Source organism: Rhynchophorus ferrugineus, unplaced genomic scaffold, assembly GCF_030347505.1.
Source record: "Rhynchophorus ferrugineus isolate W39M unplaced genomic scaffold, kcgeb_rfMv2 rfM2, whole genome shotgun sequence".
NCBI lineage: Eukaryota > Metazoa > Arthropoda > Insecta > Coleoptera > Curculionidae > Rhynchophorus > Rhynchophorus ferrugineus.
Window position 1 is genome coordinate 47,311,622 of NW_027472581.1, and position 1,001,165 is coordinate 48,312,786.

The window sequence follows — 1,001,165 nt, forward strand, 5'->3', positions numbered from 1 at the left end:
TTCGTTCGGGAGTATGTGATGTGCGTCTGTAAAATTGTTTAAAGGGTTTAATATCGCTTTTTCGGCAAGTTTGGAGAGTGAACTAATCAGGCTGATGGGCCTGTAGTCAGATGGACAGGACTTGGCTTTTTTTAGGAATGACAGCGACAAGCGCATGTTTCCAGTTCCTTGGGAAATGCTTTAAACTCAGATGGAGTTGATAATATTAACAAGTTCGGATAGTTGCTTGTTAGTGAGGTTTTTTAGATGGTTTTTAGATACCATCTGGGTCTGGAGCTTTATAGCATAACTATTTGGGTGGAGACAATTCAATTCAGAAGTCCGGTAAACTAGCGGACGAAGGTACAGGCATTACTCACAAATAATTTTAGTTAATATAAGTTGTCCAGACCGGAGAGTGACCATGTATATATCTTTGGTCATTTATTTAGGAGGGAGATGTTATATCGCGTGACGGCCCAGGCTGCGCAGACGGTGATTATGTTTCACTTATTGCTGTGATAAGTAAGAAGTCAGTTTGTGTATATTAGAATAGACATAACCATGAATTTCGTTTTGTACTCACTGTTGTTCAACAGTCGTCATTTTTTTCGGTAAAATTAAATAGTTTTTGAAGTAAAATAAAAGTTTTTGTTATTTTAAATATTTTATATATCATAACTTAACAGGTCAATTGAAAAGTCCCAGGCCTGACACATAAATGGCGCTACTAGAATTAAATCCATATGTTTTTTAGTTAGCCCTAACCCTCAAAAGATGCGTGTATAAATTTGACAGCTGTCGGATCATTAGTTTGTGAATTATATCATTTTTAGTGAAGCAACTTTTGTTATTGTGAAAAAAATGGATAAAAAGAATTTCGCGTGTTGATAAAATAGTGCTTTTTGAAGGGAAAAAATACAGTTGAAGTAAAAACTTGGCTTGATGCCGAAATTCCGGACACTGCCCAAGCAAAGTCAACCATCAAGAATTGGTATGCTAAGATTAGACATGATGAAATGAGCACCGAAGACGCAGTGGACGCCCAAAAGAGTTTGTTACCAACGAAAACATTTTAAAAAACCATAAAATGATTTTGAATGACCGTAAATTGAAATTGAATGAAATAGCAGACACTAAAGATATCAGCTGAACGTGTACATCATATCATTCACGAATATTTGGGTATGAGAAAGCTCTGTGCGAAGTTGGTGCAGCGTGAGCTCACTTTTGACCAAAAAACAACGACGAGTTGATGATTAGGAGCAGTGTTTGAAGATGAGTTTTTGCGTCGATATGTGACAATGAATGAAACATGGCTCTATCATTTCACTCCGAACTCCAATCGACAGTTATCCGAGTAGACTGCACACGATAAACCTGCTCCAAAGCGCGAGAAAACGCAACAGTCGGCTGGCAAGGTTATGGCGTCTGTATTTTGGGATGCGCATGGAATGATTTTCATTGACTACCTTGAAAACGGAAGGACCATCAACAGCGACTATTACATAGCATTATTGAACCGTTCGAAGGACGAAATTGCCGAAAACGCATTTGAAGAAAAATAAAGTGCTGCTTCACCAAGACAATGCACCGTGTCACAAGTCAGTGAAAACGATGGCAAAAATCCATGAATTGGGTTTCAAATTGCTTCCTCATCCACCGTATTCTCGAGTTCTAGCCACCAGCGACTATTTCCTGCTCTCAGATCTCAAAAGAATACTCGATGGAAATAAATTTTCGTCGAATGAAGGGGTGATCGTCAAAACTGAGGCCTATTTTGCAGCAAAGGACAAATCATATTACAAAAATGGTATCAAAAAATTGGAGGGTTGCTATAATCAGTGTATCACTCTTGAAGGGAATAATAACTAAAAAAAACTAATTTTGCCAATAGTATGTGTTTTACTATGGTAGGCTGGGGACTTTTCAATTGACCTGTTATGTATATGTAATGTTATTTAGGGTAAATGGTGTGGCTCGGTGAATGGAGGTAAAACGAAAGGAAACAGTAGTGTTTACATTATGTGACCGTTATTTATTGAAGTAATTTTTTTTATTACTCTTCGTGAGTCCACAATCTGCCCAATTGGCATGTAGAAAATCACTTCATTAAGCAATCTTCTGTATAAAATATTATCTTAATTAATTAGTCTTATTCTAAACTCCACATATGTCCAGTAATCAGATAAGGTGGTGTTAAACGTTTTAGTCTACGCACTTCACTATCACGTCGTATATTTAGCTGATTAGATGCACTGACACTCTTTCGAAGTACTTCACACAAACACGTTGAATTACACTCGTTATAGGTTCTAGAGGAATATCGCGTTGTATCACTTTATTTGAAATATAGTACGGAGCATCAATAATGGCACGCAACACCTTATTTTGGAACCGTTGAATGATGGATATATTAGATTTGCCAGCGGTACCCCATAGTTCGATTCCATAGCCCAAATGGGCTTGAATATAGACTCATACAGCAATACCTTGTTATCTAATGATAACTTGGATTTGCACCCGATGAGCCCATACATTTGATATAATTTTAGTCCCAGTTGTTTCCGTTTAGAGAGTATGTGTTTCTTCTAGGTTAGGCGTCGATCTAAGTGCATACCAAGATATTTAACATGCTCTGCTTAGGGGAGTTGATGATGATTGATATTCACTGGTGGACATGTTCTTCTACGCAGGGTAAACGTTATATGCGTGGATTTTGTTTCATTGGCGTTAATGCGCCATGTGTTCAACCATAATTGTATTTGCTCCAGGTGGGTTTGTAGGTTTATTGATGTTGTGACTGGATCTTCATGGGATACTAAGATTGCTGTATCGACTGCATATGTTGCCACAGTATTTATTTTTGTGGTGGGCAGATCAGCCGTATACAGAAGATACAGTACTGGACCCAGTACACTACCTTGCGGAACTCCTGAATATATGGGATTTAATTCGGTATGTTCATCGCCTTGATTTACAATAAAATGTCTATCAGTGAGATACGATTTTAGTAACTGATAGTCCGGATGAGGGAGAAGTTTCTTTAGTTTAACCTGCAAGCCCGTATCAAGCAAGTCCCTTTGTCAAAAGCCTGAGATATGTCTAGAAAAGCAGCCGAACAATATCTTTTGGCATTTAGGTCAGCGTTTATTTTGTTTACAAGTCTATGCACTTGTTCTATAGTCCCATGCTTATTGCGAAAGCCAAACAAAAGATGTTCTGGAATAATTTTTCTTTTTTCTATTATATAGTTTAGCTTTTTTATGTATAATTTCACGAAAAACTTTCGAGATTATCGGTAATAAACCTATAGGTCGGTAGGAGGTCACATTTTCTGGTATTTTTCCTGGTTTAAGAATCATTAATATTTTAGCTACTTTCCAGATACTAGGGAAGTAATTAATTCGTAGCATAGCATTAAATATAAATGTTAATAGTTTTATACCCTTTTCTGATAGTTTTTTTAAAATTTTGTCAGTAATTAAGTCATAAACAGGAGCTGTTTTAATATTAATCTCTCTCATTATTGTTTGTTTAACTTTTTTGACCGTTAATTTCTCGTGCGGTAAATCCATTTGAAATGGTGAATCTAGAAAGCTAGTAATTTTATTTTCCTCATCTTTATCTAGCTGAGGCTGGAAAGGTTTAAAAACATTTTTTAAGTGTTTTGAGAAAATGTCGGCCTTCTCTTTATTGCTTCGCGCCCAATTATTTTCGTTTGTTTTAATAGGTGGGTTATGCTGCTGGGATCTCCTAAGCTTTTTTGTTGGTTTCCACAACGAATAGTCTGTAGCCTCAGTTGATGTCAAGTTTTCTAGGTATTCTTGAATGCCTTGGTTTTGTTCAATTTGGATTAGTTCTTTCAGCTCTCTTATTGCTCTATTAATTAGAGGAACGTATTAAATGTGAAAAGTGTACGATTGCCATTTTTATTGCTCTTGACTTGGTCCCTTCTTCAATTTAGGGATATCTACAAGTTTCTTTAAAAGATCCTATTAGAAATACACTCATTCATTTAAGATAGTTCTGTTCAAATCACCGCAAGAGCGCCGAGTACCCTTCAGGATGATCTATAGCAACAAACATCTGAGATATTATTGATGTCATAAAAAGTGAACGTGATTTAAAACGAGCATTTTAGACGTGAAATTTTATATTTATTTTTTACAAATAAGGCTCTACCTCCTAGAAATTTTCTTTCTTAATTTCGTAACGGTAAATCGAGCGACTAAAATATGAGGCGCGTAAATTTAAATTTTAATTAACTATTAGGGGATTGCGTACGGTTAATTTCAATACATAATGGCTAATCTACAACAACTTTCTGTCGATTCGTCAATTGAATCACCTCCTCTTTGAAGTAACGATCAATTGCCAACAACTGAAAGAGCCAAATGCCAGGATGGAACATCGTTATAAACAAAAAATGCTTGGGAAGTCCGGAAGAACAAGTCATCCGAAAACAAACAAAAAGCAGTAATTATGGGTTTCAAAAACAAACAACCTTCCCGCTTCTCTTAAACGTGAAATTCGCATCAAAAACGGTTTATGCAGATTAGCTCGATTCACTCTTGATGCTGCAGGCAAAAGGGAGGCGAACAGAGCATGCAAGGGGGTAAGGGCGGCCGTCTCGACTTGGCGAGCAATGAAATGAAACTCATTTCTCGCAGACCAAGGACTGGATGGCCCCCTTCCTTCTGGCGTGTCTCCAAATGCCTCGTGGGGAAGACGCACAATGTCATCCCCCCCTTGAAGCCAGCGGTTACAGGAAATTTCGCAGTCACTGACCAAGAAAAAGTCGAGCTCCTTGCAGAGACCTACGAAGCTCAAACGAAATGCCTCCTACCCGCAGAGAACACTAAAGCTAAAGACAATGACACTGTCATCAACGAATCCAACTCCATCAAAAGACCAGTAACCCCAGCCTTTCTTCTCAACCATTTCGTGTCTCCAAAGTCTCTACAGACTATGATCGGCAAACTTCAAACCAAAAAATCTCCAGGTTTCGATGGAATATCGATTACCCAGTTAAAAAAGCTCCCGCATAAGCAGCTCGCAGAACTGGCAAACATCATTAACTCCATCATGAGGCTGCAATATTTCCCGGTGTTTTGGAAACACGCACACATAGCGGTTATACCCAAGAAAGGAGCAAAATCATCTCCATCTGATTACAGGCCTATCAGCCTTCTCAGCGCCATTTCGAAGCTTGCCGAGAGGGTAATACTCTACGCTCTCAACTCTTTCACAAAGGAAAACAACATCATTCCAGATGAACAATTCGGCTTTCGCGCTCACCACTCATCCGTCCATCAGGCTACCCGTCTGGCCGCACACATCCATCACGCTCTTGACCAACGTAAAAAGCTTGGAGCAGTTCTTCTGGACCTAACCAAAGCCTTCGACAAGGTCTGGCACGACGGTTTGATCGCAAAGTGCGTGCGGTTAGGCCTCCCAGAAGACCTAACCGCTCTCATCAAGTCCTATCTCTCGGACAGATCTTTCCAGGTCAAGATCAGGGAATCACTTTCCAATCGTAAACAAATCGATGCTGGCGTACCTCAAGATTCCCCGCTGGCCCCAGCCTTATTTAATCTCTTTATTTCAGATCTGCCGAGAAAAGAGCACATTGACGTTGCGTTTTACGCTGACGACACTGCTTTCTTCACGGCCGCCAGGTTCGAAGTTACAATTCATGAACGTTTACAGAAGCAGCTCGATCATGCAGTCAAGTGGTTCAAATTCTGGAGGTTGCAAATCAACCCCCTGAAAACCCAGGCCATCATTTTCCATAAGAAGCGTTACGCACTGCGCGTCTCGCAACTTAAGATCGACACCGCAATAATTCCATGGCTGGATAACGTCACGTACCTAGGTCTTCACTTCGACCGGCGGTTCGGTTGGCACTCCCAAATCCAGAAAGCAATCCAAAAAGGTTCGGGGATAGCAAACCTGCTATCTTCTCTGATCTGCCCTTATAGCAGACTTCCTATCTCCATCAAATGCTTATTTTACAAGATGTTAATTCGGTCCGTACTCCTCTACGGATCTAATGTCTACATCAAGTTTGTTACACTCAACCAGGTCAAATGGCTTCAAGTTTTCCAAAATAAGCTCCTCAGGAGAATATTAAACGCTCCATAGTTTGTCAGAAATAATGAAATTCATAGGGAAACTGACACTCCAGAAATCAAGCACTTCATATCTCAATCATTCCACAAACAACAACTCAGCTCAAGTTCTTCTGAAAACGCGCTTGTTCGCGAGCTGGTCGACATGTTGGGAGCTTAGCACCGCGTGACCGCCAAGCTCCCCCCTTTTTCCAGGCTGAAACGACCTCATCCGTCGCTACAGTCATAACTTTTGGCCCCATACAACAATATCCAGTTGTGTGTTAACTCAGGTTCGCGAATCAATAGAATCGCCGGGCCCTCGTGCCAATAACGGCTGCCCGATCAGCGGGTGCTATATTCCCATATTTAATGCAGTAGCAGTAGCGATCCACAGGGGTCAACTGTGAGGCGGTTTCGATTTAGTGTATTGGTAAGCCCAGAGGCAGTCCCATATAACCCGGCCCAACTTGTCACTCCAGGGCAAGTCTCTGCGAACAGGTATGCGTCATGCTTTCCACCGCCTGGTTTTTAGGCCAGAACAAAAAAAAGGGTTTCAAAAACCCATCCAAACATACAACAGTTTCAGTACCCTGACAGAAGAAACCCAGAACAACAAAGGAAACCTGCCTAAGACAATTCCCAGAACATCTCCAGTAACAACATATAAGGTAGGTGTTATTAAACATCTGCATGACTTGCTCAAGATAATATTAATTAATTATACAACAAAATCAATCGGCATTGAAACAATGAAGATTTCAATGTTTGATCCTGAATACTTCAAAGTGTTAATAAAGGAATTGGACAACAGGAATACGCAATACCACACTTTTAGACCAAAGTCCAAAAAAAAACATTTAAATTCGTCATAAAAGCACTACATCATGCCACAGGCTCAATCAAAACAACCCTAGCTGAACATGGCCGCGAAATTGTAAATATACACAATATTAAACATCATGCATCGAAAGAGCCATTGCCAATGTTTTATATTAACTTGAAGTCCAAAGAAAATAATAAAAGTATTTTTGATTAAATAAATAAAAAAATTAATAAAATTGGAGATTAAATATTTTGACCACAGTGTCATTAAATGTGAACCACCATACACAAAAAGAATCATCCCACAATGCGCCAGATGCCAAGCCTATGGCCATACCAAAACATACTGTCGCAAGTTGTATCGTTTTGTAAAATGCACGGGCGAGCATGCGACGAATACTAGCACATCAAAACACGTAACGGTAAAGTATATTGCGTCAACTGTAACGGTGACCATCCTGCAATTTATAGGGGATGTCTAGTCCATAAAGAGTGGCAAAAAAACTGTATCCAATACTGAGATAAAAAAGAAACTTACAGCCACCAAGACAGCCTATACTCCAGCAACATCTCAAGGAACCTAAAATATTTTTTTAGCAAAATGTTGATATTATGATGGTATCTGAAACACATTTAACGGATAGAAATTATTTACAGATTCCGAAATACAAGCTATATCACACAAAACACCCTGTTGATAAAGCACATGGAGGAATATCCATAATTATCCGTGAAAACATAAAACACCCTGAAAGAGAGAAATTCAGAGAGGATTACAAGCCAACAGCGTAATCATTGAAGTACACACGGACCATTAACAAAAGGTAGATAATTGGCCAAAGTAATGAAGGCAGATAATCTACAGCATTTCTCTACTGGTCAGTCAACATATTGGCTGTCAGATAGAAATAAAATTCTCGATACCATAGACTTTTATGTTACAAAATATACTGACATTAAAATATGCAAAGCTGAATCATGCTTCGATCTATCAACTGACCACTCACCAGTTATTGTGATAGTCAACTCAAAAATTGTCAGCAAAACAAAATCACCTTCTTTGCATAGCTAAAACTATCTGGCCATTATTTAGAGATAAACTAGACCTAAGAACAAGAGGTCGCTTGGTACGTAACTCCTAATAGCACGACATATCAAAAGTTTAATTATATATCATCTACAATTAAACAAAAATTGCTGAAAAGAGAAAACTGCGAAAAACCTGGCAACAAATTAGAACAGAAGAAAAGAGGAGAAAATTCAACGAGACAACAAAAGAGCTGAAAGAACAAATCAATACCGAACAAAATCAAGGAATTCAAAAATATTTAGAAAACTTAACGCCAACGGAATATTTTCTGTGGAAAGTAACAAAAAATATCAAAAAATCTCAACATCATAATACATCTCTTAAAATTGATCACAATACCTGGGCTTGTAATGATAAAAATAAAGCGGACGTTTTCTCTAAACACCATAAAAAATATTTAATTCATACCTGTCTGAAGTATCCGCAACAGAAGAAAATGACACAGTTGACATTCTTAACACTCCGTTTCATATGGATCTGCCACATGAGGAATTTACTGTTAAGGAATTAAAACAAACAATAATTAAAGAAATTAATGCTAAAAATCTGCTGGTTTGATCACAGAAGAGAGAAATGTTATTCCAGACCATCACCTTGGCTTCCATAATAAATACAGAACAACAGAAATATTACCCAGATTAGTGAACCAAATTAACAAAAACTTAAATGATAAAAAAAATATTGCTCCGCTGCATTTCTCGATATATCTCAAGCTTTTGACAATGTGTGACACACTGGACTGCAGGTTAAATTGAAAAATCTTTTGCCCCACACGCACTTTCAACTACTGAAATCATATCTCACAAACAGGCATTTTTTTGTGAAACTGAATGATGAATACAGTGATCTACACCAATATATTCAAGTGTATATCTTTTGTATATAGCTGACATACCGACCTCAAGAAACATTACTGTTGTAAAATATGCTGGCGATGACAAAAAACTTCTAACTTAGTCTAAACAAAGTCGAATTGTAGTTGAAAACATGGCGTATCCAAGCAAATGAGATAAAATCTACCCATGGGACATTAACCGTTTGTAGAATAACTTGCCCGCCAGCAAAAATAAACAATTAGGAACTTCTGCAAGCAGACAACGTTAAATATCTGGGAATGCATTTTGATCGACGCTTAACATGGAAAAATCATATAGTGACAAAACGCAAAGAACTTGGGCTTTAAACTAAACCAAATGTGCTGATAGGGCGTACATCGAAATTATCCTTAGATAAGAATATTTTGCTGTGTAAGTCAATACTTATTTGGACTCTCATTTGGACGTATGGTATAGAACCGTTGGTTACTACTAGTAAATCTAACATAGCTGTCCTTCAGAGGTTCCAGAACAAAGTGTTGCGACTCATCGTCGATATTACGTCTCCAACAAACTAATTCAGCGCGATATCCATTTAGAATCCATAACGAGTATGATTCAAAGTGTTAGTGTAAAGTACTCTGAAAGACTGTTAGTGGATCCTAAGGAAATCGTCAAACAGTTAAATGTGCGCAATGACAGTAAAGTGCGTAGGCTCAAATGCATACTACCATACGAAGTGATTAACAGACACATAGAGTGAGATATAGTAATCTCATGTCAGTCGAATGAAGAGTGAACAAATTCTTCAGACTCCTGTCCCGAAATCGATCTCTTGGGTGAAAGGCACAACGGGAATAAGACATGGATTAAGACTATAGAAAGCCATTTGAAAAATAAGAGACTATTTGAGAAATAGGGCGAGATTGGTTGAGACACTCTCCCCGATCATTGGTTAAAGATTGATGATGATGAAGATGAGTTAATATATCGCTGTTAGAGAACGAAAATGAACGCTTCAGTCTCATTTCACTTTTTAAAATTAACGCTTTGTGGATTCGTTCACTCAAACGCTCTTCAATATGGCTAAAGGAATAGAAATTGACACTAAACCCATAATCAATAATCATTCTCAAAAGTCACAACAGTTGTCTACACTACAACTTGTTAGATTTTGATTTAGTTTAAAATAGTGCTATAAAAAGCTCATTATATATTTCTTGTCAAGTATCTATCACTTTCTTATTTTTATGATTAGAGTCTTAGTTCTCATTCGATTATTTTCCTCTTGTTTGTATAATAACCTTGATATCCTCTCAAGCAGTGTACAAGAGTTGTGTGAAACTTAACCTCTTTATCTATTAACATTCGTCACGGCACATTCGCGTTCGAAATAGACATTTAGTTACTTGTACATCATTCAATTAGTTACAAACAATTCTCTTCATAACGTTTTCTCTAAACAGTGAGGATTTTACTTTTCTAACTAACTTTTGTAGCTTCTTTGTTAATGACTCCATGACCACCTTGTTCTATCTTTAGTTCAATATGATTCACTGTGTTTGATATGATTAAAAGCTATGTCAGAAACTATATCCAATTTTACTAATCATCACATTCTGCTATCAATAAGATCATTTTTAAATAAAATATTTCTTCATTTGCCTCTAGTAGCTAGCTGCCCTTTTGAGCTAACACCTTGAATGGTATAGATTATATCGTACGCATTTAGAATATTCTGCCAGTCATGTTCCACTACATCACCATCTTCTAAATGGCTTCCTTTAAATCCACATATCTGTTTATAGAAGTAGTCTTACTGGTAACCATACGGACGTACTACCGGGCTTCTTTAGAAAAACTCATTATTTGCGTAACATCTCGTCACTGATAAACTATATCTCGCCTGGTTACATGCAGTTATTTCTAACTGTATTGATTAGTCTTTACTTTGTAACACTTTTTGTTTTCTTTCAAAAATACAAATATAAAATAAAAAAAGTGCCATAAACCAAAATAATGGTTATTTCAAGAAATAAAGTTTTGTTGATAAGAACGATATATTTTCTATAATTTATTTAATGTTCATTTTTGCGTTTATTTTTTGCTATATTGCTATATTTTTGCATTATAAAGTGTAAGTTAACCAGGTCCACTTCAAAATCATAACAATGGCGTGACTAAGATCCGTGCACCTACTTTTAGAGGTATAAAAAAACGGTATAAACTTTTTGTATAAATATTTTTGGTCTATGACTGTAACCTCATAATCATTTATTAAATTATAACATTTAGTTGTCTAAAGTATGACATAACATGTGTAATACCTTACAATGTGATATTGTGCCAATAAATAAACAATGTTTTAATAATATAAATATAATAGAAAATCTTAGTAATAGGAAATTAAACGAAAAACTCTGGATAAATGATTATTAAATCTTATCTATATTTTCTAAATCTACAGAATGTAATTTTAATAAATGCTTTGGAATCTGAAGTGGATTTAATTGTGATTTGTCCTAAAAAAATTAAAAATTATAAAATCACTTAAAAACTATATTTAAATAACTTACCACATTCTTAATCAGTTCATTTAAGTCAGGCAAATTTCTCAAATAATTTTTACTTTCTTCTATGTCTTGTTTCTGTAAATTTTCAGCTAAGTGAGCTAAACAGCGGTTTAAAAAATATTCTGTTCTTTCTGGAAGTTCTTTTGTTGGATTACCATATGATATTTCAGATAAAAAATAGTAAAGTTCCCTAAAATAAAGATTATCATATAGTTTGGAAAAAATTTAGATATTTATGATAAATAAATTTCCAATATGGGAAATACTTATCAATACCATATCCTTGTAATAATTTAATAACTAGCTATTTAATTAGTTTAACCACTACCAAACAATCTAATTAATATAAAAATAATTCTAGTTAGACTACCTAATCTTTATATCACTTTCTTCAGAATTTTTTTCAAATAAGGCTATATATTTTAGAACTCTTGGAATTATATCATGTATATGACCTTGCTGCTGTGAATCAATTTTCAAGAATATATCAATCCAATTTTTAATTTCATCATTTTTTCTGTCTTTATCATTGAGCCACTTGGTTTGTGCTCTTCTTTTATAATAATCTATCATCATCCTTATATCTGTAATACTTTTATGAGATAGTACACGTTGTATGGCTGTTAAGTCTGTATCTCCATTTGTTTTAAGAGCCATTAATAACGCGCTCTTATCCTTATGAGTCCAATTTTCAGGCTCACTCACTAGAAAAATTAAAAAATAAATAAGTAAAAAAAGAACAAATTTATAAATGTATAAATTGTTTTATTATCAATATTAATTCACAGTACAAAAAAAATACATATATATCACATATTTTTATAATTATTTAAAATGTTTTCTAAAATTTGAAATGAATTTAAAAACCAGTCTTCATCTATATTATAATTTTTATAATGATGCAAGTAAGCTCGATGAGTAAATGCAATCCATGCATCTTCTACTATATTATTTAAAGGCATAAATATATTGCTACTATTGTATATCATGCTTAAATATTTTTGATAATTTAAATATTTTTGATTAGTATGGTAACTTTTAAACTGCTCCTCCTTTGGTAACCAAGAAACAAAATCTCGTAAATGTTTTAATGGTTTCAATGAATCTGCTAGTAAAGAATCCTGACTACGTGTTATTAAAACATTTCCAATAATTTTAGGCTTAAAAATAGATTTATTACATTTGAAATACTGCAATTCATAACGGCTTTGTTTTGTTAAAGCATTGATTAGGGCAGACCACTGCTGCTGTCCTTCAAATTTATCATTTTCTTTTATAAAGTTTGGTTCAGTTTTTATTTGAAGAAACTTATATGAAGGATGAGCAGTAAGTGAAGAAAATACAGGTATATTTGGAAAATTAGTAACAGGCTGAAATATTGAACCCAATTGTTGTGAAATGAGCAAATTTAAGTCTGCGAATGAAACATCTGTTAAACCTAAATTATACTTGCACATATATAAGAGCTTATCATTTTCAAACAAGAATATACTATTTGACAAGGAGTATAAATGGGCAAGATTTAAAAGGGTGTTATATGCTTGTGTTGAAACCTCTCCTTTCATATAAGGTAGAATTGCACAATTAATAATACATTTCTTTGGATATTCATCCCGGAGCTTTTCTATAACAGAACTGCCAACACCTGAACCGGTACCACCAGATAAACTATACAAGTTTAGTAATGAAGATACAAAATCAGATTTTTCAAATTCACCACATACACTATCCAACACTTCACTCATCACTAATCTGCTGTTTTCGGAATATCCAAAAGCCCAATTATTTGCAGAGCCACCACATGATTTGGCTATAATGTTATTAAATTTTATATTAGTTGAATTAAAATTTTCTATAACTTTGGTTTCTGTATCTACTAGAATTGATCTAGGTTCCCAAACACCTTTTTGAGTCACATTGAACCATTTATTTATAGCTTCTACATTGTAGTTACTTTGTTGATCATTTTTCTTTTGAATATCATTTTCTATAGCTGTATACAATGACTGTCCAATTTGATTGCCACATTGACCAAATTGTAATGTTATTAAACTCATTTGATTTACAAAACATTAGTTATGAAATAATGCAATACGTACTTTTTAAAAATTTTGTGACAAATCAAATAGTAAGCAACTAAAACACAACACAGTTTGAAACTTAGAAAAAGCGCGTTATGAAGTTAGGTAGATATATACATATATAGTTATTTTTTCGGCATCTCTACTCTGTGATAGAAATTAGACAAAAATGACACATTCCTAATATTATTAAAGTTACCCCTTATATGCTAGCAGCACTATATACATGGTTTTTTATAATTAAAGTCAAGATTTGATAGGTTAAGTCATAGAGAATTACTGTATGGGTTAAGTGTTTAATAATAATATTGCCCGTAAAGTAAATCAAAAATGTCTCTACAAAAAGAATCCGCGAAGTTAACAGATGAAGATCTCGCGCAGTTTGATTGGTTAAATCTTCAGAAGGATATGGATGAAGCTCTCCCACAAGAAACCAAGTGGCAAAAATTAATTAGAAAAAGTTCTGAAAATCCATTTGTTCCAATCGGTATTACAAGGAGAGTTATAAAAGCTAATATACTGATATATTTTATTTAGGTTCTGCTGCGACAACTGCAGCATTATGTTATGGTGTATACAATTGGAGAATGGGTCGAAGGAAAATGTCACAATATATGATGAGGACACGAGTTGCTGCTCAGGGATTTACAGTTTGTGCTCTTGTTGTGGGGTATTTAATGGGTAGAGAAAAAATACAGAAAAAGAAAATGTAATTCTTATACCATATATTGTCACTATTTGTAATGTAGTATATTGTAAATAGAATGATTTATAATGATTTTTTATTAAACAAGAAGTAGCTTTAAACTTAAATATGTACAGATGAATGAATACTAAGAACAAAGATGCATCATTTAAAGATGCATGCTGTAAGATATATATATATATATATATATATAGATGTATATATTTATATATATATATATATGTATATATATAGATGTATATATATATATATATATATATATATATATATATATATATATATATATATATATATATTTATATATATATATATAAACAAAGTTGACACTCGCTTTCAGACTTTAGAAAATAATTGTTTTGTAATTTTAGCTATAAGTAGTATAGTCTAGATATATATGTACTATTTATTGATATAAATTTAGGCATATGGGAAAGTATAAAGTGTTGCCTGACAATGTTTTTTTATGAATAATTTAAATACAGAGCCCGATTTGTATATTTGTTTAGAGCTAGCCTCCGTTAGGTGGCGCTTGGAAGAATTATTCCATTGCCTACATACTGAGGAGGACCGTCGTTTAAATTTTTCTTACACTATATAGTCTTGTCAGTCGGCAGTTGCATTAAGGCAGGGGCATAGCAAGCTGGCGCTTCGGGTTGTACGGCTTGATTGTGTTTCATGTTTTTTGTAATATTTCAATTCATGTGCGTTTTTTATAGTTCGTGAATATGTATTTCATTAAATATGTAAATTGTGTTATTTCGAGCGGAATGCTTTAATCAGTTTAACAGCGATAAGAGGTCGAAATTCAAAAAGACGTTAACATAACCTTCACAAGAGGCAGCTGTTTGAATCACGTTGGACGAACCAGGTAGAGACATAGTTGCCATAGAAAAATTGCGCAAAGGACAGTTAACAAATTTGATAGTTATTCTTTGTGACTTGTGTTTAATCAGTGAAATTATTAAATATAAGTGACAATGTTGGATTACAATACGTCGCGAGATGGTCTTCTCCAAATACAAGAGGAGGTCTTGAAATCGGTCATCCAGAAGGAAAGTATCTTGGAAGTGTACGATGTGGACAAAACTCCGCTTGGCAGGTATGTTTCGTTGCTATCAACGAATATTGTGTAGAATTATTTAAAGAATATTAAAAATATTTGGATACTGATAAAGACTGATGATTATTATAAAGAAGTAGATAAGATATTTAAAAGAACAAAAAGATAAGTATCTTTGTTATCATATAACATATATAGTTCTCAAATATGAATTTCGTAAAACATTATTGTTTTTCATATGCTCATAAAGTTTGTTAGTTATATTTTTTGTTTAAATTCTTATATCTGTATTTTAAATTTCTATATTTTAATTTTCTTTATTTTAATTTATCTTAATTTCTATTTAATTTTTTTTTATAAAAGATGTCATTAAGTAATATAAGAATTGTAGGTATGAATTCCCGAAATACGTTTAAATACTGTTTGTAGTTAGCAGATTTAAAAAAATATAGGTATCAATAACCTGTATTAACTTATATTTATTTTAAATAAGTAATTTTATAAGAATATACTTCCACTTCGCTATAAATGACTTCTATTTTGTCGAATTAATGTCATTAATGATTGATCCATCTCAGATTGACCGAAGTCTCATTGTTAGGTTAGTTTGTGAGTATTTATATAAACCAGGATGTGTTAGAAATATTTAAGGTATTTTCTTCAATTGGATAATGTATTTGAAAGTGTTCTTTATCTCGAATGAACCGTGTTCGTAGTTCGAATATGACTTCGGGCTCCAAGGGATTTTCACAACCGTTGGCTAATCACGAAATGGTTTAGAGCCCGATTAAGAGCATTATACTTTCTATTTGGTACGGCCGTGTGGTGATTTTTCTATGGAGAACCCGTAAATCGTGCACGGCGAGCGGCTGGTTGGTTCAACGTCCAATTTCGCAAAATCCGAGGCCTTGTTGACATTTCGGATTCGTGAAAGACAGTCGAACCGTAGACAATCAGATAGTTTTACGCGCGTTAACGGTTAACCTTTCCAAGCTACATTATAACCAATGAATGCTTTGAAAAATTAAACAGAGATTGTGAACGTATACATACTTTTTAGTTTATTAATGCAATTATTTAGAAATTTTATTTATCCCTTTTTTTTTTAATAATTCTGACATTAGTCTTTTTTTCATGTGTTGTCCTTTTTAGATATATTCTATTAATTTTTGTTTGCTAATTATGTGTATTCCTATTATAAAGATATCAACTTATATTTGTTGGTAAAATTTTAGGAATTTGATGGAGGGTAGGATTCAATTGGTATGGACCTTTGTGCAAATTAATTGCTTTTTACGGTTTTTGATATATAACGATGCATAGAACTAAATATTAATTAAAACATCGAAAAAGTGTCTAATTTAATTTGTCTACTTATACAAGGTAGTGTAACAAAATACGGCGATTCACGTAAACGTATATAATATAAGAAAAATGTTAAGTTTTATTTGTAGATACTTTAAGAATTATATTTAAAAATATGTTTAAAGCTGCCTACTGATTATCACTTTTTGCTATTATTGATTATCACGAAAACTTAGAGCTTATATATAAGTAGTTCTTCACTATGACAACAATATTAGTATTTCTGATGTACTAAAACTTTCTAAATCTGCCAATGATTGATTACTTTAGTTTATATAAATATAAGTACAATTGCAATTTTCTTATTTAAAATATATTTGGCTTAAACTAAATATTACTTATAATTTTGTAATATTTTTTTAATTATTAAAATAATATAAAGTTGATACCAGTTTTACTTTACAATACAGGTGTTTAATCTTATTTTAATGCCTTTAGATAATGAGTCTGTAATTTCAATCTATCAATAATTCCTAATAACAGTAGTTCATTAATACGTTTTTTTTTCCGCTTTTGAAAAATCAAGCAATAGAGCAACTGACTGAAGTTTAATAGTTGTTAGTCAGCATTTGGTTTATTAATTTGTATGTATTTGAGAGATTAACTGTAGTGCATTAATTTTTTACTTTATTTATTTTGAGCATCCACCTGGGGGTTTGTTAATGTACACACCGCATAGGGCATCTAGAATGGTTGAGTCCGTCTTGATTTATATTATATTTTATCAAATAAGTTTGATTAATGCCGGTCTTGCTGCGGAATCTCGATGTTTCCAAGGAAAAAAAGAACAGATTCCCCATGGCAATGCCATCGATGTCGACCGTTTTTGCAGCACGACGAATATTTAGCCTACTTTCTCTGGCCGAGGATTCTGATGTTTTTTTTGGCGTTTTAGATATTTGCGACAGCAGTGCAAACTTCACCTTTTTTATCTTCTTCTGTTCATTTATCGGCCGACGTTAACTTTTAGAACTTAAAGTGAAATCTGTTGTTACACTAAATCGAAATTTTATTTACGTATAAATAAATAACATTAAGCGCACGACTGGTTTTTTATATTCTCGTTGTTACTTAACAGTAGTTACCAAATAGAGTGGAACAATGACTTAAATTAAACAAGCGCGTTTCCATTTATAACCGCAAGTCAGTCAAATGAATATTACTGTTACGGGTCCATAATTTACAATGGGGTGCAACTAGACCCTTTAGTATAACTCAAGGGATCTATAGATGGTAAAAAGGCCCATCAAATGCACATCTGCGTTTCTTGCTGTACCTATATTTATTAGAGAAAAAAAAATTGTTTTTCGAACCGAAAAGGTTTTTATGAGAAAATGTAATTTTTGATGGTTCAGCAGAATGTATTGTCTTACCATTATTTTATAACTATTTTTATAACACTTTAATTATGAACTAAACACATTTGTTTTTGTTTTATTGTTTATGTCAGTTTTTAAATTTTTTAATTACATATCAGTATTGTTCTTATACTTCTCAGTATATGTTCTCTACATATCAGTATCAGTGTATACATATCATTCAGTATTATGTTTGTATTTGCTTTTAATTCTAAAATATAATTTTTTAGTTTTATGTTTCAATCATAACTACTCAATAAGTTGGGTAGACTAATAAACAAAACTTATTAAATGAATAGTTAAGGGCTTAAAGCACGCCAGCTTGTCAGTTTCTTGTTCAGAAATATTATCTAAATGTTTTTTTTACACGCACGTATTCCACATCTGGGATAATATTTTCCTGGTATTTTGTAGGCAGAGATGTAAAATTCGACATGCTTCAAGGTCGCTACAAAGGTTTAGTAACATGTTCGTAGATGTCAAGGAATTAGCATCTTGCTTGGAAATAGATGCGAAATTCAAATATTCATAAATAGAATTATAATTTAAACTGAATTGTTTCTTTGCAGTGCTATTCAAATATTCATAAATAGAATTATAATTTAAACTGAATTGTTTCTTTGCAGTGCTAGATATGACTCTATCATGTGTTGATCTACTATCCTCTCATTCTGATTTTGGCAAGTATTCCAAAAAATACAGATTTAATTTTTGTTGAAAGTTTGTGATGAAGCTTAACTGACAAAGATTGAAACGAAAAAGATATAGACCGAACTGAATCTTTACATTTTTTAAAATTAATTACGTCTTACATTAGATATGCTTAGTACAATCTTAATATACAAATTAATTTATTACTACTGTTATGTTGTACTTGTATTACACAAGCAAGGCGAGTATGGGAGTATGTATTTTCCAAATGGTACTTTTACATGAATTACAATTTTATCATAATAGTGATAAAAATGTGACACCGTGTGTCGTAGAAATTTTCAATGATAGATAGTAGAAATACTTATGATAACTCAGTGACATTATGATAATATTGGACTCACTTATTCTAAACATTGCTACTGCATTTAAAAATAACTGACTAGATGTTTGTCTGACTGAGCTAGATATTGGAAATCTTATTAACAATTCTTTTTCTGTATTTCTCCATTTTTCCATATGTTAGGTTTACTTAAAAAGTGGGCAATCTAAATATATTTTATTTGACGTATTGCTTTTTGGAATACATGTTTTGTAGATTTAACACTGTGCTTTTGTTACTGTGCAATAAAAAAATACTTAGGAGCAACAAGTCCGCAGAGTTGATTCTATAATGATTACCTACGTTACAGGGATAAATATTTAACAGACGTTAAATTTAAACGTGATTATACTTCATCACTTGATCGATTCTCACTAAGAAGGTGTTCTAAGAAGATATTAGTTTAACATGGATGTGACTTTAATTTAATGCTATTATTTAATTAAAGTAATCTAAGTATCAGTGTATTATGAAATATGATAATGAAGTAATAATTGTGGATATTAAAATTGAGTCCAAATATAGAGATTTTATAAATCATGTCGTTATCGAATTGGTTATAAATCATTCACTATATCTGAATTGGTTTAGTAGCGCGTTACTTTTATCGAGTAACATTAATATTCAATGATACGTCTTGTAATTAGGAAATGTTTGTACATCCGATTGATTATAATTTAAAAAGTTACTAACGTAAATGTTACGCAGAAAAAAAGATGAAACAAATCATAACAGGAAACCACACCGTTAGGGTAACCGTTACGGTGGACAGAACTGAGTGAAAAACTCACCGATCTCCAAAACGGTCAATTTATCGAAGCCAGCATCAGAAACTCGTGCAGTAGTCCGTCGAAGATTTGTAGGACATTTTCTTTTCGCAAGATTGCCGCATCGTGCCTCACGATTTGTCCGTTGCGTTTTTGTTTTCTCGATACACACGCGCGCGTCGATAGGTCTCCCTAAATAGAAACTTTTTCTTTTTCTCTCTCTCTTTGAATCTCCCATAAAGTTACGCCTCTTGGTGAAAACAAACGTCACCGGCGTTTCGGCACAGAGGTCAGAGAGAATGTCAAACCGCGAAACCCAAGATAGGAAAACCGATATGGCCGGTATCGTTGCTAAGATCTTTGTAATGTAGGTACTTATAGGAAAGTCGTGGTGTGTTTTAGATCAATCATTGTCGAAACCCGTCCGTCAAAGAGGATTTAATATCGTGAATGCGACCAATATCAATTTTGAGTTATTCGAGCCCACGAACATGACTCGGATTATATCAGTCATTTTTTCTTTTCTATTATGGTGATGATCGTGGTTGGTCTTCGAAGTAAGATGCGAATTGTGTAAAATACTTTCGTTTTGAATGTATTTGTTCATATATTGTTATCAGCTAATTCTAAACTTCTCATCTTTGAGAATGAGAATTTTTAAGTAAATATTTTAGCCTATTTTGCTACCCGTTTTTAGTTACTTTGATAATATGAATACATCACGCAGCTACAAATAGGTTAATCTTGCTTACTTCCTTTAAGAAAGCACTGAGCTGTGACTTAATAATGATCATCGATCTACATAGAACCTCAGACATTATGAAAAATCCTGTGAAGAGGAAAAAGTTTGCTCAGCTATATTTTGGACATAGCGCAAGCCTTCGAAAAAGTCTGGCATAAGAGGCTCATGTATAAGCTCAATAAAATCCGAACCGAAGCAATACATTGAATCCCTAAATTCGTAATTCCTACCTACGTTCCAGCTATTATGTTTAGAGTTAAACAACAAGAAGCTTACTCAAAGCGGAATTAAAGCAGATGTACTGCAAGATTGTGTTTTGGATCCTGTTTTTTTTATCTACTTTAAACATATCACAAGTAGACAATGTTACTATGGCTATTTGCTATACTGTGATACTATTGGCGACAATATCGAAGAGACAACCAGAAAATTGCAACATGCAAGTAATAATATGATTAAGTGGGCATGGTGAATAAAAGAATGGCAGTAAATCAGTCTATATTGAATTCACCTACAACTAAACGTTCATATACCAATAAATATGAATAATACTATCACCCTGCACAATAACAACGCTTGGTACCTTCGTATGAATTTTGATGCAAAACCTCATTGGAACGAGCATATGAAAAAGAAAAAAAAGTTCGAATTAAAAAATACAAAAAAGTTATTGTGGATGCGCCCATATACTATAGGAACAAATACTTACATCAAGACTTTCGTATGTCAACTGATTCGAGAGATTCTCAACAAGGCATGAGGAAAAATTCCACTTCCATGTACACACCAGAGTTGCTGCACCTCTTAGATAACACTATTCGCAGGCTTAAGGGAACCAAACTCTGTGATCTTGAGTAGTTGTGTAATGAAGTGTACTATATGGTAAAAACACTGAAAACTACTACTAACTGTATGTTATTTTATTAGAAACTAGGTAAGATCCAATGGTTTTTCCTAAATAAGTACTTAGTTTTGGCAGCGTTACAAATTCTGGTGACTGCAGATTAACCCGAGTAAAACTCAGGCTATTCTATTGTATTGGGAGCTCCGCGTGTACCACCTTTAAATTGAAAAAGTCCTTATCCCCTGGCTCCAGAAAGTCACATATCATCGCTTTCAATTTTCACCGTAGGTTCCAGTAGTCATTCCAAATCCAGCACGTCATCTGAAAACGCAATGGTATGTATAGCATCCTATTTCCACTAGGATGAAGTAAACTCCCTATCCCACAAAAAGCAACGCTGTATAAAATTTTGGTTCGGTTAGTCTGCCTCTATGAAGCACAGGTTTGGTAGAAGTACGTCTTGTAGTAGACAATTTGCTCTACTCGAAGTGTTTAAATCCAAAAAAGTCGTTACTCAATACCCTATGGTTTATGACGAACGTGAACACCCATCTCGACTGCCTGAGGTGACAAGGAGTGTGAGGTTCTCTCTTGGCATTTTACAACATGCAAATCCGCTTCTTAAAGCCCTACCAGTACAGTCGTACCTCAGTTCACCTGTCACCCACAAAATCAAAATTTTCTTAAACTAAAGCAATATCAGCCAAATACCATTTGATACTAGCTGGACAACCTGGTTTAATAAAAAAAAGGCAGCGTTGGATACTAGTCGATCTTAGTACAACCCCATAAATTCAAATACGCTTTATGATTAACTGATATTAGACTGATTGAGGGACTTTTTGATCTTAGGTCAAGTTAGGTATATTTTCAATCTGACTAGTAGTTCAAGTTGTTCAATTTTGAGCATATTTGAACTTTTAAAATGTCGATTGATTGGATAATCTGTCATATAATTTTGACCTATGTAAAGTTAAAGGAAAAAGCTCTTTAAATAATTGTTTTTTTCATGAGAATAATTAAAAAAAAACAAATTACTTTAATTAATGGAGCTTTTAAAATATAATGAACAAAATTTCGAAGAATTGATTGATTTTAAGTAAATTATATTTATGCCTTAATTCACAATGTGAAAGGGATCCTTCTTGTATCAATTTAGTATATTATAATATATCAATAAACATATTTTCGGTTGAAAAACGTTTAAAATCATTATTTTAGATTTTTTCTGATTTATCATGACAGTTTTTTTTCTTTTCAACAAAGGGAAAAACATCAACTTCATATCAATATTTTAAAGTGTCAAAACCGAGCTTAGACCCACATCTCATCAATATTCCTGGGCGATTCCTCAACAACAAGAATCGTTGGATAGAAAATGATTGAGACGTTTCTTCGTCGTTTCTTTTGTTTTTATAGTGTGAGTGGATTTGTTTATTTTGTATTACAGATTTTATATTTGTTGTTTTCCATGATGAGGTTTTATTATTACAATTTAGCTAAAAGGATCTGAAGCTCTGAGGGTTTTTTGCAGCTTTTTGGCTTCCTGCTGTTCGTTCGAGAGAATTCGAGCTGTGGTCAACAAAACCGCATTTTGCGTGGTTTTGTATATATGTAGTTTGAGTTCACCAGTATTCGTCAGTATGTTCTTAGGAAAATCTATTGTTGATGATATTATCGGGACAGGGCGGATATGCTTTATATGACTCGCAGACTTTTAAGCGCTCTAGAGATCATGATATTTTAACATTTTTTGTTCTATTTTGAAGTTTACTTTTTACCAACTAGGGTTTATCTGGACTAGACCTTCTGCTGAATCCGTGTTCCGTTATTTTTATGAGTTGGTTGGTGCTCTTTAGGATGGCAACATGAATAAGTATTGTTTCCTATCAACAACTATAATGTCTTGTCTATTATGGTTTACCGACTGGTCTGTGAACGCTCAAGGCCCCAACACATTTTATATTTTTAGTTTTCTAACAGATATTTTGATGAATATTGTTACTTAAGAACTTCCTTTGTTCGGTGGAGTTTCAGCCAATTTGCAAGTTCCCGGCGGATTTTTTTAGCCATCGCATCATGACTTTCCTTGTTTTCGGTTGATGTAAACATCTAATAGTCCTCTGTAATATGTATAGTTTCCCTAATCTTACATGCTTACCCACATTTGTTATCGTTTTTAGTCAGGACAACTAGATCTTGTATGGCTAGAATATGACTATCTGCTTACGGATGTATCCTTGTCCATACGAACCAATACTTCGACACTATGCTGTCGACATTGTCTTGGTGAGCCTTCGCTAGATGTCTTTCATGATGACATAAACTAGGGCGGAGCTATGAAGCTTATGTGAGTCTTTCAAGAAATAATTTCTTAAATTAACTGTCTGTTTATTAATGTGCTTACCGATATATATCTCCTTCTTCCTATACTTCTTAAAGTTATTCTTTTCGTTACACTTTTAGAGTGGCGTTTTTGTAAGCTGGTTAGTTTTCATTTTACGTGGTAAGGTTATGGTCTACGGTACAATACCAAACGAATAGCTCAGAGAGCAGAACCCGCATATGCATTAATGGCTTTATAGCGGTTTTTACTATTGAGCTGTCTTTCGTTGAGCAGCCATCCCGTATTTCTTTTCTCGAATTATACTGACGGAACGACATTATCCAATGCAAATTGTATCCCGATGCCTTTGGAGACCTCTTCGACAATTTTGAGTATTTGATGTAATTCGTTTTGAATAGCAGATACGAATTTTAGATCATCCCTATATGAAAGGTGATTTAATTTAATCAATTCTTAGTTATTATTTTTACTGCTGAAGTTATTGTTGTTAGTAATTTTTTAGCACCTTTATTTTATGTTATTATTATTGTTTATCTGACTTATTATCATTATGTATGTACAAGTTAAATATATAAATAACGTATTATATCTATAAAAGAACAATGATTTATTAAGTCATGCATCAATCGAATGTATTATATGACTCAATAAACTATTCTGTCACATTATTTTATATGTTATTGCTTAGCTCTGATGAATCATCGGTGTTTTTTCTGAATAGTATTTTCTTTCACAATATGTGTCGAAGAGCAAGACATACAATCAGTTTTAATAGAATATGACAGTCGTAAACCTACTTTGACAACATCCAACGCGATAGACCATTCTTTTAGAGTGTATAACCGTTTTTTGTTTTGTTGGTATATCTAATTTCGAAAATATTTTCGAGAAATTATCAGTCCGACATAACAAGACAAAGGCCCGATCTATTAGAGCCGACCGTATAATTAAGCATAAACCCAGTAACGCGGAGTAATATTATGCCAATACGTACAAAGCCATTATTGTTGGGCAAACAGAAGCTCATAATGTACGACTGAAATGTGTTTTCCCACATATTCTCGACGTTAAAATACGGAACAACGGTAAATAACTGTTGAGCATTTTCATAATAGATCTCTCCTTTGTGTCGTGCACATCCATGTGCGTAATCCATTTAAGGAGAATGTTTTACGGGCGTATGAAGTGAATATCGGGTGACGGCGGGTAATGCTAATGTAAATATTATACAATAATACTTCTAAACGTCTAAATAAATTTATATTTGAAGTTAGTTCACATTTCTTAAAAAAGTTAAATATATTATATATCATGATCTTTTTTTCAGTAATGGTATAATATATTTCTGTAATATTTTGTATTAAACACAGTTCTGATGTATTAAATAACACAATAGTGTTGGAGTTATTTAAGTAACAAATAACAATAAAATATGTTTGACATTTAGTAATTTGCAGAACATTAAATATCTGATTAATCTAGTAACCATCCAGGTTAATACCTGAAAAAGTTGTGGACAACTTAACTTGATTCATTGTATAAATCTGTAACACAATTTTCCTTTTTTGGAATTAAGAATTTATTAACTGCAATATCCCAAATAAGGAGAATTTTTTTCTAGTTTGAGATTCCATTAACACATACTGCAAAAATTTTAATTTTTAAGTTTTAAAATTTTGATGAATTGGAATGAGAAAAATCTTACATTCTTAGTCAGAATTGTTTTTAAAACTAATAGTACAACTAATGTACTATTGTTGTTTTTCAAAAACTTGAAGGCGATATTAACAATTTTATATTTTGGTATTCCTGGAATTCATGTAGAGAGAACTAATATATTATTACAACCTGTAAGAGTGATAACTTGTAGATTTTAAAATTGCATCATTATTAATCCTACTTATCAAAAAGTAATCAATAGATGACAAATTATTTCTACATTTCTATATATTCTTATATTATACCTCCGTATCCATCTCAATGGCAGTTTAAATTGGAAATATCACGTTACGCAAAAATCAGAGCAGATCAGACACAAAATGGGAGAACTGTACTGTTTAGTGCGAAGATACTCCAAAGTTGACCTAAAATCAAGGAGATTGATTTATCAGTATATTATAAAGTCTATTTGGTCCAAAGATGCCAAAGCAAAATTCTTCGATTGATTACCAATGCTTATCGCCTCGTAACCAACGAGAACTACACGATGGATTTACGAAGTTTTCCAATATTTTGTCTTAAACGTAGAAGCAATACAATTACTGGACAAGCAGGAAATCAAAATATTGAAGAGAACCAAACCACATGAATTTGCATAGGGTACAAGTATATATATTTTAGGGTATGAGTATAGTATATATTTTTAATAATCTTAACTCTAGCTTAGGTAATATAATTTAAATTTGAATATTAATTATTGTTAATTTTTATTGTTTAAGATGTAATTAATTAAAAAATATTAATAAGTATTAGACATTCTGTTAAAGTTTTAATTTTTCAAAACTGACTTTTATAGTGCACGTGTTGATTTATTACTGTATGTTATTTTTAATAAAAGATCGATGTGATCTCTTAGAATTTATTGTCCATTTTTATATTTTGTTATATTGATATATTTTTGCGTTATATATTTAAAATACACATCACATAGGTTATTAAACGAAGGAATTTTATAATAACGGCTATCATGAATGATCATTAGATATAATTAAGTTTTAAGGATATCCTTATGTTCTATGAGAAAATTTTCTAGAAGGTATTCTCATTGGGTGGTCCTATATGTGTTAATGTTGTTTTTAATTTTAATTTATGGCCTTTTTATTATGGCATATTAAGTGTATTTGTCGTTACTAACATCTGTTAGAAATGACTAAATTTATTGTTAGCCTAGATATTTAGTCAAAAAGAATGTCTCGTAAAATCGAGTCGTTGAAAAAGTGTTGTTATTTGATTTTTTTTAAAGATATGTAGCTTGGGATTAGGATTGGTAATAATGAATACTTACTTTTTTATCTCTAAAAATAAACTGAAAAATGTCAAAAAGTCGGTAGAATGCGTTGTTTACTGTTATTAAAATAACATTTTATGTTCCAGGTCTAAATAAAGTTTTGGATTAATAGGTAGATAGAAAGTAAAGACCTTTCTATACCGATAGTTTTATTTACTTAGTAAAAAATAATTCATACCTATATGATTCCAAATATTTGCGGATAATATGCTGATATAATTTCTTTATTTATTTATTATTAAACATGGGAACCTTGGTATTAAGTTAAGTATAAATACACTATTTTTATGATCCTTTTAGGCTTATTTTGTAACTTGCGATTTAATTAACCAACTGTTAACGACTAAAAGTTAGTAATAATCTTATTTTTTCTAATTGTATTTGATTTTCTAAATATTTTATGATAAATTATTTTTATGTTCTAACGTTTCTGGTAATTTTTTGAACTGGTTTATAGCTTATCATTAATTGATATTTTTGTTTGCACAATTTAAGTGTTTCTAGGTGCTTCTCACGTTTAGTACATTTAAAGGCATAATATAAATAATACCATAAAAATGGTATATCAATTTTATAACCAGTAGTAGTTCATAATTGTCTTAATATGACAGGCTCTTCAAAGGTTTTTTGAAAACTTGGAAACGAAAAATTGGAATCTTTGTCATATTTAGAGATTTGATGTTATTCAGAATCAAGTAAAGTACGGGATTTACGACCCTTTAAGGATGTTGACATTACTCTTTTTATATGTTTTCATGCCGGAACATGTAAACGAATCAGTTTAGAATTTAATTTAATTTGATTTGTGTTGGTACTGGTTGACCCTGTTGTATAATATCTAAAAAAATCTTCAACACATTAGTGGTAATTATTAGATGTTACAAATCGTCAAACGTTGTAAACCAAAATTTTTAGTTAATGCGGCAATATTACGACATGCTTACGTCATACATTTTGATAACGTAAATTGACTGTTTTATTGGATAGACTATAAATTGCTTATCCCATTGATATATTTACTTTACTCTTGAATTACTTCGATATCATGGTACTCTAAACATATTAATTCGAACGTGTCCTCATGTTTGTTATGAATTGATAATTTGTTCATGTATGTGAACCAATGAGTGAAAAGAAACAATCGAAAAAATATAACAACGTTAATGGTGAAATGGCTTATGCCCAAAGTATCAGTCAAAGTAACCAAAGAGACACCAAGGCAGATGAAGCAACCACCAACGAATTGCGACTCAAACTATTAAGAAAGCTGGACAGACAAGAAAAAATGATCGAATATTTTTCCGAAAGGATTGAAAAACTTGAAATGAAAAACATTAGGCCTGTGGCCCCTAAAACTCGAAATGGCAAATAAAGATATCAATAGCATATATCAATAGCGAATAGCAATTTGGAATGCTAATGGAATCCAGCAACATCACGCCTAATATTGCCTAATATCCGAAACCTATCTAACAAAATAATCCTTTATAAAATTTAGAGGATATACATTCTATCATATCATACATCCAGCTAACACCGCAAGAGAAGGAAGTGCAATAATAATAAACAAGAACATTTCCCACCATCAAGAACCCGGGCTCGGTACAGTAGAAAATCAGGTAACAGCAGTAACTATTAAATCAAGCAGATACAAGGTTACAATAGACGCAATTTATTGTCCTCCAAGATACAATCAAAAAAAGGAAAATTTTTTGAAAGTCCTAAGCAACCTGGGAGAAAAATTTATAATTGGAGGTGATTTTAATGCAAAAAATACAAAATGGGGATCCAGAATGACAACAACTAAAGGCAATGAACTGCATAAAGCAGCTACTGAACTAAGATGTAGTTACATGTCAACTGGAAAACCGACTTATTGGCCGGCTGATCAAGAGAAAACCCCAGACCTGTTAGATTTCTTCATAGTAAGAAACATAACATCCAACTATAAAAAAGTCGAGGAAAATTTTGAGGTTGAGCGAAAATATAATAAGAAAAGAAAGAAATCCAACGTTAACAAACAAGAGAACAGACTGGGAAGGATTTGCTGAAGAATTGAACAAACAAATTCAATTAAATGTACCCCTCAAGACAACTGAACAATTAAATCTTGAAGCAGAAAAATTCGTAGTAGATATTCAACAAGCTGCTTGGAATAATACTCCACAAATTAAGAGTACAACTAAAGGAATTAATTATCCAAAAGAAGTGAAGGAAATGGTAGCTGAAAAACGTAAATTACGAAAGAAATGGCAACAAAACAGAACACCTGAAAATAAAAATAGTTTAAACAATATAACCCAAAGACTGAAAAGAGAAATACTGGAATTAAAAAACAAAACCATAAATGGCTATCTCAGAAATTTAACAGATGATAAAGAAACTGATTACTCACTCTGGAAAGCCACAAAATATCTAAAGCGCTCATGTCTACACAGTCCACCTATAAGAGACCTATGTGGGAATTGGGCACGTGACAATCGCCAAAAAGCAGAAGCATTTGCTGAATATCTAGAAAAAACTTTCAAACCAAACGAAACTAATATTGAACATAATTTGCCGGACATAAAGCTGAAAATTCGATGATTGAATTAGTCACGCCCAAAGAGTTAACCAAAGTTATTAAAACTGACATTAACCCCAGGAAATTACCAGGCTACGATTTAATAAACAAGCAAAAACTACCAAAAAAAAAGAATTATAAAACTCACCAACTTGATCAATACAGCATTTAGATTAAAACATGTTCCAGACATTTTGAAGAAGGCGGCAATTATAATGATTCCAAAACCTGGGAAGTCACCAATCGAAATAAAATCCTATAGACCTATATCACTGCTGCCAGTAATATCTAAGGTTTTTGAAAAACTCCTTTTGAAAAGAATAAAACCGATCATAGAGAGAACAAACCTAATACCAACACACCAGTTTGGGTTTATTAACAAACCCTCAACAATTGACCAGGTCAAGAAATATTCGGCATTCTAATTACATTGTCGTTTGCTAAATTGCATTATCTATTAAAGTTTCCGAGATATGGACTATCGAAATTTTACACTTTAGGCTCTGTTTTTAACTTAGACCTAAATTAATAACAAATTAATAAAAAAACAAGGAAGTGTACTGGGACCAATTCTTTAACTACTTTACACTTGTGATATACCACAAATGGAAAATATCACGATGGCTACATTTGCTGATGGATATTGCGATTATAGCTGTCGGCGACAATAGTGAAGAAGCCTCACGAAAATTACAACTGGCAAGTGACGATATAAATAATTGGACACAAGCTTGGAAAATAAGAATTAATGAAAGGAAATCTGTACATGTGCAGTTCACCTATAAACAGACCGTACAAGCACCAATAACATTAAATAACACTAGCATTCCATATAGCAACAACGCTAAATATCTCGGAATGAATCTCGATGCAAAACTTCGCTGGAAGGAACATATAAAGAAGAAAAGAAAAGAACTGGAATTGAAATATAGGAAAATGTACTGGCTAATTGGAAGAAAATCACAATTATCAGTACACAATAAATTGCTATTATATAAGCAAATATTGAAACCTATATGGACATACGGAGTTCAATTTTGGGGATGTTCTGCAAAGAGTAACATTAATAAAATACAAATTTTTCAGAACAAAGCCCTGAGAGGTATTGTGGGTATAATATAATAACAAATACTATAGGACTGATTATCTACATCGAGACCTTCAGATACCCACAGTCAGTCAAGAAATCAACAGAATTGCAAGGGGGCATGAGGAAAGACTCCATTCTCATACTAATATTGAAATATTGCAACTTTTGGATACCACCAGGACAGGACACAGGCTCAAAAGAAACAAACCATCTGATCTTGTGTAGTGTTGTGTAGTGAGGTGGATATATAAAAAAATTCGGCAGTGACATTGTATAAACATTATTTCACCAGAGACTGAGTTAGGGCCGATGGGTCCTCCTAGTTATATACCTAGATTTAAGTTAGCATAAAGACAAATTGTAGGTTAGACGGAAACGACTAGTAACAATGTATTAATTAACTAATAAAAAAAATGTATGTGAACAGTCATATATTTTTAATTTAATTATTTACTTTAATTGTTTAATTTAATTTATGTTTCATTTTCAGTTTCTTTATGGAAGGCTGTTATATAAAAAGAACAACTATTTTCTGTTTAGTTTCTAATTACTAAATGTTTTCTATCTTCATCGAAAATTTCTCTCGTCGCTTTTTTCGGTTACGACATTACTAGCGGTTAGCGAGGTTATTGGTAATTAGCAAAATTTAAATTTAAATGTTTTCCTGTTGAAAGTCGGTATGAACCATCAGCGCCACTTTGCTGATTGCTCCGTTCTGAGCAATGGAAGGCGGGCACCTCTCTACAATGGACCGGTGCGTCAATATGAAACCAACAACAGTTTGTGCATTAAGCGAAATGAAAACATCTAAATTGTCTATCGGTATGCGGTGCACGCATAAGAACGCGAGCCGTATTTTTAGAAACACTTTGAATGAAAATAAAAAAGGTCAACGGACGACAGTCGAGAAGTTCAACACCGCCATTAGGGAGACATCGTTATGGGGGAACTTGTCAATAAAACTATTCAGTTATTTAAACGGTCTTTTCGTGCTCATGTATGACTGTAACATCCGAAATTGTCGTGTACCGTTCGCGAGGTACATATTATTTCAGCTGCTCTCGGAGTTAGAAGTACCGTTAATTAGTTTTTGTTATTCTTTCTATCGATGGCTCAGTCCTATACAGAAAAAAAATAATTAATTTTTTCTCTTGTAACTCTATGGCGTATCTTTTAGTGCTATACTGTGTCGTTTTTGTTGACCTAATTGTTTTTATAAATATGACCTAAAAATTAACTGTATATAAGCCGGAAATAATGTTTACACAATGAGATAAAATTATATATTTCAAAATATTTTTCATATCAGCCTTTACGGCAACTGATCTTCATATCCAGTTCATCGTTATTCAATTGTTGTTTTCGACAAGATCTATGATCTCCTAACCAAGAATTTGAACATTTTGGGTTCCTAGGCGGACACATTGAGGAATGTTATTATGTTATATGTTGCCAATCTTTATCAAATCAGAAGCTCTTCATACGATTTCTAGTACCAAAAGTTCATCAATAGGTTTCTTCCTTAAGTAAATACTTCAAATATTAAATATACATCATTCATCATTTCCTATAGAATTAGCATTAATCGTTATTGATTTACTGCTGAAAAGATAAATTCGCTGCCTTTAGCCCTTCTTATAGCCTTTGAGTGATATATAATGAAGTAGGACTAGAGAGGATTATTTGGTATATTCCGTTGCATGAATTAGGAAATTATTTTCCAATAGAAATATTTTTTTAATTGTTGAACAGGCTAGTTGTTTTTTCGCTTTGATGAGGTAAAATATACATAACAGGTAATTAAACTAATAATGTAAAACCTCAGCAACGTCTTTACTCTATATTAAATATATAAATTATATACTTAATGTAAATTAATATCAAACTGAATATAATACATGTAATTAATACAACATAAATAATAATGGATTTGTGCCTTAGAAACAGAAAGTGACCTATCAAACTTGCTTGCTTGAGTTGAACTTGCTTTCGTTAGATTAACGTTCTAACAACGTCTTGGACTTCTTAAGGTCGATGTTTATATAGTTAATTATATATTTTATATAAATAGATTAGCAAGAACAAATATAAAATCGAAAGGAGCAAAACTAAAATAAATACCTATAAAATAATAAGACTTTAATGACACTATCAATGATATAATAAAGTACAAAGGTAATACTTATGAAATAATGAAGAGCAATGAATATAAAGAGAATCTCCACCGGCTTTGTTAGCCCAGTGGTGAAGGCGACAGGACGGTCCTCCTATTGTTGCGATAGTTGTGGGTGCGAATCCTGGTGTAAATTTATGTTTGTGGTTGTCCTTAGGCAAGAGTACAAAATCTGACAAGGAAAATGGTCCCAATCACGACAATCACAAGGCGGGTTAAGACCTGATGTCTTCTGGTATTACCTCAAAAAGGGGGTTGTCCATTCAAAAGTTATTTGTGAGTTATCTTGCAGTGTCTTTATTTATTTATAATGTCCTATACGCTCATGTAGATGATAGGTTCTTCCTTGTAATGTATATTCCTTGTGGCGCTGGTAGAAAGCCTTATTTTTCAAGGCTGGTTTTCCTTTTGGCATCCCATTTTAATCGATTGAGCTGCTTACTGAACTGTTACGCCAAAATACGGCATTATCTTTTTTGCAACAATACGTTGTTCGATTTGTTCAATTAACGTCGGTAGATATTTGCAGTAACAGTTTTATTCGGTTTTAACATCTGATGTGACACATTACTGTTTCTACAATATGCATAAGAATACTTTAAGGTCATAAATATTCCGCTTCGATGTCGATTTTGATAGCTGTCTTGGACGAACCTGACATGGTCTTGACTGACTCTGCTTTTGGGATTGGCGTCAGTTTATTCACGGTCGGTTATCAGCAGTCACAAGACGCCGCATAAAACTTTTCGTTTTTGCTGCCAAGCAATGAAATCCCTATATTAGTTCAAAAGGCAGTTCGTGTAGTAGCCACTTTTCCTCTTTTGGATATTTCCTGTCGCATGAAACGTGAAAATTCCATACGTCTGGAAACAGTTGATTCATCTAAGCTATCCGAAAGTTTTAAAAATAAAGTTCGTCTAATATATCTGGCAATTTCAGTCTTTAAACATTCTTTGTTTTTTAGGTCGTTGACATTAAAATCGCCACTTTTATCGAGCGGTATTGCCATAAGTCTTTAGAAGTGTTTGATGGGCTGCAGCAGCAGATTTGAATTAAACTGAAATTTTATCTGAAAAACTCGAAACAACAAAAGAATGTCGAAATGCACTAGTGTGCCATGATTAATGACAGTGAATAATTAACAATACTGCTTGGAACGCCATTATTTTATGTGGAGAAATATCAATATCATCGAATTTAACAATTAGGTTGCTTTCTTTAATACTTCTCATTTTCAGTGATGAAAATACGTGCAAGCACGTAGTAATATAATATTAATTAAGTAAATTTTGACGTAATAAAGGTTCACTTTTATGAATCACATTTTATTTATATTTCTATGTCCTAATTTATCATAATTGTTTATATGAACCTGTCGGTTAATTAGTATTTCGCAATATTCCTTTCTAATGTTAAAATAATTTACACTGCTATTATCTCTCTCGCATTTTCTACAATTACCCAGAACTGCGCACTGTAAAGTATCGTGGACATTTATTTTATGTACCTGGTTAATATGGGTTTAATAGGAGTTCAAGTAGTAAAAGTGCAATTATCATTTATGCGTTTCGTAGTATGGATGCTTTTATCTATCGTTGACAGTAAACTTATTCTTGAATTCTAGGGAATTTCAATTAGAAACGGTCTCCCAACATTTCATGAAATATTGGGGGTTATATTCTAGAAACTGTAATAGTGTTGAGAAATCATTTGTTGTAGAAAACACAACAGGTATCGCTAAATTCATGGAATCCTGTTTAGAAATAAAACGTACTCATTTGAGTTTTTTAATCTGTACTGTATTATTGCAAACAATTCTAGATTTACAGTATTGACGTAACCGATTTGTCCTCATACATTTTATTTATAGTTAATTAATTTTATATTAATACATCAGGAAGCTCCATTTTTTTCATAATATACTAAATTTAGTATCTGTAAACATAACCAAAAGGTTGATGATACATGTAATTAAATATGAACAAATATAATGTGAACGAATGAGTGGATGTACTGTTTTCGAACCTTAAGGTTTAGTTATCATTTAGTTATTAATCCATATTTATAATCTTACATATGAGATAGCTGTATAAATAGCAAGATGTCATTTACATTTGGTTATGATTTATGTAAAAGAGGCGAAGCAAGTAATACAGAAATATTGCTTTAGAAATTTATCCCTAACTTAACTTTTTTAGAATTTTTGTAAGAATTGAAATATTGTTTTCTGATAAACTGTAGAGATAATTCCCTAATTTTCTCTGTATCTTCCATTGGGTTTTATGAACTTTAAACTTCTTTGCTTTAATGATACACAAATATTATAATGTCCTATTTGATGTGTATACCTGTAATACCGAATTTGTTCAGTTTTATGAAAAATTACTTTCCAATTCTTTAAAAATTTTATAGTGGATATTTTATTCTCAAAGACTATTTTCAATATGAAATATAGCCGGCTTTATAAAATAAAATCGTAAATTATATTAAGTGAATTGTAACAAACCAATAGTGACTTTATATACAGATATTTTTGTATAATTAGTAAACCTCGTACCTCTTTAAAATAATTAAAATATCCAAAATTTCTTATAGTTTTAATTTGATATGGGATAGAAGAATGTTTAGAGAAGATTCACACCAAATTTCAAGTAAAATCAGTTCAGTAGTACTTGAAATATCATGAGAAAAAAGTAGTTTCGAAGAGAAACCTAATAATTTTGGGTAAAAATAAACTGCACCGACTTGCTCGGCGCAGTGGTAAAGGCGACAGGACGGTCCACCTACTGTTGCGATAGTCGCGGGTCCGAATCCTGCTGGGGCATGGTCGTACATTTATGTTTGTGATTGTCCTAGGCAAGAATGCAAAATCCGACAAGGAAAATGATCCCAGTCACGCCAGTAACCAGGCTGGGTAAGACCGAATGTTCTCTGTCTGAGATGATTTCTAAGTTGGTTACTCGCCAGTCGGTAGGCTTAATGCCGAAGACCGTGATTCGGAGGCCACGTTAAACAGTAGATTCAGTCCAAATAAACCCTCAAGGAGACTTGACTGAAAATAAATCTATTTTTTCAAATGTCCCAGTTATTTTTAAGCGTTATTTAAATTGTTTCTATGTCATGGGACTACTGCGTCGCTGATAATTTATCGAAATCTGTATAACTAAGCTCCTTGTTCCAGGGGTGATGAGAAATTTTTATATTATCAATAATAATACACTTTTATTTATATTACAATATGAGTAGATTAAAATTATCCTTTATATTACGGTCGATTTGACAGAACTTTATTAATATTTTAGTTTTTGGTTTTACTTTAGTTGAAACTTTTATTTTCGTCTACCGCTGGGACAAACCTTGAATAATTTAAAGCGAAACGACCACAGAACGCTTGCATTAAAAGTACCGGTTCGAACGTAATTCATTACGTGAGTTTGAATAATTGTTTAATTTAGAGTTCATTTACAGGACATAATGAACATTTTTAACTGTTCTGTTGTGGTGTGAATCGATAATTTCGACTTCAAAAGTACCGTTGGGGCTAGTTCGGTTCGGTTTCGAAGGTATCTTCTTTGGTTTGTCGAAACCGCGTTCCAACACAGATATTTTTCGAAATACCCGATGTGTTTTTTTTATTGGTCTTACTGCGATGGGGTAATGCGTGAAATTGATTTAAGTCAAATTTGGGAAAATAATGATTTGGTTGTTCCATTTTTTGGCGTTATGTAATCGACAATAAGATATTGTTTAACTTGGTAAATCGCAGTTGATTCGTGGGTGGGTTTATTATTGGGATGATGGCGCAAAGAATATTAAAGCCTTTTTTGGAATTTTGCATATATTATGGCAGTGGCTCACGGGATAAATAATTTATTATTTTAGGCAATAAAGTTTTTTTTTATACAGCTATTTTATTGTAATCTAATTTTATTTATGTATTTTTTACTGTTTGCGCCATCTCGTTCTGTTTTTTCGTAGTATTTTCAAACTATTTTGTAATGGAGTTTTTCATGTCGTTATTTTATTTATTATTATTTATCACAGTAAGGGTATGCGTTATCCAATAGGTCCATTAATCAGATCAGATGGTATTAAACCTTTTAGTCTACAAAGTTCTTTATTATCACTCACATTCAGCTGGAAAGTACATTGGGATGCACTGACGCCCTTTCGAAGTTCTTAACACTAATACTTTGAATTGTATTCGTTATGAGTTCTAGATGGATATCAAACTCAGTACCATTTCATTAAGAACGCATTACGGAACATAGACTATAATACGCAATACTTTGAAACCCTTGAATAATAAATTAGATCATATAACATAGGCAATATATTGTTATTTAAAGATAACTTCGATTTGCGTCCGACAAGTCAATACATTTAGTTTTAAACTAAACTAAAATTTGTCCAAATTGTTTTCGTTTAGCATGTATGTGCTTCTAAGTTATTAACATTCACTGGTAAGCTTTTTCACAGTTGTCACAGTTGTAATTTATCAATTTTTGTTAATTTATTATTGGATCTTCGTGATATGCTAAGCAATCTTATCGGTCTGCAAAACAATGCCACGGTATTTTTGTTTTCGATAGATCAGCAGTATACAGGAGAGACGACACTGGATACTATCTTGTGGCATTCCTTCATTGTTCAACATCACATATTTAATGTTTTATGTAAACTGTCTATCTGTAAGATAAGACTTTGGTGGCTGAAGGTACAGATGAGGGAGAAGCTTTTTTAATATAACCTGCAGTCCTGTGAGTTACACTTTCTCAAAAGCCTAATACATATACAAAAGTGCAGCCGAACAGTATCTTTTACCCTATAGGTCTGCATTTACTCAGTTTACTTATGATTAATTCCTTTTATGTATTTGTTGTATAGCTTAATACAAAACCCAAATTGATGTTGAACGATTTGATAAACGATTTTCGATACAATGCATTAAATATAAATGGTATTAGTTTTATGCATTTTTGGGAAGTTTTTATATTTTCCCAATTATTACATCCGATCCAATAGATTTTTTACGCTTAATTTCCCTCGCTATAATCTGCAACTCAACTGCCTTCGCACTGGTTTTTTAATAAAATAGATCCATTTTAAATGGGAAATTTAGAGAGCTGATAATTTTATTTTCTTCCCTGCATTTTAGTATTAAAAAATTATATTTTATAGCGGAACAATTTTGTGTATTTTTAAGATATAGTTATGGCTAGTTAGCCTCTATATTATTTTTCACTGGATTTTATTTATTGTTCAAAATGTTTTCCTTTTGTTGTATCTTATTACCATTTTTAATCTCAGCTATATTTGACCTTTAGTTATGACATTAAAAGATGTTTCACTATAGTGGATATATATCAATTATTGAGTCTAAATCTATGCATTTAAAATTTCAACATGCAAATTATTATTGATATTATTAGACTCTTTTACAGGCCATTTTTAAAGGTTAAATTTTATGTGAATATAATGCGTGTGCCTATCGTGTGAGTCACATCAGCGATTTCTATTTTAATTGTGAAATACAGCGATTAATAAAGAATATCGTTGTATGAGGACTTGACATTTACTATCGACAGAAAGTGTAGGACGTGAAATTAGGCGTCTTGAAACTGTCGGTGATATCCGCTTCTTTTTTATATATAATAAAACCTCTATTCTTTTTAACTTTAAATATACAAAGATAGGTGAAATATTATACTTTAGTTGAGAAGAGTCCTACGTGATACTATATTAGCGTTTGTTCATGGTTTTGGCTATGTGGTGGGCGTTTATATTTGATCAAACATTAATTGTATTAAAAGCTTCACATTAGGGTCTGGAGATCTGATTGTGTAAAATCTCATTTATTTAAAAATACTATTTGGTGGTGTTATAGTACTAAGACATGCAAATAATGGTGATGTAATAATAATAAAAATGATGGTGAATGTAATAAGTACACGATGTGTATTAACTTAACTAAACATAAACAGTACGAACTCTGGTAATTCTCTCACTCATATGTTATATGTATGTTATTTCGCGAAAATAATTCAGACGTTATAATTTTATATTCAGTTTAATTAATAATGTTTACTTGGGAATGTATTTTCTTATATTTTGATATTTCTAGTTTTAATTTAACTAAAATTACTGAATTATAACCCATGAGTTTGAATTAATTCTTATTAAGATAATTATCTACAGTTAGAAAGTTTAGATGGTTTCAAAAAACAATAATATAGCGTATATACTTATTGACTGAAAATCCATTGGAGTTGGGATTCACTGTCGAGATTATCTTTACCCGATAAATGAGTTTTCAATTAGATATTATAGCTATGAAATATTTACATACTATATATTTCATAGCGAAAAAACTCGACGGGATAGTCCCTGAAGATACTCGATATCAAAAATAAAACGAAATATGTACAGTTACAAGTTTATGATTTTCATTTTGTGGAATTATTAAATATTGACGTCTACGAGCTACTAAAGCAGAATGAAATCATCATGCTGAGGTCTGTAAATGTAAATTAAATAATTTTGATGAGTATTGTTACTTACTCAAAAATTTGATTTAAAAGTTTTTCTGCTTTTTCTTACCAGCATGGTTGGATCTTTAAAGGGCGTAACCGTGAAAATGGGTAGATGAATTGATGGATTGTCTCAAAACCATTATATCACTGGATATGTTAGAAAATATTCTAAATAAAACCAAGTTAGCAATGCTATTTTATTAATTTTATTTAATATTTATTTTTATTAATATTACATCCAAATTACATTAACAGGTCAATTGAAAAGTCCCCGGCCTGACACATAGATGGCGGTACTAGAATTAATTCCTTATGTTTTTTAGTCGGATCATTAGTTTGTGAATTATAGCATTTTGAGTGAAGGAACTTTTGTTATTGTTAAAAAAACGGATAAAAGGGAATTTCGAGTGTTGATAAAATATTGCCTTTTGAAGGAGAAAATACAGTTGAAGCAGAAACTTGCCTTAAAAAAAGGATTGATGCCGAGTTTCCGGACACAGCCACAGGAAAATCAACCATCAAGGATTGGTATGCTAAGTTTAAACGTGATGAAATGAGCACCGAAGACGGTGAACGCAGTGGACAGCCAAAATAGGTTGTTACCGACGAAAACATTTAAAAAATTGACAAAATGATTTTTAATTACCGTAAATTGAAACTGAATAAAATAACAAACACTCTAAAGATATCAACTGAGCGTGTACATCATATCATTCACGAATATTTGGGTATGAGAAAGTTCTGTGCAGAGTCGGAGCTCACTTTTGTCCAAAAACAATGCGTCGATATGTAACAATGGATGAATCATGGCTCCATCATTTCGCTCCGAAGTCCAATCGACAGTCATCCGAGTGGACTTCACACGATGAACCTGCTCCAAAGCGTGGGAAAACGCAACAGTCGGCTGGCAATGTTATGACGTCTGTATTTTGGGATGCGATGGAATAATTTTCATTAACTACTTTGAAAAAGGAAGGACCATCAACAGCTACTATTACATAGCGTTATTGGGCCGTTTGAAGGACGAAATCGCCGAATAACGGCCGCATTTGAAGAAAAAGAAAGTGCTGCTTCACCAACACACTGCACCGTGTCAAAAATCCATGAATTGGGCTTCGAATTGCTTCCTCATCTACTGGCCCTCAGCGACTATTTCCTGTTCTCAGATCTCAAAAGAATCTTTCAGCTCGCTGAGAAGAAATTTTCGTCGAATGAAGAGGTGATCGACGAAACTGAGACCTATTTTGAAGCAAAGGACAAATAGTACTACAGAAATTGTATCGAAAATTTGGAGGGTAGCTATAATCAGTGTATCACCCTTGAAGGGAATTATGTTGAATAAAAAAACTAATTTTGCCAAAAAAATATGTTTTACTAATGTTGGCCGGGGACTTTTCAATTCACCTGATACACAATGAACGATTAAGCAGTATAACAATGTTTGTATATATTAAAAATAAAAGTAACCATACCCAAATAATTACTGTTCTCCATTCACAAAGCCATACATTATTAATGATGTTTGGATGTCGGGGGTATGGTAACGAAAGATAATTCAATAGGCAGTATTGCCTGCCATCAGTGAATTCATTGTAGTATTTGTTGGTCGATTGATAATAAATGGAAATTAACTCGAATGGGAAGGCGACACAGCCATATACCGGTCATTTAAATAAGGAAACAGGAAGCCGATAGTTTCACACCATTGGTCAAACGGGTCCGTTCTTGTCACCTACATGATCACCTCGTCGTTTTATGAAACCCGTTCCTTTGACGCGTGTGTAGCAATAATGATAATAACAGTAATAATATTGGCGGCGCACTACGATGGCGATATCGTATAGTCATTCGTATAATTATAGAAAAAACTCTATTTATGTTTTCCATTTTTTTTATTTCATCGGACAAAGTTCGTTGGTAATTAATGCCGATCGTTTAATGGAGTAACGCCGGTGGACTAAATATAAAACCGATCAGAATTTTTATTATTCTGTTTTTCTTTAATTAATATTGATTTAGATTGAGATTAAGCTGTTAACCAGATATTTCTTGGTTTTATTTTCTTGAAAGATAATGAGGGCAAATGCGCAATGGAAATATGATGGACGTAATCAAAAACTGATGAACCTTACTTTGATTTAAGTGATGTATGTTGTTTCTTAACAATCTACGGATTAACGTAGGCTCTAAATCACGGTGCTTAGGCATGAAGTACACTGATTGGCAAGTGACGAGCTTATCTCAAATTATCTTAGAAGATATCCGGTCTTACCCAGTCTTGTTACTGGTGTGACTGAGATAATTGTTCATTTTTCATTATCGCATATGAACAATCACAAACAATTGCAACTCGCGATTATAATAATAGTATTAAGCCACTACATAATGTGTTATTATATTACATAATGTATTTACTATTTATACGTATTACAACATAATCGTCCAACGTCCAACCAACCCAAAAGTCGACCCAAATGGGTTAGCTTAGGAGAGTCAACCATATCGACATAAAACTAAAATATCCATGGGTATAGTGGCCTTGCTATGCATATGGTGGAATCAGCAAGGTCTTGTGTATCCGATGTCTGTATCCAACATCCTAAATCCGAATGAAGTTGTTACTGCAGATGTCTACCGACGTTAATTGAATAAACTGAACGACGTATTGTTTCAAAAAGTTCTACAATAGAGTAACACTAGGCAATGTCATCCTCTTACATGACCACATGTTGCGAGATTTGCGGGTCGATTGGGAAGTTCTGCAGCACCCAGCGTAAATTAATTCATGGTTGGACTTCACCAAACTAACATATATACCATAAAAATTAAAAAAGGTTTGAAAATATTTCAATTAATTGATATTGTACAGACTTTTTCCAACAAATGCCTTTTTTAATGAAAAATAATCAGAATACTTGCACTAACAGTCTTCTTGAAATAATTTGAGCACCCCCAAGCATAATTAGTCATTTTAAACGCGATTTTAAACCTTCAACATTATGTTTAGTTGTTCAGTAGTGTTATTAACATGTGGTATGTTTGTTTAATATTGGAATATATTTTCAATAAAAAATGAACACGTCATAATTTATTTTTCTCTCTGATTTAGATTTCTTTCCACACTTGTGAGATAATGTTCAAGTTAACTGCTTTAATAGCATTATAATTTCTTACACCTAATATTGACGAATTTATCTACAACCTACGTATAAATGATAGATTATACACGCACATGACAATAGATGGCTATTATAAAATTCTACATGCATTAGTCGTAACGTGGTCGCACGTTGATTCAGCAATATAGTTTCATTGTGATGGGTCTTGCGTGCCACCGTTTTGAGTCACAATTGGGAAGAGGCTGAACAAGTTTATTGCCCGTGCGACTGGCGTTACGCCCCGTGTTGGACGAAGGTACGATGAATCATAGCTGGTCATGGGCAGTTGCGATTTTAAAGGTAAAGGTTGCCGAATAAAAGGTAACGCCAATGATAAACGTTCGATAATACGACAACCGTAATAAATGAACTTCTTATTTGTAGCCAATTTAAAATTAGTATTGTTTTCCTTTTTTAAACGAGCACGTCTGATTTAAATATTTTGTTATTTATATCTCGTCTGCTTAGTATTGTCAACTGTAAGTCGTTAGTCGTTTAACTTGCTTCGTTTCAGCTCTTTATGGTTATTTTTTATTCCTATTTTTGTCAGTTGATTTATTTTATTCGTGTTTTTTAATCGTTGAAGTTGTTGATTGGTAAATATTATCGCTGTAATAACATTTCAAGGCATTCTTTTTAAATAAAAGAAATCCGTATATACACTTTGTATAACAGGTATTGTGTCCAAACCAATTAAAATTGCCGGTCCCCGCATATAATTCAACGTAGACGAAATAAAAATCGAATAATGGAATGAATGTTGACGGCATGGCATGTTGAAAGGCGATTATTTAACGGTTTGCTTAGTAGTATTATGCTCGTAACAAATAGGTCCCTAAACGAGTCATTATTGTTATTGTTTAGTTTGTATACAGGCAGGTTTGTGTATTGAAAGGGTTTCAAGTAGAAAGTACCAACATCATTAATCTTTAAAAGTTGAACAATAGTTCTAATTTTTTTTTTGTTAACTGAAGTGGTTTGATTTAAAAAGTGATATTAATGGCAAAATTTAAGAGCTTATTTAAACATCGAATGGTTAAATTATATAATTTTTCAATAGATAATATTAACAGTTTTGTCCATAATAACAGACATGTCCATATATATGTTATAATAATTGCATACCATTACATTTCATTTTGTGTATTAATATTTTAGATAAAAGGTATATCATAAAGTATAACATTATGTAGCAATATATTATGGAACCAACATATATTTATTTACATTAATTTGCTTTTAAATTGATTTTTTGGTGTAATACATAGTGTTTAATCAACTTTTAGATATCGTTGTTTGTTAAATGATAATAATTTAATATATTAGTGTGTTATTATATGATAATTAATTTATTGATGGAATGGAATTAATTATGGAAATGTCTCATTGACAGATGTTTCTATGATTCTATGAAAAATTATTTTTCTGACAATATATATTAAGTCATTAACTATATAAACTAAGAGTAAAAATATAATAATTTCATCCAAAATAATTTACTGTTTAACTAATTGTATTTTTATTATTTCAGGTATGTGTTTTGTTGAAAGTATTCATACTCGTGTCAGACAGCGTTACTGGTAAGATCAAACATTCTTGTCTCAATTCAATATCCCAATATATTCATTAATTAAAGAAAGGGGTTGAAACATATTTTTTTTATTGAATGAGTCATTCTTATTAGTCTTTAAAGTATTCAATCTGCTTTGCACTATCACTTTTCTGCTTGAAATATAAACACTGTGACTAAGGTCATTCTGTGTTTATCTTATGCCATTAAAATAACATTTATTTCATTTTGAATGAATAATAGGATAATATGGATTGCTTTTTTTAATATGTATTTTTTTCTAATTAAAGATAGTTGTGTGTTTTTTAAATATTTGAGATATAAGTAAATGGGGTATTCGGAATAGTATGTAAGAATAACAAAAAACCTGTTTCAGTAATTTTGCTTCGGTTCTGTTCGTCCATTTATTAACATTCTCAGCTGACCTATTCACGATACTTTTTCAATTTCTCGGAGAGACGCTTAACTATTTATTGAATAATGAAAGGGTTCCGATCGAATATCGGCCACATCGACGTAGAACCAATTAAAATTGCCGGTCCCCGCATATAATTCAACGTAGACGAAATAAAAATCGAATAATGGAATGAATGTTGACGGCATGGCATGTTGAAAGGCGATTATTTAACGGTTTGCTTAGTAGTATTATGCTCGTAACAAATAGGTCCCTAAACGAGTCATTATTGTTATTGTTTAGTTTGTATACAGGCAGGTTTGTGTATTGAAAGGGTTTCAAGTAGAAAGTACCAACATCATTAATCTTTAAAAGTTGAACAATAGTTCTAATTTTTTTTTGTTAACTGAAGTGGTTTGATTTAAAAAGTGATATTGAAATTTGAGATACTTTAATATAGGTTTTGATTTTTCATGATTTTTTATAAATAATGTTTAGAATAAGAATCGGTGAAATAATTTTTTAGTCATTGCTGTTTTGCGCAAATAATGAAATATGTTTCAATAAATTCTTTCAATAAATTTCAAATAAATACATGGTTGTGTTGACGAAAACAAGAAGTAATCAGATTAAATATGGTGTATAGAAAAAATGTTTCAGCTATGTGCTGTTTTAGTTACATATAGTGTAAAAATTATGTTTTAAATATGAAAATAATATTTTTTTAGTATAATGCGATTGATTGATGTTTATAAAGAAGCTATTTTTTGTTTCGTCGATCTTACAGAGTATTGTAGTCTAGAATTTTAGCTATTCTTCAAGTGAAATAAAATAACATTTTCAAATATTTTCACTATCCGTTTTTCATTACATTACATTTAATTAATGTTTAAACAATATATAAAGGAAAAAGAAAGTGAAAATATTAATAATCCAAAGAGTTACAAGTTGATGAAATGGGAGGGTCTCCCCCATGTAAGACCAACTTCAAGTTTAAAAAACACGAAAATGTTTTTATCATATTTTTACATTTCCGAATATTTTGAATACAGTTTTTATATAGTTTTCCTTTGGCACGATGAGGTTATATAGAGAAGACACACTAAATTTCAAGTAAATTGGCTTAGTACAATTTAAGATATCGTCAAACAGTCTCGACAAAGATGCGTTTAAAGTTTTATTTTGGGATGCCGTGTCACTAAAACAGCTATATCTCCGAAAATATTTTAAATTTTGGAAAGTCCTCTTAAGGGTGTATTTTTAACGGGTTAATCTTTGAAAATTGGAAAATGGAAATCGATTTTTTGAAATTTCTATACTAGAATATTCCGTTACTTTTGTTGCTGATGTAAGTTTTGGCTGTTAGAGTATTTTAATTCCTTTTATATCACTCTATTCCCATGATGCCTAAATGTTTACTTAGAGCTTCTCACCGAACACTTATTGCTAATTTAAATTTATAAAATTAACACTTTTTTACACTTTGCTCTTGATCTCCACATTGAAATCCTCACTTCTAAATCTATATATAGTATTGGTCATTCATTTTAAATTCCAGCAAAAAAAAATCCATTTATGTGGGGAAGAATTCTACCATTATATGCTTTATTGTTTCATTTTATTAAGATAAATAGTTTTGCTGTAGTTAGTCAGGAGTTCTGTTATTTTTTATCAACGTTAGTGGTTTTGTTTGTATTAGCAATATTTTTTCAAATCTTTTTGTTAGTTTCCTATTACTTATTAATACCAAATCCCAGTTTGTATTTATAAATGTTTTGTTTAAATTAACTTGCTTTGATGCTATTGTGTTTATTAATTATGATATTGACATCATCGTAAGCTCATTTACCACCATAAATGTTAAACAATCAATCAGATTACGAAACAGTAAACTAATTTTGTGATATGGTGTTCCGTTTAAGACCGTTCTACCAGATTGGTAGCGTAATTCCTGCGATCTGTTCGAACTATTAGAGAACGATCGTTATGATGACGTCTGTAGCCAATACGTGCAACATCGACACGGTCCCATTTTTTATGTCGTTCCGGCGATGGTACAGCCATCGCTCCTTAATATGTCTTGTGCGTTAACATAACCGTCTCGAGACGTGGAAGTTTACGACCGCTTCAGACCTGAAATACGGCGCCAAAGCAAACAGCCTGAGCACGCGGCAACAAACACTCGCAGCCCTGGACTAACGACCTCGAATTTATGCAAGCGAACCACAGGCCCGACTAAAACTGATAACGCTGCAGTTTTACGACTTCCCTTCAACACCGACCGCATCCGCGCTTGTCCAGAATCCACATCCGAACTCCACAAGGAGCCAATTCATTAGCGCCTATCTATTGAACAAGAAGCATAAACTATTTTTAAATGTAATAAATCATGTTAACTAATAGACTTCGGGGGGAGTTAGAAAAGAAGTCGGTTTTGCTGTTTATAAAAATGTCTAATTAAAAGTTACAGGATACTTCCATTTAGGTTAAATTTTAATTTCACCGGTTAGTTTCGATTTAAATTTGAAAATGATGATTCGTACCTAAACAAGTAACATTGCATGTAAGGAGACTTGTATATCCAAAGAATTTGAAGTAGAAAATACCAACACCATTAATCTTTATACCTGAATAAAATTCTTGAATGATGATAAATTAAACTTTTTAAAGCAGTATTCTAATCTATAAATTTGAAAAAATTGTTTTTTTGTCATGTTTTCAAAGATACCCCTTTGTAACCCCTACCCCTATTTTTAACCGACTTCGAGAAAGAAGGAGGTTCTATGTTCGGCTGTATATATATTTCTTTTATCTGTAATGGTTAAAGCGTTTAGCTCGCAAATGAATGTCGCGGGTTCGATTACCGGCGTACGATAACTTTTTTTGTGTTGTTAGAACATATGTCAAATCATCTAGGGTAGGTAGCGGACCTTGGTACCTGAAGCGCTTCTTATTTTCAATCATTATTCCCATTTTTCCTGCATCTTTACTTGGCCTGCCCATTGTAATATAATTGCAATATAATATCTAAATATTAATCAAACCTAGATTTTTAAGACAAAAAACCATTTTAAAATAAAATATGTGCATAATAATCGTTGTAATATGTAACTAAAAATATACAAAACTCTTTATTTAACCTATCTAAACATATTTTATATTTTACTATATACACAAAATTTATCTTAATACCTACCTAAACTTAGTTATCTATTTACAATATTATTTTAACTACTACCAACTAATCACTTTGAAGTCGGTGCTGAGCCCAAGAAATACAAAAAATAATCATATAATATTGTTCCGGCTTGATAGCGCAGTGGTAAAGGCGATAGGACGGTCCTCCAACTGTGCTGATAGCCGCGGGTTCGAATCCTGCTGGGACTTGGTCGTAAATTTATGTTTGTGACTGTTTAAAAATTTGTGATTGTCCCAGACAAGAGTGTAAAATCCGACAAGGGAAATGATTCCAGTCGCGTCAGTAACCAGGCTGGGTAAGACCGGATGTCTTCTGGGATGATTTCTAAAGTTGGTTACTCGCCAGTCGGTGGGCTTAATGCTGAGGACAGTGGTTCGAAACCCACGTTAAACTGTAGGTCCAGTCCAGATAAACCCATAGTTTGTAACAAATAACAAAAAACAAATGTAATTTAATATTACTGTTTTGGGTTCGTCATATGGGAAGTCGGTCCCATTTTTTTCGTAAAAATATTTTTAATTATTTTTAAGAGATAGCGTTTTTCTCGAAGCTGCCTTTTTCGAAACGGTTTTAGAGAAGATTTACTTGAAAATTAGTGTGATCTTTCTCTATATATTCTTCTATCATATCAAACTTTTTTTTCGTCAAATTACGACTGTTCGGAAAAACGATACTTTTTTACCTTTTTTTTCAGAGTAAGAACTATAACAAATTTTGTTATAGTTTTTGATACGATAGAATAATGTCAAGTAAATTCGTTTAGTAAAACCTGAGATCTATGTCAACCATCTGAAGAAAAGTAGTTTTGAGAAAAACGCATTTTGTTTTTTGATACTACGTCATTAAAACTTTGAAAAAAAATTATTTTAAAGGATAAGTTTGGGTAAGGTTAAGCTTCGAAAATATGACAAAAATTAAATTTTTCAAATATCTAGATAGAATTCTTGATATTCCTTTATTCCAATTGTTTACAATTAGTCTCTTGCATCTTAATATTTATAAGGCTGAATTTTTTTGACAACTACATGTTTTATAGTTATTATTTTATATCTAGAATAGTCTTTAACTGATTTAGCAACGTATATAAATTATTTTACCTATTGCAACATTACTATTATTTATTTGTATATAAGAAAATCTTATAAATTCAAGGGAATGGTATATAATATTTTTGTTGTTGTATTACACTATGACTAACATATATAACTAACATAAAGTTTATAAAAAAATTATTTACTATAATTAAGTAAAAGCTCTTTAATAATAATTATTTTGTAATAAGAAATTACTTTAATTTGATCTAGCAATGTATAGAAATTAAGTTATTTATTGTAATATTTCATCTTATTTATTTCTAAGCAGCAATGCAAATTATTTAAATAAAATACAGGATTGGCGATTGAGATTCGGATAAGGGATTGTTGATTGGATATTAAATATGAACGTCTAACAAAAAATGGATAAAGAAATTATTAATGTAAAAATACTATAATCAACATTTCTAATAAATAATTAAATAATTAAATATCTTTTTACATATTTTGCACAAATTTTCTTTTGAAAGTTTTGTTTTAGTTGATACAATCTATCTACATTAATAGGTAGAAATCTTTTTAAATATAATATTATTCCTTGTTTATTATCTTTTCCAAATGTTTATTGAACGTCGAGAAATCCCATAGTTTCTTATTTTTGTCGTAGGCTAACTTCTTACTTAAAAACTCATTAGCTTTATAACTGGAACAATTCAGTAATTACCCAATTAAAGACCAATTTATTATAAAAGTAATGTTGTTTTTCGCTCAAATTATTATTTAATTTGCGTGGAAATATGCAATTATATAGAATAATGTTTGGTACACATAAATTGTGTTTTGTGTTGTCTAGACGCTGTAAAATCACTGCAAAACAGTCCTGTCAGCAATGTTATAATGGATATCAAGTCGCATTAATTATTCACCAGAAAGTAGTAATTTAACCGTAATTACGCCCGTTTTTTTCGTGTTTCTTGGGACCTGTTGAAAGGGATGATACCATCGTCTAGTGTACTTTGCGATATGAAAATTGACGACATTGAGATTTTACTAGATATTCAGTTTTGTGTTTTAGAAAAATAGTAAAATTACTATAATTAATTAAGTGATGACTATTAGATATAGTAGATATTATCTAAAAATGTTTTAAAAATACATAATGATACCCTCACACTAGGAACAAAAAATTTGTGTATGTTAAACACAGGCGTTATATTAATATCAGTATAATCTTATACACAAAATAATACTTAAAAACTATTTATAATTGAAGGCCAGACATTATTGAGAAAAGCTGTTCCTATTTTGAGGTGTTTACATTGTATTTATGAAATAATTATTATAAATAATATGAACATTAAGATTAATATAAATGCTATTTTATACTATTACTTTAAGATTGAGAACGAAAAAACATTATAATCTTATTCTTGTCATATATTTTGAATCATGGAATCAATCATCAGGGAAATTTAGGGAACCGAAATTCGAATATGGGATGGACGAAATGCAACCTGACATACACAACATTTATTTAATAAGGCGTTGAACCTCTATTTGCTTCTACAACTGCTGTAATTTTTCGCGGAATAGATTCATATGTTTGTTTTGTTTTGGTGTTTTGAGTGTTTGAATGGTTTCCATTCAAAGTATTGTCCCATATTTCTATTAAAATATCTATCAATTGCTTCAATGATGTTGGAGATGGAAATGTAGCTCTCTGCTCTAAAACTCTCCATAACAGTTCAATCATATATAGAGGTCTGGCGATTGTGCTGGTCCGGGAAGATGTTTGATGATATTATGAGATACGGGAATGCGAGGACCAGAATATATCGATATTGCTACCCAAATTATAACGGGATCTTGCTTGACTGTAGGAAATAGACAGTCCGGATTGTTGACCATAAATTATGATTAATCGGCCCATACCATATTCCAGTCATCAAGCGTCCAGGTTTTATGATCGTTGTACCACTTCTTTCGCAGATTCTCGTTGGGTTCCGTTGTAAAGGGTTTCGTAATCCGAAGGTATTCAGTGCTGAGTTCTGCTGTCACTTTTGCTGTGGTAATTTTATGTTGTCTGCCAATGATAATCCTGCAATGTTTAACTTTCGGTTTCGCCCACTATTCCTCCTCTATTATTTTATCATGTTTTATGTATGCTGTTATTATGCCGTGGATAGTTTAGCTTGTGAAATATATGTAAAAAAGTCAGAAATGTCGCATATTTTACTGATCATTTGTTTTAATAGTCACAGGAAAAAAATCGCATATATACACTGAAATATAAACTACAAGACTTTGCATGTAAACTGAGTGATACATTTGCGTCGCATTATTTACATGAAACAGTGTCAATATGGCATGGCGTTCATATTTTTTTTGTCCATCCCCATTTTATCACCATTAAATTTAACTGAAGTTCTAATGAAATAAGCAAAAGAAGTGTACAAATTAAAGATTTTTAATATATCTATGTTAATTTTGCCTAAATAACTACAATACCTTATTCCTTATCCAGTACTATAGTATACGTTTTTTGAACATAATAAATAACAAAGATGGCACATAAAAATAAAATTGTGTTTTATAGTTTTTGTAATCTACTCAGAAATCGGAGTTAATAAACATTATTTATTAACTGTTATCATCGATTAATGAATTATTCAGAGCAAGTATAACCCAAGCTATAAAAAGAAGTATCAATGTGTAGTAGCGTACAGAAATCATAATTATCTCTGGCGTCTGCACATTTTTGATAGGAAATGAAAATGTTTCAGTGCATATACATACTTTAGACAATGGATTTCTTATGGTAACGCAATGGCATTGAATATTTGACGCACTTCCGTTAATGTGAACTGCATATTAACCGATGGTGAGTGTGATGACTACTCGACCGCAATATGCGGTGGTGTGATATTATTCCTCTATATTGTTTAGTAAAGGCCGACCGATAAATTTTGATTTTACAAATTTCATGATCATTTATAACATAAATATTATCTTTTGGTTTAATTTACTTCATTTTTTTTAACTAACCGAAACAATATTTACACAGTAACTGGTTGGTTTATTTAAACTTATCATCAGGTTTGACTCATCTTTAATTTCTTATCTATGTGAAAAGGAGATAATGGCAAATGTAATTAATCATAAAAAACTACGCTTTACCTTTAATAACTGCTTCTAGTGTCTTTTTGTGTATTCGCGCAATGTTTAATGTGATTAGTTGTTATAACGATTAATGTTTTAAGTAATTAGGTATTTTAATCTCATGAATTTGATTATCATATATCTATCATGTATCATAATACTTAGAATTATTGTTATGGTCAAGTAGATTTTTATACTTTTTTCCTGAGATGATAAGTGAAATGAAGCATTAGCGGATCCATAGGAGGGAGGGCTCCTAAAGCCCTGTCATCTTACATCAAACCTGATGCTAATGTAAATAAAGTTTTTGTAAGTAGTACATTAGTTATGGTACAATTTTCCCAAACGAAAATCCTATATCCGCTATCAGTAATCCGAGTCACTTGATTAAGATAATGTATGTAAAATATGTATTATATACTTAATATATCAGTATATTATGTCTATAAATTAATTTTAAAGGATTAATTATTTAAAAAAATACTCATTACTCGTTGAAATCATGAATGGGGATCGCTATCGACTACGATTGATGCGTTTCGGCCGAGTAATGCACGAAAAACGGTCAGAATACTAGCAAAGATATAACATTGTTATGAAGATACTTCGATACTTAAAAGATACATCGTTGTTTCTGAAGGTTGATGGAATCCGTAATCGTCTGAAAGATGGGAAAAAGTAGCGGTGAAAGATCCAAAGAAAGAGAGGGGCTAAGCGCCTTAAGGCTCTCACAAAAACCTCTGACTTGACCCAAAATCTTACATCAAACTTGTAACACATTACTTGTGGTACATTAGTTATGTCCGAAACCTGTTTATCTGCTATTGAATTGAAGTCACTTGATCAAAACGTAATAATACTTATTAGAACGATTTATTAATATACGTAGTCTGTTATATGTATTTAATATAATATTTGTTATGCAAGAAGCAACCTAATCTTTTATATTTTATATATATCACCGACACTATTCGATTCTAAAGATTTGAGATGTGTGAATAATAAATTGATAAGAAAGTGACAAATAATATTAAATTGTATTCAATGTAATTGGAATCTAGTTGTACATCTTATGCGATATTTTCGAGCTTTGCATATTTAACTGGATCAGAATACGAATCGGAATTCTGTCGTTGTGTGTACAAGCATTTAAGGAATTTAACATTTTGATTTTCTAGTATTAATCACTACGGTTATTTTCCCACAATTAGTCGTGCCGATTGTAAATGACTAATCCAACCTACGGATTGCAATCAACTTATTAAAATGCTTGGCGTCCGATTAGGTCAGAAAGAAATTTGTGCGATTAATGTTTTTTGTAATTAAACTGTTGATTTATCATTAGAAACGAATTACGACAATGGGAAGGAATTTGCGCAGCTAATATTTCTGCTAATTTTGTTGGAATGGGGGATCAGAAGTATACCCTGCAGGGTTTAAAGGTGTAATCGGTGTAATATTAGCCGATGTCTGTGGTTTAGAGCCCACGTTAAAGAGTAGATGCTTGCTCCTAAGAAATTACCAAATTTAAATACTACTACTACTACTAATACACCTCCTTTCATCGCCTAACTATTTGCCGTGCACCTTATCTTCGAGCATATCTCTTCTTTCAACTTTTAACACAATGGCTATGGACCAATTGCACAGACCCTTTCAATTCTCAGCAAATTCTAGCAACATTCTTTCACACATTCACAGGCTAAAGGTACCTTTAAACTTTACCAAAATCTTACCTTTACTCACACCATTATATCCATGATTTGACTTTCAAGCCACAAAGCCATTCGAAGCAACGAAAGCCATTCCAGGCCTTTTTTTATAGTTAATATTCTATTATATTTCACTACAGTTTTTTTCATGTACATTAATCTAAATGAGCTGGAATTTCCTAGGATTCATTTGCTGACGACACGGTCATTATGGCATATATTTCTGCCTAGGGAAGTAGAAAAAGTAAAGTGGCAGTCGACAAGAACCACAAATGGAGTAGAGACTGGAAAATACGGCTTAGTACTCCAAACATAACCATGTTCATTTTTCATCGTGGCGAATTGACAAAAACCTAATTATATTAGTTGACGGATAATAATTTAATTATAATAAATAAATAAATACATTTTATCTTTATAAATGTTACATTTTTTAATATAAGATGTAATTAAAGGTGGAACATATTGGAAAAATATGTAAAAAAAGAAATATCTCCCAGATCTAGATTAGATGTTTTGAAACAAAATCATTCTAGAGTTTTAACAAGTTTTACTATAAAAATTGCTTAGAATAAAATAATAAATTAATTGGGCATCAATGTATAATTGATGTAACCTGAGTAACAAGACTGCAATAGTTGCAATATATGCCAGAATATAAGAATAGTTTTTGAACATAATAAAATATAGGTTGAAGTTGGGAAGTTGAAGAGTCTGATCCAAAATGATATATTTAATCTTGTTATAGTTTTATTTGAAAAGCTCATGTATGTTGCGTCTTTTTGTGTAATTTATTTCTTCATCGCGAATAAATATTTTACTTATGTTATCTTGTGAAACATCCGTGTACTTATCTGGTCAATGTTAAGTTTAATTTGTATCCTATGAGAATTATAATTAATGTCCATGTGATAATTATGCAACGAATAATTCTATTATCGCATTTCAGCTAGGTAACCAGCGGAACGTCTAATAACATTATAACGTGTATGTAAACTTGAATTATGTATTTGTTACAGAAGTTTTATTAAACCTGCGCTTGTTCGGGCGGCATAAGAACGGGCATCATTTCTCGCGATTTCCTGGATATAACGATGGATTTGAACGTTAAATGAGAACCAGGACAAGGTTCTGAGACATTGAGCACCACATAGTTTGTGCAGTTTATTGACGCGATCGTTATATTTATAAGGAAGCTTGCAAGTTTAAGAGCTCATTATTTCTTAAGTAACTTATTATTTATGGGCAGGTGTATAAAATATAGGTTGTAACATTTTGCTGAGATTTATTTTTGCTGTTAAATATACAGTTGGTAGTTATTTTTTGGTCGGAGTTGACTAAACCATTTAACGTTTTGGGCTCTTCTACATATTAAAGTTAAAATAGTGGCAATCAAAATAAAGTTGTTGAAGTGTTCGTTTTGAAGATATTAATAATGAAGACCCAACAACGAGATCAACGATTAATCAAAACTGTTTCTTGATTCCTTGATATATTCAAAGAATAAATCACATAATAAGTAGTACTTACCTAATTTTGAAAATAATAATCTTTTACAATCAAAACTCACCTACTTCACAATGGACAAAAACAAAAGTACAAAAGGTGAAGCAATTTTATTAGTTCAAGGCCACAGAGAAATTAATTAGTGACTGGCGTAGCATGTTCAAAATGTTATCATCTGTACAATGTGATATTGTGATCATTAGGCCAATGTCATATTTTGTTCATTATTTTGAAAGTAGCTATTTGAGGTAGTTATAAAAAAACACAACTGTAAACTGTAATACTGGTTATACTGTGAACTGCCAAAATACCAAAAAAAACGCATTAAATGTATTTTGTATAATAATTTAGGTACTTACTGCGTTTGCTTTTATAATAAAAATAACAATTTATTTATTGATCATTCAGAATGATCTATTGCGTGTTACATAATAGTTCATGTGAGTTATTACATAAATGAATGAATAAATTACCATGTTTTTCTTATTATTTTATAAATATATTAAAATATTTTTTGAGGAGAGATGGTCACTTTCTTTCACACCACGCCTTATGTGTGTTCCAGTATGTTTTAGTACATACTTTCTCCAAATGATTTCTGCAAATATAACACTGTTTTCTTTCAGCATTTTTTTGGTTATCTTTTGCCACCAGTTATTATTTACTACTCCAAAAAAAAGAAGCTATTTTTATCATCTAAAAAACCCTGATGCCATGAACATTTACTTTTTCATATTGGAGAAAGGTTGTCTTTGAAAAAAGAAATCTTTATTCTAAGTAAATATGTCAAGAAATAGATTGTATATAGGTATAATTTGCTTTGACGGTTTCATTGTACAGTTATGTTTGTGATTGTTTATAATTCTGATTGTCCATAAGGGCGTAATGCAAAATCCGATAAGGAAAATCATCGCAGTCAGGCCAGTAACTAGGCTGGGTAAGGCCTGATGTCTTCTCACTCACTAGGTTGTAGGCTTAATACCGAGAATTGTGATTACGTTAAGCAGATAAGATAAGCGGAAAAAATTTAAAATAAATCTTTATGTTACAATGCTAAAATTGCTTTTAGCATTTCCAAGAAATTTTTCAATACATAATATAAACAAAAAGAGTATGATCAAATTAAATAATTAAAATTCAATACATCACTTTATTATTCATCAATACTAGACCTCGTCATCCATAGTTAATGTATTTTTTAGAAAAGTGTATTTGTATACGTTACCTATATTTTTTGTAAGATAGTTTTTCGTCAGTTTACTTTATAGTAATTATTCTAAGTATAAATTATTAGTTTGATGAATTTAAAATTGACGTTTTAGAATTTTGATTATTTATAACATGGCATGTGCTTTTGAAACGCCATTTTTATTTGAAATATTCGAACTAATTTACTGCTTTTTCTCTTCGATTAAATGATAAGCATTTGTGAATAATATCGTATACTTATCGAGTATTATGTTGAAGATGTTTTATACAGGATTTTTATGCGTGCAGGTCAGTATCATTTAGAAGCTTCTTTCTAGAAACGTGCGAAACAGTCAATATCAATTTTGGGTCATGAATAAATTGGTGGAAAACGTGCTAGGATAAGCTACAATGTAATAATAAGTGATTTTGTATCACTACATTGGACCATCACACAGCGCAAACGTGATAAGAGATACCATTTCCGCACATCCCTGGTATTCAACCGATATCCTCGCTTTGGCTTTTTCTTACTCATTTGATTTTATAGAAATTTTACGCAATTTACAGATGTCGAAATACTGTTTGTGGGCATTATCACTTTCGCATCATTTTTGACAAAATCCTGTAGCTCTCCATGCTATAATTAGGACTAGGTACTTTTCATATTTCTTACGACTTAAAACAAAAAACAATTACTAACCACATTGCTTAATATAATCTTGTCTGAATATCGTAAAATTAAATAATGTTTTCTTGATTATTATTTAAAACTTCATTAGTGATATTTTTGACAATCGCGAGTTTCTGTACCAAACAATACTAGATGTAGATTTTAATAGTTATCAACATGTATGTGTCAGGTCACTTACACAATACTTCAGGTCAATTTTTTATTCGAGTTTCCGGGCTTCAACAATTTTAATTAGACTTTGAGACCATACCTAGACTACGATAATTGTTTCACTTAACTTTCATATTTCCAGTACAAGTGAATGTTCTCATTAAACATTGAAATTTGCACTTCTAGTCTTCTACTTAAGTTTTGGACAACACTATATGTGGTGCACGATTTTAATCTCGTTTAGATTGGTTGATGTGTATTTTCTCCACTTTATTAGTTCTATGAATGTTCGGAAATAGTTTATAATTATTTGAACCGTACAGTATTGACAACCATTCGGCTTGATGGAAGTTTTAGATACTGTTAACTGTTTACATAATTATGTAGATCTCATAACTGCTAATCTAACAGTTTCTAGCTCATAAACAAATAAAATTAATTCCAATATGTGAAATAATATTCATAAAATAGGCAGATGAAATGGAAATATTATTATAAAAAGTATTAAAAGGAACGTAGTTTATGTGTTTAATTTTTATATTTCTCTAACCTAACTACTTAATATGGTTAATTAATGTTAAAATAAATTATATCGAAACCAACTTAAGACTACGTCTGATCGAAGCATTTTCAATTAACGGTAAAGCCAATCTTGCTCTCATTCTGAAATACTATGTTTCATTCAAAAAAAGTATTCTAAGAATGAGTAGCAAGGTGGACCTACAAGAGATAGACACTCGCAGTGTAATATACGTCCCACCTATATTCAGGATGACCCCGTTCGTTGATATAACGCAAGTTATACCGTTTTAGACTTAGTTGTTAATTTCTAACTTTCAATAGACAAAACCAGTTTAAGAATCTTGGACGTCATAAAGTACGAGGGAACACCAATAAAGATGAAGAACTTTTTATACAGCAATCTATATAAAGAAACATATTATTTTTTAATAAAAATAATGAATTTTAAATTGTATTTATTACATTAATTATGTTCGAATAATAACATTTCAAAGAATCGATATTATATTGGGTTTTAAGTAACTTTGTTTATTTCATATTAACCGTGTTTGCTTTTTGTCGTTTTTGTTATCAAGATTTTATACAATTTTATACAGAATATTTGCTATAAAATATGAAAGTTGTACTAATTAGCGTGGGTAAACACGGAATTTTTGTAAAAAACACTGCTATAATCATCAGTAGATTTTTAAATTAATTGCTGATATTTTACAAGAGATGGCATAGAGAACGCAATATTTCAATATTCCTCCCAATAATTGCAAGAATATCATCCGAAAACACTTGTTATTAAGTGTCTACTTAATTATTAAATAAATAGAAAATTATAAACAATAAAGGGTATTGAACGACTGAGATTCTTTGATTTGTAACCTGCTACTTCAACTACAAAAAACGATTAGAATATTACGAAAGACAGCATTATTTTTCAACATGATTATGGTCGTTCACATGCCTCAAGAGTTGCTCCAAGAATGTATGTTAGCATTCAAATGAATAGTACTGAACATGGGAAATTAACAATATTTTTAATAATATTTTTATTATGAACTATTTAAACAATCGTTCATTTAATACTCTGTTTGATTAATAAATTAACATTAAGATGTAGCCAAAATAAACCAAAGTGGATAATGAATGAATCAAATTCCAAGGATTTGGCGAAATCGTAAAATCTAATTTAATAGAATATTGACATGACTGATAATGTTTGACATATTTATATTTCCTGTCTCCTTTATCATCGGAAGAAATAAAATCATCTGGAGATTAAATTAAGGATTTTTTAGAACGAATTATTGATACGTTTTAATACAAGGGATACCACACAACTAAGAATGAACTTTTGGTATACAATAATTTAAAACATAATTTATTGATATCCAACTGCGCAATTTCTGCTATAAATATTTAGTATTACAAACGAAAACTGTTTTGCATTTTTAAACAGTTGATAACCTTTAGAAATGTCCGCCTAATAACCATCTGGCATTAATTTGTTAAGTTACAATATTGATAATGCTAATGAGCAAAAATACTTATAATTAATTGTTCGTGTAGCTAACAGAATTTGTCTGCAATTTTATACATCAAACAAGGCGGCTATGTTTAATTGTTTTGCGTTATTTTAGGCGTTTTTGTGAATATATAAATTTTACTTTTATGGATACTAAATTATTCACATATAAAGTAGCTTTCAAGTGGATTATGTCTTAATTAATCAAATTGTTGTTTGGAATTATCTTGAGACTATTAATTACCTAATTTTTTTTGTATAAATATTGTCGGTTGATGTGTTAATTAATATTTTAATAGATTTTATTAATTTTATTGATTTATATTAGATGTTTTAACACCTATATTTTTTATACCCACATAATTTCTTATAACTTACACTGAACTACGGTTGCATAAGAGTTGAAATATAATTTTTAGTTTAGCTTTGCTTTATTGATCTCTACTGGAATGAATGGAAATAATTTACTGATTGACAAACACTGCTAACCTCATTGTTGCTATTATTGAAGCTCACATGGGAATAGAAACACATATTCATTTCATTTATTGATATTACACATGGTTGTAATTGGCACAGGGTCGACGGAAGTATGGACTAGGAAAATAGGTTAAGGTCAAAGTTACAATATATTGGAGAGAGGGGAAGTTATAAAATGCCTAAGATTGAAAAACAAAATCTTTTATTTTACTAAAAACTATTTTAGAGCTTATTATTAGAACTATTTTATTTTATGGAGAGAAAACGCGACTTGAACTTGTTAGGATTGGACTTGGACTTGCAATGTTTCACAAACGATACAATTCTATTTTAATGTAAACGCTTATGTCTAGACATCTCACTCATCGCATCTTCTACACTGACATAAATACACCGTTTTTTATTTTTAATACGCTATATAGGTATCTTGGTCATTTTTTAGACCATTTGATAACACCAATCCACTCGTACTGCTAATTGTTGATTTGTTGTCCATCATTAAGTTAAATTACAGGTGTCAGTGTTGAAGCGATTTTCAGTGCTTCATAAATCTATGAAAGCGCAAAAATGAGATGACGTGTAGTGAGCTAATGCTATGCTGGATTTTGATCAACAAGGTCTTGAATTTCATGAAGATGACATTGAGGATGAATGCTACTGGAGCAAAGTGTTTCACCTTAATAACGCTGTTTTCGAACGCCTAACTTTGCGTTGTATTTTTAATAGCTTTTTATTATTTTATGGCGTATATTGTATCACCAACTTGTCTGCCAAATATCGCTGAAATAAAAATAAAATAATTATCATCGATTGCTGAATTGTCTTGAATTTTATTAAGTTCCTATCGTAGGTTATATTATAGATGCATTTTTGAATGTTTTTTTGTTAATTCTACGTTTAATTCCAGTATATAAAAGTTTGACTTTATGAATTATATGAACCATTTTTTCTGTTAGTTATTTATCTTCTTCCAGTTTTTATTTAGAATAGATATTTTTTGAACAGTCTTAAGACAATAGTATATTATACTATTTAATTATTTTATGGATTTAATATATTGTTGAATATATTTCTTGATGATTATAATCAAATTAAGTTAGTCTTATATTAGCTTCAGACTGCGATTCAATGACGTTTTTAGCCCCTGAAGTTCGATGACTATTCGAGATGCACTTTTGTCCCATCATTGAATTTAACATTATTTTTGCCGAACAAGTAGTTATAACGTATAACAGTTATATATCGGAAATTCTATTATATAAAGAAATTCTCATTAAGTTTTTTCTTTTACTTCGATGTACATTTTTAAACTAGGATTTTTAGTAACTGTACATTAAGTGTAATGTATCACTCGATGATTGAATTTTTATATGGCCCAAGAGAATTCACGAAGAAATGTCCGTGGGTGTGTTTATACACGTTAAAAAATGTTAAAATATTCGATAAATGTTCGCTCATCATTGTATCTTCGTGGTTCGTAACAACAGACCGATTCCGCATAACTAACTCTACAGGACTGCCGAAGCCGAACGAGATGAGAGTAAAAAACAGACGCATACACAAAGAGTCGCACCTGTTGTCTCGCTGACTAAGGCCTCAGGCATCTATGACCGTTAATCAAAAACGATATTCAGGTGTCATCGTTTAGATGGCAGATTTTTTTTCGTTTTCGTCGGTCGTCGGTTTCACAATTGAGGTTAGGTTGAGCGATTTCTAGCGGTTTTCTACTCTAACGTCTTCTTCTAACCGCCTATCAAAAGTTGACATTGTGTCAATATATATGTGACACTCATGCCATTTTAAATTGATATAGTCTTCTTTTATAATATTATAACTTTTACAATATCTAAATAATGTATATAGTATTTGAATAAGTGTATGTCAATAACATCTTAATTTTATTGTGATTGGTTGATTTATTCATGATCTGCTTATACTACCGCTTTCTTGACATCTTTTTATTTTTCTTTAATAGTAATAGTTACAATTTAGATATTTTCTCAACAACACTTAACTTAAATATAAAATAATAAAAGTCTTCTAAGAATTAAGAAAAACTGAATTTTTAATTTTGCGAAAAAAGATTTATCATTTCTCCTTTATTCAAAATATTAACCATCGTTAGTCACTACTTTTTTTTCACTTTATCTTCACTACATCTGAGGAATTATTTATATTTTGAAACAATTCAAAATCCACTTATATGTTTTCATAATATGTGAATTATAAAACTTGTGCAGTGTTAAAAAATCACTAATTATGGATATATCTAATTTGTACTTAATATGTATACTAATATCTAGTACTAAATAGCTAATGTAATTATTTTATAAATCAAATATAAGCGTTATTTGATTTTTTATGGCTGTTCTTAATGTTACGCAATTAATAAATACTTTACAATGGATCGCTATCATAAAATCCAATTTTATTTCAGTATAACGATGTCATATGGTATTTAATTGCTTTCTTTCACATAAAACTAATTTAAAAATGGATTAGGTTTCATTTAATTGATGCATACTCTCAGTAGATCAACATAAATGTTCAGTCGAATTTAATGTTTGATTAAATACTGAATCATTTAATATCTGTCAAGATAAAAAAATAGTATTCATAAGAATAGTTTAATATTTATAGGATATTTTTGAGGGATATTTTATGCACTGTTTTTTCTAATTTCTTATTATCTCATTGGTGATTTATTTATCATGGTTTTATACCTTTATAACAGAAATTATTCAAAGAATAATGTTTGAAGGATATTACTTCATTGTGGTTAAACTATTAGATTTCTGTAGGTTTCTATACACCACAGATTTCTTGTTATGTAAGGATTACTCTATAATTTTACAAATAACCTGTTAAGGCTGAATTAGTTGTCTTTTTTTTCAGCGGAAAGAATGCGTTTAATGCAACAACTATATCAACGTTACAAAACAGTGTTAATAGAATTCAACATAAATTTCTTAGAAAATAACACTTAACTACTAATTTTTGATATTTCTCAATATATTTCCGAACAACATACAAACAACAAACGACAGATTTATTGTATGTCGCGCGTTGTTAACTAGTCCAACTAACCTACTTTACGATTACGAGAAAAAATCATTTAAATCGATTTTCTATCCGTTATGTAACAAATGCAAACCAAACAGTTTTGTCCGGTCGATGCACATTAAGTAATGATCAACATACACGTTAGGCCTTGCCGGAAAATACGTGTCGATTTTCTCTTCCGTTATAGCGTTTCCTCTCAGTTGATGTTGTCTTAGTAATTTTGTTTACTCGTGTAGTTTTTAGCAAATCTAGTATTTTTTCTTAAAATCTGTTACGTTATTTTTACGATTTATTTAACTTTTTTTGTAACAAAATCTGTGTATATTTTTTAGAAATGTGAAATCCTTTTTTACACGGAGCTTTCAAAAAAGTTAAACAAGCATTGGCTAAAGTCGATGAAAATTATCACCAGAAGCTTCATATATTCTTTCTTCCATCAGCATTTGAATACTGAATATTTGGTTATTCTCTGAATATATATCATAGATTAATCATATTTTACTTAGATTAACCATCTATTAACGAAGCCCATCTTGACTGAAGAAGTGGATTTTAGGGCGCCCTGGAGATAACAAAAAGTTTTAAACTTGTCTTTCAAATTACCTACACCAAAACATACTGTCTCAAGTTGTATAGATGTGTGAAATACGTAGGAGAGCATGCGACGAATGATTGCACGTGCAAAACACGTCACGATAAAGTAAAATGCGTCAACTGTAACGGTGACCATCCTGTAAATTATAGAGGATACGTAGTCCATAAAGCGTTGCAACAAAAATTTTATCTAGCACTGAGAGAAAAAAGAAAGTTACAGCTACCAAGACAGCCCATACCATTTAACTCGCCTAAAGCACCAATACAACATGCTTATGTATCATACGCACACGCAGTAACCAACAGTCAGACCCAACCTAATACGCAGACAACGCCAATCACCACCGAACTTGTAAGTGCTATTAGTAAATTAGAGCGAATGATGGGTAAACTTTGGAGCAAATCAATACAAAGATGAATTTAGAGCAAATACAAAATAGCCGTCTGGAATGTTAATGGAGTCCAGCAACATGCCAGGGAGCTTAAAATGTTTTTATATGAACAAAATATTGATATCATGATATCCGAAACACATTTCAAGGATATAAATTATTTACGGATTCCGAAATACAAAATGTAACAATTAACCAAACAAATTAACAAAAACTTAAACGATAAAAAATATTGTTGTGTTGCATTTCTCGAAATTTCTCAGGCCTTCGACAAGGTGTGGTACCCTGGCGACTGCAGGTTAAATTGAAAAAGTTTTTACCCCATACGCACTTTCAACTGCTGAAATCATACCTCACAGACAGACATTCTATTGTCAAACAGGGTGACATATACACTAACCCATACCCAATATATTCGGGCGTTCCGCAGGGCAGTGTTCTTGGTCCATTGTTATATCTATTGTATACAGCTAACCTATCGATTTCAAGAAACACTATTGTTGCAACATATACTGACGATACGGCGGTTTTATCATCACACGAGGATCCAATATGAGGCACAAGAGACCTCCAACTTCATCTTAACACAGTCGAATTGTGGTTGAAAACGTGGCCTATCAAAGCAAATAAAGACAAAACCTACCCATGTGACATTTACCCTTTGTAGAAGAACGTGTCCCTCAATAAAATTGAATAATCATGAACTTCCGCAAGCAGACAACGTTAAATATCTGGGAATGCATTTTTTGATCGAAGTTTAAGATGGAAAAAACATATAGTGAGAAAACGCAAACAGCTTGGGCTTAAACTAAACCAAATGTATTGGCTTATAGGGCGTAACTCTAAATTATCATTAGATACCAATCAAGGTTTTGCTGTATAAGTCAATACTTAGGCCTATTTGGACCTATGGTATTGAACTGTATGGTACTACTAGCAAATCTAACATAGATATCCTCCATAGGTTCCAGAATAAAGTGTTGCGAGTCATCGTCGATGTCCCATATTACGTGTCCAACAAACTGATTCAACGCGATATCCCCATAACGAGTGTGATTCCAAGTGCTAGTGCGAATTACTCTGAAAGACTATTAGTGCATCGCAGTGTACTCGCCAAACAGTGAAATCTGCGCGATTACAGTGACGTGTGTAGGCCCAAACGCAAATTACCATACCATACGTACTGATTAATAGACACGTAGTGAGATTTAATAATCTCTAGAATAAGCTGGAATTGTATACTTATTTTAGAATAAGTTAGGATAGACTTTAAAATAAGTTAGTATAGTTTCTAGAATAAGATTTAGATTATAAGTTATACAGCTTCTACATGTCAGGATGGTTATATTATATAACGGAAATCATATAATAATATTTATTGCCCACGGGAAGATTGTTGACGTTATAAGAGATTAATAAAAAAACTATCTACAATATCTTAGTATTCTTAGTATCGAAATTATAAATCACCAACATTCTCTAGTTAGTTTGTCTTGCAATACATTTGCCCTCCCGTTGCTGTAGGTGCTGTGGTTTGTGGTTTTTATAACAAAGTTGTCGTGGTTGTAGTTTTAACCTCAAAAAGATCGATAATTTGATTTTTTTCTACCCTGTTGATGTTTGATTTACCAAGTTATTTGTCTACTTCATGTGTTCTTTTAATAAGAAAGACATTACTATAATTTTATATCTTATTTATTTTTTCCAAAAATATAATAATTTCTTGCTTTATCTTAAAACTGCGGTTTAAGAGGCTTGTTAGCTCTAAGGGGGGAAGCGGATATTTCTCGGAAGGATAAAGAATGCAGACGCAATGACTCGATCGCATTTTTCATTACTTTCTCTTCAGTAATTAAGTCATAATCGAACCCGGAGGGTGTTTTAAGCGGAATCAAACTAGGTATTTTTGCATGATCATGATTGTAATTAAAGTTGTGTGTCGAACGAGAGGAAAAAACCCGTCTTATTATCGTCTATCGTCTGGCAAGAGCATGTCGAATGTTGCACACGTGATCCTAATTGTTCTGCATAATTACTACTAAGTTGTGTTACTTAGACCACTTAAATATTTTACATATATATTACTGAAATGCTAGTTGCTACCCAGTAGTTCTAATTTTAGTTCGTATATTCGAAGAAAACTCATCATTTCACTGATCAGATTTTTGCTTCTACAAATTTTATTTTTCCTGTGAATCGGATTACGTTGGCATATATCTAGAGATATCTTATCTAATATGATAATATTATTTAAGTTCACCTTGTATGTTTATTATTGTATTCAGGTACTTAACATATTTAGGTATTGACTGTCTTTTTCAATCGAAATATATGACTCAGTTTGTTTTTAAATAGAAGTGTATCTTTGACAACTGTTACAAATACAGAAAAAGAAATGTGCATAACTTTTATTAAATGAGCTGCAACATATTTGCTAAGTTAGTTACTTATAATTCTTTAACTAATTTTTGCGTGTTCTTTTGAGTTACAATGTATTTGTCTGTTTTATATTTATGTTATTTTAAATACTTCATTCTAATAATACACACCGATTTAACAATTGTGCTATGGATGAAATACTCAAAAATATATATTTATTAATTAAAGGCCAGTAAAAATATATTACAGTTCATCAGTAATAAAACATAAATAGTCCCTATAATAATCGCAATATTTTTCATATGTAAATATCAATAATACAATTACTTTGGTTTTAAATTACAAGATACAGATTATTTTGAATGTTTGTAAATAATTTTGATGTAGAAGCTAGGTCTACTAGTTTTCCATTTTTTACGTTATTTTCGACTATGTTTGCAAAAACATCCAGCTCAGGAGATTTCGTGAATGCTGTATCAATTAATATCCTCTTTTGCTATTGTAATATTGCCATTATATAAATATCACCTATCTAGTGATTAAAGTGACTACTATATTACAGCTTCGCTGTAATCGATTTGTTTACTGGAAATACATAATATAGCATTCCTTAACGGTGTAAATAGTTTCGTATCTCACTAAAAAGGACTGGATTTCATCGAAAATCTTCATTGGAATCATTCATTTAGAATTTAAAGCGAACATTATTAATTTGCCACAATGTCCAATGCATTATGAAATAAATCTTGTATATGTGGAAAATGTAATAATTATCATAGAGAGTATCACCTTTGGTAAGTATTGTGATATCTGGTTTCAAAATATGGAGATAATTTTTGTATTATAGGCCAGGGCCGGCAGAATTAATTCACACGAGAGACTATTTGAACAATAATATTTATGTATATTTTGTAGGCATTCATGCCGAATTTCCGAGTTTTAGGTTTTATTGGTGTATTTTTATGTTAGAGAAGTATTGGATCACTGTAACAGGGTATAAAATATATGAAGTAATTAACTGTTATAAATATTTTTCCAATGATGTCTTTTACCATAATATGAACACGTTTGTCTACCATAAGTATATTTGAAACGATAAAAAACACACAACCAGTCAGACACCTGGAGCTTGAAGGACACCACATCCAATTATCGACTATACAAGAAACAAAAAGAAATACATAAAGATAAATAATGGTGATATACGTTACTCATGATGTATTGTGATGGCTTTGCGAGATCTGTTATAAGATTGTTAACATATACAGCGAACATCAATAAAGCTATTGTCCAATGTAAATTCTCTCGTCTCTTTCGACTTTGATTGTTGTTTGCAATTTTTTTGTAATCGCTACATTGATCATATTTGGTGGGACTGTCCGACTAACTAGACGCCGTAAATAAAAATGCATCTCGTTTGCGTTTTTTATTCAAATAGCTCGATTTGCATGCATCGCAGTGCCAGGAAAGGCGAGGCCAGATGGGTCAAACTGATAATTAAAATTTTATTTAGTCTCGAGTGTGTTGTGCCGGGAAGAGAGAACCTACATGAACACAATTATGGAGCACTACGCCTATTTTGGTAATGAGACTTGTATGTTTGATGGATATTATTAGATTATTTTGTTTTCTATTGATATTAATTAGTTTTTAAATAAGGCATACCGTGTTTGGATTTTTGAGTGTATCTGGAAGATACTGGTTTCGATGTTCCTTATGTTAGTTTTTGTTCAGCCGTAGATAATTAATAGTGTTAAGACCTTCTAGGTATTTAACATTTGACGGTTATTATGATAACTATTATCCATTGCTGGCCACTACATTTACTATCTTTTAACGCTATCTAAGTGTCAGTTCGTTTTCACATATCTTTTGTCTGTTCGAACTTATGTCCTCAACTAAATGGTAAATGTCTTATGGTTTATATTTCCAGGTAGGTGTTAAGAGGTCATCTAGGCATTGTTATTTATAGTGTAATATTATTTTGTTGTGCTTCTGTATATTAGTCGTTATGCATTTCAGTTTAATATATTACTTATAATCAACAACAAACTCTTATGGTGCTTTAGTTCGGTTTGAATAGATCATAATTTAGAATTGATTCCTTTCCATTAATCAATCGTTATCGTTAACATAAAATTTTTTTTGAAGCATTTTAATTAATGTATACCTGTTATTGTTGGCAGCCCATAATGCTGGTAGGGTTCAGCAAGACAATTAGACAGAGATTCCAGCCAACATTAGATGCTTGCATGTATTATGATCATATTTTCACTTTATTGAGAAAAATTGGCATAATATATATTGGGGTACAGTACACTGGATGATGGGAAACTTTCAGCTGAGTTTTCGTTTGGTAATTAGTCTTGCAATTTGTCATTACCTTCAATTTTTGAAATCAATACCGATACTTAGGATATGACTAAGTAGCATCACTATAAATGTCTAAAAGTGTGGTTTTAGGCTCAGCAGCGGTTCTTCAAATCAGACAATAAAAGTAATGAATGTTAAAATTGAACTGAATAACTTAGTAACTCTAAACGGAGAGCTATTATTTTATGTAGAGAAATGTCAAAATCATCAAATTTAACAGTTTGGTTAGTTTGCTTAACAATGTTTACATTAATATTTATTATTTTCACTATTAGATATCGCTGATTAAAATACATACAAGCCAATATATTTCTTATGTATTGTTTTTTGATTAATATTAACATAAACAATTAATAATCGAGAGAGGATTACAAATAGATTGACCTGAATGTTTTAAACTGTTTAGGTTCACTAGATAGTATGCAAATCAATCAGAAGCAAAAGGTGAAATCAACGGGCGTAAAAATTTTAAACGTCCTTTCTCAATTAAAAAAAAAAACAAAAGGAAAAGGATCCGATAATGGATCGAGTTACTTTGCGATTTTTAAACTGAACGTTCTCGTAAGTGGAACAATTTAAGTGGATTTTTGGTTCATTAATTGTGTTGAGGAACGTTTACGGGTTTTATTTAAAAAACCCAGGCTTATATTAATTTTTCGATAGGTTTTTGAAAGTGGTCTTTAATGTTGTATGTGAGGTGAGGCTTTAGAATTATCAATTAATATATAATTATAGTCTTAAAAAATAGCTTGCATGGTCTATCGTAATTATGGCGATTTACAACTATAATCGCTAATCTTATCGTTATTTTTTTAGTGATAATCTATAATAAAAACACGGAAATCAACATTTCATTATCCGGACCTAAGCTTAAGTGGATTGAAATCGATTATCTAGATTGCTAACAAGTCTCGTGAAACTGGGACATATGGTTTGTGTGTTTAGCAAGATGTTTATTACCTTCTAAATAACATGTATTGTGCCAGTTTCTCGATAATGTAACTTTTAAGTGTTACATAATTTATTACTTTAGCGGTTAGAGTAGGAGTAATATTTGGTATATCAAAAGTGGTGCGTTAGCTCGATGTGAAGATAAAGAATATACTTAGTTTATAAATAGTTATTGGGCGTTTTTGTTATGTCTTAATTAAAAAGAGGTTGTTGCAATAAGCCTAAAATACTTATAACTAGTGACTTCAACGTGAAAGGCAAATAACGGCTATGGGATCATTGTTCAATGCAGACATGAAGGAAGGTCTGTATTAAAAACAAGAACAGTCTCTAACAGACAGATAGATTGACGTTTAAAAATGTATGCCAATAATTCAGAAACAATGAAAATTAATAATCCTAAAAAATGGATGTCAAGTTTGGTTTAGTGAAACATATATATTCCTTAAGTTATTTTTACATTAATAGATTACTACTATTGTATGGGGGAAGAAGCAAACAACTGCCATGGACGTCAGTGTTGAACCAATTATTTTTGAGGGACTTGTATATTTTATATAATATTTGCCCAATCATCGTTGGATATTATAAGTGTAGAATACACAAACTTATAAATAAACATTTGTTTTCAAGTTTCAATCCAATAAAAGTTTTAATTAATTTACAATTAAAAATTTAAGTTGTAACTAGTACTATAGTTGTATAAGCATCTTAGTATACTTACTAATCTTATTAAAATAATATTGGTTAAATTATATTAATAAGTATTATTAAAATATTAATATTATTAATATATTTGTTTTACCTCATTTGTAAGATTATCATTATTTTATAATAAATAATAAAAAATAAATAATAATAAATAGTAATGTTTTTATAATTTTCAAAGATTAAGGAAGGCTCGAACAATATAAATCTTTATCTTTTAAGCCTTTATCTTTTAAATGTCTTTTGTCGATGGAATAAATGCTTTGTAATTTGCGTAAACAGATCCAAATAGTGCAAACAGAGTTATGGTTTTTGAGTCGATATGAATAGACCCATATTTTCGGTTGTAATTACTTATAATATAACATAGGTTATAAACACATAGGTGCTTGCATGCATTTCGATCCAAGATGTTAGATTGTTTGTTGTTAGATATGCGAAGTATGTTATGATTCAAATACATACAAGCATTAATTGCTGTTGCTCAATTAACCTTACGGTGGTTTTTGTTGTTTCCTGGAATTACTGTCATTCTTGGTCAACCAGAGCTTTTAGTATTATCAGTATTTCCGTAACGTTATTTTTGTTCTCTTGTTGAGTCTCCATAATATTTATCAATAATTTTTTTTCAGCATAACAACATTGTTGCCAACACAAATCAAATGCATTGAGGATAGCTCATGATACAGAGTTTTATGGACCAGTGGTCATTGTTGTGGCGCCTTTCTTTAGCGTATAGCCTACCGCTTTTTGGAACATTTTTATTGCCGCCGCTTTATCCCGAATCTTATCTATTTCATGGAAAATACTTCTCAAGGTTTATGTATATTTACTTGGAACATTTGTAAATCCGTTGATGGGCTAAGGTTCTTTAAAAATTATAATATTCTCTCAGGATGGGGTTGTATGTCTACCACGTTACGATGCAACTGGCGAACATCGGATGAACTATTCACGTTCAAGAGTTTGAGTTAGAAAAACCTAAAGAAACCATCGTCTACCTCTACTGTACCACAAACAGAGAAAACATCAATACAACCTCTCTGTAGTCGAAGCAATATAAAAACTTTTAAATCAGCACAAAGTTCCCAGATTGTTTCATACGTTTATTTTAAAATCACTGAATATACAATAGGTATGGAAAGTTATGGGCTGCCTTTGTGGAGCAAAAAAGGGTTTAAGGGTAACTAGTACTCACACTATTACTAAGGAACGTGACGTGTTAGACGACCATATCAATAGACTATGTTTTTAACACTGGAATAGGGAATTCAAAACGTAATCTTATTTATATTAGAAAAATTGTGTCACCCAGTGTAATCAAAGGGATTCTTCAATATCACTTTTTGATCCATTGAGCCGGATCAAGAATTATTATGCAAGGAAACTATTATGTAGTCCATATTAATACAATTTTAGATGAATTGATAATTTGCATATAATCTATAAAGAGTTTACATAAGACATAAATTGAAATTAACACCAGTCTGTGCATCGTTGGTGCTATAATCAAATAATCAAAGGGATTGAGCCGGATCAAGAATTAGCACAGAAAATTATTACAAATTAGTAAATTTATAGATGAATTGATAATTTGCGTATAGTCGAAGTTAAATCTGTGCTGAGCAGATTGTTGTTTTGCAATGAAATAAAAAAACTGACATCAAAAGAAAAAGGATCTTGGTCTGTATCAAGTTGCCTTGCAATTTAAGAGGGGCGACATTCTCTCAGCGACCAGTGCATTCTTTCGAAGAGTAACAAAATGGGTTTGTAACACACACACACACACCTTTATGTAATCGCTGAGCAGTGCGATCGACACGGCAAAGTGATAGTGCCGTAGAACGTCCTTGCTGGGCACAGAGTGACGGATTCCACCTCGTTTCTGGTCGGCGAGCGCGAGAACGGGCCCCAGAAAAGAACAAACGACGTCGACGACGGGGAACGTACGAAAGAAAACAAGAAAAAAAAAGCCGATCGAGTCGTTGCGCTAACGGTAGTCCGTATCTATGTGGACGGTTGCAGTTTCACAATGGGACCTAACCCAGTTTTCAAACATCGTTCCGTAAAAGTATGAGCGTTTTTTCTCATCGTCGTCGTTGTGTCCGTTGGCGATCCCAGGAACGCTCTTGATAATTACAAACATTTCGCGACAACAGTTTTCTTGTTTAAGTATACGGGCTATCCGTTAATCATCATCTTTTTTAAACGGAAATTTCGAATAAAAGTGTATCAAAATATTGTGTAAAACTATATAATATACATACTCTATTAAGTAGTAGTAGTGTAAATCTATCTATCCAATCTCTTATCTCGCTTTTTAAATAGTTCTTAATTAAATAGTTCTTAAAAAGGCAATTGGGATAGTAATCAATTATAACAAGTGTATTTATATTTAATATTATAAAGAACCATTTATTTTCATATTTAGGTCGACATTGATAATTTATTTCATAATATATGATCAGAAAAAGCGGGAATCCGCCATGATAAGTTAGACAACAAACGCAATGAATTCCGTTATGTTCATTAGCGTATGCTATAGAGATATCGAAAGTGGAAAACCATGGATATATCCGTATTTAAATAAAATGTTATACTTTTATTACGCCTATAACCAAAGAAAAGGTCCTTGGTCTGGAAAATATATCCTTGTATTGAAAAAATATCATTTTCATACTGTTTTTATGTTCAGAAAAAATATAGATGTTTGTCAACAATTTTTAACAAGCCTAGGATGCAAAGTCATTTTGTTTGAACTTGTTATGACATCATACAATTTGTGTTTTTTTTATCGTTTAATTGTTTTATCTGCTTTTGTACATGATCACACACCACTTATACACTTTAGAATTGGTGGTTAATGCGTCTTCCCTAGAAATTTGTGAAAGTCATAAATTTTTTTCGCAAAGAAATAATATGTGAGCATCTTCGGGCTCCGTCGAGTAGATTAACATAAATAATCTCGTTAGTTTCTATCACTTCACCACATATAGTGATATATAAATTTATAGGAGTTTTATCATTTTTTACATCATATATTAAAAATGAAGTACATTTAGCATCGATATAAAGGAATATTAAATAAAGGTAATAGAAAAAGTTAATCTTAGTTAATGTTTTCTATATATTATGGTATTTGTGTGTATTAATATGTTCAAGTTCGTGTCTCTACTATTTTTCAATGACAGAAATTTAATTCACAGTTCGTCTCAAATTAGCACGAATTTGTCGAATAATAAAAAAAACTTACAATAAATCTTATTTATATTAATTCATTATTTTATTGGGGGCGCAATGTTAAATCTATATTTCTATTGTTTTGTTTTGATTCGTTTCCTTTTTTCCATAATCCATTTTTTATTTTTTTTATTTTCTTGGAATTGAAATAATATTTAGTATGATCGGTTTTAGTTTCGTTATTAGTTCACCACCCAGATAATACAATGTCTCTAAATATTGTTAAATTAAATATTATATATTTTCTGTGGTGTATTTTGACGTATTATTGTATTCTAAATATTGCTAGTGTGCTATCATTCAACTTTTCATAATACACACTTGATATTTGTTTTCTTGTTTTAATATATTTATACTTTTTTAAATATATTTTAAAGTCTCCTTTTTACCAATGAGGGTTTATCTGAACTGGACCTACTGTTTAACGTGGGCTTACAATCACGGTCCTCGACATCTTCGGCAAGTTATCCGGTAAAATGCTCCCCTGTTGCAACTATTGCTTTTTCATGTGATGAAAATTGTTTTCCATGAAGTTTTTTTTTAATGTTGAATAGCCAGATGTCTTTTTCACATCGGCTTTCTTTTGTAAAATATAGGTTTTGTACAATGCATGTATAAAAATGTGTATATTATAATGTATGTTAAATACGTAATATTTTTTATTCGTAATTTATCTAAAACAATATAATTTTGTGAGGAATAACAAATGTAAGTAATACGAAGTAAAAACCAGTAAGAAAAGGCCTGTTTATAATGTACTTGGAAGATTGTAAAGATTGTTAAAATGGAATGATAAAATCAAGTAGGAAGTGATGTAGGCACTTTGCAAAAATTAATTTATCTACACATTATTAGTTTGGTATAACATATCAGTGATTCGTTAATCTTGAATCATTACTGTATCTACTTGTGATTAACACTCGATAATATTGTTATGGAGAATAAATGAAAATGAATCAGAACTGCGTAAGTGCATATTATGTTATTAAAGTGCGACGTGAATGACTTAAATAAGACAATAAATTGACCGAATCCGTTAGGTATTTCCATCGTCGGACCGATAGCGACCGATCACCGGATGTGTGGTCGGGTGGTCAGGAGGAAACGGTTAAGAACTCGCAGACGTGACTGAAATAAACACCCGAAACAAAAGAACCACGGACCAGAGCCGCTTTAAAGTCAAACGCCATTTCTAATGGTCGACCTAAACAGTTACTAAATACTTATTTGATTTGTTACCAAATAATGGATGTGTTAAACCGACACAAGTGAACCAAGTGAATTGGTTCCGGGTGGTGATATTTTGCTAGTTTCAACTATTTAGATTGTTTTCTTATTTCTATTTGAAATAACCTATTCACTCGCTGGTTTGACCTAACTAAAAAATAAGTTCTTCAGAAGAATCTGTTTTTTAAATTATTAAGAGATTGTTACGTTGCCGACTAACCTACAATTTATATAGTAACTTGAGTAAAAAGGTGGTGTTAATATTAGGATGGAGCTTCTCCTCATGTCTTTTTGCGATTTTCTTGATTTCCTGAGTGATAGTTGGTACTAGAAGGTTTTGATGTATGTAATAATTCCTGGTTGTACTTACGATAACTCTTAGAACTTTGTTTTAAAGAACATAATAATAATTATCTAATATTTAAGTTCTTCAAATGTTTGTGACTATTTTTTGAATAAGAGGAATACGCTACAGAATCTTCTACCCACTACAGTCGCTGAATCATTGTTTTGTAAACTTTCATACGCATAACCCGCAGTCTGCTTCAGAGAAACACTCCAATTCTGAAGAGTTTGACTACAAATTAACATCACCTTTCTCTCCTTCACGTCCATTATTGTATCGAGATTGTATGTTAAGCAAATTAAAATGAAAAGTAAAAATGCAGAAGAAAGAGTTAATCTCATCTACCAAAAAAAAAGGAAAATAACGTATTGGTCATGGTGATGGCTGTGTTTAAAACCTCAATAAACAAATATTTTGTATTGCTATGTGGCAGTAAATTAATTATGGATTCATCACCACATATTGAAATTAAATCGAGAGTCAGCTGAGTGGAAGCCAAAACCACAGATACCAAAAATCAACAGTCAAAAGCGATTTTAGGGTGTAAACTTCTGGTTAATTAATTAATGCTAATCATTGCTGTATTTATTGTATTAAGATAATTTTATTTTTATTGATGATATTTATATAGATTAATAACTTTATTTTTGTCTTATGTTGATAACAGTTGAATCCTCTAACATTGTGTAAAACCCCGCCCCTTCTAATTATGGAGTTTATACGAGAATGATGTGGGTATGTCAAGCATCAATATGTGCAATTCTAATCGTTATTACGTCAATTGATATTTCGCGTTATCTTGATATTTTTCAAATAATATAGATAATATTAAAATAATATTTATACGGGCGATTTTAAATACTTTTTCAAAATACTCAAATACTCAAGAGACCATAGATATTTCAAGGTCTTTTATAATTTCCTTATTTAAATTAATTTTGATCGTAACTTATCTACATTTTGGTAGCAAATGGTTCTGTTCTTAAAATAGCTGAATTTTAATAAATTATTTTCTTATATTCCAAAAAAGCGATTTATATATATTTTTGCGATAATACCAATTTGAAGGATATAATACTATTTATAAAAATATTTTTCCTGATATATTAGTTAATAAACCTGTATTGACTTATCATATTCATTTTATTTACTCACTGAAAAAAATTATCAGTAAAGTTATAAGTATATATGAAGACTAGAGTAGATTAAGCCGATGCAATTCCCGTAACTGAATGGTTTTATTGTTATGAATTGAGTTAATGTATGAATGCAGAACGACTTGAAAAAAACGCATACTCGGTCATAAACAGGAATGATTTTAGAAAGATCGTTTTTATAGACATTGTAACAAGTGGTTACTTGAAAACATCTGTCTGGAGCAGATGTTTGGTGTTTTCATTAACATGTAATAAAGTTGATATTATGCCTTAATAAAGTTGCCTTAAAACTTTTAACGTTAATCCAGAATTATGTCTAGTTTTATTTGAAGGAAAATTAAATTGTATGACATTAAAGCTTAAGCGTTATCAGCATTTTGTAGGGTAGTCTTGTATAGTAATTTTATGTTAAAAACAAGCAATATAATGTGTTTCCGTTTATTAACATTTTCTTTCTTCAAAATATAATTGAAATTAAGGTTCTAAAACTGCCTGTTTAGGTACTTTCCTATTAGTTGTTTTCAAAGTTCAGATTTTTGGGTTTTCTGGACACTTTGCATAGTTTCTATTAATTTTTTTTTCAATGCTCCTACATATCTGTTTTCGTAGATTTTCCACGATGCTTTCAATTATTTGTTTCAGTTTCAACAAGAAATTATAGTACATATGTACTTTATTTTATTAAATTTCTACATTGCAGATAATTTTTTTATTTTTACAAGTGACATGACTCGTTGCGTTTAACAATTCTTATGTAAATATTATACTGTCCCACTGGACGCGCCAAAAGAAATAACAATTGTATATATAACACTATATAAAGATATATTAAGTGACATTTATCTATTTCCAATTAAAAGTGCATAACGGCATAAAATATTTTGTAATTTGAAACAAAACAAACATTTAAAATGAATACTTTGAAGTGTGTGTTATATGATTGAAGTTGAAGTGATATGTGTGTATGTGTTGCGATATATCTAATACATTGTATTCATTATTCAAGTGATAATGATCATTTCAAGGAATACTCTTTGTTATAAAAATAATATTTATTATGAAATTAACGGATTAATTGGAATTTTATTTATTTAGTTCTGCCTTAATTCCATTGTAAAGTCTAATATTTGCAATATGTTTATTGTGAGAAATAAAATGTTTTTGTCAATTTATCTGAATTTATATATCATTACAGAGTGTTATTCGGTGATATGATAGGAATTATACGTTACATTTGTTAAAAACCATTATGATTTTGTTTTTATGAAGCAGCTGTTATTGTTTGGCAAAAATTACCAGGTTTGATTACCATCCTAAATTTAATAATGATATATTGAAATACTGATACTGTATATTGAAAGCATTTTTAACCCAAATGTAAAACTATTTATCAAATTAGATTACACGATTTGCGAGAAATACATGACGTTTTGAATGATACTCTGATTTTAGTTTCTTAGCTTGTTCTACTTTATATTCCTTCAGAGTTCGTAACAGTAACTTTATTCAACTTAATAAATTGTAAATTTTGACACCTTTTTTCATATTGTTTCGTACCTTTTTCACGTGCCTTATCGGTATGATTTTGTAAACTAACGTTTTAACTTATTAATATAGCTTTCAGTCGATTAACTGTAAAAAGGGCTATTTTTTTACAAATGTACTTATAAAATGATGTATAATGAAAATAATCTTGAGCAAATTAAAATACCTTTTCCTGATTAATAGTTCACTCTACTTCTTTGGAATCTAAATGGATTTATAACGAACGATATTTAATTATGACTTAGTCAAACACAAAGGAACCTTTTACTAGTAGGGTCGGTAGGGTTCCTCGGGCGTAGAGGAAGTAGGTGATGTTGTACATCAGGATGTAACACTCGAGCGAGCGCATCTCCCAGGCATTCCGCAGAAGGACATACACCTCTTTGGCGGATTGTTATCCAGTAGCGCCGTTAACTTCAAATAAAGTTGAATTGGTCGATATTCCATTTTCTTCTAAAAAAAAACAATTCTGCAATTATACTATAATCCACAATTGTATTTGAAATTCTTAAAATGTTAGATATGGACGTATATTTAATGTATATTTAATTCGGTATGATTTAAATTATACTCGATATTTATTGTATACGGACGCATATAAATTTACAGTAATGTTTCATTTAATCAAATTATATTTTTTTCCTGAAACTATTGGCAAATATCAAAAGCTCATACAATTTTATCAGAAATGTTAACTAAATAATAAAGGTAATAGGGTTTTAATAATTTTGTTTTATAGTTATGTCAACAATATTTTTAATAATTGTGTTAAGTTACTACTGAACTAAATAATTGACGTAAATAAATTTAGAAATATTACAAGACAACAGAAAAAGTTTTTTGAATATGACTTATTTGAGTAAGGTTACCATTAAAAATAAATATTAGGAACACGTTATCGTTTCGATTCTGAACTAGTCAGACCAACAAGTGACCAACATGAAAATCAGTCTTCATGGTATCTGGTTCTTTTCTTATATTTTAATGTCACCTTTTTACCAACGAAGGTTAATATGGAGTAAACCTACAGTTTAACGTGGGTTCTGAACTACGGTCCTCGGCATTAAGCCTACCGACTGGCGAGTGACCAACTTAAAAATCATCCCAGAAGACATCCGGTCTTACCCAACCTGGTTGCTGGCATAACTAGGATCATTTTCCTTGTCGGATTTTGCAGTCTTGCGTAAGAAAGTCACAAATACGAAACAATAACAAACATAAATTTAGGACCGTGCCCAAGTAGGATACGAACCCGCGGCAGGAGGTTCCACAGCAGAAGGACCGTCCTGTCGCTTTTACCACTGCGCTAACCAAGCCTGCAAGGTATCCGGTCTTATGCATGATCTATTTATTTATATTCTCCAGTAGAATTTCTAAACCTGTTCTATTACACACACACATTGTTTTTTTTATAAGTAGAAGAATCAGCCCCGATCAATGAACATAATATATCTGCTATTGACCTCGCTAGTGTTGTATAAATGGAAATAAAAATATCAAAATTGAATTTTGTTATAAGTTGTGACCTCTGACATTTGCCATTTGATGCAAACAATTGTTTTGAACATCTGTTTATGTATAACAATTTTTAATATAATAACCACATTATAAAAATACTTTTTAGCGTGTTTACCACTCTAATTATCTTGGCATTCTTGTTTTTATGCTAATTAGAGATAAACTCGGCTATACTATTTATTGATAACCATTTCCAGTTTATGTAACGTATTAAAATATATTTTAATAATTAATTTGAGATTATATCGAGAGTGAAAGTTCTAGAATCTTTTCTATTTGTTTTTTTGGTTATTTGATATTGTGAAATATCATATGTAACTTTTTAATATTATCGCATTATATTAATATAATTTTGTAATTTGCCTACTTGGTGGTATAGTGCGAAAGTTGTAGGTTTATCTGTTTTGTTATGAATTATGACTAGGATTCCAATTTTGTTGAAACTTTGGTTTATGTAAGCTAGGATATACATTCTGTCAAGATCCATGGTTATTTTCAACTGAATGTATGGAGGTGTGATGAACAAAATGATGAAAATTTGAGTGTGAATTGAAAAACACATGTTAACTTCATTTTAATCAAAAATTTATTTAATTTAAAATTAATTAAAACCCTTTGAATTAAAGTAATTATTATTAATATTGGTAATACATTAATTATATATTTTGAGTAGATATTTTAAATGAAAATGTTATCTTAATTTCACCTGTGCATCGAGAAAGATGCTCCGTTTGAAATGCGTAGGTTACTGACAAATCAGTAGCCCTAGGATTAAATTTGTACTTTCTGTGAGTTAATTTTAAAGTTGAGACCTGTTCGAACGCCACTATCGTCTGTCGATTACGTGAGCCAACGGCCTAAAGCACGCAACTCGCTCCGCTGCACCAGGTCGGACGGCCTTCCAAGGACGCGGGCTCGAGATTACGTGAAGATTACATGGCCGAGCCGATGTTGCTGCCCGAGAATAAAATTCTTCTGGTCTATAACATCGACGCGAAAAACTATACACAGTGCGTTCATTAAATTTGGTTCCGATCATATATTGACCTCTAATGTCTTGTAGAATGATATGGACATTGTCCGTGTATTTTAATTGATTTTTTTTTGAATGTAAAAATATTTTATTAATTTTATTCTATGACATTATATAACATAATATATGAAGAGCTATTTAACATACTTCAGATGTAGTGTAATGAGCTTGTGCATATTTTGTCTTTTTAAATATTTTTTGTACATATTACATTATTACGTTTATTATAATTTACAAATATTCAGTAAAGTTACATTCGATTATTTAAGCTAAAGTTAAAAGTAAGAGTTATCTTCTGATTTCCTGTGCGGTGGCCATTAGTTGCATTGCAAAGATTTACAACATATGATATTACTATGTAGTTATTAATCGTATCGGGTAGATTTGTAACCAACTTCATGTTGCAACCTCACTGACAGCCCTCTTTTTTCAATATATATTTCGTCGAAATATGAAGAAAAATTTTTTCAATGCGTTGAAAATGTACGAATTTCTACAGAGTAAATCGCATTTGCGAAAAGTTTTTTAGCTCCAATGCGAAGAAAATGGCGACTGAAGGTCATTGAATGCTGTGTGAAGCTTGTGGAAACCACGCTCCATCGATTTCAACATATGAATACTGGCCTCGATGTTTCTTAAAAGTGGTGATTTTGCGCGAAAAATGGCCGGAATACGAGCGAAAATATAACAGTGTTGCAACACATTTGTTTCAAATTTAAAATAATGCTTTAATATTAATTTATAAGCAATGTAGTAACTTTCTTTCACGTTTTCATGATCCCGACGTCTTTCTTTGTATTCTTTAAGGAATTGGGCATCTTTCAATTTTCAATACTGAATGGATTTTTCTGATTTTCTATCTCCACGAGATTTAGCATATTTTTTAATATTGCCGTTTCTTTAGTCAGTATCAATGAATATTTTCCTGGTGTCCATTATGCAACATTCTTCAACATTCTAATAATATTTTTTCTAGAGAATTATTAATTTTTGTTATATTTTGTTATTCAGGCAGGTTGAATCTTCAAATCATTATTTGATTCCTCTCATTATATCTACTTCCAAATTTCTGGACAGGCCATGACTTCTATGTTATTAGGGGGTATTAAAAAAGCTTCATATTAGTCATTGGAAAATTGAATTGCTGATTTATTTACCATATATAACCCATAATATACCAATAGTAAATAATGTCAGCTATCCAGACAGATCCAGACAACCATGTCAGATCTATTCCAGAAGAGAAAAAGTGATATTTGATATAAATGCTACGTAACTATTTGACGAAAGATTAATTAAACGTTTAATGTTTAAAACAGTTTTAAATGTCATGTTTCCGATAAACTATCTCAAAAATTAAATACTACACTGTTACAGAATTTTATAGCCGCAGTTGTTAAATAACGTGACACTTCATTTAGATAAGCATGCAATAAAAACCTCGTCAACAATTAAACAGTTTAATGTTCTTTGAATCCTGTTTCCTCCCCGTAATGGATTCATTTTCTAAGGCCTTTAATTAAATTGAAAATCAACGGATTTGAATAAAACTGATCATTGTGTAGTGATTTTTATATATATCCAATGAGGTTTTTACGTTACCAAGTGATGAAAATATATATAAATCATATAAGAAATGAATGAGAAAGAAAATGAATTGAGTTTGGGATAGACCTAAGACTACTCTACTGCCGTAACTACCCAAGTTTGTTTGTCGCCTTTCGGCATTATCGTGATAATGATGAAGAATATTTGCAAAATAGCAAACTAGCTTGCTAAATAAATGTTCTTGTTCTAAAGATGGCCATCATACCCATCTCAACAAGTCTCATACCTAAATGATCAGCTTTGAGTCATACAACAGAATGAATGAACAGAATGTGTTCGTATAGACTTTATAATTTATAGACAGAGTAGAATTTAATGACTGTATTTATATAACAAATATTCAATATCACCTCGTTCAAGCAGCTTCATATAATAACATTTTTGAATTCATTTTGTTAACTGAGGTTTGCGTGTCTTCTTAGCTTCTTAATGTTTTTGTATAGAAGTTGATTAAGGAAATGAGAATAAATGAAAAATACGAATACGTATTGAGTTGTTATTATATTAATATTAATATATATTTATATTACTATTTTACATAACAGTTTTTATGGTCTTCATATGTTTTTTTTGCTTACGTACGTGCTGTTAAATATGGGTGAAAGAAGCGGATGGATATACACAGATGTGCGTAACATTTTAATATATTATAATAATCGGATTAAGAATGATGTAACACTAATTTAACGATACATATTTATTGTTCCGCCTAGACTCGGAAAGAATTATGTCCTGCGTCTCAAAATTTGCAGAAATACAACTTTCTAAAAAGTTTATCAAATTATAATGAAGTGTCCGAGGTACGTTCCTTCTCGTCGATTAATCTAAATTTTTGTCAGAGGCCATTTTCGTGGCATTCATTAGCTTTCGTTTTGTGTGCTTTTTTCATAATCAAAATATATCATACGGCTCGTCATTAATTTCTTATGAAAGTATGTTTGTGGTTAAGTAATATCCGGTTTATTCCTGCTAAGACGGATGATAATGAGACACACAATGGAAAGTTGTATAAATATATGTGTGGAAGAGATCGAAAAGAGGTTACCATCTTTTTTGTTTTTGTTAAGAATGTGTTAGATGGTGTTAACGGTTTGATACCTTGATTACATCTATTTCAATTCGGGTTTTAACACTGGTAGTTCTTTATGCAAACATTTCATTGTCACATTGGTCGAAAAATAACAAATGTTTTCTTGTATTATATCTTAATATTTTTTACATTATTTAATTTATTCATCGTTATAATCTGACAAGTAGTGTCAAGTCTTCAAATTATACCGCAGGTTGTTCAATAAAGTCAGTTCGTAAAAATTGTTCATTAACAATGGAACTAAAGATTATATGCCAGTTTAATTTTTATCTTTCATAAAAACTATCAAAATATCATTAATAATTGTGCGTTGCCTCATCACTGTGAATATGACTACCATGACCTGGATCAGAACAAAAGTTTAAAGTGGTTTGATCCCGGTTTTTTGGTTATAAACCGATTTTATGTTTAGATATTAGATAAGAATGATAGTATAATTTTTTTGGATTAGAAAAGAAATTTTATTCGTGAGTCAACTACTTCGATTATTATTTGAACTGGTTGTATGCAACAAGCTAACTGAAACGCCATATTTAGCTCCTCTGACTTTCTTCTGGTACCTCAAAAAAAAAAAATAGTGAAAAACTATTTTAGCAAAAACAAGTGTTTAGCAAAAGAGACCTAACGACCAAATTTTGGTAAAAAATAAAGTAATTTTATTGTAAATCAGTTTTTTTCATTTCTGTTTCCTTACTTTCAACTTTTAGTATATTTGGTTTCACATTTCCTATGTGTAACACTATTCGGTATTAGTTCCGTGAGATTAAGTTTCATTCTAATAATTATAATATATGTAATTTGTATAATATAACTAATGAAATATAACTAAAAATGTATAGTGCAAGCAATTATATTCTAAGTAGGAATCTGTTTAGATTTAGTGATAGTAATATATAAGGAGACTTTCTTGAGAAAGATGACCAATGAATATTGATGCTCTAGTATTTTTAACACCTTTATATTAAATTAATTTATTTTTATATGTAATGTAAATATAATCAAATAAGCATATGCTAACAATTTTTTTTTGTTTCAGGTACGTTTACAATCATCTGAATTAGAAAATCCCTTACTCTAATCGGTAAATATTATATAACTATTTTATAATCTAATTGTTTATTTTGTGAATTTACCTTTTACTAGTTTTGAATATATATTTTGCTAATGAATGCTAATAAATTACGCTTAAGTAATTAAAATGTGTTAAAATGGTATTTTCGTTATTAAGTTCTACAACTCTGATGTAAACATAGTCATATACGTATGAGAGCCGGATTACAAGCAATACATCTGACGTGATTAAATTCTCAGTAATAGAAGGTCCTTTTAAAAGGAATTGCCATAATTTATATTCAAATGAATCGATTATAGAACGCGATAAACAAAATATGAATTAGCGCTTGAACTGAAACAGGAAGCCGCAACGTTAGAAAATTTCACACCTTCGTCAAGCAACGACATCCACGATGTTAAATAAACCATCATCGTGACCGCAAATCAATCCGCATATTAAACCAAGAGCACTTATCAGATAAGCTTCCTGCACAACAGCTGTCAAAGTCCTCCGTATTAGATGACGAACAGGATCTCTCTTTGAGCGAATGAGGTAATGGGAAAATAGAATACATTACTTAACGGATATGGACAACTTTAATACCGGGCCATGATAAAACTTTCAGTGCAAGAAGTTATTAAATATTGCTCTGTAATCTGATATTTTATATATAATCTGGGTTTTCGAACAAAATTATTCATTTCAACTAATCAGCATTTTTGATTTAATGGAGTTTTTTGAATTTTATTTAACTTTTTTACGGATTGGAAACACACAATAAAGTTATATATCATAGGTCATGTCTAGTGTCTTTGTCTAGTAATATGGTTTTTTGTTAATTCGATTTTAAAATATCTGTTGGCAGTTTTATTATTCCTTTTGCAAAGTGTTTGACGAATAATATGCCGTCATGTTCAAAATACAGAGGATATGCATTAATTCCAGATATTGTATTTTTGGTCGCGTTCTTTTTTTCCATTTCCCTATAAGCTAACTCTGACATTCATATTCACTTATTAATAAAAAACTATATCTGTCCAAATAAACCCTAGTTTGTAATAAGAACTCTAAAATAAAATTTTCAAAAATTGCATGTATTTTGTTAAATTGAGAGCACTAGGTATTTTACTTTGTCAACTATCAGACTTAGGCAACTATCAGACTTAGGCAACTATCAGAAAACATTGCTCCACTGGATGTTTTATTAAATTATTTATTGCTTTGTTCCTATTCGTTGCCAGCTAACTTACAATTTGTCTTTATCTAATGTCTGATTTTTGCTATTAAATGCACCTCCCTACTGGTTTGATTCGTTCTGTGTCCTCTTCTGGTATTATAATGTGGCAATACTTGATGTTATGATACCTTAGATGTTATGTTTATGAAAATTGAGAGTCGAGAGCAGACCTCGTACTATAAACTTTTACTTCTACATAAACAAAATTGGTTGTACAAAATCCACTTAATCTAATTAAATAAGCACAGGAAGTGGTTTGAATAGAACATATAGCAAGGATACTATGTGATAAATTACTTACTGAAAAATCATTTTGTATGCTGAATAATAATGAATAATAAAATAATATTACTGTAAATATAAGTATAAGAAGTAGTTGGACGCAAAAAACTTTGTACTGTTAATTCAATACTCTTCATACATAATCTTCATAAAACACTCAACGCATTGCTTTATTCACTTTAACTCAATTTTTTAAATTATTTTGGGTCATTTAAGGAGAGTAAAACTGAAATAAAGAAGGCGTTCAAGGTTATTTAACAATTTAACAAATTCAATATTTATGAATTAATTTTTTGAGCATCCCCCGTACCTGAGCTGCGAAACATCTTTTACTTTACCAACGACGAGCTCGCTTATCAGTGAAAGTAGCGGTATTATGCCGATAAAACCGTAACCGGAATTCGATATTACATCTCGATCGAGGTGTCAGCTGAATAAATGCATAACGGAAGATTAACGTGAATTGTTTTTCGTGTTGTGCAAGGCGGTATTCTACTGATGGCGTATTCTGAATGTCGATGTTGAAACAGTAATCGGCTTAAGCGCGAAATGTCAATCGGGGCCGGGATTGATATCGTTTAATGGTCGAATAAAAGAAATACCACTGTGACTTTTTTGTTGTAGTAGAATTCAGTTTCTTTTTCTTGACGAGTACATTAATTAATGAAATAATTTGTCTAAAAAGTGGGAATGATACATTTATTATTGTATTTATTTATGCATCAATTTGTAATGTAATATTTTTAAACAGTTAGTTGCGTTTTTTTTATTTCTTTTTGATATTTATTGATATTAAATGAAATTTCAATGAAGAAATAAGCGCCGCATGATATACTTATGTTCCTTTAACCAGACGTTGGCTTTTCCAACAAGCTCTTTGAGTTGTTTTCTTTGATCTGCTTTCAACTCCTTTTGGCCTTTCAAGAGATGTCGAGCAGAGCATAAAAAGCCCTTCCGTAAAAATATCGAGAACCCTTTCTTTGAGCCAAGGTTAACCGGTAGTTCCAGTCAAGGTAAAGTCCAATTGATAAAAGAGATACTCTAAAATTATATCTTAATTATATATGCACTATTTTCACTTACGCCTTAGTTTTTTTTAATTAATTATTAGGTGTTTGTATTTATTATGATTAATATTTCACTTTTAGAAATATTTATTGGAAAAATCGTTACAGTATATATTAACTAAAATATTTTTCTTCATGCACTATATCTAGTGAGTACGCTACATGCGGCAAATTTTCCCATTTGAGCTGCAACAGTGTATTCTTCACAACCTTCGCAATATGTGGCTGAGCGTTGTCAATGGAGAGAATGACTTAGTTATTGGCTAATGCTGGTATTTTGCACAACAACAGGTTGTTCAATTTGAATTTGTTTTCGTAGTAGATGTCTTTTTTTCTAGGATATCAATAAAACCGCGATATTGAAACGGTTTGAAATTGAATTTTTAGTTAGTTTGGGCGCGCTATTAATTTTCTTTCCTTTCTCATCGCATAGTACGTCTTTTACTAACTTATTACTTCGATTTATAAACTGCCTAAAAGTTCTTTGAGAGTTTCAGCTAGGTTTTTGTTCAAAAATCTTACAATTCATTGTCTCAAACGTTCAAAACCGACCATTGCGATATGACGGAGCAGCATCACCACAAGTTTCTAAAAGTGTTTGATGGACTTGATGGAAAACAACAAAACAACAACAGTAATGAATGTGGAAAATGCAATTTTGAACGTTTAATGATTAATGTCTAAACAATGATAACTCAATAGTTACAAATAGAAAAAAATTCTAAATAAATATTTATTGTCTGTAGGGGAATGTCAAAACCATCAAATTTAACAGTTTGTTTAGGCTGTTTAATAGTTGCTGTAACAGCCACCAATATCGTTAATATTTACTAATAGTGTTACTTATTTCAATCAAATTTAAAGGTACACGAAAAAATATATATAAATACTATATATTAAGGTCTACTACCAAATGTTAAAAATGATGTGTATATTTTTGGACCCGACGAAAATTCAGCAGCTTCGAATATACTGAAAAGATAAAGAAACGATTTGTGTACAAGTTGCATGTAATGTAAACAGAGACATCCATACTGTTTTCTTGGGGCCATGAAATGTAAACTATTTAGAATAAACAGCAGATATTACGTTTATCTCTTTGTGTTAACGCAACAGCTGTAAATAGACCGAAGTAATAATTTGGTTATTTTTAAATATGAATGCAAAAAACGAAATATAAGTTTTTTTCTTTGCCAATTTGTGATACTATCTAATTTTTGAATACTATATCTTTCGAGGCTATCCTTCAATCAACCTAATTTCATTAATCCTGAGAAATGTGAATCAGAATAAACAATGTCGGAGCTTTTTCAGATACATAAAAACAACATTATCTTATGCAAAATAATTTTATTTTCTTGTTTAATTTACTTATCTTTCATCTTTCTTTTAGTCAGGGGTTTCTGTTGGTTTGAACTTCCAGTTCCTTATTTTATATATTGTTCTTTGGTGATCAAAAATGTTCTATGTTTTTCACGTTAAATTCATCCTTCTTTTTTACATTTGGAAATACTGACGACTTTTATGCTGAGGTCAGTGCTGTCTGTCTGAGCAACTCAGTTGTAAAATTCTTTAAATTAAAAGCATATGATTAAAAAGAGTACTCGAACTCTTTTTGGGTAAAAGCTCAACGTTTACGCAAGAAAAAATGTGATATGATACAAACTCGCTAATATTTGTGTTGAAGTATATGGCAATTTCCAACATAATTTCTTAGTAGCATAATCTTATTGTTAATAATTTAATGGTGTTATAATATCAATCCAACAATGGTCTATTGACCGTCAGATTAAATATTTGAGAAACCATTAATCGTCACGTGTGGTGTAAATTGAGATATTGATACTGCCTTCTTTGGATTTATATAATGTTTATTGAACTAAACAGTTAATATAATCCTTCAGCGTTAAACAAATTATGGTGTTATAATAAAAATATAATTATAAGAATAAATGTGTTTAGTGCTTTTATCATGATTATACTGGTTAATAAATATTTATTTATATTAATACATGTTGATACTTTAATAATGTAAGAGAAATACCAAAAAACTAAAATTAGTAATGGTTCAAAATTTATAAGAATAATCAAAATTATTTTTGTGAAACGATCTGGTCATTTTTTCGGTCGTTTTATCATTTAGTTTGTTTAATAATACCCGAGTTGTCAGTTTATATAACAAATAATTTTACTTGAAATTTTATATTACTAATCGATTTTCATGTGTCGAGTCGTCGACAATGTTGAGTAATGTATTAACCTTATCAAAAACGGGTGCATATTAGTTGTAGACCTAATTTAGAAGCGGCCGAGATACGGTAGAAAATTAACACCGATCAACATCGTTAAAGTGAAGGAAGTGGTGATTATGTTTATTTGAGAGAGGTTTTCAAATTTGGCGAAAAAGTTCAAATTTGTGGAAAGAAAACTTTTGATTGAGAAGTTAAACGTAATTTTGTTTTACGCGCATAACTGTGAACGAATTTCTTGTTAAAAATAATTCGTGGTCAAAATTTCTAACTGAACAAATACTATCGGAAAACCATCGTATTCGTTTGATGTGAAAGCGGTTGATTTTTCAAAACTCAATTTACTACTTTTAGTCGCTGGTTTTCAGTTGACACAATATATAAATAAAAGAGGCGAACCAAAGTCGTTCTAGGAAAATGCTTCAATAAAATGTGTTGGCAAATTGATTATTAATCGGCACCACTGTTTTATTTTGGAAGGGGCTTTTCTTTGAAGATTTCTTTTTCTTTCAGAGATTTTGAAGGTGATATTTGGCTAAATAATAATCTTTTTTTTATTGACTAATTCTTGGTATTTTTTAAAGATTTTATATTTTAGTATTTAAATTGAATTGAGTCGGTTAATGCAGAAATTGAACCAAACCAAATTTTAAGTAGATTACTACCCAAAAAACTGTTTTTAACCTATAATTTGTTGATTTACTTTTCATTCGACAAACATATCCAAACCATTGCGATCTGCATCATAGGATTGTTGATTGACGAATAGGCCCAATTGTACACTGATTGTCGCATCTTGGTCGAGTAACTCTATATTTAATACAATCTCGGAGAAAATATGTAGTATAAATAATACTACAACAATGATAATGTCCTCTGATGTATACACATGCAAATTATGATAACACGAACATATGAAAAAATTAACAATATTCTATTATTATATTTATTTATTATACTAAATTACTGTCTGACGAATAAACCAACATTTTTACCAACATTTACAGAAAGTGTTATAGTTACAACAAAAATTAGCAAACACAAATAACATTGAAACATCAAGTGTCTAGGGGTGTTGGCCACCGAAAAAAATATCGATATTTTGACATATCGATATTTTAAAAAATATAGATTTATCGTTTTCGATGTTTTAAAAAATATAGATTTATCGTTTTCGATATTTTTAAAAAATATCGATATATCGGGCAAAAAATATCGATATTTTTCAAAAAAATAAAAATACCGAAATACTAGCCTAACAATATATATACAATTTCTAAATTTCTTAATTCCTTCATTAATTAATTCAAAATTGACTAAACTTACGTACCAATTCTAAAGGTTAAAAATTATTATTAATTTATTCTGAAAAAATATCAAAAAATATCGGCTAAAAAAATATCGATATATCGGGAAAAAAATATCGGCGGATATTTGTTTTAGAAAATATCGATATATCTAAATTTTTTTCTGCGTCCCTACAAGTGTCAGTCAAGAATTTAGACTTTCGTAAATATTTAAGATCTGTTAAAGTTAGAAACTTGCTAATACTATTTCTGATCTCACACTTTGTATGCGACAATGTATTCCACGTGACAACATGATTCAAAAATGGATATTCGACTTTCTGCTTCCTGAGCATAATCCGAACGTAGGTCTCATTTTATCCTTCCTTTAACATTTACATACGTGCCGTTGGTTTTTTATTTCGTTGCGCAAAATGGCGGCCTGTGTGAAAGAGGCTTTAGAGTCGCTATATCAACTTCAAACCACCCGTAAACAATCGTGCCTTAAGCAACGGCCGTCATGGATCGTATCTGGCTACTCGAATCTGCGTCGACACGATGTCGCCCGCGAACGACACACGACGAATCGCCTTTTTTTCGACCGTGCATGCGCAAAAAGCCGAGCGCTCATGTTTTATGCACCAACCCGCACTGGGAAAAGACAAAAGGTTGATGTAATAGTCGTATTAACTGCGCTATGCCAACAAGAACGTGTCAAGATACATATGAATTTCTTTATATTGACTTGGTCAACCTATATGACTAATTGGAGATTCCTGGCTGGTGATTGGGATCTGAACGATCAGATCGGAAATTATTCATAAATATGATATCATTTTTAAAAAGGTTTACTGACATGACACATGTTAGGTAATTTACTTGATTTTCGTTCAATTTACAATTGTTTTTTATATTAAATTTCTGTCTCTTAACGTGTTAGATCCAAACCAAATGTAATTTTGTTATCGCATATTAATACTTTCATTTATTGGTCGTAAAATTTGGGATCGTTAATTTGGTTGATTTTTTAGTTTTTTTTTGGTCATTAATTTCAATATTAATTTATTAGAACTGAAATATTTCAGTTCAAAATGGAGTTAGTTACTCATTTTCAAATATAGATCTTGATGCTCTTAAATTAATTTTGAAAAATTTTGAACTTTTATCTTTTCTGCTATGTTTCACTTAATATATTTCATTTGTAAAATGATTGAGTAACTCTTGATTGATTTCATACGGTGTACTTTTTTGGTCTTTAAAAACATGGAAAAACCATTTAAAAATGACAATTAAAATATTACTTTAAAGAAGATAAAACTTATCAAATGCGAATTTAATCTTAATAAAACTCTAAAATTATTATTCCTATTGATGTATGATCATTTGGAATTAAAAGATAACTAAGGAGAATTATAATAAGCATACATTTTATCGATAGATTCACACCTTTTTTTTAATACAACACTGTAATACTTTAAATAGTAAATAAGTGACTGTTTGCAGGACAGACATCAGGATTAAATATCATAAAAATACCAGAGAATCACGAGTTTCTCTATGCATTCTGTAATATTCCAAAAATTTAAAAGATAGAAAAATATATAGGTTACTCGAATGTAAATCCGAATTATTAATACATAAAATACTATATAATATTCATTGTCAACAAATCTGAAGGTATGCAAATACGTATAGTATTTAACTCTGGGGATTTTTGTGGGCTTAAAAGGCAAGAACAGGTTAAGAACTCATCTGAACATTGAAGTAATACTGGCACTTGACGACAATAAACTTGTTTAAAATTTGAAAACGCCAAAGCTTTCAGACTAACACAGTATATAGTATATAGAGCGTTAATTAATACACATAATTTAAAAATAGTTTTGTGTTATTTTAGTAGAGAAGGAACTGAGCACGCCATTTTGCTGCATTTCAGTGGCCAACAAAAATTATAACGTATGATACATATCAAAATTATTGCTGTGCTTTTATAATGGTAAAATGTAGGAGTTAAAAGAGACAAGTTAATGTTTTCTATCAACAATATAATAAAACAATCATGAGATAATATATTGTCTATAAAATCAACCTTGTCAAACTTGTTGGTCTACGATTTGTACAAGAGGAAATCTAATATAAACGGTAATTTTGTAAAACAAATTTATTGATCACTGGTATACACAAACTAAATATTTAACATTTTTTAATGTATTCACCTCCGCTTTACATACTTTTACCACCGATTTGAAAGCTTGAATATTCTTTCTTCATAAAAAGTTTGAGAGCGAGTTGTCAACCAATTGCGCATACTCTTCTAATTTTTCATTCCTTTAAAATATTTTGTCTCGAAGGGACTCCTTCAAGGGCACAAACAAAAATTAATCGCAAGGTGTAAAGTCAGGGCGATAAGGAGGGTGCTCATGGGATTTCTTTCAATTTATTACTTGCCAAAATTGCAGTATGTAACCTGGGGTTGTTATAAAGGATGATAAGCGCTTTACAAACATTAACAAAATAACAAGCAAAATTTGGCTCTATGTATATATATATATATATATATATATATATATATATATATATATATATATATATATATATATATATATATATATATATTTATTCAATAACTTTGCACTAAAACTTAGTGTAATCATATTTACCTTCAATGTGTAATTTTGTTATCGCTCAATTTGGACACATTTTGGACTGTTGGTAATATTTTCATGTTTTTTTCTGTATTTCTGTAGAAAACAGTAATAATGAACAATGAAAACGAATGTTCTATATAAATAATTATATACGTGGCACGTAAAAGCAACAAGGCTCACACATCCTTAATCTAGCTAACTTGGGTTGTTTCTTCCAAGGAAAATGACGTCTCGTTTTATTATTTCCCCACATACACCGGATATACAACACTTTTGAGACTGAAGATACATTAATAACAAATAATAGCGATTATTTTATATCAGGCCCACCAAAATAACATCATATACAAACTGAACCAAACTAATCGCGTTATTGATGATGATATGATTCTGTTTCTATGCTCAACAATGCTTATATGTAGCATTGAAAATAGGAAAAAGTAGTTGGATATATTATGTAGAAAGCTAATGCTATCAAGATATTCCTATAAAAAAATAAGTTAAATTTTACGTAAGGAACCAGACAATTCGGTGCCAAATCTGTCCGCTTAATATTGAGGAAATGAGAAAGAGAAAGCACCAACAATAACATTCGAATCTATTCATTAATTCACACAGATCATCTAGAGAGGTCCATTTTTCGTCATTCCTTTTAAAATTGTTTTTTTTTCGCGTTCAGAGAAAGTATAGATAGACTCCGAATGTATTCCGAATTTATACTTAACAAGTCGAGATTTTAGTTCGTTCGTGACGTTTCCGATTCCGGCATTCGGCCGATTACGAAACGGTGACCGTCTCATTATTCATTGTTTCGTCAAAAAACAAGTACATGAGCTTCGTGGTTTTTCTTAGAATCATTGTTGTTAACATTCCGAGGCAGTCCGAAATTAAACCTTTTCTCACATTGTCCGGATCGTTCCGATAACGATCGTGACACAACTCTTACCGAAAGACTTTCACATTGTTGTTGATAGTTTTGTAATGAATGAACGGATCCAGCATGTAAAGCAGGATCGGGATACGTGATGGGTTTTCCACGATTTAATTAGTTCAATGCGAACAATGACTAATGATGATCGGACAGTTTTAATTAAATTATATGGGGTCAATTTTATCGTTTTGCATAGTTATATTTTAGCTTACGATTAGATGTACGTAGTATCAAAGATTATCTGTAATTGTTATTAATGAAACACAGTTTCATTTCACACAGCTATTTATCAATCAAAATGTTCTTTTTACCCTATTGCATTAACAAATAATGTGAAAAAATAGAGTTCCAAAATTCTACTATTTTAATGTGTATTTTTACAATGATATCAAAAACCAAACCATATATATTACATATAAATCTATGTAAGCGTAAATTCAGCATGCTATTTTCGAGGTCGCGTGTAGGGCGAAAAGCCATAACGTTAATAACCTACGGAATACAACTAATGGAACCAAAAAGAGCGACTAAAACACTCGATAGTAAAAAGTAACCAAATCAGCCGGGCCGAAAATAAGATCAATTGAAATGTCCCTGGCCCGGCACATAGATGGCGCCACTAGAATTAAATCCATATGTTTTTTTAGTTAGTCCTAACCCTCAAAAGATGCTGGTGTATAAATTTGACAGCTGTCGAATCATTACTTTGTAAATTATAGCATTTTGAGTGAAGCAACAACATGCCGAGTTTCTGGACACTATCTCAGGAAAATCAACCATCAAGGATTGGTATGCTAAGTTTAGACGTGGTGAAATAAGCACCGAAGACAGTGAATGCAGTGGACGCCGAAAAAAGGTTGTTACCGACGAAAACATTTTTAAAAATCCACAAAATGATTTTGAATGACCCTAAATTGAAATTGTATGAACACTCTAAAGATATCAACTGAACAACAACTCTGTGCAAAGTAGTTGCCGCGTGAGCTCACTTTTAACCGAAAACAACGACGAGTTGATGATTCGGAGTAGTGTTTGAAGATGACCATGCGTAATAAACCCGAATTTTTGCGTCGATATGTGACAATGGATGGAACAGGGCTCCATCATTTCCCTCTGAAATCTAATCGACAGTCATCCGAGTGGACTGCACATGATGAACCCGCTCCAAAGCGTGGGAAAACGCAACAGTCGGCTGGCAACATTTTGGCCTCTGTATTTTTGGATGCGCATGGAATAATTTTCATTGACTACCTTGAAAAAGGAAGGACCATCAACAGCAACTATTACATAGCGTTACATACCAAGACAATGCACCATGTCACAAGTCAGTGAAAACTATGGTAGGCCTGGGACTTTTCAATTCACCTGTTAACGACTGAAACATCCGATAGTAAAGAGTAGTTAGTTACTAAATAGTAGATTATTTAGTAAATAGTAATTTAGTAGTTTTAGTAATATTAACGCTAATTAACATTAGTTATGAATGTTATAAAATTGTACAAGATGATTTGTTGTCAGGTTCACCTTACGATGGGTTTAGTCGTAAGGCTAGTTTAGAGTCTACCTCTCTGAACTTGATATAGGTGACTGAACTGATGAGTTTCTACAGTTATGATTTGCGGATTCTACATGACTTCACCTGTGGAGACTTTAGCTGGCCTGAGGAGACAAAGCTACACCAAATTGGAACCCATACACTTACAGATTGACTAGATATATGATCAGCAGATAGATGTGCAACATACTCGTTGGATTGGGCGGATCTTTCGATTAGGTCAAGAAATCGTATCTTATCCCTGATGCTGCTCCTCCCTTGGGTTCTTCATAGTTATACAGTAAGCTGGATCAATCACCACTTTTTGTAGCTTGATTTGCTAGCATTTGTGGAGATCTATCTAATCGTGAATTTCTTGCCTTGTTAGAGAACACACACCTGTAAATTCCCAGTGAGCTAATCAGTTAGACCCTAAACTATCTATATGAACAAAAAACATACTATTTCAGAACGATCTATACGTCACAAGTACATTTCTACTTTTTTTGCAGTATACCTAGTATTTTATTATTTTGATGTACATAAATCGACCTTGGTAACTTTATGACATGATTTATTATTTAGCTAAAGCAGATGATATAAATTATCTTATTTTTGTTTAAAATAAGTAGTAAAAAGAAGGAGCATTGTCTGGCGGGTAGGGTTGGTCGACCGCAATTTGATTGGGTTTCTAATTATAAAAATGGTTGTTCCTTCCATGCTCAATCACTATCATTTACATCAATGATAAAATGTTGCGGTTGATCATATAGATCTATAGCGATTTTCTACCACAATTTTGTTCGATTTGAACATCCAATTTTCAACATTACATTCGCTCTTCTTTTTCTGTTCTTCACTTTTAAAGTGACTCAGGATAATTGTCAATTAAATCAGACCATAGAAACTCATTTAAACATGTAATGTTTAACCTTTTTTTTATAAACGTTTTCATATATTAACAATTTCCTATTACTATGTGCTTTACTATGTACAAAATTTACAGTACCATATAATATCAGTAATTTTAAAAGCCACAAACATATTTCGTGAATGATGAATGATTCCATTTGTTGAATTATATTATAGTTATAGAAACAATATAATCTTTATTTACCATTTGTCCTGAAAAAAAAACACTAGTTAGATAAAATGATATAATGAACATTATTTTTACTTATGCCTGTGTAGATGCTGAATATCCATGTCTTGTTGCCATCTATAATATGAACCATGAATCTTGGATTATAATTAATACTTTATCGATGATAATGGTATGTAACGATGGCTAAGGTATGATTAACACAGATGATTTTATAAGCTCATAGTCATGTTTTTAAGATAAAGCAATTTTTATTTGTAAATTTTCAATGCTTAAATGAAAACACAAATCAGATATATTTTTGTTTTGACATTAAAGTTATAATCTTGTAGATGAATTTTTGAGAATAGCTAACTTCTACAAAACATAAGAATTATTCATTTCCATAAATATTGCTTGAAGTGTTTTCTAATAAAACTAGGATATTAAGACTGAGAATTTTATCTATATATATATATTAGTTTAAAAAATAAGTAAATATATCTTCCTAAAAATCTAGTGTAAAGCCATTTTAAGATTAAAAACTAACATAATGAAGAGTCTTCTAGATGTTAATCTAATGACATATATAAATTTAAAAGCTGTTAGTCACAAAGATCAAGATTACCGTCATAGTATGAATCACCGAATTTGAGATGGCATCGAGACGAATACAAGTTGAACCTACTCTTGGATCATTTATTTTGTTCTTCTTGAATATTAATCGATTTATCAATGAATGATGTCACCAATGTTATGTACAAAGAACTTATATTGGTTAATACTACCGAGGCCTCTACTTTAATATGTATTCCTAACTATGGAACTCACTATGGATTCATGTTCACTCATAATAATTCGCGAAGGATACCGACTGATGGGTGACCAACATGCAGATCATATCAAGAGACTATGATTGTAGTGAGCCTGTTTGAAACTATTATTAAAGGATTATAATAATATAAAAGAAAGCAACAATTACAACTATCTCCTTTATGATGCCTAATAAATTATTTTTAAAATTGATTTAATTTCACGTTTATAACAAAATGTTAAAAATGTTTATTGTTATTAGAGATGAGTAATTTTTTTATACAAACATTAAGGGAGAATAATCACGCTTTGTGCCTTGAGTACTCAAATTCATTATTTTTTCTTTAATTGCAGACTCTTGTGTTAACTATGTTTGTCCAAGAACTTTTGTAGTTTATTATGGTTGTTTCATATTACAAATCAAACGTAACAAAAAATGTTGGCATTTGATTTGAAAGTGATAATATATTTGAAATCATGATTTATGATCTCAAATCAAGCAACTGTACTGACCTAAACTCAACTTGACTTAAAATTAAAAAGATTATTTTATCGGTCAATCATAAAGCTAATTTGAACCTTTGGATTTTTGCAAGTATGGAATTGCACTAAAACATCAAACCAACTAGTAGTCCAATGTTGTCAAAACAAAGCTTTACGATTAATTACAAATGCTTATCTCTACATAACTAACGAAAAACATGCGCACGATGACCTTGAAATCAAGTAGATTTACGAAGTGATCCAATATTTAGCCTTTAAATATGGAATAAAGTTAATAAATCACAGCAACGTAGAGACAAGAAGCAATAAATCAGAATATTGAAGGGAATAAAACCATACGAACTTGTATAATGTTTAAGTATATTCTTAACTTTAGCTTAAGTAGTTTAGTTATATTTTTATTTTGCAAATACCCACTGATGTAATAATCCCGTGTTGCTTTGATTGTCTATTAATTCAAGTACAACATAACAGTGATAATAAAATAATTTTTAAATTGACAATTTACTAAGAATATCTAATAATAAGATGTAATTAATAAAAGAAATAATAGTATTTCATTATGCATTTGTTTTTTGTTCAAATTCCATATATGTCAACATGAATTTAGACATTTATCAGATAAAATTGTGGGGATCAAAATAAATATCTTGCGTACGAAATAACTAAAAGATTTAAATATTATGGTTCATTGAACTTTATTAAATTGTATCGTTAGTAAAAGAATGTTATGACATGTTGTTGCCTTTTTCGAACTTTATGTTTGTTTTTATTTCAATTACAATTGGTGCGGTGAATTCTTTTAATGTTCCTAAGTGAAAATTCTTACGCAATATATTTTGTTACTTTTATTAATCCAACCCGAGAACGTTCCTCTCTGTTTATGTATTTAAACAAACAACTTTCTTTTCGGTTGGTATTTATTAGGTATTCTATTGTGAGGCACTTTGCATACCATCGCATTGCCACAATGATACACATTCGTTTTCAAAGAAAGCGTTGACGGTCATAGCAATAGGAAAGGTCATGGCATTAGTGTTCGGACTTGAACAGCCTTCGCTATGGTCACGACCATAATTGGACTCGTACTTTGTAGGTTGATTTATTGTTAGTCGATAGACGAAAAAAATATGTTTTTTCTTCATCATAACGATGTGTCAACTTGTTGATCGTTCCCTATTCGATTTCTATCTATTAACGATCGATTTTGATTTATTTTGTTGGCCTTATGAAATATTGTCTTGTCCGTATTACTATTCAATTTATTAACTGTAACTGTCTGGCAAATCGAACATAATTTGTCTTGTACATATATAGGGTTATAACATTTTTGTACTATTTATTTAACTTCCTTAATTGATAAAATATAAGAACGTTTTATTGTAATAATATTTTTAATTCAATTATATTATCCCAGACCTGCTGGATTTCTACATTACAAAAGGCATCTCATTAAATCAAATTAGTACAGAAAGCTTGTGCGATCTAACATCTGATCACACTCCAGTATTGTTAACACTGGGCGCGGCAATGCTAAGAAAAGCAAAAAAGCTTAATCTTACCAACAAATATACTGACTGGGACAAGTTCAGATTAATACTGCAGGAACAAATCAGTTTAAAAGTAAGACTTAAAACTGTAGATGATCTTGAGCAACAAACCAAACATATAACTGAAAAAATTCGGTCAGCTGCAAAAGATGCTACCCCAATAGAAAGAGAGAAATTAGAATATGAAGTACTGTACCCCCTTGAAATTAGAGAAATGATAAAAGAAAGGCGAAAAGCTAGAAGAGTATGGCACAGAACCAGAAATGCTGCTGACAAAACTACGTTTAATAGAATTAGTAATCTGACGAATCAAATGATCAAAGAATATAAACAGATTTGCTTTCAAAAGTATTTAAGTGAATTAAGCCCACAAGCAGACAAAGATTATTTGCTATGGAAAGCAACTCGAAGATTTAAAAGACCAATTATTCGAGTACCGCCAATTAAAAATGATCGAAATGAATGGGTTCGATGCGACAATGAAAAAGCTGAATTGTTCGCTCAATACTTAGCTAGCACTTTTCGACCTAATGTTATAGAATCTACCATGGATACATCACCTGTTTATCAACCCGATGTAAATCTAAATCTAATTTCTCCACTGGAAGTTGCCACTGAAATTGATAACCTCAATCCTAAAAAGGCACCTGGTATAGATGACATTTCACCTGGATTATTGAAAGAACTACCACGAAAAGCAATCATCATGTTGACATATATATTTAATGCCTGTTTAAGGCTGAAGCATGTCCCGGAATGCTTTAAAGTTGCACAAATAATTATGCTCAAAAAACCTGACAAACCTGCAGAACAAGTCGGATCTTACAGGCCTATTTCGCTACTACCTGCAATATCAAAGCTATTTGAGAAACTGATATTTAAAGGTGTTAAACATTTGGTAACAATACCAGATTTCCAGTTTGGTTTTCGAAATCACCATTCAACAATCAATCAAGTGCACAGAGTAACTGCGGCTATTGAAAGAGCGTTTGAAGAAAAGAAATACTGCCCTGCAATATTCCTGGATGTCTCACAAGCTTTTGATCGGGTTTGGCATTTGGGATTAATCTGTAAGATGAGCAAATTGTTACCGCGTAACTATTGTCAATTGCTGCAGTCATATTTATTCGGAAGAAAATTAAGAGTATCGCACGAAATGGCGTTCTCGACATTTAAAAATATCTCGGCTGGATCTCCACAAGGTAGCGTCTTAGGACCTCTCTTGTATCTGCTGACATTCCAACAACAAAAGAAACACTTCTTGGAACCTTTGCTGACGACACAGTTATTATGGCAAAAGATATATCTCAGCCTAGGGCAATAGAAAAAGTGCAAGTGGCAGTCAACAAAATCTGCAAATGGAAAAAAAATTGGAAAATTCAACTTAATAGCTCCAAATCTGTCCACGTTAATTTTGCATTAAGGCGAAATAATAAAAACTTAATTATATCACTCAATGGATGCCCGATTCCTCAAGCAGAATCATCAAAATACTTTGGAATCCATCTTGACGGTAGATTAAATTGGAAGCATCACGTTAGACAAAAAGCAAAACACATTAGAACCAAAATAAAACAACTATATTGGTTAGTCGGAAGATACTCTCAACTTGATCTAAAATCAAAGAGGTTGATCTATAATACAATTATAAAGCCAATTTGGACCTATGGGGTGCAAATATGGGGTTGCACTAAAAATTCAAATCAGTCATACAGCGCTGTCAAAACAAGGTTCTTCGATTGATTACCAATGCCTATCGCTATGTAAACAATGAAGAACTGCACGATGACCTGGAAATCAAATGGATTTGCGACGTTGTGCAGAATTTTCACCTAAAACACGAAAGAATATTACTAAATCATACTAACGTGGAAGCAATACAACTGCTGGACAACGCGCAGGATGTCAGGAGATTGAAACGAACAAAACCATACGAACTTGTGTGAACATTTAGTGTGTATTATTAGTGTAAATTATAGCTATAAGTTAATAATTAATAAATAATTATAATTTTATAATTGAGGAATACATACTGATGTATTTTCTCGCACTCGTCTTGCTTGTTAATTAATCCAAGCACATAGGAAATGTAGTAATAAATTAATTGTAAATTAAGATTGTATTAAGCGTATCTAATAAAGATGTTTTAAAAAAATTATAATATTAATTCAGTTTAATACGTAACTAGATTGATTAAGAACACAAGCTTTTTGTTTCTGGTCATATTATTGGTCACAAAATTGTTTAATCGGTTAGTAAAAGCAATCATAAGTGTAAATAATGCTAATGCATAGATATTACTCTTAATTAAAAATGTAAAGAGAAGAGAATTTACTGAATAAATTCATAGTATCAGTAAAATTGTATATTTACAGCCTGTATGTGTGTATAAGTTTATCTTTTATATGTAGCAATCGATTAACCTCAACAACTATATCGACTACTGTTGATAATACCTTGTTGTTCTTCATGTTTCAGGCATTATTTTGATTTTCTCCAAGGGTTAATTGTTTGATACCACATTTCACATGATTTGTTTTTAACATGTTCACTAAATTACTCTACGGCTCGTAAATTTAACATATTTCGCCATTCTTACCAATGTGGATATAGAATTTCTGACAGATGCTTTTTACTAATTTAACGCGTGTACTGACCTCGTAATCCATAAACTGATTTTCCAACATCCAAATAGCAGAGCAATCGGTCTCAGTGTCTAAATGGATGAAAAACATGGACGTCCTGTCTTAATTCGAATAATTCTTATTCCTTGTATTTGCAATATAATAAAACATGATCAATAAAAACTTAAGCAGGTAAATAGCAGAAGTCTAAAAAAGCTCAGATCACCATTGCGACGAATTTAATTTGTGAAAAAAGAAAGAAATTTATGAAAAAATCTAATATCGAAAAGTACCTATACTGTTAGAGAAAATATATTATCGCACATTAAAAAAACAAGTTCTTCCAGCCTGTTAAAATTAGTAGCTTCAAAATGATGAATATTTTATTAATATCAGTCCTTCTTGACAGTTGATAGTGACATTTTGATAGCCAGAAGTCATAATTTAAGCTTTTTATATAAAAAAAGTCTACATCTATTACCAATTTTAAATGTAATATGACTGATTAATATTGCTATTGGTATATTTTTATCATTATTATTATAGTTATTTTAAAGATGTTTAGCAATGATGAAATTTAACATAATTATAGTATCATAAATATACCTACAAATATTTTTTGAAAAGAAAAATGTTGAATTTGAATGAATTTGTCAAGCCGTCTATAAAGGTATAAGGTATAATGAAAAAGTTGATGACCATAAATCATGTATAAATAATCAGCGGATATTCAAGAAAAGCATGTAGAACATTATATTGAAATGAACACACATTTAAGATATTGTTTATATGCCAACATCGGTTAATATATTTCTGGAACAGTTCTTATTGTACAACATGTTCATTAGTTAAGATCAACTCATTTCAATTATTTGGTAGTAGACTATCATTATTTTTGATGTATTAGAATCACCTGATTAACCAGTGAGTCTTTAATTTGTACGTATGTATAAAGAAAGAGCGAAATTACATAATATATAATTACACATTTGAATGAAGTTTCGTATAGAAAATTATACTTTTTACGTAATAATCATCGAGACTAATGAAAATGCTAATGAGTTAAAAGTTCCTAATGAGTTACATCTTTCTCGTCGCAATAAATTTCAGCAACATCTTGGTCGTGATTTTGCCATCCTTTCACTGCGACATATGGACTGAGTAAAGATATGAACAAACATAAGCTTCCACGTGATCCTAACTGGACATTCTGCATTTAAGAGCGATCGTTTTACACACTCGCATATTAGCGACATCGCGAGTAACTCACCACTGCCGTTACTTTCAATTAAAAAACGTATCTTTTAATATAGTCACCGAAAGGATTCGGTTTATGGCTTTATTAAACGGATAAATCGTCGTTTTATTGTGTGCTTTATGGTAAAATAATGTTTATTTTATGATGCGGATTCGCTTAAGTTGCTAGTTTATGCGTTTCTTATTGGAATAATGCCAGACACGGCTGATAACGACTTAAAAGCCGTCAAGGGATCATCGTCGAATAAATACATTAATAATACGGTTTGTTTAATACCCATCGAGAGCGTTAATAGGTAATGTCCGACAGTAGAGATCAAGAACGAGATCGACCATCATCATGATTTATAAGCCGTGCGAGAAGGCTTTGTGCACTGCGAAAGAATGGTTGGTTAGACATGCATGTCAATTTTAATTCATGCTGAAGTGCGATGGAGGATTATCTTCGTGTTATTTTTTATTGAATAATGACTTTTTGAATAGAGTAGGTTTGTTTCAATACAAACGTTCATTTTTAAATTCGGTTAGATCAAAATTTGTTACATTTAACTATATCCTTATATTATTTTTTTTGTTTAATCTATAATTTAAGTAACTTCAGTAGTATTTTGTTATTTAGTGTCTGATAACAATGTGTTAGCAATTAAATATGTCACATTAAATACATTATTATATGTGATCATACCCGAACCAAATTTCATAGTAATTCATATCGAAAAGAAGCTAGAACCAAATGGTCTTTGGCCAAAATGAATAGGGCTGGGGCTAAAGCACTTGAATGCATTTAACATTCAATAGCAATAGCATTTCGATGTAGGGGTTTAATATTCCTGGAAAACACAAGAATCACTATAGCGGCCTAAAATGCGGTGTAGAAGTTCCATCGACGATAGAACCCTGAAACCTCTGATATTGGTTTAATTTTTGTTCGATTATGATTTGAGGTGTTGATTCATATCATTATTTACGATATGGATCGTTTGTTATGTAATCTTTCGTATTCACACATATCCGTAAATTATAATACGTGAAGGGTTTAAAATAACAAAAAAAATTATATTACATTAAAAACCATTTTATTTTACGTTGTTCTTGTTTTACGAACTTGTTGAACACAGCACTGAGGTTATAAATATGTTTTAAGTTAATTAAGCACCTATCTCTAGACCTCACAATAGTTTGTAGGTTAGAGTTGTTTTATTATATGAACATTGAACTACTTTTCATACCACCAGATATGAGGTAAAGTTCAGGAGGCCTAATCCACCTAATTAACAATTTTATATCCAAGTAATATATTTTATTTTTATTGGAGAGGGCATTTACATTTTTATGTTTAGTTCTTGTTTCTCTCGTTGCTATGTTTCCAGTTCTCCTTTCTTTTAATGTAATTTGTGTAATTTTGATATAAGTATATTTCTCCTTAATTTATTTTACATTTTTTTTGCAAAATTCTAGTGATTTCTTCTATAACTTTTGATTTAATAACTGCACCATTCCTCATAGGTTCCAACCAAATGCTCAGGTATATTCTGAATAATTATACACATATCAACGCGCACAAATCTTACGACAACTGTCACCTTTACGATTCCATCATTCGAAGGTGCTATTGTAGATACTGGTTCTTTTGAAAAATATCGATTATCTATTGATCGATAATTTTTTGCAGCAGCTAGGAAAAATCAAATCAATCAGAAGACAAAACAATTGATATATCAAAACAAAACTTAAAGGTTTGTTATAGATTATATTTTCATATATTAAATTATATTAATTATATTTTGAAAAAATATCAATAATTGGTTAAATAAAATACCTGCATCCCTACTATAGGCAATAAATTTGGCGATTGTTTTGAACGAATTATATACATATTATAAAAATATTAGGTATAGAAAATATATTTTATATATATATACATACAATCGTTTGCCTTTCATCGTAACCAAATCTCTGATTTATTTAAGTCATTAATTTTACATATACATTATTTAACTAGTGTATCAGCTTCAAAATAGTGAAAGGAAGACACAGTGAATAATGGTTGCATATAAATTTCTAATTATTAATATGTTCGCAGCATTGTCAAAATAATAATTGGGTTTTTCTTTTGTTTCAGGTTAGTTACACTGATTCGAGACGAGCATTATGCGAGGTTCATAGGAGAAGATTTTATGGTAATTTTTCGGCGGGCCATTGTTAACAAAAGAACAATACAGCAACGGTTTGCTAGGATTAATTTCAGTAGTTACATCATAGTTTTCGCGGAAAGATCATGTTAAAACATTTGTTTCAAGATTTACAATTTAATTGGTCTGTATTACAGTTAAATTTCCCATCGAAGTCACTAGTCACTTTTTTTAAGGCAGAAAAAATTGGAAGAAAATGTAAATAAAAAACGTTGAATTTCATTCATCTAAGAGAGCTCATGTTTTGCGATGTTTTACTAACTAAAGCATTTTATAAATATTTTTACAAATGAGAACTAAACTAAATTACATAAAAACATAATATTATAATATAAGACATAATTAAATTACATAATTATGATAAAAAGCTAAGTTTCAGCTAAGTTTTGTGATTGTAATATCATCGAGAATAAGTTTAATGCTTTGGACATATTGATTTTCTGTCCATGTCGATATTTTCCCACCTTTTTCGAACTGATGCATTTTAATTGGATCGTGAGAATGTTATCAGACGCATATGTCATTAATGAACCGTCAACAGCGCCATCAATTAATTGCTTTTTATCGAAAAAAATGTGATATGTTTATTAATGGCAACTTTTTACGGATAATACCGCTATATTGAAGTATTAAAGTATATATACGAGGGTAATTATATTGCGTACAAAAGTTTGCATTGAATATATTTTTAGTTAACAATAACTCATCTGAAATCAAATATTTTATGTGCGTTTTCTCCTGTAGAAAATTCCGATTGAACTCATTTTGTGATAATGAGAAAACATAGTTATAAGTCAATTAATTTTTTCAACGACACGTGGATAACTTCAAAGCATCAAGTATTGAATCATTGGCTAAAACAAAAACAATAATATGAAATTATTTTTTACAAATATTTTGAAATTTAACAACTGATACTGATGAACATGATCAATGAACAAAACGACAGTTTCAAAAATGTTATGGAATTTTCGACTAGAAATTGTTTAATTAATATTAGTTGATGAGCCAGTAATGCACATTTATTGGTACTAATGTTTATGACTGCTAAAATGAAAGTTAGTTTAGAATGTAATATAGTAATGGATATAGTAATTTAAATAAACTGGAGAAAAGCTTCCATTGTTTGTTTGTGTCCAAGGACTATTTTACTCAATTTATAAGACGTCATAACATCAAGTGACTAGTTATTTATTTTGTTTCAAATATATTATATTTTGGATATTGGTATTATATTAACTATAAAACACTTACATCAAATGAATATTTAGTTATTTTGTCTCAAATACTTCTTTTTTTTTTGGTTTTATATCAATATTATTTTATTATTTTATTAAATATTTTTGGTATTATATCAATTATAAAACACTAACACCAAATGATGATTTATTCATCTTGTTTAAAATATTTTGTTTCTGGATTTTAATGGACTGTAAGTAATATACAAATATTTACAAAACTTTGTAGTTAAAACATGCATTAGCTTAAATGTATTTTAGATTTTTATAATTTACGTTTTTTTTTATTCGAGCAAAACTCGTACAAATTGCCTCATGTCTGTATAGTGTGAACCGATTTTGTCTCCATTGAAATTTTCATTAATGAACCGTTGCATGTACCGTCAATTAATCGTCTGATGTCGGCAAAAAATTACATGTTTTATTATTGGAACGGCTTATACGAAATCCGTTATATGAGATCTTGCTCAATACAACGCGGTGAAAAATATCTAAAAATCAATATTCAAAGCTGTTAAGGAATAGGAAATAGCTATTTAATATTTCTTTGACTACAGTTTCTATTAATATTTACACCATCTGATTAAACCTGTTCATACAGCACCTAATAAGTATTAATGGGTATATAATAGCCAGACTAACCGAATAAATACATTTATATAGTATTTTCAGTATCAATACTTTTGAAAAAAATTTGTAACGTTTTTTATTGAATTTTTGATCTTTTTAACCCAATAAATGGAGGTAGTACGAAATAAAATAGTGATGGTTGCATGATATTTACTGTCAGTAAAAAAAATGAAACGAAATACTGTGATAGGGAGAGAATGAGGCTGTATTACCTGAGAATTTGCAACTTGGGTAATCGATGTTGACTAGGTCTTGTTTCCATTGGCTTACCGTCCCTGTTGACACCCCGAACTACTGGAATAATATTGTTTGGGTATTTTGTAAGCCGCTATTTTAAGACGTAAAATTCGATATGCCTCAAGGTCGTTGCAATGTTGACTTTATGAATAGGTAAAAATACCTTTCCAGTGATAGATTGCAAACATTTTGAGAACTACAAAATACTTAGGAAGGGATATTTGAAAGAGGGAAGAAGCCATAGCCATAGTTGCTTCCTTTAAACTACTTTTTTTTTGTTCTTTGTTATTCCTTATAATGGATAAAATAGGAATTAAAATAGCACATTGGTTCAAAGGCGTTTTTTAATTTCGTATGAAGACTTTTATTAACTACAAATCGGTATACTGTTGCACAGTGTGTAATATACTTACAGCAACTGAGTCGGAATTGAACGAATTAACGTATTATTGATACTCGAAGTTTCTTTTATGAACCTTTCGGTAATTGTGAAATCAGCAACTAATGGCACCCCAGTTTTCGATGTATTTAATATTATTCCACTTATATTTATCGGTATCTTCTTGTAATAATTTCCAGAGGGGGCTATGTTTAGAGACTGAAAATTACAATTAAACTTTAGAATAGCATTATAAAGCATTTATACTGGCTTTAATTTATGTTTGAATGGTGTTAGCCATTTTATCTTTGTTTTGATGTTAGTTTGAAGACTAGCTTTTCATGACAAAAATTGAAGATGAAGTTTTCTTGGATTTGACTAGGGCCTTCGACGCAGTATAGTACATAGTCTAATATTCAAGGCATTAAAGCTTGCCATTCCTGGTGAGCCTGCAAACCTGGTCATTTTTGAATCATATTTGGAAAACTCTTCACTCCAAGTCAAAATTGATGAATATTTTTCGACTAGAAGATCTATACAGTCTGGTGTTCCACAAGGTTCCCCACCCGCTTAGGTGTTATTCTATATCGACATAGCTGATGATATCACTAGAAATGAAACAGTAAAGTCTGCGTTTTAGGCATATGACGCTGCCTTCGTTTTAAGCTCTCAATCGTCTAAACACATACACTTCAAACTCCACGAGTAGCTAATCATTGGAACCTGCAAATTAATCCATAAGAACCCAAGTGATAATTTTCTAAAAAAAAAGTTCCCCTCACATGTCCACAATGACGCCAAATATTCATGGAGCGAAGCTCTTATGTATATGGTGGGACCAACTTCACGCGGTGTACTACATCATCTATTCCGGCCAATGGCACATTGTCTTTTAAAATAGCAGTTTCGTTCTTTTAAAACTATTTAAAAAAAATCGATTCCTGGGTCACCTCCACATAAAACGAACCACTGAAGAGTAATGAAAACTAAGAACAGTATAACCCGAATGAATAAGTAATACTTTTTGTCTATTTAAGCTTAAAATTTTGGAACATAACGGGTTTCAATTTTCTCCAATTTTTTATGTTTACTGTTGTTAATTTGAAAACTTCAAAAACAATAACCAAAATGTACCACAGAACATATTTGACTTGATAAATCACTGTTACTTTACCGAATAAGTAAAATAGCATTAAGCTAAAAAGCAATATTAGTACTATACATATATCGGAATTATACAGTTAAAATAAAAACGATATATCAGACATATTTCATTTATTTTAAAATCGAGTATATATTGTATGTTATCAACAATATTAAAAATCAAGTTCACAGTCGGCTATTCATAAATTGTGAGTTCACTGTTTCATTGATTAGCACATCCTTTATTTATTACACTGCTGTTTCAAGGAATCCTGCTGATAACCATTTTTTTGTTCTTAAGTTGCGATTAATATCATATTTAAACAATAAGTATATTTGAATCGTTTATTTTCCAGATAATAAATTAATTAACATGGTAGATTTGCCGATATTATTGTTTTATTGCGATTTGAGATAATAGAAACTGTAATAAATTGGAATGAAAGTGGGTTATTTAAAAATGATGCAATATACAATAGTTAATCGAATAATTAGTGTTATTTGGTATATTTGCGTTTATTGTTTTGTATAAGCAAATATATATTAAAATAATATAGACATGATGAAATGACAATAATTTCTTTTTATATTTTTTTTATAATGCAATGACGGTAGAGGTCACGTCACATTAACACATTCAAAAATTTAAATGGTAAACTTAGTGTGTTCACTGAAGGATAAAGGGAAAACAGAGAAAAATATGGATGTCATATATTTTTATACCTCTTGACTTTATTTCTACCAATTGTCTCTTACACATTAACGTATGCATATCGATTTTAGTCACGTAAACATCTATCATAGGGTTTGGTAAGATGAAATACATACTGGTTTATGCTGCCTATAGACCGGGCCAACGAATGGGTTTATTGGGATATTTCTAGTTCTGTTTGGACGATTTGACGACGGCCAACGAAGGTTTTTTGGCATTCCCTTGAAATCCGTAGAGTGTCGGTAACATCAAAAAAATGAATGGAATCGACGAATGCCGTGTGGACGGTAGGTACGCTTTAATCGCCGCCGGTGGGGAAAAATACGGATGCAATATGTACGTTTCTTCGAAGGCCACCGAATGTTCGGTATCCAACGCCGAATCTATTCGTTGGCTTGATTCGCCCGGTCTGTGTGCAGCTTTATATACAACTTAAAAGAGTAGTAAAGATTAAATAATAATTTTTAGTATTCTAAATTTTAGTAATCATTTTTCCGAACTTTTTTCCATTTTCCTGGCAACATGGCGATATTGTGTCGAAAGTGCGATTTTGAATTGGTAGCGAGGTATTCAGAAGGCGCTATATCTGGTGAGTTTGACAGAAGTCCATAAGAGATTCACTAGTGTATTCTTCACAATCCTTGCGACATGTGGCCGAGCCTTATCATGCAAGAGAATGATGTTTTGATACTCCCTGGTGCATGTAAACATCTGAAAATAGTCATTAATTTTTAATCAGATTGCTTAATTTCTTAAAAATTTTGAGCTGTTTAGGGTAAATGATATGGTTCTCTGAATGGAGGTAAAACGAAATAAAACAGTGGTGTTTACATTATGTGACCGTTATTTGTTGAAGTAATATAAAAATATGAGGCTTGGGCAGTCGATGGTGGCACGTCTAAACTGAACGATGGTCGGTTACTAATTCATTCAAAATACCCTTCAATAATCTCCCAAATAAACGTCTCGGGGTTGCCAGCTATCTATTCGTTATCGTGTTCTAATTTGCGCTGCTGGCACCCCGCCTGTGTTCAACATCTAAGATTATATTTCTGGATATTTTGTAGACAGGTATTCCACGATGTAAAATTCGACATGCCTTAAGGTCGCTACAGCTGGGATTTCATCTACTTACCTTTAAATCATTGATACTAAAACCGACAATTGTAGTATGATGGAGCAGTATCCACCATACATTCCCAAAAATGTTTGATAGCAACACTGGGCTTTAGTAGCAAATTTCTGAATAACTCAATAATACTAAACGGAAAACTTTTATTTTATGTAAAGAAATGTCAAAGCCATTGAATTTAATTAGTAGGTTGAGTTGTTTAATGGTTGTTAACTTTGATACTTCATATTTTTACCTACCTACCTAGATTATCGATGATAAAGATATATGCAAACTCCTGATGAGTCAGCAGGAACCCGAACTCATAAAATGGGAATTCATTTATTATTTAAATTTATTAGTACATACAATTATTAAGTTATATACACTACAGTACACTACATGCTTTGTGCTGCAATCTAGGATCTGAAATCTTTATATGATTATATAATGTTTCCTTTTCTGTATTTACAATACATTTTAAAATAATTGGTAATTAATTTATAATCAGGAATTAAATAATGTGAAATTTGACTGAAATTTAAGAATTTAGGAAGATGTATCTCGACATAATACGTAAAGGTATTTACAAACATATTATCAAAATATACCGAATATGTATCCTCAACCTACATTATGGTTTCGCTGTTGCGGTATAAGCCGGTTCAATGGCAAAAAACTACCGGCAGTCAAAGGAACCCGAAGACGTGAACGAAAAAATTACCAATCCTAAAACTATCGAGCTGCAAACTTGAAACGCCTATTTGCTCGGCCGACCAACAAAGACTGGTTTCCATTTGCATACAATGGAACAGATTTCGATTTTAGTCGACTACTTGCGGGCAAAGAATGAAAAGGAAGAGGAAAAAACGGTTGACGGTCTTGACGGTCCGGAGATCGCGCATGATTGGGTGATGACGATGCCACACGCCAATGTTCCACGTGTTCACGGTAGAACACTATAAATAAACGTGCTGTAATGGTTAAATTCGGCTTTTGTTCTCACGAGTAAGGAAAGAGCCGACTTTTAAAATTGTACCGTACATCTGCGACGATAGTTTTTAGGAACATGGTGCCAGATTAATAGTAGTTTAGAATAAAATATATTACATATCTTATGATAACTCGACCTTGTCACGATAATTTCTAAATTAGTTGACTTTTTCTCAAATTTATTTAATTTATAGAAATGTACACTGTTTGTGATGGAATTTCAAAGGTCCTTAGAATATAAATAAGCCTATATACAGCCCGTTTAATAAAAGAGTGAACTCATGTCATCTAAATTAATGACGTCAAAACGTCGCAATGTTTCTTTCTAATCTAAATAAAATAACGTTACAAAAATAATATTATCAAATATAATTTATTTTAACATTATAGTACATCTAATGTATAGTTTATGGAAGGACTGAAACTACAATTAATTATAGCCATAATAGTTTGTAGGTTAGGGTTGTGTTTTATCATATTTACATTGCACTATTTTTCACACCACCTACGAGGTAGAGTTCTAGGCGCGTTTTGATGTAATGATATCCCTTACTGACCTGACTGGCATTATCCACCCAATTAAGAGTTGTATATCCAAGTAATGTATTTTACTTTCATCAGCATATTTACATTTTTACGCTTAGTTGTTCCGTTGCAGTGTTTCCTCATCAAGTCATATTGGAATCACTGTGTTTCTCCTTAGTTTCTGCTGTTACTATGTACGTTTGTACATCTTTCTTTATAAAATTAGATTTAATCACTTCCAATGTTTTTCTTCTAATTCTTCCCAATGTATTTGTCATATCTTCAAAGCCGTTAGTGTTCTTTCATGTATCTAAATTACCTTGTGTTTTTTTGCTGACCTATTTCTAAAAAAGTTAGTTACATAAAAAGAAATTAAACATTTCATTAGTATTTACTGAGTAATAATTTGAAATAGTCCGCTGTTAATCGTGGTTTCTTTAAAACTTGATTTATATATTGCAAATCAGTACTTAATTATAATCTTTATCGATGCACTTATTGCGATCTTTTCCACCAGCGTACTGATGGTTAACTATAACAATAACTGATGGTTCCTTCAAATTTTTTATAAGCTGATTTTTAAATCAGACCAAAAATATGTTATAGTGAGTTTCTTCATGGTAGTCGCCCTTGGGAGAAAACACTAACTCTGGCAGGAATAAAACCATTCCTGATTCTAGACTGAAGAACTATATATCTGCAATTAATTATTAATAAATATTATGAGTAACAAAATCTAACCAAACGTTTACCTTGTTCCATCAACTTTTGTTCTCTGTATTTTACTTTTATTTTGTGTTCCATTTTGAAATATTGATGTCTAATCAAAATACATCATACATCTTGATGACATATGACTGTTCAAAATAACAGGTTCACTGTTATTTTGAATAGACTATATTTATATATGTAGGAAAATATATTTATACTAAATTATTTAAAACAATATTTAAAATATCTTCATAGTTTAAGAGAATCCAAGAATGATAAGTAAGTGAACCGTTATTCTATCCCATTTAATCGCCAACAGGTTTTTTTTCTCATAATTTATATAATACAATGATATATTGATCATCGCAACTAATTTTTTTTCGTATTATTTCTCGGTAACCTCGCGCTTTGATACAAATTTCTTTTCTACCCCGTTTGATCATCATTCATCAATTTTTTCTTCATATATATCACGTAACAATCTACATCTCAGATCTCTTGTATCCGCGTACTCTATAAGTTTGCATGTGCTCGCATCGTTTGCATACAAAGGAAATATTTTTCTGTCCGTTTTTTTATTCCGTTACGCCTTCAGCTTCTACAGCGCGAGATATTGAACGGCATTTTTGAGTAGTGATAAAATACGAATAGTATTACTTTAGAATTTATTAGATTTTATCTTTTTACCAGTGGTGGGGTATTGTATGTATGCTTTGAATATGTCGATCACAGATAATGTTATATAACTTCATTTTGCCTGATACATTGATGTTTTTGAAATGCACTCTAAGAACCGCTTATAAATTTATTTAGTGAGATAAATAATTTATGATTCTACCTTTGTAGACATTTACAAAAATATCAGAAAGTGACTGATTAAGGTCGTTGAAGTCCATCGAATGTACGACGAACTACATCATGTGCTAACAGCAGTGATGACCATCGAAAGACAGAAAATGATATTAGTTTGTGTGTCACAATTACCTATGAGAGTGACTGGAAATAAAGTGGATAGGCTTAGAATGCAACAGCAAAACATATTGTACACGATACTTTCATCACCAATTTTTAAGGTTTTAAATATTTGCAGATATTAGAATGTATTAGAACAAATGTATCACTTTCTAGGAGCACCGTTACAACTACCAGGTGCAGATCATCAATGCTTACAAATTAATTTATGACCAATCCTGACGCGGAAATTGATAGACGTTGTGCTTACAATCCAACAAGTGAAACCAATTTTTGTTTAAAAACTACAAACCTTTCTTTATCAGAACAACGGTTTAGTAAAAATTATCAAAATAGCATTGGATTTAATGTCATCTAACAGCTATAATATCGTCATCAAACCTGACAATTGACGAAGTGGTAATTATTATTGCTATAGGAAATTTGCAAAATAGATTTAGATATGATACGGTCACGTTTTAATTTAGCAGTTCAAGATATTATTGTAATAAAGAATGTGCAAACACCCCAATCCCATCGTTTGCTTCTTTTTTTGAAGCCCACTAGTCAATATTAAATTTTTTCCATTATTATAACATGATAAATTAAATTATTGTTATAAATCATTCATTTTCCATGGAAAATCACTTTAAATATTAGAAATACTATTTCTAATCTAGGTCAGATGATACTTAACACACAGCCCCCATACAGTTCAACATCATTAATATGTGTTATTACTCATAAATTATGTTTTCCTTTTAAAATTAAAATGAAGTCATTAATTACTATTATATTTTCATAAAACAGGTAAATCAAGTAAACAGAAGACTCGTTGAATGATGAATAGTAATAAGTTTGTATAATGAATTGAATTTATAATTCATTACTATGTTAAGAATAATTTATAGTTCTTCTGTCGATATTTAATAGTCTTGTTGAAATAAGAAATTTACTGTAGCAAACGTATATTTTGTTTTACGGATATTTAACACCAAGACTGACACGTATTTTTAGTTTTTAAAGTTAAGATCCAGGGTTAAGAACACGTCAACGTTCTGATACATAAAAATTTCTCACTGCTGCAGTACGAGGTGTACGACTTTTTCTGTTGATATAACCTCGTATTAATGATTCGTTATTGTGTTCATTTGGTATGCGAAAAAATTTTCTACGCTCCGTTTTATTACATTTATCTTAATTTATAATCGAAATATGCGTGAAGTTTGCTAATGTAATTGTTTGGAGGAAAATGCAAATGTCAAGGTGCAATTGCAGAGGCGTAGATGTTGAAATATATCGTCGAATTTAGTGGTATCTGACACAAAAGTCGGTTTGCAAGCAAATTTGTGATCTGCTGTGTCAAGTAGTCTAAAATTAGTTTAGGAATCAGGTTTAAATACAGAATTCAAATAACGAACTGAGTACATAACACTATTTTATATTTTTAATGCAATATATATATATATATATATATATATATATTGTTAGAAATGAAGAATAAAATAAAATACTCGAGGGGGCTTATAATAAAACTCTTTTTTAAATGATCACAACGAAACAGGTGTGAACAATTTTTTTTCTGCAACTATTGGATAGACTCTTTTAGATCATAGTTTTTGATCAAAAATTTACGAACTGCTGTACTCATTGATGGTATAACGTAGACAGTAGATTATCTTATTGAAGACTGAGAATTCTTTAATGATTAAATCTTGAAATATATCTGGTATCTAGGCTCTTTTCGAGTTATTAAACATTAATTAGAATTAATTTATTTACAGGTACGTTGGTAAAGTGAAAAGTTTTCGGCTTAACAATGAAATATCAGTTACGGCCCTTTCAATTCCTTCATTGGATGCGAAGTGCTTCCCAGGGACAAATTTCTTTTGTTCTTAAATTTTAGGATCAACAAAAATATTTAAACAATTTGTCTAAGTACCGGTAATAATAGTCGTCCTACGTAATTTTTTTTTGATACACAACTTACTAGTGTTATCAACATAATAAAGGGACTTCGCAATATTAGCATTATATGTATTGTTAAATAAAGAATAGGTGTAAATGATGGCACGACCCATCCTTTGACCTTAGAGCATTTTAGTTGACTGTTATATGTGACGACAAAGCCTCACAAACTGGCAAACAATGGCGCTCTTATTACATTACGATAATCATTGACGCAGTTAAAGGACAATGAAATATTTTTCAGTTTGAAAAAAATGCGATGTTTAATCGTTTATTGGGGATTCGCGGTGGTATGTTGTATTGTTGTTTTTTATGGTGCGAAGGTCGAACGATGAGTAGTACCTGAACACGTAATCTAAACATATTTATTTATTGAGAAAAAACAGAATAGTAATTATTCGATTTATTCGAAGTACTTGCTTGGTATAGCAGGAAATACAATGATCATATTCGAGTTTGTTGTTTTATGCTCGTTCAGGCGTTGGAAATTATATTTTACTTGTCAGATGAAGAACAAATAACTAATAGCCGATGAACGAATTCAACATGCATTCAATGTATATTTTTAAATCCTGATTCCATTATAATATTTCATATACAGTTTGAATATAAAACTTCAGTGTGTTTTTGAAATTTTGAAAAAAATATTTAATTGTTTCTATTTGTTCTACCTAAGTATTTGTTGTCTTGAACTTGTCTTGTCAATTGGGTATTGGCAATAGGAGCTAATAGAATTAAAAATAAATAAATGACAAGTAGTTTGAAATTAAATATTAAAATTATTAAGTATTTCTCATTAATTCCATTGATTTCATATGTTTATGAAACAGTTTACAGATAATTATATGTAATTATTATGTAATTAGATAGGCTAAAAGCATGTCATATTTTATTGCATTAAAATTTTGCAAAACAAATTAATTCGAAAATTGCCAACATTTTATTTATGCAGTCTACAGCAGAAATGTCAAATAAATATTATAGACAATGATACCACTTCATATGTGATTATAATATAAAATGTTTATAAAGGAAATCATAAAGTAGAAAACGGATTTGGCAGAAGCGGGGTATAATGCGACATGTATTAGGTAATATATGGTTTTAAAATTATTATAATAAGCATATTTAATAAACATATCTATTTCATTATGAATTCCAACTATATAAGACAATCTTTTTCTCTACGTCTTGGAGATATTTGGTGAATGTCTAATTAAAGACTAGGAGATTGGACGATTTGTTTTGAAATCACGGTGAATAATAATCTACCGCATCAAACAGCATTAATTAAATATTACTTAATCGAAAATGTATAGAATCTACAATCATAACTGAATTAGCATTGCAATGGAAGTAAATTATCTCAAGGTTGTTAAGTAGTGTATTAGTTATATAGTATATTCAATAATTTATTTCATAGTGTGAATTGTAGTTTATATATAATTTTTATTAGTTTATTTTCTGTTTTATTTGACTAAAGCCACCAAAATCATTGAATGCCATATACTACTGCCATATTAGTACTGCAAATCTAAATCTTTTGTAAATTTTTATATATTATTTATAAACTAAATTTTGAAGCCTTCTATTTTGAAACCCTTTAAATAATAATTTTGGTCTCTCACCTTAGAATGTTTAGTTGGTAACTAAGAGGTATACTTTTGTCGCCAATTTTTTTACATTTTGAACTTTATTGTTGCAAGCTAATGACTATTTATGATTTGAAATATTCTACATCTCATTTTTTGAGTAACAAATCCTGTCCTGAAATAATATTTGCCAAATTCCACGTACCAATTAAATATTTGACTTTTTTTCAAGATCTGTAATGTTGCTGTAAATCTAGGGTTTTCGATTTGAATGTTCATGTAGGTTTTCACAGATCGCAATTGATCGCGCTACCGTTTATAGATCAAGTGTTTCAATCACTCGCTTCATCAAATGCATTTGTTAACTGCAGCCTGGCGATCTTTCTATTATTATTTAGTTACAGTTGTTTTTTTCATTAAAAACGACCTCATAATAAGGATTTAACGTCCAATAAGTCGGCTGATTTCTTGATATTGAAATTGAAACTTGTCGAAAATATCGAGAATTTAGTAAAACCAATAATAAATAAATTTGGTATTCAATCATTAATAAATAATTATTCGAACTCTAATCGCCTAATGTTTATATGAGACGTTTATAAGAAAATGTCGAAATCAAAATTGTACCTATTAATATTTATTTCTATTTGTGTTTCCATAAAATTAGGACTCTATGATTTTCGGGTTTTATTATTAGGTGCGACATAATGTCGGTCCAATTGTACGACATTTCAAGATATTTGTTACATATTTCGGTTGAATTATACCTTGGAAGTCGCCAAAAGGTGCCTAAGAATTATTGCCGTACCATAGCTATTGTATTCAACCAAGCATAATATTCAAAAAAAAAATTATTACAAGTCGGCTATCAGACAAGTACAAGGTGGTAGTGTAAAATATGTGTCTGACCTGAATTTTGTACAGTTATTGTTGTGATACTTGAGTTTTTGCCGCCACTTTTCGTCGTTTTGTGTCCCGGAATTTGATGTTGGATTGCGTCATCCGCGGCCAACCGCGAATTAGAGCGCATTGGGCGGCCGTTTGTTCATTTTTTTACGTGTAACTGTGAGCTATTAGTGTGGTGTTTGACAGGTCGTAGGCATAACCGAATTGATTTATATCGTTTTGTTCGAGTTTGTAATCGTATCCCAGAGCCGATACGTTCCACTTCCGTCTTAAACATTTACTTTATGGCTTTTACCTATTAATTCTACTTTTTAATGTATGATGGCGACACAGCGGAAATAAGCAACTTGCAAGACCAACGAGTAATTTGATACACCTGCTTAAGACCATTTTACAAGATGTCTAGTTTACTTCAATATAATATTGAAGGTCATTTTGTCTGATTGGGTATATTGCTCTTAGAACAGTTGGCGTCTTTATAATTTAAACAAAATATGTTAAGAAATACAGAGCGTATATTCCTATATGATGTATACGTTACTTGCCTAACGGATTGTGTTACTAATTAGTCAAAATCGATAACTACTTGGAAGTAATAGAATTCCAAAGTTCTGAAAATGGTGCTCTGGAACTGTAACTTAATACGAGGGTGATTCAAATATGATGGAGACAAACGCTGTAGATGGCGCATGTATGTTTTGACGGTCATGATTTGAGCATGTGATGGCTGGGTCCCTTACGAACAGTGTGGCATAGTTTTCGTCGAGAGCGCATGTTTCACGCACGTGCTACGACTACGAGTGAACGTCAAGTGCCTACCGCCGTAATATGTTGTCATTATTCGTTTTTAGTCTGGGAAGGCATTAAAAACGGAATTTTTTCTGTGTTTGTGAAGCCAGTTCGGTAGTGTGTGCCTGAGTAGGGCTGCCGTGTTTAAATTGGCCAAAGCATTCAAGGTTGGCCGCGAAACCGTCGTAAATGGGACGCAAGGTCATCGACCGCGAACCAGCATCACACCAGACAACATTCGCATCCGCATCCGCGTAGAATAACTCATTTTGGAGGACCGTAGGATGAATGTTCGAGACATTTCGGCTGAACTCGGCATCTGAATTGGTAGTGTAGAGTCTATCATCCACGAACACCTTCAATATCGCATAACGGCGCGATGGGTTCGCCGCTTGATGATGCGATGCTGTACGTCGATTTCCTCAATTTCAGGCCTCGGAAGTCAAAGATTCAACACCGACTACGAGGTAGAGGAGTTCGTGCGCACATGGCTGTCCGAGTTGCCCAAGAAATTATTCAATGCCGGCATCAAAAAACTTCCGGAAAGATGGACAAAATGCGTAACTAGTGAGGAGAAATGTAAATTTTTGCAAATTTTTTAAATAGTAAATAAACGTGTTAGAGTATTTGTCTCGATCATATTTGCACCACCCTAGTAATTAAAAAAAAAATAGGAATTATCTCCCGATTACCAGCTTGGCGTTTACTGTACTCAAAATATAGAACGTTCTTTACAGTGCAATAGCCACGAGTTCGAGGCATCTCGCCGAGGCATGCTTAAAAATTTATAACTTTGATTAGCTATAGGCAAGAGTGTAAATTCGCTATTCGGTAGGTCTAATTCTGAACAGAAAATTTATTATATGGTCTACCTAGGTGACCTCAATTCAATTCGACTATTTTACTCTATTAGTAGTCAGTGGTGAGGCATAAGTAATCAGCTGAGGCTTCTGTTAAATGACCCCGAGCTGGCTCAGAGAGCGGAGAGTCAGACCACCAAAACATAATCCATCATCTTCATCGCAAGCGATTTCGTAGTTTGTTATCGAAATATGCCCCTCTTCGTCTTATTACAGAAGATCTAGTAATGGTTTATAAAATTCTTATATATATTTCTAAACATACCGTTTTTATAACATCTACCTTTTTATAGTTTTATGACGGTATGCTGGGCCTCTCTGGCAGGACATTTTATTGCCACTGTCTGTCCTTTAGTTTACTTATGAAAGGGAAAACCCTTATAAGTGGACGATTGGTTCCAAGAAAATGTGATTGTTAGATACCGTATAGTTTCAGACTGGGTGTGACATATACACTATCTTAAATAGGGCGCAACAAGAGGTTCGCAAGCATCCAAACTTGCGGAAAAATCGATATTACACGCTTTAAACAATTTCACAGACGCACACTACATAATCCCGAACGAACATTCGGTTTCCATGTCAAAAATTCAAGCCTTGAATCAAGCTGCGCCTCAAAAATCCACCAGGCATTAAGAAAAGGTCTAAAAACTGGAGCCATTTTTTTAGATGTTTCCAAAGCTTTCGATCAAGTATGGCACAACGGTCTAATTTTCAAAACGAATCCCCCAGAAAGCGACTCTGTATAAAATGCTAGTCCGTCCAGTCTGCCTCCTCGGAGCACAGGTGTGGTACAGGCACGTCTCTGAGACACAACTTAAACTCCAAGTGTTCCAATCCAAAAAAGTCGACGAGTTACTCAATGTCCCATGGTTTATGCGAAACGTCAACACTTACCTTGAATGAGGCATACACAGTTGTAAGCTTCTGCCTAGGCACCTTACAACGCGATAACATCGTGATAAAATTCTTACCCAACCACAAACCCGGATTGATAACTGACTACGACAATTTCAGTCGTAACCCAGGGTCTCTGTCGCCCGCAAAAAAATCACTATCCCGAATCCGAAGCTAGATCAGCAAAAGACCATTTGGTTCTGGCTGGTCATTCTGAATAAGAAAAAAATTCGCAAGCATTCTCGACAAGTAGTTACGACCAATTCACAACAAAGTATTCATGATATATTCACGACTAGTTATTAGTCAAGTTTATAATATAAGATCGGTCGGGTATTTTATAGTGTTGCATTATATTTTATATGTATACATAAGTAATACAAGTAATTAAGAAACAGTTTACTTTCATTTAAAGAAAGATACCCAGGAACTAATTGATGTCAGTTCCGACAATCACTCAAGAACAACTTCTTTTTCACCCTATTGAACCAGCATTCCGGAAATTATTTATGAATGAAATAAGTAATTCAACATGGTCCTTCGAGCCGGATAGATATAGTAGATATCGGATCAACACACAGTCCATACTATTTTTAGCTTGCATCGTTTCGTATACCAGAACTCATAATAATACGCTAGTAATTATAATAGTAAGTATGTATCTTCATAATATAATAAGATATATTTAGGTTGTATGGTTTTAATGCAAAAAGAGCAAATTGCTAAAAATAAAGGTAATTATAAACCTATCGTTGGCAAACATCAAGGGCGATAATATTAAAAGCTCCATTAGAGCCATCTTAATATTATACCAATACATTGTTAGTATCATTAGACTAATGCTACTTAAAAGAATTCTTTCGATGTTACGTACAGTGTCTGGACGGCACGGTTCCCCGATGCAAAAACGATGAAAAACCACTCGGAGCAGCAACGCGCAACGCAATGTTAGTCACTAAACTATCCGCCGAGCTATTAGCATTCTATTAGTCACACATAATCTGCACTTAAGTGAAGTATGCGTCCCATTAAAGCGCATCGCTCGCTCGCCAGTGCACGCCCGATTTAACAAAACTCCGATGAAAACTCGAAATCCGACAGTAAATTTCCAACAAACGACCTCCGAGGACAGAAACCAGACGCTGAACGACGTCGTCGAAAAAAATCATAACGCAAATGCCTGCCGAGTTCGACGAATAGATTGGGCCCATCAATCTGTTACCGTTCCGAGAAAATCAACGACCTATTTTTATTTTCATTGTGTCTGGCTGGAATATTTTCATACTTACTGTACTTTGTTTCCATTGTTCATTTTTTGGTATTTAAATTTTGATTGTTTATAATCAGAATATGAATTTTATTTGATATTTGATTGTTCGTAATCTTCCATCGCTTTTCGGACAACAGCGGCTCCAATATTTTCCACATTCTCTACCTATTTCTATAGGTCTTCGGTCTGTACAAAATTGTAACAATTAACTACTACTCACCGTTGATGCCCACAGATCACTGAAGCTTCATTCAAGTAAATGAAAATAAAAATAGACTTGGAAATTGCATCAGGATATATTACTGAAATCTAGCTCGGAAAGGAATAAACTCCTTAGTTGAGCTCATACCTTCCGTAATATAGAAGACAAAAGCGCAGCTAATGGGAACCATGCCCCTGAATCTTGACATATCGCACCCTGGCAGCATCTGGAGGCTGACAAGGGTCTTATCGAGGAAACAGATATTTCTCATCTAAAAAACAGACGACAATAATCAAATTGCATTTCAAGGGAACATTGAGCTCTTGGCTGTGTCTTTTCAGTCTCAAATGAACAAGTATGTGGATCAAAATTCCAATATCGACAAAAATCTAAACGTCACGAATGCCATAACTAATCTAGGTACCGTTTTACCCACTACTCGAGGTAAATTTTGCGAGGACACCTTAGAATAAAAGAATAATTACAAGAATTATTAAAAAGCTCACATTCTGAAAAGCACGTGATCACGTGATCCTGACGGTATAACCATCTGACAACTTCAAAATTCTCCTCGTAAGAAAGGTCTTCGTATCTTTACCGAATTATCTTGTGCCGAAACTAAAAAGCCCTTGATCCCTTAAAATATCTTAAAGATAAAAAAGATCTTTGGATTCCCTACCAAAGAAATAATCTTATTTGAAACAAGAGATATTTAAGGTTTTATTGTGAAAAATGTACATTAATTTTAACTATTAGCATATCCATAACTATCCACCGCATATCCATAACTATAGTATCTTTTTGGCATTGTTCGTAATTCCGCTTTAGTAAAAGATGTTATTTGCATTATAATCATTACATATATACTATGGCGTCAGGCTTAATAGACTTATATAATTATAGTTAAATATGCTGTTAAAATTTTCAAATTCTTGTGTTTACATAACAGTAAGCATAAGGGAGATAATTTTGTGAAGACAATCCGTGAAGTATATTTCACGATATTTTCTTTGTAATGTGTTTTTATTTATAAATATTTCACCTATTTATAATTCTTAATTTATATATTCTGTAATTAATAATAGATAAGGTTTGTCAATATTTGAATTAAATGCAACTTACTTTTTAGTTTAGTGAATAATGAACATATTTTATAATCAGTCAGTAGAGTTAATATTAACGTAGATTATCGTAATAGAGTTCATTAAGTTATGTTTTAGTTAATTTGAATCAAAGACACATGAAATAAGACAGTTATTTTACCAGAAAAAATCCTCCATCAACCATTCCATTTTTAGCTTCTACGAATATTTATGTACAAACATATTTATTTTCTGGTCTTTAAATAAAGAAAATCCGTTATATCAATCATATTGATATAACGTATATTATCGATATATTATAGGTGATTCATATTATATATTGACGGATAATTTCATTAAACTACCTTTGAAGATTACTTTTAATGTTGATTAATTTGAAATATTTTTTCTTTCTGTGATAACAAGGTTTATATTATTGTTCGTGAACTAAAAAAATACTTTAAAAGGAAATAAATGTTACATTTCAGGGTTAATAAAATGAAGAATGTTAGTGAATTAGTTATTATTAAGAGTCATTTGAAAAATTACATTTTAGAATACATCAGAGATAATAGTGAAGAAATAATTTCAGTAAATTACTACAACAGTTTAATGTGGACTAATTTGAATCCAATTCATAGTGTTTTCAATAATTTTTTTCTTGCCCAAAATTTTTAATTTTTTATTTTGAAAAGAAACTAGACATTAAATTTCAAGGTCAATCAGTTGATTAGGTTGAATTGAAAATCAGACAATTTTATGGGAGTCATATGCCACATCAGCCAAAGTAATAAAACAAGTCGAAATTCCAATATTAGAAACCAGCATTTTCCGCAGATGAAGAAAAAAATCACCGTATGCATCTTATAAGTGGTTATTTATTTCGCTTTCTCTCTTCTATCTGTCGTTAACACTTCTCGCTCAATTAGAAATGTAAATACTTGCGTTTCGGTATGGTGGTATAGGCGCCTGCATTCTAATTCTGTTGCCTACGTGTATAGTGCCCACGGGGACATAGTTCATTCATTAAAAACATTTAAATACGCATTTCCTCGTTGGACATTATGGCACAAACCGAGATAACGTCTGTCACTTCGGCAATTGGAAGGACAACAAACGATTTAATAATTGTTTGCGCAGGAACTTAATTCGTTTGATTAAGATTTATAACAAAAAATTAAGTGACATCCTAACTTATTTAAATTTAAAAAGAATGTATCGACATATCATTAGTTTTTAATTTATATTTTAGGAAGAAAATTATTTATTACGGCTAAATACAGTTACAGTAATATTATTACATAATTTGAAATAAAATGTCTGCGTGTATCAATGAAAATAATGGTGTTCCAATTAGTATCATTGAGTGATTCAGTTTAAACAGGCGTTGTATTATGAGGACTTAAAACTGCATTTTCGGCATTCGTTACTTTTCTTGTTTTGTTTATAAGATTCTGCTGCTAAAGCCCATCAAACAATTTTAAAAATTTATAGTGATGCTATTAGGTCATGTAATTTTGAAGAGTGAAGAAAATGCATTGCAAAACTTATTAAACGAAAACCCAACTCAATCTCTCAAATAACTTTTAATATTATATATTGAATCAATATAGTGAATTCTTTCAATTAGCAATATAGTGAGTCAAATCGAGTGTTTCCAGGAGTTTACATGTGATGGGTTCGAAGTGAACAGTTTTAAAATCATAATTTCACTACTTTCCACACAATAGGAAGAGTTTTCTGTGGTGTATTGTGATTGGCGATTAAAAGCGAATCTACTACGGCACTCCCAAACGTAGAATGTCATGAGTTTGTACCATCAAGTCTTGTTGTACATATGGTGGGATCAGCAATTACGAGCTGCATTAGTATAGTATACCATAGTAGCAGGCGCATTATCTTTTCGCTTGATAGCATTAGGCTGAGTTGTGAATGATACCAATGTTGCTGCTCTAATAGGAAGTTCTGGTTACCATATACAGACCACTAGCTGGCCCATGATTACGAAATTTCAAAAAATAGCAAAAGTAGATCGATTAAATGTTACTAGAAAAATGGGAGAAAATTGTAAAAAATTATATAAGATGATAAAGTGAATGGTAAATTATTTTAATTAATATATGTTGTACCGATTTTTCTAATGAATACGTGTTTAAAGGAAAAAGTGATCGGAATACAGGCAAGTTGTTAACATACGAACAGATAATTTGGGATGCTCTTTTATAACTCTTTTCACAGTATGATAAAGAAATGCCGATTCATTGTAGTTAAAAACCCAAATACTAATTGGGTTTTAATAATCTTACAATTATTGACGTGGTGGTGTCTCGTACCTCTTCGGTTAGTGTAATAGCCAAGTGGCAATTCTATATGTTACGTGTTTTAGGGGAAATTTCCAATTCCAATTAATACAGTCGAAAATCCGATACAGCCCGTAAATTCCTTCTTTTTTAAATTTCACATACAGACTCTGCTCTCTCCGATAATAAATACATAAAATAACTGTCAGTGTTGCTTCCATGTAAATTAAACCTCTGTATTAGTATTGATGCAGCCATTTTTCTTATTTTCTTTAGCTTTCGTCAAGCTAGGATTTCTCCTAGCTTGACGTCTACAGACAGTTGATTATATTTTTAATTTTATTATGTTATTTATTGTGTATAAATATAGTTGTGCCCATAAAATTATTGTGGGAAATACATGCGCTAACCTAATCTGAACATCATCGGGTGTATTAATATAGCAAAGAAAACAAACAGAAGGTCCCTCATGAAAATGATGGCTTATATGGAGACCCAATTTTCGTCTATTCAACCGTCCTTTAACAATAAATCATCCAATTCTGGTTTCCACACGAAATAAATAAGGCAATCACAAAACCATAAATAAGAACTGATTAATTTCGAGGCAATTGTTGCCACCACTGTCGAGCATTAATTTTAATTAAGTTACAATACAACCCGTTCGGATAGTACGCCAGTCCTATCATGCATGCTCACTATTTTCATCACGAAAATCTAGGTCAAGTCTTTTCTTTTTCATTTAGGAAATGTTCGTACAACGAGTATTATACAACGTTATTTTATTGTGAGGAACCAATCAGGATTCTCTTTTAAATAACAAGTAATAAAAATTGTTATATTGATGTACCTGTATGAGTTAACACACGTAACGTAATGTTCCTAATGGGAAAAAACATATGTATCTATTACTTTGATGATCAGTTCTGTTTGCATCAATCTTAATTTTGTTTGTTGATTATACATTTATCAGTTTTGTTTTTGTTTGTTTTTTCATTATTGTTAATTTTTTTGTTTTCTAATTTTCTAATTAAGATTCTAATTAAATGTTATATCGCCCCCAGCCATCCGAGTCCATATTTGTATTGTAAGCTTATGTAAGTTAGACATGTAAGACACAGGAGATTGGATATATTAAATGTATGGGCGTTAAGACCTCCCTAACTGGTTAATTTTATTATTTGTTATTTTACTTTTTTATTAATTTTAATGTTTTAAGGAGGCATTATATATGTACGAGAGAGTATTTGGATATCAGTGTATGTCTCCATATATGTTCCATGTATTACTATCCGTACATTTTTCTTGCGAACTTTTACCAATTTTCATTATCTTATTTATTGATTTAATCACTGTACTGTCCCCTAAAGCTCCAGCTATATCACAATAGAGTTAATATCAATTTTCTCCTTATACATTTTAACAATATGTAAATGCTTATAAAATCTATTTCTTTAATCTATTATTTTAAAATCTATGCAGTAGTTTACAGCAATATTTGACTAAAACCTTCATTGTAATATTTTATTTATGACTTTATTTTGAATCTGCTTGCTTGCTTTTCACGTTTCGTCTATGACAAATATAGACAACTTCTATTATGATTACAAATACTTTGATAATAAAGATAAATGGTCCAAAATTAAAAAAAACCCTGCAGTTATTATATGATCATAATTATACTTCAATATCTGAAAAATCTGTCATTTATCTTGGCAAAATATGAATATGTAGGTGTAATCCTAGCCGATTATAGCTATCAAGCATTTCTCGTGTTCAAGAAAGACGAAATGCAAAGAAAGAGTTAGGTTTAAAAGTATTTTTTTGTAAAACTAGTTTAATTGGAACAAATATCCTAGATCAAAGATCTTTGAGCCAGTGGCTAAGAGGGTAATCCTTAAAAAGGCGCAGAAAATATTAGTTATTTTTTATAATAGTTTCATGACTAAAATAAATTTAATATATTTTTGTTATGGAGAATGATGAAACTATGAGAAGTAATAAGTAATTAGGTTTATATAATCTGTTAAAAAATAACAATGTACCATTTACATTATTTCTATTTTCAAAAATACCCTTTATACTTTTTTTAAATTACATTTTTGTTTATTGAAGGTTATTGTTAAATATAAAGAGATTTTTTTAGATTTAATTTTAAACCAGGATATTACGTTTCACATACTTAAAATTATAATGAATTAACCACTGAAAAAGTTCGTAATCATAATGTCAAAAAATATAACCTTCGAAATAATTTTTTTATTTTACAGGATTAATATGGTTTTTGTCTAGTATTATTTATTACTAAAAATGTGTGTTCAATTTGTATATATATATATATATATATATATATATATATATATATATATATATATATACGTTTATGTTTGTTTTTTCTTTCTTTTCACGAACAATAATTAACGGGTATTAAAAAAACAATAACATCGCGTATTCCTTCTAGAGATTCGATTCTCTTCGTCCCGAAGGTAGATTAAATTACCACGATCTTTCACGGAGTTTCACTAATCAAAGCGCGTATTGTATAATGACGAATTGGCGTGATATCGTTGACCTGCACTGGGTATCCGGTACTTTTTAGGGCATTGGTATTGAACCGCGTTCTTAAATTAACTTGCCTTGAGCGGACGAGATTGGGAATCTTGATCTTGCAATTATTTTTAGTTGTGCGATGTTATTGTGCCACATGTCGCATTAATGACAGTACGAATTTCTTTATCGGTTCATATGGTTGATATATATTCTTATGATATATATAAATTATATTGAATTGAATTCAACGCCTGAGAAACTTGACAAAGTTACTGCTTTTTTTGGTGAAATTTCATTTTATTCCATTAAGTTATTACGTGTAGCAATACGGCAATTACAAGCTATTTTTCTAAAGTTATTAGCTCCATTTTGCCCAAATTTTTTTGCAAATTAATATAATAGTTTTTTGATTAGACTTAAATCTATGATGACAATTTCGTAATTATCGTAATTGTCATGTTTAAATTTCCAATCTAAAGGCACGCTATGTTTAGTATATAATAGCAAATCATAATTTGCTTTAGTTGTAGCGATATACTTATGACACGATTTTTTTTCCAAAAGTAATTATTTACATACTATTAAAATTGCAACAGTTTAATACAATAATTCTACTATTTATGGCAAGAACGCAAATTGGTTTCTCCACTTATGTCAGAGACTACTTTACTGTCATTTAAGTTATACTCTAGAAAAACGACATGTCTTTTAAGGAATAATTTTAATGAAGAATAGGAGAATAAGAATCGATATACGTTTAGGTAATTTTGTTAGAATGTGGAGGCGCGGCTTATCTATGGCATATAGAATCGATCAAAACAACTAATGATTGAACTGGAATGGGTAATGTGTGACGAATACGACGGATAGTATTAACCATTTAAAAGTAGTTTTCCACCAATTCTGCAACATGTGGCCGAACGCTGTAATATGTCAAGGTCATTGTCGAGTCCCTTGGTTGTTATACAGTTATGTTTTTTGTTGGGATACATCGCTGTCTATGTCATTACAATTCGAAGTTGCAATATGATAATATATTTCTTTGTTTTTGAATCAAAATTACGCAAATTTTTGTGTGATCATAGATATTTATTTAAGCCTTTGTGAATCGCTAATTTGGTTTTTAGATTACATTATGTAGAGTTTCCCGATGTTTCTCCTGTTGTTCTCTCAGAAATAGTGCTTATCATCATCAACATTGTTCCATAAATAATGTATTTTCTATTAAGATGATGCTTCTTTAAATGTTGCTTCTATTTATATATTATTACTGTATTATTAAATTATAAAATATTTAATAGTATACAGGTGGAGGCAATTAACTATAAATAATTAATTATTTAATTAATTGTATTATGATTTGACTATTCTTATTAATAATTGAAAATTATAATTATTGTTATTTCAACACGTCCCTTAACTTTCTAATTATGAGATGTATAAACATAAAAGTCAAGGTATCCCTCTGGTCATCCAAAATCAATTTATCAGGTTCAAGTAAGATATATAAGATGTATATTAGTTTCATGAAAAAAATCTAATATTCCGGTAACCGAACATCTTCAATTTTTTTTTTTGATAAGCTGCTTTTATGACTAGGATTATTGAAAGAAAGTACTTGCTTTATGGGAAATAAAAGTCAGTACCTTATCATCTCATTGTTGATCTCCCTGCGTTTTTCTCTGCATGTAATAATACTCTGACGATGAATACGAAATAAGTCATAGACCAGTTTTCGTCAAAAGTCAAATCGATTTTGTTTCATCAGAAGAACTGAATGAATCAACTGTAATATTTTCACACCGTTTGCTCTCATTCAATAAAATTAATTTAATCGTATATTGTTTTTTTTTGTCATATTTTTCAATTTTAAGCAAACGTATATAAATTCAATGTTTACTTAGAATACTATCTACATATATAATGCTAAATTTGTCAATCTCAAAGATAACCAAATGTTACTACTTCAATGACATTCTTACGATATTGTTTTTGATATATCATGAAATTTAGTAATCTAGAGCAAAGTTGCATTGGACGAACAACATTTTTATTATTATTATTAAATTAATACATTGTTACTAGTCGTTTCCGTCTAACCTACAATTTGTCTTTATGATAACTTAAATCTAGTTATATAACTAGAAGGACCCATCGGCCCTATCTCAGTCTCTGGTGAAATAATGTATATAGATGTCACTGCTGTATTTTTTAATATATGCACCTCACTACACAAGATCAGATGGTTTGAATCTTTTGAGTCTGCGCCCTATTCTGGTGGTATCCAAAAGCTGCAATATTTCAATATTCTCATGAGAATGGAGTCTTTCCTCATGCCCCCTTGCATTTATCTTGATTTCTTGATTAACTGTGGGTATCTGAAGGTCTCGATGTAAATAATCAGTCCTGTAGTATTTGGGTGTGCCTACAATACCTCAGGACTGTGTTCTGAAAAACTTGTATTTTATTTATGTTACTCTTTGCAGAACATCCCCATAATTGAACTCCGTATGTCCATATAGTTTTTAGTATTTGCTTATATAATAGCAATTTATTATGTACTGGTAATTGTGGTTTCCTTCCAATCAGGCAGTACATTTTCCTATATTTCAATCCCAGTTCTTTGTTTTTCTTCTTTATATGTTCCTTCCAGCGAAGTTTTGCACCGAGATTCATTCCGAGATATTTTGCGTTGTTGCTATATGGAATGATTATTATGTAATGTTATTGGTGCTTGTACGGTCTGTTTATGGGTGAACTGCACATGTACAGATTTACTTTTATTAATTCTTATTTTCCAAGCTTGTGTCCAATTATTTATAGTGCACTCGCTTCGGCGAAGCATGGCTCCTGCGCAAGGATGACACGCAAAATCGTGAAGCGTTCCACATTTTTAATTAACAACCATCTGGAAAGTTCTACAGATTGTATTGGAGGTTGAGTCTGGCGTTTGGTTGATTTGTACTGATTCCCTGAGCTCTATCCTGGCAATTGAAAATGCAACTTTTAGACACCCTTATCGTTGGTATCTATAACGTCTATCACAATCTGGTTGAACGGAAAAGAAGAATATCAATTATTTGGGTCCCCAGTCATGCGGGCATAGATGGTAATGAGAGAGCAGACAAAGCAGCTAAAGGAGCCACTCTGTGGTACATATATTCCTAAGTTTCCATATTATAAGGATCTATACCCCATTATTACGAATAAAATCGATAGTGTTGTTCAATTGGAGTGGGACTTGCTGGAGGTCGATAATAAATTGTGGTTTATTAAGCAAGCTTTTTTACTTCTATAACATTATCTACTAATAGGTATAAGCAGGTCCTGTTAAATAGGTTAATGATCGGGCATTGTCAGTTCTCACATTCGTATCTTATGACTGGCGATGTTCCTCCGTTGTGTGATTATTGTGGACTATTAAAAACAGTCCGACATGTTTTACAATCATGTGAGGCCTACGGTCTATTAGAATTAGATATAACATACCTAGAAATCTGGAAACTCTTTTCACTCCAAATCACATCGATAAAATATTTCATTATTTACATGAAATTCATTTACAGTATTCTATCTAATTTCTTATCTCATATTTAATTTTATTTTAGAGAAACCAAACTATTTTATATTTATAACCTTTACGTTATATTTTATCTGCTGCTTTGGTTTCAATATATTAATATATTATGTATTATGAATTATAATTTTTTATACTGATGTTATTTTATATGTGTTTTTAAGTTAATTTCATTTATGTATTTATTTTTATATTCTCTCTATCTACTGATATATTTTAAATGTATAATATTTATTTATGTTTTATTTCGTTTTATATATTGATTGATTATTATTTTATATGTACAATTTGTGTTTGTATCGTATACGTATTTGATACATGTTTATTCTGTTTTGATTTTCAACTAGACATACTTACACCTGCTTTATCTTTTTTTATTGTAGAGTAAGCTTCTTCTTGTTTAACTCTGGTTGTAATGTACGATTTTAATCGTTCGGTGTGTTGTTTTGGTAGCATTTTCTGCAGTTTGTGAACAAGGCCTTCATGCCAAACCTTATCGACGGCTTGTGCAACATCTAAGAATATTGCAATATAGCTGAGCATACTTTTTTACTTTCGTAGGCTTTTTCAATAGCATCTGTTATTCTGTGGACCTGGTCAATTATTGAATGCTTGTTAATAAACCCAAACTGGTGTGTTGGTATTAGTTTTTTTCTCTCTATGATAACAACATATTATAAACACAATACAAAGTACTACATTATAGTATTTTTAAAACAATATCAACGAAATGCATGCCCATGAACACTTAAAACAATCATGATCCACACAAGTTGAAATTTCGTGTTGTCTCAGGGTATAATTAGATCAGGTCCTCAGACATCATGCATCACATATATCATACATATAGGTTTGGTAATAGTTAATAAATATTTGCATCTTAATTTTTGTTATAATAATTACATTATAAGCTATCTTTGTTGTGGTATATTTTTATCTTAAATAAATATTTTAAATGAATATGTGTCAGAACATTTTAAACATTTTTTTAACCACGAAAGATAAAGGAGCAAAGCGATGGAACGTATTTATATTCCGCACCAACACAACGACTACTAATCATATTAATCCGATTTAAATCATCAGCGACATGCGATGCATCTAAACTGAACTCGCAATGGCAAAAACGCATCGGGAGATATATATGATTACGGCAAACAGCAAGAACAACGACACAACTATAATCCGGTACCATTATCCGCGCAAATTATTTTAAAATAACATCCCTTTCTATCGACCCGGCGCAATTTAATCTTCCCGTACTCATTTAATAATTCGTTTACTTTCATGTAACGAAACGTATTAGGAGTAGCCTTTATTTAATTGAGGCCGATGGCTCTTAGCGAAACGCGAAGTGATGTATTATATTATTGTTGCCGAGACCCCACGAGACAGATAACACCAGAGGATACAGATAATCGACGTTTATTATATGGCAAAAGACTAACTGTATAAATACGCGATGTTCTACTGGGAAGGCGGAATTTATAATCTTGGTAATAGCGTTTCTTCGTTCGCTAACGAAGATTCGTGTCAGGAGAACATTTAAAGAAAGATTTGCGCGGTTATTATTATAGTAACAACTATACAAAATGTTCTATTACTCGTAAAAAGACATCTTTCATCTTCTCTCCTGCTTACCATAATACTTGTGACGAAAGCCTCTAATATTGTCTATGCGTTCTCATATTTCAATACTCTATTATGCTCTATTTTTCATTATTATTTTATTATACAACTATATTTTTTTCATTAATTATATCTTACAGTAGGTAGCTTACTACAATTTTAATTTACAAATTAATTTATCACTACTATTCTGTTAATGGCATTAATACATAAGCTATGCGAGTACGAGATTAATACATCACTATACTGTTTAAAATAAAGTTAAGGTATAGAGAACACTTATGCACTATCCAAGTTTGTGCGGTTTGGTTCGCTCAAATCTTCCTGCGTTTTGTCCAGTAGCTGTATTGCCCCCATGTTAATGTGATTTAGTAACATTAATTCATGTTTTGAGGCGAAATCTTGGATAAAATCGTATATCTATTTAATTTCGAGGTCATATATTTATTGGTTACGTAGCGATAAGCATTGGTAATTAATCGTAGAACTTTTTTTTTCAGCGCGTACTGCTTGATTTGATATTTTAGTACAACCCCATATTTGCACCTCCATAGGTCCATATGGGCTTTACGATTAACTGATCAATTTATTGACCTGTTTTTAGTCTCTCTTAGCATGATTTCAGTTTAACCTACCATCGATGCCGAGGTCTTTTGCTGATTCTGCTTGATGAATTGAGCATTTGTCTGATTGGATTGAGTATTGAGATGGTAATTGAGTTCGCTCAAGTAATATAATTAAGTTTTTGTCATTACGCCACAACGCAAAACTATCACGGAGAGATTTGGAACTATAATCAGTTATATGAAGATATGTTCTAAAGAATATGTGCGTTTTGGTCTCCATTTATTTCAATATGCACTTTCATATCTGAAACCATACTATATGCATTACACAATAGAACAGCAAATGTGGATTTTTTTCCATATTTCATTATAGATTCGGGGAGCACCTTGTCAAGGTTGGTTGAAATGTATCTATAAGTATTGAATGTATCATTCATCATTACCAACTATTGATTAAATCAAGGCAAACTTAAGGAATAAGTATCCGACCACTAGTTATTATCAGTCTTGCAGTTTTATTACTCCTGATACTTTGGGGATTATGACTCGGTGAATTGAGAGTGGACAAAATAAATCAATGATTATTACATATCCGTTATTTATTGTAGGTATAAAAAATTGAAGAAAGTGCAAGAAATAATTGGGTGGTCAGTGACTAGTTAAAGTACGTACCCTCAAATGATATACAAAATGAACGTCTCGAAGATCTTGTAGATCATCAAGTAGGAGATCAGGGAAGCAAATTAACTCATAAGAGAATATCGCTATTGATTGCAGTTGACGCGTTTGAGTCGATCAGTGACAGAAAAATGGTAATTGTACAATCAGGTCATGTACTTGATACAGAGCAGTTCAACTTTCATGAACGAAAATCAGTGATATATTGGATAGTTTCAACAAATGCGTCGTTTGTACAAAGTGAAATTATTAATCTGAAATTATTATTACAACCCTACAATTTGTTTTTACAATAAGCTAAAAACTAAGTATATATCTAGGAAACCGCCTGTCCTTATCCAAGAGTTTAATATTTCAGTATTAACATAAGAATTCTCTCCTCGTGTCTCTTTGTAATTCTCTTAATTTAATGAAATTGAGTATCTGAAGATTTGGGTGCGTCTACGATACCCTTATAGATTTCTTCCGAAAGTTGTTTATTTTATTTAATTTGCATAGGTCCATATCAGTTTTAAAATTTGTTTATTATGTACGGATACTTGGGATTTTCTTCCAACTACATTTTTTGTAATTGAATTTTTTTCTTTTTTCTTAATGTGATCCTTCCAGTGCAGTTTTGCATCGAGATTCGCTGTTGCTATGTAGGATGTTAGTATTATTCATTGTTATTGTTATATGGGTAGTTTGATTATACATGATAATTTTTACAGTTCTTATATTAAATATTAGGTTGTTATTATGATTTTATATTATATTTGTGGTATTTTATAATATAATTAATTTTCTTTTTTTTTGTTACAGGTAAGCACAGTAAATTTTTGGAAACAAAATACTTCTAATATTTAAAAATAAATGTGGGTATGTATATTAGTAGAAGCAAAATACCTCACCGAAGTAAGGCTTAAACGAACTTAACGTGCACGTGTAACGAGGCTCTACTATTGAATATATCAACAAAGGAGGCGACCTAACACGGGCAATATTTCCACACCTTGCAGACCGTCCAGACTAGACGTCGTCAAATTGCCACCTTTTAAACTTTTGACTGGCGTCCTAATTATAGCTTGTAGTATATTCCAATGAATCAACCGTTTCTGATTTAAACTGACTGCGCTATTTAATAACAGCAAATTAATTTGACTTTATTGTTTGAAGCAGTCGGGCAGCTGTTACGAATTTAGACACACACACACACAACATCGTTTTATTTTCTTTTATTCACTTGCAACCGCATCGGTCCTTGTACAGTTGCATTATCGTATCCACTTCCCGCACAAACAATAGAGTGAAATTTCTGGGAGTTATCGCCGCGTTAGGCGCTGTTTAATCATCTTGGCGACGGATTATGATTGCCTGATTTATTTGAAAGACCACCATTTGTTTAAGTAATGGGCCTACCGAAATACGACAGTGCAATTGTTGGACTGGCATGAAATGAGAACGCTCGAAATGTGCACCCATAAAACCAAACAGGAAACGTGAATTGAGCATGTGAACGCTCGTAATTTCACTAAACGAATAGGTCACAATAATTTTGGCATTAATAAAAGAAACACATTAGTTTAATTTAATCTTTAAATTGTTCAATGGATAATTCCAGTCCGGTTCACTTCTCAGTTTTGTTTTCACTTAAAAGTAAATACTAGACCTATGCACTATAATATTTATAGTCCTCATTAAGTGATCTGTGTAAAATATTGTCTTAATTAGTTAGTCATGTTCTAAATGTTATTCTAAACTATATATATTATATAACCAGATCGGATGGTTTTTAACGTTTTGGTCTACACACATTTAGCTGATTATGGAGCACATTGGGGTACGCTAATATTCCTTTGAGGTACTTAACACAAGCATTTTGAATTACACTCGTCGTGGGTGCTAAAGCAATATCCCCTTGTACCACTTTATTAAAGACATAGTTCTATGGACAATGGCACGCAGCACTTTGTTTTGGAACAGTTGTGATTACTATTTTAGACTTGTTAGCAGTACCCCATACTATTCCATACGGCTTAAGTATTGATTCATATATAATTATCCATTTATTCTTCTAAATTATTTTCGCTTGGCAAGTGTGTGTTTCTTCTAGGTTAGCCGACGGGTCAGATGCATACCAAGTTACTTAACATTCTCGGATTGATCAATGTCCTTGCGGAAATTTATTTAGTAATAGTCTTATATATTGTAGCAAGTAGTGTTTCTAGATCAATGCCAGTAAATAGCGGACTTTTTCATACATACATTTTCCTAAAAATCTATAAAAAGTTTCATGCATTCTAATTTCGATCACAATTTTAAACAAAATTTAATTTCATACTTGTCTCTGCTTGCTTATCTGGAAGCCATTCATGCCCATTCTATATTTCTTCAATATTTGTATGTTTGTATAATTTGGAACTAGAGTTCCTAAGTGTCTTCCTTTCAAATAACAGATATTTAAACTAACTTGAACTAGTAGTTTTGAACAAAGACATATTTTCTGTGCAAGAATTATCGATTTTTTATGCTATAGTACTATTAAATAATTCTTGTAGTTACGTTAAGTCTAAATATACAATTCTTGCTTGAGCAAAATGCATTCATAGGTTATTAATATATTATGTAAGTTAATTTTTTTTTCTTTATTCTGACATCAATAATAATTGTAAATATAAATGTTATTACAGCTTGCACATTAGGATTTTTCTGAAGTTAATATATATTTGGTTCGATATTTTTAATTTTCTTTGATTGAAACATTAATTTTCAATAGTTCGGTATTTGTTTATTCACTAATTATGATTGCTTTCTTTGGTTAATCTTACAGTTTAAGGAACAACTAAAAGTTTCATCAAGTTAGTGATTTTAATGAGTATAATCAAATCGTATAATTATTTCAAACATGAATTATAATTATAATGCGATATGTTTAAAGTAACATTGCACTGCTGTGGTCATATTAAATATGTTATGAATTATGGTAATGGTATTAGTCGTCACGTAACATTGGCCACAAAATTTACTACATTTCTGCCTACATTTTCCCAACTATATATTTAAACTGAAACATTTATATCCGCATTTTAGTACCAACTGAACCGTATACGTTGGCTGGAATTAAATCATACCGGATAGACGACACCAAGTGACCAAGAACCCGAATAACTCGGCTATATAAATGCGACAAGGTTTAAAAGAGGTCAAATACCGGGGACATAGCTTCCAAATTACAAAAGACTACAATTAAAATACTCGTTATAACGTAATGGGGCATTCGGATTACTACAGTTTTGGCATTGTCTCAGCGGAAATAGCGTAATAACGTATAACTTATGTAGTTATTAGGTCAATACTAAAGCTATAGTTCATAGTAAATTCCTCATAATATAATAACATATCCACATTATTAGTTATCATAATTTAAATACCCGTTTATATTGTTCAGGTCCTGTAGGTTATTTTGAAATAGTTAGCTCATTACAGTTTAACACAAGACCAATTATCCAAGACATTAAGTGGTTAAATATCATATTATATTGTTTAGACCAAACACCTGTCTGATTTTCCAGATTTTCATTATCTCTCATTTTACGTATGTCATTGCTTTCAATTGTTTTTCATAAATAAACTAAAAAGGTCCAATTATATTATGTATACTGTTGTTAACCTGAACCTGAAGTAAATTAGTAACTTAAACTCAACAAAAAATATGTGCATAGTTCAGTGAAAGAAACAATTTAACCTCTTTAAAGTTGTTTAATAGATCTGCTCTTTGTACTTTCCAGTTTTATTTTAACAGCAATAAATTAGTATCAATAACAGTTTCTTTATCAAATACATTTCTAATTTTAATAATATAATATTTAAAGATAATTTATGTACACTACTGTAATCCTGAAAAATAAAAACTATTTTTTATACAAAATATTCTAAATATATAAGTAGAAAGAGGAACATCGTTGTAAGTTAGGTTTTGAATTTCAGAATTTTTTATAACTTATATTATAATTTTTGGTGACATTTATTTTTTCAGTCATGGAAATTGATCCAATACCTCGGCGTTCCTTTTAGTCACCTATGAGAAAATCCATCTTATACAACGTTTGAAATAACTTAAATGTGATAAAGTTAGAAAATGTGTCCTTGAAAGTGCGGTAAGGTTTAAACGCGATTTTAACAATTCCGAGTCATTGTCAGAGCCCACTTGACGTCTTTCTGTTTACGCAGTTGGAGAAGTTGGTAGCCCTGACTCCTTTTAATTAACATTGAACTCGACATAGTTATTACGTAGGGGTATAAGGCTGTTTAATAACAACACCTACGTTGCCATATTTGCCGCGGTCAAAAGTTGTTAATCCTGAAAATGTCTGTATTTATAGAATCATTACAAAAAGTTCAATAATTGTATTTTTGTAATATTGTAAATATATTTGTTGGATGTGTTCATATAATTACAGTACTCTCTTCAGTATGTGGACATGAATGTTCAGAGAAATGCATGAAAATGCTCAGCATTCGCATGCTTGTTATAACGAATTCTTTTAATTTAATACCTTTGAAACCATTTCTCTTATTTTGATTATGAGTTATATTAATTTGTTGTATGGTTGAAGTATAGTTAAATTGTATTGTATTGCTACTGAACTCATATATATGTTTTGTAAGAAAAATTACTATATGTTTTGTAGTACTATCTGTTCACATTTATATCATAACATCAATATAGAAGCTGTGAGACATATATGGTTTAAAAACAAAATTTTTAATTTTATTTCAAATCTATTTTATTTTAAGAATAGGAGATGCGACTTTTTGAATTGAAAGTACAACCGATACTGCAGGTTTAATTCTATTTTTGTGTAAAGAAGACTATTATGATGTAAATACGTTGTCAAACGGATTTTTTGGAGTATCCATTATCGTGTTACCGTCCTAATGCTGGCTATATAAGATGCATAGCTAAAAAATGTTTACAAAAATGTTACCTCTTAAAAAATATCAGATAAATTCCTAATAATCAATAACGTTTTTTAGATATTTTAATATTAGAATCATACATTATCATATCATACTACTTATTACTAATAAGTAGAGAGAAAGAGAGACAATATAGTGAGGAAGTAGTTTTATTTGTAATACGTGTTTTTTCTCTCGCGAACAACATTTCATGCTAATTAGCAAGCACTTAATTAAATTAATTAACGGGACATATAAGAGAATATTTAATTCGAACACTTTTAAAGTGAATATGTACGCTTCACTGAAATATTAAATCTATAAGGTTGTTTAATAGCCATTTAATTGCCTTTATTTGTGATTTTATATGTTATTTACATGTATTAATCAGTGACCTTTTCTGATTTTATTCAGTTGAAGCAGTCTATAAATTACTTGTACCAACTATGTTTATTTTAATATGTCAGTGCTAATTATAATCTTGAATATGGTAAAATTAAATACAATCCAACAAAATGTGTTGAAAGCTAAAATCATTCGGTTTTAGAAAAAAACACATGGCGGTCTTAACTGTGAATCAGGTTATGTATTAATTAAAATTAAAAAATTTCATGTAAAATTAAATATAATCCTTATTTATTCAGGACAAATGTGTGTTTCATTAGTGACTAATTTTGCCATAATTTCTAATTCAGGCAACAACCTAATTAATTGAAAGCTGTACGTCTTTTTGAGCAGGTTGCGTTTGTCATTATTTGTTAAGATATCCTGATGGATGTGGCAACGCGTGCATAATAGATGAAGCAGCCGCCTAAAACGGAACATAATGCGCCTTTTTTGTAATTAGCTTTTGCACAACAGGGAATAGATGGAATGTTCTAAGTGTATTTGTTGGCGCCAGCTTTACAATTCATCGTCTATGCGTTTTCTACGTAAGAGAAATACGTTAGCGCGAGATTTTCAGGAATTTGCTTTGTTTAGCAAGTTCTGCACTTGCTTTTAAAGATGCATTTCTTGGAATCGATGTTCTGCATTTGAAAAACGTATCTACGAGACGTAACTATGTCGGAATAATAAATTCTCCCTTGTTTGCTATTTGTCTATGAGCATTTTTATATAGCTTATACATTACTTCTAAAAGCTTTCATAGCATAAGTTATGATTTATTTTTATGATAGTTTCTAATTGGTTTGCAATCAATAAATCATGTTAATTTTTACCTATATGTTTATTAATACATATTACACCATATCACTTTAATTATTTTTTTTTGTTTAGTGTTTTGGTCAATGGTCATGGTCATGGTCAATTTAAAAAAAAAATATTTCACAGGTTTTTCTACTTATAGTTCATCGAAATATTTCACCTTCTTATTATATTTTTAGCTAGTGTTAGTATAATTCTTCTTTACGTAAGATGTAAGATCTTTATTTTTACATCCAATACCCATTTTTATTTATAAATTATTTTTAGTATTCAAGAGAAAATTGTGTACTGCTTTTATTTTTTATCCTACCTACTTTACTTTAATTTCTCAAACGACTTATTTCGCAGCAGTAATTAATTCTTTTGGGGCTTGAAGTTCTATAAACATAGTAGAGCTTTAGTGACTAATTATACGTTTTATTTGTTAGATGAACTATACGATATAATTGTATGTATTACTTTAATAACCTTTGAAGCTTGAAGTTTTACAAACATAATAGTGAATGTTATATTTGTTACATCATGTTTTCTTTGTTGGATGTAAAGGATTGCAAGTAACCGGTACTGGACAAACAATAGATGAATCGAACTAGAGTTCGGAGACACTTTTACATTCGAGCTCTAGAAGCTGAAGCATTAGCTTTCACATCCGTACTCTCAAAATTGGATTGTTATTTGTTAGTTTCAGTGCCAATATATATCATTTAAATAAGTATAAGATGTGAAGGGTTTAAATCAACGAAAATTTTTCTTTTACTTTTAGTTTAGTTTACTGAAGCAAGTGGTGACTTGTTGAACGATGACACAAAACCATATTGCCGAGGTCAATTCTATTCTATAAACCAAATCCCTATGTGTCTATCATTCATCACACCATTCAGTTTTACAAAAACACACCACTTTCAAAACCAGTTTTGTAATGGTCGCGCGATATAACAATTGTCTATACCTGGTTTTCTTCTATTTCTATTCTATTTTATATATCTGTACCTTTTTATCCGGTTTTTTGCATATTAGTTACATTAGTCTTTTAATACCCAACAATCCTGAATGCCTTATCTTTTATTTCTCTTTTAGGTTGTACTTCGAAATATCCTACTTTTCCATTATGTTTTCCTCTTAGTACTGATATAGCATAATTACTTTTTTTTAAATGACCCTGCTTTTATTGTTCTGCTTCATCTTTTGTCCGAATTATGTAACATATAATTATATGTAATATTTCAATTTTAATTGAATGAACACCTTGTTTCCCAGCGGTAATGTATTCGCTGCGAGTTATTGCTAGAAAGTTAATTGTTATAGTAATAAAGTTAATATTTTGTTCATTACAAGGAAAAACTAACAATAGTTATTTCTTGTAATTATCGTTAAGATTAAATAATTTATTATAATCATATTTCTCTACACATTTTACCTGATGTACGAAGAAATTGGTGTACCATAAAAATCGTTTAGTTTGTTATCACAACATTTATTAAGTGTATTACGTCAATCTCTGACACATAAGGATCATATAGATATTTTAGTGGCTCATTGTTTTGTAATAACGGTTAGCTTTCTACTATTTAATTCCTCATTGGACTTTTTTAAGTGAAAGTTTTCTTGTTCCAAAAAAAATATTTCTCGTTTTCAATTCGCTCATTAATCATTAATTAATGTTAAACACCAGCGGAATTAACAATTCAAAACAACGTCGAACACGTTCTTGCAATTATATATCTCTAAAAAAATCACCAATTTTTTATATTGTTCGACCATCGGTAATTAAATAATTATATAGCGCTTATACCACAAGTTTATCGAAACAAAGTGGTTTTATTGTTTTTTTTTCTTAGCTAAATGTCTTGTGTCTGTTATTACGTTAATAGTATTTAGATTGCCGCTTGAAAATGTCATGGAATATTTACAGTTATGGAAACTATTACATTAGTAGTTTTTTTTGTTCTCGTTCGACAAATGAAACATAATGTGAGCGCACGGCTACTAGTCTGCGAATAAATGCGATTTTTCTGATAACGGTTTCTCGGTTTATGGATATAATTCGACTGCTGCTGAAGAATTCGACGTTGGTTTTTATCTTCCAGTTTAGTTTTATTTTGTTTAAATGTCGGTAGTTCTGTAATGTGATGTAATCTACTAATGATGGTAGAGTGTGTGGAATTTTAATCTAGTTGATAGCGCCCAGAACATTTTTCTACGTTTATCGGGTGCTTTAAGGCAATCATTTCAGTCATTACGCGAGAGAAAATTTCAAGATTGATGTTTTGATACCGGCCGGGTGCTTGATAATTATTCTGTCTCTTTTAGGATGAATTATTTGCAATGGGTTATTCTGTGGTTGAAAATGCGTTTCTAAGCTATTTTGAGACAACGATTCGAAACCGAAGAGGTTATTATTAAATGCTCAATTTTGTCTATCAACTTATTCAAAAATAAGTATAACTTGAAAAGTTTGGTGGGTATAATCTATCTGGAATAGAAATAAATCTCATCACCCTCCATCAAGCTGCCCGCGTCGCAGCAACTATCCACCAGGCACTGATAAAAGGTCGAAAAAAAGCATGGCACCATGGTCTAATATTTAAAGCGAAACAGCTAGATCTACCGATTGACCTAATATCCCTGATATATTCATACTTGGACGGTAGGTCCTTTCAAGTGAGGATCGGTGACGCTGTCTCCTCTCGTAAACAAATTTCCGCAGGAGTCCCGCAAGGTGCTCCACTAGCCCCAGTACTATTCAACCTTTATATGGCTGATTTCCCGCTCTACAAATTTTCCCATACATCATTTTACGCAGACGATACCGCTTTCTTCACAACCGGTTACTTTCTCGACGCTATTCGCAACAGACTCCAAGTACAACTGAACCAAGCCATAGCGTGGTACAAATTCTGGCGTCTACAGATAAACCTGAGCAAAACTCAGGCTATTCTGTTCCACCGCAAGAAGGGGTTCCGCGCCTATCGCCTCGAAATCGATAAAGTCTTATCCCATGACTCCAGAAAGTTTCATACCTCGGTCTCCTGTTCGACCGCAAATTTCAATGGTCAGCCCAAATTCAGCACGCCATTTGCAAAGGAAATGGCATGTACAGCCCACTATTTCCATTACTCTGCAGAAAAAGCAAACTTCCAATCCCACAGAAAACAACACGTTGTATAAAGTGCTAGTCCGTCCAATCTGCCTCAACGGAGCACAGGTGTGGTACAGGTATGTCTTGGAAAGACAACTTGAACTACTACAAGTGTTCCAATCCGAAAAAGTCCGCGCGTTACTCAGAGCCCCATGGTTTATGAGGAACGTCAATACACACCTCGAATCGGGCATCCCGTTTGTGAAAAATTTCATAAACATGCTCAGTGTGAGGTTCTCCATAGGAACCTTAACGTCCACAAACGTCCACAAACCCCGGTAGTAAACAAACTACGACAGTCTCAGTCGTAACCTAGGGTCTCTGACGCCCGCAAAAAAATCCATTTGCCGAACCTGAAGCGGCATCAGCCAAAGATCATGTAGTTCTAGCTGGTCAACCTAGGAAATGGAAAAATAGGAAATAAATCTATATTTATTAATTTTGAAAAACTAATGATGTTAAACGAAGAAATATTGTAAAGTAAGATATTATGTAAAAATTACTAAACCAAATGTGAATTTAAGATGTCAAACTTAGAAGAAAAAATAATATGGGAAATGTTTCTGCGCCCCATATTATAATTTGTTAATTTATTATACTTTTATAAAATAGAGGTTAAAACTTATTGATACTTGTTGATCCTTCATTTTTATTTATTCATTACATAATAATAATAATAATGAGTATGTAATATCTGCTGTTATCAATAACCTTGGCCCATCTTTTGAGTAACATGCGGATTTTATATATGTGTATTATTCACCAGAATAGGTGATAAACCGAAGAGGAAATATATATTTATGCCTCATTTTAGTGTTTCAAGGTGATTTTTGAACCACATCTGTAATTTCTTTCGGTCTTTGCCAATATATATTATAGCGTGCTTCTGTAACCGTTTTGTACATTTCTAGCAACTCGTAGTACATCACTCCGAATTGGTCCCGTCATATACACAAGACGAATTATAATTTTCTCACTTAAGTTTGTCATTGGTAACAATCTTTCTCCAGCACTTTTCTAATTCTGCGTCTTCAAACCTCTCCCGCTCCGGGAGTTCTTTGTCGTCCACGCGGAAATCGCCACCCAAACACGTCCAGCACGTTCTTTCATCAAAACAGTAAAACAATCACTATATGACACTATTATCAATCTACGCACTTTATAGTTTTTTTGTAATTAAAAGCAAAAAACACGACTTCTATGTCATGTTGTGTCTAATTCGTATTCTTAATATAATTATGTTAAATTTCTTACTATACAGTTAATAATTCTATATACTATACACTTATATGTTTTCAACAGTTTCGTTGTATTTTCTTTTGTCTTTCCCCTTTGTAAAAATCGGCATTTCGTATCGGCTGTCGCGGCGAGATATAATTAAACCAGTAATTAAAGGAGAGTAATTAATTGCGGCAATGAAGGCCAGATAATTGGACAACATTCGATTCCCATACGGCTTATCGGGTTAGTTTTCAGTTCTCGGTCCTTTTTTCTGCGAGTTTATTGAATCTCTTCACGTAATTACCGTTGGGGGAGGTTACTTTTAAGTTGGTGGTTACCGATTCATTTACCATCATGATTTATCGCTGCATTATCAAGATTGTACAAAAAAGAAGGTACCATTTGTCTTACCTTTACTGAAATTAGTTTCTTTCAGAAAGAAAGGGAAAAGTAAACATGAACATTTATTTACTTAGGGAAAATGTACTATTTTTTACGTACAAAATCATAATTATCATTAACCACATGGCTAAGATATAAGTAAATACTTGAAGTATTCCAAAAAAAAAACGAATTATGTTTTAAAATTGAACTATGTTGTCAATATATTTAAACTATTTCAAAATAATGCATTTATTAAGAAAAACATGCCTGACCTCATTTTTTCCCAGAACTAAAAGCAATATTTAATTTATTTAAAATGTCTTCATTTGTTCAGCTGTGATTAGGTATATGCTTTTGTTGACCATTGAGACGATGACATGGTGTTCCGTGCATTGCGAAATTGAGATCAACGATTCCGCCAGGTGGCGAATGTCTGGGTGGTCTTTGCACGGATAACATTGATCCCCGTTTACCAATAATAGTTGTTTATTTAAGCCATATGTCAAGCGCAGAAATATTCCACCTTTTGGTTGATCTTCATTGAAATATCCACCGTATTATCGGAAATGTTATTAATACTAACTGAATATAATCGATAAATGATATCGATAATCGATGAATGAATAAATTTTTGAATTTAGTTTTAATTTTCTCAAGAAGATGATGTCTCAGAAGGGCTTTTTCTCAGTTTAGAGAAACATAATGAAGCTTTAAACATTGGAAAAAGGCGCATTATTATGATGAAAAAACATGAATTACCGGTCCATAATTTTCACATTTTGACTTGAAATGAATAGTTTTACGAAAACTATATAAAACTATTTATAGATAACGGTCAAATATTATTCACTGTTGACTATTCAGTTTGATCCAGCAGAAAGAACTCTTAATGAATTACACCGCCATTTTGACTATTTTTTTCACAGTAATGACTTGTAATTATTACTGTATTGAAAATAAATATAACAATATAAACACATTACAATAGTCTTTTTTTGATAATAATTTTTCTTAATTAAATATGTTAATTAATAATTAAATAACTTTTTATGTATAGAAATGTTTGTATTATAATCGAACGTTTTGATTTATAATTCTTATAACTCTTCTTTATAACTCATTAGTTTCCTTTTTTATGCTGCATATTAGATTTAACTATTATTAGTTTTTTTTCTAGTTTGTTGATATATGATCTCCATTGTCAAAAAACTGGCTGAGGAACAGTTGGTTATCACTTGGTGTTCAGTACGGACTATAAGATACGGCTTTGGTTTGGTCCGGTTTTGATTGGCATTGTCTTGATGAAACAGTATTTTTGCCATAGTGGCCAAAGTTGGTCCAATTGATCGCATTACAAATTCGAATTAAGAATTCTGTCATAAGGACGCAACTCATACTATATAATTTCTTACCAATCCCATAAAATGCACAGTAAAATCTTCCTGACCGCCAATTCTGGCCAATCTACCTTTGGATGTTTGCGACAATTTGCTCACTGCCCTTCTACTACGACCTTTTTTGCTTGGAGTTTTCGTAAGTGATCTACTTTTCATTGCAAATATCATCATCACATTTTCAGCTGAAGAAAAACTAAAATATAGTGCTTTTTTTTGCTTGTGTCCATCTTTAATGTGAGTTTGAACAAAACTAGTGTAGACCTATCAGACTTTTACAAGGATTTAACTTTCCTTTTAAACGAATTTCATTTTTCTATATCATATATACCTTCTATACCTTTTTTTACTAGTTACAAAAGGCTGACAAAAGAGACTTATACTACTATAACTGACAAAATAGAAAAGGCAACAGTTAGTAATAAAATAGATTTAGTTAAATGCTTTATCATTAAACCTTGATATGATATTATTATAATTGACCGTTAGTAAAAATAATAATTTAAACCGTTTCTTTTTGTGATGGATTATGCCTTAAAAAATGGTTTTATAGTTTAATGGGCGAACAATTTGGCTCTAATGACATCTAGGACCGTTGAACCAAACCGCGACCCACACGTGATTTAGATTTTCCGCAAATGTTACGTGGGCATTCTACGCATAATCGTCTCTGAATAAGGCCCGAGTCGTTATATGTCGGAACTCCCAATCTGAAATCGCCCGAGGATTCGCGTTAGCGTAAGAGACGTGAGAAGACATACAAATGTGGCTTATTAAGTTTGTTCCATATAGCACGTTCAGCCATTGTGAATCAGCGTGTCATAATCGAGGATATCTTCTACGAAGAGCAGAATGGCTTGTGTTGTAGTTCATGTCGTGCATTGTTGATGCCATTAGATTTATTCAGTTAGACGACTATGGTTATGGAACAAAGACCGCAAAGCAACATAGGAAGTTATTAATCTTAATTTTTTTTCAACTTTAAAGAGTTATTTTTAAGAATTATACTCCTGTCATAGATATATCTCAACAATTTATTAACATAGAGTCTTTATAGAACAGTTTCATATTGCAAGACTACGTACAACAATATATTTTTAAAATATTGGTAACTGATTTTTCCGTAATTTTATTATAATTCCATATCGGAAAAATGGAATATTCAAGATAACCCGTATTTTTCATGGCAAGAACCTCATTGTGGAAATCTTCTTGGACATAACCAGGGAATTTAGCAAAGTGTGGCACCATGGTCTTAATTTCAATACATTAAAGTTTGGTATATCAATTTAGTGATCTTGTAAACTTTATAATATATTCATAGTTGATAAACCTATCATTTCAAATCAAAATCGGTGATTATTATTCCGCTATGAGATTCATCCAATCTATAGGATTCATAGGATTCCCCTTGCTGTAGTAGCGAAAGTACTGCTTCTGTTTTGTACAGCTCAAGAAAACTAGTAGTATCAGTTAAAACTAGTTTTGGGAACTATCGACTGAATTCGACTATCTACTGTTTAGTAATTGACTACTTTTTACTATAGACTGTTTCAGTCGCTATTTTCGGTCCGACTGATTTTGTTACTATTTACTATCGACTGTTTCAGTCGAGTACTTTATTTACTACTTTTGGCTCTGTCGTCTTAGAAAAAAATAGTAATTACTATTTGCAGTCGCTAGTTTTTTACTATCGACTGTTTCCCTACGCTAGTTAAAATCCTAGTATGCGATTCAAGTATGGTCTCGTGTCGTCAAATTAACCATGGTCAAAAAGCTGCAAGTGGTGCAAATGTTCAATATGATTCTGACGATGTGATGGTCATGCCTTGGTATATCAGAAACAACCAAATACATTGGGGAAGAAAGGTGCTTTTAGTCTCTGAATAAGAGAAAGCAAGGATCGCAAAAAAAATGGGGCTAACGTATACAGTCTGAAGTGAACTGACATAAATCAATGAATAATCAGAATGTTTAATTTTGATTAGCATAAAGCATGGATTCTGCATAACGTTTTTGTTACATAATTTTCCCATTTCTTTATAATCACTATTTTCTGTCGATTTTATGTACTGACATACTAATAGTAAATGATAACGATGATAATTTTATTCGATTCGCACAAGTAATGGTATTTTTTAAAGATTTGATAAGTTTTTTAATCTGTCACCTAAAATAAATGGAGTCATACTGGTGTCATGCTTCCTACCACCTAGTTACAAGATTCGTTAGTTTTCAGAAACTATCAGAACGGATTAGAAGCAAAGAATTCAAAATCTTACAATTTACACTTCACATAGTGGAAAACAAAAAAAAACACGAAATAATACTTAACATGAATAGCAGTACTAGTAAAGAAGACAATAATTTTATTGTTTTTTCATACAGAGGCAGTGAATGGAGTTAGTCAGACAGCTTAACGATAACAATATAAGGCTGACTATCTTTGAACGCTATCAACATTAAAAAAATGTCTCCACACAATATAGAAATTTGTGGTCATCTGGATCTGTAGAATGATTATTTTCTTTAGTAGAATTTATTCATTCCCCATCAAGAATCTGTTTGTCTAATAGTACATTTAAAAATATATTGTTCATGAAAGGAAATTCTTCTTTTATTGATTAATAGGCTGGGCCGAATTAGGTATTTTCTATTTACATCACCTAACACCTCACTGTATTTGATAACTTGGGTTTTGTATTGACAGTACATCATGTTAAACAGAGATTCTTGTTAAATCGCCCTTGTACAACATAAATTATCTCTAAGTAACTGAAGTATGCGCTTTTTATAAATGACTAACAGTTGCAGTGTATTTATTCTTCCCGTGTTTATTTTTCGAAGTTGAAAGCAATTAAAACAGGAAATATTTTTAGCGATATATTCAGTGAAGCAAGTCGACGCCAGATGAATTGAAGACGGCGTGAAAAACACTGACCAACCTTAATCGGTCCTGTCGAGAGGCCGGTTACCGATAGTAAACTGTCCGTAAATCATGTTTACGCATTTTGGACGCGTTTCAAAAATTTGAAAAGTAACAAAGCGCCCGACAATGAACATCGTCAGCAAATGAACCGTTTTGTAGCTTCCGATTAGTGGGCGCTTATTGCATTTGGCACGCTCCGATCAGTCTCAAGCATGTAACATTTCAAAAATGTTTTCTAAATTACCTCGATTTCCATTATATATAATATTTTTTACTATGGCAATATTTAATTTAGTTATGTGATACTACAGTAGGGAAATAAGAAATACACTTAATTTATGTTATAGCATAATTAGTTTTTCTTTAATAATTATCCACGCTTATTGTTTGTGTCCATATTTGATTTTTGGTTTACTTCTCCAATATTTTGATAATATAATACTATTAAAAATAAATCAATATCGTAAGTATTTTTTAATATTATTGGTTGGTAGATTGGTTCTTTTGTACTTAAAGTACTTTTGTACTTGTAGGAAATACCATCTTGTTCACGTGTTAATAGCTGTTTTCTGCGTTTATCTATCTAATATATCATTACATCATATCAGTTAGGGTCATTGGATCAGCTGATAGGGTGGGGTTTAGTGGGTAGCCCAGAGGCAGCCTCTACATAACCAGTCCAACTCGCTTATTCTTGCGGGTCTTCCCGACCAGGTATCCGTAACAGGATTCCCCTACCCGGTTCCAGGCCAAAAAAAAAAAAATCAACCATTTTATTTTTTAATTCTGCGTCATAAATATTGTTGCAACAGTTGCAGCCTTTAGATTTTCTCATTAACAATTTTGGAAGTATTTGTCTAGGTACATTCGCAATAGTTCTTAGACATTTATTTTAAAATAATTTTGTTATATTCATAAAATTTGTGGTACCTATTTGTGATTGTTAGTAACAGTGACATATGATATTGGGATTACCACATATATATCATTTTTTGATACTTAAATTCTTCTTGGTGTAATTATTCCAGTTCTGCATCAACATTCATCCCAATATATCCTGCGTTGTTACACTGCAAATCAATGTCTAGATTCACATTATTTTATTTATACAGTGTTATCTTAAATAATATTTTAATTTAAAACTATGAAAAAGACCTGAACACTTTTGATCTCATTATTTGTTGTTTAATATTTATTACGCCTACATATTAATATGTTTTTTGTAAAATTAGTTAACTGCTTCTTTTTTTAGTAGAAGCATCATTGGAGAAAACTGTATTAGAAGGAACAAGGGCATATGTTTATGTTAAGACTGAAAGGTATGACCAATGAAACGTCTAGAGATATGGATTTGGTTTATGTCAGAATAGATTTAAATCTACAGTGTCGTTTTACACCGCTGTTTTGTTCAACAGGTCGCCGCTTCTTTCCATGAAATGCTTTGTTTCTAAAAGAAGTACAGGATATATTTTTGCAATTGTTCGCTTCGTTATTTGTCAAGTTTCTTAAAAATTATTTTTATGCTTCTTAAAAAATTCGTCCTAGGAATAGTCAGTCTTTCTTTTAGTTTATTATTTTTTATTTTAATGTAATAGTCTAAGTTGTTATAATAAATAGTAATGAGAAGAACATAGAAATATTAGTTCATCCTCTCAAGAGAAAAACCAGTGACTGTATATTAACCATGTCACGCAAACGTATTCCGGTTACGATTATTTTGAAACGTTTAAAGCAGGCTAGCGGCCTCAGCTGAAAAAGCATGAAATCCTTATATTTTTGCGCTTTATTTTCGCCCCCCGGGATCAAGTAATAACGCGTTGGGCGCGATGGTAAGCTCTTTGTCGTTCACGTGAGTTTCGTATTTTAGTGGTCGTTTTTCTTGAACTTGTGTGTCAAACTGTTTAAAACTCGGTAATATGATGCTAATAAATGGTCCCGTAGGGTGTCATTATTATTATTAATGTGGACACGGAAACGTTTAATATATAGTGCTTAAGTAGACCGTTTTAAGTAAATGTAAATGCGTTGGTTATTTTTATTACCTGTAATTGAGTAAAATACCTACATTGTCATATTTTAGTACTTACTGTATTCAATGGTAATTTCTGTGAAGGTAAAATCTGCATATTTTGCTATTGCCTATTGTTTGCTCTGTCGGTTTTGGACTTTTTTCGAACTAAAACATTGCACCAGAACAACCTAATTTTTTATTATTTTTAATGGCACATCGGTGTTATATATTTTTTAATCAATTTTAAATTCATCTTTATATCGAATTATTGTGACTGTACTTGTAGTAATATATTTTTTTAATTAATTTTATATTGGTGACTATATCAATAATAAAATATGTATATGTAGCTTCCTTTTTAATTTTATTTTTATATATTCTGAATACTGAACGGATTGATAATACAGGAATTATAAATCAGGATTGCAACGATAAACTGTTGAAATAATGTCTGGCATTGAAGGAAATGTAAGCAAACTGTTATGATATTTGAAAGTTTCATTTCATTTATGATAGTTCAAAGTTTTGGTATATTTGGTTATATATATATATATATATTGATATGAAATTTTACATCTGGCGCCATTTCAACATTTATTGCATTAGCTTATTTTGTTTGTAACTCATTGCAATATGGTAATTTGGTGTAATTTTGTAAGCCTTATTTAAAATTCATTGGCGTATCTCGGTTTTTTGTTTAATATTTTATTTCGAAATTAAATGAATCTGTGATTAGTGACTTTTATAAAACAGAGTTTCTAATTATTGATTTTTTTTTCCTGTAGTATACTATTTTTATAAATTAAATTAGAGTATGTATAGATACAAGATATTTTAGATGACAAAAAAACTCTTTCGGTAATCGTGCTCGAAGATTTGTTCAGACCAAGATAAAGACTCTTTTTTTTGTTATTTTACGTCTGTTATGTAGCAGAACTTATAGTTATGGTAAAATATGAACTTCCATAATTAATTCTATATCTCAAGAAAATTATAGTTATATAAATATTTGTAACTTGGTTGTTATTAAGAAGTTGTTAACAAAAGTTGGTTTTATTTATATACTGTGCTGATTATTATAAATTCATAATACTCGTATATAATATGTACATAACATTCTGTTATAATTGAAATCAGTATGTACTGAATAACTTTTATATTATGAAAAATATATATAAAACAATGTATAAAATTAAAAGTATAAAATGAACATAAAATTATATTTACATTAATAAACCAAGTACAAAAAAATAAATTGGGTATATTTTGAAACTGATTAATTGGCTTGAAATAGTTTTTCAATAATTGTTATTGTTTTGTATTAACTAAAGAGTAACCCTTGTTTTTAACATACTTTTACTGTGCTTAAATTTTATTATTAATTGAAATTCATTTATAATAATTTTATATGTTTCCGTGCTAGTTAATATAATAGTTTTTTTAATATTATTTATAGTTTTCAACACATTTCTTGTTCAATTTCAATTCTTATTTCAATTAAATATTTTTATGTCTGATTAAAATTATGTTTTATATGATCTGTAACTTTATTCGAAATTACTATATCGCTATGATGTTAAATAATGATAGTATAACAACATAACAGGTCAATTGAAAAGTCCCGGGTCTGATACATAGATGGCGCTACTAGAATTAAATCCATATTTTTTTTAGTTAGCCCTAACCCTCAAAAGATGCATGTAAAAATTTGACAACTGTTGGATCATTAATTTGTGTTATTAGGTTTTTATTATATATTATATCATTTTGGGTGAAGCAACTTTTGTTATTATGAAAAAAATGGATAAAAAGGATTGGTATGCTAAGTTTAGACGTGGTGAAGTGAGCACCGAAGACGGTGAACGCACTGGACTCCCAAAAGAGGTTGTTACCGACGAAAACATTTAAAAAATCTACAAAATGATTTTGAGTGACCGTAAATTGAAATTGAATGTGATAGCAGACACTCCAAAGATATCAACTGAGCGTGTACATCATATCATTCACGAATATTTGGGTATGAGAAAACCCTGTGCAAAGTGGGTGCCGCGCGAGCGACGAGTTGATGATTCGGAGAAGTGCTTGATGATTATCAAGCATAATAAACCCGAGTTTTTGCGTCGATATGTGACAATGGATGAAACAGTCATCCGAGTGCTCGCTCCAAATCGCCGAAAAACGGCCGCATTTGAATTGCTGCTTCACCAAGACAATGGACCGTGTCACAAGTCAGTGAAAACGATGGCAAAAATCCATGAATTGGGCTTCGAATTGCTTCCTCATCCACCGTATTCACCAGATCTGGCCCCCAGGGGCTATTTCCTGTTCTCAGATCTCAACAGAATGCTCGCTGGAAAGAAATTTTCGTCGAATGAAGAGGTGATCGCCGGAACTGGGGCCTATTTTGAAGCAAAGAACAAATCGTACTACAAAAATGGTATCGAATAGTTGGAGGGTCGCTATAATCAGTGTGTCATCGTTGAAGGGAATTATGTTAAATAAAAAAACTAATTTTGCCAAAAAAATGTGTTTTAGTATGGTAGGCCGGGGACTTTTCAATTGACATTTTATGTGCCTTTTTTAATTTCTTATTTATGTGGTTATGTTTTTGCCTGAATCTTAATTCTCGCCAATCGTAATCTTTTCAGGAAAATAGCAGAAATATCAATAAACCAGTTCATACCAGGTAGTGTTAAATTTCCAATTATATCTGGTATTTCTTCATGATTAATTCATTTCGCGAATTTTTACATGAAAACCTTCAATAATGTATTTGAGTCTATCGCCATTTACAATCTTATTAATGCAATCAGTGTCACGTTCCGGATTACTTTATCAACAGTATTATCGCAAAAGGACGGTGCGATCCAAGCTGCGATTCATAATAATCCCAATAATGGAAATGTCAATTGTGCGGATGGATTTAGAATTGGCTCAAGGTGAATGTTGTGGGGTCGCGGTCGTCAGTTGGAATACGAACGCCAAAGGCCCAAAGGCGTCCGCAATTAGAGCCACAGACGGTGTGTTGCAATCCAAATGTCATATCTATTTCGGCTCGATCCGGTGCCAATCACCGTACGGATATGATCGGATTTAGTTCGTGCCGATAAAACGAATTTTAATCATTATCCCGGTATCCTTTCGTTGACGTTCCTAGATTGTGCTCATTATTTTCGTATATGGCAGGGCCGGTTCATTCAGCGTCACCATCATCGGTCGATTCACTATAGGAACAGGTGAAAGTTGTTTACGTTCCTCCATTTTAATGAACGATTTATCGCATTTCGTCCGATTGTGTATCGTCTTAATATTTGGTGATTAATTGATTAAAATATTACCCAAACACTGTGCAAAAAAATTATTATTGATATATTTTTTAGTTAAGTGAATTTCTTTAGTGTCTGCTACAGGTCTTTGGTAATACGCGCTTAGCTTATATTTATCGATTAATTTTCAGTGAAGGAACCATTCCCTAAATATTATTAGTCCTATAATTAGTTTATAATTAAAGATTTTTTTGAATTTGAAGCTTTATTGTGAAAAATCGGTACATTCATTATTCAAAATTTTGTCCATTGATATCCGCTACTTTTTTCATTATCATTTCATATCATTCAGGCAATTTACGAATTCCCATGGTTGCCATAGGGTTCTCACAGCACCTTCTGCCGCATTTTTCTTCCTTCCAGCCTGTCAGTGAGGCTTCAACACGAGATTGGTTACAAATGTACCCGATAGGATTTAATACACAGTTACACCATCTATTGAAAATCACTTAAAATTAAATTTAATGCCTAATATTAATATCAAAAAATCAAGCTATTAAATAATCTAAATATATTACATTTTTTATTTTATTATTTATGTTTTATGTTTCCTTTATTGTATATCTAATCAATGATTGAATGTTAATTTAGTTTAAGTATTGGATAATTAAATATAGAGATAATTGTGGAATATTATTTATTATTCATTATTCTTTATTAAAATTTTTTATTTATAAACTATGAAACTATCCCATTATTAAATAAATAGTTATGGAAAATAATAGAATTTTTGATATATTTAAAATATTAGGAATTAATGAAAAGCAAGAATATTGGTTACAAATGTAGGAGCCCTCTGAAGTTTTCTTTCATATTGTATCTTCATTTTCAGCAAATATGAATATTGTATTATACGATATTACCCTAATCCTGAGTACAGGGTCCTTCAACAAAAACTAATAACACATCATTCAATAAGTCCCGAGCTTTACATATGGTTAATGCAACCTATTAAATTGCTGTAGCCGCCACTACGACCATTTAGGGCCACCACATGTACATCTATTTTAAGTTCAAAAATTGACAACGCTGATATATTGGTACCAAGCGGTTCCCGGAAAATGAAAAATCATCACGACGACGTGTCGCTCTCTTTTCTCTACACCTTGTAACTGTACCACTTACCATAGCACTTTCGTACATCCCTAACCTATCCTAATATCTTGTCTATCCTCCCGTCGACCACATGTAGTATATGAAATCGAAATAAACAAGTTTTTATTCAACCAGTGTTTTCTATTCCCGTTCGAATTCCTTCCACAAAAATAGTAGTGAGTGTTAGGACAAACAATCGAGTCGACAGCCACACATTCCGACCGATAAGACGAACATTCGCTCACTGCCTAAACCTAACTTGATAATCATTGTCTTCAATGTCGAAATTTCATAAAAATCATTTAGTTCTAGGGGTTTTCATGAAACAACTGTTATTATTTTCCAAACAATTCTTTGTATTGATTAAACATTGTTTTTTGATTAGGAAAGTTTGTAAAATATTAGAGGATAGCTGAACCGAATGCATTACTTTCAAAGAAAAGTATCTTGATTAATAAAGTTGAACCTTTGCCTAAAACTTGATGCTTTATTAGTTAGACCCTGGATTTGTTATTCATGTATGTGTTATTTATTATGAAGGTTTTGGTTGATTTTCATTAGGATGAACTAAAATCGAATGAATTTTTATGGACAAGAAGCAGTAGTTCCCACTATATCCCTGTACCAAATAAGTGTCCATTCAGTGAAACTTTGAACATTAAAGTGAAACTAACCCACATAATAATATTGAACACCAATAAAAATACATTTTACAAAATTCTACCATTTGGACCTAAGCTGTAATTAGTAAAAATTATTATTATCAATTTGAGAGTCATAAAAAATATCGTTCCCAATATCCTATTTTCACTCTTTACGATTATTATATGTACTGATCGTTGCCTCATAGTCTGGTTAAACATAACTCTGGTCCTCAATCAACAGATTAATTGTCTAATGGTTATGTAAACTATAAGAAAAACTAATTAAAAATACTAAACTATCAAAAATTGATTAGTGGTTATTTAATTAAAATTATGATATTTGTTTCAAGAGGATATAGAAATTTAAAATAATAAAATTAACCTTCATATTATAGAAATTTATTTTAATTTTGATTAAGTTATTTTATTTCTAAATGTTACGGTTTTATTTATGGTATTTTAATTTACACAGTTCAATTGGTAAACCTTTGGTAATTAAGAGTTTTTAACGCCTTCGCCAGTTTATTTAATATTATGTGTCGCACTTTTTGCTCCTATTATTATTTAAAAACAATGAATGTCCGGTAAATAACCGTCCAAGTGTAAATTAGTTTGCCATGCTAAAAATTGAAAAATCTAAAAAAATAATCTGTGCTGTAACAGTCGACTGTTTTTGTATGATAATTAAAAACCACCGTGTAAGATAAAATTATATAACGACTAGTTTACATTTCATTAATTAATTTGCATTTTAACTTATTTCCTTGATGCATCACGGATGGAAACGGATTTAGATATATCGGAAGGAAAAAAAATTGGCCGAAACTTTCATTCGAAAATATCGGCAAGTGATGTCTCGTTTGTCCGAATCGTTTATCTCGTCTTGACGTCGCTATATGTGAAGCAGGAAAGTGACGAGAAGCCGCGTAGTCTCAGGGTCGTCGCCATCATCGCCGGAGAAAGTATCCATCCTCCTGCTGAAAGGTCAAGTTTGTTGATGCGGTATTCCCGGCGTTTATTGCGACAATTTTTTGGTCGGAACAAAGGTTGACATTTCGTTGGGATCGTGAACGGCGTTGTTTTTCACAACGGCATTCTCGATTTTCTTCCGGGTTGTTTTCATCTCGCAAGTCAAAAAACTTAATTATAAACTATTTTTGCTAATATGTATCAATTATTTGAAGTTGTCTGTTGTTTAATATAGTGTCTTTTACTGTTTGAAGTACTATGAGCGTTATATTAATTAGAAAAAAAAATAGTTTTTGAAAAACTTACCAGTGACCCAGCTTGGTTATTGGCGTGACTGAGATGAATATTTAGTGCCCACCTTTACGTTATTATGTTTATATCTGTAGCATCCTAAACCATCAATATACCTTCTTGATACTTGTATCTTCTGTGGATACACAACCGTGATTTTATTCCAGTTAGCTGTTGCTATAAAGAATGTATGCTCACTTCCATTTGTATCTGTTAAATTTTATTTGTATGCCAATGTCTACCTTAACAGAAATTAAATAGGTTATTTTAAGAAACTTCACTAATACAGCAAAGAATGCTAGCATTAACAACTGAAGAAGCGGTTGCAATCTCTATATACCCGGCACTAAGATCAAATTTGGCTTATATCACCGTGATTTTATTCCAGTTAGCTGTTGCTATAAGGAATGTATACTCACTTCCATTTGTATCTGTTAAATTTTATTTGTATGCCAATGTCTACCTTAACAGAAATTAAATAGGTTATTTTAAGAAACTTCACTAATATAGCAAAGAGTGCTAGCATTAACAACTGAAGAAGCGGTTGCAGTCCCTATATACCCGGCGCTAAGATCAAATTTGGCGTATATCACCGTGATTTTATTCCAGTTAGCTGTTGCTGTAAGGAATGTATGCTCACTTCCATTTGTATCTGTTAAATTTTATTTGTATGCCAATGTCTACCTTAACAGAAATTAAATAGATTATTTTAAGAAACTTCACTAATATAGCAAAGAATGGTAGCATTAACAACTGAAGAAGCGGTTGCAATCTTTATATACCGGGCGCTAAGATCAAATTTGGCGTATATCAAATGTTCTCTAGATGTTTTTTGATATAAGACAACAGATGATGTTACTGTTAAATCGCATCAGGTACATTTGTAACCAACTTCATATTGAATGTCTAAATTTATACCGAGTAATTCAAATTTGCATGAAGTTTTACTTTTTTAGTTCAATTTAAAAAAAGGCCTCTGAAGGTCATCGAATGTTGTGTGAAGCTTATGGCAACTACTCTCCATCGATTTGAACATGATTATTCAATATAAGGTTTCCACACAAATTTAAAATCCAGAACTTGAAAAAGCTTTACTTGATGAAACAAATCTTGTTCCTTCTGATTACTACTTGTTATGAAATTATTAAATTCTTATGAAGATACCGAAAAAATGGATCATTTCGTGAATAGCCTTAAAATATACATCATTCTTGCGAGATGGAGTCCATACATTGCTTGAATGATGGGAAAAAATAGCGGATATCAATGAACAGGCATCGATATACTTACATTACGAATAATAATAGTTCAAGTATAAAACACATGAATATCGAATTCTGAGGAATTTGCCTACCCCAAGGACACTCACGGTACCGATTATAAAAAGCAATCACAAAAGAAAACCAAGTGATAATCATATCCATATGGTAAAGGAATATCAATTTTTTTTTAATTGAGCGATTTATTTTATCTCTAATATTTTATCATTTCATGTGATAAACTTAGTAGCTATATGAAACAACATAAATTGGTTACTTTAATTGCTTATCATTAATCAAATATTAATTTAATCATGAATAATGCTAATAAAATGTTTTCTAGTTTATTAAAATATTTGTTTTACCTAACAGTTCTGTCAGTTTCTCTTGAGTTATTATACTTAGCTCGTTTTGGCTAGTAAATAAATAACGTATAATAAAATAATAAAGTATCATTTCTTTATTTAAAAAATTGAATTGAAATAATGTTTAGAATATATATCCAAAATATTGTGTTAATTTTGTAATTAGATTCAGTCATTACTAATTTATTTCCTTGATGTACTAACATATGCAACATCTATAACCCACTGTTTAGCTTCTAAAATATTCTCACTATCAGAAAACAAATGAAATTGTTTTAATCCATTGTTTTAAATATATCAAAAGTTGCTTCACTGTGATGTGCTATATAACACAAATATTTAATATATTTTTATACTGTGTTGGTAAATTTATCACATTTCATTGTTTTTGGGTTCCAAATATTTTTATTAATATCCTAATATTTATATTATATTTATTTTTTATTTATTTAATTTCATTTAGAGATAATTAAAATAATCAGCAATAAATATTGAACAAGAGTTAAAATATACAGATACATTTATATCTACCTACCGCACAAACTATTTATTGGATCGATAGTCATTGACATTTACCTACGCAGGACTTAACAATAATTGAACGCAGAACACGACAGGAGGTACACGTCAGTAATTAAAACAGGAAAACAAATAAATTACACGTATTGCAATTCACATTTGAGTGATTTACTTTTACATAGTCTATGATTCCCGTTTTGCTTGTACTAATCTGTCAGAAGTGAAGTGTTTCCGTAGAATCAATAAATTTAACGAAGCCGCAATAAAGAGTCGTAAAAAATACGACATTAAAACGCCACACGAAACAATTTGCAGTAAATACACTCTTTTCCTCCTACGTAGTTGAGCCAGAGGTTTTACCCGACGATTTACCGCCTCAATTTAAATAGCTAATGCCTTAAAAGTCGATTTTTGCCACTTTTTCCGACTAATAATGGCGTTAATTTGACTTTTATTCGACGATGACGAATATGGTATAAGCCTCTTAAAGTAAATTAAAGAATAGACAACAAATTGTTTATATTTCGCAGTTTCTTCTGGTTATTTCAAATTAATATCGTGTTATTGATTCGGAATGGTAACGAGTCCGGTTTGTAAGACGGTCACACGGAAGTCGCCACAGATCGTAATGTTCGGAGCAGAGGTACGAAGGTTACGGCAAAATTAAATTAATAAAGCGCTGATTTTATTGTCTCGCGGAAGAAACCGACACAGTTCGTGTGTTTATATTTAAGTTGCACGATGACTAACGATAATATTTTTGAGTTCAATGACAAATACAAACATAAAATTCAAAATAACCTACCAAAAACTGAGTGATTTATCAAATATTTTGACCAAACCATACGAACATATATAAAGTGGGTACCTTTAGTGTAAACTATAGCTTAATTTATTATAATTTTATAATTGAGGAATACATATTGATGCATTTATCTCGCACTCGTCTTGTTTGTGAATTAATCCAAATACAAATGAAATGTAATAATAAATTAATTTATAATTAAGATTGTACTAAGCATATCTAATAAAGATGTTATCAAAAAAAATCAATATTGATACTATTAAATAATAAATTGAAAACGAAATAACATCATTAAGTTATGCTAAAGAAAATATTGAAAATCATCTGCTAATACCTTTATTGTCAAAAGGCTGTTTTTTGAATTTTATTTTTTTTATTCAAAGGATCGATTTGAGAAAGCTGTTCTTATATTACTTGATATAAATATTATTATAAGATTATATTCTGACAAAAGATGTATGCTCACATACGTTCTATGCCTAGAACAAAATTCCAAATGACTTGTATCGCTCATAATTTATAGTACGCACAGGCTAAGGGTTGCATTAAAAAAAAATCTAAAACTAATAGTAACTTCATTGTTTCTCATGCGGTCGATGAACTTCACTCATCTTTGATACGTTTTTGATTCCAGTGAATTGAGTACATTCTAAAAAGAAGTTATTACGGTAAGTCCGAACTAACTTTATAGCATGCATCAGTTTTTATATTCAATAGATTATCTCTAGAATACAGATCTACTTACAGATTATTTAAGTATAATATTAATGACCAAAATTATTTGTGGGGACAAGTTCAATGAAAAAAAAACTACCGTAAGATATTTTATTCAATAAAAAGATATATTCAGTGTATCTAACAGATTTAGCAGTAGATATAACTATACTTTTTTTAACTAAATATTTCCTTTTAGTGTTTATTATCACATCAGTTATTTTTAACCATTCTTAAAACAAAATCAATTTTGTAACTGACCACAATTCGATGTAAAAAAAATTGTGTAGTGTAGCCAAATTAACCAGTTAAAACCAATTGGTCTTTTGCTGATATCGCTTCGTGTTCGGGATATTTAAATTTGCAGGCGACAGAGACTCCGGTTTACGACCTGGATTGCCGTATTTTGTTTATCTACCACGAGTGATGGGTGCGTAGGCTTTTTACCAGTTCGTTATCATGTTGCAAGGTTCCAAGGGAGAACCTCGCAGTGAACCAAGCTTTTCACGAACCGGAAGCCTGATTTGGGATGGGCACTCATGTTCCTCACAAACAATGAGGCATTGATTAACGCGATAATTGGACTTTTTTGAATTGAAACATTTGGAGTAGTGCAAGTTATCTCTAGGGGACATACTTATACCACACATCTGCTCCATAACAGAGTCGCTTTCTGGGCGATTGTCTATAATTCGTTCACAGGCTGTATTGATTTTTCATACTAAAATCATCACTTTTAACGATTTAAGAATCAACCGAAACATCATAGTTAAATAAGAGTATATAATAAAGATAATAGAAATAAGATTTATATTCATTCGAATGGTTATTTAAAACGATAATTTGCATAAATCGGTTAAAAATAGAGAAAAACATATTTTTCCGAATATAAGAAATCGATTTACAGTTTTACGAAATTAATAATAGACTTTTCAGTTTATCGATCCATCGATTGTCATCCTTAATATACATCATTGTTTCTTAAATACAGTTTAACGATGTTTTAATCCTAAATTACTTTTATACATGTTAAAATAAATTAAGTTAGTTAATCTAGACTTTATTCACAGTTTCACAACCGATATTTTTGTTGCTTTGAAAATGACTAATACTCATTAGTTTCGTATAATTTTGAAAAGTAAAAGTCATCATCAGCGTGAATCATTTTATATTATTGGTACAGCCGTGAATTCATCTAATTTCGAGGTATTACCATCAAGCAAAAAAGAGCAATCCATAAATTATAGAAAACTTTAACATGTGAACTGTAAATAATTCGAAGGTCACATCCAATTAGATATCTCATTTCTTCAGACCGATGGAAAAAATTCCAAAAAAGAGAGCCGTTCACTCACAACTTTATGACTAACTCATTTTTATGCTAACGCGTCCCAAACGGATTTCGGCGACTGGTGTGGGAGACCGTAATATTTATGTCTCAGAAATCCATAAGGAAAATCTCTTATGATAGAAAGGATATCGTTCAAGGATAATATTTGTGTTCAGTCCGAAAAAAAATCATTTTGCATATAATGTACAATTTTTTAAAATTAATTTTATGTCAAATACGACATTACATTATTTTTACATTACTTTAAACACTGTATTTGAACAATATAAATGTTTTAAAATAGCTTTCATTGTTGTCATTTTGATATTTAACATCAGTCATATTGAATTGTTAGGCTATACTACAAGTAAGTTGAACAGGGTAATAAACTATTTTTAAAAGACAATTTAACAGATAATGTATTATGTAACTAACATTTTTGCCATATTAGATGCATTGGAAAGTAAACAAACATGACTACTTTTGAAGCTAAATATTTTTCTTTTTTATTTAACTTTAGCTGATTTATATAACATTTTCTTCAAACTACTGTACTAATATATTTCAATTGACTGGTTATAAACAACGCCAAAAAATGGACTACATTCCATTTTTTTTGTGTCGTTTATGACCATTCTTTAAACTCGTATAGTATCATTGAATCATTGAAGTAAATTTCTATATATATTACGTAAAAACAGTATTATTACGTATGTACGTAAAAACAGTATTATTTAATTCGAACTCCTCTTTCTTCCTCCATTTTGCCTTTGATAATCTTCTATACTGTACAGTATATATCCAAAAATTGTTTCCTAGGTTTCAAAATTCATAAGTTCCAATAGTTGAATGAGCAATTGAGTTACTTTAATCAGACTTTTTGATAGTCGTACATCCTGATTTGCAAACTTCTATTCAAATTCAATATTCTTAAACTAGATACTAACAGTAGCAACTTTAGTCTGCCTTTGTTTGCTTGACTGACACGCTGCACTGCTATGGTTCTGCCGGGAAATCTATGGACTGGTAGTGTTTTTCAAAGTGCAGATATTTCCTAATTCGAACAGTTTGTGACTAGGAGTACTCTCAGAATCTTCAATCAACCTTCGGTAAATTAGTAGTTGGTTAATTTTTCTAAAAAAAAACATTGTAATTTATATACAATAGGTAAATCATTATTGCTCTGCTTCTTTTTATGAAGCATATTGAAGCACCGTAGGTTAAGGTTTTTTTATGATTGAATTAAATGATGTGAACCAATTTCATGTGTGAGCAAATGAGGCATTGTTGTATGTCATCGCACTGAGAAATAACATGAAATCGATCATTTATACAACAAATGTTTAGATGATATTGTAATCCATGCAAGATAATGCAAGTAAAATCATAGTTTGAATCTTCCTGTTACTTGATCTTCTCTTTTTGTTTTGTTCATTTGTGTACTATTTATAAAAGTAAAGGAAGGCGATCATCAAATGGGTTGTTTCTTTACTCACAGAACTTTCTTCTGGGTGTTTTTTTACATAATGAACTAATAATAAAGTAGGAATACTAACAAATTTAAAGTGGCTACTATGGCATTCTAAAATAATCATCATAGTTTAGTGTATTTATTTAATTCAATGAAAAATCTATAATTGATTAGAGTTTGCTGATTGACTACATCCTATTATATGTAAAAATTAGTTTTATTTGACACTATTAACTCAAAATTACTCAACCTCATAAAATTGTTTTATAGTTTAACTGTCTGAGTTTAATGAAACATCATGAACTAAAGCACTTAAAGATTAGAGACAGTCAGATTCAAACTGTCAAAACAAAATCAAAAGAAAATATTTAATGGTAACCAGATTATATCATTCTAGCGACTATGTGAAAACAATATCTTCTTCGCACGATATTCATTGATAATTATGTGTACCTGTTGGCATTGTGATGTTTTCGTTAGTCTTTTTTGGTAAGATCTAAAACTACGCTACAATGTTGAAATCGAGTTATTCTCGTGCTTCTGCATCACAAATGAAGATCATTTTCGCATTATTGAATAATGTTATCATAATATTGCTTGCTTGCCTCCTTCACGACATAATTATGTCCACTATAAAGGTATTCGTTTCGTTAGCGATAGCCAATCTTGGTTTATTGCCAACTAGATGATTTCTGCATAATACTTTTCTAAAGCGGATAGTTTTTTTAATATTCTTTAACATAGCATAACTTCTACTGTCGGTGTTTTGCTTATGATAAATATTAGAAATCTTTATATTCAAGTAAATAATTGCATTGTCTGTATTATGTATTTATTTATTTTTGGTGTGTCTGAGATAGGCGAGGACATAGCTATGATTTTTATTATACTGTTTTATTCTATTGGTGCAATTGAACAAAATTGTTTTCGATATAGTATGTAATTGTTATTTTTAGTGTGAATTCATACTATGAATACTGATAAAAGGGATTTAACATTTTCATGTAGGAATTTAACTAATTATATGTATATTGTTGATTTATGCCCGTATAATATTAGATAATTGATGCATTAACTAATTAGCTGTTACAATTAATAAAATTAATATATGACTACATAAAATAGGAAAACATCGTGTGTTTTATACAATATATACTATGTGTTTTCGCATGGCAAAATCTTACCTGCAACACGTAAAGACCTGCGCCAGAGGTTACATAATATTGTTTTTACAGTGTTATATCGAGTATAGTATGCTATATATTATTAAAACTATATGAAAATATATATTCATAAAAACAAAAGACGGGAATATAACATTCCAGAGATATGAATGTGCCATTATAACATCGGTGCATTAAAAACGTCAAAATAATCTATAAATACACGTCTATACACTTCCAGTGGCCAAAAATATATACATTTTGTTATTAGGCCTTATTGAATTATGCTCGTATGTTAATTTTAATATATGTCTTTCTTAATTTTTTGCGCAATTAAAATTAGCTTGGTTTACATTTAGATCTTTTCCACGCAGAAAATATAGTACACCTTAAATGGAAATAGTAATTTTCTTTAATCATTGTAATTTGTATTACGAATAAACTTTTAGTTTGTGTAAGTATTTTCAATCGATTTTCGGTGGTTGCAAGGCGTCGAACCCATGTTTAATTCGAACGTTGCATGTCTGATGACCGCTACACCTAAGGTCATCGATTGATACATTAATTGATACAAGTCGTTTCTGTTCATTTACAAAAAGACTACTTTCTATGAGACTTTCTATCCCCGATGGATCGTATTACGTTAATTTTACCAAGCTGTACAATACTAATGTGCAGGACCTCCGTTCTTGCGTACTATTCTTGCCCGATTCGCAGAAATCGAAAGTTGTCACTGGTGATAAATGCTTCGTGTGCTTCGAAAACTGGTACTCAAGAAATTTCAATTAACTCTTCGCAATCAACACTTGAAACGCGTTAAATGAGCTCCATACTTTTTTGATTGCAAGAAAACTGTAATTGAAATTTTTTTATTCCGGCTGAGTTCAGGATATAAAACACGGTATATTTAACAGTTTTTTCGCTTAATATAAAAACATATTGAACATCTTACATAAATGTTAAATTATTTTATGTAATTGTAAATAATATTTCTGCCCGATGCCAAAACTTATTCTGCTTTCCCTATGTAAATTACAGTGAACATATGTCATTTGTAAAGATATAAAAGGATTGATTTCTATATTTTAGTAGTATTGGTAAGCATCATAGCTTTGTCCATTGCTGTTTTGCAATGATATCAATTGAAATCCTTATCTAATGACATGTTGAGAAAGAAAATGGAATCAGAAGATGTTGGGTGGCATCAAAATAACTCGCATGCAACATTGTAGTGTCTTTTCTGATTTTATCAAGATAAGAAACGACAATGTCAACAGATACCGGTAATTAGCGAATTTTCTCGGATATTGTTACAAAACGATACTAGTTTTAAGCTTGCTGCTACACTGATACAATCTTTATATTATCAGTGCAGTTTATGTATCGGCGCGATGACCTGTAATCTGATATTTGTTTTTAAACGTCGTGCATTTTAAATTCATTATAATAGCTAATGAAAGTGGTGATTAATATTTTTAAATAATATAAATTTTATGATATAAAGCAAGATATAATAATACAATATTAAATAGAAATATTATTTGATTTCTTTTATTAACATAGTTTGATTTACTATAGATGTCAGAGTACTACACTGTTATAACAAGTCAATTGAAAAGTCCCCGGTCCATACCATAGTAAAACACTTTTTTGGCAAAATTAGTTTTTTTTTAATTCAACATAATTCCCTCCAATACACTGATTATAGCGAACTTCTCTGACCGAAAATTTCTTCTCAGCGAGCATTCTTTTGAGATCTGAGAACAGGAAATAGTCGCTGGGGGCCAGATCTCCAGAGGAAACAATTCGAAGCCCAATTCATGGATTTTTTCCATCGTTTTCACTGACTTGTGACACGGTGCATTGTCTTGGTGAAGCAGCACTTACTTTTTCTTCAATTGCGGCCGTTTTTCGGCGGCTTCGTCCATCAAACGGTCTAATAACGCTATGTAATGGTCGCTGTTGATGGTCCTTCCTTTTTCAAGATAGTCAATGAAAATTATTCCAAAATACAAATGCCGTAACCTTGCCGGCCGACTGTTGCGTTTTGCCACGCTTTAGAGCGGGTTCATCGTGTGCAGTCCACTCGGATGGCTGTCGATTGGACTTCGTAGTGAAACGATGGAGCCATGTTTCATCCATTGTCACATATCCACGCAAAAACGCGGGTTTATCATCTTCAAACACTGCTCCGAATCAGCAACTCGTCGTTGTTTTTAATCAAAAGTGAGCTCGCGCGGCACCCACTTTACACAGAGCTTTCTCATACCGAAATGTTCGTGAATGATATGATGTACACGTTCAGTTTATCTTTAGAGTGCCTGCTATTTCATTCAATTTCAATTTACGGTCATTCAAATTCATTTTGTGGATTTTTTTAATGTTTTTGTCGGTAACAATCTCTTTTGGGCGTCCACTGCGTTCGCCGTCTTCGGTGCTCATTTCATCACGTCTAAACTTAGCATACCAATTCCTGATGGTTGATTTTCCTGGGGCATTGTCCGGAAACAAGCAAGCCAAGTTTTTGCTTCATCCATTTTTTTCACAATAACAAAAGTTGGTTCACTCAAAATGCTATAATTCCCTTTTTTGGATTTAGTTCTAGTAGCGCCATCTATGTGTCAGGTCGGGGACTTTTCAATTGACCTGTTACAAGTTGGCACGTGGTGACAATACTAATTATTTGTAATTTAAAGATAGTATGCAGTTGTTGTCCAACCATATAATCTTAATTTAATTATATAAAGATTACCTTTTATATTTCGATATTTTTCCAGTACAAATTTTATATTTTGGCAGTATAGGTTTTTGTTGCTAACGGAATTGTACACACAAAAATATATCAGTTAATATAGGTAGAAATAAATAGCAAGAAACGATATGATTTCAATTCGACTTTTGGCAACAAAACTATTGTAGTTTTAGGCAATTACTTAATAACTATTTTAGTATAACTTAATTGGAATCATTGTATAAATTCTGTATTAAAGATTGCTATATTTATTATTTTCGGTGAATACTTTGTTGATTATTTATGATTTTTTCCCTATTATTGATGATCTGGTTTTGATCTTATGTTATTAAAAAACATTCCAATTAGTTTATTGTACATTCAAATAGGATAGATTAGAAAATTGTCCTATTTGCATATGTAGTATTGGTACGTTGTTTATTGCTTCAACTTCAAGGCATGTTGCTTTTCTTCGTTTAAATGTAACAGACTTGTTTCATTTCATTTACTTTTCCTTTTACATATTTAGCTAGTGTTAGGTGTTATATAAATAATGTTGAATAAGATTAGAGCTATGTGGGTTTCTATGCATTAAGATAAAATGTATATAACAAATAACAATGTACTTAACAAAGCGGAATATTTTAATATATGGTGTTAAAAGTATTTTAAAGAGATTTCTATTAGCTCAGCTTTGTTTTAAATTTGTTTAGAATAATGGAAGCTTTTACATCTTTAATCGTGTGTAATATTCCCTGACTTACACTACAATCAAATTTTAGAAGTTTCGTTAAAGTTCTTAGGTTTATCGATTTAACTCGGGATGTAGTATGATAGTTTAAATATCGTAGGGGCAATCAAAATCTCTTTTACATGACATATAATATGCAATGACAGATTTGATCAGTAAGGTTATGTTTATATAATGGTTCCAAGGAGAAAAAAATTCATAAAAATTAAATTAAACTATTTTCAAGTATTTGTTTTTCTTTTATTTTTTAAAAGTTTGTATCTCATTGCATTGTTTGTATTCAAATTTGTGTACTTTTAATATTGCAGTTTTTGCTAATTCTTGTTTTTGTTAGTATTTGTAATTTCGTTAATTTTTATAATTTTAATATCCAGGTAACAACCCTTTTCAAATGGCAATCACTAAAATAATTTCAAATAGAAACAAATGTCCATGTACAATTTCAACTAATATTAACTCCAGGACTGTCGACTTCCTCAGATATTGTTACCATAAAACTATAATATGTTGAAGTAGTACAAAATATAAAGCGTATTTAGTGCGTAGAATAAATTAATGAAATAATCTGAACTAAAAAATATAACTCATATGTTGTTTTATTAAACAATCACTTAAATTAATAGTACCGCATGTATGGTTGGAATATTGTTTTACACACGCAAAATGTCCCACTCGTCGCAAATACTATCAGCATGTTATTGTTCCACATGTCATTGTATCGTTTTAATTAATTGTCATCCTTAATCTTGAACGTTAAATGTGTTGATTTATTAAGACATTAATACATATTTAAATAGTTAAATATTTTAAATAGTTCTTATATATTACGTTACTATCGAAGTTGGTTTACATATAGATATACTATACTTTCTTGCTTTTGAACAATTTTAAATTAAATGGGTTCCATACAGTTTCATTAATTTCGTAGTGGAGTAATTGAACTATTTTCGGTTAAAAAATTGTGAATGCAATTAGTTTAAATTATGTCATAAACATATTAAACTGCTTTCTTTTTTGTAATTTGGATTATTATAGCACAATATTTAAAGGCAGGTTATGAAATTGTATATTGTATGTATATTGTATGTTATCTTAATACACCGCATCCTGACCATTTATTTATATTGTATATTGCCTAAAGATGTCCGTTGTTTTTTAAATGAAACCAGTGTTATGATTATGTTGGTGATCTATAATAATCACATCCAGACCAATTTATTTACAATGGAATATTTCATGCTTCGTGTAGATTACATTGAATAATCAATGTTTATGTATGCATGTCTTGATTTAATATGAATGTGATAATTAGTCATGTATTTACAAGTTAATTGTCATAAAAAACGTATTAAGAGTTTTTTCAAGAATGAATTAAATTGCTTGATGTTTTGCTTAAATAAATATAATCTATATTTTAAGTCAAAAAAGGCACACAGCTTAGGTGTTCTAAAAATTGTCATGGGTCATCATCAGATGGAAGTCTAACATTGAGAGCTTAACAAGATTTGTGTTTTCGCAACATGAAATTGTCCTTGCACAAATTTCTTTAAAAAGTAGTAGTTCTATTTTTACTCAAAGTAGCTCAATGTGACATCGTTTATTCAACTTTTTATATTATTATATAATTTCACTATAAGAAATGAAAAATAAAAATTCATTCAAATACACTATTTAACACACAAATAGGTATAATACTTCTGCACCAGGCATGAAATACAATCATAATCAAATCAAAATTGAAAACAGTTGTTTACTTCTAAACAAATACTCTGCTATCATTGTTGCAAGTATTCGATAATTTTTACCAAATCAGGGCATTGCTAATATCGGCAGTAACCTTATATAATGTTAGTTCCCTTTTTTCAGATAGTTCCCCATGATCTTGAACCATGTTTTTATTGGAGATGTTCGTTGTGTAGTCCGTCCAAAAAATTGATTTCGCCGTGGAAGTATGTAAGGAAATCGTTTACTTTTCATTCGATTTCATTGCCATCTGAAACGCTAGATATACTCCTCAACTTTGTTATGTTAATGTCGCCTGTTATCGTTAATCACATGTCGGATTGTCACAAGTTAATAATAATTACTTTTATTTCTAATACTATCTCGGAGAAAAGTATGTAGAACTTGTTTTAAGCTTCGCGTTCAATACGCAACACTTCAAGCTTAGCAATGCCAAATTGTGTTCAAGTGTTGGAGTCATACATGAGGATTAGCAAAATAATCAGTAACAAATCATTATCTGTAGGATGAGAAACGCCAGTTAGTACAGATCGATATACAGAATCAATATATCGATTAATAAACAGATTTATATATATATATATATATATATATATATATAAGTTACGGCTATTTACTAGTAAGAATTCATATTTTAATAAATCAAACTATTAAGATTAACGATGACAATGAATTAAACCGATACAATGTAGAAATGATCACGCGGATAGTACCCACAAACGGCTGGATATTTCGCGTGTGTGGAACAAAGTTTTCAGATTGACATGCATGCGTACTATTAATATAACTGGTTTTTCTCTATCAATATAAGGCGCGCATTTTTAACTGTCACGACAATTAAAGAACCAAAAAAATCTTCAAAATATTTTTCCGTATTCATATTAAATAGCATTAAGTCCTTTTTTATTGGTTAATTTGTTTTGAGACTACTACATTATTGTTGTAGATTTCAGCATTTTAATGCACTCATTGAATGAATTAATTTGTATTTTTTTTTAGAAATTGAGTCCTTAAAATAGGATGAAACTAAAATAATCCAATTTTATATTTTTAGTAAATAAAGTAATACCAAAAGATAACTTTCCTGTTTATTGTATATTTTGTTTTGCGTAATTTTTAATGTATCTAAATGACATATATTTTAGTTTAACTTAATCTCAGCGTCATAACTGTATGTTTATTCTCTATTCATAAATTATTTCATCATAGTCTATCCTGTTACATAAACTTTAGTTATACTATGACGTATTGGTTACACCTAATATTTATACAATCGGAGAAAATTGTGGTAACAAATATATTTTCTATAAATAGAATGAAATTATTCCATTCACTATTCTAATGCCAAACCCTCAATAATTCCATGAAAAAAATTACTTTGGCATAAGTGGGTAAAATTATTAAATAAAATAGTTTTCAAATAGTGATGTGTAATTTTGACATGACACTCACAAAACCTCATTCAACTATTACTAAATGTGTAATGTTGTCATGGTCCTTTTTCGCATTAAGTTGATCTCATAAACTTCAGGCTTCACTATTTCATTGTTGTCACTCATCGAATTAAGAAAAAATTAAGTAAATTTATACCATGCCATTCGGTTTACTTTATCCAGTTTTCTCAGAAGAATAGAAACGGTACTTTAAAAGTAGGTAGGCGTTATTGTTAAGCTTTTCAATAATGATATTATAATTTCGGTTTAATGATGATACATAATGAACCATCATAAAAAGGCACGACCGTTTTACAAATGCTTGGAACATTGTTGACTAATGTATTCATTTATCATTTTGCGTAGCGCAAACCTTTTGTGTTCATACTAGTCGACCAATATTAATTTTTCAGCATAAAGCTAATAAGATACGTACAGATTACTATGCAAATATAGTTAGTTAATTAAACAAACAATCCATTTTAATGAGGATCCATTTGCGATATGGAGATATTGCCGGTTTTAGAGACGAGCAAACAACATTCGAGTTTCCTTTATTTGTTGCGGCGTATTAAAAAACCGAAACACCTGGACAATCTCATATTGGAACTGATGAATACTTATTACAGAATACGTGCGGATTAGCGCTATTTGAATTGATTTATAGCGCAAAACTGGTTCGCAGAATTATGGAGGTTTTAGTTTTTCATCTGCGGACATTGTAATGGCGAGCTTTATTTTCTGGTTTGAAATTACTCGAAAAAAAAAAGATGTTGATGTTTTAAATCATAACATTAGTTTCGGAATTAAATTGTTCTGCATTTGGTTTGTGGTATTTTATATAATGAATCGTTACAGTACAGAAATAGTTTGTGTTACTCATTAGTAACATTTTATAACAACTATGTTATAATAAGTAATATTAATCAGAATATATATACCTAATTAAATAGTCTGTTTCGAGTGTTTTATATTGCTTATTTATTGTTTTCAAAAGCGAAAATTTCCATTGAAATATACATTATCGACAGTAGTTTAGTTTAAATAAATCCCAAGTTTAGGTGTGGTCCAATTCAGTTTCAGCTTTTTACAAATATTAATTTTTCATGCCAATGATTCAATCATTCGCGTCAACATTTACTTAGTTATTGGTAATTGGATATATTGCGAGTTACTTCACATCCTTTTCGATTTATTTACATCCTCATTCAATTTACATTCTAATTTTGGCCAGACATATTTCAACATCTATTGTAAAATAATCCTGACATAATAATTAATGGATGACGATTTGGACAACGTTCCTTCAGCTTTCAGCCTAGAATATTTAGCCCTTCTAGTTATATTTCTGAATTATTTTGTTTTATGTTTTATTTGGTTTTATTCGCCAGTAGTATTTAAATATTATTCATTGTCTATTAACAAATTTAAGCTCCCATCTGTGTTCTATTATGATTACAAATTAGTTTTGATTATCCAACAAAAGAAGACACCACTAGTAACTTATATTGACATCACATTACCAAATCAGACAGAGTTCTCTAGCTTTGTATGCATGATTATCAATGTATCAATTAATAAGGCTGGAATACCCTTGAACAATATGTATATATGTATATATAGCGAACCATAATATATATATATATATATATATATATATATATATATATATATATATATATATATATATATATATATATATATATATAGCGAAAATCTACATGAAAACATTTAAGTGGGTGTCATATATTAATCAAAATATTCCATTTTCCAGCATCATGCGTATTTTCAAAAATTTTTGCACTCGATATACTTGAATAAAGTATAGTTATTTTTGTTCTTTTTACTTCTATTCTTTATTTATTTATTTTTTTCCATTATCAGCTTTTAATCTAAAAAACAGAAGATTATATAAGTTAAGTGTAACTATCAAGAGATACTCAATATATAAATATACAGGGGATCGAATCTGAGCATTTGACATATACACAATGTTTATTTTTATTAAGGTTTTGAGTGTTTTAAACAGCTGCGTTTCTTCGCTAGTGCCTTCTTCTTAGTTCAAACAAACCATTGCATTCACCTTTAGAATGTACATGATTTACAAAACAAATATAAAGAAACAATTATCTAACCCAACCCATACAATGACTTAAAAAAGTTATTCGTTACGAATATCGTTGAAACAACATCTCGGCAAGATCGTATCAGATTCAGCATGATCGGTCAATGACGACTTTATTTTAATTCATCCGTCAAATAAAGGTAAGCGCACTTCCTAGATCGTGGTGATACGGGGCGATCATTTCTTATTATTAATTTTATAGCCGCATAATTCACTGCGAAAGGTCTTCTCTTCCATAAACGCGACTCGTACGCACTAAAGAACACCCACGTCAGTTCTTGTTTTTCCGCAACGTTTATCCAAAAAGTTATACTTTCAACGTCGAGGACGAGAAATGTACAAAACCTTGAAAATGTCACCATCAAAATAACGTACAGTAACTACGAACTGGATGGGTTTTGCGTTAATCTAACTTAAACTCGCAGTAATGATTCATATTTTTAATGTTCGGTAATAAAAAATAAGCCGTATAATTTATCGATGTATTAGAAAAGTTAACAGTTATATCCAATAAATTTGTCATTTAATTTGCTTCGTTTTTCTTCCTTAAATGTTTAATATAAATATTTGCAATATTATGATGTGTACTCTGTTTTAATGTATTTCTTTTTTTTCTGTTTCAGGTTCGTACATCTTTAATGATTTTTGTTTTCCAAACTCCGTTTTGATGGTATTAAGTAAGTAAATGTAACATAATTTTAAACAATAAAAGAATAAATAAATTGTTAATATTTAATAACATATATGTTCATATATTTATTTAATCTTTTACGCGCTGTGTCGTTTTTAAAATAATATTAACACTTAGATCGCATAAATATATATGCATATTATATAGAGTAAATTATACTTTTTAATTTAATTTTCAAAATCTATTAGGTCAAAATAAAAATAAATATTTTAATAAATTATAGCTGGAGCTGTCAAATACCGATCTGTTTACACTACATAGCATTAGAAAGATGACATTTCGTACTAAAAAAAATTAACAATTTTGCGAATAATCGTAGTTTGACAATCGACCTTTTTACTTTGATACGATAGAAGAATGTTTAGAAAAGGTTCACACGCGAATTTCAACCGTCTACCGTTTCGAAAAAGAACACGTTTAAAGTTTCATGTTTTTGTACTAAAACAGTTATATATCCGAAGATATTTTAAATATCGAAAAATTACTTTGGGTATGAGACATATTCTTAAAGGATTATTCGATATTTTCTAATGTCTGGACTACAATACTGCTTTAATTCCTTGGTGTCCTATAAAAATTGAACCCTCTAAAGGAAGCAATCGTCCTAAATGCGGCTAACTTTATACTCTAAGATAGAGATTGTGTTTCATAAAACAACGCTAAGGCATACACGTCGATAGCAATTCACCAGAAGCTGCTTCACCTTTATAGTCCAAACCGGGCACCAAGTTTTTGCCACCTTTTCCTGGCCAATTATTTTATTGATTGAAGATTCGCTTCAAGAGATGTTATTGAAAACTGATTATTCTCAATTGTTTAAGAACACGGAAAACGCTAAGTGAGACATAATGGAATTAGTTAATTGCATAATTATAATAAGGTTTCGAATAAAACGGCGCATATTTGACTTCAATCGGATAATTTTAAGTATGTTAAATAAAACCTTCAATTTCATTAAAAATAATAGATTCGTTTTTACTACACCTATTGTTTGTGCATTACTTACGTAATTTATTAATGAAAATTACATTTATGAGCTAAATTAAATATATTCTACTTATCCATTTTGGGGCAGAATAGTAAAAGTAGTTTGTTTGAAAAGTCTCAAATAGTGAAATTTAATACAAACTGTCAACTGTCGACCTTTCTACAAAAGAACGTTTATATTTTTAATTATGAATTTTACTGCATTACTTTATTCAAGACAAACTGCAGAGAGAGAAAGCGCATACATACTTTTTGTTGAATATTAAAAAAATACTTTGGTTCTCCATAAAAAAATTGAACGATTAGAAGCACTAAGTAACGAGAGCTCATATTAGGCATAGTTGTTATTAGAGATTTATAGTTAATGATTAAAAGTAATACTATAAAGGTCACTTGAAATCAAACGATGCTAAATTTGTCAAGATCATCTACATATAGTTTTCCAAAATATTTTCAAACCAAATAAGATTACCACAAGACTCGCTAATAGTTTCAATTCATGTATTTAAACTGACATTAAAGACATGAAAATTAATTTACAACACGACGATGGCAAATGGAAATATACCTGACAAAAATCGTATTCTTATTTGTTTTGATCTTTTGCACTTCGATTTTATTTTGTTTTGATAAGGCTATCAGAGAATGGGCTGTTTGGGTAGTGTGTGTGACGTGTCTATTTCTGAGATGGAATTAAGCTTATAGTAAAACGGTGTAAGTACTTATTTCATGTGCAATTCAATTATATATAAAATTAAAAGTTAATTATAAAATATCTTCCAATATCTCATAATAATAAAGTACTTGATAAATAAAGTCAATGATGGTTTTTTTTTATAAAAAAATAAATTTGCATTACAAAACAAACTGTCATTCATTGTCTAGAAAGCTTTTTTTTGAAATAATACTGTCAGTATCAGTCGCTCTAATAAAAATCGTATATTAAAATTAAAAGTGTGTTACCACCCCTCACAAATCTAAACAAAAAATTCAGCTGTGTTATACATTATATTGCAACCCACCGTAATCGCATAATACAGTGTGATGAGCGTTTTATGTCAACGTCGATTAAATATGGTGAAGTTAAACTCGGGGACTGGTGTTTTATTTAACAGTTTGCCACCAACGAAGCTATTTATTTGGTGGAATGTTTTAAACAAATTATGTAGGCCATCATCATATATATTCGGTACGTTTCTGTTAAATGTTACGTCAAAATACCAGCCAGCTAGAAATAAAAACAGTAGAACGCCTGTTCTACTTTTCAACGTCGTCGTTGTCATCGTAAATTTCTTCTTAATCGGGTTATCAGAGACTTGTCGCGCCCGATAAATTCGTCGCGACATTTCAGAAAACTTGAAATACTTTATGCCTTTCAATCAATAAGCATTGGTTATACCAGTTAAATATTTCTTGTCGATTGGGGCAGTTTATATCCCATTCGTCATGTTTATCCGACGGAAAAAGCCACTTCTTAGATGTTTTATTAAAACATTTCTTATAGTGACGCATGTTTGCTTCTCTCTTGAGATGTTGAAAAATGGAGATTTAATTTTTTTGTTATGGTGTATTACATTGTCACTGCTTTATGTCGAAACTATTAGTTGTATGTATTTTGATCAGCGGCATACATATATTGGTGAAAATGCGAAATGTCAATGTAGTAACAACCATGTCAATGTGATAACTATTATTTGTACTGTAATTGTTTGATTTGAAGAAATACGCTATCGAAAGAATGACCTAGAGCAACAAAAAGTTCGAAGAGAATGAATTACCAAACTTATTTTATGAAAACCAGGACAACCATCGACGTTGGCACCGAAGTGCCATAATTAACATATGGGCTGAAAAGTCCCGAGCCTAACACATATATGGCTCTAGTATTATTGCATTCACTGCTTTTTCAGTTACTACTAACTTTCTATAGAAAGCTATTATATATAAATTTTGTAATATTCTACTCACAAGTTTGTGAGCAGTGTGCTGAGAATAACCCTACTTTTTCATTTTCAAAACAATGGAACAAAAACAATTTCGTGTTTTAATTTTACACTGCTTCTTAATGGAAAAAATACCATTCAGGCGAAGCAATAGCTTGAAAAATATTATAAAGAATCTACTCCGTCCGAAACAACAATAAAACATTAGTTTGCTGACTTTAAACGTGGACGGACACCGATGATGCAGATCGCAGTTGACGTCCAAATTAGTTCGTAACACCAGAAAACCTCAAAAAAATCCACAAAATCGTTTTGGATAATGGAAAAGTGAAGTTGCGTGAGTTAGCTAACACCGTAAAGATATCAAAATAACGTGTTGTTTTAAATTGCATGACCATTCGACTATGAGAAAGCTCTGTTCAAAGTGGGTGCCTGCATTTGCTCATTGTTGACCAAAAACAAGAACGTGTTAATGATTCTGAGCAGTGTTCATATTTAAACGTAACAAACCGGGATTTTTGCGTCGTCGCAAACAATCGTCATCTGAATTAACAGCAACTGATGACAGACCTTTTTTGAAGCAAAATATACATCGTTCTGCAAAAGTGGCATTAAAATATTAGAGCGGCGCTGGAATGATTGTTTGGCGGCTCCTGATGAAGATTACGTTGAGGAATTACGCTCGGGAATTTTCAGCCCATACATTCTTATTGTGCAGTCAGTAAAATCCAGAAGCTACACATGATTAAAATTCATACATATTTACATTTTCCAGCAATTATTATTTTACTAATGATTACACAAACTCGATTGTTAAGGCTTTTATAAGATTTTAGTTCTTAAAATGTTCGACGTTCGACTATGCAAGTAACAATTTCTATTTATGAAACAAGAGTTTTGTTTTTTTTTTCGTAATATCTATGTTATATGGTAAATTTTTTAAATCTCCTTTAACATATTTAACCGGTCATTAGTTCTTACAAATAACAACCATTGTCATAAATTCGACAGAATAATTGCGTGATTGGTATGGTGGGCAACATTAAAGCGCCAAAGTACTAAAAAAAGACATAGCATACCTTAATATCAGAAAATATGAATATGTTAGTAGTTTATAGTTCAGTGTTACATTATATCATGATTAATTTCATTGAGATTTTTGCAACATGATAAAACCAAGTCGTTTTGGAAAATGTAATAAAATTCACCTACCTAACTTAACCTAAAATCGAATATTTTTAATGACCCTTTTCTTTTTTGGTTATTATAATGAGCTCTTCTGCTCTTAATTGTTTACAGTTAAGTTGTAGGCGAGTAACAGGAAATATGTAAACCTTGCAAATATCAGCTACTGCAAAAACTGAGTATTTTGATGCGTAAAGAATGAAATATGTTACATCGACGGTTTTATTTCAAAAAAAAAATTAATTATTAATCAAATTCATTAATACTATTTCATCCATACTATTTCTACAGATGGAACAGTATGTAGTGGTCGAAACAAATAGAACCTAATCCCATATAAACATTAGTAGATGTGGGTCTACATCATGGTTTCATATTAAAAATTTGGCATTTCTCATTACTAAACTGTCATTATATATGGAGGTTTTAATCTTCTAAGTCAATCGAATGTTTTCAAATCCTTTTATTCATAACTTCATAATCATAATTTTAATTGAGTAACTAACTATAGGTACAAGATAGCGTTTTAAGAATGGAGATGTGTACGCCAAAGGCTGAAGCTCTGCTTGATGTTGGTTATGCTTGAAACCATAACAGATACAGCTATACATTGCAATTGATGCCTTTAAATCGAGCGTTGACAAAAAATATGTTTTATAGTTATCAAGTTATTTTGAAACATGAGAGCGAACGATCACATGTTATAGATATCCGAGAATGTTTTTAAAAAACGATATCAGCTACTTTAGACCATAATGTAATAATTTTTTTAGTATAAAGCTTTTACTATTTCGAGAAAAGCGATGGAAATAAATAGGTACAAATGTTAGATTATCAGTACTACAATTTCATCATCAATCTAATCATCATAATCAACCATCCATCAGACACTTATAAAAGATCGCAAAGCTGGAGCCATCTTTCTAGATGTACCCAAAGCTTTCGATTAAGTATCGCACAACGGTCTAATCTTTAAAGCGAACCAACTAGGTCTACCGAATGACCTAATTTTCCTTATCCACTCATACTTGGAAAATAGATCCTTTCAAGTAAAGTCGGCTATGCAATCTCCTCTCGTCAAAATATCTCCGCAGGAGTCCCCCAGGTGCAGGTGCTCCACTAGCCCCAGTCCTGTTCATCATTTTCATGGCTGATTTCCAACTTCCCAAGCAATCACACACAGCATTTTATGCTGATGACACAGCTTTCTTCACCACCGGTTACAGTCCCGACGCCATCCGCGATAAACTCCAGGTCCAACTCAACCAGGCGACTGCGTGGTACAAATTCTGGCGGCTGCAGATTAACCCGAGCAAAACTAAGGCTATTCTGTTCCACCCCAAGAAGGAGTTCCGTGCATACCGCCTCCAAGTCAAAAAATTGGAGCGTAGGTTCCAATGATCAGCCCAAATCTATTATACGATTATTACTATTTCCACTCATCTGCAAAAAAGCTCCCAATCACCAGGAAGCGATCCTGTCGACAAAATCAGGCATCCGGTTCGTGAAGAACTTCACGAACATGCTCAGTGTGAGGTTCTCCCTTGGCGCCTTAGAACACGAAAACAACTTGCTCTAATCATTACCCATCCACAAACCCAGGTAGTTAAACCAAATACGACAATTCCAGTCGTAACCCAGCGTCTCTGTCGCCCGCAAAAATTTTCTATCTGAACCCGAAGCGATATCAGCAAGACCATTTGGTTCTAGCTAGGTCATCCGACATGACAACATTGAAACGGACTTTCTATTCGTATTTTTTCTTATTTGTATTGTTATTAGTTAGGTTGGTATATTGAATTTATAATCATGATAATGTTATCTTATATATCTTAGATATTTTATCATATTTATATTTTATATTTATTTTCCATGTTTTACTAAATATTTTGGATGTAACAAAGATTTACAGGTTGAGAAAAAGTAAAAAAAAACTCAATATTGAATAAGTTGAAGAGTCCATAGAATATAACAGATACTCATCAATACAATTCAGCTGGTGGGTGCACTTGCAGTGTATGGAAGACACAAGACTGGCAAAGAGAATATGGGAAGCAAGGATGGAGAGGAGAAAAACCCGTTAGAACCCTAAGCGAACCTAGAATGAATGTATCAGTAAAATACTTCATAAAAGAGGAAAGTGTCCGGCCGAAGCAAAAAGACTGAGCAGAGACAAATTAACATAGAGGAATGAGTACATGGAGCAAGAGAGAATTGTTACTAAGTACACCTAGACCACTATGTGGTGTATTGAATGGTGAATTTATTTGAATAAATCAATTGTATTTTATTTTAAGGGAGTTTTTATTTACGTAGATATTGAATAACATTATTATAACCGTAATTAAATTTCCTTTAAGTTACCAGAACTAATAAATTGCTTATGATATCAACGATACTTAGTTTCATTAATAGGTTTTTATTAAGGTTTTTTATTTTTTAAAGTATTCATTATAAGTTACGTCAGTTATTCCTGAAATTGTTTTTCGAAATGTCATCATTTCGGCGATTTTTTTAATTAAGAAATATTTCTTCAACCACAGTCCCATTTAATTATGTATTCTAGTATTACTTAGCAATCGTTTAACAATTATTTGCAATGAATTATAAAATATAACTATTTGAGGCTATAATTTCACGGTAAAATCTCTAATATTACTAAAATAACATAATATATTTTAATTTATGTGAGAAATGAAAAACGACTGTCAACGCACTATTCGAAATTCCATATAATTAGCTTCAAGAGAATAGTTCAAAAAAGTTTGCGACGAAGTGTTCAAAGAGAACACATCCCTGAATGGGAATTATGACTGATTAACTTGTCACGGACCAGACGCAACGTTCGTCGGTATGACTCCACTATCCGGCGTTCGACAAATTCGTTTCGGTCTATTTTTTACTTGTATTTTCTGATTTAAGAGGATTTTCTATTTAGACAGTCTTTAATCTAAGTATCCTGCATTCCTGGTAATACGCAAATCAAAGGAATTGTTGAATTTGTCATGGATTTTCTGATGGTAACCAGCTGTGAATGTGAACTATATCATTAAACATCTAAATATGGATACGCAACTATTTAAATCATTGGCTAATTATATTTGGATGATTTATCTACTCGAGTCATTTAAACGTAATGAGTAGAACAAAAGTGCCCAACCAATCTTTTATATACCAAAATATTAAAAAAGAGACTAAATGCTATGGATTGCTGATTGCAATTTATGTGAATGAAATGTGTGATTTAATATGTCAATATTCTAAAAGTTCTATACCAGATAAGTTAGTCGATTATAAAAAATTTAAAAGTTAATTTAAAAGCTTTCAGAGATACTGATAATGGAGAACACTTTAAATTACGATTATTATAACAGTATTTATTGTACATAGTATTTAGTTTTGTGTTAATTTTAAACTCGCGCTGTATATTATGGTGCAAATTGAAAACCACCGTCATATTTTAAATTTTTAGGCTTTACTACACAAATTATATTACTATTTTATTTGGTTTTTAATTTATTTATTGATTTTTTGATATATTCAAAAGAAAGAAAAAAATAAAGCTCAAAGAACTGTTTAGCTAACATACTGACTGGAATGGAATGACATGATCATTCCAAGGGTTAATATTTGGAGAATACAGCGAGTAGGTAGGATGTCCCATTTTGGTGTTTCAAGATAAGTTTTCTAAGTTTGAAATTACTTTGTCATATCTTTCTTGATATATAACACGTTTTTATATATCACGGTCGTTCCAAGTCAAATGCATAATTGCAGCGTACTCCTGGAATCGTTTCACCGTGTTTTAACAACCCATATTACCGTACTCGTAATCAAGTTGGTCTCGATAATCAATAATCAATCTTGTCTCGCTATAGACACTAGACCATCTCGTCAGGAATGTAATGTCATGCTTTTTTGTTTTGTCATGAATGTTGAAACATGGTTTGGGTATCCCACAATGGTTTCCGCTTAAGGTTGTCATAGTGAATAAGTTTTTCATCTCCTGTACGATGCAAAAACGCCGTTCATTGTTTGAGGCTTTAATTCATACAATTTTGAAAGAATTTGTGAAAAATAACTAATACGTGACTAGGAACGTGGGAAATGTCTTGTTGAATAACTTTTTAAGGGATGAGCATTTGTCTAACAGCTTCTTCAACTCCGCGTCACCAAACTTCCGTACTGCTCTGGGACACTTCTTGTCATCTATATGAAAATCACCAGATTTCAACCTGTGGAACCATTCCTGGCACGTTGTTTCACCAATACACCCGTAACCATATTTATATATTATTATTCTGTGTTTAATTCGTCAATGTAATAATGTAATAATGAGGAATTGTAGACAAATGTTTTAATATATCAAATCCCGCTATAAAATCACTATTTTGGGCCTCTATAAAAATATTATATAATCTTTTATTAAAAGGGCCTTTGACATTTACTATTATTATTATATTTTTCTAAAACTATTTTATCTGTCACGACTTTTCATAATATAATTTGTTCTTTCACGTAGTGTACTTTAAAAAAATGTATGCGCCAAATCTTAAGCTCAATGCCTTAAATGTATTGAGCATATGTATGTCTTAAATCAGCGCTGAACGACAGAATTATGTTCAATTTTTACTTGGCAGTTAGAAAAAGTAATGTCTGTCGACGGACGATAATAATATATACATATATTAAAAACTAATAATTTACACAATATTTCACAGTAATGCGTACAATTTAGAGAAAATTACATCAAAATTAATTCACAATCTTTGTAAATATGTATGTTCCTTATCAACGTTCATACGAAATGTATGCTCCTTCCTAAAGGTGTGATTTCCTTGTTACTCAAGGCTCGTAAAGTGCTTCATATCGATTTCAGCTTTCGTACGCTGTCTACGAGCTTCGAAAAAATACATAAATCGCAGAAGTCTTTAATTCCTTTTCGGGTTAACATGCATTTTTATGTCTTTATCTGTTCAACACGTCGCCAAATATAGACGGCATCTCACACTTTTAATGCAGGTATTGTGTTGTTGCACTTTTTTATATAAAACGATAAAGCCTTGCATCTACGGCGAATTCAACAGCTAAGAATTAAAAAAAAGAACCGAACCGCCATACCCGAGAGCTGAATTATCGAGGAGCTGCCGTACCTGGAAAGATGGTGTGAACGTGGGCGGTCTTTTCGATCAGAACGTCGAAAGAATCGACCGGTATCGACCCACTTGAACGTCTATTATTGCGAACGTACTGAAAAAAAAAATTAAAATCTGTAATTTTTCCATTTTACTACGTCTCCTAAGACGTTTAATGACAGCGACATTAAAATCGTCAAGCAGAGGAAGTTGAGGAATGTTGTTTGTGTTTTGAAGTTGGTTGGTCGGTCGCACCTGACTGTGAATAAATAACCGTCCGGCGCTCCTTAAGGCATCTCGCACTGAAGGTTTTATTGGTTATTACGGACCTCAGGAATATTAAAATGATCTTTAAGTCACCGCGTGTTGAGTTGCTTATAGTAAGATGTAAAGGTCAAATGTTTTTAGCGAAACGATGAAGCGAATATATAATTGAAGTAGATTTTAATTTTACTGGCTGTAGGAGCATTAAATGTATGTTTAGTTTCGGTTTAAATTTGTGTCATTCCTATAAATGGTGATTATAAGAAAATTCATAATATTTTATTTATTATTCTAACTACACTTGTTTGGGGTAAACACGGATATTCTAACCAATTAGTTTGGATTTTTTAATTTTTAATTTTTTATTGTAAATGGCTTAATAAGCCATTTACAACTCTATTAACTAGGTCTCCAACTCTATTAAGGTATTGAGAAGTAGTGCCATAGGATGTTAAATACTCCATATACTCTATTTTTATTTTATTTTTTTCTTAAATATTATACTCCAATCCTTATTGACCTCTCTATTTGTCTTCTTTCTACTTTATTCATTCTTATAATTCGCTTTCTTTCTTTATACATCTTACTTTTACTCGCCAGCATCAACACACTCTGTATTACGTTCTTCGTTTTATTTCAGACTTATGGGAAAATAATCAGTAGCCTTTGTTGCGTCTTTATATGTAAAGACGCATTTAATTATATATAATTTACACGTCGATGGGCAATAGTTCTTTCTTCGATGGGTAAAATAATTCCGATGTCCTCGATGTAAGCAGTTGTAACGTTTGACATGTATAAAAAGTTAGGTTAAGTTAGTATATAAGCGAAAAAACAGTAAGCATAAAAAGATAGAACAAGAATATTAGCATCTAAGATAATATGTGCAGTGTATAGAAATTAAAATAAGTGAATATAATATGAATACGTCCATAGACAGTTCAAAATACAGTATATTATTTGGTGAACCGAAATCGCGGGTAAATCGCCCCAACAGCCTTTATAGTGAATACAATGACAATACAATATGTGCAGTGGTGTTTAATGCATTTTTTAATTGCATTTATGCATCTTTTACAATATTTGGTTTGAGTGACAGTCCTATTATGCATTAAATCTTCTTCCCTCTGTTCCTGCTCTAAATAATATATAGGCACAAGCATATCCAACATGACTTTTGTGTTTTTGTGTATACAATTCTTAACCTGACCTAAAATTTGTAAAATTAATTAATAAATTCGGTCAGTATCTAGTATCTTTAAATATGATCAACAATAATAGGGCAACACAGAACATTTATATTATACATAAATGAGGTAGCCATATTAGCACCCTACCAATTTCAAGCAAAACGACAATATAATATTGTCCTGACAATGTTCCAGTAGAATAACATTCTAAAGTATTAAAACATATTTTCAATAGCAAAAAAATATGGAAATATCAACAATCAGTCTTTGTTTTTTTTTTCTGAGACGTTCTCCATCCAAATAAATATAGTCACAAGCATGACCTTTATATATGTGTATTATGCGTTATGTTATGAAGCTCAGACCACTCTAAACCTATTTCTTATTTTTAGTTTTACACAATTTTCATTGGAAAATAAAATTTTCATTGAGATTTTTTAATAATATTTCACTACGCTAGATCAAATTGATAATTTTTTTATAATTAATTTCAAATTTTAATTTATGGTGAAAATGATCCGTTATACTACACTGAAATAAACTAAGTTATTACTGGATTATCAAAGGTCAGCTAAGATTACAGTCCAGTATGTCGTACAAAATACTTTAGATTATGCGTATTAAATATTTCAAACATACAATAACCTCTATTTGCATGTTATATTATTTATTATTTCTTTTTACAGTTAATAATTTTCTGTTATCTATTGTATGTTTGAACTAGATATAAAGGTAAACTAGATATAAATATGGGGCTAACGCAACTATGGTATTATATTTCGTGATTATATTGCATTTGATTTATATTTTAGATTTTGTGATTATATAGTTTCAATTTACAATAAGTCCTGAATACAAAATAATATTTTTTATCTCCGTTTTGGTTCATATATTTACACTGTTTTTTTGTGTTTTTTTTTTACAATAAAAATAAACAAAGCCGCAATGAGAGTTAAATTACGATGATGGTCTTTCATATCTAGAATGGTGCAAACGTGGGCGGTCTTTTTGATCAGAAGAAAATAACAACCAGTACTGAAGTGTTTTTTTTTTTTAAATATTGGACATGTTTGCTTTTACACACAAAGCGATGAATCAAAATATATGATAATTATTTGGGGGTTTATGGCTCAATGAATGGAATTACGACGAACGGTGATGGTTACATTATGTGACCGTTACTTATTCACGTTATAAAAAATAAGGAAAATACAGTAAATAAAAGGGGACTGAATGATGGTCAGGGACTAAATGATACAAAGTACTATACAATGTTATCCGAGATCAACGTCTCGGAGTTGTCAGATCTTCGTTATCGGGTTGTTATTATTTTCTTGGTATTTTATAAGCCACTATTCTAAGATGGAAAATTCGACATCCCTCAAGGTCGCAACAAATACAATTTTCAGCGTAATATCTACAACGATTATCAGCCTAATCGTTTGCTATAATATTCTATAATATTATTCGCTAATAATTCGCTATAAAATTTAATCAAATTCGCAAAATTAAAATAAATCATACAATAGGTACTTACATGGATGAAATTTCATTAAATGTTTGTTTAAATTATGATTGGTAAAACAGGTGCTTCAACTGAGATTTAACAATGACATCTGAACTGTGCAAGAATAATTAAAACAGAATATCTGAAACAATAAACTTTTATACAAGAATAATACTACTTACCGGATAATACTATTTTAAGTCTTACTTGTAAAACAATACAATTCTTAACCCAACTTATAAATTGTGGAAATAATTAATAAACTCGAGCGATATCAAATATATTATCTTTAATATAATTGAAATAAAAAACAGCACATTTCGGGGCCAAAACAATAATATACTGTTGTCGTGACAATGTTTCAGTAGAATCACATAAAGGAGTAGTAAGATACATTGTTAATCGTACAAAAACATGTAAATATCAACAATTTTAGGTTTTATGGTTCTCTTTTAGGGACATTGACAACTATGCGTCTCATATAATTAATAAATAAATTAATCGTCTAACTGGACTTCTTATAAATTATAAAGTGCTTAGGGCATTATAATTACACACTAATATTGTTAAATATATGGACCCCCCTCATACCTGTTCAGTTAATCACCGATAATTAGGATCAAAATATGTTTAGGGTTTTTTAATATTTGTTTTAATAAAGGAACAAGTGTGGAAGAAAAGAAGTATTTACAATTCAGACCAAAATCCTGTTTCGAATGCTTATCTTGCCAATTCTTCTGTATGGGTCCGAGACTTGGACTGTGTTGCATATTCAGAGACTCGGATTTTAACAGCCATATCTATCGAACGAAAGGTGAACGAATTCTGACTTTTGTGGCAAAATCGATAATTTGGGTAAACGGAGCGATCAACTCCTAAAAAGACATGAATATATAGGACACAAGATAATCGTAATAGGGATCTGGCATAGCCCTCGGCCAGTACAACTGCAGCGGAACTTACTGAATGTTCGAGGTCCTACGGCACCAACAGCAGCGTATTGACTGAGAGGTAGACACTCTCCCCGAACGTCGGCTATGGATTGATGATGATGATGATAATAAAAAGTACCAGACCTTCCTTCTAAACTGATGAATTTTTCTAACTTCACACATTGAAATCATACCACAAAGACAGACATTTTATTGTCAAACACGGTGACGAATACACAGACCTACACCCAGTATATTCGGGTGTCCCACAGGGCAGTGTTCTTGGGTCCGTTGTTATATCTATTGTATACAACTGACCTACCGACCTCAAAACACTATTGTTGCAACATATGCTGACGATACAGCGGTTTTATCACACGAGGATCCAATACCAGCCACAAGATACCTCCAACTTCATCTTAACAAAATCGAATTGTGGTTGATTTAGATTATAAGTTATACAGTAATCACTACTGTCAGGATGGTTATATTATGTAACGGAAATCATATAATAATTGCTTATTGCCCAAGGGCAGATTGTTGACGTTCTAAGAGATTAATAAAGAAAAACTTCATACATAAAATATTAATTAGTCTTTTATATCTAAAGACTCAACAGAGTTCGTAGAACGTTTTTATTTTGTACGCAAGCTTAAAATTTGTACACTAATAGAATATATTACAGGAAGTATCTAAACAAATATGGGTTAGTATATTACTGGATAACCATTACAAGCGAATTTAAGTGTGGGTACGCCCATGGTCGCAACTATTTCTTGAAAGTCATTAAAGAGCCCTAAAAGTCGTCAATGATGGCGCTTTTGTCGCTGTTTCGCGTACTGAAATTATCGCCGCCCGTTCGGCGCATTAGCCGTGCTCATCTATTCGGCCTGCCAATTTATTCCATCCGTTTAAATCATCGCGGGAATGTTCCTAATCGACCATGCGGCGCAATAAATGTAAATCAGCGAACGCACGGCTTAGTCGGCGCATAAACATCGCGCAATACGGCCACGATCCTCGCTCGATACGGACTAATTGCCATCAGCTCATCCCGTCACCTCTCTGCCTCATCCCTCGTGGTTGCCTTAGGGATTCCAAACTCCTTTGGTTCTCATTAAACGTTTTTTTTTTTAATCTAAACATCCATACTTATTTCAGCTTTAAAAATTACTATAGTTTTATAAATCGTTCAGTAATATTTTATTTTTCCTCCTGTTTCATTGTTGAATCAATGTTAAAGTTCATAAAATCTCTTGATAAATATTGGATGCTTACATTTGATGAGCGAACATTTTTTGGCAACTGTTAAATTCGATGGTTTTGGCTTATCAACCTTTTGAAGATACAAATGTTGATGTCAATGACAAACAAGTGCCAAGAGCCAAAAAGATAACTTGTTGGACGCCCCAATTATCTATCAAAATTTCAGACAGCTTTTCCGTACGAAATCAACTATTTCCAAACGTTTACACGCGTTGAGAATGATCCAAAAGGAAAGAAACGCTCTCACACGAATTGACTGTCACAGTAGTTTTCTGTAGCCTATTACGATTGGCAATAGAAAGTGGATCTACTATGACAATCCCAAGCGCAAAAAATCATGAGTTGGTCCAGTAGACCCACCCATATCAACACCGTTAGTCTTGCTAGCAAGTGTATAGTATATTATGCGCTATTACAGTTGAGAATAAAACTGTTATTGGAAATGTCTATCGGCATCAGTTGAATAAATTATCCAAAAGGAAGAAGAATGGCTACCACAGGAATTAACTGATAATTCCATTTCGAACCGTGCTACGACTACTACAACAATGCCAAGAGCAAAAAGTCAAAGGTTAGTCTAGAAAAACATAACTAAAAATTTAGCTGGGTGGTGAGATCATCAAGGTGTAGTGCATTATAAGTTTCTAAAACCGAATAAAAGTATCTCTGTAGTTGTTTGATAACTTATTGTTGTAAAAAAGACCAGTAATGACGAATAACAGTCATTAGTAAAGTCATCCTCTTGCAACAACGCTGAGTCACACGTTACAAAACTTGTGAAAAATATGCTGTTAATAACCGAATGGGAAGTTCGGCGGTATCCAGCATACTCACCAGAAATAATGCCTTTTGATTCCTCATTAGAATCCATGCAGCATTGCTAGGCTAGTGGCACAGGATTTCGAAATGTTGAAGAAGTGCTAGAATTGAACGATGATTCGCTCACAGCTAAACCACTCTAAACCATCATCAATTTTTCCACATGTTGTCACAAAGATGGGGTGATCTCATATTGTACAAAGTTTTCTCAGTAAATGCCTTTTTAAATTGAAAAATTAAAATGCAAGCACCTAATACCCATTTGTTAATTTATTATGCTATAACGCATTACTTAAAATTCGCTTAAAGTCCGTCCATATAGATGACTCCACATCCTAAACTCCCTGAGCCTAAGTAGTACCAATCTTCAAAGGCACATATCAACATTTCAAGATAATCTAAAATTTTGTGAAAAAACTTTTGTTATTCTCACAACAATTATCAATATCTAGTAAGTCAATGAAATAATTGCCAACTAGAACGAATCACCCATACGGTGTGTGGTAATCCAAAGTCCAGATCTGGTACCTATTTGTACCTGGCTATTTGTTTTTACAATAACTTAAATCTAGGTATATCGTTCCTAACTTCTCTAGCATATTAATGTTTCTATATTAACACTGCTGTGTTTTCTATTAAATGCACCTTTCTACCTACACTACATAGGATCAAATAGTTTGTTTTTTGCCTGTGTCCTATTCGAGTTTTTATCTAAGAGCTGCAATACCGTGATATGATAATGGATTCTCTCGTTTTGCCTCCTTGTGATTCTCTTCATTTCCTGAGTGACTGTCGTTATCTGAAGGTTTCGGTGTAAGTAATACTATAATATATGGATGCTTTTACTATACTTCTCAGGACTTTGTTCTGAAAAATCCATCTGACCAAGACCCATCAACCGATTAGTTCACTTTCCAAACTTTCCGAAAAAGCGATACTACATGCTTTAAGCAGTTTCACAGCCGCACACAACTTAATGCCGAACGAACAATTGGGTTTCCGTGTCAAACACTCAAGGCTTCATCAAGCTTCTCACATCGCAGCAACAATCCACCAGGCATTAAGAAAAGGCCGAAAAACTAGAACAATATTTTTAGATGTTTCCAAAGCTTTCAATCAAGTATAGCACCACGGTCTAATATTCAAAGCAAAATTGCTTGGTCTACCGAATTACCTAATCTCCCTGATAGATATATCATACTTGGACGGTAAGTTCTTTCAAGTGAGGATCCGTGACGCAGTCTCATCTCGAAAACAAATCTCCGTAGGAGTCCCGCTAGGTAATTCACTAGTCCCAGCCCTGTTCAACTTCTACATGGCTGATTTCCCACTCCACAAACATTTCCACTCAACATTTTATGTAGATGATACAGCTTTCTTTACAATCGGTTACAGTACCGACGCTATTCGTGACAGACTTCAAGTCCAACTGAAACAGCCGATTGCGTGGTACAAATTCTGGCAGCTGCAGATAAATCCGAGCAAAACTCAGGTTATTCTGTTCAACCGCAAGAATGAGTTCCGGGCTTATCGCCTCCAAATCGATAGAGTTCCTATCCCCTTGCTCCAGAAGGTATACCTCGGTCTAGAGTTCGACCGCAGGTTCCAATGATCAGCCAGTCAGTTCCAAAATCCAGCACGCTATCTGCAAAGGCAATGATGTGTTTAGTCTACTCTTCCCACTCCTCTGCAGAAAAAGTAAACTCCCAATCCTCCAGAAAGCGACTCTGTATAAAATGTTAGTCCGTCCAGTCTGCCTCTACGGAGGCCAGGTATGGTACAGGTATGTCTCTGAGTAACAACTTAAACTACTCCAAATGTTCCAATCCAAAAAAGTCCGCTCGTTACTCAATGCCCCATGGTTTATGAGGAACGTCAACACTCACCTTAAATCAGGCATCCCGTTCGTGAAGAGTTTCACGAACATGCTCTCTGAGAATCTTAGTATTGTTGCTATTATCTCTGACAAAAAGAATCGTAGTAATGTAATTGTATATTGTGGTATATCACATTTAAAGCAACCAACCAACTTCTTTTATTGTTGGAGCAGCAGTAGACTCCTCCAACAGTCCTCTTGTTTAGTACTAAATATTCAGGCTGAGATGTAAGATTTTAATCGGTCCCAATATTTTCGGTAATATTTTCAGTAGCTTATGAACGAGGCTGTCATGCCAAACCTTATCGAAGGCTGGTGCTACATCTAAGAATATCTCCAAACATACTTTTTTTTATCTTATAGGCGCTTTTTTGTGACATCTGTTATTATATGCACCTGATCAATTGTTGAATGTTTGTTAATAAACCCAATTTGGTATGTTGGTATTAGGTTTTTTTTCGCTATATCCAACGAAATAATTCGATGATGAATCATGATGGACCGGTATTTTCAGTTTAGGTACCCGAAAATAAAACCACGCTGGGGATATTTCGAAGAGAACAATGTCGAATTTATAATGTGGCGGGACCTTGATGCATAGCAGGCTGGAAATATTGTTTTTTTTTATCGAAATAAATATAGTGCAGGTTGACTTTAATGGTCGGTTAGAAGCCAAAAACAAATGTTAATGTAAAAAAACTGACGTCAAAGTTTCAGAACGTATACTCTATTCCAAAACTCCCCAGACAGGTTCAAGCCAAATAAGAATATTTATATTGTAAACCCTTTATTCAAAGCAATCTTCATGAGGTTTCATGTAACTGGTGGATACGCGTACATTAACTTTTAACAAGTTCTCAATGTTGTGAAAACAATGATATTGTTTAACAACATAAAATTGAGAATATTTATATCTAGTTTGTAATTATTAATGCAACTCCAGCCATAAAATGTTATAATATAAGATTCCAATAAAGATATACGCCAAACCTGTCAAAACAAGACTAGTGAACTTGATAATCTCGACACGTCGTTTACATGAGTCACTTCCGTTTTGTTCAGATTTGTGCCTCGACTTAGAAAGACGTTTATATTAATGTATGGTGTGGGACTCTTATTTACTTTGCGTTTAAATGTTTGTTGTGAAGGTACAGGTTTTTTCAAATGCTGCAAAAATGTAACAATCATTAAAATATTTTGAAATAATTTAGAATGAATTTTCGGTATTTTTCATTTGGACATAATAAGGTGCCAAAGAAGGAATTTTACTAATATAATAATAATATAATTTTAATAATAAAATAGTTGAACTTTATTTCATATATCAAATCAGTGATTAAGATACTGATTCTGAGCTTTTTTTGGTTGTGTTACAGTTTTAATAATTTCAAAATTTAGCGACATTTTTATTGATATATTATATATTTGACATTGATTTTATTGACATACATATATATGCTTAGTACAATATCAATTGATAAAATTAATTTATTACTATTGTTCTGTTATACTTGCATCAATATACAACCACGATGAGTATGTGATGAATACATCAGTATGTATTTCCTAAATTAACATTAAATTGGACTACTTAGGCTTAATTCAAGATTAAATGCTTATACACTATACAAGTTATGTGGTTGGGTTCGCTTCAATATTCTGATTTCATAGGTATATCCAATAGTTGTATTGCTTCTAAGCAGATGTGTATTATATAACAAGTCAATTGAAAAGTCTGACCGTAGTAAAACGATTTTTTTGGCAAAATTTGTTTGTTTTATTCAACAATTCTCTTCAAGGGTGATACATTGATTATAGCGACCCTCCAACTTTTCGATGCCATTTTTGTAGTAAGATTTGTCATTTGCTTCAAAATAGGCCTCAGTTTCGGCGATCACCTCCTCATTCGACGAAAATTTCTTCCCAGCGAACATTCTTTTGAGATCTGAGAACAGGAACGCTGAGGGGCAGATCTGGACAATACGGTGGATGAGGAAGCAATTCGAAGCCTAATTCATGGATTTTTGCCATCGTCTTCACTGACTTGTGATACGGTGCATTGTCTTGGTGAAGCAGCACTTTTTTTTCCTAAAATGCGGCCGTTTTTCGGCGATTTCGCCCTTCAAACGGTCCTCCCTGTATAGTTGCTGTTAATGGCCCTTCCTTTTTCAAGGTAATCAATGAAAATTATTCCATGCGCATCCCAAAATACAGACGCCATAACCTTATCAGCCGACTGTTGCGTGCAGTCCACTCGGGTGACTGTCGATTGGACTTTGGAGTGAAATAATGCAGCCATCTTTCATCCATTGTTGCATATCGACGCAAACAATCGGGTTTATTACGCTTGATCGTCTTCAAACACTGCTCCGAATCATCAACTCGTTGTTGTTTTTGGTCTAAAGTGAGCTCGCGCGGCACCCACTTTGTACAGAGCTTTCTAATACATAATGTACACATTCAGTTGATATCTTTAGAGTATCTGCTATTTCATTCAATTTCAAATTATACGGTCATTCAAAATCATTGTGTGGGTTTTTTAATGTTTTCGTCGGTAACAACTTCTTTTGGTCATTTCACCAATCTTCATAGCATACCAATCCTTGATGGTTGATTTTCCTGTGACAGTGTCCGGAAACTCGGACCAAGCCAAGTTTTTGCTTCAGCTGTATTTTTTCTCTTCAAAAGCAATATTTTAACAACACGCGAAATTCTTTTTATTCATTTTTTTACAATAACAATAGTTGCTTCACTCAGAATGCTATAATTCACAAACTAATGATCCGACAGCTGTCAAATTTATACATGTATCTTGTGAGGGTTATGGCTAACTAAAAAACTTATTGATTTAATTCTAGTACGGCCATCTATGTGTCAGACCGGGGACTTTTCAATTGACCTGTTAGTTTATAATATATATTGATAATATAATTTGATGGCACACTGCTTGAATGCAGAATCACTGAACTAAGATCGTTTTTGAGCCTGTCATATTTTAGACCACAAATAATTTTAAATATCTGTAAATGTAAATTTTCTTTCAGTTATGATATTATATGGGTTTCCGTACAGAAAGCTTTGACATAAAATTTACAAATTACTTTTCATTCATATAACCAACCCTCATTTGTGTCTAAACTTATCAGTTCTTGATCTATTAAGGAGTAGATCATGTATTTGAGTTAAATATTTCTTCTATATTAGTATTGTATTTTTAAATATTTATAATTTAGGGAGAGTTTTTGTGTTACAGTTTTTTTCTACCCAGAATTGCTCAACGGCTATATTTTTCTATAAAAACGCGGCCCTCCCTGTATAGGATTATATTGCTAATAAGTAATGTGAGAAAGTTAGTTTAACGCAACAGAAATCGAAACCTATATGTTTGACTGCACTAATTTGGAATCTGGCTTCACGACAGATTATTATTGTCAACCAGATAGTCCGATGATGAATCATGATGAACCGGTATTTTCGGTTTAAGTACCCGAAAATAAAACGGCACTGGTGATATTTCGGGAAGAAGAATGTTGGATTTATAGTGCAGCGAGACCTTGATCTATCGTCGATACGTAAAATTGCGTTCTTTTAAAATTTCAGCCATTAAAACTGAAAATTGATAAAACTTGATTTCTTTTAATAATAAAATTCATAATATTAGTATACGGTGAAATATATAGATTTATGTATTTTTTATTCTGTTGTTTTTATAGCCAATGCATTTATTACTCATAAAGCCGTTTATGTCCTGTTTTATTTATATTTTTAAAAGTTTTTCCTGTGGTTGGTGTAAGCATTTTATTATATCGCATTATTGATATTGGTAAACTATCAGTTAAGATTTCAGTATTCGGGCGAAAGGACATACCTCCTCGAATCCCGTTAAGGCATTTTTAACTTTATTTTTGTGATTGTATATAAAAAAAAATGTAAATAATCCAGCAAAGTGCTACCGCTCTTCTAGGATGATGTTGGTTACTCGCCACTATATAAGCTTAATACCGAGAACCATACAAAACTTTGTTAATGATTGATTTATAATATCATGATTATAAGGTGATCATGTAGACATAACAGGTCAATTAAAATCTTGACACATAGATGACGCTACTAGAATTAAATCCATATGTTTTTTAGTTAACCCTAACCCTCAAAAGATGCCTATATAAATATGACAGCTGTCGGATCATTAGTTTGTGAATTATAGCATTTTGAGTGAAGCAACTTTTGTTATTGTGAAAAAAGTGGATACAGTTGAAGCAAAAATTTCGCTTGATGCTGAGTTTCCGGACACTGCCCCAGGAAAATCAACCATCAAGTATTCGTATGCTAAGTTTAGACGTGGTGAAATGAGCACCGAAGGCGGTGAACGCAGTGGACGCCCAAAGGAGGTTGTTACCGACGAAAACATTTAAAAAATCCACAAAATGATTTTGAATTACCGTAAATTGAAACTGAATGAAATAGCAGACACTCTAAAGATGTGTACATCTGAACGTGTACATCATATAATTCACGCATATTTGGGTATGAGAAAGCTCTGTTCAAAGTGGGTGCTGCGGGACCTCACTTTTGACCAAAACAACAACGAGTTGATGATTCGGAGCAGTGTTTGAAGATGATCAAGAGTAATAACCCGAGTTTTTGTGTCGAATGGATGAGACATGGCTCCATCATTTCACTCCGAAGTCCAATCGACAGTCATCCGATTATAATTTAATTTGACTAATTTTCATTGACTACCTTGAAAAAAAAGGGCCATCAACAGCAACCATTACATAGCGTTATTTGAACGTTTGAAGGGCGAAATCGCCGGAAAACGGCCGCATTTGACGAAAAAGAAAGTGCTGCTTCACCAAGACAATACACCGTGTCAAAAATCCATGAATTGGGCTTCGAATTGCTTCCTCACCCACCGTATTCTCCAGATTTGGCCCCCAGCGACCTGTTCCTGTTCTCAGATCTCAAAAGAATGCTCGCTGGGAAGAAATTTTTGTCGAATTAAGAGGTGATCGACGAAACTAAAGCCTATTTTGAAGTAAAGGACAAATCGTACTACAAAAATGGTATCGAGGAGTTGGAGGCTGGCTATAATCGATGTATCACCCTTGAAGGGAATTATGTTGAATAAAAAAACTATGGTATTCTTATATGTTACTATGGTAGGCCGGGGACTTTTCAATTGATCTGTTAGTCGTCATTTGCTATTATGTAAAAAGTCTGAAAGGCGAGAACATGAATAATTATAATGTAATATAAAAAATGTACACTTTATTATTAAAAATTACTGTTAATTATTGCTTTGATCTATATATATATATATATATATATATATATATATATATATATATATATATATATATATATATATATATATATATATATATATATATATCTATTACTGCTATTGCATTGATCGATCTATCAAAACCAACAATTAAAACGACAATTACTTTTACTTACGTACCGAATTCTATAATAATATATTATTAATATTTTTATTAGATGTTTACAGATAATGTGCATTTAATTCTAAATTTTTAATGAACGATTTTAAGTGTGATATTGATTTTTAAAGAAAGCAGTGAATAATATTTTCCTCTATAAATATATTAAATTCTATGTTTATATTCAATATTTAAAGAATAGGTTCTATTTTTGATGTTAAAAAAAACATTGTTTCTCTCAATATTAATATCTTTACAATATATTTGACATTTATTAGTTATTGTCCTTTTTAAATATAACGATTATATTTTTGTTTCAGGTATGTTTTCCAAGCGTTATCAAATCATATGTACGATGGTTTCTGGTAAGATTCAGTATAAGTATTAAAAAATAATAAGACTAAAGCCAGCTGGCTTGACACCGTGGTAAAGGCGACAGGACGGTCCACCTACTGTTGCGATAGTCGCGGGTTCGAATCCTGCTGGGACATAGTCATAAATTTATGTTTATGATTATTTAATATTTGTGATTGTCCTAGACAAGAGTGCAAAATCCGACAAAGAAAATGATCCCAGTCACGCCAGTAACCAGGCTGGGCAGGACCGGATGTCTTCTGGGATTTCTACGTTGGTCACTCGCCTGTCGGTAGAATTAATGCCGAGGACCGTGGTTCGGAGCCCACGTTAAACTGTAGGTCCAGTCCAGATAAACTCTCGTTAGTAAAAGGCGACTTTAAAATATATATATAAAAAATAAGACTTAAAAGGGAATAAATAAAATAAAAAATATAAATAAGTAAAACTAATAGTAAATCCTAAATGGTCTTTAAGACCTTCCTTAATTGGATTTAGTTCGACTCAAAACTATGTTTTTGAAGGAGTTTATGGTATAGGCCGAAATTTGACAATGTTATACCAGGTAATAATGTTATACTCTTTTTTAATTATAGTAGTAATCAAATGAAATGTGCGAAAACACTTCTATGTTTATTTTTCACATGCGCAAATTGGTTAAAAGATCGCCCAAGAAAGAGAAATTCGCAATCCATTAAACTTTTAAACGAATTAATTTGTGTAATTGTCCATGAGAATATATGCCTCTTATGAGAAACGGAAGAACTATTTTGATACATTCTCCTGTCACGGCAATTAGATGTCTGTGCCTTAAAAATAACAAAACCGCCATACGAGACATTTTTAAATGTTTCATTTACTGTCTGGCGGGAAAAATCTATTTGTTTTCTTGTTAAAAATAACTGGACATATGTCGGTGATTTTCGGTCGATGAAAATTGGTGGAATCTTGCGGATGTTTGTTCAACGATTAATTATCGACAAGATCGATTTGGTGTTTTAATGTTCAATGTTAATTAAAAAATCAACACTTCAAAAATGATATTAATTTGCTAAATAAATTATTAAGACCACATAATAAGGTCTTGTAAATAGACATTTTATTTTCTTTATCATTATATATATTATTATCACGGTATTTTGTATATCACTTTATTTTTAGTATAAAATTTTTCTAATAAAAATATAAAATACTTTTATTTCTTAACAAATAAAATATAAATAATAAAATATTGATTTTCTACTATTTAATATTGGGAAAGGCCTTTATGTTCGAAAAACTGTTCGGCTATGAGTTCCATCTGCCTTTCTTGATACCTAGTTTGTCTAGGTTCCTTTGAATTAGCCGCTGAGTCATCACGAGTCCTGTACATAATTTGTCGGCAGCTCTGTTCTAAATATTTTCTTACAATTTTATTGTATTTTTCATTTTCTACCTAGTTTCTAGCCTACTTTAAAGGTTTTCAAATGAACAAACACATTTTTGAGAGACTAAAATTACTTCTAGATCTACAAATTTATATGAAATAAACTGATGGACTAACCTTTATTATTATAATGAAAATAGAGTATTAGTATTATTAGTTTAGGATTTTTCATGTATTATTTTATATTAGGTTATTTTTAAATATCTGGTCCAGAACATTCAGCAACATCAGTGTGTCTACAACGTCTTTTAAATTTCATGCCAGTCAGTTACATTATTATTCTATTACATTATTACAGTGGCTTGATCACTATTTGTTTGTTTTTTTTTAATGTATTGTTTGAAATATCTGCAACTTTTTATTCCGATTCTATGACAGCAAAAGAGACAAAAATGAACAGCATTTCCTTTTTAATTCTCATATTTCGGATAGGTTTACTCTTTATTAGAAAGTTATCTATAATAGTTTAAACTGATGTACATCATCTGATGGAATGTCATGATAGAACTTCGTCGAAGACAGATGTGAATGAAAATAAGTATCCATTATCTATTCTAAAATGAATTAGCAACCATCTGGAGAATAAATTGAATGTTTAAGAAATGTGTGCTCTGATCCACTGAATGTCTTTTGAGCTATGTGAGCAATGAAATATTATTTTTTCTTCGCTAAATCGGATCTTTGGTAATTTTACTCAATTGGTCAAAGAGTAATCTGATTCTATTATTTTGCCAGTGTCTACACTGGCAAAAAAACAAAATATTTTTGGGGCTCATTTTTGAATGTTAACTCGCTTTGGAGTCGAAGAGTCGGGCTCATACCACTTGGGTTGTCTGGTTCATGGTGTTAGATATAAATCATCAAGTTTTGGTGTGTATTTATTCCTATGTGGATGATGGTGGCGCCCATCATTCAAGTAGTTTAATAAATATTTTATTATTATCAACCAACCAAAAGTTGTTTATAGCTTTTTATTTATAAAAAATCAAGATGTTAATGCAGAAATATATTTTTAGATACTTCAAGATGTTTATACTGCGCTATTTTTTGCATTTATACCAACGACATTCATCCAGCAAAAGTAGCAATCATCTAAATGATTTTTCTATTCTATCTATAACGTTGACACAGAAAATGAAAAATATACAGTTTCTCCAAGTTATCACTTGTACATCTTTGTTCTGCACACGTTACAAAACAATTTTGGTCCCATAGCTTATCAATCTTTACTACAGCAAAAATAAAGTATCGCATAATACACACTTTGAGTGCATTCATCATGATTTTTCCACGTGTATCGAGCATATAACATCTACGAGCCTAACTAAAACAGTTGGAATTGGCTTTGCAACATTGTCTCTGCATTTTCACGCGTTGCGATGCAAAATCACACTACAAAAACAGGTTCCAAATTATGTCTAATGCAACATCATCAGCTAGCAATCATCATAAGAGTACAGTACTGCCACCATGTGCGAACTCAACAATTAGAACCAATCTAGACACACGTATTGAAGATCTGAGTTCAGAGCATCAAATAAGGTTAAAAATCGTTCTCATCTGCTCGGGCATCCGTGAATTTGTAAATTTGGGTTATTTCACTTTATTACAACAAAACTAATATGTATTATTTCGGGACGAACCCAGAAAGAAGTGATAAATTTCAAGTTGGACATTATTAAATCGAACATCTGAGTGTGTATAGTGAACGAGGGTGTATACAAATAGTTTCATGTTTCCATTTTAAAAAGAGGTTCCTAATTTATCGCATGTTTCTCCTTTTAACACCTCTGGTATGGCGTTCCGCATGCATTCCTTACATCAACCCCAATACGTGGAATTCAGGCGAATGCCTAAACGTATTTTAAGACGTCGAGACAAACACACGCTCACAAACCATAATTATTGATATACGGAAATTAAGAGGGTCTACGCATTGACAAAATTTATACGTTCGCCGCAAAACTCCTCCAAACGTAAATATACACATTCTAAATGCCGACGCAGGTATTTCTTTGAAGTATCCATTCATCAATCCCCATTAGATAATTTCGCATCGCTAGATGCATATTTTCGTTGGCCGCCGGCCAAAATATGTAGTTCGTAGCTATTTCGCAAACGGTCATCATCGTCGTCATCATCTTCGGACGGTGCAACGCCAAATACTGCCGCTTAAATTTAATTCGGTAATTCCCTTCGGTTTCAACGGGCCCCTAATTCGATGTTTTCCACATCGTAATAGATGAATGCGCTGTAGGTGTTAAAATTATGGATTGTGACTCCTTTGTCGGCTTGTTTGAAAAACATTAGATAAAAGATACATTACACAGTCGCATTATAATTGGAGTTACTACTAAATAAATATAGTGTAATCAATATATCAAAGTATAATATTGATTGAATACATTTTAATTATAACTAGTTTCATAAAAATATTTTTACAAAAAAAATTGAACGGACTTAATAAGGACGGAATAAATAAGGAACTGGCTAAAAAGTAAAAATAATCAAACTCAAAGTTTTAACACAAAAAAAAGTTTTAATATAAAATATGTACGTAATAATCCTTGCAATAACTAAATAAAAATAAGTTTGAAGTCGGTACCGTGTCCAAACAGTTAACATATTAAATTAGATTTATTTTGTTCCTAATTTAATTTTGTGTTTATGACATAATTATTGACATTTAATTATGACACTTTGATTTATTTTAAAACGTTTTTGTTTGTGTTAAAAGTCTAAGTTTGATTATTTTTTATTTTGTAGCCAGTTTCTTATTTATTTTCTGAAATCGATTCTATTTTTTTTTCTGTAAAATGTTTTATTTTTCTCTTTTTAATGTTACTCAATAAGTTACGCAGTTATTTTATTAAGTATTACAATGGATAGCCCAAGTAAAAGTACAGCCCGTATGAGGAAGAATAGGAATAAAGAAACAATGATTGAAAATAAGGAATGTTTCAGGCACTGGGGGCTGCTACCTAGTGTAATTGATTTGACAAATATTCCAACCAAACTAGAAAAAAGAAAGTTGCTACTCAGTTGGGAATTGAACCCGCGACCTCCGCGTGTGATCGTTACGTTCTAACTATTACACAATAGAGAAAGTTGTCTATTATGTTTCTACGACTAAAAAGCAAACTGAATGACTTTTACACTGATCTACTTCCGATTTTCCATCGTATCACTAACTAACATTATAACATTATATACAAATATATGATTATTATAGATAAAAAATATGCGAAAACATTGTACGTGCCTTTGAAATTTGAGCGTTTCTCTCGATTTCCCCCCTTCCCTCCAACAGATCCTGGCTTGGTTCCAATGGGCCACCTCGGAAGTGCACTCTTTCGAATAAAAAAATAATTTTGAAAATCGGCGCACAATTACGGACAAATCGGCGAACATACATTTAAAAAATATATGTTATATATACAGCCGAACATAGAACCTCCTCCTTTTTCAAAGTCGGTTAAAAATCGTTTTATGTTCATGTATATTTCATATACAATTTTAATTTAAATCTAGGTATATATCTAACAGGATTCATCGGTCTAAGTTACTTTCAAGTCTAATAATCTGCCCTTTTCTATTAAATGCACTTCACTGCAATATTCAAGTTCAAATGGTTTGTTTCTTTTGAATGTGTGCCCTGTTCTGGTATTATTTTTGGTGTACTGATAATTGTGATTTTCTTTCAATTAACCAATACATTTCCCTTTATTATAACTCCAGTTCTTTCGTTTTCTTTTTAACATGTTCCTTTGAAATATACTTATTATTGCATTATTGCTATATAGAATGATACTATTATTTATTATTATTAATGTTTATGCGGCCTGATTATAGCTGAACCGCAAATGCACATATTTACTTTGCTTACAAATATAAGGTCTTAGAATGAGCCTTTAATCCCTAATTGTCCCCATAATGAATAAATTCATATTATATGAATACATTGCTTAACCAGTTATAAGATTTTTGTAGGTAATTACGGGTTTAATTCTGTATTTTTAATTTATACTTATGATTAGTTGTAATGACCATCCCAGTCAGGCCTACTACCAGGGTGTGTAAAACCAGCTAACTTCTGAAATAATTATTCTGAATGTTCCATTACAAGTCAGTTACCAGTTGATAGACTTAAAATGTACGTTAAACAGTGTTTCATACATTTTTCTTTCTTAAAATGTCTAAAATGCTTGATTCATAACCAGAAATCCGTTGAATAATATCACCTACACTGCCTAGTATTAGTTTTCTTTGCTCTTATTACTGAAGAAGAATAATTTTAATTCTCATAACTACCTCAAAGATAGAGTGTGTTAAGGGAATATAATGTAAAACAGGTATAGAGTAATTTCAGAGTATAGATACTTGCAATAATTTTAAATTATATATTCTTTTCAGAGCACTACATTTTAGTGCACTTGTTTTTGCTGTATATTTAATATGTGTTTCTGATATATATTGTTACCTTTTATGAATGTGGATAGGTAAAGGGGATAAGACAAAATAAAAAGTGATTACGCAACTGAATTTTCTGAAGAAACACTTTGATAATCCATCGTGTTATACATATTCATACTACATTGATTCAGGAACCCTTAAATAATCTTTGTCATCAATGTGACAGAGTTGCCAGTTTTTCGTTTCCATTCGGTCAACCGCAGTTGCTGACACGTCATACGTATTTAGCATCACTGACTATTATTATCAGATGCGAAATTCGACATTTTCCGGGGTTGCTACAATCTGTATCACATCCACCACATATTACATACTGAAAAACATTTATAGTAGTACAAGTCTCAAAAATGTATACCCTGATTTCGTTTAGCCAGAATCTGATAAAAGTGAAGACTTTTAAATTAGATTCAGAAATGTTGATATTTTTGAATCCAAACGAGTTTTCAATTCCAACATTTTTAACACTATGTACGTCGACAAACTTATTTTATCCTTACCCTTTCGACGAAAATGTTATCAAACATTTTTCAAATCTGTTACAGATTATCTCATGCTGAGAAAAATCTGTACTTAAACCTTAGTCACTAGGGATTACAATCTGAATCCTCAACTAAACCCAGATAACAATGTTTTCGTGTTATCTAACTATTTAGATCTCTTGAATGCCTACTTCAAGAGGACTATTCTAAAAGTAGTTTTCAAATAACAACTGCGGGTTAGAGATTTTATTACAGGATTTGTTACATTTATTTTTTTTTGTCCAGTACATATTAATTGATCATTTCTGTTAGAGATGCTAAAGAAGTTCATTTAATTCTCACTTTGAACCAGTTAGACGGCTTTAGTTTTGGATGTGATTGGAAAAGTCAATTAATATATACAAAATTGTGAATGCATACATTGGGAATCATTAGAACGCGGTATCATGTTAAATTAATTAATAATTAAAAGGCGTAATACAGGGCATCGATAATGGCACAACATATAACATTTATTTTGGAAAGCACGTCCAAATAGGCCTAAAAATAATACCTTCTTATCTAACGATAATTTCAATTCGCACCCTTATAAGTCAACCCACCTGGTTCATTATAATCCCAAGTTGTTTATGCTTTGTTAGGGTATGTTTGTGAAGCATTGATCCAAATGCATTCTCAAATACTTAGTATCTGCTTGCTATTCTTCTAAGTAGAATGAACGTCACGTGAGTAGATTTTGCCTCATTCGCCTTAATACGCCATGATTTTTGTTTCTTGTGACTCATAAAAGCTTAATATATATCGAGAAATGTAGCCTACCAATATTTTCATTTCAGTTTTTATTTATTTGGTGTATACTTTCATGTATATTTTCATAAAAAAATTAGATTTTACAGGTAATAGGCTTATAATAGTCGTATTGAGTCGTCGCATTTGAATAACCAATGTTAATTATTGTCACTAATACGTATTAAACGATGAAATAATAATAATAATGATAATGATGAATAACTACACCTAAAGATGTTATGACTTTAAATAAGCTGAAGAAATTCACTGGCTAATATCGTGTAAATTAAATGAAAACTGTTTATTCAATAGTTTACGAATTTACTTTTTGGGGCACACTTTACATTTTGCGAAACTACTTAATGTTTACCTCATATTTGCACGACCTGTTTCTTTGTTAATAGCAATAAATATCGACGTGATTTTTAAAACATTAGTAACAGTTGCCGAAAACGTGATATAACAAATGGATTTCGTTATCCCCTTGCCAAATTGCAAAATGAAACCTCGAAAGTTTTCTTGTGCGCTATGGCGTCTCTTGAATTACTCGATGGTTCGCCATCGCCCACCACCGTCAACCTGTTTTGGTAATATCAAATTACGTAAGGTGACTTGAGTTCATTTTGGTCAACTATTTACATTATTAAGGCGATTGTAGCGCTTGACCTTTTGTTGTCTGCGATAAGTATTTTGAGTGTCTCTGTGTGAGTTGGATGGAATGTGTAAATTTATTGTTAGGGTGTTAATAGGAGATATTTTAAGAAAAGGTCATTGGATGTGCTAATTGTTATTTATAGAATACCGGTGTCATATAATATGTTTCCAAACAAATACAATTTGATGAATACGGAATCCATATTAAAGTAGAATAGATTATTTATTCCATAGGAGAGGATGTTTCGATATAGATTTTCGCAGATTTTACAGCATATGATAGCGTGGTCGCACCATCATTTTGCGGTGTTTCTGTTTATACAACGACAATTTATCTGTTAGTTGAAAGTTATCTTGTTGAAAAATTTCGGTATATTGATATTTTAACCGCTTCCGATACCAATTTTATGTACACTCAGCTCATATCATACGAACGTATCAGTTGTTAGGATTTTTCTCACTTTAATTCAGTTTAAGCCTTAAATTTCTTTTTGTCAAGAATGTATCTTCAAACATTCTTCGTTAAATGTATTGAGACATCTAGAACAATTCTTACTCATGTTCTTTTTTTCGATTTAGTAGTAGAAGTTTCCAACAGTATAAAATGAATTTTAACAGCTTTGTCAATTTTAGTAATTCGACATATTCGGAGAAATATGAGGCCTACATAAAAATCAAACGCTTTATAAAAAGTAAAGCATAACAAAGTTTTGACAATGCCATTGAATATATTTGCAGAAGTGACGGATCCAACGTACCATAATTTTTCCATAGTGGGATAGTTCACACTCATAGTTGTAAAGATTAATTCGTCTAATATAGATTAATATTGTTTTTAACATTTTAATCTGATTAATTTTTAGATTAGATTTAACCACTTTTGCGTTTCGCGTCATATATTTGCAATCTAATTATGTAAACATTACGTTATTTAATTTTAAACATTATTCCACTTTCAGCATTTTAACTTACTTTAGAAATTGATTTAAAACTTTTTAAATTTCTGCATTTTGGTTCTTTTTGTATTGTCTTGCTTTTTGCAAGTAAAAAATTTGGGGCACAATATTTTGATTATCTAGTTTTTAGTATATTTTTAAGTAGAATATTTTAAGATTTGTAAGCAGATCTCCTAATTCATCTTTAAGACTTTACTAATCATTAGTTATACTTTAAAAACCATATATAAGGTGCAGGCTCTTGTCACATATTATAACATAGTACTCTAACAGACCTTTTGTTAATTTAATAAGAACTTATCTTGCCATTTCTTTATGTATAGCTCCCTGTTATAGACACTGTTACAATCTGACATATGTAACATTGATAAACATCAAATAAAATTATGCAAGTTTCTCTCTAAGATCGTATTAATTAATTAAATCGTTTAACATGCGATAGTTGAGGGACATATTCATAGATATTGGAATAGTTGTTTGTTGAACATGTCGATGAAGTGAAAAAGGAATGGATACTTCAGACTTCTGTGTCGATATCGAGCTTTTGGGCGGAAAACGGAGCAAATATATTTGAAAAAGACATGAATCAATAGCATAGAAAGCTCTCTGAAAATATGAGACCCACATTGTTCGAGGCCAAAACAGTTGTAGCCCATTTACCATAACTGTGCCAAGATATCGTAATAAATATTCGAAGAGCTACGTACCAATAGCAACCTATTGAGAAGTAGAGACACCGAGTACTGGCTATGGGTTGTTGATCACCACATTTACGAAAAATTTCAAAATAGTTGTTTAATTATTTCGTTATGTAATTCATAACAGAACGTTATGGAAAGCAATGTGCAGAAAATAATTAATATACTTAAATTGAAATAAAATAAGGTATATTTAACATGAAAATCCGTTAGAATTAAGTACCGAAACATATATTCAGAAATATTGAAGCATGTACTAAAAATCACTTCATACATATTGACATTTAAGTACAAGAGAACGCTGATATTTTTCATTTTTATACTTGGATATTCTCAGAATTTTGCTATTTTTTTATTGGTCTGATTGGACTCGAAAGTAAGAGGAAGAAACTCCTCCAATTGTTTATAAAACCTTGATTTCGAAATGCTGAGCATTCAAATCACTTAATCCTATAGACGGTGATTTTGACCGATATTAACATAAAGCTAAAATAATAACGTAAATATTTGGTCTGCGCCGAACAAAAGTGCGTTATTCTTTCTGACCGACTGGCTGGAATGATCTTCGTGGGTTGCCCAATGTCATATGCAAATTGTGTCCATTATGTAAAAAGCCTTAATTGGATGTTTTGACTAATTCACGGGCAGTTACTAGCGACAGCGTGTTATTTAACATTTTCGTTTTGTCGGTGGGAAGTGGAGATATTTTGCTCCAATATGAATAAACAACAGCAATAACAACACAGGTCGCTTACTTTAGAAAACATACAAATTATTTTTCAGTAAAAACTACGTTTAATTATTGTTTTATATTGGAAGTACCTTCGTTGTTACATAACCCAGATAATAAATTAGGAATATTGGTGATTTTGAGACTAAAGAAGCATCGGTGTTTTATTCTGCGTATGCGCAGTTCAATTTAATTTGATTGGTCAGACTCTTTGTTATCCGGATATAATCGTACCAATATACCCCATCCTCTCATATATTATTTTTAAGCATTAAGTTTTACATAAAGAAGTAACAAAGTCCAGATATACCTTCGTTGGTAAAAAGGAGACTTTAAAATATATTAAAATTTTTTTTTATTAATTTATATTAATATCTGTTTTATGTATATCACCGTTCTGAATTCATGCACTCTTTTGAATTCAAGGTTGCTATAACCGATTAAATTCTGTCAATCTCTCCATATCATCTAGCTCCTAGCATCTATTCTTTCTAGTTTTCATGTGCGTGTCAAAATGTGCACGTCATTTCAATGAAACCATATTCTGTTTTTATTCAATGACTATTCTGGCATATCACATCTGTCCTAATATAATGTTCCGGGCTAACTTAATATATGATATACATTACATGCATTATGTATAATTTATTCTGACGTTTATTAGAACTTTGACACTTGTTTTAAAAGTAAACTATAATTATAGCACAAAATGAGCTTTGCTATATAAGGTATTTATTTTCATATAAGAATTGTGTCTTATTTTCTGTTAATTAATGGTCACAGAAATAAACATCCGAATAACGGCATAAAACTATTACTGAATATCAATCTGGTTTACTGATCTATTTCCGACTCGTATAATACATAGTATTAAAGAGAACAAATATTCGTTATAAATGTTCATAAATAATAACCGTAAAAACACCATTTCAAAACAACACACCGTTTCCGCCTCATAAATCGAGTCGAACGCTGAAGAAACAATGATTTATAAATGTTATCACATTCGATCTGCTTTTAACAACGATGGAACTAATTAACCAAATAATTAATAAAGTAGTTCCTACTATTATTTATCATCAAACTAGTAATTCTCGTAAACGAAACAGTTTGATATTACGAACTTCCGTTTGGTAGAAGAAAATGAGGTTTCAATGATATAATCATTAAATATAAGTTTTATTTTATTTTAAGTTTTTAAAGTTTTTCATTGACTATCCTAAAATATTGATAATTGTAATAATGTAAACAATATACTCAATAGTTACTCCTCAACAAAATATGGACCTTTAAACAATAAAATCATCATACATAACCAAACTAAACTGAAATGTTACTGTAGGAATGTTCGTTTGGTCGGTCGGTCGGAATGTGTAGCTGTCGATGCGATTGTTTGTCAAACACTCACTACTATTTGTGGAAGGAATTTGCTCGAAAACTAAAAACACCGGTTGAAGAAATAGTTGTTTATTTCGATTTACATTGATATATGAGATCGATGGGAGAATGACAGGATATTAGGTTAGGTAAAGAAAGTACGGTAGCACTGTGAAAGTGGTACTGTTACAAGGGGGTAGAGAAAAGAAAAGGGAGCGAGACGTCGTCGTGGTAGTCTTTTATAGCCGGGAACCGCAGGGTACCAATCCATCGGCGTTGCCAACCTTTGAACTTGCTGTAGGTGAATGCGTGGTGGCCTAAAGGGTCGTAGCGGTCGCTACATTACTAATTTTATTTAAGTTCGCATGTGCAGAATTAGATTTAACCACTGCAGTGTCCCTAATATATTTACTATATCTGCAAGACGGTTAGTATTCCTTCTCTCCTCATACCAAATCATGTATTTTTTTAAACAATTACACACATATCTATGCACACAGTTATCATACAGTTATCCTATATTAATTATATAGTTTCTTTACTTGTTATCTTTAGTTGTTTCCCCTCTTTTCACCCTGTCTCGGTAATTGTCATCATTAGATCATAATCTCACATTCAGAAAGTTTCATTCAGTTACTGTCACTTTTTGTGTCGCTATTCAAGTCAATAACAAAGCTGTTAATTTCCAATCTATCTAACACTTGTTGTCCGATCTATATAACATGATTCAACCATTTATCAATGTCTTCTTCAGTATGTCTCTCAGCGCCAAGAGTAAAACAATTCCTGCTTTCAGTATGAAGAATTTGCAATGAATTATCAATAAATATTATAACTAACAAAACCTATTCAAATGTTATTCTAAGGTTTATATTTTTCCGTCAAATTGTTGTCTTTATGCTAATCTTATTATCATCTTGTCTTGGGTGACCCAATGTTCTGAAATTGAATTAGCAAGTCTTTCTTGATATTATTAAATGCTTTTAAAAATTGAATCTTCGAAAAGCAACACCTGGAAGTTCCTATTCTGCTTTTATACTTTTCATAATTTCTCTAATAGAGCTAACATCAAGGTGATCTTGATTCGTCACGCGCTTCGTATGACGTTTGTTTTATTTCGGTGAGTCCAAGATTATATTGTTTTTCAGTCTTTGAGATATTTTAGTCACAATGCCCATACTAATATTCAATGTAGCTGTAATACGCTAAGAAATATTTCCAATAAATACCGCAGCAAGTTAGTATTTATCAGTATCGACACTATCTCTTTCCTGTTCGAAGTAACTGATTAGAGACGCAATATGTTTCTGACTCTGACTATCTAATGGCTTCAACATTTTCAATCAGTATAATAATAAGCAGCGATTTGAAATATATTGAAATAAGCAAAGCACCAAAACAATATTTGCCGGTTATTAACCTGTAATTATTATCACTAATGTTTTGAAGAATTTTACAGAAATTTGACAACCGGACGACTTTTGTAATTTGATTCGGTTACATGCTCGAACCTACTAAAAACAGCCTATTTTTAATTAGAATAAAATGAGAAAGAAAATATTATCTGATTTTAAAACGAATTTACAAATTGCGATAGGCAATAAATTCATCTAGATAATGCGACTCCACTGTTATTTCAAATAGACTATATATTCCGTATTGAACGAATCAATGCAGGAATACATTTAAGGGAGATTCAGAACATATCCATTCTTGGAAGCATCGAAGGCAAACGCAAAAAAGAGTGAAACGACCTTCCGAACAGTGCACTATTTGAAATATCTCCATCCCGCTTAAAAGCTTTTGTTGATATTTTAATCGTTCGATTCAGTATTTCACGGCGAGGCGCTCGTTGATTACATTTTCAACATAACAACCTCTTTGGTGTCCGTTTGCCGACTCTATAATTGAACGAAATACTGTTTATATTGCCTTCGATAGAAACGAAAAACACGTCGACAAGACCGTAACGTAATGAAATGGTTCAGGTGCCGGCCATTAAGCCCGTTTTTTTCAGACTATGCGATATTAGCGTACGCGGTCAAAGAAACGAAAATAAACGACTACAGGTGAAGAAAATCTGACCGGGACCGCGTTCCAACATTTTTCCCCCTTTTTAATCGACTTCAAAAATGGAGGAGGTTCTATGATCGACTGTATTATCTTTTATGTATGTGTTTACCGATTTTTCCGTTAATTGTGGATCGATTTTCAAGATAATTTTTTTATTCGAAAGAGTGTACTTTCGAGGTGAAGTTATTTGGGTAAGCTGATTATGGAAGGAGGGACCGGGCCGCTATACCCTTCAGGAGTTTTTGAGGAGTTTTTAGTAGCGGTTTGCGTACCAAAGACGTTCAGTGCAGTTTGCTTTTTAAGCACTTACCACATTATATTGGAAGTCGTAGAAATATTGCAGGCCTCTATATGTATAGATTTTAACTAATTGAGATTGAAAATTGTGGCATCATTAGCTAAGAAATAAGCTGAATGGTCTAAATTCAGAAGCTCTTGTTTCTCTAAGATTATACATGTGGAAGAAGAAAAATATTGCAATCAAGGCTAAATTAGAAGTCAAGTCAGACTGTCAGACATCAGAGTTATGACATTTGTAAGCTCGAAATAATGCGATACTTAAATAAATTTTGCTACTGTTGCGTATTCGTTAACATTCTGAGTACTTCCAGTTCTAACATTACCAGTTGAGGATTGGCAATGACAATGATAAATTAAGTTACGGAGCAGAATTCATTGTAGCTATAGAATTAAGACACTTGTAACAAAGTTGTGCTTTTCGTAACGAAACGCGAATATTTATAACGGATGTGAAAAAAATGGTCATTAGCATAATAATCAAATTTTAAATGGAATATAGTGAAATTTGTATTATTTAAAACGCTAAATATAATATATATAAAACATATCCTCTTCATTCAGCATTAAAACATATCTACATCATTTAATATGAAAATAAATGTAAAATTACCCTTTAATATTCTAGTGACTTTTCTCATCTACAAAAAAACTTGTAAATAAAAATAAAACGAAATATAGCATCATTTACTGATGAATTAAAATAAACTCCTTGTACCGTTAAATAGTATTTATATGACACAGCGTAATGACAATAATGAATAATAAAGACGTTTGGAAAATATATTATTTGAAATTTCGGACCTAATAGGTTAAGGTAAAGACTCTGTTATAAACACTTGTTTTGTATTTTAATTCAATTATGTACATATTTGCTAAAAACTTACTATTTAGATTACAATTAGGAATTGCAATATTTATTAAACGTCAATACTTGTTATTTTGGAATTTCTTAATGATACTAGATATAAGAATATGGTTGCTTAAAAAACGTCTAGTTAATTTCATCATTTATTTTACAGTTAAGCTTTATATAGGACGTTACTATATGTCAACCGCACCGTCCCATAAATATCATTATTAGCACGTTAATTGCGATGGAGTAACTAGCAGTACGAGTGTATTAAGCCATCGGCGTAATAAATTCTGATTTTCTAGGTCCTCTCGAAGCCGCCAAGAGCAGGAACGTTTACGGTCGCTCTTTATTTACGTCAAAACCATGGAAAAATATATAAATATTTACGGTTGAGTTAATAAATAAGCGGATTTGCGAATGCTAAACGGTGAAGATAATGGGAGCCTATGGTATGCTCGTTCGCTCTTGACGTGGAGATTCTTTAAAAATTCAAAAAGCTATTTGTTTCTAAATATAGTGCATATCTGAAGATATTCTGCTTATAACTTCAGAATGTTGTTAATCAAGTTTTACATAATTCAATGTACATTGATTTTGATGTTTGATGAATTGAAAGATGCTTGTTATTATTATTCTTGATGGGTCTTAGATCAATGTTAGTGATACAGTCGAATTTAATTCTCAAAAACAAAAATACTACGGTTAATTTGACATTCAATTTTCCAAACTTAACAATTCCAATACAAAAACTCTCTTTATGTGATAACATCATAATATAAATGGTAACCAATATTTACTTCTAAAGAACATGATAAGGTTCAAGATCGAGAAGACAAATCGTCGAATAGACTGGGGATGGTTTGAAAGATGGAAACATTGGGGGGATCACTTGAAAGGAAATATATAAGTTTAGAATTACAATTTACTCAGTATCTAACAAAGAGAATTTTCAATTTTACTAATAATTCTCCATCGATGTTGAAATCGTTACACCATAGATCCCGTGTTCATAAACTTGATACACTATTCGATAACTATACAATAGTTTAGGCAAACTAGGGCGAATAATTATAGCAAAATTTTTCGTTTTCCTTTTTTGTTTGTTTTACTTTTTCTAACGTCACACTTCATATAAACTTTAATGATATACATAACACTAGTGTAATAATAAAATTATTTTAAATAATTTTTGTTATCTGTATCCATACTATTATACTTAGTAACTTGAAAACATTGGTTAAGTAATAAAATTGAGAAAAATACTGAAACTGAACGGAAATTTTTGGGAATAATGCTCTAATTATATATTCAGTATGCATTATTTCCGCCACGTTTAATTATGTATAAACCATATAATATATCATAATAGGTTTAATTAAATACAATATTAAGGATGATAACTTGATAAAAAAAAATATTTTAAATTTTAATATTTTATATTATGGGGGATTTTTAGGAATAACAGTGATATCATCTTTATTCTTAGTTAATAAAAGATTAACGATAATCTGGTTCATTGTTAAATATAATATTTACCAAAGTCGGATATGAATAATTAAATTCAGTTATATGCAGATAAAAATGCTATTTGCACTAAAATAGTTGTTGTCATTTGAATTTTATGTCAATATAAAATTATAATTAATAAGATTTATAATCAATAATATAATTGAATTACAAAATGTAATTTAGATTGTTCAGTTCAACAAAGTGACACGCCAGTTTTTGTATTAAATTATAGTTTATTATTTAGGAATATTCCATTCCAAGGCAGATTTGTGTCAAACTTTTATGAAGAAAATTTAAAATAAGTGGAATTTGGAGAAAAGAAGAAGACATGTTTAAAAAGAAGAAACCGTAATTACATTGGAGACAAGGTTGCGATACAGTAAATCAATAGAATTAGTAAATCTAAAAGTTACCTTAAGTTATCTAAATTTACTAATAAAATATGGAAATATCAACCATATTATTTTAATTCATTTTAAACTGTTTTTTATTTTAAATTAAGAAGTATTTCTAAAATTATTCTATCATGTAATAATAAGGCTGTACTATCAATTAATGCTTTGTTGTCGGCAAGTGTTATCAGACATCGATTATTTATTAGTTTTCCATTATTTTATGCATAATATGTCTAAAGGAAAGTGTGTACTTTAATGTATTAGAACCGATCGTATTTGGTTCAGTTCATAAAGTTCATAATATTGATTTACTAAAGTTATGAATAATCGATTTTCCATGGACATTTGCAACTCTATGTTTAATTACGTACTTACGAGGGTCACTATTTATATTTCGGGAATAGGAAAAAACAAATAGTTAAGCTGCGAATATGTTTTATTGTTTTTCAAAGTACTCGCCACGATGATCGATACAATTTTGCATACGCTTAAACCAACTTTCAAAGCATTTATTCCATTCCGAATGAGGTATCTTCAAAACATGAATTTTAAACGCTTCAATAGCTTCTTCGGGCAATGAAAATCGTTGACCACGCAGTTTATTCTTCACGGATGGGGACAAAAAGATGTCTTTGGGTGCTAAATCAGGGCTGTACGCCGAATGACCCATCAATTCGATATTTTGAGTGCTCAAATAGTCTCTTGTTTGAGCCGATGTGTGAGAGCTTGCATTGTCATGATGAAAAACAATCCGGCGTCTCTTCTGGCAAACGAATGGTTGTGTACCAATCAGAATTTACTGTTCTACGATCCTTTGTAGGCACTGTTGCAATATGACCAGTTTTTCCGAAGAAATAGGCCACCATTTTCTTTGAAGTGCTTCGTGCGCGAACAACTTTTGTTGAATTTGGTTCATCTTGGAACACCCATATGGTCGACTGCTGCTTACTTTCGGGCTCATACGAATATACCCATGATTCGTCACCTGTCACGATTTTATAAACGTCTTTCGAAGTACCGCGATTAAATTTCTTACCCATTTCTGTGCACCAATCGACACGAGCTTTTTTTTTGGGGTGATTGTCAAATTGTGTGGGATCCAACGCGAACATAACTTTTGCGCAGCTAAGTGTTCATGTAAAACCGCATATATGTTGGTGGAACTAATGCTTAGGGATGCCTCAACCTCAGCACACAGCATCGATGTTTTCTGGTACAACAGCCGATTTTAGATGACCTTCACGAAACTCGTCGGACAGCGAACTACGACCACGAATGAATTCACTAAACCAGCGATACACTGTGGTCTTTGATGGAGCTTCATCGCCAAAAGTCAAATTAAGTTGATTTATGCACTCTTGTTGTGATAATCCACGTCGAAATCGTAAAAAATCATCGCACGAAAATGTTCACGATTCAGTTTAGATTTTCAGATTAGTTTTTTGGCGAGACGAAACTTTCAGCTAAATATAAAATAAACAAATAGCATGCGTGCGACAAAATGTTCTGGTACATATATCGTCAAAAATGTGAAACTTTACGATGCAACTGTCAGGTGGACTCACATGACAACAGTGTTGCCAATTCCAGAAATATAAATATTGACCCTCGTACAATAATATTAAAATATATATAAAATTCTATTCTATTTATATAAAGAAATATATTCTATTTATATAAAGTTTAGTTATCAGGATGTACTTTGGAATAATAATTACTCATATTAGCATAACAAAAAATTTGTAATTCTTCTTTTTACAGTTAATCTGAGATTGCTGATTCCACTATTTTAATCGGATTTGGAGACGTGTTTTCACAATTCGCGATATTTTACGGCCTCAGGCACGACTGCCGACGTTTTCTCGGAATCTTTTTATAATTTCCTCGTAATCTGATCAAAATATGATTCTTTACTGTAGAGTCTAAAAATACACAATGAATGAACCGTGCAAAGTATATTTGCACATATATACTCGCGACCGACTGCAATCCATAATCCTGTACGCTTCTTAATTATTTCAGACATGAGTTTCATCCAATTAAGTAGCCCGTTTTCCTTTCCATATACGGCCGGGTTGTCCGTTCCACCAGATTTGGATGCAGGCGATTTTATTGGATTATTAATTTGAAACGATTTCAACAGGAATCGCCTTAGAAATCGTATTAGAAAAAACTTACTTTTTGGAGATATCAATTTACCTATCCACCCACGTGACCACATCAAAATTATTTGTGAATTATAAGAAGTTAGGTTAGGTACATAGGTACATATCACTCAACCCTCATATTTACTGAATAGTGTGTTTTATAGCCATATTATTTGCAACAAAACATTAATAATGTATAATTTAAATCAGCAAAATCAGTGTATGAGTTATGCAAATTATATTCGATTAGGGGCCACAACAAAATACTTTCACTTAATTCACTGAACAATTTTGTATTTCTTTGGCAATTGTCTATGATGGAAGGATATTAATATAATATGAAAATATTAATAGTATATGATTTGATAATAATACAACCGTTTGGATTAAGTAAGTAGAGAGCAACAAAACTAGGTCAATAGCTAATACATTTTTGTTTGTTTCAGGTATGTCTTTATCCAATTTTGTCGTAAGTATTAACATCTTCATGATATTATAAGTAGGTGGATTGCATATGTTCAATCAACTTTAGTTTTTTACCAAAATACTGCTACGCCTCTGTATAAATCACGATAAAATCTCGTTCGTTCACCTCAACGTTGTAAAAACCTTGAAAAAATGCAATATGCCAACGATTTAAAACATTGTATCAACAAAAGAGTTGCAACGTAAGTAACACTAACAGTTTCATTGAAAACATAAACATAGAAATGTAAAATCAATCTCAGAAGGACATTTAAAACGTATTATTTTGTTGGTCTTCAACCGAATGTTTAAAGGTTAGTGATAGGAGTGCATTCCATATAAAGGATATCTTTGAGTTTAAATAATAATAATATATATATATATATATATATATATATATATATATATATATATATATATATATATATATATATATAATGCACTTTAACAATATATTCTAAGCTAACAAATTCAAATAATGTGTGTCTTAATTATCATGAAGCACAGAGTAATTAGTACTGTAATGTCAGCACTCTGATATAACTACCTGCTGTTAAAAGGAATGATAACAAAATAACTGTGTACTTTTAGCAGATTTGCCACTGGATTTTATACTGTCTTTATACTTATTTTCATTCTTTTGTGATCTATTACACACGACATTTTCTTACTTTTTCGAAATTATTGACGCATAATTTAGCAAGCACACAGTAGTTTATGCGTTATTAGAATTTATGATTCGAAACACTATTACTCAAGTAATTGTTGAAATTCTGCTATTACCTTTGCTGCGATAGTTTTATGTTGTCTGGTCACAGTACATACGTGGAGACTGTAACTCATGAAACATTAAACGTCTTTGTCGCAGAACAAAGTGTATAATTCACTGTAAGACCTATAAGACTTCGCATGTAAACTGAGCAATATATACGCGTCGTATTATTTACACGCAAGCAATATTCTCAACATATAACAAGATGAACTATATTGTAAGGTGTTCATATTATTTTGTCTATATTACTTTAGAAGGTACTCTTATACTCTTATACTATTATTAGAGGGTACTCTTATAATTGTTTTCATAAAATAGTTTACTCAGCAAGACATAAAACAGAATTTGGGAAATATTGTAAATTTTGATAGAGTTACTTATGGTGTTATTTATTTTATCTCGGCATTTTAATGTTATATCATATACTGAATATATATTATATTTATTACAAAATATAATAATAACTTAAGAGATATTTCATATTTGCATTGCATTATTAATCTACCTATTGTTAATGGGTACGTAAATTAAATATTGATAATTATTGTTTAATATTTAAATTAAAATATCACGCATTTTAATATCTTATGTTTCTTTTGATTTCATTGAATAATCAGTTACGTCTAATTTTCGTCAAACGTCAAATTACGAAATAAAATTATTAATTCAAAAATTAAAGAAGCGTCGCGAAAATTTTTGAACGTCTGAACAGTAGCACCTACCATAACGTATTAAAAATGTGAAAAAATTAATTTTTTTCATATTTTCAAATCTTCACCCTTTTCTCTTAAGGATTTTTTCTCTAAACTACTTTTTCGTTCTCAAGTTCTATTAGACCGAATTATTTGAAATTTAATGCGAGCTTTCTTCTATGCATTCTTCTACGAAAGTAAGGCTATAACAAAATTTTGGAATTTAAAACAGTTCAAAATTGTACAAAACATTGATTTTTTCAAATCTCCGGATTAGAAATAAACACTAAATATACTTGTTTAAATACAAAAGCTGGCAATAAACTACGTGCGATAGATTGTACAGTTCACTGCACCCATTTATGTCAATACATCAACCTCATGTAAATTTTCTAGCAAAATATATTTTTCCCAAACAAATTGTTTGACTTACGCAAACTTCACGCTTTCATTTATTACATAACTCAGTTGGCGCAAATTGCGTGAGTCTCTAAACTCACCTTAAAATCAAGATTTATCTCTTACTGTATTTGCCTTAACTAGACAAAACAGAAAGATTAAATAAAAGCCATGAATGAAATCTACAATGTTACTTACATCGTATCGTAACACTGGATGTTTTTATAAATTATATATGTACTCAAGGCGACGGAATCGCAGCACTTTTGTAATTTCTAAATAAACAGTCCATAAATTCGTGCAGTTAAGCAAGTGAAAGAGGCGCGTGGGCTACCAGAATGATTTTAAAACGCATCATTACAAGTCGTACAACAACAATTACCAATTTCAAACGTTCTGATTTAATGTTAGATACATTTTTATTGTGACGTTATATAATCGCATAGCCTGCTACCATTGTTACAAGTATAGGTTTTCTAATTAAAAAGTTACAAAAAGAAATAACATTAAATACAGCACTGTAATGTATAATTAAGTTTTCGCGTGATTTCTCATTTGTATATACAATATTTTGTTATGGAATTGTTAATTTAATTTGCATTGTTAAGTGATATGTATTAACTGCGTCTTTAATAAAGGACTAATGAAGTTTCAATTGATTTTATGGTATGTCATTATTCTTCTGCTTCCTCGACGGGACTCGGTTGTCCTTCGCTCTTTGTATGACAAGGCCATATCAAATATGCAATAAATTATTGATTTATAAATAAAATATATATAATGATGTCCATGAACAGTTCATTTTGCTGTATCATCTTGTTTACTAAACTTCAGAAATACTTAATATAAAATAACACATTAAATATCTGATACGTCTAAAGAAGTTACATCGAACCAACATTTATAACATATGTTATTCATTGAATTTTAACTTTAACATTTTTGTAGCTTCTACATTTTTAAGCTGTTTAAAGTTACTGACGCAGTTTACATTCAAGTCGTTATTATGAACAATTGTGTACATCCTGTTATTTTTATGCATTATCCATCCCTATTATGAAGTATTACTGTTTTTTTTTCATATTTATGAATATCTGAATTCGATATAAAATTAAATTCACTTGATGTCTCACGTGATGTCCATCTAAACTTGCTCATATTATCTTTTATTTTCCTTTTTATAGTTTTTTAGAATAAATTGCCAATTTTTGAGACAATTATTTCCAATATTTCAATCAATTTGCTAATTATTTATAAACAAATTTTCACCCACTATAAAGAATTGCATCAGTCGGAACTTTTTCTACTTCTTGTATAAGTGTGTTATTCTTATTTTCATTTAATAATACTTTCAACTACACACCGTCACTTGTCTGATTTTCCATTATTTTTGTATAGTCTTTGTTTCCTTGTTTAATCATACAATAATTCTTACAACTGAAGTTTTGTTGAAATTAATTTCAGCATCTAGATACACTTATAAAGAAAAAATGTTGGACTGAAAAATGACCAACACCAATATTATTCCATATAAAAAATACTGGCCGAAGGTCGGAATCAAATGTGCGTATTTTTAATCTTGTTGAACTATAAATAACATATAATGATTATATAATATATTAACAGATGGGTTAATATTCTAAATATTGGTAATTAGAATCAAATGAGCAATTTATCTTCAAACACTTCAATTTTGGTCTCGCAAAAAGAATGAGCACGACCGCAAATTACGATGCTAATTACCCACCCAATTACCTCTATATCTCACTCGAACCGAGCTGGTTCTTGGTTAAGATCATTTTTCTACACCGCCGACATAACAATTTATGCCAATCGAATCGCCAGTGTGTTTGTATTTGGCCATTGGCCTTGGATTCACGGTTCCTTATCCGCGTATTGATCATTAGCGCACAATTATGCTATTCCGTTTTGCATAATGGTTTGTTGTGGTCGTGGGGCGTCCAGCCGAGAGCAAATCATTGACCAGTTTAAGTTATTTCACATCAGATTGCGTATAATAATATTTTTACTAAGCGTAAACTGAGATTATGAACTACTATGCCTATATGATGTGACGGTTGTTTTACTTGTTTGATACAAACATTTATGAATCAGTAATATCGAACATTCTAGAAGTAAAACCGGAAGTAAAAGTTACTCCTGTTAATCCACATTCTTCTTTGGATTACTGGCTCTAAGTACTTGAACTCCTCCACTTACTCTAATTGGTTACCATTTAGACTTCGGCCTTTTTTTTATTAATTCCTGAGCACTGTGGTAAAAAATACTAGAAGTCTCAGCGATAACGAATAAAGCGCTATCATCAGCAAAAGTTCGTAACTCCATATTGAACAGCACATCCGTTTTTAAACTTTATCTTTCTTATACTTTTTTTTTGTACTTTCTGTCCATTAAAAACACATGACTGGAAGTGCTAATTTGAGTTTTGAAAAAAGAAGTCGCCCGTAGGTGAATCAGGTGCATACATGGTTGTTCGAAGTAATTTATTTGGTTTTTGACCAGAAATTTGTCGTTAATGCGTTGCCGTAATGCAGAATCCAAGAGTTTTCTCTACAAAAATCTGGCCTTTTCCATAAATTTGCTATTACTTTGCATTTGCTTCCTTTTAGTGATCAAGCACTACAACTTAACTGTTTTTGAATGTACACCGCATACGCTGCAACATTTGCAGCAACTCGGCACAGGAAAAATATAAATGTTAAGATATTCCTTGTTTTATCCATTAACTAATAACATCCAGCACTGCATTAAACTAAATGACAAATGTCTTTTAACTTCGTGTTAATAAAGATGACAAAATAATTTCAATATCAATATAAAGGCTATACATTATGAGATTGCATTTAAGATACAATTATACATTTTTCTACAAAGAATTCGTATTTTTAAAACTATTATTTTATATTAAAATTATTATATAGATTATTTTACTATATTAGGGATGTTATTTATTCTTATTCTTGATTTTTATTTTTGAGATTTTATTTGTTCTATTGATCAGATATATTGGGCATCCATTTAAAATACTCAAATGGAATTTCTAATTAGCAGAAGTTATCGTGACAAGTGATAAGCTTTCTATGCTGTTGACTTTCTACATCAAACCATCATATAAAACACATAATTAATTTGCTGAAGTCATTAAGTGAATTTAATTAAAGCAACGTTCTGTAAGTGGTTATTTCCTTTAACAAGATTTTTTAAAAATACTCAGGCATGTTGACCAATCGTAAAGTACAACGCCAAAACGACTACAACATCTATCACTTTCACTCGAACATTCGATTTACTCCCGCGAACTGTTTCAAATTACTTTTCAGGGCACCTTTGTCACACTTTTTTTATTCCCTGTTATCCGAGCATAGTTTTCTTTGACAACTTCATCATAATAATTTAAAAATATTATTAATGATCAATAAGAAACGTCAACTCCACCTCTTAGCATCTACTTTCAAAAAATGCACTGATCTAATGACATCTATATTCAACACTACATTTGGTTGGTAACTGAATGGATGAGCTATATGAATTATTGATAACATTTCTAAGACTAAACTATCTTGTGATGCAATTATAAATAATCTGGTACTATATTGAGAATAGGATTTATCTAGGACAAATGGAAAAGGTCAGGCACGAGTCGGGCATTATTACCGTTAAAGAATGAAAATGTCTTCATAATCTACAAGGACTTAGAAAGATGCAAGATAAGTCTAATAAGAAATTCATTTTGTATTCAATTCTGTAAAATATTAATACTCGAATATATTATACTTCGCAGGAAGAGCAAATATTTAAAACTAATTGTAAATATACGTTTTAAGTTTTATTAGAATTTGGAATAAGCAATTGCTGTTTTTATATTGTAAGTTGGTTTCTTTATTTTTAAAAAATTGTAAATAGAACATTGTTGAAAACACTAGTTACCCATCTTTATGGGATATTGAACTATATTTCGTTAAAAAAATATCACTTTTTTCGATACAATCCTTAAAAAAGCTTTACCTTAAAAAGAGTTTTAAATTTTGTAACAATCGGATGGAATGGGATTTAAGCATTCTAAGTCAGTTTACACGGAGCATTTTCTTCTTACAATTTCACTTTGTCGTTATTGACTGATAAACATGAATTGTAAGGAATAATGTAGCCGATAATTTGTATTTACAGCTAACGTTAGACATCAGCCCTCATGGTTTCAGTTCTTTGTTTTCAGGCTTTTTGGTGTGCAAATCTCTGTTTTCTTGTCTCAATATGTAAAAGAGAACACCATAACTGAATATTTGTTAAACTTCATGCTTCATTATTTATCCCACCACCTTCTATTTATAGATATAATTTCAAATCCATATAAAAAGTTTGTCATATATCTTGATAATGCGGGTCACTGACTAACAGGATTATCTAAATTGTTGAGTCATTGTCTGCTTCTAAATTCAGAACTTTTCTTTCTCTTTCAATTGTAACCAATTTTGCTTACCAGACCACAGAGAAAAAACAAAATATAAAAATAGAAACAGTCAAGGTTAATTATCAACCATCATTTGCTCAAGAAACAATCATTCCGTGCAAAATTCGATTCCGACTAGTCGTATAAAAAAAGACCAAACCTATAAATATACTGAACGCTACAAATATGCAACCTTTATTATTGTTTTTTTGAGTTCAATTATGTCAATGGACTAATAATCGAGGTATTTGATTTCTAAGAGATTAGCTATATATGTAATATAATACATTATATAAAATTTATCTGGCCCCATACTGGTATTAAGATTAATTCGTAGCATTTTTCTTTATAAAAATGTATTTAATTAAAAACTAGATTGAAAAATGTGTTATAAAATAAAGTTCCACTCCTTTAATGTATTTCCTCTAGGACAAAAACAAGAATTTAGGTGTAATTTATATCCTGTAAATACTATATTACATTTGTTGGGGTATACAACTGTGTACTATGCTACTTACAAGTGTGTTAATAATAATAAATCTTTCTAAACATTTTTTCTTGGGTTTTGAGTTGTATAGTCGATCGTATTTTTCAGAGTATTCTGATCGTTTTTCCTTCAATATATGTATGTAGCATATATATTTTAGTATTCATACAGTTATATTGATTGAGCATATTGATTTTGTGGTTTGTAATACTATATTACAGAAACATTATTTTTTTCATTATTAATTTTCGAAGTTAATACCAACTATTAAGAGGTTTTTCTGTCTAGTAATTTAACAAAAACTATTTTTTCCATATTTCCAAAGCTGCTTTTGCCTGTTTTGTTTTATGACGTTTTTAAATGTCACTGTTTAGATGCCGTGCCCGGTTATGAAAAATCCTCTTAAGGGTTCTTAAAGAGTTAGGCTATTTCTAGACTAGAATAAATAATTCATGGTTTAGGATTTTTTGTTCATTACTGAAGTTGAGAATGTCAGAGTCATTCGTAGTCTTGCAAATTAGAAACTGAACTAATAAATTTAAAACGCACAAACTACTTTCTTTTTAAAATATGATGATTATCGGCACCTTATTTTTTTATATTAAAGTAATGATATAAAATTCACGGCAATATTGCTTTATAAGAATATATTATGAAAAAAATATGAGGCGTATTAGTTACAAAATGTATACGACAAACATAGTCAAAAATAAGTTTGATTACAAAACTGTCCTAAAAAGGATTTATTTTCTTATTTAAAATGAACTGCGTAGTTTAATATTAAATTCCAAACGTGGCGCATGAAACGCCGGATTATTCGAAAAAATTATCTGTACTTAACATGCATCAGTTGGTACCGTTACTAAGGCCATTTAAAAAAAATTCCGAATAAAATTACGAAGCATGTCTGGATGATCATAAATTTCAAAATGAAAAAATGCCCAATTCCGAGCTGATTTCTTAATTTTCTTATTGCTTTACAATTCTTGGTTAATATTTTGTTTTTTGTTTATAACTATATAAGGGCATATTAACTAAAAACTAATACTAGGAGAAAGAACTATATTACCCAGCTATGATCTCTGGCGGAATTTTATGGGTATTCTTCTTATCAACTCACATAGAAAATATTTCACAGGAGATCGTAAAGATAGAATTAAGACTTTAGAAATGAGAATAGTTTCGTTGTGTCATCGATCAAAGAATAAAGAATGACTAACTTGTGAACATCTAATTTGAACAGGTGCATATTTTTTAATTCCTGAATAATGTCCACAAGGCGAATGCCGCCATTGCTTACAACAGATAAACACAGTAAATTCGTCTTAGCACTCAAGTAATCTAAGATGTTTTTCGAAGTTAAATCACATCAAAGAAGTGAAGACGAATTTATTACGAATCATAATTATAATAATAAGTTTGATTAAAATTGCTGTTATTAAGTATAGAAATGTATTATATTGAAAAACGACCATTTACTTCATACATTCTTTGTATATTAATGATATTTTTTTATTAATCTTGGTAACAATTAATATGAGTAACCAGTAATTGAATCGGCATAAAATCTTCTAGTAGTGATATAGGTATATTTTGAACATGGAAGTTAAGTTTTCATAATATATAGGTATAATATATTTTGTAACAATACATATCACTACTAAATTTATAGAATATTGTATTCTAATAACTTTTTTCATTACAGGTAATTACCTAGGATTAATTCTGATAAATTGAACTTCAAATAACTGAGTTGTAAGTAGAAATAATTAATTTTTAACTACTGGGTGGCAGTCGAATACTTTTGTGACGTGCAAAATTTAAAATAACAAAAAATATTAGTTTTCTTTAAGACTTTTGAACGGTGATATAAGACGATACTACTAGTTCAAATCTATTCTGAGATAAACCAAAGCTGTTGTATGGATGTGTCAAGGGGCCGTAATAGTCGCCCGATACAACTTATATTAATAAAATCTACTACAAAATAAAATACCATATTTTTTTCTTAATAAGGATATTTCTGCAGTTTCTATAATAAATATAATAAATAGCTTTTGATTAGATTGGCAAATGTTACAGAATGTAGTAAATGGGTTTCTATAAAAAGCATCTAATTTTATTGTAAATTAATTTGTACTTATTGCTATTAGTGCAACAAATTTGCAAGCAATTGAATGTGCTATTAGTCAATATACTAAATATATACGTTTCTTAGTTTTAGTTAGTTATTATAAATAATTAGGAAAAGTGTAAGTAGAAAGTAGGAAATATTGTTTTAAAATATATACTTACTGTTTCTATGTTATAACAGGTCTATTGAAAAGTTCCCAGCTTGACACATAGATGGCTCCACTACAATTAAATCCATTTGTTTTTTAGTTAGCACTAACTAAAAAAGATGCGTGTATAAATTTTACAGCTCTCGGATCATTAGTTTGTGAATTAAAGTCTTTTGAGTGAAGCAACTTTTGTCATTGTGAAAAAATTGATAAAAAGGAATTTCGCGCGTTGATAAAATATTGCTTTTTGAAGGGAAAAATTACAGTTGAAGCATAAACTTGGCTTGATGCCGAATTTCCGGACACTGTCCTAGGACCATCAACTATCAAGAATTGGTATGCTAAGTTTAGACGTGGTGAAATGAGCACCGAAGACGGTGAACGCAATGGACGCCTAAAAGAGGTTGTTACCGACTCAAACATTAACAAAATCCACAAAATGATTTTGAATGACCGTAAATTGATATTGAATGAAATAGCAGACACTCTAAAGATATCAACTGAGCGTGTACATCATATCATTCACGAATATTTAGGCATGAGAAAGCTCTGTGCAAACTGGGTGCAGTGCTAGGTCACTTTTGACTAAAAGCAACGACGAGTTGATGATTCGGAGCCGCGTTTCAAGATGATCAAGAGTAATAAACCCGAGTTTTTGCGTCGATATGTGACAATGGCTCCATCAATTTACTCCGGAGTCCAATCAACAGTCCAAAGCGGGGAAAAACGCAACAGTTGGCTGGCAAAGTTATGGCGTCTGTATTTTGGACCTGTTTTTTGACTTTTGTATTTTGCATTATTGGACCGTTTGGTGGACGAAATCGCTAGAAAACGGCCGCATTTGAAAAAAAAACGAAAGTGCTGCTTCACCAACACAATGCACGGTGTCACAAGTTAGTGAAAACGATGGCAAATCTATGAATTGGACTTCGAATTGCTTCCTCATCCACCATATTCTTCAGATCTGGCCCGCAGGGACTATTTTCTGTTCTCAGATCGCAAAAGAATGCTCTGGAAGACATTTTCGTCGAATGACTAGATGTTCGCCGAAACTGAGGCCTATTTTGAAGCCAAGGACAAATCGTACTACAAAAATGGTATCGAAAAGTTGAAAAGTCACCATAATCAGTGTATCACACTTGAAGGGAATTATGTTGAATAAAAAAAAACTAATTTTGCCAAAAAAATGTGTTTTTCTATAGTATGCCGGGTGCTTTTCAATTGGCCTGTTAATTATATAGATACGATATGAAAACTAGTATATTATAATTTTCAATGGCGTGAATAATTATTGTAAGGATGAACGTGAAGAATACTTAGTCCTCTTTATTATGTTATGTAATTAATTTTTGATCGGGTATCATTCTTCCAATACATAATGATATTATGATGATTACTGTAGGAATAGTTTCCAATATCGCCTATCCATTCTAGCAATGTTTTGTTTATCATTCTCCTTTCCGTAACGTTTACGTATGAATTATAGGTTCATTTCAGGGTTACTTTACATTTTTAGTTTAATTATGTAGTATCTAACTAACTAATCACATGTTTATTATGCTAAATATATTAAAATTAACATTAAGGAATATAATAAAAACATATTATCAAGGCTGCAGTAAATCGATACAGTTCCCCTGCTATGACCGCAGCTAAATAACATCCCAAAACTCATTAATTAAAATTCCGGAAATACTGGAACAAAACAAAAAATAAACGGATTATTTACGAACGGGTATCTTCACTTCCCTTCATCGTTTTTCCAGGCCGGCACGAAACAAAGATCGTTAGCGCCTGTGTCTGTGTCATTGCTGTTTACTCAGTCGTCTGCCAAACATATGGTTCAACAATATATCGGCACAAAGGAAAACTCCACAAAAATTCCTCATTTGGCAAGGCCGTAGACCAAGTACTCTCGAGTATATAATTAGATTTACATTATATATACTCTATTTATTTCAGCAATAATAATACATTCTAGAATTACTAATATACTGTAATTATATGAGACAATAAGTGTAATTAATGTTTATTTCATGTCTAGGAAATTGAAAAATACTTTTTCGAATGATTTTACCAAGCGATTAACGATAAAGCGGCGATAATATGTTGGGTTATGTGATAGCATTGTTTCGATATTAATACAATGCTAGAAAAAATTGATTAATTGTTTTGTTGTTTCAAATAAATATATTTATTTTGTATCGAGAAGTATGCAAAAATATGTTTATTTGAAAAAAAGTTCAAGAACTAGTATTTCTATTGAATGTTATTTTCAATTTCTAATTTAAATGAATTTTATTTTTGGAAGTTTAATATTTTGTCTAGATGTATTCTTCTAGGTCAATTCTGCTGAAGCTACTAAGGACGCGTTTTATTATAGTATCAATAATAACTTTTAGTGTTCTCTTAAGTCTCTATTTTTCTAGGAATCAACAATCATTGGTTATATACCAGTCGTATTTATCGTTATATGTCGTGATATGCTCCAAATTTTTCTTATATTATGTCAGAGAAGTTGAGAAGTTCCTCTTCTCTTAAGTCAATTAAAGACTAAAGTCTTATAATTATTATCTAGTCTTTGTCAATTATTTTCTCAGGCTGACGTTCCTATCAATTTTCGGGGTTTACTCCAATAATGAATGTACTAAGATGAGTAGACATTAAAATAAGGTCTTAATTTACTTGATTACTTGATTTTAATGGATCAAAGTGACTTTTGAAAAGACAGTAGATACTGTACTGCGTATACAATACCATTCAAATATAATGAAACTTTAAAAACATTTCAATCGTCACATCTCAAACAAGAACTATATACATCGATTTTTCATAACAATCAGGGCCGTATTAACTACCACCATTTAAAGAAAGACGATCGTTTTACAACCGGAAAAACATTTTCAATTAATTGCTCGGCAAAAATCTCAGCGACTCGAAAAAATGCACAATTATTCACGTAGGATACGAGTTCTTTTGAAATATTTTTATGGCCTTAACGATTTCTTGTACTTTACCTTATCCGGTACTTAATTATATCCTTTTTTTCAGCAGAGGCTTTCTTTGATCTAACCAATTCGAAGGTTATGTGACTCTCATTACAAATTAATATTAATCATGAAATATCCGTCAAGAAATTATATCCAATAAAAACGTTTGCAGTTCAATTCTTTTTGTTCGAAATTATTTCTCTGAATTTACTATTCTAGAATTGTGACATATTTATCGAGTTATAAATAAATAAATTTTATTAGAGGTCGATTATTTAACCATTTCTCAATAACAGTTTCTGGGAAAGGAAAATTTAATCATGAATTATGATTATTAAAAATTTATCAAAAAAAGTCTCTTCAAGAATAATTGAAAAATTATATTTGTTGTAAGTTTACACTTGAGTGGTCTAATTTAAATAATCTTGGGGAAAATCGATCGTTTGAACGTTTTCCTAAAATTAACCAAATGATGATAAAATTTTAGATGGGGAATTCTTAATACAATAAAGTGTACTGATATAATTTTGAATTTGATAAGTACATAAGTAGTAGATAAGTAGATAACAACCCACTGCTGTAAGGTACTAGTAACTATACAATCCAAAAATACCTTTTTTTCCTTCCATTGTAACATTTGCGAAATATGGAAAAACGCCAATGTCTTTATGGCACATTTTCCAAGATTTTTAAGTAATGGGAAATGGCTTATTCAGTAACCTTAACGAATAGGCAGGTTCTTGCTGATTTTGACAACAACCTTAGTCCAGCAGCTCCTCCAATTTTATCTTTTCAAACTTATTTACTTATGAAGGACGTAATTTGTCTTCGATGAGAAAATCACTTGATTTAAACCCTTAGAACCATTCCCGCTGGGTTTTTCCACTCTTAGAAAGCAACACTTCCCTGAAATGCAATGTTGAGGAATTGAGGACAAATATTTTTTAGCCCTACTTTCAGCTGACGCTATTTTTTAAACTATTTTGTATTGATCATATTTGTTAACATAAAAATTAGTACGAAGTATCACGGAGATGAAAAATTTATTGTGCGATATAATGTAATATAATAAATCAATTTTATTTATTAGTTTTAATTTAGTAATAACGGAATTATCTATAAAATTGCTACATAACGTAAGATTTCTTCTTTAATTATTAACTAATAGTCGAGGCGTTACACGCCGAAGAATATTATGACATTTGTACGAGATTTATTGGACATAAATATTATGGGGAAAACGTAATAATAATGTTGTGAGTTTGGATTAAGAAAAAACTAGATACTCACAAATCATTCGCTTCATATGGTATGCTCGAGAAGACATTACATTTATTTTCCATTTACTTTCGATCAACTTGACCTTTACATTGAAATTGTAACAGGAAAGAAAACGACATTCCAGATTCTGATCTTATTTTATATTAACCATATAGGAGAGAAAAAATATGATTGATTCTTTAACTAGACTAGTTTCTCAATAGAATTGACATTTGTTATTTTATTATAGCACAGTATATACATGTCATAATTTGGCATTGTGTTGTGAAAGGTATAGAACTTTCAATTCAAGACGTATTTTTTATTTAAACTTGAATATACTTGTAATAGGTACAATTTCATCGTCTTCTCCCTCATTGAAGCCCGCTCATTTTCAAAGACCCATTTTTAATTACTCACTTATTTATGACTGTAGTAGGATATTCATATTTCATCCTCAGTCCAGAAAATGCCAATATATCCTCAAAGTCACAATTATGTGTATTCTCTATTGAGAATGAGCACAGCAACCATGTTTTAGAGATTTAGTCTACACCAAGTTTTCACTGTATACCTCAACTTTCTAATTTGCACCAAACCGTATCATGGATTTTCCCAATTATTTCAAGTCGTACTGAACTTTATGTCTTGAAGGTAACATATACTATCACGTTTCAACTCATTTGCTTGCTATAAACGAACAGATCCATCGTGAGCTTCTCCATTATTTATACTATATTTAATATTTATTTCTGAATTAAGTTTCCAGTGTTTATCATATAATTTATAACTGAGCTTTTTGTTAAAGGAAAGCTCGGGAGTTTATACGGATTTATATATTTAAAAAAATAAATCCAAACTAATCAATAAATAATATCTATTTAGGTAGAGAAGCATTTAAACTGATCAAATGTGGTTTCAGTAGGCCTCGTATTATAATTCGTTGAGCTAAATACGGTCGAACAAGTAAATTGAAACTAAACAACAATGAACCATGAATTTTAAATTAATCAACGAAGCGTGGTAGCGTTGGTTTTGCCTTTGTGAACAGATTTGATCAGGTTGCTACTGAACTAACGAATTAATTACAATGTACGCAAATATCCTACACAATTTTAGATAAAAAATCAAAATAAATATCAATAAAAAAAAGTATCAGTAAGGCTACTTCAGAATTTAAGTCATCCTTCAAATATGAATATGAAAATATGTAATAAATAAATAAACCAACAAAATGCAGGTAAATAGCCTATGTTCCTATATACATAAGGCATAAAAAAGAAAAATGATAAAATAATTTTCAAACGTTCTTCATAATCTAGGGATTTCTATATTTCTTCAATAATAAATTTGTTCTTGAGCTCAAATTTTGATGTATTTGGTGAGACATATAAGTCTATATTCTGAGCAGCGTTTGTTGAAAATGTTTTGAAAAAATTTGGCGATGGAATATTTTAACAAGATAATTTTTAACATTTTAACGTTTGAAACTAATTTGAATGATTACATAGGTAATTTTTTGTGTCATTTTTAGAGATTATACTTAATTGACCGGTTTTCTTTGGTTGGCATAATGGTTAAATTATTAACGCTATCTTTATATTCAGAATTATTTCAGAGTTGTTACCTTTCAAACTGCGTTACTAAAGATGTGTGATCCGTCCAAAATTCTACAAGGAAAAATGGAATATGTTTTTTTTTCAAGCTAATATTATTTATTTGCTTTTATTATAGATAAATCCAGATGTTTTGTTGCAACCATGGTGTTTTATTTTTTAGTGTACTAAACTTGTCAACTGTTTATTTTGTACTATTATATGTTATTATATTTTTTATTTCTTAGCTATTGATATTTAACAGTTCCGCAAAATTATACATATGTAAAAATACAACAATACTCAACATAAATTTTAAAACATTTTATTCCTGTAAGTGAGAGAACTCGAGTAGTCAAGAATTCGCAACAAAAACGATGAACCGCTATTTAAAACAGCTAAAAGAAAAAGATAATGTTTAACATTCCAACGTCTGCGATTCAACAAACAACAACGGCTCGAGAATTTCTATGAAAATACACAATAGCATCGCCGAACGAGGTTCATGTGGTACAAATACGATAATTAAAGGTTTGCAGTGTGTTCTCTCACGGGGGGCATTTCATATTTAATTTTCCATTGCGCTCCAACAATAGAGATCGCCCGCCCGTTCACTGCGGTATGTAACGCCTCGGTGTTCGTGCACAGTGAGAATCAGGGTAGAAGGTTTTTGGTACACAATGCTTTATTATTTGGACAAATTATGGGAAAAATACTGTTAAAAAAACTGTCACAGTTCTATAATTTTAGTTGCTGCTTCTTTGTTTATAAATATGGTTTTATTATTAAATAATATCTGAGCAATATTACCAAAAATTATAAACTCAATATAGTTAAAGTCGTTTAATAAGTAATATTATGGAGTCTTAATTCACTAAAATATAAACTGAATTTCTACTTTACTTACTTTTCACAATAAAATCGCTTAGGTTTCATTACTTTGCAGTAATATTCTCTATTCAGACTAATTATCATTACCAAATATCTATGGATATCACTATTTCTGAAGTACGAGGGGTCTTAACACTATTCGATGCTTTGGATTCTGGATATCTGGATTCCCTATAGGCTTAAAGATTAAGTTTAGGATTGATTTACTTTTTTTTATATAACAATCTCCCTTTTAACAACTAAGGCTTTATCTGGATATGACTTTGCTTAACGTATGCTCCGGAGCACGGTCTTCTGTATTTAGACCGCCGACTGGCAAGTGATTAACTTCCTAGAAGATGGACTGTTCCGTGGGCTTGAGTAAGAGCAAGAGCTAAAATCAGCACGAGTGATACAAGCTAGGAGGATCCAATTGGATTTGTTTTACCGCAAAGAAAGCTGGAAGTTTAAATAGTGGCCACATAATAATACTATTATAACCCCCATCATACCAGCCACTAACAATACAACTCATTTTAAATTAAATGACTTTAATAATGTTTTATATTAAATTATCTAGTGTTTTGGATAGTTATAAATCGCTCAATAATATATAGAAGATAATTTGCTATGGTTATATATTAACTCATAAAATTACTAATATTATTTATAGGATAATTTGGTATGAGATATGATTTAAAAGGTAATACCTCTTTATATGTTAAAACCTACCCACCTATTTTCCCAATGGCCAAAACAAATATCAATACAACATTTTGTGCCGAACTTCGTAAAACAAATTATCGTACTTCTTTGGGTAATACAAATATAATTAGTAAATATAATAAAGAGACAACGGCCATGAATCTGAAATCTAAAATATCTACCAGTTTCGCACTAATTATTATATATTATTTTTAATGGTTTTAAAGTTCTTTTATCTTTTTGTCTTATATAATATATCGGGTCAAAGTATCTTATTTTACTTTATTTTTATTCGCCATTGTTAGGTCGAATATATTATTTGTCGATAGATGTTTAGATGTTTTTTTGGTTTATTTTTCTTGATATTTTTTGTGTTTCAGTTGTATGTCACTGATATAGGGCAGATAAAAAATAGATCCCAGGACGCCATCCTGCATGCGGAATATTGAACCACTTGCTTGATTCTAAACAGTATGTTGGAGACGTATAATGTTAATATCGGTACATATTGCTTTGCAAAAATTTTTCGGTTTATAAGTCAAACCTTAATGCCAAATTTCGTCGAGAGTTGTGCTACATCTAAAAAACACTAGAGCACATTTGTTTTTCTTCGAAAGAACGTTCAGTGATGCCCCTCATTATTTGAACCTGGTTGATAGTCAAGTGTTTTTGTCTGAACCCAAGCTATTAGCTTATTCTATTTTATTAAGGCCCTCGTTTTGTTGAGTAATATTCTTAAAAAGTTTCATACCAATATAAATAGAAAAATTGGTCTGTAAATTTTGGTATCATAATCATTTCCGCTATTTTCGAGTACGCAGATATATACTTCATTTTAAAGGCTTAATTAAATATGTTGCTAGGCAATTGTTTTGACATTTATCCAGTTAAGATCAAATCCCTGTGCTTTTCTTGGATTCAGATTTATTCTCATGTCTTTGCCTAGTTCTCTTGGGTAACTAATGTAACTGGTCCTTGGTCCACTGCTATTTTTTACAGAAGGAATGGATATTATATAACGCTAATAGTGTTGTATTTTGTGTGCTTCAATTGTATATCACTGGTACAAGGAAAATAGAGAATAGATCTCAGGACGCTATCATGGGGCAGTACTGCATGTATTTCTTTTAGTTCGGAATATTCAACCTATTATTGCTTCTTACAGGTGGGAAGATGTTAAGGCTTCTTAGTACTATTGGTTTCTCTTCAGAGTGAGTGATCAGACTCTATATGCTTGTAGATCTTGCAGATATAAATTCATCAATTCTTCTTGTGAGCTTTTGAGTTTTATTATATCTAGCTTGTTGCCACCTTCACCTGGCTTTTCTTTTTTCTGTGAAATTTTTGTATCTCTGTTGGTTAGTTTACGCCTTTAATCAAGTGTGTAATTTTCTTTTCTAAGTCTCTAAGTCTCGTGAAAATTTTCAACTTTTTTTAATTACTGTGTCGTTTTCAAACTAAATATTGACTCTATAGTTTTGTTAGCAAATGTGGTTCCAGTTACACTTTTTATTATATTTTCACTAAAAATTAAACTAATAGCTGAATCATCAGAATTGAAGTCAAAATAATCTCTGAAATAGTATTGTCATGCCTTCTGTTGTTAGTACTCAAATTAATTGCTTAATCTTTATTAACTTTTATAACCTAACGATATATATTATGTTTTGTTAGAATTTTTGTTTAATTAGAATATGTTTAATGTTGACTTAATAATCATCAATATTAATGATTCGCCCTACTTATTATTAATTAGGAAAAATGTATTGAACAATACATACAATAACGTAATTATGTCGGTATATTCAACTCTTTTTTTGCAATTCAACCTCGACTTGCTTTGTCGAAAAAATTCATTCACCTTTCCAAATTCTTCAATAATTAATTAGTTGCATTTAAAATTCGACATAAACTGTGTTGTGTAATCCACTTAGCTAATCCCGTGTCCACGCCTTCAGTATGTTTCAACTGCGATCGACTTCTAATCGGCTAATTATCCGGTTTCGCTGCCGAGTCGTATAGTTAAGGTTGCAAATTTAGGCGAATTGATTTTCGTGTATACGCAACGCACGTTCTTACCTGTGACGCCTACGAAACCGGTAGAGGTAGGCGTCTAAAAATTTCTACTGTGTCGATTTTCGATCTTGGCTCGTGACAAGGTGCCGATAACATCTATTAATCAAACATCTAAAAACTCCTTATTTGTTTCCTTCCTAATGTGTTAACACAAAAACAATGTAGACCTACAATTCAGAACACGATTTATTAAATTTATCACATTTCTCACATAAAGTAGTAAAGAGAATGATTTAAAAATGATATATTATGTTACTAAATATTGTGCTGACAATATTTAAGATCAATATTTGATATTGTGGTATTAATTAAAGTGATACTACATGAAGTAATAATAATGTTGATAAGTGGTTAGTTTACTCGCCCCGCTACCATGATTGTTTTAGTCTCAAGTTCAATTTTGGGCATTCCGTACAGCTTAAAATTATCATCAAAGATTGATTATCAACCATTTCACGAATTGCCAAACTATATTATTATCCTGTAAGTTTTTAATCAGTGCTGGTGTAATGTAGTTCGGTACCTAACAGTAGGTTCACTAAGACAAATTCTTATCTTTACTAAACTAACTGATAAGAAATATGATACATATAACATGTTGATTTTTTAAATTTATTTTTATTTTATATTAAAAAATAGATAATATTAAGTAATTATCAGAATTTTATTAATAATCATAGCCTAGTGCCCACTAAGGAAATGCCGATGTGTTTTATTGCTGATATAGATTTACGAATTAGTTAACTGCAAGAATAACTTAAAGTGAGTGTAAGTGTGCATCTAGCCCAAAATTGATTCCAAAATTGTGCCAGAAAACTTCGGTGGTATACGTAATCTTATAAAGCAATATCGCCATGTTATAGATATGTTGTGAGATTAGGTCATCCTTGGCCATTAGAGAGACAGATATCAATAAGATATTGCTGATTATTTGCCGTATTAAATATTCGTGTTGGATCCCAATAATTTGATATGTTCAAAAATCGACTCGTGTCGATTGGTGCAAGGAAATGTTAAAAAAGCATGTTCAAGGTGCATCAGAAGTTGTATATATCATCCTCATAGGTTGAAAATTATCGACATACGCCTAAGAGCCCGAAATGAAGCAATAATCGACTGTATGGGTTTTCCAAGACAAGCCAAACCCAACAAAAATTCGGAGAAATTCCCCAAACCCAGGATTTGTTTCTTCATTATTAAACCTGAAATATAAATAGTAAACCTTGTAGTAAACTAAATTGACAGGAATTTTTGCTTCCCTAATATGGTGAGTATGTATGCAGGGTTACATTTTTGTTGGATTTGTAAGTTAGAAACGTTCCAAATAGGATGTTAAATATAAATATTAAAATTTTTCTACAATGATTGAATAAAACGTTGAATTAAGAATCAGACACTATACCACTAGGCAGCGGATTGATGATGAAGATAATCAGTTTCTGCTGGACATATTAGAATAAAGCAAGATGCACTTAGAGCTAAAAGGAATGCTAAAATACCATTAAGTAACAATGAAATTAATATTCAGAAGTGATACTTAACTTACAGACTGATAGATACATTCTTTAAAGCAAAGGAAGGCTTAACAAAAATATATAATGTCAATTATATTAGAATAAATAATAAATAAAAGTGACAAGACGATCTGGCAGTTAAGTACTAAAGACTTGACTATTGATAATAAATACATTCACTGGACGTATCATACAGCACAACTAAAAATAAACAATAGGGTAAGTACATACGAATGTAATATATACACCTTTCGCATACAATCATTCACCAATAAATCACGCATATATCGTTCAACAAAGTCGATGCGAATACCGATGTTCAATATTCCACCACAATGAGTTCATTAATCATTGCGCGTTGCATCAGAACGTTGAACAAGTGGATAGAATTTGTAATCCTCCGCTAATTGTCATTGAAACGAGGCCCATTCAAGACAAAACCCCTGACGTTACAATGGAACCGTAAGTTATAAGTTAATGGAAATAATAAATCATTTTATAAACGATTTACATTTAATCGCAATGGTTAAGTCAATGTATGGCATATAGCGTTCTATCATATAATGATATCGCTTTAGTGAAGAGGAGCTATTTGAGAATTCAATTAGTGCTCTTGAAATTGACACATATTTAAAAAAAACCTATAAAACAAAAATATTTTATAATGAAATTGAATTGATTTCATTAGATAATACTGATTGCTCAAATGGCAAAAGTTACATTATTTTATTTCCAGTTTCTACCGTGCTTATTTTAATTGCTTTCTTTAAATAATCAGCAATATTTTATTGATATCTGTCTCTCTAATGGCCAAGGATGACCTAATCTCACGACATATGTATAACATGGCGATATTGCTTTATAAGATACGTATACCATCGAAGTTTTCTGGCACAAGAATCAATTTTGGGCTAGATGCACACTTACATTTACTTTAAGTTATTCTTGCAGTTAACTAATTCGTACATCTATATCAGCAATAAAATACATCGGCAATGGACGTTTCCTTAGTGGGCACTTAAGCTATGATTATTAATAAAATTCTGATAATTACTTAATATTATATATTTTCTAATACAAAATAAAAATAATACAACTATATATATATATATATATATATATATATATATATATATATATATATATATATTTCAGGTGTTATTTAAGTTGAATTAAAATAGATTTACCGTCTGATCTATTGCAACAAAAATCATTTAAAATTAATTGAAACCACTTCCAAATATTAATAAATGTAAAAAGGTGATGATTGTATTCTTTGAAAAGGTTCTACCATGGACATATTCGAAAGAACAGTTTTATAATGATCCAATAAATTACTTCTCTTATGTATATCGTAACCTCTAATGTGATTTTTATGTGGCGAACCAAGGACCCATTTAACATTAATAATCAATTTAAGAAAAAACGTCCTATCGTATCGATTTCGATATTGAATCGATTTCCGTAATGAGCTGGCGTAAGCGGCAACAATGAAACCTACTTACGTTTTCCATTTCTAGACTATGGGGTCGTGGAATATTTCGATCTCGCGTGGCGAATAATCGGCTATGTTAATAATAAACGCAGCAAATAATCGAGATCCTCTGAACCGTTGCGAAATATCGTAATGATCGTCATGCATGGCGGCGGCGCATTTCTAATTAATTACCAGGGCCTTTTTGAGGCATCCGAGATTCTACGGTTACATGTGAATCTTGTTGATTTTTCTACACGATAAGCTTTTCTAGGTAACCCACTTCCTGTTCTTGTATCGCTTTATTTTATCATGTTCAGGTTAGTAAGTGCCATCGGTGCTAGCTAAAGTATGTGAGAGTTCTCATCGAAGCTTCACATTTGCATGTTGAAAACAATTTGTAACTTAATAAATGTTGGTATAAGAAATATTAAATAACGTTTGATGAATATTTTTGAACCTTTTGTTATAGACTAGTGATTGGAATTGGAATCAGGAAAAAAAATAGTAATCAATAGCAAGACAAGTTGTGGTGTTTTTGTTTAGTACTTAGATATTTAAAATATTTTTTTATTATTACCTTTAAGGGTTCAACAATATTCCCGGTGGTCAGTAAGTATTTCTTATGATATCAGATGGCTTTTTACCATTAATATCTTAGTTTACGCACTTTACTATAAAATCGATCATTTAGTTAATTAACAAACACATTGGGGGTCCCCTGTGTTCTAATGAAATACGAATCCTTTACACTCCTTATGGGTTTCAAAGGGCGGATATTGATTCTTCATTAGGGACATATTATGAAACATCAACAATGGGACGCAGCACTTTACTTTAGAATTGTTGATTAATGGTACATTCGACTTTCTTTTTTTTTTGATTCGCTAGCAGTTCTCCATAGTCTAAATGGTGATGATTCCATATGACTAAATAGGTCTAAGTATTGATTTGTACAGCAATACCCAGTTATCCTTAATAATACTTAATCATCCACTGTCTGGGAGAATTAACAATTATTGATACTCACTGGCGGGCATGTTCTATGCAAAATAAAGGTTACGTGTGTAGATTCTGTTTCATTTGCTTTGATTCGCTATGTTTGAAAGTCACGGTTTTGTTTTATTAAGTTGTGTGTTTTAGGTTCTTCTTCTTTAGAATTCATTTTTGTCGATGTGTCAAACGAAAAGAATAGGTTGCGGAAATATTTTATTTTTGATGAAAAAAATTGTCTTTATGTAAACATTATCGATCTAATTCTTGCCTTTTGAGATGCTTTTGAAATATTCGGTATTTTTAAATTCCAATAAGCATAATATGCAAATTACAGCTTAACGGCATTTTTTAAAAATATTCGCTTCAAATTATTTCACCACTTTATTTTTCAAGCGATATGACACCTGGTTTATAATATTTTCTATAAATTCGATGTTCTCTACTTTTAATAGTCTACCACTAGAGTTATTTTCGGTTCAATCTAACTACAAGCTGAAGAAAACTTCAAGTTTGTCTGTAAGTTGAGTATAAAAAGTCTCAGTCAAAAAAAGTCTTATGACCAAATTAGAATAATCTAACTAGATAAAAAAATGTTCAATTCGAAAACATTAGACAGGAGGAACAATTCGTCAATGTCAGCATAGAATATTTTAATTTCATAATGTTCAAGCTGTAACTAATTTTACTTGAACCGGAATGTATTTACTGAAGCGCATTAAATTATGCAATAAACTGGTAGTGATAATTATGCGCCATGATTCATCATCGGTATTAACGATCTATTACGACCATGAAAAAATTTACAATGAATGCCAAGGTCGACTAAAAATTGTTGTAATCAAATTGTTATTTTTGCAAATTTGCATCTTACGCTACGTGAACATTATTTCGAAGTAAATGTTTAAATCTGTCAGTCCACTAATATGGTTCTAAATATATATGTGAAGACTAATACAAAAGCAAGTTTAGTCAAAGTATTTATTTTTTGTTTATTAATTTTTAAACAAGATATCTTAGTTGATTCAAAATATTTTATGAACAGACGCAAAGAAACGGAACTGCAAACATATTTACCTCACAGATTGTTTTATTTTGACTTCATTGCTTTATTGACATTGTGACATTGACAAGTATTTGTTATGTATTTATTACAACGATACTACATATAAGACTACTCTACAATAGAAGATTGTAGAGAAGAAACTGATAATAAACTTTTGCTAGGAAAGATTTATTATAGATGTACAATAAATAAATAGCAATTTTCTTAAGAACATACAAGAATAAGAACAAACATTTAATTTTTGTGTTCTTACAATATAATTTTAGAATAATACTAATATTGAACTAATAATTAATTATTTGCTTCTACATTCCTCTATTTTGATAGCTTATACTAAATTATGTTTTATATATGGAGAACATGAACACGCAATTAACATATTGATTTAGATATTAAGGAAGTATACTAGTAAAGTTTAGTCGCTTCCCATTCAAATTGCTGTACAATCCTTCATAATTTTTGAAATATGTAGCTAAGAGGTGTGATATAAATGATTACGTCTGTTGCTCTCTATTGCTGGTCTTTCTTGCAACAACACATCGTTCAGTTTCAGCAGGTCGTAATGCACTAAACCTTGCGTTATGAACATTCCACCTCAGTGTCATCGATCGGACATCGATGGTTTTCCTAAACTAACACAGAACTATTTGCTTCTGAGATTATCGTAGTAGATCCACTGTTTATTGCCAGTCACGGTACGCTATAGGAAACTCTTTCTTCTTTTTCCATTTTATCGCATGTAAACGCCAAGAAACTATTGATTCATCAACTGCTAAGCCATCTTGAAAATTATTTTGAGAATTTAGGTTAGATTTTCATTTTATAAGTATTAAATTCATCATCTTTAAATAATTGAAACCAATACCGATAATTAGAATAAGACACAGCAGCATCAACATTGGTTGCTAAACAAGTAAAGCAGATCAAGCAACAAATGTTATAAATGTCGAAAATAATTAGTCGTTGCATCTTTAAGATCTGTATACACTGAATAATACGATAACACTAAGTGATAAACCGTAATTTTATATAAGGACACTACAGTTTAACAGTTTACATCGATACTTCGCATTTTCACTAATACACATCGTTCATCAAAATATATGCTTGAGAACTACTTGATAATTAGCATTTAGTTTGTATTTATTAGTAGGATTTATTACTATTCACGATTACCGGTATTTTCCTAAAAAGGATAATGTGAGAAATCGAAACCAGATCATTTCCTAGATCAACTTGTAAGTTACAAGTCATAGGCACGTAGTTGGTGTATCCCAATAGGAGCAAACCGCATAGCCTTGCGACTACTCGATATAAAATATTAAAACAATAAGCGATAAATTATTATTTAATCGCAAATCGTATAAATAAATGCGAAACGTCTGAACGGTCTTTTGATATTAATTACAACATGATATATATAGCCGTCGTAAATAATATGATTCTTTTGATATTCAATACATCTCGATGTGAGAATTGTAAGCGGATTAAAAATAGAACAAACTTTTTCAAGTTCGCATTTCCTGGATCTATTTACCGTTAATAGAACGCGAGGAACCCATTCGACAAGACATGGGAAAGAACAGCATGTTAAATTTATTGATTAGGAACTTGTAGATTTTGTTCCTGCTTACATTGTAGCCAATTAATGTAATACTGTATCGGGTCGAATGGCTAAAAATAGTAATTTAGATTATCACTTATGTTCTGTTATAGCTGAGTTCATAACTTAACCTTAAAGAAACTATTGTTTCTTTGTGTTAATTATATATAAAAAAGTGATGAGTTTTGTCACCAAAAACGTTTTTAATGAATTAACTCTTCATCGTCAAACCCAACGATTGTTTTCTTGATGTAATGCATTCCCTCTATTAATATTTATAATTTTTCAATCATCAATGTCAGTTATCAACACTCGAGGGGAGCATCTACTTCTAAATCTTACGGTGTTATTGGTCGCTCAGGGCTTTGCTTACTTTGGGCTTGCTTTAAAATACTATTTATCAATTATAAATAGTATTTTAAAACTACGTAATTCCTGTATAGTCTTAAAACACATTACAAATAATGATTTCAAAAAATTTTGATAATGTAATATTAATAGTAATTTAATGTGCCAATAAGAAATTTAAATAATCTAGTTAAAATTATATATATATATATATATATATATATTATAGTTATTACCAATTAATTTTGTAAAACCATCACCACCAGCAGTTATACTTTGTAAAACCTCTTCCTGTTAGATTCTATTTTGGGAGACATATAAACAAGCACAATCAATTAAATCGGTAGATGCAGATGAAATTATAAGAAAACAGTACATAAATACTTTCTTTCTATTTGTATTTTATTAGAAATTTCTTTCTTTATTATGTATCTATGTACGATGTATTAAAGGAAGGAACCTCATATTCAGTTAAGTCAATTTTGAAAAACTTAAATTATAATTATTTATTATAACTAAAATATTATTTCTGCAGGATATAAGGGTTTTCGAAGAAACTTTTTTGTCTTTTTAAAAGTTTAAATCCGTACAAAAAAGCTCACCATTATAATATGACGCTAGTATACAGTTAGTAAACAATGAATATTGGACTCCAAAAAAACATTATTTTAATAATTAAAAATTTCGATTCTCTAAAAACGCAGATCAAACGATAAAAACACTCAGAGATTAAGTTCACACAGTACTAAATGACGTTTGCATCCTAAACCTGTTGGGATGTATCGATGTAAAGATAAAATGGATAAAAAATATTTCTATATATATTCCCAATATATAAAAAGTTACCAAAAAAATATATTGTCCAACATACCGATATATTTTCCACACTAACAACCTTTTTGGGTAAATGTACATTTTTAACATAATTATATCCGATAATTATTCCCCTCCCGACATCCCTAGTGCATCGGTTATATTTCTCACATCTGATAAATTATTGTACAAGTACAATATTTTTGTTATTGTTGATTTTATTTGCTTCATTCTTTTGTCATCCCTATTGTTGGTATTTTAATGTCATCACTCTTGATATTATTTTGAAAATCTTATATTTCGTCTGTGTTTGGTAACCTTTCAGTTTAATGTGGACACTATAAGTTTTTGTCATCAAAGATGGTCAATCTCTAATTTCTATTGCACTTTTTGATCAATCCATTGCTTTTTTGCAGCTATTTTCTTCAATTTAACAATTAATTCAAAGGAACATTTGATTTCATATAAAAATTGTGAGGAAATCGTTGAGATTGTATCACACACATATTTCAAGCATTGCATCTGTTAGTTAAATGTTTTCCTGCAAAAGGTTTTATTAGAATTTTTTGCGACATTTATATAAATACAAAGGTAACGTTACTTTGATTTATGCAGTGATAAATAAATCAGTACAGTATTTCTACACATCAATTAAATCGAGTTTCAACAGATGCGCTATGTTTCAATTTGGAATTACATTTCAAACTGTTTCTTTATACGGATTTGTATTTTTCCCCAGAGAAATCTTCCGTACTTTTTTTTCTGCATGAAATTCATTGTATCTGAATGAAGCCATAATGTTGCAATTCCTTATAGATGCTCAGAGACTTCAAGTAAATAAAAAAAAATAAATAAATTCAACATCCGCGTGTGTAGATAAAGGTTATTTTATGTAAAGCAAAATAACTTTTTTCAGAACAAAACGGTTTTATGTTTCCGAATCGGTAAACGCTTTTCTAATTCGTCCCGTAGAGACGCGCCTCGAAACAAAGTATCTATAAATAAAATTGCTGCTGCAATGGTACAATTGACGCAAAAACCACCGTTCCGCAATGGGAGTAATGGTACTACTCGGGTGGCCTTGACGCAACCTGGTTACGCGAGGCACCCACTGCGATGATGTTGACGGAAGAAACAACCTTTCGGTTGTAGATGTGGATTGTTTTTATTTTAGTTTACTCGTTTTTGATTTACGTTACGTTCTTCTTAATACTAATTTGTGTGAGCTTTATATTCCATCCGCGTTCTAATTTTATATCCAGAAATAATTTTACCATTGGTTGGTATAAATGTATCTTATTAAAGGCATGTTAGTCGGAAACAAAAGCATACAAAGAAACTTCTCGAAACATTTTCGACATTTTCTTTATTCTACACCCATACAGCTAATTCATAGCATTGATTCGATAGCTAGTAACATACCACATATTAAAAATTACTTAATCCGTTAACTTATTTTTTTAAAGCACTACTAGTCGTTATCTAGTCATTTGTCTTTAATATTTTCCTTAAAATCCAGATCTGAGATTTCAGACCCAGATTTAATTAGAGTTTGATGGGTGTCACTCCCACTGGTGGCATTCTACATAAGTTTAAAACACGGCATAGGTTTCACATATAGCTTAACTATAATTATTTTCACTTCCAGAAAGATTCACTGTTGTCGAGTTGTTTCAGTACTTCGACCTCATTATGTTCACGCAATCTTATTTGGTATTTTTTTCGTAAACTGTCTAATTTTTATTTATGGATGTGGATATTTGTGTATTTATGGATATGGTCAATTCAAATATACCATGCGCTAATATAATAACAATGCTGCACAGAACTGCATGTTTTGATATGGATCGCATAGTTGTGTATTATAAGTACTTGTATCAAATTGTATTTATATAATAACAATTTGTCGTGGATTGATAATTCGGATTATCGTCCAAAAGAACACCACAATTTTTTGAGCCTCATATAAAGTTCTGCTCATTTCTTTTTAACATGCTGTTTCCGCCTGAGCTTGACATTCAGTGTCATGTCCAAATAATTTTGTTGTATTCTCATATAGACCAATTATCACTGGCTGGTAATATACATTGTTGATTGTTATTACTTATAATGAGTAGTGTAGTATTATCAGAAAATGTGACCATTATAACTGCTTCACATCCGTAATACGATGTACCTGATTAATTATCAAGTGTTTATTTCTTAATAAAAATTGGAATACGTTGATTTTCTTCAATAATTAATTTCAGATATTTAAGACCAATTTCTCGACCAGTTTGGATATGATTAATAGCAGTGATATTTAGATATCATAATAATTTCCACAATCTTCTCCTGGATAGAAAAATATTACAATCGGAGTGTCGCACTACGCAGTGTGCAAATAGTACATATACAAGTTTTGTTATGCTCTTTCTTGAAACTTATTTTTTATATTCAATTTTATATTTAAAAAAGTCATTGACAGAATTTGCGCAGAGTTTTTTGTTGCAACGCTTATATGCTTCGTATATGGTAATTGAAATTACCAAAATGATAATAAATTGTATACAACTAACCATCTGTGTCAGACCAGGAACTTATTGAGTGTCATTTTCACAATTTATATGAAATATTATGAAAACAGGAGTTTATACGCGCAACAATCTTATTCAGCACATTTTTAGTCAACAATAATTTATAAATTGTTACAGTAAGAACAGTAAGTTCCTATTTGCAATAGTACTTCATGCTGTAATTATCTAGATGGTTATTCTATTAATCTCATGGCCAAACAGTTAAAACCACTTAAATCATAACAGAAATATCTAACTACCGAGAAAAATGATCTACTGTCCGATTCAGCTTGCATAACAATTATATATTATGGTATAAAATGATATAAATAGGGAAAAAATGACATAAAAGAATAAGGAAATGTGCACATTCCCCTATAACGTGGCGCCAAAGATCATTTTATAGTTCAGGTTTGGTCAGACGAGAGATGTGCATTCGTATGTCGTTAATAAAAAAGATTGATATTCAATTGCAAACCGGTCGTGGAATGTTGACGATACTACGTTAGTTTAACGCTACTAAAATAGGTTGATCTACTTCTTACTGTGGTTTTATCGGAATATATCAATTATAGGATATCTCCTGATAAGGATAATAAGGAGTAATAAAGTCACTTTTTCCTGTATGGACAACGGATTAATAAAATTCTATTGGAAAAATATGAAATCAGATAGCTTATCTTTGTTAGTTTCTTTTGTTTTCTTTTGTTGCATGAACACAATAAAGCAAACAACTTATTGTTAGGTTATGATAGTATATATATATATATATATATATATATATATATATTGCCGAATTGAGTAGTGAGTACTTATAACCTCATTTGTTACTGTTAATGTCAATATAACAATCCTATTTAGATTCATAATATTTCATTCCAAATAGTTATCTACTATTGAAGAACAATGAAGTTAAAAGCAAACATAGACATTTGTAATGTTCCAAACACTTTTTGAGGTTTAAAGTTAAGAGCTATATTAAAAAGAAAACATCACTCGCAGTTGGCGTAAATGTTCAAATAGTAAAAAATAGACTTTATGACACTACTGATTTTGTACACTAATATAACTTTTATTATAACTAATATAACTGAGTTGATTATGTTATGTTGTTTTATAGAGCAATATTAATGGCCTTTTTATATAATCGTAAATACCATTGGTTATTAAAAATTAAATCCATATGTTTTTTAGTTAGCCCAAAAGATGCCTGTATAAATTTGGCAGCTCTCGGATTATTAGTTTGTAAATTATAGCATTTTAAGTGAAGTAACTTTTGTTATTGTGAAAAAAATGGATAAAAAGGAATAGCGTGTTGATAAGATATTGCTTTTTGAAGGGAAAAAATACAGTAGAAGCAAAATCTTGAGGCCGAGTTTCCGGACACTGCCCCAGGAAAATCAATCATCAAGGATTGGTATACTAAATTTAGACATGGTAAAATGAGCACCAAAGACGGTGAGCGCAGTAGACGCCCAATAGGGGTTGTTACCAACGACAACATTAAAAAAATCCACAAAATGATTTTGAGTGACCGTAAATTCAAATCGAGTGAAATAGCAGACACTCTAAAGATATCAACTCAACGTGTACATCATATCATTCACGAATATTTGGGTTTGAGAAAACTCTGTGCAAAGTGGGTACTTCGCGAGCTCACTTTTGACCAAAAACAACGACGAGTTGATGATTCGGAGCAGTGTTTTAAGATGATCAAGCGTAATAAACCCGAGTTTTTGGGTCGATATGTTACAATGGATGACACATGGCTCCATCACTCCGAATTCCAAGTGGACCGAGTGGTCTGCACACGATGAACCGCTCCAAACCGTGGGAAAACGCAACAGTCGGCTGGCAAGGTTATGGCGTCTGTATTTTGTGATGCGCATGGAATAATTTTAATTGACTACCTTGAAAAAAGAAGGACCATCAACAGCGACTACTACATAGCGTTATTGGACCGTTTGAAGAACAAAATCGCTGAAAAACGGCCGCATTTCAAGAAAGAGTGTCACAAGTCAGTGAAAATGATGGCAAAAAATCCATGAATTGGGCTTCAAATTGCTTCCTCATCCACCGTATTCTCCAGATCTGACCGCCAGAACTATTTCCTGTTCTCTGATCTCAAAATAATGCACGCTGGGAAGAAATTTTCGTCGAATGAAGAGGTGATAGCCGAAACTGAATCCTATTTTGAAAGGACAAATCGTATTACAAAAATGGTATTGAAAAGTTGGCGGGTCGCTATAATCAGTGTATCACCATTGAAGGGAATTATGTTGAATTAAAAAAAAGCTACTTTTTCCAAAAAAAAAAAATGTTTTACTATGGCCGTAGACATTGAGTATATGTAAATTATACCTCAACTTAATTTTTTTAATACGAGCTGTCTGAAAGTTCTTTGAGCATTTGAGCTGAATTTTAATTTTCTTCCGTTTTCTTCAAGTCAAACAAACAACAAAAGTAATATTGAAAATGCCATTTTGAAAGTTCCATGTCATGATTAATAATAAAATTTAATATTAAATATGTATAAAAATGTCTTATCCTGTGTTATATATATATATGTATATTAGTACAAAACTATGTATATACATTATATATATATATATATATATATATATATATATATGTATATATATATATATATATATATATATATATATATATATATAATGTATATACATAGTTTTGTACTAATTCATATTAATGATTATACATGATCATTGGGTTGCTTGTTTTCGATATATAATGAAAAATGTACACAGTTAAAAAAATGTACAACAAACTAAACTATCATAAATCTTCTAGCACTTTATTAAAACACATTAATTCTCCATTATCAATTGCCATTTATGTATTGAAAATCATTACTGAAAATTAATGATCCATATTTTATCGTTGCTTATCTTATGTTTTTTTTGTTTCAGGTAAGGCCTCATTTACATGAAACGTGCAACACGCCTGGCAGATCATGTGCAACAAGTCAATTTCAATATTGTTTCCGACTAGGAAATTGATCATTTTACGAGGCGGATTGGTAATAAACGATTCTTTACGATGGGACCCTCGAGAATATTACGATTAAATAATATTTGTAGATCGTTTTCATGACTGCGCCAAGTCTCTTTCTTTGATAAACCATTCAGAGTTAATTAAAATTTAATGAAAACGATTATGTTATCACGCAGATGTCATAACCGTGATATTACTGTATACATAGTAGAAAGTAAGGTAATTACTAGTTGTACGGTGTTCTGTTAGTTGTTTTTCAAATATAAGGAAATTTAATTAGGTTTCCTTATAGATAATACAATAACATCTATGAATATTTCCGCGCCAATATTATTAATATAGCATTTAAAAACTAAATAATAATTAAATATTAATATTAGCAACAATAGTTAACTAATATTTATGCAAAATTTTTGGTTTTATTTGTTGTTAAGTTGAACCACTTTTGTTCTAATAAAATTACAATAACGTTATATGGAAAATATGAAAAATTACTAATGTAGTTACTTATTCCTAAAAAGCCGACTTGGTGACGCAGTGGTAAAGGCGGTGGGACGGTCCTCCTACTCTTGCGATGGCCGCGGGTTCGAATCCTCCTGGGGCATGGTCGTAAGTTTATGTTTGTGATTGTTTAAAATTTGTAAATATTCTAGGCAAGACTGTAAAATCCGACAAGGAAAATGATCCCAGTCACACCAGTAACCAGGCTGGGTAAGACCAGGGAAGGGATGATTTCTAAAGTTGGTCACTCGCCAGTCGGTAGGCTTAATGCTGAGGACCGTCCAGTCCAGATAAACTCCTAGTTGATAAAAGGAGACTTCAAAATATTTTTTTTTAATCCTAAAAAATCGCATAAAATAACAATGGATTTTTGATGTATTATCAAATAAACTTTCACTTATTTATCAATCACTGTTTCATCTGAAATCTATGATACATCTCATAGATACTAGGAAGTTATTTTCCCTTCGGTGTTTCTACTGCGTATTACGATATACTAAACACGTACACAACGAGCTAACTCACATTAGAAAATTTTGAGAAAAAACAATTTTTTTGTATATCCTGTTAGTTGTGCGGCTGGTTGTGTGATGCTTCGACACTAATTTTGGTTTAGTATGATTTTTTTTTCGCTTTGATTATGCCCAAGATGTTTTCGCTTTTTCAATTTAATTTCATAAAGTATTATTTGTGGTTTATGTTTAACACATAACGGACTAAGTTTACCGCTCAGTTACAATAGCAATCTTTAGAAATTCAGTTTTATTGACAATATGTTCTTATTAATTCCACTGCTTTTCTAACTTTTTTGACTTTATCAAGAGGAAAAAGCAAAAGGCCTTATATCCAGATATGAATACCCGATGGGGAGAGGTAGAACTTTCACGCACTAAAAACCTGTTCTGACACTGCTTTGTGTTGAAGAATAACATTTACTACTGCAAAACCGAATTTAACAATCTAACTTCTAAGAATTAGTTAGCGAAACATGAATTACCGAAGCGAATAATGTATAAATAGAGATGGAATCATTGAAAGTTAATTTTCCAGACTACTGAAATGCCAAGCTCTCATTCGACTTGAGAATTTCTGACATACCATCAAGCACTCACCTGAGAATGAGATGAGCTAAAAGAACCACGAATCGGATTATTATCTTATATAACAAGCATCTGATAGAGTTGAATGAATATAGTTGATATACTGAAAACCGTTTAAAATTTATTCAGAAATCATATAGATCTGTCAATAAAAGTACCATTTTTGTATTAAACCGGATACTTATTGAGTGATATTATAGATAAATAATCTAGGGATTTGACTTTTTGCAGTAGAGCAATTAACAAATATGGAATCATCTAAAACTATTACCGTTATTGTATAATATCAATAGGTATTACCTACATATAGGTATGCTTATCATCACAACATATTTCTGTGTTTGAATGGAAACTACCTTTTTGTCATAATATTTTTTGTAATGTGCTAGAGTGTGCGCTTCAATTAAAGATATTGGGGTTTGGCCACGAATTTTTATATCCAGCTGGTCCTAAAGTTTACAATAATAATCTGGGTTATTATTTTGCCAATTTGAGAGTAATGGGCCAAATCCCAATCCAAAACTTATGCTTATATAAAAATATTTAATTTCTTTTTTCACCCATTGTGCTCCCGACATTCTGCTCTCCAAAACTTCACTTGGCGTTATTGTCAAATACAAAAAAATCATGATACCATATTAGCTTATTGCCACTCCAAAATCACTATTGAATTATTAGAAAGATCCCACGGCTAGGAATTAAGGAACATGCTCAATATTCCCCAAAGCATAAGCAATATGTATGGGTACATGTATCTAGATCTCAATATGAGAACAGTGGAATCCAATCTCAGCAACAGATTTTCGTAGAGGTTTTGCCAAACTCGGTACTAGGCCCATAAATACAGGCTCTCATAAAAATGCAATAAACAGTTTATAAGTTGGACAACACAGTAGTTTATTGTTTTGAGACAGATTGCCATGCCAAGAAAATCTATCTATCAATATAAACTTCCATCAGTAGATTCCGAGAATGGAGAATGTTGAATATATTACTAACGTTTAAAAGTATAGGATGAGTGCTTTTTTATACTATAAAATCAATATAATTTGCAGGAAATATGATATAATATGAAATATGTTATAATTAATAAATAATAAGGATTATTACATGTAAAAACGTATTAAAAAATATGTTTTATAAATCTACATTTCACTTCCTGTGCATTTTTACATCTTTTTAATTGAATAATTATATGATTATTTCTAACACAATAATCACCCAACAGCTTCAGAATATAGAAGCAAAAAATGACACTTGAGATAAGCCTGGTAATTGTTTCAAAATCCACCATGACCGAGAAGTCGAATTTAATTATAGCCCTAATGAGCACGGTTTCCTTCTTGATTTTTCACCGGTCGCTTCTTCCTCATTTTCCATCGACGATTCCCCCCATTTAAGAGCGAGCGCGCGAAAGCCGTAATGAAAACGTCCCGGCGGGCGTGTCCGATAATGACCGAGGCGGCGAAGAAAAAAGGCCGAAGGGAACGAAAAAAGACTGACCCGTGATGCCGGCGGTCACGACCCGCCGAGCGCCAACAACCTCGTGTGAGTATACCCCAGATCCGAGAGAAGAAAGAGACGCCGGACACGGTCATCGTCGGGGCGCGCCTTTTACAGTCATTGTTCGAGAACGTCGATTAGGACAACGACACAAACGCGGTCTTTGTTACCATTAATGATTCCGTTTAATTTCGGTTCTATTAAATTTGAGCGGTAAATTTTGATTGGGAATTAATCAACCCTCGTCGTCACGGTGAGGTTTCCTTAATAAAATGGTTGATTCGGTTCATTTGAACATCTCTTTCTTTTTTGGTGGTGGCATTCAATAAAAAGCGTTCTTTTACATACTCCATACGATACCATCATTTTGCACCAGGCAATGTTAAGTGATTATTCTAGTTTAGAAATGTGAAAAAATGGATTTATCGTTAAGAATATGTCCTTAAGAGGGTTTTTCAAAATTTAGTTTTAAGAGTATATTTCGAATCAAAAACATGGTGTAATAAATGCAGGAAATACTTTTTTATGTTGTTTTGTAAGTAATAAGATATATCTCACTAAAAGTATTGTAACTTATAATGTAAACTAAAAGTTGGTCTTCAATTTTCAGACATATCGCTTAATATTTATTCAAAAATCATATGGATCTTTCAACAGTAGTGTTGTCTTTGTGATGAAATTTGAGAAATTATTTTTTTTCTTAAGAGGATTTTTAATTTTATTTTATTAATTTCTAAAATTTTTAGAGATATAACTGTTTTAGTTACATGACATCTAAAAACGAAACTAAACGTGTTTTTCTCAAAACCGGTTTTCTATCTTAAGGGCATATTCTTGAAGGGTTAAGTTTTGAAAATATGAACATGTTTTCAAAATTCGGAATTATAGTACCCCAAGGGAAACGTTCATGGGTTATGAGAGTGTCTTATCTATTATAATAATTCCCCACAACTTTTTTCTAATTTTACATTCAGTGAGGCACGAGGATTTAATGGACTGCAAATATAGGGTTGCACTAAAACATCAAACCGACTAGTCATCAAAAGCTGCCAAAAAAAATATCTTCGATTAATAACCAAACCAAACCAACCCAATGAAGAAATGCACGATGACCTCGATGACAAATGAAATTACGAAGTTACCTTGCCTATTTTATCTTCTTGTTATTTTGCCTTAAAACACAACATATAATAATCTGCATAAACATGCTGAGTAGCCCTATTTCTCTTATTTATGATATATTCTATATTTTTATATTGTGGGAAATTTTGATATTTGAAATTTGAATTTTGATGAATGTTTTGATACATTGGAATACAGGTTCTCTTTGCTATATTAATTTTTCTAACATTTAACGTTAATTAGTGTAAATTGCTGCCTTATATCTTTACTTGGCAATTACATTTTATTCTATAAATGCCTTAATAAAAGTAGAAAAAGTACTTAGCGTACGTAGAAACAATAATTAGATTAATTTTTATGGGGAATATTTTGAAATACAATATAACCACTTTTATAATTAGTTAATATTATTAAAAAATATTTTTAACCAAAATCGCAAAGTATAAAACTCATGAATGAATTTGATAAATAAAATGTTTTTGATATTCAGAAGCATTTTGTTTTATAAACTGACTGACTGAAATATGACAATGTCTTAAATTCATTCATAATGAAAAATAATTTAAAATTATTATACTTAACAATGCAGTTTTATTGTTTGTTACTTTAATAATATTTTTTCGTAAAATATTGGTTCTTTAACAAACCTATCAAGGTATTTATTGTACGTATGTACCCGAGTTTCGGTCGTCCCTAGGCAGAATCACGAAATCGATCATTGCTTTTATACGGTTGATGTTTTGTCAATTCCAATTTACTATTACATTCGTCAGTACGACCTATTGTTCTTTGTATTCTAAAGTTACCGTTACATTGCGATACTAATGTCGTATTTTTTAGGAAAAATGATCGTACATGTTTGTCTCTCATGATTGCACTGAAATGTCCGTTATATACACGGAAATGTAATCTTATTTTTTTTATAGCAGTTATGCTGTGACTGCCGCACGCATCATTCCACGGTTGACCGTCCTTCAATAACTATTTAAGTCTCTAAGAAGCATTTGCTTAATGCGTTTCGTTATCTGCATTCTCCCAAGACGTAAAGCGGCTTTCGGAAGATTTATTGTTGCTGTAATTCTAAACAGTACCGAACGGCGAGAGTGAAATTATACGAAACATCAATCAAAACAGACAGAAAAATGACTGTTATAGACCTTACATTCATATAACGGCATGATGGTAGGTCAGTTGCTGTTAGTTTTACAGTTGGATAAAGAAGAATGCATGAATATAGTGACGGTAAGTCTTCGTTTACTACAGATCCACATTGACAGTATGGATATTTATATTCTATTTATATTTTCGTACATATACTATTGTATCGCTTTTGGCTCTAATTTTTAATACATTGTTATATAGCGTTTAAATTATTGTCTTCTTTTGGAATATACTTATAATCAATACTTATTCCAATATACTTATAACAAATTCCCATAGAAAAAATCGAATGTATAATTTTACTGACAATTTAATATCCACAAACAAATCCTGGAAAATTTCTGGTTGAGGTAGAGGATCATGACAATATTAGCATCATTCTATTCTCTTCCACCTACGTCCATCGTCAATGTCAAAATCTTTTAAAATCTTCTTAGAAGCGGGTTGTTTTTTCCTTGTAAGGGAGAACCTTTGAAAATACCTCATTTGTTTTTATAAAATATCTCTTCAACTGGTATAGTAAAATATGATATTATAATTTGGTTAGTATGATCAGATTCACACTGACTTCCTGAAAGCGTTTTATGGGCTTTGACGACAGATTTCTTCAAATCAACCAAGAAAATTAATGAATGCCAAAAATGCAATTTTGAGTGTTCTATAATTATAGTGTCTTTATAGACTGAGTATCTTAATAATACTAAATAGAAAACTAGTATTTTATGTGAAAAACCATCAATCGTCAAGTCATCGAATATAATAGTTAGGTTAGGTTGTTTAAGAATTATAACAAATGTGTTAGTATCAATATTTTGTGAATAATAATTTAATAAAATGGTAATAATTTAGTAGTAAATGCCTTAGGTTAATATATTAGGCGTATGGGTATGAAATTCGTTAAGATTTTATGAAAAATATACCCTAAACATAATATTCAATTTAGTACTAGTTAGAGACTTAATTAAAGGGAACAACATTTTCTAGAAAATATTTCACGTATGCAACAGGTTTATTGTCCGTTTCAATATTTAATTGTTCTCTTTGTAAGTGAAATTTTGTCTTTACATTTCGTCCATCAAGGTTTTTACCTTGTAGAATAAAACTTGTTTTTTACTGACTTATAAAAAAATGTGTGCAGCTTATGATTGTTTTATTACTTAGTCAATTTCTTTGATATTTCAGTGATTATCCTGTCTAAGATGCATTCTTAATTGGAGAGTAAATCAGTGCATGATAAATTGATAATTAATGATAAATATTTAAATTTTTTTTGTTTTTTTTTGTTGTGCTGGACACACAAAACAATAATAGTAAGAATGAAATTATTTCACTTGTATTGCTTCTTCCACGTTTCTGTGACTTATTAGATCTTTTCTTCATGTTTGACGGAGAAATCTTAGATGGTAGTTTACAGTTCTTTATAGATTATATACACTAGGCATTAGTAGTTAATCTTGAACTGAAATATAAACTAAATATTGGTTAATGAGGCGAAAATATAATGATCTAGATTCTGTATCTCAACTCAAGAAAGATAAACAGCTTGAAATTACATAATTAGTAAAATAAAACAAAAGCAATCGCTAGTATGCAAATGAATAACAATACTTAAATAAACATCAAATATGGTATATTTTTATTTACAGTAATGCATGGTACTTTATATTTCATAAATCAGTCATCATTATGCAATATAAACGTTTTAAGTCAATGATACATTAAATTTCTTGTATAATTTTTAGTTATGCAAAACAACATTTTATTATTTAACAATTGGCGAAGAAGCATTTTTATATCTTTGTTTTTACGCTGCGTCCATTAAATCAGTCTTCCCATTCCAGTCGATTCAAGTATCGTAGACATTTAAAACAAGCATAAAAAAGAGTCGGAATAAATCCATTATTCACGCGAGAATGCCATTGAAGAAGTGGCACTCGGCCCATCAGGAAGTAAATTCTTATGTTTTGCGGAAAGACTTAACATACTCAATGTTTTCGCTCGCCGATAGTGTGCGTGTGTTGGTGTGTGTATGCATAAGCGGAAAGACAGAATGGCATTATAAATTATGAGTGGTGGTACTGGCTGGTCGAACTGACGACGAATCACTGGCGCGCAAAAGAAAAATACGAGTATATATTTAACGCTGCGCTTGAATATGTAGATAATTGTCTGCAATACTACAATTTTAAACCTTGCTTATTCTTCATCAGTCACTATTTTTCGTCTTTTTTAATATCGCAAGGATTCACCTTTTCCGAAATTTCATATTCTGTCACGATAATTATCACGAGACATTAGCACGATGCATTGTAATATTGTATTATTCTAATTTTACAGTTATAACTAAAGTAAATTAACCTAATTTCCGTCAATATTTATTCGGTTTTACCATTCCAGTAACACCTAAAAGATTCAGAGTAAAATTTAAACTGTATTCTATCCAAATAATTGTTCTTGATGTGTATTTAATTCCATTTTTGTTGTAAAACTAGCATCAGAATGTCAAAAAATATCTTCATTGGCCAACACAATAATTCTAATACAATCTAACAATCTAATCAATTCTAACACAATAATAATTCTATCTCCAACATTACTGAAGTAATTTGGCTGATGTTTTTAGAGAAATTTTTAATTAAGTATTGTGTATATATCACATGTTCATGTTATTTTATTCATCTCCTGTAGTTGTTATTATTTACTTGAAAGATTGGCTGCCATTTACAAAATAGTCCTTAATGTACTCATCATACAGCACTCGTACTCTACACAGTGCACCATTAATTCAATAACTTTCCGTATGATAAATTGAAATAATATTGTATGAAATATATGCAATATTATATAATCAATTAAAAAATCGTTCACCTTTCATTGAAGAAAACAAATTGTGCTTTGATTAAGATGCGCCGCTGTATGGCGAAGTTCTATTTATATCCCGAATGAATATATAGCCTCATTTAAAAGTCTAAAACGGTCTGGAATGTACGTGAAGAAGGGCAGTTCACGGCAATTGAAAAATATGCACCCGTTATAGGAATTTGCTGGGTTTCCACGACGTATATTAGATGGTAAATATACTTGGCATCTCTGCAGCGGGCAGTCCCCATCGACATCATCGCGGTCAGGTACTGTTTGTACTGGAATATTTACTGTCATCATTAACATGTCACATAGTATTGCTCAACCGTAGCGCTGCACTGGTATGGTTTCGCTTTGGTCAAGGTCATTGTACAATTCAGTTACTAAGAATATTATATATTATATGTATTTATATATTATATTATATCTGTTTATATAATAACTGGCAGCGTGACTTTGCCACATGGAGAAGTGTAATCGACTTTTTTCAAATAGTTTCTCTTCATTTTATTTTTCTTTGACGGCTTATATAACTTTAAAGGGATATTCTAGTCTAAAAGTTGATTTTTTTTTCATATTTTCAAAGCTTAGCTCTTTAGGAACATTATTTTAATGTATTAAGAGAATTTTTCAAAATTGAAATTGTTTCCGGAGACCGGCTTATGGTTATATAACTTTAAACCCGTTTTCTCAAAGTTTTATCTAGACTGGACCTACAGTTTAACGTGGGCTCTGAACCACGCTCCTTGACATCACGCCTACCGACTGACCAAAGACTAACTTAGAGACTATTTTAGAAGTCTTTCAGTATTACCCACCCTGGTTACTGGCATGACTGGGGCTTAATAGCCCCACGGAATAACTTCCGTGTCGGATTTTCCACTGTTAACTATAAAGACAATTGCAATCACAAATATGAAGTACATCCATGCCCTAGCAGGATTCGAACTGCAAATTCTAATGAATCAATTTAATTGAAATTTAGTGAGCCTTCTCTATACATTCTTTTATCGTATCAAAGTAAGAAAATCAAACTATTTTTTTAGCCAAATTAAGGCTGTTCATAAAAAAACGAAACATTTTTTTACATTGTCGATTTTTAAAAAAACAGTAAAAATCCTACTTTTGTTAGTTTTACTTTGATACAATTTAGAAATATTTAAAAATAAAACCATTTTTTGAAGTTTTTGAACTAGAATACCGCTTTAATTCAATTTTCATACTCACTAATATATTGTCATTGTGTCGCATAATATAATCAATTATCAGTTCTTGGACGTTTAAAAATTCGAGTGTTCACTATTACTGATTTACTAAACAACATTGATATTTTGGTTCAATGTGTATGTAGATCGCTCTCTGCTTTCTACATAAACATGCCATAGACACATGGCATGTCTTCTTGCTGTTGGGATTGTCATGGTAGATTTACATTTCATCGCCAGTCACAGTTTTACTTTTTGTCCAGCATGCAATGAAACTACAATATTGGAACATTACTTTTACATTCGTCTTTTTTCCATTCATTAATTTATTTTGTATTTTTTCCACGTTTCTTTATCAGTTTTTGCGGAGCTTTTAACTAATAAATCTTACAATTACTACTATTTTGCTCCTCCACTCTATTACATCAAAATGGGCGCTTTTAAATAGTTGAAATGAAAACCATCAATTGTGATATAATGAAGTAGCATCACTAGAAGCCTCTAAACTTTGGGAACTCTAAACTTTCTACTTACTTATCCTTATATGTAAACTTATCCTATACATAGAACAGTAGTAATAAATTTATTTATAAATTAAAAATGCACCAAGCATCGTAATGTAATTAATTTTAAAAATCTCCAAAAGTGTTTGATATGCTTTGACGGTAAATGTCTTCAAATCAAACAATAAAAGTAATGTATCTCGAAAATGCAATTATGAATATTCCATGTGTGGTAATCTATTACCACAGTTTGACATCGTTTACATTATTACTTTACATTTCCATCAATTGATAACATTTTTAGTTTTTTCATATACATTTATTATGACGCAAGCATATAAAGCCTATTTACCTTATCAATATTGATTCATTAATCCTTTAATCTTTTCGTGGAAAAACTACGTAATTTAATAACAAATCGAAGCCAAGGAATCTGTTAAACATTGCATGAGATGTCGTCATATCTAAATCAGACATTCCAAAGCTTTTATATTGTCTATTACGACTGCCCGAACAAACACTATAATAGGATCGGTTGTTTTTTATTTTGACGGGGGTACATTCGACGTGGGTGTACCCGCGGTTTGAGTGCGATAAATCAAAGCTCTAATTAAAAACAAACAATGCTCTAACACGTACCGGTCATAAAAGCGGCGAATAAACGAATCAAATGGTCCTGCTATTACTGCTGCTGCTTGTTCCAGGAAGCCGTTTACTGTTTCCAGCCGTATGGAGGATTGTTTTTTCCGTTCGGGAGCATATTACAATAAACACCGTTCGGTTTAGAGTTTTATGTGAATTTGGAATGGTGTACGCGACTGGAATAGGACATTCCTGCTACTACGAGTAAATTCAGAATGAACGAAAGTGAAACCGAATGAAAATACGTTTTTACGGCTCTTTTACGGAAAATAAAGTGGTACTCGTAATTACGTTTATATACTTTTAGTGTATACGAGGAGTATAATTTATTATATAATCCTAATGACTTAAAATCTTGGAAATTACTTTTAGATGCATTCAAACCAGTATGTGCTCGTTTTTTCCTTCCGATGAATAAAACAAAAACGGCTATGTGACAAACTGTAAAAAATGTAAAATACAATAATAATATAAGCGATAAAACGTGTAGTTTAATTATTTTCTATGTATTCTCGCCTGCCAGATTGTCTTTAATGATCTTCTGAATAACAGTGTTTTTACCCAAAATGCCCTAGTATGGAGTAGTTTCCCAAGCAGTAGTAGTTCCAAATTCCAATAGTCTGTGGCTGAGTTACTACAATTAGGATTACATCACGGGACGGACTTTAACACCATCAAGGTAGCACTAGCTGAAAAAGGCCACGAGGTCGTAAATATTCACAATATACGACATCACACGACAAAAAAACCTCTGCCTATGTTTTATATAGACATAAAACCTAATGGAAATAATAAGGCGGTGTATGAAATCACCAAATTGGAAAATAATATTATTAAATGCGAACCACCACATATAAAAAGAATTGTACCACAATGCGCAAGGTGTCAAGCGCACGGGCACACAAAGACTTACTGTCGCAAATCATATAGATGCGTAAAATGTGCAGGAGAACATAAGATAGGAGATTGTACTCGTAAAGTTCGCGATGAAAAAGTGAAATGTGTTAACTGTAACGGAAATCATCCAGCGAACTACAAGGGTTGCGCAGTTCACAAGCAACTACAGCAGAAACTCTATCCTGCCTTGAGGGAAAAAAGGCATCAACAAAAACAATCCACTACTACCAATCTACCACTACCCACCAGAACAAGTCAACCAGACATAACTTATGCCCAAATTGTTGAAAATGGTTCAGCACAAAAACGAGAGACAATATCTCAACCTACTGAAACTAGCAACATCTCAAGATTAGAAAATATGATGGCCAAACTAATGGATCAAATGAGTACGATGCTTGGTCTACTCACAACCGTCGTAAGCAAACTTGCCTAATGCCTGAAACCAATAGCTACAAAATCGCCGTCTGGAATGCCAATGGGCTCCAACAAGACGCCAGGGAACTAAAAATGTTCGTAAATGAACAAAATATTGACGTTATGATGGTTTCCGAAACACACTTTACGGACAAGAATTATCTGAAAGTTCCTAAATATAAGCTTTATCATACAAATCACCCTGATGATAAAGCACATGGAGGTACAGCCATAATAATTCGAGATGATATAAAAGCATTTCGAAAAAGAAAAATTCCGCAAAGACTACCTGCAAGCCACCAGTATAACCATAGAGGAAGCCCATGGACCATTAACAATTTCTGCGATTTATTCCCCACCCAAACATAACAACAAGGCAGAACAATTTCAAGAATTCTTCAGTACGCTAGGTAATAGATTATAGCAGGAGGAGATTATAATGCAAAACATTTAATGTGGGGTTCAAGAATAATAACCTCAAAAGGTAGAGAACTGCTCAAAGCCATAAGGAAAGATAACTTACAACATATCTCTACTGGTGAACCAACATATTGGCCTTCAGACAGAAATAAAAAACCAGATACAATAGATTTCTGTATTATAAAAAATATTGATCCAAAAAAGTGCCAGGCAGAATCATGCCTTCTGATCGACCTGTCTTCTGATCATTCACCAATAATAGTAACAATTTCTTCAAAAATTACCATCAAAGATAAACCCCCTTCTCTGTGCAATAATAGAACTAACTGGCCCTCATTTAGAAAAAAGACCAAAATATCTCTCTAAACTTACCGTTACAAACTGAAATGGATATAGAAATAGCAGCAATAAATCTTACAAAAAATATACAGGAGGCAGCATATTCCGCGTCTCCCAACAGTGAAACATTTCCAAGAAAAAATACACATATATCATGTACAATACAGAAAAAGATAGCAGAAAAAAGAAAGTTACGACGAAATTGGCAACAGCAAAGGACTGAAGAGAATAAAAGAAAATTTAATAGGGCCATAAAAGAGCTGAGAGATCTAATCCAAATTGAACAAAACCAAGGCATTCAAGAATACCTAGAAAACTTGACATCAACTGAGGCTACAGACTATTCGTTGTGGAAAGCAACAAAAAAGCTTAGGAGATCCCAGCAGCATAACCCACCTATTAAAACAAGCGAAAATAATTGGGCGAGAAGCAATAAAGAGAAGGCCGACATTTTCTCAAAACACTTAAAAAATGTTTTTAAACCTTTCCAGTCTCAGCTATATAAAGATGACGAAAATAAAATTACTAGCTTTCTAGATTCGCCATTTCAAATGGATTTACCGCACGAGAAATTAACGGTCAAAAAAGTTAAACATACAATAATGAGAGAGATTAATATTAAAAAAGCTCCTGGTTATGACTTAATTACTGGCAAAATTTTAAAAGAACTATCAGAAGAGGCTATAAAACTATTAACATATATATTTAATGCTATGCTACGAATTAATTACTTCCCTAGTATCTGGAAAGTAGCTAAAATATTAATGATACTTAAACCAGGAAAAATACCAGAAGATGTGACCTCCTACCGACCTATAAGTTTATTACCAATAATCTCGAAAGTTTTCGAGAAATTATACATAAAAAAACTAAACTATATAATAGAAAAAAGAAAAATTATTCCAGAACATCAGTTTGGCTTTCGCAATAAGCATGGGACTATAGAACAAGTGCATAGACTTGTAAACCAAATAAACGCTAACCTAAATGCCAAAAGATATTGTTCGGCTGCTTTCCTAGACATATCTCAGGCTTTTGACAAAGTATGGCATACGGGCTTGCAGGTTAAACTAAAGAAACTTCTCCCTCATCCGGACTATCAGCTACTAAAATCGTATCTCACTGACAGACATTTTATTGTAAATCAAGGCGATGAACATACCGAATTAAATCCCATATATTCAGGAGTTCCGCAAGGTAGTGTACTGGGTCCAGTACTGTATCTTCTGTATACGGCTGATCTGCCCACCACAAAAATAACTACTGTGGCAACATATGCAGACGATACAGCAATCTTAGCATCCCATGAAGATCCAGTCACAGCATCAATAAACCTACAAACCCACCTGGAGCAAATACAATTATGGTTGAAGACATGGCGCATTAAAGCCAATGAATCAAAATCCACGCATATAACGTTTACCCTGCGTAGAAGAATATGTCCACCAGTAAATATCAATCATCGTCAACTCCCCCAAGCAGAGCATGTTAAATATCTTGGTATGCATTTAGATCGACGCCTAACCTGGAAGAAGCACATACTCTCTAAACGGAAACAACTAGGACTAAAATTATATCAAATGTATTGGCTCATTGGGCGCAAATCCAAGTTATCATTAGATAACAAGGTATTGCTGTATGAGTCTATACTCAAGCCCATTTGGACATATGGAATTCAACTATGGGGTACCGCTAGCAAATCTAATATATCCATCATTCAACGGTTCCAAAATAAGGTGTTGCGTGCCATTGTTGATGCTCCGTACTATATTTCAAATAAAGTGATACAACGCGATATTCCTCTAGAACCTATAACGAGTGTAATCCAACGTGTCTGTGTGAAGTACTTCGAAAGAGTGTCAGTGCATCCCAATGTACTCGCTAATCAGCTAAATATGCGACGTGATAGTGAAGTGCGTAGACTAAAACGTTTAACACCACCTGATCTGATTACTGGACATATGTAGAGTTTAGAATAAGCATTAGAATAAGACTAATTAATTAAGATAATATTTTATACAGAAGATTGCTTAATGAAGTGATTTTCTACATGCCATGTATATATAATATAGACATAAGAAATACTTATTGCCAATAGGGCAGATTGTGGACTCACGAAGAGTAATAAAAAAAAAAAAAAACTTTTGATATTCGTTCTGCGATTGTGTTAGTGTCTTATGTATTAGTGACTGGATACTTTTCTATTATCTGCTCATATATTCATAGCTGTACCCAATAGAGTAAATTCTTTGATAATCTGAACATTCAGACATTTAGTTAATTGTAAATGATAGTGATAATTATATTTGATTTTCAGATTTTATTTTAGAAACTTGGTGCGAAAAAGTTATTTATCTTTTATTATCTGATATTTGGCTATACCATTATTGTTTTTATTTTTTTACTTTTTAATAAATTCGAAGATATTACATAAGCACTATTTGATTTTTTCCTAAATTCGAGGCTTTATTAAGAAAAGCTGGGTAATATTGTTGTGTTGTGTTTTGTTTTTTAGTATTGTTCATCGCTATGCAGTATTTTTTACCATGTTTTGATAGCATTTGTATTTCACATTATAAAAATAATATTTTGAAGTTTTGATATAGTTGAGACCTTTCAACTATATTTATAAAAATAGTACTGCATAGCCAGAAAAGTGAATATCAGAAATAAAAGATGGTTTCCAAGCAACGAACTGAAGTTTCTGGACTATCTTACTTATTTTATATGAATTTTATTATATCTTAGCTTGTCATTTAAAACAATATCTGAATGAAATTTCACGAAAGCTAAATAATACCACATAGATTAATTAACATCATTAGATTAAATAATATGCAGTTCATCGTATGTAGTTAAAATCTCTCTGAGACCACTCATTCATGTTTATATATTGGTAGTTTGTTTGATTACGAAGTTGTTAAAGAACCAGAACCATAGGTAAACCGGCATATTATGCCTATACGATCGTCATTTGGGTTGCTTAGATCCCAGAAGGCAGATACCATCGATAACAACCGTAACAGAAACAGATCAGACTCATTAATTAATAACGGATTTGACTCGATGCGTCGTCGCTGGGAACTGAATCAGCCGATTCCGATGGACGTACGTTCGGTCGCCGCCTCACGCGAAAAATATTAGATAAATTGGAACGATCCGTTTAACTTTCTAATCGTCTTTTAACGAATATCTGACAGAAGTGGGTTACAATAATAACAGTTACGGAATGGCGTTTGATTTGTTTATCTATTCGAATAACTAGTAGCAGTGTTTTAATGAATGATATCCCAGACGGGTGGCGAATTGTTTTTTGATTTGGGGTTTTCGTCGCCGTGGAGTAATATGGTATTAGTTTTTATCGATTTACGATGATAGCTTTCGGTTTTAAATTAGGTGTTACTTTAATTATATATCTTCAATTTTGTGTCTCTTATCAATGTTTATATGTATAGAAGGGCCTTGATATTCAAAAGTTAGGTAAAAAAAATTTTCATTGTATATGCTTACATGTATTTGATCACCAATATTTACTCATGACGGTTTTGAGAGTTCTCGATATAAAATAACAGTTTTCCCTATAATATATTTGAGTTATCAGCCAAGCTGTAAACAAATGCTAATCACGGAGTGCTCATTGCATTTTATAGCTTGTCAGGCAGAAAATTACAGTTTTCTGTGACATAACGATGAAAACTGGATCTGCTACGATAATCTCAAACGCAAAAAAGCCTTGGGCTAGTCCAGAAAAACCAGTCACATCGCCACCGAAGCGGGATATTCATAGCCAGAATTAAATTGTTACTACAGATGTCCGCCGATGTCAGTTGAATAAATTAACGAAATACTATTGCAAACATGGCCAACAATAGCGAGTAATATATAATGTACCATCGTTTCTTAACAACTTTTTAAAGTGATAAATAGTATAGCTTAAATTTATTTCAATTCTTATTTAAATATATTATGCAGAGGCTAAAGATATCACGTATATCACTGTCTCGTAGTTATCGTTGTTCAGCCATATTTAGTCTTATGGATAATATGGTGTCATACGTAATAATATATGGACAACTTACAAGAACAATTTGAAGGGATTTCTGTGACAACATATAGCGGGTATTAGCATCATCAAAATTATTATTTCTTCATGGGGATGACATACAAGAAATTTGTGACTTATTTTTTAAAATATTTTAAAGTCTCCTTTTTACCAACGAGGGTTTATCTAGACTGGACCTACAGTTGGCGGGCTAACTAACGTGGGCTCCGAACCACGGTCCTCAGCATTAAGCCTACCTTAACCAACTTAGACATCATCACAGAAGATTTCCGGTCTTACCCAGCCTAGATACTAGCGTGTCTGGGATAATTCTTTTAATTTTCTTTGTCAGATTTTACACTCTTGTCTAGGACAATCTTTTCAATCAATTCAATGTCTCATGTATGAACATTTGAAATTAAACTATGTATTCTAATAATTATTAAAACTAATACTAAATCTAATAATTAAAATAAGTTTTGGCCAAAATGCTAAAGCTAGCCTAAATCAGATATTCTTATCTGATTTAAGAAGTAACTTAAACTTTTATATTTTCTTTTTTTTTCACTTCACTTACATCTTGATTGTGTTGTGGTATATTTCGCGTAATAACTCTTATATGTTTAATATTTATGAAGTTTGTTACACTAACATTAAACTGACTAGTAATCCAACGCTTCCGAAACAACATTCTTCGATTAATTATCAATCAAGCCAGTAAAGAGTGCAGTTCTTCCTTGAAACTCGAAATCAAACAAGAAATATCATTTCATAGATCACTAGATCACAACAATGTGGAAACAATACTAAAAAACCTATAATATAACCAATCAAACAATTAAACACGAACCAAACCAGATGAACTTTTACAAAGTGTTTAATGTTAACATTCACTTACGTACTGATTTATTTATCTCGCACTCTTTTTACTTCTATATTAATGCAAGTGCAACCGAACAATATATACTATATTACTATATATTATAATCTTTATTATCATTTTCATACTATTAAATAAGTATGGCTATATAATTAGCTACACGAATTACTACAACATGAATCTGCTTATTTGTTTCAAGTCACTAAGTAAAAGTATTATTTAAGTTTTATCATCTAAATTTTGTCGTTTATGATACTAGCTAAGATCTAACGAGATTACGAAAATATAACTTCGCTTGTCTATCGTGAAATCTAAATAGTTGTGAAAAGCGGAGTAGTCGTAAAGTGACGTCGAAATTACACACTTGATAAATTTACTATTAAACGGTTCTTGGTGTTAAACGTTTCACAGCTAATTAAAACTTTAAACCAAATGTGATATTGTCCGTTGGCTCTTCGTAAACTTAATTGGTGTAAATGTGTCCTAATGCGCGAATAATTGAAAATAACGATAATAATTGACGGTTCGTTCTCCGTTTTTTTACTCCGAGATATTATTCATTGAGTCGTGTATGAAAGGAGGCATTTTGAATGTTATAATTTATTGATAATATTGTCTTAAATATGTAAATAATAGTAAAAGCCGACAGTATTTTTATTTATTGATTTAATTTAGTTTAATTTTCTTGTTTATTACGACGATACGTTTTGCATTTAATTTTTACAAGAATAAATTAATGGGAGAGCCTGTTTTATTTTCAGTTCTGTGACGGCTTATATAAAGACTTATTATATGTTTCACTCTTCAGTGCATGTGATTATTTGTTTCAAAAGTCGCTTCAAAAATGAATGTATATTATTCTATTTTTTAAATAATTAATTTAAAAGAGCATTTTTTGCATAATTATTATTTGATTAATAATGTTAAATTTGATTATTAATATTTGATATCAGATTAAATTAGAGTCCTGAACCTTAATATCATTTTTAATATTATAATATTATACACTATTGGCTTGCACAAGGTCTGTTAAATTTTATTTTCAGTTCTAGAAAATATTTGATTGTTTCTATAAAAATTTGCGATCATTTGTGCTCTACTTTGTATGGGGCTGTTATTGATATCCGTTCTTATTTAAAGGGTTCTAAAGCGTTTTGTTAAAACTGAATGAACTAGCGTCAACTTAAGTTCATCTCTAGGAACACCACAATTTTCGATAAGTATCTGCTACATTTTCCTCTTTTCGGAAGAAAAAAGTAAAATATGATAACATAACCTTCCGGATGCTCCACCAGCGCAATAACTTTTGACTGACTCATTTCAAGTTAAATTTTGCAACAACAGCCTACAAAATATCCAAAAAATAGTATTCGAGATACCCTTCTATACCTAGCTATTTGCTCAAACCACTCATATATCTAAATATTCTATGAACTTTTTCAAGAACACTATAGTACGGCTTCATGGAATAAGTATTACCAAAGTTATTTATTGAAGAAAGTCGAAATAACTTTTTCCCCAACCTTAGATATCACTGATCAAAACGTAAAACTTGATGCTATTATATTGACGACACCATTTACATTATTGCCCTCCCATGGATGGTTAATATTCATAATAATATTGTTCATCCCCTCGCAATTATATAATGAATGGCCCCGGTACATACGAGAAGCAATAAAATTTAACTGTTATTCCCTCTTATTCCGCTTGATTTACGAGTGTGTTTTATGTTAGTTTATTTCTTTCATTTCGCGCATTATTAAATTCCATAATTAAACCAACTGTACATTGATAACAATACGGTTCTTGTCGTAAAGCTCCATACAAATACGATGGCGGGTACTTCGCGCTGGAGTGTTGTCGGTTTAATGTTTCTTTCACTGTATATAGCGCAATTGTCCGTAGTGGAAATCGTACAGTTCAGGGAACTGTTTATTATACTTATTTTCAAGCGCTCTTGGTAACGATCAGTCATTAACCAATTCAAATAAGAGCAGTGATTTTACTTACTTAATCATTCAAATCATCAAAAGTGGTTCTGTTATATTGTGTTTGTTTGTTAACACTTTAGCCTGATAAAAATCTGATAACACAAACACCTTCAAGCTTTGTATTTTGTGTATTTAATTTTTTGAACTAATTTATTTGTATGCATAATTTTGAGATCAAAATGTGTTTATAATAAACAATTGTTGAGTAAGTTTATTTCATTCCAGGGGAAATAATGCATTTTTAACTGGCTTCAAAAAATGGAGGAGGTTCTATGTTCGGCTGTATATTTTTTTGTAATGTATGTTCCCCGATTTCTCCGTCAATTATGAACCGATTTTCAAAATTCTTTTTTTGTTCGAAAGAGCACACTTCCGAGGTGGTCCCATTGCAACCAAGTTAGGATATGTTATGGGGAAGGGGGAAAATCAAAGGAAACCATGAAATTTCAAAGGCACGTACTAAGTTTTCACATATTTTTTTTTCTAAAATAATCAGATATTTGTATATAATGTTATTGCTGAACTGATGTGACGGAAAATCGGAAGTCGTTCAATGCCAAAGCCATTGTTTGCTTGTTAAGCACTAACCATATCATATAAGAAGCCGTAGGAATATCGTAGGTAACTGCTTCTACGGTGTCACGGCCAGAACGTTCAGCTCACACGCGGAGATCGCGGGTTCGATTTCCGGCGGGGACAACAACTTTTTGTTGCTGTTCCAGTTTGGTTAGAACATTTCTCAAATTCCTTAGGCTATGTAGCGGACCCCGGGGCCTCAAGCGTTCTTTATTTTCAATTATTGTTTCTTTATTCCTATTTCTCCTCATACGGGCTGCACCTTTACTTGGCCTACCCATTGTAATACTTAATAAAATAAAGTAATTTATTGAGTAAATATATGTAACACTAAAGGGAAAAATGAAATATTTTTAACAAAAAATTGAAACGGTTTCAAAAAATAAATAAGGAACTCACTAAATATTCAAAAATAATCAAATTTAGATTTTTAACACAAAAAAAGAGGTTTTAAATTAAAATATGTAAACACTAATCGTTGTAATAGGTAAATAAAAGTAAATAAAAACTTATTTAACCTATCTACTACACGTATTGTATATTCTACCATGTAGACACAATATAGCTTAATACCTACCTAAATCTATTTATATATTTAAAATATTATTTTAACTACTACCAACTGACTATTTTGAAGTCGGTGCCGAGCCCAAAGAATACAAAAATAATAATAACATTTTGTGACATACACAAAATTTAGTTAGTAATTTAATTTAATAGCATTTATTAAATTATTACATCTTACATTAAGTATGCTTAATACAATATTAATATATTAAATTAGTTTACTGTTTAGTTATATCAGTATGTTTTCCAATTATTAAATTAAATTAGACTACTTAAGGTAATGTTAACACTAAATCACAGCTGAAATTATATTGGGTGTTGATATCACTTTACAATTTTTTTTATAGCCGGTTTTCCATTCGATCCAGTTTTAAAATTAAGGATAATACATTCGGTCAACTGAATTATTCAGTTGTATTATTGTAGGCTTCGGAATCATTCATATGTGCATAATTATCCGCTAATTTCATTAAGCATCACTAGAAAGCACGAAAGCCAATATGACAAAGTAACGGGCTCATATTGGAAGCCGAACCCAGATTAGCGGGACTATCGTTGATTAATTAGATCAGCGAGAATTCCATATGAACTAGTTCTAAATAAAAAAGAAGCTGATAACCGGTTTCTGATATGGTATCGTAAAGAGTATCAATGAACTGAAAGAAGAAAATCACTTAATGGCGTATAAAAAATGTTTAATGACTTTGGTTCATGGTTATTAATATCCTTCAACACTCCCGTCGGACCCCCTTTCTTTGTATATAATTTATGATCAGGTCGCGTTATCAGCACTTAAGTCTTTGCAAAAAATCTGAAGGATATTTATAACAGAATAAAGCAGACTCATTTTGCGAACATCATTATAAAAGCGTAACCTAGCTAGAGATAAGTAATTGTCAGAAGGGCCAATGTCTGGTGGATATGGTGTGTAAGGTAGAATTTCCTACTTATATGTTTTTGTTGATCAAAGTGATTTGTTCGTGAACTCCTTTAATTTGATTTCCCAATTGTTATTTTATTCAGTTTACAAGACAGGACACTGATTTTCAACTGTAATTAAATGTCGAACCTATACTTATAAGTTTAAAACAATACTCTCAATAGCCTTCGGCAGTTTTGATATTTCTAATTTTTATTTCAAACAAACAAAAACATCCTACATATGGTGTTTTCTTAGTAAGTAGAAGGTAAGGTAAGTCTAATACTGGACTCTAATATACTGGACACATATAACTACAGAAATAATTAGTAATTCCAGCCTGATACAATGTAGCATGTTACGCTATTTATGGTAAATATTTCCAAATTAATTAATGATCTTGGTATTGTGTTTACATTATTTAACTTGTAAACTAATTTTAAACGCAAGCATTTTCATATAGGTTTCTCAGATTTTGTGAAGTGGTACTATGTTTGTGTGAAGTAATTTTTATTATAATTCTACATATTAAAAGGAAACGAACAGAACTTATAAGCCTTATCTATAAGTCTCAAAATTGTAGTGGTTGCTTGGACAAAAATCCGAATTAACACTAATAATAATTTTTTATTATACAAGCAGATATTAAAGCCAGTGGACCTAGGGTGTGCAATTATGGGGCACGACTAAATCTAACGTTATGATGATCCAAACTTACCAAAACAAAGTTGTCCGCAGCTTTGTTAACGCCCCATGGGGCATTAGGAACGAGGACATCCACAAAAATCTGAGGGTAACAACGGTCAGCGAAGAAATAAAGAATTTCGTGATTACAAAATCGTCGAAATACTGCAATTACTCGACAACAGTGAGCATACCCGGAGGAAACAAACCTTACATATAAGTCTTTTAAACATTCAGATGAAACTATTCAATAATAATAAAGAATAATTAATCTAATTCTAATACTATTTGACGAAACAAGTTATAAATTTTCGAAGCGTATTCAAAATCTTGTATTACAAGTTCGCAAATTCGAAAATCTCCTGTTTTTTAACACCAGGTCGTACGCAAAAGAAATACAATCATTAAAAATCGCAAAGCTTCTTTAAGTCATTTAAGATTTATAGATTATATTTAAGATATATTTAAGATGTTCATTTACATTTACATTTTCTGACCGATATATCGTTTTTATATATTTTTTGTATATTTTAAAGTCTGCTTTTAACAACGAAGGTTTATCTGGACTGTACACGTGGACACGTACAGTTTAACGTGGGCTCGGAACCACGGTCCCTGGCATTTAAGCCTACCGACTGGCGAGTGACCAAGTTCAGAAGTCATCCCAGAAGATACGGTCTTACTTGTACTCTTCCCTAAGGATAACCACAAATTTTAAACAATCACAAACATAAGCCGGCTTGGTGACGCAGTGGTAAACGCGATGGAACAGTCCTCCTACTGTTGCAATAGCCGCGGGTTCGATCCTGCTGGGGCATGATTGTAAACGTATGTTTGTGATTGTTTAAAATTTGTGAATATTCTAGGCAAGAGTGTAAAATCCTAAAAGGAAAATGATCCCAATAACGCCAGTAACCAGGCTGAGTAAGACCTAAGATGTCTTCTGGGGTGATTTCTAAAGTTGGTCACTCGCCAGTCGGTAGGCTTAATGCTGAGGACTGTGGTTCGGAGCCCACGTTAAACTTTAGGCCCAGTCAAGATAAACCCATAGTTGGTAAAAGAAGAGTTTAAAATAAAAATCAGAGACATAAATTTGCGACCATGCTCCAGCAGGATTCGAACCCGCGACTAGCGCAACAATAGGTGAACCGTCCTGTCCCGCCAACCAACCAAACAAGCCGGCTATGTTGTTTTTATTGGCCGATAAGATATTTTAAACATTTAAAAATGTTTGGTACTTAATTTTAAAAGCTGTGATTTTTAGTACTTAATTTAAAAGGTTTTGGTTTTATCAATATTTTTTTAATATTCCATATATCAATCGAATACAATATCGGTATTTTTCTTCACAGCCGACATCCCTAATTTGCAGGATAGCTCTATGATTAACAGATGGCATTTCCGATATTTTCTACACTCGAAATATTGTACTGCAAGCTCGATGGTGTCCTTCTCCACCCCGAAACGCCACACCTCGAGTCGCGGTACCGTCAATTGTGCCGCCGTGGCTGTAAACTCGCCGATATTAATGATATGATAAGCTTATTTTACGGTAATGACATGTCATTTCGTAACGCTCGTTTGCCCAGACTAGCTGCGTTTGAGGGCAGCTGAGAGAACGGACGGCGTTCTCTCGCTGCCAGGCGAATTTCAAAGTAACGAGGAAGAGATTGAAGCGTTTTGTGCAATAAACGATGTCGTGCGCGATAACAGTCCGTTGCATGTTATGAAATTGTTTCTTCTCGATTCCATTCTATTTTCTGATGTTTCTTTGTTTGTGTTTTAGCTATTTCTTAGCTTTACACGGGATAATTAAGGTGTGGGTTATAACCCGTGGTCAAATAAATAACTGTTCTATTAAAATTTAATATACACCATGGAGAATCTACCGAAAGGTAGTATTTTACGCTCTTCTTCATTTTGTAAAATTGGCCGTAAAGACGATCAAATGCAATATTCATTAAAATTGTTTAGAGATTATTAGAATATTTAATATTTTTACATAAATTATACTAGTCATAGTTTTTCTGTTTGACAGTGTATCTTTCTTAGGTCACTATTTTAATAAAACAAATTTTATAGATAAAACTTGGTATCAATTTGATTACCAATCAATTTGTTATCGAACAAATTTCTTATTAATAGATGTAATACCCTAGTTTTTGTCAGTTCATGAATACACGTCTGTTCTTAATATCATCTATATGTTACATCTACGAGATGTGTTCAAAAAATAACAAATATTTTTATTTTTTAGAATTAATTTTATTTATTCATGTACATCATGTTATCGCCTTCAAGTAGACCTCATTGGATATTACATTTATTCTAAGGCTTCTTTCAAGTAAATGATGCATTAATGAGTCATTAAAGGTGCCATCACCATCAGCGACTTCTCTTCTTTCCCGTTTTCATATATTGTTGATGTGGTAGGGCAATCCATGGGGTCGTCATCTTCAACGCCTTTTTAAAGCCATTTTTAGAATTTTTATAACACCCGTAAACTCTTATTTTACTCAGCAAATTCATCTAAAGAAATGTAAAATATGTTACCCATTATAACAAAATGTAATACAAATTTTCTAATGCATTATAAAAAAACTAACTGATCCCAGAAACGTTGCCCTGTCTGAGATATGAATATTCATTTCGAAATGGAATTAATAATTTTAAATAAAAATATATTTCAAAAACGTGGTATTTATTGTAGTGTCTTTAATGCACAATAATATTAGTTTTGTTTTCTGGCGCGGAAATAAATTATTTTGATGGTATTCTATCTTTTAAACGACGAAATTCACAATGAAGCATTAATTTGAAATGCGAACATGTAAACGATGCGATGCTTACTAAGAAGGGATTAATACAATAGTACTAATTATGGATCGCAACTGGCAATGCCCAACGCATTTAATCAAGATTTGAGATGCGAAACTCAACACGATTCCGAGGCATTGAGAGAATCCGTTCAGAGAAATGTTCCTTTTTAAAATTATCAACAAAAATATGCCTACGATACGCCTGTGAAGGTAGTAGGTACGATTGAACTGACGTTTCTGTTTCTTATATGCTCTTGATATAACTGGAAGAACGTGTTTAATGATTACGGCAACGATTTGATCGCAAAATGTAATTACGCTTGCTTTATCGGATATTGCGGCTGCGTTGTTAGAAGACGGTCACACTACTCATTCAGCACTCACGCTACCGTGGAACATGCAAAACAGTGAAACTCCAAGTTGTTACTTTTCGAGGAAGTCTGCGATACCCAAAGTGTTACTGCAATTGATGATGGGCAAATTGATGAATACATCATGACACACAATATCTCCTTGGAGATAGAGATATAGAGATATAGAGAAATATAGAATAGTATAGAGAAAAGTAGACTTTTAATATTGCAATTCTTATAATAATAGGTGTTAATGAGACCAGTTTTAACATAGAATTAATAGAACAAAGCTATTTCCGATAACAAATAAATGTAGTGGCTCTGGAGGCTGATCCAACGGTGCTAATCTCATTTGGCCACTGACGCAACACACAGGCACAATCTAAGAGCTTCATTTTTAAACTTACTATGTAATAACGTGCAATGTAGACATATAACGTTTGTTGGTCCTATAGCAACTTATTGATTAATTGATCGCCGCATTATAATTAAATGCTGCTTGATGGAGATTAAACGCATCATTTTCTACGTTATTCATTTGGATTCCATCGATTATTTTCAACTTCATTTCACGCTTCGTGTTGCTCGTCAGTTTGACGTGCTCTTCTAATTGGTGGCATTTTGAATAAATAAATTCAAATGAACACAAAAATTGACTCTATGTTTTGTATAGGTTGAGGCAAAAGTCCCACTACCATTGACGCAATTTCTACTGAGTGGCAATAATGGAACGATTATTTTCAATAAATATTTCCACTATTTCTGGTCGTTCTTGTGGCGGATATAATAAACTGAGCTAAACGTCACATAACCAAGATGCCGGTAAAATGGTAGCGGGACTTTTATCCCACCCTATATAACCAAGTATACCACGTGAACGGTGAACTAACTGCGATGGACAAGAAACTCACTCAAAACAGGATAAACGTTCAGTTTGAATGGACTGTGCACTAGGAAATTAATAAATACATTTTTAATGTGCATTTGTTTGTGTTTAATGTACATTTTCAGCGACATTTAAACGACATTTATGAACCTATGAAACGCGCGAGGTTTAAACACTCGTTAAGTTTTCTTAAATTTTCCAGAACATTCTGCGGAATTTTCTTATTTTTTAAGAACCTTCTACATAATATTAGTAGGAAGCTTAAATAAGAAGGTGACTGAAATCGGTAAGGTTCTCAAGTTACGTGACCAAGGGAAACTCGTTTTTGTATGTACAGGTAAAAAGTCACTATAAACAAAACAGTCCGCGTTAATTTTTGAACGGACCTCGTATCTAAACCCAAATAATGTTTAATGATAAAAATATAATAAGTATCAATGATTTTGTAGCGACCGCTACACCCCTCTAGGCCACCACAAATACACCTACACTGAATTCAAAGTTTAGCAACGCTAAAGAATTGGTACCATGTGATTCGGGTATAAAAACCCGTCACGCCGATGTCTCTTTTTTTCCTCTTATTTAATTTCCTTCACACTTGACCAAAACGTTGACCTAACCTAATATCCTGATCGTCCGTCGACCATATGTAGTATATAGCATCGAAATAAACAAGTTTTTATTAATTTAATTCCCGTGCAAATTCTAATATTCCATAAAATAGTGGTGAGTGTTCGAACAAACAAGCGACAATTCAAAAAATTCGAGAAGTTAATACATACAACCAAGAACAAATGATTGATTAATACTGGTTACTATTATAGAATTTTGTCACTTATTTCTAATTTTAATTGCTGGCTAGTGAAACATGTGGCTATGCGGTATTTTATTAAAAACAAATCGTCTGCAATTTACATAGCCATAATGAATTCAGAACTCTTAAAATATGAAACATAGTGGACATATTTCAGTGGCATCCGATTTATCATCTCGAAAACTATTCGGCGAGAGTCACGCACTGAATCTTGTTCATTAACTGAAGCCGCATTATTTCCCGAATTTCCCACTGGTTCGCATCAAATAGATGTGCTAATTCCACAGCTGTCGGGTTGATGCTTCGCGAAAATGCTACGAATCGGACGCGAGTCCGCTGATGGATGACGAACGTCGTGCGTGGTGTCTGGTTTTGTGTAACGGTCCAATCTGTTTTAATCATCGGTACGATCGTATTTTCTGGTCGATTTCTGTCGTAGTTATTAATCTCCATATGTAAAGCTTCTGTCGCGTTCCTAGCGAACGTAATATTTTTTCCTAGTCAAATTTTAAAGATGTATCAACTCAAAAATATTTGCATTCTTTGGCAAAATTGTCTAATACGATGGATACAATGTATTTAACAGGTCAATTGAAAAATCCCCGGCCTACCATAGTAAAACACATTTTTTTTTGCAAAATTAGTTTTTTTATTCAACATAATTCCCTTCAAGGGTGATACACTGATTATAGCGATCCTCCAACTTTTCGATACCATTTTTGTAGTAAGATTTGTCCTTTGCTTCAAAATAGGCTCAGTTTCGGTGATCACCTCTTCATTTGACGAAAATTTCTTCCCAGCGAGCACCTTTTGCGATCTAAGAATAGGAAATAGTCGCTGGGGGCCAGATCTAGAGAATACGGTGGATGAGGAAGCAATTCGAAGTCGCATTTTCTTTTTCTTCAAATGCGGCTGTTTTTCGGCGATTTCATCCTTAAATCGGTCCAGTAACGCTATATAATAGTCGCTGTTGATGGTCCTTCCTTTTTCAAGGTAGTCCATGAAAATTATTCCATGCGCATTCCAAAATACAGACGCCATAACCTTGCCAACCGACTGTTGCGTTTTCCCACGCTTTGGAGCAGGTTCATTGTGTGCAGTCCACTCGGATGTCTGTCAATTGACTTCGGAGTGAAATGATGGAGCCATATTTCATCCATTGTCACATATCGACGCAAAAACTCGGGTTTACTACGCTTGATCATTTTCGAACACTGCTCCGAATCATCAACTCGTCGTTGTTTTTGGTTAAAAGTGAGCTCGCGCGGCACCCGCACACAGAGCTTTCTCATATCGAAATATTCGTGAATGATATGATGTACACGTTCAGTTGATATCTTTTTAGAGTGTCTGCTATTTCATTCAATTTCAATTTACGGTCATTCAAAATCATTTTGTGGATTTTTTAAATGTTTTCGTCGGTAACAACCTCTTTTGGGCGTCCATTGCGTTCACCGTCTTCGGTGCTCATTTCTCCACGTCTAAACATAGCATACCAATCCTTGACAGTTGATTTTCCTGGGGCAGTGTCCGGAAACTCGGCATCAAGTCAAGTTTTTGCTTCAACTGTATTTTTCCCTTCAAAAAAGCAATATTTTATCAACACGCTTCTTTCTTATTAATTTTTTTCACAATAACAAAAGTTGCTTCACTCAAAATGCAATAATTCACAAACTAATAATCCGACAGCTGTCAAATTTATACACGCATCTTTTGAGGGTTAGGGCTAACTAAAAAACGTATGGATTTAATTCTAGTAGCGCCATCTAGTGTCAGGCCGAGGACTTTTCAATTGACCAGTTATTAAATCGCATCGGGTACATTTGTAATCAACTTTATGTCGATGCGTGAATGTGTCATTTCATCGAAGTGTAAACAAAACAAACGTTGGTAATATGTAATTATTGGCTTTGACATTTTAATTGTGGTGATTTTGACACCGAAGACAAAGAGTGTTGTGGACAGCAAAAAGGCATTACGCGATGAAACCATTAATGGGATCGCTATCGATTACAATTAATGGGTTTGAGCCGTAGGGGCAAGACTAGCAAAGACACCACAATGTTATTCTTCACCATGATCATGCTCAACTACATAAAAAACTGGTCAAAACATACTTAAAACATTTAAAAGAGAATTGCTACCCCCACCCGTCGTATTTTACTACTTGTTCCAACTATGAGTCGTAACCTGTATGAGCACTGCTTCACTTCTTACAAAAAATGGAGGATTCGTCGATAGCCTCAAAAATGCATCGCTCTTTCGAATCTATAATTTACTTGAAAGGTGGGAAAAAGTAGCGGCTATCGGTGGACAATGCTTTGAATAAAATACATTTTACCGATTTTTTACAATAAAACTTCAAATTAACAATAAAATCTTTAAAACTAATTTATAGGCCTGATAAATATTTGCTTTAACAGTGTTATTTCAGTAAATAATATTTGATCAAGATATACATTTTCAGAATTATTTTATCCAAGATTTATAATAATTATGTTATTATAATAATATTTAGCTACATGCAATAATATATTTGATGACATATTTATAGCTTTAATAAATGCTGTAATTATTTATTATTAATTTTTTACGGCAGTATCTGTTTTTCTATCTAAAATATCAGTAAGTTACAATTAAGGGATCTAATCTTAGATTAGGATTGGATTGGCAGTATCGTTTGTACAGTCAGTTTCTTGAATCTTCTTGTTTGATACCTTACGCATAACTTACATTGCCGTATTCAAACTGGTGGATTATCATTCTGCAGTTTTGACAATTATTAGTAATAGAAATTATATAATTGAAAAAATAGACTAAAACCTTACAATGTTTTCTTGAATTAAAAGTATAAAATATCAATTATAAAAATAAGTGATTAATCTATATTTTTTATTTCAGGTATGTACCAAACCTAGTCGTAACAGAGGTTTTTGGTAAGAATAGTTATGGTATTAAGACTTGATACGCTTTGTTTTTTCTTTTATTTACGCTTTTCTTTCTTTGGTTTTAAAATAAGTAATTTTTAAATCTATTCTTAATATTTATTGGGAGAAAGTACTGTCACTACAATTATTTTGTAGTTTCATTCACATCTCATTTGTATTAAGTATTAAGTTTCATTTTGAGGAAATTCTTACCTTATTATAGCATTTCTTAACCTTGATCTTACCTTCTAATTTAAAGCGCCAAATTACTTTATTGTTGAATAATTAACTATGATGATCGATTGTCAACTATCAAATTCGACATTCAACTGTCCCAATATATTTTCTGGATTTGATGTTCAATTGCTTATATTTCTTTTTCGAGTTTGTTTTTCAACTTAACTTTCTTCAAGTCAGTCAACTTTAGTTGATTTATTTCATATATATATGCAATTCTTTCAGTGCAATGTAGTCAAATATAGTTCAGAATAAAAGTCCTAAAATGTCTAATTTTAATCTACCACGATTTGAGTTTTCTCAACATAATTAAGTACTTCTACAAATGTGATGTTAAAAACGATGCCCTAGGTAATTTAATCTTAAATTTACGTATACGTAAATGCAATTTAAGGTGTAGATTAAAGGTCGGTCCATCGTGCCAATGATCGTCTGAAATTGATTTCCCACAGTTGCCCAGTCATATAGCATGGTGTAGTTTGTCGCCTTCCATTGGAAAGAATGAGACGGAATGATGAAATCGAGATGGCGGCAGCCGCAAACTCGGACATCTGCTACGGCCTGTCCCAGTGACCTCCGGAGTAGTTCGTTTCTATGCTGACCTTTAGCTGTTACCAGCTTATGTCCCGTGACTGATGGCAACGTTAGAACAGAACGGTAACAGTTTGATATCTTCGCCGATGGCCTAATAAATGATCCACCGGCGACGGTTCAGATAAATTCGCCATAGAGAGGACGACGTAAAGAGAATGGTTTTTACGGGCATTGACTAGAATGTCATAGGGACCGTTTATTGTGCTGAGATAACTATTGGGTCAGAACAAATGTAACAGATTAATATTGAGATAATTGTTTGATTCGTCTTAATGAGATAAAACTATGGAGTTCTTAGAGGTTAAGAAACGAATTACAAAAATTAATATAACAGTTGTGAATGTGGAAGAATCATTATACACAACGTAGACGTGATATTCTTTGAACCAAATCAGATTAAATTAACTGGTTGAATATCCTTCCTTGAGTCTTTCTTGATTCTGATGTCATAAATATAAAAAAAATAAAATTCCTATAGCTTAAATATATATACATTTTCCATATTTTAATTATCTAAATATACGATTCATTCCCATATTTATATCGGACAAACGTTCCATTTAATTTATGAGGACTTTTTTCCATGTTTACCTGTAATCAATGAAAGCAGAATATTTTTATCTCAAAATCTTCTTGTATAAAATGTTCATTATAGCACTGTTCAGTCTGGTTTTATAAGTTTTCATAAGTCAACTTTAGATATATCCATAAGACAAGCTCTATATAAATAATTATATAATATATTATAGATAAATTAGATTATATACATAATATTTTTAAATTTATTTTTAATAACTCTTAAGTTTCCATGATTTTGGTCTTATTCGATCTGCGAACAAATCTGAACTAGATTCATGTTCTCTAGTGAACGATTTGATTTTTTCTTTATATATAGGGATTCCAAAGTTTCGAAAATACTAAACCACTTGCCCTGAAATATTTTAAAATTCCACAGTTGTATACAATACAGCCATATTTTTGCACTTCTCTTCAATTTGGCATATAATATCATACTTAAATATTTGGCACCATATGATTTAAATTCATCTAGTGCAGTTCAAGACAGTTTGAGCTCAGTTTAGGCTTATCACTAGTATACAGAAGACAGATGATACGTCATAGGATGTCATTTTAACACATTCGTAAATAATACATATAATAAATAAATAAGTAAAAAATCAGATGTGTAAAAGAGCACTGCTTTTATTATATAATTTTTATTAATATTTCTTCTGTTTTATTGGCCGACGTCATTTTCATTCAAAGCATAAATTCATTATTTAACTAAAATATCAATTTAAGTCAAATTGTTTTTAATACATATTTTTAAAAAAATGTTTTTACTACAGTCAAACTAAAATGAAACCTTTAGTTAATCACAAATTCAATTTTGCTTAATGAGTTTTGTAAAAAAGGGATCCCAATATTTTCATTTAGTTTTTATCAACTGTTTTATTCTCTTATAGCATTTTCAGTCATAACATGAATAAACCGTAATATTAAACTTAATGTTCTACTTGTACATTTCCTGAACCGTCGCGTTATCTTGGTTATTCTAAATTCTCAGAAACTTTCTTTAATTTAAAAATCCTTCACAATAACAAATTGCACGCAGGTGTTGAAATGGAATTTGGTTTGTACAGGCAACGAATTTTTATAACGATTTCTTAGCTATGATCTCTAAGATGCATTTATGAGATATTCCATCTTGGATTTTCAACTGTTAACATTGTTCTTGTTACTTTTATTGGTATATCACATAAATTACTTTGTTAATCCTTATCTTTAAAATCTCTAATATGTCTGTTTTTCTCGCGTAGCCAATACATCCATTGATGTTTCAATGATCTTTACTGACCTATATTATGCATAATTTTGACTATGTAACTTACAAATTGTAATAGTGCAAGAGTTTCGTTTATACCATTTTTCTTGATTTATTGCTTCAAGTCTTATTATAATACAAGGCTAAAATTGGCATTAATTTAGAACGTGTTGATTTTCTCCTATCAAGCTAATCAAGCAGCATGTAAATTTATAAATGGCAATAAATAACTTCAAACTTCATTATCAGTAATACCTGTGGTTACATTTTTCTGTAAATTGTAGTTTCTTACTATATAACCTTAGTGAATATTAACGAAAAGGTAATTTTAAAACATTATACCTTCATCGTAGTTGAATATTTCTATAATTATCACTAAATAGTTTTTTTATAACAAAAATGCAAAATATCTTATAAAATATATATCTATTATATTTATAAACTCTTTTCGAATAACAATAACCTACCGAAGTATATTTCATCGAACAACTTGATGGAACAGGAAACTAGATATTTGATAATAACAGCTGTTTGTACATTTATGAGTTACGTTAAACGTTATAAAGGTAGTAAAAATAGTAAATACTTACATCAAAGTGATCTCCACAGAAATGTTGAATAGGATGCCAGCGATTTTGAGTTCAAAGTGTTTTGAGTTTCAGTGTTCTTGCCTTGCGAGATTTAAACATATTTCTTTTAACTTTTAACCTTAGAAAGAAAATAAGTGACATGGGATGTATTATTACATTGAAGAATTACGCGTATATTAGAATTCATAATTATGACACAAATTTGTTAAAGTAATGTATGAATACAAGCTGTCAAATGTGACGAAACAACTACATCACACACATACATGCAATATTTTGGCGCGCCTTTAAAACTGCATAGATTCAAACATCAGCTTTTCTTTCAAATCCTAGTTTTTTCATAAATTATTTCATAAAACATTTATTCCGAGTAAACTAAATACGTGTAATTGTTGTGAATTAATGAAGTTCATTATTTCAGTTCGTCAGCAGAAGTGATTATAAGCCCATTAAGAATAAGAAAAACATTCTTAAGAACATCTTTAAATTGTCTACTATCCAGTTGTAATGTTTAATAATTCTATTCATATAGTTTACAAATTTGGTTTGATTTTGACATCATAACAGTTGTCTAACATCCGTCGTACAAAAGTGAATTAATGATTAATTTTATTATTTAATAGACATAATATTGTTTTAGCAATGTTTATTATCAGCTATGTATGGAAATGTACTATATAAAAACATAATAGACAAGCAATATCTTAATTAGACGCATTAATTATATATTTCAAATACTAATATCTTAATTAATAGCATTCATTTACGAATCGCTGATCGTTATCGGTAGTTAAAGCGAAGCAAGAGAAAATATTATCGGTGACGAAACACATTGTTTTGATCTAAAGTTGTTTTACGCTCATCGTTCCTGAAGCGAACAACTTAATTATTCTAATACCGGCGCTTGATGACAACTTTAATAAATAAATCAGAAACGTCGTGACCGCATAGAGCCAATTACAAAAACACGAGTGACCATCTGTCGTAGAGGACCGATTTTCAGTGAGCGTACCTAATTTGCGTGATTTAAAGCGGTCCAACTTCAGAAACTTGCGCCAAAATACGTCCTGAAATATCTTAATCGAATTTAAACGGAAGATAATATTTTGGCATACCGATGGCTTAATTGGTGGCAACAGCCAGGTTGGTATGCGGGCATTCCAGACAATAACTCGCCCGAAAAGAATCAATTTAGATATCGGGCTTCGCAATTTGACTCTTGAACTCTTTACATAACACGAGCTTATGGGGATTTTATGCAAGAGATGGTCATTGTTCGCCCAACGACTTGTTGATTTAATCGATGTAATCTTTTAATCGAGCGAGTACTTTGATGGTTCGTACAATGCAGGGGAACGTTTGATGTTTAATAGCATCTTGTTCCTAAGCAGATTATCTTTGAGATATTGTTATACCAATCACTAATCTAACGCACAACCATGCAGATTATCCGTTAATTAAAATTGACTGATATAGTAAAATATGATTTTCGAAAAAATCGAGTGCGTTTGATTCGTGGTTCTTGTATGTAAATATATATGAAAGTGAATGTCACAACCTAGAAAACATCTCAACTCAGCGATAAATTGGACGTTGGTCAAAATCAAAAATTTTACAGGTCATGTATTAGAAGATATAAATATTTTATGGTCCATAAATTTAGTGGTGAAAATGAGCTTTTAATATAATAGATACACAAATACTACTTTCTTTTAAAATTGTCGTATATAGTGAAAATAATCGTAAAAACTGATTATTTTCTTTTCAAGTTTTTATAAAACTTTTAAAAAAGTTTGTTATATTATAAAAGTTAAGTGTTATCAGTCGCTAGCATGGACAGTCGCATGCAGGGAGTGCACTTACACCTCGTTGTCCCCCAGGAAAGAAAATAGATAGAAAAAAAACTTTTTAAATTAAGTTGATGGTAGTGTAGGAATGTTCATCTGGTCGGTCGGAATGTTTGGCTACCGATGAGATTGTTTGTCCGAACACTCACTACTATTTTGTGGAAGGAATTGAATTTGAACTGAAAACACTGGTTGAAGAAATTCTTTATTTCGATTTAAATTGATACATGTGGTCGACGGGAGAATTGACAGGATATTAGGTTAGGTAAAGGAAGTACGGTAGCGCTGTGGAAACGGTACTGTTACAAGGGGGTAGAGAAAAGAAAAGAGAGCGAGACGTCGTCCTGCTGGTCTTTTATAGCCGGGAACCGCATGATACCAATCCACCAGCGTTGTCAATCTTTGAACTTGCTATAGCTGAATGCGTGGTGGCCTAAAGGGTCGTAGCGGTCGCTACATCATTCCCCTCCTCTATTGTTGATGCCACCAAGATGTCGTCGGTGTAGGCATAGCAAAAATCAAGTCCCAAAAGTATCTCACCGATGAACCGTTGAAAAGTCTGTGCTGCATTTCGTAGACCGAAACGCATGGCGGTAAATTCATACAACCCGAAAGGAATTGTAATGGCGGTTTTCGGGACATCTTCGGGTGCTACGGGTATTTGATGGTACGCTCTGACCAGGTCGATGGTTGAAAATACCTTCTTCCCGTGGAGTATCTGTGTAAAGTCTTCAGTGTACTTTACAGGGTATCGGTCTGGGATGGTGCGTGCGTTGAACGCTCTGTAATCGCCGCAAGGACGCCATTCGTCGCCTTTTTTGGGACCATGTATAACGGAGAAGACCAGCTACTCTGTGAAGGGCGGCATAATCCTAGTTTCTACATGGTCTCGAATTCCGTCTTAGCGTCTGTTAGTCGGTCTGGAGCCAGGCGTTGTGGTGGTCTTTTAAAGCCGGGAACCACATGGTACCAATTCACCAGCTTCGCCAATCTTTGAACTTGCTGTAGGTGAATGCGTGGTGGCCTAAAAGGCTCTAGCGGTCGCTACAGTAGTGTTAACAAAAGGCTCTCTTGTTGTCTGTTGCATACTTGTTCATTATCTTGTGAATAAAATCAATATCTTCCATCGTTGAATCTCCTATTTTGATACATACCACTAACATAACCACTGGGTAAAATAGAGAGAGTTAACATTATCTATTGTATCCTAATCGTAGCGTATTCAACAACATTCAAAAATTATTCGCTTTTTTTTCGTGTTCATTATCAAGTAGCATGTGATATTATCAGCAATTAAATTAGGTGCTGCCATCGCTAAAAATGCTGATTTGTCTTATTTTCTGGGTGAAGCTTTATGGAAATGTTTTGCTGAGTGTCGAAGAAAAACTATTCAAAAAATCAAAGTATGAGATAAAAATAGATATTTTGAATAATTGTCTTTCCTTAAAGTTTATTTTGCTACTACTTGAAAACATTTTAATTCAATATGCAGTTTTTTTGAACATTTTAAAACGTTCTCGAAAATGACTACGAACTCTTGAAATTGATTGCACATTGATTCAAGTTTGGCAAAGTAGGCAGCAATTACTAAAAGTGTCACAATATATGTTCATGTAGTAGCAGTCGTATAGAGCTGACACGCTTTGATTTTTGTAAAAAAAATTAGTCGTTTTTGTTTTTGGTTTGAAAAGTTGCAAAACAATTCGAAATTTTACATACAATTTTCTGGTATTTTTTTTTTACTTTGTTTAACGCCTTTCACTAAATAGGTATTTTTAAAATGTATCCCTCTCTCTAAGAAAATATAATGTCATTTGTCGCCCCAGCAGTATTTTTAACTTCATTGACAGTATTCAAGTCATTAATAATAATATTCAATACCTAGCTTAGACAGTGGAAAAACAAAATGAAAGGATATTTATCATTAATAATTTTGTGAACACCACTTATGTCATGGCAGGTATGACATTGCAGCACAACGGTCGTATCCTTGGTCAATAAGTTAATTTAAATCAATGCCAATTTAAATTTTTATTCAAATTACAATTTTACAGGAAGAAAATACTACTGCTACAATACTAAGCTACAGATTATTTTGTTATCGATAATTAAAAATTATACGTAATATACATGTAATTAATACTATAATATAATATGTAGATGCAGGTACAGTTCCCTCCAGACAGTATCTCATAATCGCTACCATGTGCTCTTTTCTAGTATCTATTTAAAATATTTAGTCGTCTATCATTATTTGTTAGAAATTTACAAGTTCATCGAAAATACACACTGACATACTTTAGAATATGGAAGAAACTTTAATTTTTACAAATATACAAATAATTAAAAGCAATTTCACTTTTTAAACTGAAGTTCTGTTTTATTTGAATCATAACATATGTTCAATTCTTTTTAATTATAGAAATAGAAGGCCGGCATTACATTGTATTATATAAACCAAATATTTCCTGATAGTTTAACTATTTAATCTATATTAAAATATAAAACCTACAGGGTTACAATTGTTACTCACTCAACATTCCGCTACTTTTGACTACCTTAAGCAATATTTAATATTTTGGGTGTTTGTTAACTCTAATTTAAATTTACTCAACATTGTTGTTCGTTCAAGACTGCGGGCACTGTTTCGTCAGAGTTGCATATGTGTTGGCAATTAAAAATTAAAATTAATATTCTTTATAACGTCAGTTGTCCCAGTTCTAGTGTTGGAATAAAAAGTTTTGCTAAGGGGTTATGATATTAACAGATCTTTTATTTAACAACAATAACGGTTGATTAACTCAGAAGACTATGCGCATTACCATTAAAATTGTTGTTAATAAATGAATTAAAAAATACAATCCTAATAACTGATATTCACCATCAATTTGAACAAAGATAACTTAAACAAGAATTTTACACAGTATTCTCAAAAAGAAAGTCTTTTGGAATTTGCTTCAAATAACAATTCACTTTACTCGACGTTATTACTTGTTTAATTCCCCTTTTGTCAGGATTCCAGACGTTGTTTCGTCAGTGTCGTACTCTTTTTGGGGCTTCCGGTGATTTGGCAACGGCGCAGCTCATTACCTCTCTCAATTAGATGTGCATTGCGGAGTGCAGGTATGCGAAAAAGCGGCCATGTGAACAGAGAGATGACAGAGCAAGCAGACGGCAGCTATAGCGAACGTCGAACGCTGGACGTTGGCGTAATTAGATAACCGACGAAATTCCACTGCCGAGATTTTCGCTCTGTCTGGAAAAATCAGCATGCAAGTTGTCGCAAAGAAATCTTCGTGGAACTGAGAATGTGTCATATGTCGTCTTTCATTAACTATTTGTATATCTATCAACGCTGTATTTGCTAATTAATATACTGTCAAAAGACACTTATTGTTTTAGCTTTAATTTCGTTTAGAATAAAGAGGAAATTGATTTGCTGATTAGTTTCAGCAGTCAAATTATATTTAAAAGCTTCATTGAAGCTCAAGTATTTCTTTAATGTTTAAGCATTGTAACTGTTAACGAACTAACATATAGTGGGTAAATTTTATAACTTTTTTAATATAGAACGAAAAATCACTCAAATGTTAGTCAAACGACATTTTATTACAGAAATAGGTGGATATTGGTTCATTCATTGGTATAAGATTCTCACCTAAATAGATATTTTTATCTCTTATTGCCATTAAAACATAACATAACAACTTAAAATATTATCTTAATTACGAGCTGAGAGATTTTCACTGAGATAACCTAAACATAATGAAAATTAAAGAGGCGAAATAAAATTGTTGTCATACAATATGTATGGTCTATTCAAAGTAGCAGTGAACTCACCTCATCTCAATCTATGACGTCAAAACGTCGCAATGTTGGCGCGTTTAACTTAACTTAACATTTAGTTTATTTTAGCTTTGATACATAACAGTTTAATATTCTAATACAAATATAAAACAAGAATTTTATAATATATAATTGATCTTAACACGAAGATCACTATTTATATTTCGGGAATAGAAAAAAAACAAATAGTTAAGCTGCGAATATATTTTTATTGTTTTTCAAAGTATTCGCGATACTCGCATGATGGTCAATACACTTTTGCATACGCTTAAACCAATTTTCAAAGCATTTATTCCACTCCGAATGAGGTATCTTCATAGCTCTTTCGGGCGATGAAAATCCTTGACCACGCAGTTTATTCTTCACAGATGGGAACAAAAAAGAAGTCATTGGGTGCCAAATCAGGACTATATGGCGGATGACCCATCAATTCGATGTTTTGAGTGCTCAAATAGTCTCTTGTTTGAGAGCTCGCATTGTCATGATGAAGAACAATCAATCCGGCGTCTCTTGCTTGTTTTCCTTATTTCACCGAAGAGTTCTGGCAAACAAATGGTTGTGTACCAATCAGAATTTACTGTTCTACGATCCTCTAGAGGCACTGTTGCAATATGACCAGTTTTCCCGAAGAAACAGGCCACCATTTTCTTTGATGTACTTCGTGCGCGATCAACTTTTGTTGGATTTGGTTGATCTTGAAACACCCATATAGTCGACTACTGCTTACTTTCGGGCTCATACGCAATGAATATATCCATGATTCGTCACCTATCACGATTTTATAAATGTCTTTCGAAGCACCGCGATTGAATTTCTTAAGTATTTCTTTGCACTAATCGACATGAGCCTTTTTTTGAGCGACAGTGTTCATGTAAAATCGCATATATGCTGGTGGAACTAAGGCTTAGGGATGCCTCAATCTCACAATAGGTGACACGACGATCTTGCTTAATCATTTCGCACACAGCATCGATGTTTTCTGGCACAACAGCCGATTTTAGACGACCTTCACGAAACTCGTCGGACAGCGAACTGCAACAATGATTGAATTTACTAAACCAGCGATATACGGTGGTTTTTGATGGAGCTTCATCGCCAAAAGTCAAATTAAGTTAATTGATGCACTCTTGTCGTGATAATTCACGTCGAAAATCGTAAAAAATGTTCTGAGTACGTATATCGTCAAAAATATCAAACTTTATGACGGAACCGTCAGATGGACTCATATGACAACAGTGTTGCCAATTCCCGAAATATAAATAGTGACCCTCGTAGTACATCTAGTACATATATTATCAAAGGACTTAAACTACAGTTAATTATAGGTTATAACAGGACTTAATAGTCACAATAGTTTGTATATTAAAGTTATTTTATTATATTTACATTGAAATCTCTTCTAAATCACCTATGGTATCCCCTGGACGCTTAATACACCTAATTAATAATTATATGTCTCAGTAATGTATTTTATTTTCATTAGAAAACATATTTACCTTTTTATATTTAGGTCTTGATTTCTTTGCTACTAGGTTTCCTTGTCAAATAATTCCGATATCACTGTATTTCTCCTTAGTTTCTTCTGTTACTTCCTGTGTACATTTTTCTTAACATTTTTAGTAATCAAATACACTTATATAGTCTGAACAGTTTCAGACATATCTATGCAAATAAGTCTTTCACGGTCTAAAATACGATATTCTACAGTTATATTAATTATATACTCACCTAATTGTTTCCGCTTTCATCACTCTGTCTTGATATTGTTAGCATTGAATCATAATCTCACATCTAAGTTTCATTCACTCACTGTCACATTCTGAGTCAAGTCTATTCAAGTCAATAACTGAGCTGTTAATTTCCAATCTAACACTAGTTCAGAATTCCATCATTTGTCAATCTGTTCTTCAGTATGTCTGATGGAGTACATCCAAACAGAAGGATCTTATTATAGACGCTGTTCTTTCCACATATTCAAATAGTTCTTACTTGTATATTTTTCTCGACTTGCATGGCTGTTGTACCTGTGTGTCTGTGAATATGCAGTGGTAGAGAGGAATACATTACCCTTTGTGACCATATTGTTCAGACATCTGAATTACTTAAATCTTTAGGCATATTACTAGAAAAGTAAATTATATAAATCACAATTAAACATTTAATTTATATTCATCACGTAACAATTTGAAATACTTCACTCTTTAACATGGTGTCTTTAAAACTTAATTTATTTTTTGCAAGCTAATACTTAATTACAGCCTTTGCTGACCTTTACTTACTAAGCCCTACTGACCACTTGATGGGATCTTTTTGTTGAATTCCTGTTTCTAGCATGAAGAACAATATATATGCAATGCATTGCATCTCTTTTTAATTAGAATAAAATGAGAAGAAAAATATTGGCTGGTATTAAAACGAATTTACAAACTGCAATAGGCAATATATTATATATTTTGATGACGCAAATTCACTGCTATTTTGGATAAACTAGTTTAATATCGAAGTAACAGCATGATATGTTTATTTGTGTATATGTAACTTATTATTTTTATCTAGTAGCATCTAGAAATTTGTGTTATTTAAATACACATGTGCAAAATGTATCAATCTTGTGCTACATTTTGTTTGTTTCCCTGTAGCCTTCACAGCTTTAAGATATCTTATTGGGAACGACATTGTAAGCAAGGTATTGTACATATTATACATTGTACATATTATTTTAAATATTGTAAGTTTAATTCTATCTTGTAATCGTATAAGTCAGCCAGAGTGTCAAATCTTGACTTATCTTGATCACATAATTGAGCTACCCATATTTTAATATGTACTTGTATATCATTAGTTATTTTTAACTGACAGTTCTAATTCCTATCAATTAGTTAAAAGTCAAAATTAGTAATTATTCAGGAACAGAAGGAACACTTTCCCTCGATATTATTTTTTATAATTAGTTTTTAAATAGATAGACTAGAACTTCAAAGAAATATTTTCATTGATTTCTTGAAACAGCGACCTATTTTAAGATTTTGAGACCTTTTTAATTACATTCGTTTCTATTTAGATTGCATTCCTTTTGTAGGACGTGTCTATAATGCAGATATAGTAAATACTTTGAAAAGTAGAACGTAACTTGTAAACCTAAGTGGATATCAATACCTTGTTTAGATGTATTCAATTTCATTTATACTTATTTAAGTTTCTCATGTTCATCTGTTACTTTCTCGGTATCTTCAATGCGCTTTCAAAACTACTTTTATATCTTATTAATTTATTTACATTAAGTGAAGAGTCACGCTTCAGTTACAATGAAATGACATAAATGATAAGAAATATGATGCGTTTTTATTTAATTGACATAATAATATTTCAGTTAACATCATCTGATTTGGTCACAATCTTGAACAAATCTTATGTGATGGTAATGGCAAGAGCTTTGTACATTCATTCTCATCTTGTCTTTTAAATTATGTCTTTTGAATGTTCCTATGCTATCTAAAAATCAAGGTAACTTTTCTTTCTCTAAACCCTGTAATGACGTAATATCAAGTTTTTATATTAGGTGTAAAATTATACTGGACAAATAACGCCCCCAGTTAGATAATGTAAAATTGTATTATTTAAAACAGTATGTCGTAAGATTGAAAATCTAACAATTATCATATTAGTTATTTGGTCTCATTTTTTCTTCTTTCAGGTAACATTTTGTTTTTCTTTTCAAGTTTCAAGTGTCATTTGTTTTATTGTTGGAATTTAATTTAAAAACATTTTTTGACACATTTTGAGAGACACATCATTTGTTTTTAGAAGCACTGAATAATGCAAATTATGCACTGATAAGCGGTAAATTATAAGTTCACACCAAGCTAAATCATCATAGGAGATCATTTGTGAATTGATATGTTTGAGTCAACATTGTATATCAATTATCATTATAGATGCAAAAATGCAAGCAAGTAATTTTGCGAATGTTCAGTAACATCTAGGGGAATTCATGGAAATGATCTTATCTCACGCTCTGTAATCATAAGTCAAAAGTTGTTGAATCGCACCAAAATATATTTTTTTCAGAACAGATCAGTATGCTACCCGAAAAGCAAAAAAAAGTATCTTAAATAGAAATCTGAAAACTTATTTAAATTTTTAATTTTACATGTTTCTTTGTTGTTATTGATTTCTTATATTATTGATAATATAAACAAAAATGTTGTATATCAGTCCATCTATGCACAAACAAGAAAATAATAAGATTTAAAAAAATTATTAGCTAGGTACGTTCTGTTATGTTTATTAAATACTTTATATATAACTGAAACTGTTAGTCGTTGCCGGCTATAACTGAAGAGAAGTTAGTATTAAACCTAACATAAACTAGAACCAATTTGTTATCAGTAGTATTTATCATAACAAATAATGTTTCACCGATGCTAAATTTCTCTAGACATCTTCAGACAATCCAAATATTGATCATTCCAGTTGCGGCGATAATATTTTATAAACAGTTTCCTCTCAACACAAACCTACTGTGAAAATATTGTAGGTGCGACGTAAACGTTCACCATATTATCAATAAATTCCCGTCTATAAATTGATCGAAATGAGCAGCTCGTCTGGAATGCAAAGAGACAGATACGTCGAAAAATTTCTCTCTCGATGCAAAAGCCGAATGCAACCAATCATCATCATCATCTTCTGTGCCGGTGAAAGCAGCCGAATCGGTTTGACCTACGCATCTCGCTTGAGGTAATAGCCAATGACCTCTTTAAATCGTCGGCCCACGGCCACCGGCGCACGCGCCAACCAGCAATTAATCGACGAAACGACATACAAATTGCTCGCGCGTATGATTTATACGCGAAATTTAATACAGGATACGTCGACCTACGCCGATATACAACGAAAACGCAACAGGAACGTTGTATTTATTTGTTCTCACTGGAAGTTCATAATTGAAATCAAACTTTTCAGTCACTAACGAAGAATCACAAGAATATTAATTTATAATAATAATATACTATAGAGGGAATATTATAAATATATTTATTTTAAAATTAAAAGTGAAGTTACTAAAATTTTACAAGAAATAAAAACACAACATTTCAAAATTCGCTTTGTTATGTCAAATAGCAATCAGAGGCACTACGAAAGATCTACGTCACTTACCATTTCCTAACCATCATTTCCGCATTCCAACTGTTGAATTTTGTTATTTGAATGATTTATCTTAACAGGTCAATTGAAAGGTCCCCGGCCTGACACATAGATGGCGCTACTAGAATTAAATCCGCATGTTTTTTAGTTAGTCCTAGCCCTCAAAAGATGCGTATATAAATTTGACAGCAGTCGGATAATTAGTTTGTGAATTATAGCATTTTGAGTGAAGCAACTTTTGTTATTGTGAAAAAAATGGATAAAAAGGAATTTCACGTGTTGATAAAATATTGCTTATTGAAGGGAAAAAATACAGTTGAAGCAAAAACTTGGCTTGATGCCGAGTTTCCGGACACTGTCCCAGGGAAATCAACCATCAAGGATGCTAAGTTTAGACGTGGTGAAATGAGCACCGAAGACGGTGAACGCAGTGGACGCCAAAAGAGATTGTTACCGACAAAAACATTTAAAATAGCCACTCTAAAGTTATCAATTGAACGTGTACATCATATCATTCACTAATATTTGGGTATGAGAAAGCTCTGTGGAAAGTGGGTGCCGCGCGAGCTCACTTTTGACCAAAAACAACGACGAGTTGATGATTCGGAGCTGTGTTTGAAGATGATCAAACGCAACAAACCCGAGTTTTTGCGTCGATATGTGACAATAGATGAAACATGGCTCCATCATTTCACTTCGAAGTCCAATCGACAGTCATCCAAGTGGACTGCACACGATGAACCCGCTCCAAAGCGTGGGAAAACGCAACAGTCGGCTGGCAAGGTTATGGCGTCAGTATTTTGGGATGCGCATTGAATAATTTTCATTGACTACCTTGAAAAAGGTCCTTCCTTCCATCAACGGCGACTATTACATGGCGTTACTGGACCGTTTGAAAAGCGAAATCGTTAAGGCGAACGGCCGCATTTGAAGGAAAAGAAAGTGCTGCTTCACCAAGACAATACACAGTGTCACAAGTCAGTGAAAATTATGGCAAAAATCCAATTAATTGGGCTTCGAATTGCTTCCTCATCCACCGTATTCTCCAGATCTGAACCCCCAGCGACTATTTCCTATCCTCAGATGTCAAAAAATGCTCGCTGGGAAGAAATTTTCGTAGAATGAAGAGGTTATTGACGAAACTGAGGCCTATTTTGAAGCAAAGGACAAATCATAGTACAGGAATGGTATCGAAAAGTTGGAGGGTCGCTATAATCAGTGTATCACCCTTGAAGGGAATTATGTTGAATAAAAAAAACTAATTTTGCCAAAAAATGTGTTTTACTATGGTAGGCCGGGGACTTTTCAATTGACCTGTTATGTGTGTGATTGACCAAAGTGATTAACCACTGTTAATTATGCGAATGATTTTATTCTCTCATCTGACGACAGTCAACATTCGAAATAATACTATGTTAATAAAAATTGATTAGCTTTGTTTTGTTTATATACTGGTAAAGAACACTAACAAGTAAACTAATAACAAACAGTTATTTAACTTTTGGAAGGTTCTTACCTAGAATATTTAAAAGTCACAACACATTTTAAACACATCTTAAGGAATTTTGTTTGAATCCTACTTATTTATAGTTGAAGTTCTATATAAAAATGAGATCCCATTTATTAATATATTTTACTAAAAGTACATATAGCACCTAATGTTATATTTTTAAGATAAACATTGTTAAGAAACTGTGATACATGGTTGCTTACGAGAATATATTACTGATCTGGTCTGTATTCAATATTTGTCAATGCCCCTGTAGCTTATGTGTCATTAAATTATTAACAATATTCCTCAGTATTTTAATCTAAATTCTTCAAACAATTAAAACATTAAATCCCTGAAGTATGACAATAGATATTGAACAGAAAGACTTCAAACGAATTCTAAGAATAGCCGTTTGGTAACGTTCACCATTTACATCTTAGTTATTACCAGGGCAACAGTTGTTCCGTTGAAACAAACACTAGCAACTATCGAGACAACATGTAGCGTTTATTTTTCTATGAACTGTCAACTACCGCTTTAAAATTAATCTTGGAACAGAAGCAACAGTTGACACTGATAAAATCAAAGTCACCGACAAAAACAGTAAACTCTAACGCAGCGCCAGCGTACATTCTCGTCTTTGTCCAGTCCGTATATCTGCCGATCGGTAGTCTCGCACGCGTCACAATTCAAGATGATTATCATTGACCATTATCTACCGTTCAGTTCCTTATTTCTTCTGAGCCTCCAGAGGATGGTTCATGTAAGTTGCCCACTACTGTAATTGGTCTTCGGTTGGCGACGGAATACTTCCGCAGTTATAAGCCCAAGATGCGGAATTTGATAACGATATACCAATATGGCATCGATATAATTTAAAAGTATGCTTAACGGAATTGTGATGTCCCTAAAAAGCTATATGTGTTAGGTATGGTATTTAAGGGGGTATTTTAATCTATAGTCATGCATTTTAGATATTTTTTGAAGTGATATAAAAAACAAACAATATTTTCACTAGGTATTTATTAATATTTAAAAAATACATTAAAGAAAAAAGTGAAAAAAATAAAAATCGAAAAAGATTACAGGCTGATTAAAAAGGGGGACGTTAATCTAGACTTATCAGTTGCTACCATACAAAGTTTAAATTTTTGAATTTTGTTCGAAAATTATGGCGATTCTAAAAACAAAAACATATTTTTAATTGAATTTTACTGCGGTTTTATTTGATACGGTAAATAAATATAAGATAAAAAATAAAAGTTTTAAAAAATTATCGTTAGGGTGCATTTTTAAAATTTTTTTCAAACGATTTTTTTCATATTTTTAGACTAGAAATATTTACACGCATTCACTTTATAGCACTTGGCAGGTTTTATGCGATATTCTGAATCAAATAAAAATAAGTACATTCAATGTTAAATACAGTAAGGGCTCTCAGTGAAGCGTTTTCTATACAGTCGAAAAGACTTATTGTATGTCCGTTGAACTAGTGTAACTTACTTTGAGTGGTTTTGAAATATTATAGACAGTTTTACTTCAGTACAATACCATTAAAATTAATTATTTCAATATAGTGATCTTGATACTAAATATATTTCGATTTTATATTTTTTCTTCTTAACAGGTCAAATGAAAAGTCTCCGGCCTGACACATAGATGGCGCTACTAGAATTAAATCCATATGTTTTTTAGTTAGTCCTAACCCTCAAAAGATGCGTGTATAAATTTGACAGCTGTTGGATCATTAGTTTGTGAATTATAGCATTTTGAGTGAAGCAACTTTTGTTATTGTGAAAAAAAAATGGATAAAAAGGAATTTCACTCGTTAAAGTAAAAACTTGGCTTGATGCCGAGTTTCTGGACACTGTCCCAGGAAAATCAACCATCAAGGATTGGTATGCAAGCTCACTTTTGACCAAAAACTACGACAAGTTGATGATTCGAAGCAGTGCTTGAAGATGATCAAGCGTAATAAACTCGAGTTTTTGCGTCGATATGTGACAGCGGATGAAACATGGCTCCATCATCTCACTCCGAAGTCAAATCCACAGTCATCCGAGTGGACTGCACACGATGAACCCGCTCCAAAGCGTGGAAAAACGCAACAGTCGGCTGGCAAGATTATGGTGTCTGCATTTTGGGATGCGCATGGAATAATTTTTATTAACTACCTTGAAAAAGGAACCTAAGACTGTTACATAACGTTATATTGGGCCGTTTAAAGGACGAAATCGCCGAAAAGCGGCCGCATTTTAAGAAAAAGAAAGTGCTGCTTCACCGAGACAATGCACCGTGTCACAAGTCAGTGAAAACGATCGCAAAAATCCATGAATTGGGCTTCGAATTGCTTCCTCATCCACCATATTCTCCAGATCTGAACCTGACTTTTCAATTGACCTGTTAATTATATAGATACGATATGAAAACTAGTATATTATAATTTTCAATAGCGTGAAGAATGATAATAAGGATGAACGTGAAGAATACTTAGTACTAAAAATGTGTTTTACTATGGTAGGCCGGGGACTTTTCAATTGACCTGTTATTATTCACTGTATACAGACACTAATCATGGAACGATTAGTGAAAGACATTCGACAATATTTCGATATTCATTATTATTATTTGATGTGAAAAAAATTGCTTAGAGAAACTAATCGATCCTGCTCCGTCATATCGATTTTGGTTACAATGATTACATAGGATTAGAAAAATCCAAAAGGAAGAAGAATGACTACCACAGAAATTAACAGAAAATGCCATTTCGAATTGTTCCAACATAGCGGTGTGGTTGTTTACTAGACAAAATAGATAGTTTGAGACAGTTTTATGTGACCTATTGCGATTGGTGATATCTACTACAACACCAAGAGCAAAATGTAGACATTTCGACTTCTGATTATCACTTGTTCATATCGGTACATAGCTAGGTTGTCACACAGTTTCGAGATATGCTGAAAAAGTACGAAAAATCAATCTATAATAGGATCGCTACCAAACCAACATCGTTCTTTCGACGCAATATCACCATGTTGCTACAAAGATGTAACAAAATTGTAGAAAATTATGGAAAATATTTTGGTTAATATATATCGCAAATTTTCCAAAATGTCTTTTTATAGTGAAAGGACAGAATACATAATTGTAGGAAATGAACATTACAATCAGATTTCTATTGAGCTGGCTTGGTTGGCGCAGTTGTAAAGGCGACAGGACGGTGGCGATAGTCGCGGGTTCGAATCCTGCTGGGGCATGATCGTAAATGTATGTTTATGATTGTTTAATATTTGTGACTGTCCTAGGTAAGAGTGCAAAATCCGACAAGGAAAATGATCCCAGTCACGCCAGTAACCAGGCTGGGTAAGACCAGATGTCTTCTGGGATGATTTCTAAATTGGCCACTCGCCAGTCGGTAGGCCGAGGCCCGTGGTTCGGAGCCCACGTTAAACTGTAGGTCCAGTCCAGATAAACCCTCGTTGGTAAAAGGAAACTTCAAAATAAAAAAAAAACATTTCTATTGATTTTACACAACTTACGATAGCTCATCGCTAATTAATACTTAATGATGCGCTGAGGAAAGAAGTGGATTACGATGGGATAAGTTATTTATGTAAATACATATATATTTCTAAAAGATACCATTAATGTAAAATATGAACCGTGTACTTTTGATTAATTCTAACGTCACTTTGGTCAGAGTACTGCACCCGTCAGTACTAGGCGCCGAGCGGGAAGTGGTCAACAGGCGAAATAAATTCCTTGCTCCCATAAATACTGGTAATCTAAAGCCTTCTGCTTAACAATAAAATCCATATTTCTATTCCTATCTCTGAATCGGTGCCCGTTTTGATTTATGAATTTCTCCTGGCTAGAAATAACCATCGCCAGATAGGAGAAACGGTCACGTACGAGAGGCCATTCATTTAGTTATTTTTATTGTCAGACCGCTGGCTTCTTCGGCGCTGCCCTCTGCGCAACTGGCTTCCTTCTTTGCGGCGTTGCGACCTTTAATAGCCTTGGCTTCATAATGGACGATTACGGTCAGCGGCGTAGAATGCGGGCGCTGCTACCAGCTTCCGATTCAGATCGATTTGGACAATGTCGTTTATCGAACTTCGAAATGTGTCAAGGTCCCGTTTCTGACCCAGATATTCTCTTAGAGGATCGCTGTTCAATATTAACACTAAAATGATCTGGTTAATGTTCATAATATATATGTATATATATATACATGTATATTATATATATATATATATATATATATATATGCATGTATGTATGTATGTATGAATTTCAAATAACAGATGCTACTTTCAAGACACTTTTATGTATGTATTATATTAGACAGGCATACATTCGTGTGAGTTAATTTTTTACTGAAGAATAAATAAATAATACCGATAATCAGTGTTTTGAGGAAGCAACAAATTATCACAAAACTTCATATGACACTGCAGAAAGAAACTGCCACTGTACCATATATTTTATTGTCATATATAACAATAAATTTGTAACAATTTTGTGCGCTTTAAAAGCTTTCAAGATAATCTCTGTCATCAAAACGCCTAAATATTGAAAAATAAGACATGGCTTAAAACTCCCGGGCGTAACAAAGAAACCGCGTTTTTTTTTTCTTCAAAATTGGCTTTATTCATCGACTTAATCTCCATCAAGAGCCACACAATCATTTCAGCGCAGCTCTAACATTTCAATACCACTTTTGTAGAATGATTTATCTTTTGCCTCAAAATAGGCGTCAGTTTCAGCGATAACCTCTTTATTCGAACAGCCAATAGTCGCTAGGAGACAAATCTGGCGATTACGGTAGTTGTGGTTCAATTCATGTAGTTTTGCCATTGTTTTAATTGACTTGTGACACGGTGCGTTGTCTTGATGAAACAAAAAGTTTGCCGTATGCGGTCGTTTCTTTGAAATTTCGGCCTTCAAGTGCACCAATAACGCTATATAATATTCATTGTGATGGTATTCTCGAGATATTCGATGAATATTACACCAGGCACATCCCAAATTACAGACGCCATAACCTTTCCAACCGATTGTTGAGCTTTCTGGCGTATTGGGCAAGATTCATCAGTTGCTGTGCACTCAGATGACGATCGTTTCGATTCCGGAATTAATCACATATGACATTTTGACATATCAAAGCAAAAATTCCGGTTTGTTACGTTTAAACACGGCCAAACACTGCTCAGAATCATCAACACGTTTTTGTTTTTGATTAACAGTGGGCCGCGTTTGCGCACCCGCTTTGAACAGAGTTTATCATAGTCAAATGCTCATGCAATATAAAACCAACCCGTTCTTTTACGATGTTAGCCAACTTACACAACTTCACTTTTCGATCATTCAAAAAGGTTTTTGTAGATTTTTTTGATGTTTTCTAGTGCACCCGCTTTGAACAGAGCTTTATCATAGTCAAATGCTCATGCAATATAAAACCAACCCGTTCTTTTACGATGTTAGCTAACTAACACAACTTCACTTTTCGATCATTCAAAAAGGTTTTCGTAGATTTTTTTGATGTTTTCTAGTGCTACCACCTCGTTTGGACGTCCACTGCGTTCTGCATCTCTACGACCACGTTTGAGGTCAACAAACCAACGTTTTATTGTTGTTTCTGATGGAGCTGAGTCCTTATAACACTTTTCAAGCCATTTCTTTGCATTAAATATTATTCTGAGTGAACATAATGTTAAGATATGATGAATCTTGGTTTCTTTTGTCATTAAACATTTCAAATAATCGACTGTTGATAAAATGAATGAGCAGCTCAAAATCAATTATTTCAAAATTTGTCTAATGTCCGTGGCACAGCACCGCTTAACTTAATTTAAAAAATACACTGGAATTGTAAAAAGAAAGTCATAGCTTTTTGGTCAACCCGATTTCATTATCATTCAAGACGCTTCTGGCCACTTATACCCTAGTGTGTTAATCTTCACTTGAACTGGTGATTTTTCTCTGTTTTTGTTCATATTAGGAAATATCTGCAGTGTAGATATATTATATTTTGTATTATGTTGTATTATAATTGTGTATCACAAAACTAGTAAACTCAGTACAGCTACACTGTACGTCATATACAAAAAGCAAAGCAACTTGACTTAGAATCATAGATATTGATTTATGTATCTATTATAAATCTTAATTGGTTCAAATATGGCTTAAATATGGCACTAAAATATCAAACTAATTAGTAATCCAAAAATGCCAAAAACAAAGGTTTTAGATTAATTACCAATGCTTAGCACTACGTAACCAACGAATAACAATGACCTCGAAATCAAATAGATTTTTAAAGTTGTTCAAGATAAAGTCTTAAAACATAAAATAAGGTTACTAAATCATAGCAAGATAGAATCAATACAAATAGTGGACGACACGCTGGAAATCAGATGAATAAAGCGAACCAAACCACATGAACTTGTAAATTATGTAATTATATAATTTTATTATTATTTTATTACTTAACGTTAGCTTAAGTAGTTTAATTTTATTTTATTTTGGGAAATACATACTGATGTATTAATCCCGTACTTACCTTGCAAGTATAACGGAACAGTAGTAATACATTAATTTGTAATTTAAAAATGTGCCAAGCATATCTGATGTAAGGTGTAATTAATTAAAACAAATTAAAAAAAGTTACACAATGAACAAAATTAGCCACATTCAAGAAATGCTAAATATTAATTTTTTTGTGTTTTCACATTTCTAGGATCTTAATAATTTTTAATCTAAGATAATATCTCTTGTTTTGCGTTAATAAGTATTTCTAATCGTGTATACCTTGGTACGTCTTATGCTTGGTTTTGTGGATTTAATGATTAGAAATTATTTTTATCAAGTTTTCTTCCATTTACATGAAATATAAAAATAATTACAATCAATTACAGATATTGCATGATGAACTTTATTATTGCATGTCATTACAACTTTTTATTCTATTTCGAATATCTCTTGTTACATACTACCGGTACATTCTCATGAAAAATAAATTACTTTATTCCTAACATAAGTAAGGACGTATAATAAACTAACAATGGACAATAAACTACTCACAGCTCTGTCGTTTATTAAGAAAAAGTAATTAGTATGAAAATTAACCATGTGTTCTTAGAATAGTAAATTAAAATTCATACTTGGTAGACTGGTAGCTTTTTTGGGTCACGGTTTATGATCAACGTCAAAAATTTCACTAAAATATGGTTGATAGCTCAGAAATATATAGAAATGATAGGCTTTTGTAAAGATTTATTGCTTAAGTTTTGTAAACATAACGAGTTAAAAATTCAAACACTCCTAAATGGTTCTAATAAATTGTTGAAATTTCTCATGATAAATTAAAATTTCTATTGATAAAGTGAGGTTAGAGGTTGATGTAAGTAGGTCTTAGAGATGTCATATACCTTGACCAGATTGAACCTTGACATGACTTTTGCAACTTAACTTCATCATTTTTTAAAATTCTACATAGTATTGTATAATGAGTCCGTATTACCTCATTTCTAATAACAAAAACAATTACAAAGGTTGTTGAAGAAATAAATGAAGTAATGTAAGAAATAAAGGCTTTTTCAGAGCAAAACGCTTTTTTCTCTTTTAAAATTTAAATTCTCACCAGAATGCTTGCCGGTGTAACACTATGCAGTATGCAGTTAATATTTAGTTGGACGTTAAAGCACCAAAATTATTAATTTTTATAACTATGAAGTGTATAAATGGTGTGTGGTACTATACAAATGCCACATACAGTACATTTCAAAAGAATAAAATGACTCATTCAAAATTTAAATAACTGTATAAAAAGATTTGAAAGTCGAATATGCAAGATGTTATATCCAAAAAACGAAAGTGAATAGCATATATATAAACGATCACTCAGATTTATTAAGTCAAATAATGTACAAGAAACTAACTAAAAATACTGAGCATTTGATGTGATTGAAAAGGAATTATCGTAATAATGTTTGCAAGTCATAATACTGTCATTTGATTCAGGTGAATAAATAATATTTTCAAATTCATTGAGTCTAAAATGAATGGTTAAGTTATGGCTGGTTTATCTGCTGTTCAGATTTTTCAGATTTATTATAATTAATCAATTTTTATTCCGCATAATGGTTCCATCAAGAAATCGATCAATTTGAAACTGACTTATTGACAGTTTGATTCAGTTCAACACAATGAACGAAAATTATCAGGAAAATTATTTTCAGTCTTCAATAAATTCATAATTTTATTTGGAGTTTCAATTTCCTTGAATTATAATTTTTAAACCTTAATGCACACGGTATAGAGTAATGGAACGCATGTCTGTCACTTTCAGTCTAAAGCAATATAAAAATTCCACCAATTTTTTAACAAGTTCATTATACGAGGGTCACTGTTTATATTTCGGGAATTGGCAACACTGTTGTCATGTGAATCCATCTGACGGTCCCATCGTAAAGTTTGACATTTTTGACGACATAGGTACTCAAAACATTTTGTCGCACGGACGCTATTTGTTTATTTTATATTTAGTTGAAAGTTTCGTCTCGGCAAAAAAATGGAACTGAATCGTGAACATTTTCATGTGCTGATTTTTTACGGTTTTCGACGTGGATTATCACAAGTGTGCATCAATTAACTTAATTTGACTTTTGGCGATGAAGCTCCATCAAAAACCACTGTGTACCGCTGGTTTAGTGAATTCAATCGTGGTCGTAGTTCGCTGTGCCACGAGTTTCGTGAAGGTAGTCCAAAATCGACTATTGTGCCAGAAAACATCGATGCTGTATGTGAAATGATTAAGCAAAATCGTCATCTCACCTATTGTTCAAAACAGTCGCTGAAAAAAAGACCGGATTGTTCTTCATCATGACAATGTGAGCTCTCACACATCGGCTCAAATAAGAGACTATTTGAGCACTCAAAATATCGAATTGAAGCACCCAATGACTTCTTTTTGTTCCCATCCGTGAAGAATAAACTGCGTGGTCAACGATTTTCATCGCTCGAAGAAGCTATTAAGTGTTTAAAAATCCTGTTTTGAAGATACCTCATTCGGAATGGAATAAATGCTTTGAAAATTGGTTTAAGCGCATGCAGAAGTGTATCGAAATGTACGAAATATCGAAGTGTGTGAAAAACAGACCTTTCAATGATAAGCCTTTGCTATGTATACCTTAGATATGACAAGTTACGAAACGTGTAAGATTTAAAATAAAATCTTGTAATTTACTAGAAAGCTAGAATTATTGAAGCAACTGTACAGATAACACGCTGTATTTTAATATAAACGAAATTCTTAATTCTAAACACTTTACTCATAACATCTTGCAGTTAAACTTTTTTTTCAATGGACCAGGGCAGTATCAATTCACTATATAGCACACATATATATAACATATATATAACACACATAGTTGACCAACATGCTTTCTGAATGGTACTAACTTTCAAAATATACGTCCAAAAATGTTTGGTTATTTCAAATATTGATTTATTATGTCAAACATGTGTGGTTATTTTAGTGAAACATTTCTTATTTTCAAATTAACGGAAATATGTTTAACTCCAAGCACTGATTTAATAGTCAACTCGGATGTTTTGGTGAAAGTGAACATGTACCGTGCTTTCTAATACTGGGCCAAAAAGAATAATACGTTGATGATTCAGTGGTGTTATATATTCAAAGGAAATTAAATATATTTAGATGGGAAGGGATGAAACATTGTTCAACTACTATAATTCTGAATCAAAAAGGTCGTCAACTGAGTAGGCAACAGTCAATGAGTAGTCAAGAGTCATGTTACAAAGAGGCATCAAGTTACAGAAGCTTTATAGTTTATAATAGACGTTGACGAAGTGTCATTTCTAAAAGTTGTAAACATCAACATGGAGTGAATTAGTGCAGTGGTTAAGCAACAGAACTGTCCTGCTGAATTTATGTTTATAATTGTAAATGTATTTAAGTAACATTGTAAAATTCGACAAGGAATCACCATCTCAGTCACGCAAGTGACCAGGCTGGGAAAGGCCGGCTGTTTTCTGCTATGGTCTATAAGTTGATTACTGTCCAGTGTAGGTCTAGTTTAAATAAACGCTATTTGTTAAAAAATACTCTGAAGCGAATATGCCTTTGAAAAAACTAATTTAAGAAACCTTAATTATTTTTTTATACACCTAATATTCAATTCATATTGTAATAACGATTACAATATTTACTAATCAAAAAGTAATTATTTGCATTCGATCGATTCTTATAATACCATCATGTAACATTGCATAAAATAGCATTATTATATGGAAATAAAAAGCCACTTCTAATTAACCGGAAACCCAGTGGGAACTTTTAGACGACACGCTAAAATATTAATTCTACCGTTGGAATATAATACCATTAGTACAAAGATACAGTTACGTCCATCCCATGGCGATGGTATTAATAACTTCATTAATTTTATTTTGAGGTCGACCTAAGAACATAGAATGTACCCTACCTAGATTCGTAAACTATTAACTTTTGATTTATACGGTTACTTAGTTTTATCAAGGTATATGTTTCCTGTCGGAGTTCTCACGGTCGAAATAGTTTTTTTTTAAACATAAGTTAATCATATCGTATTTCGATGTATTAAAAATTCAATTAATAATTGAGTTAAGTATTATAGTCCTCTTTCTAAAAAATAAGTTGTATTAATATCGACCCAGTGATGCAGTAAGTAGACTAGCTCGCTTCATTACAAATATGTCACGACATCGAATCCTGATAGGATATTTAACTATAAAATCTAACAAGAAGTAATCCCACCGATCACGCCGTTAACCAGACTGGGTAAGGTTATTTATCTTCTAAAATGAGATACATGTGGTATATTCTTACACAGGTCTACAAACAAAATTGTTTAGGTTTTGAACGTAATCTCTATGTTTTGGGTGTGCTAAATCTGAAAATTACTTCCTTTTTATAATAGGATTTTACGTTTCTTGACCATATAACTATAATTTAAGCAACTAAGTTAAGTAAGTTATTACCTTGAAAAATATTATTTTATTTACAAACCATTAAGGATAAAAATGTTTTAATCTAATATACGTTCACTGACACACACTAGAACTGTTTCTTTTTCCTAGTGGGGCTCCTCTTTATACCTTTTCGATTGTGGAAAGAATCTGGAAAGTCTCTAAAGCTTCCATTGTTGTTGAGACTTCCATTTTCATCGGTGTCTTTTCTCCATCTCTTTAATAACCTGAATTATTTCCTAAAGTTTCGGGAAAGTAGTCGTATTGGGAATGAATAAAATATACTTTCAAACTCATTAAGTAACCTAATGCTTGAAATAATTTTAACATTATTTTGACTATTTGTTTAAAGTTAGGGTCTTTATGATTACCTAAAAATTTCTCTATGGCCTCCTTAAAAGCAATTCACCCTTTTTTTGAGGATCCTTCATAATCGTGATGAATTGTCATAAGCTTATCTTGTCCGACGAAAACACCTTCCTTCATTTTTACTTCTGATAGGCCTGGAAAGTTTGAAACTATCTATAAGCAATCTCTAGCTTTGGAAGTAATTTTACAAATTGATTCATTAATCCCAACGTTATGTGCAGCGTTGGTAAAAGAACTTTATGTTGAGGTACCAATGTTTCTTGGAGGACGTTCTTTTCACCAACTTGAAGTTCCCTCGACGAAATTCTTTTTGGTTCAGTGATTTACTCGATTTCTGCTATCCCATAGATACTACGAGCAAGATAATTTGGTAAATTTCTTATCCAAGCAACATGCATAAACTTTCAAAATCGTCACTCACCTACCAACCATTATCTTCATATTTTAATTTGCGAAGAATTAAGTTTTTATAGGTTTCTTTGAAGAGTATGGACTTACAGGAGCCGAAGCATAAAAATGGTTATTCTGAAACGACACTGCTTTAAGGCTTCTTTCTAATGAATCTAAGAACATACGCCATTGTGCTATATCGTGTTGCATTAAATGCATCCTGACGTCCTGAGTTATTTCCATAGTATTTTCGTTTTCAGCATACCAAAATACATACCAATTAATTCAATTGCATAGTATTCATCCAATAGCACAAAAAATATTCAAATAGCTTTTTTGTTGTAGACTTCTGTTATTAATAACTGAAGATAGTCTTTATGTATTTCAGTGTATGCATAACCACTAATATTAGTTAAATACAGATTGACACCGCTAGAGATTATTTTGAGAATACCTAAACTTATAAAATGTTATTCAAATCCCACCAGAGATATATGATCTAAGTATTTCTGATATCTCTGGTATATATAGAATATAAAGAGAAAATATTAACATTATGGCTATGGAATGAGAAGAAATGGGAATCATTTCTTCAAAATCTAGGCAACCCCACTGCCACAAACGACCTCTGGCGCGCCGCCAAACGCGTAATGGAGAAAAATTCCAACGCAATCCCCCTTCTCAAGGCTGATTCCTCTACGGATATCGCCTTTATAAATCTGGAAAAAGCCGAGCTCCTCGCTAATTCTTTCGAGAATCAAATGATATGCAATCCATCTCTTGGTTCACCTCAACTGACATTATCCATCATAATCATATCCCCTCTCTAAAGAGGAAAGACTTCCAGTCAGTTCATCTTCTGAAGAGCATAGTCTCTCCCAGAGACCTCCACAAGAGCTCTCCATAAAACGCCTGTCTTCTAAAAAAGCCCCAGCAGGTATAAGGGAAACCATTTAAAAAACCTCACTAGCAAGCAACTATCAGAACTTGCTAACATTATTAACTCCATCATGAGGTTGCCTAAAAAGCGATATTAAACTCTTTAAACGATTTCACAGATGCACATCACATAATCCCGAACGTTAAATTCGGTTTCCGCGCCAAACACTCATGTCTCTATCAAACTGCCCGCGTCGCAGCAACAATCCACCAGGCACTGATAAAAGGTCGAAAATCTGGTCTAGTATTCAAAGCGAAACAGCTTGGTTTACCGAATGACCTAATATCCCTGATAGATTCGTACTTGGACAATAGGTCCTTTCAAGTGAGAATCGGTGATACAGTCTTATCTCGTAAAAAGATTTCCGCAGAAGTCTCGCAAGGTGTTCCACTAGCCCCAGCCCTATTCAGCCTCTAAATGGCTGATTTCCCATTCACATACAGCATTTTATGCAGATGATACCGCTTTTTTCACAACCGTTTATTGTCACGACGCTATTCGTAACAGACTCCAAGGACAGCTAAACCAAGCGATAGCGCATTATGGCGTCTACAGATAAACCCGAGCAAAATTCGGGCTATTCTGTTCCACCGCAAGAAGGAGTTCCGCGCCTATTGCCTCCAAATCGATAAAGTCCCTATCCCCTGGCTCCAGAAAGTTTCATACCTCCGTCACCAGTTCGACCGTCGATTTCAATGGTCAGCCCAAATACAGTACGCCATTTGCATGCATTTGCGCCACGCCATGCACTATTTCCACTCCTCTGCAGAAAAACTAAACTTCCAATTCCACAGAAAGCGACACTATATAAAATGCTAGTCCGTCAAGTCTGCCTCAACGGAGCACAGGTGTGGTACAGGTATGTCCCTGAGAAACAACTTGAACTACTACAAGTGTTCCAATCCAAAAAAGTTCGCGCGTTACTCAATGCCCTATGGTTTATGAGGAACGTCAATACACACCTCGAATCAGGCATATCCATCCACAAACCTCGGTAGTAAATAAACTACGACAATCCCAGTCGTAACCCAGAGTCTCTGTCGCTCGCAAAAGAATCATACCCCGAACCCGAAGCGAAATCAGCAGAAGACCATTTGGTTCTAGCTGGTCAACTTGGTAAAAGAAAAAAACATCATGGCTAAAAACCGGCTTTCAAATATTGATTTATTATGATAAAAATGTAGGGTTATGTTGGTGAAACATTTGTAATTTTTAAATTAATGGAAAATATTTTTGACTCCAAGCGGTGATTTTAAGTGAACTTGCCGTGTTTTCTGATACTAGACCAAAACTAATAATACGTTGATAATTCAACGTTGTTAGACATTTAAGGAAAATAAAGTATATGTAGATGGCAACAGATGAAGCATTGATCCACTACTATAACTCTGAATCAAGAAGGTCGTCAATCGAGTGGGCAACAGTCAATGAGGGCCGTCCAAAGCGATAAAATATGTCATATTATAACAGACATCGACAAATTAGAGAAGCTTATGAAAGTTAATGCATTATCTTGAAGTGTGTTGACGAAGTCGAATTTCTATAAAACGGAAAAAATTTAAAAAAATATAAAAAATAAATAAAATAAATAAAAAAATTAAAATGGAAACATAAACATGGAGTGATATATTAATACATAATTTCCAAAATAATTTACTTTAATAAAACATAATTTACCTCAGTAACCGCAGTGGTTAAGCAACAGGACGGTCCTCCTGCCTCTTTTATAATTGTAAAGGTCTCTAGGCAATAGTCCAAAATCAGTAACTTCTGTAGCAAAATCAATCATTTGAGTGAAAGATTCAGTGGACAGAAAAATAAAATACTAACCTCTTATCCAAGGATAGATTTATTTATAGCTTGTTTTATAATATGCGCATATTTTTTAAATGTAACATCACTTAAAGTACTCAACAATGGCAAGTTATAATAATACTAATTACAAACAATAACATTGATAAAAATTATTATATATTTGAGTAGAAGTAACAGTAGTGCTGGTTATTCCGAGAACGAGATACAAAAATATGTTCAAACACCATATTCACTGACATCGTTTTTATGTGCTACTTTTATAACTCTCCCTGCTTTTATGGGTTAGTTGACTGAGTATACATTTACCGTGGCAGCGACCCGACCGCACCTTCCAAGAACAAAACGGGAGGTAAAATATTAGTTTTAAAAATAATATTTTTTCGTTCTTACGTTTTATCGATGTTTACAATGTTTCTTTCTGTTTATTTCAGGGGAAAATATGCTACGGTATGTCGTGCTGTTCATAAAAGAACCGGTACACATTATGCCGCCAAATTCGTGAAAAAGAGACGCCGAAATCAAGATCAAATGAACGAGATCATACATGAAATCGCCGTACTGATGCAATGTTCTTCAACAAATAGAGTTATCAGATTACACGAAGTATACGAATCACTCACAGAAATGGTAAGTTCCCGTAGAATTAATATAGTATTATTTTATCCCTCTCCCTCAACTTAAAGCAAAACTTATTTTAATACTTTATTATACGAGGGTCATTATTTATATTTCGAGAATTAGCAACACTGTTGCCATGTGAGTCCATTGACGGCTCCATCGTAAAGTTTGACATTTTTGACGATATACGTACAGCGGTGTGTAACTCCAATGGTAAGTAGTGGGGCAAAGTTTTGCTTAGTTCAATCATTGGGGGCGCTGACAACGTGAATTTGATTGGTTAGTTTGAAATAGTTATGTAGAAACCTATAAGGAAAATAGTCTGCTTTGATTGGTGTGCCATTTCGCCTGATTATTTTGTGACGTCACATTTATTGGTCAATAGTATTTAAATGAAAACCAAATTTAATCCTTAAAATTAATTTATTAAAATAAAATCCTATACAAATATACATAAGTGTAAATAATATAAATATATATAAACAAAAAGCAAAAAAAAACAATTATGAACTCTATTCTAGGCAAAATTAAAATATCTATATCTAACTTATATATTATAATATATTGAAGGTAAACTTTAAATCCTTCCCTGTTAATATTGCATTAACTTCATTAAACCAAAAATACATAATAATAACTTAAAATTTGGTTTTGTAAATCATTATGGATTGGACAGTTGAAACACTAAAAATTTGTGTTTTTTAAAGATATTTAGATTTTAGAGTATTTAATCTGTGGAACTACTTAATATAGAATGTGGACAAATATTGCATGTTGTCTCTTTTTCAGAAGTTTTGTTAAATAGCCCGAAATAAGACTAAAATACAATATTAGACTCTTGGTTTCCTCAGAGCAAAGTTCTCTGGAACTGAAAATATGGACTCAACTAGTGATTTAACAACCTCAAGTGGTGCTAGATCTCCCGTTAAAAAAGAATATAAGTTATCTAACATGTTCATCTTCTTCACAATTTTCTCCGGGATAATGATGTGAAAAAATTGAAGTGATGATGAGGCCTTTTAAAGATTTCTCGAACATACTAGGTGAAGGAGGCTGTTTCTACCTCCATGACCTCTAATAGATCCAACAAAATTCTTTAAGCAATCTTGGTTAAGATTTGTTAAACAAATGTAGTTATTTGTAAATTTAGACAAAATAGATTTCTTTATGGTAATAAATCCCCTAAAAGTAGCAATTAAATTGTGAATTGATGGCGCCGTAACAAATATTTTCTTAACAAGGCAATCAAATCTAAATATACAACACCTCTACTATAAAATTATTGAACACTGATTGTTCTAAATAGTTAAAGTATTACAAATATTTAGGGATATTTTACAATTAAAAGTACTATTTATTGCTACTAATTATTCAGTTATCTTAATAATTACCTTTTTGTAGGACATTTATGTAGAGACATCACACTGACAGCATACGAACAACTTGGTAGATTAATTGAATTTTATTACTATTAACATCTTCATAAGTAGGTTTTAATTTTCTGTAAACAAACAATATATAAACAGACATGTAGTAGATAGATAATTTTATATATACCTGATAAAAACAATGTTGGATATGCATTTACCCTAATACCTATTCGTGAAGGAAGGGTATTTCTAAATTTTTCACTAAAATGTCCGTGACGTTGATATATTTGCATTGTGGTTTATCCAGTAAAGAGTACTATTTACTTGATCAACCCATTTTTGGAAAGCAGCGAAATCATTCTTTGGCAAACAATGTCTAATTTCGGTAGTAGATTTTTACCCCGGTACACTACATATTTTACTGCACTGACGCATTGTCATCAATTTTTATATTATTAATCCATAATAATTAATGTAAAACAGACTTCACACAATTTGGTCGACCAATTACGTTCCATGTTAGTGGCGACACCAGGAATTTAAACTAGCCAATCACAATTTGCGATCGCAGCGCTACCGTTGATTGAATACCGTGAAATTTCTTTTTTTTCTATGTATACGTACTCAGAACATATTGTCGCACGGACGCTATTTGCTTATTCTATATTTAGTGGAAAGTTTCGTCTCGGAAAAAAAGTGGAACTGAATCGTGAACATTTTCTTAGGATGATTTTTTACGATTTTCGACGTGGATTATCACAAGAGTGCATCAATTAACTTAATTTGACTTTTGGCGATGAAGCTCCATCAATAACCACCGTGTATCGCTGGTTTAGTGAATTCAATCGTGGTCATAGTTCGCTGTCTAACGAGTGAAGGTCGTCCAAAATCGGCTGTTGTGCCAGAAAACATCGATGCTGTGTGCGAGATGATTAAGCAAGATCGTCATGTCCCTATTGTGAGATCCCTAAGCATTAGTTCCATATATGCATATATGCGATTTTACATGAACACTTACAAGTTATGCTCGCGTTGGATCCCACACAATTTGACAATCGCTTAAAAAAGGCTCGTGTCAATTGGTGCAAAAAAATGCTTAATAAACTCAATCGCGGTGCTTCGAAAGACGTTTATAAAATCGTGACAGATGACGAATCATGGATATATTCGTTTGAGCTCGAAAGTAAGCAGCAGTCGAATGTATGGATGTTCCAAGATGAACCAAATCCAACAAAATCTGTTCGCACACGAAGTTCTTTAAAGAAAATGGTGGCCTGTTTCTTCGGGAAAACTGGTCGTATTGCAACAGTGCCTCTAGAGGTCGTAGAACAGTAAATTCTGACTGGTACACAACCATTTGTTTGCCAGAAGTATTCGGTGAAGTAAGGAAAACAAACAAGAGACGCCGGATTGTTCTTCATCATGACAATGCGAGCTCTCAAACAAGAGACTATTTGACCACTCAAAACATCGAATTGATGGGTCATCCTCTGTACAGCCCTGATTTGGCACCCAATGACTTCTTTTTGTTCCCATCCGTGACGAATAAACTGCGTGGTCCATGATTTTCATCGCCCGAAGAAGCTATTGAAGCGTTTAACAATCATTAAAACAGTAAAAATATATTCGCAGCTTAAATCTTTTTTTCCTATTTCCGAAATATAATAGTGACCCTCGTATTACGTGCTTGCATGTATCGTTATCATTTTTTTTCATTTTAAACAAGCATTTATTGAGAAAAATTCGTACAATATATACTGATCAAAATATTTTCGCATTTTTTTGTATCGAAAGAGAGGTGTTTGGCTTCCATGTTCGCACTTCACCGATTTGGATCCTTCTTCCAGCATTGATCTGAATAAATGGTAGTGGAATTTTTTGTGAGTGCACTGGGTGTGGCAGGATGGCTCTCCTGGAGTAACCCATGCCTTTTTGTGCTTGAAATTTGCGTAGGAGATCCGCTTTTCATCGCTAGTCACGAAAAATTCTTCTTTGCCAAACAATTTTAAAATGGTTCGAAATGGCATTTTCCATCAATTAATCAAAGAAATAGTTGATGCATCAAGTCCATCAAATATTTTAGTACCCTAGACAGTTTTTTTTGTTAATGTCAATTTGAGGTCTAAATGACCACTATGAAATCGTTTGAAACCAAAAATGGTAATTAGACTATTTCGGAGCAGCATCACCATAAGTTCCTAAAAGTATTTGTTGGGCGTCAGTAGCAGATTCAAATTAAACCATTAAAATAGATGGAGAGGTGACAAGACTATCAAACTTAACAGTTAGGTTACTTCATTTTCACTTGTGGATATCGCCGGTCATGGTAAATTACGTATTATATAATTTTATATATTTTTTTTTAATTATCATAGCGTTAACGCAGCGGATAAGCGATAACTTCTCACTATTGATTGATCTAGAAGGCTCAAGCCAAAAAAACATCACCCAGTAGTCATCAATATTTACCAATAGTAACCAGCCTCAATAACCTTTTAATTTAATTCATTCTTCGCTGTTCGAATACAAATAGTCCATTGTTGGGTTTGAAATATGGCTCTACATATAGCAAATGATCAAACAAGCAATCTCTTAATCTTGATGTTTTTTTTAAATAAATAATTAAACACATATAATGTTTATCAGATGGCGCTGATACCATTCCAAACCGTAACCAAGATAGAAAAGTAGCTTTTCATTATTCTCGTTTTATTAACAAACATTCTGGATTGTAATTAAGTTGGCAGTTGAGATCAATCCGCTTCCCTTGAATTGATTAGCAATCTTATAGACAGTTCGTTTATTGAAACATTTGAACATTTGAAACAAACAATATCAGTTTTTTCATTCGCATCAGGAATATTTCTATAGTATTAAAATTAAACTAAATTCGTTTTAAAGGATTTTTTTTTATTTGAAGCTTTATTGTGAAAAATTGGTCCAATGTATTTTATACAAAGTATTGTCCCATCAATAGTCGCTGCCTTTTTCCATCTTTTAAGCAATTTAGGAATCCTATCTCGAAAGAGCGACTTATATTTTGAGGCTATCCACAAAGCTACGCTTTTTTGTATAACAGGTCAATTGAAAAGTCCCCGGCTTGACACATAGATGGCGCTACTAGAATTAAATCCATATGTTCTTTAGTTGGCCCTAATCCTCAAAAGATGCGTGTATAAATTTGACAGTCGTCGGATCATTAGTTTGTGAATTATAGCATTTTGAGTGAAGCAACTTTTGTTATTATGAAAAAATTGATAAAAAGGAATTTCGCGTGTTGATAAAATATTGCTTTGCAATGTCGGTCTCAATGTCTTGTCTTATTGTCAGTGAAAACGATGGCAAAAATCCATGAATTTGGCTTCGAATTGCTTCTTCATCCACTGTATTCTCCAGATCTGGCCACCATCGACTATTTCCTGTTCTCATATCTCAAAAGTATGCTCGCTGTGAAGAAATTGTCGTCGAATGAAGAGGTGATCGCCGAAAAGAAGAAAAAGAAGAAATCGTAACTCAAAAATGGTATCCAAAAGTTGGAGGTCGCTATAATCAGTGTATCACCCTTGAAGGGAGTTATGTTGAATATAGAAAGCTAATTTTGCCAAAAAAATGTGTTTTGCTATGGTAGGCCGTGGACTTTTCAATTGACCTGTTATTAATAAGAATTGAAGCGTTGCTCAGACAGGTCACGACTCATATATCGGAACATGTAGTAATGAATAGGAGCAAAGTCTGGAGAATACGTTCGGTGGGGTACCACTTCCCATTTATATTTCCAACTATGTTTTCACCAGTTTTGCATCATGTGGTCAAGCGTTGTCATGCTGAAGAATAACGTTGTTGTGTCTTTGATTATATTCCAGGCGCTTCTCACACAGTGCTCGGCTCAAACGCATCAATTGTAGTCAATAGCGATCCCCCTTGATTGCTTCATCGATTAATGCTTTCAAATTCTCGTCGTCCCATTTTTTTACCTGTTCAGGAAAAATATTCTGTTCACACTTCAACGAAATGATATATACTGAAAAGTGAAATCTGTCAATACTGCTTCAACATGAAGTTGGTTTCAAATGTCCCGATGCGATAAGTACTCATTAACACCATTTGTTGTAAATCCTTTAAAATTATGATATTGGTCTGAATATAATAAAAACAATTATAATTTACAGAATATCGCTTTAATTTTCACCAATAGGAATAAATTGGAAACTATTCGAGATTTAAGTCCATCCTAAATAATACATTTAAGTAGCAATTTAATAATTATTTAACTTATTATTATGGTGTTATATGTATTAACCAATATATTTAATAGAAATGTATAGTAACTCAATGAGACTTATACCAATATTAATATCATTGTCAACACAGATCATACATATCATCAGTACATCTTCTTGGCAATGTCTCAATTTTTAAATTTACAATGTAATTCTTATAACCCATCAGATAGGCTGATTAATTATATATTAAAATGCATAACATATACTAATTAGAATAATTTTCGACAGGTTTTAGTGCTAGAACTAGCCGCTGGCGGTGAACTTCAACATATTTTGGACAGCGGTCAATGTTTAGGCGAGATGGAGGCTCGCAAAGCCATGAAACAGATTCTGGAGGGTGTGTCATATTTACATGACCGTAACATTGCCCATTTAGACCTCAAACCACAAAATCTACTCCTATCGGTGGAGGATAGTTGTGACGATATCAAGCTGTGCGATTTTGGAATCTCCAAGGTCCTGCAGCCTGGTGTTACAGTACGGGAAATATTAGGTAACTATATTAGTTCTTATACAATCTGTAGACTTGTATATTATATCAGGTTCCTTATGTTATTGTTTTTAGGTACTGTAGACTATGTAGCACCCGAAGTGCTTAGTTATGAGCCCATCAGCCTATCGACTGACATTTGGTCAATTGGTGTGCTAGCTTACGTGGTACTATCGGGCTTCAGTCCGTTTGGCGCCGACAATAAGCAGCAGACCTTCCTTAATATATCAAAATGCGCACTTAGCTTCGAACCCGAACATTTCGGCGATGTATCAAGCGCCGCTATTGATTTCATTAAAAGCGCACTTGTAGTAGATCCTAGGTAAGCACAATAACTTAACAAATAAATAACATTTTGTATAATAGTGTGCTTTTAGTATTACAAATTTACTTCTAAATAACATAACTATCTTTGAATTACTTCCTGTTGTCGTACAAAATGTTAAATATAACATAAGAGCAAAATGCTATTTTATTTAAAATAATCTGTAGGCAAAGAAATTATTAATTAAATTTGCTTTTAATTAATAAGTTCTTTGCTCTTTAATACGTTCTTTTGATTATTAAAAACAGAAGCTCAGAAAATGGCTAGACTATTTCTTCTAACACTTGTTCATGGGTATTATTTGTTTCGATGGAAATGTTCATTAAATAGCATTTTGATTTCAAAGCTACCCGAAAATATCTGTTTTTAAGCCTGAAATTGAAAGGGTACCAAAGAACAGCAGTTTACTAACAATAAACTATTTTATTTTACTAAATAAACTTATGTTTATTATATACCATTATAACAATCATAGTAATATACATTTTAATAATATATTTTAAATAATTTCTCTTTAGGAAACTACCTAACATTATTTTAATAAAAATAATCTGTAGGTGAAGTACTTATTAAATAGAATAATATAAAAGAAAATAATTATTAAAAACAGAACATAAAGTTATTTTGTGTAAACCCTTTAAAAATTTCTAGACTATTTCTGCTAACTTGTTCAATACAAGTTGTTTACTAAAAACTTTTTGATTCCTCATTTTCAAGTGTCTGAAAATGTCCGTTTTCAAGCCTGAAATTGGTACTGGTATTAAATAAATACGAAGCTGTAATAACTAACAATATACTACTTGCCTAAACATATCAAAAATGTATTCAAGATCATATATGTATATAACATGCTAATATACATATTAAAAATATATTTCAAATATTTTTAGGGAAAGACCTTCAATACATGACCTATTGGATCACCCCTGGATTTCACTGAAAACAAATCTGCCGCCGGCTCTCACTCTGCCTTCAGAACCCACTCCAATCACTCCGAAATCGACGCCGATTAGTCAACGAAAAAGCTTCAGTTGCATCACCTCATCGCCCACTGAAGGCTCTCCAATATCCAAAGATTTCCCGGCCCATCTACGCACAACTCTGACTGGCTCGTTCTCAGAGCCAGGCGTCCGTACGTACACAGTCACCGCTAACTGTCGTCTCTGTCCGCAGTGTGGGACGGCGTGCAGACATCTGTCTCACACAACCGTCACCAAGACCACCATCACCATTGATCGGGGCATTTTGTGTTAGTGGTCATCGATCCATGCATTTTGTTGATGCTTTTGGACAGATTTGATGAACAAAATACGACGGACAATACCTAAAGCAATTATGTTGCTCTGTTATAAGTTATTTAGAGCTTAGTCCAAACTTGACAACTCAGTATAATTTTTGTAGACTTTTTATCAAAACCATCCAAGTATTGTCAAAATGAAATGAACTTCACTACTGTGATTTGAATGTGGGACTTTTAGTTGGGGGATTTTGGATGATTGATTTATGTCTCTTTGGACTAAGCTTTATACAAAACCATTTTTCAAACAAAATTGGTGCCTTAAAAGATTTATCTGCGTTAATCGTATTTTACCATCAAGCTGTTTCCAAATATTACTGTGTTAGCTAATATTACTTTCTTTTTGCTGTATGTATGCACTTCCCTAAGTTTCGTTATTGCCTCAGAGCATAAGACTTATTTTAGTCGTTTATATTCCAATAAACAAAGCAGAGACATGTCCAAGAACAGACAAGTAAAACTCCTTTTAAGTACTGAGACTCAGTGTGTATGAGAATATGACAATATTCCCATTTAAAATTATTATGATTATTTTTATTGATGGTCTTTTATTTATGATTTAAAAAACAGATATATTATTGATATTCTTAAAAGGAAAGTACTGCCAATTACTACTGCCACGTGGACCCATGTCATATTGTTAATTTTATTGGATTATGACAACTGAAGAATAATATTGTGCTTAAGTGAGGTCCATGTACAGAACTAGTTTTTATTTAAGCAGTAATTTATGTTTCTGTTGCTTTTTTACTTTTGATCAATGTATATCTAAATAAAGGTTGATTGTTTTGTCATTAAGTGTTTTATTTCAGATATCACCAAATTAATAGTTTTGTATTTCGATTTTTTATGTTTGCTTCTATCACTGCACTTTTTATTATGTTAGAACAATGGTAACGGTTATAAGCACATTTGAAACATTTTGAAAAAATTACAAATCATATTTACTTGACATAAATGATCAGTTTTAGTGATTAACTAACAATTATTTGATTAAGAAATACTAGAAGTCCAATACTTACACAGAAAATATGTTTTATCTTAAATTTAAGGCATTTCTGCAATCTTTATTGTTAAATATGTTTTGAAGGGTCTTGTGTTTTCGACAGGGTTTAAGTTTAATAAAATCAAAACTGAGTATGCGTTTTATTTAACTATTTAACATTTAAACAAATTTCACATAACACGAATATAAATCATGTCTATGAGACTAAAATTTTGTGCAATAGTGAGCATATCACCCCAAAATTTTTTTATAGAATCATTTACTGGAATTCGAAAATTAGATTTATATTCCTAAGTCGTTTGAGAAACAATTGAGTTTTATTAACGGTATTTAGGGCTATATATTTTTTAACATATTTCTGCGCCCACAATTTTACTTGTTCCATAGAGGAAAATAAGTTTATTTGTTCATGTTCACCCCAATCAACATTGTTTTAAGCAATTTGTGTTCCAAGCAGATTTTGTAATGTTACATTTTCAAGTATTCTTCTCCATACTTTTGCACTAACAATAGCTTACATTGCATTTAGAATTTAATTTTTTAATTGCATATATATTGGCAAAAGTTCTAAATAGTAATCGTGATTGTAAATCTCTCTCCAAAAGGCTATCTATGGTTTTAAAAATCAAATATCAGCATAATAGTACATTATTGATAATTCTTTTATGAAATATGATGTAAACATTTTCACATGTATGTTAACCAATTATATTACAAAAATTAATCATATAAAATTATATGTGGAGATTTTTTATTTGAAGTGGTAAACTGATTATAACAACTTTGTTAAAGAGAAAATGTGTTTCAAGAAATTATTGAAAGTGAAGGAGCATATTGTATATGTCTTCTTTGTGAAATGTGTTGAATATTTTTACATCATAATTTTAGTTTAAGTTAGATAAATTTTTATATTAAGTAACTTGATTAGTTCAATAAATAAGCTACATTTTAGAAATTTACTAAATACTCCATTGAATATAAATCATTTCTAATTTCCAATTCTAACGCATGTAAAAATAACATGCTCAAATTAGAGTATCATTTGACATAACAAATAACGTTTAATTAAATTGATGAATCTTATCATAAATTATAATAAGTTGTATTGAATTAAGGATGTAATGTATTTATAAAGAAGAATTTAACTATTCTAGCAATTCATTATATATCGACTTTAAGAGTAAGCTGCTTTAATTGAAACATTCTTAAGCAATAAATAACTTTTCTTTTTACAATTTCAGATGACTGTGGCGATGAAGAACCTTCTCAGGAACCACATAGCTGACAATTGACAATTTATTATGACTATTTATGTTAATAAATAATAATTGTAATTAAATGTTTAGTTAGTAAATACATTAATTTGCCTTTTGAGTTTCACTGGACAATATTGCACAAGAACTTATATAGGGTTTTTCAATAAGGAGGGTCAATATTGGTAGCCTGTATGCCTATGTTATTTTGGCGGCGTCTAACTTGTGTATTATGCAATTGTTGAAGTCAAATCACTATCAAAAGTTACACGGTTGAGCGACATGTCTAAATAATAAAACTTTATTATCAAAATGAGGGCTTTAGGATCGCAAACTTGAAAATTTATTTTTAGTACATACGATTGTCGGAAATGATACCATCGTACGTTTTTGAGGCAGATCTTTAGATACAAATTAAACGATATGTGATTCCATCAGATCACACACTACAACCCACCATGAACATTTTGCATGAATGATTTTAGGGCACACAATACAGATATTTCTGTATTCTATGATTTTAGGGTACGGTTATATATCGAAAAGGTGAGATGAATACCAAGATCGCGTGATTTAATCCCACGACTTTTCCCTCGTGCAGTTTTCTAAATTTACAGATCTATAGGGCAAAAATGTAATCATAGAAAATCATGTACCACAGAATGTGGTGTGCTAATACATCAAGCGCAGCGTATGTATAATTTCAAAATCGATCCGCCTTTTCTGAAAAACTAATATATAACTACCATAGAGCAATAGAGATTTAACTTCATAGGAAATGTTTGCGAAATGTTTCGCGACGTTTAACATGTAGATGTTGCTACCTTTAAAATATTACTTGTTTTATTCGCTATGCTAAGATCCGCGACGGGATCTAATTGGTTCATATCGTTTTACGGTTTGTTTATTTTGTACGCTATTTTCAATGTACCCTGTATAGAGAACAATGTTATTAGATTTTTATAACGTATATATTATTAAATAATTATTATTTTATTTTTTTAGTATATACAAGTCGGTAATTGAAATGCATTCTGGTTCTAGGAAGTGTTGTATGCCCGGATGCACAGATAGTGCGGAAATGCATCATGGTTTTCTGTTAAAAAGGTACCCGGCGATCTTTAAGATATGAGTAGAAAACATAAAGAATCCTAAACTGGTTGGGTGAAACATGAAACAGTGTTATGATCGTTATCATGTCAGACATTTTTGTGATACATTTAAACTTTCCTTTAAGTACTTTTGAAAAATTTAGTGATGTCGAAAATAATACCACAAGCTCAGAATATGTACAAATTGAAGTGGATCAAAATCACAATGATATAGAAGATAAACTGAAGGAGTCAGTCACATTTCTGTTCATAATTGTTACCATTAATTTCTAAACTGTCTTATTTTATTTGTAGTGCTCCTATTTCCATCGTTCCAAGCTCACAACCAGGGTGTTCGAAGCAAGTATCATCGACATTTGAACAAACTCCAGAAGGTAATGGTAAAGTTTATATTCATTCAGCCAGTATCCCCCTTTCTGCTCATTCTTACCGTTAATTACTTGACTCTATAACTTCAGTCCAGATGTTCATATAAGAGCAAACAAAGTTTTATGTTGTACCTTAGCGTACATCTCAGGTTATTTAGTAAAACTTTTGAAAAAAGAAATTAAGTGTGACCTACTATTATGAATAAACCAGTAGACGCACAAATTGAGTCTGATTCTATAGAGGCAAGACAATATCTCGTGTCCCAGAATCCAACAAAGTTGTTTTATTATACTGTCAGTAGGTCTTTGAGCTATGTCTTATTTTATTCAGCGATTTTACCAAGTCGATAATATAACAAAATTTTTGTCAAATGTTTAAAAAAAAAAGTAAATTTAAAACCCTTTAATTGTACATTCCATAATGATCTTTGGGATAAAATATTAAAAGTACTAGCAAGGTGTGCTATATACTTTTGAGTAAAACAGATGAACAGAATATTAAAAGGGAAAGACTCAAAGTTTACTTTCAGTATAAAAAACCAAAAAGATAGAACATTGATAGATCCTATTAAATTGATGGCACTAAACAAATATGAAAAAGAAAAAAGAAGGAAGAGATAATTTTATATATATGTATATAATATTTATATTTTATAGATATATTTATTTTTATATTATATTTATATTTATTTATTTTTACAGATTATATTTATTTATTCGTAAATATTGTATTTATATTTGCATTTAAGTGAATTTTATTTAATAAATTTATTTCAGAAAAAAATTGTTTTTTATTTAAATTTCATTGGTCAATTAAACATGACGTCAAGACTGACATGCTCTGCATTACTAATAAACCAATCAAATGTCTTTAAAGTAAAATATTTTCCTTACAGGTGCCTATAATGGAGATTTAAATTGACCAATCAAATTACTTGAGTGGCCCATTATGACGCCCTCTGGATGTTGGGCAAATCAAAACTTTGAACCAGGGTCCCCTATTGAGTTGCATCTGTATTACTCTTTGATAACTACTTTAATAAAATTGGAGGTACTTCAACCAATAATACTGCTTCCGTTTTATTTGTTGCATACACTTAACTCATAAAAGGTAATGTGTTCTGTCGGTATTCAAGGAAAAAATATACTTTTTATTTGAAGTTGACAATTTTGACATTTGACAATCATCTTTAGGCAGGCGTATGTGTGTTTGTGCTGCTAAAGGATGTTATTTTTAGTTATTAATTAACAAATTACTACAGTAAAACAGTTAACTTTTTAGGTTTTTAATATATTAAGGAATTACAATATATTAATGACATAATATCATCTTGTATGTATCTTAATTAGCCAAAATAACCAATAAATCAATATAATTAATTATTATATTTAGAATAAGTTATGATGCATCAAGTGATTCTTACTTTTTCATTCCTTCAGAAAAATGTATAATGGTATTGGTTTGCAAACTCCTCGAGGATCGGGAACCAATGGATATGTTCAAAGAAATTGGGCTGCAGTTAGACCTGCTGAAAAATCAAAAGCATACAAGACTGAACAAGAACTTGCAGCATTAGATACTGCAAATACCAGGCAACCTAATAAGGAAATTTTAGATCATGAAAGAAAACGAAAAATTGAGTTAAGATGTGCTGAATTTGCTGATATATTAGAAGAGCAAGGGTAAATTGTTAAATACCTATATCGATGTATATAATAATATTTTTTATTATTATTGTGTATATTTTGTAGTTTTAGCGAAGAAGCCATTACAAATAAGGTGAACAACTACAGAAATATGTTGAATACACAAGGGGGCAAGTTAGAAAAATCTCAACACTGGGGTAGACCAAGGTAGGCAAAGATATTTTGTATATGTTTTATATAATGCATGTCAATAAATATAAATAATTAATCATTTATTCTACTAATTATCTAAAATCCAAAATAGTATTGGTTTTATAAAGTTATAGGTTATAGTGCCATCCATAATTTTATTTTTAGGTTATATTATCATGTTTTGTATTTCTAGTAGTTAAATTTTAATTTGTTCCGTATCGAATTACTGGCCGATGTAAATATTAATTTTGCAAAATTATTCTTACTAAATTACTCTATTCAATTATAAAATCGTAATTATTCATTATTACAAAATATTAAGCAAACCTTTAGGATTCATATTTATTGTTTTATAAGTAATTTTCAAATCTCTTAGCAAATATTGTAGAACTATTATCTTTATTAAATATCTTGTGGTATGCTACTAATTTGGTTAAGGCTATTGGATGGTCCTCCAACTGCAGAGATAATTGCAGATTAGAATCCCACAGAGCATAGATGTACTTTGTGTTTGTAATTGTAACTGTATATGTCTCTAGGGAACAGTGTAAAATCCAACAAGGAATAACCATTTCACTCACACCATTAACCAGGTTGGGTAAGACTGGATGTTTTCTGGGATGGTCTCTAAGTTGGTCACTGGCCAGTCAGTTGGTAGCCTTAATGCCACGTCTGTGTTTTGGAGCCTTCATTAAACAGTAGCTTCAGTCCAAATAAATCCTAATATAATATTAACAAACAAAATTATTTTATCAATCACATTTTTTTTAAGATTTAAAGATTTTTTGCGATAATTAAATTAAATTAATAATCACTAATAAAAATTAATGCAGAAAAAAATTATTTAAAGAAAAAAATATTAATACTGTGTAGTGATATTTCTATTCTCGAAATATTTCTATTATCAAAAAAAAACAGTATAAGAAAATTTTTCAGACATTTATAGGTTCGAAAATGACTATATATAGAAATGCATATAAATATTTGACTCTTAAAATAAAAACTGAAAAACAAAATATAAAGTCGTCGATTTTAAACCAATTTATCCCCGTTTAAGCTGACTGAAAGTTGTTCTTAGCAATTGCGATCGATTCCAGCGTAAATCCGGCGGATGCTGCGCGTCACTATGCCATCCCCCCTATTTTCGGCACACCGCTCCATCCCTTGATACGTTTATTCACAAACCAAAATGCCGGACGCGATTCTTAAACCGCGTTCTCCGAAATTATATACCTAAAATGTAGGCCAAACGCCATATATCCAAAATCACAAATGTCTTCCAAAAATCTCTGACGTGTTTACGTTTCCGTGATACATCGTCTTCCGTTAGTTCGTAAGTTCTTAGTCTAAGTCGAAATATATTAAAAATCGCAGTCACAGCGAGCGTGATAATAATCCGTAACTTCCATAAGCCGTTAAGTAAAGTTTGTCAGATATATTGAAAAATGTTCTATAACCAGTCAAAGAACAGATTAGTGTTGGAAGGTCGATTGCCTCTGGAATACGGAGCTAATAAAAATGTTCATCGTTTACCTGTGGATGAACGGATGATTTTTGAACGTTTATGGAGAGGTGCATTTTGCCAAGCGTTGGGACCCAAGGCGCCCTTAATTAACAGAAGAACAAGATCATGTTGTTGTCATTGTCAGTGTCCTAGTGGAGGGGATGAAATTGGTAATCATATGTTAGCCCAAAGAAAAGGTCTGAGATCAGTTGTCAGGTATTTAAAATCTTCAATTAATTATAGTTGATGAATATTTTTTAAATATTAACATTCATGTTTTAATAAATACAATATATAGCGATAAGTTATTATAAACATTAATTTAATTATACGGTAATCATATTTGGCGATTTGGAAGATTTTTTTTAATATTTAAAATTTGTCGTATATCAAAACAGTTCTGTGTGTTATAGATATCCGTAAAAATATAGTGTGCGTGTATTTAACACATTATTATTTATTTTATTCATTTACATAGTTTTTTCTATGGGCTTTTCTGTTTTGTCCAAATACGTTTTTGTCTGGATTCCAACTCTTTTAGAACTTCCCCGGTGAATGAAATTCAATTGGTATCGTAATTGCATTATGTTTAAAATTTATTTCCAAATAAATATCCATTTACTAAATGAATATTGTATTATATCAAATTGTGTGATGCAATTACATTATTTATTTTATTTTATAAGTTTAATGAGTTCTATTACTAGTAATTTTATTCGCAATATAAGCATTCTTTGATTACCCCCTATACATATCCATATACCATTAATTCAATTATTGAATTAAGCTATTAGTTGTAACACTGTTAATCGTTTAGTTATTTTCGAAATTACTAAATAATTTATGAAATTTATTATAGACATATATTCTTAACTTTTAAAACGTGTAAAAAGTACCACGTTGCGTTAATTTTCGGGGATTTTATGTATTGTAATAAGAATATTTTAACCGCCTGTTAAAATATTGACCTAAATAGGAAATCCTGTTCCAGGGGACCAGAAAAAGCTTCGATAACATTTCCATTTTTTACCCTCCCCCCGAAAGTCTGCTTTCGTAACAATGCGAGAGTTTTGATCCATCACGCATATATGTCGACGTTTTACCCCACTTAGTGCGTTTGCCGACCAAGGGTGAGGGTTATTGATCGTTTCTATCGTCGCGTGCCACCCCTGTCATAAGGCTTCGTACAGGGCCAAACTCCTAGTTATAAACGTACTACGGATGTGGGGTAGTGGTCGCAAATAAGCTGTCGTTTTTTATTTTCTCTTTGGTCAGTATCCGTATCTACTTAGTGATTCGATGAGTAATCAATAGAAACCAAATTTTATATTTTGCCAATTTTGCGTTGTTATGATGGTGTGTTATAACCATGAGCATGAATTAGCCGAGAAGTGAGTAATCTTAGTTCCATCGCTAGGAAATAGGTGTCATTAATAACGCTGTAGGGTTTTAGCGCTGTATAAGATTGTATGAGTTTATATTCTATTTCAAAAACTATATGTTAAAATATATTTATTTGGCGTATGTGGTTATTATGTGTAAATTCAATCAGAGGTTTTCTAGAATCATTTCTTCTGTCAATTTAAATTTAATAACCCTGATTTAATTTGATTAAGTTTTTCTTACTTTTAACTGTCTAGGGTTAGTGCGTACTAATGTTTGTATTGATGAACATATTAGTGTACATTATTTACTATATAAACATTAAAATAAAAGTTTTCTCTTTTAATATCTTTTGTCTATTTAGATTTAACAGCTCGAATTTAATTATTGTTGACTTAATATATTTATAATTATATTAATACTTATCAATTCATTTTTTAGCGTTACTGAAACTCATCAAGTAGCAGAAGCCCAACAGGAGAAAAATGCCAGATTACGTGAAGCTTTCGGTATATCCGAATACTTCGTAGAGGGTAGTAGTTTTGATCCAGACCGTCAAGCCAAGGAAAAATTGGCAGCCGCTGAAAGAGAAAAACAGCGAGCACTGGAAAGAGAAAAGGAGAAACAGGATGCCGCTAGGTATCAGCTGGTGAGGACACCTACTCCAGAGCGGAGTGGGGCAGAAGATGAAGAACGCGGTGATAAGGACGAAAGTCCAAAAAGAAAGAAGAAGAAGAAACAGAAAGATAACAGGTGACAATTATTTTGCTTTATTGTTTTTAAAAACTGAGAAAACTAAAAGTCTGTAGTTAATATGGATACTAACAAGGGGAAGATATTAAAATTTGCTTTACATAAATATAAAAAAGCAACATATAATTTTGAAGGACACTTCGACTATTGCTTTCAACTAACTTCTTAAAATATATTTAAATTAATAACTATTTAAATAAAGTTCACTAATGTATTAAACTTTATTTATTAGAAAAGTTAGATTAGATTTAGATTAGTTTACATTTGGGCTTTAAATACTTTAGTTGCCTTATCCATATGATAATGAAACATTATTTACGCCCAAAAAAAGCTAAATATTTTTTTACATTTACCTATCTAATTCTATCACTATTTGTATTAATGAACATTGTTTGGATTTACTAGAAACTTACTGAGTGCAGTGCCAAATTCAATTTCGTTTATCCATTCTTTCCCTTGTAACATCCAATGTAGAATAATCAATATTATTGTTGATTTTTTTTTAATGCGGCTTTAGCCCATCCAGCGAAGAATCAAAAAAGAAAAAGAAGAAAAAGAATAGGAAAAAGGACAAGTAAGTAGGAAATGTAGAGGCAGGAAATTAGGAGTCACGTTTAGTTTTTTTAAATTGTTTTAATCATAAATAATATAATAATTGTCATCAGATGCAAAGAGCTATTTTTAGTTATTTAATCTTTTAACAAACTTAATACTCGTAGATTTTTTGTTTATTTCTTTTTTTTGTTCGAATTGTGTAAAATTTCATTTTATACCAAGTGATATTTCATGTACTAATTCATTGGTGGTGTATTTTTTTTGCCGTACGTTTTTAAGAAGGCTGTAATCAGGTAATTATTGTATGGTCCGATTTTATACACTTTCGTCCGATTTTTTTATACTTTCGTTTGTCCTTTTTTATAATGTTTAGCCTGTCCGACTCTACGGAGACTTGAAGGTGCGTTCAGGAAACGTTACAGAACAATCGTTAAAAGACTGAGTCAGGTTGTTTCTTTTAAAGATATACATTAATATCACAACGTTATTACTCAACGATCTCCAAATAACTGTGACGTTTTATCTTAGACAAGTGTATATCTTTAAATAATTAAAGTGTTTTAATTATTTTTAGTAGTATGAAAAAATATCTTAAAACAAAATCGACATTGGTAATACTGATATTTCGAATGAATTAACACCATTAAACATGATTTATATTATAGGTCATATATATTAAATAACATAATTTTCATTTATATTATTTACCTTTTAGTATTGCCCATTAGCCATCATTTTATTACCATGAAATATTTATTTTAACAACAAGAATGAATCTGTTAAATTTGTACTTTATGTATACCTTACCATATTTATTTATATTTAACTTTTATATTTTATTTATATTTTTTATATTTAACTGCATCCATTTGTATAGAGTGCAACAATGTATCATGTTTTTATATCTGTATTCAAATTAACTCTTTAATTATTTAATTAATAATTAATAGGAACTATTAATCCAAATTCATTTATTTATCAATTTGTAATTATATTGAAATAAATATATCGATTTATTGAAAATTAGTATATTTTAATAAATAATTTAATCATCAAATATAAAAATATATTATTTATTTATTAGGTTTCTTTTATGTTTTTAGGCATACAGATTATATGCTTTTAAAGAAATGTATCATGAAATCTCAGAAGTGTAATATGAATTAACAAATTAATTTCTTTTAAAATTATTTGTGTATTATTTTTATTTCTCCTGAATTGTATAATGTATAACATTACAAATAATAAAATACAGTAATATATTTTCTTTTAAGTAAGTTGACGAAAGTTGATTATTTTAGAACTTATATATGACATAATTTGAAAATATCTTATCAATAAGCGCTTTTAAACTTTTATTATTAATAAAGCTTTTCGTTTATATTACATTTACGTCAGTACATTTTCAAAAATTATTACAATTTCCGAGTGCTTTTGAATGTTCATTAAAGTTTCTAAAGTATTTCTGTCGATTAATGATGTTTATGGTAATTTTGACATTTTATTCCTTATCATGCCATCCACTTTTTAAATGTGTAAACAATCGCTAAATGGGCATTTCGTGCAGTATTTATGATACTTTCAGGACATGTCAGTGATACTGGTGTCGCCAATTTAAACATTAACAACTTGTCAACAGTTATTAGTTGAATTGCTTCAAATTATTATAATAATTAAAACACGTTTAACGTTTGTGTCGTGATAAAGTTCACTATCATGACATCTGTTTATTAAATACGTCTTCTTTTACGTCCTATTAGATCCTCCAAGGTAAAAGACAAGAAAAAGAAAAGGAAGCGTCGCGAGGAAACATCTGATGAGTCTGAATCAAGCTCCGACAGCGAATCTGAAGAGGAGGAAAAGAAAAAAAAGAAGAAAAAGAAGGAGGTATGTAAAAACAATAAGGTTTTTTTTTGTTTATTATTTATATAAATTATATACTAATTTCTTCAATTCGATTACTAATTATGTATTATGTGGATGCTCTTGCATTTTGGTAGACTTTTATTTATTTTGAAGATCTTTGAAGATTTATTTTAAGATCTTAAGAAAGTTTTTATATAATACATTATTTATAATTAATGTGATAACTCATTTTAATTGCAATGTTTAAATAATATACTTAATTATTAGAAACATTTATTATTAACATCTTTATGTACATATTTTTTTCTGATCGTGTGAATCTTACTGAACTCCTTTCATATGATTGGACTGATTTGTTTGAGGACGTCTGATGGGTCCGCTAGTTTTCTATAAGCTTTTCATAGTATGCTGTTAATATTATCACAAAATTAATAAAATATATATAATATAACCCCACATTACACTAATATTAGCATAAACAGGCTAACAAAACACAGAATATGTTTTCTATGTTTTAATTTGTTTGTAACATTACTGTATTTTTTCTTATAATACTCCTAGAACAAGTGAACAAGTTGAAGTGTCCTGTGTGCAGTAATATTGCTTTCTCTATATAAGGCAGTATTTACAGTTGATGAAATAAATTAAAGCATATTTTTTGATACTATATTTAATCGGAAGAATTAACGTATGTATCGGTAGCGTATGCGGTTGAAACTATATATTTGTTAATGACTAAAGTTAGTACTGAAGTTATAAATAGTAATATTTTTGCGCCATAGACTGTACCTGTTCAGGTCGCTGTTATGAGATAGTCTTTTATCGTTTCATTATACATTGATCTTCCTTCAGCATCTGTTCAATATATTCTTGTCTACAATCTGATTATCTAGAGTAGTAATTTTAAAAGGCAATTCATTTAGATGTTTCATTATAAACAGAAAACACCGACAGATAATAAAACTCTAGCAATGTCACTTTTATAAAGTAAATCAATTAACACTTTTAAAATACTACATACTGACATTTATTTGATATCAAGACAGCTGCTATATACACTTCATACATGTGTGGGACACTTCAAAATCATTCACATTTACGTTTCTGTACTGGAGATTAGATCGTTAAGCCATTATGTAGGAATGTAGCACGATTTATTAAGGGATAATTGCATGTTATCTTCTTTTGTTAAAATAAGTAAACAATGTTTTTTTGAACCTTGCGCATTCATATAGGATAGCCCAACTGGCTTACTATGATTGTAAGTACTGGTTTGTATGCAATAAATTGAATGCATGAAAGCTGAAATTATGTATTTTTTCACAATATTTGAAAATTTATGAGGGGAAAATTTATAAAAATTACACTTGTTCACTGTTTTTTTACATTTTGATGTTACTCTTATTTTTTATTAGACTAGAACATTTTTAGACTCTTAAATAAATCCGTTATTTCTAACTGTATTTTAACAAATAAAAATTGAAATAAGCCTGTTATTTTAATATATCTTATGGAACTGGCTATTTTAATTAATATTATATTAATGATTCGCTTGATTCAGATGTAATATAATGACAATGTAAATATATAACAGTCAATACATTACCTACAGATTTATTTAGTCATTAGCTTTATAAAAATATCTTTTAAAATGTTTTATTAATTTAAACGATTAACTACAGTAATGTGGTATTTTAAAAATTCAAATGTTTTTTATTCGCAGAAAAAAAGGTCGAAGAAAAAGAAGCGTAGTTCATCAGAAAGTTCAGATAGAAGGTAATATTTACTAATAACTACATCTGAGATAAGAAAAAAGTATATAGTAATACTTTTTCTTTTTCGCTACGATTGCACAAAATTCAAAATTTTCACTAATTCTTGTAATTGTAGTTCCCCTGAAGTGAAAAGAAGTAAAAAACACGACAAGAGAGAGAAAGACGCTCGTGACAAGAAAGAAAAAGAAACTAAACGAGAAAAGGATTCATCGAGGAAATCACGAAGAGAGTCTAGGTCTGCTTCTAAAAACCGGAAAAGTGAGTCAAAAGAGAAGTCGCTGAAAAGAAAAGATAAAAGTAGATCCCCAAGGAAACATTCAGGAGACAGAAATGACAAGAGCGACAATGATAATGATAAGCACCATAAGGGTAAATATAAAACTGAAGAAAGAAAATATAGAAAGTCATCATCAATAGAAAAACGCAAGAAATCGCCTGAAAATAAAAGAAAGTCTAGAAGTCGTTCAATTGTTAAACGATCACATAAATCCAGGTCACAGTCACCGCGTTATAAAAAAGGCAAGTCAATATCTGTGGAAAGGGCAAAAAATAGAAGTAAATATAGCTCCCGTGTACGCGAAAGAAATGATGAGAACATTAAAAATTCACCTGTCAGAGATCAATCTCGTTCTCGCGGTAGAAACAGATCCCCTTCTCTCAAAAGAAGAGAAAGATCTAGATCGTTGTCGCGGTCCAGAGACAGATCAAAAAGGTCGCCAACAGGTAGAAATATTAAAAATGATAGGAGATATAACAGAGATCGAAATAGAAGCGAAGAAAGGGCCTTGCTGGGTAGAAGAAGATCGCCAAAATATCAAAAAGATCGTATATATTCAAAGAGCTCAAGATATGATAACGGAAAAGATCGGGAACAAAAGAGAGTAACCCATAGTCGATCTAGATCACCTATAAGTAAGTCGTCCAAATATTCTTCTAGACAAAGTCTTGAAAGACAGAGAAGTATAGAGAGGCGTAGGGGTTCAACAGAAAAATGTATAAGTAACGGAAGGAATAAGGTTAATGACCTAAAGAACGATAAACATAGAAGTAAAGAAAGAAGTTTGAGTTATGATAAGAAACAAAATGATAAATCTTCTGCGGTAGATACATATTCATCAAAGAGATCTCTGACGCCAGTTGAGAGGCATGTTTCCAAGAGTTCACCCAAAAAAAAATCCAGATCGAGAAGTCCAATCACGCCTAAACAAAAAAGGAGAAAGTCATATTCTCCTCAAAATGACCTATCCAAAAGTCCACCAAGGAAAAGAACAAAATCTCGAAGTCCCCTTGATGTCCCGAAACTAAAGCCAAAGGCAGAAAAAGTTCGCGACAAATCTCCAAAAATGAAAAAGCCATTGCCAGTTGTACGTTTACGGCCGTCAGAGCAGTCATCTAGCGAGTCAGAACAGTCAGATAAAAGCGACAAGGAGGAAGAACAAATAAACGAAAAGGAAATGCGGACATTGATTTTATTGAAAAGCGGATTAGCAGCGAAAGCAAAGGAAGCACTAGAAAAGAAAAGAGAGAAAAGTGAAAGTATTTCAAGTCCAGTAAAAGCCGTTGTTGCTAAAGAGATAATCCAACCAGATATGTTTGATATTAAAGTAAGTAGTGGAACATTAAAATTATTTTGAGGTGTAGTAATGAATACTTATAGATATTACCATTAAAGAAAGATGTACCTAATTCACCAAAAAGGGAAGTAGTAGAGATGAGAAAAAATGCAAGCAAGAGTAAATCTCGATCAAGATCTAAGAGTATTACTAAAGATAGGAAAAGCAGATCTAGGAGTAGAAGTTCATCACGTTCCACTCATAGGTATTTTTTTAAATATATATTTAATAATATTCTGTTTATATTGTGTATCTTTTTAAGCTCAAAACATAGTAAATCGAGAAGCAGGTCACGTTCTTCAAGTCAAAGCAATTCAGACAGTTCCAGATCAAGATCGCATAGTCGTAGCAGATCAAGTTCATCAGACAGTTCGTATAGTTCTAGTTGTTCATCGAGAAGGTCCCGTTCATTGTCTATTCCTCGACGAAGAGGTTCTCCAAGTTTCCTGTCACGTCGACGAATCACCAGGTAGGCTTTGTAATGGACAAAAGTTGATAAGAGTATGGTTTACCAGGAATTCACTGTAAATTTTAATAAGTATAGATATATATTGGGTTTTTCAACTGGGGCGGGTTGGTGTTGATAGTCCTTAGGGGCTATGCTGTTTTGGTGGCTCCTCTTTAATCTATTTTGTATCATTCCACTATTCAAACCTCCAAACGATCAAACGTGAAAGTTTTGTATGAAATCCTAATATTTGGTGGCCAAGTTCTAAACAACCGGTTTGGTAAACCATCGACGAAAGAAACCCCAGATCAGCTGACAACACGCCATTTGGAATGTTTGAGAGTGAAACACAAGCATTTTTCCTCTGGATGAGGCAACACGCAACACAAACTTGGATATTCTGCATGAACGATTTGAGAGTATGAATATATCTCACAGAGGAGACAAGCAAAATGCAATTGGAACCGGCAGTGCACCGGTGCTCTTTAAATCAACATAATCTAGGCCACCGCTCAATATCAAATGCAAGCAAATCCAAATAAAATATTTTCAAGATAAATCGGTTTTGTTGATAATTCATAAACATTTCATTTCAACATCGACCTGTCCTTATTCAAAAACAATTTAGATGAGATATCATTAAAAAAAATCTGGTATATCTTACTTTCAGATTAAAATACTTCCACGAATTAGTTTTTATTTTGCTTTTTTTTTTAATTTCAGACACAAGTAGAAGATTGTGTTTCCTAGGGATTATTTTAAATACCAAAATTTCATTTTTTGTACGCTCTAATTACAATGTATTTTTAGATTATTTCAACAAATAAACAACATATTTTGTTATTTTGTTTTTGTTTTTATTTATTATTTTAGTTTTATTTGTGTATTAGTTATTATTTGTTAGATTATGTGCTTTCTATTATCTACAAGGTAGGTTGCATGAAATAATTTTTTGGTCACATATGCTTTTATTGAACTACTAACATTATCAACTAACTTTATAATATTTTACTAACATAGTGCCAGGAAAAGACCAATTCCTTACACAAGAATATCACCTAGTTCATCTGAAAGTAGTTGCAGTAGCCCAAGTCCATATTATTCGAGGCGCAGGTCGGCAACTAGATCGAGAACAAAATCTTTAAGTAGGTCTGTCAGTCGATCTGTGAGCACTTCTCCTTTAAGATCATCAAAGTCTCCTTGAGATTATAATTGTGTCATTTTAGTTTCCACACGGTCGGATATTATTTCTAGTTAATGGAATTCAAGCATCTTTGTGCAAGTCAGACATCAGTACAAGCATTATGTATGTGCAATAATATGTATACATTCACAAAGATATTTGATCATATTTAATAGTACTAATTTAATTAATATATTAACTTTACTAACGGTGTTATATATGAGTAGAGTTATTTTGCTGATGAGATTTGATGCAAAACGTTACTTTATCTCATTAATTTCTTGATGTTCAAAGATATATTGTACCTATTTTCAACTGTTGTACAAAAATATACAACATCTTTACAAAATAGATAAATACTAGTTTGTGATCATATTGTGAGTGATCTTAAAGAGCATTATCTTGTAAATATCTTTTTTGTATTAGATTTTTAAGTTTGGAGTAACAACTTTCAACGCTTTCTAATTGCATTGGTGGATTAGCCCCTCTTAGTTATAATCAGCGTCTTAATCAGGTTGTTGATAGTAAACAAATACTTGTTACATAAATGATGTTGATATTAGAAATATTTTTTTTATAAAATGTGCAATTAATATTATCGATTTCTCACTGTTCTAGTCTGAAAATACTCTCTGTGTGATATTTTCTGTTACACTAATTTATTTTTATTTAATTTTATATTTATTTATTTAATTTATTTTAGATAGTATAAAAATATATCAGTAACTATGTAATGTGTTTTTCTGCTCCGATAGTTTCGTCTTTATTAATAAATTAAGACTTGGTTAATGAGTTTTAAAAAACTTTGTTGTAGATTTGGATGTCTTTCTAATTAGCAATTCATCATTCAGGTAATACCATAAGGATTTTAGTTCTATCAAATTTTAATGAGCAGAATTATTCATAGCATGCTCTTTAAGTTTGGGTTAGCAAATAAGTCACTGAGTGTGATCTAATAAAGATTTTAATTTCTTGAATTGAATTTTTTACAACTTTTTTACTAGTACTTTATTTTTTAACAAACATGAAAGTTCATGCTTTTCTGTTTACTAACAATGTTAGGATTTTGATATCAAAGAAACAATTATATACACTTACTGAAATCATTTTATATTTAAATAAGTACATATTAACTGAAACATCATAATTTACGAATATAAAAATCAAATATACACTATTTACAATATAAGTTCCCATAAAACTGGCAACTTTTGTCTTATTTTATCTAACATAAATAACTACCATATTAAGAAATGTTGACTAGATGCAATCAATAAGTCTATGAAGAATATGTAATATATAAATTACTGACAAATCATCAAGCGAATCTTTTATTTTACTTTTTTTACAAAAAGGTATCGGTATGATCCATTTCCAGTTCAACTCTAGCCTTTTGAACCTTGTGGATTGGGAATACTATTTTAAACTTCTATGACAATAATCGCGGGGCAGTAAGGATGTTCAGAATCCAGGTTCAATATTATATACAAGGATATTAATAAGTAATACTTTATAGATATAGGGGCCTATCTAGGCAAAACAACGAACACATTCAAATATAACAAAATACGATCACAAGCTGTTTCAACGTAGGGCTGCCCGACGCTGTAAACAAATCCCAAAATTTGTTTTGGAGGCATTATTTGTAGCCCTTGCATTTTCACATGTCAGGGCCGTATAAGCACGCATTTAGGATGTTAACTCCTGAAGCATTCAAGATTTCACACTAACAGCTGGCATGGTTTTCGTGAATGAATCACTTGGTCCACTCTGGGTTTTAATATCCTCTATAATCTGTAACAAATGAAAAATGAATAATTAATTGGATTGGTTTTACTCTTGTGTAGTCTTTTACTCTAGCCTAGTGTAAAATTATGTTTACTTTTACGTTAACGGTATATTAAAAAAAATACATTAAATACATATTGAATTAGTATTATGCAACATTTTCAATAACTAAATATTTACAGTATAAAACTCAATTACAGATGCTAATTTAATTCTATTTATATCTTGATTAATGTATTGCTTGGAGTGAATAAATACAATTGTTTGACATCTTACATTAAAAAATATACTACTCAAACCAAAAAAATTCTGGACAGGTGTAAATATATATATAAAAAACCTCAATAGATTAATTGAAATCATGTACTACTGGAGTTAATGCATTAAATACTAACCGATATTAAACGATCGAATCCAAACAAAAGCCCTTCTTCATAATTCCCTTGAATCCATTGCGTGCGATGGTTAATAGTTTTCCCTTCGGGCAGCTTATTAGTTTTAGCAAAGTCGATCAACCACACACCAACTTTTGAATCGTCGTATATAATAAATAAACTACTTCCAATCACCTCCCTGGTCTTGAAATAGTCCGACTGTTCAATCTTACTTCTAATTTCGCAGAGTCGCGTTAACAGTCTTTGTCTCACATCCTCTCTGCCCCCCAAAAACATGTCGAGGGTGTTAAGTACCTCGTCTCGGGATTTAACTTTCTTTAGGTCGGTAACTGGTGGTGACCCTCGGCATTTCATAGCTTCTAGCCTGAAACCTTGGCTGCACGTTGACGACTGCAATTCCCTAAACTGCATGTAACGTAACTTCGTGACAGCCTTTTTTTGGTGTTCGTCTTCAGTAGGAGCTTGAGGATCAATAGCTACCATTTTTTGATACAGGTCAGGTCGCGCAACAGTCTTACGTACTTCTGATTCTAAAAACGTCCTGGTTCCCATTTTAATATCGACAACATAGGGATCCTAAGTAAGGAAAATAAATTAGTTCTCTTATTAATACACTTTGCTTCTAATACAAACTTACTTGGAAACCATGTAAAAGGTCTTGTAATTCAATGAAATTTTCTCCATGGTATTCTACTTCTCGATAATACTTTGGAACAATGTCTTTGACTATGGGATCTTGAGAAATTTCTTCATATACTAGTCGTTCAGTGTCATCAGAATTTGGAGAACGTTTCTTCCAAACTGTTCCAGGTCCAGCTGGTGCTAAACTATCTGGATGTCCACTAAGTTGGAACCAATTAGTATTACGGCTTTTCAATAACAAAGGACTAGCAGGTAAACTTAGATCCAAAGCATTCTGTAACAAATAAAATATTATTAATATTATTCTTAAAAAGTGTACCATGCATCATACATATCGACACCAATATGGAAACATGGAATTAGTATTTCCGTTGTATCAATGACTTACGCAAAACACTAAAGGAAATTGAACATATCTTCTTTCGGACATATAAATAAAAACCAGTTTAGACACCGAGAATGTTTTTAATTAATTCCGTTGCAGTGTTGTGGCAATATCGTGAAAAGTTCATTACCTTCAAACTGATATTACTTTGAAGGTTAATAGGTACTATTAGAAATACACCGGATACAACCTTAGAATCTTCCACATATAATATAATTTAATGACAAAAATGTGGCTCAAATAACGTAACCCTGACCAACGATTTATTTATTTTTTGACTTATATAAGATTGTCATAAATGTCAAAAAAATAATCAAAAAGTTCATTGTGAAAAATAGGTAATGGTTTTATAGGTTTTCCAAAATATAAAAGTATAATAATAATTATTAAATATCTAAATGATTTTTCACTTTATTTATTGTATGTTTAGTTGCATACTATGTATACACTACTAGCCATTATAAATTAGATAAGGAGATTTTAAATAATGTGTATAACTAATTTTGTCTTGTATTTATGAAACTTGAGGCTTTTTGTGATGTTTATGAATGGATAATGTATTTACTGATGTAACATGCTCAAATCATAAATTTAAAATAAACAAATCATGAAGCGACTGAGTGTAATAACATTTAAATTATTTAAAGTGATACAAGCAAGGTCTTTCTTACAAATTCTTCGTTGCCTTCTCAAAAAGTCTGCTATTAATAAAGAGTTAATAATATAGATAAAAAATGCAAATAGACCATATCTAATAATACATTTCTTAGATTTAGATATGTACGGTAAACTTAACCAAAAAATATCTAATAGGAAATTTTGATCATAAGTGTATATTAAATTAGAACGATTGACGCAAGCACTTCGAGTTTTTGCACGCTATAGACAAAACAACGATGATAAGACGGGTGCATTGTTTAAGTTACTGCTAGATCGAACGACAAATAGTTTTCATTGTATATGGAACGCAATTTTCTCCTACTTGTCTAGTCCATTAAACGAGAGAAACACTCGGATGGGAAGGAAATCGACTTCCTGAGCTTACCTAACATGTGCGATTGACGTCAGTTTTTTAACAAAAAAAAACACGATTTATTATTCGATATGCGATCGACCTCAAGCCGTTGAAATATCTTTACTTTTTGTCAAGGAGAAGAGAAATCTAAAAGGCAACAGTATTTAGAAACCGTTTTTAATAAAATATATGTATGCTTGCAGCTGAGCATTTAAAAATGCACCCTTTATTTTTTTATAAGAAAATTATTGATTTATATAATCTATTTAGTGTTATTCTCACGAGAGTACTTAAGAGATAAACATTTATAAAATATGTAATGTTTTCTAAAAGATTAAAAGTGTGGAATATTTTATTAAATAGTATAATTATCTGTTACATGAATTTGATTAACTCAATGATATTCATTACGTGAAAGTTGCAGATTTATCATCAGCGATTGATTTAATGGTAATTCAGGGTTGAACAATTTAAAAAATGCACCGACCAGTTTATTAATTCCAATCATAACGACGCTATTTTTTGTTTTAACTCGCATTAAAGGACAATTTAATAAACTATGTCAAGAGTATGATGTCAATGTCGTTGATCGTCATTGAAGTTTTTTTTTCGGAATATCATTTTTTCGTATTGTTATTATTGATTCCGGCAAAGTACGTGATCTGACATATCGACAACAAAACTGCGACAATTCTTAAAATCAATGTTGCGCGTCAAGGAAGTTAATTATAGCGAAAATTATAAAATCCATGTCTGAATTGTGCGCCGGCGAATCAGGGAAGCCATTATTGATACTTCGAGCATATGGTTTTATAAATATTTAATTGATTCGCGAGGAAATGTGATCCGGTGTTGCTGGAAGACAGCATATTTGTTTTATGTCTCGGGTAAATATACATAATTATTTAAAGCCGTACATACAATATATGCTTCCTTTAAAGTAAGTTCAACTTCTATGATAAAAATGACACTTTCTAATTTAATTATAAATAAGGATAAAACAATAATAACATTGATATTAGAAGCCCTTTTGTTGTTGATAGACGGTTGATTATTATTACAGTTGTACTAAAGCAGCCAAAGTTTACAGGTGATTAATATATTAATAATTATTTTACTACTTTAGGTTAAAATTCCTTAAAATTAAAGATCCTTGGAATATAAATTAGATATTAGTTGTAACGTATATCCAATTTAATTACGAAAAATGCATTTCACTTGCATAAGTAACCTATAGGATTCCAATCTCGCTTATTTAGTAATAGAAACAATTTTGTTTTATTATCATTACGAAACGCAGCACTTATATAATCGTTTAATTTTTTTCTTTCTCGATCAGACATAAAAAGAAAAGTTGAACTTTAATTGGAGTAAAAAAGCGATTTACGATAATCAATCTTATTATAAAATATCAATCTCGACACTTGAGTGTTTATATTTAGCTACAACACGAGCCCAATCAATTCCAAACGGGACAATAGTTTATCGTTTAGCATATGCCGATATTAATTGTATTAACCATAAACTATTCATCTCACAACAATTCAAATTGAGTTCTCAACGGACGTAATTGATAGGCCACAATTAATTTACCATGCGTTCTATTTATATGATCTGTTTTATGTGCCAGTCAAAGTTAAAAAGTTATTGCGGCTAAAGTTAACACTCGTACCATTCGTGCACATTTAATTCGGATGTTTTGTAACGAACTTGTTTCAATTTTATATTTATTTATCTATTGGTTAGAGGAACCAGTCATGTTTGGTTCGAGAGCAATATTTAAAAATATCCCATCTGTTCATTGAGCGTAGTCCTATGAATTAAAACTGGAATATATTCCGCTCGAATATTTTAACTGGTTCTTGATGTCGGGTAAGGTTTTAATGGTCAAGGCTTTGTTGTGATTTATTAGATACGTTACTATTTTTTAAATTACGATATTATATACTATTAGTTATTATTTTCGGATATATTATTACAGTAACAACTGAAAAAATCTAAAATATTTGAGTAACATTTGAAGGTTAAATGTCATTTACGCATTATTTCTAACTACTTGTTATATTTATAGATGGCAGTGTCAACACGCAAATCTGTTCCAATGTTATTACAATGTGTATTATTCAGTCCTTATGGTTTATTTAATATATTGTATTGTGTTTTATTTAATATTTAAGTAGTGTATGTTCATTGGTATTCAAAATTCACAGCGGCAAAGTTCATTAAAGCATTGAGCAATGATTTGTTAGTAAAAGGCGACCAAAGACAAGTATGATGGTAAAAATATGTTAATAAAGCTGATGTAATTATTTGTTTATAGTTAGGGTAACAGAACTGGTTAAGTGTCTAGAACTGTGGTGGTGGTCTAAGTTGATAAAATACAATGTAGAAAATAGGAAAATTATTTATGAATCAAGGAAATGCGATAATTAAGGGGTCACACGATATGTTCTGGGGTTGGAAGCGTCTGAATGAAATTTGATGGTTTTTGTTTTCGGAAACTTGTCTGTTTGTGATTTTCGGTTTGTTTGTGACACGTGATTTTTATAGTATATGTGCTGAGTAATGTACAATTTCTGTTCGTGGATTATCAAAACTTACAATGGCCAAAAATTTCAACAAAGACATGTCTTCTTCAATGTTAATTGAGTCGGTTCCACGTTTCCTCCCGTTTAGAGCGTTTTTGCTCTGATTTGCCTTCCTCCATCTCTTGAAAGCATTGTGAGGTGATGGAGAACGGATAGTTTTGCCATGCCGTCCCGGTTTCCAAATTTGGGAGGCTTCGATTTCTTGATCGCTGGTCTGTAACAATAAGATTACTGATCGGTTGTCGGGAATAAACATCGAGCCTGTTATGTGCGGCTTTAATTTACAAATATTCGTTCTTTAATTGGGTTGATCTGATTATGTTTGATGCGAAACCGTTTTGTCTCGGTCGTGATTTAAACGCAAGCTGTTTATATGATATTTTTCACCGTAATGTTACCATTTTGATTTTAAATTTCGTTTTATTATAAGAGTTTTTGATTATAAGAGACATTTTCTGACAATTTTAAGATTCAAAATTAAACGAAAATAAAAAATAATAATGAACCTCGTGTAAAAAAAAACATAAAACTGATTTCAGCAAATAGACGTAACAATACCAAGACGAGGGACAAGTTCTTGCTGCAAATTACTAAGGCAAATATCCAGTTATTTGCAATTGTTTCTACCCACCTTTGACTGAGGCACTATGAAATGTATTTTTAACAAATAACATACAGAGACGAACTCAACGGTTTGTAACATCTTTACACAAAGCGGACACTGTCTAGACTGAATTCGACGATCGATTTGTTAAAAATATCTTGTGTGGTGTTAATTATAGTTTATCAAACAAGCGAAAATAAGAAAACCAAATGCGTTAAAAACGTCAAACCCTTGTACTTTTCCATCATGATCCGGAGGTGTGAAGATTGAAAATTAAATGGTATTTAATTGGTTGAATAACCTACAATTAGGCGGAAAACTTTACCACGTGCGTTACATCACCTTTGGATATGAACGCGAAGAATTAAAACAAAACAACCACTTTAAAATATATGATATATCGTTACGATGTATTTGTAGTTGGCGTTGCATGTTAATAAGATGAAACCATATACATTAATAGTCGAATAGCAAACAAACGCAATAATAAAATTCAGGTGACAAATACAATTTAACGAATCCTGGCTTAACTGAGTGTTGGTGAATTAGCGACACAAAAAAGAGAAAAAATCGACTGAATGGATGTTAAATTTATGTTAATCGATGACGAGTTACCGCTCGTTTCAACTTATCGATTGTCGTCAATGAAATTTAATTAAAACCGCAACAACTAAAATTTGCCGGGCGAAAAAAAGCCATGTTATGCCAGCAATTAGGCACATTCTCGCGAAAATGAAATGTCCATGGTCATGGTCCATCTAACCCGAATTCAAACAAGCCGGTCTCGATCCACACCGGAACTAGCGACGGACGGTAACGATTTCAAATGCAGGTCGTGCGTCCGAAGAATGAAGCTCTTTTTTAAGGTCGCGTCGATCATCGGGCAGAAGAAACAGTGTTTCGACATCCGCCTCGGCGAAAAAGTGTAACAGCCGGACGGAGAACACCAGGTCATGGGTAACGAGCCGCGAAAACACTTTCTGATTATATCGGCAAAGATATTTCACGAAAGCTTCCGAACAGGACATACCTCGAAGAAAACTCAAATCATCGCAGTTCAGATCTCACAAAATGAAAACGAAAATACGTAAATGAATATTGAACCCGTTCAGAACTGGTTCGGATCGCACTGAACGCCTCCAGGCTTAAACCTCCTCGGGTTCATAAACGATAACGATATAGTGAAACTCCCTTGTTTACAAATCACTTATCGTCGATATCACTATTGGAATTGGACAGATTCTGTCACTCGTTCGAACTGAAGGTGTTCTCACTTTCGCTTACGAAATCGATAAAACAAAACGGACAAAATGGGAACAACGCCATTATCCGACGAGTCTCTTGACCCATATACGAAACCTATTGACGTAAATTGAAAATTAATATTTAATGCAGTGTCACAATGATTGCGCTTACGAAACTAAGCTTACATCGATGTAACCGAAACGTTCTTTAAAAAAAGCATTTTACAGGGTTATATCAACGAAGACGAAATTGAGTTTTATATTTATTTAATGAAAACCCTTGTCTCGTTCTGATAAAGGAAACTAATTGAATTCAATACTTAACATAATGTGCTTTTTATGGCCTATAATTAAAGAGAATAAGAACATTTCTGAATGCCATATGTTTTGAAAATACCGTAATTAAATGGACAAACAAGATGGTAACATTGGTCGGTTAGTATGCTAAATTGTTTAAATTAATAATGGTTCATATAGTGTAAGAATATTTTTATCTCCGACTGTATGTATAAAGACACAAAACCACAGAATAATGAATAATTTAAATACAAAAGTAAAGATCCACATGAAAGTGATGTAAATTTTAACAAAGTGTTTTTTCAACAAACAATCAAGCTTTCTAAATGATTTCCATTAATTAGTCTAGTTGATATTTGTTGTGTGGAAAGAATGTGAAAATCACTTTCGATTTAAAAGAGTCGACGGACAAAAATATTCGTAAAATATCACGAACCGGGAAAGTTACGAGCTGCAAATAATATTTTACGAGGTGTTTATCAACCGTTGTTTCGCAAAAAATGTTTAAATTCCACGGAAATAGCTTGAATCGAAAACATTTTCTTGCCTTGGTGAGAAATCCGAGGCAGGTTCGATCCAGTTTCTGGATAGATTAACTCGATCGCGATCGAGATCTATTATTCATCAGAATCGTGAGCGTCAACAGCCAAAGGGCACTGTCCTTACCGAGAGGTTCTTGCACTTGAAGCAGGCGAACTCCTGGATGAAACCCGAGTACGTGTCTCTTCCTTTGTTGGCTACCAGACTAACTACTGCCGGAACCATTTCGAAATGGCTAACGCACATTTTACGTTGATAGAAAGCTATATTGAAACGATGCGAAACACTACTATCAAATTCGATTCACTAAAAGTAATACTAGATAAAATCGGATCGCGAAATTGTCCTGGAGAGGGCGGCACGGAACAATATCCGCTATCGAGCGTTCGAATGGGACTGAGTTAAACGAGCGCCGAACCACTCAGATATCTGAACCGTTCGAGCTGTTGGCTGTGCGTCATTGGCGCTTGGTGGGACCTTCTTCTACGTGTTCGCGACCGTTTTTTTTCTTTCTGTTTTAGTTTTCGGCATTTTTTCACCGGTTATATTTAGATCTACTGTCGCGTTTGTAGTTCTACGTCGATTGGGGTGTGTATGTGTGTAGATACGCAATTTTAGGAATACAATATAAATAATAGGCGGGTCGATCAACTTTGATACAGCTGTTTAATTATTCCTGCAATTTTTGGCACCGTATCAATGATTAATATGGCAATTAGAGTTTATCTCTTTCTAGATATCCACGAGATCGACAACCTTTATATTAGCATTGATACTCGGGTAATTCAATATTTCGTGTTTAATTTGTCTTAATCAGGTGATTTATTATTTTTCACTATGTACTATTTTTCAATGCTTTAATTTTCTTGTACTATAATCAACATAACGTGGTTATTTTTTTAAGATCAGTTCTATTTATTAAGGTAAAGCGGGGTCACTTGATCAGGATTTTGTTCAAATCAACGTAGGGTCGATTCAAAGAAAAAATTAGAAAAAAGCTATTCTTAAATCAATTGTTTATTTATTTGACTGCGCATCATGATAAAAAAACTTTAGCAAACCGTTGTTTACTATACTAAATTTACTTTATAACGAAAAAAAGCATATTGCGCTAGCTAATGCCTGACTGAACCACTCAGAGGAGTTACTGAGTTATACAATCATTTACATATTAAAACATATGAAATAATGAAAAAAAAAAAACAAAACAAAACTAAAGAGTTCAAGCAAACACAAACACCATTAATACCAAAAATGCATATATAATGCGAGTCCATTCTTTCTAACTAGCGCATTGTACCCATTCTTCTCTTAGGGGACTGCCTGAACAGAAGTCGGCGCATACTAGACAAACATAACCATCCCCTTCAGTGTCTCAAGGAAGCTGAGTTTTTTTTACGTTCTTCTTGTTGACTTTTTTATTAATTGTCATAACTGAGTACTGCTCTTTTTTAAACTCTAAGGAACTACAACGTGGAGCAAAAGTCCCGCTACCATTTTGATTGCCTATAACTTTCACAAAAAGTTTATCTGGTCTATACATTTTTTCGTTATAATTGAAAAATTATATCGGAGAAATGGTGACCGCCGTTCGCTATGCAACTTTCAGCTTTTTTAAAGCATTTTTCATGACATCCTGCAACATCTGAGGCTGAATTTCTTCAATTTCGTGACGAATAATGTCTTTAAGATGAATCGTTTGGCGCTTATTCACATAAACTTTTGATTTTAAAAAATCCCATAAGAAAAAGTCTGGTGTTAAATCCGGAGATCTGGTTGGCCTTGTGAATTGCCACTTCGTAAAATTAGTCTTCGTGGAAAAATGTCATTCAATAATTGAATTGATGAACGAGTTGTGTGTGCTGCGGCCCCATCTTGCTGAAACCACATGTCCTCTAGTCCTTGTTCTTCCATTTCAGGCACAAGAAAATTTAGAATCATGTCTTGGTACCTTTCAACAGGAGCAGTAACTGCCACACTTTGGTCATTTTCAAAAAATAGGAACAAATGATGTTTCCAGCATTAATACCACACCATACAGCCTTAGGATTGCATTACTGTATTCAATTCGTTGATCAGGATGTCTCGGTAGCAATTTTTGGACTAATTGAATTTTTTACGGGAACATTTTCAAATCAGTTTTAAAAATTCGTCTTAAACTGCGTGCAGAAATGTGTAACTGTGTGAACTAAGTCTTCCAAGTGATGTTTCTGGAGACTCTGCAACACATCCCACACAAGAGCCACATTTTCAGCGTTACGACCTGTCTGCTATCGTAACCTACTGTCGAGAATTCGCAAGTAATTGATAAATTGTGGTTTTGTGAGGCACTGGGCGACTAGGATATAATTGACACAATTTCCGCAGAGTGGCAATAATGGAACGATTATTTTCAAAAAATATTGTCACTATTTCTGCTCGTTCTCGTGGTGTATATTTATCCATAATAAAATTTGGACGTCACATAACAAAGGTGGTGCGCTTTTGCCAAGCCTTTTGCCCCATTTGTTATTAATAATTGCTTTCTACTCTGACATTTTCATGAACTTTTCTATCTTCCCGCTAGTTTTAGTTATTTAGTGCTTAATGCTTTAATTTTCTTGTACTATAATCAACATAACGTGGTTATTTTTTTAAAGATCTGTCCTATTTATTAAGGTAAATCAGGGTCACTTGATCAGGATTTTGTTCAAATCAGCATAGGGTCGATTCAAAGAAAAAATTAGAAAAAAGCTATGCTTAAATCAATTGTTTATTTATTTGACTGCGTATCATGATCAAAAAACTTTAGCAATCCGTTGTTTACTATACTAAATTTACTTTATAATGAAAAAAAGCATATTGCGCATTAGATATTGAACAACCCAGAGGAGTTACTTAGTTATACAATCATTTACACATTAAAATATATAAAATAATGGAAAAATCAACAAAATGTGTTGGACTCCTTATAGAAATAGAAACAAAATTTCAGAGTTCAAGAAAACACAAACACCATTCACACCACCATTTAGTATATATTGCGAGTCCATTCTTTATAACTAATGCATTGTACGCATTCTTCTTTTGGGCACCTAAATAGAATTGACTAGACAACTATAATAACTATATAACAGAATTAACTAGACAAAAATAATTATCCTCTTTAGTCTCTCTAGGAAGCTGAGTTTTTTTTACATTCTTGTTGACTTTTTTATTAATTGTCTTAAGTTCATCTTTCTCGAGAGTCTTTCACAATTTCTCTTTTTCCCTTGTGTTTGATGCTTTAAGAGCTCTGTTCTGTAGAAATATATTAATTAATGTAGAAATAAATAATTATTCAAGTTCATAATGCATAAAAGACAGTGCAACCAAACACCATAATAAAAAATCAATCATTTTAAAATGGCTGATATGACCAAATGATGATATGTTCAAATGACCCCTTCGTCGGCTTGGTTGACGCTGTGGTAAAGGCGACAGGACGGTCCTCCTATTGTTGCGATAGTCGCGGGTTCGAATCCTGCCCCAAGCATGGTCGTAAATTTATGTTTGTGGTTGTTTAACATTTGTGATTGTCCTTAGGCAAGAGTGCAAAATCCGATAAGGAAAATGATCCCAGTCACGCTAGTAACCAGATTGGGTAAGACCGGTAGGCCAGTTGGTAGGCTTAATGCCGAGGACCGTGGTTCGGAGCTCATATTAAAGTAGTCCCAGTCCAGAAAACCCTCGTTGGTAAAAAGGAGACTATATATATATATATATAACTCCTTCCTAGAATTACTTTGAATATCAATATCAATTGAAAATACTTTATTTTTGAATCTTAAGCCAACAGTGATCATGTTGAAATCATAATACACTTAATTGACAGTATCATGACATTTGTAATTTTTAAACCAAAATTCAGTGAAGCAATGTTTGTTTTTGGTATCTGGCTTGGCAATATTACGCATTAAAGCAACGGTGGCCTGGATACCTTAATATTTTTGGTAATTCAATTCGGGATGAGACTCTTTATAAAAACAATACATTCTCCAGGGAAAGAATGCTAAGATATATTATGGCTCACAGCTCATCTACCAATAAGTTTGTTAATACACGAAAAAGCAGTAGAGTCTCATAACAATCTGTCGTTAATTTAAAAGTAACAATAGTTTTAGAGAAAACACTTCTGTTTTTAAAATAATGTGTATAAAAAATTTCGTAAGTGAAAAAAAATCTGCCTACCAGTGACTACAAACAGGTAGACCTCAACAGAATGTTTTTTTCAGGTAAATAGGTTTGACTCAAATGAAGAAGTGATCATGAAAAAGGTATAAACATCTACAGAAGATGGAATATTATGCTAGATTGAAAGTACTATTCTTGATGAGTGTGTTGATGAATGGGTTTGATATTTGTATAAAAGTTGTTATTTTATTAATTATATATTATAGACTTATAATGTGTGGAGTATGTTTAAATATAAAACGAATATGTTAACAATAATTTAGATAAAAATAACCTTTTGTGTAAAAAATATTTGTTCATTAAATGATATTTTAATTATAGTCATTATTTTATTTTTTAAAACAATGAACAAGAACTTGAATGATAATTTTAATAAAAACATTAAATAATTTAATAACTTTTGAATTTAGAATAATAAAAAAATTTAATTATTTATTAATAATGTTTTTAAGAAACTCAGTTGTGTACGAATAGAGTATAAAAATATGTATTAATATATATTTATGTTAAATTTAATAAAAATAATATTAAAGTCTTAAAACTTTTTTATATACATACTATCATATCAGGTAATTAAAATCTTTAACTTAATATTTAATTTCTTTGTTATTTCAGCTATTTTTATTATTTTTTTTATTAAATGAATTCTTTGGATGAATTGAGCCTGTAATGGACTGAACTCGCATCACCAGTGCTGTTGCAGCATATTTTATCTTTACTTCATAAAATGGTACCATGTATATGTATTTATATGGAATACATATATGGAATTCAGAGGTTTTTTAATGAGTGCTTTAGTTTCCAATTGTTTTATCGACTTAACATCAGCTTATCAATATCAGTACAACCGTTGAATATTAAAGTACTGATTAAAGTCTGAAGACAGGATACGAGCTAGGCGAAAAGCTTCCAGGATTGTTTAGATCAAAGCTTCAGCAATCGAATCAAAATCAAGAGAATCAAATCAAGAGTTTAGTTTAGAATGTTAGTTGTATATGGTAATTATAAAAACAAAACAAAATATATTAAGTATATATACTCTTACAGATAAATAAAAATCGGTATGATATATTAATTGTAAAAATACAACCAAACAAATAAATGTAACGTGTACATTAACATGCATAAGAACGTAAAAAGTTTTAAAGGCTCACTGTCTTCAGGAACCCAATTTATTTGTAAGTCAGCATTTTAAAACTTGTAAAATAAATCCTAATTTAAAAAATATATAAATTCTTTTTAATATAATATTTCGTGTTAAATAAATTTTTGATTAAAATATAATGTTTCTGTATTTAATAATATATTTATTTATAGAATATAAAAATATTTCTATTTAGATTAATTATTGTTGTTATTAATTACTTAACATTTCTAATATTTTAGTATTACTCTTAATTGTAATATATAAACGACTCATATGCGTTATGTAGTACGGCCCATGTTATCCAGACATCTGTTTTTATCCCTAATTTTGATTTGTATCGCCGTTCAACCAGTCAGTTCTTTTTTTCTTGAATAAATCAAATATTATTTTAATATTTTCTTTCATTTAAAACCCTTTCATAAAATATCCAGAGAGATAATAGGACATAAGGTCTATTTTTACTCGCAGTGTCACTTTGTATCGCCATTCAAGGAGTCGCATCTTTTTTCCGTTAAATAAAATAGTATTTTCAAGTAAACTAATAGTTTTTGTTTTCTAAATAATACTTTCATATATTATAACTGGCGCAGTCAGTAGAATTCCTGGGAGATCATAAGGCAGTTCCCTTTTTTTATTTCATTCAACTAATCGAAGTCAAATTAATTATCAAGAAAAGAAGACAGGTTGATGTTATATTGGCAATCATCGTGTTGTTAAGTAGACTTCGAGCTGAAGCTGTAAGGTCACAAAAGGTGGATTCAAGGTACCCAATGACCCCTAGCCTTAAACTGTTTCAATTATTCGAAGCGTTTCTTGGTGTAGTTAAGTGGAGTTCTTGTAGAAGTATCGCAGCTGTAGCTGTAAGATCACAAATTGTGGGTTGAAGGTGCTCAATGACCCCTAACCATAAACTATTCCAAGTAAGAAACATTCAGGCTTTGAAAAACACCTCCCCGCACATGCAACAGTTCAGGGTGAACGGCCACCAAAGGCGGATTGCATTAGCTCAGATATGGCTAAGAATCTGAAGGCACCAAAATTTGGAGGACCATTCCGTAGAGGGATACCATGAAAATTTGGGTAGAAACAGCGCCATTTCGAAGATCTCCAAAGGCAAACTGGCGAACGAAGGTACAATTGATGCTCAAAAATAATTTTTATTTTATTTAACTATAAACTGTCCAGGCGGAATAATGACTTCGTAGATTCTTGTGACCATTTCTTTAGAAGGGAGGTGTATTGTAATACCACCAGACTATCCGGCCGTCTGGTTTTCCAACTATCTGACTGGTGAACGAGTAGGGCAAGTTGGTCTGTTTTTACCCTCAGTGCCGATTTGTGTCGTCGTTCAACTAGTTGCATCTTCTTTTGTTGAATAAATTAGTTCTTAACTAAAATATTTTTTTCTTGAACAATCTTTCATAAAATACAACTTAAATAAATAATAAAATACAAGTAATTAAGATTTTGTCTTAGTATCTCTAAATCATATATTTTCCAAAATAGTGAATTATGAAATTAAAATATAAATAGTAGGGTTATATTTTTTGGGCCATATGTAATTAAAATTTGATATGAAATAATGATTATTAAATAATTATTCTAGAAAATAGTGTAACGATATAATTATTGAATAGTCAATTGGAGTTTATGTAGTGTAATTAATTTATATAATGTCGTGTCCATTTTGATAAGTGTTTCCAATAAATTAGGAAACAATTCTGGGTAATCAGCAGCTTTGAAATGCCGACATTGATTGAAACCGTTTCATGGAATCATTTTAACAACTGGTCTTGTCATTGTTCTTATTCCAGATAAAAATATATCATCAAAATTTCAATCAAAAACTTCCTTTTTTTAAAGACCTCGGAAGCAGCAATAAAAGATATGAAGGTAAATTGTTAATATGAAAACACGCGGGAATTTTATGTCACTTAATGATTGTAAACACTATTATTTATTTCAGAAGACATTCGGTCTTACCCAGCCAGGTTACTGGTACTGTTATAAAGGTACTCCGATTTTACGCAAACATATATCAAATATAACATAACTCTGAGTGAAATTCGAACTTGCGATTATCGCAGCTATGAAATTATAGGAGATATAGGATCTTTTTATATTTAAACGATTTTGGAACATTTCTATTACAATAATATTTATTTGTAACTTTAATACTTACAATAAATTAATTTTAAGCGTTATGGACAGCCAAAAAATGTGAACGAAAATTTAAAGGCATTGCTCGATGATCATCGATTAAAATGAAAGAATATGCAGTAATGGTTGGGAGTAACGCAAGAAACAATTTTCAATCGCTTGAAGAACGTGAGAATGATTGAAAATCTTGGATACTTTGTGCTGTATGAATTGAAGCCAAGAGACATTTAAGGGCGTCTGGTCATGTGTGATTATGTGTTATTATGAGCTAGAACAGAGTATTGCGCGAAGTGTTATTGTTTCAGTTCGATAACGCTCGATCATGTTGCAAAACTGTTGAAGACATACTGGGGGAAACATCAAAATGGAAAATGCTACCCCACCCGCCGTATTGTCCAGATCTTGCTCCTTCTGATTACTACCTATTTCGACATATGAGTCGTCACCTGTCCGAGCAGTACTTAACTTCTTATGAAAATAGTAAAGAATGGGTCGATTTGCGGATAGTCTCAAAAGATATAATATTCTTTCGTGATAGAATCCATAAATTGCCTGAAAGATGGAAAAAGCTAGCGTTTATCGATGAATAATACTTTGAATAAAATATCATAAATTGCGCCAATATTTCACAATAAAGCTGCAAATTCAATAAAAGTCCTTTAAAACTTTTTTATGGGCTCTATAGCATTTTATTATCTTTGATTTGTTATAATTATGCATTATTCTTTAATATGAATAATCTATTCAAGAATTATACACTGTACGATCATTACACATGATTTAAATACAGCAGCTAATTTTATTATTGATACTGTGTCGAATAGGTATGAATAATGAATAAATATTTAGACGTCTAGTATTTGTCTTATGTTAAATAAGGTTCAATGGTGGTTACCGAAGTTTATCAACCTGGCATCATAGAGATAAAAGTTTTATATGAACTGAACAATCTTGAAAACATAATTTAATTATTTATTTAGTATCTCTCAATTATTTATTTAGATGTAATACTATCAGTTAGCGTTTTCTATATAGGGTTTAGTACTGCACTCCTCGAACTGGAAATCTAATCTTTAGCAAATCATGAAACCCTGACTGGAAAAACTGATACCTTGGTTTCTAGTTTGACTTAAAAAGAAATACTGATTACAATAAAAAATGTTTCTTGAAATAAATAAAGAAAAATAATTATGTAAATTCAGCTCTTCCCTATAGCTATTGTGTAGGAAAAGGTAGCAAAAATGTAGGAAAAGTATTAGTAAAAAAAATCTTTTTTTAATCTGTACACAAATAATTTCATTGCTTTATTGAAATTTTTAATAAATTTAGAACACATTAAAATAAACATAGTCTTGGTTTGTGATAATATTAGTAAGAGTTAAGTATCGTTCTAATGGAGACTATTTATGACCTAAGCTTGTCTTATTTAATGTATGCATTATATTCTACCTAAACATGACAAGGAAAGAACATTTATATAAATTGGACGAAACGAAGACTATTAGTTTAAAATATTCACTATTAATGGAAAATATGAGTAAACAAGTTTCCTTTGAATTTTCAAATATACTGTGAATTTAATGACGGTGTTAGGCAGGAGATTTGGCGAATAACTAGTAAAAGCCCAGGAATATTTTCCTCCGGATTTGAAAAACGATTCAGTTAATAAAGTCTGGGTAGATTAAAATCACATCTACGAATTACTGTGAAAGTATTTTCTCTAACCAGTACACTTTTATTGGACTTGTGAATACGCAGAGATAAATGTAATAGCTGAAAACCATCTAGGGATATATAAAATAATATGAACATCCTGCAATATAGTAAATGTTGTTACATGTTGGTAACACTACTTCAGTGTAAATGAAACGAAGTGAAGCGTATGTATTGTTTAGTTTACATGCCTTATGTTTAGTTGCCAAGTCTTGTGGTTATATTTTAGTGTATTATACGCTTTGTTCTGCGATGGTTGAAATAAGTGATCTGTGCCACGCGTGATTTCTCAGATGTTGTTTAATGTTTCAGGAGAGACTGTATCTACGGAAATGACAGCATACACAAAACATGGGAAAACTTAATGGGCGAAGAGGAATAGTGGGAAAAACTCAAATTTTAAATTACCACGGCAAAATTGACAGCAGTAACACAGTCTGGACAAAAAAGTACGGAGGGCTAACAATCAAACATTAATGTAAGAGCCGCGATTGCCAAACTCTTTATAAAGGAAGCCAACGCTAAGTTGGGAAAGAAGTGGTACATCGATCGTAAAACCTTGACACTTGATGATTGAAAGAATGTAGTTCCATGAATCATTATAGTTTATGCATGGAGAATCCCAAAAGAAGCCTGATTAGGATTGTCTGCTTCCTATAATCAAGCATGGGAGAGGTTCCGTTACGATTTCGATGGCAATATCGTGATAGTCAGCTGTTCCCCCCATTCACATCACTAGTTGGATTACTGCGAATTAATATCTTGGCATCCTCAATGATGAAGTTATTATTCGAAGATGATAATGTACCCATGTATTCAGCCAAAAAGGTCCTATCTTAGCTTAAGAAGCATTAGCATATCATTAAACATCTTCGCTGGCGAGCACAGGTGACAATATTTTCACAATATTTTTTTTGTCAACACAAAAACATATACCATTCCAGGCAATCATAAATCGTTAATGGTGCTTCGAATGTTTTAGATCTTTTAATTTTGGGTTGTTTATAAGTATTTAAAAAAAGTTTGAAGAATAATGTGAAGGAACTAGGCGGGATTGCCGTTTGTTTTTAATTGTATGATTTGTGGCGGTTGCGAATACTTGTTAACAGAAATAATTATCATGAATGGCAACATTGTTGATTTTTTATCGGGGATTGTATTTGCCAGATGTGAATACGTCCTAGATATGTTAGAACTATAAAAGTCCAATTCTAAAGACGCGACGATCAGATTCACTACGTTGTTCCTATATTTTATATTTATTAGCATTCATTTCTCATATTCTATTTATTATTTTCCATTTGTTATTCTTCATTTATTGTTCCCTTCGTACCGTGTACTTCATACATGTACAGTTTATCAACGGTGTCAATTATTGCTATTATTTCTAATGTCCATTGTATGTTATTTGTTGGCTTATACATTCATTATTTGTGGTTTATTGACTATCTGAAGCATACATAAACGCAATCCAATGTGATTCCTGCCGACTCTTGGTGACAGTGTATCTAGCGTGTTTGCCGCTAGTTTTTTCCCTTGTACGCACTGCACGTTCATCCTAGTCGGTGTTAGGAGAAGTGAGTGCACAATAGCAACAGAGTTGCTTATTTATTAATTTACTTACTCATATTAGAGATAATTTTAGCTTTACCCTAGCGAGCACTACTAATCCTAATGGCAGGATCTCGTACGCCGGCTTCCCTTGATCTCATTGCACGTCCATTATTGTTAGTGTGTGCACATGTCATAGTTCATCTTAGCATAGTTTATAATTGCTATCAGTTACCGTTATTGTCTGTTTTATAATGATTGTCCGTCAATTGTTGACTACTATGGACTAAGATTATTGCTAAGCATTCTGGCTACTCAATTATTTTATTTCCTACCATTGTACTCGTCTTTTATTGAGATTATCAATACCATCCATTGTATGTACCAGTAGAAGTATAAGTGCTGGCACATCAACGTAATATTTTAATTATATTTTATTTTCACCGCTGTCATTGAAAATTAGTTGTTCATGTACGTTTTTATTATTTTTTAGAATGTTGGCAGAATGATCACCCGACCACCTCGATATCAAGATCTCGCACGCTTATTTGCATTGTTTATTTTGCCATTTATTGAGTGAGTAAGTAGTTGTTATATCATTTATTTTGTCTTTGCGTTTATTTAAGATGTTTAATTTATTATTATTGTTTTATTAAACATAATCTAAATAATTAAAAATAATCCTACAATATTAATAATTAAACATTGTATATATGTCAGGTGTTTTTAGGCAGACGACATATTATAGTGAAAAAGCAATATACAGCACTATAATGATAAACAAGTCAAAATGCTAAAAATGTAGGGTCCATATCTGTTAAATAAAGAATATTTAAAGGTAATTTATTTTGCAGTAAAATTCTGTATATAATTCGTTTTAGTTCAAACAAACAAATTTAACTGATGATCATCCAATGAAATCATTCCATTCCTAGAATAAAAACCAGATAACCAGACATAACATCTGATTCATGATCAACAAAGAATTGAATGGCGTTGCCGATCAAAGATCAAATCGTTGTCACTAAAATGAATGAATTCCTTTTGAATTATATAAAATATAGATTATCAACAAAGAGTAAATTGTTGCATAATTGATATTGTTACAATTAAATTTTCCGACGTTAGTATTCAACCGCAACAAAAGCGACATTAAGCCATTTTATAATTTATTCGCGATTTCAAGGTTCCGTAAACGGTTCATCATAGATGTAAGATGTAAAGATGGATTCCCTATTACGTTACGTTTGAGGTCATTGCTTTAATCCAATGGTAGTGAATGACTAAATCGGAACAATCTTAAAATGCTTAGCGTTAAGATAAAAGATCGTGATAACCTATTTAATCATCACTATCGTCAATAGATACGTCATAATTCGTCGAAGAAAGTCATATTTTATTTAAATATTGATGCTTTTTGGTTGAAATAATCGATTTGCGTCCTATGTTATTAGTTTCGTCTTCAGATGCCTTATAATAAAAGATTATATTTTCTGAACATAGTTATTAGTTAGTATCAACGGTCACTTGTTTTCAGATTAAGTAACATATATGATTTTATCGTCAAAATTGTCAGCATGTTGACAGTACGACAATATTCGTGAGATAATTCCACTACTTCGTTGAGGCATACCTTACAAGTTATTATTAACAACACAAATATCGCTTAAACATAATAATATTTGGAACAAAGTTGCGGTCCAGACATTTTTTGACCGCAAACTTACCCTCGCAAATGTCAAATCACTATGGCAACACTTACTGCTCTCAAAATGTGATTAAATACTAAGTGGTCAGTGAATAACACCATATAATATACAGACACAAAATGTTCTTGCAAATATGTAGTAACCATCTCTAGATTATTTTTGAGTATAATTTTAAAGAAATTTGTTATTATGACGTGATTTTTATAGCATTTAATGTAAAAATGATATTTAAATGTAAAACGTATTGTGTTTTAGGAAGTCAAGGTTCAAATAGAACGCATTCTTTGTTGCAAAAATGCCTACTCTAGACCAGAAATGGCTTATAAAAGTAAACGATGACAAATTTAAGACAATCTCTTGTATACGAGTCCCTACATATGTACAGGAAGGTAACTGAATAGCTATAGACCCAAATGTAGAAGAACATCCCTTAACCAAGATACAGTTCCTAATATTAAATTAAATAGTAGGTATTCATTAAATTCCGGTTTTCTAATTCGTATATATATATAAACTGAAATACATAATATGTGATAATTCACAAAACTTTAACCTATCGAAAGGAAAAATAAGGGCAAATGTTCGATATTGGAATCAGCAGAAGCTGTTCAGTTCATATTAGAGTCTCCAGACATAACTAGAAATAAGTAAAAATATAAATATAATATTTTTTTAGAGGAAATAAATTGAGAGGTTATGAAAACTGATAATTATAACATGTATTTCTGCACAGATTTTCTTGAAACAGGCGAGTTTGGGCCGTCAGATTTACGTAAATAGGAACCAAGTATTAAGTGAACTATATGATAATATTGCAAGCAAGAATTGTTACATATATTTTTAATATTCTGCTACTGTTGTTACCTTATATACTCTAATTATTATTTAACAGTACCAAAAATATATTTTAATTCATTAGTGAAATACGATATAACTGGACTGTTTTATTAATTATTAAAATTATGTACAGCACCTTTTAACTAACAGTTTCAATTATATTTTTTGCAGCAAATGCCTTATTTTAATCGTCAACAGGACAATGCAATATGAAAAATAATAATTAAGCTTTATTTGTTTTGGTGGGCGAGAAAAAGTCAAAAGGCGATTTTACATATATATTCATACTAATGTAAAAATTTAAACGAAGTGGATATGATTTACATACACGATATATATAAATAAGATATAATATAATTAAGCTTGAATTAAGATATTATTGTATAAATCTATACTGAAGCCTATATGGTCAGATGAAATCCAACTATGGGGAACCGCTAACAAGTCTAATATATCCATCATACAACAATTCCAAAGTGTTGTGTACCATTGTCGATGCTCCGTGCTATGTTTCAAGTGAAGTGATACAACGCAATATTCCTCTAGAACCAATAATGAGAGTAATTCAATGTGTTTGTGTGAAGTACTTCGAAAGAGTGTCAGTGCATGCGAATGTACCCGTTAATTAGCTAAATATGCGAAGTAACAGTGAAGTGCGTACACTAAAACATCTAACACCATCCGATCTGATTATTGGATATATAGACTTAATAAGAATAAGAATAAGCTTAAAAAATAGTATTTTGTACAGGAGATCTCTTAATGAAGTGATATTCTACATGCCATGTATATATAATATAAACATAACAAATAGTTATTGCCCTCTAGGCAGATTGTGGAACTATTAACAGTAATAATAATAATAAAAATATATAACAGAGTAACCGTGAGATTAAATGATGCGCAAAACCTTGTTGCAACTTTATGTATGGTGTATTTTATGAATAATATACATATACGTTAGTTACGCCATCTATTGTAAATCTATTCAAATTAAAATATGAGTTTAATATATTTAACATATTTTTATTATTTTTTATTTTTCTTTCTTATGGGTATTTTGATACATACGTGTGAGCATACACTTTTTACCAGAACCAAATCTAATAATAATAACTTATATTGGACCTCTTAAACATCAAAATTTTAAAATACCACGTGGTCAATACCATCAATTCTCATATGCATATAAAATATGTAAATGTAATGTTAATATATTATTATCTACATTTAACCACTTGTAAGTAAAATGTAAATAATTCTTCCGTAGTAAAAAAACACAATTAAAACGCATGCGATTAAATGTGGTTTTTAATATTTCTCAAAAAACGGGAAATTCTAATTCCCAAAATATGTCGTAAACATCTGACTTATGACGAGGCTGCGATAGTTAGTCTATGAACGTAATTATATTAATTCGACGAATGATAATAGTGACGTGATCGTAATGATCACCATTTAATTTCATATATACATCCTTTTAAAAGCAATGGCGATATTATATATTTACATGTTTTCATAATTAAACAAAAAAAAGTGTGTTGTAAATAAAAAAAGTTAATCTGGAACGTTGAGAGACAATCTTGATACTTCGGTTATACATTTTATATATGAACAATTGAGTACAAGTAAATTACTTCCCATAATATCATGATACTGTTACTGTGGAAGGACATATATCCTACCTAAATAAATGAGGATTACGACAAAATATATCAACTATTAACGAAACAAAATCTTTTAGTTAGATTTAACAATTACCGGACATCAAAGTAATTAATAATATATAATGCATACTATGCATTAAAATATGACACTTGATATATAAAAATTATATAGATAAAATAATATAAAAGCGATAGATAGCAACATTGATATAAATAGTTTTAAAACATTTTACATACGGTGTTCTAAAATCTTTTGTACATTATGTTCAATAACCATATAAACCTTATGGCGTGTTTTTTTTTATGGAGACAAGATGTAATAATTATTGTTACTGTAATACCAAAATACAATACGCAAATTTTAACTTATAACATTTTTTCTATTCTTGGAGATTTTAATCCTGTTCATATCAGAATGAATATTAAAGATGAGCGATTTCGTTCTTAAATACACCATCTGCATTAGTTCCTTTTTGGATGAACTTTGTTTGGTTTATTTCAAAGATAATACAAAAAAAGTCTATGGAAAATCGTCTGACCAATAACAAAAGGAATTTTCTTCAATAATCCCACCAGCTGGATACGGAATGAGTGTGTAAGATCACATGAATAAGATCTTTACTTTCTATTTGAATTGCATTTATATCAAAAATAATAGCAGTAAAAATCACTTCATAATTTACTTTATACGTATATATATATTGGCAGATATATGTTTAATTATTTAAATGAAAAAATAATTTCTCCAATAAATATCACTTGTTCATCATGTGGACTTTGACGGAATATTCCTTTGAATCAATCTAATTACCAAACAGAAAGAAACACATTTCATTATTGTATTCTATTTTATTCACATTAACTTATCTTTATTGAAAGGTAATTAGAAATAAATATAAACATTTTATTTCATATTAAATTATCACTATTGACGAAATAAATTATAATATTTATGGATATATTAAGGCAAAACAAACAAAGATATTCATTGTTAGTTTTGGAGTTCATATTTATTTTCGCTAATTGTACTAATATATTTGATTCGTAATTCACGTCATATCATAAAAAGAAATTCATTGTTAACTTTCGGATTCATACTTATTTTTAATAATCTTATTAACGTATTCTATTCGTAAGTAACGTCATATCGCGTAATTGATTTTGTCTAATACGATTAATAAATGAGGCGTCATAAATTAATATAGCTCATTATTTATCTATTTACTGACTATTCTTAAAATTCTTCTCTGTGGTGAGCTTTACTCATTTGTACATCCTTGTATGCATAAATGTTTAGTATCATAGTTTTACATTATAGTGTAATCTGTATTGCATTGATGAACTTTAACTATCTTGGCTATTGATGATATTGATTTAGTGTAGATCATTGGAATCATCAAGAAAAACGAGTGTTATATAACTGATCGCAGAATATGAGAACTGTCGATAAGATGTTCAAATCTTTAAAAATTAAATTAAATAATTAAATTAAGAACTGGAGTTCAAATATTGGAAAATGTATTGGTTAATCGGAAGAAAATCATAGTTATCAACACATAATAAATTACTATTAGACAAGCAAGTATTGAAACTTATATGGACAAAGATAATTCAATTATGGGAATATTCCGAGAAAAGTAATATAAGTAAAATATAAGTTATCAAAAATGAAGTTTGGGAACGATTATAGGTGTACCCAGATACTACGACTGATTACTTACACCGAGGGGACATGAGGAGAGAATCCATTTTCATGCTGATATCGAGGTATTACTCTTGGATAAACCAGAACAGAATACAGACTCAAAAGAATCAAATCATTTGATATAGCGTAGTGTAGTGAGGCGCATTTAATTGAACAGCAGTAAACATTATTAAAACAGAGAACAAGATAGGGCCAATAGGTCCCACAGATATATACCTAGATTTAAGTTATTGTATAGATCGTCGGCAACGGCTGTCAAGAAGTTCGTGAAAAAGTTTTACGTGCATTTTTTTTAAATCTTGGCACCTCGGCATTCTGAAACCCATGCGATCCAAGCTAAGCCGCCTCGATCTGAAGAAGTGATAATCAGCTGCCATGCAAGAGAATTGCTTGGCAATGGAATTACAGTCCGAAGTAGTGTTTCGTTGTTGTAGTCCATAATTATATATTGATGCAGATACTCGACAAGATTGCCTCAGAAGCAACCAATAGATTGAAGTTATGCAGTTAGCCAGCGCAACACTCATCTTGATATATTTTTATACTCCACTGATTCGTTCCCTTTAATATGTAGAGCATTTGGGCAATAGTGATTTCCATAATACGTTCCAACTTTTCCATTATTTACAAATTACTTTTGTTATATGTTCTTAGTATTGACATCTTCGATTTTCTAGACTTGTTGAACAATCCATGTAATAGATCGATGATAATTTTTATTTAATACTCAATAACACGTCAACTGAAAAGTCCCTGGTCCCCGGTAGATGGCGCTACTAGAATTAAATCCATATATTTTTTAGTTAGCCCTAACCCTCAAAAGATGCGTGTATAAATTTGACAGCTGTCGCATTATTAGTTTGTGATTTATAGAATTTTGAATGAAGCAACGTTTGTTATTGTGAAAAAAAGGGATAAAAAGGAATTTTGCGTGTTGATGAAATATTGTTTTTGAAGGGAAAAAATACAGTTGAGTAAAAATTTGGCTTAATGTTGAGTTTCCGGACACTGCCCCAGGAAAATCAACCATCAAGGATTGGTATGCTAAGTTTAGATGTGGTGAAATGAGCCCCAAAGACGGCGAACGCAGTGGATGTCTAAAAGAGGTTGTTACCGACGAAAACATTAAAAAAATCCACAAAATGATTGAATGACCGTAAATTGAAATTGAATGAAATAGCAGACACTCTAAAGATATCAACTGAACGTGTACATTATGTTACTCATGAATATTTGGGTATGAGAAAGCTCTGTGCAAAGTGGGTGCCGCGCGAGCTCATTTTTGACCAAAAACAACAACGAGTTGATGATTCGGAGCAATGTTTGAAGATGATCAAGCGTATTAAACCCGAGTTTTTGCATCTATATGTGACAATGGATGAAACATGGCTCATTTCACTCCGAAGTCCAATCGACAGTCATCCGAGTGGACTGCACACGATGAACCCGCTCCAAAGCATGATAAAACGCAACACTCGGCTGGCAAGGTTATGCCGTCTGTATTTTGGGATGCGCATGGAATAATTTTCATTGACTATCTTGAAAAACGAAGGACCATCAACAGCGACTATTACATTGCGTTATTGGACCGTTTGAAGAACGAAATCGCCGAAAAACGTCGATTCATGGATACCCTAAAAGATACATCGTTCTTTTGAGATGGAATCCGTAAATTTCCTGGAAGATGGGAAAAATTCGATCTGATGGCTATCGATGGAAAACACTTTGAATAAAATACCCTGTACGAATTTTTTCAATAATCCTAGAAATTAAGAGGAAAACCTTCCAAAATAATTTAAAAGCATAATATATAAAGAAAACTGATGGAAACTACTGTTAAAAAAATACTGAATAATCAACTAACTTCGAGTAGGTTTTTATGTTGCTTGATGAAAATGACCATTCATTAAAACCTCGATTGAACTATTTATTAGACATGTTTTGATATTACTACAGTTTAACAACGCTCCTCGTATGCTTTATGATACATAATAATTGCTTTTAATTCACATTAATTAATTGTTGATTAATTTTTTTATTAGATGCGGCATCTGCTATGACGCAGAATAGTCTCGGTTTGTATTTCCTAATTAGGTGAGAAAAATCATTTCCCCCGCCGGAGATTGATTTGTTATTAGATCATTTATATTTATATAGGTTGAAAAAGGTCCTATATTATATTATTAAATAACATCATAAATGTAGCAATAATTTGGGAAGAAATAATAAGATGAGATAAATAAATCGATATAATGTCATCGTTGTTTGATGTATTTTTGTTCTTATTTTCTAGATGAATTTTATGAATATCTTCTATCAAATATGTCATTGGAAATACCATTATCTTGTTATATCTTATAATCTGCTTTTTACCAACTAGATTTTATCTGGGCTGGATCTGCTTAACATGAGTTCTGAACCAGGGTTAATATCTTATCTTACCCAGCTTGGTTACCCGCGTGACCGGGATCATTTTTCTTGTCCGATTATATACTTTATCTTTTGGATAATCACAATTATAAACAATCAGAAACATAAACGATTTTACGACCATGCTCAGCAGGATTCCAACTCGCGATTATCGCAACAGTACAGGACTGTCCTGTCGCCTTGACCACTGTGCTACATTGACATAAAAATACTAAGTAGTCATTGCATAGTATAGCAGCCAAAAACTATTTTTTATTCAAAAACTATTCTATTTATTGTAATTTTTAAAGCTCTTGCAATTATATATGATTTTGAGATTAAAGAACATGATACAGAAGTTTAAGAAACCAGAAAGTTATTAGAAAGGTACTAAATGGATTTACAAACAAATTATTTGATTTTTTTTTGTTGTAGATAAAAATTGGTAGATCGCTTGGATCTGGTGAAGGATACGTTGATAGGATTCAGTGTGGGAGATACTGATGATGTAAAGACAATTTTAGTGCTGGAAACGACTACAATTATGTACGTTAGTTTGGTGATATCCGAAATTAGGTAGTAACTGCCTAAATGGCAGGGTATGAAGGATTCACGTTTTAGCTCTTACAGTAATATTTTCTGGCAAATTTTCTGATATTGCAGTGAACATAATTAATAAAGTACTGGCTAATATTAGCCTAGTTAATTAGTTAATTGTTATTTTTGATAGATGAAAATACGCTATTTCAATAATAAACTTGTTTTATTAATACAAATGCATTAATATATAGCAGAAAAATAAAATATTACGAAAATTATCTTCTGAAATCTCAATTTGGAGAAAAAGAAAAATAGTTCACTACGAGTGGAGCTACCTTTGTATCTGGGATGATATATAGCATAGCCGTTCCAACGAGTTATATTATATCACTGGACCAGTACTATTGGAGATTTGAATGACTTTAAAGCCATCAAACAGAAAAAATCGAAGTTACTTTTGCCTCAAACTGATAACATATTATATAAAACATACATGTTGATTTAATTTAGAAGTGGAATTATACTAATCTTTTAAAAATATCGATCGTCTTTAAAAAAATTATTCCATACAACCTAACCTAATACATATTTAGAAAATTAAATACTAATGGTTTAAATAAAGAAAACAATGCGTAATATTTGATAAAAAGTAAATTCTGAGGAAAAATAAGTTGTGAATAAATAATAAAAAGAAGTGAATAGTCACGGATAAGAACACTGTGTAGCATTGTCCACTTTAATGGAAACTTTACAGTTTTTGGTATAAAGTGGTCGTTATTTTAATATAGATTTTTCTAATTTCCTTTTCAACAATTATCTATTTTTTCTCTAGTTATCTCACAGTTCTAGTTGTTGTAGCAACTAACATTTCTTCATGGATTAGGCATACAACAATGTGGTTAATAAATTGAGGAAGAAAAGGAAGACCTTTTGAAGCATCCAAAAACAGTATTGCTATATAATGCTGTTATTTTGAATATCTGAACTTCAAATTTTCATATAGAAGGTTATTTAGAAGCATGCAGGTCCAAACCGACTTTGAATTTCGACCAAACTTTGCAGAATATTACCATAGCTTCTGATAATAGAAGCTAAAAATAGCAAAGCCGCAGCAGTTGTATGAATTTCAGTGTCGATTTTACGCTGACCGCCGCATGAAATTATTGATATAAAAGTAGTAATTTCGATTTTAAAGCTCATCCGAGTTTTGGAGTCCCTTGAAAGTATAAAGATGTAAATTACCCGGCAACACACAAAAAACAGTTGAAAATTGTGACGGGGGATGAAAAATATATTTTTCACGAGAACCCTAAACTTAAAAAGTTGTGGTCAGCAATTCGAGTAACCCAGTATGTCGACGTTAAAACAGGATGTCTGTTTAAAAAAGATTCTTCGTGCATCTGATGGAACATAAATAAAACAGTTGTTTTATCACAAACTTCTAGAAACTGGTCATATCATAATTATAGAGTGCTACAGCTAAAAATTGAACAAGCTAACGCGTAGACTTGATCATAAAAGGCCACAGATACGTACGTAAATCAAATTATTGCATATCAACGTTTAGCCATATGTTGATCAGGTGACTAAAATTACTAAGTGCTTACATGCAATTTGATCAGCACATTTTTAAAAAACTTAACCGTCAAATTCGATGGCTTTAACATCTCTCTGCATAAAAAACAGTTTTTTATTTAGTACTATTATTATTTAGTACTAGAGTTATTTAGTGTATACAGACGCTAATCATAGAACGTTGATAATTGCATCTTCGATATCAATTACGTTTGTTTGAATTGGAAAAATCTTAGTCTGCCCATTAATATTAATATTATAAAAGCTTATAGTGGGACTCAACTTTACCCATTTGTCAGTTTTGGTTCAAACGGTCAGTAGATCAATAGGGTTCGAAGACGATAAAAGGAAAGATTTATTGACGGGTTTTCGTCTTTAGCTGATGCTCTCAAAGGATTTCCAGATAATTTAACAGCTGGTGAATTAACTTTAATTTATCAACAAAAATTTACGATTGTCATTATTTAATATTTATGATTGTTCTTAGGTAACAAAATGCGACAAGGAAAATGATGCCAATCACGACAATAACCAGATTGGGTAATACCGGATGTGTTCTGGGATGATCGCCAGTCGGTAGGCTTAATGCTGAGGACCGTGGTTCGCAGCCTACGTAAACAGTAGGTCCAGTCCAGATAAACCCTATTTGGTAAAAAGAAAACTATAAAATATATGAAAAAATTATATAAGATAAAATTTTAATTAATGTATATCGTGCCAATTTTTCTCAGTTAATGCGAAGGTGGAAAAGATCAAAATACATTCAAACACTCACTAAAATAAATTTGCTGGAAATTAGGTACTGATTAAGAAGTGTATCAATACTGTTATCCTAAAGCTAATTGTCAGTCGCTGCAAATAATAATTCTATATTTATTTACGATCTTTTACGATAGAGAATTGAATCTACAAATACTTCCAAGCTAAATTTACGTAACTAGAACGAAACACGTCCTTTAAAACATCTGCACCGAAATGCGTCACTCCTCAATACGTTATTGGTATATACAACAGTCAGGGGATACTACAGCCTACGTGTAATTTCTCCAAAAAATATTACGGGGAAATGATTTCTAATCCTTCTCTTGGTCCGTGCGCTAAAATCTACGTCACAAATTCGAAAATAACAACGTAACTTCCCACAGTACCGTTCCACGATGAGGGTAAATACTTTTTTTCAGGGAAGATGTTTTTCTCTCGATGTAATTTAGTGACGCTGTTGTTTGCCCATGGTTAAAAAAAACCAAAGACGCACATATTTCGAGAAACAAATTTTCATAAAATAATGACAGATACACAATAAACAGTTTTTTCCGGTTTACTTACGATAAAAGACGTCGAAATACATAAAAAAGTTGAATGAGTTTTTTTAATTTTCTTGTGAACGCTGACGTAATAGACGAGAAGCATATTCTTTCGGATGGTTTTAGTGATGGTTGTTTTTTGTTTGTTTACTGATTTCGTCAATAGACTAATTGCAAGCCATCTTACCAGACTTGGCATTGATGATTTTTTGTAAATCTGTTCGGCTTGTCCCAATTTAATAGGCTCTCATTGTGTTGTATTGTAAAGCAGATGATCGGAGACAACAAGCAATATCGATTTTTTAATATTTTATAAGATCTTTTCAAATTTAAATTTACTTTATTGTTATTATTAACTTCTGAGTATTTTACATCGGATTTTTTGTTTAAAGGATTAAAATTTATTGTTTAAGTGCTTTTAAATGTAAAATTTATGTTGTATTCAAAAGAATAAATATCATTACTTCATACAAGTATTTTTCATGCACATTGCATACCGCTGGATTATAATCTTATCAGGTTTTGTGGTTATTACTCGATTTAGAATTCTGATACATTGTAATATTGTGATTTATACACTATAACTTTGCTTTATTTATCGTCTGTTTTATTTATATGCTATTAAAATCAACAAAGTAATTTGGATTTCTCCTTTAATTTATTATATTAGTTGTTACCTTAGTTACCTTTGTTGTTAATCAAGATATTATGTGTTTTGCGACCGCAAAATCTATTCAAGTGTTGCTGAAAAGCATATCTATTATAATTCATTTGTATCAGGGCTGATATTTAATACGTCCCCACTTCCTTTGAAAAAGGTGTAAGGTTTAAAATAAAAGTTGTTAGGAGGAAATCAGTAGTAGACAATGCAAAAATGCATTTATGAACTTAAAAAAGTGAAATATACAAATTATTAATACAATATTATACTTGTATAATACGAATTAGTAGATTGTATTCGATGGGATATCCTAAATATTGTTGATACATTAAATAGCGATCAAAACGAAAATAAGACTGTAAACTTTAACATGAAGAATGAGATAAGAACATAAAGAAGTAGTAAACTCTAAAATCATATGCTATCTAACGATTTATTATTCATACTATTAAACTCATAATACTCAAAGAGACAGGGGAAAAGAACATAATAATTTTTAGCTATACGGACAGTAATATATAACAACTAAAATAATCATATAAAAATTTAAGTTATAAAAGCTTTTTAAAATTACATGATTTTCAGATGGAAGAAATGATGAAAGCTGAATATGTGCACATCAATCGAATTCAAATGATCTGTCTAATCGTTGTGATCAGGTTTTAGTTGCGATCAGTCAAATCCTTAAAAAACTGACTTGAAATTTTGAAAAACAGTATAATTAAATAAGAATAATGCTAACTTAGAATTCACCTAAAAGATTTAAGTTAGTCACTGGAGACGATTGTAAAATCCGGAATGTGCGGTGCATGCGCAAAAAGTATAATGACAGTAATGTACTGAGTTTATACATTAAAACACGACTGTTTCGATACTGCCATCCCAATCCTATTTTAATATAGGTGAAGCTCTTATACCCTCCACCTGAAGAAAATAGCAAAAATCTGGACAGCAGTAAAATATTTTGTGAGCATTGTCTGCATGTTGTATGAAACAATTTCCAAAAATATCTATATTTGCCGCGCTATATATTCATATCACTGCATATTAAAACAAGTGTACGTTGTAAGATTATTTCGGGGAGATTTTCTTGATTTTGAATTGAAATAAAAGGAACAGAATAATTTGTAAAATAGGTAGCTTGACGTTGGATCTTCAATTGTTTCCCTAACTTAGTCGACTGGAATATGAAGAATATGAGAGGAATTATTTAAGTTCCAGATTGCCAAAAGTACCCCAGATCATGGATTATAACAGGTCAATTGAAAAGTCCCCGGCTTACCGTAGTAAAACACATTTTTTGGCAAAATTAGTTTTTTTACTCAACATAATTTTTTTCAAGGGTGATACACTGATTACAGCGAGCCTGTAACTTTTCGATACCATTTTTGTAGTACGATTTGTCCTTTGCTTCAAAATAGGCCTCAGTTTTGACGAAAATTTCTTCCCAGCGAGCATTCCTATCAGATCTGAAAACAGGAAATAGTCGCTGGGGGCCAGATATGGTGAATACGGTGGATGAAAAAGCAATTCGAAGCCCAATTCATGGATTTTTGCCATCATTTTTACTGACTTGTGACACGGTGCGGCCGTTTTTCGGCGATTTCGTCCTTGTAATAGTCGCTGTTGATGGTCCTTCCTTTTGCAAGTTAGTCAATGAAAATTATTCCATGCGCATCCCAAAATACAGATGCCATATCCGTGCCAGCTGACTGTTGCTGACTGTCGATTTGACTTCGGAGTGAAATAATGGAGCCATGTTTCGTCCATTGTCACATATCGACGCAGAAACGCTTGATCATCTTCAAACACTGCTCCGACTCATCAACTCGTTGTTTTTGGCCAAAAGTGAGCTTGCGCGGCATCCACTTTGCACAGAGCTTTCTCATACCACAATATTCGTGAATGACATAATGTACACATTCAGTTGATATCTTTAGAGTGTCTGCTATTTCATTTGATTTCAATTTACGGTCATTTAAAATCATTTTGTGGATTTTTTAAATATTTTCGTCGGTAACAACCTCTTTTGGACGTCCACTGCGTTCACCGTCTTTGGTGCTCATTTCACCCCGTCTAAACTTAGCATACCAATCCATGATCGTTGATTTTTCTGGGGCAGTGTCCGAAAACTTAGCATCAAGCCAAGTTTTTGCTTCAACTGTATTTTTTCCCTTAAAAAAGCAATACTTTATCAGCACGCGAAATTCCTTTTTATCCATTTTTTTCACAATAACAAAAGTTGCTTCACTCAAAATGCTACAATTCACAAATTAATGATCCTACAGTTGTCAAATTTATACACGCATATTTTGAGGGTTAGGGCTAACTTAAAAACATATGGATTTAATTCTAGTAGCACCATCTATGTGCCAGGCCGGGGACTTTTCAATTGACCTGTTACTAATTTGAAAATTCTGAAGTTGTAGTAGTATATTTCAGCTTAGCATATTGAAATTCAGACAGAAGCATTACACTTCAAGGTGTTTGGCCACAACAGGTTCGTTTTCAAGGTAGTGTTATGTAGTTCGACAATGAGGTGATGACAGCTCGATTCTTGAAATAAAACTTGGAATTAAAACAGTGTATATGCATTCTTACATAAATCAAAAAAGATATCCAACCCGATTGAACAAAGAGACATTTTGGCAGTTCAGATAGAACAAATAGACATTAAATAGAAACGTGACAAATTGACCATCAAATTCAGAAAAATATACTTGGACCTCATTCTAAGCTATCAATATACAACAAAATATATTTATAATGAACTGTTGTTAGTTTTGAACTGAAGTGCGATGTCCCCTGTTATTAAAATCATAAAGTAAACATCTCAAAATATATTACATAAGATCATTTTAATGGGTGGTGATAAAAGATGATGCTTGCATATTAATATTGTTTTAATTATGAACATCACGTATAGTATCATCACTATTGGTATATTTATACAAAGAATATAGAAAAATAATAAGCTAAATTATTTTCATTTGTATTGTTTATCAAAATTAATCGAATACATATCCTATATATTTATTTTTAATTTAAATTACAAGAAATTCAGGTAAATTTTACCTTAGCCAAATTATATCTATCGCTATGGAGTACTATATCCAACATATAATCAATAACTTGAGACAATTAACACAGCATAAAAATTTAACGTAAATTCACCTTAAAATTATATTCAACAGGTTGTAAACAAAATAGTTTTAAGTTGTGACGCGTTCGTTATGTATTTAACACATGTCGGTGAAATTCAAAGCTTTTCCTATAATTAGAGGGATTTTTAATCATTCCATTTATTGTACCATCAAATCACATTAAGTACAGTATTATGGTGATTAATTTACTGTTATTGCGATCAGTTATTCATTAATACTGTATAAATGCAATTAATTTATGGCAAAATGTAAATAAACCACACTAGTCTTTCCATGATGATTTACTCTCTGTAAAAAACAGATGTTATATGACGTTTTTTATCACAAGGTCTTTTAAATATTTGTAATCCTTACAATAACTTGAGTTCACCGATGAACTTAATTTCTTTCTTGGCTTCTATAATTTTAATGGTGGATGTATAATATATATATATATATATATATATATATATATATATATATATATATATATATATATATGTATTATATATATATATATATGTATATATATATATATATATATATATATATATATATATATATATAATATATATATATTAATATATATATAATTGTAATAAATATTAATAAATATTATAATAGAATATGAAAACGTGGCCATGATAGATTATACTTCACTATAGCTATAAAAAATGTCTCAGATTAACAATTTAAGCTGTCAAAAAGTTGATCTGGTCATTATATTATTGATTTTTGAATGCTTATATATGACGATCATTTCTGGATGCCAACCATTTTAAATACAATGCATGCAACAAATACGAGACAACATATATTGAACTAAATGGAATCAACGCAAAAATATATGTAAACTAAAAGTAACGCATTTGTACTGTTTGAGAAGCAATATTGCTTAGTATTATTGGAATTATGAATTAATATTTCGAAACAAATAATAGATGGCACAAGTTATTCTGTATTGCAAGGAAGTAAATATATGCACATCACATAGACAGTAGTATAATAACATATCCTTTAATTTAAGAAAATGTTGGTTTGGAATTATGATACGTTAAAATAAAATAAGCACATTTCACTTAATTAAAAATACTGTTGTGGCAAATCTTGGAGTGTTATTTGAAAGTTCACACTTCATCGAAAGAAACATGATAATTTTAATTTCGGCGTTTTAAAGGGTCTACAAAAAGCCTGGAAATGAGCAATTTTAAGTGAAACTACCATGGAAGATGTATCTAATTAGTTTTGAGACTTGATGACTCAAGACATGATAACATAATTAACTCACTTTAATCATAGATTTCAATATTAATCAAAATGCATTTGGGAGCGTTTTTATTAATCGTTGATTAATTATCTGCTATGTAACATCACGTTAGACAAAAGCAGAGCAGATCAGACTCAAAATTAAGCAACTGTACTGGTAAGTCGGAAGATACTCTCAACTTGACCTAAATTTAAAGAGATTGGTTTATCAGTCAAACATAAAGCCAATTTGTATCTATGGAGTGCAAATATGAGGTTGCACTTAAACCTCAAACGAACTAGTAATCTGCACCATGACCTCCAACTCGGATAGATTTGCGAAGTGATCCAAGACTTAAGCTTAAAAGATAAAATAACGGTATTAAACAACGTGAAAGCAATACAGCTACAGGACAACACGCAGGAAAACAGAATATTGAAGCGAACTAAACCACATGAACTTTTGAGAAACATATACTGATGTATTAATTAAGTATAACAGAACAGTAGTAATATATTAATTTGGTAACTAAGATTGTACTAAGCATATCTAATATACTGTAAGATATAATTAATAAAAATAAATCTGTCTATTCACCAGACATCGTTATGTCTGTTTTGATCGATGTTGTGATGATTAAAGTAAATTTCTAAGTGTTTTAGAAAAGTAATCGGTTAATTGTATTTAAGGCCAGAATGGTTTCGTGTGTTAGCAGTGGCAAGACTTAGTAAAGCATGTTTTAATATCTGAATCATTAATAGCAGAGTATGATTTGAGCAGATACCTTCCTTAGACGCACCAATGTATTGATTATGATGCCACATAGTCTAGTTGAGCAAGAACTATTAAAAAGACAAAAAGTTGTGAAAATACCCATATAAATAGCAATGAAGTTAAAAGGATCTTATATAACGACTTAATATGAATTTATATATAATAAGTATGTATGTAAGAATAAAAGTTATACTTGCTCTACATAGTAATAATTAAAATACTTGAATTAATTAGCGTTAATTATGAGCGTGACTTCAACCTTCAATTTTATAAAGACAAGCGGAGAAGCGTTCAAATCTAAAATTACATAATTATTAACCAAACTAAAAAAATATCTTAATTATTATTGCATAAATACCACGTGCCTGAATTGCAACAAACACACGTTTAATGGGAAAAAAATGGAAGAATGACACAAATTTCCTAACTATTTTTCACAAGTACAACGCAAAACAAAACAATCGAATTTGTTTATCTCAGAAAAAAGTGAATATAGACGGTGCCAGCCTAATACGTATTGAGGTAATTTCGAAAAGAATTTTTTGACATACCATTTTTCTTTAAACTATTTTTTACTATTACGAAAACTATTTATAATATACGATTGTGTAAATATTTCATAATTGGACATAAAATGTCGTGTGTTATTTGTTATTTTTAAACAATTCGACAAATAGCAGCGGGCAGATAAGGCTCTAGGCATTTTTTTGGGGTTCGACTATGCGTTTCATTGATAACATAGTTTTGATAATGGTTATGGTCCATGTTACCCGTTTATCTGGAGCAGATATCAAATAGTAAACACAAAATGTAAACTGCTTTCCTACCATTGACGTAAATCGTAAATTAGGAAAATAAACTCATTAGAAAGTTGTTGTTCGACAAAAAAATATTTAATGTGTAAATCAGTCAATTTGGAATGGGGGAAATTAGGCCTAATAACTTAAATTAAAATACAACAGTGTTACTGCAATTTGATATTTTTCCATAGTATATTTTACGGCATTAGACATCAAGTTACAAAAGTAACAATAATTTCAATATGCATTATAAAAATTTCAGGGGATATTTAAAAATGAAGCAAGCCGTAATAAGCACGTTAATAAAGAAATAACGTTAACAGTTTTATATTAGCGTAACTATAAAATCATCATTCATCTATATATCGCATATGTTGAAATGAAATGGTTAAAATATCTACTATATTAATTAAAACCCAAACAAAATATGACTAAAAAAATAATATTTCAATGAATTAAATATTGATTATATATAAATAAAAACTTGATCATAAACATCTGAATATCCGCAATAAGAAGTGTAAATTAAAATGAATATTAATTTGTTTTACATTCTGTTTATAAACATTACAAAGTATAGCGAATGAAATGTCATTGAACTTTGATTGAGTAAGTCATTTAAGAACTGAAAATGAAGACATCAGTTAGACAATATATATTTATTCATAAAAAGCTACTACATTTAATTAGTCTTTCTAATTCTCATAATTTTTGGATGTTATCTTCTAATTTCTTAAATAAGTAAGTTGTCTTAATAATTCCTGCATTGACTCGTGTTATAGTAATAGGAACTTTTTTTTAGAGTTTATTTTTTATTAAAGATTTTGATTTTTTTAAATAATAATTTTAAATTATCAAATATAATGTGTTCTAAGCTATTCAAACTTTGATACATGTTTCGATATGATATGGTGATTCATAGTATAGATTAGATGATAAAATAGATATAGTTTAAGTATCGTATTCCATTGACGCACATGCATCTTTACAACAGATTTCGTAATGTGTGACGTACATCCCATTCAACAAATACGAGAATTAGCTGTAGTTACTGAGAATAGAAAACTCTAGTAAACATACAAAAGAAAAGGTGAAATATATTTGGAAATCTTTACAGGGGGTATAATGAATTTGATGTGGTCACAACTAGATTGTAGGAAAAGTTATAGCAAAACTCAGCAATTACTTTATGAAGGCGGTCATTGCAAAGTCCTTCATAAAAGAAACCAACGCTAAGCTGTGAAAGAAGTGCAGTAACGATCATTCTGGACACTTGATGATTGAAAGAATATGGTATGGTTCAATGAATCATCGTTTATATTGTCTCCTACAAACGGCCTGGTATAAGTTTATGTCTTCCTCCTGCACTCAAATATGGGGCAAGTTCCGTTATTATTTGGGCGGTAATATAGTGATATTCAGCTAGTACTTAATTGTTTGGGCAATTATTTGTTTTATACAATCGAGCATAACACAGATTCAAAAGGATCAAATAATCAATCAAGCAAATTAATTCAAAAATACAGCAGTGCTAATGAACATTATTACTAGTGTAAAGACTGATGGATTCTCATAAATGTATATCTATTTTATTAAGTTATTGTAAAACCGAATTGTAGGTTTGTTGGCAACGACTAGTAACAACGTATCAATGATAAACAATATTTAGCATTGTGTGACTATTCAAGATCATTCAATGTTTTGAGACTTTTCAATAATAACTATTTTTGGTGGCATTTTTAAAGGAGAGAATAGTGAACTGTATTACTTGACTAACTTATTTAAACATATCTATTTATAGTTAAATTTATATATAGTTCTATAAAACCGTGTTAGCATTTCTATTTTCGATAATTGTAACCTAACTAACATTCGCACCATAACCTTTATATTCTATAACAATACTGCAACTTTTTAATAATACGTCAGAATTCTACAAGCCATAAAATTGTCTTTCGATACCCCTTTCATGTCATATGGTACAACAAAACAAAAACATGATTAACGCGATAATGAATGAAATGTAATTAAATTAATTAAATGTGTCAACACAACTCTGCCATAACAACATATTAGGTTAATTAGTTAATTTTGACAATAGACATTTGTATAAATATGAGTAGCTTTAAAAACATTGTTTTTTTAATGAACATCTATGACGCATATTTATGTTCATATATTTCATACATAACGAGTGTTAGTGATAATATAAAAGCTTATAGATCCTCCTCTATAAACTACACAAAATAAAAATAATTCAAATGCGTTGTTGCCACTTCTAAAATTTCTCCTAAGTCCACGTATACATTTCACATATATAAAAACATATTTTTTACTAATTAACTTAAAAATAATACTTTAACCAACAGTAATAAACACATGCATGGATTTTGAGAAAATGTGTATTTTATATTGTTGGACATATACTTTATTTAATGGTTTGTTTTATTAACAGCAGATAAGAAAACCGTAAACAAAAATAAGGCGAGAAAAACTACCTACTCCAGGTGTTAAAAATAAATAGTAGCCAATTTATCTACATATGGACTTACTTTCATATTGTTGTTTTCAATTGATGACGGAAGCTGAGGTTTTCCAGGCATTTTAGACGTTCTTTTAGACGACCGATAGTTGAACATTCTGTCGAAACACGCGAGAATTACTAAAGCCCATGTGTCGAAGTCGGACCTTTGTATTAGTGGGGTCTACGGTACTACGTCAAGGTCAACAAAAGGGCACCAATAGAATCAGATCTTTGAACGTCATAGAGATTTAGGCTTGGACGGATATATATCAGGTAGAAAAATGTTCGTTGAATGAAGACACACAAAAGAATTTTATTTACTACGCAAAAAATAATATTGATTTATTTCAGTTGAATGTGAGACTACTGCACAACGTTTTTAAATATGTGTGTGGTGTACGGTTTATATAAAGAATATATCATTGATGTCTGAGATATTTATGTCAAAAATATGAAACGTTATTTTTTATTTCATTTGTTAATTTTAATTGAAACAATAAGTGTAGATTTGCCAACACGTATTATTTTGTATACTTAGTAAAGTAGTAAACTTAGTAAACTTACTTAGTTATATACTATGAAAGGTTATTTTTATTTGATGTATTAATTTTAATTTATTATATATAAATAAATAATAATGTTAAATAGGTGATTACATAATATTAATAATTGGTAATAATAATAATATAATATTATATTTTATAATACACAACCATTTACCATTCCATACAAATATTTTAGATTCAGTGATAAATACTACTTAAAACATTATTAACCGCTTTACGTAAAAGTCGACTGTTAAAATGGTGCTAAAATACCGAGTGCTTAGGATATTATTATGGAGATAAACATAAAAACAATTGGTTAAAGAATAGATAGAACGTATTCATAGCATGAAATTAATTTTTTAGTATATTTAGTTACTTATTCAGTTAATTAATAAATTAGGTTTTTTCGATATTTGGTTTTCGCTAATAATATCATTTTATAGATTTTCAAGTTTTAGTGAAATTCTCAAAAAAGTTTGGTTTGTAAATTTAGTATTATTTGTATTAATTGGTTCATTTTAGTATTTTTGATCCAGCTTTTGTATCTTTAAACACGCACCATGTAGAAGAAAGCATATATTATAATCAAGATTAAAATATGATTCTGTTGAAGGCCTGTTTTGTAAATCTTTCTGTATGGACCTTCTGGATTCCTAGACTTGGAAACAGTTTACAATCTGGCATCTGAAGGATGACGTCTTCCAAACATGAAGCTGAAGACAAATTCTATATGTTTATCGCCAAGATAGTGTTAGAAAAGAGGCTATTCAGAGGAACAGAGGAACAGCCAGTGCACAGTTGATGGACAAATACAGAGGTGCAGATTGGTTTGGACAAATATATGTTTTGTTTTTGACAAATCTGTAAAATCTATCTTTTAGATGAAAAACGCAGCGAGAATCTTCGAAAACGACTTATCGATATCTCATTCAGATGTCTGTTTTATCCAGATTATAGAAATTAACCTAAAAAATAGAAACATTCTTCGAGGGTACAACGGTTACGGCTATCGCCAAATGATATAGCAGCGTATTGCCTTTTACAAACAAGGGTTTATCTGGACTAGTGCTGCTTAATCAGAGCTTCGAACCACCATCAACATCCTAGAAGTTATTCGGTTTATTTATAATATATTATTTTATAATAACTGTTCGTAAATGGCCTTGATTAATATGTAATTTTTTAGAATAGAATCTGAAATATTTTTTGATTTATTAAAAAAACAATTATAACAAAAAGTTGACCCATCGCTTACGGAAGAATTTCATTAGATACACTTTTGTGACTTCAAACAAGGTATATAGATTCCATTCTTCTTGATTAATTTAACAGAGCTCTCATATTGAATACAACTCATTATCCTGCTTTACATAAATTACAGTATAAGTCTCTTGGAAATATTAAATAGTTTTTACACCTTTATTGAAATTACATGGTGCTTATTATTGGGTATATAATTATAAGCCGTTATTAATGTAAAGTAAGTTTACTTTGGTATTAGACAATTTTATAAATGATTAAAGTTGTATTTTAAGATCTAGAGTAGAGTTTATGATTTAAACATAAACATTTTTTTAACTGTACATAATTTTCTATGAATGTTATCCGTTGTTGTATAGTTTTTACATTGTTCAAGAAGAGACGACTTATGATACCATATAGTAATTATTATTTATAGCTACTTAGGGTTTCCATTGATTATTAATATGATAATTATTATGTAAATTACATTACGTCTGATAGATATAGATTAGATATCCTATTAATATAGCTCTTAATTATGCATTAATTCATTATTACTTTTATTTTGTACTTGGATTAATTCACAACATAAGTGCGGGATAAATACACAGAAATAATAAACAGTATGGGGTTTACAAATAAAATTAAAGTATGTTCGCATAAGCTGAAGCAAATATTTTCACTTACACACTTATAAATGTTACATATAAGTTCATATGGTTTGGTGCGTTTCAATTTCTTGATTTCCTGCGCATTGTCCTAACATAGTTCAAATAGGCTTTATTATTAATACTGATCAATCTATTGGGAGTATATGACAACTAACCAATACAATTATTTAATTTAGAGACTAATCTGCTCAGCTTTTTGAGTGATATTTCCAATTTAAGCTACTATCGACACTGAATGCGAGATAGTTCGTTGATACTGCTGGAGGAATGGTGTATTTTTATATCTTGATGACATTTAATTGCTCTATAGATCCACATAGAGTTATGTTTTTTATTATACTGGCTGTCTCTTATTGTCGATGGAATTTCGGCACAGTAGAGCATATATGGGAGTGGTTCCAAAATACTCCAATGTTGAGATTGTGCCTTTATGTTGAACTCTAAATTTACTTTCGAAAAGATACGATTTCAGCAATTGACAATAAATCCCCGCCAACAATTAGTAATATTGCAAGGGATTGTTCCTTTTCTACTGATATATAAATTATGCAGAACATATATTAATTAAGTAATTGTTATTATTTATCATCTATCTTTATAAAATAATAAAAATAGTAAAGCTTATATAAATGTAAGTTTTTTATGTATACAATTTAGGTAAATTTAAGTATATAACTTTGTGTATTTAATGATGTTCGATAATCACACTTTTTGCACCATTGTGTTTTATATTTACTATGCGGTTTTCCCAGCAAATAAGAACATCTAATTTAATTGCTAAAATTAACTAAAATACCAACACTCTTGGCTTTCATGTAGGAAAGCTACAATTACTAAATTAACAACGTTCCCGTGGATTCTTATTTCGAGCTAAGGAATTTGGGGACTCCTCAAATTAAACGATTTAAATAGCGGCTGTTCACCGTTTCGAAAACATCTAAAAACAAATATCCAATAAAAAATTATCCAATTTCAATTTTTTCTTTAAAACTACTTTGTCAGTTGCGGATATTAATAATGGTGATCAAAAAAAAAAAAAAAATCGAGAAGCAAAAATAACTCGTTGAAATTAATTTCTATAAGTATCAGAAATGCACTTAAGTCACTCAGTATCATATGATCTGTCAGATTATTTTAGCATCTAATTTCGAAGTGCAAATTTGTAGTTGAAATAAGTTTTCAAAGTTCCAATATTTTTTGAAATTAATTTCGAAGATTTTCACACTGGAACACTTCCTTTTATTCTTGTTTACGGATAGTTTGAAGAAATTAAGTGAAGTAATACGTCAACAACAATAAAACACGACAAGTAATATATAAATACCTATCCACACTCTATTTTTTTTATTTACATTTTACATTTAATATTATTAGTAAAATCTTACTATATAAAATTAATTTCTTTTCCAAATTTAAAATTGTTCTGTTGTACTTGCAATATATGAGGGCGGTCCCATAAGTATTGAGCCTCACCGCCCGATGACGCCACTATCCCAAGAAAAATTTACCATCGTGTAATATATCCTCGTAGATGGGTACTGTTGAAATTGCAGCCAAACTGATCTCGTATTATTGTTTTGACTGCGTGTAGAAGGGGGCTAGTCGGGGATTTTAGAAAAAATGAAAAAGAACAATATCGGTAGATGATTTGATTCTTGTTTTGGAAGGGAAATTGGGCAGCGAAATCAAAGAGCCCTTGGATGCTGTGGACGGTGATCCTTCTCCTTCGATGGCGACCGTCAAAAATTGGTTTAACGGGTTCCAACGGTCGTTCGTCGATTTTTGATGAGCCACGCCGAGGTGCTCCGAAAACGGCTACAACGGAGTATAACATCACTCCAATCTTCATGAAAAATCCACGATCTCGCTTTGGCAGACCACGGAATGATGGTGCGCGAGATGGCTGAGCCAGTAGGCATCTCAAAAGACCGCGTGGGTCATATCCTGCATGAAATTTTGGCATGAGAAAGCTGTCGACACCCACGTTTGCTCACTCCGGATAGCAAGCGCAACCGTGAGACCACTTCAGCGCAGTGATGTTGTTTAAGTGCAATCTGAAAAAGTCTTTGTGCCGTTTCATGACTGTCGACGATAATGTATGCATTGGTACACACCACAGATCAAGGAACAGTCGAAACGGTGGACTTCACCCGACGAACGTGCTCCGAAGAAGGTGAAGATTCTGGGATTCACAACGTGTGAGAAGGGCAAAGTGATCATACGGCTGTACTATTCCGAATTATTGGGCCTATTATCCAGATTTGGTTCCCGCATAACTTCTTATTGTTTCCGAACAAATGAGGAGGTCATCGCCGTGGCGATGGCGAAATCTTGGATAACTTCGCAAATACATTTACGATTGAAGTCATCGTGTAGTTCTTCGGCAGTTACGTAGCACTAAGCAGTTTTGGCATCGTTGGATTTCTAGTTGGAGTGGTGTCCAAATATGCTTTCCAATAGACTGAGAAGCTAATCTCTTTGAGCTTAGGTCAAGTTGGGAGTACCTTCCGACTAACTAGTACAGTTCTTATTTAATCTAATATGCCCTGGTTTTGCCTAACGTGATGTTGCTTTAGTATGAAGATGAAGAAACAAAAATTGGCAATTGAAATTGAATTTCCAGTTTCTCAAAATATTCTCCGTAAAAATCAATATACTTTTCCATGTATTGGAATCAATTTTTTCACTCCGATTTAGTTAATTGCTGTGATTTGGTATTTTGGGCGTATAAAAGTTGACTACCAAAAGCTGTTCAACTATATAATAATATATCGTATAAGCTTTGTAGATGTTAAATCGGTACATCTATTTATATTATTTTATGATTTATAAAAAAATATTTATAATCTTAGAACATATAAAATAAGTGATATAGTAGATGAAATACTACAGATCCATAACCCTGAAGAACTGGGTACGGAAGCAAGAACAAGAGCAAGAACTTTATGAAGTTGGAAGGATGATCAAACGATTGATTTTTTTTTGGAAGGCGGTTAAAATATTCAATTAACCAAAACATCAAAATTCGCTGATTCGTAAAGAAATTGGAGAGTGGCCAAAAAGACGGCGAGAAGGCAGAATTATTTGCTGAGTATTTAACAAATACTTTTCAATATGTCTAAATTACCTAAACAGTAGTCAAACCACTGCTAAGAGAGGGTATAAGAGAGGATATAAAACTTGCACGTCTATTCAAAGTTATACTGCTATTGTAATATGTGCCTAAGCAGAGGAAGATTATTATATTCATATCAATAAAAGCAAATTATGATACCTGAACCGGGTAAAATGCCTATTGATAAAATATTATTTAGTTAATGTCACTGCTAGCAATTGTGTCCAAGTCGTTCAAGAAGTTGTTGCTAAAGTTTCTTGAAAACCCAATTATTGAAGAAAAGCTATTCATCTTGGCTCATTAATTTGGATTCGCCAATTGATCAAGTATATATATATATAGACCTAACTGAAAAGACGTTTTTAAAAAAGGAAATTTGTTTAGTTATATTATTAGACGTAGTCCAAGAGAACCAGTTAGCAATCAGTCATAATAGAGTAAGATACGACGACGAATACTTATATTTTAAACCTATCCATACAAGTAGCCTCCTTGGACCAAGATTGCACTTATTTTATACCAGTGATATAGCTAACGAAGGAGTAACAATGACTACATTTGCGGATGAGGCATGACTCGGAACTAAGACTTAAGTAGATTACAAATAGCCGTCAGCAACATTAGTGTGTAGATCAAGAAATGGCGAATAAAATGCAAAACTACGTAAAGTATATAGGTGCATTTCACATACGAATAATAATTGGTTCTAGAGTAATTCCATATGCGACTATAGCAAAATACCTGAGCATGACAATGGGTGCCGACCTCAAGTAGATAAAATATTTTAAGAAGAAACGAGCAACATTTTGTATAGGACTCGGAAAAATACGATGGTTGCTTCGACGACAATCCGAATCTTTACAAGAAATAGTTATTACATAAACAAATTTTAAAGTAGGTGTGGATTTATGGTATGCAACTTTTAGGTACTACAAATACTTCAAACGACAAAAACCATTGAATTAGTGGTTCAGCTCGTATGTATGCTATATTTGAAAAAGTGTAGTGTTTGTATGGAAATCATATGTGGAGCGCATCTACCAAACGCTAATTAAATTTGGATCACTAGTTGTAACATAGTGTATTTTAAAATAAGGAAAATCATTATCGATGATAATCTGAACCAATAATATGTTTCTTTATCGTCGTTGAAGCAGTAGGTTAAAAAGCTGTAAAACAAAAATCAAAAAATACAGTTGGCAGGTTTAATTTTGCAAGAAGTTCATATCCTTCCTTGTATGTCATTATCTAGATATTAAGAAGTTTGTAAGACAACTATCAATAATTTAGATAACTCTGAAATGCTTCTGAACTAAAATTCTCCGCAAAATACAAATGATGATGAGACAATGGACACCATATTTTGTAAATGATTGCCAATGAATTCCAGGGTCATGTAAATATCGAAATTGTATAAAAAATAAAGTGTTTAAATATCAAAACAATTCTAGAAATTACCAGATCATTTTAAAACATTAGTAATAAAAAATTTCGAACGCATTTAATAATTTATTGTTTTGCACAACTTTATTTATGATTTATGTACATATTAATTTACCTTGGTAAAATTTAAACAAATGATTATAAGTTTCGTTTTAAACAGAATGAGCAAGAAAGAAAATAGAAAAACAATTGACGCCAAATTGTTTCTGTCGATTATAAACAGAAAACCAGTGATTCACATTCATGTTTAATTTGAATGAATACTATCTACAAAATATATTTTCTCAAAGACGCACAACGTATTTTTCACTGGTTCAATATACAATGTAAAATCCAAGGAAATAATCGTGTTTTCAGTATATTTCAGTGTGTTGGCTTGTTCCTTGAATTATTTGTTTTTAATTATAGAATTTCCGGTCACAATATATTAGGTTATTTTACATGTTTTCGTTTGTTAGGTATGTAATAATTCTTCGAAGAAAAAAATAAAGTAATAAATACAGAGATAAGATTAGGTATCTTATTGTAGTGGGTTTTGGTTTACGAATGAATGGCTGAGTACCTTTGCACTGAATTGTTTATTAACTAGTAAGAATTTATTGTATTTATTGTAGAATTTGTTTTTAAATCTTGTTTTGTCATTAAACACTGACACAGAAAAGTAAATATACATTATGTCATTATGTTTGTTGCCTATGAATATTGCGCGTTAGAAAATCTAAGACTATTTAATGTTCACATTTGTATTCACTCTAGAAAAATGTGCCTGGTGCCTTTCCCGGTAGGTGGCTTCAACAGATATTGGCCCAGATATTGAAAAATCTGATGAAATTCTTGAAATGTTTAGCAAAATAAATTATCAACCGTGCCAATATTGGTATGTCTCGGCATTGACGACAAAACTGTTTTAAACCCTTTACGAGAGCTAACTATACAAATAAAATTCTTATATGGGAATATTGATATATGGGATAAGTGTAGGGATTATCATTCATTTTTATTTTGAAATACTTAAACAATTTTATTTCAAGAACAAGAGGTGGTGAGAAGTTGGATCCACCATGTTCGGTTTTGACACATGACGATGTTTACAAGTAAGTAAAGTTGAATGTTTTAGGTAAATTTATGTTATATTATTCTCCAATGACTTTGATTGTATAAAAAATTATTCTTTATTTAATAAAACAAATATGTAGAGAAGTAACAGTAGACTGAATTGTTTAGAAATTTACCTTATATTTATTTATTCAACTTTATTCATATTGTTTGTATATACATACGATAGTTAAAATAAGTATAATATATCTCTATAATTACCTTATATTATTATGTTTGAAACTCTATTATTAGTTATATTTTGTTAGCTGTATTATGTATTGTGTATTATTATCGTTAGCAGATAAATAATGAAAGTATATTGAAATAATATGTACAAAAAAATTATACTATACTTTTTTTGCAACGAGTGAAGTAATATAAACAAGATAGCCCTCAAATAAATACGAAGCAATACAATAAAAGCAGTACAATGTATTTACTGAAGTCAACTTCATATGTTACTGGTATTCAAGAAGTAAGACTTTATCTGACCTATTTACTCTGTGTCTTTTTAAACATTTTGCGTTCAACTGATTGCAACTTAGAATCATCACAATCAGACAGATCATATGTATACAACTGATGTGTACATGTTGAATTTTCACAATTTCTACCACGTCTAAATTATGTAGTGCTAAATGTTTATGTTTTTATATGATGATAATTTATACTACTGTCAATATTGACAAATACCATATGATGTTATAATTTTGAGATTTTTAATTTCTTGTCTCATACTTCATGTTTAAGTTGATTATCCTCTAGTTAGTCAACAAAATTGGCAATATTATGCCAATAGCATATTCTATTAAAAGTTTATACCTTTCTTTTCTCTAAGTTCATAAACGCTTCTATTCATATTGTTTGCTGCTTGCAGCACTTTGATGATTTCTGATAGGCTTGATCAAAATAAGCTTACAAACCATAAAGTATCATGGATATACCTGAAAAATAACGAAATATGCATTAGCGATCACATTTTATATTAATTAACTACTATATTTGATTTAAATAATTTAATTTGTATACTATAAGAATGTTAACTGCTTTTGTGTAAAAAATGCGACGCGTACATATTGCTCAATTTACACGCCACATCTTGAAGGTTATATTTTTTGGAATATATTATATGTTTTAGAATATACTACAAGTCTTGTTCTGCAACAGTGTAAACAAACGATCGGTGAAATATGTGAACTCTCAGATATTGTTTGCCAGCACACAGAGAACATGGTAAAACATCATCGTTGAAGGAGAATAGTGGGCGAAACCCAAAGTTAATTGACAGAGACCAACGAACATTAAAAAAGATTGTGACCAGACAATATAAAACTATCGCGGCAAAAGTGAAAGACGAAATCTTAGGTAATATTCTTTCGACAAGAACAGTACGGCGGAAGCTCCATAAACCAACATTGATGGAAGGGCATTGTGAAACACATTAGACACACATTAAATCGGAAACCAATATCAAGCTACAAAAGAAGTGGTGTGCCGATCATAAAACCCGGACATTTGATGATTAGAATAATGTGGTACAATCCGATGAATCATCGTTTACATTGTTTCCATTTGTTGTCATTGTATGGAGAACCTCAAAATAAGCCAGCTTACAGTTAAGTATGGGGGAGGTTTTATTATAATATGGGCGGCAATATCGTGGTATGTATTCAGCGGGTCCTCCCATTCACATCACTGGCCGAATTATTGCGAATGAATATCTCGACATCTTCAATGATGAAATTCTTACTATGACTAGCATGATAATGCGCCCATACAGACAAATAAAAACGTTCATTCTTGGTTTGATGGGCATCAGAATATCATCCAACATCTTCCCTGACTAACATAATAGCTAGGTTTTAACATAATTGAACCAATATGAAGAGTTTTTAAAACAGATAGTGAGGAGTAGAGTTTGAAGCAATTAGCGGATGTTTTGGACAACATTTAATTGGAAATTATTCAGACAATACGAATCTATTCTGTGAAGATGTGTAGCTGTTTTAAAAATAAATGGTGGTCAACACCTTATTAATAAATAAATATTGCAGGTACATGTTAGGCGTTCATGTTATTTTGTCCATCTCCGGTTGTCTTATTATCTAGGAAGTTTTGGAAATATTAAGTTTCTTTTATTTTATTATTTGACTATCCTAACCAGGTTAACTAGATAAACAATAACGATATTATTTTATCGTAGGTTTATGTGAATAAGTTATGAATCATAAAAATCATATTTTATATCATTAGCAATAGAGAGATGCCATGTTTTTGTAGATAAAAGTATTTTCAAGAGATTCAAGAACTAAACTTGACTTTTGAATTAGTCACATTTGCATGGCGATATTTGTGAATCACTGGAATCAGAATTTTAGAAAGTCTAAATCTATATCGATATGTTTATTGTAATTATTTGGTCAATACTTCATATTATTTTTCAACAATATTTAAATAAATTTTGAATTAAGCATATTTAGTTTTTACTACTCAAAAGTAGTTTTACTTTGGGATTTGGTATTTCGACTTAAAAAATCATTATAAAATGGAAATAGCAGAGATATGAATTATTAATAGCAAAAAAAAAACAAAAATGTTAAAAGACTTAACAATTTTATGTTAAGATTATCTTCAGATTTATGTGATAATCACTTTATAGGAATTAGATTTTTTCTAATAGGAATCGATCGATAAATAAGACGACAGTATACCTGAAAATATTTTAAAAATAGTAGTTCAATTAAAACATTGATGATAGTTGTTAGTTGAAGTTAAGTTAAATAGTTGAAATACAGATACAGTATGCCAATCTTTATGTTAGTGCAGTTTTGCGAGCTTTTGATATAATCCAATTTATTTTGTTGTGAATAAAAAATGTCCAGTGCATCAGAATAAATAAATTTATAGTGTTGAGCTTCTAGTAAAGTTTACGACTTATGTACGTGTTCTAAGAATGGACATAAAGACGTAAATAAGACCCAATATGTTGGTTAATCAAAATTGGTAATAAATCAACAGATACTTATGTAACATATCATCGGAATTTATTGGAATTAAAGGTAGATAATATGAAAGCATCATAATGTACTTAATTATGTTTGTGTCTTCGAAAGGTTCACACTCATGTCACACTCTCAAATAACTTCAAAAATATTGATATTGTAAATTTGAATTTAAAGCATCATCCTATTAAGATTATTAGTTGTTATCATTCGTTTTTGCTTAATGACATTTAGTTTGTTATTCATAAGATATATAAATAAATCCTGTAGAAATAAAGACATAAAGAGTACATCTTAAAAATTATTCTTACTTTTCTTCATGATAAAAACATTAATGCGTTTATTTAAAACATTTGGCATTATACCGTCTGAGAGACATGATATATTAAATAAGATTACCATATATTTTTATACATATAAGAATTACTGGCAAATATTACTCCAATATTTTTGGTCTGTTGGATTCTCAAAAATTCGCAAGAAGAGACTTGACATGAAGAATAAAAAAATAATCTTCTACTACAAATTTGTTTGTGGAAAACGTCTCACATTCAATGATGGAATTGAAAGAAGTTATAGATGAATATTTTTATAGTCTTGCCGACTCTCACTTCCGGGAAAGAATACTAATATGTTGTAGAAAGGTTGCACCAAGTAATGTCAAAAGAATTTACGTGAAAATAGTAGTATTTCTTTGACATGTCGAGATCTTTCACTTCAGTACATAATTAACATTCACCGAGATTTTAATAAAATAAGCCTGGTCAAAATACTTCCGAAATAACAATTTGTTCGATTAATGTTCTTTGATATTCAAGAATATTCTTGTTTAAAACAAAGAATTATTTAAGATCAAGATTTTCTAAGATCAAACAAAGAACATTCGTACTTTAGAGAAAATAAATAACAATAATCAACAAATAATAAACACAATCATTAGTTTCTAATAAAATCAACATGACATAAATAAATGATATTTATACTTAGTTTTATATTTATACAAGAAAGCAAACTCAAAGACAAATTAAGCACAATTACGTAGTAAACTTGTATCTATAAATAGTTCAAATTAGTGGAGGTAATGATAAGAGTTTGACCTCGGTCAGTTTTATGATGTTAGTTATTATCATAGGAACATTTTTTAATAAATCGATATTAATTGAATACTATGTATGCATAGATTTTAAAACAGTTTTAATAGGTTGAGCTTATGAATTATTGAAAAAACAGTAAACAATCGATATTGTCTCGTCTACAAAATATACAATAAAGCGTAGTTCCTCCAATTAGTGGTTCTTCCAGTTAGTGTTTATTCGCGTGAATGACGTTGTGATTTTTGTTTATTTTACACTATTGTCTATAGATCTATAAATCACAAACAATAATAAACGCAAGCTGAAAGACAAAAATTCTTTAGAAAATGACCAACTGAAAGTTTAAAGCTACCAAAGCCGGATACGTTCATGAAAGATCCTTTGGTCATCATCCTCAGTAGGGACATGTTACGTCATTGTTGTACAACAGCCACACCACTGACTGGTCAGCAAAGCATTATAGTAATATTGAACTAGTGCTGATGTTGCAGGAATTTTTTTTTTCCATTTGATGGAAACACAAACAAATGCTTTTATATCTTTCATAAGGCTGTTCTCTTTTGAATGTATTCATTTAATTGGAAGTAACCGCTTATCAAGAGAAGAAGACAAGAAGGCTGACGTTGGATAGGCAACTGCTTCATAGTTACTCGAAGTATTCTTTCAAGCAAGTGAAAACATCGCTGTTCATAGATTCCTTGACACAAGTATCGTAGTTCAGGGTGTAAGGCCACCAAAGGTGCATTGCTGTAGCTCAGTTGCTCAGGCCTACATTATTTGAATTCAAAGAGAATTAATTCAATAGATCTATAGAATTATCAAAACTTGGGAAACCATTCGATCAGAATATGCCATGGACGTTTTGCTAAAATTAGTGCAATTCAGAAGAACATCATTAGAAAAACTGGGGGATCAAGGTACAGCCGATATTGTATACAAACAATAGTACAAATAATTTAACTACTACAATAAACTAACTACCTGTAAGCTGTCCAGAATATCTCCTTGGTTGTTTCTTTGAAGGGAGATCTTATATAGCGCCATTAATACAGTGGATAATTTAAGAAATCGGTCTGGTATTTAATGACATGTGTATTCTGATGAAATAGGACTAAACTACTAGTACTGGCTGTCCAGTCGCTTTCAATGGGCCGTCACTTTTTTTCGCTTATGTAAAATAATTTTAAAGTCAAACCCTCACATTTGCATATATTAAATAAGATTATCATACATTTTTTATACAGTAAATAGCAAGTCAAAACGTTGAGCATATTTTGCGGGCAGTTATTAAATGCTTTACTTTATTTTAATTTGCTTATTGCTCGTCACCAAATTTTCTTTCATACTATAATCTATTAAATAAAAATCCATATGACGCAGGTGGGAATTTTACCATGGCTCACAATAATAACTTATTAATGGCATTTTAAATAATTTATAATTTAGTAATATAATAATTTGTAGTTTGGACTCATTCATTCGGAATGAATGATTCATGAAATAATGTTAAATGTTGTTATCAACTTGATATGGTTGGATATGATTCCTACGCTTTTAGGTTGCTATGGCATGAGCTTGGAAGGAAATAACATTAATAATAGCCAGATTATGTCGCTTTCTTAGTAGTAGTTATCGTAAGAATCGTACATAAAGGGTAACTACGAGAAATGTTGGCTTGGATGTTATTATAAGAATAACTTTCAATACTATACTTGCAATACTAATATAAATTATAAAGGTAAAACTTATGTAAATCATGAAAGTCAAGTTCATGAATTGGACGATTATTGATCATAGTGATATATTTGTCAAAATGACTATTGAAACTTTGATTGTCGATATCTTCAGCAATAGTTTCAAAATTAAAGATCGACCAAAGATAGTGGTATTAATAATAATTATCATCAATCCACACTCGGTAGTCGGGGAAGGTGTTTAGTTCTCAAACGATACACTGTTATTGGTGACGCAGCACTTCTCTTTCTAGTCTCAGACAATGTTAGACTCCCATTTTTCAGATCGCCTTCTATGAAGCTTCAAGCTTATAGATGTCAGACTATAACAGTGTCCAAGTTTTAGTCTTGATTGTAAAAATGAAAAAAAAAACTATAATATCGATCCTAAGTAACTGAGCACTTGTCCTTGCTCTAAATTAACATAATCCTGTTGATATTAACAATAACGTCAGTTCGACGATCAGTTAGATGGTTCGTCAGATGTCAGATTTGTTATATTTTGATCTTTTCTTTGTTAATTAATAAATTTAATAACTAATATAATATAATATAATAATTAACCGAAGTCATCTGGCTCTGCCATGTGAACTATATTTTGGAGAATACCAAACTCTGTTTACTAACTACTAACTAACGTTAAACAAGTCAAGAAGTTTGTAGTAATTTGTTTTTTTGTAAAGTAGTAATAATTTCTAGGCGAACATGTTCAGTTTTTGAGGCTGCACAAAGTGAGAGCCAGTGTGCACATTTGAAAGCAGAGTGAATGTCAATAAAACAACCATGGCATGCGAAAATCTTAACAACATAACAAAGATTCAAAGTAATTTCTGCTCTTCTCAGCCTGCTTTTTTGCGTTCTTGTGCTTGTTCATAATCAGTCCGTTATTGGTTCGTCATCAGGAAATGAAACTTCTGCCATATCGATTACTGGCAAAATTGCTAAGCCCTATTGGTGGGTAATGATTGTAGAGCAGCATGAAGAACTCCATCGTTTCAGACGCTCATCGTGCGACTTTACGAACGTTTGATTAATGTAACAGATTCATATTTCGATGAACAAACTTCTGAATCGACGGCCATATTATTCCAGTTTATCAATTTTGCTGGTCTGTTTATTTAATTTATGGTAATTCCATAATAATTGTAATAATTGTAAAACATTGACAGCGAAAGTTACACAGTAGCCTTATACAGGTGTGGGTACAATTCGGTGGCCTTAAATAGAATCCAACATACGAGATAAAGCAATTATATTGACCACATAAATTGGATTATTTAAAGAGTGGTTACAGGTTTCACTAAGTGATTTGAAGTTCGATGCTCCATTCGGATTCTACAATCATAATCGAAATAATTGTAATCTTCCATTATCTATTTCAATAAGGCTAGGATACATACATCTTTAGTAACTTTGCAAAAATTCAGAGAGATTGATTGCGAAGTGTTGAAGCATTCGCCGTATAGCGCTGCCTTAATTCTATAAATTCCAATTGTTGCACACCTATCTTAATGGTATAAAGTTAGTTTCAAAACGGGTTGTAGGAACGTTCGTCGGGTCGGTCAGTCAGGGATTATTTGTCAGAACACTCACTACTATTTTTGGAAGGAATTTGCACGAGAACTGAAAACACTGGTTGAAGAAATACTGTTTAATTTTAATATTAAATTATACATGTGGTCGACGGGAGAATTGACAGGATATTAGGTTAGGTAGAGGAAGTGCGGTAGCGCTGTGGAAGTGGTACTGTTACAAGGGGATGGAGAAAAGAAAAGAGAGCGAGACGTCGTCGTGATGGTCTTTTATCGCATGGTACCAATCCACCGACGTTGCCAACCTTTGTGCTTGGTGGTGGTGAATTCGTGGTGGCCTAAAGGGTCGTGGCGGTCGCCACAGGGTTCTTAAAAACAACTTTTTCATCAATTTAATCTTTTTCATTCATGAAAAATCAGGCTTTCGTAATTTCAAAAATTCTTCAACAACGGAACTATGGTTTTCTGGATAAGTAGTAAAATATCATCGATTAGAACAGCGAATATTATTGAAATGTATACGAATCAATTCTGTTTGAAAACCTGAAATAGCTTTTCTCCAATTCTTAATTTTTTCGAAGTAATAGTATAATTTGATGGTGTAAAAATATTATAATAATGTCAATCAATCTGACCCTACTGATTAACCCCACATAAATTCATAGTTATATTTCAGAGGATAAGATAAGTATAAACATGAACGCCATTTTCGAGATATCACAATGGAAAAATGGTGTTAACATTGGGATTATGATGTAATTAGGAGAAGTGCATAAGTAAACGATGATAAAGTGAGAGTATCTTTAATACATTAATTGAATTATGGAATATTCTATTATTTTTTGAGAAGTTATACAAGTTTTCGTATTCCCTCGTAATTCCCTCATATTCCTATTAATAATTCTTGGCTGTTTATATAATAGTTTGACTATTTGTTAGAAGGCATATTCAGTAAGTTCTTGGACTGACCTATAGATGGGGTCACCTCCTAACTACCTGAATATGCCAATACGACGGTCAAATTAAACCAATTAGGGAATTGTTTTATCGCCCATTATATATTCCAGATCCAGAGACGTTTGGTTCAAATGAAAAACTGATCATTTGTTCACATTAAGAAGACATTTGTGGAGAAAAATTGGAAAAATATATATATGAATCAAATCCATTGTGTTTATCCGTCCATATGTACATAACTTTATAGCCATTAATATTCCATTTTTTTTTCGATGTGAATGACTCTCCTGGATTAACCCATGCGTTCTTGTACTTGGGATTGTCGTGGTAGATCCACATTTAATAGTCAGTCACAATACGCTACAAAAATTCTTATTATTTTGTCTAGCAAGCAATAAAACCACGATGTTGAAACGGTTAGAAATGGAATTTTTAGTCAGTTCGTGTGGCCTATAAAAAGTTGATTAATCAACTACTAAATTTTCTTAAATTTTTTAAATTATTTTAATTGACTTTTAAAAGCTAGAGCTAGATTTTCGCCGAATACAGTTTGCAATTCATTATATTCAAACGTTATGGTCCCCCTGCTAGTTCTTTGTCAGTCATCATTTATAAATAGTTGAAACCAAAACTTACAATTGGAACATGATGGAGCAATATCAACATAAGCCTCTAAAATTGCTTCATGGACTTTGGCAGTAGATTTATTTAAATCATACAATAAAAGTAATGAATGCCGAAGAAGCAATTTTGACCGTTGATTGACAACCAAGGGTAGCGGTTGCATGTACTGAATAATTCAATAATACTAATGGTGAGCTGTTATTTTGTGTAGAAAAATATGAAAACTACCGAATTTAGTAGTTGCGTACATTAATACTTCACATTTTTATCAATATATATTAAGTACGTACAGTACGTTTTATTTTATTTCTCTAAAATATTTTTCTATTAAAATAAGTCGAATCGATATTAAAATAATAAAAATAACTACAATGTATATAAAGATATATGAACGCATAATAAAAAGTAATATAAACAGTATAATGAGAACATAGTTAAAATTTGATTACATAACAGCTGAAGGAGAATTTCAAGAGCAGAAATATTTTTCATTTATAGCACTTATTTTTTAATTTCCTGGAACTATGACAAATAATTTAGATCGACACATCTGCATGAATAACTGAACAAACAATTGAATCGTAACAAGAATCATTACGCAATAATTTATTGTTTAAAACGGACAGACACTTTTTTCCTGGACAGTTAACACATGAAGAATAGTGCTATAAACAATCGAAAAAATTATAATAAAACACCTAAATGAAAATGGATTAACTTTTTTTAATTTAATTATGTCTGAATTTTAAAACATTTAGGTTACTGATACTTTTTTTGTTATATTTTAAAGTCTCCTTTTTACCAATTAGGGCTTATCTGGAGTGGACCTACTGTTTAACGTAGGCACCGAACCATGGTTCTCTGTATTAAACCTACCGACTGGCGAGTGAACAACTTATAATAAAATAATGTTAAGATGGAATGTATCAGCGTAAAACCTCCTTGATTGCATTGAATACAATTCAACAATTATTGTACCATTCAATTATAATCACTGTGAAATTTGGTCAGTACAGACAATACCTTTGGAATGTACAAATAAAACAGAAAAAGTTAATAATAAATCAAAGGAATATAAATTCCTTTATTAAAAATATTATCTTCAAATCATTTTGCAAATTAAACATTTCAATCTACAAGAAGATGAAAATCCAGTCATATCTGAAATTACTGTGTAGAGGGCTGCAGAAATTGACTATGGAACAGTCATCAAAAGAACTTACAAGTTTTCCAAAATATCAAACAGGATTACAAAAATCATCTGTGGCTATTCCCAGATAAAATCAGCGATGTCAATATTATTAATCATAGGATTCAAAATAGAATGCCTGACCAAACGAAAACCACAATACCATCGATGCTGTAACGAATCAAGACGATGTTGTAAAATATTCAAATTAATTCTCGAATCCGCTTGATTTTAAGCTTTCTGGGGTATTCTAGGGCAGAAATTTGAAAAAAAAACGATTTTTTTTCATATTTACAAGTTTAACAACCAAATCTGAATATTCTCTTAAGAGGATTTTTCAAAATTTAAATTATTATCGGAGATACAATTATTTTAGTCAAGCAGCATCTAAACCGGCATAAATTCGAATAGTGATATTAGGTGAATTCGATCTTCGTTTCGTGACCTCATTTGTGTGATGGAGAATTGCAAATTATAAATGTCGATTAACGAGAGTTAATGGACGACTTTTGCACCTAGATGTACAATAACTCATAAGATTGAAATTGTAACATTTATAGGCTTCATTTCCATTTTTAAAATGATGGCCCTTATGGGAATAAGAATTGGTCTACAAGCCTATGCGTTGGCAGTTAAACGTGACAATGCCTGCTCGTTTGAAAGAAATAAGTTCAGAAAATACATTTTTTGAAGTAGTGGAGGTTCCAATGCATAGAGTTGGTATCGTAGATTGAAAAAACGTAAGTATAAAGTACCATTATACCATTTTGCTTTAAACTTTTGTTCGACTCGATTTCTGATCTGATTTACTAGAAACTTGGTGGGTAACTTGCCTTCTGTGTACATTCTTTTGTCTTATTAAAAAACTATAATAAAATTTGACTTTACTTCTTTTTTAAAATTGGGAAATGTTAAAAATATTTAATTACATCTTACATTTGATATGCTTAGTATAAGGTGGGGCAAAAGTCCCGCTACCCTTGATGCCATTTCCTCTAAGTGGCAATAATGAAACGGTTATTTTCAATAAATATTGTCACTATTTCTGCTCGTTCTTGTGGTGTATATTTATCCATAATACTATTGGACGTCTACACAATACAATGGCTAAAGCGAAACTGAAAAAAAATGGTAGCGGGTCTTTTGCCCCATTAATGTTAAATCAAAATGGTAGCAGGACTATTGCCCTACCTCATATAATCTTAATGATTTGGATATAATACACAAGCAAGACGAGTATGGGATTAATACATCCGTTTGTTTTCTTAAATTAAAATAAAATTAATTAATAATTAATATACAACTACTTAAGATAAATTTGAGAATAACATTTATACACTATACATGTTCATGTGCTTTGGTTCAGTTCAATTTTCTGATTTCATGCGTGTTGTCCAGTAACTGTACCGCTACCAAGTTGCTGTGATTATTAACCTTATTTCATGTTTTATGATGATATCTTGGAACACTTCGTAAATCCAAGTGATTTCGAGGTTATTGTGCAGCGCTTCGTTGGTAACGCAGCTATAAGCAATGATAATTAATCGTAGAACTTTTTCTAGTAGCGTTGGAATACTATTTCGTTTGATGTTTTAGTGAAATCTCATACTTGCACCCTATAGGTGCAAATTGGTTTCATGATTGATTTATAAACCAATCTCTTTAATTTTAGGCCAAGTTGAGAGTATCTTCCGACTAATCAATACAGTTGTTTGATTTTGAATATGAGCTATTCTGTTTTTTTTTATTTAACATGATGTTTTCAATTTAACCTACCCTCGAAATGGATACGTCTTTAGTTGATTCTTCTTGAAGATGAGGTTTTTGTCATTATGCCGCAACGCAAATATGGAGATATTTGCAGCTATTAAGTTATATTTTCCCGTCTCTAGTCCATTTGTAGATCTTGTTGACTGCCTCCTGTATTTTTTCTACAATCTTAGACAGAAATATATCTTTTGCCATGATAACTATGTCGTCGGCAATATTACAAGTACTGTTTTTTTTGTGTTGTTGGGATATCAGCAGCTCTAAATTTTCTTACAAAAAGATATGATTCCCGCAGTTTTTTGGCAGTAGTAATTTACTCATTAGATTAGTCCCAAGATCAGATTGCAAATCATCCCTAAGCAGTAAGATATAATTAAAGGCCAAAAATACTTGAAAATGACTTGTTCAAAGAAATTGATTTTGTGTGAAATATTATTTCATAGACAAAACAGTCTTTTTTAAAAACTGAGAAATGTATATATTTTTGATTTATATACTAATATTAAATTTAAAAGAGTAAATAAAAGAACATATTGTTTTGGTTTATTAATTAATGATATATTAAAAATATATATATTTATCGTGTATTATTGAACGGAAATTAAATTAGTGTATATAAGAATTAACCGCAGTTTACTATAAAATTCATTGATAACAAATTTAGGTCTATCGGTCTTCTGCAATGGATTTTTAAAGTTCCCGATGTATAACGAATTTATTATCGTCTTTACTAGGAATTAAAAACCAAATCATGAGGAAGTGACTTTGTGAAAACCATCGTACAATGAAACATATATATTGCGTAAATGAGAACGTGCTACGAAATATTGGTTGTCGATTTTTCCACAACTGTCACGGTTTTTATCGGTGTTAGAGCGACAAGGCGAGACAAAAAGCACGCCGTGGAAAATTACTATTCTCAATTGTTTAAACTTTTGTTTTAGATAAGAAACATTTTTTATTTAATCTGTGCCGGGCAAATAGTAATTAGGTCCAACGGTTTTATTGAACAAAAAAAGGTGATTGTAAATTTCGAAAATATTTGATTTATTAATATATCTGATGTTCGGTATATTAAGTTAAAAGAAATACCTGGTTTTATAGAAAAGTAATATTACGTTTAATATTTGGAAAGTATTATCTATTATATAAAAAAGAACCCTTGATTGTTTGTCCTGGATGCATGGCTAAATCATTAATTCGTTTGTAATGAAATTTTGACGGGTTGTACGTGAGTTCCTATTAATAAGGATTTATAGCTAAAACTCTAAGTAACTTGATCAGTGAACTTTTCGTACGATATTGATGATCTACGTTGAAAGTCCAAAAACATGATCGTCCGAAAAAGTTTATTAGTTAACCCAGACAATTTTTCACTGATACACATTTTTTCAAGTCACTGTAAAGAACACAAGAAAACGTTCTGAAGAATATTATGGTCATAAAAGTCAATTGGAAACGGCCAGATCGTGTGAACACTTAGTATTGCCAAGGCTCTAAATATAAAAAGCAACTTACGTACTTGCAGGCACGCTTAAAGGTTACTAACCCAAAAAATCTATATAAATGAAAAATAATTAGTTCGTAATTTGAACATTGAAAACAGAAACAGTTAAAAAATTATGTGACCTTTGTCAGATTTAACCGGACGTCATCTGATATATAAAAATGAATTCTAAACCGTTGATTGTGATGAAATTTTGCTGGATAGTCTCACGTACCATTGCGGTTTCTGTATCAAAAAAGCTATATACATATTTTTTTTATTTTTCGCTGTGAAAATAGAAACAATTTTAAGTTATTTGACATGTCGGTCAAATAATATTAAATATCTACGCCTGGCATGTATTGTATTATCTATGTGGTGAAATGGGTTGATATACATATTATTGTGTTTCTGCCTGATGTATATAGACATTAATCAGATAGTTTTCCAACGTGTAGGGAAGCCACATACAAATCTATAAGAATGATTCGGGTTTTTGGATAAGATTGAGTGGAATAACAGAAATTGTATTATTGTTCCGTATATTTTTTAACAATAACTAAACAATGTGTATCTGTAGGTGTCTAAATGTATCACAGTTTATAATCTAAGTAAAATGTAATTGTTGTAGAAATAGAGATACGGAAAGAAAAAGCTACGATAAGGACTCTATAAAAAATATTTCTGTAAACATTGTAATGATAAAATAATATTACGATGTAACTCAATACGTAATGTCAACAGTTATTGTATTAAATTGATTCAAAACTACTGTATTTCCCAGTTTTAACCAGTGTGTATTTTTTGAAAATTAGAGACAAGATATTATTTAGAACGTAAAAATTAAATTTAGAATAATTTTAGGAAATTAAACCTTAATGTTGAATACTATACTTGATAAATACAATTTGACCGTAAGAGTCATGGCTTGAAGTATTTTCAAAAAAAGTTTCAGAATTATATATATTTTTAACCAATATTCTAAAACACGAAATACAGAGGATGGAGGAGGAGAATTATAAAACCAACAAATTCAAATAATTTTTTTAACAAAATTCAGTATCAACTCACACACACACATTTCAGTATCAAGAGGGTCTCAGGTTATTATCAAATATCCATGTACATAAACAGCTACTAAGAAAGGGCTTAATAAACCTTGCATGTCTATTCAAGGCATTACTGCGATTATTGCTACCAATCATGTCCAAATTCTTCCTTACAGTTTACAAAGCTTACAAAATGGATAGAAACAAAGTTAAAGAAAGATAGTGATAACTTAACGAATGAATAATAAATTGGTAAGTAGGTCTAATATGAATGAAGAGACATTGTATTTGTAAAGCAATATTTTATTATAGGTTTTAACAAATTATACAACCATACACATATTTACGTGGCATTGCAATGCAATCCTGGTATATCTATTGTTAAATGAAACTTGTAATAGATAGTCAGATTTTGTTCTGGTATTTTAGTCCCTTTTCTGGCAACTAGTTTTTATCTGGATAATGGTTGGCGTTGGAGTCTAAGTCTCGGACCCATACTTATAATGTAATACTTCTTTTCTTCCACACGCATTATCTTATAGAACCAAACACTAATGCAGTTTGGCCGATTCGACTAATTATTTCGGTCGTAGATGGCACTTTTTTTCTCCTATATTATAGACCCCAAGTACTTGAACTGCTGCACATAGACTAACGGGATCCAGTTAAGATTTAGAATAGCAAGCGATCCGTCAGTTGTCAGGGCTTTGGCCTTTTCTTTATTAATTCTCAAGCCATATGGTTCTGCAGTGCGAACTGATGAATACTAAAAGCAGAATTATCAGCGAACATGAAATCGGCCAAGTAGTTTGTAGCATCATAATGAATGTTTGGTTTTAAAAACTTTTCGGATAATTACATCCACTACTATATTGAAAAACAGCGGAGAGACGTCATCTCCTTGGTAAATATCGGTTCGGACATCAAATGTATTTTATAAATCAACTCCGCCAACCCTTTAATAGTTTAATAGTTCCATCTATATTTGCAGAGTTTACCCACTAAAACCCATTCTCTTCTCTTCGAACCCTGCCACCATGAGCATTACTTCAGGATGACGAGATGTCTTTTCGCTTGTTTATTGTCTCCGACTCTCTCGCGACTACCTAACTATCAAATCAGTTCTCCGTCTCCGTTTGTCTTCACATTTAGTATGCCTCTGAATATTCTCATCACACTCTCTCTGCTCCTCACCTCCCTGTAGTAGTTCTGCCGTGTTTGACTCTTCAAACAGACAGTTGCATTCTGAATTAGCTCTTACCCTTAGCGAAGTCCATCTTGGATATACAAAAAAACTGCGTATGCCTGTGGGTATTCTCATATTCGCAATACCAGCAGTTGCTATTCTCTGCCTTACCTATCATGTGCAGGTAATGGCTAAACACTCAGTATTCAGTAAGAGCTTGAGTAGTGAATTAATCAACTCTGCTCTTATTTCTCATCAATTTTCTGATGTCTTTAATGAGTGTAAAGATGGACCCCCTTGATATGTGTTCCATTGCTCCTACTACCTATCCAACAGTTCCTCTCTGGCTCTGCTCTTAACCTCCCTAAGTAGTATTACTAGAATATATATTAAAAATATTAATTGAATTGTCTAAACATGTTTTTAGGCTGTGGAAACCATACTCTCAGAAACAACATGCAAAAACCAGTTTATGTATCGCAAATTCAATTATTCTAATGTAAGCTACCTCCTGATAATTACTTATTCTGATGGATGTTGTTTGGATTGTGTTAAAAAATGTGTCGCTTTTATGGTGGTTCAAATCAGAAAGCTTGAAAACATCAGGAAATATCGCCAGAGAAAACCAATAAGAACAAGAATCGTTAAAACCTAAAATCAAATGGTATTATATAAATGGATGGCGACACGAAATGAAGGCTGGTTTGATCGATTGTTAACTAATGGCACCACGTGCTAAATAAATGTTGATTGAATGTATTCGTCTGCGTTATTAAATTATATTCGATAATTTAAAAACTAATAAGTGAAATTAGGTTATTGATTTTTTTAAATTTCTAGCTGTTAGTGTTGTATGATATCAGTAATATGATTCAACGATATTTTATATAAACCAAATTTTAATACTGATATATATTCTAGTACGGTTTAGTAGCTATATAGAATTTGAATATCTGAAAATGAAGCTTTTTATGAAAGATTACATACATTTTAAAATTATTATTAAATTATTATAAGACAAAAGTAATTTTAAAATTATTCTACAGTTATTCTTCAGGGTTTGCTAGCCCTGGAGCTAGTTTTGTCAGCTGTTGACCCATCTGTGCAAATGCACGTTGGTTGCTTGTTTTTGATAGAGCTAATGATCTGAAATTAGAAATGAGTGGGTTTCAGAGATTCCGCGATATAGTTAGACAATGTGTGGCTCGATTGCCACTTATTTTATGCAAATATGTTGTTGGGCGAACAGACAAGGAGTTCTTTAAAAAAAATCATTATAGTTTTAAAAAGCTATAATAGTGTTAGATTAAATATCATTGTCAGACCAAAGAAGTGGTATAATTGTTATCAATTAACGCGAAACCATTTTTATGAGTTTGCTTTGATGACTAATTTTTTGTTATATCTACAAAAAAATAAGTTTTGAAGAAAAAACTGATATTTGAAATAAAATAAATTTAGAGTGCAGCAAACAATACAACCGTAATGGCATCTGTGTGTGACTTTATACTTGACTGATTCTTTATAACCTTGTGGTGATATTGATTGACTATAATTATGAACTTGGGCAATAATTAAGCGCTCTAATATATGTATTGATTATGTACGGTTCCTTAATGTAATAATATGTTGGATTGATAAGAACTTCAAACACGTAGTTTATAAACATTCCAATGAAGAAGAAAGTAATAGATAGAATATATAGAATCTGATAGTTGCTATCCGGGTATTGCCAACAGTAAACACTGATGGTATTTGGTCATCCGTTTTCTAATATATTACCATGCTTCCTGGCTAGTGTGTCTCGAATAATTCCGCCAATTATCAATATGTTTGTGATTATTCATTACTCTTACTAGAGCTATCAACTGTTTTAAGAATAGACCTTTTTATGAATCTTATAAATCCTATGCATTTCAAGTGCAGACAACTTACTGCAGTAAAGGAGATAAAACCATAGTCTTGACGAGAAGCGATAATATTATAAACAATATGATGGTAAAGGGCCTTTTTTTTAAATCAAATTTTCAAATGAATTGATCAAGCTTTCAGTAAATTTTTGACGTGTTTTTGTAGAAATGGGTTATTATTTAGAAACGGAATATGTAAGCTCCCATTCTAATCGTTAAAATTAATTCGAAATGTAATTAAAATTAAACTATGAATAAAAATTATAGTTTATTCTAAATGCTACAACATCAACAAAATTACCAGGAGAGGGTATTTTTAAAGCTTATAATGGCAGATAACGTAAAATATAATTAGTTATCTAACACTGTTTAGTAAGGTATGTTATATTTGTATATAAGAACATAAATATCACGATTCGGGTGGTTAATAAAAAATATGATGTATGTATAAACATGCATATTTGATAAGAATGTATAAGGAATGGTTACTAACACTGTTGCAGGCAATATTGGAATTATTATCTTTGGAATATGAAAAGTACATAAATGCTACTAGATGAAAAACATAAGTTAATTGGTGAAGAAACAAATGCCAAATATGAGAATAGAGAGAATGCCAATAGAGAGAATATGGTGTTCATATTTTAAGCTTTCATTTAGTGAAATCATTTAAGAAAATGAAGGCATAAATTAAATACAAAAATTAGTTAATTTAGAAAACGATCAGATGGCCAGTACTCAATGTACCACGATTGATCCAAAATGTTACTAGTTCTTAAATTTCTAGAAATAATTTTTTTTCGTAAAATAAAAGTGTGATTTTATATCCACACAAATCAAAACTTATGTCCACAGAAATGACAGGGACCACCATCGAAAAAGAAACTTTCATGATACTTAGCCAATGATTTTACATATTATTATTTTAAAAAGATTAATAAGGAATGTGCCATTTTTTTGAGACGATACAAACACGACACAGGTAAACTGATCATACGATCACGAGCACGAACTACACGAGTCACGTCAAATATTCTGGATAAATATTATGTGAAAATTAAAATTCCCGTTCATTGACAGAGGTTCATTCACATCGTCAGCGATTCGATAATTGGGTAAACAAAAACGAAGGATGTCAGTCCTCTAATGACGTACCCGGGATTATAAAGTGTAAGCAGCAAGTACAACATTCGTCACAGACACCAGAGCTCAAGTCAAGGTCGCCGATGCATTATTTATCACAATCTGACATGTGACGCGAGTATTTAGACGCCGTAAATTCTAATGATTGCACGCGCCCAATGGATGCCGAACGAATGTTAAGATTGCTTTTTAAAATTAATCGAATAAGTAGGTTCAAAACCATCGCTTGTTGTTACATTTATTAAATATCATCACTTGAAAACTTTGAAGGCGCCATGCAAATTATTTTGGTATCGTAATAAACTGATTAGCTAAAAGTTTATATAAATATTAGTAATCAATTAAAGGGTTAATAATTCAAATTATTTTATTATATTAAGGGGGTATTCTAATCTAAAAATTTGAAAAAAATCATTTTCCTTCTTTCTTTCATTCATTTCCAAGAACATACCGCTAAGAGGATTTTCTAAAATATAAATTATTTCCGTAGATGTAACTGTTTTAGTGACTGGCTCCTAAAACCGAAACTTCAAACGCATTTTTCTCGAAACTACTTTTTTGATGCGGTTGTTATATATCAATCACTGAATCGATTTACTTAAAATTTAATGTAACCTTCTCTTAAAACAATTAACTTAACAATTAAAATAATTAACAATTTGTCACCAAATTAAGGTTTAACGAAAATAATTTTGTATAGTATGATATATTTCCAAATTTCTTTATGGTTTTACTTTAATAGGATAGAAGAAAGTATAGAGAAGGCTAAAACCAAATTTCAAAATCCACTCGAAAAAAGTGGCTTCGAAAAAAAAGTGTTTTTTTCATTTTCATTTCATTTCATTTTTTCATTTCATTTGAAGACATCCAGTCTTACTCTTACTCTACTTGAATTGACGGTACAGATACTGGCAGTCCAATGCTATTTTAATATAAACAAAAATATTTAATTCTAAACACATGTTTTTTTTATAAACAAATAATATTGTATCCAGTGCGGATTTACCGGTAGACTGAGTAACTGAGTAGGCAGGTGGAGGCATACATGGAGAAAATGAGTCGAAGGTCTAACAGAAATTACAAAATTTTAGTACAATGCAAAACAATATTTCATTTTACATTACAATATTTTAGTACTAAAATTTCATAACTAAAGAACTTGCTTATCAAGACAGGAGCAACTGCTGGAATTTGGAGATTTTAAAACTTGTACAAACAAAACATATACACAAAGTTGATACTACAACTATAACTATAAACTCTGTAAACGGAACAACGATCACGTATATCCCTTTGGTCGCTTTTTAAGGAGATGTTATATCTTGTATGTGTGATAAAGCCGTGGTTGTTCAAAAAATAAGATAGACTGGAAAATGTGTTGAATAAAATGTTTAGACAAAAGAGTTTTATTCAGAATAGAATAGGGTTGAACGGGCAGTATCAGACAATAAAGATATGGAAATCGCTGTGGTGTCACTAAATTTAAAATTCCTGTAGTTGTGAACGCTCGTTTTAGTATTGTTTGTCATCGGAATGGGGGCTTAGGCTTAAACAGAATGAGACAAATAGTATTTTAAATTATCAATAAGTTGCTATTCTCAATTAACTATTTTTTGGTAAAATCAAATGAATGTTGGTGTTAAGCGAATCCCCGGATTCTCTAATATATATTCATATTTCTAGCTGTATTCTCTGCTAATTATAGGAGATACGGTTTAATACGATTTAATATAATTCAGTGTATATTTTAATAAATTCTCTAGTAAAATGCCATAAATAATAATCCTGAATATTTTTTCTTCCTTTTAATTTTGAACAAATGTGTAGCCTTTAAAAACATAATAATAAAAAATATGATTGATATTGTTCTATATACGAATTAGTTGTGGTAGATCAACTGTGAATCGACCATATAGAATTTAATTACGATGCAACGGAATATAGTTTCAAATAAGATTGTTTGTCGTTTATATGTATAAGAATTGTGGTGAATCGAATAATCTTGACTGTTATTATTTGTCGATATTCTTGGCGATATGGGTAAGTGGCTAGACCACGAGTTTCACTGATCAGATATTTGCTTATGTATTTATTTATAGACAAGAGCTTGATTTGTATATAAAATATGGCAAAGTAGCAACCAAGCTTCTAAGATTTTTACCAAGTTTGCCTCTGGCCAGTCTTGTTATATCTATATCACTGTGGCTAAAGATACGATATACTGAAATATGAGGTACGTGATATGGAACCCACGTTAAACTCTAACTTCAGACATAGAAAGAGGTTGGCGTAACTAAAAGCTTTTTTTTTTATTACTCTTCGTGAGTCCACAATCTGCCCTATTGGCAATAAGTATTTCGTATGTCTATATTATATATACATGGCACGTAGAAAATCACTTCATTAAGCAATCTTCTGTATAAAATATTATCTTAATTAATTAGTCTTATTCTAATGCTTATTCTAAACTCTACATATGTCCAGTAATCAGATCAGGTGGTGTTAAACGTTTTAGTCTACGCACTTCACTATCATTGGGATGCACTGACACTCTTTCGAAGTACTTCACACAAACACGTTGGATTACACTCGTTATAGGTTCTAGAGGAATATCGCGTTGTATCACTTTATTTGAAATATAGTACGGAGCATCAACAATGGCACGCAACACCTTATTTTGGAACCGTTGAATGATGGATATATTAGATTTGCTAGCGGTACCCCATAGTTGAATTCCATATGTCCAAATGGGCTTGAGTATAGACTCATACAGCAATACCTTGTTATCTAATGATAACTTGGATTTGCGCCCAATGAGCCAATACATTTGATATAATTTTAGTCCTAGTTGTTTCCGTTTAGAGAGTATGTGCTTCTTCCAGGTTAGGCGTCGATCTAAATGCATACCAATATATTTAACATGCTCTGCTTGGGGGAGTTGACGATGATTGATATTTACTTGTGGACATGTTCTTCTACGCAGGGTAAACGTTATATGCGTGGATTTTGATTCATTGGCTTTAATGCGCCATGTCTTCAACCATAATTGTATTTGCTCCAGGTGGGTTTGTAGGTTTATTGATGCTGTGACTGGATCTTCATGGGATGCTAAGATTGCTGTATCGTCTGCATATGTTGCCACAGTAGTTATTTTTGTGGTGGGCAGATCAGCCGTATACAGAAGATACAGTACTGGACCCAGTACACTACCTTGCGGAACTCCTGAAAAGTTTCTTTAGTTTAACCTGCAAGCCCGTATGCCATACTTTGTCAAAAGCCTGAGATATGTCTAGGAAAGCAGCCGAACAATATCTTTTGGCATTTAGGTCAGCGTTTATTTGGTTTACAAGTCTATGCACTTGTTCTATAGTCCCATGCTTATTGCGAAAGCCAAACTGATGTTCTGGAATAATTTTTCTTTTTTCTATTATATAGTTTAGTTTTTTATGTATAATTTCTCGAAAACTTTCGAGATTATTGGTAATAAACTTATAGGTCGGTAGGAGGTCACATCTTCTGGTATTTTTCCTGGTTTAAGTATCATTAATATTTTAGCTACTTTCCAGATACTAGGGAAGTAATTAATTCGTAGCATAGCATTGAATATATATGTTAATAGTTTTATAGCCTTTTCTGATAGTTCTTTTAAAATTTTGCCAGTAATTAAGTCATAACCAGGAGCTTTTTTAATATTAATCTCTCTCATTATTGTATGTTTAACTTTTTTGACCGTTAATTTCTCATGCGGTAAATCCATTTGAAATGGCGAATCTAGAAAGCTAGTAATTTTATTTTCGTCATCCTTAAGTAGCTGAGACTGGAAAGGTTTAAAAACATTTTTTAGGTGTTTTGAGAAAATGTCGGCCTTCTCTTTATTGCTTCTCGCCCAATTATTTTCGCTTGTTTTAATAGGTGGATTATGCTGCTGGGATCTCCTGAGCTTTTTTGTTACTTTCCACAACGAATAGTCTGTAGCCTCAGTTGATGTCAAGTTTTCTAGGTATTCTTGAATGCCTTGGTTCTGTTCGATTTGGATTAGATCTCTCAGCTCTTTTATGGCCCTATTAAATTTTCTTTTATTCTCTTCAGTCCTTTGCTGTTGCCAATTTCGTCGTAACTTTCTTTTTTCTGCTATCTTTTTCTGTATTGTACATGATATATGTGTATTTTTTCTTGGAAATGTTTCACTGTTGGGAGTCGCGGAATATGCTGCCTCCTGTATATTTTTTGTAAGATTTATTGCTGCTATTTCTATATCCATTTCAGTTTGTAACGGTAAATTTAGAGAGATATTTTGGTCTAAGTTTTCTCTAAATGAGGGCCAGTTAGTTCTATTATTGCACAGAGAAGGGGGTTTATCTTTGATGGTAATTTTTGAAGAAATTGTTACTATTATTTATAGACAAGAGCTTGATTTGTATATAAACATATGGCAAAGTAGCAACCAAGCTTCTAAGATTATTACCAAGTTTGCGTCTGGCCAGTCTTGTCATATCTATATTACTGTGGCTAAAGATACGATATACTGAAATATGAGGTACGTGATATGGAACCCACGTTAAACTCTAACTTCAGACATAGAAAGAGGTTGGCGTAACTAAAAGCTTTTTTTTTTATTACTCTTCGTGAGTCCACAATCTGCCCTATTGGCAATAAGTATTTCGTATGTCTATATTATATATACATGGCACGTAGAAAATCACTTCATTAAGCAATCTTCTGTATAAAATATTATCTTAATTAATTAGTCTTATTCTAATGCTTATTCTAAACTCTACATATGTCCAGTAATCAGATCAGGTGGTGTTAAACGTTTTAGTCTACGCACTTCACTATCACGTCGCATATTTAGCTCATTAGCGAGTACATTGGGATGCACTGACACTCTTTCGAAGTACTTCACACAAACACGTTGGATTACACTCGTTATAGGTTCTAGAGGAATATCGCGTTGTATCACTTTATTTGAAATATAGTACGGAGCATCAACAATGGCACGCAACACCTTATTTTGGAACCGTTGAATGATGGATATATTAGATTTGCTAGCGGTACCCCATAGTTGAATTCCATATGTCCAAATGGGCTTGAGTATAGACTCATACAGCAATACCTTGTTATCTAATGATAACTTGGATTTGCGCCCAATGAGCCAATACATTTGATATAATTTTAGTCCTAGTTGTTTCCGTTTAGAGAGTATGTGCTTCTTCCAGGTTAGGCGTCGATCTAAATGCATACCAATATATTTAACATGCTCTGCTTGGGGGAGTTGACGATGATTGATATTTACTTGTGGACATGTTCTTCTACGCAGGGTAAACGTTATATGCGTGGATTTTGATTCATTGGCTTTAATGCGCCATGTCTTCAACCATAATTGTATTTGCTCCAGGTGGGTTTGTAGGTTTATTGATGCTGTGACTGGATCTTCATGGGATGCTAAGATTGCTGTATCGTCTGCATATGTTGCCACAGTAGTTATTTTTGTGGTGGGCAGATCAGCCGTATACAGAAGATACAGTACTGGACCCAGTACACTACCTTGCGGAACTCCTGAATATATGGGATTTAATTCGGTATGTTCATCGCCTTGATTTACAATAAAATGTCTGTCAGTGAGATACGATTTTAGTAGCTGATAGTCCGGATGAGGGAGAAGTTTCTTTAGTTTAACCTGCAAGCCCGTATGCCATACTTTGTCAAAAGCCTGAGATATGTCTAGGAAAGCAGCCGAACAATATCTTTTGGCATTTAGGTCAGCGTTTATTTGGTTTACAAGTCTATGCACTTGTTCTATAGTCCCATGCTTATTGCGAAAGCCAAACTGATGTTCTGGAATAATTTTTCTTTTTTCTATTATATTGTTTAGTTTTTTTATGTATAATTTCTCGAAAACTTTCGAGATTATTGGTAATAAACTTATAGGTCGGTAGGAGGTCACATCTTCTGGTATTTTTCCTGGTTTAAGTATCATTAATATTTTAGCTACTTTCCAGATACTAGGGAAGTAATTAATTCGTAGCATAGCATTGAATATATATGTTAATAGTTTTATAGCCTTTTCTGATAGTTCTTTTAAAATTTTGCCAGTAATTAAGTCATAACCAGGAGCTTTTTTAATATTAATCTCTCTCATTATTGTATGTTTAACTTTTTTGACCGTTAATTTCTCATGCGGTAAATCCATTTGAAATGGCGAATCTAGAAAGCTAGTAATTTTATTTTCGTCATCCTTAAGTAGCTGAGACTGGAAAGGTTTAAAAACATTTTTTAGGTGTTTTGAGAAAATGTCGGCCTTCTCTTTATTGCTTCTCGCCCAATTATTTTCGCTTGTTTTAATAGGTGGATTATGCTGCTGGGATCTCCTGAGCTTTTTTGTTACTTTCCACAACGAATAGTCTGTAGCCTCAGTTGATGTCAAGTTTTCTAGGTATTCTTGAATGCCTTGGTTCTGTTCGATTTGGATTAGATCTCTCAGCTCTTTTATGGCCCTATTAAATTTTCTTTTATTCTCTTCAGTCCTTTGCTGTTGCCAATTTCGTCGTAACTTTCTTTTTTCTGCTATCTTTTTCTGTATTGTACATGATATATGTGTATTTTTTCTTGGAAATGTTTCACTGTTGGGAGTCGCGGAATATGCTGCCTCCTGTATATTTTTTGTAAGATTTATTGCTGCTATTTCTATATCCATTTCAGTTTGTAACGGTAAATTTAGAGAGATATTTTGGTCTAAGTTTTCTCTAAATGAGGGCCAGTTAGTTCTATTATTGCACAGAGAAGGGGGTTTATCTTTGATGGTAATTTTTGAAGAAATTGTTACTATTATTTATAGACAAGAGCTTGATTTGTATATAAACATATGGCAAAGTAGCAACCAAGCTTCTAAGATTATTACCAAGTTTGCGTCTGGCCAGTCTTGTCATATCTATATTACTGTGGCTAAAGATACGATATACTGAAATATGAGGTACGTGATATGGAACCCACGTTAAACTCTAACTTCAGACATAGAAAGAGGTTGGCGTAACTAAAAGCTTTTTTTTTTATTACTCTTCGTGAGTCCACAATCTGCCCTATTGGCAATAAGTATTTCGTATGTCTATATTATATATACATGGCACGTAGAAAATCACTTCATTAAGCAATCTTCTGTATAAAATATTATCTTAATTAATTAGTCTTATTCTAATGCTTATTCTAAACTCTACATATGTCCAGTAATCAGATCAGGTGGTGTTAAACGTTTTAGTCTACGCACTTCACTATCACGTCGCATATTTAGCTCATTAGCGAGTACATTGGGATGCACTGACACTCTTTCGAAGTACTTCACACAAACACGTTGGATTACACTCGTTATAGGTTCTAGAGGAATATCGCGTTGTATCACTTTATTTGAAATATAGTACGGAGCATCAACAATGGCACGCAACACCTTATTTTGGAACCGTTGAATGATGGATATATTAGATTTGCTAGCGGTACCCCATAGTTGAATTCCATATGTCCAAATGGGCTTGAGTATAGACTCATACAGCAATACCTTGTTATCTAATGATAACTTGGATTTGCGCCCAATGAGCCAATACATTTGATATAATTTTAGTCCTAGTTGTTTCCGTTTAGAGAGTATGTGCTTCTTCCAGGTTAGGCGTCGATCTAAATGCATACCAATATATTTAACATGCTCTGCTTGGGGGAGTTGACGATGATTGATATTTACTTGTGGACATGTTCTTCTACGCAGGGTAAACGTTATATGCGTGGATTTTGATTCATTGGCTTTAATGCGCCATGTCTTCAACCATAATTGTATTTGCTCCAGGTGGGTTTGTAGGTTTATTGATGCTGTGACTGGATCTTCATGGGATGCTAAGATTGCTGTATCGTCTGCATATGTTGCCACAGTAGTTATTTTTGTGGTGGGCAGATCAGCCGTATACAGAAGATACAGTACTGGACCCAGTACACTACCTTGCGGAACTCCTGAATATATGGGATTTAATTCGGTATGTTCATCGCCTTGATTTACAATAAAATGTCTGTCAGTGAGATACGATTTTAGTAGCTGATAGTCCGGATGAGGGAGAAGTTTCTTTAGTTTAACCTGCAAGCCCGTATGCCATACTTTGTCAAAAGCCTGAGATATGTCTAGGAAAGCAGCCGAACAATATCTTTTGGCATTTAGGTCAGCGTTTATTTGGTTTACAAGTCTATGCACTTGTTCTATAGTCCCATGCTTATTGCGAAAGCCAAACTGATGTTCTGGAATAATTTTTCTTTTTTCTATTATATTGTTTAGTTTTTTTATGTATAATTTCTCGAAAACTTTCGAGATTATTGGTAATAAACTTATAGGTCGGTAGGAGGTCACATCTTCTGGTATTTTTCCTGGTTTAAGTATCATTAATATTTTAGCTACTTTCCAGATACTAGGGAAGTAATTAATTCGTAGCATAGCATTGAATATATATGTTAATAGTTTTATAGCCTTTTCTGATAGTTCTTTTAAAATTTTGCCAGTAATTAAGTCATAACCAGGAGCTTTTTTAATATTAATCTCTCTCATTATTGTATGTTTAACTTTTTTGACCGTTAATTTCTCATGCGGTAAATCCATTTGAAATGGCGAATCTAGAAAGCTAGTAATTTTATTTTCGTCATCCTTAAGTAGCTGAGACTGGAAAGGTTTAAAAACATTTTTTAGGTGTTTTGAGAAAATGTCGGCCTTCTCTTTATTGCTTCTCGCCCAATTATTTTCGCTTGTTTTAATAGGTGGATTATGCTGCTGGGATCTCCTGAGCTTTTTTGTTACTTTCCACAACGAATAGTCTGTAGCCTCAGTTGATGTCAAGTTTTCTAGGTATTCTTGAATGCCTTGGTTCTGTTCGATTTGGATTAGATCTCTCAGCTCTTTTATGGCCCTATTAAATTTTCTTTTATTCTCTTCAGTCCTTTGCTGTTGCCAATTTCGTCGTAACTTTCTTTTTTCTGCTATCTTTTTCTGTATTGTACATGATATATGTGTATTTTTTCTTGGAAATGTTTCACTGTTGGGAGTCGCGGAATATGCTGCCTCCTGTATATTTTTTGTAAGATTTATTGCTGCTATTTCTATATCCATTTCAGTTTGTAACGGTAAATTTAGAGAGATATTTTGGTCTAAGTTTTCTCTAAATGAGGGCCAGTTAGTTCTATTATTGCACAGAGAAGGGGGTTTATCTTTGATGGTAATTTTTGAAGAAATTGTTACTATTATTGGTGAATGATCAGAAGACAGGTCGAAGCATGATTCTGCCTGACACTTTTTTGGATCAATATTTTTTGTAATACAGAAATCTATTGTATCTGGTTTTTTATTTCTGTCTGAAGGCCAATATGTTGGTTCACCAGTAGAGATATGTTGTAAGTTATCTTTCCTTATGGCTTTGAGCAGTTCTCTAACTTTTGAGGTTATTATTCTTGAACCCCACATTAAATGTTTTGCATTATAATCTCCTCCTGCTATAAATCTATTACCTAGCGTACTGAAGAATTCTTGAAATTGTTCTGCCTTGTTGTTATGTTTGGGTGGGCAATAAATCGCAGAAATTGTTAATGGTCCATGGGCTTCCTCTATGGTTATACTGGTGGCTTGCAGGTAGTCTTTGCGGAATTTTTCTTTTTCGAAATGCTTTATATCATCTCGAATTATTATGGCTGTACCTCCATGTGCTTTATCATCAGGGTGATTTGTATGATAAAGCTTATATTTAGGAACTTTCAGATAATTCTTGTCCGTAAAGTGTGTTTCGGAAACCATCATAACGTCAATATTTTGTTCATTTACGAACATTTTTAGTTCCCTGGCGTGTTGGTGGAGCCCATTGGCATTCCAGACGGCGATTTTGTAGCTATTGGTTTCAGGCATTAGGCAAGTTTGCTTACGACGGTTGTGAGTAGACCAAGCATCGTACTCATTTGATCCATTAGTTTGGCCATCATATTTTCTAATCTTGAGATGTTGCTAGTTTCAGTAGGTTGAGATATTGTCTCTCGTTTTTGTGCTGAACCATTTTCAACTATTTGGGCATAAGTTATGTCTGGTTGACTTGTTCTGGTGGGTAGTGGTAGATTGGTAGTAGTGGATTGTTTTTGTTGATACCTTTTTTCTCTTAAGGCAGGATAGAGTTTCTGTTGTAGTTGCTTGTGAACTGCGCAGCCCTTGTAGTTCGCTGGATGATTTCCGTTACAGTTAACACATTTCACTTTTTCATCGCGAACTTTACGAGTACAATCTCCTGTCTTATGTTCTCCTGCACATTTTACGCATCTATATGATTTGCGACAGTAAGACACCTTGTGCATTGTGGTATAATTCTCTTAATATGTGGTGGTTCGCATTTAATAATATTATTTTCCAATTTGGTGATTTCATACACCGCCTTATTATTTCCATTAGGTTTTATGTCTATATAAAACATAGGCAGAGGTTTTTTTGTCGTGTGATGTCGTATATTGTGAATATTTACGACCTCGTGGCCTTTTTCAGCTAGTGCTACCTTGATGGTGTTAAAGTCCGTCCCGTGATGTAATCCTTTTAATACGAATTTAAATGTTCTCTCGGATTTTGGCCTGAATGTATGGTATTGGGTGTTTCTTTCATCTAATTCTTTTATAAGAACTTTAAAGTGATCCGCTTCGAACACTTGGATTTTAATTGTTTCATAGCTCACTGTTTTAATTGTGTAGTTCGTAGTAATGGTTTTCAATAAGTCATGGATGTTTTTTATTATTCCTACCTTATAGACTGTTATTGGTGGTGGTTTGGGAACAACTTTTTCAGGGCTTGGTTGTATGTTCTCTTCAATTTCTTCCGACAGGTTGCTAAAACTGTTTTTTGTCTCTATCGGTTTCTGCAACCAATAGTCACTGATTCTTGTTTGTTTCCTCGCGATTTCTTCTTCTGGATTTCTCAATCGTTTTTTGTTAATGACTGTAGTCCATTCTGATGGTGGAGTTTGCGTTATTGCTGTTTGTTCTAATCTTATATCAAAGTGTGCAGGTGATTTGGTTGAATCGCTATGGTTTGCCATTTTTTAATTTTTAATATTTTATTTAATTTACTTCCGGAGGATAAAAAAAATAAAATAAATACATTGTTTATTTCACGCACTTCATTTTTCACTTACGTTATTTTAGCACTAGTTTTTTACTATAAATACTATAAATGAATTTCAAAAGGACTGTTGTAAAATAAGATGAAATAATTTTAAACACTAATAAAAATGAGATGCAGTCCTTTTGTCTGGTCACGTAAACACGTATTCACTACACTTTAGGTCCACTGAGAGACGGATAGCCGCGTCTATTATGCGTTTTTAACACTCAATTAAATAACCGTAATAAAATACTGGGTTTTTTTTAAAGAAAGGTATCTTTTTATAGCTTGGACCGTATTGAAAATACGTCTTCACCCTACGAAGGTTGGAACTGAACTAACTAAAAGCTAAAAACATATTTACATCGACATTATATATTAATTATTATAAATATTATTATTATAAACACATGTATTAACTTATACCAAATCTATTTGCAAAATAAAAAAGGTTTTCTTTAAAGTTAATATAATAATTATTATATATTTTCTCAAAATTTGACCTTTATGAAAAGTAATCTGAAGAATGAGGTAGAATTTATATTCGGATATATTTTTTGTGCTATAGAAATATTGAAGAAATAAATTGAATCGGTATATACGGAACTCAATATATTATCATAGATACATAAATAATATAACGTCTAGTTAATAAGCAGTAACAGTATAACCCGGATTCACAATACAACAGCTGTGTTATACGCCATGAGAAGTGTGAGCTAAGAAATAACAACTATGCTGAATGAATGAATACGGAAAGTATAATTATTCGAAACAAAACAAATATATATTTTTAAAATGTATGTTAGAGTCTTCTTTTTACAACTATAGTTCATATCGACTAGACCAAGGTGGCTTAACTTATTAATCTGTAGGGAAACGAATGATTTAGAAATGTTTGCCGGGCCACTAACCGTTACTATTTGAGCTACATTTAAGACCTTTACTACAAAAAAAAACAAATATTATATTACGAACTGTAAATGTTGTTTATTAAAATAATGAAAAAAAAAAACACATTCTATGCCAAAATAAAAAAAAATGTATGTATGTATCTTAAGTCAAAATCTAAATAAAAACTAAGATACGTAATTAGTATACTCAAGAAATCACATTTGTAAAATTGCGTCTGTTGTAATATTTTTTATGTTAGGCGCCAATTTAGATGTTGATAGTAATAATAACAAGTAATCAACATGCTCGGTTAGAAGTGTGCTGTGTAAACATATTTTGATCCGAAACTACTTAAGAATTTCAAAACCAGGTTATGACGGGAAAATATTTCGCTGATACTAATTTCGAGAAATTTGTAAAATCTTCTGACAAGTTTTGTGCTTTTGAAGGCACTGACACACAGAATTATTTCAGTCAAACTGATTATGGGACTCAAAAAAAATATTCTCCTAAACGGCTACAATAACCATCTAATTATCGATTGTGGCCATATTATAAACATAGTAGAGAACACTATTTGCCTAAATTGAGACTGAAAATATAGAGGTTATTCGTAACGTCAACAAAAAATGCAAGATAACTTGATCAGGATGTATCCTTCAGCAGTTGGCGTATGTAGCTCTCCGTATTCTCTCATTTCTTCTTCAAATAAATCTCTGCAGTGATGTCTATTAAGAGCTTTTGCGCGTATGTAATTTATGTCACGTACATCTGGATTCATAATATTATTCAACTTCATATCCTTTACACATAAATCTTTCTGGTGAATGAGAGTAGTATTCGACTAAAGAACTTCTGTAACAACGCTACGCAACTGTTATTTTTTCCAATCATTGAAGGTGTAGCATCAGTGCAAATACTTATCATTTAGTCCTATGATAAACCGTGTTTCTCAATAGAATCACTAATTTTTAAAAATATGTTTTTTCCTTGAGGTGACAACTGAGATCTTCTTGTCAAATTACAAGTATCGTCTAAAGCCAATGAAAAGTATTTGCATTTTGTTATAAGTACTTCCATCTGACTAGAAATTTTAACTGTCATCTCCTCCACCAGTCTCGTAACAATATGCCGTGAGAGTAAAACGCTGTCTGCTTTAGCTTTGATGTCTTTATCATCACAGTTTTGTGCAAAAATCGCCAAAGTCTTTTTAAAAAGTTTTATATCAGAAAAAGATTTCCCCTTTTTCGTCAAATGTACAGAAATCTCCTAAGATATCTTGACCACGGGGTCAAGCTGTAGTGTATTTTAATGAAAGCATCCTTCTGGTTAAACAGATCCCTTTTTTTCCAAAATCTCCTCTGATACAAATAACCAATAGGTTAACATTTTTCAAAATGTTCATGATTTTGCTTATAATACCTTTCTAAATTATATTTGACCGCGTACTTAACTTTCTGACTTGCTTATGCGGCCCATTTGAAAATTCGACCTACTTACACTGATTGAGTGTAGTATCCACGGATATAGAAACAGAAAAACATCAAAATAGTATGAAATTTATAAAAAAAATTATAATATATGTAACAACATTACGATAAGTGAGTAACAATAGGGATTTCGAAAAAACCGGTCAAAGGTCGACATTATGTTTGTGGTCAGCCAAGTTATTGAGAAGACAACAGAACACAATAAACCAGCGTATATATGTTTCCTAGGCTTAGCAAAAGCGTTTGAAAGAGTTCGTCTAACAGACCTTGTATAAGAACTAACGCGGAAAAAAATACACCGAAACATAACAGATGTCAAAAACCAATTAAACACTGGCACGATGAGGATTTTGAATCGAACACATCTGCAGAATGGAAGACAACGAAGTGGCGAAAATAACGAGAGATGACAAACCATTAGCCAGACGACCACCAGGATGATCCCCAAAGAGGTACAAGGGCTGTTGGTCGTCAGTACATCAGCGTCACAAGAAAAACAAACTACTTAGGCAAAATATGGGTTAAACAAGCCTCTAGACTTCTGAAAAGAAGAAGAAGAAGAAAGTTTACAATCGAATAGTTAGCAGTTTATTTAAAGTCTTGACTCAAACGAATCAATTGTATTCAATAGTGTCTTGACCTGTTTGAGTTTATAATTCTTCATCATTGACTGAGCAAGGCGTTCTTTGTTAATTGTGTTAAAATCACGTCTAAACTGACTTACTATTTCTACTTAATTAGTTTTCAAGAATACTCGACGACTTTCAGTTGTATTTTTTCTTTGAATTAAGTAATAAAACTTCCGGTTAGAAGTGCTCCTAGATATGATTATTTATATATTTCAGTTCTAGTAAATAGGAATTTAGTAATTTTAATACATATTTTATATCAATAATAAGTTCCCTTGATTATTTAATTCAACATTATTTTTAAAAATAACTTAATATATATTAAAAGAGATTTGACCTGCTTATAGTTTATTTAATTTGAAATCGTTATTATACTAAAATTTATGTGAAACTTTTATCTAGAATGTATTATGTTGTTTATTTTAATTATCCATTGTACATTTTCTTTTTCAATGGATATATTTATTTATTTAATATTTGTTCATACTATTCAAATCAAGTGTTTAAGTATGTGTTAAAAGTGTGTTATAATATACAGTTATTTACTATTATATACTATTTATATTATTTATTTCAAGTTAACATACTATAGTTATATTGCTAATTTGAATGAATTATATAGGGGTAAATATAGCAAAATTGGAGAGATAAATGTTCATTGACACTATTAACAAATATATTGTAAATAAAAAATAGCATACATTTTCATTCATCAATGGCTAAGAAGGTTGTTTTTTTAAAGTCAGATTACAATAAATGAGAATAGAAATGCAATGAGTCCAGAAAACAGATTGAGGAGAGGTTGTGTAATAAATAATTAGAAATGGTGGGTCAAACAAAAGAATTTCCAACCAAAGTACCACAACTTGGTCAGGAGGAAAATGTTAAAGCAATTTTTCTTTGATAAAATTAGTTTCAGTCCAGTAAGAAAACTGATGATATCTTCGGAGTTAGTTAATTAACGACGGCCAATTATAGTATTAAAATAATTATGAAATGTTAGTAAATTAAGAATTAATAAAATTCAGTAGTAATGAAAATTAAAATATTGAAAAACGTATTTCTGTTTTGAGGTAAAATAATGATAATAATTTTTTATATTATTTAGACATTCACTCAAAATATATTAACTAATTCAATATACCCAACATAACTTAAGATCTGTATATAAAAACTACTTAAGCAGTTCGAACTGAATTACATATCGACGACGCACATAGTAAGTTCATTGCACAACCACTGGTAAAAAATTCCTTAGCCCACCATGTGGCCTTGTTTGGTAAATACTCCATATCTATCCTTCAAATCTCTAATTCAACAGCGTCAAGTTATTTAGTCCTATTTGATTGTGTGTTGGATGTATTTGCCGTCGATAAAGCTTAATCTCAAAATACACATTTGCAAACCAGAGAAAAATACACGCTTTGTGTTTGAACTTTGATCTAGGAGAACAAAAAATGCGCCAGTCGTATTATCGAATTGCACTTGTAGGCGTAAGTGTACAGCCGTTTATAATAATAAACAATAAATAATTGGAACTAAAATATATTATTTCGCGATATATACAGGGGATGGATAAAATAATATGAACACTTGATATATACACAATATTTATTTATTAATAGGGTGTTGAACCATCATTTGCTTTTAAAATTATTCGCAGACTATCTGGATAATTTTCAAGGTAATGTTCTTGTACTGAAACATCCGCCATTTGCTTCAGTGATATTGGAGACTGAAATCTAGTCATCGTTCTTTGCTCTAAAACTCTCCATAATGGTTTAATTATGACCACTACGGCCATGGATGTAACACGTCAATTGAAAAGTCCCCGGCCAGACACATAGATGGCGCCACTAGAATTAAATCCATATGTATTTTAGCTAGCCCTAACCCTCAAAAGATGCGTGTATAAATTTGACAGCTTTCGGATCATTAGTTTGTGAATTATAGCATTTTGAGTGAAGCAACTTTTGTTATTGTGAAAAAATGGAGAAAAAGGAACTTCGTGTGTTGATAAAATATTGCTTTCTGAAGGGAAAAAATATAGTTGGTGCAAAAACTTGGCTTGATGCCGAGTTTCCGAACACTGTCCCAGGAAAATAAACCATCAAGGATTGGTATGCTATAGACGTGGTGAAATAAGCATCGAAGACGGTGAACGCAGTGGATGCCCAAAAGAGGTTGTTACCGACGACAACAAAAAAATCCACAAAATGATTTTGAATAAACGTAAATTGAAACTGAATGAAATAGCAGACACTCTAAAGATATCAGCTGAACGTGTACATTATATCACTCACAAATATTTGGGTATGAGAAAGCTCTGTGCAAAATGGGTGCCGCGCGAGTTCACTTTTGACCAAAAACAACGACTAGATAATTAAGCGTAAAAAACCCGAGTTTTTGCGTCGATATGTGACAATGGATGAAACATGGCTCCATTATCTTACTCCGAAATCCAATCGATAGACATCCGAGTGAACTGCACACGATGAACCCGTTCCAAAGCCTACGAAAACGCTGGCAAGGTTATGGCGTCTGTATTTTGGGATGCGCATGGAATAATTTTCATTAACTACCGTGAAAAAGGAAGGACCAAGGACAGCGACTATTACATAGCGTTATTGGACCGTTTGAAGGACGAAATCGCCGAAAAACGGCCGCATTTGAGGAAAAAGAAAGTGCTGCTTCACCAAGACAATGCAACGTGTCAAAAATCCATGAATTGGTCTTTGAATTGCTTCCTCGTCCACCGTAATCTCCAGATCTGACCCCAAGCGACTATTTCCTGTTCTGAGGTCTCAAAAGAATGCTCGCTGGGAAGAAATTTTCGTCGAATGAAGAGGTGATCGACGAAATAGGCCTCAGCTATCTTGAAGAAAAGCACAAATCCTACTACAAAAATGGTATCGAAAAGTTGAAGGGTCGCTATAATCAGTATATCACCCTTGAAGGGAATTATGTTGAATAAAAAAAAGTAATTTTGCCAAAAAAAAAGTTTTACTGGCCGGGGACTTTTCAAATGACCTGTTAGTATACATCTTCAAACCCCAAGGATGTACCCTCTACGAATTTGGTAGTTAAGCCACAGAGCTTATTCGCGAACTAACATGAAATGTGGCCTTCAAAATTAATTTAAAAAAAAATAAAATAAAACAACGTTACAAGTGCATCAGTACTTAAAAAAGGAGCTTTGTTAGGATTTAAGAAGAACAACCGTATAATAAAACTTTATGTTAACCGGAATCCACAACCACGTCCCATATCATAGTTTTATGTAAAACAATAATTTAAATAAAATTCATAGCATTCATTTTATGCCGTAATTACGAATTATGAACGTACCAAGTATAAGACGGGTAATATCAGGAGATTAAGGTAGACATTTCGATGATGGATTCTTGACCTTTAGTATATGAGGGTTTGGTTGATAATAAAATTTAATTATCTCTTCAAAGTCTTTTAATTATCTCTCATAACTAAAAGATTTGGTGATTGTGCTCGCCAGGGAAGAAGTTTGATGATATTTTGATGCTCCTCAAACTGAGCGTGTTTGGCTGTTTGATCTTGGGATATAGAAGTGCTCGGCAACAATATGTCAGTCTTAGTAGGCGCTTCATCATTGAGGATGTCGAAACATTCATTCGAAGTAATTCGGCCAGCGATGTAAACGAGAAGACCATCTGTATACCACGATGTTGCCGTCCAAATCATGACGGAACTCCCCATGTTTCATTGTAGGAAGAGGCAGTTCGTATCGTAGCATTCTTTTGGGATTCTCCATACATAAACCCGGCATTTTGTAGGAAATAAGGTAAGCAACGATTGATCGGGCTATACCACATTCCTGCATCGCTTTCCATGAATGTTAACGTTGTCAAGGCCCCGCTGTATGGTTTTGTTGAAATAATAATACGAAGAAAGTTATCTACTGTACAACTTATAATCTAAATCTTACTCTAGATACTATTCTAACTTATTTTAAAGTCTATCCTAACTTATTCTAAAAACTATTCTAGCTTATTCTAGAGATTATTAAATCTCACTCTATGTGTCTATTAATCAGTTCGTATGGTAGTTTGCGTTTGAGCCTACGAACTTCACTGTCATCGCGCACATTTAACTGTTTGGCCAGTGCATTGGGATGCACTAATATTCTTTCAGAGTACTTCGCACTAACACTCCGAATCAAACTCGTTTGTTGGACACGTAATATGAGGCACCGACTACGACTCGCAACATTTTATTCTGGAACCTCTGGAGGATATCTACGTTTGATTTGCTAGTAGCACCCCACAGTTCAATACCATGGCAAATGGGCCTAAGTATTGTCACTATATGTATTTTCCATGTCGATCGTCAGATATTTAACGTTGTATTGTCTAATCTAAATATTTAATATATAAAAATTATGAAAATCTATAACTATATATAAAACAGCAATTGTCATAGCTATTCTTCTTTGATCTATTATAAGTATTGCAAGACGACATATTATTATTATACAGGGTCTGGCAGGGAGCTATGATGTTTAGGTTTTGATTTTTGTAGTAGCGATGAAAACACACAATAACTTTACTTCAACAATTTTATTTTAAGAATAAGAAGTGTTTACATGCTGCATTCGCACAAGAACCAATTTCATCAATCAAAAAACCATTTATCTTTAAAACTATTTATAAAATCAATCAAGGAAAAAAATTAGAAAACACTCAAAGATTGTATATGTAGGCGGAAGCCATGGAACAAATAAAAGGAATATGAATTTAACTATAATAATAATGACAGAAATATTAGGTTTCCAGTTGCATTTTTTTTGACAAATGACAAAAGTTCACCAAGCTCAGGAACTATCTATCTAGGCTATTATCTAGACTATTCTAGAATATTACCTCTTTTAGACGAATTTGAGAAAAAATCAAGCTTAGTACTTTATAAGCGAAGATGACATAAAATGCAAAAATAATGAAGATCATGAAAAAGAGACTTTTATGTCCTTGTGGAATTGGAACACACAAGATGAGACGAAAATCTAACGCCTAGTAGCCATAAGAACCCAAATGAAAAATGAACTGAGGAGACAGAAAACTTTATTATCAAAATAAATGTTTTGTTAGGATCCCAATTTTGGCTGAAAAATGTTTAAGAATGAGGGCACATTCTTCGATGAATGGCCATATTAAATAAGCATGATAAGCATAATTGTATATAGAATGACTTGGACTAACTCAGACGAGGTTCACCAGGTGCCAATGCATTCATAAAAAGTTAGTGTTTGGCAATATTGGTACTTTTTCAAATTCAAGTTAGAACGATTAAAGCCGATATCTTTTAACAAAAATGTAATAATATAGGAACACATTTTTATTAACAATATTAAAATAATAAATAAATTATATTTCATAATATCTTAAGACAACGCATTTGTAGACTGCGTGGTCAATATTAATCCACTAATACAGACTAAGTTGAAATAAGACCTAAATAGTATTACAAAAAGCGCATTCTCACAATAGAATAAAAGGGACTAGTTTAGGAATGATATGTTACTAAAACTTGTTTTCACAGTGTGTTCAATATAATATCAGAAGTTAATTTAATATGCAATATTAATTAAAATAATAAATATCTGTATATTAAAAAATATGCAAATTCTAGAGATCTCAAGAATTAACACTCACTAACATTTTTTAAATTGCATTTAATTAAATCTAATTATCTTTAAATAATCAACAAAGTATTTGTTTGCTTATTTATTTCACTCTTCGATCTCGCCCTTGCTGATAGCTCATCTTTAGTTTGTCTTCTATGGCTTTCATTAATCTATTTTGTGTTAGGTTCCAAGTGTCCCAATTAAACTTCTATGAAATTATTTTATAACTGTTAATATTCTGTGCATTATTAATTTTAGCTCATGATGAAAAAATTAATGTATTTATTACCCGCAATATTTGGTTAGTGTTTTGTTAATTGTATTTAGTAATTAAACTACTAGTAATGAAAAACTAATGAAATTAGTCAGACTTCTGAATATCGATAAAATTTACAGAACAATCTTAACAACCTTTAGAATTGCCTTAAATATAATGATATACTATGTTTCCAGAACTATATCAATTAATAACAGTCCTTAAGCAAGAACAATTTCTCTTTATTTCTTTTTTTTTTCACCAGATATCAAATTAAATCAATATTGTTATTTCGAAAATCTAAATATCTTTTAAGAAAAAAAAAACAGACGATTCTTGTTTTTCTCCAATTTTGTTAATCATGTTGGAATAAAATTTTCACGTATGTCGGGTTTTTAATTTACAGCTGTATATACCTTCCCATAGCGTTTCTTAATTGTTTTTATCCAAACTTGCCATAAGTCCTTAATATTTCCAACAATACAAGTATAACCGAAAGTAATACAAACCACTGCTTAAAATTAAATAACTCCGTTTAATTACTCACTTTCCTTTTAATATCGTCTTGAATGTAAAAAAAAACCCTCGCTTCGCTTAATTTTAAGGAACACTAACTTTTATTTTATTTTATAAACCTTTCTAAAAACCTTTATCCCCAGTGAGATTCAATCCTAGTACGTTATTGTTGAGGAGATAAACTATTAGCCCGTACGACTACCCACTGGGTTATTTATACATTTTGTGTCACAGATCTGACGGCTAGTCCAGATTTCTTGATTTGTGCGTTTTTCGCTAATTTGTAGCGCATATTACATAAACATATTAGGCCAGAATTCTTCCTCGATATAAGCCCTAACCGTGCCAAATTTCACGCTTCCAAGTGCCCCCGTTTTCTTAAAAAAAAAAGCAAAATTTTCACTAAACCGATTAATATATCTCAGTTCTCTTCGCGCTATAAATATTAAAATATTTTGTTACTGAGTTAAAAGTTATTGAAACCTCATTTAATAAAGCATAAATAGTAGATGGTAAATAATTATTTACTAAACCATTATTTTTTATAATGAATTAAATAATAATAAAATAATTTACATACTGCATCATCATTCTTCTGCCTTTAGAAACTTGTATTTGATTTTTCACTCTCTATTAATATACCTTGCCTTCTAAGAACTTATTATTGTATATTTAATGAGAATGGCTGTAGGTTTAACATGTTAAAGGGTTTAGAAAACTAAAACTAGTAATATATTTCAAAAAACTATTTTACGTAACGGAAAGAAGAAGCAACTTGTTCATCGCCGATACAAAGCGACACTAAGGGTTCTTATCTATTAGAAAACTACCCCGTTTCACTCGTTCACCATTCAGATAGTTTTAAAAGTTTCTTCAGTTGGCTAGATCTTGTATTTACTATAGCGAAATCATTCGTTGGAACAAAAAAAGATCGAACGAAAACCTAAGTTCTTGTAAAAGAACGTGTTATTGAGATTATTAATCTTTTACCACAGCATAATCACATTCCGCATCGAAATTGGATTTTATGATAGTGTGAACATATCCTTGACAAGAGTACATCGATTTCGACGTGAGTATTAACACATAATTCCTATACGATTTGATGGATTTACTTAACTGGAACCATCGATACGATTATACATTGATAATACGTCATGACGTTATTGGAAATCGCGTCACAAAATATTATTATTTCAGCATAAGCATTATAAACGACAGCGACCTAAAAGGAAGCGCAAACACCGACGTAAATGAATTAAAAATGCAACAAGTGCAGCGGTTCTTTTTTGCTATTTACGTTGTTGGCAATAACAAAATGCGTTTTACGTCTTGTAAAATCCATTTTTTTTTCTATCAAGTCTTTTACGGCTTGTAGTTATTCAAATTAAATTATTAAGAGCCAGACTGTGGAAACGCAAGAATGTTTATTCTTTAAAAAATTGCATATTTCGCAAATTTACATTTTTGTACAAAACATGTTTTTTGCTCCCAAAATATGTCCCAGAATATGCTGTCACTTCTTTTTTTGAGCCAAATTTCTTTTTACATTGGGGAAGAATGAAATCAGAGATTACTGCTTTTGTGTCTCTATTTACTGTCTCGCTGGGAATTAAATCTAGAAAGTAATTAAATTTAAGACCCTACATTCAATTTAACCATAATTTTCATTAATTTCAAACACAGTAAACTGTTTTAGCGAAAGAGCAGTTTTTTCTTTCTTATGTTCAGTGGTATTTTCTAGACATCTAAACTCAGATGATCCACTATTGACAATTAATTCACCTAAAATATAGATACCATAGCCTTACCAGTCTATTTTTGATTTCTAATCGTTCTTGGGAGTTTACTCATCTATTATGTACCTAACTCACAACGATTTTAATACCGGTGTAGTAGATTTATATTTTATTATTTGAATTATTTAATTTGTTGATGAAATAACACAATGATAAGAAATGAACTTTAATAGACCCACACAGACCCCCCCGTCGATAGAGTTTTTGATTTGATATGGACAGACCTGATACCCAAAAGATAATATAATCGATATTTTACATACACACGACCGTCATGTTTTATACAATGTTTTGAAATTTTGTATTTTTTTAACAAACTATATTGCCTTCCTTTTCTAATGGCGGTATATTATTTTCGAGTTGATCGGTACACTCGATCAAGTCAAAACAACAAATAAATCTAGAATATTTAGATTTTGTTTTACAATAATAATTCTATAGTAATAATAATTAAATTTTTGTATTATTCTTGGTGGTTTAACATATGTTGGTTTTAAAACATAAAAGAACAGCGGTAAGTGCAGAATGTAAGGTTATTTTTATAAAAAAAAGTTATAAAATTTAAAAAGCATCAATTTTATTTATAGTGGGAATGTTAGCTAAACACATCATTTTCAACGACATCGAATAGGTATCAACATATACCAATATTTAGTGATAACAAGAACAGAGAAGAAAATGATTATTGTTGTGTTGGAAGTAGTTAAGTCATTAATGAGGCTTGTCCATCAAGAATAGTAATGATTTAAACTTTATTTTATATGTAAGATGTAGCTAGAATTTTTTGAGAGTGAAAATCGAAGAATGTGAAATTCAGAGAATCAGAGAAGAAATGAGACAGCATTTTGCTAAGATGTAAGAATAGTGTACAGTGACACTATGAAATAATTAAATTTGCTAACAAAAGTAAACCTGGATCAAATAAACAAAATATAAAACTATCAACGACATGATTTAATGAAAAGGAAAATACAATGCATTATTATATAAGAGTAGTGGTAAATAAATTATTGTTTCGTAAACATAATGATGTATTTATTGACTGAGATTTCTTTCAGCCTAAAAGTACGATCATCCATTGTTTTACATTAGTAAATGTACAATATGTTAATCGAAAGCTCGAGGTAGTTAATTCATTAATGAGGTTTGTGGATCAAGAATAGTAACGATCATAGTTGATAATATTTGAAGATGTTTAGGAGAATTTCACAGTTTTTATATATAGTGGTGGCTTTTTCATTTGTTTTTAACTATATTGGCTCGATTTGATTTAAACGATTTTGGTCTCTTTTATAGTAATGTTTATTTATATGGTTCTTGGAGTTCTTGTTACTTGTTCAAATATGTAAATTAATTTAGATATGGTGTTTTTATAAAAAGAGAAAGGTATATAGACATTATTTTTATTATTTAATTTTATTCAATAATTTTTCAAATAAAATGTGTTATTTCAAAAAATCAAACGCAAGCGCTAAATTCGGACATATTTGTTGAGTAATGTATACTTGCCCAAACTCTTTTGTTTCCTTTATATCCTTGAACTAAGAAATAATATAGAACTCCAATATTTACATTACTTGTGATCGATTTCATTTACATTCATTACATGTATATAAATGCAACATTAGATACCTAATTATTTTATCTTTACACATATATGTTCTGTTTTATTCACTTTTTATTATATACACACTGTTTCTTGTAAATGGTAATTAATTATTTTTTATATACACATTGATGTTCCGTTATACACTTTTTATTATATTATTATACAATAGTACCTTTGTATTATCATATATTCTTGTAAATTGTAATTGTTAATCCATAAAATTCTAGACGCGACTTTAAACAAATAAATAAATAAAATATTTTCTATAGAAATTTACCAGTTTAAAACCAAACAAACTTACGTGTTACTTTTGAAATAGCAAAATATGTTCTACTAATTATAACAAAACAGTTTACTATACTACTTTTAATCTGTTTTGTTTTGTACAGTAGTAATTTATTGCATTCATTATTGAAAATAATTTTTTGTTCGTAGGTCCACAGTAGATCGATGTAGTTACTTGATTATAATGCGTTTTTTTTCTGCATAATTTAGTAAACTAACCTACAACAATATATCGTTATGTTAGACTTTAGAACTAGTTGTAAATTGGATACATTAGTTCACTTGTACTCAAGTATTTGCTATGTTATTAATTAACCTATCCATACATTAAAATAATTAAACGCACTCTGATAAATAAGTAATTTGTCTTATTTTTTAGTATATTAGAGGAAAAAGGAAAAATAGAAGATAGCACGCAAAACATTGTTGATTGAAAAAAATACGACAAATAATGTTGTTGCTTTGGCCTCTTCGTCTTAACCATTTTTTTCTGTTTTGATTATAGTCTCCAGCTAATTTTTATAGATTTTAACAATATCTTTGGAAGTGTTTTGATATAGTTTTGAACGGGAATATTTGAGCGTTTGGTGCCTGCGAATCCGTCTTCTCCATCGCTTAGCACTCTTTCAACCAATATTCTGGGGAATATTTTGATTTTAGTGTTTGTAAAACGATTTTCAATACATATCTAAGTTGCACAAAGGCAAGAACCAATATTGCTGGACATTGGAATTAGAATGGTTCGGTTGTGACCTGTTTCCATTTGTTCTGGGTTATAGGCGTATGTTTTGGGTTTACAGATGGCTTTGACGTTCTTCTTTGACCAAAACGTTCTCTCTATATATATTACACGATGTTATATATTACGATGATATATTTACACGATGTTATCTAACTTACGCAACTTCACATTTCGATCATTCAAAACGATTTTGTGCATTTTATTTATGTTTTCTGTTTTTTCTATCACCTCATTTGGACGTTCATCGAGTTCTGCATCATCGGTACCTTTACGACCCCGTTTGAAGTCAGCAAACAAACGTGTCAACCAAATTGTTTTTAAACTATTGTTTTGAAAATAACAAAGGTAGTATCATTCTAGCATAATGACCCACAAACTTAATAAAATAGATGAAACTTGTTTGTGTGTGATGTTGTATAATGCTGGGACACAAACTTTATCATGTTACGCCGTTTCTAGGGTCTTTGAATTATTTTCAATGAAGCTTAAAACGTTGACAACTTAATGTTGTGCATTAGTACTCACGCTTTATAAATGCACCTGGTGCATTAAAAATGTTATATCATTCCCACTCTCGAAATCAAAGAGATTGTCTATCTGTCTATTAAAAAGCATATTTGAGGTTCAAATAAAACCATCAAATAAATTAGTAATCCAACGATATCCAAATAAAGTTTTTTGATTAATTACCAATGTTTATCGCAAGGTAACCAACGAAGAAGTACACGATGATCAAAAATTTTTCCAAAACTTCGCATTAAAACATAAAATAAAGTTATTAAATCATCGCAATGTAGAAGCTACTGGATTACACGCAGGAAATCAATAGATTGAATGAATTTATGGTGTATACGGTTTATTCTTAATTTTAGCGTAAATAGTCAATAATTTAATTTTATTTTGGAAATTACGTAGTTATTACATATTTATCCTGCACTCGTTTAGCTTGTATATTGATGCAAGTACAACAATAGTAATAAATTCATTTTATAAATTAAGATTATCATTATTATTACTAAGATTATTATTTAATTAAGCATATCTAATGAAAGATGAAAAAATTATGTATTATATAAATCAAATTATAATCGGGTTAAATAAATTATGACAATAATTTTTAACAGAAGAACCTTTAGTTTAATTCATAAGCAGTGTTCCTATTGTTAAAAACTGATGCAGTCGAATTTCACGGATAGAAATAGGTGGTAATAATATGGCCTGGTGTAGTGCATGCATAAGAACCTCTCAACCAAACTCCCGAAGTTTCCGACGAGTTGTTATCGACGTGTATGTTCTGTTAATGTCTTGATGAAACATAATTCCGGCCTCTTTAGATGGCCAAATTGTTCACAGTACATGCTTCAATTAAGAGTTGCGCTTTAGGAAAAGAACTCACAAAATATGATTCTTTACTAATCTTCCACAGATGGGTCGATATTGTTGCGATTTAGGTGGGATTTACAAGTGGAAATTCAGTCCATGAGGTTTAAATCGTGTGACACAGAAGCAAAACACACAATGTTTTTATTTAATAACAATTGTAGTATGTAGCGTGTTCTGATGTGAGTTTATACAAAACTGGTGAAATTTCAGATTTCTAGTTATCGGACCATTACAGTGTTACGACCATTACGATATACAATTGAAACAATACTATGTTAAAAAATAAAAATAATTAAAAAAATATTGAAATATATTATATATTGCATTATTTTTTATTGCACTAAAATAGTACTTGTACCTTTTATAACTATAATATCTTTAATATAACAAGCATTATGTAAGAGCTGGTTAACTTCGTTGCATAACAGATACTATTCAAAGTTAAAACGCGTAACGTTATATATACACAACCGAATTAAACAATTTGTATAACAATTTGGTGTTAAGTTAATTCCTATTTTGTCACTATAATGCTATAGCATTGATGTCATTGGCCTCCTACCAGTAATTTGAGCTGGTAAACCTGTCGCAATTACGGCGCCACTAAACGTTTGAACAACAGAATTTTGCGCAATTCAATTTACACCAAATTAAATTGTTGTCGCTCTCAGTTTCGCTTGCAGGAACTTAAAATTGCCGCTTCCGACATTAATAAAATTATGACTTGTTTATTATGCGGAGGTTCATCCATAAAGCCGTCACCTTGATACTAATATCGAAGAAATAACAGCATATAAAACCTAAAAATATATGATGGCTTTGCGGCTTCTTTTATGGTAATATTGCAGATATATTTATACAGTTAAATTGAATTTAAATCCCCTGTTTATATTATTAATGGTAGAGTTTTTGGTGTAAATAATATTTTTAAATTAGCTGTGGTAATTAACTTTTACTTCAGAAATAATACAGGAAGTAATTAGGAAGGAAACGAAAATATAATGAAAACGCTTTAAGTGAGACAGCTTTGTTCAGCCTTCCTCAATCATAATTTTCCAGGTGCAACTAACTTCGAACTACTGCCTTTTATATATATTAAACTCTCCTTTTTACCAACGAGGGTTTATCTGGATTGGGCTTATAGTTTAACATGGGCTCCGAATCACGGACACGTAAGCCTATCGACAAGCCAGTGACTAACTTGGAGATCATCCCATCTTACACGACCTGGTTACCGCCGTGAGTGGGATGATTATTCCTTGTCGGATTTTCCATTGTTGCCTATAAAAACATTAACAATTATAATCAAAAATATAAAGTACATCTATGCCCGAGCAATATTCGAACCCGCGATTATCGTAACAGTAGGAGAACCGTCGTGTTGCCTTGACCACTGCGCCAACGAAGTCAAGGCAAACTAACTGCTTTGAAATGAATTATCTATACTACAATGAATATAAAGTTTCATTTATAGGGTTATCTTAGGATCTTTAATAAGTTCCCTGTGTTTCCAAAGAGATAATGTTATCAGAATCGCGTACGTTTATAAATTTTTCAAATGTAGAAAACAATTTATAATATGTTGCTAAATATTTTAAATTTCGTATATAAGTTAATATTTGCGGCCGATTTTACTGCATTTTCCAATTTAAAAAAATCAGAAATTTGAATTTGAATAGCTTTAGGATTTAAATAACAAATTATTGTATCACCTTTTATGATCTAAGTTTACTTTTTTATAAAGGACATTGTATCAATAACATTAATACATAACTCGCGTTCGTGGAGTTCAACAAAAACCTCATCTTTGTTAACAATTGGTTACAACTGTTCTGTCTTCGAAGAATGGAGATAGTTCTGTGTGGTCTTGATCCATGTCTTTTGGAAGCTGCGTTCACCTTTCGTTTGATAAACATGTCCGAACCATTCTAATCTGGGTCTCTAGATTTTTTCTCAACTGTGCAATGATTATAGCATGTTAATGGGCTGATTTTATTTCTAATATGATCTCGGAGGGAAACGTGTAGAATTTTGAAATTACTATAATATTGCAATACTGTCCAGTCAGCAATACTGTCTGTCAGGTTTCGGAGTCATACAGAAGGATTCGTAAGATAAGCGCTCCAAAGATATGGATTTTCGTCTTGATTGTAATATTTCCTCTCTTCCACCAAGCATCATCATTGAGGAAGAAATATTAACAGCTTGACCGATTCGTTTTATAAGATCAAGTAAATGCCTCTTTCTTCTCCTGTATTACTGATGTTAAATATATTAATTCCTTGTTCTTGTTCCAATTAAATGCTATTGAGATTTACAACAGCAGGCATTTTGCCAGTTTTCATACTTTGACCTTTTATTTATTAATTCTCAACGCATGTGTCGCTGCAATGTGAGCTCCACTGTGAAGAATACTCGAGGCACAATACACTTGTCGTATCAGCGAATATAGCGTTATCAAATAGATTTAATAAATCATTTCATAATAGCACACTGAAGAAATTTAATAATTTTTAGCGAAAAGTTGAATACGCTTTCATAAACTGGCAGAGTGCGAAAGTCTTATCTACATAACTTATAACATAATATACATAACATAACTGTGATTCTCTTTGATCCTAAAATTTGCATCATCAGAACGTTAAGCAATTTAAATATTTTCCCACTATCTTCATCATTTCTGCTCTCACTAGGTCGACTTCAGCGGTGCTACCCTACTTTAATGATTTTATTACCATAAGTAATTCGTGCATTGTTGATTCGCCATCAGGAATATATCTGAAACGTCAATTTAGGGGCGGAGTTGTGAAACCTTGTGGTAGGTCATGATTATAGAGCACCATAAAGACACTCATCCTGTGATTTGATAAAGGTTCCACCCATTTTTTAATGTTGTTATTGGTAAATTTACTATTGCCATTCAATCTATTAATAAGTGTTCAATACAACTTCCCATATTCACGTTTGGATGCAATATTCTGACTTAATTTGCAACATTTTTCGAGATGATAAATTTTTGCTCGTTTTCGTTCTTCTACGATCTTTAAACATTCATTGGATATCAATGGTTGTGTTTTATATTTTTCCAATAAATGTTTTTCAATGAATTCCTGCTTTCTAAAAAAGGTTTTTGAAATCAGTGTTTCATACAACTTATTTGTATTCTTTGATAATAACGGAACTGTTCAACTGCTATTGTTTAATTTAATTATGCATGATGCAAAATGAGTCTTGTGAATAGCAAAACTTAAATTTCTTTAGAATTTATAACAATATAACACTTTCAATTATATGAATATTTGCATCTCAAAGACAAAAAAAGCAACTGTTTTGTAAGACGAATCATCATTAGTGGTAAAACTTGTTAATCTAAATTAACATACCTCTGAAATGAAGAGGGTCATTGTATGCTGAATAAGCAAAAACTATAATGAAAGTTAAACTACGTCAAAAACTAGGTATGTTTATATTATGTATATACCAATGATAAAAATGACTCAGTGTTTTACAATGTATATATAATGTTTCATATGAACGAATTTACATGAAGCTTGGTACTCTATAAACCATATACAAAGAAAAATACTAATTTTATGAATATGTTGATGGATTCAAGTGAAACTTACGGATAATCGGTAAAGTTTAAAAATAGTTAAAAATAATATCTAAATATAACTTGTTTATTTCAATTATGGACTATTAGTAGATGGCATTTCCAAAATTATAATATTTATTGCCAAAAAACAACAAAACAAAAAGATGTCTAGGTATTTGACACTATAATATTGCAAAATATATAATATATGTAGGATACCTTATTTTTAACGTTTTAATTTGTTAGTATTTTTGGTGCTTACAATAGTGAAGTTGTTATAAAATGAATGATGAATTAATATTATAAAATGATGAACTGCGAAAATGTCTGTCTTGTAGTAATCTGACAGTTTTTTACTTTAAAAAGGTATTTATTGAGATAAATAAATATTTTTCTAGAATTTTCCCAACTAGGAAGAACTTTGCTCTTTGACCGTTTGAGCTGAGTCTTAGTATAATAAATCTTCTAGCGTTTTACGGTTTTTTTGGTATTGGCACCAAACTAATTAATGTAAAATATATATTTTTGAGCATACAATTATTAGGACCTGTATACACTGAATTACTCAACAATACAAAATGAAAAACTGTAGTTATTTTAAGTAGAAAAATGTTAAAATCATGGATATTAATAGTTTGGTTATCTAATTATCTTATCTTCTACCTTCGCATTTTCAATAGATATTTCTGACAAAATACATGCAAGCATCTAATACATTTATTTACTATATATATTTACTAAGTAGACAACATTTATTTCAGATTATGTAATTATTAAATTAAACTCATAAAACCAACTGGAGAGTGACTAACGTGTTTTATGACTATCGTATATTTATCACATGAAGCATACGTCTCTATCTCGCCTGGTTAATGGTATGTATGAAATTATTATTCTGTATCAGATTTTACACGCTTACTAATAAATAACCATGAAACATTAGTGGTCCCGAGCGCGATTTGGACCAGGAAATAAATTAGGATTTTGAATCGCATTCATATTGTCTTTATTTGTGATATTCATGATGTTCTGTTATATTTATATTCAAAAATGTTTAGTTACTTTATATATAATAATATATACTTGTGTTATATTTTTAATTAGTACTGATTAATGTTCAAATGAAACTTCCCAACATTTCGTTATTATAATTATTAATTTATAGTTTACACAGCTATTATTCAACTATTCAGATAGAAAAACAACTATTAATGACAGGAATACTGAGTTTAAATGCAGTATCGGTGACGTTGAACGCTCACCAGAGTGCCCCAAAATCGGCAGTTATTAAGGAAAACAAAAGAAATGTATAAAAAAATAGTTTTGGAAGAACGTGTTTTGTGTGATCTGTGCTATAAGCCATAGATTTTATAATAACATTAGACAAGTTGTAGATGGAATTTCACAAAATTATAATAATTATTGTCAAAAAATAACAAACCAGAAAGATTAGCACTTATTATTTTTGAAATAACACAAAACACAAAAAAACGGAAATTATTAATTTAATCGGAATGGAACAAATTATCTAGAAAAGAAGACAGGCTGACATGAATAACAATTGTTCTACTCTTACTCAACGTGTATCTTAACATGACTTACTCGAGATGGACTGCAACTTGCGGCTTAATGTGGCTTAAAGAAGATCGGTTGTACAGCCGTGGGTCATTGGAATTTGAGCATACAAAACCTTAGTATTGCAGTTTGCAAATTGCAGTTGCTGGTAATTTTATCAAACCCATTTTCGAGCAAACTTGCTACCATATATATATACAACATAAATTTATAAATGTATATATTTATAAATATATTGTATGTATATATTGTATGTACGGGCGCTTTATCATCTTGGAATATAGTAATGTTTGGCGGCAACAACCTACTAAGCACTTCAATGAAGTATTGAAACGAATCGGGCATCAATTGTTACTATGGAAAACTTCTACCTACTTTGATGTGTGTACGAATTTATTGTGAATTAGAGCGGTTGCAGGATTAAAATTTAAGGCATTTTAATGAGATTGCATCATAGCTAAAAGAGATCTTAGAAATGAGATTTAAGAATTTTAAATTTTCGCTTGAAATAAATGAAGCTACAATGGCTACAAAAAGCGTTGGTTGCCGAAAAGCATCACAACAGATAAGAGACAACAGGAGATAAATGAATTTATAAAAACATGAAATAATATCTGGGAGTAAAAAGAGTTGCAGTACTAGTAAGCAATATGATATTATTGTTTTAGTGGCACTGTGCAGTGACTAACCACATAAAAATACGGTCAGCTTCCTAAATGATAAAAGCAAAAAGATTACCATCCTTGAAAGCTAACTAAATATAAAAAAATATTATTCATACAAAACAACAAGAGTTTGTCCTCACTTGTAGATAGATTATTTTCCTTAGTAGATTTTTGGTCATTCTTCAATATAAGCCTCTTTGTTTGATACTACATTTAAAAATCTAGTTTGGAAATTCTTATTTTAGTGTGAGTAAATATATGTAAGATAATATTTTATAATATGTAATTTAATTAAAAGCATGTATTTTGCATAGTTCTGTTAGTATGTGCTTCTTCTATAATGCTACACCTGGGGGCGTTAGCAAGCATTAATATTCACTAATGGGCATGTCATTCTACGCAAGATAAAATTTAGGTGGGTAGATTTTGTTTACTTGGCTTTATTACACTAAGAAAAGCATAACATATTTATTAAAACAGCTTTGGAAAATCCTAAAATGGAATGTGAAATATCGGACCCTGAAGATATAAAAAATAATATGTTTATAACATCACAGGAACATTTGAGCACGTCTAAATAATATGACGAATACATTTCTTTTCTACTTAGACCGGATACTTATTGAGTGATATGTTTGATTGAGGTGATATGAGAAATATATGAAAGAACATCATTTTTACCGTACATCATGAGTGAGGTATACGAAATATGGAAATAAGTAGAAAGTTAAATTAATTAATTTTCCTCGTAAAGCACATGTAACCGAACTTACACAAAAGCGGCTGTAAATATTTACTTTACGTTCAGCTAGAATGGATTCTGGATATATGTTTATCGCTGGATTTTTCGCTAATAACATGGATCGTTTCTTAGTCATATAAATATTTAGGCTGAATTTAATATAATGTTTATGAATATTTTCAGTCTGGCCTGAGAATGGTTCTCAACCGGCTCCAACTAGTCTGAAAGTTAAAGGCATTGTAATGCGAAATACGTTACGTGAAACTACATCTGGAGAATGAATAAACATTACCATTCAATAAACATAAATCGTTTCGGTTTTAAAGTTGACATAAGTAATGTTGTAAGTTGCAACAATAACCACAAATCCGTGTTTCTTTAACTTGGCTATTCAAGCGCTAATAGTGTGAAATAATTTTAAAAAATATTTAGTATATGATGGAACTTATAAAACATTACAACAGATGCTTCTGTATTTACCTGAATGTACAACACATTTCTTCTACAGATGCCAAATGAATATTTGGAATGGTTCTTGACGATGAAGACCTGTATTTTCCTAACGTTGAATTCAAATCTATCTGATAAAAGTTGGGGAGGATCCGAGAAATGGAACTCATTTCTAGCGGACCAAAGGCTGGATGGCTCCGCAACTTTCTGGCGACTCTCTGAAAGCCTCGTGGGGAAGACGTAAAACGTCATAACCCCCCCCCCAACCCCTAAAGTCAGCAGAGACAGGAACTGTTGCAGTCACCGACCACGAAAAAGCCGAGCTCCTCACTAAAACCTATGAGGCCCAAATGGAACGCCTCCCTCCTGCTACAAATATAAATGCTGCTGAGAATGACGAAATCATTAGGAATTCCAACTCCGTTCGTTCTCAAGTACCTCCGAGTTATCTTTTAAACCATCTAGTCATCCCTAAAACACTCACGCAAATAATCAGCAAGATTCGGAATAAGAAGGCCCCGGGTTTCGATAATATTTCGATGGCCCAACTCAAAAATCTTCCCTACAAGCAGCTCGCCGAACTAAGTAATATCATCAACGCCATTCTGAGGCTGCAACACTTTCCATCCACATGGAAACATGCATTCATCGCAGTTCCCCAAAAAAGGAGCTAAGTCATCACCTTCTGACTACAGACCTATCAGCCTACTAAGTTCCATTTCCAAACTTGCTGAAAGAGCAATTTTTTATGCTCTTAATGATTTTACAAAGACAAACAATATCATTCCAGATGAGCAATTCGGGTTCCGCGCCAAACACTCAGCCGTTCATCAGGTCCATCGGCTGGCCGCAAAAATCAACTGTGCTTTTAACCGACGTGAAAGACTTGGAGCGGTCTTCTTGGACCTAACCAAAGCCTTTGACAAGGTTTGGCACGAAGGCTTAGTGGCGAAATGCATCCGATTAGGTCTACCCGATGACCTAACAGCTCTTATCAAATCATTTCTGTCAGGACCATCGTTCCAGGTGAAGATTAAAGATGTTCTCTCTAGCCGAAAAACCATCGACGCAGGAGTTCCACAAGGCTCCCCCCTGGCACCCGCTCTATTTAATATTTTTCTTTCAGATATCCCTAGGAGACCACAAGTTGAGGCTGCTTTTTACGCAGACGACACTGCTTACTTTGCTTCTTCAAGAGTAGCACCGCACATCCGAAGCAGACTCCAAAAACAACTCGATGAGACGGTCACGTGGTTACATTTCTGGAGGTTGCAGGTCAACCTACAGAAAACCCAGGCCATCTTCTTCGATAAGAAGCGTTTTGCACCGAGCATTTCGCGTTGAAGGTATTGTTAATTTGCTGTTCCCGCTTATCAACTGCGCCAGCAGGCTTCCTCTATCTATAAAATCTCTCCTGTACAAGATGCTGGTTCGATCAGTCGTTCTATACGGCTCCAGTGTCTATCTAAAATACGTCTCACCTAGACAGGTGGAACGTCTTCAAGTCTTTCAAAACAAAATTCTCAGGAGAATAATCAATGCGCCTTGGTTCGTCAAGAATAATCAAATTCATAGAGAAACAGATGTCCGCCAAGTTCACGATTTCATATCCGAGGTTTACTCGAGATATTTCTCCACTCTTCGTCTCTCGGACAATAGATGTATTACCGAGCTGGCCGATATTTTAGGCCAATAACTCATTCAGCTCTTCGTAGCCTTATTCTATCACATCCGACACTACCCCGTCGTGCTCTAACTCCAAATTGCCTCGACCTTCTCCGGCGAGCGATTAACTCATGTACCGCAAGCTGCGTGGTGTGATAACGACGCCACGTCCTTGCCTGGCCCTTGTGCCTTGTGCTTAGTGGGTAGCCCAGAGGCAGTCTAGACATAACCAGTCCAACTCGCTTATTCCTGCGGGTCTTCTCGATCAGGTATCTGTAACAGGATTCCTCTACCCGGTTCCAGGCCAAAAAAAAAGCGGGAAGGTCGCTTAATGGTTCAACAATCTATCCAATGAGGATAATAATTTACACAAGTATACATGGCTTTAGACCTGAGCAACCAAAAGCCACCCCATTCATGAAATAAATTGGGGAGTTGAATACAAATTAATAGCTCGCTTTTTTTAAATTAGTTCTAGTTTTCGAAATATTCATTAAATTTATTATTTTATTGTTTAGGCTATTAACGGACATTTATTGAATTAAAAATTATAAATAAGAAATAAATAGAGGTTGAACTGAGTATTTATACTACTTGGGATATGTGTAACGCATTAGGGTTAACGATAATTGCTCATTCCAAAATCTTGGGTATCGACTTTCGATTTTCGCTATACCTTGGTGGCGACGGTCTCCTTGCTCGTCGCTCGTGTCGCCTAAATTTTGTCGGAAAAAATCAAGATGTGAATGCAGATAATACATTTTTTCAGTCGCATTCCAGCTCCCATCCTGTGATAATTTTGCAACAAATTGTCGAATACGTGCTTGTAATTCGGCGATTTTTGGTTGCCGAAAAAATTGTGAACAACACTTTGAAATGATGCCCATGTTGCTATTCCATCAAGCGTTAAATATCTTGTAAACTTTGCGTCAGCTATTTGTTTTCGAATTTAAGGTCTGACAAATATTCCTTAGTAAATGAAATGTTCTTCTTCCATAACGAAATCACTTTTACTACTTACCGATGATACAAACGATGCTCTTAAGCCATTTTTTGCACTTATACCTTGACAAATTGGCAATGGATTACTGTATATTGTATGTGAAATTGGTTTTGACACTGACGATATACTGATAATAATGATATTTATACTGTCTTTTTTTCATTTATACCGAAGACATTGATCGAGCAAAAGTAAGTAATCTACATGATCTTTCTATTCTTTCCATAACGTTGATACATAAAATGAAAAGTATACCTATATTTTCGCCAAGTGACCACTTGTGCAACTTTGTTCTCCACGCGTTACAAAACAATTTTGGTATCAGCGCTTTACTACAAAAAAACGGATGTACTATAAATGCACATCTTTGAGGGCACACTTTTGATTTTGTCATGTCTACCGATCATATAACATCCACACAAAAACCTTTTGAATCAACTTTGCGACGTTGTCTCTGCAAGCGTCGCAGTTCAGGATGCTAAAATTGATGTGAACCAACATAGTCTAAAGTGTACACTCACCAAAAGTGAATTGCAGTAGCTTAGTTAACTAAAACTTAGGAAACTATTCAAAACTTTAATGAAACAGCGCTGGTATCTTATAAAAAATAATTCCAATTAATTCCTATTGGATGTACATCATCATCATCATCACTTAATTTAAAGTCAAACTTTGCTTAATTTATTTTTGTTTTTTAATTTTAAATTTACTTTTCATTTTTCCGCAGCTCCAAAAATATTTTTAAATCTTATCTATCTGTAGGGAGTTGATCAGAACAAGGTGTATTTAATATTAAAATTTCAAGAACAAAATTGAGCCAATCGTCTTTAGACTATAGATGATTAATGAGTATCAGGAATATAAAGAGACGTTTTACACATTCGAATAAAATAGATGATTACGTAGTGCATAGGGTAATAGCTGCTAATTATCATGACTCGAAATAACTAAATACTCAGGCCTAATTTTAATTCACCCTGGTATTTACCAAATAGATCTTTATCCACTGATGCATTCAATATAATAATATTTCATTCAACATATTGTAATTATTCACCTTATTTTTCGTATTATAATTATGTCAAAATATTGTCAAGAATGTAATATATTTCTTTTCGTGTTATTCAAAACCAATTATTTAAGTAAAATCGTAATTTCCTGTGAATTTTACATGCCACTTTTGAAGCTTTACACAACTAAGAGTGTTTTGCAGAAACCAGAACAAATAACGGATGGGACAAGGCCCGAATTAAACGGTGGATACATCAACCTTTCCCAGGTAATCTTCCTCAATTTTTATCGAGCTTTTCAATATAGTATGGATGTACTGAATAAGTATTACTAGAGATAGACCACTTTGAAGCTATTTATTACGAAAACACGAAATTGGTATGGTTTTGGTTTATTCATTTCGGTTTACCAAATATTTCTACAATGATATTAACACGTGAAACACATCAAACTTGAAAGACTAATTTGCTTTAAATCCGCTTTTCAGCTTGTTGGAAGTATTTCTCCGATCCAATCCAATCTTATATATGGTGTATAGTTGGAGAAATGAAAAGCCATAGAAATGGATGATAATAAGCCAGAGTAGCTGCGGATTATTGAAAAAGAATTGAAGAATATGCCCAATATTTTGCAGCATGATCAACTGTCAGTGAACATTAAATTTAGTTTATACAAGAAAGATGAAATATATAATTTTATATAACACTTTTTAGACATTAAACAACATATATTTTATAATAAATAAAAAGATTAACTTTTGTTTTACAGGATATTATATTTTTTTTCTTTTAGTAGTTAAAATGAAGGGTAAGTAACGACTATTATGTACATTCTTGGTTCCACTAATTAATAGATAGTTTGTTGCAATGTATTTGCTTTTTGGTTTAGTTTTTGACTTCCATCTAATTTTTTGTACAATTACATAAATATAGATGTAATTATAAAATATTAACTTTTACTACTTTACCATGACATACTTCGATTTTAAAATGTATCAATAAATTCGTTTTTTTTAAACTTAATCTTAAAATAAAATAGCGGTCGCTTAATATCACATTTCAAGTAAGAATTGTTTTTTAAATGCAAAAAGTGAATTTAAGGTCAATAACATTTTATTTCAACGCAGCGCTACTTATCTGACATCTTTCGTGATCATAAAAATTGGTTTAAGTATTCATTTTAATTGTTATGCGCCTATCAAATGCGGATATTTAAATTCACTGATACGTCGAATGTTGATATAAATTGAATGGAAAGTACCGTATGAAAGATAAATGCAAAGAATAAAGCCTTATTAATTGATTAACAAGAAGTTTCTTGACGCATGAACATGTCAGTTTGTCCAGTCACCTGATAAGCTACTGATTAGAACAAGAATAATTTTTACTGTAGTATGTAGAACAATAAAATATGGAATATTTTTTTTTTTAATTTCTTGTATAGGATTATAATTAATTTAATCATATCAAATCAAAAATATTTATACATATTAAATCTCACCCGACACCTTTAATAAATGTATGTTACAACATACATATTTGTTAATTCATTTGTAAATAATTAGGTAATCAGTTACATTCTGTCTCGATTCCATAAATTTGAAAATGTTAATGTTAATTGTGATCTCAAAAATAATGAAGCAACAAATTAAAGTATAGCATTTGTTTTTCATATATTTTTTAAATATATAGTTATACGAAGATTTGGTTTTTGATTATGGCATTTGATTTAATGTAATAAGAAGATTCACAAGCGACAGCCAACCTTAATTAATACGTTTACGACTTTATTAACTAATTTATATAAAATAAATATTATGTTCTATGTTAGGATACTAACTTCTTGCATCTTAACTTAACCTTACTTTTTTACCTAAGATTAACTAATCAAATGTTAGTTCTAAAAATCCAGAATATCGAACCTTCTTTCCAAAACAAGGATGACAAAAATCTTAACGAATAATAAACTAGTCTTTTATATCTAAATACTCAACACGTATAAGAAGGGAAAGAAAGTCAATACATTGAGACACTAATAATTTAGTTTTGACAGTCTAATAGTTCTAATTAATACTAATAATTCAAATGAGGAAGAAAATATGCAATTATATGAGTTTATGATGTAAAAAGTATACTTTGGTCTGATATAATCATCTTGTACTTAAATTTTTCACTCGATCAAAATTGTTTAACATGTATTTATGGTGTGAAATGTGGGCTAAGTAAATCAGCAGAAGTTATAGGAAGGAAATTAAATTAAATAAAAACGAAGCAAATCGATATGTTTGCTCGATTTTAATAGGTACTAAGTATTAAATGTTTAGTGTACTTAATTTTAAATTGAAAGGATTTATTTTTGATGGAGCTCGCCCTTAATCGGTGATGTTCTTTAGTTGTAACATAGTTTTATTTGGCTTCAGTAAAGAATATCTAATCATTAGAGAATCTGTATGAATGAGACTAAATCTATCTATATCTATTTTACGTATAAGGGAAACCATAGCATATCAGAATAATCAATAACAGAATAAATAATATCCAAATATGATTTGCTAATATATTAAAATATTTAAGAATGACATTGAAGCTTCGCTTTTGGGAATTAAGACATTACTCCTCGTTTCTTCTTCTGACTTATGATAATGTTGATAGATTTAAATTTTAACCACGGCGCTAAAACGATGCATCTATTAATCTATTAATCTTTTCTAAAATACTCTAAATGTTTAAATTTTTAAACTTAGGCAAAAATATTGCTCACATTACTTAAAAGAATCTCTGAAATTTGTGCTAAATATAACTATTAATTTAGAATACTTCAAAATTATTCAGAAATTCAATTTTGAGAAAAAAGAACACTACTTCTATAGCTAATAAATTAAAATAATAATGAAAATATTTTCTAATAAATCTGCACCGCTTACGAAAAAATATTTCATTCTAATACAATTTAAATATTAAAAAATCTTCAGATCCCACTGCATCTATTTTAAAACATCGCTCATCGGAAATATTGATAATATCTCGTGAATAATAAACTAATTCTCGGTATAATTAAAATGCTGATGAAATTCTATATTATTATAGCTAGGAACCCAAGAAGGATCTTAACTGCAATTACTAAATCATAATTTAAAAACTCTAAAAATATTTATGAGTTAAAAACGTTCTAGATCAATATCTTCAGTACAAAGATTGACTATTAAATTAAATGGCACTATTAAAATTATATATTGTAGGAGACGCTATTATAGAATTAAAAGACATAATTGAATACACAGTTAGATAATGAATTATTTGTTAAGGGTTATAATTAGTAACTAGAAAAATAATAATTAGATTAGAAGGTAAATGATATCAGTATCTTATGTAAAGTTACTATTAAGTACAATAAAAAGTTATGTATCTAGTTAAATTTGTTCGAAAAATTTTAGTCTGAAAATTAATATAATAAGAACCAGTATTCAAAATGTATTCTGTTTTTGCAATTTGCAATCGCTTTGCACAACAATTGTAATTATAACACATGTAACTTAATCAACCTATAATCATCGTCTGGTTGCCAAATATATGCAAATATTCCAGCAAACGATGTTTTGACGAATTTTAAATTGGTGCTTAATATTTGCGATTACTCTGATTGAAAAAGTCAAAACCAATCAATAGTCAGAATCAGAAACAGATTGCGCCCATAATCAGCTACTTATAAATTACTACTACCTTACTAATAGGGACAAGCTTTCTTCACCACCGGTTACAGTCCCGAGGCCATCGGCGACATACTCTAGGTCCAACTTAATTAGGTGATTGCGTGGTATAAATTCTGGCGACTGCAAATTAACACGAGCAATTCTGGTTCACCGCAAGAAGGAGTTCCGCGCATATCACCTCCAAATTGAAAAAGTATATCCCCTATCCCCTGGCTCCATAAGGTATCATACCTCGGTCTCCAATTCGATCGCAAGTTCCAATAGTCAGCCCAAATTCAGCACGCTATTTGCAAAGGCAATGACATGTACAGCTTACTATTCGACTCTTCTGTAGAAAAAGCAAACTCTCAATCCCCAGAGAGCGACTCTGTACAAAATGCTGGTCCGTCCAGTCTGCCTCTATGGAGCATAGGTGTGGTGGCAAGTCTGTAGTTACTCAATGCCCCTTGGTTTATGAGGAACGCGAATGCCCATCTAGAATCAGGCATCTCGATCGTGAAAAGTTTCACGAAGATGCTCAGTGTTAGGTTCTCCATAGGCGCATTACAACACGATAACAATCTTATCAAATCCCTGCCCATTCATAAACCACCGTAGTTGTACCAAATACGACAATCCCAGTGGTAACCAGGGAATAATATTGCAAAAAGAAAAAAATATATAGGAACAAGCTAATGGGAGCACCTTTTGCCAGTAAAATACGTTGATATTATTAATTAAATATAAAGTTCCTGGGGTTATTATTGGAAATATTATTTATAATATTGGAGCTGCACTGAATATTATTAATAATGTGCCTAAAATCTCTCAAAAAGTGAAGAACAACATAATGTTAGATTCACCAAAGACAAACCATGTGAAGCTAGTGACGAATGAATGTCACCATGATGTTAACTCTATTCGAAATTAAATATATGAAGAAGTTAGTAGCTTCTCTATATAATAATAATTTAATACAATTATTTCAGAGGAATCCGTCAATTTCCCAGAAGTATTCTCCGAAAAATTAGGAATATGCAGCTTTTTGAGGAAGAAATATTTCAATTTTGCACTTGATAAATCTAAGTTAAATGTTAAATGTCTGATTGATAAGATTATAAAAAGGAGTTATTATTAATAGTTAAGACACATAGTTGCACAAATAGAAAACATTCTTGATATCCACGATTTGCCGGTTTTCCGTTTGAGGACATTTATCGCTGATGCTAAAGATTATTTGCTCACAAATCTCAGGAACATTGAAACTAAATTGCTAAATATTTAATTAATATAAAATGACTGATCAGCATGACATCACTAAATTTATCAAGTAGCTCTAAAAATATCGAATAAGGTACAAAGTGCAGCATCCTGCCTCATATTAAGATATATTTTAAATTACATAAGCATTATCCATTTATTGTTTATGTATTTCAAATCAATAAAAATTACGGCATAATCAAAATTTTGATTAAATATTGAAAATACAGTTTTTTACAGAAATGCGAATTTGATAAATTATAAGAAATTAAATTTAAATTATTATTGAAAGTCAAAGATCAACAAGTTTCAATTAGTATAATGTAATATGTAAGGAATTGATTAGCGTTACAACTAATATTCATTAATTGGTATTAAATTTATTATCTAATTGTTTTGTTTCAATAACATAGCAATGGTAAACATACTGGAAAAATAGTTATGAGATTCAGATGATAGTCCACCTTTGCTGGTCGTACACCCTAAATTGTAAGCTTCTGCCTAAATTCCGGTAAACTAGATTACTTCTCACAGCAACTGCAGTCCGCAGTTAGTGGTATTACAGCCTGAACTGCGATGACTGTGCCTAGAATCTATGGACTAGGGGTGTCAAGTTTCAAATCATGTTCAAGTTTTCTAACTTCAATAGGTGTCAATTCCTTCACTTTAAAAAGGTACTTTTCCATTAAAGCTGCAATAGTGTAATTTTCACAACCTTTGCAACGCGTGGCCAAACGTGGTGATACAAAAGGATAACATTGCGTCTGTTACCCGTTATTGCTGATGTTCTTTGTAAAACTACGTCGTTCAATTTGCTCCTTGTTTATTCCACTATATATACACAGCAAGACTTTACGGCCAAATATAATAAGTCGATATTCCTTCTAGACTAATCTATTACTTTTCATGCTTTGAATTGTTGTAGTTTCACTTTTTATTGCCAGTCCCAATACGAAACAAAAAACTTTTATTTCTTGACTTTTCGATATTGAAACAGTTCAAAATGGCATTTTCAATCATTTCATGTGCTTTAATAGCAATTTTCCTTTCTTATGTCGTTCCCATCGTATGTAAACTTCTGGAAATAGTTGATTCATTAACTATTTATTAGCTATATAGGTACTGCTATCAAAATCACTACTTTTAAATCTGTTGAAATCAAAATAGATAATTGGGATGTGACGGAGCAGCATCACCACAAGAATCCAAAAGTTGATGGGCTTGAGCAGCGGATTTCTTTAAATCATACAATAAAAGAATGAATATCGAAAATGCAATTTTGAGCGTTTAATGATTAGAGTACATTCAAGAACTAAATAACAATATACTAAATGAAAAACTCTTATTCTATATAGAGACATTTCAAAAGTATTCGATTTACTAGTTAGATTATGCCATTTAATATAGTTTTTACATACTTCGCATGGTCACCAACAGATGTCGCTGATCAAATTATTACCTAATAATTTATAACAGATTCAACTAACTACAGTTTCACTAAATAAAACTAACTAACTAAACTTAGTTTGCAGGGTTTACAACACATTTTTCTAATTTTAATTTTAAGAAAAACGTATGTTATCTACAAAAAATGTAGTTGTTCCACCATTATTTATGATATAAAATGTGACAAAAAAAGGTAATAAAATAAAACAAGTCTAAAAAATCTTGAACTATCCCATATTCTAAAAGGTTAAAATATGTCAGGTAGTATTCCCTTGAGATCGTTTTCTAGAACAATTTTATAACAAGTTCTTGGACACATTCTATTGCTGCAAGATCACATGCCTGTTTATAGTTTTAACAAGTTGGTAAGATAATATGTAACAATTCGTGTAATGCAATTTTGTACAACCAATAAGACAAAACTAGTTTAATTAAAGTCCCAAGCGGAATCCGTATTTATCTGTCATGCATGTTGATCAAAATTCTTCAGCTAAATTGGGCACAAAGAACTTCAACCCATATCATAGGAATAAAGCCGCTAAATAAAAACAATTTCTCCTTTGTTCTCGAATAATTATAGACCTGTGAATTGTAAGTATATGTCTAAAAACGGTTTTAAAAGTTATTAGCAGGCGAAACGCTTTAACATGTGTCAATCATACGCCAGAAGTGTTATCTAATATTAATTATTTAAATCCACCTGTTTTGTATATTAACACTGAATAAATAATCAAGATAAAATGCTAATAGCAGCTTTTACGTCAGAGCGAACCAATTGTGTTTGTTCTTTCAACCGTTGTTTCTTTGTTGATTTTTTCTAATTAGGGTATTCAATTATTTGTTATACAGTTATCTCTGGTAATGTGATTTTAATATATTAATGAATAGTTTTAGTAAAACTAACATTTTAGCTTGACGATTTTTTAAAATTAATTACACCTTAAATTAGGTATGCTTAATACAATATTAATTTACAAATTAATTTATTACTACTGCTCTGTTGTACTTAAGCTAATGTTAAGAATACACTTATACACTAAACACGTTTGTGTGGTTGGATACGCATCAATCTTCTGATTTCGTGCGTGTTGTCCAGCACCAATATTGCTTCTACGTTGCTGTGATTTGACAACCTTATTTCATGTTTTAAGGCGAAATCTTGGATAACACCCTGTCGGCCGTGATCACGCCGCCATCGTGCAGCTCTTTTAAGTAATCGTAGAACGTTGTTTTGGGTTTGATGAAATGAAGTTATTTTTCTTAATTAATTCAATAGTTAGTTTATTTATTTTGTTAGGTATTTTTGTTAACATTAAGTTCCGTAACATCTGTTGGTTTACGTTTTTACACTCAAAGTTCGGAGATTTATACGCATCGTTACACATATTATCTAGGAGAAAATTGTTTAAAAATAGGACATGATGCCCAACATGACGCTAGAAACATCTTAATCGATCTGATGTTCGTCGATACTGCATGTAAAGTCCTCAAGTATCCTCCATGCAAAAAATATTATTACTTAACAACTTAACTTAAAGTAACTTAGTAACTCAACTTAGTTAAGACTAAACAATAATAAGAACAATTATTTTGCTAATATTTCTGTAGGCTGGATCAGGACACTATTATAACAGGTCAATTGAAATGCTTTGGACTAACACATAGATGGCGCTACTAGAATTAAATCCATATTTTTTTAGTTAGCCCTAACCCTCAAAAGATACTGTCGGATCATTAGTTTGTAAATTATAGGATTTTGAGTGAAGTAACTTTTGTTATTGTGAAAAAAAAAATGGATAAAAAGGAATTTGGCGTGTTGATAAAATATTTCGTTTTGAAGGGAAAAAATACAGTTGAGGCAAAAAATTGGCTCGATGCCGAGTTTTCGGACACTGCCACAGGAAAATCAACCATCAAGGATTGGCATGCTAAGTTTAGACGTGGTGAAATGAGCACCGAAGACCGTGGATGCCCAAAAGAGTTTGTTACCGACGAAAACATTTAAAAAATTCACCAAATGAGTTTGGATGACCGTAAATTGAAATTTAATGAAATAGCAGATACTTTAAAAATATCAACTGAATGTGTACATTATATCATTCACGAACATTTGGGTATGAGAAAGCTCTTTACAAAGTGGGTGCCGCGCGAGCTCAATTTTGACCAAAACAACGAGGAGTTGATGATTCGGAGCAGTGTTTGAAGATGGCCAAGCGTAATAAACCCGAGTTTCTGTATTTTGGGATGCACACGGAATAATTTCCATTGACTATCTTGAAAAAGGAAGGACCATCAACAGCGACTATTACATAGCGTTATTGGACCGGTGAAGGACGAAATCGCCGAAAAGAGTTTCCGATGTCCAGTCCGATGTTCAAAGTCCGGATGGCGGCTCCATAACTTTTAAATTATATTATTTTTTGTTCACAAATCTCGTAATCAGTTTGTAATTAAAATTATATATTTCATAGATAAACTTCTTTCTGCAGATAGCAAAGAACTGTTGAGATTTCGTTAAGCCAATTATATCAAATAATTTACTACTTTCCTGCAACGCATCGCATAGATTGTTGATTACGCAGCTATAGACTGTTGGAATTTGAAAATATATAATTTGAAATATATATATATATATATATATATATATATATATATATATATATATATATATATGTATGTATATATATGGTTAGAAAACTGCGGTTCATGTAAATTTGATCATACCCGGTGTTCCGGTTGGGATTGTCGTAGTTGGTTTACAACCGAGGTTTGTGGATGGGTAGGGATTTAATCAAGGTGTTGTCGTGTTCTAAGGTGCCTTACACTGAGCACATTTATGAAATTCTTCACAAAGGGGATGCGCGATTCGAGGTGTGTGTTGACGTTCCTCATAAACAATGGGGCATTGATAAAAGCGCGGACTTTTTTGGATTTGAACACTTGTAGTAGTTCAAGTTGTCTCTCAGAGACATACCTGTACTACACCTGTGCTTCGTTGAGGCAGACTGAAAGCGAGACGTCGTCGTGGTGGTTTTTTATAGCCAGGAACCGCATGGTACCAATCCACCAGCGTTGCAAACCTTTGAACTTGGTGTAGGTGAATGCGTCGTAGCGATCAGAAACAATGCGATTAAACGAAATAAAATATATGCTAAAATATATAAAAAATATACTTATAATACATTATTTTAATAATATTTTGTTACAATTAGACATTATAATGTGTAACGATGTAAAAACTCAACCCTTTAAAATTTACAATAACACAGAACAAGGCAGAAACAAGTTTAAAACAAGAAATGTGGTTAAATCTTGTAAGGTATGAATCGGCCAGTATAACTTGAATATCGGTAATTTACTGCTGTAAAGACCATTCTGATGTAAATATTTACTATATTAACTACCTTTAAATATAACTAAAGCGTCTTATAAACATAATATCGAGGTAAAAAACACTGTAAAATTTAAGGTACATAGCCTCATTTGTTTAATTTATTGTGTATAAGAGTCCTTAATAATTTTACTCATTATTCAGTTACAAAATAATATGGAAAGCTATATTTACTATAAAGTGATATATTTAGTTTTATAAATGTCTATGAAGCAGACATGTATTCTTGTAAGATTCAAAAGCCGACTAGACAGAATAAAATGAACTTTTAATACTACTTAATAACCTTTTTTCAATTAATACATTTTCAATTAAATACAAGTTCATATCGGAAACACATTTTTCTAAAAAAAAACTACATTAAAATACGGGGTTATGATGCTTACTGGACACTACACCCCAGTGAACAGGCTCGAGGCGGAACAGCTTTAATAATTAAACAAAATATACAACATTTTGAACAAGAAGAGATTAAAAATGAAGAAATACAAGCCACGATAATTAGTATCGAAAAAAACGGGACTGAAATAAATATTGGCGCTATATATTGTCCACCAAGACATAAAATGACACAACAACAATATAAAGATATCTTTTCAAAATTAGGCCCACGGTTTATTATTGGTGGAGACGTTAATGTTAAACATACAGCTTGGGGTTCACGAATAACACCTGGAAAAGGAAACGAATTACTCAAAGCCATTAACCTTACAAATTGTAATTATCATTCAGGGCGCGAACCCACTTACTGGCCTACAGACAGTAACAAAGTCCCAGACCTGCTGGATTTCTACATTACAAAAGGCATTTCATTAAATCAAATTAGTACAGAAAGCTTGTGCGATCTAACATCTGATCACACTCCAGTATTAGAAAAGCAAAAAAGCCTAATCTTACCAACAAATATACTGACTGGGACAAATTCAGATTAATACTGCAGGAACAAATCAGTTTAAAAGTAAGACTTAAAACTATAGATGATCTTGAGCAACAAACCAAACATATAACTGAACAAATTCGGTCAGCTGCAAAAGATGCTACCCCAATAGCAAGAGAGAAATCAGAATATGAAGTACTTTACCCCCTCGAAATTAGAGAAATGATAAAAGAAAGGCGAAAAGCTAGAAGAGTATGGCACAGGACCAGAAATGCTGCTGACAAAACTACGTTTAATAGAATTAGTAATCAAACGAATCAAAAGATCAAAGAGTATAAACAGAATTGCTTTCAAAAGTATTTAAGTGAATTAAGCCCACAAGCGGACAAAGATTATTCGCTATGGAAAGCAACTCGAAGATTTAAAAGACCAATTATTCGAGTACCGCCAATTAAAAATGATCGAAATGAATGGGTTCGACGCGACAATGAAAAAGCTGAATTGTTCGCAGAATATTTAGCTAACATTTTTCGGCCTAATGATATAGAATCTACCATGGATACAACTCCTATTTATCAACCCGATGTAGATCTAAATTTAATTTCTCCACTGGAAGTTGCCACTGAAATTGATAACCTCAATCTTAAAAAGGCACCTGGTATAGATGACATTTCACCTGGATTATTGAAAGAACTGCCACGAAAAGCAATCATCATGTTGACATATATATTTAATGCCTGTTTAAGGCTGAAGCATGTCCCGGAATGCTTTAAAGTTGCACAAATAATTATGCTCAAAAAACCTGACAAACCTGCAGAACAAGTCGAATCTTACAGGCCTATTTCGCTACTACCTGCAATATCAAAGCTATTTGAGAAGCTGATATATAAACGTGTTAAACATTTGGTAACAATACCAGATTTCCAGTTTGGTTTTCGAAATCACCATTCAACTATCGATCAAGTGCACAGAATAACTGCGGCTATTGAAAGAGCGTTTGAAGAAAAGAAATACTGCCCTGCAATATTCCTGGATGACTCACAAGCTTTTGATCGGGTTTGGCATTTGGGATTAATCTGTAAGATGAGCAAATTGTTACCGCGTAACTATTGTCAATTGCTGCAGTCATATTTATTCGGAAGAAAATTTAGAGTATCGCACGAAAAGGCGTTCTCGACATTTAAAAATATCTCGGCTGGAGTTCCACAAGGTAGCGTCTTAGGACCTCTCCTGTATCTGCTCTACACTGCTGACATTCCAACAACAAAAGAAACACTTCTTGGAACCTTTGCTGATGACACAGTTATTATGGCAAAAGATATATCTCTGCCTAGGGCAATAGAAAAAGTGCAAGTGGCAGTCAACAAAATCTACAAATGGACAAAAGATTGGAAAATTCAACTTAATAGCTCCAAATCTGTCCACGTTAATTTTGCATTAAGGCGAAATAATAAAAACTTAATTATATCACTCAATCGATGCCCGATTCCTCAAGCAGAATCAGCAAAATACCTTGGAATCCATCTTGACGGTAGATTAAATTGGAAGCATCAGGTTAGACAAAAAGCAAAACACATTAGAACCAAAATAAAACAACTATACTGGTTAGTCGGAAGATACTCTCAACTTGATCTAAAATCAAAGAGGTTGATCTATAATACAATTATAAAGCCAATTTGGACCTATGGGGTGCAAATATGGGGTTGCACTAAATATTTAAATCAGTTAGTCATACAGCGCTGTCAAAACAAGATTCTTCGATTGATTACCAATGCCTATCGCTATGTAACCAATGAAGAACTGCACAATGACCTGGAAATCAAATGGATTTGCGAAGTTGTGCAGGATTTCGCCTTGAAACACGAAAGAAGATTACTAAATCATTCTAACGTGGAAGCAATACAACTGCTGGACAGCGCACAGGATGTCAGGAGACTGAAACGAACAAAACCATACGAACTTGTGTGAACATTTAGTGTGTATTATTAGTATAAACTATAGCTATAAGTTAATAATTAATAAATAATTATAATTTTATAATTGAGGAATACATACTGATGTATTTTCTCGTACTCGTCTTGCTTGTTAATTAATCCAAGCACATAGGAAAAGTAGTAATAAATTAATTGTAATAATAATAATTAAGATTGTACTAAGCGTATCTAATAAAGATGTTATAAAAAAAAATAAATACAAGTCTTCAACAAATGGCAATCAGATCTCGTCGCAGTTATATTATAAAAAGCCAATATTAAGTATGCGGTTTAGTAAATCTTTCATAAACACTGTTTTCTATACATCAAATAGTTTGATGAGCTATATTTTATAAGGCGAAGAGTAACTCATATATATTTGATTGAGCAACCTGCCAAATTGACCTTATGGTAGCTAGCAGTATTAAACCCTTCGAATAATACTTACATATAGAAATTAAACTAGATATTTAAATATTCGATGAAGTGTTGCAATTGCATGTGGTCTTATAAAGCTAAAGGTAAACTTATAAAGCTATTATTAAATAAACTTCAGAATTACAATTTTTGCATTTTATTTCCTCAGATATTATAAAGTAATTTGGTACAATACCGGTTAAAATGTATCCATAGAGCTCCTAAAAGTTTTAATAATCAAATACCCATTTACTGTTGCACTTATATCACCCATGTAAAATTAACGTTTTGGTATCTTAAAATTATCATCAGAAAATTGTTTTATTCTTTAACCGACTTGAAAAAAAGAGGAGGTTCTATATTCGGCTGTATATATTTTTTAATGTAAGGTCCGATTATCGAAATTCAAAACATGTACAAAGTTTTCATATATTTTTTATCTAAAATAATTAGATATTTGGGTATAATATTATGATTTAAACATTGCAAATTATATATATAACATTTTGATATATTTCAGCAAAAATAAGATACTTTCAATATTGCTATTCCCACAGTTTCCAATTGGTGATTGTGCTATCATTGCGTACTCTTAAATGGGTAGACCAATTACCTGCGGATATTAATTTTCTTGTCACGTGTTATACTAATAGTAGTTTATACTTTCTTCAATATTATACCACATTGTATGGTTAGATGGTCTAGAATATTCACTCACTTAAATTTTATAAGAGTTCTAGTATTCAGGTTTAGGTTATTTGCTTTGATAAATACCAATTAAATTAATTCGGTTATCTCTTATTAGCATTGGTAGCACAAAACCGTTTTAACTGTGAAATATAAGATAAATCATTCAAATAAAACCGAAGCGCGTTAAAAAGTTCAGACGTTGGAATGCGGAAATGGTGGTTACGAAACGCTACGTGACGTCAATGTTTTGTACTGCTTCTAATTGGTATTTGACTTAATATGATGATATTTTTCTGCTTTTATTTATACTAAAAAAATAGTAATCAGACTTAATTTAAGAATAAATGTTTCTTTTAAGCATCTGTTCCTCCTATTTTATTATAATAAGTCAATATATTTCTAATCTTTATTACAATTACCATGATTGTGTGTGGTGTTACTGTAAATAATAATTTAAAACATTTAGACATTTTTGTCAAATATGTATTACACATGTAAAAGCGAGTTATACTTGTTTATATTTTCTAGATGTTTTTTTTTCGAAAACAGAGACATGTACCATTCAAAGAAATTATAAATCGTTCCGAATATCTATGGTACTTAGAATGCCATCTCCTAGTTCGATTTTAGACCTTTTAATTTTTGACTTGTTTAGGTGTTTTTAAAAAAAAGGATGAGCGATATTGTAAAGTTTATGAGCAGATTGCCGCTTTTTTTAATTGTACGATTTGTCACCATTGCGAATACTTATCAACAGAAATAATTACTATGAATGGAAATAATTACTATGGTTGTATTTATCAGATGTGATTACGTCCTAGGGATGTTAGAAATTCATAAAAGTCCATTTCTAAATACGCGACGGCCAGAGACATTACGTTATTCTTATTCAGTTTATTTAATTGTGTTTTGCACCGTCCAAGCTGAGTTCTTTTGTTAATTGTGTTGATTTTTGAAAAAAATATCGATTATTTGGCTGATATTTTTTTCACCGGTCTATCGATACTTCTTAAAAATTCTTAAACATTGTAAAAAACCATTTAATTATTTTTAATAAACCTATTTAATTGTTATTTAATTTTAAAGATTTAATATATTTTGAACTTAATGGTAAGGGTTTATTACATATCAATATATATCTAATATCGATATATTTTTCCCCCGATATATCGATATATCAATTTTTTTTCTCCGACATATCGATATATCAATATTTTTTTAAAATATCGAAAACGAAGATTAAGATATATTGATAAAATCTCTCTCTTCCGATCAACTGTGAATGGGAATTTAACATCCAAATGATTACGCTTCTTTGTTAATTTGCATATGTCAAAAAAATTTTAAACTTAATCGGCCAGTGAACGGTGTCTGATTAATGGTTGCGCGTTCAGAATAGAAAAAATGATATCACGGTCGATTTTTGTGCGTTGTTTGCGTCACTACGTCTAATACGAATGTTGTATGATCAGCATAATTTTTTTTTGTATGTGGTATAAGGTTATCCGAACGATTGAATATTGTTATTTTGTAATACAGATTCGAGATTAAGTAAAAACAATTGTGTATGGTTCGATTGTGATTGGCCAATGAAAACGTCCAGAAATGACTTTTGTTACGTAATATTTAATATATAAAATAAGTACTATTTCATCAGCAATAGAATTCTTTCTGTTAAAAAACAACTTGCTTCTAACGCACCAACATCTACCGCGCATTATAGTAATTTTGTATACATTTATTTATTAGCATAATCAAATTATTTAAAATAATTTATCTTTGAAATAATTATCTTTAGTTCTAGTAGCACAAGAGTTTTAGACATTTTTCGAATTAAAATTAGACAATAACATTTTATAAGTGAGAATTGAAGTTGAGCATGTGGTATATTAAACGATACATTTTGTTTATGATTTCTATGAGCGATATATATTTTGATACGATGGATGGACAATTTAAACTAAGATTACTAATTTTTCCGATGCCAATTGGCAATTCGCCCAATGCCACCTTTTTAATCTGAAAGCTTCTTCCCACTTTATTTTCACATTGACCCGGAAAGCAGACCAGGATAGTTGTTAGAATCAGCATGTTTCTTTTCTTTATATTACCTCTATATATTTTTGACAAACACATGTGTAACAGGGATTTAATTTATCATGCTATTTTAAAAATCGTTCCCTACAAATCGAACATAAAACCCATGAAATTTGGACATCAAGCATTGGTTATTAGGAAACTTGCGGTATCTGCAAATAATCGAAAACGTTTCAAGGGTGAATTGATATTTTTTTAATGTAGCTTTCTATTTGAAACATTTATGTAATCTAGAAGATTAAAATAACAATGTGAAAATAAAGTGCGAAGTCGACGCATCTACTTTTTTGTGGCCAGTCTGCCACCCAGCCACACAAACAATTGCCCCCCTCACGGGGCCCAGATTCTTTATCTGAGTTCGGGGAGTGACGCCTCCGGGGCACGAGTCATCCCTTAAGCCAAGTTGTAATGCGACCCGTGACAATGGCTGAATGGCAAGTGGGGGTTATCACCTGTCAATAACCGAGCCTACAGAGTACCTCTTGTCCCTCTGTGGTATTTAGGGTTACTGTAGCATGGAGCACTGCTGCGGCGGACTTGTATTTCTTCCATACTCGTGGGAACAACATGGCCACAATAAAAGTTTCCGATTTCCCCCCCTTATCAGAGTCGAAAAGACACCGAATAGCGTCTACAAATTTAATAAAACAAATAGTGGATACAGAATTTGATAAATTCTATATAATTAAACGGAAAAGAAAATTTCACGAAAGTATCTCCCTTTTTAATAAACAAAGTCCTAACATTCCAAGTTGGCGAAAAAATTGAAATAAAAAAACTTAAAGATGGTACTTTGCTTGTTCAGCTAGAAACAAGAAGACAATCCGAAAAGATTATCCAACTAACATCTATTCATGACTTTGGAGTTGTTGTCTCGCCACATTCCACGCTTAACTTTTGCAAAGGAATAATAGCCAGCTCAGATCTCATGAACTGTGATATTGAAGAAATACTCGAAAATATGAAACCTATAGGAGTAACAGCAATTAAAAGAATAACAACAAAAAAGAATGGCGAAATTATTAACACACCGAGCATAATATTAACATTTCGTAAAACCTCTCCTCCATCGAGTATTAAGGTTGGCTATCTTTCTCTGAGGGTTAGGCCTTTTGTTCCGAACCCACTGAGATGCTTCTCTTGCCAAAAGTTCGGACATGTCTCTGCCTCATGTAACAATAATCCTATCTGTTCTTCATGTGGATATAATCTACATGAAGGTACTTGCTCTCTCTCACTGATATGCTCTAATTGTAATGGTAATCATTCTCCAAGATATAAAGGATGCTCAAGCTATCAACTCGAGCTGAAAATAAATCAAATCAAGGTCTTGGAGAAAATATCTTATTTTGCAGCCAAAAAGAAAATTAGTACTCCAATATTTAATGAATCTAAGTCATTTGTTAGTGTCACAAAAAAGAGTACAGTATCTTGCGCCACTCAATTCAATTTAGACAATGAACTTAAAACTCATAAGAACATTTCCTCCGTTAATGGAGGCAAAACTATCAATCCTCCCCCTCCATTTTCCAATACCACTCCAGTATCCAATTCAACCCGTCCTCGCTCTGTTTCCAAATCCAGTAACTCCTCTTCCCAAATATCTACAGCTTTCCTCTTACAAATTCTAAACTCTAATAATACTCCACAACCATCCATATCTCATCCTCTTACTCACCCTCCCCAATCATCTATCTTAAAAATCCCTAAAACAAATAAAGTGAAACCGCCAGAAATAAAAAAGAAAACAAACAAACTATTTACTACATCATCGATAAGTTCCTTAGAAGATGACAATATGGAAATTTGTGAGACTACGCCACACAAATAATCGGTCCAAATCAAATAATCATAAAATGGAATCTTAACGGTGTCAAATCTAGACTAATCTAATCTACTAACTTAGTAGACTACTAAGCTACTAATCTTAGACCGATTGACCAGTTTAAATTAAATCATTACAAAATATATAGAAAGGACAGTGTAGCCATTGCTGTACATGAAACTACTGATTCAGAAATGTTTCAATTGAACACAAACTTGGAAATCGTAGCAGTCATATACTACTCTCCTATTCTTTTGATCCAAATGAACTTGATGGTCTAATAACTCAGCTACCTGCTCCGTGCCTCATTGGTGGTGATTTCAACGCTCATCACCCGACTTGGGGCTCTGTTCATACCAATTCTAAAGGTATTATAGTCAATAATTTTTTACACAATTCACAGATGAGCATCTTAAATTCGGGCTCCGCTACACATATAACTCTTTAATCAGGCTCTCAATCCTCTATTGATTTGACCCTATCTTCGCCCTCTTTATTTCCTAGAGTATTGTGATTTATATGGAAGTGATAATTTTCCGATAATAATCCAATCACATTCAAGACATCGCTATTCTTCTGATTCACCAAGAACTCAAGATACACCAAAATTTCTTTATTCCGAAGCTGACTGGCATCGATATGAATCTTCATTCATCGTTCCTTCAGTTATTGAAGGTGATGCTAACGGAAGCTTAGATCGTTTTATCATAGCTATTACATCTGCAGCAGAAGAATCAAACCCAATCAGTTCTTCAAATCGTCATCCACCTCCCGTACCATGGTGGACCAGAGAATGCAAAGAAGCAATTAAGAAGTGTAAACGGGCTCTAAAAAGTTTTCGAGTAAATCCTACGCAGATAAATTTAATAGCCTATAAGTACGCAAGAGATATTGCCAGAAGAACGGTTAAAGAAGCCAAACGAACTTCATGGAATACCTTAATAAATAAACTCTCATATAACTCCACTACCGACACTTTCTGGAAGGGTATCAAGCAACTGAAAGGTATTCCCAGTTAACACATTTCGGGAATTGCTTCAGATAATAGATGGGTGACGAATATAGATGATATTTCCTCATTACTGGCCCTACATTTCTCCAATGCAACAGATGACCGTCATCTTAACGAGGATTTTATTACAGCTCCACTGCCCAATATATCTTTTAACGAGATTGAAGACTTACCTATTAACAAACCATTCAGTTTACTTGAATTAAAGAGGTCGCTCTCCAAACGCCGCTCAACTGTTCCGGTCCGGATGGTATATCCATTCCACTTTTAAAAAATCTTCCTGCTCCTGCCATTCAACACTTGCTCAAGATTTATAACGACATGTGGGTTAAGCATTCTATTCCCTCTAGATGGATACAAAGCATTATTATTCCGATTTATAAAAACCAGAAACCTCACAAAAGCCTCTCTAGCTACATACCAATTTCTCTTACGGACTACCTGTCTAAAATTCTTGAACGGATGATTAGCGAGAGACTGAAATGGCTTTTACACTCTAAAGGGTTAAGAACCTTTAATAAAATTGGAAACTGTAATTACCGATGGCTTCAGCAAAGGTAAACATACAATCGTAGCCTTTTTGGACATTAACAGAGCCTTTGACCTTGTGTGGAGACAATTAATCGTTACACAGTTACATTCTTGGGGCATCTGGGGGAATATATTGTTCTATATCTCCAATTTTTTACATGATCGTAAATTTCGTTTACGAATACACCGCCATTATTCAGCTGTTTATCCTCTTAAAAATGGAGTTCCTCAGGGTTCTGTTCTTAGCCCCACACTATTTAATATAGCTATACACATTTGAGGCTCTTTGCAGACGACATCATAGCATTCTGTTCTTCTTCGGGCCCCAGGGAAGCTTCTGAGATGATGCAAAATTATTTGAATGGTCTGGCTCAGTGGACTCGAGCAACTGGATTCACAATATCTCCTACAAAGGCATCATTCCTTGACTCTAGTTAACCAACGAATTCGTGTTAAACAGAATGCAAAATTTCTTGGTGTTTACTTTGATCAAATACTTACTTGGAAGGAGCATATATACAATTCCGGTCAATATATACATTCAAGGTCCATTACACCGTCATGTAGGGCACGATCTTTCAAAGACCAGTTATTTAAGGACAATTAGGTCCTAGAATCTTCAAGGGCCTGTTTGGTCATCTTCTGTCGATGTATCCAAGCTATAAAGTTTTGTACACGGATGGTTCCAAATCGTTCGAGGGAGTAGGCGCAGCTGTTTTTGGATCCTCAAACTTCATAAACATTCATCCATACTATCGGCAGAATGAACAGCCATCTGGAAAGCTCTACAGATTGTATTGTAGGTTGAGTCTGGTGATTGGTTGATTTGTACTGATTCCCTGAGCTGTATCTTGGCAATTGAAAATGCAACTTTTATACACCCTATTATCGTTGGTATCTACACCATCTATCACAATCTTGTTGAGCGGAAAAGAAGAATATCAATTATTTGGGTCCCCAGTCATGTGGGTATAGATGGTAATGAGAGAGCAGATAAAGCAGCTAAAGAAGCCACTCTAAGTGGTACATATATTCCTAACTTTCCATATTATAAGGATCTATATTCCATTATTACCAAAAAAATCGATAGTCTTGTTCAATTAGAGTGGGACTTCCTGGAGGGCGATAATAACTTGTGGTTTATTAAGCAAGCTTTTTTTTACTTATATGACATTATATACTAATAGGTATAAGCAGGTCCTGTTAAATAGGCTAATGATCGAGCATTGTCAGTTCTCACATTCATATCTTATGACTGGCGATGTTCCAACGATGTGTGATTATTGTGGACTATAAAAAACAGCCCGACATGTTTTACAATCATGTGAGGCTCTACGGTCTATTCGAATTCGACATAACATACCTAGAAATCTGAAAACCCTTCACTCCAAATCACATCGATAAAATATTTCCTTATTTACATGAAATTCATTTACAGTATTCTATCTAATTTCTTACCTCATATTTAATTTTATTTTAAAGAAACCAAACTATTTTATATTTATAACCTTCACGTTATGTTTTATCTACTGCTTTGGTTTCAATATATTAATATATTATGTATTATGAATTACAATTTTTTATACTGATTTTATTTAATAAGTGTTTTTAAGTTAATTTCATTTATGTATTTATTTTTATATTCTATCTATTTATTAATATATTTTAAATGTATAATATCTATTTATGTTTTATCTCGTTTTATGTATTGATTGATTATTATTTTATTTATACAATTTGTGTTTGTATCGTTATCATTTTCTATTTAATATTCTTCATTTATTATTTTCTATTTATTGATCTCTATTTTCGTTATATTTATATATTTTATTAATTATTCGTATTATTCCCATACTTTTTAAATGAGTGTAAATTAAAGATAATAACTACAACTATGAAGTATAAATAATAACCCTTTTATAAGCCCGAAGCTGATGACAAAGTGGCCAACGTACCTAACCTGTAATTATGATTTATTGATAATCTGAGGCATACATAAATGCCACTCAAAGTGGTTCCTACTGGTTTTTGATGGTAGCATATGTAACGTGTGGTGTTTGGCTTCCCTCTTGTGCGCATTGCACGTTCATCATGATTATGGAATGTTTAGAACTGGAGAAGTGAGTGCACAATAGCAACAGTTTATTTATTTATTTTAGATTTTGGCTTTACCTAGCGAGGCGTACTAACCTTGTTGGTAGGAGTTTGTGCGCTTGCTTCCCTTGATCTCATTGCAGATAGTTGCAATGCTAGCGAATGCTCTGGTAAATCAATATTTTAAACCCTCGTGAAGTAGACCTTAGTGAAAACAATTATAAACGCCGGCCGACAGCCTTTTGGTCATTTTATCCAGGAGGGAAGTGTTATGCCGTGCGACTGGTACGGCCCTGGTAATTCTAATCTAGTGTTATATTTTAGCTATTCATATAGATTAAAATACGAATAGATCTCCGTATAGTATTGTTAACGCCTCGATGGGCCCAACATGTTACCACGTCTTATCAGGAAATATATTTGTCATCGCCGACAAATGGTCAAATATTTTTGGCATTAGACTCCATCGTCAATTTTATATTTTTAGTTAATTTTCTATGATGCAATATGAATGATGATGATTAATTTAAGAAGTTAGCTTTGCAATGGAAGTATGTGGGAAGCAAGTGTTTCATTCGAGAAGCAAGTGTTGCATACAAGACACAAGTTTCTTGAAACTTATACTGGTTATTGCTTATTTTAAACCAACAATGTTTTTATCCATGAGAAACATATAATTTGTGTATCAACTATTGTATCTGAAACATTTGAAGCTTTCCAATGTTAAATTTCTCCAATATCTTAGTTTGTAATTTGCGTTATTTGAGAAGCCAGTACTTTTATAGTTAATACTCTTGATAAGTAAAGTTATGAAAAATAACAGTGAACTCACGTCATCAAGATGTTTAATGTACTGCCTACCGCAATTTGTGCAATCGTTTTCAAATGAGACTATATTTTTCTTCTCGTTTTATTATTTTTAAAAAGAGATACAAAGTTTTCTGATACGCTTAGATATATAACCGAATCAGCCTACAAAAGTCGCCCGCTTGTGAAATGCCTGCAAAATTTTTCAAAATATTAGTGAGTAAACAACTAAGGAAACTAAAGAGAAATACAGTGATATCAAAATTACTTGACAAGAAAATACTGCAACGAAAGAAACAAAAATTAAACGTAAAATGTTACTTGGCTATACAGTTGTTAATTAGGTGAATTAGGCTTTCACGATGGGGATGCCACTACATTAAAAAACTCTCCTAGAACCCTACCTGTAGGTGGTGTGGTAAAGAGTCTAATCCTAATCTAGAAATTATTGTGACTGTATGATTAACTGTAGTATAAATCTCGCGATAATTATTAATGTACTACAATGTTAAAATAAATTGTATTTGATAGCATTATTTTTGTTTCATTATTTTGTTTAGATTAGGATTAGGATTTTGTTATATTTCAAAGTCAAAATGAATTAGAACTCAAAGTTGATGCGGCAACATTGTGAGGTTTTGACGTCATAAATTTAGATAACGTGAGTTTACTGTTTTATCGAATGGGCTATAAGTATTTCTATGCAAATAAATTAAATATTCTTAATTAATCCGATTACTTTAACATTGTCAGTTAGTGGTGACTCGTTTGATAGACAAATGTATGTTATATACATAACGAAAATATTCCATTAATTTGCATAGATATAGTTTATTGATTGTCATAATGAATCAATTTAGATGTCTTGCATTGATAGTGACTGTTCAATGGGTATTGTAATCGAAAAAGAATTCGTTACATATAAAAAATTATTATAAAGATATTAAAATTGTTTAATTGGTTTTAGTTTTTTTAATGACCAGACAATTTGAATGATTCATAAAACCTCCCATTTAACGTGTAATAAATATATTTCTCACAGGTGCAATATTTACGCATTCATTAAATATTAATTCGATTACTAATTGACGAACTTCATGTAGTCTGAAAAGTCCTCGGTCTGACCTATAGAAACTACTTATAGCAAAAAATGTACATGATATGTCGTGGAGTACGAATCTTCTGAGATAATCTGTCAACATTTTGTATCATTTCTGATTCAAATTAGTACCAGTATTATATATAATTCTTTGAACAATTATTTATTAACTGTGAGAAAGAGTCAATAATTAATAATCAGCAATATCTAGTATTCGATTGCATTTATAGGCGATTATTTTAAGTGATATAATCAATCAATGGAGTAAGTTTGGTTAGGGAAGATAAATATGTGGGCGCAGTTTTCTTTGCAGAAGACACACACTCATTTAAACCAAAACCAAATTGAATTCTACTTCATTAGGCGCTTGAATGCAATGTTTGATTTACATTCTTATAACTCTAGACATATTTCTTAAACAGTCTTATTCTGTGTGTGTATGTTAATATACTACTTTAATGTAAATGGTGGAGAGGTATAGATTAGTTTGATAAACTTATCCTGCTCAAGGAAGATCACTAAGGACAGTGGCTTTAACGAACAAATATGTATCGAAGAAATAGTTATGGAGCTTTAGCAATAAAGGCACATTATTTATATGATTGGTAATAATTAATTTCTATCGCTGTTGGTACCAAAGTTGCACACCATGACAGCAATGTAATAATATAGTGCAAATATTTATATAAATTGAATAATATGATTTAATGCGAAAACGCATTTGGCTACCATAGCTCTCATGTTGGATGTTGGTCGATCAGGATCCCTTCTTACTGAATGAGCCATTGCTAAGCAATCCAAATTTAAGATTTAGATAAAAAAAATGAACATTCTATATTATAATAATATTCAAACCACCGACAGTAAATTATATTTTTATGGAAACATATGAACAATATTAAGGTAATGCTGTTTCAAATTATATTTTTTGGTGACTGTTAAGAATACAACACATACTTTTCTCAGAGAAACCCTGTGTCATAATAATATTCAGACCACCTTGAAATTGATAGTAAATTATATTTTTATGGAAATATATGAGTAACATAAAGGCAATGCTGCCTTAAATTAAAACCTATTCGTGCACACTGTTAAGCATACAATGCACACATGCACTCGTTAAAAGCGGATATAAAAAACGTTATTGAAGAATACGTTTGCCAATTTAATTGATGACAAAAGATGAATGGATGGATAAGAACAATGCACGTAATAACAATAGGGTTCAATAAACTGATACCTATGATCCTATTAAGAGAAAATGTTGATTTAGCATCAAGTTATGGGGAAATTGTATTTTATTGTATACTTTTTATCTATAAACTTAGTGCTAATATTACAACAGTTAGTTTTCGAATAAAAATCTTACGAAAAGTCCGATAAACTTACTATTTAAAGAAATAAATTATAATTTTATTAAGAATATTTTTTTTTAATTAAAAATATTTTTTTAAATAATTATTGATTATTATACACAAGTATTAATAATTATTAATTTTAATAATGTTGAAGCTGTTGTGACAAATCCTAAATTGTTTAATATTTGATTGAAATCTGTGTTGTGTTACAACATTTTATTTCTTATTTTATTATCATCAAGTGACTGTGTCATCTCAGTTAGTTGCCTTGATACAACATTTGAACCATTTGAAATATTGAAAAATTGGATTTTGAATTGGAAATTATTGAAAGATTGGATAGAATGTAATTTAGCATGTTGAAGAATGCCGAATAATTTTAGAATTAATTATTTACTGCAGTATTTGAGTGGCAAAATTAAGAATTAAATGAGTATGACGATGCTTGCGTTGGATCTCGCAGAATCTAAAAAATGGCCCGTACGAATTGGTGCAAGGAAATGTTAAAAGAATTCTTTCAAGGAGCATCAAAGGCTTTGTATAAAATCTATGCAGGCGAACCATGAATATAAGTTATAAAATGGAAAAGTTTTTTAAACACAAAGACTATTAATTTAGTTGAAAATATATTTTATTTAAGGAAAGAAATGGCATTTGTTGAACGGCGATACAAAACAATACTGACGATTTCAATGTATTCAAATATAAACCAAACTGCCTATGTCTAGACGTCTCGTTTACCACCAATCCTCAGTAACATACCTCGCCTTCGAATAATCGTATTGAGGCCCATGTTACATGATATAATATATACACCTATGAGTTCGAAGATGGGTCTTACAAATCAAGCCAAACCTAAAAAACTTGTTCGTTGACGAAACTAACGGTTTCCTGCTTTTTCGACGTTTACGTAGTAACATTGCGTTAGAATCTAGAATGCTCAATTTTGGATGGAATTCGTAAATTTGTTTGCCGGAAGTCTTGGGAAAAAGCGACAACTTCCTTTTACAAAATTACTTTATTAAGATCAGTGCCAACAATAAAAACTATACCATCTTTAAGAGTTCAATGAGTGTTATCGCTATTGTAATTGAAGTTGAAAGCATAATAAGCTAAAAGAGAGGGACCAAGCTTTCTCAAACAAAATTTGGGTCCTCCCGTAACAAATCTTAAATTGTACTCAATAAACCTACCCTCCACGGGGTCAAGTTATAAAGACTAGATTAATAAATAGAGATATATATTCACCAGTGGAATTTTTTGTTCATAATAAAATCACTCTGTCTTAAATATTGTTAATAGCTGAAAAATTAAATTTAATATAAAATTGAATAGATTTATATATACTGATACACTTATTTCTGATTTTATTTACTTATTCATTAATAAAAGTTTTTCAGATGATATCCTAATGCTTAACTTCTATCTATCTCGAAGTTATGGATCTGTAAAGTGTTAATATTTCGAAATTTGTAAACCCTATTAATAGGCTAAATCACAACAATATCTTTTATATAAATGAAAGGTTTGAACTGGGATTTGCCAAAACAAATAGCCTAAATTTGTTCACAATTAATTCGTCGATAATGACTGTACTGTGTGACCGTAAATGATATAATAATTTTAAAAATAATACTAGAACACTTACATAATTGACTATCTTGTATTTAATCACTTATATTTTATTAGAATGCCATACTGTCTTGTAAAACTGGGAACAGACTCTAAATAGTCCAAGAGGCTGATATTGAAGACCATTATGTAAAAATACTATCAGTATAACTTGTAACATGTAATATGTAAACTTGGGAACTGTGAGAATAGTATTATTGAAACCAATTCATACATTTGTTAAGATAAATAAAAATTGTATGGATGGCAAATCTACTGAAAAATGTTATGATGTACGTAAGTACTTTCAGATTTGATTGATACTTGTAGAAGGCTTGAATTTAATTAAGATTTATCTTTGTAATTTGAGAATATCGTTCAGTAGGAAACAGCAGTGAATGTTCAATGAGCCAGTTAGAAGCCCATTTTATTCTGTCTACTTGGCATTCGAATCTTGTACATACTAACTTCATGCACACTTGTGTACGACTAAACCAGTTACATTATATTAAATATAATTTTCTATATTTTTTTGTAATTGAATAAAAGTCATTCTTATCAAAGAACAACATTATTATGAACCCATATATACAATAAACAAAACAAATGAGGACTAACTTCAAATGTTATCAACAGTGTTATTTACCTCGATATTACGTTAGTTACACTTTAGACATTAAAGGTACTTAAAATAGTAAATACTTACATTAGAATGATCTTATTACTGTGAATAAATTATCGATTACTATAGTGGCTGGTCCTCGCCTTGTAAGATTTAATCACATTTTTCTACCTTGGAACGAAACTACAGAACTTGTTTAGGAGTTTTTACTGATATTAAGAGCCCCCCCACCATCGATGCATATTAGAATATCTAATTATAACACAAAATTATTAAAGTAATGCATAAATAAAACCTATACCCATGCAAAATATCCAGTGTGACCAAAACAACTACTTTACACGTAGATTTAGAGCATTTTGGTGAGCATTTAAATTTTCGCTATTCCAAATCAATTTTTCTTTCAAATCAATTTTATAATAAAATAAAATTCTTGGTAGCTAGGTTAGAAAGACAACAAGGAAGATTATTTAAAGAAATAATTTGCTGAAAATTAGTTCTCTAAATTCATTTTAGTAAAATATTTAGTGTGTGTCCTTAAAAATATTACCTTACCTAACCATCTATTTTTATAATGAATCAATTGTTTTATGCGCTTTGTAGTAATGAATGTACCAGTCTAGCCAGTTTGCATAAATGTGGGTGTTAAATCCTCAGAAGAAAATTGGTGTAGGTTGATTATAAATATGCGGTTATGAACGTGTACGTTTTTTTTAATAATCGTTCAGGTATATTTTTAAAATAACATCTTTGATATTTATAATTCATTATGCGCCAACATAATGATCTCAGTAGATTTCTAGAATATGATTCAATAGATAGGGAAGCTTGACAGATCTAATATAAGCTCGTATTAATGACGGAATATCTTTTTTTGTTTTTCTCGAAATTTGAGTAATACTGAAGAATTATTTCAACAGAAATTAAACCACTTACTAGGAGACAGTCCGAAAAAAATTATTATTATTTCTTTACTTTAAAAGAACATTTATTGAGAAAATTAGTATATTTAACAAAATATTCATCAGTTTCTACAATTTTTTGGTAACATGGCGATATCGTCTCGAAATAACGATGTTAGTATGATTATCAATTTTCGCACGAAACCATATGTCAGCCAAACCATGGTTTATGGGTTAGAACAAGTAGTAATCAGAAGGTTCATTCCCTCGTTGTTATGCAAGGAAATTTTTTTGCCTCTATTTTAATGCCGGTGTAGATGACTCTCTTGGATTAACCCATGACATTTTCCGTTTGTTATTGTCAAATAACACTTACTTCTAATTGTCAATCATAATGTACTAGAAAAAATCTTTTTTGCTACATGTTTTTCCGCAGATGCTTTTGAAACAGATCTGCCGGTGCCTTCAACTTTATGATGATAAGAATCAGATAGTAAAACACCAAAAATACTAAGAGCTAAGTGTATATGTGGTAATATTGCAAGATTTGCAAGCAATAATTGTTACATATATTATTATGAGTCTGCTATTATGTTATATTTTCTAAATCTTATTTAACGGTACCAGGAATCTATTTTAATTCGTTTGTGTTTACCTCTAAACTTTTTTATTTATAAAAATATTACATGGTTACATATGAATAGTGTCTAATTAATTTGTAATAATATTATAACAGAGGATTCGTAACTAAAATTGCAATATGTAATTATTATATTCGGTAAATTTAACTATTGAATTTTTAAATATATTTTGGACAAAGGATTTTTTAATTTATAGTTTTCTACTTTATAATATTTAAGGCAAAAACAATATATAATTAGGAGTAAGTTATCAGTTGTTAGATGTTAACTGTGAACGAAATATTTTATTAAAATTGAATTTTTCAAATTCCCCCTGTAATATAAACACTTGTTAATCCTATTTTTTAATATCCCATTGTAGTAAATAAACCCGCTTGGCTGTTTAGACGAACAAAACTTCAAAATTGCAAATTTATACAAGTTAAATTGCATCCCAAATCTGTCGATTCTGTGACTTCATTTTACTGGATGGATAAATACCAATTATGTGATAGTACAGAGAATATTCATTTTAAGATTGACTGAACTTATGATTTTATATTAATTAGTGTCATAAACTAAATTGATTGCAAATAATAAAGCGTAAAAGTCGTTATGAATTTCTTCCGCCATTCCAAACTGTTATAAAGGGATATTATTTTAGTGGTGTGTCGTATGCAGGAAGTTATTCTCATTAAGATATTCTGTGGACCGATATATTGCTGTTCTACTTGCCTAACTTAGCTCTACTGGTTTATTTAAAATTCCGTAAATTACAAAAGCTTCGAAAAATTCCCTGCGAGAACGAAAAAGAAAACCTGCCTAAATTGTGTTGTGTAAATCATATAATTTGGAAAATTATATCGTTTTGAGTTTTATTTCCGTAAGTCTACCTGTTTGTTGAATGATGAACTATACAGATGTCATAAAAATCCAATAGAAATCCTACTGCATGTTCGAAACTTTAAGAATATTACTTGTTAATGATGGTTACTGACGTAGCTGTCATATTACTAATGAAGCCCAATTATATAAATGAGAAATATTTCTATGAGAAATTTTTAATCATTAATGAAGATATTCCAGCTTATTAAAAAAAATTATCATGCGGAACTAGTTAAGAATGTCGCTAGGAAATAGACGAAACTATGCTCAAAATATGATTCATTTGACATCAATTAACAAAGCTCGTTAAAGAGAAAACTTTTACTACGTCAGTAGTACGAGTTCTATTCGTTTTATTTCGAATGTGGGTCATCCGATGCTTGTTGTCGTCTCGTAACTGATAATTTTTGTTTAACTGGGATTTACGGCAACTGAACAGCACTCGGCCTATGACATATTTACAGTGATTATAAATGTAATTTGATTTATTAAGTATTAAATAGTTATACTATTACAATTTGTAACATTGTCAAAAATTTTTTATTCTCTGACATTTCAAATAACTATCTTTAATTGATAGTGTAAACGAGATTATGTGGACGTGAAGATCGTAACTTACGTACGAACAATCAGTATAAAAACAAAGTTCTAAATATAGTATCTATTAAACTAAAAGATATATGAAACTTAATTTAACAAATCTGTAAAGTATAATAAAGTATGTATCCAAAAATAACAAATAGATTGTGTTGCAATGTAATCAACTTTATTACTGTTGGTTGTTACATTTAAACGTTTTCTTTATTTTTTAAAAATTATTAATATATTATTACCAGTCTTTACTGAATACCTTATAATTTGTGTCTACAGTGTTTTAAAACTAGGTACTTAACTAAGAAGACCCTTTATTTGATCTCTAATAAAATAAAAGTTGGTAGCACTTTTCAGTGTTTTTACCAGAAGATCACATGGTTTGGTTCTCTTGAGTCTGCGTTCTAGTTCAGTGTTGTCCAAGAGTTCGCAGCACTTCGGATCTTAACATGAGAGTGGAGTCTTTCCTCATGTCTTAATGTGAATGCGTGAAGTGAAGTGAATGTCTTCATTTACAAGTGAATTCCTTAAGTCCATATAGGTATTAGTATCTGCGTGTACAGCAGCAACTTATTATGTAGAGATAATTTAGATTTTCTGAAAAATAACCAACACATTTTTTGTATTTTAAACCGATTTCAAAAAAGGAGGAGGTTCTATGTTCGGCTAATCAGATATTTGTGTATAATGTTATTGCTGAACTAATGTGACGAAAAATCGGAAGTAGTTCAGTGTAAAAGCTATTCAGTTTGCTTTTTAAGCACTAAACATATCATATGAGAAGTCGTAGAAGCATGATAGGCAACTGCTTCTATGGTGAAATAGTTAGAACGTTAAGCTCACGCGCGGAGGTCTCGGGTTCGATTCCCAACAGAGCAGCAACTAGGAAGCAGGCCTGAGTGTTTGAAACATTCCTTATTTTCAAACATTGCTTCTATATTCCTATTTTTCCTCATACTGGCTGTACTTTTACTTAGGCTATCCATTGTAATACTTAATAAAATAGCTGCGTAATTTATTGAGTATATATCCAACACTAAAAAAAGAAAAATTAAATATTTTTATACAAAAAAAATTGAACCGACTTCAAAAAATAAATAAGGAACAAACTAAAATGTAAAAAATAATGAAACTAAGGCTTTTAACACAAAAAAACGTTTTAAAATAAAATATATACGTAATAATCGTTATAATAACTAAATAAAAATCAGATCGAAGTCGGTGTCGGTATATGCCTATATACATGTTGTGTGTTTTTTTCATGATATCCAGAGAAAACTCTTTTTTATCTACGACTGATTTACACAAGTGTATCAAATATGTATACTTACGTATAATACTGTGATATTACTTGATAATGTGTGATGTTACCTTAATAGTACGATTACAAAAACTGCAATATTAAAATAATTGATCTTGAAAATCAGGATCAAACCATCTAAAATATACACAAATTTTCAAAATTCAATTTTCCTTACGATCACTAGATATAACCATATTTTAACCGCCGGCAAGTTTGTCAATTCGTCTTAGTGACAAATGCGCGAGCGCATACCTAACCAATTCCAGCTCGCACGACTGTTGAATCTCACTGGATTGTAATTGTTTTAAGATGAGTATGAGCATTTGATTGACATTCCTTTAAAAATTTCATTAAGTAGTAGTTTTTAGGAACAAAATATAGATATTATGTTTTTGGTTTATGTTTGTTGTTAAGGTGTTATATTTTAAAAAATATTTATATTATTTAAGTGATTCCCTGTTTACTCAAACAATTTATTCATTATAAGCATTAGTTGACTCATACCTTACATAAGCTTTTTAAACTAAATTCAGTCATTCTTCGATGATTCTATATCAGATAAATAATCCGAAATTTTAATTGCATCTGATAATTCTCCTAAACAAAATCATAGCGGGACTGATACATACAAACGGATGACTTAATTTCTTTCATAAACTGAATGACTACCAAACCAAACGTCATACCTTTACAGAATGAATCATAAACTTATGTTATTATATTTCCTGGGAATATCCGATTATTATTAATATATAGGAAATCCTTCAATATTTAAAATACAACATGATTAACCATCTGTACGGACGAATATTTTTCATATATTCATACATAAGTTTGTACAAGCTGCTAATAGTTCCTTGTTAACAGTAATTATATTTTTTATACCAAAACATGCAAATTAGTACAAATTTTCCAATGACCGTCTGAATTGAATATGAGCTTGTTAGGTATTTACGATTTAATTATAAAAAATGATCGAAGCCTTTGTACGGGATGCGTTATAATATCAATTTAATATGGTAATCGTGAAGGAATGAGGAACTATTTAATGGGAAGATGTCATACCATTATTCATTTATTAATAGCCGTTTTTATTGCAATAATATTTTATATTGGTTTCATGTTAAATAACAAATTATGGATATCGCAAAAGTCAAAATGGGTATATATTTTAATCAAATATTATATATTAGTAAATATAGTGCAGGTATGTTGTATAGGACTTCGAACATTTTTCTCCAACTTCTGCTGCTATTAACGATTGATGATAACCGTTTTGCTTCTGTACGTTGTGACGTTCTATGATAAATCATTCAGTATGATTTTTGAATCCAAATCTTATTTGGGATTGTTGGTTGAGTTTTTCAGATAAAAGGCGAATAATCTGTTCGTTCTTCATTCCATATCATCGTATATTGCATTTGCAACACTTCAAGCTTAAGCAGCAGAAGAGTTTGATTTCAGTCTTAAAATTAAAATCTACGAAATATATTTTTTACGAGCTTCTATTGGTAAACATTAGATTATAAGCTTAAAACCATAGTTAAAATGAAAATATTTCTGTGGTCTGTCTTCTTTGATTATAACAAGTTTGTATACAAGATTTAAAACATCGACAAGCTTATTAAGATGACAGTAATCAAAAAATCACAAAAATATGGTAAAAATAATATAATGATATAGAATTAATAGATTTATAAATATGTATATACTATAGGGATATCAAAAGCGGCTAATAATATAGATATATCCATATATGCTTTTTTACGTGCTTGTAAATACATTAAACATTTATTTATCCGAACACCATCATTCATGTCCGGATTACTACGAATGAATATCTCAATATCCTCAACACTGAAGTTCTTATTACAATTAGTATATTGCTGCCAAACTGCTAAATTCCAAGATGATAATGCGCCTACACAAACAGGTCTACTCTTGGTTTGAATAATATCAAAATACTATCAACCATCTTCCCTGGCCGATACAAACGTGGGTTATGGTTATGCGGAGTTTTAGAGCAGATAATGAGGAGGAAATTTCTCCAACCTTACTGATGGAAGCCATTGGCAGATATTTTGGTACAAGAATGGGTCAATATTCGACTGGATATTATTCAAATACTCTACAAATCTATTCCTCGAAGAATTGCAGCTGTTTTAAAAGCAAATGGTGTTTATATTATGTATGTATTAGTTAGGTGTTTATATTGTCTTGTATATTTCCTCTGTATCGATTCGAATTCTTCTAGGCTAGTGTTTTAAAGTAGTTGTTCTAGCAAATCGATTAACGTGAACATAGAGTAGTATATAGAAGTCTTCTTGGGACAAACATTTTCTCAGTCGGTTTCTTGTTATTTTTTTTTTAATTCAGTATTTTGCATTTAATTTTTTACTTATTTCTTACTTGTAATTCGCTGAGATACGATACACACTACTTTTTGGTATCTTGTTTTTGTTTAAAATAATGGCGATGGAACGTTAAATAAAATATTTTTTCCAGACAATATTTGCACACAAAATTAGGAAACCGTAAATAACCTAACATTGATACAAGCACTAAGCCGAAAATTGGAACCGTGGCCGCCAGACAGATACTGCATCGATCTGAGTGTGTAGTCACCAGAAGGTGCTATGTTTGGTGAGTACGTTGGGTATGGCAGAGCTTCCATTTCGAGCTGCACCACTGTATTCTCTTGTCGTCGGTAAATGTCAGTAACTGTTATATTTTATTTCGTTTTTTTATCGTAATACATTATACCTTGTTGATCCCACCATATGCGCAATACGGTTTTAGGAGCAAACCCATTATTTTGAGATTTGAGATTGTGGAAGCAAATCTACTTTCCCATATCTCCAGTCACAGTGGACCTCAGAAAACTCTTGATTTTGCTTCACAAACAATGAAATCACGATGCTGAAATAGTTTGAATTCATATTTCCACGGTAATTTTCAATCAATTCGCATGGTAGCCACTCCTTCTGGATCCTTGGAAACCGTTGATTCATCGTTAACCTGTCTGAAAGTTTGAGCTGAGTGTTGGTCTTATAGCTCTGAAAATTTAATATTTTCGAAATTTTTGGTTCTCTGGAGCGTACTTTTTCTTTCAGACCATTCTTGAGATCAAAATTACAACTCTATCATTTGCATTTATACCATCCTCACCAATAGATATCGCAGATTAAAATACAAGCATAGTTGATAATAAATAAATTCTTGATATAAAAAACTGGTATTCACAATGATATATAATTAGAATAGTATTTAAATAAGGATGAAAAAGTAATTAGTAAAACGATAGTCGGTAAAACAACACTTATAATGAATATGTTGAAAAGCAATTCCAAATCATCAGATGGAAAATAATTTAAATTCTAGTTAGTGTGTTAAATTTTTGGAATTTTTAAAAATAATTTACCGGTACCGTAATAAAATGACATTATGCAGTACCTGGAATAGAACATCGCAATTAACATACTACTTATTACACCTGCCATATATGTAAATATGATATCGTAAAATATGTTTTCAAACTTTATTAATCTAGTATATAGTGCTTAATAGCACTGTTCGGTTTTAAATAATAATTTACCTGTTGATGAGCGTTGTTTCATGAATCATTATTCTACGTACATTCAGAACAACTAGTATATTATTTCTAGACCACGTGGAAAACCCTGATTCATTGAATTGCTGCCCCATGATGATCGCAGTGATGATTCAATTATATTTTGTCATTTTACTATTTTGAAGTAACGATTTGTTTTGTTAAATATATTTGTTATTATTCTCGTAAAGTAAAAGCTTTATTGCAAAATTCATCATCCGGGTGATATAATATTATATCTACTAATAGTTTAACTTATTGTTTACTTAGCTATATTAGCTAGATATTTATATTACGGCCAGTCAGGCGCCTAAAATATTATTAGGTGAACAACTAATAATTAATAACAAATTATGTTAATATTGTTAATATAACCTTGAAATAATAATGATTTTATGTCAGAACTCAGAAACAAAGAGAAACAAACTATTTTGTAATCTAATGTCCCTAGAACATTGATGAGACGGAAATCTCATAATCATAAGCATGAAACTGGCCTATCAGATCAAAAATAAGTAGACCAAAAACATCCCCAGGAGACCAAGTCTAGTGTTAATGAGAAGATGGTCTTAGATGAACTTTTGTCGGTCGAACTTTTGTTACTGTGAAAAAAATGGATAAAAAGGAATTTCGCGTGTTGATAAAATATTGCTTTTTGAAAGGAAAAAAATACAATTGAAGCAAAAACTTGGCTTGATGCCGAGTTTCCGGGCGCTACTCTAAGAAAATCAATCATCAAGGATTGGAATGCTAAGTATAGACGTGGTGAAATAAGCACCGAAGACGGTGAACGCAGTGGACGTCCAAAAGAGGTTGTTACCGATGAAAACATTTAAGAAATGCACAAAATGATTTTGAAAGACCGTAAATTGAAATTGAATGAAATAGCAGACACTCTAAAGGTCTCAACTGAACGTGTACATCATATCATTAACGAATATTTGGGTATGAGAAAGCTCTGTGCAAAGTGGATTCCGCGCGAGCTCACTTTTGACCAAAAACAACGACGAGGATGATTTGGAGCAGTGATTGAAGATGATCAAGCGTAATAAACCCGAGTTTTTGCGTCGATTATGTGACAATGGATGAAACATGGCTCCATCATTTCACTCCGAAATCCAATCGACAGTGGACATCCGAATGAACACGATGAACCCTCTCCAAAGCTCGGGAAAACGCAACAGTCGGCTGGCAAGGTTATGGCGTCTGTATTCTCGGGTGCGCATGGAATAATTTTCGTTGACTACCTTGGACCTATTACATAGCGTTATTGGATCGTTTGAAGGACCAAATCGCCTAAAAATGGCCGCGTTTGAAGAAAAAGAAACTGCTTCACCAAGACAATGCACCGTATCATAGGTCAGTGAAAATGATCACAAAAATCCATGAATTGGGCTTCGGATTGCTTCGTCATCCACCGTATTCTCCAGATCTGGCCCCTAGTGACTATTTTCTGTTCTCAGATCTCAAAAGAATGCTCGCTGGGAAGGTATTTTCGTTGAATGACGAGGTGATCGCCGAAACTGAGGCCTATTTTGAATCCTTTCCTTTAAATCGTACTACAAAAATTGTATCGAAAAGTTGGAGGGTCGCTATAATCAATGTATCACCCTTGAATTATGTTGCATAAAAAAAGCAAATTTTGCCAAAAAATTGATTTTACTATGGTAGGCCGGAGACTTTTCAATTGACCTGTTATACATCTGTCACACTCGATCACTTATATCAGCTTATTTCGTAATAGTTTCTGATATTTCTCGAACTTTCGTTAGCTAACAACAACGTAATAACTAACAAATTTAGGTTAACAGCAGAATTTACTTGATATTATTACTAATATACTTAATATATATACATATATATATATATATATATATATATATATAATTATTGAACAAACACATAATATAAATCTAATTGTATTTATAAAACAAAACCATACTATACCAAATTTTTTAATTTATTACATACTCTTATTTTTTTACATAATTTTTAGCCTATTTGGGTTGATGCCGAATAGATGAATACCTAGTAGAACTTTGAACTTATACCGTTAATCTTTGATCGATCGAAGAATATCCTTATTCAAGTAAATTAGTCTTAAACAACAAAGATTGTTCAAAATATTTACTATTTTTCGATGTGTTGATTAATAATCGATTAATTAAATGTTTGCTTAACATATTTATGTTTTATCCTACTTACAACCAGAAACCATGTCAAATTGTAATATAGCGAAAATATTTTTTTATTTTTAGACACTAAAACACCGAAAAAAATATCGATATATTGGAGACAAAAAATATTGATATTTTTTAAATATATTTTGATATTTTTAATAAATTCTTATAAGTAAACTAAACAAAATACACTAAACCTTCCAAATTAAGTATCAATTTAAAAGGTTTGTTAAAAATAATTAAATAGCTTGTTAAATAATGTTTAAGAAACACATTTAATTTTTTTGAAAAAATATCGATAAATCGATATGTCAAAATTAACGAACAGACTCAAAACTCTCCCAAACTCATAAAGACGAACCTTAATTTTTTAACAATTGATAAAATAAAAACACAACACCCATTAATCGAGAACAGTTTTCTGAATAATTCGACAACTGAATAATAAACTCGCCATAGAGATAATTAAGATCCAGTCGACATTTTTGTATTTTCCTTTTATAGTTATAGACATCTTGTAAACTCGTTTCGCTTGACAGTGTTGACGAGGGCCGCTTAAAAATGGACCTTAATGTTTTAATGTTTGTAGTGGTCATGGTACTAGCGTCACGTATTCGATTTGAAAAAGTGATCTCACGAAAAATGCCATTTTAGTAATACGCAACGACTGATTACAAATTAAGGCATTAAGCTTGATAAATAAATAAAAGCCTCATTAAAATTTTAAGATACATCCGTTTGTTTATACATAATTTAATTGCATTGGGTATAGCCGGCATTCCAGAGTGACAAGTTTGAGGACTTGCAAGCAAATTATTTTATGTAAATTTTGTTTATTGAGGTTTATGCTTTATAGCTTATTTTAGCTTACATGTTATCACGGAATATGTCACTATAATTCTTAGAAATATGTCTCCGTGCGTCTTTAATTATTATAAAGGAAAATATTTAGTCAATCTGTAATATTACAAGGGTTCACTAATAATGTCCAAGACGGTCCTTTATTGCTACGATAGTTACGGTTTCGAATGCTGCGAGGGCATGTTTGTAAATTACCTTTCAAAATAATCGAAACATCGAAATTACTTTTGCACCAACTTATAATAATTAATTTAAAATAATAATAACAATCATATAATAAAGAATGATTGATTTAATAGTACTGATGGGAATTAGTACGATATATATATATATATATATATATATATATATATATATATATATATATATATATATATATATATATATATATATATATATATATATATATATATATATATATATATATATATATATATATATATTTGTAGTACATGTTTACAAAACTCGTTACCAAACAGTGATTTTTAATGAATCAATCATAAACAGGATAGTCGTATCCGTCTAGTCTCTTTTTATATAATGTTCACGCACGCAATGTACTTGTTGGGATAGTTACACAATTTGTAACTAGAGAACTATGGACTGATTTTAATGATATTTTGTTCGATCGATCTGCTAAAGATTTCCCCAAGCAATTGCTGACTATTGCTAATGGCCGTGTTCCTGTTTTGGATTAGATATATTTCCTCTGAATTGTTCTAATTATATCTTATTGAAACATTACTAATCACAAATATAATAAATGTTTGAAAGGAGTTAAGATCGAAGATGTGGTCGATTCAAAGGTCGTAATTCAAAATCTTTGGTACTTTGCATTCATTCAAATCTATTGTCTGTGTAATAAACGTAGATGAAGCCACCCACCATCCAACTAAATTTTTAAATCCTTTGGACATTCAATAGACAAACAAGAGCAGCACTATTACATATCTGGCTTACCACAGTACAATTTACAACTAAAGGTTTCGAAATCTAGAGCAACCAAACGTCCAATCAACCAGTCGTTTTTGTGTTTGGCGATGAAAAAAAAAACTGATGATCAATGTCACGATATAGGAAAGGAGAGAAAGTCTTTATTCCGAGGATATCGATGATCCCAATCAAAATACTCTCGAATTTAACGTTTTTGAACTTTATTGATATTTATTTTTTATATGCATTATTCTAATAAATTATTCAACTTAAATGTTTAGCAAGAAGTTAACAAAGTTTTCCAGGTCTAGTGCTAGTATTTATACATTTTGTTAATTAATTATTAAAATTAATAATTAAAGTTGTTATTTTAAATTTCAAGGATGTCGATGAATTTCAATGTCGTTAGGGCTCTTCAAAAATATTAACATTAAAAGTTAAAATTAAAGTTTATGATTGGACCCATCTTCCATCCAAAATTAGTTATTGAATTCTAGCGTAGACCTTTGTATTATCGCGCTCTATGAATATTACGAGTCACTTGGATTAATAAAAATAATTGTAAGACTATTGGAATTCTGAAAACACGAATCAAAATTATGTTTCTTAGTTTTCTGCTGAAATTTTATTTTAAGTCTAACAATGTGTAACATTTTTAACCATTAAGGTTTTGAAGCTTTTGTAAGTGTATAGCATCATTTATGTGAAATACAGGAGAGTAGATACCGATTAACATATTCGGTTTTATTTTCTACGCTTGTAAACCACATATTTTTGAATATTTGCCAGGACACTGTTGTAACGTTTCGGAGTTCTATATTTTGTTTAGAACGGGAACCAAACAAAGATTAATTTATTTTTTAAATATGTGTAATATATAAAATATAGTGTCTCCTGAAAGGCAAATAGTTTCTTAAAAACAAAATCGCTGATGAAATAACGAATTTGATTTCAAACAGGACCTAAATAAGGATCTAACGGTGACGCACATTTCTAAAAAGTTGACAATAAAAACATCATCTGTTGATCGACTATCGTTTAGATCCATATCTACAATTAGAGTTTTTTAAGAACATATAATTAAATAAATTATTTACGGTATGCTAATAAACTGTTAGTAGTTTTAGAGGTAAATGTCAGCAATATATTACATCATAGATAAAACAACGCACGTTTGGACGTTTGAACATGATGATTCATTTTGAAAAACTATTTCACGAAAATTTTTTATATTTACTTTACACTGAATAAATATTATTTATAAAAAGGATCTAAAAGAAAAATTGACATTTGATTAGTTCATTTTATTTCTACGGCTCTATTTTTTTTGTTTTGATAGCCATTTTCTGTGTTCAGTGAATAAAAAAGAGTGAGGTTAACATTTTTCTACATTTTCGAAGGTTAAATTATAATCAAAATTAATTTGCTATAATCCATATTCGTTCTAACAAGTGTTGTGTAATCGGGTGTACAGAAACCAATGAGGCATCGTTTTCTTTTTAAAAAGTGCTCAAGTTAACCTATATTTTATCTCGTTATAAACAAGTGGAGGATGGTTTTAAAAATATTTGGCAATGGAATACACTCAAAATTTGTTTAAATGTAACAATGTCCAAATGATGAAGATAAATGTGACTACACTATAAGAAGATTTTTTTGCAAAATAAGTCCGTCAGTTCAATTTTATTGCGCTCTAAACGATGCTTATTAAAGCAAAATATTTTTTTAAGGAGTTAATTTATTTGAATAAATATATTTTGACTAAATATCCAAATCAATATGTTAAGGGATTTTTTTTCTGTCTATTAGAATGCATGGTGTGAAAAACATATATCCCTCAATAATTACGAAAAAAATTAAAAGTAGTATCCCTAGAAAAGAAAACAGTTGTTATACAATTATAATGGCGATATTCTTTATCCAGTGTGATTCTTCATCCCATCCATTGCATTGAGACATTATTTCTTCTAATTACTACTTGCTCCAATTTATTAATAGCTTAAGTAAGCAGCATTTTAGATTATACGAAGATATCAAAAATTTGGTTGATTCATGGCTAACCCCAAAAGATGATTTATTATTTTAAGTATTTTATCAAATAGATTTTAAATAAAGTATTGCAGCAAAAAAAATTGAATGGACTTGAAGTATATAGGTTAAATAAGTATTTTGTTTATTTTTATGTAGTTATTACAACGATTATTATGTACATATTTTATTTTAAAACATTTTTTTTGTGTTAAAAATCTAACTTTGATTATTTTTTAATTTTTAGTGTGTTCCTTATTTTTTTTTGAAGTCGGTTCATTTTTATTGTTAAAAGTATGTCATTTTTCTCTATTTAGTGTTAGATTTTTAGGCAATAAATTACGCAGTTATTTTATTAAGTAGTACAATGGATAGTCCAACTAAAATTACAGCCCGAATGAGGAAAAATAGAAATAAAGAAACAATGATTGAAAATACGGAATGTTTCAGGCCCTGGGGTCCGCTACCTAGTCTAGGTTATTTGACAAATGTTCTGATCAAACTAGATCAACAAAAAGTTGTTGACCTGTTGGGAATCAATCCACGACCTCCGTGTGTGAACTCCACGTTCTAAGCATTACACCATAGAAACAGATGCTTACAGCGATTCTACGTCTCATATGATATACTTAGTACTTAAAAAGCAATTATTAAAAAACAGCAAAAGTCAGTCTTTACACTGAACTACCTCCAATTTTTCGTCACATCATTTTACAATAACACTATACTCAAATATCTGATTATTTTAGATAGAAATGTGAAAACATTGTACGTGCCTTTGAAATTTGAGGTTCTCCCTCGATTCCCCCCTTCCCCTTTCAGATCCTAACTTGGTTCCAATGGGACCACTTCGGAAGCGCACCCTTTCGAATAAAGAGAAAATTTTGAAAATTGGTCTATAATTGACGGAGAAATCGGCGAACATTAAAATCTATTTATACAGCCGAACATAGAGCCTCCTCCTTATCGAAGTCAGTTAAAAATAGAGACTAATGATGAACAGCACTTTGAAAAACAAAAAAATAAAGTCCCATTCTTTCTCAACATAATCGTAACTATTGACAAAAAAATATTAGAGGCTTATTTGAACTCGTACAATCATCATTGTACTTGAGAGCTTGAAGTATGTGCACGTTTTATTTGTAGCTTATTAAATTCAATAGCACAAATGCGGTTCATATCTAGCAATTTTAGAACTAAAAACACATTAACAAACTAATATATCCAGTAGCAATTAGCAATGATAGTAAGGATATTGAATAAAAAATGATAGCTAAATTTTTTTGTAGTAACAGTGATTTTTAAGCATTATATTTTAAAGTTTCCTTTATACCATCTAGCTTTTATCTGGATTGCACCTATTGCTTAACGTGGGAATATAATTATCTTAAATTATCAGACTAGCATATTTTGATGAATGCATTTTATTCTGATGTAAAATAATTTATTTAAGTAAGTTCTTAAAAGCTATCAAAATAATTCCTTGCAATAATTAATGAAGGTAGTGAATCTCCTTTCTGAACTGAGAGGTCAAAAACAAAACATAAATTATTATCTAAATAGATGGCATTTAATCATCTAAATCTACGTAACTTTTATTCACACAGAGAATTAAGATTAAAATAATAAATACATAAAAACGACATATATTTTATAGTTCAAACATGAAACTATAGCATGGTACCGCCATGACCAAAGCAAGCATTAAATCGTTGAGGTATATTTTGTAAAAAATGTGGAAATAACATTAATCTAAAACTAGTTTAATCTAACATCAGAGATTTTTTCAAGGACTGTATTGGCCGTTCCTCTAGTTTGAATCAATTTAATGATAACATATACATTATTAATAAAGAAGAAAAAATGTAATAAAAGTTTTAGGTCGTATATCTTAATGTGAAAAATTAATTTTAATTACTTTTGACAATTTTATGGCGTAATACTGCCGGAGGTAACCGAACACGGAGCTAATTTAGTATAGTCATTACTATCATTTTTGTGGCAATATCTTGACTCTTAATATTAAAATGGAATCTGAAATATATTCTATATATTTTACATATGTGCGTGTATTTTGTAAAAAACAACTGTTAAACGAGCTAACCTAACTGTTATTATTGATGTTATTTGACATTTCTCTACATGTCCTACAGTGTAGAGTCATGTTGGGTAACGGTACCTAGAGGGCAAGTGAACATCGTGCAAATGACGCAGTTGACACCTGGTCGAAACCTGTTGTATTTAGTTCGTATTTGACCAGTGGCGGCTCCTTTCAAAGTGTTGTCATTTTTGTCTACTTCGAAAATAAACAGTTTTTCAATAGACAGCGTGGAAAGATTTTCGACAATTACATTTCTGAGAAACGTTTTAGTGCACTTTACTATTAAGAAACACATTTCGGCATCTGATGTTGTCATGGGCGTTGTTACCTGGATCCCTAATAACTGTTTAGTCTTCTTCAATGTGTGTCCTAGATTGTTTGAAATTAAAAATATTAGAAGAGATAGTGCACTATTTAATGTTCTGCAAACATTTCTTGAATAAATGACAGTTCCTGATCGTTCCTTATCAAGTGGAATAAAAGGAACATACGGAGTTTATCCTCAGGGAATTTATAAATACTCTACAAAGTATTCCAAAAAGAAAAGTGATACAACTACTAGATGCTCTTTAAAATTAAATGGATTTTTTGCACAATTTATTATAACATCACTCACCTCTAATGCAGAAATCCTGTGATGAAATTTATTGTTGCCTGGATGGTGCGTTTATTTTCTGGTTGCTCATGACTTATTATATCTGATGTTATCAATATTATTTCGAATATGAACAATATTGCATTCAAAAATTATTGATAGCGTTTCTTATTCCAGTAGGTTCGATTTTTCTTCGCTTCACTTGGTTAAAGGATATCTACGTACGGCATAACATGATAATACTGTATAGCAATCCAATTTTGTGCGTGCGCATGACAGTGTACAAAGTGAACAAAGGGATACTTTTCATCAACGCTGCTCCATCATGGCTTTATGTGATCAGTTTGTTGGGTGAACTTTGAATTAAAGGATCTGTAATGCTTGATCTATAGTGATTCTGCATCACATTTTTCAGGAATTAAGTAGCTCCAAAAACGCTCAATCGGCTGACCATTGCGAACTTATCTAAAAATAATTACCAGTTGAGACTTTGCAGTAACATCAGTTGTTTTGTCCGTCATGATCGCCAAAAATGAAGAATTATTATTTTCCCCAATTATTTGTTCATGACATACTTTAAGCATACACTGTAACAGATCGTTCTGTATTTCTTTGGTGGTGCCCCTAAATACTGATGTATTCTTTAGGTATTCACCTTCCGTGTTGAAAAATTTCGCGAAAAGTCCACGAAATATACCCGGATTCTGGGAAGTATCTCGCTCATCATGCCCTCGAAGAGCAAATTCAAATGTTCCACAAAATTTAATGCGATTTATAATCTTCGATAAAACATATCTATTCTTTGACCTATTTTTATGATATCTCTGTATATTCAATAGGCAGAATCTAATGGAGTCATAATATTAGTTGACCCTAGTAATGCAAACTCCATACAATTATGAAGATGTCCGTAGATTTCTCAATAATAATATCTGCTAATGGTCCTTTAAATTCCAACTGTTATTCGTAAGAATGTTTAAAACATTACTTCATATTAATTAAATCAATAATTTCAATAATAATTAATAATTCAATAATTCAATAATTTCAATATAATCAATAATAATTAAATTTAATTAAAAAGTCCTAACGTTTTGTTATTAAATTAACTTATTCAATTTTAAACAGTGTGGTATAATTTATATTAATTGTAGAGACAATAAATTAACGTGTCCTTATTATTGGAAGGTATATTTAGCTGTGAAAAAAAAGATGATATGACAAAATTTCATCCCAATATACATTAACAAAATTCTAGGATAACAGGAGCACTGTTTAAAAGCCATTTAGATTTCGGCAAGCAGCTTTTTCAGATTCATAATATACACAATACTCAATCCATTATTAATTTTAAGAATTTCAATTAATTTGATATCTGGTGAACTTGCTTAAGAACTGGTAGTAATTGATAAGGTACTGGAGACACAGCATATCATTGCGTTAGGGCTAATTGTAGAGTTTATTAAGATTTCTGAAAAATGTATTGGTATTAACTTCTAATTCATTTCACGTTTCATTAATAAATGCCTTTCGCCGTAAAGGCAGTAACCAAATATTGAAGGTAATAAATACATTAGTTTGTGCGCCAAGAGTTAAAATTAGTGTTGTAAAGAATATTAGAAGTAATAAAATAATTCCTAGAATTTTAATATCTCTAAATCAAACCATCGATATATTTTATTTTTCTATAACTATTTAATCATTTGACTATAACCTAAAATAGTAAATTAGTGATTTAATGCCAATTATATTTAATTTTTGTTATGACATACACACTTTTTATGATAATTTCTGTATAATATCTAATTCTAAATCTTGCTCTATATCTGTCCATTAATGGATGGTTGCAAACATTTTAGTCCACGCACTTTACTGTCATTATTCACATTTAGTTGATTGTCGGGTCATTGAGTGACATTACACCCTTTCGAAATGCTAATAATGAACTGTTGAATTAACCATCATTCATGTTAGATTTGCTAGAAGTACTCTACAGTTAGATTCCGAAGAGTTGATTTGTACAGAAATATATTGTTATCTGAGGATATGTGTTACTCGATATGTGGTTCAGTGTTTGTTTTCTTCTGAGCCGTGTTTTGCTGTATGTTAAACAAATCGAGTTAAATACTTCGGTATTAACATGATAATGAAAGTTTTCCTCGTGTTTCTGTTATAACTCAATGTCTCATAAGCAATGATTTCTATAGAGTTTGAATGTATTTATTACACCTTTTCGGATTTTGTCCTGAAAAAAGTACCTTATTTATATTACTTTTCGCGGAATATTCCAACAACTGGAGTCCATAAGTCCATATCAGTTTTAAAATTTGCTTGCACACTTAATAAGTGCTTATATGGATGCATTTTTATAATTTTTTAAATAAAACTATATTTTATAACTTTCTCTTTTATAAACTTCTCCCATCTCTACAGATTTTGCCACGCATACTGACTGTGCGTCAATTGCTTGCTATTGCTGATTTATTTTGAAATAATAAGTCGATTAATGCATTCAATTTACATGGGTAGACATCCGCAGCCAGTTTTATTCAGTTTTAGTAGCTCGTAACACAGTACCCCTTCCTGATCTGACCGTATGTACCGTAAGATTTTATGGCATATGTAAAAACTTTATGTCCATGAATTTTCTGCCTAGGTGCAGTGGTGAATGGCACTCTAATAAACTATTTTTGCGCTTGAAATTGCCCTAATAGACCCACATTTCATTGTACTTTTTGCAAAATTATAAAATAAAACTCTAATAATTTGAACAGTTTGTTTGTTGTTAAAAAACATTTTCGTTTTGACATTAAATTATTTGCACTTAAATAATTATGTTTAAAGACAGGACTGTGCAATCTGCTGCAGTTGTTACAGTTTTGTGAATATTATTGCTATTTTGTTTTCTGTTTAGAATGCTTGAGAGTGCAAGTTCTTGGGCTCAGTTTTGTTCAGTCGCCTACTTCGCTCATTATATTTCCAATTTTTAGTATATATGATATAGGCATTGAGTGTAGCCATATTAGTAAGTTCTATAAAAATCCTAAATAGACATCTGCTAGTTAAAAGAACACATGAATATTTTCTATCTCTCACGATGAGATATGTATTATGCACAGTTTTCCGTCGCAAATTTCAACTAAATTCAATAATTAGCTTAAAAATAGGCCTAGTAATATATTTAATAGGCACATAAAATACCCCGTTCGGTCACAAAAAGGTTAAAATGGTTCGAAATGATATTTAAGTTAATTATTGTAGTCATCATTTTCCCCCCTTCTAGATCTTTCCCATCGTATGTAAATGTCTATCAACTGTTGATTTATCAACTAATAAGCTGTCTGAAACTTCTTTGAGAGCTTGAGCAGGGGTTTCCCCCAATAAGTTTTAAACTTTATTGTTTTTTAACTTGTTTACTCCTTCAGATCTCTGCCAATGATAACAAAATCACCACTTTCGGTTGTTGTAACCAAAATAGAGAATGGTAATATGATGAAACAGCTTACGTTTCTAAAAGTTTTGCTGGGATTTGGCAGCAGACTTCATCACCAACAAATATCGCTATTATAAATATTATAAATTTTATATAAATATATGATTAAAATACCCGAAAGAACCTAATATTGTATGTGGGTAACTGGGATTTTCCTTCTAGTTACTTACACATTATAGGCCTTTATAATATATTTATTATTATAATTTATGTATTTACCATTATATTACCATTATATTATTATTATATATAATATTATTATTATGTAATAAAAGCTTGATAATACATCATCAATTGCGCAGACCTATAGACTAGGATTGATACTTAGGTGACCTGTGACCTAGAAAAGGAACTTCTTGCTAACATTTTAAAATTAATGATATTCTACAATAATAAAAATGTTGAGCAGTCACGGCCCTCCTTTAGTGTGATAATAAAAATACACTCCAGCGCATTTATATTCATCGTTAAATGTAATTTTGATATTTAGAAATAAAAAACAAGATTTTCGATAACTTCTTCAGAGACAATTTATTAAGAAATAAAATTAGAAAAAGAAAAACACCGGACCGGATTCTAAATATGGTTTTGACTTATAAATGGACCAGTTCTAATTAAACACCTTCAATTCTCACAGTTTACCAAAGTTACGAATCCTTTAGCAAATTTTTGGCGAACTGTATCTATTTTAACATATTTTCTATTTTTATTAATTAATAGTAATTATTATAAAGAAACGACATATTGTTTCGTTAACCCAAAATTAATTGTTTTTAACAGTTTAAATGCTTTCTAATAGTTGATGCATCATAGTTTCATACAAGGCCAATCTCTGTGCTTAAATGTGGAATTATTGAGAATACCTTTTAATGGGTCGTTAGTTTATAGTCAACTAAAACGTGGGTCTTAGTTAAAACTCGAGATATTAAACAATGGATGAATTTAACGTAACAAAACACCACCAGGTCCAATCCTCTCCTCACACTCTAATTTCCTCATACATATTTTATTAATACTAACAGGAATAATTAAAATTAATACTTGTTTTTTTACAAATAATCAAGTCTCTAAATATTCATTATAATTTTAGCATATCTGATTTTTTTTCGTACATTTATTATAACATTAACTGTTTCACAAAAAAAAAACATGTTTCTTTTAATGTGTTATTAGTTTTAACGAGACGGTATATTTTTTTGATCGAAAAACAAACGTAATGTTTGAAGTACATGGTTGACGTATTGTTTTTTTCCTATTGAATTAAATTAAGTTTCCATTTTGTTATACGCGTTATTTGTTTGTCCTATATGTCCTATAAGGCATACTATTAAGAACTGAAATTTCATTAAGATCAAGTTATGAGATCATCCTATTTAATTCTGTTTTAATTAGCAGGATGAATTCTAATATTTATTAATTTAATATTTCATGTAGCTCAAACCTATAACTTAGGTCACGTCCTTATACTTCGATAAATAACAGGTAATTGAAAACTCTCCAACCTACCATAGTAAAACACATTTTTTGGCAGAATTATTTTTTTATTCAACATAATTATCTTCAAGAGTGATACACTGATTATAGCGTCCCTCCAACTTTTCGATACCATTTTTGGAATATGATTTCTCCTTTGCTTCAAAATAGGCCTCAGTTTCGTCGATCACCTCTACATTCGACGAAAATTTCTTCCCAGCAAGCATTATTTTGAGATCTGAGAACAGGAAATAGTCTGGGGGCAGACCTAGAGAATACGGTGGATGAGGAGCAATTCGAAGCCCACTTCATGAATTTTTGAGGCGATGCATTGTCTTGGTTAAGCAGCACTTTTTTTGCTTCAAATGCGGCCGTTTTTCGGCGATTTCGTCCTCCAAACGGAAAATTCGATTTCTTTCTATCGATTTGTTTTTCGGCAAGACAGTAACCCTAAACGTTCGTCAAAATTACGTAAGTGGAATAAAATAGAAACGAAGAAATTTTGCCATTAATAAAATGGCTAGCGCAAACACTATCTAAAAATAAATTTCTTAGAAAATTGAAGAAATGATGCCCATAATCTTAACGAAAAATATATAGAATTATTTTTATTTATACTAAATATCTTTAATAAACATTGGAAAAATATTAGTCCAAGCTAAACTATCTGTTTTATTTTGTTTTTAAATCACTTTATTGTTTCCAGTTCCGCAGTTACTCGAAGCATTTCTTGGTGTAGTTAAGTGGAGTTCGGGCAAAAGTATCGCAGCTTAACCATTCCTATCCATAAACCATTCCAAGTAAGAAACATTCAAGTTCTGAAAAACAGCCTTAGACCTTTTTTTCTGGTACAGTTCAAGGTGTAAGGCCACCAAAGGTGGACTGAAGTTATTGTAAATTAATTAAAGCTTACAATTCAGGGTGATCAGCCACCAAAGGTGGACCTCAGTTTCTTACCCACAGACTATTGAAATCTGGAGTCACCAAAATTTGGAAGACCATTCCGTAGAGACGGAAAGAATGTACAGGCGAATTCAAACATAATTTTACAACTATAAGTTGTCTAGATGGAATAGCGATCACGTACATCCCTGCGGTCGCTTCTTTAGGAGGGTGGTGTTAGGAAATACGGCACAGACCATCCGGCCATCTGTTTCTTTTAACAACCTCAATGGTGAATGAGTGAAACGAGTTGGTCTGTTTTTACCATCAGTGTCTCTTTACATCAGCGTTCGACAAGTCGCCTATTCTTTCTGTTAAATAAAATAATATTTTCAAGCAAATTATAATTGTGCTTCTATATAATCTGAGTTTTTTACAATGCGTTTCCTTTCTTTTGAATACTATTATTTATTTAAACGCATATGTTATTAAATATTTCAATTAGTTTACACTAGTGTTGATCACACAGACTATCATCAAAATTAGCCTTCTGAATCATGATTATTATTCATAAAATATAGTCTTTAAATATCCTGAAAGTGAGCAAATTGTCCTTTGTTGGTTTTGTACTTAGCTTGCTTGGATATATTTAAAGTACATTAATATTTTTATTATCTTAATATAATTTTTTATGATAACTGAAGCTAAATATACAAGCTTAAAACAAATAAGTATGCTGCATTATATTCTTAGTTTCTGAATTCAAAATGGTTTGAATAATTTGTAACTATTTTAATTAATTCGAATGTAATGCCTTAATAGATATTAACTAGTCTTAGCTAATAAAAGATGGCAACAGCAGAAATTAATAGTAAAAACGTATTCACACAATAAATATATTTAGTGGATACAATATTCTCAAAAATAGAAAAATCAATTTTATGGTAATGTTTCCTGTAAAAGTATATGTCATGATTTTTGAACAGCCTACAACTCTTTGTTAAACACGACCTCGAGATAAAAGATTATTATATTGAAATTTTATTTTTCCAATAATTCGACATGATTGACTGTTATTAATATCGGATTCCTTTTCAGATACACCATAAATTTATATAAAATAAGGTTCTTATCACGGAATACGTATAAATTACATTTTCCAATTTGGTGATGGTAATTTGTAGTTAAGAGTATAATATAATAAATGACCCGACAAAAATATTGCCTATATATGTCCCGCTTACGTTCGGTGTCGACACCATTGACATTTAGTGATAAATGAGGAAAAATCGCGGTTTTGGAAACACTTAACATATATCACTAATTTTTAGGATCATTATGGATGATTTATTCGTCAATGTCGATGTATTCGTATGATAGGAGATTTTCATATAGGAAAAATATTGCCAATTTATGACAAAAAGATGAAAACGAGACATAAAATAAAGTTAAAATATTATTAATATAGAACAATCACTGAGATTAGATTTAATTACTTCCTTGTGGTATGCCTCTTTTAGCTTGTTTGTTCTAAACAACTTCGTTGAAATGTATGACTTTAAGAGTTCAGTATGCTGCTTTGAAAACATTTTTTGAAGTTTGAGAATGAGTTTTGCATGCTAAAGCTTGCCAAAGACTTGAGCTAGGTCTAAAAATATAGCTGAACAGACTTTTTTTCTTCCTAGGGTATTTCAATGACGCCTGTGAATCTACGCGCCTGGTCAACTGTTGAATGTTTATTTATAAAACCAAACTAATGTGTAAGTATTAGATGTTTTCTTGCTGTGATTGGTTTTAGTAGAAGTATAATAATATACCCTAGCTATTAGCAGTAGCAGTGAAATATGTATATACGATTTTATTTCATTTTGTGTTGGTCCTAGTTTGGGATCAATAATAATAATTTCAGCTATCTTCCAGACATGTGGGACATACTTTAATCAAAAAGCTGCTTTAATTAAGCTGGTAAATTTTTTTTCTTCAGTTATTAAATCATTAATTACAATGGTACTGTGCTTTTTTCACCTTATACCTTCTTTTGAGGTTAATAGTGGAATTGTCAAATTTCAGGTAAATCATATCGAAAGATATTTTTGTTTGGTTTGAAGGTTTGTTCTAAATAGTCAGCGAGTGCTTTAAATTTTTGCTGATTATTGAGCGTCTAATTTCCAATACATTTTTGGTGGTTTTCCAAAGCGAATAATTTCTGTCATCTTCCCTGTCGTCTTTTAGCTCTCGTAGACATGTTTGTATGGATAGTTTTTAACTTACAATATTTCTCGTTTCAAACGGTCATCGGAGTGTTGAGTGGATATAATAAAGTTGTTTGCATTTTTGCAAAAAAAAACTGGATATCATGAATCTATAACTTTCACTCCTAAGTGTTATGACAATTAGTTACATTTTGGAATATTTTTTTAATTTAAATTGTACTGAAAATATCAAAAACAGATAATGATAATTTATCTGGAAACATATATTATGGCAATTTCAGCTTATATTTTCTATTATCTTATATTTTTGCCTTTACTGCAGACGTATGTTTACCACGTGACAAATAACAGAACTTAACACAACGATTATATGTAAACATTATGTATGTTGTATTGAACACTTATTCTCTAATAATGCTTGATAATTTGGGCATATTGTATGACAATATGAAATAGTTTATCTTAACCTACAATTTGTATGATGCAAGATTTAATTATCAACATGATCGGTATTTCAAAATTGGAACCTCTCTATTGGAAAACGTTTTATATCTAGATATATATTACATTATTTAACAAGCAATAAGTTATTAATATACATTTAAAACCATAAGCAGCCATCAGACAATCATTACATTTAACTACCATATTATAAGTTATGAAGAATATGTAAAAATATAATTAAATATGTAAATAACAATTATAAAAAGAAATATTTTATAAAATACCAACTTAAACCGGTATTCATGCCATCTGATAAAATTTACACCCAGTGACCTTATACTAGCAACTAAATAAGATTTTAAAATTTAATTATTTAAAGATTGTTTGCTGTATAATTAATATTTCCTATGTTATAATTCTTACATTTCCGATTTTCTTTTTAGTTTTTGTTTATCTTCGTATAAGTAAATACCATACACTTATATTATAATAGCAAGTTTAATGTGTGTTAAATAAATTGATTTAATTATTTAGTCGCTGGCTTGTTTGGCGCAGTGGTCAAGGCTACAGGACGATTCGCCTATTGTTGCGATAGTCGCGGGTTCGAATTCTGCCATGCCATGGGCCATGCCCCATACATCCATACATCCATATGTACTTTATGAAATAACCATGAAAGAAAGAAATAACCATCCCAGTCACGCCACTAACTAGACTGGATAAAACTGGATGTATTCTGGGATAGTCTCTAAGTTGGTCACTAGCCAGTCTGTAAGCTTAATGCCGAGAACCGTAGTTTGGATCCCACGTTAAACAGTAGGTCCAGGCCAGATAAACCCTCATTGGTAAAAAGGAGATTTAAAATATATCAAAAAAATTATCAGTTACATTTTGACCATCTCCTTTTAAATAACTTTACAATCATCAGGAATAAAAGTGTGAATAAAACTAATATATTAATAGTCAATAACCACAATATTAACATCATTTGATAATGGAAATGATTTCATAGATTTTATTTAAATTGTGATTTTAATGTACAAAGTAAGAAACCGCCACTAATTGTGAAATATTAGATGAAGATCTTGAAATAATATTGTCAATAGAAAACAGTATAATAGTTAGCTGATTTATATTAGTTTCATTCTTATTTAAAAAAAATGTTGTTCGTCATGGTAGATAATGTCATTATGACAATGTAAGAAATAAGAATAAATGCAGAGAGAACAATGCTCGAACAACAAATATAGTAATGATGAAGAAAGATATTTAGTAACTTCTTAAATTCTTTTTATGTTATAAAAATTATGCTATAAAAATTATGGTAGATCTAGATTAGATTCTATCTCTATATTTATGCTACTCACACAGGATAAGCAATTATAGTGGTCAGAATGGCTGATTTCATTCCCGGTTAGGTTTGAATTTGGCTTTTGAATATATTCAACTTTGCGCTATGATTCTTATTGTTAAATTTGCTACTCATAACATTACTTACATGAAATCATTCACGACAATTAAGAAAATTTTTAAGTCTTCAAAAATATTTGCTTTTGAACTGAATAAATTTTCCACCAATGACATTTATTGAGTTCAAAGTTCGAAAAAAATTAATAAAATATGATTGCTGATACAAAATCACTAATATTTCAAGGTTATGTTGCTGTCAGATATCCAATCCTTGGATATGGTCTTTTATGTCTGCCAATTTCAGCATAATTTAGTGGCGGCGTCTTTGCTTGTTCAATCGTAGAAATTTGTTTGTACACCTAATACAATTTTTCTAGAAACATATACGACCGAAATTAGCAAAATGTTTTCGAGAATAAATGTTGCGCAAATTCGTATAGAAACACTGAAATTCGAATGTATTTTCTAGACCAAATCTAGTTAAAACCCGCTTTTTGGTGAACAATACAAGAATTACAAGATTTAAATATTGAAATTATAGATGAGGGAACATAACTCTGAATGTTACGAATTATATATGAAATATAATGAATTATATTTTAGAGGCAATTCGTGTTTTATTTACATAACTGGCAAAATAATATTGTTGCCAAGAAGTTTAAAACAGTGATATAAAAATTATCATTAAATGATAATAAATGGTAAACCAAAACTGTTTACTATTTTTTAAATAAATTGATTAGATGCAAAATAGACTATGGTATATTATTTTAATACTTGGTCAATATGGTTAATATAATCAATTGTTTTTACTGTTATTCTTTATATTAATTCAATATTTTCTTGTCCAGTAACGTTCGAATCATCAATAATTTCTTCGCTAACGTTCAACTTTTGAGCCAGGTATTTACTGTTAAACTTTGTGATTTTATTACTTTTGTATTTTATATTAATTTCTTAAAACTTATTAAGTTAAAACTTAAATTAGCTTTATTGTGATGAGAAGACAAGGCATTTTTCAGTTGACCAATTCTTGATCGATTTGAGGAAAATATCAATTAACAATGAAAAACAAAATGTTAAACGTTATATGTAACTATATAAAATACCAAATAGAGGGTCCATAAAAAAAACATAAAAAACATATATAATGTAATGTAAGTAAAAAGTAATGTATATCAAGTAATAATATAATGAAATTCATTCATTAAATTGTGTGGCTTTAATATTTAATATTTCTTAGTATTTTAATATTTAATTTTAATTTTAATTTTTTTTAAATATTTTTTTATATTCTTTAATTTTAATATTTCTCTAAATAAATAACAATTTTCCCTTTATTTTTATTGTGTTTTTGAGTATATAGAGAATGGCATTTTCGACATTAATTACTGTTGTTGTTTGATTTGAAGAAATCTGCTATCGAAGTCTATCAAATACTTTCAGAAACTTATAGCGATGCTGCTCTATTGTATCCCTACTGTAAGTTGTGGTTTCAGCCATATAAAAGTGGCATTATTTATGTCACTGAAAAATATCAGTCTGGAGGACAAAAAAATTGAAAAGAATGAATTATAAGAATTATTGCATTAAAACCCAGCTTAAACACTCAAAGAACTTTTAGAGTGAATATGAAGAATAAGGGAAAATGGCTACTATATGGATTAACTGAAGATATTATTTCGAACCATTTGAAATTCACGATTTCATTGCTTGCCAGGAAAAAAAGAAGGGTCTTCTGTGGTATATTGATATTGTGAGACTGGGGATAAAAATAGGACCAACTATGGCAATTGTCAGTACAAAAAGGCATAAGGAAAGTTAGTTCAGAGAGCCATCCATATCGACACCGAATCGGAATTTTCATGGCCGTAAAAACTTGCCATGTATTAAATACTATGTATATATATATATATATATATATATATATATATATATATAATATTGTTGTTAAAAGATCTCAGCAATAGCTAGTAACAAATGCAAAGTTATCATCTTGTTGAAGAATATCTTGCTGAAGTTTTAAGGATATACTCTTATAGCTCGAATGAGAAATTCTGCAGTCAGCATAGTCACTAGGACTAGCGCCATCTAATTACTATTTGTTCAGATCTCAGATCTACACGATCTTTTAAAACCGCATGCCTTGCCCGATACACGGTTTTGACATACTAATAATTGGGTCAGTGCCAAATCAGCATCGTTTTTTTTGACACGGTATCGTCATTTTAGCCGAAATGGAAACAAGTTGTAGATAATCATGGAAAAATATTTTTATTAATATATATTGTAGCAATTTTTCTCAATAAAAATCTGTTTACAGTGAAAAATGACCACAATGCAGATAAGTATGTCATACAAAATAATACAAGCTATCGCTAAGGCCTCGTAGTTAGTGCCAAATTGTGTAATGCCACGTGACTTTCAAACAGAATTAAATTAAATTAATTAAATAGAAAACAAAAGTGTCTAGTATAAAAAATAAAACATTTTAATCGATATTTCTGGATAATTGTTACCAAGTTAAGATGTAATAACAAATACGCTCTATTTCGTTTCCTTAACTATAATTATCTTATTATTATCGTATTATATAATGAAAATGTTACTGCACTATTTGTATTGCAATATTTTTGTTTAGCAGTATATAATGGTAATTATTCTACATAAATTATGAGACTATTGATTTCTCAATATAGAACAAAAAAATAGTGTTATAATTATATGGTGCTTAAAGGACAATTATATTCAATATCAATTAATATAATATGTGATTAATTTATAGGTCTACACTTTAGACTAATAAATGCTGAAGTACCCATAAGGAAGCATTTTAGGTCCTATTAATTTGTCTATCTATTTCCTATCTATTTATGTATCTATTACATTTCTATTACAAAGCGTAATATTCCACAGTATCATATAAAAAGTAAAATATATTTGAATATTTTTTTTTACATATTTTAAAGTCTCCTTATACCAACTATGGGTTTATCTGGAATGGATCTACAATTTAGCGTGGGCTACGAACCACGGTCCTCGGCATTAAGCCTACCGACTTGCGAGTGACCAACTTGGAAATCATCCCAGAAGACATCCGGTCTTACCCAGCCTGGTTACTGGCACGACTGGGATCATTTTCCTTGTCGGATTTTACACTCTTGCCTAGGACAATCACAAATATTAAACAATCACAATATAAATTTGCGACCATGCCCCAGCAGGATTGGAACCCGCGGCTATCCCAACTAAAGGTGGACTGTTCTGTTGCCTTTACCACTGCGCCACCAAGCCGGCTCATTTGAATATTCATCTTAATATCAGAATAACAGAAAATGTAAATAAACATTTAATAGAAGTTCATATCTTTATAATTCTCAAGGTGATTAAAATTTAAACTAATGTTGCAATAGTTCTGGTCAAATAGATACGGTCCTAAAACAATTGAGATTTCCAAGATCGAAAATCTTAAAATGCCTTTAAAAATATTGTTCATTTTTAGCAATTTACTAAAGAATATGATTATATAAAATTATTAATTAAAATTCATTCAATTATATGTTCATGTTCGTGATTTGTCTAGAAATTAAAACATTACGGAGCTTCTTAAAAATCAAGAAAACTAGGGATTGTAGTTGTAACAAAACAGTGCGTTAATATGGCATATCATTCATAATATTGACTGCAACATCTACATGTCTCTTTTTGTAAACGTTATTGTATATAATTTAATTATCCATTAAATATACAAAAATATGTATTTCCCAAATTAAAATTAAATTAGATTACTTAACACTTATATAGGTAACTTCATGTAGTTTGGTTCAATCTTCTAATATCCTGCGTGTTGTCAAGTAGCTGTATTGCTTCTGTATTCCTTTTTTTATGTTTAAGGTGAAAGATAAGTTTCGATAAGTTCGTAAATCCATTTGATTTCGAACTTATCCATTAGACTTCGAGGTATCAGTTTTGGTTTTGTTGGAAAGTGTTTTGGTTTGGGGGAAGAATATAATCAAGTAGATAGTCCAAGATTTTCATTAGGTGGTGTTGGGGGGGGGGGGGGTTTGTAAATATCTCGCTGTCAGTAGATTTTATTAAAATAAATTAAAATAATTAACTAAAATTATTAAACTATTAATACAATATATACAATCCAGATAGTTGCAGAAATTATGTGATTTTATTAAATTTCAAAATATATTAAAATAATTGCCTTATAATTTCTTATATATCATACAGCTTACTATTTAGTATAAATTCAGTCAATAAAAAGGCACTTTAATTAATTTAATTAATTTTTTTAAAGGTTAGACAGAAAAAAGTGGATATATTAAAATTATTTATAAAAGTTATTGAAATCGGGAACATACATTAGATAATGAAAATTTGATTCTATATAACTTATACAGCGCATTTGATACGGCCGTCGTTCTTCAAAAAACATTATTTGATTTTCTTCATCTATGAGATGTGATGAATGAGGTCTTTAGAACTAAGAAATTTGTTTATAACATTGAAAAGCATCGAGTGGGCAGTATTGTTTGTATAGTAGATTGAATAAGTCGCCATATATTTTCATTGTATATTTCAATGTATTAAGAACAAAAAGCAGATTATAATTGATAATCGTTCTGCAGTTACTTCAAGCATTCTTTCACCAAAAGTTCATAAAATGTGGATTGACGGTGCTCGAGGTTCCCTCCATGTTTTATAAAATATCAGTAGTCTGTGTATTATCGGCACAATAATCGCAATTCAAGATGCAAGAATACCAAAAGTGAACTAAAGTTGCTGTGCATTAAATTGGTCTATTGAAATTGTTGCAGAGCCTTGCAGCCACAGCTATCAAAAGCAAATTGCAAAACTTATTTGCTCGGCCATGGACTATAGGAATATATATGCTGTACTATGAAAATTTGGGTAAAAACAATGCAATTAAGAATCATCAAATGCAATTGGCGGACGAAGGCACTAATAATACTCACCAACAATTTTACTTCAACTGTAAATTTTCTAGGTGGAATAAACATGTGACAAACTAGTAAACATCCCTGGTTGTTTCTTCAGGAAATGCTATGGCGAATGATATAGCCCTGACTGTTCTGAAAAAATGGTGTGCCGTGTCTGTTTGCGAAATGTTTCTAAACGAAGTATTTAAAATTAAAGATTTCGTTAACATTAGAATAGGACAGGCAGTATTGTTTCAAAATAGTACATCTTTAAAGTAAATTACACGTTTTAAATCTTATACGCTTATCCTGCACTTTATATTAGTACGGAGACGGTCACTAAAATATCTTAAAAAATAAAAAACAATATAAACTTAAATTCGCCAAAAATAAACCGTGTTCAATCTTGGTGTTTCAGAGATCAAATATACGAAATGTATAAAACAGTAAGTAGTTTTTTTAATCGAAACATAATTTAATACAATTATTTCAGAGAAAATTGTTAGTCTTGAAAGTATCCACAAAGATCCAAAATATATAAAGCTATTTGAGAGATGTAGAACATCCCTTCATACATTATTGGATAATCTAGGATTTAAGTGGTGTAAGGATAACCCAAGAAGGGGTTTAATGGAACTTCCAGAGATTGCTTTTAAAAGAATACAGTTTTTTAAAACAAAATCAAGGAAGAATTATATCAATTTATATATTTAAAAGAGCCATGAATATTTCAGAATGGTACATTGGGTTGCTCATGGCAAGCTGATAATAAATATAGTATAAAGACAACAAAGGTTCATGGAAAAAGGTAAACGTTGGAATAACTATCGATTAGGTTTTTTTAGTCATAACATTTATTCATAGCAGACATATAGTTCTTCATGCTGGAAACAGGAATGGTTTTATTCCTGGTGCCGAATTAGTGTTTCTCTAAGTCCAAGGGTGACTACCATGAAGAAATGAACCATAACTTGTCTTTGCAGTAGTTTGAAAATCAGCTTTTAAAGAACTTGGAGGAATCATCAGTTATTGTTATGTACAATGCACCATATCTGCCATATATATATATATATATATATATATATATATATATATATATATATATGCATATATATATACATATATGTATATATATATATATATATATATACATATATATATATATATATATATATATATATATATATATATACATATATATATATATATATATATATATATATATATATATATATATATATATATATATATATATATATCCTAAGAAGTTCATCAACAAAGGCTGCAATTAAGGAATGGCTAGATAAAATAAGTCTCGAGAAAATCATGTTAAAGAATGAACTATTTCAAATTGTTACTTGGTAAATATAAATGAAATATTTAATTGCATTTTATGTAAATTACTTTTTTAGTTTACATTAGATGTGTGTTTATATCATTCTAAGATTTGTGCCTATTTTCTGACTTTAGTTGGCGGTAGACTTATATAATCCATAATGTTTATCGATAATCCATAACATTTACATTAATTAATATCTAGAGGTTTCCAAAATTCTGAAAGTGTACTCAATATTAGTTGATATAAAAATTAGGAGTTCTTTTCGAAATCAATTCTGATAGTACCTGTTACCTGTTAGTGTTAAGTACAATTATTTTTTTATGAAAATACTAATCAAATAGTATCAGAAAATCCTTATTCTGAAAAACTGATGGTTAACTTAATTATTATTATAATATGAGAAGCTGAAATAGATCGGATGTGTTGGTTCTACGTCAAGATATGACGTAGATAACCACAATTGTATTTTAGCGACAACATTGCACAAGTGCTTTGAGTTAGCAAAACCAAAGCAATGACAACAAGCAATGACTGAAAAAGCAAAAATTTAAAAGTTGCTGCATGAAGATTCAGACTATTCACTCAAACAGGTTTTTGGGAGATGACTTATCTAGATGAAAAGTAAAATACATTTTTCATTTTTGACAGGACATTTGATAAAGTGTGGCATGACGATCCATTTTTAAGGCATTAAAGTTTGGTAGACCCAGTGATCTTGTAAACCTGATACATTCATACTTGGAAAACCGATCATTCCGATTCAAGTTAAAGTCATTGATTACTTTTCGACCAGGATATTCATTCAGTCTATTTACTGTTTAATACCCAGATGGCTGATATCCAAAAAGTTGAAACAGCAAAATCCGCGATTTTCGCGACTTCTTTCCACGCCCTGCGATCGTCCAAACACATACACCTTAAACTCCAAGAGTAGCAATGTGTGCTATTTTTCTATATGGTTCACAAGTATGGTACCGTTTCCTCAAACCGACTAAAATTAATAAAACAAATTAATGGTATATGAGAAACAACCATATACATAAAGAAACACAACCATTATTTTAAAACACAATTAATATATTCAAAGAACAAAATTTATAAGATAAAATTATATAATTCAATAACACAGGTTTGCAACAAAATATATGTCAGTAGAGAATTTTCAATTGATTTCTATATATTTTAGCATCGCGAAAACGAAAATAATATGGAAAAAAATTTAGAGCGTCAGGAATTTTTGTAAAATACAAAATTATTATAAAAATAAATGATTTTATATTAAGTAACTTTTTTAAAAACAACTATAATAAATGGTAATTATATAAATATTTATGGTGACAAATAGATTACAACATTATAAAAATAATAACTAAACATATATCTTATTCTCATTTATATTATTCTACAATATTCACACTGAGCAAGTAACATAAATAAAACGTCTCATTAAAAAGGAAAATTAATTACAAAACAAACCAATTAAATTCAAAAATATCTTTAGATCCAATCTGTAGTTTTTTTTAATTTAGGCTAATTTAATGACAAAATATTTTAATATATTTTCATTTTTTTATTCGAGATTTTCCGTCCATGGACAATTAATTACGTTGGAAATAATTAGAATTCAAACACTAATGTACAGCTTAATTTTGGCGGCCTTGTCTCGAATTGGTGTTGAAAGTCCGGACGTCACTCATTAAATATTTATTAATAATAGTCAATAACCTGCTTGATGTAACTGTGATATTTTCGTCTATTCGAATTTTCATAAACAAACAATAAAATTCACTTTTGCACGGAAAAAATAATTTATTACCACATAATTATGCAACATTTCTCATAACATACGTTTTGTTATTGAAGATTTTATCGCACGTGGCACTTTCCGAACTTGTCCGCCACTCAATTTTGGCGTCGAAAAGCTGCATTTTGATTGCATACATACATATGATAGAGATGTACATAAATAAATAACAATGTAAAATTAATCAATGTCTAACAGTCTGACAGACAAATAGTGACCTATATTGTGTCTAGGTTGGTACGTAAATATATTTTTAAAATTATAGGATATATGGTCCGTCATAATTGACACACATTGTGAAAATTCATAACCTTCAACAATCAATTTTATTATTGTGTAATTACATTAAGTTATTTAATTACATTAAATTTATTTTAGTGGAATTTGTGAGCAGTTTTCTTATATAATTATAAATATGCTGGTGCGTAGGACAATGGATTAGAATAAAGCGAACGTACATAAAATTTGCTATAGTCTACCCAAAATAACAGTGAATTGACGCCATTATGATGTCGAATGTATTGCTTATTGTAATATGTAAATTTATTTTAACATCAAACAGTACTTTTCTTCTCATTTTGTTCTAGTCAAAAAGATACAATGTCGCCAAATGTCTGCAAACATTTTCAAAACATAAGTGAAAATAATAAGTGGCTATAATCAATAAAAATTTATGTATAAGAGCAGTGAGAAGATTTTTCAATATAAAAATAATTTACAATTATTTGAGAGATAACTTCAAGTCTGGAAAATATCCATAGAAAACTTAGGTATATGCAACTCTTTGAGAGATATAAATCACCCCTTTATATATTGCTGGAAAACATAGTGTTTAATTAATGTAAAGATAAACTTTAAAGAGGTCTAACAGAATTTCCAGACACTTAAATTTCAAAAGAATACAACTTTTAAAAGTATATAACAAAATTAAGTAAGGAGAATTTATTATTTTAATTTGTATATAGACACAGATATTTAGACATTAGGCCACTTTTGGCATAAAAGTTGCCGGAAAAGGTAGAAGTTCATTGTAAATATGTTGTTATTTGTATATGAGAAACAAGAATAATTTTATTTCATGATCGGAATTAGTGTTTTCGAAGAAAATTCGAACACATTCAAGACTTATTGCCCGAAAAACAGCTCAAACTTACAAAAAAGTTTTAGACAGTTGAGCAGTTGATGAATCAATGCTTTCCAGATGTTTACATGATATAGGAAAGATCCAAAAGGATGGGAAATGGTTAGCACACGCATTTACTTAAAATGCCATCACAAACCGTTTCAACATGGCAGTTTCGCTGTTCCAGCCAAAAATGTATCTGCCAGCTTAATCACAACCGTAAAAAGTCATGGGTTCCCAGAAGCCATCCACATCGACATCGAAGAGGAATATTCATGACCACATAGTTTTTATGTGTAAATAGTGGAACATAGAAAAAATAGAAATTTCACGGTATAGGCGACCTTGGCGAAATGGCAGACCAATCAAAGTATTTTCCTTACAGATTTCTACATAACTATTTTAAACTAACCAATCAAATTTACGTTGTCAGCGCCGCCAATGATTGAACTAAGCAAAACTTTGCCCCACTACTTACCATTGGAGTTGCACACCCCTGTAGTGGAATCAGCAATGAAACTGTCACTACAAATATCAACTGATGTCAAATGAACAAATTGACACCACTTGAACTATGCACTAAAGCAGCGTACACACTAGACAAAGAACCTTCTGAATACCACTTGTTCAGATCCATGCAGTAATGTTTTGACATACAGTTTCGAGATGATGAAAAGTGTAAGGACAGATCGATGTTTGGATCGCTGTCATACTAACATCTTCCTTTCGCTACTCTATTGCCATGTTGCCACAAAGATGAGAAAACGTTTTAGAAAATGATGGAAAATATTTTTCTCAACAAATACCTCTTTTAAAATGAAAATTATATCATAATCATAATACACGGAACCACCTTCTATTATCTGAGCTACAATGTCTTAATATCATTTTGATTAATGTTCCTTTGATTGAATAAAATTCCTTTAATCAAACCTCATACTATGAATACATATAAGTTTTGAATTTTAAAATTTTAATTATAACGATAAAATTTAGTTCAAAATATGTTTATATCATACTAGGGTAATCGATGTAAAAGGTTTATTTCGTTTCTCAGTCTCATTAGTAAGTTTTATATTTGGATACAATGAAAACGTGTTAGATAATATAACTTGGTATATATCGAAAGTTGGGTTTCGCAGATATGTTATAAGAAACAGCTTTTTCCTACCTAAACGATTAATGTGTAATGTTTGTTTATTAAAAGTGCACGTCTACTGTTGACATTAACTACAATATCTGTTTATGAAATTCTCGATTCTCAGAACGCGACTTCAAGGTTCAGACAGTTTTTATCAAATTGGGGAAATAATTAAGTCCAAAAATTTGTGTCATTATAATTAATAGACATACAAAATTTGGGATTGATAATAATAAAATTAAAAAATAACTTTAGAAAAAGTGATTTAATTTTTTATTAGAGATTGTTAGTGCCGGAGGTTACATGTATATAATGTTACCAACACTAGATCAATGTTATTAAACTATAACGATTCGATGTATATAGATTACCGTTCAAAAATGTAACATCAATTTAAGGTAATTAAAAAAAGGCAACAAAACAGATATATTAAGATTTATTATATATATATATATATATATATATATATATATATATATATATATATATATATATATATATATATATTTCGTTATATGAAATGATGTTAAATTAAACAAAACTGTTTCGTTTCGAATTAATTTTTTAAATAAAATGTTTAATTCCCTCGTCAAAATAGTCATCTTTATTTTTAGTTACTAATTCACAAATTTTACCATTACTTTTATCAACTTATATGAATATTTGAAGTCAAGTGTTTTCCATTGACATAGTAAATTCCTCATATTTCTTCACTTTTATCACAAGTTTACTCCATATTAATTCTATAGGAGAGAAGTCTGGTGATAGTGGTGGCCATTTCTATATTTGCAGATTTTTTCTGTTTCAGTATTGCTCTAAGAACTCATGATGTAATTTTGACGAATGTTTAGGGTCAAGGCTTTATGAAAAAACAAAATTGTACTATTTAAATTCATATCGGAAGTAGTTGCAATTTTCTGAAATATGTTTATATAAGCTATTCAGATCATATGGCCAGACTTATTATTACCAAACCCTCCCCAAACTTGCTCCACAGTCTGCACAGTGCACGCTTTGACTATCGTCCGTATATAAATACTCGTCTGTGTTTATGTGCTTTAGGCCACTTAAACTTATTTTTCTGCTTTGTTGTTGATTAGGTAAGTCAAGGTCTCTTTCGGTCTTAATTTTTTCTTAAAACGCCACTCATGGGCCACATTGCAATTGCAAGAGAAGATTATGTGATACGTGAGAGATCCAACAATAATAAGAAGTCTGTTATAAATAATTACAATTATTATACAAACTAATATTTAAAATCGTTCGAAATGATCATAAAAAATGATTCCAAATTTCGATTGAGTGTCATTTATTTTACATAATAGTTAATGTTCCCAAACATCATTAATTGTTTATGAATATAGTTTATCAGTACGTTGGAACTGTGTAAATAAACTTTGTACCGCTATGACCAAATTTCATCATTTTGTACGCCGTTTTCCGAGAAATCGCTTATAAACAAATGAAGTATAAGATCAGACGAACTTGTTTTATCTTAAACATAATATTATAGTATGACAATGCGTTCAAGGAAGATTTCAATAAACAATAAAATTCCTAAAAAAGTAATTCAGATAACTTGACGTTTTTCTTAATTACATCATTAATTATTTTTAAGTGGCATAAATGGCATTATATTTTTCGATTAATAATGACAGCATCAAATCGTGAATACATAACACTATGTCAAACACATAGCAGATTGAATAGCAAGAAAACATCTAGTACTGGTAATATTAAGAATGACATCAAGATGGACATATTTTGTGATTCAACTTTATCATATAGATACAGCACCATCGTTGCCGATTGTTTAAATCCTTATAATATTATTTTCTGATGAGAGACTGACACAGATACTGATATAATTACAAGTCATACATAGATTATCGATACATAAATCAAACCTCATTAGACGATGTATTCCTATGTATATACTCTATTCAAAATTTTTTTGTACAAACGTTATTAAGATGTTTAATGTTTGCCGCAATTTGTAAAATCGTTTCAGAATCAGGTGATATTTTCTTTCTCATTTTATTATAGTTAAAAGCAGACACAATGATGCCTGATTAGTTCGAACACGTAAAGAACCTGTTAAAATCGCCCAGTTGTCAGACGTATGCAAAATCCTTGAAAGCAATAGTGATAAGAGGTTATAACTCTAACCTAAAAACTATTGTGGCCGTATAATTAACTGTAGTTATTAGATGTAGTATAATGTTAAAATAAATTATATCTGATAACATTTTTGTTCAATTATTTTATTTAGATTAGAAAGCCCAACTGAACTAAAACTCAGAGTTGATGAGACAACATTGCGAAAATTTAGATGACGTATGTACAAAATAACTTTCAATAGACTATACATTTTCTAATGCAATGTATGTTGACTGGACGAAAACTATCGAGCTATCGAGGTAAGCAACTCACAATTCAATGGGAACCTCAAGCAAATCTTATAGGTTATTACCAAGAGTCGTATTATAGTCGTATAAGAATATATATGCCAAATTAAACTGATTCTAGATATGTGGAAGTTTCTTGTCACAAACAAAAACTGTTATTCAGCAGAATTTAGAGATATCAAAACTTCAATGTAAGTATAGTAGTGATACTTAAAAAAGATAATTCTTTTAAAAATTCAAAACCGGTGAAATCAAATTCACTTCTTCATGAATTAATTTAATTTACAAACTCTTCTTCATATATTAGTACTACAGATTGTATCACATAACTATTACTCTCATTAACACATACCTAATCTTTTATTTCAAAATTCATAAATAGCTTGAGGTTAAAAGACATAAAATATTTTCTATGTAATACAGAAATAATTTGTTAATAATTCGTTTAGGAAATAATAATGTTAGAGAACCATTTTTCATTATATTGAACAATTATTCATTATACCCTATTCTCAAGTTATCTTATCGATGTCGTCGACCACTCATTTATATTATTTATAAATTAACCCAACTGCCTTTGATATCTAATAATTACGTCAATATATAGAGATATTTATGAAATAATTCTCAGTTAATTATTAGAGTCGTGTTTACATAAAGCCATATAAAATCGTTTTAAAAACGAAATACTGTACAAAAGTCGAAAAAATGTATGCTTAACAAGTACTTGGTCATTCGTTTGCATATTTGAATATCCATAAAATATTAAATTAACAGATATAATCATATAAAATAAGCCAAATTACTTAATTACATAATAGTAAAAATGATAATAAAATATTTCTACTAATATATGATAATGTCTCTTCAGGTATTAAATTAATAATACATATATCAAAACTTTTCAATATTTCTAATAATAAATTGGTAAAAAATATGTTAAAACTGAATATAATATAAGAAGTTACGAAGTTATAATTACAGGTCATACATTGATTGGATTTGATCGAACATTCATTCACCAGTACATAAAAATTTGATGGAGTTCGGGCATAATAATCGCCGCTGAAGCTGTAAGGTTAGAAAAGGTGGAATGAAGATTCTCAATATTTACGGCCCGTAGCCATAAACTTTTTTTTTCATTTTCTAGATTGACCAGCTAGAACCAAATGGTCTTCGGCTGATGTCGCTTCGGGTTCGGGATATGATTGTTTTGCGGGCGACAGAGACCCTGGGTTACGACTGGGACTGTCGCAGTTTATTTACTACCGGGGTTTGTGGACGGGTAGGGATTTTATTAAAGTGTTATCGTGTTCTAAGGTTCCTATGGAGAATCCCATACTGAGCATGTTTATGAAATTCTTCACAAACGGGATGCCTGATTCAGGGTGTGTATTGTGTATTGTAAGTTCCTCATAAACCATGGGGCTCTGAGTAACGCACGGACTTTTTTGGATTGGAACACTTGGAGCAGTTCAAGTTGTCTCTCCGAGACATACTTGTACCACACCAGTGCTCTATTGAGGCAGATTGGACGGACTAGCATTTTATACAGAGTCCCTTTCTGTGGTATTGGGAGTTTGCTTTTTCTGCAGAGTAGAGGAAATAATAGGCTGTACACGCCATTTGCTTTGCAAATGGCGTTGCCACTGAAATATGCGGTCGAACTGGAGACCGAGGTATGAGACTTCCTGGGGCCAAGGGATAGGGACTTTGTCGATTTGGAGGCGATATGCGCGAAACTCCTTCTTGCTATGGAACAGAATAGCCTGAGTTTTGCTCGGGTTAATCTGAAGCCGCCAGAATTTGTACCATGCTATCGCTTGGTTCAGTGTACTTGGAGTCTATTGTGTATTGCGTTGGGACAGTATCCGGTTGTGAAGAAAGCGGTATCATCTGCATAAAATGCTGTGTGGGAAAGTTTGTAGAGCGGGAAATTAGCCATATAAAGGTTGAATAGGGCTGGCGCTAAAACTATTATAGATATATATAAAACTACTATAGCCATAAATTATTTTATGTAAGAAATATATAAGCTTTGAAAAACACCTCTAGTCCGTGGATTCCCAACCGGAAGGCAAACTGACGTACGAAGATACAGATGATACTTAAATATAATTTTACAATAATTATAAGCTGCCCAGACGGAATAACAACAACGTTCATCCCTGTGATCGTTTCTTTAAGAGGGAGCTATTATGTAATAGGGTCCTGCCATGTTTTTCTATCTACCTGTCTAACAAGCGAGACGTGTTGGTCTGTATTTACTCTCAGTGTCGCCTTGTATCACCGTTCAATCAGTCGTCTTTTCTTTTCTTGAATAAATCGGTTTTTAAGTAAAATAATAGCTTTTTACAAAACTATCTTTGTAATCCAGTAGTAAATATTTATTATTATTAATTTTTATTACCATTAATTCTTATGATTTTTTGTGTAAGTGTTTTCGTGAGAAAACTTATATATTGAGAAAATTTGATAGTATGATAATGTATCGATAAAATAATAACATCAACATCTACCACATCCCTTTCGGGCTGGGAACAATGCCGTGTGAGAAGGCATATTATAGTGAAGGAAAAATTAAATGTTTCACTTGATTAATCCGTTAACTAGAATTTCCAACTCTTAAGAAAACAGTTTCACGCAATAGACACAAACTGCACAAATAATCGTACAATACCTGTTAACAATCTTAGCGTATATATATATATATATATATATATATATATATATATATATAGTATATATATATATATATATATATATATATATATATATATATACGCTAAAATTGAGTGAATTGCTAAGCATAGAAAAGTTATCCAAATGTATAGTTTGAATAGGAACACTAGCTGATTTGTGGTTGAATAGAGAAAGTTTGAATAAGCAAATATATTTATGTGAATAAACGAAGATACCGGGGATAAACAAAATAATATGAAAAACTGTACACTGCTTCCCTATAAATGATGCGACGCATGTCTATTACCCAATTTACATGGTAAGTCTTCTAGATTATATTTCAGCGTGTATACGTATTGTTCTGCGATGATTAAAATAGGCGATTGGCGAAATGTGGTAGCGGGAGCATCATTGACGAAAATTGCTCAATTGCTCACAAGCGAAAGTATCCACGGTAATGAGAGCATACAGAAAACATGGTAAAACAACATCGGTGAAAAGGAATAGTGGGGTAAACTCAAAGTTAAAATGACGGAGACCGGTGAATATTAAAAATTATTGTTGCAAGGCTACATAAAAACTACCGCAGAAAAAGGGATAACAGAGCTCAATATCCGAGCAATGCTGTTTCCACAAAACACTATGGCAGGAGATCCACGAAGCCAACATTCATGGAAAGACTGCGATTGCGAAACCCTTTATAACGGAAGCCAATGGTAAGCTACGAAAGAAATGACACAACAATCATAAAACCTATACATTTGATGATTAGAAGAATAGGGTATCCGATGGATCATCATTTATATTTTTTCCTACGAAGAGCCAGGTTTATGTATGGAGAACTACAAAAGAAGCTTATTATTCGGACTGTTTGCTTCTTACAGTTAAATTTTGGGGAGGTTTCGTTATGATTTGGGCGGCATATCATGGTACTCAGCTGGTTCTCTCATTCGCATCACTGGCCGAATTCACCACTGAATGACGAAGTTTTTACTATGACTAGCACGTTGGCATGCTAAATACTGTGGTATCTCAAAATGCGTCCATCTACACACCCATAACGGTCCAGACTTGATTTGAGAGGCACCAGAGTATCATGAAACTTCTTTCTCGAACACAATAGTCTGAGGAGTCCTAGAGCAGAGAGTGAGGAGTATATATCCATATTAATTAATAAGCGGATGTTTTGGTGCAAGAATGGCACAATATTCCGTTGGAAACTATTCAGACACTACAAATACATTTCAAGAAGAATGGTAGCTGTGCAAATAGTGGCTCAATACTTTAATAATAATAATAAATAAATATTGTGTGTATATCATTCTGTCTATCCACTGTATACTAAAAGTGACTAGATATATAAAGCTAATTATCAGTAAATTTAAATTATTGCATAATAAATAATTAAAATGATACGTATGTAAATATAAATTTGATGAAAAATAGAAATTATAGAAAAACAATAAATTTGACCTGAAATTTTCATAGTAGCCACAACAAAATATGTTAGAGTCGTTAATATCTCAGCATAAACAAATAAATACGTATCAGTGCGGCGTTTGTAATTGTTCTTGCAGATATACAAATGATAAAATCGTATGTGTGTGTGTTTATAATATTCCACAGTTGTACGTACGAACCTCCAAATTACAATGTACGTCAATGAAAACCTAATTGTCATTGAAATTGTTTGTTTTAATGAAGAAGCGCGCAATAACTAATTTGATATTCTTGTTTAGTCCAAGAGATTGATATTTACCCTATGTAGAATATCTACCTTGACACATGTATTTACGTAAGCTATCTTCATTATTATTTCACATGTTTAAAAAAATAGATATCATATCTCTAATGAAAAGAAAATGCCTAAATAGATTTTGAATGAATGAATATTATGAATATGAATCAAAATAAATGTTTCTATAAACGCAATTTTTACGTATATTGATGTAGCAGTATTTTTTTATTGGAAAATAATTCTACTTAAACAAAATATTGGTTTTGCATGTATGTGTTTTGTTTGCATTTTTAATAGTAGTTAGAGGAACCCTTTGTTCATATCTAAAATAAAAATTTTGAGCATCAGAAGGCCTTGTTGAAATTGGTTGAAAGTAACATTCTGTTCAGAGTGATACTTGATCTTTGATTTAAGCTCAATAAACACTAACATGCGTATCAATTTGTGACAAAACTGCCCAAATTATGTTGTGTATGGAATATTATTTATGCAACTCGAATAAAATTACAATTAAGTAATTGTCGTTATTCCTGTATCAAAATGCTCAAAATTATCTTTATCAATTAAGACAATGTAAAGTCGTATAAATTGTCAGTTTATTGGGCACAAATACAAGAATCACGAATATTATTTGTTCGTAAGCATTAAAAGACAGTATCACATAATATTTTCAATAATAAAATTGAACCGACTTAAAAAAATAAATAAGGAACTCACTAAAAAGTAAAAAATAATCAAATTTAGATTTTCAACACAAAAAAAGGTTTTAAAATAAAATTTGTACGTAGTAATCGTTGTAATAACTAAATAAAAATAAATTAAAACTTATTTAACCTAACTACTATACGTATTTTATATTCTATTATATACACAACATAGCTTAATACCTACCTAAATCTATTTCTCTATTTACAATACTATTTTAACTACTACCAACTAATCATTTTGAAGTCAGTGTCACAGAAGTCAATTCAACAATAACATTATTTTAAATACAAAATATGTGAAAACATTGTACATGCCTTTGAAATGTGATGTTTTCCTTCAATTTCCCCCCTTCCCCCAACAGATTCTAAGACGGCTCCAATAGGAACACCTCGAAAGTGTACTTTCGAATTAAAAAATCGATCCACGATTGACGGAGAAATCGGCGAACATATAGAGCCGAACATAGAACCTCCTCCTTTTTTGGAGAAAATAGAGTATCACAAAAAGAAGGGACTTTAAAGAACTAGTTATGGATGAAATAAGGAGATAACGATGCATCGTTTTAAAAAAGTTAAACGGATATTGAAAAGATGTTGAACTGATTAGAAATACTTTCTTACAGACGTAACAGTCTTGAATTAATAGTTGCTTTAAAATGTTGCCAAAGAGGAAAAGGTTACGAACATTTAAATCAGCAACAGGCCTATCATATAAAAATATTTTAAAAACTTTATTCTAAAAAAAAAGACTAATAGTGCTGCTATACAGCTGTTTACTGAAATGAAAGAATACTATTCATTACTAGAAATACCATTTGATTATATCAATGTAAGCATTAAAACTTTATGTACGAGAATGCCTTGAAACGAGTAGTAAAATTAGTAAAACACTTAAATCTGGAATTTGCGGTTTTAAATAGCTCGAAGTTTAAACAAAATAGTTTTTGTTTATTTACAAAACATTTGAACCCAATAATAATTATTTAGGATCTTGTTAAAGACAACATTATTGTGACGAAATGAAATATGTAAATTTATAAATTCAATCGCTAAAAATTTAATTATATGATGAAACGTTCGACATTATTTACTTTGGTTGTTCGTTTGGAAGAAATTTGCTGTTGAAGCCTATCATAAACTTTTAGAAATTTATGACTATTGTGATGCTGCCTCGTCATATCCCAATTATCGGCTTTGATTTTAATGATTTAAAAGTGAATAAGAGAAAACCAAAGGTTGGAGGACCAAAAATAATTCGAAGAAAATGAATTGCAAGTGTTGTTGGAAGAAAAATCTACAGTAGCAGTTGATGATTTAACTGTTTTTGGCCATATGTATACTATGGGAAAGATTCAAGGAAGGACTGTCAACATGTCTATCATATGAATTGACTGCCATTTACAGCCGTTGACTGAATCGTTTCAACATAGCGGTTTCATTGCTTGTTAAAAAAAAGTATTCTGTGACCTATTGTGACTGCCGATGAAAAGTAGAACTGCTACGGCGATCTCAGTTGTATAAGGTCATGGGTTAGCCCAGGAGAGCCATACTAATGAAACGGAATATTCAGGACCCGTATATGTGGCAATAATTGTGAAGGATATACTGCCGCAGCTCGAATGGAAAGTTCTGCTGCACCCAGCAGGCTCACAAAACTTTTTATTCAGATTTTCTATTTTTTGTTCAGATTTTTTATTCAAGAAATTCTGAGGGAAAGCAAAAATGGATCAATAATTCGGTCGCTGCCAAATCAAGACCTCGCATTCTTTCTATGGTAACGCAATATTGCCAGAAAGATGTTAACCACTTTTAGAATAAGTTAAGGCGAATTAAGGTCATCAAAAGCTGCTTGAAGCTTATAGCAACCATGCTTCATCGATTTCAATATATGAATACTGGTTCTGACGTTTTAAAAATGGTGATTTTGACACCGAATACACCGAAGGACGGAATATGAGCAAAGACTCAACAATGTTATTCGTCAGCATGACCAAGCTCGACTACATGTTGCAAAAGCAGAGAAGGCATACTTGGAAACATTAAAATAGGAAGTGACAGCCCACCTGCCATATTCTCCAGACCTTACTCCTTCCGATTATTATTCCGACATATGAGTCGGGACCTGTCTGAGCAGCGCCTCACTTCTTATGAAGATATCAAAAAATGGATAGATTCGTCTACGATCATTCTACGTAAATTGCCTGGAAGATGTGAAAAATTAACAGCTATCGATGGATAATGTGTTAAATAAAATATGTTATACGGATTTTTAACTTTAAAATTAGGAATTAAAGAAAAAAAGGTTTTAAACCAATCATGATTATGATGAAATATCACGATAAGAATAGTATAATCTGACGAAGTTGATTAGTACAAACATCCTCTTTACATTGCTGGGGTACTTCTTGTAATGTAACTGGATTGAATTGTAACCCTTTTCTTCGGTCATTAGAAAATAGTATAGAAATATATAGAAAATTATGAAACTCAAACTTAATAAATTATTTAAATTTATTCATTTAGACTTCAGCAAAAAAACATCCAAAAAGTCCAAAAAATAGATTCGTAGTTAGTCAAATTACGTACAAGATGATCACTCAAATATCTCCATAAGCAATATTGAATAATTTCAATAAGAAATTCATGATTTGATAATGCTTTCTAGAACGAAACTTATTATCAACTTCAAACAAAGGTTCGACAGAAAATAGACACTGAAGATATACACTAAAGAGATTAAAAGAAAAACAAATATTTCCCTAATGAGTTAGTAATTTTCAGGTTATCATGTTGAAAAACAACAGTTGTAATATGACGCATTTTAGCAACAATATTTACTGAAGTCAATTTAATGTCAATATCAATTTTCTATCTATCACTGCCGTAATTTGTTTTACACTTTTATGGGTTATTTTCCTTTGCGTGATATGAACCACTTCTATTTACTCGCACAGATGCTAATGAGACATATTAAAACTATTGCTATCATACCACAACAAATATTTTTACTGTTGGTAAATATTTATAGAGAGTAGCATCTTACCGTCGAGTACAAGCGACGACTGAACTCTTGACTCACCTGAAACAAGAATGAATAAACATAAAACCATGTAAATAACTAATATTTTATATATATTATATTCATTTATATTCAGTCAATATATTTATCAAAATAATTTTATGTCTCCTTTTGCCAACAATGGGTTTGTATTTGGACTGGACCTACGGTTTAACGTGGGCTCTGAACTACGGTCCTTGGCATTAAGTCTACCGACTGGCGAGTAACCAACTAATGTACAAATAATGGTAACCGCATATTACATGCATTGGACGGACTGCATTTTTTAGTCATAATTGTATAATACACTATATTCGAATTGCTACATAAATTTTAATTTTTTTGTATAATTCCGGATGGAATTCTATTCCAATCATGCTTCCTGCACCTGTTACTTGAAGCAATCCTTAAGATAACTATTTCATTAATTATTTCAATTAGGAAGCATGCATGCTTTCAGAAACATTCCCAATTCGTGGATTCCTGTTACAGGCATTATAGTTCAGGGTGTATGGCCACCATAGGCGGATGATATGACTAAGCTCAATTGCTCAGTCATAGACTATTGGAATTTTGAGTTATCGAAATTTGGGAAACCATTTCATATAGGATATACCATAAAAATTTGACAAACAATCTACAACAATAAGTTATAAAAGAAAGATGTTATACAGTAGCAAATATTCTAAAAAGTTTGTCTGGTGTTTGGTGTCCTAATATGTCAGTTGTTTAATAACTTGCATACATGCGCACAAATAATATATTTTATTCCTACTACAAGAAATTCGTAATGAACAATATTACGAATTCTATATCGTATTATTTTTTGCATCACAGTAGTAAATATTCAAACTACTGTTAACTGTATTTCAAATCTGCAACTTAAGTATTGATTATCACAATTTGACTCAATTTGCAAATTAATTTAGATTTCTGGTCTTAATTATACTGAGTGGTCATGGAAATGTTATAAGATCTATCTTGAAAATATTTACTATATGCAATTCTTTCAATTTAAACCTGTTTACTAATTAAATTTATTATGATGTTTGTAGTGTTAAATATTTTCCTGGATTTAGTACAGGTGTTTCTTGAAAAATCTTCTACGTTCATTCTAATACTTATTAGGTAATATTTAATCTTATTATTGTATTTCTAGATCTAATTTATGAAAATTCGACCATGCATACATAATGAAATCTGTAAGTAAAGGTTAAGTAGAAAGAGTCAGTTAGAGAATGTTAGACCATTCCAGTCCAGGCAACAAGATAGAAGAGATTAAATAATGATTTTAATTATATTTTAATCAATATATTAGATCAGTAGCGTTACAAGGAGAAAATTAATATATTCAGTTCTTGCATGTATTTTGATCAGCGATAACAATTGGTGAATATACAATATACAATACAATATTTCTCAATAAAGTTATTTTTAAAATCAAAACATTATCAGGGTATATTCAAGCGTAGTTAATAAGAATACTATTCTATCAATAACTCATATATAGACTAAATATTTTGTTAACTTGTTTAGAAAAAGAAAGCTTGAACATATATATTTTAATCAAACTCTGTATATTTATCGAATACAAAGAAGTTTTTTAAGGAAATATTAAAGATGCATACCGCGTTTTTAACCTTGCATGTATGTATTATTTTCAGTACATGCTTAATTTTGTTTCTTTATGTAAAAATATATATTTTTGACAAGCGATAAAAAGCTAAATAGGACAAGATTAAAATATGCGGGTATATGACCATGTTTGTTTCGTAAAAAACCCTGTGTAGTTTTACTGCTATTGCGACCAATATAATAGACAGTATAGTCCTTTAACATTTAAAAAAAATAAACAGAAGTATGTTGCTCAGATTATCTTAGAATTGTTATAATATTTAGCGTTAGGATGGAATAATATAATAATATTCGTTTATATTAATAAGTATGTAGTAAGTACGTGTTGCGTATATATAGCCTATTCAAAGTTTTTTTAGTGATGCGTCGTGGATATTTGTGACGTTGAAACATTACAATGTTGCCGCGTCAACTCTGTTTTAATTCAGTTTGGCTTTAACATACAAAAAAATTCTAATCTAAATAAAATAATTGAACAATTTTTGAAATTTTTTTGAATAATTTTTGTTACCAAATATAATTTATTTTATCATTATACTATATCTAAAAACTACAGTTAATTATATAGCCACAATAATTTATAGATAAGAGTTAAAACCTCGTATCACTATTGCTTTTAATAATTTTGCATACGTCTGACAGCTGGTTGTCAGATCGGCAGCATTAATCTGAATATTCTGGTCTGTATCTATATCTCGAGAGATCGAACCAAGATCATACTTGCGTTTCATTTAGAAAAATCGGAACGTACCGTCGCCTGATATGCAGAAGTTTTAATTGAGAATGGTAGATTATTTGAGCTATCTTCACAGTGACTTGTTGAATTTGACCATCTGATCAACTCAGACGATGGTGGAAATGAAGTCCGAAGTAACTTCTTGTAGCAACGAAAAGGGAGCTTTTAAAAAACTAATTTGGTTTCAGCAAGAATTTATGGTGGAAATGGGTGGATTAATTTGGAGCTTTCAAAATCTAAGCTATTTGATTGTTATGTTTAGTGCCTCTAATGCCTGTTTGACAGAAGCATGTCACGGAATGCTTTATACCATTTATATACTTAGCAGATTTTCAGTTTGGATTTTGAAATCACCACTTAACAATCGAGACAGAGTAACAGCTAATGTTGAAAGGGGATTCGAAAAAAATAGTGCCCGAAAATATTTTCTGACAGTTTCACAAGCTTTTGATTTGGATATGACATGTGAGATTAATCTACGAAACGAACAAATTGTTACATTGAAATTACTGTCGACTGCTGGAATCATATCTTTTTGAAAGAAAATTTAGAGACTTGTATGATGGGGCATTCTTAACACTGAAACCTATTTCGGCTGGGTTTCCACAGGGTAGTATCTTGGAACCACTCCTATATCTACTCTATAATGCTGATATCCTAACAATAAAAGAAACATTACTTGAAACATTTGTCGACGACACCGTTGTAATGGTAAAAGATGTATGTATCTCTATCTAAGATTGTAGAAAGAATACAAATAGCGGTCAACAAGATTTACAAATTGACTAAAGACTGGAAAACACAACATAATAGCTCCAAATCTGGCGATGTTAATTTTGCGTTGCGGAGAAATGACATAAACCTAATTATATCATTTGACAGATTCCTGATTCCTCAAGCAGAATCACTTCTAGAAAATCTAGAATCATACTAGAAAATACCGTGGAATGTAAGAAAAACGAGTGTATTAGGTTTACATGATCTCTAGAAATACCAAGCTTTAATTCCTTGAATACTAGCCTATGATGTCACATTTTGTGCAAGCTCTAATCCAATCCAGCAACACTGAATTTGACTAGTGCTAAAACCTCCCGTGAAATGTTTGTTATGGAAGGTGTTTTCACTTCGTCCGCTAACATTACAGCTTGATGGATTGATAAGTGTTTGTCTTGAAATTCAAACCACATGTCTTGGATTATGTTTTTCATTTTCGCAGCTTCAATGATATTGGTTGGATAATGCTGATTGTCCCCTTTTTTTTAATAACAGCTATATAAGCGTGTTTCCAGATCGATGGAACTTTTTTCTGTGATGATTGTAAGCTCACTGAGTTCTTTCTGAGAGGATCACTAGGATCTTTCTGAGGGCAAATTTTAAAGTTGTCGGATAATTATAGGTTAGGATGCGGTGCTTTTCGGGGACTGAGCTTTTTGATTACTGTTGCGACAATTTTTGAATTGACAAGGTGCTCTCTCAGAAAGTCAAGTAGAAAAACAGTACCTATATCGGATATTGTATTGGTGAAACCTTAGTTTTCGTCGGTGTCGGCAAAATTTGATTGATATTGTTAATCGTCTGAGATTGAAAATATTTCGCAAATGGCTCAACTTTCTCCTGATTTGTGATTGTAAATTAGTGACTGTTGTATATTTTTAGCAGAGGGATCTCGGTTTTTGATATCCCTGATAATATTTTCATGAACTTCCAGATGTTGCCAGACTGCCATGGGTCCAGGTTGAGTATGGTTTACCATTTTTTCACTCTCTAGGTCTTTACTGCATTCCTGACTTTCTCTCTTGCCTGCTGGATCAAGAGAGTCGTGGGACCACCTCCTCCACCCAAGAGAGGATTATATATCAAACACATTAACACACAAGACACAGTTAAACTGAATTCTAAAACTTTAAAATTAACATAACGAGCCTATAAAAGAAATTAATATCTTGTACTCACTATCATAATATTTGAATATACAAATACAGTGTCACTTCATCTGCTTTGTTTGCGGTATAATATTTTGTCAATTAGTTCCTGTTACCTTAACAACGAATGACCTTCAAACGATTATCAAAATAAGACGCAAATGTACCTAGATATGTAAATATATCCCCTTTTTCCTTTTTTTTTAGTTCATAAAGAAAGCTAAAAACCGCGTTCGTTATATATCGTTCCCATTCTCATAAATTATTAAAATTATGAGTATCTTCCTTTTCGAAGGACTTCCATTGTTAGTTAACTGAAAAAGTTCAGTGCTATAGGATGACATAAACGAATTAACAATTCAGAATATATCGTTTCCGAATAGAAGAAGTAATATGAAACGAATATGTTTTATTTATTACCCTTTTAATGATTAATTACTATATTCATTTGTAATGATTCGACGATTTGTATGCAGATTAAGTATTTTATTGCCAAGACACTATGGAATGGTTTAATATTAGTGTATATAGTTATTAATTATATTCTTATCTAAATACCTTAAAAAAATATAAGTGGTAGTACAAATAGAAAATATACCAAAATCTGAATAATGAATATCCCGTGATTATTATTTTTTTAAACATTGTTAGGTTCTTGCATGTATTCTGGTCATTTCTTTTAGCCATTTCATGCAACGGGATGTATATCGTATTTAACTTTTATCAACTAAAATTTATGTGAAGTAACTTGGCTATTGCTTAACATGGCCTCCAAATCATATTTCTCGGCATTAAATCTACCGACTAACAAGTGACCAACTTAAAGGTTCTCTCAAAAATAGACAGGTGTTTATAGACATAAACATAGACAAAACAGAAAGTTTTTGTTATTTCGAGATTTTATAACATACGCTTTAACGACACTAAGGCTATGACTTCAGGACATGTCAGAGGAACAAGGTTATGGAAGAAAGTAACTGTATATATTTTGATAAAGTTTCTTAGATACATCAGTTCGTAGCCGAATTTAGAGAACGTGAAATGTTGACAATTGTCAAATTATTAAAAATAATTATTAATACAAATTATAGTCATTAAAATTATTAAATTTTAATCTTAATGACCATGACCGAAACTATTTACACAATTTACACAATTTATTATTTATAAAAACAATTATGCGTTAGGTTCATTTAATTGGTCTGCTCATTATTGAGTAAGTAAGATAAGGAAAATTTCATAAATTATTTCAGCACCCTCTCTTACCTAGCCTTTTTGTAGGATTTTCCTCCATTTTACAAATACGTACTAAGGACAATTTAATTTAGAATATAGTGTGTATAAAGAACGTAGTTAGTAAGTCTGCGAATCTATCCACCATATTAAATCACCAGCAAATCAACATTTACTGTATAAACATCTACATAAGCGTTTTATTAAATAAATTTGTCGTAAAATAAAGTGTTAATTAATATAAGCGAAAAATACTAGGCATAAAAAATCGCTCGAAACGTGAAAATAACAACTTAAAATATTGATTACCATTTTATTACCATTAGTTAAGATCAAAAATAACCAAGAATGTTGTTACCAATGTTAAAGGAAATATTTTCTATTTTATATTAAAAATAATAAAAAATTCAACAATTAATTTATGAATATAGGTATTAGAACTATTTCTCTGGAAAAACTGTACATGAAATAAAGCTAATAAATAAACCTTCATGGTTTTTTCGACATTCTTTCAAAACATGGAAATAATATTTTAATAAATTGAATTATTTATCAGATAAAATAAAAATCCGCTAAGAATGTTGTTATTAACATAATATAATATTATACATTAAACATTAGTAAATATGTAAAAAAATTAATGTAAATTGACTTTCTGACAGCTTTGTCAAAAATATCAATTATCCTACGGATTGCTCATAAATTAAATTTTTTAAATGTTTTGATGAAAAAAAAAACAATTCTATAAAACAATATTTATTAATATTATTTTATTAATATTTATTTCTTGTTAATAATATTTATTTTTTATATTTCAGTCTCGTTTTTTAGAATTTATTTGGAACTATGGCTAAGAATGGACAGGTACCAACTTAGAGACCATCCCAGAAGACATCATCCCTAGCTTGGTTACCGAATAGGATGATTTTTAGTCGGATCTTACATTGCTGCGTATGAATTATCCCATTCACAAAATATTATTAATATCTACGCCTCGGTAAGATTCTAGTCTGTAAGATGTCGCCTGCCAAACCGATTTTACAAATTGTTCGAGAGGTTTTGTCGAGTCTTCAAATATAAAAAGACTCATTAGCCGGCATGGTTGGCGCAGTGGTAAAGGCGACAGGACGGTCCACCTACTGTTGCGATAGTCGCGGGTTCAAACCCTGCTGGGACATGGTCGTAAATATATGTTTGTGATTGTTTAATATTTGTGATTGTCCTAGGCAAGAGTGTAAAATTCGACAAGAAAAATGATCCTAGTTACACCAGTAACCAGGCTGGGTAAGACCAGATGTCTTCTGGAGTGATTTCTAAATTGGTCACTCGCCATTTGGTAGGCTTAACGCCCAGGATCGTGGTTCGGAGCACACGTTAAACTGTAGGTCCAGTCCAGATAAACCCTCGTTGGTAAAAAGGAGACTTTAAAATATATATAAAAAAGACTCATTATTACTATTCCTGATGTTGGGGGCTATTATTCTTGGTTTTGAAGAAATTATATATCCTTGGAATTTTTAGATTTAAAATATAACATGTTGGTAGAAGAAATAACGTTAATTTAAGAAAATAGCGGCAACAAAGAAGTAACATGTAGTTAGCAAAAGTCGTCTAGCATAATATTTATATTCCTTAAATTGGTTAATAAAGTTCATAATTAGTCCAGAAAACGGTTTTAAATATTTGGAAACAAAATCATGACCCAACAGGTATTATCCAGTATTTGGATGTAAAGAGTATTTTTAGATGAGTTCTACATAAAGAAATTATCTTAACCAGTAATAATCTTAAGTGACCTTATGAACCAATTAGTTGAAGGAAATTGTACTGAAAACAAAAACAATTATACAATTATAATTACGTTTTCCATTTCAAGTTTAGATCTAACGTCAAATGAAAAGTAGTCATGGACATAACAGGTCAATTGAAAAGTCCCGCGCCTACCATAGCAAAACACATTTTTTTTGGAAAAATCTTTTTTTTTATTCAACATAATTCCCTTCAAGGGTGATACACTGATTATAGCGACCCTGCAAGTTTTCGATACCATTTTTGTAGTACGATATGTCCTTTGCTTCAAAATAGGCCTCAGTTTCGGCGATCACCTCTTCATTCGACGAAAATTTCTTCCCAGCGAGCATTCTTTTGAGAACTGAGAACAACAGTAAATAGTCACTGAGGGCAGATCTGGAGAATACGGCAGATAAGGAAGCAATTCAAAGCCCAATTCATGGATGTTTGCCATCGTTTTTACTGACTTGTGACACGGTGCATTGTCTTGGTAAAGCACTTTCTTTAACTTCAAATGTGGTCGTTTTTCGGCTATTTCTTCCTTCAAACGGTCCAATAACGCTATGTAATAGTCGCTGTTGATGGCCCTTTCTTTTTTGAGGTAGTCAATGAAAATTATTCCATGCGCATCCCAAAATACAGACGCCATAAACTTGCCAGCCGACTGTTGCGGTCTCCCACGATTTGAAGCGGATTCATCGTATGCAGTCCACTCGGATGAATGTCGATTGGACTTCGGAGTAAAATGACGGAGCCATGTTTCAACCATTGTCACATATTGACGCAAAAACTCAGGTTTATTAGGCTTGGTCATCTTCAAACACTGCTCCTGCGTCGTTTTTATTCGAAAGTGACCTCGCGCGGCACCCACCTTGCAGAGAGCTTTCTCATACCCAAATATTCGTGAATGATATGATGTACACGTTCAATTGATATCTTTAGAGTGTCTGCTACTTCATTCAATTTCAATTTACGGTCATTCAAAATTATTTTGTGGACTTTAAAAATATTTTCGACCTCTTTTTGGCGTCCACTGCGTTCACCGTCTTCGGTGCTCATTTAACCACGTCTAAACTGAGCGTACCAATACTTGATGGTTGATTTTCCTGGGTCAGTCCGGAAACTCGGCATCAAACCTAATTTTTGCTTCAACTATATTTTTCCTTTTCATCCATTCATCAATTCCTTTTTATCCATTTTTTTTATAATAATAAAAATTGCTTTTCTCAAAATGCTATAATTCAGAAATTAATGATCCGACACCAGTCAAATTTATACAGGCATCTTTTGAGGGTTAGGGCTAACTAAAAAACATATGGATTTAATTCTAGTAGCGCCATCTATGTGTCAGGAAAAGGACTTTTCAATTGACCTGTTATATAATGCGTAATGCTGACATTTATCATTCAGCCCAAACCGTCATAGAAGGCTGTCTTGGACATCAGTTAATATATCCCTGTTCCAGAAGATGTAACTCTCTATATGATTCTATAGTGCCTCTTAGAAAAGTAAATCAAAATTAAATTACTTATTTGATAAGGATAAGGCTAGGGCTTTTCTGGTCATAGAACAAGTATACTTTGAGCTTTATATTACATTCAGAACAACAATTGCTACAAAGACGAACTTCTGCCTACCTTAAAGTTTATATGAATCAAATTGGATCGGCCACGGGATTACAGTTTGAACCATTTTACAGTTATTGCTTCACAATTACAAGAGAGCTGAGAAAGTAGATTTACTAAGTTTTTTGGGGCCATTTTTAAGGAGATGATGCCTTCATTGTGTTTTTGAACAGGGACAGTAACTAAACACAGACATTAAAAATAGAGTTAGCCAGCTTCTTAAATAGTATGAAAGCAAAAAGCTTACCGTTTTTACCAGCTTTGCGAATAATGACACATATTTAAAGAGTAATAAATGTAATTTTCTGAAAAAATAAATTTTCGTATATATAGATGTGAACCAATTTTGAGTAAATTGACTGTTACTATTTAAATGTGAAAAAGTGCTACCGAAAATGCGCAAGACAAGGAACTATCTGTATAGTCAACAAAGTTATCAATTAAGAATTAGACGAATTATTCGATGAAAGTTTGTCCACTTTAACACTTTAAGAATTATCTACATTATCATTTATCAACAATAGAAATACCTAAAACATCTGATCGTTATTTTATTTATAGCCTGCTTAGACAACAAAAAAAAAACATTTATATATTTTAACAACAAATAATATTCTATTACTTTATAACATTATTATTTCATTTAATTCTACTTTTATTCATTGTGACCGGGTCTTGTCATCTTTCAAAATCATTTTGTATATTTTAATAATCGTTATTTGTTTGGTTACTTTCAATATTCATCAAGAAATTTAGGCATTCAAGCAAGAAAATAAAAAACATTAATAATAAAATCACACTGTCTCATACATATACTTCGATCGTCATCACCGATTATCATTTAATTAGAAATTATAAACAAAAAGAAGTTATTAAGGACATTGAATGGTCATATTATACAAAACATTGCCAAATTCGATAACGGTTTTTTCTTTCATACGTCTGTTTCTGGGAATTGCGTACAAGAAATCTGACCATCGATGTTTTTAATTGCAAAACTATGTTAGTAAAACAATATTAGTCACATTGTTCCAATATTGAAACGTTACAATATTGACTTATTATATGCCACGCCTCATAAACTCGCGTCACATTGATTGCAGAAATCATCTCTGTCGATAGTTGTCAACCAAACACACAGCTCATTATCTGAAATTGTTATTATTTATCGTTTATTTTTATTCAAACCGGTTTAATTCAGATAATGTTTATACATATACAAGAATTCTAATTATTATCGGTTAGGCAAAAAATCCACACGCTTTATTTATGGCGCCTTTACATTTTTCTTGTTTCTAAAATAGTCATCTGATTGTTGTTGATTTTTTCTTAGGGGTTTGATATAAATACTACTAATTATATACATACATTTCTTAAGGAGAGGTAAGTACTTCAATCGTTAATAATTTCCATAAATACCCATGTGTTTTTCAATTGCTACGTGGAAAATACGTCTTCCGCAGTCTGCGGAGGAAGGCCAAACTGTGGGGCATGGTTAGTCTATGATATAAATTTTAATATAGGCTTTAAAAAATCTATTTGAAAACAGTTGTGTTATCAGATGGAAAGACGATATGCCTTTTGAGATAATATATTATTATATCTTCGTATAAACCTAAATATTGCGTAGACATATGGAATTAATTGGACAAGTAATAACATGAAAATTTATTGACTGGTGAAAACGGAGGATCGTGTAGCACCATTTATGCGTTTCCATGAATGTTTTGTTATATGTATGCCTATAAAATAATTGTTCCTAACCATAAAAAGCAGTTCTTTATTGGACATGGCCGTAGATGATTTTTCTTACTTACCAACTTTGATAAAGGAGCTAATGAAAAAACATTTGCGATTACTGACAATATGCAATTGTGCAAGTCTGTCATTTTTATATCACTTTGTATTATTTCCTTTTCGAAGGCATCTTATTTATTTCATTTTGTTCTGAATCTTATTTATTAATTGGAATAAGTTAATATATATATATATATATATATATATATATATATATATATATATATATATATATATATATATATATATATATATATATATATATGCATTGTAATTGTAAACATCTGTTAAGTAACCTTAGGTAACTAATTCATTTTATGGGTCTGACATTATTCTACATAAAGTAGTAGTTTTTCACATAATATTATTGTGACATTAAGTGTCTTCAGATGAATGCTCGAAATTGCATTTTTTACAAATTGAATTGCTTTTATTTCTTGATTTGAAAAAATATATTTTGGGAGCCCATTAAACATTTTTATGAATTTATGGTGATAGTGCTTCGTCATATTCCAATTGTTGGTCTTGGTTTCTATCTAAAATTCGATCTATTCAATCTAAAATTGGTGCTTTTGGTGTGAATGACAAAAAATAGAAGCCATAAAAATTTCAAAGACTATGATCTACAATATTTATTGAACGAAAATCCAGCCCAAATTCTTAAAGACCTTTCCAACTGATTAGTAGTATATTGATCAACTTTTTCCATGAGCTTACATACGATGGAAAAGATCTAACAGCAAGTGGACTGGCTACTACACAAATTGGCTAAACATGCATGAATTGAAAAGTGGATGTATTACGGTAATACCAGCAGCAAAAAGCAATGTTAATCCAGATCACATGGACAGTTCTGGAGTGGTGTATACATGACCATATGAAACTGTAACTACAGATCTCTACCGACGTCAATTGAACAAACTGAACGACGTTTATTTGGAAAAAATGAGCAATAGTATGTTACAGATGCAAAGTCATGCCGTAAGATTTTTAATGGGAAGCTTTGTCGTACCCAGTGTATTAACCAAACAGAGAGCGTTCTGATTACTACTTGTTCTGATCGGTGTAGCCTGGCATCTCTGGTACACGATTTTGAAATATTGAGAAATGTTGTTTTCATGAATGATATAATGAGATACAGTTCAATTTAACAAAAACGAGCGAACTAATTCCGACACTAGCATGGCTTGCGCTCCATTTTTCGAAAGTAAAAAACCAAAATACGAGGTAAATTACATTCATGAATTTTTGAAGCGCAATAACTTGATTAAGTAAACAAATGACAGCTCCTGTATATCTAGAATTGTTTTTGTACTCTTGACCTTTCAAACGCGCTTTGGTCCAGATATCAAGCACTTCATATCTCAATCATTCCACAAACAATAACTGGGCTCAAGCCATGCTGGGAGCTTAGCACCGCGTCACCGCTCACCTCTCCCTTCTCCAGGCTGAAATGATCTCATCCGTCTCTGCGGTCATAACTTTTGCCATCATACGACAGTATCCAGTCAGCGGTTGCCATATCCCCAATTTAATGCAGTAGCAGAAGCGATCCACAGGGGTTAACTATGACACGGTTTCGGTTTAGTGAATTGGTAAGCCCAGATACAGTCCCACATAACCCGGTCCAACTTGTCACTCTAGAGCAAGTCTCCGAGACCAGGTGTGTGTTGAATCAGATCCTTTTAAGTGTAGATAGATATCGCAGAATTTTCAAAATATTTCTCGAGTCCAACTCGAGTGCACATTGACATAATTGATTAAATGTATTTTATTCTCATTGTATCAGTACTTTTTAAACCTATTTGTAATTTTTTTTACATTTGACCTACGCAGAAGATCCTAGAATATCGAAAAAATAAGAATAGGTAGATTTATTGAATTTATATGAATATACACTTGATATTTGTGAATCTACACTAGAAGAATTGAATCTGCAAATAAATTAGGTATTAAATCTAATAAAATAGTCTACGATTTTAAGGAAATTCATTACTAGCTGTAGAACACCATATAGAATTTTTCTATTTTTGCCAGGCAACCAATGAAACAGCGATGTTAAAAAGTTCAATATGATATTTTCATTCAATTAGTGTGGTTGCAATATTCCCTTCTATTGGATCTCTCTCATCGCATATAAATGCCTCGAAACATCAACTGCTAAGCTTTCTGAAAGTTCCCTGACAGTTAAAATTAACTTTTAGATAATAAAATGTCATAAATATTTTTGGTTGAAAATGTTTCAATATAGTTTCGTATTTAACATTTAAGAAGGAAAATATGATTCTAACAGGTAAAGTGAAAAGTCCCCGATCTACCATAGTAAAACAATTTTTTTTTTGGGAAAATTAGTTTTTTTTATCCAACATAATTCCATTCAGGGTGATACACTGATTATAGCGACCCTCCACGTTTCGATACCATTTTTGTAGTACGATTTTTCCTTTACTTCAAAATAGGCCTCAGTTTCGGCGATTACCTCTTCATTCGACGAAAATGTCTACCCGGTGAACATTCGTTTGAGATCTGAGAACAGGAAATAGTCACTAGGGGCCAAATCTGGATAATACGGTGGATTAGGAAACAATTAGAAGCCCAATTCATGGATTTTTGCCATCGTTTTCACTGACTTGTGACACGGTGCATTATCTTGGTCAAGCAGCACTTTCTTTTCGAAAATTTCGTCCTTCAAACGGCTAAATAATGCTATGTAATAGTCACTGTTGATGGTCCTTCCTTTTTCAAGGCAGTCAATGAAAATTATTCCATGCGCATCCCAATATAGAGACGCCAGCCGACTGTTGCGTTTTCCCACGCTTTGGAGCCGGTTCATCTTGTGTAGTCCACTCGGATGACTGTCGATTGGACTTCGGAGTGAAATGATGGAGCCATGTTTCATCCATTGTCACATATCGACGCAAAAACTCGGGTTTATTACGCTTGATCATCCTCAAACACTGCTTCGAATTATCAACTCGTCGTTGTTTTTGGTTAAAAGTGAGCTCGCGCGGCACACACTTTGCACAGAGCTTTCTCATGCCCAAATATTTGTGTATGATGTACACGTTGATATCTTGAGACTGTTTGCTATTTCGCTCAATTTCAATTTACGGTCATTCAAAATCATTTTTGGCGTCCACCGAAGACGGTGAACGGTCTTCGGTGCTCATTTCACCACATCTAAACTTAGCATACCAAGCCTTAATGGTTGATTTTCCTGGGGAAGTGTCCGGAAACTCCGCGTCAAACCAAGTTTTTGCTTCAACTGTATTTTTTCCCTTCAAAAAGCAATATTTTATCAACATGCGAAATTCCTTTTTATCAATTTTTTTTCACAATAACAAAAGTTGTTTCACTCAAACTAATCATCTGACAGCTGTCAAATTTATACACGCATCTTTTGAGGGTTAGGACTAAAAAACATATGGATTTAATTCTAGTAGCACCATCTAAGGGTCAGGCCGGATACTTTTCAATTCGTCTGTTATAGTATAAAAACGTGTGGAAAGAACTCTCCAGTATTCATTAACCTATGATTTTCAGCATAGCATATAGACAGTTAATTATTCCATTTCTAAACTGTCTGAAGTTTTCGAAAGTTTGACCTGAGTTTGCGTTCCATACATTTTGAAATTCATTCTTCAAACACTTTGTTTCTAAAAGTCCCTTTATCATTGATATTAAAATCATCACAGGTCATCATCAATGGTTGAAACCAAAAGTGACAACTGGAATAGGACGGAATACACCAGGTTCCTAAAAGCATTCGGCAGTAGATTTCTTCAAATTAAACAACAAAAGTAATATATTTCCCATGTAGAGTCCCATGATTAGCACTATACGCTGAATAACTAAATAATACTAATTGAAAAACTGTATAGTTTGGTTAGATGATTTAACAAATGTTGATTAATATTGGTACACGTAGTTACACTAATAGATATCATTCATTAAAATACAAGCAAACACTTCATATGTGACAGTATACATTTCTACATTCGGATAAGGATTTATTATTTTTCTTTATTGCCATTTTATTTGCTGATATAGTTATAAACAATCCTTAAAAACCGTAAATGTATTAATTAATAAATATAAATTGATATCTGACTAAGGAAAATGATTGTTAACATTCCATTCCTAGTTTTATATTGCAACGAATTCAATGCGTATTCTAATAATAACTAATGAAACAATTAAGCAACAACGGCTACAAGCACTTGTTGATATTGATTTCAAAAATTGGTGTGTACAAGGTCGGCAATCGAGAAATACTCTTAATATACATGACAGTATTTGATAAATATCTATGGCAAGCAACTTAAGGGACCTCTCGTTAACCTATTTCTCTTTCTAATTGTGAAAAATTTCTAATTATATAGTATTATTGTAAGCTTTAATAAAAACATTCAGGATATATCAAAGAATCACGTTCGCGAGTTCAAATACAAAAGGTGAAAAGATGACCTTGGCGCTATTAATAAGTGACCGATATTAAAAAGAATTGACAGACAATTGGTGACGTCAATAGCCAATTTCCATTAAAATATTCGATTTTTTTGTACTTTTTTTAAAGCCCGATTGTCTAATATATTTAAATATTCGAAATTAGTATATATCAATATGATAATTTAATAAAAAATATTATTTTAATACGTCTTCAGGTTAGACACAACATATTAAATATATTGAAGGATTTGGCAATTCCAGTTATATTTAGACGAGGACAATCTGATGAACAAAAAGGCCTGCCAATAATAACAGTGTCGCATATGTCTCATTTGAAAGTTTATATTTTTCAATAGAAACTTAATATCAGTACTAATATTTTAAGAAATATAAACATAAACATAAAAATATTAAATATTTGCATTAAAAAAATATCTCACGTAACAGGTAAATTTTCAGGTCTAGGCTAAACCTGCTCGGGATATCGTTTCTCGATTGTGAATTTCTGAAGAAGACGGATTTAAGTTATATTTTGTGAAACGGTCCAAAAAAATATTATTTTACTTAAAAACTGTTTTATTTGACGGAAATAAGAGGCGATTGGTTGAAAGGCAATACAAAGCCACACTGATGGTTTTTATTTACTAGAAAACAGACCCACCCGTTTCACTTGTTCACCATTCAAGTAGTTTTAAAACAGAGGGTCCGTATCAACATTTAAACATACTAACACTAACATGAATATAGTAAATTTAATTAAATTATTAAGCCAAATAATTAACAATTCTTTAATTGATAATTTATATTACAGCATAAATAATATTTGCAGTCAGAAAAAATATTTTTTCCTTTTAATTTTTTCGTGTAATATTCTCTCTAGGTATATTGTCCATTATTTCTTTTTTAGTTGTGTCCATTATATCTACTCAACTATAATGCAACTTTTTTAAGCACACTTTCGATAACATAAACAAACAATAATGAAAACATTGTGTTAATATAAACACAAAATTCGTACGTTTGCCAATCAAGACAAATTAAAATTGCAGATTTTTTTTTGTATCTATGTAGCGTAGTATATATATACTCTGCAATCGTTTTAATAATCTTAATGTAGTCAAATATGGAGATCCAATTTCCTTTAATTTTTTAACATTTGGGAATATATACCAGCAACATTATAATCACAAGAAATAGCCAAGTGATGCTATTTTCTATAATATTCTGGCCAGCATCGTTTTTGAAAATGTATACATGATTCTACTGAAAATGGTTTTTACTCCAAGTGCAGCAGTTTTGATTAGTAACATAGCTAAACAAAATATTTTTTGCTTTAATTAAACAAAGTGGATAGAAATAGATACTATTCTGCACACAACGCACACAGTTGAAGAATGATTTTGTCGACCATAGCATTAGTGATTTACAAATCAATCTGTATATATAGTAAGATTTGTTTAGGCGTCCATCTATTTGTTTGGCCTATTGGAAACGGCAAACAAAGCAATAAAAAACCTAAATTACCTAACATTTGTTAAAATAAGGCCATCGAAAATACGAAAGCCAACTTCAAGTTCTATATATCTAAAAGACAAACAGTCAGTAACAAGTAAAAGCGAACAATAATGTCTCTATGATTTTCATTTACATCAACAACAACACAGCAAACACTAATGACATAAAATAAAATACATATTTCCGTTAAACGAAATAAGTAGGTAAGTAAATAAATAGCGGTATATGTCAGATTTTGTGTTTTAAGCAGAAAATATATTATAATATTATTTATCGTTAATCTTATTTAATAGAAAATTTAATTAACTGGATGTATCAAGAGCAAAATATTTTATAAAACTGATTAATCGATATCCCTGACCACTTCCTTAAATTATGTTGTTCAATTTAATTAAAATTTATATTAATCGTGGGCGTTTATTTAATCACTTTAGTGTTACTTAGCGACATTGAACCTTTTCGTTGTTTTATGTATTTTAAAGTCTCCTTTTTACTAACGAGGACGTTATCTGGACCTACTGTTTAAAGTGAGCTCAGAACCACGGTCCCCGATATTAAGCCTACCGACCGATTAGTGACCAACTTAGAGACCATCCCAGAAGACATCGGAGATTCGGATTTTTCGCTGTTGTCTATAAAGATATTTACAATTATAATCACAACCATAAAGTACATTCATGTGTCAGCAGGATTCCAACCCGCGAATCTGGCTGGACCGCCCTATCGCCTTAACATCCGCGCCACCTGAGCCGGCTGAATCTCGTCTATTCTAAAAAATTAAATATCTTATTTTCTTTTTAATAAATTCTCATAAATCAAAAAATGGACGCAGAACGAAAAGAATCGTTACGAGGTTGAATGCGTCTCTAAATTACGTCTATTGTTACTTAAGCAGAAGTATCTCATTTCAGTGTGTAATTCTACGTTAGGTACATTGAAACTTAAAATAATAACTTTAATTTCTGAATTTATAAAAGTACACATTAGTCTAGTCTACTAGGCCATGGAATAAATAATCACTCAATCACGTCAATTATCCATGGTAATATACGTAATACTACGAAAATTATTAAAAAATATACTATTTCATATTTGATAGCTAAAAACACAAAACAAAACACGTATTAGAAACGAGCAAATCTGCACCAGCATAGGTCATTAAATATATGATTTGTTTTGGTCTTTTGAAGTTCTTATCAATTAATTATAACTTTGTCTGTAACATTGACAAATTGCTTACTTCAATAAATCATCCAAAAATTTAAGACTAGTGAAAAATAGGATATTCATTAAATGACGCCAACCAATTCATTTAAATAATAATATTAAATAATATTTAAATGGGACGTACATAATTGGTAATAAAAAGCTTTTTTTATCAAATCTATTATACCACTCTAGAGCACTAATAAATACTATTTTACCATATAACTTATGTGTAGTAGGAGGAAATATTGACAGTATATAATATTTCAAAGATCGCTTAGTTAGGTCTTTTATAAAATTTTTAAATGTGAAGAATATGGGTGTTGGTCACCGAAAAAAATATCGATATTTCGATATATCGATATTTAAAAAAATATATATAGTCTAAAAAACTATATATTTTTCTTCAAAATTAAGTAACGATTTTAAAAATTATATTTAATCTAATCTGAAGAAATATCGATATGTTGATATTTTTTCTGCCTCCCTAGTGGAGAATAGTAAATCAAAATAACAGTGCCAAAGAATTGAATTAACCAATTGTGTAGGTGATTACTTTACGCTTTTTGTTACAGATCTCACTAGTTATAAATATAATACATATGATATTACACGTGATGATTTAATACATATGTTATATTAATACACTGGCATCAAAACTACACAAGCTAATATATGTTCCGCAAAACAAACAACAAATTAACTTTGTAGATTTATAATTTTGGGTCTCAAAACGTGTTTTGCTTAGTATTTTTGTAAAGCAGTTTTCATCGAAGAAGTCGCTGATAGGAATTGCAGGAGTTATTGGATAAAGACCCAAAACAAACTCAAAAGCAATTGAAAATAGTTAATTTGGGCCAAATCGCAATTTGTGAACGATTGCAAGCGATGGGAAAATGTCACGTGAATTGAATGAGAGGCAGTTAGAAAATCGAAAAATGGCCTGTGAAATTCTGCTTCAAGGTATGAATGGAAGTCATTTTTTGAATCGAACGAGTGATGACTAATGGATGTATTTCGAAAATCCCAAATGAAAAAATCATGGTTATCACCTGACGGAGTCAGTCCATTAAGGCTAAATCAGAAGACCACGCCAGTGTTTGGTAGGACTAGATCGGTTCGTATATTATGAACTGTTAAAATCTGGATCGCCACCAACAACAAATGATCAATTTAAACTGTGCATTGATCGAAAAACATTCACAATACGCTAAAAAACAACGTCTCATACAACAAACCAGTCAAAGAAGTGTTGAAATCACTTGGATTGAAAATCTAGCATCTGGCTACACCCAACTACCACCATTTGGCATTGATGCATTTTTTGGTTCATATCTGCATTTTAAACAACATAATATAACTTTGGATTCGAAATTGCAACATTGTATACTTTATTTGTATGGCTCAAACACATTAATACGTTAAATTAATAGAGAAATTTATAAGGAGAAAATCATCTGGTTATTCGAAAACGTGGTGTGTTTATATCGTCCTGTGATATATGATGAAGTGTTTAGAATTAATGGTTACGTTTACAATAAATAGGACTAGGCGAATATTGTTTATATAGTCATTCCAATAAATATTCACTTTCCTTTTAATTAAAATAGTTTTTATTTTAAACCCTACATGTTTCATAATTTAGGCGCTCTATATAGCCATCACAAAGGATATTTTTAAAATCAATTTAAAATCTACCGAATCTGTAGCATCTCCATTTATAATTCCATGTGAAAAATTATTATTAGATAGTGTTTGTTAAATTTATTAAGTAAATCTAACATAGCAATTCCTTTTGGGTTTCCAATTTTATAATGGGTACTGTATATCTGACTAAATTATTATTTTAAAAATGTACATTACTGAGATATTGCTGACCACATACAATATAAAAATTTTATGGCATTCACTTAGCAATAATAAAACTCGTACATACATAAATTATATGTACATATGTACATTTAATTAAGATAACATATCAGTCCACCAAAACTCAATATAATTAGAAACATATTACGACTTATGGTCGCTATATTATCATAATCCTGCTAATAAATGATTTAGCGCAGTTGCAAAGTAATTTAGTAAATGTTTATAGAAAATATTGGTGTTTTGTGTAAATAAAGTTGTGTGTATACGGTAACGAAAAAATGAATTCGCAGAATTCAAAGAAAAAAATAGAGAAGTAATAATGTGAAATAAAAAATCCTCGTGTTAGAGGTTAGGTTGATAATATCACAAATAACGTTAATTGAAAACTGTTTTCCGATTCAAAATAAAATTTTCTTATATTTTTTGCAACAAAGCAATACAGTGAGTAACTATTGATATAGTGAGCAGTTGATTTTGTATACAGTATTCAAGGAATCAGGGCCACGTGTTTTAAAATTGAGTGAAATTTCAAGAGGGCTTTTAATGGATGAAAACTCCTCTCGTTATCAATAATCGTACAACTATGAGCTGTACAGATGGCACAACATCCATGTACATCCCTGAGCCCATTTTTTACTGTATTCGAGAAATCGAGGCCATATGTTTAAAGATTGACTGGTGTAACGAATGTACACGTCCAGAGTGGATTTAATAGATGCAGTGTCGTTTTGTATCGTTGTTCAATAAGTGTCTCTTATTTTCATAAAATAAGCGGCTTTTTCCTTTAAACCCTTTCACCTTTCATAACTGACGTACTGACGTATTTATTCTGTATTTGTTCTTATTAAGGTATAATACGTAATTATTAACTGTTGTCAAAATATTGTACATATCTTGACAAATTCGAAATGTGTAACATTTGTGTAACTTACTAACAGGAAGTTGTTAATTTGTAACTTATATTACAGTATTTATTTTATTGTCGAAATAAAATTAATTTAAGAGAATTTGTAAAGTGGTGTGAGGGTGTGTGGAAGATAGTTCAATAAGTTATCTAAGATAGTGGAAGACTGTCAAAATATGTATTCATTCATAGCTGTTTTACCACTTCCTTCAAAGAAGATTCATATATTAATTTTTTAGATGCGAGAAGTTAACAGGCATCAGTTAGACGGAGCTAAATTTGACAAAAGATGTTTTTTAGCCTTGTGAAGGGGTCAATGTTTTGCATTTTATATGGATTTTTACATTCAGCTAGCTCAATAAGTTATGAAAAAAGCTGAATTCATTGTTTGGTCAGTTTAAAAGTAATTTACGAATAATAGATAAAATTTAATAAAATATAAATTATATGTTTCCAAAATTGATTAAAAATTGATATTATTTTAGCTGACTTTGACGTGGCATTCGAATGCATGTATTCTATTAAAATTTTGTTCATAGTGTATATTGAGATAGTTTTACGAAATCTTTCTTAGTTCATCGACGGTTCGATAATAGCAAAATAAAATAACGAATCTAAAGCGCCATCTCTAATCCAACACAAAACGTTGACTTATAACACTATGGACTTTGATCACTATCGAAATAAATGTATATTTCCCGTTGTTATTGGCTTTAAAGTTTATATTGCCTAACAACAGCATAAAATTATTACTATTTATAATTATTACATACAAGTCAAAGGTGAATAGGGAAAAAATGACAAAGAAACTATTTGAAGAGTGGAAATCTATAACTAAAAATGATTCTAATATGGGTTACAATATTCTATAATCATATATAGAGTAGATAATCGGTTCATTTCTAAAGTATGTGTTATTTTATTCACATTGCAGTCACCTTAACATTGACATATATCTTAGATTTAAACCAAAAAATAATATTTACTTACACAACATTGGAAAATAATGAAATATAATTACGTAATTTTTTATAAAATTTACATGTGGTATTGAAAAGCCACAACGTCCTGAAACATGCTGACTTTTGTAACCACTAGATGATTCAAAGAAAATGGCATAAGGTATTACATGAGTTACGAAACAATCACTCTATTATGCAGAGTTATTTATTTTAGTTTTTATGCGGAGACTATTTTATACAGAGTTATCAGTTGTTTTAGAGGCATTCATTTCAATTTAAACACGATAAATTATCTTACACATATTACAAATAATATAACTTAAGGAAGATATTCATGTAACTATTTTTTAAATACAGCCAGTAACTATTGTGCCTTAACATAAGTGCCATAATCAACAGGACGCACATATGCATTTTTTAAAATTATTTTCAAGCTTGGCTAATAGAACAATAAAATCGTTTGTCCATTCATTACTATTTTTAATATATCAATAAACATTTTTGCTGATGTTATTAATGCATTGTGCAATCGTAATGTACGTAGGTAGATTCTACGCCCTCTTCAAACGATTATTTGACTACATAATTGCCTACCTTGATACCAGATACCTAAGCATTGCCATTACCAAGGGCACTCAAATTACCATGCAAAAATATGTTGTACATTCATTATACTGAAATATCAGATGGGAGGTCTCTCCTTGATGCTCAATATTTTAATGATATGCCATTAAAATTTATGTTGTGTATAAGACTAAGGGATTCTTAACCGTTTTCAAAAAAGGAGGAGGCTCTATGTTCGGCAGTATATTTTTTCTTAATATATGATTTCCCATTTCTCCGTCAATTATGAACCGGTAATCAAAATTAATTTTTTATTCGAAAGAGTACTGACGAGGTAGTCCCATTGGAACGAAGTCAGGATCAGATGGGGGAAGAGAGGAAATCTAGGAAAAACCTTAAATTTCAAAGGCATGTACAGAGTTATCACATATTTTATCTAAAATAATCAGATATTTGTGTATAACATTATTGTATGTTATTATAACATACAATATATATGTTGTATTATAACTGATGTAACGAGAAATCTGCAGTAGTTCGGTGTAAAAACCATTTAGTTTGCTTTTTAAGCACTAACCATATGATATGAGAAGTCAAAGAAACATCGCAAACAACTGCTTCTATCATGTGATGGTTAGAACATTCAGCGTGGAGGTCACGGGTTCGATTCCCGACGAGGAACAACTTCTTATTGTTCTAGTTTGGTTAGAAAATTTGTCAAATCACCTAGACTAAGTAGCGGACCTGAAGCCTTCCTTATTTTCAAAAATTGTTTCTTTATTCCTATTAAAATAACTGCGTAATTAATTGAGTGAGTATCTAATACTAAAAAGAGAAAAATAAAAAGAATTGCAAAAAAAATTAACAAAAAATAAATAAGAAACTTACTAAAAAGTAAAGAATAATCAAACTTAAATTTTTAACACAAAAAAAAACGTTTTAAAAAAATATGTAAATAATAATCGTCGTAATAACTAAATGAAAATAAACAAAAACGTTATTTAACATATCTACTACACGTATTTTATGTTCTACTATATACATAATAAGTGATGTGATCAAAGTGATCAGTTAGTAGTGGTTAAAATAATATTGTAAATAGATAAATTGATTTAGGTAGATAATAAGTTAAATTGTGTGTATATAGTAGGATATAAAATACGTGTAGTAGATAGGTTAAATAAGGTTCTTGTTTAATTTATTTAATTATTACAGTGATTATTATGTACATATTTTATTTTAAAACATTTTTTTATGTGTTAAAAATCTTAGTTTAATTATTTTTTTAATTTTTGGCGAGTTCAATTTTTCAAGTTAAATTTTTTTTGTTAAATATGTTACGCAGTTATTGTATTAAGTATTACAATAGGTAGGTCAAATAAAGGTGCAGTCCGTATGAGGAAAAAAAGGAATAAAAAAACAGTGATTGAAAATAAGGAACGCTTAGGGCCCCGGGGTCTGCTATCTAACCCAGGTGATTTGACAAATGTTAACTAACCAAACTAGAACAACAACAAAAAGTTATTGTCCCCACCGAGAATCGAACACGCAGCTGCGTGTAATGCTCTAACCACTACACCATAGAAGCAGCTGCCTGCAATATTCCTACGGCTTCTCGTATGATATAGTCAGTGTTTAAAAATCAAACTACATGGCTTTTGCAGTGAACGACTTTCGGTCTTCCGTTACATCAGTTTAGCAAAAAAATTATACACAAACATCTGATTATTTTAGATAAAAATAGGTCAAAACTTTGGACGTGCCTTTGAAATTTGTGGGTTTTCATCGATTTCTCCCTTTCCCCCACGAGATCCTGACTTGGTTGCAATGGGACCACCTCGGAACTGCACCCTTTCGAATAAAAAAAATGTTTAAACTGGTAAAAGGCCACAACAGTCAATTAGAATACGCTACAGAAAACCTTTTTTTTTTGCCTGACATGCACTGGAACTGCGATGTTGAAATGGTTCAAAATTGACTAATTCGAGTTATAACCATAATACTTCCTATTCGATCTTTCTCATCGAATGTGAATGTCTGGAAACAGTTCATTTATGAACTGCTAAGCTGCCTGGAAATTATTTAAGGACTGAACTAAGTTTTCGTCCAATAAGTCTTGCAATTTATCGTCTTCCAACATTTTGGTCCTCCAAACAGTTCTTTCTTAAAGCCCACAAATGAGATATGACGAACCAGTATCCTCAAATGTTTTAAATGTGTTTAACGGATTCTTTCAATTCAAACAATAATAGAGCGTTCCATGATCAGCGTTTGTGAATAAGATTATCTCAACGATACTAAATGAAAAACTGTTTATTAGATAAAAAGTTTAATTAAATTAGGTTAGGTTGTTTAATATGTGTTTACATTAGAACTGCGCTTTTTCGCCAATAGATATCCATGATCAAAATACATGCAAACACATAATATTGAATAATATATATGATGATGATAATAGGATGCTTATTTTAAAGACGATGCAATAAATTTAGATAAATAATAAACATTTGGGTCGACTAATTTACTCAATGTTTTACACAATATACATAAATATAGGTGTTCTATTCATAAGCACAAGAAAATATTCACACTGACCCCCTAAACAGATAATATCTTACATAGTTACAATTTTAATCGTAGAAATAAATCCATCTTCCGGACAAAACAAATACATAAAGTATCATACCTAGGAACGTGATCTGTGAGAATGCAAACATAGTAACGGTTCAATGTCAAATTAAGGCAATAAAATTCTGCAACATCATGTATAGCATTGAAAAATGCTTTAAAGTATTTCAATAAATAAGTGTAATTGAATTAAAAATAATTAAAGCTATATATAGTTCTCGTAGATATATAGCCAATAACAATATGTGAATACATTACTATTGTCTATTTTTAAAATATTTATTAGAATGTAATGTAACAAAATACACATCGTATCTGTTATAGTAGAAAGAAAAACATAACGAATCGTATTGTTGGTAAAACAAATATACTGTTGATCCTGTTCCTGTTCCTTTCAGTCTCGAATAAATAGGATCCGGATTTTATTCTAATTATAATATATTCCCTCTACCACAAATGTCATCATAGAGAATTAAAAGCTCCCGTAGATTGGCGTTCCCAAATAATTGCATAATAGCAGGTGACTCGTGAGTTGTCAATGCTTTTCAATATATATATATATATATATATATATATATATATATATATATATATATACAATATATATATATATATATATATATATATATATATATATATATATATATATATATATATACATACATATATATATATATATATATATATATATATATATATATATATATATATATATATATATATATATTGAAACTATATCTGAACTATCTCGTAATAAACCTTTCAAGCCTCAGCAACTGTATTAGCGGATATAGCACTATCCTCAGCGAACATCAGATCTAATACAAACCTCTTGAATTGCATCACATTGGATGCTGTATTTCATACATAATTTTAATATAATTGCATCCACTATTACGTTAAGAAATCAGTAGAAATACATCTCCTCAACAAAGATCGACTTGGATTAATAAAAACCACAGTCACATATCCAAATAGAAAGTTTGGGGTTGGATATATAAAAGTTAAAAAAAGGTAATCCTAACATAACATATATGGATTTTTCCATAAGTAACATAGACATGCTAATTATTTTAGTTACATGGACATGCTATATTAGACGCTTGAAGCTGCTTTTAAACTATTTAAATTTAGATCAACTTTTATTCGCATATGATGCCACAATATGAGTATGCGTGAACCAATCGATGTCTTATAGACGTCAGTATACAGTAGAGATGTAATGCCGTTGAACTATATTTATACAGATATAATTGACTGATAATAATAGGAATAATCGATGAGAGTTAATTCACGAAGAAAATCTCAATTAATAAATGAAAATAATCGACAATATTCTGGAAAATTAGTTTAAGACTTTCTCCATCAAGAATTAGATGTTGTACTCTCAGAAATAAAGCAACACATATCGTACGCTTTAGAAAGAAATAAATATACTAATCGGTAGTAAAAAAATCGCTATAGCTACAATTCTAATGTACCATAAATCAATGTTTATATTATTTATAGTTATCACCCGTTAAAGAAAGGAATGATAAATGTACTCGTGATGAAATATTAACAGACATTACTAATCAAATAAATTGATAAATTAGAATATTACACTATATCATTATAATTAGCGTTGGGAACTATCGACTGAAAATATTCAAAACAGTTGATAGTCGCAAAACAGCCGATAATCAAAAAACTACCGACTGAAAATATATTAAAGTAATTATAGTAATTACTATTTTCAGTCAAATTCACGGTTCGGTTGTTTTTCCATTCATGATATCAGATGAAGATGTACGAATTCCTTCCCGTATAAGTTGTAAGACAGGGAAGGACGGAGATAATTGCTTGGAGCAGTTTATTTTAATTGTAATTCTCATACTAATTTAAAAAAAGGAAAGAAAAGGAAAGATATAATTACTGAATACTAGGGGTGTTGGCCACTGAGCAGAATATCGATATCACGATATTTTAAAAAAATATCGATATCTCGATATTTTAAAAAATATCGATATATCGGACACAAAAATATATCGATAATGTTTTACAATATATATTGATATTTTTAAGTATCAATTGATAAAGTCTTATCAAAAACCATTATGTTTAATTAAATGTTTTTTTATAACGTTAGAAACATATTGAATTTTTTTGAAAAAATATCGATATATCGATATTTTGTCGGTATCCCTACTGAATACCTTTATCATGCAATGAATAATTAAATATTAAAGGACTGGTAGAATAACCTCCAAATATTTTATTGTACACAATAACTACCAGAGCCCTTTTAAATAAAGTAAATGTTTCATTTATTATTGAACAGAAATATTTTTTATCACTATTTAAAAATAAAATCATGTTCAACTTTTATCCCGTGATGCGAGCTCTTCGATCGTTCATAATTTAGCGAGATTTTGAAAAAACTAGTACCGAGGGGATATATGCTATGAGTATAGCAGCATATTTTAAATGTAACTGATATAATTCAACCAGTATCATTTTATGAGATTGCCAAAAATCTAATGTGTTTTCTAAACAACGAACAAGTGGAATTTCCAAATACTGCTTAATTTCTAAAGGTGTTCAGTATTTGTGCCTTGAATTTCGAGTTGTAGAACTATATTTGAATTTTTTTAAGTTATTGAAGGTATTTCTTTTATAATAATGTCCTGTAATACTTTAGCATTATTTGTTATAACAAATACAGGTTCTTTTAAATCGAGGATCTAAAAATATGGATTGTCTTTTATTGATGGTATGTAATTTCAGATAGCAGAACTTCTCTAGAAGAATTCTCTTTCAAAATATTCCCAAATCATAGAATGTTTCGCTGAATGCACCATTCTGCTGAAAAGTAATAAAAATAGATCATAAAAAATAATTCAAATCTAAATTTAGTTTTCAAAATTTTAGGAAATAAGTGTTGACAATCAAAAAGCTTGAACAAAAATCGAGAGCAGTTAAAACGAAACGAAAAAGTCAATAAAAAAACCTATTATTGCTATAAAAACAGTCAAAAGAATTTTAATATTTATCATTCATAATTGTAATCCTTGTGTCTACAATATAAATAATCTTGAATTAGCGTTCAAAAATGCTGCTCTATTAATATGCAATATATTGTTATTTACAAGCTATCTACCAAAAAACTATATATATTACATATAAATCTAAGCATAAATTCGGCATATTGTTTCTCAAGGTGGCGGTTAGGATGACAAAATCAGAATGTTAAAAATCAGTTGAATGAAACTAGTAGAACCGAAAATAGTAACTAAAAGTACACGACTGAAACAGTCGATAATAAATAGTAACAAAATTAGAACTAGAAAAATTAGACTGAAAAAGTCACCAGTAAAAACTAGTAAAATCAGTTGAACCAAAAATAGCGACTAGAACAATCGATAGTAAAAAGTAGTCAATTACTAAACACTTGATAGTCAAATGCAGTCGATAATCCCAATGTTAATTCTAATACAGCTTGTTGATGTACAAAAATATTGTCCAGAAGAGTTCAAAGAAGTTTTTTAAAAAAATATTGCTTGCTAAAACATTTTAAAATGTTACTTTGGAGTTAATAAGGCAACGCTTATGTTTATTACAATAACATGAAGATAGATTATTATAATATTATTTAATCTGCATTATTTAACAATTTTCAGACGTTTGGAAGCTATTTAATTTTGAAGTTCGTCTTTCCAAGAAGTCCATCATGACCAGTTAAAAACTATTTGGAATACAGCGCATTGGAAATCCTATTTTTTAAGTATCTCAGTTTAAGCTGAGATAGCAGAGCATACGCTTTACTTTTGTCTTTACTTTACTTGATCATCTTACATAAAATAAAGTAGTTTGTTTCTTCTTACTAAAATTCAGCCAAATATTTTTTTTAATATGCGTAAATTATAAAAAGTATAGGAATTAAAACAAAAATATTCAATTTAGTTGAAAATGATTTTATTTGAAAGGAAACAACCTTTTAAAGGGATTTATGTAACGGTTATATGGATAATATTTCCAATACCATCCTATTTTAATATAAACGAAACCCTTAATTCTAAAACACTGCACTCATCACATCTTAAACTAAACATAAATTCATCGATTTTTCATAAAAACCAGAACCATACGAGGTGCTTAATGCAAGACCTCCCTCCAGAAGAAACGACTAAAGGGCTGTAGGTAATCGTTGTTCCGTCTGGTGAATTTTGGTGATCTAATAGACAGGGCTGTCTTGAGTAACTGAGGCACGATTACCAATCCTACGTTAACCTGGTTCCTTTTTTGGTAAATTGTTTTTTTTTCTTGATAACTAAGTTGATTACGACTGATTGAACGAAAGCGGCCTTATGGTGTGCCCGATATCTTACCAGCTACACCAGTTATTAAATTTGTCAGCAACAGAACAGAAAGTTTTAGTTTATTTACAAACTATTTCTTTTAAAAGGAAAGAAGAGGTCCTACAATATGTAGTGCCGATTGCCTCCAATTATAATATAAATAAAAATTATATATATATATATATATATATATATATATATATATACATATATATATACATATATATATATATATATATATATATATATATATATATATATATATATATAATTTTTATTTATATTATATTTGGAGGCAATCGGCACTACATATTGTAGGACCTCTTCTTTCCTTTTAAAAGAAATAGTTTGTAAATAAACTAAAAGTTTCTGTTTTGTTGCTGACAAATTTAATAACTGGTGTAGCTGGTAAAATGTCGGGCACACCATAAGGCCGCTTTCTTTCAATCAGTCGTAATCAACTTAGTTATCAAGAAAAAAAAAACAATTTACCAAAAAAGGAACCGGTTAACGTAGGATTGGTAATCGTGCCTCAGTTACTCAAGACAGCCCTGTCTATTAGATCACCAAAATTCACCAGACGGAACAACGATTACCTACAGCCCTTTAGTCGTTTCTTCTGGAGGGAGGTCTTGCATTAAGCACCTCGTATGGTTCTGGTTTTTATGAAAAATCGATGAATTTATGTTTAGTTTAAGATGTGATGAGTGCAGTGTTTTAGAATTAAGGGTTTCGTTTATATTAAAATAGGATGGTATTGGAAATATTATCCATATAACCGTTACATAAATCCCTTTAAAAGGTTGTTTCCTTTCAAATAAAATCATTTTCAACTAAATTGAATATTTTTGTTTTAATTCCTATACTTTTTATAATTTACGCATATTAAAAAAAATATTTGGCTGAATTTTAGTAAGAAGAAACAAACTACTTTATTTTATAGAAGATGATCAAGTAAAGTAAAGACAAAAGTAAAGCGTATGCTCTGCTATCTCAGCTTAAACTGAGATACTTAAAAAATAGGATTTCCAATGCGCTGTATTCCAAATAGTTTTTAACTGGTCATGATGGACTTCTTGGAAAGACGAACTTCAAAATTAAATAGCTTCCAAACGTCTGAAAATTGTTAAATAATGCAGATTAAATAATATTATAATAATCTATCTTCATGTTATTGTAATAAACATAAGCGTTGCCTTATTAACTCCAAAGTAACATTTTAAAATGTTTTAGCAAGCAATATTTTTTTAAAAAACTTCTTTGAACTCTTCTGGACAATATTTTTGTACATCAACAAGCTGTATTAAAATTAACATTGGGATTATCGACTGAATTTGACTATCAAGTGTTTAGTAATTGACTACTTTTTACTATCGATTGTTCTAGTCGCTATTTTTGGTTCAACTGATTTTACTAGTTTTTACTGGTGACTTTTTCAGTCTAATTTTTCTAGTTCTAATTTTGTTACTATTTATTATCGACTGTTTCAGTCGTGTACTTTTAGTTACTATTTTCGGTTCTACTAGTTTCATTCAACTGAGTTTTAACATTCTGATTTTGTCATCCTAACCGCCACCTTGAGAAACAATATGCCGAATGTATGCTTACATAGATTTATATGTAATATATATAGTTTTTTGGTAGATAGCTTGTAAATAACAATATATTGCATATTAATAGAGCAGCATTTTTGAACGCTAATTCAAGATTATTTATATTGTAGACACAAGGATTACAATTATGATAAATATTAAAATTCTTTTGACTGTTTTTATAGCAATAATAGGTTTTTTTATTGACTTTTTCGTTTCGTTTTAACTGCTCTCGATTTTTGTTCAAGCTTTTTGATTGTCAACACTTATTTCCTAAAATTTTGAAAACTAAATTTAGATTTGAATTATTTTTTATGATCTATTTTTATTACTTTTCAGCAGAATGGTGCATTCAGCGAAACATTCTATGATTTGGGAATATTTTGAAAGAGAATTCTTCTAGAGATGTTCTGCTATCTGAAATTACATACCATCAATAAAAGACAATCCATATTTTTAAATCCTCGATTTAAAAGAACCTGTATTTGTTATAACAAATAATGCTAAAGTATTACAGGACATTATTACAAAAGAAATACCTTCAATAACTTCAAAAAATTCAAATATAGTTCTACAACTCGAAATTCAAGGCACAAATACTGAACACCTTTAGAAATTAAGCAGTATTTGGAAATTCCACTTGTTCGTTGTTTAGAAAACACATTAGATTTTTGGCAATCTCATAAAATGATACTGGTTGAATTATATCAGTTACATTTAAAATATGCTGCTATACTCATAGCATATATCCCCTCGGTACTAGTTTTTTCAAAATCTCGCTAAATTATGAACGATCGAAGAGCTCGCATCACGGGATAAAAGTTGAACATGATTTTATTTTTAAATAGTGATAAAAAATATTTCTGTTCGATAATAAATGAAACATTTACTTTATTTAAAAGGGCTCTGGTAGTTATTGTGTACAATAAAATATTTGGAGGTTATTCTACCAGTCCTTTAATATTTAATTATTCATTGCATGATAAAGGTATTCAGTAGGGATACCGACAATCGATATATCAATATTTTTTCAAAAAAATTCAATATGTTTCTAACGTTATAAAAAAACATTTAATTAAACATAATGGTTTTTGATAAGACTTTATCAATTGATACTTAAAAATATCAATATATATTGTAAAACATTATCGATATATTTTTGTGTCCGATATATCGATATTTTTTAAAATATCGAGATATCGATATTTTTTTAAAATATCGTGATATCGATATTCTGCTCAGTGGCCAACATCCCTAGTATTCAGTAATTATATCTTTCCTTTTCTTTCCTTTTTTTAAATTAGTATGAGAATTACAATTAAAATAAACTGCTCCAAGCAATTATCTCCGTCCTTCCCTGTCTTACAACTTATACGGGAAGGAATTCGTACATCTTCATCTGATATCATGAATGGAAAAACAACCGAACCGTGAATTTGACTGAAAATAGTAATTACTATAATTACTTTAATATATTTTCAGTCGGTAGTTTTTTGATTATCGGCTGTTTTGCGACTATCAACTGTTTTGAATATTTTCAGTCGATAGTTCCCAACGCTAATTATAATGATATAGTGTAATATTCTAATTTATCAATTTATTTGATTAGTAATGTCTGTTAATATTTCATCACGAGTACATTTATCATTCCTTTCTTTAACGGGTGATAACTATAAATAATATAAACATTGATTTATGGTACATTAGAATTGTAGCTATAGCGATTTTTTTTACTGCCGATTAGTATATTTATTTCTTTCTAAAGCGTACGATATGTGTTGCTTTATTTCTGAGAGCACAACATCTAATTCTTGATGGAGACAGTCCTAAACTAATTTTCCAGAATATTGTCGATTATTTTCATTTATTAATTGAGATTTTCTTCGTGAATTAACTCTCATCGATTATTCCTATTATCAGTCAATTATATCTGTATAAATATAGTTCAACGGCATTACATCTCTACTGTATACTGACGTCTATAAGACATCGATTGGTTCACGCATACTCATATTGTGGCATCATATGCGAATAAAAGTTGATCTAAATTTAAATAGTTTAAAAGCAGCTTCAAGCGTCTAATATAGCATGTCCATGTAACTAAAATAATTAGCATGTCTATGTTACTTATGGAAAGATCCATATATGTTATGTTAGGATTACCTTTTTTAACTTTTATATATCCAACCCCAAACTTGTTTTGTTTTTTTTGTTTTTTTTGTATCAAGAAAAAAAAAACAAATTGTTTTTTTTTTCTTGATAACTAAGTTGATTACGACTGATTGAAAGAAAGCGGCCTTATGGTGTGCCCGATATCTTACCAGCTACACCAGTTATTAAATTTGTCAGCAACAGAACAGAAAGTTTTAGTTTATTTACAAACTATTTCTTTTAAAAGGAAAGAAGAGGTCCTACAATATGTAGTGCCGATTGCCTCCAATTATAATATAAATAAAAATTATATATATATATATATATATATATATATATATATATATATATATACATATATATATACATATATATATATATATATATATATATATATATATATATATATATATACATATATATATACATATATATGTATATATATATATATATATATATATATATATATATATATGTACATATATATACATATATATATATATATATATATATATATATATATATATATAAATGTATCAGTCACGTGATATTACTTACGATTATTCGATGACATAATCTACTATTATCGGTCAGTATTATTAACGTAAATTAATAAGAAATCAATTGTTAGAATGTAACAAAGATAACAAGCCGTCTAGAAAATTAGAAACAATGGCACCTTAACGTATAAGCCAACACAATTAAGTATTAAATCAGACGTGTTATGTTTTGTGTGTGCGGAACGAAGAAACAATACAAATTGTATGAGCATTTCTCGGAAGTAATAAAAAAATCGGTGAACATCAATACACATCTAGGATTAAAACAGTTTCAATGCCACCGACAAGCTACTAAAACACATAGCGTACGCTTGTTTATACATATATCCGCACATCTGTGAACTTTTACGCCGCCCACACGTCTCTAAGAAAAACGATTTGAAAACCAAAAGACCTCATACATAATTCAGTTCCGCTGAATTTGATAGGATAAGAGACCTAATGGTAAGCCAAGGCATGACATCGCCTAGAGCCATCGGGTACGCGTTTCAGTGAAATGCAATCGCCGCAGCAGACTTCATGTCTACCTTGCGATACTATCTTTGGATAATATATATGTGTGTATACCATATTCGATTTATGAATATTAACCAGAAATTAGATAATTGATATAGTATTACAAATTAGTTCAAATAATTCAATATATTTTTATACTGATTGATTTGTAAAACCTTTGTCTATAACTATTTACGTCTTCTTTTATACACTTTAAATGCTAGAAAATAAATGATTTATTTATATTACTGAATTGTTCATCAAAGCGCCATATTTGCACTATCTTTTCGATGTGATTTGGAACTTCGATGATTGTATATATTCTGATTATTTTCTCGGTTTAAAAGGTATGTATTGACAAAAATTGGTATAGAATATACTACTACAAATATTTTCTATCATTTTATATAAATCTTATCATTTCTTTGAGGATATGGCGAGCTAGTTGAAAAAAGAAATATTGGTTTGGTAGCGATCCAATTATCGATCCATTTTCTCATTATTCCAGCATTTCTAAACCCTGTGTCAGCCTAGCTAGGCTGCATCGATCTGAACAACTGGACAATCAGAAGGCTATGTCTGGTAGTAGTAGTAGAATAAGTTAAAGAATGTAGCCTTCACCTTCGGTGTCAGTGTGGATGGCGATCCTAGATTAACCCTTGACGTACACTTATTGGACGGATTATTGTAGTAGATTGATTTTGATCGCCAGTTATAATACGCGCAGGAAAATTCTTTCTTGCATTGCTTGCAAGGCCATAAATGACCATAAATTGAAATTGAATGAAATAGCAGACACTCTAAAGATATCAACTGAACGTGCACATCATATCATTCACGAATATTTGGGTGTGAGAAAGCTCTGTGCAAAGTGGGTGCCGCGCGAGCTCACTTCTGACCAAAAACAATGACGAGTTGATGTTTGGGAGCAGTGTTTGAAGATGATCAAGCGTAATAAACCCGAGTTTTTGCGTCGATATGTGACAATGGATGAAACATGATCATCCGAGTGGACTGGACAGGATGAACCTGCTCCAAAGCGTAGGAAAACGCAACAGTCGGCTAGCAAGGTTATGGCGTCTGTAGTTTGGGATGCGCATGGAATAATTTTCATTGACTACCTTGAAAAAGGAACGACCATCAACAGCGACTATTACAAAGCATTACTGGACCGTATGAAGGATGAAATCGGCGAAAAACGGCCGCATTTGAAGAAAAATAAAGTGCTGCTTCACCAAGACAATGCAGCGTGCCACAAGTCAGTGAAAACGCTGGCAAAAATCCATGAATTGGGCTTAGAATTGTTTCTTCGTTCACCGTATTCTCCAGATTTGGCCGCCAGCAACTATTTCCTGTTCCCAGATCTGAAAAGAATGCTCACTGGGAAGAAATTTTCGTCGAATGAAGAGGTGATCGCCGAAACTGAGGCCTATTTTGTAGTAAAGGGTAAATAATACTACAAAAATTCTATCAAAAATTGGGAACGTCGCTATAATCAGTGTATCACCCTTGGGGGGAATTATGTTGAATAAAAAAAAATCATTTTGTCAAAAAAATGTGTTTTATTGTAGTACGCCGGGGATTTTTCAATTGACCTGTTAAAATATAAGCTGTGCTGCTCTGCTCTCAGAATGAGGGAAAAAAAGATTTAGAAAGAAAATTTAATACATATTATTTAAATTGATAGCACTAAAGAAATATGAAAACGGGAAAAATCGCTATAGACAATTTTGATTATATTTGCCCGGAGATATCTTATGTATTCATTTAGATTGCAGCCTTTCTTATACATTTAAATATTTTTTATTTATATATTTATATATTTTATAATTTTTATTTATATCCCTTATATTTATTCATTATATACTTATATTTTAGCTTTATGATATATTATAATATTTCTGTTTATACAGAATATTATTTGAATAAATTATTTTGAAAAATTATATTTGGTTTTTATTTCAAATTTAACTGGTCAATAAAATGTGACGTCAGAGGTTGGTCACGTGATGCGTATGAAGTCCTCGACCTGATCTTCTTTACAGGTGCCTGTAATGGTATTTTAAACTAACAAATGAAATTCAGCGAAATCACGTTCGCAGCGCCTTCCTGCTAAGACCACGCAAAACAATTGTGAAATTATTTGTATTAAGTTAACACTCTATATATTACTCTATGGTATATATATCTATAACAGTCGATTCATCAACCGCTAAGCTGTTTCAAAATTCATTGAGAGTATGAGCTGGGTTCCGACCCAATTAACCTTGAATTTACAGCCTTTAGTTGAAACTAAAACCGATAATTGAGATATGGCAAAATAATATAATATAATTTGCATGTCAATGCATTTATATGCTCTACAGAGACAAGTGTATTACGAGAGTATGTACGTGAGATTGTTGTAAAAAGACAAGGTATGGTTTTGGAAGATAATGGATTAATCGAGAAAGAAATAGAATAAAAGCTCTAGATTTTGATAGACAGAGGAAGCAATATTTTCAATGAATTTTTGAATTTAGGAGATTAATACACGCTAACACCATCTGTTCTCAATTCCTTAAAATTAATTTATAGACTTGATATAAAACTCGATTTGTGTTAACACTGAAGATCTATGTTGCCGAAAGTCTGCAAAATGATTTAAAACGTTAGTGATAATAATTAGGGATTATAAACTGGCACATGTTATAAACCAAAGGGCCAAAGTAAACCAAAGTTGATTCGACAACAGGGCGACAAGCTGATGTGATAATATATGATGACGTGAGTCGGCTGAACTATGAAACTTCTGATATTTCCGAGCGAACAATTAATTAAGCGATTTTATGGGACTCTAAAGATGTGACCTGGTGTTGTCGTGATGGATGACAATATATTTCCTATTGAATAAATCGGACCGTATTTCTAAATCACCTGCTGCGGCTGCAGTAGAGAGTCGGATTAATGGTCTGATCCGATTCGAAGAACTCATAATGAACAATTCTATTCCAATATCACCAAACACTTAGCATCATATAATGGCAGTATTTATGAAGCGTTTTCGAACTTCAAAAAATTGATGGATTTCTTTTCCGCTCAACAGCGACTTATAAGGGGAAATTTATTCCCATTTTTCATAGTTAATTCATGCTTAATACATGTATCGAGCTTGTTTTCATATCGAGTTATCAAATCTCTTCGACGTTTAGTTAGTCATTATAAGATACTTCATGGATTCTTGTAACGATTGGCTGTCCACGGAGAGATTTATCATTAATATCGACATTTCAACACCATAAACACCATACAATTTAAGCTTTAATTTGATAGTATTGCTAAAAAAATGTTGGCTGAAGTTCTGAAAATGTAGAAGAAAACAATCATTAAGTATATTATTAAGAACAGTAATTACTTTAAAATAAAAAACATATTTAATATAAAATTATACTAGTTATAATTCATTCATTGATTATGATAGGTCGACAATTTTCCAATATCTAAAATGTTTCGAATTAATCCAACGAATACAAATAAGACGGGTATCGATTTTTAAAATCTGCTTTTTAGGAGCCGTCGAACATGAACGACGTAAATTTTACAATGTAAATACGCCCAATACGCATCGGAATGTTCTAATTAGCATTCGATCGGAATTTCGTTTTGATAGGCAAATCAATTTATTTTTAAATCGGCATTTTTGTGTATAGTCTCGTCCGAAATATTAAACAATTGGCTCAGAGAGACCCCACGCGTCGATCATGTAAACTAAACACGACTTATTTACGAAATTTCTTACTTTTATAGTTTGAAAGCTATGAACTGATAATGTTTGAGATGCATAGTAACATGGGATCTTTCATATGTTTATACGTGTAAAGTATATGTTGTTGAAATATATTTTGTTTTCGTAGGATATTAATAGATATGATTAATTTTTTTAATTATTTAGTTCTTTTTGCTATCTTTTTTCTATTAACTAGAGTTTAGAATTTATCTGAACTGAATGGTTTGCTCTACAATAACCTTATCGTTTAAAGGAAAAATCCACGATAGCTATAAACCTTGGCTATGCTAAATTATAACTTATCTTTTTTTATTTATATGTGTACGGTTTATCAAATACTATGTTCTTATAAACTAATGTTACCAAACTTTATATAAAGTAAAATAGTAAGACAAGCAAGATTTTCATTATAATATCGGGCATATTGTTCAACAATAAAATATTTCTCAGCTGAACAAGCCTGCTTATGACTATTTCCGAAAGGGAATTCATGTTGTTTCTTTATGTAATGAATGTTTTATAAATAATGGACTACTGTGCATTTAAAAAAATATAATTTTGTTAAGGTGTTTTGTTATCCATTAATATATCCAATGTTATAAAATTTCGAATGCGTAAACTACTCTAAGTACTAATATAATTAAACTATTACGCCATTCATAATGATGAAACGATATATCGGACAATCGATAATTATCGATATGTCGATGCTCAGAAATATATATATTTATCAAAAGGTGTGGCTTATGTTATTCGATCACTAGAAGTCGTGACAAGAGAGGCATATTATGTCACTATTTCAAAAGTTGTGACTTCGGCGAATGACCAAAACAACGAATCAAGGATCACTTCTAGTATTGTAAGTAATTTGAAGATAAATGTTCACTTGAAATAGAAAAGTGTTTTGGTCAGATTGAATATAATATGCCTTTTTATACAAGTTGCACTTTAAGAAACTTGACATGCAAAATCGATGTTATGAAATAGAAAATCTATTTCAAAATATAAATCAGCAGCCGCATTAATTTCCTCTACATCTGCAGAGGATGAATATAAAGGCAAATTCAACTATTGGAAACATCGCAAATATCTTGCCTACACACAAATAAAAAGAAAAAAAGCAAACGACTTAATGATGAGTTTACTTTCTATCTTGGTGCATCGGTAAGCACTGGCCGGCAGGAGGTCCAAGGTCTATTCCAATCGTTAAAGTTCGATGGCCCATACTAAATACTAGGCTTAAAGGTTTTAAAAAAAAATTATGGTAATCTTTAACATATAAGAAATTATATAATTGATTAACGCTTGATATACCTTTCTGGATTTATTTATGCTTAAAAAAAAGAAATATCGATACGAACATAATTCAATATATATCGTTATTCAAATATCAACATCATGACAGACAAAAAGCGAAACACATTAGAACCAAAATAAAACAACTATACTGACAATTATAAAGCCAATTTGGACCTATGGGGTTGCACTAAAAATTCAAATCAACTAGTCATACAACGATGTCAAAACAAGGTTCTTCGATTGATTACCAATGCCCTAGAACAGCACGATGACCTGAAAATCAAATGGATTTGCGAAGTTATCCAAGATTTCACCTTGAAACACGAATGATGATTACTAAATCATACTACCGTGGAAGCAATACAACTGCTGGGCAGCGCGCAGGATGTCAGGAGATTGAAGCGAACCAAACCATACAAACTTATATAAAGTGTATACCTTTAGTGTAAACTATAGCTATAAGTTATTAAAATTTTATAATTGAGGAATACATATTGGTGTATTTTCTCGCGCTCGTCCTGTTTTTGAATTAATCCAAGTACAAATGAAAAGTAGTAATAAATCAATTGTAAATTAAGGTTGTACTAAGCGTATCAAATAAAGATGTTATAAAAAAAATTCAAATATCTATATAAGCTACAAAATGCACAATCAAACATATATATCAAGGTTTGGAATGTGAGGTCATCTAAGACCGGTTACAATGTCCTGGTTGTTAAAAAAAAACGATGTATTTATGAAAACAGTGATATGTGATGCGTGAGGTGTTTAGAATGAAAGGTTTTACTCATACTAAAATATGATTGAAACAGCAGCAATATTTGTGTACTTTTTTATTATGAACCCAACACATATAAATATTAGATATTAATATATTTATTATTTCTACTTTTCTTTTACTCCCACTAATGTAATCTTTGATATTGTGAATCTAACACACAAAAAATATTAGCAATTATTCAGTAGAAAACAACTAAACTATAGGGATAAGCTAAACTACTGTGTTATATATAATCCGGTATATCTAATTCAATAAAAAAAGTGGCGATTTACTCAAATAAATTATTCGAGATACACCTAGTCACAAAAATAGATTTTTTCATTTGTATTTGTGTGTTGTGATTTAAATGTAAACATTCAGTAAAAATTCATCATCAGTTCAACATCAGTAAAAAATTTAAAATTATAGGAAGTATAAAAAATAAAAGAATTATTGTTACTAATTATTACAGATTAAAAGCAACACTATAGTAAACTCAAATGTATAGCTCCTTATATAGACTAACTTTTATTTGTAAGAATATGCGATTCTGATTAATAAATAATAATCGTCTAGAATCATTTTATTAAATTACTTCCTTAACATTCCTACCAATATTTTTTAATAACTCCCTTCCCTCCTTCCTTCAATAAAAATTAATATAAATATAATAACACTTGTTTTTATATACACTTGTATATATTTTAATATTTTATTTTTTAGAATGAGATTCTAGATTATCATATCTGAATATTATTTTTGTGAGAGTTTTATAGAATAAAATTCAAATGTTCATTAAGAATATGTCCCATTTGAAGTTAACATTTTAGCACGCTGGTTCAGCAACACATGACATACATTGGATAGGCAAAATAATATGAAAACCATGTATTATAGTCTATTTTGTTGTATGTTTCCAACACTGATTTCGTGTAAGTGATGCGTTGGGTATGTATTTCTAAGTTTATATGCCAAGTATTGCATCTCATCCCCTTTATCTTACCTTCGTATTCCCGTCAAATATAATATATATAGCCTATCCAAAGAAGCTTTGTACATACATCATAAAGATGTTTAATGTATTTCCTGCCGCAATTTGTGTATTCGTTTTAGAATCAGACAATATTTTCTTTCTCACATTATTCACACAATGCTGTCTAATAATGTCGAACGTGTAACCGAACTAGCCAGCCAAAAGCGTCTGTTTGCCAAACGTATGAAAAATTCTTCAAAACAATAGTGATAAGAGGTTATACACCGGCAAACGTTATTCTAATGCTTTGCTTGTTTTGATAAATTTTAAAACGCGGCTTATTACTACTCTGATTGAAAATTTAAAAGCCAGACAGAACTGATTGCGTCTCTAATCAGTTAGTTTGAACAGGAACGAGATAATGGTTGCTCCCCCTTGCCAGTAAAATTCGTTAGAGAAGCATTTTTACTGTTAAATATATGCATTGATTGACTATAATGTTAAAATAAATTATGTTTGATATCAGTATTTTTGTTTAGTTATTTTATTTAGATTAGAATTTTGTTATATATCAAAGCCAAATGGAACTAAAACTCAGAATTGATATGGTAATATTGCGACGTTTTGACGTCACAAATTTAGATGACACGTATACAAATCTTCTTTAAATAGACTATAAATATATTCTTTACTAGGTGTGAAGAATCTAAAATAATTTTTTGCCAAAATAAACTTTGCCTCATATTAGTCGACAATCAAATTTGTCTCTATGTTGAAATCATGATGACGATTGAAATATATTTTTACACATATTAGATTGGAAACTAAGGGCAATATTCATTCGAGTGCTTATGGTGGTACTTTTTCTTGATTATAATGTTAATATAAATACTACGAAACTTTTGTGTTAGTTCGGTTTTATCAATGTAACAAATACTGGTTTATATTAAGAGTTTAATTAAATTAAAAGATGCAATCCATTTAAATTACCTAATTATATTGAACAGGTCACAAAACAGTTATCCCTATCTAAGACTTTCATATAATAAAGCAATAGAATTATGTCTTTATACAAATAGTATTACATATTTTATTGGATAAATATTAGACAAACGCATAAACACGCATAAATTTTTTAATGATGTAATATTTGTCATAAATTGTGTGTATAATATATATTGTTCTATAGACTTTACTCCAACCTGCTCTCATTTTTAGTTGCATATCAAAAACATATAAATACAATATAATATTAACTAACTATATGCATACAAGTTTTCTGTTGAAAGTCTATACTAACAGAAAAATTAAAACAATTTCTACATAAAAAATTATTAACTGAATATAAATCAATAGCCTTAATGCTACAACTTACAGGGAAATAGTTTGAAAAATATGGCTCCTTCCTTATTATATTTACATAAAATTATTATCGAATTGAAACTGAAATGTATTGTTTTACTAATATGATTTTCGATTAATATATTTATCGTAATGTACCATGTACCAAACTGGATACGCTCTATTATATTTTAAGTAATATCAAGAGTGATAAAGCCTGACTCTTTTGTAACATAATTAAAACATTATCATTCACTCTGAGGCGTTCGTATTTACGGTTAGCTACCACGCGTGTCGACCGCTACTCATTTAGCATCGTTATAGCTTTTAATTTCGCCATAAAGATTGACAAATAAATGCAAAAACACATTTTGTCCATATAAAACGCAATAACCCCTCATTCAGGTTTATTAATAGAATTATGGACGCTATTTTTACATCCATCAGTATTTTGATATACAATTGTCACGATAAGAATGTATACAAGCACCAATCGGTTATTTATTACGCCAATTATTTTTTATACCAAAAGATATCCGGCTATTGTATTAAACGGCCCAAAGATAATAGCTAAAATTAAAACACAACAACAATATTTAATTGAAATTTTATAGAATGAAACAATATAGTAGGATTAGTTCAGTAACTTCTGAGTATTTAATTTTATTCATGCCATAGAAATATTTCCGATAGAAGTATATAATGAATATTCATTCATATATATTACATTAAAATATATATTCAATTATATAATTGAATATATATGTTATCTGCATTTGGATAAGAAAAAAAATTATCCAAACCTTGTTTTGAAATATATATGGATGGAAATATAATTTAACGTGATTAAAAGGAAAAGAAGTGGAAACTTGTTAAATCAGCAGTGGAACCAACGATATCGTTTATCTAATCTTATTCTAATATACAAGTTAATATACACAAATTATATAAAATAAATATACACCTTTAGTGATCATCCAAATAAATAATTTCCCATAATACACACAATAATTATAAACATACAGAATTATTGAGTATCTCCTAAATTTCTGTGTTGTTAAATTCTAGAGATCCGCAACTAGATACTTTAGAACAACTTTGGTTCGTCGCTGGTAGGCATAAACTTGGAATTTCTACGCTTCTGTTCAAATTTCAAATATTTCATTATGCCAATAAGAATCCCCAAGTAAGAGGTGCTTTGACATATATATGAATGAAAGTGCTTCCCTTTTGTTAAAAGTTCTTGTTACATATGAACTGGCGATTTTTAAACACTTTACGATGAAATAATATGTATGGTTTTGTATCTCATAAAATAGTTAAATAAAATAAGAAGTTATTTTGAAATCTATTACCTTTTGACATAAAGTAAACATCGAAATAATATGTTTATGTACCATTTAAATTGTACCATTACAATTTACAAAATAACTTTACATTTACTATTGTATTTACTACAAATTCTTACTTACTTATTCCAATATCAATAATTTGAAATACTTTTGTCGTTTTGACAACAAATTTTGAATATAGCATGTCGCTCTATCAGCTAATAAGAAAATTAACTGTTAATTTAATTAAATATTAATCAATAAACCTCTATAATAACCGTATTGGTTTTCACATAGAAGAACTACAACATTCTCTGATTCTAATTTAATGAAAATATAAGAAAAGAGCCAGCATACAACAAGTATACGTTACTCCACAATGTCTAATTATTACCAGTTACTACAATTTTTGTTACTATTCTTGATGGACAAACCTCAATAATGATTTGACTATTTCCAACACAACAATAATCATTTTCTTCTTTGTTCTTGTTATCATTAAATTTTGGCATATGTTGATACCTATTCGATTTCGTCGAAAAAGATAAATTTGGCAGCAAACATTACCACTATAAGTAAAATTGATGCTGTTTGGATTTTATAACTTTTAAAAACATAAGCTTACCATCTGCACTTACCTTCGTTCTTCCATATTTTAAAACCAATGTATATTAAACCACCAAGAATAACACAACAATTTAATTATTATTACTGCAGAATTATTAATGTAACACAAAATCTAAATATCCTAAATATTTTTGTTGTTTTGACTTGATCGACTGTACGGATCGACTCGAAGAAAAATGTACCGCCAAATTCAAGAAACAAAAAATAACATAACACTAACACAAATATAATCGTATATACCAGTTAATTAAAAATTGTAAAAATTACATCTCAATTAACTGCAAATAAGTAAATGAGGGCTAATAATGAGGACTATTAAACCTAATAAAATTATAACAAGGTCTGATAACAATTATAATCTTATAATTAAGTGAATAAATAGATTCAGTTTGTATTAATTAGATTAATGAAATAAAGCAATAAAAATGATAAAAATCAATTAAAATATATAGCTAAATAGCATAAACTTACAACATATTCTAAAATCCATACAAGACACCTTGCCTTCAAGTGACACAATAGATAAATATGTCAGTTCATTTAATAATAAAAATTGTAAATACAGCAAATACAAAATATTTTAAAATATCTTTTGTCTATTCGAACAAGAGTTAGTCCTTTAGAAAATCACAATTGGTTCAATAATTTTGATCGATTTTATGAATAACCTTTAAAGTTTACTTCGATTAGATTTGCCCTCCTTAATCTATTCAAAATAATGCCCTTGAAGCATTCGATAAAATAAGGCAAATATATGAATTATTTTTTAATAGAAATGGGGCGAGTTTTAATGCTGTGTGAAAAGATACATTATAGAGATTAAAATCTAGAAATCACAATTCCCTAGAATGTCCGTCGATAATTCGAGTTTAAATAGTAACCTGGACAGCTAAAGAAAAATTAGAGAGAATTAGAACATAAAAACCGAATTGAATAAGAGTTCTTCAAATAAGTCTGTCAATTCAACAATCGAAGTATCAATCACTTACAAGAATATGAAAATGTGGCAATATCTCAAATCATTTGACTATATCAACACATAACAAAAAATTAACTTTCCAAGCGACATATGTATATAAATATAAAATGTCTCGAATAATTGTAAAATTACTATGGATACAAAATAAGAAATGGGAATTATTATCATGGTTTTTCAAAATATTACAGAAAACTAATAACCTCAAATGACTCTGTGAACGTGCTATATGAGCATAATATTCAAAATATAATAATAAGTCCATCAATGTTGAATTGAATAAAGGCGGGTTGCAAATTATGCGAATTAATTATTTAATTCACTTGAATTTTACATCCCAAAAATATTAATTTTGATATACTTGGCTTAGAGTATCCCCAATGCTTTAGGCAATGCAAGAACTATTAACGAAAAGTGAGGCCAAATACCCACAGTTACGCGTTCCAATAAATTCCAAAACAATAAGCCAGTCAACAGTTGCAATGCTTAAAAAAAGTTTAAATAGATCAACAACCAAACCTACACTACCAACATCGAGACAAAACAAATATCTGGCCAGCTTTTGAGGCAAGAATACATGCTTCAATGAATCAGATAAATTCTGAATCCTTCTGACTGTTAATACATTTCTGCATTTCATTAAAACATGAGAGAATGACGTTGGTTCCTCACAAATGAGACCCAATTCGTATGGGTAAATTGGCAGTGAGCAATCAGTAGCCTGTTCAATTTTACTTGCAAATAGCTATTCCCTAAAGGTTGCAGAGGAAATGAAGTTGCTTTTCCTCTTCCAGAAGGTCCCGTTCAAATTGCACCAGGCTATTACCCTGCCATCTATAATTGAATAAAAATCTTTAAAATATAAAGTATTTACAATTTGTTGACCATTCGCAATAGCGTTTTTGGCAAGGACATCGGCCAATCCGTTCCCAGGTATGCCTTTGTGGCTGGGGATCCATATAAGCCCGGTTTTAGTATGGCTATTAAGAGATATTATAAGGTTTAGGGTTTCGTTTATTGTGAACATTTCAGCTGTAAGTATAGTGGAAATAGAAAGCAGACTAAAAAAATTATTTTGACACCTATGATGTATTCAGCACCTTAGAGCTACGGATGGCTCACAATAACTGACCTCACAATCTCTGACAAAATTAATAAGTAATTCAAATATTTTTTATTGTAAGCCGCTAAAGTCCAATTTATTTTGATGATAAATAAATTTCACGGCAACTCTGATGTGAAACATACTGGCTCCTGTATGATAAGAGGTATATCAATTATTTTTGATCTGTTTGTGATGAAATATTTCCATCTCTAGGAGGCAGGGACCATGGTTTGTAATTTCATAGCTGTCACCAGTCTAATTCCTCGATATTTAAGATGTCCCTAGAAGAGAGGTAATGCATGCTAGTTATCGGAATAGACTTAATGGATCCCAGTGCCATTCTCAAAGCAGCCTTTTTTATTGTTTCTACTCTTCGTAAATAAGTCGTAGATGCTGATTATATAAGGAACAGTCATAATCTAGTTTGGATCTAATTATAGATTTATAAGTCCTTAGTATCAAAGACTGATCGATGCTCAGTTGTTTGCAGTTAAATAATTATATTAAGATCTTTAGCTGTTGTGGATATAAGGTCTTCGATGTGCTCCCTTCAGGTGTAGTTCATCCTGAGGCCCAATATATCCAGCAGATTATTTTTTTGGTATGACATTATTACCCAAAGTCAAGGAGTGATACTTTGGACAGTTTCTAATTCTATAGAAGTAGAGGATAGATGATTTTGAAGCTGAAATTTTAAAACCTGGCGAGGCAGACCATTCAGTGATGGTATCCTGACAATTCTTCATTCTACCATTGATGTTCCAGAAATAATAATTCTCTAGCTCATCAGGTTACATCGAATCCTTTTTTTATGTCAATATCAATTTATTTCAAGTATCAACTATCAATTTACTGCAACTCTACAATGGCCTTACAGTTTCCGTAAAAGAAATGGTAAACAATACCATCGAAGTTGCAATTAAAATTAAACTTAAAGTAAAGGTTCTACTGTTGCCACATATCCCAATAATTACGACTAGTGTTTGCGATGACTATCGACAAGACACAGAGCTAATTAATACAAATATATGGATTACATTTGGAAAACCCGTGGTTCTAATATAGACAACTTGGATTTCTAGCGCCTCTGCAAACTTTGACTTATATCTGTAGACACCAGAAAAGAAAATTATAGATGTTGTGTATTTAAAAAATACATCAATAAATATACTATACAACTTTAATTTTACCTGGCATTACAACGAATTACCGGTACATTTAGTTTTACATATAAATTAGTTTGACAAGATAAAATAATAGCTATAAGTTCTAATGAGCACTATAAATAGTTATTGCATTAATTTGAGTTAATTGGTTATAAATATTCAAGATGTACTCTAATTAATAAAAAAAAGTAATATATATGCAAATAAGTAGTGTAATGATGTTGATCCAATAAAATTGTTTATAATAGCCTATTACATTTAATTGGGATATCCTATTTATAAACTTCTTAATAGCTATTTTTAAACATAATTCATATTAGCGTAACTAAAAATAATGAGTGTGCGTCAAAGACTACGTCATCTTATTTTCATCTTTATCGCCCTTATCAGGGTCAGGTAATCTTGTGTAATTTGGTGGTAAGTGCGGTCTGCTTTTATTTAACTGTAAGCTGTTTAAAACGTAAAATGTTTTCGTTCTTGTTGATACGTTCTCTGACGTAGCGTTGTCCTCTATTCCAGAGGAGTTTATCTTACCGTTTATTTTTCAATGACGCGTATAAGTCGCGCCCTCCTTTTTATTTACATTAAATTAATCTAACGCAAGTGATATTCAAATCTTGTTTTAGATTTAGTGGAAAAATAACAATAGAAACATTCTAGTCAATTTGCATTCGTATATAATTCTTAACAAACATTGACTTACTGCTTTTAAGGAGAGTGTCTACTCCATAAACAATAAGTAAAGTAATGCTACTCCACATTTTTACGCAATACTCTTAGAATCAAAGATAGAAATTAAACGCAAAATTAAAAAAAAAACTGAATTATAGTTGTAGAAACGATTTTATTTTTCATTATAATAAATAATTTAATTTCATTAACTTTTTGTTTAATGAAAATCGTTTTTCTCTAAGTAATTTTTAGTTTTTTTTGGTAAATTTACGGAAATATCTGGATCTTGTAATAGGTCGTATTTAAGTTCACTGATTTGTTGATGGTTTCCTGAACTGTGCGAGCAAATTATTTTTATGAAAACTACTATTTTTATTATGTAAAATAGTTTTATTTTTATGAATTTTTCTATTGGTCCAGAAATAATCTAAATCAATTGTTCATTAGTTTGGATGTAACATATGCACAGAATTTCTTTTGCTTTCCGAAAAACTAACGCTAACTAGCTGATTCAGTATCATAATGGTAATCGCATCCGCATCATCCTCATCCTCATCAAGCATCGTTCCATTGTTAGCAAATCTAGCACCCATTGCTCAAAACATTACATACTACTGTGTATCCAAAATTATAAGATGATAAATTAAAATGGCATCAATTTTTTGTTCATTGGCTATTGGCGAATAGATGGTACTTCAAGTACTTGAGCATTTTTGTATATTGACGCATTAATTAGTGAGGAATACATTTTATTATATAAAAGTTAAAAATTTTGGTTAAATTTGGTTTACGTTTAGATTCTGGTGATGTTAAAAATATTAAGAATTTTATATTAAGATATTTTTGTAAAAAAACTATACAAAAGCATTTTTTGTTATATTTTAGGCTCTCCTCTTCACCAACTAGAGTAGTTCTGGACTGGACCTACTGGTTAACGTGCGCGCCGAACCGGCGAGTGATCAACTTAGAGATAATCCCAAAAGACACCCGGTCTTACCCAGCCCAGCCGTTACTAGGGTCATTTTCCTTTGTCGAATTTTGCACTCTTGTCTTTTGAACAATCACAATTATAAACAATCAGAAACATTAGAAGACCGGCCAGTCGGCTTGATCACTGCCCCAACGAGGCCGGTATTGAAAGTATTGAAAGTATTGTGTGTGTGAAGTACTGATTAAAAAATGTATCACACTTCATAACGCTTGGAAAAGTTTTATAGATCGTATAATTTGAGTTTTCTTAGCTTAAAATAGATTAATAGATGCTTGAATATATTCTCGTTTGCTCACTTTTATAACCTTCCAAACTCATATTCACAAGACTTTTATTGAGAAAATGAGTACAATGTATTTTAAGCAAAATATTTTATATCATTTTTATAATTTTTCCCATCTTTCTGACAACATGAGAATCCACTGCTGAAGGGAAGATTTTGATTTGACTGACAAGGATCCGATCATGAATCCATTTTCGCACTTCTTCAGCATTTCGAATTTGAACAAATACTATGCAACAGGTGCTGGGTACGGCAGAACTTCTCATTCGAGCTGCAACAGCGCATTCTTTATAACTGTGGACACGCTTCTCGCCACTTCTGAACTATTTGCAACAATACGTCATTCAATTTAACAGTAACAACTTTATTAGATTTTAGCAGCTACTAATATACTACATCTTGCTAATCTCACCTTATACACAGCAATAGTTTATAGTCATCAATATTACGCTTCGACAACGATGTTTGTCCATTTTCGAGTTATTATCATAGCTCTTTGCAATTGAGAAAAGCCTTTCAAAAATACGGCACAGAAAAGTTTTTTCTTTTACTGACAAGTACGAAATAAAATTGCATCATTAGTCAATTCGTGTAGCAGGTTGTTTTCCTCCCTTTGAATTTTTCCCAAAATATATGAACATCTGGAAATAGTTAGTTTATCAACAGCTAAACTGTCTGAAATTTCAGTCATATTCTGAGCTGGGTTTTCATTCAGTAAGACCTGCAATTAATTGTCTTCAAATTTTTTTGGCCCTTCAGATCGTACTTTATCATAGACATTAAAGTCGAATCGTTTAAACCAACATTGAAAAATATTCCGCATGGGTGTGTAGCGACCTTGAGGCATGTCGAATTTTACGTAGTGGAATAACGGTCTACAAAATACCCAGAAATATAATCCCAAATGTTGAACACGGGCGGGGTGCCAGCAGCGCCAAATACAACCTGATAACGAATAGCTGGCAACCCCGAGACGTTTATCTGGGATGTTATTGAAGGGTATTTCCGATCATTCAGTTACGAACCATCGTTTGGTTTAGACGTGCCACCATCGACTACCCAAGCCTCGTCACCAGGTAACACCGCTGCCATCCGTTTTATCTATTTTGTATTTTCCACATTTTTATATTATTTCAATAAATGACGGTCACATAATGTAAACACCATTGTTTCATTTCGTTTACCTCCATTCATCGAGCCATATCATTTACCCTAAAGGTGTTTGGTAGCAGATTTCGTTTAGTCAATCAAAAGGTAATGAATGTCAAAAATACAATTTCGAGCGTTCTGAATATAACTGAAGATCACTGAATAACTCGATAATATTAAATGGAAAACTGTTATTTTATATAGAGAAATTTAAAACCATTGTATTTAATAGTACGGTTAGGTTGTTTAACAATTGATTAAATTGATACTTCAAGAGATATCGTTGATTAAAATAAATACAAGTACCCAATACAAATATGAATTATTTATAAAAATATAAAATTTCTACTGGAAACTCGACCTAATCGAGTATAAATTTAAGTTTTCTTTTCTTTAATCTATTAACACTTTCTTATTTAAGTATGTATTTATAGAATATCGTGTGCTATTTTTAAACATATTTAATATTTATACAACCAGAAACTGTGGTTCTACGTCAAAAATTACGTCACCTTATTATTTTTGGTTATTATCACCCTTATCGGTCAAGCTCTCTTGTTTAAACTTCTGTTAACGTAAATGCGGACTGTTTGTATTTGTCTGTAAATACTTTAGACGTGAAACTTTGTGGATAAGTAGTTTAGAAACGCATTTTATTTATTTTAAAAATAAAAGATATTAAACAGGACATGTATGTATATATTTACATGATTATTAACGACAGTAACAACAATTATTTATTATATTTGTTCCAATTATGATAATTTAAATAAATATAATAACACATAAACAGAAAATAAAAAACAGTTTAGTGCATTTTAACGGATACACCATAGATTAAAGTTCATAATTCATTAATTATGTCACGGAATATGAAAAACCTAATAAATTGAGGCATATTGTCTCAGAAATATTCAGTATTTGGATATGCCTTTCTAATTCTAAATAACATAATGTAAGTTTCATTTTTAAGATCTTAATTGAGATCTACACTCAAAGAAACTTTAATAAACAACAAATATCAGACAAATTATTAAATTATATTATCCACAATGCAGAGTACTAGTTTTTTAAATTATAACAATGAACTTGTTTTGCTGCTCTGTTAGTGATTTTTTTAAATATTTATTTTGAATTACAAGTAATGTAGAATAAGATTAACGAGTAATATTTTCCGATTAAAATCGTAAAGATAAGGTGTTTTGCCGAGTTTGACCCACTGGCGTTTCCTCAGCTCTGTTCACTCTTGATTACCCACACAACACGCACTGTGCTCTGTTTTTAACCCACTGTACTACACTAGCACAAAAGTCCTTTTGGTCCTTTTATGTTTTCTCACTCTTCATTGACAATATCACTTGGTACCTTGTTCTGGAATCTTTGTATGGTGTTCTGTATTGCTTGTACAGGTACACCTCCAAATTGTCGTATTCATATGGAATAATATGATTTTTAATAATTATTTGTATTTGAACAGTGCGTTTATTTGTAAAATTTACATTGATTACTTTCATTAAGTCTAATGTGCCAAATTTTCGTCTATGCAATTGACTTGACTTATTACCTCTTGGAGCTTTTAATTTTTCTTTCTTGTTCCGATTTGCCAACTACCAGTACACATGTGTCATCCACAAACTTGGCTATTGTTGTTTGTTCTGTTACTGGTATATCACAGGTGTATAGAAGATACTGCAAAGGACTCAGAACACTGCCTTGTGGTACACCAGCCTTTATTGATCTTAATTCTGAATATTGATTTTCGTATCTAATGCGAAACATTCAAAATAAACATTAAAATTTGGACTTGAAAATATAAAAATTCGTATAGATATTGGCAATTTTGTGGAGCAGTAGTATGAATGCATCGAACTTTCTTCGATTTATTCAGTTCATTAGCATGTTTTATTGTATTAGTAATTTTAATAATGATCTAATATTTTATGGTGTCGTTATATAATAGAATATTTCTTTGATATTAATTATATAATTAATATAATATTTTAACAGCAAGTTGTATTGCTCGGGCATAAGCTTATGTTTAAATACCCTATGCCGGACCATATCGAAGGCCTGAACTACGTCCAGGAATACTGCTAAACATATCTTCTTTTCTTCTAGTGCTTTATCCAATTGATCAGTAAGTTGTCAGCTATGTTGGTGATTAGCGTGACAAAACTATGAGCGATTTTGGAATATTGGTTCTGTTTTTTAACCTTATATATGTATTGTATAATATGAGAAAAAAAATTATATCCATAAATGTACATTTTTATTGAAAAATATTACTGATCATTTTGATTTAGTATTTAATGTTTTTAAAGTGCATAAAAATATATAAAACTTATGTTGTACTTTAGTTTATAAACTTTTCTTTTATATATTGTTAGATGAATATCTTTTTAAAGATCAGAAGTAATGTGCCATCATTTCGGTGATCCATCTACCCTGATACCCTTAGTCTATCATTTTTATATACTGATGAAAAGGCTCTTTTCTTCACTATGATTTTACAAAATAACCGTAAAAATTGGTAACTGCATTTTATTCTATAAGTTTTTTGATATTTGGCAACACTGTTTGTACAATTTCTTCATAATTTGGTGCTATATCTAAAAAAAATGTTGTTGCCAACACAAAACCTCTCCAAGATTCACCTTTAGAATCAGTCATATTTTTTATAAATTTCTATCTTTATCAATGTTCTAATTGGAGGGTCATGATTGAATTTGAGCTGTGCTATGAATGCATCAAACTTTCTTCGATTTATTCTGTTTATTAGCACATATTAGTGTATTAGTAATTTTAATGATGATCTAATATATTATGGAGGCGTTATACAACAAAATATTTATCTTATATTATCCATGTTCTTTAATAATTTTGTAAAATATATAATAATTTCATTACGTATATTTAGGATATTCAACAACAGAGTTGATGATAATATATATAAATACCAAAATAAACAGCTAACCATTTAACATTTCTATAGTTGTAATACAACACTATGTGTTAATACAAATTATTGAGAATTAATATATGTTGAGTGGAATACATTTTATTCAGAGGAATATATCCAATAACAATCCTTGTTTCACTTCATATTATTAGTGTGACGTGTTTGACAATTGTCCGAAATGGATGGTCATCTAAACGAAAACGTTATTAATTCAAAACCTCTATTATTCCATTCTAACCAAGTTAAAATAATTATTTAAGAATTGAACCAAACAACTAATAAGTTAATCAAACAATACATTAATCGTCGGTCGAATAATTTTAAATCTTTGAAACGGCTGTTCCTAAATCTCTTATATTAATGACATGGAATGCAAACGGCTTACGCGGAAAGCAAGCAGAATTGGAAGACGTCATAACATTCTTGCAGAGACCTACGAATCTCAAATGAAATGCCTCCCACCCGCAGAGAACACTAAAACTAAAGACAATGACACTGCCATCAACGAATCCAACTCCATCAAAAGACCAGTACCCCAGCCTTTCTTCTCAACCTTTTCGTGTCTCCAAAGTCTCTACCGACTATGATCAGCAAATTTCAAACCAAAAAATCTCCAGGTTTCGATGGAATATCAACTGAAACGGAACTGGCAAACATCATTAACTCCATCATGAGGCTGCAATATTTCCCGGCGTCTTGGAAACACACACATATAGCGGTTATACCCAAGAAAGGATCAAAATCATCTCCATCTGTTTACAGGCCTTTATCCAGCCTTCTCAGTGCCATTTCGAAGCTTGCCGAAGGGCAATACTCTACGCTCTCAACTCTTTCACAAAGGAAAACAACATCATTCCTGATGAACAATTCGGCTTTCGCGCTCACTACTCATCCGTCCATTAGGCTACCCGTCTGGCCGCACACATTCATCACGCTCTTGACCAACGTAAAAAGCTTGGAGCAGTTCTTCTGGACCTCACCAAAGCCTTCGACAAGGTCTGGCACGACGGATTGGTCGCAAAGTGTGTGCAGTTAGCCCTTCCAGAAGACCTAACCGCTTTCATCAAGTCCTATCTCTCAGACAAATCTTTCCAGGTCAAGATCAGGGAATCACTTTCCGGTCGTAAACAAATCGATGCTGGCGTACCTCAAGGTTCACCGCTGGCTCAGGTCTGATTTAACCTTTTTATTTTAGATCAGCCCAGAAAAGAGCACATTGACGTCGCGTTTTACGCTGACGACACTGCTTTCTTCACGGCCGCCAGGTTCGAAATTACAATTCATGAACGTTTACAGAAGCAGCTCGATCATGCGGTCAAGTGGTTGAAATTCTGGAGGTTGCAAATCAACCCTCTGAAAACCCAGGCGATCATTTCCCATAAGAAGCGTTACGCACTGCGCGTCTCGCAACTTAAGATCGACACCGCAATAATTCCATGGCTGGATAACGTCACGTAGCTAGGTCTCCACATCGACCGGCGGTTAGGTTGGCATTCGCAAATCCAGAAAGCAATCCAAAAAGGTTCGGGGATAGCAAACTTGCTATCTTGTCTGATCTGCCCTTCTAGGAGACTTCCCATCTCCATCAAATGCTTATTTTACAAGATGTTAATTTGGTCCGTACTCCTCTATGGATCTAATGTCTACTTCAAGTTTGTTACACCCAACCAGGTCAAACGGCTTCAAGTTTTCAAAAATAAGCTCCCCAGGAGAATATTTTACTATATTATAATATAAACATTATATAAACATTAATATATTTTAATATAAACAACGGTTTTCAAACGTTTACATGCGATGATAAAGATCAAAAGGGCGATAAAATTGTTATTAAAGTATTACGAAATAAGGCACTTGCTTAGATCGCTGCAACATAATTTGGTTGGCACCCAGATTAGAAATGATAACCAATATCGTTCTTTCGACAGGTTATCGAAAAGTTACTAGAACAAGCAATGGGAGAAAATACGAAAACGAAAATATTTTTATTAATATATCTTATATCGATTATTTTCGATAAATCTCGAAGTGGAAAAACATCACAAACACCTAACAATGGTATAAGAATAGGTAAAATGGTAAAAGGGACAAACAAAATGGCTGTATAGATAAAATTATATATTAGTTATTACAAATAGTAAAAGATATAATCTAAAGAGATTATCGATGTGATCAAGTGTGAATACTCCTTGTAATGAGTTGGATATATAGTTGACTCTAAATTGGTAAAAAATAGACTTGAAAACGCCAGTTACTTGTCATATAATCAAGTTGAGAATAATATGCTTAGATCGACTATAGGGGGATAATATAATGGGGTAAAGACGAGTCATTTGATATTTATTGTCATTTGATAAGTGTAGTTTATTATCATTCTCGATTAAATCCCAGTCAGATTGCCAGAATCCTAGAGCGCTATATTTTTGAGGCCCCCCTCTTTTGTGAGCCGATAATTTTTAGGATTTTTAATATTATATTAAATGTAAATTAAATTCTTTAAACATTTTTAGGGTAAATGATGTGGCTCGGTGAATGGAGGTAAAACGAAATGAAACAGTGGTGTTTACATTATGTGACCGTTATTTATTGGCTATATAAAAAAATGTCAAAAATACAAATAATGAAACGGATGGCAGCGGTGTTACCTGGTGACGAGGCTTGGGCAGTCGATGGTGGCACGTCTAAACCAAACGAGCGTTGAGCACTGATTGACCGAAATACCCTTCAATAACATCCCAGATAAACGTCTCGGGGTTGCCGCCAGCTATTCGTTGTCGGGTTCTAGTTGGCGCTGCTGGCACCCCGCCCGTGTTCAACATCTGGGATTATATTTCTGGGTATTTTGTAGACCGTTATTCCACGATGTAAAATTCGACATGCCTCAAGGTCGCTACACATTAATAAAATATCTTTTATCTGGAAAAAAATGGAGAGTAAAAATAGTGTTTTTTTTTTTAATTTACCTTGAAATATCTAAAATGGATGCCTCTAGACTAGCATACTTCCTTAAATTTAATGGACAATCGCTAACTACAGATGGCCCATTCACTTCTTATTTCTCGTATATTTTTCGTCTTTAAACTAACAATATGTAACGGCCATATAATGCTGTATAACTATTTTATTCCATACTATATTCATTCATCGAGTCCTAACTAGAACTGGTGACATCCCGAGGTGAGTTTGCAAAATGGGATTTGGATGGGAACTTTTTTCTGCGACTCAATATTATCTTTCATTTTCATACATTGTATATTAATTCTACCTTTCTTTCAACGTTGACATTCCTCAAGATTTCGTTCCTTCAGTTTTAGTGCTGGGAATTATATACATTTAATATATATTCCAAACGTTAATTTTTCGACAATTTTTGAAATCCAGGAGGCATAGAAACTGGGTAGTGATTGCAGACATCGTAGACTTTCCAGGAGGAGAATGAGCTACCACATTGATGAAACATGGAATGCTTGTACATTATATTATTCGTCGATTATGGAGCCATATTCGAAAAAAAGATTTTGGAAATGATATAATTCTGTTATATTATGTGGCCGTTATTTATTGACGTTCAATAAAAACACAAAGAGAAAAGAGCAGCGCTGAATTACATGAAGAAAACAATTGGGCAATCGATGGAAGACCGTCCGTACTGAAAGGTGGTCAGTCACTGAATGATACATAGAATCTCTCAATGATACCCGAGATCAACGTTTCAAGGTTGCCAGATCTTCATTATCGCCTACTGTACCTCGCTGCTGGAACTCCGCACTTGTTCAACATCTGAGATAATATTTCTGGATAGGTTTCCTTTGTAGGTCGTTCTTGAATAATATTGTAGGTCGCTACAAGTTCATATTCGACGTGGCCTATAGACCCTATTTAAGTGCCTGAGCATCTTCTTTTCTTTTTCCATAGTGACCAGCTAGAACCAAATGGTTTTTTGTTGATATCGCATCGGGTTCAGGAAAATTGGGTTTTGCGGACGACGCAGACCCTTAGATACGACTGAGATAAAATTAAGTTATATTTGGTTTAACTACCGAATTTATGGATGGGTAGATATTTGATCAGTTTATTTTCATTTTGTAAGGCGCCAAGGGAGAACCTCACACTGACCATGATGCCTGATTCCAGATGGGTATTTGCGTTCTTGGAGTAGTGCAAGCTGTCTCTCGGAGACTCACTTGTACCGTAAAGCTGTGTGCTCCGTAAAGGTAGATTGGACGGGCCAGAATTTTATTCTGATGGTTTAGAAGTTTGATTTTTCCGCAGAGGAGTGGGAATAGTAGGCTGTACACACCATTGCCTTTGCAAATAGCGTGCTGAATTTGAGCTGACTATTGGAACCTGCGGTCGAATTGGAGAGCGAGGTATGATACCTTCTGGAGTCAGGGGATAGGAACTTTTTCAATCTGGAGGCGGTATGCGCGGAACTCTTTCCGGCGATTGAACAGAATACTTTATGTTCCTTAGTTCTGCTCGGGTTAACGTGTAGTCATCAGAATGTACCACGCAATCATTTGGTTGTTGGGCCTGAAGTTTGTCACGGATGGTATCGGGACTATAATCGGTACTAAAGAAAGCTGTGTCGTCTGCATAGAATGATAGAAATCAGCTATGTATAAACTGAACAAGGCTGGGGGAAATGAAACACTCTGCGCAACTCCTGCGGAGATCTGTTACCGAGAGGAGACTGTATCGTTGATCTTTATTTGAAAGGATCTGTGTCGTTGATCTATCTTCCAAGTAAGAGTGGGTTAGGGAAATTAGCTCATTCGGTAGACCTAGTTGTTAGCTTTGAAAATTCAACCATTGTGCCATACTTGGTCGAAAGCTTTGTCTGAACGTCGATAAAACAACGGTATTTGTACGACCGACAGATATCCATACTCACAACATAGAGCCTACTGATTACCACTTGTTGAGATTAATGCAGCGCGATTTAGCTGGCACATGATTTTGAAATGCCCAACAAGTAAGAAAATGGATCACCCCCAAAATCATTCTTTCAGCACGGTGTTGCTATCTTTCCAGAAAGACGGGAACAATTTATTTTTATTAAAACATATTGTATCAATTTATCTCAATAAATACGTTTTTCAATAGACAAAATAATTAGCATACATGTGAACGCCTACTAAAACAAACCTACTTATGTCAGGCCTTCATTTGAATATACTTCGGATCAGTTCCTTGAAACGAATACTACAAGAGGTGCATAGTGGTGAAAACTAGTACGTTGCCTTACGTAACGTCATTATTTTAGAGATGCGGGACACATGCGACCAATATGTAAATGTAAACAATCGCAATGGAATTACTTTAACATCCTGTATCATTATCGTATTTGCGTCACAAGCAACTATTTACCAAACGGTCAGGTACCAATCAACAAACGATTAATAAATAAGAAGCAATGCCGAACATAAACCGTTAAAAATTGTAATGCTCACCTGCTAGCCAGGCATACCAACTGCAGACGTAAAACACGATCCGACTCGAATGTGAAAGTAAAGGCTCTATGTAAATGCTACATTTAAAATTCGAAAATGTGTCATCTAAGAATAACGATAGCTAATTTTTAAATAATTAATACTGCCGTTTGCGAGGTTTTGCATTAATAGCGGTGCAACTCCTGCATATTAACGAAATAAACAATGTTGTTGTTCCTATTGTGTTTTTGAAAAGTATCGTGAATCATCTAATTTTTATTCCAGCTCTTTGTCACCCAACGAACGCATAACTGATACCTTTCGTCACCAAACTCATTACCATACGAAACCTATTAACAAAAATAAATAAATGATTTATTCATTATCATAAATCTGACTATTATATGTAAAATAACATGATACGGTTTTATTACATAACGAGATAAGTTGTCGTTACATGGAGCGAAATTTTAGGTCATCGACAGTTGCCCTAACCAGCATAAAAATATTTCATATATAATAAACAATCGTTCGTGTTGATATTAACAATTTGTTTATCAATAAATTTGTGACAGGGCAAGGTGTGCATTCATTAGTCACGTGTTATCGTTAGTATATTGCTTAGTAACAAGAGCATATCAATTTTTTATATCAATTTTGATATTATAAGGTTTTCTAACAAAATAAACTAAGATCATTTCGGTATTTTTCAATAAAGGCTTTCAACCATGCAGAATAGCTATTGCTGTACGTGGTCTGTGCTAGAGATTTACCAATTTTGATTACAAAAAGTTGATTATCATTATTTCCGAATGCATTTATAACAGAATTTTATTTAGATTATTGCTTTCTAAAATAACACAATTTTGTTAATGCAAAACCAACAGAGACCGAAACAAATTGTAGTATACATGATTTTTTAAGAAATTATTTGACCGCTTCCAAACTAATCAATGCAGTTATTTTGATATCGTTCAAAATTTTCCAAACTATTGGTCCTGCAGGACTTCATTCTTCACCAAGTCTCATCAGAGTTTTGTGGTTTTGATCCATATCTTTTTCGAAACTTTTCGCAGAGATATTTGAGAAATTCACTGTTCATTCATTTGAGACTTCACCTTTCATTCGATAGACATATTCAGAAGATCCTAATCTGCGTCTCTCGGGATCTGTTCCTCAGGTGTGCATTAGTTCTCACATCTAAAATAAATTACTTCATTCTTAACATGCTCCTGGTGCACAGTTAAAAAAAAGTTAAAATATAGAAAAATGTATTGGCTAATTGGAAGAAAATCTCAATTAACTATACATAATAAATTACTTCTATATAAACAAATATTAAAACCTATATGGACATACGGAATACAATTATGGGGATGTTCCGCAAAAAGCAACATAAATCTAATACAAGTTTTCCAGAACAAAGTCCTAAGAAGCATCGTAGGTGCACCCAGATATTACCGGACCATTTATTTACATCGAGATCTTCAGATACCGACTGTCAATCAAGAAATTAAAAGAATTGCAAAGAGACATGAGGAGAGACTTCACTCTCATGTTAATTTCGAAGTATTACAACTCTTGGACAACACCAAAACCGGACGCAGACTCAAAAGGACCAAACCATTTGAACTTGTGTAGTGTGTTGTAGTGTAGTGCAGTGAGGTGCATTAGAAAAAACTCAAAGTGTTAAAACAATTATTATTATGTTAGAGACTATGTAGGACTGATGAGTCCTATTAGATATATACCTAGATTTAAGCTATTATAAGGACAAATTGTAGGTTAGTCGGCAACGACTAGTAACAATGTATATAATTATAAAAAAAAAAAAAAAAAAAAAAAAAAAAAAAAAAAATCTGTATTTTGGGATGCGCATGGAATAATTTTCATTGACTACCTTGAAAAAGGAAGGACCATCAACAGCGACTACTACAGAGCGTTATTGGACCGTTCGAAGAACGAAATCGCGGAAAAAAAGCCGCATTTGTAGAAGAAGAAAGTGGTGCTTCACCAAGACAATGCTGAATTGGTGTCAAAAATCCATGAATTGGGCTTCGAATTGCTTCGCTATCCACCGTATTCTCCAGGTCTGGCCCCCAGCAACTAGACAACTGTCCTGAGATCTCAAAAAAATGCTGGGAAGAAATGTTCGTCAAATGAAGAGGTGACTCGGAAGCAGAGGACAAATCGTTCTACAATAATGGTATCGAAAAGTTGGAGGGTCGGTATAATCAGTGTATCACCCTTGAAGAGAATTATGTTGTTATTAATTATATTAATAATTATTATATTAATAACTATTAATATTAGTAATATTGATAAAAAACTAATTTTGCCAAAAAAAAATTGTTTTACTATGGTAGGCCGGGTACTTTTCAATTGACCTGTTATATAACCATCGTCAAAAACAATCAAATCGATCTGGCCGTCGTGGTTCTTTCTTCTTTCGTGTCGTAGATCTTTGGATAATTGCACTATTAAGTTGAAAAGTAGTGGAGCGACATCTCCTTGACGAACACCGGTTTGGATCTCAAATGAACTGGACAAATCATTACGGATTCGCACGCAGGTAAGGAAACCATGCTGAAATGCCTAAAGACGTTTAATAATTTTTAGGGGAAAATGTTTAGCTCCCAAATGTACACAATCAAAGCACAGCGAAAATCAATAGAAATGATAATCGCAGGTTTTCCGCATCTAATTAGTTCTTCCATAAACTGTCTACAATATATTTTGCAGATTTAAGACACATATTAAGGTTGGTCTATTTTTATTCTCAGTGTCGCTGTGTATCGGCGCTTAAGCAGTCGTCTCTTCTTTCCGCATAATAAAACAGTTGTTTAAGTAAAATAATAGTTTCTTTTATTTAACACCCTTGCGTATATTAAAAGTGATGCAGTCGGTAAAATTTCAGGATCTTTATAAGGCTGCTCTCTTTTGAAATCATTCAATTAACCAGAATCAAATTAATTAATAAAGAAAAAAATGGTTGACGTTGGATTGGTAATTGTTCCTTAGTTACTCGAAGAATTTCTTGGTGTACTTAAGTAGAGTTGGGGCAAAAGTATCGGAGCTGAAACTGTAAGGTCACAAAAGGTGGATTGAAGGTGCTTAATGACCTCTAGTCCGTGAATTCCCAGCACATGCACCACAACTCAAGGTGTAAATCCACCAAGGCGGCTTGAAGTTTTTGTGAAGTAACATAGTCTACTGGAATTTCAGTTCAGGATAAAAGGCCACTAAAGGGAGATTTGAATTGAAACAGTGCCATTTCGAATATCAATATATAAAGGCAAATTGGCGGACGAAGGTACAATAGACACTCAAAAATAATTTTTATAAGAATTATAAGCTGTCCAGGCGGAATAACTACCACGTACATCCCTATGACTATTGGTTTAGGAGGGATGTTATGTAATACAGCCTTCACTATGCCATCTGTTTTTAAAAGGATCTGAATGGTGAACAAGTGAGACGAAACGTTCAACCAGTCGCCTCTTTCCGTAAAATAAAGCAAAATTTTTAAAGTAAAATTATAGTTTTTTATTTAATACCTTTTCACATATAAAAACTCATACACGTCACTGTGATATCAATAAAGATATAAAAACAGGCAATTGCCAACTCATCTACCACCCTAGACACCATTTTAAATATTAATCAAATTAGGAAATACTTATGCAGTCTCTAGTATTCATGATATAAATCCTGACATGAAACTTGAATTTCCGACTAATCAGTCAACAAGTTGAAATGCTTATAAAATAAATTGTGTTAAGCCCCTTCATAATCTGAAAGAAGTAACCGATAGTAACAAAGAACTATAAAGGATAATAGCAACTCATTAAAACATTCAGGTAGTATTATTATGAGACAATAACAAATTAGTTTTGTATAATAATACAATGTAAAAAGCCACCAGATATTTAGATTAACATGAAAAATTGAAGCAATAAAATGTCGATAAAAGATTAATCCATTAATTAAATAATTTTAATCTAGTTTTCTCTCACTCCGAAGCACCTAAACTTCTGCAACCCTCTGTAAATAGATCTTGTTGAGATTTACAAAAAAGCTGTCGCTGTCAATACTTTGGTGTTTTTTGTAATAACTTTCAAAACAATTTATTTGCAACACGAATTATATCGTGAAGATTGCTGCCAGGTCTCAATACTTCTATAGCGTGTCAAGAAGTTTGTAGTATCCTATCAAAGACTATATTTTATTATGCAATTTTCGCATAATTGCATCTACTAAGATGTCACAAAGAGTAGTAAGATCATCTTAACAATTTTTAGAGTAATATGTTCAGCTTTTAAAGCTGTCCAAAGTGAGAGTCAGTATATATAGTCCAGAGCAGAACGAAAATCAATAAAAATGACAATCGCACGCTTTCCACGTCTAATACGTTTCTCCATAAACTGGCGAAGTGTGAAAATCTTAGCTTTAGAACTGCGTTATGATCTAAATCATGGTTACGAACTAAATCTGCTTTTCCCAACTTGTTTCTTCGTGGGGTCTTTAGTCGATAGTTTTTATAATTTCTACTTTCTTCCTCTTTTCAGTACTGAAAATTATTGCCTTTTCCATGCCAAATTTGCACAAGCGAAACATGAAGTTGTTGAAATAATGTTTTTTTCACCAGAACTGATCACTTTAGTCGTCAATAGCTCAACTCCAGTGGTCAGGTGTTAGTTCATTGTCAGGAAATGAAGTCGCCATAAAGTGGATCATGATTTTAATGAAGTATGAATAACTTACTTCATCGAGAAATTCATTATGCGACCTTAGGAACGTTTCATCCTCTTTTTAATGCTGTCGTTGTGTGAATATCCAAAATATTTGGTACAACGTTTGGTTTACGTTTCAACAACAACTTCCAAACGGTTTAGCCTCTTTCCCGTTAAATCAATATAGCTACGTAAAACCTGTTTAACATATTTATCAGATACTAGGCACTTGCAGGATTAATTTAAATTAATTCTGTGAAATATTATCCTGTCATAGAAACATTCAAATGTTTTCCGCTTACATTTACCAGATTATAATTATTCTTGACATTGGTATTGTTAGCATAATTGTTCTTTTAAAACGACCTTTACTTGATTAACATTATACATAACAAGTAGGTTCTTACAGCAATTATAAACGCAATATTAATAAATGTATTTGCTTTGCTAAATGATGTCTAATATTTAGATTGGAGTTGTGTTACACCATAAATTATTTATTTAAATATTAGTATGTAATATAATATTGTATAAAGATATTGTATATACATATTCAGCGAATTATTCTGAAATCAATCAGATTTTTTTGGGGATAATCCCATTTTTAAAACAACTAAAGTGACACAATATAGAATCATGATAAACCATATAAATAATGATATTCATACAATATTAACATTATTGTTCAATTACGACTAATATAATCAAAATATTGATTTTATTAAAGATTGATTATAATTTGATGGTAAATTTTAATAGTAAATTATGACATGAGTGAGAACAAATATTAAGAGGTATATGTTTTATCAAATTATAATTATGTTCGATCAAATTGTTATTGATAATGGAATATGTCGATTGTCCTCTGATTATTCAATGCATTTGTTTCGATTATGGCCAACACAACTGTATTTTATTTTATGACTATTATTGTTTTACCATTTTAAAAATAAGTGGGAAGCAACGCAATGGTGATATTGCCAGTTTTTGATAAGTGATAAATAGGCAAGGAAAATAACTTACTTACGCTTATCAAACTGTGATATGGCAATTTAACGAAAATCTGTAAACGCCATGAATTATCTTAAAAATTTGGGTAGTTGCTTCGGTTATAAATGTTTCGCAATTGCGAGTTCTTTCATTAGTAACCATCAATTCATCTGATTCAATTACTATCCGTGGTTTATATCTAATGAGGACTAGTTTAATTATATTAGGCTAAAAAGGTATTAAGTATGTATTGAGGAAAATGGGTACAATATATTGATTAAAATATTTTCCAACATTTTCTACAACTTTTTCCCATCCTTCTGACACTATATTGGCAGCCATTCAATCATCGATTCAGTTCCACACTCCTTGGGCATTTCTTGTACCAGCTCAAGTCATGCTTTGAACTTGTGATGAGTACATTGGGTACGGTATAACTTTGCATTCGAGCTGCAACATTGTATCCTTTATAACTCTTGTAAAGTGTACCCTCGTAATTTACTCAATTGACATCAGTAGGCAATTGCAATCACATTTTAATCCGGTGTTAACAGCTCTCAATACAGAGCACGTTGCTGATCCTGTCATAAGCACAGCAAGAATTTATGGCCGTTTATATTTCACTTTCGCTGTCGATGTGAATAGACTCTTGGGCTAACCCACTTTTCATTATAATACACTATAGAGTATTAATGAAATCGCAATGTTTGACACGGTTCAGTATGTAATGAGATTTTTAGTATATTCACGTGGCCACAAGAAAGCTCCAACTTCATCTAAGCAAATTCGAATAGTCGAAAACATGGCGTATCAAAGCAAATGAGACAAAATCTACCCCTTCCCCCACTAAAAATGAATAATTATGAACTCCCGCAAGCACACAATGTAAAACATCTGTAAACACACTCTGATTGACGCTTAATATGGAAAAAATATATAATGACAAGACGCAAACCTCTTGGGCTTGAACTCAACCAAATGTATTGGCTGATAAAGCCTAAATCGAAATTATTGTTAGATAACAGGTCTCTTCTGTATAAGTCAACACTTAGGCCCATCTGAGCCGGAGTTTTCAGAATAAAGTGTTGCGAGCCATCGTGGATGCCCCTTCTCCAACAAACTAATTCAGAGCGATATCCCCTTGGAACCTATAACGAATGTGATCCAAAGTGTTAGTGTAAAGTATTGTGAAAAACTGTTAGTGCATCCTAATGCATTGGCCAAATAGTTAAATGTGCGCGATGACATTACAGTGCGTAGGCCCAAACGCATACTACCATTCGAAATGATTAATAAAGACATAGCTTGAGATATAATAATCTCTGGAATAAGTTAGAATAGTCTCTAGAATAAGATTTAGATTATAACTTTGTACAACAGATCACTTACTGAAGCGATCTTACTACATGTCAGTATTTGAGCTGAGTTTCGGTTCAACGGGTCTTACAATTCTAGTGTGTTCCATGAGCTTCGACCGGATAGTTATTCAAATGAAACTACGAAGGAATGGATGTCGACAATGCAACTGTTAGCGTCCCATGCAGAGTCTAGATACACTAAATAATTCGATGATACTAAGTGGTAATAAAAAAACTTTTATTTTATATAAAGAAATGTCAAAGCCAATCAATGTAACAGTTGTTTACATCGATGCATTATATTTTCAGCAATAGACATCCCTGAAAATTGAAAATATACACTGCGAAATATACTAGGTGTATTAAATACGAGTAGCACTTTTAGTATCTTCTTAAGAGGCTTTTATTACCTACAAAATGATATTTTATATATAAAAACGTGAATTACTTTTTCAAGCGCCTAACATATGTAAAACATAATCTTATAATATTTGATAGTAACATAAATTACTCTAAATCAATGAATTTAATACAGATTTAACCTGTTCATGTTAAAAGCGATCTCCGTTAAACCAAAAAATAAAGAATGACATATAAAAAATGTTGGGATAAAAAACTGTGTCAAATAAAATAATTTAAATTAACCGGTTCATTATTCATCGAGGTATAATGGTTACTCATTATTTCTCAAAGCGCCAAGTTAAGAAAAAATAATTTAAACTTTGCAATACAACCTATAAAGGTATGATTTCATTTCGCTGATTGTTTGTTTGTTATAGTGCAACTGAAATTGTTATTTGATTCGGAAGAAACAAACCATCTGATCTTATATGGGAATGTAGTGAGGTACATTTAATGAAAAAAAAACTGTACTAGAATGTGAATAGATAAAAACCCTCAGCCTCCCCTCTTCTTTCCGTAAAACAAAAGTAAAATAATAGTTTTTTTTTGTTTAATACCCTTTCACAAAATAAAACTAGCGCAATCGGTAGGATTCCAGGGAGATCATAGGGCTGTTCTTTTTTGAATTCATTCAATTAACCGGAATCAAATTAATTGTCAAGAGAAGAAAACAGGTTCACGTTGTATTGGCAATAATTCAGCAGTTAATCAAAGACTTTCTTGGTGTATTTAAGTGGAGTTCGGGCAAAAGTATTCACATTTTTTTTTACAAAAAATAATCAGATATTTGTGTATAATGTTATTGCTGAACTGACGTAACGGAAAATTGAAAGTGGTTCAATGTAAAAACCATTTCGTTTGCTTTTGAAGCACTAACCATATCAGATAAGAAGTCGTAATAATATAACAGGATTCTATGGCGTAATGGTTATAGGGTTCTACTCATACGTGAAGCTCGCGGATTCGATTCCCGACGGTGGCAAGTTTTTATTTGTTCGCTGTGGAAGTGGTACTGTTACAAGGGGGTTGAGAAAAGAAATAGAGCGAGACGTCGTCGTGGTGGTCTCTTATAGCTGTTAACCGCATGGTACCAATCTACCAACGTTGCCAATCTTTGAACTTGTTGTAGGTGAATGCGTGGTGAAAAATTTTTTTACAAAAAAATTGAACCGACTTCAAAATTAAATAAGGGACCCACTAAAAATTAAAAAATAATTAAACTTAGATACTTAACACAAAATGAAACGTTTTAAAAGAAAATGTGTAAATAATAATAAATATGTAAATAAAAATTACTTAGTTTTTGTACTTATTAATATTCATATTGTAAATTCATCTTGTTAACTGAACAAAAAAAAAACAAGATTGAAAATTTCTCCACATTGGAGGAATATTAACAAAATTAAGTTCAATAATATCTTATCATTTTAATAATTAGTTATTCTTTAGTATTTAATCACTAAATGGTGTATTCCATAAAATCACAAAAGTATGCCATTTAACTTGAAACGTCACATGAAAAGTATTGCAATATTGAAATTTTACTTATTCGGTGCCACAAGTTCGAGCTAACGATATCTGTATAAATGAATAATTTTTGCTAATTAGCTACACATTCCGGGATGATCTATAAAAATGGCGCGAATAACAAAAGCGGGCTCAGAAAAATAATAAAAGAATATCGTGGGTGGCAGTAAAGTCAACAACGATTTCTTTTATATTCCATAAACAAAACAATTAATCAATTGAATTTGATTAATTTATATGGAAATAATGTTAATTGCATCATTATTATGATTAACACGAAAGACAATATATGTTAAGTAGCAGTGAATATATGTTAAAAAAAGAACTCATAAATATTTTTTATTTTTATTTTAGTTGATACAACGTCTTCTATTTTTCACAACTTTAATCAGCTTCCTCATACCAGCATTTCATAACGGTTTTTAATATAGTCTTGATTTTTCTTTTTCCATTCATCTAGGTATCATTCTTTTGTTATTCAACATTGTTAAATTTTATTTAACATTTACCATTTGAATACACGCGTGCTTACTTACGTCTGAAAATCATGTGATTTCTTCTTAAATCATGATAGTAATACTTACAACTATTATGCTAAAACTTTATTTTATTAAGAGTTGAAATGAAAAATCTGTAGTGTGCAGTAATATCAAAATTTTGTCGTGGAATGTAACAGATTACCTCAAACCACATCTGAACATCTGGTGATATCCAGTCTAATTACTAATTACTACGAGTATTACAAACATAAATTAAAAGCACCCATACTCTGAGTAGAATTCTAATCTACTATTAGCGTAGTAATTGCATTTGTTTCTCAAAGTGTTTCGTTCAAAATACACTTACTATAACACTGCATCAATATTTGGATACTAAGGTTTCTATTAATTTGTTTGAAAACAAACTATAATAGTAGAAGCATTTTCCATATACCTAATTAATCAAATTAATTTGATTGATCTATAGACAAACATTGTCAAATGCGTCATTTTCGTTTAAAAATTATTCTTTAAATTAATTCAATTAGCGTTGTTATTTGTAGTGTATTTTTTGTACACATTTTTTTGTATAATGGAACACGTAAATTGAACAATTTTTGTTTAAATCTTTATTAATTTATTATTTAAAGTAGGCAGTATCAACTAATGATAAGAATATACTTGAATTTAGATATTTTCAATAGCTCTATACCATATAATTGCATAAATATTTCATTTCATAAATCTTTTTAGTGATAATTATTAGTAGGTGTAAGATAATCAACACCATGTGGAATATTAATTAATGAGAAGTTAGATTATATACCGCTCGGCATTGAGTTAGAAATTTTGTTCACAAATAACTACAGATTTCCTCTAAGGTCAATAGAACTTTCATCGATTCAAGAAAGTTATTTTATTCATCATTTAAATAATTGCTATAGGTGTAATTTTTTAAAAACTTTTATAATAGTTTCTGTTTATTTAACATAAGTAATAAAATTCAGCATATAGCATAATAAAGTTGCAATTAAATTTTGTTGCATAAATACTTTTTTTTCAGCTTCCCATACATTCAAAATGCAAAACAAAAGATTTTAATTGGTAAAATTTGTTTAAAGAAGGCAGGAAGTATGTGAAAATGTGAGGATAAACGTCCTAAACGTACAACCTCCAGAATTTACTAATAATAACTATAAAGTATAGAAAGTAAATCAAGGACTCAGTGTTCAAGAAATTAACACATTTTAACATAATAACGATTGAAACGTCATCAAGAATATACAGGAGTTGATACGCGATATTAAATATCAGGTTAGAGATGAGCTCTGGCTGAAGAGACCACACTAAAATAAGTAAAACAATCAAGAAGACAGTTATATTCAATTGATTCGATATATAGTAGTGTTGATCATTAAAAATTCATTGTACCAATTATAATTCATCGTTTGCCAGTGGTCAAAAGGTGATGGTACGAAGCCGGCTTGATAGTTACAGTGATAAAGGAGACAAGACAATTCCCCTACTGCTCTGATAATCGTGGGTTCACATCCCAGAGGCTTGGTTGTATTTTTCCATCTATGATTCATTGTAGTTATAATTTGTCTTGAAGCAGGAGCGTAAAATCAGAGAAGGAAAACTATACCAGCCTCGTCAGGAGCCAAGCAAGGTAAGACTGGATATTTACTGAAATAGTCTCTAAGTTGGTCATCCGCCAATTGGTAGGCTTACCAATAGGCTTAATACTGAAGGTCGTGGTTTGGGACCCGCGTTAACTAGTAGGTCCAGTTCAGATAAACCCCTGTTAGTAAAAAGAACACTCTAAAATATAGCGAAAAATATTTATAGTATATCTGAAGCAACTTGTTTAAAAAGGTCGGAATTATGAACTGATAGTTAACCAAAGCAATTCTCCTAATTAAATTTTATCGGGTTTCATACCATTCAACTCCGAAGCAAAAGCCAGCTTGAGGACGTAGTTTCCGATGGGATTAAAGCTTAATTGAAGAAAGTTTTAAAAGTTATTTCAGAATCTCAGCAACTATTATAAATAACGATAAAACATTGGGATAAATGCATTGTACCCAAAAGGGATTGTTTTGAAGGAAAGTTATATTCAAGATAAAAATGTGAACATCATATTTTAAAAATGGCCATTTTGAGAGTGTCCTAAAGAACAGAAAGAAAACTGTTGTTTTATTGAAAAAATGTAAATACATAATAACGCTTGGTCCCATGTTGAAGACACTGTTTCAAATACATACCCAACAAAGAGCTAAATAGAGGCAAAAAAGGTTTTAGGTTATATTGATTTTTATATATCAATTTCAAAATTAAATTAAACCATAAAATTATTGTTTTATCGTCCTTCATAAAAAACAATGACAAACAATTTCAATTAACAATGTAATCTGAAATAAATCGGTAATACCTCAAAATCAAAATTAACTAATATGTACATAATAAACAACTAAAAAACTATTTACTATACATAATTTAATATAAGTTTATTCACATAAAATCACCCATGTATTATTCAACAACTGAAGTGATATATCAGAAGGAAACTGGAATGATTCATTAGAAGATATCTTTGTAATAAATTGTAAAAAGCGATACATTCGTTACTTAAAGGCTATTTACTCGTTCATATTTTATCTGTGTTCAGAATTGCATCATGAAAATGATGCAATGCTAAACAAACCACATAAAGATATATTGTAGTACTGTGAACAGAAAATAAATTTACTAGCATGGACTCATATGAGCACACATCAATAACTCACATATTGTGAAACTGTACATTACTATAACATATATCTTGAAAAATAAATTCAATTCAATGTCAAAAAATTGCATCTATATTGGTACAACTCTTTAGCAGGGGTTCAGGGATATCCACAAGAACCATGACAGAAATTGTATATATAAAAATAAACCTTTTTAGTTATTGAATTATGGAATTATTTCCTACGGTTATGCTTAATTTCTGCACAGTAGCTGTTGGTTTACTATGACTGATGACGTTATTGGAGCCATAATTCTTATCAAGTTAATCCTGTAATTAGAAGGTTTAAAATCATTCATTTTTCAACATTTCTAACACATCAAATTCTCTCTTCTAATAGATATTAGATACACATTAGATATGAAATGTACATTGTTTAAAATAAAAAATTTAATTAACTGAAAATCCTATTATATTTTAAGGAAAAAAAGTTACGAGTTGTTGGAACGATTATACAGACAATACCGCCCACTAAATCATATTTTACTAAAAGAACCCTAAACCCTAAAACCCTAAACCTTAAATCTAATCACTTCACTCATCATATCTCAGAGGTGAACCTAAAAACGTCATTTTTCTGAACACCCAGAGATGCATTAGTTAAAAATACACATTAATTAATCATTTAAAAATAATATAAATATATTTTGAAAGTAAAATATAATCAAACAAAACAATATTAATTTTCTAAATAAAAAGACCATATTATTAGGTAAGAACCTTTTTAGTTGAATTTTTAGATTACTAAAAAGAATATTAAGAAGAGTTTAAATAAATCAAATAGATAATTGTTGAACGTCTATTTAATTTCAAATATTGATATTTTTAATATTTCTTTGAGTGATTAAAATAAAAATAGGACTATAAAAATATTTGAAATTAATCTTTGGAAGTGTTCCGTTTCAAAACATTAATGCGCGTTTTATTTCAACTGCGCCTCCATTGGTCTACCAACGTGATATTGATGAAATGTGTGTGAAATGCATGATATATTGCAAAACTAGTTTTCGACAGGTGTAGCGGTAATCATGTTGCATGAGAGCTTTACAAAACATTTCCGATACAGCTGCTGCACTTAATCACAATTCAGTATACAGCAACACCTTTAACACACCCACCAAGACGCAATTCGATTATTTCGCTTGCTCATTCCATTATTATATAACACAGTGGTGTGCTACTTTTTTGTGCTGTACGCTTTACCTTTTATAAATAGTTGAAACTGATATTATATTGAAAAATATGAAATTTCATCAGAATAATTCTAGTTTAAGTATGATTATTGTATAAAAAAACTACTGTATATTTGGAATAACCTTGAAATATACCGGAAAATGTAGACTGGCTCGACGAGAAGAAAAACATAAATAAAGGTGTGTGATGTTGCAAGGCGAGTAAAACAACTAAAATGGAAATAGGAGTGCTCAGAAGTCAGTAAAACTAACGTTAAGTGGAATAAGGTAATAATAATTTAATAGCTTAGAACACTAAGAAATTGAAGACACACGTGTAAAATTCAATCAATTTTTTGACTTCTCTTTTTGTGCCATGGCAATCTGTTTCAGAACAATAAGCCACTGTGCTGTCTATGATCTAAACTGTTTCGTACTATTTTTTAGTGGGAGAGCTTGAATATGTGAATATAGCTCCCATCTCTCAACATGAATCTGTGGATGTGTGGTGAAACTGGGGATGCCGCATCTGTTGAGCCTCACACGCTTTTGTCCTTTTATTCAACTCAGCGCCAATGCCAGCTCGTCTGTATATTCCACAAGTCTTCTCTGATATTTTATGCTACGCACACATAAATTCTGTTGCTGATGCTTTAAGGAATATTGAACATGTTTCTTAAAACCTTGTTCTGGAATCTTTCCAATATTTCTATGTTGCTGTTGCTTGCTGTGCTCCATAATTGAATGTCGTATATCGAAATTGGCTTGATGATAGATTTGTATACTATCATTTTCTCGCTGAAATGGAAGTGGTTGCTTGCTGTCGAATTATTTACGCTTGGTGCATATGTGCTTCTGGTGCAAGTTAACGTAATAAAAGTAAAGGCCCCAACATTTTGCATTTTCCTCTTGGGGTTTGTTTTCGTTCTGGATTTACATTTAATATGATGATTTTAAAAATTACTTAAACAATTATATTTATATATTGGGTGGTGCAAAAGTCCCGCTACCACGGACGCAATTTCTGCTGAGTGGTAATAATGAAACGATTATTTTCAACAAATATTATCACTATTTTTGCTTGTTCTTGTGGTGCATATTTATCCATAATAAAATTTGGACGTCTACACAACACAATAGTTAAAGCGAAACTGAGCTAAAGGTTACATAACCAAGACGGCGTGCAAACAAAATAGCGGGACTTTTGCCCCACCCTATATAATGAAAAATATCATATGCCAATGATTTCCAAACAGTTTTTGACATGAAAAACTTTTTATATTTGTTTTATACGAGAAACAAATTTTATGAATTCATCCTGTTGGATCATTGGATGTGGGACAAATATCATTTTTATAATACATTTTCTAAAATTCAAAATAAAGTTATCGTTTTTTCAAATATTTCTTTTCACAAAATATTAATTTTAATGTGTCTTTAGTAAACACTTTGAAAGTGTTGCTTTTTATATAATTTAGATACTTCTTGTAACCAGTTTAGGTTGGCAAGTTATAAAAAATATTCTAAAAAAAATTCAGTTTCTCTAGCGTGGTTGTGATATGTCATAATGTTTCTAGAATTAAGGGTTTCATTTATATAAAAATGTAGTTATATATCCAATGTTGTTTGTGCCATCGATTGAACAAATTGTCACTTCTTTTCTTTAAAATAAAATATTCCCAAGTAAATCAAAAGATGTTTTAAACCAAACATACTTAATTACTTTTATACAGTTAACTAATTTATTAAAATTCTACTATTTCAAATTTCAACTGGAAACAAGTTTGAAAATCAGCTTGTAATAATAAAAAAGTTGATATTATTTTTAAATATGTAGTAATACTAGTATAGTATATAAAAAAAAACACGGCGTAAAAGATTGAAATAATTCTGATATAATACTAAAGTTAAGACAAAGGCAAAACAGAATAATAAAAAGCTACTTATTACATTTTTTAACTATGTACAAATTCTACTCCTATTCGTTTAACACATATTTTGTGTAATACTTATTACCTTGAAATTCTGGTATATTAAAAACGCACAACAATACAATCTATAATCATCCGTTCGTCATTGAATCAGTGAACCAAAAATAAAAGGTAATAAAAATACATTAGTTATTTAGTGAAACATTTACTAAGCCAGATGTGCGTAGAAAATAAAAAGTACGCCAATGGTGTGTACACATAGTTGTTTCATTACAGTGACCACTATCAAGATAAGGGATTAATGACGTCAATGCAGAGGCGGAGCACAACAGTGGGTGTTGGAGAAAGGAAAGATTCGGATTGTGCGGTTTTAAGCGGTAATTTGTATTAGTGGTGATCTGGGAATTGTGAATCGTTCATTTGTAGAAATGAAATACGGAATTGTTATATTTATTATATTCACCATTATTTTTACGACAGACAGTATTTTCTGTTTAGATTTATGACGCAAAATATATATAACGCACTGTATTAAGCATTTACACCAGAAATAATGAGACTAACTAGGAAGAAATTGGTTACTATAATAAATTCCCAATTCATTTAGTTTTTATCAATTAGCAACTCATTCAAACATTAGGTTGATATGAATCTAATTTATATCTTATAATACTAGTAAATAGTTTTGAAATATTTACATGGCGTCATTTACACTTTATCGCGTATGACATTTCTGAAATAATATTCCTGCTATACTCTGGCATTAAGTACATCATCATGTTATCTACAACTGTAAATTTTGTGTATAAACGAAAATGCAGCAAACTGACATTGCAACAAGAGGGTGACAACATTTGACTAAATGCAATATATACAGGGAAATATTAAATGAAAAATTCTATTAAACCCTATTCTATTAGCCGATAATATTTCCGATTATTACTTGCTTCAGTCAATGTCATATAGTAGGGCATCAATGGGCCTAATCACAGTAACAAAGAGATAGGATAGTGAGTTTCTAAAAAACAGTGATTTTTAAATTGTAAGTATGATCGCTAAGACTTCAAATAAAAACAAAACATTTAAAAATTCGATATATTAAGTCGAACATCAACCAGGCGTTTTACGAAACATTGACATCGCTTAAATAAAAAATGGGACATGGATTTATTTTGAAATAACCCAAAATTTTGTCTAGAATCGACGAACACTCATGACTATTTGCATAAAACTGTGACTACCGCTCGGTTGAATATTGAAATGTTAAAACTTCCACGTTTATATTGCTCATATTTAATAATCAAGACAATGTATGCTTAAATTATAATTATAATATATTTTAGTATACAATGAAAGACAATTTGAGATCATCGGAATCACCATATAATGTAAGTTAATGTTATGATTACGTAAATAACAGATTTAAAAAGTATAATGGAACTCGTCTAGCCTTGATAATAGAAGGGAGTATTTCAAACACACTAACAATGAAATGTGGTAGAATATGAAATAAAATGAAGTACAAAAACTATTAATAGAATAGTTGGGAAGCAAATTAATAAACGCAGGTTCACTCTAGTTAGGAGCTGTGAGAATAGTATTATCGAGATTAAAGGTTCCACAGTTGCTAAGATATATCAAAATTGTATCAATAAATTACCGGAAAATTTTATAATGATATATTTTAGATGTAGATGGAAACGATTGAATAATTAACGATTAATAAATAATAAGTATCTAATTGTCTTCTCAACATGAATTCTTAGATCTAGAAACTAGATCTCTGCTTAGTGCTCTACACGTATCCTATACGTGATTTTCCCTCTGTAAGTAAATATTGTTCGAAATGTTATGTCTGCTATCATACCACGTATCAATACGAAAACTTACTAAATCACATGCTCCAACCAAACACGTATTAGTTAGCCTTGAAAAGCATAATTCATAGGACTATTTGAAGCATAAGAAATCATAATATGATGAAATAGATATCCAATGTTAGCTTTTTGTAATACGATTTAATTGAAACTTCTTGAAGGCTTGTATTTAATTAATATTTTATTTTGTTTTTTTTTATTTAATTAAAATATAACAACAATAAAAATACATGTGTTTTCGGAAACTTTAAATTAAATATGATATAATCAGATAATAATGTTAATTGCTATTTACATTATATTCATTCATATCAACAATCCTATGTTTACGATAATGGAAGTATAGCCACACGATTTACAACCGATATTTGATATACCAGCCTCATATTGGCAACATTCCAATTTAATACAGATAATTTTTAAAATTGATTAAGGAATGTTGTGGTTGTTTTCATCTTGCCGAAAAGAAAATTCCTAAGAAAATTAATACCAACGAATTAACACCATAAGTATATGGTGTATAAGGTCTAATCGTTTTACTAATTCCAAGTTTATAATAGGTCGGCGAAATATAATTTAATTTTTTCTAATAAATTCGCATGTCTTTAGTAATACTTGTTCGAAAATAGTAATATTTGAAAGATAACAATTCACATTATTTTTAAAAATATAAAAGAAGCATTATTCATTTATTTAACTAAAATTTATTGAGTTTTGAATATGGAGATTTCAGGTCATTTGTGTGGAATGTTCGGAATTTGGTGGAAATTTCAATGTTAAGATGTAGTAGCTCGCCCTGACCGGTCTGTCACTGAAATTTTTAAAAACATCGAGGTAGGTTGACATATTTCTAACATTGAACTAACATTGAATTAACTACACATTGAATTGTGGAATATTTATTTATTTAATCACAATTTATTCAAAGATTGGATATCAAAACAAGTTCGATACTTAAGTCCTACATGAATTGTTAATAAAAATTGAAGTGGCAATTAAACGACTGAATTTCCATTTGTAAATCGCTGCCTAAACGAGACGAACTTGGGCCATTTTTGAAATGAATGATTTAGGGCGACAAAGGATAAAAAAAATATTCGCAAAATATTATGGGTAAATCCCAGAAAAGCGTTGTTTAAGTGGTTGGTGAAATTGACAAGGGATTGCCAGTATGAGCTACTCGAATCTAGCCAAATCATTCATCTCATCCTCCACTAACTAACTAAACCACTAACTAAAGGGATTCACTTTTTTCCATCTCATTATTAACTATTAAACAACTACTTATAAAATTGAATTTGACTAACCTGGAATAAGAAATGTTGCTGAGGGATTTTCGAAACTTTACATTTTTAAGAGAAAACATGAATTTCATACTACAATTACAATGTATAAAATGTGGTATGTGCCTGAAAACTGCTTATTTGCTATTCTTATTTTGTTTTCTTTTTTGTTGTTTATATAGGTATGAAAATTACACTATCGAGTTAAATAAATGTTAGTCGTCAATATAACAGATGTACTGTGTTATATATATGACGTATATATAATTTATATGACTACTTTGTAAATATTGTATCCTCTTCTTGAATACCGCATGATCGATGTTATGCAGCTATATCTAAGCTTCACTATTTAATACTTATTCACCTTCTTATAGTTTTACTCTATTATTTATTATGGTTTGAACTTAATACATATCATTTCTCCCATTTTATAATTTGAAGAATCAAAATTTTTTCAATCTCCTAAAGCATTATTCTGATATTTCCTTGTATCTTTCAACATCTATTTCTTATATTTATGATTTTTATGTGCCGACTATTTCTTAATATTAATAACATTAATTTAGTCACAGTTTAAATTGATCATTAATTTTCTCATTAATTCATGAAAATCTCCACATTTAAATTAATTCAAAACATTAATGTGAACATTTTAACTTTTAAAATGAAGAAATCAATAATCCAATGTATATTTTCAAAAATGCAAGTGTTCAAAAATTCCTTCGTAGAATAATAAGTCTAAAACTTGTAAAATTGTAATGCCATGCAATAGTTTCCCAAATTAGAAAACATCTCATGATAGTAATATCGTATTGTATCAAGATAGCAAACTGCCAAAAAAATAGTTAAAGTAAAAATTGTAACTATAATATTCTCAAATATTGTAGATAGTCAAGCGCACATATAAAATATACAATATATACATAAAATAATACATACATAAAATTAAAATTAGCTTTTCTATTATATGCTATAATGAATGTATGTAGAGTTATCTTTTAGTGATTTATTTCATAAATGAGAAATAAATTGAATTTGAATTTAGGTATATTGTAGATAACTTATAAACTGGTAAAGGGTTTTAAATACAGAAAAACTGATTTATTAAAAGAAAGGAGAGGCGACTAGCTAAACGGCGCTTCAAAACGACAAAGAGGGTTTTCAACTATTAGAAAACAGACCAAATATCGATCTCTTAAATAAATATTACAAGTAACCTGTCCAAATATTAATATATTTTTTGCATTTTAAAATTTAAAACAATGTTTAAAATATCTTCAAGTATAATATTTCTTTAGACTATACAAACAGTAACTAACCATAACACCCCAATCAGTAGAACTTCCATGAGGTTGCTGATGAGTTTCGCTAATCATTGGCTTTATTTGGTGTGAGTCACAGAATATAAGCTAGAATCGTTATTCGTTGTGTAGCGACCTTGAAGCATGTCGAATTTTACATCGTGGAATAACGGTCTACAAAATACCCAGAAATATAATCCCAGATGCCGAACACGGGCGGGGTGCTAGCAGCGCCAACTAGATCCCGATAACGAATAGCTGGCGGCAACCCCGAGACGTTTATCTGGGATGTTATTGAAGGGTATTTCGATTCATTCAGTGCTGAACCACCGTTTGGTTTAGACGTGCCACCATCGACTGCCCAAGCCTCGTCTCCAGGTAACACCGCTACCGTCCGTTTTATCTGATTGTATTTTTGACATATTTTTATATAGCCAATAAATAACGGTCACATAATGTAAACGCCACTGTTTCATTTCGTTTTACCTCCATTCACCGAGCCACATCATTTACCCTAAAGTTGTTTTTTAGAATGACTATCGCAGAAGATGTTCTGGAAACATTAAGACCACTTTCATCGGCGTTGTAAATTTGTTCTATTCCTAAGACTACCTCCTTAATTATTTTCATCAATTTTGCTTGGAATAGTTACATTAATTGTGGTTGTGCAAAATAATAATAATGCTATAATCAATAATAATGATAATTTCTCACTATATATAGATAGCAGTCGAATTCTACATCTTGATTTAAACCGTTGTAATAAGCCATCACTAGCTATGAAATTATCAGTCCCTTTCAGTTTCTTTTAATTTAACCGTTTCTATAAGTTTCCGTTTATAAGTCGCTAATTAGGGCATTCTTTTCCCGTTGATTTAAATGTTATTTATAAAGGAAATCCTCGATTTTAAGCCTTTTTGCATTTTTGAAGTTTTTCTATTTCCCGGATATCCCAATATTAAGTAGGTTCTTTGTAAAATTTATATTTTCAAATATCTAATTTTACCGATTTGCCAGTTCGGTATTCTATATTTTTTGTCAAATCATCGATTTATCAATATCATTGGGTGTATGCGTTATGTAGTGTCTGCTGTATTGTAAAAAATAACAAAGTATATTCACATTTTAAAAAGTAGTAAACAAGGTGCAGCAGATGCTACGCCACTGAAAAACTAAAGCCAAATAATCATAAATAAATGCATAAATCGCATTTATCCATGTTTCAACTTAGAATTTCCGCTGATATTGTCACTAATTATCAGGTTACAGCGGAAATTGGGGGTGTCGGTATTGTGTCCTTGTTCGTGTTTCTAAAAAGGTTCCACCATCCATGACATAAAAAGTAGCTTAATGATATATTACAAAAAGAAAATTCAAGTGACTATAATTTATAAATATGTAATTATATTAATCCCATAATGCAAATAAAATGTAATCTTACAAATTAACTCAATTTGAAACAATAGCTTATTCGAGGTTAATTTTTAGATTTCACCATCAAAATAATATAGTCAATATTCAATTAATAATAAATAACAATTAAGAATTAGAATTAATTAAAATATTCTCTATGAAAATAGTCACGTATTTTGGATGCAAGAATTATTTCTTAAGAAACTGGCACTTAAGCAATTTATTCTTGAAATGCGACAATAAGAATTCTTTGGGATCTGGGATTTGAGTACTATGGGAAACTATTGAGTATTAAAAATTTCGAAGTCATGGTTGTAGAAGAACCTCAACAGCTACACGACAAAACAGAGAGTGGCCATGCAGCATGGTGTGTTCGTAAACTGTTTAATTTTCTCGGTACCTGTTGGTTCTCTGAGGTCTTTGTGGATGACCTCATTTCTAATATACCATAACAGGTCAATTGGAAAGTCCCCGGCCCGGCACATAGATGGTGCTACCAAAATTAAATTCATATCGTTTTTCAAAAAGTGCGTGTATAAATTTCACAGCTGTCGAATCATTAGTTTGTGAATTATAACATTTTGAGTGAAGCAACTTTTGTTATTGTAAAAAAAATGGATAAGTAGGAATTTCGTGTGTTGATAAAATATTGCTTTTTGAAGGGAAAAATTATAGTTGAAGCAAAAACTCGGCTTGATGCCGAGTTTCCGGACACTGCCCCAGGATAAACCATCAACGATTGGTATGCTAGGTTTAGATGTGGTGAAATGAACACTGAAGGTGGTGAACGCAGTGGACGCCTAAAAGACTACCGACAAACGACGAGTTGACGATTTGGAGCAAGATGATCAAGCGCAATAAACCCGAGTTTTTGTATCGATATGTGACAATGGATGAAACATGGCTCCATCATTTCACTCCGCTCCCAAGATCATTCAAGTCCAATCGACGGTCATTCGAGTGGACAGCATACGATGAAGCCGCTCAAAAGCGTGGGAAATCGCAACAGTCGGCTGGCAAAGTTATGGCGTCTGTATTTTGGGATGCGCACTGAATAATTTTCATTGACCACCTTGAAAAAGGAAGAACCATCAACAGCGACTATTGTATAGCGTTATTAGAAGATTTGAAGGACGAAATCGCCGAAAAACGGCCGCATTTGAAGAAAAAGAAAGTGCTGCTTCACCAAGATAATGCACCGTGTCATAAGTCACTGAAAACGATGGCAAAAATCTATGAATTAGGCTTCGAATTGCTTCCTCATCCACCGTATTCTCTAGATCTGGCCCCCAGCAACTATTTCCTGTTCTCAGATCTCAAAAAAATGCTCGCTGAAAAGAAATCTTCGTGGAATGAAGAGATGATCCCCGAAGCTGAGACCTATTTTGACGCAAAGGACAAATCGTACTACAAAAATGGTATCGAAAAGTTTGAGGGTATAATCAGTATATCACCCTTGAAGAGAATAACGTTGAATAAAAAAAAAGTAATTATGCCAAAAAAATGTGTTTTAGTATGATAGGCCGGGGACTTTTCAATGGACCTGTTAGGTGGTTAACAAAACTGCTTACACGTTAACCCCATAGTTGCACAACGTTGGTTCAAATTATTATGGAAATTTCTTTAGATAATAATAATTTGCTGGGCAGTGATAATTTCGAATGTCGTCCGAGCAAACATCTTTTTGAGCTTCATTTATTTTCTTTTTAACATGCTATTTTCACTTGAGATAGTGAGTACTGCAGTATTATCAGTAGATCTGCCTGCCATACTTTATCAAAATCTTGGAACACGTCTAGAAACCCAGATAAAAATATTTTCCTAATTGCATTTGTAATATGATGCACCTATTCGATTGTCGAATGTTTAGCTTTAAATCCCAAGTACTGAGGTGAGTTGTTTCTCCTCTATAGTTAGTTTGGACAATTTGGATATAACTGGCACCACAGATATTGACCGATATGTTTTATCGTTAAGCGATTTATCTGCTTAGGGATCATAACAATGTCTGCAACCACCAACTGCATAGGCACATAATGCAATCCATTGCATTATTACATTGAATATATATATTGGTCATATTATACCCTTTCTTGGCAGCTGTTTAATTATTTGGCCACTTATTAAATCAAAACCTGGAGACTTTTTGATATTAAAATTTCTCTGAATTTCAACATTTTCCGTAGGTTATGTAACGTATCACATCCATCAGAACAGTAAGGTTGGAAAGTACCATAAAGTAAAAACTGAACAAACAATTTTTTTCCAGATAGAAAGAAGTTACATCTTACACAGCGAAAACTAGTAGATCAAATTTTGTAATTTATTTCTGTGAAGACCATTTTGATGTAAGTATTTACTATTCTTTATACATTTATTTATATCGGGCATGTCTCATAAACTTATTATCGAAGTAAATATAACACGGTCGGGACAATTCGAGGTCAGGTTTCATGTGTTTTCTGTTGCATACATAAGCCCGTAATAATTTGATTCTTGTTCAGTTACTAAATAATATGTAATAATATATATAATATGTGATGGATTTATTTTTACAAGTGTTCATAAAATCAGCATATATACCTAATAAAAAACGAATCATTAAGTAAAAAGCCAATAGAATTCAAATAATTCAGTACTTAATCGAAGTAAGCACACAGCAGTAATTAGATTATTTGATGACAATACATCATCAGATAATTTCTATATAAAACCAAATTATGTTGAAGATGCAAAATAATTCTATAAACGGTTAAATATGAATTTATCTCGTTAATTTCTTTTTTCATGCATTATTGTTTTGAGATAGTTGATATTGATGAAAATTATAATTTTCTGTCAATATATTGCGATTCAAAGAGACCGATATTTGATAAGTTTGAAAAAAATATATTTTCAATGGACATTTGTATTTGTTAAATTAAAAGCAATCAGTGCGATTCGAATATGACGCACGCAAAAGGTCAGGAGTGCTTTAAATAATTTCTTTTCGTTGTTGTGCAATTTTATTTATCAATATTTATTAATCGATATTTTGTACTTAGAAATTCTCGATTATTTCATTTCGAAATTTCCTTACAAAAGCCGTATTGACACTAGAATGGAATCAACGTCACTAATCCACATATAGTTCGTAAACAATATGCATATTTCGTAGTATTAAATTCTTGATCCTAACATAAAATACGCACTTATGTATTTAATTTGGGCAATGTGTAATTTTATTGTCGGTAATTTTTCTAAAATGTATTTTTAATGTAAATTTTTATAAACATCATTTTTGTAAAAGATAGAGACATCAGTAGCCAGGTTGGGTAAGATCAGGTATCCTCTGGGATGGCGTTTAGAGTCGATTACTTCTCAGTCAGTCATCCCTAATCCCAGAGAAATACTGAGTTCCCAACATCATAAATCCATAGCTGGCACTCGAAGAGAGAATATGCTTCGAATATTCTTCATCAAATCTCGACACAGTTGGCAATTTTCTGGCCATGGGTAATGTTAGTTTTCTTTTTTTCCTGTCGTTTCCTATGGTTTCAATCCATTTCATTTTAGGATCTTCCCGACTCCTCCATTCAGACGTTCTTTGATTTCGCCACAGAAGTCTGTGGCTAATTCGTTCACCTTTTATGCGCATATTAAAGAGATTATTTTGAAAGGCCACAAGCTTATAGGTATGGTTGAATGGCAAAGTGTTCGAAAAAGCTGGTTTTCTCTCCTATATGCACTATTTTAACATAGAGAAGCAAGAGTTCATACAGCTTCATCGGTTCGACTTATTACTTCGGCAGTAGATGTCATTTTCATCTGAAATATTACTGATAATTCCAAGTATTCCAATACTTGATACTTAAAATAACAAGCGGTCAATTGTAAATGGCAACCTTAAAAATTAGGTATAATAAAAATTAGTATTTAGAAGTACAATAAAAAATTTAAATATTAATTGAATGAAGCAATTTTTTTCTTTTTTTAGGGTCTAGATTTTTCTGAATTCAAAGTGTAGTATTCAATTGAACATGTCAATTAATAATAAACTAAAAAATATATGCTTGTTAACTTATGACCTTGTTAGTCATTGATACAACTATTGTTGATATAGATTATTGTTTCGACAGTTTAGACAATAACATTCCGTAGAAGATCAACATTGTCTCCTATTGTATACCTTAATGATCCCAGATCAATGAATTTGATCTTGATTATAATTACATCATCGCTCATTAAGAAATTCTGTGTTTAAACAAAAAATATTGGTTTAAATAGGCTATACTAAAGAAATATACTTGAAGATATAAAATAACAAAATTATTTGCTCTATTTAGACAATTACTATTTAGTGTATAGATTCATTATACTAATACAAGAATACAGTGTATATTTTGTTATAATTAAAAATATAAGGTTGAGTCTAATAATCTTAGTGCGAGCAACTTCTCGAATCAACTAACAGTGAACGTTGCTGCCTTTAATAACAGTCACCACAAGATTAATGATACATGGAATGAAGTATAATATAAATTTCCGTGGAAGACTAGATAAGTCGAAAAATTTCAGACAGTATCTAACTTTCAAGAACAACATGGGAAGGCAAGTTACGTAACATTTATAATTTAAATTGTGGAAAATATATAAAAAATATAGAAAAACTTATAAATATATAGAAGTATAGTCTGAGTCTCTAATAAATTGTAAGTTGTTGTTTAAAGCTTATATTAAATTGTAGTTTAAACGCTGACGAGTAGAGGCAAGCCATAGTATGTAGCTTTAATTAGATCCAGTACAAAACGATCACGTGAAAATTATAAAACAATTTTGGAAAAGCAATTTCTGCTTCACACAAACAACACATTTTTTGTACATCTTTTCTCCTTTAATTACGTAACAGAAAAGTCAGGCGATATCCAAAGAGAAATTAACAATTGGAAAATCTACAATTATAGCTTTGAAATTCTACATATTAAATTTTAACGCCAAATTTACTAATAAACTGATAACATCAAGACATTATCGCAAGTTTTTCTTATGGATTATGTATCAAGGACAGTTCAGTTCCAACCTTCGTAGGGTGAAGACGTATTTTCAATACGGTCCAAGCTATAAAAAGATACCTTTCTTTAAAAAAACCCAGTATTTTATTACGGTTATTTAAGTGAGTGTTAAAAACACATAACAGATGTGGCTATCCGTCTCTCAGTGGACGTAAAGTGTAGTGAATACGTGTTTACGTGACCAGACAAAAGGACTGCATCTCATTTTTTATTAGTGTTTTAAAATTATTTCATCTTATTTTATAACAGTCCTTTTGAAATTCATTTATAGTATTTTTGGTCAAAAACTAGTGCTAAAATAACGTAAGTGAAAAATGAAGTGCGTGAAATAAACAATGTATTTATTTTATTTTTTTATCTTCTGGAAGAAAATTAAATAAAATATTAAAAATTAAAAAATGGCAAACCATAGCGATTCAACCAAATCACCTGCACACTTTGATATAAGATTAGAACAAACAGCAATAACGCAAATTCCACCATCAGAATGGACTATAGTCATTAACAAAAAACGATTGAGAAGTCCAGAAGAAGAAATCGCGAAGAAAAAAACCAGAATCAGTGACTATTGGTTACAGAAACCGATAGAGACAAAAAAACAGTTTTAGCAACCTGTCGGAAGAAATTGAAGAGAACATACAACCAAGCCCTGAAAAAGTTGTTCCCAAACCACCACCAATAACAGTCTATAAGGTAGGATTAATAAAAAACATCCATGACATATTGAAAACCATTACTACGAACTACACAATTAAAACAGTTAGCTATGAAACAATTAAAATCCAATTATTCGAAGCGGATCACTTTAAAGTTCTTATAAAAGAATTAGATGAAAGAAACACCCAATACCATACATTCAGGCCAAAATCCGAGAGAACATTTAAATTCGTGTTAAAAGGATTACATCACGGGACGGACTTTAACACCATTAAGGTAGCATTAGCTGAAAAAGGTCACCAGGTCGTAAATATTCACAATATACGACATCACACGACAAAAAAACCTCTGCCTATGTTTTATATAGATATAAAACCTAATGGAAATAATAAGGCGGTGTATGAAATCACCAAATTGGAAAATAATATTATTAAATGCGAACCACCACATATAAAAAGAATTATACCACAATGCACAAGGTGTCAAGCGCACGGGCACACAAAGACTTACTGTCGCAAATCATATAGATGCGTAAAATGTGCAGGAGAACATAAGACAGGAGATTGTACTCGTAAAGTTCGCGATGAAAAAGTGAAATGTGCTAACTGTAACGGAAATCATCCAGCGAACTACAAGGGTTGCGCAGTTCACAAGCAACTATAGCAGAAACTCTATCCTACCTTAAGGGAAAAAAGGCATCAACAAAAACAATCCACTACTACCAATCTACCACTACCAACCAGAACAAGTCAACCAGACATAACTTATGCCCAAATAGTTGAAAATGGTTCAGCACAAAAACGAGAGACAATATCTCAACCTACTGAAACTAGCAACATCTCAAGATTAGAAAATATGATGGCCAAACTAATGGATCAAATGAGTACGATGCTTGGTCTACTCACAACCGTCGTAAGCAAACATGCCTAATGCCTGAAACCAATAGCTACAAAATCGCCGTCTGGAATGCCAATGGGCTTCAAGAACACGCCAGGGAACTAAAAATGTTCGTAATTGAACAAAATATTGACGTTATGATGGTTTCCGAAACACACTTTACGGACAAAAATTATTTGAAAGTTCCTAAATATAAGCTTTATCATACAAATCACCCTGATGATAAAGCACATGGAGGTACAGCCATAATAATTCGAGATGATATAAAGCATTTCGAAAAAGAAAAATTCCGCAAAGACTACCTGCAAGCCACCAGTATAACCATAGAGGAAGCCCATGGACCATTAACAATTTCTGCGATTTATTGGCCACCCAAACATAACAACAAGGCAGAACAATTTCAAGAATTCTTCAGTACGCTAGGTAATAGATTTATAGCAGGAGGAGATTATAATGCAAAACATTTAATGTGGGGTTCAAGAATAATAACCTCAAGAGGTAGAGAACTGCTCAAAGCCATAAGGATAGATAACTTACAACATATCTCTACTGGTGAACCAACATATTGGCCTTCAGACAGAAATAAAAAACCAGATACAATAGATTTCAGTATTACAAAAAATATTGATCCAAAAAAGTGTCAGGCAGAATCATGTTTCGACCTGTCTTCTGATCATTCACCAATAATAGTAACAATTTCTTGAAAAATTACCATCAAAGATAAACCCCCTTCTCTGTGCAATAATAGAACTAACTGGCCCTCATTTAGAGAAAACTTAGACCAAAATATCTCTCTAAACTTACCGTTACAAACTGAAATGGATATAGGAATAGCAGCAATAAATCTTACAAAAAATATACAGGAGGCAGCATATTCCGCGACTCCCAACAGTGAAACATTTCCAAGAAAAAATACACATATATCATGTACAATACAGAAAAAGATAGCAGAAAAAAGAAAGTTACGACGAAATTGGCAACAGCAAAGGACTGAAGAGAATAAAAGAAAATTTAATAGGGCCATAAAAGAGCTGAGAGATCTAATCCAAATTGAACAAAACCAAGGCATTCAAGAATACCTAGAAAACTTGACATCAACTGAGGCTACAGACTATTCGTTGTGGAAAACAACAAAAAAGCTTAGGAGATCCCAGCAGCATAACCCACCTATTAAAACAAGCGAAAATAACTGGGCGAGAAGCAATAAAGAGAAGGCCGACATTTTCTCAAAACACATAAAAAATGTTTTTAAACCTTTCCAGTCTCAGCTACATAAAGATGACGAAAATAAAATTACTAGCTTTCTAAATTCGCCATTTCAAATGGATTTACCACACGAGAAAAAATTTACCACCGTTAAGGTCAAAAAAGTTAAACATACAATAATGAGAGAGATTAATATTAAAAAAGCTCCTGGTTATGACTTAATTACTGGCAAAATTTTAAAAGAACTATCAGAAAAGGCTATAAAACTATTAACATATATATTTAATGCTATGCTACGAATTATATAATAGAAAAAAGAAAAATTATTCCAGAACATCAGTTTGGCTTTCGCAATAAGCATGGGACTATAGAACAAGTGCATAGACTTGTAAACCAAATAAACGCTGACCTAAATGCCAAAAGATATTGTTCGGCTGCTTTCCTAGACATATCTCAGGCTTTTGACAAAGTATGGCATACGGGCTTGCAGGTTAGACTAAAGAAACTTCTCCCTCATCCGGACTATCAGTTACTAAAATCGTATCTCACTGACAGACATTTTATTGTAAATCAAGGCGATGAACAGACCGAATTAAATCCCATATATTCAGGAGTTCCGCAAGTAGTGTACTGGGTCCAGTACTGTATCTTCTGTATACGGCTGATCTGCCCACCACAAAAATAACTACTGTGGCAACATATGCAGACGATACAGCAATCTTAGCATCCCATGAAGATCCAGTCACAGTATCAATAAACCTACAAACCCACCTGGAGCAAATACAATTATGGTTGAAGACATGGCGCATTAAAGCCAATGAATTAAAATCCACGCATATAACGTTTACCCTGCATAGAAGAACATGTCCACCAGTAAATATCAATCATCGTCAACTCCCCAAGCAGAGCATGTTAAATATATTGGTATGCATTTAGATCGACGCCTAACCTGGAAGAAGCACATACTCTCTAAACGGAAACAACTAGGACTAAAATTATATCAAATGTATTGGCTCATTGGGCGCAAATCCAAGTTATCATTAGATAACAAGGTATTGCTGTATGAATCTATACTCAAGCCCATTTGGACATATGGAATTCAACTATGGGGTACCGCTAGCAAATCTAATATATCCATCATTCAACGGTTCCAAAATAAGGTGTTGCGTGCCATTGTTGATGCTCCGTACTATATTTCAAATAAAGTGATACAACGCGATATTCCTCTAGAACCTATAACGAGTGTAATCCAACGTGTTTGTGTGAAGTACTTCGAAAGAGTGTCAGTGCATCCCAATGTACTCGCGAACCAGCTAAATATGCGACGTGATAGTGAAGTGCGTAGACTAAAACGTTTAACACCACCTGATCTGATTACTGGACATATGTAGAGTTTAGAATAAGCATTAGAATAAGACTAATTAATTAAGATAATATTTTATACAGAAGATTGCTTAATGAAGTGATTTTCTACATGCCATGTATATATAATATAATCAGAAGAAATACTCATTGCCAATAGGGCAGATTGTGGACTCACGAAGAGTAATAAAAAAAAATGTATCAAGGACATTAACAATTATCGAGTAACATGCTAAATTTGTAGACGGTCTTACAAACATTGTTGATGCCGAAGCCTTTAATCGCCCAAGCATCAAACAAGTTCAGCAGTTTTTCCGGGAAATACTAAAAAAAAGCTCACAAAATGATTTCTGAAGCCCGTAAAATAAAATTGAGTGAGAAAAAACATCACTATTTTCGGTCCGACTGATTTTGTTACTATTTATCATCAAATGTTTCAATCGTGTAATTTTAGTTACCATTTTTGGTTCTACTAGTTTCATTCGACTGATTTTTAACGTTCTGGCCCGTCGTCCTAGCCGTGACCTTGACAAAAATATACCCAATTTATGCTTATATATATTTATATGTAATATATATATATATATATATATATATATATATATATATATATATATATATATATTTATATGTAATATATATAGTTTTATGATTGTTTTGGCAGTTTTCTTGTAAATAACAGTATATTGAATATTAATATGGCAGCATTTTGGAACGATATTTTTCAAGATTTTTAATGTAATAGGGTAAAAAGATTAAAATTGTGAATGATAAATAGTAAAATACTTTTGACTGTTTTTATGGTAATAATAGGTAATATTTCGATTACTCTCTCGATTTTTGTTAAAAATATTTCCATTCAATAATAGCATTTAATTTATTTAAAAAGCTCTAGAAGTTAGTGTGCGATCATTTTTAATTATGTCTTGAAATAGTTTTTTTTATGATTAGGTGAATATTTAAATTTTATTTAGTATTTATATTTTTATTATTGTACATTTTTAGTTTTTAGGTTTTGTTTAAGTTCTATTGTATTGTCTATATTTATTATAGTATATTATATGAAAATAGCAATTAACATATTAAAATATGATAAAACATTTTTGGAGTATTATTCCATTCCATAGAACAATTCTATTCCTTTTTACAGATCCACAGAACATTCAAATCTAAAAGTAATTCTACCTCGTTTCAAATGAAATTATAACACGTAATTGCGTGTTAATAGTATTCAGTAATTATTTTTTCCCTTTTCGTTGGAAAATATAAGCACATATAACATTAACTGATCCAAGCAATCATCTCCGTCCTTTCCTCTCTTATAATTTACACAGGAAAAACTTCGTACATATTCGTCTGGTATCACGAATTGAACAAAATAGTCGAACCGTGCGTTTACTATTTTCAGTTGCTAGTTTTTTGACAATAGACTGTTCCGACTGTTTTCAGTCGATAGTTCTCAAGGCTACATACAATCATTTGAACCACTGAAAGGTCATGGTGAGCATGTTTTGGGATGCGGAAGGGATCCTATTAACTCATTACCCTTGAAAAAGGCAGAACAATTATAGGCTGAGTATTACTCCAACTTTATAGGCCAGTTGAATACCAAAATATGCGAGAAGACATACAAAAGTTATGGAAAAGCTGCCGGATTTGTGGTACGACTTGTTTTCATTTCTTCCATAACCCTGATTTGACAAATCAAATTCATTGAACAAAATCCAATGAATCATATTTTCACAACCTTGGAAACTCTGACTTCAAGTGTGTTGAAATCAAATGAGATTATGTAGAAAAATAAAATCATTTTTTAAATGGAAATCGCAGTCTTTTGTTGTCAAACCCACAAATGTTTACCTTAACCTTGTACATACACAGAATGGACATTAAGTTCAAAACATTATACCCATCACTATATACTAATCTTAAAATCATTGTATTCTTTGACTTTGGCTTTATTTGCACGATCATAAATCGAGACTACTTAAATTCTGATTCTAAACAGGGTATTTTTAAAATACTTACTAAATATTACTACGTATTAGTATATACTACAACAAACAACCAAATTAACATTATCGAAAATTAAATTTTGAGCATTCCATGATTAGCGTTTATATATTCCAAATAACTTAATAATACTAAATGGATGTTATTTTGTGCAGATAAATATCAGAACTATAAAATTTAACTCTTAGATTATTTAAGTATTCTCTATTAGATACCTTATTAGATATCGCTGGAAGCACCTAATATGTTCAGAAATAAATTGTTGTCATATACAAATGAAGCTAGAGAATATGTAATAATTTGATAATATAACTGTAAAAATGTATATTTGTAGAATATGTAACTCTCTAAGAGCAGGAAGCAAGAAAAGTGGAAATAAACCTAAAAACTAATGGGACTTAATAATAGTACGTAATATATGAACATGTCGCATATGAACATATATGATATAATACATGACAAATCGAATATTCCTTTTTGATAGAACATAGAATGATTAAATTAATGAGAAAAATAGTAGTATTATAGAAACATTCTCAATTCAACCGTATTTTACTTCATAACAATTTGTATTTAAATATATGAAAGAAAACTTATTTTCTTATGTTGTAAGAATCATTTTAAATATTCCCTCTACTTCAAGGAATTTGTAATTAACTAATAATACTAAGATCGTCATATAAAATAAACATCAAGCTTGCCTAATTTTAATAACAATGAAATATAAATACAATTTGTAAATTTTAATTTAATCAAGGTATCAATTATTCACCACTCCTCTACTTCAGAGAAATTTGATATTGAATTTTGCACAATTTTTTTCACTAAATTTATAAACTAAGCGCAAAAAATTAATTCAATGACCTTAAACTTATTGTAATACCGCGTCACACCCTCAATAACTAATGTATCCAATCTGTAATACTGTATTAAAATATTATGGCGGTGCAATAACCTTATATCAAGATCCGTTAATACTTACTAATCAACTATTTTGATAAAAGAGTACTAAGAATTTACAATTTCATTATGAAGTTACTATTAGATCCTCCTGTGCTTCGGTTTTAATCACCACAATCGACACAAAATGATATCCTCCACGATATATTTTGAATATACGAAATAGTGAAGTCTAGAATAGACGGAACTAAGTCTAATTAATAAGAGGGTTGCGGAATTATGTTTAATCTTTGATGAAATTTGCGAAGAACCAATAATAAATAACGCCACTATATTTACGTCTTATTATTTCTTCATCACAGTGAATGATAAATATTTATACCAAAGAATATCTTCCAACTAAAAAAAGTATAATTTACATTTTTATAATTTTTTATGTTTTTTTTTTATCAACTTAACAATTAAGGGGAATATAATTTAGAGCTAATAAATGTAAAATATACGATTGCGGGAAATATTTACAAATAATTTATTGTTGTTAGCATGCAGTTACAAATTCTACTCCGTTAATATGTATGATATAATAATTATAAATATAATAATAATAATCAATAAATTATTAAAAAAGTATAGATATTATAAAAGCTTTTAAAAAATTGTAATCGTAAATACTTGAGTATGGACTAAAGTTCCATGTTTTATATATTACGTTGGCTGAATATAAATATAGTCAAAATGTATAATAAAATACGATATATGTAGACATTAACAAAAACTAGTTTTATCTAGAAAAATATTCATCATATCTTCCTTAGTAGGTGGTTGTACTAGTTAAGATAAGATCTAAACATTCCAAAATATGTTAAAATTCTAAATATCATGAAATGTTTTTACTCCAGGTAATACCTTAGTATCACTGAATAATTTTTAAAAATATATAATTTAATAATTTAAAAATAAAATCATTTTTAAATAATAAAATAATAATATAATAAAATGACACTTAATATATAATAAGTGTAAACCAAATGATAAATTTAATAATAAAAAAACCGGCTTGGTTGGCGCGGTGGCAAAGGCGACACGACGGTCCACTTACTGTTGCGACAGTCGCGGGTTCGAATCGTGCTGAGGCATGGTCGTAAATTTATGCTTATGATTGTTTAATATTTGTGATTGTCCTAGGCAAGAGTGTAAAAACCGACAAGGAAAATGATCCCAGTCACACCAGTAACCAGGCTGGGTAAGACCAGATGTCTTCTGGGATGATATATAAGTTGGTCAGTCGCCAGTCGGTAGGCTTAATGTCGAGGATCCTGTTTTGGAGACCACATAAAACAGTAGATCGAGTCCAGATAAACCCTCATTGATAAAAAGGAGACTGTAAAATATAAAATAATAATAATAATAAAATAGAGAATGAAAATAAATCGCAAAAATATATAAGAATAGTAATAAAAAAATAGCAGGATTGCTATTTATATTTTTAGATTTTATTTCTATATCTATTTGCATCCTCAAGTGCGATTTTTGTTGTTTACAATACCCTTAAAAATCATCGGTCCCCTGTAAATGTAAGAAAGTGTACAGAAGAAAAATTGGGAGTGTGTGTGTGTATTGGACACAATATTTAGCCAATTTTGCTTAAACCCTGGAACACTCGCCACAGCATTCAGTTCAATAAAGTCAATGTTTTGGTCGCCCCACAAAGCTCATAGCAAACAATCTCCATGCATGGCATACTCTGGCTTTTTAGTTCTTTTACGTATTATGAAAATGCAGGATCTTTTCCGGGATGCGATGAACAATTGCATGATCAGTTGTTCTGTATCAGAGTTTCTACCCTGAAGATGCAATTTAAGTAAGAATCGCGAAATATTGGATAGATTTTCTCAGTGATAAAAGTTAATTATAATTACATACCATGTTAAAACAATACGTAACATCCAATAAACAACGAATACTAGATAGTCTTTTATATAAATGTAGAGCTACTTTAATGATAGAAGACAATTATATTGGCCAGTAAAAGAATGCACTTCATTTGAATAATAAAATAGAGGAGCAAATTTCAAAAAGAAGACTATTCTCTTAGAGAATTAAGAAAGCGTTATCATCGAATAAGCAATGAATATCAAGTTGATAGAGTAGAGCATTAGAATGTATTCACAATTAACTTTAATTAGTACTTACTCAAACTATATTTCAAAATAATTGAATTAAGGGCATGAAATTAAACGAATGTATGTCAGTAAATAATTTTAGAAAACAAAGGAGGAAAATTAAAACAAACTAACTGTAAATTTTGAAAATAAAAAGGTGAACTTATTTGTTAAAACAACTTCTTTGGTTTCAGTCATATACGCTATAAATACCATTAAATCGCTATTAAGTTGTCCGTTTTTTATAGATATTAAATAAAACATCATACAATTTTATATAAAAAAAGCCAAATAAAAACTATTTTCGTTACAATACTTAACGAATAAAGATGAATCATTTTAACACGGTACAAAGACACTAAGCTTATCTTGAATGACTAGTAGGATGAATATGTTTTAGTTGATAATTCACCGCATTTTTTGACCGCTGATTTATCACCAAGGGTACTGTTTATCAGATTAATATTTTTGATAAAAAGCATCATACCATCTGTTCTCTATTTTTGTTATACAGTTATCTTTCGATAACATATAGATGACATATAAATTACTGCTACTTCTAAAAGGTGACTATCAAAATAGATATCAATTAATATTTATTGATGCTGAAACTAACAAAAACAGGAATTTTATGTTCTATTCTATTCTATGGAAATTAATAAAACACATATGTGTAACTATGGCACGATTAAAATTCCAAAACGACCAAAAATATTATATCTACCTTGAATAAATTATTATTCAACAGATATATACATATTTTTTACATAATATACATATATTTTTACATATACATAAAGTTTGCTATTTTTAAATTAGATTTTTTTATTCAGCATAATTCCCTTCAAGGGTGATACACTGATTATAGTGACCATCCAACTTTTCGATACCATTTTTGTGGTACGATTTGTCCTTTGCTTCAAAATAGTCCTCACTTTCGGCGATCACCTCTTCATTCGGCGAAAATTTATTCCCAGTGAGGATTATTTTGAGGTCTGAAAACAGGAAATAGTCGCTGGGTACCAGATCTGGAGAATACTGTGGATGAGAAAGCAATTCGAAGCCCAATTCATGGATTTTTGCCATCGTTTTCACTGACTTGTGACACGGTGCATTGTCTTGGTGAGGCAGCACTTTCTTTTTCTTCAAATGCGGCCGTTTTTCGGCGATGTCGTCCTTCAAACGGTCCAATAACGCTATGTAAATGTAGTCAATGAAAATCATTCCATGCGCATCCCAAAATACAGATGCCTTAACCAGGCCAGCGCACTGCTATTTCATTCAATTTCAATTTACGGTCATTCAAAATCATTTTGTGGATTTTTAAAATGTTTTCGACGGTAACAACCTCTTTCGGACGTCCACTGCGTTCACCGTCTTCGGTGCTCATTTCACCACGTCCAAACTAAGCGTCCCAATTCTTGATGGTTGCTGAGGCAGAGTCCGAAAACTCGGCATCAAGCCAAGTTTTTGCTTCAGCTGTATTTTTTCCCTTCAAAAACAATATTGTATTAACACTCGAGATTCCTTTTTATCCACTTTTTTCACAATAACAAAAGTTGCTTCACTCAAAATGCTATAATTCACAAACTAATGATCCGACAGATTTTTCCGAAATATATGAAACTTACAATTACAATATTAATATTTGGCCGGCTACACAGAAATATTGCGAAATTTTCTTATAAATTCATGTGCAAATTCCTCAAATGCCAGGAAACCCTCTGATTGTATATTCATCCGACAGAAACACAAACAGTTAAGATACACAATAATGTGCATCTTAAGCATAATTCATCCTTCGGCTAGTATGTTTGAAAGATCATTTAAAGCGCTCTTCATAAGTTTTTTTTCATGTCATTCGCCTTTAGGAAATTGCGAAGAGGGCCCTTTAGATAGTTTACATTCCATGCTAACGGGGGATATTTTACCAGGAGTTGAGAAATTGTTACTAGGCTCTATACTTTCAATTCCAGATGTTCACCTACGAACAAACGAGGCAAGGTAATATCTCATACCCCAGAAAATTGTTTTTTTATACTGTCAGTAGGTCCTTGAGCAACATCTTTTTTTTATCCCGTGATATTGCGACGTCGATTTCTTGCCAAAGGTCTTTTAAAAAACGTCAATTTAAAACATTTTGATTGTACACTATATAATGATCTTCTAGATAGAATATCAAAAGTAATAAGGTGCACCATATACTTTTGGAGAAAACAGAATTTTAACAGGGAAAGATTCAAAGTTTGTTTTCAGCATAAGAAATCAAAAATACCTATTAAATTGATGGCACTAAACAAATATGAAAAATTAAAATACGGAAATACGGAATAATTTTGAATTGTTCCAAAGTTCTTTATTAATGATCAAAATATTTTTCTTACGGGTGCCTATAATGGACATTTAAATTAACCAATCAAATTACTAGAATGGCCGATTATAACTCCATCTGGATGTTGGGCCAAGCAAAACTTTTCTCCAGAGACTCCTATTCAGTTTTCTCTCTATTACACTATGCTCCTTATTATTTCCAGTTTCATAATCGTTTATACGTATAAAAATAAATTGCTGTTCGTTAATATCGCTAAAATACGAGAACCGCTGGACTAATATGGCTAATTTTGGTTTTGAAACATTTCTGGAATTTCAGCGAAGGTTTATGTGGTAAGAAAATATGGAATAATTGCGAGTAAAATAGTAAAAACAACAATTTCGTTTTCCCATACGAAAGCCGTTGTCACTGTCATCAATAGTTTCACTGTTACAAAGAATTGGGCATTATTGGTTGCTAAATATTTATGGGTGCGTTTTCAAAAATGTTGAAGCTTGATTAAAACTATAGGCCACACTATTAGATAGCAATTAAAATATATAATGTACTTGTAGCGACCTTCAGATGTTTCGAATTTTCCCGCAATTCTCAGCAGCCCACAGATCTACCCGAGGCGTTGCACATACCTGAAGTTAGCACCCACGGTGAGGTGGCAACAAGGGGTACTGACAGAGGGTACGACGTGGCAACCTCGGGTGGTAAAGCTAGCGGATGACGCGACGCCTGGAAGGTTAGGTTTTTCCGTTCCCGACTCTAAAAAAGTGATAAGACGTGCCACTGTTCGTAACACCTGAAGGTAACCCTGCCACGTGCATTTCTTTCTGTTTTTATATTCTTATAGTGGGTTAGTGTTTAGTGTTAATATATCGTTTATTATTTAATAACCGTTCGTCTAAAAATAAATATTCCTTCTGCATATAATTAGACTTCATTTGTACCGAAATAAATCGCCGAATATTGTTGTCTTTATCTAACCGCACCCGTACTCCAAATACTAAAGGTTGAAAAATAAATGAAGGAAAAAAGAGATAAAGGATGGATAATTTTTTGTATCCGACTACTTTATCACGATTTATATTTCATACAAATGTGAGAAACAATACAAAATAATGACATTTATGTTAAATATGACATAACTATGTACCGAATGTACGGAAGTTAAAATATGTGGTGACTATGGTACAGATTACTTTGAAAATGTATTTCACATTTATGACTATATTGTCACAAATTTATTGCGCGAAAGCTTTCTTAGCTTTTACTATTAACAATATCAAAGATAAAACTTATCATATGTACAACGAGCTACTTCATTTGCTAACCACACTGATAATCAGCGAGAGACAGAAAATGATTACTGAAAATTACTGAAATGCCGTGGATAGGCTTAGAATGCAACTGGTTCGTTCACTTCAAACACAACAGAGAGCACGATACAATTAACACATTATTGAGCGATTACACAGACGGAGTTACAATTGAGGAAATTACAATTGTTTATCAATATTGTGAAGTATTATAACTCAACGGTGAATACGATTAATACGATTTGTTTCTGGAATGGGAAGTTATTCTAATCACTTATTGGCCAAAATTAAAAAATACAATATTTCTTTCCAAATGAACTCGTTTGGTGCAACGCATATTGTAAAGGACAATTTTCGTGCTCATTTTTAAGGTGACATTGGTGACATTAAAATACTTAGAAATACGTTAACAAAATCTTAACAATTGCAGATACAAGGACAAATTGATCACTAGGAGAGTTGCAGATGATACATTCTTACAAATTTATTTGATGTGCAATCTGAGTGTGTAAATTAATAAACATTGTGCTCATAATCCAACAGTGAAGCGAACTATTGACCTCGAAGTACAAACGTATATATATATATATATATATATATATATATATATATATATATATATATATATATATATATATATATATATATGTTGTATAGATAATAAGGTCACAACATGTGGATTGAAGATGCCCAAAGACCCCTAGCTATAGACTGTTCCAAATATGAAATAGTCAAGCTTTGAGAAATACCCATATTCCGTGGATTCCCAGCATATGCATCACAGTTCAAGATGAAATAGTACCATCTCCAAGATCTTCAGTGGCAATCTGACGGACGAAGGTACAATCGATAATTACAAACAATTTGATAATTTAATTATAGTTGTCATAAGCTGTCCATATTAGACAACCACCACGTACATTCCTGGGGCCATTTCTTTAGGAGGGAGGTGTTACATAATAGCATAATGCAACGTTACCTTCATGTGCAAGAGCCATCTATTTTAAGACTACTTCAACGACTGAGATGAGTTCGATCTCTTTTCTAATAGATAAAAGGCCTCAGTGTCGTTTTGTATCGCTGTTCAACAAGTCGTCTCTCTCCGTAAAATAAAATAGATTTTAAAGTATTTTAATATATCTCAGATAGAACAAAATTACTCATAATAAGCTACAAAAGGATCTAGTACGGCATTGATATTAATACTAATTAATAACAATAATATTAACTCGCATTCTTGATGTTAATAAAAAAATATTTGAAAGGTATTCCATTTTCAACATGTTTAATAAGAAATTGTTATTTGTCTATAACCATGACAACAAAATTAAATAGAATGTTTTAAATAAATATAGTCGAATGCAAAAAAGGCCGATCATTGACAGTTTTGTTCAATTGCTGAAAAACGCATGACGACAGAGTAATTCGAAATTCATTTCACATAAAAATAAGAGCCTGAAAATATTATTGATTGATAGTTAATTAATAAAAAAATTGTATATTTCGTATTTTTAATTCTAAACCGCATTTTCTTTATATAGAGCTGGTTAAACTATAAAATGGAATGTAAATAAACATATTCTTTAATATTTTTGGGATAATTATTAAGGACGAATTTATTTTAAAAAATCAATTATTTTATTTATGAACAAAACAATTACAGTATGTGATTTATTTATGTTCCAAATCACAGTTTTAATTGAAATAAAGTAGTTTATTAATTATTCATTGACTTGCTAGAAAATAAACGGAAAATGTTACGTCTTGTTAATCATTATCGGTATTAATGATGATTGAATTGCATTGAATAAAATAAATCGCAATATTCGTACGCATGTCAACCGAGAATAACAGAATGATTTATTTCACTCACCTTCGTTGGTTTTCTACGAAAATACCATTTGTTCGGCATTCTATCGATGCGTTAGAATCTCTATCGGCAAAACTAGACAACCGAATTAACTGGCGCCATCTGCCAAACGCGTTCGTAAACGGCTCGTTACGGTTTCACGCGAAAAACTTCGGAATTCCAGTAACCGTCCTCGCCATTACGCTGAAATCAAATATTCTATTCATTATCGGCCGGTATAAGACGCCCGTCCACGGTAAAACAAAAATAGAAAGTCTAAATACTCGTTCTATGTTGCCGGAACGTGAGACTCTGACTTTCATTGACGTCAATCGGCGTCCATTTACATACCGATCCGTTTTTTTCCCTACATGTCATAATTGAACGCATAAATCAAAATAAAATGCTAATAACCGTTCCAATGATTTGCCCCTTTGAATATAACAAAATTTTGTATAATATTATATACATTAGCTCATTACTTTAATATCATACACAGGGTGGAATTAAAATTCGAAAGTATTTTTTAATTAGTTAATCCCAATTTCATACTCACCCTTTATAGTTGTGATTATAATTGTAAATGCTTTTGGACCTTTTGTCTAGTTTTTCGGTGTAAAATCGGATAAAGTATAACCATCTAAATCAGGCTGGTAACCTGGTTAAAACCGGATGTCATCTGCAATCATCTCTAAGTTGATCATTAGTAAGTAGATAAGTTTAATGCCAAAGACCGTGGTTGAAGTCTCACGTTAAGCTATTCAGATAGACCCTGATTGGTAATAAGAAAACATTAAAATAATATTTTTTAAATGAGTCAATATCATACATTAGATAGGCTTAATATAATCGTATTTTACAAATTAATTTATTAATACTATTCTTGCAATATATACTTGCAACAGTACAGAAGGAGGGTAAGAGATATGTCAAATACATCGGTATGTATTTCCTAAATTAAAAAAAAATCTACTTAAGCTAAAGTTAAAAGTAACACATTACTTGGATTTTGGTTTTGGTTTGGTTCGCTTCAATCTTCTAATTTTCTGCATGTTGCGCAGCAGCTGTATCGATGTTACTGTTATTTAGTAACCTTATTTCATGCGTTAAATATAAATCTTGGATAACTTCGTACATCCACCTAATTTCGAGGTCATCATACAGCTTTCCGTTAGTTACGTAGCGATAAATATTGGTAATATCTCATTGATTTTAAGTCAGGTTGAGAGTATCCTCCGACTAACCAGTACAGCTAATGCTCCGCTTTTTATCTAACATGATCACCACTTCTAAAATGTTCCCAAAGCAAATCAAAGGAAATCAAAACATCTAAAGTATTCCAACCGAACGACATGCAATATACAAAGACTACAACACATGTTTCTCAGATTAAAATATCTATAAAACTAGTTTCTTTCATGAAAGTTGTTATGGAAAATGACAACAACATGAATACTGAAAAGGCTCCTGGAATTGATGATATTTGATATCCAGATTGATGGGATTACTATAAAAAAAACAATCACGTTAACATACATATTAAATGCCTGTGTGCACCTGAAGCACGGTTCGAGATGTTTCAACATGGTATGGTAATAATTATGATTAGAAAACCTAACAAAGAAGACGACTTAACAAAGAATAACTAAGACCTTACTGGCCCATCCAGCTGATGCCTATCATATTCAAATTATTAGAAAAACTACTGTTAAAACGTGTTAAATCACTAAATATATCAGATTTTCAGTTTGGCTTTTTAATAAAAAAAACTACTCTGCAACATACCTTCTAATGTTCTAGAAATTAACTAACAACTAATATTCCTTCATTTTTATAGTATTTTTTTGGTTTCTTATTATGGTTTGAATCCAATCATTATTAACACTAAAATGCAGTTATTCCATCAAAATATTAATCCAAAGACTCATATGTTTACCATAAGTAATTTTAAATAACATATATAAAGAATACATATATACGATTATAAATAGGCTGAAGAAAAATAAACGCAGGATTAATAAGCTGTGCATTATTCTGATGTAGATACAAATAACAGTGAAAATTATTTTCCAGATATAGCGTCACTTGATTAGCAGTTGTTGAGATTGCTACAGCTTGAGTTGCTACACGGCCTTGAAATGCCGCAAAAAGTGTGAAAATGGATCGAAGACCTGATCAACATCGTTCTTGTAGAGAGTAAATCGAGAGTTGTAGAAAATGGTAGAATAGTATATCATCATTCCTGAGACGAAGCCGAGGTAGCAATGTAATGACAGCGGTAAACAATTTGTTGTAACGACAAAATAATTAGTCCCTAGTTCCGAGTATAAATACGCATAAAAAATTCTTTACTCCCGCCGTTATAGAGGGCACGGGTGTACTTCTCACAGGGAGTAAATGTTTAACTTTTTCCCCTGTTATTAGGGATGAAAGTACGTACTATCGACCGGGGTATGAAAAAATATTTTATTAATATATTGAACCAATTTCTCAATACAAGCACTTAATATGACAAGTGATAAACTAGTTAATTGCATTTTATTTTGTAATAGACAACAACTGAAAGGAAAAATAATTAATTAATTAGAAAATTGTTTTATACAATAAATATTTATAAAATGCATAGAAAATCCATACATGGAACAGAGAACAATCGAAGGTGTGCGATGTCGCAAGGAGAATGCTACAACGAAAATGGTAATGGGCGGATTATATATTGTAGAATGAAGAACGATGGCAGATGAACTAGGACATTGAATTCAGTACCAAAAAAACACCTAGATATACGAGGCCAAAATAATAACGATACATGAAGTTATAGCACTTTATGTCAATTTAGCTTCTGATTTATAATAACGATTATATTACTTCAAACAAAGGCTGACTGAGCCTATATATAGTCCAATCCACACATTTTTCACATTTGCTTTATGCCTGTGCTTACTTCCTTCTCCTCCTCTTCTATGTACATTCTTCCCTACTCACAGGAGATCTTATACACTCTTGATACGTTTAGTAAATTCCTTTTAAATGTACACACATCTCCGTCCTTATTTCAAGGAAAACAATGTTCACCAAAAAGGTAATAGCCCATCATCAAATGGAAAACCACTCCACTGCAGTAATCGATTTATTTGAGGATCCTTGGTTACGTTGAAATTGGGGCGAATTATACTGAAACGTGAATTGCAACTATAAATCAATTTTTTCATTTCTGTTTTAATAAAGCATCGGTTTATTTCCGCAAAGTTATTAAAAAACCTGCTATGATGACATATAGATATGAAAGTTAATTATCCTTAAGTTGTGAAGAATTTTTACATTTTTTTAATTTATTTATTCACAGCTACAAAATCTAATCTTTTAATATTTAGGAAATTTAAATTAAGAAGCTAAGCAAATATTGAAAAAAACTTCTAAGATACAAAAATAATCTAAACTATATTTAACTCTAAAATATCTGGATAAAATAAACTCTTACATCCTGATCAGAACATAATCATATTGAGGTGTAGACACACATGTTTAATTATCATCAAATGCCAAAACAACTACTTACGATGAAAGATATATCCTGAAATATAATGGATAATAACAAGCACCGTGTAGGTTAAGGATGTCTTGTTTACAAATGATTCAGCAGTTTTAGGAAATTATTTATGATTACATACGGAAAAATTGAGCTCGGCATATGGTAAATGATATCGTAAATGTATGATCGTTTACGATTTATTTAGATGGGCATTATACAATAAGATGTTTCGACACTTTTAATTTTCTTAAAATATTTATTACTGTCCACATGGATAATATGTCAAGTTCAACATTGAACAGTCAACAAAAAGTGGATATCAAGTGGACTTAAAATCCATTACAACTCTAATAATAATGTAATGTAAATTTTGGTTATTTTATTAGCAACAAAAAGTAATTATTATCATTGAAAAAAAAGGTATAATTAAAGGTAAGTGGCCAAGTATAATTATTATAATAATATTAAAGTATAATAACTATATAGTAAGTATAATTAATACTAAAGGAAGTACAACTGGATGTTCTCAAAATGCAAGCTGTTTGAAGACTGTAATATGTCTTTTCAAAAAAGTTGTATTTTGATCTAATCAAGTAGCACTTCCTTTAGTATTATTACTTATTTTGACCTATATTTGATTTACTTATAAGTGACCTTTTAATTACAATAGAGATTTCATATCATTAATCCTTCATACTCCATTATATGCTAATCGGGAAAATGAAAAATAAGGCTAACTCAAGATTAATGTTTATTGGGAAGATTATTACTTCATAGTTCATAATTTAATACCATATTTTAAACTATATGTGTATTGTTGATAATAAGATAAGTCGTATTTAAAGTCTATAATAAACAATGGTAAAGGTCATTACATTGTTTCTCAGAAATCTCTTGGTATTAAATTCTAATTAATTTCAATTTTCGTAGGTAAATGCACAAAGTATCAACAAAATGATAAAGAAAAATTTTAAACGTAAAATTAATTCACTTTGTTGAAATAGAGGTGAGCCATAAAGTTGTTGGACGCAAAAATTATATGAAAACCATATGGGGTAAAATGCCAGAATAATACTACGCATTAGCTTGAAGTGAATACAGTTTCTAAGGTTATACTTTTGTTAAAAAAAAAGTTGATATATTAGTAGTATTATGGTAGTAATGGGGCCTTCTGTTCTATCAACATTTTGTCAATTGCTATTTTAATTATTCACTTAATGAATACGCTTTTTATAAACTTAAAAGTTCATTCAACTATTGTATAATACAAAATTTCCAACAATGAAAAATAAAGGGCCTAAATTTGATCTAATATTCCAGAGATGTTAGTTATTTCTTTCAGGATTTTTCTCTAAAGAAAAAATTTTCTATCTAAATAAGTCATTTAGAACGGACAATTAAAACGTATTTATTTAAAGTTTTGGCCATTCATTCTATTTTCCGAGCTATTTTTTTAACTTCTTCGAAATCCACGAAGTTCTACCCTGCAACCGCGTGCCCGATGCTAAAAAGTGGTAGTCAAGTGTACCTGTTGTACGAACGTTCTTCTGGCGCCATATCGTGAGCATAATCGAACAAAAATACTTCATCTCGACATTTAAATATAAGTCATTTGAGCATTTAAATGTCTAGAGAGTATACACTGTAATTAACGTGTTGAATCACTTCAAAGAAAGGAAAATTTAAATTTGTACTTGAAGTGAAGTAGCACTTCCGTCTTCCAGTTTTTCTTTAACTAGTATAGCCAAAAGTTTAATGTATCTTATGACACAATATTTTTCTACCCCACTTTGTTTTTCTTTGTCTTATCTTTGAGCATCTCACCTAAAATTTTATTCAAACTTGGATTTATTTTGTAACAAATTAGAGTTTTGTATTTTAGGAGCGGATGCATTTACAGGAATACCGGGTAACTACCCTGGGCGGGTATGGGTTACACCCCCTTAAAACTTTCCAATATTATCGCTGAATTCTGAAAGTTACAGAATTTTAGTAACCTTAAAAAATCTCAATTAAAATGAATAATTAACAATCTAGCTATCTTAAATATATATTTAAAATAAGTAATAAATTTCTTTTCTTGATAAATTACGCAAATAAATCTAAAAAAAGGATATATTACAGGATATATTTATTCTAACTACAATTATATAAAAACAAAAGTTTCTTAACACTTATTTAGCATGGTGTACGAATTGTGTACAACATTTTCAAATTTTAACCAATCAACCTAAAATTCCCAGAAAACATTTTTTTGTATAATCACCTAAAGTAATACGTGTAAGTTTTATAAAAAAAAATTAGAGGTTAGTAAGGTATCAGTTTTTGGTGTTGGTTTTTACATAATGACTCATAAGTAATACCATGTAGAAATTTAATCATTTTAATTTATTGTTTCAAGTATTTTTTACTCTTACATTAGTAAATATTTTTTATGAAAATATAATATTGCACGTATATACGTTATATCGTACGACTTACGGGAAAAACGGTATGATTATGTCTAATTAGCTGACTATGGTTTAGGATTGGGTCGGCAGTATCGTACGTAGAATCGATATAACAAGTTTTGGATTATCTTTCTTAAAATAAAATAATTCTAATAATCTAATCTTTTGTTTTAATCTCCACATGTTTCATAAATGTCTCAATCCATAGGATTCAATAAAGTTGTTACACTTTTAATAATACTTTATCATTCATTCAGTGAACCGAAACCAACAACATCAAAATTAATACAGATTGAGGTTGGATGGAAATCGTTCTGCAGTTACTATAGTTTTCTGCACTTGAGCAAAACAATTGCAGTTTAAGCTGTAAGGTCACTAAATGTGGACTACAGTTATTCAAAAGATCCTAGAAACATCGATACTCGAATAGACCGCATATTTCTAGTACAGATATAGTAATTCAGAGTGTAAGGCCGCCAACGACGGACAGGAGTTTCTGTGGAACTACTGGAATTGGGCAGAAGCTACTAGAGTTTTGGACCAAAGGTGGATTGCATTAGCAGAGCTCAGTTCAATTATCACATATCTTTCTTAAAATAAAATAACTTTGCAGTAAATTAAAAGTAAGTTAAAACCCTACACGTTTCCTTATGTATATAAGTTCTCGCCTTTTGGCACCTGATGCCTCCACTAATAAATTGCTCATGGTGTAAGGTATATTTTTTTAGAAGTAGTAGTATGCTCTTAATTTTTTATTGCTTTAAAACTTATTTCAGACTTTACTGAAAAATTTTTATTTATTATTACTATTTTAGAAAGAATAGATCGACAGAAACGCATTGTATTCTTGTCAAATACCTTCCTGATTGAAGGCACATTGCAAAAGATAAGCTTGCAGAATATTAAATATTGACCAATCAACCCAACATTTACCCCGTGAAAAAATTCAAAAGCGTGAATACAATATGAACTGAAAATGACAGACGTTTAAATGCTATTTTGCATGATCGAAAGGTTGAATCTGAAAACCAAAATATCATATCGCAATATAATGCATGGTAATACGAAAGTCCAGAGCAGCGATAAACTAACAGTCTAGAAGTCCTACACCATGATACATAGTCACCCAATTCTCATTTTATCAATTACTGAGACATATGATATGGATTTAGTTGATTACCAATTTTTATTTAAATCGCTTAGAATATGAAGAAATCGAACAAAGATAGCAGGAAAACAACAGATCAAGATCTGTCTCATCAGTTTTTTTTCTCCAGTAAAGCTAACTAATAAAGCCATTCTAGACTGGTCGGCCTTATGGAAAATCCATCTTCCTAATAAAAAAGGTCCAAAACAAAAAAAAAAGTTAAACCCAGTGCATGAATGAAATCAAACTCGAAATGAACAGTTATGTAATGGCGAAGTATGTGATTAATTACACGTGCTCTATTAGTCAAATAAAATTATTAATTAACGACTATTATTAAATTTAAGCAAACAATGACCGAAAAACAATTCAATTGGACAATGAAAAATTATACATTAATTATATTTTTATTTTTTACTAAACAACATAACATATTGCAAGCCTATTTAAAATCTACATAATAGCGAATAGTGAAAAATAGCGAATGAGTCTGTCTCAAACGCCGTATGGAGTAGATCTTCAACCACTTTTTTCAGTCGAGTTAGCTTTCTTTTACCGATATACGTTTTACGTCACTTGAAGGAATCAAAAATATATTTAATAATATCATAAGCTTAAAAAATAAAAAGTTTATTTTTGCGATGATAATCGTACGTTTTCTGAACGAAAGAAAAAAGATATAGCATCCAATGAACAAAACTTCAAATCATGTGTTACTTCATGAAAATAAGTTATGAAATTTAAGCGGTTTAGAACAACAAAAACTTATTTTGTTATAAAACCATTTTATTTTAAGAGAAGAAGTGACGAATTGTTAAACTTGGGGTACAAAGTATACTTCCGGCTCTATCCTATTTTAATATAAACGAACTTCTATGTCTAGACATCTCACTCATTACATCTTTCAATCCTAGACTCGCACTGTCTTGACCCCTCGAATTATAGATAACAACAGATATACAAATTAGGGCATTTTTGAAAAAAAAGCAAGAACTCTTTCATACATATACCCCTAAGAGTAAGACTGACGAAACTGAAAACACTCTAATAAGCTGCATAAGTATTGCAGCGCTCTTCTTTTCCACTAAAATATAAAGTTAGTAATAACTTAACAGTGAAAAATTTCAACATTTGAAATCATAAAAATTAGCTTAGTCTATGACTCATAAGTGATACCGTATAGGAGCTTACTCATTTTAATTTATTGGTTTCAGGTACATTTTTTATGTCTTTACATACGTAAATATTTTTTATCAATATAGCATTAGTAATACTCATATTATTAATAATATGCGTGACAATCAGCGTTTCTCTTTCAATGTCAAGGTTAATGATAGAAATGTATTCAACTTTTTATTAGATCTGTTTTTAAAAGCGTGTTTTAATTTAATTATAACAATCCGTGGTTAGCGATTAATTAAATTGCTTGAATGACTTGAAATTTGCGTTCAATAATTCATTATTAAGAAATTGCTATAATGAAGAATATAATGTGCATTTTAAACACTAACCAATTTTCGATGAGCTTACGTTACTTGCTGATTACTGATTTCTGATCAAACTGATTTCCTGGAAATTTACTATCAACAGATTATAACCTTTGACGAGGAAACGTTTGTAGATCGCAGCTGATATATTTTAATCGAGCATTGAAAGAAAACCATATAGAAAGTTATATAGAAACGGAAATTCAATCAAACAATTTGTAATTTTTCAATTTTTCTCCGCCAGTTTTTTTCCGAGGTGGTCCCATTAGAACCAAGTCAGGATCTAATGGCGGAATCCGGGGAAGTGGAGAGAAACCTTCAAATTTCAAATGCATGTACAAAGTTTTCACATATTTTTTATCTAAAATAATCAGATATTTGTGTATAATGTTATTGCTGAACTGATATAACGGAATATTGGGAGTTTTTCAGTGTAAAAGCCCTCCAGTTTGCTTTTTAAGCACTAATCATATCCTATGAGAAATTGCATAAATATTGCAACTGCTTTTAAGGTGTAATGGATAAAGCGTTCCATGAGTAACTGACAGAGACCGCCGAACATTAAAAACGATTGTGACAAGAATAGATAAAACTATCGGGGCAAAAGTGACAACAGAACTCAACACTTACCTAAGTAGTGGTGAAACAGTGCGGCAACACAGAAAAACAATACGGCGGAAGCTCCACAAAACTAACATTCATGGAAGGGCTGCGATTGTGAAACCGTTAAAACAGAAACTAACCTTAAGTTGCACAAGAAGTAGTACAACGATCATAAAACCTGTATATGTGATTATAGGAAGAATGTGGCATGGCCTGACGAATCAACGTTTAAATTGATTATTGCCAACGGTCGGGTTTATATATGAAGAATCCCAAAAGAAGTCTATGATCGAGACTGTCTGCTACCTACAGTCAAGCCGGAAATATAGTAGTATTTAGCTAGTACTCTCATTTACATTACTGGTTGGATTATTGCGATCGAATATATCGGCATCCTCAATGATTAAGTTCTTACTATGACTAGCACATTGTTGCGAAACAATGCTATATTCTAAGATGATAATACGACCGCCAATATACAGCCATAAAGTTTCAGTATTGGTTTGAGAAGCATCAGAGTATCATCGAACATCTTCTCTGGCAAACATAATCTCCATACCTTAATATAATTGATTATTATGTAAATATTAATAATAATTGAGTTTTAGAGGACAGAATGAAAAATAGATTTCTATAAAAATATATAATAAATATATGTCAGAGGTTCATACTATTTTTTCCAGTCTTGTATATTAAAATTACTTTCGTTTATAAACAATTAATGAGTAATATATAATTACAAACGCTTTTGAAACATTTATTAAAAGAAGAGATAAAATTCAAAGAACAATAAAGCCATTTTTAAAAACGGGTTTCAAAATAATTGTTCCTGATTTCCAATTCCAAAATTACTTTCTAATATCAAAGTAGAATTCGATTATCAATTATCAATTTAGCTATCATTAATAGCTTTTTTTGATAAAATATGTCCTTGTGAAAATATAACTAAATAATACCACTTTACTTTTCACTGCGTTTTGACAATAAAAAAATATATTTCCCTATTAGTCATGTGGAATTCTTGAATGCCATACAATTAAATGAAACCGTTACTTTAACAGGCAATTTTGCAAAAATAATTAAAACACAATATTCCCGTGTAAATTCTTTGAAAAATATAATTAATCTTGAAGAAAATGACGCAAATAAATCCATTGATCTTGTAAATTAATGATCAACGTAATATGCTGAAGAAAGTTTTGCATACATGTTATACTTGTATGATATGATACCCTTCAATTGTTTTCAATTCCAATTATTAAAAGGAGGTTATAAATTCTTGTTATGAACATTTTCCACTCAGTGATCAGTGATCAGCATATTTTTAGTCAACTAAAATTAACCATGAATTCAAGATATTTTATGGAGTAACATTTGCTGTAAATTGAATTTTAAGTAATTCATGTCTTCGAATTTTAATACGGTTGATATATGAGGTCTATTAGGTGCTTTCATTTATTTTAATAAACGAAATCTAAAATAAGAGCTTTCCTTTAAGCATTATTCATTCATGCAATCTATAAAGATACTAAGCATAGAATGCTTAAAACTGTTAAAATTTTCGACATTCATTATTGTTTTATTGTTAAAAATTTGAAAATGTCTGCAGCCAGTCTGAAACACTTTTATAAGCTTGTAGTGATGCTGGTCTATCACATGCGGATCATATCACAGTTGTCGGATTTGATTTCAACTATTTAAAAATCGTTATTTTGATATTAATGACAAAGAACATCCTAGGGGACCAAATGAGTTCCAAGACATTGAATTGCAAAACTTATCGAACGAAATTAATTCAAACTCCCAAAGAACTGCAAACAACTTCGTACTCCATGAATTAACTGATTTCAGAAATTTAGAATCGATGGAAAAGATCCACCAGGAGATAAAATGGTTATCCTACAAATTGACATTGAAAATGTTATCTCGAACCGTTTCCACATCGCTTTCGTTGATTGCTTGCCAAGCTAGAAAAGGGAGTTTCCTGAGGCATATTATGACTAGCAATAGAAAGTAGTTTTACTACGACAATACCAAGCAAAAACATCATTCTTTCAACACATTCTTTCAAACAATCTTTCTTTCGAAAATGTAGTAGAACATGATGGACAATGCCTTGATTAATATATATTTTACCAATTATTTATTTTTGAAAATATTGCCCATTATTTTATATGGTCTTTTTTAGATCTTTTTTAGATAACATATCCTCGTGTAAAAAAAGTTCTGGCTAATATGTCAATTGGACAAGCACTTCCCATGCCAAGTTCAAAATAAATTTCGAGACCATTCAAGTAAATGAGATCGAGCGTTATCAATAATAGTATAAAAGTCTCCTTTCATCAACTATGGGTTTACCTGGACTGGACCCAAAGTTTAAAGTAGACTCCGAACCACGGCCTTGCCGAATAAATCATCCCTGAAGATATCCGGTCTTACCCAGCCTGGTTACTGGCGTGACTGGGATCAATTTCCTTGTCGGATTTTACACTTTTGTCTAGAACAATCACAAATTTTAAACAATCACAAACATAAATTTACGACCATGCCACAGCAGGATTCGAATCCGCAGCTATCGCAACAGTAGGAAGACCGTCCTATCGCCTTTACTACTACGCCACCAAGCCGGTTTTACCGATTTTTACTTCTAAATATACTTTTAATCAATAGTAACATTTATCAAAAATTCTTTTATTATTTCCGGCACTCAATGAAATGCGCGCATTCATATCATGACGTAAGTTGTATTTAAATCTTAAAAACTGCAAATTTTACTTAGCAATTTAGTTTTTTCTACTGTCGTAGTAACACGAAGAAAGTTCCGGTTTTGAATTAACCATCTGTTGATTTTCTTACCTGTAAGCAATAATGATGTTGCATTCACGAATATTCTTATATTTATTGATATTTGAATTTGCAAAGTGGATATGGATATTTTGCGACTATCTACTTCTCAGAAAATACGTTCTTCATAATATTAGTTATAAAAGGTTTGTCATATAATTTTCCGATAAATAACAGAATTCTGGTTATCATGTATAGGAGTGTTACTTTCTTTCCTGTAAATTTCACTCATATCCATCCATCAAGGAAGTCTGATAAAATCAACAAAACCTAAGCTTAATATTCATTTTGGATTAAGAAAAAAATTTCCCCAAACATATAAAAAATGTGTCATAAGACACTTGTTAATAATTAATTAATAAAAATCTTTAATACTTCACATATGCCATATTTACAAAAAAACGTTAACATTCGAAAACAGTCAACCGATGTTTTCCGATGTTTTTACATTTTGACTTGATAAGTCGGATAGTGGAAAAAGACGGCATCACGTGAATCTATTGACTGATTAGTTATGTACAAAAAAATATTATTTTATGACCGTCAGGGTCATAGTCACAGAATATATTAAACAATATATTATAGACACTATTTCATAAAAAATATCTTTAAAAATAACAACATAAACGACAATAATGAACCAAAATAGTCTTAAAAATACGTTATGGGAATGGTAATTTGTTATCAGCGTTTTTTAACAAATAGTTTGTTTTGATGACTCTGAAAAACACTTATAATGTATTTCTATTACGTCTTATAACGTGATACTAAGATATATGAACAAAATATTTAAATAAGATATTTCAATGTAAAAATTATTCTTGACTATCTATTTGTTAAAAATAGATTAGAATTATATTGCACAATATATTATTTTTAAATAATATGTTGCTATTTTCAGCATGGATATTGAAATATCAAGAATATTTCTTCAAGAATATACTAGTTTATAGTTAATAACCGAACAGCATAAACGAGTAATAAAACAATAGGTGAGATAAAACCAGTTAAAATTTCAAATATTTCTCAAAATTGGCATTTATTTATTTAACCAGTTCTTCATTTAAGACATATTCCTTTTGAGGTGTATACATACATAATTATTCACTTTGTACAAGCTTTAGTTGTAAAACAGAAATTGAGAATGAATTAAAAAAGACATATTTTTATAATAAGTAAATCGAGTATTAAGGGTGGAGTAAAAATTTAGAGTAGTAATTGTGAAAAATAAGCTGAAAAAATTAAGAGACAAAATTAATTTGTGATTCGTTTTTACTGCGAATATGCGAGGATTACTATATATACGATATATTTTGAGCCTTTGCAATAAGTCTTGTTAGGCTCCATCTCACATTTCCATTTCGATATTTGTTCTTTATAATTATACCCTACTTTAGCAGATTTTACGACTTTCATATGACAATCGTGCAATTCAGCCAACGCATAATGGTACATAGCCATTTATTTACCAGCAGTCCTTCTGATATCCAAAAATAGAACAGGTAATGAAGGATCATTCTTCATAATGACGATGCAAGCTTTCACACATCGACTGAAACAACTATCTATTTGACTGACCACAAGGTTGACCCTTTCAGTCAAAAACAATCCTTCTACCCCTGTCTCCATGACTCCAAGCTATTTCAGATCTGTGATGTAAACCTTTTAAAAGACAACTAGATTAGCTACCCTATGAACAGTACTAACTAAAATTAACTATACAATGAACAGCATTGAACAATGGTTGTTGAAAATATGTCTTCATATTTTCGGATCGATCGACCCAAAATCTAGTTCTATCATCAGTAACAGATCAAAAGACTTAAATAACAAAGTAGGAGTCAAATACAATAATTCTTTGTAAATGTATTTTTGTATTTTGTAATTTGTAATAACAATTTGTATAATTATGAATAAGTTAAATATTCTAAAAATATTATGATATTATATGATGTTAAGGATGTCGGGATATGTATATATATATATATATATATATATATATATATATATATATATATATATATATATATATATATATATATATATATATATATATATATATATATATATTTATATATTTATATTTATTTCTATATAATATATATTTCTAAAAATATGTATACTACCATAGTTTTCCAGAAAGTATACGTGACAAGTGAATATCTTAAATTACCATTAACAATTGTTCAATAAACCGCAAATATTTTCACTTTACCCATATATCTAACGTATTATTGATTATATTGTTTTAAAAGCTACTTCATGGGTAAGTAGTTATTATTGCATCCACTGTGCTGTGAAATTCTTGAAATTAACCAGGTGGTTGCACGCGATGGCACTGCATGGCACTTACACAAGTACCTAAATTATCATTTCAAATATAGGAGTAACTAACTAGTATATGAATAGTTGAAATAAAATGTGAATGTTATAGATATAACAACTATACTTAAGTTATCGTATTCGTATTTGTATAAAATTAAAAGATAGTAGATAGCATTGGCCATAAAGGAACGATGGACAACAGAAACATTACAACAATAATTACTAGATGTCGATTGTAAGCACTTAGTTCATCTCAGAGATAACACTAAGTCGGAGATGAAGTGAAGCGCCTCTCCAACAGGTCACGATTCATATGTCGGAATAAGTAGCGTAGGAATGTTCGTCGGGTCGGTCGGTCGGAATGTGTGGCTGTCGATGCGATTGTTTGTCTTTTTTTTGGAAGCAATATGCACAAGAAATAAAAACACTGATTGAAGAAATACTTGTTTATTTCGATTTAAAACTGATATATGTGGTCGATGGGAGAATGGACAGAATATTAGGTTAGGTGAAGGAAGTACAGTAGCGCTGTGGAAGTGGTACTGTTACAAGGGGGTAGAGAAAAGAAAAGAAAGCGAGACATCGTCGTGGTGGTCTTTTATAGCCGGGAACCCCATGGTACCAATCCACCGGCGTTGCTAACCTTTGAACTTGGTGTAGGTGAATGCATGGTGGCCTAAAGGGTCGTAGAGGTCGCTACAGTAGTAATCAGAAAAAATAAGTTCTGGAGAATGTGGTGTAGTACTTCTTATTTCAGTATTTTCAAACATGTTTTCACCTGTTTTGCAACATGTGATCGAGCGTTTTCATGCTGAATAATAACATTGTTATGTCTTTGACAGCATTCTGGCAGTTTTTCGTGCAGTGCTTAGTTCAAACGCATCCATTGTAGTCGATAACAATACCCATTCATCCAGTTTTCCTTACCAGTATCATTAATATGCAAAAAACCTACCCGATTATGCCGTTCAGGCAGCATTTCACATATGACCAAACGCTTTTCAATACCTTTCGGCTTCGATTCATGCGGTCAACCGGGCAGTTCACCTCAAGTAATGCGTTAAAACTTATTTGGAAGGACTAAATGGGGAGTAAAGATTTTGAATAAAAAATTTATTAAAGTTTGCCGCACTAGTTCCGGAAGTTTGGATGTTCCGAAAGGATCTCAAAGAATAATCTTTGGGATAAAGCTTAGTATGTCGATTTTTAATTTTGGAAAAGGTCAAGCAATAGTAGGAGCGACAGAAATCCACTCGCCCTCGACAAATAAATTAATTTTGAGCCACACAACTTACACCTAAAGTATGAAAAGTCTGGATTATAATGAGATGAAGTAAGGAGAGTTCTCTATGTTTGTAGCATAGTAATCATAAATCTGCAATTATATTTCAACAGTGGAATATTAGCATTTGGAATAATCACACATTAAATGGATCTAATAGTAACGTTCAATGGGAGTAGGCTGAGAACAGAGCCAGAGATTTGGTTGTGTGAATATAGTCTAAGTCAATACCCAAAAAGATCGCTCTTTTTGTAGATCACAGGAAGTTCTTGATGAAGTGTTTGATACCGCTAACATTCAATGAGCTGAGTTGGAAATGAACAAAGTGTCTTCACGTAATATCGAAATCCTAGAGAAACAGCTACTGTGTGCAGTTTTCTTAAATAATTTTTTGCTACAAAGGTATAATATGGGTAACGACCGAGTGATCTCAGATAGATCCTCGTTGATGTGGTTAAAAGAGGGAAGATTCTTTGAAAGGTGATTGTTTAAAAACATTAGATCCCAGTGCATCCAGATATTATTATAGATTTTTAGTATATAGTCTGAACTTTTATATAAACGTGCAATTTTAATGAAAAGAAAAGTCCCAGATTAGGCAGACCTGCGTAGCGACCTTGAAGCAGGTCGAATTTTACATCGTGGAATAACGGTCTACAAAATACCCAGAAATATAATCCCAGATGTTGAGCACGGGCGGGGTGCGAGCAGCGCCAACTAGAACCCGATAACGAATAGCTGGCGGCAACCCCGAGACGTTTATCTGGGATGTTATTGAAGGGTATTTCGATTCATTCAGTGCTCGACCATCGTTTGGTTTAGACGTCGTAGACCATCGACTGCCCAAGCCTCGTCTCCAGGTAACACCGCTGCCATCCGTTTTATCTAATTGTATTTTTCACATTTTTTATATAATAAATAAATAACGGTCACATAATGTAAACACCACTGTTTCATTTCGTTTTACTTCCATTCACCGGGCCACATCATTTACCCTAAACCTGCTTAGAGGTTTTATGAAGGATAAATGGGGTGTTTAGATTTTGGTTGCAAGATTCGCTGGTAAATAGAAATTAAAATTACCGATAATTTCCCTTGGATCCATATTCTGTGGAAGTCAGAGCCATAAGCTCATGGACTGGAATACGTTATTGTTCTATAATATATGTTCTAATATATAAAGGAAGTTCTATAGAAATCCAAAGCTACATGCTTGAGGATATGTAAAGAGGTGGATGCGGGAGAAGCCTGGATGAGGTTGGCGAAATGATTACTGCCATATAGTGTAGACTGATGCAGCATTGACAATGAGGAAGAAGAGCAAAGTGACAAATCGATAGTGGAGATTCGTGAAGATAGATATGTGTTGGAAAACAGTATTAAGAAATAAAATATCTAAATAAGGCAAGAAATTATCGAGTATCGTTTGGTTATCGACAACATGTGGTTCCAGAAAGGTGAAATTCGAGTATGACCCACATACAACTTATTTCATTTCATTTGAACGTCCAATCGATCGTATATAACTGTAGCTCTTATATATAGAAAGCTAAATAGAATTTAAACAAACAGAAAAATACAAATTTTCCTCAAGCGACACCCAAACAAATTTTCAAAAATTACAAGATCGTAACTATTCAATTAACGGTGCAAATAGACATCATTAACGTCTTACCTTGTCATACTAAATGGTAGCAAAACAATCAGGTAAAGCATTGTTAACAACAATAACGATATGTTGTTAATTATATGTGTATACAAAAATAAATAACAAAATTATGTTTACTAATTAAATAGACGCAAGTTAAGAACTTAAAGGTTATATTTAGTTAAAGTATATTTATATTCAGATATTTTAAAGGCAATACATAATTGGAAAACAGGCTTAATAAACAACAAAAAATTTAAATGGTAGTTAAATTAAATGGTAAATAAAATAAATTTCAGACATAAGTATACATTTTATTTTAATGGATGAATTTTTTTATAACTATAATGGTTTTTAATATACATCTAACAAGTACTTAATATACAACTGAAAGTCAAACGGATCTGAATATAATAAATTTTTCAATAAATGTTGTCGTTCAGTAAGAAGATGATGATATTAAGTTCATCGTTTTTGTCTCCTATAAATGATACTAAACATTTATGAACGCACATGATTACAGTTATTCAAAATTAACGTTTCATAGAAATTTATGAAATGCTAGGATATGTGGGAATATCGTGAAATAATAAAATTATTGAAATATACATCGGTAAAAAGGACGATTCTTCTTTATGGTTGTAAGATAGGACAATCAGTGCATAACTGAAGCATAACTTCATAGGCGCAGATTATAATGGTAGAGAGATAAATTTATTCCTCACAAACTTCTGTAACTTCTAGATTTTAGTCCACTGTAGAAATAGATCAATTCGGAGAAAGAAGCATCGAAGATCTCCGAAAAAGCTTCAAGAAAATAATCAAGCTTATAGAAAACGATCTGAAAAATCGGAGACTAATATTGTCCAAGGCTAGAAGAATAGTCGGTAAATCCTGCGGTGCCAACAGCAGCGTATTAGTTGAGAGGTAGACAATATCTACGAGCGCCTACAATGAACTTATGATGATGATGATAGACAATTAATGTCTAATGTTTGATCGCCCAACCTGGACATGTTGTAGATAATGATTATAATGATTATTATGATTAATTGGACTTATTAATGGTTTCTTTCGGTTTCAGAAGCTCGTAATATGACAATCCTCAGAACCTATCAGATGCAGAACATTACTTTGGCATGGATCGTTGTAATATATCCACTACATTGCATCAAAATGGCATTTTTAGCACTCAAACAGCAATTCGTAAAAACAAAATCGACTTTGAACGTTTCTCAGATGTAATTCAAGTAGCACCCACTTTTTTTTCTTTTGAGTAATTCTAATTGGGTTCAAATGCTTATAAATTGTCAATTGATATATATTTATTAAGTAATTTTTAGATGGAGCATGATTCTTATAAACTTCCACAAGAAAAATGACTTTCTACATCAGCATTTTTCATAATATAACAAATTTAAAAAATCCCGGGAGATATACTTTTCGAAAAGAAAATATGATATACAATAAATAACTAATATATATTTTTCGGCTTCGTTGACACAATGGTCAAAGAGACAGGATGCTTCTTCTACTCTTATGATAACACCGGGTTCGAATCCATCTAGGGTATGGTTGTACATTTATGTCTGTGATTGTTTATAGTTATGATTGTCCTTAGACAAGAGTGCAAAATCCAACAAGGAAAATAATGGGTGAGACCGGATATCATCTGGAATTTTCTCTAAATCGTTCTCTCGGCAGTAAGTAGGCTTAATGCCTAGGGCCGTATGTCGAAGCTAACATTAAGCAGTAGGTTAATTCCAGATAAATCCTAATATATATAAAGAAGACATTTAAATGTTTTTAAAAATATGTAATTTAATAAACGAAAAACGTATTTAACTATAAATTATAGTATGTATGACGTATCCGTGAGTAATTAAATAATTTGTTATGAATGATTGTTGATTTGTTAATATTAACGAAAAATACGTTACAGTACAAGTTTAAGTGTGTCCTAGCACTACTTTAGGTATAGAAAACACTGTTAACGTAAAATTAAATATTACTGTTCGCTAGTTAATTCATAATATAGATCTAGCAATAAATATTACAGAAATGTTACGGACAAATTTAAAATAAAATTTATACGGCATGTATATATTAAAAGTATGTCGTCAAACGAAGACTAATACCGGTCAAATAAAACTAATTAAAAAAAATACGAAAACATTTTCACAATAATCCACAAATAACACATAGATAATGTAATTTTAATTGCAATAGGCGCACGATCAGCATGATGAGCGATACATTTGCCGGAACTTGTTCCACCCTATAAATTGTTTTCATGCCCACTTGGTGGCATTTATTTTGCGGTTGTAATAGTAACGAAGAGCCCACGGTACCACGTGACCAAGTGTTTGACGTCAATGGTGACCTCCGGATAACTCTTAGCAAATTAAACGGAAGGGCGATAGTATCGATAAAAATTGTCCGTCGATAGAAGCTTCGATTTGTCACTAAATGTTCATATACGTATCAAATTTAGCCGGGCCCTTAACACTTTTCATTGGATTACAAAATCCCCACCATTTATTTTGAAAAAAATGTTAATGAGGTACCTGCTAAGCAAACAACAATAATTATCGAATCCATTTATGTCGATACTATAACCCATACCGAATCATTTTTAAAGCTGTAACTGTCTGAATATTGAGAAATCCAAACAATTCAAAGCGCTATTAAAAGATTTGATTACGTTTATACTTTAAATGTTATTTTAAATTGATAGGTAATTATAATGTTATTTCACTGTTCGAGCGATATAGAAAAAAGCTACGAAGCATTCGATTCTGAGTTTTGGACGAAAAAACAGCCCAAAAAATTTGTATTCCTACAAAACGAAATAATATAATTCAATATACTCAGTCGGGTAATATTTGTTAGTTCGATTGTTTTTATATAATTATTACGTGATTTATTACCTATTTAACTATTACGTCATAGGACCACAAATATCACCAGCCTGATTACTTCAGCCAAATCGCTTTCTCCTAAACTGCTAACGAAGATGAACATATAGGTACACAATATAACAAAACCAGTTAAATAATAATTATATTATTGTATATATTTGTTAAATAATAACAGTTAATAAATAATTATTGTTCAGAAGACAACTGACTGTAGCATAGACGATATTTTTAATTTCTATTTAACAATTAAAAACCACAAAATAGAGAAAAAATAAAGACATTATTTTCGAAAATAAAATAAGTTTTCCTGGATCCCTCAACCATTAAAATATCTTTGATTACATAGAAGATATCATAGGAGAGTATTGATTTTTATATTATTTTTATCGACTTTTCTCCATGACTTAAAAAACAAAGTAATAAGAAACAAAATAACTAAACATTAATAAATTAAGTACAAGGTAGATAATATAGATAAAATTATTATATATGAAAATTTTATAACAAATTAATAGTCCCTATATAATGCATACAATTAGAAGTAGAAGAAATAAATGAATAAAACAAAATCGGATAAATACACAAAGACAAAAATCTGATAGATAATAGGTTCAATTAGAATCTAATATCACCTAAACTTCAGTATTGTCAAAAATATGTAATACTTAAATCAGGAGGAATGATTCAGACAACCGCATTTTTTATGATAACCAAATATCCTAAAAATAACAATCAAAATATATTAAACACAATAACGACGCCTATAATATTATTACATGTAGTGTTTCGAAGTCTTATGGCGATGACATTAAAATAACTTGCAACAAACCAAAGACATAGGCGATTTAACATTACTTATAATAAATTAAATTTACATTCGATCGCCATCTAGTATCCACACCAATAAATACACGTAGCCATCTGTATTATATGGCGAAGGTATAATCAAAATAATTTAGTTATTAATAAATACCATCTAATATATACTACTACTATTAATATCGTAGTAAATTAATGATTTTTTTACCTTCTGATTTTCAGGGGATTCCTTGAATTTTGATCGATTTCTATGCCGCTCTCTGAATAAAATCTGTAAAAAAAAATAATGTTCTTAATTTTATCATAAAATATACGGAAATAATGATTTTTATGATATAATAAAAATAGATATATTTCCTTTGTTATATGGTTTCTTGCTAACCACAATTTTGTAAGTGTTAATTAATATTCCAATTATTCCTCTTAGCACCTAAACCGTTTACCACCATTTGCTTTTAAAAAACTTTTCGCGGGATATATTCGTAAAGTGTCCGGATAAATTCTATTAGAATATTATCTCAGTATTGTACGAAAACTTCAGTATTGTCATATCAGAGTTGAGGTTATCCATACATAAACCCAGTCATTGGTAAGAAACAATGTAAACGATTATTTATTGGACTCACATTATTCCAATACTCAAGTGTCCAAGTTTTATAATCGTGGCACCACTTCTTTCGCAGCTTAGTGCTAGCTTTTGCTATAAAGGATTTTTTCAATCGCAGCCGCTCCATGAGTGTTAGCTATGTGGAACTCTCAATATCCTGTTCGCAACAAAATTATCCAAGAGTGTTTAGTTTCCTAATGTTTAGAGTGTTATTATCCTAATATTAATATCACCTAAACTTCAGTATTGTTAAATTCTAATAATACCCGGCTAGGAATGCTTTAAATAATTTTAAACAAAATTTTGAAAAATATTAATAATCAGTTTTAAAGGTTTTCATAGATTGTCATGTTGTCAATATCACATACAATTCAGATCTTACATTGAACTTAATGGAAATTATACTTTATAATACTTCAATATTAACGCAAAAATATGTTGACGTCATTATATTATTTTACAGTTTTACAACTTCAACAACAAATTTTAGGAACCAACAACTTCATAGACTAACAGTTCATGGTTTATTCCAGATTAAAAAAAATATTTTGACTGGAATTCTGTTTTTCAAACGAGATACACGTAGCATTGAAAGAAAAATACATTCGAAACCCATTTTAAAACTGATTAAAAGGATTTTGTGTTCACCCTGAAGATCTTACAAAGACCTTGTGTTAACTAGGCACTTTGATTCTATAAAAAGTTAAGGGAAATCACCCAAAGATTGATATTAATTTTTTCAATGGAGTTTTGGATCTCCAAACTGGTATGCGATTAAGATATTATCGCACTTATTAGGTCCACCTAAACACACTCTGATATTCATATTTAATATTAATTCAAATTCAATTAGATTTATATTAAATATTTAGTATTACAGCTAAGAACTATATTCTTAAGTTTTTAAGCCATATTTCCAATGTTTTCGGGAAATTAAAATGTTAAAGAAATTTTGAAAATTTGATATTATTTTTGTATTATTATTATTCGTATATATCACAGTTACTTATGCTCTTAAAACTTCTTATTATATCGTAAATATTCTAATATTTGTAATTTATTTTATGATTGTGCTTCTTGTATATAACAATGTCGAATATTCAATAAGTTTCCTGATTTTATTCAATAATTTTTTATTAGTAATATGTAGCCTCATACTCCAATCTACCTAAAGCTCATTTAATTTAATGTGTAATAATAAATGGACATTTTATATAAAAAGCTATAATACATTAAATTTGTCAAACAATCTTTTTATTATATTAATTTGGAAAACATTTATTAAAATTATTTGTAATAGTGCTGTAATAATATTACAGTGCGTCTGAAAGGTAATGCCTATAGTACACTATAGGTGTAAGGATACCGCCATTCCGTTATTGTTATAGTTAAAAGTTGTTGCGCTTTGAAAATGAGGTTTCCAGAAATTTTCGTTTCCACAGCATATTTTTAATTTATACTTACATCAATAATTGAATTGTAATTGTAATGTAATTAACATGATCGTGAATTAGAGTATCGAATTCCAGAGGGCAGTACGAGCTACAGTATTTGAATATTCACTAGCGATCAAATATGTAAATCTACCACTGTGCTTATGTGAGCTCTAGCGTCAGACGTTTTTGTCTATATATATATATATATATATATATATATATATATATATATATATATATATATAGAAAAACTACATGAAATATTAAGATGGAGCGACATGTCTTATCAAGTAAACGTTATCTAAATAACATTTAATATTTAATTTGAAGTCCGAGTCAAATGTACAAAAAGATTAACAGTGATGTTAAGACCAAACTAGTAAAATAATAAAATTAGAGTATTACTATAACTTTCTAAAGTAGTTAAAACCGAAATTTAGGAGAAAAAATACATTTCATCAGGACAAGCCACCTTATCACACAGTTAAAAAACGATTGCTAACTAGTAAACTAAAAGACGAATTATTGCAACATCGACCATTTTGGATAAAACAATTTAATTCAAATTCGGAATATATTGAATATGAAAGTTTTTTAAACAATATAATTGCAATCTCACCCAACAACAAAACTTATTGAAAAACCTAACAAAAATAGAAATATTTGGTATATATGTGCACTAATACTTTTAAGGGTCATAGACCAATGTAATAAACTATTATGCTATTATAAACAAACACAAAGCAGATGTACAAAAAATGCTAATGTTTAAATGATCTAAATATTTGTTCAGAACTTCGCTTATTATTGAGTTACGATGTGAATTTACGATAAAGAAATTTAGTTTCATTCAATATTAGACATACGTAAATTTGTAGAATATAAAACAAGTTAAAATCAATATGTTGTAATAGAAATATAAATTCAATCATTCCACATTTATAATCAATAAATGATTTTTAGGACAAACAAAACAAAAAAAAAATAAATAAAAAGCCAATTACTTTGATTTTAATAATAGTTTAAGCTATTAGGTTTGGTTAATATTGTTATATTTATTATTATTAGAAGATATATTAACAAATCACTAAATTAACTCAATCAAATCATAGCACATGCTATCACAATTTGTAATATTGTATGTTTAATAAACGTATTACTTGCATTAATACACAAGCAAAGCGTCTACGGGTTTAATACATGACTATATATTTCCTAAATTAAAATAAAACTAACCTACTTAAGCTAAAGTTAAAAATATTTCAAACAAGTTCATGTGGTTTGATTCACTTCAATCTTCTGATTTCTTGCGTGTTTTCGAGCAACTGTATTGTTTCCACGCTGCTGTGATTTAGCAACCTTATTTCACGTTTTAAGACAACAGCTTGGATCACTTCGTGCATCCATTTGATTTTGAGGTCATCGCGCAGATCCTTATTAGTTACATAGCGATAAGCATTGGTAATTAATCGTAGAAATTTCTTTTAGGTGCGTTGGATTACTAGTTGGTTTGATGTCTTAGTCCAACACCATTGATTGACTGATAAACTAATCTCTTTGATTCTAGGTCAAGTTGAGAATAACCTAACAGTACAGTTACTTGATTTCGATTTTAATTTGCTCTGCTTTTTGTCTATCATGATGTTTCCAGTTTAGCCTACCGTCGAAATATATTCCGAGGTATTTGGCTGACTCTGCTTGAGGAATCGCGCACCCGTCAAGTGATATAATTAGGTTTTTGTCGTTTGGCCCCAACGCAAAATTATCATGGATTTGTAGCTATTAAGCTGTATTTTCCAGTCTCTAAGCCATTTGTAGATATCGTTGACCGTTACTTGTACTTTTTTTACAGCCTTAGACAGATATATCTTTTGCCATGATAACTGTGTCGCTGGCAAATGTTCTAAGTACTGTTTCGTTTATTGTCGGGATATCAGCAGTACAGAGCAGATATAGGAGTGATCCCAAGACACAACCCCGTGGAACACCGAACTAGGTGTTTAAGTGTTGAGAATTCCCCCTCATGCGAAACTCTAATTTTTTTTTCGAAAATATATGATTCCAGCATTAGATAGTAATTCCGCGATAGCGATTTGCTTATTTTGTATATTAATCCCAAATACCATACTCGGTCAAAATCTTGTAAGAAGTCCAAGAATATTGCAGGGCAGCATTTCTTTTCTTCGAATGCCCTTTCAACAATCGAGGTTCCTCTGTGCACTTGGTCGATTATCCATTGGTGATTTCGCTTTTTTAGCTCTTTAGCTCTTTTAATAACAGGGGTGAAATATTATCAATTCCAGGAGCCTTTTTGAGAAATCAGATTGTAGATTCTATATCATTCGGTTGAAATGCGTTAGCTAAATGTTCTGCGAATAATTCAGCTTTTTCGTAGTTGCGTCGAACCCATTCATTTTGATTATTTTTAATAGGCGGTAGCTTAATAATTGGTCTTTTATATTTTCGAGTTGCTTTCCATAGCGACTAATCTTTGTCTGCTTCCGGGTTTAATTCACTTACATATTTCTCGAAGCAACTCTGTTTATATTCTTTAATGTTTTGATATGTCTGATAACTAATTCTATTGAATATTATTTTGTCTACAGCATTTCTTGTTATGTGCCATACTCTTTTAGCTTTACGTCTTTCTTTGACCAATTCACTAATTTCAAGGGGGTAATTTACCTTATATTCTGATTTCTCTCTTGATGTTGGGGTAGCTTCTTTTGTAGCAGACCGAATTTGTTCAATAATGTTTCTGGTTTGCAGCTCAAGATCGTCTATAGTTTTGAGCCTTACGTGTACACTGATTTGTTCCTACATTATAAATTTAAACGTGTCCCAGTTAGTAAATTTGTAAGTAAGATTAGGTTTCTTTGGTTCTTTTTTCCAGAATTGTCATGCCTAGTGTTAACAATATTGGAGTGTGATCAGATGATAATTAGCACAAGCTCTCGATTTGTATTTGATTTGATGAGATGCCCTTCGAAATGTAAAAAACCAGTAAAAAACCACTTTACTACTATCGGTAGGTCAGTAAGTGGTTTAACGCCCTGACAGATAATTACAATTAGTAATATTTATTGCTGCGAGTAATTTATTTCCTTTTCTAGGTGTTATTAATTGTGAACCCCAGGCTGTATATTTAACATTAGAGTCTTCTCCAATTTCACAGGACTAATGACTTATTCAGAGTATACGTCCTCTATCTTCTTCCTACTCAGTATACCATCAAGAATGAAATCCCTCCCCGTTCATATGCATCTTCCAAAATTATACCTAATAAATCGTGTTTAATACCATTTCAACTGAGTTTCATTAACTGAGTTGTGATATACATATGTTCCCTTTTTCATAAGAGTTTGAATTCGAGTAAAATTTGGAATTGGAGTAAAAAATTATAGACCAATTGAAAGATTCGTCCATAGAGATGCATTGAAGGAGCGTATTCTAAAATTTACAATATTGTATAGAGTATTACTGGTGTTATACATTTTCAAAAGTTGTAAATGTTCATTTACATTTCAAAGCTAACCCTACCTTTAGGGTCTTCTAACAAATCTTCTGTCATTTATTACGAATACAAATTAAAAACCGCCATTATTTTTCTAATGTCAAAGTTTTGTTGTATAAATGTTATAATTTGCACAAATTAGCAATATCTGAAGAATATTTTAGTTAATATGGCAGCCAATGTCCTTATTATTGATTCATTATCAAGGCTTTAATGGATTGGAAATGACTCGTCAAATAACCTCTAATAAATGAGCAAGTTCTTGCTGAGTTTGGTTTGGTTTGGTTTCTTCTTGGTTCGAGACTTTAGTCCAGAAGCTTCTCCAATTCTGTGTCTTCCAACTTCCTTAGTAATCTAAGAAGACAGACAATAGCAACATTTCCGGCAAATCACGCTTGCTGGGATAAAAGCTAGCCATGTTAGTTACTTATCTTATAGCATGCTGTATCTAATTGAGGATCTGTGAATAAATGTTTTGCCTTTTTGGTCATTTTGGGTGTCCGGATTACCAATTTGTTGCGTCTTTATATGTAAAGACACTTTTATTATTTATGAGTTATACGTCAACTGGCAATATTTCTATGTTCGATGGTTCAAAGTAGTTCGAATGCACTTGACTTAATTAGATGTAATGGTTGACATATAACAGGTCAATTGAAAAGTCCTCGGCCTACCATACTAAAACATATTTTTTTTGGAAAAATTATTTTTTTTTATTGAACATAATTTCTTTCAATGGTGATACACTGATTACAGCGACACTTCAACATTTTGATACCATTTTTGTAGTACAATTTGTCCTTTGTTTCAAAAAAGGCCTCAGTTTCGGCGATCATCTCTTTATTCGACGAAAATTTCTTCCCAGCGAGCATTACTTTCAGATCTGAGAACAGAACATAGTCGCTGGGGGCGAGACCTGGACAATACGGTGCATGAGAAAGCAATTCGAAGCCCAATTCATGGATTTTTGCCATCGTTTTCACTGATTCGTGACACGTTGCATTGTCTTGGTGAAGCAGCACTTTCTCGTTCTTCAAATGCGGCCGTTTTTCGGCGATCTCGTTCTTCAAACGGTCCACTAACGCTATGTTTTATATGTGTGCTATGTCGCTGTTGATGGTCCTTCCTTTTTCTCAAGGTAGTTAATGAAAATTATTCCATGCGCATCCCAAAATACAGACGCCATAACCTTGCCAGCCGACTGTTGCGTTTTCCCACGCTTTAGAGTGGTTTCATTGTGTGCAGTCGACTTGAATGACTATCGATTCGACTTCGGAGTGAAATTATGGAGCCATGTTTCATCCATTGTCACATATCGACGGAAAAACTCAGGTTTATTACAATTGGTCATCTTCAAACACTGCTCCTGCGTTGTTTTTGGTCGAAAGTGACCTCGCGCGGCACACACTTTGCAGAGAGCTTTCTCATACCCAAATATTCGTGAATGATATTATTTACACGTTCAGTTAGTATCTTCTGCTATTTCATTCAATTCAATTTTTTTCATTTAAAATCATTTCGTGAATTTTTTAAATGTTTTCGTCGGTAATAAGGGCTAATAAGCTTTTGGGCGTCCACTGCGTTCTCTGTCTTCGGTGTTCATTTCACCACGTCTAAACTTAGCATACCAATCCTTGATGGTTGATTTTCCTGGGGCAGTGTCCGGAAACTCCACAATGACCTGCAGGATTTACCAGCAGGCTGAGGGGACTAGAGTCTAGGGCGGTGATTTTAGAAGGTGGCAAATTTTGCAATTTTTTTGTCTAGCAGAAATTAAACAAAATTATTATATACCTGAAGAAAGCGATGAAACTCATGTAATGACGATGGTAAAGCACATAAATTTGCAATTCCATTGACAAGAAAATTTAATTAACACGATTGTGAATTAGAGTATCGAATTGCAGAGGGCAATAAAAGCTACAATATTTGAATTGAATTTGAGTGAATTCTAGCGTCAGACGTTTTTGGAAGGTTGATGTTATTCTAGATATTCTATATTAGAATAGACCTCACTCTTACCAGCCCAACTACTATATATATATATATATATATATATATATATATATATATATATATATATATAGTTGAGATAGCAAATTAAAAAATGTGGGAAAGCAACAAGTAGTGTGTGAACATAATAGAATATATATAGTCATTTAACATAATATGTAATTAAAATAAGTGAATAAAGTCCATAAACTATTGAGAAAATAGTTTATTATTTGCTAAGCATATTAAAAGTAAATTGGTACTTCCAGTTGATGCACGTGTTTAATCCTATGAAACCAAAATATTTGGTGAACTAAAATCTCGGGTTAAAAGCCCCAACACTATTAAATTATTCATTTTGCAAAAACATTTCTTTAAAAATTATATGCAGGCCATCGAAATAAAAAGCAAATTCTTATTATTTTATTTGTATTTCATATTAGAGTAATTTTTCAAAATAATTTTTCTAATAATGTAAATAATAAGTTAAATTAATAATACTACTTCTTTATTAAAATTAATATTACTTCTCATATTTATCACAGAATCAATGTTAATAATTAAACAATGTTAAACACGGTTATTAAAAATGTATCTAAATATGTCTCTTAAAACAAAATGACAAAAATATATTGATGCAGATTTAAGGTTAAGTGTTATAAATACTTTAAAAGTACAAAAAGGAATAAAAACACAGTAAAAATAAAATTATGTTTATTAACGCTTACCTTTAACTTACAGTATTTGGTAAAAAATATATAATAAAAAAATACGAATCATAATAACTACAAAAAATATTATATTAAAAAGCAAATTAATTTCAAATTAATTGCACTACAATGTTGAAATATATAGAATTATTCAAAATTATATTATTGTTACATATAAACTAATCTCTAAATTGAGTATAAAAATCGCATATAATAGCTATACTTATAACTCTCTGTAAGTAATATAAATGTAATTATATATCTTATTATTCCTTATAACGCCTTCCATTTCAATTTCGACCAATGGTTATTTTTTATAAAATATAATTAAATATAAAAACAGACAATTATTTTTATTATATTATTTTCTAGAGTTATCTTTAACTATATGCTTCATATAAACTAGCCCGTTTTCTTCTTCGTCCTCCATGTTGTGGGCTTCACCCATTGACCGACGTCCATAATTCACTGTAATGCTTTAACTCCTAATGGGAATCAATGCCCATCTTCAAATTTAAAAACTGTCATTTTAGAAATTAACCTAAGCATCAGTAATGGCATCTTTTTGTCATATTGCTGTAGTTATATAAATTTCAAAGAAATAAGAAAAATACTTTTTTTAATCCTCATTGCTAGTTTAAACAAGCTTCCTTATGTACTTAAACTCATATATAACTAGTTAACTTTGGCCTTTATCTCGATACAGTATTTATTATTAGTTTCTGTTGTTAATATAGCTACATATAACTTCCATTTCCATGGTATTGTAACTGTAAATTTTCTTTATTCATTTAGAACCGAAAGGTATTCTCAGTTATTATTTACAGTCGATTAACAATGCAAAAAACTTTGTTTAATTTTGTATCAAATTAAAAAATTAATATTTCCTTAGTATTTATAATACTAACCGACAATCGACAATTTCTAGCCCACTATATTACAGATATATTTCTTGAAAATGTTTAGTTAACTTATGTATCATACTCGTCCTTTAATAAAATTATATTTGCATGGAGCAAAAATATGTAAAGTTTCAACATTAAAACAAATGATAATTTCGTTTTTGAAATCTATTAAATTTTCTTTTGAATATTGTTAAAATTATTATTACGGATTTCATTCAACCAACATCGCCTCACGAATAATCTCGTAAAAGAAGGCTATACTGAGCAATAAGACATTGGTATAAAACAGATATGGAGGCTGAGTATATTGGAAAAAAACTACAGCTTCAATATCGTTATTTTGTAATAAAACCTTAATAATATTCTTCTTATACTAATCTTATATTTCAAATGACCAACTTTGAAATCTAGTATCCAATTTGAGTCACTTTCGACATCGCTGGAACATATTCTTAATTAAACCATAACCAACCGTTTGATCAACACAATATATAAGGCCAAACATTACTAATACAAAAATGACACCCATAACAATATTAAAGATTTCTGACTCTCGTTGTTTCACACATAATATGTTATCGAGATGATCATTAGATGTAGAATGCCTTCCCAATGCAAATTCAATGCCAAACTTTTTAAAGTCATTCAAAATTCTTTCTAAAATTGAACACGAAAACTTGTTCAAGTTTAAATCGATTGTAAAACTCTCGTTCGTAAAACGCTCCTTCAGACCTTCGACGTCAATGAACCCAACACTGTTGTTTGATAGATTCAACATAATTATTCGAGGAAATTCGTAATCGCCAATTGAAAAAATTATGATGTAATTTGAAGCAAGATTTAATATTTCCAAAGAACCTAAATTTCTTATAAAATTTGTGGAAAGAACCGTAAACTGATTGTAACTCAAATCTAGTTCTCTGAGGTTCAAAAGATCACTAAAAGGTATTTTATTCTTAATCATTTCAATATTATTATGAGATAAGATTAATTTTCTTAAGTTAGTTAAAGAAGAAAAAGCATTTTCCCCTATATCGCAAATTTCGTTATAGGATAGATCCAATACTTCCAAGTTCACTAAATGATAAAATGTGGAATTGTGTAAACATTCAATTTTATTTCCACTTAAATTTAGGAATTTCAAATTAGTCATATCTTGAAAAACATCGTAATGTATAGTTTTGATATTATTCCCGCTAAGATCCAGTTCAGTCAAACACGACAAATATAAGAAAGCCTTTCGATCCAGGGACGTAATATTTTTCTGACTTAAACTCAATTTGATGGTATAATAACCGAGTTTTGTCAGTTCTGTAATTGTTTGAGATTCGAACTGGCCATTTTTGGCGTCTCCATTAGTCGTATTACCGATTGGTTTTATTTTTGAACACGCAACGCATGATGCTAAATCCTCAGCTCTATTAACAACCAAGAACGCAAACAAACACAAAATTAATTTTCGGTCCATCTGAAACAAGAATAAATTTTATTAAAATAAAAGTAAATCAAAACTACTGTAATGGAACAGTTATTATAAAGAAGGGTTACCTGAAATAACAAGCACTAAAGAAAAATTGTTTATTATCTACATAAATTAACTTATATGTGCGTAGAACATGAACAGAAATAATAAATAAAAATTAGATCTAACTAATGTAAAATTATATTATTTAGCTGCTTCTCTTCTGCTCGAAAAAAAGTATTAACAAACGATAACAATAAATCTACATCCACCTTGAAGATTTTCTCCGACAATAACAATAGACACTTGTGTAGCGACCCAGTATTTCTACAGGTCTGATGACAGTATTATAGCTATGAAATGGCATCAGGTTCAATACTAATTTTAATATTTTACTAAATAATTGCTCTGGCGGAGAAACGTTTGTACTTCTTGGGAAATAGTTCACTTCACTGTTGGATTGTGAGCAAAACAACTATCAATTGTCGCATCCAGATTGTCCATAAAATCAATTTGTAAGAATTGCTGACCTGAATCGGATAGTAGTAAGGGCGCTCGTAGTAAGTGATAAATTTGTCCTTGTATCTGAAATTGTTTATGATGTTCTTAAATTATTTCTAATACAAATTTTAATACATAAAAAAGCTTTGAACAGAAAATAAAAAAACAACATTTGAAAATAACTACCTATATTTGAAGAAGTGACTAGAATAATTTCCCATCCTAGAAATAAATGAAACATAACCTAGTAGATTGACCGCTTTATTATAATGCCTTACAATATTAATAAATGATCGTCATGTTCAGCTCGTTCCTGAATCACAGAAGTATTACGTCTGCAGAATCTTTTCTTTTAACTGTGTCGTGTCGTGTGTGATGTGTTTGATGTGCCTGAACTCGTTGTAGTCTAAGTCTATTATCTTTATTTTCAGTAACTCTCACGAAACTGTGACATGCCATGAATCATCATCATGGATACGGTTAGCTCATCGCACATTTTATATACTTCGACGACTTAACTCTTCTCTTTGTAATTGTAAATAATAAAAGCAAAGGAAGTACTAGTGCAGTAAATCCGTGACTAAATAATAACAAACGTAAAATAAATTTACAAAGTATACTTTGCCATAGTCACTACCTGTATTTGACTATATTTTCATTTGATCTTCACGTTATTGAATCTAATAAAAAATACCTAAATTTTTATGAAATATAAATCGTGTTAAAACATCAAGTGTTTATTAATTTGTTTTATTCTAATCGCAATTTGATAATATTAGCCGGTAATCTTCAGTATTCAATATTTTTCATCACAAAATAAATTTTCAGGCCCAGCCATAACAATATTTGACAATCATCAACAATATCAACCTTTTGGGACAGGTACACTTTTCAAGGGAACATAAAATGTTTACAATTTTTCTTTAATTATCTCATATAAACTTTCCTTGGACTAGTACAACATATTTTGGATTGTACGTATATATGTATCCAACCATCCATTTTACAAAGTTTATTTAAATTTAAATAACAAAAACTTACTTAAGTCATATCATAGACCCTTAGGCTGACGCTCTAGAGTATTAGTTGACAGTGTCACGACTTTCTATAGAAGAGCCTGAGTCATAATAACTTTCTGACCATTCTCTTAGCCAATATCAATCGCTTAAAATTGTCGACTTAATTCACAATTCAATTTACTAGACAAACAATATCATTCTGAAATTATTTGTTCAAAATATATTCTCCCCAAATTTCGCGTTATATAAAAAAAGACAAATTGTATTTTAAGGAAAGGTATTTATATTCGTGAATGTAAAACTATGGATAAATAACACATAAAAAAGTAGGTAATAGATAATATGTTAATGGTAATTTAGGGTAAAATGATGTGGCTCGGTGAATGGAGGTAAAACGAAATAAAACAGTGGTGTTTACATAATGTGACCGTTATTTATTGGCAATATAAAAAAAAATGTGAAAATACCAAATAATAAAACGGATGGCAGCGGAGTTACCTGAAGACGAGGCTTGGGCAGTCGATGGTGGCACGTATTAACCAAACGAGGGTTGAGCACTGAATGACCGAAATACCCTTCAATAATATCCCAGATAAACGTCTCGGGGTTGCCGCCAGCTATTCGTTGTCGGGTTCCAGTTGGCACCCCGCCCGTGTTCAACATCTGGGATTATATTTCTGGATATTTTGTAGACCGTTATTCCACGATGTAAAACTCGACATGCTCAAGGTCGCTACAGTAATAATTATTGGTAATAATTAATATATTACTTAAAGTTAATATAAAATTTAAATGCAAACCAACTCATTATTCTCTACCTCGTATTAGAGTTTTTATAACAATTATTTGGAGTAATTTCAAATTTAATCAACAATATTATTTATACATTTTGGAGTGACGGTTTATATATGATGCGTGGTTAAATAACGCTACACTTACAGAATATTCATTCTCATAATTAGCATTTTTATAACAAATTATCGACTTCTCGATATATTTTTTCGTATGGTCGTTCATTCCATCCATTTTATTATTTTATTATAATTTTATTATCTATTACCAAGCCAACTGTCTATGTATCATATGCTGCACACTACGCAAAGAATGAAGACGATAGTTTATCGATAAGTACGGCATATTTAACAATTCTGTTGAAACCCATTGTTTATGGTTGCCAAAGCCAAATGTCAATATCTAAGACGAGCTTCAAATACAAAACTACAAATCTCAAACAGTAAATGGGCAGCAAATTAGGTAGATTTCATTCTTTCTTCATTAATACATTAAGACCATTATCTGCACCCAAAAATGACGGACAACCATCAGTACACACTGAGGTATGGCATATTTTTGGACAAATTCTTTCTGATTATCCTTAAAATCACACATTTTTGAATGGCCTTTCATGATTATGACTGCTAAGAAGGATTCTTCTGTGATTTCCTCCATAGTGCATTACCGCACAAAAAGTGAGCACTAAGATACAGAAGATATATCCATACTAGAATCATATGCAAAGCAAAAATATTTGCAACTTTTAAATATGTCTATTGCCGCCTCAAACATGTTTTTTCGACAAATCTTGAAATCTGCTTTAACTGGTTTATTCAGTAAGTGTATGTTTGTTTACTTCCGATATTATTTAAGAAATGTTGAAATTAAGTTTCGGAAACAGTTAATATACACTCCTTTATTAGTTCAGCGTCTGTGAAAGGTTTCATACATTTTGCAAAAATGTTACACACTTGATAAGATGTTTTTGTAACAGCCTAATTTTGTCCCACTTCTAAGGCTTAGAAGTTATCAGAAAAAATTGTGCAAAAACAAATTTAAGTAGCTGTCAATTTTATAAAAGAGAACAATGTCCTTACCTTATTCGATCCAAGTTGTGTGAACTTCTCCATTTTTACCGTGACCGCAAATACATATATACCGATGGCTCCAAATCTCGCAGCGGGATTGGCAGTGAATTTGTGGTAAACAAACTGGCATTCAGTGTCCACCTCTCTGGATAGGGAGCAGTATTGACTGGTGAACTTCGCGATATCCAAAGCTTTATCCTACATCACAATACAATTCTTCAAAGAATAGCTAATCGATAGCTAACGATAATCGATAGCGAACAGAAATTCAACCATCCCCTGGTCGCCGACTCACTGTGAATCATCTGTACCCTTTATCTGAATGAGATCAGGACAAATTTACTGTGGATCCCTTCTCACGTTGGTATACTTGGAAATGAGCGCACGGATAGTGCGGCTAAATCGGCAGCCTCCTCTCCCCTGCCCATCGCAAATATTTATATTCATACTGACTTTATCCCATTCGTTTCTTGTTTCACAAAGAACAAGGTACAACGTTGTTGGGCCCAGGAGATCAACCACAACAGGCTCTTTGAGGTTAAAGCTGATTTTTTTCTCCTCTCTTCGCGTGGTTTTTCTTTGTCATGTCGTCAAATTTGAAACGACTGAGATTGAGCCACTGTCGTTTCCCGCACGGTTATTTCAAGACCGCCTGCTCACGGTGAGTTTAGCCACCATGCTTTTATTTCAGTCTACCACATACTGAACGAGTGTCCACGGCACGCCCAGATTAGAACTAAATATGGACTGCAAAATTTTAGAAATGTCTTAACAAGAGAAAATACAGATAGACTCCTCGGATTTCTAAGAGAAATCGATGTTCTCGATAGAATCTAGCCTCTGCTAATTTAAGTGTTATGACCAAATAGCTATTACCACTTCATTATGGTTGCGTTTCTAGTCCTGTATCCGTCAAAATCCAAAAGCGACAAAAAAAGAGAAAAAAAAAACAAATTCAAGTAGCATATTCGAGAAAACAAGCTGATGCTACACTAAAAAAGCAAAAAAAAACATGTAGGCATGTATTCGAGGTGGGTAGACTAATAAAAAATAATTAAAACACAAATCATATTTGAAAATATATGTATTGATGGATTTGACATAAATATTCCGTCTAAACTGATTTGACATCTAATCGTTATTTTAATAAACAAAACGGTTCTATTAAAACATAAATGACATTAAGAAATAAAACGGCGAATAAAAACACTTTTTACAATAAATAAAGTTATTTCTGTTATAACTAAACAATAGTCATTGATATTATTATATCTGCTGCAACTTTACAAATTACAAGTGTGTTTATATTTCGCGACAAAACAAGTTATAATCATATATGACAAAACAAATATTACAATTTTGTTATATGTGTAAACAAATATCGCTTCCAATTAGACCAAAAAATTCTTCTAGAGTATTCTTGGAGAATTGTCAATATATACCACATTTAACAAAAATAATTATTTGCTTCAATAGAACAGTGCTTGATTATGAATGCTAATTCACGGGTCATTCAAAAATTAAATAAAACACCAGGGTTACTTTGTTGTGTGTTAAGATTTCCGCAAATTATTATTGAAACGTATACATAACATATCACATAAAATATTTTTGGGTTACAATGGGACGTGTCCAAGCGGTCCTTCCACAAGTTCAATAGGTTCTTCACTTGATTCTACACGCCTTTTTGTGCACATACTCTTCATATATCCATAATTTAATAAATAATCCACAACTATCAAAATGTCATAGAGCAAAGAGATAGAAACAACAATGCTTAATGCAGTAAGCATATGCTTATGCCGCGATGAATCTTTCCGGTACGTTTCATAAATCATTTCGTAATCTTTCGTTGGAGGTCTTGGGCTAGTCTTCCTTTTCATATACTTTATATGTAGATTTCCATAATACTCATTCAGGCTCTCTTTGGGGGGATGAGCTAGAAGTACGTCACACAGAATATTCTGGCGTTGAAATGTATCGTTGAATGTACGTCCAGGTGCAACATGTATCATATAATATCTTAAATCTTCCAGAAGCTTTTCTAAGTAGTCACAGGGGAAAGCGTTATCGTTTATATCAACAGTCAAGTGATCATTTGGAAAGGCTCGTTTTAAATCCTTAGCAGTAATTGACTTCATAAACTGATTCTCTGACAGATTCAGAATTCGTAAATTGTAAAGTGGTATTGTCATACTTTCAGCCATGAATAAAATAGCCGAATTACCGGAAAGATCCCAACCTTCTAATTGATCCAAGAATCTATATTTGTCTGGCTTGATGACCAAGAAGGAATTGTAGGACATATCCAAATATTCCAAACGTGTCTGGTGCTCCAAAGTATGTCGACCGCCAAAAAAACTCATTTGGTTATACCTAACCGAGAGCCATCTTAAACGAAACGCCATGTGAAAGGCGAAATCTTCCACTCGTATAATTTGGTTATGGGTTAAATCTAGAACTTCTAAATTCGGTAAAAATTTAAAAACGAAATTATCTAAATGGAGAATATTGTTGAAAGACATATTTAGATAAGCCAAGTACGTAAGATCAAGGAAATGTTTCGAGGTGATGTGTATTATTTCGTTGCGAGACAAGTCCAATGATGCAAGACATATCAACGATTTGAAAGCACCTTCCTCAAATACCTTTATAGTTTTATCGTTCAGATTCAGTTCCACAATGTCCCTGGACGAATTACTGACGAATGCCTCTGTAGATATGTTACTTATATATTGCTGTTTAAAATATATCGTAAGCCCCTGGTAGTTTCTCCTGTTTAATTTATAATGCAATGGTTTCGATTTGAAATCTGTTACAGTGTTTAGTAACATTATTTTGGGATTAATTTCAGACGGACACTCATCGTACTCGTAACCAGCTCTAATAGATTTCAAATTGTTAAACAAACAAAGTAGGAAAACATAGCCAATAATCATCTGAAAATAAAAATACAAAGTTTGATTCAAGTAACTAATAGTATGCTAAAAGGCCATCGAATCGAAAGTATTTAAAAATCATAATTTTGACTTGGACCTATTGTACAAAATACATTTTGCCAAAAAATCATATTGAACTAAGTGATAAATTATGAAAACAACAAGTATAAAAATATCGATATTTGGCAAAAAATATATACTTTTCTAAATATTTTAAAGAGTACTGATATTTTTATGGACTTTTAATATTAAGTTTTATTAAAGGTTTATTAAAAATTATATTTAATTTATTCTGAAACAATATCGAAAGATATCGACTAAAAAATATCGATATACCGATAGTTTTTCTGCATCCCCAGTTTCTAAGATGTCAAATGAATAAGATGGTTACTTGATTGTTCATTTTTGTTTTATAAATTCATGCTTCCAAACTTAAATGACGATATTTAGATAAAGTCGATTAACCGTAAGCTTTCATTTACAATACATTTAAGATTTCGAGATACTTTAAAAATGACAATAACTGAAAAAAAGAAACAACACCGTAAACAAGTTAAAGACAGATGACTTTAGAGCTTAAAAACATACACATACATTTCTGATAACTCAATTAATTTCTGAGCAATATATTAACGGGTTACGAATTCGAGTTTTAAAATTATCGTGTGTAATAATATACGGCAATTTGAAAATTTTCAAAAAGTTTTAAAACAAAATATAACTTTTGTATTATTTTTCCTCAAAATTCCATTTCGGGTAGATAAAAAACACACACCAATCAAATTAAAATTATGTGTACTTTAAATGTATTTAAATTAACTTCATATAATAACCGGTCACTAAATAAATTTTCGGTCTGGAAAATAAATTAATTAGAACTGATCAATTTTCATAACTCATGTCGAAAACATTCAAAAAATATATTCTTATAGTAACTTATATCAAATAATAATATATATATATATATATATATATATATATATATATATATATATATATATATATATATATATATATATATATATATATATACTGTTTTCTGTTCACAAATTTGGTAATCAGTTTGTCATTAAAATTATCTATTTCGAAGATAAACTGTTTTTCAATAGATAGCATGGATCGCAAGAGGTGTTAAACTTCATCGCTGCTCCATCACAGTTTTGTGCGATAAGTTTGTTGCAAATGCGCAATATCTAATTGAGCCATAATATTAGTTGACCCTAGAAATGCAAATTCCAAACAATGGATGAGGATGGATTTTAAAGTTTTCATATCTTTTATAATTTTCAAACTTAAGTGCTAAATCGGCGACCCTTACGTCCACCAAGTCTTATCGCCAACACAAAGTAAGCAGGGAAAACACTACAACGCATTTTTTTGTTGTGTAACTTTCCATCTACTTGCGCCCTATTTCTCAATAATACCTCGTAATTTTTCTTCGCAAGAATATTTAAAAAATGTCTTCACATGAATTAAATGAAGTGAAGTGAAGACCACTTCCATAGTCATAGATATCAACATAGTTGTTATTAACTAGTGGAAAGTAGTGTAAAATTCCAATAGACATAACCGATATTATATACGGGCGGGATCAAATGCAGCGAAATATCTACTTAAATATCGGCCTTGTTTTACACCCTTTAGACACATATAGGGGTAGCGGAATGCCGCACGAATGTGTCAAACAGCACGGTTGTGTGGCCCAGATAAATAATAGCGATGGCGTGTGTATAGTGCTATGTACCGACGGAAGGACATTCCACTGGTCCACGTTACTTCCGTAGCTGGCACTTGAATTGCAATTTTTTATCGTTTATTACAAGTACGATCTACTTTTTGGTAAGTAATAGAAAACATTTTAGAATTTTAGTGCGATTACCTCCACAATCAGCGAACACAACAGTAACTGGTAATCAGTAATCACAAAAACATGGTAATTATCTAATAAAATCGGATTAATCGAATCGGTTTAATAAAAATGCATTTTTTATATTTAGGTCGACAGTGATAAAGTTAGAAAGTGCAAAAATCCGCCATCCGCTGTGCTTGTTTTGATAAATTTGTAAGCTTAATATGTATATTATATTAGAAAGAAAATTAACCCTAATGAAAGAGTGTAAAAAGTTACAATATGTTTTAAATAATTCATTACAACCGATGTATGGTTCTTCATGCTGGAAACAGAAATGGTTTTATTTCTGGAGCAAACTTATTTTTTTCGTCCAACTACAAGGGTTACTACAATGGAGAAATGAATCATAACATGTTTTTGTTCTGGATGTAAAAACAATTGTTAAAAAACTTAAAGGAGCCATCAGTTATTGTTATGGTCCATCCACCCCACTGCTGAATAAGATCAAATGATAACAAGTGTATCCCCAAAAGCTGCAGTGAAGGAGTAGATTGCAAAACACGAATTAAGTTTTAAAAATACCGGACCATACTAAACAGTGAATTATTTGAAACTGTTACTCCCTAACTATAAATGAAATGTTTGTTTTATTTTTGTATTTTTTAGAAATAAGGACACAAAACATACACAGTAGAAGAGATTGTTGAGCAATATGGCCACAATGTATTACGTATTCTTGCCTATCATTGCATATTCAATCCAATCGAGTAATATGGGGTGTGGCAAAGAATTATCATAAGGGACATGCAGGTCGAGAAGGACATACAAGCAAGAACTGTTTGGATATGTGAAAAGAAGCACTGTCTATAATAACATCTTCATTTTTGGTTCGACGAAACTCCATTAGACACACATCAAAAAATTGAAACTCCATCAGACCCACAGAAAAGGAAATTGAAGACAAATGATGAAATCGTGAATATGTTTTAGATTGGAAACTAACAGATTAGTCATTGACTTAAATAGTAATCCAGAAAGTGATAGTGATTGAAATTTTCGAGATATGTGATTTTGATGAAACGCTGACCATTACCCAAAAAAGGTGATGAGAGTGGAAATAGTTAAAGGTGTGTATATAATTAATAGACGATAACCGTAGAAAATCATATAATAAAATATGAAATGTGTGGATAGATATGTATATAAATGTTCAGAATTATATCATTCATACATTCATTCATCATATCAGATTATTAGGTTAGAATATATAAGGAGAGGATGATACTAACAGTAGAAGAACCAAACGTAAAAAGGTAAATAATCCCTTCAATGAAAATAAATTAATTTTTTGGATACAAAATTGATAATTAGGTGAACTAGATACCCAGGATAAAAATAAATGATTTGAATGTTTTCATTTTAAGTTTTTTAAAAAGTCATTTTAGTCAGGGAGACGTTTTGGTTCATAAAACAAAACAAGCGCCTTTTCCACTGAAAACTTTTGTTTATTGCAAAAAATTATATATTTTTAAGAAGTAAGAATAATGTGTGAAATACAGGTTAGGGATGGTGCTTATTTTATCTCATTGAACTATCTAGTAGGCTATATAGAAAAGGAGGATAATTGAAAGAAATAAATCAACATAAAAATGTTTAATTTTAAATATACAATTATAACAAGTTTAATAAAAATATTTTAAAATTAAATATGTTTAGTTGAAAATTATATTGTGATAATATAGATAATAGGTGTGGCGCTAAAATTAAGTGCGATTAAAATTGAATTAAAATTATTAATTAAGTCATGAAAAACATCTATTCTAACAAAAAACATATAGTGCTTTACAGTCAGTAACAATTATTATCCCAAAACATACCAAACTACGTTGTTCTTAGGTATAATAACAATGCCACTGTGTAATATTAAAATTAGATATTCACTAAATATCTAACAATATTCGATGTCCAGATATACTCCGATAAATTGCTCCTATATAACAATTTTAAAATAATATTTAAGACTTAAATATATTTTGTTTGAAAGCAATTTCATAACGGAATGCAAAATGTTGGGCTCATGAATGAAATTCGTTACAATTCAAAAAGTTCTATAGGTAGGCCAATTTGCGGAGGCTGACGAACAATATGATGCTCACTTCTGACACATAACGTTTTTAAGTATCCATACTTGGACAAGTAATCAGTAGTAATTAAAATGTTATACAAAACCAGTAGACAGTTAGCCACAATCAAGAATATCATCATGTGTTTGTGATGAACATGGTCTGCTTTATATAGCTTCAAAATTTGGTAATACTCTTTATTTGGTATTTTCTTGTTCTGTCTCAGTCTTTCCCTTATTTTATCAACTAGATCCCCGTAATAGTTGTCAACGCGCTCAGAATAATCACTAACATTAACAAGGTCACAACGAATATGTTCGCGATTCGGAATAGAATCATCTAAATTTCGTCCAGGCGCATATGATATGTTATAGCGATGAAAGTCCTTCAATATTTTCTCTAAATAGGAGCAGTAAAAAAGATTATTGTTAATATCAATAGTTAGTTGATTGTTTGGAAAAAATTGCTTGAGCCTATCGGTATTAAATACAAAATTAAAGCCATTATTGGAGAGATCCAAAACACGCAAGTTAAAGAATGGTTGTATTGGCCCCCTATCGTCCAATTTCACCGCATTATTACTTGAGAGATTCCACGTTTCTAAACTCTCTAATATAGTAAAATGATTAATAGTAATATAAAGGAAAGCGTTCAGTGTCATGTCTAAATGCTTTAAGTTCGTCAGATATCTAAAATGGTAATAATTGCCAAGAACTTTCAACCTATTTTTACGCACAGATAACCATTCCAATTTAGTGAGCATGAAAAATGCGCTCCTATTTATTTGATAAATGCTGTTATAAGATAAATTCAGCACTCTTAAATTACCCATTAACTTAAAGATAAAGTCGTTCACAAAATAGATATTATTGTGCGCTAAGTTTAAACTAATTAAATTATCTAAACCTTGAAATTGTCTTTGTTTGATAAACGTAATGCCATTAGAACTTAAATCCAAATGCTGAAGACATGTTAACGAACGAAAACAGCCGTTTTGGATTTCCCAAATTTGTTTGTTGTTTAAATTTAGTTCAATAATGTCCTGCGATATATTACTGTAAATCATGCTATCGTTAATATAGTTGAAATGTCTGCTCTTAAAACTTATAGAGTATGACTGAAATTTCGTAGAATTCGAATCATTAGTTACTCTCTGCATTGACCTCAAATCCTTCAGAGTATCCAGTATCAAAGATTTAGCATTACTTTCCAAGAGACAGATGTTCGCTGACATGTCCTGGGCAATGCTAATTCTTGACGTATGATACAAACATAATATCCAAATATAGTGGAATATCATCTGAAAAGAACACAAATGATAATTACTGTGGAAAAAGACCACCTTCGCCAAGCATCAACTTGGACCTATTAAATAGTGAATCTTCATATATTTCTAACTTAACAATAAAAAACAGAGAATTTATTGAAGCATTACAACTACATAAATATCCTAATCAGTCAAATATCTTAGTTTTAATAGACTCTGTTCACGGCTTAAAATTTAATAATATAAAATAAAAATATTTTTGTGCTCCTTTATAATTCTGAAAGGATCAAAGTCAAGATTTCCGAACACCAGATCAAACGTGACGTAAAGCATTAAAAAGAGTAGATTTTAGACTTGCAATTTCCAACAAGGAGAAATAATTCTACGGTATAGAAATGTGTAGTGTTGTTGATGCCGTTTGAGTCGTATTCTTCGTTGTATATGAAGCGTGCAACTAGTTGGATATAAATTATCACGAGGTCCGTTAACTGGTGAGGAGGTGATTTCATACCATTGATAAATTGATAACTACTAAACTGAGCGAAGAACTTGATGAAAAAAGGCCACATTTTGCACAGTTATTCCGCGCGTAGTATATTCACCCTTTTACTGACCCTACATATTTACCCTACATATTTACCCTATATATTTACCATTGACTACCACTCGTGATTGTGAAGCAGAACGAAATTGGTTCGCTGTCAAACCGACATCGTATCGCTATGTAGCAACAACACTCGTTAACTTATGTAAAATTTTGGTGTAGGCAATCCAATAAAAGACAATTTGCCCAGGCAGTAAATATGCTTTATTACTACTATTACAATCACTTTAGTAAATATCTTGAGCAAAAATATTAGAAAAATGGAAATCTTATGGCATGAGATCGGATAGTAGAATTAGTTTTAGGTTATGCACTTCACTTTCATAAGTAACACTCTTTGAAAATACGATCAACTTCATTACGGAGATATAGTTCGGAGCTCGACCAGGACACTCAACACTATTTTAGAAACTGTTGAATGATAGCTACATTGAGCTATATAGGCTGTTTTCATTAAATTCAGATTGCAATTGGTCTAGATGGAGTTAGCAATATTTACTAGTGGACATATTCTACTATGCAAGGTAAAATTTATGACACTTCATCAGACGCGCGAACATATATCCATAGTTTTCAACAGTTATATTTTTTATGTTTTGTTGCTGTTACTGGTCTGTTATGTACAAAATATAACTGAAAACGTGAATGAGCGTTATCAAAACCATAAGATATATATAAAAATACAGCCGGGTAACATACATCTAGCCTTTAAGCCTTCTGTATTTTTTTTAGTAGTCTATATAATTGGACGTTTATTACAAAATCCCAACTCATGCTCTGCAATAACATGATATTTCCACTTTGCATTAGGCATATTTATGTACAAGTTCTCAAAAACTTTAGAAATTATAGGTAATAAGCTTACAAGCAAGCCGATAGAAGTAGCTACGAAAATAAATTTTTTGATTTCATATTAAAAAAATCGTGAAATCAGTTTTACCTTAACGCAAGAATCCGACCGAAAAAGCGTCCTTTAGCTGCTTCTGGACCAAATATTTTTAAACTTAACTTAAAATTATTATCAAGGTTTTGTAAATCAAAAAATAATATTTCGTAAACTTGTGAAAGTTTAAACAATCTTAATGCTTTTTAAAGGAATAATGTTCAGATATAAGATTTAGCAACATGCTCGCAAATTTTTTAAATTGTTGTGGAATATTGAGGATTTTAATATTCGCGAAAAGCTTGTTGAAGCTATTACCGACACAGATCGAAATGAAGCATATATAAACGGAACACACATTTTACATGAATTTGAACAACAATTTCTGTAATGACGTCGTCTGTATTATAAAAACTCAATCTATCTGAGTAAATTATGATAAATAATTTCACTCATTCATTACCAAGCATTACTATTACATTACGTATATTATTAACAATACTAATTTATGTATCTCCATCTGAGGGACCTAATTATCTAAATAAAATTAAAAATAATTAATGATCACTTACGATCCTGAATGCGCCAGTAGCAGTTAAAAAATCTTTTTAATATTTCTATACAGTCTAAATTTGCTTAAAGCAACTAGATATTTAAAATATTCCGTTAAGTAAATAAGATTTAACTATAAGATATTTCCGCCTTTATAAAAAAGGGAGCAGTCACATTTATGTTACTTAACCCTTTGTATTTAATAATTCGGAATTCATCCTTTTAGCTTTAACACCGCTTTTTTGTTACTATCAACAAAATGTTTAATGACACTATTTTATAAGCATACACAAGTATGGACAAGCAACAAGTGCGAAGTGTTAATTCTGTAACGATTTTCAAATTACAGTAATTCCTCGTTACCCATGGGCTTACGTTCCGATAAGACGGCAGTGGTTGGCGAAAGATCCATACATATAGTTATATTAATGACTTTATTTGTTTTTTTTTAATTGTTTTAATTCAAGATTAACTTATTTTCTCTATTTATTAATGAAGAAAAACTATGTACAAACGTACGTAAATATAAAAATTATTTTTACATATATTTTAGTTGCCGATAAATACATAAAATAACAAAAAACACCTATAGTACGCAATTTACAAAGCTATATGTAATTAGAAAATACAAATATAGGATGTAGTTGATTTTCCAGTCAATTATTGAGAACTATCATCTTCATGATTTGATTCATTATATGTATTGCTTTTCAAAATAGTATTCTTTTTATATGAGTTTATGGTCATTAGCAGCTAAAACTTCTACATCTGCTAATTGAAGATCTCCAAAATATCCATGTATTTGATGCATAACTTGTAAAATGTTAGTTATTTCGGCATCTTTGTCCGGCAATGCCGAGATATCGATAACAACTTCCGGCACTAGGTTTTCCAGCATACATTATACATGATGGTCTTAAGTCAATCACTGCATCTTTAATAATGGTTATGCGATGTAATATTAAACTGTTTCCAACTTCAGGTAACAGTCAAAAAAGGATCTGCTTCCATACATTGTAAGGTGCGATTAAAAGTGCGCCTTAGATACTATTCTTTAAATGCTGCTATTATACCCTGATGTAATGGTTTCAGAAGCGAAGTTGTGTTGGGAGGTAAACATTGTATTTTCACATTGCAGTCAATTAAATTTAAGGTCACTGGGCTCATTGTCAATATGCAGAAGTACCTTAAATGGTAATAACTTTTGAGCAATACTGTTTAGCACTAGGCACAAAATAATTAGTAAACCAGTCTGTAAATAGAGTCATCATAACCCAAGCATTCGGATTTGCTTTCCAAAACATTGGCATCCTGTTCTTATAATTATTTTTCAAAGGCCATGGATTTAATGTTTTGCAAACAAGCATTGGCTTCACCATAAAAATTCCTAAAGCGTAACAACAAAACAAGAGTTAATCGGTATTTAGTTAACACAAACCTGAAAAGCGGAACTGCGGACAAACGAAACCGCGTGTAACGAGGGATTACTGTCTTTTTTGTAAATCATATAAAAACTAACGAGGACAAACACTTAACCAACGTTGAAGTTTCACGTAATCATACTAGGCTAGGGAGGCTGAAAAAATATTTTTGAATAAAATATCGATGTTATTGACCGATATATCCATAATTTAGTTAGCCGATATTTTTGACAATTTTTAAAAAAATATTAAGGATATTTAAAATATTTTAAAACATTTTAATTATTTCTAATATACCTCTACAATTACAACAGCTTACTGTTGATACTTAATTTTAAATATTTATTAAATATAATGCTGATTTTAAAAATATTCAGAGAATATCGATATATTCTTGTATTTTTTACATATATCAAATATTTACGTCCTTGAGTTAAATATTCGCATCCAGTTGCTAAGTAAATACTCCATTCCCGAAGTATATAGGAATTGAAATAATAATCACTAGATTTATTCGCGGGGGAGATTTTTATTAAAATATTAATTAGGTTCTAGATTGATAACAAATTACATCATATGAATGTCATTGAGCAATGGTAACAGTCGTAATATTTTCAACGTTTAATAACAATTGAAAAACTACTAAAAATGAGCATGTGTGAATATTAAAATTATAACTCCTAATTTCATAAACGAGATATAAAAATATTTAATAAATAAAACTTATTTCTCTCAACCTATACCGATGTATAGTTGAGAAATATACCACAGTATTCCGTGTGCATTTAACTGATAATTTTGTCAGTTAATTAAAATATCAGTAGTTTTATTAACGCCATTTCAATATGCACTGAAATAATTAATTAAAAACCATACTATTTAGAATATAAACTAAACTCCGTCATTTCACACAAGCAGCTTTCACCAGTAGATGTTTCGTATGGCACTGTACAATTCAAAAATATTACATGGAAAAATATGCACAAAACCAATCAGCAATAAAATTGGGTATTCAGAAGATGGTATAAATTATATTTGCTTGATACGCTACGTTACATTTTACTATAATCAAATTGTAAATGTTAACAGTTAACCTGAACATGCCAACATCTGTATTGCCTGTATTAGTTCCGCGCTTTTTTTCATGAATTGTTATCTAATAAAAAATATATTTTAACAAAAAGTTAGTGCTGTAATGGGGAATATGGAGCATCACCTTCTGTAGGAGCTGCATAGTATTGACGTCTAATACAGATCGTTTTGAGAAACTTATAATCCAACAGATAATCAACAGCTATTAATATATCATATAAAATCGCCAGAGAAACGATGGTTGCCAGAGCTGCCACTGTTCGTTTGTGCCTTATCAAATCCTGGCGGTACGTTTGCAAAACATACTCGTAATCTGAAGTTTTTGGCTTCTTGGTCGTCGTACCAAATAACTTGATCAATTCATTATAATCAAGTTTATCCTCTTTTACGGTATTATTAAGCGAGTCGCATAGAATGCGCTCACGATGGTGAGTTGCAGCATATGCGCGACCACGGGCATATTTAACCTTATACATATGGAGGTCCTTCAGTACGCCTTCCAGTTCGTGGCAGTAAAAGTAGTTATTATTAATATCGATTAAGAGTTGCTCGTTTGGAAAATATTTTCGCAAATGCCTCACATCGAAATTGCTAATAAAACTGTTCGACGATAAGTTTAACGACTCTACACGATGAAATTCGGTCTTCAACTGATAAAATGAAAGAGCCGCGATTTCATTACCTGCAAGGTCTAGGGTTTCCAAACTTTCCAAATCGGAAAACTTGAAGAAATCGATTAAGGCAAACGAATTGAACGACATATCTAAATGTTTTAAATTAGACAAGTGGCCGAAACATCGAGGGTTGAGTCGTGTCATCTTATTTTTGTTCAAGGCGAGTGTCTTTAACTTCCAAAGCATGTTAAACGCGAATTCCTCGATGGTGGTAATATCATTATAGGACAAATCTAAAATTTCCAGATTCGGTAAAAATTTAAAAGTGAAATGATATAAAGCGAAAATATTATTTCGAGACAAGTTTAAACTATATAAATTAATAAGACCCACAAATTGGTCTCTTTTTATGTATATAATTTCGTTATGACTAAGATCGAGATGTCGAAGACATGACAACGATACAAACGCCAACTCTTGAATAGTTCTTATAGCCTTATTTCTCAGAATAATTTCTACAAGGTAATGAGAATTATTGGTGACGAAGGTGCTCGGAGGTATAGTGGTCATGTACTCCTGTTTGAATTTCAACGCGTTTCCACGGTAACCTTTAGCGTTCCGATTGAACTCAAAATATTTTAATTTTAATTCCGCCAAATTTCTAACTAGTATGTATTGCGGATAGGTATTTGTTGGGCATGATACAGAATCAGCTACGCCTACTTGGAAAGTACTGAGTAAGTACAATAGCCCAACGATGATAGAAGAATAGCAAAACTTCATCTGAAAAGAAAACATCCTTTGTGAATTAAAAAGCCTCCTCTAAAAAGCAACATAACATATTAATAAATATTTTCTACAAAAACCCAAGAAAAGTAAAAACAATAACAAGAGAAAATATGGACTGAAGTGAAAATATAATAATGCAAAATCATGCATTACAATTCACTATATATTTACAAATCCATAATATAAGCTAAAAATAACTGACTAAGATTAAAATTTAAAAAACAATCTGTATATTAATTGACTTAGAGAAAATTTTGCCTCGCTTTTTGAGGAAAACGGCAGGACCTGGAGGCGTGAAGTTTGGCACGGCTAAAACTTATATAGAGAAAGATTTTGTAGACCTCAATTTATTTTGTAATATACGCTACAAGTAAATAAATTCCAATAGAACGAAGTACCTCTAAATCTAGAGACCAGGAATAGCCATCAAATCGGTGACATAAAATAAATAAATAAATAATTTAGTAGCTCGAAGACGCGCTGCCAGCTCTAACTGTAATACGGTAAATTATTCGTCGTTTCTCTTGTATGTAAATCAACTAGAAAAGACTAATTGCTAAAATCAATATCTGAAAATGTACTGCAAAATTCTCGGAGAAAAATTAAAATGAAAAGTGAACGTGTCAGAACATTATTAAACAATGTTATTTAATTTTAAGCAGTCATTTTCAGTTGTGCCATTATATTTGGAACAAGTTTGAATAAAAAAAAAGGCTCAAGAATAGAATGACCAGAACAAATTCATGTATCCGCTTTATCGGAAAGAATATCTAGATTTGAAAATAGGACATGCAAAAACTTCATTCCACCATAAATAAATAAAATTCGAGAATAACGAAAATCATATGTCCCATTTGTTTATTTCAGTAGTATTAACTTCTAATTCCTTTCAGGATTGTTTTGTCAATACATTTCTCAACAAATTACTAAGCAAACATTGCAGGTAATAAATATGTTATTTGTGCATAAAGAATTAAAATTAATGTTACAAAGCATATTAACAATTATAAAATAACCTCATAGAATTTTAATTAATTATTTGTTGATGAGTTGTTAGTTCCCACGTATGACAAGACAAAGTAGAAAGATGTAGATAAATGAAAGTCGTTCAACAGAGAGTAGTAATTGAAACTTATCAATACTTTGATGGTTATTGCAAGTTAACCGAAATACATTTTTCTAAAAGAATATATAAACTAACCAGAGAAAATCCCACCCCCATACATATATAAACTAATTATCCCTTATTTAAAGCAACCTTTAATTTAAGCTATATGGCCCATTCAATGAACAGATTGAACACTAAAAAGAGCAGAACATCAAAACCAAGAGGAACAATTGATATCTTATATAAGAATACACCATATCCTATATATCAAGTAATATGCATAAAAATATTGCAGCTCAGATACCAGAATACCAAATACCACTTGCGGAAACACAATTACCAGGTGGAAAATATTCTAAGAGAATTTTGTTGTGTGTGAAAACTTTCCAAGACTCTACGTCGAATTCGAGAACATATATCACTTTCGTCAGTAACGACGTTTAGTTAATAGATGAAGTTTTACAGATTTATTAATGAACAAGAAAATGAAATACCAACCAACGATAGGTTTAATGAATTTTTATCGTGATATTTCTATAATTGAGCTCAAATTTTGATAAACAAATATGTCAAAAATGTCCTACTAATAACAGTAAAAATACATACATAAATATACAGTCAGAGGCACCTAATAAAATACAACCACAAAATATAATATTATAGTAAATAACTACAAATATAATGTACCAGAACTGTGACTACTGAAAAACAATTAGGAAGTTACATTTTATTACAAAGACAGGATTTCTTTTAAAGACAGCTCAAGTCTCAACCGAATTTAAAATATATTAACAAGAAGTACCGTCCCAAATGTAATAAACCTTCGTTCATAATTATTAATATGATTATATTGGTTGTCTCGTTTCATATATAACCAAGTTTTACTGGTGATATATGGGAAAGTTTTGCGAAAGTCAACCTTCATATCATGATTATAAAAATTATGTAATTATCGCGTTAAAGTCATTAGGGTTATCTAAGTTTCAATACAACCCAATGTCAAATATGAAAAATATATTCTCCATAAATACACATAATTTGCACACCCATCCAAATATTTAGACAACCAAATAATTATATACCCCAACAAATGGTCATATATTATCCCATATAGTATATTTATCAGTAATCTGTATAAAAACACATTGAGACTCTTATTCGAAAATCAATTAAAATATATTGTCTAAATTAATCCTCCTCAAAATGTTGTTAAATGTAATGTCTTGCTCGTTGAAACTTATTATTAAACCATAATTTAATACAGGAATCGAGCGAAAAAATTGTGTAAGTCTTTTAGAATAGTTTAGGTATGATTTCAACTAATAACATTCATTTAGAAACAGATTTTTCTAGATTTTTTTCGTATTTTCAAAGGTTAACTCTTTAAGAATATGTCTCGAAACTACTTTAATCAAAATGGTTGATGAAATGTGGTTCGGGCCTTCGCTATACATTCTTTTATGGCATCGAAACAAATTTCACGTCACCGAATTACGGCTGTTGCCAAATTTAGATTTGTTTGCCTTATTTTATAAAATTTTAACATATTCTTTAGAAGTAATTTCGGTTTTTCATAATAGGGACTTTTAAAACCTATCTAACGAATTCTCAAAAATTCTACAGTGACGAACTCATGATTTTACTAGAAAAGTAATAAAATATTACAAATATCATAATGGCATATGAATTACGAGTACTGGTCAGTATTTAAAATTTATTCGAATGCCCTAAAACCATGGAAAATTCGGTCCTGGTTATTCGAAAAACAGTGTGTTCAGTCTGGTTGTGATTGTAATAGGGACACTATATGTTCTTGGCGACGCTGCTGCGCTGAAACTGATTCTGCTGTGAACTCACACAGATTACTGGATAACTTGGAGTAACCAAAATTTGGGATATATATAGGAATATTACGAAAATTTGAATAAAAACAGCACAGTTTAAATTATCATCAAAGACAAACTGATACTGACACATCGACGGTGACAATCCGACTGATGAAAGCCACAAATAATCTATATATTAAAGGGCTTAGTGAAAATTTTGCCTCTCTTTTTGTGGAGAAGGGGAGCCCCGAGACGCTCGAAATTTCATTATTTTTTAATGATTGATTATTTTCAACTTGACTTACTTCATTTTGATTCATTCATTGAATCATTTCATTTTCGTTTTTATTCAGTTTGATTATTTTTCAATTTTTAGTGAGCTTCTTATTTATTTTTTGAAGTCGGTTCAATTTTTTTGGTAAAAAGATTGTATTTTTCTCTCTTTACTGTTAGATTTTTATTCAATAAATTACGCAGTTATTTTATTTAATATTACAATGGGTAGGCCAAGTAAAGGCGCAACTCGTATGAGGAAAAATAGACCCCGGGGTCCGCTACGTAGCCTAGGTGAATTGACAAATGTTCCAATTAAACAACAACAAAAAGTTATTTTCCCCACCGGGAATCGAACCGCAACATCCGTTTGGGAGCTAAACGCTTTAAACATTAAACTATAGAAACAGTTGTCTACAATGTTTCTACGAGGCCTTATATGCTATATTTAGTGCCTAAAAGCAAACTGAATAGCTTTTGCACTGAACGACTTTCGATTTTCCGTCGCATCAGCTCGGCAATAATATTATAATCTAATTAATTTAGAAAGAGAAATAGGTGAAAGAACTTGTACCTTGTGTACCTGAGTTTGAAATTTGGGAATAACCCCCCCTTCAACCTTCCCTGCTTCCAAAGATCATGATTTGGTTCCAATGGGACCACCTCGGAAGTGCACTCTTTCGAATAAAAAAACAATTTTGAAAAGCGGCCCACAATTGACGGAGAAATCGGCGAACGTATATTAAAAAGATATATACCGTCGAATATAGATAGAACCTCCTCCTTTTTCGAAGTTGGTTAATTAAATGCCATTCAAAAAGGGACAGTGAGTGTAAATTCTTGAGATAATTTACATGTATTTTAATATAGAGACATTTGTTACTAGTATAATAATATAGTTTTAATCTTTGAAAATATTATGGTAGAACCATGATTCACTTTATGAATTGTGCTTAATTTCGACCACAGGGCGATCACTAGTTTTAGTAAAACATTAACTTGTCCGGATGGGACTAAGACCATATACTTGGAGACGGCCTTGGTTGTTCGAAAAAAAAACCAAAAGTAAGCTAAATATTTATATATTTATTTAATTCTCATAAACAATTAAAATTCCACAAGCGATAAAGCAGTTAAGATCGGAGTGGTTCCATTTCGGGTGGCGTTTCGACGGGTTGACTCGCCGCCCGTGGTTGATGTTTGCGGAAAACTCTCTTTGTAACACCCAAGTCCATGCAATAATCGACCATTATAAATATATTGTAGGCCCCCGCGAAGAATAGAATAATGCCCAACAAAATAACAATAACACGATGTCTCGCTATCTCGCTGTAGTATGTGTTCATGACCGCGAGAGATCTTGACGTAGTTGGTTTCGGTGTCGTGGTAGTATCCAGTTTATAGCTATAATTATTCGTAGCGTTCACCGTATCGCATATTATAGCGTTTCTTTGTTCCTCCGCATCGAACGATCTTCCGGGACTCACTGAAATGTTGTATTCGCCCAAACGATCGACTACTTTTTCTAACTCCGAACAGTAGAAACCGTTGTCGTTGATGTCGACAATCAAATGATCGTTGGGGAACAGTCGTTTCAGGTTATCAACATCCATCTCCATCAAGCTATTATCGGACAAGTTCATGAAAGCCAAATTATTGTACGGAACACTTCCCTCTGTCAAAGTAAAGTGAACGATATCGTTCCCTGCCAAATCCAAAACTTCTAGTTGTTTGCATTCACGAAGCACATACACATTGAACATATTTATAGCGCAGAAAGATAAATCAAGATATTTTAAACTGACTAACTGCTCGAAAAGATGAAAATAATAAAATTTTCTCAAATAACGATTGTGAGCTAGTACGAGCCTTTCCAATTTCGTTAGTAAATTTAACGCCAAGTCTTCCATTCGTACCATATCATTATGTGATAAGTCTAAGAGTATTAAATTAGTTGAGTATTTAAATGTAAAATGGTGCAGTACCCTAATCTTATTCCACGATAAATCCAACGTGGTCAAGCTAGCCAAATCAAAAAATGTTTGACGCGTTATACCTATGATATTGTTATGGCTAAGATCGAGATATTTCACACAAATCAGTGAGGCAAATGCTCTCGGTTCGATCACGTCGATGCTTTTATGGCTCAGATTTAAATGGACCACGTTTTCTGAGGTATACGCGACAAACGAATTCGCTGAAATGTTCCGTATCTCCTTCGCTTTGAATACCACATTGTGTCCACGAAAATCGGAATATTTCGAATTGAAACTGATTCTGTTTTTCTTGAAATCGCTCAGATCATTAAACGTCCGAATATCGGGATATTCTCGAGTTAGACAAGCTTTTTCTGGAATGTCATTAGCTAAGATAGAGTAGAGTAAACATATCAATATGAACCAAACATAGTTCCAATTCATCTGAAAAGAAAGTATTGATAAGCTCTCAGCCGAAATCAATCGAAACAAATTATTAGGTATGGTAGTTAATAATAAAGGATATAAATGTTACTTGCGTAAAACTATGGAAAACAAACTGTGTTCCGAAAGTCATATTAGACTGAGATTGCAAATCCGAGATCTCACAGAACTAGAAATTTCGATCTGCGTACCCACATTTTGGAAAAACTGTATTGTTTTTAGTTAGGAAACCAAAACACCAATTGATTAAATAAAATACAACAATAGATTTTATTTATTTGTTATAAGCATTTACTTATTATATTCGTAATAACATTAATACTAAACGCAATAATTACCCTTTTTAATTTGTATTTATCTTTAGCTTTGGATTCCGCTTATGATTTTTGAACTTTCAAATTTTCGATGACTTTAAATCATCTCTAAAACTATATTAGAGATTATTGATAATTGCATTTATATTAGTAGATTCGGAATTAGCAGGCCTTAAATACCAATCCGTAACACTCATGAATTTGATGTAGAACTTTCTAATTGTCAATGGATGATATCTCCAGAACTAATGAAAATGTGTATCAGATTCGTAACTGCCAGGTTTTATAAAGTAATGCTCATATACATTGCAAACAAAATATTGCAAGCTTTCATATTTTCGATAGGGCCTCTTAAAAGTCAATATTCATGTATATTACTCAATCTAATTATTTAAGTTTTTGATTTCGGAACTTTCATATAAGATTAAACATTCAGTTTGAAAATTAGGAAATTTAGAAACTGGAAATTTCGGCGGCTCTTAGAATCCCATGTTCATAGACACTGATCTAATCGTTAGGTCTCAGAAGGAAATTTATCATTTAATGCTTGATTAAAGATTTTGCCTATAGGACATAAATATTTCAAACTTTCAAATTTGCAATGGCTTCTATATTTAAAATAATGTAAAATAATTTAAAATACATGCCAGATATGTTATCAGCGGCACTTATAAGCCATTGTTCATGTAAATATTGTCCAATCTTACTTATGTATCAATTTTAAATAACCACTATCAAAATCACTCACTTAAAAGTTTATCTCTAAATGATACTTAAAAAAATTGTCTGGTCAATAACATCTTGTTTTAATTGCAATATAACAGGCGGGGCAAAAGTCCCGCTACCATTTTGACTGCTATCTTGGTTATGTGACGTTTAGCTCAGTTTCGCTTTAACCATTGTGTTGTATAGACGTCCAAATTTTTATTACGAATAAATATACGCTACAAGAACGAGCAGAAATAGTGACAATATGTATTGAAAGTAATCGTTCCATTATTGCCATTCAGCGGAAATTGCGTCAAAAATATTTTAATCGTCCAGTGCCTCATAAAAACACAATTTATCGTTTATATGCAAATTTTCGACAGTACGGTACGACCGCAATCAATTCTGGAACCTGGAAACGAACGTCCCGTAACATTGAAAATGTGGCTCTGGTGCGCGATAGTGTTGCAGTGGGTCCAGAAAACTAATTCGGAGACGTGAATCCCAGTTACACATTTCTGCACGCAGTTTGAGGCGAATTTGGAAAACTGATTTGAAAATGTTCCCGTTCAAAATGAAATTATTCAAAAAAATTGCTACTGAGAGATCCTGATCAACGAGTTGAATATACGAGTGACTATGGCACTCTGGTGAAATTGAAGATTGGTCTAAATTGATAATGAGCTATGAAGCCCATTTTCTTCTCAGTGCTGAACTGACACTGCTGAACGGTACCAAGCCATCATTCGAAATTTTCCTGTGTCTGAGATGAAAGAGCAAGAACTAAAGGACATGTGATTTCAGCAAGATGGAGCCACAGCACACACAGCTCATTTAACAATACAATTATTGAATGACGTTTTTCCACGAAGACTAACTTCCCAAAGTAACGATTTAGTGTGACAGCCAGATCTCCGGATTTAACAGAACCAGATTTGGGGTTTTATGAAATCAAAAGTTTATGTGAAAAAACCCCAAATGATTCAAAATCTTAAAGAAATATTCGTCACGAAATTGAAGAAATTCAGTCTCAGATGTTGCAGGATCTCATGAAAAATGCCTTAAAAAGAGCCGAAAATAGCATAGCGAATCGCGATCACCATTTAGCCGATATAATTTTTCAATCATAAAGAACAAACAATATAAAGACCAAATAAACTTTTTAGGAAAAGAAAACTTACTTATCTTTTCTTTGAGCAATGTTATAGGCAATCAAAATGGAAGCGGGACTTATGCCCCACGTGGTAACTGAAAATTATTTTTGTTATTCAAACTCAATGTTACTAGTAGTTAATGTACCTAGCGATTAGAAAAATTGACCTCTTGTCTTGAGCTCTTGTCTCTAAGTTCTTAGTCTACACTATAGACATAGAAATACGTAAAAAAGGGCATCTGTATGTCCTTGAAGCCTCCCTAATTAGTCTCACTAAGACATGTTGGCTTTTGCAGGAACAACACTTAAGCATTCTAATAAGATGAGGCACATAGAAGAGATTCTGATTGTTAAGACATTCTCGTTAGACAATTAAAAAGTTTTGTTGTCCTTCAGTACTACCAATCACCCTGTTTGCTAACAAATCTATAGTATTCATTTGGCGCTCAATGATACAGATTTTCATCGAATTATCAGATGTACAGGTCAGTTCTTCATGTGATGTGAACCACGAAAGCAAAATATATTCTACACTTACTCAGTAAATGTCTTGATCGAATAATATCTAGACTGATGGTTTCACTGATTGGCATAATCATACGTCGACAAAGACCGCATGTTCTTTATCTATGGCTTTATATTGGCTATTTATCCGTGCTCGAATTTGATAGCTTACAATAAACTAGAGATATCGTAAAATCAAAATACGGTTAGATCAGAACTGTATTTCTACTGCACTGGAGGCTAATGTTCTTAAAGACTTGTGAAATATAATATTATACGCGAGATAAAATCATTTTTGAAAAAATAGTAATTTTTGACAATTCTGAACATAACAAAAAATATACTATAAAGACAGAAATCAATTCAATTTGCTGTAATCACACAATTAAGAGAAAATATTGATTAAAACCCAATTAAATTACCGTAATTCAGGACCATTTCCAAACAAGCACTTCCCTATGAAGCTTTAATTACATCCTATAAAATTAAATACCATAAATAATAATATAAAAGTAATTCTAACTATTTTATAAGCGTTAATTTAAAAAAAAACACATAATTATTTTATATTCACACCATTTATCATTCTTCAGATTGATAAATTTGTATCAGTTCCATCAGTAATATATTTTGTAATTATGCACATGATGTTCTGTAAAATCTCTAGGCATTAGAAACTGATTAATTTCTGAGTTAAAATTATGTTCAAAAACATAATGATTCCCATTCTCGTTTACATTATTTACATCTATACTCTATAAGCCAACATAAAGCTTCATAGCTTAAGATAAAAATTAACCAACTGTTGGTGTTCAATAGTTTTCGAGAATTTAAATTTTAAATTATAATATATCATGTCAATGGGAAAATCCGATGGCATCAAAGCTAAAAACTGGTTTAACACAAACCATACTATTTATGTATTAATTTCTGATCTCACAATGTCAGTTATTTATATTTTTCTTAAATGTATACTAATTTAGATAGAAAACTAATAATAAAAGAGACTAAGGTTTATAAATATCCTATTTTTTATTTATATTATTTCAAAAACAATTAAAATAGTTCCACATACTCGATCAATCAGTTCTGAAGATGTTAGGAATTTTGAAACACCACTTGAAAATTAATTTCAAAACGAATTTCATCGGAATCCAAGCAAACGAAATCATTATAGATCATTATCGGCTATAATTGATGTGATAAATTAGGAATTAAAATAAAAGTTAGAAATATAAATAAACATACAAAGATCTAAAAAAAACTGACAATGAAAATGCTTAAATTAGAAATTCCATTCTACTGCTTTTTTATTGTTATTGATCAGAAAACTTGTCATTTTTCCAACGTGGATTACAAGTTTTACTGAAAGTTAACGTCAAGTCGAACGAAATTACCATTAAATCCAAAATAGTTTAAATGAAAAAAGTTATAACCAGTAATACTGTTATGAACAATCTATTTATTTTGTTCTAAAATGAATGTTGACCATAAACAAAGGAAACTAATTAATACACATTAATAAATTAAGAAGATCTGAAATTTAAGCTCAACATTTCTTAAAGAATATAATGATCAACATGTTTAACAAATATATAAAAATTTGAATATTTCATGAGAAATAACAGCGATTTGAATAATCAACTAGGAGAATTAATTATATCCTGTAAATATTTAAGAATTGTAAACAATATTCATACAGAAATACATTTGGATAAAATTTTCAATTTGCATTAAAAGAAATATTTCATCCGTGATATATTATGCTAAAAATTTAAATTATTTTATACTGATTATAGAAGGAACCTGTATAAAAAAATTTGTATTGTCTACAAAATTTAAAACAAAATAAAAATTTTAAATAATTTTAAAGGACATTTTTAAATTTTTAAAGTCAAAATTTGGTAACGTTGCAGGCAATCTTTAATCGCAAGAGAAATCCAATTTGTGCATTAAGAGTTAAAGGAAATGTTGCGAAGAATATTAACAATTTTAAAATAGCTTAATGGAATTTTAATTCCTTATTTGTTGGTGAGTTTTCAGTTCGCGCGTGGAACATAAGACGACGACGACGAGAACTTGATAAACGAAAGCAATAAAAGACAAATAAAAAATGAGCTAACTGCAAGGGTGATATCGAAAAGTAGTATATATAAGCAAAGAACGATGCAATTTTATATAGAAAATTAGGTAAAAAAATATTCTTTTAATCAGCCAACTGTATTTATTGTTTTTGTAAAAAATAGTTTGGGCGGGAAATGTGAATAAAAATAGTACATAAAACTATATGAATATATAATTGAAGTAAAGAGAATATGCAGCAGTTAATGTGAAACTAACTACATAAATTAGAGAAACACGTAGATGAAACATATAGGAAAAATAGAAGAAATGAATTATTATAAACAGTAAATTTTTGAATATTGCAAAGCCTTATTGAATATTGAGATGTTAAACAATTATTGTTACATGATATGCGAGTATATGATATTGAGTATTGATATTATTTGAACCTTGTATAAATTATTTTGATTATTTACTTTATAGACTTAAGTTTTGAAATTGTAAAAAAATAAATTACCTAATTGTGTTCATTATTGTTTTAGTATATATGCTAAAGTTAAATACAAATTTATACAATTATTTTTGTATTGTTTACGCTCGGCACCGAGTTCAAACTGACAATTGGTAGTAGTTATAATAATAATTGTAAATAAACAAATTTAGGTAGGTATTAAGCTAAATTGTGTGTATATAGTAGAATATAAAATATGTGTAGTAGATAGGTTAAATAAGTTTTTTGTTAATATTAATTTATTTATTGCAACGATTATTATATACATATTTTATTTTAAGACGTTCTTTTTGTATTAAAAATCAAAGTTTGATTATTGTTTACTTTTTAGTGAGTTATTTATTTTTTGAAGTCGGTTCAATTTTTTTGGTAAAAATATTTTATGTTTCTCTTTTTAGTTTTAGATGTTTACTCAATAAATTACGCAGTTACTACAATGGACAGCCGAAGTAAAAGTACATATCCTATGAGGAAAAATAGTTATAAAGACACAATGATTGGATTGGATGACAATGATAAGGAGCGTTTGAGACGCTGGGGTCTGCTACCTATTCTAAGTGATTTGAGAAATGTTCCAAGCAAACTAGAATAAAAAAAGCTGCCCTTTTGGGAATTGGATCCGCGACCTTCGCGTGTGACCTCAACATCATAGAAACAGTTGGTTACAATGTTTCTACAACGTCTCATATGATATGTTTAATGTTTAAAAAACAAACTTCCGATTTTTCGTCACATCAGTTCAGCAATAACCGTAGACACCAATATATTATTATTTTAGATAAAAAATATGTGAAAACATTATCCGTGCCTTTGAAATTTCAGGTTTTCCCTCGATTCCCTCCCCTTCCCCCATCAGATCCTAACTTGATTCCAATGGGACCACCTCGGAAGTGCACTCTTTCGACTAAATTTGAAAATCGAAAAGAATTTTGAAAATCGGTCCATAATTGACGGAGAAATCGGCGAACAAACATTAAAAAAATATATACAGCCGAACATAGAACCTCTTTTTTAAATCGGTTAAAAACAGGTTACTACACTCCGATCGGCATCTATAGATATTAGAACAAGAGTTAGAATAAGATATTTTACACAAAAGTCACTCATTAGAGTAGCTTTCTACATGTTATACTAACGCAATAAGAAGAAAACATAGTAACGAGCCAAATGAATAAGGTTTAAAAATACAACATGTATAGTATAATTTGTTTTATATTCTAATACTATTAATGTTCCAATCATGATCAGAACAAGTTACATTTTTAAAATGACAAAACAATAAAAATTATAAAACAATGTTTTGTAATTCTTTTTTATCTTTTTTAATTTTTTTTAAACACACACACACAAACACACAATCAATTCACACAATATTTTCATATCTCATTAAGCATTCACTCGTTATGCATTACTCTCTAACTGTATGTGTCCAATGGGGGCTTCATGACCTGGAGAATCATCGGGAGAAACGGGTTGTCGAGTACAGCATAATGCCCTTCGCAGATAATCGTAATTCAAAACGTAATCCACGGTAATCAAAATTCCAGATAACAGTAATATACAAGCTAGTACTATAAGGACAACTTCGACATGATGATTGTAAGTCATTTCATCCAGATACTCCGGTATAAGAGCATCCAAAGCCGACATGGTCGAAGTCGTACCAAAAAACTTGTCAAGATCCTCGTCTTCATCCTCGTATTGTTTTTTTGTCAACTCTTCGTCCAATTCGTAAGTGTCATTTTGCGTTGATTTCGTTGGCGCGCATGTGTAGTTTCTAACCTTATTTTCAGTTTCGTTCGAACGTCCTGGCGCTAACGTAATACCTCTAGACTCTAAGTTAGACAAAATAAGGTCCATCGTAGGACAATAAAAATGATTTGCGTTTATATCCAACACTAAACGATCATTACTGAATATATTTTTAACGTCACGCGCGTCCAGTTCCGTCAAACCGTTGGAAGATAAATTCAAATTGGTAACGTGGGCTAATTCCTTGTTCCCAAAGCCTTGAAATACAAATTTTTGAAGACCATTATTAGCTAAATTAAGGCTCTCTAACGAGTGTAATTCTGAAAACATGTAACTAGCAACAATGGCAAGCCAATTCGATTCGAGATTTAAAGTTCTTAAAGCGAACAAATTGTTGAACACTTTATAATGTATGAGTTTCCTGATTCTGTTATCATTCAACAACAGAGTTTTCAATTGTACTAGATCGCTAAATGTTTCCACTCCTACCACTTCAATTCTATTATGAGAGATATCTAATACCTCTAAATTTTCCATATAGAGAAAATTGTTTTCAACTATGAACTCGAGATCGTTGTAGCTGATATTCAACACAGTTAATCGTTTCAAACCAATAAATGTGTCATTTTGGAAATACGAGAGATGATTTTGGCTTAAATCGAGTGTATCGAGACATGATAATGAAGTGAAGGCCCTTTCTTCAATTGATGCGATTTCACTGCCACTAATATTTAAGGCAATGATATGTTCAGAATGGTTCGTGACCAAAGTCTGTTCAGAAATCTGAGTTAATCCGAAGTACCGGAAACTCACTACATTTCCCTCGTAAGACTCGTCAATCGGGAAAAAACTACGTGTATTTTCTTTATATTCGATCCACGTTGGAAACATTCTTGATCGAGTTCTGATACAATCATCTCTTATACATTCTAAAGCTGCACTAGGGCCAAAAATGTTTGAAAGGCATAAGAATGGTACCAGCGTCACAAGAAATGATAGCAAACTCATCTGAAACAAAGAAAAAACTGCTATACAAACTGTTAACTGAAGCAATTAACTGATTTTATCTAATTATAAGTTTTTTCTGGATTTTTATTTTAACATCGACGCTGATACTCATAAAAATCGTAGAAATTAAACATTAAACTCTACATATGCAGAAAGAGATGATGGATCAAAACTCGTTCAATGCTCAAAACATACCAAATACAAATAATTAATAAATAATATACCCAATGACAATAACAACAATATTTAAGTTATATAGTAGAAGAGGACATAGTAGAAGCGATTCCTATAGTGACTGCTAAATAATTCCACAAATATTACTTTGCAATATCTATTTTTTAAACGTAAAGAGGCAATGACCATTATTTATGTAAGTATGAGGAAAATGTCAATTTTGAGAAATAAAGAGAGAAATATTCAATAAAGAGAAAAATATTCACTATCAAATATGCATTGATTTGCAACAACAAAAAAGCGATAATGAAAATACCACTGAACAACCACATACAAATGCAAATGTATAAAAATTGAATGAATACAAAATCTATTTATCATCAGAGGTCAATCTGGATTAAGAAGATGCTTCTCATTTTTGGGTTTATCTTAGGAATAAGTAGTTAAAATAGTATTGAGCTAAATCCCTTTTGTCAAATCTAATCTGTCAATGTTATAAAATTAATATTTCAGTTTACTCTTATGCAAAAAAAACATATGCAAGTGGAAATTGGCTTTCAGACATACGCATGCAACTATAAAATATAATGCGATATTAAAAACAGTATTATTAATAAAACAAAGAACAATTCCTCGCACTAATAAAAGTGTTTGTTAATAAAAATCTAATATAGTCCTTCCAATAAAATAACCAATGCACCACCTAGATGATGTCGAATATACTGACAACTTCAATTTGTAAAACTGTAAAATTCGTTTTAACATCGGGCGGAATCTTTCTTTCTCATTTTACCCCAGTTAAAAAAGACAAAATATTACCTGATGTCAATACATCTAGCGAACATGTAACCGAATCAATTTGTAAATTTTAATTTATATTGGTATTAGTCGACCCTATTGCTATATATAAATATCTACAAAATTCTTTCAAACATTAGCGATAATAACTAGACTTAAGTTAAGACCTTAGAACTTAGAACTTAAGTTAATGCGGCAATATTTCGACGTGTGACGTCAACAATTTTGTTGACGCACAATGGCTGATTTATTGGACAGACTATATCCATATATAGATATTGGATAGTTTATTTGTAATTAAGTATTTGTATCAGAACTTAACGGTGGAAAAACCTTAATACTGTCTTATGTTTAAACAAAATATTTTATATCATTAGAAAAAAATTGTTTATTAGGTATTCTAGGACATATTATTGGATGTAACACAAACTTTTGATAAAGTCTGGCATAAAGCACTCATATATACAAGTACGTATAAAAGGCTAACGAAACAATAACGTTGAACTCTTAACTTCAATATCTCGACCAGGATATTTATACTTAAACAAAAAGAAACTCACCGAACAATGAAACAGGTGTATTGCAAGTCAGTATTTTGACTGTTGTTTTTTTACCTAGTCCATGCATGGCTACATTTGCCGACAACACTACGATACTTGCTATTAGAAGCAATAGCGAAGAAGCAACCCCAGAAAATTACAACACGCAAGTAATAATATAAATAAGTAGTACTAAACACGTAGAATAAAAGTCAATGAGATTAAATGAGTGTATAATGATTTCACCTAAAACGAAATCGTTCATATACTAGTAATAATACTGAGTATATAAGGATGAATCTTGACACCACCATAATCCAAGTACCGTACTTCGTTGCAAGAAGCATATCAAAAAAAAAAGAATTGGCATTAAAATGTAAAAAAATATATTAGTTATTTCGAAGAAGATCCATATTATCCGCATATAGTAAAAACTTACTGCTATATAAGCAGATACTGTAACCTTTATAGGGATGTTTTGCGAAGAAAGCAAATTGAAGTATTGTAGAAAAACCCAGATTCTACAAGGACAGTTACTTACACCGAGATAAGAACTTAAGAAATTCGGAACAAAACATCAGGAAAGACTCCACACACGCATGTAAACCGAGGTATTGCAATACTTAACTAGGACACAGATTCAAGAGAACCAAACCCAACCAAACCGTATGGTGATATGAAGTGCATTAAATGGTAAAAACTAGTTAAAACTAAAAAAGTCGTTAAAAAAATTAATCGATAACAGGTTGTTATAATATACTAATAAAATTTTAACATATTAATTACTAAATAATATTCTAAATATTGCTGTTTTGGGATACATAATCAATTACATATAAGAACAAGTACATCACAAAACGCATTAGATAGTTTAGCAGTGGTGTTATAAGACGCTTTGAGTGATAATCCCGCTTTTATTTAAAATCATAATTCCTCAATTATAATAACTGTAAAAATTCTGAAAATCAAGGAAAAAATAAATCAAGTGATGTTTAGTGAACAAGTGAATTCATGATGAACCCTTGTTTCCAATCCCTCCAAAATAGTTGTTAAATTTCTCCATGGCTTCCACAAATTTCCATTCAATTTTTTTAAGTTAATTCATCTATAATCTAAGTACCGTACTTCGTTTAGTGTCCAATTCAACGGAAATGGTTTAAAACTTTTTTATGAAGGATATCTAAATATAAGCAATATATTGATATGAAATATGTGAGATATACATGATTAGTCGAATTAAAACTACTAAAACAATTCTAACCATAGCGTTCTCTTAAGCTATCGCCCATCATAAAAACGACACAATGTTCAATGATTATCCTTCCTTTTTTCCAAAGTAAAAAAGAAAATATTGCCCAAATCACGTTTCTATTGTGTAAACAAATTATGCTGCTTTTATACCTATGATCTATCCAAAATAGCAGTGAACTCAAATCATAAGGATGTATAATATATTGATTATTGCAGTTTGTAAATTCGCTTTAATTATATTTTCCTTCTGATTGTGTTCTATTTAAAAAGGGACAGATCACTGTTTGATGCGTCTGAACCTGTAAACGAATCAACCTATAAAATTGGTTTTGTTGTCAGATGTCTGCAAAATTCAAATAGTATTCAAAACATTAGTAATATGAAACATAAGAGATTTTAGATCGGTAAACGCTGTTTTGGTGCTTTGCGTGTTTTTATAAATTTCAGTATTTGTGATTAATACTTGTGACTTAATACTTAATATTTGTGATTACTATGAGTTAAAAAATAGTTAGTCAGAAACGCATTACGTCTGTAATCAATAAGTTCGAACAGGAACGAAGTAATGGTGGCCCTATCTTACTTCCTTATTGGAAATGTTTTTATTGCGTTGAAGCTGCACTTAATATTAGTACTAAAACCTCTTGAAAAAAAAAGGAATGGTTTTTGTTTCCTTCAGCACAGTTAGTGTTTTCCTTCAAGTCCAAGAGCGACTACCATGGAGAAATGAACCATAATTTTTCGTTCTGATTTAATACTCAGCTGTTAAAGGATTAGGAAAAACCATCAGTTATTGTTATATATAATTGCGTTTGATATAATTTACATTTTTACAAATAAGCATGAAAGTTGATACACATTTTTGTCAGATGGTTAGATCCAAGGCTGATCTACAGAGTGTGAAATCTTTCTCCCTAACACTGCATATTCAATCAAATCGAATGGTTATGGGATGAGGTAAAGAATTACTATAATATACATACTGGTCGAGAATATGTACAAGGATTATTTACGATAACACCCTTCGGCTGAGTTAAAATTGACAAATGGTGTAATTATGAACTAATGTTGAATTGAAAATCAACAGTACAATTATGCTGAACAGTGACTGAATGAAACTTTCTGGATGTGGAATTATGATTCAATGCTAACAATTACCAAGACAAGGTGATAATTATTTGTAGTTTAAATCCTTCGATAACATATGCATTAGATGTACTATAATATCAAATCATATTTATACAATTTCTGTCTCATTATTTTATTTACATTAAAATATTGTTATATATCAAAGCCAAAATAAAATAAATTTAAAAGTTACATACGGCGACACTGCGATGTTATAAATTTAATTGACGTGATTTGGATGAAAGAGTTCATTGTTTACTAGATAGTATATGTTGGAAAGGAAGCTTTGACTATTAACGATACTTTTATTTTGTAAAATAATAGAATATTTTCACCATAACAAAACATAGCTTCTAGTCATGTTTAAAACCACTAAAAATAGATTATAGATTATAGATATTGTATTATAGATTATAGATTATAGATATTATATTATAGAATATATATTATAGTTACTTAAACATCATCTCGACTGTATTCACTAAAATATCATTAAGCATGAATAATATAACAGGTAATGCGACAATATTAAATATCATATAACTGCTTATACCATATTTAATGCTGAAATGTGAAATTCAAGGTTACAAGTGAAGCCATTCAGATAAGATATGGATTCCAAACAACCTCTAACAATGCATTCAAAGCTGACTATTGATTAGGCGAATCCCAAACCATTTACAAACACAACAAAATTAGTTTTACTTTATTTCTTACATAACTGTCATATCATTCAAAATCAATCTTGTAAATATGTCTAAATACTCGTAAAGGATTCGGTTTTTTTTTAAATAAAGGGTAATATGTATTAATACAATAAAAATTAACATATTCATGTTCGAAGTGATATTCACGATGTTCTCTATAATATTTCCTCTCCTTCCATTGCAATGCTATTATATGCCTGCGTGTATTCTGTGATCAGAGTGTTTATTGGTGCAAATGCGAAGTGTCAATGTAAATAATTATTAAGTAGTCTAACTGTTAAACATGATGGTTTAAATATTTTCCTGCATAAATTAACAAATTAACAATTTACAACAAAGTGTACATGGACGTCAATCATGAAATACACAAAAATTACTTCGAACAATACTTATATTTGTTGTTTGATTTGAAGAAATTTTCTGCCGAAGCTTACCAACGAATATCAAACACTTTTAAAAACTTAACAGTGATACTGATCTGCCATATCCCAATTATGATTTTTGAATTGAACGATTTAAAAGTGTTGTCTGCCAATGGAAAATAACGGCAAAGGAGATAGAAAGAAGATTAAAAAGGTTCGAAGAAAATTTATTGCATATTACTTGTCGAAAACTCAGCTGAAACACCCCAAAAACTTTCAAACAACTTAGCAGTTGATGATTCAATTGTTTCCAGATGTTAACATGTGCTATGGAAGATCCAAAAGGAGGAAAAATCTGTACATTACAACAGTTGTGAACGGTACCTATTGCAGCTTGAAAAGGATATTTTATTAAACCGGGCGTAACACCTTCTAATAACCATATGTTCAGATCAGTGCAGCCTGATTTGTATAGCATCAAAATGCTGAAGAAGTGCCAAAATGAATCAATGACTGGATATCTGGATTTCCAATATCGTTATTTCGACATCGTATCGTCATGTTGAATTGAATATATATATATATATATATATATATATATATATATATATATATATATATATATATATATATATATATATAGAAAACAATGAAAATATTTTAATTAGTATATATTGTGGCAATTTTTCTCCATAAATGTCTTAAATAAAAGCATCCACTATGCTAATGCTCTATTGAACAATGCCTTTCATAATGTAATACTATTATTGATACTTTTCCTAAACCCACAGTAAAGAGTGGAGCTGTGCTTTATCAATGAATAATAATCTTATCGCGAGAAACAATATTAACTACAATCTAATGAGTTGTTTCTAAGCTCTTCCAGTATTTTGTAAAATTTTGTTGTAATCATGCAATATTTATGTTTCTTTTTGTTGCGACGGTTTAATGTGAATCTCAGCCCAATCGTAACAGAACTTATTCTGCTACTCTTTTATTTTATAAAAGAATGAATGATGATAAGAATGAAGAAGAAAGAATTGTTAAAAATGGCGTGATTTCAAATAAAAGAACGTAAATTTTTTAATCACTCTATAAATAACTCTATAAATTCGATAAGAATAGTTCATTATGCACCAGAACTAGATAAACTAAACTGACACATAGATAAAAAGGTTACCCTAATTAAAACCGATGTTTGCTTTGCTTAGTTAACTGTATTTTTCTATTCTCAATAACTGTAGCTTGATATATCAAAATGCATGTTACAGTGTATGGACAAAACATGAATACCTGACATATATATATTCGTAAAATATTTATTTATTAATAAGGTATTGAGCCACTGTCTGATTTTAAAACAGTTGAAATTCTTCGAGGAATAGATTCGCAAAGTGTATGAATAGGTTCCAACGAAATGTTATCCTATTTTTGTAACGAAACATCCGCCAATTCTTTCAAAGACGGAAATGGAATTATCTCCTCTAAAACTTCCTATAATGGTTCAATTAAGTTGAGGTGGCGATTATGGCGTCCAGGGAATGTTTGATGACGATATTTTAATGATCTTGAGCTATATGCATCATCTTGGAAGATATAGTAGTATGCTAGTTAGAGTAGTCATTAAGGATGTCGAGATATTTATATGCAATAATCGTTATATAATAAGATTCATCGGAATGTGGTATAGAAATTCTTTCAGTCATCAGGTTTTATAATCATACACCACTTAGCTCAGCATAAAAGGGTTCACATTTGCAGTCCTTCCCATGATTGTTAGCTTTGTGGAGCTCTCTAGAAACGGTATTACTGGAGTTAGTATTGAGCTGTACTGTGCCGCAGTAGTTTTAACATAGTTGGTAATTTGTTGTCTGACCACAATTATCTTCAATATTCCTCGTTCTCTGTCGGTTAACTTTGGGTTTCGCCAACTATTTCTCTACACTGATAATGTTTTACCATACTGTTGCTCAGGAAATGTTCAACAACCCAGCTGTTTTCGTCATATTTTGCAACCATGCACAAGATATAGTATATTGCATACAGTTCATATTATTTTGTATATCCCCTATATATTCAGACGAAACAAAAATTATGTCAAAATATTATCAAATTAGCTGAAAACAATTAAACTACCTGAAAAGTAATATACAATTCAACAAAATACTGAACATAATCAAGCGAAAAAAATATGAATTTCAAACTGCACTAAAACGATACAAAGCAATTTTAGTTTATTTTCAATGCTATTTTGTTAAGGTTTTACATTCTTGAACGTTTATATAAAATATTGTCAGAACAAGCTAAAACGTTGGACAATGTTTTTTCATTGTTAAACTAGAAATGTATGTTTAATTGAATAAAATATAACAATTTAAATCATCATAAATTTACTAATAATACATTGGACTGCTTTTAGGTGATATTAATTTAAGGAATTGAAACAGACATACAAGTCCAATGAGAAACATATGAAAAATTGAATATCAAATATACAACCGAGCGTAAGGTTTCTTTGATTAATTAATTTCATCAATACTGAATTAGATTTGTAAAGGTCCAAGTTCAATTTTGGCGAATCAAGATGTGATTTCGATTTTGTTCAACCAACGATTCGGTCGACCTTGTGCACCATTAATTTTCAGGGCAAAAATTCAATGTGTTAAATATTAAAATGTCAGTTATTTTTAGCTATATCAATTTGTTGACGAGTGTCTCTAAAGAGCATATGAACTAAAAATCCATACAGTATCAATCGTTAATATAAAAAAGACCTTGCCTTATAAAATCAACTACTTTATGGCATCCATTCTTCCTCGGACAGATTGAAAATCAATCACAATGCATTATACTTCTGGTAATAAAAATAAATTGAAATTCTAAGAAAACTTGTATTAAGTAAGTATTCTTGTATGCTTAGCATATAAAATAAATCAATCTTCACAACAAATATTTAGAAAAAATCAGTTAAAAATGTTGATACTGATGAATGCTGAGATCTCTTAACAGAATAGCATAACCATAGCAAAATGATAACAAGATAACTAATTAATTATAGGGACAATTCAATTAATATGTTTTAAAGTTTATACATCCCTTATCTTCAATCATTATTCATAAGAGAAGAAGACGAACACAATACTTTGAATAAGTTCTCGCTATTTCATCATATTAATAACACAACATCTGCAATTAACATTCATTATCGATCATTTCCCTGACATCTAAATATTTTTTCATTAACTATACTAAATTTTGTAAAAAAATACAGATATTGCATACGGAATATTTGTTACGATTTATCGAAACCATGCATTGTCGAATAAAAAAATTGGTTTAATTCCAAAAATAACAGTTTCAATGTTGTTAAGATAAAATTAAGATTAATAACGGCGGATATAACGTATATGTAACGTATAATCTAATCCAACCGAAACAAAAACATAATTAGTACTCGCCAGAATTTACCGTCCAGTTGTTAGATATTTTCAATGGATGTGGCTTTATCAGGCTAGGTTATGTAGATACCGACTACCTAATCACAATTAAACAATTGGCAGTGTTTTAAAATAATTTTGAATAAATAATGATTACAAAAAAAAAGAAACGAGAACCTCTTCAACATAATGATATGTCAATCACAGACTTATACTTTTAACGGATTCAGAAATATTAATTTATTATTCATCTGTTTATATTACCATTATACATATACGGTTTGAAGTTGTACGGATTTTTAGTTAACACATGTTTACAGCCAATAAAAAGAAAACGCATACAAATGTAAATCAACTAAGAAAATTATATTTTAATGATACTTCATAATTATTTCAGTAACACAATATGAAACTAATGCAATTAAATGAACCTTCTTAAAAAGTACATACAAATTAAAATCAGAACTGTTAAAACTCACAACCAAATTAAAATTAGTAATATAATAAAACTGTTAGTTTTGCTATAATTGAAACTCTATGATACAACTAAAATGAAACTAAATTGTCAACAAAGGTGATATATAAATGTAAAAAAACAATAAATTTTACAAATTGAATTAAAGCCAGTGGGGCAATATGTAATACTTTTGATAAAAATTTTTAATTAAAATATGAAAATAAAGTGTGTAAAAAAGTTAATTGATATATTAATCATTATCTACAATGATGGATAAAAATATTGAATACTTGTTACAAGAGCTGTTTTTAATATTCACTATCGTTCATCTAATATATGCGTAATAACAAATCAACTGAAAAGTCCCCGGCCTACCATTGTAAAACACACTTTTTTGGTAAAATTAGTTTTTTTGTCAATGAAAATTATTTCATGCGCATCCCAAAATACAGACGCCATAACCTTGCGAGCCGACTGTTGCGTTTTCTCACGCTTTGGAGCGGGTTCATCGTGTGCAGTCCACTCGGACGACCGTGATTGGACTTCGGAGTGAAATGAAGGAGCCATGATTCATACATTGTCACATATCGACGCAAAAACTCGGGTTTATTACGCTTGATCATCTTCAAACGCTGCTTTAAATCATCAACTCGTCGTTGTTTTTGGTCAAAAGTGAGCTCGCGCAGCACCCACTTTGCACAGAGCTTTGCACATATGCAAATATTCGTAAATGATATGATGTACACGTTCAGTTGATATATTTACAGTATCTGCTATTTCATTCAATCTCAACGGTCAGTCAAAATCATTTTGTAGATTTTTAAATGTTTTCGTCGGTAACAACCTCTTTGGGCGTCCACTGCATTCACCGTCGTCTTCGGTGCTCGATTTCACCACGTCTAAACTTAGCATACCAATCCTTGATTTTCCAGGGGCTGTGTCCGGAAACTTAGCATCAAGACAAATTTTTGCTTCAACTGTATTTTTCCCTTCAAAAACCAATATTTTATCAATACGCGAAATTCCTTTTTATCCATTTTTTTCACAGTAACAAAAGTTGCTTCACTCAAAATCCTATAATTCACAAACTAATGATCCGACAGCTGTCAAATTTATACACGCATCTTTTGAGAGTTATGGCTAACTAGAAAACTTATGGATTTAATTCTAGTAGCGCCATCTATGTGTCAGGCTGGGGACTTTTCAATTGACCTGTTATATGCTGCACGTATTGTTTAAGGATTATTTAGATTATTGATTGGTTATCCTCTGTGTTAGTAATAAAACAAGTATATTAAATATTATAATTAATAAATTTGCTAAAGAATCTGCAGTAAGTAAATAGTTGTAAATATAATTATTGGACGCAATCGATAACTTCTAGAAAAGAAAATAATACAAGAAGACACCGAAAAACGGATAGCAACTTAAAGAAGTACATAAGTAGCATATTTACAAATGCATACATTAGTTTACAAATCCCAGTTAATAAAAAAATAATAAGAAGAAGATAGCTCAGCAGATTAAATACGAAACATCCTAAAAATGGACTCGGACTTCTCCAATCTCGTAACAAGACACAAAAAGATTGCAAAGAGAAAAAAGGTGCTTGCATGTATTCCGATATTTTTTTCAGATTAAAAATACATTTAGTAAGAAAAATTTGATTAATATATATCATATTAATCAAAATATTTTCCATTGTTCAAAAAAATGTCCCATCTTTCTAGCAACAGGCGATACCGTGTCGAAATAACGATGTCGGTTTGGCAGCGATCCAATCATTAAACAATTTATGTACTTTTCAGTATTTAAAAATCATGTCGATCAATGTGGCATCGATTTAAAAAGTGGTTATCTGAAGGAGCTATTTCCAATAACCACTCTGAGTGCAGCAAAACTTCCCAATCGAGAAGCAACAGTGTATCACTGTTGCAACAATTCGTCATTCAGTATGTTCAATTAGTGTCGGTATATATCTACAGTAATAGTTTCAATAAGTTTCAGCAACTCCTAATGGACGATAAAGTGTAAATGTAAAAGACATTGCTCATCCCACCATATGCAAAGCCAGATTTTATGACCATACATGTTCGGTATTGGATGGCGATATGGATAACTCTCCTGGACTAACTTCCTTGTTATGATTTTCTAGTCCATTTTTAGTCATTGACAATAAAATTGCAAGTTGTAAATCGTTGAACATAGAACCAACAATTAAAATGTGATGGAACAGCATTACCATACGTTTCTAAAAGTATTTGATGGGTTTATGCAGCAGATTTCTTCAAATCAAACAGCAGAAGTAACGAATGTCTAAATTATGATTTTGTGCATTCCATGATATAATAATAAGCGATATTTAATGTAGAGAAATATCAAAACCATCGAATTTAATAGTTAAGTTACATTACTATCTTAGTTGTTTATACTGATCATCGTAATCTATGCTAATCAAAATACATACGAGCATCTAATAAATGTGATTATGGCGATTGGAAAGCTATAGTTACATTATAGCAAAGTTCCTGTCATTAAAGAAATATGCATATGACGGCCTGTTGCGGCATAACAACAATTTTATATCTCTATTGGTAGGTTTAATTTGTTGTCAATAGTGCAAGTTTAGGTCTAAAAAGACTCTTAGACTGTAAGGATAGATAAATTACTCATAACTAGCCTTATAATCTCCGGGAAACCAATACTGCAATAACAATCGCGGTCAAACCAAGATCGTAGTGGAACAACCCAAGTATGTAGTGAAACAATTAAGTTTTAGTGGGACAAACCAAATTCGAGATGACATAAAAACGTGAGCAAAACAATCAGTCTTTAGACAGGCAAAGTCTCCTTGCTTACATCAAGCACGATCAGTAAGCCGTCGAAACCAAGAGTCGAATACAAAGATAACCAGAAACAAGAAAATTCTAGTCATAAAGCTTAGAAGGAGATGTCAGGATTACGAAGCATGCGGCTAGCCACTTGTAACATTTGCATTGTTATCCAAACAGTCTGTGATCGGATAGCATCGCAAGTTATAAGCTGAGAAAGAAACAATCCAGTCACAAGGCTTACACGAATGCGTATGGTCTGTACCACCAAGAAGTATACAGGATACCATTTGCAACAACAACATTGAGGGGATTAATTTGAGTAAAAAAAGAGAGAAGGACGCGCTTTCAATGAACTGATAAATACAGTGTACAGGAAAGCTGGGATTTGATTCCTTAGGTGTAATCTTACGCAACCTATGGGTTTCAGTAGAGGTTATGTTATACTATAGAGTTTCCAAAATCAGTGAACACATTATACTCTCAAGAACTGACAAATAATTAAGATTGCATTTTTGGACGGATAACTTTAAAGTTCCAATTTAAATTCTATGGAATCGTTATGGTGTATTTTAAAACACATAATGAAGATAATAGATAATGAAGTAAGAAATAAGATAAATTACAGAAAAAAATATATATGATTTTTCGTAAAGCAAACGAAACAAAGTAATTAAATTGTTAGATATCTTATATATGGAAAACATATGATATTTTATAACAGCATATTTAACAAAAGAGTTACAAATCTTACAACTCCAACAATTTTATCCAACAGTGCATATAACAAAGAACTATTTTCAAATACTATTATCTCCCCAATAGTATAAAATGTACCAAAAAAATATATTATAAAAGTTTAGTAATCGTTAAAACAAATAAATCATCAATAATCAATAAGCCAACCTTAACATCATATCCAAACGAAAATTAAATTCATTCAATTGACAATGAATGAATTGATGATATTGATGATTCTAATTGATACAGTTGTTAGCATTTGGTGAATATGAGTAATGAAACCCAGAAGAGTAAAATACTCGTTATAAAAATATGAATTCATCAAGCAAAAAAAAACATTTGAAATGATAAACTAATTCGAATAAAAATGTATTAACACTTAGAAAAAGTGGCTTAATAATTTATAAAACTTTGTTCTCTAAAGCTCGAAAAAGAGCTTTTACAACTTTAGTTAATTATTAACAATTAACGCTGAAGCAAAGACATTGAAGTCATTAAGATCAAGACATTAGATTGATTCAAAAAAATAATAAGCAATCTACACACACACACAATTTGAATCAAATAAAACTCTCAAATATATAATGTTGTTTCGTTAAAATTTACCTCAACCAATATTGCATATACTAATGTTTCTATAATTGTTGAACTCTCTAAAAAACACTGCAATCCAAAAGATCATTAAAAACCAACTGACGATACAAATAATGTAAAAACTAATTCAAAAATAATATATAGCCCGTCCAATAAAATAGAAAATGCCCACCACAAATGAGGTTGTATATATTGCCAATTGTAGTTTGTAAAAATGTAAAATTCGTTTTAATACCGAAGCGGATTTTTTATTCTCATTATATCCGAGTTAAAAAGAATGTTGTGTGATGCGTCGGGACGTGATGTAACCGATTCAGCCTATAAAATTCGATTTGGGTTGGTACTAGTGAACTATGTTGCCAAATGTCTACCAAATTATTTAAAGCTTAATTAGAGGTTATACACCGATATACGTTAGAACGCAAAATTCGAGAACCAGATTCGATTCGTCGAAATTTTGATTACACCTATTGGTTGTTTAGTTGGACGTGCAATAGGTATAACAGTAAGCTGACCAGAGGGGATAATGATCATGTACATCCCATTGGTCGTTTCTTTGGAAGGGAGACGTTATATAAAGTGATCAATAAGGGACAGGATATACTAAGAAATCAGCCTGACGTCTCGAGACGCCATGTGTGTTGATTGAATAGTGTTATCTCTTTAGTTGTTCAATAAGTCGCCATTTATTTCCGTTTAAATAAAATGATTTTAAAATTAAGTAAAAAATGTTTGTTCTACTTTCTACGCGTTTCATAACACATTCAAAAATTGGTTAATTATAGTCACAATTTTTCTATCCAAGCTTTATAGAGCCCAATATATTGTAATAATTAATTATTATTTTAGCACTGAAGACTACTTTTGTGACATATTAACAACGATATTGATGTTGCTATGCTATAATATATTCTCAAAAGTGTATATCAAGTTAACAAAACAGAAATTGGTATTGAGGTTATAGAAGAAGTTATATCGCGGCAATTGTTAAAAAAATGGCATACTCAAAAATTCTGATTAGAGAAAATAGAGAGCTGAAACAAAATAAAACCATCAAGGGAAATGGCTATCGATTGTAAATAATGTATATGAAAGGACCATTAAAAAAGGCGTTTCCCTTACAAGAAACGCTATACGAGAAAACATGAATACTTAAGTGAAAAATTAGTCTTGCAGCATCTTTACAAGTTAGTCTTACATCATAGTCTCTACAATTATCATTTCCTGTGATCAACACCACATAGGCTTAGCAAACATATAAAAACCATATAATATGTAGTATAAAGTGTAGCCATAAAAATACATCAAATAATTGACGGTATTTACCAAAAATATCACTCATAATTAATCTCCAGTACTTAATTAATATTTATTGTAAATGGCAGTGATATTACTTAGATTTATATATATATATATATATATATATATATATATATATATATAAATGAAATGTTTTATTATTTCCAAAATTTAATTGAAATGATATTAATGACCAAAAAATTATTAATATTAAGAAAATATATTTTATGTTAAAATATATTTATTATTTAAATACTTCTAATGTTCCTTATTTATTCTCAGAACTTGTTTGGAATGTAAAAAACTTCATTCATTCTGTGCTTCCTTATCAATAAGTCGAAAAAAAAAGACAAATATTCTCGCCAGTAAATTTAAATTAAAATATGATAAATATATTCAGCATGACTAGAATAAGATATACTTTAACGTTCATAAAAATGTTCATAAAATGTATAAAAATACTGTCTCAACATGTTTCATGTTAATAATAACAAAATATATTTAAAGAGGCGGGTTATTTTCATGCAATCGAATTCGTGAAAATAATTACGTATCTTGAAAGGTGTAAATATTTAATAGTATGTGTTTTCTTTCAAATGACTGAATCCCTAATCAACACATAGTAAAATAGAATTCTTACCTTTCTTGGTACTCGTTTCAGGCTAGTCTCAAACAAATTACAAAAATAAACGTGTACAAAAACTGGAAAATAAAAATAATTTATAATCATAAGTTGGCATTAAATAATAAGCTACTTACCGTAAACAGTTTACACAAAAACCACGTACATTTACAAAATTAAATTACAAAACCATTCTGAATGGCCGAATGCCAATTGTCAAATGATATTTGAGGAACGATACGATAGCTGAATTTGTCGTACAATTGTCGAAAACAATTTTTTAACAAATTCCATTCTTCTGGAATTTCTGATAAAAATGCGTAGTTTGCTAGCTAGTACATATTTCTGAATTTAAACTATATATTTGTATTTATAAAATATGAATATTTTATTAATTAAAAACTACTCTATAAACTTATTTGTCGAAATTGCTTTAGTTTTTTTTACATATATCTAAAAGGGTGAAATTGGATGGATATTATTCAGTAACATATCGGCTGCTGGACTGGACCTAGAAACGTCCTTCAAACAATATTACTTAAAATAGTTAAGTGTTTATAATTATTAGCAATTCTAATCCCAGAAAAGTGATAAAAAAACACGAAATCATCAACTTAAAATTGTAGCTGGTTTTATCGATTCAGGGAAAAACACTGTTACGACAGTTGTTAACAGGACCAAAACAGTCTTTGTACTCAGCTAATCATAACTTCCAAGTACAGAATTTAGAAGCTACAACTAAATCTTATTAACAGAACCCAGATCATAATGTTTCGTAATTAATTCATTTTGGCTATTTTCATTCAGGATTGCCAATGAGGGCGGGTCGATGTAGTGGACATCCGCCCGTTATTTCTTATTCACATTAATGAATCAAATAACCATGGAAAGTTAAGTGATTGCGGATTACCTCAAATTAATAAAATATAATTATTAAATTGAAAGTAATATAAATATTTAATGTCTGAAACATATTTTGAAATGTTTTATAGTGGTTCAAATAATTATGCTTAAAAAACTTGAGAAACCGGCGGAAGAACACGGATATTACAAGCCTACTTAACTGCATCCTGTGATGTCAAAATTGTTTGAGGAACTGCTGCTATAACGAGATTTTCAATTTGGTTTTCGAAATCATCACTCAATAATCGACCAACTCCATACAGTAACAACGCTTATTGGAAATGCACCTGAACACTTAAACCTATTTTGGCTGGAGTTCCCCAGGCTAGTCTCTTTGAAGAATTCCTGTATCTGCTCTATACTGTTGATATACCAACAACAGAAGAAACAGTACGTACAGTAAAAATATATATTTCTGTTTAACACTGTAGAAAAATTACAAGTAGCAATGAAGAATATCTACAAATTGACAACAAAATGTTAAAGAAAGAGCAAAAGTGTGGCTCTAAATCAATCAACTGTACTGATTAGTTGGATGATACTCTCAACTTGACCTAAAATTAAAGAGATTGGTTGTATTCGTGCGCGTGTACCAATGCTTAAGATTCCAACAAGTACACATTCTTAGAAAGCATAATTAATTCAAAAGTGAAAAAAAAACAAAATACTAATATACCGGCTTAGTAGCCCCAGTGATCGATAGCATGATTATCTTACTGCCGAGATGGACATGTGTCCGAATCCCGCAAGGCATGGATGTAATTATAATTGTAAATGTAACTAGACGTCAGTGTAAAATGCAAAAAGAATAATCATCCTGATTATGCCAATCATGCCAAACCAAGCTGGATAATACCGGATAATAATATAATAATAATAATAATAAGTTTTTTAAGATGGTTGATCTTATTGCCGAAAAATTTATTTTTTAAACATTAATAAAAAATCTGGTTAAAAATAGATTTTTTAAACAGTAAAAGTATTGTTTTTTTTTAATTTCACCTGTAAAAAATACCTAAAATGCATGCCTCTAGATTAGAACACCCATTAATATTAAATTTAATTAAGGATACAGGTCATTATAATCATTTGGTTATTATACGCAAGTGCCAGGGATATTACAAGCAATCTTTTATAAACAACGAAAAGATCCAAATAATAAGAATTACTCCGTACACAAACAGTATTAAAATATTTAAAATAAAAACTAATAAAAAAGCTTCAAACTATTTTTGAATATAAAAAAAATCTTAAAGATCGCGCAATTAAAATAATAGTTGCGAAGTATCTTGACTGTGGTAAACAAACTCTCAAATAGTAATGTTTGTGTTTGAATATAAACTAAAACAAATCTAGCAAAACATCATATATATGAAAACACTTTATGGAAAATTAATTTTTTTGCACTTCTGAACTAATTGTCGCAAATTCAGAACATTGAATTCAATATCGAAAATAATTTTAAGTCAAAATAAAAAGAAGAAATTTAAACAAACGGTTTTGTTTACAGCAAATTGTATGATATTCTATGTTATCAGAATAAGTAGAAAAATTGATTAATGAAGTTGGAAATTGTTGGAAAACTAACAATTTCTGGTAAGTAATTATATTATTTTTTACCTTCTATTCTGTATTGTCAGTCGTTAAATACTAAATAAAGTTTAATGCAATTTCTAAAATATGGCATTTTAAGGAAATTTTTATTTAAAATGTGTGGGGTACAATGTAACGCGTTAAAAAGGGGTTTTTTCTTTGGGTAGGGACATTTTCAAAGTGGACGATTCTATAACAAATGAAGCAGAATAAACAGGTCATACATGGTATGTTCATACTATTCATCTGAATAATTTCTGATACAGAATAATCAACCATATCAAACTACAATTTCTGAAAATCCCGTAGAAGAGAACAAACAACTTCTAAAGTAACTTTCACATTGTGACCAAATTCTGAAGAAACTGAGCTTAAGAAAAAGATGTATCCGCCAAATGAGAAGCATTTTAGTGAGGCCCAACGAATGTGGAGAATATCTGAAGGTCTGTCCCAGACCCTCCAAAAGAGAAAGCAACAAGAGAAAACGTTGTACGCCGCCAGTACACTACTTCATTTTTATTATCAGGCCTATAAATCGATTTTGAAGGATTTACAACACATGAAGTTACTGTGTACTAATCGCGTTGGGAACATTTGTAACCAACTTCATGTTGAAGCTTCACTAACAGGCTTCACCTTTCATCATTTATCATTTTCGTCGAAATGTGAACAAAAATATTTTTCAGTGCGTTGAAAATGTCTGAATTTGTACTAAGCAAATCACATTTGTGGGAAGGTTTGCGTTTTACTTCATTTTTAGGAAAAAGGCTGTGTGAAGCTTATGGGAACCATGCTCCATCGATTTCAACATGTGAATACTGTTTTCGATATTTTAAAAGCGGTGATTTTAACACCGAAGACAAAAAGTGATCGATTAATTGATGCGCTTGAACTGAGTACTGCGCCTCGACACTATTATTCCAACTACTATAAGACTCAACAATATTATTCTTCAGCATGACAACCCTCGACCACATGTTGTAAAATCGGTAAAAACATACAACCCCATATGGAAATATACTACTACCCCACCCGCTCTATCCTCCAGACCTTGCTCCTTCAGATGAATACTTGTTATTAATATACTTGTTAATTAATACGTGTAATATCGACATATCAGTCAACAACTGTCTGAGCAGTGATTCACTTCTTATGAAAATACTAAAATATGGGTCAATTTGTGCATAGCCTCAAAATATATCTCGTTTTCTCGAGATAAAATCCATAAAATGCCCGAAAAAATTAAAAAAGTATCGGCTATCGAAGGAAATTACTTTGAATAAAATACATTGTACCGACTCTTCATGATAAATTTTCAAATTAATATGAACTGAAAGCAACCATTACAGGTTAACTTCATTATATTATAATATTTTATATGAATTCAGGACTGGAATTAGATCTTTTATACAAATAACACTGGTTCACTAACTAATGAGGCTTCATCCTCTTGAATCTTCTTATTAGATTTGCGTTATCTAGGATCTGGATAGTGTCGACGTTTACATGATTGAGCAATTTTTGTGCGTGGCTTATTGTAAATTTGACGAGGGTTTTGTCAATAGTCTCCTTTTAAAGGTATCGATGGATTACGGCAGTACCAGGGTTCATCAACGATATTCTTTAGTGCTTTATTCTGAAAACTCACTAACTTGGATATTATCCAAACGCATTTCATACCTTGCTTATATAGAAGTCGTTTATTATACGTTCTTTTGGAATTTCTTCCAAGTAGCCAATAAAAGTTTTTCAGTTCGATTTTAAGCTCTTCTCGTTTATTTTTGGCATAAACTTTCCAACGCTTAAGGCCACTCCTAGAAACATAGCTCAATCAGCAAAAAGTAAAATTTAGCTCTACAGATTTACTTTCGTTTAACCTGATGTCCAAAATTTAAGTCTGTGTTAATTCTATGAAACGCAAAACAAGGAACACAAAAAAGCTACATTCAAACATAAACATATAGGTGAAACTAAATACAGTTCAGAAGGTTACTAATAAAGTCTTGATGAAAAAATATTATTTTGTTTTTTACATTTTACAGCAAAAAAACATTTTGTTGGAGAATTATTTATTAAAAATCAGGTAATAGGTGTAGGAGTCAACTCAGACAGGTATAGGATTACACTATTTGCTGTTATTTAATGTCCTACAAGATCCAAGGATAGAAAACTGATCGAAATATAGAACGCAAAGGGCCAAATACTTTTTAGCAAGACAGTGCTGCTCATACTGCGAAACTCGAGTAAAGACCATTTTTCAGAACAAAATATTTAAATTTTAAAATGGCTAGCGCCTTCCGATGATACTGGAAAAGAGTGGAAAATAGACTAGGATTATGCTGAAAACTTATATGAAACACTGTCGAAGAGAGTAACTGAAGTTGTAAACATAGAGGACTGAAATAAAATCATCAATTCTTTTTTTACTAAACTGTGCTATAATTTTACGTAAGTAAAATCGGTATTACGACGTATCGGTACGGTATCTTATCGACGGTATCTTAACGTAAGTTAAAATTGTTCTATTTTTTATATTTTCGTTTGATAAATGATGAATCTGCCTTTATACCCCATATATATACTGCACCAATATGAGACAGATGCTAATATATTTGTCATTCATTAACAAATTTGTGAACTCTGATAATTGTAAAAGTAGTTTCTAAGTATCCCATACTTTAAACATTTTATTTTTAGGCTATTATGAAGCTTAAGGACAAAGAAAATAATAAAACGATAGAATATATTGTATTATTAAATTAATGCTGAGCTCACGCTAAGCAGTAGGTCCAGTCCAGATTTCCTAGGTAGGAAAATGTCCCTAGGTAGGAAACTAAAATATAACAAGAAAATGGCAAAAAATATAGACCGGATAACATCAAAAATCGACACACTAATTAATCCTGATCGTTACAGCTGACGTAAGAACTGTATTCAGATTGGGGCCTCTCTAATAAAAACCAGACAGCTAACAGCGATCTTCAAGCCGTGACCGTCCGTTGAATAATAATCATCGAACACAGATCCCGAATGTGCGTCATCGATATCGTTACCCTTTAATATTGGCATTCAGAGATCGCTTGATTTAGATACGTTGAATTAATATGGAACAGATCGTACAATAAACATCTTTTAAAAAACAGTTCAAATACTTTTGGCGTGTGTTATTTGTTTTATTTATTTTCGCATTATTATTCTGTTTCGGGTTTGTAATGCGTCGTGTCAGGTAATAAAATTGAATAAAAACCGGATATTACCGAAATTATCATCGATATTAATAAAAATAATAATTACAATATAATTTTAATAATTATTCAAATTTATACATATTTTAATGTTAATGACGAGTAAAATTAACGTACTCCCCGACATGTGGATCCTGCAACATGTGGCACTTTCTTTATACGTTAGTTTCGCCAATTGGGTAACTCAGAATAAATTAAATATCACACTAAATGTAGATCAAAAGCAAATATATGAATTAATATTCTGCTTTTCTGAAGGCATTGATACTTAATTGACATTGCTCCACAACATGTTTAACCTCAGTTTATTTTGGCTCCTGGTTTCTTTTCTTGACATTAAAGCAACTTCTAACATGTTATTTTGACATATTTATACTTTATATCGTACAGCACTGTAATGTTATTGTCTTTAAGTAGCTCCCAATATTTTCCCAAAAAATAAAACTTGCGTAACCATGAAATTATTTCACATATTAGTCACCTATTGATTATTACATAGATATTTTCGATATCCTCAATAAAAAAAGTATTTTTTTCCGAAATGACGTTATAATATTTCAGTACTCGCCATCTTCTTTATGGTCACTTAAATCCATTGCATAAATGTAATTAATTTAGTCATAATAATATCTAAAACATGAAACAGCAATTAAAAAATACATACAAATTAAATAAACCATCAAAACTATTCATTTTTAAGGACAAATATCTTATTGTAATCTATTAATTAAAATTAAATAAAATTTTATTTCCATAAAACATATTTATTGCACACATTTTGCGTCTCGTCCCCTGGCTTTTTCTATTCCTTTAAAAACAGCGTTTGTCGCGGAAAGTCATAATCTTTCCACCGGTAAGTTTTATTTGATGATCTTTCAAAAGATTTTGTTTTATTTACATATTTACTATTAGTTGAACATATATTCAGATATGTCGAGGCTAATTACGTACTGTAAATACTACTATGATTATTTCTGATTTCCAGCCAAAAGCATTTCCACTACCATATCTTCCCTGTCTCCTAAGATATCAGGAGAAGGACTATATGTCTAGAGCAGATTTACAAAAGTATTTTTATGGTAGTTCTTACGTACTTTAGACAATGGACCTTTTTACTCTTTTAACTTATGTCACATATTTGATTATAGTATAATTTCTCCTCCATAAAATATAACAGCCAGAAAAAAAAATGATGCGCGTGCAAAACAAAATCACCCCGATAAATACATGAATAAAAAAGATCATAAAAAGCATTAAAAGAAGAAAGAAAAAGGAATTATTAAAACTATGGACTTTAGGCTTGTTCGATAATTTTGAGAATTTCAGAGTAATGAATTAAATGTAGTGCACCAATATAAAGCTTTGAAAACAAAAAAAAAATCCTAACTAAGAACGATGCGATTATACATATAGACTTTATCAAAAATTATCAATCAAAATATGCTGGAAAAGTGTAATTATTTCATTTTGGAAGGTCGAGATAACAATTAAGTATGCACACAGTGCTCTACACCAAAGAAGTCGAAGAGAAAATACACATGTTTCTGAACTTAACGTATAATTTATAGGGAGTTTTAACCTAATATGATTAATTTTCATTTTAGAGTAGTTATAACTGGAACCAATAGTTAATCGTAGGAAGATATCCAAGTCACTTGAAGAGGTGTCCAAAAATCACAATCACATTGATGATGCAAATATATCGGATCAAGAAGCAAAATTTGGATCAGTATAAGATATAAAAAAATTTTCAGACTCACTAAAGATTCACAAAGTTAACGGAAGTAAATTTCATTCCAATCGTTTTGGTGATGTAAAGTTTAAACTGTTTTTGCGACTTCAATAACTCCAGTAATATTACATTGGAGTATTCAATTTTAAAGTTTAAGTATACTATTATTGTGGTAGTAACGACTGGCTGAAAGTTAAAATCTGATAATGAATATTCATACAATGAATAAAGAAAGTTGAAAAAATCTTCCGTTTTTCTTTAAACTCAAAGTATGTTTAAAATACTACATTAAGGGTACCTCTTAAATTAAAATAGTCTATATATTTTTTGTACAGCAAACATTTCATTACTTTCAAATATTTACGTAATACTTCAGCAAAATTTGCGTACTTTTATACATCTTTGAAAAAGTACAAAGATTTAATTACACAGTATATAAAGACATGGACATCATGGAACACATAAAATTGTTGCTAGATCTGCAGCCAAAACTCAGATCTCAATTTTCGGATATTGGTTTCAACTATTTAAATTGGTTTATTTAATGGCAATGACAAAAGAACGGCCTAGAGGATCAACAAAACAATGAATTGCAAGACTTATTGCCTGCTTCAGAAAAATATGAATATAAAATTTAAAATATTATCTAAACTATTCAGATAGCCATTGGATATGATAAACTGGAATATATAAATATATATATATATATATATATATATATATATATATATATATATATATATATATATATATTTTCCCTATATAGCATTAAAAAGTATTTCGATCAAAATATTTACTCGTATTTTGTGAACTAGTTAGACATATTAATGTTTTTATTACCGTTCTTATGATATATCTTACGGTTCCTCAAAAAGGAAAGACAATTCGACCTTAACGAGCTCAATTGACAGTATACATACGACCGTAGTTTCGTACGTATACAGGCCAATTTAAAATTTTGCTTTTTAAACGATTGCTGACGTAAATGCCTTTTGGATAATTACTTATTCATGTTGTGTCCCAATCAATTTTTTAAAATAATAGGTGCTTAGAGAACTTAGTGATCTTATTTGCACCATTAAATAACTCAACTCAATGAATCAATGAATCATATGAAAAAACATTTTATTCAATAAAACTTCTCTATAATATCAAAATTGTTTTTACGATAGATACAGGAATAATTTATAAAATATATAAGAATTGTGAATAAAAGTAGCATTGATAAACAGTAATAATTTAAAAATATATAAGAATTGTGAAAAAAAATAGCATTAATAAGATAACTCATTTATTTGGTCTAAAATGAATAATATTTTGGTTAACTTAGGATTCTGAATAAATAGTCTTTAAATGTTTAAATTTTATTGATTGCCACTTACTTGTACTTTTTCTACAACATTTGGCAGAGATATCTTGTGAATAATAACCTAACAATGCTCTTTTGGAATAATAACTGTGTCGTCAGCAAATGTTCCTTCCAAGTATTGTTTATTTTGCTGTTGGGATATCAGCAGTATGGGTCAAATATATGAGTGGTCCTGAACATTACCCTGGGGAACTCCAACCAAAATAGGTTTAAATGATGAGAATGCCTATTATGCAAGACAAGTTGAACCACTCATGCAAGACTAAATTTTCTTTCGCAAATATATGACTGCAGAAGTTGACAATAGTTTTACGTTAGCAATTTGCTCATCTTATAGAATTAGTATCAAATGCGATACCGGTCAAAGGCTTGTAAGGACATCCAGGAAAATGTCCTACTTTATTTATTTCCTTCAAATGCTTTATTAGCATTATTATTTCAGGCAACTTAAAACATTTCAAAAGATTCTTCAGTCGCAAACATTAAATAAGTATATAACCATGATTATTTCTTTTCGTGGCAGTTCTTCCGATAACCCATATGAAATATTAATAAATTCTAGTTTGAGTGTTTAGGTTTGGGTTTGTTATCAATTTTCATGGCAACCACAATTAGATGAATCAGATTTATAGCTACATCGGGCTAATAAACAAGAATTGTATCCATTGTACGTTCTATATCATTGTGTTGGAATACGTTATCTAAGTGTTGTGCGAATAATTCAGCTTTTTCGACGCTGCACTTCATTACATACATATAGATTCAAAAATAATTGTAATAAAAGTTATTTATATAGGAAATAAAATATTCTTGACAATTTTATATAAAAAAATAAAATTAAATACTTCAAAACAATTTTCATAACAATAGTTTCATAAACAATTTTATTTGTACAAAAACGAATTAAATAGAATACAATTATCTAGTCATGCGTAACTGTTTCACATAGAATCATACAGTTTTGACACAAAAATATAAACAAATATCATGTCATCGTGTCATTGTTATTATATATTTAGTTATAATATGACTAAATCTATCGAGTTCCACCAACTACAAAGAAAACATATAAAATAAATTTTAAGTTACACACGCCGCTTCCGGGACTATATTGTTTACATACTAACTTTACAAACACATATAACTCTCGTGCCTGAAATGGAACAGGAAGGACTAGAGGACATGTAGTTTCAGCAAGATGGGGCCACAGAACACACAGCTGGTTCAACAATTCAATTATTGAATGATGTTTTTCCATGAAGACAGAAGAATTTCAGGAAGTAGCGATTTAGCATGGTCAGCCAAATCTCCGGATTTAACAGCATCTTTTTCTTATGGGGTTTTTAAAATCAAAAGATTATGTGAATAAGCTCCAAATGATTCAATATCTTAAAGACAATATTCGTCACGAAATTGAAGAAATTCAGCCTCAGATTTTGCAGAATATCATGAAAAATCCCTTAAAAAGCGCCGAAAGCTGCATAGCGAATCGTGGTCACCATTTAGCCGATATTATTTTTCAATCAAAATTAAAATTTTGCCCATGTTTCATCCATTGTCACATATAGACATAAAAATTCGGGTGATCATCTTCAAACACTGCTCCGAATCATCAATTCGTCGTTGTTTTTGGTCAAAAGTGAGCTCGCGCGGCATCAACTTTGTACAGAGCTTTCTCATACCCAAATATTCGTGAATGATATGAAGTACACGTTCAGTTGATATCTTTAGATTGTCTGCTATTTCATTCTATTTCAATTTACGGTCATTCAAAATTATTTTGTGGATTTTTTAAATATTTTCGTTGGTAACAACCTCTTTTGGGCGTCAACTGCGTTCACCATCTTCGGTGCTCATTTTACCACGTCTAAACTTAGCATACCAATCCTTGATGGTTGATTTTCCTGGAGCAGTGTCCGGAAACTCGACATCAAGCCAAGTTTTTGCTTCAACTGTATTTTTTGCCTTCAAAAAGCAATATTTTATCAACACGTGAAATTACTTTTTATCCATTTTTTTACAATAACAAAAATTGTTTCACTCAAAATGCTATAATTCACAAACTAATGATCCGACAGCTGCTAAATTTCTACACGCATCTTTTGAGGGTTAGAGCTAATTAAAAAACATATGGATTTAATTCTAGTAGCGCCATCTATGTGTCAGGCCGAGGACTTTTCAATTGACCTGTAATATACATATGTTAGCATTTAAATCCAATATCCAAACCCTGTACAACAATCAGATACTGAGTCAGCATAAATGAACGATGTCAACATCACGGAATGATACCAGGACGGCCTCCTACAGATAGACATTGACACATTACCTAGTCTTGCCTGTCGGACGAAGAAACCAGTATTTTTGTCGAATAAAGGCCTTTTATATATATATAGAGTATATATATATATGTATATATATATATATATATATATATATATATATATAGAGTATATATATATATATATATATATATATATATATATATATATATATATATATATATATATATATATATAGTCGAATATAGAACCTCTTTCTTTTTTGAAGTCGGCTAAAAATAAAATCATTTTCAAGAACCCTGGTGTTATTTCTTATTATAACATAAACACCATATGGCGATTTTGGCCTTAGATTCGACTTCGTTTTATTTTATGACTGCCATAAATGGCCAGCTTATATAAAATAATATATTATACAACGCATTACACACGAATGAAACAGCACAGTTTCACTTAATAATAAGAGACCACTCCTTACAGGTACACTTTAAAACTATTGTTTTTAGAACACTTTTAACATGTAAGATTTAAATATTTGCTCCAAATTATAAATATATATACATATATATATATATATATATATATATATATATATACTCTATATATATATATATATATATATATATATATATATATATATATATATATATATATATATATATATATATATATATATTATATATATATATATATATATATATATATACTCTATATATATATATATATATATATATATATATATATATATATATATATATATATATATATATATATATATATTATATATATATATATATATATATATATATACTCTATATATATATATATATATATATATATATATATATATATATATATATATATATATATATATATATATATTATATATATATATATATATATATATATATATATATATATATATATATATATATATATATACTATATATATATATATATATATATATATATATATTATATATATATATATATATATATATATATATATATATATATATATATGTATATATATACATAAATTACTCTATAAGATCCTATTAAGTTATAAAACCATCTTGTATTTCTAATACATACATTTCTAGAAAAATAATAAGAAAATATGGTTAATACTAGCGTTGGGAACTATCGATGAAAATTAAGAACTAGCGTCGAAACAGTCCATAGTCGCAAAACAATCGAAATAGTCGATAGTAAAAAAATAGCGACTGGAAATATTAATTACTATTTCGGTCAAATGCTGGTCAACTTGTTGACTGTTTTTCTATTCGTTATAAGAAACGAACATGTATGAATTCTTTTCAATTTAGAGAGAGGAAAAGACAGAGACAATTATCTGTGCTGCGTGAAGTGACAGTGTGAAAAACGGAATGGAATAATGATATCAAATATGTTTCATCGTATTTTAATATTTTAAAAGTAGCAAGGACATAATTTAAGTAACTGGTTTCTTTCTAATTCGTTCCAACGTATGCTTACTAATTTTTTTTTTCAACCGTGCCATAAATGAGACGTATATGTCTTGTATATTTAACTTTCTTTGGGAAAAGGAAAGGAAAGAGATAATTGCCGGATTCTATTACGTTAAAAACAATAATTTTAATTTTAATTATGTAAAATTATTTTTATTTTTTGGATATTTGACTTGAATTTGAAGAGGAATTGAGTGACCACTAAATATTTCTATCGTGTTTTCAATCAATCTTTATCGACTATTTAACCATCAATCTTTTTAAAAACAATAATAATTTTATTAATCGTTAATAACTAATGTTTTTCTATGATTATTATTCATTGAAACTTCAATGAAAGAGTTTTTAACATTCAAAAGGCTTGAACAAACATCGAGAGAGTTAGATCGAATCGAAAACGCCGATCAAGAAGAGCATTACCTATTATTGTTGTGTAAAAACAACATAATACATTCAAAAGTATTTTACTATTTATCATTCATAATTTTATTCCTTTTGCCCTATTACATTACTAGATAATTATTTACAATATATTGTTATTTACAACCAAGACAAATGAAACTAGTAGGACCGAATACAATAACTGAAAGTACACGACTGAAACAGTCGATAGTAAAAAAATAGTAAATTACTAAACAGTAGATAGTCCCCAATGCTAGTCAATACTATTAATAATTAATAAAGTGTACGTCCCGCGATTTATCAGTTCTAATCGATTATGAATTATATAGTTGAAATACATTGATTACAACCAAATAACTAATTATTTTATATACATATATATATATATATATATATATATATATATATATATATTAAAATAACAATTAATTAAATATGCTTCACAAAATGTTTGTAAAACTCACATTAACGCCAAGAAATTTAGGTGGATTGGAAATTAATTGTTCCTCATGAACTGATGGTACCTAGACAAATCATTAATTCGATTTTATTGTGAAGAACAAATGCCATTGAGGCAGGTGATTTAAAAAGAGTCAGAAATGGTTAAACCATAGGCATATTTTAGAATTCAAAAGAGAAATTGGACGACTCAAAAGAGAGACGGAATTATAAATAAATTCCCTTTGGAAAATATTTAAAAAAAGTAATTTTCCCCAACTCATTATCTAATCGAATCTACTAACTTTTGTAAACTGTTAGTAACAGCAGCTTTATCTAGTTGGATAATAAAATGTAATTGCATTTTTGAATAGAATGAAAAAAAATGAAATACAATTTTGGGATAGAAAAAAGGCACATTTCCGGTTTGTTTAAGAAGATCACATGGACACACCATGTTTACTTTGTTATAAACCATGGAATCCTTTGAACCGTTCTGCCAAAATTTAAAATGATTATTAGAGAAAATTCGAAATAAATCAAATGTGGACCTGCATCATTTAACAGATTGAGTTAGGTATATTACCGTTCTTGCGGCATAACTCAAAGAAATAATATAATATTAATATATTTTCATAATACAAAGACATTTTTGTGGCAAAATTGTTATATTTTTCTGAACAAACTATCAAAATAATATCTCTGTTATAATATATAGAGTGTTGCTAAAGTTGGCGAATATAACACAACATTTTGTCGTTTGCTTTAATGATATAAACGAAAATTCTTATTATTAAACTCCTAGATCATATACTTTATTTGGCTAAAGAGTAAATAACAATAATTTATAATTTAATAATTATGTGCCTAATAAACGTCCTTAAACGGAGTGTAAAAGAGTTGTTGAAAATATATATTTTTAATAGAGTAATATGGAAAGACAGCTGGAGCTGCTCTAACTGAAGAAATGTATTAAAGGACGTTTCTAATAACGCGATTTTTATATGTCATATATACAGGCAAATAGAAGTTCACTGATGGAAACATAGAGGAATTGGTCAACAAAATTTCCTGTCAAGGCATTAAAAGTTTATCTAAATCAATGATAATTGGCCTATTAACAGATCAATTGAAAAGTCCCCGGCCTACCATAGTAAAACATATTTTTTGACAAAATTAGTTTATTTTTATTCAACGTTATTCCCTTCAAGGGTGATACACTGATTGTAGCGACCCTCCAACTTTTCGATACCATTTCTGTAGTACGATTTGTCCTTTGCTTCAAAATAGACCTCAGTTTCGGCGATCACCTCTTCATTCGACGAACATTTCTTCGTTGAGGAAGCAATTCGAAGCCCAGTTCATGGATTTTTGACACGGTGCATTGTCTTGGTGAAGCAGCACTTTCTTTTTCTTGAAATGCGGCGATTTCATCCTTCAAACGGTCCAATAACGCTATGAAATAGTCGTTGTTGATGGTCCTTCCTTTTTTAAGGTAGTCAATGAAAATTATTCCATGCGCATCCCAAAATACAGACGCCATGACCTTACCAGCCGACTGTTGCGTTTCCCCGCGCTTTGGAGCGGGTTTATCGTGTGCAGTCCACTCGGATGACTGTCGATTGGACTTTCTCATACCCAAATATTCGGGAATGATATGATGCACACATTCAGTTGATATCTTTAGAGTGTCTGCTATTTCATTCAGTTTCAATTTACTGTCATTCAAAATCATTTTGTGGATTTTTTAAAATCGCTCTATTGGGCGTCCACTGCGTTCACCGTCTTCGGTGGTCACTTCACCACGTCTAAACTTAGCATACCAATCCTTAATGGTTGATTTTCCTGAGGCAGTGTCCGAATATTCGGCATCAAGCCAAGTTTTTACTTCAATTGTATTTTTTCCCTTCAAAAAGCAATATTTTATTAACACGCGAAATTCCTTTTTATCCATTTTTTTCGCAATAACAAAAGTTGCTTCACTCAAAGTGTTATAATTCACAAACTAATAATCCGACAGCTGTCAAATTTATACACGCATCTTTTGAGGCTTAGGGCTAACTAAAAACATATGACTTTAATTCTAGTAGCGCCATCTATCTGTCAGGCCAGCAATATCTAATATTGACCAGCAGAATATTCAGAACCATAAAGTATTAATATGTTTATAGCGCTTTCTAATTATCAGAAAACTGTTGATATTGACACCATAGACAAAGAGTATTCTGAACAGCCAAAAAATTCCTCGACGATAATTGAAGGTATTACTCGATGAAACCATCAAATACACAACAAAAAATAGCGGTTATCGATGGACAATTATTCGAGCTCTTTGAATAAGATACATTGCACCGATTTGTCACAATAAAGCTGCTAGTTAAAAAAATCCTTCAACACTAATTTATAAACTAATCTACAATATGCACTATAAAATTGGCACAATGATAATTCTCAATAAATACCTGTTTAAAGTGAAGAAATTAAAATCAGAATAGATGCTATAACACCTAACTCAATTGAAATGTTTAAGCTGTACACTAAAAAAGGCCAGAATAATCCAAAATACACTACATAATTTTTCAGCTGGACAAAGATCGAACATGCTATTTCACCCACGATATTTCTCCAGACGTTTCTCCATCCGACTAAAACTGTCCCTATGGATAGCAGATGATCTATCAAATCAAAACGTCATACCTTACAATAAGGACATTAAAAAATGGATCGGCTAATAAATTCGGACATATAGGACTAGAAGTAGTTTCTCGGCATGGCAATTGAGCAAACAAATTTTAAAAAGTAGTAGCAAAAGATCAAATGTTATTTTAATTAACTAGAAAACTTTTTTATCAAAAAAAATTATAAATTAAAAAATATACAATATTAAAACTATTTAAGATAAAAAATAAAAAAATACATATAAGTTACAAATTCAGTTTGAGATATATTTTATGTGCGTTGTTATGACTTTGACCGCTATCAACGTCACATAGCAATTATCAGAGTGCACAATGCAAATGTATAACACATGATTTCATACGGTATAATGCATTATTTACAACATTTAAAGTATGCGCTTATAGTAAGAATGTGATAAATAATCAAAATATAAAGTGACATGAAAAAATAATCATCCATATTACCATTTAAATTAAATAGCATTCGTTGCTTTAAAATAAGTTTTATTCAAGAACGCAATCATCATTGGTGACGAGAAATATATTGACAAAAAACCTCGCTTTAACAATTATGCGCGTTATTATTATATTTCAATAAAAATGTCAGAACACCTTATATGGCGCCCAACGGTCCATTTTCCACTTTCTAATCGACTGAACTTAAATCCAAAATTTAGAAAACAAACACTTGAACAAGAACATCGCCCTGTGGCTATGATGGAATTACAACATGCGCACCAATTGCACGACTTAACAACTCCCTCATGAAACAAATTACCAAGGGTTTGCCCGTGATCTTAGCTTGCTTTGGATAGTCTATAATTGTTATATAATTATTTTTACCCACTTCAGATTTGATGATCTTCTGAACTCCAATGTTTTTATCCAAATTTCCATGATCTTGAGCCCTTAATGGCGCTACACGGTAAACTCCAATTTTTAAATCCAAACTCAAATAAATTAATGTTTCTTCCAATATAAAATATTATTTTAAATACATCTACAGACTAGGTGTTTTTCAAAACTTCAACCTTCTTCCCAAATTTCTAAGTTCTGTACATTAGAAATAGTTACCACATCTAATTTCTGTTCTACAGGAGCTACAGTCTGGGCGAAATCTTACTTTGAGTAACGGAACGACTGGCAATTCAACGTCAATAAGTTCATCTTTCCGAAATAATCCTAGTCGGTAGACGCTAGTTTTAACATGTATTGGGATGAAAAACACCCTTTTATTTAACTAAAGAAATTTTATATCAATAATAAGAAAAGATGACAAGTTGGACCACCAAGTCATCGAGGCTCTAACAACAATGCCACGCTTAAAAACAAAAACTCAAAAAGGAACAGCGCCTGCAGTTATAATGCAATCAATATACATATATATATAAATATTTTCAGCACAGAATTTCCTATCTCAAACTCCTGGAATTTAAAGGCCAAATTTCTTTGCTCCCTTGGACATTCATCGAAACTTAAACCAAATAATATTCAACCACTTCGGCCAAATCCGCTTCGGTATCGTATAAAACAACCAATCAATTTGGCCTTCGAATATTTCTAACAAACACCTTTTATATCCGCCGCAACTCATCAATACAGAAACCTGTTTCTATTTAAAATTGCACGTATAGACCAATCCTTTTATTCTTAAATTATTATTAGCTAATGTAAGAATAAGATATTTTATATTCATATTCCACAAGATAAGAGAAAACTGTTTGAGCTTATAACTCCTTCTTGATCTAAATATTTTCTATATTGTTTCCACATTCATATACTTAAATACCTAAAATGAATACGAATGCACTAAACCAATTACGAAACCTCCATTTCCACGATTATAAAATAAATTAATTAATATTAAAGAAAAAAAGGATGTTTCCAACATCCTTACATTGAAGTTCAGGATACAACAATTTCATATATACTAGAAATATTCATATTGATGAATTCATATATACTGATGTAGAACAAGTTTTCCTGTAACAGTCATAATCCATTAATTTTTTGTCATGGTTGATACAAAAAGATTTACTAATCATTATATATTTGAAACATTATACACTAAAATAATATACAATAATTTTGTTAATAATATTGTTATAGAATGAATGGATATCAATATAACACAATAAATATACTCATTGTTCATAACTAGATAAAGAGTTATTTAATAAATTCAGTATATATATATATATATATATATATATATATATATATATATATATATATATATATATATAGCCTATTCACCTTTTGCTTGTTACACATGCCAAACTCAGGTTATTAAAATCGATTAAAACGACTGAAATTATTGAACCACCCAGTAGATTATATAAAACTCACTATTGGTTAACACTAAGTCTGAAACAAATTTATTTTACATAACAAAAGGGATGGAATGCTGTAACATTTTTTATAAACATTGACGTCGAGAGCCCCTTTGTTTTTGAGGAGGTCGCGCCTTCAGGTTTGTTACTTCTTTCATATATCACCTTGGTCGCGTCCCGATATTGTTAAATGCCTACTGCCACCAGAAAAAATACATGACGCAAACAAAAAACAATTTAACTAAACTGATGTAAGGAGTAAATAATTAAAGGCCCATTTTAAAATATAATAATAAACATGTCTTTTTAAAAATAATGCTTTATTACTTAATTATTCAATTTCACAAATACTATACTTTAATAGAACTTTTATTTATGTAAACAATTATACCTTCTTTCTGTATATCAAAATTAAAAAGTAAAGTTCTTAAGTAGGTTTTTTATGCATATAACTTCATTTCATCTTGAATTGTAACGGAAATCCTAAAATCATAAACAATTACTGTTTTATAAAATACTGTTTCAATGTTAGTTACCTCCACTATTTCGTAATACATTTTTTTGCAAACTAATTCGACAAGACACAATTTAACAATATATTAATGAAAGAAAAACACAAAAAAAAACGTTTAAAATACACTAAAACATATCTTATTATCAATAACACTAAACAACTCACAACACCAAACACTATAAGCAACTATTTAACAGAACATTTTGGTTAAAAATACTAAAAACCGAAAAACAACAAGTTATAAATGTCCTAATACAAAGTCCGCGTTTTTTGTCATAATATATTAAATTAAGATCTAATTTAAAAAGTATTACCATATATATAAAAGCTTTCTGTTAAATGAATTTACTATAAAACTTACCGATGTTATAAAGCAATCTAGTATCGGTTGTTTTTCCGTATCGTTTACTGCATTTTCTTTTGAATTTGTACTTTTTTCTTCCTAAAAATCACGTTGAAAATTACCCAAACGAATTTACAAACAAACAATTACACGTACTGTTTCTTTTCTTTATGATTAATTATATTTCTTTAATACTATTAAGTAATAATAATTCTAAAGACATATTCTGTCTTGATACCATTTAAAAATAAATATTTGAACGATATTGACCCAAATATTAATGAATACAAAACTTAGGTGTGTTAAAATGAACAATACATCTGTGATTGAGACAATTACAACTAATAGACCTTAATGGATGCGATAACCATTAACCTTTCATAAATTCAAACACAGGACGTATTTTTTGTTTATTTACGCTGGTTGCGCGAAAAGAAACATAACCTAAAATATATTTTCTTACTTCAGACAGGGCGTTCAAGTTGAAAATGGACGAATAGGTGTGCGGAGGAAAATGAGTTCCACTGTCGGACATTTTCACACAACACTATACACTTTAAAGAAACTGTCACTTGAAACCGTAAACAAATTCGGAAAAATCTGGTAATTACAGATTTTACATAAACAGACCCGCCGTTGTGAGTGTGTGGGATAATTTGCGATCGGTCTCCGTCCAATTGAACGAGACTGCCTTGTTGCCAAACTTTAAAGAAATTCTCCATTACTAATTATTTTTATGATCACACTCATTTCTTTTTTTCTTTTTAATAAAGTACATTGCTGACGGAACATTATGGCGGCATTTCTTTTACTATATCTGACATCGTTGTATTATAAAAATATAATTTTACCTATCATATCTGGATAATATACCGTAAATAATTAAATGAATTAGGAGAATGATCGATATACATTTGTTTCACCAGTTGAATTAAAACGCAATTAAAGTGTTAGGGTAAAAATATATATTTAGGGTCTAAACTAAATAAATAAGTGCCTTATTTATAAGTATTATTTTATTTATATTTTGTATTGATTTTATATAAACAATTTTGTATACATCTGTATACATCATATTTAGCTGACCCGGCAGATTTCGTACTGCGTCAATCGATATATAAAATACCTAATAATCCGTAATTAATAAAAAATAATGCTCGCTATGAATGAATTTTTATTATTATTTTCGATTAATTATGACATTCTATTAATTATTAATTAAGAAACATGATGTTTCATACTTAAAAAAACTGAGTTGTCCTGAAATACTGGCTATTTATAAGATTTTAATTAGATCTTTACAGAGGCACACAGTTATGATACAGTTTATACAGAACCATATTTTTTGTTTTGTTTTGTGGTGTGTAAATAAACAAATATGACGGTTTTCCGACGCGCAAACACGAGATAAATAATCGTCCATGCGCGAAACAGAGAAACTCTAAGTTGATTCCGCCAACTTCCAACGACTGGCCTTGAGATTTATTTATGGTCATCGCAAAGGCCAGACGTACTGGACATTGTAAACGTTTAAAATGGAATGGTAAATCCGTTGGAATCATCTGTATATGCGGGATCAAGACATCCTCTCCTTAGTATTTTCCCTTTATAGTTGTTGCCTCAATGACGTTATTCATCATCTTTTTCACAGCCAGTCTTGTTCCATTGCACAGATGAGGTTGATTAATGTTACGCAGCATGATGTCAACCGTCTTACTTTTAACTTCAAATTGTGAAGTTCAGGCGATTCCAGTGAATTTAAAAACTCGGTGAGATAGTTGACTACGTCTTCCTAGTTCATAACGGTGTCGATTGATCTGAAGGAAACCAACTGTCCCTGAAGAAAATTCTGAATTGTCGCATTGAGATCCTCGACAATCTCGAATCCTCGACTTTTTACCTCCTGACTATTCTCTAAATGGACTGCCAAATGGACTACTGTAGGTTGTCTTTCATTGATCGCAAATGGAAAGATACGCCAAATTGCTTCGTTGATACTTACGTAGCGACCCATCTGGTACTGTGATATTTCGTCATTTGCATTGGTTACAGCGAAGACGGCCATATTGCTACCTTTGTTAACATATTCACATATGTACTTTATCGACTTCACAGAGTTACAATATTCCACATTGATGTGAGTCTCAAAAACTTTGGATAATATTGGCGAGTATGGCACGATCCAACGATTGTCTACATTAACATTTTGTCCTCTGACCTTCACAACTACTGATCACAACTGATCGCCGACGATACAATGGGTATCCATTATTTCCCATTATGGCTTCAGCAATCAAGTACCTTGGGTATTGCTTGGAATACTTGCCGTCAACTATACAGGGTGAATGGTAGTTGAAAACTCCGCAAGGTCCATGTATGATGTGTTTGATAACTACTGCAAGCAATTTTGTGTCAACTGTGGGAAAGGGGGCATGAAATTGTCCTGTATAATATGTGTAGCGCCAAATGATGTCATCTGGAAATAGCAATGTTATATTTCTGAATGTTGGCCAAGAAGTGCTTAGAATCATTTCCAATCCCAGAAACTAAAGAGCCTGAAGGATCTGATGTTAAGACCAATTGTGGTAATTTTATTTTGCCTCCAGCACAACATAATATAGTGGATTCACCACTGTATTTTAACGCGTTGCTATGTTAACAAATTATTGTGATTTCCCCAATTGTTACCGATTTGTCGGCACAATAATCTATTGCCGCATCATAGTGGAATGCAGCTCGTTCCAAGATCACAGGAGCACTGTGTCTACGGAATAGCTCAATTTCATTATGTCGGTTGTGGTGTTTGATGTTGTTGTGTTTGATGTGCACGAACTTGTTCCGTTTTAAGCCTATCTACTTCACTGTCACTCTCTAAAAAACGCAATTCTGACATAGCAATACCTCTATTTTCTTGATCTGTCTCTTTCTGGCCATCAGTGCGGTTAGCACGTGAGGTAGCTTTTCGCACATTTGATTGACTACGACGACCTAAGTCAGGTCGTCTTCTCCTCGGCATCGTAAATTGTAATTAATCAAAGTGAGAAAAGTTTTCGCGCACTTAGCAGTAAAGTATATTGTAATTAATCAAAGAGAGAAAAGTTCTCGCGCACTTAGCAATAAAGTGTCACTATCACAAAAAATCAACAAATAAAGAGCACATAATTTGAAATATCACTATCACAAAGTACCACCGAAGTTAGGAAAGTTCTCGTGCACGTAGATTTTCGGATTCAACTTTTAAACCTTCCGTGGACAAATAATTCAAGACCAAAATTATCCAAATCGGTCCAGCCGTTCTCGAGTTTTAGCAAGACTAACGAACAACGATTCATTTATATACCTTTTTATACCTTTTTAATTCAAGCTAAGATGATTTCAACGAAAAGAATAAGATTTAAATATATAATAGTAAATAAGAAATAGTGCTATTTATATTGTAGAATCATATAATAATCTTACGTAGCAATAAAAGGTCTGCGTAACTACTGCCATTATCAAACTACTAGCAAGTAAATTGATAAAAAAAAACACAATAACTGTGCAAGATGAATCTTCACCTTTTAACATAGAAAATTGTGATACTCAAAATTCAAGTAGTAGCACAGACATATAAATCAAAGACAATGAATCATTAAACAACAGCAAACACAGACAGTAACTCAAGTATCTCAAATAAATTAAGATGAAATTTACAATGAAACCTTATGTTTTTTATAATCACAATAGGCCGCATTTACATGTTAAGCCTTTATATTTTTAAATGAAGACAATATTTAAAATAAAATCATAATTTACATAAATGCAAAATGAAGGCGATAAAAATTGTATTTTTTAACGTGCTTCTTAATTTTTTATCCCTCTATTTACCATATAGGATTTATCTGGACTTAACTGGACCTACTGCTTAACGGCGAATCCACTCTGCTGCCCAGGACATTAAGCTTATCGACTGGCTATTGACAAATTTAAATAACATTCTATAAGATATCCAGTTATACCCAGCCTGATTACTAGTTTTATAGGTATGGTTGTGACTTATCGCATATCATACTCATGTCTATAGATAATCATAATTTTAAACGTCAATTAATCATAATAATCATAATTAGAAACGTACAGTTATTATCTATACTAAAAACGTACACTGTTTATAATTTTGATACCTCAAAGCTGGAAGCAACATAATCCAAAACCTTAAGGAGACAACGGTTTTAAAAAAAGCGAGTGACAACTAATCATCAAAATGATGACAAATGTAAATATAAAGGGCAACAAATTATTAAAACCACTAAACTACTTCATCTAGCCGAATTTTTAAAATAGTTGATACATATAGTTATTTAAACTACGTTAAACAACATAATCAATACCCAAATTTCAAATACTATATTCATTTCTTAATTAATACTGAAAGACATAAGAGGAAAGAACTGGTTACAGCATTTGCATAAACAAGAAACTTTGATACTAATAGATAATGAAAATGATGCATCAATATAATAGTATATAGTATTAGAGCCGACATCATTTTATCATGGTATAACGATGATATTTATATACGACAATAAATGATCATTCAAGGAAAAAAATGTTTTGTCTCTAAATATTTGTGGCTAATATGGTGCATGCGCGGGCGTAAAATAAATCTGTTATGTGAAGTTCTATAACAAAGGTCTATTTAATTTTTATTAATTAAAATATTATAATATTTAAACCAATAGAATCAAATAAAATAAAAAATATATTCTATTAAATAGATTTTATGTTTATAGAAAATGCGTATTTATATCTCATTATTGAACTTTCTTAAATATTAAATTGAATGTGTATAAATATATATATTTTGACATTTTCGGTGAAATAATTATGCTACAAAACTTTAAACATTTTAATTAATTAATTTTATCAAGGAGATATCGTTAACTTTGAAAAGAATAAAATAGTAAAAATAATAGTGATATATATATTTAATTAATGGTGCATGCGCCAGTCAACCAAATATGGTCTGCAAATTATTGACATTTCTTAATATTTTCAGTTATTTTAAAAGTTTTTTTTGCGCAAAAAAACTTAATAGGACCATTCCGATAAATCCTTGCTGAGTAAATGATGAAATAATGGCACATAATTTGTAATAATCAATATTTACTATTACTATATAAACTGAAATGTTGAAATCTGTCTGACAATATAGCGTAGTCAGTATAATATCGATTCTTGAAAGAAGATTAACTCTAGTCACAATGATGCTGAGTAAGACCTATATTTAAGTCATATTTTAATATTTTTATCCGTGTTCCTTATAATAGCGATACTGAGTATATTTTAATCATCCTCTATTGTTAATTAATATTATTTACTAATTTACAATATTTCACTAATTATATTAATTTTATTACTGGAGTTTCATATTTCTATTGTTATTCCGGTTAAGACGTAATAAAGTATGAATGATTAAAAATATATATAAAATTGAATAATTGCAAAAAATAAAATTCTTAAATTGATATTTCGTTCGAATAGTTTATATTGTTTACAACTAATATACATTATCCATAATACTGAAAATAATGTTAGTAAAATTATAATATATGATTTTATACAGTTTTATTTCTTAAATAATTTTAGAATAATATTTGAAAATAATTGTAATTTTAGAACCACTAATAAAAATTAACTATGATGATGATGATGATCCTGAAGATCCTGATTTTGATAATTTTGAAGACTTACCAGAAGATTACGACTTTGGTGATCTTGCTGACGAGGAGGATGACGAGGAGGTTGATGATAGTGATGATAAAAAAGATGATGACAGTAAAGATGATGGCGATAAAGATGATGATGACAGAGATGGTGGTGGCAAAGATGATGATGGAGGTGATGATGATGACTATTCTTTCTATGATCAATAAATTATATCAGACAATAGCCGTGCACTTGTCGGTAAATGCAATTTATTTTTGCAAAATGTGAATTAAATTGAAGCTGAAGCAAAAGTATATTTGTTTAGTTTTAGATAATAGTATAGTTAATAATGAGGGTTTAACACTTTTTAATTTATGAAAAGCAGTCATTGTATTATATTTAATGCATAACAACAATATAAAAACACATGTTGTAGATATTTTATAATATAATAAATGTACATCGATCTTTTAGCTTACGTCTTTAGGAGCTCATAAGATGTTTCCCTTTAAATAATGATTAAAATGTACGGAAATTATTCTTTGTTTTTCACATTTTGTAGTATAAATATAATTTAATAAATAATAAAGGTAAATAATACATATTTCAGTAACTCCTAAAAAATAAAGATTAATGTAGCAACCAGGAATGTAACGCATCAACTGCTCTCAATATCTTAGTGATGTAATGTAAGAAAATTTTGTTGCACTTTTATTGAGAGATTTCATTTTAAAGACTATAATATACAGTAAATCCAAAGAGCCATTAGGCAGGAATAGTCACCGTTATTGGGTATTGTGCAGTTTACCGACAATAACTGTTAAATTATTAAGTAATAAATTATTATATTATAAATAAATGTTTTTTTGTTTTAAACCCTTTCACATTTCATTTATAATAGACAGTTCGATTCCAGGGAGGTTATAAGATTGCTCTGTTTTATTTCATTCTATTAACTGGAATCAAATTAAATAATAAGAAAAATATGCATTAAAAATCATCGTGGTCCGGTAGATTGACTATATGCACCAACGCGCATGTCCCCGGTGTTAGAAAAATTTGTACATTCTCAGTATTGCTTGAGACGTCATGAGTAGGGCTGTATCTTGTCTATAAACAAACTTCTGATACCGGCATAGTGTTAGTCTTCGAGGCGTAAAATATACTCCATATTAGTTATTAAAATAAACGGTAATGTTCATAAGTTTTATATTACGCTATGTATACCATATATACGTATATATAGTAAAAATTACCTCTAAAAAATACTAAATTTGTATATTATATTCATTTATATATTTTAAAATTTAATATTAATTTTAAATTATAAAATAGAGAATATAAAACAATGAACCTAAACTATGCCATAAATTATTTACTAAATTATCACATATTTGAATATACAATACTACAGATGTATTATATATAAATAAAATGTTATATCAACTTTCCTGTAGATACAGTCCTTTATACTTCTCACGCTAATTATTAATTAATTACATATGGTAGTTTTATGGAAAATACTACCTTGATGATAACTCCTTATACAGTGGTATATAAGCTTCTTGACTTCTTGTTCCTGACAAAATCTTTCAACAATTTTTTTTTCCTTTTCGTCCTGTGGCTTCCAACTTTCAAAGCCTTACAAATTCTTAAAGTATAGATTAGATTAACATCAATATTATGGATCCGACAAAGATGCTACCGAAAATTGGGGCCACAGAGAAGGCAGATGATCCTTCTTGTTATCGGCTTTAGTGGTGCAGCAAGCTCATAGTGAAATCTTTCTTTCTCTTGCTACTAGGTATGTCATATTACAAACTTATTAATTTACTTTCACTGCAAAATTGAAGTCATTTAATTAATTTATCCTATTTAACTAAACAATTAAAACTAAACCTGCCTTTGACTCTCCATATTTTTAATCCTGTTAAAAAGCTGAAATGTTAAACTAAAAGGCCTTCTTTTTAAGTAAAAAGGAACATCACAATATAATTTTAAACATGCCATATCAAACGCTTTAATAGTTAAACCAAAAAATGCCCAACATTAAATCAGAGCAATGCCATTTATCGCCATTTCTTATAAGGAACGCTTATCTTGCAGCAGCCTACAGTGTTGCCAAATATAAAGTAAGAACTATATATTGTACTAAATAGCAAAAAACTTATTTTATATATCATTATTTTTGTATCAAGACAAAAAGTTAATGTCAGAAAATCTTTTTAAATATATTATTTTTCTAAAATAAAATACATCCGTAAAGCAAATAGCCTAGCTGTAAATTTGGCAACAACGACTTTTAGCATTTCGGCTTGCGACTAGTAGATTGTCCCGACGAATAAACGAATAGTTCACAAAAAAGCCGGAGCACGATGATTTTTAATGTATACTCAGGAAAACAGGACAGATTGGTAATCATTCCGTAGCTCTTCGAAGCATTCCCTGGTTAGTTAAGTTGGCGTTCGGGTTAGTATCGCAGCTGAAGCTGCAATGTTTCGAAAAACGCTCATAGTCCATGGACTCCCGTCACAATCCTCATAGTTCAGATTATAAGGCCACCAAAGGCGGTCTGAAGTTGCTGTGAACTAATATATCTCACAGGTACTTGAACAAAAACTTACAGTTCAGGATGAACGGCCACCGAAGGCGAATATCTATTGGAGTATAGAGTGATCAAACCTTAGGATATCATTCCATACAGAGATACCATGGAAAATTGGATAGAAACAATGGCATTTCGAGGAACAATTAAAGGAAACCGGCGAATAGAGGTACAGGAGATATAAATATATAAAAAAAAGTTAAATAATTTTTTCTCTCAAATTCTTTTATATTTCATAACAACATAATTGTTAAACGTTGCCACTTAAATTGATATAAATAACACTTTTAATGCAATAACATTTGTAATAACACTTATACTTTAACCATCGACTAGATGTAATTAATATAAAATACAAATCGACTTCCAATTAGATTACTAGCCTACAGGCCCTCCAATTTCACAATCAGTGCACGTCATCAACAATTATAATGCAACGTACCAAATTGTTAATTTCTAATATTTGGCTATTGGAATTTTATTTCTAAAAATTGCAATAAATTGATACGAAAATTTTTCACACATTTTAGATCTTACAAAATGTTCACGAAGTACAGCGTCGTACTTAACACCAGTGTCCTTTCTGTACCGCGACGTAAAGACAACATTTTGGCAATAAATTTTATAATATATCAAACATTCTAATAAGTATTTGTTGCAATTTCCTTGTTTCCTTTGCCACTCTGTTTTGTATTGAGGAATACATATTGATGTATTTCGTCGCACTCGTTTTGCTTGCGAATTAATCCAAGTACATAGGAAAAGTAGTAATAAATTAACTGTAAATTAAGATTGTACTAAGCTTATCTAATAAAGATCTTATAAAAAAAACTTTGTTTTGTCAATAATCTGTCCTTTTTAAGGCCTACTCCAAATTCGTTTCCAATAATTTTAGTTATGTACTGCACTTAATTCGTAACTTTAAACCTTAGGTTTTAAGGTTTCTAATTTAATTTAATTAACTTCAAATCCAGCAAAACTGTTCCAGCAATCCATTTGCTGAGTTATTCTATGCCAATTTCAATTGATCTGAATCGTAGGTGCGTCAAAAATATGAAATTCTTTAAATATTCATTATAAAATATTATCATTATTTAAAACGTTATTACAAGCATAAACTCTATATATCGGAAAATTCTATACTACATCAAAACACGATGCCTTTTTTGAAAATCCCGCATGGGTATTGTGGGTATATTCTTACATGTTCAATCAGTAAGCTTTTTTAGGGGTATACTTCTTATCGTCTTATTCTAAGGCTGATTATAATCTATATATGTTAAGTAATCAAACTAGATGGGGTTAAACGTTTTAGTCTACGCACTTCACTATCACGTCGTATATTTAGCTGATTAGCGAGTATCACTCCATTTAAAACATAGTACGGAACATCAAAAATGGCACGCAATTCTATATTTTGGAACCGTTGAATGATGGATATATTAGATTTGCTAACGGTACCCCATAGTTGGATTCCATATGACCAAATAGGCTTGAGTATAGACTTATACAGCAATCATAGAGCAATACCTTGTTATCTAATGATAATTTAGATTTGCGCCAGATGAGCCAATATATTTGAAATAATTTAAGTCCAAGTTGTTTTCTTTTAGAGACAGTATGTGCTTCTTTCAGGTTAGGCGTTGATCTAAATGCATACCAAAATATTTAACATCCTCTGCTTGGGGAAATTAAAAGCGATAGATATTTACTGGTGGATATGCTCTTCTAAACAGGGTAAAAATTATATAGGTGGATTTTCCTTCATTGGCTTTAATGCGCCATGTCTTCAACCACAGTTGTATTTGCTCCAGGTGGGTTTCTAGGTTTATTGATGCTGTGTCTGAGGAGTTTTTTATGTGGTGAGTAAATCGGCTGTATATAGAAGATATAGTATTGGACCGAGTACACTAAATTGCGTTACTCCTCAATATATTGATGTAATTCGGTATTTTTATCGCCTTGTTTTACAGTAATATGTCTATCAGTCAAAAACGATTTTAGTAACTGATAGTCTGGATAAAGAAGAAGTTTCTTTGATTTAATCTGATATATGTCTAGGAAAGCAGCCAAACAATATCTTTTGGCATTTAGGTCCTTGTTTATTTTGTTTACAGGATTATGCCGTTCAAAGTTACACCGGAGCCCATGTAACACATTGGCTGAAAAGTTCCATTGTCACATATCGACGCAAAAATACCAGTTTGTTAAGTTTAAGCATGACCAAACACTGTTCAGAATCATTACCACGTTCTTGATTTTTGTCAACAATGATCAAACGCTATACCCACTTTGAACAGAGCTTTCTCATAGTCAAATCCTCACGTAATATAAAACCAACACGTTCCTTTGATATCTCTACGATGTTAGCTAAGTCACGAAACTTCACTTTCCGATTATTCGAAACGATTTTGTGGATTTTTTTTATGCTTTCTGGTCTTAACATCTTATTTGCACGTCCACTGCGTTCTGCATCATCGGAGTCTCTACAGCCATGTTTGAATTCAGCAAAACAACATTTTATTGTTGCTTCTGATGGAACGGAGTCCTTACAATACTTTTCAAGTTATTAGTTCTCTTGAACGGTATTTTTTTCATCAAGAAACTTTGTAAAATTAAAAAAAATTTTATTTATAATAATTTTATCAATTCTTTTAAAAATAACAAAGGTAGTATCACTCTTAGCACAATAAGTCATAAACTTATAAGTAATATATCATGAAATTTTAACACATTTAAGGCTCCTTATGAGGAATGCCAATACATATCTAGAGTCAGACTTTCCGTTTGTGAGGAGTTTCACAAATATGCTCGGGGTTAGTTCTCCCTTGGCACTCTACATCACGCCAATCAATTGATTAGATCCCTATCCACTCATAACATATTTATCCGATCTACATTAAGTTAACTAATGTTCCTTCCTCGCGTGTTATATGTGCGAAATCTTAGGGGATGTGTTTCGAAGCCCTAATAATTACGTGCTCGTATTATAACTACTACAGAAGGGGAACTCCTCCCAGATATGTAAAAATATCATAAATATTAAGATCTGATGATAAATCGGCCAACTACTCATTGGTTTGCAATTTAAAATGTCACGATTCTTACTTAATTTTTACATATGCATATTTTAACCCTAAATATGAACTTACAAGAGATGAATTAAGACATACGTGGTACTTTCAGACCCTATAGGTGAATAAAAGGAATTATATATAGTCTATTCAAAGTTTATTTGTATATGCGTCATCAATATGTGTAATGTAAATTCGTTCTAGAATAAGACAATATTTTCCTTCTCATTTTGTTCTAGTTAAAAAGAGACATAATACGGCCCAATTAGTTCGAAAACGTAAACGAATGAGCCTGTCAAAATCGTCTGGTTTATAGATATACGCAAAATTATTCAATATATTATAATTACGGGTTATAAATCACCAAACGTTGTTTTAAGGCTTCGTTTTAATGAATTTCAAATCTCCGCGGTTTTTATTGAAAATATTTTTTTGTGTGTTGCAGCTGCACTGAATATTAGCACGGATACGGTCTCTAAAATATCTCAAAAAATAAAAAACAATATAACTTTAAATTCACCAAAAAGAAACCGTCTTTATGCGAAATGGGTGATGAGTCAAGATCAGCTTGATGTTAGCTGCATCAGAGTTTAAATATACGAAATGTATAAAAAGAGAAGTAGTTTTTTCAAACAAAACATAATTTAATACAATTATTTCAGAGAAAATTGTCAGTCTTGAAATTATCCATAAAAGGCTGAAAGATATGCAGCTATTTGAGGGATGTTGAACATCCCCTCGTACACTGTTAGGTAATATAGGATTTCAGTGAGATAGAGATAACCAACGAAAGGTTTTAATGGAACTTCCAGACATTGGTTTTAAAAGAATACGATTTTTAAAAGCATTCAACAAAATCAAGGAAGAATTATTATATCAATTTGTTTATTTAGATGGGACGTGGATATTTCAGAACAGTACATTGGGTCACTCCTGGCAAGATAATAATAGATATAGCGTAAATGCAACGAAAGTTGATGGTAAACTTAGGAATAATTCTCGATTAGGTTTTGTTGGTCATAACATTTATTAATAGTTCTTTTCAGACATAACTATATGTCATGAAGAACTACTTCATGCTGGAAACATGGATATAGATGAAATATTTTGACCTGGTGCAGAATTAGTGATTTCCTCTAAGTCCAACAATATCGTCACATAATATTACGACTTCCTCCCTATCACTGTATATTCAATCAAATCGAGATAATATGGGGGATAGCAACGAGTTATTACAATAGACATCCACGTGGAGAAGGATATTCTATTAAAAACTGTTTGAATATGTGGAAATTATTGTCGACCATAACACCTTGGGTTTGGATGAACTCGATAAAACATACAGAGGAAGAAATTGATAAACGGTGGAATCGTGAATATGTTTTAGACAAATTGAAAATTAACAGTTTAGTTATTGACTTGTACAGTGTCTCGGAAAGTGAAAGTGACTGAAGGAAACTTTCAGAATATGTGATAATGCTGGAAATACTTGAGACAGAGTGCTGAGAGTGGAAACAACTAAAGGTATGCACATAATTAATAGAATACAACTGTAGGAAATGGTATTGTAGGGCGTGAGATTTGTGGGCACAGATGTGATTGTAATTTTTCAGAATTAAACATTTTTTAAATTATTTAATTAATATATTGTTACTAGTCGTTTCCGTCTAACCTTCAATTTTCCTTTATGATAACTTAAATCTAGGTATATAACTAGGAGGACCCATCGGCCCTATCTCAGTCTCTGGTGAAATAATGTTTATACATGTCACTGTTGAATTTTTTAATATATGCACCTCACTCTACAACACTACACAAGATCAGATGGTTTGATTCTGTCTTTTGAGTCTGTGTCCTGCTCTGGCGGTATCCAATAGTTGTAATGTTTCAATATTTGTGTGAGAATGGAGTCTTTCCTCATGCCCCCTTGCAGTTTTCTTGATTTTTTGACTGACTGTGGGTATCTGAAGGTCTCGATGTAGATAATCAGTCTTATAGTATTTGGGTGCACCCACAATACCTCTCAGGACTTTGTTCTGAAAAATTTGTATTTTATTTATGTTATTCTTTGCAGAACATCCCCATAATTGAACTCCATATGTTCATATAGGTTCCAATATTTGCTTATATAATAGCAATTTATTATGTACTGATAATTATGATTTTCTTCCAATTAGCCAGTATATTTTCCTATATTTAAATTTCAGTTCTTTTCTTTTCTTCTTTATATGTTCCTTCCAGTGAAGTTTTGAATCGAAATTCATTCCAAGATATTTAGCGTTGTTGCTCCGTTTAATGTTATTAGTACTTGTACGGTCTGTTTATAGGTGAACTGCACATGTAATGTTAATGTTAATGTTAACACATGTTAATTCTTATTTTGCAAGCTTGTGTCCAATTATTTATATTGTCACTTGCATATTGTAATTTTCGTAAGGCTTCTTCATTATTGTCTCCGACAGCTATAATCGCAGTATCATCAGAAAATGTGGCATCGTAATATTTTCCGTTTGTGGTATATCACAAATGTAGAGTACATAAAGCATTGGTCCCAGTACACTTCCTTGTGGTACACCTTCTTTAAATTATTTTATTGTAGAGTACGCTTCTTTTTGTTTTACTCTAAACATTCTGGTTGTAAAGTATGTTGTTTTGGTAGCATTTTCTGTAGTTTATGAATAAGGCTCTCATGCCAAACCTTTTCGAAAGCTTGTGATACATCTAAAAATATAGCTAAGCATACTTTTTAACTTTCATAGGCTTTTTCAATAACATCTGTTATTCTGTGGACCTGGTAAATTGCCGAGTGCTTGTTAATAAAGCCAAACTGGTGTGTTGGTATTAGGTTTTTTCTCTCTATGATCGGTTTTATTCTTTTCAACAGGAGTTTTTCAAAAACCTTAGATATTGCCGGTTGCGGTGATACACTTCTATAGGCTTTTATTTCGTTCGCTGACTTCCCAGGTTTTGGATGATAATTTTCGCCATCTTCCAAATATCTGGGATATGTTTTAATCTAAATGCTGTATCGATCAAATTGGTGAGTTTTATAATTCCCTTTCTTGGTAGTTTTTGAGTAATTCTCCTGTTATTAAATCGTAGCCTGGTGATTTCCTGGGGTTAATGTCAGTTTTAATAATTTGATTAACTCTTTCGGCGTGACTAACTCAATCATCGAATTTTCAGCTTCTATGTCCGGCAAATTATGTTCAATATTAGTTTCGTTTGGTTTGAAATTTTTTTTAGATATTCGGCAAATGTTTCTGCTTTTTGGTGATTGTCACGTGCCCGATTCCCACATAGGTCTCTTATAGGCGGACTGTGTAGACATGAGCGCTTTAAATATTTTGTGGCTTTCCAGAGTTAGTAATCAGTTTCTTTATCATCTGTTAAATTTCTCAGATAGTCATTTATGATTTTGTTTTTAATTTCCAGTATTTCTCTTTTCAGTCTTTGGGTTATATTGTTTAAACTATTTCTATTTTCAGGTGTTCTGTTTTGTGACCATTTTTTTCGTAATTGACGTTTTTCAGCTACCATTTCCTTCACTTCTTTTGTATAATTAATTTCTTTAGTTGTACTCTTAATTTCTGGAGTATTATTCCAAGCAGCTTGTTGAATATATACTATGAATTTTTCTGCTTCAAAATTTAATTGTTCAGATGTCTTGTGTGGTATATTTAGTTGAATTCGTTTGTTCAATTCTTCAGCAAATCCTTCCCAGTCTGTTCTCTTGTTTGTTAAAGTTGGGTTTCTTTCTTTTCTTATTATATTTTATCTCAACGTCAGAATCACTGGCGTATAATCTGAACTTAGCTCAAAATTTTCTTCGACTTTTATATAGTTGGCGTTATATTTCTTAGTATGAAGAAATATAACAGGTCCGGGGTTTATTCTTGATCAGTGGACCAATAAGTTGGTTTTCCAGTTGACATGTAACTACATCTTAGTTCAGCAGCTGCTTTATGCAATTCATTGCCTTTAGTTGAGAATTAAACATGAGCATTAGACTAGAATGTATGAGGAGCTCTGTAGATATGGTAAATTGATTGGGCAGAATTCAGTGATTAATTTTATCAAGAATAGTGTAGACAGGTAGTAGCAGAAGAAATAAAAAATACAAACAAAAATACAACATCGAAGGAAACAAGAACTAAATGTAAAGAAGTACATACTCTCTCAAATGAAAGTAAAATACATTACTTTGATATATAAATTTTAATTAGGTGAATCAGGCCTCCAGGGTGATACCACTACTTAAAAATATGTGCCTAAAACTCTAGTTCATGTGTGGTGTGGAAAAGAATTAAAAATAAATATAATAAAACAACTCTAAGATACAAAATGTTATACCTGTGTTCTTAGTTGCAGTTTTAAGTATGTCGATAATATATGTATTAGATATAGTATAATGTAAAAATAAATTATATTTGAAAACAATATTTTTGTTTAATTATTTTATTTAGATATAGAATTTTGTTGTATGTGAAAGCCAAACTGAACTAAAACTCGGAGTTGATATTGAAACATTGCGACGTTTTGAGGTCACAAATTTTGATGACGCATATATAAATAAACTTTGAATAGACTATAGTATATATTATGGACATAGTATACATTATAGCTAATAACATACTAAAATATGTCAGCAATTCTATATAAAACATACCCTTGTATATCCGGAGATTGTGCTTCTCTCGGCGTTACCACACTTATTTTGCCAGTCCTTCTGCGTGGTTCCGATAATTAAACATTGTTGCAGTCTAACATCTGTAAGATTGAAGTATTTCAAATGCGATATATTTTTCTTATCTAATTCTTGATCCGTTTCCAAGGGCCCAAATCGTTAATAAAAGTGTTCTCCAATCGACGTTGGAGAATCTCCCCTCAGTGTAACTGGCCTTTGAAGTCCTTTTATTTGTTTATTAGCACCATTAATTCACATACTGACTTCAATTCAATGTTATCAATTCAATTGTTAACTTCAATTTTCCTTGATTGCTCACAGCTGACGATTTCAATTAGACTGGATGTAAATTATCAGTCGCTGTATTAGTATCTAGTATTGGTAACTATTAGTAGTATCTACTAATTTATTAATTTAACTATTTACATTAAAGTGGATTAAAGCGATGGTTCAGAGCATATCATGCTACAGGGTGTACTGGCCCATTAATGGATATCTTTAGGATCGCAAAATCATTAGAAAGTACCGAACATGCAATGCTTAAAACAAATTACATGTATTTCTCATGAGAATTAAATTAATGTATTAAATTGTTCAATCATGATGCGATAATCAGCGGGAGAACGAATCTAGAGACATAGTTTATAAGGGCCGAAAGAAAACTAAACGAATTGGTTAGATGCAAGACGCAAGGAACAGCTCCAAAAAGGATACAGATGAAAGTCACAGATAAAGATCTTAAAAACTGGAGACTAATACTATCCGAAGTTAAAACTATTTCAGACTAATAAGTAGTAAAACCTGGTAACGGATATTCGTAACATAGGTACGGTACCATAGGATAAAGATACCTCCACACAATGTACACTATACATAGCAACATATTATAATCTAACCATTGGAGTTATTTTACAGTTGCTATTAAATTGTTCTTTCTATATAATATCGGATGAAATTCTCTCACTACTATGCGGCCATGTATATTCAAATAGAGGAGAAGGATTTATTTATGTTAGATCTGATAGTATGTACAGTGAGACATCCAGATATTATGGTTTATACTAGAGTAAATTTAAGCTGTCAGTATCATTTTAGAATTATCAATCATTTTAGAATTATCAAGCCACCCAAAAGCACGCATGGCGGGTTTATAGTTCAGTGCTAGCTTCCGAAGAGAACGGTCGTGTCCGGTCCTCCAAGCCTAACTATTCTTCCGAGAATTACCCGCAACTGATTGCCAAACAATCGACTCGTAAACCGCTTCCATCAGCTCCTTCGCCCAAACATCATAAACCTTTGTAAACACCGGAAAGCGTTTTACAAGCGGGGCAATGGCGTCCTGCACGCCAGAGCCATCACCGCCTCCAGAGAGTTGCCGTTCAACAACCGAGAAATGTGCCGATGATAGCCCTGACGATGCCCGTATGATGGGTCCTGAACTCATCGAGTATCTAAAAAATGAAAATGCCGAGCTCAAAATTGAGGTTACTCAACTTCGAATATTGCTAACAAAGCAAGGAGACAAGCTCTCCGCAATGCGGATGTTGCTACAAGATGCCCTTACTAAACCCACCACGGCGCAGTCAGCACATCAGCCTCCTGAGACACCAAATGAACTCACATCCCAACCGTTGGAAAATGAAGATACGGATGATGGATTCACCGTGGTGGGAAAGAGGAAGAGGGGTCCCATCACCCCACCACAACCAAGTCAGCTGTCGGAGGCCTCGATAAGTCTAAACAGGCAGCTGCAACCAAGCCGGCTGTCAAGCCGTCTACCCAACCCATCCAGCAGAGAGCCAAGGCCAACTCGCAATCATCAACCTCCAAAAATGCCGTCAGATCAGCGTTCACCAAGCCGCTAACTAAGACAGCTACCCAGCCAACACCCAAACCAGCGGCCGTCAAGACGACCCAGCCTACTCAGGTAAGTAGCCAGGCTATTAACTCATTAAACACTTCTCCTCAAGCTACCACAGTTCCAAAAAGTTCGGGAACTCTCTCACAATCTCCAACCTCACTACCTATGCCAAATCTTTCGGCGAACCCAAATCCAACCACCGCTCCTTAAAAGGAAAAAATCCCACCCATCGTTCTTCGTGACAAGAAGAAATACGCAGAAATCCTTCGAATTGCGAAAGATAATTCCATAGAGATTACTGCAACTTTAAGCCGAAAGGACGGAACTCGCTTATTTGTACCAACTTCGAACGACTTCCGCAAACTGACCAAGATTCTTGAAGACCGGAAATATGCATTTCACTCCTTCTGCCCTCCTTCTGAAAGGGCAATACGAGTCATCATCCGCAACATCCTAACAATTGTAACGGTTGACGAAGCCAAAGAACACCTTATTTCGCAAGGTTTCCACCCAAAATCTCTTTAAAGGTGGAAACTTAAATCAGGCGAAGACCTTCCCATAATACAGGTCGTTATTCCTAACGAAGAAAGGAACATCATTAATCTCACCAAAATAGGCCTGTCAATCTTGAAAGTCGAACTCCAGCGAGGCAACGGCCAGCCTGTGCAGTGCTACAACTGCCAGCTGTTTGGCCATTCCAGCTCTCGTTGTAGAGCGCCTCCCCGGTGTGTCAAATGCGCCGGACACCATGAAACCCGTTTGTGCACCAAGGTACGCGAGGAGCGACCTAAATGCAGCAATTGTGGAGGCCCACATACAGCTAATTACACAGGCTGTAGCTGTCGACCTGCTCCCAGGAATCTTAGACCAATCCAATCCAGACAAGCCTCCGGCAACACAAACTCTGCGTGGAGCAACCAGGGAGGAAGGAGGTTAGCTCAAAAGCTGGCCTCCTCCAACCGGGCGGCTCCCGCCAATATCCCAGCCCCTGCCCCAATGCAACTTTCTGCACTGCCAGCGGGTCTTCCAACTACCTTCACACTACAGCAGATGCTCAGCATCCTGCAGTTCTTTCAATCCCAACAATTCTTTCCCAATGTAGCCGCATAAGCGGCAACCCCCTTTTCCATCTAGGTTTCAGCAGTTGTTTACTCGTCAAAATGACTGCTTCCAAAGTGCTTAAAATCATGTCGTGGAACGCCAACAGCATACGCGATAAAATAGTGGAGCTAGAACTCATTCTTTCGTCTTCAGGCATCGATATAACACTTATCCAAGAGACTCTCCTAAAACCCTCTCATCGTTTTTCACTTCTAAATTACACGGTTTACAGGAATGACCATATCCCAACTCGCGGTGGCGGAACTGCTATCCTAGTCAAAAAGGGAATTAAACACAACCTTTTGCCTTCAATTGTATCGTCACCAAATATCGAATCCACCTCTATCCAGGTGGAAACTCAGGATCGTCCAATCGTGATTACCTCCCTGTACAGGAAATGCTCCACGCATGACTCGTCTGCCTTTAAAACGCTCTTCGACGGCCCAACCTCAAAAATAATTGGTGGAGACTTCAACGCTCACCATCCCATGTGGGATTGCGAGCGCGCAAATCGAGCAGGCAACAATATCGCAGCACTGAGTACAAATTTAGGGCTTGGTCTCGCCCTGCCGGATGAGCCTACCCATCACCCCGCTATTGGACAACGGGGCACTCCACGCATTCTGGATTTTTTCATTCTCCAGAACATTAATCGTCCTTCTGATGTACAGGTTCTCGACGAGTTACATTTGGACCATCGTCCGATTATATTAACTCTCGGGGATTTTTGTGCAATCGAAATTTCTCGCTTCAAGGCCAGAAAGAAAACCGACTGGAAGAGATATCAGGAAATTCTCTTGGAATCCGGTCCAATCCTGAAGATTGATCGACCTGACCAACTCGAGCGTGCAGTGTCGAAGCTAACTCGAGACATCCAGTCCGCCTATCAGAATTCATCACTCGAAGTTCCATCATTTTTAAACTCTCAAAATGAGCCAGTTCCTGATCGTAGAGCTCGTGCCACCCTCAACTCGGCAGACAAAAAGGAGGCCAGCAGAGTAAAACGAGGAGTGAAGGAATCCATTAAAGCCTGGCGATCCGAGAAATGGAACTCATTTCTAGCGGACCAAAGGCTTGGTGGCCCCGCAACTTTCTGGCGACTCTCTAAAAGCCTCGTGGGGAAGGCGCAAAACGTCATACCCCCCCTAAAGTCAGCGGAGACAGGAACTTTTGCAGTCACCGACCATGAAAAGGCCGAGCTCCTAGCTAAAACCTATGAGGCCCAAATGGAACGCCTCCCTCCTGCTACAAATATAAACGCTGCTGAGAACGACGAAAAATCATTAGGAATGCCAACTTCGTTCCTCCTCAAGTGCTTCCGAGTTATCTTTTAAACCATCTAATCACTCACTAATACTCACGCAAATGATCAGCAAGATTCGGAACAAGAAGGCCCCGGGTTTCGATAACATTTCTATAGCCCAACTCAAAAATCTTCCCTACAAGCAGCTCGCCGAACTAAGTAATATCATCAACGCCATTCTGAGGCTGCAACACTTCCCATCCACATGGAAACATGCATTCATCGCAGTTATCCCCAAAAATGGAGCTAAGTCATCACCTTCTGACTACATACCTATCAGCCTACTAAGTTCCATTTCCAAACTTGCTGAAAGAGCAATTCTTCATGCTCTTAATGATTTTACGAAGACAAACAATATCATTCCAGATGAGCAATTCGGGTTCAGCGCCAAACACTCAGCCGTTCATCAGGCCCATCGGCTGGCCGCAAAAATCAACTGTGCTTTTAACCGACGTGAAAGACTTGGAGCGGTGTTCTTGGACGTAACTAAAGCCTTTGACAAAGTTTAGCACGAAGGCTTAGTGGCGAAATGTATCCTATTAGGTCTACCTGACGACCTAACAGCTCTTATCAAATCATTTCTGTCAGGACGATGGTTCCAGGTGAAGATTAAAGATATTCTCTCTAGCCGGAAAACCGTCGACGCAGGAGTTCCACAAGGCTCTCCCCTAGCACCCGCTCTATTTAATATTTTTCTTTCAGATATCCCTAGGAGACCACAAGTTGAGGCTGCTTTTTACGCAGACGACACTGCTTACTTTGCTTCTTCAAGAGTAGCACCGCGCATACGAATCAGACTCCAAAAACAACTCGATGAGACGGTCCAGTGGTTACATTTCTGGAGGTTGCAGGTCAACCCACAGAAAACCCAGGCCATCTTCTTTCACAAGGAGCGTTTTGCACCGAGCATTTCGCGTCTTAAAATCGAGAAGGCCGAAATCCCATAGTCAGAAGAAGCCACCTATCTCGGTCTTGTCTTCTAGGTCTAGTGGCTGTATAGCAAAGCATATTTGATACTGCATTTTACGTATAATCTATTCAAAATAGCAGTAAACTCACGTCAACTGAATTGATGACGTCAAAACGTCGCAATGTTGCCGCATCAACTTTAGTTCACTTTGACTTTGAGACACGACAAAATTCTAATATAAATAAAATAATTAAACTGTTAAAAATACAAAATTATAATATTAAATTAAAAAATTCTTTTATAAAATATAATTTATTTTAACATTATATTATAAAACTACAATTAACTGTAGTACTAAAATAATAATATAATTTTGTAACGTATACAAAAAATTAAACTAACAACAAAACAAATCTATAGACTATTCAAAGTTTTTTTAAACATACGTCATCAACATGGTTAATATGTTGCCTGTCGCAATTTGTAAATTCGTTTTAGAATCAGAAAATATTTTCCTTCCCATTTTATTCTAATTAAAAAAAGACACAATGCTGTCTGGTTAACAATAATTAACTTTCACATTCTATAATATAATTTCCTACAGTTATCGTATAGAGTCGACGTTTGACTTTCACAAAGTAAAAACGTGTTCGGAGAGGCGGTCAGTGAAAAGAAACAAAAGTGCAACATCTGTGTCACAAATGCGGCATTAAAAAAAAGTATAATATTAACATTTTAAAGACTGGTGAAAAGTGAAAGTGCGATCGGAAAAAAGGTCAGTACATTAGAAAATAAATGTAAAATGCCATAAAACGTTAAGGGTCGAAAACTCAACATCTGGACCACAAATGCAGCGTAGGATAATTTGAAACATAAAAATAACAGTATTATTTCAACAATACGTAAAAAAAAATATGGAGAAGAACACTGCACAAAAAACAGATAAAATGGAAATATCGACATCAGGCGTATCACATATTACAGTTTTGAATGTAGAGAATACAACTAGAACCCAGAACGAACAGGCACTTTACTATGCGTGAATGAACGAAAAGTCGGCGCGGGAGGGTCTTGAAATTGTATTAACCAATATGCAAAAACAAATAAATGTTCTCCAGCTACAACTAAATAAACAAAGCTCTGAGTGCAAGGAAAAAACAACAATAAACCACCAAGCTAACAAAAGCAGTTCAACTGTTACATATGAAACAGATGAAAAAGAATTGCAGAAAGAACTAGGCTGGGTAACGGTTATAAATATAAAAAGAAAAGCAAATAATTCCCTAGGATATTCACCACAGCCAATAAAAATAAAACAAAACAATGAACAAAATAAAGAAATTAGAATGCCCAGGCCACCCCCAATTATCGTAAGTAATGTTACCGAATTTGACTTGCTTTACGAAACACTGAGGTCCAACTATATAGTATTTAAAGCAACGGAACTAAACAATGGGAAAATAAAATTGACCGCCGAAAGTCATACAAAATTAATAAAAATAGTAGATTGTTTAGAGTTTCTGAAACTCCAGTGGAACGCTTATGAAGACAAACAAACCAGAGACATCAAAGTTATGGATGACAAGACGGCTTCCATCAACAGCTAAAAGAGAAAAAATTATCGCAGAACTAAACCAAAATGGGCTTAAATGCTGAAATGCGACAAATATTTTAAAAAAAGAAAAGAGCAAAAATAACAAAGGAGAAATTTTGGTCCACAAGAAGCCATTACCACTATTTATGTTAGCCTTCGAACATGATACGGACACAAAAACAATTTTTGGTAATAAGCGAATTTTAATTAATTATGCTCATCATCCTGTCTTGGACATTTTCAGCATTGTATCATAATCCCATATTCAGAAAGTTTCAATCAAGTAAATAACTATGCTGATTTCCAATTGTTAACATTTGTTCACAATTTTACCATTTGTCAATATCTTCTTCAATGTGTCTGATCGAGTTCATTCTAACTGAAAGTCCTTTGATTTGTCTTTACACTATTTTTGTTAACATCTTGCCCTTAGTGACCGTTGCTTAAGTTGGTGTCCTTCTGAAATATCCATGGCTTAAATGAGCATATTGGAGTCTTCCTTGACTTTACTATATAAATTTAAAAATTGCATTCTCTTCAAGCAATGCCTGGAAGTTCCATTAGACCTCTTCGTAAGTTACCTTTACACCATTTAAATCCTATCTTCCCTAATAGTTTATGAAAGGATGTTCTACATCCCCCAAAGAGCTACATATCTCTAAGATTTCTATGGATATTTTTCAGACTAACAGTTTCCTCTGAAATAATGGTTTTAAATTAAGTTTATGTTCAAGAAACTACTTACAGTCTTTATACATGTCATATATTTTTACCCTGATAAAGCAAATATCAAACTTATGTTGATCGTCACCCCCAAGTATAAGGACGGTCTCCTTTCGATGAATCTAAAATTATATTTTTAATTTTTTTAGATATTTCAGTGACTATATATATATTCCAGTGACTAATATTCAGTGCAGCTGCAACACGCTAAAAATATTTTCAATAAAAACCGCAGAACCTTAATAATTAACCTCTAATAATTTTTGAATTATTTAAAAAAAAAGTATTTTATGAGCAATTCGAATACAGAAATTGATAGCCATTGCATACATTATTTATTACTGCATATTAAATATTACTGTTATTAAAAAATATATTACTTAAACACATAGTTAAAACTAAAATATATTGGCGAGAGAGAAAAACACCGGCTTTGTATTATATCAATTTTATACCGTGGCAGCACTGTTTTACAATTCTCATATAATCTAATCGAAAAAATATCAAAATCGCTAAAATAAATATCGTGTTGCCGCTTTCGTAGATTAATCTACGGCAGGTCGCGTTTTGAATGTTTGCCTCTTAAATTATATTTGTGGCAAAACAATTTTTGTTATTTATCTTTATTGTACAAATCATAAACAAAGTTATTTAATATGGAGAAAGAAAATAGCGAATTTGGTAGGTTTTTGAAAGTTTCAAATGACCCTGACCAGGAAAATGAAATGGACGATAATGAGAAGGTTTATAATAAACAAATTGCCAATGATGATGAGTGGGACTGTCTTAGCCCTCCAAGGTATGTTATAGTTTTAATATAATATATTGCAATAATAAATGAAATCAAATTTAAGTACAAGGTAATTTTGAAGATGCTTAACACATATTTCTAATATGTAGAATTTTAACTGTTATATTTCAATAAGCATTTTAATAATAATACAATTTAAACCAATATTCAACTACAGGTGGGATACGGTCTGTTTTCAATCTATATAAATTATGAAATGGGAAAGTATTTAACTCACAGAAAGTATAAATTTGAAAAACTCGAAAACCCGTTTTATTTTACGGCGAGAAGAAGAGGCGAGTTGTTAAACGGCGATACAAAGCGACCCTGAGGGTGTTTATCTGTTAAAAAAACAGACCATAGCGATCTCACTCGATCACCATTCAGGTAGTCTTAAAACAAATAACCGAGATAGTCAGGGCTGTAACCAGCATTACATAATCTACGGTATCAGTTATATCTCTCAACGGATATAGCCTTCGCTACGATACGATTACTCCGTGTATTAGAGAAGAACGAGGTAGTGTGTTCATATTAAAACTCAACTGTCTGTTTATGCTAGAATAGTCTTAAACCCTCAGTACAGATTTTCAACTAGTCACCACTCCTTTCCAAAAAAATAAAATAGATTTTCAGTAAAATACAAGTGCAAAAGTCTTTATATACCATAACTGAAATTCAAACGAATACAAAAAAAATTAAAATTGAATACCCGTTCTTTATTTTCTTTTAATTTTAGAATGGGTACTTTCGCTCTGAAAGCTTGGCCAGAGTTATTGAATTTTTTTTATGATTTAATTATTACATTGTTACTAGTCGTTTCCGTCTAACCTACAATTTGTCTTTGTGATAACTTAAATCTAGGTATATAACTTGGAGGACATATCGGCCCTATTTCTGGTGAAATAATGTTTATACATGTCACTGATGTATTTTTTATTATGTGCACCTCACTACTCAACACTACACAAGGTCAGATGGGTTGATTCTTTTGAGTCTGTGTCCTGTTCTAGTGGTATCCAAAAGCTGTAATACTTCAATATTCTCATGAGAATGGAGTCATTCCCCATCTCCCTTGCAATTCTTTTGATTTCTTGACTGACTGTGGGTATCTGAAGGTCTCGATGTAGGTAATCAGTCTTATAGTATTTGGGTGCGCCCACAATAACTCTCAGGATTTAGTTCTGAAAAAATTGCAGAACATCCCCATAATTCAACTGGTAACATTTTCTGTAGTTTATGAACAAGGCCTTCATGCCTAACCCTACATAAGGCTTGGGCTACATCTAAGAATATAGCTAAGCATAATGTTTTACTTTCGTAGGCTTTTTCAATAACATCTGATATTCTGTGGATCTGATAAATTGTTGAATGATTGTTAATAAATCCAAACTGGTGTGTTAGTATTAGGTTTTTTCTCTCTATGATCGCTTTTATTCTATTCAACAGGAGTTTTTCAAAAACCTTAGATATTACTGGCAGCAATGTTATAGGTATATAGGCTTTAATTTCGTTTGGTGACTTCCCAGGTTTTAGGATCATTATAATTTCCGCCATCTTCCAAATGCCTGAGACCCGTTTTGATCTAAGTGCTGAATTAATCAAATTGATGAGTTTTATAATTCCTTTTCTTGGTAGTTTTTGCAGTAATTCTCTTGTTATTAAATCATAGCCTGGTGATTTCCTGGGGTTAATGTCAGTTTTAATCACTTGGGTTAGCTCTTTCGGCGTGACTAATTCAATCATCGAATTTTGAGCTTCTATGTCCTGCAAATTATATTCAATATTAGTTTTGTTTGGTTTGAAAGTTTTTTCTAGATATTCAACAAATGCTTCTGTTTTTTGGTGATTGTCACTTGTCCAATTCCCACATAAGTCTCTTATGGGTGGACTGTGTAGACATGAGCGCTTTAAATAGTTTTTGGCTTTCCAGAATGAATAATCAGTTTCTTTATCATCTCTTAAATTTCTGAGTTTGTCATTTATGGTTTTGTTTTTAATTTCCAGTATTTTCCCTTTCAGTCTTTGGGTTATATTGTTTAAACTATTTTTATTTTCATGTGTTCTGTTTTGTTGCCATTTTTTCGTAATTTACGTTTTTCAGCTACCATTTCCTTCACTTCTTTTGCATAATTAATTCCTTTAGTTGTACTCTTAATTTCTGGAGTATTATTCCAAGCAGCTTGTTGAATAACTACTACGAATTTCTGCTTCAAAATTTAATTGTTCAGGCGTCTTGAGGGGTACATTTAGTTGAATTCCTTTGTTCAATTCTTCAGCAAATCTTTCCCAGTCTCTTCTCTTGTTTGTTAATGTTGGGTTTCTTTCTTTTCTTATTATATTTTCGCTCAAGGTCAGAATCTCTGGCGTATAATCTGAACTTAGCTCAAATTTTTCTTCGACTTTTATATAATTGGATGTTATGTTTCTTACTATGATGAAATCTAACAGGTCTGGGGTTTTCTCTTGATCAGTAGGCCAATAAGTTTTTTTTCTAGTTGACATGTAACTACATCTTAGTTCAGTAGCTGCTTTATGCAGGTCATTGCCTTTTGTTGTTGTCATTCTGGATCCCCATCTTGTATTTTTAGCATTGAAATCACCTCCAATTATAATTTTTTCTCCCAGGTTGCTCAGGACATTCAAATAATTTTTCTTTTTTTGATTGTATCTTGGAGGACAATAAATTTCGGCTGTTATAGCCCTGTATCTGCCTGATTTAAAAGTTACTGCTTTTACCTGATTTTCTGCTGTACTGAGCCAAGTTTCTTGATGGTGGGAAATGTTCTTTTTTATTATTATTACACTTCCTCCTCTTGTGGTGTTAACTGGATGTATGGTATGATAAAATGTATATCCTTTAATATCCTTCTTAAGTTATTTCACCATTAACTTGGATATATTTTTTCGGTTGTTTCTCTCCTCTCTTGAAGTGTTTTAGCAAACTACACATTCTCTATAACTTAGCAAACTACACATTCTCTATAACTTGCCGGATGCGCTTCATTACAATTTGCACATTTCGCCTTAGCTTCTTTGGGTTTTCTACACTCTGTGGTGATTTGTTTGCTACAACATTTTACACATCTAGGTTCTCTTCTGCAAAATTTCTGTGTGTATTCATGCAATTGGCATCTTTTACATTGCGGTATTAATTTCGGTTTTTTAAGAGTTTCGATTTTTATTTCGACCCCTAAATTTCTTTTAATACAAAAAAATGATTTTTGTGTCCGTATCATGTTCAATGGCTAACATAAATAAGGGTAATGGCCTCTTGTGGACTAAAATTTCTCCTTTGTTATTTTTGGTCTTCTTTTTTTTTAAATATTTGTCTCATTTAAGCATTTAAGCCCATTTTGGTTTAGTTCTGCGATAATATTTTCAGTTTTAGCTGCTCATGGAAGCTCTCTTGTCATAACTTTGATGTCTCTGGTTTGTTTGTCTTCATAAGTGTACCATTCCGGTTTCTGTAACTCTAGACAATCTATTATTATCGTGATTGTTCTACGACTTTCGGCGTTCTATTTTATTTTCCCATTGTTTAGTTCCGTTGCTTTAAATACTATATAGTTGTACCTCAGTGTTTCGTAAAGCAAGTCAAATTCGGTAACGTTACTTACGATAATTGGGGGTGGCCTGGGCATTCTAATTTCTTTATTTTGTTTATTGTTTTGTTTTATTTTTAATTGCTGCGGTGAAAATTCGGGGGAATTATTTCCTTTCCTTTATTATTTTTAACCCTTATGCAGCCTACTTCTTGCTGCAATTCTTCTTCATCTGTTCATATGTAACAGTTGAACTGCTTTTGTTGGCTTGATGGTTTATCGTTGTTTTGTCATTGCCCTCAGAGCTTTGTATACTTAGTTGTAGCTGGAGGGCATTTATTTGTTTTTGCATATTGTTTAATACAATTTCAAGACTCTCCCGCGCCGACTTTTCGTTCCTCCATGAATTGTAGAGTGCCTGTTTGTTCGGGGTTCTAGTTGTCTCCTCTGTATTGAAAACTGCAATATGTGATACGCCTGATGTCGATATTTCCATTTTATCTGTTTTTTGTGCAGTGTTCTTCATATTTTTTTAGGTATTGTTGAAATAATACTGTTATTTATATGTATCAAATTGTCCTACGCTGCATTTTTTGTCCAGATGTTGAGTTTTCGACCATTAACCTTTTATGGCATTTTGCATTTATATTCTACTGTACTGGCCTTTTTTTCCGAACGCACTTTGACTTTTTATTTTAATCCCAGTCTTTAAAATGTTATTGTTAGCCTTTTTTTTAATGCCGCATTTGTGACACAAGTGTTACACTTTTGTTTTGTTTCACTGACCGTCTTTACTCTGTGAAAGTCAAACGTCCATTGAAACTACATAATCTTATATATTTTAACTAGCAATACACCCGGATATACAGTTTTATCAGAGGTACGCCATCTTATTTTATTTTAAGTGGTTATTCCAAATATGCACGTTATAATCACTAGAGTTTAATCAGAATTAAATTTTAAAGCAATTTAATTATTGATAAGTTTTATAGTATATTCAATATTATAAGAAATGATTTTTTATGAACTACTAAATGACCAGGTAAACTTCGTATTATCTACATAAATCTTACAAAATTTCCCAGGCAATAGCAATTGTCAATATCATGACTCAAATCAGATGGCATCCAATCCCATGCTATTTTCAACATTTTGACTAAATTGTTGTTGAAGAAAATGTTTCAGCCATCCTATTTTCATAAAAAATCAGATTACACATCATTATTTTTTATAAATAAATATACACAAATTTGTTAAATAATTGATTTAGTGTTGACATTGAAATTTTTTTGAAATAACACATTTAATTTAAAGAATTATTGAATAAAATGAAATAATAAAAATAATTTCTATATGCCTTTCTAATCTTATAAAAACACCATATTTAAATTAATGTAAATATTTCAAAAATTAACAAGAGCTCCAAGAACCATATAAATAAACATTAACAATATAGTTAAAACTAAACGAAGAAGCTACCACTATGTATGAAAGCAGTGTAATTCTCCTAAAAACCTCCAAATATGATCAACTATGATCGCTACTATTCTTGATCCGCAAACCCATTAATGAATTGACCACTAAAGACATTTACTAACCTAAAATGAATGAATTATTTTACTTTTAAGCTGAAAAAAATGTCAGACAATGCATTATTATTTTTACAAAACAATAATTTATTTACCTATACTCTTATATAATATTGCACTATATTTTCCTTGTCATTAGATCATTAGAGTCTAGTTGATAGTTTTATATTTTGTTTATTTGATCCAGGTCTACTTTTGTTGGCAAATTTAATTATATCATAGTATCACTGTACACTGTTCTTACATCTTATTAAAACCCTCTCTAATTTCTTCTTCTCTGATTCTTTGTATCATACATTATTCAACTTCACAATAAATTCTAGCTACATGTTACCTATTAAATAAGATTTAAATCATTACTAAAAATTTAGCTATTACCAGTTGTAACAATTTTTGCTACTATTCTTGATGGACAAACCTCATTAATGAATTGACTACTTCCAACACAACAAGAATCATTTTCATCTCGGTTCTTGTTATCATTAAATTTTGGTATATGTTAATACCTCTTCCAGGTCATTGAAAAAGATGTATTATAACATTAACTTTATTCATTAACTAACATTATTTGACAGCTAACATTCCCACTATAAATAAAATTGATGCTGTTTGGGTTTAATAACTTTTAAAAATATAGCTCCAAACGACATCCTTGCTCAAAATAACAATTATATTTTTAAATATAGTCTGTATGGCTCATTCCGTTAGATGTTCGAACTTGTCAGACGCCTGTCTATCTCTTTTTAAATAGAATATAATGTGAAGGAAAATATTGTCTGCAGCTAAAACGGATTTATAATTTGCGACAGGCGCATATTAATGACGTGACTGCTATTTTGAATAGACACTAATGATATGTCGTTATTTTTCACTTCATTTTTACGTTATCGTATTGATGTATCTATTAAAAAAAAACCTATATTTTTATCAAATATAAGTAGTGATAAAGTATTAAACGAATTGCGAACAGCAATACCGAGAAATTATCTTCAATGTTTAAAAGATTAAACATTCTTATTTATTGATAGTATTCGGTTTGATAATAGTATTTAATAAATATTTAATATATTTAATATATATGTCACAAATTGAATTTCCGAGTGCATACATAAATATTTGATAACCAACAAAAATGTCGATCCTATCGATGACAGTGACAAATGTATCGAAGAACATAATTATTGTTCTTTCTATTTTCTTGCAATTATTCCATATTATTCAACTTTCACTACGCACTATATAAACTTTCGCTAGACTTCCAAAAATATTTCAAAACCAAATTGAGCTAAATTGGTCAAGTGGTTATTGTGTTCTAATGACACTAACGAACAGCAATTCATTTTATATACATATTTATGGGAAAAGATTTAGAATATAGAACCCATTAATATATTTAAAAACACAGATTTATTCAAAGAAAAGATAGGCGAGTGGTAGCAGGATATAATACCTCTCTCCTGAAGAAAAGACCAAAGGGATAGAAGTGGTCATTCTCCCGTCTGGACTTATAATTACCGTAAAAGTATATTTGAGTATCGCCGGTATTTTCGTCCGCCAGTTTGCCTTTGAAGATATTCGAAATGATACTGTTTCTACCCAAATTACCAAGTTACTTTGAAAAAAAATATGGCAATCAAAAATAAGGTTGAAGCAATATAATGCAATGATACTACTAATTTTATGCAATTCACAGAATAGTACAAGTATATTAAAATGTATTAAATACATCAATAAAAACTTATTATCATAACATACATCAAAAATTATCAACATATATACATCAGTAAAAATGAACGGCTGTTAACCACACAGTACTCAATCATTCATTTTCAGCTTTCTTCCTATCCTTTCTAGTTATAAGGTTATTAGCCAAAAAGATCAAGCCCAAAAATATTACCATAACATACAACATGTATCAAGTATGAATTCGTACCTGTCTATATAATCCCTGTTTCTAGCTCCGTCAAATGAATTGGTGAGTTTTGTGTCTCCAAATAGAGCTAATATATTTAACGTATTGTTTTACTATATCTATCTAGTAGTGAAATTTTCACATATACACTGTTTTGTGTCTCCAAATAGAGCTAATATATTTAACGTATTGTTTTACTATTTCTATCTAGTAGTCAAATTTTCACATATACACTGTTTTCTCTACACCATGTAGCAAATATAAATTCGTACCCATCGATAAAACCTCTGTTTCTATCCTCAACAAATAAATTATGAATTTTGTGCCACCTTATAGAGGTAATATATATAATTTATAGATTTATTAGGCCATAGTGAAAATTTCAAATATGCACCGTCTTTACTACATCTTGTAGCAAATATAAATTTGTGCCTCTCTAATAGAATCTCTGTTTCTATCCTCGTCATATATATTATGAATTTTGCGCCACCAAATAGAAGTAATTCATTTAATTTATAATTTTTTTATGCCAATCTTATAGTAAAATTTTCATATACGCTAATACAACCTATTTTCTTGAGGCTAAATATATCTTGTGATGATTTAAGATTATTTTGTAGTCATTACAAAATTGTAAATATTGTATTCAGAAATCATATATTATACTAAAGATGCGTAAATATAGGAGTGTTATAAGACATTCATACCATAATCTTCAAACTAGTTGGATTTTAATCTTACTGATATTTTCTTTCTTCTCATGATTTTGTCCATTATGTTGCTCAAACTTATATATAGTTTGATATAATCTAAAGAAAAAACGCTAATATGTTATATATTATTTTAACAATAAAGGTTGATCTTCAGGTTAAGATTAGCATACCCTTGACAACGAAGCGATTTTCTTGACATTTTATTTAGTTAAGTTATTGTGAAATGATCAAAAACGTCTAATGATTATAGGTGATCATAGAGTAATATTAGTAGTTACTCATTATTTATGGTTTCATTTTGAAGGCATTTTTATGGATATTTATTAGTAATATTTATAAGTAAGCTCGCAATATATTGAAAACAGTGCGTATCATAAGTGCGTGAAAACAGTATGTTCCACGAAACTATTTTAAAAGTAAATATAATATCTTTACGAAATTCCTCCCACATTCTCCTGAATGGTTACCATTCACAATAGTAACTATGCCACAATGACATTGAGGGACTGATCAGTCTTAATAATCATAATGCTAGGACTTACCTCCAAGTCATTTTTAGGTTAGTTGCCATTCCACTAGAGATTAATCCATAGTCTGAATGACATCACAACTTATGGAAGGTTTCGACACTATAATGGCTTGTACTAATTGGGCAATTTCTAGCTACTGTTCTGATGAGATGGCATCAACCTGTTATCATCAACCAGATGGTATATCAACCTCCTTGCTGTTAAGTTACTAGGGTAATTACGTCATACTTATTTTAAAAGAGGCCTTTATTCGACAAAATACTAATTTATTGGCCCGATGAGTTATAGACAGGTAAATGTATTCATATCATTGAGTTAAAATAGACTATTACGGATACGAATGTCGATTAAATATCGATATATCAAAATTTTTGTTGACCAATATTTCTCATAATTTTTTCAAAAAAAATACCATACTTAATTTTAAAAGTTTATTATGGTTTTTTTCCAGATATATCGATCCGGATTCATTCCGTGATGCATGTTTCTAGTTGTAATATAGAACCACGTTTAGAATTTAAATACTAACATTTATATCGTCAAAGACACGGGTGAGATAACAAACTAAGAACAACAAAAATCAGTATGAAGTATAAAAATTTTTGAAAACGACGTTTTTGTTTCGTTTCAATATTTAAACCATTAATTTTTTTCGCAAATTCTATAAGGATGGCGTTTTAACACATTTCGTAAAAATTATTCATTAATAAATTATCAAATGCTCCAATTTGATTTATCTCCATGCCTCTATATGTTCTAATTGTCCAATCCTCATACCGTTATTCTAAAGTGTTAGTTAAATTGCAGTCGACCACAACTAAGCAATTTCAGTGTACCTTTGGTGATCGCATAACCAGAACAACAAGCTTCTGTCCAAATTCCACTAAACTACATTAAGGAATATTTCCGAAAGTTAACTGCCTAGGTGGTTTTATGCCTAAAAAAATCCACAAAATGATTTTGAATGAACGTAAATTGAAATTGAATGAAATAGCAGACACTCTAATGATATCAACTGAACGTGTACATCATATCATTCACGAATATTTCGGTATGAGAAAGCTCTGTTCAAAGTGGGTGCCGCGCGAGCTCACATTTGACCAAAAACAACGACTAGTTGATGATTCGGAGCAGTGTTTGAAGATGATGAAGCGTAATAAACCCGAATTTTTGCATCAATATGTGACAATGGATGAAACATCGCTCCATTATTTTACTCCGAAGTCCAATTGACAGTCATCCGAAGTGGACTGCACAGGATGAACCCGCTCCAAAGCATGGGAAAATACAACAGGCGGCTGGCAAGTTTATGGCGTCTGTATTTTGGGATGCGTATGGAATAATTCTCATTAACTACGTTGAAAAAGGAAGGACCATCAACAGCGAGCATTACATAGCGTTATTGGACCGTTTGAAGGACGAAATCGCCGAAAAACGGCCGCATTTGAAGAAAAAGAAAGTGCTGCTTCACCAAGACAATGCACTGTGTCACAAGTCAGTGAAAACGATGGCAAAAATCCATGAACTGGGCTTCGAATTGCTTCCTCATCCACAGGATTCTCCAGGACTGGCCCCCAGTGGCTATTTCCTATTCTCAGATCTCGAAGATTCGAAGAATGCTCGCTGGGAAGAAATTTTCTTCGAATGAAGGGGTGATCGCTGAAGCTGAGCCCTATTTTGAAGCAAAGGACCAATCGTATTTCAAAATGTTATCGAAAAGTTGGAGGGTCGTTATAATCAGTGTATCACCCTTGAAGGAAATTATGTTGAATAAAAAACTAACTTTACCAAAAAATGTGAAATGTGTTTTACTATGGTAGGCCGGGGACTTTTCAATTGACCTGTTATTGAGAATACGCTAGATAACTATTTTTAAAAAATTACTTTATGAGAATATCATGACCTATTTACTTCACCCCTAATAAAAGTTATTAAAAAAAAACGATTTCAAAGAATAACTGATGCTTTATATATTGAAATTTTAGATGTGCGCTCTTAAACGCTTCAAATCGGCACGTGACGTAGTTGTTTCTGTCTCACTGAACGGTTTGTACGGATACAAGTATTATTTATACACTATTTTAATAATTTTTTATATTTTTAATAAACAAGTTGTGTATTTTCGCTCCAAAGCAAAAAAATATTACAAGACGGAAACCAATCAGTACAGTTTGAACATCGGTAATTTATTCAGAGCAATAGCATCATTCTAATTTAAGTATTTACTATTTTAAATACCTTTATGTCTAAAGTGTAATTAACGTATTTTGGAGGTAAATAACACTGTTGATAACATTTGAGGTTTCAGGCCAAATTTGTTGCCCCTAATATTTATTTTTCTTTTTTCGGTTTTCAAATAATATACAAAATTATATTGAATATAGTGCGACTGGTTTAATCCTACAATTGTACATGAAGTCAGTATATGTTTCTACAAGATTAGAAAGCCAACTAGACAGAAAAAATGGGCTTCCAATTGAACTCTCTGAATATTCACTATTGTTCACTACTAACCATATATTGTAAAAATACAAGAAACATGAGTTCCAGTCTTCAACAAGTCTCAATCAAATACTATTATCGGTAGATTACGAAAGGTCAATATAAAATATCTGGTTTTATGTCTATCAAATAGTTAGATGGGTTATACTTTAGCACGTTCAGGGTAAGGAATATATTTGATTTAATAATGTGATTTTATCAAGCTTTTACAGCCTGGTGTGTGTGTTATACCTACCTAAATATAGATAATGTACGAATCAACACACATTATAATCATAAAATGTTTCAGTAGGTTTGCCGTCGAAACAATGCTGATTTAGACATTCTTGGCAATCTCCACAGTTCCCAAGTGGCAACTTTGTTATTATTGGCTACTCTTTAAAGTTATTACATGTATTTTTTGATATTATTGCCAAGTGTTATACTGCTCGTATTTTTACTTAATATTCTTTAATATCTTACCACATTTCATTGTTAGTATGTCTGGAATACTCACTCTCTTCAATTCAATAAAAGTTACGGTCACACAAAACGTCATTGTAGACGAATCGATTGTGAACAAATTTAAGTTATTCTCCTTTAAAAATCCCTGTACAAAATTTTCAGTTATCTCTTCTTTCTGTTAGTTACATAAATCCATTGTTAAGTGTGAAATATAAGACAAATAATCCCAATAAAATTGAAGCACGCTAAAAAGTTTAACAGTTGAATTGCGGAAATGATGGTTAAGAAAGGGTGATCGACGTCAATGTTCCGTAGCGCTTCTGCTAGGTCTTTGACTTAAAATGGTGAATTTTGAAATTTTATGTATTTATATCTGTTAAAATCTTAATAATCCCACTTTTAATTTTAAAATAAATATATTTCTAATAATCTCTCTATAATAATCTCTCACCATAATAATCGGCATTTTTTGCGCATACTCCTGATCCAATTTTCAGAATGATTAGTTGTTTCAGTGAGAAGTGCCCTAATGCTACGCCATATTGCAGCAGACTGAGTAGACTGGAATATAGGTTTACGTTATTTTTTAAATTAGTTTATTGAAAATTATTTATTATCAATCAGAAGAAATTACCACCAAACAACATGAAATATGAAAATGGTCATATTTGTTACGATTCAATGTATATCTAAAAATTAACATATGGCCATATATAGTGGTATGAAAGGTATGTTGTCATTTTTAATAGAATAAATATAAGATTGTTAATAGAAATTTTATTAAATAAAAGAGAAATTACATACGTTTTTTGATTTATTAACTCCCTCATACTTTTCATTTTATATCATTATTTCAATTTTCTCCAAAAATTCATCAAAATTAATATGAAGCTCTTTACCATTACCTTTAATAATTAAGACAATAAAGAATAAATAACAAATCATGGAACTGTTTATGTATTATTCACTTTTTATAGTCGTACCTTTATAACCGAGGGTTCATTAATAATTAAAATATTTTCGTTATTTTCCTTTTCTGTGGTTGTTCCTTCTTGAGATGCGGAAGAGAAAACAAGGTTGTAAATTAAATACAATTTACTTTCTCTCTTCCTTGAGTAAATTAATACCGAAAGACGAGTTATTTAATTGATAATAAAGAATATATATACATGCTTGTACTTACTATTAACGAAAATTGTAGATTGGCTAATATAGACAGGAATTCTATGCGTTCAATAATACTTCAATTAATACAATAATTTCTTTAATGTTTCTTCAATTAATGCTCATTCAATTCTTTCTTCTTCATTCAATTCAATAGTTTCTTCTTCTCCAAACAATTCAATACTTTGTCTCAGAAATACTTTATTCTTCTCATTTTCAATTACACTCTTTTGCTCGGTATTCATGCAAATTACTGTCAGACTGTCTTCTCGTTGTGGATGGACAGTGTTCTATCGCTGAAGCTCCTCCCTCGGGTTCTTGGTGGTGGTGGACAAAGCTGGTCCAAGAAACAATTTTCTATACCCCGATTCGCTGAGAATATCGGGGTGGGAAACATTCTTCCTGCTAGGAACTTCTCTCGCTGATGAAACATGTGCGTTTCGGACTCTTAAGGAATTCCCAATTCCACGATTTCGGGTCTTCTTGATATATTTATGATTAGGCGCCATAAAGAGTTCTCTACCAGGTCTAACATCCGACATGTTTCGTCTATCCTCGGCTTAAACCCGCGTTATCCTAAACACTCGACAACGAGCCGATGGGAATCATCCTTGTTGAACACGTCTGTTCTTGCTATATTTTGCCTGTCTATATTTACCAGGCGTTCAATATACTACGAACGTTATGTTTTTTATCAGGTCATAATTCTTTTCCATGTCATAAATGTTAAAAACTTCAGATAAAAGGTCTAATAAAAAAAAGACCCTGTAACAATAGAACCGAAATAATTCTACAATTAGCGTAACTTACATTCTACAGGGCTGTCCCAACCATTCATAATAAATTTGCGTCGCAACATTCGTTTTATAAGCCCGCTTGTCTTATCGACAAACAGATTCGTAATTATTTGCTATTATAGTATATGAGCATTTTTATATTTTCTATTACAGGACATTCATCAATGGAGTAGGTTCAAGATACTATAATATGACGTATCCAAAAAAAGGTTTTGCTGTGATATTTAACCATTACGAATTTCTGAATGGAAACACAAAGCGGCAAGGAACGGATGAGGATGTCACCAAACTAAAAAAGTGTTTAAAATATTTGCAGTTCGAGGTGAAAGTACATACTGATCTAACAAAAGATGAAATCGAAACCTACATAACACAATGTGAGTCTTTTTTACATTTATTTATTAGATTATTTAATACTTTCTGAATATGTGAGTCTTTGAAATTTAATTTTCACCATTTCGTCTTTAAATATATAGTTTACACCTAAACAGGATACTTCATGATACATGATATTGTTCAGCCATCTGATCTACTCTGTTTCTCTTTTCATGCATATTTCTAAAAAAGTAAATTACATAAAATACAATTAATTATTTTTCCGAGTAACAGTTTGAAATAGCTCACTCTTTAGAAAGGAAGATACCAATTATTTCGTATCAATTATTTTATTTAGCAATAAAACTTGATTTATGTTTTGAAAGCCATTCCTTAAATACATTTGTCGATGAACTTGTTTAAATATTTTTTACTAGTGCTCTATGGTATAGTTCATTATCCATAACAATAACTCATGGTTCCTGAAGTTCTTTAACGGCTGATTTTCAAACCAGAGTAAACACATGTTCATTTCTCCATGATTGTCGATCTTAGACCGGGAGTAAAACTCTACTCCAGGTATAAAACTTAATCAAATGTTACTCTAAGTTTAAGTTTTTCCATGAACTTTTGTTGTCTTTACAATTTTTTTATTATCATCTTGCCAAGAGTGGCCCAATGTTTCTTTTTGGAATATTCTCCATATAAACGTGTTGTCTGGAAGCATCATTTGACATAACAAACCTTCCTTGAATTTATTATATGCTTTTAAAATGCCTGGAAGTTCCATTAAATCCTTTACGTTACAGTGTATGAAGTGCTATGAATGGTTGTATAAAATGACTAAAGTTTCCCAAAGAGCTGTATAATAAGTTTTCTATGTATATTTTCCAGACTAACAATTTCTGCTGAAATAATTGTATTAAATTCTGTTTATTTCGAAGGAATCTCCTTGTTTGTGCATTCTATAAATTATATAGAGTCAACAATAAGGTCATCGTTTTTGAAAGATTTCTCTTTAGTAAATCCATTATACTGTTTCTCTTTTTGAGAGATTTTGGTCACAGTGCCCTATACTAGTATTAGTGCAACTGCAATACGCTACAAAATATTTCTAATAAATAATACCTTCTATACCTACTATAACTATTTGTCTGAAATATAAATCATGCTGAAGTATTAAAAGTCTAATGCCGAGAGATTAACTGTAATGTTTAATATCATTATATTCATTATATTTCATTATATATTCTAATCTCGATTTGATAGCAGTGGCCGGTAGTTTTAATCAGTATTTAAAATTTTTGGTTGGAATATCACTTTCCCAACTCACAGATAAATATTTAACAATTAACAAATAAAGGATCTATTAAACAAATAAGGGATCTATTTTCTATGTTTTTTGTTTGTTTGATGAAAAAAGAGAGTTAAAAAAAGGGGGGCTCCATTTGTTAACATTTATTGTCTCAAAGTTTATCGCAAGCAATTTTATATATGCTATTTGTTAAGAATATAACCATTTTTTATTAATTACATCTTAATTTAGATATGCTTAGTACAATTTTAAATTACAAATTAATTAATTACTATTGTTCTGTTGTATTTACATTAATAGACAAGCTAGACGAGTACGGTATTAATATATCAGTACGTATTTTTCAAATAAAAATAAAAATAAATAACTTAAATTAAAGTTAAACATAAGCCTATACACCAAACAATTTCGGGGGTTTTAGATCGCTTCAAACTTATGATTTCTTGCGTGTTATCCTGCATGTAGCTGTAATGTTTAAACTTTGCTCTGATTTAATAACATTATTTCATGTTTTAAGGCGAAATATTGGATGACTTCGTATATACAATTGATTTCGAGATCATAGTGCAGCTTTTCGTTGAATTGATCGTAAAACTTAAAAGAGTTGAATTGAGAGTATTTTCCGAATCACCAGTAAATTTGTTTGATTTTGAGTGTAATGTGTTTTGATTTTTGTCTAATATGCTGTTTGCAATTAATATGAGATGGATGACAATATATTTAGCTGATTCTGTTGGAGGAATCGGGTATCCGTCAAGCAAAATTAACATTGACAGATTTGGAACTATTAAGCTATATTTAACATTGTCTTTAGTCCATTTGTAAATTTTGTTAACTGTACTCGTACTTTTTCTACAACCTTAAGCGGAGATATTATCTTTTCCCATGATAACTATGTCATCGGCAAATGTTCCAATTACGAATCCAATTGACATATGATCCAGCAGTCGACAGTAATTCCGCGGTAGCAATTTGCTGTTTATACATTAATCCTAAATGTCATATTCGGCTAAAAAGTTGTTAGGCGTCCCGGAATATTGCGGGGTAGTATATATTTTCTTCGAATTTTAACAAGAGCTGTTCCTTTGTGCTCTTAGTCGATTGTCGAGTGATGATTTTAGATTTTAAGAGCAGTTTCTCAAGTAATTTTGATATTGTATCTGGCAGTGAAATAGGTCTGTAAGATCCAACCGTCGGTTTGTCAGGTTTCTTAAACATAATTATTCGAGCAACCTTAAAACGTTCTGGAACATGCTTCAATCTCAAACAGGCATTCAATATGTCATCAATGTGATGATTTCTTCGTGGCCACTAATAGTATCATCAATTAATTAAGCCTCTTTAGGATTGAAGTTATTGTCAACTTCTCTGACAACTTGCATTTTAGAAATCAGATTTACGACTACATCGGAGTGAAAAACGGTTTTATATCTATTGTAGATTCTACATCATTCGGTTGGAATACATTAGCTAAATGTTGCGCGTACAATTAACCTTTCTCTTCGTTGCGTCGAATCCATCCATTTCGATTATTTTATAATAGACCGTACTCTGACAATTGGTCTTTTAAATCTCCCATTTACATTCCAAATCAAGTAGTCTTTGTTTTCTGTCGGGATTCACTCAATTATATATTTTTCAAAGCAACTCTGTTTATGTTCTTTAACCGTTTGCTTTGTCTGTTCAGTAATACACTTTTAGTTTTCCGTCTTTCTTTTATCAATTACCTAATTTCAAAGGAATAATTTACCTAATATTCTGATTTTTCTCTTGATGTTGCAGCACATTGAATTTGTTCAATTATGTTTCAGGTTTGCTACTCAAGATATTTTTGTGTCTTACATTTAAACTGATATGTTTGTTAATTATAACTCTAAGTGTCTCTCAGTTAATAGTTATAATAAAAAAAGTTTAAACCAATAATTTTTCAAATTAACTATATTGTTAATAGTCTATAGAATATGTAATTATCATTAAATAGAAAATACCTGAAGCATATAATACATATATGAACAAATATGTGTCAAACATTGAAAATAACACATTTTAACAAATTAAACAATTCTTATGTTTTAAAATATGTTTTTTCCATGATGTTAATATAAGTGAATTTTATTAAGTTATTAATATAGATGTAATGTGATGTTTAATTAAATCTATAATATCTATTATTTGACATTCAGAGTTTATTTCAAGCAATTATATCATTATTACTTCAATCTTCTGATTTTCTCAGTGTTGTTCTGTGTAGCTATAATGCTTAAATATTGCTCTCAATTAGGAATTTTATTTCATGTTTTAATGCGAAATCTTAGATCACTTGTATATTCATTTCATTTAAAGGTCATCGTGCAGCTCTTCGTTGGTTTCGTAGCGATACGCATTGGTAATTAATCGTAGAATTTGAGAGAGTTGAGTTGAGAATATCTCTAGATTCACCAATACACTTGGTTGACTTTGAGTCTAATCGGCTCTGAATCTTGTCTGACATGTCTACCATTGAGATGAATGCCGAGGTATTCAGCTGAATCTACGGAAAGAATCAGGTATCCGTCAAGTGATGGTTTTTGTTATTTCACCGCAATGCAAAATCAATATGGATAGATTTGTAGCTATTAAGCTGAATTTCCCAGTCTCTAGTCCATTTGTAAATTTTGTTAACTGGTACTTTTACTTTTTCTATGGCCGCAGGCATATATCTTTGCCATGATTGTAAGTGTTAAGAATGCCCCTTCATGCGAGACTCTACGAAATATTATTCTTTGAAAAAATATGATTCCAGCAGTCGAAAGTAATTCCGAGGTAGAAATATCCTCAGTTTATACATTATATTATAAATGCCATATCCGGATAAAAGCTTGCGAGACGTCCTGGAACGTTACAGGACAGTAAATATTTTCTTCCAATGCTTTTTAACAACCGCTGTTACTCTCTGTTCTTGGTCGATTGTCAACTAGTGACTTCAGATTTTAAGAGCAGTTCTTATAATGATTTTGATATCGCAGGTAGCAGTGAAATAGGCCTGTGATATTCAACTTGTTGTGTCAATTTGTGAGGTTTTTTAAGCACACTTATTCGAGCGACCTTACAACATTCCGGGACATGCTTCACTCTCAAACAGACATTAAATATGCATGTCAACATGATGATTGCTTTTGATAGTAGCTCATCATATCATCAATTCCTAGAGCCATTTTAAGATTTAAATTGTTTTTAATTTTTGTGACAACTTCCTCTTGAGAAATCAGATTTATAACTACATCGGAGTAATAAACAGGTTTTGTATCTAATATTATAGATTCTATATCATTCGGTTGGAATATAATAGCTAAATGTTCTGCGAATAATTAAGCTTTTTCATCGTTGTTTCGAGCCATTCATCATTTTTAATAGGGAGTACTCTACCAACCAGAACCATAGCAACTACTATTTGTGCCGTGTTTTATTTGATTACATATTTTTCAAAGCAACTCTGCTATATTCTTTAACCTATTGATTTGTCTGACAACTAATTGTATTAAATATTGTCTTTTTCTGTAGCATTTCAAGTTATCTGCCATGTTATTTTAGCGTTTCGTCTTTCTTTTATCAATGCCTTATATTCAATGGGGTAATTTTCCTGATTTGTTCCTGCATTTTAAATCTAAATGTGTCTCAGTTAGTAAATTTGTTGGTAAGATTAGGTTTCTTTGTTTATTTCTATTATCGCGCCCTATGTTAAAAAAAAACTGGGGTGAGATCAGATGATAGTTGGCACAAACTTTTATTGCATATTATTATTATTAAACTGTAGGTCTGACACTTTATTATTATCGGTGTTTACACTGGGACTTTTGAGGTGAATTGTTTGCAGAAGTGGATGGCGGGTTGTTTACTGCAGTAAAAGGGGTTTCATTAATCGGTACCTGGATTGTAGTAGTGATCAGCTGGGTTATCATTTGAGTTACCGAGTTGATCACTGTAGGTTTGATGGCGACTTTAAACGTGGAAGGCTGTTTTAGGTTTTGTAGGGCTAGCCAGTTTGTTTGCCGGCTTGATCACAACAACATTCTAATATAAGTAAAATAATGAAACAAAAATGTTATGAAAGATAATTTATTTTAACATTATAGTAACAATGCATATATTATAGAATTTTATAAACTACAGTTAATTAGACAGCCACAATAGTTTCTAGACTAGAGCCATTTTATTATATTTTCATTGAAATCTTTTCTAAATCACCTATAATATAATCTGGAAGCTTAACCTACCTAATTAATAATTATACATCCAGTTGATATATTTTATTTTTATACGTTTCATACGTAATTACACACATAATTCTTGCACACTCAATACGATTTTCTACAGTTATCTGTAGGAATATTCGTCCGGTCGGTCGGTCGGTCGGAATGTGGGGCTCTCGATGCGATTGTTTGTCCGAATACTCACTACTATTTTGTAGAAGGAATTCACACGGGAACTGAAAACACTCTTTGATTAAAAACTTGTTTATTGCCATATTGAATGATGGCCGACGGGAGAACTGACAATATATTAGGTTAGGTAAAGGAAGTACGTGTAAACAGTACTGTTACAAGGGGGTAGAGAAAAGCAAAGAGAGCATGACGTCGTCGTGATAGTCTTTCATAGCTGGGAACCGTATGGTACCAATTCACCAGCGTTGCCAACCTTAGACTTTGATGTAGGTGAATGCGTGGTAGCCTAAAGGGTTGTAGCGGTCGTTATATCACTCCCCTCCTAATGGAGCAGCCGTGGACCATACCTCTAAGTGGTGCAGGTTCTGGAGCAAACCCGCAATTACGCAGTGAATGGCCTAGGGAGATGCTTTATGAGATGGGGGTCCCAACCTGAGCGAAAAGTTTTACGTTATCAGCTGCCATCGAAGTTGTAGCAGAATGTCGTTCGTCTTGGTGCGTTCGTGTTCAAGTGTGTTCATGTGTTGGTGTAACGCATAGTGGGCTTCTGTAATTTTTGTCCATCAGGTTAGTCTCGTGGGATAATGTCGGCCATGTGATATGTGATGGGTTCCATTTCTCGTGCTATCTTTCCATGCACGTATCAAGAACCTGTCGAGTGGCTTATATTGAGCTGCTTTACCTATTAGGTACTTCGATCACGTCGGGGTCACCGATTGTAGGGTAAATAATATGATATAACGAAAATACCCTTCAATAATCTCCCAGATAAACGCCTCGGGGTTGCCTGCTATTCGTTATCGTGTTCTAGTTGGCGCTGTTGGCACCCCGCCCCTGTTCAACATCTAGGATTATATTTCTGGTATTATATAGACCGTTATTCCACAATATAAAATTCGTCATGCCTCAAGGGTATATCCATTATTAATTATATACTCACCTTGAGATGTTTCCACTTGCATCATCCTGTCTTTTCAGCACTGAATCATAATCCTACATGCGGAAAGTTTTCTTCATTAAATGTCACATTCGGAGCCAGTATTCAAGTCAAGCTGTTAATCCACTCAAACACTAGTTCACAATTCCACCGTTTGTCAATTTCTTCTTCTGGGTATTTGATGGAGTTCACCCAAACAGAGGAGTGTTAGTGTAGACAATCCTTTCCACATATCCAAACAGTTCTTGCCTGTAAATCCTTCTCGGCCTGCATATCTACTCTAGTAATCCTTTGCTACATCCCATAATAATTAGATTTGAATGAATATGCAGCCATAGTGAGGAACACCTTACACTCTGTAGCTGTATCATTCAGCTATCTAATCTACTGTGTATCTTTTTTCAGGCCTAAAAAATTAAATTACACAAGACATAATTAAACATTTAAGTTATATTTACCAACGGAAAATTTGAAGTATTTCACTATTTATTATGGTATCTTCAAAATATGCAAGCCAATCCTTAATTACAGCCAATCACTTATTAGGATTTTTTTGTTGGATTCGAGTTTCTAGTATGAAGAACAATATATATATATATATATATATATATATATATATATATATATATATATATATATGCAATTAATTATTGAAATATATTATAATTTATTATAAAATTATTATAAAACCTAATCAAATTTGATTCTAACTTTTACCTTCTTCCATCAACCTGTTGTTGAGTTGAAAGAACTCTTTTTATTAGCGTCTTACCAAGGGTGGCCTAATGTTCCATTTTGAAATACACACTTCTGTAAACAAATTGAAATAACACGTCTCCGTTAATTTTATTATATGCTTTGAAAATTTATATTCATTTAAAAGCAATGTCTATTCATGGATTATTTTGTTTGAATTGATGACTTATATCTCTCAAAAAGCTGCATATTCCTAAGTTTACTATGGATATGGATGCTTTCCAAACTAACAAAAAAACTATTCACTATTTTAATACATTTCATATATCTAATCTTGAATAGAACTAACTCAATGTAATTTAATACTTTCTTTAAAATAAATCCAAAATTATATGGTTTTTCATTAATTTTAGGATATTTTAGTTATTGTGCCCTAATATTCAGTGCAGCTGAAATACAATAATTAATAAAATATTCCCAATGAAAACACTAACAGGTTAATATTTAATAGAATCAAACACTTACATCGTTAACGCATTCTGCTGGTGAGAATGGGTCCCCATTACCTCGTTCCTAGTCAAAGTTATTGATTAAAGATGCAATTTGTTTCTGACTGAATATGTGTTTGGCCTCGGCATCAACCAGAGTATTAAGAACCATTAAGAAGTGAATTTTTGAAAACGTTTACCGATTTTTGACAGACTTTTGACAACCAATCGACTATTGTAGGCTGAGTCGGTTACATGTTCGAACGTATCAGCATTGTATCTCGTTTTAGCCTGAATAAAATGAAAAGTAAAATATTGTCTGGTTTTAAAACGAATTTACAGACTGCAATAGGCAATACATCTTGATGTCGTATGTTCAGTGTTTCTTTGGATATATAATCTATTCAAAGTTGGTGTGAACATACGTCATCTGAATTTATGACATCAAAACACAATGTTGCCGTATCAACTCAGAGTTTTAGTTCAGTTTGGCGTTTTCACATAACAAAATTCTAATTAAAATAAAATAAAGAAACAAACATGTTTTCAAATATATATATATATATATATATATATATATATATATATATATATATATATATATAGTTTATTTTACTATTATAGAATATCTAATGCATATATTATAGAATAATTTAAACTACAGTTATACACCCACAATAATTGATAGGTTAGAGTTGTTTTTTTTTTATATTTACAACTATATTTACATATTTTTATTACCAGTGGTATCCCGCTGGAGGCCTAATTCACTTAATTAACAATTGTATATCCAAGTAATGTATTTTACTTTCATCATAGAGCATATTTACCGTTTTACGTTTAGTTCTTGTTTCCTTCGATGGTGTGTTTCCTTGTCAAGTCATATTGATAACACTGTATTTTTAATTTCTTCTGATCTATCTGTTTTACCACTCATGTATATTCTGAATAATTGCACACATATCTATTGGAGTTAAATCCTTCACACTCTAGAGTATGATTTCCTACAACTATCGTATACATTACAAAGTTTCACTCAAGCGAATAACTAAGCTGTTCATTTCCAATCTATCGAACGTTTGTTTGTTGTGTAATTAATAATTAATAATTAAGCTATGTTTCTCAATTTGTTATTCCAACGTATACCATTTTCAACGTTAGTTGTCTTAACACTATTTTTATTATCGTCTTCCCATGAGTATATTGGTCCCATTCGGAAATATTCATGTGTAATCTAAATATACAAATTGAAATAATAAGTTTTGTGATTTTACTACATTACACCCCTTCTATACTTTTCAGAGTAGCAGTTTCCTCTGAAATAATTGTATTAATTAATTTATGTTTTAATTGAAAAAATTACTCACTGTTCTTATGCTTATCATATATTTGATCTCTAATAGTACTAACATCAAACTGAGCTTGTTTCATCGCCCGCTTCATATGAGTAAGATTTCTTTTCGGTGAATCCAAAATAATGTTTTTCATTTTTTGAGATATTTCAGTGACCGTGTCTGCACTAATATTCACTGCAGCTGCAACGCGCTAAAAATGTTTCAATGCCTCCATTCTCGTTCCTGTTCGAAGTAACTGATTAGAGAGGCAATCTATTTTCTCTCGCATCGGCATTTTTAATCAGATTAATAGTAAACAGTGATTTGAAATGTATCAAAACAAGCAAAGCGTTAAGACAACGTTTGCCGGTATATTACCTCTGATCGCTATTATTTTGAAGAATTTTTTTCACTGGATGACTTTGGTAGGCTGATTCGTTTACGTTTTTCAACTTATCAGACAGCATTGTACCTTTTTTTTACTACAATAAGATAAAAAGAAAAATATTGTCTGATTTTAAAACGAATTCACAAATTGCGGTAGGCAATGCAATAAATATATTGATGACGTATGTTCCCAGCAACTTTGGATAAACTATATGTTATTATTTTACATAATTCCCCCAATTTAGCATTCTTAATGGTGGTCTGGCCATATTATATACACGCCTTCTCTATAGTCCTATCCCCCTAATAAGATTAAGCACAGGATAGATCAAAGAATATATTAAATATAACGAAACGTTTCGGTTCTTCACATGAGCAAATATATCCTTATTTCTTCTTATTATTAATAATTTTATTATTATTTATTTTTGCCAGTAAACTGTCGAAGGTTTTCAGTCTTCTGATAGCTCTGTTAGCGTTAATTTTTAATTTTAATTTTACTGCAAAATAGTAGAAGTATATTAAGTAATATGTAGAATGTATTGTATTGTATTATTATGTTTATAACACTGTACAGAAACAAAACAAATGTTTGTAAAGAAATGATATATATTTTTATATTAAATAATATTGAGGAATTTAATAACAAAGTATAAATAATTCAGTATATTTACATTAAACATCAGCATTATTTACATTATTCAGCTAATGATTTTTTTCATATTTGTTATAATATACCTATTTTTTATGTATCTTGAAAATATTTCACATTCTCTATTTCGGCTACAATAGATAAAGAAAGGAATTATGAATAAGTGCTATAAATGATTGCTACGGCACAGCCCAAGGGAACGAGGACACGTAGCTATTCTAAAATCGAATTGTGTGATGAATGACACATCTAGATATAGGATTGGGTTATGTTAGAATATATTTAAACCTTCTGTATCCATATTTATTTCGGTAAAATAAAATATTTTTTAAGTAAAATATAAATCTGTTCAGTTTAAGCCTTTCACTTTTGACAATCTATATACTTGCAAAATTTTAAATACTGTTTTCAGAGTCGTTAGATTATTGTTTTGATTCAATTTCACGATGGTTGACCATCATGATATACTAATACTAGAAATTATATCAAACATTTAAAAATCTAATCTAATTCAAAACTATTCTAATCTAAAATTTTTAGTCCTAACTGTACTACTTTTAGATTCAGAAAAAAATTATACCAATTACAGTAGTCTTTTAATTGTAATATTAACACATGGTGATGTAGATACAATCGAAGCCTATGATACATCGTACCACCCTAAAATATTATGGAACAGCTTTACCGTTGACAGATGTCCAACTTTAATAGGTAAGAATTTAATATATTTGTTCATATTTATCCACCTATTTATCTATTCTTCTTAGGAAAACCAAAGATGTTTTTTTTTCAATGTTGTCGAGGACGAGAAATAGATCCAGGCTATGAAATGGTTCAAAGAGACGGTAAACAGGAATCCTTTTTAGTGAAGCTTCCCCCAGAAGAAGATTTTTTGTTCGTTTATCCAACAGCCCTAGGTATATTCGCGTTAATTAATTTTTAATTATGCAAAAATGGTAGATATTTTAAATTAAATTTAAAAAAAAATTAATAACCTAAAATGATCAAGAAGCATGACGTCAAAACGTCGCAATGTTGCCGCATCAAATCCGAGTTTTCGTTAAGTTCGACTTTGGCGTACAACAAAATTCTAGTTTAAATAAAATAATGAAACAAAAATGTTATCAAACATATATAATTTATTTTTACATTATAGTACATTATAGTACATGTAATGCATATATACTGTCGAAGGACTTAAAACTACAATTATACTACTTAATACTTGCTACTTAATTATACTACTTAAAACTACAGTTATAATAATTTCTAGGTTATGGTTGTGTTTTATTATATTTACATAGAACTCTTTTGCATACCACCCATGACGTAGACTTTTAGACGCGTTTTTTATGTAGTGCTATACCCTTGAAGGCCTAGTCCAATTAATTAATAATTATATATCAAAGTAATATTACATATTTACCTTTTTACGTTTAGTTCTTGTTTCCTTCGATGTTGTGTTTACTTATCAAGTCATCTTGATATCACTGTAATTTTTATTTCTTCTGTTACTACCTGTGTACACCATTCTTGATAAAATTAATCTCTGAATTATGCGTAATGCATTTACCAAATCTACCAAACAATTAGTATTCATACTCCCCTGATACGTTCTAACCTAATGTTCATGTTTATTTCTGAACAATTACAATCATACCTATACACACAAATCTTTCACACCCTACAATAACGTTTTTTACAGTTATACCCTATTAAATATGTGCATAACATATCTTTAGTTGTTTCCACTTTCATCACTCTATCTCAGGAATCTCCAGCATTGTATAACATTATCACAAATCCTGAAAATTTCCTCTAGTTACTGTCATCTTCTGAGTCACTGTACAAGTCAATCACTAAACTGTTAATTTTCAATATGTCCAGAACATGCTCACGATTCCACTTTTTATCAATTTCATCCTCTGTATGTCTTGTCGAGTTCATCCAAACCGAATGTGTTATGGTCAACAATACTTCTTTCCACATATCCAAACAGTTCTTGATGGAATATCCTTCTCTACCAGCATGTCTATTATAATAAGTCTATACTACTCTTCATATCAACTCGATTGGATTAAATATACAGTGATAGAGAAGAAGTCTAGGTGACCATATTGTTCAGCCATCTGATCTACTGTCTATATTTTCTCGGACTTATTTCTAAAATCTCTCAGCGTACGTGTAGTGAATACGTGTTTACGTGACCAGACAAAAAGACTGCATCTCATTTCTATTAGTGTTAACATTATATCCCCTTATTTTACAACAATCCTTTTGAAATTCTTTTATAGTATTTTTGGTCAAAAACTAGTGCAAAATATAAAACGTACGTGAAAAATTAAATGCGTAAAATAAACAATGTATCTATTTTATTTTTTTATCCTCTGAAAGAAAATAAAATAAAATATTAAAAATCTAAAAATGGAAAACCACAGCGATTCCACCAAATCACCTACACACTTTGATATAAGATTAGAACAATCAGCAATAACGCAAACTCCACCATCAGAACGGAGTACAGTCATTAACAAAAAACGATTGAGAAGCCCAGAAAAAGAAATCGCGAGGAAACCAAGAAGAATCAGTGTCTACTGATTACAGAAACCAATAGAGACAAAAAACAGCTTTAACAACCTGTCGCGAGAAATTGAAGAGAATATACAACCAAGCCCTGAAAAAGTTGCTCCCAAACCACCAGCAATAACAGTCTATAAGGTAGGAGTAATAAAGCACATCTATGATCTATGGAAAACCATTACTACTAACTACACAATTTAAACAGTGAGCTATGAAACAATAAAAATCCAATTGTTCGAAGCGGAATACTTTAAAGTTCTAGTAAAAGAATTAGATGAAAGAAACACCCAAAACCATACATTCAGAGCAAAATCCGACAGAACATATAAATTCGTGTTAAAAGAATTACATCACGGGACGGACTTTAACACCATCAAGGTAGCCCTAGCTGAAGAAGGCCACGAGGTCGTAAATGTTCACAATAGACGACATCGCATAACAAAAAAACTTCTGCCTATGTTCTATATTGAATTAAAATAATAAGGCGGTGTATGAAATCACCAAATTGGAAAATAATATGATTAAATGCCAACCACCACATATAAAAAGAATTATACCGCAATGCACGAGCTGTCAAGCGCACGGGCACACAAAGACTTACTGTCGCAAATCATATAGATGCGTAAGATGTGCAGGAGAACACAAAACAGGAGATTGTACTCGTAAAGTTCGCGATCAAAAAGTGAAATGTGCTAACTGCAATGGAAATCATCCAGCGAATTAGAAGGGTTGCGCTGTTCACAAGCAACTACAGCAGAAACTCTATCCTGCCTTATGAGAAAAAAGGCATCAACAGCAACAAATAAAACCTCACCTACCAGTCTACCCACCAGACCAAGTCAACTAGTCATAACTTATGCCAAAATGGTTGAAAATGGTTCACCACAAAATTGAAAAACCACATCACCACTGAAACTAGCAGCAACATTTTCTAGATTAGAAAACACGATGGCCAAACTAATGGATGGTCTAATCACAACCGTCGTCAGCAAAACTGCCTAATGCCTGAAACCATTAGTTACAAAATCGCCGTCTGGAATGCCAATGGCCTCCAACAACACGCCAGGGAACTAAAAATGTTCGTAACTGACCAAAATATTGACGTTATGATGGTTTCCGAAATACATTTTACGGACAAACTTTATTTGAAAATTCAAAAAAATTTAAACTTTATCAGCCATAATCATTCGAGATGATATAAAGCATTTCAAAAAAGAAAAATCCCGCAAAGACTACTTGCAAGCCACCAGTATAACCATAGAGGAAGTCCATGGACCATTAACAATGTCTGCGATTTATTGCTCACCCAAACACAACAACAAGGCAGAACACTCAAGAATTCTTCAGTACGCTAGATTTATAGATTAGAATAGATTTATAGTCGGAGGATGCAAGTATGCACTACAATGCAAAAGATTTAATGTGGGGTTCAAGAATAATAACCTCAAAAGGTAGAGAACTACTATAAGCAATAAAAACAGATAATTTACAACATATTTCTACTGGTGAACCGACATATAGGCCTTCAGACACAATTACAAAGCCAGATACTATAGATTTCTGTATTACAAAAAATATTGATACAAAAAAGTGTCATGCGGAATCATGTTTTGACCTGCCTTCTGATCATTCACCAATAACAGTAACACTTTTTTCAAAAATTAACATCAAATATAAACCCCCTTCTCTGTGCAATAATAGAAATAACTAGTCCTCATTTAGAGAAAACTTAGACCGAAACATCTCTCTAAACTTACCGTTACAAACTGAAATTGACATAGAAATAGCAGCAATAAACCTTACAAAAAATATACAGGAGGCAGCATATTCCGCGACTCCTAACAATGAAACATTTCCAAGAAAAAATACAGATATATCATGTACAATACAGAAAAAGGTAGCAGAAAAAAGAAAGTTACGACGGAATTGGCAACAGCAAGGGACTGAAGAGAATAAAAGAAAATTTAATAGGAAAATAAACGAGCTGAAAGAACTAATTGAAAATGAACAAAACCAAGGTATTCAAGAATACCTAGAGAATTTGACACCAACTGAGGCTACAGATTATTCGTTGTGGAAAGCAACAAGAAAGCTTAAGAGACCCCAGCAGCATAACCCACCTATTAAAACAAGCGAAAATAATTGGGCTAGAAGCAATAAAGAGAAGGTCGACATTTTCTCAAAACATTTAAAAAATATTTTTAAACCTTTCCAGTCTCAGCTATATAAAGATGATGAAAATAAAATTACTAGCTTTCTGGATTCGCCATTTCAAATGGACTTACCCCACGAGAAATTAATGGTCAAAAAAGTTAAACAAACAATTACGAGAGAAATTAATATTAAAAAAGCTCCTGGTTATGACTCAATTACTGGTAAAATTTTAAAAGAACTATCAGAAAAAGGTATGAAACTTTTAACATTTATATTTAATGTTATGCTACGAATTACTTACTTCCCTAGTATCTGGAAAGTAGCTAAAATACTAATGATTCTTAAACCAGGAAAAATACCAGAAAATATGACCTACTACCGACTTATAAGTCTATTACCGATAATCTCGAAAGTTTTAGAGAAACTATACATCAAGAAGCTAAACCATATGATAGGAGAGAAAATTATACCAGAACATCAGTTTGGGTTTCGCAATAAGCATGGGACTATAGAACAATTGTACAGACTTGTAAACAAAATAAACACTGTCCTAAATGCCAAAAGATGTTGTTCGGCTGCTTTTCTAGATATATAGGCTTTTGACAAAGTATGGCATACGGGCTTGTAGGTTAAACTCAAGAAACTTCTCTCTCATCCGGACTATCAGTTACTAAAATCGTATCACACTGATAGACATTTTATTGTAAATCAAGGCCATGAACATTCTGAATTAAATTCCATATATTCAGGAGTTCCGCAATGTAGTGTATTGGGTCCAGTGCTGTATCTTCTTTATACGGCCGATCTGCCCACCAAAAAATAACTACTGTGGCAACATACGCAACCGACACAGCAATCTTGGCATCCCATAAAGATCCAGCACAGCATCAATAAACCTACAAACACACCTGAATCAAATACAATTATGGTTGAAGACATGGCGCATTAAAGTCAATGAAATAAAATCCACCCATGTAACCTTTACCCTACGTAGAAGAACATGCCCACCAGTGAATATCAATCATCGTCAACTCCCCCAAGCAGAGCAAGTTAAATTATCTTGGTATGCACTTAGATCGACGCCTGACCTGGAAGAAACAAATACTCTCTAAACGAAAACAACTTCGACTGAAATTATATCAAATGTATTGGCTCATGGGGCGCAAATCCAAGTTATCATTAGATAACAAAGTGTTGCTGTATGAGTCTATACTCAAGCCTATTTGGTCATATGGAATACAACTATGGGGTACCGCTAGCAAATCTAATATATCCATAATTCAACGGTTTCAAAATAGTGTTGCGTGCCATTGTTGATGATCCGTACTATATTTTAAATAAAGTGATACAACGCGATATTCCTCTAGAATCTATAACGAGTGTAATTCAACGTGTTTGTGTGACGTATTTCGAAAGACTGTCAGTGCATCCCAATGTACTCGCTAATCAGCTAAATATGCGACGTGATAGTGAAGTGCGTAGACTAAAACATTTAACACCACCTGATCTGATTACTGGACACATGTAGACTTTAGAATAAGCTTTAGAATAAGACTAATTAATTAAGATAATATTTTATACAGAAGATCGCTTAATAAAGTGATTTTCTGCATGCCATGTAAATATAATATATACATAAGAAATACTTATTGCATATAGGGCAGATTGTGGAATCACAAAGAGTAAAAAAAAATTCTAAAAAAAGTAAATTGCAAAAAAACCCAATGATACATTGCCTTTATATTTACCTAGTGATAATTCGAAGTAGTTCAGTTTTTAGAAGAGACTCTTCAAAATTAATTCGTGTTTTGAAAACTATTCCTTCATTACATCCTTTGTTAATGCTACTGTTGGAATTTTTCCTCCAGTGTGCTATGATATTGGTTCTTTAGCAATTGATTTTCAAATCATAACAAATACATGTTATGATTCATTGATCCTGGTAGTCGCCCTTGAACGTGGAGGAAAATACTAATTCTGCACCAGAAATAAAACCATTCTTATTTCCTGCATGAATAACAATATATCTGCAATTAATTATTAAAAAATATTATGACCAACAAAACTTAATCATATGCTATTGTAAGTTTTACCTTTTTCCATCAATTTTTGTTGTGTTTACACCTATTACTGTTACTGTCTTGGCAAGAGAGCCCCAATGAACCATTTTAAAATATCAAGTTTCATCAAGGTACCCAAAGTCAAATAATGTATCTTCCTTGATTTTATTGTACGCCTTTGAAAATTGAACTCTTTTTAAGGCAATGTCTGGAAGAGCCATTAGACCTCTTCGAGCGGTATCTTTACACCATTTAACTCATATAAGAGTGTACACACTTGTAAGAGTGTATGAAGGGATGTCTTCTCTCAAAAATCAAACAAAAAAATCAAAAATCTGCATGTCCGTATCTCTTTAATGTATACCTCTCAAATTAACAATTTTCAATAAATTACTCACTGTGCTTATATTTTTCGTATATTAAATCTCGAATAGAGCCAAAATTAAGATGGTCAGCATTCGTCATCCACTTCATTTGTAGATGGCTTTTCTTGGTTAAATCCAACATATTCTTCTTCATTTTGTAAGCGATGTTAGTCGCAGTACCCACACTAATATTCATCGCAGCAGCAACACGCTAAAAACCATTTTCAATAAAATTGCAGCAACTTATAATATTTAATATCATCAATATCTACCTCGATAACGGTATTTACGGGCAAAAGGGGGCCTCCATTATCTCGTTCCTTTTCGAAATAACTTATTGAAACGCAATTAGTTTGTGACTCTGACTATCTGTTGTTTTCGGCATTTTCAAACAAAGTAATATGAGTTATTACGCAGCGATTTAAAATTTATCAACATAATTAAAGCGCTAAAATTAACGGCGGTTTATAAGCTATAGTAATTATAACTAATATTTTGAATAATTTTGCGTACGTTTGACAACCGAACGACTTTGACAGGCTAGTTCGGTTTCACGTTTCTACAAATTGCGGCAGGCAATACATTAAACATCTTGATGACGTATATAAAAAAAAACTTTGAATACCATCTAATACTTGTACTTCTACATACTAATACCTCTCAACGATTTAAAAGTGGAGGTTGAATTTCAAAAGTTATTGAATGAAAACACATGTGATACTTTCAAAAACTCTCATACAACTTTCAGGCTTTTATTATATATATATATATATATATATATATATATATATATATATATATATATATATTTATTATTTATTATTTATTTATTTATATATATATATATATATATATATATATATATATATATATATAACAAAATAATAAAATAATATACATAAAGTTTATTTTCAGCTTATAAAGTTATATCAAAGTGTAAAATATCAAATCAAAGTGTGTTATATTAAGTATGAAATTGTGAAGTGAAAAAGTGTGAAAAAAAAATTATTTATTATTTATTTATATATATATATATATATATATATATATATATATATAACAAAATAATAAAATAATATACATAAAGTTTATTTTCAGCTTATAAAATTATATCAAAGTGTAAAATATCAAATCAAAGTGTCTTATATTAAGTATGAAATTGTGAAGTGAAAAAGTGTGAAAAATAAATAAATATATATATATACTCATTGTTGTGTTTCTATATATACAAAAAATATAGATATCAGCATTATTTTTATTCTTATTGTTGTAACATTTTAAATACTTGCTTTTGCCACCTATGGTTTACCTGAACCCATTCTTGTCGTCCTTGTGTCTGCAGGATCATCCTGTCACAACTATCAAAGCGACTTATTATTATTTGTTTAATTGATTACTCGCTTCATTTAAAAGTAAGACATTAATTTATATAGATTCTTATTTCAGGTTTCGAATCTTATCGACGGATCGATGGCAGTTTCTTCATTCAAAACTTGTGCAATGAATTAGAACAAAATGCCCATAATCAAGATTTAATCACTTTATTAACAACTGTATCAAGAAACGTTGCTTTAGGCGAAAATACAAAACAACATAAACAAATACTATGTATAATGAGTAAATTGACCAGGCTCATAAAATTTTGAAAACCTAAATCGAAGCTATTTCTATTAATTTTAAATAGTGTAATTCTTGTCTATCCGTTCTATTTAAAGGTTTTAGTACAGAATTTAATATTTTAAGTACTTTGAACTATTACCATATTAATAATTATTTATAATTATTACAGATTCAAATCATGAATCGCCTAAATATTTTTTCAATTTAATAATTAAAACTTTAATAATTAATTCACATTTCATTTATTTTTTTTTAGTTAGAATATGTTCAATAATATGTCGTAACTTTTAGTTTCCTAAATCTAACAAAATTGTACCATATTCCCAGTTATTAAAAATAATTTTTCACTTTCATCTGATATAATTTTGAAATAGATTTTAAATATATTCTAGTTATTCTGTTAATACAATTTTCATCATTTCAGTATTAAGCATTAATTTTATGCAATTAAACATAATCACCTTTATAAGAATAACGCTAGGGTATAACTAAAAGATTTAAACCGAACTTTGGTTGTTAATATAATTTTAGCTAGTTTTTTTAACAAATATTAATGTCATTTTAAAATGTTAAAATTGAATTAATTGTATTGATGTAGGAGTGTTAAAATTTGAAAATATATCTAGATAACTAATATTTAAAATATGTTTGAAAAAAGCTGCTATTATAATTCTTTTGTAGCATTTTAAAAATGATCTAATTATTAAACATAAAGTATACAATGGAAAATTAGATATTTGGATACATTGTATATATTATTTTTTATATTAGTTATTTAATTGTATCCCGTATATTTTGAGATTTTTTTAAAGTATTTGATACATTTTTTTAATTATGTATTTATACGATTAAGCTATTATCTCTGAACTACTTGGTATTTTTATTAAACACAGAGCATATTATTATTCAAAACTAATTCGTATTCATATACATTTACGTCGTAGATTGTGTTTGAAAGAATTACAAACATAATTAAACACAAAATCTTGATAATAGTCTAATTTTACTTATATTTTTTTCTTATTGCGTTGGACCAATAATAATTTGCGTTAAATTAGTAATTAATTTTTTTATACTGTCAGAGTTGAAAATTTCTTTGTAATGTAAAAACGTTTTTTATTTGTTTATAATTTCTCGATATTTTTTCCTAAAAGACAAAAACACCCTTCAAGGAAATCATAAATCGTTCTATATATCTATGGCACCGCCACTTCCATCTGGAAGTTCGATATTTTAAACTTTTTAATTTTGGGTCGTTTAAATGTTTGTTAAAAAAGGTTTGTACGATAATGTAAAGGAACTAGGAGGGATTGTTGCTTCTTTTTAATTGTATGATTGGTCGCCGTTGCGAATACTTAACGACATAAATAATTACCACGAATGATAACATTGTTGATCTTGCTTCAGGGCCTCCATTCATTAGCGGACCGGTCGGCCGAATTGGTCCATCCTGACGTATCCGCCGACCGACCCGCTAATGAGTAGTAACCAGTGACACAAAGGATACCGTAAACTGAAGGTAATTTCAGTTTAGCTCATGCGCATTTTGATTTATTTGAATTAATAGTCTTAGTGAAGAAGCGCTCTCATGCCAAACTCTACGGAAGCGCATATACCTTGTTTTGCAACTGGTGTTTAAAACTTTACTCTAATATATTTTTCTTTGTGTATCTGGGATCTAAAACTTAACCATATGCTATTGTAACTTTTACCTTTTTCTATCAATTTCTGTTGTGTTTACACCTTTTTGTTACTGTCTTGTCAAGAGAGCCCCAATGAACCATTTTGAAATATCCAAGTTACATCAAGATACTCAAAATCAAATGATGTATCTTCCTTGATTTTATTGTACGCCTTTGAAAATTTAATTCTTTTTAAGGCAATGTCTGGAAGAGCCTTTAGACCTCCTCAAGCGTTTCACCATTTAACTCATATAAGAGTGTATACACTTGTAAGAGTGTATGAAGAGATGTCTTCTCTCAAAAATCAAACGAAAAAATCAAAAATCTGCATGTCCATACCTCTTTATACCTTCCAAATTAACAATTTTCGATAAAATACTCACTGTCCTTATACTTTTCGTATATTAAATCTCGAATAGAGCCAAAATTAAGATTGTCAGAATTCGTCATCCACTTCATTTGTAGATGGCTTTCTTAGCTCATGCGTATTTTGATTTATTTGAATTAATAGTCTTAGTAAAGAAGCGCTTTCGTGTCAAACTCTACAGAAGCGCGTATACCTTGTTTTGTAACTGATGTTTAAAATTTTACTCTAATATATTTTTCTTTGTGTATCTGGGATCTCAATTAATGACTAGTAAATATAATAATATGAAAATTATCATTCATTTTTTATGAATTATTTTATATTAAATGCTAATCATAATGTACATTTTAATAATTCAGTGTTGAACTTTTTGTTTAGAGAGTAAATAAAAATTGGGAACCATTTGAAAATAAATACTAAAATAAATATTAGAAAATTGTATTACAAATCTTTAAAACGGACTGAAAAAGGCCATATTTATATAGAGATTATATTGATATTATATTTTATATATGATTGACATGTTTACATCAAGCCCATACTCCAAAATTACATAAAGACATCATATTGAAACATATTTAGACCAAGTCCATATACCATATCAACACAAAGCCTTGATATTATCTAATATTATTTAATATTATTTATCTAACACTTACGAAAAGTTCAGAACCCATATTTGTATATGTAATTCTTCTATTTCAATGCAAAATCTTCAACTTGCACACCATCGTACTTTTCACCTGAAAGTCTCCAGTGAATACATCATTATTTTTGCAAACCAATAATTTATTTACCTATGCTCCTTTATAACAATATATTCTTTTTTTCCTTGTTTGTTTCGCTCCTCCACCTTCAGAGTAGTAGTCATTAGATCGTTAGGGTATCATAGATGATTAATCATATATGTATTGTTTATTCGATTTAGGTCAGTCCTACTGATAAATTTGATCTTTTCAAAGTGTCTTTCTTAACAACTCTTGCACTCTGCAAAATCCTATTTAATTATTTTCGATTTTTTTAATTTAAATTTCATCAGCTTTGCTTCGACAACTACTAGCAACTTCCCCTAGAAAAGAAAAATTAAATTGTTACAAAAGTATATCATGATTGAAGTATAGACATTTTTATCAGTTACCGCAATTTTTGCTACTATTTTTGATAGCAAACCCTAGTAATTATTCCACTACTAAACTGATTATCTTTTGTAGATGGATCAAGTGGATGGTTAATTACAACAAAATGTGTATAAAATTTATAATTACCTTTAATGTTACTTCTAGTACAATTGTATATTATTTCTCTCATACCCTTTGCAACGTTTTTATTTCAACAAAAAGAATAATTGTCTTCTTTGATTGTTGTTATCGTTCTGAAATTTGTAGCTATATCGCGGTGAAATGTTGGCATATGTTAACGTCCTTTTAATGTCCAAAATGTTTTGATACAAGTTTGGCACTTGATATTCTCAGTATAAACAAAATTGAAGTTCTTTGAATATTTTGACATTATAAAACTTAACCTTACATTCCGTATTTACCTTTGTTCTTCCATATTTTAAAACCAATTTATGTTACGATACTAAGAATAACGCAAAAATTTAATTATTATTGTTATAAACTTGTTAATGCAATACAAAATTTTAATTCAATAATTTTTTTAAATCTATGTGGCGACCGCCACGCCCCTTTAGGCCACCATGCAATCAGCTACAATAAGTTCAAAGGTTGGCAACGCCGGTAGGTTGGTACCATGGAGTTCCAGGCTATAAAAGATCATCACGGCAACGTCTCGCTCTCTTTTCTTTTCTCAACCTCCATCTAATACTACCACTTCCACAGCGATACCGTACTTCCATTATCCGCATTCCATTTTTTCTATGCCTTAACCTAATATCCTGTCAATTCTCTCGTCGACCATATGTATCATTCAATGTTAAAATAAACATAAACAAAAATAAGTTTTATTCAACCAGTGTTTTTAGTTCTCGTGCAAATTCTTTCCAAAAATAGTAATGAGTGTTCGGACAAATAATCGCGTCGACAGCCACCCATTTCGACCGACCGACCGACCTGTATATTCCCCATAATTCTTAAATTATGACAAATCGAAGATAACAGTTTGATGGTTACAATTGTAAATATAAATCATAACTATGTTGTAAACCAGAAACTAACGCCAAAGTGACCAAAGTTACTGATATATAGTTATGATCTATGGATAACTTGAAGTGAGTGCACAATATCAAGAGATTTTCTTATTTATTGACTTACTTATTTAAATATTTACTAAGTTATATATTAGAAGATAATTTCAGTTTTACCCTAACGAGTACTACTAAACCTAATGGCAGGATCTCGTGCGTCTGTATCCCTTAATCACATTGCACGTAAATTATTGTTAGTGTTGGATTCATCATTCAACATCCTGGTTATCCCATCATATATCATTTTATATATCATTTTATTATCTACCATTGCCATCGTCTTTTATTGAGATAATTAATATCATCCATTACCAGTATGACCTTGGAAACCCGTGGGAGAGATGAGTCTCAGGAAATTTTTGGTTGTATACATTCTATCAGTACAATAAAACCATCACTGTGTAGGTCTTTCCTTATCTAGAAATATCTACTAATCGGGCAACGAAAGAAGAGTTAAGTCGGCTCACTTTCTCGATACGAGGTACCCAAGGGAGGATCAATATGGGATAAAATGCGATGTATCCCTCTAATTAAACATAGTCGTCACATAACTAAATACAAACTTCACGCACAATTTTAACAATCTTCCAATGGCAATGTATGATGTCTTCATAATACAAAATATTTAAATAGTCGGTCAAAGAAACGCACAGTAGGTGCCACTTTGACGATGTGAATGTTGTCACTACTTATCGTTATATCTGTCTATTCTTTGTAAACTAAGTGTTAGTGTAAATAAAATCATTTTAAGTTCTCCAGCTTTTTCGGGTAAGGGTACGGTAAGGGTTCGTAGGTCTGGGTCCACTAGACATGTAATTACAATGTCCGATAAATGGTCTGTTTTTGGTTGTAGTGCCGTTGTATTGGAAAAGATACTATGTAAAATTCGGACTTTGAAGGTCACCGCTTGATGTCTTCTTCAAGGAGTTCCTACTTCAACTGTACCAAATTGTTAATTGTATCTATTAAGATATGTATATCTTTACTGTCCACTGTCATTCCGCATAGATGTCCGTAGTGGGAAGCGTCTTTGGCCAGTCTGTCAGCTTGTTCGTTTTTAAAATGCCTTTGTGGATCGAAAGCCAAACCTTGAATATAATGATGTAACCAGAGGTGAGGTTTTGGCAATTTGGCTCGATTCTGTAAGATAATGGTAAAATTTGCAGCGCATTAAGGGAGTTTGTGCAAATCGCTTATAGGACGTTTGAGGATTGGAAGAAGAGATATACATGAGGGCACGGTGTACGGCAAACTTTTATACCTAGAAAATAAAAGTAATTTATAAAATTCGCATGAGAAATCGGAAACGAGTCGGAGGAAGATTGTCACGATCAACAAATTTTAACGATTAAGCGATGGTGAGAATTAGAATGGGGAAGTGATTTCTACTGTGTATGTCATCTAGAACTGACCATTGGGGATGAGGGTGGTATTTTGGTGAAGAGATAGATATATACTGATATACTGAGATAGATATAACTAGATGTATTGCCCGTGACAATGGTTAGGCGAGTCGCAGCGCTGGAATTTACAATACCTAGGGTGGAAGTTGATATTATGGGGATATAAAGAAACTTAGATCGGACTTAGACAATGCTGTAGAATTGGTTATCTGTATAGGACTTGATGGCAACCGCTCCAATGGCGGTTTCAAATGTGATATGTTGGAAAATAAGTGTCTCATGGACTAGGACAGCGATCCCCCCCCCCTGAGGAGTGGTTTGCATTTGCTCAATCTTTTCTGAATATTTCATAGACGACTACTTGCAATTGGTCGGATATTTTGAGATGAGTTTCTTGGAGAAGTATGAAAGCTGGTTTGTACATAAAAATATTGTAATAAATAAATTTTTATTTTGCGTAGTTTATGGATTAAACTAGTTAGGCTCCACTGAAGAATTATAAGTGTCGAGGACATTGTTTAAATTTGGAAACTATCTTGGAATTGGTTCAACTTCTACATTATCAGCTGTTCCGGCCAAAGAAATCGATTTGCTGCTGTAAGTTGGAGAAATGTCCTTCCAATTACGGCTTTCTCTGTCTGAAGAAGGAGGAAGTCGCGAGCTGCAGAATAGTCATGTTCATCGAGAGAGAAAATTACATTATTGACAAAGATGATTCATCAAACTGTGTAGATGCTGTGCAAACGGTTTAATGATTTTTGTTGCGCTTGAAAAGTTGAGGTAATTTATTGGACATAATTTTAGCTTTATGTTTATTTTTATAATAAGATATTCTTTCCATTGTTCTTATCTTCTGTGTCAAGAAGTCCTCTTTATGTATAGGGTAGCCTCTATACCCTGCGGTATGATTTTCACCGTAATTAACGGAGAGTTGCAAGTTGGGATACGTGTCCGAAACTTTAACACTTTTAGCATCTCAAGGGCTTTGGGATATATTGGTGTACTTTCAATCTCAGAAGACCTACTCGTACACTTTCAGAAAAGGTGGTTTTGTGGAAGGTAAGTATTAAACTTTACGTGGATACCCTCTATTTTTCTTGTAATTCTTTTACCAGTTAATGTTTTTCACCATTATTCCTTGAGATGTCATTGTTTCATTATTATGTGTGATTGCCTACACTGACCAAAAGGGACCCATTTCTTAATTTTTTTACTGACTCTAGTTCTCCAGTTGAACCCATCAGTTTGTGTATCACGATTGATTTGGTGTTCAGTAGATTGAAATTTTTTGCAACATTTAACACAAAAGGTATCCCATTTTATAGACGCACATGAGCAGGCTGAAGTTATTGTGAATGAACATAGTATACTAGAATTTGGACAGAAGCATGCAGTTAATTGTGAACGGCCGCCAAAGGCGATGGGGAGTCTCAAATGTACGACAGTCCCCGAGAGTTAATATTATAGGACGATGGTCCAATTGTAACTTATTGAAAACCTGCATGTAGAATAGATGTTTATGTCCTGTAAAATAAAGAAATCAAAGATCCGGAGGTGCCACGTTGTTGTGCTTCTCTTCGTCAGGAATTTCAATTGTTCAATCAATTCGGACACTTCGGCTTGGAGAGCGACATTAATGTCCTTCTGCTCATGCAATTTTCGTTTAAGGTTTATTTCTTTATTATTTAGTTCTTCGAAGTCATATCGAAGTGATTCCAATTCCAGTGCAGCTACAGGGCGTTCCGGCGTACGCGGCGAGATGATGGGGCGAAATGTTGTTATGTATACAGTACTATATAAAAATCTAATTATTTACACTTCACTGACAATTATTTGGAAGACTGTCTGCCCTCAACCGTCATAGAGCGTTCTCCGTCCTTACGTATATTACCCCCGTGTTAAGTACAGCTCAGTCCTCCATTCACGCAATTACACCGATAACGAAAATCAGTTACGAAACTAGTGCGAAAAACTCCGGCGAATAATAGCAAACGAGCGAGTAGGTCTGTCGGAAGTAACAAATAATTAGCAACACCAGGCCATAAACTGGAAACAAATGCACGAAGATTCCCGCAAAGAGGCTATACGGTTTCAAGAACAATTCGAATTCCTCTCCGAGAAAATACAGACCTGAGCAAACAAAACTAAGTAAAGAATGCCCAAGAGATGAAGGCGCTAAACGAAACGACTGACGATGAAGCATAGTCTGAATGTAGGTTTCAACTGCCCAACAACTGTAAAAAGGCTCACGCTCATGAGCCATCTGAAAAAAACGACAAAAAATCGAACCAACATCCAAATAAAAATACTGGCTCACGACCACCGCTCCTACCGAGAAGGATATCTGCTATCTGCAGAAAAAGTTAATAGTCTCAAATTATTAAAGTGCTCTACAAGTTGCTTTTCAGTTCCATCATGCTATACGAGTCTCACCCTTGATACTATTTACGATACTATATACGATTTATCGGGCCTGAACTTTTGGAAAAACTCCTAGTAATGCAAAACAAGCTCTTCAGGCAAACTCTGAATATGCTTTAGTTTGTCAGATATACCTGAAGATAAATAAGATCGGGAAACTGACACGTCTGAAATAAGTCGACTCGTTTACTCTCGATCGACTCAAAATCGATCTTTCAATGAGATTTCTTCCTACGGATGCTCTTAGCTTTTTTAATGCACGCTCCCTTTTCAAACAATTGATCTTCGAAAAATACCTTAACCATTATCAGATTTACACTGACGGATCTAAAAACAATGAATACAGAGCAGTTGCACATACATCAGCATTGAAGGAAGAACATTACAAATTGCCCTTTGACGGGTGTTTTTACTGCCGAATTGCTGGCTATATACAAGGCTCCTAAATGCATTCAAGACCATCCAGATATAATCTCGGTAGTAAACATTGCTGACTCTATGAGCTCTCTTGAGAGGCACATCATCCACTGACAATGCACATTCGAGAATTAAACACTGCCGCTCATAATAACGACCAGAATATTACTTAGATGTGAGTTCCCTCCCACATGTGAATCGAAAGTAACCAAAGAGCTGACCATCTTGCGGGGAAAAGGGAAGGATCACTTTTGGAAAACCATCTATATTGCAGAAGGGATCTGAATACATATTATACCGCACTGTATAAAAAAACTGGATCAATTAAACTGGGACTTAATGATCAATAAAAAATTGTGCGAGATAAAAGAGGAGTTTTACCAAGGTCTCAACTTTTGTAACTTTAGCAGGCGTAAATTGGGTATTTTTTCCAGACTCAGAATAGGCTATTGTCGGCTGACTCATGAGTTTCCACTCAAAGAAGAAAGTCCACCCATCTGTGATAGATGTGAGCTGAGCACCAAACACATGCTGGATGAATGCCAAAGGCACGCCCTCCAAAGACGACTCTCTGGCCTGAAGGGATCCATGAAACAACTTCTACAATCGAATTGAACAACTGATGAACTACTTGCTGCCAACTGAGTACTCCAAAACATTTAATATATTATGAATTCTACTGCTGTTAACTTATGACTTTTAACTGTTCAACCCATATTATTCTCATACTTATGATAAATTAACTATAAAGTTTTTTGTTTCGTTCTTTATATTGTTTGTTCTGTAATATTAAAATATATATAGTACATAGATCCTAAATAGCCCTCGAGGCTAATGATCCTTTAATAAATAAAATCTAAAATGTAAAATCTCTTCTAATAAACAAATCTCTCCAAATATATACGTATTTATTATATCACTTTTGTTATCTTAATATATTTTTCGCATTGTCTTTGTTGTAATTATTTAAAAAATATTTTTAATATATATATGTTAAACCCGCTCGAGTATTTTCTTAGTAACATTCCAATTTGTATAAGAAATAAGTTAAAATGTGGAACAAGTTAAGATAACATTTATAATATCATCATAAAACTTATTAAAACAGCTGTCGATGAGTGAGTACGCGAAGAGGTTTAATTTATCAATAATCGTAGGAGTGGCTATTTTATTGTTGAAGAAAATTTACAAAATAGCTATAAGCGATACAAAGTTCACTACGTTATCTAGTAATACATACAATATTAAAATATAAATTACAATTTATGAAAACGAAATTAAAAATTATGAAATTTTTAAATTACTAAAAACTTTTTTAGGGTGTATTATACGGCCCGATGAATGGAGGTAAAACGAAATGAAACAGTGGTTGTTTACATGGTGTGACCATTATTTATTGATGATATAAAAATTCAGGAATAACAATAGATGAAAGGTGCAGCGGTGTTACCTGCAGACGAGGCTTAGCAGTCGATGGTGGTCTGAACAGAACTATTGTCAGTAACTGAATGAATCAAACTACCCTTCAATAATCTCCCAGATGAACGTGGTTATTGTATACTAGTTGGAGCTGCCGGTAGCCCTCCAGTGTTCAACATCAGAGATTATATTTCTAGGTATTTTGTAGATCGTTATTTTACAATGTAAAATTCGATATGCCTCAACGTCGCTACACTTATATTTAAATATTATATATATTAGAGAGGGAGAGAGACATTGCCATGATGCCAATTTTATTCAGTTAATTTTAAATACACTTAAAATGTATTATATCTATTTTTCGCCATGACAACACCGCTTTACATATCTGATATAATCAACTGGAACAAAAATATTAAGATTTTTATATCAATTATGTTGCCTCTCTGGCAAAACTACTCTAAATTTCAGGGCTCATTTTAAAAGTTTTCTTCTCATGTTATTCTTGTATCAATAAATATTTTGTCATTCGCCAATGTACAAGTCACAAGCAAATTAACTTAAAATAAAGAAAGATAATGCTGAAATTAATATGGTCATATTTTTAAGCACATAGTTAATTTTGAGGAAGGTTTAATTTTCCTACATGTTACTTACTGTAATTCAGTCAGTCGTAAATATCCAAATATATTGATATGTAACTATTATCTATTCAATATACCTTTTAACAATATCATAATGTTTAATCATTATTCAAGTAGAGATGCGATACAGTATTTTATCGCGTTCGTCAATTCATTTCTCAGAATTATTAACAAAAAAAATTTGAATTGATTATAATAATTTTTGAAATTTTAATTGATATTTTTATACTTTTGAAAAATAAAAGAAACTAAATAAAACATAATTTATTTTGCATTAATAATCCTTAAAAATATAATGGAATTCTTAGAAATAGTGCTGCATGGTCATAAATGTATGTTCGTGATTTTTTAACATTTGTGATCCTCCTTAGGCAAGAGTGCAAAATCCAACAATGAAAATTATCCCAGTAATGCCGGTAACCATGCTGGGTAGGACCGAAGTCTTCTTGGATGATCTCCAAATTGGTCACTCGCCAGTCGGTAGGCTTAATACCAAGGGCCGTAGTTCAGAGCCCACGTTAAGCAGTGGGTCCACTCTAATTTAACTTAATTTTTTATAATAAATTGCTATATCATTTTTGAAAAAATACTGTCTAATATGACAATATATACTATTCAATATGATGAAGTTATACTTAATAAATATTAATGCTCATTAACAAAATAATATAATTTGAAAAGGGATTAATAATAATTTACCTCATCCATCAAAAAAAAAACAATTGATGATGATTCAGACAATTAAATGTATTAAAAAATATAGGAATAATTTTAGCTAAATTACGTTTCAACAAAATAGGTACATAAATTTAGTAATAAATAAAAATGTGATAGCGACATATCTATATTGCGATAAAAGCAATATCACTCTTCAATCAGTAATAAATTAAAATATAGACTGCCATTGTTATTTAACATTTAAATAACACAAGTTAATAACAATTACATAGTAATAAAGGGATATGTAAATAAGCTAAACTTCCCAACAATCAAGGGCTATTCAGTGTATAAATTTATGTAATAATTTTTGCTTACAATACTATCACATAAATACTCAATTCTTGGTCTTTTGGTGTTATACTCTCTGGGTTTTATTTGCCTGAAGCTTTAGGTTTTTTAGTTTTAATTTTTGATTCTGATTCAAATATTATAAAACCTGTATAGCTATTTTTCTCGATAGATTAAGGTAAAAAATCTATGGATAATCATATATATTTCAATTCATTTGGCTATTTAAATAACAATTAGTAATCGTATATCGTATTCGTAAGATCCTTTGGAAAGAATGGACTCTTGATACCCTGGAATATTAAATCTATAAAAATGACAAATTTTGTTAAAATTTTACTGATAATCTTATACAAATATTTTTATATTATTTGCTAGTTCGGTTCCAAACTTCGTAGGGTGAAAACTTATTTTCAATACGCTCCAAGCTCTGGAAAGATAGCTTTGTTAGAAAAACACAGTATTTTATTACGGTTATTTAATTGAATGTTAAAAACGCATAACAGATGCGGCTATCCGTCTCTAAGTGGACCTAAAGTTTAGTGAATACGTATTTACGTAACCAGGCAAAAAGACTGTATCTCATTTTTATTAATGTTTTAAAATTATTTTCCTTTATTTTAAAACAGTCCCTTTGAAATTTATTTATAGTATTTTTGGTCAAAAACTAGTGCAAAAAATAACACTTGAATAAAAAATGAAATGCGTGAAATAAACAATGTATATATAAATTTTTTTATCTTTGGAAGTAAATAAAATAAAAAACTAACAATCTAAAAATAGAAAACCATAGCGCAACTTACTGTCGCAAAACATTCAGATGCGTAAAATGTACAGGAGAACACAAAACAGGAGACTGTATTCGTAAAGTTCGCTATGATAATGTGAAATGTGCCAACTCTAACGAAAATCATCCAGCGAACTACAAGAGTTGCGCAGTTCACACACAACTACAGCAGAAATTCTATCCTGCCTTAAGAGAAAAAAGGCATCAACAGCAACAAAAACAATCCACACCTACCAGTCTACCCACTAGACCAAGTCAACCAGACATAACTTATGCTCAAATGGTTGAAAATGGTTCAGCACAAAATCGAGAAACCACATCACAACCTACTGAAACTAGCAGCAATATTTCTAAATTACGATGCTTGGTTTACTCACAACCGTCGTCAGTAAACTTGCATAATGCCTGAAACAATTAGCAACAAAATCGCCGTCTGGCCAATTGGCTTCAATAACATGCCAGGGAACTAAAAATGTTCGTAACTGAACAAAATATTGATGTTATGATTGTTCCGTGTTAGCTTTGGAAGAGAACGGTCGTGTCCGGCCCTCCGAGCCTACCTACTCCTCTGAGAATTACCCATAACTAATTGTTAAACGATCTACTAGTAAACCGCCTTCATCAGCACCTTCGCCCAAATATCAGAAACGTTTGTAAACGCCGAAAAGCGTTTTACAAGCGGGGCAATAGCGTCCTGCACGCCAGAGCCATCTCCGCCTCCAGAAAGCTGCCCAAGCCCTTCAACAACCGAAAAATCTGCCGACAATAGCCCTGACGAACGCAGTTGATGGGTCTTGGACTTATCGAGTATCTGCAAAAAGAAAATGCAGATCTTAAAATTGAGGTTACTCAACTTCGAATACTGTTAACAAAGCAAGGAGACGAGCTCTCCGCAATGCGAATGCTACTACAAGACGCCCTAGCTAAACCCACCCCGGCCCAGCCAGTACATCAACCTCCTAAGACACCAAACCAACTCACACCCCTAACGCTGGAAAATGAAGACCCGGTTGAATCGAAAGCCAAGGCTAACGTACAGCCTTCGATCACTAAATTTGCCATCAGACCAGTACAAAACAAGCCGACTATAAGGAAGTTGCCACTACCACTACTGAAACAAATCACCTCCAGAACAACCCAGCCTGCGCAGGTAAGTAGCCAGGCCACTAATTAAACCCTAACCTCCACAGCAAAAACAATGCCAATCCCTTCCCTTAAAAAGGGAATCTTTTCCCTTAAAAAGGGAAAAAATCGCACCTATAGTGCTCCGTTACAAGAAGAGATTTATGGAGCTCATTAGAATCTCCAAGGCACAGTAAATAGATAATATCACAAAAGGGAGGGCATTTTCTTATTCCTTGCCACAAGCGACGATTACAGAAAACTCACTATCCTGCTCGAGGAAAGGAATAATCCTTACTATTCCTTCTGTCATCCGGAGGACAGAGCATTCCGCGTAATCATAAGAAATATCCAATAATCACTCTCCATTGACGAGGTACGTGAACTTCTCTTCTATCATGGCCTCCATCCCAAATTTGTACAAAGATGGAAATTAAAATCCGGGATAGAACTACCAATTATTCAGGTAACTGTCCCTCGTGAAAAGCGACAGATCATCTATATGACCAAACTCGGCGTCATCACAGTGAAGGTCAAGACCCAGAGGGGAAACGGCCAGCCAATATAGTGCTTCAACTTTTAGCTTTTCAGGCATACCAGCTCTCACTGACGAGCCCCCCCGCGATGCGTCGAATGTGCCGGGTATCACGACACTAGATCCTGTAACAAAATCCCAGAAGCACCCCCAACTACGGTGAAATTCACACCGCAAACTTCACCGGCTGCAGGTGCCGCCCTGCTTCGAGAAAACCAAAAATTCCGACCGAATCCAGGCCTGCACAAGGTTCCGCATGGAGTAACCAAGGTGGCAGGAAGCTAGCTCAAAACTAGCCGGCGCTACCCAGCCTGCTCCAACTTAAACTCCTTCTCCAGCCACTACGCCGGACCTTAATATCCTAATGCAGGCGCTTACTGACCCGCAAGCTTTCCTGCAAATGATCACCCTGGCTCACCAACCTGCTCGTCTCTTCCCAAATGTCGCCGCCTAAGCAGTCACATTTACCTGTTTATTTAACTTTCAGCAGACTTTTAAATCTTTGAAACGGCTGTTTCAAAATCTCTTATGCTGATAACATGGAATGCAAACAGATTACGCGGAAAGCAAGCAGAATTGGAAGACGTCATGACATTCTATGACGTCGACGTTGCTCTCATCCAGGAACTTTCCTAAAACCTTCGCATCGTCTCTCTTTCAAATACTTTTTTGTCTACAGAAACGATAGAACCCCGGCGGTGGCTCAAGGCGGTGGAACCGCCATTCTTGTCAGAAAAGGAGTCAAACATGAGCTCCTACCCTCGTTATCAGCAAACAACTTCGAAACAACCTCCATTAAAATCGATATCCATGAACGTCCCTTCGTCATCACATTCCTGTATAAGAAATCTTCTGCATTCAACTATCCTATATACGAAAATTTTCAAAAATAATTTTCAAAAGACCAGTAAACCCAGCCTTTCTTCTCAACGATTTCGTGTCTCCAAAGTCTCTACAGACTATTATCGGCAAACTTCAAAAAAAAATCCTCAGGTTTCGACGGAATATCGATCACCCAGTTAAAAAAGCTCCCGCATAAGTAGCTAGCAGAACTGGCAAACATCATTAACTCCATCATGAGGCTGCAACATTTTCTATTAATATATATATATATATATATATATATATATATATATATATATATATATTAGTTCAGTTCCAACCTTCGTAGGGTGAAGACGTATTTTCAATACGGTCCAAACTATAAAAAGATACCTTTCTTTAAAAAAACCCAGTATTTTATTACGGTTATTTAATTGAGTGTTAAAAACGCATAACAGATTCGGCTATCCGTCTCTCAGTGGACCTAAAGTGTAGTGAATACGTGTTTACGTGACCAGACAAAAGGACTGCATCTCATTTTTATTAGTGTTTAAAATTATTTCATCTTATTTTACAACAGTCCTTTTGAAATTCATTTATAGTATTTATAGTAAAAAACTAGTGCTAAAATAACATAAGTGAAAAATGAAGTGCGTGAAATAAACAATGTATATATTTTATTTTCTTTATCCTCTGGAAGTAAATTAAATAAAATATTAAAAATTAAAAAATGGCAAACCATAACGATTCAACCAAAACACCTGCACACTTTGATATAAGATTAGAACAAACAGCAATAACGCAAACTCCACCATCAGAATGGACTACAGTGATTAACAAAAAACGATTGAGAAGTCCAGAAGAAGAAATCGCGAGGAAACAAACAAGAATCAGTGACTATTGGTTGCAGAAACCGATAGAGACAAAAAACAGTTTTAGCAACCTGTCGGAAGAAATTGAAGAGAACATACAACCAAGCCCTGAAAAAGTTGTTCCCAAACCACCACCAATAACAGTCTATAAGGTAGGAATAATAAAAAACATCCATGACTTATTGAAAACCATTACTACGAACTACACAATTAAAACAGTGAGCTATGAAACAATTAAAATCCAATTGTTCGAAGCGGATCACTTTAAAGTTCTTATAAAAGAATTAGAAGAAAGAAACACCCAATACCATACATTCAGGCCAAAATCCGAGAGAACATTTAAATTCGTATTAAAAGGATTACATCACGGGACGGACTTTAACACCATCAAGGTAGCACTAGCTGAAAAAGGCCACGAGGTCGTAAATATTCACAATATACGACATCACACGACAAAAAAACCTCTGCCTATGTTTTATATAGACATAAAACCTAATGGAAATAATAAGGCGGTGTATGAAATCACCAAATTAGAAAATAATATTATTAAATGCGAACCACCACATATAAAAAGAATTATACCACAATGCACAAGGTGTCAAGCGCACGGGCACACAAAGACTTAGTGTCGCAAATCATATAGATGCGTAAAATGTGCAGGAGAACATAAGACAGGAGATTGTACTCGTAAAGTTCGCGATGAAAAAGTGAAATGTGTCAACTGTAACGGAAATCATCCAGCGAACTACAAGGGTTGCGCAGTTCACAAGCAACTACAGCAGAAACTCTATCCTGCCTTAAGGGAAAAAAGGCATCAACAAAAACAATCCACTACTACCAATCTACCACTACCCACCAGAACAAGTCAACCAGACATAACTTATGCCCAAATAGTTGAAAATGGTTCAGCACAAAAACGAGAGACAATATCTCAACCTACTGAAACTAGCAACATCTCAAGATTAGAAAATATGATGGCCAGACTAATGGATCAAATGAGTACGATGCTTGGTCTACTCACAACCGTCGTAAGCAAACTTGCCTAATGCCTGAAACCAATAGCTACAAAATCGCCGTCTGGAATGCCAATAGGCTCCAACAACACGCCAGGGAACTAAAAATGTTCGTAAATGAACAAAATATTGACATTATGATGGTTTCCGAAACACACTTTACGGACAAGAATTATCTGAAAGTTCCTAAATATAAGCTTTATCATACAAATCACCCTGATGATAAAGCACATGGAGGTACAGCCATAATAATTCGAGATGATATAAAGCATTTCGAAAAAGAAAAATTCCGCAAAGACTACCTGCAAGCCACCAGTATAACCATAGAGGAAGCCCATGGACCATTAACAATTTCTGCGATTTATTGCCCACCCAAACATAACAACAAGGCAGAACAATTTCAAGAATTCTTCAGTACGCTAGGTAATAGATTTATAGCCGGAGGAGATTATAATGCAAAACATTTAATGTGAGGTTCAAGAATAATAACCTCAAAAGGTAGAGAACTGCTCAAAGCCATAAGGAAAGATAACTTACAACATATCTCTACTGGTGAACCAACATATTGGCCTTCAGACAGAAATAAAAAACCAGATACAATAGATTTTTGTATTACAAAAAATATTGATCCAAAAAAGTGTCAGGCAGAATCATGTTTCGACCTGTCTTCTGATCGTTCACCAATAATAGTAACAATTTCTTCAAAAATTACCATCAAAGATAAACCCCCTTCTCTGTGCAATAATAGAACTAACTGGCCCTCATTTAGAGAAAACTTAGACCAAAATATCTCTCTAAACTTACCGTTACAAACTGAAATGGATATAGAAATAGCAGCAATAAATCTTACAAAAAATATACAGGAGGCAGCATATTCCGCGACTCCCAACAGTGAAACATTTCCAAGAAAAAATACACATATATCATGTACAATACAGAAAAAGATAGCAGAAAAAAGAAAGTTACGACGAAATTGGCAACAGCAAAGGACTGAAGAGAATAAAAGAAAATTTAATAGGGCCATAAAAGAGCTGAGAGATCTAATCCAAACTGAACAAAACCAAGGCATTCAAGAATACCTAGAAAACTTGACATCAACTGAGGCTACAGACTATTCGTTGTGGAAAGCAACAAAAAAGCTTAGGAGATCCCAGCAGCATAACCCACCTATTAAAACAAGCGAAAATAATTGGGCGAGAAGCAATAAAGAGAAGGCCGAGATTTTCTCAAAACACTTAAAAAATGTTTTTAAACCTTTCCAGTCTCAGCTACATAAAGATGACGAAAATAAAATTACTAGCTTTCTAGATTCGCCATTTCAAATGGATTTACCGCACGAGAAATTAACAGTCAAAAAAGTTAAACATACAATAATGAGAGAGATTAATATTAAAAAAGCTCCTGGTTGTGACTTAATTACTGGCAAAATTTTAAAAGAACTATCAGAAAAGGCTATAAAACTATTAACATATATATTTAATGCTATGCTACGAATTAATTACTTCCCCAGTATCTGGAAAGTAGCTAAAATATTAATGATACCTAAACCAGGAAAAATACCAGAAGATGTGACCTCCTACCGACCTATAAGTTTATTACCAATAATCTCGAAAGTTTTCGAGAAATTATACGTAAAAAAACTAAACTATATAATAGAAAAAAGAAAAATTATTCCAGAACATCAGTTTGGCTTTCGCAATAAGCATGGGACTATAGAACAAGTGCATAGACTTGTAAACCAAATAAACGCTGACCTAAATGCCAAAAGATATTGTTCGGCTGCCTTCCTAGACATATCTCAGGCTTTTGACAAAGTATGGCATACGGGCTTGCAGGTTAAACTAAAGAAACTTCTCCCTCATCCGGACTATCAGCTACTAAAATCGTATCTCACTGACAGACATTTTATTGTAAATCAAGGCGATGAACATACCGAACTAAATCCCATATATTCAGGAGTTCCGCAAGGTAGTGTACTGGGTCCAGTACTGTATCTTCTGTATACGGCTGATCTGCCCACCACAAAAATAACTACTGTGGCAACATATGCAGACGATACAGCAATCTTAGCATCCCATGAAGATCCTGTCACAGCATCAATAAACCTACAAACCCACCTAGAGCAAATACAATTATGGTTGAAGACATGGCGCATTAAAGCCGATGAATCAAAATCCGCGCATATAACGTTTACCCTGCGTAGAAGAACCTGTCCACCAGTAAATATCAATCATCGTCAACTCCCCCAAGCAGAGCATGTTAAATATCTTGGTATGCATTTAGATCGACGCCTAACCTGGAAGAAGCACATACTCTCTAAACGGAAACAACTAGGACTAAAATTATATCAGATGTATTGGCTCATTGGGCGCAAATCCAAGTTATCATTAGATAACAAGGTATTGCTGTATGAGTCTATACTCAAGCCCATTTGGACATATGGAATTCAACTATGGGGTACCGCTAGCAAATCTAATATATCCATCATTCAACGGTTCCAAAATAAGGTGTTGCGTACCATTGTTGATGCTCCGTACTATATTTCAAATAAAGTGATACAACGCGATATTCCTCTAGAACCTATAACGAGGGTAATCCAACGTGTTTGTGTGAAGTACTTCGAAAGAGTGTCAGTGCATTCCAATGTACTCGCTAATCAGCTAAATATGCGACGTGATAGTGAAGTGCGTAGACTAAAACGTTTAACACCACCTGATCTGATTACTGGACATATGTAGAGTTTAGAATAAGCATTAGAATAAGACTAATTAATTAAAATAATATTTTATACAGAAGATTACTTAATGAAGTGATTTTCTACATGCCATGTATATATAATATAAACAGAAGAAATACTTATTGCCAATAGGGCAGATTGTGGACTCACGAAGAGTAATAAATATATATATATATATATATATATATATATATATATATATATATATATATATATATATATATTTATATATATATATATTAATAATAAAACTTCACAATGATAATATTTAAAATTTTACCATATGTTGGCAATGTTACACTTCTTTATCAACATATTACGGAACATTAACAGACACTGTATAATGTTACACACACTAAGACACATGAAAATTTTAAGTCAGCAAATATCTTCGGGGCAAAATGAATACAGATCACAAGGAAGAGAACTAGACATAGTATATAACTAGCTATTTCAGCACCTGCGCACTCAACTAAAATGAATTTAATTTAGGACGTCTTTACTGTTTACAGGCTCTTATTTCGTTGAGGAGTACATTTAACGATATTTTCCCTCTGTAAAACAATTCATCACAATGCGATTACAAATATCAATATTTTAGGACAATTAGTGGAATTAAAAGTTGAGAATATTCTTTCTCACAATTTTTCTTCACTAGATATTTTAAATTAATATAAATTATTTTTTATCTAATAGTATCTATAGTCTCTCCAAAGTAGCAGTGAACTTACGTCATCTCAATTTATGACGTGAAAACGGTGCAATGTTGCCGCAGTTAACGGATTTTAGTATAATTTAGCTTCAATATATAACAACATTCTAATATAAATAAAATAATGAGACCAACATGTTATAATATTTAACTTATTTTAACAATGCATCTAATTCATAGATTATCGAACTCTTTTCTAAACTATCTATGGTATACCCTGGAGATTAAGCCTCATATTAATAATTACACATCCAAGAATTTTATTTCATTTTTATTAGAGATCATATTTACCTATTTATGTTTAATTCCTGTTTCCTTCGTTGACGTATTTTCTCATTAAATCATTTTGATATCAGTGTATTTCTCCTTAGTTTCTTCTGTTAGTACCCGTGTCCGTTTTTCTTGATAAAATTAGATTTAATAACTCCATTATACCTAACGCATATGTCATATCCATATCTGCAAAACAGACCGTATTATTTCTCTCATCGTACATTTTAACCAAATGCTTTTAATTACACACATATTTATGTACATAAATCTTTCACACTCGGCAATAAGATTTTCTATACAGTTATCCTATATTAATTATATACTCACCTTTAGTTGTTTCCACTCACAACACCCTGTCTTGGTATTGTCAATATTGAATCATAATCTCACATCCAGAAAGTTCCATTCACTCGCTGTCACATTCTGAGCTACTACTCAAGTCAATAACTAAGTTGTTAATTTCCAGTACAACATTAGTTCAAATTCCATCATTTGTCAATGTCTTGTTTTGTGTGTCAGATGAAGTTCAGCCAAACCGAAGGGTGCTACTGTAGAAAGTGTATTGTTTCCCACATATTAGTTCTTGCCAGTGTATCTTTCTCAGGCTGCATATTTACTGTAGTAATTCTCTGTCACATCCCATACCAATTCTATTTGATTGAATATGTAATGATAGGGAGGAAGAAGTTACACCTTGTGGCCATATTATTCAGCTGTCTAATCTACTATGTATCTTTTTTCAGATTTTTTTCTAAAAAAGTAAATTACATAAAACACATGTAAACATTTAATTCATATTTACCAAATGACATTTTAAATTCTATAGCATTACTTCATTCTATAGCATGTTATCTTCAAAACTCAATTTAGTTTTGCAAACCAATCTTTAATTACAGCCTTTGCCGACTACTTGTTGGAATCTTTTAGTTTCTAGCATGTAGAATAATATATCTGCAATGGATTATTAAAAAATATTATGATTTACAAAACCTAATCAAATGTTATTCTAACTTTTACCTTTTCCCATCAAATTTTCTTTTCTTTTTATTAGCGTCTTACCAAGGGTCGCCTAATGTTCCATTTTGAAAAACCTATGCCTGTACACAAGTGATGACTTATATCCCTTAAAGAGCTGCAAATCCCTAAGTTCTCTATGGATACTTTCCATATTAACAGTTATCTCCGGAGAAATTGTATTAAATTATTTTTGTATTATTAAAACTAGTCACCGTTTTAAAACATTTCATAAATTTAATCTTGAATAGAACTAACACCTAGGTACGAGATACTTTCTTTTCGATTAATCCAAAATTGTATTGTGCCTCTTTAATTTGGGAGAATGTAGTTATAGTTACCATATTAATATTTAGTGTAACTCCAACACAATAAAATTATTTCCAATAAAAATTGTAGCAGTTTAATATTTAACAATATCAGTACATTTTTATCAATTAAGTTAATGATTAGAGATGTAATCTGTTATTTATTTGGACTCAATTAAGCAGCAATTTAAAATGCACAAAAGTTCAGAGGAGGTTTATACAATGGTAAAAAGTAGAATAATTGCAAACAAAATGATAAAAATCATCATTTTCCACAAAGAGTCACTGTCATCAATGGTTTCACTGTAGCAATGGATTAACATTTGTGTTCGTTATTAAATATTGGTTTGTATGTTCGGAAATTTATTTTACGATAAATGTTGAATACTGGTTAAAATCAATGGTCTATTTTCAAACAACGATTAGAAAATATATTATATTAAATATTGAAGAAAATTTTTCACCACTGACCATTAAGTATTTATTGATAGGTAGATAGTCTTCTTTTATTTCATTATATGTTTTTAAAAATTGTATCTTTTTAAAAGCAAAATCTCTTCGATACTTTTCATACCAACAGTTTCTTTTGAAATAATTGTATTTAAAAACTACTCACTGTTTTTATACATTTCATATATTTAATATCTGATAGAGCTAACATCAAGCTGATCTTGATTTGCCACTCTCTTCGTACAGGACGGTTTTATTTTCGGTGAATTCATGATCATATTTTTCATGTTTTGAGATATTTCAGTGAACGTATCCATACTAATATCCAGTGCAGCTGCAACGCACTAAAAAATATATTCAATAAAAATCGCAACAAATTAATATTTATCAGTAAAAATGCTTACCTACCTTAAGTGCTTTTTCGTTGTTAAATATTAATTTCTACTTTCGGAAATTTATTTTACGATAAATGTTGAATACTGGTTAAAATCACCAATCTATTATCAAACAACGATTAGAAAATATATTATATTAAATATTGAAGATAATTTTTCACCACTGGCCATTTATTTAGTATTTATTGATAGGTACATGGATTTGATAAGGTGAAAATCAAGTGAAAAATAATGATGTATAAGTCAAGTATAAATACTCGACTCATTTAAAAAAATATATATAAAAATTTATTTCAGGTATCGAATCTTGAAGAGATCCATTTACTGGCAGTTTCTTTATTCAAGAATTGTGTAAAGAATTATCTCAAAATGCTTACAATCAAGATCTAATTGCCTTATTAACAACTGTATCAAGAAATATTGCTTTTGGTTATAAACAAAAACCAATACCATGTATAATGAGACAACTAACCAGGGTCATTCAATTCCAAAAATCTAAACCTCGAAATGTTTTTAGTAATGTTTACTCTAATGTGTGTATAATATTGTTTATTTATAATTTTGAAAGGCGTTAGTGGGGAAACGAATATTTAAAATATTTTGTATGTTTAGAGTGGGCTTCATTTTTGAACAGATTTAAAACCATTTAAAAATTGGAATATTTAAATCATTATATTGATACACGAATATAAAAATTTGAAAATATATTTAGATAATTAATATTTATAATTAATATTTATAATACGTTTGAAAAACGCAGCTCTTATATTTTTGGTAGCATTTTTTAAAATATATTAGTTACTAAATAAATAGTGTAAAATGTAAAATTAACTGTATTTATTGCATAAGGTAATTTTTGCTCTTTTCTTAACATTCAGTGCATTTTCTTGTATTACTTGATATTTTCCCCTGGTCCTTTTTACCAACTAGGGTTTATCTGGACTGGACCTACAGTTTAACGTGGACTTTGAACCACGGTACTCGGAATTAAACCTACCCACTGGCCAGTGAACAAACTTAAAGACCATCCCAGTCTTACTCAGCATTGTTACTGTTGCAACTGGAATAGTTAATCCTTGTCAGATATTCTACTAACACCTACAATAATATTTCTAATTTCAAACATAAACAACAAGTACATTCATGCCCCAGCAGGATCCGAACCCGCGACTATCGCAACAGTAGGTAGCTGTTTAAAAGGTGTTTAAAAATAATAAACGTATCACAACTTATCTAGTGCTTGACTGCTTTATAAAATACTAAATAACCCAATGAACATCGTATCACCTACATCTATCTTGCTAATTCTCTTCGACAATGGCAATTAAATTTGCTCAATTAAAGATTTAATAATTTCACTGCTTCTGTCCTCCTTCTGAAAGGGCAATACGAGTCATCATCCGCAACATCCCAACGATTGTAACGGTTGACGAAGCCAAAGAACACCTTATTTCGCAAGGTTTCCACCCAAAATCTCTTTAAAGGTGGAAACTTAAGTCAGGCGAAGACCTTCCCATAATCCAGGTCGTTGTTCCCAACGAAGAAAGGAACATCATTAATCTCACCAAAATAGGCCTGTCAATCTTGAAAGTCGAACTCCAGCGAGGCAACGGCCGGCCTGTGCAGTGCTACAACTGCCAGCTGTTTGGCCATTCCAGCTCTCGTTGCAGAGCGCCTGCCCAATGTATCAAATTCGCCGGACACAGCATGCAGCCGAAACTAAATGCAGCAATTGTGGAGACCCACACACAGCTAATTACACGGGCTGTAGCTATCGACCTGGTCCCAGGAATCTTAGACCAATCCAATCCAAACAAGCCTCCGGCAATACAAACTCCAATGCAACCTCCTGCACTGCCAGCGGGTCTTCCAGCTACCTTCACACTGCAGCAGATGCTCAGCATCCTGCAGTTCTTTCAATCCAAACAATTCCTTCCCAATGTAGCCGCCTAAGCGGCAACCCCTTTCCCGTCTAGCCTTCAGCAGTTGTTTACTCGTCGAAATGGCTGCCTCCAAAATAATAAAAATCATATCGTGGAACGTCAACATAATTGTGATTTTCTTCCAATTAGCCAGTATATTTTCCTATATTTCAGTTCCAGTTCTTTTCTTTTCTCCTTTATATGTTCCTTCCGGCGAAGTTTTGCATCAAGATTCATTTCGAGATATTCAGCGTTGTTGCTATATGGAATGATAGTATTATTTAATGTTATTGGTGCTTTTTCGGTCTGTTTATAGGTGAACTGCACATGTACAGATTTACTTTCATTAATTCTTATTTTCCAAGCTTATGTCCAATTATTTATATTGTCACTTGCCTGTTGTAATTTTCGTGAAGCTCCTTCACTATTGCCTCCGACAGCTATAATCGCAGTATCACCAGCAAATGTATCCATCGTAATACGTTCCATTTGCAGTATATCCTTGTGGTGACTAAATAATAACAAAAGTAATATACTTTACCATAAACAGTTACTACATAATGCAACTCCATTCATTAATACCAAATCGACATAATTTAAAACACGATTCGAAATTACAGTTAGGACATAGTAATATCAAACTTGACAAGTATGTCGTTATTTGTCTCTTGATTTTCACGTTATCCAATCGATAGTAATCAAAAATACCTACATTTGCATGAAATATAAATAGTGGTGGTGTATTGAAAGGTCACTGCCGAGAAATTATCTTCAATGTTTAATACATGATATATTCTAATCGCCCTTTGATAATCGTGGTCAGTAGTTTGAATTAGTCTTTAACATTTTTAGTCAGAAAATAAATTTCCGAATACACCCATAAATATTTGACAACAAAAATATCGATCCTTCGTAACAGTGAAAATATTGATGACAGGGACAGTGATCCTTTGCAAGGCATTTTGTTGTGTTTACTATTTAATTAATTTAATTAGTCCAAATTTTGTCACCATACAAAAATTCCATGGACCACAGATATTTTAAAATCAAAATTAGCCAAATCAGTCTAAGATTTTAAAATTTTTTTAGAAGAACAATTTTTTTTAATATAATATCATGCACTGACTGCGGACTGAACGATTACCTGGGAAACCATGTCCACAAATGGTGCAAAACAAAAACTCTGAGTGTTGTTTTGTATCGGAGTTATAAAATCGGAAATGATTTTAAATAAAATAAATATTAATTCAATTGACAGAAGATCAAACAACAACAAAAGAAGGAAGAGGCGACTGGTTGAACGGCGAGACAGACTAACACTGACGGTAAAGACAAGTAGAGACCATATCAACGTTTATTTTTAGATTTAGATATCTCATTCGTAACACCATTTAAAGTAGATGGCCCCTCAGATCACATAGTGCAGTCTATAGCCAGTTAATAATAATCGTTTAATATAACATATAACATAATATATTGGAGTCAATCCCGTGTGAAATTATTCTTGCATGTTTTACGAGAAGCGATGTTTGTTCACTTTTATTGACTGCATTGAGATGATGCTCCTTTTGAACGCACATTCTTCTGTTTTTGGTCCTACGTAGACATATTCAAAATCAGAATTTTGTATACTCTTACTTTTTGCCTTCCAACTCTACCTTGGTTTATGGAGTTGGTAGAATTGCGCTAATTTTTTCTTGGTATTAAAAGTATATAATAGGCAACGTCGAAGCCACAGTTGCCGAACAACCTTTAAATATGGCCGAGTCATATGAAAGAACGTCTCAAGAATACTCAGAGTAGCAAAAATATTAAACAATAATTTATCGATCAAATATATAAAAATCATACTTGACTTAGAAAACAACAAAGGTATCCTTGTTGTCCTAGCAGATAAGGAATCTCCTACATACAGATAAAAGGAAATGAAAACTAAGAATTTTGGTTCTATAATTGTTTATTCCCCCATGCAGAAGATATATATCTCGACACGCATCTAGACCTACGCCTCACTTGGAAGAAGCACATATTTGCTACACAAAAGCAACTGTACGAATCAATTCTATTCGGTCATATGGAGTGCTACTATGGTATACTAAAAAAAATTGCTTTTAATTTTAATGTATTTACTTTTAGTGTATTATAGAAGAATATTTGTACTTATATACTTATCAAACTACTAAAGATATTTTAGGTTAATCGTATTCTTGAAGTATACATATAATTGAAAGGAATAGGGATAGAGAATAAAATAGGATTTGTGGCGCATGCCACACATCCTACTTTAGCTTTTATAACTAGACTTGTAAATATAATTGCAAAAAGGTGAGACGATAAAGCAAAACAAATTAAATTATCCATAGTAATAAAACAACCAAATACTAGACATTCGATAGCCTGCTAATGCTGTCAAATCTCTTAATTGTACCTGATTTAATACATCCTATAGTGAAAGCGTGGCAACGCCGAGCCACGATATTCTCGAACTAGCTTACAAATAACGTACGTAAGGTTATCTGTCTCTATCTATTTACGCTATACTTTGTTATTTTCGTTCGGTTGTTCCTATAATTATGAAATTACTGTTTTCCAGTGAAGTCCCCAACTCTTAGCCTCCTTTTTTATACTATTTAAAGATTTAAACATCAAAAATACGATCAGTAATACTGTTCCGCTACTTAAGTGACTATCGTTAGTTAATTAACAAAATGGCTACAAAACATATGAGTAAGTTAAATTTTGTTCACGTACAAATATATCAAGAGTAGCAAAATATTCAAACCATTCCTAAACAAAACAAAAGTAAACATGACAAGACCATTCATTTTAAAATTATTTCTATTATTTATTTAACATATTATTTAGATTATTTATTACATAGAGTTGCCTATAAAATGAAACAACCTGAAATTGAGAATATCTAAAATTAAAAAAACTACATGGTATCATACCCGAGTCAATAATGTATAAAATTATGAGCAGTTCTAGTAATATGAATATATATAATAAATATAAATTACTAATTAAATAATATTCATTTTGAACCGATCAAAGGTTAACATACTGATATGTTCGTATCTTTAATTTTAGGTATAAATAATACTTACTACGTATTATTACAATTTCAATCAATTCAGAATAATAAAAAATAATTTGAGGATGACATATAAAATTACCACCATGTGTTGTTAAATCCATATGTATTTATATAAATAGTTAAATATAAAATTTTAAATTACATTTACGTAAACAGCACTGGAAATTGTGAGAAATTATTAAATTTGTAACAATTACTTTTATCATTTCAATACTTGAAATTGCAACTGATAATATTCAAAGAATAAAACAAACAAAGAAATAACATGTTACACCAGGATCGCATCAGTCGCAGGAGTAAAGGTTAAAGAAAAGTAGAATTTCAGGTTTAATCTACTAGCTGTCACAGTGTTGCAATCTGGATTACTTTCTATATTATATATTTTATTATCAAAACTACTTAATAAGTTCTATCCTCTTTTGACTAAAATTATTAACAATTGCTTCTTATATACAATTATTAATTATTCTAATTAATAATTAAATTAATTTAAATAATTAATTTAAATAATATTAAATAATACTAATAAATTTTAGAATTATTTTTAATGCAACGATACAATGCCCCTGGATTAATTCCGATTTAAATTCAAAGCTAAGTCAAAATATTTAATTTAAGGACAGAAGATACCAAATATTTATTGATTATTCACAGAAATATATATTCTGAATGCTAATTTAAGTTTAATATTCCCATAGAAAGTTGGGCCTCAAAAACATTTATGAACAACTCGTCATAGTCTGGCCATAGTTTGTTCATCATAGTCTGGTAACAGTTGGCCACTAAATGTTTGTATGTATTATTGTATGTTGTGCCACTGTGTTGTGGTAAACCAATTGCATCCTAAAAGAATGACGATTTAATATAATTTATTCAATTTCAGTAAAGTCTCACTCATCATACTCAATCTTAACCTAAAGATACTTCTCGTGACTTCGAATACACACTCTCCGAAGCCAAGTACACAATATAACATATATTCATATATTTTAGCTACTCAGGAAATTATCTTACGAAGTAGACAATTAAATCCATGCGATGAATTATACTGGAAATGTCGTGGTTATCCTGAGAGGCCATCTAACTGGAAAGGTAAACAGTCGAATAATTATTATATTATTTGAGGTACAATATTATAAAATAATTAACTTTTTGTCTGTAAAAATTTTATAGAACTTTTAGAAGAAAAACTTTTAAACAAAAGTGGTAAGTTAAAATAAAGAGTTTTGAGTTAAGTAATAATTGTATGTTTCTATCAAATAGAAAAATGTTATGAATGTGAGGATGATGATTATGATGATGAAGATGATTATGATCAGTATGAAAACTTTTCTGATGAATTTAAAGTTTACTCTGACGATTCTGAAGTTAACTCTGACGATGAAGATGAAGTTGAAGATTCTTATGATAAAGGTAATGATTATTATAACAAAAAATTTAGACTAAACACTGTGCTGAACTAAAATTGCTAAGTTTTTGACGGCTATCTCAAGATCATTAATATATTAACGCTTGTTAAAACACTAAAGTGTAAGCTTAAAAAAGGTTGTCACATGAAAAATTAATAAAATGTTTTGGGTGACATTGTTGATATCAGAAGATTAGGTACTCTTTTAAAATAATATACGAAATGGCTACAAAAAATATTAAATATAGTTCTTTCTCCAAATGCATTGGAATAAAAAATATTCAAGTGTTTATTTGTCGCACTTCTGCATCAAGCATTAAACCGTAAGCGACATATTTACAACCATTTTAAAATTATTTGCAATATTAATTTTAGTTAATAAGCTTTAATTATGAAAAAAAGAAGTCTTCAAGATTTGATCAAAACTAGAAATTAAAACTATTTATATTATAGATTAGATTAGATATTAGATGCTTGCATGTAATCTGATTATTTTTTAATATAAATTAATCAAAATACTTCTACAAATTTTTCCAATATTTCTGACAACATGGCGATACTGCATTGAATGAATTATGTCGTCTTAAAATTAAGCTAAGCTGTCTTAAAATTATTTGAGATTTTCAGCTGAATTTTCATCCAATATTCTTAGGATTTATTACCTTCGACCTTTTTTGGCCCTCTAAACCGTTTTCGCAAATGACATTAAAATCACCACTTTTAAATCGATGAAACCAAATTGACAACTGGAATATAATAGTATTTTTTTAATTGCATGTAGCATTTTATGGTATTTTTTCAGTTAAACAGCTAATAGTTTCAAATAAATAGACATAGAAATAATCACTAAACTAATCAAATAATATAACTTTAAGAAGTAGGCAATTAAATCCATGCGACGTATTATACTGGAAAAGCCGTGGATATCCTGAGAGACCAGCTAATTGGAAAGGTAAGTGATATAATTAAAGTACTATAATTAACTATTTGAAAATAAATTTATTTTTAGAGCTTTTAAAAGAAAAACATAACGGTAAGTTAAAAAATAATTACATTTAAGTTAAGTACTAATTATATATTACCATTAAATAGAAGAGATTGATGGAAGTGACAATAATTATAAAGATGATGAAGATGGTGAATCTGAAGATGAATATGATGATGAAAATGAGAATAAAGGTAATGAGTAAAATTTAGCTTACAATAAAATATTTAGTCTAAGATATTCAAAACTATAACGCGGTAATTTAAATATACGCATAATTATTAGGACCAAAAGAAAACACACATTTAAATTGGAATTATTAAGCTGTATCTTTCAATCTCTAGTCCATTTCTATATCTTGTTGACTTCCACTTGTACTTTTTCTACAGCCTTTTATACAGACAGAGATATGGTTTTTACTATGAAAACTCACTCATTGTGACATTATTTTGTAAGAGACTTGACAAAAACATTGATACTCATCTGTTTCTACAGCCGAAGTTCGAAGTAATGTTGTACTGAAGCAATATGTTGTTGTTGGTACCGTAGAACTTCGAGTGTTCTTCAAAAGTGGCAACTCGCCACTATTGACGATAGCAACTGTCCTGGCTTCAGACAATATTAGTTTCCTATTCTCTAGCGCAACATTATTTTGATGTAAGTTGTTCACTCAGTCTTCTGTCCAAAACGTCGATTTCGCTACAGAAATTTATGAAAAAGTCATTCGTCTTTTATTCGACAGACATATCCAAACCATTATAATCTACTCCATTGTATTTGTGCACTGTTTATTGCAGTTTAAAAGAATAGATGAACTTTATGACACTTTTAGTCAATTCAGGATATTGATAAATTCTTATTCTTCAATTGATCATTTAGTTATTTTTCTAACAATTAACTCCAGACTATTGCTTGTGGTTATTATTTAAAATGAATATAAAAAATATCTTTATTAAACCTTTGAAAAATATTTTTCTTTGTTAGAATTATTATGAAAAATATAATATGTTCTACTGGTCTTGTTAAAACCATAAAAACTGCTTTACAGAACATCTATAGCAGACTTTGGACGACTTTTCCTCTGAAACGTAACGAGGAAAAGTGGCAAAGTTAAAGATTTAATTACAATAATAAACAGGTATGCTAAACGCATTAATGACGACAATCTTTTACTCTATCAAGTGACAAAAACTCTGCTTTGACTGGTTTTTTTTTCTACCAGACTATTCTTGAAGATTGTTGGTTAATTAAATCTATACGTCATATTTTATTCTCGGTAATACTTTCTTGGGTAGTTTATACTAATAGGGTGGCTTAACTTTTTTTCTCCCAGTCTGATTATTAATAATTTCTGAAGACGGATAGACCTGTTTAATAATAAGTCATAAGTACCCTGACGTTTCTTTTATTTGTTATTATTATTATACATTTTTCGCGAGTTTCCAAGGATACCAGGGAGATTTTTCAAGGGGTTGAAATGTCAATGTATTACGCCTGGTTCTTAGCGTCTATACTCCCTTATGTCGAGTGTCTTACCCTACCCAAATAGACATGGTTTCACATATAATTTTTACACACTCTATAGGGTCATAAATTATATATCTATATTATTATTTAATTAATACAATGTTACTGGTCGTTTCCGTCTAACCTACAATTTATATTTATGATAACTTAAATCTAGGTAATATAACTAGGAGGACCAATCGGTCCCATCTCAGTCTCTGGTGAAATAATGTTTATACATATCACTGCTGAATATTTTAATATATGCACCTCACTACACAACACTGCACAAGATCAGATGGCTTGATTCTTTTGAGCATGTATCCTGTTCTGGTTGTATCCAATTTCATTATTTGTATGAGAATGGAGTCTTTCCTCATGCCCCCATGCAATTCTCTTGATTTTTTGACTGACTGTGGGGGTCTCGATCTCGATGTAGGTAATCAGTCCTATAGTATTTGGATGCACCCACAATACCTCTGAAACCTTCCGAAATTTTGTATTTTATTAATGTTACTCTTTACAGAACAACCCCATAATTGAATATGTCCATATAGGTCTCAATATTTGCATATATAATAGCAATTTATTATGTACAGATAATTGTGATTTTCTTTCAATTAGCCAGTACATTTTCCTATATTTCAATTCCAGTTCTTTTCTTGTCTTCTTTATATGTTCCTTCCAGCCAAGTTTTGCATCGAGATTCATTCCGAGATATTTAGCGGTGTTGCTATATTGAATGATAGTATTATTTAACGTTATTGATGCTTGTACGGTCTGTTTATATGTGAACTGCACAAGTACAGATTTACTTTCATTAATTTTTATTTTCCAAAAGCTAACCAAGCTTTTGTCCAATTATTTATATTGTCACTTGCCTGTTGTAATTTTCTTGAGGCTTCTTCACTATTGTCTCCGACAGCTATAATCGGAGTATCATCAACAAATGTAGCCATCGTAATATTTCCATTTTTGTATATCACAAGTGTAGAGTAAATAAAGCGTTGATACCAATACACTTCCTTTTGGTGACTAAATAATAAGAAAAATGATATATTTTACCATAAACAGTTACTACAAATTGCAACTCCAATCGTTGATACTGAATCGACATAATTTAGAACATGATTCGAAATTACAGTTAAGACATAGTTATATCAAACTTGACAAGTATGTCGTTATTTGTCTCTTAATTTTCACGTTACCCAATCGATATAGTTGTCATAAAATACATATATTTGCATGAAATTCTAATAACATAGTGGTGGTGTATTGAAAGGTAATCGCTCTTTGATAATTGTGGCCAGTAGTTTGAATTAGTCTTTAACATTTTTAGTCACAAAATTCCGAATATACCCATAAATATTTGACAACAAAAATATCGATCCTTTGTAACAGTGAAAATATTGAAGGCAGGGACAGTGACTCTTTGAAAAGCAAAACAAAATTGTTGTGTTTACTATTTAATTAATTTAATTATTCCATATTTTCTCACAATACAAAAATTCCCTGGACCACAGATATTTTAAAACCAAAATTAGCCAAATAAGTCATTCTAAAGATTTTAGAATTTTTTTAGAAGAAAATATTTTTTAATTTAATATCTTGCACAGACTGCGGACTGCACGATTACCTGGGGGACCATGTCCACATATGGTGCAAAACAAAAACTCTGACTGTTGTTTTGTATCGGAGTTATAAAATCGGAAATGATTTTAAATACAATAAATATTAATTCACTTGGCAGAACATCAAACAAAAATAAAAGAAGGAAGAGGCGAATGGTTGAACTAGACTTATAAATATGTAAACTGCAAAAAGATGAGACAATAAAGCAAAACAAATACTAAATATTCGATAGCCTGCTAACGCTGTCAAATCTCTCAATATGTACCTGGTTTAATACATCCTACTGTATAGTGAAAATGTGACAATGCTGAGCCATGATATCCTCGAACTTGCTTACAAATAACGTACGTAGAGTTATCTGTCTCTATCTATTTACGCTATACTTTGTTATTTTCTTTCGGTTGTTCCTATAATTATCAAGTTACCGTTTTCCAGTGAAGTCCCCAACTTTTTGCTTCCTTCGTTATACTATTTAAAGATTTAAACATCAAAAATATGATCAGTAATACTGTTCTGCTACTTAAGTGACTATCGTTAGTTAATTAACAAAATGGCTACCAAACATATGAGTAAGTTAAATTTTATTCACGCAATAAGTATCAAGAGTAGCAAAATATTCAAAGCATTCCTAAACAAAACAAACATAAATTTTAAAATTATTTCTTTTATTTATTTAACATATTATTTAGATTATTTATTACCTAGAGTTGCCTACAAAATGAAACAACTTGAAATATCTAAAAATAAAAAAACTACATGGTATCATACCCAACTCAATAATGTATAAAATTATGAGCAGTTCTTGTAATATTAATATATATATATATATATATATATATATATATATATATATATATATATATAGGTATGGATAATACTTACTATGTATTATTACAATTTCAATCGATATAGAATAATACAAAAAAGTTTGAGGATGACATATAAAATTACCACCATGTGTTGTTAAATCCATATGTATTTATATAAATAGTCAAATACAAAATTTTAAATTACATTTACGTAAACAGCGCTGGAAATTGTGAGAAATTATTAAATTTGTAACAATTATTTATATCAATTCAATACTTGAAATTGCAACTGATAATGTTCAAAGAATAAAACAAACAAAGAAATAACATGTTACACCAGCATCGCATCAGTCGCAGGAGTAAAGGTGACAAGAAAAGTAGAAATTCAGGTTTAATCTACTAGCTGTCACATTGTCGCAATCTGGATTACTTTCTATATTATATATTTTATTATTAAAGCTACTTAATAAGTTCTATCCTATTTTGACTAAAATTATTAACAATTACTTCTTATATACAATTATTAATTATTCTAATTAATAATTAAATTAATTTAAATAATATTATTTAGATTAATTATCTTATTATTAAAAAATTTAGAATTATTTTTAATACAACGATATACTGCCCCTGGATCAATTCGGATTTAAATTCAAAGCTAAGTCAAAACAATTAATTTAAGGACAGAAGATACCAAATATTTATTGATTATTCACAAAAATATATATTCTGAATGCTAAGTTAAGTTTAATATTCCCATAGAAAGTTGGGCCTCAAAAACATTTATGAACAACTCGTCATAGTCTGGCCATAGTTTGTTCATCATAGTCTGGTAACAGTTGGCCACTAATGTTTGTATGTATTATTGTATCTTATATATATAAAGAGTTTGAAATATCTCAGTCTCAATAACGTAAAGACGTTAGACGACAAAGCACAGTTTGATCTGGCGGTTCGTAAAAATTAATACAGAAATGTCGAAATTAAGATTCTTTAAACTCATCAGTACAGGATTAAGATTATTTGATGCATCCACCCTGGTAATCCACGTCTATGAGGGTCCCATCCACAATTCGTGGAGAATGACCCAAGACGCAATATTTGTATAATTTGGTTATAGGCTAATCCGACACTGCGTTGTGGTAAACCAATTGCATCCTAAAAGAATGACTATTTAATATAATTTATTCAGTTTCAGTAAAGTTTCACTTCAGTAATTCAGCAAAGTCTCACTCATCATATTCAATCTTAACCTAAACATACTTCTCGTGACTTCAAATACACACCCTCCGAAGCCAAGTACACGATATAACACATATTCATATATTTTAGCTGCTCAGGAAATTGTCTTACGAAGTAGACAATTAAATCCATGCGACGTATTATACTGGAAAAGCCGTGGATATCTTGAGAGACCAGCTAATTGGAAAGGTAACTGATATAATTAAAGCACTATAAATAATTATTTCAAAATAAATTTATTTTTAGAGCTTTTAAAAGATAATGATAACGGTAAGTTAAAAATAATTATATTTAAATTAATTACTAATTATATATTACCATTAAATAGAAGAGATTGATGAAAGTGACAATAATTATAACGATGATGAAGATAGTGAATCTGAAGATGAATATGATGATGAAAATGAGGATGAAGGTAATGAGTAAATCTAGCTTACAATAAAATATTTAGACCAAGATATTCAAAACAATAACCCGGTAACTAAAATATATGCATAATTATTAGGACCAAATGAAAACACACTTTTATTTTACTGAAACCATTTTATTTCAAGAATATGCTAAACGCATTAATGACGACAATCTTTTACTCTGTCAAGTGGCAAAAACTCTGCTTTGACTGGATTTTTCTACTTTTTTCTACCAGAATGTTCTTGAAGATTCTTGGTTAATTAAATGTATACGTCATATTTGATTCTCGATTATACTTTCTTGGGTAGCTTATACTAATAGGTGATCTCCCAGCCTGATTACCAATAATTTCTAAAAATCTAAATAAATAAAAGATACCCATAAGTACCCTGACGTTTCCTTTATTTATTATTATTATTCTCTTATACCTTTTTCGCGCGTTTCTAAGGATACCAGGAAAATCTTTCAAGGAGTTGAAATGTCAATGTAATACGCCTGATGCTTAGCGTCTGTACTCCCTTATCTCGAGTGTCTTGCCCTATCCCAAATAGACCTGGTTTCACATTTAATTTTTACACATTCTGGAGGCTCATACATTATATATCTAAATGTTTTGTAATAATTGACTTATGTTTCGAGTATATTTGTTGTGATAGATAAACTTGAAATAAATAAATTCTAAACACATTGAGGCATTAGACGCCGAAACTATTTTATATAATTATTGATGACAATTATTTATTGATAAACATTTCAATTGAATTACAATAAAGCCTTGAAATTCAGTGACAAATCAAGAAGAAATTACCTCATTGTAATTTAGTCTATGATTTAAATTTTAATAATTTCTTTGCGCCAGTTAATTATCAATTAATCAACAAATTGGCTGTAATTTAATTTATCAAACCCTTTTACATAACTTCCACTTTCATTCCTTTCTTCATCATACTGAAGAAGTGTTAAAGTACATTGGCGTATTGGTAATGAGTATATTAATCTATAGCCTAAAAACTGGCACATTTCGATCACTAACAATATTTTTCACTGAATACCTCCTAAAACGAGTTTAATTATAATTATGTATCAATAATTCTTTAATTTTTGAAATTAAACGTTTACATTATATAAAACTGGATTATTTTGTTTTTTTTAACAATTTTAACGGCATTAAATATGCCTGTAGTTTTAAAATCTTAAAATTACTGCATATTTTTTAAATGTATTTATGTATTCTATAATTTACATCTGTTCATAAAACATGATTTTACAAAATATAGAAAAAATACATTTACAGAAATAGTAAATTTAAAAAATGTTAAATTTTAAAATAATTGTTAATTATTTTAATAATTATGTGTTACTAATAATATATGTTACATATAGAAAATGATGAAAATTATGATTATGGGAGTTGCGATTGTGATGACGCTTACCGTCATGCTTATATATCTAACTCAAAAAACCCAAATAACGATTTATATTGGCAGCAGAGAGGTTACAGTTCTAAACCCAACAACTGGAAAGGTATTTATTATTTATCGAAATATATTGCTTATTATGTGTTAATTTTTTATTCTAGACCTTCTTAAAGAAAATTAACTAAAACAGCTAGCTTTACTAATATTCTAAAAGTTGTCCTCGATGGATATTCTACTCTAAATATTATATTGGTCATAGGTCAATAGGAATATTGTCATATATATAATAATAATAATATATAATAATAAATGTATATAATAAAATAGGAGAATTATTTTATTTTATCATTAAACCTTAAAATATTCAAGTCATTGATACAGCTGATACCTAACACTATGTACTACTAGAACCTAAAAGGTGGCCACTATTTTATTTTAGATTAGATATTTTGAATGCATAATTACAATTAAATTGGCATGTTATTATTAATTGTTTCTTGTGAAGGAAAAAATTGTCAGATTACACGCAAGCACCTGATAATTGAAAAAAGAAACTCCTTAAAATATTTTAGATGGTATAGTGAAAGATAAATAAAGAAAATTTTAAATCCAGTAGGAATTCAGAATTTGATAAATGTATAAAACACAAAATGATTGAATAGTTATTGTAAAAAGGTGAAATTGTTTAATATAATATAAGATTGTCCTTAATAGAAACATGTGGTAACTGTACGTACGCAATTCTTAGTAAATTGCTGCCAAAATAAAAAGTATGTAAAATGCGACGTTTATTTTAATGAGATAAACTTTTATCAGCAATAACAAAATATAAAAGTTTAGCTGTCATCATAATCTTTCTCAATTTATTTTTCTTCTTTGGCTTGGTATTATTCTCCATATTTTAACCCCATGGTTTTGTCATTCTTGGGTCGTTCTGAATGTCAATTTCTTTTGGCAATGATTGATTGAAAGATTATTGATTGAAAGATTGAAAGAATAGGAATATATAGGAATATCGATGAAATCAGCAATATCGATAGCTGTTGCTGTGCCTGTAGGTGTATTTTGCTTTAAAACTACATCGTGATGTCATTCTGAGAACTTGAAGGTGGATTCTGATGGCAGTATCATCAAAATATGGATAAACCATATCTGTAACTGAGGATGGTGCAAAGTGTGCCGAAAGGATATATTCCAGTGACCCTCAATTCTGAAGTTGCATTACATACATTAGCAACGTTTTAAAACACCTAGTATTGATTAATAGATCTACAAGGATGCTGTGATATCCATTTATCAGCTTCAATTATATACTGATTTTTTAAAGGATTGTAAAAAGTTCTATCGAAAGGTTTTAATTTGTGACTGCTATGCGGCGACAAACTAAAAACGACGATGTTTTTCTGTCTACAATACGAAATAGCTTGTAGGGTTATTTAGCAAAAATGATTGTCGATTATCAGCAGCACAGGATTATTGACAGTTAAGGAAGTATTGTCCTTGAAATGATAAAGCCGGTGCATATATAAATCCATGTTGATGAATACGCTCGTCAATAATTCCAATTCGAGCAGCAACCATATCTTCATCCTTCAGCACCATATCATTTTTCGATGAAATCAATAAAACCGATGACTGTTACTGTGTCCGTAGATGTAATTTGCTTTAAAATTAAATTGTGATGTTTCATAAATACATAAAGTCTGCTTCTACAAATTCGTAAATTAATTTCCTCAGAGCGTTCAAAGTAAGATCGCAGTATCTCTCGTCACTAGCTTTACAATAGCTATAAATATATTCCTAAAACGAAATAAAATGACTCAGCTATCAGCGTTTCAGGCTTCAATCGCACGATTATCATAAGTAATTAATAATACACCACTTATTGACGCGTAAACATTACTTGACATCTCCCCATTGATGCTGGAGTGTAGTTGAGTTTTAAACGTTTTCTTAAAGTACTATCATCGATTCCAATAATTTCTGATAGTGTCCGTTTCGATTTTTCTTCTTCTATCAACTTATTAGCTCTAATAATCTGCTCTTGAGTACAAATTTTTTCTGCCGATCGGCATATTTTCCTATATATTGGCGAGGCATTTTCAATACATTTTGTTTTAGTTTCGTGGGATGATTTTTTAATTCCGCGCACACTTACTTAGCAACAAAATAGGTTTGTTTTGTTCGTAATTTAACATTACTTTAACACCGACTCTAAACTGATCAGTTGGTAGTAGTTAAAATAATATTGTAAATAAGTGTAGGAATGTTCGTCAGGTCGGTATGTATCGATGCGATTGCTTGTCTGAACACTCACTACTATTTTTGGAAGGAATTTTCACGAGAACTAAAAGCACTGGTTGAATCAAACTTGTTTATTTTAACTGATTGATACATGTGGTCGACGAGAGAACTGACAGGATATTAGGTTAGGTAGAGGAACTACGGTAGCGCTATGGAAGTGATACTGTTACAAGGGGATTGAGAAAAAAAAAGAGAGCGAGACGTTTCTTTTTCGTTTTCTAGATTGACCAGCTAGAACCAAATAGTCTTCGGCTGATGTCGCTTCAGGTTCGGGATATGATTGTTTTGCGGGCGACAGAGACCCTGGGTTACGACTGGGACTGCCGTAGTTTATTTACCACCGGGGTTGGTGGACGGGTAGGGATTTTATTAAGGTTATATCGTGTGCTAAGGTTCCTATGGAGAACTTCACACCGAGCATGTTTATGAAACTTTTCACAAACGGTATGCCTGATTCGAGATGTGTGTTGACGTTCCTCATAAACCAGGGGGCTCTGAGTAACGCACGGACTTTTTTGGATTGGAACACTTGGAGTAGTTCAAGTCGTCTCTCCGAGACATACTTGTACCACACCGGTGCCCCATTAAGGCAAATTGGACGGACTAGCATTTTATACAGAGTCGCTTTCTGTGGGATTGGGAGTTTGCTTTTTCTGCAGAGTAGAGGAAATAATAGGCTGTACACGCCATTTCCTTTGCAAATTGCGTGCTGGATTTGGGCAGACCATTAAAATCTGCGGTCGAACTGGAGACCGAGGTATGAGACCTTTTAGAGCCAAGGGATAGGGACTTTATCGATTTGGAGGCGATAGGCGCGAAACTCCTTCTTACGGTGGAACAGAATAGCCTGAGTTTTGCTCGGGTTAATCTGAAGCCGCCAGAATTTGTACCACGCTATCTATTGCGTATTGCGTCGGGACATGCTGTGTGGGAAAGATTGTAAAGCGGGAAATCAGCCATATAAAGGTTGAATAGGGCTGGGGCTAATGGAGCGCCTTGCGGTACTCCTGCAGATATTTGTTTACGAGAGGAGACTGCGTCACCGATCCTCACCTGAAAGGACCTACCATCCAAGTATGAATCTATCAGGGATATTAGGTAGGTAATTCGGTAGACTTAATTGTTTAGCTTTAAATATTAGACCGTGGTGCCATACTTGGTCAAAAGTTTTCGAGACATCTAAGAATATGGATCCTGTTTTTCGACCTTTTATCATTGCCTAGTGATAATTGTTGCTACGACGCGGGCAGCTTGATGAAGGCATGAATGTTTAGCACGGAAACCGAATTATTCGTTTGGAATTATGTGATGTGCGTCTGTGAAATCGTTTAAGGCGTTTAATATCGCCTTTTCGGCAAATTTGGAGAGTAAACTAATCAGACAGATTGGCCTGTAGTCAGAAGGGTTAGACTTGGCATTTTTTTAGGAAAAACAGCGACAAGCGCATGTTTCCAGGACTTTGGGAAATGCTTTAACCTCAGGATCGAGTTGATAATGTTGGCAAGTTCAGATAGTTGCTTGCTGGTGAGGTCTTTTAAATGGTTTATTTTTATACCATCTAGGCCTGGAGCTTTTTTAGAGGACAGACGTTTTATGGAGAGCTGAAGGTCTCTGGGAGAGACTAGAGCGAGACGTCGTCGTGATGGTCATGGCCTGGAACCGCATGGTACCAATCTACCGGCGTTGCCAACCTTTGAACTTGTTGGTGAATGCGTGGTGGCCTAAAGGGTCGTGGCGGTCGCCACATAAGTTTAGGTAGGTATTAATCTAAATTGTGTATATATATAGTAGTATATAAAATAAGTGTAGTAGATAGGTAAAACAAGGTTTTTGTATATTGTTATTTAATTATTACAACGATTATTATTTACATATTTTATTTTAAAACAATTTTTGTGTTTAAAATCTGTTTAATTATTTTTTAATTTTTAGGGAGTTCCTTATTTACTTTCTGAAGTCGGTTTAATTTTTTGTTAAAATTTTTTTTTCTCCTTCTATTATTAGATATTTACTCAAAAACTATTGCGATAGCCGCGGGTTCGAATCCTGCTAGGGCATGATCGTAAATTTATGTTTGTGATTGTTTAAAATTTGTGAATGTTCTAGGCAAGAGTGTCAAATCCGACAAGGAAAATGATCTCAGTGACGCCAGTAACCAGGCTGGGTAAGACCGGATGTCTTCTGGAATGATTTCTAAAGTTAGTGACTCGCCGAGTAGGTAGGCTTAATGCTGAGAACCGTGGTTCGGAGCCCACTAGCTCAGGTAAAAGTGCAGCCCGTATGAGAAAAAACCCGAATAAAGAAACTATTATTGAAGATAAGAAACGCTTCAGACTCCGGAGTCCGCTACTTAGGCTAGGTGATTTGACAAATTTTCCAAACTAACTAAAACAAAAAAGGCTGTTGTCTCCGTTCCGAATTGAACCCGCGACCTCCGCCTATGAACTTAACGTTCTAAACGGTACACCATAGAAACAGTTGCCTCTATTGTTTCCACGACATCTGATATGCTATAGTTATTGTTTAAAAGCCAAACTGAATGACTTCCAATTTTCCGTCACATCAGCTCAGCAGTAATACTATACAGAAACATCTGATTATATTAGATAAAAAATATGTGAAATCTTTGTACGTGCCTTTGAAATTTATATAGATATATACAGCAGAACACAGAACCTACTCCTTTCTCGAAGTCGGTTAAAAATAGGAATAAAGAAACAGTAACTGAAAATAAGGGGCATTTTAGGACCCGGGGTCCGCACCTCCAAAGTGCAGTAACTGCGGTGAAATTCATACCTCAAACTTCATCAATTGCAGCTGCCGCCCTGCTCCGAGAAATCTAAAAATTCCGACCGAATCCTGCCCTCCACGAGGTTCTACTACAAAAAGGATAGAACCCCAGATCGAGACGGTGGAACCGCCTTTCTCGTCAGAAAAGGAGCCAAACACAAGCTTCTACCCTCGTTATCAGCAAACAACTTCGAAACAACCTCCATTATAATCGACATCCAAGAACGTCTCTTCGTGATTACATCGCTGTTTAGGAAATCTTGTGCATTCAACTACACAGAATACCGATCACTCGTCGAAGGAAATTTTCCAAAAGTAATAGGTGGCGACTTTAACGCCTACCACCCCACCACTCCAGAGCGAACCCTGCAGGAAACGTCATCGTACTTCTAAATACAGATCTGGTCTACGGTTTTGCCATGCCAGATGAACCCACCCATCACCACAGTTCAGCTTCTCAAGGCGTAGCAAGAGTGCTCGATTTATTTATTCTTCAAGACATAAATCGCTCTTCCGAAGTTCCAGTACTTTACGAACTAGACTCTGATCATAGTCCTGTCCTTCTCAAACTCGGAAACTGCGTCACCACACAAGTCCCACTCACAAGATTTGGAAAAAACCCGACTGGAAGAACTACCAATCGCTTTTCCTGGAATCCGATCCAATATCGAAAATTAGCACTCCAGAACAGCTCGAGGAAGCCGTACTCAAGCTCGTGATATTCAGTCTGCTCACGAATCTGCCACAGTCGAAATTTCATCACAACTCCAACCGCATAGAAACAACCTTCCCGCTTCCTACTCGATCCTGCAGAGAAAAGGGAGGCGAAAAGAACATGCAAGAAGGCCAGGGAGGCCGTCTCGGCCTGGCGAGCGATGAAATGGAATTCATTTCTCGCTGACCAAAGACCTTCTTTCTGACATGTCTCCAAATGCCTCGTGGGAAAAACGCACAATATCATCTCCCCTTCCTGAAGTCAGCGGTTACAGGAAATTTCGCAGTCGCTGACCAAGAAAAAGCCGAGCTTCTCGCAGAGACCTACGAGGCCCAGATGAAATGCCTTCCTTCCACAGAAAACACCAGACCTAAAGACAACGACACTGTCATCGACGAATCCAACTCCATTAAAAGACCAGTCACTCCAGCCTTTCTTTTCAACCATCTCGTATCTTCAAAGTCTCTACAGACTATGATCAGCAAACTTCAAACCAAAGAATCTCCAGGTTTCGACGGAATATTGATCACCCAATTAAAAAAGCTCCCACATAAACAGCTCGCCAAACTGGCAAACACCATTGACTCCATCATGAGGCTACAACATTTCCCGGCGTCTTGGAAACACGCACATATAGCGTTTATAGCCAAAAAAGGAGCAATGCACTAAGCGTCTCGCAACTTAAGATCGGCACCGCAACAATTCCATGGCTGGATAACGTCACGTACCTAGGACTCAAAATCAGACAAAGCAATCCAGAAAGGTTCGGGGATAGCAAACCTGCTATCTTCTCTGATCTGTCCTTATTCTTCTTCAAATCTCCATCAAATGCTTATTTCACAAGATGTTAATTCTGTCCAAACTCCTCTACGGATCTAATGCATAACTCAAAATTATTACACCCAACCAAATGAAATGTCTTCAAATTTTCCAAAATAAGCTCGTCAGGAGAATCTTAAACGCTCCATGGTTTGTCAGAACTGACACTACAGAAATCAAGCACTTCATTTCTCAATCATTCCACAAATAACAACTCAGCTCAAGTTCTTCTGAAAACGCGCTTGTTCGCGAGCTGGTCGACATGCTGGGAGCTTGTCACCGCTAACCTCCCCCTTTTCCAGACTGAAACGACCTCATCCGTCACTGCAGTCAGAACTTTTGCCCCCATATGGCAGTATCCAGTCGTGTGTTAACTCAAGTTCGCGAATCAATAGTTGGTTTCACTATTTGTTTTTTCGCCTGGTCCCTGATCCTTGTGCCCAATAACAGCTGGCCTATTAGCGAGTGCCATATCTCCAAATTTAATACAATAGTAATATGCAGAGACAATCCCACATAACCCACATAATAAGATTTTTTGACATACACTGTTACTCTCTTCACAAAATTAGATGAATTATAGATGCAGACCGTTATTCTTGATTTTAAATTTCTAATCTAAAACCCCGTGATGGTTTTATAAAGTACTCAGAAAACACTAACACTAGCACTACTAGCCAACATACATCTGAAGGTGGGCACATGATTTAATAGATTCATACATTGTCAACCTTGAGTCTAAATTTGACATCGACATGACATGACAACAATAGACATATATATGCAATATGTCTATTGCATATATATATATATATATATATATATATATATATATATATTCTTCTTCTTTCCTTCTTCTCTTTTTTTACACGGAGATCTTAACACGCACCTTCTACTTTGAGAATCTACAAACCAGGGAGGCCCTACGATCTCCAATTTTTTTATCTAACTCGATTGGCTGCTTACTCAACACTGCCTTACCAACATATATCTTTGACTTCGGAAGGATATTCATCTATAGATTTTTCATTTTGTTCCTTTTTTATTTTTCCTTCATTATAATGGACCACTATAGGAGATCCTATAGTATGATCCATTATGGGGCAAGCAATCATTTTCTCTCTGACAATATTAGTAATTATCCAAAATATACATATATATTTAAAAAGAGTGGGATTTATATAGAGCTTATTTTCAAATTCTTCAATTCATACCTGGAAACATCAACGTTAATATTACTCATTTAATTAAAAAAATTAAGGAGGCAGCATACCAGTCTATTCCTACAATAAATAATTGCACTTTACAGAAGACTCCAATCCCATGGTGAAACAATAACTGTAGATCACCTATAAAAAAAGCGGTTTAGAGCACTAAATGCCTTTCGTGTCAATATGATTCAGGCCAATTTAATTGAAAACAAAAATTGTAGGGCTATAGCTAGAGACGTACCATTGAAGAAGCTGAAAGATAATCTTGAATATCCTTCCTTAAATCAATGTCTTATGATTCAGACTCAGATTCAAATTCCTATTAGTAGTGTAATAGGAGACTGAAGGATTTATCTAAAACCTAAATCTTTGGTATTAATTCCGAAGATAGATAGACCACTATTTCCGAAGGAATGGCCAACAGTTACTCTCCTTCCTTTTCTGATAGATATCTTAGAAAATCACAATAGAAATCAGGATCTCCCTTTTGCCAAATATAAAATTGCTCATGTTATAAATTAAAATAAAAAGGCTATATTTGTTTAAATAAACGTCTTTATTCGACAAAAAAATACTGGTTTATTGGTCCGACAGGTAAGATAGGGCAATATGTTTCAGTCAATGCACCAAGGGAGTCCGTTCTAGAACCATTCCGTAGCGCTGCCCTCGCTAATTTATGCTGTCTTAGTATCTAGTTGTTGCACAGGGTCGCATCTTAGATTTAAATGCTACTCCTTACATAATTGAGCATCCCAGAATATTTCATGCAACTTTATAGTCATAACCCATCTCAGGGTTTAAAAACTCTGCCAGCAATTGACAATCAATAAAGTTTATTTCGTGCTAGTAGAAAATAACAATATATGATGATACATGTCTATTATCAATATTCATTAATTATTCGGACATCCCTATTAAAAAGTATAGTGATCGCCTATAATACATAGGCTTGACAGTATATAGGCTTCACGAAAATCCATAAATCTATTATTAGTATCGATATTTTTTATTCCAATATGTAGATATATGATTTCAAAAGGTATCAAAAACTGATGTTTTTGCAACAAATCGAAATGTGTATATACCTAGAACCCTTTTAATAAATAGCGTAATAGCGAAATAGTTCAAACAATTTTGATTCAAATCTCAATTATAAAAATAGGAATTAGGCAGAACAACGATACAACTATTTACAACATATAAATACTATAGATGTTACGGTTCTACCCGTGTGCATTATTTTTTATTATATTTTAAAGTATCAAGCAACTACTTTTTACCAACTAGGATTTCTCTTGTATTGGCCTAGTGCTTAACGTAGGCTTCGAACTAGGATCCTCGGCATTAAGCCTACCAACTGGGCAATGACCAACTTAAAGACCATCCGAATCTTAGTCAGTCTAATGTGACTGACATGATTTTCCTTGTCGCATTTTACACTGTTGTCTGTTGTCTACAGACATTTATATTTACAGTCACAAACCTGTAGTTATTCTGCTAATATACTGCCAAAAGCAGTTTGTAAAAATGTAAAAATTAGTTCTCGGAGCGGATTTTTCTGAACTTCTCATTTTACACTAGCTAAAAAGAGACAAAATGCTGTCTAATGCATCCGAACATGTAACCGAATCGATCCATAAAATTCTATTTGTATTGATACTAGTCGACCCTGTTGTCAAATGCCTACAAAATTCTTCAAAACATTAGGGTTAACAACTAGAGATTACAAATCGACAAACGTAAATAAAAATCCCATTTGCGGCTATATAAATTTTGATGATTTTTGGTTGTTTTATTGCTAATATTTTGCTTCATTAAAACGTCTATCTATATCAGATTGAAATGCCATCAGATATTCTATAATGGAGTCAGCTTCGATAAGGCCACGTTTTTGTTGACAATGTTCTCTAATAATTGGTTTATTTAATTCCTTGAAATAGTAGGTGAGTGTCTGGTTTGGTTTGATTTGTTGGTTTGCCAGAACAGACTCCTTCCATGCTAAAGATAGTCGTCCTTCAGCCCAGATATTATTAAACATATTAAAATGACATAGTTAAGTGGCAATGGGGTTTTTAATATAAAGGCTCCTGATTTTGAAGATTTTAACTGGTTCAGAGCAGGCTTTCTACTCCTAATACATCTTTTTCAGTGCTTATCTCACTAACCGATGGTCTGTGTACATTTACCGGAAGTGACGAGGATTCGACAAATCATTCTCAATATCCGATGGGAGTTGGATCAAGCATATGAAAGACCGAAATTATCCCATTTAGTTTTCTTTATTTTATGGATAGAGGCGCTAGATAGAGTGGAATGGAAGCTCTAGGACAGTTAGATAGTAATCACTATCATGGAGATTTGCTGACCTCGGGAGAAAAAGGTACTAATTAACACACACGCTCCAAGCCAATGATGTCAGTAACAAAGAATGGCTTGGAAAACCAAACACAGAAATATCCTAAAGGAGATACTATGGCTGACTACACGAATTGATTGAAAAATGCGTTTCGAACCATCATTTTACACTAGTTAAAAAGAGACAAAATGCTGTCTAATGCATCCGAACATGTAACCGAATCGATCCATAAAATTCTATTTGTATTGGTACTAGTCGACCCTGTTGTCAGATGCCTACAAGACATTTAATTAAGTTTCGTTACTTGTCAGGTATATAGAGTCTTCTGCCATGTATTATGACTAGCAATAAAAAGCGAATCATTTAAAACAATACCAAGCACGAAATGTCATGAATATGTCCAATGAACGAATTATATGAAGTATTGTTAACGAATAATAATCGCAAAATCATCCACTTGCATGACAACGCTCAGCTCATTTTACGACGACGAATAATACCATAATAAATGTATTAAGCCGCATCGGGTACATTTGTAACCAATTTCATGTTGAAACCGACAGGCTGCACTTCTCATTTTGTATCATTTCGTCGAAATGTGAATAAGAAAAATTGTTTATTCAGTGTATTGAAAATGTCTAAATTTGTACTGAGTAAATCACACATCACACAATAATTTATAAAACTAAGTGAGCATTTGAAGTCGGTAATTAGCATAACTGTGTTGGGGCGACTATAAATAAATAAATCAAATAATTATATTTAAACATACATTTTAGGCCAATCAAAATCTGGCAACGGTGTACCGCAAAATGCTGGCAGGCAATTTTAAATCAGAAGATAAATCCTTAAATGTTACATTTGAAATGATATTAGAACGGAAAGTTAGTGATTAAAACATTATTAAAGAAAGTTATTTAATTTTAAGCAGTGTTATCTAAGATTTTGTGTTAGTTTCGGTTATTCCCGTGTTAATGGAATTTAATAATTCCATTATGTGGCCAGTTTAAATAAAAAAAGATTAAGAATTAATATGGCCACGTAAAGTTATATTTTACATTTTTTCTGTTTTCTTTGCTTACAAGATATTTACGTTTTTAAAATCAGCTTTTTATTTAATTAGATATCTGGTAAAGAAAAAGAAAAAAATGTTCTTGCTTAAGGACTGTTATTAATTGATGTAGTTCTAGAGAATTAGTATATCATTGTACTGTAAAGTTTGTTAATATTTTTCTGTAAATTTTACTAGTATTGACTTCTGATTAATTTCAGGTTTCATTAGTAAATGTATTTCTTAACAAAAGACTAACCGAATAATGCAGGTAATTAACACATTAATCTGTGCATCCAGAGTTAAAAAAATTAATATTACATAGAATATTAACAGTTTCATATTTTAAAATAGTTTCATAGAATTTTAATATCTCATTTGTTGGTTCCCACGTGGTAGACAAAGACTATCTGCAAGGGCAAGGCGGAAGAATGGAATAAATAATCAAAGAACAATGCAATTGTATTTGAAATTACTATGTGTCTAGATAATTTACATAGATGGAACAGGACAAATAGAAGAAGTGATGAACTATTAACACTATATTTCTAACTATGTAATTTTAATATTGTAGATAAAAAAAAAGTTTGCATATATTTTAATATATTTTAATTTACACACATTTATTATTTTAATTAAGGTTCTGATCATTTCTAATACAAGTTTTTAAGAGAGAAATATGATTAATTTAATAGATTGTGGTCGAATTTCGATCACAATATAATAATATTACAGTTATTAAATATGCCTTAATTTTAATTAAGTCCCCTTAATCGCTACACGTGTTTTTTAATTATTACTATAGATAATGAGTATTATTTGATGTCATGCCATGTTTATCAGATACTTTCATGAACCATAACGCGGGATAATATTTTAGAGAACTTACATTTTTAAATATTTATATCCAATATAACTAATGGTATAACAAATATGCTTTTACTTTATTCTCTTAGCTAAATTTAAGGTCTTCAAATATGACGCTAAATTAATTGTATCTATGTAAACATTTTAAAATCGGAAATATATCAAATCATATTTATCATATTTTTATTCATTTTTACCTAAATGTTTTGCTAAATGATTATTTTTATTAATTAATGTAGTGTGCAAAAGGGAACAATATGTATTTTTGCTCATTTATCATCATATATTAAATATTCTGTATATTCTATATATTCTGTATTATCTTATAATAATAATTTTGTAACTGTAGGCATAAAGTGTTTTCCCTCAATAACTTGACATTTTGATTACATAAGTGTTAATTGCATATACTATTATTTTTATATATTTATTTTATTTTAAATTTATTTTTCTCATTTAATTACAATACGCATAGCGTGAATTAGAAATACAAGTACAAAAATTTGGATCCAAACTAACTTCCGTGGAATGGTGGACAAGTCGTATTTGTAATAAAACTAAACGAATTATTAATAGTTTATTTAAGTGAGTGATGTTAATCGATTATTGGTATAGATCAAAACCTCATGGAAACTTAATCGAATAAGAGTTAACGGTGCTGTCCTGGTCGAACCACTGCAGCATGTTTTATTGGCAGAGGTCCACCTTTGTGACCATTGGGTTTTCCAGAAATATTCAAACCCTATTTGGAAGGACTATAAAGACAGGTATAAGAGATCCGACACAAATTGTTATTAGATTTGTTCTTGATAAAAGGTGTATGTTTTTATATTCATTATTAAAGTTATGAACACCACATTTTATTGTTTATTAAAAATTAAAACATTTAACATTAAAAAAAACATATCTAAAAAATTATTTAACATATGTATTCTATCAACTTAATTATATTTTTTTGGATATTATATTTTCCTATGTAAGAAATAATATATTTACATTTTGTTAGTTCTTAACATCATGTATATTGATAAACTCCAATCCATAATTTTATATCACTCTGGCAACATTGCTTGCATCATTATTAGGAATGAAATGTAATATAATAGTGCTGTTCCACTATAAAATATATAATCGAAATACATCGATTACTGTCAAATTCATGAGAAATGGATTATAGCGAATGAGATATTTTTACGATATATACAATTGGGTATACATATCATATATTTTTTTAAACATTGAATTAATATAATTCAATAATAATAGAAATAAGCCATAATACTTATTTCTTACCATAAGGATCGATTGTTTAGCCATAGTCGATATATTTATATCACAAATTATTTATTATCGAACAACATTATTAAATACATACCAATTGCTAAAACCGCGGGAAACTCGATTTTATTCGAAATTCAATGAACATAGTTCCGTTATTCAAAGGTCTCCCACGGTTTTCTACCTGTTTAAAAGTATAAAGATTTAAATATAAGAAAAGTTCTTAGTACAGTTCGGATACAGAAGTGACCAACAATATTAACAAAATGTCTACAAAATATATGAGTAAGTTAAATTTTGTTTTTGTAAAGGTACAAATATATTAATAGTTTCAAAATATTCCAACCGCAAAACACAGTATTCTCTATATTTTGTGATTCGAACCATCACTGAAATAGTAACATAGCAAGATTATTCATCTCAAAAACTTTAGTAAAACCTTATTTAGAAAATATTATATTCTAGATATTTAACAGAACATCTATTATTTAAAGCTGCATACAAAATAAAATAACCTAAAAATTTGAATGCCAATTATTTTCCTGTTATCTTACTTTAGTTGATCATCTAAATTATGAGAAGTTCTTGTAATTGTTGTATATCCAAAACATTCAAACAATTAATACACAAATTAATTTATCATTCATTCTTAATCTGATAAAACACATAATTAATCCTATTCTTAAACTGATAAAATAACATAATATTGATGTTTCTATTATTTAGGGTGGTTAATTTTAAGTATGGATACCCTTTAATTTTTATTATTTGAATCATAGAATTATCAAACTTATATGCATATTGATGATTGATGTCAGAGATGTTAAATAACAGGAATTTAATAGCTTTTTTTTTATTAATTATCTCAACTCGGTTTTGTATAAGTCTATTGAAAGTAAAAACGAATGGTAAATAATTCTAATTTCGCATTTCACCTTCTCTTTTTACCGTAGACTTATTAGTAAGTGTTATTAACAAAACGCTGGTTTTATGATCATTAAATTATTTATTTTATATTTATAAAATAAAAATCAATGTTATTAAAAAAATGTACTTGTATATGCAAATAAAAGATTATTTTAAAACATTCTACCCAACTAAGTAATAATTTTGATGAAAATCATAACTAGTATTTGAAAGATTTCCTTATTTATTGATCCTAGGAACTGTAGCAAATTATTTATTAATAAACTACAGTAATAACCAGGTAAAGAAATTTTGGAAGAACTTTTACAGCCAAAGGGGCATTCTCCTACATCATCATATATGAACGAAATATTCTTAATTTCTAAAATGAATATATTGCTTTATTTTGAACAAATACATAATTTTTCGCCCACTTTTTATTTTAGTAGTATACGTGACGTTCTTCATTATTTTCATTCAACGTTTATTTTCCTGAAGTTACACTGAGATTGTCGTGTAGTCACTTCATTCAAAATCTAACAAAAAATTATAAAATTGGCTTTTACAAAAATATAATACTTTTTAACTATCACTCCTTTCAAATTTATTTATTTATTTATTTTTAAGACACGCAAGTCGTATATATGTATAATCTAACTAAAATATTTCTATTGTACTATATTGTTTTACATAGATAAGTTTTGTTATCGTTTGGAAGATTTTGTTTAATATTTATCAAGGGAACTATTTCAATGTAATGTATTATATCGTATATTAAATATTTTTGTACGTCGTAGTTATTCTAAAAAGGCGATTACTTGAAGATTTGAAATGATGTAATCATATCATCTAGCGGTTTAACTCCGTTGAGCTTATTGACTTAAATTAAGTTGAGATAAGTTAAATTACGATCTTACACCTGACTTAATAACCAATCCATCTCTTCCTGAAATAGGGCCACAAAGAACACAACTGCAGTAGCCATTTAAAAGAAATTACTATTTATAAATAATAAATTCAATCCTATTAACCAGATGTATATATTTTAGATGCCCAGCAAAAAGCTTTAAGGAGTAGACAATTAAATCCATGCGATCCGTTATACTGGAAAAGTCGTGGATATCCTGACAGACCAATTAACTGGAAAGGTAATCATTAAATGAAAATATTATAATTAAATTTATGATAATATATTTATTTTTTAGAACTTTTAGAAGAAAACCGTAATAAAGGTAAGTTTAAAAAATTAAGGGTATTAAGGTTAAAAGTCTAGGTAATAATTATGCATTATTATGAAATAGAAGAATGTTATGATCAAGATGAGAATTGCTATGATGAAGATTATGATGAATATGAAGCTGACTCATGTGATGAATTTTTTGAGAAGTATGCAGACTTTTTAGACGAATATGAGGACTGTCTTGGGGGAGGTGCATTTTATGATTATTATGGAGATGAAGATTGTGATGAAGGTAATTATTATTAACTGATTTACAAAAAAAACACTAGAGTAGCATATTGAAAACAAGAACGCGGTAAGATATTCAGTTATCATAATTATGAAGACCAGGAGTTATTAGTTATTTGGTCTTAATTTTAATATTATGAGACATAGCTATAATTTATGCTTTCAAATTCGATAGTTTTAAAATTGTTAATATGTATTATGTTTGCTTTTTAATTTGACCAATTTCGTTATTAAAATCCATCTCCATGAAATAGAGGAAGAAACTTATACTGGCCACGTGCCATCATCTTAATGTATAGCCTCAAAATATATATTTCTATCAATACTATATTGATCCGTTATCAGAAAAGAAACTTTTTTCTTTTACTGATTACAATTTTTCTCAGCAAACACCTACTAAAGAAAAAAAATTATAAGAATTTACCTTAAAATGTATAGCAATATCCTTTATTTTCTTAAATCATACATGTACTTTAAATAAAAGCAGTATTTTATCATATTTTTCAATAATCGGACAACTCCATAAACTTTGGCAAGGTAATTGCAGTTAGCTTTTCATTGTATACATTATAGATCTACCAGAAGTAATTTTAAACGACTGTAGACGATCATTTCCACAAAATACTTTGTTCTGGACTAGTCGTGGATACCTTAAGAAACCATCAAATTGGAAAGGTAATCAAATCAGAAAGGTAAATTTTTCACCACTATAATTTATTTGTATTTTTAGAAATTTATGAAAAAATGAATCATTACAGCTCTGGTAAGTTAAAAAGTATTTTAGATTTTAAAATATGTAATAATTATGTATTATAAATATATATAGATGATCAAGATGAAAATTTTGATTATGAAATTAAGGATTACGATAAAGATTGTGCTGATAAAAGTAACTACAATAACCGAAATAATAGTTTATACTGGCGACTGAAAGGTTACAAATCTAAACCAGGAGACTGGAAAGGTATTAGTTATTTTTCTAAATACATCTCGTTATTGTTAGTTGTTTTCCTTTTTAGAGCTTCTGAGACTTACGTCCTTTAAATATTCTTCGAAATGAATGCAACTTTTAGGTGAAATGAAATTTAACTTTCAGTTGGTTAACTTTACGATCTAGTATTTTGTTTAAAATAAAACTTTTAAATTACTATATAATATATTATAAAACTAATGTAAAAATAAGTAGTTTTAAAATGTACAATGTTCATTATTGTTAAATCAGGATAATAAATATCAAATAGGGTAATTATCTTATTTTATTCGTACCCCTTAAAATATCCAAAACAATTTGAACCATGTTTAACATTTCTGATTCAAATGCGCCATCAGTGACTCCCAGTAATTTTGATTGTTTTAATATATTTTCTAATTTTGTATCAATCTTTGCTGATTTGAATATTAATTTTGCTTTTTGGTTGTTGGCAGCTAGAGTCCATATTGTTAAAACTGTTGTTTTCTTTTCTTTTATAGTCCCAGTCATAATTTTAGTTTGCAGAATATTTAGGAATTCACCTAAAAATATTAAAAACAAAATTAATTATCAATGTTTACAATAACAAATTAACACATAAAACTAGATAACTCACCAGAAGACAACAACCTTGCTCTATTAGGCTGATAAAAGGCAATGTTTCTCAACACTAACAGAGCCATTTCTCTATTGATAAGTTTATTTGACGACGTTAACGATATTATGATTTCTAAAATGTCTACTTTAGCAACTAACGCTTGCCCTTCCGGATATCTTGTAAAAGAATGCATAAATGTTAACCACAATAATTCGACTTTATCCCAAGGAGATTGCCTTTTAGTTACAGCTGGATGTAATTTAGTAACAGCAAGAAAGAGACTACTCTGAAACGCAAAATATTACAATTGCGTTATTAGAAAATGTTTATAATTACTTTTGAAAGTAGTACTCTGCATTCCAATAAATTAGTACAGTTTTGAAGAACGTCGAAAGCCAAACTAAGATTTATTAAGTTATGCGTTTTGCTAATTTGATCCATTTCTTTATTAATAACAGCTATGATTGCATGAAGTAAGGATGTGTTGCTGGGCGTTTTTGTTGGACCAGAACCAGGAACAGCGCTAGTTAGAGATAAGGAACGGCAAGCTAAAAACATTTAACGTTTATATGTTTAAATCATAAAATAGCGTTTACTTGCCTTCTTTGCAATCCTTTGTGTAAACAGAAAGAAGCCGAAGAACATTAACAATATAGATTTTCTGTATTAAAAACCATATCCATAACTTATGAATAATGTCTACCATGGACAGATTTATAGCCACTAATTTTACTTGTTTACAATCAATCATAAAATTAGTTAAAAGTCCTATAAGCTCATCTAAATTTTTAAGCACTGGACAAAGTCTCTTTTTATCTTGTATGTTTCTAATGTTTTCAGCTGATTCTAAGCTCAAATTAATATGATAATTTCTAAGTTCTTTGATAAGCACTTCCATGAGGCCATTTCTCAAAGCAAAATTCTTAGCCTCTTCAGATAAGCCTACAATACTGGCTAATGCTAAAGTAACTGTAGATTTTTTCTTAGCCCATTGTTGATTTTTATCAGTTTTTATGCTAGCAATTTCAAATAAAAAAAATAGGATTTTACATAATTCTGATCCAGCCAGAAGAGTGTGACCATCGCTGCTAACTAGGCTTACTTCAATCTCCTCACCTTTATACTCATTTTTCGGCGACTCTATAAATTTTCCAAAATATACTTCTTCTAATATATTTCTTTTGTACTTCTCAAACTGTTGGGATGAGTTCTTCTCTAAATCAGTTGATCTACGTGTCGGTGGGACATTTTCTATGTTGTCATTAATGAATGACATCGTTACTTTTCGGGGAATTGTTACAGTATTTAAAATAATCTTCAAAGAATATTTTGATTTAGGATTAGAACTTTCAAAGAAACTATAAGATTCAATTCGCAGAAGTGAAAGGAAAAACTGTAAGGCAGCTTGTTGTAAATCTAAAATTAAATTTAAATAATAACAGGAAATGTCTTGATTAATTTTACGTACCATTAAATTCTAGACAGCTTAGTGATTCGCACAAACAATCGAAAAATGCCTCAACATCAATTGCCATTATACATTCTATAATTGTATTAGCACTCTCAACACTTTTAATGTTGATGCCATTTTCTTCACTTAATTGTTCTAACAAAACTGTACATAAGTTGAAAATTTCTGTCCAAAGCATGTTTCTGAGGTACATTAACTCTGGTAAATGTGTGTCTGAAATTAAACGAAAGCTTTGAAATGTTAAATATTACAAAAATAATTTATAAGTATACATTAAATGTTTCAATAAAACTAATTAGTTTGAAATAAAAGATGGAACCAAAATATCAGTAAAGTACATACGGTATAATTTGGAATTTAATAATTCAAGCATGACAATAAGACACTCAGAATGAAGTATTGTCCTTAGGCAATCAATGTTTAAACAGCTAATTTTTTTCAATATACTGCACACGTTGGTATCCATTTCTAAAATGTTGCAATAAAAATCTAATGATCTATTATCATCAGCAGACATCATAGGTTTGCAAAGTGTTCTAAAAAAATTATAAAAAATGTATATTAAATGGTAATATAAAAAAATGACATTATCCCACGTTCAGTACAAACTCCCATTTCCGGAATTATAAAACAAAAATCCTAATAAAATATGTTGCACGGATAGATGTATTGTATTTCAGAAATAACTAATTAATAAAAAATAATAAAAATATAATTAATAATTAATTAAAAAATTAATAAAAAACTAATTAATCGAATATTCAAAAAACCAGGTATTATATTTAAAAAAGCCTATTACATTTTCATTTCAACTTTACTAATTTTAATGGACCTGAATATTATATGCATTAGGTGGAATATTACCTAAAAATTGGTATAATTAATCTTCTTTCTTGTAAATTGAAACATATCGAATCGGGATCCAATTCTACCAAATTATATAGAAACCCACAGAAGGCATTAATAAAACCTGGAGTTGTTATATTAATACATGTTTCATTAGACTTGCTGTTTGTGGAATCTGAATGCTTAGAGCTACACGGGTCTGGTATACGGACTTCTGATTTTGCTTGAGAATAATTAGACAGGGAAAAAAATGATGAAAATATAATGTCCACATGATTATAAAAATCATATTCATGAACTAATGATAAGATATCTTCTTTGGGATTCTAAAAAAATTAAAATTAAAACATAATATAATACATAAGTAGTGCAACCATCTCAACCTGGTCTTCCGTATCATTAGACGTAATATTCAACCGAGGCGACAGCTTATTATCTCCTATGAAAAATAAGTTTTTCGTTACATTTGTTAACAATAGTGCTGCATTTTCTCGGACAATCGATGCCTCTGAGTAATCGATTAACACTGAAAAAGCCAGATCCCAAATGTTACCGCTATGGAACTGTAAATCTAAAAAGTTATTGAAAATGTATTTTGAAATAATAATATGAGCTGTTAAATAACAAATACCATTTATAATATTCTTAACAGACTTTGGTGAAATTGCTAAATTAGTAAACAACTGTACAGCAGCAGCTCTTAGCACAACATCTCTACTCGTCCACAAAGCCAAAATGCTTCTGGTAAAGTTGAGATCATCAAAAAAACAGTTTTCCCATTTCTAAAAAAATTATATATGTATATATGTTACGTCGGGCCACTGGAAACTTCATCACACACGTAGGGTGAGAAGTTTTTATTTTCAAGCGGTGGCAAGTAGTTATTTAAAAACCTTCTTTCGTTCATTAGTGCAATAGTGGATCCAACAAAGCGCCATTTATTATTCTTGAAATAAAAAATTTTCTTACATAAATTAAAACTGACCCATTGGGTTTTGAATCTATTCCTTTAAGAGGAAGAAGGGTCGCATTCATAGGTTCGGATATTCAAAACATCCCGTAATCTAATCTACTTAGATTGGACAGAGGTTTACATTTCAGGGTATACAACTAGTAAAGGCGGACTGAAGTACCACAGTTGCCTAGGCGTAAACTATTGAAATTTAGAAACATTGAAGCTTTCAGAAAATATTCTAGTCGGCAAAATCATCAAATGCGGACAAAAGTTTGTAGTGAAGTATGATTACTAATGGTGATTTGAAGTAACTCAGTTGCTCAAGAGTGATCTATTGAAATATAAAACACCAAGCTTAAAATGCCACTTCATAGTCTGTATTACAAGGAATTAGGACAGAAATACTATTGTTTAAAATACCAACCTGAAAATTGTGGGAAGCGATTTGATATTAATAAAGAATGCTGTCATTCTCTTCAGGGGGAGATGTTACCTTGTACAACTGATACAATATTGGTAATGTCATCACATGTAGGGCGAAATTTCTTTTCAAGTGTTTTTTTTTCAGATGGTAACAAATGTTATGAACACTTGACTGAAGACTGCATAGTGGCAATATTGTTACTGCCTAGGTGGATCCAACAAATCGCAACTTGTTATTTAACTATTTAAGAGTGTGTTCATTATTACTATTTATACTAACAATATATAGTATATCCTGAAACCATAAAATAATATCTAACCTTGTTTTTTGAATGTTGAATTTCGCCAAGTATATGATTTAATACTAAAAGGATATTTCTGGATATACTCAAGCCCATAACAGATATTGCAGCAGTTGGCCCCTTGCCGCAATGAAAGGCAGTAAGTAACTCACAGAGGCTTGATATCAGCTGAGGTATAGGTTTCTCTGGTGTGGAATCAGGTATACAATTTGTCCACCCTAATGATGCTGTTAAATGAACTAAGCATGATAATAGTGCATCCAAATAGGCTAAAAATAACTTGTTAAAGTTTATGAAAGCATTCAAGGCTTACTATTACCTAAATTATAAAAGTGTTGAGTATTATTTAGTACTAAGTTATCTGTAATTATTTTAATCAATGGGTTCCAGCCAATATTCGTGTGTTTTTTGCAAACGCTTACATTATAATGATCCAAATAACGATGTTCTCGAAGAACACAAAGTGTTATAAGATTCAAAAATTCTTGGCTTAAGTTTTTTACTTCTTCATCCTTGTTACAATCATAAATCAACAAGTCCAACAAACAATGTTGAGGGTTTTTTATGAAATCCGATATCCAACAATTACCTATTAAAATTCAATAATAAATTAAATTAGAAGTGGTAACAGACACAATGCAATTGGCTATTTAATTTTATTTTTATTTACAATCCAATAACAAATATTAGTATAGAAATTATTAATTCATTGAATTATTTATCCATAGATCCTATAAAATTTCAATTTTTTTTCAAATTATTAAAATGACTTACTTTCCACATATTTCTATCAATTAATTTCTGATTATTAACAATTTTTTAAAACCAATTAAAATTTAGTAAATTTACTTACTATTACTAAATGTGCCAAATTAATATATTTGTCTTAATAACCAAACGAGTATTAGAAAGATATATAGGGTTAATTAGAAATTATATAGGCTTTTTCAATGAGGATAGGTCAATGTTAGCAGCCTGTGGTGGCTATGTTGTTTTAACGACAGTCTATTTAAGTTGTTTATTATTCAGAATTTGATGCTAAAACACCATGATAAGTACACGATTAAGCAGCTTGTGCAAATGATAAAACTTTAGTAAAAATGAGTGGGATCCCAGTTTTGACCCAACGCACATTTTGGATAAATAGTGTTATGAAGAATTAATTGTCAAATATGAAACAATGCCAAAAAGCTACTGTTTGTAGACGGTATCGTAGTTGTATCCATACTTTTCATGCCATCAACAGTGTGCCTATTGGAACACATATAAACATGTGGTTCTCTCTCTCTACGTTTCTCTCGCAGAGATGATATGAATTGGCCACCAAGATCGTGTGATAAGATAATATTAGACTTTCTCAGGTCAAAAGCCTATACCTGAATATAAGCAATCGACCGATGGCTGTAGAGATATATAACCATATCAGCACACAAGTTCACAATCTATGGAGGAATGATTGAAACTTGTACCACTAAGTTCTTTGAGAGAACTTGTGAGAAACAGGATCGGATATTTAAATAATGTTATTATCGATATATAAGGACAAATAAAAAATCCTCTTAACAGCTCTTTTCGTTCTATTTCAATGTCGACTCGTCCTTATTGGAAATCCCTATACTTTATAATTTTAATTATAATCATGAAAAGAAAAATGCATATTTTACCTTCATTTTTATAAAACGGAACTAAACAAATCAATACTTTGAAAACAGAGCTTAAAAGATTAATATCTTCCTTGCTCGAAGGGAGTATTTCTAAAAAACGGACAAAGGTTTTTTCCCAAGGATGCGCAAGTAATTCGCCATAACCAGAATCGTTGTTTAAATTACTGATGTTGACAAAAAAATTCAGATACCTTAAACAACAATATTATAGAATTTGTGTTTTACAGTTTTATTATAAGCCTACTTACGACACTAAAATTGGAACTGTTTCGATTATGGCATTATGTGAAGTTGCGTTTTGAATAACATTAAGATATTTTTTAACACAGTAGTGTATAGAGGACAACTTTATATTGTTTAAGTTAAAATCAGTGAGTTTCAATATCTCTGCATCATTAGCTGTGTAAATGTCATTGCTATTCAATAATTCTACGCTCTCTACGTTTATTAGATTTTGAATTCCTCCTAGTTTTTCTATATTCCATTGAAGCTGTATTGAACTTAAACTCCATTTATCTTTAACTATGGCAGCTAAAATATATTAATTTCCTCTTTTAATTAGATTTATATAGTATATTTGAATTGAAGGAGTTGAACATTTTAATATTTTATACTTACAATAAATATCTTCACCTAAATGTGTACTGCTAGACATATAAAAAATACACTTAACCGGCAATAATAGATGTTTACTGAATATAATAGGTATAGCAAAATTTGCCATTGAAGGCGACCCATTTATGAATTTTTGAAAGATTAATAGAAATAATAGCATTGCACCATCTTGTCTTATTCTATCATCAGTAAAAAATAAAAATATACCTAAAATGTGTTTTTAAATTTCATTAGATCACATTCAATTTGTGTATATTTTCATACCTCTCAACGTATAATATAGTACATCAATATTTGTACTCAAACTATGCCTGACACTAGAATGGTAAAGTGAAATACTTTTTAAAATAGATATTATTGGAATAATAGAATCAGGATAATCCCTAAAATCTCTCTCCATAAGGCAAGTTTTCATTATATCCAAAATTATAGTTATTCCATCAGATTTCAAAAAAATCTCATGTAATAAATGATCTTCCATCATCACGCTAACCTGATTTAATGCTGATCGCCTTATTACTGGCTCCACATTTGGAGATTTCAGCACCTCTAAAACTTGATTCAAACTACTGGGCTAAAATTGCGCAAATATTAAAAAATTAATACCAAAAAATATTAAATTTAGAATTATAAACTTACTTGATAAAAATGCTCAGTTTTTCCAATTTTATTTATATCAGTAATATTCTTAATACTGAATATATTTGATAAGGCTTTGTCGTAAATTGTATTCAATTTTGGAAGAAACTCCCTAGAATTTTCTTGTGACGCCATTAACCAACATAGTCTGGAAAATGCTTCATCTCTGTTAACAAAATTAAATAAATACATAGCATTATGAATAATGTATATAACGATCTGACCTTAATTGAGAATCACGTGAATATAACAACTGAATGTTACATTTAAGCATCACAATGTCAGGTAACAATAAAGACCGAGAAGTATCTGGATCTACTAAATTAATTATTAGTCGACCAAGAGCTGAATTATTATTGGCATAACAAAGTAGAAAAGGTAAAGCAGGAACTAGTACTTCCAAACATTGCATCCAAAGATTTTTAGACATAATCTGTTTACTCTTCAAAATGTACATTAAAATATCTTCTGCATATTGTTTAACCTAGAAATATTGAATAAACGGACTAAATTCAAAATAAATAGAATAAATAGAAACCTTTTCATTATTTAGTCCAAAGACAGCAATTTCTGTCAAAATATCCGAATGGAACAGAAAAAAAATTTGGGTTCCTGATTCTTTTGGTGATGAGAGATTTATTTTTGTCCCAATATTGTCCATCACTTTTTTATGGCATAACTCATACACTTTTCTCTGTATTCCAACATCAAGATGACCTAATAGCTTTAAAACTATATCTAAAAAATGAAAAAGTACCATATAATTTATATTCAAGCATTATCTATTGTTGAATTGAATGATTTAATAAACACATAAGAAGTAAATAAATACATACCATGAGCTCTTCTAACGATGAACTCATCGTTTTTACTAAATGAATATAATTTTCCAGAAAATATATCAATAACTTTTTCTATAAACCATTCACTTTTATGAAATAGTAAACTAGGCAATGCAACTTCAACTAAATGTATACACTCAGTTAAAATACCAGGATTATTTTGAAACAGGACAGTACTAGTTAATCCATCACATACCTGTCTAACATCTTCATATTTCTTTAAAACATCTTTTTCTTCTGTTGTACTAAAAGCCTAAATATCTTTTAAATTACCTTAAGATATGTAGATTAATTAACTATACCTCATATTTTAAGACATATTCTAGAAAACAATTATGAATACTTGGAAACAAGCAGCCTATGCTAACATCCAAGAGGCTATTTGATATTGATGTCATAAAATTCTTAGGTAAAATATTACTCCTTGAAGGCTTAATTTTATTAATCCATAGGCTACATATACTTAATAAATATAGATATGTTAATCTATATGTTGTATTGGTTTCTGAACTTAAGGATTCTATTTTAAAGAAATCTAAAGTATCACCAAAAATTGAGAATGTATTAGTGAATTCTCTGAATATTTTTAAATGTTCTAAGCCTGGATTAGCCTTCCATAAGTTATCTGTGATAGACTGGCATAGTAAATAATGAAGCTCAGTTAGCAATTTTAAGGCAGTATTGATTCCAGGCTAAAATAATAATTATAAATACAGCATCCTATATGGTATTATCATATATGATACTTTACTTGGTTAATATTAAGTTTGCATTCTTTAAGTGTTTGTTTTTTTAGCATTAAAGCTTTCAAAATAATATTCATTGTCTGAAAGCAATAGTATGGTATGTGTATTTGATTTCTTTGTAATGCTTCAGTTTCTTGAGATGATTCTTCAATGTAATAGTCACTGTTAGCTGTGCTATTTTCACTTCTATTAGATGATATTCCAGTATTACTCTCAATTATATTTGATATGTTCTGAAAATCAACCATTTGATTACATACCACTTAAAATATAAATTAAAATATTCATACTACATCAATTTTCGTGTTTTGCATACATGGAATATTATTTTGGCTTATTCTTTTTTGCAACTCTTTGGTTAACTGATATAAACAAATCAGTATAATGTTAGTTATTTGTGTTGATTGGCAGGTTTGAAGATACTCATAGAATATCTAGAACAAAAAGTAATACATATTTTGTAAATAATTCTATTGTATTATTACCAAGACTAGACCAGGTCTTTGTAAAAAAATTTCTGCAGGAAAATCATGTAATAAAACATTTTTAAAAAATTCACATGAATGGAATAATGCTGATGAATTGTGTGAATTCCTAAGGGAGTTTTCAACTGATTGCAACACATTTCGATCAGTTTCTATAAGGCTTTGCCATTTTAGAATCACATAAATATTAGAAACATTTTTTAACTCATCTTCCTCAATATATATTTTATAAGTTTCTCCTTCCTCTTCATGTTCCTCTAATCCTATCTCAGCTTGACCTTGTCTAATAAAAGAATGAGTTAAAAAAATATAGATATAAAAAGGAAAATAGAGAAAATACCCAATTTGTTGTAATAAAGATGATCTTTGTTGAACATATCCTTGAATTGATGTAGCAGTACTACCTACAATTGGAGATATGTCCTCTTGTGAACTTCGATGACTTAAAGGAAAATAACATCTCAGTGGCGGAATATGTTTACTACTATCTGTTACATTAAGTAAAGTTAGTTGTACTTCATTCAATTTAGACATATATTGAGGGTTGATATAAGTTTTAATTTTGTCTATTTCTAGTTGAATTGAACTTTTTCCTAAGTGATTCACTAAGAGTTTCCCTGTATCTGACTACAAAAATATGTAAATAAAGTATAAATAATGAGCGAATATACAACTAACCTCAATGATTTTTATAATTAAATTTAAAACATGCATCTCATGTGTACAGGGTTCAAAAAGAAACCAATTAAATAAATGTGCAAGCATTGCCCGGGATTTAGCCAAGTCATTATTGAATTTATATCCATCATCTAGTTTTGATACAATATAAAAAAGGGCTCTTTCCCTTATTTCTGGAATTGTATGGGCTAAAATTTGTTTTAATATACAAATGTTTATAAAAATAACGTTTATTTGGCATGTGTAATTTACCTAACTTTTCTATATATTTAACGTTTATATATTTTTCGCACATAATACAAGCAATTATAAAATATATCTTTTAAAAAATAGTTAACAATACTTGAGACAATACAAAACGAAACTATAGAAACATGCCTTTTGTGATTTGAAATTCCTGGTAAATAAACAGCTGTCAACTACTTGAAATTTACGTTAATAGTATGAGGTTATATTTACTTATTTATAATATATTATATTTGCGTTTTTTACATAATTAAAATATATAATTGTTATAAAATAAATATAAGTAATAAATTAGTTATGTATTGAATATATTTGAGTTAATAAATATAATTATATAGTCTATAGATAGGCAACTAATGATACTAATCCAAAATATATTTAAATCCTTGACATACAATTGGCACTACATTTAAATTTTTCATAGAATTATGAATTGTTATTCAGTTCCTTATTTTCCACATTACAACTATCCAAGAAAAGACATGGCAGAAAAAAAATAATTTGTATAAATCTTCAGGTGTATTGATATCAAAAACTTCTATGTTCTTTAAATTTACGAGTATATCTTCAAATATATTAGTAATTTCACTTATCATTTTGTTGATTTTTAACTAACAATTTCGACAATTTTAGTGACATATTTTGACAAACAAAAATCAACAATAATATTGATATATGTATTGTAATTAAATATTTTAAAGAAATAATATAAATAATGATATGTCTAAATAATATATGAGGAGTATCTACCCATCGTTTATATTTTATTGGGAGTGGTAATTAAAATTAAATTTTGCATAGGCCCATGACGTTTGACAGATATAACGAGCGCACGCGTACTATAATCATTGTCAGTTTCTGTGTAGTTCTCGTGACAGCTATGTAGTTTTAAAAAGTTTTTTAGTACTTTAATTGAAAATGTTCACTTTAAGGTGGTCGTGTCCGTGTTGTTTGCGTTTTCGATTTAGTCCAGAAGAATTAGAACAACGTTATAAAAGCCAAGAAATCGATAAAATGATCGAAAAAGACAAACAGGCCCTCAGAAGACAAGTGAAGCTGTTACTCCTTGGCGCAGGAGAGAGTGGAAAATCAACGTTTCTGAAGCAAATGAGGATTATCCATGGAATTAAGTTTGAGAATCATCAGATTAGAGAGTATCAACAAGTTATTTATCAAAATGTGTTAAAAGGAATGCAAGTACTTGTGGACGCTAGGAACAAGCTCAATATTCCTTGGGGAGAAAACAACAATGCAATTTTGGGAAATAAACTTTTGCAGTTAAAGTTTAACAGCAGTTTGGTGCTAGATTCTAGACAATTTATGCAATACGCCACTGTGTTATTCAGTTTGTGGAAAGATACAGGAATTCGTAGAGCTTTCGATAGAAGATGTGAATTTCAGCTGGTAAGTTTAATTTAAAAGATAGTTATCAGAGGCGACATATACTAAATATAAATTAATCTGTATTTAAAATATACAGATATACATTTTACTTCTATTATAGTCTAATTAGTCTTCAGGGTCATCATTTATATTCTTTTTACATGCTCTGCCCATAATGTTAGTCCTACAACTTCCGCATTGAATAATAACATTCTGTTGGGACTTCCAAATATTCAGATGAATCAGTTACGTGGATTAATATTTTTCTTTATAAGTATTAATTTTTATTTAAAAATCGTTCTAAAAACAAAATAATGCATAGACTACATTTAATTTTAACTAAAGCTTAATTTACAAAATAGGTAATTTAATATGACTCATAAAAAATAGTTCCTTTTATTTTATGAACAGATGGTAGTGAGATACTGATTTGTGATTAAAGTAAATCTCTTATCCTTTAAATTAGAGCCTAAAAGAGTATGGTTTCATTAAAAATGCAATACTTTCTTTAGAATCAAATTGTTATATTTATCAGTTCACAACCAATCACAACAAATTTTAAAAATGAATTTTAGTATATAAGTAATATTTTCATGAAATTAATATTTTATAACACAGTCAACAATAATTACTTCTGATAGATAAATAGAGAAGTGACTATCTAAATATACTGGTATATGTTCTTAAAATATCCATTATTTAATATTTCTTATGATTACGTTTAATATGTTAAGAGCCTCACTATCTCTATAGTTGCCGAAAATATTTGTTATTTCCTTTTGTTTCTTCGATATTAAACTGATCCATGTTTAAATCATCTCGTTTTTGAAATCAGCTAAATATAATTTTATATACTTTTTAAAGAGAAATAAAAAGCAAGTTGTGTTCTATACATCTAAAATTATCAGAAAGAAGTTGAAATAAACAAATCATTCTCATACTGTTTTTATACACATAATAATGTTTCTAAAATATTTTTCTTGGTGGAAACTTTCCAAGAAATGTCCAGTCAAAAATCCAAACTAATTATTGCTTGAAGTAATTGTGTATCCATTTTTCAACATGAAATATGTAGTGCTCTTAAATATATAGTAGATTTTTCCCAAGTTTCTAAATAGCAAAGCAATAAATGAAAAACTGAATATAAAATGGTTAAAATTATCAACCTAATATAATTTTTTCAAGGGATCTATTTTGTTTTTAGAACATTCAATTACATTACATAGTATTTTTGTTGTGTGGTTTTCTTAACTATTGGAGACAAATAATGTTAATGCACGTTATTGGTATTGATAATATGAACTTTTGCTAATATTAAATACCATTCATGTTTCAAACATGATTTTAGAAAAATCATTGATTTCTATAATTACCATTATTTTTGGATATATCTTGGTAGTGTTTATTTTATATAGAATCTATGATTCTGCGGGTCTTTTTCTGGGCGGATGTAATCCAGTTAAGCATAGTAACTGTTAAATAAACATCAAAAATACACAACGTTATCGAGGTATCATTAAGAAGTGAATATTATTATTAATCTAAAACTTCCCTGCCATGTAACGATAATGATGATTTCATACGAACCAGTTTTAAACGTCATTTTTAGTATTCTTATGTTTAGGAAGACAAATTCTTATATGAATAGCGTACCTTTTCATGGAAAATAATTCACTTTTAGTTTTAATAACTAGAATAATTAATTAAATCAAAATATTAAAATAGATAAATAATTTTAACTTCTTGCAGGCTGTAACGCTGCATTTATCTTAATATACAATTGAATTTTATATGTCAGCTGATGGTATACATACAAAAATGTATTTTATTAAATTTTGTAACGTTATTATATTTAAAGTTGTTAATTTAAATATTGCATAATATTTTGCGTGTATAGTTATTTACTCTGATATATGTCGCAGTTAAATCAAATAGGCCTTGTCCATTCTAAAAATATATGTACGTATGTTTTATTTTGCCAGTTTCTTTTGTTATAAACTAACTACGACGGTGTTGCCGTTTCGGGTTTAATTTTTTGAACTAGTTAATTCAGTCAAATGGTTAATGACTTAATATTCTAAAATAGAAAATTATTTCCTGCTTAAATGGTAGAACACAATGGTAATTTTGCAACGCTGGTTGTGACTTTTAATATTTCGTGGATGATATTCGTCTCCTTGGGTCTCTAGATCCAACTTCGTTGAGATCGTTATTACTTTAATGGGTAATGGCGTCTAGTAGGAATATTGGCTTCATATTACAGATATTAAAGTTAATTTAAATTCAGACACAACATTTAACAATTTATAAAATGACCATATTCGACGATCTGGTAAATGCTTTGTTTTGTTTGTCCTTTAATTTTTCCTTTGTTATATTTTCTTTATGCTATACTATTATTCCTTTATATTGTGCTACTTATGCTTTTGTATTTGTATTTTGGTATTATTTTTTGTATATTTTAATGTTTCAAATAATTGTTTATATCACACTATAATTGAGTTGTTACCCAACATCCATGATATTTATAGGACGCTTTGTAAAAATAAAATTATAAGGATATTGATTATTGAAACTAAATTAAATTAAATATATTTTTGTAATCTAAACTTATTGTTTAGTAGGTAAATCTTTAGTAAAATTTCATATCACGGTGAACATTTTCTTCGTATAATTTTACTAATTACTAAGCGCATTCACTTTCACTTTGGCGGTTCGCGTCATTCAAAATATACTATACCTCATTGGTATGTTCAAATTGTTATTGACTGGTTGCTGATATATAGTGATATTTTTACCATATGATCTTCTTACCATTGATTTGATACCATTATAATCTTGAATCAGACGAATAAGCTAAGGTGCGAACTCTTTTAAACGAGAATGCTATTCGCTATGACATAGTTTTATCTAACTTCTGTTACCTTATCACAAGACATAATAACATATAATCTTCCGATTCTGACTTCAGGGATGGATCCATAAATTAGAAGGACATTGTAACAAGTATGTTAAAATTCAAGGCGATTATATTGAATAAAATTATATGCTTGCATGTGTTCTGATAATTTTTCGACGTTAAAAAATAATTTATTAAGAAAAAAATTGGTACATAATCTCTATATCTTCACCTTTTTCCATCTTTCTGGCAACATGACGATACCGTGTCGAAACATTAAAAGAGTAGAGATTTTATCAGTTGTCACCACTATTTCAGCATTTTGAAACCGCGTACCAGTCAAACCATGCTGCATCGATCTGAAAAAGTGGTAATTAGAAGGCGCTACACCTGGTGAGTACTTTTGAGTGCGGCAGAACTTCTTATTTAAGCTATAACAGTGTATTCTCTGTTATTCGAAATTGTAGACATCTGCACTAACAGTATTTTTTTATCAGCTTATAATATACTAAACATTTTTAATTCTGTTATATGCAATACTTTGAAACCAAAATCAACAATTGGATTGTGATGGAGAGCAGCATCACCACGCGTTTCTAAAAATGTTTCATGGTCTTCGGCAGCACATTTCTTCAAATCAAATAACAAGAGTAATGAAAGTCGAAAATGCAATTTTGACCCTTCCATAACTAGCGTCTTTATACAGAGAATAACTCAAAAATATTGGAGATATGTCAAAACTTAATAACGTAACGAATTTAACAGTTGAGTTAGGTTGTTTAATAGTAGTGAAATTACTTTACACCTCATTTATTTATAAAAAGTATAATTATTCAAATAATATGCAATTAAATAAGATTCAAAAGTTTTATAGTGTTTTTATATTCTATTGTTTATAATAACTATCTACAATAATCTTTTTATAATTTATCAGTAATAGATTTTTCAAGATCGTAAATATACCAAGTTATTTTGATTTTCATAACTATGTGATTTCAATAAATATAACATGCTGTTTAACAGCCTACTATAGATGTTACAGCAAAACAAGTACAACGCGAAGCTGCAAAAATGGCAAGACGTGCATTTAAGATGGAAAACAAAGACACATAAATTCTTTATGAGAACCATAAAATTCTCCTTTTAAAAATGGAAATTCTAAAAAACAAGTTATTTCTTTTTTAGCTTTTTATAGTATATATAAAATTGGGAATATATATGGATGATAAAATAATCCAGATTGTGTTTCTATTTTCAGAGAATACCTGCTGAAGGTTTACCCCATTTTAATTGTTTACTTTATTATTAGGCGTTTGCATGTATTTTGATCAGCGATATCTAATGGTGAAAATACAGAGAATGAATATTTTTTTATTTAATATATTTATTACATTGTTATTAATCGTTACCAACTAACATACAATTTGTCTTTACAATAACTTAAATCTTGGTATATTTCTAATAGTACCTACATTTCTCTTAATTTCCTCAGTGACAGTCAGTATCTAAAGGTCTCGGTGTAAGTAATCAATCATGTAGTATCTGGGTGCACCTATAATACTTTTCAGGGCTTTGTTCTGGATACTTGTTTTAGATTTATATTACTTTTCGCGGAACATACCCATAATTGCATTCCGTATGTCCATATAAGTTTCAACACTTGCTTGTATTATAACAATTTATTATTGTACTGATAATTGTGATTTTCTGCCAGTTAACCAATACATTTTCCAAAATATTTTAACTCCGGTTCTTTCCATTTCTTTTTTACATGTTCCTTCCAGAAGTTTTGTATCAATATTCATTCTGAGATACTTGTCTTGTTGCTATATGGAATGATAGAGTATATGCATATAACTGTTAATGTTTGACTGTTTGGCCATTTCTTTGCATATTTATGTTGTTAGTTTTCGCTTTAATAAAAAAAAGTTCGAAGACAATGAATTGCAAGAATTATTAGACTAAAACCCAATTTAAAACTATCAATGAACATTCAGACACCTTAGTAATAGACGAACTGTTTTCAGACGTGTGGAATATTCATAGGTATAAAATCTTGCTGTGCAATGAAATGTGTAGGTGTAGTGTATTACGAGTTGCTAAAATCGAATAAAACTGTTACTAAAAATATCTGCCTGTGTCATTTAAACAAATTGAACTTGAAAATTGAATTCTTAAAAAAGGTCTCTTTCATGACCATACTTGACTACAACTTGCAATAGTTCTGAAGGATACACTGTTGCAACTTGATTGCATAGTTCTACTCCACTCAGCATATTCACCAGGCATAATTCCTTCTTATTACCATTTGTTTAGATGAATGCAGCATGGATGGGATCGCTACCAAAGCAACATAGTTCTTTTGACACGGAATTGCCATGTTGCAAGAAAGATGGGAAAAAGTTGTAGAAAATTATGGGAGATATTTTGATTAATATAGGTTATACCAATTATTTTCAATATATACTTTTTTAAAGTGAAGAAATTGTTAGAATTACACTTTGTATTGTCTCCACAAAATGCAGCAATTTTCTAAAAGTAGGAAATTTTTGTCGACATATAGCAATCGATGTATAAAAATCGTCACTGCCAGCAATTTATTTACAAGGGATGTAGTTTATTTTAAAAAACCGACAACTTAGGCATACATCTGATAGTTAATGCCTTAAATATATCGAAGAAGCGTTGTTATTCATATTTGTTGATCATCAGAGCACAATAAATGGAAGTTTTTATGTTGTTATTTAACTTGGATAAACATACCGATATTAAGATGTTATTCTAACCGACACAACCAAATGAACTATTCGAGCCTTGAATAAAAATTAGAAAAAAAAAACTCGTAAAAAATATTTTCAATGAAATTCTCTACGGTTCTGTATAGTAAAATTCGGAGGCGGTTTTATAAATTCCATTGAGTTTATTTTTAAACGCCACCCATTTATCGATTCCCTTTCGTACTGATTCTTAATTACAAGTTTGCATATCATTAAGAGTAGTATTATAAATTGACAAATAGGACAAATAGATTACTGTCTATTGGTGACCTTTTCAATATTCACGGACAATAGGAATCATCCAATGACACGGACGGTGAAACTAATATATTTGTTCTAAATAATTGACTTTAGAACGAGTTGACACTAACCCGTCGATATAAGAGAACTTAACAGGCACTTTTGGATGATTTTTATTTATTTTTTACCATATAAATAGGTCCGTTTTTTATTGAAATACCACAAATTTGTGACCATGTATTCTGTTCCGTTTAAATAGATTTAGTAAAAGTCAATACCGTAGATATTTTGAAATCGATTCTGTTTTGCACAGCATTCGCAATATAATATATTTCTTACTGTTTTAGGTTAAAATAGTTATTTTGTTAAATTGTCTGTATATATATATATATATATATATATATATATATATATATATATATATATATATATATATATATACTTTAAGAATATGGTAGGTTTATTTTTACACCTTTTTTGAGGTTAAAATTATATTTAAAATATTTTTTCGCAGTCCTGTGTTGTTGTAATGACAACTATATGCAGGGTATTGACAAAATGATATGAAAACTATGCAATATAGTACATCTTGTTGCATATTGGCAACGCTATTTCCATGCAAATATCGTGACGCGTACCTATTGCTCCTTTACATACCAAGTATTGTTGGTTATGTTTTAGTATATTATACTCTTCGTTCAGCGATGATATAATGGTAGTAAAAACAAAACATGGTAAAATATCATTGGTGAAGAGGAGTAGAAAAAGGATCGTTGCCAGACAGTATAAAACTACAATGACAAAAGTGACAATATAATTCAACACTCACTTAAGTAATACTATTTCGAAAAAGATAGTATGACGGGACTTCCATAAAGCTAACGTTCATGGAAGGGCTGCTGGATTGTGAAACCCTTTATAATGAAAACTAACCCTAAGCTGCGAAAGAAGTGGTACAACAATCGTGAAACCTGGATTCTTGATGATTGAAAGAACGTGGTATAGTCCGATGGTATGGAGAACTCCAAAAAAGCCTACGATTCGGACTGCCTGTTTCCTACGGTCAATCATGAGGGAGGTTCGTTATAATTTCTATGGCAATATCGTGTTCTTCAGCTGCTCCTTTTGTTCACATCATTGGCCGGATTACTACGAATGAATACATCGACATCCTGAATGATTAAGTTCTTACTATGACTAGTATATTGTTGCCAGACACAGCTATATTCGAAGATGATAACGCTCCCATACACCCTGGTGGATATTTTACTATTAGAATGGGACAGTATTTCGTTGAAATATAGCATCATACTATACGAAGCTACTCCGCGAAGAATTGCAACTATTTTAAAAGCAAATGGTGGCACAACATCTTATTAGTAAGTAAATATCAGAATACAACAACAACGCACACACAACACGATATCTGATAAACACCGCATTCGACACTGTATTCTCTACGATTTCCAACGAAGAAAAAGTCGAAAGTTACACCGAACACAATATCAACGCAACAAGATCATCTAGCCAACCATCCAAGCAAATATTTATAAGCGTTTTTACCAAATTGAAAGAATGCGATCGAAATTGGAAGGTCCTACATCTCAAGGTCAGATATTGACTCTTTAAAACTGAATATTCTGAAAAGTCTGTGAATGTAACGTTGAAGAAAAAGTAATTTCGGGTTTTCCTAACTGATGGATTTCAAGGCGGATATTTCTAGTAATATTTAATGATGCCTACTACAGTATATTGAAAGGTACGTAACCTCATTCATCTTCTTAATTCTTAATTAAAATTATTACACTTTATTTACTTTATTTTACTTCCGAAAATATTACTTCAGCTTCAGAATTGGTTTGCTCCTTGTCGTTCCGGAAAATTCCATGTTAAAGATGACCCATTAAGATTACACAATGACAAATTTGATGAACCTAGTTTCCGTCCGTGAATTGCTACTGAAATCAAACGAAATCGAGCCATTTTTATAACGAATGATTATGGACGATAAAAAGTACGACAGTAATGTGCGAACATGATAGTGGTTAGAGTGCGGAGAAGCTTTACAAACCGATACCAATAGAGATGATGCTATTGATGAGTAGAATTGGAAAAACTGGCAATAACTAATGTGATTGAAGCAAGAAATAACTAGAACTAATTAATTAAAGATATTCATTAAACATTTTAAAAAACATTTTAATTATTTTTAATGAAGCTTTAACATTTCTACTTAAATTTAAAGAGTCGGTGCATTTTCGTAATTAGTTTTAAAGAGTTATCAAGGTATTATATGTAATGTGAATGGTTTTTTTTTCTGTAAATGAATCTTTACGATTTTTTTTCACCAATCGATCTAAAAGATTACGGTATACAGTTTAATTTTAATTTTGCTCGATATCTTAGTATTCAAGCGCCGGATTCAGGAAGGTTCATAGTAGTAAGCCCAAGAATAATGGATAATAACGGAGAAATTCTGGCTGTTGCAAAACGATCGATATTTAAAAAATATCGGAAAATATATATATCGATATTTTAAAAGGTACTAAACATTTAATATGATATACCAAGAACCTAATTTTAAAGGTTTATTAAAAATAATTAGTTTTTTGAAATGTTTAAAGATTATCTTTTTTTTTTGATAAAAATATCGATATTTTTTCGGAATCCCTGAGCCCCAACCTCATCTATGGTAATGAAATTACTCATAAAAATCGTTTACCCCCCTTTGAATATTTACTGGAATATATTTTTGTTGCATAATTAGTAGATGTTTCTCCTGATTTAATCATGATGTTTGGATAATATTCTTATGAGAACTATATTTCAGTAAAATAACGTCAAGTTTTTAGCGCTAAATAGAAAAAGCTCTGGTAAGTACTTATTTTCCATATTTAAACGAATAACGTTCATTGCGAGTAAATCAAGTCGCGTGATATTTATTCGACGTTATTCAGTTTTCGTCAATCGAATGGGGATGGGATGTATGCATTTCGAGGCGCACGTTTTTTTTTGTTGCAAAGAACAACCGACGCCTCGAAACAATATTTTCGACTTATGGTAGTGGAATTCGTACACAATTGGGTCGTTCACCTATGTTACAAAACAAATAAAGCCGGCCATTCCGAATGAGATTTTCCGTTCATATCTGGTCATAATTTTTAATTTAAAGGAAGTGAAAACGTATCAGGTTTTTGTTGGTTCGATGTATGCTGGTGTTAACGATTCCAAGTTGCTTTTCCATTTCTCTAATGGAAAACGTTAGTTAATCATATATATTTGGTGTGCTGATCCGAACATAATAATAAAAAGTCGTCTCACAGTCTCACAATTCGGTTATCCTGATGATTATATATTTTGACACTTTGATATCGTACCATATACTAGCGAATATTTGACTAATCCTCGTCATCTCGACCAATACGTTGCTATTGGTGCCGCAGAACTTCGAATATTTTTCACTAAATTCCGCCACAATTTTTAATTTAAAGGAAGTGAAAACGTATCAGGTTTTTGTTGGTTCGTTGTATGCTGGTGTTAACGATTCCAAGTTGCTTTTCCATTTCTCTAATGGAAAACGTTAGTTAATCATATATATTTGGTGTGCTGATCCGAACATAATAATAAAAAGTCGTCTCACAGTCTCACAATTCGGTTATCCTGATGATTATATATTTTGACACTTTGATATCGTACCATATACTAGCGAATATTTGACTAATCCTCGTCATCTCGACCAATACGTTGCTATTGGTGCCGCAGGACTTCGAATATTTTTCACTAAATTCCGACACAATTTTTAATTTAAAGGAAGTGAAAACGTATCAGGTTTTTGTTGGTTCGTTGTATGCTGGTGTTAACGATTCCAAGTTGCTTTTCCATTTCTCTAATGGAAAACGTTAGTTAATCATATATATTTGGTATGCTGATCCGAACATAATAATAAAAAGTCGTCTCACAGTCTCACAATTCGGTTATCCTGATGATTATATATTTTGACTTTGATATCGTACCATATACTAGCGAATATTTGACTAATCCTCATCATCTCGACCAATATGTTGCTATTGGTGCCGCAAGACTTCGGAATATTTTTCACTAAATTCCGCCACAATTAGCGATCGACTGCAGTTATTCTCACTGTATGAGGAATCCGTTCATCCTTCATTCGATAGACCATTGCAACCTGTGTCTCTGAATTATTTCCTCAACTATGCACTATTGCATTTTAAACAGATGACTTCCTTTCTATTATGATCACGGAAATAAACATGCAAAATTTGCCTTTAGCATCGCATCGCAACACCTCAAGTTTAGCTATGTCAGACTGTGTTCAACAGGGTCCAAATTTTGGAACCATACAGAAGAATTTGAAAAATTAAGCGTTCGAAAGTGGCGGATTTTAATCTTGATCATAATACTTCTCTTCAACGCGCACCCTCTTAGAGAACCAAAAGTTACTGCAGCGTTGGTAGATTGGTTCCTGCCGCTCAATATCTGAAGTGCTTGGTACAACGTTCGATATTCACGGTTTAATGAAGCAACTTCTAAATTATATAGTTAGATAGATAATAGATACTTATACTGTAGCAGAAATCAATCGACTCCATCTAATTATGTTGTAATTTGAGATCCGTGAGGGTTCGAATGAAATGAACTGCAGAAGTTTTATTTAAGTACTAATTAACAAGTTTGTGCAAAACAAAACAGCAAAACCTTAGATATTTCTTGTTTCGATGTAAGTTTGAGGCTGTTTGACGAGGAAAATTTATTGAATTTTTATTGGTTAGATAGATTATAAAATTAAGAAATATCCGCGTAAACCAACATTGAGACCGCCTAGACGATATTTAGGTAATAACGGTAACCTTATTGTCAGACAATACATTTACCAGACAATAAATTATCTTGAGAATTGTAGTATCGATTAATTGGGAACCACTTGAGTACCTAAATATTGTAATTTATTTGAATTCGTCTAAATGTGTTAACATAGCAGTCTAATACTTTCCAGACATTTGTAACATAATGCCTCAAAAACCGTATATTAAATTGTATTCCAACCACCTTTGTTAACACTAAATTGGCTCCGGTGATTCATAATAAATAACCTGGATTATTTGAAGAACTGCTATGAATGGCAATCCTCTTGTTAACAAACATATTCAGTTCTGATTGACAATAACATTAAAAGAGAAATGACAAAAACATAATTATATTACTTGAAAAATTTGTAATTCATCAAGCTGAATCATCGAAAGACCTCGGTATACATTTAGATGGTAGATTAAATTGAGGATTGAAGAAACATTTCTTCTACCACTAATCATATAAATTTGAGCCTAATGAAACAATCCGTAAAAGATTTGCATAAAGATGGTGATTATTTGAAATATTTGTAAAGAAAATGTTTTCATTTATCAGAAGTTAAACTGAAAGAAAACTTATTTTCGTTCAGCCTGGTATTCTTAAATTAATGTTCGAATCCAATTTCGAAACAATGATGATTATAAAAGAAGATGAGATTTGGACATCATCCAAGTTGGAAGTTGTGACTCAGTGTCAGTCAGTCTGGAAGGCTCTAACAGACATATCGTAGCTAATATGGTAGGTAAGTTAAACTCAAAAACCCTCACATATTGCACAAACATCCTTAGCAGCAAGGGTTTCATCACGAAATAAAAATAGATGGAGAAACGATACCAAGGACGATGAAATGTTACCATGATGGTCCGGTCACTTCACAGAGAACAATAAAATACATCATAGCGAAGAAAAAGCAGAAAACAGGAAAAGGGGAAAAGAAAGTCGAGAAAGGATTCGTGAGATAAATAATCGATGTCACATTATGCGAAAATTGTGAGTGATCAAAGGCGGTTTTAGCATCTATAAATAGAGTTTTATGTAAATTAGCTTTGAAAACATTTACGAGCAATTTTTTTATATTGGCCAAATCAAATTGGTAAAAGTATATTAAAAATATTGTTCATCGCTAGTTCTACTTATTCTTATTTTTAGGATATGATTATCTCGAACCGAACAACTTCTCAAAAATACGACCGGTGGGTAGGACTTTCCATTTGAGTGTTTCTGAATTGTTTTGTGACCGATATAAAAAGGTGTAGAGGAACATTATCATTCTCAAAAATATATTATGTGACCTATTTTGAACAATATAGTACATTGCTATTGTTAAAACTAATTTATTTTAATAGATCGTAGTAAACAAAGCGTTCTAATACTAAAATCTGTGAAATATACATGTTGGATTAACTAATGTTGATCAGGCTTCGACTTAACCATTGACGTTATACGGTTGGAATAATTGGAAGGATTGATTAATTTTTATTTCCCCTTGATAATGTGACGCAATTTTTTTCCATTTGTTATCAATGTTTTTAGACGTTATCCAAATTAGTAACTGTTAATAGTAGTGATTTGGATTACTCTTGAAGTTTTTGACGAGGTCACCGTCGATCAATACCTCTAAGGCTTCGTCACTGAAAAAAATATCCAAGTTTACCTGGTAGTCAGATAATTTCTTATTTACTATATTTCAGTTACAATAACGGAATGTTTGTGTTCCCTATTTTTTTATTTCTGAAACCTGAATTTATTCCAGGAGCCAATATACATTTCACATATATTTAGATATGTAAATCTATATAGGTTTTTGATGAATAAGTTCTAAATAATATATCACATTTGAAAGTAGAGATAATCAGTCCAAGCCTTTTATTATTGCTACACCCTTTTTTATAGAACGATGCATTTTTGCCCTCACATAGGCTTGGTTTCAGTTATAATTTCTTACATAACGTGAAATATTCTTTTTAGAGCCATTTTTGAGATATCCAGTTGGATATGGACCCTATAAATGTCCTCTAAATATGATGATAAATAGTTTATAGTTAGTGATTAAAAGGTATCTAAAAACACGTCATTGTATAGCCTATCCAAAGTTGTTTTGTACATACGTCATCTAAGTTTGTGACGTCAAAACTTCGCAATGTTGCTGTATCAACTCTGAGTTTTAGTTCAGTTTGGCTTTGACATACAACAAAATTGTAATCTAAATAAAATAATTAAACAAAAATACTGTTATCAAATATGACTTATTTTAACATTATAGTAAATCTAAAGCGTACATTATCGAAGGACTTAAAACTACAATTATGTACACAATTATAATACTTTGTAGGTTAAGATTGTGTTTGATTATATTTACATTGAACTCTTTTCCGTACCACCTATGAGTTCTAGGCGCATTTGTAGTTGTAGCCCTTGGAGGCCTAATCCACCTAATAACAATTGTATATCCAAGTAATATATCTTACTTTCATTAGAGAGCACATTTACCTTTTACGCTTAGTTCTTTGTCCTTCGGTATAGAGTTTTCTTGCAAAGACATTCTTATATCACGGTAGTGCTCCTTCATTTGTTCTGTTAATACTTTATACATCTTTCTAGATAAAACTAGAATTAATCACTGCATTCCTCTTAATGCATTTGCCATATCTGCAAAGCAGTTACTATTCTTTCTCTCCTGACACATTTTAACCGAATGATCATGTATATTCTGTTATATTCTGTTATATACAATTACAGTTATCATATATTAATTATATATTCAGCTTTACTTGTTGCACTTTTACAGTGTGTCTTATAGAGTTCATCCAAACCGAAGGTGCTATTAACCATTCCTGTTGTCCGGCACACAGTACAATATATATCTGCAATGACTTATTAACAAATGTTATGACTAATAAAACCTAATCAATTGTTATTCAAACATTTACCTTTTTCCATCAATTTTTGTTGTCATAACATTATTTTTACTATCATCTTGCCATGACCGTTAGGTATACTGGTACCAAATATCCTCTAAATATCATCTAAATATATAAATTGAAATAATAAGTCTTCTTTCATTTTATTATATGCTTTTAAAAATTTTATTATTTTAAAATCAATATCCGGAAATGCCATTTGACCTCTTCGATATTTTTCAGACTAACAGTTTCGTTTGAAATAATTAAAGTATTAAATTATATTTGTTTTGAAAAACTACTCACTGTTTCTATACATTTCATATATTTAATCTCTGATAGAGCTAACATCAATCTGATCTTAATTTGTTACCCGCTTCGTATGAGGACAATTTTATTTTCAGTGAATTCAAGCTCATATTTTTCATTTTTTGAGAAATTTCAGTGACCCTGTCCAGACTAATATTCAGTGTAGCTGCAGCACGCTAAAAATATTTTCAATAAAAATCGCAGCAAATTATATATTATATTATTAAATATAATTACGTATTATTAAATTTATACAGTAAAAATGTTTACCTCTCTAACGAATTTTACTCGTAAGAACGGAGGGGGCCTCCATTATCTCGTTCGTGTTCAAAGTAACTGATTAGAGACACAATTCTATTCTGTCTGGCTTCGGAATTTTCAATCAGAGTAATAATAAGCAGCGATTTGAAGTTTATCAAAATAAGCAAAGCATTAAAATAACGTTTGCCCGTTTATAACCTCTTATCACTATTGTTTTGAAGAATTTTGCCTACGGTTGACAACAGCACGACTTTGACAGGCTAGTTCGGTTACACGCTCGCCCTTATCAGACAACATTGTGTCTCTTTTTAACTAGAATACATTAAACATCTTGGTGACGTATGTACAAAAAAACTTTGGATAGACTATATTTTAATTTCTATACCTAAACACAGAATGTTATATATACAAAAGAAATTACTTTTTGCGATATAAAAAAACCGTAAAATTTTTCTCCATACCACCATTTATTACCAATAATATAATCATAGCATCTCACAACTATCCAACTTAAATATGATAAATCTGAGACAGTCTTATTCATTAACTTATTCGGAAATATCTCATCCGGTTGTCCCTTTATTTTATATGGTATATTGTAAAACCGACTGCTCCATTTACCTTGATCTCGTTCAAGGTTACGTACCGTTATTTTTACGTATTTAATGTTTTAGACTTATGAATTGATAGTTGAGATGAGTAAGTTTTCATATTAAACAACCAGCTTTTATTATTTGTTTTTCGAAAATGACCGCCCATGTTTTTATTATTACTTCAGCGTAGTACAGGTCCTTTGTAAATAGTTATTAATATTAGTTGCATAAATATGGCATCAATACAATATAGAAACTATATCACTATACTTATTAATTTGTTAAAATAATTATACGATGAGTTTACATATTGATTTGTAAAATTCCAACACATCAAGAAAATTAAATAAATTGTTTCAATTTTAAACGAATAAATTATCTTTTAGTTTTAATTCGCGAACATTAGTAGGGTTTTTTTTAGGTAAATTCAATTGATTTTCTTACGTTGTGAAAATTTATTTAATTTAAAAATGCTCTATTTTTACGAGGGTTGCTTTTTATATTTTGAGCCTGATAATAAAAAAGACAGTAATTTATTGTAAACCAGGCTTTGTAAAACTTTTTCTACTCTGATTGAGATAAATCCAAAACCTTGGTTTTTAAAAAGCATCAACGGCTATTTCAGGCACCGAAAAACATTGACCATGTAATTTATTCTTGATATGCGGAAATAAAAAAGATATTCAGCGAATCAGAGCCGTAGGGAAGATGCCCCATCAATTCAATTTTTTGGCTTTTCAGTCGATGTGTAAGAGCTTGCGTTGTCATTATAGAGAATGCTCCTTCACTGCTACTTTTTTTTCTTCATATTTAACGAAGCACTTCTGGTAATCAAATGCTTGTGCACTCTAAGAGCACCGTTACGAAATGTCAATATTCCGAAAAAATAGGCGACCATTTGCTTCGAAGTGCTTTGCCCACGAATCATTATTGTCGGATTTGGCTCGTCTTGGAAGACCCATACAGCAGATTTTTGTTTTACTTGGGGCCCATACACATATATCCAAGATTCGTTACATATGTGGATATTATTCGCAGCTTTTTATACACTGCGGTGGTGTTTCTTGGCAATTTCTTTACACCAATTGATACGAGCATTTTTAGAGATTTTGTCAAATTACGCGGTACCAAGCTTGATCAAATCTTTTTCACAGCTAAATGTTCATGCATATCTTATTGATGCCGATCATATAATGCATAAGGATGACTCAATCTCATAGTAAGTCACATGTCGATTTTGCAGTATCAGCTCTATAACAATATTTTCTGACTGTTTTCTGATTTTGGATGACCTTCTCGACTTTTGCCCCTGATCGGACTGCAACCACGATTAAATTCGTTATACCAACCCTTCACAGTGGCTAAGGAAGGGTGTATTTATCGGTAAAAGTCGAAATAAGTTGGTCGATGCACTCCTATCTTGATAATTAAATCGTCGAAAATCATCGTATGAAAAGTTAACTTAATTTTTCACTAGGATTTTCACGTATTATTCAATTCGTGCTATTTTAGTGCAGAACGCTATTTCGGCACAGCAGATCTTCATGAAAGTTCTCCTGTAAACAGCTTTTTTTCATTAGCCTTTACAACTTTCTTACCTATGTTGTAATAACATTGTAGAACAACTTAATTGTCATCTAATCACTGCAGCGTGTTTGTACACTCAAACTCTAGTGGTGCCAATGCGATCTGTATATTCTCATTTATTTGCAGTTGACCGGGAAAACTAACTTTCAGGCTCAATAGGTAAAAATAAATTGTGACTTCTGGAACGCACAGCGGAATTGTCCATGTTGTATATTTATCATTAATAAGCTATTATGTTTAGTATAGCATATAAATTATATTTAGGTGTAAACGTAATGTCGGTTCTACATTAGTCCAACATTTTTCTACCTATTGTCTAAAATCATATTTCTATAAAAAAATTAAAATAATGTGCTGTGCGTAAAGTTGTGGTTTTATTTGCCAATGAAGTTGTCTTCGCCAAAAATATCCTTTGTTGGACAACCATAGTCGTTAGGCTATTTTATGATATACGGTGATAATCCAATATTGCTTTAACAGTTCGACTTAAGAATTATTCCCATTACGTTTTCCCATAACATTATTCCCGTAACATCGCTAAAAATCATAAATAATTAACATGTTCTTCGATCGTTTATTATGATACAATGCATTTTCTTAATCATTTCGGAATTGGTTTCAACGAATCAAAAATGAAATGAATTAAGTTACAACAAAGACAATAAGTCCCCATAAAATTTATTTGATTAAGTTATTTATTTTTAAAAATAAGTATATTGTTATTGTTTAATATGAAATTTTGACTATGGTTATAAAAACGCTAAGACTAGGCAGACTACGTAGACTGTCATACACTAATTTCAGTATTTATAATCCATATCAACCTTAATTTTGATCCTTTCTTAGTCATCATAGAATGAGTGAATGTGAAGGGATCATTGGAATCCGTGGTAAAAGAACTACTAACTTGAAACATACCGTTGAAAATACTAATTTCAAGAACATCGCCCATGATTGTTTTTATGGCCAATCGTGTACTATTGCTTAACTTTGGTGCGTTCTATCAAAAAATTGTTGAGAAGAGGATAGTTAAGAACTTCATTAGGATCTATAACAGTGTAGATCAGTTTTAATTGCATTTCATTAGCGAGGCAATAACCTTCACGTCCTTGAAAACAACTCATTTTGCTTTTAAACCAATAATACTTACCAAAAATGTCTTCCATATAAATATGTCTATAAATTTATAGTGGTATTCGCAACTACCCACGTACTACTTCTAAAGTTTTTTGACCCTATATTCCACTACCACTGATTATTACTAATGTATTTAAAGCATTTCAAACGGATATAACATATAATTCTTTGAATTCAAAATTTTCAAGTGAAATTTCATTCAGTTGATCACAACTAGTTCCAGTTATAACGTAGGCTTACTATATTTAGCACTTTTTTGTTTGTTTTATAATTTTCTGCAATGCAGCAGTTTTCAGTAATAGCGGGTCGATATTGACATGACAAGCTGTATGTAAGGTAACTTTTTTATTCGCTCTTATTGAAAAAACTTATATTTTTGGTTTTGAAGTCATTGTTGATAATAACTATATATCATATACTGCTGTGATCAAAAAATAGTAAACGACGTAAAAGTTGTAGTGTTATTAATTGTGAATTCCTTCCCATTTAAGAATTCTTTATAATAGTAACCATACTATCTGCCTGATTTAACTTCACAGGATTTCTTTCAAAGAAAAAACCCTTTGACCCTTCACTTTGGGTTGATTGAGCGGTAATGAAATAGCATATAAAGTTTTATACGAATTTAATTTATAAATAAACTTTTTTGTGTTTTTATCTCAAAAGTCTGTTTTTGTTCGTAGTAATTAATTTTTCAATCAGGCTTTGTTTGGCATTGGTATGATGACAGTAATCAACAATCACAAAAATATTGTATTTATTTAATGATATCGGATTAAGGGATTTATAAAAATGTGTTTATTTTCATATTTTTTTCTAGATTGATAAAAAATCTTTATTTCCTGCAGGTATAATATATTTTTTTGGTATGGTATGGTAAATACAGTAAAATGTTATATAATATTTTTTTAAAACCTAGTAAACATCCCGATTCTATGGTGTTACTGCTATTATATTTATTCATCGTTTATAGTCAGAAAATTTACTTTATTTTGATTAATCACTAGCTTCTTTTCATCAGTTAAGCACATAACATTTTTGTATGCTAAAAATATTTTACCATAATCCAACAAAACTATATTTGGGAATCTTTCTAGAGTTATTTTATACAGTAATCAATAAAAGGTTGAAACCTACAGACAAAATCAACAAGTTGGACATAATTGGCTGATTTCAATATATTAATTTTGGCTTAAAAGCTTCAAAAGTCGCAACTTCAATGTAGAAGATAAATGGTGCAAAAGACTTTATAACAAGGCCAAATGTGAGTCAATTGAGCGGCTATTGAGGAAGTTCTGTAATTATGAGAGTGATTTAGAAATATAGAAAATATTAAAATACTAAAAATGAAAGATGGGTCTATTCTAATAATCCTACCTCATTTTTTTGGATTATCAAAGTTTTTTGACCATTAACGACCATCGACAGCTAAAGGAAATACATTTAGTACGTTAGTGTTTAAATTCCATGAAATTATTACATATAAGTATATCATTGAAATTAATTTGACTATTGAATATTGAAGCAAAATGATAATAAATTAAAAACCAAATTATGGAAGAGTTGATATGAAGAGATATTCAATTTTTTCACTACGTAACTCATCTGTTGCAAGCGTATAGTATTGTAAACAACAATGGACGATATTGAATAAAATAAAATTAATTTTCTAGTTATATACAGATTCCTAGTATTACTGTTAATTTAAAAACCATTTAAAATTTAATACCGTATATAACATTACTAATCTTTTGACCTTTTAACCATCTATTTATATAAAATTTAGTATTTTTAACAAATACTATGGCTATAAATAAACAGTTTTTTTCAATTTCTATTTGTACAAGTCATTCCAATGAGGGTACACGTTCATGCACTCTTTGTAATTTGATAGATCTTATTTATAGAAGGCATGTAGAACTTTTCGCATAGGCATTGTGGTGAATGAGGTGCCAAGTAAATTCAAATTGGGTTAGAGAAGTTAATTAAAGGGAATATTCAAAAGTAGAAAGGATTAATTTCAGATAGTGGCTGCACCATACTTATACGATTTTTTTTAGTTATTCTGATTATTTTTCAATTCAGAGGCCATTTTCATTTCCACCATTTTCTACATTTTTCTGACTCCCATATTTCTGAAAATATAGTGTTACACGCTGTAAAAGGTTCACATAGAAACCATGTACTAAACATGCCACGCTGCGTCGATCTGAATAAGTGGTAACCAGAAGGTGCTCTCTGGTGAATACGCTGGACTTCCTATTCGAGGTGCAACATTAATTCCTTCACAACTCTTGCAACGTGAGTGTTGCCACGCAAAAGGATCTCTTTGCGTCTACTACTTATTATTGATAGTCTTTTTTGCAATAAAATGTCGCTAAATTTGTTCAATTGGCATCGGCAGGCCTCTGCAGTAATACTTTTATTCTTTGTTAGACTTTATGGCTTTTTGGTCCTTCACCTTACCCTACTGATAAGGTAATAAATTTATTAACATATTCGAGTAATGAGTAATAATACAATATATAGAGATTTGTCTTAGATCTTACTAGTTTCAGAGCGGCAAAAAAATTGTAAATGAAAATTCACAAAATAAGGTTGAAACTGCTATAGTTTACCGAATGCAGGCTGTGCGTACCTCAGAGTAGCCGCTACTGGAAAATCGTACCCCACTCGTTCGATTACCACCTCTGCCGATAAATGTCATGTAATTTACTTTTTATGGATTGAAAAAATAAATGGGCTCTAAAGGATTATCCTGTCTAATTCGTCTTTTGCTCAAAATATGGCAAAAACTAATGGTACAAAATATATGGTACATTTCATTTTGTTCAAAAAAAAAACGCAAAGAATTCACACATAATGACAAATATTATTTTTGATTTTGAGGTATCACTCACTCCCTTTAATAATATGCATAATTTGATAATTTAATAATTTGATAAATATCTAATATAATAATTAAATAATACAGTATGTGTATTCTATTCAGTAGTGTTTTTGAGATACGTTATAAAACAAACAGTTGCTTATCTTTAAATGATTTTCTAATAAAACCTTTTGTTATTTTCGGTGGATAGATGTCATAATTCTAATAAAATACGGAAATGATGTTTAATTTTTAACAACCCAATTTCTGGAAATTCATTTATTCATAAAATTAGACATAATACATACCAGTAAACATTTTATGATAATAAATTATCAAATATAGGATTTACAGTAGTTTTATTTGCATTATTTTTAAAATATTATTGGCAAAAAATGGAAAAAAAAAATGAAATGGAATGATATGTTAATAAAACATGTGTTTTTTTATTGAAAATATGTATTCATTTTATAGTGACTGCAAAAAAATTAACCTTATAGATTTGAAATATGAAATAAATATGCTAGGTGATATTTTGCACGAATATTTTGACCTGGAAAAAGCTTTGTTGATTATCATAATAGCTCACGATTGAGCGAAATCAACATGTTGATGGTAAATGCTGTTTAAGTATATTGAAAGACCACAAACTATTCATCTCAAAGAGCCCGATCATGGACATTTAACTATTCAACTCATCATTACCATCCATCATATTCGCCTAATTTAGCTCGCCGAATTGAGAACATTAAAATCGAATAGATGAAGGCTTTAAAGACATTCCCGGAATCAACTGTTTCAAAGACTGGGGAAAACGTTGACTTAAATGCATTGTATCCAAGAAATACTTTGGAAAGGACGAAATAATTTTGGGAGAATAAATTACCCGTTTATATTATATTTTAAAAAATCTTACAACAATTTCTTAATCACAATGGTATATCAACTAAAAGCGGTGTAAAATAGTACGATAATATTATAGACATTATAACATGAAAACTGTTTATTTCATTGTAGATAATATGGGTTAGGGTCCATAACGTCTTAGCGATGAACTTTACTTTGTGATACAGTAGAGACTACCTAATGACTTTATTTAACGTATTTGATATCTAATATTTACAAATGAAAATTACCACCACATGTTATATCGTCGTTGATGGAATTACATCAACAGGATTCTGTGATTTCAACTTGTTTGCTGTTGTAAACTAATAAATTCACCTATGAACACGTGTCATCCATATTAACAACTCTTCTCATAATTTGGGAAAATACGGTTGCATCAGACACGTATTTAAAATGTCTGACGGCTAAGTAGGTCAAAAAATCTAAGCATGCAAAAAATGTACGTTAACATAAACAAATCGTCGTTACATCTTTCAAAGAAATTTGTATTCTTGTAAAGCTTGTATTATTCATCAGAATTGATGATTAACCTTCATTGTATTTAACAACAACCAATAAACAAAAGGTTATTTTCTTTCTATAACAGTATATAAGCACAAAATAAGTTTTAAACTGTTTTTTATACCTATATTTTGAAAAATGTTTGTTCTGTCCAAGAAATGCGTACCCTTCGTTTTAAGTTTTTGTCAAGTCATGCAAATGTTTCCCAATTATTGATTCGTAAACTCTTAATTTTATGCATTTGAGCTAGTAAACAATAAGGAAAAATCCAACTCAATAGGGGTCTACGGAGAAATTTTTTTCAGCGTTTAGTAACTAAATGATGATCGAACTGTGTTCGACATTCCAGGAATTTGATTGAATTGAACATATTTTAGATTTACACTCTAGGCAATATTTTTACAACTATTTGTTGGTATCTAGTTTTAAAATTAGGCTAATTTTCTGAAAAAAAACATATTTATTTATTAATAGGGTCTTAAGCCGCCATTGGCTTTTAAAACATCTGCAATTCATCGCGGAGTAGATTCATATAGTGTTAAATAGTTTCCGGGATAGTGGACGAAATCTTATACCCCACATCCGCCAATTGCTTCCGTGATGATGGAGATATAAATCTACACCTATTGACTCCAAAACTCCCCTAACAGTTCAATTATATTGAGGTATGGCGATTGTGCTGTCCAGGTAAGATGTTTAATGATATTCTGATAGTCCTCAAACTAAAACTGAACCTTCGTATGGGCATGTTTATGGGCGCATTATCATCTTAGAATATCGCAGTGTTTAGCAGCAATACGCAGCAATATATCATAACGGAACCTCCCCATGCTTGACCGTAGGAAGCAGCCAGTCCGGATCATTGTAAACGATAATTCATTGGACAATATCATACTCTTCAAATTAGCAAGTTTTATGTTCGTTGGGCCACTTCTTTCGTCTTTATAAAGCGTTTCGCAATCGCAGCTTTTCCATGAATGTTAGCTTTGTGGAGCTTGACATGTACTGTTTTTGTCAAAATAGTATCACTAAAGTGAGTATTAAGTTCTGTCTCAGAGCAAGGTATATAAATACACTGAATTATAGACTACAAGACTTGGATCGTAAACTGGGAATAATTATATAACAATAGAGACAATGCTGAGTCAAACACCACAAATTCTTAATACACATAATTTGGGATATTTAACATGATATATAATTTTTTAAAGATAACCCAAAAACTTTTTGAAAGGAAAACGATGTCTCATTTATTTGCTTTCTCTACAGCCCGGTACAGAATACTTCTTAAATCGATGATGCATTATGACGAAATAATATTAATTATAATTTGATGATAAAAACTTAGAAACTTACTCAGAGGAATTACCATAAACAACCGCGTCATGTATACAGAAAATGGCCGCCTCTACAACGAACAAGAGCATCAAATGAAGGACATGAATTGAAACAGTCAATGTTTTCGCAAATTTTAGCACATCAGGTTTCCCCTCAAAAATATTATATGGAGGAAGTTTTGCTCTATTGGTTTATATAAAGGAAATTACTCTGAGACACATGAGCTTATTTTTAAGACCTATGACCTGTTAACCTTAAGAACTAATACAAAAACGACAAAGGTTTTCTAAATGCTCCTTCCTATTATTTCTTGTTTAATTTAATACCTCATACTCTAAGCAACAAGAAAATGAATATGGATATCTTTTTGTACAGACATTATTTATAACAATTTGTCCAATAATGTCTATGATTTTGTTCGTAATCGTTATCTAATTTGAATTGTAAAACAATTACTGCATTTTATCTAAAAGAAAGTTTGCTTCAAAATTATTTCAACACCTTTTATGTTCTCATATTCCAATATTGAATTTGGCTGCATATGTTTGTAGTTTTTTGTGTGTTTTCAACTTATTCGAATCTGTTGAAGAAGTAAAAAAAAGAAGAGTAAACAAGCTATATATTAGATCTATATATTAGATCCTTGTGTGTATTTTGATTCGCGAGTGACTGGCCGTGAAAGTTGGATCTACTATGACAATATCAAAAACAAAAGTCATGGGTTAGTCCAAGGGCTCAACATCAAAGTGGTATATTCATGCATAAAGTCTTGCTGTGGTGGAATTAACAAGGAGTGGTATATTACGAACTGTTAAAACCTAAACAGACGCAAAGTCATCCTGTTGCATTAGTTGTGAAGGATACACGGTTGCAGCTCGAATGAAATGCAAAAATGGATTGATGATTATATCGCTGTTAACCGACATCGTTCTTTCGCTACCGTGTCCATATATTACAATATTATATATGAATATATATAGTGATTATATATATTGTACCAAATTTTCACAATAAATGCCTTTTTAAAGAAAGAGATTATCAGAATTCTTGCAAGCACCTAATAATAGACCTCTAGAGAAAAATATAATACTTATTTGTTATAAGGGCTGTTTTTGTAACTTTAAATTTGATAAATATATTATTGATTTATTTTGCATATATTGTTTAAAACCTCATTTTTAAGATATGTTTTAAGTAAATCTCATAAGGAATTATCCCATAAATGAGAGTCAGAAAATGGACTTGGCATATGTTCTGTTAGAAAATGCATTAGTTTCGAAAATGATCCAGCACTTGTATTGATAAGAATGTATTATCACATGGTTGGATCTATGATTGGCTTAACTGATATAAGCTTCCAAATAATTAAGAAACTTTTAAAGTTTATAAGGAGGTGGATATGGTCTACCGATCACAGTGTTGCTATATTGTCATAAAGATCCTTAATGGTACAACAATCTACTCAATGGGCAACAAGTATTTCTTACGATAATTATTATACATTATTATACAATATTATAATTATACATGAAGTGTATAAGATCGCTTCAGTAAATGATCCCGTGTAAAATATATATCTTCTTAGTCTTGCTCTAAAGTCGTAAGTGGTAAATGCACTGCTTTCACTCACACTTAAGTAAGTGACAAGTCCAGTAGGGTGAACTGTCTTTAAACTTGTTATAAGGCTTTACTGAACAACTCTCAATACATGTTTCAGTTGCTTGTATTTGTAGAATTCATTCAGTGTTAGACCCTACTCATTTATAAATATTTAATTTTATAATATTGTTTATTATTTGCATATATATTAGTAAATGCAGGTAATAACTTTACAGTGTACCCAATAAGGATAATCGCCAGTAGGCAACACTTGATAAAATCAAATTGTGTTGGCCATTGTTCAATCAAATGTGTCACTTACCCTTAACCCGGTGAAGTCATCGATCTATTTGATGTACAAACTACCAGATATTTAATATTAGTTTTTTGTTATCTAACCTTGATGGGATTTTATTGACACTTGTTGAAGGCACGTACTTAATTAATATTTTTCTTTGTATTTTGAGAATATACTATACTGAGAATAATCGTTCAGTAGTAAACAGCAGTGAATGTTCAGTGAGCTCAGTTAGAAACCCATATTCTTCTGTCTGCTTGGTATTCGAATATTGTACGAATATATATGCTGATTTCATGCACGATTGTAAAATGTAATGTAATTCATTACATTATATTAAATATAATTTTCCATATTATTTGGTAACTGAAAAAGAACAAACTAAGAGATATTAGTTAATGATTGATAGACAATAAACAAAACAAATGAGGCCTAAACTCAAATTTTATCAACGTTATTATTTACGTCGATGTTACCTTTATAAGACACCTTAATCATAATTAAAGATATAGAATTAAAATAGTAAATATTTACATTAGAATAGTCTTCACAGTAATACATTACCAATGTTTAAGCTATACCAACTAGTTCGCGCCTTGTAAAATTAAACCACATTTCTCTATTTTCTGCCTTGGAACGAAAGTACACAATTTGTTTTTAATATTGTATCGGTAAAATTATGCATAATTAGGGAATATTAGGTTATATTAGAGTATATTACATCATCGATACACTTTAACATTGTTCTAACATAGAAAAATTATTCAAATAATGTATAAATAAGATCAGTACCTATAGAAACTGTTAAGTACGACCAAAGTAACTATGCCACGAATAATGCATTGGAGCGTTTTAGCGCGCGTTTAAAATTACACTATTTCAAACGTCAGTTTTTTATTGTAATACATTTTTTGCACTAAAGTGAATACATAGAATTTAAAAAATTAGTCATCATGCCTATTATCAATTATCAAATTAATGTAACTTATTTCCACGCAACAACACTTCTTTATAAACCACTTCATTGGTCATTGCCCATTCAAGAATCTTTAGATATTGATATTTAGTGTCCATAAATACAAATCATAACACGAAAGTACTATCTTTTCGGCTTTAATTATTTTTGAAATATATAATTAAATAATTATTTTTGTATTCCTAAAAAAAAACTAAATTGTAACGCTTATAAAAATATATATTATTGATATTGTATTGTTGACTACTGTGCTGTGTACTAGTGTATGCGTATTAACAGGAAGTATACTTACCGACATCCTTTGTTTTGCGATGTATTTTTAAACAGAATGTAATGATTTTTTTAAACTAATCCTTTAAACCACAATCATCAAATGAATAATATTTTTGTATTTAAATATATTTAAAATAAAGAACCGTGAATCATGCATAAATGCGAGAAGAATATATCACGATAACGGAATTATAAATTTCTTCCAAATGTGATTCACCATTTAACATGTATTAATAATAGTATTCAAACACATTCATATTTGTAATTATCTCGTATCGTCGTAGACTCTTATTAACCAACACCCCTCTTAAAATAAGTGATGATTATCTCACCGAAGACAATTAAAAAATATATAGTAAAAAATAAATCCATTGTTTCTATCAAAAGACTTTATTTAACATATTAGAATTATATAAATTAATTTTAAAGATTTTTTTAATTTGAAACTTTACTGTGAAAAATCGCTATAATATATTTTATTGAAACTATTGTCCATTGATAGCCTCTACTTTTTCTCATATTTCCGGCAATTTCGAAAGAACGATGTATCATTTGAGGCTATCCACGAATCGACCTACTTTTAGGTATCTTCATAAGAAGTGAAGCGCTGTTCAGACATGCGGCCGCGCGCTGTCATGCTGAAGAAGGACATTGACGCATCTTTGCTCATATTCCGGCCATTTTTACGCAATGCTCGGCTCAAATGTATCAATTGTATTCGATAGCGATTTCCATTGATTGTTTCATCGAGTATTGTTTCCAAATCTTCATCTTCAAAATTTTTTTTGCTGCCCACAATGCTCTTTGTCTTCGGTGTGATAATCATTATTTTTAAAACATTGAAACCAGTATTCACGTGTTAAAAAACAGTGGATCATGGTTGCGATTAGCTTCATAGAGCATTCGATGTGGCCTTCACCTGCCTCTTTTTTCAAAATGAATTAAAAAAGTAAAACCTCCCGCAAATGCGAATGACAGGTACACATGCAGACATTTTCAACGCATTGCAAAAAATGTTTGTCTATGAAATGGCACATCAGTGAGGCTTTGACATGAAGTTGGTTATAAATGTATCCCATGCATTTTAATACATAGTTGTAAATCTGTAAATGTAATTTGTTGTAAATTCTTTAAAATCAATTTATATAAAATCAATTTATATACCTGATATATTTAGGTCGTATTATTCGATAACTTTGAAGGTAATTTACCTCCCTCATAGAAGTCACTTTGGAGCATAGACAGGAACAAGTGGTGATCACTTGATGCCAGGTCCGGATTATAAGGTGCATAAGGATCTCCCAACGAAGCTCCCGAAGATTCTGGCAGGTCGCTATCGATGTGTGCAAATTTGCATTGCCTTGATGATGTTGTCTTCAGTCTTACTGTCCGTGGGGAGCTACGTTTCTGTTGCTGTGTGTGTGTGTTGTGTTCCACTTTTCATAACCAGTTACCATCCAATTTAGGAATATTTCGTTGCTGTAACATAGGGATATTAATTCCGAACGAAATTTTTTTGTGTAATATTTAGTTCATGACTGATAGACTATTTACATTATTTTATCCCCATTTTCAATTTTCAATCAGCCTTGATGCATCTTTGACATTGAAATTACTAGAATGGAATCCAAACTGCTCTTCTTGGTTATTATAGTATTAGAACCATTAAATACTATTTATATGTTCAACCGCTTGGCGGTTTCAGATTTATCGAAGAACTGTAAAATATAGCGGATTTTCTCTTTTTCAGTGTTTTAATGTACTCTAGTGTAAACCCATCGTACTTTTACAGTACGAGATACAATGAATTAAAACTATCTATTGGAAAAATAATCGATTTATTTTACTAGACCTAATATATAAAAATACTATACCACCAGATCTAAGTTAATATTTATTTTATAATAAGGTCAATAATTGTTAAGTTTGTTTCTATGCCTCGCCCGTATTTTATTAAAATATTTATTTATGGTTGTTATAAAAATCCCAAAAAACATTTCAAACTATTTTTATAGGGCTATTTTATTCAAAAGAAAATTCAGACAATTTAATACCCAGCATGTTCAACTTGCATAATCATACTTTTTGGAAACTATAAGCTCTAAATTAGTTTAGATACTTTAAACATTTTAATGTTGCAGGTTATTAAGATAACGCCGGTCCTATCTAAAATATTAATAAATTCGATATATTAGCTGCATCACTTGAATTTATTTCTTCCCTCAAATTAAATACTAGTCTAGTAAAAACACTACAAGTTGACGAAACATTTGCGTAAAAGTATTAATGCCATGAAGACGGAATTATGTATCTATCCCAGCCCTCTTCTTTGCGCAAAGACAAAGTTAGTTGGTTAACGTATTTATGAATCAACAACTAAATTACTTCAGTAAAATAATCTAACTGAAATATAGATATAATAGTACAAACTGGTAAAGATTTTAGGTAAATGAATAGTTTAACTTACGAATGTTACAAGTGGTAAGCTACACACTTCCTAGAGGGACAAATACTATGCTTCCTTGGAAGCTTTATGGCGAGGATCTGCCGTTGCCTTCTAGTGTACTATACAATGTGAACGACGACTCTTGGATACGAATGCGAACGTTACATGCTTCCTGTGGCACAGACCATGATACTTCTTTCTAAGTTTTATGACATTTAAGACTGGTGGTTTCGATAAATAAGGTCGTACCAAATTTTGCGCTTCGAAACCATCAGAGGACACGTCAAACGCAAATAATTATAGCGGTAAGTTAAAAAGGAAATCTGTCAAAGGAAATTATATTTAATTATTATTTCCACATCTACACTTAGTTCTTGGTCTTTTTGATGTTGTATTGTCCAGTTCCTATTGGCCTGAAGTTGACGGCATCATTTGCTTCAAAAGAATGCGTGTGGGAACACGTTTCATAATGTTCCAATGTCGAACTTGTATAACCTTTTTTAGCATAACTATCATATTACCGTAAGATATTTTTTACCGTAAATGCTATAAAAATATGTTATAAAAACGACCTTCGTTAAAAATATACACCGGAATAAAAAAATTAAATCCAAAAAAATCCAGACCAAAACAAATAATTTTTAATTTTGTGCCTCCGGCTCTCTGGTTGTTTGGAAACTCCCCTGGAACATGATTACGATTGCTTCCATTTGCCTTCCCTTTCTATGTCTTTATTTTCTATCATACCAACATGCAACTATACGTTGAACGTGGATATATTTCGGTTGCTTCATGCTTTACTTGAAAATTCTAGCGAGTGCAACACATTATAGTCATCACATAGCCATTTAAAAGCATAGCATTTAAAAAAAATTACTTTGAGTTTTAGTTCATTTTGACTTTTATATATAACAAAATTCTAATCTAAATAAATCAATGAAACAAAAATTATGTTATCAAATACAATTTATTTTAACATTATAGTACATATAATACATTATCGAAGAAGTGCAGTTAATTAAACAGTCATAATAGTTTGCAGGTTAGGGTTGCGTTTTATTATATTTACATTGAACTCTTTTTCACACCACTGGTGAGATAGAATTTTAGGAGCATTTTTAATACAGCAGTATCCCTTGCAGGCCTTTATTAACAATTGTATATCCAAGTAATGTATTTTACTTTCATTAGAAAGCATATTTACCTTTTACATTTAGATCTTGTTTCCTTCATTGCGGTGTATCTTTGACAAGTCATTGACTGTATTTTCCTTAGTTTCTTCTGTTACTACCTATGTACATCTTTCTTGATGAAACTAGATTTAACCAATGTAGTGGTTACTCCCTAATATCTCCAAAAGAGTGGAATTTATCAAAACAAGCAAAGCGCGAAAACAATGCTTGCAGTTTATAACCTATAATTATTATCACTAATGTTTTAAAGGATTTTGTAGTATTTGACAACCGGATGTCTTTTATAGGCTAATTCGGTTACATGCTCGAACGTACAGATAGCATTGTATCTCTTTTTAATTAGAGTAACATGAGAAAGAAAATATTGTCTGATTTTAAAACGAATTTGCAAATTGCTATATGCTATATATTAAATATCTGGATGACGTGAGTTCACTGTTTTGAATAATTATTTACATTACAGGGACAGAGATTGATACCTCTTTAGTTTAAATTCATAAATAAATTAAATTTAAATTTACAATCCACATATAGTCGATGTTACGATATTAGTGTTGTTGCTAAGTCAATCAGCGACAGTTGTTTAAGTAAAGGGCCTCCATAAATAATTGATAGTTCTACTTCCTTGAATAAAGCAACAATTAGTTCAAAATATTTGTAGACGAGAAATTATGATCAAGAAATCAACATATCATATAATGTATTTAACAAAATCTTATATTTATTACACTTATATGTTTAAACCAATGAAATATCATTTTTTAATACTTATAAACCATAATAAGGTCATATGTTTTAATCTATCTTCTAAAATATTAAAGTTTACTTTTATTGTAGTGACTTACATGCTAAAATGTACTCGACAACCGTGCCGTGTTACCTCCAAAAATATACTTACTGATAAGTATATTTAAATTTAATAGCGTTAGAAGCCTTGAAAAGAAACAAACACACCATTTAATCAATGATAATGTTATATATCAGTTTGTTTTACAGCTTACCCTAGAAAATTAATACTTTTATTACTCGTATGATGATTATTTAAGACAATACAACACGGCTATCTCCGCCATATTGAAATTCCTACGCCTTCCTTATTAATAATTGGTAGATCTTCTTAATTGCTTGATTACGGTTCAAATTTCTATTCCCGGAATATAATAACAGGAAAATCACGATTACTCATTTTACAAGAATCAATAAGGTGCTATAAATAGATACAACAAAATATATACTAAACGTTATTCTCTTTAAATAAGAATTTTATTAAGACTACTTTTTCGTTATCGGTGTTCCTCATTGTGGTAATTATTGAATAAAATTAATGTTTTTATATTCTTCTGAAAGCACAGGAAACCAAATTTATCATATCAACCTTTCGTGAAATTTAACACTTACAATTTAACTAAAAATTATTATCTATTATCTTCTAGTAACTATTCATTTACACACACTAAATTGAAATGTTTCAGTAATATTTGTGTTATTTTCATTAGTAACTATTAGTTATTAGATTATGATTTAGGAAAACTATGTATAATTTATACCGTAAAACAAACATTCTCGTATATTTTTAGTTACATTTAACTGGAGGAACACATTAAGGGGTTATACTTATTTTTTTACTTGAAGACAAATCTAGGGATTTAAATTAATGTTTGAGACTTTAATGCGAGTTTAATTTATATTATTTTTTTAACAAATTGACAAATTTGTTATATTTGAGCAAAAAAGTGTCATTGTTATACCACAGGATCTTTGGCTATATATTTTAGGTAACTAAGATTCCGCCCGTGGATACAAGCAGGGTTCCTTCGGTGAATCTTTATGCCTTAGAGGCTTATATTTTTTTACCTCTTTGTATCTTTCAATTTTGTTTTCTTCACTATGTGCTTTTATAAATAACGGGATAAAGCTGTCTACTTAACAAATAGTGTTTGGGATTCTTTTCTTACTACTATAAACTATCTGTTGATGAAGTTGATTGGCCGTCCTCCTAGATTTTGTGTCAACGTTGTTCATTTTACTGTAGTTCTAGGGTGGTGTTTTTATGTTTAATGACTTTCTATTATTATATTGTAAATTTGATTCATTAGTAATACCAAAAGAGAAGCTCAGAACGTAGTCTATATATACATTAGCGGCTTTAAGGATCTTTCCACTGGTGATATAGGTCTTTAATAGCTGCTTTATTCATTGTATAAACTGGCATCGAATATCAGAATATCGAAAAAAGTAGCTGCTATCAATACTTTGAATAAAATACAATGTACCGATTTTGCAGAATAAGGTTTGCACCCTCATTATTAATTAAAATAATTTAATATAAAATAATTTTAATAACTAATTAAATTAATAATCATTATTAAAAAAATTAAATTAACATATAGGCCTAATACATATAAATAAAGCTAACTTATAAAACAGTAATAAAATTAAAATATGTCGTTTACCTATTCAATAAAAGATGTTCTCTGATACCTAAAATTGTTTGATTCCCTGGCAGATTAATTTATATATAAAAATAAAACTGGGCGTAGTTTTTCATTAACATTTAGTATTAGATGCTTGCATATATTTTGATCAGCGATATCTATGGGTGAAAATGTGAAGTATAAATGCAAACAATTGTTAATTAAATTCGATGGTGTTGTTAAATAACAATTTTCTATAGTATTGAGTTAATAAGTGTTATACAAACTAATTATGGAATGCTCAAAATGCCTTTATCGACATTCATTACTTTTATTGTTTGATTTGAAAAAAAATGATGCTAAAGCTCGTCAACTACTTTTAAAAACCTGTGGTAACGCGGTTCCGTTATATCCCAACTTTGGTTTACATTTTTTTAAATTGTTATTTTGAAGCCTGTGACAGAAATGTGCGAAAGGAGATTGCTGTAAAACCAACATAATGTTCTCTCAACACGATATCGTCATCTTGTCAGAAATATAAGAAAAAGTTCGAACATGAACATGAATATTTTGATTAAAATATATTGTATCAATTTTTCTCAATAAAAGCATTTTGTAAGCAAGTAAAAAAATGATCAAAATATATGCAGGCACCTAATATATGCTTTAATATTTAATAATATTGCAACAATGTTTAATTTGATTGTTTAACTGATGTTTATTTTGTTTCAGAGCGATTCCATAGAGTATTTTTTGAATAATCTGGAAAGGATATCGCAGCCCTCCTATACACCGACCAACCAAGATATCCTCCACTGCCGAAAGGCCACAAAGGGAATAACCGAATTCATCATACCCATTAACAATATTCCATTTCTTTTTGTGGACGTAGGAGGACAGCGATCTCAAAGGCAAAAATGGTTCCAGTGCTTCGATTCAGTTACGTCTATTCTGTTTCTCGTGTCATCGTCAGAATTTGATCAGGTTCTGTTGGAAGATCGTGCCACCAACAGATTAGAAGAATCCAGGGATATATTCGATACCATCGTAAACAACGTAATATTCAGTAACGTCTCAATAATTTTATTTTTAAATAAGTACGATTTATTAATGAAAAAAGTACGAAGCACAGAAACAGATATTCGTTTATATTTTGAGGATTTTTCCGGAAATAGTCACTCGCTTGAAGATGTTAAAAATTTTATTCTGCAATTGTTCATTAGCATCAAAAGAGATAAGAAGAAACCTCTGTACAGCCACTTTACTACAGCGGTAGACACAGAGAACATAAAAATTGTGTTCTATTATGTGAAGGACATCATCCTCCATAGAAATTTGGAGAATTTGATGTTACAGTGAATGACGACATGCGTCTCTTTAAGGCTGTGTTAAACAGAAAAAAAGATACATTTTTTTAGGCAAGACTGACTAAGTTTAATTAGTCTTAATATTGAATCACACATGATTTAGCTTGTATGATTTTACTGAAACCTCAAAGAGTTTTGATAGAGTACAATATTGTTATATTAAGCAAATTACAAAAATGTGATAGTTTTATTTCTTTGTCGTCTTTCTTTTGTCCTTTTAGAATTGTTTATACCAACACAGCAAACGAGGCTTCCAACTCAGATATAAAAAATTACTACAAACTTCTATAACTTTATTCTCAAAATTACTTTAGGTAACACTAATAGTATGAACACATTAAGGTAGAATCAGAAACGTACAAACTTACTTCTTGGTACAACCCAGCAATTGTTACTTTTACTTAAAGCACATCAGCATATAACAAAGAAATAACATATTTTAGCGATAAAGAAATCATAATAAAACTATATTATGCCCACATTACCGGAAATGTGTGCTAGTACATTTCGTTAAAATACACTTTTTTGTTATATATTGAAAATGTGCAATCTTATACAATCTTATTACAATCGATAATATTTACACCTACTTATAAATCTGTCAGTTCCAATCCACTGTTTCTGTTTTTATTTTAGCAAAACTATTACAGTTTCATTTGAAAGCCTCTAGTGTTTGAAACCAAAAATTAAGCATTTATTTTAAAATTAGGAATTACAAGTAAAACTTCCAATTTGCTAAAATAATTTAAGCTTTTAATAACACAATAAGATTGATTTACTCGAGATCATGTATTGTTCTCAGGCTAGCGTCATATTACCAAAGATATTGTTTGTGTCTGGTATTGTACTAAAAATGTCTTCCTATTCAGTTCACATTTCTGTAGTTTTTATTAACGCGCTGATATCTTTACAGGATATTTCATCTTTCTCAACATCGAGTTCATTTTCCATTACGATTGAAATAACCTGAAAAAATCACTGTCGTTCTGTATAAAAGGTATAATCGCTTATTATTTATAAATGATAAAAAAATGCATAATGCATAATATCGCAAATGTTAAGGATTAGTTATTAAGAAAAAACTGAAGTATTTCCAGAACCAAATTAAGAAGCTACTGTGTACTTTTTAATATACATATGGGTAATGTTTGCGAAAGTTTTCATTCGTGTTTACATAAGGCACACAGAATTACGTGTTCATGTACATGTACTAAATATCTTAACTGTCTATTTAATGACACATAGATCTTAAATACACATTTATACTATAGTTTTAAATTTCTTTCCTATATATTACTCTGTTTCATTAATTCAAATATCGAACAATACATATGAATTACATTGGTTACTTAGTATTGTCTTTTCCGACATTATGACTATGATTTCTTACTCTTAATTCAAAAGTAGTGTGGATTATAATTATTTGGTTGTCACTACCACATTTTGTTAACTCTTATCATATCAAGTTTTCAGTTTGGCATTCAACTATTTTATTATTGACAAGACATCGAAACGCTTTATAAACGCCACAATTCTATGGATTATTCATATTTTACAATTGCAGCATTATCCATTTTTGATAGCAACGAAAAATTATAGAGGAAGATTTCCTGTATTTTATAATATTTACCAATATATTTATATACTGATGTATACAACTGCCAACAATTGTGCCTAAGATCAATAAAATAGAGAAACAATAATATATTTTGTATCTCTTTACAAACATAAGCTTTATATACGGTGAAAAAAAAAACATGAATTAATGTGATAAGTTATGGCAACTAGGCTATTATAAAATACATTTTTCCAAAATTATTCGTGAACTTATTTTTAATTGTATTATTTGTACATAATATATTGTATATAAGATGTATAAAACACTACCACACTTTCCAAAAAATATAAATGTATAAATATATATCTTTATTTTGATGTCATAGGTATATATACTTGAGCTGAGTAAGGGTATGGAATATTTTTGATTGCTTTAACAACAAATTGTTTTTCATTTATTCTATGTGATTATAATCCTTAATTTCTCAACACTCATACTATTATCTCAAGCTCAAAAACTTGAAAGTATTTTAATTAGGGGTAGCATTTTTAATAAACCGATGTATAAATTACCTGCTGAAAATATATTCAACATTTAATATTTACCGGAAATATCCGTGTGTGCCTCAACATATGGTGTCTAAAAATATATTTTATTGTAAACAAAAGCCTTATGGCTGTTTTTTCTCTATTGATTACATTTTTATTTCGTCTAATCTGTATTTTTGATATTTGAAGGATATTTCACACTTTGTTATATGAAAGAAAACGTCTGTATATAGAAAATCCGAGAAACATATATATATGTCGTATAAAAATATGGTAATCAATATTTTTGTATTTGTTAATAAAAAATATATTAAATGTAACATTATTGTTTCTTTTTGTCCTATTTTTTTCCTATCATTTGATTAATTCTTAATTTATATTATATTTAATTTTGTAATTCCTTAAGTGGGCGAACAGTGTATATATAATATACCAGTCGTAGAATAACTTCTTAAACACCTTTATATTTTAACTTGGCTTATATATGTATGACTATAATTGTTTTGTCATACAATCCTTTACATCATAAATCACTTTAATCCCCAAAGGGTTACATTTATTTGAGGTACATTTTTAGTAATTTGGAAAAAAAATGATGGCACGCCAACACTATAATAAACTGTCTAAGATAATTTATGATAACAATTTGACATGACACAAAAGAACCGCGATACATAACTGATAGTAAAAATAGAGCTGTTTTAAATAATGTTCAGACTTATGTAGTTATTATATGATGATGTCAAAGTATAGTTTAAGTACAAATGCACTTTCCGCTGATGCTAATCTAATCTCAAAAGTAACTAATATGAAGTGTGAAAATATAATAAAAACCTCCACACCGTCTATACAACAACAAATATTGACAGTGTGTATCCGTATTTAGTTTTTCATGTATTTCAAAAATGCTAGTGTATATAATTTATACTTAATCATAATGTATCGACAATTTGAAAGTACAGAAGTCTTAAATTATAATAAGCTAATTTGCTCTCACAAAAAGACGACGATAATAAAAGGGTGATAATGTTCTTTTCACCCTCTAACAAATCTGTTTTCAAATACCAGAATCAAAGGGAATATCGAATATATTTTTTTCTAATATAAATACGCTCAAAATATAAGTTTCTTTTGTTCAGTTATTGTTCAAAATGCAGAAGAAAGAGACTTATGTTGACGATTTCTTTCAAGTAAATCGTTGGATTTTAAAATGTGCCGGTCTCTGGAGGCCTTGTAGTAAAAACAAATATACTCAAACAATTTACCAACTTTACGTTGTTATAGTTGTACTATTTGTCAACGTTTGGTTTACTTTTACAGAGTTTGTGTCTTTATTTTATACGTATAAAGATGAATATGCTTTAATCAAAAATGTTAATTTTTTCCTTACACATTTTATGGGAGCTGTTAAAGTAGGTTTTTGGTATTTCAAAAGTTCTTGTATGAGAAACATCATTAATATATTAGAAGATCCTCATTTTCATTATGAAAGTAATTTGGTAAGTTTTACTTCAAACTTGATGTGTGTCAAGATTACTCACTTTGATTTAGTAAAATGTCTAAAGCTAGTAGTGTTTATATTATCTGCTATCTATTCTTCGTCTTATCTTTGTTAAATGTAAAATAAAAATTGTGAAATATTATGATGTTTTGTTATCAATTTCACTTTAAAATAATTGAAATAACATTATAAATATTTAAAACTATACTGCTAGTTGCCATCTGCGTCAGATAATCTTGCGCTTGAGCAACGTTGGGAGTTTCCTGGTAAAAAAGAAAGACACTTTTAATATTTCGATCACATGCTTTTATTTGGTCAGAATATACAAAACTATTCTCTTTCTTGCAATTTCTTCATTGCGGATTATAATATGATCAATTCTATCATCCATAACAGCTCGTGGCAATTTGTTTCTGCTGGAGCGCCCAAGGTTGGTGTTTTTCTCTGATGTTGGTGGTTTCCCTCCAGTGGGATCTAAAATCTGGCTGATCTGAATGAATTTGGCTAATTAGAAAATTGACAATTGCACACCATTTTTTTCTTTAATTCTGATTCTATAGTTTGCAATAGCATTGTCATGCAAATCTACACCTCCCATGCCTTGGCTGTACTGGTGGATAACTTTTTATTGAGTGACTATAATGTGCTTTATTCCTTTCGGTTGTATCTCTTTACATTCATTATTGGCTTAAGGATGCCAAAGTTAGTAACGACTGTTACAACAGAATTGCCATGCCACCTAACAGCGAATACTTTGTTGTTACAATCAAATATATAATCAAAGTTCCCCTTTGGTTCACCCACTAGGTTTTCTCTCACTGTACCAGCTCCAAAGAATTTCATTTCAGACAACAAAGTAAGAAGATAATGGTTTGTTAAGAAGTTATCAAAAATATGGTATGATTTTCCGGAACTTTCAACAAGTTTGTTACAATCCTTTCACCTAAACCCAGGTTTTCATTAGTCTTCTGTGAAGCTCCACCATAAGGGTCAAACTAATACACATATCCTCCAACTGAGGCTATATACTACAGTTTAAATCCAAACCTTACTGGTTTCCCTCGTATGAAAATGTTAGCAGAATGACGTCCAAAATATGGCAGCATTTCTTCATCAATAGATATCTTATGAGAACATACACCAAACTGCATGAACCGTTTATTTAGTTCATTGAAAAAAATGTCTTGGAAAACTTATCATTAGCAGAAAGATGAATGTACTTCTTTATTTCATCAAATCAATTCCGTGACATTGTTTTGCGTATGAGATCCCTTTATCTTCAACTAAACTCCAGTAAAATTTTGTTTGACAGAGAGAGTGATAACCAGAGAATATAAGGATCAATAAAAAATTACGTGACATAACAAATGTGTGGTTGTTTTTACATTGGGCATATTTGATGGAAATATACTATGTCATACAGAATTGGTTTTTCTAAGAAAAGTTCAAACATTCGTATCGGTGTCAAATTCCCACTTGTTCTTTATTTCTTCGATACATTTGATTTTAGAATTTTCAGGAGTCTCAGTGTAACACACTTCAGCCATTTTGTTATAGGTTCCTTCTTTTTCTGTTTTGTTTTTTTCAGAAGTATTTTGTGTAGTTTCAGGTACAGGATTTTTGTCGTCTATAGTAGCATAAATTTCAAATGCCCCACCACATCTACTGGTAATTCATCACCACTGCCATTGATAATCATACGCCCATCTTCTATTTCTTCTTCATCAGTAAGTTGGTCTACTTCAGGAGGTATCATGACTGTATCAATGGCTTCTTCTGTCTTTAATTCCTCAAGAACAGCTATAATATCCTATGTTGTTAGTATTTTCTTTTTGTAGAAAGCCATTTATATGTTCTATAATCCGAAAATAGGGCAAATAATAAAATAATAATAAAATAAAATACGAAAGTCATAGTAGAATATTATAATACGATGTACTTACAGGTCTATCCTTCAAAGGTGACACAAACCTAGACATAATTCTTACAAAGCTTTTAGACTACCGAACACTTCATTAGCACCATATACAATACATACAATTCGAGTTTTTATATTTGAAAGCACAAGTCACGACTTTAACGTGTCACTAAACGAAACTGAGTTAGTAGGTAGGTAGGTAGACAACTTCCAACGTTGCGTCAAAGCAACGGATGATTTTGATACTTGAAATAAATTATTGAATAAAGATGTTTTCAGTGATTCTTTTTTCACGATGTGTTAATACAATTGCAAATCATTTCATTTTTAATCATCATTTCAATCATTTTCATTTTTTACTTTGAGATGACATTTATTGAGAAAAAATGGTACAATATACATTAAAACAAATATTCCACAACGTTTTCCTATATTTCTGATAATATGGTGATACCGTGTCGAAAGAATGGGGTTGGTTTGGTGATTTAACTATCGATCCATTTTCACAATTCTTCGGCATTTCGAAATCAAAGTCAGCCAAGCTGCACCGATCTGAGCAAATTAATATCAGAATGCGCTATGTTTACTTTGCATAGTTTTACTTTACTTGTATTACTTGTATACTTACTATATACTTTTCGTTTTTAATTTTTGGTTGCATTGAATAAAAAGCGGTATATCATTAACCCTGATCCACAAATTAAGTTAAATGTTGTCTTTTAGTACTAAAACGCAAAATGTAATAGAATTTATGGCACATATTATTTCATATATTCTTTACCATTTAATTCCAGTGTACGTTTTTAATATTCTTTTCAGAGTTTTCACCCATCTACTATATGGAAGAAATATAAATTTGTTGGTATCAAATATAGTATTCTATTTTTGGGTTTAGCTCATGCAACCCTGATTTCATCATATATACCAGCAATAAGTGCTGCCATAAAGCATATAAAGTATAATGGCGAAAATTCTACTACAATCTTACCAAAAACATTGCCCTATTATAGCTGGATGCCTTTCAAATACGATACTGGTTATACGTATTTATTAGCTATATTATATCAAGGAGGTATGTGAGTATTAATATTAACAATGGTTTCATAGGATAATCAAAACTACTTTTTGAAGAAATATCACTTTTTCTCAAAAATCTCGCACAGGTTTTATAGGCGCTATTGCTAACAGACCTATATCATTTCCAAATAATGCTAATCTTCAAACGATTTTTTTTATTAATCTCTTAGAACTTTAGCAATCTACCCGTGACCAATAAGTATTATTATATGATTTCCACTATACAATATAACTATCCTGACATGTAGAAGATCGCTTGAGTAAGTGATCTGCTGTACAACTTATAATCTAAATATTATTCTAGATACTATTCTAACTTATTTTAAGGTGTATCCTAACTTATACTAAAGGCTATTCTAACTTATTCTAGAGAGCTCACTCCATGTGTCTATTAATCAGTTCGTATGGTAGTTTGCATTTGAACCTATGCACTACACTGTCATCACGCACATTTAACTGTTTGGCGAGTGCATTGAGATGCACTAATAGTCTTTCAAAGTATTTCGCACTAACACTTCGAATCACACTCGTTATGGGTTCTAAGGAGATATCGCGCTGAATCAGTTTGCTGGCGGCGTAATACGAGGCATCGACGAGACTCGCAACCCTTTATTCTGGAACCTCTGGAAGATAGCTATATTAGATTTGCTAATTGTACCCCACATTTCAATACCATAAGTCCAAATGGGCCCGAGTATTGACTTATACAGCAAAACCTTGTTATCTAATGATAGTTTAGATTTACGTCCTATCAGCCAAAACATTTGGGTTAGTTTAAGCCCAAGCTGTTTGCGTCTTGTCACACGTTGTTTGCTTGCGGAAGTTCATGATTATTTAATTTTAGTGAGGAACATGTTCTTCTACGAAGGGTGACATGGGTAGATTTTGTGTCGTTTGCTTTGATACGCCACATTTTCAACCACAATTCAACTTTGTTAAGCTGAAGTTGGAGGTTTCTTGTAGCTGATATTGGATCCTCGTGTAATGGTAAAACCGCTGTATCGTCATATACAAATATACAATATAATACCTATACAATAGATATAACAATGGGCCAAGAACACTGCCCTGTGGAACACCCAAATATATTAGGTGTAGGTCAGTGTATTCGTCACCCTGTTTGACAATAAAATGCCTCTCTGTGAGGTATGATTTCAGCAGTTGAAAGTGCGTATGGGGCAAAAGCTTTTTCAATTTAACATGCAGTCCAATGTGCCACACCTTGTCGAAGGCCTGTGATATATCGAGAAATGCAGCGGAACAATATTTTTTATCGTTTAGGTTTTTATTAATTTGGTAGACTAATCTAAAGTTAAGTATATATTACGGAAGCCAAATTGATGGTTTGGAATAATAACCTTCAAACGATGCGTGTCAACATTATGTATTATTTCAATCATCAATTAATATCAATGACAGAAATACAGTCAAACATAAAAAGATCTACAAAATAGTCTTGTGAATCCGTAAAATTACGTTGTGTTAAATAGCTAACACCTTAAAAATATAAGATGATTAAAAAAAATTAAACTAAAACTAAAGTATATGTAAATTGGCGTTCAAAATGCATTTGATCACACATAACCGATTCAGAGCGTTGTTTGAAGCTGTTCAAGTGCAATAAGGATATCAAAACAAATAGGCGATAAAGGCGTGGAAAAGGAACTACAAGGAAACAAACAAGCTGTAGTATATGATCGGCTAGTTAAGTACCTGCGCACTTAAATAAAATTAATAACATATCGGTTGAGTTTGATTATGTAAATTTAGTTAATGATACTGTTCACATTATTATTTAAGCTATTTAAGCAATTAATCGCAATACGATTATTAATATTTTAGGATAATTAGTGGAATTGAAAAACTTAACTCAAAATAAAATCAACTCTTATCAATGGATACTTATTTTGCTTAAATTTACTGATATACGTTTTTTTTATTTTCTGAATAACTTAAAATAATATAACTAAAGCTGTCTTCGTTGGCGCGGTGGTCAAGGCGACAGGACAGTCCTCCTACTGTTCCGATAGTAGCCGATTCGAATCCTGTTGGGGCATGGACGTGCTTTATGTTTGTGATTGTGATTTTAAATATCTTTAGGACAAACGGTGGAAAATCCGACAAGGAATAACCATCCCAGTCACGCCAATAAACGAGGCTAGGTAAGACCGGATGTCTTCTGGGATGGTCTCTAAGTTGGCCACTGGCCAGTCGGTAGGCTTAATGCCGAGGACCGTGATTCGGAGCGGAGCCCACGTTAAACTCTAGGTTCAGATAAACCCTCAGTGGTAAAAAAGTTGCTTTAAAATATTAAGAAATATTTCACTAAAAATTTAACTTTATATTTTTCATCTAGTCGCATCTATGTATTTTGCATACTTTAAACATGAACAATATTGTATGCAACAGTTTCAGCAGCAATATTAATATATACAAATTTAACATACCCTATCAAACAGTATAAGGTTTCTTGGAAGAGGATATGTTGGTAGCTTTTTTGATATTGTCATATTTAAAATATATTATTTTTTTTATATTTTAAATTTAGTTCCCTTTTTCAGTGAATTTTAATTTGTAGTATACCAATAGGTAGTGGTGTTTAATATACTATAATAAAGCAAACAATTAGCAAATAATAAACATAACCAGATGTAGATTACCGAAATGGGCATGCACAGAACAAACCTATCTTATACTAGATCTTTTTTTGTTTCCTTGTAGTCTATAAAAACTTTAACGGTACATTACAACGTAACAACGAATGTTGTATACATTAGTCTTCAATAAAACTCCCAGAAAAAGTATTATTTGTAGATCAGAAACTTATTGCGTTTTATATTATAGTTTCCTTCGATATAAATATTTAAAAAAATTGAAATATGTATTTAGTAACGAAGCTTATTTTTAAATGAACGCTTATGAGATGATGTACATTGAAATAGTGACTGTTGTAAATTTTACTGTCATAGCTAACACTGGAAATGACTGAAGACGATGATATTAATTTTTTTTGTGTTTGACTATATTGGAAGCAGTTAATCTACATTACAATTCAATAAACCAACAATGTAAAAGAATGATTGAAGAAATATATTTTCATGATTAGAGCGCTTATTAAAGTGTCCAACCGTTATTTTTGGGCCTTTTGCTATATTTCATTGTTAATTAATATTATGATTTTTTATTAGATATTTAAATTAGTTCGTAGCTTATTACAAAAGATAGCGCATGTAATACTGCAGTAGGTATACAGAGACTATCGAGGAATAAGTCTCCCTCTAGTGTTGGAAAAATATACATGAAAATTATATAAATCAGAAAGTCTAAAAGAATAAGTATGATTTCAATCGAAATGCAGTTATTTATATAAGTTCTTATTAATTCCGTCAGTTTGAAGCAAGATATTAGATGCGGAAAGCGGAATATTGTCATTTTTATTCTTTCGGCTTTCCACCTTATACACGAAGCTTTGTATCTATAATGGTACTTTGGATCTATAATACCAGAGAAAGAAGTGACATCTACATCTACAATGGTTTACATTTATTGTCATTTGCTTCATTAAATAACTTTGTGGTGGGTGTCCCAACATCTTCACAGCGAAGCACTATTTAACATGGAAAATCTGAGTGGTATTGTTTCATCGGTGTTAGGCGCTTAACAATGTAAGACCGATACGAGAGCCTAATCTCTTTAGTACAATTGCGACTCCACCGGACTAAGTGTAAAAAATCGCATAGAATCAATCGCGACTGGTGCTACTTACAGAATACAAAACATCAGAGGGAATTGAAATAACAAACAAGTTCCAGGCACTGGAACACCTAAACGATACAGATATTGGTATAATAGAAAAGGAAATATTTGAAACAATTTTTTGGTTGATAAAAAACACAAAAACATAGCTCAGCCCAGCCCACAAATGTTTACCATTGGTAAAAGATCATAAACAAGCAAAAACTAATAGATCTAGAGAAATACCGAAAATTAAATAGAGATATCAGACAAAAAACTAGAATCAAAAGTCTACTGGAATGGTATAGCCACCGATGTAAAGGTTACGTGAATATCGGACGTTATACTAAACATTAAACACACCAATGACAATATTCAAAAAGTAGATGGAACCTTCGTAAAGTCACACAATGAGCGTCTCGAATGATGCAGGGATTTCTTCATACAATTCTGCAATAATCCACCACAGGCTTTAACAACTTCGCCAGCAATTGACATTCCAGAAACTTAATTTTTTGTTGACGAGCCAACAATGGATGAATTGCGAACGGCAGTAAAATCATTAAAGTGTGTTTAGACCGCTGATGTCAGTCTTGTTACGACAGAGATGGTCAAGGCCGGTGGGGAAACCCGGGAAATAAATTTGGCCGGAAAGAGTACCGTCAGCATGGAAGCAAACGATAATTGTACTTGTACTGAAAAAAGGCAAGAGTAAACAATATAACAATTATCGATTATTATAAGTCTCCTGTTAATTATCAGAAAGATGTTTATGAAGATATGCAGATCTCATAGAAATGAGACTTTAAAGAACTCGAGAATACAAGAAAAGAAGAATAAGCGGGATTTAAACTCATTTAAGGTTGTGCAGATATTTTAGCGCTACGTCTGCTGATGATGAGCTTTTTAATTGATTTTCATTCTACTTTCGACTGTATACAGTGGCTTTCACTGTGGGCAACTTTAGAAGCTAAACATATTCTAAAATTTATTAAGCCCCTTCAGCCATCTTATGCCGGTTCCGTTAACAGTGTGTGAGTGCGATATGAGCCGATGTTTGTCAAGAAGATATATCTCTACTGCTTTTCAACGTAATATATGATGATAGCGCTAAATCCGCTGATACAAACGTTAAGGTTTCTAGCATTCTTTATGATATAATCCGCAATGCAGAGCCATTATGTATAGTTCCGAAACTTGGACACTGTTACAGTTTGACATGTGTAAGCTTCAGATCTTTCTTATATGATGCCTAAGGCATATTCTACATATTTCTTCCGAGATCCTATTAGAAGTGAAGGCATTCATTTAAGATGCAACAATCAGTGCACAATAGAAGAACAAATTCAGAGACGCGGTTTACAATAGTTTGGACATATCTGCGAATGAAAAATAAACGAATTTCTCACAGACTTCAGTGGTGAATTCGACATTTGGATGGAAGATATAGCAAACAGCCCCTAAATAAGCATGAACCAAAATTATAGAAAGCGAACTGAAGAATTGGATACTAAAGTTATACGAGCTCAGAATCCTGCGGCACCTTCAGCAGAGTATTGGTTGAGAAGTAGACAGTCCCCCCAATCACCAGCTATGTAGTGATGATGATGATGAGTGAAACTAGGGTAAAAATGGTGCAATCCAAAAGATTACCAAGGAAAGCTAGCAGACGAAGGTAGAGATGATACTCACAACTACGACAGTAAGCTGCCAAGGAATAGCGACCACATACATCAATCATTTCTTCATGAGAATGACGTTACACAGCGCAAATAACACTCTGGTATCTTGTCTATCGTTTATTCTATATATGACCTGGCTTGACGAGTGATATGTTTACAATATAAGGATGTGGTTTATAAGAGAATACTATTGATTAGGCAGTGTTTTGCGCACCGTCGCTTCACCAAGTCGCCGCTTATTAACCGACTTCGAAAAAGGAGAAGTTTTATGTTCAGCTGTATATATATTTTTTAATGTATATTCGCCGATTTCTCCGTCAATTGTTGACCGATTTTCAAAATTCTTTTGTTATTCGAAAAAGTGCACTTCCAAGATAGTTCCATTGCAACTAAGTCAGGATCTGATGGGGGAAATCGAGGGAAACGCTTAAATTTCAAAGGTTGTATGTGCCTTTTTGTAAATTTTCACATATTTTTTATCTAAAATAATAAAATATTTGTGTATAATGTTATTGCTGAGCTGATGTGAGAGAAAATCGAAAGTCGTTCAGTGAAAAAGCCATTCAGTTTGCTTTTATAGCAACTATAGCATATAAGACCTCGTGGAAATACCGTAGGCAACTTCCTCTATGGTGTAATGAACACTAAAAAGAGAAAATAAAATATTTTTAACAAAAAAATTGAACCGGCATCAAAAAATAAATAAAAAACTCACTAAAAATTAAAAAATAATTGTTATAATAACTGAATAAAAATAAACAAAAACCTTATTTAACCTATCTACTACACGTATTTTATATTCTTATAAAAAATATATAAAATATTTTGTAAATATATTCTACTATATACACCCAATTTAAAATAGATTTTTGTATTGTTTGGGTTCTTATATTAATATAACCGTTTGGGTTCAGCACTGACGTCAAAGTTATTAGTTAGTTGGTAGTAGGTAAAATAATATTGAAAACAGATAAATAAATTTAGGTAGGTATTAAGCTAAATTGTTTGTATAGAGTAGTAGAATTGTATGTAGTAGATAGCTTTTTTGTGTTAAAAATTAAAAAAATTAAATTTGATTATTTTTAATATTTCGTTCGGTTTTAAGACGGTTCATTTTTTTTATTAATAATATTTTATTTACATTAATATAAAATGTTTTCAAGTTCAATTTTTTAACTCTACGCGTTTCATAACTTATTTATTACTTTATAGGCCCTATGTTTTCCTATGCTTATAGTGTAGTTGGAATGGATTCCTTATTTATGAATTTAATGAACTGTGTAACTGCAAATGTACACATAATTCAAGGTGCATTTTACACTATTAGAGAAAGATGCGCATCTCGTTTAACTAAAAACAAATTTCACACTACTAAACTACTAGAATCAACGGAAATGGCGAAGGAAATGGACACAGAAATGGAAAAAATAATTAAGCATCTACAAACAATGTTTAAGTACTGAAAACGGAATTCGAGATCAAATTTGGTTTGTTTATTATGTGATCACTTTTTAGATGCTGTCATGAATTAGAAAGTATGTACAGTATTGTAACTCTGTGTCAGGTCACAGCTACATTGTTCATTTTATGTACCTGTCTATATTTGGTTTCAATGGTATTCTGATTTTGGTAGTAATTATTTTGTATGATGCTTTTATTATATTTTAGGCAACTCCATTTAGTAAACAATTTTTCGCCGAGTGTGTTTATATGGCTGCTATGTTCTTTCAACTATATCTTTACTGTTCATTCGGTAATGAAGTTACATTAAAGGTGAATACCGAACAATCATAAAAACATAATTGTTAACACATACAATGAAAATCAGTTTCAGGAAATACCATTCTATTTATGGAGCAGTAGTTGGCTAGCGACAACTACATCATTTAAGAAACGGATGATTTTTACTATGATGAGAGCTAAAAAGCCGGTATATTTTACGGTTGGGAAATTTACTCCGCTAACTTTATCTACGTTCGTTTCTGTAAGTCAATTTATTAATATATTGGGTGCAAAGTTTCATCCAAAATATTATATTTCCTTGGAAATATATTAATTAAGAAACATTTTTATTGTGGCATATGTTAATAGGAGATTAATAGATTAATACATTTTTGGGTTATAACTTGAATTATTCCCTAATTAATGGAATAATGGAATCTATATTATTCCTTCTCTTGAAGAAAATTATTTTTTGTATAATGTGGGAACAACTAGAAATCACACGTACTATACTTTTACAATGATTTATTGATTTTTGCGATGTTTTTTTTGCGTGAAAAATGCTAACATTTTTATTGAAATTTATCTCATGAATGTTTACATTCAGTTTCGAAGCGTAAGTATTGCATTCACGGGACTGCTCATTTATTTAAACTAAATAGGCTCCATTACGCAGGTACACACGGTTTTGTGAAGTGAACCCAAATCAGAAGCCCATTTTTAAAATTGGTAGTTTTCAAAATATTCAATAAATTCATTATTTCTATTTTTTACTATTAACGGCCAATTATAAAGTATAAATCAGAAATCAGGAACAGAGGTTGGACTGAGTCTATTATACTCTTTGGAATATGTTTCACGCATTAGGGTCTAACAATAATCGTTTTACTTAAATAGGCGAAACCGAGGAAATGTTTTGCGTGGTCCAACTAATGCTGGCTCTGAGACCACTTTTTCGGTTGGTTCATTTGAATTATTAACGCGATTGTTTGTTTATGACGCCATTTTTGTGTATCTGACATAAAGTACGAACAGCATTAAGATACTTAACTAATATTAAAATTATTTATTATAAATTATTAAATTAATATTTTGGCTTAAGGCGATAGGTGGGACTTTTTTATTTTTCAATAAGTATGTTAAAATAAATCCATTAATACAAAATAAAATAATATAATTCATAGACCAACAAGACGAGTTTGACTTTATAGACAAGATATTATCTCACGATTGTTTTATTATATTGTTAATAGCTATTAACAAGGAGCTCCTTAAGCTGTCTCTTTAACTCCTCGAATTTACCATAACAAAGCACAGCAGTAAATTTATAATACATTTATAGTAATATCGTACATTTTCATTTTGGTTTTTGTCCGTTAAAGTATTACGTATAACTGTAGAAAGTGACGTCAGATGTCAACGTGATACGTATTAAATCCTCAACAAATCAAATACATTCCGAATAAAATATTCTCTTTACAGGTGCCTGTAAGCCTTACAGCATCTTCCTACTGAGGCCACGCAAAACAATTCTGAAATTATGTGTATTAAGTTAACACTTTAAATATTACTCTATGTTTGTCCGAAAATCGTTGGTATCGCCTTTCAATTTTCGCTATATCTTGGTAGAGCCATTCTCTTTGTTCGTCTCTCGTGCCTCCTAAGTTTTGAAGAATAAAATTAAAATGTGAATGCAGAAAATATGTTTTGAGTTACATTCGAGTTCGAATCTTGTAGTAATTTTACAACAAATTGTCAATTACGTGCTTGTACCCGATCATTTGTGGTTGCCGAGAGAGTTGTGAATAAAACTTTGAAACGAAAACAAACCTGCAGCTTCATCAGTCGTTAAACATTTTGTAAACTTTTCGTCAGTCATTAGTTTTCCAGCAAATATTCCTTCTTTGATTTTTGCGTATGACAGTTTTGGAAATAACGTGGTTGAGTACTGAAAAGCCGATTAGGAGCCTTGATAAAGTTTTTAAGAAGGCCAAGTTTAATGTGAAGAGGTGGCAATAAAACTTCATGTAGGCTCACAAGTGGTACAGAAGATACATTTTGTTATCCTGGCTTATAATGGGAACTACTTGGGTACACCATTTTCATATAATGATAATAAATTGCATGCCCGTCCCACAAATACAAAAACACTAAAATTCGTGAATACATATTGAATCCCAAACAGTAGACCTATAACCTGTAACTTTAGATTGCTACCAATTATCCTCATTGTATTTGAGTAGTTAGTTTGTAGTGCGTGAGTAATCGTAATGGATGGTTTTTTATTTCCAATGTGGACCAGAACTATCTATGAATAAACGCCATTTATTTCGATCATATGCTATATCTATCACATCAAATAAACCTTTGATATCATTGTAGAAATATATATCATTTTCTTTTCCGAAAAACAACATGGCGTGATTTATAATTCTGTTTATAAACCTGTGTTTTAGAGTCAAGATGTTTCCATTATTGCAACTCTGACATATCAAGTTCTTAAGACATTTTTCGCACTTGCGCCTGGCAATTGATTACTGTCCATATGTTGAATTGGTTTCGACACTGATTATGCGTCTGGATATTTATACTGTGCATAAATTTTGCTTTTGCATTTATAACAACGATATTCAATGAGCAAAAATAGCAATCACCTACATGATTTTTCTGTTCTCTCCATAACGTTAACAGAGAAAACGAAAAGTATACATTTTCACCAAATGACCACCTGTGCAACTTATTCTGAATGCGTTGCAAAACAATTTTGGTACCCATGGCTTGTCAGTATTTAGTACAGCAAAAGCAACTACTTCAAATACGCATCTTTGAATACATTTGCCATTATTTTTCCACGTTTGTCGAGCATATAACATCCAAATACGTAACAAAAACATTTTGAATCGTGTTTACAACGTTGTCTCTGCATTTTCACATATTTCGAAACATTATTACATCAAAAAAAGCCAAATGATGTTTAATGAAACTAAAACTAATCTTGACATAGGGATTAAATATCTGAGTTCAGGGCATTAATTCATTCAGTTCTCATGTGTTCGGGTTTAAAACTTACTGGCGTGACTGGGATCATTATCCTTGTCGGATTTTATACTCTTACCTAGGAAAATCACAAATATTAAACAATCACAAACATAAATTTACGATCATGCCCCAGCAGTATTCGAACCCGCGACTATCGCAACACTAGATGGACTATCCTGTCGCCTTTACCGCTGCACCACCAAGCCGGCTTTAGATACTTTTACTATTACTGGTTGAAAAATTACTGTTATTTCAACACTATACGGTAGCCACTTGAAGAATTCATAAAGAACCTTAAAAATACAACGAGTTTTTAATCAGTTTGCCTTATTGAAATTAATGATTCAAAGCAATTTTATGGCTCAAAAAAAATCTCCTCATTACTGATTTATTTATCGTGTAAGTCTTTTCCCAAGAATTTCGTCGCTTTTTTAATGATTAAGCACCTCACCCTCAACTTTCACATAACAACTACCAGAACAAAAACAAGAGAGCAATTTCAACAGAGGGTTTTGACAAATACGTTAAAGTAAACTGTACACAATATGTTGATAGCACATTTTCCCTTATCTTCAAATGCAAATAACTTTCTAGACAAGCGCAAATCACCACTGCACCAATTTCTATATCCGTACACTCAAATTGTTACCTTTTCAACATTTTTTCATTTCTGTATTTCCTGGGTTATTTAAAATTTGCCATCTATCGAAATAAAAATCGTCGCAAAAATGCGCCAGAGGGTTAAGATTTTTTCAGTAAAACCATGGTTACTGTGTACACATCAATCAGCAGAATTTGCGTAGTTTATTTTGGAAAAGCCAAAACTATTATTGAATTATTTCAGCTTTACAAGGAAATTAAACCACATCCATCCTATTACCTCCAGCCATTATTTGCTATTTTTAAATATGACAAAAATGTTGTGGTAAAATATAATAGCTAAAATAGTAATGAATAAAACATGGATTGCAGTATTATATATCGAAATCAAAACAGCAGTGCGCTGTTTGAAAAGATAACAAAAGTCATACGACAAGTGAAAATACTGACCCATTAAATGTTGGAACTGAGAAAAAAACGTATTTGACAAAAAGAACAGGTCAAATCTTGCATTAAAAACATTATCAGTTATATCGCTTCACAAATTATCGATAACAAAATATCACTAATTGTATTCTACAAATTAGCAATAATTTACTTATTTGCCATTGTCAAATTCACACTCTCAGAAATTATTCTTTAAAATATTTGAATGAAATGAAGGGCTCTATTTATAATATAAATAAATTATTAATTTGATAAATGTAGGATTTGTTGTATTCCAAAAAGCAAGGGAACTATTCTCTAAATTTCCGGTCTTTTGCCAATATTATGTTATTGACAGATAGGTATCAAGTAATAAAAAAACTGATTTGACATTTGAAAAATTAAAGGAGCCTCAATAAATGTATACAAAAATGTAACGTGATGGGTTTAAAATTAAAAATAAATAAGTATAAAAAAACTGAAATTAAAGTATGATATTAGGTGCTTGCATGTATTCTGACCATTTCACTTTAAAAGGAATTTATTAAGAACAACTGATACATTATGTATTCATCAAAATATTTCCAATAGCCAAATAAACGATGGGGATTTGAAAGCAATCCGATTATCGATCCATTTTCACATATCTTCAGCATTTCGAAAATGTGTTGCATCGATATGAACAAGTAATATCAGAAGGCACTATATTTGATGAGTACATTGGGTGCGACAGTACTTACACAGACAGTGCATCTTTCATAACTCCTGCAAGATGTGGCCAAGTGTTGTCATGCAATAGTGAAAACTGTAAATCATTGTTATCAATTGCTAAAATGTCTGAAGTTTGTTTCCTTCCAAAACTTCTTCAATTCACTATCTTCTAAGTTTTTTACTCCAAGCTATTTTTGTCATTGACGTCAATATCACCACTTTTAAATCGTTAAAACCAAAAGCGATAAATAGAATATAACGGAGCAGCAGCACCATAAGTTTCTAAAAGTATTAGATGAGTTTTGCCAGCAGATTTTTTAAATTAACCAAGAAAAGTAATGAAAGTAATGTTGGAAATTCAATTTTGAGCATTCCTTGATTAGTGTCTATATACACTGTATAACTGAATAATAATAAAAACTGTTATTTTATTCAAACAAACACATTGAATTTAATAGTAAGGTTAGGTTGTCATCTTTCACAACTCTTGCAAGATGTGGCTAAGTGTTGTCATGTAATAAACTAGACTGTCTGAAATTTATTTCGTCCCATAAGTCCTTTAATTCTTTATCTTCTAACTTTGTCCTCCTAGCTATTTTTTGCCATTGACGTCAAAATCATCAGTTTTAAATCGCTGAAACCAAAAGCGACAAAAAGTTTCTAAAAGTATTAGATGAGTTTCGCAAGCAGATTTTTTCAAATTGACTAAGAATAATGAAAATAATGTTAAAATGCAACTTTGACCATTCCTTGATTAGTGCCCATATACACTGTATAACTGAATAATACTAAATGTAAAACTGTTATTTTATGTAAACAAATCCATTGAATTTAAGAGTAAGGTTAGATTGATTATCATTTATTTAAATTGATGCTGCAAATTTTCGACAATAGATATAGATAATCAAAATATATACAAGCACGTAATACATCGGTAAATTCTATAGAAAGCAGAGTTAGAGGGACGCGAATTCGTGCCTGAGTTACCTGAAAATTAAGTCAAATTAAATACTTGAACATTTCTTCCTTTTTTTGGAAGAATAATAAAGAAATTTAAGCACAAAAAATATATTTATAAAAATAATGTGAAAATAAATATTGTTGGAAGAAAACTTTGCACTCAATAATTAAAAATCATTTATACCAACTTTGTTGTATTTTAGATAATTAAGACATCTTATTCTATATTTGCTTTAATTAAAAATACATCTCTGTAAATCTCAGTATTATTGGGGAAGGAAATAGAAAAATAAAAACCACTTAGAAATGATACATATATTTTACACGTATTTATTATACTTATTATAGATTATTACACGTGTTTTCCCATAGAATATCGCAATTACTTGTATTGATTGCTTGGTATATTAAAATGATGTTAAAATAAATAGAAATGCCTAATAATCTTATTTTATTTATTGTTATAAAGTTATAGACAAATATTTTCAAAACTATTAAACGTAGTTTCTTTTTTTGTTATAAAAATCCGATGTCTTTTTTATTTTACCAAATAGAATTTTTTTGGATATGACTTACTCTTTTGCATCGCACCAGTGGGAGTGATCAACATGGAGACGATCCAGACTAAAAGACATCCGATTTTAATCAGCCTTATTACTAACATGAATGAGTTCCGTGCTAGCTCTCGAAGAGAACGGTCGTGTCCGGTCCGCCGAACCTATCTGCGCTTCCGAGAATTACCCGAAACTTTCTCTGAGACGGTCGATCCGTTATCACGTTTCCACCAGTGCCTACGCCAAAAAAGCGTCTGTAAGCGCTGAAAAGGCGTATTTACAGACAAGGCAATGGCGTCATGAACGCAAGAGCCGACGTCGCCTTCTGACCATTATTCCAGCTTTCCTAATTCTAATGGACCATCTTCAGATGGTATTTCAAAGCAGAATGAAAACCTGCGAAAGCAGATAGCCGAAGTGAAAATGTTCGCTCAAGCACAGACAGACGCCCTGAACAAGCAGACGGAAAAGCTGGAAAAGAGCGAAAAGGCTTCCGAAGATCTTAAAGGAGAAATCAAAATTCTCACTGCTACCATTACAGACTTCATGAAGTAACAAAAAGATGACATGGAAATAAATATTCTCGCTGTCACAGAAACCCAGGCCCAGACACCAGCTAAACCGGCACAACGGTCAGACCAAACTGAAGACCCAGACGACGGTTTCACCTTGGTGGGAAAAAGGAAAAGACGGCCATCATCCCACCTCAGGAAAGCCAGCTGCCGAAGGCCGGCAACAAGGGGAAACAGGCAACTGCTTCCAAATCACAACCCAATCCAGTAGCCAAGCCGGTCATTCAATCTATCCAATCGAAAGCTAAAGCTAACGTACAGCCTTCGATTACAAAATTATAACCCGAAACAAAAAGGAGGGCATTTTCTTATTCGTCGCCACAAGCGACGATTATCGAAAACTCACTACCCTGCTCGAGGAAAGGAATTACCATTCCTTCTGTCATCCGGAGGAGAAAGCATTCCGGTAATAATAAGAAACATCCCAGAATCACTCTGCTTTGACGAGGTACGTGAACTTCTCTTTGATCAAGGCTTCCATCCCAAATTTGTGCAAAAATGGAAATTAAAATCCGGGATAGAACTACCAATTGTTCAGGTAGTTGCCCCTCGAGAAGAGCGACAGATCATATACATGACCAAACACAGTGTCATCACAGTGAAGGTCGAGGTCCAGAGGGGAAACGGCCAGCCAGTACAGTGCTTCAACCGCTAGATTTTCGGGCATTCCAGCTCGTATTGCCGACGTTGACATCGTTCTCATCCAGGAAACTTTCCTGAAACCTTCGCATCGAAATGGCGCTGAGAAGGCTGATAGGCCTGTAATCAGATGGAGATAATTGTACTCCTTTCTTGGGTATAACCGCTATATGTGCGTGTTTTCAAGACGCCGGGAAATGTTGCAGCCTCATGATGGAGTTAATGATGATTGCCAGTTCTGCGAGCTGCTTATGCGGGAGTTTTTTAACTGGCTAATCGATATTCCGTCGAAACCTGGAGTTTTTTTTTGGTTTGAAGTTTGCCGATCATAGTCTGTAGAGACTTTGGAGACACGAAATGGTTTAGAAGAAAGGCTGGGGTTACTAGTCTTTTGATGGAGTTGGATTTGTTGATGACAGTGTCATTGTCTTTAGCTTTAGTGTTCTCTGCGGGTTGGAGGCATTTCATTTGAGCTTCATAGGTCTCTGCAAGAAGCTCGACTTTTTCTTGGTCAATGACTGCGAAATTTCCTATAACCGCTGCCTTCAGGGAGGGATGACATTGTACGTCTTCCCCACGAGGCATTTGGAGACACGCCAGAAGGAAGGGGGGCCATCCAGTCTTTGGTCCGCGAGAAATGAGTTCCATTTCATTGCTCGCCAAGTCGAGACGGCCGCCCTTACCCTCTTGCATGCTCTGTTCGCCTCCCTTTTGTCTGCAATATCAAGGGTGAATCGAGCTAATCTGCATAAACCATTTTTGATACGAATTTCACGTTTAAGAAAAGCGGGAAGGTTGTTTTTCCACGGCTGGGGTTGTGATGAAATTTTGACTGTGGCAGATTCATGAGCAGACTGAATATCACGAGTTAGCTTGAGTACGGCTTCCTCGAGCTGTTCTGCTGTGTTAATTTTCGGAATTGGATCGGATTTCAGGAGAAGAGATTGGTAATTTTTCCAGTCGGTATTTTTCCTGAATCTTGTACGTGGGACTTCGACAAGGTCTGGCACGACGGATTGATCGCAAAGTGCGTGCGGTTAGGCCTCCCAGAAGACCTAACTGATCTCAAGTCCTATCTCTCGGACAGATCTTTCCAGGTCAAGATCAGGGAATCACTTTCCAGTCGCAAACAAATCGATGCTGGCATCCTCAAGGTTCCTCGCTGGCCCCAGCCTTATTTAACCTCTTTATTTCAGATCTACCAAAAAAGGAGCACATTGACGTTGCGTTTTACGCTGACGACACTGCTTTCTTCACGGCCGCCAGGTTCCAAGTTACAATTCATGAACGTTTACAGAAGCAGTTCGACCATGCGGTCAAGTGGTTGCAATTCTGGAGGTTGCAAATCAACCCCCTGAAAACCCAGGCCATCATTTTCCATAAGAAGCGTTACGCACTGCGCACAACTTATCACTCCAGGGCAAGTCTCCGCAACCAGGTATGCATCATGCATTCCACCGTCTGGTTTTAGGCCAGAACAAAATAAAACTAACATGAATGGGATAGTTGTTCCCTATTGAACTTTACACTTTTCCCTATGGACAACCACAATTCCAGTAAATCTTACAATAACATTTCATACCCGGTGGGATTCGAATCTGCGACTGTCGCAGCTGTTTGAGGACCGTTCCTTTACCTTAACTACTACCCGGTAGCGAATAAACGGAATAATTTATTTACAACATACTTCCATAAGTTTAAAGCTTTTGACATTTTCATATTAAAATTTCTATTTTGTTATAATAAATGCATTGGTACTAGTCGTTTACATACCGTACAATATGTTTGTACAATAACAAGTTATGAAATATTAAAGGATTTAAAACACAGGAACTATTAATCCAAAATAATATATCTTCAAAATACCATTACAAGTCTATTTAAAGAAGAGGCGACATGTTGAACGGCAGAGACGATATAAAACGACAGTCATAGTTTTATCTATTAGAAAATAAACCAAAACCATCTCACTCGCTACACCATTCAGTCTTAAAATACATATGGCCCTGATCCCTCGAATGCAGTACATAGCCTAAAAGTTACGTGGTATAATATACTCTATCCAAAGAAGCAGTGAACATACGTCATCATACCTGCCGCAATTTGTAAATTCGTTTTAGAATCGGACAATATATTCTTTCTCATTTTATTCCAGTTAAAAAGAGATACAATACTGTCTGATGCGTTGTAACACGTAAACGAATGAGTCTGCAAAAGTCGATCGGTTGTCAAATCAAAAAAATGGCCTGGTTGTCAAAAATGCCAAAATTCAAAATATTAGTTATAACCAATAACTACCGGTTATAAACCAGCAAACGTTGTTTTAACGCTTTGCCAGTTTTGAAACATTTCAAATCGCTGCTTATTATTACTCTGATTGAAAATGCCGAAGCCAGACAGAACAGATTGCGTCTCTAATCAGTTACTTCGGACAAGTCGAGGCCCTCTCATTCCAGTAAAATTCGAGAGGTGACATTTTCACTGTTAAATATTAAGTTGCAAAGGTTTTCATTGAAAGTATTTTTAAGCGTGTTGCAGCTCTAATGAATATTAGTCATTATATATCAAAAAATGGAAAATATAATCTTGGATTCACCGAAAAGAATACGAAGCGGGTGACGAATTTAGATCAGCACCAAGCTTAGCTCTATCAGAGATCAAATATATGAAATGTATAAAAGAGTGAGTAGTTTTTTTCAATGTGTGCAACATAATTTCAGAGGAAACTGCTTGGAAAGTATCCATACATAGCTTAGAGCTATAATCTAGTAGAATATCCGTACAATGTTAGGTAATATAAGATTTAAATGGTGTGATTCCAGTCATCGCTTTTAAAAGAATATAATTTTTAAAACCATATAAAATCAAGCAAGACTTATTTCAATATGTGTATTTAGATAAGACGCGGATATTTCAGAATAGAACATTGGGTCACTTATAACAAGGTGATAATAAAAAGTGTTAATAATAATAAAAGTTGATGGAAAAGATTACTGCTGACAACTTCCAAGACAGAGTGATGTAAGAAAAAAAAATTAAAGGTGAGTATATAATTAATATACGATAACTGTAGAGAGTATGTATGTATTGTATATAGAGAGTATGTAGAGTATAAACGATTTAACAGGTCAATTGAAAAATCCCCGGCCTGACCATAGATGGCGCTACTAGAATTAAATCCATATGTTTTTTAGTTAGCCCTAACCCTCAAAAGATGCGTGTATAAATTTGACAGCTGTAAGATCATTAGTTTGTGAATTATAGCATTTTGATTGAAGTAACTTTTGTTATTGTGAAAACAAAAAGGAATTTCGCGTGTTGATAAAAAAGGAAAGGAAAAAATACAGTTGAAGCAAAAACTTGACTTGATGCCGAGTTTTCGAACATTGCTCCAGGAAAATCAACCATCAAGGATTGATATGCTAAGTTTAGACATGGTGAAATGAGCACCGAAGACGGTGAACGCAGTGGACGCCCAAAAAAGGTTGTTACCGACGAAAACATTTAAAAAATCCACAAAATCATTTTGAATGACCGTAAATTGAAATTGAATGAAATAGCAGACACTCTAAAGAAATCAACTGAACGTGTATATCATTCACGAATATTTGGGTATGAGAAAGCTCTGTGTAAAGTAGTTGCCGCGCGAGCTCACTTTTGACCAAAAACAACGACTAGTTGTTGATTAGGAGAAATGTTTGAAGATGATATATATACAAGCGTTATAAACCCGAGTTTTGCGTCGATATGTGACAATGGATGAAACATGGCTCCATCATTTCACTCCTAACTATGGCGTGAAAACTATGTGTAACACCGTATTTTCCAGATGTGCCCCCCAGCGACTGTTCTCAGATCTCCAAAGTATGCTCGCTGGGAAGAAATGTTCGTCGAATGAAGAGGTGGCCGAAACTGAGGCCTATTTTGAAGCAAAGGACAAATCGTACTACAAAAATGGTATCGAAAAGTTGAAGGGTCGCTATAATTAGTGTATCAGCCTTGAATTAATGTTGGATAAAATTATGGGAATTATGTTGAGTAAAAAAACTAATTTTGCCAAAAAAATGTGTTTAACTATGGTAGGCCTGTAATCTGTTATGTGAAATTGACCTGTTATGTGCATAAGATATATATGTAATTCCTCAGAATTATACATGAGCATTAGGTTAGAATGATAGAATAGTATGAGGAGAGGATGAATACTAACTGATTTGTAGATATGGTAAATGAATTACCCTTAATTCCTTAGAATTCAGTAATTAATTTTATCAAGAATGGTATACACAAGTAGTAACAAAAGAAACAAAAAGATAAAGTGATATCAAAATGACTTGACAAGGAAATACATCATCGAAGAAAACCAAAACTAAAAAGGTAAATATACTACCTAATGAAAATAAAATACATTACTTGGGTATACAATTGTTAATTAGGTGGTGGGCCTCCAGGTGATACCACTATATAAAAAAGAGTTTAATGTAAATATAATCCAATGTAACTGTAACCTATACACTATTTTGACTGTATAATTAACTGTAGTTTAAATTATTCGATAATAGCTATATGCATTATATATTATGCATATGTACTATAATTTTAACATTATAAATTAAATCATATTTGATAACATTTTTGTTTCATTATTTTATTTAGACTACTGATGTGGCAACATTGCGACGTATTGATAAATTTGATGTAGGTCCATTGCTACTTTGGATAGAATACATATATCTAGGAAAACCTATCGATCCTTTCTCTATTTTATCCTTTTATGCATAAGTCGCTCATGCCAAACGTCGAAGCCACTTCCAACATTGATTCTTTTAAATAGTTCTCAAATATTTATCGTAAAGTTCGGATTTTTTTTTCAGTTCCTTCTTTTTAATGGAATGCCTTCTATGATACTCTTATTGGCTTCTTACTCCAGGAAGCAATAATATAAAACAAATTTAATAACCTAGATGAGTGGTTAAACCGAAATCTGATTTATGCCCTAATGTGTTTGGTAATGAAATAAGTTATGTGAAAAATATATCTTACTTTCGAAGTAATCCAATTCTTTTAAGCTTAGCTTGCACTTGAAATATTCTATTACTAGAGTTCTCAACCTATTAAGATCCTCGTTTTCTAAATTAATTTATTACATTGTTACTAGTCGTTGTCGACTAACCTACAATTTATCTTTAGAATAACTTAAATTTAGGTATATACCTAGAAGAACCCATCAGCCCTATCTTAGTCTCTAGTGTAATGGTGTTTATGTATTAATTAATGGATTGACTCTTTTGAATATGTGTCCTGTTCTGGTGTTATTCAAGAGTTGAAATACTTTGATATTGACATGAGAAAGGAGTATGTCCTCATGTCCCCTTGCAATTCTCTTGATTTCCTGAGTGACAGTCGATATCTCAATGACTCAGTGTAACTAATAAATTCTGTGGTATCTGAGTGCACCTACAATACTTCTCATTACTTTGTTCTGGAAAACTTCTATTGTATTTATATTACTTTTCGCGAAACATTTCTATAACTCTATTCCATATGACCATATGAGTTTCAACACTTGCTTGTTTAATAGCAATTGATTATGCACTTATAATTGTGATTTTCCTGTATTTCACCTCCAATTATTTCCTTTTCTTTTGTACATCTTCCTTTCAGCGTTTTCCGTTTTGCATCAAGATTCATTTTGAGATACTTAGCCTTGTTACTATATGAATGTAGCCATCGTGATATTTTCCATTTATGGCATATGTGTGGAGTAGGTAAAGAATTGGTCCCAACACAGTTCCCTGTGCTATAACTGCTTTTGTTTTTTTTTTGTAGAATAAGCTTCCTCTTGTTTGATTCTAAAAATATTGACTGTAATATAAGATTTTAATAGTTCAGTGTGTTGTTTCAGTAACATTTTCTGTAGCTTATGAACAAGGCCGTCATGCCGTATCTTAACGGAGGTTTGCTCTACATCTAGGAATATAGCTGAACTGACCTTTTTCAATAACATCTATTATTCTATGAACCTAGCCAATTGTTGAATATTGGTTAATAAACCCGAACTGGTGTGTAGGTATTAGGTTTTTCGCTCTATAAACAGTTTTATTCTTTTCAACGGGACTTTTTTAATTACCTCAGATATTACTGGTTTTGGAAACATGATAATTTCAAATTGGTAAGTTTTACAATTCCCTTTCTTGGTAGTTTTTGCAGTTTTTGTCTTGTTATTAAATCATAGACTTCTTTGGATTAGTGTCAACAATTTAAATGTTCGGCTGTTTTAAGGGGTATATTTAATTGAATTCAGTTTGTTAATTCTTTAGCAAATTCTTCCCAATCTGTAGTCTTCTTTGTTAACGTTGGATTTTGTTCTTTTGTATTACATTTTCACTCAGAGATCAGTGTCAGAATCACTGATGTCTGAATCATTTCTGATAAGGTAATTAGTAAATTATTTTGTCTTCTATTAGTTTGACCTTCTCAACTATTTGAATGTAACCTAACTTGAACTGGTGCTAATTAGAAATATGTTTGACTCTTCTGCATCGGATTTAATAAAAAAAGCAATCGAAATTCTAAAAACAATTTGGCTATAGCAGAGGTGGCAGTATAGATGTAGCTCCATTCCCCTCCTAATATAGAAAGCATGACGTAGAAGACTATTCCCTCATCTATTAACAGATCAATTGAAAAGTCCTCCCGCCTACCATAGCAAAGCATTTTTTTGGCAAAATTATTTTTTTTATTCAACATAATTCCCTTCACTGACTATAGCGACCCTCCAACTTTTCGATGCCATTTTTGTAGTACGATTTGTCCTTTGCTTCAAAATAGACCTCAGTTTCGGCGCTCTTCACCTCTTCATTCGACGAAAATTCCTTCACAGCGAACATTCTTTTGAGATCTGAGAGCAGGAAATAGTCGCTGGGGGCGAGATCTGAAGAATACGGTGGATGAGGAAGCAATTCGAAGCCCAATTCATGGATTTTTGCCATCGTTTTCACTGACTTGTGACACGGTGCATAGTCTTGGTGAAGCAGCACTTTCTTTTTCTTCAAATGCAGTCGTTTTTCGGCGATTTCGTCCTTCAAACGGTCCAATAACGCTATGTAATAGTAATAGTTGTTGTTGATGGTCCTTCCTTTTTCAAGGTAGCCAATGAAAATTATTCCATGCGCATCCCCAAATACGGACGCCATAACCTTGCCAGTCGACTGTTGCGTTTGTAGTGAAATGATGGAGCTATGCTTCATCCATTGTCACATATCGACGCAAAAACTTGGGTTTATTACGCTTGATCATCTTCAAACACTGCTCCGAATCAACTCGTCGTTATAATGGCAAAGCTCTGTTAAATGACCAATTATTATGTATCATTCAAATCAGTCAAATTCTAAATAAAACATGTAATATATATAATATATTGTTGTATAGAATTTTATTACAATTATAGTCAACACTGATTAATCCTTGTTGTAATTTTCGGACATTAACATATTTAAATTGAGACAGATCTCTAAAAGAAAATATTTTGTCTAAAAAATCTTGTCTCTGAGGTAATTTTATATAGTAATTTAACGTGGCCTGAATTTGAAATATTCAATTAATAAAATCCTCAATTCATAAAATCTCCTGCTATTCGTAGTAGGTGCTTACGTGTATTTTCGTCATACTATCAGGGATATCATTGTAAACAACCTAAATGTTAGATTAAATGGTTTTGATATTTTTTACGCAAAATAATAGTTTTCCATTTAGTGTTGTTGAGTTATTTAGTATATATAATCATGGAGCACTTAAAATTGCATTTTCGACATTCATTGCTTTTGTTGTTTGATTTGAAGAAATCTGCCGCTGAAGCCCATAAAACACTCTTGGAAGCTTATGATGATGCTGTTCCGTCATAGCCCACTTGTCGGTTTTGGTTTCAGATATTTAAAAGTGGTTATTTTGACATTAGTATCGGCGCCAAAAAATCGAAGAAAATGAGTCTCAAGACTTATTGGACAAAAACCCAGTTCAAATTCTCAAAAAACCTTTAGACAGCTTAGCAATTGATAAAACCACGTGATTCTTTCAACACGTTATAGCCATGATACCAGAATAATAAGGAAAAGTTTTAAAAAATAATGGAAATATGTTAATATGTGCGTTATTTATATTTTTTTAATATGCAAAGAAATGTATGTTAAGTTTAAAATTAAATGTCACTAGTTTTTTATGATTTTGGTCTCAAACTATCATTACAAATTATCATTTCATTACCTTCAAGGTAATACCCTTATTCTGACTTTTTTCAGTTTTCAAAGTAGTAATTTTATCCTAGAAATATTTTAAAGTCTTCCTCAATTCGAATTTAATTTTCTCAATCTAAATAATAAGTATCAATAGACTGAAAACAATATTCTCAACACACATGACAAATAGTCGCGAAAATAATTAGTTATCGGCTCACCATCCCGACCTTTTGAGACGAATAGCTTCACACATACGACCTTATACCACTCAAATATCATTATTTATTTTTCAAATTGGCTCGTTGGAAAATAAATCAATGAACAACAGCTGGACTTCTGCGTCTTACTTATTTACTTATTCTTCCGATCACAAAAATATAATTGTTAAACTTTGTAATAGCAGATATATTTGTTGTAGATTTATATTTGTTTTGAATTATCCTCATCATCTTTATATAAGGAACATTGTATGTCTACACTAACTTTTTCAATTATTTTCTTTTTGATTTTATATCTACTTGTTCCTATAGATTTAGCCAATGAATTTGTAGGCTTCTTTACATTGTCTGCACTTTTCTTTTTACGTTTAATCTTCTTTTTTTTCTTTCCCTCTGTAGATGTCGTTGCGTCACTTAATAATACAGTTTCTTCGGTTTCGCTTTTGTTCTTCTCTGTTAGATGTTTTTTCTCTTCTCGTATAGCGCTTTTAATTTTTTCTATAGTTGGTCTACGAGAACTAACCTTAAAACACAAATAACAAATGTAGATCAACATAATTTGATTACGTTTGAGTTATCTTTACTTGTTTAGGTACATAAGATGATTTGTTTAAAAGATCTCTCATATTTTTAAGTTCTTCAAGAGTACTAGTTTGTAATAAAATCAAACTGGACTCTTTTGTACTCTAAAAGGAACAATAGTTTTAATTCGTAAATTTTAACATATTTTAAAAAAATTAAGTTACTTTCACTTGTAATAATGAACTCTCTTGGCTTTTTTCGTGATTTTTTTTCAAGCTCTTCAAGGACGAACTTATCACCTCTTTATCATTTAGGGAATTGTTAGACTGAAGTAAAGTCTATAATAATATAAAATAATAGGTACACGTAAATTTACCTTCTGGCTCTGGCACTCTAAATTACTCTTATCTTTATTACCCGATTCTGCGCTAATTCTTCGAAATGTAGAATTAGGAATATATGTTCCGGACAAAATTTTTGAATTTCTTTGAGCTCTAATTTTTTCTAAATTTGCAAAATATTCTTTAATGTCCTATAATCAAATATATTTTAACACATTTGTAATTGTAATATGTTAATATTATAATCAATTGTCACAACTGTCAGTAAATCAAAATTATAAAAAATAAAAATAAATACTATTATATATTAAAATATAAGTAACTATTATATATTATTATTACATAGATAATTAAAGTTACTTTAATGCATTAATAGTATTAACTTTTAACTGTGAAATAGAAATTCTAGGATAGTTATTAATTCAATGAAACTTACTTCATTATTTTTCCTCTTTTTAGATAGCAATCGTTCTTGAATTGTTGGTTTGCAGAATATCTTAGTGCAAATAGTAACCATTGATAATATAAATTTTTAAAAGGTAAAATGAACGGTAATTTTTGACATTTCAAGTTATTCTACTCAAACAAAAAGTGATGTTTTAAATATATTTAGTCTAGTGCAATCACATTTCATTAATATTATATTTTAGCTAAAAACTATAAAATACGTTTAAAAATATATTGTTTTAATTTTATAAAGGTCTGATATATGTAAAGGAATGTAGAAATATATAAAATATGCAACTACACATTCATTATGTCAGATTGCATATCAAATCAATCAACAAAACATAACCTTAATATGTAGGAGCCTGTGTGTTTCTTATTAATGAATATATTTTTCTTGATAAAATGGAAAAAATGGATGAAGTTGAAAAATTGGAGTACCTATCTTTGGTCTCAAAAATATGTACAGAACTTGAAAATCATTTAGGAATGAATGATAAAGATTTAGGTAAGTTCTTCTAATACAGTCTTTTTTAATTTTAAGAAAATGTATTTTAGCTGAATTTATTATATTTTTATCGGAAAAAAACAATACTGTTGAAACGTTCAAGAAAGCTTTGATTGAAAATGGAGCAGAATTTTCCGACTCATTCATATCAAATTTACTTCGTATAATTCAGCATATGAGACCAAAGAAAAATAAAGATGTTGGAGTTACTGACGCTGATAATGGTGAAAAAGATGTTTTAGCTCAAAAGTTTCCAGGCCTTGCTTTACCAAATGAAACACAAAAACCTGTAATTGATGAAGAAAGCGAAAATAAACATAATAATGGAGACACTGATATCGTAGCTGATCTCATGGCACAATTTGAAGCGGATGCACCATCTGCTATCAAAGAATCTAAATCGGAAGAAAAAGTGCGAAGAAGGGAAAGGTATTATATATCATTTATATTAATCATAATATTATATTTGCTCTCATTAGGTCAAAATCAAGACACAGGCATCGATCTAGATCTGGTGGTAGGTACAGATCAAGATCTAGGTCTAGAGAAAGACGACGAGATAGATCAAGAGATCAAAGGAGAAACAGAAATCGCGATAGATCAAGGGAAAGAGGTCGGAATTATGATCGTGATAGAGATAGGAGAAGAGACAGGCAAAGCAGATCAAGGGATAGGAGAAGGTCTAGAGATAGAAGGGATAGGAGTAGATCAAAAGGCAGACATATAGATAGAAGTATAGAAAGAAAATTTAAAAATGATAGAGGTAGCCCAGATCTTGATGATGATCCAGTTCCTGGAAAAGTGAGCATATCTCATTGTTTTTATTTTATATTCTAATATGTAATATTTTTAAGATATACAATGGAAAAGTTGCAAATATTGTCCCCTTTGGTTGTTTTGTACAATTAGAAGGATTAAGAAGGAGATGGGAAGGGTTAGTACATATTTCACAACTAAGAGCTGAAGGCAGAGTTACACAAGTATCTGAAGTTGTTTCAAGGGGTGGTAAAGTTAAGGTAAGCAGAGATTAAATGTAAATATATTTATAAAATAGGGTGTTATTTTGTTTTGATTTATTAATTTATTTTTTTCATCAATAATTAGGTTAAAGTATTATCTGTAACTGGGCAAAAAGTCTCCTTATCAATGAAAGATGTAGATCAACTTACTGGAAAAGATCTAAATCCATTGTCTCATGCTCCCCCAGAAAGAGAAGATAAAGGTTTGTTTGTATGTTTTTCTGTTTATGAATATATAAAAACTCTAAAATTATTTCAGATCGTAATCCAGATAGACCTACTCATAGTAGCACATCAGTTCTAAGACTTCCAGTTAATTTAGATGAAGGAGAGGAGGATTCCAGAAAAAGAGTAACAAGGATATCTAGCCCAGAAAGATGGGAAATTAAACAGGTATGTCTATTGTTTTAAAATAAATTTTACGAATTAAGTATTATTTTAAAATACAGATGATATCATCTGGATGCATAGATAAAAGTGAGTTGCCTGACTTTGATGAAGAGACTGGATTGCTTCCAAAAGATGAGGAAGATGGCGAAGCAGATATTGAAATTGAATTAGTAGAGGATGAACCTCCGTTTTTACAAGGGCATGGAAGAGCCCTCCATGACTTAAGCCCTGTTAGGTAAGACACTTTCATATGTAAATTGTTAATCTTATTTAATTAATTTTAAATTTATTATATAAAAGGATTGTTAAGAATCCAGATGGTTCACTTGCACAAGCAGCTATGATGCAATCTGCGTTAGCTAAAGAAAGAAGAGAACAGAAAATGCTTCAAAGGGAAGCTGAAGTTGATTCCCAACCATCAGGCAAAAATAAAACATGGATAGATCCTTTACCTGAAGGTAAGTTGTAATTAATATTATGAATTTTTACCATAAAAATGTTTACTATTTTTTCTTGAAGATGAGTCAAGAGAGATGTCTGTAAGAGGAATTGGTTTACAGTCACAAGATTTGCCAGAGTGGAAAAAACACATTATTGGCGGTAAAAAATCTTCTTTTGGTAAAAAGACTAACTTATCTATAATTGAACAAAGACAGTCTTTACCAATTTATAAATTAAAAGAAGAGTTAAGAAAGGTAAATATCCTTGAAGAAATATAAAAGAATTTTAGTTCATTTTATCAACATAATTTTAGGCTGTTACTGATAATCAAATCCTTATTGTTATTGGGGAAACAGGTTCAGGAAAAACAACTCAAATCACTCAGTATTTAGCTGAGGAAGGATTCACTGCAAGGGGTAAAATTGGATGTACTCAACCGCGTCGTGTTGCTGCGATGTCTGTAGCAAAGAGAGTAGCGGAAGAATTTGGATGTCGATTAGGTCAAGAAGTAGGATATACTATTCGTTTTGAAGACTGTACTAGTCCTGAAACAATTATAAAGTAAGCAACAATATAATTAAAAATTATGTTATATTTCAATAGTCATTTTCAAAATTAAGTAATATATTTTTATATATAGAATTTTTAAATTTTGGACGGGTCGATGTTGGCGGTGTCTGTCTAATCTGTTACTTATTATTATTCAGTTAGTGATACCAAATGATAAAAATGCATTATCAAAATGATTAATTAAGACAAGCAGTATTGTGCCCGTTACTTTTTATTTCAAAGTCGCCTATCAAATCATTGATAACCAAATTTAAGACCACTGAGTAAATAATCAGCCAACATTCGAATGTCAAAGAAACGATAGATCAACCGAGAACATGCAAAAAAGGGTGCAAGAAAGCCTAATTCAATTAATCGTCATGCTGAAATGATTATCTTGTCGCAATTTAACGGATTTTACGTCAACGTTTGGGAGTGCACTCATACAAACTTCACAGTTTGTTCGCTGAGCTTCAAAACGTTTAAAAAGAACCTTATTTTGACAGAAAAATTACTTTTATCTACGAAGGGGATTATTTGAATAGTGGCTATGTTAACAACTATGAATACCATGTATAGAAAGATGCGAATCGACAAGAGGTTCACCAGATAGCAATACATCTGCAAAGAATTACTCTCGCTGTGCGGGTTTTAGGTCGAGAGCGTCATTGGTATATACTTGCATGCATGCAATACATGCTATGGCATGATATGATTACTTCTCCTAAAGATAATGTGAGTTAATCTTGAAGATAGCGCGATTTGACCATGCTAAACTTTTCTTGCAATTTTTTGAAGTCTCGAGCCTATGCTAATAAGCCGCAATTTGTTTTTGAAATAAAAAATTAATTTCGTTAATACTTCACACATGGCTTTTTTTTCTAATTTAACATCGACCCTCCTTTATTAAAAGTCCCATAGTTCATGTATACAATATCTGATATTTTTGGTCAGGTCATGTCGACTGAAAAGTGTACGAATTCCCCACAGACTTCTGTGGCAAAATCGACATTTTGGGTCGAAAAAACAGCAAACAGCACCGAAAAAGACTATGGACTAGAATTATAAAAAACTATCTGAAAAATAGGAAATTAACGTTGTCGGAGGCCAGAACAGCTGCGGCTGATCGCCAACTGTGGCAAGATTTCGTGAAGAATATTCCCTATCCTGCGGCAGCAACAGAAGCGTATTGAATTGACTTGAATATATTAATAGTATTCCTATTTTTTAGATATATGACAGACGGTATGTTACTGCGAGAATGCTTAATGGACTTGGATCTAAAAGCATACTCAGTGATTATGTTGGATGAAGCCCACGAAAGAACAATTCATACTGATGTTTTATTTGGACTACTGAAGCAAGCTGTTACCAAAAGACCAGAATTAAAGCTTATTGTAACATCTGCAACTTTGGATGCTGTTAAATTTTCGCAGTATTTCTTTGAAGCCCCAATTTTTACAATTCCAGGTATGTACAGTGTAAATAATTAATAATTTCACAACTTATAGTGATACTTAATTTTAGGCAGAACTTTTCCAGTAGAAGTTTTATACACTAAAGAACCAGAAACAGATTATTTGGATGCAAGTTTGATCACCGTAATGCAAATTCATCTAAGAGAACCACCCGGTGATATTCTTTTGTTTTTAACTGGTCAGGAAGAGATTGATACCGCCTGTGAAATATTATATGAAAGAATGAAATCTTTGGGTATTATAATTTTATTATTTAAATTTAATTTAATTAATTAATCAATTTTTTATTAACTGATATGTTTTTAGGACCTGATGTACCTGAACTCATCATATTGCCAGTGTATTCAGCATTACCTTCAGAAATGCAGACAAGAATATTTGAACCAGCACCGCCAGGGAGTAGAAAAGTGGTAATCGCTACAAACATAGCTGAAACATCTTTAACTATCGATGGGATATTTTATGTAGTAGATCCTGGTTTTGTGAAACAGAAAGTATATAATTCCAAAACCGGTATGGATTCTCTCGTTGTTACACCAATCTCACAAGTATGTTAAATGTCACAATAACATTTTTAAATTTTGAGTCATATTTTTCTAGGCTCAGGCTAAACAAAGAGCTGGCAGAGCAGGACGTACAGGACCTGGAAAATGTTACAGGCTATACACTGAAAGGGCATATAGAGATGAAATGTTGCCCACTCCAGTACCTGAGATTCAAAGGACTAATCTTGCAACAACAGTAGGCATATTGATATTATTTTTAGCTTCTGACATAATTACAATATTTTATCAATTATTAAAAATATTGTTTATAGGTTCTTCAACTAAAAACTATGGGAATAAATGATTTATTGCATTTTGATTTTATGGATGCACCGCCTGTTGAATCTTTGATTATGGCTTTGGAACAGTTACATTCACTTTCAGCTTTAGATGATGAAGGTCTGTTAACCAGACTGGGTAGAAGAGTAAGTTTTTCTATATCGCTTAATTAACTTAGTAATTATTAATGAAATTTGTTTACTTACAGATGGCAGAATTTCCATTAGAACCCAATTTGTCGAAAATGTTAATAATGTCAGTTGCATTACAATGTTCAGATGAAATATTAACTATAGTCAGCATGCTTTCAGTTCAGAATGTATTTTATAGGCCAAAAGATAAGCAAGCTTTAGCCGACCAGAAAAAAGCTAAATTTAACCAACCCGAGGGTGACCATTTAACTTTATTGGCCGTTTATAATAGTTGGAAAAATAACAAATTTTCAAATGCATGGTGTTATGAAAATTTTGTTCAAATAAGAACACTGAAAAGGGCACAAGATGTTCGAAAGCAATTACTGGGTATAATGGACAGGCATAAACTTGATGTCGTGTCAGCTGAACGAAATACCGTTAGAGTCCAAAAAGCTATATGTTCAGGTTTTTTTAGAAATGCTGCTAAGAAAGATCCACAAGAAGGATATAGAACGTTGGTTGATAGTCAAGTGGTCTATATACATCCTTCAAGTGCTTTGTTTAATCGACAACCAGAATGGGTTATTTATCACGAATTAGTATGTACAACAAAAGAATATATGCGTGAGGTTACTACAATTGATCCAAAATGGCTTGTTGAATTTGCTCCAGCATTCTTCAAATTTTCTGATCCAACAAAACTTAGCAAATTTAAGAAAAATCAAAGATTGGAACCCCTTTATAACAAATATGAAGAACCCAATGCTTGGAGAATTTCTAGGGTCAGAAGAAGAAGAAATTAAACAGCGTAAATTACGTGTACAGACCATTTTGTGTGTATAAAAGTTTTGACGTAAAATAAAATATTATATTTTAATGTTTTTTATTGCCAATTTTAATGTAGTTTTAGAACAGTAATAGGAAGTTAATAAAAACTTAAAACAAAATTAAAAAAAAACACTTATTATTTTAATTAATTCAATATCTAATAAGAATATATTAATAACATAGTGTGCTATGAATTGACAAAAAGTGTTTAGTGGTTGTCAAGGGAAAAAGTATAAAAAAAGAAAAATATAAGTAATGTTTAATTAAAATTTGCCAAAAAATACTTGAAAATAAAATTCGTATGTGAAGAAAATCTTAGCTCTTAGCATAAAATACTTATTGGTAATTATATTATCAAACCAGATCAGTCTTCCATAACACTTTAAGAAAGTAACAAATGTTTAGTAGATATTTTTAAAAAACCCAAAATTTGATAATATATTACATAAGAATTATTATAAATTTATTTTAAATGCATCCGCGAAATATGTCATGGTAAGTTGTATGTTTTTTTAGTGGAATATAAAATATACATTTATAAATGGTATTATTTTTAGCAAAAACATCTGACTATATAGCCCGTATAAACTATATATTTAAATTTTAATTTAAAAATTTGATTATGAAATATAGATCAGATAATTATATGGTAGGTGGTTTATATAAAAATACTTGGTTTATACCATATATATCTAGTAGTACACCACGCATTAACTCAAATCGCTGAACAACCATGAAGATTATATATATAGTTATAAATGTGCTTTCTTAACAATTATTTAATCATAACTTGTCATCATAGTCATCAAATTTGTTAACACCGTTTCAAAGTTTGCACTAAAAAGTAACTTGGTGGATTGGCGTCATTCTAGATCTGGCAAATATGCTTTTTAACATACTATTGTCTAATATAAAAATGCACCTCGTCATTAAAAATAATTTGTTGACCAAAATTGGGTTGTTACGAATCAATGCATTTTGACAATACAGTTTTATAATTTTCACGTGTCGCTAAGTTCTGTAAGTTGTCAATATGGGAATTAAATCGCTACAAAAGGCACCGTTATTAATCCACCATTATTGAAAAACCCTATAATACGGCAGTCTCATCAGGCAGATTGCATCATATCATATCAGTCGCTAGTATAATTAATAATGGTTTATTAACTTTTAATGTTTTTGAGGAAAACAGTATTATGTTATTAAACATTTTATTTAATCATTATACATTTAACACTGGGTTTATTTATTACTTTTTTGGATGCGATATTGTCTTTTAAACTGTATAGGCGTTTTGTCTTTTTTAAATTGACTAATGTCTTTATTATTCTCTATACTGAGAAGTTTTCTTCTTGGTACATGCCTTAATGCATATTCCCAATTTCCAGTAGTTCTTAAATCTAATAAGATTGCAACACATTGGTTTAGAGTAAGGCTTTTTCCAGATCCTGCTCCCCATAAAAGATATTTATCTAAAGGAAATTTTAACATTTTTATACCTTCTTTTTTAGCCTTTGCAAGTGACAAGGGCTCATTATTCACCTAAAAATTTTTTCAAGAGTTATTATTAAATTACTATCTGAATATAGTCATACCTTATCTACAATACCTCCAATAATATAAACTGCATCATGATCAAATATTTCCATTTCTTGTCTACAGTGTGGTGTAAGATATATAAGTTTTTCTTTTGGGAAAACATCCAAATAACTTTTTTCATGAACAGAAGTAGGAAAATTACTATCATACAAAGTAGGGATATACTTCAATAAAGCTGTGGCTATTTCACTTTCTTTGTTATAATTGGCATAATGTATATCAAAGGGATCTACAGTAGTTAAATAATAATAATAGTATATTTAAATTTGAATTTTACAGTTTGGTCCTTACCAGAATGCATACGATTTTCAGCAAATAAAAACATTAGTTGTTTAGCACAGTTTCTGTTTTCTCTTGAAGTCATATCTTGGTCATATCCACAATCAATGACAAGTTTTTGTTCAAATGGTATAGCATCAATTAACTTCTTGTTATAAAAATTATTTATTTTTGTATCAAAAAATCTTAAGAACAAACTATTGTATTGTAGTTCATATTTTGTTGCATGCTCTTCAATCGAAACAATATCATTGGTCTCTTTAGGATTCAATGCCAAAAATTCCTTTTTTTCGCGTTGACGTTCTAATTTTTTAGCCTATAATATTCATAAAAATTATCTTGATGATTAGAAAACTATATCCGAACCTTCTCATTTTCTTTTTTTTTAGATAATTTAAATAAAAACGATAAATATTTTCTCCTTGAGGTACGAGTCTGTAAACTTAATAAATGCCCCCAATGCTCATCTTTAAAAAAAGTATTTGGTGGTACTAAATCGCCTTGTTGCCTCAAAACTTCAACTTCAAGCATTAAAATCTTTAACTTGTGTTCTAATTCTTTATTGCCTTTAGTAATGTTGACATATTTAACTGTGTGGTCTCCACTTTGTTCATCTATAAAATAATCTACTGTAAACCAATTTTAAATTAGCACATTTATTACAATAGTACCTCCACTTTGTGCACTGGTGGTATTACTGTTTGAAATATCAGAAACTTTTGTGAAACATGTTTTATATGGAAAAGAACGTTTTAATAGTCCAACATGACAGGACAATATTTTATCACTATCAACAAATACACATTTTTTTAATACATTGCTGCCAAAAGTTCCTATTCTATTAATACTTTTACTAATAACAAACATTCTACAAAAGAAAAATATAACCACACTAAAATGTTTATGCAATATTAACCTATATCACAAAATATTGAGTGTGTTTTGTGTAGCGTTGAGAACTATCGACTGTTTTCAGATATAGATACGGATATATTTGTTTGTGACAGTTAATTTAATATGTGCTTATATTTTCCAATATGTATAAATTCCTTCTATCTTCTGAACTAACTTAAAAAGGGAAGGAAAAAATAATTACTGAATACTATTATAATAATAATACATACCAAGCAATTTATAATTTAATTTTAAACGAAGTAGAATTACTTTTATATATGAATGTTCTATAAAAAGGAATAAGAATCATCAGAGGATAAGGAATAAATCTATAAGGATCTATAAAAAGGAATGGTATTTTTCTATTGAATATTGAATACCCTCCAAATGTTTTATAAAACAACTAAAAAATATACTAAAATAAATATAGACAATACAATAGAAGTTAAATCAATACAACAAAAATATTTCCATATAAACAAATAACAGAAATAAAGATATATCGATATATTTTTTTTTAATATCGAAAACTAAATTTTATTTTATTAAAAATATTAATATAATGTAATAATGTATAATTTTTTCGTCTAACAATCAATTAATGCGTAATATCGATATATTTTTGGTGGCCAACACCCCTAGTATTAGAGATATTTTAGTACGGTTCCTTGTAAGGTAAGTCCTTGCCATAGATTACAGATATCACAGAATAGAAATCATAAAATACAGTTTCTGTATTCTGTAGTGCTTGCTCCTCATGATATTTGTATTAATTCTATCAGAACCGTAATTATTCCGGTATTTATTAAACAACGCCTCCAAGTTTATTAATTTTGTTGAATTATTGCAATTTAATTGTAAGAAGTTCTTAATAAGATCTGTAGATTCTCGACACAAAACATTGAAATTAAAATAAAAGGGTTGAATATATGAATATATATTGGAAAAAAATATTGTTTTTTTTTCTCCGATATAACGTTATTTTTTAAAATAACGATATTTTGATATATCGAAAAATATTATGAATTATCGATAATTATAAAAATATCGACTTAATTGACGAAAAATTTTTTTTGTAATAACAGCGATATTTTAAAAATTTCTTTTGAAATTAACTACCAATTTTACCAATAACTCTATACCGATATTTTTTCGGTATCCCTACTTTAATCTATTGATTTTCGAAAGCTACAGATTATTTGCGTGTAGTTTTCTGTTAACTATTGAAGAAGAGGGTAGATTAATATTCTAGAGAAGAACATTCATAGAAGATCAGGTTCATAACCAATTTCTTCAATGAATGTAATTTTGAATTAAAGCGTTTGTTCAGTTTTATGCACGTGTATAAATAATGGGAAGAAAAGCTAAGTTCACTGATGGTGTCTTAATTAAGAAGGGTCCAGGAAGAAAGTTTAAAAAACAAAAGGATCCTATTTTTCCAAAGGAATTAATAAGTACTAAAAAGAATAGATCAAATTGTTTACTTATATTACATTTACTATGATATTAATTTTAGAGAGTGATGAGTCTGACAAAAAGCTCAGTTCAAGGCAAAAGAAACGACAGAAAAAGAGAGAACAGAAAGCCACAGAACTGTTAGAGAAACAAAAACAAAATAAGATAACTACAAAGGCTCTGAAGACAAATGAAAAGGCAAATCTACTTGAGCAATCTTATAGTGAAGGTTTATTATTTATATAATTTTCTCCAATGTGTTTATGAAAATATTTTTTTTAGATTCAAACGGATCAATTGATGAAGAATATGAAAGTGGATCTGAAGAGGTAAAGCTAAATAGTAAGAAAAATAAAGAAATGAGGGGTTTCTCTGATGACAATAATAAATGGCTTAAACCTAAATCAGGAAAAAAAATAATAAAGCGAAATGAAGATAGTGACGAAGAACAGGTTTAAAACAATACTTGACAACTTTTCTGATTCAATCTTAAACATATTTTAGGATTTTGAAGATGATTTGAATGACAGTGAGTTTGAAGAAGAAACTGATGAGGATACAGAAACAAAACTAGAAAACCTAGATGATTTGTCTGATGATGAGATTGGTGCCGATCAAGATGATTTTGAGGGAGACACTGATATAGATGATGTTGAGGAAAAATCAGGTAAATATATATTTTGTGGTTTAGATTTTTTTAAAAAGAATTTTATAGATTCAGATGATTTACTTCCAATCGAAAAACAAAATATTAAGTTAAAAAGAAAGCTAAAGAAGGAACAGAAAGAGTCTGAAGCAGAATTACAGTTGAATATTGCAAGTCAGGAAACATTCAAATTTCCAACCAAGGAATCAGAAGAAGAAGTTAAATCTCTTCAAGTAACATACCACATAGTTAGGTGAAAAATAGTGGGTGTAACTTTTTATATTTACAGGATGTTCAACAGAGAATACGAGAAATTATTAGGGTGCTTTCAGATTTTAGTAACTTAAGAGACAGTGAACATTCAAGATCTGAGTATCTAGAAATACTTAGAAAAGATTTATGTACCTATTATAGCTATAATGAATTCTTAATGGAGAAACTTATGCAATTATTTCCGCTTTCTGAACTATTGGAATTTTTGGAAGCTAGTGAGGTACAAAGGCCTTTGACAGTTCGCACAAATAGCTTAAAAACTAGAAGAAGAGACTTGGCACAAGCCTTAATAAATAGAGGTGTTAATTTAGACCCAGTTGGAAAATGGAGTAAAGTTGGTTTAGTAATATATTCATCACAAGTTCCAATAGGAGCTACACCAGAGTATCTAGCAGGTCATTATATTATTCAAGGAGCTTCAAGTTTTCTTCCAGTAATGGCACTAGCACCACAGGAGAATGAAAAGATTTTGGATATGTGTGCTGCACCTGGGGGAAAAGCTTCTCACATAGCAGCAGTTATGAAAAATACTGGTGTATTATTTGCAAATGATTTGAATAAGTAAGGTTCCACTATAAGCTTTATTTTTGATAAGCTTTATGTTGATTTCTAGAGAACGTATTAAAGCAGTTGTTGGAAATTTTCATCGCTTGGGAGTAGTAAATAGTGTAATTACCTCAATGGATGGGAGAGGATTTCCAAATTTGATGAAAATGTTTTTTGATAGGGTACTTTTAGATGCACCTTGTACAGGTAATAAATAAATACACTGAATAAGAATGGGAATTTTTCATAAGCAATTATTATTACCATACTCTTTAGGAACTGGGGTTGTTGCTAAAGATCAAAGTGTAAAAACGAGCAAAGATGAAACTGATATTCAGAGGTGTTATAATCTCCAACGACAATTGCTTCTGGCTGCAATTGACTCAGTAAATGCCAAGTCATCTACTGGAGGTAACATTCTCATACAAATATATGTTTCATCATTTATTAATGAAGTAATTTTTCTTGTTTTCAGGTTATATAGTATATTCAACATGTTCAATATTACCAGAGGAAAATGAATGGGTTATAGATTTTGCCTTAAAGAAAAGAAATGTGAAATTAGTAGACACTGGCTTAGGGTTTGGAACGGAGGGTTTTACCAAATACAGACATTTAAGGTTTTTATACTTTTATATTATTAGCATGAATGAATTTTGATGAATTTACAATTCTATGATTTAAGCTGTATGTGAAGCATTAGTGACAAATGTGTTCTCTTGTGGTTGTCTGTTTAACTTGTTTAATATTCAGTCAGTAATGCTAAATGTTAATATTTTATACATGAAGATGAGTGTTGGCTTTTAGGTCAACTGTAAGTGTGTGTGCAAAGCATGCACACACGTGGGTAGTACTTCTGGGAGGCGACCGATTGAGTGATCGAAACATCTACCATTAACATAGTTGTACAATTGTCTGACCTCTGATGACCTGATTTAATTAATCCAGTATAATCTACTTGATCAACACTTATACAGCAATGAAATTAAAACACATAGTTTTTGCGGCGTACAACTGAAATGTTCAATAAAAAAAACCAGTGGCAAGTTCGGTAGTTTCATATTTTGAAATATTTGAGAAAAATTAAATTGAATTAAAAAAAAAACGCTCAAAATTAAATCAGAGTTCTGATATGACTTCATGTTATATCAGGAATAGTTGATTTAACGTTTCATTCTATTTATTGTATTGTTGCAGGTTTCATCCAACTTTAAATTTAACACGTCGATTTTATCCTCACGAGCATAATATGGATGGATTCTTTGTTGCCAAGTTGAGGAAATTTTCAAATGTTATTCCCAAAAGTGATGATTCTGAAGTGGAAGAATTAGTCGAGGAAACGGTTGATAATAATATACAAAATGTAGAAATACTTCTTGAAGATACTGAGAAGAAAGGAAATAATAAAAACAAACGAAAATTCAATGCAGCTTCAGAGGAAGAAAAGCCTGGAAAGAAGCAAATTAAATTTGGCAATTCTAAAAAATCTAAAAAAGATGTTGACTTTAATTATGATAATCAGAAAAAGCAAACGAAACGAAACTTGAAGAATAAAGAACATACCGATATTAAAGCAAAATCGGTACAAAAAAAACAAACAAAATTACATAAAGCCAATGAGAAAAATGGTTTAGTTGAGAATAAAAAAAATAAATTAGGACAAGTTAACAAGAAACAAAGACTATCTCCAAGTAAACCAGTTAATAGTGAGACCGAAGGATTATATGTCAAAAAAACTATAAAAAGTAAGATTGGTAAAAAAATAGATTTAGAAGATGTTCCAGTTGAAGTAGGTCTTAAAATGAAGAAAAAGTTGAAGAATAATAAGAAACAGAGTTTTGGTAATTTAAAAGATAAAAGGCACAAAAATAAATTAGATAAACGTAAGCAAAAGTAAATTGCTTCAATTAAATGTTTTTTATTAATAAATAATAAAGATGTTTTTACAATCACTGTGTATTTTTTAATTTAATAGTAAAGCATTTAAAATAAATCCATATTAAATTTGTTATGTTGCTGATTTCAACATGACCGGATTGTGCTAAATAAATTAAATTATAATTCACTTACAATAAGGGCTTATGTCAAAAACATTTAATTTTTATTTATAGTAAATCTTAGATAACAATCATTTTCGACGTCAAATTTTGCTTTAGTGACATTTAAACGGTTAACTTTTTCTTCAATATTATTAACGTATGATTCTAGGTCCTTTTTCCGATTATTTAATAGAAATAATTGATTTTCAATTAACAATAGACCTTGATTTTTCACCACATGTTCTATAGTATTAATATCAAAATATTTCTCGTAATTATGTGCCACATATACAATATTAAAAAAATTTGATAATTTATCTTTATATTTCATATGTTTCAGTTGCGATATTGATAAAATATTAACTTGCGTATTTTCTATTTTGATGCAGGAATCTAGATTCTTTGCTTTGACCCTCGTATTATTTATATCAATTATAAGTTTATCTTGCTTTATAATTGAGGATCCCAACTGCATGTCATTGATTTTTGTGTGCTTGTATTCCTGTTGATGTTCTATTTCAAAAAATATTTGTTTTAAGTTTCTCTCAGTGACGTCGGTTGCTCTGTAAGCATTATGGCCGTTCGTTGATTTCAAAAAGTCGCTGTCTTCACATTCTAAGCCATATGCTACGAAAGGACCAGTTTGGATATCACCTAGGTATCCATAATGTACGAAATTTTGGCCGTTTGGAATAATAGCACAAACCATACTACGGTTAGGGAGTGATGCTTCGCTTTCAAGCCACGAAAAAGCGATTCCGTTTAAACGAAAAGACCGGTACTCCTGATTGCAGACTTGTTTGCCGCCAATCATATGGTAACGCATGTGTAGATCCCAGTCAAAAGCACCTAATTTAGAATCGTATCTAAAATAAAAGAAACGTTATGTCACAATTCAGATATTAAAATTTAGTGATTAACGGTTATTTCGACTAGATTGATTATATAAACATTACTTGACAAGATTATTGCATATTTGTATAGAATAGAAGGGTTAATTATGGAAAATGGAAAAAGTAACTACAGGGGATAGGAAGAACAATATGAACATCATTGAGTGTCACACAATATTCATTTATTAATAAGATGTTGAGCCACCATTTACTTTTAATACAGCTGAAATTCTTCGCGTAGAGTATCTGAATAGTTTCTCAACGGAATATTTTCCCATACTTGATCAAAAAGGTTACCAATTGCTTCATCATATTGGAGATGGAAATCTACTTCCCACTCTCTGTTCTAAAACTGTCCATAACGCTTCAATTAAGTTGAGATGTAGTGATTGTGCTACCCAGGGATGATGTTTAATATTCTGATGTGCTTGAAGCCAAGACTGAACCTTTTTGGCTACGTCTTTGAGCGCATTTTCATCTTGGAATACGGAAGTATTTGGTGTGAATATGCTAGTCATTGTAAGTACATTGTCATTGACCATGTCGAGATATTTCCCATACTTGACTGTAGGAAGCTTTTGGATTTCTTTAAATGTTATACCTTGAAAATAATTATGTAATGAAGAACATCGTATTCTAAGATCGAAGATAACGATCGAATTTCATATGCCATTATAGAGATCTTGTGAGATCCACATTGGGCATTTGACAATTTTAAACGTGAACTAAATTGATATATACTGAATTAAATCCTGTAGGAGACAACCAAGATATTTTATGACAAACGTATCGAAAAGAATCTAGCTTGTATTATCATTGGAGCTAGCCAAAAATACATCCAATAGTGATGCAATAATGAATATATATTTTTTATTAGATCATACATTAGATACGCTTAATACAATCTTAATTTACAACTGCATTCTATAGATACTATTGTTCCCTTGTATTTGTATCACTATGTTTTTATTTATTTTCTAAATTAAAATTAAATTAGATTATTTACTCTAAAGTATATTATTTATATTCAAGGCACCAATATAACGAATGCTCACAAATAGTGTTAAGACAGCTAATGTTGATGGACAAAGGTAAACGTTGGAGTAACAATTGATTAGGTTTTATTAGTCATAACATTTATTAATAATTCATTGCATATATATTGTGCTTCATGCTGGAAACAGGAAAGGTTAATAGCACCTTTGGTTTGGTTTGGATGACCTCGATCAGTCACATTGAAGAGGAAATTTAGAAATGATGGAATCGTGAAGATACATTCTTTAGATTGGAAATGAATAGCTCAGTTATTCACTTGAGTAAACCTTATAATATGGGACTATGATTTATTGCTGATTATTTCCAAGACAGGATGATAAGAGTGGAAACAACTAAAAGTGTGTTTATAATTAATATACGATAATTGTAAGAAATCGTACTCTGGACTGTGAAAGATTTATGCCCATTAGATATGTGTGTAATTGTTCAGAATATACATGAATATTTGGTTAAAGTGTGCGAGAAAAGAAAAAATAGCAACTGTTTTGCAAATATGGCAAATTCATTAGAGAGAATTCAGTGACTAATTTTATCAAGAATGGTGTACACAGGTAGTAGCAGAAGAAATTAAAAATACAGTGATATCAAAATGACTTGACAAGAAAACATACCATCGAAAGAATAAAGAACTAAACGTAAAAAGGTAAATATGCTCTTTAATGAAAGTATAATAGATTACTTGGACATACAATTGTTAATTAGGCGGATTTGATCTCCAGAGGTATACCACTACATAAAAAACGTGCCTAGAACTCTACCTCATGTATAGTGTAGAAAAGAGTTCAATGTAAATATAATAAAACCACTCTAACCTATAAATTATTGTGACTGTGCATAATTAACTGTAGTTTACATTATTCGAGAATATATGCATTATTATTATATATATTTGATAACATTTTAGTTTCATTGTTTTATTTAAAAGCCAAAATGAACTAAAACTAAGAGTTCTTACGGCAATATTGCTACGTTTTGACCTCATACATTTAGATGACGTATGTTCACACCAACTTTGGATAGACTATACGTAAGTTTATGTGGTTTGGTTTGTGTACTGGGTGTTGTAATTGCTAATAGGCTATGATTTAGACCTTCTTTCATGTTTTGAGGCAAAATCTTGTATAACTTTGTATATCCAATTGATTTCTAGTTCATAGGGTAGATTGTTGGTTATGTAACGATAAGCATTGGTATTTTATTGAAAAACTTTTTTTGCGTTAAATTACTAGTCGGTTTGATGTCTTAGTGGGACACAATACATTTGTCTACAGTCCGAGTAGGCTTCATAATTGATTGACGAACTTATATCCTTGTTGATTTTGAGTCTGATCTTCTTAGATTTTTATCAGATGTTATGTTTCTAATTTAAACTACTGTCGAGATAGACGTTGGGGTATTTTGCTTGCTCTGCTTGAGCATTTTAGGCGCCTTTCAAGTGGTACAATAAGGTTTTTGTAATTATAGACAATTTTCCTTCACGCCAATGGTTTGGCGATAGCAATTTGCATATTTTGTGGGTAGTTTTAAATGTTTTTTTTTTGGGGGGGGGGGGTTGTGGTTTAAATTCTTTGTGTTATAGTTAAAATATTTTGGAACACATATAACTATAGATATTTAGTTTGGATTTCGAAACCACCACTCAATGTTCGACCAACTGCATATATTATCGTAACATTGGTTATCGAAAAGATGTCTTAAACAAGAAATACTACCCTCTAACAATTCTGGATGTTTTGCAGGACATTCACTGAATATGTCGTTTAGGACTGATTTACAACACGAGCAATTGTTGTAGCGCAACTATTGCAACTATATTGAAGTTGTATCTTTTTGAAAGAAAATTTGGTGCATAGCGCGAAGTGTCATTGTCAACGTATAAACCTATTTCAGCTAGTGCTCGGCGGGGTAGTGTCCTTGGACCATTCTTATATCGGTTCTATACTGGATCTACAAATAGACTAAAAACTAAAAAATGCAGCTTAATAGAACAAAATATGTTCATGTAAATTTTGTGTTGAAACGGAAACCTAAGTATATGACTTATAGGACCAGGGTAGAACCTTGGTATTTATCTCAATGGTAAATTGAATTGGACAAAATTAGACAAAAATTAAAAATATAAATATAAATTGATAACTAACTAGATAACTAAAAGTGAATAACTACTAATAGATAAATAGTCGAAGAATACTCCTAACTTGACCAAAAATCGAAGAGTGTGATTTAACGGTCAGTAATAAAACCTATTTGGACATGGGATAACATGAAATTATCAGATCGAGTAATAATCAACGTTGTCAAAATAAAGTTCTTCAATTAATTACCAATGCTCATCCGTACGTAACCAACGAAGATATGCACGATGACCTGGAGATCAAATGTATCTACTAAGTTATGAAAGATTTCACACAGACATGAAAGTAGATTACTAAATCACAGAAACGTTTAAGTAATAAAAACACAAATTCGAGTGGTTTGGTTTCTGCGCTACTGATTGACGTGGTTCCTGCGTATTGTCTACCCTACACGTAAATGGTTGTATAGTAGACAACGCGCAGGGATCCGGATAACTACAAGCGTAGAAACCGAACCACATGAACTTGTATAGTGTATAAGTGTTACTATTAATTTTAGCTTAAGTTATTCTAAATTAATTTTAATTTGGGATATACAGACTGATATATTTATTTCGCACTTGTACTGTCTGCGAACTAATCCATGTAGAAAAGAAAAGTAGTAATATATTCATGTAAAATTAATATTATACTAAACATATCTAATAAAACATGCTATATTAAAAAAAATGCGAGACAACGGAAAACTGATGTATTTAAGAAAGTGTTAGAGGAGAAAGATACACATTTATTTCGGTCGTTAGCCTTTGGCAACGTGATATGGCATGATGGACTGGTATATAAACTAAAAAGACTCTTCTACGTTACCATATACTCTCATCATACCTCAGTTGAAGGAGCTTCATGATTAAATGTATTGATGAGCTTCATGATTAAATGTATTGATGAATATTTGGCTTTGAATGAAATACACTCGGGTGTCTCCGAGGTAGCGTACTGAGACCGGTGTTGTAACTGATTTATACTGCGGACCTTCCAGTTAGTGAGGACACAATAACTGTGACCAACGCTGATTCCGCTGCCGTCCCATCAGTGCATTCTCATCTGAGAAAAGTTGCTTCCCTATTACTTATACTCTGAGAAAAAAAACCTATCCGTCGATAAAATTATGTAATGAAAACATCCCATAAGAGGAACATGCAAAATACATTACTTTTGATCGTAGGTTAACTTTGCAGAAGCACATTTGGACTGGCATAAACAACTCAACAGCAGGCTCTGTAGTGTGAATTGGTTAACAGGTTGCTACTTTCATTTAAACAATGAGCAAGCATGGAAACAATAACAATAACGTAGAAATATTGGGAAGATTCCAGAGCAAATTTTCAAGAAACCTGCTCAATATTCCCCATTCTTCAAGCATGAGAAAAATTTATATCTATTTGGATCTCGGTGTGCGAACATTAAAACAGGAAATAATGATGCTGAGTGGAATAGGATGACAACAACGCACTCAGGTTCAAGAGATGCGAAATCACCAGTCTCAGCAACTGATGTTGTCATGTAGAGGGGTGGGTGCTGCGTGCACAGGTTGAAGCTCCCTCATAAATACAACAACAAATAATTTAGAAGATGGACAACACGGCAGCTTATTGTTCTGGAACTGATTGCCATGACGTAGCACAGAGAAGGAAAAAAACTTGACGCTAAGGCAGCAAGGCAAGTTACACATTTGAGCAGCACATCCAAATAACAGGTCAATTGAAACGTTCGCAGCATGATACATAGATGGCGATGGTAGAATTAAATCCATATGTTTTTTAATTAGCCCTAACCCTCAAAAGATGCGTGTATGAATTTGACAGTTGTCGGATCATTAGTTTGTGAATTATAACATTTTGAGTGAAACAACTTTTGTGATTGTGAAGAAAATGTATAAAAAGGAATTTCGCATGTTGATAAAATATTGCTTTTTAAAGGGAAAAAATATAGTTGAAGCAAAAACTTGAAGGAACTGAACGTGTACCCAAATATATGAGAAAGCTCTGTGGAAAGTGGGTGCCGCACGAGCTCACTTTTGACCAAAAACAATGACGAGTTGATGATTCGGAGCAGTGTTTGAAGATAATCAAGCGTAATAAATTCGAGTTTTTGCGTCGATGTGTGACAATGGATGAAACATGGCTCCATCATTTCACTCTGAAGTCCAATCGAAGGACTATCAAAATCGCTGAAAAACGTCCGCATTTGAAGAAAAAGAAAGTGCTGATTCACTAAGACAATGCACCGTGTCACAAGTCAGTGAAAACCATGGCAAAAATCAATGAATTGGGCCTTCGAATTGCTTCCTCATTCACCGTATTCTTTAAATCTGCCCCCCAGCGATTATTTCCTGTTCTCAGATCTCAAAAGAATGCTCGCTGGGAATTTTCATTGAATGAAGAGGTGATGATGGATGAAGCAAAGGACAAATCGTACTACAAAAATAGTATCGAAAAGTTGGAGGGTCGCTATAACCAATGTATCGCTCTTGAAGGGAATTATGTTGAATAAAAAAAAACTAATTTTCCCAAAAAAATGTTTTACTATGGCAGGCCGGGGACTTTTCAATTGACCTGTTAATAAAACAAGGACTTCATCTAGTTTAAATACAACATGTACCTTAGTAAGTAGTTAGAGTAATAGTTAGGATATAATATTACCTCACTCCAAGAGTTTTCCTCAACCTTCTATCCCAGCAATCAATAATATTAAATTCGTCTTTACCACACCAGAATTTTGTTAAATTTTCTAAGTAATCCCTGTCTTTATATTTAATATCTAGGTTTACAAAATTAATTTTCCTTCTTAGTGCTTCGTAGTTAGTGATCATTTCAATCAGATCACTCGCTGCGCTAGTTAAATACTTGGCAGTAAATGGTCGAATAATAGAGTTACCATATAGTTCCATAAAAACTTTTGTTTTTTGCTCCAATCCTATTGAGGTTTTTGGTTGAAGGGATATATATAGAAGTAACAGCTGTTTGGCAACTGTTTCCATACAAGCTTCCATTATATAAAAATTAAGAGTTACCTATTTAAATAACAAAATAAATCCATTTATTTTATGAAAAATTATATCTTACCTTCTTATGACGGTATCTTCGGGCTAGAGTTTTTAAAATATGTCTGCAATCGGTGCTTCCAATCAATAATATGTTTATTTCATCATGACACTCTCCATTTTGCTTTAAATATTCTTCTGTTAAATCTAATGCCGGAGTTAAACCCCAAAACATCTTTGCAATTGTAGTAAAATTTAGAACTATTTTGATATATAACAGATGTAAATGTTAAAATGAAAATTGATCTAACAAGTTGTTGCCTAGTTACGTATGAAAGGAGGCCACAATATAACCACAGAGAAAATAGAGATTTAACTCAGGGGTGTGCAACTCCAATGGTAAGTAGTGGGGCAAAATTTTGCTTAGTTCAATCATTGGCGGCGCTGACAACGTGAATTTGATTGGTTAGTTTAAAATAATTATGTAGAAACCTGTAAGGAAAATACTTTGCTTTGATTGGTCTGCCATTTCGCCTGACTTTGTGACGTCACATTTATTGGCCAATAGAATTTAAATGAAAATCAAATTTAATTTTTAAAATTAATTTATTAAAATAAAATCCTATACAAATATACATAAGTGTAAATAATATAATTGAATATAAACAAAAAGCAAAAAAAAAACAATTATGAACTGTATTCTAGGCAAAATTAAAATATCTATAATTCTTCTATAACGCCTTCCCATATTTGTTTAGTGCCATCAATTTTATGGGATCTATTAGAGTTCTAACTTATCTTGATATATTGAAGGTAAACTTTAAATCCTTCCCTGTTGATATTGCATTAACTTTATTAAACCAAAAATACAATCACACCTCATAATAACTTTTAAAATTTGGTCTTAAAAATCATTATGGATTGGACATTTGAAACACTAAACATTTATGTGTTTTTTAAACATATTTAGATTTTAGAGTATTTAATCTGTGGAACTGCTTAATATAGAATGTAATATTGCATGTTGTCTCTTTTTCACCTGAAATAAGACTAAAATACAATATTAGACTCTTGTTTTTCTGAGAGCAACTGAAAATATAGACTCAACTCATTATGGTTTATCCACGTAACTTACTACTATTTACTTGATCAACCCATTTTTGGAGCGAGATCATTCTTTGGGAAACGATGTTTAATTCCCGTAGCAGATTTTTAGCCCGGTACAGTACATCTTTTACTACACTGACGCATTGTCATCAATTTTTATATTATTATTCCATAATAATTAATGTAAAACAGAAAATATACACAACGTGAAACGAAGATTTCTTGATCTAAACAAAAACCAAAACCTACAAACAACAAACTTAAAAATGGACGCCCATAGAAAATGCCGACTTCACACAATTTGATCGACCAATCACGTTCCATGTTAGTGGCGGCACCAGGAATTTAAACTAGCCAATCACAATTTGTGATCACAGCGCTACCGTTGATTGAACTAAACAAAACATTTCCCCAAGGTCGCCTATACCGTAAAATTTCTATTTTTCTATGATTTAACTTTAAGCAATATCTAGATGTCAGAACCGAAGGCATTTGATTGATTCATTTCGTTTTCATTGTGCCTTTGTAGTTTATTTTTCTTCTTCAACTTCAACAAAATTGTTTTATTATACTGTTAGTAGGTCTTTGAGCTATCTTTTATTTTATCCTGCTATATTGTCACGTCTATAATATAATACCTTTTTAGTCTGATATAAAATAACTAAATTCAAAACCTTTAATTCCACACTAGACAATGATCTTCCAGATAAAATAGTTAAAATAATAACAAGATGTGCCATATATTTTTGGGTTCAATAAGTAAATCGAATTTTTATAGGGAAGGACTAAAAGTTTTTCAATATAAGAAAAGAGAGAACTCTAATAGGTCTTATTAAATTAATAGCTTTTATATTATATTCATATTTTATGATATATTTATCTTTATGATTTATGGATGTATATTTATATATATTTAAATATTATGTATTATATATTTATATTTTTATATTTATATTTTTATTGAGTTTTATTAATTTTTTTCTGAAATTGAATTGTTTTTTATTTAAATTTCATTTGTCAATGAAATGTGACGTCAAGGCTGTGACGTGTCGCATCTGCGTGACAAATTTTATCAAAGAACCAATCAGATGTCTTCATAGCAAAATGTTTCCCTTACAGGTGCCTATAATGGAGATATAATCTGATCAATTAAATTATTGAAATGGGAGATTATAAACCCATCTAGATCTTGGACGTAGCGAAACGGTTCTCCAGATACTATTGAGTTTTATTTCTATTACTCTATGCCCATATTATATTTATTATATGTTATAGTATGAGATCTAAATGTACAAAACTTTTCCGTAACCTTTCTTTAAGGTAATAACGAATAAAATAATTATTCAATTTGGTGCAGCGAACGATCTATTTTTATTTGTATAGATGCAAACACTTAAATTATACATTACTCTGCCACCGAAGTTGCCCTCCCATTCCTTCTTCATGTTGAAAATTCTTTTATCGGCCGATATTCTCACCTTACTCATCTCCTCAATATAAATTCATTAACGTTTAGGTGTTTCTAAGTTAACTTTTAACGTCATTTAGGCATTAAGTACATACATACAATAACCAGAATTTCGGCCAAATTTTTGGAAAATCAAATCTAATCATTTACATAAGCTTACAATAAGCTTACATCCCTACACAAATACTTTACATCGATGGATCAAAGAGCGATGACGGTGTTTGTGTGACTGTTCTAGTCATTTGGAAATCATTTCAATGGCTGACCTGCACTGATTCTAACGCGATGAGTACAACGTAATCACACTTATACGATCATTCACTAATAATTAACATACATAACACTCTCCAAGAGCTTACCACATTAGACAAGAAAAATTCTCTTGCTTGAATTCCCAGCCATAAGGGAATTAAAGGAAATTAAATGGTTGACGTCATGGCCAAGAATGCCATTTTAACTGGCACTCACTATCAACACGTTATAGAATATAACTAGGACTAACTGAAGACAGCAACAAGTTATGGTCAATAAAACACGATTTTTTATCCATCTATCTAAATCCAGATCCTGCAAGTTTATCCTTAACCGACTTATGCTGGGGTATCGTAAATTCACCCATTCCCATCTGCTAAGGAGAGACCGCCCTACTCAACGCCCTCGCTGTGCACCCTCCTCAATGTAGTGAGTTGCATTCTAAGAGTATACCATACATTCTTAGAATGCTCTCTTACCACATTGAAAACCGAACTTAACTTTCCTCACTGCCTATTAGACTTGTTGTACCTTGGAAAGCCTACCTAAAGTTCTTAGATTCCTAGAAGTTCTTAATCTACAACATGAGATCCGATCACAAATGGTGCTATCCAAATGTCTTTTATATATTGTACTATATACATAAGTTATAATATGTGATATTGAATTTAAACAAAAAACTATTAATTTAATTAAAAATATTATTTTATTTGACGGAAAGAAGTGGCGACTGGTTGAACGGTGATACAAAGCTTCACTGGGGGTAAAAAGAGACCAACCCGTCTCACTCGTTTACCATTTAAGTAGTAAAAAAAAATCCGACCGGATAGTCTTAGCCGTATTACATAACATCTACCTCCTAAGGAAACGGCCAGAGTGTGTACGTGGACGTTATTCCGCCTGGACAGCTTACAGTTGTAAAATTATGTTTGAGTATCGCCTATATCTTCGTCCGCTAGTTTGCCTTTGAAGATCAAATTTCATTCATTTTCAAAATTTCCATGCTATCTTTCTCTGGAATGGTTTTCCAGCTTCTGATGACTCCAGATTCCAATAGTCTACGGCTAAGGAACTGAGTTACTGCAATCCACAATTGGTGGCTGTTCACCAACTGTAATGCATGTGCCGGGAATCTACGGACTAGGGGTGTTGAAAACTCGAATGTTTCTTACTTGGAATAGTATAGATATGGGTCGTTGAGTACATTTAATCCCTCCTTTGTGACCATATATATATATATATATATATATATATATATATATATATATATATATATGTGTGTGTTAGATGTTCCCGTTCTACTCTGTTATTTTTATATTATTCTATTTTGTTATATGTTAATTTTATGTTATATTCATATTGTGATCGTAACCATATGCAACGGTACATCGCAATCACCAGATAATACATACAGTATATTCAAAACAGCAGTGAACTTACGCCATCTGAATTGACGACGTTGAACGTGGCAATGTTGCCGCATCAACTCTGAGTTTTAGTTCATTTTGGCCTTGACATACAACAAAGTTCTAATATAAATCAAATAATTAAACTGTTAAAAGTACAAAATTATAATATTAAATTACTGATATGAAATATAATTTATTTTAACATTACAGTAATAGTTCTGTTCAAACCACCACGGAGTGCAGATGTACCTTTCAGAAAGTTCTGTTGTAAAAAAAAGACATCTGTGTTACTGTTGTCATAAAAGTGCCGGTCATAAAAAGTGTAAACCTAGTCTCAACCATTGTAGAGTGACAACATGATTCAAAACGTGCACTATTGAACGTGAAATTTAAAATTTATTTTTTATAAGCAACTCTATATATATTAACTCTACCTTCTGGGAATTTTCTTTGTTATTTTTGGAACGGTAAATCGAGCGAGCAAAATACGACACGCGTAAAAAAATAAATTAAACATTTAATAACTATTAAGTGATCCGTATTGTTAATTTCAATACGTAATGGCTAATCCACAACATCTTTCTGTCGATTCATCAATTGAATCACCCGTTATTCGAAATAACAATCAACTACCAATAACTGAAACCCCTCAAATGCACGAATGGAACACCGTTACAAACAAAAAGCGCTTAAGGAGCCCCGAAGAGCAATTAGTCCGAAAACAGATGAAAATCAGCGACTATTGGCTTCAAAAACCCCTCTCAACATACAACAGTTTCAGTGCCCTGACAGAAGAAACAGAAGAAAACCAGAACATCAAAGAAAACCAACCAAAAACAATTCCCAGACCACCCCCAATAACAGTATATAAGGTAGGTGTTGTTAAACATCTGCATGACTTGCTCAAGATAATATCCAATCATTATACAATAAAAACAAGCGGATCTGAAACAATGAAGATTCAAATGTTTGACCCTGAACATTTCAAAATTTTAATAAAAGAGTTGGACAATAGAAACACGCAATATCATACTTTTCGAACAAAACCCGAAAAAACTTTTAAATTTGTCATAAAAGGACTACATCACGCAACGGATACAAACACAATTGAAACAGCCCTAGCTGAATAAGGCCACGAAGTTGTAAATATACATAACATAAAACGTCGTGCAACAATGACAGGGAGCTTAAAATGTTTTTATATGAACAAAATATTGATATCATGATAGTATCCGAAACACATTTCACAGATAGAAATTATTTACGGATTCCAAAATACAAGCTGTATCACCCAAAGCACCCAGATGATTAAGCATATGGAGGAACATCAATAATTATCCGTGAAAATATAAGACACTGTGAAAGAGAGAAGTTCAGTGAGCAATATTTACAAGCCACCAGTGTAACTATTGAAGAAGTGCATGGGCCATTAGCAATTAGTGCTATATTTTGTATACCTAAACACAACAACAAGGCAGAAGTATACCACGGTTTCTCTAACACGCTGGGTATTAGATTCATTGCCGGAGGAGACTACAATGCAAAACATGTTATGTGGGGTTTTAGACTAATAACACCAAAAGGCAGAGGATTGGTGAAAGCAATGCAGGCACATAATTTACAGCATATTTCTACTGGTGAGCCAACATATTGGCCATCAGATAGGAATAAAATTCCCGATACCATAGACTTTTGTGTTACAAAAATATATTGATACCAAAACGTGCAAAGCTGAATCATGCTTCGATCTATCATCTGATCACTCACCAGTTATTATAACAGTGAACTCAAATATTCTCAAAACAAAATCACCTTCTTTGCATAACACTAAAACCAACTGGCCAATATTTAAAGAAGAATTAGACAGTTTGTTATCACTAAATTTACCTTTCAAAAGAGAAAGAGATACAGAAATAGTAGCAAAAAATATAACAAAATCTATACAATCCTAATGTGTTCTAATCCTAATGCACTCGCCAAACAGTTAAATGTGCGCGATGACAGTGAAGTGTGCAGGCTCAAACGTAAACTACCATACGGACTGGTTAATAGACACATAGAGTGAAATTTAATAATTTCTAGAATAAGTTAGAATAGTCATTAGAATAAGTAAGGATAGACTTTAAAATAAGTTAGTGATCTTACTGAAGTGATCTTCTACATATAAGGATGGTTATATTATATAACGGAAATCAAATAATAATAGTTATTGCCCACGGGCAGATTGTTGACTTTCCAAGAGATTAAATAAAAAAACATGACAGTACATCTAATGCATATATTATTAAAGGATTTAAAACTACAATTATACATTTTACAGTTATAACAGTTTGTAGGTTAGGGTTGTGTTTTATTATGGTTACGCTAATTTTTTTCCATACCACCTATGAGCTAGAGTTCCGGGCGCGTTTTTAATGTAGTGAAATAAGAGACTAAGACTAAAAATATATAAAAAAGACTTAAATATAGACTAATTTAAATAAAAAATAAAAAATAATAAATAATCTAATCTTACTAGTAAATACTTACTAATTTTAAATATAGACTATTTTGGATCTCTGGAGGCCTAATCCACCTAATTAACAATTATATATCCAAGTAATATGATTTACGTTTATTAGAGCATATATTAACACAACGCATTCATATTTACCTTTTACGCTTAGTATTTCTCCTTAGTTTGTTCTGTTACTACCTGTATACATCTTTCTTGATACAACTAGATTTAATCACTGCATTCTCCCTAATGAATTTGCCATATCTGTAAAATAGTTAGTATTCTTTCTCTCCTCACACATTTTAACCAAGTGCTCATATATACTGTGAAAAATTACGCACATATTTTTACACATCAGTTCGATCCCGACATTCATAGTGAAGCCAACTCAAAGTGAAGTAAAAAGACGTCCCACGTTTTCCATAAAGGGAAAAAAGGGAAAGTTAGTGAAAAAAAAATAGAATTATACCAATACAACTAAAGGATTTAAATATACTACTGAAAGAAATCGAAGAATTAAGAGCGAATAATGAACGTCTGAACCAACAACTGTAGCAATTAACTAAGGATATTTCTGCTAACCGCTTGCAATTGCAGTCACACTCAAGATACACCAAAAAGGCATACTAATTATGCGGAAAACTACTACACTGATGAAGACGAACTAGCATTAGAGATAGGGGAACAGTCTGATTAGACCGAAGCAATAAACAAGAAGGATAAAAAGAGGAAGAAGTCAGAGATGATGCATTCGCCAATGGCTATAAATAAAAGTACTATAAACATTAAAAAAAGAAGCACGAAGACCCCCGCCCCCTCCGATCAAGGTAAGCACTGTTGGCAATTTTAATTTATTTAGATCACAAATAAAGGGAGTAGCCACTGATCCAGTACATTTTAAAGCTTTGTCTAACGATGATATTAACGTAAGCCTTTGTAATGAAACGGAATACAGGAATGTAAAAAAGCATCTCATTGAGATGAAGAAAAACGATTCATTCAATAAACTCCAATATCACACTTATCAGTTAAAAAGTGATAAGTGGTATAGAGTCGTCATTAGAAGATTACCGTCCACAACAAATCAAGACGATATTAAATCAGAATTACGGGCTTGCGGGCACGAACTGGTGACCTTCACGTCTATAGCGAAAAAGACAACTAATATAAATGGTGAAATACAAATTAAAACTTTTCCGTTGTTCTACGTAGAGATAATACAAAACTCCAGCCAAAGAAAATTACAGAAGAACAGCGCTTAAGACAAATTGCCAAAGCCAAAAACTCTGAAACAACATCTACCGTTGAAAATAAAAAAAAACCTAAGAAACTGCAAGACCATCGGTCAAAAATATAAACGCTACCAAAATATCAACATTTCGAACAAGAACAGATTAAAAATGAAGAAATACAAGCTGCGATAATTGGTATCAAGAAAACGGGGCTGAAATTAATATTGGCGCTATATATTGTCCAACAAGACATAAAATGACAAAACAGCAATATAAAGATATCTTTTCAAAATTAGGCCCAAGGTTTATTATTAGTGGATACTTTAATGTCAAACATACAGGCTTGGGGTTCACGAATAATAATACCTGGAAAAGGAAAGGAATTACTCAAAGCCATTACTGGCACACAGACAGTGATGAACTCCCAGATCTGCTGTATTTCCACATTTCAAAAGGCGTCTCATTAAATCAAATTAGTACAGAAAACTTGTGCGATCTAACATCTGATCACACTGCAGTATTGTTAATCCTGGGCGCGACAATCCTAAGAATAGCAAAAAAGCCTAATCTTACCAACAAATTTACTAACTGGGACAAATTCAGATTAATACTGCAGGAACAAATCAGTTTAAAAGTAAGACTTAAAAGTATAGATGATTTTGAGCAACAAACCAAAAATATAATTGAACAAATTCGGTCAGCTGCAAAAGATGCTACCCCAATAGCAAGCGAGAAATCACAATATGAAGTAATTTACCCCTTCGAAATTAGAGAAATGATAGAAGAAGGGCGAAAAGCTAGAAGAGTATAGTACAGAACCAGAAATGCTGCAGACAAAACTACTTTTAATGGAATTAGTAATCAGACGAATCAAAAATCAAAGAATATAAACAGAATTGCTTTCAAAAATATGTAAGTGAATTAAGTCCAGAAGCAGACAAAGGTTATTCGCTATGGAAAGCAACTCGCAGATTTAAAAGACCAATATTCGAGTACCGCCAATTAAAAATGATCGAAATGAATGGGTTCGACGCAACGATGAAAAAGCTGAATTGTCGCACAATACTTAGCTAACATACTTCAACCCAATGATATAGAATCTACCATGGATACATCCTGTTTATCAACCCGATGTAGATATAAATCTAATTTCTCCATTGGAAGTTGCCATGAAATTGATAACCTCAATCCTAAAAAGGCACCTGGTATAGATGACATTTCAAATGGATTATTGAAAGAACTGCCACGAAAAGCAATCATCATGTTAACATATGTATTTAATGCCTTTTAAGACTGTCGAATTAAGAACAAGTCTAATCTTACAGGCTCATTTCGCTGATATCTGCAATATCAAAACTATTTGAGAAACTAATATTTAAACGTATTAAAAAAATTTATAATAATACCAAATTTCCAGTGTACTTTTCGAAATCACCATTCAACAATCGATCAAGTGCACAGAGTAATTGCAACTATTCAAAAAGCGTTTGAGGAAAAGAAATACTGCTCTACAATATTCTTGGGTGTCTCACAAGTTTTTTATTGGGTTTGGCATTTGGAATTAATCTGCAAGATGAGGAAATCGTTATCGCGTAACTATTATCAACTGCTGCAGTCATCTCTTTTAGGAAGAAAATTTAGAGTATCGCACGAAATGGCTTTCTCGACATTTAAAACTATTTCGGCTGGAATTCCACAAGGTAGCGTCTTAGGACTTCTCCTATATCTATTCTACACTGCTGATATTCCAACAACAAAAGAAACACTACTTGGAATCTTTGCTGACGACACAATTATTATGGCAAACGACATATCTCTGCCTAGGGCGGTAGAAAATGTACAAGTGGCAGTCAACAAAATCTACAAATGAACGAAAGATTGGAAAATTCATCTTAATAGCTCCGAATCTGTCCACGTTAATTTAGCATTGCGGCGAAATAATAAAAACTTAATTATACCACTCAATGGGTGTCCGATTCCTCAAGCAGAATCAGCTAAATGCCTCGGCAATTGGAAACATCACGTTAGACAAAAAGCAAAACATATTAGAACCAAAATAAAACAACTATACTGGTTAGTCGGAAGATACTCTCAACTTGATCTAAAATCGAAGAGTTTGATTTATAAGAAAATTATAAAGCCAATCTGGATCTATGGGTTGCAAATATGCAGTCATGTAGCGCTGTCCAAACAAGGTTCTTCGATTGATTACCAATGCCTATTGCTACGTAACCAACGAAGAATTGCACGATGACTTGGAAATCAAATGGATTTGTGAATATTTCGCCTTGAAACACGAAAGAAGATTACTAAATCATACTAGCAATACAACTGCTGGACAGCGCGCAGGATGACAGGAGATTGAAGCGAATCAAACCATACGAACTTATATAAAATGTATACCTTTAGTGTAAATTATAGCTATAAGTTATTTTAATTTTATATTGAGGAGTACATATTGATGCAAATGAAAAGTAGTAATAAATTTATTTAGAATTAAGATTGTACTAAGCGTTTCTAATAAAGATGTTATAAAAAAATTTTTGCACATAAAACTTTCACACTCTACAGTAAGATTTCCTACAGTTATCGTATATTAATTATTAAACATTTAGTTATTTCCACTCTTATCACCCTATCTTGGAACTTTTCTGCATTGAATCATAATCCCATATTCAGAAGGTTTCATTCTTCTAACATTTGTTCACAATTCCACCATTTGTCAATTTCTTCTTCAATATGCTTGATCTAGTTCATCCAAACTGAAAGTGTTATTAACTATTCCTGTTTTTCTTTGCATGCAGCATGAAGAACAGTATATTTACAATAAATTGAATGAAATGAAATGTTAGGAACAGTAAAACCTAATCAATTTTTATTCCAACCTCTACCTTTTGCATCAACTTTTGTTGTCTTAACACTATTTTTAATATTATCTTGCCATGAGTGACCATTGGGTATATTGGTCTCCTTCTGAAATATTTATGTCTCTGTAATACACATATTGAAATAGTAAGTCTTTCTTGATTTTATTATATGCATTTAAAAATTGTGTTCTTTTAAAAGCAATGGAAGGTCCATTCGACCTCTTCGTAGGTTATCTTTGCACCATGTCAGTACTATGAAATGATGCTGCTCTACATCCATCAAAGAGCTGTATATGGAGCACTATGTATACTTTTCAGATTAACAGTTTTCTTTGAAATAATTGTATTAAATTAAGTTCAAAAAGCTAGTGACTGTTTTTATACATGTCATATATTTGATCTCTGATAGAGCTAACATCAAACTGATCTTGATTCGTCACCCCCTTAGTATAAGGACGGTCTCTTTTCGGTGAATCTAAGATTATATTTTTAATTTTTTGAGATATTTCAGGGACTGTCCATACTAATATTCAGTACAGTTGCAACATGCTAAAATATTTTCGATAAAAACCGCAGCAACTTAATAATTAACAGTAAAATTGCTTACCTCTTTAATATTTTTTTATTTGTATTGGCAATTTTTTACTCCATTATCAGGGGTGTGCAACTCCAATGGTAAGTAGTGGGGCAATGTTTCCCTTAGTTCATAATTGGCGGAACAGACAACGTGAATTTGATTGGTTAGTTTAAAATAGTTATGTAGAAACCTGTAAGGAAAACACTTTGCTTTGATTGGTCTGCCATTTCGCCTGATTACTTTGTGACGTCACATTTATTGGCCCATAGTATTTAAATGAAAATCAAATTTAATTTTTAAAATTAATTTATTAAAATAAAATCCTATACAAATATACATAAATGTAAATAATATAAATATATATAAATAAAACAAAAAAAAAACTAACTATATAAGTGCAAATAAAAAACAATTATGAACTCTATTCTAGGCAAAATTAAAATATCTTTAATTCTTCTATAACGCCTTCTAATATTTGTTTAGTGCCATCAATTTTATGGGATCTATTAGAGCTCTAACTTATCCTGATATATTGAAGGTAAATTTTATATCCTTCCCTGTTTATATTGAATGAACTTCATTAAACCAAAAATACAATCACACTTCATCATAACTTTGGTCTTGAAAATCATTATGGATTGGACACTTGAAACACTAAAAATATGTTTTTTAAAGATATTTATATTTTAGAGTATTTAATCTGTGGAACTACTTAATATAGAATATAGACAAATATTGCACGTTGTCTCTTTTTCAGAAGTTTTGTTAAATAGCCTGAAATAATACTAAAATACAATATTACAATCTTGTTTTCCTTAGAGCAAAGTTCTCTGGAACTGAAAATATAGACTCAACGGTGATTTAACAACCTCAAGTGGTACTAGATCTCCCATTAAAAAAGAATATAAGTTATCTAACATGTTCATCTTCTTCACAATTTTCTCCGGGGGAATTATTAGAAAAAATTGAAGTGATGATGAGCCCTTTTAAAGATTTCTCGAACATACGGGGTGAAGGATGCTGTTTCTACCTCCATGACCTCTAATAGATCCAACAAAATTCTCTAAGTAATCTTGGTTAAGATTTGTTAAATAAATGTAGTTATTTGTAAATTTAGACACAATAGATTTCTTTATGGTAATAAATCCCCTAAAAATAGCAATTAAATTTTTAATTGATGGCACCCTAACAAATATGTTCTTAACAAGGCAATCAAATTTAAATATACAATAGCTTTACTATAAAATTATTATATAACACTGATTGTTCAAAAAAGTTAAAGTATTACAAATGTTTTAGGGATATTTTACAATTAAAAGTAGTATTTATTACTACTAATTATCCAGTTATCTTAATTTTTACCTTCTTGTAAGACTTCTTTATGTAAGGACATCACACTGACAGCATACGAACAAATTGGTAGATTAATTGAATTTTATTACCACTAACATCTTTATAAGTAGGTTTTGATTTCCTCTAAACAAACAATATATAAACAAACATGTAGTAGATAGATAATTTTATATGTACCTGATAAAAACAATATTGGATATGCATTTACCTTAATACCTGTTCGTGAAGGAAGCGTAATTCTAAATTTTTCACTAAAATGTCCGTGACAGACTCGATGACGTTGATATATTTGCATTGTGTTGTGGTTTATCTAGGTAACTTACTGCTATTTACTTGGTCAACCAATTTTTGGAAAGGAGCGAGATCATTCTTTGGGTCGATTTTAACATTAGACACAACGAGACATTAACGATGTCTAATTTCCGTAGTAGATTTTCACCGAGGTACACTACATCTTTTACTACACTGACGCATTGTCATCAATTTTTATATTATTACTCCATAATAATTAATGTAAAACAGAAAATATGCACAACGTAAAACGAAGATTTCTTGATCTAAATAATAACCAAAGCCTTCAAACAACAAACTTAAAAATGGGCGCCTCTAGAAAATGCTGACTTCACACAATTTGATTGACCAATCACGTTCCATGTTAGTGGCGGCACCAGGAATTTAAACCAGCGAATCACAATTTGCGATCGCAGCACTACCGTTGATTGAACTAAACAAAACATTTCCCCAAGGTCGCCTATACCGTGAAATTTCTATTTTTTCTATGTCCATTATTTCGTTTCTCCTCGAAGTAACTGATTAGAAACGCAATCTGTTATTTCTGGCTTCGGCCTTTTGAATCAGAGTAATAATAAGCAGCGATTTAAAATTTATCAAAACAAGCAAAGCGTTCAGATAACGTTTGCTGGTTTATAACCACAGAATAACTAATACTGTATTTGTAACTTTTAAAGAAAAATTTCTCTATTTTGTGGTTTATAACCTGTAGTTATTATAATTAATATTTTGAAGAATTTTGCAGACGTTTGACAACCGGACGATTTTGGCAGGTTGATTCGGTTAGATTTTCAAACATGTTAAACAGCACTCTATTTCTTTTTAAATAGAATAAAAGTACTGTCTGACTCTAAAACGAATTTAACATTTACAGACCAGGCCAAGGATAAAGATAAACGCCAAAGATAAAGAGGAGCGCAATTTAAGCCTTACAATGTTACCTTATACTTACATTTCTTCAATATACGATTCCTGCTGTATAACACTTAACAAACTGAAAATATTGGTTTTGGCCTCCTTTGAAGCTTAGGAGCTCATATTTCTGAGCGCTCAATCCAGATATTGTCACAATTAGCGGCTAACGCGTATGATTCTGGACCAATTGTTATTTCCATAAGGGTCATCATTATTTGGTAAATAAAATTTTAAACGAAAAATGCTCGCAAATCGGCTTTTTATATTTTTATTTTTTATTTTTATCTCTAATTTAAATTTTAAAAAATACTCTTAAGGATATATTCTTGAGGGTTAAGGAAATATGAAAAAATAGATTTTTTCCAATCTCTAGATTAGAATATCCCCTTAAAATAAAAACAAAGCAACTGGCGAGTAGATCGCCTATCTGCTCGACGGAAAAATGAAAATGAAAAGAAAATGAAACAAAAAAATCTTAATAATATTTAATTTTTATATTTTAGGCAGTGTGACATATCATAACACTATATTTACATCCATCGACTTTTCATTAAAAAAGAAACTTTTGCACGCATGACATTCAACTGTCCTTATTTCATAAAGGGATTTTGCACCCCGACCGACGACACAGTGCTAATACTAGTCGCAATTTCATAAGATTCTCCTATTTCTAATGTAACAAAATGTGCGGTCGTCAGATAGGGCACAAAACGGTTCTTGTAAATAAGTACAACAATGAGCAAGTTTAACAATTTTACTTTTCTTGTTTTCTTTTAGTTCTATATAAATAGGTGAAATTGTGCAGAAACGAACATATCTTATCAAATTAAGTTGTGGTTTTTTAACAGCGGCAGGGTGACTTATTTTTGGCACAGGTTAAACAGAAAGGTTCAAACATTAAATCAGTGGTAGGGAAATTGGATTTTTTACAGCAAAGTTACTATGCTAAGTTTAAGTGTAATGCGATAGGGGTGAAAAATCAACTATTTCATATCAATATCTGTTATTGAATTGATCTTTTGCTAAACAGGATGACGCAATAACTTCATTGCAAATAAAGAGAAGTATGTTGTTTTCCTTCTATTCAGAGTTCATGCGAAATAGTTGATTTTTTCTATAACGTGGCTTAGGTTATCAGCTGAGTGTAATAATTGACCTTAAAATTTTTGGAGAACTTATAATCAAAATTAACTAGTGTTTAAGAAGCGTTGATATCTGAGATCTTTGCATTGTGAACCACAAATATTTTCTTTTCCAACTTTTTTTTTAACTTATTTACTTTAGTTTTGAAACAGTATTGCTGTAATTTATTTTTTTTATATTCCTTAAGTTACGTTCGGATATTCTTTAAAATATCAGTTTTCTATAAAAAAAAACATTGCTATCGCACTTAATTTAATGATCATCAATATGAGTACTCTCGCTGAACTTCAGACAGATATTTTAAATATATCGATGCGTATTAGTCAATGAAAGAAAATATTTTTGGATAGCGTGGTCTTCTACAATTAAATGTAGTAAGATAAATCTAATTTAACTGAAATCCAATAATTTTCTTTTGTTAAAACCGTATATTATATTTTCAAAATTTTCTATTTACACTTGCACACTATAAGTGTATGTTTATTCCATATAATTTTCTTAACTCCAGACTTTTACTCTACTGAGCTTTTAGAATTGTCATAGATGGCGATGTGATTCTATTTAATCATATTCAAACGAATATTGGATTTTCAAGCAACTGTTTCAGTATGACACATTAAGAATATATACTAGTTTTGAATATTGCTTGACGAAAATGAGTTTTGGTTGTTTGTTCTGGATGTTTGCACCCACAGAATTGAGAAGAAATTGGGATCTATATTTTTACGTGTTAATTCCCAGTCTGTCCTATTAGATATTGCTATGGGTGAAAAAGATAGGTATAAGAAATTGCTTTGTTTCTGTTTTCTTAGAGGTCGGTTGCATTGACGTTTAGCATATTGATTCTGAACTACAAAACGAAAGTATTTAAAATGATAACGTATGTGATACTTAGATTACTACATCAATACAATATAGTGTATATAACTTAAGCATAGTTCTCATTATTCGTTAGTTTTTAGTTTAATATCTAACACTGATAGACATTATATATTTTTACACTACACATATTTATTGTTCGGCATTTTTAAAATTAGCGAGGATGATGTCGCACGCTTCGGGCTGTTCTAATTTTAAAAACGATGAATCAATTCACATAACCGTCTGCGTATAAATCTTCATTTCAAAAATCCGAATAGAACTGGTGGAATGTTGGTCTTAAAAATTATCGAACGTCATACAAGTCAGTCAGTCGCTGAATTGTGGATTATGTTTCTATCGAGACAGAGAGTGTCATTTCCACGGTGACTAGATTCGAAAGATATTCTGACCTGTAGAGAAAATATGTTTTCAAAGTAAACATACTCAAGGCTGTAATATTTATAGCATAAATATGATAAAGGTATTTTGTTTATTTTGGTTTAAATAAATAGCATATCGATAATTATATCGTAGCGCCTATAATGATAAACAATTTTTATATATTAAAGATATCCATAGGTATTTATAATATGGTAATACACAAACCATACGAAGCTTTCGGCCTTTGGAAACTACTTGACATTTTTTAAGTTTTAACAGAACATCAATCATCAAGTAACGTTTAGCTAAAATTGTTTTTACACATTTACCCTGTATATACCATTATATACATTTTGAACATGTAACATTCCTATACTTATTTTAGAATTGAAATTATTAGTAGTTGCGTTATTCGTCATCTTCAAATCAAATGTACCTAATTGATATGTAGTTTGACAACCAAAAAAAGAAAACAAACATCGAGTTAGTTCATTGTTTGGGTAATGGAATATTGTATATAGCATTTGTACAATGTAGTAGGTCATAGGAGGGATTTGATATATTTTTCTAAGATACTTGCAGTAGATCTTTAACATAACCTAACTAATTTTGATATATTATTGACAGACTATCCCATTTATTTATATCTTGCAAAACATTCCCATCCTTTGACCTAATATATATCAATTACAAACAAAACATTGTATTATCATACCGAACAATTGTGTACAAAAAAAAATTAAACTTATTGTATCTCATCGCCATCTTTTATAGGTACTGTACATTCATTACCATTAACAGAAAGTACAAAAAACCCATGAAGTAAATGATATCGAATACGTCAATTGTAGCTCATTATTCGATTTCTCATATTCATCTACTTCATCCAAGAACGAATTGATATAATCACGAATGTTAAAATAATCACAAACATTATTTTAAGTGTTTGTTGAAATAGAGTCTCGTTTTGAGTGTTTTTAAATCGAAACTTATTTAAAAAATTTTTTTTGAAAATAATACGAACCAAATAGGTCTTGCTGTTTATTACAGATCATCAACAGAAATATTATATACAAAACGAAGAATATACTCATTAAACAAAAGGTTACTGTTCAACGGCGTCTTATAGTGCATACACCCTGTATATTGTAGATTATAAATATAGATTAATAATAAAACCCAGAATAAATAAATAAAAATAATTTCAGGTACTAAATCTGCATTTGTAATGACAGCTTATATAATAAAATAAAATATCTCTGAGTTTATTACTTTTCGGAAACTAGAAATACAGATAAAATGGAAATAACTGACTCATTTTAAAGGTTAATTTCTACAACTAGCTGTCAATTATATACAGAGTTTAGATGTTTTTGCTATAGAATGGCGCTAAAACAATACTAAAAGAAAAAGGAACAGCGCTTAGTTTCTGTTTCAATAAATATAGAGAAGTGCTTAACGTTCGTGGTCTATAATAAAATCGACGAGACCTCAAATTAGTAACATATTCGTGAAAACCAAATATTCCTTTTTAGGCCGGTAAGAGCCCTAACAATCTTAAATATCACTAAGGACAGGACAAAACTACTGCATAAAATCAAACCTGTATATCGGCGAGACAAAGTTTTCCATTACGAATTAATTTTAATAATAGTGCATATTATATCGCTAAATTATAAAGTGAACTCTCGTTTTCGCTAAATTACAGCAACGTGGAAGAGTTAAAATTGTTCAACAAAGTCGATTGATGGTTTTATGGGTAGTTTGTCCTGCGTATGGAACATGTTAACTTGTCTAGCTTAAGAACTACAATAAAAAATCGTTTCTGTCTCCGAATATTTCGTAATTATAGGGCGTGGACCTTTTTAGTATTAGTTATTGTTATTTTTTAAGTATATTATAATACCATAAAATAAACAAGTATTATTTGAAATAATCTGTATACAAATTAATTTTGCCTTTTGAAAACATATATGTCTCCATCTTTCGGTTGGAATTAGAGTTACTGTACTGTAGACGATTGTTTTGATTAGTTAATTTGAGTCAGAACAGTTTCAAATAATTTTAAATGGAGATAAGATAATTCAAATAAATAAAAAAGGGTATTTAGAAACATTCAATGAACTGAGTTGAAAATATTTCAGTAATATTGAGAAACTATTGGATTTATCAAGCTTGTTTTTAGATTGATTTTTTCTAAAGAACTTAATAATAGCTTTGTTTAATGTCAAGAAAGAGTAATTAAAAAAAAATCTTATTCCCTGGATGGGGAATTGTTCTTGTGCATTAGTCTCCGGTTGATAATCAGCTGACGTTTTTAGTGCCCACTTATTTTGGTTTTTCACAGTGATTTTTACTGAAACATAGATAGCAATTTTTCAACCAATTCGACATGTAAATACAACGAATATGAATGGTTCTGATAGTAAACATTATATTATTTTTTTCGGAAAAAATATTACTAATACTAAAATGTCCACAACTAAGGCATAATCGGGACATACACCAATCACGAATTTAGAATTATACATGTATCAACACTGATACATGGACCGCTGTCTTTATCGCGATTGAAAATACGACGTACTCAATTTATTTTAAATATTCCTATCTTTTTCGTAAGTAAACTTAACCTAACTTATGCGAGTGCAGGAACTGATATCGTCGACCTTCTTTACTCTGCAAATAGTTTAAACGATAGAGAAGTTCGAACACAAATATTATTAACATTGATATTCTATGATAAAATAATGTAATTAATCATTATATGAAATCTAACTCTTTAATAACATAGTTAAGCGACATTTTTGTGAAGAATGAAACTAGTTCATTTTATTTCAATTTAAGACATATTTTTGAAGTACTTGCCATTTTACTTAAGGAGTTTTATATCATAAATTTTATATTAAATTGTATTTTAATTATTAATTTTTAAATTATAAAACATACTTAAATTAATGTTTACTAAGATGTTACCCTACCATGACCAATCATGACAATACGTTTAAAGATGTGACAATGAGAAGTGAAATTGTATTCCAAAATTGGTATAATAAACCAATGCAATATTGTTATTAAAACTTGTATAATTAATGTAAAAGTATTAGCCGATTTGATTATAAATTAACAGTTTCAACACCATTAACCTTACTTTTACCTAAAATTTTTATATTTATATTTACTTCCTACAATATATATATTATCAACAGAGACATTCATTAATAACAGGTAAATTATTAGAATCTAAACACAAAATAATTTTTATATAGTTCGTTATAAATATCACGATGTAAACTACAAATCTGTCGAAAATGATGAATAATAAGTATGAATTAGCCCTGTCTGACAAAATTTTCGCATTGAAAAGTATATTACTTCCTTCGTCGTATTTACAATCACATTACCGTTGATCGACAGCATCGATTAAATATTAATTGTTTTTAGATAAGTCAACAACTAGTTAACAGCCACTAAAAAATACGTCCGACGGCACACAACACACTTAACACGGAGGAGTAGTAGATCGAGGGGCAAGGGCACACATTTGTCGGATTTGTATCACTCCGGACAGGTTCGATGGTTTCCGGAAGCGCGGCCAAGATTTCCAGTTCCAATGGCGGGGGTTCTGCGTCGACGTTCGACAGTGATCGGTACCGATTCGGTTCCTTTCGGGATGGGAATCGTACGCGACTGGTTATTAGTTTCGTTTTTTATCGTATTAATAACGTATTCCATTCGTATTCGGAAACACACCTACCTACATTTTTAACATCTAATAATTGCGATAACACTGTTTTGTTTTAATTAAGGTAAATGTAATATATAGTGGGGGGTTTGAACAGTTTATCTCCCTGTGGGATTATAAAAGTAAGAACTGAATAATCAACATCGACAATAGGAATCAAATTTTACGGTAGACGGTTACGGTTTCTTATAGAAAATATAAAAATTCCACTAAATTGTATTATATTGATTATCATATCGTTGCAATCTTTATTCTTCATAGTGAAGTTGCTAATATTAGTTTGTAAATCCTATTTAGTTCTGATAGTTTTAAATTAGTACTAAATTTTATTTCGAGATGTTTTAAGATTTAAATGGTGGTGTATATTATTTTAAATGTAACTATTGTATTGAAATGTATTCCCTCTATTTCTACTAGTAACTAATATAATAATTTATTTTAGTTTAATACTTTAATTAACTCAACTGTTACTTAAAATGAGCAAATAAAATAATTAATAATCTGCCCTTTTTTGAGAATGCTCTACTAGAAAACAAACTAATACGTACCATATCTGTGGTGTTAATGAGTTTAGTGGAGTTTTCTCATCTACCTTTTCTGAATATTCAGTTTTTACATTCATAAAGTATTATTTCACAAGTTTCTTGTTTATTTGCGGGAGTTGTACGAATCCCGATCCGAATACGGAAGAAAACATCATTCTAACTACTAGTTACTATGTACATGGTACCACCTGCTGAACGATAACCGCAGAAGATTTTCGACGGAACAACAACGGTAAACAGTTGATGGGATCAACGAAAAATAAAAACTGCCTAGTGTAGTTTTTGGTTATGTTCACATTACGCACTCGTCTTCGTGATAATAACCGTCGTCGTCGTCGAGCAGTTCGGGCGGAGGGGGTGGTAAAGAAAGCGCGCGCATCGGCACCGGCGGTCTCGTCAGTGAGTAGGTTTCGTCTTGGACGATGGCGTCGTCGGTCCGATTTGTTGCTGCCCCTCGTTTCTGCCACTATCAGTGTTTGTATTCGGGGTAGCGCTTCGGGCGGTGAATGGTAGCATGATCCGGATGTGGTTGTGGGTGTGGAGGACCGGGTACTGGAGCTCTAATAAATGAAAATTAACATCATTAGCACATATGACTAAAAATGGTGAAGGAGCAAATGGAGTGGTTGAAAAATTATGATGTTTTGTAGATGTAGTGATACAGTGACTTATATGAAGCCATATAATGGTTTTTATTAGCCTTACGTTTTGAGGATAATTATCACCATGTATCTTGTACATGTATTATCATGTATTTTGATCAGCGATATCTATTGGTGAAAATGCAATGTATCTGAACATAACCTGATTGTTAATTTCGGTTTGGGTATTTTTTTACATCCAATAACAATTTTCCATTTAGATTTAAAGAGGAAGACTTGAAGGGTTTGGCTTACCAGTTGGTACCAATAATAAAGCTAACTTTTTCGATTTTGATAAAGTTGAAGCTGGGAAAGATTGGATCATAGGGCTTTTGACTAGACATTCTGAATTATATATAAGAAATCCAGAAAATACATCAGCCGCGTGAGCTGCAGGTTTCAACAAGTTAGTTGTTGAGAAGCTTTTAAATTTTTTGGGGAATGTTTATGACGAGCATAATTTGACTTCCGATCAAGTTTTTAATTGTGATGAAACAGGAGTGTCTGTTGTGCCTAAAACCAAATCAAAAATATTAGCTAAAAGAGGCCGTAGACAAGTAGGTTCAATAGTACCCTCTGAAACAAGAACAATAACAGTCGAAATGTATTTTAGTGCTGCCGGGCACTATATATCCCCAATGTGGGTTTTTCCTAGGAAAAGAATTAATTCAGACTTAATGTTGAATATTCCACCAGGAGCTTGGGGTGTATGCAGTGAGTCTGTGAGACATTGATCACGTTGTGAAACAGTTGTTGATCGGCCAGTACTATTGCTACTTGATGAGCATAGGGTCACAGAGAATTTGGAATTAATAAACAAAGCAAAACCAAACGGAGTCATACTCGTATGTTTTCCACCACATACCACCTATCGATTGCAAGTCGCCGATGTTTTATGTTTAAGCTGTTTCGACATGGCTCCGTAGTAATCCAGGAATGGTAGTAACAATGCGGCAAATAGCTGAACTTTTCGGTAAAACCTTCATTCATGCTACGATGTCGACAGCCGTTAATGGTTTTAAACCAACTGGAATCTGGCCGCTTGATCCCACTCTTTTATTTCAAACAGTGTCTTCATTGCCTCTTCGACAACAGATATTCCTGTTTCTACCATAACAGTATTGCCGGCTCCAATTATCTACGACATTGACTAATGAAGCAAAGTAGTTAAAAAATAAAAGGACGGAAAGTTGAGAAGTAAAGAATGCTGTTCTAAAAATAATTCACCATAAACAAAGTACATATCCATCCAGATCCAGGTGAATCTGTTAGAATTAAATGGAATAATGTCGGGAAACGTATAAAAAGCACCTGTTCCGAAAAAAGAGGTCATAAAGAAAACACTCCATGTTTGTATTGTGGAGGTCTTTATTTAGAATCATCTGAAGGTTTGATCGCTTGCTTCAATTATCATAAATGAGCACATTGTGTCTGCGCAGGAGTTGACGATGGTAACGATGAAGTTATACATGTTTGTTAGCTCTGTCAACACAATTAGTATGATAATGTCATACCCCCTGTATGAGGTAAGATAGGGAGATTTGCCTTTTATTTCTTTTAGCAATATTAAGACTGATCCTTTTGTCTGATGTTCCCAGTTGTCTGAAATTTGCTAGTCTAATTACCAAGGATAATTATAATAATAAATATGTTTACAAAACTATACGATTCTTTGATATATTATGCTTTGAAGCTCAGCTTCACTGTCATGCCCCGCCTTTCCCTAGTGATATTAAACGTCCTATATAGGATCTCAATATTCAGGCATTTTGTAAACAATTTCTTTAATATGCCCTGCCCTGCTGTAACGGCTACATAAGTATATGATTTGGCTGTCACACGGCTTTGGAATGCCAAAAAAGTGTGAAAATGGGTTGTTAATTTGATTGCTGCCAAACCAACATCTTTCTTTCAAGACAGCATTGCCAGAAGTATAGGAAAAAATGTTGAAAATGGTAGCAAACATTTTGATTAAAATACATTGTACCATATCTTTAAAAATAAATATCTTTTTAAATTTAGCCTGAAGTGAATGAACAGAAAATAATATTGAAAAAGTAAATTGTATTATGTAAGTAACAATATAAATATATCAGATATGGAGAGTTATTGAGAGCATATTGAGCATACATTATTATTATATTAAACCACTATATACATTACTATGAATAATACTATTATCTCACGCGAATGCATTAAAAATATAAGGAAACACCAATTGAAATATTGAACAATATAGATTTGGAACTGAAATGACATAAGGGAACGCTCATGAATCAAGTTTAGTTTTAAGAGTCAAACCGTTTGAGCTTCTTTAGTTTCATAGTGAAGTCTATTTAATAGAAAAAGAAATATAGAAAAGCCCTAACTGGTAGGTGGCATAATGCGTTATTTCGTTATAAGCGAAATAAGAAGATAAGTTGTGATCAAGTTGACAGTATCTTTAGTTAATGTCTATGTTAAAGCGCCTAAATAATTTAGAATGACGATTGCGCATAATCCTAATTGGTTTTTCGCAAAATAAAACGATAACTAGTAAGTACAATAGGACAATAGGACGGAGGAAGAAGGTAAAGAATTAATAAACGAGCAGGTAGAAAGATAAAAGGCCGTATAAAATGAAGTTAGGTTCAAGAGAAAATCAAATTTTAAACTAAAAGTGTTAATCCAGAGACACAGATTACAAGGGTTTGAACATGTTTATTGAATGAAACGTGAAAGAATTCCATCAGTCACAGACTTCTGTAAAGGGATCGACCTTCCGGATGGAAAACGCAACGAAAAGCCCAAAAATGTATTGATCACAGAGAGCTATCTGAAATTAGGAGGTTAACAATATCTTAAAGTACTAACAACAGCATATTAGCTGGAAAGTAAAGGCCTTCCCTATGTTCTTATTATGTATTGATGATAATGTTCTTTTTGTATGTACGTATGCTCCAAAATTCAAAAGGATACATTTTGGTTTGTTGGTTTTTTAAATTAGAAGGGATGAAAAGTCGAAACTCTATTGTAGATTTATCGAAAATTGTTAAGATTTGGATAAGATAGGTAGATGAATTTATCATCTACCTATCTATATATCTATCATCATAGATAAAGTGCTAAAAGAAACATTACAATTAAAATAGGTAATTTAAGAAAAATATTATCAATTTTTTTTGTACTGCATATTCTTATAGTTTTTTTTTACAGATGTATCCAATAAATAATTGTATTTTATCATAATTTTATTACCAAAGCATCTCATTTTTTAGTCATTTTGTTACCCTCACTCTCTAAATATTTGTTAGCACTGAAGGATCTATTTACTTTTAATTTCCTAAAAATCTTGTCGATGGTCAGATTTTGAATTAGTAAATAAAGATGTCATAGGTAAATGTTGACCTTATTTGTCTAGAACATGTATTGCTTGCTATATTATAAAAGTAACTAGAAATATACTTCACTTTTCCGTTCATACCTTGCTATGCTGGGTGGTTCTTCGCTAGTAGAGCTGCTAGGCGAAGGAAAATATTCCCTTGGCGGTGGCCCTCCAGTACTTACTCCTCCTGTTCCGGATGCCCCAGGATGACCGCCCACTGTATCCTCACTGGCCCAACGGGCTAGCTGCTGTTGAGCTTGAATAAATTCATCACTAGAAAATGAGCAAAATATGGCAGAACTACCGAACAAGACACGGTAGTACACTGACAACTACATCTACTGGAAATCATTACTTTTAGATTCTGAATTTCAGTAGTTTTATTATGTATTATGTATTATTTATTTAATATGACATTACGTAGTATTTTCTATCGTCAATGCACTTTACTTGTAATTATAGCAGTTAGTACTTGTAATTATAATATAATATATCTCTAATAATGTTGTAGAGAGTTTTACAAATTGATAAAATTATAGTGATCTAAATTAAAATTTAACTAAAATATACTTCGTGTAATGATATTGCTATGTTAATACCTAATTCTATTTTATTACAACTTGAGGATTAAGCCAGAATTATTGAAAAGTGGAGATTCTAGTTAATTATGAAAATCAATTGGATATTCTGTTCTCTTATCTGTCCATTCAATTTTAATTTATTAAATTTGGATAAATATTGTTTGAGAAATAATTCACGGAATTGCTACAATATCATTTTCGGGTAATGACTTACTAGGATCTCAAGAAATATACAAGCCGTTGTTTTTGGATTTTACATCATAATTAGATATGGTTTATAGCTGCCATTGAGAATTTCAACAAAGTTGCAATTTAGTTCTATAGTGAAAAGGGAGCAATTTCTACTTTAAGTGTTATTAACCCTGAAAATGTTATCGCAGTAAAGAATAAGTTGAATAGACAAAACAATTATCTATAAACATTTACATACATTTGTAGAATTTACATTTCAAAAACTTGTTTGAGTTTATGTTCCATTATCAGATAAATTTACAGAAAGGAGATCGATGAAACTTTTTAGATGTTTGCTAAGAAAGTTTAATATAGATACAAGAACTTAAAAAAACACCTAAGGCGGTAAGAAAACAGTGGGCAATTAACAAAGTTATATACATATAGCGTAGAAGATAGTTAGCTACCTCTAAAGGATATGTTGAAAATTATTTACAGTATTTACTTTGATAGCAATTATAAGGATAGTTGACTGATGGCTTTTCAATTATGAGAAAAAAAAAAGAATAATATAAGAATAAGAAAAATTGTAGTCACATAAACAGAAACTCGAAACTATGAGGGATCTTAGTTATACGGGGTAAAATCAGTATGAGTCTCCATGGAAATCCTTAAAAGAAATTAGAAGCGCTTTTATTTGTAAGGAACTACTCAAGAATTAGCCAACACATAGGCAACTTTAAGAAAAATATTGGGTGAGCATATATTAGGTGCTTGCATGTATTTTGATCAGCGATATCTATTGATTAAAATGTAAAGTATCAATGTAAAGAACTATTTATTGAGATGCTCTTTATCCTAATAATATATTAATTGCAGCTGTACATGTTAATTATATAAACAGGGATTCCTCCATTGGTTTGATGTCAATGACAAAGAGCGGCTCGGACTCTCAAACTGTCAAAAGTTTTCAGATAGCCTAGCAGTTAACGAATCAACTGTTTCCAGACATTTATATGGTATGGGAAAAGGAAGACAATTTACTACCATACGAAATTACTAAAAGTGTTATTTCGAAATGCTTACTAAGGGCGATAATTAATTAACAATATTTTTAAGTAAGGAACAATATTTTTTTGGATCCGGTATCGTTAGGTTGTAGCAAATATATTATATACCAGAAATATACATATATAGTACGTAGTAGATTGATACATGATGAAAATGAATTCATAGTATTTAATAATTACATAATATTCCTATTTTTGGAATTTATCTAACAAGGCTTTTAACTGGCAGTTTTCAGTTTTATTCGTTGAATCTGAAAGTAATTTTTTCCTAAACACATTTTACAAAAGCCTCTACTTACAAGCAGTACGCCAACATAACATGATTATGTCACGAGCCAAAATAGGTAAAAAAGTTGAAAAAATACCGGTATTCACGAACTACTTTCTTGAATAAACGTATACCGTTTAAGTGTACCTATTAAAGCCAATTTTATTGTTATATACAAAACATATAAAAATGTTAAAAACAGACAATATTATAATTAAGATATAATAATAATAAATAGATCAAAAATCATCCAAGAAAAATGAATAAAATGAAAGCTTTTATTTCAAAATGATTATTTTGCAAAAATGAATAGGTTTCTAATACGTTTTTTGCTATCAAAAATGACACAAGGATTCATAGAATTATTGAGGTAGATTTGAAAGAAATTGGGCTTGTATTCTAGGCTATATTATATATTATAGCCTATATTAGAGAGCATGAGTAATATTTTGTTAAAATTGAGGGTTTCAGAAAGTTGCATGTAAAACCAGTTCACAACTCACTGACAATGGAGCCAATTATGCATTTTATTATTAGTATGGATAATATTTAGATTAATAATCATGATTTTCTGCATCAAAAGAAGATAACTAAGATTGTTGTAAACCAGGTTCTTTCGGTTCGAAGCTAGTTATGTTAGGCGTTAGGAGAAATTAAAGTTCAGGAGAAGTCGACCAAACATTTGTTATTTAGGATTTAAAAACATTTTTATTCATGTTTTATATCTAGTAAAACATTATGTTCCAATTTTTATTGTAATTAGTGTGTTTTTGACTTTTTTATGATTTCACAGAGAATGAAGTATATTTCGATAGTCTTCTGTATTCCCATTTTAGTGATGAAACCAATATTATTCAGAAAAATAATGGAGATACTACATGACTTTGACCACAAACCGGAAGAATGCCGGTTTAGATCTCAACTAAATTTGATAAGTCATTTCATAACTAAACGCTACTAATGGAATCATAGTAAGATGCTTGAAGAATAATTTTTAGAGAAACACGTTAAGCTTCCAGAGTTGTTCCAAGTAAGGGCCAGTCTATACAGTTGAAAGCAGAATGAAAATCAATGAAAACGACAGTCGCACGCTTTTCACATCGAATACTTTTCTCCATAAACTGGCGAAGTGTCAAAGTCTTATCTAAACAATTGCGATTCGGTAAAAGTCCTCCTGTTCTTCTCGATCTTTTATTACTGATATGATAAAATATAATTGTAATGTCCTTCAAGACGTATCTCAAACTATAACATTTTGTTTTTCTATCGAATGACAAAACTTACTGAATGAGTTAATATGTGTATTAATATTTTTAATTTTTAAGGTATTGCTATTGATTTAAGTTAAATCCATAGTTGAGTATACAGAAAGAATGTAGTAGAGTACAGGTGAAAGAAGTATTGCGGCTATAAGTATCATGAAAATTTTGACTGATTGTCTCTGCTCATATTTCATTTATCCTTGGGTACGGAGTTTAACACACATACTTCCATATTATAACTCCTATAGGTACATTAAAAAAACCTTTTTTCTCCGAATTTTAGTACTCCCTTAAATTCTTTTTTTGGATTCTCCTGAATTTGATCAAGATACATTATGACATATAAAGTAAAGAGTCAACAAAGCCGAAAACAACATGAAATAACATTAGTGATAGGTATATATAATAATGAACTTAATGACATAATTGTTCACATAATGACGAAGTATTTGTACTGGAAAGTTCATAGCGAATAGTTAGATATTAAACTTGAGGTGTATTGGACAAAATCCTTAGATCCGTTTAGATAGTGTGTCAATTATAAAAATAGTATGACCGCGGAGTATTTTGAAAATTCAGGCATCTTTAGACATTACTTAAATCAGTAGATATTTGATATCGTATCAATATTTAGTTACCAATTTCAGTCAATATCCGAGTTCCCACAAACAGCTATTCATGATATAATTCGTTTAGTAATGAGTGTAAAGTTTTTCGACGGTTACGTTTAAAATGTACGTTTTAGTGTCGTAATCTGGTTGAAAAAAAAACTTTGATAAATAGTAATTGTTAATAAATGCATTAGATTTAAAATCCCGGAATATAAATTACCACGCTTAGTATCTAAGTGTTCAAAGGTAGTAGAAGGAAGAAGTCAAGCTTCCAGTTATTTCAGTAAATTTTCCACGACTTGTGAAGAACTTGTTCTGCATTATGTTAATGCTGTCATTCAGCTGTTTGACAAGATGAATAGGCTAATAAATTATAGTGAGCGGCGATTTTTTTGCTACCTTTCAAAATATAGTAGTATACTGGACTATTTTTCTAAAGATAACGTTACGCCAGGGCTTCATCACCGGAGAAGAGCTTGAGAACAACAACCAAGAAAAGCAATTATAAGAAATAGGCAAATATAGGAAATGTTACTATGAACAATATATAGACAATCAGAAAGCTACAAAACGAAAATAATAAAATAAATATAATAAATAAATAGACCAAGGCATGGAGAATAAAAGTCAACGAGAGTATTGAATATTGAATTCACTTACAACCAAATAGTTCATATACCAATAGATATGAATAATAAAATCTAAATTATCTTTATATAATAATATTCTGCGAGAAGTAGTATTTATTTTTACTTTATTACATAATACAAGTATTTCGTAATAAAGCCCTCAGAAGATCTTAGAGAAATTAAGAGATGAGGATGAAAAGTCATGAGGAAATATACCATTGCCATGTACACAATGCTGCAACTTTTGACAAAACTGAAATAAGATGCAGGCTCAAGAGAACCAAAACCTGTGATCTTGTGTAGTTGTGTAGTGAAACGTATTAAAGGTTAAAATACTGAAAACTGCTACAACTTTAGTTTTATTTTACTAGAGATTAAGTAAGGGCCAATGAAGTTTAAGTCACTGTAGAGACAAATTGTAAGTTAACGACTAGTAATAATATATTATTAAAAAATGTTATGTTGTTTTGTAATAAAAGCTTTCATCATATAAATTTAAAAATAGAGATGTTGATAAAATGAGTAAAGCAAGCAAATGCATGATGCCCATTTCCTTTACCTTTCGCTGTCAGGAGTGTCTTGACAGCCACCACCACCCCGATCATGGTCGGCGCTTTCGTATATTCCTTCCTCTTCGGCTTGACGATCTCGATGTGATTGCGGGTATAGTAGTCGTGCGGAAGGTTGTCGATATCGACCGTAGACGAAACGAGAATCCCGATGAGATTGGTGTGAACTTTCGCTGCAAGCTGTGTTAATAAATTACATATGTTAGTAATGTTTTCATGTTATTTTAATATTGTGACAATCACGTTAATATATTTCTAAGTAATAGATGTTGCAATTAATTTATAGCGTTCTCTTGACAGGAAAACTGTTTATTTAAAATTAATTAAAAATAATATTATTAAATATATTATCTATCCATTTTTAGGGCAAAAGAAGACTCCCATCCCATAAATCTTCTTGTTCTTGTACCGACAGGTGATGTACAAAATAATTGAAAAGTTATATTATACAAAATACAACATGTGACAAAGCCTAAATTATGCTTATATAAATTACGATATTGTTCCTGCTAATTAAATTAAATTTATGGAATTGATCTCGTTTTGGGATAGTGTGACTCTTAGAAGGAACAATGAAATGGCATTTGCTTTGAACAATGAAATTGCATTTTAAAACGTTGAGTTTAAATTTATATTGCTTTATATTGTAATCAATAGCTGTATATTTATTTAACAACAGTACATTTTTAACGGTGAGAACGGTGAGTAAGTTACGTAGATTATGTACAATTTATTAACATGTACAGTAATTAACATGACATTCATATCGTTATCAATTATGTAGTAATTATATATTTTTAGACATGAACAATTTTTTTTTGTTAGTTATCGCTAGAAAAAGTTATCGGTTTATTAAGTCAATTAAACGTTCTCATCAACGAAAGTGCTGTCACAGTGGAAACAGAAATATAATGTACGATTTGTTGGAGTATTCACTCCATTAACCAGATTTGGTTCGCTATTACTATACATTAACTTAATGGAGTATTATTATCCGATAAAATCTTAATTTATAAAAGGTCTTATGAAATATTTTTTATAATTTCAAATTCTGAAATAATATTTTATATAAATTTGGCAAAAATAAAAATTTCAAATAAAATATATAGACCTTGTACTGTTAAGAAATATATATCACAATTTAATTAAAATTTAAATTTAATTAAATAAAATGTATAGATAGATGATATCTTACTAATTTAAAGTTTTACTGATTGAATGGTTTTATTTTCGAATAGTGTTAAATAATTTTGATTCTGTGTTATACTACATAATATTATAATTAATAAAAAATTATTTTTGTTTATCATTATACATTTATTTATTTAGTTAGTTTAATTAAAACAAATTGTTAATTTAGCTTTATTGTATTTCGCTGACCAAGGGTTGTATAATTGAATAAAAGCATATGCACAGATATAACTAATTATTAACTAAATCTATAACTGGCTACTATTTTTTCTTGATAATGTTCTTAAAGTGTAAATCTAAAATTTCATATTTAAACTTAATTAAGCATTTCATGGATGTGATTCCACCGGTAATGCTTTCTTGATGTTTTTTTCGCAGACCCTTAGATCTTTGTGGATGTCCTCATTTCTAATATACCATGGGGAGTCAACAACGCAGCGAAAAATATTGTTTTGACCAGTTTGGATCATGTTAATATTAGATTTCTTTATGGAACCCCATAATGGTACCCCATAGGTCTACAGTGGTTTCCAAATTTGTTTATATAATGACAGTTTACTGTGGAGAGTTAATTTGCAATTGTCGTCCAAGCAACTACTACATTTTTTTGAGTCTCTGCTCGATTCTTTTTAACATGCTCTTTATCGAGTGAAATATTTCTTTTGCCAAATATCATGGCGGACTCTGAAGGTAACCCTTTTTAATTACATTTCATTAGCCTGCAGCATTTTCACTTTCTTTTTTCTATTTTGTATTCTTTCTTTAAATATTAATATATATTTAGTTAAAAAAATTATAATAAAATGTTTTTTTTTATTTCACTTACTTTTATTATACTTAACGCAATACATAAAATGCATGCCTTTAAACTAGAATACCTCCTTAAAATAATGTAATTTGCAATTGTTTCTTCATTTTATAAAATTTGATTTTTATTTGTTACTTAACAAATTATTTTTCAAGAAAATATATAGTTTCGGAGCCATTTTTTGCTCGTATATTTTTACAACTGATCTTCAACTAAGTTGGGTAAGAGAAGTAAGTCACGCCGAATATTTGAAACTGTAGTAGTAAGAGGTCCATAAAATAAAATTCAGTTTTTATAAAATAATGCATGTCTGGCGTTCATGGAGCTTTGGACTATTGATTATAATTTATTTACCTGATGATGATTCTTGTCGATAATGTCTATCTGCCTCCGTCTCTGACATGCGAATATCTTCAGAACCACTGGGACTCATATGGCGCGAATGATGTTCCAGTTGTCTGATAAGATCCTCTAAGTTCCTAATTCGTAAAGTTCCGCAAGGTGGAACTTCATCTTCATCTTCCTCTTCATGTTCTATCACCACTTCGTGTAGCTAGTAAAGTAATTGAGAAAGAAGTGTAATTTGGTCTTTGATGAATTATTATAAAATTTACCCCTTGTTCACAAACATTCTCCTTACTACCGCGTCCACTGCTTCTTCCTTTGAAGTCGGAATAGCTTTCAGCACACTGCTGTAAGCTTCGTCTGAGCAATTCTTCGCTTAGGGCACTTGTGCTACCAGAAGGCGTTGATATGCCTCGTTGTGCAGCTGCTTTTCGCAGTGCTTCAACTATATCATCATGATATCCATTAAGGGTTTTCAGTGTACGCTCAACATCTGCACTGGAACCTAAAAACAAAGAACTTAATGTTGTAATTTAAAGAAAAACCATAAGCAAATAATTAAGCATGCATATGATTTTTTCTATTACATATACAGGGAGTTAAAAAGAATATACATTTTTGTTGACTGTCAATTTCTTCAATTAAGAGGAATTCATTTTACAGGTGGTTTAACTTATTCAATTACAAACTATTGATTGAAGCTTAGATGCACTTATATTATATACAATGAAATACATCAGGAGATAAGTCTCTGATATATTTTAAAATAATTCAATATTAAAATAATTTCTGCGAAAATGACAATAATTAATATTCCATATCAATTAAACATTATTTGAAGAGCACAAAGTATCAAAAAACATTTTGGATATATATTAGCATACAGAGATCTGATATCCATTAGCCACTATAATAAATGTCTATTAGTAAGACTGACATAAATTAGTTATATTAAAGGATTTTTGGACTAATTCTATTTCTGAATATTTTGAATCTTAAAAGATATTAAATATATTGTTGAATATAGCGATATTTGCTTTAAAGTTTTTTCTGTTTCGTTATTTTTCAGTCGTTACGGCCGATGTATTGTTTTGCGAAAATATTTTTTATTTTTACATAATTGCCATCTATTTTAGTAGATGATTTAGGGTAGGAAATAAATTCGGTTTCGGGATTTATTTGTACTGGTAATGGTTTTGCGTTTATATTTTGGGATGTTATTATTGAGACTGGATTTCTTTTATGAAAGAAGAAAACGAGCGAATGGAAAACTTGATCGCCGTATTGCGTGATACAATTATGAACAAATATAAGGATGAAGAATGGTGATAAATGACTATCAGACCTTTGACTAATTTTCTACAGAGTATCAAAAATGTCCTGTCTATAAGACATAGGTTATTGTTATATTGCTGTATTATGTATTTTGGTCAGCGATGTCTATTAGTAAAAATGTGAGGTATCAATTTAAACAATTGTCAAATTGGATGGTTTTGATATTTCTATTTATTGTTTGATCTAAGAAACTTAATGATAGTACTACATCCTGCCGTATCTGTGCTGTATCAAATTCAATTTATCATAATTGGCTTCAACGATTTAAAACTTGTGTTATTGAGGTCAATGACAACGATCGGCATGGAGCAGTGTTTCCTATTTGCCGAGTCGCGACCCGGTACCGGGACATCAAAGTGATATACAGGGTCCCAACAAGAGTTGAGTGATAGTGAGTTAGTACAGCCAAGTGCAAGTCCTAATACTGATTCTAATAAACAGTTGCATGACAAACAGGTAAACGAATCTTCAAAAAAGAAAAACGCGTCATGGATCCGACAATATCTGGAAGATTACAATCAATTCAGCTTTATGAAGGGCATAGATAACAATCCATCATGTGCAATCTCGAACTATCAAAAAAATCAATGAAACCCTAAATGTTGCGGCAGTATTTCGAAGTAAAACATCCTGACTACAAAAAAAGTCAAAAGAGTCTCGATTGTTTGAAAAAAAGATAGTAAAGCTAAGTAAGTCAGTTAGCGTTATCGAATATCACGGTAAAAAATTGTGAGATATGACATTGAAAAAACAATCGTAGGCAATTTAAAATCATATCAATATTTTCCTTGCAAATCGATGAAAGTAGAGATATATCCGATAAGGCCAATCTGATATGTTTTGTACGATATGATTTTGAGAGTACTATTTATAAAGAGTTTTTGTTTGTCTGTTTCGTAAATATTTGCCAACATGAACGACAGGCAAAGAAATATTTAACTTAATTAATGATTGTTTCAACAAAAAAAATGTTTAAAAAAATGCCTTTACCCTTGGCAGCAACGATATAGGAGTGCGTCAAATTCATAAAATTTATAAAATCTCGTCCAATGAACTCAAGATTATTCTCTGTTGTGTGCAAAGAAATGGAAAGTGATCACGAGCATCTTATTTTACATTGTGAGGTGCGATGTTTCTCAAGAGAAAATGTTTAAAAAAAGCCTTATTGAATTAAAAGAGAAATGAGATATGTCATATTTGAATTCAAGGACAGATTTCATGATGTTAACTGGTTGGCAAAAGTGGATTACGTATCTGATATTATTGAATTTTTAAATTATCTAAACATGGCACTGCGAGGTAACATGATTGGAGGGATCCAAAAGGAAGGAAAATGAACAATCTCTTCGAACAATATCAACATTGTGGTTTCATTGCTTTTTCTTTACTAGAGACGCCACAACGTTAAACAAATTTAATGATGTAAAAATCTCAGCAATAGCGAGTAAAAGGCGCCAAGTCATTCTCTTGCATGACAACGGCCACATGTTTCAAAAGTTGTGAAGGAATTTGATAATATACTATTGCAGCTCGAATGGAGCATGGCTTAGCTAGCATATGATATTAAATCGTCGAAGAGGTATGTTGTTCCAACCAACATTGTTCTTTTGACCCGGTATCGCTACGTTGTTAAGAAAGTTGGGAAAAAGTTGTATATATAATGTGAAGATATTTTGATTAATATACATATTGTATCAATTTTATTTTAATACATATTTTAATATCAAAAAATGAGCATAATAAAGTCAAGCACCTAGTATAATTTTTGATGTGAATTTTTTGATTTGTGAATTGATTATATATGTAAATCCCTTGCCGTTTAACAATGATTCAAGAAACTATAACTCAACAAGAATATGGAGATAGCGTTAGTATATATACATTTATAGGTCTGTCGTTATCCTTTCTTTTTGAATTTATATGTGAATATTAAATTGTTTCAATTTTTGATGAGGAATACTGTAAATACTAGATGCTGAATGTAAATATGGCCACCAAGGAATTCGTTAAAAAAGCTCATGACATTATTATTACCAAAAGAACAAACAAAAGATGAGAAAGAATAAAGAAAAAATGAAGAAAAAATGAACATGGTGATCATTAGTCTGATAGTAATGTATTAGATAGTTTTTATTTAAACAACGAATAAAGTAATAAGGACGGGAGGAAAGGTATATATCTCTAGAGGGAGATTATATCGAAATCACAAAATGATGTCTAACACTTAACAAGCATACTACTGGAAGAGCTTGTAATATTATTGTTAATATTTAGATTTTCATGCTTTAATAATTTTTTCACGAGTCAGGAAAACTCACCGCCAATCAACTGAGTCATATTTGCCTCAGCTGCTCGCAGTATATCTTCCGCCTGTGCCCCGTCACCCCACCCTTCTTTTCCACCGGCCAATAGCATGCTATAATCGTGTTTTTTAAGGATACCTTTTTTCTCGGGTACTTTGTGATTATTATGTCGGTCGATAAATGAGACTCGCTCCTCGTCACCTGTACAGAGAAAAACAAACGGTCACACGTAGGAGTGACACGTAGAGGTCAGAAAACGGAAAACAAAACAGAACCGAACGGATAACACCGCCAAAAAACACAAAAATGCCTTTTTGTGTGTGAACCTGATATTCAGTTTATATGCTCAACCCGAGAAGAGGTGGGGATTTATATACAGGGCAAGGCGAAAGTCGTTTTGAACTATTGCTGTCATGATCGTTTGTGCTAGACATGCTAATTTATACACAGAAACAACACTAATACATGCACAGTTGTCTAAGTTTGACGTCTAAACCGAATGACAAGTTCACACAACGGCACTCTCACTTGGCAACAGTTTTAATAGTTTTGCACGAACAAAACTACGATATTCAATGCGGATATTTAACAAAAACAACTAAATTTTACACATATAATACGAATACTACACGTAACATACCTCCAATTTCCTCAAGGTCTTCTCCGCCAACACCCATTCGTTTAAGTTGTTGCAGTTTGTGATCTCTGAAAATTTTAGTAAATTGATTAGTAATGCTAACGGTTTTGTCGTTATTTTTTTAAATTAGATTTATGTCTGATGATTGTAATTTTAAAGACTAATTTTTTTTGTTTTATAATTAGCTTTTATTATTTAATTTCTTTTTTTAATTTAGGCTTGTTCAATTAGCTTCAGTAAATATAATAAAGGATAACATTAAAGTTTCTAAATAGTTCGAATCCATGTCATATTAATATTCAATAGTAAGAGTTTTTATATAGAATAATAATTTTTCCTTTGCTATTATTGAGTATATACATATGCCACTATACTAGGTACCATATTCCAATTGTGGGTTTTGGATTCAGCTATCCAAAATTTTTTGAAGATCGGAACATTGAACGGCCTGGATGATCAAAAAAGGTCAAAAACTGTATACATTTCAGGAGTGATTGGTCAAAACCCAACTCAAACTCTGAAAGAACTTTTAAGCAGCTTACTAAGCAAGCGAAATGGAACTCTAATTTTAAATATTTACCGATGTCAATTGAAAAAATGGAAAGCCTTGAACCATGCTCTTGAACGACAATGCTGATACATATATGGCAATAATTGTGAAGGTTACACTATTGCAACTCGAATGGGAATTACTTGAATAATTTACAATATTTAGAACGTATAATTTTGGAAATGTTACTGTATTTCTTCATTAAAATAATCTGCAACCGAGGCATGCAGAATTCTTTTTCAAAAGTTACTGCCTCTGTGATATAACAAAAATGATATACAAAAATTCTATCAAGGTTTGAAGCATTTGAAAGGTTTTAAAGTATGATAAACGACGAAACGCAAGCCTTAATGAGTTCAATTCACGAGCACAAGCTCAATTTAGTATTATAGGACTTGCTATAAATATAATTTTATGGTAGCATATATACATTGCAGTTTCATATTTTTTCACCGCATCGCTGCTGCATACTGTAATGCATCGAACATCCTTTAAAACTGCTGTTTAACAAGTTTAAAACAAGAACCTGAAGATGATGTTTTTATTCTGAGTTAATATTGTCAAGAACTTATATAACATCTTCGACTATGTTTTAACTCTTATTACTCTGTTAACTCGAACAAAGATCAGCATAAATTTACTAAAAATATCATTTCAATTCGCCATTAATTAGTCATTAATTCACCATTGCCGCTTTTAGTAGTAGTGAAATACTAAAACTAGTTTTCAGTGACATGTTGTAATTGGCGATGAGAGGTAGACGTATTATGACAACTGAAAGAAAAATTATACATAGGTACTACAGAATCATCGGCATTGTAATTATAATGAGAGAGGGAGCTACTATAAAAATAAAAATAGATATATTATTATGCATAAAAATAAAACAAAAAGTAAAAAATCAAAATAAATAACAAACATACCTCAAATAAAAAAATTGTTATAAAATGTCTTAATATAAATTTTAAATTATTATCACTGTTATAAGATTCACTATTTTTAACAATCAGGCATCGAAAATCATTGTTATCGAGAAAACAACTTCCAATATTGACTTATTCGAAAAACTCGTATAATAAAAATTTTTCTTTATTTTACAGTTCCCACATGAGACATATACTTTTAGTAACTGCCACAGAAGGGAGATTTAACCTCTTTACATTTTTCCAAGGAAAGCGGTGTGCCATGCTCATAAGGCTTATATTTTATTTTGAAATTTTTATAAATTGATGAATAATCTATAAAATATAATAAAAATAATATTTATTCCTTAACTAGTTAGAATCCAAGAAAGATTAATAATATCAATTATTAATATCAAGTATGATTAAGAATAATGAAATTCAAAAAATTAAATTGAGCCTAGAATAAATAAAATATTTATTCAAATATCTTTTTGTTCTTAGAGTATTTATGTTTATATAATATAAATGAATTCATCATCATCAACTTATAGCCAACTCTCGGGAAGAGTGTTTACATTCTAACCAATATTGTTGTTGGTACCGTTGGACTTCGAATATTCTTCGCCACATGTGTTCTGGCCTCGGACAATGTTAGTCTCCTATTTTGCAGATTCCTTTCTATGACCTAAATCTATGTATTTTTCAGATCTGCTTAATATCTCTTCCAAACACACCATCTTCTGGAGTTTGCCTATTTCGGCTTATTACTTCAGCGATAGAGGCCACTTTCTTCTCTTGTATTACTGATCATAAGTACTGTAGCTCCCTGCATTTGCTTTAACTAGATTCCGTTGAGCCATTCCGTTGGATCCAATACATTGGCCTTCTCGTCATTAGTTTTCAAGCTATATGACGCTGCAATGCGAAGTATATCATAAAACAATCTCAACATTTGTATCAACAAATATCGCTATTGCGCTACTATGAGATATGAGATCGGTTCAAGGAGTCAGTCAAGCATAATTTTGAATGCCACGTCCGTTTTTAAAAAAGTTTCGCATAATTGCATCCACTACTATTTTAAAAAGCAGTGGAGGGAGGACATTTCTTTGCTTAAATCTGTCAAATGATTAATTAGAATTACTAAGTAAACAAATAAAAAAAAATTTCTGCATATTACTACCAAGAAACAAGTATTATAAATAAGGACATACTATGCATATATTGAGAGAAGAATACTAGGAGATGATGATTAAAACTAGGATAAGCCTGTAACACTTTTTCAGGAAATAAATATTATATTTAAAATTTAAACTAATATTTATCGAGTTCGACTTTAAACATTAAAGACTTATCGTATTTTAATACACATTTATAATTGTTTTGTTGTTTTATTTTAATACAATAATATGATATTGATTAAAAAAAAACGAAATAATTTCTCGCTTTGCTTACGGATGTAAGTGACGAAGGTAGTCGACTTTCATGTATAAAATGTCGTTGAATTTTTCATAATTACATTCCGAGTATGATTTTTTTCCAAGTAAGAAGTTATAGAGAACAAAAATGCTTTGACAAGTTACTCGAATGTAGACAGAGGTGTATAAATTATGAATATGCAGTGACAAATAAATGTTCCCTTTGTTATGAAGTTTAAAATATAAATTACTAAATATGAATATTGAATAGAGCTGTTTCTCAATGTATTACTAAGCAATTATAAAAAATAATGTTGTTTGTTTATTTATTAAATATAGTATTTATTTTAATTTATTAGTTTAAATAAAATAACATATACTTACTGATATGATGGTCCAGCAGCTGGCATATGATTGGACGGTCGAAACAGTACTCTCTGCGAATCAGCACGACTAAGAAAAAAAAAGTTTCTGAAATCAAGGCACATTTTCTCGAGATTAACACCAAACCACAGTAGGAAAAAAGTAACGCTAGAGTCTATACTGTACAGATGCTATTAAGAGTAGAAAAAATTAATGTTTACATAATATCCATAATTTTCCTACTACTAGATTACTAAATATTCACGCATAGTTACAGGTATGCATTGGGATGATGGTTTACAACGCTACCAAAATGGATCTTGCGATAATCAATGAAGGAACTAAACAAAAACGCATTTACAAAGCACGCAAGAAAAAAGAATAACCCATTCAATCGCAATCGCTCATTCTACATAGGTGGGTGAAATGGAAATTGTGAATGTATCAAATATTAAACCCATATTAATTCTAGTTCTTTTTTATTATCATGTTGATTGTTGTGCATACTGAACTTATGAATAATGAGTGACACCATATATTTGTTCATTGATGAGGTTGACTTAATAAAATCACATTTATTGCTTTTTAATACAGAGACAGTTGAGTGACAGATGACGGAGTTTAGTTTTTTAATTAGAATATTGTAAAGCGTTTTATAGAATATTGAATTCTTTAAAATCATTTTAGTGATAATAAAAATGTTAATTATAGACGATTTATTAATATAAAAATAAAGTAGTAATCTTATTTTTAGAACTGGAAAAGCTATGATTATATGTTTTGTTCACACCGTGGTTTGACAGATCAAGAGCCCATTAGACGTATGCGCGTTCATAATTTAACGCCATGTTTTTATAGCTTGGGGTATTATATATTTTGATTACAAATTATATTATTAATAGAGCTGGTTTGTACTTAGGCAACAAGTATGAGTTTTCTAAAATCAAAGTTAACTTAAGCTGAACTGTTTATGTCTTCAACGTTGATGTGATTTAGTATTCACTTGGTTTGTCTAATTGATTGATAGAACTCATTGTGTAGTTTTTCTTTGGTTATACGATGGTACGAATTGGTAATCAAGAATAGAGAAATATGTTTTAACAGAGCTGGATAGTACGCCGAATTGATGACTTCTTATAGCTCCATATCTGGATCTTATCATTTAAACTGAGTTATGGACAGGATGAACACATCTTATATAGATATACTAACAAACCAGTACTATTACTTAATTTTTGAGTTTGATTGGCTCACTTATGATGTCTTCAATTTAATCCACCATGGAAATGAATGTCAAGTTATTTCGATTGCTCTACTAGAAGGAATTGGGCATTTTTCAAGTGATATAGTTAGATCACTGTCTTTTAAACAGGTAAATTTAGCATAAATATATTGTAGATATTAAGTTGTATTTTCAGTCTTTAATCCATTTAAAGGTCTTTAATTACTTTAACTATAATTTGGCATAAAGATGTTGTCTTTTAGAATAAATTAATGCATGCTAATCGATTGCAGGAAACTGCACAAGTTGTGGTATGATTGGTTCGTTCAGTGCTTGTGGTGCAAATCTGGTTATATTTATAATTTATTAGTTTTAGGATTATGTTTTCATTAATATTACAAAATACTGTTTTTTATTGGTAATCGAAGAAATTAATAAATTATAACAAGGTTGAGATGACAAAATAAGTTTACGAACATATATTAAGTCCAGTAATTATTTTTTAGTATATTATATATTACTGGTACAAAATTCATTCGAAAATGTATATAAATATATATCAACAAAATTACCATGATAGCGTAATTTTCAAAGCTCACATAATGGCAGACAATATAAAATATAACTAGTTATTTAAGTAGGTAAGATATGTTAAATTCGTATATAACAATGTCAATATCATGGTCATGGTGCTTGTTAGAAATGTGTGAGAATATACATTTGATCAGAAATTGTAAGGAATGGACACATAATGGTTGCAGATAATATTATACATCTTTGGATTATATTAAGTACATCGATGCTACTAGATGAAAAATAAACTTACAAGGGAATAATCCAGACGTACAAGGTTTATGTTATTTAAAGCACATTGGTGGAATAAAAAAACAAATGCAAAGGAAATACATTAATGTTATGGTTATAAAATATACCATATTTGATATCAACTTTCTTTCATTTCTTTCGCTTTCATTAAGGTTTTCAAAACCTCTGCTGCAAAGCTTTTATTTATATTGTTTAAAGTTGTTTAAAAAGAATAAAACTTTATTGAATTTGAATAACATAAGTAGCTTTAGATGCAACTTTGATTTTATTTTAAGTTTCTCAACTTTTAATTCCACTGATTGTCTTAAAATATTGATAAATGCTCTAGCAATGTGATGAACAGTCGTTATTATAGTTAGCTATATTTACTTAATTTAAGTGCACATGGGCTCAACCAGCATACACATCTATATTCACTATACTACATCTTATTCATTTCCACGTAGTCTTGTTGTAATAATAAAAACGCGTATGCGTTCCTGATAGTTTCTGACCGCTGTGTGAACAAAGCTATAATAAAACATCGCTTTACACAAATATTATTGCCTCTGTCAGGCATCCTGTCTTTGTCGTACTTACTGGTGCATAACACAACAACAGAACAAATATGAATAAAATGAGGGATCGCGCTGTGCAGTCCCCAAACTCACCCAAACGAAGACATGCTGGCCCCCGGGCCCAAGGTCTTCATTTTGGTGGCCCCGGCGCCGTCCAGACTGTCCTCTTGGGAATGGTTGCCCGCCGTGATGTAGTTTTTCGGTATCGGTTTTTTGTAATCCTTCTCGTACTTACTCACAGTGGTCTTCCTTCATTTATGATACGTAGATCATAAGTGGGACACGCGAAATTGAAAGAGAACAAACGTTAGGTCTTGTTTCATTGGGCTAGTGTTTGAATTGGTTGTTCGTGTCGTTTTGTATCGTGTCGGAAAATGATTTACAGAATAGAAGTTTCAAAAAGATAATTTGATGATTGCAGGAAAATCACATTTGGGTTATAATTTTTTTCGATTGCTTTTAGTCGTTAAATTATAGTCGTTAGTCGTCTCTGTCATTTGACATTTGCGGATATCAATATAAATTTATGGATATTTGTTTAAATCATACATAATGCTAGTTTTGTATAAAACTTAATTTATATTTAATATTTTCAAATATTTAAAGACTGAATTTAGTAAGAACGTGGTATTTGACAGAGTATTTACGAACTTATTGGATTTTTGACAAAGGCTATAATTGTCGTGGTGATAGCAATTAACGTAAACATTTGTTGCCACGTTATATTTTACATTTTTGATTATAAATATCTCTAGGGGATGGACAAAATAATATGAATACCTGACATATACACAACATTTATTTATTAATAAGGTGTTGAGTTACAGTTTGCCTTTAAAACAGCTGGAATTGTTCAACGAATAGATTCGTAGATTACCTGAATAGTTTACAACGGAATGTTGTGCCATTCTTTTACTAAAATATTCGTCAATTGCTTTAATGATGCTGATGTAAATTCAATTATGTTGGGGTCTGGCAATTGTGCACGTCAGGGCAGATACGTGTCTGCGTGTATGTCTGCTTAAACCCGGCAGTTTATAGGAAACAATGTAATCGTATTTTGATTATACAACATTCTTCCAATCATCAAGTCTCTAGGTATTATGATAGTTTTACAACTTCTTTGGCATCTTAGGCCAGGCCAGGCGCAAAATGGGACGCAGCTTGGTGAGGTGACACAGTGAGGGTATGCGGGAAAAAACTGCCAGACGACGAAACCGCGAAAATACGATTGCATTTCTCGCTTTGCAGTAAAGCTGTTCACAGTAGCAGTAGCAGACTGAACTGGAATTTAGTTCTGAACGTGATTCAGAAGATGAATTCGAATCTAAATGGTAATGTTTAGCTCCCAGATGGCTAGTAAAAGGTAACTGAGAAGTTGTATCTAAAAAGAAGAAAGACGGAGAATTTACTTTAATTGGATAAATAATTTAGTGAATAATTTTAATTAAAGAATTTCATCCTCATGTACAAATCTTGTTGAATCCACACAGTTTCGATTAATTCTTTTCCATTTTTAAACATTCACCGTGATTTTAGGCGAAAAACTGCAACAAGAAGCAGGATCACGCAATATTGCGCGGTAGCTATCGTTCTTTAAACCCATAAAACCCCGCCGTGACTGACGCTACGTCACCTCACCAAACTGCGTTCCATTTTGAGCCTGGACTGAATATTAGCTTTATGGAGCTCTCGATGTTATTGGCGAATTGTTCAAGTTGAGTTGTATTGTCACTTTTGCCGTGGTGTTTTTATGTTTGTTCTTGTCCCAATCTTTTTTAATATTCATCGGTTTCTGTCAGTCCATTTTGGGTTTCCCCACTATTACTGGGGATACTGTCGCTCAGGATATGTTAAACAATTCTACTGCTTTCGCCATAAAACGCTCCTGCTAACCAAGCACCATCAATTCTAAACTCTGAGAGATAACACATTTCACCGATCGCTTGTTTTAATCGTTGCAGGACAAAACATATAGTACATCTGCGTAAAAATATCTAAATATAACCCTCAATACTTGTATATATGCATGTATACTGATAAAGTGTCGTACTATTTAAGTGGAAGCAGTGTTGCTAACACGCAACAAGATATACTATTTTCTCTAGTGTTCATATTATTTTGTCGATCCCCTCCATGCTCAGATTGAAATTTGAACCTTCAGCGTTCTTTGCATTGGGACGTTTAAGCTCGGTGTTAATGACTTTTTCGACCTTATTATTGATAGTGATGAATTTAAATAGTTATTAGTAAATTTTGTTTCTGTTTTAAACTAAATAATTATGAAATAAAAAAGATAAAATATGAAAGATGAATTATATTACTGAAATAAAAAAAGAAACATGTTTGGTTGTAGAGTCTTTGAGAATTAGAGCAAATGGTAATTAATTAGGCAACACATTTTCAAAATTATCTATCTCAAGTTATCTTAAAGAACGCACCTTTTGTTTTATTTTTAAAAATAAGCCGATTTAATATGATCTACATTTAATAGTACTAGTAATTGTAATAAGTTAGTAGTAGTTTTATAGTGTTACGAGTATATAGAATAGTACATAATGTAATAAACATAATATATTATTTGATCTAAAAATAAAAACATATCCTGTTATTACCAAATTATTTATGCAACTTGAATTCTGACATCATTTTTAAACCGACCTAGATATTGGTGCTTTCAAAAATAAATAAATTAAGCTAAAAAGACAAATCTAAAGACCTTTTGCGTGTAATATTAGATAGAAAGGTGTAGAAGGGCCAAACACACACCGACACACATACAAGCTCTAAAAGAAAGGCATAAAATACAAATATATAGCCACACTATACAAATACAACATTGAAATAAATCATGCATAAGTACGTTTACTTTTCAATGGGTTTAATTATCATATTTCGTTTGTTTCATTTGGTTAACGGTAATGTTAGAAAGTAAACATACGATTTAATGACGGTAAACGTCTCATGCTATGTACTTTTAAATTACAGTCAGTTGTTCTTAAAAGTACAATATGAAGTAATTCACTTTTACCGCACATTCCTCTTGGAAATGGTGGGAGGGGGTTGTTTTACGAACCGAGAAAATAGTATTTAGTGGTCAGTCGTTCATACTTAATATATACAAAAAATACTAACTGTACAATATATTTGGTTACATTGTTGATATAATTTGTATATAAGCTGAAAAAGAGTAATACGTTATATTATAAGATTAGTTATTAAGTGCGCATATTTACTGAAAAAAACATATGTTTATTATAATTGAATTTTGATTTACTTAAAAAAACTAAATAATTTTTATAATAAGTTCCATAATTAATTATTATCTCATTTTTTGTTCCAATAATTTTTTGCAAATGAAAATTTCTTTCTTGCATTATATAGCAGATAATATTGTGATTTGTATATATTTTTTGTTGCATTTTTAACATTAACAAAGCTATTGCAATAATTTTATGTGCAAACCTTGTTAAAGTTCAAAGTTATTATACCGCATATTTCATAAATTACTAATATGTGATGCGGCTACAACGTTTATACATTACATAATAATAATGATGATAAGATCTTAATAAGTTTAATTTTTAATACCTTAATAAACTTAATCCTTATTAAAAAATGTGATTATTTTTCTTCAGAAATTAAAACTCATGAGTTATCTCATATCTCATATATCTTAAGCTGCAATACAGGAGTGGTTTAATAAGTTCTTGGAAATACATGACAGATTGGATTTTATTTTCATGATTTTGGACACCTAAACTGCTTGGAAGTTTATAGTATTAATGGAAGAGAAACATTTTTTGATACATTCTATTAATTGTTCAAATAAATGGTGTAGATGATATTGCTTATTCTAATAATCGTCACTTTTCTTCAGAAATTAAAACTCTTGAGTTATTCTATCTTAAGCTGCAATACAAGAGTAGTTTAATAAGTTCTTGGAAATACATGACAGGATTTTATTTTCATGATTTTGGACACCTAAACTGCTTGGAAGTTTATGGTATTAATGGAAGAGAATTTTTTTTTGATATCTTCTATTAATTGTTCAAATAAATGGTGTAGATGATATTGCTTATTCTAATAATCGTCACTACTCGGTCACTATTCTGGTCTTATCTCTTGGAGTCAATTGGTAATTTCACCATTGTCTCTGAATTGCATATTTCAGATATGAGAATGTGATAAAAAGGGCCAAAGTAATGCCTCATACCCATTTTTTGTGTAAAAAACACTATACTTTGTGATATGATTATACATACATTGCAAATGGATACTGTGATTAACATGTGACGCAATGTTATATCTCGAATTTCGGCATTAATTTTTTTTTGGATTTAATTTTGGGAAGTTCCAAACGATATTCATCTTCTTTCCAATTGCAAGCAGTTATGCCATGAAATTTCTCGGTTTTAAGCCTTTTAATTATAAGTATTTGATTATGGTTCGAAGAATTTATCTAGAGAAATAGCCTTTAATGACCTTGTTAAGTAATTAAAATACTGTGAGGATGTTACGGCCAAATTCATTCAGTATCCAAACAAAGCTGACTGGACCATGTGTCCATAACAAACACGTTGTTGATGTTCTGTAACAAGAAGCAGGATCACGCAATATTGCGCCGTAGCTATCATTCTTTAAACCCATAAAATCTCGCCGTGTCTGACGCTACGTGAGGTGACCTCACCAAACTGCATTCCATTTTGAGCCTAACCTGAATATTAGCTTTATGGAGCTCTCGATGTTGTGTTATTGGCGAATTCAAGTTTCGTTTTATTGTCACTTTGGCCGTGGTGTTTTTATGTTTGTTCAAACAAAAAACACACACGTTGTTGATGTTCGTTTGTCCATTTCCTTCTACCAATGCGGTATGTTGTTCTTTAGGGAAATAGGAGGACTAGTAGTGAAATCTCATCTTCTTCTGTTTCCCTTTTTGTAGGAATTTCTTCTTAGTCTTTAATTTAAGTCCCTCGAGTTGTTTAATTCACATTTGAATGATGATTAGATTCGAGCGTCGTTTTTATGCTTTCCAAAAATTTCATAAACTAACTTACATAAATTATGTTGCTAATAGTTTTTATTATTACCTTCCTGTTATTTCTTTTAAGTATAAATTTCAGTAGTAGATTTAAATTTGTCTTGGTAAGAATTCCCTAAACAAAATTTTTAATTAATTTTTTCAGTTAATGTCTATCCAAACTTCTATATTTATTGAGTTTTATAAAATCAAGTAATTTACTGTTTATAATTCTTTTAAATAGTGTAGTGTAGCGACAATTTATATAAATTTAACTGCAAAACAAAGTTATATAGGTATATGAAAATCTAGGTTTGCCCATATGATTTCTATCATTATGGTTCAATGTATACAGGGGATAGACACAATAATATGAACACTTGATATATACGCAATATTTAATTACTAATAAGTTATTGAGCCCCAATTTGCTTTAAAACAGTTTTTTAGATGTTTGTTTGGGTGTATTATTATCTTAGAATATAGGAGTGTTTGGCCGATATATGCTAGTCATCGTAAAAACTTAATTATTAAGGATGCCGAGATATTCATTCGTAGTAATTCGGTCAGTATTGTGAATAAGAGGACCAGCTGAATGCAACGATATTTCCGTTCAAATAGTAAAGGAACCTCCCCTATGTCTGACTGTAGAAAGCAGGCAGTCCGGATAGTAGACTTCTTTTCCATACATAAACCCGGTCGTTTGTACGAAACAATGTAAACGATGATTCATGGGACCATACCACACTGTTCATCAAGTGTCCAGGTTTTGTGAACACTTATTTCGCAGATTAGCGATAGCTTATGATATTAAAGGTTTCGTAATTGCAGCCTTCCATGGATGTTAGTTTTGTGGAGATTTTCCAGTACTGTTTTAATGTTAGTCTGTTAGCCTCAGTCTCTGTCAGTTAATTTCGGGTTTCGTCTACTATTCCTCTTCGCCAATGAGGTACTATGTCTTGTCTGACAGATCACACTCGCATTTTAATGATTGTTTGTTTTAACCGTCTCATAGTTAAGTGTATAATAAATAAACTGAAATATAAATTACCAGGTTTGGCATGTAAACTTACACAATATGCAAGAAGAGGTACTCTATTGCATGGTGTTCCTATTACTTGGTCCACCCCCTGTATATGTTGATATAAATTGATAAAAATATATATTGAAAAAATTTTTTAAACGTCTCTCTTTTGAGCTAATTTTAGGATTTAAATTTCATTTTATTTCTATAGTATTATAAACAAAAGTAAAATTATATAATTAATTATATTTTTATATTAATGCAATTTTTAAAAATATACTCGGTATTGATTACTCAATATAATTCAAAATAAGAATTGTATCCTTTTTTCATTACATCATTCTCTTAGCCGAAATGTGTTTGTTTTGTGTTTATCTGTTGGAAAAAGCCATTTGTCATCGGCTGTCCTATTTCTCCTTCGGCGAAAGATCGATCGTAGTAACTTTTAGTGTCTACGCAATCGTGCTCGAGCAATATTCCGATGGAAAACTATTGAAAATATTACTTTTAAAAGACATGTTTGCTTTGCCAGGGGCCTCTTTAGACAGGACGTTTGAGCGGCGGAATGCAATTTATCTTCCTGGAATTTGTCGTCTTGTAGCAAAATATATTGAAATATTCGTTTGCTGAGACAATATTAACTGATCCTCCCCGTTATACTGCAGTTCATTAATGTCTGAATTTTCATATGAACATAAATCTGTAATATTTTGAAAACGGGCGCTTTAATATTACCTTGAATAAGTATTCTTATTTCGTAATATACAGATAAAATTACTTATGTTTATATATTTCCAAGGTATGATTTTTCTTCTTACATTTCTTAAAATAGAAAACTCTTATTAGTGTTTATAAATTATAAAATAAAACTTTATGAATGTAAAAAATAAAAACGTTTTTTGTAATATTTAAATACATTTTTGTATTTATATAACTAGAAATATATAACTATAATATACATTGAATAAGTAATGTATTATATTAGGTGCGAAAATTTAGTTTTACTCAAAAATAATATTTTTGGTTAATTTATTGGTTATTAATGAAACAATTCAGAATTTCAGACAGCTTTTTTTTGTTTTCTTTGGTAAATAGTGGTATATAGTTGAAACGTCGGCTTATAGTCGACATATTGTATCGGGCGTACAAATTAATTTTGAGAGATTTACAAAATATGGTGTCTTTCTGGACAGCGATGTCTATGTCTAAGCATATGAAGAATACTTATAATAAATAAAAAATATATAAATATTGGTTTTGGCGTTTTTATATGTAACAATTTTAGCACCAGCGACAAAGAACCTTAAGAGAAGTCAGAAAATTTGAAGACATTTTGTTGAGGGAGTAATTGTCTTAAGATTTATATAAATTAATTTATATAAATAAAATGCTTCATCTGAAGCGTTGAGTATAAGTCAAGAAATTTCAAATCATCACGAGGCCATGGACATATTGTAAAAACAAAGAAATAAGGTTACTTATAAACTCAATTCAACAACGCTGATCTTTCTTAGTAAATAGTAAATGTACTTAAAATGCGAAATTGGCAGAATTATTGCATCTAAACCTGACATAGAGTGAAAAGTGAATTGGAAAAGTGAAAAGGAATATTACTGAAAAAAATTAATGAATAGGGTCACGCATTGCGCCAATATGCTCAAATATCTAACAGAAAGGTTAACCTTCTAGAGATAATTCCTATTTTATTGATCGATTCTAGTAATTTTTTTTAAACAGTAATGAATCGGTAAAGATAAGTAAAGTAAAGATTTATTTTCTTTTGTGCAGTAGCGACAAATACAAACTCGGTTGATGCTTAATTCCACAAGAATCACGGCGAGATAAAACATCTTAGATTACTTCAATATGTCTTTCAAAGTATTGGCAACTCCAGAACGAAGTTTATTTTAACATTTAAATTTCCGAAACGAAAACGAACAAAACAAATTTGATACTGGCGTTCACTTAACCACTCATCACCATAATCACAACTTAATTTTCGAATAGCCTGCATTGCATTTTTCCTTTTCAGAGATAAAAAAACCAAAATATCACGAAAATAAACCTTCGTAATTTCCATTTTCAAACAGCATTAACTTTTGACTGAGTAAAGAAATGATGCTACCGTCCTTCCAAAATAACAGTGAACACACCTCAACACCACGTCGAACGTATTGCCTATTGCAGATTGTAAATTTGTTTTAATTCAGACCGTATTATTCCTTCTCATTTTATTTCAGATAAATAGGGATAATGCTGTTTGATGGGTCTGAAAATGTAACCGAATCTGTCTATAAATTTTGCCTAGTTGTCAAAAGTTTGTAAAATTTTTTTCAAAACATTAGTGATAATTATTAGAGGTTATAATTTTAAGGACAATTATTAGGAACACCGAAATAACTCTTTCGCCAACCGGTTATGTATGTTATAGTTAATATATTTTTTCACTTTGTGCATTATATTTGTTTTATATTGGGTAATAATTTCGAGTATATATATTTTTCACTAAATTCTTTGAGCACATACATTTTGTTTCTATATTTCTATATTTTATATTTATATTTTATATTTTTTTTCGTACTTAAAAGATTGTTTTGTGATTAAATAAAACATTTGATTTGAACAATGCTTAGGGCTAAAATATCTAAAGAAATACTTTAATGATAATGATAATAAATAATTAAGTTTATTCCTATATGTTCTTTTAAATATCTTTCAGAAGTGCTGTATTACTCTGATTGATAAATTTGTTTGCAGGACGTCTAATAAAGATATGAAATTCGCTACTCTCCTTTTACAAATTAATACTTTATTTTGACGTATGAAAAGATTTATTATTTTTTTTTATGTAAGTAAAGTAAAAATGAGTGCACATTATCTTTAAATATTTTATATATTTTAAATTTTGTTAAATAGTTAGTTAATAAGAAGATATATTACAACAGTCTCAATAATAATATTATGAGTTTTTTTATATTTTATATTTTTTATATATTTATTATAATTCTCAATTATTAGACATTCTGCAAAAGTAGGAAAGTTTCAGTAGATCAGTGCAAGAGACAAAAATTTGACCAACAATGCGAAAAAAGTTTTAAAAAACAGTAGCGTAGATATACAGAGCGCATGAAATAAAAAGCGAACGGGCGGATGCTGAAACGAAATCTGCTACCTGGACTGGTTTCTGCTCACTAACCTGAGACAGAGGGAGAAGTTTCTATGTACTACGACTGACCTGTAGCAGAGGGCCATGGTGGCGAACACTACGAACACCCCCCCTACCACCGACATCAGAATACCCACGAGAAAAACCGTGTTTGACCCGTGATAGTCTTCTGCGCGTTGTCGATTGCGCATCGGTTCGGGTCCGTTCGGGTCCAATTGGGATGCGTGCGATTGCAGAGTGCACGCGTCGCAGGTGCGCCGCATCGTCATGCATCGATGCACGCAGCGCAGGAGAGAACAGGCAGACAGAGAGAAAGAGAGGAAGCGCCATCAGACAAAAACACTGGTTGCGCATTACTTCCCATCGGTAACAACGATTTATTTCAATACATATTCTCTTTGATCTCAATTTTGTATAGGTTACCGATGAGACAAATTATGAATATAAGTGAAATCTGACTTAATTAATATATTCGTTATTGTTATTGAGATAATGATAACACATTGTCTTCATTTGATTACTGTGCTAAAGTATATAAATATTACCTTGCCTTTTTTGTTTTTGCCGAACTTCTTAAATGATTTGTGATGCCTACACAACATTGCATCTCAACGAAGTAACGAAGTAAACGAAGTTTTTTTTAAATATAATTCTGATTTCGAAGTCGGAGCGGAAACGGTTTGACCTAAAATTTGTGATAGTTCCGTTACAACGATAATCGTTATCATGTTACCGTCCCTTTTAAAATAAATTAGAATTACTATCCCAATTTAATTTTCTATATACTAATCTTAGTAAAAAAATCAGACCGTATTATAGGTCTTCTCATTTTATTTTAGCTGGTTGTTAAAAGTCTGCAAAAATTTTCAAAACTTTAGTGAGAATAATTAGAGGCTATAAATCAGCAAACGCTTTGGTGCTTTGATTGCTTTGATACATTTCAAATCGCTGCTTCATATTTATGATTACTTTGATTGGAAGTGTCGAAGCCGATAAATAGTCAGAGTCAGAAACAGATTACGTCCCTTATCAGTTTCTTAACGTATGAAATGTATGAATAAAGTCAGTAATTTTTTTCGATATTATTTTTTCTATATAATCATGAATTAATACAACTAAAATCGGTAAAACTCAGGAATATGTAAGTCTTTGAGGGGGATTCCTTCAAATTGTTTACCTTGCCTTTTTGTTTCTGAAAAACTTATTAAATGATTTGTGATATCTACACAACATAGAATATTAAGAGTGCGTAAACAAAATAAGTAAAATATATAAGTATAATTTTATGTTGTGTCTTAAAATCCGGCGATGTTGTTGACAAATCCTTACGTTTTATATTTGAAGCGATATTAAAACGAAAATTACAATAATATTACTAATTAGAAAAACAATTCTATTTAATATTAAACAGTCTCTTTTAGGATCTTGAATTACTTTTTATTATTCCTGTATTCTTGGAACTATGAAGTTATAGTAGTAATAATTTAACGATTAAAAAAAGTATGATGATATAAAGTTACATTTTACATTACTTGTAGGGACAATGAATTAATGTACCCGTTTTATTGGAATGTATATTCAGCCATGAAATAAAAACACGATATCGGTGAGAATTTCACCCTACTATAGATTAACAAAATTTGAGAATAACAAGAACCTGTTGTCCTGTATTTAGATATTAGAATGGACAACATAGAACAGCTAAGAAAACATTTGATTGCTTAAGAACTGGTAGTAATTGATACGGTTCGAAACTAATCTAGTACTTCCTCGTACTAGAGCTAATTAAACTTTTACAATTATTAAAAAAAATTAAATATATTAAGATTTTTTAATTGATGTTCCACAACTTCCATTCTATTTCAGGTTCCATTTGTTGGTGAGTTGTTAGTTCCCGTGTAGGATACAAGACTAAGTAGAAAGCTATAGATAAACGAAAACAATACAAATTAAAAATAGCAAATATATATATATATATATATATATATATATATATATATATATATATATATTCAAGCTAAAATAACCATTTAAATTTTAATATGCTGCTGCATATTTATATTTGAATATATAATATAATATACTACCATTTTAACTTTTATATGTCGTATATAACATATTTTTATAGCCCTAAAGTGTATGGCTCTATGATCCATATGGCCGATAATGAGCTCTATAACTAACTATATTGCATTTAGGTTAATATAGAGTTATTATATATATATATATATATATATATATATATATATATATATATATATATATATATATTTATGAAACTTTATATATATTTAATTTAACTTTTTAATCATAATGCCTTTAAACAGATTATAATTATCTGGTACTCTATTGCCGATACAGTGTAGTAGAGCATTTTATTATTTTTTGTATTTTTATATTCTTGATTTTTTGTTTTTATTTAGTTAATACAAAGGGTAATTTAAGGGAGCTAAAAATATAAAGATGCTATTTTTTATTACATTTGGTAAAGGTTGGTAATTGTTGCCAGATTATTAAGTATAAGTCATCAGTAACTAAACCAATACAAACTCAGATTAAAAAGGTGTCCAAATTCATATTTTTATTAATGATATGAAGTTTCATGTATTATATATTTTATGGAAAATTGTTAAATTTTAATGAAAAATAATGTATGCGTTATCTATTAGGTGCAGTACCTAGTCATGAATTTGAATGTTATAGTAACGTTAGTTTGAAAACATTTGACAATTGAATTTATTGACCTATCCAAGTCAAATAGAGGAATAACAGGCTTGATGAGGTAACTTTATTACAAATGTAGCAAAGAGGTTACTAATATAGAAAACTATTTATTAATATAATAGTGGAGTTAATGGTTATATTAGGTGGCCACTCTGAATCTAAATTACAATAGGCTAATTATTGTTAGCTGTTACTGTTAGCGTGGTTGTTCGGATAATTTAAATAAGATTAAAGATTATGTTTTATTTCTTTTGAAATGTTTTCAGATAATATTTATGAAGTCATTCCTGACAAACAATTATTTTTTAGTGCTCATCAATTATCCGTCCATCTGTCTACCCATCACGTATCACGGTTTTGACCGAAGTGAAAAGCTGGGTGTGGCACGACGATTTGATTGCAAAATGCGTACGGTTAGGCCTTCCAGAAGACCTAACGTGTTTACGCTGACGAAACTTGACTTGATGTGACCTTCTTCACGGCTTCCAGACTTGAGGATACCATTCAAGGACGTTTATAGAAGCAGCTTGATCATGTGGTCAAGTGGTTCAAATTCTGGAGTTTGTAAATCAACCCCCTGAAAACCCAGGCCATCATTTTCCACAAGAAGCTTTAAACGCTTACGTGCGTCTTACAACTCAAAATTGACACCGCAAAACTTCCCTTACAAGGTCCCGTACCTAGGTCTCTACTTCGACCGACGGTTCAGTTCGAATTCCTAAATCCATAAAGGTTCGGTTTTAGCAAACCTGCTTTCTCCTCTGATCTGCCCTTCTAGTAGACTTTCTTCCTCTACGGATCTAATGTCTAGTTCAAGTTTGTTCACCCAACCAGATGAAACGGCTTCGAGTTTTTCAAAACAAGCTCCTCATGAGAATATTAAATGTTCCATGGTTGGCCAGAAATAATCGAATTTACAGAGAAACTGACAGTTCAGAAATCAGGCACTTCATATCTCAATCCTTCTACAAACAATAATTCAGCTCATATTCCTCTGAAAACGCGGTTCTTCGTGATCTGATCAACATGCTTAACAACGCGTCACCGCTAATCTTCCCTTTTACCAGTTTGCAAAGACTTCATCCGTAGCTGTAGTTATAACATTTATCCCCATATGACAGCACCAAGACGTGTCTTAATTCAAGAAGGCAAATCAACACTTACTTTCACTAGTTGCTCTTTCTCCTTGTCCTCGTGCCCCACAACAGCTGGCCGGGTGACTGGTGCCATATGCTCAAATTTAATGCAGTAGCAGTGGTTAGCATACCGGGGTTAGCTAACCCCCTCACAGCTGTGAGGCGGTTTCGTTTTAGTGTATTGGTAAGCCCAAAGCAATCTTACAAAAAAATTATGAATACTTTTATGATGACTTATTCATCAGTGCGGTTGAAATATGCGATTTTTTTGTTATTATTGTTAATATAATAGTTTATATATTTTACTCAGATTTTGTAGGGAATATAATAACAGCTCATTTCCTTATTTGCTGTTATTGTAGTAGCAATACAAGAGATAATTCTGTTTAAACATTGTCAAGTTACAAATTATTATCAATTATTCTCTGAAAAAACCTAAGGAACTCGTACTAATATACGGATATATATATATATATATATATATATATATATATATATATATATATATATATATATATATATATATATATATATATATATATATATATATATATACTACGTGATATAGCATCTCGGGGAAATACGGATGAAATATAAAAATGTCAATTAAATTTCCATTCCGTAAGGCATTGATTAATGGCGGAACATATAGTAACACTCCTTAGATGTACGTATGTGACGGTCTCATTGTTTACGTAACAAATGAATTTGTTCGCTCGGTGAACAAGTGAGCTAAATGGGGGGGTTGCTTTTGGTTCGTCTGTCATTTATTACATCTGTTATTAGAGGGAATAAAAGGAAACCTTTCCGATGCCGTACAGAACAGGATGCTGCGGCATAAAGGGATTCGATTAGAGATTAACTCCATTCATCACAATACCGTTTTATTATAGTCATTATATTTTTGAAATCGTTTAATTACCTTTAATTACGTTTAAACCTTATAATTTTATCTGTAAATCTGGTATTATTCCATATTAAAGGTAATTTCGTTTAGGTAGAATTGTTATTTTAACAATGTACACGATAAAAAGAACATTAAAGTCTCAGCATCTGGCTGCGATTGAATATTTATTTTTTAGGATATTTATAGAATTCTTGAATCCAGTTTCTATCATATCTAGAATATGTGTTTTTTTCGGAATTAAATCAATATATCTGTAGGTATTATCGTGGATTTTAGTTACGTCAAAGTCTCGCATTTTATCTCGGAACTAAGACTACCGACTAGCGAGTGACATATGGGCATAACCAGCGTAGTTACTAGCGTCCACACTTTATCTTGGGAGAGATACGACTAAGATATCAATAAAAGTATTTAGGATTATTTAGGAGGATTTTATTTTTAGTTTCTCTGATTATTGTTGTGATGCCAAGCTCGTTATAGAGAGATCTCAAAGATCTCAGTTAGTTGGGGTATTCAACTAGAGGAGATATCGCAGGTATAGATGGGACTTTGAATTCATATCTGTTGCTATTTAAGTAGAATATTGTAGGATCTCACCTGGAGGAATCAGAATGTTTATTTAATTATTAGTTCCTTTGATTGATGCTGGTAGTTAATAATTTTTAACGTCTTTATATTTTGTGTTGATATCAATTTCATACAATCTATTAGAACAAAAATTGGGTTATAACAATATTTATCAATAACGAATAATTTTTTATGATTTTATAATAACGGTTTTCATATCTTATATATAAAAATGAATCGCAAAATATGTTCCTAAGCGCATAACTCAACAACGCCTGGACCAATTTGGCCAAATCTTTTTTTAAAATGTTCGTTGAAGTTCAGGGATGGTTTTTACGGCGAGAAAAATTAGAATTATTGCTGGAAAAATCCTAAAAATAGCCCTTTTTGTTTGAATTTGTTTCGTGTATCAGTTGACAATTCATCTGTCATCTGTCAAAAGTCATCTGTAACAGACAACTTTTTTTTTTTAAATTTGATATGACTTGAACTCAAATCCTTTTAATCCGTACGAATTGTTTTATTTATTTAAAATTTTTTATTTGTTTAAAATTTAATTCAAATTTTAAATAAATAAAACAATTCGTACGGCTTAAAAGGATTTGAGTTCAAGTCATATCAAATTAAAAAAAAAAAGTTGTCTGTTACAGATGACTTTTGACAGATGACAGATGAATTGTCAAGTGATACACGAAACAAATTCGTATATCGTGTTTTGTGCAGAGTGTTTAGTTAGTTAGTGTTTGTTTAGTTCGTGATTAGTGAAAAAATAATTTATATTTGATATGCCTCCTATAAGACGAAGCAATTTAGGTAGAAGAACCAGAAATGCTATAAACCAAGCTAATTACCGATCTAATCGTACTGCACAAGAACGTGACGACGGAAATGAACGTGAAAGAATTCGGATATCACAAACGCGTGAAGCGCGAGCGCGACATTCAACTAATAATCGCGCAAGTTTGAATCCAGCTGCTTTCAGTTACGATGTGTCAATTGACTACAGTAACTACCAATGTGTTGTTATTGGTTCTATGAACTTGGTTTGCTCACACTGTAAGGCATTAAAATACAAAAACGAAGCCAATGGATTGTGTTGCGCAAATGGTAAAGTGAAATTGATACAATTGGATCCACCACCAGAACCATTGTACTCATTGGTTTCAGGAATAGGAACAGATTCTATACACTTTTTGACACATATTCAACAATATAACAATTGCTTTCAAATGACTTCATTTGGGGCAACAAATGCAGTTCGGGAAAATTTTATGCCAACTTTCAAGGTATGTATTATAGCAGTTACTCATAATTATTTTAGCGAACAAAATTTTCTGTCACCAAAGTTAAGATGTGTTACTAATCTTCAATTTCTTAATAATTACGAAATATATCACTTAGTCATCATATTATATGGTGATTCAGTTTCAGTGACACTTTTATTATATTTTATATTTGATAGATATTAGTTAAAACTAAATATATACTTTTTAAGATCAAATATTATTTAAGTTTGATCATTGACAATCCATTAATTTATACCACACCATAATATTTTTTTTATTTACAGATACAAGGGCAAATATATCACAGAGCAGGTTCACTGTTACCAGTGCCAGATAGCGACAACAAATTCCTGCAAATTTATTTTATGGGCAATTCACCACAAGAAATTGATCTGCGTTGTGCACATAACAATTTAGTAAAAAGGTCTATTGTAGAACAATTACAAACTTTATTTCATCAACACAATCAATTGATTATATTGTTTAAAACTGCCCTGGATCTGATGCCATCCGATAATCACAAAATTGTAATCAGAGCTGATAAAACACCTGCAGGTCAACATACAAGACGTTTTAATGCACCAACTATTGATGAAGTTGCTATCGTTGTAGTTGGAGAAAACTTGGAATCCCGTGATATTGTTTTACATCGTCGGAATTTTCAATTACAACCTATAAAGGAAACACACCGCTCATATGATGCACTGCAATATCCCATTATATATTGGCAAGGTGAAGATGGCTACGATTTATCAATAAAAATGATAAATCCCATTACAGGTAACTAAAATATTAGTTTAGCTATGGCGATAATATCTCAGTCACTATATTATGTATTTTAATTTTATATTTGAATGTTATTAAAACAAAATCTGTTTACAGGTTCTGAAACCAACAAAAAAGTCAGTTCAATGAACTATTATTCATACCGCCTAATGATTCGGGAAAATGCAGATAATCACATATTGAAATGTCGGCGATTATATCACAAATATGTTGATGACATGTATGTTAAAATTGAAACGGAGAGATTAACATTCATCAGGTTGAATCAAACCAAACTCCGATCTGAAGAGTATATTCACCTTCGAGATGCGATTAATACTGATGGAAATGCACAGAATGTCGGTCGGATGACTATTCTTCCAGCAACATACATCGGAAGCCCTCGGCATATGCACGAATATGCTCAAGATGCCATGTCGTATGTTCGTCATTATGGTACAGCAGATTTGTTCATCACATTTATATGCAATCCGCAATGGATAGAAATTAAGCAGGAGTTATTACCTGGGAAATCATCCATTGATCGTCATGATATTACAGCCAGAGTCTTTAGACAAAAGTTGAAATCTTTAATGAATTTCATTGTAAAACATAATGTGTTTGGTGAGACACGCTGCTGGATGTATTCTGTGGAGTGGCAGAAACGAGGATTGCCACATGCACACATTTTGATTTGGTTGGTTGAAAAGATAAGGCCAAATGAAGTTGATGCAGTGATATCAGCTGAAATCCCTAATGTACAAGTAGATCCTGGATTGCATGAGGTAGTTATCAAAAACATGATACATGGTCCCTGTGGAACTCTTAATCAAAATTCACCGTGTATGATGGATGGTAAATGTTCAAAACGATATCCACGGACATTAATATCGGAAACAATTACTGGTAATGACGGTTATCCATTGTATCGTCGCAGATCGACAGCAGACAATGGAAAATCAACAATTGTCAAATTAAATTAACAAGATATTGAAATAGATAATCGTTGGATTGTTCCATATTCACCCATTTTATCAAAGACATTCAAAGCACACATCAACGTTGAATCTTGCCATTCAGTGAAATCGATTAAATACATTTGCAAATAGGTAACCAAAGGGAGTGATATGGCTGTGATTGGAATTGGTGCAGAGAATTCTAATGATGAAGTTACCCAATACCAAATGGGCCGCTATGTCAGTAGTAATGAAGCAGTTTGGCGAATATTTTCTTTTCCTATTCATGAGAGACACCCTTCTGTTGTTAACTTAGCTGTGCATTTAGAAAATGGACAAAGAGTGTATTTTACAGCACAGAACGCAGTACAAAGAGCTGCTCAGCCACCATCTACTACATTAACCAGTTTTTTTGAGACATGCCAAAACGATGATTTCGCACAAACATTGCTATATTCTGAAATGTCAAAATATTATACCTGGAATCAATCCTCAAGGAGATTTATACGACGGAAACAAGGAAAACCAGTTCCAGGATATACAGATGTATATTCCACCGATGCGATTGGCCGGATTTATTCAGTACATCCAAGCAATGATGAATGTTTTTATTTACGACTGCTATTAGTCAATGTACGTGGCCCAACATCATTCCAACAGTTACGAACTGTTGATGGTGAATTGTGTGGATCCTACAGAGAAGCCTGTCAACGTTTGCAATTGCTTGAAAATGACGCTCATTGGGATCAAACTCTTATTTAGGAGGATTTTATTTTTAGTTTCTCTGATTATTGTTGTGATGCCAAGCTCGTTATAGAGAGATCTCAAAGATCTCAGTTAGTTGGGGTATTCAACTAGAGGAGATATCGCAGGTATAGATGGGACTTTGAATTCATATCTGTTGCTATTTAAGTAGAATATTGTAGGATCTCACCTGGAGGAATCAGAATGTTTATTTAATTATTAGTTCCTTTGATTGATGCTGGTAGTTAATAATTTTTAACGTCTTTATATTTTGTGTTGATATCAATTTCATACAATCTATTAGAACAAAAATTGGGTTATAACAATATTTATCAATAACGAATAATTTTTTATGATTTTATAATAACGGTTTTCATATCTTATATATAAAAATGAATCGCAAAATATGTTCCTAAGCGCATAACTCAACAACGCCTGGACCAATTTGGCCAAATCTTTTTTTAAAATGTTCGTTGAAGTTCAGGGATGGTTTTTACGGCAAGAAAAATTAGAATTATTGCTGGAAAAATCCTAAAAATAGCCCTTTTTGTTTGAATTTGTTTCGTGTATCAGTTGACAATTCATCTGTCATCTGTCAAAAGTCATCTGTAACAGACAACTTTTTTTTTTTAAATTTGATATGACTTGAACTCAAATCCTTTTAATCCGTACGAATTGTTTTATTTATTTAAAATTTTTTATTTGTTTAAAATTTAATTCAAATTTTAAATAAATAAAACAATTCGTACGGCTTAAAAGGATTTGAGTTCAAGTCATATCAAATTAAAAAAAAAAAGTTGTCTGTTACAGATGACTTTTGACAGATGACAGATGAATTGTCAAGTGATACACGAAACAAATTCGTATATCGTGTTTTGTGCAGAGTGTTTAGTTAGTTAGTGTTTGTTTAGTTCGTGATTAGTGAAAAAATAATTTATATTTGATATGCCTCCTATAAGACGAAGCAATTTAGGTAGAAGAACCAGAAATGCTATAAACCAAGCTAATTACCGATCTAATCGTACTGCACAAGAACGTGACGACGGAAATGAACGTGAAAGAATTCGGATATCACAAACGCGTGAAGCGCGAGCGCGACATTCAACTAATAATCGCGCAAGTTTGAATCCAGCTGCTTTCAGTTACGATGTGTCAATTGACTACAGTAACTACCAATGTGTTGTTATTGGTTCTATGAACTTGGTTTGCTCACACTGTAAGGCATTAAAATACAAAAACGAAGCCAATGGATTGTGTTGCGCAAATGGTAAAGTGAAATTGATACAATTGGATCCACCACCAGAACCATTGTACTCATTGGTTTCAGGAATAGGAACAGATTCTATACACTTTTTGACACATATTCAACAATATAACAATTGCTTTCAAATGACTTCATTTGGGGCAACAAATGCAGTTCGGGAAAATTTTATGCCAACTTTCAAGGTATGTATTATAGCAGTTACTCATAATTATTTTAGCGAACAAAATTTTCTGTCACCAAAGTTAAGATGTGTTACTAATCTTCAATTTCTTAATAATTACGAAATATATCACTTAGTCATCATATTATATGGTGATTCAGTTTCAGTGACACTTTTATTATATTTTATATTTGATAGATATTAGTTAAAACTAAATATATACTTTTTAAGATCAAATATTATTTAAGTTTGATCATTGACAATCCATTAATTTATACCACACCATAATATTTTTTTTATTTACAGATACAAGGGCAAATATATCACAGAGCAGGTTCACTGTTACCAGTGTCAGATAGCGACAACAAATTCCTGCAAATTTATTTTATAGGCAATTCACCACAAGAAATTGATCTGCGTTGTGCACATAACAATTTAGTAAAAAGGTCTATTGTAGAACAATTACAAACTTTATTTCATCAACACAATCAATTGATTATATTGTTTAAAACTGCCCTGGATCTGATGCCATCCGATAATCACAAAATTGTAATCAGAGCTGATAAAACACCTGCAGGTCAACATACAAGACGTTTTAATGCACCAACTATTGATGAAGTTGCTATCGTTGTAGTTGGAGAAAACTTGGAATCCCGTGATATTGTTTTACATCGTCGGAATTTTCAATTACAACCTATAAAGGAAACACACCGCTCATATGATGCACTGCAATATCCCATTATATATTGGCAAGGTGAAGATGGCTACGATTTATCAATAAAAATGATAAATCCCATTACAGGTAACTAAAATATTAGTTTAGCTATGGCGATAATATCTCAGTCACTATATTATGTATTTTAATTTTATATTTGAATGTTATTAAAACAAAATCTGTTTACAGGTTCTGAAACCAACAAAAAAGTCAGTTCAATGAACTATTATTCATACCGCCTAATGATTCGGGAAAATGCAGATAATCACATATTGAAATGTCGGCGATTATATCACAAATATGTTGATGACATGTATGTTAAAATTGAAACGGAGAGATTAACATTCATCAGGTTGAATCAAACCAAACTCCGATCTGAAGAGTATATTCACCTTCGAGATGCGATTAATACTGATGGAAATGCACAGAATGTCGGTCGGATGACTATTCTTCCAGCAACATACATCGGAAGCCCTCGGCATATGCACGAATATGCTCAAGATGCCATGTCGTATGTTCGTCATTATGGTACAGCAGATTTGTTCATCACATTTATATGCAATCCGCAATGGATAGAAATTAAGCAGGAGTTATTACCTGGGAAATCATCCATTGATCGTCATGATATTACAGCCAGAGTCTTTAGACAAAAGTTGAAATCTTTAATGAATTTCATTGTAAAACATAATGTGTTTGGTGAGACACGCTGCTGGATGTATTCTGTGGAGTGGCAGAAACGAGGATTGCCACATGCACACATTTTGATTTGGTTGGTTGAAAAGATAAGGCCAAATGAAGTTGATGCAGTGATATCAGCTGAAATCCCTAATGTACAAGTAGATCCTGGATTGCATGAGGTAGTTATCAAAAACATGATACATGGTCCCTGTGGAACTCTTAATCAAAATTCACCGTGTATGATGGATGGTAAATGTTCAAAACGATATCCACGGACATTAATATCGGAAACAATTACTGGTAATGACGGTTATCCATTGTATCGTCGCAGATCGACAGCAGACAATGGAAAATCAACAATTGTCAAATTAAATTAACAAGATATTGAAATAGATAATCGTTGGATTGTTCCATATTCACCCATTTTATCAAAGACATTCAAAGCACACATCAACGTTGAATCTTGCCATTCAGTGAAATCGATTAAATACATTTGCAAATATGTAACCAAAGGGAGTGATATGGCTGTGATTGGAATTGGTGCAGAGAATTCTAATGATGAAGTTACCCAATACCAAATGGGCCGCTATGTCAGTAGTAATGAAGCAGTTTGGCGAATATTTTCTTTTCCTATTCATGAGAGACACCCTTCTGTTGTTAACTTAGCTGTGCATTTAGAAAATGGACAAAGAGTGTATTTTACAGCACAGAACGCAGTACAAAGAGCTGCTCAGCCACCATCTACTACATTAACCAGTTTTTTTGAGACATGCCAAAACGATGATTTCGCACAAACATTGCTATATTCTGAAATGTCAAAATATTATACCTGGAATCAATCCTCAAGGAGATTTATACGACGGAAACAAGGAAAACCAGTTCCAGGATATACAGATGTATATTCCACCGATGCGATTGGCCGGATTTATTCAGTACATCCAAGCAATGATGAATGTTTTTATTTACGACTGCTATTAGTCAATGTACGTGGCCCAACATCATTCCAACAGTTACGAACTGTTGATGGTGAATTGTGTGGATCCTACAGAGAAGCCTGTCAACGTTTGCAATTGCTTGAAAATGACGCTCATTGGGATCAAACTCTCAATGATGCTGTAATATCATCACACACTCATCAAATACGAACATTGTTTTCTATAATCATATCTACATGCTTCCCATCACACCCAATTGATTTGTGGATGAAGTACAAAGATTATATGTGTGATGATATTTTGTATCAAATACGGAATAGAATGGGAAATCCAAATATACAAATCAGTGAAGAAATTTACAATGAAGCATTGATTTCAATTGAGGACATGTGCTTGATAATGTCAAACAAACTATTAATTCAATTAGGCCTGACCGCGCCCAATCGTCCAATGCATGACGCTTTTAACCAAGAGTTGCATCGAGAAAGACTGTATGATCTCAACGCTTTGAAAGAATAAATTCAAACAAATCTTCCACTGTTAAATGAACAACAGAAGTATGTATTTGAAACTCTTATGAAAGTAACAAATGATGAAACTGGAGGGATTTATTTCTTAGATGCACCTGGTGGTACAGGAAAAACTTTTTTTATTTCATTAATATTAGCAACAATTCGCTCACAAAATAAAATTGCACTTGCACTCGCTTCGTCGGGAATCGCAGCAACTTTGCTTGAAGGTGGTCGAACAGCCCATTCAGCACTAAAATTGCCATTAAATATGCAAAGCAATGAAACTCCAACCTGCAACGTTTCGAAGAACTCTGCAATGGCAAAGGTTTTGCAGCACTGTAAATTGATTGTTTGGGATGAATGCACGATGGCACATAAAAAATCTTTGGAGGCTTTAGACAGAACCTTAAAAGATCTACGTAGCAATAATAACCGATTTGGTGGTGCAATGATTTTATTAGCAGGAGATTTTCGTCAAACATTGCCAGTGATTCCACGATCAACGCCAGCTGATGAACTCAATGCATGTCTAAAGTCCTCCAATTTGTGGAAACATGTTAAAGTACTTCATTTAAGCAAGAATATGCGTGTCGAGTTGCAAAATGACCAATCTGGAAACATATTCTCTAAACAACTCATTGACATTGGTAATGGCAAATTTCCTATAGACATGTTGACGGCTTGCTTTTGCTATGACTATAAACAAGTCCCAGGGGCAATCATTAAGTGTTCGTGGTATTAATCTAGAAAACCCATGTTTCTCACATGGTCAATTGTATGTTGCCTGTTCCCGTGTTGGAAAACCATCAGATTTGTTTATCTATGCGCCAGGTAATCAAACAAAAACCATCGTATACCACAAAGCAATATAATGATAATAATAATAATTATTATGATTCACATGATTAACAATAAAGCGATTACTTACTTTTCAATCCTTATATATGTTTTATTTAATTATTTTTTATTCACAACGCCCTATCACCAGGGTGATGGTTCTGTTCAGGAGAATTTTTTAAAATACGTAGGCACAAAAACTACCACATTACAAATCTTTTTGACAGGACGAAGTCTGTCGGGTCAGCTAGTTTAATATAAACTTCATAGGCTTCAACAAACCAGGTTAGTGCACCGGTTGATCAATTAATTATGATGATCAATTATGTGCAAAAATTTCGATTATAAACAATTATACGTTCAAAGTGGGATGCTAACTCGTAATATTTAGGTACTAAACAGTAGATTACCAGAAGGACAGAAAATTAGTTTAATAAGCATTACAGATAATGTCGAGTAAAAAGTAATAATCGAGAATTAGTTTTGCGGAACCTATGGAACTAAGTTGTAATTAGGAGCAATTAATACAATGGTGGTATATGATATTCTAGTTCCAAAAAATAAACGTATCTTTAACCTATTTCGTAACATCTGTCCACATCCAATCACTTTGATTCAATGATTTCTTGACATTAGATTTTATATGAACCAGTTAGAACTATTAGTGATTTATTCTTGAAGGTATCTAAAAAATCGTTTTCCATATGTTTTATCATGCAGAAAAGTTGAAACAGAAACATTTGAAAACCAATTATTTTCAGGTTCTGTGAACTACTACAAAAATAAGATATATTAACCCTTGCAGTTAACAGACATCAGCCCCTAGTACAACCCAATTATAGTTAGATTATTAAAGAATATTGTAACAATAATCCTAATAATGGATATGCGACTATTGATATGGGTAGCGATAGGCGTAACAGTTTTTTTGTGTATGTGAGCTCTTAGATCAACAGTGGTATAAAGGGTAAAATAGTACCAATTTATATACTTTTTACATCTATATATTGTAGGGGGTATTATTACAAATTATAGAACATTCTTAATACTTTCCAACATATATTAAAAAATATCTAGTAATAGATGACATGACGTGCAGATAGACTAGAGTATATAATAGATCATGCGCTTGAAATACATATTTTACTTCTTTCCTAGGAATATTATTATATATTCTTTTCACTCTCTAAATATTTTCCGATAGTTCTTAATATTATAATGTATAATATTAACTTTCTATTTTAAGAATACCTTGATTTTTGACGTTTATCGGTAATTATGTTATTTATTATAACTGTTAATGATAATGAAAACTGTTAATACATTTAATATTTTTATTTAGTGATCATTACATATTTTTATTTAAATATATAATATATATGTTAGGTTCATTCCAAAAGTTCTATATATCTCATATAGCATATTTTTATGGCTCTAAAGTTTGTGCTTCTATAATTCATATGTATTATGTCTATATGATTAATATAAAAACAATTAAGGTTATATTTCAATCTTTATGTCTTTAGAAAGATTATATTTATAAGGTAGTATATTTGTTTCTATTCTGAAAATATTTTTAATATTATTCATCTGAATAATAAATCGATTAGTCAGACGTGATTATTATTTATATTTTTCTGTAGTTTTGTATGTTTGATATTTGTTTTTATTTAATTTGCTTTAAGCTCCTTGAAACACAACAATATTAATACATTTTCTTTTTATTTTTCTTATACTAAGTGAGCTGTATAATATATATATATATATATATATATATATATATATATATATATATAATATAATATAATAATGTTAGATTTTGTTGTAATACGTAAAGTATCTCTACGAACTTAGTAGATGTTATAAAAAAACCAAACCAAGTCAAGATTCAGATTATTTAGGTTTAGTTGTTAGGTGTTCTCTATACCTAGGCAGTAAGGGTTATAATATTTGTAGACATGCCAGAAATACAGACTTTAGAATTTAACAGTAGAATGTATAAACAATGTTCTTAATATTATAAAGTAGGGACTCACTATTTATTTTAAAATTATATTTTATTGATTTTTGTCCTTTAATTACTTATTTTTATGTTAATAATTTATTCAATTCAATAATTAACACATTATACAATTAGTTTATTCGATAATATTTCATATTGAATATTTAATTTCCGAGTATTCAACATCAATGTTATCAACAATTTTTAAAATGTTACATAATAGGTTTTAGAAAAATTGTTGTATTGTTTAAAAATAAATTAAGGTTTTGAAATATTAGAAAACTTAATCACCAACAATGGTGCGCTACATTATATTAAAAACATCTATTACATGAGTTTTATTTGAAGCAGTGGCCAGTTATTTATGAGAAATAAACATTTAAGTAATATTGAAATGCTTTCAATTATTAAACTTAAATACTATATTGCTTAATAAGGCATAATGATAATAAAAGTATGAATATACATTGGATTTTCTCTTCATTTAATAATATATTGTGGATCAGTGGTAATAAAAGATATCAGTGTATAAAGTAATCCTAAAGTAACCCCTTGTTGTGATCTTTTATTATTATAAAAATATTTTTTATATTAAAAAATGTTGGAAAACGTGCTCTTCTTTGAATCATCTCTCCGAATTGTTTTCGGTTATAAATTATGAATTTCCATTACATTTTTGCGGTGTCATTTTGGAAATAACCCTTTCTCATTTTTATGGATTAATGATGTTCTGGGAGCTCATAATAAATTTGAGTTGTGTGGAAATTACTTGTGTCTGCAAAATAAATATTTCATATAACGTTATTAAAGAATGGACACCTTTGTATTTGATAGACCGAGAGTAATATAATTATTAATAGATCTAAAATATATTTCTCCAGCTTTTTATTCACATATTCTGGATTAAAATAAATATTTAAATGCAGCGTCGCTTGAAAAATACTAACTATGATAAAGTTGGCTCATTATTAAAATTAATATCGAAGAATTTGATAAAATTTTGTGATCTAATATAACCTTGTTATTTAGAAGTAATCTAAAAATAATCTAAACCTAAATAGCGTGAACTTGAGGACCTTATGCAATTATTATTATAAATTATAAATAAATTAATAAAATTAATAAATAAATTAATAAAGTAATTAATAAAGTATTAAAATAATAAAGTAATTTCTTTATTAAATGAGAAATCCATTGATTACCACCGAATATGGTTACTTTGGTGTTAGTAGACCCACATGACTCCTGAATAATATTTTTAAATATTACGTATAAATATTTCATGCTATTCCAGTGTGCTGATTAACTATTGATTTTTGTTGAGAAAATACTGTTACGGTACTAATACGGTACTCATTATGGAGATTCTACACTGTTGAAATTAACTATTATCGATTGATATTGAGGGTCATGTCAGTTGTCACAACAATCCTGATTATTCAGGTTGTCGTTGTTCTATAGTTAATCCAGGATATATGCAGTTACAGTTACACTATATTAACAAAATATTGAACCGTCTTCAAAAAATAAATAAGGAATTCACATGAACTCAGTAAGAAATAATCAAACTATTTAAAATAAAATATGTAAATAATAATCATTGTAATAACTAAATAAAAATAAACAAAAATCTTATTTAACCTATCTACTATAAGTATTTTATATTCTACTATATACTCACAATTTAGCTTAATATTAAACTTATTTATCTATTTAGGATATTATTTTAACTACTACCAACTGATCACTTTGAAGTCGGTGCCTACAACACAATTCAATTACTTTTTAAATTTTAACTGCTCATAAATATTGGTCTCATTAAATAACGCTTCTGTTATACACTGGTTATTATAATTTGACATATTTATAGCTATAATACTCTCTTAGACATGTCATAAATGATATAATTAAGACTGTTTTCTTTTACATTCGTTTAAACATATATTATTTTTGAATATATGATGCTATTTTACTCAATATGTTTCTTTTTTATAAAAACGTATAGCTAAAGTTTTATTTCAATTTATTTTTTTCCAAAATGAACTATATTGTCAACACACTGTTATCCGAAATTTTCTGGATGGCTGAGGAAGCTGGCTATACCGACTAATATTTAGATTAATATCCTGTTCAGAAATATGCGTATGTTTTCAGTTGAAAGTCATTATTTTAGAGCTTATCGATTCCTAAATTTCACAAAGAAAAATTAGATGTAGCATAAAAATGATATATTATTTCAAAATGTAATTTTGTAAAACGGAAATTGTCCAGAATTAGACCAGTTCACTACCTTTTTCCCACCGAAAACAGACTGGATCAATATAAAGAAGAGGTACTTAAGCCCTTCATCAGTTTTCCAGAGGATATGCAACCTAATGATGATTGCGATTCCAGATGCGAACAGCAGAATCATTACTATACCACCATGGCAGTTCTCAAAAATATACATAGACCTCTCTATGAAGGCTCTACATAAGGAAATAACAAGTCCTTCTATAATAAAAAGACTTTTTAAACAGATAATTGAAGAGAACTATCCGAACCATTTTGTTATCTACACAGGTGTTTCAAAACTAGAGAACTTTGTGGGTGCCTTACACGTCTAGCCTATTTGAGAGACACTTTTAGCTTCCATCTATGACTAGCGTTTTCTCGGCGGAGCTGCTGGCTATCTATATGGCCCTATCCGCCTTGGAAAAATCATCGATTAGCGAATCGATACTAATAGATAGTATCAGATTCTATGAGTTCCCTAGAGAGCCCAAGATCGGTAAGGACAGTCCACCCTTTGGTCACATACATCAGAGAGCTACAGACAAAGCTACAATATAATACAATATAGGTGTGTAGCAATCGTATTGTGTAACCTTTGGGTCCCCTCACATAATGGAATATCTGGTAATGAAAGAGTCGACCACCTGGCAAGTAGGGAAGTCAATCAGGTTAAATGAACTGTTTAGAAAAAACAGATGCCAAAGTTTATATGAAGGGCCTCAATAGGCAATTGACCCAACTGGATTGGGACCTTCTCACAAAAAAACAACAAATTACATAAATAACATCAGTAGACATAAGTCAAGCATTCTCGCACGACTACCAATAGGGCACTGTAAATTAACTCATGAATATTTGCTGAAGGGACGGAGCCCACCCATATGTGATTTGTGCCAGATTCAGCTTAGCGTCAGACACATCCTTCTGGATTGTCAAGAGCATGATGATCTGAGTAGACAACTGAAGATGCCGAGAACATTGGAGCAATTGGCCCAACCTGAGCAGCTGAACCTGTTGATTGATTACCTAAAGACCGCAAATCTACTTTCATATTTGTAACAATCATTTATTATTATGTTATTTATATATTTTATAATGTATTTATTATATTATTTATGATTTATAATGTAATATTGTGTGCTGTTGATGTTCCTATAACACTTAGTGTCACATAATACATTGTAATTCACCCTAAATAGCCCAAGGGGCTGACGGGTTAAATAAACAAATAAGTAAATAAATAAAATGGAAATTATTGTTGGGTTGCGAATAAATATGCTAATTAAGAATGGCACACAAAATATAGGAATAACATTACATTTCCGGTATAACCGGCATTGATTAATCTTATTTTATAACTAGGTATGTGATGGGGATATTATTTATGTAGCAAATAAATGTGTTACTTTTTTATAAGTAGGTTAAGAAAGGCGTAATCTATTATATACGTTATTATATAATACTTGCAGTTAAAATCCTCATTAATTTTCAATAAAACCTCCTAAAAATAGATTAAATACATTAATCGGTTGTATCTTTTATGCCCCGATCGATCTAATAAGTCGTTCATAAATTAAATTTTGGTTTACGTATTAGAATCGCGTTTATGGAAATAGTAGATGTTTTCTCCAATTGACCAAGAAACCCCCTCTCATAAAACACTCTTTTTCATCAACATATTTTATAAGATAAGTTCTTCATTGCAAGATAAATTCTATGAACAAATATCTAGTGCCGCTTTAGATTTCCCCGTAAGTCATATTAACAGCTAACATATTTATGGAATATGTTGAAAGCAAGCCACTAGGCAGCGCTTCACTAAAATGTTCTACCTGCTTTAGAAATGTGAACGACACCTTTTTCATTTGGAACTATGAAATATACAATCTGTACTAGTTTCTGGCTCATTTTAATCCTCAACATCCAAAAATTAAATTCACCATAGAGACCATAGAAAATTACTTAAGTTTAGGTTAACAAAGGGGCAATGGTCAACAAGCATATCAAGTTTGCAGGAAACTAACACATACAGACAGACATCTCAGAACCTAATCAATTCAGTCCTGTCTTTCTTCAAAATTCAAAAGTAGAACAAAAGAAGATAAGACCAAATGATTCGCTAGCAGTCCTCTCTTTTTTCAAGAATCGCATCAGATCGTAACTTATCTCATTGAAACAGCATTCTAGAAACACAATATCAAATTTATATTCAAATTGCTCCGGAAGTTGTCTTAGATGATCATCATTAGCGCCTAATTTCGCTTGTGAATGTGAAAAAGCGTAAATAGGAGAAACTGGGAAATTATTTTACTACTACTCACTACAATTTTCTCTTGAAAAAACTTCTAGTAGTAAAGTTTAAGGAAACTAGTGTAGTGGATTGGATTATTATTTTAATCGAATTAAAAACCTATGTATGAGTTGTATTAGGAGTTGTTCACTGTTCTCTGTATCAATGGAGAGATTTCAGTATAATGGTATCGATTATTTACAGAGTTTTCAAGTTTTGAGCTTTGAAATCAGGTCCTGGCTAATTTTTGGAGCATTACCATATTTTAGACATCTATCATTTTCAGACACACTACCATTTTCTATTTATCTTTTATATATTAATTAATATCTATTATCTATTTAAGTTAAGTGCTTTATCAAAATCAAGGGTTAGATTATTAGATTGTAATATTCTTACAAATGGCCCAAACGTGTTATGTGTTACAGTTATCTTTGTATATCTATTTCGTTGTTATTTCGACAATAACTAAAGGTTGCTCCACATTTAGTACCACTTTTATTTTGTTCTGTCTATCTTCATTAAGTTATATCCTCAAATTACTATAAAAATTAAGTTTATTTAGGAATGAGTGATAGTATATATTTTCTTGTCGATTATAAACGAGCTTAAAGCAATATTACAACTGTTACTGTATGTACATATCTGCATTAGTGTTTAAATTATATGTGCAATACTACTGGTGTTTACTATATACATTCTAAATATAGCCATCAAAGCATTACTAATATATTTTATGAACAGCGTAACCATTTTATTGTTAGCGTAATTGTGACCTTTTTTATTTTTGTCGACTTGATCTTTAAGTTTTAATTTTTTATTTTCTAATGATATTTTACTTAAGTTTTTGTTATTTTGTTTAGTAGTAGGCTAAGTTGAGGAGCTGTATAAAACTGATGTATTCGTATAAATAGTTAATATTTAATACTCGGCTTAATGTCGTAACCGAAATAATAGTATGTAATTGTCATATAACATGCATATAGAAAAGTTTTCAATCTAACTGGTACACTAGTTCCAGTCTAACTGTATTTCTTGGACAACCCACCACTTCTGCATCAAACTAGTTTCTTGTAACTAAGATATAACTCGGTTTATGGTCCGGAAACGAATATGGAATATGCATATCGAGTCAAGTGAATTAGTAAATGAATCAAGCGATTATGCTAAGTTTCATTTCAGTTTCATTAAATTTAGATGTCCAATGAAAAATTATATTTTGCTCTGGCGAAAGAACGGCTATGCGCTTTCAGTTATCTCTACTCAGATTCCTACTAGTGCTGATGCACAATTGGTCAAGTAATAGTCTGAATTATCACGTGCTACTCGTAATATGGATTTTTGAAAAAATGATTAACATATGTGATTCAACAAAGTCAAAATATTGGAACTTGGACAAAGTAATAGTCTTAATTTTTTCCATATTTTACACTCTTTTGTTAAAGTAAAAGTATATATATTTTATTAACGTTCACGATCATAAAAATATATTCAAAACCACTTGTAAATAGATTCACTATGGCACTTCCGCAATAAATGTAAAATAACAAACGTTGATGAAGTTTTGGCGAGTGTTTTCCCGAGATTAAACTTTTTTATATTTAATGGAGGACTTAGTCTAAGTTTATTTGCTTATTTGTGTTTATTTTTTTATATGTATATTTTAAAGTCTCCTTTTAGCAACTATGGGTTTATCTGGACTGGACCTACAGTTTAACGTGTTCTCCGAACCATGGTCCTCGCCAGTAAGCCTACTGACTGGCGAGTGACCAACTTTAGAAATTATCCCAGAAGACATCCGGTCTTACCCAGTCTGGTTACTGGCGTGATTTGGATCATTTTCCTCGTCGGATTTTATATTCTTGCCTAGGACAATCACAAATATTAAACGATCACAAACATAAATTTACGACCATGCCCCAGCAGGATTCGAACCCGCGACTATCGCAACAGTAGGAGCACCGTCCTGTCGCCTTTACGACTGCGCCACCAAGCCGGCATATTTATGTTTTGTTGTAGATGAGGTTTGATACGTCTGTTTTAAACTTATTCATAATATTTTATCTACGGTTATAATTGTAAATGCATAGTTGATATATTTCTGGCACTAAAAATCAAACATTTAAATTAAGTAAACTTTCTTAAACTTTCTTTTAAAAAACGACATGTAACGTATAATAAAATTACATACTGATATGTTACATCTCATTATCTCGAGGTCAGATTTCACTTAATATCCCGTAGTTATATGCTAAAAAACATTGTACACATATAATACATTATAATATCAATTACACAAAAGAATGAACGTACTGTACACATAGCAAAACAAAAAAATAAAGTACGAAATACCACAAATCAAAATTGTTTTTCTGTCCTATATAGTACACCCCTTGCTTCATGTACTAATTTGTAACAATTTTCTTTAAATTACCTGCCACACACCTTTAACGTATATCACATCCAAATTGCCGAAGAAAATTGTTACAATTATTTGTTTCGTTAAATGACCTTTTCTCTCCCCCACATTTAAAGCTATATTTACACGTGCGTAAAAAACAACTGAAAGTAAACCAATTAAATACACCGTATTTATAAGTGTCAAGGGAATTATTTTAATTAAGAAGCTACCCAATGCCAATTTGAAATTTGAGCCTGCCTCTGTGGGCAATAAGTAAAAAAGGTCTTTAATTATGCTTGTCCTGCCTTCAACAAAGTATTTAGAAGAGACATTTGTCACTAGATGGCTTCTTTTTATTTTCCACTTTTTATAATTTTGGTGTGATCGTTGTACCTGTAGCAAACGGCCAAAAAGGCAAAGCACACGAAGACGAGCATAACCACGAGCACTAGGATACCGACCATGATGATGGTGCTCAAGCCGTTCGTGTGGTTTTCCCCTGAAATTAGCCGTTACGTGTCAAACCACCGAACTGAATTTCCGCACAATCACTGGGTAGATTCGGAATATTTTGTGTCCGACATTTAAAATATTTAAAGCATCAATTGATGATCACTGTACATACATATAACTAATATATTATATATAATATAACTAATAATAATAATATTAACAAAAATCTTTAATTATATTTGGTAAACTTTGAGTTTAATTTTAGTTTCTATTTTAATTCATAAATTATTCTTATTATTAGTTCCATGTCATATAAATTAATAATATTGATATAAGGGCTGCTCTTTATATTTCTATATCTCTATTAGAATGTTTGAATTGTATACTTGAATAATTGAAAACTGTATTACATTCGAAGTCAGCTCCAGCCGGAGGTTTGCTTAGATTCGAATACTTGTAGCTTCGTTAAACAATAATGAGAACAAAACATTCTGATTTGGGTAATAAGCAATAGAATAACGAGTTTTCCGTCATTTGAATATGTTTAACAAATCAAAGGCATAGACTCACCCAACGAAACTACTATTGGGAAACTAATGCAGCAGCATCATGAATAAAAATCGCCGAATAAGTACATGTGCGTTGAAAGCACTAGTCACACAACAGGTATTCGGTAACACTAAACTTCTCCAGTTTCTGGTCAAAAAATCAGTCGTTAGTGAAATCACTAGTCTGGAATTCACTGAGTCTAGAAGCCATCGAAACAAAGCAGAACTGATATTCATCATCATAGGGAGGTGTACAAATTTGTCAAACATTTTGTATGAAAGCAGAGTTTTCATATATCCGTCTATTCAGTATTTGTTGTTAGTTTAAGTCTTAAGTTACAATCAGTGTGAGTTCTCTTTTCTTTATCCACCGAAAGAGGAAAAAACCTGCACATGCAGCTTTAACTGATGCTGTTGCAACTATGCAGCTAATTGTGATATGGAAGAATATTTGGGCATTAGGAGAATAAGCATATATTCAATACTGCGTTTGGTTTCATTTGGTTGGACCATTAAAGATCGATATATACTGTCACATCCTCTTATCGAAAATTAATTGCAACTGCAACGTTTTGCGCTATCTGAATATATGGATATATGTATATTACATTCAAAATTGATGATTCATGAAAAATGGTGGTTTTTAGTATTAAATTCTGAAATATAAAAGCGTCCTTTGTACATAATATTTAATAGTAACAAATATACCCATAAACTTCTTTATATGTTCTATAAATAATTATTTTTCTACGTACAATTCTTATAAATGATCTTTCACTACAAATTATACAATAAAATAAGGTAATAGTAAAAATCATCCAATAAATGTCTAATGTCTCCCATTTAGTTGAAATAACTTGAACAACTGAAATAAGTTACTCATGATCAGTAAGTTTGATTAGATTCAATTATATCGTAACTCTGAAGTAGAAAGTCTTAGGAAGAACAGTAGCTATAAAAACTTTTCCACTCAACTGAATGATTTTTGAGATAATAAAATTGTCCAATGTGCGATATATATATTATATAAAGCAGTAGGGTTATTTGTGTTATAATTTTATTTGTATTATTATTTCATCTTGTATAATTCTGAGGATATGTAAAAAGGGAGTATTTTAACATAATATGATAGAAATATTATCATGTAAATGTTAATGTATGATAATACATTGGTTAAGATATTTTACTTTTAATTTTTAACTTTTTTGTTTCGAGCTATGACAATAAGACACTCGAAATTTTAAGATAAAAATTATAACAGAAATCTACGGATTATGGTAACAAATTGATAAACTCCATCATAAAATTTAGTATTGAGTAGTATCCTTAGACGAGTTATTTGGTATACTAGTCGTTTTTGTTATCAAATTCGAATCAGTAATTTAAATAACAATTAATTTATATCCAAATTTCATAAAATTTTTCCTAAAACCTTCACATGTGTTCTATACTTCCTTATTTCGTAGTATAATTCATAAAAAATCAAAAAATTTGTGGCTATAATTCCGAATTTCTAAAAACCATAAAAAGATTTCTCTAATAATGAGCAAACCTGACCAAAATCAATACATGATTTTGAAATTCATTATTATGTCTTGAAATTACAGGTAAAGATTAAAGCTGTCCAAAAAGTCAAAAAGAAAAATAATAGAGAACTAATCGTATATTTTAGAAACATTAAATATTAAACACGATTTGTTGTTCTTGTTCTGATGCTGATATTGCAAGCCTGATTGTTTTACCACCCTGCTTTCTAGATTTGCTCAAAATAATTATTATTTATCCGGTATATCACAAAGCATTTCCAGAGAAGGGATTTGATTCGAATTAAATTATAGTAGAAACATATGTCTATATTTTGTTTAATATTGTTTAACAAATTATTTAATCTATTCTTCATTATTGGATATATATTATTTTGATCAACTAATTTTAAGTATCTTAATAATGTGAAATTTAAATACTGAGTATAATTATACCAAAAACTGATATAAAAGTATAAAGAAATGAAATGAGTCTTGTATTCATTATAATTGTCAAGATTTTGAATGTATTTGATCATTTGAATTATTCGGACACATAATATTTCGAATTTCTTATGGTAATACTGTTGACCTCCATGATGTATTTAAAGTATTTAATGTAAAATATGAAGATGGCCGGCGCGACGAAAAAATAATTTCTCAAAAAACCTAAACGTCACAAATCAAATAAAAAACATAAAATAAATTACTAGCTCAATTCCGTTACGTTCAAGGCATTTACGTCACAGTAACAACGACATCCAAGACAAACGGTTGTTCATATACATCAGCATTGTGTTTAGCTACTCAACCGCTTACGAATACAGAACAATTCATTGTTTGCACATAGAGACAGTAAAACTTAGAACGTCCAATTTTCCTTGTCCGTCCTAAATTCTCTACGTATCAACTGCGACTTGTTTTTTAATGCCTTAAATAAACAGGCAGTACCTGTAACAAACTGCCAGGACTGCGAAACAAATGAAGACGCCCATTACAGAGCCACCGAGGATGAAAACCATGACTAGTGTGCTCAATCCTCCGGTGTTATTTGAGTCTGTTAAAAAATTTTAAATATGAAACTACGAGCTTGTCGATATATTTTATGTAAATGACATAGTGGGTAATACAATAACGAAATAATATAGTACGTAATTAAAACAACGTTGGTGGATAATTATTAATTTTTTCAATTAATTTTATATATTTAGTATATGCTATCGTTAAGATAAATTTTTTTACATCTTTTATGTTAATTAATTTGGATTTAATTATCAAAGGTTTAATTAATTTTTATTAATTTTTTTATCGGTATTTTTTAAGAATTTATTTTAAAATATATTTTCATCTATGTACCATCGCTGATTTTGTTCAAATTTGGGATACTTTTTTATTTTATTTTAAAATCTTTTTTTGTAAACCAGAGTTTATCTGGACGAGATCTACTACTTGAACGTGAGCTTCGAATGACGATCATCGGTATTAAATCTAGTGACTAACTAGTGAGAAATTTAGAATATATCTTAGAATATATCTGGTTTCAATCAAGCCTGGCTAGGGGCGTTATTGGGATGGTAATTTCTTGCTGGATTTTACACTGTTGACTAAAGAGGTTTAAAATTATAATCACAATGGTAGAATACATCCATGCTCTGTGGTATTCGAAATAGTATGTATGCTAGCAGTTGGAGGATCGCCCTGTCGTCTTGACTACTGCGTCATTTCTGTAGTTAACGGATTTATATATTGAATGAAATAAAAATTAATTGGAATATAACGATAAGATTTGTTTTTAACTTTTCTTTTTTAAAAATTGTATAAAACATTTTATATTAACGTAGTTTAATTCTGTACTATATTTTTAAAATAATGTTGGTTGAAATATGATATATTACTTGCAGGGTGTTTCGTTCACTAGGGTAATTATTGTAAAAACTGAATTGTTAATATCAATACCTATTAGTATATTAAAGATATAATATACAAATGTTTATTTCTCTCAGCCATTTTCTGGTTCAAGATTAGTTTTGAGAAATATTAAATTAGTTATAGAAGTGTTTATTATAAGTATAGTGTGTTTGTTAACTAACATAGTTGTATTTGTGCATTAAAACACCAAAGTCGAATATTATTTTTGGTATGTTTAGACTGTATTGGGATTTTATATTTTTTATATAAGCTTAAAAAACATAAGAGATAGAGAAAATAATTAGTATATTGTATATATAAAACTAAAACCATTCTGCTTTGAGGTTGATTATGGTAAAATGACTTTGTTGATCTGCCTTGATATATAATTAATACTATTCTTTAAATGCATCATAGATTAGCGGAATTGGTTGTAATTAATACAGTTTTTCATTCGACCTGATCCTACTAAAGGCCTAAACAGTCGCTTTCAACCATATATGCTTTCAACCAATTCTAATGTATGACCGGGCTTACCCCAGTATCTTTTATGTTTAGACATAATGTATTTTGAGTAATTAGAGGTTTGTAACATGTCACTGTGAATTACAATATATGACAGTAAAAACATTTATTTTGTTACGGGGTCAAACTAATAACAAAAACAACCAAATTATTATTTTGTTACGATATCATTTTGAATCAATCATATAATTATTTGGAGCGTAACTATTTTGTTCTGAAATTGACTGAGTACTTATTAAGTAAACGGTGTTTGCATTGCTATAACTCATAATGTGATAATAAAGCTATCGCCCTACCTCATAGATGTCATAAAGAGTTTAATGCTCAAGAGTTTAATACGTATTTGGCTTTATTTGCGCACTATCCACATACCATTTTCAAAACAAATATTATAATCATATTAATAATAGGAAATATTGACTTAAATGAAGTATTTTTCCATGAGCAATGCAAAATTAATAAATGAGGCACCATTGGTCTCAATGAGTCATCTACTTGAATGTGCTTAGATCGGTGATACCTAATTTTTAAATTAGATGGGTATTGCATTTCACTATATAAAATGTCCTTTTCCAATTAGCATAATTGAATGCTAAAATTTGATTTTCCATATTCATTGTTTGTGTTGTTTTATTTGAAAATATTTGCTTCCTAAAGCCTAACAAATACTTAGAAATTTATGGTGATGTTGCTCCGTCATAATATAAATTAGTTGAATCATAAATTACCTAGATCGGATTAATTTGGATGCATACCGACCATTTTAACAAATGGAACGATGTATTGTTGTAAAAATACTAACAATAGTGAGTAACAGACGAAGTGTCATACTCTTGCATGTTAACGCTCGGTTATATCTTGATTGGTAAACGATAAAATACTGAAGTGCGAAATAATACGCTTCAAAATACTGAAGAAAGAAGTGCGAAAATGAATCGATTCACGGTATTGCCATGTTGCCAGAAAGATGAAAAAATATATATGACATTGAAAATTTATACAATTTTCTCAATAATTATCTTTTTAAAGTGAAAAGATCATAAGAATACAAGTAGTCATTTGCATGCAAGCACCCAATATATAGCCAGTATAAAAACCAGAATTTTGTAATCGTGTTTTAAATAGTGTCCTAATACTTAAGATACGCTTTTATTGCAGTACCTTAAACCCATTATATCGATTAAAAAACACCCTATAAACATTTCAGATCCAAATAAACAATTAAAAATGTATATTTCAACCAACTGTAGTTTTTGCACAACCCACTTTGTTGTAATTTGTTCAATGAAACATTTCTGATAAATACTATCCTAATAAAATATGCCTTTTTACATGAATAATGATAACGCTTATTATGAAATGACGCTATTCAAATTCAGTTCGGCAGTTAATTAGATGACAAATTAATTTTCGTTTCAATTTTTTTCCTTCACATTTTCATATTTTATGAACTAATTTGGACGTAAAAACTTGTGCTTTGTGTACGTACTCATAAAGTTTTACAGTAATTTACCCATTTGATTATCTTAATTAACTTAATGTAAATAAATTGAATAGGTACGCGCTGTCAAAGCTAACAAAATAGCCAGTCCGGGCATCACTGATTTAATTAATTCCACTACGACAAAGAGCAAAACAACTATAATCGAATATGCATTTTGTTTTTGATATATCGCCTTTATCGAATTTGTCTTTATACATCAATATTGATCGGTTTGAAATATGATACATTTTCGGAATAATTAAAATTGGATAATTTTATTAGAGAGGCTACGCTAAATCAATTTTAAATTGATGGTTAATGGATAATTTAGTTGAAATTTTCATTTGATTGATGTATCATTATTTTAATAATGCAATACTAGTTTGTTTATAATATTAATTGTTTGGTAATTATACATTCAATTTTAAATTATTAGCATTTTTTGGTATTTGTATAACTTTGGTATTGTATAACTTTGGTACTTGATATTTTGATTTTCTTAATGAAATCATATCATAATCATATTACATTATAGTATATATTAAATATGACACAGTATCATTGTGGAGTCTCCTAAAATTAAAGGTACTTCAATAGCCAAGTATTAATTAAATTTAACGGAGTTAATGATGACATCACAATACAGGACAACAGGGATGTTGAAGCTTATATGTCCAGTTGATGGGATTAAACCCAAATATAATAGTTTAATCACTTGGATTTAATGTACTTGGGAAATATATATTTATATATTTAATTTATATATTTATATTTATATTAGGACTACCTAAATATATTCTAGTATAAAGGTCTGTGACCGCAACGTTTAATAGTTTGAATGTTATATAGAGTAATTCCCATCAGTTGGAAATCTCCAAATGGATGAATTTTACTTAGTAGTTTTAAAAATACGATGAATGATAAAAAATCAAAAATATTAACGTGTAAATGCAGGTATTGTTGTGTGCAAATAGTATTCATTATAGTGAATTTTTGGGGTAATAAGATTACCTGCAGGAAGAGTTGAAATAAGAAAATTTAAGAGTTGAGAAATAGTTTTTGTTTCATTTG

The 1,001,165-nt window shown here is 31.3% G+C and overlaps 21 protein-coding genes, 8 long non-coding RNA genes and 1 pseudogene across 61 annotated transcripts; 17 read left to right on the forward strand and 13 right to left on the reverse strand.

Moving 5' to 3' along the window:
• Window positions 1-11,247: 11,247 nt before the first annotated feature.
• On the reverse strand, window positions 11,248-13,630 carry LOC143191051 (uncharacterized). The gene is made up of 4 exons (XM_076395722.1): window positions 13,495-13,630; window positions 11,766-12,099; window positions 11,399-11,585; window positions 11,248-11,344 (listed from the first exon to the last, which is right to left on the reverse strand). Coding segments are annotated over exons 1-4 (609 nt in total). The 5' UTR covers window positions 13,496-13,630; the 3' UTR covers window positions 11,248-11,257.
• LOC143191050 (tubulin delta chain) lies at window positions 12,140-13,488 on the reverse strand. Its single transcript, XM_076395721.1, has one exon. The coding sequence runs from the start codon at window positions 13,450-13,452 to the stop codon at window positions 12,205-12,207; it is 1,248 nt and encodes a 415-aa protein (XP_076251836.1). The 5' UTR covers window positions 13,453-13,488; the 3' UTR covers window positions 12,140-12,204.
• Window positions 13,631-13,700: 70 nt separating the features above from the next.
• LOC143191052 (HIG1 domain family member 2A, mitochondrial) lies at window positions 13,701-14,269 on the forward strand. The gene is made up of 2 exons (XM_076395723.1): window positions 13,701-13,963; window positions 14,014-14,269. The coding sequence occupies exons 1-2, from the start codon at window positions 13,807-13,809 to the stop codon at window positions 14,187-14,189; spliced, it is 333 nt and encodes a 110-aa protein (XP_076251838.1). The 5' UTR covers window positions 13,701-13,806; the 3' UTR covers window positions 14,190-14,269.
• Window positions 14,270-14,769: 500 nt separating this feature from the next.
• On the forward strand, window positions 14,770-320,244 carry LOC143191053 (death-associated protein kinase related). Of its 2 annotated transcripts, XM_076395725.1 has the most exons (6): window positions 14,782-15,281; window positions 309,920-310,115; window positions 315,988-316,252; window positions 316,325-316,571; window positions 317,465-317,706; window positions 320,119-320,244. In XM_076395725.1, exons 1-6 carry the CDS (start codon window positions 15,160-15,162, stop codon window positions 320,160-320,162), a joined length of 1,116 nt encoding a protein of 371 aa, XP_076251840.1. In that variant the 5' UTR covers window positions 14,782-15,159; the 3' UTR covers window positions 320,163-320,244. The 2 variants fall into 2 exon arrangements, with proteins under 2 accessions (XP_076251839.1, XP_076251840.1); XM_076395724.1 differs by lacking the exon at window positions 320,119-320,244 and having other exon boundaries at window positions 14,770-15,281; window positions 317,465-318,665.
• On the reverse strand, window positions 71,662-121,669 carry LOC143191054 (uncharacterized). The gene is made up of 3 exons (XR_013004387.1): window positions 121,396-121,669; window positions 74,883-77,774; window positions 71,662-74,550 (listed from the first exon to the last, which is right to left on the reverse strand). It is a non-coding gene; the product is annotated as an uncharacterized LOC143191054 (long non-coding RNA).
• Window positions 130,658-130,820, forward strand: LOC143192083 (uncharacterized; annotated as a pseudogene).
• Window positions 320,245-322,786: 2,542 nt separating the features above from the next.
• LOC143191056 (uncharacterized) lies at window positions 322,787-336,970 on the forward strand. 11 transcript variants are annotated; one of them, XM_076395728.1, is made up of 11 exons: window positions 322,798-322,943; window positions 323,051-323,293; window positions 323,363-323,464; window positions 326,778-327,089; window positions 327,607-327,663; window positions 329,405-329,531; window positions 331,234-331,286; window positions 331,401-332,889; window positions 332,943-333,103; window positions 333,161-333,367; window positions 334,367-336,970. In XM_076395728.1, the coding sequence occupies exons 2-11, from the start codon at window positions 323,055-323,057 to the stop codon at window positions 334,548-334,550; spliced, it is 2,931 nt and encodes a 976-aa protein (XP_076251843.1). In that variant the 5' UTR covers window positions 322,798-322,943; window positions 323,051-323,054; the 3' UTR covers window positions 334,551-336,970. The 11 variants fall into 11 exon arrangements, with proteins under 11 accessions (XP_076251846.1, XP_076251848.1, XP_076251852.1 ...); XM_076395729.1 differs by having other exon boundaries at window positions 333,173-333,367; XM_076395730.1 differs by having other exon boundaries at window positions 332,958-333,103.
• Window positions 335,619-711,509, reverse strand: IP3K1 (inositol-trisphosphate 3-kinase-like protein). Of its 6 annotated transcripts, XM_076395746.1 has the most exons (7): window positions 711,241-711,432; window positions 710,796-710,876; window positions 634,939-635,001; window positions 341,356-341,556; window positions 337,350-337,628; window positions 336,713-337,288; window positions 335,619-336,323 (listed from the first exon to the last, which is right to left on the reverse strand). In XM_076395746.1, the coding sequence occupies exons 1-7, from the start codon at window positions 711,310-711,312 to the stop codon at window positions 336,243-336,245; spliced, it is 1,353 nt and encodes a 450-aa protein (XP_076251861.1). In that variant the 5' UTR covers window positions 711,313-711,432; the 3' UTR covers window positions 335,619-336,242. The 6 variants fall into 6 exon arrangements, with proteins under 6 accessions (XP_076251861.1, XP_076251867.1, XP_076251863.1 ...); XM_076395752.1 differs by lacking the exon at window positions 341,356-341,556; XM_076395748.1 differs by lacking the exons at window positions 634,939-635,001; window positions 710,796-710,876; window positions 711,241-711,432 and adding an exon at window positions 375,733-375,856.
• LOC143191338 (uncharacterized) lies at window positions 376,820-378,041 on the forward strand. Its single transcript, XR_013004475.1, has 2 exons — window positions 376,820-377,079; window positions 377,134-378,041. It is a non-coding gene; the product is annotated as an uncharacterized LOC143191338 (long non-coding RNA).
• On the reverse strand, window positions 650,288-691,750 carry LOC143191058 (uncharacterized). Of its 5 annotated transcripts, none has more exons than XM_076395743.1 (3): window positions 691,593-691,750; window positions 691,474-691,535; window positions 650,288-651,677 (listed from the first exon to the last, which is right to left on the reverse strand). In XM_076395743.1, exon 3 carries the CDS (start codon window positions 651,675-651,677, stop codon window positions 650,355-650,357), a length of 1,323 nt encoding a protein of 440 aa, XP_076251858.1. In that variant the 5' UTR covers window positions 691,474-691,535; window positions 691,593-691,750; the 3' UTR covers window positions 650,288-650,354. The 5 variants fall into 5 exon arrangements, with proteins under 5 accessions (XP_076251858.1, XP_076251857.1, XP_076251859.1 ...); XM_076395742.1 differs by lacking the exon at window positions 650,288-651,677 and adding an exon at window positions 655,231-656,952; XM_076395744.1 differs by lacking the exon at window positions 650,288-651,677 and adding an exon at window positions 660,889-662,868.
• LOC143191071 (uncharacterized) lies at window positions 691,947-697,065 on the forward strand. Its single transcript, XR_013004395.1, has 3 exons — window positions 691,947-693,954; window positions 694,119-696,776; window positions 696,868-697,065. It is a non-coding gene; the product is annotated as an uncharacterized LOC143191071 (long non-coding RNA).
• Window positions 711,510-715,890: 4,381 nt separating the features above from the next.
• On the forward strand, window positions 715,891-716,938 carry LOC143191067 (uncharacterized). The gene is made up of 2 exons (XR_013004388.1): window positions 715,891-716,030; window positions 716,436-716,938. It is a non-coding gene; the product is annotated as an uncharacterized LOC143191067 (long non-coding RNA).
• On the reverse strand, window positions 716,577-718,541 carry LOC143191068 (uncharacterized). Its single transcript, XR_013004389.1, has 2 exons — window positions 718,369-718,541; window positions 716,577-718,304 (listed from the first exon to the last, which is right to left on the reverse strand). It is a non-coding gene; the product is annotated as an uncharacterized LOC143191068 (long non-coding RNA).
• Window positions 718,542-734,869: 16,328 nt separating this feature from the next.
• LOC143191064 (caspase-1) lies at window positions 734,870-767,668 on the forward strand. Of its 3 annotated transcripts, none has more exons than XM_076395758.1 (5): window positions 734,870-735,122; window positions 748,463-748,686; window positions 759,395-759,565; window positions 759,622-759,771; window positions 767,460-767,668. In XM_076395758.1, exons 1-5 carry the CDS (start codon window positions 734,980-734,982, stop codon window positions 767,657-767,659), a joined length of 888 nt encoding a protein of 295 aa, XP_076251873.1. In that variant the 5' UTR covers window positions 734,870-734,979; the 3' UTR covers window positions 767,660-767,668. The 3 variants fall into 3 exon arrangements, with proteins under 3 accessions (XP_076251873.1, XP_076251874.1, XP_076251876.1); XM_076395759.1 differs by having other exon boundaries at window positions 759,416-759,565; XM_076395761.1 differs by having other exon boundaries at window positions 759,482-759,565.
• LOC143191070 (uncharacterized) lies at window positions 759,767-766,673 on the reverse strand. 3 transcript variants are annotated; one of them, XR_013004393.1, is made up of 5 exons: window positions 766,047-766,673; window positions 765,682-765,954; window positions 765,337-765,615; window positions 760,281-765,283; window positions 759,767-760,230 (listed from the first exon to the last, which is right to left on the reverse strand). It is a non-coding gene; the product is annotated as an uncharacterized LOC143191070 (long non-coding RNA). The 3 variants fall into 3 exon arrangements; XR_013004394.1 differs by having other exon boundaries at window positions 760,281-760,659; window positions 760,720-765,615; XR_013004392.1 differs by having other exon boundaries at window positions 760,281-765,615.
• A 4,125-nt stretch (window positions 767,669-771,793) lies between the features above and the next one.
• Window positions 771,794-777,125, forward strand: LOC143191066 (uncharacterized). 2 transcript variants are annotated; one of them, XM_076395764.1, is made up of 4 exons: window positions 771,794-773,693; window positions 773,753-774,071; window positions 774,155-774,350; window positions 776,564-777,125. In XM_076395764.1, exons 3-4 carry the CDS (start codon window positions 774,166-774,168, stop codon window positions 776,742-776,744), a joined length of 366 nt encoding a protein of 121 aa, XP_076251879.1. In that variant the 5' UTR covers window positions 771,794-773,693; window positions 773,753-774,071; window positions 774,155-774,165; the 3' UTR covers window positions 776,745-777,125. The 2 variants fall into 2 exon arrangements, with proteins under 2 accessions (XP_076251879.1, XP_076251878.1); XM_076395763.1 differs by having other exon boundaries at window positions 774,174-774,350.
• Window positions 777,126-808,337: 31,212 nt separating this feature from the next.
• Window positions 808,338-814,776, forward strand: LOC143189961 (uncharacterized). Its single transcript, XR_013004122.1, has 3 exons — window positions 808,338-808,498; window positions 808,554-808,729; window positions 814,659-814,776. It is a non-coding gene; the product is annotated as an uncharacterized LOC143189961 (long non-coding RNA).
• On the forward strand, window positions 814,686-821,681 carry LOC143189960 (uncharacterized). Of its 3 annotated transcripts, none has more exons than XM_076393977.1 (8): window positions 814,686-814,889; window positions 820,017-820,115; window positions 820,173-820,199; window positions 820,269-820,439; window positions 821,009-821,110; window positions 821,166-821,198; window positions 821,262-821,399; window positions 821,455-821,681. In XM_076393977.1, exons 1-8 carry the CDS (start codon window positions 814,823-814,825, stop codon window positions 821,493-821,495), a joined length of 678 nt encoding a protein of 225 aa, XP_076250092.1. In that variant the 5' UTR covers window positions 814,686-814,822; the 3' UTR covers window positions 821,496-821,681. The 3 variants fall into 3 exon arrangements, with proteins under 3 accessions (XP_076250092.1, XP_076250091.1, XP_076250094.1); XM_076393976.1 differs by lacking the exon at window positions 814,686-814,889 and adding an exon at window positions 817,388-817,550; XM_076393979.1 differs by lacking the exon at window positions 814,686-814,889 and adding an exon at window positions 818,209-818,346.
• On the reverse strand, window positions 821,573-832,096 carry ana3 (rotatin homolog anastral spindle 3). Of its 2 annotated transcripts, none has more exons than XM_076393975.1 (26): window positions 831,922-832,096; window positions 831,670-831,857; window positions 831,332-831,618; window positions 830,992-831,274; window positions 830,800-830,940; window positions 830,512-830,739; window positions 830,063-830,452; window positions 829,755-830,013; window positions 829,457-829,656; window positions 829,143-829,402; window positions 828,919-829,084; window positions 828,544-828,853; window positions 828,283-828,486; window positions 827,913-828,195; window positions 827,665-827,855; window positions 826,320-826,589; window positions 826,019-826,269; window positions 824,952-825,102; window positions 824,704-824,891; window positions 824,339-824,646; window positions 823,817-824,010; window positions 823,472-823,687; window positions 822,604-823,419; window positions 822,340-822,551; window positions 822,022-822,289; window positions 821,573-821,947 (listed from the first exon to the last, which is right to left on the reverse strand). In XM_076393975.1, the coding sequence occupies exons 1-26, from the start codon at window positions 831,962-831,964 to the stop codon at window positions 821,682-821,684; spliced, it is 6,573 nt and encodes a 2,190-aa protein (XP_076250090.1). In that variant the 5' UTR covers window positions 831,965-832,096; the 3' UTR covers window positions 821,573-821,681. The 2 variants fall into 2 exon arrangements, with proteins under 2 accessions (XP_076250090.1, XP_076250089.1); XM_076393974.1 differs by having other exon boundaries at window positions 830,797-830,940.
• Window positions 832,097-832,753: 657 nt separating this feature from the next.
• Window positions 832,754-869,479, forward strand: cta (Guanine nucleotide-binding protein subunit alpha cta). The gene is made up of 2 exons (XM_076395757.1): window positions 832,754-833,319; window positions 866,419-869,479. Exons 1-2 carry the CDS (start codon window positions 832,834-832,836, stop codon window positions 867,043-867,045), a joined length of 1,113 nt encoding a protein of 370 aa, XP_076251872.1. The 5' UTR covers window positions 832,754-832,833; the 3' UTR covers window positions 867,046-869,479.
• Window positions 863,028-864,402, reverse strand: LOC143191069 (uncharacterized). 2 transcript variants are annotated; one of them, XR_013004391.1, is made up of 4 exons: window positions 864,274-864,402; window positions 864,118-864,205; window positions 863,284-863,493; window positions 863,028-863,223 (listed from the first exon to the last, which is right to left on the reverse strand). It is a non-coding gene; the product is annotated as an uncharacterized LOC143191069 (long non-coding RNA). The 2 variants fall into 2 exon arrangements; XR_013004390.1 differs by lacking the exons at window positions 864,118-864,205; window positions 864,274-864,402 and having other exon boundaries at window positions 863,284-864,093.
• A 3,918-nt stretch (window positions 869,480-873,397) lies between the features above and the next one.
• On the forward strand, window positions 873,398-887,143 carry LOC143191339 (odorant receptor 4). Its single transcript, XM_076396273.1, has 6 exons — window positions 873,398-873,650; window positions 880,285-880,528; window positions 880,588-880,687; window positions 880,741-880,845; window positions 880,901-881,056; window positions 886,734-887,143. The coding sequence occupies exons 1-6, from the start codon at window positions 873,593-873,595 to the stop codon at window positions 886,785-886,787; spliced, it is 717 nt and encodes a 238-aa protein (XP_076252388.1). The 5' UTR covers window positions 873,398-873,592; the 3' UTR covers window positions 886,788-887,143.
• A 9,446-nt stretch (window positions 887,144-896,589) lies between these two features.
• LOC143191065 (uncharacterized) lies at window positions 896,590-898,229 on the reverse strand. Its single transcript, XM_076395762.1, has 5 exons — window positions 898,044-898,229; window positions 897,643-897,798; window positions 897,491-897,592; window positions 897,329-897,430; window positions 896,590-897,267 (listed from the first exon to the last, which is right to left on the reverse strand). The coding sequence occupies exons 1-5, from the start codon at window positions 898,122-898,124 to the stop codon at window positions 896,947-896,949; spliced, it is 762 nt and encodes a 253-aa protein (XP_076251877.1). The 5' UTR covers window positions 898,125-898,229; the 3' UTR covers window positions 896,590-896,946.
• Window positions 898,230-898,360: 131 nt separating this feature from the next.
• pea (ATP-dependent RNA helicase pea) lies at window positions 898,361-904,274 on the forward strand. Its single transcript, XM_076395727.1, has 16 exons — window positions 898,361-898,562; window positions 898,613-898,991; window positions 899,042-899,363; window positions 899,417-899,578; window positions 899,667-899,784; window positions 899,841-899,974; window positions 900,031-900,206; window positions 900,272-900,429; window positions 900,491-900,666; window positions 900,726-900,973; window positions 902,193-902,431; window positions 902,489-902,674; window positions 902,746-902,987; window positions 903,040-903,180; window positions 903,257-903,409; window positions 903,472-904,274. The coding sequence occupies exons 1-16, from the start codon at window positions 898,460-898,462 to the stop codon at window positions 904,198-904,200; spliced, it is 3,666 nt and encodes a 1,221-aa protein (XP_076251842.1). The 5' UTR covers window positions 898,361-898,459; the 3' UTR covers window positions 904,201-904,274.
• Window positions 904,275-905,419: 1,145 nt separating this feature from the next.
• Window positions 905,420-907,283, reverse strand: rswl (tRNA methyltransferase roswell). Of its 2 annotated transcripts, XM_076395754.1 has the most exons (7): window positions 907,228-907,283; window positions 907,020-907,171; window positions 906,775-906,971; window positions 906,470-906,729; window positions 906,116-906,419; window positions 905,821-906,053; window positions 905,420-905,767 (listed from the first exon to the last, which is right to left on the reverse strand). In XM_076395754.1, exons 3-7 carry the CDS (start codon window positions 906,968-906,970, stop codon window positions 905,468-905,470), a joined length of 1,293 nt encoding a protein of 430 aa, XP_076251869.1. In that variant the 5' UTR covers window position 906,971; window positions 907,020-907,171; window positions 907,228-907,283; the 3' UTR covers window positions 905,420-905,467. The 2 variants fall into 2 exon arrangements, with proteins under 2 accessions (XP_076251869.1, XP_076251871.1); XM_076395756.1 differs by having other exon boundaries at window positions 906,470-906,717; window positions 906,775-907,171.
• A 947-nt stretch (window positions 907,284-908,230) lies between these two features.
• On the forward strand, window positions 908,231-911,869 carry LOC143191057 (26S rRNA (cytosine-C(5))-methyltransferase nsun-1). Its single transcript, XM_076395740.1, has 10 exons — window positions 908,231-908,451; window positions 908,514-908,681; window positions 908,735-908,904; window positions 908,957-909,119; window positions 909,168-909,331; window positions 909,388-909,932; window positions 909,985-910,124; window positions 910,194-910,328; window positions 910,393-910,537; window positions 911,115-911,869. Exons 1-10 carry the CDS (start codon window positions 908,349-908,351, stop codon window positions 911,812-911,814), a joined length of 2,433 nt encoding a protein of 810 aa, XP_076251855.1. The 5' UTR covers window positions 908,231-908,348; the 3' UTR covers window positions 911,815-911,869.
• Window positions 911,863-919,337, reverse strand: Dnaaf3 (Dynein axonemal assembly factor 3). Its single transcript, XM_076395753.1, has 3 exons — window positions 919,106-919,337; window positions 918,683-919,053; window positions 911,863-912,822 (listed from the first exon to the last, which is right to left on the reverse strand). The coding sequence occupies exons 1-3, from the start codon at window positions 919,256-919,258 to the stop codon at window positions 912,012-912,014; spliced, it is 1,335 nt and encodes a 444-aa protein (XP_076251868.1). The 5' UTR covers window positions 919,259-919,337; the 3' UTR covers window positions 911,863-912,011.
• Window positions 919,338-933,464: 14,127 nt separating this feature from the next.
• On the reverse strand, window positions 933,465-997,228 carry LOC143191072 (uncharacterized). Of its 2 annotated transcripts, XM_076395766.1 has the most exons (9): window positions 997,130-997,228; window positions 961,385-961,540; window positions 958,709-958,777; window positions 955,455-955,519; window positions 951,446-951,681; window positions 951,186-951,384; window positions 948,823-949,012; window positions 943,771-943,944; window positions 933,465-940,226 (listed from the first exon to the last, which is right to left on the reverse strand). In XM_076395766.1, the coding sequence occupies exons 1-9, from the start codon at window positions 997,198-997,200 to the stop codon at window positions 940,136-940,138; spliced, it is 1,251 nt and encodes a 416-aa protein (XP_076251881.1). In that variant the 5' UTR covers window positions 997,201-997,228; the 3' UTR covers window positions 933,465-940,135. The 2 variants fall into 2 exon arrangements, with proteins under 2 accessions (XP_076251881.1, XP_076251882.1); XM_076395767.1 differs by lacking the exon at window positions 933,465-940,226 and having other exon boundaries at window positions 943,793-943,927.
• On the forward strand, window positions 977,852-979,571 carry LOC143191074 (uncharacterized). The gene is made up of 2 exons (XM_076395770.1): window positions 977,852-977,901; window positions 978,004-979,571. The coding sequence occupies exons 1-2, from the start codon at window positions 977,883-977,885 to the stop codon at window positions 978,867-978,869; spliced, it is 885 nt and encodes a 294-aa protein (XP_076251885.1). The 5' UTR covers window positions 977,852-977,882; the 3' UTR covers window positions 978,870-979,571.
• LOC143191073 (uncharacterized) lies at window positions 981,757-984,906 on the forward strand. Of its 2 annotated transcripts, none has more exons than XM_076395768.1 (2): window positions 981,757-981,812; window positions 981,915-984,896. In XM_076395768.1, the coding sequence occupies exon 2, from the start codon at window positions 982,925-982,927 to the stop codon at window positions 983,855-983,857; it is 933 nt and encodes a 310-aa protein (XP_076251883.1). In that variant the 5' UTR covers window positions 981,757-981,812; window positions 981,915-982,924; the 3' UTR covers window positions 983,858-984,896. The 2 variants fall into 2 exon arrangements, with proteins under 2 accessions (XP_076251883.1, XP_076251884.1); XM_076395769.1 differs by having other exon boundaries at window positions 981,763-981,812; window positions 981,915-984,906.
• Window positions 997,229-1,001,165: the final 3,937 nt, after the last annotated feature.

Bases quoted from the DNA above. Each gene is read 5' to 3' on its own strand.
- LOC143191073 (XM_076395768.1), top strand. From the start codon at position 982,925: ATGGCTGTGATTGGAATTGGTGCAGAGAATTCTAATGATGAAGTTACC.
- ana3 (XM_076393974.1), bottom strand. From the start codon at position 831,964: ATGTGCGAAAAATATATAAACGTTAAATATATAGAAAAGTTAG. The intron at 830,453-830,511 runs GTAAAGTATCAT...TTATTATTTTAG, and splicing joins GCAAACTTAATATTAACCAA to CCTGGAATCAATACTGCCTT. The intron at 822,552-822,603 runs GCAAGTAAACGC...AAATGTTTTTAG, and splicing joins CACAAAGGATTGCAAAGAAG to CTTGCCGTTCCTTATCTCTA.
- LOC143191057 (XM_076395740.1), top strand. From the start codon at position 908,349: ATGGGAAGAAAAGCTAAGTTCACTGATGGTGTCTTAATTAAGAAGGGT. The intron at 908,905-908,956 runs GTTTAAAACAAT...AACATATTTTAG, and splicing joins AAGATAGTGACGAAGAACAG to GATTTTGAAGATGATTTGAA. The intron at 910,538-911,114 runs GTTTTTATACTT...GTATTGTTGCAG, and splicing joins ACCAAATACAGACATTTAAG to GTTTCATCCAACTTTAAATT.
- LOC143191058 (XM_076395741.1), bottom strand. From the start codon at position 676,515: ATGAGTTTGCTATCATTTCTTGTGACGCTGGTACCATTCTTATGCCTT.
- LOC143191339 (XM_076396273.1), top strand. From the start codon at position 873,593: ATGCCTTTCAAATACGATACTGGTTATACGTATTTATTAGCTATATTA. The intron at 880,688-880,740 runs GTATTCTGATTT...ATTATATTTTAG, and splicing joins GTCTATATTTGGTTTCAATG to GCAACTCCATTTAGTAAACA. The intron at 881,057-886,733 runs GTAAGTCAATTT...GTTGTATTTTAG, and splicing joins CTTTATCTACGTTCGTTTCT to ATAATTAAGACATCTTATTC.
- Dnaaf3 (XM_076395753.1), bottom strand. From the start codon at position 919,258: ATGTTTTGGGGTTTAACTCCGGCATTAGATTTAACAGAAGAATATTTA. The intron at 919,054-919,105 runs GTAAGATATAAT...TTATTTAAATAG, and splicing joins GAAGATACCGTCATAAGAAG to GTAACTCTTAATTTTTATAT. The intron at 912,823-918,682 runs GTAATATTATAT...CTTTTATTTTAG, and splicing joins AGGAAAACTCTTGGAGTGAG to ATACGATTCTAAATTAGGTG.
- IP3K1 (XM_076395746.1), bottom strand. From the start codon at position 711,312: ATGTCCGACAGTGGAACTCATTTTCCTCCGCACACCTATTCGTCCATT. The intron at 635,002-710,795 runs GTAAGTTTTATA...TTTTTTTTACAG, and splicing joins TAGATTGCTTTATAACATCG to ATTTTATTCAGAGAGCGGCA. The intron at 341,557-634,938 runs GTAAAAAAATCA...TTATTGTTACAG, and splicing joins AATCCCCTGAAAATCAGAAG to ACCAGCGATCAAGAAATCGA.
- LOC143191052 (XM_076395723.1), top strand. From the start codon at position 13,807: ATGTCTCTACAAAAAGAATCCGCGAAGTTAACAGATGAAGATCTCGCG. The intron at 13,964-14,013 runs GTATTACAAGGA...TATTTTATTTAG, and splicing joins AAATCCATTTGTTCCAATCG to GTTCTGCTGCGACAACTGCA.
- LOC143191053 (XM_076395724.1), top strand. From the start codon at position 15,160: ATGTTGGATTACAATACGTCGCGAGATGGTCTTCTCCAAATACAAGAG. The intron at 15,282-309,919 runs GTATGTTTCGTT...TGTTTATTTCAG, and splicing joins GACAAAACTCCGCTTGGCAG to GGGAAAATATGCTACGGTAT. The intron at 310,116-315,987 runs GTAAGTTCCCGT...AATTTTCGACAG, and splicing joins ACGAATCACTCACAGAAATG to GTTTTAGTGCTAGAACTAGC.
- LOC143189960 (XM_076393976.1), top strand. From the start codon at position 817,466: ATGTTTTATTGGCAGAGGTCCACCTTTGTGACCATTGGGTTTTCCAGA. The intron at 820,200-820,268 runs GTAAGTTTAAAA...ATTATGAAATAG, and splicing joins AGAAGAAAACCGTAATAAAG to AAGAATGTTATGATCAAGAT. The intron at 821,400-821,454 runs GTATTAGTTATT...TTTCCTTTTTAG, and splicing joins TAAACCAGGAGACTGGAAAG to AGCTTCTGAGACTTACGTCC.
- LOC143191066 (XM_076395763.1), top strand. From the start codon at position 774,043: ATGATTTTTGTTGCGCTTGAAAAGTTGAG. The intron at 774,072-774,173 runs GTAATTTATTGG...CTTTATGTATAG, and splicing joins GTTGCGCTTGAAAAGTTGAG to GGTAGCCTCTATACCCTGCG. The intron at 774,351-776,563 runs GTAAGTATTAAA...TATTTTTTCCAG, and splicing joins AAAAGGTGGTTTTGTGGAAG to ACTCAGAATAGGCTATTGTC.
- LOC143191072 (XM_076395766.1), bottom strand. From the start codon at position 997,200: ATGGTTTTCATCCTCGGTGGCTCTGTAATGGGCGTCTTCATTTGTTTC. The intron at 951,682-955,454 runs GTATGTTACGTG...CTTTGTTTTTAG, and splicing joins AGACCTTGAGGAAATTGGAG to GTTCCAGTGCAGATGTTGAG. The intron at 940,227-943,770 runs GTATGAACGGAA...TTCATTTATTAG, and splicing joins GAACCACCCAGCATAGCAAG to AGCTCCAGTACCCGGTCCTC.
- LOC143191056 (XM_076395728.1), top strand. From the start codon at position 323,055: ATGTATAATGGTATTGGTTTGCAAACTCCTCGAGGATCGGGAACCAAT. The intron at 323,294-323,362 runs GTAAATTGTTAA...TATATTTTGTAG, and splicing joins GATATATTAGAAGAGCAAGG to TTTTAGCGAAGAAGCCATTA. The intron at 329,532-331,233 runs GTATGTAAAAAC...TTTTATTCGCAG, and splicing joins AAAAGAAGAAAAAGAAGGAG to AAAAAAAGGTCGAAGAAAAA.
- LOC143191050 (XM_076395721.1), bottom strand. From the start codon at position 13,452: ATGAGTTTAATAACATTACAATTTGGTCAATGTGGCAATCAAATTGGA.
- LOC143191051 (XM_076395722.1), bottom strand. The intron at 11,586-11,765 runs GTAGTCTAACTA...TCTTTATTTTAG, and splicing joins GAAAGTGATATAAAGATTAG to GGAACTTTACTATTTTTTAT. The intron at 11,345-11,398 runs GTAAGTTATTTA...TAATTTTTTTAG, and splicing joins ATGAACTGATTAAGAATGTG to GACAAATCACAATTAAATCC.
- LOC143191064 (XM_076395758.1), top strand. From the start codon at position 734,980: ATGGAGAAAGAAAATAGCGAATTTGGTAGGTTTTTGAAAGTTTCAAAT. The intron at 748,687-759,394 runs GTGAGTCTTTTT...TAAAATTTTTAG, and splicing joins CGAAACCTACATAACACAAT to TCCTAACTGTACTACTTTTA. The intron at 759,566-759,621 runs GTAAGAATTTAA...TATTCTTCTTAG, and splicing joins CAGATGTCCAACTTTAATAG to GAAAACCAAAGATGTTTTTT.
- pea (XM_076395727.1), top strand. From the start codon at position 898,460: ATGGAAAAAATGGATGAAGTTGAAAAATTGGAGTACCTATCTTTGGTC. The intron at 902,988-903,039 runs GTATGTTAAATG...ATATTTTTCTAG, and splicing joins TTGTTACACCAATCTCACAA to GCTCAGGCTAAACAAAGAGC. The intron at 903,181-903,256 runs GTAGGCATATTG...TATTGTTTATAG, and splicing joins GGACTAATCTTGCAACAACA to GTTCTTCAACTAAAAACTAT.
- LOC143191065 (XM_076395762.1), bottom strand. From the start codon at position 898,124: ATGGTTACTATTTGCACTAAGATATTCTGCAAACCAACAATTCAAGAA. The intron at 897,799-898,043 runs GTAAGTTTCATT...ATTTGATTATAG, and splicing joins AAAAGAGGAAAAATAATGAA to GACATTAAAGAATATTTTGC. The intron at 897,431-897,490 runs GTAACTTAATTT...TGTTCCTTTTAG, and splicing joins GTTCATTATTACAAGTGAAA to AGTACAAAAGAGTCCAGTTT.
- cta (XM_076395757.1), top strand. From the start codon at position 832,834: ATGTTCACTTTAAGGTGGTCGTGTCCGTGTTGTTTGCGTTTTCGATTT. The intron at 833,320-866,418 runs GTAAGTTTAATT...ATTTTGTTTCAG, and splicing joins GAAGATGTGAATTTCAGCTG to AGCGATTCCATAGAGTATTT.
- rswl (XM_076395754.1), bottom strand. From the start codon at position 906,970: ATGTTTGTTATTAGTAAAAGTATTAATAGAATAGGAACTTTTGGCAGC. The intron at 906,730-906,774 runs GTACTATTGTAA...GGTTTACAGTAG, and splicing joins CACCAGTGCACAAAGTGGAG to ATTATTTTATAGATGAACAA. The intron at 906,420-906,469 runs GTTCGGATATAG...TGAATATTATAG, and splicing joins AAAAAAAAGAAAATGAGAAG to GCTAAAAAATTAGAACGTCA.